Here is a 914,868-nt window from a genome sequence, read left to right as displayed (position 1 = left end):
GAAATTAAAACGCAGCTCTTAATGAAAGTGCTTTCTATGAAAGAGATGATGACATTATTTACAAGACAGGCACTTTTAATACCTAAAGAAGAATCTCGTTTGCTCTAGGCTTAATTATGTCAGTCTGCAGCACCATGTGCAAGGAGCCTGCAACCGTACTCCCAACAATTAAGGGGGAAGGAGCGATGTTACAAAGGAAGTCTGCTCACCAGGACTCGGAGCCAGTGTCCCTCTATAAGCAACTCCACAAATCAGACTATTTGTGTTGTGGCCCTCACCTGAAGGCGTTGATTGTTAATAGTCCTCATCAGGTGGCTTTTAGGGTTTCAAAAAGGTTTCTTAGCAACTGTTAGCCTTGAGAAAAAAGAAATGAGAGGACTCGGAAGCTGTTGGTTCGAAACCTTAAGAGCTACCTGGGGGCTGCAGGGGGGGCGGGGAATCAAAACTGGACTCCCATATACAGAGCGTAAGGAGAGACCAAAGAAGGGGGCAGATGTCTCCAGATGGGCAGGTGGTGGGGGTAATAAGCTAGGGAACTTACAAGGCCTGCCCTGGGCCCTGCAAGGCGAGTGGATCTCTGCAACTGCCTGCCAGAATCTTACAAGTTTATATTACACAGAGCTCGCAATGGGGGTCAGTAGTAAATTGTCCAGATGGTCTTAACAGCACTTTGCTCTCCCAAGGCTGCATCCTTGAAGCAGACTCCTAGTGCCAGAACAGTGGGTGGAATATACGTTGCAAGGACAGAGGAGGGGGTGACGAGCCTCTGATTGCCCACCTCCAGCTCAGGGGTCAACTGGAGGCCATGTCCCCTGGATGACTTTCTCCAACAGAAGCCAAAATGTGGCCAGCTCCTTGCCTTGCGGGGGCAACGCACTGATTTGATGTATTTTATTCTCTTTTTCTGAAAAGATAAAGGAAGATAAAAGATAAACTACAAGAGAAGTGAAGCGGGTCTAAAGTTGGGTTTCCCCAGACTACAAGTAGTAGGTGAGAGGATTTTGGGTGGTACCCAAACATGTTTTTTTTTAACAATTTTCTATTTACTTTTAATGTGTGTCAGAAAAAAATAACGACACGTCCACACTTGGCTTCATGGGCAGAAACATTTCAGGTGCACGTCAATTTAAAGTACATTTAAGAAGAATAATAAATACATTACAGTATTTATTAATAAAATATAAATAAAGAACATAAGAGGAAGTGTCTTGTGTTTAGGAAAGGTGGATTTTGGTATGAGGACAGGGTTCCTCAGTGTCAATGCTGTTGACATTCTTTTTTCAGTATTTATTTATTTTTGAGACTGAGACAGAGTATGAACAGAGAAGGGGCAGGGAGAGACGGAGACACAGAATCTGAAGCAGGCTCCGGGCTCTGAGCTGTCAGCATAGAGCCCGACTCGAACCCACAGACTGTGAGATCATGACCTCAGCCAAGATCAAGAGCTGGAGGCTTAACCGACTGTGCCACCCAGGCACCCCCTTTTATTTAACATCGTTTAAATGTTCATTTATTTTTGAGACAGAGTGAGTGGGGGAGGGGCAGAGAGAGAGAGGAAGACACACAGTCTGAAGCGGGCTCCGGGCTCTGAGCTGTCAGCACAGACCCGGTTGAGTGGTTCGCACTTACAGACCATGAGATCGTGACCTGAGCCAAAGTACTCGCTTTCCGGGGGGAGCCACCCAGGTGCCCCAGTGATACTGACATTTTAGAGTGGATCATTCTGTGCTGTGGGGAGCTGGTGTCGGGGGGGGGGGGGGGCTGTCCTGTGCATCGTAGAAGGTTCAGCAGCATCCCTGGACTCTACCCACTAGATGCCAGTAGCACCTCCCAGTTGCCACAAACGAACACTGTGGATGAGCAGACACTGCGAAATCGATTGAGAACTGCCCCATGTTGAAATCCTAGTTCTTTCTCCTATGAGGTTTATGGCCTCAAATGAGTCACTTAACCTTTCTAAGCCTGAGCTTCCCCATCTATAAGATGTGGATATGAATGGTGCTTTCCTGGGGCAGCTGGGTGGCTCAGCCCGTTAAGCCTCTCTGACTCTTGATTTTAGCTCCAATCATGATCTCATGGTTCATGAGTTCAACCCTGTGTTGGACTCGATGCTGACAGTGTGCAGAGCCTGCTTAGAATTCTTTCTCTCTCTCTCTCTCTCTCTCTCTCTCTCTCTCTCTCTCTCTCTCGCTGCCCTTCCGCCATGCACAGGTGCGCTCTCTCAATAAATAATAAATAAATAAATAAATAAATAAATAAATAAATAAAAACTTAAAAAAAAAGAGTGGTGCTTTCCCCAGGAATATTACAAACACTCCATATCTTCTAATATTATAAACACCCCATATCTTGCGTAGAGCGCTTGGCACAGTGAAACAGACCTTAGGCAGTGCTTAGTAAAGAGTCACTCTTATGACAGCCAACCTGAAGGAGGCTAGCAGGCGTCAGGCACTGCCCTGAGCCCTGGGGAGACCAAAGGCTGAGACAAGATCCTTGCTCTCCATGCAGCAACCCATGCTCAGGAGGGCCCCATGCTTTGCTGCTCTGCCGTTACCTTGGAACTCAAATGATTTCTGAACACAGGGCCTCACCAGTTCTGCAGCCTGTCCGCTATGTAGGGGATGCAACTCTGGCAGAACGAGAGGCCAAGCGTGTGGGAACTTACAGGAGGATGTTTCGCTCAGCCTACACAGGCAAAGGCTTCTCAAAGGGGACATCCCAGCAACATGTAAGCATTCTCAGTAACATAGAAAGAAGAATTTTTTGTCTGAGTAGGCTTTATGGGTAGTGTGGAGTCCAATGCTGGTCTTGAACTCACAACCATGACATCAAGACCTGACCTGAGATCAAGTTTTACCAATGGAGCCACCCAGACACTCCCATAGCAAGAAGAATTTTGGTATATTCTCTTTTTTTTTAATTTTAATTTTTTTTAACATTTATTTATTTTTGAGACAGAGAGAGAGCATGAACAGGGGAGGGTCAGAGGAAGAAGGAGACATAGAATATGAAACAGGCTCCAGGCTCTGAGCTGTCAGCACAGAGCCCACCACAGGGCTCGAACCCACAGACCGCGAGATCATGATCTGAGCCGAGGTCGGACGCTTAACCGACTGAGCCACCCAGGCACCCCTATTCTCTTTTATTTAATTTTAATTTTATTTATTTTTTTAATTACATCCAAGTTAGTGCAACAATGATTTAAGGAGTAGATTCCTTAATGCCTTTTGCTGATTTAGCCCATCCCTTCTCCCACAACCCCTCCAGTAACCCTCTGTTTGTTCTCATATTTAGGAGTCTATTATGTTTTTGTCCCCTCCCTGTTTTTTATTATTTTTGCTTCCCTTCCCTTGTGTTAATCTGTTTTGTCTCTTAAAGTTCTCATATGAGTGAAGTCATGTGATATATGTCTCTCTCAGACTGACAAATTTCACTTAGCATGATATCCTCTAGTTCCAGTCATGTAGTTGCAAATGGCAATATTTCATTCTTTTTGATTGCCGAGTAATACTCCATTGTATATACACCACATCTTCTTTATCCATTCGTCCATCGATGGACATTTGGGCTCTTTCCATACTTTGGCTATTGTCGATAGTTCTGCTACAAACATTGGGGTGCATATGTCTCTTCGAAACAGCACACCTCTATCCCTTGGATAAATACCTAGTAGTGCCATTGCTAGGTCGTAGGGTAGTTCTATTTTTAATTTTTTGAGGAAACTCCATACTGTTTTCCAGAGTGGCTGTACGTTTGCATTCCCACCAGCAATGCCAAAGAGATCCTCTCTCCACATCCTCGCCAACATCTGTTGTTGCCTGAGTTATTAACGTTAGCCATTTTGACAGGTGTGAGGTGGTATCTCATTGTGGTTTTGATTTGTGTTTCCCTGATAAGTGATATTGAGCATTGTTTTCATGTGTCGGTTGGCCATCTGAATGTCTTCTTTGGTAAAGTGTCTATTCATGTCTTTTGCCCATTTCTTCACTGGATTTTTTGTTTTCTGGGTGTTGAGTTTGATAACTTCTTTATAGATTTTGGATACTAGCCCTTTATCTTATACGTCATTTGCAAATATCTTCTCCCATTCTATCAGTTGCCTTTTACTTTTGCTGATTGTTTTCTTCGCTGTGCAGAAGCTTTTCATCTTGATGAGGTCCCAATAGTTCATTTTTGCTTTTGTTTCCCTTGGCTCCAGAGACATGTTGAGTAAGAAGTTGCTGTGGCCAAGGTCAAAGAGGTTTTTTCCTACTTTCTCCTTAAGGATTTTGATGGCTTCCTGTCTTACATTGAGGTCTTTCATCCATTTTGAGTTTATTTTTGTGTATGGTGTAAGAAAGTGGTCCAGGTTCATTTTCTACAGGTCACTTTCCAGTTTTCCCAGCATGACTTGCTGAAGAGACTGTCTTTATTCCAATGGATATTCTTTCCTGCTTTGTCAAAGATTAGTTGGCCCTATGTTTGTGGGTCCATTTCTGGGTACTCTGTTCTGTTCCATTGATCTGAGTGTTTGTTTTTATGCCAATACCATACTGTCGTCATAATTACAGCTTTGTAATACAGCCTGAAGTCCAGGATTGTGATGCCTCCTGCTTTGGTTATCTTTTTCAAGATTGCTTTGGCTTTTCAGGGTCTTTTCTGGTTCCAAACAAATTATAGGATTGTTTGTTCTAGCTCTGTGAAGAATTCTGGTGTTATTTTGATAGGGATTGCCTTAAATATGTAGATTGCTTTGAGTAGTATTGACATTTTAACAATATTTGTTCTTCCTATCCAGAAGCATGGAATACTTTTCCATTTTTTTGTGTATTCTTCAATTTCTTTCATAAGCTTTCTATAGTTTTCAGTGTATAGATTTTTCACCTCGTTGGTTAGGTTTATTCCTAGGTATTTCATGGGTTTTGGGGCAATTGTAAATGGGATTGATTCCTTGATTTCTATTTCTGTTGCTTCATTGTTGGTGTATAGGAATGCAACTGATTTCTGTGCATTGATTTTCTATCCTGCCACTTTGCTGAATTCATGGATCAGTTCTAGCAGGTTTTGGTGGAATCTTTTTGGTTTTCCATATAGAGTATCATGTCATCTGCGAAGACTGAAAGTTTAACCTACTCCTGGCCCATTTGTATGTCTTTTATTTCTTTGTGTTGTCTGCTGAGGCTAAGGCTTGCAATAATATGTTGAATAACAGTGCTGAGAGTGGACATCCCTGTCTTGTTCCTGACCTTAGGGGGAAAGCTGTCAGTTTTTCCCCACTGAGGATGATATTAGTGTTGGGTCTTTCATATATGGCTTTTATGATCTCGAGGTATCATCCTTCTATCCCTTCTTTCTTAATGGTTTTTATCAAAAACGGATGCTGTATTTTGTCAAATGCTTTCTCTGCCTCTACTGACAGGATCATGTGGTTCCTGTCCTTTCTTTTATTGATGTGATGAATCACATTGATTGTTTTGCAGATATTGAACCAGCCCTGCATCCCAAGTATAAATCCCACTTGGTCGTGGTGAATAATTTTCTTCATGGATTGTTGGATCAGGTACACTAATATCTTGTTGAGGATTTTTGCATCCATGTTCATCAGGGAAATTCATCTATAGTTCTGCTTTCTCATGGAGTCTTTGTCCGGTTTTGGAATCAAGGTAATTCTGGAATCATAGAAAGGGTTTGGAAGTTTTCCTTCCATTTCTATTTTTTGGAACAGCTTCAAGAGAATAGGTGTTCACTCTTCCTTAAATGTTTGGTAGAATGCCCCTGGAAAGCCATCTGGCTCTGGACTCTTGTTTTTTGGCAGATTTTTTATTACTAATTTGATTTCTTTACTGGTTATGGGTCTGTTCAATGTTCTATTTCTTCCTGTTTCAGTTTGGTAGTTTATATGTTTGTAGGAATTTGTCCATTTCTTCCAGATTACCCATTTTATTGGCATATAATTGCTCATAATATTCTCTTATTATTGTTTTTTTATTTCTTCTGTGTTTGTTGTGATCTCTCCTCTTTCATTCTTGATTTTATTTATTTGGGTCCTTTCCTTTCTCTTTTTTGATCAAACTGGCTAGGGGTTTATCAATTTTGTTAATTCTTTCAAAGAACCAGCTTCTGGTTTTATTGATCTGTTCTACTGTTTTTTTTTTTTTAGTTTCAATACCATTGATTTCTGCTGTAATCTTTATTATTTCCTGTCTTCTGATAGTTTTAGGTTTTATTTGCTGTTCTTTTTCCAGTTCTTTAAGGTGTAAGGTTAGGTTGTGTATCTGAGACCTTTCTTCCTTCTTAGGAAGGCCTGGATTGCTATATACTTCCCTCTTTTGACTGCCTTTGCTACATCCCAGAGGTTTCGGGTTGTGGTGTTATCATTTTCATTGGCTTCCATGTAATTTTCAATTTCCTCTTTAACTTCTTGGTTAGCCCATTCATTCTTTAGTAGGATGTTCTTTAGTCTCCAAGTATTTGTTATTTTTCCAAATTTTTTCTTGTGGTTGATTTCGAGTTTCATAGCGTTGTGGTCTGAAAATATGCACTGTATGATCTTGATCTTTTTATACTTTTTGAGGGCTGATTTGTGTCCCAGTATGTGATCTATTCTGGAGAATGTTCCATGTGCACTGGAGAAGAATGTATATTCCTCTGCTTTAGGATGAAATGTTCTGAATATATCTGTTAAGTCCATCTGGCCCAGTGTGTCATTCAAAGCCATTGTTTCCTGGTTGGTTTTCTGTGTCAGGATGTGTCCACTGCTGTGATGATGTGTCCATTGCTGTAAGTGGGGTATTTAAGTCTCCTACTATTATGGTATTATTATCAATGAGTTTCTTTATGTTTGTGATTAATTGATTTATATATTTGGGTGCTCTCACATTTGGAGCATAAATGTTTACAATTGTTAGGTCTTCTTGGTGGGTAGACCCCTTAAATTATGATATAATGCCCTTCTCCATCTCTTGTTACAGTCTTTATTTTAAAGTCTAAATTGTCTGATACGAGTATGGCTACTCAGGCTTTCTTTTGTCAACCATTAGCATGATAGATGGTTCTCCATCCCCTTACTTTCAATCTGAAGGTGTCTTTAGGTCTAAAGTGAGTCTTTTGTAAACAGCATATAGATGGATCTTGTTTTCTTTTCTTTTTTTAACTTTTTTTAACATTTATTCATTGTTGAGAGATGGCGAGAGACAGAGTGAGAGTAGGGGAGGTGCAGAGAGAGAGGGAGACACAGAATCCAAAGCAGGCTCCAGGCTATGAGCTGTCAGCACAGAGGCCGACGTGGGGCTCAAGGTCACAGACCGTGTGATCATGACCTGAGCCAAAGTCAGATGCCTAACCGACTGAGCCCCTGGATCTTGTTTTCTTATCCATTCTGTTACACTCTGTCTTTTGATTGGAGCATTTAGTACATTGACGTTTAGAGTGAGTACTCAAAGATATGAGTTTATTGGCATTTTGTTTCTTGTAGAGTTGGAGTTTCTGGTGGTGTTCTTTGGTACTTTCTAGTCTTTGTTGCTTTTGATAATTTTTTTCCCGTCTTTTCTCCCCTCAGCAAGTCCCCCTTAAAATTGCTTGCAGGGCTGGTTTGATGGTCACTAACTCCTTTAATTTTTGTTTGTCTGGGAAACTTTTAATCTCTCCTTCTCTTTTGAATGACAGCCTTGCTGCGTAAAGAATTCTTGTCTGCATATTTTTCCAATTCAGCACATTGAATATATCCTGCCACTCCTTTCTGGCCTGCCAAGTTTCTGTGGCTAGGTCTGCTGCAAACCTGATCTGTCTTCTCTTGTAGGTTAAGGACTTTTTTTCCCTTGCTGCTTTCATGATTCTCTCCTTGCCTGAGTATTTTGTGAATTTGACTATGGTATGCCTTATTGATGGCCCGTTTTTATTTAATTGAATGGGGGTCCTCTGTGCTTCCTGGATTTTGATGCCTGTGTCTTTCCCTAGGTTAGGAATGTTTTCCACTATGCTTTGCTCACATAACCTTTCTGCCCCTTTTTCTCTCTCTTCATCTTCTTGGACCCCTATGATCTGATGTTGTTCCTTTTTAATGAGTCACTGATTTCTCTAATCCTTGAATCGTGCTCTTTTGCCTTCACTGTTTGCTTTTCTGCTTCATTATTCTCCATAAGTTTTTCCTCTGTATTCAAAATAAGTTTGAAAATTTGAAAATTGCTGCTCTGCGTCATCCATCCTTGCTGCCAGGGTATCCATTCGAGGTTGGAGCTCAGTTATAACATTTTTTATTTCCTCCAGACTAGCTTTTACTTCTTTTATCTCTGCAGAAAGGGAGTCTAATCTATTTTTGACCCCAGCTAGTATTCTTATTATCGTGATTCTAAATTCTGGTTCAGACATCTTGCTTGGATCTGTGTCGATTAAGTCCTTGGCTGTCATTTCTTTCTTCTCTTTCTTTTGGGGTGAAATCCTTCAGTTTGTCATTTTGAAGGAAGAAAAGGAATTGATAAAGCAAAAAAAAAATTAAAATGAAAAAATTAAAAACAACACACACACACACAAATCAAATAAATGATGCCAGACTGTAGGTGTGTTTTGGTCTGGTTATTGAAAGGAGCTTGATAGATTAGAGAAAAAAGTGGGGGGGGGGGGGGGAGATAAAAAAGGAAAATGTTTGAAAATTTGAGAAAATGAATACAATGAAATAGAATAAAATGAAATGATGAAGTAAAATAGAATTTGAAAACTTTACAAAAAAGTAAAAAATATAGTAGAAAAAATAAAGAAAAATATTTTCAATAAAAATTGAAAATAAAAATAAATTTTTTGTCTTTCTGTATTCAAGAAAAAGAAGTGAAAAAGAAAAAAAGAAAACTGAATAGATGGACCAGTGAACAGGCTGAAATATGATTGAAATCACTTCATTTTCCCCTAGAAGTCAAACTATGAAACACTTTATAGTTCGTAAACTAAGCAGGCGGAGAGACTTGTGTTCCTGAAGAGCCAGGTTGGCCCAGTTGGGCGGGGCTTAGGGTAATGACTTCGTTCTCCACTAGATGGCGCTGCTCAGCTCACTGGAAGGGATTGTTGTGGCGCTTGCAGGTGTGTACGCGCATGCGCGGGAGCAGTAAAAATGGCGTCATCCAGCTGCCCAGTCTCTAGTATGGAAACTCTGTGCTCTCCCCGGCCAGCAATCGCGCACCCATCCTTTGTCTCTGGCTTCCTCTGCTCCCGCTTCTACGCTGTGCGTGTCCAAGCCATCAGGTTGCCAGGCGGCACTTACCTCCGAGCTTTATTTCCTACGCGGCTGTGTTTCCCGACCCCTCACTTCGGAGGGACCGCGGCTTGGACCCGCTCAGATCCTCTGCAGGAGGGTCTCCCTGAGCAGTGGCTGGGTGCCGGCCTCACCCAGGAACGTTCGCGGGACTCTGCTGCTGCCGTAGCCAGAGACTGCGGCTGGGCGCCAGCCTGCCCCAGAGAAGGTTCACGCGATCGTGTAGCAGCAGCGTTTCGGGGATCATGGAAAATCACAACACGCATCTGGCCCCAGGCTTCACCCTTCCCACCAGAGCAGCACCAGGTAACGAGCTGCGGAGTTTCAGATTCTGCGATCCCCTGTTTATAGAGTCTTAATGGAATTTAAACTCTCTCCTTTCTCCTTTCTCCCCTTTAGTTCAGTCCCTGTGGCTGTTTCCACTTTTCTCCAGCTGCTTTTGGGGGTGGGGGGTGTGCTTTCCCCCCCACCCCCATCCTCTCTCTGCAGGCAATAACAGTTCCCTGCCCTCAGTGGCTTCTCCCTCCCCCAGTTCACCTCTCTGCCCCGCGTACCTGCTGATTTCTGTGGTTCAGGTTGTGCAGATAGTTGTGTTGATCCTCAAATCTGTTTTCTAGGTGTGCAGGGTGGTTTAGTGTTGATCTGGCTGTATTTCATGGACGTGATGTGCAAAAAAATTTCCATGCTGTTCCACCATCTTGGCTCCTCCTGGTAGATTGTCTTTACAAATAGTTCTCAGGGCACGTGGGTGATTCAGCCGGTTAAGTATCCAACTCCTGATCTCACAGCTCCTGAGATCGAGCCCTACATGGGGCTCTGCGCTGACAGGGTGGAGCCTGCATGGGATTCTCTCTCCCCATCTTTCTGCCTCTCCCCCTCTCAAAACAAATAAATAAACTTAAAAAAAAAAAGAAACCAATTCCTTCATCGTAAGACCCATGTTCTCCCCTTGTTTTGCAGTGAGAGAAAAGTTATGAACTTAGGTGGTTCTATAGAAATAGAGGCAATAATTGTTTCTGAGACCAGTAGCCAAAGCTCTGCCTCCATTTAGGACCCAAGGTCTTAAATACATATTTAAAATACAGACAGACAGACATATGTACCCTGTAGGGTCATTGGCTTGGATAAAGGAGGAGACTGAAATGCAATTATGAAGAACAACATAGGGGGTAAGAAGAGAAATTAAAAGAATAACTGATTTCACCATCCATAGCCTTTGAAACGATTTGGTGTCTCAAATGTCAGTCTGAAGAACAAAACTGAAGTTTTCCATACTTAAGTTTCCACTGGTCCATAGAAAATGGAGAAAAATTATGGTTGATGAAATAGATGTTCTGTAAGCACCTCTTTTAAAGGTTGTGTACTCTATTTGTATAATAATTCACTTTCTCAATTATGTTAGTCTTATCTTTATCAGTGTGTGTGTGTGTGTGTGTGTGTGTGTGTGTGTGTGTGTATGCACTCGTATGCATATTTAAATATTTCTTACCAGGGAAAAAATGGTAGACTTATCGTCCCTAATTTTTGGTCATTTTACTAGAGATGAATTCCCAGAGTCTGGGATGACTAATTTAAGAATCTCACAGTAGCTTTTGTTCACAAGTAAAGTGGTAGTTTGAAGCAATTCTCTGAATAATTTAAGTCCCTCCAACTGTACTGTGAAACCAAAATAGGTTTTAGGGTCATGCATTTTCCAGCTAAATACATTGGCTGAAATGACGAGGTGTATCCCCAGGAATCAGCTATGGCTGGATGCAAACCACACAACTCCCCAGACTCGTGTCTCTCTGCTCCAACAAATGCCTATAAATACAGATTGTATCAGTTAGTTTTTGCCATGTAACAAATCATCCCAAAACTTAGTGGCTTAAGATAACAACTATTTATTTAATACTTCTGGGGATTGGCAACTTAGGTTGGCCTCAACTGGATGGTTCCTCTGGTCTTGGTTGGACTCACTCATGCATTTGTTGTTAACTGCCAGGTCACCAGGGTGCTGGTTGGTCTGGGACAGCCTTCATGTGGGACAGCTCCTCTCTGTTCCATGAGATTTCTCATAAGCCATTAGGCTAGCCCAGGCTTTTTCACATGATGCCTGGGCAGGGTTCCTACTCACTAAAATAAAGCACATAAGACTTATTGAAACCCAGAGTCAGAACAGGCACATCATCCCTATGCCATATTCTGTTGGCACAAAACAAGCTACAAAGGCAGTTTGTATTCAAGGAGAATATGGAAGAGTGGCAAAGTTGCATTGTAAAGGAACATGCACACAGTGCCTGGGTGGCTCAGTCAGTTAAGCATCCGACTCTTGATCTCAGCTTGGGGCATGATCTCACAGTTTGTGAATTCGAGCCCTCAGTTGGGCTCTGTGCTGACAGCGTGGAGCCTGCTTGGGATTCTGTCTCTCCCACTCTCTGCCCCTTGACACTTGAACTCACTCTCTCTCTCTCTCTCTCTCTCTCTCTCAAAATAAACTGAAAAGAAAAGAAAAGAACGAAAGAAAAAAGGGACATGCATACAGGGATGTGTGAATCACTGTAGCTATTTTATGTCAACTGTCTTAGTCCATTTGGGCTGCTGTAACAAAATGTCACACACTGGGTGGTTTGTAAATAGTAGAAATCTATTTCTCACAGTTCTGGAAGCTGGCAAGATCAAGACACAAGCATAGACACATTCTGGTGACAGCCCTCTTCCTGGTTCATAGCCAGCACCTTTTCACTGTGTCCTCACATGGGGGAAGGGGTGATGGAGCACAGTGGGGTCTCTTTTATAAGAAGAGTGATTCCATTCGTGAAGACGCCACCCTCATGACCTAACCACCTCCCACAGGTCCCACCTTCTAATATCATCATATTGGTCATTAGGATTTCCAGATGGGAATTTTGAGAGGACACACAGAGAATAGCTTCAAGTTACAAACAGTTCAAATGCCATTACTACTAACCACAGTAGAATGAAAATCTCCCTGTCTCCAAGACTGCCCCACCGACAGTATTCCAGGAGAAACTGATACTCATGTTTTTTACTGTTAGCAAAGAAGCAACAGTCACATGAAGTTACACAAGCTGTGTTTTCACCTGCATAATCAGAGCAACCCCTGTACATTGGCAAGTTCAGTGCGCCAACAGCCAGCCGTGTTTCCAAACCGGTAAACCAGGATGTCCTTGGTGCCTCCCTTTGTCTCAACTTCCACATCCTGTTGGTCACCAAGTTCTGTTAATTCTCCCTCCTGAACAAACATCAGATCCTTCCTTCCTGTCATCCCCATTCCTCCTGTTTCAGTTCAGCCCTCATCATCTCTCGCGGTGATGATGACACTTCTCCCTAATTTTGCCTACCCCCACTTCCATGTCCTCATCCTGAATCCAGTTGTCTTTCATTCACTTAACAAGCCTTTACTGAATGCTCACATCGTGCCAAGCACTCTGCTGTGGTGGCAGACATAAGAGGAAATAAGAGAGAGCCCATCGTTGGCTAAAGAAAGAAACAAAAAAGACTTAATTTATTCGTCAGGGCAGGTCATGTGCGGTACTGCATAACCACAAAATCTCAGTGGCTTAACCCAGTGAATGGTGACTTAGGAATCCAGGTCCCTCCCATCATGCAGCACCGCCATCACAAAATCCTTTACTTTCAGCCATGTGGAAGCCGTGTGGAGGCCATATGGAGCCATAGAGCAAAGAGCAGAAGGATGGAGTGAGCTGGTTTATGACCATGCCTGGGAAGTGGCATACGTCATTCCCACCATATTCCATTGGCTGAACTCGGTCACATGGTCCCAACTTAAGCACGAAGGAGTCTGGGAAGTGTAGTGTTCCTATGTGCTCAGAGGAGGACAGAGAGCTGGTGAGTGTATAACGAGTCTTTTCCTCAATGGATGCTTGTCATGCATGTAACTGGGAAGTATGCATCCTATGGGAACCAGGGGAGGGTCTAATATATTTAACATATCCTTGGATTCAGGAATGCAGGGCAGTGGGCTAAATAATGACTCCCAAAGATATCTAAGTCCTAATCCCTGGAACCTCAAACCTAGTACCTGGCAGAAAGGACTTTGTAGATGTGATTAAGTTAAGGATCTTGAGACAGAAATTGCTCTGGATTATCCAAGGGGGCCCTAACTGGAATCATGAGTGTTCTTCTAAGAGGCAGAGGGAGCGAGATTTGACCTGGGAAGAGAAAAAGTAGACGGGATGACAGAAGCAGAGATTGGAGTGATGTTCTCTGAAGACAGAGGAAGGGTCCACAGGCCCCCGAAGCTGAAACGCTGAGAAAGGCAAGGAAGAGATTTGAATCTCTTGGAGCCTCCAAAAGGAATCTGCCTGCCGACACCTTGATTTTAGCCTGTTAAAGCTCAATTTGAACTTTTACCCTCCACAAGTATAAGAGAATAAAGCTTTCTTGCGTTAAAACATGGAATTTGTGGTCATTTGTGACAACAGCAAGAGGAAACTAATACAAGCAGTAATGCCTACACTGAGTTCCAGATAAGGATCCCTCATTAGTGAGCTAGGCAAAAAGACAGGAAGGCAGGGTCAGAAGTGGAAGTTAAGGCTGAAGGGTAGTAAGGTCCAGATGCAACAGGATTTGGCAGGGAGGAGAGGAAGGTGAGGGGGACAATGAATTTAAGCCTGAGGGCACCAGGAAGCCATTGAAGCAGGAGTGACCTGACCAAGATCTGCATTTTTGCGTGATGACCCCACCTGCTCTGTGGAGAGCAGATCAGGGGAACCAGTGCTGGAGGCAGAAGACAGTCATTTGCTTTATTCCAGAAGAAAAGTAGAAAGGCAATAATTCAGGGTCCTGGCAGTATGTAGTAGAATCAACAGGACTTGGTGATGGCCCGCCTCTGATAAGAGACATCCACTCCATCACCAACATCAGCTGCACCAACTCTGATGGTCGATGGTACCTGCAAAGGACATAACCTGCTTACCACCTATCCGGAATAGAGACAAACTAGGGAAGTCTAAAGGAACAGGGAGGGTGCCTGTGAAGACCAGGTGTTATCCATTGGATGCCTTCTTCCAAATCCTGTAGTTGCCATGACCATCATGTCCTTTGTAAATTGAATAAAACAGTTGGAGCGCCATCCCCATATAAAGAGAAACCCAGCATTAACCGTCATCACCACCCATGCCACAATCAAGGGATTTCTATTTCTCCTAATCTCTTCTGACTCTGACTTCCTGCTTCTGCCTGTATGCCTATGCTGATGTGTGCTCCACAGAGATGTCCCCAACTGATGCATGAGCTGGGGCTGAAATCCAACCTGCACTGTCCTGGCCAAGTCACGTACTCTTGGTGTATACAGAAAATGATTTGATGCTTGGCATGGCCAGAACTTGGAGCTTTTGAGGAGAAAAGACTGGCGATAAAGGTCAAGTAGGGGGTCAGCTTGTTTCAATGCCTTGCTAAGGGGCTTGAGACTGCTTCCTATAATGATGGTACCTTGTCTAACAATGTAAAGCAAAGAGAGACACGTTCGTTCAGATTTGCACCTTATGCAGATCACTTTGCCAGCCAATCTGGTCCTCATCACCCATCTGGGACTGAGAAAAAGCCAACCAGTCTGAGCTGAGAACGTCTATACCGAGTCCTGTGGGGAATCCCATTGGCCTCCATGCACAGACAGGATCAAACAGTGCTGGGAAACAGAAAGGGAAAATAGATATGATTCCAGAGAGAAGCAGAAACAAGACAAAAAGGAACTTAACTACCTTGTTGATGGCTTTCTGGATCCTGAGATTTTGGGGTTCTGTGTGATACTCCTGGATCTTCCAATAAAGTCCTCCTACCTTCCTCCTGTTTTTGCCTAAATTAGCTCAAGTTGATTCCTGTTATAATTCTGACCGAGATACTTTATCTCCAGTTTCTCTCTTCAGGCCTTCGTCACATCACCACCAAGTGTTACATTTTGTGTCTCTCCTCCCGGAAGCCATGAGTTGGCCAGATGGAGAGGAGGAGGAGAGGTCAGGGGAAGGCAGGGGTGGGGAGAAGAGGCAAGAAGAGGGGAGGAGGAGAGGGGAGGAGAAAGGTGTCATTGCACACACACACAAAGATGTAGAAAAGTGTTCCTTATGGCATTGTTTGTAATAGCAAAGAACTGAAAACCTCCATCGGTGAGAGAACTGGTAGTCTCCCAGAGAGATCTCTCCATCGGTGAGATATTGCCTAAATAATTAACAGTACTTCCATATGGGAATACTATACAGCAGTTAAAAAAATTCTAGGGGTGCCTAGGTGGCTCAGTCAGTTGAGTATCCCACTCTTGATTTTGCCTCAGGTCATGATCTTGGCCATTCGTGGGATCGAGCCCCGTGAAGGCTCTGAGCTGACACCTCAAAGACTGCTTGGCTTTCTCTGTCCCTCTCTCTCTGCCCCTCGCCCACCTCTCTTACAAAATCAATCAATCAAAAAAAAAATCCAGAACTCAGTTTAAGCATTACTGCCTTACTTATATATTTAATAAATATGTTTATTAAATATGTTTAATAAATATGTTTATATTCTAGACATGTTATAAATTACAATAAATTCACATATTTCATATTATTATACATCTAAATATATTTTATAAAAATATATAATAAATATATTTATTTTTTTATATTTATATTTATTTATTAAAATGTAAAAATACATATTATAAGTATATTATATGAATTTATTTATGTAAATAATACAAATATTAAACTTAGAAGTAAATTTGTATTTATAATACATAAAATATACATATAAATACATACTGTGTGTGTATGTATATATATCTGAAATGATCTTCAGTCAAGATATAATTTTTTTTTTAAGAAGTAAGGCAGAAATACAAGCATACTTACTTAAAATTTTTTTTAATGTTTATTTATTTTTGAGAGAGAGAGAGAGAGAGAGACAGAGCATGAGCCGGGAGGGGCAGAGAGAGAGAGGGAGAGACAGAATCAGAAGCAGGCTCCAGGCTCCGAGCTGTCAGCACAGAGCCCCACGCAGGGTTCCAACTCGTCAACTGCGAGATGATGACCTAAGCCGAAGTCAGACACTCAACCCACTGAGCCACCCAGGCGCCCCAAGCACACTTACTTTTAGAATGCACAGACTATTTCTGGGAAGATGTACTAGAAGCAGTGACCCTCAGAACAGGAAGCATGGCGAGGCGCATTGCTCTTCCCAGAATGCTTCTCTGTACTGTTTTTTAACCATCTATATGCTTCAGCATAGTAATTTTTTACTTTGCTTCCAGCAAAGTAATTGATAAAAGTGTTTTTAAAAGCAAAGTAAACAAGAAAGTGCACTAATTGAAGGGTAGATGAAAAAGAAAAGAGCCTCAAACAGCTCAACAACCACCACCTGAGTTCCACTCTTGGCACCTCCATGATGGATCCTTGACCTTGACTAAACCATTTTCCTTCCTTGGGCCTCGGTTTTTTCATCTGGAAAATAGGTCAGCAGAATTCAATGCTCTCTAAGGTCCCGGCTCCAAAAACCGTCTGCAATAGTCGCTGACAGAGCTAATTGCTCGGGCAGAACTTTCTTTCAAATTAAAGCAGTAATTGTCCTGGCTTCCCACAGCAGCGTATGATGTTGCCATCATAATATGAAATGGCTTTTTCTTTATTAGAGTTATCTTTGGAATCTGGCGCCTTAAAGGATATAAAATGAATCATAAATAACATATTTGCAAATCATGTAGAATGAGATGATTTTTTACAAGAGGCACATTTGGGCGCCTGATCAACCGCGCACCCTCTGCAGAGAAAAGTCCTCCATAGCCTGGCCAGAGATGGATGCAGATGCCTGACCCAGGAGGATCCAGTCAATTATAATGCTGCCTAAAATGAATTATATTTGTCCTCAAGAACTTGGGCTAAGAAAACACAGATGGGGGACAGGGAGTCCCATTACCTCAACGCTTCGGAACCAGACAAAGTTGCATGAGAGCAGGAATTGTACAGTCTTCCTCGTGCTGTATGCCCAATGCTTACCACCACTCTGGCACATACTAGGTGCTCAATAAATATTCATTGAGGGGTGCCAGGATGGCTCAGTCAGTTGAGCCTCTGACTCTTGATTTTGGCTCAGGCCATGATCCCAGGGTCATGGGATGGAGGCCCATGTTGAGCATGGAGCCTACTTGGGATTCTCTCCTCTCACCCTCTGCCTTTCTCCTCTGCACTCTCTCTCTCAGGTATTTTATATATATGTATATACGCATATATATACACACACATGTATATATATGTATATACACTATATGTGTGTGTATATATACTTATTGAAGGAAAAGGTAATCACCAGAGAAATAGTTCATAAATTCTGACAGCTGTAGGTTCCGTGGTACCACCCAGTTCCTTTTCCTTTGAGAGATCTAGATTTCTACATTTTCTTGGCATTTTGTGGGATTTGGATCTCTCTTTAAAAGCCCACTTCCACCTAAGATAATTTCAACAGATTTTGGGTTCTTTCATCCAAAAGAGCCCTAAGACAAATATTCTTTGTTCTCTCAAAATACGAATCCTGTTTTCCCCTGAGATTACTTTCTTTTAATTAAATACCATCAAAATTCATGGTAACATATTCCATGGTTCAACTCTTCAGCAAACGTGTATTGAGCTAGAAACTATGTGAGACCTGAAAGATGAATGGGGCCAAGTCCCTGCCATCCGGGCATCACATTCAGATGGAGAAAGGCAGACATACAGTTAAGTCCTTCAAAGAGCAGATTATCTGAAAGAGAAGGTTTCAACAATGCACTCTGGGTATAAGTGAGAGAAAGAGATCAATATTTGGGAAGATCTCATGCAGGAGATGACCTAAAGATGGGTTTTGAAGAATGAGCAGGATGTCTCAGGGAAAGGGTATTTGGGGCAGAGAGAACACTTGGAACATAGGCACAGAGCCTAGGAACACTGGTACTTAGTGTGGTCAAGCGATGAACAACATGGTAGAATAATGCAGAAGACCAGGCTAGCAGAACAAGATGAGAATAGGAGAGTGAGCCCCATTGGTTTTTTGGGTTTTTTGTTGTTGTTGTTGTTGTTGTTTGTTTGTTTGTTTTTACCAAGATCCCCGCTCAGTGTTTTAAATTACTTAGGCCAACAGGGATTTTTTTTTTTTATTTAAGAGTAGCACATTTGGCAAGTCTCCAAGCACTGAAAAGAACCCTCGATGTTCTAGAAACTCTACAACACAAAAGAAAGATGATCAGAACTCTAATCTCAGTGGTGAGCACTTTTTCTACTTCACATGTGTGTTGTTCCTCCCCCAAACATCCCATAACAGTGACTGTTCACTCTGTACAAAGGTCATTAAAAATGATCATCTTTTTGAGGTGATGGAAATGTTCTGGAACTAGTAAGTGGTGATGATTGCACAACATTGTGAGTGTACTAAAAGCCATGCACTATTCACTTTTAAGTAAGTGGCTGGAGTAAAACTGACCCAAGCCTTAGCCTAAGCCAGGTCATCTTCTGCGACAGATTGTACCATGAGGATAAGGCTTGGGGGGTGAGTGCCATTTTATATATAGGGCCCAAATTAGGAAATATGATTATATACATACATACATATATATGTATGTATATACCCTTTTCTCATTTAAAATTAAAATAACCGAGGAAATGAGCCTTAATCCCTGTAGGTGAAGAGTATATGTTAGTATAAGCATTTATGGGACTGGAGTGTGGGGTGATCATTTGACTCCATTTTTTAAAATATTAAAGCCTAGGGGCGCCTGGGTGGCTCAGTCGGCTAATCGTCCGACTTCAGCTCAGGTCACGATCTCACAGTTCGTGGGTTCGAGCCCCACATCGGGCACTGTGCTGATAGCTCAGAGCCTGGAGCCTGCTTCTGATTCTGTGTCTCCCTCTCTCTCTATGCTCCTCCCCAGCTCATGCTCTGTCTCTCTCTCTCTCCTTCAAAAATAAATAAAAACATTTTTAAAATTTAAAAAAAAAAAAAAGAAAATATTGAAGCCCGGGTGGCTCTGTCCGTTAAGGATCCCGCTCTCAGTTTCAGCTCAGGTCATGATCTCACGGTTTCGTGTGTTCAAGCCCCACATTGTGCTCCACACTGTCAGTGCAGAGCCTGCTTGGAATTCTCCATCTCCCTCTCTCTCTGCCCCTCCCCCACTTACACTGTCTCTGTCTCTCTGAAAATAAATAAACTTTAAAAGTAAATAAATAAAAATAAAATGTTGAATGCCTGAACCTTGGTATCAGCCATTCTCCTTTGAAGGGTGTTTTCTTGTGCACAAGATACTCATATCCTACCCAAGACTGTAGACAAAAAAAGAAAATGTGTTGCAACATCATATTAGTGAAAAATTGGAAACAACCTAAATGTCCAGCAACAGAAAAACTAGCTAAACAAAAAGAAGAGGAAATAAATAGAATAAACCACTAGAATGTGATCACCTCCAGGCAGTGCTATTTAAAAGGGAGAACTTCTATTTTCTTTTTTCTTTTTCTTTTTAAGTTTATTTATTCTGAGAGAGAGAGAGAAGGAGAGCACAAGTGGTGGAAGGGGCAGAGAGAGAGAGAGAATCCCAAGCAGGATCCGCACTGTCAGCACAGAGCCTGACACAGGGCTCGAACTCACCAATAGCAAGATCATGACCTGAGCAGAAATCAAGAGTTGGATGCTTAACCCACTGAGCCACGCAGGCGACCCTATTTTCTCACTTCTTATTTGATTTCTTGTGGCATGCCTTACTTTGTAATTTTAATAAATCCCCAAGTTTTCTTTAATCAAACATGGCTTTGTTGAGTTCCATGGAAAATAAGTGTATTCTTCAACTGGAAGATTACTCACTTTATTGAAGGGAACAAAGTTAATAAAAAAAAAAAAAAAAAAACCCAAAGTCTATGCCTATTTTATACACATTTGGGGCACACAAAAATATGTTATAAGCTGAGCATGTTCGAGAGCTGGCAACCTAAAGATACCTCCTAATCTTGAATTCTCAAATTAGATCACAGCTGCGTTATAAAACGAATGTCTGCCATCCACTAGTCGTCCATTGGCGAATTCATAAAATGCATACAAATTACTAGATTTGTCAAGGTGGCAATAAAGTCAGGGTTGGGTACTGTTGGTGCTCCTCCCAGATTCCCTTGGATTCCTTTGACCATCTCTTGGGTCCCTTGCCTAATTAGATGCGCTTTGCTTCTACGAGCATGCACAAGTAAGTCTTTAAAGGGAGGAACTGTCTCAGGCCAGTGGTGCAAATCTGCCTGGATGTTCTGAGCTGGAAGTGCTCCCAGGTTGACATCCTTCCTAGAAGCCTTTGGTCAATGTCATCTGAGTGCAGGAGTAAGAAATTGCAGCTTTCCTGCTTGGGTCCAAACAAAGTCAAAAGCATACTTTACCCTCCAGAGTCCCCAGCGAGATTAGGCTGAAGTTACTCCCTGTGGAGCTTTGCCTAAATGACACTTTTGCTTGGTTTCTTGTCTTTTCCCTGTGGGTGTCTCCTGCAAGGGCTTCCTTAATGAATTAATTACACACGAATCTTCATCACTGGGTCTCCTGAAGAACTCAGTCTCGGGAGATCTTCTTTGCATGTTTAAGCTCAAAACCGGAAACAGAATGCACGAACATCCTTGATCCAAGACTGGCTTCAGAAAAGCTCAGTTTCGAGTTTTCATAAAACAGGATGATTCAAATCATGGCTGATGTAATGACAGTTTCTCAAAGCCTCAGCTCAACTAGTTACTATTCAGACTGTAACGGGCTAACGATTCGGTCTGTTGAAAGATGCACTATCTTCTTGTGCCCGTGTGTACAAGACCAGTAGGTTTTATTTCAGAAATTAATTAACTTCTCCTAATTACATATATCCCTGGAATTATTAACACCTGGAAAATCAATGAAAACTCTGTGGATTCTTTTCTATGTTGCACCTCTCTGTCGGGGTTCAAATAATGGAATTGCTGTTGTATTTCTATGCAAGATGATTTTGCAAATCTAAGGCGAGAGATTTTATTTCTCTTTTTGGGGACCTTGCTAGGTTATTCTGGAGGTGAAATGAGGGAAATATAGAACCTAGCTCGGGCGTATGGCTCCTGGCAGGCACCCAGTGAGTCACCTTCCTTCATTCCAAAGCTGTGGCCCCTGAGGATATTCTAATTATGTGATTCAAAAAGTGTGGCCCTACATGAGAAACACCTGGAGTGCTTACCACATGCAGATTCCTGGGCCCCACCCTTCTGAATTAGAATCTCTGGGGAGGACCCAGAGATCAGCATTTTTTAAAGCCCTTGTTTGAATTTTATGCATTCTAAAGTTCCAATATCAGTATCTTTGACTCAGTGGCTTCCCACTAGAGAGATCATGAGACTATGAGTGCGTTAATAGGTATAGTTTTAACTGAAAATGACAGGGAATCAAGTGAAACTAACATAAGCTAAGGAAAAAAAAGTAGACAGATTGATTGATTCACGAAATTAAAAAGTCCAGGCCTTTAGTTAGATTTAGGCCTTGCTAGATCCAGGGACTCAACTGCTGCCTTCAGGTTTCTCTTCTTCCTCCATTTGATTTCATTCATGATAGAATGATAGAATGATAGCCACTTATAGCTCTATGTTGGCCATATTTCTGCTAGTGATCCTCAAAGACAGGAGTGTATTTCCTTCCAGGTAGTTTCAGCAAAAGTCCCAGGGTAACATCTGATTGGTCTAGCTTAGGTCACATGCCCATCTTTGAACCAATCAGTATCCAGAAGGATGCAGTGCTTTGATAGGTAAGGCCTGAGTTATATGTCCATCTCTGGAGCAAAGCTATCAATGTCAAGTCCACCTAAAACATATAAATTGGTTTCCCTTGGGAAATAAGTACCATACTGCCAGAAGTCTTGCCAGAGTATTGATCTCATGTTCACTAAAACTGGAATCTGTGTTCTTTAAAAATCTTCCAAATGGTTCCACTGATCACGAATATTTTGTGGTGCTGACCCCCAGGGATGCATTTACCTTGAAATGACATGGAAAGTCTCAGAACCACTGTTCTGTCCTCACTGGGGAGTTTAAGCCTTGCCTCTCCTGCCTGGGGAGATTCAAAAGTGAGGGACTTAGGGTGGGATGCTGGTCTTTCTGCTTCAGCTGGGGGTTGATCTTCCGTAAACCATGTCAGCCAGAGAATGCAAAACCCGAACTGTCACCACTTAACAGAGAGCAAAGAGGTCGGCATTAGAAGGAGCTCTCGGAAAGATGTGTCTGCTTATCCTCCAGGGAGACAACAGGTTCATGTAACATCTTCCCGGCCAACGTGCTGACAGGAACAGGGAGCAAATGGCAGACTTGTTGAAAAGGGAAAACCCAATTGTAATACAGATGATTTCTTGATGAGAAAGTAGTGTGCTTCAGTTAGTCCAGTTAGATTTCTCCCCTGATATCTGTTAACAGGAGAGAATCTTTTCTTGAACTGAAAAAAAGAAAATCTAGTCCATCTGTATGTGCTTGTTTATATCAATGCCAGGGAAGGGTGGGAGGAAGATATGTCCGTGAAATTAACTCAGTGTCATCTTGCACAACTAGCTTGCCCAGAACCGTGATGCTCCTATTGCTGGAGGAAAAAAAAAATGAGGCAAGACCCAAAAGGACTCGGGGTCTAATGTGAAAAGTACATCAGGACGTTGGGAGAAGGTGGGGGCTGGGGGTTGTCGAGAAGCTGCTGGGAGAAGGTCCTGGTTGTGTCTTTTGCGGCCAGCTTGCTCGCATCAGCATGTCATATGTAAAGAACAAAACACCGTCCCTTTTTAATAACACATTTAACTGCCTCCTCATACACAGGAGATCATGATGTACGCCAATTAAAAAAATTCAATCTCAATTGCAGGTACAGCAGGCCAGTATTTTGGAGACCAGAAAGCTAGAAGAAATCTGTAGTTCTTAACACAGTATGTGGACTGGTAAAATAGTGTTGCAGCAGAGATGACAGTGATTTGGATGTTGAAACCACAGGAAGGGGCGGATGCTTCCAAGGGGGCAACTCAGCAACCCAGTGGGAAGTGCAGGAGACAGCAGGAAAGCAGCGCACTTGTGTGTGTGTGTGTGTGTGTATGAACTCACCCACACACTTCCTCCACCTGACAGCAAACTGGCCTCTTCACTGGTAGTTTTATGAATTTCATGTTGTGCAAGGTTTAAACACTCCCCAGATGGGAATTTATTATTCTGACTTGCTTTGGTTTGCCCTTACTACTCTTAAAGTGTCTCGCTCCGTATAAGAATGCCCTTCTATGATGGATATTAACTCAGCTGATTGTGGTAATCCTTTTATATATATATATATATATATATATACACATATATGTATATATGTGTGTGTATATATATACATATATGTATATATGTGTGTGTGTATATATATAAATACACACACACACACACACATATATATATATGAAGTCATTCATTATGCTGTCTACCTCAAGCTTCTGGAGTGTTGTATGTCAATTACATCTCAAGAGAACTAGGGGAAAAAAGAATGTCCTTCTCTCTCCTACAAATAGACTTGGTGATTCATTTCATCATTTATTTAAAAACATTTGTTGGGGTCCACATTGTGATAAGTATGGTATTAGGCACGGAAGATACGGCAATGTAAAAAAACAGACAAGATTTCCCACCCACTTGGAGCTTGTGTTCTACCATACTCTATACAGTATACTGTCTAACATGGCAGCTGTGGACCACATGAGCTGTTAAGTACTTGAAAAGCAGCTGGTTTGTCTTTTTTTTTTAAGTAATCTCTATGCCCAATGTGGGGCTCAAACTCATGACCCGAGATCAAGAGTTGTATGCTCTACTGAGCCAGCCAGGTGCCCTGAAAAGTGGCTAGTGTAAATTGAGTTGTCAGAAGTATAAAATATGGGATTTCAAAGACTTAGCATTGAAAAAAGAATGGAAAGTATGTCAGTTTTTTTTTATATTGATACATATTAAAATGACAATACTTTGGATATTGAGTCAAGTAAAATATATTTCACTTGTTTTTCTTTATAGCTACAAGAAAATTTAAAATTATGTATGTGGCTTGAAGAATATTTATTTTTTAAATTATTTATTTTAAGAGAGACAGAGAGTGCACATGAGTAGGGAAGGGGCAGAGAGAGAGGGAGAGAGAGAATTCCAAGCAGATTCTGTGTTATCAATGTGGAGCCCAATGTGAGGCTTGAACCCTCAAACGGTGAGATCATGACCTGAGCTGAAACCAAGAGTCGGACACTTAACCGACTGAGCCACCCAGGTGCCCCAAAGTATATTTCTACAGAATAGCCTTGTTCTAGAGCAGTGGTTCTGAAATGGGGGATGATTTTGCACCCATTCCCAAGACATGGGGAAAACAAGCTTGAGTCTTTCTTCAGCATCACACCTTGGAATTTATGGAAATGCCCCAGGTGATGTCTAGATTTTTCTGCAGTTTAAATAGCTGAGATCCTGTTGGAGGAGGTTATGGAGAGGACATGACCTCTGGTTGACCTACAAGCTGGACCCAGGCAATCAGAGTTTCTCCACCCCCCTCCCCTATCCTTGCCATGTACTACTCTCTGGCCACCATTCCCAAGCTAGCAGCCAGTCCAAGGACATAGCCTTGAGAGAGTAAGGGGTTGTGGAGACCGTCCAGATAATATACATGAATGAACCTTATTAGAGCCTCTGTATAAACTGGTAAGATTCTGGCAGGCAGGTGCAAGGTCCACTGGCTCAGGGCCACCTGTAAGTTGCCTTGCTTATTAACCCTGCCACCCACCCATCTGGAGTGGTCGGCCTTTTCCTTCAGCTCTCTGTGCCCTCGATGTACAAACCAAGACTATCCCAGGTAAGCATTTCTTGCCTTCTTTTGTAGCTTTACAACGTATAGATACATCCCTCAATAGCATGGTTTCATTTTGTCCAATTTTGAGCTTTATGTAAATAGAATCATATGCATCTGTGTATTCTTTGTATCTTGCTTCTTTTGCTCAGTATTATGTTCTTTGGATTCATCTTTATAGTTTCATTATCTCTGTTTATTTTCACTGCTATATTCATGTAATATTCGTGTATAGTACTATATTCAGGTAATAATTTCATGTGACATAGTATATACTATATTATTACCTGAACATGCAAAGTGTTTATCCAGGCTACTGAAGGGGCACATTTAGGCTGTTTCCACTTTGGGGCTTTTTTTTTTAAATATTTTTTTTAGGTTTATTTATTTTTGAGAGAGACCGCAAGTGGGGAAGGGTCAGAGAGAGAGAGAGAGAGAGAGAGACAGAATTCCAAGCAGATTCCAAGCTCTGAGCTGTCAGTACAGAGCCCAATGCAGGGCTCCAACTCACTAACTGTGAAATCATGACCTGAGCAGAAGTTGGACACTCACCTGACAGAGCCCCCCCAGGTGCCCCTCACTTGGGCTCTCTTGAACAAGGTGCTTATGAACATCATCCTAGAATTTGAAGGTTGAGTTCACGTGCATAGGTTTTTCTAGGCTACATTCTTACCAAATTTTAAATCAAAGATCTCTGCACAATCTAACTCTGTATCTACTCCTGAGGTTGAGTAAAAGCAACGCTTCTGAATCTCTTACCAGAATGTTAAAGAACAAAATTCAGCTGAGTAAATTTGAAGATCTAATTGGCCTTATTAAGCAATTCACGAATCGGCCAGCATCCCGTATAGCAAGTAGAGAGGAGCTCCAAGGAGTTGTACAAGATAAAAGGGTTTTTATAGGAAGGGGGCAAGGGCAAGGAAGTTATTACCGAAGAGAGAGAGAGAGAAAGGAAGGAAGGATTGTTCCATTCAAGGGCACCTCTCCTTGGGGGGTGGGATGCAGAGGGTCTAATTGCTGACATATCCCAGGGAGGTTGGAATCGCGGTTAGGTTAGGTATTAAGCCCAGGTCTGGTGATTTAGCCTGAGTGGCTCCATTTTGGTCCTGTGGGTTTCTTGTTAACAAGAATCATAAAGACTCTCAAAGGTACCTAAACCTCCTCCCAGTTCCAGGTTTTAGCATCAGTGCTGGTTGAGACCAAAGCCCCAGGGACTCCCTCCTGAACTTTCTTCCATTCTTCCCCATCTCTTCGCCCAAAGGAGGAAAGAGGTCTTTTGTTTCACCTGCTTGCACTTCATTCACACCGTTTACCAGAGTGATTTAGCTAAAAACAAAACCCGTCCCATCTTGGAAATTTTCGTGGACTCTCTGGTTCCCTAGGTATAAAGTCCCAATTGCCTAGTGAGGCATCAGTGTCTTCTCTGAGCTCCCTGATTGCCAGCCACACACTGTCCTACACTTCCTTTTGGAGACTATACCAAATGGCTTATTGTTCCCTCTACTGCCCCACCCGTGCCTTCCGCCACATTGTTGTTTCTGCCTGGAGAAGCGTTCCCACATCCGGTTTTCCAGGAAGCCCCTACCCATCCTTTAAGACTCCACTTAAACATCATCTCCTCCAGGAAATCCTACTCCTTGCTGCTCCCTTACTGTTGGCCAGGCTGGGTGCCCTTTGCCTGTACCGCCATATCCTCAGGCACTTCTCTCTGTACTAATCTGCATTACATTGTATTATAATTGTCAGCCCACCTCCCCACTGTGCTGAGAGCTCTCCACCCCCCCCCCCCCCCCCCCAGATGAGAGAACTTTCCTTATCTACCTGTGTATTTTCAGGGTCAAACACTATGGTGTGATGGGTAGTATTATTTATCAACTTGACCAAATTGCAGGGTTGCTCAGATAATTTGGCTCAACATTATTTCTGGATGTGTCCCTGAGGGTATTTCTGGATGATATTAGCATCTGACTGAAGCAGACCAACCTCCCCAAGGTGGGTGGGCATCACCCAATCCTCTCAAGGCCTGGAGAGATCAAAAAGGTAGAGGAAGAGAGAATTTGCTATCTCTGCCTGACTCTTACAGCCAAGACCCTGATCTTCTCCTGCCCTTGGACCAGGACTTAATACCATAGCCACTGCTGAGTCTCAGGATTTCAGACTTGGCCTAGAACTATATTATTGGCTTTCTTGGGTCTCTCCCCTGCTCAGCCTCCAAAATCAATCGAGTCAGTTCTTTTTAATCAATCAATCAATGAATCCATCCTATATATACCCCATATATGTATTCTATTGGTTCCTTTTTTTCTGGGAAACCTTGACTAAGATACTTGGTATATGTTAAATAAATATTTGTTGAGCTGAACTGAACTTGGCATTTGAACTTGAGCTTGGCTTAGATGGAAAGCCAGGAAGCCCCATTCACTGTGTTGCAAATAACTGTGTTACAAATAGCTTCTCCCAGAGCTGTGCACTACGGAAGGCCTACGAACCCCCTCCCCATTCCTCGTGTTAATGGTGTTGTCCAATCAAGAGAAAATCATCTTCTCGTGACCCACTTCGATTCCTGATTTCTAGCCTCAAAACACAGGGTTGTTATCTAACATTAATTAGAATCGAACACTTTTAGAATCCCCTAATACCACCGTGGCCAGTAACTACATCCTTAAATTGAGTGTTTCTTAATGCAAATAGACATTCATCTAAGAATACATGTTTTCAATGAACACAGCTTGGTGTTTATACAAATATACACTTTATCTTTAATAATAGAGGATTTTTTTTTTACCTCATGTTCATTTTTCAGAATATAAAGGAATCAGCTTATAATACTCTAAATAAAGTACAGGATATCAATTTAAAACTTAACTAGATGGGGCTCCTGGGTGGCTCAGTTGGTTAAACATCTGACTTCAGCTTAGGTCATGAACTCACAGTTCGTGAGTTCGAACCCCACGTTGGGCTCTGTGCTGACAGCTTGTAGCCTGGCACCTACTTCGAATTCTGTAACTCCCTCTGTCTCTCTGCCCCTCCCCTGTGTGCGTGCATGTGCTCAATCTCTCTCTCTCTCTCTCTCTCTCTCTCTCTCTCTCTCTCTGTCTCTCTTTCCTGCTCAGGAGTGAATAAACATAAAAAAAAAAGGTTTAAAACTTAACTAGATGAACAGAAATGTATGGGAAAATTCTCTTCAAATATTTGCTATGTTTGATTTTTCTTATGTGCCTTTGTCCTAAAAGTCAAATGCAAGGCATGGAGTCCAGTTAGTTAAAGATTTCAGCTCATTGGGTCTATGAAAAAAAGTATTTTTAAAATTTTTTTTTCATGAAAACAGGTATTTTCTTATAATTCACAGAGGAAAGTGTGTGAGAGAGAAGTCGTACATGTAGGAGGTTCACCCTGGCTCCCTCCACACCTGTGCCAGACATCACCCATTGATTCCAGCACTCATTTCCTCTGAGGCTGGCAGAGACTTGATATCCTTTATGAAATAGCAAGTGCTCCAACAGATCTAAGAGGTGAAACACATTTGCTACTTTATGGGGCGCCTGGGTGGCTCAGTCAGTTAAGTGCCTGACTTTGGCTCAGGTCATGATCTCACAGTTCGTGAGTTCAAGCCCTGCGTCAGGCTCTGTGCTGACAGCTCAAAGCCTGGAGCGTTCTTCAGATTCTCTGTCTCCCTCTCTCTCCGCCCTCCACCACTCACGCTCTGTCTCTCTCTCTCTCTCTCTCAAAAATAAACATTAAAAAAAGAAAAAGAAACACATTTGCTACTTCAGACTGAAAAGTGCCAAGAAGTTTTTAGGCAAGAGGTTGTCTCTTGTTTTTCTAAATTGGATAAGAGTGTTTTCTAATTCATACTAAGGATGGCCCTAACATACCAAATATTGGATTGAAATTTCCTTCAGCATCAATATTGACTTCTCCCAGGAAGGTCTTTCTGGTTTCTGCATCCTGCACTGATATTTTTCTTCTGTCTTCGTTTTTTTTTAATTTTTTTTTTTTTTTTTTTAGTTTTTATTTTTGAGAGAGAGAGACAGAGAGACAGAGTGCAAGCGGGAGAGGAACAGAAAGAGAGGGTGACGGGCTCTGAGCTGTCAGCACAGAGCTGGATACAGGGCCTCGAACTCACAAACCATGAGATTGTGACCTGAACTGAAACTGGACGCTTAACGGATGAGCCACACAGGCGCCCCTCTTCTGTCATCGTTAATGGTCCTTAGAATTTGTGCCAAACCGGGTCGCCTGGGTGGCTCAGTCGGTTAGGTGTCCGACTTCGGCTCAGGTCATGATCTCGTGGTTCACGAGTTTGAGCCCTGTGTCGGGCTCTGTGCTGACAGCTCGGAGCCTGGAGCCTGCTTCCGATTCTGTGTCTCCCTCTCTCTCTGACCCTCCCCCCATTCATGCTCTGTCTCTCTCTGTCTCAAAAATAAATACACGTTAAAAAAAATTTTTTTTAGAATTTGTGCCAAACCGTTTAGTTTCCAATTAGATTGGTAAACTCCTTAGGAGCAGGAACAGTATCTTCACTTGTGGTAAACGTGACAGGATGCTGATCACATAGTAGATACTCACTTAAGTATTCCCTCTTTCGATTGTTGGTATGTAAGGACAGGAAAGCAGGAAGAGAATGGTCTTACTCTCTCCATAAGTTTCAAGGAAAAAATATCTATACAAAAAATTTGGTGAGAGCACAAACCAAAACAAGATCAAAATATTTTCCTTACCCTTTCAAGTGCCACACCTTCAAACGCTGTATAGTCCAATGGTGGAAGGAAACCGATTCAGAGACCACACTACCAGGAATTCAGAAGACATTCAGTTAGTGCTGAGTTTAATAATTTAATATTTCAGGGAGCCTGGGTGGCTCAGTCAGTTAAGCGTCTGACTTCAGCTCAGGTGATGATCTCACACTCCGTGAATTCGAGCCCCACATCAGGCTCTGTGCTGACAGCTCAGAGCCTGGAGCCAGCTTTGGATTCTCTGTGTGCCTTCTCTCTCTGCTCCTCCCCCACTTAGGCTCTGTCTCACTTTGTCTCTCAAAAATAAACACATGTTAAAACAAATTTAAAAAAAATAATAATTTAATATTTCAGATAACCTTCCCACACCCAGTGTCCAACAAGATTCTTAATGCTGGATTTTTGTAATTCTCTGAACTTAAAATTCTGCTGCAGTCCTTCCCCAGAACACTCTCTTCTGTCAATGAAATGACTGCCTCTGCCTAAGGCTTGCCTCTTCTTCACCTTTGCCCTAGCTTGTCCCCTGTCTGAAAGCCTTCTTCCCTTCTGTCTTCATAGGCCAGGCCTTTGAAGTCAACACAGGGATTCCCTCTGACATAAGTGATAAGGAAGTCTCTTCTTCTGGAAGTCCACAGGATGCTTTCTGCAGTGTACTTAGGGTTTGGATCCTACTACACCTCAGAACATGGAGTTAAGCGTTTACTACACAGCCGGTTGCCTGGGTGGCTTAGTTGGTTAAGCCTCTGACTTCAGCTCAGGTCATGACCTTGTGGTTCATGGGTTCAAGCTCCGTGTCGGGCTCTGCACTGATGGTGCAGAGCCTGCTTGGGATTCTGTCTCTCTCTTTCTCTCTGCCCCTGCCCTACTTGTGTGCTCTCTCTCTCAAAAATAAATAAAACATTAAAAAAAAAAAAAACTCTGGTACACCCCTACATTAGCTTCCTTTACTGCCACTGCCTGGTTAAGTGACCTCAGGCAAAGCTCTAATCTTCTTTAGGCCTCAGTTTCTCCATCCATAAAATGGACATAAACACAGCACCAACCCCAAAGAGTTCCTCCAAGGACTTAGTAAAATAACTACAAAGCACTTCACAGCCAGGCGTATAGTAAGCGTTCCTTTAAATATTAGTTCTCAGGAGACCCTGACTGGCTCAGTCGGTGGAGCATATGACTCTGGATCTTGGAGTTGTGAATTCGAGCCCCATGTTGGGTGTAGAGATTGCTTAAAAAAAAAAAATACTCAAAAAATAAATAAGTAAGTAAATGTTAGTTCTCGTTATGATCATGCAATCTGATATTGGTTTGTAATTTTAACATCTGGCCTCATACATTGCAGACTTTTTAGTTGAAGAATATGTTGGGGCATCTGGGTGGCTCAGTCAGTTGAGCATCTGACTTCAGCTCAGGTCATGATCTCGCAGTTCGTGGGTTCAAGTCCCATGTCAGGATCTGTGCAGACAGCTTGGTGCCTGGAGTCTACTTCAGATTCTGTGTCTCCCTCTCTCTCTCTGCCCCTCTCCCACTCATGCTCTGTGTCTCCAAAAATGAATGAACATTAAAAAAAAGAAATTTAATGAAATGCTAATGAAATTTTAGCGTCTCAAGGGCATGGGCGAGTTCATCTTCTCCATCTGTATCAAGCAGCATCTGGTGGGTAACAAACCGCCCCAAAGCTTAGTGGCTTAAAATAACACTCCATACTTCACCAGTAATTTAGTGTGTGCTCTTGATCACGTGGTTGGCATTTGGAGTTGGGTTCAGCTGGAAAGTTCTTCCGTTCTCACCTGTGTTCCCCTCATGCATCCATGGTCAGCCGCTGGCCAGCCACACTGCTGTTTGCCAGCTGAGATGGCAGGCGTGAGGAGGACATATCTCTCTCCTAGATGCGAGAGGCAGAGACAGACTCCACCTCCTGATGGGGGAAGGGCAGACAGGTTGCAAAGGGATATTGCTAGAGAGAAAGTCGAGAAAAGTCATGTTTGCGCTCTCTGGAACCACAGCTGAGCCTAATACCCACCTGCTGTGCAGGAAACCCTCGCCGGATGAGTGTTTCTCTTACCAACTGAATTTAAAAATTTGGCAAATGGTATTTGTTTATTTGTGCCCTGCAACCCGGCAGAGCCTGCCCTGGGGACTGCTGTTAAGCCCCGGATTTCCTACTGACTGACTGTGTGATCTTGACCCTGAGCCTCGGGGTTTTCATGAATAAAATGGAGATTATAATTCTCACCCCACAGAGTTGTAATTTGGGCATGAGTACCACTTAACCTCTCTACACCTCAGTTTCCTCGTCTGAAACATGGGCACAAATCCTCCCCCTCTCGCAGGGCTTTGGGGAGCATTCCAGTGGGACGGTGTGTGCAAAGTGCTTTGCTGAAGTGATCGTGATTATTCCTACATGGATCACATTGCTTCGCACAGCGGTGTTAACACTCAGTAAATGTTGGGTCCAACAAAGCACCCTGGCTATAGAAATCCCAGCTTCCGTTCGATTTGTTGCCAAAAGAGATGCCCTGAAACAGTCCAGGTGAAGAACTCCAAGTCCACGGATGCTGCCCAAGGAGCTCTTGGAAAATCTGCTCCTGCAGGCAGCCTCCGCCAGTCCCGCCCAATAACCTCTGGGGCCCACTGTTCCTGTCTGCTGGACGCCTCTGCCCGTTTCTCAACCATCCAGCCACAGCGCCGTGGCCAACACCTGCAAAGCGAAAGTAGGTCACCTTAATAGTCGAGATTTTAGAGGCAGGCCAGATGCATGAGAAAGGGCCGGAGCGGGTGAAGCCAGTTGTCAGGGATGAGCGGTAGAGAGCGGGGGGACCAAGAGACTTTTGTAATGTTCTTGGACAGGAAAGGGGTAGGGGGGTAGGGAAGGAAGGTTGGAAGAAGGGAGAAGAGGAAAGGAGGAGAGAAAGGAGGAAGGAAGGAAGGATGGAAAGGAAGAAGGAAGAAAAGGGAGAGAGGAGGGGAGGAAGAAGGGTGGGAGGGAGCCTGGGAGGCCGATGGCAGATTTGCGGGCTGCGGGGCAGACAGTTCCGGGTGGCCTCGGAGACCAGAGGCTGGAGATGCTAAGTGAGCCATCGTATCTGCTGCCCACTTAATTGCCTGCGGAAGCCGCAGTGACAGAGGAGGCCCCGCCCTCTGCCAAAGCTTTCAGAGTGCTCCCTGGGGCTTCACTCCCTCTAGGGGACTCCCATTTAGGCCAGTGTTAATGGGTCCCCTGCCGAGAAGCTCTCCACCGTGCAGTTAAAAATGCCTCGTTCAGATAATCACCATCAGAACCCAAAAGGCCCCTGGGCTGGGAAGGTGAGCTCGGGCTGCCCTTCTGGGCTAGCCCGGAGCAAGGCACCTGCTCACCTGCCCTTTTGCAGGCAGATGGCAGGGTTCTGCAGACTCCCGCCTTGCAGTGTGAAGAATGCCCAATAGGGGAGGGCCCTTAGCGCAAACCCAGGATCCGACTTCAGATCCAGCCTGACAGCAGAACAGGGGAAGAAATCCCAGGCATCTGGAATCTCCCCCCAGGGAGGCTCCCAGGCAGTTAGGCAGGGTTCCCTGGGTGGGCACCAGCCCGTGTGGCAGGCTCCAGGGACGCTGTAGCCCTGCGCCCAGGGAGCATAGATTTCCAGGAGGGGACAGAGAGGCCACATAAACCTGTGAGTAATTAAAATAACTTTAGAGGGACACCTGCGTGGCTCAGTCGATTAAGCATCCGACTTTGGCTCAGGTCATGATCTCACGGTCTGTGAGTTCAAGCCCCGTGTCCGGCTCTGTGCTGACATCTCGGAGCCTGGAGCCTGCTGCGGATCCTGTGTTTCCCCCCTCTCTCTGCCCCTCCGCTGCTCATGCTCTCTCTCTCTCAAAAATAAACGTTAAAAACTTAAGAAAATAATAAAAAATAAAATTAGAAAGTGGAGAGAATAAGTAGGATCTTGTGCTGATGCTTGGCCTGGAGTGGGAACCACGAAGAAGGGTGCCATTAGGCAAAGTGACCAGGGAAGGCCTCTCTCAGGATAAGACCCTCCAGCCAAAGCATGAATGTTGCTGTAACCGGAACTCTAGAGGTCCAGTGCTTGGCGTGCGTCAGATTGGACATGGCCCGTGTAAGAGTTGAAAGCAAAGAACTTTTCGTTACTCGTTACGAGTGAGGAGATGAGTAGATCGTTCTCAAAGCACCGGCTCCCAGCGGGGTTAGTCCAGGAAGCTCTTATTCAGTGCGTCAGGGGCCGGGGACAGGGAGCTTGCAGAGACACTGCTGTCCCAATGGCACACCCCTCGCATGTCACCATGCTAGTGCACACATCGTATGTTCAAAACATGGCAGGAAATTCTGAATAGTATAATGAGCTAAAGGTGACTTTAGGTCAGCTCGGGGAAGGGGGGCTTCTGTGTGAGCCCTCAGCTCCAGGCTGGCTCCAGCTGGCTCACATACGGGGACTCTCAGGCAAAACACCTATTTTGGGGTGTCCTTGGCTGTTGGTTCTGCAGAACGAGACCCGTATATACCTTCCCTGCTTTTGTCCCCTCCTCTCTTCTGCCAATAGCGTTCAGTCCCCTATTTGAGGAAGGTCTCCTGGCATCCCAGCTAACTAGATGCCGAAGCTGGGATCTGAGAACGGAATATCCTGCTTGGAGGGAAGAGCAGGCCAAGGGCCTGAGTTTGGAACCAGCTTAGCATGTTAGAAGAACAGACAGAAGGCCAGTGTGATGAGACTATAGTGAGTTGATGAAAGACAGAACCGGAGAGGCTGGTTGTCGTAGCCAGACTCTAAGACAGCCCCCAGCGAACTTTCAGGACTGAGGCACCCTTCTCAACACACACGGGAGGGTGACGATTTGAGCCTAACACCGTGAAGTGACCAGATTTCTCAAACTTGAAAGCAGCCAGATTTCCTACACCACCACGCTTTTCATGAATAAAAATTCGACCGAATAAGTTGTAAAGATCTAATTGGCTTTATTAATTGATTCATGAATCAGGCAGCATCCCACCTAGCAGGTAGAGGGGTGCTCCAAAGGGCTGCAGAAAGAAAAGGGTTCTAAAGGGAGAAAGGGAGCAGAGAAAAGGGAAATTATTACCTATGCATCCATTGGTTTAGGCAAGGTCATCATCCTAAAGGGAACAGAAGGGGTCTATCAGTAAACTGCCCAGTGTGGACCAGAAAATTCCCTTGTTGACTGGTTAAAGCTTACATTCCTGGGGTGCCTGGGTGGCTCAGTCGGTTAAGCATCCAACTTCAGCTCAGGTCATGATCTCGTGGTTCGTGAGTTCAAGGCCCGTGTCAGGCTCTGTGTTGACAGCTCAGAGCCTGGAGCCTGTTTCAGATTCAATGTCTCCCTCTCTCTCTGCCTCTCCCTTGCTCACTCTCTCTCTTTCAAAAATAAATAAACATTACAAAAAAAAAATAAAGCTTACATTCCTGGGGGGCAGGGGTTGAAACTGTAATGAGGTGAGGTATTAAGTCTTGGTTGACTGACTTGGGACCCTAATCTAAGTGACACCATTTTGGACCTGTGGTGTTTTGGGGGGGGGGGGGGGGGTTGTATTGTTTTGTTTTTTAACAATTCTCTAAGGGATATTCTGTTTTTTAATTAGTGTTAATGGAACATGTTGAACTCCTTGATGCCCTAGAATCTTCTGCATATTTGTGATGACTTAACCACCTATTTTAACTGATGTCTCCCCCACCCCCATTTATGCACTAAGGAAAGCTGTTCAAGTGAGTCCTACGTGCATCAGGTCTCACCTTCCCTGCATTTTACAGCAAGCTCCCAGGAGACTCCTGGGGACTGTCCTTTCTGGTGGTGCTGCGTTTGGTGGCGAATTGGAAGCTCCCAATACTCCCTTTAGAATGGGTCAGGCTGTGCTAGTATAGGGTCAGGGAAAGCTCTCTGAACCAATGGCCGGCAGCGTTCAGTGTCGATGACCCATCCCATGTGCCAGCGCCCCGGGAGACCTGAGGAGGGGAGCGTGGGATTAAGAGCTCAAAGGACCCAGCACAGAAGAAGACAGGCCAGGGGCTAAATCCAGCTGAGCCTCTAAAGTCTGTGTGAGTTGAGGAAGGTTAGTTGCCCTCTCCAGGCCTCTGACTCTTTAGCCATAAAATGTTACACATTGCGCTTTCTAAGGCGAAGGGGATACAATGATGCCTAAAATTAAGTAACCCATCTCAGGATACTAGCAACAGGGCACAGTGGTCATAAGAGGTGGCTCTGGGGCCTGGCCACCTGGTTCGCATCCCACGTCTTCTCGTTGCTACCTCATGAGCCTTTGCCAAAGACATGGCTACTCTGTACCTCAGTTTCCTCATCTGTATTATGGGCATAATGATGCCACCCACCTCATTAGATTGCTCTCAAAATGAAAAGAGTAAAGCACTTAGAACAGTGTTTGGAATACATTCAGTAAATGCCAGCTCTTATTCTTTAAATGTGCCAGAGTGCCTGAGACATAGTGAGAACTAGATAAAGAGTAGCCATGATGAGGAGAAACAACCAGCCCACCAACAGAAAACATCAAACCTTACAGGTTCTGGGGAGTTCTCGAGTGTTGCCTCCAGTCTGTCTGAACCCTTAGATATGGATTGAATGCAGCTGTTCTTTCTTTTTATTATTTTTTTTTCAAACGTTTATTTATTTATTAAGTGTTCACTTATTTTTGAGAGAGAGAGAGAGGCAGAGCTTGAGCAGGGGAGGGGGGCAGAAAGAGAGGGAGACAGAGTCCGAAGCAGGCTCCAGGCCCCAAGCTGTCAGCATAGAGCCCGACGCGGGGCTCTAACCCACAAACTGTGAGATCATGACCTGAGCCAAAACCAAGAGTCTGTTGCTCAACCAACCGAGCCACCCAGGCATGAGTCCCAGGCAAAGCTTGTTCACAGAACATGCATGTCATAGTCTAATTCTCAAGGAGCCGTCTCATGTCCACGCTCTGGTTCCATGAGCCATCCACTGACCATGGTCCCACCTCACTGCTCCACACAGACTTCTCCATGTGGCAGTCTTCCTGGAAAGGGGCTGCCAGAATTCCTTCTCACATCCTCTCTTTTGATGCTTAATGCTACTCTGTCATCTTGCAAAGAATCACTCTGTCATCTTGCAAGAATCCCATGTGGCCAGGGAGTTAATCTAAAAAGACCAAGCCCTTCCCTCTATCTATGAGCCTAGAAATAGGCTTTTCCAGGAATACTTTAGCAGCTGTTCATCCTCTGGCCAGTCCTGGTTCGGAAAGGGTTAATGCTATTTTTGTTTTGATGGACCCGAAATATGAAGGGGTAGCAGTTCTTCTGGTTCCTACCCTAAAATTAAATCAGTCTTTCTAGGGAACGGTGGGACTGGAAAGATTAAGAGCTATATTTCGTTATTCATTAAATTTTTTTCCTTTTTATTCTGAATTTCATTAGCTTTGTGTTAATATTGTGACCAAAATTAATCTTAGACCAGAGCCAAAGCATTATTCTACATATTCCTTAAAATATATTTTACCTTCAGAAACTTGGCAAGTGGGAAAATATAATTCACTATTAAAACAGGCCTGCTAATTTGCAGTATTCAGAGAATTGTGGAGGAAAACAAGAAATAACACAAAGGAAGAATTTGGAGAAGAAAACACGAGACTAGAGCAAAAGAAAAGAGCCACTCAGACCTAAAGGAACAGGAAGATTCCCTATCTTGGCTGTTGTAGTAACCGATGCTGTAATAAACATGGGGGTGCAGATATCTTTTCGAATTAGTGTTTTCATAGTTTTGGGGTAAATCCAGCGATTGCTGGGTTATTGGGTAGTTCTATTTTTAACTTTCTGAGCACCCTCCATGCTGCTTTCCACAGTGGCTGCACCAGTTTGCATTCCCACCAACAGTGCACGAGGGTTCCTTTTTCCACATACACTCACCAACGCCTGTTGTTTCTTGTGTTTTTGATGTTAGGCATTCTGACAGTCACTGACAGTCAAGTGGTATCTCATTGTGGTTTTAATTTCCATTTCCCTGATGATAAGTGATGTTGAGCATCCTCCCATGTGTCTGTTGGCCATCTGGATGTCTTCTTTGGTAAAATGTTTATTCAGGTCCTCTGATCATTTTTAATGGATTATATGTTTTGGGGAGCTGGAGTGTCCTTCCATAGATGGATGGATAACAAAGATGTGATACACACACACACACACACACACACACACACAGGAATATTACTCAACCATAAAAAATGAAATCTTGCCATTTGCAACAACACGGATGGATCGAGATGGTGTAATGTTAAGTGAAGTAAGTCAGTCATAGAAAGACAAGTACCATATGATTTCACTCATGTGGAATTTAAGAAACAGACGAACAAAGAAAAAAAGAGACAAAAAAAAGGTTTTACGAGAACAAAGTGATGGTTATCACAGGGGACGTGGGGAGGATGGGTTAAATTGGTGATGGGGATTAAGGGGTGCACTTGTTATGATGAGCACTGAGAAATGTATAGAACTGTTGAATCATATTGTATGTATGAAACTAATACAACACAGTAGTTAATTATACTTTAATAAAAAAATAAATGAAGGAACTGTAAGACAGTATTTTCTGCAAAAGGCCAGATAGTAAATAACATTCAACTTTTGGGGCCGTACAATTTCTATGGCAGCCGCTCACCTCCACCCTTGTTTGTGAAGAGCAGCCACTGACCATATGTGAATGAGCAAGTGTGGTTTGTGTTCTCATGAAACTTTACTGATGCAAATGAAACTCAAATTTCAGATAATTTTCCTACATCGCCGATATTCCTTGTTTTTCTCCCCCGACTATTTATTTATATAAAATTTTTTAATGTTTATTTATTTTTGAGACAAAGAGAGACAGAGCATGAACAGGGGAGGGTCAGAGAGAGACGGAGACACCTGAAACAGGCTCCGGGCTCTGAGCTGTCAGCACAGAGCCCAACGCGTGGCTCAAACTCACCAGGTGTGAGATCATGACCTGAGCTGAAGTTGGACACTTAACCAACTGAGCCACCCAGGCACCCTGAAAAAATTTTTTTAAAAGAAAAGAAATTGTGAACAAATCTAGATCTGTACCTAGTGGGGAGTTTCAGTTCAGACACCAGTCAGAGAGTGGCAAACAAAAGATGTCTAAATGGCTTCTTCTGGCATTTTTGTCCCTCTGTGTTCCACTGCCAAACAAGCAGATCCTTAGGCCAAATGATCTAATTTCTGGGCATTTCCCCCCACAGATGTAAGCAAATATATGTGTACAAGGATATCCGTGACAACACTGTCATAGAGAAAAACTGGATACAGCCTGAACATCCGTATTCAGCACTGAAGAAACACGTGGAAGATCCATAGTGTGGGGAATTATGCAGCAGTTACAAAGAATGAGGTCAGCTTTTATAAACTGATGTGGATCAATGTCCAAGATGTCTTGTTAAGGAAAAAAAGAAGATGCAGAATAGCGGGTTTAGTATTATTCCAATGTTTGCTTGAATATGGAGAGTAAAAAAAGTTAAGAAGGAAAAATCCTGTTCTATGAATAGCAGTTGGGGCGCCTGGGTGGCTCAGTCGGTTAAGTGTTTGACTCTTGATTTCAGCTCAGGTCATGATCTCACAGTTCGTGGGCTCAAGCCCCACGTCAGGCTCTGCACTGACGGCACAGAGCCTGCTTGGGATTCTCTCTCTCTACCACCCCTCTGGCCCTCTCCCACTCATACTCTCTCTCTCAAAATAAATAAACATTTTAAAATAAATAAATAGCAGTTATCTTGGGGGATGAAGACAATGATGGGCTTTAATATTTCATTTTAGGTGTGCCTACGTGGCTCAGTAGGTTAAGTGTCTGACTTCGGCTCAGGTCATGATCTCAACAGTTTGTGGGTTTGAGCCCCACATCGGGCTCCGTGCTGACAGCTCAGAGCCTGGAGCCTGCTCTGGACTCTATGCCTCCCTCTCTCTGCCCCTCCCCTACTTATGTGAGTGCATGCGCACACGCTCTCTCTTTCAAAAATAAACATTTAAAAAAGTTACTATTTCATTTTAACCCTTTCTGTACTCCAGATTGTTTGCAACTGATATTTTTGTTACTTTATATAATGATTAACTTTAGGGGTCAACTTGAGTGGGATGTAGGGTGTCCATTTATCTGGTTAAACATTATTTCTGGGTTTCTCTGAGGGTGTTTCCAGAGGAGGTTAGCATTTGAACTGGTGAACTGAGTAAGGTGTGTATCACTCCTTGATATGCCTGTCATCATCCAATCCATTCATATGCCAAATAGAACAAAATGGCAGAGGAAGGGGGAATTCACTCTCTGCCTGACTGTTCCCCTGCCCCAGGGACTCCTGGTTCTCAGGTCTTCAGACTCAGAATGGATTCTACACCATTGACTTTCCTGACCTTAGGTCTTTGAATTATTCCACTGGCTTTCCTGGGTCTGTAGCTTGCAGGTGACAAATTGTGCAATTTCTCAGCCTTCATAATCTAGTAAACCAGTTCTTTATCATTAAATTTAATTTTAGATATAAATGTCAATGTAGATATAAAGATTTATGTATCTATATAGAGAGACATGTCTGTATCTTATCTTTCCATCCATCCATCCATCCATCCATCCATCCATCTATCCATGCACCCATCCATCCTGTCTGTCTATCTCCATTGATCCATCCATCGATCGATCCATCCATCCATCTATCCATCCATCCATCCATCCATCCATCCATCCATCTATCCATCCATCTATCCATCCATCCATCCATCTATCCATGTACCCATCCATCCTGTCTTTCTATCTATCCATCCATCTATCTATCTCATATTGGTTCTCTCCTGGAGAACCCTAACAAGTATACTTTCGTACTAAAAATTAATTTTGAAAAAGACCCTCTCTTTACAATAGGACTGGAATCAGAGAAGGGTTAACCCAAAGCCTGCATAATTTTACTTAAAATTATTGTGGAAATAAGGAATGAAAGAATCGGAGTGTTTTTTTTCTTTAATTTTTCATCCAGTCAGTATTTAGTATACAATTGTATGATGTGGTTCATGGGAGTTTTCTTCAAATGTATTTATTCTTTCAGTTCACATTTGCTGTACAAACACTCTGTATTAAGCAGGAGATTCTGATTTAATGAGATTTATGTGACTTTGAATGAAGTTTTTCAAAGAGTTGTTTCCAAAGATGATTGAGTGTGTTGGAAGTTATAGTGTGAGATGCACATATCAGGAGTCAGAGTTTTATTGTTTTGGGGACATAACTCGTGGAAATTAGGAAGGCAGGCCATAATAACCATAAGAGCGGGTGATATCATCCTTGTTTTAGGTTTGAAAATGGAGACTTAATTGTGTCACTTTCACAAGGTCACACAATTGATAAGTGTTAGATTTAGAATCTAGATGTGTCTGAGTTCAAAGACCATGCTCTTTCTACCAGTGTCAGAGACCAAGATCCCTTCTCCCCTTTTGTCAACGTAGTAAAATCTCAAATTTTTAGCTAGACATATAGCCACCCAGAATAAAGATTACACAACCCAGACTTTCCTGTAATTGGGTATGGATGTATAAATAAATTCCATGTGGGAGAGGAAGTAATCTGTTTTGCCTTCTAGGAAACTTCCTAAGAGGTAGCTACCATGTATCTTTGGCCTCTACTTCCTTCCTTTGTTCTTCTTGCTGGCTGGAGTACCAGCAGCTATCTTGGACAATGAGGTAAAAATCATGTATTGAATATAGAAAGAGCATGAATCCCCAAGAACTATGCAGCTTCCGTACAGCTTCAGATTGCCTGCCTTTAGATGTCACTTATGTGAAAAAGAAATACATTTCCATTAAATCAGCATCATTAGGGTTTTACTGCAGTTGAACTTAATCCTATTCAACTATTAAAACGTAATGCCTTCCAACCTGTCATCATTTTGTGGGAGAAAGCCCTGAAACTACTATCAGTAACAATTTCACCTCAAAAAATCTTGAGAGAATCAGGTTGCATAAGCCAATACCGATAAATATATAGCTTATTGAGAGGGATTGCATGATGTAATTCTTCCTGAAGCAATTGGCAATGGAGATTCACTGCTCCCCACATCATATGTCGACCTCCCCTTCACTTTGCTCAACATTTATGCTCCAGGCAATAAATGGATATAGAATATGGGGAAGAGAGGTCAAGAGAGAGTGTTCTACCTCTTGTCCCTAAGTGCAGTGTATGGGTCAGTTCTTAATAAAACCTATTTAAAAATGTTAGAATGGAAGCAGGGTCAATCATTTTGGATTATAAATGTATTGAGGACACACAGAAAACATCTTCTATAAACATTATCTCAAGTGTATTATATTTATATAGTATTTGCTGAAGACTGTATTTTCTCCTCTTGAACTGTCAAGGACTTTACCAAAAATATTCTTGTGTCCATATTTGATAAAGATAAACTTATTCCAAGGAATTTTTAAAGTAAGACTAACTCAGAGAAATAGCAAGAGAAAAGCTAAGGCTTACCGGCCTTTTTACCTCTTTCAGAATCCTAAAAAAGTACCCTACATGACATTCACAAAATAGAAATATAATACCGTAACATAAATGGACAGTTTGTACTATAATGTTGTAAAGAAAGATGCAGAATTGCATTATTTTTGCTTTTGTGCTGATTTTTTAAAATTGTATTTTCATTATTTGTCCATTTCCTTGTGCTACAGGAAATAGTACATTGAAATACGAAGTTAACATTTAACTTTGAAGTTTCCTTTTTAAAAACCTAAATGAAAAGATTTACAAAAGTCAGTAACTATCTGCTTTCCGTTCTACATTCATTTTTTAAGCATGACTCACCTAGCGATTCCTAATTAGTGGTAACCTCCAAATGGGTCGTTTTGGCTTAAATTCAATCTCAATTTTTTTTCCCTTTATGGTATTTGACTTGTTAATTGTCAGTGTAGTCATGGGAGAAAAAGAGTGATTTTTCAACAGCAGGTAACAAATATAAACTAGCATGGGGCCTGTGTATTTCAGAGAGTCCCTAAACCATGTACCTTTGAACTCAATCTAAATACTAGATCACATGATTGCTGTTCAGTCCATTTCTGTCATAATGGCTCTTGAAAAGTATGCTACTTTTTTTGACAACCACCTTTTTTTAAAATACCCAATATTACTTCCCCAAAACACATTGAATACATATGCTATGAGAAGTAATAGTTTGACACTATGGTTTCAGGCAAAGACACTCTCTCCAATTTACCCAACACAACTGTTTTAAGTCAGAAAATATCAAGTGGAACAAATTTGAATTGGAAGCCATATTTGGATGAATCCAAAAGATTTTCCCTGTATGTATACACCAAGATAAAGGGGCAAGGAGGCAGTGACTTCTATAGCATTCTAGTACATTCTGCACATGTACTATTTCCATGAGTGCTCTCATATCTCAGCTTGTTTTGTCCTAAAGGTGTTTATCTGAGCTCTACTGTTATTCTTTCAAGCAGTTTGAGTGCAAGGTAACCTACCCACCAGCCCCCAAAATGGTTCAGAAATTACTGAAGAAAATGGCATGGAAGGAAAAATGCACCTTTCAAAGAAATGATTACCTTGCTCACCTCCATAATTAAGTCTTACCTTCCTCCCTTGCCAAGTACAATAACCCTTCTTTGCATTGTATATTATGTACACACTATATTTATGTACTTTCTATTTTTTATTTAGTACTTCAGTAAACTTGTTTTTATTGTTCACTTGATGTATTTTTCTATCTTTGAAAATTTTGAGGATATTTTGGATTGAGATGGAACATATCATAATTTTCCCATTGAAAGTAATGGAATTTTTTTTCCCATTCAATGGCTTTTTATTCGGTAGCAAAGCTTTTAGGAATGAGTTGAAGTAATTCAACAAAAGATAGGTATTTAGATTATACCCCATGCGAAAATAGACCAACAAGTAGTCTTACTCACTTGACATGTGTCGGATAGAATCTTAATATAGACCCCAAGGTATGCTGTCCTTTTGGCATAAATTGTCCTGCATAATCCCCAGGACTATAAAGATGATGGATTTTATTCTCATGATCAGGTTATGTTATGTGGCATGGTTGACTTTAAGATAAAGAGATTATCCCAGTGGGGATGATCTAATCACATGAGCCTTTAAAAAGTAGAGAGTTTTATCTGGCCATAAAAAGGGACATCAAAGAGACTCAAAGCATGAGAAGGGCCCAGTTTCAGGGAGATTCTTTGCTGCTGAAGGAGGGGCCACATGTCAAGAACCTAAGATCTGCCTCTAGAAGCTGAGAATGGTCCCAGGTCAACAAGGAGCAAGACAACAAAGACATCAGTCTTACAACCCCAAGGATGTGAATTCTGCCAACAACCCAAGGTTGTTCAGAAATAGAACTTTCTGCAGTTGAACCTCTAGATTAGGATGCAGATTGGTGGATACCCTGATTTCAGCCTTGAGGCATCTTCAGAGAGTTTTCTTTAATGTTTCTTTATTTGTTTTGAAAGAGAGCATGCATGCATGTGTGAGGAGGGTGAGGGGGCAAGAGAGAGGAGAGAGAGAATCCCAAGCAGGCTCTGCCCTGTCAGCGCAGAACACACATGGGGCTCGAACCCATGAGCCGTGAGATCATAACCTGAGCCCAAATCAAGAGTTGGATACAGCGTGCCTGGGTGGCTCAGTCAGCTAGGTGGCTGACTCTTGGTCTCAGTGCAGGTCACGATTTCACGGTTCAGGAGTCTGAGCCCCGCATTGGGCTCTGCCCTGCTAGTGCAGAGCCTGCTTAGGATTCTCTCTCTCTCTCTCTCTCTCTCTCTCTCTCTCTGCTCCACCCCAGCTCTTTCTCTCTAAACAAACAAACAAACAAGCGTTAAAAAGAAGAGTCAGACGCTTAACCGACTGAGCTACCCGGGAGCCCCTACCTTGAGGCCTCTTTAGCAGAGAACTCCAGACCTACAGAACTTGGGACAAATAAAAGAGTGTTCTTTTAAGTGCTAAATTTATGGTAATTTGTTACACAGCAACATAAAGTGAATTACCCCTTATTAGGATCAACTAAGTTATACTACAGTTAAAAAAGTATTTTAGAAGCCACAGACTCGCAGAATCTTACAATAGTCAAGGTTTGTTTATTACTAGCACAAATATCCGACATGTGTCATTGGAAGGAGTCCTCTCACAAAGGTCACCCAGGGACCCAAGATGTGGAGGCTCCCTTTTAGGAAGTGCTTCCGTGATTGCTGGGGGAAGAGCAGAGCAAGAGGGTTTTACAGCAGCCTCGTCATGGCTCATGTCCCTTTGCACACAAGCCATTGACTGGTTGCATTAAGTAGTTGCATGGCTTTGCCCAATGTCAAGGAGGCTGAGAAGTATGATCCCCTTTTACTGGCAAACAATATTCATCTCACCCATGACCCTCTGAGTCTGCTGTCCTTTATCCCCTCACTTCCGGACCTTGGCAGATTCCACCAATACAGTGCACGTGGGGTAGATTGAAGAGCACGTCCGTTCAGACATCTAAGACTAGCCATTTGCAGAACGAATCAAGCCGACAGGCGTATGCAGTTAAGACTTCACATGGTTCTTTACATTTCTAAATCCGTTGCCAACATTTAAAAGATTGGAACTTTTCCCGTAAAAATTTCCATCCATGGATTCTCTCAAAATGTTTGGAGATCTCACAATGATCTACTTCAGAGAGCAAGGTGGAACTATGTGGCCTGACCTACAGAGTTTTCTACAGTGCACTGTTACTTGAGAAAAAAATAGTGTAAAAGTTTTTTATAGTATGTTTAATAGAATGTATAGAAAATGAACTAGAAGACATAGGATGTATAGAAAATGCACTGGAAGAATGTAGATCCCACACTATAAATCATAGTTCCCTAGCAGGAATGGAGCCAGATGGGTGTATTCCATGGCAATCTGGAATTTCAATGAAGTGTTTTATCTGACCATGAAAATTCACCAAGTTAGGGTTCCAACTTAGTAGACATGAGAATAAGGGTATGCCTTAAATTGAGAAAATGTCTCACTACCATTTATTTTTAAGGTGCTTTATTTTCTTTAACCCAGCAGAATAAGATTTCAATGCACAAGTGCCCTCACATAATCATTTTTATGAATTCTACATTTCACTTTTATAAGAAAGGGACAAACAATAACCAACCAACGTAGGCAAGAATTTTCTAAAAAGAAAGCAAAACTTCAGAATACTTTGCAAGCCAATGCAAATCCACCTTTGCTTGTATGTCCTGTTTAGCACCGTGTCCAGTTGGTGGTGGTCATAAGGATGATCTTGAGACACTGAGAGAGCATGAATCATCAAAGAGAGATTTTAATTACAATGTGGCTTTACAGTAGAGAACTATGGTTGTGTCCACTTAGCAGCCCTTCCATTTTAGGAAATGACCGAGCTCTCCATCAGTGGAGGGCTTTTGTCACTTTTGCCCATTTGTAAATTATCCCCCTCCCCGCCAACATTCTAGTTTCCTTTTGAAAATTCATCCCTCACCCATGGTGTTCAGCACTGCCATTTGGTAAATCCAGGTGTATGCCCTTTTATGGCAGGCAGGGTCCTGATTTGTCCCCCAAAGATGCACCTGTCCTAATCTTCAGAACCCATGGATATATTATGGGATATGACAAGGGATAATTAAGGTTTTAAATGGAATTAAGGTTGCTCACCGTACAACCGTAAAATATGGAGATTATCCTGGATTGGGGGGTGTGGGACAGTGTAATCATAAGGGTGCTTAAGGAGGGAAGAGGGGAGGCAGGTGAGGAGAGACAGAGGGAGATGTAAGAAAAACAGAAGAACATTTAGGGAGAGATGCAGCATTGCAGGCTCTGGAGATGGACGAAGGGTCCGTGAGCCAAGGAACACAGGCCCTCTTTAGACACTTGGGAAACACAAGGAAACGGATTCTCCCTCAGAGCCTCTGGAAAGGAACGCAGCCCTGTTAAGATCTTGATTTCAGCCCACTGAGACCTGGGTCAGACTTGTGACCTCCAGAGCTGCAAGATAATAGATTGGTGTGGTTTTAAGCCACCAAGGTCATGGTCACGTGCTACAGCAGTGATAAGACACGAATATAGTCCCTTGCTGCTGGAGGAGCCAGTCCTTCTGGCAGATTCTTCTTGTCATCCTTATGTGGAAGCCATGCTTTCTCCTGGTTCAATTCAACTTTTTCCTTCTTTGTGTGACTCCCAAGTGTCCTTTTAACAAGTGTACCCTTTTGTTGAAGCTCTTTGGAATATGATCCATTAGGCAGAGGACCATTTTTCAATAGGTTTTTCATTCCAGGGATTATAATGAAAAGAATTGAAGTGTTCATGAGCCCATAGTTAATCCATTAGTGACGGGAGTTAGAATCGCCTGTAGGTAATCAAGATTTGAATGGATGAAACTTGTTTTCGTGGGATGTCCTTCTAATCCCATTATTTCAATAATAAGAGGAAGAATAAGGACAGGACAGCATGGGAGGTAAGATTCTGCACTTTGGAGCCACACAGAATAGAGTTTAAATCCCACCTCCTCTGTTGACAAAGATGTGAGTTTGGACATGTGACAGATTGGGGAAGCCTCTCCATTGGCTTGTCCCTTGGTCTTCCACATGGTGTTTTAATCTCCCTGTTTCTGACTCCTGTCTCTCATTTCTCAACTTGTTCCAGGGAACCTTATCGATGGCTCCCCCTAAGACTGTGCAAGTCTGAACAGTCTCTAGTCTCGGTCTCTTTCTTTGAGAAGGATGGCCGATGCCACGCCGATGTTGAAGATTAAATGGAAATAATACGTGTGAAGCAACTTCTGCAGATCCTGGCAGGTGATGAGTCCTCAGCAGATGCTAGTTGATAACATAAAACCAAGGGCCCTTTGAGACAGAGAGACAGAGCGTGACCAGGGGAGGGGCAGAGAGAGAGGGAGATACAGAATCCGAAGCAGGCTCCAAGCTCTGAGCTGTCAGCACAGAGCCCGACGTGGGGCTCAAACTCACGAACGGTGAGATAATGACCTGAGTTGAAGTTGGATGCTGAACCGACTGAACCAACCAGGCGCCCCTAGGATTTTTTTTTAAATGAAGGATTTCCACTGCTTAGTTAGCACAAAAATGTTTGGTTTTCTTCTGCTTTCCTCAGAGAAAGATATGCAAGGAAGCATCAACATGAATTGGTTCTTGTCTTCCCTCTGGCCTGGCATCATGATCTGTTTCTGAGAAAACACAAGACCTGAGTGAGGGCCGTGCTCATTTTTGAAGCTATTTGCCAAATACCTGATCGACTAACCTTGGTTAACCCTGTCAGTCTACAGTTGAGAAAGCTGAACCTGATCTTTCCAGAAAAGCAACTCCTCAGACCTGTTCCCTTACTGCAGCCCTCAAAACAATAGATCACGTGCCCATATGTCTAGATTGACTCCTCATATGAGTGGGGAAGGGGGTAACGTTCAGGAATGTTTACCAGTGAACTTTTTCCTGAAATTCACATAAGTACTGACTCGGAAGTGAAGGGCAAGATGAAAAAACAGGGCTGCCTGGATGGCTCAGTCAGTTAAGCGTCCGACTTCAGCTTAGGTCATGATCTCATGGGTTGTGAGTTCGGGCCCCGCATTGGGCTCTTTGCTGACAGGTCAGAGCCTGGACCCTGCTTTGGATTCTGTGTCTCCCTCTCTCTCTGCCCCTCCCCCTGCACGCTCTCTCTCTCTCTCTCTCTCTCTCAAAAAAAAACATTAAAGATTTAAAAAAAAAAAAAGATTCCCCATTGAGATATAAATATAAAAAACCCAGATTACTGCCCTTTTTCCTGGCACATAACCTCTGCAATTATAGAAAATATACTCCATTTCTACATTATATTATGGGGGGACAAAATATAATTTTTTTCATTGTATATGTATGGAACGTGATTTTAAAGTACTTTTTGTTGGAAGGAACACATTACTTTTGATTGTTTTAAGTACATTTTACTATGTATTAAAATCCAGTAGAAAATGATTAGCCCTAGATGGGCCATAATATTGTACTAACCTAGGGGAAAAAAAGGATATAAAATCATCTCAAAGGAATATTTTGGTATCAATGATAAATGCTCTATAGCAAAGTCAGTGTAATCATAAACTTAAATCTAATATATTAAGGATTTAACCTTACTTTACCTCTGGTAAGCTGAGTGGTCTGTGCTTTATCATGTTTGTTGAGAAACACTACTTTTGAAAACATCTGTGCTGTGATAGCTTCTACAGTAGAGCACTGCCACTAGGGGCAGCAGCATCTAGTATGTTAGCTGGATTCCTGGGTTATTTGGGGTGTACATTTTCTGTGTGCAGGAAGATACAGGGGCCTGCTTTGTGACTTTGGGAAGTCGCTTCCTGTTGGGCCTCAGTTTCCCCACCAAGGCTTTGGACTAGATGAGCTGTGAGACCCTGAGAGTTAAAATTCTGTGGCCGGATGATGATTATTTTTTGTTGTCATTAGGGGGGAGAGGAGAGTGGAGGTCTGAGTTGTAATTCTATTCCTTTCACTGTATGACTTAGAGCAAGTCAACCCCTCTCGCTGGTCCTGAGTTTTCTTAATGGTGAAATGAGATGAAGTCAGTATTTCCCAAATGCCTGGTTTTTCTACGTGCAAATGCTAGTTTCTGGACAAACACGTTTAGAAACACAGGGCAGAGAAAGTTGAATGGGCTTTTCTTTTCTAGAACTTCGCAGGGTCTTTTAAATGACAATATGATAGATACTGAGACACTGGGCCTAAGATGATTGACCAGTGATGATGATGGTTGTACTTTTTTTCTAGGGCCATCCTGACAAATTACCACAAACTGGGTGACTTTAAAACACAGAGGTTTGGGGGCCCCTGAGTGGCTCAGTTGGTGGAGCGTCCAACTTCAGCTCAGTGAGCTCACAGGTTGTGAGTTCGAGCCCTGCATCCCATCCCGTTCACTGCTGTCAGTACAGAGCCCACTTTGGATCTCTCTCTCTCTCTTTCTCCCTCTCTGCCCCTCCCCCACTCACACTCCCTCTCTCAAAAATAAATAAAACATTAAAAAACAAACAAACATAGAGGTTCGTCATCTCAGAGTCCTAGGTGCCAGAAATCAAGATATTGTCAGGGCCATGTTCCCTCTGAAGTCTCTAGGGAAGATTCTGTCCTTGCCTCTGCTAGCATCTCATGGTTGCTGACAACCCTTGGTATGCCTTACTTCGTGTTAAAGTAAATCCCAATCTCTGTCTCCATTTTCAGATGGGCTTCTTCCCTGTGTGATCTCAGCATGCCTATTTCCAGATCTCCCTCTTTCTCTCATAAAGACACAAGTCACTGTGTTAGGGCCCATCCCAATCCAGTATGACCTCTTCTTAACTCGATTATATCTGCAAAGACCTCATTTCCAAATAAGGGCACATTCGTAGGTACTAGGGGTTAAGACTTGAATACATCATTTTGGGGGATACACTTCAACCCACTACGATGATGATGATGATGATAGGAAGAAGAGAAAGATTAAGAGAAGGAAGATAATAAGACAAAATAAATAATTATTGAGCACTTATTAATTGCCATGCAGTATGCTAAGTGCTTTACCCAGATTATTTCATATAAGCCACTGAGAAACCCTGTGATAGGGGCACCTTGGTGGCTCAGTTGGTTATGAGCGTCCGACTTTGGCTCAGGTCATGATCTCGCTGTTGGTGAGTTCAAGTCCCGCCTTGGGCTCTGTGCTGGCAGCTCAGAGCCTGGAGCTTGCTTTGGATTCTGTGTCTCCCTCTTTGTCTCTGCCCCTGGCCCTGCTTGTGTGTGCACTCTCTCTCTCTCTCTGTCTCTCTCTCTCTCTCTGTCTCAAAAATAAATAAATAAATAAATAAATATTAGAAAAAGGGAGAGAGAAAGAAACCCTATGAGAAAGGTGCCATATTCTTGTCGCCACTTTTCAGCCAAAGAGACGCGGGTTCTGAGAGGTTGACTGTTGCCCAAAGTCTCTCCACTGGTAGAATGAACCTGACGTTCACTCCAGTTGTGATGGGATCCCCAAGCCTAAGGTCCTACTGCAATTCTGGCTTTTTTCTTACATTACTACGTGCCTAAATCTCTCGAGGGTTTTGAAGTCTGATAAATGCATCTTCTTCGGAGATTTTACCTCCACGAAATGATAAAACACTTTTTGCCCAAAGTGGGACGTGTAACAGCTGGTGGTACACATGTTGGTGCAGGTGATACCTGCATGCAGGCCACGTAAGGGAGGAAGTACTCCTTTTTAAAACAATTTTTTTTTTAACTTTAGAGAGAGAGTGTGAACTGGGGAGAGGGACAGAGAGAATCTTTCTTTTAAATTGTTTATTTATTTTTGAGAGAGAGACAGAGACAGAGTACAAACAAGGGAGAGGCAGAGAGAGAGGGAGAGACAGAATCCGAAGCAGGCTCCAGGCTCCGAGCTGTCAGCACAGAGTCCGACGAGGGGCTCGAACTCAAGACCGTGAGATCACGACCTGAGCTGAGGTCGGACGCCCAACCAACTGAGCCACCCAGGCACCCTGAGAATCTCAAGCAAGCTCCATGCTCAGTCTGACACCGGGCTCCATCCAACGACCCTGGGATCACAACCTGAGCTGACATCACGAGTCAGACACTCAAATGACTGAGCCACCCAGGCGCCCCTAAAAAATTATTTTGAAATGATTGTGGGCTCCCAGGAAGTTGCTATACGAAGAGTACATCGAGTCCCACGGACTCCTCCCTTGGCTTCCCTAGTGGTGACATCGTAGATAGCTGCAGGGCTATGTCCGAGCCCGGAAATTGACCCTGATCCAGGATTGTCATCTAGACTACAGACCCCATTCAGATTTCACTAGTGTTTGCTTGTACACGTGTGTGGGTGTCTTGCAACCTCATCCCGTGTCCGGCTTCCTGTAGCCACCACCTGCTGGCACAGAACAGATCACCACAGAGGAGCTCCCCCATCTGTGTTCTCTTTCACATCACTGCACGACTTCCAGGGGGACAGCCCCCATCTGCGGTCTCTGTTTCCTCAACACCTAACCCTTTCCGCTCTCCCTCTTTGTCAGGGACACCACCCATCCCAGCCTCGGCCTCCTCAGCGATGGCTGAAGCTGTCGAACACGTATCAGGGTGATTTGGTTGTTCCCCTTGAATTTTACACATTTTTACTTGGGGCAGGAGATGCCGGCTCACCAGAATCATTGAGGAATGAGATGAAATAAGTCTTCTTTTAAGCAAAGATGTTTCAGTAGTAAAGGTGAGTTATAGTAAAAAAACAACAGCAAAACCGAACAACCCGGGAGGCAGTCTGCAGACGGGGCAGAGTGAGAGGAATGGTGTGGGAATGCTTAACATTTACAGAGCCCTGAGTTAGGAAAGAGCTTTGAACCTAACTCAGAGTCAGAGGGGTTTTAGGATATCCAAGAGAAGGAAGAAAATGCCGGTGTCGTCCCTGGAAATATGTAATATGCCCATTACAAGTAGAAAGTCAAAGAATGTGTTTTATTCCTGCATTTCAAGGCCCTTCTCATTGAAGGAGATTTCAATTTGGCCGGCTACTCGCAACGGTGACTCATCCGGCCAAGTAGGGGACACACCAGGGCTGGGACAAGGCAGTGGCTTCCTTGGGCATGTCTGGCTGGCCCTTAACAAAGCCTCCTGATCAGAAAAGAGGTGATGTCACCAAAGGACAGGTCTGCAGATTTCTCCCATGATCTGGGAGGGAAAACTCACTGAACCTGTCCCCAGAAGAACCAAATGTGCATTGAAGCCAGCACGGCAGAGGTGATGTGGAGACCGGTAGACGCAAGGAACTAATAAAGATGACTCGGCTAAGTGTTGAACTCATTAGTTCAGCTTTTGTGTCTCTTACTGTTAGAGTAATTCAAAGAATATATTACAGCACTTTCAGATAAACGGTTTAGGCCCACACTAAGTGAGTCAGAAAAATCAATTAATTTGTAAAATGTTACTGCTGGAAATAACGTAGGTCCGTCCTTTTCCGGGCAGTGGATTTTTCAAGGTGATTCGGCTTATGGTCCTTGAAGTTTCACTTTGTCTATGAAATAGTCGAGTTGGGTTTTTGCTCACATCATTCGTGCATCTCCTCATTTATTCCACACGTATTTATTGGGCCCCTCCTGTGCACCAGACACAGTTGTAGGGAGTAGGGATCTAGGGCTTGATTGAATGAATGCAAGTCCTTACGTTCTTGAAGCTTATGTTTCCCGGGGGAGGTGGAGACTAAGGAGATAAACACATCATCCCATGTCCCACAGTGACATACACTATGGGACACACACAAATCAACGTGTAGCAGGAGAGCCAGGAGAAATGAAAATAGCCTGAGTGATGAATCAGTAAGCATTTATTGAACACCTACTATGTGCTACGCTTTTTGTGGGTGGTTGGGGGAGGAGTAGAGGAACTAGAAAGGTTTCCTGGACACCCACCTGATGGGCAAGGTATGAATCACAAAACTGATGAGTCTCAGGGATCATGGCACGGCATTTCCCCTGACAGCCCTCCGAGATGGGTGTTACTCTCGTTTCACAATGAAGCTTTGGGGATGCCAAAAACTTTAATTACTCCTCACAGCAGAAAAGTTCCAGCACTAAGAATCTAACTCAGATTTCTTTCTGAAGCTGTTTCACTCCTGCCACATTCCCTTCTCTGTAGAGACAGAAGTGGAGAAAGGCTTCACGAATGAATAATCTTGATGGTATTCAACCAGGCATGCAGCAAAAAGATAGCAACGATCAAGTACGAACTAAACCAAAAGGCTTTCTCAACTTGATTGTATTATTCTACCAGGGAATCAGAAGGTATCTGAGGGTCTTACGGGTCTCAGGTTCAGCATTTGGAACATAATATATTATTGATGATGGATACGTAGAAGTATCAACAAACCAAAACAAAAAAGTGGTCAATGTGATTTCACATAACAGAAATTCTGACTCATAAAAAATAGACCAAAAAATAAGTTGAGCCCTAGCAGGTATCAAACCCAGACTTTTCTCCTGTATTCTAGATGCATCTATCTAATTGCCTACTAACATCTCCACTTGGATGTGTAGCAGGCGTCTCAAACTCAACATGCCCCCAAATGAACTCCTGATTCCCCCACCCGTGGAAAACTATTTCGCCCACAAATGCTCCCAGCCTATGTCCTAAAAACTCCATCCTTCTGGTAGTTCAGAACAAAATCTCAAAAGTATTCTTGCTTTCTCTTCTCATCCAAGCTTTCAGAAAATCAGGCTGACTTTATTCTACTTTATTCTCAGAATGCACCCAGAGTCCACCCACTGTTCTCTGTTCCTCCTCAACTCTGGCCTGGATAGCCTTTTAGCAGGACTCCTGGCTTCTCTCTCTCCCTCTGGTCAATTCTCCACATGGCAGACAGAGGGCTCCTTTAAAAACATAAGTTGGATCACATCACACCCCTGTTCAGAATCTTGCATGGGCTCCCATTTCACCCAAAGCTCTTACGGTGGTATAAAAGGACTCCGTGTGATGTGCTCCCATCACCTCCCTGACTGCTTCTCCTTTTCTTGCCCCCTTGTTCATCTATTCCTGGCACAACGTGGTCTCCTTGCTGGCCCTTCATGTCCCAGGCACCCCCTCCCACCTTCTGGAGAATTAGCTCTAGCTTTTTTCTCAACTGAGGCACTTCCCCCAGGTACCTACTTGGCTAACTCCCTTCCCTCCTTCAGATCTTTGAAATGTTACTTTCTCAGTGAGAGTCACCCTGGCCACTCGGCTTGATGATGCAAACTTCCTTCTCTCTGCCCTAACATGCTCAGTTCCCCTTGTTCTGGTCAACTGTGTCCTTTTAAAAAAATATGTAGCATGGAGCACCTGAATGGCTCAGTCGGTTGAGCGTCCAACTTCAGCTCAGGTTATGATCTCATGGTTCGTGGGTTCGAGCCCCGCATTGGGCTCTGTGCTGACAGTTTGGAGCCTGGAGCCTGCTTCAGATTCTGTGTAACCCCCCTCTCTCTTCGCCCCACCCCTGCTTGTGCTCTCTCTCTCTCTCTTTCTTTCAAAAATGAATAAACATAATATATATAAAATAAAACGAATATATCTGTCCTCATGAAGCTTACATTCTAGCAAGGGAGTTCAGATGAGACATATAATAGATGGATGATAGAATGTGACAGAAGATGATATTCATGCTACATTCTATCATCCATCTATTATATGTCTCATCTGAACTCCCTTGCTAGAATGTAACCTTCATGAGGACAGATATCTTCGTTTTATTTGCCCAGTTATTCCAAGCTCCCAAAGAAGTGCCTGGCACACAGGAGACATACAAGAAATATTTGCAGAACAAATGAACGGAAGTCCCAAGGAAGGGACACTCCCCCTGCCCGTCAGCCTAACTTGGGTTTCTGCATATTTATGTGTTGAGCTGGAAAAGCCTGTAGCCATACTGAATGAAGAGCCAGACATTGGAATTTCACTTTTCCAGTTAATCTGCTCAGCTCATTGCCTGCGTACTAGGGACCCTGAATGTCATTCCACCAGCAACTCTAGGGGCTAGAAATACAGTAACCCTGAGCAGTTAAAAATTCACAGCTTCCCTGGGACAATCTGCAATGTGGGCGGCAGCTGGTAAGTCCCACAGGCAAATCCTTCTGGATAGGACAGCTGCAGCCCACGTCATTTTCAGAAGACTTCTGATTTGGTTAGAAACCCTGACAAGATGCTGCCATTGGCATCTTGTTTTTATCCCCTTTCCAGAGAAGAAGAGCAGAAGTTTTCATGGCTACACTGGTCCTATAACAAACATCTATGCACCATTCTGTGCTAAAGTGACTGATAAAGGAGCAAGAGAGAGCAAGATTATCTTCTGGGCGGGTTCGAGGGAATAAGATGTTATACACAAGGTAAGGGGTGTCTTCCGTGGGTATCACAGTCTGTCCCTACATGATTACTGGAGGGAGGGCAGCAGGAAAGTGGTACAGCTACAGGGAGGGGGTAGGTGTGACAGTGGGAAGATGAGGGGAAAAGATAGGAGTCATTGTCTTGGAGAGTAGAAAAGCGAGCTCACAGGGAAGCCCAGGAGGTGTGCCCTCCTGGGCTCATGGTCAATGCAGGTGTGAAGTCATCTGTGTAAAGTGTCCATTGTAGAAACCTTGTTTACAAACAAATCCCTTAATGCCTAGAAAAGAAACTAAAGGAAAACGCTAATGGCTTAAAAAGCAGTCTTAACAAAACACAGTCTGTCCACCAGTATTAATTGAGTTTTTCATCCCTGGCTTGATTTTTCTTGGTGTCTCAAATGGCCTGGAGAAGGAATGGTTGATGATGGGCTGTCCAAATCCCCCTACTTGCTATGTGCAAAACAACCACACAGGCCAGGACAGTTCCTGCCAAAATCCGTAAAAGAGGATCATGCCCACATGTGTCCATAGCCTGGAAACTGCCCAAACCCTCTAATCCAGTAGTACTCCCCCCACATCTTCAGACAGACAGACAGACGTTAACTATAAAACCACTGCATCGATAATAACCAAAAATTGAAAATGGTTCGTGCGTCCAATTGGGAAAGGATAGTTAAGTAAACTAAGATGTATTCATAAGTGCAGCTGTGATACTCAGGTGTGTGTGTGATACACGTATATGTTGATATTTTTAGTCGCCTTGTTTTCCAACAATTTCCAACTGGGAATAACCTGAATATTCGTAAGTAAAAGTATGGTCAAACCAATTTGGTACATCCATACAGTAGAATAATAGCCAACTGTTCAGAATAATAAGGTCAGGGCACCTGGGTGTCTCAGTCTCTTGAGCGGCCGACATCAACTCAAGTCATGATGTGGAGGTTCCTGAGTTCAAGCTCCACATTGGACTCACTGCTCTCAATGCAGGGCTCACTGTGGATCCTCTGTCTCCCTGTCTCTCTGCCCCTCTCCTGCTCTCTCCTTCTCTGTCTCTCTCAAAAGTAAAATAAACTTATTTAAAAAAAAAAAAAAAGAATAGGTGCGCCTGGGTGGCTCAGTTGGTTGAGCATTCGACTTGGCCTCAGGTCATGATCTCACGGTCTGTGAGTTCAAGCCCCGCGTTGCGCTCTGTGCTGACAGCTCAGAGCCTGGAGCCTGCTTCAGATTCTGTGTCTCCCTCTATCTCTGCCCCTCCTCCGCTCATGCTATCTGTGTCTCAAAAATAAAAATATGTTAAAACAACTTAAAAAGATAATACGGTCAGTATACATGTACAAACACGGAAAGATATCCACGTAAATAAATTCCATTAAAGTTCGGTTTTTCCCCCTGTTTTGTTCACAAGTATAGCTTCAACACCCAGAATGGTACCGAGACATAGTAGATGTTCAATAAACATCTATCTATCTATCTAAATGTATTTCTTAGCAAAAAAAAAAAAAAAAAGGCTACAAAAGAATGTGTATTAACACTACTGTTCTATTAGTAAGGATAGGATAGTTATACTGCTGTAACAGACAACCCCTTCATGAAACAGTCTGTGTTATTCCTCACTTACTTTTTTTAAATGTTTATTTACTTTTGAGAGAAAGGGAGAGACAGAGCATGAGCAGGGGAGGGGCAGAGAGAGCCGGAGACACAGAATCCGAAGCAGGCTCCAGGCTCCAAGCGCTGAGCACAGAGCCCGACGCGGGGCTCGAACTCAACAAACCGCCAGATCATGACTTGAGCCGAAGTCCGACGCTCAGCCGACTGAGTCACCCAGGCGCCCCTATGCCTCACTTACTGTACCTGTCCGCTATGGTTGTCGGGGAGCTCTGCTCTGTGTCACCTTCTCTCAGGACTTGGCTGATAAGGCAGCTACTAACTGGGACGCTGATGGTTGTCACAGCAGAGGGAACAAAGGCCCTGGAGGGTCTTACCAGCAGTAACTAAATACTAACAGCTCATTGGCCAGAACTAGTCACATGGTCTAACCAAAACATAAACTAGCGAGCAGGTTTGTGCCTGGAGAATTGGGACTATGGAAGACAGCACTACTGACTGCCATAAACACCATATTGGAAAAACACATGGAATTGTTTAAAATAGTTACAACTGAAGAAAGGGAATTTGAGGAGGTTCGAGGGGTTAATTTTTAATTTTCACTCTGTATACTGTATTTTTGATATTTTGCAACAAATTTGTTCTCTGATGAAATGTTTGTACAAGCGGGTAATACATTTTTAAAGTATACATTAATATAATGAAATAGGCTACTGCCCTAGAAATGATTAGGACGTAGTTTTGTAACACGCAGAAATTTTTGTGCTGTGATGTTAAGGGGGAAGGTAAGATAGCATTTCTTTATGTAGTTGCATTTCATTTGTCTAAAGAAAAGGTTAGCGGGGCACCTGGCTGGTTCAGTTGGTAGAGCACCTGTCTCTTGACCTCGGGGTCATAAGTTCGAGTTTCACGTTGGGTGTAGAGATTACTTAAATAAATAAGCTCTTAAAAATTTTTTTAAGAAATGCTTAGAGAAAGAACACTAGGAATAAATATGCCAAAATATTCGTAACACTTTGGGTATATTTGGGTGATAAGATTATCCCTATTTCTTCTTTTCTTCCTCCTTCTTTATAGTATTTCCTTAGACTCTGCAAATTCTCCACAACGATTAAGTGTTGCTATTATAAAAAGAAGAAAACATACACTAAAAAAAAAAAAAAGCTGATCTTTAGGGAAAGGATGACCTGATTTGTCAACTTTAACTCCTAAAATATAAATGACAAAGATACCCATAACTATAATTTTTCAGGAAAAACAATTCGTAATAATTGGACATTTCCTGTGTCAAGAAATCTTGAGTTTTATAAAAGCCCTGGAAATAGGCATGGGATTACAGCACAAATAGAGTCTGTCTTGGGTTGTTCTTTTAATATAAAATGGGAAGAAGAAAACCAGCTTTTAGAAGAACTACCTTCAACTTTTGTTCTAAAGTAAGATTTCTTTGGGTAGTATTGACATTTTGTCAATATTTCTTCTTCCAATCCATGAGCATGGAATGCTTGTCCATTTCTTTGTGTCTTTTTCAATCAATTTCTTTCATAAGTTTTCTATAGTTTTCAGCATACAGATCTTCTACATCTTTGGTTATGTTTATTCCTAGGTATTTTATGGTTCTTGGTGTAATAGTAAATGGGATCGATTTCTTGACTTCTCTTTCTGTTGCTTCATTATTGGTGTATAGAAATGCAACCGATTTCTGTATGTTGACTTTGTATCCTGAGACTGTGCTGAATTCATGTACCTACAAAACTTCAAATAACCAAAAAAATGAATTTTCCCTGTTGCCACCCATAGATCACTGTTTTCGACTCGTCTTCATGAGAACCCTCGGAGCAATGTTTGTGTCCTATTTGTCTCATATATGTGCGTGTAGCTACCTCGCATATGTTGAATCAGAGAATTTTAAAACTGGGCTCCTGGAAACAACAGGTTGATTGAAATGGAAGCTCCAAAGGGCAGGAGATAATAATAGTTAGCATTTATTGGGCTCTTGCTGTTTATGAAGTGTCCATACAACAGGATTTATCACCCTTGGAACTATAGATATTCGAGGCCACATAGTTCTTTGTTGGGGGTGCTGTCCTCTGCACAATAGGGTGCTTACTGGTATCCCTGGCCTCTACCCACAGGATGCCAGTGGTATGCCCCCACCGAGTCACGACCAGACATTGCCATATGTCTACTTGATGACGTTTTGGGAAACACCGCCATACAACCTTTACAAAAATCCCTGATGACAAAGGAGTTATTATATGATGCCCATTTTACAGAGAGGTTCAGTACATGCTTCTGGACGCAGAGCAAATAAGCAATGGAACCAGGTTTTACATCCGGATCCCCACGACTCCATGCAGTAATGATGTTAACTACCTATGAAGAAACATTTCCCCATGTCAGGCATTGCGCTAAGCTCTTTGCTTGTCCAAGTACTCACGGACTTAGGATGGTTCGACTCACGATTTTTTGACTTTGCGATCACGTGAAAGCGATACGCTTTCAGTAGAAACTGTATTTCGAGTTTTGGATTTGGATCTCTTCCCAATCCAGAGAATCTATTCCTAATCCCAGAGTAGTGACATGCCACAGGATCCTCTCTCATGACCTGGGCAGTGACGGCAGCCGTGGCCCCCCAGTTGGCCACACCATCACGTGGGTAAACAATCCAGAGGCCGACAACCATTCTGTACCTATATTACCATTCTGTTTCTCACTCTGGGTACCATATCCAGTAACACATAGTATTTAACACTTTGTTACAAAATAGGCTTTCTGTCAGATGATTTTGCCCAACTGTAGGCTAATGGAAGCATTCTGAGCACGTGTAAGGTGGGCGAGGCTAAACTATGATGCTCAGTGGGCTAGGTCCATTAAATGCATTTTCAGCTTATGACCTTTTCAACGTACGATAGGTTTATCCAGATGTAACCCCATCATAAGTTGAGAAAGATCTATATATCCTCATAGATATGGATATTGACTGTAAGAAGCGGGTGCACTTATGATTCCTGTTTTGTGGTAGGAGAATACTAGACTCAGCAAGGTTATATAATTTGGCCAAGATCACCCAGCTAAAATGCTGCAAGTCTGAATTGGAATAAAGCACTGTCTGACATCACAGTGCATATTACCTCCCGCGGGAGGTTTTATTATAGACCACATGTTGCCAAGGGAGGGTGGGAGAGTTGAGAAAATATGATTTCTAAAGGAAGGCCTGCTGTAATTGAGCTCTTCGATCGTTCATTCATTTATTCATTCATTCCGTATGCCCAAACGTTGGGGTGGCAGTATAGCATAGTTCTAAAGAGCTGGTCTCAAATCCTGCTCCCCCAATTCCTAACTCTCTGACCTCAGACATTCTGCTTAAGTTTTTCAAGCTGTAAACCTCATTTTACCCTTGTGTAAAATTAGGATAAGTGCTCACTTTTTAGGATTATTATTAAGAGAGAATGAAGGAAGATGTGGAAAATGCAGAGCATGGTATGAAACACTGTAATTGATGGATATAATTTTTTTTAATACATGTTATTACTGTTGTTGTTAGTTCCCAGAAGGGATTGAGCTGGCTAAGTTCTAAATGCGTGCCGAGTTGGAGAATATGAAAACAGCCAAAGAAAAATCATCATGCAAGGGAAAGGCAATTGAAATGCCAAACCAGTCCTGAAGGAGTTTAATATGATACCTGCTATTGTATAAGTTAGCTTTGGGGGGAAAAAATCCACATTAACCCAAGTTTGGCATTAAAATTAAAAAAAAAAAAAAACGAGTTTGACTTTATGTTGGCAAATGCAATGAGATACTCTTACCACACGCTTACACTCTAAAGAAACTAAAATAAATCTATATTTTTTTAGATTTCTTATCATCGTTTTGCCTGTTTCTGGTTTCAGAATTTGGGGGCGAAAAGGAAAACAAACTTCGGTTGCTAGGAACGTTTCAATAAATGAAGATATTTCTCTGCCCACATAGATGCCCCCATGAACCAGTTCTCCTGTTTTCCCCCAAACCAAATTACACACAGATGTATGGCTATGTCTGAAGATGTTTATTAAAGCTACTCATTTCAGTTCTCAATTTAGTTACAGAATCAAGACACTAAATGGGAGGGAAAAAAGATTGGACAAATGATATAAATGACTTCTCCCAAGGAAGCTTTGTTTTATCTGCCTTGAATCTAATCATCTGCCCTATTTGTATTTATCCTTATGCAAATTGGCTGGATGTTCTAAAACTCACATGAGAAAGCTAGGTCTAATATCTAGGGGTCAGGATTTAACTTTGGAAGTCTTGAGGTCATTAGTATTACTTTCTCGTTTTTTTTAAATTTTTTAAAGTTTATTTATTTTTGAGAGAGAGCGAGAGAGGAGAGAGAACAAGCATGAGCTGGGGAAGGGCAGAGAGAGAGAGGGAGACACAGAATCCAAAGCTGTGAGCACAGAGCCTGACTCAGAGCTTGAACCCATGAGCCGTGAGATCATGACCTGAGCTGAAGTCTAACGCTCAACTGACTGAGTCACCCAGGCACCCCTTTTAGTCTTGAGGAGGGCACTTGTTGGGATGAGCACTGTGTAAGTGATGAACCACGGGAATCTATCCCCAAAACCAAGAGCACACTTTACACACTGTATGTTAGCCAATTTGACAATAAATTATATTAAAAAGAATAATGTTACCCCTAATTAAAATCCAATGGACTGGTTAATTCACCTACTTTGGATGGATCTTTCTGCTTCCCACTCAGGAGATTAAATTGAAAAGGATAATACCTATAATACTTTTTTTTAAATGTCTATTTATTTTTGAGAGAGAGAGAGATGGGGAGAGAGCACAGGGGAGGGCAGAGAGAGAGAGGGGAGCAGAAGATCTGAAGCAGGCTCTGTGCTGACAGCAGACAGCCCAACATGGGACTTGAACTCACACACCATGGGATCATGACCTGAGCCAAAGTCAGACGCTTAACCGACTGAGCCACCCAGGCACCCCTGATAATACCTTCCAGAAAAACTGCTGGAGTCTGCAGTAGAGTAACCAGATTAATCCTTTTGAGAGGTAATCTGGTTAATTTGGGAAGGCAGAAAGCAGAGTGGTTCACTACTGGGACCTTCAGAGTTTGGAAAGGCTGACATCAAATCTTCATTGTGCTATTTAATTGCTCTGACAGGCAGAGTCCATAATGTCCAACAAGGACTCTTCCCACTTATTATTATCTTATTCATGCCCTTGTGTAACCCTGTCCCTTTGAGTGTGGGCTGGCCTGGTCACTTGCTTCTACCCAATAGACCATAGCAAAAGTGACAGAATGCCACTTCTGTGATGAGGCTATGTACAGGGAGTTCTGTCTCACTAGAAGATTCTCTCCTTTACTGGCTCTGATGGGTGCAAGTATTCAGACTGTGAGTTGCTATGTTGGAAAGGGCATGTGCCTAAGGACTGAGGCCAGCCTCCAGCTGAGTGCCAGCAGGGAGCTGAGGCCCTCAGACCAACAAGCAACCATGTAGGAGCTTGGCGGCACACCTTCCCCAGTCAAGTCTTCAGATGAGACCCCAGCCCTGGCTAGCATCTTGTGGCAGCCTGTGACAGCTCATGAGCAGAGTTTGTAGGTAAGCTAGGCCCAGACTTCTGGCCCACGGCAATTGTAAAAATAATAAATAGTTGTTGCCTTATGCTGCTAAGCATGTGGTAGTTTGTTATGGAGCAGTAGGTATTGAATACAGGCGCTTTGGCACCTTGGGTGAGCCTCCAAACCTCTCTGAGCCACGTGGAGAATTCCATAAGCTAAATGCTTAACATCATAGCTCGTGCCTTGTAAGCATAGTTTAAATTTTACTTTTATTTTATTGATAACATTTTGTATTCACAATGCACACCAATCTCAGAAGTTAATTAGTGCAATGTACAGGAGATGGAAATAGATAAGCCAATTTTTTTTGTAGCAATCACACTTCAAGAAATTCTGTTACAATTGACATGGAAGAAAGCATAGTTCAGATTTTTCCTTCTGATCCTTTGGCATTGAGGGGCAGGGAAGGCAGTTGGGTATCCATATGCCAGAGGAAAGAAGACCCGAAAGGAAGACAAGTGGAAACAAAAGTTCCACAGAAAAATCTAATGAAGAGGGATGCATACACATGTGATAAGAATGAATTGATCTACCCATGGCTTAGTTTGGCAATTGTTGGGGGAGGTGGGGAGTCTCATAGTTGATGGTGGTACAGAGGGCACTCTGAGACACCCCATCACCGTTTCACATGTGTATACTCTTTAGCCGAATGGCTCCATTTCTAGGAATTTATCCTGAAGAAATTATCAGAAAAGTGTACCAATAGATTGAAACTGTTCATTGAGACATTGCTTATAAATATTAGATTGGAACATATAAAATTGCTGATATTTGACCATTTTGGTGTATGAAAACAGCAATTTCAAATGGTTGTATTGAGAAGAAGAGAATTTGAAACAATCCCAGAATAAAATGCAAATGGCATTGTGGAACAATGAAATTTTACACACACACACACACACACACACACACACACACGTGTGTGTGCATGCGTGCGCCCTATGTATAATGGCATCAGCATCAACACAGTAAGTGAAAAAAGCAGCTTACAAAACAGCATTCTTTTATCCCCCTGAGCATTTTCATGGAGCTCTGAGGGTAATGAAAAAGTCTGGGAAACAAACATGAATTCTAATATTTTGCACCCTTACTCCCCACTCCATTGTGTTTCTCTGGACAGGGACTTCCTGACTCTTCTCTATCCCTCCCTTTACTACCCTTCTCCATCCAGAGGGAGGACGGCGAACTTCTCTGATTGGTCACTTGTCAAGGATGAACTGTGCATGCATACTTCCTCTTACTGGGTCAGCCTGGTTCCAGAGCTGGTCTCCTGTTATGTGCTCTCCCCCTCAGCCAGGCACGTTCAGGGGGGCAGTTTCTGCCCCTGTTGGGAGATGCTGATCATTGTCTGGCTGGGCAATGACCAGCGAAAGTCTAATTTAGAGGCAGAAAGCATTAGAAAACCCACTTGGTTACCTAAACCATCCATGTCCTCCAAATTTGCTTTTATCAGAGATGAGAGATATATTGATCTTCCTATATATCTAATAAAGTATCGTTACAGAGCTAAGAAAATAGTTCTTGGACCCCCCCCCAAAATCCCTAATACACACTCACATGCATGTGTACACACAAACACATTCATATAGGCATACTAAAATTGAGATGTGTCTATATTGATACCTGTATATCTAAAACTGTTTAGTGATGTCTGGGAAGGATAGGATTACAAAACACTCTCGTCTTCTCTTCATTGCTTTAACATTTTGTAAAGATCCAAGCTTTATTGGGCCACCTGGGTGGCTCAGTTGGTTGAGCATCCGACTTCAACTCAAGTCACGATCTCACAGTTCCTGGGTTCAAGTCCCACATGAGACTCTGTGCTAACAGCTCAGAGCCTGGACCCTGCTTCAGATTCTCTCTCTCTCTCTCTCTCTCTCTCTCTCTCTGTCCCTTCCCCACTTGTGCTCTGTCTCTCTCTTCTCTCAAAAACAAATAAACGTTAAAAAAAAAAAAAGCTTTATTAGGTAGTTAGACTTTCCCTGGGAAATTCAAGAGGTGCCTTAAATTTCACATTTTACCATTTCCATCTTCCATAATACCGGACTCCCCTGGTGGTCCGCAAAACATATGAATAGAGCATTAGCAAAGAAGGGTCATACAAGGATAAAAATGTCATCAAATTCCACTTGCTGAAAAACTAATTCATCATCTCCCTGCTACCGCCGAACTGGCTCTCGCTTCTGAGAGAGCAACTAACTTGTTTCCGAGAGGACAATCAGCTTTTCTTCTTTTTTCTCAGGCTGGAAACCCAAACCTTGGATTCCTGCTTTAGAGTGCCTGAATTCATTCTGTCACCAGGTCCTCTGTTTCATAGTAGCTCTGTCCTACATTTTTTTCTTTTCCACTCTGACTGCCAGAACTTTCCACCTAGCCATTTCAGCTTTCTCTTGCTCTCTTCACATCTAGTTCCTTCCAACCAAAACCATAGTCTGCCCATCTGTCTGTCTTAAAGCAACTCGTCTGCCTAGGGTTCAAGGTTTTGCCCCTTCCGGGTCCACCTAATCAGCTTTCTTCCTGACTTGCCACAGATGGATTTCCTCCCTTCCCTTCCTCTCCTCACATGGTTTGTAACCCACGCTCACCTCTAGGGGGAGCTCAAGACCCTCCTCCCTCACCTCCAGTTGATTTTGTTGACCAAAGGCACTAGGGCCACATTAAAGGGTGACGCATTAGCACAAAATCAGAATTAAATTTTGATTCCTGGCCAGCTCCATCTACTATTAATACCAATAATATGGACAATCATAACAGGTACCAGTGTTTGGACAGGGGACCATGTACCACTGAAGGTGTTTTTCCTGCCATTTCTCATATACGTCTCCCCAAAACTCTGTAGAAATATTCCATTTTGAAAACGAGGATACTGTGCCTCAGTGGACACTAAGGGGATTTGCCTGAAGTGAGATGGCAAGTGAGATTTGGAGCTGAGATGCTATCCGCGTCTATCTCCTCCGGAGCCCAGGCTCTCCATCTGCCTGTGGTCCTTTCCGAGAGCCCTGGTATACATTATGGGGACAGGGCCCATGTCTAACTGCTCTGTGTCCTTCATACCGCCTCAATTTTCCTATCTGTCAAATGGCAATAATACAAGTCTGTATTCATTTTCTGGGGCTGCCACAACAAATTAGCACCAAGTGGATGGCTTAAAACAACAGAAATAGACTCTCTCTCAGCTCTGGAGTCTAGAAGCCAAAAATCAAGGTGTCAGCAGGCTGTGCTCCCTCAGAAGGTTCTAGGGAAGAATCCTTCCTTGCTGCTGTCCAAGCTACAGGCGGTTGGCTGCAATCCTTCGTGATCTTTGGCCTGTAGATGTATCACTCCAGTGTCTGTCACTTTCACCACATGGCCTTCTTCCCTGTCCCAGGGTGTCCTTTTCTTAGAAGGACACAGGCCATCAGATTAGGGTCGTCCTACTCCAGAATGACCTCATCTTAACTTGATTACATCTGCAAGGACCCTGTTTCCAAAATAAGGTCACATAATACAGGTTCTGGGTAGACACGAATTTCGGGGGACGCGTCAACACACAAGCTCTCAAGATTCTGTAGACACTTAAATGGGACCCTGTGTTAAAAAGGCACATATCCCAGTGCCCAGCGATGCAGCAAATGTTACCGTCCTTCTTTCATCCGACCTGCAGCCATAGGCTGTAATGTTCACCGGCTGTCTACCTGATTCTGGTAGCTGGCCCCATCTTAGAGTGTAGACAAGCATTCCGTCACCCCAGCTGCGTGCCAGGATCACCTGGGGCACGTTTAAGGTTAATTCTCAGGCCTTACCCGAGACTCATCCAATCAGACACTCCAGGGCAAAGCCGGGAATGTGTGCTTAAAAGGCCTCCAAGCCACTGATCTTGACATGCAACCAGGGTTGAGAAGCACTCCCTGAGACGAGTGTGGTCAGAGGTCCCAAGAGATAAAATCCAGTGCTGTTGGAGTGCTCTGGACGCAGCCTTTACTTCTCCAGGACATGAGGTCAGTAAAAAAAACTGGGCCAGTGCTTTGGAAAGACAAAAACCAGTTGGACTCATTAGATTCAGACTTGTGTGGAGTCATTCCTTTCTGTGGGAAACAAAGCCTCGTTCCGACTTTAGCACACGTAGGATTTGACTCAAACAGTGCCCAGCAGGATGAAGACGGAAAAACAAAATGAAAGCAGAGGGAGGGACAGGTGTCTGCAGTGTTTTCCAATGACTTTCAAGTTGGTCCTGAGCCTCCGCTGGCAGAAATGTTATCCAGAGACGGCCAGGAACCAATCGCAATGACTTTTCATGGACACACGACAAATTAAAGAAAAGCAGCAGTGGGAGAGGCAGGGGTTGAAGCACGTAGAATTCTGTTGTGGTTGTCATTCACTGCAAACCGATCCAATGCTAAGGCAGGGGGAGGAATAACAGAATTTGAAATCTGCCTTTTGGACTGTTGACGTCAGTAAGTTAAATCGAGAAGCAAATTGGAGACAATTCAACACGTATTGATTGAGGTTTTCCTATGTGTCAGGTCAGTTCTGGACACTTGGTTCCTTCCATTGGAGATATATACGTGCCTTGGGGAGTGTATATCCCTGAGTTGGTTCAGGATCCTTTTGGGAGCCTCCTGGGTATAACCTGAAAGTGGCTCCTCTTCTCAGAGGGTGGGGAGAGGTAGGGGAAAAAAAAAAAGGCAGACCACTCCAGGCTGGTATCTGGAAGCTTCACTTATTTTTTGGTTGAAGTTTTAATAAGCAAAGGGAACTTGCATTCAAGGCTTGCCTTGGGTGGCAAGATGAATGGATCCCCATACCCACCTGCCAAATCTTGAAAGTTTATAAACAGACCCTCCCTGGGGTCAGTCATGTGTCCCATGCAGGTGTTCTCAATACCACATCACTATCTCAAGGCTGTGTTCTTGGAGCAGCCTCTGAGAGCAGGTGAGGCAAGCAGAAGTCACCTTCCAAGGACAGGGAAACAGGTGAGGACACTCCAGTGCCCGGGTCTGGCTCATGGGTCAACTGGCAGTCTCGTCATTTTGTTAAGATTCCCCAACACTGCAAGGAGATCAGACTGTGCATTCGATGTGTAGTTGAGTCAAGAGGATTGGAGCTTTCAGGAGAACACTCATTCTTGCTGAGAAAGGGAAAAAAGGATTTTTCATGACACAAAGTGAATGATTGCAAAATATTTAAACGGCTTGGGAGGCTGAATTCGTGATACAGATGAAAATGAAAATGGCAAAGAGGAAGGCCCTACAATCATGCCAGAAGATGATTATTTACCAGGGGTATTAGGCAATGCATGGGGGATAAAAAAGAAAATAAAATGGAGGAGCAAAAGCCGAAATGAGGAAATTAAATTCAAACGTTTGGGGGCGCCTGGGTGGCTCAGTTGGTTAAGTGTCCGACTTCAGCTCAGGTCATGATCTCACGGTTTGTGAGTTTGATGCCCGTGTTGGGCTCTGTGCTGACAGCTCGGAGCCTGGACCCTGCTTCAGATTCTCTCTCTCTGCCCCCCCCCCCCCCCCTCGCTCTTGCTCTCTCTCAAAAGTAAATAAACATTTCAAAATTTTTAAAAAATCCAAATGTTTGGATGAAAAAGAATTGGAATAATTAGTATTAACCGCTTCAAAGGCCAACAACTTTATTATAGTAGTTAGGTAGTGGGTAAGTTTCATTGGCTTCCCTCACCCGTTAATGTTCTGGAGTGCTGCCATCCAATAGAAATTTCTGCAGTGATGGGAACATTCCCCTTCTGTGCTCTCCAGTCTGGTGGTCCTAGCCAGGTAAAGTATGATGCCCAGGTAGATTTGGATTTCGGATAAACAACACATGGGTTTTTAGTGTAAGTGGGTGGGGACCTACTTTATCTGAAATTCAGGTTTAACTGCCCGTACTGTATCTTTCCCCACCCCCCCTCCACCCCCTAACTCTGGTCATCCTGGTCCCATGTGGCTACTGAGCACTTGAAATGTGCCTAGTGGAACTGAAGAACTGTCATTTTGATTGTATTTAATTTTGGTTAAGTAGTCGTGTGTGGCTAGTGGCTACTGTAATGGGCAGCTCAATCTGAAGAAACAGGGCATGTGACGAGTTCTGCCCGGTGGGCCTTCACTGGGGCTGGCGATACAACTCACATTCTTCATCCCCAGGCTCTAAACGTCAGGAAGCCCCGCCTCCGTGCACAAGCCCCGCCTCCGTGCCCCGTCACCCGGGGAAGTCTAATCTGAGAGGATAACAGCCACAAGCTATTTATTGAGCAATTATTATGTGTGGTGAGACGTACATTAAATATGCTACGTCACCGAATCCTGCCAACCACTCTGTAGGTAAACATGATGACGCTCACCGTGCAGGTGAGGGAAACGTAGCTCAGAGAGGTTAAGTGACTTGCCTAAGGTCACAGAGCTGGTAAGTAGAAGGACCTTGAATTCAGGTCATGTCACTGAATAGCCTAAATGATTGCATCCAAAGGGGCACGTTTTCAAAGACTTAAGAAACTCTTAAAACCAGGTGGTAGGCAGCAAGGAGACCCAGCACCTAACAAACCTGGAAATTGGCCCGGAGAGGCAGAAAGAGGGTGAAGAGAGGGGATGTGGGCTTTGCTGGTTTGGTAAATGGCAGGGTGACTCAGGCACAATTCCTTGGCTTCCTCGAGACTCCCTAGTCCCAATTTTAAAACGAGGTGAAACTTGGGACGCCTGGGTGCCTCAGTCAGTTAAGCTTCTGACTACAGCTCAGGTTATGATCTTGCGGTTCATGAGTTCGAGCCCTGCGTCAGGCTCTGTGGTGACAGCCTAGAGCCTGGAGCCTACTTCATAGTCTATTTCTACCCCCCGCCCCCCACCTCTCCCCTGCTCACCCCCTGTCTCTCTCTCTCTCAAAAATAAAACATTAAAAAAAATTTTTAATGAGGTGTAACTTTATTTTGTTTGAGGGATAATAGAGAAAACGCGTGTAAGGGCTTGGCAGACACTCATAAAAGATAATTATACACAGCATCATGCATAACAGTTACATTTTGTTTCTAATAATGAAAACACAATCTGTAAGCTATGCAGCTCACCCAAGAGATTGCAACGATGTCTAAAAGGTCTCAAGGACATGATTTAACTTTGACACGGGAGAACATGAGCACGCCTGAAACATTTCTGAAATCCTCTAACGCCTTGGGAAGGGGGAGATTATGGAGGTCCTATTAACACCAAGCCTATGGCAATATCAGTGAAGTCAATAAATTAAAAATAAAAAACCCAAACCACTGACTTTTGGGGTCTGAAGTACTCATGCCATGTTGACCTGGTCCAAGTTATTTATTTTCAGTTCTTAAAAGACAATCAAATGTAAAAAACTGACATCCCCCTGGACTGCCCTTTTCCTTGACCCCATCCCTGGTCCATCATTCCTGAGTCCCAGCTGAAGGGTCAGGAGTGGGTAAAGGTGAGAGGCATCTGACGCCCACGTTGCTGAGTCATTATATTGTGTCTCAGGTTTCCACGTATCGAAAATGGTGCATCAGGATAGTATCCTTCCTTCTAGGATGATGATACCAACCTGAATTAAAGCCTCACTCTGGGACTTCAACACTTCCAAAAAAGGCCTCTGACAAGCTGTGTGAGTCAGGGTTCTCTGGAGGAACAGAAGCAAAGATGTGTAGATATATAGAAAGAGATTTATTTTAAGGAATTGGCTCACACAGTTATGGAGGCCAAAATCTGCAAGGTGAGCCGGCAAGCTGGAGAACCAGGAAGAGCCGTGCCACAGTTGAAATCCAAAGGCCATCTGCTGGCTGACTACCTTCATGCTTGAGGAATCATTCATTTGTTCTATTCAGATCTTCAACTGATTAGACAAGGCCCACCCACATTATGGAGCCCAACGTGCATTCCTCAAAGTCCACTGATTTAAATGTAAATCTTATCTAAAGAAGAGTATCACAAAAAAAAAAAAACAAAAAACCAACCAACCAAACAACCAAGCAAACAAAAAAACCCCAACCGTCCAGAATAAGGTTTGGGGGCCAGCCAATGTGACATAACACTGTCACACAGTCCAACCAGGAATGACTACATCCATTAAAGTCAACCCCGAGCACTTTTCTCTAAATGAGGCACTGAGCTCTGATGCAAGCCGACCGGCTCAAATCTGTAAACCAGTCTGGCTCTGAATCCTAACAACCTTTGTCATCTGGATTCGCACACCTGGGCAGACAAGAAACAAGAGGAGGAGGTAGAGTGAGGACTTGGCTACCGGCAGATTCCAGAAACAGTGAGAAGTGACAGCTCACAGCCTGACAGTGAGGAGGAGACCGAGGATCTTTAAAACGTGGAGGGAAGAACTATAAAAGCTCAGCAGCCTCGGGCCTTTGAGTGTTAAGGCAAATTGTTCTCCTTACTTCATGGAGGGAGGCTATGATGGAGCAGTTTTTAAAGGGTGGGAAGGAAGGAGGCATGGTAGTCACTAGCTGACATGCTCTCCCTCCCCTCACTCCCACCCCTCACTTGTGCATGGGGAATCCAGTGCATTCTCTACTGGCGCTTAAAAACAATTAGCCACTCCACCTTTATCAGGGCAATAGGTGAGTCCAGATCTCATCTGAAGAGAATTATGCTCTTAATCCTCAGGCAGGTGGTTTGAGTGACATTGATACGACTCCTTCTCCATAAGGATGGCCCTTATGCCTTCAGTCATTCTAAACCTGCCATTTATCTTCTGACTTTCAGAAAGGAATACATATTCCCACTGGCACTGCAACGATGCAAAGGGATGTTTCCTGGGGGCTTCTGAGAAAAAGAGATTTTTCTTCTCCCTAGATGTGTCTTATGAGAGTGTGGTCTGGAACTGTTGTAACCATTATGCTCCTGTGAAGGGGGAGCCTGGAACTTTCAAGGGATGGGAAAGAGTTCTCTGCATGGGGACTGCAGATAAAGCCAAAATTACAAAAGGCAGAGAGGGTAAGTGGAGAGAAGTTGGATTCTTATAACAGCATATGAGCAGCTTGATCAAACCTCATCTGAAGCTGCTGTAGGGTTTTTATTTATATATGCCAGTGGATTTCTTTTCTGATTAAGCCAATTTGAACTGATTTTTGGTTATTTGCTAAGACATGGTACCTGACTGATATAAGAGGTGACTCCTGAATGCCCAGTCCTCAAAGAGAATTTCAACTAGAACAGAATGAGTTGAAGGGTAGTCTAACAACAACAATAAAAATATCGACTCAGAAAAAGAATGTATGAAGCACCTAGTATGTTCCAGAAACTGCCCAGAGCTGCATTGACTTCTCACAAATGCATATGAGGTTGGTGCTATGATTATAATTTTAAATGCAGATGCTGAAGCTCAGAAGCATCACATGACTTGCTCAAGGTTGCAGAGCCAGGAAGTGGGCTGGACAGGTTCGGCAGAATAAGTCCTGCTGCTCAGGAATATGCTCTTCTCTTGCTGCCTCTCTGCCTCCTCTCACCTGCCAGGCAGACAGCTGAACAGAGGAGGGTATGAGCTGGAGGAGCATGGTCAGAAGAGATAGAACCCCTGGCCAGTATAGTGATTAGGAGAGGACTGGGCAGGCAATGAGCTAAGAGGCTACTGGGACTCAGCGGTGGGCAGGTTTACTTGTAACCATTATTATTATTTTTTTAATGTTTATTTATTTTTGAGAGACAGAGCACGAGCAGGGGAGGAGCAGAGAGAGAGGAAGACACGGAATCAAAAGCAGCTTCCAGGCTCCACGCTGTCAGCACAGGGCCCGACGCGGGGCTCAAACTCACAGACCATGAGATCATGACTTGAGCTGAAGTCAGAAGCTTAACCCACTGAGCCACCCGGGTGACCCTAGTTGTAGCCATTACCCTTATCTGGCGTGACGATGTAGTTCTGAGGTCACTCATCACTACCAACAGAGCTACGCCCAACCACTGCCCAGGTTCAAGTCAGGGTTATGTTGCCAAGATATTTATAATCCATTTATTCATGCAGCCGCCATCAGAGTGTCTATGCCTCAAGAACACCCCCACTTGGTGAGCTAGACTGTCAAGGTAGCCACCCTGGTGGACCTTAACAGTCGAGCTGGGGAAGACGTCAGGGAACAAATAATTACACCTGAAACAAATCATTATATTGGCAACTAATGATCATGCGTGGTGACAGCACCCACTATGACAAGGGCTAGGAGAGACAATAACGGAGGGTACTAAAAAGAACGAGGGAGACCTGGTTTAGATAGGAAGAGTGTGTGCATGCATGGGGGTAAGGCTTCTTCTTGGAAGTGTGATTTAAGCAGAGGCCTTGATGTTTAAATGGACGCATGCCTTCTAAGCAGAAGGAATTGCATGTGCCAAAAAAGGAACTGGTTTTGCATGTGTAAGGAACTGAAACAGGACCCTTAGTGGATGAGGGGTAGGCAAGGGCTGGAACTTGCAGGGCCTTGAGGCCACCACTGGGACTTTTAATTTGCATCTAGTCATAAGCTCTTGCATGCTTCCTGAAAATCCTCCGCTGGGCCAGACTGTATGCAGGCAGTAGAGACATGGCGATTAATAATAATGATTATGATAATGCCTAACATACATCGAGTACTTACCATTTGCTATTAAAACTTTTGTCTGAGATTGGAGGAAAAGTTGTCCCGGTCAGTTTTGTGACCCAAAGAGTGCTTCAGATGTAGGCAGCTAGTTAAAAGAATTTCCCAAACTTGGCAAATGAAAAGAACTCCTTAGGTGATATGATATGTTGGGGTCCAGGAGTGAACAGTCAATAAAGAATTCTTGAGACATCTTTGGTGCAAAAAAGGAGGTTTTATTAAAGCACCGGGACAGGACTCATGCGCAGAAAGAGCAGCACTGGGGTTGTGAGGGGTGACTGTTAATATACTTTCAAGTTGGAAGGGGTTTAGGGATAGCCTGAGTCTCTAAGTAATTTGGCAGAAAGGCTTCCAGGACCTTGAGTGGCTAGCTGCTGTTAAGATAACGGCATTTACTACTGTCTAGTGAAACCTTAGTCATGAGACCCTTCACATGTATGTCAGTGGGTCATATGCTTGGAGGATGATTGCTAACATGTATCTTGCGGGGGATGGGGGGGGTGGGTAGGGATAAAGGAAGGTCACTCTGCCTGTCCCAAGGACTTGTCAATGGGCTGCAAGTTGCAGGGAGATTTAAGTTTTTTCTCCATTTCTTTTGCCTTTGTTCTCCACACTGTCAGGGAGTTAAAAACCCTTCTCTTAGAGATTTGGATTCAGTAGGTGGAAATTCTCCTGGAATGTGTTTACAGCAACTTCCACAAACACTGGCTTAAAGTATTTAGTGCAAAGGCCTTTTCTTTTTGTTTTGTTTTTTGTTTTTGCCGGACGGATCCTATTTTGAATCGGAGGCAGCTCCACTACTTTTCCAGATGTGTCACCTTGTGCCAACTGTTCCACCTCTCTGAGCATCAGTTTCCTCTTCCAACAAACGCAGCTAAAGGCAGCACCATCCCCTGGCGCTGGTGCTCAGATTAAACGAGCGATGATGACATTCACAGGATGATAGTGAAGACGACATGGAACCTGGAATGTCCTCATGATCAGGTGTCCTAGATCACAGTTCGTGGCTTGAAGGACTGTCCTGAGACGGGGCCCACCTCCTCCGGCCTCAAGCTAGAGTTGCGGGATAAAATACAGGAGCACAGATAACTGGAATTTCAGATAAACCACGAAAAAATGTGAGTGTAAGTATCTCCCAAATATTGCATGGGATATACTTATACTGAACAATCATTCGTTGTTTGCCCGAAATCCCAACTAACTGGACGCCCTGTACTTTTATTTGAGAAACGAGCAATGTTTACAGAAAGGAAGGACCCCCTTCCCCTCTCCCACTCCCCGCCCCACTGCCTCCTGCCAGAGCCCGGGAGCACCCCCTCTGCGCATGCACGCAGGCCTCAGTCTAGGCGCCCCACTCGCCAGGCGCCCCAGTCGATCCCAGAGGGGCCGCTCACGCTTCCGCCCCGCTCAGGCAGCACTAGCGGCGCCCCGAGCGGCGGAGCCCAGCGCAACCGCCCTCCCGCCCCGCACTGAGCAAAGGGCGCCGCCCCCAGCGGGGCACCACGGGCCCGGTGGTTGGGCTGTGCCGCGCGGTGCCGCTGCCTCCCACCCTGGGTACTCAGGGGAAGCCGGAAACTCGCTCGCCATGTCGGCTGCGGAGGCGGGGGGTGTTTTCCGCAGAGCCCGGGGCAGGACCCTGGACGCGTTTCCCTCAGGTACTGCCGGCCTTTCGCCCAGGGAGGGGATGACTTCAAGGCTGCGGAACCTTGCGTCGGGGGAACCGTCGGTTTGGGCGCGCGCGCCTCCAGCCGGACCGCTTCGGGGGCTGCACCCGGAGGCTGGGGACCGCAGTAGCGGCCTCACCGCCCGCCCTCGGGGCTTCGAGGGGCGCTGTTGAGAGACGGGGTGTCCGGGCGCTGGGGCCTCCGCTGGCCTTGACCTGACTTCCCTGAGAGAGGAGGAGATGGAGTAAAGCGGCAAAGCGTGCTTCACAGGAGCGGGGGGGTTTCAGTCCTGCCTCGCCCACGTTACTCCGCAAGCCTTGGCCTCAGTTTCCCCACCTGCAAGCCGGGAATCGTAACCGTGATCTTACGTGTGGCGCTCATAGGCGCCCGGTGCGTGTCAGATGCGGTTATTTTCATTGTGGTGGTTCGCCACGGTGCATTTTATACTCCACAATCCCGGTTTCTTCCTGCAATAGGGGTCATCCACCAGATTGTGTATTGCGCCCGCCCATTGCAAAGCGGGAGTGCAGCCCGGCGACGTGTCAAATTAAGTGCTTGGAGTTTGGATTTAGATAATCAGCCTCGCTGTAAAAATGGATTACGAAAAACAAACTTTTTTGGGGAAGCGCTAATAAGTTGAAAGTATTTTTATAACTCAGTGCCCGACACAGCCTAGGTGCTAAGTGAATGTGAGCCCTGGAGGCATAAGGCGAGAGGGAGGTTTGTTCCTGGTGTCTTGGTCCTCTCTGGCTTTTTGCGGCCACGCAGTCAAGAATCCCTCCCACGGCACTCACCAGTTTTGTAACCCCGGGGACGTCACCCCAGATGCCCTGCATGATTTAGCCTGTGCTCCCCTTCCTTGATTCGTGCTTGTCGTGTGGCCTTTTGCCCGCTTCTCCTGCCTCACTCGTTTTCTTGAAGGCCTTTCTGTCCTCCGCTCCCATAGCTGATGAATAGCCAGGCCGCTGGGCCTGGTCTGTTCTCAGCCTTCAGACCCTGTTTTAAAATTCAGTCACTTCCTCTAGTCAGATTTTTTCCCCTGGCCACCCTACGTAAAGTAGGTTCCTGCTGAAGTTCTCTGTCCTAAGACCTTGTTCTTTTCTTTCTTTGCAGCTCTTGGTGGGGAGTGGCAAGGTTCTGGAAGGGTGTGTGGGGCCAGAGATAGAAGTTTGGTGGATTTGGGGAAAATACAATCTGCTATAGTGCCCATTCTCTAAATATTTTAATATACCTTTTTTCGCCCAGCTTGAGGGTTTTGAGACTTACCTGTTTTGATAGAAGTAGCTCCAGTTCACTCGTTTTCTTCCTGGGCAGTATTCCAATGGGTATATTGCCTATTTTATCCATTCTGCTGCTGGGCATATTGTGGAGTGTCTTCCCTGAGGCAGGGGTGTGTTCTCTGCAGAAGGATGAGTATGGGACGGCAGGGCCACAAAGGGAGGAAAAGACCGCTGTGTATCACGGGTAGAACAAGTCTGAAAGTTTGTGGCTTGGCCGGGTGGGGAAAGGGAAGGGTGGGGGTGGGGATGCGGTGGTCTGTGAGGCTGGAGGATGGGTGGTGAGTAATTGAGGAGTTTTGTCTTTACCTAACAACGCATCAACGAGGTTTCAGCTGCATGTGTTTCAGAAACAAGCACACGTGATCAGATTTCCATTTTGGAAAGAAGGGTCTGAAAAGAATTTGTGTTTGTGAGGAACTTGGGGCGCAATCTGATTGCAAGCTGGAGCCCAAGAACTCGTCTCGCAGCAGCATTTCCATAGCAGCACGTTGTTCACTTTGGATTTATTGTGGTAGCTGGAGGTGCATGTGATGGGGGTGGATTTCTGACGGAGATTGTGGGGATACTCAGATGTCAAAGCTGACTGACCCACCGGTGCTGCCATAGTGGGTACGGAGAACAAGAGAGTCGTTGACCTGGACAAGAATGGGGAGGTGAGGAGAGAAAGCCTTAGAAGAGAAAATGACAGGATACTTACCTTGCTGAGGTAGGAAGAAGGAGAATGACCCTGGGCTTCCCTGAGCACCAGTGGGCATGCTCATTGTGGGCCATTTAGCGCAGGGCTTTCAGAGGCCTGGCCTTAGAGGGTTGGGCTTGGAACGCCCAGTCTTGTGGGTTCACTTCACTGGGTGCTGGACCCCTAGTCCACCCCCAAGGTGCCTCCATTGCTTTTACTGAGTTTTCCTCGAGTCCTCATTTCCTGCTAGCCTTGCTAGCAACTTCGAGAGATGCTTTTCGTGGGTCCCGTGCCGTTCCAGACTCTGTGGGAATATAGAGCCTCAAGCTGGTAGGGTTGCTCCAGAGGCAGGCCGGGAAGAGAAAGGGAAGGAACTGGCTTTTCCCGGTCTCTTGCCAAAATATACCGTCCCTGTGAAAGAAGTTTGGTTAACTCGAGCCACGCTGCCTGAAATCGCAGCCCTGATCACCCTCATACTCGCTCCTCGAAGTCCCCTCCAGCATTAGCTAAACAGTTTATTTCTCTAGTGGAACTTGGCAGGTAAGTGGAAGAGTGCCGGCTGAGTCCATTCAGGCTGTCATAACAAAGCCCGTAGACTAGGCGGCTGGTCAACAACAGACACTTACTCCCCACGGTTCTGGAGGCTGGAAGTCCAGAGATCAGAATCCGAGTGTGGGGGGCCAACCACCCGGTTCCTAGACCGTCTTCTTGTGCCCTCACATGGTGGAAGTGGGGAAGGAGCACTCCGGGGTCTCTTTCAGAAGGCATTCATCTCATCGCGGTGACCTCCTGGCTCCCTAAGGTGACCACCTGTGGCTCCCCACCTCCGCGTATCGTCCCATTGGGGTTTAGGATTCAAGATAAGAATCAGGGGGAACCACAGACGAACATGACGTCTGTGGTAAGCACCTTAAGACCATTTCCTCCCTGGTGGTTTCTGTGAGTGGCGGCATTCGTGATCTGCTAGGCTCGGTCGACAGATGTTCGTAAAAAGTAAATTGTACATGTCTCGTTGCAGAAGGTTCCCATTCCTCAGGCACGTTCACGTATTCATCTTGATTAGGCAAATTGATAATTATATTTCCTTGACACATCCTAATTAAGACTACTATCTCCTAGCAAATAATTGTTTTTCTGAGAAATTTACGACATCTGTGTTGAAAAAAATTCTAAAAGTGAGAACTGTCAAGATAAAATGGGTTTACAAATTACCTATATCTATTTGTTTTCAGGTCCTAAAGTGTTTTTTCTTTTTTTCCCCAGTTCATTTTACCACCACAATATGTTCCCTCTTAGAGAATAGGGCTGTTTGGTGGTTTTCTTAGAAAGATCATGTCCCTACATATTTTACACTTGTAGCTGTTTCAGAGGAGCCGACCGTATTCACTAATCCTGAATATTTCTCGGTCCCTTTCTCACGGGGCAGAAAATAAATGGAATCTCCCAAAAAATAACGTACCCCATGCCTTGCAGATCTCACCTAAGAACTCCTCTCTGGACAACATGTTTATCTAGGTCTCAATGGGGCTGAAAATATTGTGGTTTGAAAAATTCTAACATCAATGAAGAACCTGAAATAAATGCTTTTAACGATGTCACACAGTTAGGCCAAACCAGTTATCTCTTATTTGAGAAGGACTCCTGTGACTAAAAGAAGAATTTTGATTATCCCCTCCTCGATATTATCATCAGTCAAAATTAGTTTATAAAATGTTCACACCATGACACTTCCAAGAGATAAATGAACTTTTATTTTTGAGTGCCTTCCTATTTTTTGTAATAACTTTATTGAGGTACCATAACATTCGCTCATTTTAAGTTCACAGTTTAGTGGTTTTTAATAAATCTGTAGAGTGGTATGGTGTCAGGAGTTTAGTATCTACCCCCAAAAAAACTTTTTGGCCGTTTGCAGTCTTTTCCTATTTCCACTTGGTGCACCGGAAACTACTAATTTACCTCCATCGCTTTGCCTTTTCTGGACATTTCATATAAATGGCATCATAAAATCTGTGGTCTTTTGTGACTGGCTTCTTTCCCTTAGCATAATTTTTTCAAGCGTATCAGTACTTTGTTCCTTTTTACTGAATGGTATTCCGTTGTATGGAGAAACCACATCATGTTTATCCATTCACCCATTGATGAGCATTTGGACACTGACTGACATTCCCCAGTTTGGCCGCTGGCTGTTATAAATACAGCTGATATGAACATCCACATACAAATCTTTGTATGGACATAGATTTCATTTCTCTTGGGTAGATACTGAAGATTGGAATTGCTGGGTCATATAAGTAACTACGTTTGACATTTTGAGGAACTTCCAAACTGTTTTACAAAGCACCTGCACCATTTTGCATTGCCACCGCTAAGGTATATGGGTTCATATTCTCCATATCCTTGCCAGCACTTGTCATCATCTGTGTTTTTGATTGTCACCAACCATATGGGTATGAATTGGTATTTCATTGTGATGTTGGTTTGCATTTTCCTAATGGCTAATGATGTTGAGCATTTCACATGCTGACTGGCCACAGTCTTTCTTTGAAGAAATATCTTTTCAGATCCTTTGCCCTATTTCCCACGCCCCCCATCCCGCCCTTTGGCCCAGTTTTAATTGGGTTGTGTTTTTATTGAGTTGTAAGCATTCTTTATATATACTGAATACAGACCCCTTACCCAGTCCATGATTTGCAAATATTTTCTCCCATTCTGTGGATCCTCCTTTCACTTGCTTTATGATATCCTGTGCAGCACCAGAATTTTTAATTTTGATGAAGTCCAAATTATCAACTCTTTTGTTATCACTTGTGTTTTTGATGTCCTAAGAAACCTTTGCCTAAGCCCAAATCATGAAGATTTACTTCTGTGTTTTCTCTAAGAGTATTCTAGTTAAAGCTTGTACATTGATGTCTGGGTTCATACTGAATTAATTTTTATGTATGGTGTGGGGAAGTGTCTAATTATTAGAAAATTTCCTTTTATTTTTTTCTTACTACAGTAGAAACCTCATAATTGGTCAATGAAAAGAAAAAAATAGCTAAACAGGGGAATTAAAAAAATTATACATTCTTTTAACGTTTCCTTTTAATGTAAACTATAAATGTACATCCATTTACCATTCTTTTGAGGTCGGGCCAAGGACTTGTCTTGGAGTATGGGTTTACAGATGGGCCTGCCATGGAGCCTTTCTTGCATAAACAACACCCATAATGAATCTTTTCCAGTTTGGGTTTTTTCCAGTGGAGTAGTCAGTTAAAAATCACTTGGAAAGAAAGCACTCTGAGTGAAGAATTCTTCTAGGTTTATACTTTCTTTTCCCTCTAATCTTTTAGACTTCTCTGCACAACACCTAATTGAATAGTGCTTTATTTTCACCAGCTTGCCTTTTACTGGGGTCTTCCCAAAGCATCTGTCCTAGCTTTATTAGAAACAACCCTTTTTACGATTCATACTTCTCTGGTTTACATGTTTAGTTGAGTGACTTAAAAATAAGCATTAGCATGAACGGACGGGTTTGGGGACAAGCGCCTGATGGACACATGGAGCCGGCTTCTTCAGGGACATTGGTTGACAGTCCACGCCTTTGCAGAGGGCATGCAGAGTGTTGGTAAATCTGGAGGTTTGTTAAGAGAGCGTCTGTTTCCCAGAGAGGACTAACTGGCAGCTTTTTATATTTGTGAAGCATATGATTTTTAACTTTGCCAAGCCCTGCAATTAGTTACAGGCAATAGCATGGGGTCCTGGCATCCGGAGCCTCCAGGAGCCCGAGAACTGCTATTAGCTGCTCTTAGAACCCGGTCGGATATGCAGCCAGCCAATCAGGAAATACCGGTTGAGTGAAAGAATGCCCAAAGCCTCTGAGTACTCTTGTTTAAAAGAACAAGAACAACAACAACAAAAACCTAGTCACACTAATGTTGTAGGTTCTCGTTTGTAAAACGAAGGCAGAGTGTTGGCCAGAACTGTCTAAGATGCAGCTGTGATGATATGTGCATTGGCTTCGTTTGCATGAGGGCGGGCGCTGAGACGCTTTGGTGATTTCAGGTCCTAAACTAGGAGGTGGGAGGTCCGAGAAGGGAACACAGCTCTTCTGGCTGCTGGCCCTTTGGCCTTGCCCCCAGAACATACTAGAATAGGCCACAACTGTCCGTCTCCTGCCCAGTCTGCTCCTTCTGCAGTCTTCCCCCAAGTCCCCTGCAGTCAGAAGCCTAGGCGTCATTGCTGACCTCTCCTTCTCCCCTTCTCTTCAAAGCCCTGCCCCTGCAACCTGCAGAGCTCACCTTGGTTTTGTTCATCCGTTCCCTTCCCAGCTCCCAGCACTGTGACCCCCAGCCACCCACATCTCTCCCCGGACGCCTCCAGCAGCCTTCTGCCTCCCCTCGTGCCCCAATAGTCCATTCCCTGTACAGCATTCGGAGCCATCTCTTTGAAACAAAAATTGGGCCCATCATCCCTTGACATGACTTTTCCCTGTCCCTCTCTTCCTCTCTCTCCCGCCTCTTGTTCGTCATGTACCATTTTTTGTTTTTTTAATGTTTATTTTTGAGAGAGAGAAAGAGAGACAGAGCATGAGTCGGTGAGGGGCAGGGAGAGAGGGAGACACAGAATTGGAAGCAGGCTCCAGGCTCCGAGTTGCCAGCCCAGGACCCACCGTGGGGCTCGAACTCATGAACTGTGAGACCATGACCTGAGCCAAAGTCGGACACTCAACTGACTGAGCCACCCAGGTGCCCCTCTTCATGTACCATTTTAAAAGAAACCCGTGCTGATCCTACCATTTTCAGTTAGGGCCCTGTTACTCCCCTTCCCTCATTCTTTTCCTTTACCACACTTATTACAACTTAATAGTTGTGTATTTATTCCTGTGACTTTCATGTCTTTTCATGCCTCTAGATGATAATTCCCGGAGGGCGGGAGGCCCAGACCTAGGATAGTGTTAGGAGTGGTGGCCACTTACTGGCCGTTTGTTATATAAATAAATGAGTAAATATGAACGAATACACTATCGCTTTGATCACGTTCCTGTGTCTGCCTAACCCATTGCTTCCAGCATGTATCCTCTGGACAAAGTAGAAACCAAAGAACCAAATCAAGAGGATCCCTTGCAAACCACCCTACGTGGCCCTGAGGTTTGTGTGCTGCTCAAAAGTGTCTGTTAAAGGAGGTTCTTGTTACCGGTGGGCGCCCTCTCGGGGCTGCGTCTGCCCTGAGGAAGGCTTGCCTTCTGCATCCAGAGCCTCTGTTTGCCCAGCCTTGTGCCCGCAGGGCACTTCGGCCCAGAGACAGCGCCTTCTGCCACTTCTCCCCGAAGCACCACCCGGGCCAGCGGCCGCCTGCCCGCTTGGCAGGGGAACATGGGTGATGGTAGGAAGCAAGTCCTAGCAAACACCCACCCCCAAAAGGCAAACTCCAAATGGGGTTCTGCTTTGGAAAAGGGGGGAGGTTCGGGAAATGCCTTTCCCCCCTTTAACCGTTGGCCGGAACAGTATCGGCCAAAGCCAGTGATGCCGAAAGCCACCTGGCCAAGGAGTCCTGGCCTGTCTGCCTTTTTACTTCTCTGAAGGGTTGCAGATAAAGATTTTGCCAGGTCCTTTATCCCCAAATGGCAAATGTGGCAGCCAAGCTATGACTCAGAAGCTTTTGTGTGTCTCACAAAGTACCTTTGAATGCATTTAGGCAAAGCAAAGAGAGGTTGGATAAATTCACCTTGCTGCTTAGGAAAAGTCATATGGAGACTCTGAGGATGTGGCTGTCACAGTTAATTATTTGGGGGAAGAGGGAGCCCCGAAGGGCACCATTATTTTTAATAGCTTCGCATACCATACGGTTCACCCTTCTACAGTGTACAATCCAATGGCTCTTAGTCTGTTCAAAAGAGTTGTGTAACCATCGCCACAGTCGATTTTGGAACATTTTTATCACCCCAGAAAGAAACCCCACACCCCTTAGCTCTCACCCTAACCCCCCACTCCAGCCCCGGACAACCACTGAGGGATGACGCTATTAAATGGGGTGTAAGTCCTGGCAGGCTTCCAGTTGGGACATTTGGGTTGCTAAGCCAGAAAGAGTCCCGAGGTGGTAAAGATTGCTTTTCTCCTATTGTGTTGTTGTTGTTGTTGTTGTTGTTTGTAACCGCTGAAATAAGATTAATCCTCAGAGAAGATGAGGGGTGTTGCTGAAGACATTTAGGTTGTGATTCACTGTGCAGATGGCTACCATGAGAAACTGTAAAAATTGCATTTCGTTGGCATTTGCTCTTTAGCCAGAAAGCCTCCAGACAGCTGTAAAGCTGCCCATCTTTGCTGTTTTATAACCAAAGCAGTATCTCCAGTATGTGGAGGACAGGATGTTAAGACCAAAGCATGTAATTGTGTGTGTGTGTGTGTGTGTGTGTGTATCTGTATCATCAGATATTTTCTGTGCCCCACTATGTGCTGTGGGGTGTAAAGGGATGGGTAGGATTTTGTTGGTTTTGTCTCCACTAAGACAAGGGTAGGAGTTACCAAGAATAACAGTCGTGATAACACAAGCTCACCGCTGACTGCTTACTGTGTGCCTAGCGCAAATGCTTTACATGTATTATAACTCCCTGATTCTTCATAACAGCCCTTTTGAGGTAGGAGTGGTATTCTTACTTTACGGGTGAGGAAACCAAGGCCCTGAGAGGTTAAGAACTTGCATCGTGCGACATGGGTGGTAGAGGGTGGAAAAGAGGTTTGAGCCTGGCACACAGGCCTCCGAGTCTAGGCTATGCTGGCACCAGGTGAGGGCTTTGGGAGGTGGAGGCCCGAGTGGCACCTAGGCTTTACGCCCTTGCCCATGCCCACATGTCTTGGTGTGATCGGTCCCCTGCCCTCCGTTCACATCTGCCCCTGGTGTCAGGGCCTGTCCTTGCCTGGGGTGTGTGCCTAGAGCTACCCTGCGTCTGGCTCTGGTCGTCATTCACACCTCAGCTGTCATGTGGCCTCACTGCTTCATCCAGCCACAGCCCTCCCACCTAGCAGTCACTCTTCTCCGTGACCGCGCACCTCCCCGCTACTGTGTAAGTTAGTCTTAAGGAATGGGACCTGCGGCTTTGCTCACAGCTGAGTGTCCAGCGACCCGTGTGTCCCCTGTCACGTAGCGGGCGCTAGGACAACCTGCTGAAGGCGGGGGGACGGAAGAGCTGTCCCTGCTTTTGCAGCGGAGGGAGGTAGGCTTTGGTCTGGGCCAGGAGGGGAGGTGGAGTCTTAGCCGGAAAGGTTAGTAGAAGGGGAGCATCGCCCCAGGAGGGAGTGGGACAGTGTGGCGTGTGTTTGAGGAGCAGATGAGGGTCTGTCGGGGGCAGGGGTGGGGGGAGAGAGACCCTGTGGCATGTTTGGTGTCGGGTTTCTGGATGTCCGCGTGTTGGCCTTAAGGCCGGACTACCGATGTAATGTGGGATGTCAAGCAGTGTCCCTGGCCTCCCTCCACCGAATGCCAGATGCCCCCAGGGGATCAAAATCATCCCTGGGTCAGAGCCACCCGTGTAGTGGGAGCAGTGGGCAGTTTGGCTGGGAGACTCTCACACTGTGACCCAAAGTGTCTGAGCCTAAGTGTCTGAGCCAGAATGCACGAGGATCCATCGACCTCTTCATTTATCCCCTCACTGAATGTTTGTTTACTGAGTGCCCCTCACATGCCAGCGACCCAGTGATACATGCTGACAGTATGCTGGGAAGGGAACACGAATGTGGGCCTTTTCTCGTGGGGGTTGGAGCATAGTGACCCTTCAGCAAGGGAGCTTGGTGATCATTGTTAGTGTTTTAGGAAGAGTCGCAGTGGCAGTCAGCGCGGGAAGCACTGCGTAGAGCTGTCCTGGCGGCCCCGGGGGGAGTGGTGGACCCTGACCCAAGGTGCTAGGGCTGCGGAGGTCAAGGACGTGCTGCGGAGCGCTGCAGATGTGGGTGCATCCACCCGGCAGCTGCAAGGGCCCAGTAACACCCCACCGTCTCATCTTTAGATAGGTGGACTGGGGACCATGGTGGCAAACTCGGGGCCATCAGGGTAAGAGGCCAGTCTTGAAGGGAAGGTATGAATTTGCTTGTGGGAGTGCTGTAAGGTGCTGATGCCACGAGCCGGAAGCTTGGACGTATCCAGGAAAGCAGGCATACTACTTTCTACTCACTCTTTTGGCGAGTTCTATGGCTTTCTCGTCAAATGGAGAAATGTGGCCCCTCTGGGCCCAGTTCGTGTATGATACTGAGTCCGAGAAGTTAACAGGAGCCCAGACATCAGACTTTTAAATAGTCTTAGAGTGTAGCGATGTGGTGTCACAATCATCAGACTTCTTAACCAGGATCTCCCAAAAAGCAAACGAGATTTAGAAAATGAGACTTCACTTGATGAAAATTAAGTTGCCTGTGAAGTAACAGGTGTAGCACCTCAGGAGAGCACAGATTGTTACAGTGTTGGGTTATTAATTAACGGCATGACCACCTCGTGTAGGCCTTTTCCTGGTAGGGTGATGAAAATAGTGATTCATTTGCTTTTGGGATGCATTTATTACAGTTAGTCATTGATTAACCGGTAATGGTGAACGGATCAATGCAGTTTCTAATTCTTGGTGTATGTTAAAAAGTCAGCTTTCATTAACAGCTGACAAATATGCCTGAAAGGTATAGTAAAAATGAGGGACAGGGAAACGGAAACGTATTGGCAGAGACAAACCCAAGACGACATTTAGTTCCCGGTGTTAAAAGTGCCAACTGCAAAGAGCATTTGCAGACTGAGTACCTTTCTGGTGGGATACTGGTGTGTAAACAGTCTCAGAGGAAGGATGAGGGGTAAGGCATCGTGTGGGTTTTTAAAGGTCTTTAAGATTCTACGATGTGTGCAGTTGCTTTGCACCCAGTAATGCTTCGAGAAGAGTCCCTGGCTTCTACTGTCTATAGTTTAATACCACCCAAATCCACTGTCTTTTTATTCCTCAGTGTTGAAAGGCGGTTTTCTGTGACAGTCTCTATCAATTAGCAGAAATCAGGAAGTGGTCAAATCTTTTTTTTTTTTTTAATGTTTTTATTTATTTTTGAGACAGAGAGAGACGGAGCGTGAGCAGGGGAGGGGCAGAGAGAGAGGGAGACACAGAATCTGAGGCAGGCTCCAGGGTCTGAGCTGTCAGCACAGAGACCGATGTGGGGCTCAAACTCACAGACTGTGAGATCATGAACTGAGCTGAAGTCAGACGCTTAACCCACTGAGCCACCCAGGCGCCCCCATGGAAGTGGTCAAATCTTGATACTTTGTATACAACGGCTGAAGCACATTACTCCCTAAGGCCAATTTTTCCTTTACGAAGGTGTTTTTAAATTAGTTTATGTTTTTGGGGCGCCTGGGCGGCTTAGTCGGTTAAGTGTCCGACTTCAGCTCAGGTCATGATCTCGCAGTTTGTGCGTTCAAATCCCACGTTGAGCTCTGTGCTGACAGCTCAGAGCCTGGAGCCTGCTTCAGATTCTCTCTCTCCCTCTCTCTCTGCCCCTCCCTGCTTGTGCGCTCTCTCTCTGTCTCTCAAAAATAAGTAAACATTAAAAATATATGTATATATAAAATAAAAATTAATTTAGATTTTTAAAAACTAAATTTTAAAATTAATTTGGTTTAGGCTCTGGTCCTATTTATTATGGTAACTCAGAGCTTGTTTTTTTCTGGCATATTGTTTGGACAGACCTTGGCACTTCTGGCTACATAGGTCTTCTCTATAATCTCACCTGTGTGACCACCTGCCCCGAGGTCAGGGTTCTGTGGCCCTATAGGCCCGGTTCTGCCTCTCAGCCCTCGTTAGAGCTTGATTAAGTTACCTAACCTTGACCTTGCTGAGTCTCCTCATCCGTACCTCTGAGCAAAATGGAAGAGTTACCCTAGATACAGGCCAAGTGTGGACTGAGTGTGGCCCATGGTGAATTCCAGAGCACACACCCCCTTTGATGGGCAACTGCTGCTCCACCCAGCCAGTCAGCATACGCCACTTGGGCCTGCTTTGGCCACATTTCCCAAGAGAATCCAGAAAAACAGGTATCTATAGGAAACTCATGAATTTAAAATGTTGGCGACACATTCAGAATTTTATAACTACTACGTGGGCCAAACAAAACACATGTGCTAGCCAGACCGCATCCAGAGACCCGGGGTTTGTCATCTCTGGAGAAAATCACCAATTAGCATCCCATAGAAGATGGATGTTCCGGGCTCTAGCCTGTACCCTGAATCAGCCCTCTGCTGCTGGCAGGAACTGTGAGCACCACGGCCTACTGGGGAAAAGCCTGCCAGCATCATCTCTGTGTACAGTTTTCTTATTTACCAAGATGTTCCATTCAAAGGAAACTTTTTGGAGATAAAAATGTCTTTATGGAGGTGGACAGCTTGCAGCAGCCCAGGACACATTCCATCTCCTTTTTGGCTCTGTCCTCTCCAAGCCAGCCCCACAGCACTGAGATCCTGGATAATAGAAGCTGCTGCTCATTAAGCGTGTGGTCTTGAACTTGAACCATGACTGAGACTCCTAGCCAGGCCTCAGTATCCCCTGTTGGTTAAATGAGGGGGTTGGTAATTCTGCAAGTCCTTCCCACACTGAAAATTCCCAGTACTTTAGTGGGCAAAGGATGGCTTCTATAAGGTAAGCCTTCAGCCTCCCGGGGATGGACTCCAGTAAATGGGCTCACACAGCTCAGTGCAGGAGGGTCAGATGTAAACGTGTGGTCATGGGAGGCTAGGCCCTGTACAGTATCACCGTCCGTGGCAGACAGACTCTCAGATGGTCCCAATGATCCCCACCTGCTAGTATTCGTGGCCTCTGTGATCCCTGTCCTTGAGTGTGGGCTGGCCTAGCAACTTGATCATAATGAATAGAACACAGCAGAGTGATGGAATATCGCTTCCATCACCAGGTTACATAACTTCCTTTGCTGGCAGACCCTCTCCCTTGCTGGCTTTATGAAACAAGTTTCCATGTTACCAGCTGCCAGCTTGGAGAGGCCCACCTGGCAGGGAACCGAGGGTAGCTTCTGGTCCACAGCCAGCAAGGAATCTAGTCGACAGCCCCATAAGTGCACTTGGAAGCAGATCCTGCCCCGTGTGAGTCTCCCCATGAGACCTCCCTGTTGGCTGACACTATAATTGCAGCTTGTGAGAGACCCTGAGCAGAGGACCCAGCTAAGCCCCGCCTTAGAACCCCAACCCACAGAAACTGAGATAATGAATGTGTGGTTTCAGACTACTACATCTGTGCTCATTTGTTACAATAGCATCAGCTTCTACACCAGCTTTTCGAATTTGTTACACAAATTAACATTGAAAAAATTCACTTTCCCGTGGACATTCTTATTTATATTCAGGTGTTTTAGTTAAATACATACATGTTTTATGATGTATTAAAAGTAAGTACCCTATAGACATTACTAGAAGGTTGTGTCAGATGTTTCTCAAGATTATAGTCTTGTTTGGTACCACCTAGGTCAAGTATGAGGTCTTAGTTTAATCAAGTCACTTTATTCTTTAATGCATTCATTCTACAAATACTCAAAATTTGACCTTGGCCTTATCATACTCCCCAATTAGGGTCCCTGACTGCATTCTTTTATCGATTTTGGAAATTACCTGAGCTGGACACAGACAGGGACCTAAAAATGAATTGCAAAATATGCAAAAACAATAATAATTCCCCCAAGCCATTATTTCAGTAGAGGGAAACAAAAATCACTTTGCACCTGTTTCTGATCAAACACATTTAGGCAGTTCAACCTATTAGTTACAGGTCAGTGCTTCTCAAAGTTGGATTTGTATACAGATCACCTGAAGATTTGTTAAAATGCACTCTGCCTCAGTAGGCAGTAGGCCTGGGATGGGCTTGAGAGGCTGTCTTTCCAGCAGGTTCACAGGTGCTGATGCTGAGGTGTAGGCCCAGCCCTGCCTTTCACGCCCAGTGTGGCATGCTTCATGGAGCTCTCCTGTCATATGCACCTTCTCTCTCTCCCTCAGCCTCCACTTCCGGCACTTGTGCTCCTCTCGGGGCATGGGGGGCTATCAGGCATTTCAGTACATCTGACCTTCTGTGGCTCGAACTGCCAGAACAGTGTTTTCGGGGAGTCTAAAGAGAGAAGCTGGACTGTGCCAGGGCCAGACCTCTGCCCCTCAGGGGATGGTGTGGCAAGCTCTCTCTGGCTCTTGTAGATGTCACCTGATACCTGTGCCCGCCCCTGGGTGTGACTGTAGACTTCGGCCACATCATTTAAGGCAAGTGTTGTTAAGCATTCAGATTCGTAATAAAAACCTGTCCCTGGTGAGGGATGGGGGAGCTATAAATTTATACCTTGTTACATAGTGAGCTGTCATCATTTCAGGTCAGATCTATTTATTTTGTACCTTGTCATCATAAAGTTGAGAGTCTAAGATTTTGCTAAGTAAACAAATAATAATGGAAGATTTGTTCTAATATCTCCAAGGACCTTTGAGATGATGACTGTTTTGTTGTAGGAAACTATATTTGTTAAGACGTTTGCTGTAGAAAACTGTTCATAAATTCTGTTGGTTACAGAATATTGGTTTATGCACCAGCTTTGGGGTGACTATCCCCTCCCTGATCTGGTTCTGATTCATCTGTCCAGTTTAAACAACTCTGCAGTCTGCCTCAGAAACAGGAATGTAGCTAAAAGCATTCAGTGTGAAAAGGTTATTCTTCAAGGAAAATAAATGATTGATGCTAATAATTAACTTTAAAACACAAATGGGAATCTCATTTTTTTTTCATGACCCCAGCCTTCACTTCTTGAAGACAAGTCTTGCTGACTCTGTGTCTTTAATGCCTGATCCCTCAGGATCTATTACTACTTTGTAGCAGATGTCCCTGAAACTTGGCAGCTTGAAACCACAAATTTTCATTGTCCTCTCACAGTTTCCATGTGGAATCGGAGCACTGCCCGGCCGAATGGATCCATCTGCAACAGGGTCTCCCCCAGCGTTCACGCATGGTGTCAGCTGGGGCTGTGGTCTCATCTGACGGCCCGACTAAGGGAGAATCCCTTTTTCCCAGTTCACTCACTTGCTTATTCGCAGGATTCCACTCCTTTGGGTTGTTGCATGGGGGGCCTCTGTTCTCCATGGGCTGTTGCCTCAGTTCCTTACTATGTTGGCTTCTCCATAGGGCGAATCACTGTGTGACCGCCTTTTTCATGCAGGGCGAGGGCTCTGAGAGAGAGCGAGAGAGAATGAGCAAGATGGAAGTCATGGTCTTTTTCTAGCCTACTCCCTCCCTCCCTCCCTCCCTCCCTCTCTCTCCCTCCCTCTCTCTCCCTCCCTCTCTCTCCTCTTCTCTCTCTGCCTCCCTCCCTCTCTCTCCCTCCCTCTGTCTCCCCTTCTCTCTCTGCCTCCCTCCCTCTGTCTCTCCCTCCCTCCCTCTCTCTGTCCCTCCCTCCCTCACTCTCTCCCTCTCTCTCTCTCTTTTTAGCCATTTTTGTTGAGGCATGGTTGACCTGTAAAAAGCTGTATATGTTTAATGTGTACAACAGTCCCCAAGAGTTTGGGGATAAGTACACATCTGTGGAACCATCACTACTATCAAGGTCATAAACATACTCATCTCCTCCCAAAACCTGTATAATCTTTATTATTATTATTATTATTATTACCTTTATTATTATTACCTTTATTACCTTTTATTACCTTTAACCGCTTTATTACCTTTATTATTATTATTATTATTAATTACTTGTGTGTATGCTAAGAGTACTTCACATAGATTCTACCTTTGTAGGAAATTTTAAGTATATAGTACAGTATTATTAGCTGAGGGCATGATGCTGTGCAGTATGTCTACAAAACTTCTTTATCTTGTCGAACTAGAACTTTGTACCCTTTGGCCATCACCTCCCCCATTTCCCCTAACCCTCAGCCCCTGGCGTCCACCATTCTACTCTCTGCTTCTATGAGTTTGTATTAGAAGCCACATATGAGTGAGATCAGACCGTATTTGTCTTTCTTTGGCTGACTTATATCAGCTAGCATAATGCCCTCTAGGTCCATCCATATTATTTCAAGTGGCAGGATTTCCTTCTTTTTTAAGACTGAACAATAGCACATCGTACATATATACCACATTTTATTTATCCGTCCGTCCATTGAGGTACATTTAGATTGTTTCCCTATCTTGGTATCACCTGATCCCTGAAGGGACATCCCATCGCTGTGTTCTGCTTATTAGAACAAAGTCACAGTCGAGGGGATTGCACAGGGACGTGACTGTCACAACGCAGGGATCTTTGGGACCTTCTTGGAGTCTTTCTGCCGCACGTAGTAAGGGCTCAAAAAATACAAGTTCACATCAGCTGTAGTGCCAGATAGCCGTCCTTAGCAATGAGATGCATGCCCCAGGGCTTCATGCAGCCCTTGTTCAGATGGAGTTCAAGTTGGTTGTGACTTGCTCGAGCAGTTAACCACCCGAGCTGTAGGTCCGGAACTCGTGGGGTGACTGTGCACACACAGTTTGTTCTATAAGTAAGTGCGGGCAGTTCGCACGCTTGCGTCTTTAAGTTCCGGTAAAGAAATTGAGGAGGAAGGGTGGCCTAACGCCGGAGGTCTACTCTACGATGACAGCAGGCCAGTGAGGTGGGCTGGAGGGTGGCTGCGGAATTCGGAAAGGTTGGACTGGTGCTTTGCCACTGAGATCTCAGCCCGGGTGTGGCACGTTAGAGAGAGGCCTTCCCTGTGTGCCCAGTTGGAATTAGCCATTGCTTCTCACGCCACCTTCCTAGTCCTGGCATTCTGGCTCCCTTCCCTGCTCACTTCTTTGTCCGTCGTCTTTGTGCGGACTGAGCCCTGGGAGAGCAGGGGGCTCGGCTGTCTGGGTCCAGACGTGTATTGTCGCCACCACGTGTGGGGCCTGGCGAACAGTTGACTCTCGGTGAACGCTTACCGAATAAATGAATGTGCCGAACCCACAGATGTGAACTGGCTCTAAGGAATTTTTTGGAAGTTGTAATATCTTCATGGCTTCCACAGGAAATGCCACTTACTCAGTTCACATGCCAGATACACTAATTTGTTAAAAAGAAGAAAACAGTCTGAAGGTGGTGGGGTCGTTTTGTCCCTGCCATGGATCGCTAGTGGCCGTTAGGCAAGCTGTGGCACGTCTCTGGGCCGCAGCCTCCTCAGAGGATAAAAACAGGGGCTGCAGATTGGGGCTCTTCACGCTGCTCTGCGCTCGGACCCAGCTCAGGCTCAGGAGCTCTGGTTTTCAACACTGGTCTACCGTGTAAGGTTTGGTTCGAAGAAAGGGCGGAAAGGGTGCTGTCACCAGGAAAAAGAAAAGCTGGACACCCACAGGGATTCCATGCCCACTAATGGCCCTTCCTGCTCCGCAAAACCAGGTGCCCAGTGCAGTTCTTTGGTCTGATAAGGGTGGGCACCTGTGGCCCACGAAGCTCGGGATCAGCAGAACCAGCAGGAAGGGCAAGCCTAATCCTTTTGGTGCAGGTGACGTAGCACCCTTTCCAAGAACATGAAGAATCCCCTCTTCCTTCCTTTCTCCCTGCTTCCCCCCCACCCCCCAGCCTCACACCTCGTTTAAGCCCGCATCGTGCTGCCTTTGAAATGTTAGCATCGATTTTTTTTTTCTTTTTTTCTCGTTGACTAACTCATTTCGAGATTTCATTTCTGGCACTGCATCTCCTGCCAGATCGCCAGAGCTTCCAAGCTCCAAGTTTTATAATTAAAATTCTGTCACATCCCCCGAAACAGTGCAAATTGTGCCATTAAGCCTGGCATAAAAGATTTGCAAGCACTTCACCTAGTAATTTAAATATAATACTTCTGGCAGCTTTCAATTTCTGGTATTTTTAATTCTAATTAAAAAACTATTATTGAACGTTAATATCCTCTATACGGCATGCTGTTGTGCCTCTGTGCTCCATCTTGGCCGGCTGGTTTTAAACAAACAGCTTGGCTGGGTGGCTGTTGCTGCCCACGTGGTTTTTCCTGGCCTTTGGGAATCACCAGGTCTCAGGCATAATTAGTATAAATCAAAATCCTCTAGACTATGACAGGAAAATGGTATGTTTGAACAGCAGCTTATTAAAATGACCTACTTAATTTAAGAAAAATATTGTATCCACTTGCATGATAACCTGGATGCTTTCCCTGACAGATTTTATAATATTTCTTCCCTCTCCCTCCCCCGCCCCCTTCGTTTTTACAAGAAAAGGAAAGGGAATGGAAAGGCCCATTCTACTTCATCCAAGGCGCAGACCCACAGTTCGGGCTCATGAAGGCCTGGTCCACCGGGAACTGTGACAGCGGCGGTGATGAGTGGGGGCAGGAGATCCGTCTAACTGAGCAAGCTGTTCAGGCCGTCAACAAGTTGAAGCCCAGACCCAGATTCTTTGTTCTCTGCGGGGACCTCATCCACGCCATGCCAGGTAAGACTTGCACGGGGCCTGGGGCCTCCTCTGCTTCCTCTGGTCCTGAGTGCATTTGGGCAGAGGAACAGATTTCTCTTGAAGAGACGTCTTTATTCGGGAATGGCCCACTCCTTCCCTCCATGGCTATTGGAGGGAGTCTCCTTGAACATCAGAAAATGCACGCTCATTTTATATTTAGAATTTGGCGAGATCGATCGCCGTAATTAGGCAGAGCTACAGTTCTGATGATCTGAGCTTACTATGAAAAATGGAACAGATTCCCATGTGTCACCTTTATTTCCAGGGGACAAACTTGAACTGCTTCCAGATACCATGTCCATAAATGTAACCTTCTTCTCTTGTTTCTCCTCTTCTGACACTTTAATTTCTCCTGTATTTGTTAGTGCTTTTTCATTTGCAAGTGACAGAAATCTAACATAAACTGGATTATTACTATTATTATTATTATTATTATATTTTTTATTAAAACTTTTTTTATGTTTTAATTTTTTTTTTTTGAGAGAGAGCAAGCAGAAGTGGGACAGGGACACAGACAGTGGGAGACACAGAATCCGAAGCAGGCTCCAGGCTCCACGCTGTCAACACAGAGCCCGACATGGGACTCGAACCCACAAACTGTGAGATCGTGACCTGAGCTGAAATCAGAGGCTTAACCGACTGAGCCACCCCGGCAGTGCCCCTATGTTTTTAAACATGTGTGTTCCTTTATGGGACTGTGAAGTCCAGGGGCCTCCCTGGGCTTCAGGTATGGCTGGATCCAGAAGCTTAGAGTTTGTGATCAGGACTTGGTTTCTGTTGCTCAGCCCTGCTTTCCTCTGGGTTGATTTCATTTTTAGGCAGGCTGTCTTTAGGTAGTGGTCCCTGGGAGCTCCTACCAGAAACCATAAGAGAAAGAAAATGCCTCATTCTTGGTGGTCCAATCAAAGTCCCAGACCGGCACTCATCTTTCATCCTGCTCTTCTGGCCCCTTGAAACCAGGGTATGGGCTCATTTCCACTGCAGCAGTGTGGTCTGAAGAGCAGGATGGTTCCGCACAAGAAAAGTGAGATCGAATGTAAGAAACAACAGGTGCCTTCTAGAAGTCTCTTGCGTTTTGTTTCTCCTTCTGATACCTTCTCTCCCAGGCAAGAATAAAGTCCAGTGAGCAAGTACAAGCAGGTGGAACCTCCACCTGCCCATCAGAGAGGTAGCGTGGACTCCCATGTCCACTGTTAGTGGAACAGCGGTCTCTGCTTTTGGAGCAGCAGTGGCTTGAAGACCATTGCAGAAAACACTGCAGTGGCCACACGTTTGCTTTGGCTAATGCCATCTTGTAAACCAGGACTCTGGGTCCTGATGTGATTTCCAGTGCCTTTACAAGCTGAGGCACTCTACAATAGGCTGGGTTGCATTCATTTTTCAAGCTTCCCTTGTCTAGCAGCCAACCTATCGAGAACAATCCCAAAGTAAAGATGTGAGGATGGAAAAAGGGCTGCCCGGAATCACTCTCCCCAAGTCCAGTGAGTGTAATGAGCAGGAGGAACCCTCAGAACTCCCCTCATTCTCTTTTTACACATATTTTATGCAAACTCACGAATGTGGACATGCCCATGTCATTGGATGGAACCCAAGGGCGGTCATCCCCGGAGAATCAGCCTGTCCTGCTATTGGGCTTCTACAGAGGCGGCAAGGTGGGAAAGAAGGAGAGTAAGGCAGTGGATAGAGACCTGAACTAGGGTGGATGCCAGCTCCACACCTGCCACTGATGTGCTGGGTAAACTTGGACCAGTCCCCTTACCTTCTCTGGGCCTCCATTTCTGAGCCCATCAGTGCAATAAGCATTCAAAACCTCGACCTTGTAGGGCTTCACCACATGGGGGCAGGTGCAGGGGGTGGACATCTCAGCAGCTTGGAGCAGAAGCACATTCACACTCGGTCACCCTTGGTGACCACAGGATGCCCCAGTCTCTAAAGGAGTTAGAAATCAGAGTAGGACCCAGAGTCTTGGTTGACAAGGTAAAATCAGGGTAATATGCCAGTTGACCAGATTAATGATGCTTCCCGATGGTCTGATTTGCTGTTAGCTGGGTGCTTTGGCATCATTTGGCCCGTGCGCACTGTAGCATCAGCTAGATCTCTCATTCTGGACCATCCAGTGAGCAAAGTTCTGCTTTTCCTGGACAGTTGAAGGTCAGATTCCAAATCTACTGTTTTTATGTGCAGTGATTTCTTTTCTTTACAAACAGAAATGTTACAGGACTCACTAGAATTATATAGCATGTTTTCGTAGATGTTTACCAACTTGTTCCGAATTACATTAATGTGTTCAGTCATATTTCAAAATAAGATTTAAAATAAAAGCTCTCCGTGCAATCTCATTGCTGCTTCAATGAAATATACTGAGCATAGTAAATTAAAAGATACGGTTTTTATGCTCAACTTTTCCCGTTGGTCGGAAGACCTTGTAAACGTGAACTGGCAATCTTTTGAGCACATATTTTATATGCAGTGTGACCCGAGCAGAATTTGTATCTGTTCTGAAGAGTTGGACTGTTTTGGATGCTTGTAACTGAGCCAGTGGAGGGACTGTAACTGTTTTGAATATTGTGGTCTGAGATTAAGCGGAACGTTTTAAAGCTAGTTACCATTTTTTAATATGCAATTAGTGGCTTCCTCCTCATTTAGCTCATATGCAGGGGCAGACACTAGAAAAGTAATTATTTGCTTTGACTGCTTAGCACATTGTTAATTATCAGATGCATATATTAATAGGCAAATAAAATCAGAAAGCATACTTTTAATTCTACCATAAATAATATCTTGGGCCAAGTAGTTTTAAGTTCAAACTGGAGCAAAAGAACTTTATGAATAATGCTTGTTCTAATGAAAGTCATAATGCACTTTTCCATTATAAATATTCATCATGGGGCATCTGAGTGGCTCAGTCGGTTAAGCGTCAGACTTCTGCTCAGGTCATGATCTCACAGTTCATGGGTTCGAACCCTGCATCGGGCTCTGTGCTGACAGCTCGGAGCCTGGAGCCTGTTTCGGATTCTGTGTCTCCCTCTCTCTCTGCCCCTCCCCCGCTCACGCTCTGTCTCTCTCTGTCTCTCAAAAATGAATAAACGTTAAAAAAATAAATATTCGTCATAATATTTGTTCACCTACACATACTCAGCGTGTACACACTGAGTGCCAGTTACAGTGCCAGATGCTGTGGATATAATGGTTGGAGATGAGTGAGCAGCCCTTCTGTGGAGCGTAGAGTCTGATAAAGGAAGTGCAAAAGGAGGGACGGTGCCAGGGCCTGCAGGGAAAGCCTAAGAAATGCAGGACAAAGTCCAGGTAGTTTTGAAAGACATGTTTTCACTCTGCAGATGTCTTTTTGGTTACCTTGGTATTTTCTTATTTTATGAAGCTTCTCAGTGGTAAACGCATTATCAATAGCAAATGGACATTTGTGCTCTTGAGACCACTGATTTTCAATCCATCACGCTGAAGCCCAGGGTACTTTGTTTGGTCCCCCTGATGTGGAGGCTCTGACCCACTGATGCTGTCCGTGGGAACCTTGCTCGGTTTCGGCAGTCATGTGAGGAATCGACAGGTGGAATGTGATGATGCCATTCGAGTACAGGGGGTCCTTTCAGCCTGTAGAACAGTTTGTTTTTAATGTGTGTGTCTGGCCTGTTGATTAAAAATTGCCACAACCAAACAAAACAGTGTGGAACAAATTCTTCCCTGGATATAAAGGCTCCTTGAAGGGTTCTTTGTATATGGTCCTCTGCTTTGGGCAGCTGTTACGTGATTTCACGTCCATGAATGATTCGGCCTGTGGAAATCGTGCAAACGTAAAGCGAGGCAAGCCCGCACTAGCCTTATTCCAGTACGAGGTGTGTGAGTTTTGTGTGGCTGCTGTAACAAACTCCTGCAAGCTCAGTGGCTTGGAACAACACACAATGATTGTCCTGCAGTCCTGGAGGTCCGAAGTCTAGAAGCCCTTGGTCTGCAGCGCTGTGGCCTTCGACAGGCTTCAGCTTCTGGAGGCTGCCCACCTTTCTTGGGTCATGGCCATTTCCATCTTCACAGCCAGCAGGATAGCGTTTTCTCTCTTCTCTGACCTTTGATTCATCCTCTTCTATTTTTTTTTTTTTTTTAATTTGAGAGAGAGAGAGCAAGGGAGGGCAGAGAGAGAGAGAGAGGGAGAGAGAAAATCTCAAGCAGACTCCATGCTCAGCACAGAGCTGGACATGGGGCTTGATCCGATGACCCTCTGAGCATGACCTGAGCTGAAATCAAGAGTCAGATGCTCTGAGCCACCCAGGCGCCCGTCATATTCTCTCCTTTAAACCTACCCTCCTGCTTCTTTCTTATAAACACCCTTGTGGTTATTGGCCTTCTCCAATAACCCAGGACCTCAAGATCTGATAAAGATGTCAAGCTCAAACTTTATCACATCTGCAAATTCCCCTCTTTCCGTGCAAGATAACACATTCACAGGTTCGGGGGATTGGGATGTGGACGTCTTTGGGGGCCACTGTTCAGCCTACCATACAAGGGATGCAGTTCAGGGTATGTGCCAGGACCAGTGCTGCTAGCTGACCTACCCATTGGAGTCATGAAAGGAGGGTGTCATTGCTATTTCCATGTGAACTGGTGGTCAAAACTGGCTCAGGGCAGTTAAGTACTTTTGCTGGGGTCTCTCAGCTTGTAGGTGGTGGAGTCAGGATCTGACCCCAGTCCAGCTGTGTTCCAACCTCATGCACTTCACACGGCAGCCTCCCTGCTCAAAGGGTGGTCCCCAGGATAGCAGTCAAGAGCTTGTTTGGAATGTAGAATTTCTGCCCCACCCAGATCTAATGAGATGGAATTGGCATTTTTAAGAGAGCCCCAGGTCTTATTACTTATGGGCCATAAAGTTTTGAGGCGTATTTGCTGGACAAAAATGCACCATGCCCTGTGTTTTTTGCACTAGGTACAAATTTTGTGTGTACATTCGTGGTTTGTGGGCATTCCCTTCAACTGTTAAAGATAATGGTGCTTAACAAGGGGGCTGTCCCTACTTTAGCCTTCCCAAGCTAAGCCTTCACAGACAAATGTTTTAAGTTGGTGGGTTTTGCTTGGCTTCCTAAACACCATTTTGAGCAACTACAACAAAACAGAACTTGCCCAAAATATTCAGGAAAGCAGTCACCCATATATGCTTTACAAGGATTTGTATGCGGAATGGTTGGGAGAGTGAGGATGGGTTCTTTGATTTGGGTTATGTCCATGTGCATAATCCCTTATGTGCTATTCCAAAGTCCAGAGAGCTCTGGAAACTAAGAGATTTTCTCAAGTTTGAAAACTAACTCAATTGGCAGCAAAATCGACCTGAACTGACACGAGGATATTTATAGTCTTTCTTTATCCTACTTCGTGGGAATATTCATGTGTTTTGCCAGCAAAATATTACTATGCTCCATTACGGGGTGTTGCCTGAGATCCAGCTCGAGGGGTTATTTAATATGTGCCCCACGCCCAGTATTGCTGTTTTTAAAGTTTGAAAAACTCCAACCTTCAAAGCAGATCTGGCCCCTCGGGTTCAGGATAAGAACATAATGAATCTGCAATATTGATAAGTTTGGATTTATGGATGAAGAAGCCTTTCATCACTAGAAACCGAAGGCTTTTTTCCATCCCTCCAATTTAACTTTCTCCTGAGGTAACTTCTGCACACCCACTGCGCGGTAAGCATCTCAGTTTCTAAGTTAAAATGATCCCAGGATCTCTCCTATTTAAATTTTGAGCACTATTTTTGTTGGGACCAAAGGGACTGAATATGAAAATGGAATTGAATTCAGAAATGACTCTGACAAATTGAAGGAGAGGATATGTGCACCGAGGTGATGTTTGCTATAGATAAGTGCAGAATAATCCACTTAGGTGGAAAAGTCTTAACTTCAAGGCAGAAAAGGGCTGGATGTCTGCAGATACGGCTGTAAAGGGCCAGAAAGTGAGGGAATGTGCAAAGTGGTGGTTAGGAATGGGGAGATGCTGTGGGAATGTAAAGTAGAATTGTGGACGGGACTGTGGTTTTCTGAAAAGATCCAAGTGAAACCTGAAAAAGGACTCAGTTTGGTAGCTCTTTGCCTTAAATGAGATGTGAACAGGTAGGCCAAGGTCCAGATAGGAGTCACCGCGGCCAAATGACCCCCAAGACACCTTTCCCAGTTGGAGATTTTAATTCTGTGATGAATGGATACAGTTGGGAAAGGAAGCAAAGATGGAGTGCTTTGGTGGGCCGGGCTTCAGGCAGAGAATAAGCCGTGTGTCCTTTTGGCGTTCACGTAATCCAGGAGGGTTGGTGTTCTTTTTCCCCCAACTGGGCAGACACCAAACACATGAACATAATTCTGGTACAAGACAGACTGTGATAAGCAAAGCCTCAGAGGAATTGAGAAACAAAGCCAGGAAGAGGCCTTATCACATCCCTGCGACCTCTACCAGTTCACCTCCCTCCAAGCTTCATTCTGAGATCCTACGGGGCAGTTGCAGGCGGGGAGGGGTGTGTGTTTGTGTTGGTTGTGTGTTTTCATCCAGTACCCAAAGCTTTTGAGCATGGCGAAGGTGTTCACTGAATGCAGGTCAAACGAATCACTCTGTTTCCAATAGTGCTTAGCAAGTGGTCAGCACGTGGGAGGCCCCCAGTACAAATTTCTGGATTAGACGAAAAGTCAGTTCATTTATTTACCAGGTCTCTCCTGAGTGCTTACTTTGTGCAGGCAGTGTTCTAGGTGCTTGTGCTGCCTCAGCGAATACAACAGACAGAAGTCCTTGCTTGACCTAGAAATAAGGGGCACGGACACATGGACACATGACATTCTTTTTTTTTTTTTTTCCTTCTCATTCTGATCTGTTGTAGTATTCAAACTCGTGTTGATATGGATCTGTGTTATTATTTCATTAGATTATTAAATGATACAACTGATACGTGAATATGATTCCTTTGTAAAGATTTAGCATCTGTGTCTAGAATCAACTGTGTAACGTCACCCAAGTCCTTCCTTTGGGGGTCACCATATGTAAGATATATATATCTGTCTTATAAATGTCTTTATTCAGTGCATGTTGTTCTGTGATTTCCTTTTTCCCCTTCTGTCTACCTGGAAAATCCTTGTATGTTGCTACATAGAGGTTTATGTCTGGCTTTTAATAAGGGCATTGCCTTCCATGGATGAGATCTTGTAATTGGTTAATCCTCTCCCCTGGTTGGAACTAGGAGTGATAATCTCCTCCTGTTGGAGCTAATCTAAACAGTGCTGCCATTGGACATTCTCCTATACTGCAGGTCAGTTTTCCTTCAGGCTTGAAGTTGGGTGGATTGGCCGGGTTTGGGATCTGCCGTGGCATTTGCACGACCTGAACACCGGCCGGGTTGCTGCGTGCTTCCCCGAAGGACATCTCTCAGGGACTGACCCATACTTCCACGTTATCTCTTCTGTGCCACCAGCATCTCAGTCCCTCTTATACAAGCGGTAAGTCCCGGCAGTGCCCACCCCACCATCGCTACTCAGAAAGTTTCCATTGGACCAAAACCCTCTTGTCCCTATCACAGTAGGATTTGTTGCTGCTGTGTTTTGAAAAACAGCTCAGTTAACTTAGGTGCGTTTCCTCACCTGTGTGATTAGCCTTGAGTTTTTCATTTTAAGTGCCTACTCCGGCTCCAGGAGATGCTAAGATTTGAAGACGCTTTACCAAACAGCTTAACAGCCAGCAACATAAAAGGGGTCATATGAAAGCAAGGCAGTGCTCTGCCTGGGATGGGAAGTCCCCAGCCCCTGGCATGGGCATGGCTGTGAGCCTCAGCCCTCCCAGCAGGTTGTGTGTGGCTGAATGCTGAGCAGTGGTAACCCAGAGCAATCAGCCAGCCCCGTGGCTCCCTAGATCCTTCACATCCATTATGAGCCTGTTAAAGCATCTAGGCAATCAGCGACAATACCTTCCTTCTGCCAAGGCTGATTGAAAGTGGTTTGAACTAATTTACCTAATATTACTAATTAGGGAGCTTGGAGCATTACTTGAAAAGTTGTTTCTGATTAGGTGTGTGATCAGCAGTAGCATTGCTGGCAGCCGTGATTGTCCCCTCCCCCAGCCCCCAGCACGTGGTGTCACTCAGAGGGGCTGTGCTCCTTGCAGGCTGTGTCAACTCTTTGTCCCCAGTCAGGGCCTCTTAACCTGCTGTGTGCCTTGGGCCCCTTTGGCAGGTTAGCAAACAACCTCTGGACCACCACTCAGAATAATAAATTTTTAATTTTTTTTTTTAATGTTTATTTATTTTTTGAGACAGAGAGAGACAGAGCATGAACGGGGGAGGGTCAGAGAGAGAGGGAGACACAGAATCCGAAGCAGGCTCCAGGCTCTGAGTTGTTAGCACAGAGCCCGACGCGGGGCTCGAACCCACTGACCGTGAGATCATGACCTGAGCCGAAGTTAGACGCTCAACCGACTGAGCCACCCAGGCGCCCCAAAATAATAAATTTTTAAGTGCATAGAATAAAATGCATAGGATTTCAAAGGAAACCGATCACATTGAAATACACTTATCAAAATATTTTAAAATTATTTGATAGAGTAAAACGCATACTTCTTTGTTGGTCTGTTACACAACACAGTCCAGCAGGGCTAATGACTACCATAATTTCAAAGTGGTGCTGAGCTTAAACAATGCCATGAGGTGTCCACAACAACTGTAATGGGATATGAAAAATCCTCGTGGTTTCTGTTGGTGACAATCACAGGAGCCTTGATAAGACCTCTGTGATTTTCTGCTTAACTTAATAGTAGGAGGAAATGCTAAATATCAGAGGTTAGTGGAAATGCAGGTTTTTTCCCATCTAGATTCACAGATCCCCGTGGACCCCAGATTCAGAGCCCTTATCCATGTGCACATATGGACACCCTGTTGTTTGCCAGCTGGAGCTGTCTCGTCGTAGTCAACTTGTGGATATTATAATTGACCAAAGTATAAACTCAGTGGCAGAAACGCTACCTTTAACTAAAGGCTAAAAGGCTTCCTAATTATGGCTGTGAAAGTGTGGATGTGTGATTATTCAGTGAAAAGACATGACAGGAGCTAGCGAACAATTTCCTTTTGATTAAGGGCGGCAGGGAGGGGGTGGGTTCTGTATTCTTTCTCTCTGGTTTCCAGTGTTTGGATCAAAAACATACTATTGAGAAAGCCTTATCGCATTGGTTTATTTGTTCCATGAAGCGTTTGGGAGGGCTTAAAACAAATAGAAGCACACAAGGAAAAAATATAAGTAAGAAACGACCAGTCAAGACCAAAGAAAATATAAGTTCATGTGTGAAGTCAAGAGTAGAGAGAGGGAGGCAGAAACAAACAGGCAGAGCTTAAGGGCCCGTGGTTGATAAGATGTTGGTTTCGCCAGAGACAATAAAGACGATTGCCAGAGAAAGAAGATCAAACCCATATCTAAGAGGGACACAGCTTTTTCTAGAGTGTCGTAGATTTAAAAGAAAGATTTCATGAGGATTGCTTTCTGGGGCACTAAGTGATGTAATGTCCGGCCGGGGGACTGCTAGAGTCCAGTTTCTTAAACTGGGTGTTAAGTCCATGAATAGGCTGCGTCCAACCGGTGAGCTCCATAAAACCGGGCAAAAAAACCCCAGCATATCTGCATAGATGCTTTGGGGAGTGGAATGGGGAGAAGGACTGTAGTCCTCAAGGACTCCATGACTCAAAAGAAGGTTAAGCAACCAAGGAGCTGACCGCCCCTGCTTGTGGCTTCCGTCTGAGGGCACTTTCCCTCGAGGGGAGGTGAACATTAGAGGCCATTGGGCAGAGAACCTGTGGGGGTCTGCTCTTGAGCCCAGTTCCAGTTTCTGCCCTGCCCTGGGGAGTTTCCAGGGACAGCGGATGGATGCTGCGGAAGCTTGTAGAGTTCCCTGGTAAATGGATATTATCATATAGAACCCGTGACTTCCTCACGCTCACCTAGCTGATTGAAACATTTATACCTCTCCTCTCATTGTTTTTCACTCTAAACACTAATTTCCTGGAATTGGCACATTTCCCACTTTTGATGGGCCTATCTTCTGCCACTAAATGAAATACTAAAAAGGGAGCATGATCCCAAAGGGGTTCAATTATCAGGTAATTGGTCAAGTGATTAGAATGTGAAATGAGAAATATAACAAGAGGCTGGGATGCAGCACATTTAAGTGCCAGAACTGCTGAAGGTGCCTGTTTTGTAACCCTCAGAATTTAGAGACTCGCCTGCGTGTTTGGAATTCTAGATTGTTCCCCTCTAGTTCCTGAGTAGTTTATTGGTAAACCATGGCGAGTTCTTTTGAATATATATTATTTGGGTTGTATAAAAAATTTACTGTCTCTTCCCTCCTTTATGTATTGTTTGGGTGAAACACTGCTGTCATAATCCATAAATATTCTTGTGAAGAAATTCTATATTGATCTGTAAGGTAGGCACTTTAGACATTTCACTTGGATAATAGATTTTGCTTCATCATCCCCACCCCCGCCTCCCGAAAACACAGTGAAGCGCTTTCCATACCTTACCGAAGCCCCCAGTTGTGTCGAGCATTTATTAATTGCACCCCAAGTTGGCTCATAGTACAGATTCAGCAGTGAGTCGCAGGAAACGTCTGGGAGCAGCCAGTGTAATAAGCTGTAGCTGTTAGATGCAAAACTAAATGAATTTTGTCTAATAACATGTATAATTTAAGAAGTAGTAGAACCTGATTAAGCTTGATCTGTTGGCAGTGTGGCGCCAAATGACTACGTGAGTACTGCTTAGGCTTGCAGAGTTTTAGATCAATGAATTTGCATAGCTCAATTAATTAGGAGAAGATAATGGAAAAGATTCGAGATGGCGAGATGGGATTACGGCTCTGTAAATTCTCTGGCACTAGATGAAACTAAATGTTTTTAATTGGAAGGAATAAATCCTTTTCTTAAGTTTCCACTCAAGGCTGCTTTTGCCGTGCGGTCCCCAGCCCCCGTGTATCCCAGAGCAGCGTCCTCCCCCTCCGCTGGTCCGCTCTGGCCTTGACCGTCTGTAGTCCAAGTCAGGCCAGTCGGCTGTAATTCGTTGGCTCGTTTGTGTGATCAGTCACAGCAGGTAAGTATGGGGGTGGGGGGGGGTCTGCCTGGTCCAGCTTAGCGAGAAGCAGGCCCAGTGCCTGTATAGCCTCAGGAGGCGTCCAGCGGGCCAAGGAGGGAGGCAGGGAGCGAGAGGCCGCACAAATGGCATAATCTAATCTGGTGGCCTTCGTGAGTGCCCGCGGCTGTGAGGGAAGGCGTGCTGGGCCGGAGCGGCTTCCGTGGAGCCAGAGCACTCTTGGTAGCCGCGCTGTGCTCACGGTGTCAACGGTGACATCAAATCCAGAAGGTATCCAGAGAAGTAGTCAGTGTCCCCACCACCCCTGGTGTACTTCTCCTCTGAGAACACCACACTGGCTTTTCATGAAAAATGATAGAAGGGCAGCAAGCATACATACACTGCGTGCACAGTGTTTTGTAAAACAACCAAATGGGAGCAGAGAAGAGCCAGCATTTATTTCTCTTGTTTCTGTTCTCTTCCATGGCAGCGTGTGCAGGTGCCCGTTGCTGTTTTCAGGGCACGAGATACCAGAGCGTGCGTCATCTGCCCCCGACTGGTGGGCATTTGGTTGTGTCCCGTGTTCTGTCATGACCGGTACCGTAGGGCCCCCGCGTGACCCTGCACCTCTGTGCACACGCGCAGCTGTTAAGAATGTGGCCGTGAAGTCCACGTGCTTAAATTCAAATCCTGGACCTCTTCTTTACCAGCCGGATAACTTTGGGCAAATTACCTCCCTCTCTGGCTGAGTTTCCTTGTCTGTAAAATGCGGGTGATAACGGTACTTCGCAGACTTCTCATAAAACTTTAAAAAGTGCTTAGAGTGCGGTCTGGAATTTAATACCGTTGTACAGTAATCACGATTATTCCTGCCAGTGGTGTTTAAAAAAAATTTTTTTAACGTTTATTTGTTACTGAGAGATAATGGTTAATGCGGTCTGGAATTTAATACTGTTGTACAATAATCACGATTATTCCTGCTAGTGGCGTTTAAAAATTTATTTTTATTTTTTTTTTATTTTTGAGACAGAGACAGAGCATGAACGGGGGAGGGGCAGAGAGAGAGGGAGACACAGAATCCGAAGCAGGCTCCAGGCTCTGAGCTGTCAGCACAGAGCCCGACGCGGGGCTCGAACTCACGAACCGTGAGATCATGACCTGAGCCGAAGTCGGCCACAACCGACTGAGCCACCCAGGTGCCCCTAAAAAAATTTTTTTTAATGTTTATTTGTTACTGAGAGAGCGTGAGCAGGGGAGGGGCAGAGAGAGAGGGAGACACAGAATCCGAAGCAGGCTCCAGGCTCTGAGCTGTCAGCACAGAGCCCGGCGCGGGGCTCAAACTCACGAACCGTGAGATCATGACCTGAGCCGAAGTCGGCCACTTAACTGACTGAGCCACCCAGGTGCCCCTAAAAAAATTTTTTTTTAATGTTTATTTGTTACTGAGACACAGAGCGTGAGCAGGGGAGGGGCAGAGAGAGAGGGAGACACAGAATCCGAAGCAGGCTCCAGGCTCTGAGCTGTCAGCACAGAGCCCGACGCGGGGCTCAAACTCACGAACCGTGAGATCATGACCTGAGCCGAAGTCGGCCACTTAACTGACTGAGCCACCCAGGTGCCCCTAAAAAAATTTTTTTTTAATGTTTATTTGTTACTGAGACACAGAGCGTGAGCAGGGGAGGGGCAGAGAGAGAGGGAGACACAGAATCCGAAGCAGGCTCCAGGCTCTGAGCTGTCAGCACAGAGCTCGACGCGGGGCTTGAACTCACAAACCGCGAGATCATGACCTGAGTGGAAGTCGGTCGCTTAATCAACTGAGCCACTCAGGCACCCCTTGTGGCGTTTTTTAAATGAGAGCTTGTTATTGACATAGAATTCCCATACCATGTATTTCACCCATTTAAAGTGTATAGATCAGTGGTTTCATCTATATTCACGGAGTTGTGTGACCATCCACCGTCCACTTCAGACGTTTTCATCCATCCCAAAAGAAGCTTTGTGCCCATTAGCAGTCATTGCCTGTTTCCCTCCAGCCCATCCTCATCCCGGGGCCCTCCTCAACCACTAGCATACTCTGAGCCTCTGTGGATTTACCAGCTCTGGACATTTCGTACGAATGGAATCCTGTAACATGCAGTCCTTTGGGACTGGCGTCTTTCACTGGGCACCATGTTTTCAGGGTTTGTCCACATTGCAGCATGTGTCAGTGCTTGCTTTTTCATGTCCGAATAATACCGCAGCATGTGGATAGACCACGTTCTATTTATCTGCTTTTTGTTGTTAGCCCGTGAGATAAACTCTTAGTGGATTGTTGAATTATGGAAAAAGCCCGGATGTCATCGCCTGTTGAATGGCTAAGGAAGATGTGGTATGTATGTACAATGGAATATTACTTGGTCATCAAAAAATGAAATCTTGCCATTTGCAACAAGGTGGATGGAAGTGGAGGTTATTATTCTAAGCGAAATAAGACAGAGAAAGATAAACAGATGATTTCACTCACATGTGGAATTTAACAAAACAGATGAACATAAAGGAAGGGAAGCAAAAATAAGGTAAAAAGCAGAGAGGGAGACAAACCATAGGAGACTCTTAAATACAGAGAACAAACTGAGGATTGCTGGTGGGGTGTGGGGTAAGGGGATGGGCTAAGTGGACGATGGGCATTAAGGAGGACACTTATTGGGATGAGCGCTGGGTATTATATGTAAGTGATGAATCACTAAATTCTCTCCCTGAAATCATTATTATACTTATTATATGTTAACTAACTTGCATTTAAATAAAACAAAATACATCGGGGCGCCTGGATGGCTCAGTTGGTTGAGCATTGGACTTCACCTCAGGTCAGGTCATGATCTCACAGTTTGTGAGTAGGAGCACCATGTTGGGCTCTTTGCTGACAACTCAGAGCCTGGAGCCTGCTTCGGATTCTGTGTCGCTGTCTCTCCCTGCCTCGTCCCTGCTTGTGCGTGTGCTCTCTCAAAAATAAATAAACATCAAAAAATATATATATATATAATGTATTCCAAAAAAGTAGATTGTTGAATCAAATGGTAATACTAAGAAAAGTGGGGCTTTGTCCTAATATGTGGCACAACTAGGACATTTTAGTATTTTTATCCTGTTGCTAAACAATATCCCTGTGACCCACAAAATCAAACTTACTGTCTTCTGTGTATGAACCTCACTCCTATACTGTCCCCCCACCCACCCTCCCACCCCCGCGGAGCGAAAGAAGCACAAATAAAGGAGAGGGTGTTGTTAATGTGGAAATGGCAGTCCCGGGCAGTAAACAGAAGGGAGGCGGTGGAGAGTGGCCGCTCTCTTTGCCTCAGGTAAACCCCAGTTTGCCGTCCTCAGCAGTTGAGAATCAGTCTCTTTATCATAAGACTCTTAACTCTTCATCCTTCCCAGTTTTCATTAAGGATATTTTGTCTGAAAATGTTGGAAACTAACTAGCAGGTTCACGGAGTGGAGTTCAGCTGCTGGTATGTGTGGCCGCCTTTTCTTTCTTTTTAATTACTTCAAAAACAGTATTTCCTGGTTTGTTCCTCATCATTAGGTAAACTGAAGTGGCCACAGACATTGTTACCATAAATAGTAGCACTCGGGGTAGTGGAGAGCCACCAAGGCAGGTAGCTGTGTTATTATGAAATGATGGTATTCTTGTCCCTTCCTCCCAACAAGCAAACAGTCAGGTCTGACGCCTCTCCCAGCACTGCCCAGCTGGTTATGGGATGCTGGGCCGAGCCCAGCCCCAGAACTCAGAGCATAGCCCCCTTTTACTGGACCCTCACAGAGCACAGACGTCCTAGAGAGAAGGGCACGACGGGCCAAGACTGCATGAGAACTAGGGGAACGGGGTGAAGGCGGGTGGGGACAAGTGTTTCCGACTTGAATTTGATGACAGCCACCCCCACATGCTTTTTTGTTTTTTAAAAAAAATTTTTTTAATGTGTATTTCTGAGAGAGAGAGAGAGAGAGAGAGAGAGAGAGACAGAGCATGAGTGGGAGAGGGGTGGGGGCGGGGCACGACACAGAATCCGAAGCAGGCTCCAGGCTCTGAGCTGTCAGCACAGAGCCCGATGCGGGGCTTGAACTCACAGGCCTCGAGATCATGACCTGAGCCGCAGCTGGTCGCTCAACTGACTGAGCCACCCAGGCGCCACCCCCCACCCCCACCCCAACATACTCTTTTGGATCTAAACCTACACAATACAAAATGGTCTGTCTCTGTGTCCATTTAAGGGTGAGGCCGTGCAGGTCTGTGCAGGTGGAAACAGGTGCCATTTATTTGCAATTTAGGCCATCCTGCCAACCCTGGGCCACATCAGCATTATCAGGTTGAGGTTAATAGGATGATGTTGTCATGGGAGTTGCTTTTCTTTGCTTAATAGACCAGGGCAGCAGTACTCAAAGATGTTAGGTTTTAAAATTTCAGTTATCGGTAAATTAAAAATGGTCCCCAGAGTTCATAACCCAGGGATCTCCAAACGCTTGATACATGCTGTGGGATGTGGGAGCTTTGCAGCAATTCTGAATGGAAGACAGCTGTCTGTCTTTCTTTTTTAATGTTTACTTATTTCTGAGAGAGAGAAGGAGAGTGGGGAGGGGGGTCAGAGGATCCAAAGCAGGCTCTGCACTGACCGCAGAGACTCCAGGAGGGGCTTTAAGGGACAGCTTTCTCGTTCCTGGTGACCAGGCCTCCTGACAGCCCACGCCAGGACCACTGGGCCCCCAACAGCAGAAAAAAGCGACCATATCATCATAGCAGCCCCTAGACTCACCAGTGATGAATGCCACCGTCTTCTTCAGACTTTTAAAATCACCATGTGGAACTCTTTTCGTTCCAAGACATGTGAAGATTTTTCTACCTGTGAAAGGCGAACTTCATCGATTATTTAGAAAAGACAGAATCAGGTGCTTGCAGTAGATGCTTACGCTTGACCTCCCCGTGCATTTGAGTGCCACTGTCCCTCCCCAGGGAGGCAGAAACCACCTGCTGGGATTGGAGCCAGATGCCCTGATGCTCTTTCTGGCTTCCCTTGCAGCTAGGACTCAGGCACGTGACCTGGTTTCAACCACTCACATCCGCCTGAAGCAGGTTGTGGATCTTCAGCTGTAGACACAGAAGAGGTAGGGTCCGTCCTGGTGAGGGGTTCCACCTACACCCACATTCCAGGGGCAGCAGTGGGCAGGGTCATGACATTACTATCATCTAGCATGGCCATCCACAGTGTCAGTGGGCAGGCCGGGGTTGGGGGCTGCGTCCAGGCCAGTGTTTCTCCCTGGAAGCACTTTTGCATGTGATTTGAGGTGCTGCTTCTGCCCTTTTAGCCTTGCAACCTGGTTCTCCAGCTTTCTTTGAATCCCAGCTACCTGATATCCTTTAGTAAATTGCTACTCTGCTTAAACTAGCCAGAATCACTTGTTTGCAGGAAAGAGGCTGACCGCTGGAAGCTTGCACGCTGTTTCTTTTAGGTGCTTCCCAATTACTCCCCTGACCCCGGTCCCCAGGCCAGAGTTCACTCTGTGCTTCTCCGTGGGTATCTGCCTTGTTCCACTCACGCCTCACTTTCATCGTGAGAAACCCAGACTCGCTGTCCTTAGAGCTTCCTTTCCATCTGGTGGCGTCTCATTGTTCCCTCAGTCATAAGGATGTTTACTTTCTGGATTCATTCTTGAACCACTTTTCCTCCTCGCCCGACCCCTGCCCAGTGCAGCCCGTCTTCTGTAGCTTTGACTCCCCTCCACCGTGTTAGCCCCGACACTCATGCCAGGACTTTTGCAGCTGCCTGACTGAGCTCTCTACCAAGAGTGTGGCCCTCTCATCAAATTGTCCACCTCCACTGCGTCCTGTGCTCCTCCCGTCACCCGTGTGGTGTGCTTACAATAGATTGCCTCCATCCGGCACACCTCTGTGCCCCCCATCCTGCAGGGTGACTTTGCAGCTCCTCCCCTCGGGAGATGCAGGGTGTATGTCATGTTCCTTTCACCTCTGGTTTGCAGAGGGGTGGTCTGAGCCAGTGATGAAGAGCACAGGCCACAACATCCGTCTTCCCTGCCTGGGTACCAGTCCCAGCCGCATCCTGTCATGGCCGCGTGACCTTGGGCCTCCTCTGTAAACGAGGCTAACGATGGTACCTCCGTGCAGAGGCTTCTTGTGGGGATGATGCAAGATAAAGAACGTAAAAGGGCTGGCACAAAATACTCATGGAATAAATGGTGCTGGGCCATCCTCCCCATCCCCCTTCATCGTCCTCCATCTTTGTTGTCGCTGTTGCCATTGTCCTCATCATCGTCAGCATCTCTTCCTTTGAAACTCAGCTCCACTTCCTGTCTTTTGAAGACCTCTCCAGAATCCCCAGTTTCTAATGATCGCTTCTACTTCGGAACCCAGTAGTCGGTCTGTTTCATTCCTGTGGTGCCTGGCTCGGTCTGTCATCTTGGTTTGTCTGACACACACAGTCTTGTTAAGAGCCTGGATTTCGGAGTCAGAAGACATGACTAATTAACTTGTGACTTTGGGCTAGTTACTTAATGTCTTTAAGCCCGGACTCTGTACAGCTGGAAAATCATGAAAATGGAAAGCATTAGCTGTGCCAGTGGACACGCGGGAGAACTGGCTGACACAGTGACTGGGGACCGTTTCGCACAATTCCCTCCCAGCTTGGGAACCTCCTGAAGATAGGTTCTCTGCCATTTATCCACTTGTATCCCAGAACCTCCCTACATAGTAGGTGTTGACAGCATCTACACTTTTCGGAGACAGACAGACCCGAGTTGAAAACTGAGTGTCATTTATGAGCTGTTTGTGGGCAAGTGCCTAGACCTCGCTGAGCCTCTGCTTCCTTAGCTGGAAGCCAGGGGTGGTGACGTCTGTGCTCTCGGGTCGTCTGGGGGATGAAACAAGGCCATAAACTACAGGCCCTCTGACTGGCTTTGGTGGTGACAGTGATGGAGTGATCTCCTCACTTGTTTTCCTTTATCCTCACTTGACACTGTGCCAGACCGAAGTGACTAGATCCTCCTCTGCCTTTCGTTCCCATGTATTTTGTTCTGTTTCAGAGCAACCCTAGCTTCCGATGAAATGTATTTGGAAACATGGTATTTTCAGCCAAATGCTCTGACACACCGCCGTCTCCTGTAAATAATTACACAGTGTTTTTAATTTGGTACCATTCGAGAGCATGCTGAGAGGACCTTTCCTCCTTCTTTAAAAGGTTGCCACTAGGATTGTTTTGGTAGATCATCTGGAAGGAATGAAGCACGTCATGGATGCAGATGGTTATTTACTCATGGTACCTGTGCTGCTAGGACACCCCCACTCCTTGTGTGGAATATCAGCACCTAGAGTCTGAGGCTCTGTCTATGTAATGCCAAGTGCTCAAAGGGAAACCAGTGAAGGCATTCAGTTTCATGGGTTTTATTTACAAGCATGTCCTGGCCCTTCTGTACCATTCAGGTAGGCAAACCCTTTAGGAAGACCGCATTGCACGGGGCTCCTAGCATCTGTAGCGACGCGTGTAGCTAGACTGTGGAGTTCTGTGTTACTCCAGATTAGGGTGGCCACCCAGCCTCCTTTGCGAGGGCCTGTCCTGGTTTCAGCACTGAAAAGTCTCACATCCTGGGAAACCCCTTAGTTCTGGACAAGCTGAGATGGTTGGTCACCCTCCGTGTGCTATAACATGGTCTTCCTATACCCAGAATGTAGTTTGTGAAGATAGACATTTCTCTGGGCGTTGTAACTAAAAATTATAGAAGTGAGATATGGAGCATTGTTGGTTCATGCACTTCATGTAAATGCTCACGACTCCATAGGAAGAACCCCCCCATCAGGGATATATTTTGGGAGAGCAGTGTCGTCGAAGTCTGCAAGTTTGGTCTCAAGGGTTACAGATGGAGCCTAGGGGCCCTGGGTGGTTCAGTTGGCTAAGCATCTGACTCTTTATCTCGGCTCAGGTCATGATCTCGCGGTGTCTGAGACAGAGCCCCATGTCAGGTTCTGCCCTGACAGTGCAGAGCCTGTTTGGAAGATCTCTCCTCCTCTCTCTGTCTGCCCTTCCCCAACTCTATTTTGCTCTCTTTCAAAATAAATAAACTTAAAAAAAGTAAAATAAAGCTGAACCCTAAACTTCTCCAGACACCCTCTGACTGCTTACTTTTATCCGATTTATCATTTTGCTGATCTGCTTTCCTGGTATCGCTCCGGAGGATCACTCCCTGTTGCTAACTAAATCCGTCTCTGCTGCTCCTTCCCCTGGAACAGCTTGCACAGAGCCGCCACGTGTGGTTCCACACTGTTGCAAATCACCCCCTCATTGCGGTGTCTGCCCTCGTGACCTTCCGTTCCGGGGGCCCCTGTCTGTCCACAGACTGTCCATGTGGACAGCGTGCTCTCTCAGTCGCCTGTCCTGTGGACATATCCTTGTACCATTTCAGAGGCTCTGTAGCTGAACCGACCTCTGCCTCTTGGAGGCACCTTGCAGAGCCCACTGTGCTGTTTAAGTGTGTCACTTAACTGGGATTTAAGTGTGTCACTTAACCGGGATTTTATTCACACCGCCCCAAACATGTCTTCCCCATTGGCTGAAGGTGTCCACCTGTTTTCATATGATGAAGCAACAGAGAACAAACTAATATCCTATGGATATGAGCCTTCTTAAAAGTATTGATCTGTATCGTAAGAATGATCTAACATCCTAGCTAGTGGATGTGGAAAGAGATACATTGAAATGCTTGCAAAACGGTCACCCTGAGAGAATTTCAGTGGTCAACCCACGAGGCTCACTGTGACAGTAGTCCAAAATGATGCAGTTCCTTTGCCAAGAAGCACCCCTCAGAGACGTTTGGCCCCGTTTTTTGCTACGTCCCACCTGAGAGAGAGAAAACTGCCACTTGCCTGGAAGCTTCCTATGCACAGGAGTTTTATAGTGAGTCTGACCCCAGCCTCTCTCTAATTGGTCCACTGTACAGAGAAAAGCTGGTATTCTCCCTGTTGGCCTCTTCCTCCCAGCACTAGACAAGGTCCTGTGAAAATTAGATTTTTATGAATAGACTGCATGCGGCAGAGGATCTTGGAGGTCTCTACAGTTTACCCTTCTGCAGGGGGAGGAATGAGCGTGTGTGTGCGCCCATCCCCTCAATTCGTTCTATCGTATGCGTGCAGATCAGATTGAGTAGTTGTGTCCCCCTCTCCATCCCTGCAGCATATTGGGAACAATGCTGTTAGCGTGGGGGGGGGACCTTCTCTTGGGAGGAGGAGCGGCCTCTGTGCATGTGCATGTGTGTGTGTGTGTGTGCGTGCACACGCGTGTGCAGTCTCAAACCAACAAGCAGGTGCTTGTGGACGTTGCCTTGAGCTACGAGGGCTTCATCTGGTTTGGGTTTGGCTTGAAAACATCCTGTCAGAATGATCTAGGGACAGAGCCAGTTTCAAAACCAGTATTTATTGTTTCATTTATCTTCCTGCAGAGTCTGGAAGTCACATGGGTGGGTTCAAAGGCCACAGTGCACCTGGGTATGGTCTTTGTTATTGAGACGCAGTCTGCAGACCCGATGTCTATCTTCTACCTGACAAAACTGTGCCACACAAAGAAATAAAAGGTTGGAGCCGGGAGTGACGGGCAGCCAGGGAGGAAAGCTGCCAAGGACCCCGGGGAGGTTGCCTGCGTTATAGTGAAATGAGCATGATGAACTTTTCAGGAACCCAGAGCCTCATTCGTGGCTGTCTTGGGTCATCCCTGTCCAGGTTCTTCACAGCCCACAGGGAAGGAGCATTTTCCTCCTTTCCTGGGTCCGTCACCAAATAGGGCTGGATTTCCAGAAGGCTCAACTCTGACAGAATAACCGCAAAAGGGTGGGGGCTCCCCTGGGAGTGTGGTCCAGGTAAAGGAAGGAAGCACAGACTTCTTGTGAAAAGTAGGAAGTGGGCTGACATTGGCATGTGTAATAGGGGAGGGGGATTCTGGAGGAAGGGGGGATTTATGAGGATCTTCAGGAAAGGTGATTCTATCATGAGAAAGAGAACTCTAGTCAGACTTACTTAGGAAAGAAAAGTGGCTGCGTCGGGGGGGCGGGGTGGGACTCAGAACGATTTCACCGAGTGGGGAAATAGGAGTGCATTGAGACCTGGGGACGGGCCTGTGGGCACAGAGACGGAAAGGGTGGTGGTCACTGACTTCTGCCTTTCTTGGGTCCCCATGGCCTCCTCTGCTTCATGCTTCCCCCCTCTGATGACCAGCTTTCTTGGTGATCCCTCCCCTCCGCCTTCACGTGGTCTCCTAGCCCCTCTCCTCGGTGAGATGGGTAGATGTCAAAAGGTCCGATTTCACACTCCCAGAAGGGAGCATGCGATTGGCTCAGGTGGAGTCAGGTGTCTCTGAGACCGACCAGCCACTGGCAGAGGCCCCGGGTCACACAGTACAAACATGGCTGCTGGCGCTCGTCCTTATCGTTGTGTGCGGGCTGGGGGCAGGAATCTTCTAGATAGATCTCTCCCCGAGGAGACAAGAGGGTTATTTGGATGGATGCAAGCAACAGAAACCAGTGGCCACTTTAAGGGGAGAGATGGGTTCATTGAAAAGATTAGAGGTGGTTCAGAGGAGTGAAGGAGAAGCCAAAAAACAGGCGTCTGGAAAGCAGAGGGCCCCCGACTGGCTCCGAGGGGTTGGGAAGCAGAGCTTAACGCAACATCTTCCCACAGCCCTGCTGGCCAGGTGCGTCTGCTGCTGCCACACTTCATCCTCGTGTCACTGCACCCACGAATCCGTGCCAGGGAGTGGGGGGGTCTAATTGGCCCAGGTGACGTCCACACCCATGCCTCGGCCAGGAGGGGCACATGGTCCTAAGTGACGGTCCCGGTGGAGTCCAAACAACTGGCAAAGGTAGTTCTGCAAATCACAATGATAGTGTAGTTGCCAGAAAGAGGAGAATTGAATGCAGGGCAGGCAGAATCCAGAGGGTCTACCACAGAGGGGGCTGTTCAGAAACAGGATGCAGACACAGGAAGGCCCTGAGGACGGTCAGGAGACGTGCAAAGACCCACTTGGCTGGGTCGGAAGGGAGGGGTGGGGGTGGGGAATGTGCACGAACTTCATCCCCCTTTCCCAGGCAGTAAGAGCAGCTCTGCCTCCTGGAACCGTTCCCCCACCGACCAGAGTGAAGTCAGGGAGTCTGGCGGCTCAGGGAAGACGCTTCGAAGCCACGACTGGGTACTGACTGGCGCATCTGAGATTCATCGTTGTGGTTTTTGTTGCTTTCGCTCTCCTTGCCTGTGCCCACCGAGCTCACCGTGGCTGCCAGCCCAGGGCCCGTGTGCACACGTGGGCTGGAGAGCTGCCCTCCTCTGGGCTGACTCGGTGCATTGGCGGAAAGCAGAGGCATCGAAGGGGATGGAAAGCGCCGAACGAGACCGAAAGAAAAGCCGTCCTGCATACAGGGACAGGTCTCCGTAGATAATTCCCACCAGATCCAAATGTTTTCCTTCGTTTGTGCTTAAGTCTAGTGGAATTTTTGAAAGCCCTGGTGTGTATTAGTCTGCTCAGGCCGCTGCAACACATCACTACAGCCTGGGGGGCTTTCGCAACACATATTTATTTCTCACGGGAAGTCCAAGATCGAAGTGCGGGCGGATCTGGTATGTGAGGGGCACTTCCTGGTGCGCAACAGGGCCTTCTTCTCGCCGTGTCCTCACGTGGTGCAGAGCAGAGAAAGGAAGCAAGCTACCTTGTACAGCTGAAGGGCGAGAGGGTTTGGAGTTGCAGTTGCCACACAGGCAGAATTACGTATATGTATATAATTTTTCATACCATTACGTACAGTCTCACTCACCCATTTGTTTACCTGCCAGTCTAAGCCTCGAGTGACCCGTTTTCAGAGTTTAGTAATTTGATGTACTCGATACTGACAAAATTGACTTCTCCCCACTTATCTGAACCCAATTGTGGTTGAACGGAAGGCAGTCAGGGAGAATCCAGCAAGAGCTGTCAGGACTGAGCTGGGCTTGGCCACGTGTGTGGCAGGGTGATCGGTGACATGAGAGTTTCTCCTCAAGCACGGCAGCCCCATCGAACCCGAGCAGCGATGCTCGTCTGTGTTGTACCCTGATGTCGGGTGGGTCCTCTAAGACCTGCAGGACGCTCCTCACCAAACTCCAGCTCCAGCCCACGATGCTCTTTTACTAGGGTTTTCTTAGAGAAAGAGCCTTTTCTGGAAACTTGAACCTCTGCGGTACTCCTGTGCTCCTGCTGTGTTCAAGCTCCTAAACTGGAACCAGTGGTTTATGAGAAGCCTTTATCTTCAGGGCAGAGCTGTGGAGCACGAAACGCTCAGACCTTGGATTCTGGCCTCTCTGTCTACCAGCTTGGTGACCCTAGGAAGCTTCCTTTTGATTTCCGATTCGGTATTCTTTGTTGAGTTGCCTCAAAAGGCATTTCTCATTATCAGTGAGTCTTCAGACCCTTCTGAGGATTAGGTATTGGGCTCCACGTTTTTAAAGTTTGGGATGTTTCAACATTTAAACAACAGCAACAAAAAAAACCAGGGGCCTCGGTGGCTTATTTCAGTTAAGCATCCAACTTCGGCTCAGGTCATGATCTCACAGTTCGTGGGTGTGAGCCCCGTGTCGGGCTCTGCACTGACAGCTTAGAGCCTGGAGCCTGGTTTGGGTTTTGTATCTCCTTCTCTGCCCCTCCCATGCTTGCACTCTGTCTCTTTCTCTCTTTCTCTGTCTCAAAACATAAATAATAAACATTAAAAAATAATAAAAAATAAATAAAAATTTAAAAAAAGAAGGAAATCATTCCTTACCCTGAAGTCATTGAGATATTCTACTGTATTTTATTCAGAAAGCTTAAAAAGGTCCTTATATTTTGGTGTTTGTTTTACTTCATTTGGAATTGACTTGAGTGCGTTGTTGGAATAGGGATCCAATTTTATTTTATTTTTTCCTACTTGTGATTGCCACTTGCCCTGCCCCATTTAATGATTATCTATGCAGACAAGAGTTAGCATGGCAGGTCTGAGACTCCCTTAGAAAGGCCTGTCCACACAGTTGGCTGGCATCTGGGAACCTGGATTTCAGGGGGAGATCCCCACCATTCCCAGAACTGACGAGGACCTCACTGTGCCTGAATTGTACAGACCATGTGGTTTATGTGGAATATCCCCTTCTGTTCTGTGAGTCCGGAATGTTGTGTGTGCTAGGCAGAGGCTGTCTATGTGATCAGCCTCCAATAAAATACCTGACACGGGGTCTCTAAGGCGTTTCCTTGATAGACATCATGTCATACGTGTTGTCACAGCTCATTGCCGGAAGAGTTGAGTGTGTCCTCTGTGCCTCCCCTGGGAGAGGACTCTTGGAAGCTGGTGCCTGATTTTCTGCATCCTTTCCCCATCTGCTGATTTGCTCTGTATCCTTTGCTGTGATAAATCACAGCCATGAACATGACTGTGTGCAGAGTTCTGTCCCGTGAGCCCTCATAGAGTTGTCAAACCTGGGGCCGGTCATGGGGACCCCCAACATGCTTTCCCTGGGCCGGTCATGGGGACCCCCAACATGGTTTCCCTGACAATATTACAGTAATTCTGAGAAGGAGTTATTGGGCAGTGTTCTTAACTACTCTTGAGCATGAGTTTCTCCATCTAAGCATCTAAGGCCCCTTCCCTGGTTTCAGGTGTTTTATACAATTCCTGGCACATACCCTGTGCCACTCAATAAGTGATAATTAATAGCCCTAAGAAAGGAACAGGTAAAGTGCTATGGTAGTTTGGAGGAAGGTGTTAAATATTCAGCAGTAAATCTTTCAGGTGGGTATATTTTATGTGTTTTCAATTAGTGAAATAAGTTATGACTGCCGGCCTTAAATAGATATGGGAAAAAATGTTTTATCATCTTGGAATATTTATAATTCCTTTATTTTCTTCAGTTAAGAATTTTCTCCCTTCCTAATCATGTGTGAGAATTTAAAATCCCAAGATCATTTAACATGCTTGACTTGCCTACGTCTTTGTCATGCTGTGGCTGGATGTTTGTGTCCCCTGCATAATTTATATTTTGAATTTTGGTCATGAATGAGTTTTAAATTTTGAAAGTGAATTTTGAAGTCCTAACCCCCACTGGAATGGTATTAGGAGGTGAGGCCTTTGGGAAGTGGTTAGATCCCGTTTGGGAAGCCAGTGGGATTAGCACTTTCTAAAAGGGATCCCAGAGAGTTCCCTGGCCCCTCTCACCACCATGCAGGGCCATCTGTGACCCAGAGGAGGGCCTCACCAGAACCCGGCCATGCCGGCACCCTGGTCTTGGACTTCCATTCTCCAGAACTCTGAGGAGTAAATTTCTGTCGTGTGTAAGTCACCCGACTAGGACCCTTTTGTTAGCGCGGCCCGAAATGAGGCATGTCACTGTGTGATTTCTCACCTAGCAAGCCACCTGTTCAGCCAGTTGCTTTTATTGACAGAATGTTTCTTTAGGCAGAAGTTCGTGATTGGTACAGTGATTGCACGTTTTGTAATGTTTTGAAAGACTTGTCTACAGTATAAAGTATTTTTCTCCTGCAGGTATTATCACCTCTATGTATTTCTCTGTTACTGTGTTTCTAAGACTGTCTCTGTTTTGTCATGTCTTACATACTGCTGACTTTCATTGACCGTAGACACAACGAAAGCACACATACAGCGATCGGCATTACGTGCTAGAAGTTGTAAGCCGTGGCACGGTTAACCGAACCCTCCCATAGACTCCCAGCCGTTGTCTTATCTGTCCATTCAGTGTTTTTTGTCCCATAGAAATTCACATGCCTGACCAGCTTTGCGGTAGTGAATTTTTCTAGTGGCTTGTGCAAACAGATCGATAGTGGCCGACTAACTTTTTCCCCTAACGAGGGGAAGCAGATAATCATGCCCAGTTGAAAAACTGCTCTAAATTGAGCTTCATGTGTTCAACCTTACCCACAGCGAGTGGAGGTCCCTTGACCACTCGTAATGATTGCCGTCTCTCTCCGTTCCCGCACGCTTCTCCGCAGCTCTCCGTAAGCAGGTCTGTCTCGATTCACTTATTCTACAAAAAAAGACACCCTAAGGGGATTTATTTATTTATTTATTTTTGCTCATTTTTTGGGTATAAAACTAACCGAAAGTCTCTGGTGTCATCCATGGGGCAGAACAGTTCTTCCTGATGATTTACCCTGTCTGCTTTGCTGCCCACTTTATTGTTAAGTGTCATCCAGCCAGTTGTGCTTTGTCATGATGGGGTCCCCGTACATTCCTGTGTCAGGCAGTTCTCCCGGTTTAGAAACGGGAATGTTACCGGGTACCATGCTGGCATTTGACACCAACAAATCAACTTATCAAGCATGTTAAATCGGTGTGGACCTTTAGCCATTTCTGTCTCTTTTTTTAAAACGTTCATTTATTTTTGAGAGAGAGAGCGTGCAAGCAGGGGAGGGGCAGAGAGAGAGGGAGGGAGGCAGAATCCAAGGCAGGCTCCAGGCTCCGCGCTGTCGGCACAGAATCTGACGCGGGGCTTGAACCCACAAGCTGTGAGATCATGACCTGAGCCACAGTCGGATGCTCAACCGAATGAGCCACCCAGGCGCCCAGCCTTTTCTCTTTTGCTATCAGGTACATCACTCAGGAAAGTGTTCGGCTGCAGGAAACGGCCACCCAGGTGTAGGCAGCATAAACAAACAGTTCTGCAGTCCAGCAGCCTAGCAGGGCCCTCGGCATCGCAGGTCCTGTCATCCTTAGTATGCTGGCTTCCATTTTCCGACTTGTTTCCTGTGGTCTCCACTTGGCTGCATTGGCCACATAGGGTTCGGCTCCTACCAGGAAAGCAAATGCTGCCCTAGGACGGCACCCTCTGGGCACACCTCCACCCCCACCCGGCCCCCATCCCCTCAGTCAGATCAGGGCCACATGGCCATTGCTGGACCCCAGGGAATGTTAGAAAATGGGAACAGGGAAGAAGAAAGGGCTTATTGGCATGGGCCAATTAGAGTCCTTTGCCGGGGCACAGCGCAGGGCTGCCCTGAGGAAGATTAGGTTTCTGTGGGCAAGGGAGACGGGAGAAAGGGTACTGTGTCTACAGTATGCCACAGGTACGTATTTTCAGTCTCTTTCTCTCATATGCGACACCACGCCCACAGGTGGCTGTCAGAAAACCATCAGAATTCAGTCTGAACGTGTCCCCTCTTTGCCAGACTCACTTACCTCGCTTCCCTTTGCTCGTAGAGGGAAAACTCTATCTACTTAAAAGAAATACAAGGTCCACAGAGGCCTGGCCCTGCCCACCTCCCATGGCCTCATCTTGCGCTGTACTTGTCTGTGCTCTCTGCACCAGCCCACTGTCCTGTTTAACATCTGCACGCTTTGCACTTCATTTCCTGCCATGGGGCTGTGTGTCTGCTGTTCACTCTGCTGAGAATCCTCTCCTTCAGTCCCCCTCACCCCTGACCTTCTCCACTGGCTCAAAATCCTGTTATCTACAGAGGACAGAGTTTCACGTACCCCCTCTTCATAACACTGATAATACATTCTAATGTTGCCTTTGTGTGTGAGTCCCCTTTATTGTCCTTATCATTAGTAGATGGTAAGCTCCCTGAGAGCAAGGGCCAGACATGATCACACTGATTCTTTAAGAATTCTTTTGGCTGCAGGTTTTAAGAAAAAGTGGTTTAAAGTAAGGCTTATTTTTTCTTTTTTTTTTTTTTTTAATTTTTTTTTTTATAACGTTTATTTATTTTTGAGACAGAGAGAGACAGAGCACGAACGGGGGAGGGGCAGAGAGAGAGGGAGACACAGAATTGGAAGCAGGCTCCAGGCTCTGAGCCATCAGCCCAGAGCCCGACGCGGGGCTCGAACCCACGGACCGCGAGATCGTGACCTGAGCCGAAGTCGGACGCTTAACCGACTGAGCCACCCAGGCACCCCAGGCTTATTTTTTCTTACACAGTAACAAGTTTGGGGCTCTTGGGTGACTCAGTTGGTTAAGTGTTTGACATTGGCTCAGGTCATGTTCTCACAGCACGTGAGTTCAAGCCCCACGTCAGGCTCTGTGCTGACAGCTCAGAGCTTGGAGCCTGCTTCTGATCTGTGTCTCCCTCTCTCTCTGCTCCTCCTCTGCTCATGCCCTCTCTCTCAAAAAAAATGTTTAAAAAAATTAAAAATAACAAGTCTAAAAGTAGGCAGCTGCTGGTATGAAGTTGCTTAACACTGTCACAATCAGTGTCTTGGCCATGTTCTTGTGACTTTCCTCATGGTTGCAAGATGGCTGCTGCAGCCCAGCCGTCCCCTCCATGTTTAAGAGGAGAAGGAAGGTAGGGAGGCAGTACCACCGACACTTGACCCTGTCATCAAGAAAGCAAAAGTTTCCTGGGATCCCCCCAGCCACTTTATTCTTGTGTCATTTTGTCACTTTGCCACTTCTAGCTAGAAAGGAGCCCGGAAACCATGTGTATAGCTTCTCTAACCTCTGTACTGGAGGCAAACGAGAGAAAAAGGGAAGAAAAATGGGAGTTAGGTCAACGCACCAGTAGCGGTCTACCCCACCCGTCAACCCAGCATGTATCTGCACAAGTATTTTGGTATTAATGGACAAGCAGGAGACACTTGCCGTGATTATTTTTTCATTCATTCATCCCTTGTCCAGTGTGGGCCAGTGTCCATCCTCATATCCTACACACCCATTTTCTTATTCTCATGACCATTCTGGTGAGGCAGACATTGTTATCCTTATTTTGCGATTGGAAATGGAATCTCAGAAAGAATGAACGACTTGCCTAAGGTTGTGCAGCCCAGTAAGGGGCAGAACTAAGACTCAGACCCAACCCCCCCCTGCCCCCCTCAACCCGCCCCCAGACCCCTCTCCCTTCCACAGTGAGGCACTGCTTCCTACACTGATTACAGCCCATCTCTTTCTATGACCTTTTCCTACTGGGGAGGGGAAGGGGGCGGGCCCAGTGACTTTTAGCCTGCCACCACTCAGCTGCTCCATAAAGCATGTATTGGCAAAAACAGTTTGCTAACAATATTGCAACAGTAATTTGGGGTGATTTTATCTTTGGGGTCTAATAAGGTGACTTTCATTCTCTGAGCAGGTTTGTAATTTTTCGCACGGGGGCCTTGGATGGGAGCCTGCTTAATAAGCATTTAGCCAGCAGTTAGTGCATACTGTTGGATTCTAAATCATTTGTATAATCTTCTGCTGTTTAAGTAGGTAAGATACTTTGCCCTTTATTATTCCTGAAAATCCCAGCACTCTTATTTCAGAATAAAGAAACAGTCATCATCTATATTCAGGTCCTCAGCTTCTATGCCTTTATGAACTAAAATATTCGGACACATTTCATCCCCCCAACATGCTTTTTAATAGTGCGTGTGGCTTTTTTGTGTGATTGTAAAAGTAATAGATGCTCAATTGAGAGAAATTAGGAAAGAAGAATAATGAGAAACATTACTCATAATTTTATACCACCCAGAGGCAATAACTATTAACATTTTTGGCATATTTCCTTCCTAATCTTTAAAAAAAGAATTTGTTTTTTGCATAGCCGAGTTCACACATTATTTGCAGTGTTCTGTGCCGTGAGTTTTCACGTAACGTAAATAAGCCTCTCTGTTATTACAGGCATCATGGTGAATGGCTGCATAATGTCCCTTCATTAACCGCACACCATCTTTCATATTTTTTAAATAGGCGCCGAAGTGAGACAAGGATAGGGCCCCTTAAGTAAAAAGATTTTCAATATTATTTCACACGCCTTATGACAGAGACATCTTCTAGGGAGACATCCTTCAGGATCTGTCTCTGAATTTTAAGAAGATTGCATGAATGTCTTCTGTGGCGTCCCATGCCAAAGTGTATTCCCCTTTTTGTTGATCTCCCCTTGACTCCAGCCATGTTTGTTCTCTTTCTAAATGTCCAGTGTCTTCCTCATCTTATGGCTCACGTGGTTGGTTCCTGTCTCCCTGGCCCATCGTGTGTGCCTTGACTTCCTCCTGCCCAGCAGACACTAGGGTGCTGACCTCAAGTGCAGATTTATCAAGACAACGGTGTGGAAGTCATGTCTTCTGTTTAGCCCCCACATTCCTCCTCTTGCCCTCCCAGCCCTCTGTCCACACGGCCTCCATCCACATGGAGTGACTCATGCACACCTGAACCGGGGGCCCTGAGACACGGGGCACCAAGCTGACTTCCCAGCAACTGCGACACATGTCTGTGGGCGCTAGGGGGAGGGAGGGGTTACTGGGATTTCTTCCATGGCCGGGTCTAGCACTCAAGTTTATTTGGAGACAGGCCTTGCGTTTCAAGGCCTGAAAAATAATTTATTCTACTCTATCAAGTAATGTATGCCACAAATGGGATAACCCATCAGAGCAGTGATTCTTTTTAATTTTTAGGAAAAAAATTATTTCACGGATTTCCTTCAAAAGACATCATTTCCTCTAAAGTCAAATGCGTCATTTAAGGAGTCATTTGCAGGCCATAGCCAATTCTGTGTTATAAAGAAGACTAAAGAACTGGTACCCTGTGTTCTTCCAGTCCCAAGTCCTTGCCTTTGACCTTTCATTTTCTTCCTCCATACGTGTATGAAGCTGCATGTGATTGAGTCGTTACTGTTAAAAAGCCTGCAGTGCTTGTAGAGTTTGCAAATAAATGGCTGTTCCCAGCACAGAAATCCTTGCTGCCTTACAGAGACTCTAGCCTAACGGTTTCTCTGCAGATAACTTGCCTGTCCGAGGACAGAAAGCCTGTGAGTCTTAGAACGGCTTTGTGCATGGGCGTCTGGTCCGAAGGCCCATGGCTGATGAAACATCGGCAGGAACTTCAGGATCCCTCTGTATTTCTCTCTGTCGTGCCTTGAGGTGTGAGGATGCCCAGGCTTCTCGACACTGGTCTCTTAGAGCACAGTGCGATTACCAGTCAGCCTTGTGTTCCTCTCTTGTGCGGAGGAGGTCGTGGGTCTGGGGACAAAGGGGCTGCCGAGGGCCATGTGGCAGTGAGCCTGGTCTGCGGCTGTTCTGACTGAGAGCGAGCACAGCCTTTGCCTTGCACATTCCTCTACTCCTGTTTTTAATTCTACATCTTGCTATTTATAGAAAATTACTTATAAAGGAAGGCTGCCCTTCCTTATCCGTGGCTTAAAGAACCAGCCCCCAACCAGCGCCCTCCTTTGTTGGTGGATGTTTGTATCGTGTCACGGCTGTTGTGGTGTGAACCTTGGATGGCTAACACTTTCTAAAGGAAGAATCATGCAGATCCTGCTACACCTGCCAATGGGCCTTCTACCTGCCTCAGAATGGTGAGCATCAGTCCCTCTTATAGTCATGATGACTTTTCCGCGGTAGAACAAGATGACGGCAAGTTTTATATTTTGAATGATGAGCAGATCCTTCAGTCTTGCGGCAGGTGCCCCCTGGTACTAAGGATGAGAACCACGAAGAAAGAGCGGGCGTTCCTGCCAGCCTTCCCCTTCTGCTGTTCCATATGTGGCCACTATTCTGGTGGCCTGGAGCCCCTTTGGTGCACAGCTCCAGTGTCCCTTTTCTTCTCAGGGCTCAGCTGGCCCCTCCAGCCCCTGCAGCCCTACATGGTTAATAGAAGTCTTTGGTAAGGCCAGGGCAAACTCCCCAGACCCCACCTGTTTACTTTTCCTTCTTCAAAAGAGTTGTGGGCAGTAAAAGCCTTGCATCCAGTGAGGTTGTCTGAAACCTCGGTCCTGAACATGCCCATCCCTGCTCAAACCCTTCAGGGGCTGCCCATTGCTCTTAGAATCCAGACAGGTCCCTGTGGTGGGCCACAGGCTCTGATGGACCTGACCCTTCCTGCCACATCTCCTGTCACTTTCCCAGAGTGCTGTGGCCTCCGGCCATCCTGACTGTCATTCGGCTCCTCAGTGGCCTGTGTCCCTTTGACGTTCTGCTCTCACATATACTGTTCCTCCTCCTGGAAACTGTTCCCCCTTCCTGCTTTCCCTTCTTCCCACATCTGAGCTCCTGCCTGTGCTCCAGGTACTTGCTATCCAGGCATGCTCAAGCCTTTGCTGGTGTGTCACCTTTTCACTGAGATGGTCCCTGATTCTAAAATTGCAGCTCCTTCCATCCCTATCTGCTCTTCCCAGCACCTTCCTACTGTATTTTTGTCCACAGCATTCAGTGCCATGTAACATCCAACACACTGTACTTAGTAACTGTACTGAGGCTTTCTCCACCGGTGCGTAAGTTCCACGAGGGCAGGGAGTTTTGTTTGCTTTGTTTTCATCTCAGCTCTTAGTGCCCAGTACAGTGCCTGGTACACAGTGGGTGTTTAATAGATATTTGGTAAGCCAGTGGGAAGACCACTAAGTCTAAGTCACTCCCCTGTTTTCTTTGGAGTCTTCTCTCTGGGTTAGAATTCACTTGCTTTTAAATACAATAGCTAGAAGTTTCCAGACACCGAGAGCTAAAATCTAAAGGTATTTAAACCTTCTCTCATCTGTGGATAGTGCTAAGCGGTATTTGGTTGTGCTGCACCCAGTTTTCAGATGATTGCTGGCATCGGGGTTGGCTTTCTGAAGGTCCAAGTCACCCTAGACATAAGGGAGACCCGCCCCCCGTATGCCCAGCTCACTGCGGCAAAGCCAGAACGTTGGCAGCGAGCTCACTCAGGCTCCAGGGGCCCAGAGCGTCTTGTGTCTCAGGTGGCAGGTGGTCTGACCATTTATACCTGCCCTGGGGCCAGAGTGACCACTTAAACCTTCCCTGGGACCAAAACTCTGGCCCATAATGATACCCAGGCCTACCTGTCTTCCAGCACCGGGGTTCCTCACCGGGGCACCTGTGGGGGCAGCCCCCTTTAAGTCTCTTGTAGGAACATTTCATCAGCACATGTGCATAACTTCTGGGTAGGGAGAGACTTTCCACTGTGCCTTTGCCAACACACCACATTCTCTTCCTTTATTTTATTAAGATAACTAAAATTTATGGAGGGCTTGCTATGTGCCAGGCACTGTTCTAAGTGCTTTGCAAAGATGAACTCACTTAATCTTCATAACAATCCTACAAAGCAGGCAGCATAATTATACATGTTGTTGCACCATGTGTAATTCATCTTTGGGGAAGGGGCACCTGGGTGTTGGTGCAAATTGCTTTATAGTCATAGCCTTATTTTATCTCTTTGCCCAAGGGACGGAAAGGGAAAATTCATAATCATTCGGTAGAGTGCACCAGAGGGGCAGATTCTCAGGCCCTTGAAAAGGAGTTGCACCCAGGATCCTCCAGACTCCTGTGTACTTGTGACGGCAGTGACCCGAGTCTTTCCAGCTGACCCTCTGGACCGCATTCCCCACTTCTTCTCTGCCTGGTGGCAAGGCTCATGCCATTTCCTGTCCTGCCATCTTGCTACATTGCCTGGTGTCTGAAGTCGGTGCCAGGTGTGGGAGAGCAGTTGACATGAGGCAGGACAGAAGAGCCCTTTAGTCTCTGGCCCTGGCCAATCTCTGCTTTGAAGCTGGCACTTGCTTAGTGGTCTTCATGGGGTTCACGCCATGGTTTGGGATCCCCTGTGTTCAGCCCCCACTCCCCTTCTCATCTGCTCCGATGAGGGGTCTAGTGGGAAACATATAGCCGCTCAGAAGAGTCGAGCTATATCTTAGACATTTAAATACGTATGGGGACAGGAAAGTGATTTTTTTAATTACAAAAATTATTATGTAATAGTTTATTTTATTTTTTTATTTAAAAAAATGTTTTAACGTTTATTTATTTTTGAGACAGAGAGACAGAGCATGAACGGGGGAGGGTCAGAGAGAGGGAGACACAGAATCCGAAACAGGCTCCAGGCTCTGAGCCGTGAGCACAGAGCCCGACGCGGGGCTCGAACTCACGGACCGCGAGATCATGACCTGAGCCGAAGTCGGCCACTTAACCGACTGAGCCACCTAGGCGCCCCTGTAATAGTTTATATAGGATATGGAATTACTGTTTTATGGTAACCCAAACAGTGTGATGATTTAAGGTCTTACTTCTTTGATTTGGTTTTCTATTTTTGTCAACATTATATAGGCATGTAGATTAATGAGCCAAGTTATTACACAGAGACTGTTCTGAGAAGGGGCAGCTCACGACTCCTCACCTGGCCGTGGCTTCCTCCCTGCAGCAGCCGCCATCAGTGATTTCAGCTAATGATGTAGATAATCACTTCCATACTTCTGAATAACTTGCTTATATTGCTATTTCTGGATCCACTCGTTATTATTTGTTGAATCTACATTTTCATTAAATTTTGATTTTAGTTATATTGATATTTATAATAGTTCATCTTTGTATACATTATCTTAAACATTTTTCACAACCGAGCCATGTTTGTATGCCTTGAGTTTTTTTCTGGTAGAGTATTTTTGTGGTTTTAAAATATATTGTCTTCATGGGGCGCCTGAGTGACTCAGTCAGTTAAGCGTCTGACTTCGGCTCGGGTCATGATCTCGCGGTTTGTGAGTTCAAGCCCTGCGTCGGGCTCTGTGCTGACAGCTCAGAGCCTGGAGCCTGCTTCAGATTCTGTGTTTCCCCCTCTCTGTGTCCCTCCCATGCTCATGCTCTGTCTCTCTCTGTCTCTCAATAATAAATGAACGTTAAAAAAAGTTTTTTTAAATACAGCATCTTCATCTTGTAAATGTGCTAATTCAGTCTCATTTTCTCCTTCCAAAAGCATAAGTACATAGATTTCCTGTCAATAATTTAAAATTTTTGGGCATTCTGTCAGCTTTAGCTTCTTGAGCTTTGTCTAGGAGAAAGTTCTTTGTTTCCTGCCTGATTACTCTAAGCCTGCTGACACCTATTGTCTTGAGTTTTCCATCCCCATTTGAGGAACTGACTAACTTCACCTCTTTCCTGTTGGATCCTGTTTCTTTCCTTTTCAGATGGATGACATTCTCTTGTAGCTTCTGGAGAAGAATTTATATTGGAAACATCTTCATTCTAGCCTCACATTAGATTGAGATTGTGGTAGTTCAGCTGGGTATAGAATGTTAAGTAAGGAGTCATTTTTCTCTGATAATTTCAAAGCTCAGCTTCCTTGCCTTTGCCCATCCAGTATGGATTTTCAGATTTTCAATTCCATTCTGATTCTTCATCCTTTATATGAAAGTGGAAACATGTAGGATCTTCCCTCTGTATTCAGGGTTCTGAAATAATAGTGTAATATACCATGGCATGGGTCTGCTTTATCTATTTATTTAAAGTCTATGACGGGGGCGCCTGGGTGGCTCAGTCAGTTAAGCATCAGACTTTGGCTCAGGTCATGATCTTATGGGTTGTGAGTTTGAGCCCTTAGTTGGGCTTTGTGCTGACAGATCAGAGCCTGGAGCTTTTCGGATTCTTTGTCTCCCTCTCTGCGCCTCCCCCACTCAGACTGTCTCTGTCTCTCTCTCAAAAAATAAACATTAAAAAAATATTTAAGTCTATGACCTTCAGTTCTGAAATATTGTTGAATTATTTCAGTGATGATTTTCCCTCAGTGATTTTGTTCTCTATATTCTCTGGTACTCGTGTTTTTTTTAGATGCTGAACTCCCTATACTGGCCCTCAGATACTGTCTCATTTTTATCCTATTTCCTTGCCTATTCTACTTAATGAGATATTTCTTCAACTTTATCGTTTAAGCCTTTTGCTGAGATTTTCATTTCTGCTACCATACTTTTAATTTTCAAGAGCTTTTTTGGTCATTACTTCTGTAATTGTTTAATGGATGCTATATCTTCTTTTCCTTCCCTGAGAGTATTGATGATAGTATTTCTCCTTCTCCAAATAGTCCCTTTCCCCCCATTTTGATTGTTTGGGTATGTCTTTCGTATTGGTTGTGTATAATGATCCCTGTTTGATTACATCAGACACACACACACACACACACACGCACACACACACACACACACAACAATGCAGACTGGATTAGACCTTTTGGGGGTGGGGGCTCGTGTCCCCTTAACCGCAGGGCAGTGAAGTCCCCTCCCCATCTTCCCTAAAACCAGTGTTTGTAGGTCTTTTCTCTCTGGCTCTCAGAGGCCTGCCTCATGACAGATTTTCCTTGTCTCTTTCTGGGGGGGCGCCCACCTGGCTGCTCTCATTCTGAAGGCACATGGAGGAAAAGGCTGTGCTCACAAAATTAGGGTAAAACCTTTTACTTTAATCTTCCTGTCTTCACTATGGTACCCCCATCCCCCACCATACCTGCTGGCTCTCAGAATCCCTATTTACTCTTTACAAAAACTAAAGCCCCCATCTACCAAAGTACAAAGGGCAGTGGTCCAGCTCCCAGGAATTTCAGTACATCTTTCCATTTTAGCGCCCCTTTACTCCCATTTTTGAGGATACCTGTCCCCACGCATTCTTAGACCTTTGGGTTATCTATAATACAAATCAGATTTTTTCCCCTTTCATTCACTTTCTTTACTTCTTTTTAAAATTGAGGTTTAAACCTGTGCAGACAGTTGTCTAACTGTTGTTTTGTAACTGTAACTGTTGTTTTGTCTGACATATCATTCTGAAAATATTTTGGGGCATTTATTTCTCCATGATTTTAAAATAGTTGAGTATATTACACATGATGCAAATATTCACAATAAAGGAAATTTAGCTTGGTTAAAAAAATAAAATAAAATTTAGGTTTAATATTAAAAAAGTAAGATGCTGTTAATCTGAAGTGAAGAGCTCTAGGGTGCACATTCACCCTAAATCACCACTCACATCAAGAGAGCGAACCTTTGCCACCTGCCAGAAAGCTCCCTCGTGCTTCTTCTCTGTCGATAACCTTTCTGTCACTATCAGTTGGTGTTGCCTGTTCTTGAAATTTATAACAATGGGATTGTACACTTTGTACTCTTTCTGGCTTCTTGTACTGTGTGTGATATCTGAGATCCATCCATGTCACCGCGTGCTGTGGCACCTCGTGCTTTGTTACTGCGGTATAGTATCTGTCTCATGATTATATCACACCCATTCCACTACTGATGCTATCTGAGTCATATCTGTTTGGGGACTCCTATGAATAATGCTGCTATGAATTTTCGTACTCCTGTCTTTTATTAGACCTGTGTACTCCCTTTGTTGGGGACAGTCCTGGGAGTGGAATTGGCCGGGTCATCGGGACGATGGAGGTTGAGCTTTGGTAAATCTCTCCAGAGGGTTCTACAGAGGGGTTGTACCAAGCCAGTTGCTTCTTAATCTATTCCCACTTGCAGCTGATTATGTTTTTTTTTAATTTTTTAATGTTTATTTTTGACAGAGAAAGAGAGCAATGAGCGGGGGAGGGGCAGAGAGAGGGAGACACAGAATCAGAAGCAGGCTCCAGGCTCTGAGCCGTCAGCACAGAGCCCGACACGGGGCTCGAACTCACAGACCAGGAGATCATGACCTGAGCCAAAGTCGGACGCCCGACCGACCAAGCCACCCAGGCGCCCCTCAGCTGATTATTTGACTTTCTGAGTGAGCTAGGTCCACTTGTTCCCCTGCTCTCCGGTTTGCACATTTCTGTGGCTGTTCTCTCCTCTCTTCTTTGTCCCGGGGAGCAGACTGTCTTTGCAGTACGGTGTGGGCAAGGAACAGAGCCAAGTGTGTGTTTCCAGTCAGCCATCTTTAACTGGAAGCCTCTTAGGACTTGAAGATGGCTTTTAGCTCTCAGTCTTACCAAACACGATCACTCTCGCGTTTTCTCTGAGTCATTTCTGCTTAAAGGTTTTATAAAAACAAGGCTTAGTTGCTCTCAGCCTTTCACAGCTACTCCAGACATTGTTTTCTGCATTCCTCACCGTCAGCAAAGTGACAAGACGATTCTGCTTCCACGTCTTTATCAGATATAAAAATTGGTAAAGAACAGACTAAAGGTATAGTTTGTGGGGTTCTTTCCCCTAAGTTTTTTTTCCTGAGCTTGTAGTGTTCAAGTCTAGGAAAATCTGAATACCCTAACATTTAACCTTGTAACATCCCCCGTGTATGTCCCAGGTGTTCCACTCGCCCCTGGGACTTCTTCCCCACTTTGGTTTGGGCACATTAGGACTAGGAGGCACGGTGGGACTCCTGCAGCCCTGGTTTGGAAATGAGACCGTGTTTTCCCCAAAGAACGGAGGGTGCATGTTGGCCCCCACCCACCCCAGGGCTCCTTCTGGGGCCTCCTTCCAGTGCAGAGATGGCAGCAGGCAGGGTGGGGATGGCAACGAGGAGTCCCAGACACCTTCTTTGTTCACAGAAGTAGTGAGCATGCCAGCAGACAAGATGGCAGGCACACTTCATGCCTGAGGCGCTCCGGGGCTCCCAGGTTCTGAACGTCCCATCCATTTACCCCTCAGGCCCCTCCCCAGGAGACCTGACCCTTTGTCCTCTAACTTATCCCCTTTACCAATCCTTCTTGTATCATAGAACCGGCAAGACCACATTTCTTTTCCCGTGGCCTCAGTTCACATCATTTGATGTGGTTCTACCGATTAGCACAGTGTTACCATGCGGAGGGGCCCCAGTCACCTGGTCATGTAACCACGGTATCGGTGCAGTAGCAGATGCCTCAGGATGCAGTCGGGCTGGTGCTTAGCACACGGTAAGAATGCCATGGCTGATAACTGACATCACATGTATGATTTCTTCGTATAGAGTGAGCGTCTGAGTATCCTAGGCGAGTTCTTTGCTTCACTTGGTCTAATTCTCCTGTGACCTTGGCTCACCTCACTCTTTCTTTGGGGTCCCAAGAATATAATCAACCCGAAGAACCTGAAGACCCTTCATCTTTGTTTCCCCTGCTTCTTCCTATATCAGAGATATGTTACCCTAAAACCACGAATTTAGTACATTTTCCTCCCGTTAATGTAACAAATAATATTTCTAAGTATAGATAACCACATAATTATACCTTTACCAAACCTCTAATCAGATGCATTTAGTGTACTCGTTAGTTCACATAATACATTTTTCTTCTATATTATATTAAATTCCCTTGTAAGTATTGTTACCTATGGGCATAAATAATAGTTAGGTTCTTATGCTAACTGGTAAGAGCATTTTTGAAAAGAAGGAAAGACAAAATCTGGCAACACTGACAGAAATCTCAAATACGTTGCTGGGAAGGTAAACATTGCAGCTGGGGAGAGAAGCGTGGTTGTAGGTCTCATGTGCTTCCGTGAGGACACGCATCAGTGTTGTGGAATAACTAGGTTATTGTGAGGTAACCTGAGATCGAATCACCAGTTGCAGTGTTATTTCTGTGGCAAATCCTAGTTGCTTTCCAAGCAGCCGGTTTATGAACAAACTTTTGCACACAATACATTTGTGAAATGAAAACTGTTCTAAGAGGTTTACAGATTTTTATAATTCTAGAGTCTTTCCCCTTTAAAAAAAAAAAAAATACTGCCGGCTGCTCCAAGAGGGATAATTTACCAAACACCAAATGTTTGCAAGTTAATACAACTGTATTTTAATGTTTTTAAGTACAGAATTATGGGGAATTCAGAAAGTATAGAGCCTCATCTTTATTGAGGAGATGACATTACTCTGCCCAAATGGAAGGCTTAAATAAAAATGGCTTTGACATCCAGAATCTCCTCTACAATTCCAGCGATTTCCCCGATGTCTTTGGCAGATTAGACAATTTGGTCCAAGAATTTGCTGCTGTGTGCTCCTTGTTACCACTGGCTGGAACGCCTGTCCGCTTGACTGGCCTGGATACATGTCAATAAGTCTGGAGCGTCCCTCTATTTGACACACTTTTGGATGTACTGACTCTACCTCGTGAACCCAGGAGTCAAGTTGTTTATTGTCAAAAGGCTGTGAGGGTTGTGTGCTCTTTGTCGTCACTTGGTCAGTGGTTCGTTGATGGTCCTTTGAAGACGGTCCCCAGCGTCGAGTGCGAGTGTTCTCCCTGACCCACCGCCATCAGAAGCCTTGTGTGTGCATCCCTGAAGAAGGGACCGCGTCTGTCTCCTTCACACTGCCCCGGGCGCCTAGCCCTGTACATGTTGCGTCACTGCTCTTGACTTTGTTTTCCGTTCACTGAACATAGACATAGCGGGTTTTGATTGCTGCTTTATACCTGGATGAATTAAGGCAGCACACAGTTAAGCAAGCAGTGGTGCCATGGTGACGGGATGGTGGCCGTGTTGAAATAATACGTCGGAAGTGCTGACCTTGGTGCCCTGGCATATAGAAACTCACTAATGATAGCAAGGGGGCACACTCATCACTGCTTGTTGCCAAAAAAGAGCACAGCTGGTTTGTCACAGAGTGAGGTTTAGAACGCCCGTCGCCCCACTCCCCGAATCCGATGAACCCCCCGGAGACGAGCCAGTTCCCAGGCCAGCCCTCCGTGGCTGAGTCCCCGGCTCCATGCAGCTCGGCTGTGGGTCCCCATTCCCTCCCCACTGTGACTACAGTAAGTCCTGGTTCTCTCATCTCTAAATCATGGGAATAGAACAATGGATTGATGCTATGTGAACCCAAAATAGCATGGTACCAAAAAAAAAGGAAAGAAAGAAAGAAAAGCCTCTTTATGCTTTACCTTTGAAGTAATACAGCTCCCTTCAAATTAAACGTTTGTCAAGAATCATGTCATTTCAGAGCTGGTGAAGCGGGTGGTGAGTAAAATGCAAAACTTTTCATGCTCTTGCAAAGCGTCAGGGGCACTTGAGCTGGTAAGCAAATAACACCATCCTGTTTCAGGAGTAGTTTTGAAACAGGCAAGTTTTGTACTGGGCAGGGATTTCAGCAGGTGCCTCTTGCGTAGGATGCCACATCCATCCGGTGCACCATCGCAAGGGTGATGTGAGGGTCAGGTGGGATGAGGAGTAAGAAGACGAGGCCAAGCCTCTGAAACTTTGAGTAGTTTGCAATTCCGTGAAGTGAGCAATTTGACGGGCTGGTGACCCGGCTGGGAAAGCTCGTGGCCTGGCTGTGAGAACAGATTGCAAAGAGGCACCCATGGGCCATCGCAGGCCTCCAAGAGATAAGCTACAACCAGAGCAGAAGAAACATGGTCTTGCCTTTTCTATGATGCAGGAACGATAGGTAAAGAGGGATTTAAGAAGAGGGCAGCGGGTCAGCTCTCCTGGGAAGGGCCTGTGTACTGTATGCAGTTACTGGGGGTTAGGATTTTCATATAAGAATTTGAGAGGAAGCATTTTAGCCTGTAATAGGCACATGCTGCTACCCAATGCAGCTTCACAGAGTCCGCTGCAAGCTGTGCCTTTAATTACCTCAAGTTTGCTATAGCTCCGTTAGGGAAAGAGACTTTAGGGATAGAGAAATGGTGCATGTGCATGCGTGAGTGTGTGCGTGTGTGTGCGCGCGCGCGCGCGTGTGTGTGTGTGTGTGTGTGTGTGTGTGTGTGTAGAAGTTGGATTGCAGCTGGATGGAGAAGTTGCTGAACCTTCTTTCCTTCTCAGAAAGCCTGGACTGAAGAGGAAGGGTTCTGAGGTTGCTCAGCCAAGAACCCACCACTGGGATTAGGGAGAGGAGGGAGGAAGGGGGGGGGGGTGTTCTGTGCATATCCCACTGTCTTATTAATTTCTGCATTCAGCCGATCCCAAATTAGACCAAATTCACATATATCTCCCAAGTGTCTTCACCAAGAAAATGCTACTGGAGACTGCTGCTCACTGCACTGCCCAGCCTTGGTGCCATGTGAAATACTAGGCAGATTCAAGCCCCTGAGAGCTGGGGCAGGCCAACAAGACTGTGCAGGCGTGAAGGGATCTGACCGCATACAGCAACCATTTTCCGGATAGGTAATTCTTGCCCATCACAGACTAGTTCATCTGCCTCCCTTACACTGGCCTAGGCTGGGGAAATCATTTGGTTTGTAAGTAACTGCTCGGAGTGTGCTTATTCGAGCGCCATATTGATTTTGTTCTTTTCGCCGCCGCTGGTATTGAACTGGAAGTCCACTCTGGATCCTGCCGAATGAATAGCCCATTTCATCATCGTACTGTTTCTGTGCTTGCTAAAGTTGTCCTGCTATTTAATTTAAATTTTCCTGACAGTGGTTGAGTACATTAGCATCAGCTCTCGTTTGAGTTCTTGTGCCTACAGGGACCAGGGAATAGAGAAGTCTCATTTTCTTTAAGCAGCACCCTTTCGTGTCGATTTGCTACAGAGAAAAACATTGGTTTGCTTGTTGAAAAAAAAGAAGAAAGTCGTCTTACTAAAACAGTAAATAGATTCATAACACCGTTGAAATCTATTCGCAGCATCTGTTATTTAGACAGCCTCCACAGAGGAGAGGAAACGTTTTGAAGGTCTCAGAGGTGGATGGTTTTCATCAGTAGTTTTCTGGTGGATTTTTCCCATCACTGCGTTTGCTGGCCAGGTTTGGGATGGTTGAAAGGGAATAGAAACACACAGGTTGGCTGTTCATTTCTTGTTCTGTTCTTTTCTGTAGCCAGGTTATCCTCTCTGGGGCTTTGAGGCAACTTCTGTTCTCCTTTCTCCCCAGAGGAGAAGACAAAATATGTTTATCGTGGTGTTTTGTGGTGAGCAGGTAAGCACTCAAGGTTTGTGGTGTCGACCTGCACTTCTGGTAGAGATGTGCTCTCAGTAGAGCACAGTGTTATTTTCCCTTCAGAAGGTGGAGCCCTCATCCACTGTTGAATTTTAGAAGTTCTGTCTATGTTCCGGATATTAATGTCTTATATGATACATGATTGGCAAATATTTTCTCCCGCTTTATGACGCACAGGAGTTTTAAAAATTGTCATGAAGTCCATTTTTTTTTCCTTTTGTTGCCTGTATCCATATTAGTACTTCAAGTTTTATGTTGAAAAAGAGCATTTGATTTTTACCTTGAATCTTTTTCCTCCCCAGTCTTTTTCCTATCAGTAAATGATATGACCTCCCAGTTGCTGAAATGCCAGGAATTATTTTTAAGTCCTTCTTCTCCTTCTTGTAACTCATACAACAAGGACTTCCATTGTTTCTACCCGCTAAATATCTTTCAAATATTTCTATTTATACCTCTCATTCTTCATTGCTAGTATATATGTAATTAATTTTTGTATACTGACCTTGATTCCAATAACCAAGCTAATCCCCCCCCCCCCCCCCCTTATTAATCTAGAAACCTTTTTTTAACAATAGATTCTTTGGAATTTTCTACAGAGACAGTCATGTCTTCTGAAAATAGGCAGTTTTATTTTCTCTTTTCCAGTCTGTTGGGAAAGAGAAAATATTTCTTTTTTCTGGTTTTACTGCCCTGGCCAGAACTTCTAGCATGATGTTGTATAGAAATGGCAAGACCAGACACCTTTGCTGTGTTCTCAGTCAGAGGGGGAGAGTGTTCAGTCTTTTACCTTTAAGCATGGCATTAGCTACAGGTTTTTTGTAGCTATGCTTTATCTAGTTAAGGACATTTACTTCTCTTCCAAGTCTGCCAAGAGATTTTATCAGACAGTGTATTTTAAGGCTATTTGCAAAGAAAGAAGATAATGATCTCTGCCTTGATGAGTAATGACAGTAAAAGTTACACATTCCATGGTGCCACATCATATCAAAAATTCAAAGTTAATGGGGCCCCTGGGAGGTTCATTTGGTGCGTGTCCCACTCTTGATTTTGGCTCAGGTCATGATCTCATGGTTTATGGGTTCGAGCCCCCCGTCAGGCTCCACACTGACAGTGCCGAGGCTGCTTGGGATTCTCTTTGTCTCTCTCTCAAAATAAATAAGTAAACTTGAAAAAATTCAAAGGTAATGAACGACATAAATACTTTATAATTATCTTTATAATGTTTTCTACCTCCTGGTTTTATTTTAACTACTTGCATTTAAAAATTTTTTTAAAAATGTATTTTAAGCACATCACAGGTTTCCACGCTGCCCTCGTCAGTCCCATCCAGAGTTCTCAGTTAGCAGGTGTGTGCTGACATCGGGGGTCCCTGTTCACTCGGTACCCCCTTTTCAGCAGGTGCCCCTCATCCGCCGTGGAGACTTGTCTGGAACAGTCCTCCTCCTGTCTTCTTTTTGTTTTTTCTTCAAGTATAATCGACATCGTGTTATGTCAGTGTCAAGTGTATAATATAATGATTCAAAAATTCCGTGCGTTCCTTGGTGCTCATCGCGGTACCTGTGCTCTCAGTCCCTTCGTCTCCTTCACCCGGCCCTGCAGCCCCCTCTCCCCCACAACCATCGGTTCTTTATATTTAAGGATCTTGGTTTTGATTTGTTTCTTTTTCCTTTGTTTGTTCACTTGTTTTCCTAAATCCCACAAATGGGTGAAATCATACGGTATTTGTCTTTCTCTGACTTATTTCACTGAGCGTAATACTCTCCAGCTCCATCCACCTTGTTGCAAATGGCAAGATCTCGTTGTTTTTTATGGCTAATATTCCGTTTTTATATACATACCACATCTTCTTTGTCCATTTGTCAGTTGATACCTATGGTTGCTTTCATATCTTGGTTATTTAAATAATTCTCCGGTATATCTTTTTGAATTAGTGTTTCTGTTTGCTTTGAATAAAAACCCAGTAGCGCAATGACTGGATCAGGTAGTATTTCTATTTTTAAGAACCTCTATTTTTTGAAGAACCTCCATACTGTTTTCCACAATGGCTACACCAGTTTGCATTCCCACCAGTGCCGTAAGGGGATTCCTTTTTCTCCACATCCTTGCCAATACTTGTTATTTCTTATCTTTTGATTTTAGCCTTTCTGACAAGTGTCAAGTGGTAGCTTCATTGTGGTTGGTTTGTATTTCTGTGATGATGAGTACTCTTGAGCATCTTTTCCTGTGTTGGCCATCTGTATGTCTTCTTTGGAAGAGTGTCTGTTCAGGTACTCTCCTCATTTTGAATTGGATTATCTGGGTTTTTTTGGTGTTGAATAATTTGGACATTAACCCCCTTATCAGATATATCATTTGCAGCTATTTTCTCCCATTCAGTAGGTTGCCTTTTTGTTTTATTGATGGTTTCCTTCACTGTGCAAAAGTTTTTTTTTATTTTCATGTGGTCCCAATAGTTTAATTTTGCTTTCTGTGTCCCTTGCCTCAGAAGACATATCTAGAAAAATGTTTCTATGGCCAATGAATGTCAAAGAAATTACTACCTTTGCTCTCTTCCAGGATTTTTCTGGTTTCAGGTCTTACATTTAGTTCTTTAATCCGTTTGAGGTTTATTTTTGTATTTGGTGTAAGTGGTCCAGTTTCATTCTTTTGCACGTAGCTGTCCAGTTTTCCCAACACCTGGTGTAGAAGAGACTGTCTTTTTCCCACTGGATATTCTTTGCTCCTTTGTCATAGATTAATTGACCATATAAGTGTGGGCTTATTTCTAGGCTTTCTATTCTGTTCCATTAATCTATATGTCCGTTTTTGTGCCAGTTCCGTACTGTGTTGATTACTGCAGCTTTGTAATATAACTTCACTTTGGGGTTGTGATACCTTCAGTTTTGTTGTTATTTCTCAAGATTGCTTTGGCTCTTCAGGGTCTTTGGTGGTTCTATAGAAATTTTAGGATTATTTGTTCTAGTTCTGTGACGCTCACACAACCAAATGGAAAGATACTCCATTCCCATGGTTTGGAATAATAAATATGGTTAAAGCATCCATACTACTCAGAGCAATCTGCAGATTTGATGCAGTCCCCAACAAAATAGCAACGTTTTTCACAGAACTAGAACAAATAATCCTAACATTTTTTTAATTCTACTTTTGAGAGAAAGAGAGAGAGCGGTGTGCATGGCAGAGGGGCAGAGAGAGGGAGACACAGAATGTGAAGCAGGCTCCAGGCTCTGAGCTGTCAGCACAGAGCCCGATGCAGGACTCAAACTCACGGACCGCGAGATCATGACCTGAGTTGAAGTCAGCCACTTAACCGACTGAGCCACCCAGGTGCCCAAATAACCCTAAAATTTTAATGGATATTTCCTTCTTTCTTCTCCGTCATTTCTTGTGATTTTTCTTCCTTCTCCAAAGTCTCTTCTTCCCTTTCCCTGCGTCCCTTTCTATCCTTCCTGTGAAGTGCACAGCCCTGCTTGATCCGTAAGAAACTCATGGAAACTCGGTGTCCTTGGCCAGAGTAACATTTTTTCTGTTCCTGATGCTCGTGAGGTTTGGCTTTGGGCTTTGCTATTAATAATATGACTTCTTAGGAAGTACTACCTACTTTTAAGATATACTAGCAGCTATGTTAATAATACTAAGGGGTTATTGATGTCCTGACCCTAAAGACATTCTGGTACACACAGAAGAAAGCATGTTGAAAATAATGCAAATGTTTTCCTTAAGCTTGTTGGCTTTTTGTAATCGAGAAGTTACTTCATCGCTTCTAAATTCTTACCTAAAAATTCTTTCTATCCCTGGGGAATATTTTCTTTCCTTCAGAAATGATTTATTGATTGCTGTGTGCACACTTTGAGTCACCAGTCAAAAATGGAGAATTCAGTACATTCGGGTGTTGGGGTAGAGGGAAGACAGCCAGTGCTTTTGCATCCCAGTTTGTACAAACTCTGAAAATCGTGGTCTTGGTACGAATCCTTACGCTTGCCCTCTGAGGTGTGGAGGTCACCATCTTCATTTCATACACGATGAGACCAAGGCTCAGAGGAACCAAGTGACTCACCTAAGGCCACATGGCTTGTGAAAGGCAAGAGTCAAGGACCAAACCGAGGTGCCCTAGACCCCACCTTCATACTGTGCCTCCACGTGAGGAGTATAGAAGGTTCTGGAAAAGGTTCATGAGAGAGGCTCATATTTGACTGAAGGGATCCAGGGAAGATGGGTTTCTTGTTTTTTGGGTTTTTTTTTTAACAGTTTATTGGGGGTATTTGTGGTTTCCTCTAAAGCAGGATCCCTCCGAAGTTTGGAAACAAACATCCTATTACTGTGTCTAATTCACAGCTCTTCACTATAGATGGCTTGTAGGCAGGGTCTCCTTTCCCCGTTTTGACTAAGCCTTTCTTTTAGGTGCTTTTTTGTGTATGGTCATTAGCTGATCAAACGTCATTTGTGTCAGTATGTGAAGGGTCGTGATGAAATGCCTTTTGAAAATCACGAATGGGAGACACTCTGCATCCCAGTGCATTATAAAGTCCTTGTCCTACGGATCAGGACGGCTGAGAGAAGTCACCCTGGAAGCTAGGATCTTAGTTCGTGACCAAGATACTGTAATCAGAGGCAGCACTCAGCTGGAGCCCCAAGTTCAAATCCTGACTCCCCCACTGGTTGTCAAACCAAATTAATGTGAGTACAGCCCTTAAAACAGTGCCTGATGCATACAGTAAGTGCCAGATAAGTATCCCCAAGTCTGCATGAATGGAAAGAAGAGAACATTCGTGGTGGCTTTGGGGTTTTTAGGAAACCGGTTAAGGAAAGATTGGCGCTGGTTTATGGAGTTCCTTTGAAATGGTTTATCACGTTCAAGATCATAAAGGAGTCATCCTCCCTGTTTGTTGAGGTAGGAAAAGAACTGAACAATGGGGTCTTAGAGGGGGTTATGTATAGTCAACACAGATGTCCGCAGTCCAGGTTTAGCCAAACAAGCAATGTCAGTCCCTTTAAACCAGGAGCCCCAGGGCCAGTCCAGAAGAGCGAGGAGGCAGACACTGGTTGTAAGCTAATGCCCAGCACCACCAAGGGAGGGCCTTCCTGGTCCCTGGTGCCAGGCAGGACCTGCTTCTCCCCTGAAGAACTCCTCCTGTGGCAGTCAGCCAGCTCACCTCTTCCCCAAACCAATTTCCCTCATCCCAGAAATTGGGACTGCTTCAAAATGCAGCTGCTTGACTGGGATGCAGCTGACAAAATATAGCTCCTGGATCTTCTTTAAACGTTAGGATCCTGGAACTAAAATCACCTTTAAAAAAAACAAAAAAACACTTTTCTTTCTTTAAATAAAAATGGAAACTAGTATATGTAAGCTTGGAAAAAGGAAGGAAGGAAGGAAGGAAGGAAGGAAGGAAGGAAGGAAGGAGGAAGGAACTTTTAAAATGTAGTATAAAGGATTTTAAACTGAATGTGGAAGTCTCCCTCCCTCCCTACTTGTTTCCCAGATTTAACCAGAGTTAATAGTTTTCTTTACGTCTTTGGAGAAGTTTCGTCCACCATATGTGAATATGTGTTAGCCTTTTAAAAATTGACATGTGACTTTTTCCTCCATGTGTTTACTTAATATATTAATGATCTTTCTGTTGCGTCAGTGTAGATCTGCCTCTTTATTTACTTTTTATTTATTTTATTAGAATGAATTATAAAGCTATTTCAGTGAGATAGGGAAATTCTGAACTCTTACCCATCCCAACAACATCGCTAAAATTAAATGCACACCAAACTTGGCATAGTCACAAGGAGAAACGGAACAGGTGACAGTTACAGTGGAGACTTAACCAAGTCTCTGAAAGTGACACGGATCAGCAGGCCAAAAGCAAGGAGTCATGAATGGCACCGGAGATTCGAATCACACCTTGACCAAGTTTGGTGGCAATGCGCAGAGCCCCATATTCCACAGTTAGAGAGTGCACATTCTTTCCAAGCTCACATGGGAGACTGAGAAAAACTGGCATCTAGTCGGCTGTAAAGGAAATCTTGGTACTGCTAATTTCTTGTAGTTGGAACTTCTGAAACGGTTTTCTCTCTTGCCTCTATTTCTCTCCCGAGTCTGTTTCTTCCCATTCCTGTGTCACGCCTGCCTATTTTATGGCCCTCTAGCCTGAATTCCTCTCTGCATTTGGTCCTCCTTCTTAGCTGCAGTCACTTGGTAGAGATCCTTTTGCCTGCTTTTAAATTCATCACGGACACAGAATGTCGGGTATAGTTTTTGTCTGCTCATGGCAAGGTTTTTCAGGTGCATTTTCGCCATCCCTGGGGAAGCTGGCCGCTGTTTTCTCTCATTGTTTTCCTTACGCATAGTATTGAGTGTGTTCCTCAGGACGAACGTGGTACAGGAATTCTGTCGTTCACCCACTTTGCCTTTCTCAGTAACGCTTCACAACATGTGATACGGATGGTGTGCGCCTATCATCTGCTGGATCGCTTGTCTGACTCCCCTGTTGGGAGGGAAAGATTCGTGTCTCTTTGGCTCACGGCCTGCCCCGGTAACGAAATCGGTGCCTTACACATAGTACTCAATAAATATTTGTTGCATGAATTAGCACAGAGGGGCTCAGAAAACCAAACCTATCAAAACCAACCAAAACCAGATCCAGAATGGCATTGGTCATTTCAAATCCTGTTCATTAAAGTATTAATACATTATGGCAGGAAGTGGGAAAACCAGGAATGTGGAGGAGGGTTCCCACTTACTTGACAACTCTCTGTCCAAATCATCATCTCCATACTGAATCCTGTGTGTCTGGGGTAGGACGGAGTGAGACACAATATTTAAGACATCGAGGGGTGCCCAGGTGGCTCAGTTGGCTAAACGTTCAACTTCGGCCCAGGTCCTATCTCACAGTTTGTGAGTTCAAGCCCCACATCCAGCTCTGTACTGACAGCTCACAGTCTGGAGCCTGCTTCGGATTCTGTGTCTCCCTTTTCTCTCTGCCCCGCCCCTGCACGCACTCTGTCTGTCTCTCAAAAATAAACGAACGTCAAAAAATTTTTAAAAAGACATTGAGCCCGTGCCCTTTTTCACACTACTAGTAGGATATAAAGTACCTCTTCCCCTGTATGGGGCATGGGGGAGCAGGGTTTGGCCAAATGCACAGGCCAGTTGATTTGTAAGAATTTTTCCGGTACAAGTGCTCACACAGTCTGCAAGGCCATGCGTACGGTAAGAATAACTTTAAGTAGCAGTTGGTTTGGGACTAGCTTTCAAAGCGTGCACACACGATAGGGGCACACGTGATGATCCATTGAGAGAGGACAGAAAAGCCACAACTGTTTTTCATCTGAATAAAAGAAATTAAGCCTCACTAATATTTAATATTAGAATAACTCTTTATCATCTCCCAGTCAGCAACATTGGGGCAGACGGCCACTTAGACTCTGAATTTCCACAGCGCCCTGAGGGAAGCGGGCCAGAGGTCCCGCCTCACTTGTTGATTTGCTTCTAACATACCATTTGCAGTTTCACGCACCTGGTTGCGTGTATTTCTAGATCGTACTCTCTTGTGTCAGTAAATGCATGAACCGCCACGGCCGTTTCAGACGTGACCCTCACTCTTGCAGGGACGCCCTGGCGGAAGGAGCAGACCGCGGACTTGCAGCGGGTGCTGGCCCGCGTCGACAGCGACATCCCGCTGGTGCTGGTCAGTGGCAACCACGACTTGGGCAACGCCCCCACGCCCGAGACCGTGGCAGAGTTCCAGCGGACCTGGGGGGACGACTACTTCAGCTTCTGGGTCGGGGGCGTCCTGTGCCTCGTGCTCAACTCCCAGTTCTGGTACGATGCCTCCCGGTGCCCCGCCTTGAAGCAGGCGCAGGACCAGTGGCTGGACCAGCAGCTGAGCATCGCGGGCCAGCGCGAGTGCCAGCACGCCATCGTCTTCCAGCACATCCCGCTCTTCCTCCAGAACATCGACGAGGACGACGACTACTTCAACCTCACCAAGTCTGTGCGCAGGGAGGTGGCTGACAAGCTCGTCCGAGCAGGTAGCGCCCTGGACCCCGGGGGCTGGTGGGGAGGGCCATCTAGAGAGGAGGCTTCCAGATCCTTCTTCCGCCTCACCCCCACCCCTACCCCCCGCAGCCTGGCAAGGCAGAGAGAGGAGGGGGCTTTGGACAGAACTGGGTTCTGACCCCAGCTCCACCGCTCACTGGCCTTGTGGCCTTGGACGAGCCGCCTGGCCTTCCAGCCTCGTTGTCCTCATCTGTCAAGTGGGAGTAGCAGAAGGAGGTCTCTCACAGGGTGGGTGTGAGGATTAAAGGAGAAGGGGCCTGTAAAGCATTCCAGTAGCCCCTGGCCTACCAAGTAGTGAGGTTGTGGCAGCTGCTGGCAGCTGAGGTTGGGGGTCCCGCAGGTGTGGGGTTATTGGGGTTGGACGGGGTCTGAGTGTGGCTGTACTGACCCAGGGAGAAGGGATGATGCCAGCGTCATCTTTTCTCATACCTCTGTGAAGCACCAACTTGCCCAACGGCAGGTGATCTTCAAGAGCCAGGCTTTACCAGTGTTGGATGTAACCCCGGGGAGTCCTGGGACGTGGGTGTCCTGGAGCCTCATCACTTTTCCTAGAACAGGGACTAAACTCTCCCCCAGATTGAGGAGACAGAAATGTATTTAGTCAGATTTAACCTGCTGTAAATGTTTGGCGAATCATGTATTTAACACGTGCGTGTGCACGCACACACACGCACACACACACACCGTGAAGCCCTCGGACGGCGTACTGGTCCGCACACCTCCTTCTCTCCTCCCCGCAGCACCTGTAGTGTTTCTGTCCTGTGAAATGGGTTGTCCCAAGCCGATTCCCTGCGTGACCAGTGACGGCAGGATTCCGGTTTTGACAACTGTTGTGTCTCTTGTTTTGGTTTTAATGCCTCCTTTCAGATCTTTCCAGAGTGTACTTCGTCAAATGCTTCTAAAATTTGAATACATCACTTGTTTGTTAGGAGATAGGGAGAGGGAGGTGGCGGCCTGACCCCATAGCAAACATTCATTTAAAAAAACAAAATTTCTTATACTCTTCTTTTCATCTTCGAGCATTTAAATGTGTTCGCATTTACTTGTTAAATGTACAATAGGCCCTTCTGTATTTTTGAGACATTTTACAAAAGGCTTGCATAATTGGAGACATTATCCAACTGTTCCATGGAGATGAAGTTGGAAAACTTCTATTGAGGCCTTTGAAATTTCATGCCATGCTTGAGTTGGTGCAGAAAACCATTTTGATGACAAGGAAATGAAGTGTCAAGATGGCATCAGCACCACCGTGGAGACTATTTTGTAACAGAGAATAATGTCAGAGAGAACATTTAATGCCAGAGAAGTGATTCCTTTCATATCAAATGTTAAATGATGTAAATGCCATCCCCGTGGCCGCTCTTTGTTCCCTGTTCCTGTCAACCACGTTCTTGAGTGGCGTGTGCACGTGCGGCCCACCGGCACCCCCGATGTTGAGACCTGTAGGCATTTATAAAGAGAGAGCCCACGGCTCTAACCAGGCAGCCTCCGGGGAGGCCTCCTGCCCACCCACCAGGAGCCCCAGAAGGCGGCGGGGTACTTGGGATGCGCCAGCCGCCTCCCCCTCGGGCCTGCGGCCCCGCGAGCTCTCAGCACACCCCCAGCTGGTCCAGGTCTTGGAGGTGGGCTCCACTTGCCCCGGCTCACAGAGGTGGGGGTCTACCACCAGAATGCCCATCGATTGATGCAAAGCCCGGCTGACACCCTCCCCTCTGCCCCGACGGCACAGTCTCTTCCCGTGGGCAGAACGACATGGGAAGCCACGTTCCAGTCAGGAGCTCGCTTGCTAAGTGTGAGACTGAGCAGAGGAACTAGTCTTACTCCAGCCTTAATGGCGTCAGGCTCTGGAACGCTGCCGGGTCCATCTCCGGTAGGGCCGCCCGGCCCAGAAGACTCCGGTATTTCCAGTGCCTTAACATCTCTCTAGACTGTCCACCTCTTGAGGCCACCATCCAGGCCATAGTGGCAGCTCTCCAGCCCCCCACCCTTCTGGCCCCCCTCAGCCCCAGGGCAAAGCCAGCTCCCCACTCTTCCCCATTGTCTCTGACTCTCCCGTTTCACTGGCCAGCTACTCCCCTTCAGCACCTTCTGCGTGAGGTGCCCCCAGCCCTGCCCTGGGTTCTTCCTCAGCTCTCCTTGATCCCAGCAGACTCGTTTGTGTTGACTTATCTCAGTCACCCGCTAGACTCGGCTCCTTGAGTGTGGGGGTGCTCTTGTGCTCATCTCTGCATTCAGGACGCCTGGCTCAGGTCAGTTCCTAGTCAGTGCCTCATCCGTGTTTGTAGAGTGAATGAAGGACTGACACAGCCGATTTATTTGGTTAGCACCCACTGTATGCTGGCCACAGAGACCAGGGTCGTGCTGTCACGGAGCTCCTGGGCATAGAGCTTTTCAAGGTGCGTTCCAAGGATCGAGCATATGTCCAAGCCTTTCGTTTCTGCGTGATGGCCTCCCTTGATGCTGGCTTTCCAGGTTCATAGAGCAGCCAATTTCTCTCTTCCCACCTGGCCCCCCACTGTTCACACCAGGTACCTTCACGTATGAGACGGAGTCCTGTTGGCCACTGGCGTTAGGAACTTCACCTAAGCCTGCTTAACCAGGGAAAAGCAGAGACAGGTGTCCTTCCTGCTGTCACCTGTCAGTTTTAGTGGCTTACCAAGCCTGACCCTTTCCTTTATGGCCTTCCACACACACAGCAAACCAAGGGCAATGTCAAGAAGAGATCCATGCCGGATGTGGACCCAGCTCGGTGGCAGGCTGAGTGATCTGCTTAGGGTGAAAGCATGAGTAGGTTGTCTCTCCTAGGGAATGTGTGCACCCATGACTCACGATCCCAGAGATCGCTCAGCTCACAGCATTGTAATTCTTGGACTCCTTTGGGAAAGCCAGAGTTCAAGTGACATTTCATAAGATTCATTAACTTCAAGACCGTGATCAAATTGGGGGTGATGCTGCTGTTTAATGCTGCCTCCAGCTTTTCCCCCACAGCAATATTATTCCCTCGTGCTATTCCAGTCTCCTTTATCTCCCTGAGTTAAAATGCCGGTACTCAAAAATATGTCAAAGGCTCATCAGAATATCAGGGTAGCTTTTAATTATGATAATTGTGTTGTTATAAAATATCCTTTTAAAGAGCACATCCCTCCTCAAACCACCATGGAGGTAAAACCCAGCTTCCTTCCAGCAAGCTTAATGAATAATTCTGAATCATTGTGTGGGATGAATAAATGATTTAATAACGAACATCAACAATCATCTCTCATTGTTGCATTAATTTTTCAAACGGGATGAGGTAAATGAGGAGGAGGGGTGTTACTATACAATGGGCCACCGTGTGTGTTGGGATGCGTTCTATGAATCCAAGCCTGCGAGCCTCCCCGCTCAGGTTTCCCTAGAAACGGATGCATTCTGTTTCTCCTTTTGAAGCTCAGTGAAAAACCTTCTTTGTGTGGTACAAAAGCGTCGTCAACAGCCAGCGCAAATAAACAGTTATCAGGGCAGGACAGACGCACAGATGGGGAGCTGCACCCGTTATTTTCGGTCTTCCTTTGTACTGCCTGAGGATAATCAATTTCATCACATCCACGGGATGTAGAAATTGGTTTTCCCCTTAATTCACCTGATACCTAGTTGAGTTGCAAAGACAGATAGTAGATAATGAAATCGTGGTTGAACGCAACCACTGTCTCTGTCCCTCATGCCTTTTTCAGCAAAAGGTTAATTTGTGACCTAGTTAATACGGATTCCAATTTAAGAACTCAATCTTAAAAAACAAAAGTCTGGCTCTTTTAACTGACCTCGTCTCCCTTGATGTCTCGATACCTTTTTTTTTTTTTCCATTCTCAACATAGAGATGAGAACTGTGTAGTAGGGAGCCCAGAGCGAATTTGGCAATTATGAAACATTCCAATAAGTTGATCTTTCCTGCAAAAGTTAATGAGTAATTTCACAGAAATAGTTTCATCTCCAGTATTTATTCCTTTAAAAAAAGAAAACTGGAGAGAGAAAGAGATCTTAGCCCATAATTATCATTTGAAAATTTCAAAGTTTGAAAGAACAAAATGGTCGGGTTTCCAGGGTCCACTTTGTAGGAAAAATAAAACGTCTGATTCTACTCTGATGTCCTTCTGAGTTGTATTGAGATTATTTGTTTATGTCCTGATTCCTCCAAAAATGGAATCCCAGCTTTATTCACCTCTGTAAGCCCAGCCTCTGGCCAAAACTGTCATGTGGTTGCCCTGTCAATAAACAAATATTGGCTAAGTGGAATGGAATTAGATTTGATTCACATACTTATCAGCAGAATCATAGATAATGTCGATACTACCTGTGGATCAGTGTTGGCGAACTGAGCTTTGGATGGGAAATGTATCACGTAAAGCGGGGTCTTGGTGAACTTTTTCTGCCAAGGGGCACACAGCAAACACTTTGGGCTGTGGTCTCCGTGGCAACCGCAGAGCTCTGCCTTTGTAGCAGTAACAGACATACATCAGCAAATGAGCGTGGCCCTGTTCCAGCACAACTCTACTTACAAAAGCCAGGTGTGAGCCGGCGGGTCGTACTTTTCCCCGCCTTTGGCTCAGAGAAATCTTCCTGCCCTGCCCTCAGACCGTGTCCACACCATGCGTGCATCTAACTCCAGCATGCTTCTGGTGACCCCACCGCGGCAGCTGCCTGACCCGCTGAAGGGTCCGCCCAGAGCGAGCCTCAGGTTCCTCCATGGAGGACACACCCGGGTGAGGCATGCCCCGTTGGAGGTCCCTGTGGGAGGTGACCTGGGGGCACTTAAGTCCAGCACTTGGGTGTTTATTTTAACATGTGTTTGAAAAAATACATAAGTGGCTCTTCAAGGTAAAAATCGTCAGTAGTAGCACCATTACCATGCGGGTAGGGCCGAACTCGTGGAGGTGGTGTAGGGAGAGCAGGTGTGCACCAGCGGGAGCGATGGGGCCATATCACAGCACAGGGCGGCAGGCAAGCTTGGGTTTCAAACAGACCCGGATTCAGATCCTCTGGTGGCCCTCCCCAGCTGCATGGCCTCACATGAGCTGCCCAACATCTTTCTGCCTTAGTTTTCTCACTTGTCAAATGGGGGCTCTGGTCCCAGCCTCATAGGGTTGGTGTGAGCACCAGATTGAAGTGACGCGGGGACACAGTATGTGCTCCACGAAGGGCTGTGTGTCATGAGATGACCCTGGACCCCACCACGAGCCCACAGCTGGCAAATTTGCTTGACGCAGGGTCTGGCTTTATCCATAGGCGGTGCCTCTCGCCCTGGGATGCCGGCGGGAGGGGCAGGGTCTCCTCGAGAGGGCGTGTGTGCGAGAATCTCCCCTCGAGGAGAGGCACGTGCCAACCTGACTTTGTAAGTGGCGAAAGAAAGCAATTAGCAACTCTTCTTCTAATACAAACTACGGGAAGTGAAGCTAGACAGAAAGTTTCTTAGCTCCTGGGATGTGCGGGAAGATGGACAGTGTCTCAAGGACTGTGAGATTTTTCAGTGCGGATAAGGAATACTTGCTATGTTTGCTTTTATCAGAGGCAGGGAAGCCCTCAACTAGATGGAAAAATTCCTTTGGAATTTAGTGACAGAATTTGACTCCCCATTACTTTTTCTAAACCAGTTGATGCGTTGCTGAAGACACCTGTGAATACACGCTGTCATAGGCAGGTTTTTCTGAATCTAGCAAATGTGTCCACAAGACAATGGCAGCCATCTCACAGTGCCCTTTGTTTAAAATGCATTTTAAGGGGCGCCTGGGTGGCTCAATCGTTTGAGCGTCCAGCTTCGGCTCAGGTCATGGTTTCACGGTTCGTGAGTTTGAGCCCCGCGTCCGGCTCTGTGCTGGTAGCACGGAGCTGCTTTGGATTCTCTGTCTCCCTCCCTCCCTCCCTCCCTCTCTCTTTCTCTCTCAAAAATAAATAAACATTTACAAAATTAAAAAAAAAATAAAATGTATTTTAAAAAAGGATCCTAGTGGTTGTTTTCGTAACCAACTCTCGGGGCACCTGGGTGTCTCAGTCGGTTTAAGTCATGATCTCACGGTTCGTGAGTTTGAGCCCCACGTCCCTGCCGACGGTTCAGGGCCTGGAGCCTGCTTCAAATTCTGTCTGTCTCGCTCTTTGCCCCTCCCCCCACTGGCACTTTCTCTCTCTCTCAAAAATGAATGAACATTTTTTAAAAAGTTTCACCAACTCTCAAGTGAGAACGCATCACCTATCCTTTTTTCAGCGTCTGTAGAATCCAGAGTTTCTGGGGGCCTAGCAGCTTGAGGAAATTTACCCTCTTTAAGTTATATTTGGTCTTGAATTCATTTTCCCAGGTTGGATCTGTTTTCTGTTTTGATCAGTTCACCCTAAACCATCATGCTTCAGTCACTGGATGTCTGCACGTCGTTCACGCTAAACCGAGATAAGAGCCCAACTGCCGAAGCTGCATGTGGTGCCACGGGATGGGTTTCATTTCTCACTGTGGAGGTATCCTTAACAGTTGGGCTAATTAAAGTCGAAATCAAGTCCTGACTGTAAATATTTATAAATTGAGAATCTGGCGTGTGTAACTGTGTGCTGCTGGTTTCCAGAGCTAAGTCAACATTTACTCGTTCAACAAGTAGCAGGGGCCCGGGGCTAGGCACCGTGGAGGGTAATGAACATGACAGACCGCGGTTCCTTCTGCGGCATGGTGGGTCCCTCTCAAGCTAAAAATGATAAAATCCTATTGAAGAACCCCATCGTGGCCTTTCAGAAACGCACAAGTGCATGGGAAGCAGCAGCGACTGTTTTAAGTTTATGAAATCAAAACACTGTCTCTTCTCTTTTTAGGTCATTTTTTTTTTTTTTTTTAAATAGCAATGTCATTTTCACATGAGCAGTGGGATTCCTTTGTGAAACTGAAATATCCCTAGTTTAGCTAAACACTCTGACTTCCCATACTGGTTCTGGGAAGGTACTTTTTAGGTACTGGACTCACTTTCCTTTAAGAGGTATTTGCCCCCACCGTGGCCAACAATATAAGTGAACATTTAGAATACTGTTATTTAAAATAAGCTAGAGATTGCTTTGTTTTTTTGTGTTCTCATTTTACTTAACAAAAACATTGGCATGTTGATGATTGATTTAGAGGTGAAAGAATGGCACCCCTTTGGATAACAATGCGGAGGACCCTGTGACCTGTCCTTAGTACAGGTGGGCGAGCTGAGCACACACAGAGGCTGTCTGGCTTCTGAGTCATCTTTAAATTTAAATTACAGACACATGAGAAGAAGGAGAGGCCCTTCTCTCTGGTGTTTGTCTTACACAGAGCACTACCCTGTGCCGCACTGGGAGCCTCGGAAAGGAGCTCCCTGCAGTAACGATGCCCAGGTGGGAGGGGGCATGTCCAGGGCAGGTGCGATGCTACCTTAGCCATGAACCTCCTGCTGGGTCACCCTGCCTGGGTGCGGCCTTGCCGCCTGTGCTTGTGTCTCTCTTGGGGGGGTGGAGTCTCGCTCCCTCCCAGATGCCAGTGAAGACACCTAGTAGAGCAGCTTTTCTGCTGAGAAAGGGAGAGGATGAACAAGCTTCCTGAGAGCCATGGGTCATGTTCCATCTTTTTTCTTTTTTTAATCTTTATTTTATTTTTGAGAGAGAGCATGAGCAGGGGAAGGGCAGACAGACAGGGAGACACAAAATCGGAAGCAGGCTCCAGGCTCGGAGCTGTCAGCACAGAGCCCAGTGCGGGGCTTGAACCCACGAACGGTGAGATCGTGACCTGAGCCGAAGTCGGACGCTTAACCGACTGAGCCACCCAGGCGCCCTGGGTCACGTTCAGTTTTACACTGATGGTATCGTCAGTGGCCATGCTCATTGTCACCACAGCCCGCACAACAGCCCCGCAAGGTGTCCGTGTTCTGTCTCTGCCACTGACGGGCAGACTTGAGTCCAGGAGGTGGAATCACCTGTCCCGGTCACAGAGCTGTGAAGCAGGTAGTACTATGTCAGGTTTTTGTGGGCATCAGATAAGCTAATCCAGTTCCCTGACACAGTGTCTGGCTCCCGGCGGGTGCTCAGTCACAAAAGTGCCGTTGGGGTTATCCGTCTTACTGCCGTTAACATCATTACCCTGAGGATACTGTGAGTGACTTCACGTTCGGTAAAGAGAAGCGTAGGGAATGTATCTTCTCCTTTCCACAAGGTCACACCCCTGCCCACTGCTGGCTTGCTGGAGTATTGCCAGAGTCAGGACCCCAGACTTCCTAACCATGTTAGGCACCGTGCTATTCCTCTGCCCACCACACTGGAGTCCCATGTCCCCGCGACAGCCCCTGATGTGCCACCAGTGGGTGCTAGAAACCACAGGGTAACCAACCTCCTCAGTACTAGTTTTATTTCATAAGCCATTTACAGCACAATTAACATTACATTCGTGTCATAGTAATTACCACTCACTAAATATTACAGCACAGTTCTATGAGTGCGTGTCAACAGTACAGGTCCCGCTGCTCTGATTTTATAGACAAGAAAAGAGAGAGACACAGCTGGGAAGTGGCCGAGCTGGGCACCTGCCCCAGCGCTCTGACCTCTTAGCCATGCTGCTGTCGGCGTAATGAGCAGAGTGCGCATCGGGCACAGGTGTTGACGGCAGGAAAGCAAGGCGCCAGGCCAGCTTGTGCTGGGGCCTGCCCACCTGCTCACCCGCACTTCCACTCTGCACCTGCCCTTCTGCGGGGGCTAACCCAGGAAGGAGCTGGTCCGCCTCAACAGGGAGGCTTGGAGCCGCACCGTCTGAGGGGTCCGTGGAGCGAGGTTCCGGGGAGTCCATCCGGGTGTGAGATGCCCCTCTGGCCTCGGCAACCAGCGGTCGTTCTTCCAGAGTGAGCTTCTCAGCTCATCCTTTGACCTTGAGCATGTGAATTATGCCTTCTGCAGACAAAACAGGGAGGGGTCTGTGCCACCCCTGTACCCTGGCTGGCTCCCTTGGGATACAAGTCCAGGGAGGCTCTTAGCTGAGGATCATAGGTACCAGAAAAAGCCCACTTAAAAAATGGGGACTGTAGGTGCCTGGGTGGCTCAGTCAGTTAGGCATCTGACTTGGTTTTAGCTCAGGTCATGATCTCATGGTTGTGAGATGGAGCCCCGAGTTGGGCTCCACACTGAGTGTAGAATCTGCTTGGGGTTCTCTCTCTGTCTCTCTCTCTCTCTCTCCCTCTGCCCCTCCCTACCTCGTGCGCATATGTATTCTCTCTCAAAATAAGTAAGCAGACTTAAAAAATTGTTAAAAATGGGGGGAACGTAGGTCTTAGAAAATTGTGATGAAATAAAGATAAAGGTTGATTTGAGACATTATTTTGCAAAAAGAGACAAATCATGGCAATCCATTTTACTTTAGCTTGTGTTTGCTAAACTGTTGTTTGTTGTTGCAAACATGCACCAACTCTTGGAATGCATAAGGAATGAATCAAGTGTAGACTTGGTTTCCTTGGTCTGAATAGACTAAAATAATTGTTCGACAGCATCCTGCTTTTGACAGCAGAGGGTCCTTTTTGCATGAGAGAAAAATAATTACAGGTGTCATCAGTTTTCCTAAGGGTCTGATTCTGATTCCTCAGTAATCTGATTATTGCCCTTCTCAGGAACTCCCGTGTGTACACGTGTGTGTGTTTCTTCTGCCACAGCCTTACGTGTTGATGACTTCCCCTCTCCCGATTCTGGCAGTTCCCCAAGTGTCACTTTCATTGGCTTTATGAAGTCCCCTGTCTTTAGTATGATTGGTGATTCAACACAGAGGTGCCTCTGCCCGGGTGCACAGCTTGGGCATTGTTTGTTTTGTTTTCGTAGGGGCTTGGTTCATAAACAGTCTATTCATTAGCATTTTCTTGTTATTAAGAAATTCTTTCTTGGGGCTCCTGGGCGGCTCAGTCGATTAAGTGTCCCATTCTTGGTTTCGGCTTAGGTCATGATCTCCCTGTAATTATATAATTGTAATTTGTTCGTTCTTAAAAACTGTGAAAGCAGACATTACAAGATGTTAATATTTGTTATCTGTGGGTGGTGGTATTATAAATGTTACATTATTTTTTGTACTCATCTGAATCTTCTAAGTTTTTCCAAAAAATGAAAAAAGAATTACAAGATTCCCTGTAGTGGCATCTAGATTGGAAAGCTCAGTCTAAGGGGAAAAGGGAAGGAAGCAGAGAATTACAGTCAGTGTAGACATCTTAGAGGGGACTTCATGACGCGTTGGGCGTTTGTTTCTAATATTTAAATTCCTCTCTCCATAAACTGCATTTGAAGCTGTGTAAATGCTTTGCTGCTATTATTGGATAGGGGCATGATTTCCCATGACACTGTGAGAATTGTGTCACCCCTGTTGCCTTGGATAGCCTCCATATCAGGGACATTTCTTCCCTCTTTCTTTCTTCTTTTCATTCCTAACAACCTTCACTTCATGGCTGTGTCTTCATGAAATCGCTCCATCAAACGTTTGCTTTGATGGGGACATCCATTCAGTTCAGAAGATTTTGGAGGTTGCCTACTGTATGCCAAGCTCATGTGTCATGACAAAGACTGCTTTTTGTGTGTTTGATCCATCCACCTAGAAGCATTGCGATCAAGGTTAAAAAAAAAAAAGGTGTTTTAACCTTGTCAAAGTCACTGACTCTCTGGCCAAACGTACCCATTCCTTAAAGGTAAAGGCAGGTGCCTCTGGTGTAGCTTGTGGCCATCAAAGGGGACTTGGGCTATAATTGTGTGAAGATTATATAATTATAATTTTTTCATTCTTGAAAACTGTGCAAGTGGGTATTACAAGATGTTAATATTTGTTATCTGTGGGTGGTGGGAATATAAAGGTTGCATTATTTTTTGTACTCATCTGAATTTTCTCAGTTTTTCCAAAAATGAAAAGAGAATTAAAAGATTCCCTGTAGTGGTATCTAGATCGGGGTTAGCAGACTGTTTCTGTAAATGGCCAGATAGTACATATTTTAGGCTTTGTGGGCCAACAGGCAAAATTAAGAGTATTACATAGATGGTTAAATAAACCTACCTATAGGCATTTAAAAGGCTAAGAAGCATTCTTGATTCCCACAACTTATAAGAAAACAGTCCCTGAGCTGTAGTTTCACAACCCCTGGTCCAGGTACGTAAGATCAGTCACCATTGACTCTTACATTAATAAGGAGAATAGTTACAGAGCCATCAGTTTGTTTCAAAAAATTATGCCACTTAGCACTTTCCACATTTAATCTTAAATGTGAAAAGCTTAAGATCTGAGGGAGGAAAAGATTTCCTTTGTTTTTGACTGACCGTGTTTTGAGTCTTTTATTGACACACTCTGCCTCTGATGTGTGTTATCTGTTTCTCACTTCCAAATTGCCTCTGAGTTGTCATACAGACGTGGCCTGAGGTTACTGAGCCACCTTCCCCCTCCTCTGTGCCACTGAGCTGCCTTGGGTCCACGCCTCGGTCCTACTGAATGCATGATGCTTGAGAAAGCAATTTCGCGAGCTGGAGAAAGGATGTCAGGAAGGTCACTGACAAAATAGTGCTCTAATGGAGTCCCACCCTATCAAGGAACCATCCTGGGACCTGTTGGAGAACAAGTGAAGTCTATTATTTTGTAAGAGCTTCCAAAAGCCAGTTGATATAGTGTTTGAAAGTGGATTATTGGTCACCCCAAAAGGAGAGTTACTGTCCTAAAATGTGTAGTGTAGTGTTAGTTCCTTTTGGCTGTTATGGGAAAGTCCCAACTCGCCATTGCAGAGAGTAAGGAAGTTTCTTATCTCATGTCAGTAGAAGGCTGGGCATGGTTCAGGCTCTCAGCCAGGCCAACTCGGGGACCAGGATCTTGCTTTGATTCTCCTTGCTGCCCCCCACCCGCCACTCCACGCAGCCTTTTCCTCCGATTGAACTTTCTCAGATGGCTGCCATAGTTCTGGACTTGACATTCAGAAGTGAGAGGGGGCTTCTGAGAAGAAGCAGAACCTTTCCCAGGACCCCGGCAGATCTCTTCCCACAGCTTCATACCCAGACCTGGGCCACAGACCAATTCCAAGCTCATCACTTAGTGGCCGTAGGAGGACATTTACCACCACGGCCGTGACCTTGGCTCTGGGAGGAAGCCCATGACCTCCTGGAGGAGGATATTTCCCGGAACAAAATCAGGACTTTTTTCTATCAAAGAGAAAAAGGGAGGGGCATGGTATTAAAAGTGGCCAGCCGCGCCTCCTGTGGCAAGGAAGAAAGAACCCACGTTCACACCTTATTTCAGGGACAGTGCCGAAAAGCGTTGTGTTTCCAGCGTGCAGTGAACCTGTGCTGAGGATTAAACCCATCATCTCTGAAACTCACAGCGACTCCATGGGGGATCTGTTGGCATCCCTTTTTGAAAATGGAGGAAATGGACATTCAGGGAGGTAAAGTAGCTTGTCATGTGGCATTTAAGTGACAAGACATGATTCCGAATCCGTGCTCATTTCTCTGTCTCTGTCTTCCACCCTCTTGTTAGTAATAATCAGGCCTTCTTTGACGAGGAACACGGTAATTCTTTTGTAAGATCGGAAAATGCCGGAACTCTACTTCTCTGTAGGTAACACTGACAAAATGGGGAGTTTGGAATTTCTCCTCCAGGACACCTCCTAACACACAGCTTATGAGTTGCCTCAAGTTTCCTATACTCATTCACCGTCCATCTGTCCAACAGTCATTTATAGAGCAGCAGTTCTATTCTCTTCCTTCTGAGGATGGGTATCCAGTTAAATAGATTTGCCCTCTGTCCTCACAGACCAGTAGGGGATACCAAGGTGGGAAGCAAGAACCCGCAGGATGCAAGTAGGGGAATGTGCAAGAATCAGGAGGAAGGAGAATCAGCTTGTTTCAGCTGGGCCAGGATGCTTTCCTCAAGGAGCTGAGCAGGCAGGGGCTTGAAGGGTAAGAGCTCACCAGGCAGATGTGGGCAGGAAGGGGGCATTCAAACCACAGGACAGAGCGTGAGCTGAGCCCAGAGCCCCACAATAGCCTGGTGCGTGTGGACGCTGGCCTTGAAACCACTGGTGAGTAGAGCAGGACTCGAGATGTTTGGTGGTGTGTAACAGGAGCGAGATCCGGACCCTCAGGTGTTAAAGAAGCACGGAAAGGTTTTATGTCAGTCCGGTTTTGCATTTTAGAAAGAACAGCCTTGCTCGGTGTGTCCATGATGCACTTTTTTCTTTCCCAACCTGGATTTGTTCAGGATGCCAGTGGGACAGGCTGAAAATACGCCTTGCCAGACCCCTCAACACCTAGTGTGACTGCTTGTCTCTGTCCTGGAATCTAGCCCCTGGGGCTTCCTGGACAGCTTTTGGCTGGCCCTTCTCTCTTCTTCCTGCCTGGAATGTGGACACAGGGTCTGGAAGCCCTGCAGCCATCATGCTGTCTTGAGGACAAAGCCATAAGCTGAGAATGGCAGAGCAGAAAAACAGAAGGAACCTGCAAACACAAAACACAAACACAAAAACATATTTGGTGAAATCCTTGAGCGAAACTGTATGCACCCTGACCACCTGCCTCCTTTCTTTATGTGAGATGGATAAATACATCATAAGTCCAAACGTACCTTTTACTTCTTCAAGCTGCTGTCATCCTGACACATCTGGGGACAGAGAGGAGGGCGGCCAGGAAGGCAGGAAGACAAGGGGAACCGGCAGTCACAGAGACCGTCCTGGGGGTGCGGAGCCGAAAGCGCTGTGAGCGGGCTCTAGCAGAAAAGCAGTGGGACACATGGCCTGTGTCCATGGAGCAGGTGACTGCATGCCCGTCCGGGGAAGCCCACGAGAGGAGGAGCAGGTGTTGGGGGCGAAAGCATTGCGTGAGTCAAGTTTGCCCTTTGCTTGCAGGGACCTTGGGAAGAGGGAGCCTCCACTCGGTCCAACAACTGTCTGGGCTGGGAAATGGCATGGAGTCGTCAGCAGCGGGGTCGGGTGGCCGAGGTCACACGGAGGCAGTGGTCGTCCCGAGGGAAGACAAGGGCGCGGCCAGTTCCCCAGGGAAGACCACCAGGTAAAGGGCTCGTGGAAAAGCTCACTCTTCTGGCACATGCCGTGCCGATCTGCCTGATGGCCACCTTTCTTTCTCTGGTTATTGACCCAGAAGCTGACTTTCCTGAGGCCCCCTCCCATCTCAGTGGCTGCCGCTCCCCTCCGAGACCTCCCTGTCTCGAGTCCAGGCTGGAGCACCTTTTCCCCAGCAAGTTTCATGCTCGACACCCTGCAGAGCCTCTCCATTCCACGGCTGGCTGCCACCTCTGTCTACCTCCCCCGAGTATTTTTGGATGGATTTCCAGTTTGATACATGAACATGCCGTCAGTCAAAACAATCTTTTTAATGAGCCATTTGTCCTGACAGCTGTGTTTAAGATAGGGCATGGAAGCCGGGTAATGGAAATCTAGAAAATTGTCCATTCTGGATTGAAACCTTAATGTGTGCCCCACACTCCCATCTCACCAGCCCACCATCTTCTTTTAAAAATAAAGAGGAAATTATGAATAGCGAAAAAAGATGTAATTTGTGCAAATGGAAAAAAAGATCTTCTGATCAGATGTTTCGAGAAGGATGAGAGGAAGGTATAATTATTGAGCGCTGCCCGAGTCCGTCACATGCAGCTTCCTGCCATGCAGCCTTGGACACGGCTGTGAGTCTCTCTTGATCTTCAAAGTGGCCCTGGGGGTGGTCGCTGGTTATGCCTTCCGAGTGACAAAACGGGAGGCTCAGAGAGGTCGGTGGACAGGCTCCACTCACACAGCCTGGTGATAGCAGTCTGAGGTTCAAGCCCACATCCCCCTGGCCCCTACCCCCAGCTGCCACTGCTTTTTTTGGCAACCGAATATTAGTATTAATAAAACGCAGCCCTCCTCTTGAGAATCCCACGCAGGTTTTGAATTGCCGTGTCGTCGGGAAGGGGAAAAATTAAATGGAAAAGCTGAGCACAGCCTCCCATGTGGGTAAACGGGAGGTGAGCCTGAATTTTGGAGGTGTATCGTGAATCCTCAAGTTCACGGCGGGAGGTGGGGCTACACCGTGACCCTCCTCCCTGGGCTTTGGGTGTGGGGGCCGCCCGGCACCTGCAGACAGCGGGCTGCTCTCCGGCCTGGGTCGTGGTAGCTCAGGTGCCCCAAAGGCCGGGAAGGCTCATGTCCTTGCGTAAGCGTGGGCAGGTCGGGTGCAGCAGTGGAAGTGGAAACGTCATGTCACAGACGGGAACCGGGCCCCTGTGGGTGTCCGCGTGATGACCAGCGGCTCTCTCCCCAGCTGCTCTTCTGCGGGGCTCTTGGATCCACTGCCAGCCTGGTTCTGCCGAAGATACACAGCCCTCGGTGTCCTCGGGGCCGCTTCTCTCACCTTCCTGTAGTTTGAGTGAAGAAAAGCCTTGGGCAGGGAACACTGTCATTTCTGTTGACCATTACTGAAGCGAGGCAAGGAAAGTGTACTTTTGTTTTTTTTTTTTACGGGAGTACATTTTTTCCAAAAGAAAGAAAAAACCTCTTGTGGTTATAGGGCAGAGATGAGTTGGCCTTGAGTGAAGGTCATTTCAACAACTGGCCCTTCATTCCCACTCAGTCCTCTCTGGGGAGAGGAGGCTGTGGGTCTGTCAGCTGAGCCACATGTTTCACGTCACGTGGAACAGACATCTGGGCAAACGCCTGAGCGAACCAGATGTCGGCGAGTTACCTAGTGCCCCCAGGAGAGGGGGAGGCACGAATGGAGTCGTCACCCGCCGGCTGTGGCCGTTCACCCCCATCTGTCCGCAGGCTGGGTCCCAGCTCCTGTAGGAGACGGTGCACCGCTCACCCCGGGCAGCGCCGCTTGGCTTTGGTGCTCTGTTCGCCTGGGGGTCTGTCCCTGTGCCGGTGATCCTGCGGCACATGGGGCCGGGTGGGCTCTCCCCCGAGACCCGCCACAGTGGCTGGGCGATGAGACTTCTTCCTCCCAGGAGCGGTGTGCTCCCAGGTCCTCCCGGGGCTCTCTTGAGAAGCTGTGCTCTCAGTTCCTCCTCGTACCTGCAGGGCCGAAGGGCGCTGAACCTGCCCGACCTCCCGCTTTAAAATACACAACGATCAGCTGACAGCCTGGATGTTTACATCTTGGAAATACAGCTTTCAGGCTTTTATGGAGGGTCAAGCTGTGTGTGCTGAGTGAAACAATTAAGAGATACAGTGTTGAGTGCATAAAAGCAAGTTGCAAACCCATAGAGTATCTCATTTTTGTGAAATCGTGGATTTGTGTGTATATGCATTGCCATAGACCCGTATCTGGTACCTGTATTATTAATATAGACGTTCACATTATCCGCACAGTACACACTAAACTCACATGGGAAGAGAAAGTTGACATTTTCCTGACCCTCCTTTTTTTTTTTTCATGCTTGTATTTTTACAATATCTGATTGTATTTTTTAACATGCCTTGCTTTTTTTCTTCGGACTTTTTATTCGGAAATATTTTAAGGCTTATAGAAGAGTTGCAAGTGAAAGGAAAACCTGTATTCCTTTCACCCAGATTTATCTGGCATTTTACCCCAGTTGCTTTCTTTTGTTTATTATTTGTGAGAGGTATGGCAAATACGTATCTTTTTTTTCTGATGTATTTGAGGGTAAGCTGCATGCATCACGTGTGTTTGTTCGTTTATCCCGTCTGACACAAACGAAAGCCTACTGTATACGCTTTTTGCACTTCCTTCACATAATTTTTCTTGGCTGTCATCCGTATCAGCTCGTGGGGATCTTCCTGATTCTTCCTTCCAGCCGCGCTGTGTGTATGCCATAGCTTATTCAGCTGCTCTCCTAAGGCAGGGAGCACAGTAGAGATGAACAGTGGAAAGGAAGTTTAAAAACCACTGAACAGAGCAAGCTGAGGCTCTTAATAGAAAGTCGTTATTTTTATTTTATTTTTTTAAAAGTTTGTGTATTTATTTATTTTGAGAGGGAGAGAGAGAGGAGAGAGAGAATCCCAAGCAGGCTCCACATGATCAGTATGGAGCCCTCTGCGGGGCTCAAACCCGCACACCATGAGATTATGACCCGAGCCAGAAGCCAAGAGTCAGACGCTTAACCGAACTGGGCCACCCAGGCACCCCAGTCTTTGTTATTTTTAAAGTGGGTGGGGCTGTGGGAGAAGCGGGGTGGGGGGGTGGCGGGAGCCCTTGGGCGGCCCTAGGACTCCCGGAGAGAGTACTAGAGGCGTCAGGAGGTGCAGCTGACCTCCCTGGGTTAGTGTCTGTGGAAGCAGAGCCTGAGACACGGATTCGTCAGACATATGAGGGAGGCTCCCTGGAGCAGGGAAGTGACGACACAGGACAGGGCTGACGACAAAGCTAAGCAAAGATACGTGCTCAGGATTTCAGCCTGATCCAGCCAGAGCTCCAGAGCAAGAGTCACCCCACAGAGGTGGACCCACCTTGAAGCAGGGGGCCACGACCCCCAATCCCCATGTACAGTAATCCATTTTAGGGATGTGGAAGCATTAAAAATAATATACACGATGAGACTTGTTTACAATGCCTGGCCCATAGTAGGTCTTCCAAAAAAAAAATACTATTGTGGTCATTATTCCCTCTTTTCCCCTCCCCCACTGCACCGTAACCGCTTTATTGACACAACCTACCATTCACATACCACACAGTTCACTTATTTAAAGCGTACACTTAAGCAGTTTTGAGTTCATTCACAGAGTTTTGCACTGGCCACCACAGTCAGTTTTAGAACATTTGCATGGCCCTGTAAAGAAACCCCGCATCCTTCAGCCGTCACTACCCATTCCTCCGTCCCTGCCCTACAAGTCTACTTTCTGTTGCTATACATGTGCCTGTTCTGGATGCTTCATAGAAGAGGAGTCCTATACCACATGGTCTGGGGGCCGGCCTTTTGCACTCTCGTGTCATTCGGTCATTGGCTGTGCCCCCAGCCCGGGCTTTGGTTTAGTCCTTCAGGGCTCAGGGGAAGGGCAGCTGTGAGCCTTTCTCGGCCAGCCTTCCCTGCAGCCGAAGGATGGATGCACCAGCCCGTGAAGGGGCCTGGCAGGGACACCAACAACATCCACCAGAGTAAGTCGTGTGAAAGGGCTCTGTTAAGAGTAAGATGACAGGGATTATCCAGGGTGTTAGAGGAACAGGGAGGAGAGCAGTTACTCAGAATTTCTGGATAAATGGAAACACAGTGTTGTTCTGGGCAGCCTCCCTTTTAATCTTTGAAAGGCTCTGCCTTATCACCAAGGAGTGCAGTCTCAGTGACCAGACTCTCACACCCTTTGTGGAAATTTAAGTTGGTTTCTTTCCTTAAGAAGAATTTGACAGTAATATCAAAAGTCTAAAACTACGGGAACATGGAAGACTAAATTTTCCCCCTGAGATCAGGAACAAGGAAAAGCTGCCTGTTTTCACCATTCCTATGTGACACCATATTGGAGATTCTGGTCATAATGAAAAGCAAGAAAAAGCATAACAATCAGAAAAGAAGAAATAAAACTATCCATATTTGCAGATGACATGATTGTTTACTTAGAAAATCCCAGGACTTTACAAAACAATTACTAGAACTAACAAATGAATTTAGCAGGGTCTCAGGATATTAGGTTAATAGAAATACAAATCAATTGTATTTTTATATGTCAGCAACAAACCCTTGTCACATGAAATTGTAAAAATAATTCAATTTGCCATAGTACCAAAAAAACATAAAATATTCAGGAATAACAAAGGGCTTGTAAGACTTAAGCCCTAAAAACTGTAAAACATTGCTGAGATTAATTAAAGAAAATGTAAGTCAATGGAAAGATAGACCATGTTCATGGATTGGAAGACTGTTGCTAATGTGGCATTTTTCCCAAATTGATTTGTAGATTCAGCATACCAATCAAACTTCCTGTAGTTTTATTTTGGATAGAAATTGCAGGCTGATTCTAAAATTTCTGTGGAAGTGCAAGTTACCTATAATAGCAAAATGGTTTTGAAAGAAAAGAGCAAAGTTGAAAGACCTACCCTACCTGATTTCAAGACTACCTGTAAACCTACAGTGATCAAAACTGGCATTTGGTATAAGAAAAACAGATTAGTGGAACAGAAAAGTAAGTTTAGAAATAAACCCAAACATACACGGTTAATCCGTTTTCATCAAATGTTGAGGCAATTCTGGAAATAACCCTAGGGTCCATCAGAAGTTTTGAATGGGTAAACAAATTATGGGATATCCATACAATGAAATAGTACCTAGCAATAAAAAGGATGAACTCTCAGTGTGTGTGTGTGTATGTATATGTGTGTGTGTGTGTGTGTGTGTGTGTGTGTGTGTGTGTATACATATACATATATATTTATATACATGACTAACTCTTGGTATATATATTGGATGTGTGTGTGTGTGTATATATATATGTGTGTGTGTGTGTGTATGTGTGTATATGTGTATATATATATATATCCAATAATGTGGATGAATCTTTCAAAATCATGCTGCATGAGAGAAGCCAGACCAAAAATGTGTGCATACTATGTGATTCCATTATATAAAATCCATATTAATCTATAGAAACAGCAGGTCACACATGGCCTGGGGCAGGACGTTGGGAGGGAATGATTCCAGAGGAGCACGAGGAAACTTTTGGGAATGATGGGTGTGTTCGTGATCTTGATCTTGGTGATGGTTTCTAGGTGTTTACGTGTGTTCAAATTGATCGAATATGTGAAGTTTATGGTTCTTCAATTACATTTGAAGCTGAACCAAAAAAGTAGAGCTATGCTTGGACCCAGCAGTTCACCTTCCTTGTAAAATTTGAGAACTATTGATCCTAGAGCTACTTTTTAAAATTTTTTGTCTGTTTGTGTATGTGGTGTGGTTATTTTTGCTCTGCAAAAAGGCCTTGTATGATATTAATAATTCAGTGCTTCTATTACTGAACTATTCAGTCATTTAAGTAATTGATATAATAATGGCATTCAATTGTCAGGAGCCTACTGTGTGCAAGGCACAAAATAGCTGTTTCTCACAGCAGCAGCTTTGCAGGGTAGCTCTTATTATCTCCATCTTTCAGATGATGAAACAAAAGCCATTCAGTTAAAAAGCGCCAACACTGGGATTGGATTTCCACCTCTGTCCCCCTCCAGAACTGCTCTGTTCAGTGTCATACCCGCACGTGGCTGGTCCAGATTGAGGTGGGCTCTAAGCATAAAATACACTCTGGATTTTCGAGACTTGGTATGAAAGTAATGTAAAATTGGTAACATTTTATATATCGATTCTATGTTGAATAACATTTTAAATATTGGGTTAAATACGTAACTAAAATTAATTTCACCTGTCACTGTTTACTTTTTAAAATGCAGCTACTAGAAAATTTAAAATTACACAAGAGGCTCACATTATGCTTCCTTTAAGCAGGGCCACTTTAGAGCTATTTCCACCCCACACTGTCTGTATAAAGGACACCTGGAAAGTTAATTCAGCAGCATATACTTATATTTTTTGAGTGTGAGCTATATGCTGGTTAAATTCTGTCATTTCTCTTACTGGTACATGCACTTACTGTATCAGCCCATTAGCTATTTAAGTTCAAGCAAAACTTGTCAACACAGAGTCTTTTTAATGTTTCAGGTCTGAGTTACTGTTTTAGATGGAAGGATGCAGACACTCTTAGTTTCAAGTAAACATAGAAGTCTCTTTCTGACCATTAGGATAGATGCTCATGTTTATTGAATAATTGAGTAATTGCTAATAGAATAACTTTTATGTTCGTTAAAGCAGTGTTCTCTGCAGGGCAAATACATCGTCTCCCCTGGCCAGAACGGCGTTCTTAGTTTTATAAACTATAAATTACTGTTTTCTTGATTTGTGAGAAGTACAGAAAGAAACTTCTAATTTTTGGAGAATTTTGAGAAACCATGGCTGATCACCCAAATTTATTTGTTTTTCAAGATGGTAAGCTTTTTTCTCCAATCGACCCTCCTCTCGTTTTTGTTAATAAAGCTTTATTGGATCACAGCCATGCCCATGTGTTTACATAACTATGAATGGCAGCTGCTTCCCTGCGATGAAGTAAGGGCAGAGCTGAGTAGTGGTTACACAGAGACTGCATGGCCCTAAAATACTATGTGACCCTTTACAGAAAATGTTGGCGGACCCCAGGTCACTTAAGTACAGGCGATCCCCAGAGGACGTTCCATGGAAATGTCTTTAAGATCCCACTTCGGTCAATGGGAGTTTGGGGATTGGAAGGCTTGAATTCACACAAGGCCGAAACTGGGAGTGACGGGGTGCTTTGATGCTCCCCACGTGGAGGAGGAGGATGCAGACGTGAGTCTGCACCTCCCGTCTCCATTTCGGCCAGCCCTCAGTGCAGCCCCCTCGCCTCCAGCTGAGCTGGGATCTGACCTGGAATCCTGGTGCCACCATGCACTCCCCTGGAGGACGTGCGTGAGAATTTCCCCCATGGGGGCGCCTGCATGGCTCAGTCAGTTAAGCATCCAACTCTTGATTTCGGCTCAGGTCATGATCTCGCAGTTAATGAGATCAAGCCCCGAGTCGGGCTCTGTGCTGACAGCGTGGAGCCTGCTTGGGATTCTCTCTCTCCCTCTATCTGCCCCTCCCCCGCCTTTTCTCTCTCTTTCAAAATAAAGAAGCTTGAAATAAAAAGAATTTCTTCTATATCGCACAACTGGGGAGCGTTCAAAGGCATAGCGAGGGAATCCTGCCCCTGCCTTCCCAGCACCCCAACTCCTGTCCTTCCCTCGTGTGCCCCGTCTCTCACAGGCTTTTAGTTTCCCTCCACTTGGACCAGACTCCTGGGTTCTGACCCCAGCCCTGCCGGGGACGTGCTGAGTTAGGCAAACTGTGAAATGTGTCTACATCTGTCCTCTCATCTGCCAAACTGGGATACTAGCCATGCCGTCTTTGTAGGGAAATTGTGGGGATTACGCCTTCTGAGAACACATAAAGTGCTCTTCAGAACAGTGTCTGATAGCGAGCGCTCCATAAACACCGCTTATTATCACTGTCATTACCACCATAATGATTATCCTACCTCAAGTCCCAGGACAGATGTGAACAAAGAACCGGCAGAAGTGGAGGGTGTGTTTAGGTCAAAGCCACCTCCTCCAGGAAGCCCTCTCACTGGGCCTGCCGTGTCATGATCCTTGGCACTTTGTACCTCGAAGGTGATGGACAGAACATCTTCTGAGTCAGCCTGACCCTTGTGTGGGGTCACACAAATCCTAGCTCTGTGACCCCAGGCAAGTCCCTTAACCTCTCTGTGTGTCATTTTTCTCACCTGCAAAAGGGAGCAAGTGTCTTCATGGGGGTCCTTGTGAAGCTTAACTGAAACGATACATAATAAGCATAGTTCTCGGCTCAGGGTGGGCGTTCAGTAAATAAAACACTGCAAACCGTGCACTTATCACTTGCTGCCTTTTATTATGGATAGCTGTTTATATTACTATCCAGCTGTAGGCCTTGAGCGTTCAGTTGCTAGGAATGGTCATTCTGTGTGCCTCACTACCCTCCCACCAAGGGGGAGCTCCACAAGTGTTTATTGCCCCGAGCTGGCAGAAGAAACAGCCTCCAGCTTCACCCAGAGATTGTGGAGCTGGTCTTTCCCCTCCTGCACATTCCCTCGCCGGCCTGGGCCACGGGCTCTCGGGCATTTGGGGAGATGCGTGCCAGTGAAATGTAAGGAAAGTGATTCTAGAGGAACCTAGAATTCCCAAATTGGCAACTCAAAACCCTGACCCAGTAGTGGACCGTACCCTGATTTCAGATTCGTGGCTGCACCTCCCAGCCCTGCTGAAGAAACATATTTCTGCCCCTTTGCCACATGGGCCACCCCAGGCCGCCAATTGCTGGCAGGGATCACTGTCTCAAGGCCTGCCTCTCAGCTACAGGGATTATTTGCACCTGTTTTCTGTATGTTCCTACTGATTCTTTCTTTCTTTCTTTCTTTCTTTCTTTCTTTCTTTCTTTCTTTCTTTCTTCTTTTTCTTCATTCCTTTTCTTTCTTTCTCTGTCCTTTTCTTTCTTTTTCCTTCTTTCTTTCTTTCTTTCTTTCTTCCTTTCTTTCTTCTTTTTCTTCCTTCCTTCCTTTTCTTTCTCTGTCCTTTCTTTTCTTTCTTTCTTTCTTTCTTTCTTTCTTTCTTTCTTTCTTTCTTCTTTTTCTTCCTTCCTTCCTTTTCTTTCTCTTCATTCCTTTTCTTTCTTGCTTGCTTTCTTTCTTTCTTTGTCCTTTCTTTTCTCTTTCTTTCTTTCTTTCTCTTTCTTTCTTTCTTTCTCTTCCTTCCTTTTCTTTTTCTTTTCCTTTTCTTCCTTTCCTTTCTTTTCTTCCTTCTTTCCTTCATTCTTTCTTTTCTTTCCTTCCTTCCTTCCAGCGCATTTTTTTCCTTACCACTGAGGCAGGAAAAATGGGAATTGTGACTAATGATTTACAACACAATTTTCACTATTCCAGCCGGCGATGTGAAGGATGCATAACATTTTCATAAAAGTGTATCTACTCAGGATAAAAGCAAAAGCCGTCCAATTTAAATCTGTTCACTCTTTCCAGGCTTAAGTAACACTAAGGCATTCAGGAAGCTGGTTCTTAATACTAGAATTGTACTGGGGAGCCTCCTGATTTCCTGACTGATTTGAGGCACACTTCCAGTATTCGAATATTAAATTACATGGAGATTGCATTCCCTTCCCAATTGATTTGACATGAATTTGAATCAAGACAGCTTAAAAATAGCTTTTATACCATCTCTGCGACTTGATACCATGGAGAAATAAGCGTGAAGTGAATGCCACAGAAGTGGTCCTCCCCTGATGCACAGGGGCTGCCTTTTGCTTGGGAATTCCTCTGGTGGTAATTTAAGAAGATGCTTGTCATCCCCTTACAGCAGTTCATAATTCAAAAACAATCCATACGTAACAGTCAATTAAGGAATTGTAGAAGCATGTCGGCCACAGATGACTAATGAATAGCGGGGATGGAAACTCTGCCCAACTCCTGAAAACACCACTAGAATCAATCCCCCGTCAAGGAAACTGTGATTTATTAATGCATCCCCTACCTCCGTTGAGTTGTGAATCAATGCTTCCCCATCAAAGGCTAATAGAAAAGCAGAAATGGGTCCTCATGGCCTGTCGGCATGAGAGGGGATTGTAACTCGGACAGGAGACCACGTGGCAGAGCCAGCACGTGGTGTCTGTGTCCTCTGCCAGCCGCCAACCCCACCCGAGACGGAGCCCCGAGGGTTCAGGAGTATCTACTGTGGTACCTGTTTCCATGCTCTCCTTTAAACCTCCCTGCCACCCATGAGCCCTCTTCATTATTCGTCTCACAAGCCAGGGAACGGAGGCTCTCAAGGGTCAGTAATACCCTGCCCGAGGTCCCCAAAGAACAGAACCAGGCTTCCGACTCGATCTCAGCTCAGGTCGTGATCTCACGGGTTTATGAGTTTGAGCCCCGCTGACAGCGTGGAGCCTGCTTGGGATTCTCTCTCTCTCTTCCTCTGTCTCTGCCCCTCCCATGCTCACTCTCTCTCTCACTCAAATAAACAAAAAGAAAAAGAACAGAAACAGAGTCTGCAAGGTCAGTTCAGAACTTAGGCTCTGACATCCATTTCCCAGCTGTGTAACTTTGCCTCTTTGTTCCTTGTCCTGGCCTTGGGTTTTTCCTCTGAAAAACGGTGATTCGAGCCTCCGTTGGGACGATTCAGCGAGATGATGGATGGAAGGGCCCTAGCGTCCTGTGGCTGTCCTTGCTTCTGAGCCACTCTGATCCTGCCTCAATACTGCCCTGACTTGAGGCAGGACTGGGAGAACATGATCTGGGTTCAAAACTGCTGAACTTGCCAGGAGGTGGGAAATAGAAGCTCCATCTGTCGGCCACCAGGCTGCTTCTGGTTCTGGTTCCAGCCCAAGAAGAGGGTCTCTCACGCGCCTCTGGGCCAGCCAGGAATGTCCCAGAGCCTTAAACTCTGCACCAGAACCCAGCAGGAAGGACAGTTAGGCCTACCCTCCTCCTTTTTGATGCAGACTTTAGCCTTCTGCTTGACCGTCCCTTTGTGCCCTTATTCCGTGGCCATATCTCACAGCTTCTTATTCAGGCCTCCAAGATGTGAAGTTTCTAACTGCAGTGGTGGGGGTGGAGACAATCTCTTGCCAGAGGGGAGAACATCCTGAACACGATGGCCCTGCTCACCGACAGACTCCCCCATCGTTATCGCTAGCTCTCTTAGGCATCCTTGCTAATGCCAGAATCATCATTCAGTCACATTGGCTGTGGCTTGGGACATTAGCAATAAATGGTGAGCCTTAAGGGGCTTGCAGCAGGACGATGGATAGCACACTCACTGCAGCTCCCCCCCCCCCGCCCCCCCAGCCCAGCTGTCCTCAGAGATCCGCTCTGAAAGTCCGTCCCTCCGGTCACTCGAACGGTCCCCATTAATGCTCTTGTCTCTGTGGGCGCCGATAAATATGGCGTGAAACTTGATCATCGGTGAGTCTTTACAGCTAATTACGGCCAATGCGAGCCACTCTTAAAATTGCCAAACATGCCTTCCAGAATATTACAGTTTGCAGCTAGGAATTAGGCAGAAAGAGCCAAATTCCATGCACACAATCTAGTACACAACCAATTAAGAACGACACTGAGTGGTTTCTGTCTGGCCATTAGGAACTCCCTGAGGTGGGTCCGATGGCCCAGGCCCCACAGCTTTGAAAGGCCAGGAAGGCGAGGAAGAGGTTCACGTCCACGGTCCTTGTCCACGGTCCTCCAGTCTGTGTGGCCAGGACTGTCCAAACCTCCGTTTGTGGCGAGGACCCTTTGGGCGCCCAACCCAGGGTCTCACCCGCAGCTTCTGACCCACAAGCTCAGGCCCTGGCGTGGTGGCCCCTCCACCCTTCCCTACTGTCACCCTTCCCCCCCGGGGCACCTGGCATGCCACCACCACGCTGTTCAGGTCACCTGGACGTGTGTGTTCATGATCACTGGTAAAGTTGTACCACAGAAATAAAGAGTAGAAGGTGATGCCCCCTCACTAATCCCAGCACGCCCCCCCGCCCGCACCGTCTCCATGAAATCACCCGTGGGAGCAGTGGGAACATAGCCCCATTGGGTTGGAGGATACAGACCAGTGCGCACAAACCCTCCTACGCATGTGCTCTCTTCGACAAAACCAGGATCACACGATGCTTTTTTTTTAACATCTTGCTGTTCCTACTTAACCTATTTGGTGACTGTCAATGCCAGCACATGTAAATCTACCTCTTGTGTAAAATACACCCGTCATCCATCCCGTCTCCTGTAAATGAGCATCACAAACACTGCACTATGTATTTATGCCTCCAGACACAACACATCTGCATCTGTGGGCTCTTCTCCGGGCATTTCAATGGAATTGCTGGTGTTGGGTCAAGGGGAACACATCAGGGAACGTGAGAAGATAGCACCTCTCTGAGATGGGTTGTATCTGTTTGCATCCTGATAACGGTAAATGGAACTCGCTGATCCTCGCCACCCTCGGCTGTTCTAAACAGAAGAACCTGGGTCCCCTTCCTTCCCATCCTGAGGCGTGGACCTCAGCGGGCAGATGGCCACACCTGCCCACAGGTGGGTCTCCGTTCCTACTGTGAGCACACGGCGGCTCTTGTCACAGGGCTCTGTGCAGACTCTCCCAGAATCCTCTTAAACAGAAGGAGCTGCTGTCAACATTTTTGAACGTGTTTCCTTCAGCCCTTTCGAATCCTTGTTAAGTGCGAATGGTTCCATCACCACGAGGATCCCTCTTATAGCCAAACCCACTCCCAACCCCTACAACCCCTGTGCCTCACTCCTAGCAGCTGTGTCTACACTTCCATCATTTCAAGAATGCTGTGTCAATGGAATCACACAGGATGGAAGCTTTTGAGTTTGGCTTTTCAAAGTCAGCATAATTGCCTCGCTATCTGTTGTAGTTGTTGTGTGTATCAGTCGATCATTCCTTTTTTTTTTTTTTTTTTTATTGCTGAGTGGTATTCCGTGATGTGGTTGTGCCACAGTTTAACCGTATACCCACTGAAGGACATTTAGGTTGTTCCCCGTTTCCGGCTACTACAAATAAAGCTGTAGAACACATCTGTGTACACATATTTGAACCTAAGTTTTCACTTCTCTGGGATAAATATCCCAAAGAGTTCTGTTGCTGGGTCATAACGGTAAATGCACATTTAGTTTTGTAAGAAACTGCCAGAGTGTTTCCCAGAGTTGCTGTGTCACTTTACATTCCCACCAGCGCTGTGGGAGTGATCCAGTGTCTCTGCACCAGAGCCAGCATTTGGTGTCTGTAACATTTTAAAATTCCGTGTTTGGTTTTTTTTCGTTTGTTGTAGTTATTGTGATTTTTTCCCCCCACCTCTTTGCCGATTGAAAGTCACATATTCCATTTTTTTTTTCTTTTGGAAATTATCCGTATTTTTTTAATGAATTTAAATTTATTTAAATTTTATAGAGAGCATGCAAGTGGGGGAGAGGGGCAGAGAGAGAGAGAGAGAGAGAGAGAGAGAGAGAGAGAGAGAGATCTTAAGCAGGCTCCATGCATGGCTCGATCCCACAACCCTGGGATCATGACCCGAGCTGAAATCAAGAGTCAGGCTTTCAACCAACTGAGCCACCCAGGCTCCCCTTAAATAACTTTAAAATTTTAGAACACCTTCAAATCTGCATAAAAATTACAAAGATAATACAGAGACTTCCCACATGCCCTGTACCTCGATTCCCCCGTTATTTATGTCTTATACCAGTAGCACATTTGCTACAATTAATGAGCTGATATCGATAACACTTTTATTAATGAAGTCCATAATCAGGTTCCCTTACTTTTTACCTAATGCCCATTTTCTGCTCCAGGATCCCATCTAGCATAGCACACCTCGCTTCTGTATCACACCTCCTTAGTCTCCTCTTGGCTGTGACCGTTTTTGACGACCTTGACAGTTTTGAGAAGTACTGGTCAGGTATTTTATAGAATGTCCCTCTCTTGGGATGGGTCTGATGGTTTTCTCAGGCTGGAGCCCTGGGTTTGGGGAAGGAAGATCACACGGATGTAAAGTGCCGTTCTCATCACCGTCGTCAAGGTACATCGTGGCGTGCGTGCAGTCAACCTGACTCTGTCATCCCTGCTGATGTTCGGTCAGTGTCTCCACCATAAAGTTACTCTTGGACTGAAGTCCCTATGCACAGTCCGCACCTACGGGTGGGGAGTTATGCTCCCCCTGCTTGAGGGAAGAATATCTAAGTAAATTATTTGTTATTCTCTATGGGAGATTCGTCCCTTTTTCCCACATTTACATGTTTATTTATATTAACACAGACTCATGGATTTCTATTTCTTATACTTTGGGTTATAATTCAGCACTAGCTGTTGCTCAAATTGTTAAGCTTTGGCTATGGGGAGCTCTTTCAGTTGACCCCTCTGTCCCTTCTGACACCCCCTCCCCCGCCCCATTGTTGTGAGCTTTTAAGAACTTCAGCACTTCCTTACTTTCTGGCCTGACAAGCTGCTCCAGGCTCATTTTGTGTATTTCCTGCCCGAGCCCTACGTCAGTCACTTCTCCAAGGATCTGCATCTCCTTTTACTGGAGAATGGTGTTAGAAACCAAGATCTGGACACTAGGTGTGCTCATTGCTAGTGTGCACCCTTGTTTCTAGGCTGGGAAGGACGTATCCTGTTTACTAACCTGTGTCTGTACACCTCTATAAACGTTTCTGGGTGTCCTCGTCTGTTTTTAGCATCTGATATTAAGGTAAACATGAATTCCTGTTGATGTCTCCACCTCCAATCCACTACGCCATGGTTCATTCTAGCTTCCTCCTCATCCCACACATTTTATTTTTTGCATTTTTTATTGAGGTATTATATAATTCACATACCATAAAATTTCCCCTTTTAAAGTACAAATTCAGTGGGTTTTTTAATATTCATTTATTTTTGAAAGAGAGAGAGAGAGCATGAACGAGGGCAGGGGGAAGGGGCATGGGGAGGGTGCAGAGAGAAAGGGAGACACAGAATCTGAAGCAGGCTCCAGGCTCTGGGCTTCAGTACAGAGCCTGACATGGGGCTTGCAACTCACGAACTGTGAGATCATGACCTGAGTTGGAGTCAGACACTTAACCGACTGAGACACCCAGACACTCCTAAATTCATTGGTTTTAATAGTGCAGCCATCATCACTGATTCCAGACCGTTTTTAGACAGTTTTTACCATTCCACAAAGAAATGCTGTGCCTGTTAGTGGTCACTCTCCCTTCCTCTTTCCCTCTTCCCCCAGCCCCTGACATACAAGAATCTTCTTTCACTTCATTGCTTTTTACAGCTGAATAATCTTCCATTGTATGGATGTGCCACATTTTGTTTATCCACTCATCGATTAATGGACATGTAGGCTCCTTTTTAGGCTACTGTGAGTAATGTTGTGAACATTCACACACGTTCGTACATGGCTGTGTGTTTTCATTTCTCTTGAGTACATACCTAGGAGTGGAATTGCTGGTCCACGTGATAGCTCCATGTTTAACATTATAAGGAGGTGCCAAAGTGTTTTTTAGAATGACTGTACCATTTTACATTTCCACCAGCACTATATGAGGGTTCTAATGTCTCCAAATCCCTGTGAACACTTGTTATTTTCCATGTTCGTTTATAGCCATCCTAGTAGATGTGAAGGGGTATCTCATTATGTTGTTTTTTTTTTTTTAGTTTATTTATTTTTGACACAGAAGGAACACATGTGAGTGGAGGAGGGGCAGAGAGAGGGGCTGACAGAGAACCCCAAGCAGGCTCTGCACTGTCCATACAGAGCTCGATGCAGGACTCAATCTCACAAACTGTGAGATCATGACCTGAGCTAAAGTCAGACCCTTAACCAACTGAGCCACCCAGGCGCCCCTCATTATGGTTTTGATTTGCATTTCTCTAATGATCAGTGACATTGAACATCTTTTCATAGTTTTCATATTCTTCTCTTCATATTTTCTGGATATTAGATCTTTATCAGATATATGATTTGCAAATATTTTCTCTCATTCCACGGGTTATCTTTTCACGTTGTTGATAATGTTCTTTGAAGCACAAAACCTTAAAGTTTTGAAAGGTACACTTTGTCTATTTTTAGTTTGGTTGCTTGTGCCCATTTTTAAGAAGCATGTTAATTATGCATTTTTCCTAGCAAATACAAAGTTACTTATTATTTTCGCATTCCTTCCAAACATGACAATAACTTTCATGCACTTTTTTTTTTTTTTAATTTTTTTTTTTAACGTTTATTTATTTTTGAGACAGAAAGAGACAGAGCATGAACGGGGGAGGAGCAGAGAGAGAGGGAGACACAGAATCGGAAGCAGGCTCCAGGCTCTGGGCCATCAGCCCAGACCCCGACGCGGGGCTCGAACTCACGGACCAGGAGATCGTGACCTGAGCTGAAGTCGGACACTCAACCGACTGAGCCACCCAGGCGCCCCATGCACTTTAATTATCCATTGAACTTCCCATCCTGACATTCATGAGTTTTAGTTTCATTTTCACATTAAAAAATAGTTTTTTCAAGGGAAATCAGTAGTTAATTAAATTTACCAAAATATATTTATTAGTGTTTGCTCATCACTATTTTTTAATTTCATCCCTTCCTTGCTGAAACAGATTTCCTAATAATTCTTTCAGTGAAGGTTTGGAAGTGGTAAACTCTTTATATGCCTCAGCATGTATTTATTTTGCCCTTCAATCTGAATGATGGTTTAGCTGGATATAAAATTTGAGGTTCATAGTTGCTTGCCCTCAGCATTGGAAGGTATCACTCTTTGATTCTGTTATTGCTAGGGGTGTCTGCTGTCTGTCATTCCTTTGTAAGTTATTCTTACTATCATTTCCTCCTTTCTCCTGTTCCAGCTCCTCTTAAGCGTCCATTGATACCTCTTAATCCATTCTGTGGGTTCTTTGAACTGCGTGTTCTTATTGCTTGTGTATGGGTCTCTGTGTTGTCTTTGGTTCACTGCCTGCATTCTGCCTATTAATTCACTGATTTCCTCTCTAAACAGTTTCCCGTCTAGAATTTATCCCATTTATTGAGAGTTGTCTTTGTTTTATATTTTAATGGCTTGTCTTTTATCTCTGAGCTTTTGTTACCAATTATTCTCATTTCTTTCATGCCTGTTTTCTTTCCTAACATGTTGTTTTCCGTAGATATTAGTCCTTTATCAAGGACCTTTTGATGCCTTAAACATACTCATTTTAAGTATTTGTCAGGCAGTTTTATATCATTCATTTCATCTGGAGTGAATTCATATTCCTGATTGAGGAGTCTGTAGACTGTCTTACTTAGCATGAGATTTCTTCACAGGTGGTGGGATTTTCTTCCAGGTTCAATTTGAGTAAGTCGTAATTTTTTTTTCTTTGGTTTTTCCTTCACTTTCTCTCTTGAATAGCTTCCTCCTGCCTGGTGGTTTGGGCTTCTCCACTCCAGCCCCATTTGGAACCAGGTCTTACAGTAGAGCTGGAAGGCTCTTGCCCACGGTAACACTGAGAAAACATGTCTCATTTCCTAGACTTGAGCCTATGTCTGTTCTTCCTTCCTAGACCCATAGATCGCTACAAGCCCCAGCCCAGTGGTGTGCTCGAGACAGCTCCTCCTATCCAGCTTACGAAAACCAGTGATTAAATTTTAAGGAATTCTGTGAGCTCATTGTCAAACAACAATTACTAAAAATTAAATTCTCCGAACTCACCAGTGAATAAATTCTATTGAAAAGCAAAGGTAGTAAATACTCAAAACTGACTCTTTTCTAATTACCTTGCTACCTATTGCTATTACAATGCTGCCAGGTTGCTCACGGCTTTTGTGTCTGTGTGGCAAGAGGCGCCACAGAGTGATGTGCTCACCGCATGTTTTCCCACGTCTGGGTCAGTGACATCACGCGGGTGATTTGATAGCAGCCATGACGAGAGCATTCACCCACAGAAATGAGTGAGCATTACAGATCGGTTCTCTTATTTTCTGGAGTACTTGTTAAAGACACCTGCACACCACTGCCCGGGCCCCAGACAGCGACGGTTTTCTGCATCCTCCTTCCATAGACAGAGGTCCCCAGGCCACCCCTTCTCCAAACAGGGGCCGGGCTTTATTTGCTCATCTCACAGAAACTGCTTTCAGTCTCTGTTACCCTACAGGAGCTTCATTCCCAGCAATACTGCAACCCCGCTCATTACTCTGCGTTTCTGTCTAGTTTCTCATCCACAGAGCTCTTTATTTCGGCGCTGAGGCGACTTCTGTCCTTTGGTCTTTTTTTTTTTTTCTATCTTACCCACCATGACTCTTGAGTGTGGGGAGGAGAAGGTACATTAAATGCTGAGCATGCTCTACTCTCTTGATTAGAACCCCATAAACATGATTTTTTGTAGACATTTAACTTGTCTCCTGTGGCTGTCGATAACAGGCCTCAGAATATTTCCTTCCGCTTCCTGTATCTCTCCCAAAGTCATTCACTTTATCTTCCTTTTCTCCCTTTGTTCCCTGGCACTTTCTTGCGCCGGTTATAACAAACGTGTTAATATGTTATATCGATGAATTATTCCCTGAAAGGATTGTGGATGTCACGAGGCTGCCTTCTCATTTCTTAGGCACTGAGTCAATATTACACACTTAATTTAATAACATACCGCGTTGTTCCCAGAAGAAAACAGGGGAGCCCCCCAAGTTCCCTACATGGAAATCCTTGGCCCCCTAATGTCTTGTTCCCTCCCCCCGCAGGTGTCACAGCTGTGTTCTCAGGCCACTACCATAGGAATGCCGGGGGCACCTACCAGAACCTGGACATGGTGGTGTCATCTGCCATCGGATGCCAGCTGGGCCAGGACACCCACGGGCTCCGAGTCGTCGTGGTCACTGCCGAGAAAATCGTTCACCGCTACTACAGCTTGGATGAGCTGAGTGAGAAGGGGATAGAAGATGACCTCATGGGCCTGATGAAGGAAAAGTGATGGTGGCTGGCGATCTCGTGTTTCACTTCCCCTGGTTTTTTACTTTACCAGAAGCAGCAGGTACACACCGTCCCTTGTTGAAACGTAAAAGTACTCCAAGCCGATGTGTGGATTTTTGTCCTTTTGCATAAATCAGAGAGCTGGGTCCTCTCCTCCTATCCTAAATTGTATTCAAAGTAGAGCTTCCCTCCCTTTAAAAAAGAGAGGAGTTGGGGGAACTGGAAAATAAAAGAATAAATGATTCTAGCGTCTCTCTGCTTGGATGCTTGAATAAATTCTCCGAGTGCTGTGTCCCTCAGCTCTGCTTGTGAATTAGCATGTGATAAATGTCTACCTGTCGACCTCCATCCTACCTTGATAGCCAAGTGTGGTCTTTGAAAATTCTGTGATCAGGTCGCATCCGATCGTACTAAATTGTGGTCACAACTCCCAAAGTGCTAGGCAAAACACGGGTCATCTCCTTTCCTTCCTAACAAAGCACATGACTGTAACCCATTAGAGCTACGCAGGCTTGCTTTTACAAGGAGCTGGGTAGACCACATCTGCTACTAAATTTTGAGACTCCTGGCATTGTTGACAACGCGGTCGGTACAAGTCAAAGTTGAACTTGCCTTCTGGGTGACAAGAAAATCCTGCTCGGCACATGAACGGGCCATCTGTAGAAACCTCATCACAGAGACTAGAACTGAAGCCCCACACCCTGGCTTCGTTCACATTCACGTCTGACAGCGTGGCGACCCTGCAGATTGGCGTCCTCGTGGAATGGGAGTGGCCCTCCGCTTATGAGACTCTTCGCTGTGTCCGCTTGGACAGAGCAAGTGGGAGTTGCTGCGGAGTTCTCCAAGGGAGCAAAGCAGAGACTCTGGTGGGGCAGGAGTGGAGCTTTTGGCCCCATCATCTAAATCAGCCCTGGCTTTGAGGAAATGCACCGTATCCCTTGACGAAGGAGCATGGGCGGTTTGAAATCAGTGTCATTTTTACGTGATCTCCTTTGCTGCTGCTTTGCCACCGCCACTGACCATGGCGCGATCTCGTCCGTCACCCTGGCAGACGGGGAGCCTGGGCTGTCTGTCCTGCCGGGAATATTTCACAACGCCGTGCAGTAGTATGCTGGCATACGCATACAGATGGGCTGCAAAGTCCATTAAACCACAAGACTTTCGTGTTACAGAGTTTTAGTCAATGTGGCAAAACCGTGAGACATTAAATAGGAAGATAATTGGATATGTAAATTCATAAGGAAAAAAGATGAGAAGTTAATTATACTACAGATCCGTGATGCACCATAGCTCTTCACTGTGTGGCACAAGAAAATTAGAATTTTTCAAAATTAGAATGCCCTTATTTTAGGACTTTGCTGCAGTCTTGATTTGTGTTCCATTTTTCTTTACAACAGGTGTGGATTGAGGAGGTCAGGAACAGCAGTTCAGTAAAAGGTGTAACTTTTTGTTTCATTTTATTTGGGGGAGGATATGGATTAAATTAAAAGCAATGGAAAGGAAACGGCTAAGTCTCCTTCCCCAGAAACCTAATATGTAAAACAATTGATTCAAGATACAGCAAAGATATGCTAAGAATAGGGAATCCTATGAAATTCTAACCGTTTTTTAAGTAACCACCAATATTCCCTAATGGTAGTTGGTTCAGAAGAAGTTAGGAACTGATTTTGTAGATGAGTGTGTATCATTCTGATAATAGATAATTACCAATGTACTCACTTATGATTGCTTTTTCTTTAAAGAAAAAAACACATTACAAAATAAGTGCCTTATACTCTGGAAAACAATAAAATACTCCATGATCCTAAGTGCTATGATTTTGAATGTTTATTATGTGCTAAGTACATTTTCAGTGCTTTAACTGAGAGAGGTGGGGCTCACTTGGCCACTGTCACACAGCTCACCCGTGGGGAAGGAAGGGTTGAGATGCAGGCAGTCTGACGGCCCAGCCCGTGCTCCTTATTAACACTATCATCTCTCTTAGAAAACGTTTCTCACAGTGAGAGGTTTGCAGCAGCTCAGCCTGTGGCAACACGACAACATTCAGCACCTCTGACCACCTTTGCTGGACAATGACCCGGTGTTAGCGGGAAGCCATGGGGCTTGATCCCAGGGTTTGCAAAGCCCGGACACCCCTTCTCTGACTGTACCAGATCCAGGGTGGCAAAGCCTGTCCAGGTTGTCCCAGGCAGAGAATTTTCTCCGAGGATACTGGAAAACTCCTGTCTGGGAGGCCACAGGACACACCTCTGCCCACAACAGTAAAGTACTCCGTGGGATGATGCTCACTGCTTGCTCGTGGTTCCTGCCCCCAGGAGTAGGAAAGCCATGGCTCTCTCAAGGCAAGCAATGCCACCCAACGCTCCCCTTCCAATGCGTCGTTGGAGCAGAAATAAGGGCTGCTAAAAGGAGAAGATTATTTAAGGAGACCTAAAATGGGGTTCTCAAGACTCCAGCGGGCTTGCGGACGGGTTGGGGAGATACCTAACTGTGTTCACCTTTTTATAAGTAAGTGTATGTCTAGAACTCCGTCCTGTTTGCCCTCAGGTTGGAGAACAGGGGGGAAAGGTCTATAGTAAACCTTATGGAAGCAAGCAAACAGAACATTTCATACCATTGTGTTATTTTCAGCATTACCTGGTTGTCAGGCCCTGATAGAGAGTTACAGGGCAAACCCTAGTTTTAAGCCTGAATAATGCTACGACCATTTCCCTTATGTAGTACGAAAGACACCAAGTTACATATAACTGTGGAAACTGTATTACACATAATACAGTTTAATAGTATAGTCTATATTCTCATCGAAATCTGTTGAGGAAAGGTAGCAAAAACATCATTTGCATTTACTTGAACTCTTAATACTTATTCCCCAAGTAGTGTCTAAAACAGCTTCGCGCCGTCGTGGAATTAAGTAGCGATATTGTATTGAGCTGGGGGGAAAAGGAAGATTTAGGAATAAATCATCAAGGCAAGTTCTATTAAAAGCTTTCACATAACCTTAGTAGTTTGGGTTACACATGCAGGAGATAGTACTTGACAGGTAATATTGATTTTTTTTTATAACTTCATAAAATACTGTCTTCTGTCATTGGAGAGCTCTTAGGGATATATATATATGATTCTTTTCTTGGAATAATAATGACTTCTAACATCTTTCTAGGAAAGGTTTTACTGACTAAATTCTCTTTTTCCTTCCATGGATTTTTATTTCCATTATTTCTTTACCATTAGTGACCACGTACACATATACACATATATACAGTTTGGGTGATTCCTTTAAAAATTTTTTTAAATGTTTATTTATTTTTGAGAGAGAGAGAGAGACAGAGACAGAGACAGAGCACAAGTAGGGGAGGGGCAGAGACAGAGGGAGACACAGAATCCAAATGAAGCAGGCTCCAGGCTCTGAGCTGTCAGCACAGAGCCTGACACAGGGCTCGAACTCATGAACCCTGAGATCATGACCTGAGCCAAAGTCAGATGCTTAATCGACCGAGCCACCCAGGTGCCCTGAGGATGTTTCCTTTAGCTAAATCCTAAAGGACCCATGTAGATTAAAAAAACAAAAACAAAGGACCCATGTAGATTAAAAAACAAAAACAAAAACAAAGCCTATGTAAATAAAGTGGATTGAACATGAATAATCACAAGTTACCTTTCATTATTGTGTTCTGATACTTCTCTTTAAAAAGTCATTTTTTGGGCTCCTGAGTGGCTCAGTGGATTAAGCATCCATCTTAGGCTCAGGTCATGATCTCACGGTTCCTGATTTTGAACGCCGCGTCGGGCTCTGTGCTGACGGTGCGGAGCCTGCTTGGGATTTTCTCTCTCCCTCTCTCTCTGCCCCTCTCCTGCTCACGCTCTCTGTCTCTCTCTTAAAATAAATAAATAAACTTAAAAAAGAAATAAATGTGTGCAGCTTAGTAAAATGTATCTCAATAAAATTGTTTTAAAATAATTTAAAAAGAAGAGCGATTTATCCAGCTTGGGGGAAGGCCGTGTTTTCAGAAGGAGCGTCATTTGCAGCCAAGGAGGCATTTTGTCATGTGAGGTACCTGTTTCCAGAGCTCCTGTGCCTCTGAAGACAGACCCAGGTTTGAACCCAGGCTCTCAGATTGTGAACCATGCTCACATGGTTTCTCTCGCAAGACTCGCTAACCTCCCTATACCTCAGTATCTGCACACTCCATCGGTTGGGACGCTTCCAGCCGATGGTAACAATATCAGATCAGAAGGGGCTTGATAAGTAAGGGGGTTGTTTTTCTCCCACAACATCAGTCCTGAGTCCGATGGTGGCTCTGGGATGTCTGAGCAGTGAAGTGTGTCAGCTTTGTGTAGATGACTCCGTGATTCCTACTGACAACATGGCCGCCCAACCCCAAGCATCATTAAGTCCAAGACAGAAAGGGCTGGTGGGGTGGGTCTCTACCTCCAGAGTCACTTTTTCTATCCAAGAGGAAGTTTTCACCCAGAGGCCCTCAATGGATTCTGCATCATAAGTCCCATTGTCCAGAAACAGAAATGCCACGAATACAACCCAACAGCCATCACAGTCACAGAAAAGAGACCCTAGGATAAGGGATGAGGCCCTCCAGTAATTGTGAAAGAGCACCTTGCTGTGCCCATGAAAGCCACACTGCATATAAACTGCTCAAGTGGCAAGTGGTGAGAAAGAAAAAGTGTCTGTCAGCAGAGACCAGCCTTTCCCGGGAACACAGGAAGGGAGGAGACTGAGAGTAAGTGGAGAAAAGTGCAGGTTGAGCAGCCTCGAGTGAGAACAAGGCTGAAAGTGGATGTGGAAAGGGACAATACCCAGTGGGACAAGGGCGTTGGAAGGGGAAAGAAATGGGCTTGGGAGCACAGCCTTGCATGAGGTAAGAATGAAGAGGCCAAAACGGGTGATAAGGCTGAGAACATGGGCAGAGCCATGGCGTGACTGGCCGGCTGGCAGGTATAGCCCACTTCCTGCTGATGCCTTTCTCAGAAGGGCTCCGTGTCTGTGCTTTGCTGTGAAACAGGTAAGGCTTTCTGGACTGATGCACAGTTCACCTTCGTCTCGTCAGGCAAAAGCCACCATCTGCATAGAACCGGTGACCATCTGGCTTTCACTGAAGCTCTGCCTCCAGGTGGGCCATATGGGATGCATTTTAGACGCTGAGGAAGAGTGAACGAACGCAAGGTGTGGCTTACTCCCTGGCTGTAGAAAAAGTCTCTCCCCGGGCTTTGAAACTGTTCTTTCAAGCTTTCAGGAAGAAATTAGATGATTTCATCTCTTATAACATCTTTGAAAGGCTCTCTGGATTTGCTTTTTTTAACACTACCAAACTGGAACATTGTGTCCCTAAGCACATATTTTAGCTGTCACAGATTTTGAAAAGCCATTTAAATGAAATCGTACTGTACTTGTCACGTAGTCCTGTACTCTCTTGATCTCCAGGGTTTGTCGGACGAGAGCACAAGATCCCGAGGACAGGAACAGTGTCTCGTTGGCCACTGTGTTCCTGTCCCCTGGCCCAGGACCTGGCACTCCTTATAAATATCTGTTGACATACCTTCTTGGCAAGTATTCATCCATCCCAAACACACAGCCTGCGCCGAGCACCGGTGAACAGAAAGCAGCCTTCGACTTCAGCGAGGCAATTTAAATATTGATTTTCTTACGTTCCAGACAGCCGTCTCTGCTCCCTTCTGTCCTTAGGAAACAATCAGTACCAATAGCCTTAATGACTGCTTGTGTGATGGCAATCCTACAGAAACCATTTTTAAGATGAGATGAACGTCTAAGCCTCTGTATTATATACTGTAAAGGCCAAGTGGACAGTGAAACATTGTCCCCAAGACAACTCGGCCGTTTCCAAAATCGAGTTCATCCTTCTAAAAAACACTTCCTTGTCTACTCTTCCTCACCTTGGCAAGTGGCAACGTCCCCCACTCACTCGTCTGCCCGGCATCAGAAACCCAGCGTCTACCTCTTCCCTCTGTCCAGGTGCCATGTTCCACCTCTCACAGCTGCTAATGCCTCAATGGCCCCTGGATCCTTGGTGCAGTCAGTGACAGCAGGGGCTTCAAAGGCAGACCCTGGCCCGAAATCCCTTCTGGGCCTCCAATGGTGGTCTAACTTGGGGTATTTTTAACCTCTGCAAACCTTGTCCACACTCTTATCTGTGAAAGGAGGATAATAATGTACCTGGATGAGGATGGAGTGAAACAGCGTGGGTTGAGCCATTAGCCTAAGGCCACAACGCAGTGAGCGATCAGTAAGTGTCACCCCCACAGCCACAGCTGCCATTCGGGTCACTGAATCGTTGCCACGGCCTCCTCCCCGTCGCCTCTCTGCTTCTAAAATGTCTTGCCCCTTCCAGGCCAGGGAGGAAACGTTGTCCAGTAACCCAGAGGCCTTGAGCGGGTCATGTCCTGTTTGGGGGACTCGGTTTCTTTCTCTATAAAATGGGTGCAATATAGTACCTTTCTCCATAAGGTTTAAATGAGCTGATTGCTGAATACATTAGCGTACTGTTAGGTGTAGAGTAAGCACGTGACATGTCATAATAACATGCTGACCATCATCAAACCACACGCCAGGTTTCCCACCCCTACCCCAGCGCAGAGCCCAACAGTGCATCGCAAGGCCCCTCATGTGTTTTGCCTCCCAGACTGGCTCCTCAAACATGGAATTATATTCCGGAATTTCTAAGGTGACATGGCCGCCAATAAACACAACAGGTGGCAAAAACGGGAAACAACGGGGCTGCGGAAAAGGCAGTTGTGATGAACAGCAAAGCAGCAGTTGGTGCCTTTCTAATGCACCCTCCAAAGGAAACAAGAAACTGCCCTCTGGTCACCAGAGAGGGGTCGCACGGGCTCAGGGACGTCAGCTACGTCAGCTACACGGCTGGCCGTGTGCGAACTCACGGAATGCTGACGACAACCCCACCAAGGTAAGTGCTTTTATTACCCCCATTTTACAGATGAAGAAACTGAAGCACAGAGACATTAAGGAACTTGCCCAGGATAGCACAGCTCAAGAGTGGCAGGGCCAATTCGTACCCAAGCCGTGCGCTTAGAGTCTAGGACTCACACACTGTAACAAGCCTCAAAGTGGCCTGAGGGGGTCTCTCCCTGGGGCAGCCCCCAACCCCCGTGTGGTGGAAGGCGGGGAACAACACAGGTACCCCCTTAGCTGCACAGGCTGGACCCTGTTACCAAACAGGACCCCGGCCTGTCCTCCATCCAACATGGAGGTCCCTCTGGAGTCACAGACTGGAACACTAATTCTTTCCATCCTAAAATTACCTCTCCTTGACAAATGGAACGCAGTTTATCTATTTAATTATCCAATCAAGTACTTTTTTTTTTTCCCCCTCTCCAAGGAATTCTGGCAATAAAGTCACACACTCCCTAAGAGATCTCCAGCAGGGGGGGTGTCTGGGCCAACCGTACTCACCTAGGGAGACTCTAGCTCCTGGCACAGATGAAAAGAAAGTTTCATGTGCTTTATTTACTTCTCCCGACATAATTGGCCAGTGGAGTATAAATGCTGATGTCATGTCTAATTAGTGGCGGCCTCTGCTCTCCTGGTCGCCGTACCCCGTCTGGCTTGTTTGTGTGGATGGAGCAGTTTCATAGAGAGCGTCTTTATGAACTAGCCCTCCCATGGAGACGCTCTAATTATCATTCAAGAAAACAAGCTTTCTGATGTTGTGAAGACAGTTCGGCAACATCTTCCCAACAGGGCTGATAATTGAAACACCCTTTCGGTGCATGATGGGCTTTTCTGAAGGTGATAATGCTAGATCCTGGGGAACTAGAAATTAGGAACTCAGGACACCTTGCCATTCTTGGCTTCAGTTGGGTTCTTCATGGACTCCGAAGCTAATCATCTGCATTGGGATGAACTCTGCCAAGCATCAGAAATTCAGATTAAACTGTCAGTGCAATCATCATGCCCCTGGGTACCATCTATTGTCATGAAATCAAACCCAGCAGAAAGGAAAACGGTTCAATACCTAAAGGATTAGAGCAGATACAAATATTAATTGATTCTGGTAAATTTCACAATATGCTTTTGTTTCAAAAGGAAAAAGGGTAGGGGAATAATTTGATCTCCCCGGTGGCAGGACTCCATTGAGCTCTGGAGAAGTAAAGACGTTTAACAAAATTAATTACGGCCTGAAAATGTCAGTCTGGCAACAATGCCGTCTTCCTGCTTCACATGATTCAGTTCCAGGAAATCTGAGAGAGAGAAGCCACGCGCCGTCAGAGGGCCGCGGAGGCTCGTTCCAAGTTCTTGCAATACCCTCTCCCTCTGTCAAAATTTTCCGTCGAAGCCCCTGGAGCTCTTGTTTCTCTGGAACAAATCCACCTGCCTCTGCAGCCCCTTCTCTGGGCTCGGGACAGCCTCATCCCCTCCTACTTGGCTGACCAATTTGCCTACTCTAAGTGCAAGCTGTCCCCTCCCCTCCGCGTCCCCACCGCGTCTCACACAGGTGACACTGGTGTGCTGCCAGTTACCCGCTTCGTATCCCCAACCCCGGTGCCCACACTGCTTTTTGCTCACTTGTGCTCATTCCACTAATTCTCGGCCATGTCCTCTGCTCTGGGGATACACCTCGTGGCTCCTGGTCATTGACATCATCTACCAGTCTTCTGGCAACGCATCCCTCTTTTTTGGAAGGCTTTGGGACCTTATTAACAGTCTTCCTGTCCCCCCATCAAGTCTAACCTTCAACCAGGATGACTTAGTGGCCATGTGAACCACCCACATGCCACTAACATCTGTTGTTATCTGTGCAGCAGCCATTTGCCCCTTCTGATTTTACTTTGCGAGGCCTCCCCTCCCCCGCTTTAGTCTATGTTGTTTGGTTGCACTGGTCCCATTCCTGGCCTTTGCCCACGGAGGAAGCAGGAACACCTGTGACAATCAGAGTGCCACGGTTCTGGTACCAGTGTGGCAGACAAGGCCACAGGCCCCAGGTCAGATCAAGCAGATGCAGTCCCAGGACTCTTGCTGGAATTACTGGGAGGAGAGGCTCTCTTTCTGCTGGGGGCTCCACCTGTGGCAGAACCTGCCGGGAATGATGCATCATGAAGGAAACTAGGGCAGAGAGATGGGGGGAAGGGTAGAGGGAACAAGAAAGCAGACCCCAGAAACCAAAATGAGCTCATGGGTCCAGCCGTGCCTGAAGCGAGTCAGTGCCTGACTGCTCAATGAAACAATTCAACAGCTTTCCTTCTTTGCTTCAGTCAGTGTTCTGTTGTTTACAAACTAAAAGAGACCTGACCAAAGTACCATCCCACTTGTTGGCCTGACTCACTTTGTCTTCTCCATCCTACCTCTGCAACTTATTCCCATAAGCCAGAGCTGGAGGCTGGGGGAAGGGGATTATAGGCATGGCGGGGGAGTAATGCGTCCTGACTGATCAGGAGCAGCGCAGACTCATAGGACAGTCGTCAGAATGTCAGGACCAACCTACTGGGGAGGATGAACCTGTGCTTCATAGATGCACATTTGTGGTCCTCAACTAATTCTGCAGATATTTACTGAGCATCTACTCCAAACCCCCTTCCGGGTCCAGGGAAATAGCAGTGGAAAACTGAGATGGAATCCCTTCCCTGCTTGTTTGTTAAGTCCACTGGCTTGTATGTCTGGTCAAAACCCTCATGTCATGCAACAGTTGCCACAGGGCCTCCCTGCCCTACTTGAGCATCAAAACAGATGAAAATCCCCAGGTACTTTTATTGTGCCATGAGATTGCCACTTGGGTGGCCTTTATTCTGCCAAATACAATAGGCACTCTTATGTTTTTCAAAATCTATGCCATTTACAGCTTTTGAATTCATGATAAGCTATCTAATAGCACAACAATATTCCTCTCTGTTGATATGTTTCATCTGAGGAGATCTGGCTGGATTAGCCTGGCCAGTTGAGTTTCAAGAGATGTCTGCCTGGACGGCTCAGTCGGTTAAGTGTCCGACTCTTGATTTCGGCTCAGGTCATGAGCTCACTGTTCGTGAGTTCAAACCCCACATTGGGCTCTGCTCTGTCAGTGAGGAGCCTGCTTGGGATTCTCTCTCAAGATCTCCCTCTCTCCTGCCCCTCCCCCCCTCAAAATACGTATATAAACTTAAAAAAAAAAAAGAGATGTCTAAATATGGAAAGGAAAAACCTTAACCTTGTCCATAACTGAATGTTTGTATCTCCCCAAAATTCATATGCTGAAGCTCCAATGCCCAATGTAATGGCAGTAGGAGGTGGGGCCTTTGGTGGCTGATGGGGATACAATGAGGTCATCTGGGAACCAGTAAGAGAGTCCTCGCCAGGAAACCAACCACGCTGGCATGCCGATCTCAGACTTCTAGCCCCCAGAACTATAAGGAACTAAACTTGTTTAAGTCACTCAGTCCACGGTATTATGGATGGCAGCCCAAGTTGACCCTTCTATGCCGTGGTAAAAAATTGTTGATGTGAATCCTGAAAACAATATGTGGAATGAAGAAGACTTGGACAAAGGAGGGTACTGTACAAACACCGTATTAGTTCATATATATGAAATTGTAGGACAGGCAAAACCAATCTAGAATGGAGACTATGAGAACAATAGTTGCTTCTGAGGGTGAGGCCAGGAATTGACGGGGATGGGGCAAGAGAGGATTTTCTGAGGATAATACTGTTCCATGTCTTGATAGGGGTGTTGGTCACACAGGTGTATACATTGGTCAGAACTCAGTGAAGGTACGCTCACGATCTGCCTTTTGCTGTACATAGATTATGCATCAAAAGAGGCTGCAGGCAGACATTGGACTCTAGTTAATGATATGCATGCAGAAGTATTTAGGGATCAAATATATGAGGTGTGGACGCCCTAAATTTACTTTGAAATGTAACAAAAATTAGATGGGTTAAGGGGTGGATAAAAGGATGGATGGGTGGACAGAGGTGATAAAGCAAATACAGAAAATTCTACAGAAAAGGTAGCATCTAGGTGGTGGGTATGTATTTGTCTCTTTCTCTCTGTGCACTTCCCCCACTTGCACTGTCCTTAAGAAACTTAACAGCTGCATAGACATCTGTGGAGCAGCAGGCTCTGTTCCCCGAGCTTTACATACACCTCTATTCCATTCTCCCTAGAACACTATGAACTCCTTCCCTGGTTTTACACTCAGTTCACAGGGGCAGAAACTGAGGCTGTAGGTAATAATTGGCCTAGAGTCTACAGATGGCACATGTCAGAGTGAGTATTTAAACCCCAAAGTCCAGCTTTCTCCCCTCTCTGCTCTCCTGCCGTCAACAGCACTGGAAGCTGGCTAAATGGGAGGAGAACCAGCTGCCTCACTTGCTTCGCTTGACCTGCCGTAACAGATTACCATCGGCTAGGGGGCTTCAACAACAAACGGTTTATTTCTTACATTTCTGGAGGCCTGGAAGTCCGAGGTCAAGGTGCTGTCAGATCTGGTGTCTGGTGAGATTCTCCTTCCTGGTTTGCAGTTCGCCGTCTGCTCATGGTCTCTCGTGGCAGAGAAGAGAAAGACAAAGCAAGCTTTCTTTCTTATCTCTTTATAAGGGCACTAACCCCATGAAGGCTCTACTCTTGTGACCTAATCACCACCCAGGTTACGTGTTGAAAAGATTCACTCCAGCTCAGGTTGGAGAATGGATTGGAGGGGAGCCCAGGTGCCTGGGGGGACGCTCGTGCGGTGTGTTAGGACCATGGTCCTAACTTTGACAGAGGATGAAGACTTGGACGGAGGCAGTGACGACAGCAGGTGACAAAAACAAGGTGAGCCACGTCAAGAGTAGTCTGTCACCGATTCTTATGATCCCATCAAAATGTGTTATTTCACAAATGGGAAACTGAGGTCAGGAGATGATGGGGCTCGTTCAGAGTAATTCAGTAATAGGAATAAGTGGAAGGAAAGAGAAACTGAGTTGACCCCTACAACCCAGGGTTGTGGTCCAAGTGATAAAGGAGGCCAGAGAGGAACTGAAAAGAAAATGATCAGGAGATCAGGAGATCAGGCTAAGACGAAGGACACATCTGAAACACACATGCGTTCAGACCCGATCAGAAGGTTACGGTAAGTTGAACAGAGAGCGTAATTATGAAGCTGTATGAAATGCCGGCCAGGGTCAGCCCCGTGACCCATCCCTCCAGCCGCGACAGGGACACTGGGGAGAGCTGTGGAAAAGCTGCCAGTCTTTCCGACACTCAGCTTCTGCTCCTGCCTCCTTTCTCTACAGCAGAAACTGTGGGTTCCTCTCCAAGACCACGAGAGCCTGTTGACAGCCTGCCCCACCTCTGCCGTCACATGGTGAAAGGTTATTTCCAGCCTTCTCCTTTTAGCCGTACATTAAGCAGAAGGGGTCCTTCCCTTTTCCGTTGGTAATGACCCCTTGCCTCTAAAGAGGTGGCTTTTCGATGTCTTTCTTGAGAACAAGAGAAGGTGACTCACATCTCACAGGCCTGAAATCATGAGTTCCAGGGCAAATGCATATAGATATGAGTAAAAACTTGCAAGTTAATCCCCCTAATCAATAGTCTCTACACTTATCGGGAAAGGAGCAGATGGTAAGACGTCTTAAATAGGAACAGAGAAACCAGAGAGAAATATTTCCAGTATATCTTGGGTTAGACAGATCATTAAGTAGGTGCTAAATTCTGTGGAAGGTTTAGAGAAGGATCTGTAATACTGGGATGTTAGAGCTAGAAAGACCCTCTAAGAAAATCAAGCATAGGGATGACTAGTAAATGGCACACTCACCATCACCTTTCTCTCACACCCATCCTAGACGTTAATAATCCACTGGCCTCTGAATTCTCCTTCAGACATGTTCCAGGCGTTCGTTGTCAATCTTAGTTATGACCCTGGATCTGCATTGTCTTATGTGGTAAAATTAAATGAAAAATACAGTTCTTAGTTGCACCCGGCACATTTCAGGTGCTCAAGAGCCATGTGTGGCTGGTGGCCACCATATTGGACAGCACAGAACAGAACATGTGGATCACTGCAGAAAGTTCCACTGCACAATGCTGCCCTCCACCACTGTTTCCCCAATGTCGGGCATTGGTATACTCTGGCCACATCAACTCCCTTTTTAAAAAGGTAATTATTTAATACGGGAATTTCACATTACCAACTGAAATGGAAAATAAGCATTGTTTACCCTAAAGAGAAGGTAACAGTGTACACGGCCACGCTGAAAGCCGAACAATGCCTGCTGAGATACTGTTGCTTCCAGAATGTTCTGGCCCTAAAGACTAGCAAGTATGGCAGTGGCTGGCTAACAGTTCACCAGTATATCAAGGATCTCTCTCTTCGGTTCGGTGTTAGGCCTTACCCCCCAGGCCTCTTAGTCATGGGTGAAGTCCCATGGCAGCCTGCACCCGTAGAATATGGGAGGAAGCAACACAGGACATTTCCAGGGGCAGCTCAGAAATTCTCTAGTAATCCTCCCCTCAAGCTACCTTTCTTCCTCTGCCTACCAGTTGGATGCAGAGGTTTAAGTAAGATTCCCATGCCTGGCGTTCGGTGGAGCCCGTAGGTGGATGGAGGTGGGATGCCTGAGTCACTGAGTGGAGCAAAACATGAGCAAGAATTAAGCCTTTATTGAGTTAAGGCCATTAGACTTTTTTCTCTTCTTCTTCTTCTTTTTTTTTTTTTATTAAGTATTAATTTTAATTCCAGCATAGTTAACACAGGGTTATATTAGTCTCAGGAGCACAATATAGTGCTTTCAATAATTCCATATATCTCCTGGTGCTCATCACGACAGGTGCATTCCTTAACCCCCATCACCTATTCACCCATCCCCCCCCTACCCCCCGTCCACCTCCTCTATGGTAACCATCAGTGTGTTCTGCGTAGTTAAGAGTCTATTTCTTGGTCTCTCACTCTCTCTCTCTCTCTCTCTCTCTCTCTCTTTCTCTCTGTCTCTCCTTTGCTCATTTTTCTTTCTTTTTTTTTAAATTTGTTTTCATTTTTAGAGAGAGAGTGTGCAAGTAGGGGAGGGACAGAGGGAGAGAGAGGGAGAGAATCTCAGGGCTCAATCTCATGACTGTGAGATCACGACCTGAATTGAAATCAAGAGTTGGATGCTTAACCACTTGAGCCACCCAGGCACTCCTGTTTTGTTTCTTAAATTCCACATATGAGTGAAATTATGTGGTATTTGTCTTTCTCTGTTTCACTTAGCATAATACCCTCTAGCTCCATCCGTGTTGTTGCGAATGACAAGCATTCATTATTTTTTTATGACTGAGTAATATTCCATTGTGTGGCTATATATACACATATATATATATGATCTATATGTCTATATACCTATATCACATCTTCTTTATCCATTCATCAACCGATGGACACTGGGGCTGTTTCCATAACTTGGCTATTGTAAATATTGCTGCTATAAACATAGGGGTTCATGTATCCCTTTGAATTAGTGTATTTGTATTTTGGGGAGTAGATACGATATAGCAGTGCAATTATTGGATCATAAGGTAGTTCTATTTTTAACTTTTCGAAGTTTTCCACAGTGGCTAAACCAGTTTGCATTCCTACCAACAGTGCTAGAGGGTTCCCCTTTCTTCACATCCTCACCAACACCCGTTGTTTCTTGTGTAGTTGATTTTAGCCATTCTGACAGGTGTGAGGTGATATTTCATGGTAGTGTTGATTTGCGTGTCCCTGCTGATGAGTGATGTGGAGCATCTGTTCGTGGGTCTGTTTACCATCCGGGTGTAAGACAGTAAGATCCTGGAGTTGTTACAGCAGCTAATCTTACTTATTCTGATTACTCCCCATGTGTTAGAGGTTAAAGACATACCGTGCCTTGGTATAAGCAGAAGGACTGAAAAAAAGTTTGAGATGAGATAACTGTCTCAGTTAGTGACAATATTATTTACCCCCATGTGGCCGTGCCTCCTAGAGGAATGGCTTGTGCTCAGACAGGGGAAGAGATTTCCCCAAGCTTTAGCTATTTAGTTGCCCAGTTGGGATTATAATGTACAATTCCTGACTTTTGTCCCAGTGCTCTTTCAATGTCAGTGCTGTGTCTCAAGATCCCCCCTGCGTGCCCCACCCCCCAAAAAGAGAGAGAGAGAGAGAAATCAGTTCTTTGAGTAAGGATTTTAGATGTTGGGCCCTTGTAAAGAAAAGGTTAGGTTATTATTTTACCTGTCTTCCTATGCCAGACGGACTTTGGGGAAACAGAACCTTGTCTAGGGTTAGAAGAAGTGTGGCTTTAGCAGACTTGTTCATTTGGCAAAGCGTATCTTCTGATGCCAGTGAACTTGAGGGATTATTTTTTATCGGTTCTGGAAGCTACCGATTCTCTTTAGGTAGCCCGTTAAAATGGTACAGCAAGCTAGTCTTCAAAGATAGCTCCCAGGGACCTGTGCTTCTCAGTGTTCAGACCCTTGCATGCACCCCTTCCCCTTGAATTTGGGCTGGTCCTGTGACCCATTTTAATCAAGTGAATATGGAAGTGAATAGGCGTGACAGCGTGCTAGCTCTGGACCCAAGCCTTCAGAAGACCTGGCATCTTTCACTTTTGTGCTTTGGGGATCCAGCCACCATGGTAAAGAAGTCCAAGGGGTATGAAGAGGCCACGAGGTCCGGCCTTCCAGGCCCCTCCAAGGTACCAGCCATATGAGTGAAGCCATCTTGGGCACAACTGCCATAGCCACCATCTGGCAACAGCTGCATGACACCCCAAGGGGGACCAAAGAACCGCCCGCCTGAGCAGTCCCCACAGAATGTAGAAGCAACTGATACGAATGCCTTTTGCTGAGAAGGAAACTGAGGCAGAGAAGGTTAGTAACTTCCTTTAAAAACTGAATCAAGACAGGCAGGGTGCATTGGAATTAACAGGGGAGATCAGGAGGGGGCCACGTCATTCAAGGCACTGAAAAGAGCCGCTGTGGGGAGAGGGGCATCTGGCGAGGCTGGTCAGGGCGGCGGCACCCAAGACCTTGTAGAGCCTTCTAGATCACACTGGCGATTGGTCTCGGCAAGGGCGCGTGACCCGGTTCTGGCCAATGAGATGTAAGGGGAAGTCTGCCGGAGCTCTAGGGAAGGATTTTCCCTCCTGGTTCAAAGTGAGACATGTTCTGAGAGAGCCTGCCTGCTTTACGGCATCATGAGGTTGCGCTTCCAGGGGGCAAAGTTTAAAAAATTTTTGCAGAGAAGCAGTTCCCAGAGCCCGTGTTGACATCATCAAGGGCTGAGTTAAGCAACTTTGGACCCACCTATCCCCGGGCTGCTTATTCAAGGGCATGGTAAAGGTCCAGGTGGCTTCAGCCACTCTCAGCCAGGCACTCTGTTCAAGCCCAAGCTGCTGACCATCATTAGAAGGGAACTGGAGGATTGGCCAGGGGGCCGAGGGACACAGCTGTGGCACCTGACTACCAAGTGAGTGCCCTCAGCAGCCCCCCACCCCCACTCAGGAGGGCCCTGCCCCCGAACTTGCTGCAGGGAGACGGACGGCTTGTGGGGATCTTAGCAGCACGCGTGTCTGTCCTCTGCACGCTCCAGCACCACTGGGGCTGCCAAACGGACTTGTGCCCCATGCCACCCATCACCCGTTGCTTGGGTTCTGTGAACTGGTCTGGCAAATGACAACACATCCAAGGAGAGGCTTGTGGGAACCTCCGATCTGCAGCCAAGTAGGACAGAAGTTGTGAGTGCCTGGGGACCTATGGCTTGTGATTGGCACCCGAAGTAGGGGACAGGCTCGTGGGACAGACACAGCCTCTCACCTTTGGGGTCTGACTAGTGCCAGAACGGAACTGTGGGCCGCCCGGCTGCCGTGGGAGACAACTGCTTGCGTGGGAAAGCCACGCATCTGGCGTCAGAAGTGGGGTGCGGTGGTAGTGAGGGCGGGGAGGAGCCCAGCAAGGGTTTTCCGTCATCCTTTTCACCCCCACTCACCGCTCTGTCCCTCTGTGAACCTCAGTGTCCTCATCTATAAAATCAAAGTAAGAGGGGGCGCCTGGGTGGCTCAGTCGGTTGAGCGACCAACTTCAGCTCAGGTCATGATCTCACAGTTCGTGGGTTCGAGCCCCGCGTCGGGCTCTGTGCTGACAGATCAGAGCCTGGAGCCTGCTTCCTATTCTGTGTCTGTCCCTCTCCCCCTCATGCTCTGTCTCTCTCTGTCTCAGAAATAAATAGCATTAAAAAAATTAAAAAAAAAAATCAAAGTAAGGGGCTCCTGGGTAGCTTAGTCGGTGAAGCCTCTGACTCTGGATTTCAGCTCAGGTGATGATCTCCCAGTTTCGGAGATCAAGCCCCGGATCAGGCTCCACGCTGAAGGCGTGGGGCCTGCTTGAAATCCTCTGTCTCTGCCCCTTTCCCCCTGCCACAAAGTAAACAAATAAACATATGAGAAAAAACCTGGATAATAATAGCTACCTCATAGAGTTTATAGCAAAAGTTAAAGAAGATAATAAATGTGGAAGCATTTTGAAAAGTAGCTGTTAAATATGATGAATTACCCCTTTTCCTGAGTTACTTAACAATAAAGGTCTTTAAACACATTTTTAACTCCCAGTTCTTGGCAAAGGATGTAGCGTTTACTAGGGGGCTTGAAAAATGTTTGTGAATGGAATAAATCGCTGAGGAGCGGCAAGCTCTTTCTTCAGAGTGTCTCATTTAACACAGCCCGGCGAGATAGATGGATATGATTACGCACCCCATCTTAGATGGATATGTGTATGAACCTCATCTTACAGATGAGGAAGGAAGGCTCAGAGAAGTTGCCTAAGTTTCCCAAGGCCACACAGTAGGCGGTGGAAGCGGGCCGTGAACCCTGCACCCTGCCCTCTGTGCTGCCACTCACAACCACCACATTAGGCAGGACACGGGCTGGGCTTCAGGCCCAGGAGCCGCTTCATAAACCCAGGAGGAAGGGGCCACAGCAAGGCCCGTCAGATCACACGAGAGCAGCGGGAAGAAGCCCAGGGGTCTGGGAGCTGATGTGGAAACCTGGCGATGGGACTTGAGCTCCCCAGCCGGTAGCACAGAGGCTCTGCATTGCACATGCTCAGCACGCAGATTTCTCCCCCTCCTGCCCCCGCTGCAGCGGGGACACATGACAGAGGCATCTCAGACCGGCCAACACACTGCAGTCAGGACCCACTAGGATCACCTGGAAATACCATGCCAGGGCACGTGCCACACCGCATGCAACCCAAATCACTGCCTCCCCACGTCCAGCTGACATTTCATTAGCATTTATTTACTTGTTTGTTGCTAGTTTGTTTGTTTTCCCCCCTAAGCAGATCATACAACCACAAGGTGAAATTTTCAAACAGCACAAGAAAATATACGATAAAGAACCAGATCTTTTTGCCCCAGACTTCTGAGGCCACTCCCCCATCAGCCCCGACTATCTTAACAGTCTCTCGTGTGTCCTTCCAGAAATGTTTTAGGTATATACAAACCTGCAAACAGACAGTTACCTCTAATCCTTTAAAAGTTTTTTATTCATATTTATTTATTTTTGAGAGAGAGAGACAGACAGACAGAGCACGAGCCGGGGAGGGATTGAGAGAGAGCGAGAAAGGGAGACACCGAATCTGAAGCAGGCTCCAGGCTCCGAGCTGTCAGCACAAAGCCCGATGCGGGGCTCAAACTCACGAGCTGTGAGATCATGACCTGAGCCGAATTCGTTTAACTGACTGAGCCACCGAAGGTCTCCATCTAATCCTTTAAAACACATCCACAGTGGGGCGCCTGGGTGGCTCAGTCGGTTAAGCGGCCGACTTCAGCTCAGGTCATGATCTCGCAGTCCGTGAGTTCGAGCCCCGCGTCAGGCTCTGTGTTGACACCTCAGAGCCTGGAGCCTGTTTCAGATTCTGTGTCTGCCTTTCTCTGACCCTCCCCCGTTCATGCTCTGTCTCTCTCTGTCTCAAAAATAAATAAACGTTAGAAAAAAAAAAAAAACACATCCACAGAAGGTTTTTGCCCAGCTGATGAGGGCCAACTCCTAGTGTCCCTACATGCCAAACGGGCACATTCCCATCAAGGCTGCCCGGCCCTCTGTGGCATGGTCTCCATCTCGAACTTGGAGATATTTATGTCACCTCCAGTCATCTGCTCTTACCGGCAATGCTGCAGTGAGCTTCCTAGATCATCTGCCTTTCTATGTGCAGAATATCCACAAGAAACCAATTCCTGTTGATGGAAACGCTGGCCGATGGCTAAGTGTAGTTTTAATTTCAACAGATCCTGCCCCACAATGGCATCAGAGCTCACTGTTACGCCCAAATGTGTGAGTCTGTGGGTCGGGTGCCGGTTCACTCCGTTTCCTGATAATGTGCGTCTGTCCCGTGTCACTGGGATTCCATAGACCCTCCCTCAGCCCCTGCTGTGTGTCCACCTCTAGGTAAATCCTTAGAACACAAGTTATAAACCAGGAATCCGGGATGGCTGGTCTTTAAAAGATTTTTTGAAATCATTAGGATAAAATAACTAATATCTGCACATAGAAGTGATTGAAAAGACTGTCTCATGGTCACGGGAAATGTTTATGACATAATAAATATTAAATGACAAATACATAATGCCAAGATGATTCTCAACTTCTTAAACTGCATTGGCATCCCTGCAAACAGTTAAAATTACATGCCAGGGGCGCCTGAGTGGCTCAGTCAGTTGAGCATCTGACTTTGGCTCAGGTCATGATCTCACGGATCAGGGGTTCAGGCCCCATGTTGGGCTTTGTGCTGACAGCATGGAGCGTGCTTCAGATTCTCTGTGTCCCTCTCTCTCTGCCCTTGCCCCCCCTCAAAAACAACCCCACAGATGCCAACTCAGTGGACTTGGGGTAGAGCAAGGACAAAGATCTGTACTTTAAGCAAGCTCACCAAGAAATGCCATGTACCCCTGAAATGGTGTATATTCACTCCAATCTCAAACACAGATCAGAGAACAAAAAATGAGGGATTCGTCCAAGAGTGAAGAATGCTTATCTGGTGCAGTGGATCTGAGAGAAGTTTCTTCTCTGTCTTTGCTATGTTTCCCAGATTTTCCTACTCAGAAACTTTGATGTCGAGAAAACAAAGGGTTCTGTAAACATCTAGACCAACCCTCCCACCCCTCCTCCCTCCTTTCTTTCTTCCTTCCTGATTCAGCTCAGATTGAAGGAGGCAGGAGAGACGTAAAACTTGGTTACAACACGTGTGATCATGGACTTGATGTTTTCCGCTAAAAAGCATCATTGGGCAATTATTAAAATTTGAATAAGTTTTGGGTAAGAAGCAGATGGGAGTTCTTTGTTGGAATTTGCAACTCCTGGAAATTGGAAACTTCAAGGCTTTGTGGAAGCATCTTGCCATCACCTTGGTGGGATAGTAAGACTTTTCTGATGCTAGAATCCTAAAGCATCAGAATATGCCTCTTAGCACTTAAAAAAAAAAGTCTAATATCAGGTCTCTTCGGAATACCTTACAGTTGGAAGTCCACACTGCCTCCTCCATAAAATATATATATATATATCAAACTCAGGAAATTAACATTGATATGGTATTATTATCTAATCTATGGATCAATTTTCCCAATAATGTCTTCTATGTAAATTTTTTTTCAAAAAAGTTCCTCTTTTAATGGTTCAAGATTCAAGCCAGGATTACATATTGCATTCGGTGGTCATGTCTCTTTAATCTCCTTTCATCTAGAATGTTCCTCAGCTTCCCTTTGCCTTCCATGACCTTGACATTTTTGCAGAGTACAGCCAATTATTGTGTAGAATGTTCCTCAGTTTGGGTTTGCCTGAAGTTTTCTCTTTATTAGATTCAGGTGATGCAACTCTGGCACAAATGTCACAGATCGATCTCATGGTTTTCTTTGCATGTCAGGCAGGGAGGCTCAGATATTGGCCTGTGTCATTCCAAGGTCTTTAACGCTGATCACTCAGTTATGATGGTGCCTGCCGGGTTTCTCTGCTTAAAGTGGCTACTCCTTCCTTTGTAATCAAGGAATAATATGTGGGGAGTTAGTCTGAGACCATGTGAATATCCCATTTGTCATCAAGCCTTCACATTTTATTTTTTTAATGTTCATTTACTTTTGAGAGAGAGAAGGGAAAGAGAGAGAGAGGGAGACACAAAATCCGAAGCAGGCTCCAGGCTGTGAGCTGTCAGCACAGAGCCCAACGAGGGGCTCCAACCCACGAACTCAAGATCATGACCTGAGCCGAAATCTCAGGACACTTAACTGAGTCACCCAGGGGCCCCAAGCCTTCACACTTTAATTTTGGTTTCCACTGATGATTCTGCCCTGAAACAAGTATTATGATGGTTGTGAAAGCTTACTGCCTTCTTGAGAAAACTAGAAGCAAGTATGTACCAAACGACTTTGACCTACTAGTTGTATTTCAAGGAAAATAATCTTATTTGTCAATTATATCTCCATAAACCCAGGGGAGCGGGGAGAGAAAATATCCCAAGGAAACAATACAAGATGTGAACAAAGATTTAGGTGCAGAGATTTTCATGGCAACATCACTTATAAGAACAAAACTTAGAGATCACCTAAGTCAAGCAATACGATAAATTGCTATCAAGAAATACAAAGCAGTCATTTAAGACAATGTTTTCAAAGGTTTTTTTTTTTTTGGATAATGTTAAGTAACAGAAGATAAGGTATAAAATTACATTTTACAAAATGCAGTTTGTATCCTGAGTTGGATCCTAGAAGAGGTAAAAGGGCACTGTGGAAAATTCAGCGGTGAAATCCAAATGAAGTCTGTAGTTGAATTAATACTAATGTACCAATATCAAAATCTTGGTGTTTTTTTTTTTAACGTTTTATTTATTTTTGAGACAGGGAGAGACAGAGCACGAACAGGGGAGGGTCAGAGAGAGGGAGACACAGAATCTGAAACAGGCTCCAGGCTCTGAGCTGTCAGCACAGAGCCCGACGCGGGGCTCGAACTCACGGACCGCGAGATCATGACCTGAGCCGAAGTCGGCCGCTTAACCGACTGAGCCACCCAGGCGCCCCAAAATCTTGGTTTTAATAAACATACGTGGGACGTGAGATATTAATGTCAGGGGAAACTGGGCCTGGGGTATACCGGAACTCTCTCTTTGCAACTTTTCTGTAAACCCAAATCTATTCCAAAATAAAAACTCCACCTAAAATACTGACTTGGAAGTGATGGAAATATTCATCTTCTTGACTGTGGTGATGTTTCATAAGTGTATATGTGTCAAAACATATTAAATTATACACATTAAGTATGTGCAGCTTATTATATGTTAACTATATCTTAATTGAGCTTCTTGTTTAAAAAAAAACGCATTTGATAAGCTCCCAATTATGTCAAACATATAGAAGAAATACTGGATGGAAATGTATCAAGATATCACTGAGTGTTGGTATTGTATCTGGTGGGATTATAAGGCGATGATCACTTGTATTTTTATAATGTGTAATATTTTTGTAGTGGCTGTATAATGGCCACGCACGACTTGAACAAATGGGGGAGACTATTTTTAAATGGGGTGATTTGTAATCATACAGCGTGGCTTCCTTGTCTGTAAAGTGTCTGGGTCTCAGGGAGAGCTAACGACTGCCACCGTCTTTGCTCATTGAGAGAACGCAGGTCAACGAAACCTGAAGAAAGAAGCACACCCCTCACACCTGAGGCCCCTCAGATGCCGTGATGATAAACAGCCTTGAAAATTCACACCTGGCAATCCAGATCCGGGAACAGTGGTCCTCAAACTTTACCCCGGATATGGGTGTATACACACACTGGCACCTGCTAGGAGTTGCTTGTGAAAAGCAGATGCCCACGTGACTCATGGGTCTTGGGCGGGGCTGTCTGGGGTTAGTTCCACCAGGTGCTCAAGGTCAGGGCTCCGCCCTGGGGCCCGAGGGGCCGGCTGCAAATCTGCACCAGGGTCGTCCTATCAGTCCGTCGGGCTTCAAGCCGAGCTTATCCGATCCTTCCCGGCTGGCCCTTTCCAGATCTTCCGTAGGCCTAGGAGGACGTCCCTGGAAGCTAAAGAGGTTAGTGGTGTTTTTCTTCTCTTTTCTGTGGGCCTCACGTGGGTGTCCTTGTCTCCAGTGACCCAGCCTCACACTGGGTCTCGGAGGCTCACCTAGGTCTGGGGACTTGCCTTGCTGCTGGAGTTTGGGGAGCAGAGGGGGTTAGCTGAGAGAAGCTGGGTGGGGGACCGGGTGAAGTGAGCAGGAGCCCCGGTCCCTGTGTAGGCTGCAGGGATAGACCACATGGCTAGGTAAGGAAGGTAGGCCCCCAGATGGTGCTGGATGAGGTCTTCTCAGCACTGCCAGCTCGACATTCTAGGGGCTGTTCTGGGAGAGCGAAGACTGAGGCTTGTGTCCCGAGACTGCCCTGCGGGGAGCAGCCACCGCCTCCCAGGTCACAGCTCAACTCTCGAGACACAGACACCTGTGTCCCAGCTCTGGCGGCACCTGGGTCCCCCTCTGGCTCACCTCGGGGGAGAGGGGACCCCCAGGACCTGCCTGCGAGGTCAGGGAGGGCTTCCTGGAGGGGGTGGACAAGCTAGGCCTTAGCTCCTTGGAGGCAGAAGTCGAGGGCATTTACTGGTTGACAGAGCAGCTCTAGCTGAGGCATTGGGACCGGTGGCGGTAGGAAGAACCCTCCCAGCGCGGGGGTTCTCAGACTGCAATCCTGCACCATCAGCATCATTTATGGAGCTTGTTGGAAATCTATCTCCTCAGGTCCCGTCTGGATCTGCCTCAAATGCTGAGGGTGGCATTTAATGAAATAGATTTTAATAGACGCCCCTGGGGATGCTTAATGCATGGAAAAGTCTGGGGAGCACGGCCATGGTTATTTAGCCATGGAAATGTCTGCGCTCGGGTAATGTCACCCGCCTGTCTAGATCGCCGCAGGTGGACATGCTTCAGGGCCTGGAGTTTGTGCAATTTGCTGGGTCTCTTTGAAAATCCTTTAAACTAGGGGCACCTGGGTGACTCAGTCAATTCAGCATCCTGCTTTTGATTTCGGCTCAGGTCGTGATCTCACAGTTCATGAGATCAAGGCCCGCGTCAGGGTGGAGGCTGCTTGGGATTCTCTCCTCTCCCTCTCCCCTGCTCACGTGTGCGTGCTCTCAAATAAACTTAAAAAATTAAACTAAAAATTAAATTAAAAAATAAACTTAAAAACTTAAAAAATTATTGCACCTAGACCTATAATCAGTTCCTGGGTCTTAGAAAGGGCCCTTGCGAGTGAGGGGGGCATCCTCAGCTTTGGGTGAAGTTTGCCTACAGGCCCATAGCCCTCCGTGTTGTTAGCAGAAGGACAGCAGGTGCCGGAAGCAGCAAGTGTAGGACCGTTCATCCCACGCCCTCGGCAGGGTTGGCCCGTGGCTTTGCCTGAGTGCAGAGATTCTACGCGGTGTATGTGGATGCCTGGGAGGGGGACCTGTTGCTTGCTTACCATAGGCAGCCGGTCTCCCCGTGTAGTTTGTGTCCAGCTTTTCAAACTCGCCTGGCTGCGCCCCACCCCCAGTCTCAGCTCCAGTCTGACGCTAACCTGCTTCAGGGTGCTCGTCTGTCGAGGGCACCCCTCCGCCCTGGAGGCAGTTGCTGTGTTACCACCACTGTACAGATTAGCCCAGAGGTTCCGCAGAATCAAAGGAGCCACCCGAGCCCCCATTGAGGTCCGGCTCCAGCAAGACTGACCTGCTGACTTCCCATCCAACACCTTATGGCCTCGAGCTTATTCACTGAAAGTGGGTGGGCAGGTTGCACATGTCAGTACCTGAATCCCCACACCAGAGGATCGCACCTGCTATGTGTTGGGCACTCTACTGCCTTCAATAAGTGGCAGGTGCAAACATTTTTTTGCTTCGGCCAGAGCACAGGCTGGTGGGGTCCAGATTCTACGCCGAGACTGACTGGCACACCTCTGGGAATGTCCCACCAAAGCACCCTGGCTGTTAGAACTCACGGAATTGGCTGGGGTCTGGTGGTCAAGACCCAACACCCAGGCCTCTGGCCTCCTGAGCCCCTGATGCTGGGAGCACCCCTACAGCAGGGCTTTGTGGCTGAGAATGGTCGCTGTTTGAAGAATGCCACGTGATCCCAGCAAGGGTGCAGAGGAGGCCTGGGGTCACCTTGAGGCGGAGGGCCCCGGCCCGGTGTCCGAATCTTACTTTCTGAGTTTCTGTGAGCTCCTCTGACTCCCAGGCTTTGAGGCCGAGAGAATGTCCCCTCTCCTGACATCGGCTCAGTCTCCTGGTGGATCCCCCTGCTTCCCCTGATGCCCTCTGGGTCCCTTCCCTGGTGGCAGCTTGGAGACCTCCTTGAAGGAGTGAGTTAATATGGTTCTCAGCTCAATCATCAAATGGCAAAGAGCTGTACTGAAAAGCAAATCTGACGTAGCCGGAAGACGGGGGGATTGTGTCCCTCTTTCTACCTGCCCGGTGCCCCCTTTTCCCACTCGCTCCATCTAGCCACGCTGTTCTTCAGCTCTGCAAACATGCGCACGTTCCTGCCCCCGGGCATTTGCACCCACCATACCCCATGCCTGGCCTGTCTTTACCCCAGATCTCCTGGCTGATGGGAGTTCAGATGGCAGCTCCTCAAAGAAACTTCCCAAGTACCCTTGGTAAAGTCTTGTATCAAATCGTAGTTAAGAGGGCTTAATGCTACTAGAAGTTACTGTGTGTTGGCTTATCTGCCAGCTTCCTTCCCATTCAGTGGTGTCAGTGAGGGAAGGGTTTTTTTAATGCCTGTTTCTCTGGCACCTATTAGGTGCTCAACGAACCCTTTTTCCATATAAATGCCTCTTTCCTGGCTCTGATGATAAACCTTGATGTTGTCTTTGACTTCTCCCTCTCTCGTTCCCCTTGGAATTCTCCTGCAGAAATGCTGTTGGCTCTTCCTTCTAAGAGCATCAGGAATTTCATTCTTGCCACCCTGGCCCAAACCACTACTTTGTCTGAATTACTCAGTAGCCTGACTGGGCTCCTTCTGCTTTCTCTCTGCACTCTAGTCTCTAGCAAGCCCTGACCATGCTTGGGACCGGGTCGTCCTCTGCTATGGGGCCGTCCTGTGCATCACAGGACCTGGGGCAGCACCCCCAGCCTCACAGAAGCTGGTGGCATCTCTGGGCATTGTCAGATGTTTGCCCCTTGCTGGTTCACAAACCCACCAGGCATCCCCTGGAATGTCCTCCTCCGACTGTCCCTGGGTCCAGAGCTCACTATTCCCCTCCAGCCTTCAGCTGTTACCTCTCCAGCGAGGCTTTCCTTGAAGGTTCCCTCTCCACTACGCCCCTTGTTCCATGGTGTGAAACCCGTGAAAGCGGACCGTGACCTGTGCCTGATGAACCACACGCCCAGGGCCAACCTCCTAGCCTCCCACCCCCTCCCAAACGTGAGGCTCTTCGAGCCTGGCTTTGGCTCAGATGTTCACAAAGCTGCACTATGCCTGGCATGTTAACCAACAGGACCTGCCATCGTCCTCGTCTGTCTGACCCCTTCCCCGTCTTCCCATTACCGATGCTTGCCTTCCCTGGCAAGACCAAAGCAGTCTGTGACAATCTCACCGTGCTCGTTTCTCCTGTAAGGTATGATGCAACTTTGTGTAGAACTTGATCCCGTCTGCCCGTGTTGCAGCCCGTGTTTGGCCCTCCTGCAGCCACTCCCTCTCCTCTCCCTGGCTTGGCATGTGGGAGCCTCGCCCTCCCTCCACATGGGGAGGCTGGTTCCACCAGTCCATACCTGACTTCCAAAGAGAATTTGGGTCGTGTCCGACTCCTGTGTGCTTCTGCCTGGAGGGGACCTCCCTCACTGCCACTGAGGGCTTACAGGCTGGAAGCAGTGTTCGTGTCCCAGCCACCTGAATCCGGAGGGGCTGGGGAAATCAGGGAGGGAGGTGGTCATGGAATTCTGACATCCATAAAAGACACTGAAACAGTCCCCACCTGGGGGACTGAAGCCCCTGGGACTGCGTATCATGTTTGCCCTACCTTTCTGGGTCCTGGGTGCCTCGTCAGTGCCGGACCCACAGGTGGCTGGATAAATGATGCTTGCCTGGAGAAAGCCCCTCCCACTTTGGGAGGTGGTTCTGTATCCCGACTCTGCCATTTACTCGGTCATCATCGATGTGTCTCTTTGCCTTTTGTACCTGAGTTTTCTGTGGGATGTGTTACCCAGCCTGCAGACTTGTGAAGAGACTCAGATGTGAAAGCCATGTGAATACTTAGCAGAGAGCTGGCACACAGTGGGTGCCCGATAACCTGCCCCCAACCTGCTTGTCTTGGAAATGGCTCGTCGCACGTACAGTACGCAGAAAACTGCTGTGAATGCTTACATCTGACAAAGTACAGGTCTCACTCGGCCATGACCACAGACCCCAGGGATCGGTATCTGATCATCTCGGAGGTGGGGACTGAGGTGTGGGGAACCCAGTGCCCCCTACCCTGGTGGTCTTGCATGCACACAGCACCGGTCACCTGGGGAGAGCGTGGGACTCATGTGCCACCCTGAAATCCCAGCCCTCCCTCTTGCTGCTTGCCCTTGGGCAAGTCTCTTCTCTGGAAAATGGTAGAAATGACCGTCCCAAGTTCACAAGTTGGTGTGAGCATTGTCTGCGTAAAGGGCTTGGCACGGTGCCCAACACCTAGTAGGTTCTCACGTGGTAGTTTTCATCTTTGTTTGGGCCTAATGCTGTTCTGGAAAGAAGCAGTGCCCCAGAGGGCCTCCGGGTGCCCTTGACCCTGCATGGAGATTTGGGAGCCCTTGTTGGTGACTGGGGGAGGGAGCTTGAACATAGAACAGGGAACAGCCTGGGAAGGGCCTGGGGGCCATTAGCTCTGGTTCCAACTGCATGTGGCTCCACTAGTGGTGAGACTTTTCCAGCATGACCTGAACATGCTGCTTTCCTGAGCCAGTCTCCTGACTGCAAACTGGAGGGGTGCAGATGGCTGATAAATAGAAAGCTTTGAGTACCTTGGGCCGCTCAGTAGATGGAACCTACCACTTTGTATTCTTATCTTCCTTATTCCCATCATTATTTCCTCTTTCTAGCATGAGAACCAAATAGGTGCCCACCAACTAAGGACTGGGCTGGGGGGACCCCTAGAAAACCATCCCAGCAGGAACAGAAAAGTATGATGGCCTTTTCCCACTGCCGGGTGGGACAGGAAGGTAGTTGGGCAGATTTCCTACAGAGCGATGTCCGCTAGAAAGGTACCCACCAGCAGTGCGTGCCTTTCAGGTGCTTGAAACGTGGCTAGGGGGACTGAGGAATGGTTTGAATTTTAATTAATCTGGAATTAATTTTAAAACTTGATACTCAATCTTGTTATTGGGAGACTTAAATATGTTTGGGACAAAATGGGTATGTGAATCCTTTTCTACAGAAAATCTTAGGAAACTCAAAACCTATCCAACAAAAGTCTAGCATCTGGATTGAGAGATGCTGTAAGTCTAAAATAACAAATTTCAAAGAAGCAGTACTCTCCCAAAAAAGGGGGGGTGGGAATGTAAGAATCTTAATTTCGTAGCGAGTTAAAATAGCACTTTTGCTATATCGGGTTAAAGATATTAAGATTTCGCTCGGTTATTTTTGCGTTTAACATGAATCCTGGAAAGTGTTAAATCCCATATCTGGCTGGCAGGTAACTCCTGGGATGGCATGCCTGTAGGGGTCCATCCTGCTTGATTTGGGGGCAGTATTAAATATTACTGGTATTTTGACTTTGGCCAATATGGTAGCCAAAAAAAGCATCTAATTTGTTCTTTCCTTGATTTTTCACTTTCCTTTTTTTTTTTTTTGAGGTTGATTGGCTTAGAATTCTGGCAACTCTTTTTCTGTTAGAGAATTTGTTTTTCACATTGGTTTGTGGAAGGCCTTTCTGTACTACATGTGCGGTCTGTTGCTTTCAAAGTTTGTTGTCGGCCTTATTTTGCCTCTATTACTTGATGTAAAGGAGATACTGTTTGGATTTGGATCTTTTTATGATTGCATTTTTAGTGTTTGATTATGTCCTCTGGGCATTCTTTTAGAATCTGGTGTGAGGTATTGAACTCCTGGGAAATTTGAGGGGGAAAAACTAGTTTAACTGTGTCTTTAATTACTCAGTGGGTATACACATTATCCTGGAGTGTGTTTGGAAGGGAGTCAACTGTTGTGTGTTGAGTTTTTTATAGCTTTCAGAGAACTTCTTCATATGTTGTAGCTGACTCCAAGTGACCAGAAAGAAGACAGGGTGGCCTGGAATGCCCTTTTATGTATATAGTAATGATAGACCCTGCGATATGAACGGTTCACCTAGAGATCACCCATTTAGAAGTGCCATTGGGACTTGAATATGGGATTCTGATTTTTGTAACCGGACACCTGCTGTGTCACCAGGGGCCGGAAGAAATGACACTGTCTTAGAATGACCTTGAAAAAGAAGCGAGATTTACTCCTGACCTTGATTTACTCGACTGAAGCAGACCCAACCTCCCACATCTCAAAGTCTACTTTCCTGCTCCCATGCCTTGCCCGTTCTTCTAGGACACAAGCAGATACTTTTTTTTTTTTTTAATCTAATTTATTGTCAAGTTAGCTAACATGCAGTGTATACGGTGTGCTCTTGGTTTTGGGAGTAGATGCCCAGGATTCATTGCTTACATACAACATCCAGTGCTCATCCCAGCAAGTGCCCTCCTCAATGCCCATCGCCCACTTTCCCCTCTCCCCCACTCCTCCCATCAAGCCAGTTTGTTCTCTGTATTTAAAAGTGTCTTTTGGTTTGCCTCTCTCTCTCTGTTGGAAACTAATTTTTCCCTTCCCTTCCCCCGTAGTCTTCTGTTAAGTTTCTCAAATTCCACAGTGAAAACGTGATCTCTGCCTTTCTCTGACGTATTTCACTTAGCATAATACCTTCCAGCTCCATCTACGTTGTTGCAAACGGCAAGATTTCATTCTTGCCGAGTAGTATTCCATTGTATATATAAAACACATCTTCTTTATCCACTTATCAGTTGATGCACATTTGGGCTCTTCCCATAATTTTGGCTATTGTTGATAACACTGCTATAAACCTTGGGTTACAATGTGCCCCTGTGAATCAGTACTCCTATATCCTTTGGAAAAATTCGTAGTAGACCAGCAGATATTTCTGAAGATGCCGGTCAAGATCTTAACTCTCCTGACCAAGTGTGAGTTCTTAATCTTTTTGACAACTACATTCTTTACAACCTGGATGTTCTAAAGTTCTCGCAAAACCAAAGTCCTCTCTGACCACTAGCCACCATCCAGACTTCCCACCTTTCTCTTCTCTGTCCATGGTTAAGTGTGTGCCTTTCCAGACATCTTCCTGTGGGCAAAAGTCCACAGGATCCTGTTATCAACAGGACCATCCTGAATGTATTGGTAAATTTCTTTCACCTCTGGTATCTGAGGTATACCAGTATACCGGTATGCTTTATTTCCTTCTTCACAACTGCTGTGCTGTACATGATGGTACAGATATACCAAGGTTGATCCAGCCATCCACCCAGCACTGGACCTTTGGGTTGTCCTCTGACTCGCTTTTATACGCGATACGATGACCACCGTGTTTCAGGCTTTCTGGGCTGACGCGGGCAAATGTTCTTCCATGGGAGACCGTGAAAAACAGAATGGCTCCATCCTAGGTAGGCACATAGCATTACAGCTGACATGGTCTCCAGAGTGGTTCTAGCAATTGCCGGCCAGCCATGCGTGAAAGTACTGTATTTCAGGTTTTGGCAATGTAATGGGTAGAAATGTTACTTCGTTTAAATTCGCATTTCTCTGTCAGCTAAGTAGGGTGAATGCCTCTTCGTGTGATGGTTGGGTTCTTGGATTTGCTCTTTGAACTGCTCATTCATCACTACTGCCCACTTCTATTTTGGCTCATTTTTGTACCTCTAATTTTTAAAATCTTTAAATCCAAGTTTACACGTAGTGTAGAAATGACTTGAAGAGTAGAATTAAGTGATTCATCACTCACCTCTAACACCCAGTGCTCATCCCAACAAGAACCCTCCTTAATGCCTATCACCATTTAGCCCATCCCCACCCCCCGTCCCACAACCCTCAGTTTGCTCTATTTGAAGGGTCATTTACGTGGGTGCCTGGGTGGCTCAGTTGGTTGAGCGTCCGACTTGAGCTCAGGTCATGATCTCACGGTTCAAGAGTTTGAGCCCCACATCGGGCTCACTCCTGTCATGCAGAACCTGCTTCGCATCCTCTGTCACCCTCTCTCTGCCCCTCCCTCTTTCTGCTCCTTCCCTGTGCGCTCTCAAAAACAAATTAAAAAAAAAAGATCTTAGGGTTTTCCTCCCTCTCTTCTTTTTTCCCTTTATTTATTTTATTTTATTTTATTTTATTTTATTTTATTTTATTTTATTTTATTTTATTTTATTTTTTATAGGCATCTGAAGAATTTTTTTAATTTTATTTTTTCAAATTTACAACCAAATTAGTTAGCATATACTGCAACAGTGATTTCAGGAATAGATTTCTTTTTTTTTTTTTTTTTTTTATAATTTTTTTTTTTTCAACGTTTTTTATTTATTTTTGGGACAGAGAGAGACAGAGCATGAACGGGGGAGGGGCAGAGAGAGGGAGACACAGAATCGGAAACAGGCTCCAGGCTCCGAGCCATCAGCCCAGAGCCTGACGCGGGGCTCGAACTCACGGACCGCGAGATCGTGACCTGGCTGAAGTCGGACGCTTAACCGACTGCGCCACCCAGGCGCCCCTCAGGAATAGATTTCTTAATGCACCTTACCCATTTAGCCCATCCCCTCTCACGCACCCCCTCCAGTAACCCTCTGTTTGCTCCCCATATTTAAGAGTCTCTTATGTTTTGTCCCCCTTCCTGTTTTTATATTATTTTTGCTTCCCTTCCCTTGTGTTCATCTGCTTTGTATCTTAAAGTCCTCCTATGAGTGAAGTCATATGGTATTTGTCTCTCTCTGACTGACTTATTTTGCTTAGCATAATATCCTCCAGTTCCATCCACGTAGTTGCAAATGGCAAGATACCATTCTTTTTGATTGCCGAGTAATACTCCATTGTCTATATTTACCACATCTTCTTTATCCATTCATCCATTGATGGACATTTGGGCTCTTCCCATACTTTGGCTATTGTGGATAGTGCTGCTATAAACATTGGGGTGCTTATGTCTCTTTGAAACAGCACACCTGCATCCCTTGGATAAATACCTAATAGTGCCATTGCTGGGTTGTAGGGTAGTTCTATTTTTAATTTTTTGAGGAACCTCCATACTGGTTTCCAGAGTGGCTGTGCCAGTTTGCATTCCCACCAGCAATGCCAAAGAGATCCTCTTTCCACATCCTCGCCAACATCTGTTGTTGCCATTCTGACAGGTGTGAGGTGGTATCTCATTGTGATTTTGATTTGTATTTCCCTGATGAGTGATGTTGAGCATTTTTTCATGTGTCAGTTGGCCATCTGGATGTCATCTTTGGAGAAGTATCTATTCATGTGTTTTGCAAATTTCTTCATTGGATTACTTGTTTTTTGGGTGTTGAGTTTGATAAGTTCTTTATAGATTTTGGATACCAACCTTTTATCTGATACGTCATTTGCGAATATCTTCTCCCATTCTGTCGGTTGCCTTTTAGTTTTGCTGATTGTTTCCTTCACTGTGCAGAAGCTTTTTATCTTGATGAGGTCCCAATAGTTCCTTTTTGCTTTTGTTTCCTTTGCCTCCAGAGATGTGTTAAGTAAGAAGTTGCTGTGGGCAAGGTCAAAGAGGTTTTTGCCTGCTTTCTCCTCAAGGATTTTGATGGCTTCCTGTCTTACATTTAGGTCTTTCATCCGTTTTGAGTTTATTTTTGTGTCTGGTGTAAGAAAGTGGTACAGGTTCATTTTTCTGCATGTTGTTGTCCAGTTTTCCCAGCATCATTGGCTGAAGAGACTGTCTTTATTCCATTGCATATTCTTTCCTGCTTTGTCAAAGATTAGTTGGCCATATGTTTGTGGGTCCAACTCTGGGTTCTCTATTCTGTTCCGTTGATGTGAGTGTCTGTTTTTGTGCCAGTACCATGCTGTCTTGATGATTATAGCTTTGTAATATAGCTTGAAGTCTGGGATTGTGATGCCTCCTGCTTTGGTTTTCTTTTTCAAGATTGCTTTGGCTATTCAGGGTCTTTTCTGGTTCCATACAAATTTTGGGATTGTTTGTTCTAGCTCTGAAGAATGCTGGTGCTATTTTCATAGGGATTGCATTGAATATGTATATTGCTTTGGGTTGTATTGATATTATAACAATATTTGTTCTTCCTATCCAGGAGCACGGAATATTTTTCCATTTTTTTGTGTGTCTTCTTCAATTTCTTTCATAAGGTTTCTATAGTTTTCAGTGTATAGATTTTTCACCTCTTTGGTTAGGTTATTCCTAGCTATTTTATGGGTTTTGGTGCAATTGTAAATGGGATCAATTCCTTGATTTCTCTTTCTGTTGCTTCATTGTTGGTGTATAGGGATGCAACTGATTTCTGTGCATTGATTTTATATCTTGCCACTTTGCTGAATTCATGGATCCGTTCTAGCAGTTTTTTGGTGGAATCTTTTGAGTTTTCCATATAGAGTATCATGTCACCTGCAAAGAGTGAAAATTTGACCTCCTCCTGGCCAATTTGGATGCCTTTTATTTATTTGTGTTGTCTGATTGCTGAGGCTAAGACTTCCAGTACTATGTTGAATAGCAGTGGTGAGAGTGGACACCCCTGTCTTGTTCTTGACCTTAGGGGGAATGCTTTCAGTTTTTCCCAAGGATGATATTAGCATTGGGTCTTTCATACATGGCTTTTATGATCTCGAGGTATGCTCCTTCTATCCCTTCTTTCCTGAGTGTTATTGTCAAGAAAGGATATTGTATTTTGTCAAATGCTTTCTTTGCATCTATTGAGGGAATCATGTGGTTCTTGTCCTTTCTTTTATGTATTTTTAAAAAATTTTTTTAACGTTTATTTATTTTTGAGACAGAGAGAGACAGAGCATGAACGGGGGAGGGTCAGAGAGAGGGAGACACAGAATCTGAAACAGGCTCTAGGCTCTGAGCTGTCAGCACAGAGCCCGATGTGGGGCTCGAACTCACGGACCACGAGATCACGACCTGAGCTGAAGTCGGCCGCTTAACCGACTGAGCCACCCAGGCGCCCCATTTTTAATTTTTTATTTTTTAACGTTGTCCTTTCTTTTATTGATGTGATGAATCACATTGTTTGTTTTGTAGATATTGAACCAGCCCTGCCTCCCAGGTATAAATCCCCTCAGTCGTGGTGAATAATTTTTTCAATGTATTGTTGAATCAGGCACACTAATATCTTGTTGAGGATTTCTGCATCCATGTTCATCAGGGATATTGGTCTATAGTTCTTTTTCATGGGGTCTTTGCCTGGTTTTGGAATCAAGGTAATGCTGGCTTTATAGAAAGAGTTTGGAAGTTTTCCTTCCATTTCTATTTTTTGCAACACCTTCAAGAGTATAGGTATTAACTCTTCCTTAAATGTTTGGTAGAATTCCCTTGGAAAGCCATCTGGCCCTGGACTCTAGTTTTTTGGGAGGTTTTTGGTTACTAAATCAATTTCTATACCGGTTATGGGTCTGTTCAAGTTTTCTATTTCTTCTTCTTTCAGTTTTGGTCATGTATACATTTCTAGGAATTTGTCCTTTTCTTCCAGATTGCCCATTTTATTGGTGTATAATTGCTCATAATATTCTCTTATTATTGTTTTTATTTCTTCTGTGTTGGTTGTGATCTCCTCTTTCATTCTTGATTTTATTTATTTGGGTCCTTTCCTTTTTGATCAAACTGGCTAGGGGTTTATCAGTTTTGTTAATTCTTTCAAAGAACCAGCTGCTGGTTTCATTGATCTGTTCTGCTGGGGTTTTTTGTTTGTCTGGTTTTTGGGTTTTGGTTTCAATAGGATTCGTTTCTGCTCTAATCTTCATTATTTCCTGTCTTCTGCTGGTTTTGGGTTTTATTTGCTGTTCTTTTCCCAGCTCTTTAAGGTGTAAGGTTAGGTTGTGTACATGAGACCTTTCTTCATTCTTTAGGAAGGCCTGGATTGCTATATACTTCCCTCTTATGACCCCGTTTGCTGCATCCCAGAGGTTTTAGCTGTGGTGTCATCATTTTCATTGGCTTCCATGTACTTTTCAATTTCCTCTTTAACTTCTTGGTTAGCCCATTCATTCTTTAGTAGGTTGTTCTTTAGTCTCCAAGTATTTGTTATTTTTCCAAATTTTTTCTTGTGGTTGATTTCGAGTTTCATAGCGTGTGGTCTGAAAATACGCACGGTATGATCTTGATCTTTTTGTACTTGTTGAGGGTTGATTTGTGTCCCAGTGTATGATATATTGTGGAGAATGTTCTACATGCACTGGAGAAGAATGTATATTCCTCTGCTTTAGCATGAAATGTTCTGAATGTATCTATTAAGTCCATCTGTTCCAGTGTGTCATTCACACACTGGTGTTTCCTTGTTGATTTTCTGTTTAGATGATGTGTCCATTGTTGTAAGTGGGCTATTTAAGTCCCCTACTATTATGGTATTATTATCAATGAGTTTCTTTATGTTTGTGATTAATTGATTTATATATTTGGGTGCTTTCACATTTGGAGCATAAATGTTTACAATTGTTAGGTCTTGTTGATGGATATACTCCTTAATTATGATATAATGCCCTTCTTCATCTCTTGTTACAGTCTTTATTTTAAAGTCTAGATTGTCTGATGTAGTATGGCTGCTCCCGCTTTCTTTTGTTGACCATTAGCATGACAGATGGTTCTCCATCCCCTTACTTTCAATCTGAAGGCGTCTTTAGGTCTTAAGAGGGTCTCTTGTAAACAGCATATAGATAGATCTTGTTTTCTTAACCATTCTGTTACCCTATGTCTTTTGATTAGAGTTAGTCAGTTGATGTTTAGAGTGAGTACTGGAAGATATGAATTTGTAGCCATTATGTTTCTTGTAGAGTTGGAGTTTCTGGTGGGGTTCTCTGGTCCTTTCTAGTCTTCGTTGCTTTTGGTCTTTTTTTTTTTTTTTGTCTTTTCTCCCCCTCAGAGATTCCCCCTTAAAATTTCTTGCAGGGCTAGTTTAGTGGTCATGAACTCCTTTAATTTTTGTTTGTCTGGGAAACTTTTAGTCTCTCCTATTTTGAATAACAGCCTTGCTGGATAAAGAATTCTTGGCTTCATATTTTTCTGATTCAGCACCTTGAATACATCCTGCCACTCCTTTCTGGCCTGCCAAGTTTCTGCGGACAGGTCTGCTGCAAACCTGATCTGTCTTCCCTGGTAGGTTAAGGACTTTTTTCCCTTGCTGCTTTCATGGTTCTCTCCTTGTCTGAGTATTTTGTGAATTTGACTATGATATACCTTGTTGATGGTCGATTTTTGTCATCTGTGCTTCCTGGATTTTGATGTCTGTGTCTTTCCCCAGGTTAGGAACGTTTTCCACTATGATTTGCTCACATAACCCTTCTACCCCCTTTTCTCTCTCTTCATCTTCTGGGACCCCTATGAGCCAGATGTTGTTCCTTTTTAATGAGTCACTGATTTCTCTAATTCTTAAATCATGCTCTTTTGCTTAAGTGTTCCTCTTTTTTCTGTCATTATTCTCCAGAAGTTTGTGCTTTGTTATCACTGTTCTGCCTCACCCATCGTTGCTGCTGTGGCATCCATTCGAGGTTGCAGCTCAGTTATAGAATTTTTTATTTCATCCTGACTAGGTTTTACTTTTTTTATCTCCTCAGAGAGGGATTATAATCTATTTTTGACTCCAGCTAGTATTCTTATTATCATGATTCTAAATTCTGGTTCAGACCCCTTGCTTGTATCTGTGTTAAGTCCCTGGCTGTCGTTTCTACCCGCTCTTTCTTTTGGGGTGAATTCCTTCATTGCATCATTTTGAGGGAAGAAAAGGAATTAATAAGGTAAAACAATTAAAATTAAAACAATTAAAAAAACACACTGGCCCACAGGCACATGCACGTGCGCACATGCGTGCACGCGCGCACACACACACACACACACACATCAAATAAATGATGCTAGATCCTAGGTGCGTTTAGGTCTGGGTGTTGAAAGGAGCTTGACAGATGAGAGAAAAAAAGAAAAAAAATATATATATATAAAAAGGAAAACGTTTGAAAAGTTGAAAAAATGAATACAGTGAAATAGAATAAAATGAAATGATGGAAGTAAAATAGAATTTGAAAATTTCACAAGAAAGTAAAAAATATATTAGAAAAAAATTTAAAATATTTTTAATAAAAATTGAAAATAAAAATTTTTTCTGTTTTCAAGAAAAAAGAAACGAAAAAAAAATTGAATAGATGGTCCAGTGAACAGACTGAAATATGATTGAAATTACCTGGTTTTCCCCTAGAAGTCAAACTATGAAGGGCTTTAACAGTACATAAACTAGGCAGGCAGAGAGACTTGTGTTCCTGAAGAGCAAGGTTGGCCCAGTAGGGCGGGGCTTAGTGTAATGACTTCGTTCTCCACTAGATGGCGCTGCTCAGCTCACTGGAGGGGATTGTTGTGGCGCTTGCAGGTGTGTATGCACATGCGCGGGAGCAGTGAAAATGGTATCAACCGATTACCCAGTCTCTAGTATCAGAACTCTGTTCTCCCCGAGCAGCAATCACATACCCGGCCTTTGTCTCCGCCTTTTTCCACTCCTGCTTTTACACTGACTATTACCAAGCCATCAGGTTGCCAGGCGGCACTTCCTTCCTGAGTTTTATTTCCGTTGCGGCTGTGTTTCCCGACCCCTCACTTCTGAGGGACTGCAGCTCGGACCTGCTCTGATCCTCTGCAGGAGGGTCTCCCCAAGCAATGGCCGGGTGCTGGCCTCACCCAGAAACGTTCTGGGGACCTGCTGATGCCCAGAGACTGCGGCTGGGCACCAGCTCACCCCAGGAAAAGTTCACACTGTTGTGTAGCATTGGTGTTTCAGGGATCACGGAAAATCACAACACGCATCTGGCCACAGTCTTTGCCTTTAATGACCTTGTTCCAGCACCAGCAAATGTGGTTGTTCTCCAGGGTCTGCTGGGACCGGGTGGCCACACAACCTCCACCAGATGTCCTCCCAGCAGGGGTACCACCTCTCCCCATGTGGCCTGAGGATAACTGGCCTTCACTCTGCTCCTGGGGATCCGCCCTTCCCACCAGAGCCGCGCCAGGTAACAAGCTGCAGAGTTTCAGACTCTGCCATCCCCTGTTTGTAGAGTCTTAATGGAATTTCTCCTTTCTTCCTTTTTAGTTCGGTCTCTGCAGCTGTTTTCACTTTTCTGCTTTCTGTCCAGCTCCTTTTTCAGGGAGGAGGAGTGCTTTTCCAACACTGTTTTCTTTCTAAAATTCCATATATGCATGAAATTATTTGAAAAACATTTTTTTAATGTTTATTTTTTAGAGTGAGCAAGAGAGAACACAAATGGAGGAGGGGCAGATAGAAGGGGACAGAGGATTCAAAGAGGGCTCTGCAGTGACAGCAGATAGCCTGATGTGGAGCTCAAGCTCACAAATCGTGAGATTATGACCTGAACCGAAATCACAGGTTGGGATGCTCAATCAACTGAGCCACCCAGGTGCACCTGAGTGAAATAATTTTTCAACATAAGAAGCTTTATCCCCTTTCCCCCTCAAATGAAATGTATATAATTATTTTGGATTGCTTGTCACATGTGTTAATATCTTCTGGGGAATGTTCCTTGCCTTTGAACTTTTCTTTTTTTCTTTTTTTTTTAAATTTTTGTTTTTAAATTTTTGAAGATTTTACTTTTGAGTAATCTCTATGCCAAATATGGGGCTTGAACCCACCACCTTGAGATCAAGATTCACACCTTGTACTGACTGAGCCAGCCAGGGACCCCTGAACTGTGCTTTTCTTCTGTGGAACCCTAATGTCCTCATATGCTCACAAATACCAGTCTTCTCTTCCATGGCTCTTAAAACCTTTTATTTGTAAAGGGTTTTAAAACCCTAAAGTCCTCAACATTTGTTCATTTTATTGTAATAGTTTTCGTTTTTATTAAAACTTAGTTCTGTGGGTCATGAGGTAGGGCTCCAACCTTTTTTTTTTTTTTTTTTTTTTTTTTTTAAATAAGTACACCCATGGGGCGCTTGGGTGGCTCAGTCGGTTAAGCGGCCAACTTCGGCTCAGGTCATGATCTCGCGGTCCATGAGTTCGAGCCCCGCGTCGGGCTCTGTGCTGACAGCTCAGAGCCTGGAGCCTGTTTCAGATTCTGTGTCTCCCTCTCTCTGACCCTCCGCTGTTCATGCTCTGCCTCTCTCCATCTCAAAAATAAATAAACGTTAAAAAAAAATTAAATAAGTACACCCAATTGTCTCTACACAAGTTACAGTAGAATCTTTTTCTGCTTCTGTGAAATCCCTCCTTTAACACAATACCCCCCCACACACCTGGGTCTGTGTTGTCTTTCATAGTTAGGTATATTTCTGCTTTGTAATCTCTTTTTGGTATCTGGTGAGAGCAGTGTCATTTGTTTATGTTTTCCCAAAACTGGTCCCGGGTCTTGTTTTGAATTTCAGAATAATCTTGTCACACTCCATGAAAAATGTTCCTGGGACTTTAACAGGGACTGTATTACATTTATGAAATGACTTGGGAAGAAAGAACTTGCATTCTTGTGATCGTCTTCTCCTTCATGAACACATACCATCCCATTAATGAGGCTTTTGGTAATCAGGAGAGCTTGATCCTGGTCTCTTTAACCTCTTTTTTAAAGTTTCATTGCTACCCAATTCTTAAATTTTCTATCGTCTTTTTGGGTGTGTCTATCATCTGCCCACTTTGTTCTCATTTATAAATGGTATGTAAATTTCTTCTTAGGATTGTATTCTATGTTGTAGACTTTGTTTCTGATTCTTGGAGTTGTTATGTGTGTTATAGCCTCCAGTATAAGCCTGAAAAATAGTGGTCCCATGAATCTGTGTACCTAACTTGTACAAAATTCTATTGGGGACCCATTTTAAAGCTATTCAGCTCCATTGACTGGAGGGTTAATTCTTAGGTTGACCTCCCACTGCTCTATTTTTGCAGCCTTATATTGTGTTATAATATGATGGTTTAGACTGCACTTGTTAATGTTTTTCTTGACTATTGCCTTAATCTTCCAGTAATGCCTTTTCCTCTGCTTTATGCACAAATAACAGCTTGGCTGGGTGTAAATTGTTAACTCAAGGCTTCTCTCAAACTCCTTCAGATTTTGTGTTACTCTTAACTTTTCTTGGAGAAAAGTCTGTGGCCTCTTGTGGTTAACCTTCATTTTATCTTTCTGGATGTTCTCAGAATTGTGCCTTCTAACCTAGAAACTTGGGGCTTTTCAGTTTGTTGGGAAAACCATCCATTCTAGGACCCATTCTTACTTCTTCTCTTCCTTGTTTGTTGCCTCCTTTGCTTTCTGGCCTTTGGCCTTTTGCTCTTTGTTGGATAAATGAACTAACACCAACTCTGATGGTGACCACCATGCTGTGGGTTCACTGAACCCCATCAGCTCCCCTCTGCTGTAATAAGGGACTCTCCAGGCATGGCTGTATTTAGACAAGAAAGATTTAAGGTCTTTCTCAGTGCCACGAACCTTTAAAAACTAAGACTGAGGACTGACCGTGGCATCTATTTGCACGTCTCTAACGGTTTGAGGGCTCTGTGCCACATCTGCCATGTCACCATGGTCCTGCATTGAAGGAGTCCCCTCCTCGTTCAATGCCTCGTTTACACAAGGCAAACTAAGGATTGTGTGTAGCATCTGGAGATGTGATGACTCCAAGGAGAAGGCAGAGGCTAGGTTTCTTAACTCCTGGTTCTCAACTTGGCTGATCACTTAGGAAGGTTCCCAGATGTTTCAAAGTATCCTTGCCGGGGAATGTTCCTCCAGTGTGCTTACCGGAAGTGCACTGGTGTCCAGGGAAGGCAGGATCACCTGGTGGTCAGGAGCACAGGCTCTGGACCCCGAATGCCCACTGTGTACCTCGTGCCTCTATTTCTATGTGAGGTAATGGTACCTCCCGCGAGATGGTGAGGAGTAGATGAATCCATGTGCTGTGGACTGAATAGTCTTCTCAGTGACACAAATTCCTAACCCCCAATGTGACCATATTTGGAGACAGACCTTTAAGGAGGTACTTAGAGTTACATGAGGTCCTGAAAGTGTGGCTCCAATCACTACAACTGGTGTCCCTCTAAGAAGAGACTAGGACCACACCACACAAGGGAAGGGCTGTGTGAGCTCACAGTGCTTCTCTAGGAAGCAGCTCTCTGGCACCTTGATCCTGGACTTCCAGCCTCCAGGTCAATGAGAACCTGCCCACTGTATGCACCCAATACATTTGGGCCGCTTTTAGTTACTCTAGCTCTTGTTGTTATTTATTCCATCTTTGGGGCCAGAAATAAATAAATTGCATTTGGACCACTTACCCCCTTTTGCCAGTCCTTCTCTGTTGAGTATCTGAGTATATCCTGTTGGATAACCTCCCACATGGACTATGAAGTTACTTGTGTGTGTTAGATAACTTGGGTCGTTGAAGATGCAGACCGTGGTCATGGACTGTTTCCTGTTGGAAGGAGTCACAGTTGACCAGGAAATGTGAACTGTGTCCCTGAGAAACTGGGGGCCATGCATGCCCAGATCCCAGTCCACACTGTGAAACATGCATGAGATTTCAGAATCGGGGTTCTTGCGCATCTGTGGTTACAGACTGGTATTTCACGAGCTTGCCACAACCCACGTGTGTGCCCCAGAAGCAAACTGCTGAGTGTGGCTGCACCTTTACTCCTGAGGCACCACGATGCTTTGAAGTCTCTCTGTAGATCATGTACACTAGACACAGCAGCCACAGAAAGTTTTCTGGTGAGCCAGCAGTGGTGTGGGTGTAGAAAAACATGAGCAACAGTCCCATATGTCTGTCCTTGAGGTCAAGGGCTCAGGCACCCAAGTGTGTGCTAGGTTACAGAACTAACCCCTCCTGGTCTACACTGTTCCCCTTGGAGTAATAACGTTCCTTATTTCCTGCCTCTCTGGCTTCCCTTGATCTTCACCAAAAGGCCCAGAAGCGATCTTGTCCTTCTGGCTTGAGGGGGATGTTCACTTAAGGTACAACTTGTACTCTAATGATCAAATCTTAAGGTTAAGAGATTTGAACCCCAAGCACCATCTAGCCAGGGACTTTTGGGGGAGCTCCTTGGGTCTTTCCATTCCCACCTCCACTACAGCAGCCCCCTTGTCAACTTTAAATATTGTGGTGTGGACCCTGAAGTCAGCTGGACTCTTCTTGCCCTTAAGATCCGACGAGATGGCTTTTTTTGAACCCCTGTTCCACGTCTGGAAGTACCCTGCAAAGTCAAAAGAAAGCTAGAGTGGCCATACTCAGACTAGATTTTAAACTAAAGGTTGTAACAAGAGATGAAGAAGGGCATTGTATAATAATTATGGGGTCTATCCATCAAGAATACCTAACAGTCATAAATATTTGTGCACCAAATTTGGAGGCACCCAAATACGTAAAACAGTTACAAACATAAGCAATCTTACTGGTAAGAATACAGTAATTGCAGGGGACTTGAATACTTCACTTACAACAATGGACATATCATATAGACAGAAAATCAATAAAGAAACAGTGGCCCTGAATGATACATGGGACCAGATGGACTTGAAAGATACAGTCATAACTTGTCATCCTAAAGCAGCAGAACACACATTCTTCTCAAGTGTACATGGAACATTCTCCAAGATAGATCACATACTAGGTCACAAAACAGCCCTCAATAAATATAAAAGAATTAATCATACCATGCACAGTTTCAGATCATAACTCTATGAAACTTGAAATCAACCACAGGAAAAAGTCTGGAAAACCTTCAAAAGCATGGAGGTTAAAGAACATCCTACTAAAGAATGAATGGGTCAACCAGGCAATTAGAGAAGAAATTTAAAAAATATATGGAAACAAATGAAAATGAAAACACAGCAACCCAAACCCTTTGGGACGCAGCAGAGGCAGTCCTAAGAGGAAAATGCATTGCCATCCAGACCTATCTCAAGAAACAAGAAAAATCCAAAACACAAAATCAGACAGCACACCTAAAGGAACTAGAAGCAGAACACCAAAGAAACCCCAGCAGAAGAAGAGAAATGATAAAGATCAGAGCAGAAACAAACTATTTAGAATCCAGAAAAAAAGAACAGATCAATGAAAGTAAGAGTTGTGTTTTTTTGAAAAAATGAACAAAACTGATAACCCCCTAGCCAGGCTTCTCAAAAAGCAAAGAGAGAGGATCCAAATAGATAAAGTCACAAATTAAAATGGATTTATCGGGGCACCTGGGTGGCTCAATCAGTTAAGTGTCTGACTTCAGCTCAGGTCATGATCTCATAGTCTGTGAGTTCGAGCCCTGCATCAGGCTCTGTGCTGACAGCACGGAGCCTGGAGCCTGCTTCAGATTCTGTGTCTCCCTCTCTCTCTGCCCCTCCCCTGCTCACACTCTGTCTCTCCCTGTCTCAAAAATAAAAATGAAAACATTTTTTTAAAAAATTAAAAAAAAAATAAAATGGATTTATCATGACCAATTCCTTGGTGATACAAGCATTTATCAGATAATACTCTGAAAAATTATATGCCAACAAACTGGATAACCTGGAAGAAATGAACAAATGCCTAGACACCCACACACTACCCGAACTCAAACAGGATGAAATAGAAAATTTGAACAGACCCATAACTAGTGAAGAAATGGAATGAGTTATAGAAAATCTCCCAACAGATGAGAGTCCTGGGCCAGATGCTTCCCTGGGGAATTCTATCAGACATTTAAAGCAGAGTTAATACCTATTCTTTACAACCTGTTCCAAAAATAGAAATGGAAGGAAAACTTCTGGACTTATTCTATAAGGCCAACATTCCTTTGATTCCCAAACCAGACAGAGACCCCACAAAAAAGGAGAATTATAGACCAATATTCCTGACGAACATGGATGCAAAAATTCTCAACAAGATACTAGCAAATCAAATTCAACAACATATAAAAAGAATTATTCACCATGATCAAGTGGGATTCATTCCTGGGTTGCAGGGCTGGTTCAATATTCACAAATCAGTCAATGTGATACGTCACATTAATAAAAGAAAGGAGAAGAACCATGTGATCCTGTCAATAGATGCAGAAAAAGCACTTGACAAAATACAACATTCTTTCTTAATAAAAGCCCTCAAGAAAGTCGGGATAGAAGGAACGTACTTAAACATCATAAAAGCCATACATGAAAAGCCCACAACTAATATAATCCTCAATGGGGAAGAACTGAGAGTTTTCCCCCTGAGATGGGAACAAGACAGGGATGTCCACTCTCACCGCTGTTGTTTAACATAGTGTTGGAAGTCCTAGCATCGGCAGTCAGACAACAAAAGGAAATAAAAGGCATCAAAATGGGCAAAGAAGAAGTCAAACCTTCAGTTTTCATGGACGACATGATACTCCACATGGAAAACCTGAAAGAGTCCACTAAAAGGCTGCTAAAACTGATACATGAATTCAGCGAGGTCACAGGGTAAAAAATGTACAGAATCGGTTGCATTTTTATACAATAATAATGAAGCAACAGAAAGAGAAATAAGCTGATCCCATTCAAAATTGCACCAAGAACCATAAAATACCTAGGAATAAACCTATCAAAGATATAATAGACCTATATGCTGAAAACTACAGAAAGCTTATGAAGGAAACTGACGAAGACACAAAGAAAAGGAAAAACGGGCGCCTGGGTGGCTCAGTTGGTTAAGCATCTGACTTCGGTTCAGGCCATGATCTAATGGTCCATGAGTTCAAGCCCCACATCAGACTCTGCTTACAGCTCAGAGCCTGGAGCTTGCTTTGGATTCTGTGTCTCCCTCACTCTTAGTCCCTCCCCGGCCCATGCTCTGTCTCTCTCTCTCTCTCAAAAAGAAATATTAAAAAATTGAAAAACATTCCAAGTTTATGGATTGAAAGAAGATTGTTGGTATGTCAATACTACCCAAAGCAATCTACACAGCCAATGCAATCCCAATCAGAATTCCATTGGCATTCTTCTCAAAGCTAGAAAAAACAGTCCTAAAATTTATATGGAACCACAAAAGACCCCGAATAGCCAAAGTAATATTGAAGGAAAAAACCAAAGCAGGAGGCATCACAATCCCAGACTTTAGCCTCTACTACAAAGCTGTAATCATCAAGATAGTATGGTATTGGCCAAAAACAGACACACAGACCAATGGAATAGAATTGGACACACAGACCAATGGAAGAGAATCCAGAATTGGACCCATGAATGTATGGCCACCTCATCTTTGACAAAGCAGGAAAGAGCATCCAATGGAAAAAAAGACAGTCTGTTTAGCAAATGGTGGTGGGGGAGACCTGGACATCAACATGCAGAAGAATGAAACTAGACCACTTTCTTACACCAAACACAAAAATAAACTCAAAATGTATGAAAGACCTAAATGTGAGACAGGAAACCATCCAAACCCTGGAGGAGAAATCAGGCAACAACCTCTTTGACCTCAGCCACAGCAATTTCTTGCTCGACATGTCTCCAAAGACAAGGGAATTAAAAGCAAAAATGAACTATTCGGACCTCATGAAGATAAAAAGCTTCTGCACTACAAAGGAAACAATCAACAAAACTAAAAGGCAACCGATGGAATGGAAAAAGATATTTGCAAATTACATATCGGATAAAGGGCTAGTATCCACAATCTGTAAAGAACTTAAACTCAACACCCGAAAAAAAAATAATCCAGTGAAGAAATGGGCAGAAAACATGAATAGACAGTTCTCTAAAGAAGACATCCACATGGCCAACAGACACATGAAAAGATGCTCAATGTCACTCATCATCAGGGAACTACAAATCAAAACCACACTGAGATACCTCCTCACACTGGTCAGAATGGATAAAATGAACAACTCAGGAGACTATAGATGCTGGGGAGAATGTGGAGAAATGGCAACCCTCTTGCACTGTTGGTGGGAATGCAAACTGGCACAGCTGCTCTGGAAGACAGTGTGGAGGTTCCTCAAAAAATTAAAAATAGATCTACCCTATGACCCAGCAATAGCACTACTAGGAATTTACCCAAGGGATACAGGAGTGCTGATGCTTAGGGGCACATGTGCCCCAATGTTTATAGCAGCGCTTTCAACAATAGCCAAATTCTGGAAAGAGCTTAAATTTCCATCAACTGATGAATAGATACAGAAGATGTGGTTTATATATACAAAGGAATACTACTTGGCAATGAGAAAACATGAAACTATGCCACTTGCAGCAACATGGATGGAACTGGAAGGTATTATGGTGACTGAAATAAGTCAGTCAAAGAAAGACAGATAACCTATGTTTTCACTCATATGTGGATCTTGAGAAATTTAACAGAAGATCATGGGGGAAGAGAAGGGGAACAAAAAGAGTTACAAACAGAGAGAGAGGGAGGCAAACCATAAGAGACTCTTAAATGCAGAGAACAAACTGAGGGTAGAAGGAGGGGTGAGTGAGAGGGAAAATGGATGATGGGCATTGAGGGCACTTGTTGGGATGAGCACTGGGTGTTATATGTAAAGCAATCTGACAATAAATTGTATTTTAAAACAGAAAATGTACCCTACAAAACTTCCCTATATCTTCAGAGTTTTCCTCTGGGCTCATGATGACCTCTTCTAATTCTTGAGCCTCTATCCCAGTCTTACTGGGCTGACTTGTTCAGCAGGACTTGTTCAGCCTGGGCTACCTCGTGTCTCATGCCAAGAACCTCAAACAAATGAACTTCTGTGGTGTTGGAGATATACAAGCCCTTTCCTCCCAACTGTGGCTGGAAATAGCATCCATTGTCTAAAGTGAAGGCTCCCCCTCCTGAATCCTTGTGTCCTGGGGCCAGCCTCCCCTTCTCCACCTCCCTGTATGGACCGTCTTCTCTAGGCAGCCGATCCCTTGTTGCACTGCCATACCCCTCCTCAGTCAAGGTCCCCCACCCAAGCACCCTGCCCGCGGCCTCCCAGTGTGGACCGGCCATGGCAGGTGGCCCCGCTTGGTGAGCAGGCCCAAGGCGGCTTTCCAGGTGGGGACCACAAACTGACAGCTAAGGGCATTGCCACAGACACCAGGGTCCCTTAAGCTCCATCCTCAAGACTGTTCTTCCAACTAAACTGGGGTCACCAAGCCCGTGTCCTCGTCCTTGTCCTGCCCCTTCCCCCAAAGCGCCAGAGCAGATGATGGTCATTTCCTCCCTCGCCTGCACCCCTCCTAACTAACACACCTCTTCCCTCACTGGTGCCTCACCCCGCAGATGGTAAACGACAACCCCTGTGCCCTGGCACATGTGCCTCTGGGGACAGGGACATGCAGCAGCTTTAAGGAGTACAGAACAGCTTTTGGAGACTCCCAATAGGACCCGGTGAAGCCCCTGCGGTAAAAGGGATGTGCCAAGAACCTCCAACAAGACCCCACCTGCCTCTTTCATCGCCCCGCCCACCCACAGCCCTTGTGAGCAGCCACCACGACTGTCCCCTTGGTCCATCCGTGAGTCTCATCCTCTGCCGGCACCTGTCCTGGCCTGTCCCCTTCTGCGTGGATGCTGTGGCAGCCTCTGTGGTCTGCTTGCCACCAGCATATGGGCTTGGTGACCCCGGTACCACCAGCACTTCCATCGCTCCATCTGGGGTCTTGTGTTCCCACAGCACCTAGCACCAGGGAGCCCGGGAAGGTTCTGGGCGCGTTCATGTCCTGTTGCTGTAGGAGCAGACTGCCACCTTCACAGCAGCTGAAAAACTCCGCGAACTTCTCTTCCAGTTCTGTTGGGCACAAGCTTGAAACGAGGTCCCGCTGTGCTCAAAACGAAGGTGTTGGCAGGGCCGTGTTCTCTTCTCAAGGTTCATTTCTTGGCCCTTTCCTGCTTCTAGAAGCCACCTGTATTTCTTGGCTCTGGTCTTTCCTCCCCCATAGCCCGTACCCGCAGGTAGAATCCTCCCTGGGCCTCTCTGTCCCCTTCAGCCTCCCCCTTCTGTTCTACGGACCCCTGCGATTATGTTGGGCACAGCAATTCTATCTGCGTACTTCCTTCCCCCTCGCCACGTGCAGGACCTACCCACCACCCACCCCCGATGTGGGGATGGAGGCACGGGTATCTTGAGGAGCTGTTTTTACACCTATCACAGTCTGTTGCTTGACTTAATTTTTGCCTGCGTGGCGTGCGTGAAGTGGGTCCTCTTACCTCGGATTTGCTGGAGGCATGTTTTGGGCTTAGAGGCAGCAATACCGCACTCTTAAGAGTTGTTGACGTTGGGGGCGTCCTCCTGGCTTGGATCCCACGCGGGGGAAGCATGGGGGAAAAACACCACATGTGCAGTCGAAAGCCCTGCGTTTGAATTTGGATCGATTGGCTGTGTGGCCCCGGCCCCACGCTTACTGAATCTCCCTTGTCCCCTCAGAGTGCTTTCAAGAAGCGTGTCTTTGCCTGACGTAGCTGAACCAGGGAACAGAGAGTCTTGTGCATGAGAAGGAGTGCAGGAGGTCCCTGAGCTAAGCCATCGCACCTTTGAGAACTCTGCAGAACCAAGGCCCGGCTCTCTGCCTGGGCTTGGTGCTACGTTGATCCTCTGCCCAGAAAGGATGACACGCTGCGACCCTTGGAGCCGGGCCAGTTACGCATCACTAGTGTTCTCCACGCAGCAACAACCCCTTAGCCATCTGCCAGGAGTGGATTTTTTTGTTGTCTCAATAGGGCTTTCATCCGAAGGACAGTTTCACAGAGGCATGCTTGCCATAGCCAAGCTCTACATGGAAGGCGGAATTCTGAAGGGTTTTATTAGCTCCCCTCAGGTGGAAATCTGTGGCCTCTGTAAAGCCTGCCACATGTGGTTGGGGAGGTGACCTTCAGCTCTAGGATGCCTTGTCAGTGCGACAGGTGGGAGATGGCATCCAAGCCCTGTTTCTCTCGTCCTGGCGAGGGTCCTGCATGGGTGCATGGGGCTGCCTCTGCCAGGGGAAAGTCCGCCTTCTTTCTCCTTTGCGCAAAGCCATGTTACGGGCGACTGAAGCTCTCCACGCATGTAGGGTAGCATGGCAAGGTTCCCCCCAGTCTCCAACAGAGACCTGGAAAGCAAGCCTGCCCTACGTCTACGCAGACAGGGACCGTAAAGCGCTTGGTTCATATTTTGGGCCACATGTAGCAATGGACACGGACATTCGTGTGCTTCAAAATAATGGGCTCTGTTTATAATTGATTTCCAAAGAGCAATGGGAAATTTACATACCGATAGCCTCAGACCTGAGGGTTCTCCTCACTTCCTTCCACCATAGCCTGCTGGGTTGGGTTTGTCCCTCATGGGCTGGGTGGGGCTGTGGGAGGACTTGTTATGGCCCAAACATGTCCCCTGAGGTCCCCGGGCAAGGAGGAGCCTGTCTCACCAAGCATGGGGTCCTGCTCTCTAGGGGAGCCTCTCCCTAGGGGAGCCACACAGCCTGGGCTCCACAAAACCTGTGTTTCACTCTGGGCTTGTAAGTCCTGAACCTGATGTACAATACGAAGCGTGACATCACCTCGCCAGCGGCAAAGCCGTTCCTCCCAGGAGCTAGGTCACTGTCACTAACTGAATGCCTTCATTAAGCGACTCCCAGGTGAGGCCCTCAGTGTGAATGTGTGGGTCAGCTTTTTCCACCTGTTAAAGGAAAGTGAATGTCGCAGAGACTCTTCATCAGTCTTGGGCGGTTAATCTCCCTGAGGCACTTAGAATAGTGCCCGGGACATCGTGCTCAGTAAGGGTGACCTGCTGTGACGAGGAGCCTAGGATCTGGTGCACTCTCTGCATAGGAATCTCTGCTCGAGACGACCTGAAATCATACAGGTGACAACAGTATGTTTTCTTCCACTGAAAAGTTTATTTTGAGGGTGAGCGAGCGCAAGTGGGGGAGGGGCAGGCAGAGAGACTCCCAAGGAGGCCTCGTGCTGTCAGTGCAGAGTCCGATACAGGGTCAGTCTCAGGAGATCATGACCTGAGCCAAAATCGGGAGTCAGATGCTCAACCGACTGAGCCACCCAGGTGCCCCCTCTAATTGCCGAAGGGTATTGCAGTGTGAACATAATGTATTTACCGCTTCTTGGACATTTGGTTGTGCTCAGCTTTGGGCTATTTGGACACAGAACCTTTATGCCTTTCTTGTACAAGACTGGTTTTGGATACGGATCTTCATTTCTCGAGGGACTCTCTGGTCCTATTTTCATTTTCCACACCTCCACTGGTGGCGGGGGAGGTGAATGGCTCCACATGTCTGTCCACATGTGATATTTACGGTCCTAGACCCTCCTCTGTAAAGGGGCCTTCAGGTCTTTTGTTCCTTTCTTTCTTTGTCTTTTTATTCCTATTTAATATTTGTTTATATGCCATAGATGTAAGTCCTTTGTCAGGTATATGTGTTATGACTTTCTTTTCCAGTTAATGGCTTACTTTATTTTTTTAACCAGGGTCCTTTGATGCATGGATATGTATATATGTTTTTGATGAAGTATAGTTTAACTTTTTACAACTTTAGTGATTAGGTCTTTTTGCCTCTTGGTGAAGAAATCTTTATCTCAAGATCATGAAGTTATGCTCCTATGTTTCTTTTTTTTTTATTTTTTTTAACGTTTATTTATTTTTGAGACAGAGAGAGACAGAGCATGAAGGCGGGAGGGTCAGAGAGAGGGAGACACAGAATCCGAAACAGGCTTCAGGCTCCAAGCCGTCAGCACAGAGCCCGACGCGGGGCTCGAACTCACGGACCGCAAGATCGTGACCTGAGCCGAAGTTGGCCGCTCAACCGACTGAGCCACCCAGGCGCCCCTATGCTCCTATGTTTCTAGAATCTTTGTGGATGGCTTTGGTCCATCTTGTTCTAACCCTTGTGTGTGAAGTGATCTATGAATTCAAAGTTCCCTTCTGTTCTATAGAAATACCTAGTTGTTTCTGCACTGCTCGTTAATTGTCCTTTCTGCGTTAAATTGTCTGGCAACCTCTTTTTGGAACTTTATTTTGTAAGTATGGGTCTATTTCACAGCTTGTCATTCTGTTGGTCTATTGGTCCTTATGTCAGGACTCTGCTTTCCAAAACTGTTTGGGTTGTTTTAGGTCACCTGTCTTCTCCTATAAAACTTACATTCATCTTGTCAGTTTCTACCATAAAATCTTGCCGTACTTTTTGAGATTGTTTTAGATCTGCAGGGGAATTGGAGAAGAAATTGACCTCTTAACAGCGAATTCTCCAACCCATGACAAAAGAGAGATCTTCATTTAGATCTTCTCTAGGGATGGGACATAATTTTCAGTGAAGCTTCTTCTAGCTCTTGGAATTTATTTGAGTGTTTTTTTTTGATGCTATTTTAAATGGTATTAAGTTTCGTTTTTCAACTATTCACTGCTGATATCCTAGGAAAAAATGGATTTTTATCTTTTGACCCCTTTTCCTGCAGTATTGCTAAATTTGATTCTTATATCTAGTCAGGCTTTGTTCTGTTTTTGATAGAATGCTTAGGAATTTTTACATACACAATGATCATAATTTATAAATAAAGTTTTAGCTCTTGCTAACTTTTGAGACTTGCATGTACTTCTCTTTCTATTGCATTAGCTACGCTCTCTAGTAAAATGTTAAATCCAACTGGCCAGAACAGACCTCTTTTCCTTGTTCCCGATGTTAGGGGGGACACAGTCTTTTCACCAAATTATGATAGCTGTAGGTTTTTGTGGATACACTTTATCAGGTTTTCTGACAGTTGTCATAAGTGTATATTGATAGTTTTTCGAAGCTTTTTCTGCATCTATTGAAATAATTCTGTGGCCTTATTCCTTTGTCTCTTAAGGTGATGAATTTTGTAATTTTCAGATGTTAAACCAATATTGTATTCCAGGATCAAACTTCACCTGATTGCAAGATTCAATTTTCTGAATATTTTGTTGAGAATGTTTGTGTATCTGTTCCCAAGCAATAGTGGTCAGTAGCAGCTGTTTCTTGCAATGTCTCTGCTTGGTTTTGTGTTGGAACGATGCTGGCTTCTTAAAAATGCGTTGGGAATATTCTTTCATGAAGACGTTGGTATGGCATCATTTTTGTCTGGTAAAATTCCTTAAATGATGGACAAAATTCACCAGTAGAGCCATCTTGGCATGGAGTTTTCTTTGCGGGATGCTTTTAAATTATGGATTCAATTACTTTAATACATAAAAAAAAAAAGACTCTTGAGACTTTACATTTCTTCCTGGTCAGTTTTGGTAATTAGTTTAATTCCAGGAATGTAGGGACTTAAAAAAAAAACAAACTTGTCGAACTTATTGAAACAAGTGTTCATAAAATTATTTTTAATGTCTATAAGACGGTAGTGATGTGTTTTCACTTGTAGTATTACCTTTAGACTGTTAATCCTTCTAAGCTAGTAGCGTATTAACGTTAACTTTTTCAAAGAATCAACCTAAAAACCTTTCCCTGTTACGTTTTCTCTGTAACTGATTTCCATTCCCTGCTTTAGAAGGGAAGCTGCCCATGTCTTTGTTCTTCTGACGTTCCCATTGCACGGATATTAGACGACTTGATTACCACCCCACCCCCACAGGCCACCCAGGTAGCTGTTGTCTCTCTGCTTCAGTTTGGATCATTTCTTTTTTATTCGAGTGTAATTTACTTAGTGTTAGATTAGTGTCAGGCGTACAATGACTCAGCATTGCTGTACGTGACTCAGCTCTCACCACGGTAAGTGTTCTCTTCATTCCCTTCACCTATTTTACCCCTGCCCCCACCCACCACCCCTCTGGCGACCATCCCTTGTCTCTATTTATGAGTCTGTTTTGTTTCTCTTCTCATCTCTGTTCATTTGTTTCGTTTCTCAAATTCCACATAGGAGTGAAATCCTCTGCTATTTCTTTCTCTGACTTCTCTCACTTAACTTTACACCTTACGGGTCTATCCATGTTGCAATTGGCAAGATTTCAGTTTTTTACGGCTGAGTGATGTTTCATCCTATATTTTATCCGTCTGTCTACTGATGGATGGATGCTTGGATCACTTCCGTATCTTGGCTGCTTTAAATAATGCTGCAGTAAACATAGGGGTGCCTTTATCTTTTTGAATTAGTGTTGTTTGTGTTCTTGGGGCACTCAGTAGGGGATTATTGGATCATAAGGTAGTTTTATTTGTACCTTTTTGAAGAACCTCCATACTGTCTTCCACGGTGGCTGTGCCAGCTTGCATTCCCACCAACAGTAAGTGTGTGGTTTCTCCACATCCTCCCAATAATTACTTGTGTGTTTAAAAATGTTTTATTAGTTATCTATTTTGAGAGAGAGTGAGCCTGAGAAGGGGAGGAGCAGTGAGAGAGGGAGAGAGAATCCCAAGCAGGTTCCATGCTCAACATAGAGCCCAATGCAGGGTTTCATCCCATGACCATGAGACCATGACCTGAGCTGAAATCAAGAGTTGGACGCTTAACAAACTGAGCCACCCAGGCGCCCCTTTGTTGTTTTTTTGATAATAGACATTCTGACAGATGTCAGGTACGTCTATTAAAATGGTCATATTATCATCTGGTCTTGTTATCTGGGTAATGCTGGCCACCTACAATGAATTTGAAAGCTTTGCTTCCTCTGTTTTGGAATAGTTTGAGACTAACAGCATAAGGTGGTCAACCCATTCATTGTTTGGTAGCATGTTCTTTAGGCTTCATGTATTTGTGTTCTTGGGTTTTTTTTTGGGGGGGGGGTTGTTTGCTAGTTTTATACTGTTGTGCTCAGAAAAGATCCAGGATATGATTTCAGTGTTCTTGAATGAATTGAGATTTGTTTTGTGACCTAGCATGTGATCTATTCTGGAGAATGTTCCATGTGCACTCAAAAAGAATGTATGCCACTGTTTGGGGATGGAATGTTCTAAATGTGTCTGTTTCGTCCATCTGGTCCAGTGTGTTGTTCAAAGTCCCTGTTCCCTTGTTGAGTTTTCTATCTGGATGATCTAACCATTGATGTAAGTGGGGGATTGAAGAGCCTTAGTATTATTGTATTATTTTTTCTTTTGTTTGTTAATAGTCGCTTTATGTATTTAGGTGTTCCTATGTTGGGTGTATACTTACGTTGTTATATTCTCTTGTTGGATTGTTCCGTTTGATTATGTAGTGTCTTTCTCTATCTCGTGTTAAAGTCATTTTAAAGTCTATTTTATCAGATATCAGTATTGCTACCCCAGCTTTCTGTTTGCTTAATAAATGGGTTTCCATTCCTTTACTTTCAATCAGCAGGAGTCTTTATTTCTGAAGTAAATCTCTTGTAGTCTGCATATAGATGGGTCTTTCTTTTTTATCCTTTCAGCCACCTTCTGTCTCTTGATTAGAACTTCCAGTCCCTTTACGTTTAGTTATTGATTGGCATATACTTAACGTCATTTTGTGACTTGTTTTATGGCTGTTTTGTAGTTCTTCTGTTCCTTTGCTTTTGCTCCTTTCCCTCATGGTTTGATGGCTTTCTTTAGTGATCTGCTTAGATGCCTTTTTATTTTTTGTGGAAGTATGACAGGTTTTTGATTTGTGGTTACCATTTGGTTCATATATAACATCTGCCTGTAACAGTCTGTGTTAAGTTGATGGTTGCTTAAGTTTGAACCCCTTCTAAAAGCACATTTTTACCACTGCCCCACTGCACATCGTATATATATATGATGTCCTACTTCACATGCTTTTATTTGATAAATCCCGTGAGTGATTTTTACAGGTAAAGTTGCATTTTTGCTTAACCTCTGTACTGGTTTCCTAAGTGATTAGTCTGTTGTGTTTGCATTTGTGTGTGAATTTTTTTCCCTCTCATTTCCTTACCCTGTAAAGCCTTTAATTTCCACACAAAGAATTCCCTTTAACGTTTCTTGTAAGTCTGGTTTAATGGTGATGAACTCCTTTCATTTTTGTCCGGGAAACTGTTGATCTCCACTTCTATTCTGAAGTGTGGCCTTGCTGCACAGAGTATTCTTGGTTGCAGGTGTTTCCCATTCAGCCCTTTGTATATATCCTGCCACTCTTCTCTCGCCTGCAAAGTTTTTGCTGAACAGTCATCAGATAGCCTTATAGGATTTCCCTTATATGTAATGGTTTTCTTTTGTTGCTCTTAAAATCCTCTATCACTATTTTGGGTGGGGGCATTTTAATGGGTATATTTCTTCCTGTGGACTTTCTTAGGTTCATTTTGTTGGGGGTTCTCTGTGCCTCCTAGATCTTGATGTCTGCTTCCTTCCCCAGGTTAGGGAAGTTTACAGCTGCTATTTCCCACTTTTCTCTCTTCCCAGGATCTCTGTACTGTGAATGTTATCACACTTGAAGATTTCATGGAGTTCTCTTAACTAACTCTCATTTATTACTCCGTTTTCTTTGTGATATTCAGCTCCGTTACTTTCTGTTACTGTCTTCCACCTTGCTGATCTATTGTTGTGCTTCCTCTAGTCTATTGATTCAATCAAGTGTATTTTTAATTTCAGTCACTGAGTTCTTCATCTGATTGGATCTTTTTAAAAATATTTTTGTTGAAGTTCTCACTGAGATCCTCCCCACCCTTAAGTCTATTATCTTTATGACCATAACTTTGGATTTTTCATCAGGTGTATTGTTAATCGGTTTCACTTAACTCACTTGCTGTGGGTTTGTCGTCTTCTGTCATTTGGGATCTATTCCTCTGTCTCCTCAATTTCTGTAACTCCATGTTTGCTTCTACGTGTGAGGAAAGTCAGCTACATCTCCTGATCTTGAAAGTAACAGCCTTATGAAGAAGAGATCCTGTGGTGTCCCTTAGCACAACGACCCTGCTCACCAGAACCAAGCACTTCAGGGCTTATGTGTGCCCTACTATTGTGGCTGAACCACATCCACCTTCAGTCCAGTCATCTGCAGTGGCCCCTTTTGTTGACACATCAGGCAGACTTGGGCCCCTGTGCTGTTAAGGAGCCAGTGTGAGGCTGCTTTAGACTTGTAGTTGGGTGATGTGAGCACTCAGACCAGACACCTGGCCCCAGTCCACCTGCTGAGGCTGCAGTCCCTAGTTAGCAGAATGCTTTCTCTGTACTGCCAGCTCTCCAGTGTCGCTGCTAGGACTGTGGGTGCCCTGGCATATGTGCTTATCTTCCCCTCTTCCTGGGGGCAGGAGTCTCTTTGGAGTGGGTGGTCCTTTCCAGGGATGCTTACAGGACGCAATGCACAAGGAGCCACTTTAGAGGGATTCCTCCTGAATGGTGTAGGTTGGATGGGACAGATCTGCAGGGAAATGTAGAGGTGGGGGGTCTGCAGTGTTAGCAAGGTCGGGGTTGGAGGTGTTCATGCTGGTTCCTGCAACTGTCAGGCTGTCTAGGTTGGGGGCAGGGTGGAGAACTGGGGCCTGCCAGCTCTTGTTGGAGAAATCTCAAGATCCTTGCCCCTCCAGCATATGTTCTGAGATTAATAAATCTCCTTCTTACCCAAGGCACCTGTTTCTATGTTGTATCTCAGCCCAGTTCTTTGTAACTGGCTCTTAAATGATGGGACTCAGTTTCCTATCGTCTGCCAGCTCTCCAAGAGCTAAGCTCACCAGTTTTTAAGTCCCCAGAGTTGTAAGCTCTCCTGATTAAAAAAATTCATCAAGTTAAGCCCCACTGGTTCTCAAAGCCAAATATTACAGGGACTTCCCTCCTCAGTCCAGGTCTCCATGTCTGGGATGCCTGGTGTTGGATCTGTTTTCTCCCTTCTCTTTGCTTATGGTATCCCTCCTGTTCATGGTTCATCTCCCCAGGGATTTAGGTCCCAAGTGTGTGTCTTCCCCCTCTACCCTTTTTGACACGGCCTCCTGTCTGCAATTAACTGGGGAAGTTTGTTAATGCTGGTCCTCAAGTCATTTTGTGGGTTAGCTGCATTGACATGGGTGTTGTCTCAGTGTGTCCGTGGAATGAATTGAACTTAGGATGCTCCTATTTTGCTATCTTCCCAGAAACCTGTAAAATTTCATTTAAAAAAAATTAAGTGGCTTTAAAGGAAAATATTAGGTAAATAATGGTGTACATGGATACAGCATTAGGCAGCATGGCAGCTAAAGGATTAAAAAAACCCACTTTATTGAGAGATTTACATAACCTATAATTCACCTCTTTAAAGTATATTTCAGTAGTTTGACACACAGTTTTTGTGATCACTATCATCAGTATCTAATTTTAAAAAGTCCCCTTCATTACTGCCCTTAGCAACCAACAATCTGTTTTCTGTCTCCATGAAACTGCCTCTTATGGACATTCCATGGAAATGGAATCGTACCGTATTTGTCCTTGAGCATCTGGCTTCTTCCATGTAGCTTGTTCTCAAGGTTCACCCATTTTGTATAGCGTGGCTGTGCTTTATTTCTTCTCCTGGCCAACTAGTGTTCCACTGTATGGATGGACCACGTTTTGTTTAAACGTTCATCAGTTTATGGACATGTAAGTTGTTTCTACTTTTTATTTTGGCTCGTGTGAATGTTACATGCCTTTGCGTATAAATTTTGTACCAGTGTTTATTTTTAGTTTTCCTGGGTGTATTCCTAGGTAAGAATAGTTGGGTTGTATAGAGACTATGTTTAATCTTGTGAGGAACTTCCAGATTTTTCCAAGCAGCCTGTTTCACAACCCCACCAGCAATGCATGAGCTTTCTTAATTCTCGAAATTCTTGCCAACATTTGCTGTCGTCTCTTCTAATTTAGCCATCCTGGTAAGTGTGGAGTGGTGTTTCATTGTGATTTCAATTTGCATTTCCCTAATGATGAATGCTGTTGAGAATCTTCTCATGTGCTTAATGACCCTTAGTCTACTTTGGAGAAAGGGAGGATTTTGAATTAAGGTGCACACGGTGAATGAATTTGTAGTTTGGACTTCATATTGGATGGGATGGCCTCGCAAGCAGGATGCTGAGCACCTAATGCCTTTCCTGGCATACAGTAGTTCCTCAAACATTACATTCTTCCCCATTAGCCTCGATTGTTCAAAGGAACTTTTCTTTGTGGAATCAAAGTATGCCTTCCTGAAACTTGTACATGTCAAGTTTTATCCACTCATTCATCAACCCATTCAACAAAAACCTGGAACTCACCAGAGCAAGACCACCCTTTCCCTGGGGACAGCTGTCTGGGCGTCTGAAGCTAGCTGCCAAGCTTTGCCTTAATCTTCTCTCCCCTGAGCTAAACCTCTGTTAATGCCTTCAGACATCAAGACATAGGCTCCCAACCCCACATTATCTGGTGGACCTTTCCAGGATTTTTTCTAGCATAATAATGTCTTGTTACATAATTTCACCTGCAAACAAGATCACCAAATAACAGGAGCCTAAGCCAGCTTGAGACCATCTCTGCTCTGCAGGTTGTTCGAGGGCCTGGGCTCTTCCTGTCTTGTTCCTCTGCCATCCCTGATGTATCGTTCTTGTCCTTGTGGCCCAAGAAAGTGTCCCCTCCTGGCCACATTTTAGCCAGCAGGATGGGGAAAGAGGAGGACAAGTATCTCTCCCTTGAAAGAAATCGCAAACATGGGGTGCCTGGGTGGCTCATTCGGTTAAGTGTCACATTCTCGATCTCAGCTCACGTCATGATTTCGTGGTTTATGAGTTCGAGCCTTGCATCAGTCTCTGCGCTGACAGCATGGAGCCTGCCTGGGATTCTCTCTCTCTCCCCATCTCTGCCCCTCCCTCATTTGCGTGTGCTTGCACTCCCTCTCTCTTTCTCTCAAAAACAAACTTAAAAACCGTAAACATCACTGATGCTTATACCCTCTTGGCAAGAACCTAGAAAGCTCTAGAAGGGGGTGGAAGAAGAGGCCAAGGAGGTACAGATGAAAAGAAAGGATGGAAATGGTCCCAGATCCCTCCCGCCAGGTTCTCTTGTTCTTAGGTCCAGAGTCCCTGTCATGACCGAATGTGGTTGGTGACAGCTGTGAGGCTGATGACCCTCTTAGGACACAACGTGGGTTGCTTGGGCTCCACATCATTTGCTGTGATTGCTCTTAATGGTACCAGTAGAGGAGAATCTCCATCTAATGCATCGGTTGCCAGGATGGAGTCTGCGTCCACAGAGGGCGGTTAAGACAATTCACTGGGAAGAACAACAAATAGAAAAGTTCCACTTCCGAAAATCTCATTCTTTGAAAATGCCTCTTTGGGGGTATGTATTATAAATAGCACAGTATTTTCGAACACATCTCATCGCTTCTAAATTTAAGAAACTTTTGCAAGTTCATGCTTAGAAATCTGCAGACCAGTCCTGTGAGCCAGGACATGGGGAAGCAAGCAGTGCATCAAAGAGGCTGACGTCAGAGCCTTGCTCTTCAAGTTGAGGCCCCTTGTACCCCTCCCATGCTCCTGACCTTCAGAGATGGCCCAGGTTCTCACCAAGACCCCTCCTAAAACTCGGATGTCACCATCACAGAGGGGGTGTATTTGTCTTCCACACCAGTGTTAAAGTGCCCACTTGGCTACTTCAGGGAGTCCAGATGATTAGCGTAAGAAACAGAAGCATTTGTGTGGTCAAGTCTCACCATCCCGCACCAAGTTTCTCTCTAGGCCTTCATGGGCTTTGTATCCAAAGAGTGCTGTTTCCTGAACGTGCGTGGTCTTTACCTCTGCCTTTCCCTCCCCCACCCCAAGTTTATGGGCAATAATCTGCCTGGAACAAAAAATACAGTCAGATTTCAGTCGTGAAGACACAGACCTTGGAAGCAAACTACTTAGAACGAGTAGGATACAGGCAGAGGAGAGGCCTTCCTCCCAAAGACTTGGGTGGGTATTGGCATCTTAACAATATTCGCGCACCTTTCAATTGAGAATGAATAAAAGTGCCAGGCACACGGTGAAGTTTGGTGACTTCCCTCCTCATTTACTGTTTCCTTCCATCCAACCAGTGTCGGTTGAGCACCTGTTGTAGGGGGCTAGGGATGTGGAGAGCGATCACAACTCACTGCCTTGTGAGTGTATATTCTAGTGGGTAAAGGGGAGGCTGTAACAAGTAGAACAGTGTGTCAGCTGATGGTAACTATTATAGAGAAACAAAGGGTGTGGGCAAGGCGTGCCCTCTTGAAGGCTCATGTAAAATCTTAACCAGGGTGGTTTGGGAAGGGCTCCCTGGGAGAGTGGCAGTCCAGCAGACTTGAAGGAAGTTGGGGACTGAGCCATTGTGATCCACAGGGTGGACTTAGTCACCTCGGCACTGTGGATGCTCTGTTGGGGGAGGGGGGACTGTCCTGTGCATCGTAGGATGTGTGGTGACATCCGTGGTCCCTGCTCGCCAGATGACAGCAGCAGATCCCCAGGTGTGGAAGTCAAAGCTTTTTCCTGACCTTCCCAAACTGTCTTCCAGGATGTCGAGCGACACCACAGTCGAGAAGTGCTCTGGGGCAGGAGACCGCTGTGTGGAGGACAGAGCAGGTGCCAGGGCAGGAGGGAGGAGGGTTTCTGCTGCGTTCAAGAAACAGCAGGGAAGCCAGTGGGGGTGCAGCCAAGTGAGGCGTGGGGACCAGGGAATGTTGGAGAGACCTCGGATGGCCAGGCCATTGTACGTCACTGTGAATGATGTGCGTGTGGCATATGGGATTGTGTAGTCGTGTCTGTTGAGTATACACATTCCAGACTGCTGGGCCACAGGTTACCCGTGGGTTCAAGTTCAGTAGATCGTTCCGTCTTGAGAGTATGTTTGCCAAGCTGACCTCCTCCAGCAGTGTAGGAGGAGCTCAGCTGTGCTTCATCCTGGCCAACGCTGGGTATTTCTTCGCTTTGTCACTGGTGGGTTTTGGTGGGTGTGGAGTCCTAACTCGTTTCAGTTTTCATCTTTTCCTGATGTTTGTTAGCCCCTTGGGTATCCGCTTTGGTAAAGTGTCTTTTCAGGTGTTTTGGTCCTTTTCTATGGAGTTGCCTGTATTTTTCTTTTTCTTTTTCTTTTTTTCTTCTTTCTTTCTTTCTTTCTTTTTCTTTCTTTCTTTCCCTCTATTTCTTTCTTTCTTCCAATTTCTTTCTCTCTTTCTTTCTTTCTCTCTGTCTCTTTCTCTCTCTCTCTCTTTCTTTCTTTCTTTCTTTCTTTCTTTCTTTCTTTCTTTCATTCTTTGTTTCTTTAGAATTTCTTTATATTATGGATCTGAGCTTCTAGGGTCTATGAACTGAAAATATCTTCTCCCTCTCCAGAGGTTTGAAGATTATCTGTATTTTTTTTCGGTTGCTGCACATAGAATTAGCACAAACTATGGCAGCTTAAACCAGCACTCCTGTATCGGCTCACTTCTACATCAGGAGTCTAGCATTGTCTGGCCAGGGTGTCTGCTCAGGGGATCCCACAGCCAAATCACGGTGTCCCATGGGTTGCATTCTCCTCTGGAAGATGGCAGGGGCGAGAATCTCTTTCCTAGCTCCTCCTTGCCACTGGAGTAACTCGGTACCCTGTTGGCTGTAGGATTGGGGCACCCATTTCCTCGCTGGCTGTGATTAGGGAGCTGCTTGTGTACCCCTCCCACATGGCCACCACCACCTGCAAAGCCAGTGGATGGTACTTCAAATCCTGCTCATGCTTCAAATTTCTGGCTTCCTCTGTCCCCCACCTCTAGAGCCAGATGTAAGAGGCTTATCTCATAAGGCCAGACCCACCCGATAATCTCCATTTTTAATTGACTCTAAGTCAACTAATTAGGAACCATAACTATATCCGAAAATCCCCTTTTGGCTTCATGTAACACGGGAGTGACAGCCCATCATTTCCTAGGTTCCTTCTACTCTAGAAGGTCACTGGGGTCTTAGCAGTCTGCCCACCACATTACTGAGACTGGTCAGATTGGGGTCAAAGCAACCTTAGAATATACACCAACTGCAAAGGCCCTGAGGTGCGACTGTGACCCCCCACCCCCACCCCAGGAGGTGAGTGTGGCTACAGGAATGAAGGGAGCATCTCAGGAGACCAGGCCAGGAGGTTGTCAGGCTGGATGTTTCCTGCATTATGTGCTTTAGTTAAGAATTTTGGATTTTACTCTGAGAGAAATAGAGGGAGCTAACCAGTGACGTTTTCCGATGGATTTTTTTAGGCTGCTGGGTTGAAAATGATCATCGCCGGGTATGGGTGGAAGCAGGGCCGGTTAGGAGGCGAGACCACTAATCCGGGTGGGAGTCCAGGTGGCTTGGAGCAAGCAGGTAACCAAGGAGACGGTGAGAAGTGGTGGCCTCCTGGAGGTACCTCGGCGGCGACTGCTCCCAAGTGGGATGCGTGAGGCAGGAAAGGCAGGAAGGAGTGAGAGGTGATTCCAGCGTCTCTGGCCTCTGCTCGTCTTGAGGACTCGGGGACAGCGAGTGGGGACAGACCAGGGGTGGAGCCCATCTGAGGGGAAGATCAGAAGCTCTGTGTGGATGTGTTAAGTTTGCTGTGTCGAGGGGCCACCAAGTGGAGTTGCCAAGTGAGCAGATGGAAACACAAGCTTGGGGGCCCCTGGGTGGCTCAGTCGGTTGAGCATCCGACTTTGGCTCAGGTCATGGTCTCACGGTTCGTGAGTTCGAGCCCCACCCCGGGCTCACTGATGGCAGTGTGGAGCCCTCTTTGGCTCCTCTGTCCCCTTCTTTCTGCCCCTCCCCAACTCACCATCTGTCTTTCTCAAACATTCAAAACAAGAAAACAGAAGCCTGGCGTTCATTGGAGCGGGACGGGCCGTGCACATAAACTGGGGCTGTGTGTCATTCATTCACCTGTGGATTTGTTTGCTTAACAAACATCTGAGTGTGTATGTCCCAGCGGTAGGGATAGAATGGCGCCTCAAGCCAACATGCCCTCTTAAACCTTGCGGCACCTGATTCAGCGTGTAAATGACAGACGCGATCATCTGGCCACTGAGGGGAGAAGGTCCTGAGGGGCAATGGCATGGGGACCAGCTGGCAGGCTGTTGGGGCTGTTCTGTTTGAGGCTGATGGGAACTTGGAAGACAACACTGGCACAGGTGGATGGGTCTGGATACCGCCCCCCTTTCTCCTTAGGGCTGCTGTAACCACCACAGATCTGATGGCTTAAAAGAACAAATTCCTTCTCCAACAATTCTGGAAGCTGGAGGTCCCAAACTGAGGAATCTGCAAAGGCCCCATGCTCCCTCTGAAGGCTCAGGGAAAGAAATTCCTCCCTTGTCCCCCTCCAGCTTCCGGAAGGTGGCTTCTGGCGGTCCTTGGGGCTCCCTGGCATGGGGCTGCCTCGCTTGGACCTCTGCCTCCGTTTTCCTGTGCCTTATCCGGGGGTCCTCTTCACTCAGAAGGACACCAACCCATTGGATTTAGACCCCCCTAGCCCAGTAGGACTTCATTATACCTGCAAAGATCTGTTTCCAAATGAGGCCACACTCTGAGCCTTGGGTGGACCTGGGTTTTAGGAGGACGCTGATCAACCCGTATGGCTAGATTTTAGGAGGCCAGAGCTGAAGGGATTTGCTGACACAGCAAATGCAATAGAAGTCAAGTGTGACTCAAATTCTAGCTTGAACAACTGGGGGCCTTTCACCACGCCATGGGACAACTGGAGGAGAAGCGAGGCTGGGGTAGGGGGAGGTGGTCCCCAGGGTTTTGTTTGGGGCATAGTGAGTTTGAGATGGCTCTCAGACATTCCCATGGAAGGCTCTGAATGAGTCAACTGGGGAGTCACGAGAGTGTAGACGGTGTCCCAATTACTGGATCAGATCCCCTGGGGAAGAGGCGGCCACCTGACCTCGGGTCTCTAATGCCGGGAGGGAAGAGAAGAGAACCAGCAGAATTTGTGAGCCTTCAAATATACAGAAGCAGAAACGCAAGTGAGAGTAATCATAAAGAAAAGGGGCATGATGAGACCTTGCAGTTGCCCTGAGATCAGTCAGAATTATATTCCATGCATTCATGTGCATTGACAAATCAACAATTCATCTAATTCATTTCATGTGGGACCAGGAAACACATCCGTATTTCCAAGAACGGAAAAGCTGTTCCGTTAGCCTCAGGAAATTTCCAGCCTCGGGTTGACGGAGGTTTTGTGTTCCTCGTCCAGCATCAGTAGTCACCCCCTAACTTCCCAGGAGAAGTTATTCTGCATCCGACACAGAATGCTCTTGGAACAAAATGCAGGGAGCCGTCTGGAGGAGTCTGGGCATGAAGCTGAATGAGGGCTCGTGGTCCCATATCTCAAGGTCAACTATGTTCTAGCAACGGGGATGCAGTGGTGCATAACCCCAGCACAGTCCCTTCCTTCTAGAGCAGTGGTGGCTGCCATTACAAGTAAGCAGATTTATTGGTGTCAAAGTACATATATGCTACAGGGTTTATAAGACAACGATGGAGAGGAGGCCGGGAAGTGGGGGAAGGCTTCTCTGGGAAAGTGATGTTGAAGATACAAAGGAGGAAGGGGCCGGGCAGGAAGAGCGATCCAGGTGGTGGGACTGACCTGTGCAAAGGGACTGGGGTAGGTGAGGGCTTGGCATACTTGAGTCATGAGAAGAAGAGGAGAAAAATGCACAATTGTGTTTAGAGAACTAGGCTGGGGCCAGAGTATGAACACAGGGGACTGAAGAGGGGTGCGTGCACCAGGGAGGATTTGTAGGAACGGTGATCACAGGTTCAGAGGGTCCCCCAGATGCCAACACGGCTCTCGAGTTTCCAGGCCCAGGTTTCAGTCCTGGCCTCACCCCTTGCCATCTGGGTGACCTTGGGCGAGCCCCTAACCTGTCTGATCACAGGAATCTTGCCTGGGAGGGGGGATGTGGAGGTATTTGGAGATGAATGTGAGGGGCATAGCACGTGCCTGGCATGGAGAGATTGCTCTGTCCTTGTCACATGGGGCATGGCCGAGTCCTCAGAAAGGAAGGGGCAAGGGCAGAGGGGGGTGGTCACCCAGGCCCTGAAGCCCGGGGTTCATTAGCTTCTGAGCCCAGCCCCTCCGTCACGTGCCTGAGAGCCAGCCAAATCCAAGTGCTGAACGTCTCTCCTCCCAGTCACCAGCTCTTCAGGCTCTTATCCTGGTGCTCCTGTTCCACCCTAGCCCCATGCAGCTCCTGACCCTGACCCGTTCACCCTCCCACCTTCTGAAACGTCCGAAGAGTATCTGCTGGACACCTGCTCTGTCTAGGTGACTTGCCTACTGAACTTGGCGAGTTTCCAGCCACCTTGGCTGGGTATCTGCTCACCTGGAGACTCTTCCCAGTGGCCGCCCCCGTTCTGGCCCCTCAGGCCCTCTCCCCTCCCTACAGGTGGGTGTGGGGTGGAGGGTTGAGGCATCCCCTGTGACCACATGTGGAAGAAGTCTTTACTCCAAGCCTTGTGATGATGCAAGGATTTGTTGAGGACCCCTGCACCTGCACAGGGGCATGCGAGACCTCGGGGATCAGAGTCCGGCTCCCTCCCCTCGTGGCTTAATCTTCCTGGGCTTGATTCGGTTTTCAGGCTGAGGATGCTGAGTCCCACCACATGGGGCTGCTCAGAGCGTTAAATGGGAAGGCGCAGAGAAAGGCTTTGCTCAGAGCAGGAAACAGACCCTGCCTGCTGGTAAGGCAGGTTACAGCTGGGGTACAGTGATCTTTGCAATTGGGAAGATAAGGGCTGGAATCCCCGATGACCCACTCACTAGCTGTGCGACCTTGGGACAGGTGCTCAAACCATCTGAGCACATGTTCGTCTGTAAAATGGGAATAATTGTGACTACCTCAGCTATTTTGGGGAGGATTAAATGAAACAGTCCACATTCTATGCTAAGAACGGGGTGTGGCACACAGCACCCAAATATAGTACAGTTACTAGAGTGAGCTAGACAAAAAAGCCAAGATCTTTTGAAGCCCTGAAGACCTTGCAGCTGGGGGGACAAAAGAATGGTCAGTTCAAATCTGCAAGCAGACTTGGTCCTTGTTGAGTTTTCGCCCTCTGGTTGTGCACATGCTGTTCCCTCATCCTGACTACTCTTCCCCTCATTTGTGCTAGATTAGCTGCTGCTTCTTCCCCTTTGGGCCTCAGCTTAAACACTGCCACCAAAGAGCCTTTCCGTGTCCTGGCTTAAATCCTCCCCGTGTCACGTGAGTGTAAAGCAACCATGCACCTGGGGAGAAATGTGCAGGTTTGGGACCCAGCTGTGCGCTAATCCTGCTTCCTATCCCAGCTGTTCAGCCCCAGTACCCGGGGAGCATGGCCTGTGGGCATCGAGGCAGTGCTTGGCCTTGGGGTGTTTTTCACCCCCACCCCACCCCATGCCAATCTCATGTAAATGGTGCTTGGATGGAGTTGTTCAGGTTCAAGACCAAATAGAATCCCTTTCCCATAACCCCCATTGCCCCTGCAGGGACCCAGATGTCTTGCAACCTACTGGTCCCTGACCGGAAGAGCATGTGAATAGGGAATAGAAACACACAGGACCTTTAGGAGGACCCCCCCTCTAGGAAACGTGGCCACACATCCTTGGAACAGGTGCCTCTGGGGGAGGAGTCATGAGAGCCCTCCCCCTCGCAGCCTCAGTCTCCCTGATGCAAATATTCTTAGACTCTGCAGCAGTGCCACTTACTGTGGACTTAATCTCCCTGTGCCTCAGTTTGTCCATCTGCGAGATGGGGGTAGTAATGGTGCCTGTCTTACTGGGGCGTGGTGGGCACTGAATGGTTTACACAGAGGCTCAGTGCCCAGCCAGGATCTCCCAGGTGTGCAGTGGATGTTGGTGCCCAAAGCTGGTCCTTCCCTCCCCACCGCTGGGATCTCTGCTGCCTGTGTTCTCCAGCGTGTGCCCAGGTCTGGGGAAGGGGTGTCGAGGGAGCTGGTTGGAGATGCACATGGTCAGGCTCGATCAGCCAGCCAGGGTCAGGGTGCTGGGGGCTGGCCCGGGCATCTGAGCGATGGTAATGCCCACTTGAGATGTTCCTCCAGCCCTGACACCAGGGTGCTGGGGTTTTGCGCATGACGGATGGGGGACAGGAAGCTGAGGGCCTGATGCGCAGGACTGAAGGGTGAGACCCCTTGGGGCTGCTGCTGCTTCAAGGGGCCAGGAGCTGGATCCCCACTACTGGCAGGGTCTTCCCTGTCACAGCCTGGAGTGGATTGAGCTCCGGTGTCCCTTTAAAGGATGAGGAAACAGAGGCTGGGGTGTGGGTGCCTGACCTGAGGCTCTATAGCTGATCTGTTGCAAACTCCCATCTTTTTTATTAGCCACTTTTGTTAATGCTTACTTTTTAGGCCAACAGAGTGCAAGTAGGGGAGGGGCAGAGGGAGGGGGAGACACAGAATCCGTAGCAGGCTCCAGGCTCTGAGCGGTCAGCACAGAGCCCAACGCGGGGCTCGAACTCACGAACCAGGAGATCATGACCTGAGCCAAAGTGGGACGCTTAACTGACTGAGCCACCCAGGTGCCCCTTAACCACTTTAAAGCATACCGTTCAGTAGTGTTAAATAAACCTGTTAGGTAAAAGTGTCCCACCCTTCCCTCTCGAAAGGCTCCCCACCCTGCACAAAGTGTCCTCTGTGTTGTTAGAGGACGACTCCCATCCCTTCCCCCCAGCCCGGGGCAACCCTTGTGCTTCCTGTCTCTGATTTTTGACTACATGTCTCACCGTAGGTACAAGAAGCGCTAGCCAGAGCACTTCTGTTCGTAGGACCATGTTGAAGACAAGTGGCGAAATTAGGCACTTTTGTCTTGCTTCTCATCTTAGAGGGAAAGTGGTCAGTCTTTCACCATTAAATATGAGGTTTACTGTGGATTTCGCATATATGGCTTTTATTATGTGGAGGCAGTTTCCTTTATTTTCAGTTTATTGAGTTTTTTATGTTTATTTTTGGGAGAGGGCAAGTGGGGGAAGGGCGGAGAGAGACGGGGACAGAGGATCCAAAGTGGGCTCGGCATTGACAGCAGTGAGCCCGGCGCGGGGCTGGAACTCACAAACTGAGATCACGAGCTGAGCCGAAGCCTGACTCTCAAGGAAATGAGCCACCCAGGCGCTCCGATTGAGTGTTGATATCAAGAAAGGTGTGTTGGATTTTGTCAAACATTTTTTCTGCACCTGTTGAGATGATCCAGTGGTTTTTTTCCTTTCATTCTGTTGATGTGGCACATTGCGTTGATCTGTTTTTATATGCTGAACCATTCCTGCATTCGAGGAATAAATACTATTTGGTCATGGTATATAGTTCTCTTAATATGCTGCTGAATGTTTGCTAGTATTTTCTTGAGGAATTTTACATCGATGTTCACTAGGGATGGTGGTCTTTTGTTTTGTTTTGTTTTGTAGTGTCTTTATCTTGGTTTCATGGCAATGCTAGCCTCATAGAATGAGTTAGGAAGTGTTCTCAATTTTTGGGAAAAAGATGGAGATTTGGCATTTTCCCTTAAAACTTCACCAGAATTCACTAGTGAAGCTATTGGGTACAGGCCTTTCCACTGTCAGACTTGGTCACTGATTCAGTCTCCGTAGGTTTTTTTTTCTTCCAGGTTTTTACTTAAATTCTAGTTAACATACACTGTAACATTAGTTTCAGGGGTAGAATTTAGTGATTCAGGGTTTTGTGTTTCTAAGAATTTGTCTGTTACATTGTAGGTTATTCAGCATCTGGCACGCAGTTGTTGACAGCACTCTCATTATCCTTTTTATTTCTAAGGAATCCATAATACCTTCCCCATTTTCACTTCTGATTTGAGCAATTTGTGTCCCCCCACCCCCTTAGCTTTGGGTTCAGTTTGTCCTTTTTCTAGTTCCTTAAAGGTGTAAAGTTAGGTTGATTTTAGATTTTATTTTTTTTTTTTTTAATTTTTTTTTTCCAACGTTTTTTATTCATTTTTGGGACAGAGAGAGACAGAGCATGAACGGGGGAGGGGCAGAGAGAGAGGGAGACACAGAATCGGAAACAGGCTCCAGGCTCCGAGCCGTCAGCCCAGAGCCTGACGCGGGGCTCGAACTCACGGACCGCGAGATCGTGACCTGGCTGAAGTCGGACGCTTAACCGACTGCGCCACCCAGGCGCCCCTAGATTTTATTTTTTAATGTGAGCATATAGCTATGAATTTCCTCCATAGCACTGGTTTTGCTGCCCCGGAAGTTTAAGTATTTTGTATTTTCATTTGGCTCAAAGTAGTTCTTTTTAATATAACTTGTCAAACTGGCTAACATACAATGAGTACAGTGTGCTCTTGGTTTTGGGGGTAGATTCCCGTGATTCATTGCTTCCATACAACAGCCAATGCTCATCCCAACAGGTGCCCTCCTCAATGCCCAACCCCCATTATCCCTCTCCCCCACCCCCATCAACCCTCAGTTTGTTCTGTTTAAGAGTCTCTTATGTTTGCCTCCCTCCCTCTCTGTAACTTTTTTTTCCCCTTCCCCTCCCCCATGGTCTTCTGTTAAGTTTCTCAAGTTCCACCTATGTGTGAAAACATGTATCTGTCTTCCTTTGACTATTTCACTCAGCATAATACCTTCCAGTTCCATCCACATTGCTGCAAATGGCATGATTTCATTCTTTCTCATTGCTAAGTAGTATTCCTTTGTATATATAAACCACATCTTCTTTATCCATTCATCAGTTGATGGACATTTAGGCTCTTTCCACCATGTGGCTATTGTTGAAAGCATTGCTATAAACATTGGGGCACATGTGTCCCTAGGCATCAGCACTCCTGCATCCCTTGGGTAAATTCCTAGTAGTGCTATTGTTGGGTCACAGGGTAGATCTATTTTTAATTTTTTGAGGAACCTCCATGCTGTTTTCCAGAGCAGCTGCACCAGTTTGCATTCTCACCAACAGTGCAAAGGGGTTCTCGTTTCTCTACATCCTCGCTAGCATCTATAGTCTCCTGATTTGCTCATTTTAGCCACTCTGACCTGTGTGAAGAGGTTATCTCAGTGTGGTTTTGATTTGCATTTCCCTGATGATGAGTGATGTTGAGCATCTTTTCATGTGTCTGTTGGCCAGCTAGATGTCTTCTTTGGCAAAGTGGCTATTCATGTCTTATGCCCATTTCTTCACTGGATTATTTGTTTTTTGGGTGTTGGATTTCCTAAGTTCTTTATAGATTTTGAATACTAACTTTTTATCTGATATGTCATTTGCAAATATCTTTTCCCATACTGTCAGTTGCCTTTTAGTTTTGTTGGTTGTTTCCTTTGCAGTGCAGAAGCTTTTTATCTTCATGAGGTCCCAATAATTCACTTTTGCTTTTAATTCCCTTGCCTTTGGAGACGTGATGAGCAAGAAATACCTGCGGCTGAGGTCAAAGAGGTTGTTGCCTGTTTTCTCCTCCAGGGTTTTGATGGTTTCCTGTCTCACATTTAGGTCTTTCATCCATTTTGAGTTTATTTTTGTGTCTAGTGTAAGCAACTGGTCCAGTTTCATTCTTCTGCATTTTGCTGTCCAGATCTCCCACCACCATTTGCTAAAGAGACTTTTTTCCATTGGATACTCTTTCCTGCTTTGTCAAAGATTAGTTGGCCATACTTTTGTGGGTCTAGTTCTGGGGTTTCTATTCTATTCCATTGGTCTATGTGTCTGTGTTTGTGCCAATACCATGCTATCTTGATGATTACAGCTTTGTAGTAGAGGCTAAAGTCTGGGATTGTGATGCCTCCTGCTTTGGTTTTCTTCTTTAATATTAATTTGGCTATTCGGGGTCTTTTGTGGTTCCATACAAATTTTAGGATTGTTTTTTTCTAGCTTTGAGAAGAAGGCTGATGGAATTTTGATTGGGATTGCATTGAATGTGTAGATTGCTTTGGGGAGTATTGACATTTTAACAATATTTATTCTTCCAATCTATGAGCATGGAATGTTTTCCCATTTTTTTGTGTTTTCTTCAATTTCCTTCATAAGGTTTCTATAGTTTTCAGCATACAGATCTTTTACATCATCGGTTAGGTTTGTTCCTAGGTATTTTATGGTCTTGGTTGCAATTGTAAATGGGATAAGTTTCTTTATTTCTCTTTCTGTTACTTCATTATTGGTATATAAAAATGCAACCAAATTCTGTGCAATGATTTTTACCCCATGACTTTGCTGAATTCATGTATCAGTTCTAGCAGCCTTTTGGTGGAGTCTTTCAGGTTTTCCATGTAGAGTATCATGTCGTCCGTGAAAAGTGGAGGTTTGACTTCTTCTTTGCTCATTTTGATGCCTTTTATTTCCTTTTGCTGTCTGACTGCCAATGCTAGGACTTCCAACACTATGTTAAACAACTGTGGTGAGAGTGGACATCCCTGTCTTGTTCCCATCTCAGGGGGAAAGCTCTCAGTATTTCCTCATTGAGGATGATATTAGTTGTGGGCTTTTCATGTATGGCTTTTATGATGTTTAAGTACATTCCTTCTATCCCAACTTTCTTGAGGGTTTTTATCAAGAAAGGGTGCCATATTTTGTCAAATGCTTTTTCTGCATCGATTGACAGGATCATACGGTTCTTCTCCTTTGTTTTTTAATGTGATGAATCAGATTGATCGGTTTGGGAATGAACCAGCCCTGCAGCCCAGGAATGAATCCCACTCGATCATGGTGAATAATTCTTTTTATATGTCATTGAATTCGATTTGCTAGTATCTTGTTGAGAATTTTTGCATCCATGTTCATTAGGGATATTGGCCTATAGTTCTCCTTTTTTGTGGGGTCCCTGTCTGGTTTAGGAATCAAAGTAATGCTGGCTTCATAGAATGAATCCACAAGTTTTCTTTACATATCTATTTTTTTTTTTTTGAACAGCATGAGAAGGATTGGTATTAACTGGTAGAATTCCCCTGGAAAGCCATCTGACCCAGGACTCTTATTTGTTGGGAGATTTTTGATAACGGATTTAATTTCTTCACTAGTTATGGGTCTGTTCAAATTTTCTATTTCCTCCAGTTTGAGTTTTGGTAGTGTGCGGGTGTTTAGGAATTTGTCCATTTCTTCCAGGTTGTCCAGTTTGTTGGCATAAAATTTTTCATAGTATTCTTTGATAACCGTATTTCTGAGGGGTTGGTTGTGATAAGTCCAATTTCATTCTTGATTTTATCTATTTGGGTCCTCTCTCTTTTTGACAAGTCTGGCTAGGGGTTAATCAATTTTATTTTTTCAAAAACCTAGCTCTTAGTTTCATTGATCTGTTTTACTGTTTTTTGGATTCTATATTGTTTATTTCTGCTCTAATCTTTTCTTCATAAAATTTTTTACATTTATTTATTTTTTGATAGAGACAAAGCACAAGAGGGCGAGGGGCAGAGAGAGAAGGAGACACAGAATCTGAAGCAGGCTGCAGGCTCTGAGCTGTCAGCACAGAGCCTGACGTGGGGCTCAAACTCAGAAACTGCAAGATCATGACCTGAGCCGAGGTTGGATGCTCAACTGACTGAGCCACCCGGACGCCCCTCTGCTCTAATCTTTATTATTTCTCTTCTTCTGCTGGCCTTGGGGTTTCTTTGGTGTTCTGCTTCTAATTCCTTTAGGTGTGCTATTAGATTTTGGATTTGGGATTTTTCTTGGGACAGGTCTGAACTGCAATGTATTTTCCTCTTAGGACTGCATTTTGTTGCATTCCAAAGGGTTTGAACTGTCATGTTTTCAGTTTCGTTTCTTTCCACATATTTTTAAATTTGTTCTTTAATTTCCTGGTTGACCCATTCATTCTTTAGTAGGATGTTCTTTAACCTGCATGCATTTGGAGGTTTTCCTGTGGTTGATTTCAAGTTTCAAAGCATTGTGATCTCAAAATGTGCATAGTATGATTTCAGTTCTTTTATATTTATTGAGGGCTGTTTTGTGATCACCCAGTATGTGATCTTTCTTGGAGAATGTTCCATGTGCAGTCAAGAAGAATGTGTATTCTGCTACTTTTGGATGAAAAGTTGTGAATATATCTGTCAAGTCCATCTGGTCCAGTGTATCATTCAGGGTCATTGTTTCCTTATTGATTTTCTGCCTAGATGATCTGTCCATTGTTGTAAGTGGAGTATAAGTCACCTGGCAATGACCACATTTTTACCAATAAGATTGCTTATGTTTGTGATTATTTTATATATTTGGGTTCTACAAATTGCGTTCATAAACATTTATAATTGTTAGCTTTTCTTGATGGACAGACCCCATAATGATGATATAATACCCTTCTTCATTTCTTGTTACAGCCTTAAGTTTAAAATCTAGTTTGTATGATATAGGTATGGCTACTCCAGCTTTCTTTTGGCTTCCAGTGGCATGATAGATGGTTCTCCATCCCCTCACTTTCAATCTGAAGGTGTCCTCAGGTCTAAAACGGGACAGAAAATAGATGGGTCTTGTTTTTTTTTATGCATTCTGATAACCTCTGTCTTTTGATTGGAGTATTGAGTCCATTTACATTCAGTGTTATTGAAAGATATGGATTTAGTGTCACTGTGTTATCTGTAGGTTTCATGCTTGTAGTGATGTTTCTGGTCCTTTGTGGTCTTTGGAATATTGCACTCACAGAGTCCCCTTCGGATCTCTTATAGGGCTAGTTTAGTGGTGATGAACTCCTTCAGTTTTTTTGGTCGGGGGGGAAACCTGTGTATCTCCTTCTATTTTGAATGACAGCCTGCTGGATAAAGGATTCTTGGCTGAATATTTTTCCTATTCAGCACATTGAATATTTCCTATCACTCCCTTCTGGCCTGCTAAGTTTCTGTGCATAGGTCTGCTACTACCCTTATGTGTCTTTCCTCGTAGGTGAATGCCCGTTTGTCCCTAGTTGCTTTCAGAATTCTCTCCTTATCTTTGTATTTTGCTAGTTTCACTATGATATGTCATGCAGAGGATGGATGCAAGTTACATCCGAAGGGAGTTCTCTGTGCCTCTTGGATTTGTCTGTTTCCTTCCCCGCAGATAGCTTCACATTGAAGCCCACATTGTCACCAGGCAGGGCCTCAGCCAGGGCCCCGTGTTGCATCTCTATAGACTTGACTTCCATGGTAGTGTTACAGGAGGAAGTGGTCACCACCATGCCTAGCCTGAGGAAGCCTGTTTCTACTCGGCCCATGGGCATGGTGCCAATGCCCCCAATCTTATATACAACCACAGGGGCTTGTTCACAGGGAGGGCAGGGGGCATGATGGAGTCCAGTGCTTCTAGCAGGGTCACACCCACCATGTTTCCTTCCTTCCTGGTGATCTTCCAGCCTCTGAACCAGGACATCTTGTTGCTGGGTTCTATCATGCTGTCCCCATGCCAGCCCGAGATGGGCACAAAGGCGACAGCTTCAGAGTTGAAACTGATCTTCTTGACTTAGGCCTTCGTCTCCTTGCTGATCTCCTCAAAGAGTGCATGACTGTAAGGAGGCTCGTGATGTCCATCGTACTGACTGCCACAATGAGCTGCTTCACACCCAGTGTATAGGCCAGCAGAACATGCTCACGGGTCAGCCCTTTATTGGAGATGCCAGGCTCAAACTCAGCTACACCACTTGCCACAATCAGCACAGCGCAGTCTGTGAGGTGACTGATCATGTTCTTGATAAAGTCATGGTGACCTGGGGCATCGATGATGGTGAGGCATAGTATTTCTTGGTCTCAAACTTCCACAGGGAGATGTCAGTGTTTCCTGCTCTGCCTTCAGCTTGTCCAGCACCCAGGCATACTTGAAGAAAAGTAGAAAAAAATAGAAAAAAAAGGAAAAAAATATGTAAGAATTAAATCTCTGTATCACAGATATGGAGATGTAAGAATTAGTACCAAGTTGTTTGAGAGAAACCGACCTGGATTGCTCTGGTCTGAACTCAGATCACACAGGACTGTAATTGTTGAACAAATGAAACTTTGCTGAACCATCGGGATGTCCTGATCCAACATCGAGGTCATAAACCGTATTGTGAATACTGACTCTAAAATAGGGTTGCACTATTATCTTTAGGGTAACTTGTTCTGTTGATCAAGTATTTTGGATCAATAAGTAATATTGCACTTTTGACTGCTAAGTCTAAATCTAAATCCCTCGGAGGTTATTTTATTCTCCGAGGTCACCCCAACCTAAATTGTTGGCCCATGGGGAGGTCTGTGGTCCCTGTTGGTTGTACTGGTGTAGTCTCTTTGGGCCAGTGAATTAATGCTCTGTAGGGTGCAGTTTCATGGATTGGAAGTAAGAGACAGTAAAACCCTCATGTGGCCATCCATATGAGTTCCTATTTAGGGAACAAGTGATTATGCGACCTTTGTACGGTCAGGATACCACGGCCGTGTAACAAATGTCCCTGGGCAGGCAGTGCCTCCAATACTAGAAATGCTAGAGGTGATGTTATTGGTAAGCAGGCGGGGTCTGTGTTTGTGGAGTCCCTTTTACTTCTTTTAATCTTTCTTTGATTGCATACCTGTATTGGTCAACAACTGGTTTCATACTTAGTTTATAGTTATTTTTATCTTCTTGTTAACTATCAGTGGTTATCAGCTCTGATATAAGCTTATGCAAGGAGAAACATTTCTTGTTACTCATACTAGCATTATTGCTTCTAATGTTCAATTAACCCAGTATTAAGTTAGGAATTGGTTGCATATTTTCGGTATTAAGCCCTTACGATCATATACCAATGCCTGAGCCCTACTAATAGTTTTGATCGCCACGTCCCTCAGAGCCGCCTACAGCACACGAATCATATTCTTCTCCCTTCTAGGACAGCTTCGTTTCAATTCCTTACTGGAATTGGCCTACCCGGCACAGCCTTCTCCAGCCCCCAGGGTCAACAGCGCCACAGAGGAGACCCTACCCCCACATGTGTGGTTCAGAGTAGGTCCCGGGTCCTGTTCTTGGCTCCCCAGGCCCAGCTATTACTTCGTGGTACCTAACACAGGCTGTACTTACCTGGATGGCTGAATTAGAAAATCTTCATTCTTCATGGTGTCACCTTGAACACAAATGCAAGATGGCGGGGGGGGGGGGTGTGCCTCTGTCATGTCCTCTGCTCTATGCCCACGCCTGGTATACACTGGGTGCCCAGTAATGGTCTAGGTGAATAGGAACCTTCAATGAGGGATTTTGTGTATGGTATTTTGATTCTACAGGGCTAACGACTCAAAATGGGATTCTGCTCCATTTCGGCTGAGGTTGGTTTGAGAAAATTCTGGTTCCAGGCTCTCCTATGAAATGGGGGAATGACCTTTCTGGAAATATTCATGACGTGTATACTGAAAGTTCACCTAATCCCCAACTGCTGAAAAAGAACACAGAGAAGCCAACCGTAAGTGGGCCATCTAATTTATAAAACGTGATCATTTTTATTGTCATTGTAAAGAGGTGTGTCTCAACCAGATTGTAACAAAATTACCACAACTTATTCCAAAAGAAAACTTTAATATAAGAGATTTTAGAAAATTAAACACATTTGTTTAAAAATTCTATTGTGTAAACTTTAACAGAAGAGGGTAGTTAACATACTATTACACGTTTCAGAGCCAACCTGTGACCTGCTAGCCCCACTCACGTCCAGACAGTGCATGAGGCTCTAGATACGTTGCTGTCTTACCCCCCTGCAGAGGGCTCACGGGGACCCAGACATTGGGGGTCCTTCCCCCAGGATGTGACGGCTCCTGCATTCCGAGATCTCCCTCCTCCGCGACATCCGTGTCTACTAAGGTAATCAGAGTGTTGTACCAAATGACCACACCAGGGATGGTGCCACTAAGGCTGTGGAGTAAAGCCATCCTTCCTAGGATGAATCCTTGATCATAAAAGCTCTTCAGGAGGTCCACACCCCCTCACTCCTGGAAACTCCTGCTCTCCAGGCTGATTTCAGCCCCTCTGGGTGCAAATGTGCAATCTGCCATTTTGTATCCTTCCATGGCCCAGTCCCAGTTTTTGCAAGGGCCTCCCCCCTGCACGGCCTCTCCTGATGGTGATCAAGAATCTTCAAGGTGAAGGAGTGGCCACTCCACTTAATTCATCGAGGTGGGAAGCAGACCGGCCCTGGTTCCGAGGGGAAGGGTGCTACCTGGACAGGTCGGTAGTGGTTTTCCAGTTATGATGAAGCATTCATGTGCCCCCAAGAACTGACCCCCTGGGCCTCAGGATATTAGTTCAGCCTGTTCTACCAGTGGGTGTGCTCATCCATGCTGGAGGCTCAACCGTCTTGTAGAGAAAGCGGATTTCTTTTTTCCGCTAAGGAAACTGATTCAGGATGGGGATTGGGATTTAGACACAGAAGTAAAGACTCCTGGGCCTAACTCCCAGCTATCAAAAATCCAGTCCGTACCCAGCAATGGCTCAAGGCTGACGGCAAGGGGTGAAACCCGGAGGGGAATGGGTCAGGGGGCATCGGGGCAGCGGCAGGGTGAGCCTGTAGCTGGTCTGCTCTGAGCAGGGGCTGGGGGGTTGGGGGACCGGTGTTCCCCCCTCTTGCCTCCTGAGCCCGTAGCTGAAGTTGTATTTAAGAAACCTAATCAAGACCACGTGTTACAGAAACATGGAAATGAACTTTCTGGCACAGAAGCGTTAGATAAAATATACAGTGCTACAATTGTGCAAAATTAGCACAGAAGCCAAGCCGAACAGCAAATATTTAATGTTCGCTTTAATGAAACAATGCAAAATACTTGGAAGAATGATCGCCGTGCGAGACCTTGCTCAGGAGCAGATGCCTGCCTGCGGGCAGCCCCTCCGGAGTCCTCCACGCGTGGCAGGCCCCAGTGAAACACTGAGGAAAGCTCAAGACAATTACTGCCTGTGGGGTTGAGAGGGAGCCTGAGGTGTGACCCTTTGGGGACACTTCCGGGCCAGCCTGCTGTTCCTGCGCAGGCGGGGCCCTCGCAGTGTCTTTCTCTGGCGGCTCCGGGCGGAAAAGGGAGCCTGTTCTCTGCGTCAGGTCCACACCCTGGCAAGGCGAGTTGTTCCCGGGGAGGCGGAGCCCCTCACGGGAACGGGCTCTGCCCCTGGTACAGAGGGGCCAGAGGCTGAAGCATAACGGCTTCTGGAAGAGCCTGGTGGGGAGGGTGGCTGCCGGGACCTCAGAGAACAAGGCCTGGCCTCCGTGTGGGGGGCTGGCTGGTGCCCCACGTGAAGGGGAGTGGGTGGAGTGGGGGTGGGGTGCGGTTCAAGGCCTAGAGACCTGGGCCTCAGGCGTGCAAACTGTCCCCTGTGGAGCTGAGAGAAAAAGGGGACACTTAGTGTGACCCAGGTTCTGGGAGCTGGGCAATCAGGGTATTCTCTGAGCAACTGGGCTGGTGGCTCTTCGTTCCTGTTTCCTGACTCTCGGCCCCAAAGTGGATCAATTACCAGGTCGGCCATGCCTGTCGGCTCTCAGCATGGGCCGCTGCTGCTGTATGCAGCCTGAGGTGTGGACAGGTTTGGCGGCCTCTTGTTTTGAAAGGCAGAAGCCACACCTGGCATTCGGTGCCAACCCCGAGTGGTTCTCCAAGAACTCCACGGGGCCAAGCCACGGAGCAGAGCCCGGTGTGTGCAGTCACACCCTGTCCACAGACCATGGCCCATACCGCTCCCTCTGTTCCCATCTCGTGCCAGGTCTCCTAATACGATGGTTTCCGTCTTTACACCTCAGGTGATCCCTCTGTACCCAGAAAGCCCTCACATGTGCCTCGTTATTGGTGCTAAAGGTAACAGGGGACAGAATGTCCTCTCCCAGGGGAACACTGCTGCCCCTTCCTCGGATGCCACCTTTGGAGGCACCAAAGGATCTTACTGGATCCAGGAGACAGGAACGATTTCTGGTTCTTTCCTTCTGACAGGGCACGGGGCTGAGGGGGGCTTGTGCGTCCGATCCCAGCCTGCACCGGGCTGGACCCGGGTCTCTGGTTCTTTCTCCAGGAACCAGAATTCCACTGCTTCTCCATCCATCCATCCCGCCTCACCAGACAGTAGGGCAGGGGGTCCTAAGCAGCTGGATAGACTGAAGCACAGCCGAACCTTCTCCGTGACTCCAGAGTTAAGGCTCGGAGGAGCTGCTGTCGTGTGTCACGTGCGTGTCTGAACCGAAATCAGAGGCAGTGGTCTGTGTGCAGGGCCCGTACTCCATGAATAGTTAAGCTTTAAAAGACAGGGATTCTCTTTTTGTAAATAGAGGTTGAGTGTGTAAGTGTTTATCCAGGCCTGGCATCTGTCTGTACAGTTCGGGGCACTTGGATCCCTGCACAGAGTGTCAAAGCCGGTTCCTGGGAGGGGTTTTAGAGAAGGTGAGGTCAGATTTACACGCAGACTGGTTTCAGGTCAGGTCCTCACCAGGCTGGGTGATCGGAACCCTTTGCCCGTGGGTGGGGGTGGTGGTGTGGGGTGCGGTGGGGGGGGGTCAGACACAGGGGGCTCCACTCCGCATCTGATGCAAACAGGGGACAGCGCAGGGGTGGGTTCTGCTCCCAGGCTGGCGGTGCAGGACCGTCTCTCTGTGGGCACCACACACCTGCCTCCAAGTGACCTAGGTGGAGGCAGGCCTGGGGCTGCTTGAGCTTTCAGATGGTCCCTGATTCAGTCCACGAGGACTCCGATGGCACAGCAAGCAAGGGGGGCCGCCTGGCACCGTGGGGGCTGGAGGTGACAGCAAGGCATGTGCAGTGGGCACCTTGGCCAACAACACCCCGTGGTGCCATTTGGGGACTTGGCGTCTCAGGGCCTCTGAACCCCCAGGAGCTCACAGCAGGGCCCCTCTGGCTTCCGACCGCCGTCAACAGGGCGTTCGTTCTGGACCGGGGCCTGGCTCACCTGGCTGAACGTCCCCTCACAAGCGGTTCGGGCCCATCGGCTGCCCTGCAGAGCTGTGCGTCCCCGGTCTCCGCTTCCTTCTGGAGAGCAGGGGGTTGCACGCAGACCTTCCAGAGTTCCCCTCCACCGGGAAAAGGCTCGATGCTTACCGGGTGGCTTGCCAAGTCTCAGGCTGACTCGAGCAACCCCAGAAGGCGGATGTCGTCAGCCTTCCACTGGCCGCTTTTCACAAACACCTCAAGCCCCATCTTCCTCCTGCTCCGTCTCACATCTGATCTAGTATGTCAGCATTTCCCCCCCGGAAGGCGCAAGTTCCGCGTGACGATATGCACCAGCTGAGCATGACAGTTGTGTGATTCTGGACGTTGACACTGTGAAAGGGCTCTGGTTCTCAGGTGATCGGATGTGGGAGCAGTGGAGCGTGAGCCGGGCAGAGCTGCTCCTTTTCAGCCCCTTCCCCACTCCGCCCCAGCCCACGGGGCCTGCTCTGAGATGGGGGAACTGAAGAATCCGGGCCGGGGGCACCAAGAGCACGTGGGGGGTAGAGAGTCCAGCACGAGCGTGTCTTTAGGGAAGGACCACGATCTGTTCAGAGTGGACACGGTCCAAGTTCGCAGGGAGCCACGGTGAGCACCGCAGGGCCCAGGTGCTAGGTGTGCAAGGCCCCGGGGCCACGGCCTCTTCCACGATGGTTCGCAGAACGGAATGTCTCTCATGACCTCGAGGCCTCTTGGCTAGTGAGGTCAAGGCCCTGGGTTCTGCCCAGCCTAGGGTCCCTAGGTTGCTGCCGAGGGCTGGCCCAGATGATGGAGGTGCCACCAAGCCCACGGAGGTGCGCGTGGGCCCGGGGCGGCCTCAGGCTTCCTACGTGGGCCGGTAGGTCCAGAAGCCAACCCAGGAAGGCAGGGAAAGTGCTGCAAGCACCCCAGTTCAGCATCGCTAAGGGCTCCTTCACAAGGAGGCCGCGTCGGCCACTGCTGGCCACAGCAGGTTGTCTGATGACCACTGGTGGAGAGCGAAAGGGGAAGGGGGAAGACCTCCTGCTCTGAACCCCACGTGTCCAAAGGTTACAGCAGGCAGTGACATTAAAGGAAAAAGGGTAACAGTCCTTCTAATTCCCACGTGGGAAAGAGTCAAGACGAGGTTTCTGACCCAACGGAATCTCAGAGTTGTGCACGTCACCCAGAGGGCTGTGAGCTCGACCTGGCGCCCACCCTCCCGCTGCCCCTGGGCTGCCCAGCGCCGGCCCTGGGAGAGTGTGTGTGTGGCCGTCCAGCGAGGAGCCTCCTTGCCCTCTGAGACTGAGCAGTTTAATTAGGGTCCTGGAGCCGGTGGGGAGGGTGAGCTCCCTGGGGGTCACCGGGTGGACGTGGCTGTCACTCCAGGGAGTAAGGGACCAGCCGCTGCGGCCAGGCCGGACGCAGAGCTGCTGGGGAGAGGCAGCTGGCGCGGCACATAGGGCCCGAGTCTGGGATGCTGCTGAGGTCAGAGGTCGCCGCTCTGGGGCTCCACGTTGCGTGTCTCTCTGGGGTGACCTCGGGACAGCTTGGGGAAGCGGGAAGCCGCTTTGGGTCGGCTGTTCTTGGTCAGTGGTTCTCCGGGAGGAGTAATGTCGCTGTAAGACAGAGCAGGGGAGAATCTGATTAAGTCAGGGCTTCCAAATGCAAACGGCTCCAGGCGGGGCGTCCAACCAGCAGGGTGTGAGGACAGCAGGAGTGGTCTCAGAGGGGACAGTCGCTACCCAGCTCTGGTGAGTGCAACAGGGGAAATGGAAAACCCGGATCATGCGCATTTTCCGTCTTCAAAAGCCCCCGAGCGTTAGGTGTGCGTCCAACTAGCTTTGGGGGGGTTAGCTCTGGCCCCAGTTTGAAGGCTGTGAAAGAACAGGCCGGCCGTGGCTTTCCTCCCCCGTCGTCACTGAAGCGTGCCCTGGCTGGGAGACGAGAGAAAAAGAAAATGCTTTGGAGAACATTGCATTTAACGTCAAGGAGGGTGTAGCAAAAATGGGCGCTTCTGGTGGAACTCATCCTGAGAGAATAACCCGGATTTAGACCAATGTCTAATTATGAGGACGCGCCTCACGGCGTTGTGTCGAAGAGCCAACAAGCCACCAGAGTCCAACTGAGACGATTACTTGGTTTCAAATGGTCTACGTGACAGCAGGAGCGCTACAGACCGACTGGGAAGGACGGGTCATGAGGACCCAGGACGCAACAGGAAGGGCGTGTGACCTACCAGGCACAGGAAGAACCTGTGGGATGTGTCGCTTTGTCCCTCTGTTCCGTGGTTGAGCACCCATGTGGGTGGGACCCTGTTCGAGCCCCTGCAGCTACAACAGTGGACAAAACCCCCCAGGCCCCAGGGGAGGTGGATGTTACACATAAGATAAGTCACAGAGGTGGCCAGAGCAGCAATGGGCAGGAGGCTGTGGCCCCCAGGAGGGCAGGAGCTGCCCGAGAGGGTGTGCGGGCCCAGGCGGGAGGCTCTCGGCTCCCGGGGACAGGGTGGAGGGCTGTGAGGTGGCCCCGCCTGCAGGCTCTCGCCGGGGGAGGCCACGGTCCGGATGCACTTAAAGTGACCCCTGTCTGCCAGGTGGAGGGGGGACTTGAGGGGTCCAGGCTGCGGCCATGAATGCAGAGGTGGAGAACTCGGTCTTATTTCCTACGGTTCTTGTAACCTGTGACCCCCTACTTAGTGGCTTTAATGCAAAATGTACCGTCTTATGGTTGTGGAGGCTGTACGTCCAAAATGGTCTTACAGAGCTCAGCAGAGAGCGGCGGCACGGCTGGCTCCTTCCGGAGGCCCCGGCCGAGAGTGCTTCCTCAGCGCTTCCAGTTCTTTCTCCCTGTTCAAAGGACCTTTGCGATCACACGAGGCCCACTTAAGCCATCTGCCTTTTTCCAGACCCTTAACGACATCTGCAGAGTCCCCTGCACCATGTAAGGGGACACAGTCCTAAGTTCTGGGGACTGGGACGTGGAGATTCTTGGGGTCACCCTGTCTGGCAAAGACTGAGAACTGAATAGTGGAATCATTAAGAGTTGGTACATGAACAGCAGTGGTCTCTGAAGGGTGAGCTTAAGCTGCTCAAAAATGAGAAGAAAAAACTTCTACAGTATACATCTTACTGGCGCAAAATACTTGCAAAAAAACAGGCTGAGATGAAACTCAGGTCATGAGCGTCCCTGTGCCAGCATCTTTTCACATGTGTGACCTGGGTCCGCCCAGACTCTGCAAGGGAAGACCGCCCATCCACCGAGGAGCACAGAGGCTCGGCAGGACCGAGGCCACCCAGGTGTAGGTGGCAGACCCGGTCAGCCAGGCCCCATCTAGATGGCTTAGGGGATGGCTCACGTTCAAAAAGAATCTGCCTCTGCCCCCGGGGGTCCCGGTGAGTTCTGCGCAGTCTCCCAATTCCTTCCTGCCACTCGGCACTGGTCTTGCTTACAATGATAGGATTGTCATGCCTGTTGTGCTCAGTGAGAAGTCCCTTGTTGAGGACAACATCTCCAGGACAAAATGAAAAGTTCCTTTGAGTGTCTCCCTTCTCCCTCAGGAGTTGGGTGGGGGGGGGGGGATGCTCTGCTCTGTATGCAGAGGGAGAGGACCCTTGTTCACACCTTGAACAAGGGTGAGCTGTGACTCCTCATTCCTGTGGCCTGGCCAGCTGCTTAGCCGCATGACCCTCCTTCAGAAGGACATATGGCCATAGGCCCAAGGGCAGCCTGTCCTTCTCTCTCAGTATTACCTGAGTTACCAAAAGGTCTCTTTATCCCGGAAGGCCCCTTACATGATGGGTAGAAGATGATGGAAGGAATCGTGGCACTGTTCAGGAGGACTTGGATATAAATGTCATTTGAAACTACCCCCACCCCCCCCCGCCCGTTCAGGATCCAGGGTCCAAGTAGCTGCCCCTCGCTCTGTGGCCACGGTTATTGGGCACGACATGTGAGGGAGTCCTACCAGAGCCTGTTGGCCCCGAGGTAAGTGGCTCTTGGGAGGGAGAGTTGCAAGTCAGTAGGAACATCATTCTGTCGACAAGTGGCATCCGTTGTGTGGGGACACAGCCTTTGGCATTAGGGCCCGGGCTGGGAGTCAGGTCCCAGTCCTGCGGCCCACGGGCAGGGTGCCTTGCTGTCTGAGCCTTGTTCCCCTACCTGTCACAGGGGGATGAGCATGTGGCCGTCAGGATGCTGTGGCCAGGAATGGGGAGTCGGCCACATGGAAAGCCACAGGCTGGCTGCACTTCTTCAGGCAAGTGCCTTGTTCTCGAACCTTAGCTCCCAGGATACACTAAAGGTGGAGCTATTTTGAGAGTTCCAGGGACAGTTAGCCACTCTGACCACGTGAGTTATGTTGCCAGATACTGTGTTAGGCAGAAAGGGGCCCCCCAGCCCCACGTGGGACAGGCAGGGCGGACCCCAGAGAAGTTGCCCCAGCAGGGGTAAACACAGGGTGTTCTGAGCAGGGCACCAGCCTGGGTCATCGCAGTGGGTAGAGGAGGAAGAGCTGAAAAGGATGAGAAGAGAGTTGTGTGGTTCATGGTGCAAAGGGCCCTGGGCCAGGAGGGGAGGGGTGGGAGCCTGCCAGACACGGCCAGCTGCTTCTCCTCAGGAGGCAGGATTTTCCACGGGGCTGCAGTGAGGTATCACTGGGATGATGCGTGTGGCCTCTCAGAATTGCCGCTGGGGCTGAGAGCCTGACCATGAATGTAGGTGGGACAGGGGCCAGACTGGGGCCAGGGACAGCTCCATCCTCAAGGCCACGGCAAGCAGTGACCATGAGCTTGGCCGCACCGCTGGTTGTGATGGGCAGAAGCTTTTGCAGTGACTTCCGTAAACCCAGGGCCATGGAGGCCACTGGAGGAGGGTGGCTGGCCTCATACTGAGTGTGTGACCTCCGGAGAAAGTCCAGGGGGAGCAGGAAGCCGTAGTAATGGCTGGGGAGATGGAGAAGCAGTTGGATAAGAGCTGGCAGCCTCTAAGGCCATGGTTTTTGTAGGTCAAAAACTGTCCCAAATAGTTTCCTATACCCGTTGGCCATTTGCACACTGTCTCTGGAGAAACGTCCACTTTAGTGCCAAGATGGTCCTGTCACTGGGGAAATGCAAATGAAAACCACAATAAGGTCTGGCCTCACACCTGTCAGAATGGCAATTCTCACAAGACACCGAGTTTCGCTGGGCAAGTGTGGGCCCGGAAGCCTTGCACGCTGTCGGTGGGAGTGTCAAACACTACAGCTGCTACGGGAGACGGCATGGAGCTTCCTCGAACGATTATAGAGGGAAGCACCGCATAGTCCAGCCATCCCTCGGGGTGTGTACCCGAAGGAACTGAAATCGGGATGCTGAAAAGGTATCTGCACCCCCGAGGTCGCGGCAGCCTTACGCACAACAGCCAAGACCTGCAAACGAGCTAAGTGCCCGCGGGTGATGAATGGATGAAGAAAACGTGTACATGTATGACGGGATGTCACTCAGCCTTAAAGGAAATTCTGACCCATGCGACCCCACGGACGGACACGGAGGACATTATGCTAAGTGAGGGGAGTTTGCAGAGGGTAAACTCCACGGGATTCCACTTACAGGTGGTGTGGAAAACGGTCACAGTCCTGGAATCAAGAGTGGAACAGCAGTTTCCTGAGTGCGGAGTTAGGAAGCAAACCCGGATCCTTTCTAGAGCCCTTAGCTGCAACACTGTCCCTGTGAACCCCCGAGAACGTACTGTACTCTTAAAACGGAGCAGGGTAGATCACATGTTCTTACCAGCGTACAATTATTTTTACGTCGAACACTGGCAATTGAATAGTATGGGAAGACCGGAGACGGTGGGTCTGTTTCACCCGGGAGGAGCAGGGGGTGCGGTGCCTGGAGCACAGCTGAGCCCCTCTGAGAGGGAAGGAGAGCTGCCCACTCCCTGGGTCCTTTCCCTCGAGAGTGCTGGGGCCAAGGTTGTTGCACAGGCCAGTCCAGGGAGGCGGGAAGCCTCACACTGATGGAGACGCCCTGAAATAAGGCAGATTATTGCTGGTGCTGCTGTTGTTTTTACTTTATTGATTGATTTTGAGAGGGAGACAGAGCACATGAGCTGGGGGAGGAGCAGAGAGAGTGGAGCCTGATGCAGGGCTGGAACCTATGAATCATGAGATCTTGGCCTGAGCAGAAGTCAACAGCCAGATGCTTAACCAACTGAGCCACCCAGGTGCCCCAAGGTAATCTTTTTAGATCTACTTCAGCACGAAGGGGCGTCTCTCCTCTGTTCTGCGTCTCCTGGGAGACCATGACCTTGTCCCCTTGCCCGGGTAGAAAAAGCAGGGGACCTGGGGACAGAAATCTTGCACTGTATCATTTACCAGCTGGACTACCTAGACAGGTCACTGATGCACCCTGGGATTCCGAGTCCCCTCCATAAGCTGGATCTTAGTAAAAACTGCCATTCAGACAAGTGAATTACAAAAGGAGCCAAAATCTGAAAAGACATTTCTCCAAGGACAATATCCACATATCCCAGAAGCACGCGAAAAGATGCTCAACGGCATCAGCTTTCGGAACGCGCACATCCAAACCGTAATGAAGTAGCACTCTGCAGCCCCAAGATGGCTGCAACAAATGTTGGGGAGGATGTGGAGAAAGCAGAACCCCACTACCCGTCGGCGCGAATGCTAAGTGTGGTGGCTGCTTTGGAAGACGGTCCAGCAGTTCAAGTGACTACAGTGACCGCAGGACCTGGCAGCTCTCGACGCTTGCCGAAGAGAAATGAAAACACGTCCGATGCAGAAAGCTGGAGGTTGAGCGTTAGTCAGAATGGCCAAAAAGCGTCAACAACCCAAACATCAGCAGAATGGAGGACGTGGCCTAGCCGTACAAGGCAGTGTTGTCACTCAGCTGCAGCAGTAATGAAACTCTGAGTGACAAGTGGCAGAGAACTCCGCTCCAGAACACCGCTGCGGCCACGGGTTCGGAGAGCGGCAAATGCAAGGAAAGGACTCTGACCTTCCTTTTCCTTAAAAGCAGAAAATAAAACTCCCCCGTGAACAACGTCCCCTCTCTACTAGCAAGTAAAGTCACAGTATGATCAAGGAGGAGAAGCTGAGGCCCGGAGTGTTCTGTACAAAAAGATCTTGTTAAAATTCTTCTCTTCCTTTTGCATCCCCACAGGACCCAGTTCACTCTTATACCTAACAGGAGAGCACGTAGGTCGTGCCAGTGTGGGGTCTTTACTTCCTTATGCCCCCGTGTCACGGAACACCTAGGAATCCGTGTTTCCCCCTGCGCAGGGGGCACGTGCTAACTGACCTCTCAGGCCAAACAAAACCCCTCGGGGGGAGAGGGGAACGGGGCTGCCTCCATGCGGGACGCAGCAGGGCCAAACCTTGCAAACGCTTGCTGTGATGGATGCCGGCCTCCAAAGTCCGCGTACTCGGTGACTCCATTCGTCCAGATAGCGCGATCTGGAGAAACAGGAAGCATGTGGCTGCCAGGAGCCGGGGAGATACGGGGTTCCTTCAGGATGTGATAAAAATGTAATTTGTGCATGCTTGAAATGCCTGAATTGCATGGAACATGAACTACATCTCAAGGCTGTTTTACAAAATGGCACAAAAGAGTTCAAGGAAGGATGCTGCAGGACCCTCTCTGGCAGGTCTGTGTGACAGAGCACGGCACCGTTCTGGGTGCTTGATAAAAGTCCCCTCCTGCCACCTCCAGCAGGGCTCATCTCGCCTCGGACAAGACGGCTCCCAGGTCCAAGTGGAGTGCTGTCCTTCTGGTCCTGGTGGAGCCATCCTGGGGTCCACGCGGGGATGGAGTGTTCCAACCAGTGGGTGGGAGACCAGGGAAAACATGGTGGAGAAGCTTCCTGCCCCCGGCCCGCAAAACGTGGACTTCCCGGGCCATAGGGATGCACTGTCATGGAGACGGGGAGCTCTGTGGGGACATCACGTCCCAGTGACGGACACTGTGTACCTGGCGCTCAGCCAGAGCCTGGCCCAGGCCCTCAGCTGGAAGGGAGTACTGCTGGTCACCCAGGACACAGCCCAGATGTCCCCCACGTACGTACTCCTTGACCTGTAGGGTCTTCTGGACCTGACGTGTCTGCTTGGCAAACCTTTCAGAAACTCCCTCTTCTGCTCCCGCTGGCTACTGTCGCGGCACCAAAGGAATCCACGTCTGGGTGAGTAGCACCTGCCGGGAGCCCTAGGATTGCCCGTTCTTTTTAATAAGCCACTGGGGTGCTCCATCATGGCGTCCTAGGCCCCAGCACATGGGTGCCATGGATCCGATGGTCTCAGCCGCTCATCGGTGAAAAATGGCCACTGAGAGAGATTTGCTTTTCATTTCGCTTATAAACCAAGTGTAGAGACCCGGTCAATATTCCATTTGCTGGGAGCTGCCTTCCATAGCTGGGGGGTGGCTTCGCGTGGCTGCTGCCCGCTGCCACGCTGGACCCTGGAGCACTTGTGGGGCCGAGCTGTTTGCTGCTGAAGCTGTGGCCGTTTATTCCATCTGGAGCATTTTTAATTGCACTTACTGTATTATCTGTGACTGGGTTTTTTTTTTTTTTTTTTTTTTATCTCATTATGACTCACGGATATCCTCCAGTTTTTTCAAGTCTAATGAGCATCGTTATGACCATGAAATTCTCTACCGACATATGACTTGTATCCATCTCATCTGCGACTGTGTGCTGTGCTTTCCTCTGGGATGTAGTCTTCTGTCTCCTCCGGTCCAACTCTGTGTCCCGTGTGTTGGAATGTCAGCTACATCTCGTGCTCTCAGAAGTAAAGATCTTAGGAATAAGGGGTGCTGTAGGCCTTGCAGTGCAGGGTCCCCTGGCCCCCAGAACCCAGCGCGCCGAGGGGTGTTTCCTCGGCGAGCTGCATGCACCCGGTTTTGTCCGGGCTGCTGCCTCCTTCAGTCCAGTCACCTGCAGAGGCTCTCCTGGCCTGCTGGGGGCGCTGTTCGGTCCCAGGGCATGGCGTGCACTGTCAACGAAGTCTGCTTCCAGCCTCCACTGGGCCTGCCCCCACTGCTACCCGGGTGAGGCCCCGCAGAGCGCGGTGTGGCAGACGTGGTGTTGGCAAGGTGTGTACCTGTCTTCTGGGGGAGGGGACCCGCAGCATGGGGACCGGGGGCAGGTGACCGGAAAGGGCCCATCTGCTGAAGCGCAGGGGGGTGAGGCTCGGCGTAAGCAAGTTGGGTGGTGGATGCTGGCCGCGCACTGGTCCCAGAAGATGGTCCCGTGTGGGGGTGGGGGACAGAGATGGCACCCGCCAGCTCCTTTGTTCCTGGCGAATCCTCCCTGGGACCTGCTTTGAGGTGAGTATATAACTGCCCCCGCCCCCGGCAGGCCCCAGACGTTATTCAAACTGCTGCTTCTATGCCCTGTTTCCGTGGGCTGTTTGTCCAGTTCTCTCTTTAGGGGTGGAGACTCCGTTTCCTGTCTCCCAGAAGCTGGTGATTTAAAAATTATGGGCTTTAAATCCCTCTGGTTTTAAAACCCCCCAGAATTCGGCACATACCACTTTCAAAGCCATAGGTTACGGGAATGCGTCTTCCTCCTTCAGGCTCCCTGGTGTGACTGTCCATTTCTTGCCCTCCTCTGCAGCCGCTGCCCCCTCCTGACCGTGGACGGCGAGGGCCTGTTTCGTTCCCCACCACGTCTCTGCCCTTTGCTGTCCTCTTTAATGCATCGTCTTCTCTGCCGGTACCTGCAGAGTCTGTGGGGTATTTATGCTGATGTGCTGTCCAGTTGTACCCATGGGACAAGGTAAGCTTAGGGTCTTCTAACTCCACCACCTTCCCAGCGTCTCCTCCAACACCTCCCTCAAGCTGGGGTTCTCCACCCTGGGTACCCTTAAGAATCACCAGTGGGACACAGAAATAAGAAGTCCTATGGCACCGTGCAGGGCTTGACCTCTGTCTTACTAGACCCCTTCCGGGTGGATCCAGTGCGTGCACCACGGCTGAGAGCCACAGATTGAAAGTAACAAGTCACTTGGGGGTGATTCTGCAAACCGGAAGAGTGGCTAAAAGGAGAACTGTTCCATTTATCCTTGAGGTCAAGGGCAGGTATTGTGGTGGGTTGGCAAACTGGTTGAACATCTGATTGTATCTGGACCTTCTGGAGAAAGAGTTTTAAGCTCTCCTTGGAAGAGGGCAGATCTGAGCACGGTCCGTGAAGTTTGGCGGGTATGAGATCCGCATGGCTGGTGAAGATTTTCTGGTGTTTTTCTGGCCGATGTGTGCCCTGTCTCACCATTCAAGACCAGATCAGGACTCATCCAAGGAACGAGACGACCATCAGAAGACAAAAAGGCTCTGTTCCCCTCACCAAAATGGCACTTTGCTTACAGGGATGCCTTGCGCAGCTCAAGAGGAAGACAGGCTTAGATCGTTCTCTATGGTGCCCCCAAGCCTTTCCACCTCGAGGGTTCAACTGAAAGTTTATGTGCATTTCAATATAACCAGCCATTCCAAGTTTCTCTTACAGCTTTCTCTCAAGTAGGTCTTATGAAAATGCCATTCAAATAAGAAGCATCCCACGTATAAAGAGACAGTGACTCCATCTTCCTGAAAAAGGTAAATAAGGCAAAAGATACTCCCTTCTCCGTCTTCCTTATCTCCACTCTTCAGCTTCAGTATACTTTGGGACTAAATTATTTTCTTGAGTAAGAAACACAAAAAGTGGTGCAAAATAAAAAAGCGTGCAGAGATAAACGTAGGAAATGAGTCTTCCCACCCCCATCCTCCAGGACACCGCAGTTATTTTTCACTGTATCTTTCTAGAACGATCCATTACGTATAGAGCATGTACATAAAGACAGGTGAGGGTGTGTGCGCGTATATACTGTTTGCTATTTTTAAAAGTGGAAACGTATGCACTGTGCTCCTGCTTTTTCCTCTGAAAGATGTACCGTGGCGAGTTTTCCATCCCACCCCAGGCAGGTCAGCCTCAAGAGTCTAGGGATCAGCAAACTTCTGAGTGAAGTCAACATTTCAGGCTCTGTGGGCCACTCCCGTGACAACTACTCAGCCCTTGGAGCGTAAAGACACCACAGACAGTCCGTGACTGAATGTGTGTGGCTGTGTTCCAGCACAATTTACAGAAACAGGCAGTGGGTAGGATCGGGCCTGTGGACCACGCTGTACAGCCAGGGAGCAGCTGTATCCGTCCGTGGCTGCACGACACCAAGAGGGCACGGCCTGCTGGCCCCAAGCACGAGGACCAGCAATGGGCTATCTCCTTTATGCGTATGTGACCGCCAACAAAATCATCTATCACCCAACATGTCCCACGTTAAACGCTGGAACGGACTTTGCCTGGTGACTCTCCTGTCCCCCCCTGAGCATCACCCAGGACACCAAAATGCCAGCCCCCGGGATCACCTCAGGCTGATGCAAGCAGCTAGTTTTTCTTTTTAGAGATGGTTGTGGAGGTGGAGAGCTATGAAGATGCAGGAGGCAGGGGGTAGGGGACACAGTGGCCTTAGGGCTGGGCTCCTGGGACAAGGAACTAAACCCTGCTCCAACCCCTTCCCAGCTGTGTGGGACTCAGAAGACACTAATGCTCAGTAGCTTCGGGGGGCCTGGCACCCAGACACTCCAATGGCACAGATGATGACAAAAACTGTTAAGGTCAAGGTCCTACCCCAGGATTTTCCTATGTCCCCAAGAAACCATCATTTAACATAAAGCCCAATGATATGATTAATACCCAGCTATAGGTGTGGCCATAAGTCCCAAGATATTACATGATCTGTCCGTGCTTGCCCCTCTGGGCCCTCCTCTCCTTGTCCTGGCTGCTCCTTGTTGAAATGCCTGCCCAGATGCCCTTACAGGACCCACTTCTCCCTTGTGAGAAGTCGGCCCTGACCCCTCGCCGGCAGGTAGAATCGCCTGTTCAAGTTTCTGCCCCCAAGCAAACCAAGGCCCCAGGAGAGCAGGGCTTCCCTGGTCCTACTGCTGGCTGTGCCCAAGCACCTGCTTGCCCACACTGCTGCTCCAGTGAGACCCGGCACCTTCCGGAAGCACAAGCGGCCAGAGACGAGGAAGAGCCAGACAGACCCAGGCCCACCCTGAGTCCCCCAGGGCTGAGCCGAGAACGAGGCTCATACAGGGTGGTGGAGTCCAGGAACACCACCTCTCCCCAGCAGCGCCCCGTGGCGCTGGGACCAGACGGGCGCTGGGCCCCGCCCACTGTCCTGGCAAGGTCATGGGGCTGGCTGGGTGGGTGGGGGCTTCAGTTCAAGCCACCTTGGAGAACTTCTCGTGGGTACCAGACAGAAGTAACTCCCAGAGGGCTCACCCTCAGGGCACACAGCTCGGAGGGGAGGGAAACTGCAACCAACCGTCTGTACGCGCCCACCGGAGCCAGGCGGCAATGGCACAGTCACTGCGGCATGAGGAGGCGCCAGGGCTGGGCGAGGGCCAGCCGGGCACGGGGCCGTGGGCCTCGGAGCGCTCGCTGAAGGGAAGCAAACTTCTGAGCCCGCCGTGTGGCTGGCCACATGCCAGGCCTTAGGTCTTGTTTAACTGAGGAAGCAGACCGCCAAGGGCAGGCGTCTCCGCTCAGAGACGGAGGGACCCGGGCCAAGTTCCCCAGCCCCTTGTGCCCCCCTCCATTAGGTGACGGGAGGGGCAAGTGAGTTAACACACCTGAGGTGCTGAGAGCAGGCTCCGCCCCACAGAGGTGTAAGTGAGATGTTCCCGCTCCCACCTTTAATAAGTCCATTTCTAGAGGAGGGCCCTGAGGCTCAGAGAGGACCTGCAGTGAGGGGCGGCCCATCTGGGCACAGCGCCCGCACTCCCCGCACAGTCTCCCCTCTCCCGGCCGTTTTTCCGGACGCACCGAGTCCACGCAGCCGGCCCCACGCGGCTCGAGGAAGAGGAGCCGCCAGCCTGGGTTCAAATCCTGAGGGACTGTGTGGGAGGGACTCCCGCACCCTGAGTGTCAGGCCCCTCGCTTCTTCAACGGGGCTTAAAAAGCAGAGCGCCCCGCGTGAGTGTCCAGAAGGACTGAGAGCAAGGAGAGCAGCGGGCCTGGCCCTCGGCCGGCAGCACACCAGCCGTGTTTCGCCGGAAAGCAGCCGGGCAAGGTGCGTTCTGCCCCGGAGCCTGAGAATAGGGGACTTTCCAGGTCAGGCAGAGAAGGAGGTCTCTGTGCCACCCTCCTACGTGTAGAGCGGGCGGAACATGCCACAGCCACACTGCTGCTTTTAGCCCTAGCACGACAGGGCAGCCCTCGCTGCCTTCTGGGGAGGGGCGGTGTGAAGAGGGGAGGCGGCAGGGGCCAAGAAGGCCCGGACGCTGGGGTCAGGCCTGGAACCTCAGGCAAGTCCCTCCCCCCACGGATCCATGACTTGCTCCCCTGGGAGCTGGCAACGAGGGTAGCTACCTTCTGGGGCTGTGGCCTGACCAGAAGGGGCCAGGGCAGCGTCTCCCACGGGTCCACAGACGGGGGGTGGGGACGGGCAGGAGGCCGCAGATCAGAGACAGCTCTGATGACCACGGTCACAGCTCCGATTATTTTGTAACAGCCACGGATCCGTTCCATCTTCAGCCCCACCCTTGCTCACACAGCCGTGGCTGCCCGGAGCCTGGGCCCGGAGAGCAGGCTCCCGTCCCCTCGGGCTCACCAGACCGGGGCGCTGCTGGCGGCGGGAGGAAGGGGGTGCCGCACGTGGCACAAGTCCCGCACCGTTGGACCTGGGGTGGGGGAGGCTGCCTCCCCCGAGGTGAACCAAGTGAGGGACTGAGGCGCAGGGTGAGCACACGGGGAGGTATCTCTCCTGCTAAGGTCCAGCCCTCCCTTTGCTCGCTGGGCCATTTTCCTGCTGTCTAGACTCGGCCCAGCCCGGGGTCGTCCTCTGGCATCGGATGGCCTTTGGGGGCGCCGTCCCGTGGGCAAGCCCTGGGGAGGCCCGGTAGAGGACGGGACCTTTAAGGTCTCGGAGGCCCTAGCAGAGCCCCGTGTGGTGGTGACACCGCCTAGTCTGACGGATCCCGATGCTGCGCTTTGAAAAGCAAAGGAGCCATTCTGAGAACGGTGGGCGGGCCGCGGGCCGGGGCAGACCAAGCTCCTCACGGAGGTGACGGAAGACGAGGCGCACAGCTGTGCAGAAAGAGCTCCGGCCACAAGTCAGACACTGTGTGCGGCATCAGTGGGAGGCCGCTGGCTATCCCAGGGGTCCGAGATGGCACCTGTGAATGGGTCCTGGGCACGGAGGACCAAGGAAGTAGAAGGGAAGGTCGCCAGAGTCCCCCTTGAGAAGGGTGTCAGCATCCTGTGACAGAAGAGGCTTGCGGAGGGCGAGGACCTGCCCGGGACGCCCAAAGGGCTGCCTGAGTCTCAGATGCAATTCCCTTCCACACGTCGCTGCCTCCTGGACACAGTGCAGAGGATGCTCCCATCAAGGGTGCCGAGATGCGGTTCCGTGGGCCCTCCTGCCTGGTGCACCTTCCCCTGGGGCTTCTGGGTGGGGATTGGTCTTGTAACTCCCTGGCTCTTCCTCCTCCGTCCTCTCTGCTGCTCCCTCTCAGGGCCCGACTTCTACAAGGCGGGCGGGCGGGGGTCCGTCCCCGTCTCTTTCCTCAGCCACCTTGCCCAGGCTCCTAGCATGACGTGCCACCAACACGCGGTGACCCCTGTAAGTCGGTTCCTAGCCCAGACCTCCATCCTGAAGGTCGGGCTCTTACACTGAGGGCCCTTCACCATTTCCCCTGGGATATCTGACCAGCATCTCAGGCGTAACGTGTCCCAAGCCACCTCCTTGACTCCCCCATGGCCATCCCCACTTTATAAGTGGGAACTGTCTCCTTCGTGTCCCCTACACCAGCAACCGTAACACCGTCCTGATTCCTCTCTCTTCATGCCCCTATCGACCCAGTGGCAAATCCCGTCCTCCCTACTTCCAGTGCACCTCCTGAATCAGTGCTGTCTGCCCGCACCAGCCAGGGCCCAGCCACCCTCTCCTGACGCCCGAGTGGCCACATGATCCTCTACCTGGCCTCTCTGCTCCCTTCCAGATCCCACATCCTCATTCACAACAGAGCTCTTCCCTGTGGTGGCTCCCATTTCACTCCACGTGGCAGCCAGCGTCTTCCCCGGACTCCGTGGCCCTATGTGACTGGGCCTCCTCCTTGCCTCCCTGACTGCCCCACCTCTTCCCCCTTGTTCACTCTGCTCCTGATCCTGGCTGCCGCTGTGGCCAAGAAAGCTCTGCCTCAGGGCCTTGGCACATGCTGTTTCCTCCGCCTGACACATCCCTCAGGTCTCCACACAGTGTCAAACTCTCCTGGTGGCCTGCCCCGGCCCTACGCAACACCTCCCCACCAGGCCCCTTCCCCACGCACCCCCCATCAGATGTCTTTGGCCATTTTATTTTTCTCCGTAGCAATTACCATCTGACATATCCCCCTTTACTTCTTCATCTAACGTGTCTCTCCTCCACTAGAATGTGCATGAGGGCAGGGACGTTCATTCACTGCTGAGTAAATACTAGTATCTGAAATGGTCCCAAGTAGGCACATGGCACTATTTGCTGAGGGACGGGTGGACGGACGGAGGACTCTTGCTCTGGTCCACACCTGCTCACATGCTTCTAGGGCTGCAGGCTGCTCTCCCGCCCCAGCCCCAGGTGCAGCGGCTGTGCCCGTCCCTGGAGCCCTGGCAGACCCGGGGGGAGAACTGCCTTAGCCCGGTCTTACCTTTTAGAGTTTAGACTAATTTTAATCTCTCTATATTTTACATATTTTAAGGCAATCCTAATCATTTATATTTAAAACTCCTGTTAACAAATGTACATGCACAGAAATGGGTGCTTAAATGCCTCGTTTCTCATTGAGTTTTCTTGGTTTTCCAGTCAAAACGACCGCTTTAATGGCAGGGGTTCTACGTGTAGTAAGACGTAAACATTCCCCCCTTAGTTCTGTTTACAGTGACCCATCTGTATTTCTAGGCTGCTCGCATTATGCTGCTTGGGTTGAACCAAGGCTGGAAAGGGGGGCTTCGTTTCTCCTCCACGGAGCTCCACACCAACTCTGGGCCGGGTGGCTCTGTGTTCCCTGTGTCAAACCCCACGGCCACGTTGTGAGGTCTGGGTGATTAGCTCCTTTCTGTGGATGAAGAAATGGGAGGCACAGAGGGAACACTGCCCAGGGTCACGGAGCTGAGAGACTGGGAAGTTGCCCCACTTTCCACTGTGCACGTGCAGACCGGAGGCCAAAACGACAAACTCCGGTCCCCACCAAAGCATAGGTCTCGCCCTATTGTCAAATTCCCCCAAATACCTGGGCTGCTCAGGCTCCCCAAGGACTCGCCACTTCCTGATGTTTCTTTACTCAGAAGCGACTTGCAACCTAAGGTGGTCACAGACCTCCAACCTCTGCCTCCCGGCAACGAGCCAGACCCGAGACAGCCCGTGTCCTGCTGAGGCCGGAGGAGGCAGCCAGGAGACTGGGAGATGACCCGGCCTGGCACCTGCAGAGCTTTGGTGGCTCAGCTGGACAGAGTGGGGGGCCTGTGTCTGATGAGGAAACCGGCCCAGGAGCCCCTATGCCCCGAAGGAGGAAGGGGGCTTACCTGCCCTGGCTAAGGGGCTCGGGGCCGCTCCCTGTATGCCGGCTGTGCCAGGGGGCTGCCCCCAGTGGCGTCACAGCAGGAGGCAGGCAGACCCCTCGCCCAACTGCTCCTCCTGCCCCTCCCCGAGCCTCCAGGCTGACCCACAACTCCCTGCGGCCAAAGACAGCTGGTTTGGTCTTAGAGCCTGGCGTGGTGCCTGGGGCCTGATGGGGGAGAGGAGTCGCGGCGAGGAGTTTTAAACGAAGGAATGAATCTCCAAGTAGAGGGACCGCAGGTCTCATTTTCACCCTGGCACCCCCGGCACGGCTGTACTGATGTAACACAAAAAAGACTTTACATCAAAAAAGGTACAAGAGACGAGGAAGGCCGTTATAGGTTAAGAAATGGTTCAATATAGCAAAGAGACGGAACAGTTATAAACATTTACCCATCAATAACGGTCCACCAAAATATGCTAAAATGGACAGAAGTCAAAGGAGGAACCGTTCTACAATTATAGGTGAAGACTTCCATATCCACTGTTAATCATGCACAGAATCACCAGACAGAAGTAGAGGCCAGAACAGCCAACTGACAGATGCACACAGGACCCCACCCAGCAACGGCCGATTCTTAAGTGCACGAGGGATGTTTTCCAGCGTAGACCGTACGTTAGTCCGCAGAACAGATCTCAAGCGATTTAAGAATTATCTTCTCCGACTGCAACAGGATGAAGTCAGGAATCATGAACAGAAGGAAAACTGGAAAATTCACCTATTTGTGGAAATTCAAACGCTCTTAAACAACCTGATGGATCAAAGAAGAAATCCCAAGGGACATCAGAAACTGCTTCCAGCTGAATGGAAATGAAAACACACCATACCAAAACCTCTGGGATCCAGTGCTGAGGCGGAAGTTTACAGCTATGAACACTTGCCTTAAAAAAAACATCTAAAATCGACAACATAACTTTACACCTTCAGGAAGCAGAAAAAGAACAAACTGAACCCACAGTTCGCAGGAGGAAGAAAATGATAAAGGTGAGAGCAGAGACAGACAAAATAGGGAACAGAAAAGAAGGAGAGAAAATTAATGAAACTAAAAAAGTTGGTTCTTTGAGAAGATCCACAAAATTGACAAACCTTTAGCAAGATGGACCAAAGGGGGGGAAGGCTCAAATGACCAAAACCCGAAATGAAAATGGGGACATGATCACTGATGCTACAGAAACAAAAATGACCATGAGAATGCTGTGAATGACTGTGTGCCATACGTTGAATAACCGAGATGAAACGGACCAATTCTTAGAAACACAAAGCTTACCAAGGCTGAATCCAAAAAATAAAAAATCCAAAGAGACCTGTCCTGGTAAGAGGATGGGATCAGTGATCCAGAGTCTGACAAAGGCCAGGCCTACAGCTAATGGCTTCACTGGGGAATTCTGCCAAACATTTAAAGGACTAATGACAACCCTTCTCAAACTTTCCCCAAACATCAAAGAGGAGGGAGCACTTCCTAACTCCTTCTAAGAGGCCAGCATTGCCCTGGTAACGAGCTGAAGACACTACAAGAAAACTGAAGACCAGTATCCCTGATGAACACTGATGCCAGATTCTTCAGCAAAATACTGCCAACCTAAATTCAGGAGCATATTAAAAGGATTCTACACCATGATCAAGTAGGATTTATTCCTGGATTGCAAGGATAGTTCAACAGACAAAAATCACTCAGTGTAATATACCACATTCCCAGAATGAAGGGGGGGAAGCGATCATCTCAACAGATGCAGAAAAAGGGTTAGACAGAATGCGACACGTCTGCAGCAAAAACACCCTTGATTTCCAAAACACAACCTGGTGCCTGGCCATGAGGTAACCCTCTTAGCAGCCCCGAGAGGGAGGATGTACAGTTGTGCCCACGTTATGGAGCAGGTAACTGAGACCCAGTAAGGTCCAGTGACCTCCCCCTGCGCTCAGGCCTGTTGAGCAACAGGACTTAGACCATGCGCAGGAAGCCATGCCCGTGCCGTGGACGGTAATTATCACGGAAGCAGCAACAGAGACGGCAGGAGTGTGCACCACGTTCACAATGGGCCAGGCACTGGCCCGGGGTCAGGCCTCGCTTCAGCACAACCAGGCGTGGGCTACTGATAACTGCATTTTACAGACAAGGGATCTGAGGCCAGAAGAGGTGAAGGAACTCGTTCTAGGGCCAGAGTCCCCCGGCCCTCGGTCACTGTCCTACACTGTCTGCCAAGGTGAGGACCAACCTCCCTCTTTAATGTACACATCTGAATTATAAAGCCGTCCTTCCTTGCGCAGATCACCCTGGAGGACGTTGCTGCCGACTGTTCAGTGCGGAAGTTGGCAAGCTTTTTCTCTACAGGGCCAGACAGTGAGGAGTTTAGGCTGCAAAAGTCATACAGGCTCTGCTACTCACTCTGCCATTGCCATGTCGCAGCGGCCATGGACGGTATATAGTGGATGGCCGTGGCTGTGTTCCCATTAACCTTTTTCAAAATAAGTAGCAAGCCAGATCTGGCCCCCAGGCTGTAATCTGGGGACCTGTGGTTTAAATTTTTTTTTTTTAACATTTATTTATTTTTTGAGACACAGAGAGAGTCGGAGTGTGAGTGGGGCAGGGGCAGAGAGAGAGGGAGACACAGGATCGGAAGCAGGCTCCAGGCTCCGAGCTGTCAGCACAGAGCCCGACGTGGGGCTCGAACTCATGAACTGTGAGGTCATGACCTGAGCCGAAGTCAGACGCTTAACCGAATGAGCCACCCAGGTGCCCCATGCGGACCCGTGGTTTAAACAATAATGCGGCCAGTTTTGAACCATCCAATCTCCTTTACTGAGGCTACGAGCTGGGTGAGGGCCAGTCTGGGCTCAGAGAACAGAAGAAAACAGCTTGGTCTTTGCTTTCTTTATGTAAGGATTCTAGAGGAAGGGGGCTCCTCAGTCTGTTGGAAACTAGTTTCTCCAAAAACCCCCTGCTGGCCAAGGCCCTCATCACCTCCAACTAGGAGCTGAGCGCTGCTCTCTCAAAACACGCCACCTACAGGAGGGCACGGGCTTGCTCAAGGTCGCCGATCAGTCCCTGAGCTCTGGCAGCAAAAGTCCCAGCGAGAAGAAGCCAGGCAGGGCGCGCCAGGACAATGACTGTGCACCTGCCGTGTAACAGGGGTTGCCGCCACTTGTGTGCAGTGGGAGTCCCTGTCGCGCCCTCCTTAGGGGGCTGCAGGCCCTCCGTGTTTAAAGGGATGCACTTGGCAAGCCAGTTACTCAAGGGAACTTTATGAAGCTACTTGAGAGCAGGGGCTGCCTCCTCGTCATCCTCCCCCACCGCCTCTTTTTCTGATCGTTTGTATTTCTCTGAAGGCTACCGACTGTCTCTGCTTAGTAATTCTTGGAGGAAGGAGGGAAGAGCATGCCTGGGCCTTAGAGTCTCGGAGAGCTGGCTACTGAAAGCCAGTTGTGATGCTTCCAAGCTGTGCGAATGGGGGCAAGTTGCTCAACTTTGCCGACTGTCTCATCTGTGCATAACATCCAGAGGCTGGCCATGATAGTGTCTACCAGCTGGTGACTCATGTGCCAGGGACTGTCCACACAAGCTGGGTGACATCTCGCTGACCCCAGGATTATGTGCGTAGGAACGATCTGTCGTGACCTTCCTCGGTTTCTGGATTTCTGAGCCTGCTCGGCACTCTCTGCTCCACTAATCCTTGGGACTTGCGCAGCTCTGACGTTCTACAACAGGATTGTGAATGAGCTCGTTACCACCCTTCCCTTGGAAGCCGTGGGCATCTCGCCAGGGAGGCCTTGCCGGATTCCCTGCCTGAGTCCCTGCTTTGGAGTCTTGGCTGGGCCACTCACCAGCTATGCGACCCGGAGCAAGTCGTTACGCCTCTCTGGGCTTCATTTTCACCGGAAGCGGGGTAAGGGAAGATGATGACTGCAACAGTTCTCTTAAAGCCGTTAATGGGGATCTCTCATGAACCGCTGACCCCAGGGTCACTGAGGAACAAGGAATGGAAACTGATGAAAAAATCCCTGCTGGGGTCACCTGGGTGGTTAAGCGTGCGACTCGTGATTTCGGCTCAGGTCATGATCTCACAGTTCACGGGATCGAGCCCGGTGTCAGGCTCTTTGCTGACAGCACAGGGCCTGCTTGGGATTCTCTCTCCCCCTTTTTCTCTGTTCCTCCCTCTTGTGCTCTCTCACTCTCCAATTAAGTAAATGAGTATTTAAAAAAATTCCTGCAGAACAAATGAATCCCTTAATGGAATTGCCTCTGCTGATGTGAGCAGTTCCTGTGGCTTTGGAATGTGACAAGGCAGCTGGGTCTAGAGTCCAAGGCCTCCACTGGGAACTCATGATGTGCCCGGGGCTTAGCCCCTTCCCACCTGCCTCGACCCCGCCCCCTCTCCCCAGTGGGTCTGTTCCTCACCCTTAACGTGAAAGCCCTGGTTCTCCCTGCAGGGATGGGAGAGCTCCTGACAGGTGGTAAGAGGACCTTCGTCCTGGATGACTCTTCCACATTCAGAGTCTCTCCAGTGCCCAGCCCACGGGCTGGGAGAAAACTCTACAGCAGCAGACACACCTGGGGTATCTACAACCCTAGGCAGCCCCTGCAGCCCCCAAGTTCATTAATTCATCCTGGTGAATACAACCAGACTGCCCTGCCAGATAGAAGACGCCTGCTAAGGAGGGCTAAGGCACACTTCCCACTCTGTGAGGAGTGATGAGCCGGGGACGTGCAGAAGATTCCAGCCCAGAAGCAAGATCTCGTGGCTCCCTGGGCATGGATGCCCGGCCCAGAGGTGTCACAGGCTTCTTACACAAATGCTTGCTGGGGTAGCTGGCTGTGCCTTTACTCACAGCTGGAGGACAGACCCCCAGAATGGACATATGTGTCCACTCCCCTTCTCTCCTTTCAGGGGATGGCCCCCACTGAAACCACGTTCAGTCCAGAAGTTGAGGTGGCTGAATGCCCCACCCCTTCCACCCAGAGTCGGCAAATTTGGCTAACGGGATTCCATTCTCCAGGCCACCGTCAGACATGGGCTCAGAGACGAGCCGATGACACAAGGCTTGGCCTATCAGAAACTTCGCTGGAATCTCGGCCGGGCCTACTGGGAAGGATGTGATGAGTGAGTCTTCCCTAGACTCTGGCTGGAGCCAGTGCGGGAGTGCGCATTCTCAGGAGCCGCATCTACAGGCTCCGTAAGGGCCACAGTTCTGCCAGATGGAGGACACCTGCTTGCAAAACGAAGGTTGACAGTATGTGAACCTCTGGATCCAGCCAATGAAGCTACACTACCCCTGGGCTTTGCAGTTACGTGAACCAATCGATACTTCTCTTCAGCTTAGGCTAATTCAAAGTGGGTTTCAGAAATTTTGCAAACCAGAGTCCTTTGAGACACATACCATGCTTCTGGGATCTTTACAGATGCAGACAGCATCCTGAGTCCCTGGCATGGGTCAAGACAACTTACTAGATGCCTTTCTCCTATTTTGCCATTTAGCTAATAACTTATTTTTATTTATTGTTTTGAAGTGTTTTTTAAAATGTTTTTATTTATTTTTGAGAGAGAGAGACAGAGCACAAGCGGGGGAAGGGCAGAGAGAGGGGGAGACACAGAATTCGAAGCAGGCTCCAGGCTCTGAGCTGTCAGTACAGAGCCCAATGCGGTGCTGGAACTCACAAACCGTGAGATGATGACCTGAGCCAAAGTTGGATGCTTAACCGACTGAGCCTCCCAGGTGCCCCCATTTTTTTGAAGTTTTTTTTTTTTAATGTTTATTTATTTTGAGAGAGGTAGGGAGAGAGAGTGAGCGTGGGAGAGCGCCAGCAAGCTGGGGAGGGGCAGAGAGAGGATAGAGAGGATCCCAAGCTGTCTCTGTGCTGTCGAGGTGGGGTTCAAACTCTCACCTGATGGGAGTGAGAATGGGGTGTCAGGACAGCCAAAGGACACTCTGTGAATCCAGAGACGTGGCCAAGGTCTGCACTCAGGAGGGAGGTTTAAAACTGCAAGAGGGAACGGTTACAGCCTGGGGCCCCCCCAAGTCACGCTGATCTGGTCTGAGATACAGGCACCATCACTCACTAAGTATGGATCTTTGGCCAAGTTCATTAGCCTCTTTGAGCCTCAGTTTCTTAATCTGTAAAATGGGCCAAAACATGGTAATCACTCTCATAGGGAAAATTGTAAAAACTAATGAGATAATTCCGGCAGTCACAAAGTGCTCAATAAATGCTGACCACCATAATAGTAATATCCCCGTTACTGAGCGTTCACTCCCTGACATAACGCATGTTCACAAAGTATATCCCTTCTCCGCATGCACAACTATCGCACAACACTGTGGTGGAGAAAACACTGGAGATTCCAGATCTGGGTAAGACGGAGTAAATGCCACCAAATGTAGCTACGAAAACGTACAGAGTACATGAGGCAGCTACTGATGGGCTCTGGAAAGGAAATAATGGCAGGTGGACTGGGGGGAGACAACCAGAATTTGAGGTACCATCGAAGCTGCAGCGAGTTTACCACCGTTTCCCTCAAGGACCGTCCAGCCTGGACTCGAGTCAGCCCGACATCTGGAAATGGCGCGGGGCACACACAGGCCTCCGGGTGAGCCCTCTGTTTCTGACTCAAAGGGCAGGAACGTGGCCCTGAACGCTGGGTGTGGTGGGGAAGGGGAGCCCGTGTTTCTCTCGCTTTTCTCGGTTCTGTCGTGCCTCGGTCTGCAGCTGTCCTTGCACGCCCAGAACTCTGAGACAGGGTGTGGTAAGAGGAAGCAGGGCTCCCCCGGGGCGGCCATGTCCTCATCGCTGTTGTTCATATGACAAGAGGGACTTTGCAGATGTGATTAATTTAAGGCCTGGAGAGGAAGAGGTGATCTCAGATTTTCTGGGTGCGCCCAGGGTGGTCACAAGGGCCCGTAAATGATGGAGGCACGAGAGCAGAGTCTCAGAGCAGCCGACAGAAGTGGTCATCCCCGGACAAAAGGAGGACGCAGTGCAGTGGTTCTAGAAGCTGGAAGGGGCAAGGAAACAGATTCTGCCCTGGAGCCCTGGGGAGGAGCCAGCCCTGCTGACACCTTGACTTCACACTGATCTTGGACTTCCGACCTCCAGGACTCTAAGGGAATAAATTCCTGAGCTTGTGGTGTTCAGTTTCAGTGGCCACAGGAAACTCACACAGGAGGAAACTTTCTTCTTGCATCAGAAGAGCTTGGACCTGGGACGCCTGGGTGTTTCAGTCGGGTGAGTGTCTGACTTTAGCTCAGCTCATGATCTCCTGGTTCATGGGTTCAAGCCCCGCATCGGGCTCTGTGCTGACGGCTCAGAGCCTGGAGCCTGCTTCGGATTCGGTGTCTCCCTCTCTCTCTGCCCCTCCCCCGCTTGCATACTCTGTGTGTGTCTCTCTCTCAAAAACAAATAACCATTAAAAGAAGAACGGTGGTCCTTTTCCTCTCTGGGTCCCCTCCACTTGGCTCTGGGCAGAAGAGCAGTCGTGGGGAGTATGTCAACCTGACCACATCCTCACACCTTACAGAGAAGTTAACACAAAAGCAATCACAGTTCTAAGCATCATATTACAAAATTTTTAGAAGGAAACCTGAGAGAAAAGTCTTTGTGACCCTGGTTTAAGCAAAGAGTTCTCAGACAGGACACCGAAAGCATAATAAAAAAAACTGAGGTCTGGATTTCATCAGAATTAGCGAGTCTTGTCACAAACAAGACACTGTTCAGAAATAGGAAAAGAAAAGCTACAGACTGGAGAAAATACGTGCAAATGACCTTCTGACGAAGCACTTCCACAGAGAATATAGAAGGACCATCAAAACACAACAGGAAAAGAAAAACCACCTAATTTTTTTAAAAATGGGGACAAGACATGAATAGACCTTTCCCAGAGGAAAGAGGCTGAAGAAAAACCAGCACATGAAAAGATGCTCATTATCAGGAGGGAAATGCCGAGATCTCCACCCCTGGTGCGCGGCGCCTGAAACCCTACGCCACGCGGGAACACAGGCTGGCTGTTTTCGTACACTTACCACATGACCCAGCCATCCCCCGCTGAGGTATTTACCCTAAAGACATGAGCATTTTAGTCCACATAAAAAGCACACGAGTGTTTGTATTCGCTCAAAACTGTCAATAGCCGGAAACAACCCAAGTGCCTTGTGGATGGCTCCACGGTGGTCTCTCTACACTGGAATGCTCCTCAGCCATCAGAGGACCGAACCTCAGGTACACCCAACTCACGTGCATCGCAAAAAACGGTGGCGAGTGAGAGAAGCCGGTCTCCAGAGGGCACTGTGGATTCCACGCAGAGGACGTCCTCGGGAGACAAAACCACAGAGACGGAACAGGTCAGCGGTTGCCAGGGTTAGGGCTGGGGAGAGTGTGCGACCGTAAAGGGACAGCATGAGAGCGTACTGGTGGGTGACACAACTGTCCTGAATCCTGAATGTGATGGTGTGGATACTCAACTGACTACACGTGCATTCAAGTTTACAGACCTCAACTCCAAACCAAAAGAGCTCCTTTTACTGCGTGTTAATTTCTTTCTTTTGGCCACGTCAAGGCAAGCGGGACTCTGGTAGGTACATTGAAGGCTCTCGTGTGGCCCTTTCTGGAGCACAGTGGAGTGAGCCCCAGTGCTGGGGCGGTCGTCCCTGGCCTCCCTCTACCTTCTCCCTCAGTGAAATCTCTCTCACCCTAGAGACCCACCCTCATGCGCCCTCCACCCCATCTCTCACACTCCCCTCTCCTCCCTAAAACAAGTTACTTGTCTGTGCTAGTTGTAAAATTGGCCCCAATTATCCACCACTCTCTGCCTCGTCCTCTGCCCTGTGACTCGGCAGGGCCCTCCCACTCTGACTACAGTGTCTACCTGGGGAACGCCGGGGCCAAGGGGAAAGTTAGCGAACGTGACACAGAGCTTGGAAAGTGCTACAGGGGGTGGGCCTTTCCCGCTCTCGCTCTGCCACGCATACCTGGCCAGCCCGAGGGCCCCGGCTGCCTCATCATTCCCAGCCGAGGCCATCCTGGACCAGCAGACAGCCAGCCGATCCCCAGACCTGGAGGCAGACGAGGCCACGACCGGCCGGCCTCCCGGGCGGAAACCGGCCCACCGAGGGGGAAGTGATGGCGGATCGATCGCACTTTGTGGGAACAGGCCACCTGGTTGGCAGAGAGCCAGCAACTTCCTGTGTGCCTCGCCTCCTTGGGACCAGAGAGCTTTTATTACTGTCACTTCTTTACTAACCCCAAAATAGGACGGGGGTTATTGTGCCCAAAATAACCTCATCTGCTTCCCTCGCTCCAGACTGAATTTTCAGATGCTCCGACGTTTAAAAATAAAAGACAGGAAGTAGGACAAGCAACTGTAATACAAGACAAGCTGCCAACTCGACTCGTTCTGAGACTGGAAAGTCTGAACAAAGGGTTACCTGAAATGTGACCACAGTTGAAGCCCCTTGGAGAAGCTCCTACTGGGTGACGCCACATTTGATCCTCTTGCCAAACCCGTGAGGCCTGTGCTACTGGCCCCGTTTTACAGATGGGGAAACTGAGGCACAGAGCGGTCCAGGCCCCAAGCCCGGTGGTACAGCTGACGTTTGAACCCGGGTCTGACTCATCCAAGGTCTTGCTCTCTCGGTTACGTACCACAGTGCTATTGCACAGCCGGGAGAAACTCAAAGCAGAGCTTTGCCGTATCTACCACAAGGAAATCCACCCATCAAACAGAACCACTGACGGGGGTGAAAGGGTCTGCTGTCTGGGGGGAGCCTCGTACTTTACAGCCTGGTTTCAGCAAGGCAGGGCTTGGCCGCAAGGAGGCCATCTTCGTGTAGACGAGATCACAGAGCATCGGCTTCTCAGATCAACTGGACAATATTTGGAAAGAAAGGCAGGAAGAGTGGTGGGGAGACACATCAAGTCTCACATCCCCCCAAAGTCCTCAGTGAATGTGCTTGCTGGGTGTTCCTCTGAAAGCCCCAGCGCTCCAAGGCGTGCACTGGTTCTAAGAACGCAGATAGGAGCTGTGTGTACTCGGCCAGCAGCCGAAGCGGTGACTGTCATTCCTGCGGCCACAGCCACGGGCCTACTTTGCACCTGGTGTTCAACACTGGGGCAGAGACTTGTTAAATCTCTGAATCAGCCTTTTGAGGGAGGAGGGCCTGTTACCAGTCCCCGTTTACAGATGGGGACGTCAAGGCACAGAGTCCCTCAAAGGCCTCATTCAAGATGACTGAGCCGGTAAACGGCCTGGCCTCGAAACCCAGGCCTGTGGGACTGCACGGCCCTTTCTCTGAACGGTGATGCCAATCTGCTCATCCCTTCAACGTCAAACTCACAAAACGAGCTGCATCCCAAACTCCGACAGCATGGCTTGTTTCCTGGTGCATTAGTAATTTCTCAACCTGCCTTCCCAGGACAAGCTAGTGAGAAAAACATCCACAACTCTGTCACAGCAAGTTCCCATGTGTAAAAAAGAGAAATGAAAACAAGGAATTGTGTTTTCACTCAGCAGGCCGTGACCTGCTTTATCCTCTGAGTGACGCTGGCTAAGCTACTGATTGCGCAAAGGATGGCATTCCTGGGGCCAAAGCAGGACGTGGCTCTCTTTTCCAGTCCCAAGAAAAGATCGCGGGTATATGAGATTCACAAGGACGGGAAGGGGCCACGGGACAGGAGCAGACAGGGAGGAAGGAGATGGCTGGAGAGCGTGTGTGGGTAGGTAGCTACACCCACTTCTCTGACCTGGGTCAAAACCCCCCCTTAGTTCTTTACCCCTCTCAGCCCCAACCTCCAGGCCTCTCTGCAACACCCACTTTGGGAATTAACCCCAAGTAGGGGGAGATGGGTTGGACCTTGGGCAGCACCAACCAGTGGCGCTGTACTAACGAGATGTGTGCACTCAGAGGCCACGGGGCGGGGGGCAGGTTTAAAGCCAGGGGCGTGAGCCCCACACTGGACACCCTGCAGAGGAGAGGCGGCTTGGCCACAGGCAGGTGCGACGGAGTCCAGGCTTCCCTTCCCAGGGATGCTAAGACCTAAAACCGGGAGCTTCGAAATCACCGCCCATGAAGCTATTTACCAACACTCTGTTTCATTTGGACACAATGGCCACAGAGGCTGGACAGCCACGTGAACTCAGCCTGAGCTCCCCACCCCACCCCGTGCCACCTGCGAGTCCCCGTCCCACGGCCAGGCCCCTTTGCCGTGGGAGGCTCTGTTTCCTCGCCGGGCAGCAGGGCACGGGAACGCCGACTTCCAGGGGGAGATGTGAGCACTTAACGTCAGAAGAGCTCGCGGCCTCACACCTGGTTCCTTCTCGGCCATGGGGCCACACAGGTTTGCAGCCGGTTTTATGAGAGTCAATGGCAGACCAGCTTCTTGAACAAGACCGGGGTTCTCACCGCTGGGACTCCTGATACCTTGGGTCAGAAAACTCTCTGTTGTGAGAGGCCTTCCTGTGCACTGTAGGACGTTCAGCAGCATCCCTGGCCTCCACCCCGCTGGATTCTAGTAGCCTGCCCCCCTCCCATTGTTGTGACAATCAAAACTGTCTCCATTCACTGCCAACTGTCCCTGGGGCTGGGAGGAAGGTGACAGAGCTCCCAGCTGAGAACCTTGGGGTCAAGAGAAACAGAAGGGCCCACTGTGGCCTCTCTGTGCGCAACCCCTCAAGGCAAGTTTTACTTGTGAACAAGAGTGGTTTCTTGAACTTCATAGGTGAAAATACCACACTTCCTTTTCAACCCCGGTAACTTGTGACCAATTCCCTGGAATACACACAACTGCCCTCCATGGACCCACGGCACGGTTCTTGGAGAGCTTCTAGAAGGAAAACCACATCATGACTGGCTGTGTTCCTTCTCTGTAGGTAAACAAGTGCCACCAAGAGGCACCGAAACATGGCAAGGAACAGGAAGAAGTACCACAGAGAAGACGGAGAGAGCTCGGGCAGGTGCTCTGCCCGCAAGAGACGAACATTTGGCCGGGCACCGAGCCCGCTCTGGGGATCCAGAAGCTGCCACACAGGGAGAGCGCAGGGCAGACAGGCTGCACTTGGATGCTGAGCAGACATCTCCTGCCTGTGGACTGTTCTGATGACCCACAGCTTGTCAGACCCAGTGCTGGGGGGACCTCGGTCAGGACTGCGGGCAGTGCTGTGTCTTGAGGGCTGGTTGTCAGTTACCCTGGTCGGTATCCAGTGGTCATCGTCCCCTGGGATTGAGGGGGTTGCCGCCTCCTTCCACCCTACCCTGCATTTCTTCGTGTGCTGAGCAGATTCATCTAACGCATATCCCGTTTGTCTGGCAAGCCCTGCGATATACCAGGGGCCACACGCAGCCCACACACAAATCAGCGGATGCCTGATTTTCAAATCAGATTTTTTATTGAGATATAGGTTTCTGCCATGTGGAGAAACAGAAAGTCTGGCCACCTGTAGATCCACATACAGGAAAGTAACGTGGGAGGGCAGTGGCCGACCCTCTCCCACAGGATCCACACCCCTACCTGAGGTCACACGTCAGTGGCGTTACTCGCTTATACATGACCTGCCTGGCCCGAGAGGCACCTGTACTTCCCACCATGCCCCAGCTGACAGGGGTGGACTTGGGGACGTTTGCTCTCTTGCTCCCGGATGCGGGGAAGGTGCGAGGCTTCACTAAGCAAGAGGCTGAGAGATCACAAAAGCAGTCAGGAGGGGACGTCCCACCGGGGCATTTATGTCCCAGGTAAGGGTGTCCGGCCGGGAGGCGCACTGCCTCCTCCTATGGATCGCACACCTGGTTAGGAACAACGTGGCAAGATGTGGAGGCTAAGGAACAGTGACCACAGCCGCCGTGGGTACGAGCTTCCCCTCCATACCAGCCTGGTCAAGGTCCCCTGTGAACTGGGGGGAGTGGGGTGGGCGGGGGGCACATTAGTGCTTGACCCCTGGTGTGTCCCAACAAAGCACCAGCGTGTCAGAAAACGGGTCAAAGTTTCTGCAAGCCCCAACGGCCGCCAAGTTGCTCCAGGACCAAAGGGCACACACTCTGAGGAGGGGGCCGCAGCCACTGAACTTCCAGGCAGAAGCTATGAACTGTGTCAAGTGCCCTGCATAGAATACGCTGCTCCCTTGTGCAAAACCAGGCTGGACACAGCTGCCAGGTCCAGAAGCCGGCTCCTGCAGAGAGAGGCCTGCCTGGCAAAAAGCCCGTCCCTGCCCGGAGGCGTGACAGGCAGGCTGCGGCCGGTGAAGGTGCTGCCTCCCCTGTGCTGCTCTGGATGACCTGTTTACCACGTTCTCCCCAACGAGGGTGACAGGGGCGCCACCGTGGTTGTGCTGAGCCACCTGCTCTGAGAGTCGTCAGCCAAGGTGGCAGCGGAGGCGGCGGCCAGCTGGCTGATCTTTCCGCTCGGGGACTCGGTGCTAACTTCGCAGCTCTCGCATGCGGAGGACAGCTGCTTCGGGAGACACCCTGCCCTCGCGACCCTGCCCCAGCTTCCTTCCTCCCAGGGTCCTGCCTCCCCGTCCTGCTGCTTTGCTGGTTCCACGGGGCCTGGCCTGGCCCCGCTTCTATCCTCAGCCCTCTCCTCCTCTCCTCTCCCTTTTTCTTTCCCCACCTCCGTGGTTACCAGTGCCAAGCTTGTATCAGGAGACCGGATCCCAAGCAAGGAGTGTCTCCCAATTCCTGCAAGAGAGAACTCTCCAGGGTTCCAGAGCCACGAAGCAGGGTTCCAGGACGTTCTTGGCAACTGCCCAAATCACAACTTATTCTTCAAATATTCCCAATATTCTTCGTACCGTTTATTACTCTGGAGATCTAAAAAGATTTACCTCTTAAAGAAGAAACAGGAAGTTTGGAGGTATTTGCCAAGGCCCGCAGCCGAGCGAGCCCCGAACAACGGATGACACCTGCACGCGTAACCGGGGACTGTTCCCCTAACAGCGCGGTGCACAGATCTCCTGCCAAAGTGGACAGCATCGCACAGAATTGTGGGTCAAAATCAAAGTAAGGACTTACTGCGCTTCCAAAACTTATTTCTAGGAATACCATTGACATCAAGCATACTATGCACCTAAGCCGATTAGTATTTATTTCATTTGCAAGAAGGACTCATTGTTTGCCGCAGACACAACCACGAACATGTGCCAAAGACGCGGTGGCAGCTAAAAGCAAGACTGACCGATGAGATCGTGACCATTTCTCGCCTCTGAGTTCCTGCCCTGGTTCCTGGAAATGTCACCCTTAACCACCTCCGTGTGTCGAGAATCTCCCTTTTGCCTCCTTGGTGTAGATTCCTTCAAACCACGAATGGTGATCGCTGTCCTTTAATTTCCACGAGAGAAATGCAATGCTTGCCCCCATCTCTTGACGGATTTTTCTTGGGATGTGAACAGGTACGTTTCCTGAGGAGCACCAGGAGGGCATTTCCAGCTCACGTGAAGCTCGGCACACGCACTCCTTGGAGACGCTCATCCCTCCCTACCTGGCTCCCAACTCACGTTCGGGACCCAAGACCAGCTTCTAAACCCAATGCCTTGTTTCCACCTTGTCTGCTCCCAAACCAGCTTCTCTTCTGTCCCCTTGACCATCATTTGCCCAGACATTTGGCCTCAAACACTTGGCATCATCTGGTTCAGGCCCATCGCCACCACCATTTCTCTGGGTTACCGCGAAAGCACCCTGCCACCCCCCACCGCTCCACTCTCCCCCAGCTGCCCCTGTGTTCCTCCTAAAACACAGACCTGAGCCCAAAGGCCTGCATGGGCAACCCTTCCGGAGACCAGGACAGAAACTCTCTGGAGACCTGCACACTCCCAGGTCCCAGCTTTCCCGTCTCCCCTCCTGATGCCTATTGAAATTCTGCATATCAGATTGGTACCAGGGGGTGGGGTTTAGTGACATCTGTCAAAATTTTTAAATGCACCTGCCCTCTGAGCCAGACTGGCTTCTAAAGAAAGATCAGTCCTCCCTACCTATCTGCCAAAATGTAGGTCTGCTGCAGCATTCCTGCCAGCACTGTTTGAGGGAGAACAATCTGGAAATCTCGTCAATCTTCCAGGAGAGCAATGGTGAAATAAATGACAAAACAGCCCCTGCACTGGATGCTGCGCGGCTTTCACAAGGAATGAGCCAGCTTTATTAAATTCAAAAGGCAAACTACGGAATGCGGTGTAGGATCTGGCTTGGATATACAAAGGATTAACAATTTCTACAACGTTACATAAGCGGCTTCACGGCGGTCACGGGGGGTGGGGGCACAATACTCGGCAGAGTGATGTTTACTTCTCAATCTCCTCTCGTTCTGTAGTGTTTCATTTTTTTTAATACCTTAAGTTTATCACTTCCTCCAAAACGTCTGCTCCCCAGACTCTCCTTCCCCCGTGCTTCCTTTCTGCTGGTAAAAATAGTGACACACATACGTGCTTACTACGTGCAAAGGGCTGTTTGACGAGCCTGACATACGTCGCTCGTGGAACCCGCGTGGCCCCCCGCGAGGCGGATGCTACGAATATGTCCATTGTACAGATGAAGACACTGAGGCCCGGGAGAGCTTCAGTGACTTGCTCAAGACCACACGGCCTGTCCGTAGCACAGCTGGGATCCGAACCCGGCAGCGTGACACATAACGAGGCACTCTGCAAGTTCCTAGTGAACGGATGAAAGACACATGGCCCGATGATATCAAGCCCCATACGTATGTGGGCCCCCGGTGCCAGGTCCACATCTTAGCCATCGGTTTAGTAGCCCTGCCAACCTCTCTCCAAACCCAAGAGCCTGGACACAGTTGGCGCTCAATCATGTCTGTTGACTTGAATACCGAGACTGTCCCCAGTGAGCGGACGTGGCGGCGTCGCTGCATCTGCCTGGCCTGGCAGGAGGCTGGGTGCATCGTCACGTCTCCCCACCCGGACAGCCGGTCCTCAAACACAATGGGGTCCACTCACTGCTCACCTGCCCTTCTCATCACCTCCGCCAAGATGCCAACTCCCCCTGCGCACACCCTGCAAAAGCCGTCCCACCTGCTCCTCTCCAATTTCATTCTCTATCCCATATCCGGAGTGAAGTTTTAAAAATGCGAACCAGATCCTTATCACATCCCTCCCCCAAGCCCTTCAGGGGCTTTCCAACTCACTGAGAATAAAGCCCAAAGTCATTGTTATGGATTTCAAGGCCCCAGATGATCTGTGATCTGGCCACCCTGGCCTTACTCTGACACACTCAGCTTGCTCCCGCCCCAGGGCCTCCGTACTTACTGTTCCCTCTAACTGCACACCCTTCCCCCAGAAATTTGCAAGATCTTTCCCTGACAGAGGCCTTTCCTGACCATCTGCTGGAAAATACCACTGTATGACTCTCTAGCCTCTGACTCTGCATGAACTTTCTTCAAAGACCTTATTATTTGGCAGTGTATGTGTTTGTCTATTTTTCCACTCCCCTACTCCATCAAAGCAGAAAGTGGTTTTTTTTTTTAATCTTCTTTCTGTTTTGCGCTCTACGATAAACCAGATGGGAAAGACGTCTGCTGAATGTAGGCTCCTTTGAGGGGTACTTTCCATGTTGTCTAGTCAGCAGAGTTTCTGTCCTGGACGTGTCCCAGAGTCCCCCACTTTTTCTGGCACTCGTTCAGTCACACTACCCTCCTCCTCCCCGCTTTTGTCCCTCCTCTGTGGAGCTGACCTCTCCCCATTCCCCACCGAACAGAAAGAGACGGCAGAGTCAGACCCTAAGTACTGAGGGTAGGAAGCCTGGGGACATGAAGGCTCTCTGAATGTTAGACAAGAGTAGCTGTTGTCCTTGTCACTTTCAAACAGAGGGACTCGTTCCCCTCTCCTTGGACTGGAGCCCTGGGATCTGGAGGGCCAGCACCCTGGGGGCGGCACTGCCTCCACGTACCCTAGCAGCAGCCCCAGAAATAGCCCGGCTGGGGGCGCCTGGGTGCCTCAGTCGGCTGAGCATCCGACTCTTGGTTTCCGCTCAGATCGTGATCTCACGGTTGTGGGATTGAGCCTTGCGTCGAGATTCTCTGTCTTCCTCTCTCTCTCTCTCTGTTCCTCCCTCCCCTTCAAAATAAATAAACTTGAGGAAAAAAAAAAAAAAAAAGAAAAAGAAATAGCCAGGCTTGGCTGGAGGTGACTGGGTGGCATTTTATACTTCCTGTCTCCAGGTGACAGGGCGGTAGGTCGCCGGGGAGGAGCCTCTGGTGGTGGGCTTCCAAGGATTGGGGGTGCCTTCCCGTGGGAAGAACAACGTCCATGGGCCCAGGCCGACTTCTCAGGCACCCGGAAAGCCAGAGCTCAGCTCTTGCAGCTGCTTTCCCCGGGGCGGGCCCTGAGCTACCGTCTAGAGTGCGGGATCCCTAGTAGGGGGACGGGAATAATTCAGGACGATCTTGGGCAAATCATTTAAACTTCCTGGGCCTCCAGTATCTCACTCGTAGGGATGGATGCACATGTGTCTGGATGAAGAGACACCCAGAAATGTCCGTGGGGTTTTTATAAGGATTCTCTCCTCCTGTTTCTCACGAGCGGACATCTCAGATAAGACACTCTCTCACGTGAGCTCACTTAACCCCCGACAGATCGGTGGTCCTGCCACTGTTCTTCCTGTTGTACACCTCACGACACAAGACACAGAGGCCAGACCCTTGCCTGAGGCCAACCTCCACCTTAGTGGGAGAGCTGGGGAACCTCAGACGCCACACTCCCCACCCTTTCTGTTTGGCTACCAGGGACCTCAGACCCATCTGCCTTTGAGGGCCTGGCAGCTGATGGAAATCAAGGAAGCCCGACTGGGTAGTTGGAAAGGTGCCAGTGTGGGGCATAACCGTCCCATCAAAAGTCACTCACCTTCATGTTGTACTTTAAACACTGTCCACACCTAACCAGTCTCCCAGGTCTGGCCACACACTTGAGATCTGTCAAATCGGGTCTGCACTCCTCTGTGGCACCTGGGCCACGGTGAGGACTCTGGAGCCTGGAAGGTTCAGGCTCGTCCAGAGAAGCAGTGCGAGTTAAAAGTCCCTAGGAGGGAGCTAAGTAATTTCTATCAGCAGCAACTTGCAAAGTGAAAGGTCTCAGCTTGGGATTCAGGTGATCCTTTTGTGGTGAGCAGCGCGGGGCATTTCATCCCCAGGCTACACCCCTGCTCACTGGGAGAAACGGCAGCTCCTATTTCGGCAAAAAATACATTCAACAAGCTTTCGGAGCAAGCGCAGCAGCGGAGGGGGGTGGTGAGAGGGGCAGACATCGGCCACACTTTTTGCTGAAAATTCAGTTGGGAATTTGTGCTGTGACCTACATTACTCCAGCCCTCACCCCTGTAACTTTTCCCTCCCCTTCACAAACAGCCGACCGTGATGCAGTTCCCCAGGATGAATTGCTCTGCAGTAAACATTTTAATAATGCGCTAAATGCCAGCACAAGAAATCATGTGAGCCTTCACCAATGTGCGGTCCAGTTCCGCAGGATGAGTTCTTGGAATCCAAGCCTCCCTCATTAACGCACTTTCAAAAGAGCACCTGACGTCCCTGCGGCGTCTGCTAACATCTGCCACGCGTCACGTCTCGGCACCCACCTTTCCCTGAAATGCTGGGGGGTGCAAACGACACGGGGCTCCTGAGGAGGGGGCCAGAGGGGGCTGCTCTTCCCCTGCTCACCATCTTGGGGCGGGCGGGGGGCAGACTCCGGTCCCCATCTGACACACAGAGTTCAAAATGGGGAAGAAACGGTCTGCTTCCCGCCGCCCGGCTTTCTGATTCGGCCTGCTGCCGGCCCTGGCGGGGACGGCGGTGGGAGGCGGGGAGGTTTGGAGAACAGATCCGACCAGCCGATTCTTCAGCTCCCAGATCGGAGCAGATGGCAGATTGCTTGGAGGTCGGGATGCCCCTTGCAGAACACAGAGCAATACTGACACCCGAAAGAAGAAAAACAAAGTGGAGACGCGCGTGCAAAAGCGGCTCCTGCTGGATGCTGGACCCCACGAGCCTAAAGGCTCTAGGGAAGATTTATGAAGGAAACGGAGCAAGTTCTACGCACCAGCTTTGAGTCCCCTGCCCTCTGCCCCTCGCCCACCCCAAATCAGAGAGGGACCACCTTTCGGAAGTTTGGCAGTGGGGCAGCTCTCAGAACACGCGCGAGAGCAGCGTGCAAACCGAAGGCACCTTGGGTGACACAGGGTCCGGTCTCCCATCCGGCCTGTATGGAGAGGCCGTCTGAGCGGCGGGTGAGAGGCAGGACTGCGCGCCCGAGTGTCTGCTGGGGGCCAGGCAGGAAACGCAAACGAGCGTAGGAGAAAAGCAGCCAAAGGCCAACAGGGGAAGGGGAAGGCTCAGCTTAGGGTCCAGGAGGCAACGGGGCGGGGGTCTCAGTGAGGGCAGGCAGCACTGCTCCACGGCAGCCAAGGGTGGCGGGGCGCTGAACGGGGGCGTATGCGTCTGCCCCCCGCTGTGACACAATACCACGGACTGCGGTGGCTTACTCAAACAACAGACACTGATTTCTCACAGTTCTGGAGGCTAAGAGCCAAAGTGCTGGCAGATTTAGTTCCGGGTGAAGGCTCTCTTCCTGGCTTGCAGATGGCTGCCGCTCACGGTGTCCTCACGTGGCAGAGCGAGCGAGCGAGCAAACGCCAGCGCCTCCTCCTCTCCTCGTAAGGGCGCTAATCCCATCGTGTCGCCCTTATGACTTCCTGTCAACCTCATTACCTCCCCCAACCCCCACTTCCAAATACCATCACGCTGGGGTTAGGGCTTCCACACATGACTTTGGGGAGGACACACATGTGCAGTCCCTAACACGAGAGGACCAAGTCTCAGTTTTCCAGAGGAGCCTGATACGTGATTTGACACTGCTATTCTGAGGTTGGGGACACTTCAGTAAAAGTAAACAAAAACCAAAACTCCACTGGACTGGTCAGATAAAAGATCGGGGGTGGGGGCGGGGCAGGCTCATTCCACAGGCTCCAAGTTTTACCCCGAAACACGGGATGTGGCACTGAACACCCGGGGCTCCCCGTGCGCTGGCTGGGTAACCCTGGGGTCAGCGGGGGACCTCTCTGGGCCTCGCTCTGCTCAGCAGTTTTGAGTGGCACCTTACAAAATTGCCATTTTATCGGCAGGTTTATAGGGTGCCACCTAATAGGTTCTCAGGAAGACTGGGAAGATGAGTTCAAGTAGGGGACCCCTGAGCCGGTGCCTGTAGTCAGCAGTCAGCACATGGAGGGGGACCGGAGGCACCTTCCTTAGTAAACACGCCTACTTCTGTTCAGTAGCTAAAAGGGGCTTTTAGAATCCTGAGTCAGCATTTGAAAGAACCGAGGACGTCTGTCGAGCCTTATGAGAATAATTATCCTTTGTAGGGTTTATGCCCTTAACCAAGAGAGATTTGGGTTTTTCAAATCAGAAATTCCTCAGGGCGAGATGTGAGCTGAGCGCCAGGCACGCACAAGCAGGAGATCATCGCAAGGAGACTTACCAGCAGCGACAAATCGGGCCGCTGCTCACCTTCTGTCTACCCCAAAATGAACCAATCTACACACTCCAACCCGGAATCCCCACGTCACTCACAAAAGACAGACATGGGCCGGGCAGCGTCCTCTGGACCCCGGGAAAGCCAAGGGGAGCAAGTGGTTTAATTCCGACCGGGGTCTAGGCTAGTGTTTCTGCGGAAGTCTGGCGTCAACATGGCGTCATCTGCCACAATCTCTGACTGAGATTCTTTGTGCTTTTCTGTTCTCTGTGCCAATTAGACACGGAAGGTTTCTCCCTCAGCTCTGATGAACATAACCGCACGGCCGAGCTCCCACAGCACACTGAGCTGCTCGGTGAACATACAGTTTCCATGATCCCGCAGGCCGCTGTTTGGTAAAAGCCCAATCAGAGAAACCCGGGCTGCCCACGGCAGGCAGGAGGGACGCCAGCTGGCCTGCGAGCAGTCTCTTCTCCTCAGACTGGGGCAGGCGGCCTGGCTTCGCATCAGGGTCTTAGGACCGCCTAACTTGGTTTTCACTGGGGAATTTAGCCCAAACTCACAGGACTCAGGGACAGGTTAATTTCCAACACATATCGCAGGCCAGGCAGCTGCCTTTAAAAGAATGGGAACTCCCCTCACGAACCATTACGGCACTTTCCAAACAGCGAGACTAAGCCCCGGCATCACCAGGGAATGAATGCAAAGTGTGGTTTTCCATAGCGAGCGTTCAGAAAAAAAGGTGGCTTGTGGGGCGCCTGGGTGGCTCTGTCAGTTGAGCGTCTGACTTTGGCTCAGGTCGTGGTCTCGTGGTTTGGGAGTTCGAGCCCCGGCGTCAGGCTTTCTGCTGTCAGTGGGGAGCCTGCTTTGGATCCTCTGCCCCCCTCTTTCTTCCCCTACCCCCCACTTGCACTCTCTCTCAAAAATATACCCTTAAAAAAATAAAAGAAAAAAAAGGTGCCTTTTACCAGATGCAGAATACAAATTTTGTCTTCTTACAAAAGCCCTGAAAAAAATCGGGAAAACATGAGCAAGCTGCAATCGAGAGGGGCAGCTGGCCAACGTCGGCCTGGTCGGAAGTTCAAGCTGGAAATGCCGGGAGGTGGGACCCAAGGCAGACATAAACAGGGTAAGCCCATCTGAGGTCAGAGCATCACCGTTAATGAGGACAGACCCCTGGACCTTCAGCGGACTGTTCTCGAGAGCTACGCTGAAAAGAAACACTTATTTCACCCCAGCACGTCACACAGCCCCAACCAGCGCATCTCAACTAATGGGTTCCAATACCACTTTTGGGGATCCACAGGTTTGCCGTACAGAGTTTTACATCTTGAGTTTCCCTATGATGCTAACATTCTAGAAATGATACGATTATGTTCTATAGCATCTGAAGGCTCTAAAAAAAACAACTATTCCATCATCTCTGTTCCAGTTCTATGGTATAGCGGACTCCTCAGAGATCAAGTAGTGACACCAAGGGACGGCCACTTGCCCCAAGGTGCTGCACAGACATGTCCCCAGCAATGTGACCAGAGAAGAGTGCGGGGCATGGAGCTGGCCCCCAGACACACGGGCGCCGCACGCAGCCAAGGAAGGAGTGTGCTCCAGGCCAACGCGAGCAAAGCTTCGGTTTCAAAACAACATCAGTATCTGTTGTGCTGACAGTTTTAAATTGTGATGATTTTGTAAGTGCTTGACACGTCAACAAACATCTTTCAATTCCTGTTCACTTTTACAAGAGATATAAGAATGAGAAATGTATACCTAATTTTTTAAGTTAGCTCACACTTAAAGTTATTTTCATATTAGTATTACTTAAGTCAGCAGCAGTGGGAGTCTGAGAATTTTCCCTTGCATCCATTACCCGCTGAAGCAACGGTGACAGGCTGATTTGGTTCTGGAAGATTCTGTGAGCTGCAGAGAAAATTACTCTCTGCTTTGATCGAAAGGTGGAAAGTAGAAAGCCACGCAGGCCTGCATTTATTTGCAAACCTCAGCTCAACAGCGCTCATCGGCTGACCCGCTGTCTTGAAGCCCTTTCGGAAGTGCACAGCGCCTCAGCTCATGCGGCTCGGGGAACAACACCTGGGCCCCGGTGTGTCAACGATGGCCACGCACTTCGCCTGCCAACCTCGGAGGAGGGGGAGGAGGAAGTGCTGGGCGGAGCGCCCACGTGAACAGTACTTACACAAAGAAGGGCATCAGCTGCACCAGTGTCTCCTTCTTGGGGCTGGCGGCAAACTCGGGGGCTACTTGGATGACCTTATTCATGACGCTGCGCAGGTAGTTCTGCAGCTGCTTCCTCCGCTCCTCCACAAACTTGGCATCCTGAGAAAACAGACACACAGGGCCGCTCAGGCGCTCACTCTTTCCTCTTCCGAAAACCACCCATAGAAGATACAGCGACCGGTCATCACCACCCAGACGGCTGAAGTCGACCTGAGCGACTGTCGCGAGGAAAGGGTGTACGTAAGGCTTCCCACGTGCGATCCTGTTGAATCAACAGGGAAAACGTTCGTGATATTATTACTAAGAGGGGGACAACAGATCCATGAAACCACCTACAGTGTGTTCCCATGAATAAATGAAGTCTTAGCAACTGTGTCTGTTGTTTACAGAGGACCTACAATGTGCCAAGGCGGTGAAGGGGCCAGGGGACCTAACAGTGAGCAAAGCCGGTCACTGCTGTGTTGCTGGTGGAGGTCACAGGCCAGTGTAGGACTCACAGATAAATCCAGGTACCACACAGGTCCAAGCTGCTTCCCAGAGACAGTGTTTGATTTACCATCATAGGAAGTTTCTAAAATATGAATCAGTCATCACTATTTAAGAAAGATTTTACTGATGGGGCACTTGGGTGGCTCAGCTGGTTCAGCGTCTGATTCCTGATTTTGGCCCGGGTCACGATCTCATGGTTTGTGAGATCAAGCCCCACGTCAGGCTCTGTGCTGACACGTGTCTGCTCGGGATTCTCTCTCCTCTCTCTGCCCCTCCCCCAATGGCACGTGCACATTCTCTCTCTCTCCAAATAAATAAGCACAAAAAAAAAAAAAAGATTAAAAAAAGAAAGAAGAAAGACTGTATTGAGAAGTTCCATCTTCCCTTGAAAAACCAGGATACCGGGCAGCACGGGACCATGCCAGGCTGGGGGCTGTGCAACATGGCTCGGGAGGCAGGCACAGGGCCCCAGGTCTATGCAGTCTCTACCCTCGGTGTTCTGGGGCTCCGTCCTCTGACCCTCCACCGTCGTGGCTGCTTGGCCCTCGGCAGCGGGGCTGGTGGCCCAAGCATGCCTGCCAAGAACTACAACTGGGTGACGGTCTGCCGTCCCAGGGTTGAAATCCTTAATGATATCGAAGCAAGGGGCCCCAGAGATTGTGTGGCCTGTCCTGCTCATGCGGATCTGCACCGGGGGGCCGTGGCTCATCACAAAGAAACCCTGGCCAGCGTGAGGGGCAGGAGACTCCTTCTCTGTGAGAGTGATGCTCTTCCTAGATGGAAGAACCACATGAGGTGAGTAAGGGAAGGGGAGAGAGAGGGCAGGTGGAGGAATGAGGTCATCTGACCTCACAAGAACATGAGAAGAGAGGGGACTATTCTCACGTGACAAATGAGGAAGTAGCAGCCTAAGAGGGTCTGGGTGAATTGTGCACGAGGTCCCACGGATGGAGCATGGCCCTCAGCCCCGCCCTCTGTCCTGTGCCAGCATGGAGGTGACCTCAAAGAGGGGCTCCGTCAACAGTCAGCTGAATGAGGCCGTGCCCAGAGGCACCCGATCCCGGTATGTGCCCGAATCTCGGGAGAAGAGTCCCCACAAGGCCCTGCCAAGGACCTGAGCACAGCAGGGGGATTCTTTTAGTGCTGCCCAATTTGGCAAATGAAAACACAGGATGCCTGGCGATATCTGAGTTTCAGATAAACAACGCATAATTTTTCAGTATTCATAACTCAATATTCAATAATTCATGATTCAATAATGTTTCAGTATTCAACTCTACGCCACACACTGGAACTAAGAAATTACTCACTGTTTATCCGAGATTCATATTTCGCCGGGCATCCCGTATTTCACCTGGCAGCCCTTCCAGGACATGGGGTGGGAGGAAAGGTCACAGAGCTTCTGTGGCCGGCAGGCTCCCCGGATCCCTTCCAGGTCACAGCAAGGGGTTCCTGCCCAGGGCCACCCCCGCGAGCCGCCTCAGCACGGCCCTCCTCCAGAGGGTGAGAGCACTAAGGGCTGCCAAAGCCACTCCAAGTCCCGGCCCAGCGCGGCCCCAGACAGGGGCTCCGGGCTCCCGCGGCCTGGCGGGAGGCGCGCCGGGCCGGAGAGCAACAGCCGGTCATGGCACAAGCTGCAGCCACTTGTGCTGCGTTCCTGGTCTGATGGCCAGGTGCTGCTCTATGGCTTCTGAGTTTCGACCCATCGTTAGGCACTGAGATGCTCCTTCTGGGGAAGGGGGTTCACGTGGCCACATAGTGCCAAACGGAGTCCATCGGGCCTAAGTTCTAAGGGGCGCGAGAAGCCCACAGGCCCGCCTGAGAGGCTGTCAGAGGACCACCAAGGAGCCTGTGAGCCCCACAAGTCTCTCCGTTTTTGCAGCAGGGAATATTTAACACCCTCTCAAGCAAGAAGGGGAGATGGGGGAAGGCTCCCCACTCTGCCTATGGGGCTGGGCTGGGCAACAGGATCCTAGGGAGGCCAGAATGCTCAAAATGAAGGTGGGAGGAAGCTACCCAGGGGTGGAAAGTGTCTATTTTCCCTGGTCTCAGTGCCTCTTCTCACCAAGGTCCCAGGGACAGGAGTGACATGGCGGAAAGATGATCACCCTGGAAGAATCCCAAATCCTTCCAAGAACTCATTGCTCCAGAGCGCCGGGCCCTGGAACCCTAACCAGCCCCTGAGAAAACCCGACGTGGCAGCACCGAACTTGACATGTGGGCAAGTTTTCCCTGAGCCATTCAGAGCAAGCGCGGGTATTTGCGGGATCTTTACTCACGCTGTGCACTGAGCTCTTTCCTTGGGCTTCACGCTCCCATCTGACGCTGGAGACGGAGGCTCAGAAAGAAAAAGGCACATGCCCGAGGGCTCAGAATCGGGAGACAGATGGGCAGGGTCCCAGGTCTCCAACCAGTGCACAGTGAGAGCCACCCCCAATCCAGAAGACATTCTCCAATTTATAGAAGAGAAACCTACGGGTCCTGCAAAACAAAGGCTTCCCTAAGACAGAACTCAGTTCAGAGAAATTCCACCTGTGGGGTCAGCTCTGGCTGAAGCCATGTATCGTGCAGAGGGAAGGAAGCCTGTCACCTCGGCGCTGGTGCCCGACTGCCAACCTCTACCAGGGACATCGCTTCCCTCGGGTCTCAATCTGCTTCATGAGTCCTCGCCCGTGATTTTGGCAGAGCTCCGTGGGGCAGGGAAGAGGGCAGAACCGTTCACGAAAGACCTTTTTTTCCCGTGACTGTCCTTTCATTTTTACTTTTCTTTTTTTATTCTGGAAATCGCATAAAGCGGAGCAAATGGTACCACAAACCCCCATAACCCTTTATCTAATTAAGTCTTAGCCCTTTTCCGCGTTTGCCTCACCGTTGCTTTTGGTGAAGGTATCTTACAGAAAATGATAGCCACCGTGATACTTCACCACTAAGGGCTTTGGTACGATTTCAGAGCTAAGCAGTCCTGTCCTGGTTGGCTGGAAGCACAGACCCAGCATGTCTGCCGGCCTGCTCTCCCTGGTCCCCTGGCCTCCGTGGGCCCCTAGAAAACCATCCAAGAGACCGCACTGCAGGATGATCACACCAGATGACAGTCCCTCAGGAGGGGAGGGTGACCCACACTGCCATCTACGGTCAGGTGGCTAAACCAGTGGGAGCCTCAGGCTTCCCATCCATAAAATGGCGGCAAGGATGGGCCCACCTCATTCAGGACAACCCAGGCTAAGCCCCTGGTATCTTCTGGAGGCCGTGACTGATGCCGATCCACCAGCAACTTCTATGTGCATGAGGTGATGACCCATGCTCCTGATGCTTTAGGCCTTTCCCAAGCCGTCCTCTTGGCCTGGAATACCTTGACATTTAAGTCTCTAGTCTTGTGCCCCCACCACTGACAGACCCTCCAGGATACCCCTGCTAACCATGTCCTGTTCTCTGTTCTTCAAGGTCCTCACCACTGCTTCATCATGTGCCTCTAGCTTCCCCACCTTCCTTGAACGATCTACGTCCCAGGGAGGCAGGGCCATTACCTGTCTGGTTCCCCCCCCCAGTATCACAGAGCCCAATGCAGTGTGTGGAGATCATGAGAAGCCCCATAAGCATTCACTGCAAGATAATAGAATAAACATAGGGGATGAATTCAGGGGCGGAGAAGCAGGCCACCAGGCAGAGTGGTTGGAAAGCTGTTGCCAAGTCCAAGGAGAGAGGACAAAGACCCCAGAGGGGGAGTGGTATGGAGGAAAGGAGGCTAGCCTCCAAATGCCCTCAGGCAGGGAGAAGACAGAAGGCCGGGAGCTGGTTCTTCAGAGACTCCACTTGTCACATGGGGGCGCCCTGGAGGAGATCACTGTCCTGTCAGAGCCTGTCCCCACAGGGTCGGTTCAGTGCTTAAGGGGACAGGACAAATTTCCATTCGTTGGTTGGGCTCCTGGGGCTGCAGTGTGAGAAGTGAAGGGAGGGGATGGAAGCCAGCTCAAGGAACCTGCCAGACTCCTCTGGGGGCCCCCTCCTGAGCTGTGATGGCCCTGCTATTGTTTTGTGACCCTAGAGCCATTAGCAGTGCTGGGGCCTCCGCCTCCGAAAAGAATACTCAGGGCTATCTTACTATGAGCATTTGCCTTCCTCCAGAAAGGTTAATTTCATTTTGAGTCACAAGAACACCATCACATCAAGAGCAGCAATTTTAAAAACGATGGCACACTGTAAACAAGACAATAAGCCACGCTTCCTAGAGCAAACGCTCGGCCCCCCCAGCCCCTCCACTTTCTGGCATGGTCTTCCCTGGGCTGGCCTTCTCAGCCAAATCCCCACCCCCCACCCCCTGAGGGGACCTGCCCTGGGGCCACCCTTCCTGGGAGCTGCCTGCCAGGTGGGCAGAAGTGACTGTGCATTTCCAGAGTCCGTTTTTATTTTCATCGAAGAATGTCATGGCATTTTATAAAATAAATTGGAGGTCTGGTTCCATCAGGAGGAGTGAGCAGCTCAGGTCTTGTTGAGAAGCAGCTACTCCAGAGTCAGCTGATCTGACACTGTGTCACTAGCTGGAGAATTCCGGAACACTGATTAGACTCCCAAGGCGCCCAGCATGAGGATCCTTTGGCTAGGACAGTCCCTCCCAGGCCCAATTCTGAGGGGACTGGCTCACCCAGCCCATTTCTTCTTCCTGGGAACAAGGAAGACAAGATTCCCAGTGTCCTTGTGGCGAGGTGGGAGCCACGGACCGGGCCTGGTGGATGCCACGTGAGGCAAGCACGTCCAGGGCTTGCCACAAGAAGGCAAGCACCCTGCGACCCTCCCCCCGTCTCGTCTTCCTCTGGGAGTGCGGAGGCCACGGGGGCAAGTGGCAGAACCACCTGCAGGAAGGAGGGCCACCGGAGCCACCCTCTCTGCACCAGGTGTGCCCTGAATGAGAGATTAACTTGGCTGCCCAAAGCCACAGAGTTCCAGATTTGCGCCACATGCCGGGAGAGGCACTCGGGCCAATTCTGCGGATTCACGCATGACACGCTCACTGGTGTTCAGGGTATGCCTGCCTTTGTCCAAGGCGGCGTGCCTCGAAAGAATGTGCGCCGGCTAACACACGGGGCCCCTGCCCTCGAGGAGCTTCGAGGCTCCTGGGGAAGGAGACCAGGAGCGGGCAGACGAATACATCCCAGTGAGTGCTCTGGGAGAGATGGGTGTGGGCTGACAGGAGGAAAGAAGACAGACTGGCCCGGGTGGTGGGGGTGGGGGTGGTTACCACTCCCCCGGGGAGCGCCTCTTCCATAGGCGCTTTAATCCACAGAGGCCCGCGGAGACGGGGCTTTGGAGAGAGGAGGCGGAGGCAGAGGGCGAAGTCGGCACCTACGCGCACACAACTCCTGCGCCTGCTTCCTGGGCCTGTGCGCATCCGTCTGCTCTCAGGCAGGGGGACAGAAAGGTGCCGGTCAGGGAACAGCCAGGACGGGCCAAGGGCCGCGGCGGGACGGAGCCCAGATGCAGGAACAAGGCGGGGGAGCCGGCAGGGGCGGGCCAGGAGGTCAAGTTAGAGAACGTGGACTCTACCCTCGGGACCATGGGTGTTTCCGAGCAAGAGAGTGACCATCAGCTACTCCTTCCCTGAGACAGAAAAGCAATTCTGACTCTCAGACTTGACGAGCTCTGTTTGGTCTCTGTCACTGGGTTGTATCTCAGGGGTACTGAAAACCCTCCTTTCTCCTTTCACTTATGGGTCAGCCGGGAGGTGCAGACGCCGCCGATGGAGGCCGCAGGCCCAGGCCCACCCTCCTGGGACACGGGGACAGGCCTCAGCGCCCCCCGCAGCAGGCACAGCTTGCGGGCTGCAAAGCAGCAAGCTCTGCTGTGTTCTGGGTGCGATGCCTGAGCACTTGTTTCCAGGGAGACTGTTATGCAATCGCTAATTGGGAAGTGAGGAGAGAAAATTCACGCAATTGCCACTTTCAACACTTTCCATGGAGGCAACCGAGAGCAATGAATTGTCGCACACGATGGACCCCCGTACAGCTTCCTGAACGCCACCGAGCCCCTTGTGTAAGCCTCTGACCGGGTATCTTTAGCGAACCTACACGAAGCATCTCTACTTGATTAACTCAGGGTAACAATAAGGGTGCAAACTTGGAAAAGGTAACTGTGCTTCTCATCTTCACGCTGAGAACGGGCTCCAAGCGGCCACGGCGGGGGGTGGGGGAGGGTGTCCCGAGGATCACACCGGGGCTGAACAGCCGGATGAGTGACCTGGCTGGTTCAAAGAGGCCTCGCTTAGGCTGTTTCCCAGGTGCTCCTGCGCTGGAATGCAGAAGCAAAGAGGGGAAGGAGAAGGCTTCATCTGGAGAGTTCGGGCAGGGGAGGGAGAGGAAGCCTGCGATGTGTCTCTAAGGTGTCCCTGGGGAGGACTCCGTGCCCTCAGTCTCCACAGACACCCACAAATTCAGGAGTCAGAGTCACTGCCCTTCTGAAGGGACAAGGGGAGCAACATCCTGGTGAGTATAATTACTTCACCCCAGCAGCTCAAGCCCAGCACCAATCACCGAGCAAGTAGTCAGTGATGGGCCAGGAAGGACAGAGCAATCCAAGAGACAGGCGTAACCCTACGGACGTCACAGTCTCCCTCTCCGACAGCCCATGGCCAGGAGATGCTCTACACATCGTTCATACATCCAAGCAGCTGGCAGGCACCAGACACTGGACTCCCTTCGCCAGCCGCGCTCCCTAGACGCCAGGCTGCACCAGGGCCTGTGGGGAGAAGATGCCAGAAGAGGCCACCATGAAAGCTCCCCGAGAGATGCAACCTAGAATCCCTTTGTTCTTCTAATGTTTCCAGGAGGCCGATGGGCCCAGCGCTGAGCTGGGGGCCCACGAGACTCATGACAAGTCACAGCACCAGCGCTCGGGCCCAGTGGTAGACAACAGGCAGGCATTTCATTAACAAAACTGTGGCAAAACAGAAGAGCTTCTAGGGGAAGGTGGTGTTTCCTTCTAGCCAGCCTGATGTGGGAGAGGGTTTGGGAAGCAAAAGGCACTCTGGGCCTTGGTCTGGGGAGGTGAGTGGGATTTCCATAGATGGAGGCAGGAGGGAGGCCCAGGGATGAGGGCCCAGGGGCGAGGGGAGCCTCCCAAGGGGGAGGCAGGGGGGAGGCCCAGGGGCCAGGGGAGCCTCCCGAGGGGGAGGGAGGAGGGAGACCTGAGGATGAGGGTCTGGGGGAGGTGGCAAGCAGGACTGAGGAAGCTGGGTGGAGGCGTGGACAGACTGAAGCAGGGCTGGAGCTGGGCTGTGGGGAGAGTCCCAGGTTAAGGCCGGAAGTCACTGAGGTGTGAAGGAGACAACAGGTGCACATGGGGGCTGGGGAACTGGGCAGGGGAGAGGAAGGCGGGGACGGTTTGATGCTCCCACCTCACAGGGACCACTCTGAGAGCTTTCCATGAATTTACCCCTTACTCCTGGCTGCCTCCTGTAGGGCTGGGACCACCACCCCACCTCACGGCTGGGGAGACGGAGGCACAGAGAGGTGAACGCCTGCTAGGCTCACAAAGAGTCCGGGCGGAGCTGGGATTGAACCTGGACGGGTGGGGCGGCGGGGGGGGGGGAGCTGCGGAGCACACCCACCAGGTCATGCGGCCCCAGAGTGCCTCTTGAGTGCGGTGGGCTGAGAATGGGCCGGTCGTGGAACGTCAAGGGCAGACCCTAAACCCCTCTCGGCCTCCAGGATAAACATCCCAGTGACTGGGCAGAGGTGCTTCCGCGTCCCGTGCGAGGAGTCACCTCAAGCTCCGCTCCCGTCCACTTCCTGGGCAGGAACCTCCAGGGGCTCCCCGGGGCCTCCGAGGTCAACCTCAAGGTCCCTCTCACGGCACCAAAGGCCCTCTGTCACCCAGCTGCCACGGGCCTGTCGGCCGCCCCCTCTCACCTGGGCAGGGCTCTGGTCCCACACCCCAGGAAGAGGCTGTCGCCTCCCAACTCAAGCTCTGTTGTCTAACGTAAGCGCTTCCCCCAACCCCCTAGGACAGCTGGTTGCCGCCTTTTGGCCACAGCCCCGGGACCCAAGCGCACGGTGGCCTCATGTCACTCCACACGGAAGTCTCTCCTGTCGGCCAGGAGCTTCTCCAGGACACGGAATGGTTTGCTCACTGCCGTCTCCATCTGCAGTACCGAGCACCAGGCATGGCTCTTGGCAGACGAGGGGCCAGAGCGCCTCCTGCCCCACCCAACGCCCCCCATCTAGAATATCCCCATGTCCTCATTGCGGCACCAAGGCCACCAGGCCCCAGCTCCTCCCATCTTCCTGGGTCCCATGTCCGCCCACTCCCCTCACTATTGGGGAACGCATGGACTCCACCCACTCTCATTACTGGGGAACCTCCCAGAACACGCCAAGCCTGCTTCTGTCTCTGAGCCTTTGCACTTGCTGCTTCCGTCTGGATGCCCTCCATCCAGATACCTGCATGGCTCCTGTCAGCATCTCCCCAACTCTTCCCAAAGTCCCTTATGCTCAAGTAAGAGGCCCTCTTATCCACTCTGGCGCCTTCCCTACCCCTTTATTTTTGTGCGGTGATGACAATAATGTCTCCGGTGCCTGGTGACAGTATCTGGCATCCAGCAGGTGCTTGGTAAGTGTGGACTGACCAGACTCTGCTGAACCTTTTGATGCATGTGCCGCTCCCTCCAAGGCCCCTTCGGCTCCTCTCCGGCTGGAGAGTTAGGCACGGAGAAGCTAAGGAGTCGGCCTGAGCTCGCGGAGCTAGTGGGTGAGCGGTCTGGAGGTGGAACGCAGGCCCAGGTCACGGCTCGGTGTAGAGCCCACACCACAACCACTGAGCTGGGGCTCCAGTTCCCCGCAGCGGTGCCGCCAGAGTCCCCGCTAACATGCACTTCTGCTCCCGGAAGGGTAAGCCGTTCTCAACTGTCAGGTGACGGCCACGAACGAGAGCAGGGCCCCGAGGTTACCTGGAAGAGCAGGCTCCTGGGGCCCCGGTGGGGACGTCACCAGATGCAAACTGTGTCTGCCCTTAGAGGGGTCCCAGGCTCTACTACTGCAGGCTTCTGGGTTGCCTTGTGGGTGAGCTCTGGTCTACCTCTTGTCCAGCCTGCATTTCCCCACGGATCTGCTCTGCAGACCCGGGCGGTTCCCAGAGAAGCCTCCTCTGACCCACCGCCCATCCCTTTCCCACCGCGTCTTCCCACGGCATGGAGCTGGCGTGAGCTCCAGAGGTGAGTGCGGGGCAAACCCTCCAAGCTCACGGGCATGAAAAACTATGACTAGAACTCTCCATTATGAGATGACACCAGAGAGACCAGTGTCTTCACCTCAAGCCCGGGGTGACAACCTATCTCAGCTCCTTGTCTCATGCAGCTGAGGCTCCCTGTGCTTTGGGGCAGGTGAGGGGTCACACGCTGGGCACCCGGGTCCTGGTCTCACGCTGCCCCCCATGTTGTGCACGTCCCTGGGAAAGCCGGGTTCCTTCTGAGCCTCAGCTTCCTCACGTGCGAAGGGAGCGGACAGGTCCAGGACCCCGCATCCTCCTTCCCGGGCAGAGGGTAGAGACGCTACTCGCCGCACCCAAAGGCGACAAGCGGTACTGGGATCTGGACGGAGAAGGCGTGTCAGGTCTCAGAGGCAGGGAGCTCGCAGAGCCTGCTGGACTGCTGAGCCTCTGCGCAGGTGGTAACGGACGACCTCCAAGGTGATCTCACTTCCCAAATCCGGAAACACGGAAGGCTGGAACTGAGAACCTGGACTTCCAGACCCAAACTGTACCCTGGTGTCTGCACTCGTTAAACTGCCCTCAACCGCCTCCCCCTATTTGGTGAAGCACCTGGGTGTGGGGAAGGCAAAGGAACCGTGAACCCTGCCCGTCTAACGAGTAACAGGGCTCCCACGACCTAAAAACATCTGCACAGCAGAAGCACACAGAGTAACAGCAAGCACAGTAATATCGAACACAGGAGTACTTACTGCGTGACGTGTTTTAAGTGCTTTGTACCTAACTATCAAGCAGAGTTTCCTCAAAATGAGTTTCCGAGGTAGGTCCTACCATGAGCCCATCTCACAAACGAGGAATCAGAGGTGCGGGGGGCAGAAGGGCCATGCCCAAGCTCTGGGATCTGGTGAATCACACAGGTGGAGTGCGAACCAGGTCGTCTGACCCCGTCAAAAGCGCGTGCTGACACCCCCATGGAAATCGGCCAAGGGGCTGCGGACAGGCAGACTGGCTCCCCACCCCCCACCCCCGTATCTGAATCAGGACTTTCCGCACGACGCGCAGGCAGATTTAAGACTCTGTCGGCGGCCCAAGGCTGTGTTCTGACGGTCTCTGGGTGAAATATTGCCTGTGGTGGCAAAAAGGGCAGACTCAAGAGGACTCTTGGACCCGGATCTTGTCCACGCTTCGTTCAGGGAAAAGGCCACAGGCTTGGCACCCTCGCTCCTCCCCTTGGTCCCAGAGCCCCTCCTCCTCCTGCTCACACCGCTGAGCGCGCTGTGTTGAGCCCCACGGGTGATGAGAGCTAACTAAACGGGGGAGGCAGATCGGACCCCCGGGGCTGGCATACAGCAGGTACAGCACGGCGGCTGGCCATCAGCACTCACACGCTACCAGTGGACTTCGCCGAACGTCAGAACAGAAAGCACACCCTGACCCCGCCTGCATCGAAGGCGTACCCACGCCAGACGCCGACTGCACGTTCAGGAAACAAAGCAATTCGCTCTTTCGGAAAAGCAACAGAAAACCCACACAGGCCCGAGCTACGTGTACACCCTCCTCCCAGAAGCTTCTGAGAGCAACAGAAAGAGCAATACTTAGGACACGGTTTACTGTGAGCTTCCTGTGTGCCAACCCTAGTTGAAGTGCCTCCTTGCATTATCTCACTGCAAGGGTTTTAGGAACTGGCTACTCACACCCCCATTTGGCAGATGAGGAAACTGAGGCTCTAAGAGATTAAGCACCTTCTCTACAGTGAGGGGTTGGTGGGGAACAGAGCTGGGCTCAGCTCACAGCCACGATACTCCCCTGCCTCTCGGCATGAATGGATTCCCAACCGCAGGGGACCTACAGCTTTACTAAAGACAGAAATCCAAAAGAAACTGGTCCTATAGTTCGCACACAGGGAACCAAATACCGTCATTCTACACATTCCCCCGGCCCCCGCTCCACACAGAGAGAAGTGGCTGTGGCTGGATGAATTCTCACCTTTGTATCAACAGAACCCCATCTGTGGGAAGGGACGATTCGGTGCACAGGCTTCGCCACTGCCTCTTTTGCTGGAGACGGGTTGGGTATGGCGGCCTGTCTCCCCCCTCCCCCCGCCACCCACCCAATCCCCGTGCCACACAGGAGCGGCATCTCTTACCCCCTCCACGGTGCTGGGCACAGGCTGGGCCCTCGGCAGGACACGACAAATGATCTCCTGGCAGGCCAGGAACAGGCTCCACTGCAGCTAAGCACGATTTTTCTCCGTTACTGACTTTGCAGCCGAGGGACAGTGCGGGCCCAGCAGCTGGGGATGGGGGAAAGGCTGGTTCGTGCATTTAATAGGAAGAACTCAGAAAGGAAAGAAGGGTGTTGCCCACAGACGAAAATCTCTTCCAGAACCACAAACTCGGCAGAACTGTGGGTCACACGAGCCACAGGACGGGCGACGGGGACGGGGCCAGCTGGGAAGGGGTACCACTCCTGTAATCCCGGAAACTTGGCCTTGCATCAACTCGGGCCCACTGTTGCCGGATCGCCGAGATTTTTATGTGAAACTTCAGATTTTAAAATGTTAAAAAATTATAAAAATATTTAAAGAGTAGGCAGAGCAAAAAAACACAAAGAGCACGCCACACAAAGCCACCGGTGTGAGGCAGACGAGCCCGTCAGAGGCTCCTGAACTCAGGACACTCTCCTCAAATTCACGACAGCCAGCCCCAGGACCTGGGATTCTTTCGGGAAAGTCGCATGATGTGCCCACCAGAGCCACTCAGAGGCGGGCTCAGCTCCTACCACTGTTTAGCCGAGTAATCGTGGCCAAGTCACGAGCTGTCCCTGGACCCCCGCTTCTCCAGCTGCACGATGCAGATATGGAGAATGCCAGACTCGGAGAATCGCTGCGTGACCGAGTGAGATCACGCTTGTGAAGCAGAAACTGGGGGTGCTCTCAGTACCCAGCGGACACTCCACAGGCAATGAATTTCCTCTTTTAGAATGAAGCTCAACTCAGGTTCCCTCTGCCTCTACGTTTTTCTTTCAGCGACCTGGCATTATTTGGTCAAATTAAATATAGTAGACTACGCACCAGACTGACTCCATCCTGAGATCTATCCTGGAAGAACGCTCACGCAGGACCACAGGGGTCACACCCAGCGAGATTCACTGCTGCCTGGTTCTGGAGTCAGGGGCCACTGGGTGGCCCCTCCAGGCCACAGGGGAAGTGAGACGTGGCTGACGTTCCCCCCAAATACAATCACCACTTACAGGAGCAAAGTGTAGGTAGAGGCAGCCCTGTGAACGGAGCTGAGATAGAATGCTGAGTACGCCAAGTAAAGGAACAGAGACTCACGCGCAACACCCGTGAAGGCAAATAAAAAAACACAGCAACTGCAACACAGTCTAGAAGGAAACCAACATGTCTGCAGCCACAGCCAAACCCGCTGGAGCAGCCGCTGGCGGCAGGCAGGGAGGAGAGCGGGAGGCGGACGGGCTAAGAGAGGAGAAACACAGAGCTGGGGGCCTCCGGGTGACCAGCGGGGTCAGGTTATTGGAGCTGCAGAGCAGCATTCACTTGCTTTTTTCTGTACCCGAGCTAAGGAGGAAACAGAAAGGAGAGCGGCAGTATTTTCCTGCCCGCGCCCGTTTACGGCCAGGCCCTGCCTCCATCAGACCCCAAGTCCCCAGCAGGATCTGGGGTGCACGTGTGTTCCGCCCTGAAAAAGCTCCGAGTCTGACGGCTGCAGACACGGAGACTGAGCCGTGACAGTCCAGCTGGAGATTCGGAGTGCTCTCCCGTAGTTTATGTTCCAGCCTTGCCTGCGGGCCCCACGGGGCCCTGCTCTCCTCCTGTCCACGCTCCTCCATGCAGCCCTCGGGCAGAGATGGCACACAGAGCCGCTCCCTCGTGACAGACAGGCCGGTCCCCTCACGAGGCCCCAGACCATTTCACAGTCTGGTGGCTACAAGTGTGATGGTCGCACGGGGTCTGGTTTGGAGATTCTCAGAGGTTTTAAGAGCAGCGACAGCGGCATTATGGGGGACCATCTCTGCCTTAATTGCAGCCTCTATAATGACTATCAATTCTTAACTGCTCGTGCCACAGGCTGGGAGAGGCATAATGAAGGCAAAATCTCTCAATTCTCAGATCAGTTGGCCGCTGACTCAAACGCCTGGAGATCATGGTGCAGACCAAAGAAAATGCATCTGCAAGCCATCCAGAAGCAACAGAAAAAAAAATCGATAGGTCATCAAAAAGAGACCCCTGCAAGGCTGGTTCCATGGCCCCCTCCCTGCCGGCGGCCATCAAGCTGGGCTTCTGAGAGGGGCTGGTTCCAGGCTTCTGCAGACCGAGTGCCTTTCTGGAGAAAGGCTCCAGACACCCTGGGAAGGGTTGGGGCCTGGCTCACCCACCGCAGCAGGCCTGGGGCTGTAACAGGGCCCTTGACCGTAACTGCTATAGACTCGACAGCAAGCACACCCACCTGAGGCCAGGTGTTCAGAATATGGCATTTCATTAACCCTCAGTAACACACTTCTGTGGTTGGGGGGGCGGGGAGAGTGTCTCTATTTTAGGGCGCTGAGACAGAGAGAGGAATTAACTTGTCTATGCTCACGCTAGAATGGTCCTTCCAACTTCCAGGCCCAGCCTCTCTGCTGTCCCACACCATCCCCTTTCTTGAGAGGAGAAGTTTCCAAAAATTCCATTCAGTTCACAAAGCCTGTGCATTGGGCCTGCTACCAAGCTGGGCACTGGAGGGGTGGGAGAGGTAGAGGGCAACAGCCTTACCTTTGAGGACATTTGAGCTTCATGCAAACCTGAACTGTGTTTCTCCACGATGCTTCTGATACCTTATGGGGAGGGGTTTTTCCTCTTTTTTTTTTTTTTTTCCCACACCAGCAATCAATTCTCCAGCTTTCCAGACACTAACCGGTTGTCTAATGATTCAACTCCCTTCTGACGCTAACGGCCTGAAGTCTGCATGGGACCACACGGGTTAAGGGCTCTGTCCCGAGTCTGCCTTCACTTCTGATGCCAATCGCAAGTCCCAGGCTCCCGTACTTCTGACCAACTGGCTACACATCAAGGATTCCCATAATTCATTCCTCGGGTTCAATAATTAGCTAAAATGGCTCACAGAACTCAGGAAACCAATTTACTTAACATCACCCGTTTATTATAAAGCATATAGCTCAAAAACAGCCAAATGGGAGAGAAGCATAAGGCAAGGTACTGATGAGGAGGAGAGGTGTGGACTGTCCCTGCGTCCCCTGGGGGCACCGCCCACCCAGGTCTTCAATGTGTCCACCCACGTGAAGATCTCCCAACCTCACAGTTTAGGATTTTTAGGGAGATTCCAGTGCATGGGCACAACTGATTAAATCACTGACCGCTGGGGATTGACTTAATCTCCAGCCTTCTCCCTCCTCAGAGGTCAGGGGTCGGGGCTGAACATTCTAACCCTCTAATCATGTCTTGGCCCTTCTGGAGGCCAGCCCCATTCTGCAGGCTTCTAGGGAGATTAGCCTCAGGAGATCCCCACGGTCTTAGAAGCTCTTGGGTCAGGACCCAAGACTGAGTCCAACACTGTATCAAAAGATTCTCCCCTCACCCCATCAGAAAATTCGAAGGATTTTAGGGGCTCTGTGCCAGGAACCAGGGACAAAGACCAAACATATATTTCTTATCATATCACAATATCAAAAAAACCAAATGGGGAAGATAAAGCAGGAAGGATAAAGGGATTATTTTCGAGTTTTACTTGGGCGTTTTATTTACCTTGGACAAGGACCCTGGAGTTTTCTTTTAAGAAGTAAAAATAAAATCAGAGTCAAATACGGACTCAACCTAGCTAGTCAAGACACGCCCCAGCTGGAGGTCTTCGCTCCTTTCTCTGTAAGAGAGTGGCAGCTGTCATCGTGCCTTGACTCAACCAACATGATGTGCCAAGCAGGTGCTAGGAGCTGGGGCACACCAGTGCATGAGACTGTAGTGTAGGAAGCTGGTACACACAAAATACCTCTCTGCTCTATACGCTCTGCAGGGAGTTTGGGGTCAGGAGAGCAGCTCTAGCCAATGGGCAGCAGGCAGAAGGGACATACACCGGCTGGTGGGGTCCTAGGTCAGGGATGCTGTGTCTCTCCCGTTTCTCTGTCGGGCATGCTGCAGAGACCTGGGGGCACTGCGGCCCCTTCCTCTGGCTTCTCTCAAACCTCCTCCAAAAGACGCTCCCCTCCAACCTCAAATAACTTAATGCCAAGACAGCCATTGCCAACCCCACTGCCAGAGGGGGCCACCGAGGCACAGACCTGCCTGACAGCCAAGACTGAATTCGGGCTCCTCGGCCTCGTCCCTTGAAACCAAAGGGACTTCTGACGTTCAGGAGTCTTCTAAGGAGGTCCCTGCAGGGGCACCTGGCTGGCTCAGTCGGTGGGGCGTGTGACTCTTGATCTTGGGGTAGTGAGCTCGAGCCCCATGATGGGTGTAGAGATCACTTTACAAAAATCATTTCCAAGGAGATTCCTGCAGAGCTCCCTAGAAGTGTCCTGGGTGGGGGCTTTAACTAACGGAGTTGAGGGGAGGGTCTAATTCAACAAAGCAGCTCCCCTTCCTCTGTTTAAACTACTGGAGGTGGTGACAATAGCAGCCATTTACTGAGAGCTGATTGGGTGTGAGGCTTGGCGTTAACACAGTTTTTCCACTTGTTTAATCCTACCTTTGGTGGTGGACACTATTATTAAACCCATTTTACAGATGAGGCAATTGAGGAAAACCCATTTTACATTGAGGTGAAAACCTTGTCTAAGGTCAAACATCCTTTCAATGACAGGAACCGCAAGTCAAACCCGAGCCCCTCTGACTTCAGAATCCACGTATCTAACCATGCCCTCTGGTCCCGTGAGGGTGCCAATGCCAAAACTAAGGGAGTTAAAAATGAAACGGTGGTGCCCACACCACCTCTTACAGAAGAGGAACTGAAAGCCCAGCGTGGTTTTTCCTCCCAATCCGCAGCCTGGAACTCCTCGCACGAGATCGCACTGAATACACCTCAGGTGCTGAGTCAGCGGACGTCCAAGGAGCCACTCTACGAAAAGAACTTTTACTGCAGTCAGCAAGCGAGTAGGTGAAGCAAACCAACTTAGAAAAATTCAAGCTATTTAATGAAAAGAGGCAAACCTCAAAGCTGGGCCCAGTGATATTCCGAGCCTACTCAGGGCCCTTGTATAAACCACTTGCTGACCACAAACGTCAGACAACAAGGTCAACAAGGAACAAACTCAAAGTCTGGGGTTGAAAGTCATTGCGGCAGCTAGCCCTACCCCAGCTAATTCGTGCGGAGAAACAGAGGAGGCAGAGGGCTCGATTCTACACTGGTCATCATCGCCCACACCTGGGACAACGGGGCCAAGTGTCACCTGCTCTGCGCAGTAAAGATTCTTCTCTGACTGCAAACAGCAGCTATCATCTACTGAGGGCTTGCTCTGTGCCATACGCTGTGCTCAACTCTGTGATTTGCCGGTAAAGAAACTGAGCTGGTGGTGGTTAGACCACCCGGGTCGGAATCCCGACTCTACCACTTACTGGATCTGTAGCCTTGGAAGAGGTGCTTGGTTTTATCGTCTTTAAAAGAGGGATAACAACAGTAGCCGCAGTGCCTGCACAGAGTAAGTGCTCCGTCTGTGTTATTACCATCGCTGTTATCACTTTGCCAGGGCATTTCTATCTCAAAATAACATGTGGGTTTAGTACAATCATCATCTCTACTAGCTGATGAGCGCATGAGACGTGGCGTTCACTATTTCACAGCTTTGTCAGACAAAAGAATGCAAAACTGAAGATTAGAAGGAACAGACATGTGTTGCATGAAGGAGAAGCTTCAGGAGCGGCACCCGAGGGAGGCGGAATGTGGTTTCAGTGAATGCACTGTTGGTTTGGGGGTGGGAGGGGGGGATGGTGTGGAATCAGCCTAGGCTGTCTGGGCAGGGAGATCCCACCTCCCCAGCTAAGCCTTCACTACCTCCATTCACTGACCAGAGTTGACATTCCCAAACCCACCCTACCTTAAATCCCTAATGTGCTGCCTTTGGTAAATAGAAGATTCCACAATCTCACTTCTGTATCCTAAGATGCCACAGACCTCAGGGATTTCTCTTCATGTCTTCTTTTATGGAGGAAGCAAGTGGACAAGAGCCTTTTAAACCCTGGATCCAGTGCCTCCATATCCCTTTCGGTGCCTTTCCTGAAGCCTCGATTTTAAGATATTAGGACCGACAGTTTCTTCTTTTTGCCTGCCCAGCAGCCATCCCCTCCATGCCACTGGTAAGAGCACTGTAACAATTCTCTCAAAGATCTCCTGCTCCCTATTCTCAGTCCACGTGGTGGGGGAGAGGCTGCCCCCCACCCACCGCTGCCGCTCCCCATCTGCAGAAGCAGACATGACACCTGAGTCAGGTCCAGCTTCTGGAATGTTCCATACCCCTGGCCACAGGGATTGGCTCAAGAATGTACATATGAGCCAAGGAACCACAAAACTCAGACTCTAAAAACTACAAAACATTGCTGAATGACTTAAAGATGACCTAAATAAATGGAAAAACATCCCACCTTGTTATAAAAATCACATCCCTCAAATTGATCACAGATTCAATGTGATGCCTTACCAAAATCTCAGTTGCTGTTTTTTTTTAAACAGTCTTTATAAGCTTATCCTAAAATTCATAGGGAAATTTAAGGGACCCAGAGTAGCCAAGCTAATCTTGGAAAAAGAACGAAGGTGGAGGGCTCACTTCTCAACTGCAAACCTACTACAGAGGCTCTAGTCATTAAGACACAATGGTGCTGAGGTAAGGATAGAGATTTAGATCAATGGAAAATAACTTCACATCCAGAAATAAGCTCTCACATTCATGGCCAACAACTGATTTTCCACAAGAATGCCAGGACAATGCAGTGGGGGAAAGAATGGTCTTTTCAACAAACAGTGCTGTGACATGTGGATATCCACATGTAAAAGTAAACTTGGACCTCTTCCTTGATAACATACAGAAAATACCTCCAAAAGAGTCCCAGAACTAAATCGAAACATTGAAACTGTAAAGCTGTTAGAAGAAAACAGGAATAAATTGTAGTGACCCTGTTTTAGGCAAAGCTTTCTTAATAGACATCAGAAAGCCTAAGGAACAAAAGAAAAAATACATACATTAGATTTCATCAGTATTAATGAAATCTTAGGTTCTGCAAAGGACATCATCAAGAAAGGAGAAGACAACTCACAGAATGAGAAAAAAATATTTTTTTTGTTTTTTAAAAATTTTTTAACCTTTATTGATTTTTGAGACAGAGAGAGAGAGCATGAATGGGGGAGGTTCAGAGAGAGAGGGAGACACAGAATCTGAAACAGGCTCCAGGCTCTGAGCTGTCAGCACAGAGCCCGACGTGGGGCTCGAACTCATGGACTGTGAGGTCATGACCTGAGCAGAAGTTGGACACTCAACCGACTGAGCCACCCAGGTGCCCCAATATTTGTTAATCATATACCTGATAAGGGACTTGTATCCAGAATAGACAAAAACCGCTTACAACTCAACAATAAAAAGACAACCCAATTTTAAAACGGGCAAGGGATCTGAATAGATATTTCCCCAAAGATATACAAGTGGCCAATAAACACACAAAAAGATGTTCCATCAGTATCATTTGTCAATAGGGAAACACAAATGAAAACCACCATGTGACATCACTTCATACATACACACACACACACACACACACACACACACACACACCACACAGTAACAACCAATGATAAGAATGTGACAAACTTAGAATCCTCATACCTTGCTGATGGCAATATAAAATGGTGCAGCTACTCTGGAAAACAGAGTACTTCCAAATGCTTAATACAGGGTTACCACATGACCGTACTTCACTCCTACGTGGAATAAAATCAACAGAAGAACGAAATTAAAGGAAAAGAGAAGCGTGTGTCCACGCAGAAGAGTGCACACGAATGTCCATGTTAAAGACTCAATAACAGTCAAAACACGGAAACAACCTAAATGCCCATCAACAGACCACTGGATAAATATGTGGTCTACCTATATAATGGAATAGTACTTGGCAGTAAAAAGAAACACAGTTCCGATGCATACTGCAACATGGACAAAACAGTACGCTTTTGTGAGGTCACATAAGACGAGCGTATGAATCCATTTATATGAAATTTTCAGAATAGGTCAATCTGTAGATACAAAAAGTAGATTATGGCTGTTTAAAACAACAACAAGAGGGCACAAAGCCCAGGCAGACCAGTGCAATCTACTCCTAGACTCTGCTGGAACCACCAGGAAAGGCAGTGCTTTCTTCCTGAGCGGCCGGTGGGGTGATATAAACCTGGAACTGCCAGAGGCTCTATCTTGGAGAGAGCCTGTCTGAGAAAACCCGCAGAGAGGAAAACAAAGGAGAATGGGAAGGAGAGAGAGATCAAGTTCTGACAAGATCACGTGGGCCCTGGAGCCAGCTATGCCTGAAGCTGCAATGCATTCCTGGTCTTTTCAATCACGTAAATCAAGTTCCTCCCAGGACTTCAGTGTGGGAGGATGTTAGCTCAGTTCCTCACTGAAACTGTGATTGCTCCTTGGCATCCTCCACTCACTGTTCAGGCCACACCTCCCCCTTCACAGGACTTCCCACCCTGGAGCCCCCCTGCCCCATACTCCACCTTTCCCAGGGCACAGGCTTTTCTGAAAGTCCTCTCCCTCCTGCTGGCCGTGGCCTCCCATCCACCTCACAGAACCTCCTTTTCAGTCAGAGACACTTTCCCCACCTGGAACGCACCTGGAACAGGGCTCTATAACTCAAATGCTTAAAAATAAATGCGAGCTGTGTTATTTCCAACAAGTTTTCCCACCCTATTAATTATTTATCTAGCACCTGCTTCACAAAAAAAGAACCTGGCAGAGAAGGAATAGGGAGAAGAGTCTGGAAAGAGCAAGGCAGCCAAAAACAGCAGAGGTGCCCTAGCTGGGAGTTACATGATGTGGGGGAGAGAGGGGTTCCCAGGGAGGGTCACCAGCAGGGTTCTCTGTATGGCCTTGATGAAGCCTACCAGCTCCTAATCAGAACTATGTTTTGTTTTGTGTTTTTTAAATGTTTTTATTTAGTTTTGAGACAGAGAGAGACAGAGCATGAGCAGGGGAGGGGCAGAGAGAGGGGGAGACACAGAATCCGAAGCAGCCTCCAGGCTCTGAGCTGTCGTCACAGGGCCCGACGCGGGGCTTGAACTCACGGAGTGAGATCACGACCTGAGCCGAAGTCAGACGCTCAACCAACTGAGCCACCCGGGCGCCCCCAGAACTGTTTTTAAATGCACAAAACAAGGTAACACAGGTTTAGACAGACAAGCACTTATAAAATGTTGATAAAGCAACACAAGAACTTCTTTGCTGAGGCCTTGGATAACAAGATGCAGTGGCAGGTCTTATCACCACTGTAACTTCAAGGTAGCAGTGAGCTTTGAGGATATTTGGGGCCATCTATGGCGACTGTCGTGTGATATGAAAATATGTAAGACTGATTTCTACCGCAGATACAGCCACAGGTATTAGGGGTACTCTTACGGTTTGTGGCCCGAGTTCATGTTTTAATTAGATGTTAGGGAAAATAAAAGTGTGATTCTTGTCTGAGGATTTGTCTGAGGATAAATGCTCAGACCCTAGAATAAGAACTCGTGGGCTGGATCAGGCTGAGCCCCCAAGCAGGCCTCTCTGGAACGGTGCACTGCCCATGTGGGGAGGCGAGGCGTTAACAGGGAAGTGTGGCTGGGAGAGCCCTGTTACCACCAACTGTGGCTTCTGAGCACTTGGTGTGGACCAGGATGTGTTCTTGGCCTGTGCCCTGAACTTCCTCACTGAAGCCTCACAACAGCCTCGAGCAGGAGCCGCCAGAATTCTGTGTAAGTTATATTCACATAAGAGGGCACCAAGGCGCAGAGACATGATAGGCTGATGTACCCTGGTGTCGGGATTCAAACCCAAATACTCTGACCCCAGGACCCATACCCTTCTCCATTGCCTCTCACTCCCTGCTCCCCCACCCTCACTTGCGTCCCAAAGAGGTAAAAGCCCAGAGGAGACAAAGAAAAGCTGAGTCGCACTCAATTTTGAGCTAGAGGCCTCTGTTCCAAGCCTTGCATATCTGTGTGGAACGTGTGTTCTGCCTGGGTCAGAGGCAGTCCTGAGCCCAGAGACAAAGCCAACTCCCAAGTGTGCACCAAGAACACCTTTCCATTCCAGCAAGACGAAAGGCCGTAGGAGCCAGGCAGAGAGAGAGCGTGTGTCTGGCCCGATGTCCAGTGTGGAGCTGCATGCAGGCCTCCTTTTGCCTGGAACACACTTCCCAGGTTGTTTGCTAGCCAAACAGCACAGCCTCTACATTTCAGTTTAAATGTCCCTACCTGGATTCCTTCACTTCATCAGGTCTTCTGTGTTACATAGAGCTTCCTGCAGTGTTCCTGCATAGAAACTTGGCACCATTTGAAGGTTACTTATGGTTTATTTGTTTAATGGTTGTCTCTGCTAAACCAGAAGTTCCAAGAGGGCAGGACCCATATCTGTCTTTCCCACCATCTTAAACACAACTGTGCAAACTGAATAAATATGGGTGAATATCATACAGGAAGAAAAGAAAAGAAAGTAACAAGACACTAAGCCAGCTGGCTGCTGGGAGCTTCCTGTTCCAACCCGGAAGGCTGAGACTGGACACGGGCGCATCCTGATGTACCAATTTAACACAGGGTGACTCTGCCCACTGACAGGTGTGGCTCAAAGCCTGATGACCCGATGACCTGAGCAGCGATCTTCACCCCTTGAGGGGATCGAGGTGAGCACGACAGGAAGGAGATGGGCAAGTGTGCTGCTCCAAGGGTCCAGGCATAAACACAGAAATAACATGGAACAGTGCTTCTTGAACTTCTGGGTACACACAACTCACCTGCATGTTAAACATGCAGATTCCAACTCAGTAGGACTGGGGTGGGGCCTGAGATTCTGCATTCCTAAAACACTCTCAGGGGAGACTGATGCAGCCCATCCGAAGACAAGATCTGTAAAAGCTTTCTTGGAGGTCCTAACTGATACTGTTAACCTCAAACCAGATTACCAATTCGTACAAACATCCACCCCTGTGTTCTTTGTTCCTCTGCCTAAGAGCACAAGATGGAGAGCGAATGAACCTGCGGAGATAATAAGCGGAGATAATCAGAGCTCCAGTCCTGGCTCTCTGAACACCTCACCATGCAATCCCAGGCAAGTCATTTCCTCCTCCTGGGCCTCTGGTCCGCCCCCACTCATTGGTCTGCAGACTAGCTGTGCCAGCATTATCCAAAAATGTTTTTTTTTTTTTAAATACAGACTCCAGGGCTTCACCCGTAGAGTTTCTAGTTCACCACGTCTGGGGTGTGGTCTGAGCATCTCCATCTGTTTAAACCCTATGACTCAGATCTGCATCCAGAGTGGGAAACCATGAGACAAAAGGCAGCCGAGGTGGAACTGTCCGTGGTGCTGACCGTGACTAGTAATGTAGCCTAAATACAGACTTAGGGGGTCTGGGAGGAGATAATTTACCACATTTTTGAGAATCTGGAAAAGATGCTGACATTTTTGCTCTGTTTAGATACTGGCATTATTGGCATATCCATCAGTCACCTGTAGCACAGCAGTGAAGCCTAACCCATTGGAAAAGGGAAAACAGTTATGTCCAATTATTTCCAAAATCAATGCATCTGAGGCATCTGCAACCGTCCCCGAAGCCAGAGTGAAAGGCTTGATTTACAGCTCTCCAGACTTGCTTGCACACTAATGGTATGATTGAGGGGGAAGGCTCCACATAGCAAAACCATTTCTTATTTGTTGCTCTAGTTTGAAGAATGCCTACACGAAATTCCAGTTCGTGCGTTCTATGGGGATTTCCTGCCATGGGAGGGAGGAACGAACAGAGGGAGAAGTGGGGGGGGGGGGGAGATAAAAGGTGGAAATGAAGATTAAGCAGAATGCCAGGTCTTCCTGGCTAGCTCATTTTTCTAGCTTCCCACAAAGATTTATGCACCTGTCCAAAACACACTACAGATCCATTACCCAGCACAAAGAGCCACTTCCAGCGTCAAGCAGAAGGTCAGGCACAAATGATAGTTCAGTGCTAGCTGAAAACCCACCATCTCTCTATCTTTACCCTTGTCTTGCAGAAGGAGCTGAGTAATTTTACTTTGGTTGGCAGCAGTGAGGAAAAAAAATATTTTATATATATATAATATATATATTATCTTATATATATTATATATAACTTATTATATATATACATATGTTATATGTATAAACAATATATAATTGTTGTAGCAAACAATGAGCCCTAAATGCAATAGACAGATAAGATAGATAGATAAGTAGATAGATAAGCCCTAGATGCGACCAGGCCCTTATTTAGCTTCCTGCCGTCTTATCAGTGGCTGGCACACAGTAGGTGTTCAAGAAGGAAGGAAGATTTCCTGAATGGAGATATGAGTGAATGATGTTCCTCTTGGTATGTTTGTAGCCCTCTGGGGATTTCTCTGGGCTATTCTCTCCTACTGACATTTATGCTGCTTTCCAAGTGAGCGTTTCTAAAAAATGCAAAACCATCTTTTAAAACCAAGTAATTTGCTTTCAGGATAAAAATCCAAACTCCTCAGCTGAGCATGTAAGGTAACTGCTGCTGCCTAGCTCTTTGGAGTGGTCCCTTCACATGCCACACAGTGTCACATACATCTGGTACATGTAGTACCTGCCATTTGCTCAGGAGGCATCATGGGCCTGAGGGGGTAGCTGCTCCATAAACTCTGCCCCCCAAACTGTGGTCTCCTTTGCCTGGAGTTCCCCATGTCACTCAACAGCTGGATCCTGTTCACCCTTCAAGGCTTAATTCAGGTATTGCCTCCACCCTGAAGTTTCTCTGTGTCTCTCCTTTCCTTCTCCATCCACCCTCTTGGCCCCCACTCCCACCCCAGGCTGGCTCCCCTGGTTTCTCCTACTCAGCACCCATGTCTTTTTCTCCTGGTGGCAGCACTATCATCTTCCCCTGGGCAATCAATGTTTCTCACTCTCAAACCATGGCTTTGGGATGGGACTGATTCCACCCCTTGACCCAGGACTCAGCACATGACCTGGCCCACCACAATCATTATTATTGGTGTTAAGATAGGCATAGGACTCAAGCTGAGCCAGTGAGCATTGGCACTGAGACTGGAACTATTGGGAAAGAGATTTACTCTTTCTGCCAGGGCTACCACAGTAGTATGAAAGAAGTCAAGAGGTATGTGACCATTTCTGCTATGAAAGGGATGCCTGCCTGCCTGCCTGAGAACACAGCCAGCTCATGGAAAAAGGCAGGTAGAGAGAGAAAGAGACAGGGAGACAAGTAAGAAGCAAGAGAGTAAGTAAGCAAAGGCAAAAGCGAGTGGCTGAGCTAATTACATCATATGAGGTCATTGAACTCCTGGGTCCAGCCATTCTTGAAGTGAGACCTAAACTTCCCAGTTACACAAGACAATTAATTCTCTTTTTAGAGTAAAAATAGTCTGATTCTGGTTTTTATAGTTGCAGCGGAAAGCATCGTAGATGATACACTGTTCCCTGTGCTCCCACAGAATCCTGATTTAATCTCCCCCAAAGCACCTACTGGGAGGTGATCTACCAATTGCCCTACTGGACTGTGAGCTCCCAGAGGGCAAGAAACATTTCATTTGCCTCAGTAGCCCCAAGACTTCTTGTATCATAAATACCCCAAAGGAATTTTTAAATTAAAAAACAAAAATTAAAGGTGGGGTGCCTGGGTGGCTCAGTCGGTTGAGCGTCTGATTTCGGCTCAGGTCATGATCTCACAGCTCGTGAGTTTGAGCCCCGCACTGGGCTCTGGGCTGACAGCTCAGAGCTTGGAGCCTGATTCAGATTCTGTGTCTCCCTCTCTCTCTGCCCCTCTCTGCTCCTGCTCTGTTTCTCTGTCTCTTTCTGTAAAAAAAAAAAAATTAATAAACATTAAAAAAAATTAAAAACATAAATTAAGGGTATGTCTAACTGGAAAGAAACATTTACCTGAAAGTTAATGAAGATTTCCATTTACTTCAGAATACTTTCATGGCCTTCCTGGTAAGAGCTCTGAGACTTCTCAGGTTCTTGACCGTTGCTAGTATTCTCTACGCCCCCGAATGCTTGTTTTTCAGCTCTCCAAAGCTGGAGATCCCGGAGGTAACAAGTGGCAGGTCGAAGGCTGTGACAAAGCACCCGGCCCAGAGCCCAACTACTGCTGCACCTTGCTCGCCTGGACCTCAACCGAGGCTAAAGCCGGGGCTGCACCCCTATGCTTCCCCCGTGAGGGGCTGGGGCCCTGGGACATAAAAACTCCAACATGCACCCGAACTCAGCGATCTGTCATGCTTCTGTACCTCTGCTGACGCTTGCCCTCTGATGGCAACATCCTTCCCTGTCTTCTCTACTCATTCTTCAAAGCTCAGATGAAAAACCATCCCCTCCAGTGAGTCTACCCTCAAGTTGAAGGGTGACAAATTCAAAAGCTTTCAGGGACTAGGAAATGAGAGAAACAGGGCAGACTGGTGACCCGGGGCACACACGCCCCTTGTTAAGGGCCAGCCCCCGGTCAGCTTCTGCCAGCTGCTGCCACAAGGAAATCTGAGATCAAGAGAAAGACCAGCCTCTCCTTGCTGGGGCATGGGTGGGCTCCAAGCTGCAGACAGGGGCTTACTATTATCACTATCATTGTTACTGTCCTCACCATTTGGCGCCTATCTCAGGTGGAATATGGTCTTGAGGATTGCCAGCTGACCACCTCTGAGCTGGGGCTTTTGCCCACAGAGTGAGTACAGGACCATCACACCACAGGTTATAGTCACCTCTGCATGTATCTGTCTTTTCCGTAGGACCCTGTCTCTGGAAAGACCTCACATCTCCAGGTCTGCTAATTTCGCTCTCCCAGTCCTCAGGGGCGCTACACTGACCCAAACCTGTTGGCACCAGGTACAGACATTCTGCCCCTGCCCCAGCAAGGGTCTCCCTGCTTACCCCCCATCACGCCATCCTCCACATGGCAGCAATGTCTCCAAAACACAAATCAAATCTTGTCACTGCTCTGCTTAGAATCCTTCAAGGGCTCCCCCTCCACCTGCCATGTTTAAATGAGTAACTATAGCTGATGCTTCAAAGGGAAAAAACAAGGGGCCAGGAAAGCCCACTGTGGGGGGGGGGGGCAGGGGCGGGGGTCATTTATGCAGGACAGCTGGGAAACGGTTCTCTGAGGGGCAGAGTTTAAGCTGAAGCCTGACAGATGAGAAAGACCCAGGGGACAGGTGGAGGATGCAATATTCTAGAAAGAATTGTGTGAGCAAAGCCCCAGAGGCAAGAAAGAGCTTGAGGGTTCAAGATCTAAGAGGGCGACAGGCACAGTGGCAGGAGGGGAGGCAGGGATAATAATTCCTGGGCCCCCAGGATGCTGGTGGGATGAAATGAACGTGCAAAGCCCTTGTCGCCCCACAGGGCATGTAGTTAGCACTCAATAAATAGTCGCTATTCTTAGGAAGATGGCAGTGATGATGTGAAGAAGGGTTTGTTTACTTCCTGCTGCGGAGAAGAAGGCTGCCCAGTTCATGAGGGAGAGCTAAAAGCCAGCATCAAGGGCTCCTTTATAATCTGAAACGGTTCCATTTCCGTGAGTTTATGAGGATCCGGGACTTAACTCAAAAAAACTTCTAAACTCATTACAAAAAAGAACTTCACTTTCCCTCAGAAAGGGGAAGAGCTGAGAAATTAAACAATGAGGAAGTTCCAAGGGGGCGGCCAAGCTTAACCTAGTTGGTAACTGGCAGGGAACAGCCGCTCCTTGAAGTGGCAGAGGAAATTGTGCCCAACAGTCCGTGGATGGTCAAAGCTTTCGGGACCTCATCTGAGAGACAGGAGCCGGGAGTGGGTCTACTCTGGGTCCACATGAGAGAACACAATGCGGGGCCTAGTGTTCTCTCATGCAAATACCCGCCGATGTCGCCTTCCCCAATCATGACAACACGCCAGCATCTTGCTATGTGCAGGACGACGAGCGGTTGTTGCTCATGGAAAATCAGTCCAGCAAGGCAGCATTTAATGTGCGCACTAAAGCGTTAGGGGGCAGGGGGCGCTGCGGAGGGAAAGGGAGACACATGGAAGGAGAGGCAGGCCAGCAAGAGGGGCTTCTTGGAGGAGGACGCGAGAGTCACATCTTTTTAATAAACATTTTTTTTAACGTTTATTTATTTTTGAGACAGAGAGAGACAGAGCATGAACGGGGGAGGGGCAGAGAGAGAGGAAGACACAGAATCGGAAGCAGGCCCCAGGCTCTGAGCCATCAGCCCAGAGCCCGACACGGGGCTCGAACCCACGGACCGTGAGATCGTGACCTGAGCTGAAGTCGGACGCTTAACCGACTGAGCCACCCAGGCACCCCGAGTCATATCTTTTTAAAGGCATACACGGAGGCTGGCATCGGGAAAGCAAAAGGAGATGCTAAAACCAGTCCGACAGAAACTCCAGCAGAGTAATACCCCCAAGGTACAAATAGGCAAGGAAGGGAAGGGGAAATCTGAATGGCCTGAACACATGAACGGATCGTCAGCCTCTTTGGTGACCAGGCAAATGGGCATTACAACCACGAGGAGCTGACACTCTGTACACAGTGTGTTAGCAAAACATAAATCAGTTGTAAGTCTGACGATGCCGAGTGTCGCTGACATCGTGAAACAATGGGAGTCTGATGCCCCTGGCTGGGAGCGAACAACTGGTACCATCCCATTGGAGACCAACCTGCCCACAGCCAGGAAAGGTGAAGGTAGGCAGGCGCTGTGAGTATGCAGCCGCTTTCATCGGTGCGTACCCAGGAGAAACTGAACAGAAAACAACTGTGAACCGTCTAACTGCTCATCAAAGAGAGAAAAAATAAATACGACGGTGAATATTCATACAACAGAATGTCAGTAAGTACAGCAGCTAAAGTTCACGGATTAGAATGCTATGCATCTGAACGCATCAACCTCAAAAAGGGAGTGCTGGTGAAAAAGACAAGGTATGTATTTTCCATACAGGAAGGATACACAGACACTAAGGACACACAACAACTCCATTGAACCATTCCCTGTGGCAGGGGGAGGGGATTCAGCTAGATCTGTAATGTTTAACTCCTAAACACTAACTTTATTAAATGAGGATGACGATACGTGTGTGTTCATGATATTTGGCTATGCATTCTGGGACACATTTGAAATACCCAGTGTATTTGAAAATACATTTTTGAAAGCTTAGAAGCAAATTGGAGAAAACGTGAACAGCGGTTAAATCTAGGCGGTGGGATATGGGTGCCTGTTACCTTATTCTTTGCATTTCCCCCCTCTTTCTTTAAGAAATCACCACAGTGTGACCCCTTCGGGAAACTCTTCAGCACTCTCTACTGATGTGGAGCGTAAGCGTCCTGTGATCCAGCAACTCCTTTCCCGTGTGTGGACCCACAGAAACCAGCACTTAACCACCACAAGAAGACATACACAGAGGTGTTAATTACAGCAGTATGTGTAACTGAGCCAAACTGGAAGCCACCCAACGTCCATCAAAGGAGAGGATAAACTGTGATAAATCCGTACAATGGAAGTCTACACGGTAACGAAAAAAACCAGAACAATTGCTACCTGGAACAACACGGTTGAATGTCAACAGATATAACAGTGACAGAGGCTAGACACAAAGGAGTCCATGCTCTATGGTGCCATTTACATAAAGTCCTATAATGGGCAAAACCCATCTATGGACTAGATAGGGGGATGGTGGCCATGCTGGCGGGGTGACAGAAGGAGGCTTGGAGTCCTGCCAATGATGTATTTCCCGGTGTCCGTGCTGTTCGTGCAGGTACGCTCATTTTGTGCAAACCTGTCATCTATACACGTAAGACTGAAAGCATTTATAACTCAATTTTTAAAATAATTTTTAGAAAGAGGAGAAAGAAAACACACACCCCACCGTATCAAGGAGAAGAATGAAGAGGGGAGGAAGGAGAGCCAAGCCTGGTCAGGTCAGAGCACGAATTACAAGAGAATGGAAACCCAATTAGCGAGCCTCTGCTGAGACGTAGTTTTTTAAGCTAGCACTTGAGGGTTCAGGATATGCTGGGTAGATCATCACAAGATCCCATGATGCAATACCCACAACCCACGTGACAGCTGAGACAGCTGCATTTCGTGGAGGCCGATGGCACACGGAGGTCATGCAGCCAGTGCGTACCAGAGACCGCGTCTGAAGTGAGGCCAGTGAGATGCCAAAGCCCAAACTCTTAACCCCTGTACCGTATGCCTTCTAAAAATGCAAATGGTCGAGGGGAAGGACGCAACTTCCTCCATACACGAGGCATTTTGGACTCTCACAGACCAATGGGGGCGACTTGAGAAACTAAACATGTTTTTCTCCGGCTTGCTGAGGATGAACCAAGACTATAATACACAGTCCCCAAATATTAATGGCAGTCCTGAGCTGGGAGGTAGCAATTATTCTCAATTATTCAAGAAGCGAGTAAGAGCTCACAAGTACTCTTCTACGTTGTGATTTTAATCAGCTGTCCAAAAATGTGAGGGAAAATAACAGATAGAACATGGGTTAAGTACATTCTGAAGGCCTTCAGAGCTAGGAGGAAGAGTAGGTAATGACCTACAAGTAATTTAACAGCCCCAGAAATATTTTGGACAACACTTCATGCCCAGCGGAGAATCAAGTGCCTTGTAATTCACGTCAGTTTCCAAACCAGTGGGTTCACCGCTGCTGCATCAGAGGCCTTGAGCTCGGCCTGAGATGGGCCAAGTCCAGGGAGGCGGCCCAGTCTGGCTGGTGACCTGGCAAGGCTGGACCCCAGATCTGTCATGGAGCTCTCATCTCTGTCACCAGGCATGGACAGTGCCAACATTCACGGTGCGGTGTTCATATCCAGCGGGCCGCTAAGGCCAGTGCATCCTTCATCTGAACGGTTACCAAAGACCTCGAAGTTAAGGGGAAGGAGGGAACAGGGGAGAAAGGGAACCAGTAACTGCACAACAATGGTCCGGCTCACCAGCTCTTACGTGGCTTGGGTTTTACGTTCATCAAACACGTTTCACTCAGCACCCGCCACGGGCCACGCACTGCGTCAAATGCCGCAAGACTGAGACCCAACAGGCCAGGTGCTGCTCTAATTCCATGGGGCTGGTGGAGAGAGAGAAGGGTGCATCAGGCAGCCATGAGGGAGTCTGGGGAGGGAACCTGAGGTGGGGCAGCCAACACTCTGAGTCTGGGGAAGGCTTCCAGGAGGGGGAGGCGCCTGCAAGGTCTGTGGCCCGAGATCACCGAAAAGGTCAGCTTGGATTTGACCTCTTCACATGTTACACGCAGAAAACAGGCAGGATGCCAACAGAGCAGCAAATACACTTCTAGTTGCCAGCTCTGGACTTTTGGTTTATAAACGGACCTTAATTTTTTTTGGGGGGATTTTAATTTGATATTACAGAGAAGCACTCCCCAGGAACCCTCCCTTTTTAAATACCTATGCATATTTGCATACGTATCCATATACACACTCCAAGCCTGAGGCTCCTCCGTGTCTCTCTCCCGAGACCGTTGCTCTGGCAAGATGGTTTTAGCAACTGCTCTCCTGGAAAATATCTTAAGAGGCTTTTGCTGTATTAAAGAGTAACACAAATGTGTGATGTATAATGAGCCCAATGTCATTCTTCTTCTCGCTTAATGCATTAAGTACCGGGACTGTTTACACAGCGGTTGGCAGAGTGTCAAATGAGAAACAAACTAGAGTTTATAGCTTCGTTCAACTGGAGCTTCTTTTCTCCCGCCAGTTTGCATGGTCTTTGGGACGGGCGTGTGACTCAATTCCGATGGGGGCCACAGGACCCCGGGCAGGATGCTTACAGCCTGAGCCCAGCTTCCTCACCTCTGAGACATCTTGCATGAGACTCAACAAGAAGGACACAGGGAAGGACAGAAGACACAGCCCCCACCGTGCACACGCCTGGCATGTGATGGCTGGTATTACTACACACAGAAACACAGGCTGTGAGGGTTCTGGAAGGACCACCTGTGTCAGGCTCACCCACTGCAAACTCTGCCATGAGGACGTGCTCCTGTGTCAGCTTCTTCAGCCTCACCGCCAGCCTCTACACCCCTTCAGCAACACGTACACAGCATTGACCCTGTGTAGACGCTGTTGTGAGTATTTTAGCAATTTTACCACCGTAAGTCCTTATGACAACACTAGAGAGAAGCGGTATGTAGACGAGAAACTGAGGCAGGGACGGATCAAGTACCTCGCCCGATGCCATCCATCTAGTCAAGCAGTAGGAGCCTTTTCCTTTCTGTGTCTGATTGTCACAGTTGGCAAAGTCCTGTTGAATGAATAAATGGACAAATGGACGAACGACCATCCCTCCAGATGCTTCGGTTTGCGAGGAAAGCTTATACAAGCTTCTATCAACCGTGAGGGCGGCAGTTTCTAGTTGTACCAATGGCTCCTGAGTCAGACAGGGCGGGGTGTGGGTGAGAGGGGTGGAGCCACAGAGGGAGAGGCAGATTTCCACATCGGTGGGGTTGAGGGAGTGACTTCCAGGAGTCAATGTCAATCTACATTCATCCACCCGCCATGGAGCTCTGTGGATCCCTGTGTGCCAGGGGCTCTGGAGACCGTCTGCCTGGAGCCACTTATCACCTTAAGTGGCCAGCTCAGCGAGATGGCCTTGGTTAAGTCACTTTACCTCCCCGTGCCTCCCCCTCCCCATGTGTAAGTACCTATACCTCAGACAAGGAAAGAGAGCTGTGAGGTAGGCAGAAAAACGTCCCCCTACCCCCTGCCAAATTTCCCCGCCCCGATCGCTGTGAATGTGCTATCTTACATGGCAAAGGGGTCTCTGCAGAGGGGACTAAGGTGATAAAGAGGTCACAAATTCAGATGGGGAGATTATCCTGGGTTATCTGGGTATGCCCAATCTGATCACGCTCCTTCAAAGCAGAGAACGTTTCCTGACTGTAGTCAAAGATGTTACGACGCAAGAATTGGCGTAGAGATGGGGCACCGAAGATGGAGGGAGACCCCAGGGGTCTGGCAAGCCTCCAGAAGCTGGAAAAGGCGAGGAAAGGGAGTCTCCTCTAGAGCCTTGAGAAAGAGATGCAACCCTTGCTGACACCGTGATTTCAACCCACTAATGCCCGATGTCTATTTCAGACCTCCTCAACTCGAAGGTACATGCAATACATGTGTACTGTTTAAAGCCACTAGATTTGGGGTGACTTCTTACAGCAGCAATATGAAGCTAATACGGGGCACAAAGGAAAGAATACCCATGAATTGAGCCCGCTTTCCCACTGGTAAGCTCTGTCGCCAGGATCCTGCTGGCCCCGCGCAGAAGGCAGCCCTGCTCACCGCCCCCCTTCCAGACCGCCCCAGGGGCCCTGGTTCCCCTAGTTCGCAGGACTCTTCTGCGAGGACCTATTTACTAGTCTTTCTCCCCACAAAGTCATGAACTTTGTGAGGGCAGAGACCTTACTTTGGACAACGTTTGTCCCCCTCACACCTAGCATGACAGCCCTACATTCCAGAAGCTTTTCTAAGTGGAAAATTCGACCACCTTCAACACTGCTCCAGGTACCCACTTGTTCCCACCGCTGAAAGTTCCTTCCGCTGGGGGCTGGACACCCCCAGAGCTGCATTTAAATCTGCGCCTCTCAGCTGCAAAGGGGCTCCCACGGCTCCGTGATGCCAGCTGGTTCCTCCAGCACACACTGGTCTATGTGTTTTTAATGAGGATTTTGACGCATAATTCGTCCAACAAGTTGAATTATCTGTGGCTCCGGGGAAAGCGATTTGCCCTGCCTTAATGCTAAATGAACTTTCAGAGACTGACTCCATTACCCTAAGAAGGAATGACAGCCTCTCAAATCTATTTCTTGCTGAGCAATAAGGTAGACGTGCAGTAGCGTCATCAGAAACGAGTCTTTTTCCTTAACCCCTCATGCTGGCCGAGTCTCCCTGGACAGGGAGGCTTGACGGCCAACTCCTCTGGACCGTTGGAGAGCCACCTTTCCGCTCTGCAAAAGTTTGCCCGCCTCTGGCCCGTTCTGCAAAAGCACCTCCCCAGTTACCCCCAAAGCTATTATACCCAGTGGGGCAATTCAGTTTTTTAAAAAATTTGTGCCAAGACCCAGCAACTTGAAGAAGAAAATAACAGGGAAACTTTTCCATTTAATGTGTGTTCCCTTATTCCTTAATTCAGACCATGAGTCTCTCTGGGGGGCAGAAGCTATTCTAGGAGCTGGCGAGAGAGCAGTGAACAGACCAAGGCCCTGTTGTCATGAGCTTCCATTCCAGTGCAGAGAGACAATACTACTCAAGGTCACAAATCAATCACTTAGAGTGATAGTACGTGCTAGGGGACAATTACAGCAGACTAATGGATTGGAGAGTGACTCAAGGGGCAGCACTGATGAGGGCAGTTGGAAGGGAGTTCTAACGATCTGCAGGGTCCGTCCATGCAGAGGTGGGGGAGCCAATCCATGCAGAGGGAACAGCAGATGCCAAGGCCACAAGGTAAGAACAGCATGGAAGTCTGAGGAGGGCAGTGTGGCTGGCTACAGACAGGGAGGACGGAGCATGAGAGAAGGTACGGGAAGAGGTGGGAGACAGGTCAGGGGACATCTCGAAGGCCATAAGGAGTCCTGAATTTAACTGCCAAAGGTGCGACTGGGAGGGGGGGTTTACGCAACAATGACATCATCTGATTTGATGTCATACAAACCTCACTGTGGCTCAGCAGGGGGATGGATGGGAGCAGGCAAGAGTGGAAAAGGGCAACCGTTGCAAATGCCCACACCAGACAGGACCGGGCTTGTGTGAGGATAACCGAAGCAGGGGTAGAGGGACTCTGTGGAAGGAGACCCACAGGACCTGGCATGCCCATCTTAGGCTGGTGGGGTCGTGCTCTCCTCTTATCCCCACCCTGCTCAGAAATGTGGCTCGAGACAAGTGCCCCCCCACCTTGTAGGGGTCATGAGAGCTGATGGTAAAAGTTCGAATTCTCCTGGACACATGGGAGGACTGGACTCCTTCTCCCCGTTGGCATTACACATGGCTGAGTAAGTGGCTTTGGCCAATGAAAAAGGAGTGGAATTGACATGTATCACGTCTGGGCAGAAGCTCTAATAGCCAGTGTATGATTTTCCCTTGTCCTTAGTTTCCTGATGTCATGATGTGCAGAGATCCCAGCCAACCCATGATGGGCATAAAACACGAGCCAAAAATAAATCCTGGTTGGCTCAGGCTGCCAAGACCACAAAGTCGTTACTTCAGCCTAACCCAGACTATCTCACAATGGATACAAGCCCCATGCCTGTGATATTTCAGATTTAATGAGTAACGTTAATACACAGCTACTGCGGCTTGTTTGACTCAGCTACGAAGAAATGAACAGCAAGCGGTGGACTGGTGTTCAAGAAACTACCTCGACACAACTCAAGTTTGATGTGATACCTAAAGGCATGGGCGGCTCTAGTGAGTGCTGTGGGTATTTATGATTAAACACGTGCATGACGTACTAAGGCAAAAGAAATTCTGTGCTAAAGACAAATCCTGCATCCATGAACTACACAATGGGCTGTTTCACCAATTAAAAAAAGTTCAAACTGGGGCGCCTGGGTGGCTCAGGCGGTTAAGTGTCCAATTCTTCGTTTCGGCTCGGGTCATGATCTCACGGTTCATGACTTTGAGCCCCACGCTGGGCTCTGTGCTGGGGGCGTGGAGCCTGCTTGGGATTCTCTCTCTCCTTTTCTTTCTGCCCTCTCCTGCCTTCTCTCTCTCAAAAAATAAATACACATAAAAAAAAGTTCAAACTTGGGGTCAGATCACGTTTTGATTCTGTAACTGGCAGACAATCGACAATGGTGGCACCGTTGGGAAAATACCTAGAAATTCAGGCTAGGAAGATACTCATATGATGAGTTTGAAAAAACTATAGTTAGTTTTTCCTGTGCAGGCCCATGGATCCCAGATTGAATCACTTAATGGGTCCAAGACTTAACAGCAGCAACCTACTTGTAACACAATCCACACAAAGAAGTCAAGCCTGAGTACCTTAATGGTACAAGAGGCAAGGGAGACCTTCTTGAAGTGACCTAGTCAAGGGAAAGCTTCTGAGGTGGCTGACTTCTCTGGACCAATTTAGAAAGAAAACTCACCCTCAGGGTATCAAGGCAGGTATCTTGAGCCTGTAGGTCCTGGTGAGGCGAGTGCAGGCTTTGTCTCTTAACAGGATTCATCAGTAGCTTTTGTCGGATGTTGAAGTCCTGCCTGCTAACTCAATCTACTCCTGACAATCAGATAAACCCTCACATCTGTCCTGGAGAGCAGCCAAAGTGTACTTCAGGGAAGTGGGTAAGTCTTAGTGAGCCAAATGTGCAGGGAGAGAGAATCAGAAGCCAACCGGCCAACTCTAAAGCAAAGGGCCACACAGACTGGACGAGAGGCAGAGGCCCTGTGACTGCAGGCAAGCTGTCAGGCCCACCCCTGAACATGGGAAGCAGGACCAAAAATGTAGTGAAGAACCAGGCCAGGCCCACCAGCATGGTATCTTTAATTCCCAAGTTCCTTTATTTGCAAATAGGGTCGCACTAGGGTCGGGGGTGGAGGGTGGACAGAGCCCTACTCACACAGATTTCACAGGGCAAAAGCCCACAGCTGCTCAGTCAGTCCCAGGATTGACAAGAATGGGACAGCATGAAGCTAGGCTGGGGACGTCGCACTCAGAGGGGAAAGTCACTGCATCCCTGTCCCTGGGGGGGTGGTGTTGGTAGGTTTCTTAGGTCTGAGGTAAGTTTTGCATAACTATTAGGCTTGCCTGGAGATCCAGAGTGGGAGGGGTCACTTTGCTCTGCAGAGAAAGCCTGTGGCACCCAAAGATGCCTAATCCCAGAAGCTGAGAGTATACAATACTCTCAGTTTATTCAGCAAAAGGGACTTTGCAGATGTGATTAAGTTAAGGATCCTGAGACTGATTATGGTGGCTTATCTGGGTGGACCCAGTGTCATCTCAAGGGTCCTATAAGAGGGAGAGGAGTCAGAAAAGGTACTATGTGAGGTACGACACAGAGATACTATAAGACAGAAAATGAGGTCAGCGTTGCAAGGTTGCTGGCTTTGAAGACACAGGAGGCCTTGAGCTGAGGAATGCGGACAGGCTCCAGAAGCTAAAAAAGGAAAGGACTCTCCTCTGGAGCCTCCAGAAACAACCAGCCCCACTGACTCCTTGATTTTAGCCCCAGGAGATGGATTCTGGACCTAACCTCCAGAAGTGTAGGAAAATACATCTGTGTTTTTTAGACCCCTAAACAGGGGCCACGTTTGTACGGCAGCCACGGGAGGCAAAAATAATGCGACACATCTCTCCACCTGAACGTCTCTGGTTCAGCCTTGTCCTGATTTCCCTTAGTGAGACACAGACAGGCCGAGCTCCCCGAGGGTCATGGAGTGGCTGCTATAGCAGAAGGCTTCCTGCAAATGACATTATCTTATCACGATAATAAGCTGCTTACACAGAATTCTGTTTTATGACATTCTCAGGCATTCTGGATGGGTCCCAAGATTTGTATGAGCCTCCAAGTCATTAGATTAAACCAGTATATAATTTTTCCCCCTTTTCATAAGAATTATTGTCCTCCTTGCTCTGCACAAGTGTAGAATTTCTAAGCCTTCTGTTTTTATGGGCTCAACTTCACTTATCTTCAGGAAAATAATGGAATGGCACATTTATTCTAGGCCTCAGATAAACTTGCTTTATAACTGTTTAAACTAAGATCTAACAGACCCTGACATGATAGGATTTCTAATCTAAAAGCAAAGAAATCCATGAACACGTAAACATAATAGACAGTAACGGTATTCCCAGCAGAATTCCCAAGTGTTCATAGTGGTTATCAAAGCTTTTGCTCTGGTTTTCTGGGAGACAAAGGTCCAAGGAAAACTCTAGCAAGGTGGCCCTTCAAGAGAGAAACTAGGAAATTCATCACACACAGGATCTGCCACACGACTCTGTCAGTGCGACAGCATCGTGGTTCTTACGCTTGCTGAGGCATCACCACCACACAGCTCTAAAGCCAGATTTCTGGGCCCCTGCCCAGAGCTGGTATTTCAGTAGGTCTGGGGTGGGGCCTGGGAATTGGTGTTTCTTTTTTTTTTTTTTTTTTAATGTTTATTTATTTTTGCGAGCAAGTGAGCAAACCAAGGGCAGACAAGGGGAGGATAGGGGAGGGAGGGAGGGAGGGAGAGAGGGAAAGAGACAGAGACAGAGACAGAGACAGAGAGAGAGAGAGAGAGAGAGAGAGAGGAGAAAGAATCCCAAGGAGGCTCTGTGCGGTTAGTGCAGAGCCCAAAGCAGGGCTTGACCCCACAAACTTCGAGATCCTGAGCCAAAATCAAGAGTTGGACTCTTAACCAAATGAGCCAGGCACTGGAGGGAATCGGTATTTCTAACGAGTTGCCGGGGAATGCTGATGGTCAGGGGCCACTCTCTGAGAACCACGGTAGGAGGGGGGTGCCTCGTGCAAGGCCCAGTTTCTCACCTGTCCTCATGAGGATCATGATCTTACCTCCTCTGGCTCAACTGTCCCTGCCCAGCTCGTCAGTATCCTGCGCTTGCACAAGTGTCCCCGTCCCCTACCAGACACGAAGCCAGGCGTTCTCCAGCGCGGCTGCGTACTGCAGCCCTCCGTGCCCCTGCCTCACTTCACCGGGAGTGAGGGACTCAGGTCTTAGGAGCTCTTAAAGCTACTCATGGGATTCCAAGTGTGGCCCAGACGGAGGAGTGCCGCTCTAAGCAAACATGAAGGACGACAAAATGACACCAGTGGCCGAAGCGGGCGACGCAAGGCCCCCCGACAAGGCCTGAGCTCGTCTTCCCCGCCGTGATACGTGATGGTGCTCGGGAGACACTTCTGCACCAACGAGCACTCATCGGCTGGCAGTCCATGGAGGGCTAGCACCTCCTTTCTCCAGGGTGCCTGGATGACCCCCCAGAAACGCATGACGTCATTAAATCACTAACCTTCACAAGGAAAACAACCCTATACCGACACAAGTATTTGGGAAGTAACCCCACCCACATTCATGAGTCCAAATAACTAACCTGACAACTACGGATAAAAGCCAGAAAACATCTTTTTGGTCAAGAACAGGCATCAGAAAACAGACCCATCAGCTAAATCGAGGTGCCACCTTATGAATCAAGTTTTATTGGCACTCGGCCACGCCCATCCAGGTCAGAACAGCCTGTGGCTGCTTTCACACTCCAGTGGCACAGCTGAGTATTTTCAGCTAAGGGAGTATGGTCTGCAAAGCCAAAAACAATTCCTCTCTGGCCCTTTAGCGGAACATGCTTGCTGACTCCTGTCCTAGAGAAGTAAGAGGGCGTGCACAAACAAAACATGACACGCTGTGGAATTAAAGGTGTTTTCTCTGTCCCTGTTTCTTCTTCTATGTGCCAACCTCCGAGACCTGTGTCTAGAGGGGCACGTGCGTGTAGATCAGGCACCGGGGTGTCCCCGGTTCCCTGTGGTGACAGTACCTTGTTTCCAATGGCCTTCTTGGGTGGGAAACTGTAGCCCCTCACTTGAGGGTACTTGTTCTGTAACTTGTGGTGCAAACCCCTGAACTCTGTGTACCGCCGATACACATTCCACTCATCGTCTTTTATCCGGATGTAAACCTGCGGAGAAAGGCACACAGAAGGAAAACGTCAACCTCTCTTAAAGCTCTTGTTACAAAGGGGTGGGGTTTCGGGGATGCTCCACCCATGAAAGCCAGCTCTGCAAGAAGCAGGGGCCGCAGCTGTCCCTCAGGCCACTGGATGCCCAGAGCCTGGCAGAGGAGGGCCTCAGTGGTACCACATCAACAAAGGGGTCCACAAAAGAACAAAGCAGGCAGGTGACGGGAACAACACGCCGTGTACCAGTTCCCAGTATCAGCAGAGGTGAACAGTCCAGCTGATCTCTGAGATGGTCACATGCATGCTGTGGTGGTGACTGCTGCTGAGAATCCAACTCCTCCCAGGCGACACATGTCATCGTCTATGAGGTGGAACTGACTCACAGCACCTCCTCCCAAGGAGCATTCAGACACACAGGCAGGGCAGCTATGCCTGGGATGGTGTAGACCCCCACATAGAGGAGGGGGAAGCCAATCTGGGGCGGGAGGGAGGGAGGGGCCAGAGTTGACATCAACCCAACTGGGTGGAAGGTCACGACCAGAGGGGACAGGTACACCGGGAACGTAAAACTTCTTTATTTTCAATGAAGATGGGACTCTCAAGAGAACATTCTAGGGGGTACACAATGTAACGGCTGTTTCTTCAGCTTCTGATAGACCGTAACACCTTCCAGGGACACACACTAACCACATCTCGAGGGAAAACTGAAGCGGGAGAGGGAACGATGCATTTAAAAATATTACACAAGAACGGCCCAGAGAGCAAAGTTCCCAATAATAAACAGCTACTGTGACCGGTCATCAGCGAACATCAATACGCATCTCAAAAACCTCTCATGTAACGATAAACACAGGTATCCCCCTCATGTGAGCGACAGATTCCACCTCTACGTGGAAACCACCCAGTATTCCCAAATCAGACACGATACATCGGAACTTTGGTTAAGACAACCATCGAGGCCTCTCGTAATCCTCTTGTGAACAAGATGGACGAGCGATTTAAACCAAAGAACTTCAACAAATGGACCGAAGTTTCCAGCGCAATCAGATAGAGAAATGGAGGTCTATCAAATTCATTAGAAGCCCCCAAGCTAAGAGAGGCAGTAAATGCACTGGGGGGCAAACAAAGTGGTTTCAACTGGCCTGAGGGATGAGTCTAATCCAATGTGCTGAAATTCAAAAAGATCAATGTCGGGTTGTACGCTAAAACTCCAAAAACCATCACCATAAGTAAAAGGGAAATAGGGCACAGGAGTGGCCTGTGGGACAAAGACTTACAGGTTTCGGTAAATTTGAGCTAAGTAAATAATGTGGGAGGGCCACCAAAAAACCTATGTAATCTTTAGGCCTCGTTAAAAAAGCTGTATGCTAACTTCTGGGATAAGTGACTTGAGAGTCTTGCTCTGTTCTAAATCGACCACAGCAACTTAGTTAGGTTTTGGCTGCCACCTATTAAAAGATGAACTATGTTCAGAAAGGCCCGGGTCACTTGCTACAAGGGCCGTCCGTGGGCCGGTAGCATCGGCATCACGTGGGAGAGGTCAGGAATGGAGCGTCTCGGGCTCCACCCCAGATGCACTGCTCGGAACTAGAACCCAGGCGGTCCACACCACACACTGACTCTGAGAAGCACGGGCCCTAGGAGAGGATCTGCAGCCAAATTATAAGAAGACAGGCAGTGGAGGGCGACAACCCAAGCCTCAGGGTGGAGGGGGCAGAGATCTCAAAATTCCTGGAAAGGCTGTACGGAGAAAGAGGAAACCCAGGATGACGTGCTCTGGATGCTCACAACTGTGAGCAGATACCACCTGGAGGAAGACAGATTCCATAGGGACAAAAAGCTGCCGAGAGGAAAGGCTTCTTGGGACTGAAGGTCCCCGCAGCGGTATGACGGTTACCCCGATTAGCCAGGTGTTTGATTTGTAGAAGTAAAGTATACATGAGACCCAAAAGTATCTGGAAGGGCCTGGCTAGTTGGGGGAGAAAAGGGACTTCAGGCTCTCCCAGTCTCTATAAGCTGAGACATGATGAATCCGCAAATAAACCCAGCAGAGCTCAGGGGAATTTCACACAGCACATTTAGGGCATTTGCTGGGTCCCCTCAGGTTCCAGCAAGTGCTAGTTGCCCACCCAGCATCCATTTCCCCTCACTATTTGGGGGGATAGCAATGTGTTCAGGGAGACTTAACTACATTTTTCTGTCTGCCTCGCAGGTAAGAGTAGCTAATGAGACGTAAGCAAAAATCACTGGGGCTTCTAAGAAAGTCCTTAGGAGAGATCTGCCTCAGCCTACGGTGCCTTTTTACCTTTCTCCCTCTCTTTTTCTTTCTTTCCTACAGACGTGATGACTGGAGCTCCAGGAGTCATTTTACGATCACGAGATCATCTTGATTATGGTAGAAGACAGAAGGGATTGTGGGGTCTCTGATGACACTATGGAGCCACGACGCCAATTACTAGACTATCTACTCGATTTTTTTTTTAACAAAAGAGAAATATTCACCTTGAATTTACTCAAGCTTAATGTTTTACAGGTCTTTGTCCTGGTGGCTGAATGCGGTTCCAATCTGCCACATCTCAAATGGACTGTATCTGCTTGCAGTATATTGTTACACAAATGCAGGTATCCCCTAGAGAGCGTCAAGTTCAGCTACTTGCCTGATCATCATGCACAAGGTTAATTATCTAGAGCAGGAGAGGTAAACTATGGCCCATGAGCCAAATCCAGCCACATCCATTTGTTTACCTATTGTTTATGGCTGCTTTTGAAATACAATGGCAGAATGGAGTGGTTCCAAGAAAGACCATATGGCCTGCAAAGCTGAAAATACTTATTTACAAAAACACTTTACAAAAAACACTTTGTCCTGCCTCTGATCTAGATACTCAGCACTCATTGTTGTTATTTTTCCACTGACATAGCCAAGATCTGGTGTGGAAAGGGGCAGGGCCTTCCAAATATTACCAGCCCCTGGGTGGGATGTATTACCCATCTGGGACCCAGGAATCTGTAGTGTTCCAAAGCTTCCCTAGTGATTCTGATGTGTAGATGGTCTGAATGCTTGTGTCCCCCCAGAATTCATATGTTGAGATGCTAACCCCTGATGTGATGGTGTCAGGAGGTGGGGGCCTTTTCTAGGTGGTTAGGTCATGAGGGTAGAACCCTCAAAAACAGGATCAGTGCCCTAAAAAAAAAAGATCCCCCAAGAGCTCCCTCACCCCTCCTGCCATGGGAGAAGATGCTATCTATGATCAAGAGAGTGGGTTCTCACCAGACACCAAACCTCCTTAATGCCTTGACCTTGGACTCCCCAGCATCCAGACCATGAGGAATAAAGGTTGTCTAAGGCCCTCAGTCTACAGCAGACTGAATGGACTAAGGCAGCAGGCAATTTGGGGAACCCCTGAGGTCAAGCACAGACTTAGGTGTCAGGCAAAGCATGTCTCCTCTCTATGGGTCTCCCCATCTATAAAATGAAATTTACCGACAGCACCTCCTCCCAGGGGTGTGGGGGAATACTTGGACGCACAAGCAGTGCAGCTGTGCCCGGGATCGCGTCGACCCCCACACAGAGGAAGTGGAAACTAATCTGGGGCAGGAAGGAGAGGCCAGAGTTGATATCAGCTCAGCTGGATGGATGGTCACGTCCAGATGGGATTGGCACCACGGGGGCATAAAACTTATTTGCATCAGAATGGGACTCTCAAGAGGACATTCTGGGGGTACACAATGTAAGGGCTGTTTCTTCAGCTTTTTATGGGCCTTAACACCTTCCAGAAACACAGCAACTACACTGGAAGGGAAAACAGTAGGAGAGAGATTAACGCATTTTAAAAAATTACATGAGCTAAGAAGAGCCTAGAGTAAAATCTCCAGTGACAAATATCTAGTATCATTTGCAAGCAGTCAACATCAACGCAAATCTTGAAAACCTCTAACGTAATGATAAAAACAGGCATCTGTAGCATGAAGGACAAAGCGTGACTCTATGTTTTTCGGAACACGTTCAAGAGCCAACTGCTTCATACCATGGAAATGTTGAGTCCCTCCCGTTTCTCCGATGGCCCCTTCTTGGCCTTCCACACGGATGCCACCTCTTCTGCCCATGCCACAGGTGGAGATTTTCGCTCACCACCCTCTCTCCCCTCCACGAGCACCCAACTCTCTGGTTTGCACATTTCACGTTTAGGTCAAATCTGCGTCTCTAGTTTGGACTTCTGCTATCAATTCCAGGCCCAGACGTGGTCAAACTCATCATGTCTACGTCTGATCCCCCAATCTGCACTGGAGATCCGCTCCTCCCTCTTCCTGGGATCTCGCTCTCTCAGTGAATGGACCACTCGGCTGCCAGAGTTAGAAACCTGGGTATCACCTTTGACCACTTCTGTTCTTTCACCCACATGTTCAAGTACTGAACAACAAGGCCTGCTGACCCACCCTGGAGTTGTCCCTTCCTCTGCCTGGGCCACTGTGAGAGGCCGCTAGATGGTCTTCTGGCCATGCATTTTCCCCTATGCGATTCGTTTTCATCTCGCTGTTCACACTCCTTCAACGACTGTCCATGAGGGATGTCTGCGAGCCAAAGACAGGTCCAGAGCAGGTACGGCGGGCGGCCTCTCTGGGCTTGCACGGCTCCTGCTTAACCGCACTGTCCTCCTTCACGCTCCACCACAGGCTGTGGCAAAGCAGGATGGTGCCAGTTTGCCTGCATTCTTTAAAACGTTAAAAAAATGTTCGGGTTAAAGGAAATGCCCTGACCTTCCAACCTTCCCTTGGTTGTATCTCCTGCCAGGGTGACAGGAGGCATTCAACAAAAAACCCATGAATGTCTCTGTGCCCTGCTTCCTCCCTGAGAAATGAAGATGGTAACATTACCACCCTTGCTGGGTCTTAGGAGATTTAAATATGTTCACACACGTAATAGGCTTAGAACAGAACCCGATACACAGAAGGTGCCAGGTGAGTGTTCGATAAACAAACAAAAATGTAAACTTATTGGTGAGGTCGCCACCAGGAAATGACAGAGATCTGGATTTTGGAAGTCTCTGACCTTGCAATCAGCTTTAACATGAATACCCCCCTCGTAGTCCGACTGACGGAGACTGGGCTGCAGTGAGACATCAGCTAATCTGAGCCTGGCCCAGAAACTACGGCGGCCTCCCAGAAGTTCCGTACCTCCTCCCCCCACCCGAAAATGGTTCCTTTCCGGGTCTCGGTTTACTCATCTGAAAAGCGGGTATCATCATCATAATAAAAAGATGCCTAAAAGCAAGCATAACAGCGCCTGGCGTCCACAACTGTTAACTACAGCTGCTGTCATTGTCGTCGTCATCACCATCAAAAGCATGACATTCTGCAAACTTTAAGAAGCACTGCTGTTGAAGTCAACACCTGTCTTAGCTTTATGCCCTCTACTGTAAGGTTTTTGCTCAGCAAATAACTGCATAGATTACCACTAAGTCTTAGACCTAGGGCTTAGAACAAATTATTCTGTGGGTCACTGAAAATTTTAAATAGAAACACAAATCAGAGTGCACCTGCCCTAAAGAGCTCCACAAATACACCATGCAAAACCTATCTCCTGGGAGCACAAGTGAGACCAGATGTGGCCCCTCCTGGCCATCGTTTGCGCTCCTGGAGCATCCCTGCTTCTTCTGGGCCTTGTTTCCGAGTGCGCAAAGTGCAGGGATGGGACCAGATGGTCCCGTTACTTTACAGTCCTCAAGTTCCTACCCTCTGAGTCCTCAGGTGATTTACAAACTCCATGTACTTCAACGGGCCTCTCCCCAGCCACATCCCACAGCCACCTCACGCTGGGGACCAAGGGGTTCCGAGAACCAGGCAGGGGGCCTGAGCTGAGCTTGACTTAGGATGATCTCATACTCAAGGGAAAGGCAAATGCACAGCTATCCTTGGAGCCTCTTTCTTCAAAGCTCAGTTGTCTGAGACTCACCCCACCAAGCCCAGAGTGTGCTGCCTGGGAACACTGGGCACCGAGAACAATCACCAGAGAACCACCTGCGGAGGGGGTTCTAGATGCTTCTGTCAAGACTGGTGACTGCCCTCACCTCTGCCTCTGCCAGCATTAGGCAAAGGTGAAAAATGGCCAGTGGGTACTTTCAGCACCACCTTTATTATCTGGAGGCCACCGGGTAGCAAGGGGAGAGGAGACAATCACCCATTCTCAGTTTCTGCTGTCGTCTGGACGCTGGTCAAATCCTAACCTCCTCGGTTGGCAGGCAAAGTTAGGAAGCTCCAGGAGAAAGTGAGTGAGAGTGGAGCTGCCCACCGCCAGACCCAAGAGAGTAAACTATTTTTCAGAGCTCCAATAAAATGTAATTATCTTCAACACTCCCGCTGGGCTTGGTGTTTACGAGGCACCTACCATGTGGCAGGTACGATGCCGGGCACTCCCTCTGCCTCACCTGCCGTCCTCATCTCAATCTGCAAGGCAGAAGGTGCGACCGTGCCGCCTTCTACAGATAGGGTCATGGACTCCGAGGCGGATGTCACTTGCCCTGGGAGATGGGGAGATACAGGATCTGGACTGGGTCTGCCTGACGCTAAGGCCTGGCATCTTCTATTGTAGCACGGTGCTGCGGTACTCAAGGCCCCTGAAGATCCAGGAACCCCAAGCGAGTAGTGCTGGCAGCTGGGAACAGCAGCTGGCAACGAAGGTCCCTGCTTGATACCTCTGGGGCCCAAATGCCCCTTTTGTGGGCAGATCACACGTCCTCAACAGCAATGCTCTTAGCATCCACAACTGGGAAACTTTCTCTGTAAATTAAGTTGTCCTTGAATTACACTTAACCAAATTGTGCATTTATTTCACTGAAGAATTAAAAGCGCTCATGTCCAAAATCGTTGGGATTTTAATTTTTATTTTAAGGGCTCCCTGCTCCGAATTAAGTTTGATAAGTCTCAATTCCTTCTGCTTGAGCTGTAAAGATAATTCCTTGGAGGAATAACAAGAATTGACCTCTTCCAGCAAAAGCAAGTTCCCTTTTAAAACAAGCAATAAAAAGCTACTTCAAGTCCAATCTCCTCCACTCAGCAGAAGCCAATAAAATAGGAGGGTAATATCTGTGATCAGGAATCAGGGCAAATGCTCTCTTCTCTGTTTTAGGAGGAAGTTTGAATCTTGAGGTTTCTCTTCCCGTGGGAAGAATGACCCTAGCGATGCCTGTAATAATGGGGGGTAAGGAGAGGGGGGGCGGGGGGAACCGCAGTCCCTCAATGAATTGAATCCAAAAAAACGCCTGTGTACACAGGGCCTCCTGAAACACTTTTTCTTTAGATTAGCAACATGTGATGGAGCAGTGCTCTCTGCCCGCTCTGTGCCCCTCTCAGCAGTCAATGCCACTCGGCTTCTCTGCTGGGCACCCCGCCCTCTGGTTTCTTCACCTAGTTTTGAACTTCGTCTAAATGGACTCATACAGAGTGTATTCCTTTGTGTCTGGTTCCTTTCGCTCCAGACTGTGTTGGGGGGACACCTCCCTGCTATGGTGCACGGCACCCTTGTGTTCTCGTTCGTTGCCATCGAGGACGTTCTGCTGTAGGAACACACCCCGGTTTGTTGACCTGCTCTGCTGGAATGGGCATTCGAGTCGATCCCAGGGAGGCTGTTGTAGGTGAGGCAGCTACGGGCATTCACGCGCCTGGCTTCTACACTCATGTCTCGTGGGATCATAGATCTCAATGTGAAAGGTAAAATTGTACAACTATGGGGAGAGGACATACGAGAGTATCTTTATGACCTTCAGGGTAAGAGAGGTTTCTAACACAGAGACCCCACAAAGGCATGAAGAACCTTCTGGGTACTGGAAATGCCCTGTATCTCCGTGCAGTAGTTACACAGATATGTAGAGAAATTAAGATTAACTGAACGATACACTTATGGCGTGTGCACCTGATTTTATAGTAAACCTGAATTTAAAAGCCAAAGCTTCCCCCCGCCCCTCAAAAGCCAGGTCTTCACTATTCTCAGGAGATTGAGTTTTTACCCTAATTTGTGTTCTCAGCAGGTTGTGAAGAGACTGCAGTAGGCGGGTGTCCACGAGGACCTGACATGCAACCAGATGTCAGAGTCGGGAGATGGGGTTCCGGGACCAGATCCAGGCCTAAGGCAGATGTGGGTTTGAATTCCAGCCCCACCTCTTGCTAGCCAGGTGACCCTGGGTAAGTTAACTCACCTCTTCAAGCCTCGATTATACATGGAGGGTCATATACACACACACATACACGCACACATACGTATACAGACATGTATACATATACATATATACACACACGTATGTATAATGTACACATATTTATTACAGTATATATAAAGGAGGACTAGGGAAGAGGGAGAATGAAGATTTAAAAACTTTTCAGGGGACTGAAGTTCCAGGTCTACTTTAAGGGTCTGCCAAGCAGAGGCCCTGTTGGGTCTCAGCCACACCTGAGGCCTCCTCTGCTAGAGGCAGAATGACAAGCAAAGGGCATGGGCTGGGCAAGGAGAGGGGCCTGGGTTCAAAATCCGGCTGTTCCCTTTGCTAGCTGTGACCATGAAGGTGATACTCCACCTCAAGACTCAGCTTCTCCATCTGTAAAATGGGGACAATAGCAATTGTGTTGGGGGGTTGTGAGATGCTGTGCCTGGCCTGTGCCTGGCAGGCAGTAAGCAGTGGCAGCTGTTAATACTCTAACACTGTCACCTCCGTCGTCATTTGCCTTTGTGTACATGAACTTCCCTATTACAGAATTAGGGGTAATTATAGGATGTGCAATCACAAAATTACAGCAGGTAATTACCATGCCTAATTAATTGTCAAATGCTAGGCAGGCGAGGAAACATAAACATAATGCACAGTCTGTGGGTTGGGCAGTTAAGCCTTCCCTGTGCTTCCAAAAATCTGTCAACAGAAACAGGAGAGTTCAGTGCGTGACCTTCTTGGGTGGGTTTTCGAGTATTGAAACAAAACCTGGGATGTGTTCTTGGGGCCTCTGACTCAGAATGAGCTCAGCATACCTCTCTGCTGGCTGCAGGCTGGCCTGGCAGTTATATAGCCCCTGCCACACCAGCACCAAGGATTCTGGACGAGAGTGCTATTTTAGGAGGAGGACCTCACAGGAGATACTTGATGGTTACAGCAAGGGTCAGACCTCACAGAGAAACTGCTGATGGGAAGGCAGCAAGACCTCGGACATGAACGCTCACTGACACTGACACATGGCTGGTTTTGCAAACAAAACGCCAGGCGGCCCGGCTTTCTTCGCAGCCTAAGTCAAATGCATGCCTCTCCATTTCAAACTACAGGCCACTTTTCAGTTATCCAAACTCCCCCACCAGGGCACCAAACACTTCTTTATGCATGTCGTGATACTCGATGGCATTCACGGTGAGAACTCCTCGGACTTCTACGAAATGATGTAACACTTAGTGGCCCCTGTCATGTGACAGGTATCTTCCCTACAATTTTCACCACAGCCCTCCAATTTTATATGCCCTCAAACGGAGACTCGGAACAACCCAGAAACATGCCCAATATGACCCAGGGAGGGAGGAGCAGAACAGGTGCTTAAACTGAGGTTACACCCAAGAGCGATGCCGTCTGTAACTGAAAGGAAAGAAAAGTTATGAACTCCCAGTTCCGATGCCCTTTCTGCACATGGCTGAACGCAAAGACAGTCCGATGACATCAGGATGACAAAGACTCTTTTAAAAATGGCTTTAGGTTCCTAATTCATCTTGCTTCCTTAATATCCAACGAATGATTTGTGTTTTGGTTGGTGGCCTGTGTTAATGTGTCCTAACAAAACTTCCCGTTTAATGAAATGGCTTCATGTGTTATTAACTCTAAGTGTCCTCGGTGCTAGAACAAAATGCCTGAATTACCGTATGACCACACTGATGGAGCGATATTACAGCAGCCCAATGCCAAGAATAGGATGAATAACTTAGCTGGAGAAACATGACTTTTCAGTTCACTGGGTTATGGAAATGCGGCAGGCTAGCAAAGCAGGAAATGCATTATTTACTAAGAATTGCCAGCACAACCCTGGCACATCTTTTAAAGGAGGAGAGAGAAAGGACGCTTCCGAAGGAGAATGGACACAGCCTAGTCTCAGCTCTACCTGGAACAGTGACCCCACGATCACGGGCACTGGCTGACCTGTGGACGGCTTCTTTCACGGAGAGGATCGTGGCGCACCGGGGATGCCAACTGCACTCGGGCCCAGGCTCTGCCATCTTGGACACTGGACAGTGGTCTCAGTACTTCTGCCAAAGACCAGCCTTCCCACTGGACTGCACCCAAGTGGCTTCTGCGCTGAGGAAAACTGGACCCAGGGTTCAGGGCATTCGCTCTTCCTTTGAGACCCTGTCTCCCCAAGACCAAGGGATGCTAATGAAAAAGGTGGGGACTCTGGATCCCTTGACTCTTGAGTTCATGACACACCCCTCACACCGCGGCTCAAAATTAAAACCTGGCACTAGATACAATCATGGGCAAGACCACTTCCACTGATGGCCAGATGCAGAGGGGCTCTCACAGGGGACTGGTGGGCCCAGGCTCCACTCCCTGCCACACCTGCTAAGTGAATGCCCTTCCAGTCCCCTCAGCCCACCGAGGACCCTCCGTCAGAGACAAGGGAGAAGCTGCCAGTACTGTGGATTCCTAGCCCGCTGGCCCTGGCCTCCAGGCAGAGCCCTGCCCCGGGGCGGGGGGAGAAGCTGGCCCTTTCAAGAAAGTCAGACACCAGAGGCGAGGCAGGGAGACAGACTTGAGAGACTCCTGAACACCGGCCTGGACTTGAGGAGAGCGACGCCTAGCAGCAGGAACTCAGATATCTCCCCAAGCTGTATTTCTTGGCACGATCCCTAAACTGTTGGCATAGTTTTAATCAAAGTTCTGGCCTGGTCTTGCTTCTTGGCCTGGAAGGAGCATAAGGAACAGCCACAGAGGCCATATTTGGGTTGGAACAGCAGAGACGAGATAGCACGGTAATCCCTCCCCCGCCCCAAGCCAGAGGGGCAGCGATCACCGGTGGGCAGCTGGGCCCAGGGGCCCGGCAGCCTCACGATGGTCACCTTCAGCATGGCCGCAAGATCGGGGGCCACAGAGAAAATCACAAGGAGCGAGTCCCTAAGGGTGCAGGAGACAGTCCCCGGGGAACTCAGAAATAGCTGGAGCCATTTTGATGGGAGCTAATTTCCGGCAATCAAGCTGCTGGGGGCTCCAATGATCACATTTAGGGAATTTTAAAAGGAAATATGACTTCATCCAGTGGTCACATGTTGCCATCTGAATATTTGAGTCATGCACATTATATCCCCTTGGCCATGTGCTAAGAGACATTCTCTTGTTGAAAGCTGGTTACTCCGCAGCACAGAAATTACAAAATTGCATTTCAGGCTCACTGAGAAAGTAGAAAAGTCTTCTGGTTTTTTCTTCCCAGATACTAACACTAGCTGAGTCTTCCTGGGGTAGGGGAAAGGGGGGAGCAGAAACTGGGTATCTGTTTATTCTGAAATAATTCAGGGCCTACTTATGATGTACTGAAATGGAACATTACAATCACATGTACCAATATATGCCATTATTCTTGCTGAAAGTAAGGCCAGAAGGATTCAAATCAAAACATTTACAGTGGTTATTTCGTAATGTTGATGGGTTTTTATTATCTTTATGGCTTCTTCAATGTTTTCTGAGTTCCTCGGAAATTCATTCCTCTACTGAATATCAACTTTGGTAATAGAAAGCTTAAGTGACGTTTTTCAAGTAAGTGGGACTTCTGGTTGACCCTAAAGAGACAGCTGACCCTCGTTCTTTTCTCTAAATAAATTGGGTAAATTTTCAAACAGGGAGACCTTCTGAAATGCACGGCCTGGTCCCAAACCCGGAGGACTATCTCTGCCATAGAGGAGGAGCCTCCCGTCCCCAAGGGAGCTGGGCCACGGAGCCAGGCCAGGAACGCTCAGTGCAGCCTGGGGAGCGGCTGCCCGCCCGGGGCCAGGAGACCAGGCTGAGCAGCCTGTGTGAAGCCACAGCCAGGGCCCCGAGGTCTGCCCTACTCACCCCCGTACGTGCCTGAATGCAGTACAGGGCAACTGGAAGTAAAACCCTCTTGGGAGATTTGAGGCTCCAAACTCGTCTGTGGCCCCCGAACAGCTAGCTGTGATATTGCTGTGATACATAGGAAGTTGCTTTTCCCTCTGTGGGCTCACCACTAAAGCCTGTGAGAAAGCTGCCGGCATGGGAAAGAAGTTCCTAAAACAGAGTAGGTCTCTGTGCCTTGCTGAGGGGAAGGGCCGGGGTGAGAATGTGCTCTCGGACAGCATGCATGCCTGTACCGAAGTGGGCACTCAACCTGCCTCTAACTCCGGGTAATAAAAGCAGCAAAACCCTCTCGGACGTGGGCCTTCCCCACGGAGCAGGGCAGGCAGAGCACAGGCAGCTCGGGACCATCTCCTTCGGGTCACCCCGTGCTTACTGAGCACCTACTACCTGCCAGGACCTTCGCTGGCTGCAGGCACAGAGACAGAGGTGGACCAACAGCTGGAGTGACGATACTGAGCACAGTCTGGGGACAAGGACTGCCTTGAGTCAAATACTGACTTCACTTTATCTATTTAGCGATGTGACCTTACCCAATTTAGGAAGCCTCTCCACGTGCCCTGATTTCTTAATGCAAAATGAGGACGATTTTAGCACCCACCTTCTAGGATTGTGTCTGAGATCAATCACTCTGCTTGGCATGTAAACATTTCACAAAAGTTAGCTATTATTAGCAAAAGCTAGCGGCCTGCTCTCAAGAAGGTCACATGTTTGTGAGGCAGACGAACAGACAAAAACCACGGTCTAGCAGAAGAGGTGTCATGACAGAGGGAAGCACAGGAGGCCAGGAAACAAGGAGAAGTGCCAGATGATTTGGTGTGGAAGGCATCAAGGAGGGCCTCCAGGAGGTGGTGGTATCTAAGCAAAGTCTTGAAGGAAGAGGAAAAGCTGGCTGGAAGGAAGGGGGAATGGGAGGGGCTGTCCAGGCCAAAGCTACATACAGAAGGAGTTTTCTACTTTGCTGGAGTACACGATGACCTTCCCACATCGAATATTCTTGATAATAGAAAATTAGTAAGAATGAAACCGTTATAAAGGAACGTGGCATCTGAACAAGCAGTGAACTCAACTCTGGAGGCAGCAGAGAAATAGCTACTACCCCCACTCCCCAAAGATGGTTTCAGGGCTTCTGAAGCGTTTCAGCCATGCGAGGACTATTCAACTGCACTGGCCTCTGAGAAGTGGGCCGTGTGATCAAGGGTCAGGCAGGCAAGCAGCTCTTGTATAAACGAATGGGGAAGGGAGGTCATAATTCAGCAAGGAAAACACGGTCACTTTCTAATGTGATTAAGAATGACCCTGTTTCTCTTACTGCTGCTAATTATCCTTTAAGGAACGGAGAACTTCCCTCACACATACCCATGGCGGGCTCTGCTGGGTCTCATCGTGATTCTGCTCTGGGCACCTCAATCTCCACCAGGACTAGGAGCCAGGAGCCTCTCTCCTGCAGAGAAACCCCCAGGAGCTGGTCTAACAGTGTCCCTGGCCCTTGTCTTCTGAGTCATGGACTCTAGATCGCCAGGAAGAGAAACCAATTCATGATGCCTTCGAGGAAACGCAGACGTACTGGAAGGACACGAGGGTATCTCCAGGAGCCAAGGGCTGGAGATGCCGCTGGGCCCTCTGAGGGGCTGGACCGGGAGCCACAACACCGGACAGAACAGGGGCAGGGAGCTGCACATCCCACACTATGCTGCTCTCTGTGCACCCACTCGGTTCTCTCTCCACACAGCTTGCTTTCTCTACTTCTGAGCTCATGGTCCAAACATGACACCTCTCAAACCCAGCCCCACATACATTCAGACCAACCCAGTCAAGGCTGCCCAATCTCGGAGGTCCAGGAGAGAGCGTCCACAGTGAACAGGGCTGTTTCTCTCTGCCTGACATCAGCTACTCTGCTCTCCTCCAGGGACCCGCTCTCCACCCAATCTCAGTCTCTGGGCTTCCTATGAATCCCAGGCCAACTCTGACCCTACAGGTAGGCATGATATCAAGGCTTGGCCAGTTAAAGTCCTGCGTGCACTACAGTACAGGCATTTTGCCTAAGCAAGGCCAATCTGCAGCCTGGGTGACTGGGGAAGAAATGACAGTCTTTCATTATTCTTGCCCTGTGAGGTTATAAGCTCAGTACTGCTGATGACCACAAGAAGGGGACTCTACCACAGAATAAAGCCAATGCAGAGGAAAGCAGAACTGTGAGCTAGGGAACAGAGGGGGACAGCACCTGGATCAAGCCACACCTGAACGCTTCTGCTACAGAAGCCCCTAAACTAACTGTTCTCTTTAAGCCAGTTTAAGATAAAGTTTTTGCCACCTACACTCAAAAGAACCCAGACCAAAAGAGAATGTGATAAGGCCAGTGTCCAGATCGGTTTTCCCCTAGTTGGGTGTCCACCATGAGCCGATGAGTGTGGGGAGTGTCTCCTCTGTGCCTCTGCTCAGTGTGTCTGCGGAAGGGAGGGGCACTTCTCAGAGAAGCAGATAGTAAAGCATTCTAAAGGACACCTACTCCTTTTTCCTCAAAGTATCCCCCTTTCTACGTTGAATGGGTCCTTTAACTCATTTGCGTAACAATGCAAAGCTTTTTCAAGTACCCCTCCCTCCCTGGGAGCCTGGCTACCAAGGCTGGGACTACCTTATAGCCAACAGCAGGAGTACAAATACTTCCCTCCTCACTCAAGACACAGGAAGAGCGGGGACTCTAACAACCACCACAGCCTGTGGATAATGACTCTCTAACTAGATTCTCTAATTAGAACTGATCCTTGGGGCACCCGCGTGGGTCAGTTGGTTGAGCGCTGATTTAGCTGATTTAGCTGATTTACTTCTTGATTTAGGCTCAGGTCACGTTCTCGGGGTTCCTGGGTTCGAGCGCCGAGTCGGGTTCTATGCTCACAGTGCAGAACCTGCTGGGGATTCTGTGTCTCCCTCGCTTTCTGCCCCTCCCCCACTCATGCACGCTCGCACTCTCTCAAATGAATAAACCAGACAAATACAAAAAAAAAAAAAAAAAAAAAGAACTGAGCCTTAATCAAACAGCTACAGAGTCTCAGGCAGGTGCTGAAGCAAGAGTACGTTTCAGCCTCCTGGTCTTGGCACCCGGAGGACCATTCCCCATGAAATGCGGTTCAATTATGCCACAAGGATGGCTGAGGAAAATGCCACAAGATGTCAACTTAGCTCCACGCAGGCTCCCGGAAGGAGCATGGCGGGCACACCCCCTGCACCCGGGGGGAGAGCCCAAGGTGAGGCCGCCACGGCTCTGCCCGGAGCGTCCCACAGGAACACAGATGCACGCTCCTTTTTACACAGCTGCAAGCCTGTGCTTATGGGCTTTAATCTTCTTCTCTGAAAAGCATCCAATTTAAGAATTTTTGCAGTAATCATTTCAGAGTAATGAAAAACAAACAGAACAATAGAACATTTCCGACGTGACACGAGAACTCGGTGCACCTCTCTCTGGTGCACGCTCAAGGAGACGTAGTAGTCATTAGCAAGAACCTCTTTTGTCTCCACACACGACCAAATTGTGCCGGCCTGGAGACCACAAATGTCCTAACACGGTTAATTTGCTCCACGTACTCATGTCTCCCTCATCATGACACCCAGAAGGGAGCGTTTGTTCCTTTACAAAGAAGATGCTGATGTCTAAGATGGGGCCGGGATGAACGTTTCTTCACATTTATTCATGTCTCGGGCTTGCAACACTGGGTGAGCCCTTCCTGACGGCCCAGAGTGGGGAGGGCCCTCTCCAGGGAACACAAGTTACAGCCCAGGGCTCATCCGGCTGGAGAACTCAGGCCAAGCAGCTTCCTAACCTTTCTGAACCTTGGTTTTAGCATATCTGTACACTGGGGACACGCTAGCATCGACCTCACAGGATGGTGTCCCAGCCCAGTGACACAGTGCGGGACACATTTATCGTGTTATTAGTAATCCAATGAGGGACTGAATTCTTGTTGGATGTGAGAAAGACACGTGCAGGACTGGACTCTCCGTGAAGGCACTGGGGCTGGGGAGGGAAGAAAAGGGGAGGCGGGCCTTGTCTGAGATCTACACTTACTGCCCAGAGAAGGTGGCAAGGGGGCCAAGGATTTGTCACAGTCAACTCCAGCAACTTGAGTCAAACACTCCTTTGGCCCAGAGATACACAAAGCATCGTCTGGCGGCCTTCATCGCCTAGATGGTGAAGGCCCACCGCCTGCCAGGAGCTCATGTGCAGGGGGAGCCCCTGAGCAGCTGTCGTATCCTGCCATGCGTCCCTGCAGGCCACCATCTGGAATCTTTCCACGCTTCCTGGGGACAGCCTCCCCGAGAACACTCACAAGGCCTACGGATTCTCTTCTGAGAAGACACTTACACGCACACCCCCGCTAGGTGCACACGCTTCTACAAATCATCTCAGAGCATTTCAGAAGAGTCCTGGGGCCCGGCTGGCCACCACCACGGAGTCACAACAACTAGGCCACGTCTGACAACTAGAGTTCCTGCTCAAACTCGCACAGCTGGAAAGCGGCAGAGCACAGATCCTACCTCTCTCTGTCCGGCCTTCAGAACCTGAGCACTTGAGCCGCCGTGCTACGCTGACTTTCCTTTGGCCTCCACTATGTTGACTGCGAAAGGGGCAGAGAGGTGACGTCACCACAGGATCCTGGGTGAGAAGGACGAGAGGTGACAACCAACACTAAGGGTGTGAGCGCTGTGGATCCACAACCACGTGAGGTGCTGGAGAAGCAGCCGGACAGGAAGACACGGGAGAACCAAGCCTACAACTAGCATTTGCTGAGCACGGACCCTGGAACGGGCCCTCGTGCGAGTAAGCACCTCACCGTGTGCCCTGTTTAATCCTCACGAAACCTCCAAAAGGCAGCACTGCTGTTAGCCCTCTTTCACACACAAGCGGAGACCCAGAGAGCCAGATCCGAGGGCAAAAGCCCAGGTGGCTAGTAACTACACTCAACCCACAGACCTTCAAATGTCCCTCCCCACTCCCACTCTCCGCCTGGCCCAGACACTTTGTGTAGATATGACTGATTTAAGAGACGAAGACAGAACAGCTATGGCAAGAACACGGGGGGTGGGGGTGGGGTAGGAGGGGAATCAGGCCCCCCCCACCCCGCCCCTCTTTACCCAGGGGAGGTCTGAGGCATTAGAACAGCTATGGCAAGAGCATGGGGAGAGTTAGGCCACCCCCACCCCGCCCCTCTTTACCCACGGTGGAGGGGGGTGGGTCTGAGGCACGTCTATGCAGCACTAGGCCACCACAAACCCAGTGGAAGCCCCCTGGTTCTAAGATCAAGTCCACACCCCTGGACAAAGCACATGAGGTCCCTCCCCCATCTCCCTGCTGCCTGTCTCGGCAGCCCCATCCCCATTCATACTCCAAACTGCAGCCTGGGCCACCGCCACGCTGAGCTGTCACCAGAGACCCCTGAATTGTCCCTCCCCCACATGGGTGCTCCACTCCAAGTGGCCTTTTCTATGCCAGGACCTCTGCCTGCAATGCCTTTCCCGCTACGGTCTGCCTGGCAAAGCCCACACATCTCCCACGACTCAGGTCACACAACTCTGCTCCCTTCTCCTCAGGTGGCTGTCCCACTAGACTCTATAAAAGGTTTTATCATCTCCTTGCCCCCAATTCATCTACCACGGTATTCTGTTTCTTCTTAGCATGTGGAATCATTAACAATCATTATGCATATTTATTTATTGACTGCTGTCTCCTCTCAACTAGCATATAAATTCCTAAGTCTTACTCACTACACCCCAGGACCTAGTACCCACACCCAGTTCCCAGTGCCTGGAAAATAGCTGCCCAATAAACACGGTTCAGGGACTGAAGGGACAAATGAATGTCACCCGAACATTTACCTGTATTTGTACCTGTACAAGTCTTTGTAGCTTTACCACGGATACATTTTTTTGAGGTCAAGAATCCATGATTTAGATGCTCCTAGGAATTCTCAGGGCCTCAAGGTACTCAAAGGCCTCAAGGGCACAGGAGTGCAGGGATAGATGGATGTTTGGATGCAGGGATGAGCACAAGGAAAAGGAGACAAGAACAAAGAAGGCAGGCAGGCACATTGCTCATCCTCTGCATCCAGCCACCCACCTACACATAAAAATGCCCATCCTCATTGGTGACTGTCTGACAGTGAGCCAGGGATGGAAGTCTTTGATAGGAAGGACCAAAGTCTACGTATGCAGACTGTGTGATGCCCCATCCGGTCCGTGGTACAAATAAAGACTTTGTAAAGAAGATACATGACGCTAATAGCAGTGAAAAGTGCCAAGTCCAAAGGGACAGCATGTAAGACAGAGAGAGAAATAGGTGTCTGGATCCAAAATCCAGGGAGGAAAGAGAAGGAAGACTGGCTGATGGGGGAAAGAGGACTTTCAGCTGCCATGGTATGGCGAGCCGGAGCGGCAGCAGGCAGCCACTGCCACCTAGAGGTCAGTTATAGACACAGCGGATGCCGGCCAAACTTCCATTGTTTGCCCGGCCTGTGGCTGACCAAGAAAGGACAAGGTTCTCAATTAAAATGCCTTTGACAGGGGCAGACCCGGGACCAAGAAGGCCCAGCCCACAAGGTCAAGAGCTGTGGGAGTTTTAGAAAATGCCAGAAATATACTAAGGTCTGACTGGTCACCCATGTAAAATATAAGACTTAGGGCTCTGGCGTAGAAGGTGGGTGGGTGGGTGGGGGTCTCAGAGATGGCTAGCAGGTTCACATCTTCTAGGAGGGAGAAGGAATCCTCGCCAGCATGGATCAAGTCAGCTCTCTCCCATCCTGCCCCTGCTCCATGCCACACCCAGAAGAGAGGTTCCAAATGATGCATTTAAGTCCTTCCGTCGCTCTCCATGGTGCTCAAGAGGGAGTCTGAATTCCTGCACATGCCTTCAAGGGTGCAGCAGGATATTCCCTTGCTCACCTCTCTTCTAGGGTTCTTCTTCGTTTTCCTTGGTAAACCCAGCAATGAGCCACAGTGCCCAGCAGCACCCGGTACACATGGGAACTCATGAAGAGCTGTCAAATTAATTAAACTCCAGATCCCTAAACGTTCTGCGCCTAACCTCTCTAGGGTGCTGGGCATACAATTCTCTCAACCTCTTTTGAAGAAATCTTTGCAGCTGTTAGGAATTGCATTTGGTTCCAAAATAGCAGAGGCCTATCATTTGGGGCTTATTTTCTCAAGTTCATAGGGAGGCAGGCCAGGATTGGTATGGCCGGTCCACCAAGTCCCTGAGATCGAGTGCCTTCTATCCTGCTCTGCCACCTGTAATGGTCTTCTCACGGGCCGAGACAGCTGCTGGAGCTCCAACTATCATGTCTGAGTTTCAAGCAGCAGGAAGGAAAAAGAAGAGAAGGGGGAGGTGCGTACCACCCAGATGAGGCTCCTCTCTTTGAGCCAATCTCCTGAGCAAGACCCACCACGTGTGTCTGTATCTGGTTGGCCAGGTTTCAGTCACCTGGTCAGATGCAGCCGCAAGGGAGGCAGGGAAACTTAGGATCTTCCACTTGGGCACATTGCCCAGGGTTCTTTGACCAAGAGTAAGTGAGAAATGGGTGTTCGGGACAAGCCAACAGCAGTCTCTGCCACGTTCCTATAACCTGCTACCACATCTTAAGGGAATCCTGGAAGATGAAAAGGATTCTAAGGCAGCATCCCTGCCCTGTCCAGGCCACATTCTGAGAAAAATGCAGTGGAGAAGATGAATGACAAGATCAGGTGGGAAGAAAACGGACCACGAGTCCCGCTGCAGTCTAGGAAGGGGAAGTTCTATGCACACAGGAAGGCAGTTGACAATTACTGGGCACTTAGTGTATACTGGAGGGCTATGCTGCGCACTTTAACTCTCCAGTGTTCGTAACAACCAGGCAAAGTAGGTAAGTATTCCCCACATTTTGCAGGAGAGGAAACAAACTTGGAGGGGTCATGTGATGTGCCCAGGGCCACAGGGTCAGGAAGGGTCTAGAATAAAGTTGGCAGGTCTGCCCAGTCTAGAGTCGCCCGCCTACTCTAACCATTAGTGCGGCTGCCTGGGGCAGGCAGTGGCGTGTGGAGGAGGGTCAGCTCCCTGAACAAGGTCCTGATTGATTAGCGCTGTCTGCCACGGACACGGTGGTGGGGTGGGGAGTGCCGTGTGTGGAGCACCCCGATCTGGGAGACTACTCGTGGTGGCTTTGCCTGCGGAAACACCGCATGTGAACGCTGCTGTCTGTCTGCAGAGGGCGGGAGGGGAGGCGCAGGCTGCCATGCCGCGAGGCAGCCCCAGCTCTTGCTGCTAGGAATCCTTTCAGCATCTAGGGCCCCTGTGCCTTCAGAAAGTGGGTGCTTAGCAACTTGCCGAAATGAAGGCCACCTGCAAGGCCTCAATTATGCCTCTTATTAGCAAATAGCCTCAAAAGTAACAAAAGCAGCGACAGCTACAGTCAGAACAAGATGTTATTTTACTTTGCAACCCAAGCTTATGAGGACAGAGCCGTGATCTTAGACAGGAGCAGAGGTGACAGTTCCCGTCCTGGAGTGCCAGGCCTGCCAACACACTCGCCGCCCAGCCCCCCCCCCCCACGGGCCCATGTGATGGACACACAGAGGGGTCCAGGAGTCACACACGAAAGCCGCCCGCCTCTCTACCCCAGTGCCTACGGCTGGTGCCCCTCCTGTGACATCGTCTGAGCTCCCTTCCTCCACCAAGTAGCCTGTGACCCCCTCCCCCACTCCCACTCCCCCACGCCGGGTCAGGTGAGTCTGCTCTGAGCTCTGGCACTTTCATTCCGACCATCCAGGGAACGACCGTCTTTGCTGTCTGCCCGTCTAAATTTAGCGCAGTCGCTGACACTCAGCACCCACCACTGGATAGATGCCCTCTCCTGAAATACTTGCAGCCGGGCATTACACTAAGTATTTCCTGGGTGTGTGTGTGTGAGAGAGAGCTTCTCAGCCTCAGCCTTACTGACATCTGGGCCAGATGATTCTGTGCAGTGGGAGTCGCCCCGTGCGCTCTAGGATAGGCAGCCTCTCCAACCTCCACCCACTGGAGGCCAGCAGCAGCCCCCAGGTTCGGACGCCCAAAGGTGCCCCCAGGCATTGCCAAACGCTGCCTCGGGAACGAGATGGTTCCTGGTGGAGAATCGCTGAAGGACATCATCTCAGAGAAGTCCCGCGACGTGCCCGAGTCATACAACTAGTACCTGTGCCAAGCACCTCTACAGCTGTTCTCGTGTCTCTTTTAAGCTTCACGATAATTATTTGACAGAGCGAGTACAGCTACCCCTGGCCTACAGATGACTAAACTGAGGTTCAGAGGGGCTCACCAGCTTGCCCACACAGCTGGAAACTGCCCTTTTGCAGAACTGGAGCCGAAAGGCCCGTGGGGCTCAAGCTGCTGCGACGCGGTCAGATAGATTATCCCGTTTTAGGACAGGGAGGGTGGGAGGCGCTCAGCAAAGCAGTTTGGGTTGGAAACTAGCTGTTTGTTGAAGCGAGGCCATCACTGCATGAGGGCCTTTTGTTTGCCTCCGAGGGCCCAAAAGCTGCTGCAGGGGATAGCTCTTTGTTGGTAAATAAACAGAGAGGGTCACGGGTCACCCCGCACACCGGGCCACCACCGGATCGTTAAATGACGGCCTATAGGAGGCGGCTACCGCTCGGCGATTAGTTACTAATACTTCTAACCCGAGGGCGCCTTTCTGCCCCCCACCAAGAACGCTGCCGTCAAAGGAAATGAAGTCTCAACCCGCCGGAGCCGGCAGGGAAGCTCATTTTCTGTCACCGTGCATCTCCGTATTCTCACAGAGCCCTGAAATTGTGTTTATGAACCTAATGTGTACTTTAGAGCAATGCGCTGAGTAGTAATGAGAAGATAAATCTCAAGAGTTTGGGGGCCAGTGGGCAGAGCATTGTGGACTAAATAAAACTAACAGTAAGCCCCTCAGGAGATCTCCGATTCAAGGAGAGAGTGGCCGCTGTTTTGGCAATGCGTGGACTCTCTCCCTTGCTTGCAGAAGGTAAGCCTTTGGTCTAAATTCATGATCAAAAGCCTTGCCTCCCAGGGCTAGGTCCCCAGTGTGAGTGCTCAGTGCAGCTCAAACTCTGTCTTCTGGCCGGCAGATGAGCACATGGAGTGTGGCCAATTTTACCTCCTCCTGTGTTTCGGGTTTACTCCCTCTTCTCCACTCCTGAGCTCAGTCCCTTCATCAACTCCTGCCAGGACTCTCAAAAACGGCCTGCGATTGACCCCACCTCTCCACTGCCACAGTGATCGGCCTCAGTCACCAGTCCCACGTGTCACTCCCCTCTGAAACACTCCTCGGGGCCCTCATCATGTGCTGCGTAACGCCCAACCCGCTCGGCACAGCAGATGAGGCCCCCCTTGCCAGCCTGCACCGGGCGTGTGTTGCTTTGGGCCACCTGGTTCAGCCGGTTCCCTCTGGTTACCGGGACCTGCCAGCTCTTTCGGAAGCTGCCATCCTCTCCTCTCACAATGCATGCTCCGGGTGGTATCTGTGACCCAGGCATAAGCCCATCAGCTCATGCCTTCATTCCCCTGGCCACGGCAATTGGTTCAAGAATGGACATGTGACCACCTAGGATGTGGTGAGGCTTTGGCTGCAGTTAATGGGAAAGAGATTCTCTTTCCTCGCTGACTTGAAGGGGAGTGTATTTAGAGCTCCTACTGGCCACTTGTGCTGACGAGAAGAACCCCACAGAGAACGCCCGCAGAGAACACAGGACATGCTGAGAACAGGCCCACTTGTCTGTGCCCCTGGTCAACCCGGAAGCCAGCCCTACACCAAAGCTGTTTGCTTGCAGGGCTTAACACATTCTCTTTTGGCTGAAGCCAATTTCGGTTGAGCTTTCCGCCATTTCCACGTGAAAGGGCCAGACGGAAACCTCGCTGGCCACGCTGCGCCGCATCATCTAGCTGACCCGACTCGTTCAAGCTCCCCGCGTGCGCCATGCTCCCTTTCCTGTCTATGCCTCTTCTCAGCCTGAGCTCTCTACCCGTCCCCACACTACCTTCTTCTCCTGGTGAGTCCTACTCATCTTGTAAGGTTTATCTCAAGCACCTTCTCCTCGGAATGCCCTTCCCTGCTCGCTCCTCCTCCCTGGGGTAGCCTATTTGCATTTCCCGATGGTGCCCTAAGCCAACCTCTGTCACCTGCTGCTGTGCCCATCTTCTTTGTCTCCCCTGAGAGACTGGGAACCATCTGAGGACAAGGAGCTGCATGTCCTCATCTCTCTACCCCTCATTTTGAGCACCACACTCGGCACTGAGTGGGTCACTTGGACAACGTTTTTTGAATCTGAACTGAGTTTTGCTCCAGTGGAAACCTCAGGGCAGCCGGTAAGCGTTTCAGTACCTTGGATAATTGACCACTGGGAATCAAACTCTGGGTAGGGTCAGTGACTGTGAAAGCTAAGAAATCACTACTGTCCAAACGGGAAAGGAAGACACTTAATGAAGTGAGGAAAGGGACAGGGCTGGAGACGAGGGGCTCATATTCAAAGCAACTCATCAGAATGGCTTCCTGTGGTGGAGAAAGACAGACAGACATGACTCCAAACCAGGCACATGGAAAGTCTCGGCTGTGTCTCTGGGTGTTGGGCAGCCACTGCTATAATTACCACAATATACCAAAATCTGAATGAACAGGATGAGGTCCTATGATGGAGTTGGGCTTTTCTAGGCAACAAGGTGGGCCAGAGGATTATCTGGAAAAATCACTGCTTTCTCCCCCTCATTGGCTTAGAACCTTGAGTATTTCCCAGATGTTGAGCTGCACATAAACAGGAGATGTCACAGTGAAAGATGACTGTAAGTCAAGTGGGATCGCTGGCTGGTGGTTTAAGGACAAAAATGCCCAATTGACTTGAACAATTTTAAGAATCTGCACTTTAAGAAAGATGTTCTGCAGCAATTGAAGTATCACATAAAAACACGGTCAATACTCAGCTGGTGTCAGTGACAGTCGCCGTCACCTCAAAGATAGGATTTCAGCTACAGGAACTGGGGTGGCCCACTGTAGTTGGGGTGGGGGAGGGTGATTTTCAGGAAATGCACAAGCTCTGAAATAAGACAGATTGGATCCAAGCTGCGGGGGGGGGGGGGGGGGGGGGCGGGGGGGTTCGGTCAGCTCACTCCACCTCTCTGAACTTCAACGCCCTCCTCTTCAGCGGAGATGTTCTCACTGCCATTGCCCTGCAGGGCTGTTACGAGGCAGAGGCACGTATACTCACGATGACCAGCACACTCTCACGAATAACATCTTAGTCGTCCCTGATCTCTCCAGGATCTCTCCTGGGCCCGGGGCTATGTAAGAGCAGTCTCAGCGATTATAACAGGACTTGGAGGGGTTTTTATCTTAGGTAACCACATGAAGCACGTTCTCTGGAAGCCCCCCCCCCCCATCTCTTCCTGACAACGGTGCTACTCCTGGAGACTCTCCAGCTCTGTGGAGTGGGGCAGGGAAGGAGGGGCTCTGTGAGTGGCAGGGCTATTTTAGCTTTTGTTCAGTAAAATGAAGCATTGTAATTAGTCACATCACAAAAACAATCTCCGGAATGAGCTCTGAAAAACAACACATGACTTGACAGCTTCGTCTGTTAACCTGCATTTCAACTCAGAACGGGGAATTTCCAAAATGCATCCAATTAGGCCTCCTGACCAACCGGTTTTCATTTTCGATTTTTAGACTCCGCTAACAATAAACACCCACTGACGTGTACTTCTGTCCACTTATAGAAAAAGGCCAGTTAGAAAAGTACCTGAGGTTCATGCTAATGCCCTGTGGGCCTTCTTCACCTACCTGAATACTCCAGGAATCACAGTTATTATTTGAAGGAATGGCTCTAGTCTGTGGTACTTACCATGTTTATATCCTGCCCTGTTAAATAAAGAACTTAAGGCAACTTACAGGGATACATTTCATAAAGCAGGATACCCCAAACAGCCATTTTATATGGAAAGCTCGGTGCATAGGGGCATCGGTTCGAAGTGCTTCCCCTGAGTTAACTCACTGAATCCTCACAACTTGAGGTACCGAGAGGTGACCTCACTTGACCAAGGCTACACAGCTAGCACAGCCAGGCTGTCAGGACCCAAAGCCTGACCCCCTGCCCTGACACACACCCTAATCAGTGCCATTGAAGACTGATGGTGAATATGCTGTAAGGCAGGCCCAAACAGTCCCATGGGGATGGAGAAGAGGTGACATCTAGCCAGGTAAGAAGATTCCAGAGGAGTCACAGAGGGCAGGCAGGGGATGGAGAGGGAGACGGGGAGAGAAAATGCAGTCAGAGCGAACATCATCTGAATTCCACAGAGACCAGAGGAGTGAGAGAACGAACAACAGTGTGGCCACAATGCAGAGGAAGGAAGCGCTGATGCTTCAGACCTGACTTAGGGAGGACGTGTTCACATCAAGTCCACGTCAAGTCCACGGGGCCACCATGAATATCTGGCCTATCAAATGTCAGTGAAGTTGTCTTCAGTTGGCAGGTAAAGGTAACGGGAGACATTTTCCCCAAGGGTCTGGAGAGCTGGAGGAGGTGGCTGTCCCCGGAAGCTGCAAACAAGAGATCCGAGCACGGGATGCCACCTTCGACAAAGGGAGATGCCACCAGCTTGCAGGATCAGCCTGGCACCTCCCTACAAACATGTGTTAGGCTGGGCCACATTCTGTAGGTGTGACACAAAACCACAATGATGAAGTAATTCCACCTAACACTTTTCTAAGAAGTACTGTGTAGAGCTTAAGGAAGTGGGCAACGGCACTGCCCACGTCACCATTGTCCCAGGGAGACAGAATTTCTCCCAACGGTCATTCGGACTGCACTGGGAAGACCTTCTCTACCGGGAGGTGAAACATGCATCCATCCTAGCTCAGCCCTAGCGACAGGCAATTCACCTAACGGGACCCGGCGTCTGAAATATGCAGCAACCTTCTAACTACTGTCCGACCACCCGGGTCACAACCAGGTTTCCCATGAAAGCAAAGGATGGGAGTGTTTCGCACTCAGCCCTGGACGCAGTGATCAGCGTATTTACGGACCGGAAGAATGAATGAACAGAACAATAAGACTGCAGGCACGTGTAAACACACACCTTGCAGTAGTTCGGATCCTGTCCCCAAAACGAACGACAGGAGCCAGTCTTCTTGTTTGTGTGGTTTTGATTTTTCTTCCCAGGGTGTCCCCAGGCTTATGATCACAGCATCCTGGTTTTGCTTTGAGGGTCCTGTCCCTCGACCTTACTTTCAGCCAACCTGTTACTACACCTCCAGGAAGGGAAAACCAGGGCTCCTGGGGAAGCCATGAATGCTGCTCTGCCATGAAGCCCTGCAAAGAACCTCCTCCACACAGCTAGCTCCTTCAGAGGAAAACATTTACTGCTCGCTATTTCGAGAAATGTTCTTGACAAGCTCTTTCAACTCTCTTTTCTGTTCATCGAGCACACAATGGGTGCCTCTTGGAGTGCTAGATCAATCCTGAATTACTCATTCAATTAAAGAAGGTTAACGCATTAAATACGCCACCAGATGATAAAGAACAATACCGACTGTGCTATGCTTTTAAGATTTGAAGGAGAGACTCTGAAAGGAGCTTCCTGGTCTTAAAACAAATGGAACAAGAAGCTACTGTTTCAGCTGCACATCCGGGCGGGGGACAGGGGGGCTGCGCAAGAGGCAGGATGTGCACGGCAAGGGGCGTGTACTTGGACCCAACCGTGTGAGTCTGAATGCAGCCTCCTCCACTCACACACGCATTTACTAGCTGGCTACTCTGGGGAAGCTGCTTAGCCTCCTGGTGTTTGACCTCCTCGTTGTAGAAGAGGACCAGTAACAGTACCTCCCTCCGAGGAGGGTCCCGAAGCTGGCGCTGGTAAACATCCAAGAGGCTCTCAGTAGACGGCCAGGCGCACAGTAGGTACCGCGGTGAGGGTCAGCCACTTTCATCGGTAACACCCACTCATTGTGAGGGTTGCTGAGACGGGGGGGTGGGGTGGGGGGAGCTGACACACTGCAGATGGAGAATTTCTGGGCCAAGGCTACACGGAGGCCACGTTTCTGCAGATGAGAAAGCTGAGCTTAGGTTCACCCAGGAAGCTTCCAGCTAAGGCGTCAGCTTTCCTCTGGGCCCTTCCCAGGTTGATGTCACCCTAGTCAACCATTCACTTGGCTTGTTCATGCATTCAGCCAAGCATCCAGCCATCTCACAGGCACTGAGCATTTCACAGGCTATGTGTCCGTGTTACGAGACACGGGGCCTGGGAAGAAAGCGCCACTGCCCTCAAGGGGCTCGCACTTGATCGGGAGACATACACAGAATCAGCCTGGGAGCATACAGCTTGGAAAGTGCAGAACAGAGGAAAAGAGCCCCAGTGTGTGAGCGCCTGAAGGGGGACATCTAGAAGGGAGCAGTGTTTTCGGTAAAGGACCAGACAGTAAGTATCAGGCTTTCTGGCATATACGGTCCCAGTCACAAAGACTCGACTCTGCTGCTGTAGCAGAAAAGCAGCCAGAGACAATATGAAGTGGGCATGGTGCCCCCCTCGGCAGACTATGGGGAGTCCACACTGGCACAGTTGTCAGGAAGGGACCAGGTGAAGGTTTCTAGAAAACGTGCTTCAAATGGTTATTGGAGATAAATACCACAGACTAGCAGCATCCTTCAAATAGAGTCTAGGATTCCCAAAGCATTCAGGTAGTTCAAGGAGGCCCACGGGGCATCTGCATGACCTTCGGGTACCTTTCTACCTGGCTTTTTTCTGTAAACAGACAGAAGTACACATCATTGGGTGCCTGTTGTTAGCGGAATTTTAAAAATCGAAAACAAAAGCTTTCCAGTTGTGCAGCCTCGTCTCGGGTACCCTGCAGACTCAATCGATACTTTACGAATCAATTCTTACCTGGCCGAACAACAAAAGAAAACAAAAACAGATAAACTGGACTTCATCAAAATTAAGATCTTTTGTGCTTCAAAGGACACCATCAACAAAGTGGAAAAACAACCAGAGAATGGAGAAAACGTCTGCCGGTCGTGTATCTGATCAGGGTCTTGCATCCAGGATATATAAGAGAACTCTTAGGGCTCAAAAGTCAAATTAAAATATAGCCAAGTTTGAAAATGAGCAAAGGACTGCAACAGACATTCCTCCAATGAAATTATACAAACAGCCAGTAAGTACGTGAGAGGATGCTCCACACCGTTAGCCAGCCAGGAAAAGAAAATCCAAAGCTCAGCGAGATGCTACATGATACTGCCAGGACGGCTGCGACCAGCAAAAGTGATCCACGACCCGGCAACTCCAGCCCTGAGTGTGGACCCGAGAGGACAGAAACCCAGCACCCAGCAAACACAGCCCCGTTTTTCACAGCAACCAAAAAGGAGGAAGCCAAAAGTCTGTCAGTGGATGAACGGATGCCCAAAACGAGCTATAGATCCCTACGATGTTTTCAGCTATAAAACGGAACAAAGCGCGGACACAGTAAAAGCGTTATGCTGAGTGAAAGAAGCCAGACTCAAAAGGCACGTGATGTACGATTTAGATGATTCCACGGACACGCAATGTCACAAAGAAGGGAACCCGGTAAAGAAAGTCAATTCCTGGTTTCCAGGGGTTCGGGGGAGAGGGTCGGGATGGGGAGTGACATCTAATGTGCCCAGGGTTTCTTTTGAGGCTGAGGAAAGTGTCCTGGGATCAGATAATGGGACTTTTTTTTTTTTTAATTTATTTTGAGAGAGAGACAGAGAGAACGCATGAGCATGAGGGGAGGATGGGCAGAGAGAGAGGGAGGGAGAGAATGAGAATCCCCAGCAGGCTCTGTGCTGTCAGCCTCAGCCCGACTCAGGGCTCAGACCTATGAACTTCGAGATCACGATCTGAGCCAAAATCAAGAGTCAGACTCTCAGCCAACTTAGCCACCCAGGTACCCCAGACAGTGGGACAGTTTTGCACAATCTTGTGAACCTACTAAAAAGTGAGTGACCTTACACTTCAAAAAGGTCAGTTTTATCGTACATGATTTCTACCTCAATCTTTCAAGAGGGAGAGAGAAGAGAGATAGTCAGAGGCAAGGAGGGGATCACAGGAAATCGGCCCTGCTCTTTGCTGCGTTCTGACTTCAGCCTTCATGACCATTAGCTTGTCAGCCTCAAAACGCTCCAGGGAGGTGGTGACAGGGCCGTCTTTCACCTCGGGCTCTGAGAGGCGATGCCGCAAGGCCACGCAAGTGGGGAGGCAAAGTCGAGACGTCTGCCCGCGCCCCCTGCGCCACTACGAGCTGGACGGGCCAGCCGCTCTCCCCGGTGCTGTGTGCCTGCCGGAAAACCAGGACCAGGTGCTGGCGAGCATCAGCCAGAAAACCCACTGGGCAGTTTGGCGTTCTGACTCCCTCCAGTGGGGATGACCTCTCCCTGCCTCTGGGTAAAAGGGGAGACTCAGGCTCTGGGAGGTAAAGCGACTAGTGTCAGTAAACCAGACTTCAGGGCCCAGCCAGTAGGGGACCCGCCCCGACCACACCCCTGCATACTGGGTGCTGCTGCTTCCTGTGGAAGACTTCAGAGGGCCTTTTAACTCAGTGCTCAGGCTGAGACCCATCTCTCAGCAGGTCAGACCCTCCTGCTCTGGGCCCACACCGGCTCCCACCCTCTTCCTGAGGTGGCTTCCCACCTCCCACAGCAGCTTAATGACCCTGGAAAGACGGGCCACGTTAATGAGAACAGAGGGGAAGCCTTCCTCTGGACCTGACCACCCCCTGGACGCTGGGGCTGCCAGCCTGCGGCCATGACAGAAAACAGGAGTCTACATGGCCAGCCAGGGGGCCCCGCCGCCCTCTCCAGCCACACGGGCCTCCACGTGGCACCCCCGTACCTTCCAGGAGTCTAGGGCACCCCTTGCACCCCTGCACCTGGTGACCTGCCCCGCCTCTGCTGTGAAGGTGCTCATGGAGCTGTGGTCCTGGTGCTCTGAGCAGCCCCTCTCCTCCCTAATGGTGTGCATGTGACCGTGAGCGCCTGCACAGAAACTAGCTCTTCCCCGTGTGCAGAAGCTCCCAAAGGTCCGTGAGAACGGGAACCGCGTTAGCTTTTCCTGTCTCCCACGTGCTCGGCACCCGGCCCCCCTGGCACTCGGTGAGTCTGTGCTGAAGGAAGGCCCCAGTCTGTGCTACCTTCACCTGAGAGGTCCTGGGGGCACACGGCTAACTGGGTGTAAGGTGAGATCAAACCATCACTTAAAATACAGAGTCCGTCGGAGCAACTGGGCCAGGTTAAAGCGAGAGGGGTTAACGGAAGGTAGACACAAAGTGCCCAGGGACGAGAAAAGGGGAAGGAACAACAGAAGGACAAGGGGGCACAGGGTCCAGCTGAACTTATGAAGCAGGTGCAGGGGCCGAGAGGAGGGATGACGCCTTAGCTGGAAGTCGGGTGGGGACGGGCAGGCCTGTACTGAGCCTGGGGGCCTCGCCACACTGGTAGCCACCTTGGTCACCTGATGCCACTGAGCAGGTTGAGAATGAGCACAGCCAGAGGCCTCACAAGCCGGCCCAAAAGTTAAGTCCCCGGGGCCGTACCAGAGATCAGCAGTAAACTCCACTGTCCTGGCAGTCCCATGCTCAGACTCTATCATGTGTTGCTGAGCACAAGGCTCTGTGTCTGCCCCCCACGCACCCACATGCCCAGAGGGCAAGCTTTGAGTCTCCTCCTGTAAAGGGAAGAGGGGCGGGGAGATCCAGGGTGCTGGTGTGCTCCTGGCATCTCCCGGAGCCTTTGGGCCTGGCTGGTCAGGAGGGTGGGGAAGGAGCCAGGGCGAGACGGCAAAGAGGGATCGGCACAGGGTGACAGATGTCATCCTCGCTCCCAGCCCCACCCTTCCCCCTTTGTTTTGCCAACCTATTTCAGAGGTGCGGCCCCCAACTGGGCTCAGGTGACACGTGCCCTCCACAAAGACCTCCCTGACTCCCAGGTCTGGAAGAGGCCACCTATCCCTGCACTCCCACTGCCCCGGGACCCCCCTCTCTCTCCACGCCTGACCCGCCACATCACAAGGACCTGACCACGTGATTCTCTCCCCCTCCGGAACAAGGATGTGATGCAGCAAGCCTGGGCCCCTCTGCCCCATCCTCAGCAGAGGGCACAGCAGGGGCCTGCTACGGTACTCGGAGGCTACGGAGAATGAATGAATGAATGAATGAAACCAGGAGGAGCGAAGAAGAGAGAGAGGAACAGAACAGGAAGAGGCGGAGGGAGAAAGAAATACATCTCATTACATCTGGCTACGGTGAAACAATATAGGCTCTCAGCAACATCGTCCAGAACAATATTGTTTTTGTGTCTTTGCAGACACACTCTGTCATTCTAAGCCCGACAAGAAAGGTCTTTCAGGATCTCAGGTCCGATAACTTCTGTTTATATATTCCCAGATGCCACCCCCCACCTTTCCCCCACGCCGGGCCAACCCTCAAGTTCACAGTCCAGGAAAACAAAGTGAGGCCTGCAGAAGTGAAAGGGCCAAGGTCACCCAGGCAAGAAGCAGCATGGACCAGCAGTCAGGGCACGGCGGCCAGGGGCCAAGGACCCACCAGAGACCCTTCAGGCCAAGTGGGGTCAGAGAGGCCCCCTTGGCCTCCTGGAATCCTCAGCCAGGTCAGTGCCTGAGCAGTCGGGGGTGTGAACGCCTGTCTGAGCAACACACGTGCCTTCCTGAAACGGCATCTGGCAGCGAGGGAAGCAGCCAGGTGCTCGCTCCCCGCTCCAGCAGGCAGCCGCACACCTTACACGCTCAGATGTCACGCATCGTGCCGATGCCAAGCTGTCACGTCTCCTTGTACTAAAAATGGTGCCGTGTTCCTGTCTTCATTCCTTTCCCGCTCTCTGAATAGAAATGTCTGTCTGTGAGCTCCCTAACCCGCTGCCTCCCGTCCCGAGCCTGAGGCCGGGGCCCAGACAGGGGATGTGGCCCCCGACTGTGCCTCCGCTGCTCACGCAGATCTCGGGCAGCACCCTCAGGCATTTCCCAAAAATTGGCTCTAATTCCTCAGGAAAACCCATCTTGAGACACGGGTGCATCTCAGTCTAAGACTCCTGGGGTTGCGTGTGGGCCCCAAGCGAACACCACGGACCCCTTTTCCACCTGATCCCAGTAGCTGCCCAACGAATGAGGCTGATCTGAAACCGAGAGACTAGCCCAGGGCCCTTGATTGCACTCCAGGGGGGACACGCACTGTAGCAGGCGAGTCAGGCAGAGGCGATGGTCCTCGGAAAGGAAGCAGCTAGGGTTGGAATCTAAGTCCAGAGAGAGTGGGGAGTGGGGGCTGCTGAAGGTCGACCTCTGTTCTGCATCTGGGAATGTTCCCTTGCAAACACCAGGAGGCCAGACGGGATCGACAATTCTCATGACTTTCCTGCCAGAAGACCCACTAAGGGACGTATTCCCGTTAGCGGACACGACAGCAGGGGTGAAGACTCATTACATCTTCACTGCTATTTCCCCTCAGGACGTCCGCCCCGCACGGTTTCTGTTCTTAACTGACAAGAGCCGCCCAGAAGCCCGGCTAACCCAGACGGGACACTGGTCACCCCCCACGGCAGGAGCAGACCTCTGCGACGGCCCAAAAGGAACGGGATGCACACGCTTTTCAGGAGAGCACGGCACCCCTTCCCCTGAGAACGCCCTCAACGCCATTCCGTGTGGCATTGCCAGAGCTCACCTCCACCCGCACCCTGGCCTCCAGGACACGGGCCCAGGCCCGGCAGACCCTGCCACCCCATGCCCTGTGTCCACAGGCTGGCCAAGTTCATGCAAGAGGAGGCCCTCTAAGTCCTTCCCGAAAGTAAAACCGTCACACCGTGGGAGGAAGTTCTCTGCCCGCTGGCCCGGCTAACCTGGAAGAACAAGTACAAAAACACTCAAAGATCCGCAAGTAACAATGACCATCGGCTGAACCTCAGAGTGGGGAGGACCGATTCACTCGGTTGCCAGTAAGCTTAAAGGCCACGCCAGCCAATATAGAAAGCCTTCTGGGCCGACCCCGCGTGGAGCAGCCTGTACTGGCCCACACCCCGGGGCTCCCCCCACGGCACCCACTTTATCTGCTTTCTACAACTAACTGCTGAATGGAACCACGGGGCTCATTTACTGAGTGGGCCTGTTCACTAGGATGTGGGCTCAGTGGCCACAGGGATCGTATCTAGTTGGGCTCATTAGAGTATCCCCAGAGCATACAAGAGAAGGTGCTCGATAAATACTGTTGGTGGTTTCCTTGGTTGGTTAATTCGAAGAATGAAAGAATGCATGAATGAAGGAAGAAACTTCCAGAAAGGAGCTTGTGAGCCGTCCGTACATGGTGAGCAGTAACTGATCTCATGGGGCCCAGCTAAGAGTTCAGGTAACAGCTCAGAAGGCACTGGGCACTAAATTCTCAACAATCTGAAGCAGAAAATATTTATGTCATTATTCTGTGATTTTGTTCAACTGAGGGAGAAAATAAGAGGGCACTTTATATAACACAGATGGGATTCATTTTCTGAAATTCTTTGCAAACCATCACATTTCTTTTTTTTCTGCTTTTATGTATTTATTTTAGTATTATTTTTTTATGTTTTATGTTTTTAATTTTTTAATGTTTTTATTATTTTTGATAGAGACAGAGCACGAGTGGGGGAGGGGCAGAGAGAGAAGGAGACACCGAATCCAAAGCAGGCTCCGGGCTCCGAGCTGTCAGCACAGAGCCCGACGTGGGGCTTGAACTCACAGACTGTGAGATCATGACCTGAGCTCAAGTCGGACGCTAAACCAACTGAGCCACCCAGGTGCCCCTAGTATTATTTTTTTAAATCTACATCCAAGTTAGTTAACACGTAGGGTGATAATGACTTCAGGAACAGAACTTACTGATTCATTACTTACATATAACACCGAGGGCTCATCCCAACAAGTGTCCTCCTAAATGCCCTTCACGCATTCAGCCCATCCCACAATCCAATATCCCTCCAACAACCCTCAGTTTGTTCTCCGTCTCTAAGAGTCTGTTAGGGTTTTTCTCCCTCCCTGTTTTTAATTTTTTTTAATCTTTATTCATTTTTGAAGGAGACAGAGAGACAGTGTGCAAGTGGGGTAGGGACAGAGAGGGGGAGACAGAGAATCCGAAGCAGGCTCCAGGCTCTGAGATGTCAGCACAAGCCCAAAGCGGGGCTCCAACTCATGAACTGAGTGAAGTCGGTGACCTGAGCTGAAGTCGGACGCTTAAGTGACTGAGCCAACCAGGAGCCCCTCCCTCCCTGTTTTTATATTATTTTTGCTTCCCTTCCTTTATGTTCATCTGTTTTGTATCTTAAATTCCACATACGAATGAAGTCATAGGATATTTGTCTTTCTCTGACTTATTTCACTTAGCATAATACATTCTAGTTCCACCCACATTGTTGCAAATGGCAAGATTTCATTCTTTTTGATCGCTGAGTAATATCCCATTGTATTTTAAGGGGGAAGAAGTACTTCACTCTTCAATGTGTTGCATCAAAGGTGAGTGTTTTCATCACAACCCAGAGCTGGAGAGCATCATTCATACACTGCAGATTGATAACAGCAACGGGAGAACCCAAGAAATGCTCCAGCCCCTGAAAACAAAACCATATGAATACTCTCCTCTTCCTCCAGAACCCTCTGAGCTCAGTCTGTTGGAGTCATGCCCTTATGGCCTACACAGATCTAACACTTGCTTGGGGGTCCTGGCCATTCACCTAAGGATCCCTTCTCACAGCCATCCCATTTGCTCTCATCTGGGGGCTGGGAGCCTCTCTCACCCACCTGGCTCGTCCCAACTCAGATGAAGGACTGGTTCAGGCATCACTTCCTCCTGGAAGCTTCTGTGACCTTCCACGACCCCTTTCAAAGAGAGTGAAGGGTCTGTCCTCATTCTCCCACGCCAGAATCTGTAGAGTTCGCTGACACCACTGGTAAGAATAAGGCTTAGAGAACAGTACCAATGGCCGCCACGCAGCAAGTATGACCTATAGTCCGACTACTATGCCAATTGTACACATTATATCATGTTGTCAGTCCCTCAATCCTCATGACCGCTCGGGGAGCTTTGTGCCACTATTCCCATTTTACAAATAGATAAACTGAGCCTCAGGGAGATTCTATAACTTTCCCAAGGTTACAGCTCTCTCAGGGCAGAAATGCGATATGAATTCAGGAATGAATGGATTCTGAAGCCAGTGTGTCTGATCTGAAGGTCATGGCCAATCAAGTCTTCTGTTCCTTGTGGCTGATCACCTATCAAGTTACCTAAGTGTCCCTTAGATGTCGGGCACCTCACAGTCATTATTCGCAACTTCATAATGACCCTGCAAGCTGCTTGGTGATCCTGCCCCCGCTGTGCAGTTTCCAAAGTCACCTGTGGTCCCAGAACAAAACAGTAGGGCCAGGACTGGAATGTGTATCTACCTGAGCTACTCCAGAAGTCCTAAGCCCCTCCTCCAACCACAGACCTATTGACAAAAAAAGAATCTAAAATCCCTAGTAGGCCCGAAGGATAATCTGTGACTGTTTACGGATAGGGAGAAATTAGAAAAAACCTGAATGTGAAACAAGAGGAATTGTTCAGTTAACAGAACAAGGGGGCCAGGACACTGAGGTGGCCGTGGCGCGTCAGGAGCCCGCGTAAGGAAACGGAAAGCCACGCCAAAACCTGTCCTCATAAACAACAAGAGGTCAAGAAGAACCACCGATCTCTAGCGGCCAACCAGCGCTCCCCAAATAACGCAGCCACCAAATCTGCAGCCAAAGATTTCCCTGCTTTGCCTCTGCCTCCCGTCTGCTCAACCACTCAACCCAGGTCCGACAACCACTTCCGGTTTGGCACTGCTCACCGGACACCCATGTTCACCCCGATAAACTCTGGGAACTTTTTATAGGACAGAGTTTGCCTTTTCACGGAGGGATCTGAGAAAGTGTGTGACATCCCTGCGGTGGAATATTACATGGCTGTGAAACAGGACTCTGACGTCGAGTGTAGGGTAGTGTGGGAAAAATTTATGTTACATTAAAAAGCCGGACACATAAGCTCACGCATGGGATGATCTAGAGAGAAAATACACAGAGGAAAGACGAAAAAGAGACATTAGTTGTAATTGTAACTACATATTGGAGTCATGAGTCAGTTGTTTTCCTTCTCACTATTTTCCAATTTTTCTGTAACGAGCATGTACTACTTTTAGCATTTTTTAAAAGTTTTTTTTTTTTCTTTTTAAGCAACTGGCTATTATCAACTAGGGCTGAGTCCTAGCTTATTTTAATCCTTGGAATGGTTGCCATTCTGAGTTCTGATGAAGGGTAATTCAGTCCTTTCAAATGTCCAAATTGTCTCTGTTGATTTTTTTTGAGGCGAATAATCGCATTTTATACTAAACTTATTTGCGGCTCCCATACAGCTCAAAGCCTTGTTTTGATTACTTGTTTAGGGAGAGAGTAACATTAGAAAATGCACAAGAATCACATTTGCATGATGGGTGGTGAGGCAGGGAATTACAGTTGGGGAAGAAGAGAAATGAAAACCAGCCCTGAATATTCAGCAGCCTGAACCTCCAGCCTTCTCCCACACTCACATCCACACCCAACCTATCTCCCTTTCCCACTCTGTGCCATCTCGTTGAAGGTGACAGGTGCCTGGTAAATGGAGCCACTGCAGGGGGCCATGCTTCAAATTGCTCCCAAGCAGGAGCCCCAGGACGTCACCCGAGTTCCTTCAGCAAGTGCTCTGGGAGCTGGTCCGCACAACGGCTTGCCTTTCTCCCCTGAAGACAGCTGCTGGGGCTCCCCAAACTCAGAGTCACCTTCAGCAAGACACGCAGGGGGTTAACGGAAGCCGGCACGGAGAAACCTGATGCTGGAGGTCACCAAGTGACCTCCACTTGGTGGAGGTGATGCGAGATACCAAGAAGGACTCTGAGCTTCTCTTCCCTGTGGCCTCCTCCACCCCGAGAAAATAATTTTCGGTTCATTATCGGAGGCTGCAAAACTGGTAGCCCATGCAGGTTAAACATTTTAATGACTTGCCAACATTTCAAAACTAGAGTTTTTCACATCTAAATCTAGATTCCCGTGTCAAATAAACATCCTGGAAGATGGGGAGAAACAAGGCCCATATTCCTGTGTGGCGATGATAAGTTGGTGTTGAGAGGCAGCTGGCCTGGTTCCCTTCCTGCCTGGACTCTGCAGACATGTAAATTTCCTGCAAAAGGTCTAGATCTTTCCACTTTATGCTCCCAAGCTAATGCACACATTTTTAATATTATTTCTTAATTTTTAGCGATGATTCATTTTGCAGACAGAACTTGAGCAAGGGAGGGGCAGAGGGAGAGGGAGACACAGAATCGGAAGCAGGCTCCAGGCTCTGAGCTGTCTGCACAGAGCCCAACGTGGGCCTTGAACCCACAAACTGTGAGATCATGACCTAACCAAAGTCAGATGCTTATCTGGCTGAACCACCCAGGCGCCCCTAAAATTTCTTTTTAATAGCACTCTATGTTCTATTTAGTTACCCATTTCCCCCTATTTTGTGAAAAATAACCTTTCAGGCTGCCATATAAAAGAATCTACATCATCATCTTTGATGGTTATACAGTATTTACCTACCTTTCCTGATTCCTCCCTAAGGAGGGAGCGTTTACTTCGTGAGGTCTATCATATTACTCCTGTACCAGACGGTCCAGCTGTCCTCTCCGCAGGGCCCTTTCCTGTAAGAGGATTACTCTTCCCATCCCTGACCATCAGGCTTGACCAGGTGGTCTTGTGGAAGTGATGCCTGCCACTTGTGAGCGCAAGCTTCCAGAAGCAAACATGGTCCTCTATCCTCTCATCTCCCTCTGCCATGAGGAAAGGACGCCGCAGCTCAGGGCTGCTTCTTGGTTTTAGGTCCTGGCACAGAGACAACGTGGAGAAGAACCACAGCTGACCGGCAGTCATGCAGCACAAAAGGGAAATAGGGATCCTCCCCAACTTACGACAGCGGTATGTCCCAATCAACCCATTCTCAGCTAAAAATATCGTAGGTGGAAAATGCATTTAATACATCTCGCCTGCTGGACATCACGGTTTAGCTCAGCCTACGTTAAACGTATTCAGAACGGTTCTAACAGCCTGCTGGTTGGGCAGAACCACCTACCACAAAATCAGTTTTATAATTAAGGGTTGAACGTGTCCTGTGATTTGTTGAACGCTGTACTCAAAGTGAGAAACACAACGGTTATATGGCTACAGGATGGTTTTCGGTGTGTTGGTCCTTCACCCTCATGATCGCGGGGCTGACCAGGGGCTGTGGCAAGTGCCGCCACCCCGCATCGCCAGAGAGGACCCCTGCCACCTCTCACCAGCCCAAGGAAAGACCCAAGCACAAAAAGCAAAGTATGGTTTCTACTGAATGACTGAAGGCCTATCACTTTCCTGCCATCATAAAGTTAAAAAATGCTAAGTGAAAGCATCATAAATCAGCAACCCTATGCAGACAAGTAATAAACTAGGTATTATAAGCTGCTGAGATCTGGGGACTGTTTACTGTGACAGCATAGTAAGTTAGCCTCAGCTGACTGATACGCTCAAGTATTGAAAGATTCTTTAAAATAACTTCAAATAAACCATTAACAAAGGTCTCTGGGGGTGCTTGGGTGGCTCAGTCAGTTGAGTATCCAACTCTTGCCAGCACAGAGCCTGCTTAGGATTCTCTCTCCCCGCCCCCCCCCAAATCAACTTAAAAACCAAAACCAAAACCAAAACACAAAGGTCTCTGGCCAGTGCCCCAGCCTGGCCCTGATGAGGCTGGCAGCAGTGGGTCTGTGTGGTCTGCTGGCTGCAGGATGGGACGGTCCAACTGGCCTTGCAGAAAGCACACCGAGTGTCACAGCTGAGACAGAGGCAGTTGTGTCACCGGTCATTCGTTACTGTGCCCAAAGGCTGAAGAAGGCAGAACCCCAAACAGGCAGCTTTAAGCGGCAAGATGCTCACAATATGAAAAGAACTCAGAAAGGAAGATGGACCAAGGGAAGAGGTGGTATCTGCCCTCACCCCCATGTGGTTCTCGTACATTCCAGGGTACATGTTCTTGAGTAGAACAGGCCTCCCTCAGATTCAAACAAGGCCATATATCTGTCTCTCCACTGCACACCCCCTCCCATTTTCCATTCCTTAAAAAAACAAAACCATTGTGATCAATGAAGAAAGTGAACTTCATCTCAGTGAAACTGCACCGGGAACTACCAGTGCACCCAAGGATCCTGGTCATTCTCCTCCTCCATGGGCCCTGCGATCTCAGAACCACAACGATTTGCTGTTCCCTCGACTCAATAATAAATATACGGGTGATAACCTAGGGGCTGGAGTCCTCAGGGGGACTCTGTAACTTATGACATTTGTTGAGCTAATGACCATCAGCAGGTTGCATCTGCTTAACCTCTCTGGAACATGACACACCCTGGCTTGGTCGTGGTCTCCAGGCATGCCTTGGGTGCTCCAGCTTGCTCCTTTCTCCTAGGCCTTCCACTTTTACCCTGAGCCCCCCACTTAACCTAAGTGACCCATACTAGCCACACCTTACCACCAGGACCCCAGAGGTCCTGCTTTGCTTTGGATTTAATGTTGAAAATGTTTATATTTAGAATTAGCCAGCTGGACTATTTATAGATGATCCCAATTTTGTTGGCAACGTCCAAAGCATCAGAGTCAAGAAACAATGGAGCAAAGGCCCTTCTTCTTCAAGCCATCAGGCTTGACCAGAGCGCCGACCTCAGCCAGGTCAGTGTCACAGAGCTCCTTCAGAGCCTGCGTGATCTGGGGCTTGTTGGCCTCGACAGCCACATGGAATGCAAGAACGGGGTTGTCTTCTGTCCTCTTCAGGACTGACTCCGTGGTCAGGGAGCTTGATGATGGCACAGGTGCCAAGCTGGTTTCTCCTGTTAACCACTGCACCACCAACAGCACAGAGTAGTCTTGCCTGCATGTGTGTTCAGATAAATGCAATCACCTGATGTACATTTTTTCATTCTTTGGTATCTGGCTTCTCATGCAACCGGGTTGTGAAATGTCTGTACTGTTGCACGCAATGATACATCTTCATTCTTGCTGTCCAGTCTTTTATCGTGTAAATACGCCACAGTGTATGTGCTCATTCTTCTGTGGATAGACAGGTCGTGCTCATTATTCTGCACTTATTTACGTGGTTGATATGCTTTCCCCCCAGTAGGCTGTGACTCTATGATGACAAGAAAATGGTCTATGCTTTCTCATTACTGTAATCCAGCCCTTAGCACAGTGACTGACCCATAACGGGAGAGGAAGAAAGGAAGGGAGAGGAGGTGGGAAGCAGACGGGAAGGGAATACAAGTTATTAGTGTGCCCAACGATAGGACCCCACTCCGAGATACAAGGTCTGTTTTCAACAATCAAGATAAATAATTTCCCAGTTTCTGCTTGCTATAAAAATTCTTCTCTCCCTACATATGTCACATGAAATTAACCCCCTAGGCTCTTACATGATTCCTGCCTCTTACTGCCAATAAAGATACTTAGTTGTTATTAGTAATAATTTACTGATACCAGAAGAGTCTGGCTCTTGAAATAGGGTGCATATCAAGATCCGACTTGCCTGAGGACAGGCCCTGAGACAGAACATTATCATCCTCATGTGAACAGCACGTTCAAGAGATAAAACCAGTCACAATTCCATTATCTCCTTCATTTTCTTTGTAAATGCACAAAGGAAAATGAAAACAGAAAACACAACTCCTCTAACAGGTGGAGGATAGAAAGTGCTAGCAAGGCCTCCTCCGGGCCAGGGACTCAGGCCTTGGGCGACAGCCACGCCCCAACTGGATTCCACACTCAGATCCTGAAGGGCTCTCGCTTTTACCTCTGACAGAGGTTGACAGGAGGAAACCACGGCTCTGCGAAATGGAAACAGAAATGAGCTTCTGGAATCTGAAGAGCGCACGTCCATCAATCTCTGAAAACTCGTACCCGTGAGGCTCTAACTCGGATACGTGCATGGCGGAGGCTGCCCGCGGTCCTCAGACGTTCAGGAAAACAGCTATTAACCTCACTTTGTGGGACTCACGCTCGAGAGCGAAAAATACGAACGGCCCAGACACAGGGCTCAAGCCCACCTCACTAGCTTCATCGTTCACCTCCACGCCTTGACTCCTGGTGCAAACACTGGTTTCCCCAGGCCATATGCTTGCCTACCCATTCATTCGAGAGACATTTCCCACAGGCGCTAGCCTACGCACCAGGATACAGCAGAAAAGTAAGAGGGTGTGCAAGGACCAAGTGTGACAGACAACAAGCACATGAACATAAGCAGTGCAGAGTGACGGCGAGATGCGAACACAGGTCTATGAAGCATCTACCATATGCCAAGAATGGTGGCTGGCACTTTTCCTCTAGATCTCAATTCTCATGCCAATCCCATACCTGAGGCGGTTGGCAGCTACATTTTACAGACGAGGAACACGTGTGGTAAACACACAGCTGGTCAATAACAGAGGCAAGTAAATAACATCCTGATCCTGAGGGCTCTAAGGCCCAAGGCGTCTGAAGAGCAGACCAACGGCAGCCAAGCCAGCCGCAACCTCTTTCTGGTGAGAAGAGCTGGAAGTCCAAAGCGTTTGAGCGCTACTCCTCAAGGCCAGGGGGCTGGAAACGAAGAGTGGCCTACTTTGTGCTTTCGGCAAGTCCAGGCCAAAATCTAGCCAGGGAGATTTGGAGACGAACCAGGGCTCTCAGCTCCCCAGGCTCCGCTAGGCCCGACGAGGACTCCTTGAAAACCAGCTGTAGTGTGTAGAAAATTTTCTCTCGGCTGTGAAAAGATTCCGGATTCTTTCTTGATAAGCTTTTCCTTAACACAAATAGGGTATTCAGGGAAAACATGGGCCTCTTCTTGTTCCTGCCGCTATAATTAGAACGTTCCCATCAGAGTGTTGTGAGAGTTTAAGGAGATAAAACATGGAGAGAACTTGGCACAGTGTCGGGTGCACGGGAAACGCGGCTGCTGCCATGTTACCAACCACCCTCCTCACCAACCATCCCCCTCGTCAACCATCATCACCATCGTTATCCTCACCAACCATCACCGTCCACGTGACCCGTCAGGACCAACCATCGACCGCCATCACATCACCAGCACCCTCGTCATTATCTTTATTCCACATTTACTTTGGGGGAAAGCCCGTCAATAAGAACACAGCAGCCTTCTTCTCTCAAAGAACATAGGGCTGGAGAATGATCGCGACCTAGGCTTGCAGTGTGCCCCTGAGACCGAGCAGCTGTGCCACCCTGGGCAGTTTGCTTCACCTCTCCGATCTGTGAACAGAGGTGAAAACGCTTCCCCTCACAGGGTGGCGGCAAGGGTCAGAACTGTGTGTGGGAAAGGGTCAATAAATATCGGGGCTTACTATCCGCACCGGCCTGATCTGTGTTTCGCCTATGTTGTGTCTCGCCCAGAGGTTAACGTAAAAGTGGGCAGGGGAGGGGCAGGCGTGATCCCACGACTCACTGACTTCTGCAGTCTAGCACGTAGCTTCCTCTCGATCACATGCTGCAAAATACAGCTCGTCTTCTTTTCCGTGATTCTGGCAACTGAGGTGTCAGAGGCTGGTTTCCCTGTAAGTCTTCTGGGGGCCCTCTGCCGCCACACTGGCCCGGCACCCCCTGGGCCACCGTGGACCAGCAGCCACATAGCGCCGGGGGGAGATACCCCTCCCCCCGTCTCCATCACGCTGCGCTCACAGTCCTAAGACCGTTATGAGCCTTCCTGAGACCCCAGTTAGCGCCCCACACACTTCTCACACGCCCCTCTCCGCCGGCCCTGACACGCAGCCTCCACAAGGCCGCCAACTTGAGCTGCTTCTTCCGACTGCAGACAGCCAGAGCAGTCTGACGGAATTTCACTTTGCTGGGAAGTCTGGCGGGGAGCTGGAATTCACAGTCTCTCGGGATGAGTCTGCCGGCGGCACAAGGAGATAACCTTTAAAGGTTGGATTCAAAACGCTTTTCTGTATCTGCAAGGAGTAGAAAAAGATCCAAAGCTTAAGCAACAGCCCCACCCTTCCTACTTCATTATGAGCCCCAGGCTTCCGAAAAAGCCCAGCTCAGGGGAAAAACCAGCGGCCCGGATGTGTGGGGGTGCATCCATTCAGGCGGAGGCTCAAGGGGGTGTGAAAGCCCTCCGACACAGGTACGGCTCAAGTCCTACAGATCCGAGGAGGGCTCACCCGGGCCAGGAAAGGCATGTACTCCCCAACGCAGAGGTACTTTTTTAAACACAGAAATACGGGAGTTATTATTCCACGCCCCAGGTCTCGGGAAAACACGCATCACGTGAACATAAATGATCACAGTGGACATCTGGGCAGCTGCCTAGCTGCTCATCAACTGTTTCCGCGTACTGCCTCCCTTTGACCTCAGGGCGTGCATGGGGGGTGGGGGAGAGGGCCGCTACCCGGTTCCCACTGAGGAGACGTAGCACGGCATCGCCCAGCCTGGCAGCTCCAGGCTGTCGTTCGGGTCTTCTAGCCTCAGCAAAGCAGGGACCAGCAGACCGCATGTCCACCTGCTCAACCATGTGGAATGAAGGAGAGGGTCATACGGGTCTGGGTTCCCGCTGGAGAGGAACACTTCTCTAAGGGTGCGGACCACTGTGTGTCTAGGAGGGCCTACTTGCGCGTGTAAAGACTCACACCACACACGTGTATCTCAAGTCACAGGTGCGTGTTAGGAGCGTGCCTGAGCTGCACACTGGTTTGGCTGAACAAAGCGGCTGCACCCTCTGGGCCCTTCCCATTCACCAAGGAGGCTCAGCACCGGGCCGAGGGCACTAAAGAAACACACTCATCGGGGGCTCTCAAGCATCTTATGAAGGACGCAGCATCCCCCATTCTGAAGGTGAGAACGTTGTGGCTTCGGCAGAACGATAAAGATGCTGACATAAAAGGTCATCCAACTAGGAACCAAGAGGCAGATCGGGGATTGAAGCTTGGACTGAGGCTAGAGTCTACATGTGAACTGCTAGCTGTCCCAGGTACCCGAAACCCTGATGAACTCACACCTCAAGACACAGCATCTGCTCTGCTGTCCATGGCCATTTTGCACGTCTTAGCTGCCATCTCCTTTCACCAGCTCCTGCAATGGTGATCCGGTCGGCAGGTGGATGGGTAAGTGGATGGGCGGACGTGTGGATGAACGGGTAGATGCCTGGACAGCTGGCTGGCTGCCTGGGTGGAGGGATGGCTGGCTCAGTGGATGCACAGGCAGGCAGTCAGGCAGGCTTCACTACAAAGCCTTGGAAGATCCAGCTGGCTGAAGCACCCTGAGCTTCTGTCTTCGCCCCTCTGTCACTCCACCTCAGATGCAGCAGCCTTCCAACTCCTCTAATGCCCCAAGCTCTTTCCTACTTCAAGGAAATCCTCTCTGCCTGGGCTGTTCCTCTTCTGTTGACTTAACTCCAAATTGTTGTGCAGGAATGAGCAGATGTTCTCAAAAATTCCATTCTCAATCCCGGTGTAACTGGGCCTTTCTTACAATCTCTGGAACCCTGTGCAGTATTTGTTCATAGCAACAGTTTGTAACTATAGATTTATCTGTATGTTATGCGTACATTGGTATGTTTAATGCTCTTTTCTGGTGGGATTATAAACTCCAGTGTGGGGGTACCTTGTACAATGTTCACTGATGTATCCCCAGGACCTAGCACAGTGCCTGATTCATAGGAGTTCAATGAATCCTTACTGTTGGACCTTGATAAGGCCTTGCCTGCCAATCCTGAACTCTTAGTCCCAGTACCTAAAATGTGGGGGCAGGTGCTGGGACTGGAGCCCCGAGTGTGTACAGGTGATTCTGGGAAAGTCTGCGGATTACAGTCAGCAGTACAGACCGTCCTGACCACTGAACTCTAGAGAAACTAAAACCATGACTACACCATAAAACAGCTTACTACCTGGGGGTAAAACTTCCTGAACCAGGACGGGGCTAGTAATAAACAATGCGGAGAGTTGTTTTAATCAGTGAGGAAAGTGAGGCAAGGCTGAGAGTGAATGACAAGAGAAATGATCCAAGAGGACCAAGGAGTTTGGGGAAGAGTTTGATAACAAATCCAAAGTGAGAACTCTGAAGACAGGGGCCTATCAGAATATACTGGAGAATCAGAGTCAACATGGTTTGTTGATCCATCCACCCATCCAACATGTACTGAGCCTGCTCCCCGATTCTAGGCACTGGAGATACAGGTGTGAGTAAAAATGACACACAGCGGTGGCTTTGTGGGGCTGACCCCCTGCCAGAGGACCAGCAGGGATTCAGGAGAGCAGGGCCACACGAAGCTACAGGTTACAACCTGCACAGGGTGGTGAGCTACAAGCCTTGGGTCTAGACTTCAAGTATAAACATGGCAGCCAAGGCCGTGATGACCACATGAGAACCATGGAGAGAAGCTGGGCTTCTGGCTTCTGCTGAGCCACCACGGCATGGGACGGGGCTCTGGCACACCCCTGCTCTGCAGCACCCGGCTCTCTGGCCAAGTCCCGGTCTACAGTCCTAACTCTGCTGGCTGTGAGGAGCCCAGAAGGTGCTTCCTCCAAGCAGCCCAAGGCTGGGGGCAGTCGGCATGTTGGCTGCTTCTCACGCTTGGGTCAGTCTCAAGATGGATGAGCACCTGTGTGTCTACTTTTCAGGCTGTGAAATCAAAATCAGAAAAAAACTTCTTTTTTACCCATGCAGACCAGAAAGATCAGACAGTCAAGTTTTCACAAACTGATAAACTTGGAAAGGGGCCTCAGTGGTCATCTGGTCTCTCCCGCACAGCACAGGGTCAAATGTGGTGGGGGTGTGTGTCGAGATCAGTAGGTGATAAGCCCACTCTGCCATTAAACAGCTCTCCACATTCAATCTTATATCCAGTCGTCAATGGCCAAGGCTCCGTCTCTATCTTTCACAATATCCCCAGCACCCAGCCCACTGCAGGATGGCTGGACAGACAGAGAGATGAACACACAGTTGGAGACATCAGCAGATGAGCCCAAACCTGTTTCTCTCCAACTTCCCCTCTCTGGTCTCTATTCTGTCCTCTGGGAGGCAGCTGGGAGTCCAGGTGAAAACCCCAGACTTGGGGTGGGGAGACCAACAGTGAATCTGGCTCTGATGCTTTTGTGCTGAGACCTCGGACAAGTTATTTCCTTACCATTGTGAACACGTCTTTGTCCACCTCTAAAATGGAAAGAGCATCCACAATACCTCAGGGCTGGTGAAACCACACATAGAATAAGTAAGGCGCAGTATGCTTCGGTAGGTCAACCAAGAAATTCCTGGTTTCCCAAGATGTGAAGACCAGGAAATAGAAGAACGCTCGATAATCCTCATAATAAAGCTAAAAAACAAGCAAAAGCCTGAAACGTATAGTACAAAGGATTACTATGCAGAGCACTCTTACAAATGGGTAAGAGAGGGATGAACAGTACCATACGACAATAGGGAAGGACACCAGCAGGCAATTCACACACACGCGCAAAACACAAATGGCAGATTAAAGTACAGACGTATGCTCACCCTCCCTAGCAATAAGGAAAATGCAAATCCAGACATCGATGGAATGTCATTGTTCCCCCTATCAGAATGGTCATATTTAAAAGACTGATAATACCCAGTGACGGCAAGGACATGGGGACAAAATATTCCTTTATGGCACTGGAAGGACTGAAAATTGGTTCAGCCTTTGGGAAAGCAATTTAGCTACGCCTATTTAAAATTAAAAAAGGTATACATCCTGCACCTTGGCAAATCCACTTCTAGTCATTTATCCTAAAGACCTGCCTACGATATGGACAGAGAGGTCTGTACGAGAACAGTCTGGGAGGTTTGTCTTCAATGGCCAGGAAATGAAAACAGTCTAAATGTCCGTCATCACACCATTAAGTAAAGGCTCCCTCATACTGGGAAATAATGTGGCGAAGTTTAACAAGACTAAGGAAGAGAGAGGTCTGAGTACTGAGAAAGAAGGCATGTATCACAGGATCCCATTTATGTTCAACAAAATAACACCGTAACAGCATTCAGGGGATCCGTGTGGAGCGGTACCTGTCAGCCTAGAGAAATTATGCCCCCAGGGGACATTTGGCAAAGTGTGGAGACACTGTGGGTTGTCACAACCGGAGAGATGGCGTGGGTGGTGAGTGGGTAGTGGCCACGGATGCTTCTCAACATCCTTTCATGCACAGGTGAGACCTCCTCCTCCCCCCCCACACAAAGAATTATCCAATCCAAAATGTCAATTGTGCTGCAGCAGAGAAACCCTGGTGTGAAGATGCCTTCTAGCAAGCTAGCTCCTGAGGAAGCCCAGGTGACGCACAGCCCAAGTCCCCCCACTGCCGGTCAGAGCATCCTCATTTTCCTTTGGGGAACACCCTTATTCCACTGCCCTAAGCGTCAGGAGTAGGTATATAACCCAAAAGCACGCCGTCCGCCTGGACAAGGCAATGAGCAGACAGGGGTATGGCCCATGCCACCCAGAGTCAGAACCAGGTCCGGGACTGCTGCCAGCCTTGAAAGGAACAGGGGCCTTTTCCACTGGGGTCAGCTGAGCCGAGGGGAGGTCAGCCTGTAGGTGCCCACTGACACTCGTGCCACTGCGGCCCGGCTGGGAACAAAGCCAACGCAAGGGAAAAGTTACGTTCTCAAAAGATGGGAGACCAGCCCTCAGGACACGGAGTCCCTGAGATTCAAGCTGGATCTGCCCTCAGGTCTCTTCCATGAGGCAAGCCAATGAATCCCCTTTGTTAAGTTCTGTTAGTCAGGACTCAGTGCAGAGTGACTGGGAGGACTGAAAGCTATCAGCAGGAGGGAGGAGGGGACAGAGACGACGGCAGAAAAAGAATGTGTCTGTTTTACAGAAGCTGCAGCTCCTACCAAGGACACATATGGCCAAGTGTTCCACTGAAAACCCCCTGCGTGAGACCGTCTGAGCCGGAAGGGAGCTCAGGGCCTGCGCAGAAGCCCCCACGTTGCCCCAGTTACCTGTAGCTCGTTATAGTCTCAGCTCTCCTCCTACGGGCGGGGGTTTCCACCACTGGGTCGAACATACGATGTGCACACTAGCAGGCTGACAGGCATGACAGAAGCATGACAGGTGCAGGTGAACCTAAGCGTCTAAGTAACAGAAAACGTACCTATTGCTTATGTACCCAACTCCCTGCCCTCGCCTTGTGATGCGTTTAATAAAAGCTTCCAGCACTAACCCCAAGGAGAGACGGTGTGTTGAGACCCGTCTCCCTGTCTCCTTACCTGTGACAAGTGACACAAGTTCTTTGCTTTCAACACTTCCTTGCATTGCGTTCGATTTAATGTGCCCCAGGTGGCAAAGCCCTGGAGCTGGGTGTCGCTCTCCTACGACCAGGAGAGGGCAGGTGTTACCTCGGGAATTAGTATCCTGGTCAGAAGAGGGGTGGTCAGCTCGTTTCCCACACTGTCCCGATTTGAGGAGCCCCGGCCTGGTTGCAAACGGGGGTGGGGTGGGGGGGGGGGGTCAGGTCAGAGGATCAGGCTGGGTTCTGCTGAGGTGACGGCTGGATCCCAAGGACCCTGCCATCCAAGTACCCGGGACTGCCTCCACTCGTGCCCTCGGCCCAAGTCATGGCTCCCCACGTAAACATGCCCACGAGGGAACAAGCACAGGGTCCAGCAAATGGGAACATCGGAGTGGAGGGCGGTACCCACCTGGAAACTAGCCCCCAGCTGTAGTTCGGGCAGTGACAGGGACCGAGGACACACGTGCGTTTGGGTCTGCACGTTAGCCCCGCTCACAGCTCCTGACAAAGAAGCTGTATCAGGGAACCATCTCAGGAAAACCTCTCCAGGAAGGGCAGAGAAGGAATCACGAACAGGCACCTTGGAGACGCTGACGAATAATGTCACTGGTCCAATGCAACAAGGAATTTCGGTCCACACCAAGACTAAAGCCGGCACCACGTGGGCACGTCCCAGCTGGCCAAACTCTCAGGTACTGGGGCCTGGGCATTCAATACTTCAGGCCTCTATGCAATCCCATGTGATTTGGTATTTGTTGATATCAGGTATTTGGATATTAGATATTAGGTATTTGTTGAGCACTGGCGCCCCGGCTGGAAGAGCTCACCCCTGGGCAAAGCCTCACAGAGTTTTGCACGGACACCGTCTTCCATTTCAGCTGCTTGAATGGCGGTCCCACCTCCTCAGCAGCCCCAGAAACGGAGGACGAAGGTATCTGGCTCTTTGTTGCTCCACGGGTAGCCGATGCGGAGCCCCTGATCAAGTAGATGCTAAATAAAGCCTTTTTTCGATGTATGAACGTGCCCAGAGACGTTCAACTGAATGTTCTTTTTATGTCTGCTTCCAGGTATAGTAGCTTATCACGGTCAAGCAGTTACCGGAGCGCTAATGGTAGTCATCTCACAGCGGCGTGTCAGACACCGCACCCAACACGGTACCTGTCGCTGTGCGAGGTGAGTGGCCTTCCGTCCCTCCCATCCATACCTCTCTCCCCAGCCCTTATGACGAGAGGTATGTTTACTCCACAGCATGTGTCTCCCCCACAGACGGTCAGGTCGGGGAGGGCAGGAGGTTTCGATCACCGCTGGCTCTGCTGAATTTAGCACAAGCCGGGCATACAGGAGACCCTCGATAAACAGCTTTCGGATGGATACAGGATTTATACTGTGAAGGGAAAAAGTAGTTCCTCCTGCTTGGGAAGACACAAGCAGTAACAGAGAGTAACAGTGACCTGTACGTCCAAAGGGACGTGCTTTTTCTTTTTGCCGGTATCAGGCTCTCTCGAAGCCCTGAGCATCCCAGAACAGCGGGAGGCCGACGTGCCGTGAACCGTAGAGGCGCTCAGGTGCTGCACTTGGTGGGACGGTTCGTTCTCAAGGGGTGGGACCGCAAGCACCAAGGCCAACCATCCCAGGACGCTGCCCACCGTGCAGCACAAAGGCCGACAGGGCCTGAACGACACTGAGCAATCCCAGGGCCTGCCTCGGGCACAACAGGGGTGGCAGGAGGGAGCAGATGCGGACGAGAGAGATTCACTTCTGCCTCAGAGCCGGTCCGTTTCCCCCCAAATCCGGAACTGGGCAGGGGCTTCTCAGAGCCCACGTTACAGCAGCTGTGGGTCCTGTGTCTGTCTCATCCGTCTCCACTTAACGAATTCCTCCCTCTCTGCAGAGCGGCAGAGCGAGCCTCGAGACAGAGCCGCAGGGAAGAGAACTGGAGGGCCCGCGGGGTAAGCCTCTTAGGAAAGGGGATGAAAAGGAATGGCTGAGAAGCCTGCAGCCTCGAGTACAAACGCGTCACCCTCCTCCACACCCCGTGCAGCCCACCTGGACCCTGTGATGTATTATTAACAGGGGAAAGAATGGATTCCCGGCCTCACGTACAAAAACACGCCCCGATGGAATAAACCTGCAAAAGGACTGCCCAGGTGACACGGGGTCCTTCCGGGGGGGACCACAAATACTCACTGGGCCTTCCTGGGGCACCTTTAACCAACACCACACGCTGTGGCTTCTAGAAAAGGGGACCTCTTCCATCCAGAAGGGAAGAGCTTGGCTGAAACAAAGCAATGATTTTTTTTTTTATATATATATACAAAGGAGACCTAATTAGCTGTGCTGTGCAAATGGAGTATTTTACAGTAGGCAGTGTTTCTGGTGGCTGAATTCAAAGTCTGAAATTAATCCCACACGGAGGACGGGTTTCGGCTGTACTTACACCAACAGTACTGTTCAAAGGCAAAGACTTAAGGGTTCTGAACGTAAGCACATGGATGGATTATTTCATTGCAGTTTAGTGCCTGTAATAGTTGCTTAAGAACAAAATAGGCGGGTTGTTTGAAGGTCTCTCATGCCTTCATAAACACTACAGCAGAATTTAAAGACGGCGGACCTCAATCTTCTTCGGAAGTGGGGGTACTTGGAGAAGAAGATCAAGCAACTGCTAAGGTACAAACCAGGTGCTAACTCACTAACAACAAATGATATGGAAGTGACAGAAAACCGAGCCCACAAGTGCAATGGTACGTAAACACAGAGAGAAGAAGGAGAGAGAAGCTAAGAAAGCCAGTTATTAAACAGTTTCTCCCATGGGGCGCCTGGGGGGCTCAGTCCGTTGAGCGTCTGACTTCGGCTCAGGTCACGGTCTCGTGGTCCGTGAGTTCGAGCCCCGCGTCGGGCTCTGTGCCGATGGCTCGGAGCCTGGAGCCTGTTTCGGATTCTGTGTCTCCCTCTCTCTGACCCTCCCCCCTTCATGCTCTGTCTCTCTCTGCCTCAAAAAGAAACGAACGTTTAACAAAATTGAAAATATAACAAAATAAATAGTTGCTCCCGGTTCACGTGTTGCTGTTCAATCACCGTGTCTCTGGCTGGTGTCTGTTAGCAACCCAGCATCAGCAGCGGCCAGAAGCGTAAGAGACGTTCACGGACACAAACCTTCCACTGGGAAGGTTCTGGACACCAATTTTACCTCTGTCCTGAGGATTGCTCAAACGCTGCCATTTCCTGCTTAGTGCCAGAGCACCCCTCAGCCCCCGTTTCGGACTCGGGGACGGAGCGTGGAAATCCTGGCGCTCAAAGGCGCAAGCCGCTTTTTAAGACCTTGCATTCATCCCCGTCCGGGGATGGCCCGCCTGCCAGAACTCCGTGAGCAAAAGAGAATTCCAGACCTCTTCCCGCCATACCAACGGTGAAAGCCATTGGTACCACGTGCATCAGTGGGCTATCTCAGCGCGTCTGGCATTTAGGACTACCTTTGCCAGGCCTCCGGGCAGGCTCTCCAGGCCCTGACAATGCCCAAACAAGAAGCTCTGAAGGAGCTTCCCTGAAACCCACCCACGGCCAGAGCAGCCAACGCGAACACCTGCTCGGACAACTTCCCTAAGCAAGACTGCCTCAGCCCGGCCCGTGGATGCGGGGGGCTCGATGGGTAACATGTCTGGGCCCTGCGGTGGCCCCCGCAGTTCTAGAGAAAACTCCCTGCTGGGCTGCAGCGGCCCACCTTCTCAGAAACGCGGGCGGCCACCCAGGCAGGCCGGGCCCCTCCCTTCAGATTGAAGGCAACTGTCCCAATTGCCTCTTGGGTTTTTAAAGAGCTTCACCCTCAGTCTCAGAACCTCTGGAAACCGGCACCTTGTGAGAAAACGCTATTTGGGCTCCAAAAATGTTACTGAATGCCATGCTTCTCCGTGCCTTTTTCTCATCTATAAAATGGGGAGAAGAAGAGTTTATTCACAGGGTGCCTTTGAGGACTCAAAGAGCTATTTGACATAATGCACACACACCAGCGAGAGGCAGCGGCCACTACGGCTTCTTGTTAGTATTCTCCCCATTACCGTTTTATTGTAAGCGGTCTGTTCCCTCAGCGTGGTGTTTCCCAAATACATAACACTGTCCCAAACTCTGGCTGCTTGCATTATCGTTTATTTAGCATTGTTCTTCAAGCAGACTCTCTTTCTTTCTTCTTAAATTTATTTTAGAAGGAAAATGCAGGGTGCCTGGGTAGCTCAGTCAGTAAGCGTCCGACTGGATTTCTGCTCAGGTCACGATCTCACGGTTTGTAGGTTCGAGCCCCGCATCAGGCTCTGGGCTGACGACAGGCAGGCTGCTTGGGATTCTCTCCCCCCACCCACCACCCGACCTCTGCTCTTCCCCCATGCACCCCCCTGTCAAAAAAAAAAAAAAAAACTTAAAAAAAAGGAAAATGCATCACTGTGGTAAGTGGAAAACAGGATTCTGTGCCTTAACTAGAAGGGAAATGTAAAAACTAAACACAATTAAAACAAGACAACAAGTAAGATCAAGTTCAAGTCTGCTCCTTCCTGTCGCCGCCGAAAAGAAAGATTCAAGGGTGTGGACGGCACAAGGTCAACACTTGAAGACTTTCTCCCCCTGGTAATCCCAAACCGTGGAAGAGCTGAAAACGGAGTGGCTTTCTCCCAGCAAGATTTGTTAATGCCCACCCTCTGTCTTTCTAGAACCTGGTTAAGCACACATAAAATTATCCTGCTTTCCGATACTCTTGGAGACACTGTTCTGCCCAAGAGGACTCTCTGCAATGATGGAAACTTTCTGTAACTGTGCTGCCCCATAAAGTCTCCACTGGCAGCATATGGCTGTTAAGCATTTGAAATGGGGCTAGTGGACTTGAACTGAATTTCTAAGTTTACTATATTTTAGTTCATTTAAATGTAAATGGCTGTGTGTGGCTAGTGGCTGTCGTATTGGAAAGCCCAGATCTACTGAGAAAACTACACATGATGATCCCTTGATCTTGGCTCTTCGAATGAACTGATATCTGTTTGGAGGTTACACCCTTGTCTTCCTTTGAGGGAGATGTGATGGAACCTGACAGGCACTTGTCACAGGCATGTAACTGGGGATTGTCTACTACATCCCTCAGTATCGCTTAATCTACAGTTCTGTGTGGAAATTTCTTTTAGAGCTCCCTTTGAGGAGCTCATGTATTTTGTTCTCATTAGCAATGGTAGTATCCAAAATAGGCACATTTCCATTTTCACCCTGGCTGCCAGGAAGCCTAGAGGAAATACACAAAGCAACGAGAACATTGGTGTAGGATCTCATGACAGATTTCCGTGATTTCCTTAATGGAAGTATTACCAGTTTACGTTTTCCCAGACCCTGACATTTCATTTTTTACTTCTATTTTATCATTCTTTTACAGGTGTTCCTCTAGAAATTATCTCAAATCTTTTGGGGAAATATACAGACGGCATTTTTTAAACTAAGAAAAATAATGTCCAATGGTACCAGCATTTTCAGTGACTCTTGTTCTTTCCCTTATCGTTTACGGTAAGAACCCCGTAAAAAGCTTTCTCGAATGTCTCCAAACATGTTGTGTGGATTTCGCTTGTGAGATATTGACCAGAAGCACTGTTAGCTAAGAGGAGAAAGACAGCTGCATTCAAGAGGTGCTACCTCACACCCCCCATATCACATTTCAATTCTGGTCTAAGATAAAGCTGTCTGCTTCACTTTGTTCACCCCCTGGGCAACACCTCCCGGCTCTCTGATGGCCGCAAAGCAGAACTCAAAGGACACTCACCGAAGACGGTTTTTGGTTGGTGTGGCATCGAAAGAGAAAGAGAACCAAGGGGATGTATGGAAATCTGTCACGTCTAACTCTCTTCTTTTTTTTTTAATTTTTTTTTTTTTTTACGTTTATTTTTGAGACAGAGAGAGACAGAGCATGAACGGGGGAGGGGCAGACAGAGAGGGAGACACAGAATAGGAAGCAGGCTCCAGGCTCTGAGCCATCAGCCCAGAGCCTGATGCGGGGCTCGAACTCACGGTCTGTTGAGATCGTGACCTGAGCTGAAGTCAGACGCTTAACCGACCGAGCCACCCAGGCGCCCCATGTCTAACTCTCTTCTTAAGCCAAAGGTGAGAGCATCCGGGGCACTCATTCCCCAACACTTATTGACAAGTTACTTACTAAGTGCCGTGGCCAAACAAGTAAACTCCAGTCGCTTTCTGGTGCAAGCTTCCTTGCCAAACCCTAGCTCACCTGTCTGTGAGATTTCAAGATGCGTGTACCATACAGACGCCTGTTCCTATAAACCACACACCTGCCACCACACCTGCCACCGAAGACTACACAGGGCGAGCATCTGGGAACAGCAGAAATTCCAAGACGAGAATACAGAGTGTGTCCTACCCGCCACACGCCCCTCACGCTGACAAGAGCTTTGCAAGGTAAGAAGTGGTAGTATTTCCGTCTTACTCGTGAGGAAATGGAGATTCACTTAAGGTTACAAAACTGAAACCAGGGCTCCTATCTTCAAGGTCAGTGTCTTTTTTTTTTTTTTTTTTTTTTCCCCTAACCATCCAGCCTCTGGAGAAAAATACCTTAATAGGTGAGAAGATGTCTTCTTTGGTGGTCAATTCCCCACTTAAGAAAAAAAAAAAAAAAAAGCAACAAAACTCAAGACTTTTCACAGAGCTGATGGGGAGTAAGAACAAAAACGTGGGGCACCTGGGTGGCTCAGTTAGGTGTCTGACTTCAGCTCAGGTCATGATCTCATGGTCCGTGGGTTCGAGTCCCGCATCGGGCTCTGGGCTGACAGCTCAGAGCCTGGAGCCCACTTCGGATTCTGTGTCTCCCTCTCTCTCTGACCCTCCCCCATTCATGCTCTGTCTCTCTCTGTCTCAAAAATAAATAAGCATTAAAGAAAATTTTAAGAACAAAAACATAACGAAAGTTGTCGTGACACAAGAAGACGGAAGCCGAAAGCAGCTAAGAGTCAGTGGTGAAAACAGAGCAGTCCAGGGCAGGTGAACACCACTGGCTGGAGATCAGGATCCAAGGTAAGAAAAATAAAAGACAATAGAGGAAAAGATGGAAGGAAGGCAGGGCAGAAAGAGGCATCGGGAAATCAGAGGAAAGATGCAAAACTGGAGTCCCACGTGTTGGGGATAAACCACCCCCAAAGCACGCACAGGCCCCTCAGTCCCCAACACCCAAGTCCCAGCCAGGAGCCGACCAGTTCTCCCCGAGGAGGAGGAGACGTCTGCTCTCTGGGTTACGTCAAGTAACTGTTGCCCCTTCTGCTGAGAAGAGTACCCGGCTTTTCATTCAGAGAAGAACTCCTCTCCCTCCATCAGACACACCCCAGCACCAGCAGGGGTCACATCCAAACCTGGCCCATCCCACGGGTCCATCACCCATCCCTGAGGATCAGGAAGGGGATCCTGGTCCAAGACAGGCCCAGGAGAGACACTGAAACACCCAGACAGGCTGAAAGCCACCCATCAGCCCGCAGAGAGCACCAGCCCGAGAAGGACCCCTGAGCAAAGGACAGAGCAGATGGCAGCAGGTTTCCAGCCACGGGCCCGGTCATGCCTGGGGCCGCACGTACACTCAGACTCTCTGGCTGCAACACAAGCCGACAAATCCCATTTTGGCTCCCGCTGTCCAAGCTCAGATCTGCAGCGTCTGCACCAACGGGCCTGACCGACACGAAGAAGCTCCACCCCGGCCCCTCCTGTCTACATGAAGGAAGGACCCCTTCCTCGGGGAGGCCCGGCAACTGGGAGGCTGGCGTCGGGAGGCCGTGGCCGTGGCCGAGAGGCAGAGGCACCACAGTGCAACAAAAGGCTGTTGGTTCCACCCCAGCAGTGACATCTGGCCGAAAACCAGACGCTCACCTGATACACGTGGAAGGCATTCGCCGCTTTGCCCCGCAGAAACACTGATGGGATCCAGACGTTGATCAGCGCCCGGTTTGATCTGACCGAAACCAAAGATCAAAATTAGTCATTTCAATTTACAATGAGGAACGGAGGAAAACAGACTTCTCCTCTAAGAGGCATCACACACCAGAATTTAGGACAACATCGATCACGTCTACGAGTAAGACGAAGGGCCTGGGTAAGTGTGTTCGCCCAGCCCCCAGGATCATTCTTCAGGGACTTAGTTTAAGTCTATGTGTATTTTTTATTCAGACACACAGTGTGTACTTTGGAATAAGAAATGGACTTTAGCTTTACAACTGAGTCACCGTGACTCCTACTTTCTCTAAACCTGAGTTTCTTCCTCTGAAAAGAGGGATAATAATTGGAGGCCCTCACGGGGGTGTGGAGGGTCACGTGACCTGATGACTGCAGGGTACCTGGGGCACCCAGAGGGGTCACACTGTCTCCTCGCTGTGCCCCTCTACATCCTGGCCCCCGTTTTAAGATCAGACTCCACCCAAGGGCTCAGGAGACCGACATCCATGGCGATGCAGGTAACCGCTCTTTGGGGTGGGGGGAGGGGAAAGAGAAAATGGCAGGCTGGGATACCAGGAAGCCAGGTGCAAATACCCGCCTTGCAACTCTCCAAAACCACTGTGTGTGGCTCCAATGAACCAAGATTTAAATTCAAGGGCAAGTCATTTCCTAAGCACCTACAATGTATGATTTCATGATTTCCCTGGATTATCTCAGGGAATCCTCATGGGATATTTAAGGGGTCCTTCAAGGGTCCCCTTGGGTATGTGAGCTCTGCCTCACGTGACGGCTGTCACCTAGCTGTGAGTCGCTGGGTACACGGGCCCACTCCAGCGATCTTCCACCAGGCTGAAGGCCAGGCGTGCAGGCCGGAAACCCTGTCTCTAACACCTGAGGGTCAGTCCTGACGGGTATCACGAGGGCACCGCACAACTCTGGGAGGGGCCTCCACCTCGAGTTGTGCCCGGGCTCAGTGCCCCCTCCTGAACTCTCCCTCTCTCTAAGGAGCAGCCCACAAAGATGTACCAGACTTCTGTGCTTACAACACAATCTGAGACGATGGGGGAAGAGCCCGGGACTCAGTGGTCTCCCCAACTCAGGCGTAGAGAGCATTTTAGTCTCACAGAGAGATGGTTCTCTCCTGAGGCGGCATCCTTCCAAGCTCCGAGCTGAGGTGCTGACTTCCTCCACGGGGCAAAATCATCCATCAGCTCTCAGAGCTCCAAGTCCAAATGGCAATTCTGAGCCGTCAGGCTGGTGTGCACATTAATGGCACCCCTCCCATCCCTCCCCGTCCCTCCTGGAAAGGTCCTCCCAAGGGTCCTAGCACCTAAAGTGTTCCCTTGCATCTCTGTCCGGGGGTGGGTCGGGCACCAGCGGACCCAACGATCTGCTTTGCATTCACCTTCCTGATCAGTGAGTGTGAGACACCCCCGACTGGCTTCAGCATTTCTCCGTCTCAGAACATTCACCCCACAGCATGAGAACTGTTTACAGGGCCATTTCCCTCCTTGATATTAACTCACTTGTTCCGTCTTTTGGTGGCTCACTCATGCATTAAATAAATGCTGACTGAGAACCTACTATGTGCCAGTGGCTACTCTAGGTCCTGGAGACAGAGCATGGAAGCAAGACGACCCAGACCCTGCCCTCGGGGAGTGGGAGAGAGACAAATCCCTCTGGTTAGTAATTCACTGTGGTCCAAGAAGGTCCTTTCTAGAATTTCCATCTTTTTAAGGTGAGGGAGACTTGTTTTGTAGTGTAACATAGGATCTATCCTGGAAAACGTACCAGTACACTTGAGAAGAGGGGCTCCTGGGTGGCTCGGTCAGTTGAACATCTGACTCTCGATTTCAGCTCAGGACATGATCTCATGATTGGTGGGATCGAGCCCCAAGTCTGGCTCCGTGCTGAGAGCATGGAGCCTGCTTAGGATTCTCTCCCTCCCCCTCACCCTCTGCCCATTCTCCCCACTGGTGCACACTCTCTCTCAATCAAAATAAACATTTAAAAATATGTATTTAAAAATAAGAAGCAAAGTATATACTGTTCTTGTTGGGCTGAGGAACTATGCACGAGTACCCGAACCCCAAAGCAACCTGATTGTGAAACAGTCTGAAGACCAATTAAGTTCTTTAGGAGCTTATCATCAGGGGCACCAGCCAGAGTCACATCCAGTCACAAATCAGACCCATGTACCAAACCACTGCTGTTTCCATTAACTCAGGGGTTGCGAACTCATTCTTCCAGGAGACACGCAGAGAAAGAAATGAGGGCAGCAGGCCAGAGTCAGGCAACAGGGAAAAGGGGGCACTGTGGTAAGTGAAAGAGTACTTGCCCTGTGTGAAGGAGGCGGCTGCTACTCGGCTCTGACCGTGGCCTGGTAGGGATCGGAGCCCCCCTTGTTTTCTTTTTAAAGCGAAATTTAAATTCTTATGTGATAGCTTCCAAGTCTAAAATGTCAGCCAAAAAAATAATTGTTTTCTAATACCCAAGAAGAGAACCACAGCACATCTGAAGGCCAGACTTGGGCTGCAGGTGAACACCCTCTCCCTCTATGATAACCAAATTGCCCTGTGCAGACTGAAACAGTGATCTTTGTTTCCCCCCCCGGTGGTCTTCTGGGAGACAAGCCAAACCACTGAGTCCTACTTCTAAAGGGGCCCTCGTGAGTAGATGCCGTGGACTTACATTTCAAAATCCGACAAACTCTGGTCTTCGGATGTTTGGCTCAAATCTCCGGGCACCTGCCATCAGGAAAGGGGAGAAGGGAGAGAGAAAATGCATCCTGGTTACTGTGGTTGGCATAATCACGCAAGAATCCTGCCTCCCAACGATGCTTACACATTTCCTGTTCAGAACAAGGTGAGAAAGCAGTTACTGGAAAACAAGAAGAGACTGTGTGGAAGGATGGTTAGAGACGGTGTTGGGGTAATAAAAATATGTCACCATGAGGAATCTTGATTACCTTCACAGAAAAAGGACTGTTAATCCTGTCGAGATAATAGCAGGCCTATAAAATCGTGTAATTTTGGAGCTCTAAAGACCTGATTAGGATCTGAGGTACAAGATACCAGATGAACAGCCACTGCCACCATGATGAACACAGACGCACCGAGGACATAAACACAAAAGGTCAACGTCTGCGCCCAGACGGCTCCATCCTTCCCTGTCACGATACACCAGCACCTGGAAGGCACAGCACAGCTGCCGTTCCTGACTCAGAAGGGCCCCCGGAGAACACGATTCGGTCCAAGAAACTCCACTCCCTGGCAGAATGGCAGGTACCCCGTAAAGCAGGTACCGAAATGGTCAGCACCAGGAGATGTTCAATAAATGGCGGTATTACGGTCACGGCCAGGGCATGAGCTTCCGATCGGATCTGAAGTGGCCAGAACTTAAGGATGTGGATCAAAACCAAGAGGAAAGAGTGCAAAGGGGGAGGGTGTGGGCAACTGAGGAAGAGAGCGTTTACTTCACACACTACAGCTGTCAGAGCTTTCCTGTTACCACAATCTGCATCGTTCTTCATAACAATCTGTCCCCCCAACCCCTTCATAGATGAGGAAACAGGCTCAGGGAGGCTGAGACCTTGCCAAGGCCACACATGCAGGAAGTGGATCTGAATTCAGATCTGTCCAACCACAAAGGCTTTTCTGCCAAACCCTCAGCAAACACGGGGAAAACCAGCTGTGGGGTGGAAGGAGGTGAGACCTGGACCCTTTCCCGGGGGCTGGAGATGGCAGAAGGCACTCCTTAAAGACACAGTGGGTTCTCTCCGAGGCAGGAGGATGCCATGATTATGGAGCCTACACTGTGGGGCCACAAGGCTCAGGGTCAACCCCAGCCCCAGCTGTTCTTGACCCTGTGGCCACGAGCAAATCAGTTGCCCCCTCTGGTCACACTGTCCTCACCTGTAAAACAGGCAGGACAGTCATAGCACTCAGAGTTCACCTACAGACAAAATGAGCTGATGCCTACAGAGTACCCAGAACAACACCTGGGAGGTAGGACGTTCACGGTAACTGCACTGTACTAACAGTATGGCCGTTACGGAGAAAAGCTCTATGTTCTGTTATCCTTGGCACAGAGAATCTGTCCTGCCGACCCAAAGGCCGTCTCTCCCCACAGCCCAGGGGGAGGACACCCAACCTGGGCCCTGGACAGATGTGTGCAGCCAAGCAATTAAAATGGGCTCCATGAGCAGGTTTGGCTAAGAAGCTGCTATGGAGGGATTCCTTCAACCCCAACAAGGAGGTACATGCCTACCCCCCAACCTGAGAAAACTTCAGCTTAAAGGGACCAGGAACTCACTGGACTGGTTGGTGTGGCCCTTCTGTTATGGCGTCCGTCATTTTTCCTGTGGACGGCTGGGAAGACGGTTTAATCTATTAGGGAAGCCATGACACTGTGTCCCACAATCCCTAAGAACATCCACATGCTCTGACCCAGATACCTCATTCCTACGATTTCTCTGGAGGAAATAACCAAAGACACAGACCAAAATTTACATCAAAGATCATTCCTCTTTCGATGGCTGAGATTTTTGCAAATCATCTAAAGGTCCAACTGTAGAGAAACCATTCAGGAAATGATGGCATGTCTGTACGAGATGGCCAGATTAAACAAAAAATAGGTTACACGTGCACACTCATGAGGGTACAAGCATGAAAATGATTCTGGAAAAATACAGAAGAACATTAACAGTGGCTATCATTGATAATACAGTAGGAGTGGGAGTGGGGAGAGAAACAGACCAAATTTGCATTGGCTGTATTTCCATAAGACTAAAATAATCTATCTTTCGAATGAACTGCTTTAGAAAAAAATTTTAAATGTGCTTTTGAAGAACAAAATAGCTTTCCATGTGCGGTCACGAAAAGATCTCCAGGAAAGATCAAGAGAAAGCCTAAGCAGGGTGCAGGTGGTGGGTCTAACGTACTATCCTTAACGCACAAGTGCAGAGGTAACTATCAAGCTGTATTCGTCTGTTCCTGCATTGAGAAGCACTAGCAGGGAAATTTAAGACACCTAGAAAAGGAGCACCCCGTGGGCACCGGGGTGTGGGAGTGGGGGCCTGGGCAGCCGGCAGAAGACACTGAAAATGAGGCTATTTGGGGGTGCCTGGGTGGCTCAGTCGGTTAGGCATCTGGCTCTTGATTTTGGCTCAGGTCATGATCTCGTGGTTCATGAGATCGAGCCCCAAGTCAGGTCAGCTTGGGATTCTCTCTCTACCTCTCTCCCTGCCCCTCCCCTACTTTCCAGTTCTAAATATAAAGATAGCAAATACATAAATAGTAAATCTCTCTAAATAGATAAATAAGTAAACACTTTAGAAAAAAGAAAATGAGGGGCGCCTGAGTGGCTGAGTCAGCTAAGCATCTGACTTCGGCTCAGGTCATGATCTCACGGTTCATGGGATCAAACCCCGCGTCGGGCTCTCTGCTGTCAGCACAGAGCCCACTTCGGATCCTCTGTCCCCCTCTCTCTCTACATATCTACTGAGCGCTTTCACTTGTACTCTCAAAAACAAAGAATAAAAAAAAATTCAAAAAAGAAAATGAGTCTATTTACTAAATATCCTTTTACATCATTTGAGTTCTGAAATAACGTACTGCCAATTGAACATTTAAATAAAAACGTATTATCCCGCCAGAAGAGAGCTTCTGATAGATTTTTAATGGCATAGCCAATAGCTCCTTGCCTCTGTTTCACAAAACGCTGCTTGGAACTGTGAATTCTTAAGCACGACTTAGGACGTCCACCCATCAGTAAGGTCAGAATGAAACGAGGGGAAAGGGGACACCGGGGAGAGAGAGGTCACATGGATTGCACTTTTCTGGACTTTCTACACTGAAAGTGCATTGATCACGTAACCATAAACAGACACATATTATGTGTTAAGCGCCTTTCGTGTAACTGTGTAAAGTAAATAAAATACTCTGCCCGATGCCCAGCCCGCCCCCTGCAAAATGCACTTGGCTGAAATGCAGAAAGCCGTGAAGAAAGTAGAGACTTTGCCTTCAAATGCTCTGGAGTCCGGGATGCAGAAAGACAAGGGGAGGCTCTGAAGGCCCAGCACCGCGCACACACCACGCTCCCCTTGGCTCTTCCACACGGAACCCCGTGGCACGGCCAGGACTCTAGCACCTTCTCTGGCATGGCCGTGGGGCAGCCCTTGGCCTCTCTTTTCCGAGCTTCCCCCTTGACACCCGGGTCTGGGGAAGGTTCCTCGGGCACGACAGGAGAAGCAGGTACACATACTGGAGAAGGGACTGCCAGACTGAAGACAGCTGCCACACCATTTCGTGCATGGTGACACCATCTTTCGATCGGCCTGCTTTCACACTGGAAGCGAACAGAGCTCGGACCCAGGGAGCTGCACTCGCAAGAGGGAAGGTTCTGACTGGATCGACCCCACAAAGCTGAAGGAAAGGAGACCAGAAGGACTCAAGGAAAAGAGAAGGTGAGGGTGTTAAGGACAGACATCACTTTACAAGGCTAAGAACAAAGAAAGCTGCTTCTAAAAAGGAATCGATTCTCAGAAGGCAGTATTTTCTTCACACATAAGTTAACTCTCAGAGGTGCTGAGTTTTAAGAATCATCTTGGACAATGGATCTAAGTAGCTAGAAGGTGTTAAACCCTTCTGAATTAGGACATGGGCCACAAACATCCCTTGTGACTGCCCGAAGCTACAAGGAAAGCCTGGAGGGACATGTCTCTAGGATAGGGCCTGTGCTGGCTTCACCCTCAACAGGGGGCATAAAACAGGGATCAGCAACATGGATGTTCTCATTCACTTCTCTCAGGCCCTGGAGAAAAGGCGGGTCCCCACCTGGCCTGTGGGCTGGGGACTCACGTGGCAGCATGTGGGTGCAGGAAAGGCAGAGCCCGTTCCTGGAGACACAGAGCAGCCAGCATTCCCGGATCCTCCTGGACAAACACCCCAGGTGCTGCACACACATGGATGGGGGTGGGGGGGCAGGTGAGGCTCACAGAAAACACTCTTCTGGGCTGCGTTAGCAAAGAAGTTTCCCCAGTCTTTCCCAACTAAGGATTTCACGAGCTGCTTGGGGACGGGGGGAGCAGAGATAGGCCAGCTCACCGTAGCCCCTCACAACTGGGCCAAAATGGAATCCAGACGCTGGTTCACCCTGCTGTTCTGACCTAGAATTCCTCAGACCTGGGATAAGGGCTCAAAGAACTGAGACTTGGCCAGAAAGAGTAACAAACATACTAAGTAAGTGCTTATTTAAACAGGAAGGGAAGGAAGGAGGAAGAGAGGAAAGAACTAATCAGGCAACTGCCAGAGCCACAGGAAAATCTCTTCCCTCCTCCCCCTTTCAGAATCAGGATGCAAGTAGGGGCAGCGAGAGTGGACAGAGAAACTTCCCTTTCCTTGGAGCGACCCTGACTTCCGGTCCCGAGGGGCTGCAAACACAGACACACCACCACCAGGCATCATCAAAGGCTTCCTGCGTCACAAAGTGCTTTCCCATCAAAATCATCCCAGATCCTCCCCATCCCAGCCCTGTGGGCACAGGGGTTCCCCGTCCACCCCATTCCGCAGGCAAGGACAAGGGGATTCAGCGTGAATAAACAAAAGCAACAGAGATGCCAGGAGGCCAGCACCAAATCCCAGATGAATCAGCACGCCATCTTGGATGTCCAGCTCAGGTGAGCCCCAGACCGCAGCATATGGTGGGGCAAAACCACTCGGTTACCCCCAGAACCATGAAATCCAAGAAAATGGTTGTGTTTTGGCGTCATTAAGTTTTGGGGTGGCTTGACATGCAGCCATAGGTAGCCCAAAAAGTAACTTTCCCAGGGTCATTCGGCTGGTAAGTGATCGAGGAGGGAACGGCACATTTTACCCCTAAAGCTACGCCGCCTCCCACTACAAAATCCCCGGTCTTTGCATTTCGCTTCTGCAAAAGGAGAAGCCCAGGAGATGGAGTAACCCAGATTCACCCGGAAGGGGCTCTGCTGGTACAGAGACCTCGGATGGAGTGAAGGAGGCCCGGAAGGACTCAATCGCTCAAGAGCAGATGTGCACAAGTGTCCACGTGAGTCTAAAATCCGAAGCCTTCCTTAACAAGCCTGTTTTCTTTGATGCGACGGGGTGATTTTTGGCAGATGCCCGGCCTGGAGGAACAAGGCACGGGCCTGACCCAGTCCAAGGTGGCTGGCTCTCTCCCAAGGAAACCCCAGGTCCTTTCCCACCTTCGGACAATACACGCGTCAGCCTAGAGTCTGAGCAGAATGTGTCAAGTCTCAGTGGACTAACAAAAAATGGGATGTTCTGCGAGAGAAGTCACCTGGCTTCAATAAAGCCCGGTTTCTTCCTCACCTACCCCGTGACAACCTGTCTCCGAGTGCCCTATTAGAGAGAATCAACAAAGATGGGAAGGACCACCCAACATGTGTTGAACACCTACTGTGTGCCATTGTGTTCCCACGTGTAATCCTCAAATCACGTGTGCAGCAAGTAACATCTCAAGTCACGTTCCCCTACCCCCTTCCCACAACCTGTTTGTACGCCCTTCCAGATTGAGCCAAAATGTGCATTCCCGGGAGACACCCGCCTAGACCACAGAAACTAAACACATCTCCACTGCCACCTCTATGGTTCACGCTGTGCGGCTGGCCATTAATCCATTGCGGTTAGTCTGTGTACCGGTCCCTCCTTGTGAGCTGGGGGACACGTGCACTGTGTGTCACGGCAGCCTTGCCGGGCACCCATCACACTGAGGACGCTGAATTAGTACTTGTGACTGCCGAGATGGAGAATGATGTGAGCTGTCTTTCCACACTGAAATGTCTATTTTTAAACTGCTTCGGAGCAAATTTGCAATCCTCGTGCATGATAAGGATAACTTAGTTTGGAGTTAAGAAAAACCAGAGGAAGACAACTGTACTCTCTCTCTCTTCTAATTACACGGCTTTCAGATTTACCGCTCAGAAGAAAAGCAAAAGGCAGACGTTCTGGAGCAGCAAACCTGTGTCCCAATCACGAAAGGACACCCATGGTTTACATTTTCCACAGTCACCTTCTCCATCATGGTTCTTCTCGAAAAGCCTTCCCTTAAGCAATTAGCTCTCACTTTGTGTTGCCAAACACAACTATTTCCCAGCCCAACTGTACCCCTGCTCTCTCGTCTTGTTTTTTTAATAAGGAACAAAATGTGCCATGGCACGGCTGTCTTCCAGCGTGGCTGGCCAAGCCAGAGAGCAGACAGACCCAGGGCTGTGCTCTGAGTACTAAGTCGGCCTGGGCTTCCCGGCCCCAAAGGAGGCAACCAGCCCAGGGCTGGACCACTTTCAGGCTTCTGGGTTTATCTATTTATTTGTTCTTTTGTTTTACAAACAATTAGAGGCATTTGCATGGTTTAAAAAATCAGCTGAGGTCAAAGACCCTCCGTGGGGAGTAGAGAACTGGCAATGAAGAGCTTCAGAGAGTTTTTTATGCTGTCCTCTGGGAAACTCTGGAAGCCTGAACAAATGCGGACTATTACATTTCTGCGATGTAGGTTTTCATGTGTCTGCTTCTCCCCAAAGACCATGAGGATCTCAAGGACAATATTTCCAGAGCCCATCCTGGTCCCAGGCACTTAGTAATTGCTCAATGAATATTCCCATTGGATAGAAAGATGAACACATACAGAAATGGATAGTGGCGCCTGGCTGGCTCAGTCAGTTAAGCCCCCAATTCTTGATTTCGGAACAGGTCATGATCTCACGGTTTGTGGGACTGAGCGCCCCCTTCAGGCTCTGCGCTGACAGCATGGAGCCTGCTTGGAATTCCCGCCCCGGCTTCCCCTTCCCTGCTTGTGCTCACACGGTCTCTCTCTCTCTCTCAAAATAAATAAACAAATGTTAATAAAGAAAAAAAGAAATGGGTAAATGGGTAAATGCATGGTTGGAGGAGAACAGGAATTTCAGGGAAGGGGCATGAGGAAAATATCCAGTTAACTAAGAACGGACAACTAGTTTCTCTCCAAGTAATAAAGATGCATGAATTACATAGGTACACTCACCTGTCCGAGAACATCCATTGCAACACCATTTACGGCAGTAAGAGCCAGGGAACTAGCAACGATACGCAATAAATGACCTCTAGGATGTAGTGTCAAATGACAACAAACACACAACACACAGGTGACCTGAGGTACTGTTTTCATCAAGGACTCGGAAGACAGACACGCATCACGCATGCGTGCTTTTGCATCTGCATTAACCATTTCTAGAAAGACACACAGAAAACTGGCAACAGTGAATGCCTTCAAAGGAAGGACACTGAAAAGCAAGGGTGTGAGGGGGCCAGAATTATTTTTTACTGTACAACTTTATACCTTACCAATTACACGCAGGAGGAAGTTACCCTTTCAAAAAATAAATGTAACAACCTCGACATTTTATCTTAGCTTTTATTTACTTATTTTTTGAGAGAGCGCGCGAGCGAGTGAGTGACGGAGGGGTAGATAGAAAGGGAGAGAGACCATCTTAAGCAGCTCAGTAAGGACCCTGACACAGAGCTCAATCCCATGACCTTGGGATCATGACCTCAGCCAAAATAAAGAGTTGGACGCTTAAACGACTGAGCCACCCAGGTGCCCCATAACCTTGAGACTTTAAATTAAAAGTATTCTACGATGGGGGGAAACATGACAGTGACTATCTCTGAGGTAGGGGTGTAGGGAGTCACCAAGAAGGAGCATCAAAGAACATTCTGGGGAGACGGCAAAGTTCTGAGTCTTCTGCTACACAAGTGTGTTCGATTGTCAGAACTCAGTGAGCATTCGGTCAAGATGTCTGCATTTCACTCTATGCAAACTTTCCATCAAAAGCTTTTTTAAAAAAGTAAGAAACACTGAACTCCAGTCAATATCCTCACTAAAGCCGTTTGGAAGAAACATATACTAATAACTGTAATTTAGTTTGAAATACATTTTTTAAAAAAATTGTTTTTAATGTTTATTTATTTTCAATAGAGAGACAGAGCACAAGTGGGGGGAAGGGCAGAGAGAGAGGGAGACACAGAATCTGAAGCAGGATCCAGGTTCACAAGCTGTGAGATCATGACCTGAGCCAAAGTTAGAAGCTTAACCGACAGAGTCACCCAGGCACCCCTGAAATGCATTTTTAAAAGATGATCGATGGGATATAAAGGGAGAGAGCGAAAGGGATGGGTGGAGGGATGGAAGAGAAAAGTATAGTCAAGTGTTAATGGTGGACTCCATGCGATGAGTATACAGGTGTTTATGGCGAAATTTTTCAAGATAACTCTTTTAAAATTTTCTAATAGAATGTTAGGAAAAAACAAGTTTTGATCAACCACGTAGAACAATGGAATTACCTTTCTAGTCTCTGCAGAGAAAATGACAAGATATTGCTGTCTTACAAAGAAAATATCAGTTTACAGCTGAAAAATGTTGGAGAGAAAGTATTACAGAAGTGTGTCAGGTGGTTAATAAAACTACTTTGTTTCTCTGGATTCTGAGACATTAGTGGTATTTATCACGTGTTTAAAAATGAAAATGTGTTGTGATTGATCACATTTGTTTTTTTTTTTTTAAAGGACTGGATTGGGGCACCTGGGTGGCTCAGTAGGTTAAGCGTCTGACTCTTAATTTCGGCTGAAGCATGATCTCACGGTTCATGGGATCAAACCCCACATCGGCTTCTGTGCTGATGCCACGGAGCCTGCTTGGGATTCTCTCTATCTATGCCCCCTCCCCGGCTCAAGTGTGTTGGGGGGGGGGGGCGCGCGTGTGTGTGTGCACGTGCACACACGCACATGTGCTCTTTCAAAAACAAATCACTGTAAAAGGTAAAAACATGACTGGGTCGGGACATGGGTCAGCTGGGATGGAGCTGACTTCACCTGTGGCCAAGAACAAGCCTCTACCCTTCTCTGAGCCCTCCTTCCTGCTGCAGAACAGGGCAAAAGCAGCTGCCCCATGGGGCTGCCGGGAGGGCTCAGAAGGCCCCCCCCCAGGACCTACCCCACCGAGCATCTGGCGGAGAACAGACACCCCCCGCTAAGCGGCAACCACTCCCATCATTCATGGGTGGAGTTCAAGGGTGCTGCACAGACAGAAGGTCAGGACCCAGCAGCCCTCACCCACGAGTGAAGGGCCAACTGCCCCATTCTACAGACACACACACCTGTGTCTACAGACACACAAACACCTGAGATGTTTGGTCCACCAATCCATCCTAAGTTCCTCTTAAGGGCCAGACACTCTGGTACCAGGGAGGCGACAGCCAGCAGGGACAAAGCCCTGTGGCTCACATACCCTACAATCCATAAGGAGAGACGGTCTCCAGATAAACCCATCAATGCCGTTAAGTGTCCAGGTCCGTGCAGAAGCAAAAGGTAAGTAAGGCTTCCAGGAGGGGGAAGGGCAAAGCGGCTGGAGAGGAGGCTGAAACACGAGGGAAAACAGCAGGACTCTGGTCCTCGCTCGGACAGTGAGAAATCTCGACGGGAGGGAAGCGAGGGAAGCCTGGGCCAGCTGGAGTTTCGCTCAGTCTCTGCGGCCACAGAGCGGTGGCTGGAGGCCGGCAGGAGGGAACAGCCAGGGGGCCCCCGCACACGCTTCTCACACACACCCCTGATTGTGAGTGCGTACAGGGTCATTTGCCACCCTCTCTGCCTTTCCATCGACAGACCGTTGTAAGGCTCGCCTGTAAGAGAGTACAAATCACCAACTGTCTACAGTTTCTCTGGGCTTAACTTACCAGGACATAAAGCAATTCTTCAGAATCCTCAGCAATCTCCAGTGAAAGGTGTAGGAGAGCCGGGAGCACCAGCTAATCTGAGCTCACTCCAGCTACAGAGGAGGCCCCTGAGGCCCGGGGGGGGGGGGGGGGGGGGGGGAGGGCGGGCGGAGCTGGGACACACAGCCTCACCGGGGTTCCTCACTGCAGGCTCCTATAAGCTCACACCACTTGCGGGTGGTGGGAAGGTGCTTACCTGCTCCTGACAGGTTCCCAGCTTTCTAGTAGCTGTATCCCTCCCCCAGGCCCTCTTTAGCAGGAGAAGGTTCCTCTTTGATCGGACCCCCACTTTGCATATCTAAGGAAGAGATCCTCTTAAACAAAGAGTTAAAAAAGCGTGATGTTTTCAAGAAGAAAAATGTTCAGAAACCACTAAGGAACCGCCTTATTCATTCTCATTTCACCCTTACCTCCCACGGAGCGGCCAGAGAAAACGAGGCACAGGGCAACCAGGAGATCCCAAAGAAAAGCATAAGGTTTGTGCAAACACGAGCATCCAAAGCCGGCCTCACTAGGATCGTGGGTAAGTGGAGTGTGTGTGCAGGACTTCCCCAAGCACGCACAGACACAACCGTGATGGTCACTTAGAGCCCAGCAGGGGCCACCAAGCAGCACTTAGGAGCAGTAACAGGTACTGTGGGTGTTAGAGCACCAGGTCTGAGCAGCTCAGTATCGCCCAGCAGCGGATGAGGGTACGTCTGGGTGAACCCATTGGAGACATCAGACTACAGGGACAACAGAAGGTTCCTGCCACGTCTATCACCTCTGACGCTGTCTCCTTGCAAATAGCACCCCCTTCTCCCCCCGCTTCCACCGCCCAGCCCCTTGAGTGCACAAGGGTAGGCGTGTCGCTGGGGCAACCCTCCAGGGCAGAGACAGTGGCACATTCACGTTGCCAATTCGAGCCTGAAACCCAGGGCCTCCCCATATGGCAGATCAGGGACCGGCACACCACGGCCCGTGGGCCAATCCCAGCCTGCTTTGGTAGATAAATTCTCGCTGGAACACAGGGATGCTGGTACAACCTTTATCACTGAGGGCAGCCTTCACATTACCTCCACAAGGTCGAGCAACTGTGACAGAAACAGTGTGGCCCCCCTTCCTAAAACACGTGCTATCTGGGCGTTTACAGAGAAACTTGGCCAACTCCTGATCCACTTGATGGCGGAACAGCCAGAGAAAAATTACTGGTAATTTCAGGGTAACAGTCAACTCTTCTTGGCGGGGAGGAACCACTGATTTGATTTCCACAGCCCAATGAAATGATTCTCAGAGGCTAAAGAACGAAAAGAGGGCCTGGATCGTGCCCAAGAGGACTGATGATATACGGCATTTAGAGATCCACTCACTTATTTGCTTTTATCCATGAAATGCCCAGAGGGAGCTCTCAGTAGATGGTGTCCCACATCCTGCCAGAGGCTCAGAGAGGCTGAGTGATGCGCCCAGGGACACAGCGAGAATTCAAAGCCAGGTCTGGCTGAATTCCAGGCCGCATTCTTTCCACTACATCTGCTGCCTCTCCACCAAGAAACGCGGGTCCAAAACAAGCATACAGGCTCATCTGGGAAGGAAGGAACCCGGAAGACTGAGCGCCTCTGAAAGGCGGCTTCTTGTAATGAGCAAAGAAGGCGTTTGGGTGGTTAGGGCACGGCGCGCCCAGGCGGGTTGCCGCTAACGACACGCAGGGACAGTATTTTTACTGTCGCAAGCGCAGCGATCCCATCAGCACTGAGCAGGCGCTGCTCATGTTCAAGTAAAAGCGAGATGGCTCTGGAATGTCTCCTTCGGGGGTCTCACTTCTACTGCTTACAAACATGAAAGCCACACCCTGGATGCCATTTCAGGCACCTGGGGGCAGGGGTAGAGGGGTCTGCTCCTCAGGAAGCTCTGTACTGATCACTTCGGGCTGCAGAGGTCCTCAGGGGACACAGGGCCTGCTGTCCTAAGGTAAGGCAGACCTGGGTCTCGCCACTTACTAACCAAGAATCCCTGTGCCCTGGTCTCCTGGTCTGTAAATTGGAGCCAACACCCACGACCTCGTCATGTCTGCACGCTGCCCAGGGCACTGCCACTCTGCTTTCGGAGCAAGCTCTCAGTTACGTGCCACTCGTCACCCTCCCATCCCAAGTCGCCCTCCCGCCTCCCTGCACAAGGACAACAGGAAAGCCGTCACAGGCAGCTCACAACCTCAGTCTTTCCCTTGGGCTCATGTTTAATCAGAACCCATTTTCCACTTTTCACAATGCACCCCATCTCCTCATCTGTCCGGGGCCCCTCGGGGCCCGCTCACCAGCCACGCCTGAGTGCGCCAGCCACCGTGGGGAGGTCGGGACGCGACAGCAAGCTGTCGGCTTTTTCCCCAGCTCCTGCATTTTCTAGAGCCTGTCGGCCGCGCCGTGAGGAGTGGAGAAATGACACGGCCTGCCTTCCCCACGGGGCCAGAGACACAAGGACTGAACCCGGGCTCCACCTGTCAGAACAGAAACCCAGCTGCCGCACCTCTTCTTTGCTGTGTCCTCTCTTCTGGAATAAAGGCTTTTTATTCTCTTTCTCACCCTTCACCTCTTTTCTCATTTACACTGAGCTCGCATCTGCATTTGCCACACATGTGGGAACGATTTATCCCAGGCTACAAACGTACCCGTGGATTTTCCATTCCTTGTAGTCTCGAGGCTTCCAGTGGTTTTAAGGCAGACCCCTCCTCCTGAATGACATTTTACCAGGAACCCCAACCTTAGTGGCCACACCACAGCTGCTTGACCGGACAGCCATCTGGCAGCCACGGGCTGAGGGGCTCAGGGCAGGGCAGGAGGAATGGCGGGCACAGATGGGATGGCCAGCAGGCGCCAGGGACAACAAGGAAGGATCCGCCCCTGGAGCCTCCAGATGGAGCCAGGCCCTGCTGGTGCCCGCGCCTGGATTTCAGGCTTCTGGCCTCCACGACTGAGAGACAACCAATGCGTGTTGTGCTGTCATCAACCACCAGACCTGTGGTCGTTTGTTATGCTGACTCCCCTCTTGTTCCAGACCAGGCCTTGTTATGTGTGCATTTTATGCACAGATGGGGACGAGGACTCAGGACTCCGAGAGGTGACCCGACTTGCTTAAGGGTGCAGGGTTCCTGGGAGAGGACCCAGGCAGCGTGGGGTCCGGTACCCACTCCAGGACAGGACACTGTCTCCACACAGCATGACCAAAGTCCCGGCGTCCCCAGCCCCGCCCTTCCCAGTGGTGAAGCAGGCAGGCACTACTCCCCTGCTGGGCTTACTATGGATTAAGTCAAAGAAATTACATACTGGTGGGTTGTATCCCAGGGCCTGACACACAGGAGGCACTTGGAAAGTATCTCAACGCATGAGTAAGGGAGGGTCAAGGTGTCCCTCACTGGTAAGGACGGTTATTTCCAAAGACCGGGGGGTAGGGGCTGGCTGGAAGACGTGTTCTTCTATGAGGAACGTGGTGACTATAGGGGCAAATCGTGTCCTAAGTTCACCCACATGACCTGTCCCACTGTGCTGTCAGCTCCTGGAAAGGCCAGAGGGGTGGGAGGGTAAATAAATCCCATAGAGCAGTTCACGCAGGTGATTAGCTTTAGGAGATCCAATCTGCAGGACTCAAAGATTATGGCACTGAGAGAAGAAATTAGGAAAGAATTCTTGAGCTGAGCTCTCTGTCCTCAAACACTAAAATGGCACATTCCAGAACATGCCTCCTGGACAACCTGCACCGCGATGCTCAACGCTGGAGACTGGCAATAACTCCACGACAGCACCTTCCGGGAATACTCACCCATGAAGGTTAACTGCCCCACTCCCCCCACACCAGTGCCTCCCACAACCAGCTTGACAATGGCCTCGTCACCACTGGGCAGTGCCCACTCCCTGGCACTAATGACTGAGGGAGCCAATCACCAAAACCCTCCATCAGAGCCCCAAACTGCCACCCACACAGACAGGACATAAGACATAGTCCTGCCAGGGAGAAATCTGTCTACTTTTTTTTTTTTTTTAATTTTTTTTTCAACGTTTTTTATTTATTTTTGGGACAGAGAGAGACAGAGCATGAACGGGGGAGGGGCAGAGAGAGAGGGAGACACAGAATCGGAAACAGGCTCCAGGCTCCGAGCCATCAGCCCAGAGCCTGACGCGGGGCTCGAACTCACGGACCGCGAGATCGTGACCTGGCTGAAGTCGGACGCTTAACCGACTGCGCCACCCAGGCGCCCCTGTCTACTTTTCAATCTACTATCACCAGGCAATAAATAATGAAGTTTTGCTGATTAAAGACACCAGGCACAGTGTCATTTAACATCTGTGATATAATCACATCTCCCAACATGGGAGGTTTCCCCAACCCTTTGAAACGGGCAACTCTTCAAGAAGATGTTTCTGGAACTAAGCCAAAGCAGCAGGAGTGCACAGTCCTAGACCCACAGCCGGCTCCCGCTCTGTGTCTCATGTGCCAAGAGGCAGCAGGCAAGTCACTTCACTGCTCTGAGCTTGTTTTCCCCCCAAGGAAAGGGAGGGGCAAGATACAGGTGTAGACCGTGGCTGTCCTCGGCCTGGCACATTCCCCTCCTGGGAAATCACCTTACAAGAGATCTGGGTGGAAAAAACCCTACACCTCAACCCCAGAAGAGGCACTAAATCTCTTAGGTCAAACAGCACATCCTGCCCACGTGGTCCTAGTGACCAGTTCAAGACTGGCCCACAACAAAGCTGGTTTGATCGGAGACAATGTTGGGGATGTGGGGGGCAGCGTTGGACAGAGAATTGTATTCTTTCTCTTGAGGACGACTGACAGGAGGAACAGCCTGGCACACTGCTCACCAAGCTCTAAACTTTTCAGTCATCCAGCAAAACCAATTCCTGGCTTTGCTGAACCTGCTTTAGCTTCGGTTCTGTGCTTCTGTCCCCGAAAACACCCTAACTGGTACAGAAACAACGGCCCCTTCCAGCTCCAGCATTTCTTGCATTCTGTATGGTTCCCTACAAAGGTCAAGCCATGAAAATGAAAACCCAAGGGAAATCCTTCCATTTCCTGCTGCCAAGGGCAGACTGTGAGCGATCTGAGGACACAGACCACGTCGGTCTCGCCTCCGATCCCCAGTTCAAAGCACAGTACTCGGAACTCAGGAACCCAGGCACCCCACGACACAGGCGCTGGAGGAAAAGATCACGAAGACAAAGGCTTGTCAGCCGGGGCCCCTAGATAAGCCTGACCTGTCTGCTCAGCATCGTTACCACGGCCATAACCACAGCATCACTGCTCACGAGCGGGAACTGGACGCCAGGCTCTAGCGCTCTGCACGCGTCCTCTGACGGAACCCTCGCCACCACCCTGAGAAGGTGCCCCCTGCAGAAGTCACCAAGGCCATCGGCAACGCTCCTCCCGGACGCTGGCAACGCCACGCTCCCCCTCTCGCCCGCAGTGACATGCGTCCGTGGGCCGTGCTCTGCCAATGGAGAGAGAAGGGACGTGTGCCCTACCTGGGTGGAAGCTCTGAGACGGAGTGTGAGTGCTTGGCCAGACTCTTTCCCTCTCTGTGGTGTGGGTCTCGGTGCGAAGACGGTGACGGTGCAGCAGCCCAGCCAACCGCGAGGATGCGGAACGTGACTGAGAAGGAAACCTCCGTGTTTTCCGTACTGACCTTTTAGAGCTGTTTGTGACTACAACACAACCCAGCCTCCTCTGACTGAAGGCCTACACCCCATTTCGTAGAGGGGAAAAGTGGGGCTGAAAGAGGTAACACGCCTTGTCCAGAACCATGCTGTTACTGCAGCAGAGAGGCTTGCAGAACACGAGAAGCCGTGGCCACCGTTCCTCCGGTTGTGAGTGGTGATTCCGCGGCAAGCCAGCCAGCAGGGGGCTTTCAACGCCAGCCTCACCCGCTCGCTCCTGGTTGGAATCCCCAGGCACCAGGACGGAGGTAATATGGTCAGCTCTGCGCCTGAGAAACCCGCAGCCCACCCTAAACAGAACGCAACTCCCAGATCCCACGTTCTCCAAACCCCCAGACCCGTGAAGTTTCAGGCACGTGACAGTATCTGCAACGGGGTAGAATAAAGCAAGCCACAAGGAGACAGGGACGAGATAAAGACAGAAGTAGGACTTCCGGACTGGAGCGGAAGGCTCTGCACACAAAGTCCGGCCACGGGAGCTCCAGGTTGTCCTTTTCTCCACAGTCGATCGCTTCTTTCTACACAGTCAACTGAAGAGAAGCAGTCGTTTTGACCCAGATGCCTTGCGACCAAAGAGTGAAATAAAGCCAGCCCCAGGATCCTCTCAGCCCACAAAATCACCCACGATGGCTTCAAAGTGACACATCTCCTGGCGTCAGGACCTGCAAGAACTCTCCCCCAGGGGCGCCCCTGCAGGTGACGGGGACACGAAGGAGCAGGTGTGTTCGGCAAGCTTCCTGTGCTGAGCAGCCTCCCCAAATGCATCCCGGTGGCTCCCGTCTCATGACCTTCCTGCCCCAGCGTGGCCCCCTTTCCCTGAGTGGGGGGGCCCCGGCGACTGGCTCCTAATGAAGAGGGAGGGTAGAGGTGATGGGGTGCTACTTCCCAGAGTGGTTACAGGTAACCCCCGTCTTCCTCGTGTCCGCCGCTCTCTGGGCTTGCTGACTTCGATGAGGCAAATGGCCGCAATAAACCCGTGTGGGGAGGAAGGAGGGTGGCCTCCAGCCCACAGCCCAACAGGGACTGAGGCTCTGGGTCTGACAGGCCGCGAGAAACAGAGTCCTGCCAGCAACCACACTCGAGAGCCAGGAAGCAGACCCTTCCCGGCCCGGGGCCTCGCGAAGTCTGCAGCCGGGGAAGCTGAAGGCCAAGCGCACCCGGCTTCCTGCGAAACCATCAAGTACAGTTATTTCGAGATGCTGTTTCTGCCTCCTAAGTTCTGGGACCACTTGCCACGCGGAGATGGAAAACCAGCAGAATCCCCGAGCCGTGCTAACGAGCTGTGGGCGCTGTTTCCGGGCTACCCTTGAGGGGGAATCAGCCCCAGGGATCCTGTGGAGCCAAAATACCGGGGCCTCAAATGCTGACACTGTGATCGACCCGAGCCCATCAAGAGGCACCAGCACGACTGCACCACACTCATGTGCCATCTGCACTACTGTTTACTAACGTAGTTTCTCAAATCAACCCGCCTTTTTTCTTACAAAGTCTACTTAAAAATGGAATCACTCTAGCAAAGAGCCGATCGACGTTACTTGCTATATATAGAGAGCCAAAGCCAACGAGTGCAACTTTCTGAAATTCAAAGCGTCAGTGGCTCTGACCCCTGCCTGCCTTAGAAGCACCTGAGTCGCCAAGGGATGTCCTGGCCACGCTTCAGAGACACCCCTCCAGCTGACCTGGGGTTGAGCCACAGCATCTAGACTTCTAGACGCCACGGCCGACCAGCACCCTGCCCCTGAGGCCCCTGTTCACTGTGTGAGGGAGTCACAGAAGCAGTCAAGACACCAGCACTGCTGAAAGCCCCAGGCAAAGAAAACCACTCTCCTCCCTTGCAGGGCCCATGTTAGTTAACACTGGGCTCATGAGCCACCTGAAATGATCCCGCCTAAGAGCAGGACCACATGCCTCACACCTTGGGGAGCACGGATCTGAGGACCGGGTGTTCCTCCCTGCTGTGTCCTCTCAGAACACTGAGATGCAGAAGAGCAGACACCCCCAGGCTAGGGGCAGACCTCAGCGCAGGTGGGGTGTCCTCCACAATGCAGGCTGAGGGTACAGGGGACAGTCTGGGACCTGTTCTCTGCATCGCCAGTGCCCTGGTCAGCCCCCAACTCACAGAGGGCGCTAACTAACAAGGCACCATCCACACTCGATCTGGGGGATGGACAAGACTGGGACCAGCATCCGGGGGGAGAAGCAATGTTCCAGAGGGGGGGCTGGGGGGCAGAAGGGGCATGTCTTCCCCAGAGAGCCCTTACTCTCCCAAGAGTTGTCTCTCCAATTAAGCTCTGGCTTACACTGACGAGCCACCGAGGAAAGCACGAGTTTGCGCTGTGACTGATGGATAATTTCATACTCAAATTGGAAACCGTTTAAATCGAGACCATCAGGAAAATCAGGGGCGGGAGACATATGATAGCTCCTCACACATGACAGCAAACAAAAAAAGAAAACAGCAATGTTGATCGTCTTGTGACACATAAATCCACAGTCCCTTGCTGGCGTAGGCAACTGGCATAGAATGTTTAGCTTGAGGCAAATTCACCGAGTATTTCCTGGGCATCCAAACTTCAGATGCTACAGTGAGGAGCGGAAACTAATATGTATTCATTCAACAAATACTTAAAAGTCTCTACCCGGAGCTGGGGACACAGTCGAGTATAAAGGGATTAAAGGGAAGACAGCAATTAAACAACTCTACCCCGAGCAGGGTAAGTGCTATGTAGAAACATAAAGCACGGGGGTACTATTTTATTAGGGTGATGACAAGGCGGTATCTGACCCCCTGCCGTGCATGATTTAGAAGCGTTATCTCCTTTAACTCAAGCCTCATACAACTCTCTCTGGTGGGCATCCCCAGTCCTGCTTAACTTTTTGATTTTTAGTTTATTTATTTTGAGAGAAAGAGACAGAGCGCGAGCAGGGAGAGGGGCAGAGAGAGAGGGAGACACAGAATCCCAAGCAGGCTCCAGGCTCTGAGCTGTCAGCACAGAGCCCGACGTGGGGCTCGAACCCACGAAATGTGATATCATGACGTGAGCTGAAGTCAGATGCTTAACCGACTGAGCCATCCAGGTGCCTCCCAGTCCTCTTTACAGACGAGCACAAGAAGACTGAAAAAAGCTGATACTTCCCAGCTCGGTCCCTTATTCGTCACAAGGACTTAGGGACAGTATCTATTTTACTTGCACCTTCATTTCCTCATCCCTAAAAGGGATAGCAGAGCACTTACTCGGGCTTGCTGCTGGAAGTAAAATACTTGTGAAAGAATTGGGCATATAGTAAGTGCTCAAAAAACAGTAGTTGTAGGGAGGAACATCAATGCCCCTCCCATTTTTAAGGACCTCATTATCTGACACAGAAGCAAAAAGATAACCCCACCAAAGCAGCGGATAATATCCATAGACAAACTGTGCTGACTTACACCACTGTTTCCTCTAACAGGCCCATCCTCCTGACCGATTTCTACTCATCCTTCAAAACCCAAGACAAACATGTCCCGTTTGAAGCCTTCCCAGTCAATCCCAGCGGTTAACTCGCCCACCCCTGTGCCACCATTACACCCACTTCTACAGAAGTCTTTCCAGTTTGCTCATTCATTCAACAACCATGTCTGGAGAGCCTACCACTTGTCACACACACTCACACGCCACTGCAGATTCGTGTGAACGTACCTCTGGGCTCCCCCCATTGTACAACTAGCCTCTGTCGAGCGGCAGAAGCAATTACCTGAGTGTAATTCAAGAGAACAAATGAATCAACAAAGGAGGACATAAGAAAAGTAGACAAAATGGGTGGCCCAGTGGAGAAAACAGGATTACAGAAATTCTGAGCAAGTTAAAAATACAAACCACTCACTACCGACAAAGCCACAAAAAGCGCTTGAGAACGAGCTGGCTTGTGAGGGACGGAAAAGATCTGGAAGACAGGGAAGGGAGGAAATGCCAACTCATGCTTATGAATGGAGAAAGCCGGTCCCAACCGGCTGTTAAAAATAGTAAAGTACAGGTACATACATCTGTCTTTATGTAGATGCATAAGTGTATCTGCAAGGATAGATACCAAACCTCTTCATGGGAAAGATCTCTGGGAGGGGGACACCTGTATTTTGTATTCTGTCCAGTGTACATTTTATACATATGTATTATTTAATTTCTTTCAAGAATATATTCTTATTTATATAACTTAGAAAAAAAATGGAAGTAGGTCTTCCGGAATTCAGAAGGCAGAGGAGCAAGGCCCTGCCACTAGCAGGGAAATCAAACGGAAGGGGCAGAGCTCCGTGACCCAAGGGCCATTAGTAAGAGGCGAGGAAGAAGGTGACAGCCAGGTCCTGCTTCAGCATCCACGAGATTCTTCGAGCAACAAAGCTAAAAAGACATCAGCACTGTATCAAGGTGTTGGGGCCAACAGATGGCTGTGGACCTTCCTATAATGGGAAAGAGGTGATTCCCATTAGAGGCTACATGCCCCCATGCTGCCACAGGCAGGGATACCCCAGGACAGCAAAAAGAAAGCCACTTGCTCAGAAAAGAAATAAAAACCTAACGGGACCTGAGGTTTTTCCAACTTCATCAGAATTGTTGGCCAAGTCAGATCACAAATGCCCCGCTAGAAACACCACTCAAATCACAACCCCTCATTTTGGTGTGGACAAGCCCCTTGAGTATCTGGGAGAAAACCACTCGAATCCTGGTCAGTAAAACCATTTTCCTCAAAAATAAGCACAGCAGCTCTGCAGTCCCCATTGGCAAGGGGGGCGCTCAAGAACCCCATGGATTCCAAGATGGCGCGGTATATCAAGAGGTCGTTTCCAAACGAACAGATCAAGGGAGGCAATGGCTTGGCTTTGTGCCGATTCATCAGGGATCCCTTTACCGAGATGCACCTGGTTCCAATGCAATCGCATAATCTCCCGAAAGAAAGACAGCAACATATCCAGCCATAATCTACTCTGGATCCCACAAACCAACTAGCCAGAGACTCAACTTGCAAGAAACACAGAGCAAAAACACCATTTGTTTTTATGGGGAGATTACATAAATCTACTTCAAGAAAACGGGGAAAGCTTCCAGAGCCAACTGGAAGATCGTTTTGATGCCCAGATGCCACTCAGCTCAAAGTGTTCACTGCCCAACACAGCAGCCCTAAATTTATAACGGGCCAGGAAAGGAGGAAGTACAGATGGGCCTTTATTTTTTAAAAAAAGATGATAAAAATTAGGAAGAAACCTAAAAAATAAAAATGGAGAAAGTCACATGTAACTGGTAGGGAAGGGAACTCTACTATCACAAAGAAAAATTTATTAAATTAAGGCATAAGTACATCTAATATATCTGATTAGAGGGTTTGTACAAGTGTAATCGTGTGGTTCTGTGTCCTCAGAAATACGGTGTTAATGTAACAGAAATAAAAGAAATTACATTAGGGTTTAATGTCTTGGTCAGAAAGATTTATAAGGCAGGGTGGGGACAGGCTAGAGCAGGTTGGGGAGGTCTGCAAAAATGAGTCAAGGACAGTGCTTCCCAACCACAAGGGACAGAGGTCCTTGCCCAGAACAACCCATACAGGAGTCCCACTGGAGGCCCTAATCACAGGAGCCCCTTTTCCGTGCTAATGACATCGTACTGAGAAACTTACAGGCCGATAAAATACACAACAGTGGGGAGCAAAGCAACACAAGGTCCTTTTGTGGGAGGCAGGAGTGGAGTCCGGGAGCAGCTTCCGCAGAAGGCAGAGTGAGGTCACAGCCACCCCATTAGCGAAGTAAGAGCGGGCCTTGCTGGTGCCAATCACGTGTGTGTGTTGCCAGCGCGGGACTCCGCTTCATCCAAATGTGAACTTCCGGGTCAGATGGAAACAAACAAGGAAGACAGGCTTGTTTCAGAAGGACTTGGTAGAGAATCCAATGGGGCACAGTGCCTGTCAGCACAGGCGCATCTTGGCTGCCAATTCTGCTGGTGGAGCTGTGGGCAGCAAAGTCGAATGAGCCATTCGCAAAGCTGTGCTGGGGAAAGGAGAAAAGGTAACAGGGGGCCAAAAGCCACCTTGTAATTGTGGCTTCTCTTTCTTCAGAAGCAGTGGCAGGAAAGGTGCCAGAGTTAGACCTCTGTCCGTGTAGACCTCTGTCTCCGAGCCAAGTCACAATGCACGTCACAGAGAACATATTCTCATCTTTGACCTCATCAAAGCCAGAGCCCGTTTCTTCCACGTCTGCCACCTCCCTGCAATGGGCCCACACTCATGTAAGACACACAAAACATGAGCGACCCACAGGCAGCCTCAGCCAGGGCAGCCAGTGCCTCTCTCAACGCACAGCTGAAATCACTGTGGAGCACCAGGTGTCTAAGTCTGGACTCTTCTGCACCTTGCCAGTGTTTCCTGGTTGCATCCATAGGAGACCAGCTTCGGGGCAAAGCTTGCACGTGCTGCATTTGCCAACAGACACAAAACCCCGATCGTCACGAAAATGTGCTTTCAAAGTTCCATACCCGTATGTCCCGGGTAGCCAGGTACTGCCCACCTGAACCCCAAACAGTAGCCCCTCGGGGCTCTCCTATGGAACCCAACTACCCATGGTGGTGAGCAAGCCAAGCATAAACCAGGGGCAAGAGTTTAACCTGGGCACATGTGGGAAGACAGACTGGCGATCCGAAGAACCCTTTGCTTTAAAGCCAAGGAGCGTGCGATCACTCAGGGTCTGTGCCCATGGGCAGAAAAAGATATTGGACTGAAAGAGGGGTTTTGATTCTGGGACACAGAGAGGTCTAAAGTGGGTTCTGCAATCATCCTTCTGGAGGATTTTGTGTCAAAAACTAACATTTCTAAGCTAAGCCTCTATGTGCGATATATTTTTAGTAGCCTCTCTTAAATGGCACTTTTAAAAATAATCTCCTTCAAGACGGTAGACGATTAAAACACCAATGTCCAAGTGCTGAATTTAAAAGCCTCTTATAATTTGGAACTCAACGTTTAGAGCTGCTGTGGGGCAGCAGACAATTTGGTACTTGATCATTAGATATTCTGCAAGTGCCGCCCAGCTGAAAAATATATTTCTTATTAAGCTTCTGTACTTAAATAGCATCAGCCCACAAGTGAAAGCATTCCCTCTGAAGGTTTTAACGATCCCAAGCAAGTCCCAGGAAGCATTTCATTTCAAAGTGAGCCATATTAAAAAACTTGGGATGAGTTTCTTTTTTTTTCCGCCATCGATCTCAACCTTGAATTTTAAATTACTTGTCTTGCTCTCCCACCAGGCACAGTCATTTCCACAGTAGAGGAAGGGTGCCCTGTGGAAACGCCAAGCAGCTTACAGCAAGGATTAACAGCAAGTCTGTTATCCTGCAGGATCCAGGAAGGCACCTTGGATAACCAAGTATGGTGGTTAAGAGAGTGTAACCATGGATCCTACAGGTACGTGGTCAGATGTACACATCATACGCTCTGAGGGTGACTCCGGTGGCAGCCCAAGGAGAGGCACGTGAACACAGACCCGTCTCAAGAAAGCTACCAGTCTGCGTGGGAAACGAAGTTCAACACAAGAGAGGGGAACCATATTGCAGCAGGCAGGAAGGGACAGTCTGCACAGGCTTTTGGGGAGCTTGGTCTTAAGGGATACCACCACACAGGGGCCCTGTGCAGAACACACAAGTCGGGCAACAAGGAAGAAACGGAAAGGCTGTGAGCTTGCCGAGCCAGCTGCGACGCACAGCAGGCATCTTCCCATCACCAGGCAACGCGAACGCTCACCCAAGGAGAGAAAATGGGAAGGAGCGGGGAGGGGAGAGACAGAGTGAGCCGGCTGCAGAGAAGGGTTCAGGCATGTGCAAGAGACAGACAGGCAGACGGAGACCAAGCACACGCAGGAAGTGGGGTTGGGAGGTCAGAGAGAGCCAGAGATCAAGACAGGCAGACGGAGAAAGAAAGGAGCAGACAGAGAGAAAGAGAAGCAGGCAGGAGAACAGCAAGAGAGTAGCGCAATGGGACAGAAGAAACAGAGAAATAGTTAACAATCAACCAGGCAGAGCAGGAGAGAGAAGGTAATCTGAGTGAGAATAAGAAGTGCCAGCTCCTCGAGAGCACCTGTGCAAGAGGCCCCGAGTGCCAGGGTTCAGCACTGCTCAGGTGACCGAGGCCCCGGCCAGCTGGGGTGAGCGGAGAGCCAGTCGGAGCCGGGACCGAAAGACCCCGCTGCACCCCACAGCCACACAGCGTCACTCCCTCCCCTCCAGCCCCTGCACACTGCACGCCCAGACAGGCCCATGAGACAAACCGGGCTTCCCTGATCCCCTTGCCAGGTGGTGCGTGGGTAACGAAAACGGTGTGTAACTGGGCCCTAACTTTCCCAAATGCCTTCCTCCAAAGACATCTTAGAAAAGATGCTCCTTGGGGCGCCTGGGTGGTTCAGTTGGTTAAGCGTCCGACTTCGTCTCCAGTCACGATCTCACAGTTCAGGAGTTCAAGCCCCACATTGAGCTCTGTGCTGACAGCTCTGAGCCTGGAGCCTGCTTTGAATTCTCTGTCCCCCTCTCCCTCTGCATCCCCCCCCCCCGCCCTGCTCTTTCTCTCTTTCTCTCAAAAATAAACAAAAGACCCCAAATAGCCAAAGTAATATTGGAGAAAAAAACCAAAATGGGAGGCATCACAATCCCAGACTTTAGCCTCTACTACAAAGCTGTGATCATCAAGACAGTATGTTACTGGCACAAAAACAGACACAGAGACCAATGGAATAGAATAGAGAACCCAGAAGTGGACCCACAGTGTATGGCCAACTAATCTTTGACAAAGCAGGAAAGAGTATCCAATGGAAAAAAGTCAGTCTCTTTAACAAATGGTGGTGGGAGACCTGGACAGCAACATGCAGAAGGATGAAACTAGACCACTTTCTTACACCACTCACAAAAATAAACCCAAAATGGATGAAGGATCCAAATGTGGGACAGGAAACCATCAAAACCCTAAGACGAGAAAGCGGGCAACAACCTCTTTGACCTCAGCCACAGCAATTTCTTGCTCGACACATCTCCAAAGGGAAGGGAATTAGAAGCAAAAATGAACTACCGGGACCTCATCAAGATAAAAAGCTTCTGCACTGCAAAGAAAACAATCAACAAAACTAGAAGGCAACAGACAACAGACGGAATGGAAAAAGATATTTGCAAATTACATATCAGATAAAGGGCTAGTATCCACAATCTGTAAAGAACTTAACAAACTCAACACCCGAAAAACAAATAATCCAGTGAAGAAATGGGTAGAAGACATGAGTAGACACTTTGCCAAAGAAGACATCCAGATGGCCGACAGACACATGAAAAGATGCTCAACGTCATTCGTCATCAGGGAACTACAAATCAAAACCACACTAAGATACCACCTCATGCCGGTCTGAGTGGCTAAAATGAACAAATCAGGAAACCATAGATGCTGGAGAGGATGTGGAGAAACGGGAACCCTCTTGCACTGTTGGTGGGAACGCAAACTGGTGCAGCCGCTCTGGAAAACAGTGTGGAGGTTCCTCAAAAAATTAAAAATAGACTACCCTATGACCCAGCAATAGCACTGCTAGGAATTTACCCAAGGGATACAGGAGTGCTGATGCCTAGGGGCACCTGTACCCCAATGTGCATAGCAGCACTTTCAACAATAGCCAAATTAAGGAAAGAGCCTAAATGTCCATCAACTGACAAATGGATAAAGAAGATGTGGTTTATATATACAATGGAATACTACTTGGCAATGAGAAAGAATGAAATCTGGCCATTTGCAGCAACGTGGCTGGAACTGGAGGGTATTATGCTAAGTGAAATAAGTCAGTGAGAGAAAGACAGATACCATATGTTTTCACTCATATGTGCATCTTGACAAACTTAAAAGAAGACCATGGGGGAGGGGAAGGCTAAAAACACTTACAGACAGGGAGGGAGGCAAACCATAAGAGACTCTTAAGGATTGAGAACAAACTAAGGGTAGATGGGGCGTGAGGGAGACGGGAAAGTGGGTGATGGGCAGGGAGGACAGCACTTGCTGGGATGAGCAGTGGGTGTTGTATGGAAACTAATTTGATAATAAATTATATTTACAAAAATAAACAAACATTTAAAAAAATTTTCGAAAAGATGCTCCTTGGGGAAATGATCTTGGGAAATAATGCATATAACGCATGCTGTACCTACCCCCTTTGGAGAGCGGGGAGGCACCATTGTGGGAAGTGCTCCAGCAAGGAAGCCCAGTGAACACGCTCTGATCTAACATTTTCTGGATCCTTCCACCACTGCACTCCCCTCTTCTAAAGGCACCAGCTTTGCATGCCCTCTGAATCAGCGTTCTGCTTTTGGGAAACTGCCTTCTCTAGATTCCAAGTTTTCCAAAGAGCCCTTTCTGAGATGAAGATGAAGTGATTAGTGTGCCTTAAAAACAAAACAAAACAAAACAAAAACTACTTTGATGTCCAGAATGAGCTGGAGACAAGAAAGGGACAGATTCGTCTTGCAGGTAGGGAGTGGGCACCACAGAGGAATCTGGATCTTTAAAACCACCCAGTGTGTCGGGCCTAGAGCGCATCACACTAAATTTTGCTTGAAATGAAAAAGCAAAAATGAAACAGGCAGAGGCACGGTTTGAAAAAGGAGACAGGCCCGGATTTGCATGGGGTGCCACCGCAAAGCCATGTGCCTCGGGCTGGGTCACGAGAGCTCCCTGCATCTCTGTCAGCTCGTGTGACCCCTGGACCTAAGACACACATTACACAGGGCTGCTGTCGCGGGGAGAGGATGTGAATGCCGCCTCAAGTCACACACACTGGGCCATCTCTGCCGCCTGGGCGGAGGGGGCAGAGGCAATTAAAGGATGCTCAGGATGGAGAGACAGAGACCCAACTCAGGAGCAGAAGAAAGAGAAGAGGAATCCAACTTCAACGACGTGAAGTGAGACCATGTCTGCCCCCCCAGGGGGAACGAACCCCCACATGATGACTAGCTCAGCCCTAAGCTTTCCCCTCTAATGGACCCGCACGCCTCAAAATCTTACAAGGCTCTATTTCCCTGTCTCCATTTATTATTCAAAGCAGGAGCTGTTCTCCCAGAGAGCTCTCAGGGCTGTAATCAAATCCCACTAAAAGTGGAAAAAAAAAAAAAAAAAAAAGAAAGAAAAGAAAAAAGAAAAAGAAAAAACTCCGGCATTCATTCACATCTTATACCAGAGGGGGAGAAAAGAATAATGAGCAGAGTCCTAAAAATACCTACATTCAAAAAAAGAAAACGAAAAAACTTCAACCCCTAATCCCAAACTCATTCTTAAAATAAGCAACTTGGCTTCAAAGTCTGTAACATCACAAAAAGGTAGCAGTGGGAGCAAACTATGTCCCTGCTCCTATCTTTGAAAACAACCATCCGGGCCACACACTCCTCCTGAGCTCCGTGCAAACGAAGTTCTCACTCAGCAAACGCTCAGCAAGCACCTACTACGTGCACGTCGGTGCTAGGCACTGGCGATTCGGACATGAAAACGGGTCAGGCCACCGCCACGAGCCCACGACCGAGCGGTTTTACTGGCAGCCTCTCCACGAGCCGCCCAGGGGAGCCATGTTATCCCCACTTGATACAAGGGCCAGGTGGGGCTTCCAAATACAGCAAAACCAGGGCTTCCCATGACACTCTGGCGGTGTAGGAGGAAGTCAAATCCAAGGTGAGCAGAGAGCCGGGCCAAGTGGAAATAAACACAGGAGAGCCTGAGCTTCCCAAGGTAGATGCTTCTCACAGAGACATAGAAGGCTCCAGAACTGAAGCTGAGCTTCCAACTTCCTCCTTCCTTTTGCCCCAGTGGTCTGACTCTGGGGAGGTAAGCAGAGCAGACCCAGGGCAATGACAAGGTCAAGTATGCCCTGGGGACCACTGCCCAAATGGCCAGCTCTTCCCACAGTCTTCAGGCCCTTAAATGACCTCTCTTCTCTCTCCTCCCTGCGTCCAGCACCACCTGCCCCCAGGAAAGGATCCCATGACAGTCAGAGCTACCACTGTGTGAATGGATGCCACTGCCCTGAAGGACATTCAGACAGGAGACAAAAACATGGCAGGGCAGAGAGAAGGTGGGCTTACACGTCAAAGGTTCCAGGGAAGTCTGGACTCCAGCACTTCCTACTTGGGACTTTCATTCATTCATCTGATGATTCACCCAACGAGCCAACCCACATGAACTCAGCACCTACTGCATGAATCACTGGGCCCCAAGCAAGCAGGAGACATAGAATTTGCTCTCCCGGAGCAGGGAAGACAGATAACAATCAGTGACAGATCCACGTAGAATTACATTAAGAGAAGAAGGGAGAGAGGCTTGTAAGCATCATACTCTACAGGGAAAATGTGACCTTGTCGTGGGCATCAGCATGGTTTCCTGAGGAAGTGAGGAGTTGATATTGACGGTTTGAGGCCTGAGCACAGAGCATTATTCCAGGCAGAGGGAACAGCAGGAGCAAAGGGTACACAGAACGAGGAAGCAAGGGCCATGGAGCTGAAGACGACCGACAGGCTGGAGGCCCACCACTGTGGGGCACCGTAACGAGGTGGCAGGTGGGACCTAAACCCTTCTGTACTTCCGCTGCCAGATTTATAAAAGAGGGTGACACCCCAACTTGATTCACAGGCTTCTCTCCAAAATTAAGTGAGAATGAACACGAAGACCCAATGTGTGCCTGACACACTGTCAGAACTTGATACATCGTGAGCTGGTGATGGATGCCGGCCCCCCAGAAGGGTTTCCTGCAATGAGGTCAGGGAGGATGGAAGAAGGGGGTGGTCTTCCCCAGTGCCTTGGAAATCTTCCAAGGCAAGGTTTCCGGGGATCACCTGGCTGAGCTGGGCCCCACAGACTGCCCGACAATCTTCTAATCCAAAAGTAGGATTCACAAGAATGTTATGCTAACATTGTCATGGAAGTAAAAACGAGAAACAACTCAATATCCATCAATAGGGGCCTGGTTAAATAAATTATGGTATTGCCAGTTTAAGGGAACATGACATAGTTCTTCAATAGAAGAATGAGGTAGAGCTACATGTAAAATAAAAAGATCCCCCCTGTTAAATGGGGCTGAGGGGAGTCCTATACGGAGTCGGCAGCTAGTTACTAAAGCATGGAGCATTGTGTGTGTGATGCCCCCAGGCATCCCTCATCTCTGAAAAGACAAACCCAACACTGGTCATTGTTAGTGACTCCAGGCAGAAAAACGAGGGGGCCAGCGACAGGAGGAAGATTCACTTTTCACTAAATGCTCTTACACTGCTTGACTTTTTAGCATGGGTGTAACGAGATTGGTCAAGAGTCCAAAAGTCTGCAAATTTCAATTGTTTAAAGCAAAATCCAGTCTTGCAAGGCAGACAGAGCCCCCACTTCTTGCTGTGGGGGCTTGGCTGAGTTACTTCATGTCTGAGCCTCAGGTGCTACTTCTATAAAATGGTGTCATAATGGTAATCACCACTGAGGTCGGTGAGGATTAAATGAAGGGCTAATACTTTAGAGGTATTTAAATTTGAGGTATACATCAATTACTCAATAAATGTCACCTATTAAAATCAGAGTTGCTTATTTATAACAACTGGTTAGTAGTATTTGTCATTCACACAGAGAATAATGCACTGAAGGTGCACTCTGAAAATGCATCCGCGGCGACAAGAGCCACCTATCTTTCTTTCAGCATAAAGGACACATGACAACTCCTATAGGATCTGACCTACACTAAGGAATGGGAGCCCTCCTGGGTCTGCACCTGCTATCAAGCCCCCTCCAGTAAGGTGGGCCATGGAATATGCCATGCCCCACTGGGCAGGGATATGGGAGACACTTGCCTGCACCCCACACCAGTTCCGCCCACACTCTGAAACACAAGTCAACGCCGGGAGTTCTCCGTTACTACAACCCCACTGTCCTTTCTCAGCTACGGGGTCACAGATGCAGTAAAATGTGAAGGCACATTGCCGAGGTCTTTAACATGGGGCACGGCTGCGAAGGACACGCAGAGGGACCTTGGGATCTTGCTTGGAAGGCTGATGGGTAACACAAGGGAAGCCCCCTTACTTGTTCCCCCAATTGCCCAGAGTTGGTGGAGCGCAAGAAAGAAAACAGACTTTGTGATTAAATCCAAGTTTGAATCCAGCTCCACAACATACTCACTCAGAGATTCGGGACCTCTCTGAGCCTCGGTCAACCTATAAAACAAAGATGATATCAACTGCCGCAAAGGGTTCTTAGTGCACAATAGGTACTTACGAAATGTGTTTCCGTCTTAGGAAAATGTGCCTCTCCCTAATGAAAGAGCTCCACAGAGATCTCGTACAAATCTTGGGCTTGTGAGGAGCAAGGGAAACAAAGTCTATCAGGGATGCACCACAGGGCTTTAAGCACAGGAGGCAACATTCACACGCTGGCATCAGAGAAACAAAGAGGGTCTGGTGTGAAGGTACCTCCAGTGGTGCCTTCCCACATCGATGCCTACGTGCACCCTGATTGGAAGGGTGTGAAAGCAAGATGGCCAAAAGAAAAAAAAAACCAAACCTGAAACTCATCAAGACTCTACAGTTAATGACCAATTCAAAGGAAAGGCAAAGGACAGAGGAACACAGTAAGGATCACCATAGGGTCGCAATCAACAAAATCCTAAACAGGAAAACCTAGAGTTCAAAGGGCCAAGTTTGTCAATAGTGGCAACACAAGGTGGTGAAGGGAGGACTATGGAAGGGAATATACAAATTAAGAGGCTTCAGAGACCTATCACCCAACTGCAACGTATGCACTGCATTAAGACCCTGATTACAGCAGATAAATCAAAAACATTTTTTTCAGATAACTGGAGAAAATTAACCACTGACTGGACATCTGAAGACACTAAGGAATTATCACTGATTTTTCAGGTACGATAATCGTACTGTAAATATCTTTTAGTGATAAATACTCAAATATTTATGTCTGAAATAGTATCATGACTTGGACATGCATCCAAATAATTTGAGCTCGGAAGGGACTGAATTGAGTAGGAACGAATCAAGAATGACCCTGAGCTGATTACCGGGAGAGCTGAGTGACGGGGTTTCATTAAATGATTCTCCCTTTCCCATAGGTTTGCAATTGCCATTTTATTAAAAGTTCGTGAGTAAGCCCGAGGCTGGTAGGGAATATTCACAACGTGCGTAACTGAAAAGATATGTGAAGTACTGTTAGAAATCAGCAAGAAAACACACACACAGCCCAGTAGAAAGTGGACAAAGACTACAAGTCACAGAAGGGGAAGCCAAAATAACCAGGCAGCAAATGTCAAGAAGGCCCACCCCGCTCATGATCAGAAAAATCCCAGGGAAACCACCTCACACCCAGAAGCATTCGTAGAGACGTTCAAGTGCTGCCAGGAACTCCTACACACTGACAGAGGGATAATCAACAGGTGATAAACAACAACAACAACACGGATCTCAAGGAAACATTTGCGTAGTGGAGGCAGGAAGTGCTAATAAATGGCCACTAAGATAGTAAAGGGAGACAAGCAGAAGCTATCCATCTCCTGATAGAAAACACCACTCCAGCGACAGGAACGTTAGCGGGAAAATTAAACCAACATCCAAGTGCCCAGACCCAACCGCCAAGTTAAGAAAATAGAGGCAACAGACGGGCGTGCGGAGTAACACTGTAGAGGTGCGATCTGCGAGTCTCAGGTGGTGACACGACCCGGTCTTCAGCAGACACGTGTTAAGGAAAAGAGAGTTGGAGGACTCCATAGACGAACAGAAACATAAGCGAGTGGTTCAATCCAGAGACAAAGGGAGCACAACACTGGTTGGCAGGGGCTGCAGGAGGGAGGAATGGGGCGTCGGGGTAGAGTGGGGCAGAGGTTCAGCTGGGGAAGATGAACACGGTCAGGAGACAGACGGTGGTGTGGGCTGCACAACAACGTGAGTGAACCTAAAGCCACACAACTGCACACGTCAAACTGGCCAACATGGTAAATTTTATGTCATATTTTACTAAATTCAAACAAGGGTTTTCAGAAGAAGAGAAACATAAAGGACATTACCAATTACAACACGTGGACCTCATGTGGATCCTAATTTTTAAAAAGCTATAAAAAGGTACGGAACAGTAAGAAGTATGAACACTGATATTTGATGGTATAAAGGAACTAATGGTCACAGACAGGGGACGATGGTAATATATTCATGGTTTCCTATTTCTAAGATCTACACGGAGCTGTGTACAGATGAAGTCACAGCCAGTATTTGATTCAAATTAATACAGAAGGGAGAAGCAGGTGCGGAACTTCAAACAAACTGACCTCGACTGAGGACAGTTCTACTTCACAGGGATACAGGACATGCTTTAAACTTACCTGCCTACCTATGGGCATCTGACATTTAACATGATAAAAGCTCCGAGATGAAGAAGCTATCATAAACGTGCACAGGAGGATGAAACACTCTCACCAACTGGGTTTGTGACAGCTGAGTAAATGCAAACAACCCAAATGTCCAATCAAACACGATGGGATTACAAATACTGTGGTACTGGGCACCTGGGTGGCTCAGCTGGTTAAGTGGCCGACTTCAGCTCAGTCATGATCTCACAGTTAGTGAGTTCGAGCCCCGCGTCGGGCTCTGTGCTGATGGCTCGGAGCCTGGAGCCTGCTTCGGATTCTGTGTCTCCCTCTCTCTCTGCTCCTTCTCTACTTGTGCGCTCTCTCTCTCTCTCTCTCTCTCTCAAAAATAAACACTAAAAAATGTTTTGAAAAAAAATAGTGGAATACGTTGTTCAATAGAGAACTAGAGTCAAGAAAGTGAATGAACTAGACCAGGACTTCCTAACCAGGGTGGTTTGGCCCCTGCCCCTCAGGAAACGTCGGGCAATGTCTGCAGGCCTTCTTGGTCACTGTAACAGCCTGGAGTGCTGCTGGCCTCCGGTGGGTAGAAATCAGGGGTGCTGCTAAACACCCAGGATGCATAGGACAGCCCACAACAAGTAACTACCATCGCCCCCTTTACGTATCTGCGGGGGATACATTCCAAGATCCTAAGTGGGTGTCTGAAGCCATGGACAGCACTGAAGCATACACATACTGTGCTTTTTACTACACATGAATACCTATGACAAAGTTTAATTTATAAATCAGGCACAGTAAGGGGTTAGCAACAGAAAATAACTGAATAATTTTAGCAATATACTGTAATAAAAGATGTGAATGAGCCCCTCTCTCAAATCTTACTGTCCTGTACTCCCCCTTCTTCTTGTGATGATGTGCGATGATCCAAGGCCTAAGTGATGGGATCAAGGGGGGTGAGTGATGCAGGCATCGTGATGTAGCATGAAGCCACCGCTGACCTTCTCACAACTCACCAGAAGGAGTGTGGTGTGCTTCCAGACCACGGGAAGCGGAACCACGGCTATGGGGGGACTACCGTAAGTGGCCCCAAGTATCGAGAGAGCCACAGTTTAAAGATCCTGTACTAGATCTTTGTGAGACAGTCCTCAAACCACAAAACTGAGTTAAAAACCAGCAAAAACAAGGGGCCACGGGACTTACACAGTAACATCATGTAGGTGAAAGTCAAACAGAACCAAGACTGCTTATTGCTAATTGAAACGTATGTGTGTAGCAAAGTATAAAAATAGGAAGGAGAAGGCTACACGCCCATTTCAGAATATGGATTATGGGGTGCTGGGGCATGAAATGTTACAAAGGAGAGCTTCAAATGGAACTGGTATCATCGTGTTTATTCTACCCCCTTCCACCCAAAGAAAACCAAGCGTAGTGAAGGTTAATGCACATGTAACAGCTGGACGGCGGGTACACGGAAGCTCACTCTGGCCATCTCTGTACTCTTCTTCTACACCCTTGACACAGTCAACAACGAACAAGCTGAGGAGCAGGGTTGGGGGCCGCGGAGGCTGGGCAGACAGACCGACACAGCAGGCAGGAGGGCAGGGCTGGGACCTTCCCGGGGGGGAGCACTCACCGGCCCGCGCAGGTCGATGAGCTCCTGCCTCATCTGGGACACGAGGGCTTCCTTGGCCACCAGGGCCCTGTGCAGGCGCTCGTTGAACTCAATCAGCTCGCCGTGCATTTCCGCCACCTGGAACACACAAGCACCGAACGGTGAGGCTCAGAGGGCAGACTCCCCTCACCCAGGTCACCTGTCCCACCTTCTCTGGGCCTGTCACTTGTCAGCAAGGCACCGGGAGGTTGTTTGGGCTGGAGACAGAACGCCACTCACCTGTGAGTCGTGCAAATCCACCTGTAAGGTGAACACGTCTTGCACTTGGTTCATTTTAACACTACAGAATCTACAGTCGGCCGTTCAAGGTCAGGACGGTGCTGTTATCGGGTTATTTGGGGCCTAAGGTTTTCTCCTTCATGGACACTTTTCTAGTGAAGGCTTTCTTGCTCATCTGAGTTGGGCCTGCCAAAAATTACGCTGCTGATGGTACAGCTGGACTGACCGACCATTTCTGTTCCTCGGGAACTTGGTTCTGAAACCCGAGAAAATAGAACCAGAGCTCAAAGCGATGGGAACAGTAATGATGACGGACAGAAGTGCAATGGCACAGCTACCCCTGAATTACTGCTTAGTCAACGCCAGGAAATCCTTTCCACGTGCTGCTAACATCTTTGCTACGCGGGCTCTATAAGGCAGGCGTTGTCATTTCTGCCTTACAGAAGGGAAAGGCTGTCACAGAGTGGAAGAAGCTAGCTCAAGGTCATACCGCTAATGAAGGACTGACTCCAGGACCCTGGCTCTCAACCACTGGGCTACCTGCCACGATTCTACCACTTCCACCGTGCCCCACGTGCAGCCCACTTGATGGTGGCCCACGGTGAGCCCTTGAATTTTTGCACGTTTATTCAATGCCCCCAGCTCACCCCAAAGAAACAGAAACAGAGGTTGCCATAAGGTAGGCTATGATTGATGTACAGAATCAACAAAAGACCTTTCCAGCTATTTGTTTACAAAGATGTGTTCCTGTAAGGCCAAAACATAAAGTAATTTCCCTGATTACATGAGCAATCTTAACCGGGCTTAAAATCAAATTCAACTATAATTTATTTAAACTTTTTGGAGAAATGTGAGACGTCCTCTTGCCATGCTCTTCAGGAACGTTCAAAGAAGAATCTTGCAAGTATCTTAAAGAGAACCCCTCTCCAGGGCACCCAGGTGGCTCAGTCAGTTAAGTGTCCAACTTGGGCTCATGATCTCATGGTTTGTGGGTTCACCCTACACTGGGGTCTGCACTGGCGGTGTGGAGCCTGTTTGGGATTCTCTCTCTCTCTCTCTCTCTCTCTCTCTCTCCCTCCCTCCCTCCCTCCCTCTCTGTCCCCAGCACCACTTGCACTCTCTCTCTCTCTCTCTCTCAAAAATAAATAAACAACCACCACAAAAGAGAATCCCTTGAGAATGGAGATGCCAGGAGACCCTCACCTAACCCTGTGTCCTTGCTTTTCCCAAGAGATGACCCCCTCCTACATACCACAGACTGCAGCCAGGTACTTAGTATAAACACTAGTCAAGACAAAAATATTACCAGACCATTTGTGATAAGTATTATATATGAAATATAAAACATACCATCAGAATAAAGAAGGGATCTAAGGACGCTTTTGTGGGAAAAGAAAGGATCATTAACCTAAGTCCTGATGCCTCAGGAGGAGTAAAGGAGGGCCTCCCTTTTTTTTCTATTTTTTTTTGATATGTCGTTATATAAAAGGTAAAAGGCATAAAAGGAAATACACAAGATATTACCATTAGTCAAGGGACAGATTTTCTTTCCATCATTTCTACTTTTCTTTACTTTTTAGTTTCCTGATAATGAACACTGTTCCATTTACCAGCGGGTATAATCACTTGGGCTCTTTAAAAGAATTAAAATTCTTGGCCTGAAACTAAAGGCAGCCGTGGTACAATCAACATGAAACGTACCGAGCTCCCGATCAAATTCTGAGGCTTCCTTCGACTTGCTGTGTGAACCCCCACCCTGTCCACGGTGGCCCCTGTCTCTCAGGTGCCCACCTCTTTCAAACCAGTGCGACATGCACGGTGAGAAGGGCCGGAAAGACACTGCAAGTCCCATGCAATTAACAACGGGAGAGTAAGTCAGGGAGCCCCTGAGCAGGGTCCTTGTATATAGACCCAAAATTACTATTTCCCCGTTGTCTTATCCCTTTTGCATTAAAAAAAAAAAAAAAAAAAAAAAAAAAAAAAGCTTAGGATGGTCTTCTTGTGGCCTTTCACAAACACACACGGTATCACTAATAATGCGTGTGTGGATCCTCCACACAGAAATCACGTAAATCCCCCATGAGCCTCCTTGGGCCTAAGAATCCGTTTACCACACAGTAAACAGGAAACTGTGACACAACTACCCATATCACTGCTAAATACCTGCCAACGTGCCCCCACAAAATAGAGCTTTAAATAAATGCCACTGTCATTTCCAAAGCAAAGCAGGGCTTTTGCTTTGTTTTTGTTTTGCTTTGTTTTGCAGGGGCAGCCAGTGTTGAAACAAATTTTCCATAAATGCGTAAAACATCGACACATCCCAGCTTCAAAGGGTATTTATCACGAGCTGTTCTCTTCTGCAGCCAGAAGAGTGAGTTGACCGTGTCAGACGAAGCTTTCATTTCACTAGGGAAGGAGGCAGGGGGAAGGGGTGGAGATCCAGGGGAAGAGAGGAGACAAAATTCGATGCGCTCATTTCGAGCAGCCGTGAAAACTACAAGGTTCCCTGTTATTCAGCCAGGCTCTGAAACTCTGAATTTCTGTACGAGAGATCCCTACACACAGGCACTGAGACACACAGCTTTCGTCTTCCACAAACCATGCCGAACATGCTGTTCCGTGAGTACCTCCTTCCAAGTCCAGTGTAACTAAAAATGGATTCAAGTCTCCCAGAGCCTCCAGACCAAGCGGAGATCATAAAAAACGAAAGCAGGAAGCTCAAGCACTGCCTGCTGGAGTTTTTATTAGGCTCCAAGGGTGCTTACAGGTCCCACCTGACCATTCCTGATTTTCAGCAGCCACAGAAACTCGCAGGGAATGGGGAGGGAAGGACATTAAGTAGCTACCCTTTAAGACCCTCCTCTACCAAGCAGACCCAGTGATCTTCCCAAAGCAACATCTGATGCTGTCACCTGCTGCTTAAAACCTTCAATGCTTCTCGCTGCTCTAAAGATAAATAAAACCCAAACACCTTTGAGATCTGGTGCCGGCCTCTCTCTAACCCCCCATCGCTTGCCCCCCACCTTTGGCATCTAAAGTCACTCAGACCCACAGATCTACATCCCATAAACGCGCTGAGCTCTAGGAGGACGCCCTGTAGACAGGGAGGAGAAAAGCACATTCAGCAGAGGAAACTTCAGTTGCAAAGGCCCCAAAGTTGCTGGGGTGGCGTGGGCAGCTGAGACAAGGCAGTTAAAGGCTCAGATTCCGGTGCAAGATAGGCCTGTGCTTGATCACTTACAGTGAGGTCTAAGGCACATCACTTAACAACGAGGAGCCTAAAGCCATTCACCTATGAAATGAGGGTTCAAAACCATACCCACTGCATGGGGCCACGGAGCTGCTGCCTTGAGCGGGTGCACTGTGTCTGGGCATGGTGAGCGCTCAGTGAGGGAGAGCTGGCCTTCCAGGATGGGTGATGGCATGGAAGGGAAATAAAGGAAAAGGATGCCTGCTGAAGCTGTATACAAGGGGCCACACGTGCTCTACCAAGGAGCTCAGCTGTGGAGACAGACTCCTTGTCCCCCACTGAGGCAATGTCACCAACAGAATTGCTAACCACGTGTCAGGCCCTGTTCCACGTGTGGTGGGGGGAGGCAGGTATGTCATGGGGTTCACACCCTCCAGGTCAAACAAACTTACAGCTCAGGGAGAGAGAAAGACTGGGGAAGAGGACAGGGTGTCAGGGAAGGCCTCCCCCAGAGAGAACAACGATGGTAGGTAGAAAGATTCAAGAAGCGTTAAGTCACGGGCGATCTGGCAACATCTATCCAACTTTTACATCACTCACCTGTGGCCTGGCAAATCTCTGTTTGGGAGTTATCTGGTGCCTCTCTACTTGCCCCTGTGCCCAAAGCACCAGTTTAACTCCAAACAGCTGGAACCCACCTAAATGCTCAACCACATGGCTTGGTAAGACTTCACCAGGCTCACCTCCCATCTCCCACCTCCAGCCCCTGGCAGACATCACTAGCTGCTTGCTGCACTCCTTCCTCAAGAAAACACTCAGGCAGGCATTACCAACCGATCAGCATCTGGGTCTGTGGGAGACCCCTGCTTGGTATCCCTGGCCTAAGGGATGCGGGAACGTGCCATCAGGAAGGTGACATTTGAGTCGGGCTTTGGAAGACGATGCCTTTGGAACGTCAGGGGACTGAGCAATCCATTCCAGCTGGAGCATCAGAGAAGATGATTTCCAAAAACAAAGCGGCTGTGAAAAAGCCTTTAAGTCTGTGAAAATCCCAGGAATTATCATAATTACCTGCCAAATCATGAAAGAATTATAATTTTTTTTTTAAAATGCCTCTGGCATTTCCTTTGATATCAGAATGATCTATCTAATCACATTCAAAGCAAATCATGTTTCTCCCTCCCTCAGCTACCTGATTAGACACCTCCCTGATGAACGACACCACGACACCCCCCAAATTTTAACAGCAACTGAGGCTGTTCGGGTCACACACCCCCAAGGATCCAAAAACATTCACTGAGAGGTCTCAGTATCCTAAGTTTCATCAAACGCACAAGCTCTTCTTTGGTCCCATGTACACAGGCTGCAGGCAGGGTTCGAGAACCTCTCTCTGGGATGAGGACACTGCACCTGCTCAGTGAGGACAAAGCCCTGGCCAGCGCCCGCCTGTCTGCATTGGCTTTTGAGCACCAACTAACTGCATGCCACACCTCTTCCAGGCGTTATATCCTTCCGTTCACAGGATCCTCGCTCCGCCCACATGCCTCCTGGAGGCTGGGCGTGCCTTCCTAAAGATGAGCCTTGGGCTCAGAGAGGCGGGGCTAGGGGACTAAGTCTCAGAGTCAGAGGCGGGAAGTGGCAGGCCGGAAGGCCCCCATCTGCGCTCTCTGCGCTCCACCTGGAGCTATGGAAGAAAGCTGTGCCCCTCGAGGGTGAAGGAGAGGAGGAGCCTGCCCCACGGGGTAGAGGGAAGCAGGGCAGTGCGGGCCAGAGGTTCCCGAACCAAGCTGATCATTAGCCACTTGGAGGGTGTTTGAAAAATACAGATTTTGAGAGGGCGCCTGGGTGGCTCAGTTGGCTGGGTGGCCGACTTCGGCTCAGGTCATGATGTCACAGCTCGTGAGTTCGAGCCCCGTGTCGGGCTCTGTGCTGACAGCTCAGAGCCTGGAGCCTGCTTCGGATTCTGTGTCTCCCTCTCTCTGACCCTCCCCCCATTTGCATTCTGTCTCTCTCTGTCTCTCTCTCTCTCAAAAATAAAATAAAATAAAAAACATTAAAAAAGAGAGAAAGACAGATTTGGGGGCCTCACCCTCAGAAATTTTGACTCACTGGGAGTAGGAGATCCAACCAAGTACTTTCTGAAGGCCCCACCGGCCATGATGATCACTCAGTTCTGGGAGCTGCCTTCAAAGTCACACACAGGGTATCAGCTGCAGTTGGGCTCGTCCTGACTTGCAGAAAACCTAGCTTTTCAGCTCCTATTTGCAAAACAGCGGTGTCACGGAAGCGTCTCCACTTGCCGGCTGTCCACTTCCAACCCCTCCCGGGGGTGAACCAGGCCACGAGCCAGAGAATAACTACCCCAGGGCGCTAACAGCAGCAACTGGCACGCGCAGTGTGGCGGGCGGAACGCTCGGAAACGGCGCAGTGAGCCTGCGGCAGGTGCTACCCAGAGGGGCCCGTGAACCGGGGCCCAGATGTGGAAGGCGGACCGTGGGCTACCAGAGTGGGACTAGGTAAGAACAGAAGTTCACAGTAAAGAGCTAAAAATATTTGACACAATTTCATGTTGCAATGCAATCCAGGAATTCCATAGATTTTCTGGGGGTTTTTTTTGGAGGGGCGGGGGGGGGGGGGGTTTACATAGGTGTCAGTCTGCAAAAAATGGGAAGTTCAAGAAAAAACCCCAGTTGTGCCTTGCATTAATAATTATCAGAAACAATGATGAGTTAATGAAAAATGAAGCCCAACTATGATCGTTTTTAGATGAGATTTGAATTCTTTAAAAAGAAAGAAAGAAAAAGAAAGAAAGAACGAATGAACGAACTGGGGCACCTGGGTGGCTCAGCTGGTTAAGCATCTGACTCTTGATTTCAGCCGAGGTCACGATCTCACAGTTCTGTGAGTTTGAGCCCTGCATCAGGCTCCGGGTGCTGACTGCGAGGAACCTGCTTGGGATTCTCACTCTCTGTCTCTCTGCCCTTCCCCTGCTCGCACGGCCTCTCTCAAAATAAGTAAACTTGAAAAAAACAGAGACAGAACCAACACTATCAATTGTCAGTCTATCAGATGGATATGTGTTTTCTTTTTCAATTTTATTTTGCAGCAAGAGGGAAAGAGGGAGAATTTCAAGTATGCTCCCTGCCCACCTCAGAGCCAGATGTGCAGCCCAATCCCACAATCCTGGGTTCATGACCCGGATGGAAATCAAGAGTCACACGGTCAACCGACTGATCTACTGAGGTGCCTCTGTGTTGTTTTCTTGTACAGTGTCAGTCTGGGCTTGAAAACTAAACAAATTTAGGAAAGTTAACTAAAATAATGAGTATGCAGACCCAGCCCAGGACACAGGTCTCAGAAGTTCTGGGGAAAGTATAGCTGTCATCACTTTCTTTGACCCCCGTGTGTTGAACTTTTCCTACAGTTGCCTGATCATGCCCATTCTCCAGGGGAGGAAGGTGGGGCTCAGGAACTAAGGAACAAACTGTCTCAGGTCACAGAGTTCACGAGTGACAGCTGAGACGAACTCAGTCATCACAGCTCCACAGCCCACAGTCTTTCCATCACGTGGCCCTTCAGGCGATGGATAAATTAGCCAGCAAGAGCAATACTGTGACTGTGTGTGGACAGAGGAAGCCCGGGCTGAGAAAGGCTGAGAGCCCCCTGTAAGGGCACAGGGCTTATTCCTACCAGGGTCACGACTCTAGACCCGGTCTCCTCCTCCTCCGCCGGGGCCATGAGACTCCCAAGGTGAGAAATGAGGGGGCATTTTGGACAGCGACCGTGGGGAAGGGGCGTCAGGCTCACAGGGCAATTCCTCGGCACGACAGCTGCTCTAGCAATGCTTTAGGAAGCACCTCATCGATGCCATGGCTCCCTGGGAGGTGATGCTTTCACTTGGAGTTTCATAGCTAAGGAACCTGAGGCACAGAGAAGATAATCAACACCTTGCCCATGACCACACGGCAAGCCGGCTGCGTCAGAACCAAGATTCAAAGTTCTGAGTCCTCCTTATGGACTCTCCCCACTGCCTCTCCCTCCACCATCACCAGGATGCTAGTGCCGTCTCCGCAGCACGGGGCCGCCAGGAGTGATGGACCCGGACCCAGGACGAGAGCACCGGCACACTCACACCCCCCACGGGACAAGGTGCTGTCACACACACACACACCCCGCTTGAAGAACAAGCACCAACAAACACACACCCTCCAGGAAAAGGCACATCAGCTCTACAGGGCACGCTGTCACCAGCATGAAGACCTCCTCCCACCGCCCTCGGAGCCTCCAGACGCCCGGCCTCGGACCATTTTACAGACACCCACCCCTAGAGACCCTGGCAGTAAGGGAAAGAGCACCCAGAGGGAGTCAGAACCCCTGCTAAGGCAGACCCTCCTGGGGAACTCAGGGTCCAAGGGAGAAACTCAGAGAAGATTCCAGGAGCACCCCAGCACCAGGGCAAGCCTTCTGCAAAGTGTTTGTTGCTTCCTGTGAAGACGTTTTGGAAACTAGTTTCCAAGTGACGTCACATGAAGACACTCTGAGGGGCTGTCAGATATTACTGCGGGAGGTTCAAAATCAGGATGGAGTACAGAAAAATAAGGGGCGTGGAGGTCAAACCCAGGCTCTGTCTACTCACTGCTGTGTGACTGCAAGTAAATAATTTCACATCTCTGATTCTTGCTATGTTCTTTGTCAATTGAGGACACTGTCCCTTACTGTACAGGTTTGTCATGGGGAACAGAGAAAGAGACTTCGGCCGCTGTCCAGTGCCGGCCCCAGGGAACGAGCCCTAAGTGATCACAACAAGTACTTTCTGGGGTCAGACAGCGTTGCGGGGGCCTCATACATTAGCATATACAACCCGCCTGGGAAGTGTAGCTCTGTGCCCATTATACAGACAAGGAAGCCAAGGTTCAGAAAGGGCAAGCGATTGTCTGCAAGAAGGGGTGCGTGAGTCCAGAGCTCACAGTCCAGGGTCTCCTATCTTCCCAGTCTCTCCAGCTTCCTCCTTCCTTTGCTCCTTTCGCTTTGCTCCTGCTGGTGGGAAGGGGGGCTGAGCCCAGGAGCCGTCCACGCCCTCCCTTCTCAGCGAGGCAGCAGCTCTGCTACCTTGACACTGGGCCTCCTCGACAGCACGTCATGAAGCTGTCACGTGACACCCTCGGCCGAAGCCTGTGAGGCAGACCCTCCTCCAGGTGCCACCGAGATAGGACCGTGTGGGCTCTGTCCGCAAAGTCACTGAGATAAGTAGTGACTGGGGAGGAAACCCTAGTGGTTAGTTCAGTTTGAAAGAGCTTGCCTTCACCTCCTCTGTAGCGAGCCCCGCTGTGCCCGCAGCTCCAAGCTGGCGAGAAGTAATACTTGGAAACATCTGGCTGGGATTACGATTTCATGGGGGGGGGGGGAGGGGAAGAAACACCGAGAACTAACAACAGCTCAATTAATACCAGGATGTCGCTGAGAAGCACATGTTCAGGTAGCTGTGACAGGTCCGCCACGGAGCTGCTGGGTCCCAGTCCCTAACACGTGGGTCCTCACTTCTCTTGACGCACGACCTTTCCGAGAACACACAGAGGCAAGCCGCGGAGAAAGGTCACAAGGAGCAGCAGCTGCGCACAGCCCAGATAACACCTTTTCTTCCCTGCCTTTGCTCATGGCCCTTCCAGAGCAAAGGCAGAATATTGAGAAACCGCGGTAATAAGAGAGCAGCCCACACCTTCGCGGCGGTTGCTTGAGACAAATGAGGAGGAAGAGCAAAGCCCGACAAAACCATGAAAGTTGCACTCACCCGGGAACAGCACAGACACGTCATGCGGCCGCGAAGCTTTGAAACAGGTGCCGCCATCCGTCCCCCGTCCTGCTGGAGCATCAGCACAGAGGCTGGCCGGCAGGGTGTTCAGGGCGTGCGCCCAGAACCAGGAGACCTTTCCCCCTTCCTGGCAGAGGCTTCAGGCAAGTCGCTTTTCCCTCTCTGGGCCTCAGTTTCTCATCCATAAGATGAGGTTGATAACAGTGTAAATGTCACAGGGCTTCTGTGACATTTAAAGGACTTAACACATGAGGAGGGATCAGCCTGGAGCTTGGCGTGCACTAAGTACTCCATACTGTCAGCCGCTGCCTGCTATTAACCAGGTGCTACCAAAAGCAGCCAGTGCCAAAGGCCCCGCACGATCTACAGCTTGAACCCCCTCCGGATGCGTTTCCTCTCTTCCAGCCAGTCCCCCAAGCCTTGGTCAGAAGCACCCTCATATCCCACCTGGACAAACATGGCAGCCCCTGCTGCCCGACTTGTTCTCCGCCCTGCGTGCGAGCTGATGCTCAAATAGTCCCCGTAAAACCCAAACCAGACCACACTCCTCTCTGCCTGACACCGGTCAATGAGGTAGACAAATATCACGACAAGATGCCTGCAATTTACCTCAAGATCATACGGAGGGGGTGGTCAAGGAGGGTCGGCAGGCAGCAGGACTGGCCAAAGAGAAGGTGCCGGGTGGGCAGGCAACGGGCATGGGGAGATATGTTATACCATTTTGTCTGCATTGAAATTTCTCCAGAACCCCAAGTTTCATAGTAACTTTCAACGGCATCCCATTAATTTCCTTGGCATAGCATACAGCCAATAGAAGGAGCAGAGACGCGGGAAGGGGAGGGGAGAAAGCATCTCAAGGGAAAGATGGCCACTGACCAAATGAGACTACATGCTCCCCCTCCAACAATCCTATCTACTCTTCAAACCTTGACTCAAATCTCTGTTGATCTCCTTCCCCCACTCTTCTGATCCATTCATCCACTGTGTCCATAAATGATTCATCAACAGTAGCAAAAGCAGCTACTGTTTTCCTAACACTTAATACAGATGAAACATCTGCAGGGGCACAGATAAAGGATCTTTTGCAGAGGTAAGAAAAAGGTGTGCATTCTGAGTAGCTATAGTCTCATGAAGCCTAAGCTCGGTGAGCGTGGTATGGGCTACATATAGCTCCTACTGGTCCCCGAGCACATGACCTTGTGCAGTATACAACCTGTACAACTGTACACAGTGGCCTGAGACATTCTGCCAGCTGCCACTGTTGCTCCCATTTCACAGGGGAGGAAAATGAGGTCCAAAGGGGATAGAACGCTTCCCCATAAGCACAAAGTAGTTACTGCAATAGCTAACACCCGGATCCACACACTCTTTGTTACACGAAACTCCCACAGAAGGAGGTGCAGCAATGGTGTGGCCAGTCTTCATGCACCCAGCAGACAACGCTGTCTCCCACACAATTCACAGTGTCTGCATGGAGCGCAGATCTCTGTCTCCATACATCTGACTTGGGATCACTGTCAAGTGACCCAGAAACTCCCAGGGCTTATTTTTGCGGGATTAGGGGAGGGTCAGCGGTAGCGAAGAGGACAAAGTCTCCTTTCTGGTAACACAGGAGATAATGCAGTTCACCTGGCATCACACAACAGGTGCAATTATAACCCATTACAAGTACATAACCCTGGGGAAATGGATCCAGAATTACGTTGAACAGCTTTGCTGGCCTCCCCTTTCAAAACTACCGTGGTTACAGGCCAGCTCACAGAGGCCGACTACGGATTCCCAAGGACCCCACAGTTGGAAGGCAGCTCCATGGTGGCCCCATCCACCTCCGAGCACAGAACACCTTGTCCAGCCTGCAGGCCAGGCACGACAGGCAGTGGAGGAGGAAGACGAAGGGGGCGTGAGGTGGGGCGGGGGGTTCCTTCCTCACTATGAGCCAACAGGTCCTCGGCACGTACTCTGGGCCAGACCTGGTTCTTAGCATCACCCACTCATTCATTAGCTCACACGCAGGCAACCTGTGAGGCCCGGCCACAGCATATTCCCTGAAAATGCACACACTCATCCCTTCCACAAGTTTCTCTGGACCATCTACCGCCCACGAGGTCCTGTTTCCAGTACTGTGGACAGCAGCCAACACGAGAGAGAAAGCCCTGCCCTGGTGGTTTCTGTGTTCTAGCTCCATCTCCAGGGAAGAGACGAGGAAACCGAGGCTGACAGAGGTTAAGTCCTAGTCAAGACGGATCCACAGAGAACTTGGAATCCAAACCCGGAGCCCATGCTCCCAGCTACCACGGGTACAATCTCTTGCGGCTCTGGGGTTGTTATTTTATAGAGCTATTATTCCTGAGGCCAGATGCGCCTCCCCGCACACTTCTAGAATTACTTCTTCATTTGCTCATTTAGCCACTCGCACTGTCCTGGGTGCCCCGCATCAGCGGTGACCCTCAGGGACCCCTGGTCTCCACAGGATTAAGCCTCTGACAGTCCCCACACCGTGTGGCCTGTGGTGCGGCAGGAACATGGAGGAGACGCCCCTGGGGGCCTGGTAGGGGTCTGCAAGTTACATCACATGGAAGCTTGCAGGACAGGAGGCACGTGGAACAAGATGAGACCCAGGCCCCCATCCCCAAGCCCCTGCTCTGAACTCTGCCTGCTCAGCTGTGAGGTGGGGATCTGTCACAGGGAACAGCCTTCAGGGCACCCAGGCCAGCACACAGTAGGGCCTCAGCACAGGACAGCTGCTGCTTGCTCCGCAGAACTAGCCGCCAGACCCAGGAAGTTCTACAATATCACGGATCTAACACTCGCTCCCCATTCCAGAGGTTTCTTCAAAAAATATTTCACCCTGGAGTGTTGCTTTAACATTTATTGTGCAGGGTGCTGGAAAGCACAGAATTTCATATAAAGATGTAAATTCTGAAATTATATGGCTCTTTGTCATATTCCAATGTCTTCGAGAAATAAGGGGAGTCCAGCCTGCATTCTTAATCATGTTCCTTCAGAAGGACTACAGAGACCTCCTGAATATTTCAAACACGGCTCTATGTATTATGCCCAAGTTTCAAAACAAAGACAGTAAATGAAAAACATTAAATTTTATGAGCTTCAGAAAAAAAAGTCTTTCTCCCTGGAGAGTCCCCTTCTCATACCACATGGCACTCGCCTCAAGCTGAGAGAGGCCCCCTTCAGGTAATGACCGCCCAGTTTCTCCCTGCGTGGAGAAACCAAGTCACTACCCATGGGTGAGCTGGGGCCATGAACACCTGTACAGAAGGAAGAGCGTGCTCAAGTTTCAGCAGGCAGTGTAGGGTGGTGGTCTGGACGATGAACTTGGACCTGGAAGACCAAGGTTCAAACCCTTATCTGCCAGTGACTTGCTGGGTGACCTTGGACAAATCATTCAGCCTCTCTGGGTCTCAGCTTCTGTATCTATAAGATGGTGGCAACAGAATCATGTAAAGTCATAGGGTTGCTATTAGGATTCAAAGGGTCCAGACACAACGAGGGCTCAATAAACAACGGGGCAATTAGGATTCAGATTCTCACAGCCTCTGGTCACACACGAAAATGTGTGCACCTGTAAGATTTCTTTATGTGCCACGGTCCTCACAATGGAAAGACAAGACAGAATGGTTTAGAAAGCAAACAAACCAACAACATGGAGTTTCAAGGCAGACAGACTGGGTTTGACTCCACAGCCACACTCGGCCAGGTGTGTCCCATGAACAGGAGATACTAATTCCTTACAGCTCTGAACATTTCTAAATCTCACTGTGGACACCATACCCTCTTCCCTCCAATGGGTGCTCGTGATGTAGCCAAGATCCTGTGTACTTTGAAATACCGAGAATATGGCCGGCTGGCAGCAGGCGCTCAGCAAACATCAGTTACCTTTCCCCCTTCCGCAGAGGCCCACAGGGGATGCAACTTTTTTCTCTGGGTCCCTTAAGCCCATGACATATTTAGTGAAGATAAATGCAACAGTAACACAGTCCTTCTCCACAACTGACCCCAACAGAGGGCCTCAAACGTGATTCGTCCGGGTCTTCTACCACTTGAGCCACTGGTGACCAGGCGAAACCATGCCCCCTTCCCCAGAATCTGGTAGAAGCAAAAGGCAGTTCACCTGTTCAACACGGAGTACCAAGGTGGAAGGGTGGGAGTGAGGCCTAAATCTCTCTCGCTACCGGCAGAAAGCACTGGTCTGCAGGCAGCCTGAAGGCCCGAGCCCTCGGCTGCTCTAGCCCCGAGGTGGCAATGACCGACCGTGGAGTCGTGGCAGGGAGACCAGTGCTCACCTTCCCGCCCCGGGCTCAGCTGGGCACGGGCGCCTGGCTACTCTGGCTAATGGGCTCCAGGGAGAAGTCACATGGGTCCCTTCTGAGTCTCAGCCAAGGGCTGCTGCTCTGTGCCACTGCCACACTGAGGAGGCCACAGTCTCCACCCGGGGTGGCCGCACAACAGGAGAGCCTCCGGCGGCCCAGGTTCCTGAGTGAGTTCATGGGGCAGAACACTCCCACCCTTGGCCCTGGACAGCTCGTGCTGGACATCGGTGTCAATGGAAGTGCGCTTTTATTACATTAAACCCCTGAGACTGGGGAGTGCTCATTACTGCAGCAGAACCAAGCCTATCCTAACACAATCCTTCCAGGTCACAAGCTTGGATGTCCCGGACTTGTGGGCCTCCAAGTCTGCAGAAGGGCATAAAGCCCGGAGAAGCACGTGAGAGGCTGCCTTACAACAAACACCCATGGGAAGTAGGGATCACGTTCCCCCCCTCATCACCGAGGAAGCTAGATGGGACAGGTTACATCAACCTCTCCGTTCCACACGTGTGCAAACATCTCCTCAGATGTGTGCAAGCTTTCTGCCTCACAGATGGAGATTCTGAAAACCTCTTTCGATGCCCCCAGCCAGGCGTGTGGTTTTAAACACCATCTGTACACTGAGGACCAATCACTGTAAATCTTCGGGGGAAGCCCGGATGCCCATATCCCACCGCTCGCACCATTTCCTTCAAAGTAAACGGCCTGAGAACCAAACCTGACTTTCCTCCCCTTGCAGATGTCCCCGTTAGACCAGATGACGATTCACTGCCTTCCATTTGCGTGGGCCAGAAACTCTGGAATCCTCCTAGGCTCCTCCTTCTCTTGTGGCCCATACGCAACCCAGAGCAAACTCAGACAGCTCTCCTTCCAAACCAAGTCTAGAACCGGCCGCCCTCCCTCTCACCGCTCCCCACCAGCACGCTGGTCCAAGCCACCACGCTGTGTCACCGGGACTCCTGCAAGAGTCCCTAGGTGGTCTCACCACCCTCTGCCCTGCCCACCGTCCACCTGCTTTCAACAGAGTGCCCAGTGCACCCGCACTGTCACTGCTCAAAATCCACCAGCAGCTCCCACATCACTCAGAGCTAAAGGCATGTCCCAACAAGGGCCTAGGAGGCCTGACCTGACCAGGCCCTTCCACCTCTGCCCTTGTCTCCTACCACGGCCCCCGACACCGTTTCCGGCCTTACGGGCCTCGTTTCTGTTCTTTAAACACAAGGGCCTTTGCGTAGGACTTTCTTCCCCCAGATAATTAACCACCTGGCTCATTGTCTCTTCCACCCGTGGACCTTTATTCCTGGCTTATCTCAGTATGACCTTGAACGTTCACACTGTGCAAACTATTTCCCTTACCCCCATCACTCCCCACCCTCGGTCTGATTCCGGTACAACCCTGCCTATCAGCCGATTACGCATCTTCATGGTCACTTCATCCGCACAAGAAGTAGGCAACAGGAGGGCAGGGATTCTGGTAGTGTTCACTGCCATACCCCCAGGGCCCCAAACAGTGCCTGGCACACAGCAAGTGCTCCATAAGTGTGTGGAACACGTGGAGAGAGAGGAATATAAATCACTTCTAAGCATTTTTTAGATGTGAGCAATGTTAAATGTTTAAGCGTTAGAAAAGCAAATACTAGGGGCACCTGGGTGGCTCAGTTGGCTGAGCATCCGACTCTTGTTTTCGGCTCAGGTATTGATCTCAGGGCTCACGGGATGGAGCCTGGCACCCGGCTCTGCACTCACGGTGTGAAACCTGCTTGGGATTCTCTCTTTCCCTCTCTCTCTGCTCCTCCCCCTGTTGGCACACACACTCTCTCTCTCTTTCAACATAAACTAACAGTTTTTTTTAAAGGGAAAAAAAGAAAAGTGAATATGAGGCACCCCCACAGTTCCTTCCACAAAGAATGATCTGCACCCACCACCGCCAGCTGCAATGCAAGTTAGTGACGCAGAGTGAATGTGTCCCCGGCCGAGAGTCCTATGTCCAAGCTTACCGAGCATGTGACGTCGTTATGAGGTGGGCCTTTGGGAGGGGACCGGTCATGAGGATGGAGTCCCATGAATGGAATTTGGGCCTGTCTTCCACCATTCAGGCTGCTAGAACAGTATTTGGGTAAATTCCAAAAAACAAAAAACAAAACGTATTCCTCAACTGTTCTAGAGGCTGCAGGTCCCAGAGCAGGGTGACAGCAGGGCTGGGCTTTGGTGACGGCACTTCTCCGGGCAGCAGACTGACATTGCTCGCAGTGTGTGCTCGCAGGCGGAAGGGGCTGGGGGCTCTTGGGCATCTTTCATTGGGGCGCTAGCCTCACTGCTGAGGACTCGTCCTTATGATCTAACCGCCCCCCATAAGCCCCACTTCCGAATACCACCCCCGTGGGCACTAGGTTTTGGTGCAGGGGGGACACAAACGCTCAGACCATAGCGGTGTCCTTACAAGAAGGAGCAGCAGAGCTTGCCGTCTCTCTCCACCGTGTGAGGAAACAGGAAGACGGTGTCTGCAAAGCAGGAGGTGGGCCCTCACCAAGACATGGACCCGCTGGAGCCCTGACTGGGGACTTTCCAGAACCCAAGGTCTGCTGCTCACACTGGGATATCGTTTCAGCAGCCTTAACAGACCCAGACAGCTCACTCAGGGGAAGAGGAGAGTCCCGTGTGGGGTGGGAACCATGAGCCTCAGGCCGTGGACAGGATTCTCCTCTCTGGCTGGCCCAGCTCACACGGGTTCTGTCGATGGCTCCGGGACTCCTGGGTCCTATCCTGCGGGCAACATAGCTCAGCTCACCGAATCACCCAAGGCAATGGGAAGGTGGCCCTCTCTTCCTTTGCCAGATCGTAGCACTGAGCCTGCAACCTTACCTCTTCTGGTGCACTGGGGCCTCGCACTAGACCAGAGGTGGTGCGGTTCAGGCAGGGACTGTGCTTTTGTTCACCGCTGTATCTCAGAGCCAAATCATGGTGCCTGACACCGTTGAGGCTCAGAAATCACCAATAAAGGGATTGGGTGGGGGAGGGTCACCGAAACAGCCCAGCAGGTGCAACCATCATGGCTGCCCTCATTCCTATCTGCTTACAGGACCTTCTTCCACATCAAAACTAAGCCTCTCTCTATGCCTGTTCCATGGGTTCTGGCATCTTCTGTGGTGATGTTTTGCACGGACACCAGGGATGCTTTCTGACCCAAGACTTTTGATGAGGGAAAGAAGGTGTGAGGTGAGCAGAAAGGGGGCAGGCTTGCAGGCAGGGGGGCCTCAGGGCGGACCCACCTCCACGGCCCCCAGTGTGAGATGTGGCAGGCTGACGGAGCTTCTGGGCCTGGGGCTCCACCCTGAAGGAGGGCGCTGATGCCTGATCACTGGGGGGTGTCGACGGTCAAACCGTGTACACAGAGCTCCAAGGACAGTGCCTGGGGTATTACAAGTGTACCACACACAAGAGCGAGGAACAAAGAAGAAAATAAAAGAGGCCACCCGCTCCTGAATGCGGGCTTCCCAGAGGGCACACGCACTCACAGAGGCTGGTTCTGAAGCCAAAGGAAAGTTCTGGAGCCTTTTCGACAGAGGCAGCCGTGAATTTCCGAACGTGACATCATCTCTGGACCCTTCCCATGTCGGAGAAATCTCCCTGACACTCTGGGTCACCGACCCGGGCCCTCCCAGGCACGAACCACGTCCAGCCCCACCCCATCTGTGTCAACAGCCCGTGCATTGCTTTCCTGAGATCACGGCTCGCATCCTGCACAGGGAGGATCTCCGTGTGGCAGCCCACAAGGCAGACGCCTTCGGGGCTCTCTCGTCCAGAAGCCTCTACCCACCTGTCCATGGGGCGTGATCACTCTGCCTTCACACCTCAGCAGGCCACGCGTCTCCTACGGAGCGGCTCCTGCGGCCTCCACCTTGTGCCTGGATCCTTCTCTCCAGCCCCGGAAGCTCCCCCAGCTCAGGGACACTGTCAGGCTGACCTCAGTATAAATCCCGTGATGCCCGGCCCTCTGCACTGCACACGGGAGGCCCTCCAAGTTCGTGTCTGTGACTCAAGTACAGAGGACCAGGGCCAGGCACCTGCAGCCAGTGCAAAGACGACCAGTATCAGCCCAACATGAGAGCAAAACTCCTGATGTTGACCTTTACCCCTCAACGGGACAGGCTGCTCTGTAAGGCGGTGAGCTCCCTGTGACCACAAGATCGCTACAAGCAAAGGCTGGTCCCTGCCAACCCTCCCAGCCTATCCTCACACTTTTTTTTTGTTTTTAACTCACTACGCCCTGATACGATGGTCTCCCGGTCCCTCTGCTGAGCCCTGCCCCATCGCAGAGTCTCCCTCAAGCCTCCTTGCTCTTCCGTCCCATGACGGAGAACCCAGAGCACACGTTACCTCCTGGGGGTGGTGTTCCCTGACCACCCCGTCTACAGAGCTTCTTCCCAACAAGATGGGGTTCTGTGCCCCTTGGGCCTTCAGGTCACCCCTTCCCCTTACGTGTGGGCTGCACCCAGGGACGACTTCCGAACAGCTCATGGCAGAAGTTCTGCGACCCCACCGCGAAGGGAAGTTACAGAAGACTCACCCCGTCTCGCTCTCACCCTCTCCGCCTCCCAGTGGCGGACACGTGTGAGCTGTCCTAAGGGGACGCCCCAGTGACCAGGAACGGAGGGCCGTGTGCGGCCCCTGGCCAGCGAGGCCCTCAGGCCCAAAGGGGAACAGGCCGGCACATTCACATGCCGGATGGCAAACCTTGCCACAGAACAACAAGATGTCTAAAACCACTAAGCGTGGGAGGCATTTGTTTGGTTTTTTTTGCACAGAAAAAAAACCCCTAGACTACCTTCTTGATTGGACGACTTGTTTTTAGTGTCTTCCCTGTGCTACGACATAAGCTTCAGAGAGGGAGGACCCAGTGTGGCTGGCATGCCCGGCAAAGGCACTCGCCATCTGTGAAACGGAAACAACGCCAACGGCATTTCCGTGTCAGTCAGGTCAGAGCAGGACGTCTCTGGACTCCACTCCCTCCGGCGTCAGGGTTCTGGGACGTCGGCCACGCTTGGACGTGAGGCCCCAGCACAGTCCCCTTGGGGGAGGCTCCTCACGGGGGCTCCAGCCATCGAAGCCAACACTCGAGCGAGCCTGGGAGACCGGTGGACACGGCTGACTGTGCCTGCCTTAGGTGAGCGGCGTGCACAATCCGTCGCACGAGCGGGGAGGACTCCTCCTCCCTCGTTTAACCGACAAGAAAACGGAGACCCACACTGCTCAAGTAACAGACAGCCACCTGCTGGTCAGACTCGAAGCCAGGTCTGTCTGATTCCCCACGTGGGGCACCTCCCTCCACACCAACCTGAACTTCATGTTCCTGCTTCGGCAAAGTTAGTCGGAAGGGCGGGGGCAGCTGTGCAGGTGTCCCCTGTCTCGGCGCCATTTGTCCTGGAGAAGGCACGGGCGTGTGACTTCAGCACCAATACACTAAGGCAGGCGCGTGTTGCTTTGTAAGTCAGGCCAGAAACCAACAATTAAAACAGGTCTTTCAACACGATCCGCTGCTCTCCCAGGGGCACGAACACACCAAATGTCACTGGCTTCGGTACGGGAAACAGCAATCATCCCAGGAGGACCCTGGGGATGGGCTGGGGGTGGGGAGGGGGCTGGACCCCATCAGGGCTCTGCCTGAGGGGGAGGTGTTCTAGGACTGGGACCATGTTGAGCCCGTGCCTGGCTGCAAAGGGAGGTAGGAGCTCCTCTCTACAGAAAGGATGCAGAGCCCCCACTCAGAGGAGCAGACTGGTCGACGCACTGACTGTGCCAAGGTAGGGTCTTCGGGGGAAAGCTGTTCTATTGCAACAAACACGTCTGAACCAATACAGTGGCGACAGCCACCATCCCCGCGTCTCCCCCATCCGGTGACAACACCTGACGCCCACACACACGGCCTCTGGCCTTCTGAAGGCGTCTCCCTGCCGTGAACTCTGTGAACAACCGCCCAGCACGGACTCCTCTTCCTCACAACGCAACCTGGACTTGCCTTTGCGGAATCCAGAAACTAAAACAAAAGGAGACCACGTGTCACTTGCTATGGAAATGACCGCAAACCAAGTCAACGGTCGAGGGCCGACTTCACGGGTATGTGACCAGCGTGGTGGGCCCTTCGCTCGGGGCTTGAAGCTCTGTGCTCAGCACCTTGAAATTCTTAGTAATTTCACCTGTGAACTGATGCTGAGCGAAGCGTGAGGGGCAGTGGGGTGTGTGCACGAGCAGAGGGACACGCGGAGTCCTGGCTGCCTGCTTCCCGGCCCCCACCTAGGAAGGGCCGCCAGGCTCCGCTCCCGACGGGGCCCGGGTACGGCACAGGCCCGCGCAGGTCACGCCGTGGCACTGGGCTCCTGGTGCCTGCAAGGGTCCACAGTCACAAGGAGTCTGAGGGTCCCCAAGGGAACGCGACGTTCAAGGGCCAATAAAAACTTTAAAAACCACGCTGACAGGTCAAGAGAGAGGGAAAGGGTGGAAGGCAGGAAGACACTTCCATCCTACTTTTCCAACAAAGGCCTGCATTTTCATTCTGCACTGGGCCCTGCAGACTATGCAGCCAGCCGTGCCAGGGGCAAAGGACAGATCCAAAGGAGATATTTCTGTAACGCAGATGACGACGAGTTCTTACGACTCATCGAGTGAAACGGTCCCTGTGCCATTTCTCACCACAGGCATCTGGCAGGACTGATGTCGCCCCTATCCCAAGTGACTGGCTCAGGGACAGCCACATCAGAGTGCAGGAGAAGGCAGGAGACGGCTGCAGAGGCTTCTGGAAAGACTGGTGGGCTCCTCCTCCCTGCGGATGGTATGACCCGAGGCTGGGAGCTCCAGAGCTGCGAGGAGGTGCCGTCCAGGCACGGAGGTGCACACCCTGGGAGCTCAGCGGACAGCAGCGAGGGACGTGGGTGCCTTGGTGACCACTCCCGAGCTGCCGGACTGTGCCTCACCTGCCGCGGCCTTTTCTAGGACGTTCCGCAAAGACCGCTCTGTGCTGAAAGCAGAGTCAAAAATGGTGCCTTGGGAAAGGCAGACCCTCATTGGGAACCTTAAAAGATCTCAGGCTAGTAGCTCTGGGGACAACGTGGCACTGTGACGTGAACGGGGCTTTCGGAGGGAAGACAAACCTAGATCTGGATGCCAGCTCCATCACGCACTCGCTGACCCTGAACAGGTGACACAACTTACGTTCAATGTCATGTACTCAGGGTCCTTGTCTATAAAAGAGGCTACTGCTAACTGCTCCCTAGGGTGGTTACGAAGGTAAAATTGAGAGAAAACCCTCAAGAGCCTGGCCAATCCTGGTTTTCAGTTACTGTTCAGTCCCTTTGCCTTCTGTGGCTTCCACTAATGCCCGCCTCAGGGTACGGCTACAGGAAAGAGCACTTCCTTGCACGGCGGTGTTCTTCGTCTACAACGGGAGGATCGAGGATTTGTCATTTGCCACCCTTTCAAAATATCCTTTAAGAAAGTACACAAGTCACTCGTTTCAGCACAAACCCCGGAAACAAAGAAAACACAGGATCGCAATCACTTTTCGATAAGAGAATAAAATTCTACAGTATTAGAGTCAACACTATGAAAGGAGCAGCCAGTGAGGCGGGCCAACACGCCCAGGCCAATCTGAACGGATAAAGGTGAGGGCGAACAGAGCTTCACATCCCCCACTGCAAGTTTTGGTTTCTGTTTTTTTGCTGTTTTTCCTGCCAAGAACGCTTCTGCAGTCAAATTTATTTCCGGCTCCCATGCCATCCTGGGATGCTGAGCAGAGACTGTGTTTTGAATACCGTGACTCTACCTGTGTTACAGTGAAATCCGAAACAAAACTTGCTCCCTAAGAGCTGAAAGACTGCAACACTAGGTAATCCCAACCTTCTGCTTCCTGCTCTATGAACACTCAGTGCCTCTGGGTCTCTGGTGATGGTCTCCTTTAACTTGATCTGAAACGTAAATACTGTTTTTCTACCTCACTGAACGCCAACCGGTTCTTCTTTGAATATAATGGTTCAACAAAGACAAAGTGTCCTCGCCCCCAGACCTGCAATGTTTGCGAACGGAGGCAGGAGAGGGTGGAGGGGGCAGGTGCCACGGCCGGGTTAAAACCCCGATCCCGCCAGCTGCGAGCTGTAGGAGCTTGGGCATGACGGATGCTCGCCGGGCCCTGACATCCTCGCAAGTGAGATCTGGATAACCGTGGTAGCCGCAGGATGGGGCGACCATACGAAGCAACTGACGCGATCTGAGTGAGGCACCGAGCGCTCCGACACCAGGACGCACACTCTCGCAGCACTAGCGGCTGCTACCAAGACGAATGAACACCGCTGCACGGAACCTTCTTTGACTGGCGAGCGAATTCTTCACCCAGCGACAGTTCCAAGTAAAACCCATTCTCCTCCATGTCTGCAAGAACCTTCCCACCACGCCCCAGGCCTGCCTGGAGTCCAAGGCTCTCAGAGACCTATGACCTACGGCCCAGCCGTGTAAGACAAACATGACTGAGCCCGGACGGTCCACAGAAACCGTGCTTCCACGGGACATCACCGTGGGGACTGCTGCTGAGGGTCCTGCTGGCCTCTCCCCATTACAATTTAAGTCATTTCCCACAGAAAGAGTCAGGAGACAGCGGTCCATGTCCCTAGAGGCACCTTGGCAGATTCCATTTTCTGGCACATAGTTGCTCAATCAATGTTGAGTGAATGACATACCTCCAAGTCTGTATATGAAATCAAACCTGAGAAACTCTTGCTTTAAAGGGGATTGGGAGGCTGATCATTTACAGCAAATGCCCACAGGGGCCAGGCAGGTAAACAGCTACACAATCAGGCCAGACAGGGGGCCACCTCCTAGAGAAGGGGCAGCGGATACTTAGCCCCAAGCAAGCACAGACCCACTCCTGATGGATCTTTCCACGTTTTTTCAAGAGAAATTGGAATTCAAAGATTTTATGGGGAATGTCTTGGTTGCTGAACACTGTCAGTAAAATCAATTAAACACTTTTTAAGTTTAGGGGCATCTGGGTGGCTCAGTCGGTTGAGCATCCGACTTCAGCTCAGGTCATGATCTCGTGGTCCTTGAGTTCGAGGCCCACGTCCGGCTCTGTGCTGACAGCTCAGAGCCCGGAGCCCGCTTTGGATTCTGTGTCGCCTTCTCTCTCTTCCTCTCCCTCGCTTGCACCCTCTCTCTCAAAAATAAACAAACATTTAAAAAACTTCAAAACAAAAAGGCCTGTGAACAAGCCCTTACACTGGAGCTGCTCCAAGTTAAGGAGGTTCATCTATGCTGTGCTTCCTTTTGAAACAGCCCATCCCAAAGATCTCCTGAGGGAGGGTTTTAAATCAACATACACATCCTGTCATGCCACTCTTCAGCCAAAACTTTTAAAAATGTGGAAGGGGGGTTTCAGAAGAGACACTCTCTTTGAAATACAATTTACTCCTTATTTTTTTTTGGCTGAAAGCAATGATCCCTTTGTTTTTATCTTTCCTAAAAGGGTCTCTGAAAAATGACCACCCCCCCCCCCCCCCCCCCCGCCAATGGTTAACCAACAGACCCACCAGCTACACGAGGAAAGAAGCACTCCCACGACACAGCATTACGGGCAGGGAAATGACAGCGAAAGGCACGGGGCACAGGCAGGCCGGATGCATCCAGTCCAGTGGCTGCTGTTAGGACTCTGCTGGGGCTCTCAGGACAACCCGACGGCTCTAGTTAAACGTGCTCTTTCCGCAATCAACATGCAAGAGCCATGCGACATCATGGGAGCGCCCCACTCCTGCCCAGTCCCCCGAACGCAAGCTCTGTGGGGGATGCGGGAAGCGGTCCAAGGAGGGCCTTACCACCTGCTCGGGAGGAAATCCTCATCAGAGGATACTGTGACAAAGACAGACAGAGATGTGAAGTCAGACAGGACTGGGTCTGGACCTGGACCGTGAGCCCCCCAGGAGGGAAGTTCTCGTTCGCAGCAACAAGCCCAGCTCCTGCATTACTGCAGAGCCACCACGGGCACCTGACGAAAAGGTGCTGAATGAATGAATGAATGAATGTAGTCTGACCTCCTCACTTTGTCATCTCATGTCACTGGCGGAATAACATCACCTCTCTGAGCTTCAGGTTTCTTATCTCTCAAACGGGAAAAACACCACCACCATACACACAGCAGTCAGGGGACGATACAACAGGGCACCCGGCACTCCCCAGGTGTCATACATTCGCCTGCCTCCTTCCTTCCGTTCCCTCTGTGTTAACTGCCAGAGGGAAAACTGGCGTAAGCAAGCACAGACACCTGCAGAAGTATAGCTGGGAGGGTCTCAGAGCTGGCCCAGGAGAGGAGCTGCACCGGCTGGAGGTGAAGCTTGAAGGACCAGAGCAGGTATCTCGAGGAAGAAGGAGGGTGGCTGAAGCCAAGAGAAAGTCACAGAAAAGCAGACAGGACTGTGAGGGCTGAGGAAGTGTCTGCAGAAAAGGTGTGCAAACAGGCAAGTGACACAGGTCAGTCTGAGTGAGTGACGCAGAGACAGGGTGTCCATCCAGGGGCTGCCGGTGCTGGTGAACGCGAAAGGCGGGCCTAGAGCTGGTGCCCTCACGAGCCAGAAGTATCTGCTGAAGGATCCTGGGGGAGCCCAGAGCCGTCCCACCAAGCTCCAGGTCTTTCTCAAGTTTTTAGACCATGGCCTTCACTATGATCGGGACGGGAGAGGGTTTGAACGCCTTATTCCAACAGGCAAAAGGGATACACAGAGAACAACACACATTTTTAAAATACCGCCAATGAAGCTGCTTTAAGCAGACATTCCTGACAGGCGCGACCACTAAGGAGCTTCTCGGCTACAAGCAAATGTTAAATGTTCCCCAACTTCCGTGGGAAAGGACGGTGCTTCATGCAAGGAAAAACCAGAGGCAGCCATGCGGCAACGAGGCCAGGACAGGCACACCTGCGTGCACCTGTCGGAGGCACACGCACACACACAGCCCTGGTTCTGAGCCAGACTACACGTTCATCCTCCTGGACCATCACACTTTATCCCAAGGGGAACGGTAACAATGTTGATGACAGCAGTAGCAACCAAAGTAACGAACGCTTATGCTACAAATGGCTTAATTATCATCGCGTCCTGAGAAAGGGCTTCTGTTGCTCCCATTTCGCAGACGGGGAAAGTGAGGCTCGGGGAAGCTAAAGAACATGCCTACAATGACCCAGCATAGGTGATATAACACCCACGCTGCTAGCACCTGTATGGAAGACAAGCTGCTTCCGATGCTTTTCAGAACGAGAATTAATTAGTTAGTTAATTCTGGGGCAGCCTCCAATCCTTTTTCGGCACACCTAAGTCAAAGCAATCTGTGCCCAAGGAGACCGACCTGGAGCACAGAGAGAAGGCACTAGTCTTTCTTCCGCCCTGTTAGGGCGGAACCTTCCTCCATGCAGGAGGTTCTGAGAACGAAGCCCAACCAAGTCCGGCAGCCTGGGAAGTCGGTCTCAAGAGCAGCTGAGGCCAAGACGCTGTTTCTGGAGAAGGGCCGGGCAGGCCTGGCACGTGGGCCCTACCCGTACCCAGCTCCCGTGCACCCGGGCCCAAGGTGGGAGGCTGTGGGGCGAAGCCACAGCCCTCTGCCAAGTACGGATGCAACTGTGGACCAAGAGGCTGAGGCTGGCTTCCCAGGCCCAAGATCAACTGAACTGTCCTCAGCTTGTGGAAGGCGGATGAGGAATCTTCTGGTAGCCTGTAAGAAGAGGGAGCGGGCGTGGGGTGGACACCCATGTTCTATATCCAAGACTTGGCCCGAATCTTAACGAAGGAAGGAAACGCGGGGAGCAAGCCTTTCCTTTCAAAGATAAAGCTGCCCCCAAACTTACCCCACTGAGTAATGAGAACCCGTGGCTAGAAATACTTGACGTGACTTCCCGAGAGCTGGGGTGCTGACATCAGCTCCAGAGCCTGCCACAGGCACAGGCACGGAGAGCTGGAACTTGAGCGGTGGTTAAGAACCAGGGCTCTGGGATTCAGCCGCCCGGCCCGGCTACCTGCCTGGAGGTCACCTGAGGCCGCTATTTGAACTCTCCAAGACTCAGTTTCCGTAGTGGTGACAACAGTGCCCGCCTAGCTCCCAGAGCGGTCGGATTACATGGTGCACGTCTTACAGAAAGTCTGGCTCCGAGATGCACCGCGGGGGCCTTAGCCATTATTGTCTGGAACCACCAAGCCCACTCCACAGATGAGGCATGTGAGGCCCAGGGAGGTTACATCACTTGTTCAAGGCCCCGGCGGTTGGGGGGGGGGGGGTGTGTGTCACTGTTTCCTAGGCAACATCTCTGTACCAGCTCCCTCATAAGTCCCAACACCGCTGTGAGGTCAGCACTACCGTCCCCGTTCTACGGACGCAGACCGGAGTCCATGACGAACTATGGCAAACTACCACCCACAGGCCAAATCCAGTCTGTGGCCTGTGTCCCTACACAAAGTTTTATGGGGACACAGCCACGGCCATCCGTTTACATACTGTTTACGGTGTGCGTCACAATGGCAGGGCCCACAGGGCCCGCAAAGCCTACCACACGTCCCATCTGGCTCCTCAGAGGAAAAGTCGATCCACCCCTGGCTGAGAGTAATGGGCAGGTGGTGGCTGGGAGGTTCACTAGTGCGTCCAGGCCAGCACAGCAAGGAGAGCGGGAACTTGGCCACCAGGCCAACCCTGAGCGCCATCTGGGCTCTACCACTCCCTCTGCGTGACCGGAGGTGAAAGACCAATCGTCTAGTCATCCTGCACTGGTTTCTTCACATGTGCGACAGGGATAAGACCGGCCAAGGGTGTCCCGGCCTCAGCACCGCTGACGTTTGGGGCTCGACAGTTCCTTGCTGTGAGGCATCCTGTGCATCGCAGGGTGTTAGCCGCCTCCCTGGCCTCTACTCACGGGCCCAGGGGCACCGCCTCCCAGTTGTGACACGCAAAACTGCGTCCCGACGTTGCCGCACGTCCCCTGGGGCACAGTCACCACCACCTGCCACCACCACAAATAGAATCCCCAGGCTGGCCGGTCACAGGCACGGGTGCGAGGTAGGCCGGGCGGACCGAGCCCTCTGCGTGGGCCCCGAGCCTGGAGTCCTCATCCGTGGTAGCGGGTGGCTAGGAAAGCTTAGCAAGGTGGCATCTGAGGACAAGAACCCAGGGCCACTGGAGGCATCCACTGGTGGCATTTTTAGACGGAGCAGGGGTATATTCTCACGATTTTCTTCGTGCCACTCAGTGACATCTACTTGGGTCAAAAGGGTGAGGTGGGCCAGCTGGGGACCGGATCACACGTTTACGTCTGTCTGTGGGGAAAGGCCCTGTGTAACCCAACTCAGGACAGCACCTGGCACGCACCCCATTCTCAGACTGGAGCCCCGCAGGACACACAGGCACCCTCAAGGACGCCAACATCTGAATCCCTCCAGGAAGAGAGCCCTTTGCCAAGGGGTAAGAACGACGAAAGAACACGCTGAAAAACATGAGTTCCATCTTTCCATGTTGGCTCAAAGGCAAGGGCCGCTCCGCAGGTGTGCACACGTCTCTAGACGGCCCTCTTGAGGGACATAAAGCAGGACTCGGTGCCAGGGAACCGTGAACTTGAGAAGGCCGACACCGTCCAGGGAAGCGTGCTCCCCATTTGGCAAGCAGAGACGCTAAAATAACGCATGTTCCTGTTTACTGCACAGGCCCGTGCTCGATACAAATCACTCGGGTCATTTGTGCCACCGAACCACACCATCACAGAAGCCACCGGGATCCAAGTTATCTTCACGTGACAACTCTGTTCAGCGCGTGGGATTCATTGGCCAGGACTCCGCCAAGGGCCCGACTACATAATCCAGGCAGCCAGAGCTCCCCGCTCTTACAGCGTGTGAGCGGGCGTCAGCTGCCGGGTGGCATCTCCATCCTGTCTACTGTCACAGCACGAAGGTTTTGGGAAACCGTCATCTGCCCACCTCCAATGTGCACGACGGCAGCCCCAGCCGGGGTCCCACCGGCCCCCGCCCCCACCAAGGCCATCAAGACCCCATCCCACACCTTCAGCTGGACTTATGGAGCTGCCAAGACAGAAGCCTGGAGCCCCTGCCACGTGACGCCTGCTGAGAACAACACCAGGGTGAGGGAGCGAGCTAGGAGAGGCAGGGAGGTGGCGTCCTCGTCCGTCGCCGGGGCACCCGTATCCAGCCACCGCCCCTCCAAGAGTCCGTTATGGGGGCCAATCAACTTGGCTGCAAGAGCGCCAAAATCGTGTTAGGACAGGTCTCTGGCAACCGTAACAACAAGAAGCCGAGCGAGTGAGAAGCATCCGTGAAGAGTAAGATCCAAGCACAGTCAGCAGAGCTGTGACAGAAGGGGAATCTGGTTTAGCGGACGCCCAAGGGAAGGGACCGACAAGCCTCCTCAGGAGAGGCTTGAACGTGGCGAGACAAGGGAGGGGGACCGAGGAGTCAGAGCGCCGGGCCCTCCGGGGACAGAGAACCACAAATCCCAAGCACACCGGAACCAGGCACGCTCCACAAAGCCTTGCCGTCCGCAGTCTCCCCCGGGGCCGAGAGCGAAGAGCTTCGGGGCCGGGCTCACAGCCTGTACTTCTGCCTTCTGAGTGCTGCTGCCAGCACAGAAAATGGGGTCACTGGGGATATGAGGCAGCCAAAAGCTTGCTATTTCGCTTGTAGAAGAACTCTCTTTACATTTGCTAAGCTGCTCAGAACCATCGTGGGGTCCATTTCGAGAGTAGCTGCTTTAACGAACACTTTTTATCAGACAGACCAAGGGATGCTAACAAGCCAGAAGCAACTATGGTGGAGAGAAATAATGCTAGTGGTAAAACGACAAAAGCCAATAGTCACAACGAAGCAGCTAACATTCACGGAGGCGTTCTCGGCGGGAGCCGCGGAGGTACACACACTGTAAGGTCGATGAGGAAAGGGAGGCTCGGCCAAGTGGCGGCCCGCCCCAGAGCATGCAACGAGCACAGCCCGGCCAGTCTGACCCCACGACGCACGCTGCTATGCCACCAGGTGGCGGTGTCTGGGTGGGGCTGAGCTCCTCGGGGAGGTCCTGGGGGAGCCAAGAGGATGCTGCTGTGACCCGGGCTGGAGGCACAAAGGGCTCGATCTACCGGGCGTTCAGTGGAGTGTTGTTCAGACCTAATCCGGAAGGGTCGCCTCAATGGAGTGAGCCCAGCAGGTGGCCCAACTGGGGACCCTTCCTCCCTGCCCTCCCTCCCTACATCAATGCACTCGAATTCGAAGGTTTCTGTGCACTGTGTCTCACAAAGAGTTTTTAGGCACTTAGAGATTCCACCTGTTGTGGGCTGAACTGTGTGTGCCCCAGCCCCACCACCCCAATCTTAGGTTGAGATCCTAACACTCCGGACCAGAGAATGTAACTACTACAGACAGCATCTTTAAAGAGGTGATTAACGGGGCACCTGGGTGGCTCAGTCGGTTGAGTGGCCGACTTCAGCTCAGGTCATGATTTCGCGGTCCGTGAGTTCGAGCCCCGTGTCAGGCTCTGTGCTGACAGCTCAGAGCCTGGAGCCTCCTTCTGATTCTTTGTCTCCCTCTCTCTGCCCCTCCCCTGTTCATGCTCTGTCTCTCCCTGTCTCAAAAATAAAAATAAGAAAACGTTAAATTGTTTAAAAAAAAAAGAGGTGATTAAGGTAAAAACGGGTCCCTGGGGTGGACCCTAATCCACCTGGTAAGAGATTAGGTATCCTTGTGAGAGATTAGGACAGTGACACGCATGGAGGGATGACCACGAGGAGAAGGTGGCCGTCTGCAAGCCAAGCAAAGAGGCCTCAGAAGGAACGGGCACAGATGACACCTTGATCTTGGACTTCCTGGCCTCCAGAATTGGTAAAAAATAAATGCCAACTGTTTAAGCACCCTTTGTCACTCTTTGCTACTTTGTCACGGCAGCCCGAGCCGACAAATACATGGTCTCTTCTTTTTTTTTTTTTAATTTTTTAACATTTATTTATTTTTGAGACAGAGAGAGACAGAGCGTGAATGGGGGAGGGTCAGAGAGAGGGAGACACAGAATCTGAAACAGGCTCCAGGCTCTGAGCTATCAGCACAGAGCCTGATGTGGGGCTTGAACTCACGGACCGCGAGATCATGACCTGAGCCGAAGTCAGCCGCTTAACCGACTGAGCCACCCAGGTGCCCCTACATGGTCTCTTCTGCTCAACTGGAGGAGTTCCCATCCTGCTGCGAAGGCTAAAAGCCCCCAGAAGCCTGGGAGGACCCCATCATCTACACAGGCAGCTGGAGAGCGAGGGGACGTTCTGTCATGAACGCCGACCAAGGGTAAGTGCCACCAAGAGAGGAGCCTTGAAATCCCGCCCTGTGGGGAGAGACCTGCCTGGACAGGCCGACAGGATCACCCTCCAGTTCTCTGTCGCAGCAGCCCAGCCTACAGGATCCCCCTCCCCCACAACCCCAGTTCTCTGTCGCAGCAGGCGGGAGCTCCCATCAGCCCAGCACGGAGCTGCAAGGCTTTGTCTCTCCCCACCTGCAGCAGCCGCTGCCACCCCCTAGTCCAGCATTTCCCAAATGTCCCTGACAGTGGCTCACAGTGACAAATACACTGGGCTCCACCTAACTAGGGCTGCCACATGGACCCCCGCTGAGCACACACGCACACGCGCACATGCACACACACAAACAACACGCACACCCCCCACATGGCTTCGGGCCTCTGTGCCTCCTGTACCACACGCCCCACGTAGGTACTATAACATTATCCCCATTTCCGCCCAAGAAACCTGAAGCACTTCTCCAGGGTGGCAGACAAGGGAGTGACCTAGATTCCCTCCCAGGCCACCAGAGTCCAGGCTCTGTGGGTGGGGTCGGCAAACTCTGGTCTGTGGGCCAAACCCAGCCCCGCTGTTTGTGCACGTAAAATTCTCCTGAAACACAGCCCGGCCCATCTATTTCTGTGTGGTCTATAGGAGCATGTCTACAGAGTAGATACATGCTGCAAAGACCTTCTGTCCGTTAGGCGCAACTTAGTTATTATCTGGCCCCTTTCAGAAAGTCTGCCGGCCTTGTCTGGACAAGGGACCCCACACCCTGTCCACCCAATTCAACCTTTCCAGGACTCTCCTCAACCCTCACATCCAGAGGGGGGTGGGAAAGAAGGAAAACACAAAAATTGTATTTAAATATAATCCAACTGATGAACTAAAGAGAAAGCAAATTTCTCTAGATTCTTTTGTTCTCAGAAATTGCCAAGATGTCAACGGCGCACAAGATAATAAATAAGAAGAACCAGCAAAGTGCCTCCCAAGTATTTAATTAAAGCATTTTATCTGCTTCGCCACCTGGGAACAATGGGCCACAGGTTGATAGATCAAGTCTAAACCTTAATGTTGAATTCTCGGTTTTATAAAGTGCTTGTCACAACCTTAATATTACTTAAATGTAGCTTTTTTTCCCCGTTGTTATTAATTAGGTTTTCCCTAACAGTCAGTATCAAATTACCCTTCCAAGAAGAGCTACCAGAATGCATTTCACTAATTTTTGCAAAGCAAACCTTTCCCAAATCACCTTACAGGGGCTCTCTAATGCCCCCTTCAGGCACAGTCTCCTTGCCAAATTGAAATCTGCCAGGACACTGAGCAAATACATGTCCTGTGACCTTCCAACAAGGCTGCTCCTTTTCACAAATGCCTTTCAGAAGGGGCGGACGGGAAGGGCTATGGTCATAATGTAGGCATTTCAGACTTTTCTCCCCTCTTCCCAGAGAGAGGCCTGCAGACGTGCAGAAAGGGGACAGAGTGCCAGTCAATGACACATTTTTGCAAAGGAAACACAGTTAAAACTTTGGGGTAGTTGCATGTTTTCAGTACCTTTTCTGAGGTGGCTGTTCCACAACGTCGCTGTGATGTGCCTACCATCATGGGGGATTATACGCAGGGCCAGGAGGAGAAAGAGAACATTCTGGGTGAAGTCGCTCTGAGCTTGAGTCTTGGCTGAGACTCTGAGGCTGCCGTCTCTGCTGCTCTCATCTCCCTCGATGGCTGGCATTATCTGACGCTGTTACGGGGGCTTTAGGATCCTTGGGCGGCTTAGGTCATTTCCCAGATAGATGGATCACTAGGTCAGCAGGAGCACCTGTCAGCTCTGAGCTGTGTTCATGGCACTGGCTACCATCAAAGGGGCTAGGAGATGAGCAAGGAGCTAAGAATTGAACTCCAAGGTCAACGATGTGGCGACAACAAGGAGGGTGAAATGGGTAAGAGATGGGCTCAGACAACAGAGTGCCCATAGCCTTGGCTCGCCCAGTCTATCTTCGAGAAAGAGAACAGCAGCCAGGTGCCAGCACTGAAATGCCAAAAACATACCCACAGAGCAGGAATCAGTTGGAGCTGGGGGAGGGTCAACCTCTTAGGACATTCCTCTCTCTCCCTGTTCTCTATCCCCGTGGAACGCCGCCAGCCTGGACCCTCTGCACTGCCAGGGCCTGCCTTCCGAGCTCCCTGGGACCAGCTGATGAGAGGCTACCGCTTCCTGAGGTTCCCAGGATGTCATCCTCAGGTAAACTAAGGGCAGCCCAAAGAGCCCAGGGGAGGCTGGTTTCCCATGAGAAAGTCATACAGTGAGAAAACCAAATACACCTATGATGGCTCGATTTGGACCTCTGAAGACCAGCATGATCTCAGTTCCCATGGGGAAACTGGCAAAGTTTGCTAGATTCTTCTATGGGGTCAGTTGGCTCAAAAAGCACATAGAATCCATCTCTATTTTAATATCTTTAAACTAAAAGCAGCTCTTAAAAAGCATGTTACAAACTCAAATAATTCAAACCAATAACAATAAAACCTTATATTTGTCAACAGCATACTACACGTGAAGAGATTTCAAAATAGGATTCCATTCAATCCAACAACCCTGTGAGGCAGACTCCTATTACAGATGGAGAAACTGAGGCACAGCAGTGAAGTGATAAAGTCAGTATTCAGACTCCTATCCACCCCTCTCGGGAGCCCAAGCTCTTAACTAGCCCACCGGTATTGCCTGCAAGCATGTATCTCACACACCAGAGAGACGCAAGACCAGAGACAAAGCTCTTCTTTTTACACTCCCAGGCTCTCTGAAGATTCCAGAACAAAATCTCGGTCCAGGGCTCATCTCCCTTTTTACCTTGGGGCAGCCAACAGCTTCTGGCTGGAAACAACCAGTTGTTTGGTATTCATCATGGTGCTTCTGCAGGCCTTTTTTCTTTGTGGCAAACGATACTGCTTTTCTTTATAAATAAACTGACTTTGGGCAAAAAAAAAAAAATAGGAGCCCATTTGAGGAGAATATTAAATCAGCACTGGTGGGCAGACAGCAGAAGTCATGACAGCAGCAGGGGAATGACTCAAGGTAGCAGCAGTGAACTCAAGGAGAGGAGAATGACTCAGCCTTAGGTAAGAGCATCACGACAGGGCCCCCCAGGGCAGGGTGCTCAGGGCAATCCGCCGGGACACTGAGAAGTATCAGAACTCCAATCCAGAGTTACTTTTATTCATCATCTTTAGGCTGCCAGGTTTTGTTTTGTACGTTATAAGTTATCTAACTACGTACAGCGCAAACAAGCATGCATAGTAGTGGGGGGAAGGGCGGGGGGGCACATATACCGCAGTGCGGGGGGGTGGGGATACGGATACTGCAAGGGGGGCGGTGGGAAAACACATACACTGCAGATTCCTTTTCTCAATGGGGATCCGCGATCAACGGAGCCCGTCCACCCCAGGACAAGACTCCCCGCATCTTCCCACAGAGAGAAACCCACCAGCGCAGCGAGTGGTCACTGGGCGGCCTCCCCAGCATCCATTCCTGGCCCCTCCCTGGGATGGCCTGTGATTTCCCCTGGGGACCCTGTGTGACTCCGGGCCTGTGACCTCACCCAGCTCCGGGGTGGAGTGCGGGATGAGGTTAAGCCAACGAGGGCAGCCTCCCTCACTGCTTCGACCAGCACGACTGGCCTTAGGAGTTCCATCTCAGGTCCTCTGCTGGGAATGCAGGCACAGACACGCGTCCTCTGTGTCTGCCCCACTAGGAAGTATGCTCTACCCATCTGCTTTACTCACTGGTCGATCAACAAACACTTTGTTGAATACAAGAATGGTTTTCCCAATGAGTCAGCCTGGAGCTGCTGATTTAATTCACTGTCGACCCGGGGTCATATCCACTGTGCTGGGGTCATGTACTGACAAGAGGTAGCTGGTCCTGCAGAGCAAGGGAGGCCAGGGGACAGAGTCCTGGGGCCGGCAGGAGAGGGGACCTCCTCATGACACTTTGAGTTCTGTGTGGGAGGTTACAGAAACCCACCACCAAGAAGCCAGTTATGGCTGAGCCCTAGCAGTCCTTGCTGCCCAGGAAACTGCCCAGAGAAAGAGGTTCCTCCCGACCTAAGGCCTCCACAGCTCACAAAGCAAGTGAGGACGCTCACCTCGCAACTCTCTTGAAGGGATGTGAGCTAGCACACGCGAGGAGCAGGTGGCTGCCAACAGTATGTCCTCTCCTCCTGCAACATCGGTCTCCCCGTCTATAAAATGGGCACCTGATCGGTTCCTCTCTTGGCTCCCAGGATGGGTCAAAGCAGCACCACAGATGAACTGTCGCCCTGATTCTCAGAACACTGTCACTCAACCCATGACAGCTAAAACGTTGCTGTTACTTTCGTGAGGGTCCCTCTGAAGTGGGGGGATGGGATCCCTCAACTTTTAAACTCTGACCTTTCTGCTGCCCTGGGAGAAACTACACAACCTAAGAAAAAAGATTCTAACTGCTGAGCCCCGCGTCTTCCCCGTATCCTCTCGAACAAGTGACAAGAATAAAGCTGCACGGCTCTGCCTTCCCGGCTCGGTCTTCTCTGCCCTGGAAGCAGCTCTCCTCTCCTTCCAGGGAGTCTAAACCTAAGCCACACACACTCCCACATGAGGCAGACAGCACGCTGAGGCTCTCCACCTGCTGGTTCCCTTCCCGCCCGAGCAGATGATGCACCCGTGAGTGGGCAACACCCAGCGCCCATGGGGTCTCTGTCACCCGGAGAAAACCTAGAGTAACGATGTCCAAGCAACGTCAGCAGCCTGATCCAAGGTCGCTGCTGCTTACGGTCCAACAGGGGCCTGGCTGGCTGATTCTGGCCAGATCGCAAAGCTCTCCAAGCGTGTGCGTCCCCCGAGCGAGATGTGAATTTCAATGCCGGCTCTGCCGTGTGGGACTGGCTTCCCGCCACGCTCAGAGGGCACTCTCTGGGAAAGCGGCTCACACTCTCATCTGTCAAACAGGCCGGCGACACCTCCGTCGCAGAACTGGTGAGAGCCAAGGGTGTGAAGAGCCAGCAGCGGGCCTCGCCGGAGGTCAGAACTCCATACAGAGCGTGGCCATACTGGGGATTTCTACTGCTGACCCAGCTGCTGTGACCACCGAAATCCAGTGTGGCTCCTCCCACAGCAGCTGGAAATACCAGTATGAGCAGGTCCTGGGCCAAGCGCCTCCTGTGCGGTATCTCACTTCAGCCCGGGGAGGGGAGGGGGGGGGCGGGGGGGAGCTGCTGATCTCCCCCACGAGACTGCCAACTCCACTCCCAGAGAACGTGCCTAATTTACCACCTTCGATCCCAGAGCAGGGAGGGGTGTGCTGGGACCACCACCATCTTGCAGATGAAGCAGCTGAGGCTTAGAAAGGTTCGGTTACATGTCCAGGGTTGTGCAGTTAATAATGCTTACCTGATTCCTCTCGTGTTCGTTCCACAAGTATTAGGTGTCTACTGTGCCCAAGTCACCACACATACAATGGTGACTACACACTTAGTCCCACACTTAGACCACATCAGGTATTAAATGAACACGGAGTTGCCCACTAGTTGGGGAAGTGAGCACGTCACAGTGCAGAATGTGGGAGTGTAAACCCTGTGATTTGTCCTCTGTGGCTGTACAAGCAGCATGTTACCATCTTTAGGGGATGAGAGGCTGGCGGTTACTACGGGCCTGCAGGCAGAACCCCAGAAAGGGCCCCAGGTCCTCAGAGCTCCTAGGCTCTGCGGCCCCAATGCCCCAACTCCCCACCTCTAGATGAGTCACTATGCCCCATCACAGAAGGAACGGGACAAGGAAATATGGGTTATTTGTGGGGGCTACGGAAAAGAACCAAGACAGAAACCAGGAGAGGGGATGAGGGGATGGTGGAGAAGGGCCCTCATGAGCTCAGGGGACAGGACCCTGAGATGGGCAAGGAGGGGGAGCCTCATGTACTGAGGGCCTGTAGAAACGTCCCTGTGGCCAAGCGTGGCAGGGAGAAAGGATCAGCCCGCAGCAGAGGCTCCTGCCTGCACGTGGCCTGTGCACGGAGGCCCGGGACCAGCCGCCTCCGTGCAGGGCAGTCCAGAAGACCACCCACCAGCCCCCTCTCTGGAGAGGCCCTGGGTCCCTGCACAATGCCAAGGTGGAAAGAAAAACTTCTAGAGATAAAAGGAACAAAAATGACTGATGTGATATCCACCACACAGGGCAAGTAGGAAGCAAGGCGCACACACAGAGTACAAGTCAAATTTCTTTAATAAAAATAATAATACTAATAATAAAATGTGAGGTTTCTAACTCCCAGAGACATGGGGTTTCTGTCCCTAGCCACCACTCCATAGTCCGTTTTCAACCCAACAGCCAGAATGAGCCTTTTAAAACCTGTCTCTGCTCCAAACACTCCAATGAAGCTCCCACGTGGCCTCGAAGATCTCACTTTCCGCCATCTTCCCAGCTCACTGGGCACCAGCCCTGCCCTTACCATCGTATCCACGCGAGCGCTGGAGCCAGGAGCCAAGAGGGAACAGCAGGCAGCATAACAGGGAGGAGGAGGAGCAGGGGACAGAGGAGGAGATGGGCCCACTCTGTGCCCACAGCGAGCAGGGCCTCAAAGTGGGCAAGCGAGGACCTTGGGGCACAGAGACAGTCACCCAAGGTGCGCAGGGACGGCCCCCGAGGTGGCAGAGAATACCGCCCGGATTCGGTCAAAAGGGCCTTTTGCAGCTGACGCTAGTCTAGATGCAGGTCAGCACCCCCCCCCCCAGGGAAGTTCCCCCAAATCCTTCCATTTGCGAGGCCACTGCCAGTCCCTTCGACTCACCAAGTTCGGTCCTGCTTCTGGCCTTTGACCTTTGCCGCCTCGCTGCCTGGGGCACTCTACTCCGGGACCTCTGCGCTTCGAGCATCACCTCCTCAGAGACCCCTGACCATGCTCCCTCCACCCCCGCCTCCGCCTAGTCACCTGACCACACGTCACCCCCGTTTTCTCCAGAGTGGTCAGTTCTACTTGCTCTCAGCCTAGCCTTGCTTCTGTGCATCTGTTGGCCGCCAGTCTCCCCGCGAGAGCGTCAACTCCATTCCAGCAGAGAACCTGTGCATCATCTATCACCCCCTTACGTCCCCAGCACCTTGCTCCGGATGGGTGCTCCAAACCTTCTTACTGACTTCTTTACTGCTGGCGATCGTCTAGAGCACGGTCAGCAAAGTACAGCTGGTGGGCCAAACCCAGCACGCCATCTGTTTTTGTAAATAAGGTTTTGCTGGCACTGTGGCAAGTGTCCCACCGCTGCCATAACCAAGCACTACAGACAGGGGTGGCTTCAACCACACCAATTTAGGGCTCACGGTTCTGACGGCCAGGAGCCCAAGAAGGAGGTGCTGGAAGGGGTGGTTTCTCTCCGGACTCCAGATGGCCACCTTCTTGCTGTGTCCTCACGGGGCCTTTCTTCTGTGAGCACACGGCCTTGATGTCTCTACTTGTACCCAAATTTCCTCTATGGTCACCAGTCCTAGTGACATAGGGCCCCACTCATGTAACCTTAATTACGTCCTTAGAGGCCCTATCTCCATTCACGGTCATATTGGGGGTTAGGGATCAACACAGAAGTTGGCGGGCGGGGGGGGGGGGGGGTGTGTGGTGTAGGTAATTGAGTCCCTCACGGAACACAGCCACACTCGTTTGTTTACATACGGCCTCTGGACAAGGAACTGCTACACGGAGCATCAGACACACGAAGCATGAAAAATTTACTCCCCAGCCTTTCACAGAAGTCTGCAAACTCTTCTCCAGAACACAGCCCCGTTACGTTTGGCATGTCACAATGGTCCTCATTTTCCCCACGCTGGATCAGAAGATCTCACCTAAAATCCAAGCCACAGCACCCGGGCACTTTGCTTTACCATCAGCCACAGTTTTGTCCCTCCCAAGCCGGTTACCAAGTCTCTCAAGATTCTGGACCAGGAAACTAGAGATGACAAATGTAAGCCCACGAAGTCAGAACGGAGATAATACCCGGGGAATTGGCGAACAGAATCACCTGCCGAATGCCGGCCCCAGAGTGGTCTGGCAGGGCACGAGGTTTGCTAACGCCCCTTCCGTTGTAATTCAGAAACCAGTCAAGGACCGTTCCCAAGACAAGGGACTTGGGTGTTACGGGCCTTCTGGTACGAGACAGGTTAACGTCATGTGTGTCACTTTTTATCCACCAACATCTATTAAGGGCCAGAGACACGACTGGCTTCTATTTCTCTCGTCTTTTTTTTTTTTTTTTCCTTCTACTCAACCGCAATTTCAATTATAGTCAAAGAGCCTTGGTTTCAAAGGCTCACAGGCACAATACTAAGACCTGATTTTAGGTGTCTTTCTTTTTCAAAAAACAAACACTTAAACCGTGCTTCTTGGGCACCAGGCAATGTTCGAGCCTCTTCATTTCCATTAACTCATTTAACACCCATGACGAAGTGATGAGAGGGGCGCTGTTAATGATCCTCATTTTACAGATGAGGAAAGAGAGACTCAGGCAAACTAAGCAGCTTGGCCATGGTCTACACAGCTACGAATTCAAGGAGCAAAGATTCCAGCCCAGGCTGTCTGACTCTATGGTCTGCTCCCAACCACCATTTCCTTCCTCTTGGTCAGCGGCAAGCAACGTGGACAGGACCCGATTGTGGTTCCTTTGCCCACCACCTATTTCTAGAACACAGCCATGATGTGTAAAAGAACAGTACCACCCTGGACACCAAAGAGCTGGCTTGAGTCTGGGGTCTGCCATTGACGGCCTCTGAGCCTCAGCCACTGTAAAACAAGATCATCAATACTCTCTCTGTCACAGGAACTCCCTGCTGTGGGACTCAATTCAAGCGGCTCCAATTTCCTGAGCATCCATTACTATCACGTCCAGACTCCTCTCTCAACCAGTAGTAACGGGACCATTACTCCAGGGCAGGGATTCAATGAGGTGGGGCTTGTGGTCACGCGGTAACAGACCAAAAAACAAACGCTCACACAAACCGCCACAAATTAAGACCTGAGACGGCTCGCAAAGGGAAAGGACAGGACGCCAGCCAAGGTATGACGGGCACTGTCCCAGCGTAGACTGTGGGTCACAGAAGGTGATCAGGAGATGCCCCCTGAGCCTTCAATTCCTGTCCCCCTCAGAACAGAACCTGGTGGACGACACCATGACACGTGTCCGGCAGTCTCTGGGAGGACTAACACTCGAGAGTAGGGAGGAAAGTTTCCTCTTCCAGGAGATTTAGGAAAATGACTCCTCTAAGTCCCCAACAGCCTTCCAGATGAAGAGCTTAGTTCTTTAGCCACAGACCTTTGCCGCGAGGAGGTGATTATTAATGACCAGCGCTCGCTCATGACTCTCGAAAGCAAGCCTTGTTTACGTTCTTTTGACTGCAATTTGTCACTAGGTTACAGGCTCCCGGAGATACCTCGCCTCATGACCTCCTCCCTCCTCGCACAGTGGTTACTGACTGACAGCCTTTCCTCTGGGGGACGTGCCGCGTGCTCACTGATTTCTCCCCAAACCCTGGGGTTTGAGGAAGTCGCTCCTGCAGTGGAGCCAGTGTTCCTCCACCTTCCAGGGCAGACTAGGTTGTTCTAGCCTCACCATTTTTCCCCTAAGGCAGCTTTACTGAGGTACAACTGACATATGATAAGCACTTAGTGTCACGGGTGAGCTTTGACACATGTTCACATGCAAGAAATCACCACCACAATCCAGGCAGTGAACATACCCATCACCTCCAAGAGTTTCCTCGGGCCTTCCGGATATCCCCTCCTTGCACCCCCTTAGCCACGCCCTCACCTCCAGCAGCCGCTGTCTTCTCTCTGTCTCTAAGGCTAGTCTGCATTTGCTAGAATTTTCGATACATGGAATCACATAGTATACTCTGTTGGGGGGTCGGGCTGTTCTTCACTCAGCATACCCGAGATCCATCCGTGTGTTGAGTATACTGCTGGTTCATTCCCCTCTGTCCAGGCAGACAACCAGGGGGACCTACCCACCAGTAACGTCCACGTGGGTGCTCACAGTGCGTGTCGATCACCAGTGAAGGTGCCCAGAGCGTTTGTGCACAAGTCTCTGTACAGATGTGTATTGCCTTTTCTCGTGGATAAAAACCTCAGAGCACAAGGCCAACCTTGGCTTTGAAGGTGCAGTATTATCCCTGGGGCGCATCTTTAGTTTTCAGGCTCAAATACCAGGATCATTGTTCAGCTGAGTCTCCAAGTACAGCACAACTATGATCTTGGATAGGAGAGGGAACCTGGATCCGAGTGAGGGCAAAGGTAAACGTTTCATCCTGTTATTACCATTAACCTTTTGAACACTTGATGTAGATCTCAGGCCATGATAAGCTCTTTCCAGTTGTTGGGCGAATTAATCCTCTCGAAGTCATATGAAGCAGGTATCATTCTCATCACCACGTTGCGAACTAGGAGGGGCCAGACCCCTGCAGCGGGTATGGGTAGAGGCAGGATCTGAACCCACCGCCTGGCTAGTGGCTCCGCATGCTCAGTCAAGATGCTAGGCCGGCTCTCAGGGCTTTATTTTAATGCATTTTGTGCATATGCTCCTGCAAGACTCCACTTTCTGGGTCTACTTCTCCAGTGTGCAAACTTCCTCTGTGAGGGAGGGCCTGGCCGTTTCGGGGCACCCACTGCACCACACTGGCTGTTTCAGGGAACCCACCCCAGTACGCTGGCTGTTTCAGAACACCCAAGGCACCACACTAGCTGTTTCACAACACCTGAAGCACCACGCTGGCTGTTTCAGGGAACCCACCCCAGTATGCTAGCTGTTTCAGGGTACCCGAAGCACCACGCTGGCCGTTTCAGGGCACCCGCGGCACCACGCCGGCCGTTTCAGGACACCTGTGGCACCACGCCAGCCATTTCTAGGGCACCCAAAGCACCATGCTGGCTGTTTCAGGGCACCCGCGGCACCACGCTGGCTGTTTCAGGGAACCCACCCCAGTACGCTGGCTGTTTCAGAACACCCAAGGCACCATGCTAGCTGTTTCGCAACACCTGAAGCACCACGCTGGCTGTTTCAGGGAACCCAAAGCACCATGCTGGCTGTTTCAGGACACCCACAGCACCATGGGTAAGGAAATGAGAACTGCCCTGGGCCTTTGGCTCCAGTGTGGCTCCCAGGATACTCTCGATGTCCCGAGCTTACGTCGCGCTCCCCTCCCTGACGGCCTGCCCTTAGGACTTCACGCCCCGGCATCAGAGGTGAAGACAGCAGCCCTACAGAGTCTGCTTAATCGACTCCTGCCAAGTGTGTGAGGTCGAGTTCCCGTATCAAATTCCTTAATACATACACAGACAGATCTCTCAGTGGTTCCGCTTCTCTGACTGAACGCTGATCCCTGCATATTTGGCTCAGGAAGTCGGAGGACAAAACATCAAGTAGTTCTGAGTTGTGACTTAAGCCGTGGACTTGAAGGCGGTGCACATAAATTTCAGGCCAACACCGAGGAGGATCAGAGGCACTGCGTGACCTCTATGGGGCCCTCAACTGCCCTGACCCTTCTAAGGCCAGTCTTCCGGTTTCTCCAAACCACACACCTCCAGCCCCGTAAAAACTGGCAGGAGAGACTGAAGCTGTGACTCAGCCCCAGGCCCCACAGTCCCTGAAGACAACGGAATCCACCCCCAGGAGTCCTTGGGAGCCTTGGTTCGTTCAAGCCACATCTACCAAGTACCTACGATGTGCCGGGAACTGGAACAGACTCCCAGAGAGCACTGTGCACAAAGCAGTCCTCGCTGTCACCAAGCGGACAAGCGAGCTGATGAAGACAGATGGGCCACAAATAAACCAATGTGGCAGGTGCAGGGAAGAAAAATAAGTGTGCGGAGGGGGGCAGAGCACAATGGGTGGAGGCAGGTGATTCTGGGGAGGAGCAAGGAGGAAGAAGGACCTCCAGAGAGGCAGACATTTGAGCAGAGACCATGGGATGCCTGTAGCGCTGTGTACCCTCGCGGGTTGCGGGTTGCTGTTATTTTATCAGCCAGAAACGCATGCAATGGGGTGTGGCTGGCCGGACCTGAGCGAGTGTCTGTGCATCTCCCCCGTTTGAGCCCCTTGGAGGCAGGGGGAACCTCTCTGCTCGGGGCTCACACAGACCTTGGTTCAGACCAAGGGCCGAGAGCCGAACACAACTCCAATGGACCCCCAGCTCTTGGGGGACGCGCTGGTCTTCACCCCTCCGTCTCAGGTTACACAGGAATCACAGCAGCGCCTCGGAAACCAAAATCTCTCCCTGGCACACTGGGCGGATCATCCTCTCTTAGAGCAGCGTCTGCCAATGCTAAAGCCCTAAAGACGGACAAGCCTCCATCACAGCGAGGCCTCCTTTTGAATAGTCTGCTAGAAGCATTCATGTCGGTCCCATGAACCCCAGCCAATGTGACCTGCATCTCCCTGATTTGCCCCTCTCCCCTCTCCCTGCAACAGGTTTCCGGGATTCCATAATCGACAGCTTACACAATCACGCGTACGATCGCCGTGCCTTGCAGGCATTCTTAATGCTTTTGCTTATTAGGTAAACAAATCCTTACGTGTTGTCAAGACCCTCCGGCTAAAAATCTGGCGGGATGGCCTGTCATTTGTACCCATCTAGAACGTCGTTTATGTGTAAATTGCAAGAGGCAGTATTACACACGCATTGCGACAATCTGCCTTCCACCTTCAAAGTCAAGGGTCCTCTCGTGTTTTGCTCAGTTTATCCCAGACACCCAGAGCAGGGACTGGTGAGCCACGAGCACGCGGTGTTCATACAGGAAGTCAACACACGCAAGGCAGACACGATGATGGTCCCTTACTCGCGAGTGTTTGAGGTTGAAGAGGATCACGTGTACAGGGCCAGAGCAGCGCTAGGCCACAGCACTCACCTAGCACATGAATAATACACAACCTGGAGCCTGTTCCAAATCTGGGACAACCACAGGCCCTGTGGGGAACAGTCACGATGGGACAGGGTCTGCAGGTTCCCAAGGTCCCACTGTGAAAAGAGGCTGGGTGGCTGGCCAGCTGGTGGTTTGATAGATAAGTCCTGGGCTTTTGCCTGTCAGGTGCCACCACAGCCAGTGAAGCGTCACCCCTGCTGCCGGTGGTAAAAAACAAAACAAACCTCAGGGCACAGGTGGCTGGTGGGCAGAGGGTCCAGAGGGTCAAGGTCAGTGGGGAAGTAAAGGACGACATGGGAAGTTCATGACAGCACATCGCCGAAAGGTGGGGGACGTAGTTCACCACTGTCACGACTGGCACAGCCACATGAGTGCTAATCCGGAGCCCTGACCAACGGCGGCCGGGCAAAGACCATCATGCAAACGGGCCTCCACCACCCCCAGAGCCGCTCCAGGCTGGAACACACTCGAGACCACGCAGGAGACCAGGCAGCCTCCACGGATTCCACCACTGATGGCTTCTTGTCCCTTCTTGGCCTAGATGTGCACGTGGCAAGTGTGCACCCGCTGAGCTGCCCCACTCCAGGCCAGACTCACGGGATGAAACAGCGGACAGAAACGAGCCCCTCGCGACACAAGGACTTCGTGCATCCGTCCCCCCATCCGACATTCCAGCAACGTGGGTGTGGGGCCAACTCCACATGCCTGATGCTGCTGCACACTGTGACATCATCCCGCGTGGGGACAGGAACCGTACCCATGGGGCCCGTGAGAGCAAACAGCTCCCTCAGCCCCAGCAACAGAACACACCGGCCACCCCACATCCTGTCCGCCAGGCACCCGATACGAATCATCAGTCACACTCATGACAACACGCACTTGGGATCACTACTCCATTTGACGGAGGAGAAAAAGTAAGATTCCTAGCAGTGAAGCGTACCCAGAATTTGAACCCGTACCTGTCTGTTAGGGCTTAGAGAGCACCCTTCTGCAATCCTTTCTCAGAACAGCCTGTTCGGCCGACTAAGGACGAGGACACCGAGGCGCAGGGAAGGAGAGGGACCTGATTCTGGTCACCTGCACACCCACCCTTGAAAACACCAGGCTTAGGATCCAGCCTGGACCCCTCTGAACGTCACGCTCTAAGACACCACTCGGCTTCCCCCCTGCCTTCCCCCGCATGGCACACGTGGCCCACGGCCATGTGCCCACAACCCCAGATGCGGTCTCAAGACGAAGCTTCAAGAGCAGCGATTCCACCCACCCCCAACCAAGACAAACATTCTGTTTCAACCAGGGGCTCCCGCCCCCGGGGACTTCAACAGGACAGCTCGCCCAACAAGTCTGTCCTTTACTGTCACACCCAGAGTAACTTTTTTGAACAATTTCCAAAGTGCTGGGGAAGCGAAATCGAACATTCTGCCATTATCCCCGAAGGCCAGGCCACTGCAGCAGGAGCTCTGCCATTAGCAGTGGGCTAACTCCCGGCAATCATCATCAAACACGGAGGCTGCCTTCAATTTCAGCCGGAGGGAACGTGGTTGTAAAGGCGGCGAAATATGCACTCAAAGACATTCACACACTCTGTCTTCACAAGAACAGGACAAAGATTGGAAACGCTCTGTAATAATCTAATTCTCCAGCCAAAGACTTCAACAAATCACAAAATGTTATTTAAAGGCCTATTATGTGTCAGGATAGGTTATCGAGCTGGTTGGAACTCTGCCTTGCCACGTAAAAGGACAAGTGATTTGACAAAATTCTAGGTGGAAACACAGTCTCTTCCTCCTCAAAGCCCAGGGAGCCTTAATTGTAAAACTGTAATTGCACCATGTCAGAGGTTTCTGAGCCCAAATGGGCTCCAACGTCAAAAGCAATCCTCTTTTGCTTTTCGGGGTGGGAATGGGGTGACCAGTGGCCAGGTGCAAAATTTAAGGGGACGCCAAAAAACTCCCCCAGTATAATGTTTTCGTGTGATATTCTGAAACACCAAAATTAAGGCCTAAGGGTCTCTAACGAACAAAAGAGCAAAAATGTAAGTAAATATGGGACCAGTATTATGGTTTCCTCCTCCTGCCTCAGGCTAGGATATGGCTGGGCTCTGCACTGCTCCTCTTTCTGGGGATGGTAAGACACACACAGAAAAGCAAAGTGACTTGTCACAGTCACACTGTCACTGGGAACTAACATACCCTCCACCCCCTGCTGTTGGGAGCCTGGGCATCTGGGGCGAGGTTCCTGTACCAAGCGCCCCATCCCCACTCCAGTCGTGACGTCACAGGGCTACCGGCAGGACGGGTCAGACACACCTCTGCTTCTAGTCGGCTGAGGCCACTCCCAGACTGACGGAGGGGTGCAGGCAGCGGGCGCAAGGTGAATCCAGCAACAACTGCATTTTGTTGGTGTCCCTGAGTGTTTCCAATTGAAATCGGCTCCCACCATTTTGAAATGAAGATTTCAGAAAAACCCAGATGTTCGACTCCTCTTAAAGCAGTGGTTCTGGGACATTGAGCCCAACTTTCCCACGATGGGGGGAGGGAAACAAGAGCTCTCCATGAAGTGTCAGCCCCACCCCACGCGGGCACTCTTCGAGGCACTGGGCACACAACAGTGGACAAAGGGACCACGCACCGTTCACATGCCAGTGGGGACACACAGTCAGCAGAGCAGGTGACACGGAGAACAAGCCAGAAAATAGCAGATATGGAAGAAAGCAAGGCAGGGTTAGGGGACAGGAAGAGTTGTCTGTGGGGAGCGGGAAGCAGTTTTGAATAGGGTGGTCAGGAAAAGAGGGAAGTTCTGCCATTTGTGACACCACGGATATACCTTGCGAGCATTATGCTAAGTGAAATGACTCCGAGAGCAGAAAACAAACGCCACACGGTCTCACTCGGCCGTGGTGTCTCAAACAGCTGAACTCCCAGAAATAGGAAGTTGAGGTTGCCAGGGGCTCAGGGAAACAGGGATATGCTGATCCAAGAGTACCGACTTCCAGCTGTTAAGATGCATCCTGACGATCGACGGACAGGACGGTGACTGTCATTGATGATACGTGCCACATACTTGCAAGTTGCTAAGGGAGCAGATCATCAACGTCCTCTCCGTGGACACACAAACGGTAATTATGGGAGAGGACGGAGGTGTTACGTAACCTTTTGTGACGAGCTTTTCATGACACACACGTGTCAAATCATCCCCTTGCACCCCTCTTCCACGCACACAACTGATGCATGAGTATGAACTCGATAAAGCTGGGCCAACAATGGGGTGTTGAGGGAGGGGCTCTGTGCAGGGTGGACCCCTGTGTGAGCGAACATCCAAGGACATGGGCAAGTGAGCCCCTATCTGTGTCCTTTCGCTCCCGTCTCCTGAGAAGGTACTTAGCTTCCTCATCCGCGGAAGGGAGGATACCGAACACCTACCCCCACGCGGTTGCTATGGGGACTGAATTGCGATCACGTGTGCCGAGAGCACAGCACAGTTCCGGGCACATCTGAGCCCCGTAAACGCTGCAGCCAGCACCCCATCTCCCACACGGCCGCCTCCATCATTTCTGCCACCTCCTCTAGCACCATCAGGATAAGGATGAAAAAAGAGACAAGCCTCTAAAACAAACCAGGTTGTTTCAGTCCTCCCTCAATCCCCCCGCATCCCAACCCACCCACACTCCGCCTCCCAGGGGGCCGCGCTCTTTCCCGGTAGAGCGACTTCTTTAAGCTATTCCCTTCGTGCTCATGTCAGAGACCAGTCTGTGCTCCTGCCGCTTCTTCAAAACCTATCTATTTACCTTCTCATGTGCTGCTGTGAACCAAAAGGCGAGGCTTTTCCCAGCACTCAGGTAGGCACTGCCTAGTATGTGTTTGGAGAACGGAACCCTTTCGATGTACAACCCCTTTCCTGATACGCTTCTGCCCGAAATCACGTAGAACGACTTCCAGGCGCTCCCAAGACCTATGTATACACTGCACACAGACTCTCAACTCTGGTTCCTACAGACTGGAAATCATCAGAAAGCTGAAATAACCAGCCTTTTTTTTTTTTATAGTGTCACACTATCCTAACTGATGTTTGTAATTATGGCCTTGAGGCAAGGCAAGTTCCTTAACTGCCTTCCAAATTATCAAAGATCAAATTATGTTCAGTTGCATTTTAGCGGTAAGTGTGTTTTAATTATATTCTCATTTCTGGGAAATTAGTAACCCACATGGCTGAAATAGATCATCAAGGCAGCTTTGTAAATAAAACATTCTGGATAAAGGTCAGATTTCCAGAATGTTCTCACAAACCCATATTCTGCCATCATTCTAAGTGAGAGGTTTCTAATTTATATCCTCTTTTTCCCCAAAAAGAATAATGGCCACTTATAAACGGGTATATTATGGAATAGTATTTTTAAATTAAGTGAGGAAACAGAGGAGGAAGGAGAGGCAGGAAAATAGACGGGGCCAACAGTAAGGTCGGAATCAAAGACACATGCCTCAACACCTCCATTTTAGCTAGAGACGAGCCCACATTTGCCTCTGAGCTTCCTAGCAGCCAAGGCAAAGAAGGAAACACCAGTGACAACATTCATACCACACACAAGAACAGGCTACTTAGCCAAAAAAATCATTCCTGGTCCATCTACCAAACTCAAGTTTCTCTCACACAGAAATCACACACAATTTGACTGAACCACGACATCCTTACCTCCATGCTGCAGGAAAAACCACGATGATTTTCAGTAAGCTGTACTCCTCTATCACCCCAAGGCCAGAGATCAAAATTCAAGTGCCAATGAAAATGGGGGAGGTACACTGAGCCAGGGGCACAGCAGAGGACAGGAGACAGTTAGGGGCTCTGACAAGCTGGGAAGTCTGTGTAGCACCTAATGCAGGAATCTCTACCTCAGCTCCAGCCAATGGCTACTGTGTGGGAATATGGGCCCCATGCTCCCGACAAATCCAATTTTTAAACTACGAAAGATTTCAAGCAACAAGAACACATATGACTAGGAAATAAGTAACCATAATAAAGCAAACATCTGTATACCTACTCACTTCCTGTATCACTTAAGATATAGAACCTTCTTGTACTCTTGAAACCCTCTCCCCATCTATTATCACTACCCTGATTTTTTTTTTTACTTTTTAAAAATTTTGTAATGTTTATTTTTGAGAGAGAGAGAGAGCGTGTGCAAGCAGGGGAGGGGCAGAGAGAGAGACAACGACACACAATAGGTAGCAGGTTCCAGGCTCTGAGCTGTCAGCACAGAGCCCGACGCAGGGCTCGAACCCACGACCCATGAGATCATGACCTGAGCTGATGTCGGACGCTTACCCGACTGAGCCACCCAGGCACCCCAATCACTAGCCTGGTTTTTAAATGTGTCACCCCCTTGGGGATGTATGGTTCACCACATGTGTGGATTCCTACCCTGTCTCCTGTTCCATTCTACACTATTCTGATCTTTAATAGAAACAGGTTTCTACTACAACTTGCTTTCTTGAGGCCACACGTTCTTCATGAGACCTACTCTCATGATGCACCCAGCTCAACAACATCCATTTTCACTGCTGCACTGATTTCAACATGACATTCCACTTCGTTTAACTCTAATCTGTTGCTGATGGAGGCGTGAGTTGTATTGAATGTGTCACCTAATAAGCAATACAATGGATGTGACTGTACATGTCTTTCCTGGTGCACGTGGACAACGCTTCAAGGCAGGGCTAAATTCTAGAGTTCAGTCATGGCCAAACTAATTCCAACTCAGAAAGAAGAGGCCGATGGCTTCATGGTGAATTGTGAACTAATTCTCTAAGCAGTAAAGCAACTCAGACCACATTTGCTCCTGACCGTGATCTAGCTTATTTCAAGGATAAAAGGGTCTCACATGGACAGACCATAGGACCTTTGGGCAGGAGTTCATGAATACCATTTCTTAAATGAAGACTTTTGGACAGCAGAAAGTTTCACCTTATACTCATCCCCACACACCCAGAGGGAAGACCTATGTGCTGCTGACCAAGGACAGGTCCCTACCCTTTCAAAGCCCACCGAGTCAGAGGGCAATCTGACAGCCTGTTGGAAGGTCACATTATGCACTCAGAAGTGGTGTTATTAAACCACTAGCTACTGACAACGCTTCCAGAGGGGGAATCTGATTTCAATGATAAGTTACACACCTCTGCAGAGAGTAGGATTCCAAGTTTAAAATTTCAATACATTGCCGTCAAAAATAAGCATATTATGTGACATATAATACCTCTATTTATATATCTATACAAGACAGAGAAAACCATACCTATGCATAGAAATAAAATGTTGTCGTAACAAACCCTGACGTGATGATCTCCGGGATGAACAGCAAGTGTGTTTTCTTTCCTAAGTTTTACTTCTCTGTATTTTTTTCAGTGATAGGTTACTTCCCTCCTAGTGTCATGAGAATGTGACTAATCAAGTTACCTTTCATTTTCAATGGCTTTTCTCCTCAAGAGCCCAAATGGATCCTCTCCAACTAAAAATTCTTTTTTCTTATGATGAGATTTCTTTCAAAACATATTCACCCTAAAATGTCTCCAAGATAGTCCACTGTGTTTTGCAAAAGGTACCACACCTAACACAGAGCTCCCAGAAAGCTGGCAGACAATACAATGGATACCAACAGAAAATTCTATCAGTGCAAAATACACACAAGAGTAGGTATCCTTTGAACTGTAGATTTTTTACGTTTTCATAGTTTTCATAAAGTTTATTACAACGTAGCTGAACCTCACTTTATTCTTCTGTAAAGTGGCAGTAATCACTCTCACCCCTCCTTCAAGCATGCAGGAGTGTGAAACATGCCTACTGCCTGGCTCATGACAGGCACTCAAAACGGTAGCCAATTCTGACACACGATGCCCCCCATCACCGCCATCGTCAGCATCGGGCAGCTGGAGAACCATCTAGATCAGGGACCGGCCCACGGCCACCTGATTTCGTAAAGAGTTTCACCGGTACAGCCACACCCATGTTGACTTACTGTCTAGGGCCGTCGTGGGGCCTCCAGTGGCAGGGCTGAGAACCTGCAATGCAGACTGTGTGGCCTGCACACCCCAGATATTTATTATTTGGCACCTTATAGAAGTCTGCAGGCCCACCATCTAGCAGCTGTCAAGTGCTACACGTGCACACACTCGTGCACAAAGTTACAATTCTGAGGTGTCAAAAAAAAAAATGGGGGGAAATTTACATTTCTTTCCCTACCTACATAAAAGCTATTGGCAGAAAGTTTCAGACGCAAATGGCATTTTAACGGCTGACAGCCAATTTAATCCACTCGATTTTATCACTTTTCATCCAAATTGACCACCACCTTGCTTTAAAATATATGCCGCCGCAGCAATTCAAACCTCAAACACCAGGAAGGCAGCAGTTACGTTACTGACAGAGAAACCAGTACCTTGCTCTCCTCCTGAGCTACAGCAAAGGGATAGAGGAATTTTCCATTAATTTTAAAAGCTTCTTCCACCGAAAGCAGAAAAGATCTTTCAAGAAAACAAAAGGGTAATGTTTTAGCATTTAAATTCAGTTCTCTTCCCCAAGGGAAAAGAATTTCTACGTCTTACAGAGTGGGAATTGGATCGTTCCCACCAAACACGTTTCATTTCGAGGAGGGGAAGGGAGTTTTAAAGACTCGTTTTCAAGAAGCGTGACTCTCAGGCACATGGAAGTTAAAGAGCTGGTACACAGAAGTTGCAGTTTGTGGGAGAAAAAATTTCTGTAAGGCTGGTCTCCCTCTTTTATCTTTAAAATGTAAAAAAAAAAAAAAAAATCAATTTTCTTAAGCCACCTGGACAATGTGGAGGAGAAGAAAAATTCAGCAAAGCCCACTCTCAACCTCTTCTGCTCCAGTAACCCTGTTTGCCCCAAGCAGGCCACGGAGCCGCCTGCGTGGCCCAGGGACCTAAGTGAACCGGGGCGGTCCGAAGGTTCCGTGAAGGGGAGAAGGAACTTCCGGGAAGCTCTTGTCACCACGTCAAAGTGGCGGACGGCCGGCGCCCGCGAAGTGCAGTCTGCGGCACCGGAACCAGAACGGGTGACTCAGGCCGAGGAAGACGGAGCCCGGCTCGCTCAGCTCCTCCTTCGCCCGCTGCAGGGGTGACCTTCACCTTCGTCAGCGGAAGCCGCGGAGAAAGCAGGGTGCCGGGGAGGGGGGGGATCAGCCCGAAGCTGTGCGAGAGAGCTGTCTGGTGAACGGCAGAACCGACAAAGGGCCGGGCAACTGCGCAAGCGAGCGCCCTTGGTTTGGCAGGAAGAGGGGCTCAGGCACGTGGCCCAGAGCACGAGCAGCAAGCGCTCTAACACAGCAGGCTCGTGGAAAGCTCAACTAGAGGCTGGCGCAGGGGGACGAGCAGGGGTGGACCACAGCACCCCGTGGCGGGTGTGGGTGCCCTAGGGGGAACAGTGACCCCGACACCCCCCCACCCCCGCCCCAGTGCTCTTCATCCCCGTCTAGTCAATGCCCGGAGACGTGGACAATGAGCTGGTGGGAACGGACAGCCGGCTCCTCCCTGGGGCCCTGCCCGTCTGGGCCTGGATCCAGAGACCCAGAGAGACCCAGAGCGGTTCCGGGAGGGACGCGCAGTCCCCGGCCGTGTGATGGCAAGCCAGAAGGGAGGCAGGGGCCGGCCTGGGGACACCGCCCACGTAAAGGTCTGCATTTCCCCAGAGGGGAAGTGTGTCCTCATCCCCTAGAAGAGGACAGGGCAGGGAGTCAGGACCAGCTCTCAGGGAGCAGCGTAGTAGCTGTGGCGGGAGCCCAGAGCCTTCCAGATTCCTGCGCAGACTGCAGAGAAGGGAGGACCGGGGTCTTTCTCGGTCTCAGGTGGAGCGGTGCGTCCACAGAAACCAGGGATGGCCCCCTGTCCCTGAGTAAGCACGCTGGGGCCACTCTCAGCCCATCAGCAGAGACAGGCCCGGGACACGACTACACCCACAGCTGCTCCGTGACGGCTGGAGCTCAGGCTGCTCGTGCAGGAGGGACACAGTCTGTCCCCAGCAGGTAATGAGACGAGAGAGTCCTTCTCTCACCTATGGAGAAGAGGAAGAGTGTGAAGAGATGCCTATCCCCGTTCAACACTACGCCTCAGAAATGGTTCTTCCCAGGGGCATCTGGGTGGCTCAGTCGGTTGAGCGTCCGACTTCGGCTCAGGTCATGATCTCACAGCTTGTGAGTTCAAGCCCCGCATCGGGCTCTGTGCCAATGGCGTGGAGCCTGGAGCCTGCTTCGGATTCTGTGTCTCCTTCTCTCTCTGCCCCTTCCCCACTCATGCTCTGTGTCTCAAAAATGAATAAACGTTAAAAAAAAAAAAATTAAAAAAAAAAAAAAAGAAATAATTCTTCCCAGGCCATCAACAGGGGCAGCCAAGGCAGCCAGAGGCTAGGTAACACGGCCAGGGCACACGCCTCAGGCCGTGTTGGAACCCTCACACTCTGGCCAACCTGGGGACAGACCACCTCCATCATCACTTGTAGTTCAGATTCAAGAATCATTCTTTCCAGCAGGGATTGGAATGTAACTCCCAACTCTGCCACCAAGTACCCGTGGGACCTGAAATGGGAATAGTGTCACCACGCCTCAGTTTCCTCCCCCGTAAAATGCGGGGCCCAGTAACACCACCACAGGGAGTGATTTTAAGCATCAAATGACACAAAGGGCTCAGAAAAATGCCCAACACAGTATAAACGCTGAACACATGTAAGCTAGCCAGCCTGACAAGGACCTTAACAATTATGAAGAAAGACACCCGCCCAAAACAACAGGAAGGCTGAAAACTCATGGATAAAACGGATACTCTGTGCTTTTATTTTTTTTTATCCACTCAACTATGCCCCCAAAGTGGATTAAATAAAAATGTTCCACTCATTCTTTCTACAGAGCTATTGGATCAAAGCGCGTTATTAGCTGAGCTACATAATTCATTTGATTAATTTGCACTGTAATGAGCAAGGAGGAGGCAAGAAACCTCAAAGCCGCTCCCATTCCCGTCTTGGGGCTATTTCCAGTTTTAGAAAGGTATTCCACTAGAGGTCAGTCCTAAAATGTGTCAGGAAACAAATGGTAAGCTTAACCTCCAAAGACGGCCGTCCAATCCCAGGGGCCCCTCCGTACACAAAGGCACTGTCTGAAGGGCGAGGTGGCAGGATCACAGCACCCCAGGCCCCCGCCCCGGCACAGGAACGGAGTTCCAATGTCAGCGCTGTCACGTCCCAGCTGTGTGACTGGGGACGGTCTGCTCAACCTCTCTGAGCCTCGGTCTCCTGACCGGCTATGCTGATTAAATGAGAGGGTGTGTGCGATGTCCCAGTGCAGTTGTTGACACACAGTAGGGGCCTATTAAGTGCCATCAACTGTATTCATTTGCACCTAACCATTCGTTCATTTACGGCTCCATTTCCAGGTGCGTGAGGCACTTTGGGGGAAAGTTTCTACCTATTCCACATGAGAAAGCGGTTCGCACGGACGTCCGTGGCAATTCTTATACAAAAGCTAAGACAGTCGAACCTCTGGCTGTTGCAGACCTATCCCCAGAGCCACGGCGCTGCACCAGCCTCTCCGTGGTGGAGAATGGGCAGGGGAGAGAGGGTTTTACTTCCTTTTAGATAAAGCAAACAATGACATCAAGCTGTTAGAAGCCGGGCCCCGCTTCTGAAATGACAGGGCCCCCTCAGACAACGCTTAGCACAAAATGCTGACCAATCACACCCGAGCCAGAGGGCCGCAACCCGCTCCAGCTGATCGTCTTCAGGCGTCGTCCCCCAGGACCCAACTGCAGAGCGAAGTTAAGAAACCAAAGTCTCTCGGCACCACCGCCTGAACCCGGAAAACGACATCTTCCTGCACGGTTGGAGACGGCCGGCCGGGCTCTGCGAGGGGCTTGCTGTCACGGGCCGAGAGCGGCGAGCAGGAGGGACGTGTGACAGCCCACGGATGCCCGTGCGAGGGGCAGGAGGAGAGGAGAAGGCCGAGGGAAGACAACATTTTCCAATCCTACCACTTTTGGAAAAACAAATCTTAATCGGAGCCAGCGAAAAGGACGCTAGCAGGCATGTCCGATGGATATAGCACTGATAAAGGACGCTCTGCTTCTGCCTCCGCCATCCCTCAGCCAGTGTCCTCCTGACAACCTGGTCAGACCCCCGTACACACTGCTCCCGCAGCCGGGACCGTCCTTCCTTTGTCTCTGTGGTGAATGCCTGCTCCGCCTGCAGACCCCAGCTTAGAAATGGAAGAGTGCTGGCGTTATCTTCCCCAGGCTAGGCCAAACCATGTCCCCTCCACCACCAGACCTCGGAGCTAACCCTCTCTTCTCTGTGGTACTTGTTTTGGTTCTCTGACCCCTTGCTGCTGGAAATCACTGTTTGACTCCCCCAGTAGGCTGTGAGCCCCTAAGGCAAGGACGAGGGTCATTCATCAATGTATCGACTCGGCTGGCAACTCAAGACGTTTGTTCTTTCATCTACTCATTCAAACGTTCACTGAGCACCGACGTGGATGCTCGCATCCACCTCTCTGGCACCCATTTCCCGTCTAGCAATGGTCTCAGTTTTCATGTGGGGCCCCCTCTCCCCAGCCTTCCGTCTGCGTGTGTGAACAGGGCCCTCCCTTAGCCTAGCACATGAGCAAGATCCTGCGGCTGGCTGGAAAGGGAGTGTGGGATCTAAGCCAGCTCTATCCGAGTCAGCTGAAGCCTCTTGCTGGGAACGGAAGGAAACTCTTGCTTTTTCCTCTGCATGGGAACCTCAAACAAGAACATTTGTCCAGGGGTTATCACAGCCATGTATGATCAGGCCGAGGAGAGGGGGACATCCACAGAAGATGATGCCAACTCAGAAACGGTAGAGGTGGGGGCCAGACAGAGGGCTACAGGCACCTGGTAACACAGCTCGCATCTCACAATTCAGCCACACCTAAAGCCGGTGTCTCCCTGGGATCAAGGAATACTCTTCCTGGGGACAGTCAGGGTAGGTGCTGCTCTGACACAGTAACAAGCAAAGCCTGGCAGATCCGGTCTGCTCCTGCTCTCACCCAGCCTGTAGGGGGCCCAGCGGCGTGCCGCACCGCGCCCTCCAAGCAGCCACTCGGGAACCCAGGCTACAGCTTCCAGGGTCACCACAGGAGAAATGTGAAGAAAATCCACTCTAGCCTTCAGCTTTGGACGAGACTCGCCACTTCTACTGACAGCCCAACGGCCAGCAGCCGTCACAGGGTCCTGACCAAACCATAAGGGAGACAGGGAATGCCCCAGTCGTCTTCGTCCTGGAGGACAGCAATGACACAGGCCAGGCCTGATAAACACACAGAAGAGTCCCCGCCACCTGCAACCAAATGCCTCCTCCGTGAGACAAGCACCAGCACCAACCAGGTGGCAGGGGTCACGGCAGGTGCCAGGACTAGAACTGTGAACAAGGCAACGGAAGAGGATGAGGGGGAGGGGAAACAAAGACACAGGCAGGCCGGCACACAACACGGCACTTGCACGACAAGGACAGCAGACAGGGCTGCGACGAGACACCTGGGGAACCGAACCTGGCCTTGGGCAGGGCAGCCGGGTGACGGGGAAAGCTCCTGGGAGAAGATCTGAAGGATGCAAGGCAGAAGCCGGGGCAAATGGCGGGGAGCACGGAGAAAGAACAGGGATTCGGGTGAAGAGCAGCCTGTGGGCAGGTCTGGAGAGGAGAACACACACATCTGGGAACTAAAACAAGCTGGGAGGGAGGGGAGACCTGTGTCTCAAAGAGAAGGCACGAGCTGTAACACACAGGGTCTTACGGTGTGAACATGTTAAAAACGTGTTTCGTCTAAATCTGTCTAAATGCAAAGGTGAGCCATTTTGAGTTTTACGCAAGGAAACAGCCTGGACCAACCCGGCCTGGAGCCATTTTTCATCATTCCATCCTCGAGCATTAAAGGCAACCCCTCCCTCCTCCACGTCTCCACAGCTCAGCCTTTGGCCCCCACCCCCACCTGCTATAGTTCCACTCTGCCAGGGATACCTCCTAGATGCTACTGGTGGGCTGGCTGGTGGCCTGGGGTGGGACACTTCTGTCCCTTCACCTGGCCTATTCTCAACACTGAGCCCAACCCCAACAGGACAACGCCTCCTGTACCCACTTCTGTAGAGACGATTCCTTCTGAGGACCCAGAAGTAGCTCCAAGAAGCCACTTCCCGCTTCAAGGAGGAAAGCAAATATAAAACAGGCCCAAAAGAGTGTGGGTCTGAAAAGCTCAAAACCAGCCACCCCAATTACAACTTTTTTTTTATCTACTTCCCAAAAAAGGAGGAGTGGATCATTTTCCCTGGTTTCTAAGAAAGTTTCATCCGTTCACTGTCAAGGACGCCAGACTCCCAGATCAGAGACAAAACCAGAAATGAGACTTCAACAGAACGGGAAGGCAGCCAAGTGGAGACAGTGAGCCAACCGCAGGGCCTGTCACCATCACCAGAGGGCAGTGACTCCACCAGGACATGGGAAACGAGAGGCCCGAAGGTCTCAGAGAAATCAGAAGATGGGCAAGGCCAGATGCTACCAAGACTGGGGCGTGCACGTGCCGCACAGGGACACAGGTGTCACCTGCAGCTGGCAACGCCCTGCCTAGGGCAACGTGCCCCCGAAAGACCAGGGAGCCAGAGCGAAGAAAGACGGCCCGCCCGGTGAAAAGGGGCGCTGAGAAGAGTGGAGCTCCTCCTTTGTCGCACTGGGTGGGGAGCGTGTGCACACAGGAGCAGATTGCGGACATCTGCTGAGGACGACCGACACCAGGAGCTGCCCGCCGTGTGAGCAAGCACTCAGGTTTGTTTGCGGGTATGGAGCGTGTCAGTGAGAATTTATCTCTATGACCCCTCCTCATCCCTGCCGTAACTCCCGGGTCTGACAAGCTGATGGCCGGCTCACTGGTCAGTGCCTTCACGGCCCAGGCTCTGAAAAAGCCAAGTTAGAGGCAGCCAGGAAGGCCCGGCTCCTCCTAGCTGGGCATCAGGAGGCCTTAAGAGCGAAAGCGCTGGTGTGGGAGTCAGACGGCCAGGGTCGCGTGCTGGCTCTTCGCACGCAAGCCCTGTGACCTCGGACGGGGCTCTCCGCTCCAAGCCTCGCTTTCCTCATCTGTGAGGATGTACCAAACATTAAACAATCCAAGGTGCCACCATCAGCACATGCCTAGGAAGAGAGTAAGCCCTCAATTTATGCTAACTGCTGTCACCATCATTACCATAGATTAGTGGCTGCTTTTCTTTACATAAATGTCACCAGAAGCCAAACACATCACAGAGCGTTCTTACCAGCTTTATGCTTCAGCTTACTTCCCATTAATAGTAACCTGCCATCATAATGAAAATAAATGCTGCTAATATGCCATTTATTTCACCCATGAGCAAAATTCAGGGAATGACTACATTCATACGATAAACAATAAGCATCCTATAATTTGAAAAATCAAAGTACATAATAAACCCTCAAAAACACTGGTGGGAGAAATTCTCCAGTTTCTTCAATAAATTACAAGAAAAACAAGGGGGCCAGGGAAGATACAGGTGGGAAACCTGTAGTTTGAGAGACCTTAGGGGTCTCTGAACCAATCACAGTATGTGGATGGGTCCCATTTGGACGTGAGTCAAACATGTGTCCGGACTGGAAATCTGAACGCTCACCAGAGACTTGATGATATTAAGGAACCATTGCTGACTTGTAGGTAGGATAGTGATATGCGTAGGCTGCTTTTCTTTTTTAGAAAGGGGGAAACCCTATGTTTTGTAAGAGATTAAAATACTTTGGGATGAAATCAAGGCCATGCTTTGGATCTGCTTCCAACACAAGGAGAAGACGGGGAAGTGGAAAGATACACGGACGAAGCAAGACTGGCCGCGCGAGTTCACAAGGGTGGAGGAGCACGGACCGCACGTGGAAGCTCACGTGTTGTCCTGTCTACTCTTAAATACACGTGAAGAACCCACAGCAAAAACACCCTTTTTAACGACTACTGGCAGAGCCGCCTGTGGGAGCCAGCCTGTCTCTTCTGAGGTCATAATCAGGGAATGAGCTCATTCATCAACACACGGGAGGCCGGGAGGCCCAGGGCGCTGGTGGAAACTTTGTAAGCCCTGGTCCCTCCTCTCCGAGCTCCTCAGTTCCCAGCGCTCCCAGCGCAGGGCCAGTGTGGCTGTGCTGGAGACACAGCCATGGTCAGTACCAGCTGGAACCAATGTCGGACGGAAGCAAGGGCCACACAGGAAGACAAGACCCGAGCTGGGCGGTCCTCAACGAACTAGAGGCTAAGCTTCCTCTCCCAGGCTCCTTCTGCCCCGAGGAGGGGGATCCGGAAGCAAGGGGCCCTCTGAAAGGTGCTCTGTTCACAGAAGTTCCTCTCTCCGATATTCCCATCTGAGATTCGCCGGGACTGTGTGTGTGTGTGCGTTTTAAAACCTCTTACCTTTTACAAATACATTCTGGAATAAGTGGGAATGAAGTTACATGAAATCTTGAGTTTGCTTCACAATACCGTGAGAGACTGCGCAGGAGACTGGGACAAAGAAGACGCGAGAGTGGTGAAGAGGTGGGTCACTACTGAAGCCAGGAGATGGGGATACACAGGCTCATGAGACTATTCTGGGTTTTGTACATGTTGCCACGTCTCCAAAATAAAAAGATTTAGAGAAGCCCTTAGAGGTTTAGTCTTGTCTGTCATTCACATTTTAGTGAGAATTACACCTACCCCTCCAGAAAAGAGAACTCCTTGCCAGGTTTCACTCGTAGGTGACAACACTTCAACGGTCTTACTTTCTGAAAAAACAGTTCCACGCCCCACCACGAGGGGAGAGCCTGCTCTTAATCACTCAGCACCTTGTGACTAAAATAACAAAAACAAACTCACACCCTATTTTTCACTAGGAGCGGAGGTCTCATGTAGATCTCAGCTCAGGGTTCTTCACCCTGAGTCCTTACATGGAATCTGGTACTCTACTGCAAAGTTCATCATCCTTCTTTCGTATAAAAAGGACTCTCAGATCCATCAAGATGGCCTGATGCCACTGGGGCCAATTTATGAATCAAGTGCTGGCGGTCTGACCGTTCCCAAGGTCCAGGTCGCCTCAGGGAACTTTTCCATTATCTCCAGCATGTGGTTATGAATATGGTTTTTTTTAGCCAGCTGCAGCTTACTTTTCCATTAATAGTAACCTGCCATTATAATGAGAATAAATGTTGCTAATATACCATTTATTTCACCCATGAGCAAAAATTCAGGGACCAACTACACTCACACAGTAAATGATAAGTATCCTATAATTTGAGAAATCAATCAAAAGCTAGCTGAGTCCTGACACACGGGAGGAAGTAAAAACCTGTTTGCAGAGAGGAGGGGCTGGCAGTTCTGAAGCAGGTGAACTGGCGATTTAATAGCAGGGATGCAGGGCCATACCTCAGAAGTTGGGTACAGAGGGGAGTGGGGGTGGCTCAGTTGGTTAAGTGTCTGACTCTGGCTCAGGTCACGATCTCACGGTCCGTGGGCTCAAGCTCCACGTCGGGCTCTGTGCTGACAGCTCAGAGCCTGGAGCCTGCTTCAGATTCTGTGTCTCCTCTCTGCCCCTCCCCCACTCACGCTCTGTCTCTGTCTCTCAAAAAAATGAATAAACGTTAAAAAAAATTAAAAAAAAAAAAAACTTGGGTACAGAGAAGGGAGGTATAAAGGAGGCCTGGCAAGCAGAGACTGTAAGGGGAAATGAACGGAAATGTCATCTACTGCTAATACACACACACAGGTGATCTTGAACAACGTGGACATTACAGGCGTGACCTTCGCACAGTCAAAAATCTGCATGTAACTTCCGACTCCCCCAAAACTTAACTGCTAATGGCTGACTCTTGACCAGAAGCCTCATCGATAACATACCCAATTAACACGTATGGTGTATGTTATATGTTGTATTCTTACAATAAAGAATGTTAAGAGAAAACCCCATTTACAGTACTATACCGTATTTACTGGATAAAATCCCCATGTAAGTGGACCCACGCGGCTGCTCAAGGGTCAACTGCGTATATATAGCTTCTTATGAGCTGGGGTACTTGGGAGGTAAGTAACAGAAACAGACTCTAAACTACCGAGAAATCATCACTGTGAACAGAAAAGTGGGAGAAAACGGGCTCCGATAAAGGACTGGACGCAGAATAGTGCTGCCAAGTTCAACGGGAATGCGGACAGCACGCAGGCAACCGCTTCTGAACGAACGGGCCTCCCACGCCCCGCTGCTGTTCACGCAAGAGTTAAAGCCCCTCTGCCTTGGCTCAGGCACCCTCCCGCCCCCATGCCAAGGAAAGGCAGAGGACTTGGCTTTTCTCCCCTCCGTGAAAGCAAGCTGTGGCGAGGTCAACCCTCAAAACGAAACAAAACAAAACAAAAACCAGAAGGGAGAAAAGAAGGCCCGAAGATGCCTCCTCAAATTAGCCCTACCCGTTTGTATCACTGGCTGCATTTTACTGACAGAGAAATGAGGACTTAGAGAGGACAGGAGCGCCCCGGAACACACGTCAGGGAGTGACAACCTGTGCTCCGTCTCTCTGATGGGGGACAGGTGTGGTCTGCAGGCCACAAAGCTGGAGAAGGAGGGGCTCAAGAAATGCAGGAACAAAGTCAAATGCCACAGACATTTTACACTCTTCTTGACATACCTGGCGGAAAAGAACCGGGAAACCTCTACAAAGGACTCTAAACTGAAGGAACTGTCCTTAAAGGAGGTAAAGCAGACTTTTAGAACACATCTTCCTTGGACGCATCCATTATCTTCTACCCTCAAGACCCTTGGTGAGCACAAATCAACTGCTCCTCATGGCTAGATCCTCAAGATAGATACAAAGTTTACAAAAGCAATTTCAAGCGTCCTTACTAACAGTAATGGAAGAAAAAGGGAGGCACACTCTAGAAGCTCCCATAAGGTGCCTGAGCTCTTCCTCATCCTTGTGCCCCAGGACCAAGCCTGGGGGCGATGAGGAGCCAGTGGTACCCACCAGTGAGACATCAAAGACGCCACCAGAAAAGAAGGAAAACGCAATCCAGGGAAGTAAATGCCATTTGAGAGGCGTCTCTGCCTCAACTCACATCTTCTATGACCACCTCCTGGAACCATCAGCCATAAGGCTCCCGGGGATGGGAAGGCCACGAAAGGAAGAGGAAGGAAGGAAGAAGGGGCTGGACACTTAGAAGGTCCTCAATAAACATGTGCTATAGGAGTTGGAACGGTCTGTCTGTCCCTCAGTGTCCTCTCCAGGCTCAAATTCCTCCTGAAATTGAGGGCCAGAAACAAGTCTGCCTCCCCTGAAGAACCCCTGTTTCCTCTCATCACACATCCCTCCTGAGCTATAGCAGTGCTCCGTAAGACGCCCTCGCAACCCAGGGCTTCATTAAGTCACATCACTTTCTACAGACATCGCAGTGAACAGCTGAATCCGCTCGAGAGACTGTCATTCGGCTCAATATTTAGGGAGCCCCTACTGTGTGCTGGAACCATGTCGGGCAATTAACATGCAGTTAAAAAGATAACATCTACGGTTCCCTCGAGGAGCTCCCAGCCTGGGGCTCTATTCCACTTGCTACAGAAGCAGGTAATTGCCGCACCGAGGAGATCACACCCTTCTGCCGCAACTAAGGAAGGGTGCCCGGTGTGCCCTCCCCGCAGCACCGCTGTGAACGGCTGGCGCCGTATCATCCCTGTTTTCTACCGCTCGTTTTCCTCCCTCCACGCATTCTCTCCAACACGACCAGGGACCATCCCTTCTGTTCGGTCAGGCCCAGCCTTTGTTTCTCCCGTGAGAGCGGCCCTCCAGAGCGTGGCAGACAGATTACAGGTTTGCGCTCTCGTGCTGGGAGGCCTGGGTGATTCGAATCCAGCTCGAATTTCGGCCTAGCAAGCCGAAAAATCTTGGACACGTTCCTCAACTTCTCAAAGCTCCATCTGTGAACAGCGTCCTCCTTGATGAAGTCTGTTGAGGATCACATGAGTTCATCCACGTAAAGGCTTTCCTAGCACGTGGCCCGGAAAGAAGTGTGCACCCAACAGCGAGCTATGAGAATCACAGTGGCTGGTAAATAATATTCGTGTTCTCTCCCCTCGCCAGGTGAGCCTACACCTGCCAGCATTCTGCCTTCCTTCTTGCTTTCAGAAGTTAACCATCACAGGGTGTCAAGAACCATCTCTCGATTGCCAGTCTTTGGTCCCTGATGCTCTCCAGCCATTCAAAGGCGACTCACGGTGTAGACTTTGGGTCCTGAGCTGCCAGGGATACGGGATCCAGGTCACTGAGCACCGATGTGTATGCAGTGTGCACGGGTGGACGAGGCGGCTTCAACGCTGAGAGACATCTAGGAAAAGAATGTTCAGGAACTCCCCTCTCACTGGAACGAATCATGAAAAAGTAATTCAGTTGTTGGGGTTCTTCAAACAGTCCTATTATTTAAAATGGAAGGTCGCTTCTCCCTCTGCTCCTGAAATTAAGGAAGTGCATCAACTCTTCCCCCACATGCTTTCATTACTTCACACAGACACGTGTTTAGAACCCCTTGGTAACAACCAACCATAATGAAATGACAGATAAGCATCACAAAGAACGTTGAAAAGCACTCAATTACTGCTAACCTAAAGGGTTCGGCAAAAGTCTTGGGGTAAAGAGATGCCACGGACAAAAGATCACTGACAGACGGACCTCCCTGTGCCATCAGAAACCTAACGAAAAATCAGTCTGGGGGACCGAATGCCTTTGGAGGACCATCTCTGCTCCAAGCTCCCGTCCCTCCCCGCTCCTCCGCCATGGCCACCAACTCTATTACTGGTCCCGGAGTAAGGAGGTTGCGGACGACAAGACAGGAAGTTAAGGCTGACGAGACCAATTCTTAGCCCCCGACCACCAACCCCTCCGACGCGGCAGCTAACAAGAACGACAACGCAAGCGTACCCCACCGCCACCTTCCCTGGACGTCACTAACTCCGTTCAGGGAGATGGGGAGACTCTGTCACAGTCAAAGCAGGTGGTGGCACGGCCACACACGGCCTCTAAAGCACTGTCATCTGGCCCACCGACTTCAGCAGCCACAGCACTACATCTCTCCACATGTCTGCTCTGTTCCAGACATGAGGGTCTCCTTTCTGGTCCTAGAACCTGCCTGTTCTCTCCCTGGACAGGACCTTTGTCCTTGCCGTTTCCTATGCAGAAAGCAGGAACCCACTAAACACCAGATCAAGCAACTAATGTCCCGGTGCTTCGCTCAGTGGGCCAAGCAGCCAGCCAAGGTCTTCTCGAGCCTTCACAGCCAGAGTTACCAAAGAGCAGGTCAGCTCTCCGGCCGGACCAACCTACAGGTGGATCGCTGCCTCAGGCCTGGGGCTGAGCATGCTCAAGGGAGTCAGGAGACAGGAGCACTAATCTCTGCAATGTGAGCAGGTCTGAACCAAGTCCTTACAACTCAACACTTGGCCCTGGTTTTCCTGAAGGGACACAAGCTACCAACCCACTTCCACTCTGAGAAGAACCCTGCCACCGTTCTGAGCTCAAGAGCAATTCATTCATTCAAGGAACCAGAGACATGCCTGTCCTAGGAGAACTTAAAAATACTCGTATTACCACCTGCCGATGAATGGTAGCTGAGTATACACAGATGAGAACAGATAGTCTCTTCCTCCCGGGGACTCGAGGTCCTGGGGGAGACAAACACACAGGCTACCACAATCCTGAAGGAAGGGGGCCCATTTGCCTCTCCACCCAGGCTTTCTGGGAAGGCACTGATGGCCCAGCACCTGAGAGCACCAGCAGCCAACTCTGGTCAACGACCCCACTGAATAGAGCTTCAAGGATAGGTGTTGGGGTGCCGAGAGGCCCTGAGGGGACAGTCTCCCCAGGACCTTCCATCCTGGTTTGGAACTCTTCCCCTATCAGCCTATTGTGCTAAGACCCCAGCTCTTTCCCCTTTGAGCTCCCTAGAGTTAGAATTCAAATTGTTCCTCACCTCCCATCTTTAGATTTCATTAGCAACACTATGAAACAGACCACAAGGCTGTCGAGGAACCAGAGATGAGCCTAGGGGCTCCTCCTCAAAGACCTGCCTCAAGGTCAGGCATGTCTCCAGGGTAATAGTGGGTATTTTCCTGATTCCCAAAATAAAACACACCGTAGAATATTCAGAAAGTACTACAAGTAGAGTTGTATACTTATAGGTGTATACGTGCACGACTTCTGATAAATACTACCGCCATGTGACCACAACATATACAACAGAGATATGCACTTATACAGTATATATTTTACATATGAGTTACCTAATTGAAAACTTAGCCCTCCAGCTTTACCACTGAGTACGGTGACAATTAAAGGTTTCTTATTTAAAAAAAAAAAAAGTTTATCCTATCAGAGAAGTCCCTTTAATTTTTTTAAAGATTTCTTTTTAAGTTTATTTATTTTGAGAGAGAGAGACAGAGAGAGAGAGAGAGAGAAATCATGAGAGCGGGAAGGGCACAGAGAATCCCAAGGATTCCCAAGCAGGCTCCGCACAGTCAGTGCAGAGCCTGACATGGGGCTCAAACTCACGAACCGGGAGATCATGAGCAAAGCCAAGTCAAGAGTCAGAGGCTTAACCAACGAGCCACCCAGGTGCCCGCCTTTATTCTTTATCAGGAATATTTTTATCATAGAGCTGTCAGCTCACTATGTTGTACACTTGAAACATTATATATCAACTCTACATCAATGAAAAGTATTTTTGTTAGATATAGAGATGATGAACATTATCAAATCACTTTTTAATACCAATCAAGATCACTATCTGGTGTTGCACCTTTCATTATTAATAAGCTGACTTGATTGATTTCCTAACATTAAGCCATCCTTGAAATCCTAAATAAGTCCCATTTTAATGTGGATTATAGTTTCTTTTTTATGCCGTCTTTGTGATTTTTTGATATTGGCATAATGCACATTTGAACCAAGCTACAGACACGTGGATATAAAGACAGAGATGATGCTTTAAGGAAGCACAAAGAGCAAAATGGCCATAAAAGCATCCAGGTTTGCTATCTCCTAGGGACCTCCTCTATGTTCACAACTTTCTTCCGGTTGTTTGGTGCCCTGCAGGCAAGCCGGCCTCGTCTTCCATTCATGTGGATAATCCCTGTTATCCTCGGAAAGAGACCATCTCATCCACGCGTGGGCACTGCTGAGCACAAAGTCGTTTGTCATATTCTCTCCTGTCTGTAATCTCCAAATCCAAGGGTCCATTTGTTTGCTTACTTTTAACATCACATTTTCGTTTTCTCTCCTTCCTTGCCACAGGCGCCAAGACTTTCTAATTAAATATTTTCGAAGAACCTGCTCTAGGTTTTCTTCACCAAGCACAATGCTTTCACCATTTTGTGTTTTGCTTTGTTGGTGGGGAAGGGGGGGTAGGGTCTGATTGCTCTGCTACCATCTGTGCGACAGGTTGGACCTGTTTCCGGAAAGTCCACAAAGCAGCCACCATGGGGGTAAACGCACAGGGACAGCCAGCCTTACCTCGATGAGCTTTCTCTCGTAGGAGCTCGCCAGCTCCTCGGCGACTTCTCCCGGCTTCTGCTCAGTGACTGCAACTTCTCCATCAACGTTCCAAAGGTTTGGGACAGCTTTAGGAAAACAAAGAAACCCCATAAATATTTTCACAGTAACCAAAAGTTATTCTCCCAGTGAAAAAATGTTTTGGTCTTTGCCAAATGGTTTCTCCACAGAGAGAGTGCTTTTGATGAGGCAGAAAAAAGATCCCAACTACTAATGACTTCACCCCTCCGACATTTTCACACAAGTACAATGAAGTGAATGGTAAGAATGGAAGAAGTGTCGCAGGGACAGACGCACAGAAGTCTGGGGAACCGCCCGGTCACCATTCCCCATCCCAGGGCAAGACAGACGACGCACGGGCAAGACGTAGGAGCCTCCATTTCCACCTGTTATGTTGGTCACATTTCTTTTTCTCCAACAGCACAGTTCCCCGGCGCGGGACCGCCCGCCTACAGCTGGACGTCAACAGCAGGGGTGGGGCAGACGCAGAACCGCTAAGAATGAACGTTTACCAACCGTACTTAGCGTGGAAGCTAGGCAGCTTCGGGAAACACTCGACAACCGATGCAGAATCCCCAGCAAGGCCATCCAAACAAGACTGGCTCCCAGGCCAGCGCAGGAGTTAGGAGCACAGAAGACACGGGCGGGTGCCACTCCTCCTTTGAGAGTCGCATCCATGAATGCTTGCTTTGTAGAAAAGGACAAGAAGTGAGAACTGGGAACGAGCAGGCAAATTCCAAGAAAAACAAGGGAACACGGACAGGAAGGAAGTGCCCCACTGGCGTGGATCAAGAATGTGGATTAGCCCCAAGCCCAGAAAGAAGCATCAGGTAAGAGGATTCCGTCTCCTGCGTGTTCCAGGAGACGGAACTCCCGGACGCCCCATCGACTGAGGAGATGGTAGTGAAGGCCAGCCCCCCTCTGGCACCAGCAAACGGACTGGGGGAGGACGAGAAAGTGGGCCAAGGCTAAGCAAAACTGGGGGTACTGAGTCTGCACCGACTGCGGCTCTGCCTTCAGCCCTCTCCCGGAGCCTCCATCAGGTCACGAGATAGAGGCCCAGAGGCAGCAGGGCCCTGAATGATGACACACATCCCACTGGAATGCGTCCTAAGCTGCTCCCATCCCAGGAGTGACCGCAGCCCAGCCAGTGCTGAGGACAGTGACCCAGGAACCCTCTGCAACCGGAAATAGGTACTAAGAGAACCTTTAAAGGGCTTCCACTTCAAGGTGACAGACTAAACACATTCATTTACGCTCGCATCTTCTGAGTCCCATTGAAATACCAATTTTAAAAATTCTAGCAGCATCACCCTTGAGAAAGAAAGGGAATGAGAGAGGGGACAAGACGACAAAATTCTAGAAGCCAAGAAGCAGGCCAATCACTGGCGAGCAACAAGACAGACCTGAGAGAGTTTCCTTCTGGGCTGCAGGTGCACAACACCAAAATACAATCTCATTCAAACAGGACAACTCGCCAACAGCTGACAAAGTGCTAATACAAGACATTTCTAGAAGCGGGGGGGGAAGGGTAAACATGGGGCTGAATGTCAAGAGGAAAGATAAAAAAGTCTGTTTAAGAAGCAATTTGCAGAGGTGCCTGGGTGGCTCAGTCAGGTGAGTGTCAGACTTCGGCTCAGGTCATGATCTCACAGCTCATGGGTTCGAGCCTTGCATCAGGCTCTGTGACGACAGCTCCCAGCCTGCTTTGGATTCTCTGTCTTCCTCTCCCTTTGCACCTCCCCCGCTCCTCTCTCTCTCTCAAAAATAAACAAACACTGGAGGGGGAGGGGGAGGGGAAGGGGGAGGAGGGGGAGGGGGAGGAGGGAGAAGAGGGAGAAGAGGGAGAGGAGGGAGAGGAGGGAGAGGAGGGGGAAAGGGGGAGGAGGGGGAGGAGGAGAAGAAGAAGGAGAAACCATTTGCTGAAAATTAAGGGCTTATTCTCCAGAGAAGGTGAAACAGTGGTCTGGACCGAGCCAAAGGCATGGGTACCCCAGAGGAAAAAGAGTGAGAAACAGTACTGCTGAACTTCTTCCATTCCTCCTTTCCCATTCCCCAGCAGCCGGAAGCCAACATACACCCCTAAGCAGGGAGTACAAAGGATTGTCCTGGAATTTTAACAGGCTGAAGAAAAGACCGGAAGGGGCTGATAGGAGGGGCTCTGCAGTGACACAGCACAGCCAGATCACCCCACCAGGGCACGAGCACAGCTCCTACACAGAGAGCTCAGCTCTGTGGCACCCCACCCCTATCTCGGAGCACATGGCCAGAGATCGCCTCATGTCTGAGACAAGCACCTAACACGGAAAACCCGGACCAGAATCTACAGACAGAAGAGAACATCTTGTAAGGGAGAGACACAAGTTAGGGAAAAATACACTCGAGAATCTGCAAACTGTCGGTCACAGTCCCAGAGACAGAAGATGACGGTATAGCTGAAAACAGGAACAGAGAGGAGTCTAAAAAGAAGAAAAAGAGGCACACACGCACAGAGTAGAAAGACAGACTCGTTTGGAAAGCCAAACTGGGACAGAAGTAAGGGAACACTAGATACAAAGGACAGACGGTAAGAAAATGTCCAGAAGACAGAGCCAAAGGATAACAAAAGGGAAAAAAAAAATGAAATGGAGAATTACCATTTGAGAGGAACCAAGAAAGGGAAGGGGGAAAAAAAGTTAACAGAGACCAGGAAATCAAAGACTTCATTCAAGTAATGTCCTAGAACCAAAGAGGTGGGTGTGGGGACAGAAGAGCCCAGTGGGCACACAGCACGAGGGGTGAACCATGCTCAGGCACCTCACAGGGAAATTTCAGGTCAAGAGAGACAAACTGAAGAGGGTGCTAACTTCCGGAGTGGAGACAGAACTTTTACAGATGACAGAAAGTTCTAGATGACCTTGTATTTCCGAACAACACTGTAAGCTAGGGACCGATCAAGTGATAAGTGCTGTCAACACCCTGAGGGCAATTATTTCCACCCTGGAATTAGGTACCAAGCCAAACCCTGTGGTAAGAAAGTAAAAACATTTTCAGACATGCAATCTTCCAAAAATCCTAACCCGCCCCCAACCGAAAAAAAAAAGACAAAAAAATCTAAGAGAAATAACACAGTTTCTACGAAAGAGAAGATACGACACAAGAGCGAGGAGATTATTAATAACCAGGAAGTGGAAACCACCCACACAGCCACCGTGGAGGACTGATGGATCAACAGAAGGCACTCGTCCCTGCAGCCAAAGACCACTCAGCCCACAAAAGGAGGAAAGCACTGACACCGCCTACAACACGGATGAACCCTGAGAACGTCACGCAAAGGGCGAGACGCCAGAAGAGACACGAAAGGTCACAGACGGCCGGATTCCATTTATACAAAACGCCAAGAACAGGTATGGGTTTCCAGGGGCCGGGAGGAGGAAGGGATAAGGGATGACCGCTAATGGGGATGGGGTTCGCCTTTGGGATGACGAAATCGCTCTGTATTTAGAGAGAGGGGACGGTCACACGCCTTGTAAATGCACGGAAACCCACTGGACTGCACACCTTGTAAGGGTGAACTGTGTGGCCCGCGAACTACATCTGACCCAAGAAGCGGTAAGACCAGAGAGCTGGTGGGGACAAGCCCACGGAGCAGCCAGGCTCCCTCAGGCCACGGCGGGCAGAGGACTGCAGGAGAGACGGCCTCACAGGGGCCCGGTTTTTCACATATTCAGATTTCCGTAAGTGAGAGAGCACGTGCATTTTGATTAGTAAGTAGTAAGTTCACACAACACCATGTTTGTTTGGTTTTGTTCCAGTAGGAACTCAAAAGAAATTTAGAAGTTGTGCCAAAATAACGATCCCGTACCTTGCAGCTCGGCTAGATAGCATTTTTGGGATCCTAGTAATGTATTCACTGGAGAGGGACCAAACTAAAAAGAGGGTATGTCTGTGCTAGAGGATGGGTGGGGAGAGGGGTCCCTGCGGGGAGAGGGACCCAAGAGCTATCCTCCCACCTCCACAGTGAGAAATCAGTCAAGAATACCTACAACTGAGAAATCAACAAGGAGCAGTAGACACGTATTATTGAGAGACATTAAGGGAAGTACCAGAACCGTAAGGTAAATGTTTGAAGCAGCTGCCTGTGGGGTGTGGGAAATGGGGGTGGGGGAGGGGTGGCGGCTAGAAGTACCAGCTCTTTTACGGTAAGGCCACGTGCCAGCGTAGGACTTAGAAAACAGAAGGGCGGAATTGATTTTAAGGAAAAGAATCTGACAGGAAACTGCACTTAGAAAAGTTCAGACACTAACAGTGCCCATCAAGGCAGGGCAGACGCCCCAGCACGAAGCTGGCTGTGGCTGATCAGCGCGGTCCGGGGCCAGTCTGCATCTAAGGTGTGACGGACGGGGTAGCGGCACGGTCCGCAGGTGCTCTCCAAACGACCTGATCTTCGCCTGAGCGAGGGTGCTTTCCGCCACAAGGAGATTTTGCTGCTCAGAAAGACGTGGCCTTCCAACCCGCTTGAGGTCTGCACATCTCTTTAGAAATCCAGCCACTGGCCTTCCTTCCTCAGATACCAGCCCCTCTGTAGGTTCATGTGAGAGCAAGCCACGGTCCTCTGCACTGAAGGAGGCAGATGCGTGAATAAGCTTGTTAACTTTGAAGACTAGGAACCAGACCCTGGACAGTCATGAATTTATAAAAGGTCTCTGAGAAACGAAGCAGCCAACCTTCCCCTGCAACTCTCTGACCTCCTGGTGCCCCGGTCCAGCTCCTGCAGCTTTAATAAGCATGTCAGAGACATGCATTCCATGCACGAAATAATAAATAGCAAATCCCAGCAACACCGCGATCTTCTCACTGGTCGGCAGCCTCCAAGATGGCTCCCAGTGATCCCTCCCTCCTGGCACTCACTTCATTGGATCTCCACCCCTGCGTATAGGGCTGGACTTACTGACTCACCTCGAAGGAACACGATGTGGTGGAAGCGAAGGGATGTCACTGTGGAGATTAAGTTTTAGGAGACGGTGGCTTCTGTCTTGGGTGCCCACTCCCACTCACTCCCTCTGAGGAAAATCAGGTGCCGCCTTGTGAGCGGCTTTATGGAGAGAGCCATGATGCATCCCCCACACACAGCCAGCAAGGCCCTGGGGTCTGCCGGCAGCCACACGAGTCCTCCTCCCGTCAAGCCTGGAGAGGACAACCGCAGCTCCGTGAGAGACCCTGGGCCAGAGGACGCGCTAAGCCACGCCTGGATTGCTCCTCCCCACACACTCGAGGGAGTGAGTTGAGTGTTGTGTTAAGCTGCTGAATTTTGGGGTCATTTGTTACACACCGAGAGATCCACAATACAGTACCTTTAGTCACTCAACAGGTAGTTCCTAGAGAGCACTGTGGTGAGACTCCGACTTAGGCCCTGGAGTCCCAAGGACGATGGTGGTTCCCCACAGATGGCATTTACAAAAAGGACGACGATGGTGTGGTTCCCCGTGGATGACGTTTATGAGAAGGACAACGACAAAGTGAACTTGGCCGATGTATCTCTATGGCTTAAGGGTTACTAGGAAAGTGAAAGGAGCCACTTCTCGGTCAGACACTCTCCACCTCTCCACTGGCGGGGAGCACACACCGTGAGGCACGAGGAGCCAGCCATCCTGTTAGTTCAAGTTTTACAGGGCCATGTCTCCTTTCTTTACTTTCAAGTCACAAACACTTCATCTGCCTGGGGAGCAGGGGGACGTTTGGGTGTTCAAGGAAGGCAACGCCATCAAAGCCCGAGTAACATCAAGTTGTGTGAGAGCCAGAAATAGCACGCTACACCCCCATTCCAGACTTTCTGCACACTCCCCAGTACAGCAATCAACGTGGGGAGCATCAACGTGATTCATCTCTGAAAGTCACATCCACACGACAAACACAAACATTTGTGACAGATCCAACTAAAAGGGAGTGACAGGGTGTTTTAAAGACACGCATCTCCTGAATGATCTATTAGTTTGGAAGGGAGAGAAAGACAACTTAACAGCCCAAGAGGAAAGCACAGTTTTCTATTCCTATCAAAAACAGCTCTTCCTGAATTCAAGAACACAAGGCTTGAAAAGTGGTTAGCAATGCAGTCTCTCTTTTTTAATGTTTATTTATTTTGAGAGAAAGAGACTGCACGTGCACACACGAGTCAGAGAGGGGCAGAGAGACAGGAAGAGAGAGAGAATCCCAGGCAGTCTCTGTGCTGTCACTGCAGAGCCCGACTCGGGGCTCAAGCCTACAACGGTGAGATCATGACCTGAGCTGAAATCAAGAGTTGGACGCTTAACCGACTGAGTCACCCAGGCGTCCCAGCAGCGCAGTCTCAAATCTACGATTTCATCATTCACATTTCCAGTCCGTGTTCTGAGTTACTTTGACAGCATTCAGAACTTCACGGCCTGCCCCAGTCAAGGACTACAAGTCAAGTGCAGCTGCCAGGACCCAACAAGACAGAAACTTCCATCTATGTGGTTGGCTACTTCCACTGGGATGAGGAACTTAAGTTATACTGAAAAGGCCAAGGCACAGAGATAGGTCCAAAAGCAAAAGGAAGAAATGTATTTGACGTGCTAAAAAAATTTGAGAGCTACATCCTCGTACAGCAGGTGCCCATAAAAATGCGACAGTGACAGTGCTTCCTCTGACGCAGCACTTTATGACTTACCACGCACCTTCCAATGCGTCATCTCGCTGCAGCCTCCAGGCACCGGGCGGTCTGGCCATCGTATGCTTGTGCCAGAGGGGGAGAGATCTATGTAAGGTGCACGGTAGAGGAGATGCCCCATCAGCCCAGGCAACCCGGTTAACAACCACATCATTCACAGGACAACCTACGCTTGGTTTACATGCGTCCACTCTGAGAGGTCCGCCATTTTCTCTTGTATTTCCACCACGGCCTAATTATAGAAGCGAGACTCCAAACGGGAACGTTTGGCCAAACCGGTAAGCCTTTTCTTTGTAAATCTAGTAGACAACTAAAATCGTGTTCGGTAGGAGCACAAAGATATTTACTTTCAATCAGAACCATTTTTTCATGTTCCAGAAAAGCTGTGGGTTTGTTAGCACCCACAGGTCATTTAAACTTAGTGAACATGACACAGTTTTCACCTCCTCGCAGCCTGCCATTACAGTCTGGAGGTGTCTGTGGTAAGTCATCTGAAAGAGGCAGCCGCTATGCGGGTCTCACTCGCAGGCACCAGGGAACACAGGAGGTTTTCTGCCTCAATTATTTTAAGCAAAAACTCCAAACGCCACGGAGAGCGGCACGGCAAACAGCACGATAAGGCCACTGTTTTACTTTCAAATGCAACAAGCTTAGCAGGACCCCAGATGCAAACAGCATGTGACACTGGTGGCAGAAGAGGGTAAGGAGCCACTTTAAATTCAGAGACGGTTCCCCGGAACGTTCTGATGGACAAAAGGAAGGGTGCGGGTCCTCGAACAGCAGGCCAGGTTTGGGGTGATGGGAGATCTGGGACACTTGAAGGTTCCAAAGTAGAAAGGTCCCTCCTGGGTGAGCGACGATGATCCCTACAGGACAGCAGGTACCCACCACTGTTCCAGCCAAGGAGACGGTCCTCATAAGGAAAGCATCCGCCATTTTCCAAGTGCCCGCTGTGGCAAGGGGAGAGCACGTTGATGATGAGAGTGTGGGCTCCGCAATCAGAGACCAGGGGCCAAGTCTGGCTCTGCCACTCCCCAGGTAGTGACCCTGGGCAAGTCTTTTATTTCTTCACGCAACAACTAGCTCCTGAAGATCCGTTATGTGCCAGGCACTCGACACTGGACCTGCAGGCACGTACTAAGGGGGGGGAACTGAATGCCAACAAGAAGCTTACGCTGCAACGGTGGGCCTCGGCAAATAAAGAACTACGTAATGCATCAGGTCGTGAAAAGTGCTGCAGCCGGAGGTGGGGGGAGGTTAAGCATGAGAAAATGATGGTGTGAGTGCAAGGAAAGGCTCACCAAAGAGATGCCATCTGAGCAGAGACCAGAATAAAGTGAGGGAATGAGCCATACGAGGCCCTGGGAGAGAGCATTCCCAGGAAGAGCAAGGGTGACGGGACGGCTGAAGGATAACGGATGAGAGAGAGAACAGGAAGTGAGACCACAGAGAAGGGGGCAGGGGGTTGGAGGGGAGGATAGTTTACTGTGAGCAAGAACAGGAAGGGCCCCCAAAGATTCAGAACAAAAGGCAGGAAAATCAGACATTTTTTAAAAGATCATTCTACCAGCCACATGAAGGGGCGAGTGGGGAAAATGGGAGGGCGTGTGCGGGGCCTGGGGGCGGGAGGCAAGGCTCAGGTCGCCCTTCAGGGAAGAACCTGCCGTTCTGTTTCCAGGAGGGCAGTTAGCCGACAACCTCCAGCGACAGCACTCCCAGAGGTATAGGGAAGACGCTAACATATCCGATGTGGGGTTAGAGCGAAGACAGGAGTCGCGCTCACCACCACCATCTTTGGCCTCAGGAACCTGAACGAACGAGGCCATCGTTTCACCGAGCTGGGGAAAGGGCGGGTGTGACAGAGAAGAGGCGGGTGCCCACCAGGGGGCTGGTGTTCAGACAAGTCAGGTTTGGCACAACCACCGGCCATGTGAGAACAGGCGGCAGGAGCCCAGGAGCGTGTGAGTCCAGAGTTCCAGGGAGACAGGAGGCTGCGCATCTCAAGTCAGAAGTCAACGGTGTAGACACCGTAACGCCACCCGGACTGGATGAGATCACCCATCCCCTGGAAGCGGAGTCTCCTCTGTTGTGAAATAGCGGGAGCCCAACCCCCGAGAGCCGCGGGAGGAGCCACCCCGACGTGGGCAAACACTCAGCTCAGCGGGGCTGGGAGTACCGACGCTCTTACTGCTGAGCTCGCCACTGAGCCGTGACGCGTCCTTGCCGGCCACACTACTCGGCACTTTACGGCATTTCCTGTTCTCACAATAGACACGCAAGGTGGGTACTAACAACCCCCAAAATGACCTTCCGGGGGGTTCTATGACTTGCCCAAGGTCAGACAGCTATCAAGCGATGGGATCAGAAAAAACTCAACCCGTGCCCTCCCCCTGCCACGTGCTGCCTGTCCGGCCCCGTCAGCAGCTGAGTAAGTGAGCATCTTGCTCACGTTCTCACTCAGTCCTCGGTCCAGCAGGCAATCATGGGGTCCAAAGGCTAAGGAGAACTCGGGAAAGAAGGGGGCAGGGGACAGGGGGCACGGTGGTTCTCGCCCCGCCCCAGGGCTGTGACAGAGACAGAGGAAGGACGCTGCCACCGGCCCCCATGTGGCCCCCGGTTCACCAAATCAGGTGCCGCCCGGACAACAGCCTGGAATCTCTCAGGACAGACGCTCTGGGGGCCTGCTCATTCAGCACTCAACATGTCATGCCTTTCCAGGGACAGGGCAAAAGATGAACCATGGCTGCCATTCAGCTACTTTTGATCTTGGAGTAGGAAGTCCCCGAAAGCTAAGACATCCTTATCCGAACTTGAACTTCTCGTGAGAAGCCAGGCCCTCATACTTGGGGCTGTTGAAAAGCCGGCTGTTCTCCCGGTGCGGGAACGGTTCGCTCACATGGACTCCGTCACACGCTTCAGCCCCAACACCACTGGCAGCAGTCAAGAGCCAGATGAGCTCCTGTTACCCGAGCCCTACACACCACACAACTCCCACGTGAGTCGCAGCCTCTCACTTAAGGCTCAGAACACCGCTGCACAAAATCTCCATTGCAGAGATGAGAAAATAGAGGTTTGGGTTTAATTGCGCACACACACACACACACACACACACACACACACACACACACAGTAAATGATCGGCCATGTTATACAAACCCCAGTCGGTCTGGTCTCAAAACCCCGTGCTACACACCCCCCCCTTCACCACACTTGCATCCCTGCCATCTGGAGGAGCCTACTCGCCAGGGCGGTCCCCATTCCACAGATGGCAGAATTCCAAGGCCATGCGCCACAACTCCAAGGGAGACCTACTTTCCTATGTGCACACACACCCCCTTACGGTTTTGGCTGCCTCGTGGCGTAAGAATACTAAAAATTTCCAGTTCTCCTGAGAGTTGCAACCAAATTCTTCCAAAACTTCATATAAACCCACCCGCCTCCCAGAGGATTCTCTGGTTTTAAAAAAAAAAAAAGAGTGAGAGACAAGCAAAAAAGCAGGGGGCTTGTGTGATAGTCAGGCCAAGAGAAAGTGATCTAAAGAATGCCCTAGGGTGGGATATCCATGCCAGCGTGATCTATCCAAAGAGTGCGGACTCATCTGTATCCCTGAAGATCAGAACCAGGAACCAAGGGATTGAGAGAGATAGGTTTTTTTTAGTAACAGGCGACGCATTATGTACGACGGGAAGTGTGTGCAGACTCACGGGCATCCCTAGGTTCACATCTTGGCCCTGCCACCAACTACAGTGAGACCTTACACACATCACTTTATTTCTTTGAGCCTCGGTTTCCTCCTCTGTAAAATGGGGAGGGTACCTCTTGTGAGGATTAACCAAGACAAGACTACAAAGCATCTTATATCCCCACTCCAAGCATTAAAGATAGGATAGGTTCTTAAAAACAAAGGCAAAGTAACAGCCTGCCTTGTTTTTCAAAACAGAAACCCTCTTCATTAGAAACTTCCATCCTGCCTAGGTCTCTCCAGACAAAGATGCTCACCTGTTCAGATGCCGCATCTCTGTTCCAAGAGCTCATCTAAATGTACAATACGGGCACAAGGGCAGCTGGGAATGACGGCAGCGTAAAACCAGAACTGTTTTTACACCCTCACCAAACGCATTTTCACCTGCTCATGTGATGGAGCCTAGCAGAGGCTCTGAGAGAAACTTGAGAGAAACTTTCCCTTTCAGTGAAAAGCATCTGGACAGTGAGACAGGAGAAAAGCTGTCACCCTACTGATGCAGGTCTTCTGTGAAACCCAAGGGCATGACACAAACTTTCAGAAAGCAGGGAGGCTCTCCACCTGAGATCATTTCAGCTGAAGGAAGCCCTCCTAGTAACACCCTACCTTCGGAGAGCAGGGAATTACACGAAATGTCCAGAATTGGCAAACTCACATAACCAGAAAGTGGTTTCACGGTCGTGACCACTAACGGGTTCAGGATTTCTTTTGGGGGTGATGAAAACGTTCTGGAGTTAGAGCGGTGATGGTCACCCATCCTGGTGAATATACTAGAAAACACTCAATAGTGTACTTAAAACATGCAAATCGTAGGTGATGTGAATTCTACCTCGATTTAAAAAAAAAATTCCAACACCTAACTATAGAGCATAGCAAGCACCACGGTCTCCCCTTCCAACCCAAGCCCGCCCCTCACTGTTGTTACATGATTCTATGTGCACATACGTACACGCTTGCGTGCTCTTACAGGTTGGGGCACACGTTGCATAGCCCCCCGTCACTCCACGACCAGCCTTGGCGACCACCCTGAGCCAGCACAGGCAGATGGGCTTCGTCATTCATCACAGGGTGCAACCACAATCTTTTCCACCAGCACCTGGAACGGATCCCAGTTCAATACTGCCACAACCCACAGCCTTGTGCCTGTCTTTACGCATGGTTAGGAACCTTTCTCTGGACGCCTAGGAACACAGCCGCTAGGTCAAAGGGTATGTACAACTTAAATTGTAATAGCTGACGAAAGGTTCCCACCGCCCAGATTTCCAGAGTGTTCTGTGACCCCGAACTGTCACCTCACTGCCGTGGGCCTCCGCATCATCGTGGATGAAACCAAGCAGAAGACTTTTAAGTCGATTTCGGTTCTGATGTTCATTTTGCAGTCCAGGAGATCCAGAGGAAGCATGACAAGATAGGAGGGGCGCTGGGGCAAGCGGCAAACCAGAGCTCACGGCACGGCCACTGCAGCCGGGCACCCGAGAAAGGCCAAGGCAGCAGGCAGAAGGACAGAGATGCCAGAGGGCTGAAACGCATGTGCTCGGTGCCCCAGACTGGAGAGCTGCAGGGCAGGGACATGCACCCCCGAGGTGAGGGACCGGAGCCTGGGCTCGGAGGAGCAACCTCTCCAGCCCACAGGGAACAGCAGCACGTACGTTAAGCAGCTACGGGACACTCACCACGCCTGAAGCCACAAGGACACAGCCAGTCAACAAAAGCCAGTAATACAAAAGATTTAAGGAAGGGAATTTTGTCAAGGGGAGGCGTTTTTTTTGTTTGTTTGTTTTTTTAACGCTCACACAATTCATGTTGAAAACTCACAATCTGTCTCTGTTCCAGGCACCCACAGCAGGGCAATATCAAGGCTGAAACAGGGACGCCCAGAACAGAGGCAGGAAAGAAAAATCCACATCCCTGAGACTCAAGGTCAGAGCTGATGTTTCAGACGGGGTGTGGGGGTGGGGGACTACTGATGGGTTTAGAAAAGAAATCCTTCTGAAAGCTCACCTCGCTTACAATTCTCAAGAATGCTACAAGGTCAAGTCACCGTGGAAAGAAAAGAAGGATCACAGAGAAGCACAGGAAGAGCCTCAACGTGGCAGCTGCCTCCTAAGGGGACAGAAGAACAGGGAACATCCATGTTCATGGGGAAGAGCAAAGGTCCAGGTCCAAGCGGGACAGAGGCCGATGCAGTGGGGGGGCAGGAGAGAGGAGGGAGGGAGGGAGAAGGGAAGGGTGCTCGTGGACAAGGTGGTGACACCACAGGCAGGTCCATTAGATCGGTGGGACTCTAAGGGTGGACCGTGGGCCACCCTCATCAGAATCACCTGGCGAGCGAGGGATGGATGGGAGTGGCAAGTGGTAAAAGGCAAGGTCCAAGACCCGGCTCCCAGAATTATTTCAATCAGTCTGAGGGGAGAGTCAGAAAGTTGCATTTTGACAAATACTCAGGTGATTTCAATGCACGAAGTTTGAACCAGTGCAGTAAGCAATGAGAGAAGTCCTATGCACAGCAACTAGGAACTGAGAGAACAGGCATATCCCCGCACTCACCCGTAGGGGCCACAAGGGACCCTCCAGGGCTAGCCCCAATCATCCCCTCCTCGGGGCTCCGCGGAGCTCACCAGGCACAGCACCTTCAGTCACGGCTTTTACCCAGGCTGCTGGGCCAGGGAAGCCAGAGACATACCTTGGCGGTGGCCACAGCACAACACAACATAATGAGGGCTTGTTCTAGCTGACGGAAGGCAAAAAGAGGGAGGGCTCCAATCCACCAGTGACATCACCAATCCCACCCACACTGGGAGGGAGCCCATGCCACCTCCCCTCAAAGCTGGGGCAGACGGACCACGCGGCCTGGCCTTGACCGCTCTGGGTTCTCAACAATTCCCTGGATATCTAGAAGTTGAGCGTTTCCTTCCCACGTGAGCAACAGACTTTGACATATTTGGAACATGATAATATATGACAAACCAGGAGGCTATTTCAAAAAGACCACAGAGATGTTCTGCAACCCTGACAACTTTCAAAAAATCTTAATTATATCTAAGAACCCAAAGCAAGGAAGATTTGGAGGAAGCTGACGATGGAAGGGACAAGAGGAGGAATCCGGGGAAGAAACTGGAACATTCTAAGCCAGAGGGCTGAATCTTCCTCTCTCTGCATGGATGGGCTGTTTCTGGTCCGCATATGGTAGTGTCTTCATACTTGACTATTACATTCAGATAATGATGGAAGCATAAAGTCCTCTTCATCCTGAGAGCCAAGGAAACTTCCTAAGGGAGGCTAGAAGTCCTCTAAGGTGTCTGTATATTAGATTAAAGTAAATAACAAAATAACCACTCTCTCCATACTTGGCGCCCATGAGGAGAGCTGGATGTGCCAGCTGACTCCCAAACTATGAAAAGTCCCATGGATCATGAGCAGATAGAAAGTGTTTCTTCGGGCGCCTGGGTGGCGCAGTCGGTTAAGCGTCCGACTTCAGCCAGGTCACGATCTCGCGGTCCGTGAGTTCGAGCCCCGCGTCAGGCTCTGGGCTGATGGCTCGGAGCCTGGAGCCTGTTTCCGATTCTGTGTCTCCCTCTCTCTCTGCCCCTCCCCCGTTCATGCTCTGTCTCTCTCTGTCCCAAAAATAAAAAATAAAAAAAAATAAAAAAAAAAAAGAAAGTGTTTCTTCCTCTTGGCCAGGAAGGTAGAAAGGCAGATAAACTGTGTAAGACATATAAACACTGGTCTTAAGCACCCCAGTTCCTGACACAGGGTTCCCAAGTCCCTTGGAATGTCCTGAGAGAAGTATCCTATGTTCCAATGAGGTAACTCTTGGTGGGCTGCAGGAAGGGGTCTGGTCACCAGAAACACCAAGCGGTGATTAGAAGCTTGGAACGTTCCGTCCCACCCCCGTCCTCATTCGAGGGGAGAAGGGTCAGAGGTTGAGTTTATCATGATTCATTATGTCTATGTGATCAAGTACCCACAAAAGTTCCTAATCTGGAAGGATCCGAGAACTTCAGCACTGGTGAACACGTCCATGTGCTTGTAGGGTGGCACACCCCAACCCCATGGGGACAGAAGCTCCCGTGGTCAGGACCCAACCACACCTCACCTTGTCTACCTCTTCATCTGGCTGTTCACCTGTATCCTTTCTAATATTTTTTATACACCATTCAACGTAAATAAATATTTCCCTGAGTGCTTGGAGCCATTCTAGAAATTGCTGAACCCGAGGAAGGGGTGGCGGGAACTCCAATTTATAGCCAGTCACTCCAAAGTGCAGGTGGAGACCTCAGACTTGAGACTGGCATCTGAAACGGAGGCCACCTTCTGGGACGGGCCCCGAGGCTGTGGTGTCTGCACTAACTCTGGTTCATCAGAACTGAACTCAACTTCAGGACACCCGGTTGGTGTCCCCAGAGTCGGGGAATGGTTCGTGTGGGAAAAATCCCCACACATTTGGTGTCGCAGTGTTGCGAGTCGAAGAAAGCATTTTTTGCCGTTACAGACACAACTCATTCTCCAAAAGCATTCTAGGATCCTCATGCCAGAAGCTCGTCTGTTCCCCCAGTACATGCACGCGGAGTGGTGGCCATGGGTCACATGCTCTGGACCCCACGGGGAGCCGGACACAGTAAGCTGCTGCCTTCCTAGAACTGGCACCTGATTGGTGGCAAACGAGCCAAAAAAGGGTATAATTTCCGGTGGTAACAATGGCCATGCAAAATATAAAAACCAGGAGGAAGTGCCATGGGGAAGAGCTCCTCAGACAAGGGGAGAATTCGGCTTCTCCGAGGAGACAAGACGGGTTAGGAACTACCGCAGGGGACAACATTCTGGCAAAGGAACGGTGAAGGCTATGGCACGGGACAGAGGGGGCTTCTTCGAGGACACAAAGGAGGCCGGTGTGGCTGAGGCATGGTGAACAGGGTGTGTGGGGGCAGAGGAGCCCAGAGGGCAGGCATCAGGTGCATCACACGGGGCCTCAGGGACCATGGGGAGAATGTTCCACCTTATTCTCACGAGCAAAGCCAGGGGAGGGTTTCTAGAATATCATTCGTTTGCTTATTTTTAAGTTGCTCTGATGGTTGTGTGAATTATGGATGGCTAAACAACACAACTGGAAGAGAAGAGAGCAGTTAGGAGCTGCTACAACGTTCCACACAAGACACGGTGGCAGCCTGAGCCAGGCTCATGGCGGTGAGATGGCAGAAGCTGCTGGCCCTCTTTGAGGTGGGTTGGGGGCGGGTTATGGAGGAGACAAGACCTCCTGACCACAATGGGAGGATGGGAGGTGCAGTCTGTCGAGAATCTAAGGTTGACTCCCAGGTTTGAGCGGCATGCACGGAGACAAGTGTGGTAGGCAGTGGGGTTTGGGTGGTTTGGGTCTCCCCAAAGTGACCACACGCGAATCCCTGGAAGCTGGGAATGTGTCACCTTGCATAGCACCTCCGTGACTCTGAGTTGGGAGATTATCTCGGGTTATGTGAGTGAGCCCCCTCTAGTCACCCAAACCCTTCGAAGAAGAGAACTTGCTCTGGCTGGAAGGCAGGGGATGCTGCAAAGGAGAAGTCAGACTCCGCGTGCGACAAGCAGTCAGTGTGCCACTGGTAGTGTGGGACGTAGAGGCTGCATGCGGGGACTGGAAGAGGTCTGCGGGGGTGGGAGTGCCCGTGACAGCCAGCAGAGAAACGGGGACCTAAGTTCTATGATCACTGGGACATTATTTCCGCAACACCCGGACGAGCAAGGAAATGGTTTCTCCCCCAGACCTTCCGGAGAAGAACCCAATCCTGCAAACACCTCAGTTTCAGTCCAGAGAGATCCACATCAGACTTGTGACCGTCAGACATTTAATAATACGCTAACATGACTTCAAAGGCCGTGATGTTTGTTACTGCAGCAAAAGCAAACTAATACAACCGGGAAGACAGAGGAGGAACCGGAGGCCGGGTGGCAAGACCAAGCCTCTGGCTCTGCCATCGCATATCCGCGGAGCAGGCCAGAAGGCAGGGGGTCACGGACAGCTGGAACGACACACAGAGAGGCCTCAAGTCACTCCCGCCTCCTCTACCATCACCTGCAAGAGAGCTAAGACAGACGGCGGCACAGCGTGTCCTCCACAAATCCCGGCGGCGTGAATGTGGACCGTCACCCGCAGCCAACCTCCTCCAAGAGCTGCCTAACCAGGTGCTCGTGGCACTTCTCCTCCCACTGTCTGAACGCTCTCCCACCAGGCTCTCCCCCACCTGCTCCAGCCCACGTCACCGCTGGCGGGCGCCCGATTATTCCACAGGTCACCTGCCCCCATCTCACTTCGTCCATCAGCAACGTCTGACACCGGTGTTCACAGTCTCCACCTTCAAGCATGTTCTTCACTGGGCTTCCAGGGCCACACACTCTCCCTCGGTGTCCACCCCCCCCGCCCCAGGCACTGCCTCTCCGTCACCCTAGCTGGCACGTCCTCCTCCTTCCTACAAGCTCTCAAGGTGGAAGGCCCCAGCGCTCAGTCCTGGCCCATCTACACTCTCTCTCCCAGGGATCTCATCCCATCTCGGGCCCTAAGCATCTTGGTTTGTCCACACCTTCCACGTGTATTTCCAGCCCAGGATGCACACGTATCCTTCCCGTCTCCTCTCCCACACCCAGCCACCTCCAACACAGCACGTCTGCACCAGAAGTCCCGTTTGGTCGCACGAGGGCTGCTCTGCCCAAAGCCATCCCCGTCCTGGTCAACTGCAAGGAGAAGCTTCTGGTTGCTCAGGGCAAGCTCCTCCCGGCCATCCCGTGCTGCTCTCGCTCACACCTCACCGCCCAAGTTCCGGGAAATCCTTTCCTGGACACCCAACATCGACACCCAGCCAGAGCTCACCCAGGTCTCGGCCACCACCTCCCAGCTGGATTCCTGTGACCACCGCCTTGCTCTCCTCCCTGCCTTTGGCCGTTCTCGCCTAGACGCTCATCTCTGGACAGCAGCCAAAGTGATCCTCAACAACTAAGTCAAGTGATACTCCTCTCTCGAAACCCTTCAGTGGCTTCCCCTCCCCGCCCCCACCCCCGCCCAGTTTCTGCACAGAAAAAAACACAACCTCCTCACAGCAGTGCATGAGGCCTTGCAGGAGGTGAGCCACTAGAACCTTCTGTGACTTCACTTCCTTCCTAGTCACTCCTTGCTGTCCCTGGGATGTGCCAGGCACACTCCCACCCTAGGCCGTTCCCAGGCCACCTCCTTCTGCCTCAAATGTTCTCCCACCCGCTGGCCACGGCTCCCTCGTTCAAGCTCGCGCTCAACCAGCACCTTCTCAGCGAAGCTCCTCCTTGCGTGCCTCTGGTCAGACACTCCCGGTCCCCTCAGCCCGCTCGGTTTTTACTTTTCCTCCAGAGCAACTGTCACCTTGCAACAGGACATACATTTTTTTTACCCTATTTGCTGATGACGGTGAGTCTCCCTCAACCAGAAGGTAAGCCCACCAGGACAGGGACCTTCACGTGGTTCATTCACTGGGAGCCCAAATGGCAAGGAGAGTGGCCTATGACTGCCAGTTAACAAGTGTTTTTATAAAGGAATTAATGGATGAAAAAATAAGCAAATACTTCCAGGTGAATGCCCGGTCCCTGGAGGCTCACGGCCCCAAGGACTGTGTGCCCCCCATCTTTGGGCCCAGCACGCGGGAGGGTTGGAGGGCACCAGCCGAACGGACAAATGACTACTTCCTGTGGGTCAGACCCACAGACATGAGCCCCAGTACCACCAGCTTCTCCGTGTGGGTCTGAAAATTCCTAGAACCCCACACGCAAACCCTCCTCCACCCTCATCCCCAGCGGGCGGTCCAGACGGCGAGGACAAAGCTGGCCAGGGCTGAGGTTTGCTGGGCTGGCGCCCAAGTGGATCTGAGGAACAGTTACAAAGGTGGAAGGGGCAGGGGCTCCCCCGCGACGGGCGCCGTGCCACCTGGAGGAGCAGCCGGTGGTCCAAAGGCTCCGAGTGGCTGGGTGCCCGGGGCCCCTCAGGCAGCTGCTGCCTCTCAGAGGTGTGACCAGGGGACGCAGGGAGCTTTCCCAGAGACGCCCGAGGACTGAGGGGAGGCCGTCAGCACCAGGAGGAGGTTACGAGGCAGGTGTCGGGACAGGGGCGAGAAACCCAGGGCACGGGTTCCTCCAGGGCTGAGCCCATGTTCACGGAGAGGTAATAAGCATGCACGAGAGTGTGATTACAGCACCCGATTTAATTCTCTTCTCCAGCCTATCAAGTTCATACAGCCCCCCGTTTTGGAGAGGGGAAGACCGGATTCCCAAGAAATCGAGGAGCCAGTGGGTGGTGAAGCAGACCAAGGAGGTCTCATACTTTCAGAGGACACTGGATGAGGTCACCAAGGGGGAACCCCAACCCAGAATTTCTCAAGCAGGACCTCCCAGTTTTCTGGCTTACAGACAGGAAGTTCATATGCTTTGGGACCCGGTAGGCATGGGTGGAAGGAGGGGTAAAAAGCCTTCCTTTAAATCTGTCACTCTGAGGTTTGAGGATGGGGCTCGCGAACAGTCTTCTCTGTCATTTAATTCTGTTTCTGGAAGTCCTTATGGATCATTTGTGACAAGGGGGTCTGGAGGAGTGCGGCGATTTTCTTCAAAAATATTTAGTTGGGGCACTGACTAAATACTAGTTGGTGTCTCAGTCGGTTGAGCGTCCACCTCTTGACTCCGGCTGAGGTCATGATCTCACGGTCTGTGGGTCTGAGCCCCACACTGGGCTCTGCGCTGGCAGCACGGAGCTTGCTTGAGATCCTCCCTCCTCTCTCTCTGCCCCTCAACTGCTCTCACTCTCTCTCAAAATAAATAAAGAAACTTAAAAAAAAAAGTAAAGTAAAAACTAAAAATATTAAGTTAATGGCTTCTGCATCACAAACTTCAGGCATTAAAAACCCTAAGAAGTAACAAACTGCAGGTCCGTGTCTGGGGGACTGTGCCCGGCCCTTCCTGCCCCTAACTTTTCAGTCCCTCTATCGACCATGCTTCCTCATCCTCCTCTGGGCCTTTGCACATGCCCTTCCATGTGCCCTTTCCTACCTGGAAACTTCTGCCCACCGAAGCCCAGCTTATCCTTCAGGGATTGTCTTATGAGATTCTCCACAGGAAGTCTTCTCGGCCCGGCCCTGCCCCAGCCCAGGTGAGGGCGTGCACTCTGGCCTCCCCGAGCCCTCCAACCCGGCCCACGACACACTTTGAGAAGTCTTCTTGACCTCCCCACATGCCCTCCCCAGCCTCCCGCAAGCCCCACGAGGGACCTCCTGTATCCCAGAGCCCAGGCACAGGGCTGGCACCCAGCAGGTGCTTAAGCAACATCTGGCAGGTGAAATAAAGAGAAGGCAAAGAAACGAGAGCGGAAATGCAGGGCAGGACGGTTCAGCACACGGATGGGTGCCGGTCACCCACCGGCTGACACCGTGCTTACTACGGGCCAGGAGGCATCCTCAGAGCTTTTACACATATTCCCACCACTCTCAGCAACAAGCCTACCGAGTAGCCTCTGCCCCATTTTATCCGTGAGAAAAACAGGCACAGAAAAATCAGGTCACTTAGCTCAAGCCCACCACTGGAGAGTCGTGAACTCAAGGTACAAACCCAGCAGGCGGTTCTAGATCTGTCCCTTCAGCTCCGCATCACACCCTGCCAGACTCTGTACAGCGGCCCCACCCGGACCACACCTCCTGGTGTCCCTGTGCTTGTGCACGCACTGCCCTCGCTGACCTGGACTTGGCTGTGACACTCGCTCTGGCCAGCAGGTGTGACACAAGCAGAGGCTGCCACGTCCGGCAGGAACACTCCCGAGAGCCCTGAGATGACCAGGAATGCCTGAGGCCGAGCAGGGCGCGTGGACACTTCGGGTGAAGGAGGACCAAGGGACGTGGCCACCAGCCAGAACGCGGGTGCAGATGCACCAGCCTCAGCAGGCCCGGCGCCCCCCACCCCGCCCCCCCGGTCCTCTGGGCCACTGGAGCTGAGGCCTCAGGTGACACAGAGCAGAGATGAGCATCCCGGCTGTGTCCACCGAATCTCTGCCTCACACAAATGTGAGCAAATGCAACGGTGGCTGTTTTAAGCCACTAACTTCTAGGGTGATTTGTTAAGCAAAAACAGGTAAGAGAAGCACGGCCTCGCTTTCCCAGACACGACCACGCAGACCCAGTGGGGTACTTCTCAAGTCCTTACTCGTTCGGCTACGCTCACACAGCCCAACCGTGCACCTGTCACTTTCTGGGTCCAGGATTCGGCAGAGGAGAGGGAAAAGCCCCCGTTCTCTAGAGCTGACACTAGTGGGGGGTAGCCGGGGAAGCCAACAAACCAGTTTTTATGTCAAACAGTGCAAAGAGCTACACAGAAAACTGAAGCTAGGTCAGGGGTGCTGTTACACAAAGAACAGTCTCTCGCTAAAGTGGTATTTAGCTGAAGACCTTGGGGAGAAAGGGAGAAGGGCATATAAAGATCTGGAAGTGGAACATACCAGGCCAAAGAGGCAGCAAGAGTCTGGAGACTGCAACACGCCAGAGGGGAAGGAGCGGAGGTGTCCGGGGCAGGACGGCAGAAGGAAAACGGAGAAGAGGGAAGGGCCAGACTACGTGGGGCTGTGAGGGGGAAGGTATGAAAGGAAGCCCGAGAGGCTAGAGGGGACATGACCCAACTTCTATTTTCCAGGGCCCCCCATGGCAGCAGCAGAGACTCACAGCAGGGAAGGCGCAGCCACGGTGGGAGCAGGGCCACCAGCAGAGGCTGCCGCGACAATCCCAGCACGTGCCGACGACCTCTCCCAACTGGGGAGGCAGGTGGGCTCAGAGCTGTGGGTCTCACCTTTGTCTACCTTTCTCGGAGACAAAAATGAGAGCGTCACTCTTGCACAACGGCAAAGCTGGAACACGAAACACACGTGGCCGCCGTCACAGGTGGTTTTCTTTTTGAAGACACACACTAATGGTACCTCCCAAGCATGCCACCTAAGGAACCCAATCGAAAGACAAGCAAACCTAGCCTGGAGACCGCCTGAAAGGGGGACTTTTTCAGCCTTCACCGAGCCTGAAAATAAACAATATTGTAATGCTCTGCTGGGTAAAGCCACTATGGAATGCGGGTCCTGCTGCGCGTTTTGTAAATGGAACACTGAACCGACGTCTCTCCGGGAGGAAAAGCTGCACCTGTGTCAATCACGGACCACAGGCGCCTTCCTCGTTACGAGTCACTGCTCATTTCAGTCACTCACTTATTCGCTTCATCTGGAAGAGGAGCTGCTCTAAGCGGGAAGGTATTTATTTTTACCCAAAGAATCGTTTTCAGGGAAAAGCAGGAGGAAAGAGACCGTGTGAGCCATAGGGAACTGAAGCAGAGGCAGAAAGACTGAACCAAGAATATAGTCTGAAAGGAAAGGGTTCGATCTAAAAACATAAGACACGGAGCCCTGGTCGTGTCCGTTTCCTCGGCCAAATGCTTGCATCTTCCCTTAATTCCCATCGTCCTCGCCCCAGCTTCCAACTACTGCACCTGGCTTGCTGAAAGCTGCAGGGGCCAACAGCTCAAGTGGCACAGACCTTGGCCGTCACCAATTCTGTCTCCGCAGTTGGACAATGTAACAAGTTCAAAAGGCCAATTTGATCCCTGTTTAGGACTCTTGAAAGACACTCCATTCTTCTTAAAGCAAAGACCAAATCCTTTCCTGGAACCTGTGAGGCCTGGGGTGCTCTGGGCCACCCCCCATTCCTTCACCCTGGGCCCTGACAATACCGGCCTCTCCTCGGTTTTTCTGCCACCTGTTCCTCCTCCTGCTTTGGACTTTCTCCCCCTGCGAGGCAACGAGATAAACCTGGTGTGGAAGGGGAATGCCTTCCTCTTTCAGGTCTGAGCTCCAGCTCCTCCTCACCGGAGCTAGACCTGACCCACACCCCAGTCCGCAAACCTGAGTAGATGCGTCACAGCTCTGGTCTTTGACGGTGACCACGGTGGGCCGGGGTCATCGGTCCCAGCACATCACAAACTGGCCCTTCTGTACTGCTGATACTGAAAGGTTCCTCTTTGACTCTAGAACTCAACTTAGCGCTGTTTTTGATCCAAAGACCCCCAAGCTGTGACCCCCCCCAAAACGGAGGAGGGACTAGCTCTAAGGATGATCAGTTGTCTCCACCAGCATCCTGTCCCTTCCTCACACCATCCAAGGTCATACGTCACAACGTCTACCAGCTCCACGTCCTTGGAGACCTCAAGAGCTGCGCGCTTCTCCGAAACCAGGCGCCACCTGATTTCACACCAAACTTTTTTCAGTGTTAACCTGCAGCAGTCCAAATTACCAACTCCAAGGAACAAGATGACAAGATCAACACGTGGGGTGCCTCTCTCAGTCATCCTCAGAACTTTGCAAGGAAAGTAAGAACAGAAATAAAAACGCAACAGCTAACATTTATGGAGTGCTCTCTATGTGCCAGGCACTGTGTTCCTTATCTTTTGTGGGCTCCCTGAAGTTTCACAAAAACTCTACAGAGTGAACACTGTGAGTAAGATCCTTATTTCACAGATGAGAAAGGGGAACCTTAAGGAAATGACTAGCGTTGTGCCCTCCCCCAACCAACTCATCTCTCTAGAACACACCATCCACCACCAAACCAGCCTGCCCCCAGAGCAGCTAACTCACTGTTTCCCATAAAAGAAACAGAAGCTGCTTCGGCAGGAAACAACTTTTATTTCAGAATTCATTGACCAAGGTCTCCGTCATCATCAGTCAGGAGAGATGCAAGGGTTATAAGCTAACCGTCAACCACTGGTTTCAGTTTGGCAGGAAAAAAATAAAAGCAAAATTAAATGTCTTTAACCACTATACTTTTAACCATGTGGAAGAGAAATTTCCCTTAAGTACCTAGGAAAAGTCCGCATTGCCTGTGCCAGGGCAAACACCTAAGAAGTGGACACTGTCCTTCAAAACGCAAGCAGATGGAAAGAATTAAGACAAAGTCATCATAACATAGTCACAAGTAGTGCTCACTTCGGCAGCCCATGGACTAAGACTGGAACGATACAGAGAAGATTGGCATGGCCCCCGCACAAAGATGACAGGCAGATTCGCAAAGCTTCCGTATTTTTCTGAGGATCCAAAATCCACAGAGAACTTATCCAACTCAACACCCTAAAACAAATAATCCAGCAAACAAATGGGCAGAAGACATGACTAGACACTTCTCCAAAGAAGACATCCAGATGGCCAACTGACACACGAAAAAATGTTCCACATCACTCATCATCCGGGAAATAAAATCAAAACCACAATGAGATACCACCCCACACCCATCAGAATGGCTAACATTAACAACTCAGGCAACAATAGATGTTGGTGAGGGTGCGGAGAAATGAGGATCTCTTGTAATGCTGGTGGGAATGCAAACTGGTGCAGCCACTCTGGAAAACAGTGTGGAGGTTCCTCAAAAAATTAAAAATAGAACTACCCTACGACCCAGCACTACTTGGTATTTATCAAGAGATACAGGTGTGCTGTTTTGAAGGGGCACATGCACCCCCATGTTTACAGCAGTGCTATTGATAATAACCAAAGTATGGAAAGAGCTCAAATGTCCACTAATAGATGAGTGGATAAAGAAGATGTGGGATATATATACAATGGAGTATTACTTGGAAATCAAAAAGAATGAAATCTTGCCATTTGCAGCTACGTGGATGGAACTGGAGGGTATTATGCTAAGTGAAATTACTCAGTCAGAGAAAGACAAATATCATGACTTCATTCATATGAGGACTTTAAGAGACAGAACAGATGAACACAAGGGAAGGGAAGCAAAAATAATATAAAAATTGGGAGGGGACAAAGCACAACAAACTCTTAAATATGGAGAACAAACAGAGGGTTACTGGAGGGGTTGTGGGAAGGGGGGTGGGCTAAATGGGTAAGGAGCATTAAGGACTCTACCTCTGAAATCACTGTTGCACTATAAACTAATTTGGATGTAAATTAAATAATTTTTTTAATTTTAATGATAAAAAAGAATAGTAAGATTATCAACAATAAAAAAACCATCTTTTTGCAATCATCAAAAAAAAAAAAAAGATAGTAGTCACACATATTGGGAGACGGGCACCACACTAGTCAGGGATTGACAGCACGGTCACAGTCCGTCACAGACAAGGAAGTGCCTATCAACCTTCTGAGGAGCTCCTCTTATCTCACCATTTGACAGGTGGTAAAACTGAGGCTGGGTCACATCACATCCCAGCCAAGGGCATGCAGTGAGTAAGGAAGAGTGCCAGGATTCGGCCTTAGACTGACCGATTCCATGGCCAAAGCTCTCAACCATCACATAAAGGATCCACCAAAAAAGGGCAACATTTTTCAATTTAGCTTTACCATTTAGAAGCAATTTTTACACAGGCGGGAAAAATCCAGTGCTCTATATCATAAGAAAAATGTGTGATTACCACTTAGGTGGGCCCTCCACCCGAGGCCCCACCAAACATTATAATTAGATCCACTAGTAAATTGCCACAACAAATCTGGAAGGAGAAACGTGACTGTTCTTTTGGGAACACAAAACTGTCGCTTCCAATTAAGTAACAGTAACAAATGGTGAGAAATGTGGCTCCTGGAGCTACGCGCATCTGTGTTTGCACATGAACCAGCCACCCTCCCGTGCGAGCGCGCCCGCATCGTTCCCTCCAGCCGCAGCCAATTCTCAGAGACGGGGGACGGGTTCTCAAAAATGGTAAAACCATCTTTCATTTACACAATACTGTCCCAATCAGTACTGAGAGGAAGATTTTTGTTTCTAGGAGGCACAAGAAACTGTTTAGCGTGTGTGACTTATGTGATTGTATGAAGGAAAAAACAGAATCTTCTTCCACCCTCAGAGCTAGACCCACTTGATCACCCTGAGGGGGCAAGAGTAGCCTCCAGGATCATAGTCAGGTTACCCAGCGACCTCCCATCCTGTGAGACCCTCAGCCCATGTATTCTCAGTTACTCATTCATCAACTCATCACAAGGCATCGGAGTTATCTGTCTGCAAAGGAGACGCCAGGCACGGGAGAGACGCCAAGAGCCAGGCGGCAGAGCGGGAGAAGGCTGGGGCTTGGGGATCGGTGGGGCCACACGGAAACCCTGCCCCCAGCACTCGCTCTACCAGCTGCGTGACCACCTAGGTGAGGGGACTGGGCTGTGGTTACGTGCAGCACGTGTCCCAGAGTGACATCGAATGCACAGTTCGTGCACGTGCAGCTAGGTGCACGCACCGCTGTGTACATGATACACCAGACCCGCACCGAGAGAGAAAGGAGAAAGGAACACCACTACCGGGTGCCACCCCACGTTTCCGCTCGTCGCGCCTGGGCGCCAGGACGTGTGCGCAAGAGACGCGTGGCCTGCTGCTCCCCCGGAGTGTTGGCGGCCACATGCCCCCGCCGCTAGGAGGCTCCTACTCAATGAGAGGTTGTAGGGCTTGACACTGTGTGAGAGTGTGGGTGCCGGAACGACCTAGCTCTTAAGTGCCCGCCAGCCACCGCGTGTGGGCTTTGACTTCAGAATCAACCATCCGTTCCACTGCCGGAAGCACCAACACCCACAAAATGATACCTTCCCAGGGGATTTCCCAGAATAATTCCAACTACTGGGGGTTCCCACTGTCCACCCTGGTGAGAACCCAAGCCCTGCAAGAGCCACAAGGGACCCTGTGACACTGGGTGCAAAGTCTCAACAGGGATCCTCCGACATCACCCACGTGACTCACGGAATGCCGTCCGCGCACAGTAACAGTAACGAGCAGGGCTTCCGGGGGCTGGCGATCCCGCCCACATCCGTGAGGACAGAGCCGACCCCGCCATCAACGCCCTCGGAGTTTCCTAAACGGACCCGAAACCCAACCAAACATCTGTTTAACCCAATTAAATGCCCAGGGGTGTCTGGGCCAGAACAAAGGTCCAAACAGGCCATCAGCATCCTTGAACAGACAAGAGGCGTCTCTTGAGCCCAGCAGTGACTCGACTACAGAGCCGCTTACTGAGAGGCCCGGCCAACCCTCTCTCGGGAACACAAAATGCTACCCCAGGTTGTGGAATCAGGTGCTAGAGAAACACGAATGACAGGGAAAAAATCGTAAAAATTAACTCTGCATTTTGACAGCGGGGCCTGTTTCCACTGAACCTCGTGCTTCAGCTGATACTGACCGGCCTCCTCGAAGCCTCTGTTCCTCTTCCTGCCTCGTGCACCCTTAACCTCAGAGGTCCTGACGGGATTTCATGCGGACCGACCAGCAGCACCTTGCTCGGCTCTGCTTGACCCTTACGTGAAATCAGCCGTCGGGAGAGCTGGAAGAAATTGGCAAGATTTGGATTCTCTACCCGTAACGGAAGACAGCCAAGGCAGACGTAGGTCAACTCTGGGATCGATGCCCTTCTTTGTGAAACTCAGCGGCCCAGGGCTCCTCTAACCAGGGATGGGGGAGAGGCAGCTGCTTTCCAGAGAGAAGACCAGAGGACAGCTCATCGGATTTGAGGTCGGGACCAAGAGGAACCCCCTGTCCTGAAACATCAGGGTGCTGCTGGCATCCTCCAACAGGCACCTGCCTGCCCTGGGCTCTCTCGAAGCACGCTGCTGGAGAGTGCTGCGCTGCTCACAAGAGACTGTCATGGGCAGGTGCTACGTACTAGAAGCACAGACCCCATTTCCTCAACTTCTGGGGAAAGAACACCCAACTTTTGTCTGGAAGGCCAGTTCTCCCCAACCTTCCCTCACCACGGATTCCACCCAGGGCCTGACTCCGGCCCTGGGCCAAGGCTGGCACGCAAACGGGGCTGGGCCAACCAAGGCGTGCGGTCTCCCGGCCAAGTGCTGGTTCGAAGACGCGCACGCTCGGGTCAGAGCAGCTCCAGGAAACTTGTGCACAGCCGTGCGATGCCGACGCAGGGGCTCTCCCCCTAGGCCACAATGGACGTGAACTAAAAAGGGCCCAGGTCCCAGAACTGCTGCAATCATCTTATATTCAGGAGGGGAGCCTGGCCTGTCTGATGATGGAGCCAACGTGGAGCAGAAGCAGGGAAACGCTGAGACAGAGAGAGAGACAGAGAGAGACAGAGAGAGAGAGAGAGACAGAGAGAGAGAGAGAGACAGAGAGAGAGAGAGAGAGAGACGGAGGCAAACAAGGAGAGAAACAAAGACTTACAAATAGCCATACAAGCACACACAAATTAGGCCCTAATAATAGCCAGTCCTTGACCAAGCAGTGCCTAAAGCCAGAAAACTTGTTACCTAAGTCATCAACAAATTCCCTCTTAATATAAAATAGTATTAGTAATTTTTAGGGTTTCTTGCCTTAATACAAAGTCAACTTCCCCCGCTCCACAACAATGACTTCTACAGGACCACCAGGCCAAGCCCAGGCAAGAATTTTAATCAATAATCATTAATCCTCTTAAAAGCCACCTAGGCATGTTATGAGATCACAACTGGAATCCTCATTATTTTTTTAATCTGACCAAATTTTAAAGCTTATCTTGACAAGGAGCAAATAAAAGGTTCTTTTTAAAAGAACACTGAACAGGGACTTGTTCCCACACACACACATACTACAAGACTATATTAACATGCTATGGTATGGCCTCAAGAGTCCACCAACAGATTCAAGGCAACAAAAGATACCAGACACAGACCCTAGAATGTTGTTTTTTTTTTTAAGTTATGAAAAAGACAGAAAGGAAGCATCACAAACCGAGGGAGACCAAGTGTTAGCGAACAGCGCAGAACGAAGTAACTGCTTAATTAGCGAGCTGGAGGGAGACAACAGGGACCAAGTCAGAACCTCTCTCTACTTCTAACACTAAAATAAACTCCCAGTGTATTGCAGAGACTTAAAAATTTTAAGTAAGTCCAAGAAGTAAACACTCGTTCTCAGGAGCTGTAACAACTTTCCAAATCAACAGACAAAATCAGAAAGAAAAGTCCACCAATGTGATCAGGTGAAAAATTTTAAATGTTATATAGGTCAAAACACATGACACAGATGGGCGCCTGGGTGGCTCATTCGGTTGACCATCCGACTTTGGCATAGGTCATGATCTCACGGTTTGTGAGTTCGAGCCCCGTGTCAGGCTCTGCGCTGACAGCTCAGAGCCTGGAGCCTGCTTCGGATTCTGTGTCTCCCTCTCTCTCTGCCCCTCCCCCACTCTTGCTCTGTCTCTCTCTCCTTCAAAAATAAACATTAAAAAAGTGGGGGGAGGGGCGCCTGGGTAGCTCAGTCAGTTGAGCATCTGACTTCAGCTCAGGTCACGATCCTGCAGTTCGTGAGTTCGAGCCCCACGTCGGGCTCTGTGCTGACAGCTCGAAGCCTGGAGCCTGCTTCTGATTCTCTGTCTCCCTCTCTCTCTGCCCCTCCCCCACTCACACTCTGTCTCTCTGTCCTTCAAAAATAAACATTAAAAAAAACACATGACACAGAGAAATGAAGGGAAAACAAGTATTTGCCACCAAAGTGGCCACGTGTTACCACAATTCTTATAAATATGAAACACAACCAAATTATAAAGAGAAAAGCCTAAAGATGTGGTAAGAAAAAAACAATGAAGACCAGCAATAAACGGACTCTTCACACCAACAAAAACAACCACAAACGGCTAACACTTGGGAAAAATCCCATCGCCACAGACACCCAAGACGTGTCATCCGATCAGCAAAGTGAAAATGCTAACACCCCATGTGGGAGAGAGGGAAGCAGAGCAGGCGAGCACGCGAGGCCCACGTCGATGCGCTCTTGCCGGGAAAGTGCCGGCCATCTCTGTCAAGGGCCTTGAACGGCCCAGGGACCCGCTTTGTAGGAGCTGACCCTAGAGAAATCAATGGAGTCACATACGAAAACGTGCACAGAAAGATGGTCGCCATACGGGGCGCCTGGGTGGCCGAGTCGGTTCAGCGTCCAACTCTCGGTTTCGGCTCAAGTCGCGATCCCAAGGTCGTGGGACTGAACACCACGTCAGGCTGTGCACTGAGGGCGGAGCCTCCTTAAGACTCTCCCTCTCTGCCCCTCTCCCCCTTCTCGTGCTCTTAAAAAATTATTACAAATGTATGTGTATATACATGTATGTATAAATGTATAATGTATAAATGTATGTATAAATGTACGTGTGTATACGTATATACATATACGTATGTGTGTATGTGTGCGTGTGGATAGATACAGATACAGAGACACAGATACAGAAACAGATGATGGTCAGCGTAACAATAAAAAACAACTCCAATTCCAGGCCGTAGCAAGGAGGAGCCGTGATGTGGCCACACAGACTGCTAAGGAAAAACATTTAACGACATGTAAAAATGCTCATGATGTAATCCCAAGTGAAGTGAGAGAATTCAAAATGATATACATAGAATGCCCCAAATATGTTTCACACAGACACACAAAGATAAAAGACTGAAAAAAAGCACTTCGAAAATGTGAACAGTGGCTCTAAACTAGTGATGAGATTAAAATCAGTTTTTTTCCTTTCGTTGTTCTAGTGCCTGCTTTTAAAATTCTAATAAATGTACAGCTCTCGGCAATCAAAATACACACACACACACTTTTCAGTACAAACAGCCTTGGTTTAGTAAGTCCACATTCGCTGGCTAGCTCCTGGGTGCATAACACCGAGCTAGGTAAGCTCTGGGGGACAAAAGCGAATCCTCCAGTCTTCAAGGAGCTTCGAGTCCAGGGAGCTAGGTACAACCCAGGAAATGGGGTTGAACGATTATCGAGCCTGCTAGCCAACCACACACTAAATGCCGAGGCAGACGTCGGCTCCGTCTGGTTCCCCACATGCCACGCGCTTAACGTGCTCGCTGTACGTCTGGGTACACAGCATCGCCCGATGAACACTAGCTACCGCCGGCACCCCCTCTACGGCCAGGGCAGGCCAGCGTGCCTCCTTCTTCCGTCATGGCAGAAGCCCAGCCTTATTCAGGAAGGCCGTGCTCCAGGCCAGAAGATCACGTCACACCTCCCTCACGTGAGCGGTGCCACTAAGAGACACCAGCCAGTAAGCTGTAAGCCCCGGTTGTTAGATGGGGCCTCCAGGAAAGCTCCTTAACCTGAGGATGGACAGCAGGCATCACCATCAGCCCTGTTCATGCAGACGCGCGTTCAGACGAAGACTTTTAAAGTCAATACTCGCCAACTGAAACGACTGCCTTTCTTTTTCCAGTCCGGTCTTTTGGACAAACCAACGACAAGCGGTAACTGCTGGAACACACCTGATGGATACTTATTTAACAAGATTTGTGTCGGATTGATGCGAAAAAAGCGGAGATGTAAAATCAAAACCTATAGTACTGGGAAATATATATGTAAAGCAGTTCTGAGTTATCTCTGAGACCAGAGGTAGCTGTATTCAAGAGAGAGATCAGTTATTAAGTCACGCATATCCCTCCCTATCCCCCCCAGCGCAGACACAAGTCCTACGGAAACAGAAAATTGTACTTTTCCAATAACCCCTAAATTGTTATTTATTTCCAAATCCTTACCTGCTTCTCTTCAGTTCCCTGAGGCTTCTACACCCTGCCAAAAAGAACTGGGAACATAAATCAGAATCTATACTCCAAACATATACATATACACCCAGATCAAATTTACAACCTAGGTTTTCACCCACTCTCTATTATGTTTAAGTTTTTCCGTTCCAAACACTGATTACTCTTCCTTTCAATAAAAGAAGCGTGGAGTGCAAATCTGTTTTACCCAGAGGCTTTTCCATTCCTTTCCCGTGTGTTAATTTGAGGCTTGCCACTCAATCAGAAAGCAAGAACCCTGAAGAATATCCCAACATTGCGCAGGTGAAAATATATCAATACAGAAGAGTAACACGGGAAAATGCAAAGGCAGAAGCAGTCATTTCCATAATAAAGCTCCTAACGAACTCGGGCAGGGGTACACACGGGAAAACTTGCCCGCGCTGCTCCCACCCGACATGCCAAAGATGTAGCTCAGAAAGTGCAAAGGCATCGCTGCGGCTTCGTAACTGAATCTCAAATTAAGTACCGGAGGCCTAGGGGACAGGCTCGCAAACGGCAAGCTGCAAACCTGAGCACTGTGCCAGCTGGTTCCGGAGCGCCTCCTGCCAAGCCGGGGGCGTAGCAGGGACGAGGAATTCAACAGTTTGTGTCTAAGTTCCCCAAACTTCTTAAACACTAGAGACAACCAAAGAGAAGAAAGAAGGAAAGAAAGAAATGCAGAGAGAGGGTCACTTCCGGTCACCTGCTGTAGCCATCTGATGGGGTAAACTGGAAGAAAAAGGTAAGGAATAATGAACAAAGAGGCACGGCAGGAGAGAGACCTTCGAGAGAAATAAAGAGACCAAGCCAGGGGCACCTAAAGAGAGGAAGACACAGAGGAGGAAGGGGAGGAATGAGAGAAAGACATGTGCACGCACACACTCAGAGAGACCGGGGGCGGGGAGAGGGGGGAGAACAACAGTAACTGAGAAACAAAGAAGGGACACAGACATGCCACGTGAGGAATCGAGACCCAGAGGAAGCATTGCATCATTCGGTCATGTGGTCAACAGGTATGTTCCGGGCGCCCGCTACATTGCTCAGAAGGGAGACCACTGTACCCGAAATAGCGTCAGTCCCTGGCACGAGAGGTATGTCCACGTAGCACAGTGGTGAGTCCAGAGGGGGAATGAACAATTCCCCAAATGAACCCCAAAATCATTGGGCCAGAGCCAGAGTATTTACTCTCCAAATAGTGAATCATTCTGAGGCGTAATACTGCAACACTGATTGTTAAAACAAACTCAATTAGGCAAGACACCAAAAATAAGAGGGCTCAAATAACAACCACAAAAATAAGAATCAATGAACTCCATCCAAATCAAAAACCAGTGAGCTTCAAGGATACCAGCAAGAAAGTGAAACGAGAATGAGAGAAAATATTTGCACATCATGCATCTGGTACGGGTCTACCGTCCAGAATATACAAATAACACACACCCGATAAAAAATACAGCTAATTGAAAACCAAAGGGCAAGGGTTTGAAGGAACAGCTCTCTAAAGACAATACACAAATAGCCAGAAAGCACGTGAAAAATCACCAACGTCACTAGCCATCACGAAAATGCAAGTCAAAACCACAATGAGACAGCATTTCACTTCCACCAGGACATCTATAGTAAGAGGGACAGATGATAACACGAGCCGGCAGAGACGGGGAAGAACTGGAATCCTCATTTGCCGCTAGCGGGAGGTGCAGTCAGGAAGACAGGGGGGCAATTCCTCGACAAGTGAAATAGTTACCATGTGATCCAGCAACGCCACCCCTAAGGGCACACCCAAGAGAAATGACATGTCCACAAAACAACTTGTGCATGAACATTCAGAGCAACATTGTTCACCACAGCCAAACACAGCACCAGAGTCTGCAAAGGAAGAATGGATAAACAAAATGGCGTACAGCCATGCAGTGGAATATTATTCAGTCGTAAAAAGGAACAGAGTACTAAAACGTGCTATAATTTTGGATCAATCTTGAAAACATGATGCTAAATCAAAGAAGACAGACACAGATCATACCATTCAATTCATAAGATAGGCCCAGAAAAAGCAAATCCATAGAGACAGAAAGTAGATTAGTGGTTGCCTGGGGCTGGAGGGAGGGGAAGGAGTGTCTGCTTCCAGTGAGGAAGACAGAACTGGGGCAGAGAATTACATAAATGACAACACAACTGCAATCCAGCTAAGGGTCACCAACAACCCACCCACGTGCTGGAGAAATCATCTGTCCCTGCGCCTTCTGACTGCCCAGACCCTCAGGCCTTGTACCGTCGGCTGGGGCCTACAGGCCAGTCAGAAAGGTGAAGGAGTTGGCTGGTTTTGATTTCCTGGGAGGTTCAAGCAAAGACTATGGTCAGTGCAAACGCCCTGAGAGGCAAAGTGGTGTGGTCCTGTAACGGGAGGAAGAGACCAGTCCAGGGGGCTAGAGCAGAGAGAGAAGGTGAACAGGTGTGTCGATGTGGGGAGGGGGCTGTAGAGACCACAGGCCGGCCTACGCTGAAGACAGCGGAGATCAGGAGCCATGACAGGGCAGTGAAGGGAAGGGCTCAGGGACACGATGGTCTATATCGATTTGCATGCTAAAAACACCAGAACCCATCAAGTTATCTGAGAGAATCAAACAGGTGGTAGACATGAACTCACTTCATGGACTCTGGGCACCTCCGTGCGAGACGGGGAACCAAGGAGAAAAACTCAAGAGCAGAGTCCGCCCCAGGCAGTGCAGGGCGCGGCTTGAACTGGCTCAGCTCGTCGCATCTTCCCAAGGACAGTTCTCAGGGAACAGTGAACCATACCCGCTCTGCAGAGCGGGGCGATAAAGCTCAGCAGAGTGGCCTGCCCAAGGCACAAAGCTCAAAAACGGGCATGGCCTGGACCCGGCTGGCAGCCAGCCTGATCCCGGAACCTCTCCCCTCAACGCCTCTAGGGCTCACGCAGCAAGCGCTCATTACGCGGCGGCAGGCAATCCGCACTCCTCCTGCTCCAAGCCCCTGCTTTGTTCCTACAGTCAAGGGTTTCACAAGGCAACTGGGGATCAGCACCCTGGTAGCTTAGGGAGAATGACGCTCCGGTCAGTAGCCAGATTTCCTTCACTCTCAGCCACCCACCGTGAGGCTCAATGGGAGATTACGAACCAGAGCTGTTCTTTCGTTCACCAAAGGAAAAGTGAGCCCAGGATTCAAGGTTTTAAACCACATCCACTACGGAAGTAATTATACCATGAGAAAGACGGCAGGGGGATTTCAACAGGGCTTTACACGTCCGTTCCCCCCTTAATGACCATAAGCCTTTGTAAGTCCCTTCAAACAAAGGCTTGAAGCCTTCGCTCCCAAAATCCTGACCGTCCGAGTGCCTACACCAGGCCAACTGCTGAACACCCAAACCGAGGACATTCCAGAAGGGGAGGAGAAGTTAGAACTATGCCAGACACTTGAACAGGGAACGGACTAAAACAGAGCCAGCTACTATTGTGCTATAGGGTTAATTAACAAAAGAGGCACAGCTGGTTAAAACACACAGCCAGCATCTTTACCGATGCCAAGCCCTCATATAACCCCTAGGAAAAATTCTTCTACATGCCAAGGAAATGAGCTGGTAATTCACCAAAAGGAAATTCAATTTATAAATACAGAGAAAAAAAAAAAAAAGTATTCCATCTCCATAGCAACTCAGGAAATACAAATCAAATACAATCAGCTAGGTTTCTGCCTGATGGTGTTTAAATGGTAACCATTCATTAATGCAGCAGAGAGTGGCCAACTAGACCTGTTTCTGGGGACACTTTCAAATGGACAGATCGCCAAAGAGCAACATGGCAATCCATCACAGGAGCCAGAAAAAACATGCCATTTCACCCAGCAGTTGTATTTATGGTACCACTCCTCCTAAGTAACTAGAAACATGGGAAAATTCTGTATACAAAAGACATTCTCTGCAGCATTTTTCAGTAGAATAACATTTAAAAAAAAAAAAAAAGGTCTAACACAATAGGAAACTGACTAAATAAACCCTGGTCTATCCTCTAGATCTAATAACATGCTGTTGTTAGGAGTTGGGAGTTACACAATCTATGAAACACTTAAAAAGTCTTGAGATGGACAATTACAGAGAAAAGCAAGGTTCAAAACTGCATGCACAGTGTGAGTTCAATATCTTTTTCAAAGTGTTAGCAGGAGGAAAACTCTTCCTAAGGAAGTCCTGTTTTATTTTCTCTAATTAAGTGGCATAGTGTGGCAGAAGACCAAGCTCTGGAGCCCAAGAGAGTCAACGTTGTACCCTATTTAATCAACCTGGTTAAAGAGTGTTATCATCAGCCAGTGTAGCCTTTAAATGACTTGTTGCAAAGGAAAACTCAACCATTATTCTTAAAAGCCGCTGACGTTACTTACAGCCCAAATCATTCCCAAGGGATGGAGTAATACTTTGGGTTTGGCTTTCTATTTTTCTCCAACCTAATTCAAAGATCAACGTTTGGGGCATTCAACACCTACCGACTGTTCATTTGTCAAAAACACAAACGCTGACATTGGTCCACGTGCAGTTTTTTCCCCCCCCAATCTATCTCATAGGAGGTTGGCATTTCCAAGAAAGCTGAATGGGCCCTCCCAGCATTCGGGCAAGGACGATGGACCCATCTGCAAAGCAATCCAGTTTCCAAAACAGAGCTAATCACTAAACAACGCGGGTTAGTTGGATTATGCGATCCTGCTACCATGTTTAAGGATGAATCTTTCCTCACACTGCTGATGGACTGGCAGGTGGGTTACTCATGAGAATGCGATTATTTGTTTGAAAAATCAAAACTATTTTTGCAAGTGATAAATCACTGCTTGACTCTTTGCCCACACAGGAAGCCAAAAGCAACTCTGTTTCTTAAGTTTAAGAACCAGTTCCCCATCCAAAGAACAGCACCCTTGAAGTCATCTTTCAAGGTACGTTACAAACAAATTTGAACAAATGAAAGCTAACTTTTAAAGTTCTTTGGTTTCGATTTTTAATTTGGACATCCCAGAACAGGGGTCTGCAAACCATGGCACTCAGGCAAAATCTGGGCTGACAGTGTTTTTGTAAATAAAGTTTTATTGATATCCAACTATGACCACACATTTCTAGAAGGTCTAGGGTTGCTTCTGTGCCCCAACAGCAGCGGTGAGTAGTTTTCATAGAGGTTTGTGTGGCCAACAAAGCTGAAAATGTGTACTAACTGGCCCTTTATATAAAACATTTGCTGATCCCTGTCCAAGAAAGAATCAAGGCAATTCACATGAGTCACCCTTATGGGTCCAAACAGACTTCGTAGGAGACAGGACTGGGCTACGGGTGGAGATCTCAGCAAGAGACAGTGATAGCTACAGAAGTCAGAGGCAACACCATTCACCCGTTCGGATTTGGCTTAGGGCACACCCCATGGAGACTGTTCACCCAAGAAAAGCAGATCCCCTACTTCAAATGCTAGGTAATTCACTGATAAGAGATCTCTGTGCAACACAGAAAGTATCTTACTTGATTGAGGAAAAGGTTATTTGAGTGTCTCAAAAGATACCATTGTTCAAAGGAAGTAAGATAAAAAAGGGTAAGAAGAAGAATAGGGTATTTGGGGCTATTTGATGTGGCCCACTGGGAGTAGGTAACTTTAAAAAGTATCCTAGTATTGAAATAAAATCACTCTGGATCTGATTAGCCACTTGACCTCAGGAAGGTCAGACCTCTGTTTCTTGGCTTTATTGTGTACATAATGTGGAAACCACATTAGACACGGTTCTGGGTCCAAACCAAGCCTAGGACTGTCCTCCACTCCCATGATCCATTCATGCCTAAGCCCACATTACATTTACTAAATACTGACAATGTGCCAGGCACTGTGATGGTGCTGTGGGTACGAGGCCAATAACGCAAACAGAATTCCTGCCACCATGGACTTTAGACCCTAAGCAGAGAGACTGAGAACAAGTCAAACAATAGATATATAAAAACCAATTGTGAATTATGACAAGGGCTCTGAAGCAAACTACTGGGATGCTGAGACAGAACGATGGGGGCTGCCTGACGACGACAGCCAGAGAGGGCCTATCTGAGAAGGTGACAGGCCCAAAGCCAGCCCTAACAGATAAAGAAGAGCCAGCCACATAAGGCATTGGTTAGAGAGAGGGGGAGAGAGCAACATTCTCTTTATTTATGCATTTGTTTGTTTATTTATTTATTTTTGAGAGAGAGAGAGAGAGAGACAGAGACAGAGAGTGAGCATGAGAGGGGTAGGGGCAGAGACAGAGACAGACACAGAATCTGAAGCGGGCTCCAGGCTCCGAGCCGTCAGCACAGAGACAGATGAGGGGCAAGATCATGACCTGAGCCGAAGCCGGACGCTTAACTCACTGAGCCACCTAGGCGTCCCCAGAGAGGAGCATTCTTGACAGTGTGGATACACGAAGCACAAGAAGACTCAAGGACCTGCTGTGGCTCCCTGGTGTGGCCACTGGAGGGGGTTAACTTCCACAAGCAGCTCAGGCTTGGAGACGAGCCTGCCGGGGCTCTGACCGCCATGTGGCCTCAGGCCGATCAAAACTCTGCCCTCCTCGGCTTTCTCACATGGACAGCAGTGACACCCAGGGAGACAGTGACTTTGGTATGTCCCAGCTCTGCAGCACAACGAGTGGGCATGCTCCGAAGACAGATACAAACAAGGCCAGAGGGGCAGTGATGAGCAGGCAAGTGGGGGAGGAGACCCAAGACAGGGCTAGGAGGTGACCAGGGCCTGGTCAGGCACAGTTTTACTTTATTGGCAATGGCAGGTCACTAAAGGGTTTTAGGCAGGGCGGTTTTGTATGTTTCAAGGAGGACTCTAGGTTGTGGGGAGGAGGAAAGAGGGGAAGCAGGGGACCAGGATGCTGCTGCTGTCCAGTAAGAGAGAAGTGTGGACTGCGGTGAAGAGGCTGAACTTGACCTCACGGACCTGCTCTGAGCAGCTGGAAGCAGCCGTCTGGACACTGCTCTGAGAAGAGCTGTGAGGCGCAGACAGGGCTCACTGGGAAGAAATATCCAGTGTGATTAGTGATGCCTGCTCCAGGAACAGGAGGAGTAACAGCAACCTGTTTCCGTACCTGTCCTCCATTTACAGAAACTTCCAGTAGTGTTTCTCGCACGGTAACATGCTGGCAACTCACCTGGAGATCTTTACTCAGAGCACCAATCCTAAGAGCATGGGGCTGGGGTAGGGCCCGAGGAGCTGCACTTGTGGTGTGCTCCCAGTTGATGCCGGTCCTGCTGGCCCGGAGGCCTCACTCTGAATAGTGGGGATCTCGAGCACTTGCGCTCTTTTGTCCCCACAGATTTATCAGATTGAGCACCAGCTCCCAAAGCTTGACACAGAAGGACACTGGAGAGGTGTTGACTGAATGGAGCTGGGGTGTGTGCATGTGTGTGTGACTTTCAGCCCTCAACTGCTACGAAGACGAGTCCCAAAGATTCCAGGGATAGCTGAGCAAAAAAAAAAAAAAACATATCACCCTAGAATACGACAAACGTCATATGTATGTATCATCCGTGTTCTGCAGGCCTCTGCATCCTTATTGCACTGACGATCACTGCAGGGATGGGGGCGGTGGGCGGATGCTAGCTCTTACAGAAGCTCCCAAGGGTAGTTTACATCCTGTGTGTGGAACCCCCCACACTCCTGGTCCATAATCCTAACTGTCATGAACATCAGCTAAGTCCAAATTTCCTTCCTAAAGACAGATGCAAATCAGCTCGGAATCCAGGGTGGGAGCCAGACCCAGCTGCCCGCACGTAACATCAGATGGCCAATGGACTCCGTGTTAAATAAACATCCCCGAAACCTGGAGGCTCAGTCCACGGCACTGAGCTTCCCTGGAAACCAAAGCCCTTTTCTCAAAGAAACAGAGACCCAAGGCTCCAGGCCATCCCTGTCGGCCCCAAGAGCTGCATCCCATGCATCAGTCTACAGATTCTTTTCTCTCTCTCCCTCTCTCCCTTTTGAACTCACAGAATGTCAAAAGCCTTAATTTTTAAACAGTTTACCTTAATAGAGCACGTTCATTTCGGAGAGCCATTAAAAAATCATGAGAACATTCTCCTGCTGCAGAGAGGTGATTCATGCTTTCTCCCAGCACACACCTCACTTTCGAGCCTCTCTGGGTTACGGCAGCCCCAACTCCCGTGTAGTCTGTACATCTCGGAGCGGCTGCGTATTAACATTAAACACACATAGCACTTTTCAGGTCTCCAGAGCGCTGAACAAGATTGCTTGTCAGATAACGTAAGGGTGAAAAGATTAATCATCACCAGAATTAATGGTTAGCAAGGGGTGGGACGACAAAGAAGTCATCTGTATGCGAGGGATTTCGCACCATGCATGACGCTGCCTCTGGCCAGGATGCTGGGGGAGAGGGCTGGATTCTGGCCGGTTTCCAAGTACAAAACACAGAGTTCAACTACTTCATCTGTCTAACTGGTGTTAGTTAAAAGGCACGAGGGTCTCATCATCAGCTCCAGGGTATTACCACAGGCTTAACTCAGATGAGGACAGCCACGTAAACACAGGCGGGGCCGGATGCTGGAGAGGCAACGCTTTCCTAACAGATCAAGGAAAGCCTGCCGAGTTCCGACCTAAGAACAACCCCTCTTCAGGTTTTGCTGAGATCTGGTCAGAACCTACATCAGCTCCTCGAATCTTCCAACAGCTCGGGGGAAGAACTTCAACCTTCCACGCTGCGTCTACCCTGCCTCCGGGCCTGCGTGGACTCAGATGCCTACTGTAACTCTACAACACATCGCCAGCCAAGTACGAAGGATGCAGACTTCAACCGTCTTGATTCCTGACCACCAGCAAAGGTTTGTGAATGAGAATAATGGGTGTTAGTAAAGATTTTTCATGGAAGGAAGAGGAGTTCAAGGCTCACAGATTAGATGGCAACATTGTGTAGAGACACTCGGCCCTTGGTTGCTTTGAGTACAACGTCCAGGAGCCCCCACAGCGTTCACCCTTTGGGAGGTGCCCGGGCTGGATTCCGAACGGGCCCTGTGTTCAGGCCCGGATCTGAAGCCCGAGTCGGTGATGACTGCCCTAGAGCACCGTCACTGGCCCTGGGCTCATCCATGAGGTACCGGGGAGGAATCCAAGAGGACACAGAGCTGGGACCCCATTCAGCTTGTCTGGCGCTCTGCCTGCTTGCAACATTAAAAGAAAAAGTCTTGGCGAGAGAAAGATCGGTTGGTCAGTTGCACTTAGCCTCCCGCTTGTGCCCATTCGGGTTCTTCAAAGTGCTCAGCATCTCACCCCTCCTCCTTCCACCCGGACAACTACTCACACTTCCACCCTCAAAGCAGACGGCACTTTCTCCAAGGACCCTTCTGGTCACACGTGGCCTTTCCTCAGGGCCACCTCAGGGGACACAGCCTGTGGTGCTGTGACCTCCCTACTCGTCTGCCTGCCCTTCTCGTCCATCAGCTCCGAGGACAGCGACCGTGTCTCGGGTCCGCAGCGGGCCTGGTCTGCGGCGGGCCCTCCGTACGCGCGTCAGAGAGCAGTGACGTGAGGAGAAGGGGCGAGGGAGGAGCAGGAAGGACGCAGGCGGTGGCCACGGGGGAGGAAGGGGCAACGGGAAGAGGGCGGGCCACTCGCCCCAACTGCTCCGTCCACTCCGGTCTTCAAGTCTGACGCAGACGCCCCGATAACGTACCCCTCGAGGGGATGCGTACGTCACACGCTGAGAAAGGAGATGGGAACAAGTTCACCACAGCCGCCCAAGAACCAGCGACTGGGCAGCGAGGGGAAGCCACCAAAAGCAAAGCCAGTCCCGGTGCCAGGGTACAGAGCCGGCTCCGGGGTGGCCCTGGGTGTCCACGCCGGCTCTGCCCCCTGCCAGCCACGGGACCCTGAGTCAGCTGCTCAGGCCCTGGGAGGGGCTGCACCTTCACACGCCATGTGGGCAGCGAGAACACACAGCAAAGTGCCACGCCGAGGCTCGTGCCAGGCGCCCGCCATCAAGGGTTTGGCCCGCGCCCCGGTGAGGAGCAAGCGCTTGATAAATGGAGGCGCCATGACAGCCAGGGAGGGACAGTCCCTTCTCCGTCGAAACGGCTTGGTCACAGGCCTCGTCCCAGAGCAGGACCACTGGCCGCGGATGTCGGGTGCGGCGTTCAACAGCGTGACAAACATAAATGAAAAGCACAGCAAAGACCCAGGTGGTGGGGAAGGAATGGGGAATTGTTGAACGGGTTTAGAGTTTCGGTTTTGCAAGAAAGAGAGAGTTCTGAAGATGGGGTGCACAACAGTGCGAATGTGTTGAATGCGTCCCGAGCGCACACATAAAAATGGTTACTGTGGTGAATTTTGTTCTGTGTATTTTCCTACTAATCTTAGCAAAAAACACAAACCACGGAACGATGTAGTGATGACGGTTACTGTTTACAGAGCATGCTCTCACCGATTTCATTCTACAGTCATAACAATCCCATAAGGGCAGTACTACCGTTATCTCGATTTCAGGTGTAAGAAAGCCGGGGTCCAGGGAAGAGAAGTAGCTTCTCCGACGTCACACACAGCGGCTGAGCTGCAGATCTGGGTTCATCCCTTCAGAGTCGGACTCCAGAAACCCTACTCTCAACCTCAACCCACACTGGGAAAAAGCATTCCAGAACTACTGGGGCGTCAAGAAGGCAACAGCCGGAAGCCCCGCTTTCGAATCCCAAGACCTGGACTCCATTTCCAGCTCTGCCCCCTGCTGGCTGCGGAACCCTGTGCCAAGTAAGGAAGCCTCAGCTTGCTCACGTGCCAAGTCAGAGGAACATCGACACTGGTGACTGTGGGAGGTGACCACACCATCAGTCAGACGACAGCACTCTGTAACCCATAAAGCTTCACGCCCACATGAAGGGCCCGACCCAACTCCTCCTCTAGCCTACACGGGAAGCTCGGGGGAAAGCCGTCCCAAGCGAATATCCCTTTGACATCGACACACAGGCTAGAGGTTATGTTTTAATCCGGTTACCTTCTGATGCAAGTAATGCCTGTCTACCATGGAAACGATAGCATGAAAAAGTAAGGAACACCCTTAACCCCACTACCTCCGTATCTCCGAGAAATTTCCAGAGCACCAGTGTGGCCGGAGTGACGGGAGATGAAGGGCGAATGGGAGAAAATACAAAGGTGGGTTGACAGCACTTCGGGACAAAAGAAGACATCATAAGAGAAGAACAACCAGAGGCAAAAATCAGACCCCCAGGAACAAGGACAGTTAGATTTCTTAAGAGGCAGTTTAACACCAACAAATGTCTGTAACAAAGGCTGACAAACTACACCCTTTGGGTGAAATCCAGCCTGTGGTCTGTTATATTGTGAGTAGTGCACATTTCAGGGAGAGGAGCGGGAGGAGGGAGAGGAGGGATAAAGGCAGGAGAGGGCAAGGAGACAGACCATCCACCATGCCCCAAATATGTGCTTCTGGGCCTTTACCTCTGGTCTGAGATACAACACACAGTGAACACTCACCTCCTGTCACCTGAAGGCAGAACGAGGTTTGTGCACATTTTGGAAGAAAACCCAACAGCAAGGAAGGCTGCTCAGGCACAAGGTAGGGAGGACACCAAGCCATCTCTGTCCTACAGGGACGTACAAGGGACGGCGGGACCAAACTCGGGCAGAGCTGTAGGCAGCACAGTGTGCGCTCAAAACCTGCCCAGGTAGCGAGAGATCCAGGATGAAATCTAAAGAGGTAAGAGAGAGGGGGGCCTGGGTGGCTCAGGTGATTAAGCATCCGACTTTGGCTCAGGTCATGATCTTGCGTTGGTGAGTCCAAGCCCCACATTGGGCTCTGTGCTGACCGCTCAGAGCCTGGAGCCTGCTTCCGATTGTGTCTCCCCCCCCCCCCCCTCTCTCTCTCCCTCTCCCTCTCTCTCTCTCTCTGGAATAAACAATAAATGAATGGAAGAAGCAAGCAAGCAAGCAAGCAATAGGTAACAGAAAGGAGAACTCTAGAAGAGCTGCCTCCACGAATAAACCCAAGCTTTTCTGCTGACCTCCTGGATGAGCACATCAGGGATCTCTCCTTGTCCCCACCCCCCACCCCCATCAATGCGAATCCACCGGCGGTGCTTCACCTTCCTAACTTGCTGTGTGACCTTGGGCAACTGACTTAAGCTGTTCCTTATTTGCAGAACGAACATCCACCGTCTTGGTGGTAACAGCATCCACCATCTAACATGTGAGGATTAAGTGAGTAAGTGGACAGGTCTTCATGCAGTACCTGACAGAGTAAGCACCACTTAAATGTTAGCTGCACCCCCCCCCCCAAGCACCCTCCCCACCCAACGCTTTGCTGAACGGTGCTATTCAAAGACAAGGAATTAAGAGTCCACTCCGTTGGCCTTACTTGTGAGTAGAACTTAGACTGTAGAGTCCATGATGGCCCCCTGCCAACCATCCCCTCTCTCAGGGGTTCTGCCATACAGCCCCCAACAAGGGATGGGAGCGCCCAGGAGGTAGAGAGGTGGCATTAGTGACAGAGTCCTCAGAGAGGCAGGCAGGGCCAGGTCACAGGGGGCCCCGGGCACCATGGTTCTAGACCAAACACGATGGGCTGCTCAGTGCTGCTCCTCCCAGCATCTCCCTACACAAGCACCAAGACTAGTTCCAGGAAGCCGGGGGGCCCCTAGAGAAGCCAGGACCATCCCACTTGGCCATCCTCAGGACCGGAAGGAGAGCAGGTCCTGATTTCTCGGGCTCAGTTGGCCAGAGGACCACACGGGGCACCAGGACGAAGACTCGCTGCCCCCACCCCCCCATCTCTCCCCTCCCCGCTCAGCTATCTCCGCGACAGGTCTGCCGTTCCGCAGGACCATCAGATTACTACAGCGCGCCTTGCAGAAAATGCTGAGTGGAAGGAAGGAGGAAAGGGGAAAAAAAATTCTCCTTCGTGCGATTCATATATGGGCAAGAGTGACAAACAATTCGGGGCGCTAAAATTAATTTGCTCCCTTGCTGATGAGGAAAAGGTAAGCGTTGAGGCAGACTCTAATAAAAACGTACTTAATGTGTGCAGCACATATTTATTCATCTTTAGAAAATCTGCAAAGCCGCCACCCTCCCCGCTCCCATAAAATCTGACCATCCTACTCAGCTTCTATTCTTATCCCCTGCTCATTTGTGTAATTTTAACACTGCAGAATATAGCTAGCCTAAGAATATTTTTTTATAATTACACCCATCACAGGACCTGTCAGTATCTAATGAAGGATAATTTCAGCTATTATAAGAAGCTTAAAAGATCATTTTCATGAATAATTCGTAATATGAATCATTAAATTCAAACAATGTCAGAAATTTCAAAAAAAAAGTGGGGGGGAGAAAAATATTTTCAGTGTCTAAAAGTAACCAGCCCTCTAAAGGCAGAATCATTTCTGTCGTGCACAGAAACAACACATGGGGCAGATCTTCGTCTGAGGGGAAGAAACATGCCAACTGGCTCATGTCCCTTCCTGCTTTTCTTTTCTCACCAGGCCCCCCGAGCCGGAGGACAAAATCCACACCGCTGGCAAGTCACATGGGGTGCTACTTGCTCTGACCCCTTGCTTTGCGCTCTTACCTCTCTCTCCCTCCAAGAAACAAGACCTGTCCGACAATGAAACAAACCTATATTGGAGACAGAACCAAGGGGCAGAGGGATACATGTTCCTGGTAAACTGTTTGCATTCCTAGATCGAGCCACACCTGCAACCGGGGGCCTACTTCCAGTTGCTGGGGTCAGAGGGTCTTCAGGATCTATGTAGGAGGGACAGGGCTGGATCCCAGAAAAGACAAATCACCTGTGAGGTGGTCTGGCTCACAGGTGCCCACAATGCATGGCAGCAAAGCCCCCACATCCACTCTCCCCCAGGAAATGTGAAGAGACCTAACAAGTCCTATTTCTAAAAGAAACTGGTCTGTTCCCGCCTTGCAACTATAAACACATCATGTACTAAAATCTGAGTGAGTTTTCGCTAAGAGAAATAATGTTTACACCTTAGATAAGGGAAGGAGGGAGGAAACGTCTTAACCAACAGAAAAAATACTGAACGTATTAACTAGATTACAAGATTCTGGAATATTACCCCCTTCTATAAAATGATGTTTCTCAAACTACAGATTGCATCCCTTTAGTGGGGTGGTGAAAGTAATTCAGTGAGTCACAACTGTTTGTTATGATGGAACAGAATGGAATATACAACATAAGAATGTTTTGCACATAGTAAAGGTCAAGTAAGTAATGTTCTAGGAAGGCAGTGTCTCAATTCCTTAATGCATGAACGTATGCACTTAAAAGCCTCTTTCTTATCGTGAGCCATAGTCAAAAAGGATCGAAAACCACTTTTGCTGTTAGGTTTTAAACCAAAAAGCAACTGACGGGCACCGAACTCACGTCTACACAGAGTGACTGTGCTTCTGTACATCTTTATATTATAAAAGGTACCTTCTAGAATTCATATTTAATTGGATGTCAAGAGCTCTCCGGCTACAAGATGCCAGAAAAGATGAAAAGAGAAATAGAAAGTCAGAGGAAACCAAGATTAATTTTATTTTCCTCTCCCCATGGGAGGCCAAATGATACATAAAGAGTAATTTAATACTTAAGCTCAGGGGCGCCTGGGTGACTCAGTCAGTTGAGCATCCAACTCTTGATTTTGGCTCAGGTCACGATGCCAGGGTCATGGGATCAAGTCCCATGTTAAGTGTGGAGCCTGCTTGGGATTCTCTCTCTCCCCCTCTAGCACTTTCTTTTGAGGGAATGAAGGAATGAATCGTACCAGGTAGGCATTACAGACGGAGTGGCTCAGTTTACATCATTCCAAAATGACAGCAGGCGAGCCTTAAGTCAGGGTTTGCACCTGGGCCTCAGAATTCTAGTTCAAAGTCTTACAGTATTGACCAATAGCTGGTCAACAGGACAACTGTCCGTGGTAATGCCGATTCTGCACGCGACAAGGGCACCCTGGACTCACAGGGCAAATAAGCATGGGACACAAAGAGAACGGCTTAAACAAAGAGAAGGGGGACTCCCGCTTGTCCTGTGTCACACAAGTGGGGAGAGTTTCAAAAGGGGTGAGCACAAAGCATCTTTCACATTTTAGTTTTCCCCATTTCTCCACTGAAACGGACCCCACTGCTGCCCTGCTGGCCAAGCCAGCACGGCCGCTCCCTCGGGTAAAAGCTGCGTACCTGCGAATTCCAAAGTGTGGCACAAAGGGCTCACGTCCCCTCCTAGCCATTCTTTCTTCTGTAGCAAGAAAAATTTTTTGCTGGGCACCTGACCATCTGGATGGAAAACAAAGACAATTTCCCAGCATCCCTTGCAGCCACGTGAGGCCACATGAACGTGTCATGGGCAAACTGCAGCAGAAAAAGTTCGTGAACGGGAAGACTCAGGAGGAGAAACTACCCAAAATGAAATACAAGCACAGAAAACCAAAGGCCAGGTAACCTGCCCAAGGTCACGCTTCTGGCAGAGGGCAGTCTTGGGACTTTCGGAGCCCAAGCCATGGTCTCATGTTCATGTTCTAACACTTTCGGGTAAAGGCTGCCTCCGTGAATGCTGTCCCACTCTACTTTGGAAAAGAGGTGAGAAAGGAGGCAAGACAGCCAGCGGCAGCCAGCTTGCACCCCATCAAACCCTCTTTCCAGTCACTCAGCCCACATGTGACTGGTCGCCGACACCTGATGCACCTTGCGGGTACAGGTGTATTTCACCAGTGCCTGACTTCACTATCATTAACTGTGGGTTTTTTCCATGCCATCAGCTTTTCTCTTCACCCATCAAGTCCACATGTCAGAAGGGGAGGTGGGTCACAGATCACAAAGCCGTCTTCAGGTGGGGGTGCTTACCCCAGGAGGTACCTACCCGGAAAGGTGGGCTCCAGATGGTTAATGACACCCGAGGGTTTGTAAGTGACTTATTTTTTCGCTTTCCACGTCTCTGTATCGTCTTACATTCTCTACAGTAAATATGGCCTCTTTTTTAACAAGAAAACGCAAATTGCTGAACGTTCAACAATAAAGTTGCGGGAAAACTATTTTTAAGCAAGCTGCCAGTTCCGCAGACTGCTTTTGGCCCCTGTATGTACGTTTGCTTCTTGTCTATTCCAAATCCTTCATTTTACTCATCGGGAAGAAGCCAAGAGCACAGAAGCAAGGCCTCAAACTGCGCGGGCACCACTCCTGGTTGCCCAGCAGCGGGGACCCCTGCACTCTGCTAATGGCATTATAATGAGACGAACCAGATGCAAACGAAGGCACAAGTAATTAAAGGTAGAGCCGACACTGGGTGTTGTACGGAAACCAATTTGACAATAAATTTCATGTGTTTGCAAAAAATAAAAATAAAAAAATAAAGGTAGAGCCGAGCTGGGCCTCATTGGCTCCACCTGGGGGAAGGAGGGTGTGTTTTTGGAGGGAACGGGTCCCAGGAAAAGTGTGGGGATGAGTCAGAGGGAAATGAAAAGGCCAACGGGGAGCCCGGCAAGGTGAGGAGTCTCAGGTACAGCACATACCTGGAATGCCTCCCGGGCCCCGTGGTCGAGCGCACCCAGGACGCACGTCACGTGGCTCGATGTCCACATCCGGTCCTGTTCTGCCCACTGGCTTGGCTGCCCGGGAGAAATGTGGGTGCTCCGTCTCCTGGAGCCCACCAAGTGCACCCACCCAGTCACCCCTGCCTGTGGGCTCCAGAGGGGCACACATTGTGCGTCATTCCCTTCTGCGTCGGGACACCATTCACCCACTGTGCACCTGGGCAAAGCACTCGGCCGCGCCGATGACAGGAACAACAATCTAAAACACAGGGGATGGCAGGGGCCGTAAGCCAGTTCATCCCCTCTCTATGTTCGGGCCTCTTAAGTCCCAGTTCCCCCACCTGCACGGCAGGGACGATGAAGCAGTCAGCCCGCAGGAAGGGTGCCTATCAAGCAGTTAGAGCAGGGCCTGGCATATGAGGCTTAATCCACATGAGCTATTATCATAAGGGGCTCAACACATTTCATTCTGTCACTCATTCACCAAAAACCTATTTGTCACCTACCAGGGGTCAGGCATCTGTCTTTGCAAGGTGTTGCCCAACAGCATGAAAACCAAGTCAGTGCTCCTCACAAGGAACCCGAATCCTGGTATAAACGCTTAGTGAATCCGTCACTCAAGAAAGGAAGAAATAAAAAAAAATTTTTTTTAAGTACAAAAGAGGCAGCAATACTACAGAACTGAGGGAAATCAAGTTGGGGCAGTGAGGTCTGTGAACAGGGCGTGTGCTGGGCAACTGGAAGATTCTAGACAGAGTCAACAGGAGGCACACGGGTAAGGATGCCTTCCAGGGAGCAGGGGAGGGGAGGGGAGGAGGAAGGGGATTTCCACCCAAACACAGTGTGAAATCGAGGCCGTAAACCCGTGAAACAACTCCAGATGGAGAGATGAGCTTTATCTCTTTACAGGATGTCTGTTTTTCTATTCAGTCCAAGAAAAACCATTTAGACAAGCGACTCTCACCTGAGGTACAAGGCGTCATTACCCACACAAGCAAAGCACAAAGACCCGATGCCTGATGAAAGCTCTGATTAGAAACTTAGAGCAGCTTTCAGAACTAGAGTGGCATTTAACAAAACAAGCCACCTGTCAGCTTCCTGGAAGGAGAGGAGCCAGACACCAAAGAGGACGCTGACTGACAAACTGCACAACAACCCAAGGCCAAGGCGGCCCTAAAAAGTAACAGCAACAATGATCCATGGACCTCTGGCCGTGGCCTCCGCCTCCGAGGAGGGAGCTGAAGCCCTCCAAGTGCTCCTATTCTGTTTCTGGGCCTTCATCTCCCACCGAACAATAAAAAAGAAATGAACAGAAATCATGAATCGATACTTGGTATTTCCAGGCAATTGCTCTTACAATGACTTAGCAGGGGAAAGCATCCTGCAGGGGATAAAATCAGGGCGAGTAAATAAAATGTTACCCTTTATGGCAGTCCCCGGAGAGACCAGGGACCAGATCCTCTTGCCGTGATGACCCCTGTGCCTTTGATGAAGCTTTTCTCAATGCTGACAGCGCTAAGGGCTGGTTGGGGGTGGTGGGAAACGGCAGTGGGGGGAGGAGCTGTGGCAACCCCCCACCCCTGCCACATAGTTTCCATCAGCCTGACCCTCCCCCAAGCCACCTGGGGCCAGGACTGCTGCTGCCTACCCAATATCCATTACCCCTCCTTCTTGGTGTGCCAATGACACCATCACATTTCCCAGGTTTCCGTGCCATCAGGGGAGCCCAAGAGCTAGAAGTAGAGGCCCTGGAGGAGGGGCGGTACTCTGAAAAATTCCTTAAAGATTGTCCCTGAAGCTTTAAATCCTTATACAATTCAGCTACAAAATGCACGCTCGGCCATTCCCCACTTCCCACTTCCACCCGCCGGAAATACAGATGTAAGGGCTGGAACACCAGCTGCCTTCTAGGTGCCATGAGGCAATCAACACGATAAAAAGCCACGTACCGCAGATGGCAGAGCAAAAAGAAAAAACAGCCCGAGTTCCTGATGATCATAAAACCATCACACCAGCCCCAGACAAGACAATGTATTTCCAGACTTTTGATAAGTAACAGAAAAACCTTGTACAAGTCATTGTTTGGGTTGGGTTGGTTTGGTTTTTTTAAGGCAGCCACACGTTGCCACCTGATCCACTAGCCCAAATGAACATACAAAATTCAAAGTAACAGAGCCCATGTTATGCAGACGCAGTGTCAAGACAATGCCTCCAAACCCCTACCCAACAAAACCACCAAACCTCTCCTGAGTGAAAATTCTGGAGAGGTTACATTCCCCACGTCGCTCGGGCTGCATGGCCACCTGTGCTTCTGCCACCCAATGTGCCCTCTTCCTTAGTCTCCCTCCTCATTTCAGGGGGTTTCCTCCCTCCCATTCTCAATCCAGTGTGCTGGGTAGAGCTGCTCCTACCTCCCCCCCCCCCTGCCAGGAGTGGGCACGCGAGGAGCCTGGCATGGCCCATCAGAGTTCTAACCCTCCTCTGAAATCCACAGGATTATCATAAGGGAGGCAGGCGACACAAGCTGGGGCACAGGGTTCATCTGGGAACATATGGATGACATCAGTAAGGACATCCTACCTAAAAGGCACTTGAAACTCAATTCTTTTCTTGATCTGAAATAAATATGGAAAACTGTCCATTGAATCTGGGGGGGGGGGTGGTGAGTACACTGGGTATTGGGTACCTTATTCCCCAGGCTTTTCCAGTAAATTCTAATTAAAAAAAAAAAAATCAGAGTTTGGGCCACTGTCCCACGAATGGCTCCCTGGGTGCTGCCAGTACTGATCCCTGCGTAAGGGGCCAGGTACTGAGCTACTGGTTCAGGTATTTATTTGAAGGTCAGTAAACCAGCTCATCACACAAATCATTTACCAGGACTGCAAAGCTCTCAAGGAGATCGACTTTACGATTATCACCACAATTATTCACCCACTTTCAGAAATTAACATACAGGTGTTCTGCTAATGTGCCTTGACCTTCCGCATACTAGACGCCCTGCAAAACGCACCTCCGATCCAAAATAACGTCAACGACTGCCCGGTACCTTACACATGTCACCCGTTTGAGACTTCAAACGGCTGCACAAGTCAACACTACATTATTATCTCTGCCCCCAAAACGAACACACTGAAAGCTCTGAGTTAAAAACTTATTCTGAGAACTTGGAACTAATCGAGGAGAGTGTGGAGATTCATCCCAGACCCCACTGGCTGCAAAACCCAAGCCTGCCTTTGCCTCCGTGTTCTACTGTGGCCTCCTCAGGCACCTCCTCTCCTTTTACTGTGGGAGGAGGAGCCTTCGCTGAGGAAGAAAACAAGGCCAATAGCCCGCCTCGTCTCCATTGCTACCAGAAGTGGCTTCTCCCCAAGTCTGATGGCCAGTCCTGAAGCAGTCACGTTCCGACCCCGCAGCGCACATTAGGTTTCAGTCGTCCGGGGAGAGGAGGGACAGGGAACGGACCTTTCTCAGGATAAAGTTAAGGGGTAGATGCTACCCCGCTGAGCTACCCCACCCCAGGCTGCCCCACGTAGGCAGGCAGCTCCTGGTCAGCAGCTACACCCCACCTCGGAGGTCCAGGGTGACGCAACAGATTTTACCACCTAGGACACCATTCTCCGGCTAGCGTAACGGATGTGGAGAAGCAGGAAGCACATGCACTACTCAGCCTAAACCTGGCTAAGACCCCGGCTTGGCCTCTGTCTAGGCAGAGGACTCTAATGGTTAATTTCACATGACAGCATGCCCGGGCCCTGGCACCCACGTGTGTGGTCAAACGCTCGTCTAACTGCCACTATAAAGGTACTTTTTAAAAGGAGATTAACATTTTAACAGTAGACTTCGAGGCTATTTCCTCTCCATAATGTGGGTGTGCCTCATTCAATGCATGGAAGGGAAGCAGGCCTTAAGCTGAAGACTCTAAGAGGAAAGACGGAGCTCCCCCACAAGGAGGAATCCTGCCTCCAGATGGCCTCGGACTCAAGACTGCCACGTCGACTCCTCCCGGGGTCTCCGGCCTGCCCGCCTACCCTGCAGATTTTGTAGCTCCCAGATTCTACAAGAGCATGAGCTAATTCCTTAAAAATCGATCAGTCACATCACACAGAGACAGAGAGGTAGGCAGGCATGTGCACACAACTGTATATGGACATACACACAGCTCTATATACATGTATCCGTATGTATAACCCGCGTGTGTACGTGTATATACACATATGTATGCGTGCATACGTGTGTGCTTATGTGCATGTGCGTATATATGTAGTGGTTTCTCTGGAGACCCCTAGTACGGGGACCTTGAGCACACCCATCTCTCAGAGCCGCGGTCTCATCACACGTGTCAAGCGGGAGTACCAACAGAAATGCTACAGGCCGCAGAACCCACCACAGCCCAGCACGTTACGGGTACCCACTGAATGGAGGCTTCTGCTTTTCACCATCAACCAGGTATTTCTCGAGGTGGTTCCAGGTCTCGTCAGAAAAGGCAGAGCTGTATCGTGCCCTGCATTTGTAGTTGTGTGTCTACTTTTCACTGTCCGTGCCCTCACTAAGCAGTCAGCTCAGGTGGAGAGCTCGTACCTGTCAGTCACCGAAGCATTCCCACAACTGTGCCTGGCACACGTCCAATCTACTGAGAGAATCACAGGGGACCCTTTCTTCCCATCAATAAGCCAAGATTTGCAGGGGACACCAGAAACACCTTTCAACACAGGGCAGGTAGCACATGGCCTTTCCACCCCAATTAATGACCGGCAAGGCCATCAGTCTTCCTCACAGACACGTCTCGGCCACATTCCTGGACGCTCTTTCTACTGCAGACCCTTACAAGTTACCAAGCACTCCTTCCAAGACTCTAAAGGCACAAGTCCCACGAAAAGCATACTGGGTTTGAGGTCCCTTTCTCAGGAGCCACGCAAGTGGCTTAGGAGACAGACCCCACATGCATCCAAGCGAGTGCCCACTATGACTGGCATGAACCTCTGCTCCCCTTCCCTTGTACTAAACTCCTGCTGGGAAGCAGCCACCCAGCCAGAGAAGACACTCCCCAGACCCGTCCACATCCAGCTGGAACCCCAGGCCTAGTCCCCGGCCGTGGGCTGTGGGCAGAGTGGTGCGGGCCACTGCTGAAAGAAGGGGAAACAATCATTCTATTCCTTTTCTTGAGTAACGCTGCTTCCCCCCAACTTTTCCTCCTCTCAGATAATGCCGCTCCCATCTATGCCAACTTGCCCACTACTCCAAAATCACTGCTGAGAGCATGTGGATGGAATGTGGCAACAAGTTTTATCAAATACTTATTGTGCCCTTGGTCAACACACACACAAACTAAAGTAACGATCCTCTGTGCCGTCAGACAGACCACATACCCGAGACAGGGCTACAAAGTCCTGAGGGCAGGCAGGCAATCAAATGCCAGGGCTAGCTTACTGCTCCCCAGGGCAAGAGGAGTTTAGCAAACCGAAGACCAGTGTGATTACATTTCTTTACGGCGACAGAAGAGCTGGCTCTTATAATAAACGCAACATCTGGCCTGGCCAGGGAGGAGGGAGTGGTGCTTCCAGAAGAGGAAACTGGATAAGCCAACAGGAGGGATCAGAAAGCGGTCAGGATGGGGGCACATGGCCAGACTGCACTGAAGCTTCATGAGCGCCACCCAGAGGGGAAGGACGCTGGGCACGGAGGAGCAGGGCCACGCTCCTGGGGGAAGGGAAAGGTCAGAGAAACAAAGGAGACGTGCTTGACGCCCCCTGTGGGTCCTTGGGAGGTGGGGGGTGGCAGGGGCGGGCACAGTACAAGTACCGTGTTAACTGAGCAGTGGAGGCGAACACCTTCCATTACACACCCACCTCCCTAACCACCCACCCTCTTCATAATTGCTGGAACCTATCTGGAGACGAGTCCTGAGGCCACACCTGGATTGGAGATGAAAGACAGAGCTTTGATTGACCCGGGACGCCTGCCGCCGGCCAGGAGCCAGAAAGCGGTCACATTTGGAGCCTACTGGTTGGCCCTGAACTTCATTCGTGTGCAGGTGATAATCCGCCAAGGGAGTGGTTCCTGTGGGCAAGCACGGGCATTTTTACTCCCCAGCTGACTGAGTGTGGAGCCAAGGCTGAGAAGCACCGCTCTGCTCCACGTGGGGATAGATGGCAGAGTGGTTTATATGGAAACTGCTGGGGAAGAGAAGCGCTCTCTTCCGCTCGTGTGCCGAAAAGATGAAACCCAGAGCGGCGGGCAGCCTCTTGCCGGAGTGAGAAGGCCTGCTGAGAACGGGCCAGCGTCCACTGGGGCACGGGGGCTGGGCCTAGCAGTCACAGGAGCCCAGGCTGTGCATTCTTCCCTAGGCGGCACTCAGCGACACAGGGCTGGCAGCCTGGGTTCCGCCACGGGGGGAGCATCAGCCAGCACCCTCAACCGGAGGACTTCTCCCCCAGAGGACTAGCGGTCCGACACACAGCAGCATACGCTGCCAACACTAGGGGGAGAAGGGTGGGGGGAAACCAGACCTGAGAAATGGGGGGGGTGGTCCTGTTATTTGAACCCCTGGATCAAGACATCCCTGAAGACAGGCACTTCTAGACTTTTTTTTAGGCCAGATAAAATCGGACTGCAGGAGTCCTACACTCAAGACCTCTGAACGATGACACCAGAGGAGAGTCAAAATCGTGTGCTAACCGTAGGCATGATAAACAAACAACACGTGGTAAGAATCTGACTGGAGGCCAAGCATCAGAAGCGGTTATGTGGGGTCCAGCACACTGGCAGCGTGGCACTGACCCACCAACCCGCCCACGGCCGCGCTCTGCAGAGCAGCCACGGGTCTTCTGTCACCTAACCTCCCACGAGGTCCTACAAGAGCCCCTCGGAAATTTCTACTCATTCATGTGAACACTCATGGAGCACGTACCTGAGTCCAGCACTGCTCAAGGCACTTTGAACACAGGGGAAGAAAGAACAGACAAGGTCCCCGCTCTTGTGGATTGCACAGAGGGGCACAGACAGCAAGCACAGGACGGGGTGAAGCGTCAAGAGACTCCGAGGTCCCGATACACTCTGTGATGAAGTAACATGATAAAAGAGGAGGGGGAAGACACAACATGAGATAGGGCGGTCAGGGGAGGGGACCCCTGAACAGAGACCTGCCTGACGGGGTGAGTCAGCCGTGCAGACACGGGTAAAGAGCATTCCAGCAGAGGAACAACCGCAGAGGCACTGAGGCAGGAACGAGCCTGGTGCATCTGGGGAAGAGCCTGAATGCCAGTGTGGCCGGGGGAGAGTGCGGGGGCGGGGACAGGCCAGGAGGAGGTGGGGTTGGAAGGTGGGGGGGGAAGGGCCGGGCCACAGCCAGCACTGGAGGCCAGCATCAAAAGGCCTGGAGCAGGTTTTAAAGAGCACAGCGATGGCATCTGGTGGATGCTTCCACGAGGTTCCACATCTGTCCCACTACACCCAGACACAAGCACAGGCGGAGTTAGGAGCCAGCCTTCCTCGTGACTAAAGCCGCCCGCCACAGATCAAGACATCTGTGCACACCGGGGGCAGGACGCAAGGCCACCCAAGCAGAGATGGCCCACACCTGCTGTGGTTTACACTCCTGGATACAAAGTCAGGCCCCCCCACACCCAGGACACACGCAGGCTCTAGCAATACCCCGCCCACGGCCATCCATCTCCACAGAATCGGGGCCTCAACTGTCCTGCCCTATTTTCTGGGAGCCCAGAGACACACAGGTCCCTGAGAGTAAGAAGCACACGCCACGTTCAACGGGGCATCAGCGAGCAGGCCACACGCAGGCAGAGATGCAACAAATCAGAGAGGCTGAGGACTTTTTTCTTCTTCTTCCGTTTCTTAAATTTTTTAAATTGCTCCCAAACTTCCATCATCTGTCAAGTTCCTCCCACTGTACCTCCTGCCTCACCGCCGGTGACTATGACGGCCACTAGCAACAGAGCCCTCTGTCCCTGAGCCCATGACACGTTAATTAAATGGAGCCACCGACAAGAGCGTGCAGCCTTAAACCCATCACTACAGGAGAAGACGACGGTGGCCAAGGCAGGACAGTGGAGGGAGCCCAACGAGGGGAAGGCCAGGAGCGAGAGCCCCCGACACACCACAGACAGGGTTATTTGCAAAGACAGATTCCGAGAATTAAGAGCCCTGTCCCAGGACAGGAGGGATTCCGCATCCAGTAAAGAGCTGATCGTTCGCACAAGCCTATGAGCTACCGAAACCCAACTCAAGCTTGAAAACGGGCCGGGGAGCGAGGGTGGGAACTCAGGGCTGCACTCTCCTGTCAAGTATGGCTGGATTCGGAGGCTCAAAGGACATGATCAGAACCCAGCTCTTCCCTGCCACCCGGCTCAGCTCCTCCCTGTGCGTGACGGCCTCACACGGAGACGAGAGAACTGTAGTGGCCCCAGCCTCCCAGGCCCCAACAGGAAAGAAGGGTGCCCCTGGCAGGAACACCGCTCCTCCTTGGCCCAGAGAGCCAGCTCCGATTCACAGGTAAATGCTCCTCAGGGGAGCCCGAGAGAAGGCCAACACTGAGCAAGGTTCTGCTGAGCGGCAAAGAGCCCAGAAGAAATCCCACGGGACGCCGAGAAAGCAGCCTCGTCGACCGCACCCGCGGCCACCGCCCACATCTGAAGAGTTAACACCAAGGGTCCTTCCAGCAGTGAGGTCCCAACCACCACGGCGTGGGGGCTTCACCTCTGGCGTCCAGGGCAGGCGGTGATGGGAACCATCCACAGGGGTTGGCACTGGTGACCCCAGGACACATGGTGCACAAGCACAGGCCGGGGCAGTGAGCTTTCCTGTCCCATATGTGCCGCCCAGCAAAGGCTACAGCTCTCCTTTGAGGTCTCATTTTGCCCACAGGAAAACTCTGACAAAAACCCCACCTTCAAAACATCAGCACCCCGGCTCAAGCTCCATAAGACAGTGATGACGATGGGCCCAGGGCCTGTCCACAGTCGAGTCAGTACCTCGACTCAGCTTAGTAGCTGTGCTTGTTTCCTGTAGCTGCTGTAACAACCACAAACTCGGGGGCTTAGAACACCACAAAATTGTTACCTCACAGCTCAGGAGGTGAGAAGGCTCGAAGGTCTAACAGGCTCCGGTCAGGCCGAAGGCAGGTCCGTTCTCCTCCTAGAGGCTCCAGGGCAGAGCCCATTCCCCGGGTCTTCCCGGCGTCTGGAACCTCTCAGACCCTCCTCCTTCCTTTTGTGAGGACCCTTGTGACCACGCTGGGGCCATCTGGAGAAACCAGGATAATCTCCCCTCATCAAGATCCTTCACCTACCCACAGCTGAAATGTCCCTTTTGCCAGAGCAGGTAGCGTATTCACAGGTTCTGGGGATCGGGACACAGATGTCCCTGCAGGACCAGCATTCTGCCCGCCACAGTATCTTCCAGATGCCAGACTCTGATACGAGCGTGTGATCTCAACTCCCTCATCTAACACATAATCCTCACAAGGGCTTATCAAGTACATACTGTTTTCATTCTAACTTTAAGACTGTACCAAAGGGCTGTCAGAGGTATAAGGAGTGACGATAATGTCAACTACTAACTTGTACTGGACGGTTACAAGTCAGAGAAGATTCTAAAGGCTTCATACTGATCTATGTCTGCTTTCCCCCAAAGCCTGCGAGGAAGTTACTACGGCAATTCCCCTTTTACAGAAGAAGAAACGGAGTCACAGAAAGGCCACGTGGCCCGTGAGTCAGCTGTACAGGGGCGTCCTCAGTGTTCTTACACAGAAGTCACTCATCCACCCACGTCCATCGTGAGATGCCAGGACCAGGTGGGATGCCAGGTCTCCCCAAGGCTGCGGCCGCGACCGTCTCGCTCCGGGGCCACGGGCAGGATGAAGCGGCACCTTGGACAAAGACACCAGCCGAGGGCAGGACAAGCCTTCCTTCTTTCTCCGACGGCCAAAGCAGCGGAGCAGAAGCCCTCTCGCTACACCATGCTCCCGACCCAGCCCCGCCAGCATCTCCCCCCGGAGGCCCCTCCGTGGCTGCGGCCCTCACAGCTCTTGGCAGGTGGACTCCATTCAGGGACTGCGTTTCCCCACGGAGACGTCCATCAGCGAAATACCCTCAGCCTCACCCCCCACCCTGTGGCTTGTTGGGGAGATTCTCGATCGTGTACAGGGCACTCAAAGGTCCCCCACCTCCCCCCATGGACTCTCTTCCCTCCCGGCCCCCCCTGGGGGAGAAGGAATTCTGCAGACCCGACAAGCCCTCACAAGGGGAGTCCCTGGGTCTACACGTGGGGCAGTGTGTGAGGGACGGTGACTATGGCCGCAGGTCACGCTGTAGTTTCCTGGAGAGTCCTGTGTCTGTGTCTTACAGGGAACTGGAGAGACAGGGAGAGGAGCCTTCGTTAAGTAGCATCTCGAAGCTGCAACAAAGTCATCTGCTGGCTACTGGTTAGGAGGCAAGTACAAAATATGTACGTATCTCAGAAGATTACGTTCTCTTCCTCGCTCTCACCATCAACTACCATGTGACACAACTAGCACAGCACCCTGTTAGACCACAAGCTGAAAAGGAGAAAAAGGACCAAGGAAAGACCAGCAGGTGACAGCGTCTCTCCAAGTAAAGGCTTACCCCGGTCAAGACCTTTCCCTCACCAGGTCTGGGACACATTAAGCCACTGAACAGCTGAAGCGCCCAACCAGTCCCCCCTTCTCTGACTCAGCAGGCCACCATCAGGGCAGACTCCAGCTCCCCAAGTTGAGAAGGCCAGAGGAATGAAGTACCTGAGCATCAGATCTGGGCCTTCCAGCTTCTCCCTGCTGATGGATGAACTGCTCCTCTGATTGTACATCATTCCCTGCAAGTTTGGCTAATGTGAGTCGACTGTTGAGAGAATGAGCCGGTCTTGCGGACACAACCTATCAGGGATCCGAATAGGTTCACCTGCTCCTCAGCCCCCTCTGGCAAGAGTCCAACTTGTCAGAGTATGCTTCAAAATTCAGTGAAGCCTGAGAGGAAAACATTCGTCTGGAGAGTGATCTCCTTGTGGCCCTCCCCTCCGTAAGTGCAGGCACCCGGTGCTGGAGAGGAGAGTCGGTGCCTCGACTCCTTAACACAACTGCTCCCAGGCCCAGGCAGAGTCACGCTGTGAGCCTCACTGTCCAGCCAGTTCTCTGCGGATGTGGAAGCCCTTATGCCACAGCTCTAAGGCTGGCGGGGAACAGACAACACACCCTGGGATGACAAGAGATCCAAAACCTCAGGTGAAGGTGTAAGCTGTTGGGAAAGCTGACCTCACTGAGGAAATCGAGCACTTGAGGGGAGGAACAACCCAACTTCACTTCTGGACATTAGGAAAAAACAAAAATTTTCCTTCAGTTATTTCATGAGGCCACCAAAATCCTGGTCCAGACTTTGCTGACTAAACCATGGTTTTCTTAGAGGAATTATACCATTCTTTTAAAAAAGGAAAAGGGTGCAAATCTGAAATCTAAGATCCAGAAAATTAAAGGGTGTCAACAATCTATTCTCAAGGTTCCTTTTTGTTTTTGTCTTCACTCCCAGAGGCATTTCCACAACAATGAAGGTGGGGGGTCTCAACACAGCCCTCAGACTTCTCTCTTCAGCCCTGAAGGCATTTAGGGCTTAACGTGGTTTTTCACTCTTTTCCCTACTGATGAGTGCTCACACTTTCATAAAGAAATTGTTGCCAAAAGACAAAAAGGATCCTTATATCCTTGAACTAAAAGACTCATATTGTGGAAAATGCATTCTGAATCCCCACCTGGAATCTGGGAAGCTGGCACACATCTCTAGCTCCAGCCCCGTAACACCGGGAGCCACGGCAATCAGAGATCAGAACGGACTCTCGGGCTCTCCTACTGCCCCTGCCCCTGCCCCTCCAACTCCCCACACACCCCACGCCATCCCTGCCTGGCCAAGACACCCCAAGCTGCCACAGCCTGATAAGGGTCCATGCTCATCATTTCAGCGTGAGTCAGCAACTAGCTGGGCTTGAGCACTGAGTCCCACTTTGCTGGACTAATAGAGGGTATCACGTGAAAGTGAGGTAAAAGCTCTCTGAAAGAGCCCCTTGCTTGTGGGGTTTTTTTAAGTTTATTATTTTGACAGAAAGAAAGAGAAGGAGCAGGGGAAGGACAGACAGAGGGGGACAGAGGATCCCAAGTGGGCTCTGTGCTGACAGCAGTGAGCCCGGAACTCACGAACCATGAGATCATGACCTGAGCTAAAGTCGGACACTTAACCTACTGAGCCACCCAGGTGCCCCCCGCCCAGAGAGTAACTTGTAATGAGGCTGCTTCGCGGTGCTGGGCATGGAGGAGGTGCTCACTAGCATTTCTGAGTGCAACGTGTAAACTACAGCACTTAATAAGCAACAGAGCCTCCATCAGGGTATGCCGACGCCCAAGGGCTTTCATAAAAACCTTCTGCAGGGGGCACCTGGGTGGCTCGGTCGGTTAAGCGGCCGACTTCAGCTCAGGTCATGATCTCGTGGTCCGTGAGTTCGAGCCCCGCGTCGGGCTCTGTGCTGACAGCTCAGAGCCTGGAGCCTGTTTCAGATTCTGTGTCTCCCTCTCTCTGACCCTCCCCCGGTCATGCTCTGTCTCTCTCTGTCTCAAAAATAAATAAAAACGTTAAAAAAAAAAAATTTAAAAAAAATTAAAACCTTCTGCAGACAAAGGACCCACAGGTAAAGTAGATGGTCTTGAAGGGCATTCCTGGTAGTAAGAGCAGTTAACAACTGCTACCACACGGAGTACAAAATACGCTACACGGTCTCAGCTCTAATCCGTTCCAGGGCTGTCTTGGCATCCTGAAGGCACATACCCTGCTCTGGCTCAGAACTCTCAGCCTATGTCTTAGGACAGGGAGCTTCAGCTGCAAACAACAACAAAAAAAACTAGGCTGCACACTGCAGGTTCCATGGACCCATTTGCCGGAGGAAGACTCCCAAAGTGCTCACACGCCAAAATGCATTTTACAGCGTTGAGGTTTTTAAATCCAACACAAGCCCAGCAGGGGTTCTTTTTTCCTAGGTTTAATTTTCTTACTGCACCAAGTCAAAGTTCTGAGCAGGCAGAGTACAGATATCTCCAAAGGCAGTGGGGTGCAGACTACACATTACGGGCGTAAGAGTCACATATCTAGACAAGCAAACGTGGGGTCCATCCGAGATCCAATGCAACAGCTCCTGAAGGGAGGAGCCCTCTTCTCACCTGAGAAGCGGCATAGTTACCAAGTTCCCCAGGTACTTCCCTTTGCACACAAGAGTTTAAGAACTCTGCAAGGCAGGGGCGCCTGGGTGGCTCAGTCGGTTAAGCGTCTGAATTTGGCTCAAGTCATGGTCTCGCGGTTCATGGGTTCAAGCCCCTCATCGGGCTCTGTGCTGACAACTTGGAGCCTGGAGCCTGCTTGGGATTCTTTCTCCCTCTCCCTCTGCCTCTTCTCTGCTTGTGCTCTGTCTCTCTCTCAAAAATAAATAAATCTTAAAAAAAAATTTTAAAACAAAGGACCCTATAAGCAAAGAACCAGGGATTTGGAGAAAATGGCCTCAGTTCATTTCCACCTGAGAATCACATACAAGCCCCTTAAGCTCTCCTGAGCCTCAAATAAGGAACTTTTTAAAGTAGAACAAAAATACCCACTCCTCACAGGGTGATGGAATCAAATGAAAAAAGACTTGAAGCTGCCTGGAAATGGTAAAGGACAGACAAATACTACTCATTGAGACACGTCATGGGTGGGCCAGGCAGCTACAAAGCTAGGTACTGGGGACACAAAGATGGGGTGCGAAAAGTAAAAGACCCACACACACCTAACTGCACGAGGTGAAATGAATGCAGGGCTGTAACAGCAGTATCTGTTTGAGAAGGTGATGAGCCCACAGAGGAGGGCTCAACTGACTCTGTAGTGATAACCCCCTAGACTGCTAACAGGCACAGACCAACTGGAAATGAAGCGAGGCATGTGATCAGAGGAAAAAAGAAAAACACACACACATTGAGGCCGATCAAACAGAGACCATAATAAACACAAAAGCTTTAAACAAAACTCAAGCCTTTCTGTTATTAATATACAAACCACATCCCGATTCCAATCCTGTCTCCCTCTATAACAAAGAAAAATAACTACCATTTACCGAACACTAATTACATGCCAGGTGCAACAGTGGAAACTTCTTCACGTTCATTGTTTCAGGAAAACCCCACAACTTCTGTGATGTTGGTGGGATGTTTCCACTTATACATGGCAAAATAATTCCAAGACATCAAGTTATACTGGCTGGGCCTGGCTTCAAGTGTAGGTCTGGCTGACACCCAAGACCTGGGAGCCCCGAGGGTCTACCCCTTTGTTAAAATGTCTACACTCGAAGAGCTCACTTGCGTGTAAGACAATCTTTTAATGCTAAGTTGGCTGAAAGGCTGCAGGACGTTTCAGCCAAAGTTAAATACCCTTTCTTCCTGCTGAACTGAGAAATGTTCTGGTTGATTCATGACAGTTCAACTGTAGCCAAAATGCAGAGAGGAAGCATAGGGTATCACCTCATTTAGTGAAATCTTGGTCAAGAGATCATTTTTCTATCCCCTTTTATTTCTGACTAGCTACAATTTATTCAGCACTTAGCCTATAGTAGGCAATATGCTAAGATGTCTACCTCATGAGGTAGGGACTGTCAACTAACCCTATTCTACCAATGAAGAAATTATCATACAGAGAGCTTGAAAAAACAAAACAAAACAAAACAAAACCAGAAATGGAGCTAGAGTCTGGTCAGCCCAACTCCACAGATCTGATTCTCCACCACTTTGGGGTTCTGTTGCTTTCACCACTAGCCTGATGGTACTTAATCATTCTATAAGGTTTGCTATCTGGCAATTATCTCAAGACCCGAAACATATAAAATTCCTTAAGTATACAAACTGATACAATTGTTGCTAGTGATCTAGCAAGGATGTCTTACCGGATTCAGCAAGAAAACACAACAGGATGTTCCATCTGCTTAGTTTTCTAGAATCCTGACCAGTACTGTGTTTGTAATTCACCTGCATATGCACTCATCACATGTTGAGTGCCTACTGTGTGCCAGGCACAGAGGCTATAAAGATTAAAAAGCTTGGCCCGCTCCCCACCCAAGCTCAGTCTCCTCCTCACCTTCAGCTGTTTGACCTTCTCTTTTCAGCATCTGGACAGCTCCTACATATTTCTTCAGTTGGACTTTGAGCACCTCGTTTTCTCTGCAGGTACAAGAATGTTAAAAAATACGTTTTTAAAAAATGGTAATATAGACCGAAGTTGGGGGGAGGGGGAATCTGTGTAAAGAAAAACACACAAGGTGCATCTTATAAATCTTATTACATTTTTCTGTTTTAGCGATCACCACTGGAGAAGACTATGCCACATAGGGCACATTTGAAGAATCCCTTCAAAAACCATTCACTCATAATGAAAATCAGTACTAACTGGTTCCAGTTCCCACAAAGTCAAGATGCTGACGTGTGTTGTGCTCTATTCTGTATCAGGCACTAGGTAATATTCTCTCCATTTATAGAAGCATGTACTAAAAACCATGTACTCAACCTAGGGAATACTCATTATTTTTATTAACTGCTACATGCAACAAACATTTAGTATTTGCCAGGCATCATGTGAAGTCTTTATCATCTAACGCTTCCAATGTGTTGTCACAACACTCATTTTACACATGAGGAAACTGAGGCATAAAGAGGAGAAGCAGCTAAGCCCACACCTACCTCCACATAAGACCATACTACGGAACACAGAACTCAGGCTGCAAGAAGACTCTACAAAATTCACTCCCCAGGTATACTGGCTAAGGAAAAGAACATGAGAACCAGGAGAAGAAAAATGTTGTTTATTATTACCACGTAGATCAGACTTTACCCAGGTCACTTCAGTGAATCAAGCATGCATGCATTCATTCATTCTTCATTTGTTTGAAAAATGTTTGAGTGTCTATCATGTATTAGGCACAATGATCCAATATTATGCTTCTCAGGTGACAGAGCAGAAATTCTCGGGGCACAGATAAGGTCTGTGACTAAGGTCACACGGCCAAGGTCAAGGTCAAAAGTAAGGCACACTGCCAAGACACAAACCCTGGTCGCTCTGCCCACAAGGCCCAGAGGATCTTTCCTCAGTCTCCTTTGGGAGTTGGACTTGGTTTCTCCTAAGTATCACCACCCCCCTACCCTCCAGACACAGTGAGAAGTGCCTCTGCCACATTCTCTGCTTGTACTCCTCCCACCCAAAGGTCTGGAATCTGAGTGCCTTTTTTTTTTTTTTTGTAATGTTTATTTTTGAAGTGGGGAGGGGTAGAGAGAGAGAGAGAGAGAGAGAGAGAGAGAGAGAGAGGAGAGCAGAAGATCTGGAGCAGGCTCCAAGCTGACAGCAGAAAGGCTAATGTGGGGCTCGAACTCACAAACCATGAAGATCATGACCAGAGCCAAAGTTGGACACTTCACCGAATGAGCCACCCAGGCATCCTGAACCTGAATGCCTTTAAATACCAGAGACCATTTCCTCAGTATGACAACAGCTTTAAGACTGGGTTTCTTTTATAAATATAAAAATTTAAATGCTCATCACAAAATAATCAGAGGACATTTAAGCAGGAATGTAAAAGTCACGTGAGAGCCCAATACCATGAAATCAACTCTGGTGACATTTTTCTAGCTGTCTGTATCACACCTCTCTCTAGGCACGCACCTATATACCAAGTAAGTATCGTTTTTCCTGGATGAAGCATCTTTCACACTCTTTTCCTTCTGAAGTCTTTTTTTCCTTTTTTTACCGCTCCACTCACCATCCTTCCTCATGGCAACCAATGTGGAAACCCAGCAAACCAGCTGTTATAAATCTTGTCACAACTGGGTTGCCTTGTTTAACAATTCGCCACAGGAAGCTTCTAACTCAACTCAATCCATTTACGGATGGAAATGCCAGTCCTTGGTATGATGTGCACCACACATTTACGCAGTGTAAAAACTCTAGACTGCCCATCACCGGTTCTGTTTTCAATGCATCCGGCTACACCTCAGCCCTGCATTTGCTATTTCGTTTTCCTGCACTTTTGGCGGAAGGAACATCACCAAGTGGAGACTCTACCACATACTCGGGCAACCGCTGAGGACACTGCATTCATCTTGGAAGCTCTAGAGAGCACACCACACCACAGAGGGTCCCTTAATCACCCCCTCCCCCTCGCAGACAGCGCCTCTCGGATGTTCCTCAAGGCGTCCACACTGTCCCCACCTGTGACATGAACAGCCAATGTCTGAAGCTAAGCACCAAGTCCTGGAAAGGCCTGTGGGAGGGAGACGTTCCCAACACACGTGGACTGTACCGCTTATTTTCTGGAATTGTCTCTGCGGGGTCTTGTCACTCATCCCGATCTGCTCCTCACCCCATGTGGGAATTCAAGTCACACAGGACCTGAAAACTAGGGAACGCTATTTATCTGCATTTCTATGGGGCCTAATTTGACAAGGGTTCGTGGCAGATCCATCCTCCACATGGGGGAACTCGCAGGCTGGTTTGGGCTGACGGACAGGTGAACTGTGTCGAGTTCTGGCTGCTCAGGCTCCTGTCATGTGCTCACAGCACATGGACTGACCCTCAGCCCCCTTGTTCCTCAGTGACACCGCAGCCAGCATGGAAACATCTCAGGTGCTCGCTTTTCTGGTTTGGATCTTTTACTAGTCTCTTAAGATTCCATGTAAAAATTAGATGTGAGAGATGAAAACCAAGGTTTTTAATATAGACGGATTTCCATCAAAATGATGAGAAACCGTGAGAGTACATCAAACCACTGGATGAACACCTTTGGGAGGCACAAATTCATCCCAGACAAGTCTGCAGCAGTCAACTTGTCTGCCTTTTGCAGGAAGTTAACGCTTTCAGGTCACTAGGAATGAAGTCCTTTTTGTTCAATTTTTTTTCTTTATTTTTTTTAGGTTTATTTTTGAGAGAGAGAGAAGAGACAGAGTGTGAGCAGGCGAGGGGCAGAGAGAGAGGGAGTCACAGAATCAAAGCAGGCTCCAGGCTCTGAGATGTCAGCACAGAGCCAGTCACGGGGCTTGAACCAACCAACTATGAGATCATGACCTGAGCCGAAGTAGGACACTTAACCGACTGAGCCACCCAGGTGCCCCTTTTTTGTTCAATTTTTATTTTGAAAGAATTACAGAGATTCACATGAAGCTGCAAAGATAATACCAAGAGCTCCTATGCCCTTGGCCCAGTGTCCCCAGTGGTTACAGCTTACGTAGTACCTACGAAGCAATAGTAAACCCAGGAGTCTGACATGGGCATGAAATGTGTGTGTGTGTGTGTGTGTGTGTGTGTGTGTTTCTGTCCAGCCCACTACTTTCATTGATGCCCCTAAGAATCCTCTCCCACAGTGTGTCACTTAATGTGGAATACAGACTAAAATGGCACGAGTCACACAGGTTACACCAACGAGTAAAGCAAAGCAGGTCTAAAAGGGAGTAGGGAGCAGGAGGCTATGAAATCCAGGGAGCTCCTGCCCCACTACAAAATTTTTTAAAAACTTAAAATATTACTGGGATGCCTGGCTGGCTCAGCCACTTGGAAGAACAAGCCCCACAGTGGGTACAGAGATCACTAAAAAAAAAAAAAAAAAATAGTAATAAACTTAAACACACACACACACACACACACACACACACACACACATTACCAGGCCAAGAAAATAATTCCCAGGCTCTGGACGACTAATATGCAACCAGCTGACAGGACTTTAATTTGTAGCCAGAAGAGCCACAGAGAATCCATTATTCTTATTACACAGGTCTGTTATGATTATCAAATTAAAAATGCCTTTCTGTTTGACACCTCACGAGACAACGGAATGGATTAGTCGATTAAACGAGCCCTAACTAGACCAGGGCTCCAAGATCCTCTGAGCGTGTGCAAGACGGGGGTGGCCATGTAGGCCCATTTTCACGAGGGCCTTCCAGCCACCACACGCCCCACCGCCAGGGGCCGGCCAGCCTCAGCGGCGAAGGGGCAAGGGGAGCAGGGCAGACCAAAGCCTGGGGGCGGCCCCGGGTGCATCGGCTCACGGGCAAGGTGTCTTCAGAGCTGGGGGGACCTAGCCTCTCTGCGACACCCCACCCAGTTCCACACAGCCCAGAAGGTTCTGCACGCAGGCAGTATTTCAACAGACTCCTCTGAAGGATGAGGCCACAGGGCTTCTACTTTTAACCCTTTCCTCCCTTGGTCGATCCCTGATTTTCTAGAGCTAAGTCATGTTTGCCAACAAAAAACACCCGCACCGCCTAGTCTCTTAAATTGAAGATGTAAAGAATCTGCTCAGAAAACGTAAACAAAATGCTAAACAGGAAGAGGAAGCTGCTAGGGAGCAGGCCACCGCTTCACCTTCTGGGTGTGGGGAGGCACCCCCACCCTGTCTACACTGGCGACACGTGGCTGGAGAGCCTGGGAGGAGGAGAGCTCTGATGGAGGAAGCACGGATGGTTGCCTCCCTGTCCAGTAAGACCGTAGAGGAACCCCCTCCTCTCCCTTTCAGAGGACTCTCCCCTTCTTTGCTGCCAGGGTGCACATCACTCAGACGAACATCACCCCACCACATCTAGCTCTCTTTGTAACCAACAGAGTTGATTAAACCCTGATGTGCCATCCAAAGAACCATCTACAAAAGTTTGGGGTGGGATGCTGTCGTTGCTAAGAACTGCCTACGCCCAGACCTTCCAGGGGCACAGGCAGCTCCAGAGTCCTGAGGGTGTGACCACTTTCTCCCCATCCACCCGAGAAGTTACTGCTGCTGCAGGTACAGCTGGGAGCTTCACACCCTGCATGGGACCAGTCAGTGACCCACCTGTTAACAGTTGGCCTCTTCCCAAGGATCTGGTCTTTCAGCTCTAACTCACCCTCTGCCTCAAATGGCGGGGGGGGGGGGGGGGGGGGGGCTCAGTCATCACAATGGCGACAACGCGAAAACCACTCAACAAGAAGGAGCAGGGAGGGGTAGGGGCTCCATCAGGCAGACCCAGTCTTCGGGACCCAAGCAACTGTAGCGGGAATCTAACCTCACAAAGGTAAACTTACAGAAAGCCCCCTTCCTCACCCCTTGTCCAGTTCTCCCCCCTCCCCAGTGGGACCCAACTCCCTCAATCAACGAGCAAACACACAGAAAGAGGATGAACTAGAAATAATTTTCCAAATGTGGTACATTCCCAAGACAATTGAGCAATTCACCAAACTTTTTAAAAAAAATATTTAGTCTTCTAGATTTTTTAAGAGCTGATTTTCCATATATTGCAGTGATATACAGAATATTTTGAAAACAAAACAAGTTTAAAGGTTTGCAAAAATCAGTGGAGTGAAAGAAAACTGAGAAGTATGCAGGGGGCACGCAGGCGTGGCCCAAACCATGAACCTGATACACAGTGACCAAAATCTGGAGAAGCAGATCCTTAATACAGAGCAGTATTTTAAGTGTACTTCCTAAATTGCACTCCAGGGGGTGACAAAGGGCGTGGAAAGAGGACCATGGGGATTACAGTTTAGACACAGTCACGGAAAGATGTGCCAAACAACTTCCTTCTCTCACCACCCCCCACTGCCCACCCCTTCCCCCGTCGCCTCAAAGCTCCTCAGAGGCCCCAACGTGTTTATGCACACTGGCCGCCCAGTAACCCCTCCAACCCTACGGTTTGTGAGATGCTGCTTTTTCAGATTGGACACAGCCCCTTAAGACCGGGAGACAAATTTTAGTGGCAAAGAACCAAGTCTCTGTTAGAAAAGTGTGGCCCGTGTGGACGGTGGCAGAGGTGGGCATTTGAGATCTTCAGGTCTTCCTTGAAATTCCTCCGTGCCAGCCAAGAAATGAGAAGCACCTCCGTGCCAAGCCCTCCTACAGGGAAGCCCTGCGCCTCACTCACAAGCGTCCCTCTCGTATCCACAACACAACAGGGTCTGCCTGTGTGAAGCACCCGATGGCAGAGACGCTGCAGACAGGCTCTTGGGGAGTCTGCACAGCAACCATGCAAGATGGGTCAGGATGATCCCCCAATTTTATCACCTTCATCGTACAGATGAAGAACCCGAGGCTCCAAGAGGTTCAGTCGCCAACCCAAAAAATCACACAGAAAGTTCCAGGCAGGGCCACAATTCACACAGAAGCATCTCCAAGTCCTTGTTCTTTTACTGTGTCAACACTCAATCTCAGCGGATCACCTCAGGAGGCTGGTTTCACTGTGCCCATTTTACAGATGGGGAAGCCAAGGCCCAGGGAGTCAAACCTGAGATTCAAACCGATGTCCCTTACCTCCCAAGTCTCATGTTGTTCCATATACATTTAGGGAATTAAGCAAATGGGCAGAGCCAAAAACTTCAAGCCCTGAAGGATTCCACTGAACAAGGAGGGCTGAAGAGCACGGGCGTGCACACGCCCTCGGTTGGTCAGGTCCCGGGCCAACGTGAACAGGACTCTCTCCACCGCCAAGCTTTGTTCAGAGGTGGACTTCAGAGGTGGACTTTCCAAGAGTTGCACAGCAAAGCCTCTGCCATCCATCATCAGAAATCTCACGAATGGAAATGGCAGGTCAGAGGTGAGCTTTAGCAAACAGGAAATCGACAGCCTCAAGAATTGTACACCTTTTGACCCTACAGTTCCAGGTCTGGGAATCCACGCTCCGGAAACAAGAAGTCTCAAAACACACACAAGGATGTGACGACTGTATCTGCAAGAAACTGGTTACAGACTCTATGCGTGAGTATGGGGGGTGGATAAATTACAGAGAAGCCACGTACAACAAGACACCGTGGAGCTGTTGCATGTATGGTTTGGTATGTACCACAGAAATATGGAAACCACACGTCGGCAGCACTCATTTCTCAACGATGCTATTAGGAGACAAATTTAAGTTTTCCATCAATATACTTTACCAGGTGAACGGGGGGGGGGGAAGACTTTAAAATAAGAATAGATCTAATTGGGGGGGGGGAGGGACCCTCCATCTAATGCATCCACTTCACGATGAAAGACTGAATGCTTTCCCAGAACAAGTCAAGGAAGTCACCCTCATCACCACTCCCACTGAGCACAGTGTTACATGTTCTAACCAGTGAAGGTAAGCCAAAAAAGAGAGCATCCAGTCTGGAAAGGAGCAAGTAAAATAGCCCCTACTGGCAGATGACCTCATTTTCTACACGGGAAATCCCCAAAATCAAGCACCTTTAAATTGCGTGAGTTTGTAAAGGTCACGTGCAAAAAAATGCATTGCTATACGTTAGCAATGAACAAATTAGAAGGCAAAATCCTAAGAGTCATTCATCATAGCTCCAGAAGAGGAAATGGGCGGGTGTAAATTCAATAAAATACATGCAGGAGATGGAGGCTGGAAACTACACAGCACAAATGGAAGAAATAAAAACATAACTACATATACAAGAAATATCAGGTTCGTAGGTTGGCAGACTCCGTACAGTTAAGTTATCAATCAACAAACTGATCCATCAATTTCATGCAAATCCCTGATTTTTTTATAGATATGCCCTCGCTGATTCTAAAATATATATGAAAAGGCACAGAAACTACAACAATCAAAATCATTTTGAAATAGAACCACAATTTTGGAGGACTCACATTACTGAATTTTAAGACTTTCTATAAAGGTACAGCAATTAAGGAATATGGGAGACCAATAGAATAGAACCAAGAGTCCAGAAATAAACTCACAAATCTGGCCAGGTCATTTTTTTCTTTTTTTAAGATTTTACTTTTCAGAGGCACTAGGGTGGCTCAGTTGGTTAAGTGTCCGACTTTGGCTCAGGTCATGATCTCGCAGTTTGTGAGTTCAAGCCCCGCGTCAGGCTCTGTGCTGACAGCTTGCTCAGAGCCCGGAGGCTGCTCCAGATTCTGTCTCCCTTTCTCTCTGGCCCTCCCCCACTCACACTCTGTCTCTCTCAAAAATAAATAAACATTAAAAAAAATTTTTTTAAATTTCACTTTTCAGTAATCTGAGCACCCAACATTGGGCTCAAACTTACTACTCTGAGACCAAAGTTACACGCTCCACTGACTGGGCTAGCCAGGTGCCCATGGCCAAGTAATTTCTGACCATGGCACAAAGGGAACTCAGGAGAAATAATGGTCTTCTGGATACTTGGTTTTGGAACAACTACACATCCATTTGCAGAAAACTCACCTTCAACTAACACCTCACACCTTTTACAAATACTAACCTAAACTGGATGACGGATAAACATAAAACATACAACTCTAAAACTTGTGAGAAAATCTGCATGCCTAACCGGGATTAGGCACAGAGTTCTTCTATTTAACACCAAAAGCAGGATTTGTAATAGAAAAAAGATGTTAAACTGGATTTGCACTGCAAAAGACACTGTTAGCATGAAAAGACCAGCTACAGACTGGGAGAAAATACTTATAAATCATACAGATGACGAAGGACTTGTAGCCAACATTTAATAAAGATCTCTCCAAACTCAAGGAAATACTACCATCCAATAAGAAAAGAGGAGAGGCAAACACATTTGAACAGACATTTCATCAAAGATATACAGACAATAAACACGCACATGAAAAAATGCTAAGTATCATTAATCACTAAGGAAATACAAATTAAAGCCAGGGAGAGAGCACTACAGACTTACTAAAACACCTAAAAAACTTTCTAAGGACAGTAGTAAGTGTGGAGGAAGGGACACGCTCCTACACGGCCGGTGGAAATGGGGGAGAGCACAGCAGTGTTTTACTGGGTCAAGCACATTTGTCAAATAACCCAGCAACTCCCTTCCTTGGATTTTTCCCAGAAAAATAAAAATTTATTGTTCATACAAAATTTCTACATGAATGTTGAGAACAGTACTATTCACAATCCCCAAAATTGGAACCAAGTGTCCTTTGGTAGGTCAAGAGTTGAATAAACGAGGGCCCATCCACACAAAGGACCACCACTCATCACGCAAGGCCATGTACTACTGATGGGTAGCTCCTTGGGTCAATCTCAAAAACGTTTGTTAAAACCAGTCTCAAAAGGCTATACACTCTATGATTCCGTGTACAAGACATTCTAGAAAAGGCCCAACTACAGGGGTGAAAAACAGGTCAGCAGCAGACAAATTTGGCAGGGGCACCAATGACCACAAAGGGGAGGCAGGTGAGACCTTCCGGAGTTGATGAAACTATTCCGCAGCGGCAGGGAGGTGACACTCATCTGTGCAGGTCTTACAACTCCCAACTATATGTCTTTAAGAAGTGAATTTCACCGTATATACATTAAACCCAAAAACCGGTTAATATAAAAGAGTAAGTTATAGAGGAAAAGAGGGTAAGACCATATTCACTACTGGTCCAGCCACGGGCATCCCCCCACTGACCCCCATCCATCATATGGGCACCTAAAAAAGACACCGTAAAGCTGGCTGCTAATTGCGGGCAGGAAAAAAAACTAAGAGTAACAAAGTCACCTCCTTTCCACTATCTCTGTACCTTTTCTGCATCTTTTCCGTTTGTTTTTTTTTTTAATAAAATACACACAACATAAAATTTACTGCCTTCAACCATTTTTTACACGTACGGTTCGGTGGTACCCAGTACATTCACAGTGTCGTGCGGCCATTTCCAGAACTTTCGTCATCCTGCATGGACACTGTACCCACTGAACAACTCCCCAGTCCCACCCCCACCGCACACCTCGCCAGCCCCTGGCACCCACATCCCACTGTCTGTCTCTGTGATTAATACCCCTTTAGCTTTTAAGGGGAGGACTGGCCCAGCGTCACCATCAACAGTGATGCACCTGTGAACAGAGCTTTGGGGACTGAGGCGGCCTGTCGCAATTCAAAACTCGGTTTGAAACGTAGCTCCCAAGACTCTGTGAGCCATGATCAAGAGCCATTTTAGGACCTCTCAACAAGACAAACCCCCAGCCTAGCCTAGCTTGCTCAGGCTTCCAACGCACAGAGGTGCACATTCCCACGCTGGCTCAGCACCATCAAAATCGCTAGATTGGGTAGAAGCCTGAGGTCTCCTTCTGAGACCCTGACTTGACTTTAGAATCCAAGAAGAAGTTCAACTCTAGATTCGACTATTTTATTGCCACCTTTCAATTCTTTGAAAACTGACACCTCACATCCAGAACATAACTTGCCTTCAATTGCATACAGTACAAAACAGCGCGAGAACAGAGCCAGACGATTGGATTTAACCTCCACTCAACACTGCACAGTGTTACCCACAACCTTCAGTCCATCCTGACCAGGGAGTGGCCGGACTGTTTGCCACAAGGGGCTATCAATTCATTCTCGTTCATCCGGCAGGAATTGACTGAGGGCCAGGCACAATGTAAGGAGAAGGGAATGCATCAATAAACAAAAAAGACAATTCTCTGGCCTCTTGGAGCTGCATTTATTTCTCAATTTTATTTTTCCAATTCAATACGTAGAGGGTACAGCACTGGTGGGTTCTGCTAACAAGGTTATCAAAAAGCATCTACTAAACAGGGCTGGGTGCAGAAGGCCTGAGGTTGCACAAAACAGACAAGGACGCTCTACCCTCCTGGGGTTCACAAGGCAGTGGGCCAGAGACACCAGCCCTGGCAACCACGAGCAGAGCACAAGAGTCAACTCCAGCAGCCCGCATAGGAAACCAAGTATCTAGGGTCAGACAAACCTGGATTCGACTCTCAGCTCCAGTTTTTTCTTTCTTTCTGTATCTTTATCTTTCTTTTCCTTCTTTCTTTTCTATCTTTATCTTTCTTTATCTTTATCTGTCTTTATCTTTCTTTTCTTTATCTTTCTTTCTTTCTGTCTTTCTATCTTTATCTGAGGGGTGCCTGGGTAGCTCAGTCAGTTAGGCATCTGACTTCGGCTCAGGTCATAATCTGGCAGTTCATGAATTCAAGCCCTGCATCTGGCTCTGTGCTGACACCTCAGAGCCTGGAGCCTGCTTCAGATTCTGTGTCCCCCTCTCTCTCTGCCCCTCCCCCACTCACACTCGGTCTCTCTCAAAACAAACTTTATTATGCTTATTTGAGAGAGCAAAAGGGCCCATGCATGCACACAAGTCAGGGAGGGTCAGAAAGAGAAGGAGAGAGAGAATCCCAAGCAGGCTCTACACTCTCAGCGCAGAGCCCAGTGTGGAGCTCGAACTAATGAAACCATGAGATCACGATCTAAACAGAAATCAAGAATCAGACGCTTAACCAACGAAGCCACACGGGCAGCTCTCAGCTCCAGTTCTTACCAGTTCTGTGACGACACCTGAAGGGCAAGGGGGGTGGCGGTGGTAGGTGACGACGGGCGGCGGCAGCAGGGACAGCGGCACCACCACCTGAATGCACCTAGTGCTCAACGGGCCTCAAGGTCTGTTCTCAACGCCTCCAGGTGGGCGATCCCTAAAGGGCAGCCATGGAGAGGCCCATCCTGCGACGGAAGCAGTCTGCCAGCAGCCGAGTAAGTGAGCTCAGAAGATGGTCCAGGGCCGACTGGTGCCGTGAAATGACGGCAGCTTCCCCCAACACCTGACCGCAACCTCCCCACAGCCTGAGCCACAAGAGTCCGGCTAAGTCGTGTCCGGATTCCTGACCCATATAAACGAGGAGACGAAACGGTTGTTTTCATGTGCTACGTTTTGGGGTCACTTTTTACAGAATTGATAACTAAGATGCTTTACATATATTCATTCATTTAATCCCAACAATTCTCTGAGGTCCTTTTATCCCGGATCTCAGAACAGAGGTGAGGAGAACAGAGGACAAGTAACGTGCCCGAGGTGATGAATTCCTCTGACCCATCTCTCATCTGTCCGTGTCACGGTCTCACAGTCAGGACGACGTCTCAGCAAATGTGTGCAGCATGGATGTCCCTCTCCGCGCTTCAGTTCACTTGCCTCAATAAGGTAAAAATACTGAGGACTTAACCAGGGTGTTGTAGAAGGTACCTGATTTGTTCAACTCATTACCAGGCATTACCTCAGGAACAGAGATGGTGAGGGGAACAGGACAGACAAGGTCTCTACCCTCAGGAAGGAGACAATCACAGAGGGGAGGTATGCAAACCAGGAAACAAACAGACTTTAGAAACAATGAGGACTATAAAAGCTAACCCAAACCACACCGACAGAATGGCGGAAACCCAGAACACTGACAACACCAAATGCTGGCACAGACCTGGAGAATCAGGAACTCTCATTGCTGGTGTGAAGGCAAAATGGTACGGTCACTTTCGAACACAGTCTGGTAGTTTCTTACACTCTAAACACACTCCTACCATACAATCCAGCAATCACACTCCTTGGTATTTATCCAAAGGAGTTGCAACTATGTCCACACAAAACCTCGCAGATAATATTTATAGCCGTCTTCTCCCTAACTGCCACAAGAGGGGAGCCATCAGACATCTTTCCCTAAGTGACTACCTAAACAAACCAGCGTATGCAGACAAGGAGTATTACTCAGTGATGAAAAGAAAGGAGCCACAACAGCCATGAAAAGACAGAGGAAACTGGACCGCATACTGCTAAGCGAAGGAAACCAATCTGAAAAGACTACAGACTAGGATTCCTATGACATCATATTCGGGAAAAGGCGAAACTATGGAGACAGTAAAAAGCTCAGTGATTAGGAGGGAGGGGTCAACAGGCAGAGCACCGGGGATTTTTAGGGCAGTGAAATTACTCTGTATGACACTACAATGGCGGACACGGTCCCTGTACATTTGTCCAAACCCACAAAACATACACAAGCAAGAGCAAACACTAATGTCCACTATGGACTTGAGTTAATAATAACATATCAAGGGGTGCCGGGGTGGCTCAGTCACTTGAGCATTCGACTTCGGCTTGGGTGGTGATCTCGCAGTTCCTGAGTTCAAGCCCCATGTCGAGCTCCCTGCTGTCAGCGCAGAGCCCTCTTCAGATCCTCTGTTTCCCAACCCTTTTTCTGCCCCTCCCTCACTTGTACGCTCTAAAATAAATATTAAAAAATAATAAACTATCAATATTGGTTCATCAGTTCTAACAAATGTGCCACACAAATGCAGGATGTTAACAGGGGAAGTTGGGGACAAGGGCAGAGAAGGCTTATGTGGGAACTCACTACTTTCTGGTCACGTTTCTGAAAATCTAAAACTGTTCCCAAATGTCTATTTATTAACAAAGCAAGGAAGGAGGAGAAAAAGAGATAAGGTGAGTGAGTATTTCAGACAGGACAGTCTGAGAAGACCTTTCACAAAGGGGACAAAGATGTACCACCTGTAGCAAGTAAGGAAGGGCGCAGTCTCGCTAAAATGCAGGTTCTGATTAAGAGGGTCTGGAGTGGGGCCTGAGAGTCGGCACATCTACCAAGCCCCCAGGGGATGCCAGTACTCCCAGACAGTAGAGGAAAAAGTTCTGGGCAGAGGAACCAGCCAAGGGGTGGGGTGGGGGGAAGCCCCCAGGCCGGCCTGCGTCTAGCCTGGTCCTAGGACTCAAGGCAGCCAAGGTGGCCGAAGCAGGCGAGGAATCCTGATGGACCCCAAATTATAAATTTCATTCAGCCATTAAAAGGTGTTCAGCAGGGAAACGACATGGTATGTGAGAAAAAGTGAAACAAGTAGGCGACAGAAACGAGTTGGGCAGACCAGACGAAAGCGACTGTGGCCACTCATCCAGGCGAGAAAGGACAATGGTGGTGACAGAGGAGGCAGAAACATTCGGATATTCTTCTGCAGGATTCCAAAACGTCTGGCCAACTCCCACCCCAGCCCCGAAAACACCTGGCTGGCCACCCTGCAGTTTTCTTCAAAAGCATGAGTGAGGGAAGCCAATCACGGAGCAGGTGGTAAGCACCTCTCCAACAGCTCCCAGCAAAGGCAATGATTCATCTTTGTAAGTGAAAGCAATTATGCCTGCCCCAAAGTCAGAATCAACAACCAGCAACCCCAGACAGCGTTACTCAAAAGATAATTACCCCAAACAAAACCAAAGAACTTGCTAAGTGCATGTGGTAATTCACAGGCATCAAAACATCACAGTTAGAAACACCTACAGGAATTCCGCTTCAGCCAGCCTGAGGCTAGAGCGAGGCTACCTCACATCACCTATCTGCCGGGTACCAAGCAGGCACTCACCACAGCCACACCTGAATACTAAAAAGCATGTGGCTAAGTGTGGCCAGGCTACCCGAAAGGACAATGATTGTCCCAAGAAGCCACCAGTAAAAGGCAGGAAGGGTGGCGTCAATGGCTGGGCTTTGGGGTGTTAAATAGCCACTCCTCAGCATGCAAGGTCAAGCTCGCTGCCAAACTACTCAAAGCGGAAAAATCATTTTTTCCTAACTGTGTGTGCTCCCCTGTGAGTCTCCTCATCAATTCTAGCGCCACCACCTTTTGGGGGCATTATGATCTCTCAAGCCTGTTGCTTGGGAAGGAGTTCAGGACAGGTCCCCCTCCTCCAAAAGGTACCACTTCAACGTGTGCCTTATCTTGAACTGAAGGCAATCTAGAAAGTGTGGGCTCAAGAAAAACTTTAGCCACCCCCTTAACTACATAAAAGAATCTCAGTTCAAGGGTCTTTGCAAAGTGGTATTAGCAAAGTGAACTTTTGCCTGGATGACCCATCTGTATGGCAGGGCAAACATCGAATTACGAAACATCTTTTCATCTCATCGCCCTGTGAGTTCCGTTCCTTTCCTCTGAAGTCCTAGACGCCCACCCCCTTCTCCGTGGTTCAGGATGACCATAGACACCTCATTATGCCTGTCTTTGGAACTTCCATCCTGTGTGGATTCCCTGTGCGCACACTATTTAATTGTATTTTCTCCTGCCCATCTGACTCAGATCAATTTGATTCTTAGTCCAGCTAGAAGGACCCTTGAAGTGGCAGGAATTCCTGCTCCCCGGCACGAGGATGCGGATGCGTACTTGGGCATTCACACCCTCTTCACTCTTCACCGTGATAATGACAACAGAAGCTAACACTTGTCGAGCACTGACTGGGACAGCAGAGAAGGGGACCAGGGTCAGCCAGGGTTTTTAGATCTACAGAGAGACTCTGTCATTCTCCTGGTAGCTAACAAGCAGGCAAGCAGCAGAACCAGGCCCCGGATAGGGGCCATGTGGCCGCAGAGCCGGAAGCCAAGCTCTCCCTATGCCACCTTTGTAACACCATCAACAAGGCAAAGAGGTTTGGGGGGGATAAACCAAGGTGGCCAGCCAGCACCCAGGCGGTAATGGGCTCAGAGGTGGCCATCGAAGGCCATTGTGGGAGCCTATCCTAGGCTTCCATGCAGGCTTTTGACCCCTGCAACACACAGGGCTCTTCATGCTGGACCTGTCCCCATCTCCTCTTGCAACTGCCCAGGGCTCCCAGAGTAGCTCTGATGACCAGCCACACAGAACCGTACCCCATCTCTGGGATTTGGCAATCAGCTCATCACTGCCACCCACAGCAGCCAGGCTACTCCTGACACCTGTGCCTTGCCAAGGCTGATCTGACCCTCTGTCTACAGCACTCCCCACCCCGCCCCCCGCTCCCTGGTGAACACTCCAGGTTTTTCAAGAGTCTCTTCAAAGGCATGTTCTCTCTGAAGCCTTTCCTCCCCCATCAGAGGTTTGAGACCACCCCTTTTTCAGCCTCCACCATATCCCAGAGAAGCTTCCCTCCTGACAAGGAAAACACATTAATACCCCTGGCCTGTGCTCATCACCTCAGTCTAGACTGTGAGACCTTGAGGAGAGTGGTCAGATCCTACCTCTCTTCTTTTAGCCCTTATAAAATAGTTAGTATTACTAATGTCCACATGAAAGGGGGGCTCAGCAGGGTCGGGGACTAGACAAGGTCACCCAGGAGTGGAAATAGGATTGTTATCTCGGCAACCCCAAAGTCTACACCTTCCAACAGGCCAGGGTTCTTCCAACGTGCTCAAAGAATGGAGAATGCCCTAAAAGGGAATCAGCGGGAGGAGTTTATCCGAAAATAGGGAACTTCCAGCCCTGCTTTTCCTCAACCACTGGAGACCAGTGACATACATGAGAAGTAACAAATTAACTAAACATAGCCTGATATGTTAAGGTGGCAGAGCAGGGGAACCCTGACCTCACTGTGTCCCACGTTTTCAAGTAGATATCATCCACATCCAAGTCACTAAACTGGAGAGGCACCTGAAGACTGGCAGAACAAACGCCACAACTAAATATAGAGAACAAGCTGCATCTGAAAAGTTAGGAAGATCACAAAGGTAGAAGGAGGCTGCCTGAAGGAGGGCAAGAAATGGGCCCTCACACAGAGAAGACTAATCCCCCTAACTTTTGGCTTTAAAAACCACAGGGGCTGAGTTCTTTCGGTTTGTAAAACCAACAGGGTGTGGAACCTGGAGCTCTGGAGATCAGCTGACTCGGCACCGGGGGAGCCGGGAAGGCAAGTGACAGCCCTTAAAGAGATAGCAGCCTGGGCAGAGAAGCAAAATAAAAAGGGCAGTTTACACAACACCAGGGGCAAAGAGAAAACATCTGTTCATACTGATTTCTGAGCCTGTCGAGAACTTTTCCGAAAATGAGGGAAATGACAAGTGCCATTTTCCTGCCCCCACCCCAGAATAAGCACAGAGACCCATGCTGGAGGCAGGGCTGCATATACACTTGCTACCTAACCCGCTAGCAGTGTGCACAACACCCTGAGTTCTCGGAGGACTCACCCACCCCAAACCTGCTGCCCTTCGTCTTGGGCTCAGGCCAAACTTTGTGAAGGCCTTCCAGGCACCCTACCGAGCCAGCCAGGTAGACAGATGTCACCCCACACATCTGCTGCATCACACCAAGCTCTAAGCCCCTAGCCACCCTTGTGTGTCTTGCCCAGCCACACATCCCAGAGGAACCAGTTAATGACCTAGAAGATAAAGGAACAGAAAGTAGTCAAGCAGAACAAAAGAGAAAATAATTATAAAAAACGAGAAAAGACTTAGGGAACTCAGTGATTCCATCAAATATAACAACACTCATATTATCAAAGTACCAGAAGAAGAGAAAGGAGGGCAGAACATTTATTAAAGAAATAATAGCTGAAAACTTCCCTAATCTGGCGAAGGGAACAGATCTAGGAACTCTCAAGAGAATCAACAAAAGCAGAGCCACGCTGAGACATAATTACATTTGCAAAATATAAAACAAAAATTTTCAAAGCAGCAAGACAAGTCATTAACTTACAAGGGAAAACCCATAAGGCTAGCAGGAGATTTCTCAACAGAAATGTGGCAAGCCAGAAGGAAGTGACAATATATTCAAAGTGCTGAATGGGAGAAATCTGCAGCCAAGAATACTCTATCCAGTAAGGCTACCATTGAAACTAGAAGGAGAGACAGAGTTTCCCAGACAAACAAAAACTAAAGGAGTTTGTGACCACTAATCTAGCCCAGCAAGAAATATTAAGAGGGACTCTGAGTAGAAAGGAGGGACAAAAAGTGACAACATAAAGACAGGAAACAAAGCAGTAAAAATGATTATTTCTGTAGAAGAAAAAAAATCAGTCAAGAAACTCTCAAATAAGGGATTAAAATATAGTTACCTATATCTAAAAATGTGGAGAACAGAAAAGAATAGGTTCAGACTTGAATGACCATCAACTTAATATACACTAATATACACAGAAGAGGTCATGTATGAATTTAATGGTAACCATATGTCAAAAAACACTAAAAAACATGCAAGTAAAGAGAAAAAAAATCCAAATATATCACTAAAGAAAATCAGCAAAGCATGAAAGAGAAAGATAATAAAGGGTCAAACAAAATCTTCAGAAACAACCACAAAGTACAAAATGGCAATACATATCTATCAATAATTAGTTTGAATGTAAAGGGACTAAATGTTCCAATCCAGAAGACACAGGGTGACAGATTAAAAAAAAAAAATTAACAAAACCCAGCTATATATGTTGCCTACAAGAGACCCATTTTAGACCTACAGACACCTGCTGAGGGAAAGGCAAAGAATAAAGAAACATCTATAGTGCAAATGGATGTCACAAGAAAGCCAGAGTAGTAACACTTTAAAACAAAGACTGTAACAAGAGACAAAGAAGAACACTACATAATAATAAGGGGGGGGAGGGGCCGGGGCACCTGGCTGGCTCAGTCGGTTGAGCATCCGACTTCGGTTCAGGTTCGCGGGTTCGCTCAGGTTCTCACGGTTCATGGGTTCAAGCCCTGCATCGGGCTCTGCGCTGACAGCTCGGAGCCCGGAGCCTCCTTTGGATTCTGTCTCCCATGCTCTCTGCCCCTCTCCCATTCATGCTATCTCTATCTCTCATAAATAAACTTTAAAAATTAAAAAAATAATAATAATAAAGGGGCCATCCAACAATAAAATGTAACAATTTTAAGTATTTTTGCACCCACACAGAAGCAACTAAATACATAAAACCATTAGTAACAAACATCAAGAAACCAACTTATAATAACACAATACTAGCAGAGGAATTCATCTAAATACAACATCAACAAGGAAACAATGGCTACGAATGACACACAGGAACAGATGGATTTAACAGACACATTCCAAACAATCTATCCTAACGTAGCAAAACATACATTCTTTTCAAGTGCATACAGAACATTCTCCAGAAAAGATGAGCTATTGCTCCATAAAATGAACCTCAGCAAATGCAAGATCAAAATCACCACGCCTATTATCTGACCACAACACTAGGAAACTTGAAGTCAACCGTGAGAGGAATTCTGGAAAGACCACAAATACGTGGAGGTGAAACATGCTACTCAAAAATGAATCGGTCAACTGGAAAATAAAAGAAATAAAGAAGAACATACAAACATGGAGATGAAAACAAGATGGCCCCAAATCTCTGGAATGCACCAAAAGCAGCCCGAAGAGGGAGGTGTGTAGCAATGTATTGCTCAGGAAGTAACAAATACCTCAGACAACTTAACCTTATACCTAAAGAAACTAGAAGAGGAACAAAATCTAAGACCAGCAGAAGGAAGTAAGTAATAAAGATGAAAGCACAAAGAAATGATATAAAAACTAAAAAAATAAAATAAAATAATGGAACAAATCAATGAAACCAGGAGCCGGTTCTTTGAAAAAAAAAAAAAAAATCAGTAAAATTGCTAAACCTCTATCCAGACTTATTGAGGGGGAAAAAAAGATTCAAAATCATCAATGAGAAAAAAGAAATAACAATCAACACTACAGAAATACAATCATAAGAGATTATGAAAAACTACATACCACCCAATTGGACAACCGAGAAGAAGTTGATCAATTCCTATAAACAAACAGAAGTGAAACAGGAGGAAATACTGATAACCAGCAAAGAAATTGAGTCATAACTAAGTAAATAAATAAAACCTCCCAACAAACAAAAGTCCAGGACCAGATGGCTTCACAGGCAAATATTCTATCAAACATTTAAAGGATACCTATCTATACCCTTCTTTAAACTATTCCAAAAAATAGAAAAGGAAGGAAAATTTCTACATTCTTTCTACAAGGCCAGCATTACTCTGACACCAAAACCAGATAAAGACCCCACTAAAACACACACATACACACACACACACACACACACACACACACACACACACACACAAGCCAATATCCCTGATGAACAGAGGCAAAAATTCTCAATAAAATACTAGTGAAATGAATCAACAATACATTTAAAAATATCATTCACCACAATTAAGTGCGATTTATTCTTGCGTTGCAAGGGTGGTTCAACATTCACAAATCAATGGGATACATCACATCAGCAGGAAAGAGGATAAGAACCAGATGATCATTTCATTGATGGAGAAAAAGCATTTGACACAATACGATATCCATTCATGATAAAAACACTCAACAAAATAGGTTTAGAGGAAACATAATAAAGGCCACATATGAAATAAAGGCCTCGACATAATAAAGGCATACACGAAAAACCCATAGCAAACATCATCCCAAGGGAAAAACAGCTCTTCCTCTAAGGTCAGAACAAGACTGGGATGTCCACCCTCACCAACATATTCAACATAGCAGCCCACGTCCTAGTCACAGCAATCAGACAACAGAAAGAAATAAAAGGAATCCCAATCAGTGAGGAAGAGGTTAAACTTTCACGATTTGCAGAGAACGTGATACTCTATATGGAAAACCATAAGGATTCCACTAGAAGACTGCTAGAACCAAGACTCAAACTCCATAAAGTCACGGGATACAAAATCAATGTACCAAAATCTGTTGCGTTTCTATGTGCCAAAAATGAAGCAGCAGCAAGAGAAATTGAAAAAAAAAAAAATCTCATTTACAACTGCACCCAAAATAAGATACCTAGGAATAAACCTAACCAAAGAGGTCAAATACCTTTAACTCTGAAAACTATAAACCACTGATGAAAGAAATTCAAGACACAAAGAAATGTGAAGATATCCCATGCTCATGGATTGGAAGAATATATACTGTTAGCATGTTCACACTCACCAACCTACACATTTAATGCAATTGCCATCAAAATACCAACAGCGTTTTTCATAAAACTAGAACGAACAATCCTAAAATTTGTATGGAACCACAAAAGACCCCAAATAGCCAAAGCAACTTTGAAAGAAAAACAACAACAACAACAACAACAAAGCTGAGGGCAACACAATTCCACAGTTCAAAACCTACTACAAAGCTGCAGGAATCAAGAGTATGGTACTGGTACAAAAATGGACACACAGATCAATGGAACAGAACAAAAAATTCAGAAATAAACCCACAATAATATGATCAATGAATCTTTGACAAAGCAGGAAAAGATAACCAAAGGAGAAAAAAGATAGTCTTTTTGACAAATGGTGCTGGGAAAACTGGATATCAACATGCGAAACGATGAAATCAGACCACTTTCTTACACCACACACAAAAATAAATTCAAAAAAGATGCAAGACTTAGATGTGAGACCTGAAACCATCAAAAATCCTAGGAGAGAACACAGGCAGTAATTTCTCTGACACTGGCCATAGCAACCTTTTTCTAGATAGTTTCCTGAGGCAAGAGAAACCAAAGTGACAATCCACTACTGCATCTACATCAAAATAAAAGGTTCTGCACCGCAAACGAAATAACCAAACTAAAAGGCAGCCTAGGGGCACCTGAGTGGCTCAGTCGGTTGAGCGTCCGACTTTCGGCTCAGGTCATGATCTCAAAGCTTGTGAGTTCAAGCCCTGCGTCAGGCTCTGTGCCGACAGCTCGGAGCCTGGAGCCTGTTTCGGATTCGGTGTCTCCCTCCTCTCTCCCCCTAACCCACTCGCATTCTGCCTCTGTCTCTCTCAAAAATAAGTAAACATTAAAAAAAATTTTTTTTAATAAATAAAATAAAGGCAGCCTTACGAGAAGATGTTTGCAAATAACATACCTGATAAAGGCGTGGTATCCAAAATACATCAAGGGCTTACAAAACTCAACACCCAAAACCCACATCATCTAAAAAATGGGCAGAAGACATGAACAGACATTTCTCTAAAGCAGACAGGCAGATGGCAAACAGACATATGAAAAGCTAACCAACATCGCTTATCGTCAGGGAAATGCAAATCCAAACTACAATGAGGGACACCTGGGTGGCTCAGTCAGTTAAGCATCCAACTCTGGACTGTGGCTCAGGTCATGATCTCATGGTTTGTGAGATCCAAGAGCAGCATCAGGTGCCGGGCCCTGCTGGAGATTCTCTCCCTCCCTCTCTCTGCCCTTCCCCCATTTGTGCTCCCTCTCTCTCTCTCTCTCGCCCTCAAAATAAATAAAATTTCAAAAAAAAAAGAAAATATTTTTAAAAACTACAATGAGTTAACACCTCACACCCGTCAAAATGGCTAAGCTCAACAACACAAGAAACAACAAGGGTTGGCGAGACTGTGGAGGAAAAGGAACCCTCATGCACTACTGGTGGGAATTCAAACTGGTCCAGTCACTGTGGAAAACAGTATGGAGGTTTCTCAAAGAAGTTAAAAACCGAACTACCTTAAGATCCAGTGACTGCACTATTGGATATTTATGCAGAGAATACAAAAACGCTAACTCAAAGAGACCCCTGCTGTTTATAGCAGCATTACTTTTAATAGCCAAGATATGGAAGCAGCCCAAGTGTCCCGTGACTGATGAATGGATAAAGAAGATGTGGCGTATGAATACAATGAATTATCATCCAGCCGTGAAAAACGATGAAATCTTGACATTTGCAATGACATGGATGAAGCTAGAGAGTATAATGCAAAGTGAAATGAGACAAATGTATGATTTCACTCATATGTTGAATTTAAGGAGCAAACAAGCAAATGGAAAAAAATAAGAGAGACAGACGGATAGAAAAACAAAGCAGGAAACATCCTAAATTACAGAGAATTACCCGATGGGTTACCAGAGGGGAGGTGGGGGCAGGGGGGGGAGGTGGGTGAAGTAGGTGACAGGGATTAAGAAATGCACTTGTCATGATGAGCACAGGGTGATGTGTGCAACTATTGAATTATTACACCATACACCTCAAACTAGTATTACACTGTATGTTAAATGGAATTAAACCAAAAATTTACGGTAAAAAAAAAAAATAAACAAATAAACATAATGATATCTTTAAAACAAATCCCTAAACATACAGACAGCAGGAGCCAAGGTTCTCACTTCAAAGAAGGGAGTCACTACATAAACTGAGAAGACCGGAGGTTGACAGTGTGGTGTTGGATTGGAATTATGGGTGGGTGTCAGTGTAAACTCATGAGGTCATTTCAAAAGGACACAGAAGCCAACTCATCAGCACTGCCACCAGACCAATCCAGGACGATCTGACCACCAAAATGTTGAGAGTAATGGATGATGAGCCACTGAACAAAAGAGACATCCACGAACCCAAAAATGAGTAAGTGGAAAGTTTAATGCCTCATCAGATATTTACATTGGCTCCAACTACCTCCCCACAAAATAGTGTGCAACTATAAAGGGGGGAATTGTTCACAGTGGGGAAGGAGGGCAGCCGCCATCAGATCCAGGGATCAAAGTCAACATGATCGCTCATGGAACAAATTGAAGGCGTGTGCCACCCGCGAGGATGCTCTCACAAGAGCATGCATCACCACCATGATGTTAATAACAAAGATGCATAAACTGAAGCTACTCGTGGAAACAACCAACCAACCGAGGAACATTCTGCAAAATCAACTGGCCAATAACCTTCAAAAATGTCAAGGTCATGAAAGTCAATGGAAATGACTGTTCAAAAAACAACTTCCACACCTAAGAAATTACATGCTAACAACCCATTCTGGACTCAATCGTTTTGCAAGAAAGGCCATTACTGGAACCACCAGTAAAGACTGAACATGAAAAAGGGACTGGATGGAAAAATCTAATGTTGATCTTCTGATTTTGATGAATTGTATGCATTATGGAGGAGAATGTTTTGTTCATGGCCAACACTAGTACAGTGAGGAGTTAAAAAATAATTCCAGGCCCCGCTGTACAGCTCAACATTTGCACTCTGGAGTAGGCCTGAAATCTGCATTTTAACCAGCCCCCAGGTCACTTCCGGGCCACACGTGAACCCAAGAACCACGCACGGCCCTGTGCTCTCCCAGCACACCCCATCGGAACCAGAGTCCAGAGAAGCACAATATACCTCTCGTGACCTGGTTCAGGAAGCAGTGGTCCCTTACCATGCACAAGAAATCTGACTACTTCTTGCTTTCCAGCCATTTTCTCTAAAAAGGCAGTGCAAAGGCAGCCAGGGGGGCCGAATTCTGGGCAGTCTGCATTTCTCCTTGAGCTGTATGGTGTCTCATCTGCCAGCTGGAGGGGGGGCGGGGAAGAGGGTCGTAAAAAGCTTGTTTGATTTTTAGTGCTTGCTCCCTATTCCCACCATTTCACTATTTCTTTTATAAACCCCATCTCATTAGCCACCTGGTAAATTCCACTCAGAATGGCACGATGGCCCCACATTTCATATCCAGAGCCAGGGAAACAGCCCAAACAACGCCAGCAACTCATGAAGGTAATTAATTGCAGATGATACACACCCAAAATATCCAGAGCACAACAGGAAAATCATAGGGTTCCAAACTTAATAGCTGCATCATACTTGACTGTCATTTAGACTCAAAACTCTTTCAAGTTACTTCTTAGGGCACTGACTTTTCAAGTGAGCAGTTAGCTGCCTTCCCCAGTCCTTTGTGTCATCCCAGTGTTTGCTCTGAGGCCCAACAGGCGTAACACAAACACTGTCTTTGCCTCTGTGTGACCTTCGGTAAGTCACTTGACCTCTCTGGGCCCTGGTTTTATCACTGTAAAATGGGAGACTAATACCTACTTTAGAAACTGACAGGGACAATTAAAATAAGTGTGTGTGCGCACAAACACACGGGCACAAATGCAAATATGTATCAAGTGACTGGAAAATATTAAGTACTAAGTAAATGCTAGCTGTTCTCTTCTGTTATCATTATTCATAAACTGTAAATGGAAGCTCCACCATCACGGTCTTCTAACCTACAAAGGTCTGTTTTCTCCATGCAACTGAAAGGCGAGGGATGACGCACAGCAATGCCCAAGTCCTCCCTCAAGTATTTCCAGGTCAGGCATCAACAGGCAGTGCTCTTCCGGAGCTCTCTAGACGAACACCAACTCAACCTCCCCTCCTCGCCTGACTTCCCTAGGCTGCTGTAGGCATCCCCCCTGCCCCCCGGCTTGGGATGGAGCCTCTTCCACACTGAGTAGGGGCTTGAAGGAGCCTCTCCCTCAACCGGGCCTCTTTGGGAGCCAGTTTAGGACACCTGAAGGTCCTCCATGTGCAACCTACCTTTGGGAACAGTGAACACGAGCAGTTTCCCTGCAGGGGGATGACAAATATAGCCAAAAACCAACCTCTCAAAAGAGGCAAGAAGGAGCAGAAGGAGCAGTAATGCAATGGCCAATTATTCCCTCAAGAAGGATGTTCCCGAGAAGAACACAAGACTTGTGTACAAGAGCAGAATAGAGAGAGAGCTTAACTGCAAGCCTATTCTAGAGGTTTATTCTAGAGGTTTCAGAGTCGCAGACCCACGGAGGCCAGGCAACTAACACGCAGGAGTGAAGCAGGCAGGAGAAATGCACGTCAGGCATCATGTGTGGGTAAGGGTCACAAGAGAGAGCACATGCCCGTCTCAGGGGCCATCGGTGACCCAAGAGCAGGCATGTGGGACTGTGGCCCCAGTGATGCCAGATCTTCAAGAGCAGCTGGCAATCTGGATTTCTCTGTCAAGCTTTAAGGTCTTAAAACACTTTAATTCACAACTTTTTTAAAAAAGCAACTCACTTGCCCAGCAAGACCCACCTGTAAGCCCAATTCTGGCTGGGGCCCCAGGGCTCCCATGGCTTTTCACTCTCATGACCAGAAGTCTACTTGCTAGTTAGTGTCCCTTTATTAGACCAAGGCGAAACGGATTTAAAACCCTTCAGGGCCTGTCAAAAATGCATCACCTGAACCTAATCATGAGGAAACAGCTGACAAACCCAGATTGAGGGATGGTCTACAAAGCAAATGGCCAGAAAGGAATAGAGACAGAAGGTCATGAAAAACACAGACGCTGTGGAAGGGCTCCAGATTACAGGGGATTTAACAGATGCAACAATTCAACGCAACACCTGATTCTGGATCAAAGAAGATGGCCATAAAAGGCTTCAGTAGCCTCAGTGGTAAAATAGCTTTACACTCTATCACATCACTATCTCCTGGATCTTATCATCACACAATAGGTCTCTACACAGATGCCCTTGTTCTTAGGAAACATAAGCACTTAAAGGTTAAAGGTCATGATGTTTGCAACTCTTAAATGACCAGCAAAAAGGTTCTTATGGGCAGATATACAGTCATTAACCTCAAAGATGGTAAAATACTAATGACCAGTTAATCTGGCCGAAAGGGAGTCCTTATTATTCTTGCGATTCTTTAGCAATTTTTAAATCATTTCAAAATAAAGGGAAAAAAATTTTTAAAGGCTCTCAACCAACAATAGGGGTTTATAAAAACAACCCATAGAGTAAGGTTTGAAGGATTAAATAGCTTACAACGGGCAGTGAAAAGTTTGCTTCGTCAAGTAAATACAGCACATCGAAGGATCTGAGAGTAACAAGGCCCAGGTAGTGCGTTACATGGATAAATGCCACGCAGTTCAGGGGGTGCGGTTCACGAAATGTGCCCACCTCCTTGGTGCCAAGAACCTGGCCAACACTTCCAGGGGCACCAGGGAGCAAGGGGGCACACTCACCGTTACTATGCCGCCTGCGTACGAGGAAGGGCGGGAAAGGCCTGGAACGGTCCCCCTCCTTCCGGGTGGTGTGGCGTCTGGGAATGTGATGGACTGTGGAGGAGCCTTGGGAGACAGACGCATCCGGCACGTGAATGCCAAGTCGAACACTCGATTTGGCTCTTGAGTAGGTCACAATACTCTCACCCAATCCCAACCCTTGAGACCACGAGCAGGAAATGCAGACTATGAAAAACGCAAAATTTAAAAGGTAGCCACAAAATAACAACAATGGAGGCCAAGTAGCAGAGAGAGAGAAAGACAAAGGTGACTGTAGAGGGCTGTGTGGCATGGAGACGTGCTCTACTGAGCCTCAGGGGGTGCGGATGGCGTGTGTGTGTGTGTGTGTGTGTGTGTGTGAGAGAGAGAGAGAGAGAGAGAGAGAGAGAGAGAGAGAGTGTGTGAGAGAGACAGAGAGAGAGATGCAGTTTTATTAGATACAAATCATTACAGATCGAGATCTCTCCCTTATCTTTTCAGCTTATGCTGAAAAAGCCCAGTGTCTGACCACACGGGGCGGCGGGCCTGGTGGCCACTCATGGGTGGTGCCGGGGGGGTGGCAGCTCCTTCAGACAGGACAAGTGCTTTCCAGCTTGCCCAAGGCTCCCCCCGGTCCCTCTTCTCTCCTGGGGCCTGCTTCATTCACTTCCGTTACCCACTTGGCCCCTCTAAGAATTCCAGTTTGAGACCCCCGCCCCCCAGTCACCCAAGCCCATCAGCCCATAAACACGGCCACTCCGACCAATTTCAAAGACGGCTGTGGGATGAAAATCTCAGCGTCAGAGCAAAGACAGAATATTAAAATCAGGTTCCCCCAGGGTTGTAAATCCACGTTCACACACAGCCCTCCATACGCGATGGCTTGGGGTTCAGTGGCCACGGCACAACTTGCTCAAAAAGGCACATTCGCAGGGATGCACAATCAGTCCCAGAGGATTTCACCAACTATAACGCATTCCCGAGGAAACGCTTTTCTTTTCCCCTGAACAGCTAATGACTACCAGTTGACAAAGCAGAAGAGAAAAAAACAAAACCCAAAAGCAGGCTCCTTCAAGCTGCCCGTCACTGTGGCTCGTCTGGACGTGATGCCAACAGTTTGCTGCTGTGTTCGACTCCGCCCCACGCCTTGGGGATGAACTACTGAAGAACGACAGAAGACGCTGCTAAACGGAAGGAGTGTTCGTTCTCTGGCCTCCAGGCTCCCTGAGAATTCACAAGGGCCAGAACCATGTGCCTGGAAAGCTCTTACGATGGCTTTAAAAAGCCAGTGCCCAAATGCGAATGAAATCCTATGCATTCCAGGAAGCTGACGGCACACAGGGGTCTGGAAGTCTAGCAGGGACTGGATGGCCTTTGTTACCAAGGGGACTCAAATTCAGGAGCAGAGCTACCAGCGGGAAGCTCTCAGAAGCCCGAATCTTCATAGCTTTTATTTGTAACGCGGCTGTTTCTAGGCAGAAGCTCCTGGGAAGCAGGACCCTGACCCTGTGTGACACACAGCGAGGGCACAACACAGAATCCAGGCTCAAAGACGGTCTGATGACAGGCCAACCAAAGCTAAGGAACGCAGCCATTTCATGGAGGTCCTGACTCTATGGGGGAAAATAACTAAAAAAAACAAAAACAAAAACAAAAAAAAAATTTTAGGAACAATGAGGGAATTAGGACTATGGACCGTATGTTAAATATTGTGGAACTCTCAATCTTCTCGGGCATCATACTACGGTGGTAATAGAAGAGACTGTTTTTATTCTTGGGAAATAAATGTGGAAGGACTTAGGGGTAAAGAATCACAAGGTCTGAAATCATTTTTCCAATTGCTGAGGGAAAAAAAATGTGTACACACACACACACACAATTTATTCATTTATTAAGAGTGGAAATAAAGACCAATGTGCCAAGTGGGAACCACGGGTGAATCTAGGAAAAGGGCATGCCTACCCAAATCCATGGTACTAGCCTTACACCTCTTGGGAAGGCCTGAAATGTTTCACAATAAAAAGTCATGCAATTCTCGTTTAATAAGGAGGGTTTAATGAACAAAGCGATCCATAACCAAGGCTCACTCAAAATGACTTTTCTATGCCCCACTCAGGGTGGAGGTGACTGGCCAGGGGCTCCTGCCACCTCGGTCCCGCTGGCAGCCCCTCGGGCTGAAGGCATCGCTATCCCCGCCTCCAGGAACCGTCCGCGGCACCCTGCGCGGGAAGCACTGCCGCGGCTGACAGGCGGTGCTTGGGAGTCTAGAGAGGCATCGCTTGTGTGAAGGAAAATGAGCTCTGATCCACGGCAACCCATGAGGCTCTGACCAGCTGACCATTCAGCTCCAATTTCATGTTCACTGGCAACTTCCTTCTTTTGTGCTTGCTCTGGTGGAATCACTGTTAAGCGGGGATTTATTAGTGTTATTTTTTTTTTAATATTCACTTATTTGGGGAGAACACAAGCGGGGGAGGGACAGAGAGAGGGGGGACGAGGATGGGAAGCAGGCCGTGCGCTCACAGGCTGACCGCAGCAAGCCCAACGCGGGACTCAAACTCATGAACCAGGAGATCGTGTCCTGAGCTGAAGTCGGACACTCAAGCGACTGAGCCACCTAGGTACCCCTATTAGTGTTACTTTAAAGGTCTGCTCAGCAAGGGATTCTAGGAAAACAGCAGAGACAGCAGCCTAATTTGTTAATCTCTCTAAATATATCGATAGCTAAATGGCAAAACCAGAGGCCTATCGAGGTGAAGCTGGGTGACGAGGCACCCCACAAACCCCCAAATATAAGCAGGAGAGGACAAACCAACCGCCACCATGGCGTGAGCTTGTGTGTGTGCAGGCGAGTGCAGAGGGAAGCAACGTGGGCATCTGAGAACATACCCTGCAAAACGAACCCCTCGGTCACCAGCGGATGCCCCCTGGAAAGGACAACCTGCTGAGCCGACAACAGGAGCGCTGGGGCAGGTTTCCTTTCTCCCCACAGCAGGGGGAGGGGAGCAAGGGACCTACCGTGACCCTGAGGGGCTCACGCAGGCTGGCCTCCGCTAATCCTGGACACTGGCCCAGAGGATGCCCTTCCCGGGGAGGGCCCTGTGGCAAGGGCACCATCCACTAGTGAGAATCGTAATGGAGGGGAGAGACACCAGAGGCGACCTAGGTACAAGCAGGGGAGCACAACACGGGCAGAAAGCTTCGGAAAAAAGTGTGCCATGCGCCTGAGCGCACCACCAGAACAGAAGAGGGAGCTCTACCAAGCTGGAAAATGCAGCCCTCAACCTCACCTCCTTCCAGAAGTTTACTTTCCTGCGTCTACATAAAGAGCAACAGAGAAGGATCCAGATAAAATTCCAGGTTGTAAGAAGTTAAGTGGAACATACCCACAGGTAATGAAAGCATGCCAAAAATACCCATGTAACTGTGACCTTCTATTTCCGAAGAAGCTCAAAGACACGCGGAGATGCTACACCACAGCAAAGAACAACAGGAACTAAATTACAAAGACTCAGTCATGAGGTGACAAAACTGAGGCAATTAAAACATTTCACAAATGAAGACCATCCCAGAAGGAACACCTAGAAGGTCAAATAAATAGACAAAAGCTTTAGAAAAACTGTAAGAAAATGGGGCACCTAGGTGGCTCAGTAGGTTAAGCATCCAACTCCCGATTTCGGCTCAGGTCATGGTCTCACGGTTCGTGGGGTCACGCCCCTCGTTGGGCTCTGTGCTGACAGCACACAGCCTGCTTGGGATTCTCTCTCCCTCTCCCTCTCTCAACATAAACCTTTAAAAAAACTGAAAAAGAAATAAAGGGAAATAAAAAAAAAGATTTGAGACAAAGTGACAAATACGAAGAACAAAGAAGATCCAGCAGAGAGAAAACAGAAGCCCCTGGAGGGCAAATAAACTTTGTTGCAAGAAATTTGAAATTACCTATTGCAAGAGCATACCACATACCTGGGAATACAAGTCCTGAGTGACGAACACCAAGATTCAGTCAAGGAAAATTATCGAACATCAGAAAAAGTGAAGAACACCCTGGGGCAAGGGACTTCTCAGAGCAAGAAAATTAGATTATGATCCAGCTTTCAATGCAATACTTCCAAAAGACATAGTAACGTATTTAAGATAATCGAGAAACTGAGGGCTTTCGAGAAATCGAAATCTAAGGGCTTTCAGATCCACCAAATTTACTTTCAAATATAAAGAGCACAAACCAGTAACAGCATGCAACAACTCTGAGCCCGCTGTTCCAATAAGCGCCACCCCACCCGCCTGGCCCCCCACAAAATATCAGAGCCTAAGCTTGTGAGAGCCCAAAGGACTGGCGAGATAACCAAAGAGCTGGGGAAAAACCTTACGACTTTACGTAAGCTTACGGAACGGAGACTAAACAAGGATTAAGGCGAAACAAGAGGTTACTGGCCACGTGCTCAGGGAATACAGATGCAGCAGGATTGTTTTTCAAGAACGGGGAAAGCATCTGTAAAAACGTTTCTGTTCTAAACCATTATACTGTAGCAGTAGCAGGGGTTTTATTCTGAGACTTTACAAATTATCTACACATAGGAATATACACACGAGTATCTCTTCTTAAGGTAAAATACCTCATTATTCTTACTGCCATATCCGATTCAAAGGCAGTCTTACAGAGTTTATTTCTTTGACGTTGCTGCTTCTATATCCCGTGCTCCTCATACAGAGTATGGCAACGACACATAGCATGCTGGCTCTAGGGTATCCTGGGGTAACTCGTGGGCTTTGTACCACGATATATACACAACGGTCCCAGAATGCCACTATTACCAGAGCAGACACTCGAGGAGAAGTCCACGTGACCATTTGGCCAAATCAATCCTTCCAAATCACACCCGCTTACGTGACTGTGCAGAAACGACACAACACCACTCAAGCTCGTCGGAACTTTTTGAATTCTGAGGACTTGGACAGGATTTCCGGACCCACAAAGACAAGTGACCATGGCCACAGAGCAGAGGGTGAAAAGGAGAGGAGACTGCGGTATACAATCCAAAGTTCTGTTTTGACTCATCTTTGGTCAGTCTGATTACGTGCCCTTCCCCTCTACAAAATAAAGACAAAAAGACCTATTCGACGAGCTTCCTGATTGTTTAGGGTTCCATGTTGTTTCCATGACCACAAGGCCTTTTTCGGGGGGCGGGGGGGGGGGTTCACCCTTTGTGGTCCCAGCTGACCTGAAAGATGATGAGAGCAGAGCCAAGACGGTTTGTGGAACCCTGGGATCTTGTTGATGTCCTGATTGAGCTCCACGTGCTACAGCATCACAGACAAGGAAGGGCTCTCTCCTATGTCACTCTCACATGAGTGTGACTCAGCCTCCCATCACCCCCCAGTGTAGTAAGAGCTCAGTGCAGCCCCTTTCACCACCATAAGCAGCCACAGATCACGGCAAATGCAAAACAACGTGGTAAGAGACCAGAGCGGCCGACCCTCCACTGCAGCCATTCCCCGTAACCCGATGTTCATCCTGGGCGGTCCCCTCACATGTCCTCCTTGGAGCTTGCAGAAGCATGGAACCTCCACCCCGGTATTTCCTGCCCTCGGTCCCCTTCCCCACGTCCAGTGAATACTGATCAGATGAAAACTACAGTGACAGCCTACGTTAGCAACTTCTGGAACAGCAGAGACGATGAAATGTAAGGTAGAGTAGACTGAGTTATTGCTAGGTAGCTCTGTTCAATAGCTAGAGAGCAGTTCCATGACAGAGGGAAGGCCAAACACGACCAAATCCTGGCCTGTGTCGTCCCGAGTTCACAAGAACGTGAGCCCCATCAAGGCAGACCATCTCCTCCGACTGGGACACTGCTCGATCCCCAGGGTTGAACTAGCATTGGCCTTGCACAGAGCAGGGATACAGCAAACAATGACTGACCCAACGAAGGCTACACATGAAGCGCCAAAGAATTCACTCCTTCGTACTTAAACATCGAGAAAATAACTGAATGTTGCCGATGTACTCAAAACCACAAAACCACATTCTTGAGGCAAATGAATTCTGGGATGTGTGAAATGTGTATCAATAAAACTTAATAGAAATAAGTGGGCATCCACTTTATACCAGGCACCAAGGATGTGCAAGAATCTAAGCCAACAAGGTCCACCTCTAGACAAGACTGATCAGTCTTTTATTAAGACCTTCTATATAGGGGCATCTGGGTGGCTCCGTCGGTTAAGCGTCAGACTCCCAATTTGGGCTTAGGTCATCATCTTGAGGTTCGAGGGACTGAGCCCCACATTGGGCTCTCTCTGCACTGACAGCATGGAGCCTGCCTGGGATTCTCTCTCTGCCCCTCCCCTGCTCACACTCTCTCCCTCTCAAAATAAACAAACTTTAAGAAAAGACTCTCTACCTAGTATCATCCCCCAAACAGGGGAGAAAAACCACAAGGACAGCCTTGAGGGATCTCGTCTCACACAGATTAAAATGGAGTCACAGAACCATCGTCTGTACAACACGCAAGAATGCCAGCCCAGCTCCACTCTGGCCCCATTATACAGCTAAGCCAACTGAGGCCGTGAGTAGGAAAGCAGCCAGCCGGTGGTCCCACCCAACAGAAGCCTAAAAATCCATGCAGCCTAGCCCCAGAACTAGCTTATTTTCCCACTATACTACTCCATTTTGGCCATAAATCCGAGGGAGAGGTTTGCCTCCATCACTAACAAATGTGAGTCACTGAAAACCAGTCAAGATCCCGCGAGGACAGGGAACACCAGCACGCAGGTCATCAGGTAGCAAGGCTCAGACCGAGTCAAACCCTTTCACGATTCACACTACAACACCACACAATCACAGAACACGCCATTTCTGGGACATACACTATACCCCCCATTCTACAGGGAAAAAAACTGAGGCACGAGATGTCCCAAGCACTCACAACTAGTAAGCCGTGAACCCAGGATTTGAACCTGCAACTGTCAAAAGCTGGGACAAGAGCCATCAGCTGGCAAGGTCTTAGCCTGCTTAGGGGCGGCCATAACCAAGCAGCACAAACCGGGGGGCTGAGACGAGAGCAATTTATTTCCCAGCGTTCTGGAGTCCGGAGGCCCAAGACCAAGGTATAGGAGGTTTGGTTTACTCCCGAGGCCTCTCTCCTCAGCTGCCAGAAGGTCGCCTTCTCCCCGTGACCTCAAAACAGTCTATCCCCCGTGTGCCTGCATTTCGGCCAGTTCTTCCTCTTCTCGTGAGAACCTAAGAACACCCATCGTATCGGATCAGGGCCCCACCTGGATGACCTCTTCTAACCTCAATTACTCCTCCAACACCCTATTTTCTGGGGCGCCTGGGTAGCTCAGTTAAGCGTCCGACTTCAGCTCAGGTCATGATCTCCCAGTTTGTGAGTTCGAGGCCCTCATCAGGCTCTGTGCTGACAGCTCATAGCCTGCAACCCGCTTCGGATTCTGTGCCTCCCTCTCTCTCTGCTCCTTCCTTGTTCTCACGCTCCCTCTCCCTCTCTCTCTTTCTCTCTCAAAAATAAACATTAAAAAAAAATTTTTAAGACTCTATCTCCAAATACAGTCACATCAAGGTTAGGGCTTCAACATATGCATTTTAGGAGGACATAATTCAGTCTGTAACAAATAGTGACCCACTTCTGACGGGGCCAATACCCACGTCAAGTTTATAAGACAGGCGGTAAAAAACATGCCAGCAAGTAACAGATTAGCAACAATTTAGTTAATCCCTGAATGTCAGCACTAAAAATAGACTAATCCCCAAATAATTATTCCCAAACCCAATCTCCCTTTGGAAGTTACCTAAGCGGTACACCAAATATAATTAATGTTTTTTGTTACGCTTCTGCTCAGGAGAGAACACTAAGCTAGGTCCCTCCTAGCTCAGGAACAAAAGAATTAAGATATGCAATAGATTCATATTTTCAACTCCTAGAACCATTTTCTTCCCCTCCAAAATCCCAAGAGCAACACTGCCAAACACACAATCTCCTTCAACATGCTGTTTATTACTCAGAGGGAGAACTTAGCAACTTTCAAGCAAGCCACCCAGCACAGATTCCATTTTCATCTCATTCTTAACCTCCTAATCATTTTATTATTCGTATTTCTCAAGAACCAACAGTGTTATCTCATGGAAAATACACTACTCCTTCAGCTTTTAAATGAGCCTCAAGGATTCTTTTGTGCCGGTTCCAGGTCTGCCCTGACAGTAGGCAAATGCCATACGAGGCGTTGTGCTGTCACCACTCAATCCTCTCCCTGCCCAGCCCGGGTCACCTGGCACTAACTGGCCGCGGAGGTAGAGTCGGCAGGAATCCAAGGAGAAATCCCTCTGCCTCCCGCCTCCCAGAGCAGACAGTGACAGCAACAAATGCATTCTTTCGCCCTTTCCTTGGAGCAGAGGTCAAGGCTGAAAGGCTCTAATGACTTATTCTTGCCCCGATGGGACCTTCTTCTTCTTGCCCTTTGAGCAGAGTGTTCACAAAATGACCAGGAGCCACCTGCTCTCCCGAAGGGTTTCACTCCACCCCCCTTCCACAGGGATGTTCCAGCAGCTCAGGAGCACAAAGCCAGCCAGGGCCCCAGCTACCTCCCGGGAGAGGCCGCTGGAGCCTGCTGTGTGGCAGCGATGGGCCACCAGGGAGGTGCTGACCTGGTCTCAGCTGGCAGCTCGCGGGAGCCTGCCTGCCCATCCAGATGAAGATTTCAGTCCATCTCATTCACCTCTGCTGAACCATCAGCCAACAGCAGCAGGGCGGCAAAACCCACCTAAGTGTCGAAGGAATTAAAATACATGAGGGGCGCCTGGGTGGCTCAGTCGGTTAAGCGTCCGACTTCGGTTCAGGTCATGATCTCACAGTCTGTGAGTTCGAGCCCCACGTCCGGCTCTGTGCTGACAGCTCAGAGCCTGGAGCCTGCTTCAGATTCTGTGTCCCCCTCTCTCTCTGCCCCTTCCCTGCTCATGCTCTGTCTCTCTCTGTCTCAAAAATAAATAAAAACATTTAAAAAATAAAATACATGAAGCTCTCAAGAGAGGAAACATCTCGCCAGCGTCTCACAAGTTGGGAGATGAAGCCCTTCCCTTCTCCCAAAGGCTCCCACCGGCTCCCAAAGCAGGTGTTGGCCCCTGGTGGCAGACAAGCTTCTCCTGATTCGCATGTAGAGGAAGCTGCATGTCGCAGTGGGACGCAGCTAGAATCTCAAGTCTCAAGACCTACATGCGAGTGGCTAACTCAGCACCTGGCAATTCACCAGCTATGGGGGGCGTAGGGGGGTGGGGGGACAAAACGAGGCCCTCGGGCCAAATGCAGCCACAACCATCGTCAATTAAGTGTTGTAACAGTATCTTGCAAATCAACTTTTACTGACACAGAGCCACAACCACTAGTTGATGTGTCACCTGTGGCGACTTTTACAGGACAATGGCAGAGCTGAGTAGTTGCGACAGAGATCCTGCGGCCCACAGATCCAGAAGTATTTACTATCTGGTCCTTTACAGACGAAGTTTGCCAACTCATGAGCCACGCAAACACCTCACATAAGCTGCTTTCAATCTTCCAACCTTCATGTCTATTTCCCTTAAAATGAGAATTGCACGGCCATCTGTCCCTCCTATCTAAAACTCACAGTCATTCGTTGTAACTTTATACTCTCAATGACAATTCTTTGAGAGTTCTGAGCACATTGCCCAGATTTTATTTAGTCCATACGACAACGCTATGAGGAAAGTCATGTTATGAATCCCTTTCACAGACGAGGACATGGAGGCTCAGAGAAGAAAGGTGACCAAGGCGACACCTCTAAGTTCACACCCCTAAGGTAACAGCGGAGCTGAGGTTCAGCCCAAGCTCCTAACCCACTTCTATTTCAGGCCCTGGGGACACAGGTGGAGGTGCTGACCACTGGAGCAGGCCAAGGACAGATCTCAGCCCCACCCAGGCACCTTGACACCCCCTGGCCTGTCCCCATGCTCTCCATCCAGCCTGGCCCCCTCTCCTTCCTGCCATTCCCTTGCCCCTTCATTGGCTAAGAACAGTTAGCCATCTTTTATTTTAAGACACATACGTAACCTACTTCTCCTCAGTGGGTAAGCAAAGCCAAACCATCTGAGAGCCACCTGGGGGACGATTTGCATTTCCTTCTCATGCAACACTTCACATTGTTAAGTAGATAAAAATAAGTACGATTTTACCACACACATACACACACAACTTGTCCGAGAGCATAATACTTCCCGAACAAAGTTTCAAAACTTTTGGTGTAATTTAGGGAAAACAAAAACAAGAACCATGCATGCCCCAGACCACCACCAGCAGGCAGCGGGAGTGGGAATGTCCTCTAGGAACTTCACAGCTAACCAAGTCCGGGTTCCCATCCAGTCCTCACAAAGCACCATGAGGCAGGTAGGCTGGGTATTCATTGGAAACTGAGGAAGAGAGAGAGAGCAAGAGACTTGCCCGAAGGTACACAGCCTGTAAGGAACAGGGCTGAGAATTGAAACAAAGTCCTCGACCAGATTTGACAACCTGCAGCCTCCAAGCCATGAGTCGTGGATTCAGGAGACATGAGAGGCAGATGTCAAAACTGAGCACCTGTAACAACTATCCTACAAACCTGAATTGGACCTAAATGCAGTATTGAGCCTAAAAGTAAGGCTTCCTACCCTTTGACCGGGTGAAGTCCCTCTACTCTTCAGAGACCCGAAATCCAGGATCCCAGGGTGTTGGCATTTGCCAAGTTTCCAGTCGAAGAAGCTTTTCTGCCTTGGGGGTCATTCTCTTCCTTCTGGAGACTGCCCTTCATGAGACTCCAGTGGGCCTGTCAATCCATAGCCCCATCTTCCCTACCTACCAGGGGTGGGCATCTGACCCTGGCTAGCCCCTCTCTCTGGAATGGACGACCATGCCAGGGGAGGGCCTACTGACCCATACAGCCCGAGCCAGGGGCCTTTTGTGCAGGAACAGGGTTACTCACTCTGTGGAAATCCTTCAGGAATCTAAGCCTGGAGCTGCTCAAGGTCACGTGTGCCACCTTTTGAGAATCCCCACCTGAGTAAGACGTCACTCCAGAAACAAAGTCCAGGGGACAGACTCAGAGGCCAGGAACTTCATTACTGTTCTGGACCCACATCAGAAGCTGACACCACCCTTTTGGGCTTCCCATTACACTGACCAACGTTCCTTGGTTTTTTGTTGTTGCTTTTTTTTTTTTTTTTTTTGGTTTTGTCGTATGGAAACTGACTTAAGTTCAGATTTTTTATCTGTAAGCCTCACACACAGGGCTTGCTCTATATCTGCCGCTCCTAGAGAGAGCACCCACAGGCTACAGCCCTCAACGACTCTCTCCTCTTTGGCAAAGACAACCGCGTGGACTTCGGAACACGGCTGCAGTCAGAGCTGGGGGGCTCCCGCCTTCCCGCCCTCGGCAGTTGGTTCTCAACAGCACAGGCTCAAAATGAGAGAACCCACCCAAAGCACCTAAAAAACCTATGCTCTGGGAAAGACCTACCAAAAGTATACACCTCCACCTGACTCAGGATGATCACAAGATGGCAATAACTGAGTGTTTTTATCCCCTCCTTTGATTTATTTTGGTTGTTGTTGTTGTTGTTGTTAATAAACCTCAGCCTTCTGGCAAGGCTTTAGTGATACAGAAGCTAACTGCAGAGCCAAGTTTAATGTGGTGCTCTCAGCCTTAACACAAAGATGACATGGGCAGTTTTCTGAAACTGCCAATTAACGGCAGCAGTTATACGAGCCTGTAGCAAACCCACACACTAGCAGAGAGCCTTGGTGTTCTCCTGTGGGGTCTGTCCGGAGCTAGAGAAGGAATCAGACCACCAGCAGGCACCCTGGCCCCAGTGAAAGGTCCTCCTAGCCCTTCTCCAAACCACCCGAGTGATCTCAGGTACGAAAATCCCCGAGACCCGAAAAGCACCTAAAAGCCATGATTTTTCTCCTGAGCTCCAGAGCCATCAATAAATCCCACCACTACCCACCTGGGATTGAAGATCTCCTGGATGTCTGTCAAGTCCCTGGCTGGCATCACCAACACACATACACACGCACATGCCCCACAGGCACGTGCACATGCGCGCACACACACACACACACACACACACACACACACACACAGGCACACACACCTCCAGGGCCCATCATCCTCCACTGCTCCCTGGTCATAACCCACCCATCTCATGGAGCCTGCCTTCCCAAGCTCCTCCAACAGCACCTTCCACACCCACCCCAGCACATCCTCAGGGCGGCCCACCTGACCCCCCGGATCACCACCACCCTCTCTGCCTCCACCCTGCCGTCCTATCAGCCCTGCCCCCACCGAATGGCACAGCCCTACTGGCCACCTCCCTCACGCTGAACCAGAAGCAGCTGCTGGAACGTGCCGCCGTCTCTCTGGGCTCTGAGCACTCTTCACGGGACCCGCGTGCCGGAGAGGGCTTCCCTGGCCGCTCTACCCAGCAGGAGGGGCATAACACACACCCACCCGCACGCAAGTGCACGTGGGCACGTGAGCACATACCCGCACACAAGTGCACACCACGCCCTCTCAGCCCAAGATTCCCAGCGATCAAAGATCACGTCTTCCCAAGACCCTCCCACCCGTGGGCATGTCGTGGGCCCCTCTCCCCCTGCACGTGCCTGCCTCATGTACATGACACGGGCAGGCACCCTCGGGGCCACACACCCACAGCCCTTTCCTTCCCACGCCAGCGCAGGGGACAGCGTCCCCTCCACTCACAGCTGAGACCGGCTCGCAGGGCCCCGGAGAGAAGAGGTGGAGCCAGGGTTCCCCCGAGCGCCCCACTCCGGGGCTCTCACGTGTCGCGCCCACCGCTGGCCTTCCCAGGGACCACCTCGCGTGTAGAGCGCCAGAGCTCACCGGGACCCTGCTGCCCTTCATCTGTGGGGCGCCTCCCGCACCCACGCATGGCCAGCTTCCTCCGGTGCAGGGGTGTGGCACAAGGTGTCCCCCACCCCCCGAACCACAGAGCTAGTTCTCAACCAGGCCAATTCCAACCCTGGCACGGCGAGCTATGTTCGAAGACATTTGATTGTCGCGATTAAGAGGAGGGTGCTACTGGCATCTAGTGGGTAGAGACCAGAGTAGCTGTTCAACGTCCCGCAGGGCAGCGGACAGCCCCCAACACAGAATTTCAACCCCTGACATCAGCAGAGCGAGGGGAAGACACCTCCCCGTAAACTCAGCTCCCCTGGGGGGAGATCCTTCCTCCCTGTTCCGCGACCTCCCCCAGTGCCTGGTGCACAGGTACTTATACACCGAACATGAATTCCTCAAGGCCCACCACGCTCCCCCATTCAGACTGTGTCCTGCCCAAAGGCAAAGGACCGTACCAAAGTACCTCAGATAGAAGGTGGGAGAAGCCTGACCCGACCCAGGCCCACCAAGCCTGTGCCCCACTGACCAGCCCCACGAGGCATCCCTGGGCTCCTTCCCGGGGAGAAATTCCTCAAGGGTTCCACACACAGTAGGTGCCTTCTGGCATGTTCCATGTCCATGCGGGGCCGCGAGAGGCCTGTGTACAGACCAGTTGGCCTTGTGCTCTGAGTCCACCATAGGAGTCTGTCAGGCTCTGTTTGCAATGGGGGTCCCGTCGCCATTATCGACACGATGAGAGCCTCCTAGAATCAGACACCTCTTACACCTTCTGGCCAATCACCTGGTATGCCATTCACACTTGTGTTTTGAGCCTGGATGAGCTGCAGGGGGGGCCTTTTCCTTCCCCTCCAGTCCCTTTTCATTAACTAACAGCTCTATGAAGATGCACTTCACATGCCAGGCAATTCACCTATTCCAAGCCAACAATAAATGATTTCTAGGGCCACCAGCACCATCATCTGTCTTCAAGAACTTCCTCATCTCCCAAACCCACAGCCGTTAGCAGAGGGCTGGTGCCGAGGTCACCCCTAAAGTCCTCCTTCAGTTAGGACACCATCCCTGGAGACGCAGACCCTTTCCTGTGACCGTCCTCCCCAAGCGGTGCAGGGGGGAGGGCAGCGGCACGTCCCCACACAGCCTCCAGCCTGCCACACTCAGCCTTTTCCAGCAACGATTCAGCCTCCAGTCTGCCACGTTCAGCCTTTTCCAGCAACGATTCGGGGCAAGAATAAACCAGCCTTCCGGTAACCTGAACTCACTCACATCATTTTTCTGTGAATTCCTTTTATCTTCCAAAAGAGCTCTTCAGAGGGCAACCTACCAGAATGCACTGATAAGAATTTATGTTACAATCTAGTAACTCAAGGTGGTTCATTAAGAAAATTCTAGCAGCAAAGGTGAACTCAGGAATGCGCTCTAATGGCCTCACTGTGATGCAGGATGAAAAGAAGACACGAGCGGTCGCTCTCGAGGAGGAGAGCGGGAGAGTCATGCGGGTCAGGCCCTAAAAGGCACTGGCAGGGTCTCGGAGCCCCCGTTCACCTGTGCTGCTGTCAGCTCTGTGTCCGGGCTTCATCCCAGGGTCACTGGGAGACCCCTCGGCCTCACCCGTTCAAAGAGGATTCCAGCCAGGATAAGGCGTGTAAGGAAAGGGACACTTCATGTGCAGGAACACACAACACAAGGAACCACCTAGAGTTTAGAATCAAAGGTGGTTCAACTTCAGCTTCTGAGCCGCAGTTTCCGCATCTGAAAGGAGAGTTCTCTCCTCATCTGCTGCTGTCTCCCCCGAGGACCCCTCTCCCCACCAACTCTATCTGCTTAGGCATGTCTTCCCCAAGAGCCTCCTCCCGGATCCCTCCACCTTATGTGGAGCACTATGCGCCTCTTCGTGGCCCTCACACAGCCCGCACGCTTCCTTCAGAGCGCGAGTCTGCTCGTAAGCAGACATTTGCTAAGGTGTATGTAAGGCAGGCAGGCACATGGCCTGCCTGCCCCACCGCAGCATGAGAAACGTCTGCCAGTTCATCACCGTCTCCCGGCGCCTGGCACCGCAGCTGACACACCAGAGGAAATCAGGGACTTTATTTGTCAACGGAGAGGCGGTGCGCATGGTGGCTGACGGCCTGGACTCTACTGGAGAAATCCGCTGGCTCCTGCTCTACGGGGTGAGGCAGTCAATACCTCAGTCAATACCTCGGGCTCTGTGGGCCCGACGTTCTCTGCTGCCACCGCTCGGCTCTGCCGTGGCAATGCCAACACCACCATGCACGATCCAGAAATGCATGTGTCACAGCAGCACCGTGGGCCGCAGTTCGCCGGCCCCCGGTCTAGAGGCAGGGTCTGCACTCAAACCCCAGTTCAGCCACCCCCCAGCAGAAACACCTTAGACAACTCACTCAAACGCTCCCGGCCTCAGTCCCCTGTCAGATGGGATGGATGCTAGTATTTACCGCACTGAGCTCCGGGAGGATTCAGTGAGCACCCAGAATATAGTAAGCACTCAATAAACTGAGCTATGAGAGTCACAGGAGTCATCGTCAACGGTGGTAGCGACAAGAGAATCCCACCCTAAGCAGCTGGCAAGCGGTGGCTGCCACGCTGGTGGCCGCAATGACAAGGATGACGAAGCCAGCCCCGACAAGGAAAGAGGCAACCGGGGGAGCCCGGGGAAGGAAGGTGATTCCAAGACATCTACTTGGGTGCACAGAACCTCCATGACATCTGACACCTGCACAGTCCGGATGGCCAGACGAGTGGGGCTCACCACAGTCACCTCTGTGCAACCGACCCGCCTGCTTTCCTGGCAGAGGTCAAACGAGCACCACCGGGTGACGCCCGCTCTGGACCGGCCAGGCAGCTGGTGCAGTCACGGGCCACCGCAACTGCATCTCTCAAGAGCCAGGGAGACCAGGAAAAAGGACAGGGCGGTTTCCATTTCCAAATGAGGACAATGACCTCATCAGCTAAGAGATGGCCAGGAAGTCAGTTTTCCTGGTCCAGCCAGCAAAGCTGAGACTTGATCACAGGGTCCCCACAATGTCAAAAATCCCTTTGGATGCAAATGAGACAGGCATGGCACTAATGAGCCAAGGGGGAAGGTTCTAACACCAAGTGGCTGGTTCACCACCATCACAGATGACTGGCTGACCCCACAAATAGCGGGAGATCCATGAGGCAACCCCAAGCAAGGATGGAAACATTTTCATTGTTTAAAGTAAGGTTTTACCTAAATGTCCATCAACTGATGAATGCATAAAGAAATTGTGGTTTATATACACAATGGAGTACTGTGTGGCAATGAGAAAGAATGAAATATGGCCATTTGTAGCAATGTGGATGGAACTGGAGAGTGTGATGCTAAGTGAAATAAGCCATAGAGAAAGACAGATACCATATGTTTTCACTCTTATGTGGATCCTGAGAAACTTAACAGAAACCCATGGGGGAGGGGAAGGAAAAAAAAAAAAGAGGTTAGAGTGGGAGAGAGAGCCAAAGCATAAGAAGAGACTCTTAAAAACTGAGAACAAACTGAGGGTTGATGGGGGGTGGGAGGGAGGGGAGGGTAGGTGATGGGCATTGAAGAGGGCATTTTTGGGGATGAGCACTGGGTGTTGTATGGAAACTAATTTGACAATAAATTTCATATAATAAAAAATAAATAAAAATAAAATAAAAAAATAAAAAAAATAAAGTAAGGCTTTAGTTCTGTTTTGCACAATAAATATGGAAGTTGCCCCAACAGACCAATAATTGCAATTATTAAATTCACAGTGCTCAGCTGGATCAGGGATTCCCTGTAATCTTCCAATAAAGCTGTATCACATCCTCCTGATTTTAAACACACACATACTCACATGTACACAGACACCACACTCTGGATATCTGAACCTATTGGTGGCAATTCTGAAAAGAAATGGTGGGTCTCCAAGGGAGGAAGGGCACACAGAATTTTCTCAGCTTTGGGGCACCTTGGGGGGCTCAGTCGACTGAGCATTCGACTCTTGATTTCAGCTCACGTTATGATCCCAGGGTCGTGGGATTGAGCCCCGCATCCACACTCCACACGGAGCCTGCTTAAGATTCTCTCTTTCTCTCTCTGCCCCTCTCCCCTGCTCACACTCACCCTCTAAAAATAAAATTTTTAAAATAAAAGAATGTTCTGTTTCTGCTAATTGCGCAACAATGTGCCCCCTTGCTAGGCCCCCAACAGACAGCAGTCCCCTGGGAAGCAGGTGGGAAACACTGTGATGAAGAAATCTCCCAGACGACCTAGCTGCAAATGCACTGAGGGCCACACGCCTGCCCCCGGCACTCCAGTCTTGCCGGCACGCTGCGAGATCGAGCTGTTGATGCCTTCAGCCTTGGCACACGCCAGCCCTGCCGGGTAGATGGCCCTTCCCTCACCCTGTTTCCCTAGGCAGTTCCTCCACTTTCAAGGCAGAGCTCCAAAGCCCCCTCTGACCTTTGCCCTCCGGGAAGGCTTCCTCCTCCGTGCTGGCACACACCCTCCCCTTAACGCCTGAGAACACTCCCAGCGCGGCTTCTCCGCTGTTCTCTCCCGCTAGGCTAGATGCCCTTCCAACACCTATTCACCTCTGTATCCCAAGTACTCTGCTCAGCGCCTGGCACACAGGAGGCGCTCAGTAAACATTTATTTCATGAACGAATTAACGTGTGTTTCACTGAACCTCCTAAACACATTTTTAACCTTGAGCCATATCTATACTGCCACTACTCTTATTAAAAATAGCTGCTATCCGCTCGACATTTACCGCGTTAACTGTGGTGATAAGCACTTTACGCACTTCTCCTACTCTTCTTCCAACAACCCTCCAGTTCACAGGGGGAGACAGGCCCCACACAGGGGAGGCGGCGAGCCCAAAGTCATATGGCTCGTGTGAGGCAGTCAGCTGACCCTAGGCAGTCGGCCTCAAAGACCCCCCACTCTTAACCATTACTGGGCCAGGCCCGCACACACGAGTCATAGCCTATGGCACCTGTGCTAGGATTCCCTTAACGGTTTTAAGTCAACCCACATTTTAACATCACCTTGTCCTAAGCAAGACAATCTGCAAAGTCACACGTTTGGTGGGTTACGTTTTCTAAAAACCCAATACAATTACAGAAATAAACAATATTCATTTGTACAACTAGAGAAGCCCTCCTAGTTCCCCAACTGGAGACCGGGGCCAGTGCCACAGCGCCCCCTCTGGCCGACCTGAGCACAGTCTAACTGACAGTCTCAGGTGTAGAATTCGATTCTGGGGACACTCACTGAATCTAACCGGGACCGGCGGGGCACTGCGCTGGGCCCGTGGGGGCCAGGGAGAAGGGATACACACGTGAACAGGATACAACTTCGGGGGGCACTTCATGCTTCTGTTCACAGCAAGAACAGGACCTCCATAGATCTTCCTCCCACCCTATGCTCACCTGAGAGCTGACCCTACCTCACCTCCACAGACAGATAATTCGGAGCTGGCTAATCAGGCCTTCACTCTCCCCCAGTAACAGGGACTGACTCAGGGATGGGCACACATTTGGCAGGAGTATAAGCCAATGAGAGTCAAGCCTAAGATTTCTGTCTGACTACAAAGAGCTAAAGCTCTATCCTGCCTGTTGGATATAAAAGTAAGAACATGGGAAGTCTGGGGCCCACACAGAGAGGGGAACAGAGGACTCTGGATCCAGCCATGCCTGAAGACAAAATCTACCTGGTTCATACAAGCCCACGAATCCCCTTTCTGCTCTAGCCAATGTGCATTAGATTTCCTGACACCGTCGAGAGCCCTAAATGACACAGAACCCCTCCAGAAGTGCTCAGGGCGTCCAAGTTTCTTTTTATCATTTGAATGATAAAAACAGGCCAATGAAAGCAGGCCTATAAAAGACGGTGAGCTGAGTAAGCACTCAGAAACTACAGCATGGGCAATTTTTACTACCTTCGTCACTCTCCCCTTTCCTTACGCGTACGCGAGCTGAGCAGAAACAGAAAATGACAGGCAAGTGACCTTTTCATGCCACTCAATTGCCGAAGGGCTTGACAGGCCACACACATGCCACATAACAGCTAGAAAGCGCGGTGCAACAAGGAAAAAGGTGTTTGTGGAGATGAGCATCACTCGAGCTACTCTACCCTTCAGGAAGATTACCTAGAGAAACCACGTTTGCAGGGCCGACTAAATGACAATGACTCAAAAGCCAAAACACAGGCCGACACGGTTATGCTCCCTTCCCTGTAAAACCATACACGTAAAAAGTTAACCTCTCCCTGAAAGTTGTGATCAATGTTCCTCAAAAGCCTCAACAGGACAGATTCTGGATTCATTCCACAGTGGCTGTGCAAATCCACGAACAGCCGTGGGAGCAGGCAGTCAAGAAAGCATGAATAAACACATTCCGTACAAATCTCACTGCCCAAGGAAGAAAATTCCATGATTAAAAACAAGCCAAATGCTCAGACTGCTCCCACAGCTTTTCCCATGCCAGCCCATTTTCAAGTGAGAAGTTGAAAAAAGACACAGATCATCATCCAGAAAGGAACACAGCCGTAAACAGTAGTGAATCTTCGCAAAGTTGGGACACGGGGCCAGAAGGGCAAATGTACTGGCTCAACTTCTGAAAGCCTCCAACCTACACAGCCCAGGGTGCCCAGGCACATCTTATAAATCTGTTAACGCAACTCTTCACTACCATACAGGTTTTCTGAAGCTGGCCAAACTAGGATCCTGTCAAACCACAAGTCGCCATTAACTGGAAATTCTACTTCCCAGACTCCTCACAGTGGCCTCCATCATGGGACTCCCGGTGGTGTCGTCAGCCTAATTCCGTAGCTCACTCCCCTCCACATGGTCTATTCTGGTCCCATGGGCCTTTTTTACTTTCCTTGAATACTTCCCATGCATTATTACCTCAGGACCTTTGCATATGTCCATCCCTCTAAGTCGAATCGCCTGCCCCCAGATCTTGGGATAACTGGCTCCTTTTCTTCCTTCCAACCACCAAGAGGATTTCCTTAAGTAGGAAAGTGGTGGCCTTTTATCAGAGAATACTATGAAAAATTACATGCCACCAAACTGGACAACCTGGAAGAATTGGACCAATTCCTAGACACCCACCCACTTCCAAAACTCAAGCAGGAAGAAATAGAAAACTTGAACAGACCCATAACCAGTGAAGAAATTGAATCCGTTATCAAAAATCTCCCAACAAATAAGAGTCCTGGACCAGATGGCTTCCCAGGGGAACTCTACCAGACATTTAAAGCAGAGTTAAGGGGCGCCTGGGTGGCGCAGTCGGTTAAGCGTCCGACTTCAGCCAGGTCACGATCTCGCGGTCCGTGAGTTCGAGCCCCGCGTCAGGCTCTGGGCTGATGGCTCAGAGCCTGGAGCCTGTTTCCGATTCTGTGTCTCCCTCTCTCTCTGCCCCTCCCCCGTTCATGCTCTGTCTCTCTCTGTCCCAAAAATAAAAACGTTGAAAAAAAAAAAATTTAAAAAAAATAAAGCAGAGTTAATACCTATCTTTCTCAAGCTGTTCCAAAAAATAAAAACAGAAGGAAAGCTTCCAGACTCATTCTATGAAGCCAACATTACCTTGATTCCCAAACCAGACAGAGGGCCCACAAAAAAGGAGAATTATAGGCCAATATCCCTGATGAACGTGGATGCAAAACTTCTCAACAAGATGCTAGCAAATCAAATTCAACAGCATATCAGAAGAATTATTCACCACGATCAAGTGGGATTCATTCCTGGGCTGCAGGGCTGGTTCGATATTCACAAATCAATGTGATATATCACATTAATAAAAGAAAGGATAAGAACCATATGATCCTGTCAACGGATGCAGAAAAAAACACTTGACAAAATACAGGATCCTTTCTTAAGAAAAACATTCAAGAAAGTCGGGATAGAAGGAACATACCTAAACATTAGCCGTATATGAAAAGCCCACAATATCATGCTCAATGGGGAAACACCGAGAGCTTTCCCCTCTGAGATCAGGAACACGACAGGGATGTCCACTCTCACTGCTGTTGTTTAACTAACGTAGTGTTGGAAGTGCTAGCATCGGCAATCAGACAACAAAAGGAAATAAAAGGTATCAAAAGTGGCAAAGAACTTAAACTTTCACTTTTTGCAGACGACAGGATACTCTAAATGGAAAACCGGACTCTTCCAAGACGCTGCTAGAACTGATACATGAATTCAGCAAAGTCAAGGGGTACAAAATCAGTCCACAGAAATCGGTTGCATTTCTGTACACCAATAATGAAACAAAAAGAACAAAGAGAAATCAAGAAATTGATCCCATTTACAAGTGCACTAAGAACCATAAAATACCTAGGAATAAACCTAACCAAGATGTAAAAGATCTATATTCTGAAAACTATAGAAAACTTATGAAGGAAACTGAAGAAGACACAAAGAAATGGAAACACAGGGTCACCCGGGGGGCTCTGTCGGTTAAGCATCCAACTTCGGCTCAGGTCATGATCTCGCAGTCCGTGAGTTTGAGCGCCACATCAGACTCTGTGCTGACAGCTTAGAGCCTGGAGCCTGCTTCAGATTCTGTGTCTCCCTCTCTCCCAGCCCCTCCCCCACTCAAGCTGTCTCTCTCAAAAACAAATACACATTTAAAAAAAATATAACAACATTCCATGTTCACGGATTGAAAGAAAAATATTGTTAAAATGACAATACTACCCAAAGCAATCTACACATTCAATGCAGTCCCAATCAAAATTGCACCAGCATTCTTCTCCCAGCTAGAAAAAACAATCCTAAAATTTGTATGGAACCACAAAACACCCCGAATAGCCAAAGTAATACTGAAGAAGAAAACCAAAGCAGGAGGCATAACAATGCCAGACAGTATGGTACTGGCACAAAAACAGACACAGAGACCAATGGAATAGAATAGAGAACCCAGAATTGGACCCACAAATGTATGGCCAACTCATCTTTCACAAAGCAGGAAAGAGTATCCAATGGAAAAAAGTCTCTTTAGCAAATGGTGGTGGGAGACCTGGACAGCAACATGCAGAAGAATGAAACTAGACCACTTTCTTACACCACTCACGAAAATAAACTCAAAATGGATGAAAGACCTAAATGTGAGACAGGAAACCATCAAAACCCTAGAGGAGAAAGCAGGCAACAACCTCTTTGACCTCAGCCGCAGCAATTTCTTGCCTGACACGTCTCCAAAAGCAAGGGAATTAAAAGCAAAAATGAACTATTGGGACCTCATGAAGATAAAAAGCTTCTGCACTGCAAAGGAAACAACCAACAAAACTAAAAGGCAACTGACAGGATGGGAAAAGATATTTGCAAATGACATATCAGATAAAAAGTTAGTATTCAAAATCTATAAAGAACTTAGGAAATTCAACACCCAAAAAACAAATTATCCAGTGAAGAAACGGGCATAAGACATGAATAGACACTTTTCCAAAGAAGACATCCAGATGGCCAACAGGCACATGAAAAGATGCTCAACATCACTCATCATCAGGGAAATGCAAATCAAAACCACACGGAGATACCTCCTCACACCGGTCAGAGTTGTTAAAATGAACAACTCAGGAAACAACAGATGCTGGCAAGGATGTGGAGAAACAGGAACCCTCTTGCACTGTTGGTGGGAATGCAAACTGGTGCAGCTGCTCTGGAAAACAGTGTGGAGGTTCCTCAAAACATTAAAAATAGAACCACCCTACAACCCAGCAACAGCACTACTAGGAATTTATCCAAAGGATACAGGAGTGCTGACTCATAGGGGCACTTGTACCCCAATGTTTACAGCAGTGCTTTCAACAATAGCCAAATTATGGAAAGAGCCTAAATGTCCATCCGTTGATGAATGGATACTACTTAGCAATGAAAAAGAATGAAATCATGCCATTTGCAGCAATGTCCATGGAACTGGAGGGTATTATGCTGAGTGAAATAAGTCAGTCAGAGAAAGATATCACCTTTTCACTCATATGTGGAACTTGAGACACTTAACAGAAGACCATGGGGGACGGGAGGAGGAAAAAAATAGGTACAAAGAGAGGGAGGGAGGAAAACATAAGAGACTCTTAAATATAGAGAACAAACAGAGGGTTCATGGGTGAGGGGCAGCGGAGAGGGGAAATGGGTGATGGGCACTGAGGAGGGCACTTGTTGGGATGAGCGCTGGGTGTTGAATGTAAGCAATGAACCACAGGAATCTACCCCCCAAACCAAGAGCACACTGTATACACTGTATGTTAGCTAATTCAGCAATAAATTATATCAAAAAACAAACAAAACAAAGAGGTGGCTTCTCCCCAGATGTCCCCAACAGCTTCATCTCAACCATCTTTTATTGTCTTCTCGATACTTACACTATCCAAAATCTTATTTTTCCTATCATTCTTATTTCCCCTCTCCTCCCCATCCCCACCTGCTGCATCAACTCTGAACACATCTCTGCCTCATCCACACCCACCTGCCCTCCTGCTCCAGGGAACAGTACCTCCATCTACCAAGCATGAAACAGTCTGTATGAACCTATCGTCTATTTCCTCCCACATCCAAGTTCTAAGGCAGGGAACAGTCTCCAGACCTGGTGAAGCATAAACTTTAGCTTTAGGAAATCTACATCCTCCTGAAACCCTGCCCCAGACTAACACCCACTCTCAGGCAAGAAGCTTCCCCTCTCCTGGTCTCCTGCTGCTACCAGCCCCCTCCAACCCAGTCTCCATGCTGCTCTCAATGAAAAACTTCTCTGATCATGGGAACTTTTCAGTTCAGCCTCCGCCAGGGACCCTCCACAGCCTATAACACAACGAGCAAACCAGAAAGCACAGCACAGCAGACTTTCCATGACCTGGCCTCTGCCCAGGCCCCCAAACACACACCTTGTCCACGTGCCAACCCAGTCATCATCCCTCTAGATGCACCCTCGAGGTTCCCTCCACATGGAGGCCAGTCCCGGACCCTCCCAGCAGAGTGAGCCGATTCACTTGGGGGCTCCCATCAGCCATTTCAATCTCTCAGAACCACCAAGTAAGGTGTACAATCAACATGTTTGTCTGTCTCCCTGGGACCCCAAGGACAAGGATTTGGTCTTTCTCTCCCATTGGTATCACTGTCCAGGACAATGACCTGCATAGGGCAGGCATTTATTAAGTGTTTGCATGTAGTGAACACTTACTACCCATCTCCTATGGGACGGTCCATAGGCCAAGCACTGGAGACCAAAATCAACAAGACAAATAAGGTTCCAATGCTCATGGAGCTTTCAGTCTAGTTGAGGGTTCTCCAACTACGGCCCGCAGGCCAAATCCATCATGCAGCTTGTTTTGTTACTACTCTAATAGCTGTAGTAAGAGGTCATGTACCTAGCACAAGTTTTACTGGAACACGGACATGCTCCTTCATTTAATCTTTGTGACTGCTTTCTTGCTAGGACAGCAGACTTTACTGGCCACAGCAGAGACCATCTAGCCTGCTAAGCTGAAAATATTTACTTTCTGGTCCTTTACGGGAAAGGTCTGCTAACCCCTGGTCTATTTAGCAGAGCCAGGATGTCCCCGACAAGACCAACCAGCCAAGCAAGCAAACAAGGATTTCAGGGGTCCAAGTGCTATAAAAAAAATAAATAAGTCAGGTCCTTGGATAGAATGAGTAGGAAGGTACACAGGTGAGGTTCTCCACCCCCTGCCTGAGGTGATACCATCTGCACGGAGCCTGGGTATCCACCAAGATCTGGGGAAAAGACTATTCCAGGAGAGCAACAAGCAAGTGCAAAGCCAGATAACTGCATCGAGCCTGGCATTTCAGTCATGGCTCAGAAGAAAACAGAACACAAGGGGGAAACCATGGGGTTTAATCAAGAAACTCTTTACACGGACAAAGTGAAGAGAAACCAACAAGGGACGGTGACTGACTCAGGAGCTGGCGATGGGAGGAAGCCACCCAGCCCACACTCCTCCAGGCCTGAAGGTCAGAGGGAGGCAGCAGTTACCAGAACCCAGCAGGACACAGGCCGACACCTAAGGTCCTGTGATCTCCAGGACAGGAACACGGCCACCACCAACCTGAGGCCTGGCAGGGAGCGGGCCAGAGGAATAAATGCTCGCCCCCCCTGCCCGCCTTCCTCGGGCCACCGCCTCCCATCCACCAAGCAGACCAAACCCTCCCTGCAAGGTGTGGGGAAAAGGAGCCCAGTGATGGAGTCCATCAAGGTGCATTTCCCGGGGTACAAAACGAGGTAGAGAAGGGAGGATGTTACATCCAGAGGAGAAGACGTCATCTCTATGGCATCGCCTTACCCACGTGAAGGTGAAAATGTGGCTCCACAGGCCATCAGTGGAGACAATGTCTCCAACATCACAGGATGTCGAGAGGTAACAGAGAGACATATTCTTCGGGAGGACGAAGGGTTAGGCGAACAAAAGATCAACTTTTTCCTACTGCTCTGTCAAAAAGGCCATCGGGTGTGTACCCTGCTCAGCTGGAATGTGTCCACCTTCCTGAGAGGGACCGGGAAAGCAGAGGACAGTTTGCCTTTCTCCAAATCACATGCATGTTAGCTGTTCTCTGTGCGAGCTCAGAGACAAAAGCATTCACCTCTCTGCCACGTGGGACCCGCAAGGGAAAGGCCACCATCTTCCTTTCCCCACAGTGATGTTCTGGAAAGAATAAACGGGGAGTGGCACAGCACTCGGATCACCAAGTCATTCTCTATGTGCTCAACAAAGAGTAGCCGTTAGTAAACCTGCACTGTTTTGCTTCAAATCCCCTGTAATTTTCCCACCTTTTTCCTTAGGATACGATCCACGACTCACTCTTTGAAAATGTGTACGTCTGTAATGTGTCAATATGCCCAAGTATATACACCACCAACTCGTATTCCCGAACATTTTCATCCACCACCCAAAGAAACTCTGTATCCGTTAGCGGTCATTCCCAACGGCCCCCCAACCCCCTCCCCAACAACCAGCCGTCTACTTTCTGTCTCTACCAATTTGCCTATTCTTGACATTATCTTTAAATGGAATTGTAATAGCTCTAAGTTATCGCTAAATGCTTCGAGACATCTTGCTGGCTAGGACCCTTCAAAGTGGGTGGGCCGGGCAGGCCACATGAACCCTCTGCTTGTATATCTCAGGAGGCAGACACAGAGGCTGAAATAGGCTGTGAATCCAAACCAGGTGAAAGCCAAGCATACTCCACCCAGAGAAGTTTCTTCATGTTAAGACTGGACACTTGTCCCTACCATGGCCACCTGCAGGGTGAACACAGTGAGGAAGGGACATGAGGCGGTCCTTGGGGGCTGGTGGGATGGTCAACTCGACCAACGCCTTGGCATAAAGACCGGGCCTGCTCATCGTGACCACCTCGGCGCTCCTCCCAGCTCTGGTCAAGCTCATCATCCCCACGCGGCCTTAGAACCGTTTGTCAGAGATGTTTGGCTAGCCTGCCCTTTCTGGAAAGGACCTGTCTCAGGGTTCAAAGAGACAGGAAAGGTAAAGAACAGATTTTCCCTAAAGAACCAACTCCGATCAGAAGTGGATACCTGGAGGTGGGATTACGAGGAATCTGGGGTTCATCCGCGACTCCAGAGATTGAGGACCCAGGTCTGTCACGAGCGAGGAATGTGGGAGTAGTTGCAGACTCCGTGTACTTTCATCCCCCGGAGATGCGCATCAGGGGCAAGGAGGCCAGTGCCCGCGAGGAGTGAGCTCACCAGTCGGTGCAGACTTCCATCCTCCTCCCGCCGGTGAGGTCATCTCCTCTAACACTCCGCTATGTCTCCAAGGAGATACAGTCTCCGGTTTGGCGAAAATTCGCCATCTTTGGGGATGTACGTTTCCTGAGAAACCTCAGAAGCCACAGCCTGGCACGTGAAGCGGCTGGGGATCTCCAGGCCCTCTTGCATCTGCCCCACGCCGGGCCCTCAGATCGCCGGCCATTCGCTCTCGCCTCCTTTCCGAGAGGCGGCCAAACCCACAGTGAGCTGAGCCGCTGGCTATGGACAGGCGGGGAACGCAGCCAACTGCCCCATAATGCTTTGCAGGCTCCGCCAGGAACTGGGGTGTAGGCAGGACCGGGCCTTAACCTCACAGCGGGTCGCCACACACTTGTAGACACGACAACCACCCCTGGGAGCCGAAGAGGCCTTCCGTTGGACCAGTGTCCCTGGCAGAGGTCACCCGCGGCTTCATTTGTCGTAGTCGCCGAGACAGGGAACAAGAAGGGCTCTCCACAGACACCCACGCATGAGTCTCCCTGCCGGGAGGACGGACAGGACCCAGGAGTTGCTGCCAACACGCCCTCCACCCACTCCCCGGGAAGAAGGGAACGACTCAACTGCACAAGCACAGAGGACTTGTTTTCAGGGGAGAGTCAGTGTCAACAACTCACTGGGGAAGTAGGTCAAAGTTCACGATCTTGTGGCCAAGAACCACGCACTGAGCACAAGGCTAAGGGCTCCATTTCTTTTCATCTCCATACTCCGCCTTACAAAGGAAGGAGCAGGCTCCGAGGGGCCCAAGGTCACACGGCAGGAAGTGAAGGAAGGGGACTCCACACAGGTCAGTCGGACTCTCGAGCACACGTTACATCGTGCCCGTGGGCACGGGTCCCTTCCTCGTAGCGGTGTCACCACGAGGGCAGGGGAGGCCACCGGGCTCACGATCTCTCAGTGCCTTCATGCTGGTGTGGCCACTCCAGAAGGGCAACCAAAGTCCCGGGTCCACGTCGCTCTCAGCACTCAACCAGCTCAGTCCACCCTTTCATTTTCCATCAAAGCACAGCGCCAATGTCTACGCCAAGGCCACCGGAGAGGTCCTCCACCCCACCACCAACCCCTCCCCTGTACCTGTTAGGGACAGTCCTCGGCTCACCTCGTTCTTCTGCTCCCAAGAAGATAAACACTCAGGAGCTCTTGGTGCCAGCGGTTCCCAGAGGCTTGCTAAATCCTACGTGTTCTGAATTCACCGACTTAACATGATATTTTTCTCTCCACAGAATGTACAGAATATTTCCAAGCACTCGCAGACACATAATTATACTGTCCCAACCTTTCTCACCGAAGTCCCTTCCTCCCGGACGGAGTTTTCTCCTCTGATCGGCACTGTTACAGCAGGCACCAGAGCGGCCTGCGGGGGAGGGAGTGGTCAGACAGCAGCAAGAGGACAGGGGCATCCAGTGGGCTGTCATAGGTGAAAGGACACGGGGAGGGGGAGTAGGATGAAAGAAGACAAGCCTTAGTCGAACTTCATTCATTCACTCCTCAAATGTTCAAGGTGCCCAGCATCTGCTGCGTGAGGTGTGGGGTTCAGGTCGGAAGAGTCAGAGCCGAGACAAAGAGCCAGGACCCTCCTTCTCATGGGAGTCTGAGTCCCGCAGCAGACCATCATCAGAGAGGCCACCACATATGTAATTAGAAGCTCACAGTCGGGGCTATGAACAAAAGCCTGCCAGAATCTACACAAGCACAGACTGTTCCATCCTGAGGGTCTCGGCGGGGAGGGCACGGCTGCCCCAGCAAAGCCCCTCAGGTCTGGAGGTTTCCAACTCCAAAAGCCCACGTTTTTTCTCCTTCTCTGGGCGATTACAGGAAGGATGCCGCCAAACTCCCCCCTGAAATACATCTTCCAGCGTTTTCCAAATTCTTTAAAGGAAGAGCAAAAGAGAGAGCCAAACTTCCAATTACTTAAGTGTCAAAACCTGCAAAAATAAAAAAGGACTCCGCATCTAATTGTTCTTAATGCTTTAGTAGAACGTTCCCCAATAAAACACCGCCTAGCAGTTTAACCTCCGAAGCGAGAGGAAACTGTCTCCATAACTCAGACTCGAAGAAGGTAAAAGAACAGAACTGGAATGCATCAGACAAATTGCTGCCTGTTTTTCTTCAATTTAGAGCCCCACGATCGGTCTTCCTGTCAACATGTCTTGCTATATAAAACTTTCCAGGAAAGCTGCATTCTCAAGTTCTCCGTGAAGATTCAGGGAAAAGCAATACAGGGGACAGTCACCAGAGAGAAGCTTTAAGCCTGCGTCACACGTAGCAGGAGAGTGGCCAAGGGGTTGAGAGGGGCAGCCAGACAGAAGCTTCAGAACCAGGCGCTATTTTGGGACTACGAAAATGCAGGAGGCGACCCCCTTTCAACCATCGTTATCCTGGACTGCAAACAGCCAGGGTTGGGACAAAAACAAATCACAACGTTGCAAGAGACCCACTGTGACTCTTACACGGTGCTAATACCACCCTGATGACCGTGAAGAGGGATGTCAAGGGCACCTGACAACAGAGTCGGGAGGCCGACAGAGGTTCAAACCCCAGCCCCGCCTCTGTGTAGGTGTGTGAGTTTGGCCTCCCTCCTGTAAACGGAAGAGCACAGGACCCGACTCACTGGCTGCTGTGAGGAATAGCTGAGCTGATAGACCAAACAATCCCTGGGGCACAGAAAACACTTCGGAAAAGGGGGGGAAGAAAAGTAGTTAAAAAACACGTTTCAGCTCCGGTTAACGGACAGCATCTGTTCAGGGAGCTGTGGCCACGTTCGTTCATCTCCAGGCCGGACACAGTCAGCAGTTACAGCGGCCCTTGTGCGGCACAGAAAGAGCCCGGGGAAGGCCCTGCTGGCCGCTGCTCTGGAGGTGCTGGCTCGCCCCACCTTCTGCAGGAGCAACTTGAGGTCCTCAGAAGGGAGGCACCTGGGGCTTGCGGCACACAACCTGCAGGCTCCCCCAACAGTCCTCCTGTGAAGCCCGGGGCGCAACCCGTCAGGCCGCACGGTCTACTCTCCGGATACCGGGAGGCCAAACCTTGAAATGACCACCTGTCGGGGTCCTGACTTCCCAGTCTGTAACCCGGTTTCCCAGCCCGAATGTGGGAGGGGAGGATTCAAAATCTCATTTGGGACCTCCTCTTAATGGGAGAGAGTTACAGAAACCAGCGATGCTACTCTGCCTGCCCTACAGAGTATTATTCTGTAAATAATAACTATGATATGTTATAAGGTAATTATGTTTATAATATACAATATTATATTGATATAAAAACAGTATTATGTAAATAGTAACTATAATATATTGCCAGATAAATATATTTATAATATATAAAATAATACACTATTATGTAAATAATAATTAGCATGGCTTTTTCTGAGGGCCTGACCTACCTGTGCCAACATTATGAGTACAAAAAAAACAAAAGAAAGACAAAGGGAAGGCCAACTCCCTTTATGAGTCCTCCCTACAAGAGGTGAGTGCTCCGGGCTCCCAGGCCACACAGTGCAAAGGCGCTGTGCTCAATAATCGTCCACTCATGTAACAAGCGCTGGCTGAACGGCTCAAGTGCCAGGCACTGGGGGAACAGAACAGCCAAGCGGGTCTGGGCCGAGCCCTAGGTGGCAGACATCCGTGAGTGGAAGGAGGTCTACATCAAACAAGAACACTAAGAAATGTCCAAGGACAGGCAGTGTGAAGAAGTTTAAAACCAGGAGGGAGTTTGACCTCAGCCATGGCAAATTCTTACTAGACACGTCACCAAAGGCCCGAAAACAAAAGCAAAAATGAACGATTGCGACTTCATCAAAATAAAAAGCTTCTGCACAGGGAACAATCAACAAAACCAAAAGGCAGACTCGACCATGGGAGAAGACATTTTAAAAAGACCATCTGATAAAGGGTTAGTATCCAAAATCTACAAATAATTTACCAAACTCGACACCCAAAAAACAAACAACCCAGTTAAGAAATGGGCAGAAGACATCAACAGACACTTTTGCAAAGACGACATCCAGATGGCTAATAGACACATGATAAGATGCTCAACGTCACTCACCATCAGGAAATACAAATCAAAACCATGATTAGATACCACCTCACACCTGTCAGAATGGCTAAAATTAACACAAGAAACAACAGGTGTTGGTGAGGCTATGAAGAAAGGGGAACACTCTTGCACGGCTGGCAGGAATGCAAACTGGCAAAGAGTGTGGAGGTTCTTCAAAAAAAACCTGAAAATAGAACTACCCTATAATCCAGCAACTATGCCATCAGGTATTTGCCTAACGGATACAAAAATACAGAGTTGCACCTCGATGTTTACAGCAGCGTGAACAATAGCCAAACTACGCACAGGGCCACAATGTCCATCAACTGATGAAGGGATAAAGAAGATGTGGGATGTATACATACACAGACTATACAGGGAATATCACTCAGCCATCGAAAAGAATGAAATCTTGCCATCTGCAATGACGGAGCTAGAGTATACGATGTGAAGCAAAGTAAGTCTGTCAGACAAAGATAAATACCGCATGATTTCACTCTTACCTTGAACTTAAGAAACAAAACACGTGGACATACGGGAGGGCGTAGGAAACAAACCAGGAGAGACTTCAAGATGGAGAACAAAGGGAGTTGAAGGATGGGGGTGCGTGGGGATGGGCTAGAAGGGGGAGGAGCTCTAAGGAGGCCCTTGTGGTGAGGAGCACTGGGTGTTGCGTGTAAATAATGAATCGCTCAGTTCTACTCCTGAAACCAATATTACCCTTACATTAACTGTAGTTTAAATAAAATTTTGAAAAAAAAAAAAAAAAACAACAACAACAATAAGAAAGCATAAGACCAGGAGGGAGGGAGAGAAGAGGTTAGGAAAGGGAGATACGCCTGCTTAGACAAGGCTGCCCTCTCTTCAGAAACCAGGCAGAGCAGTGGCCGTGCCAAGACCTATGGGGGCAACGTTCCAGGCAGAAGAAACAGCAAAGACCCCCAGCAGGCAGGCTCAGGCCAGATGGTGCAGGGTTTGCAGGCCACGGTAAGGAGGCAAGATTTTTTTTCCTGAGTGCACAGAGTTTGAATCAGGAGAATGGCGTGAGCAGATTTACACTTTTCAAAGTAAAATCAGAATAGATTCAAACGAAGTCACTGTAAGAATTTGAGACAACCAGTATCTCTGAATTTAGAAACTAGAGGATACCAAGAGATCGCTGGTATTTCTATTAAATGCGGATAACAGCGCTGCATATGGTTATGTTTCTCCCTCCGAGTCCTTATCTGTTAGAGATTTACATATAACCCGTTTTACAGGTGACGTGGTATCTAGAATTTAAAGTACTCCAGCACAACACCAAGCAGTCAGTGAGGAGGAACAGGCAAGACAAGAGTGGCAGCATGTGAGTAACTGCTGGGCACCTGGGTGGTAGGTGTGACTATTCTAAGTATTTGAAAAATGCCTCCATAAAAAAGTTAAGAAACATGAGCAAGCAGATATCCCAAGTTTCACCGTACAGCCTTGTGGCAGAGAAAGGCAGAGCCCTCTTGGCCCGGTTCAGGTCCACTGAAAGCCAAGGCCACGTCCTGATGAGAAGCCCACCCGGGCAGAAAATCCCCACCACATCTCCCCCCACCACCCCACCCCTGCCCATAACCACATTGCATCCCTCTGCCAAAAAAAAAAAAAAAAAAACCAAAAAACAAAAAACACATCTCTTGACCAGTTGAACAATTTCCAACTCAGATAAAAGAGTCAAAACAGAGGAGCCTCAACATGCACAAAGGAGCCCAAATCACAAGCTGTGACTGCCCTGGTGACCCAGGGGCAACCTCCTCCTTGTGGGCTTAGGGCCTGCTGACGTGACGACCACCGTCATCACAAAGGGGTGCAGGACCGCACACCCGACTTCGGGATGTGATCACGGGGCAGTGATGAGCTCGGCAGCTGGGGCCTCACGCCGTCACGGGCACAGGGCCGTAACGTTTCCATGCTGCCTCACTCTCCCAAAGACCAGCCACTAGGAAGGGTGCTCAGGCAGGAAATGCACATCGCAGAGAAAACACTGGGGGCAGCAATGACCCGGGTGGGAGATGGTCTTCTGCCTGGAGGAGCTCCTCAAGTCCTTCATCTACGGCTTGTTCAGCCTCCCCTCACCCCCAGGAAATGGCGTCCGCTGGGCAGACAGACCCTAATCCAGTGCGGGGCAAGCAGCACCACACCCCTCAGTGTTGACCCACCATGGTCTCACCCACCGTGTCTTCTCTCTGGAAACGCCAGCCCTACCTAGACGTGGCCACGGCCACCTCTTGCCCGAATGGCTCCAGTCTACACTCAGGCCTCTAAGACCGGCCTTGTCCCGTCCAGTTCTCCACAGGGCCTGGGACAGGGAACGACGCACAAAACAGACCTGATCAATTATTCTCCTTCTTAAGGGCCTTGGCCAGTTCCCCACCGTTCACAGAACCAGGGCCAAACTCCTCACTGGGACCTTGGGAATCTGTCTCCGGTTCACTCTTCCAGAACCTTCCGTAGTCATTCCCCAAACACACGCTGGGCTCTAGCAGTCCGCACTGTAGCCATCCCAAGCTACCTGCAGCTTTCTTCAACCTAACATCCGTGTCTGTGCCTCTCTCCCCTTACAGCGACTCTTCTCCCTGCCCAGCATGCCATTCTGTGAGCTTCTGGAACACAGAGACCACGTCTGTCACACTTGGATCCCTGGAATCTAGACACCACAAAACAAGCTAAGATGGTGATCAAGATGATGGGAGAATACAGATTCCTTTGCCAAAGACACCCTGCCACGTTTCTTTATCCCATGGTCTCCTTCAATCCTTGCCATCATGCGTGAAAATGCGCTAGATTATCACCCTTTTATAGACTTTTAAAAATTGAGGCTCACAGAGGTAAAGTGACTTTACCCAAGGTCACACGGCTCGTGCACTAAGCCGGTGCTTAGTACAAAGCTTTGAGCCAAGGTCTGACTCAAAAGCCATTCCGCTCAGCACCGTGGGGGCAAGTGAATATACCACTGACCACAAAAAGGAACCTCACCGTTGTATGTAACAAAAGTGACGTTTTCCAACGCAGGAGGCCTACACACAAGGCATTGAGCACAGACCACAATCTGCCCTCCAAAATATCAACTCTTCCCTTCCGCAGTCTGTCTGGGGTGACGAGGTACCCTACTAAAAACAAGTATTTTTCACCATCGCTAACAGAAACAGTTCAGGCCACTTAAATATAAGGAACTTTTCTGAGTGGTGGGTGACCTCCTTAAAACAAGTCAGATGGTTTTGTTTTTTTTTCCCCCTTCCGCTGCTTCATCTTTCCTGCTGCAGAGAATGCAGATATAATGGCTAGGGATCCAGCAGCCTTCTTAGACCATGACAGGACCTTAGAAAGGTAAGCCAAACTCAGCAGAGCAATATAAAGGAAACTGACCTATACACACTTGCTCTTTCAAGAAATTTCTGGGCTCTATCACGTGCCAGGCTTTGTGCAGGCCCCTAAGAAAGATCACTCAACAAAAGAGACCAAGGTCCCTGCCCTCACGAGGCTTGCAACTTAAGGAAAAAAAAAGGAGCCGGACTGCACATCGTAACAGAGCTAGGGGGAAAAAAAAAAACAAGTAAGGGGGACTGAGAAGACAGGGAAGGAGAGGGATCCCACTGGGAAATTTGACAGACAAATGTTTTTAGTCCATGAAGAGAAAAACACGATCCAAAAAGACGCCCTTAACTTAGCGCTCGGTGAAGCCCCCTGGGTTCACCGTCGAGTGGAGAAGAGGTGTAGTGGCCACGTGTGGTTTCAGCCCCATGAGGCAGCAGCAACAAGGAGCAACCGGACTGAAAGGCCAATCTCTTTCCACTCCAGGTAATCATTTACAACGTGCCTTTTCAGCATGGTTCTCGATGGAGTTTTATTAAAGCTCAGGAGGTGGTGTTCCGGGACCCCCGCCCTCCAACTGCGCGGCCCTGCTCTCCGCGAGGCTGCATTTGGAGCACTGGAGACAGACCACGTTCGAAGAAACAGTTCTCCCGCTTAAAAGGTTTCTGCGAGGGTCGTTGGGCCACAGGAGCCGTGTGGCGGGAGGGGAGCGTCTCACGCGTCTGTACGTTGTGTCTGGGACCCAGCAAGAACTCAGCTGACTGAGCAAATAAGCTTCGCCACCTTCCACAAGCCCTCCACTTGACGGTTGTCGCTCTTTAAACCGCATTCCTGCCGCTGCCAAGAATATCTCCCCTCTGCTGAGCTTCCTGTTGTTCCCCTCCCCGGCTCCAAAATAACAAGAAGCTGCTTGGCAGTGATGTCACTGTCACTGTCACCGCCTGCAGGGCATCCACATGCCAGCTATATTTAAGACCCAGGCTTCACGCGCGGGGACATGGAAATTGCCACCTCGTGAACCATACCGGAAAGGCAAGGCTTGAAAATTTCTCTGCGGATAACCAGGTTACAAACTCTGCCTCTCCCCAGGCAAACAGGCCAGGGTGTTCAACTGAGCACCGGGCTCCAGCTTCTGGGGTCAGCCAGGTCCGACTGGGGCCTTTCAACCACTTCCCTCGAGTAGCACAGACGCTGACACTCGCTCGGGGGAGCCGCTCTCTCTTCCGATTGTTCTCCCTTCCCCGGCTCTGCTTCGGTTTCCCCTCAAAACCCTTCTGTTATTTTTATTGACTCCTCCAGACTTCTCTACGGACTTCTCATTAGAAAATACAGCAAATGGAACGTTAATGAACGGTAAACGCGTTCCCCTCCTCCGTGGATAATTATCGTGACCTTTTAATCAGAGTTCTACCACAGTTACTGGTTTGGGTAATTTTTTTTTATCTCCTGCTCCTGTGCTCTGATGGGGAAAGTGATGGGCTGCAACAATGTTTCAGACACAACCTTCTCCCCGTTCCCTTGGCAGCTGCGGATTTTTTCTGCATCTTGATGAACCGCCCAAATCCATGTTTGGCGCACATTTTGCGGGGAACATCTGGCACCGACTGCTAATGGCGCTAACGCCTAGCCGTTTGACGAGGGCACGTGCTGCAAAATGCAGCTGTTCGTGCAAATATACCTTGCTGCTTCCTCCCCCTAAAAATTTTAGTTCATCAACAAAACCGGAGTCTTTGATTGGGTTCTAGAAGCTTTAGAGAAAATAAACAAGCACATGGCTTTCTCCCTTGTACGTGATTTTGCTCTAACAGATGCCACGATGCTCCAGTTCCTCTCTTCCGGTCCCCGATTTTCATACGGAAAAAGTGTCCAGGAAACTCACATGGGTCATGGCATTGTGAAAGGAGGGTGAAAGAACCTTTAGGACCGTCCACCTTGCACGGTGTTTGAGGAGGTTGTCTCATCATTTCTGATTCAGGTGTTAACACGTTTGGCTTCTTCATTTTTCTGTCTGGGGAAAGGATGATCCCCATGTCTCTACTTCCTAAAGAAAAATCAGCTGGAAAATCATCCGTGCCAAATACACCTTCAACTTCTGCACTCTGGGAAGCAGGAGCTGAGAGGAGAAGGTTATTAAACCGGCTGAAGCTCTCTGGGTGGATCCTCCTGCCTCACCCTGGAGCCAGAGCAACCCAGGACTTGGGCCATTAACACATTCCTATCCTTTGCCCAGTGATCCTTTTCCTGCCCATACACACAGAGGAAAGAAGTTGACAGGCAAAAACAAGTGAGACACAAGGCTATAATCTCAGAAAACCAGAAGCAGCCGAACACTGGCCCATGTGGAAACTATTTGGTCAGATATGGCGGCCTCCTTTACAGCCTTCACAAAGGACAAAGAGGCAGGCCCTCCACCTATCACCAAGGGGTTATCAGGTGATACGTCTCTCCTGGGAAGGGCTTTGGCCCTATGGAGCAAGGGCCTTTACAGATACCTTCTAACATCAAAACTCAGCTTCTAGAAGTCGAGATTAAGGACTTTAAAGAGCTTTACCAAAAAATACATTAGTAGAAATCCTACTCCTACAGTGGAGGCGGGTGGTGTGGGTGTTGGAAAAGAGTGGAGAGAAATGGTTAAGGAAATAGTGTGAGAAACAAGGCCAAAGCCAGACAGACTTCCACACGGCCTCTGAAAGGGATGCCCACAGAAGTGAACAGCGTGAGGAAACCTGCATGATGGGATGCTAATTGCTTTTCAAAGCAGACCAACTTGCAGATTCAGAACGATCTGAATTATGTAAAATGAATACATACATAAGATGAATTGGGATAAAGGGGCTCATCAGTAATAAATAAAAGACATGAACGGTAATTGCGTCCAGAGGATTTTCTTCTTTAAACCTCTCTTAGTCTCAGACTTAAGGACTACAATTTGTACATTTTTATATTCTTGGGGGAGGGGGAGATCTCTAAACATAATTTGAAGTCTACAGAGAAACGCAAGAAAATGTTATTAAAAAATGCACGCACACACTGATGGTGGTAGAACCAGGTAAAAATCGTACTGAAATGGACTAAGTGGGGAGAACATCGTTAGGCTGGTGTCGGGAGATTTGGGATGCTCTTTTCCATTTCAGCATATGGTGCTTTTACAACTTAAAGGTGATTTAAAAAAAAAAAAACAAAAACATGGAAACCAGAGCTTTCTCAAGAACTCTCCAGCTGCCTAGTCACGGCAGAATCCTGCCCTGGCATCCCACCTGCATGCATCTGAACATGAAAGCATCCAATTCCACATCAAAGGAGCAAATCAAGCTGCAGGATGCTGGGCTCATGCTAAAAGCTCAAATGCAGATCCTTCAAAACCCACCAAAAGCAAACCTACACAGTATTCTCATCATTAGCTTAAAAATAAAAGCAAAAGCAAAATGGCAAATGGGAGTGGTAAATCTTTCTTGTAGTGGATCACAGTATTCTAGTTTTCAAACTGCAAACAAGAGGTGCCTGGGTGGCTCGGTCGGTTAAGCGTCCGACTTTGGCTCGGGTCATGATCTCACGGTTCATGAGTTCGAGCCCCGCGTCGAGCTCTGTGCTGCCAGCTCAGAGCCTGGAGCCTGCTTCGGATTCTGTGTCTCCTTCTGTCTCCCCCTGCCCCTCCCCAACCCCTGCTCTGTCTCTCTCTCTCTCTCTCAAAATTAAATAAACATTTAAAAAAAAAACCTGCAAACAAAACTAACTCCCTCTTTGGCACTGAAAGAAACAAAAAAAACAATCACAAGAGCCTTGAGCTTTCTACAAGCCCAGGTGGTTTCAGAGAACTACCCCTTTCACATCCCTACTGCTTAGAGTGTGGGTCAGGAACCCAAGGCATCAACGGCACCAGGAGCTTGTGAGAGACACCTGCTGACAGGCCCCACCCAGCCACGATCGCCATGGGCACTGGTGGAGACATTCGGGTTTGACGAAGACTGCTCTAAACCTCTACCAACACCAGCCACCTTGGCTACACCCTGGAATTACTTACTGGGGCAGGGTGGGTTTTGCTGCCAGCGATTTGGACGTAATTGGTCTGGAGGGGCAGCGTGGACAGGTTTTTCCTAGGGGACGGGGGGGAGCTCTGGGAGGGTTGGGTAGACACAGTTTTCAAAGCTCCCCCGGTGAATGTAATATACAGCCAAGTCTAAGCGAGGCATTTAGCACTTCAACCCCAAGAATTCTTTATTAGAAAGTTAGTTACATCTGAGCAACATCAGGCTAGATTAACTCCAGACAATGACTCTTTGCAAGCTTGGACGGAGGCATAATTTACTTCCACGAAAACACTAACGACCATGGCTGGCTTCTCCTAAGTACTTACTCAGGGTACTCACTGCGCTTAGCCCTCTTCATTCATTAGCTCTTGAATAGTATCTGTAAGAGTGAGAAGATTATCCCAGTTTTCTACATGAGAAGCATTAGGGGTACAATTACCACCCGAAATCACACAATACAAGTGGCCAAAGTACTTGCATGACCTTCAGACGGAGTTTCTCATTCACCTTACCCTACTCTTGACCTTGAGAAGGAGGGCTCCAATGCAAGACTTGCCCCAGACCATTACACTACTCTTCCCGCTAAGAAGGGCCAAGTCTACCGGAATACAAGCAAAAATGTCAGCCAAAAGGTTAAAATCTTTACATACATACGTATACATACATACACACATACATATGAAGATATCTAGATATCTATATATCTGCGCCTCCATTGTCACACCTACAGGTTACAGCCAGCTGCATCTGGTCTCTGACTCCAACCTTCACTGAATTTCAGAAGCATTAAACTTCAGGAAACCGGTTCCCCCTGACCATCTTGTCTCCAGCCCCGACGTGTGAGTATTCTACTCCTCCCTGCTCCACCCCATGCACTTAACTCTCCTTGGCTGCTCCGGAGTCATAAAGGACTGTCAGCCGCTGACAAGGGCTTGTGGAGAATGATGAAGAGCACACCTTATTCAGCTAATGCGACTCAGCCAAGTATAAGAACCAGCGACCTTGGGGAAAGCAAGCTTCGTGTTCAAGGGGAAGTGAGGGACAAGAGCACCAGAGTAGGCTGGCACACACAGAGGGGGCTCCACAGAGAATTCAGTGTGGTCATGGTCTAGTTCTTGGTGAAAGACTCTCAAGGACTCAAGCAAGTGAAAATGGACCAGAAGGCTCCTCAACACCCAGTTCTGATGGCACCTTTGCAAATGGCATTGGAATGCCTCCTAGAGGTAAGGACGTTGGTGTTTCTAAAGCCCCCCTGGTGACTATGATGGGCTGGCGGGGGGTGGGTGGGGGTGGGCAGAGACACCAGCAGTCCTGGTGGCCAAGGCAGCCCCACACCCTAGAGCAACCTACATCCCATTGTCCTTTCAACTGTCCTAGGACCCTTCACATGGGTGCAACGTTCATCTACAGTCTGAGTCTACAATTCATTTCACATACACACAACATACTAGTTTTTACCCAAGAATCCACCCACGTACACTCTGCTCTGTCATTTTCTGTTCTTATCAAGAATGCCTGGTGATCTTCTTCCTGTACTGCCTTTAAAACCAAATTCATGCATTGTACGTAGGTGCAAGCACTTCACCGCATCATGTTCTCCATCAAAGCCATGCCCGGCCAATAATATATTGAAATCTACCTTTTATTACATGTTACTTTCCTCAGCTTTCTCCTTCATAGATGTTAGGGAGTTATACTCAATTTTAAATAATTAGCTCCAATCCATAGGTTATTGTAACTGTGCATTTCATTGCAGTAAAGGGGACCTTATCAAAAATTTTTTCCCAAATATTTATTTTAAAAAAAGAATAGAGATTCTTCTAGAGCCTGAGAACCCCAAGTCGACAAGATTCGGTGACTGCTGACGAGGTCAAATTATCACTGGACATTAAGATCCAACCAAGGAAAGACAGAAAAGAGGACGTAGGACCTGCGTGTGACCTTCTCAACGCTGACTGTTGGACTCTTGGGATTAAAAACATCATCAGTGTGGGTAGGGCGTCACCTGTAAGATGAGCACTGGGTGTTGTATGTAAGTGACGAATCACTGAATCCTACTCCCAAAACGACTATCGCGCTGTATGTTAACTAGAATTAAAATAAAGACTTGCTAAGACAAAACAAAACCATCAATGCCTTCAGAAGGACGTTGAAGACACGTTCTGTCCTTTTCCACAAAAAGCATACTCATGTCATTTTTCTAATTTAACAACGAGAAAAAGGCAGAGACAGACTTAGGGCAGAAACAGATTTAAAGCCTTCATAGAAAGCCAATCAAAGTCTCCCAGGGGACAGCGAGTGGAATGATAGGATCGAGGCTCCCAGGATCCTCATCCAGCCTTCCCTTACAGATGGTGTAGTACAGTTCTGGCCCACCAACAGGACACTGTCACAGCAGGCAACTACTCAGCAGCCCCACAGAGACCAATAAAGGGACGCTGGGCACACGGGGCGGCAAAAATCACACCGGGAGGAGCTGAAGGTCAAGTGAAGGCCAGTGAGAGGCCAAAGGCTCTGAGGTACTCACTGCAGGGAGAAGCTGGGATAAGGGAAGAACCCGCAAGCTCTTGTTCTAGCCTCGGCATCTGTAGCCACCCACGGCCAATGCGCCAGCTAAGAAGAAATCAGGGACCACGTAGTGAGCGTTTACAAGGAGCCTGGAGCTCTGCTCAGGGCTTGAGGAGCAAAAAAGCTCATGTCCTTGTCCCCACCAGCTTAGGCCAAAGTGCAACAGACAGGATTTATCTGCCAGTCACCACATGGCAGTCAACCACGGCCTTCTGCTCGCTGCTGCCCACAACAGGCCCAGTGGAGTCGAAGATGTTCTACCTGGACATCAGGACAGAGTCTCTTCTCTTCAGATCCAGCACGAGGCTTGGCGTTAGCAGAGGCCCTCTTTACTGCTACGTGCCAAGGCCCTGCCCAAGAACACTAACAGAGAGGACACAGGGCCAAGGGCAGAGCGAGGACCTCCCGAGAGAACCCAGGTCCTGAAGAGAGGGACCGGCCACATCAACATAAAATTGCCCTGTTGATCCAAGCTAATTTGGTTTGGGTTCCTACAGCCAAAAGCTTAGTGACATTGGCTAAGATTATCACGCATCAGTTCACAGACAGGGAAAGGGAGACGTGAGAATGTGCGAGGTGGCCCAGCCAGGGGAAGGGTCGCTGCGCTGCTTCCCCAGCCAAGGGTCAGACACAGCCCTGGCACGCCAGCCATCACTACGACACATCACACAGCGTCCTGCTTTTCGTCCTCCCACGGGAGGCAGGGAGAGGACCCAGGCACACCCACCACCTCTTCCGTTTTCAACAGACGAGGAACCAGAGGCTCAGAAGTGTAAAGGGAATGGCTCCATCACACAACCAGCAACACGTTCTTGTTCGCACACCAAACGTCCTGAACAGGAGGTAAAGGTGTGACCAAGAGTAATAGTGGGGCTGGTGCTGACGGAACACAGGAAGACAAGGCCTTGAGCAGGGCTCCGTCAACCCACCGGGTTCCCCTCAGGACATGGCCTTCACAGTCATGACCAGATGCGCGTCTCTTCACGGACCTGACAGGTTCATGGTTAAGGCAGCGATTTTACTTAGGTATGGAGGAAACACAACTCACTCCAATCCGCTATTATCCAAAAAAAAAGAAGCCTGGTCAGATAGGACTTGGGATTGTTAACACAGAAGACCAGTTACAAAGAGGCCCAAGTAACAGAAGGAATGTATTAGTTCATGTAACTGCCAAGTCCAGAAGAACAACAGCTTCAGGAAAGGCTGGATCCAGGAGCTCGAGGTCTATCATTAGAACCTGCCAGGTTGTCTCCATTTTTCACTGTGTTGTTGCCATTTGGGGTCAGGATCTTCCCACACAGCAGCAAAGACTGCACCCAACAACTCCTGGCTTATAGTATAACCTTCTCAAGAAGGCCCTCAAGAAGACCTCATCAATCTGGCTACATGACCTTCTGTGAGCCAATCACAGTGACCAGGAAATAGAACAAGCCGGCTGTCCAGGCCTGGTCCACCTACCCTGCTCTGGAACCCAGCTGGGCAGTGGCAGGGTCGTTTCCACAGAATCACACACAACGGGAACGAAGAACCACACCCACCAAGAAAGACTGGGATAGGGTCTACCCCAGGGGGTGAAAGAATCCTGGTAGGCATGGAGGGCAGCCTCCAAACTGACCCCCAACGATCCCTGCCTCGTGGTCATCACATTCATGTGTAGACTCCTCCCACACTCAACCAGGGTTGATCTTTGTGACCACAGAGAACAGTGAACCTGATAGGGTCTCACTCCCAACATTAGGTTGCAAGAGACACCGTGGCTTCCGGGTGGGGGAGGTGCTCTCGCTCTCTGCTCACTCACCCCGGGAAGCCAGCTGCTGTGTTGTGAGCAGTTCTACTTGAGAGGCCCTTGTGGCAGGAACACAGGCCTCTCACCAGCGGCCACACGAGTGAGCTCGGAAGCGGGCCCTCGAGTCCCAGCCAAGCCATCAGAGGACTGCAGCCTTGTGACCGACTCTGACGGACCACCTCCCAGCTGAGCCATTCGCAGATTCCCAACCCACGAGAATTGTAGAGGACCCTGGTTTTGCGTTTTAAACGGCCAAGCTTAGAAATAATTTTTTACACAGCAAAAGCTACCTAATAAAATGAGCCTAAACAGACAACAGGCCAGCAATCGTCCAACAACCCAGGTCACTTGCTTCTCTCCCAGGCAGTTCTCACGGAAAGGTCTTCTTCCTGTGAACACCTGTCTCATCACTTGAGTGTTCTTAATTCAGTAGGAAGGGAGGCAATCATTTAGGGAAGGAGATTCACATGCCCTGACGTGCTGCTGACGGTAAATACGTCCACCTCAGCACTGAGCAGCGGCTTGGGGCCCTAAAAGCACTGGGCTGGTTTAATGACCTTGTTCTTGGCTGAGCCACGACGGCACCAAGGAAAGCCATTAATTTTGAGCAAAAAGGAATGTGATAAAATGCTGGATTTGTTCTGGGGTTTTTCACTTGTGCAACCACACTCAAAGCCAGTAAAACACACATCCACACGAACACCCTGAGTACTCCAATATACACAGCAGAAATAATTTCACTTCTTAGGGTCTGAAAGAGCCTAGCATTTAATTCTTTCTGCACCACTGCCATTAAAATTTAGGTTTTGATTAGGTAAGGTTTCTTAGTAATGTAATTATTGTACTAAAGAAAAATGATGGTAACATTTACTGAGCATTTATGAGGCACATTTACTGAGCCGACATATGGGTTCTCATTTAATCCTGCAACAACGGTGAGGTACGGGATTTTCTTATCCTCATCTGACAGCTAAGAAAACAAAGAATTTAAGGAGCACCTGGGTGGCTCAGTCAGTTATGAGTTTGACCTTGAAGGGAGTCTGGGTGACTCAGTAAAGCATCCGACTTCCGATCAGGTCACCATCAGGTGGTTTGTGGGTTTGGGCCCCACGTCGGGCTCTGTGCTGACGGCTCAGAGCCTGGAGCCTGCTTCGGATTCTGTGACTCCCTCTCTGTCTGCTCCTCCCCCACTCACTCACTCACTCTCTCTCTCTCTCAAAGATAAATAAACATAAAAAATGAAGTTTGACTCTTGAATTCAGCTCAAGTGATGATCCCAGGACTATAGGATTGAACCCCATGTTGGGCTCTGCACTGAGCATGGAACCTGCTTAAGATCCTCCCTTCCTCTCTCCTTCCCTTCCTTCCATTCACACCCTCTCTTTTAAAAAAAAAAAAAAAAAATTTAGTGTTTATTTATTTCCGAGGCAGAGAGAGACAGAGCATGAGTGGGGGAGGGGCAGAGGGAGAGGGAGACACAGAACCCAAAGCAGGCTCCGGGCTCCGAGCCGTCAGCAGAGAGCCCGATGCAGGGCTTGAACTCACGAACCATGAGATCATGACCTGAGCAGAAGTCGGTCGCTCAACCGACTGAGCCACCCAGGTGCCCCCACTCACACCCTCTCTTAAGTGAGGGGAAAAAAAAAAAAAGCTTTTCTTTTCCACTCATGGGCTAAAATTCTCCCCAGAATTATCAGGTCCTGAAACACACTTACTGTAAAATACACCTAACTGCTTGTGTCTAGGGCCTCACGTCCTTTCAAGTACAATCATTTTGTCCTTTCTGTTGCATACGACCATCCTAGTTCGTAAACGAGAAAATGCACACTCATTCCCACTAAGAAATCACCCAGAAACACACAATCTGCAAGTGAAGCAGCGGGGACTCCAGGCTAAGCCGACTCCTAGCACAATCCAAGAACGACCGAGAACAGAAGTCTGTCTGTGGCTCAGAACCAGAGTCTCTACAGACGCCAACCTTTACTGTAAGCAAACACAATGATACCACGGTTTCCTGGCGTGGCCAGGCTAAATGGTGGTCCAGGGGAGAAAACCTAGGACTGTATTCATCATAGTCCTTTAACTGTCGGATGCTCTTGAGAGGTCACCGTCAAACACGAAGACGTTCTAATTAAAGTTAGATACGGGATCATGGCACCACCTCTCGAGGACATGTATGTAACAACTCCATTAGTGCCACATCACCCAGCAGCACCAGGGCAGTAAATGCTGCTATCGGTTACAGAGCTCTGGACTCCCCTACATACCCAGACAACCCCACCTCCTGGTCTTATTTTTAATGTTTATCTATTTTGAGAGAGAGACAGAGAGAGCGCGCACGCACAAGCAGGGAAGGGGCAGAGAGAGCATGGGGAGAGAGAACCCCGAGCAGGCTCTGGGCTGTCAGGGCAGAGCCCGATGCAGGGCTCAAATTCAGGAACCGAACATGATCCGGAACTGAAATCAAGAGTCGGACGCTCAACCGACTGACCCATCCACGTGCCCCTGGTCTTATTTTAAAGTAGCTTTAAAGAACCACCAATGAACTGCTTATCTTACCTACAAAAGGAAACAAACCCAAACTCAAATGTCCAACAAATGGGAGTTATTTTAACGTGGGACATTAACTCAATGAAAGGCCACATCCGGGCATGTAAGTCATTAACATGAAATGGAAGTGGTTCAGAGAAGCAGACTGACAAAGGACAGGCTACAGACCTCAAGTGGAGTACCTAACGATCTTTGGCACGTGAACAAATTCAGGAAAATCCACATTTTTATCCGACTGGAGATTATGAGTTTTCTTTAATAAAATATAAACTAAATCACAGCCAAGGAAATAAAATGGCTCTTTAACAAGAAGACGCTTAACCTTACTCTTCATTAGGAAAACGCAGACGAAAATTCTGTCAGGGCCACTTTTTCCCGGTGATGCCGTCGGGGACCCACAGGGGGGACGCGGCCCCTTCGGGCCCAGACGGGCGGGAGCAGGCCTCTTGGCTGCTGTTCCAGGGTACACGTTGGCCCAGCCTCCGAGGAGAGGGGAGAGGTGCCCTCCACTCACCTTAGAAAACTACGGCACTTGGACCCAGCAATTCCACTTCTGGCAGTTTTTCCAATAAATATAGTCATAGGAGAATCAAGTCACAAACGCAAATCGCTGTGGCATTACTACAAACACCGTTATCAGCAAAGGGTCACAAACCACCTCCAAGGGCTGGCAGTCGGCACGCGGGTCGGATGAACTGTGGCGCAGACCGAGAAACGTCACGAGCTTTCACGCAGCCGGCAGGCCCCCGTGCACCCACACAGAACAAGCTCCATGAGGCCAGGTGAGTGCACTGTACAATACACGACCACTTCTCTCTCATGAAGGGGGAAGGGGGGAGGGGGGAGGGAGGAGGGGGGAGGGAGGAGGGAGGAGGGAGGAGGGAGGAGGGAGGAGGGAGGAGGGAGGAGGGAGGAGGAGGTGAAAAGAAGAAACGAAGTGGCCACATGGAGCTAAGGAGCGTCCCCAGAATCGCTCCCACGGCCCGCCTGCAGGGGGCCAGCGGGGCAGCTGGGGATCACTTAGCCCTACCTACTGCCCCTCGTGTTTTGAACCGTGGGCACACACATCATTCGGTACTTATTCAAAAAGCTACATGAAGGTTTCAAACGCATTGACTTCCGTTGGTTTCTTTCTTCCTTTTTTTTTTTTTTTTCCATTCCAAGCGCCAGTGAAGGCCGGGCCTGGGTTCTTACCCGGCCACCGCCCACGCCCGCCTCTCGGGCCCTCCGCCCCCCTACCTTGCCAGCGCCTGGACCTTCGTGACGTGCCGCTCTTCCTGCTCGGCCACCTTCTTTTTCAACGCGTCGACCTCCTGCCGGAGCGCAGCGGAATGCTCCATCTCACCGTCGAGCAGGTTCCGCAAAGACCTGGGAAGAGGGGGCCAGATCCGTTCAGATGCCGTCGGCAGAGTCCACTGGTCCAGAACACAGTTGTTTACGCAAGTCCTAACCCCTCCGTTTTCTCCAGGGGCCCCCGCAAGCTGGAATCTCGCGTCAGGGTATTTACAGAGATCCCAAACTCGGCTTAAGGGCCTCAGAGTAAGGAGGAGGATGTGGCCCGGGATCCATGCCCCCGACAGCCCATAGGAGGGGCTCATCAAGGGGAGACAAGGAGTTCAGAGAATCCCAGGCAAGCCCCTTTCAAGGCATCCCACCCAAAGGGGCGGCACGTTAAGGGAGACCATTTTGTGACAGTCACCCCAGAAAAGAGACAGGAGCGGGTACCAGGACAGGCCACACACGTCCTCTGAGACGTCCGTGAGGAATACCGACAGAGGCCCAGCCTCAACTCCAAAGCTGCCCCAACGTGCGCTATAACCCTGCCCCCCCCTGCCATCTCCAGGTGAAAACGACAGATACGACGTTCTGTGGAGCGGTCTACTTAGACATCGCGTGGATCCCGTTTCACACTATGTCTGGGAGCTCGCCCTCCAAAATACGTCCATTTGTTGGTCACCCTTGGTCTTGCAAAGCAAACAAGACGGCACCTCTTCCCGAAATAACCACAGGTTGCCGCCGAGGAGTGAGCCATACATGGTTCTGATGGTCTCGGGGACCTCAAACGGCTTTTTCTGGCAAACATAAACTGACTTTGGGGCACCTACTATCCTAAAACTGTACACAGGCCAGCCGATACCAGGATAGATGCACAGGGGTGGCGGTGAGCTTGGCACGCACCCAGCCCTGTCGCTCATTCAACTCTGAGGCCTGTGTTCCTTCAGGGTTTTGAGAAAATTCCCTTCCTGGGCCCGGAACCCCCAACACAAACATGGTGCGGTTTTGGTTTTTGTTTTCTGGAAAGGAGAAATTAACAGACAGGGACTATCTTTCTTCATAAGGTAAGACAAAACCTACGGCTTCTTGCAAGAGAACAGTTCCAGCTGCAGCAAGGAAAAACAATGCTCTAATGTCTACAAGCCCCTCCTTTTAAAGCCCCTCCTTATTTTAGTTGGAAAATCGTGCTATCTGAAGATCTCTTTTTTAAAAAATTATCTTTTGTTTTTAGAAATCATGCTTGTTTGCTTTTATGGGTTTCCATACAGGATGGGGAAGAAGCTTGGGAAGCAGGGCCCAAGAGGAGGTTTAAAAAGGACAATTGTGATGGGTTGGCACCACGGACACCGAATTCCTACCCTGAGGGAAAGAGTGAGAAAGCCCCAGGAACCCGCACGTGCAGGCTCACGTGGGCACCTGCCCAAACCCCCCAGGACGCAGCACCGTCGGGCTCACAGAAGCCTCACCGACAACTGCGGGCAAATCCTTCCACCCACCGCCCCGTAGCCAAGACAAGGTCCTGGCGGTTGAGAAGTTCACGTTCAAGGCAGCCGGGTGGCAACAATGTGGCCATCTACCATTGGTTTCAACGGGAAACCACACACGAACAGAGCCCTGCACCTTTGTCCATCTGCAGGCGGCCTGCCCTGGGTACCCCCGATGCGAGAAAACTAAGTGTCTGAATGCTTGGAACACGGGACGATAGGCTCTCAGTTCGAAGATCACTCCAAAGACTGCTCTGGGCGGCGGGGGGAAGGAGGAAGACTGGAGGTATCTTTTCGAGGAGGGGAGAACGTTCTCAAGCGGACCTTGGTGATGGCTGCGTATGTCCACAAACACCGAAAACCACTGAACTGTACCCTTTAAGTGGGTCGATGATGTAATGTGTGAATTGTATCCCAGAGGCTCTTTTACAAGAGAAATTTTTTAAAAGACTGCTTTACCAAATTCTTAGTTTGTTCCAAGGTAGAGCCCGGATTGTAAGGTTTTCATCCCCTGCCAACAGTAAAGTGGCTCGTCTCACACTAAAAGGAACCACCGATCACAATTCTGTCAACCAAGCACTCTTCCCTCCGTCTGGGACCCCCCACGTTCCTGAGGTGGGACGTCGGAGAGACGACCCTCCAGGCCTGACGGTCAGGCTACCTGTTCTCTTCCTCCAGCTCGTCTTTCCGGGTCATCATGGCCACGATGGCTTGGCGCAGTTCATCTGAGGGAAGAAAGCACGGTTGAGATTAACCAGCAGACCCCGCGTGTTACAGCCGTCCCCTCACAGACATGCATCGAGTGCTATTGAGGGCAAGCTGTCTAGACGAGCTCCCCTTTTCCCTTTCAAGATTAATTCCTGTACAGTCTGCAAGACCCAACGGGCCCAAGCTGATCACTTCTCAGCCCCATGAAAACGGGAGGGCGGGGCCGCACGAGGAGCGTGGAGGGCTCCCCTCGGTCAGCTGCTGTGGGACGAGACGGCCTGGCAGCTCCTAAACGCTGTTCCGAGTCCCTGTTACCGGACAACATCTGCTCTGAACAAGGATCCCCTCCACCCCCAGTTACAACTGTTTATCAACAGAGGAGAAAGAGCCGATTGAGAGACATAGGGCTCCACGCAGACCTACAAATACTTACCCGAGTTTACGAAGAGATCTGGTCTAGTCCTACACGGCTCTCTATAGTTCGTACACAGGCGACAGTGAAAAGGGGTTGCCTGTCCAGTGCACAGTCCGTAATTATTTATAGGGGCTACTCTTCTGGACACCTTCAACTTAAGAAAGCATGGCTAGAAAACCATGCTTTTAGATTAGCATCCGAGTTTCTGATCTGCAAACGTAACTGTTGTCTCAACCCATCCTCATGTGAAAGACGTCGTTCACCTATCACTCAGATCTCAAGACCCAGACCTTCTGGATTTGTTTTGTTTTCAACCCCTGACAAACCTTGTGAATGGTTTCCCCCCTTGGGACTGGCTGCTAGAAAGCTCCCAGCCAAAACTGCCCATCTGGGAAGTGCTCACATCGTGTGGCAACCACAATGTGCCCTAACCCTCCCCCGCCCATCTTCTGCAACCTGTATCTCCACCTCGGGCCAAAGTACTCACAACCTGTGGCATGTTGCAAAGGCTATCTTAAGACGCTACTTCAAATCCTCTTTTGGAAAGAGACAGGAGTTTTGGTTTCTTCCTTTTAGTTAAAATTGAAATCCTTCGACTTGCCAAGCTCTAGTTCAGGGCCCTTGGCACTATCTCATTTAATTCTTTATGCACATCTAAGAAATGCACGTCACCATCCCAGCTCCCGGGGTATGAAGAAACTGCAGGAGTGGAAAGAGAAGTAAGGGGGGGGGGGGAGACCAACAGGTGGGTCCTCTGGGTCCCCTCATACTCAGAATGCCCAGGGAGAAAGACGCCCGCCAAAGACCCCGAGGCAAGAAATGGAGCCACAGGACTAATGCTGTCCTCAGGCTGCAGGAGGGAAAAGGATATTCCACGGTCCGGGACTCAGGGCAAGAAAAGGAAGGAAAGGTATTAGAGAGGCTCCTCCTCAGCCTCTAGAGGCTGCTCCATTTGGATGAGGTGGCAACAAAGAAAGAGACCGTCCTGTCTCTAAAAGCAGAGCAGTCCCCTGGGCACCACATGGACACAAGTAGGCGGTCATCACCCTGACTCCCCCATCAAGCTTCTGACGGTACGAAACCTGTGCATTGTGCAGGGACAAAGTGGACCCTGTGAGGTGCCAGTGAGGAGGGAGGTCTGAGGTGTGTCCCTGTCCTGGGTCACTGAGGGGTCAGTGTGGAAGACCCCAAACAATCACTGGGTCGACACGTAGGCACTGAGCCCGTACAAGGTACAAGCACTCTTCTTGGTGAAGGGCAAGTGACCAGAACAGACCCACGTCTCTGCCTGCAGGAGGCCTCCTCTCTAGCAGGGGAGACAATCCAGCCAACAGGCACACGGCACCGAGAGGGTGGTCAGGGATGCCAAGAGGAAAGGAAAGCAAGGCCAAGGGCAAACGAGGGGACAGCGGTGTCACTGCACACGAAGTGCTCTGGAAAGGCCCTTCCGAGCAGAGCCGGCCGCGCTGCTACGTGGAGGAAAAACATGCCACATGGCAAAGAGCACATGCAAAGGCCCGGAGACCGGTGTGAGCTTGGTCACTGGGCCAGGGGGGCGGGGGCACTCCTCCAGGGGACGGGGGTGGGGAGACGGAAGAAGCAGCACACCAGGAGGGCCGAAAACAGCAGACAGAGACCCTGCCAGAGTCCGGGGGCATGGAGGGAAGATGCAGCACGCCCCCCTGAGTTCTAGAAACTTCCCTTCTGGAGGGCTGGATGAGAATGCCAGCACCCCCGGCAAAGCATTTCAGACCCACGACCTCACCAGGGCCACAGAGCAACTGCATGGGTCCCTATCTTCCAGTCCTCTTACAGGCACGCCAACGAGATGAAGGAGATTCAACGCCGAGAGCAGCGAATTCAAATCCAGATCCGTCCAATTCCAAACTCTGTGTTCGACCCCAGAGAACAGTTAACTGTTACGAGTCACGTGCATAGATGTAAGAACTTGGATTTTATCGACGCCTCACAGGGACATTAATCCATCTTACAGTGGAAGTGCACACTTGGCAGGTTACGTCACACAAGCACACACGTGTGAACGTCAGAGCCCTGCCCTGGGAGACGGGAACCAGCACGCAAAGCAGATAAAGCCGAGGAGCCTGTACCTGCCTCAGCTGTGCCCTGGAGTTGCAACAGCCCAGAGCTCACATATTCGTTCATTCATTCATCGGTCAGCACCTACTGGGAAGCCAGTAGGCACAAGATACCTTCCGAAGAAGAGAGCCAGGCTCCCAACTGAACTAAGGAAGAAATGTCTTTAAAGGAGAATCTCTTAATGGAGAACAACACACATTCGCATATGCCCATCATGAAATGGTCTACAGGACTTTGTCTTCTGAACTTGACCAAGTGTCTACGTTCCTGGCTCTCAGCCTCCTACCAGTGTCTCAGTGTCTCTGAGCCTTTCCCTTGTGTACAAGCAGCAAAAACAGCACCCACCTTCCCCAATTCCCTGGGGTGCTAGGATGTTGAGAGGAGCAAGGAGATGGGCAGGCCCTCGGTCGAGGCACTGACTCTTACACACTGCAGCAGGTGCATTCAGAACTCAGAAATCATCATGTTAAAAAAAATATTATCTGGGAGTGCCTGGGAGTCTCAGTCAGTTAAGCGTCCGACTTCAGCTCAGGTCATGATCTCACAGTCCGTGAGTTCAAGCCCCACATCGGGCTCTATGCTGACAGTTCAGAGCCTGGAGCCTCCTTCAGATTCTGTGTCTCCCACTCTCTCTGCCCCTCCCCTGCTCGCACCCTGTCTCTGTCTCAAAAATAAATAAAAGCATTAAAAAAAATTTTTTTTAATTATTTGAAAAAGCTCAAGAAAGAAAAAAAAGCCACACATAAGCATAACCCAGTAATTTGTTCCAGGATGTCATAGCCATGATAGGGGGCACCTGGGTGGCTCAGTCGGTTAAGCATGATGTCATAGCCATGAAAGGGGGAAAAAAAAAAAAAGACTTATTAAGACCAGGATAAGATCTGTCTTTCTCTTCAAGAAGCCCAGCACAAGTGGCGAGCAGCTATGGATTGTGGACACAGCCCTGGGAATCATTCCTTTACTCCAACGACTGCTTGAATCCTGAATCTTCCTACAAAGCTGCCTTCCTGCTGTTTTCTACTGGTCTCAGCTTTCTTACAGGGACAAAGGAAGAAGATACTCATTTGCAGGGAGTTGCCAGGAGGAGGCTGCAAGAGTGAAATTTTTTTCTTCAACAGACTTTTTAAAACCATCTCAGGTTCACAGCAGATTGCAAAGTACAGAGATTTTCCAGGCACCCTCTGCCCCCCCCCCCCCCCGACAATCCCAGCCTCCCCCACTGTCAGCATCCCCACCACAGAGGGGCATTTGTTATGCTTCATGAACTCGCACAGACACATCATAACCACCCAAAGGGGACTTGTAGATCACAGGAGTTTGGAACATTGTAGGGACATATATCCACCGTTATAGTAACACACAACATAGTTTTACTGCCCGGCCAAATCCCTTGGGCTCCGCCCATTTATCCCTTTCTCCCCGAACCCCCGCTGAAACCTTCTATGAATCAGAGAATCTCCACTCGACCCATCAGCCTTCCATTCGGAAGTTGCACATCACACACAGGTGGGACTGATGCTAACAAACCACTTGCTCTGGATCTAAGCCGAACTCTGCCGAGCCCATGTGCACAGCAGGGCCCCCCCCCCCCCACCGCCAGAGTGCTCAGCACAGGGTGCCCCCGACTGCTCAGTCCACCAGCTCTGCTCGCCTCTGCAGGAGGGAGCCCTTCACCACCCAGAAACATGATCCTTATGCTGAGCGGTTTGCATCAGGCCCCTCCTGGTGTCACCAGGCATCGCCAGCCTCTGTACCTGGCCTCACCTGCACAGACAGCAGCCTCTGACCAGGTTTCCTGAGAGACCCTCTCGATTTTAACTATTTTGACCCTACCCGTGAACTGGTTCATGGATTTCATGGACGGAACCCGTCTTTTCTCAAGTTCATGCCCAACTTCCAGTCTGATAAAACCCAACTCCTTTATTCGGGTCCAGACAAAAAGGTGTCATGTCCAGGAAGCCCTCTGTGATTTCCCTAACCCTCAACAAGTTGCAGAGTGTGCATTAAGTAACCACCTGTCTCCTGCACTTAGCTCACAACTCCTTATAGACATACAACATGTCAGGCATCTTGGGTCCCCAGAGGCCCAACAAGTCGGGTGCTTGATCAAGGTTCACGGAAAAGGAGTGATCCAGAGAGACAATTCATATCCAACGACAATACCCCTGAAACTAACAAGAGTAATAGCGGCTACGTGATGAGTACTTTCTACGTGCAAAGTGTCAGCACCTGACAAGCCTTGTTTCAGTTTTCACAGCCACCTAATGAGGGCGCTGAGTACAGAGCAGAAACCCAAACCGGGACGAGGCCTGTAGGGTCTCAACTCACCTTCCCCACCCTAAGGCCAAGAATTATGGAAAATGCCCTTGGCAGGACCAAGAGCTGGAGAGGAAGTGCTTTCGTGGGGCGTGGGGAGTGGCAAGATGGTCAGGAATAGGTTCTAACAGCTTCCACTCCAATAAGAGCAGTACCCAAGAAGAGCTGTTGTCAACAGGCTCCTGAGCTGAGAAGATCGGAGTTCAAACCCCAGCTCAGCGCCTAACTGCCGGGTAACCTTAAGTTGGGCTTGCATCTGTGCAAAATGCAGAATGGTGACCACACCACACTCCCTGCAGACTGGCTCCAAGACTCACGGGAGTTCCCCGCCTGGTGGACACAAGGCAGCCAATGCAGAGAAGTGGTTCAGGATCCCGAATTCTAGAGCGTACGACCGGGTTCAAATTCTGACTCTGCAGTCAGGTGACTCTGACCAAGTTACCCACCCTCTCTGAACACCGATTCCCTTATCTACAAAATGGGATCTCAACGGGCACCAGCTCATACAAATGCCATGAGAACTCAATAAGGTAATACGTAAATTAGGTGCTTAGAAAATGCTCAGCACCCCCTCCCCCACTCACGCTCTCTCAAAAAAATAAACATTTAAAAAAAAAAAGAAAATGCTCAGCAAATAGAAAACATACGACGCATTATCTATCCCTATAATTAGTGCCTTTTCCTTCAACAGCAGGGGACAGAAAGACAAGGACAAGGTAGTGGAGGCTGCCCAAGTAGGAGTTGGTGCAGTTGAGCACATTTTCAGGAGTTAGGAGATTTCAGTGAGTTCCTGTATACCTCGACCTTGGGAAATAAAAGATTTTTTTTTTAAGTGGTCTATCCCCTAAAGCAGCAGACTAGATAATAGAATTTTCTGAAGTGTCAAACAAGATCACTGCGGGCCACGTGGGAAATCAAACCCAGAGAGGGAGGGGTCACTTAGGGGAGGCTGAGTGTCCGGGTTCTGGGGACATACGACGTGCAGGATCCCAGATACCGCCACTCAGACTCTGCCCCTAAAAACTGCGTATTCGGTGGGGGAAAGACAACTCGGAATGAGAAGCAATCCTGACGAAGTCCCAGCAAACACAGGTGCTCTTCTGGCAAGAGGAACCACAGTAGCTGGAACGAGGAGGTCGACCACAGGCTCGCCTCGGAGGGGGCCCCGGTCCCACGAGGCCGGAGCCACCATGACAAACACCGGGATGACCAAGGCTGAGCTCCCCATCCCGCTGACATCACCTGCCCCACACACGGTGCATGCCGGCCTCCTGGACCATGCCCCTGCGTCTGCATCAACATCAGGATGACAGAGGACACAAACACAAGTCAAACAGTACTCAGATTCCGGGAATCACAAGAGAAAAGGGTGTCGTCAGACAGTCCCTCCCACCTTCCCCACACCCCCCCCTCCCCCCCCCCCCTCCCCGTCACCACTCAGAGTCAGGGTTAAAAACAAAATGTCCCAAGAGAGCGGCATTCCCTGACAAACACTCTCAACAGGTTTTACTTTATACACGTTCACCGTGCTGATTTTTCTCAGGCAGTAAAGCCAGCAGGTAACGTTGGGGTTGGTTTGCACAGATCACAGAAATACAGTATTTCTCTGAGCAGCAGTGACACAGGCCGGCAGGGCCTCCTCCCAAACTGGTAATTTTTCTCCTCTCCCCAGCACCACGCCATCCCACTATTGGTTTCAGGTCTAGCATCGTGGCCTTCCTCCTCTTCGTTACCTGCCACAACACACGTTTCAAGGGCCGACGGAGACACCTCTCTACACCGCGGCCTCCGCACAGCCCGGCGGAGCCGGGGTCCCCCTCGCCTAGGGCTGAAAGGGGGAGGACCATCCACCTCAAAATCGCTTCCTTGCTCGGCTGCAGAGGACTGAATGGCAAATCCAACCCAGCACACAGGAGAATGTTCATTTTAACCACAAGAAACTGATCTGGGCAAACGAGCGGCATTTCTAACCACTGTGGAAAGGATGGATTCATCTGTAAATGTTACTGGGGCAGAGAACCATTCTGGGAGCAAGAAACAGGACTTCATCCCTGCCTCTGTTCTATATCCAAATAAATGTCAGAACGTGTCATTTCAACGTGAGCTGCGGCCACAAAACAGTGTCACTATGCGAACACACGTTTACGCCACAGCAGCAGAGACCTTGACATGAAAGCAAACAAGCCCATTAAGCAAATTCTGCTTTGTCTTGCTCGTGTTTTTTTCTTTTGTTTTTAACTTCTGCCCATGGAGGGCCAATCTAACACAACACCGATCCACTATGGAAACTGGACACTCTTCAAGGCAGTCCCGGGCAGAGTAGAAAAACCAGGTCTTCCCATCAAATCCCAGATCCCTCAAGTCTCTGTTCAGGGACCCTGGGCACCCTCTGGCGGTCAGGCCCCTCAGCTGGAAGAACGGTGCTCACACCGCCAGCCTCACGGGACAGGGCGGGGGTCGGCAGACGTTCTCCTGGAACTCAGCCACACTCCTCTGTCTTCGTCTACGCCTGCTTCTGTGCCACAAGGGCAGAGCTGAGCTGTCGTGACAGACACGGAGGGTCCTGCACGGCCTCACCTGGTTGCCATCTGGCCCCTTTCAGAAAAGGTCTGCCTGTCTTCGGAGAACGTCCAGGAACTCCCCCTCGCCTGTCCCATGGCCAGCCTCCTTCCATTCCGGGCTGGGGGCAGCGGTCTGCGGTGAGGAACGGGCCTGCCGGACACTCAGGCCGGCCAGTGGAGCTCACTGGCTGGAACCCAGTAAGACGGTCGACCAGACTGAAACGGACACAAGGCGGCAGGGGAGCGGCTCCTGCTTCAGATACTGCAGACCGCTCCCCACCCCTTCAGAGGTCTCCTCAGCTTTGCCGCTGGTCCCTCCGACTGTCCTCGTTCAGCCTCCTGCCCTAGATGTCCTTCGTGTGCCTTCACCGGCTCCCAGGACAAGCTGCATCTACACCCAGGGCTCAAACACCACCTGAATCCCATGGACACCCAAAGCTCCAGCACACGTGCCCCACAGCCCCTTGGATAGTTCACACCTTGACCAACTCCTCCACTCTTCCCTGCTTTGTCGGCCGCGGGGCGGACCCACTCCCCTTCTCTCATGCCTCTGCGTCTTGGCACAGGCAGTCCTGAAGGACTCAGAGCCTGCTCCAGGCTTGGGCCAGAGAGCACCTCTTCCATGAGGCCCTCCCCCACCAGCAGGGGGAACAACAAGTCTTACCCATACCCTCCTCAGGAGTCTGCCCCCACAGTCCTCCAACTACAGCCAGGGAAATCTGGGATGGCTGGTTACCCCAAACCGAGCCAATCACAGGGAGTCCTCCAGAAGTTTGGGATGGGCCAGTATTGGACTCGACCAGATGCATCTGGCCAAGAGAAAAACATTCTAATTTGCTCCACCAAGATCCACATGCCGGAAGCTGAGCAGAGGGCCACTGGCCAGGCCAGGGACAAAGGAGCTAAAAGACACAGGGGCAGAAGGCCACCCAAGAGAGACACCAGTATAACCCCTCCAGGCAAACCCAGCACTGAAAAAAATATGGAGATTCACAAAGGGAGTGGTGTCTCAAGTGTCTAACGTGAGCCACAGAGTGCTGCTTAACACCGGGGCAAGGCCACAGGGAAACCCAAAGTCTACGAAGAATCCCTACTGACCTGGGAAAGGCAGCAGTGGCTGACCTGGTCTCTTACTGCACAGATGTACGAGCCAGCACAGCTCTCTGAGGGTCACTTTCAGAGACACAGAGCCACAAGAATGACACGGGGATAGAGGAAGGGCCACCCCAACTCCTGCCAGGCTCCCGGAAGCCCCTACTGTTCTGCCCTCGTGTCCAAAACCTCAGCTGTTCTAAGTCCTCACAGCCAATGAGGCCAACTGAGACCCGGCTCTCCCTAAGCCCCGCCGGCCCTCGTCTACACCTCCACGGAAGCAGCAAAGCCCAGAACAGGGGAGTGGGGGAGCAGAAGAGGAAGCCCCCCACCTGCCCCAGCCCCTGGCCACAGTATACGCAAGACCTTAGGAATGAGTGAAGGGTGGGATGGATTAAGGAGTGAGCGACACCCACTGCCGAAGCCTGCTCTTCTCCAGGCGCAGAGAATACGATGGGCCAGGCAGAAATGTCAACTGCGTGTAATCAGAAGTTCACAGCCTCCCCAGAAAACACTAACCAGCAGATTCACAGCTATAATTTCCTGTCCCCATGACACAAGTTCAGGCTCAAACACACCTTTTTCCTATGCATCTTGGGAATGGATACCCACAGAAGGGAGGGAACGAATTCTTTTATCATTACCAGGACCTAAAACTGGACCATTCCCCTCCTCCTTGGCACATGAATCCACCCACATGAATCCCCGATTTCAAACAGATCAGCAGAGCAGGGACCAACATAAACGCGGATGCACACCGTGGATAACCCCATTCACACGGTGATTATGGGGGGTCGGGTTAGTATAGAAAGTACTGAGACAGCGATGTGGCAGGAAGGGGACAGCCCTCCCCTGTTCAGACATTGAAGGCCCTTCAATGAAGGGGGGAAATTATCTTGACAGTAATTTTGAAAAGGGAGTTAAAGATCATTTGAAGAGGGAGTCCAGGAATAGGCGAACTAGATGTGGTCTATCAGGGTGTGCACGTGGGCGTGCACACTCACATATGCATAGATCTGTGTAATAGTTCTTTGCCTTTATAAAAAGCACCTCTTCCCAAAGACCTCAAAGAGCCTTTACAAATGCTCCCCTGCGGCCCATACTCCGTTCTATTTAAAGAGACCGCTCCTGAGGGCACATGCACGGAAATAAATAATACGCTTCTATCACTATATACTTAACCTACACCGTCTTTTTTCAGACTTTACTGCTTTTTCTAACTTTGCCTGTCTACCCGCTCCTGCCCATCTCCAGGACAAAGGACCGACTGTATCGAGCTCCACTGTAATTTCTGAGATCCATCCAGGCCCTTGCTGCTTTCTCTTCTGTTCCCAGCCTCCCCCTTCCCCTGCCCACCCAGGGTTTCTACTGTGCGATTTGGTAAGTTGGGGGTGAAACGGCCCTAGACCGGCTGCCTGAGCTCCGAGGGCCAGGAGCTACCCTGCAGAGAGTTTCCTACGGGCCCAGCCAGGGGAACGCACTTTCTATCCACAATCTCCTTTAATTCTTGCTACCTCCAGAAGAGCAAGGCCTACTGCACCAATTCCGTGCATGGGGAAACAAAGGCCCAAAAAAGCAAAGGCACCTGCCGCAGGCCACAAAGCCAGGGGCCGGCCTCCCTGGGAAGCCTGTCCCCGACCTGCAGTGGCAGCACCAGGCCAAGCCACCCCTGGGATGGGGCCCCAGCCTGTGGCCTGCGCTCCCCCAGCCTCTGCCGGCGAGGGAAACGTGAGAAATCAATTCAAATCTCCACCCGCCCCACCCTTCACTCTACTGTTTCTACAAAATCTAGTAGAACAAAGGAAAAGATCTGAGAAACCCAAGGGAACAAAATGAGAAAGTCACAAGGGAAAGAAAAAATACCTTGCAACAATCTGATCAAGTTCTAGACCTTTATCATCCTCTCCGTAGGTGTAATTTGGGGGTTCTCTCTCATTTGCAAACACACACTCTCACACACACAGTGTATTCACAGCAACTGTTTAACACAAACTTTAAAGCAAGTGTCCAAAAAGCAAAGGCAGACCGGGCCCCACAAGCAACCGTAGTGGACACAACAGGGTCCTCAAAGGAACATGGGGAAGCTGGAGGAGGGGAGAGCACGCCCCCCACCCCCAACAAGGCAGCGGCCCCTGCCCCCAGTCCACTGTCCCACAAAGGGCACATCCCAGGCTGCCACCGATTTGGATTTGTCAAGCGAAGCCAGCAACCACATTTTTAAGTAAATCGGATTTTAAATGGGGTTGACAAGGCCTCAACAAACAGGCCCAATGCATCATGGCCACGGGCCACCACTTTGAGAGCCGTGCCCTGAAGCTGGAACTCCTGACTGCCACCAGCCTGGAGACGCACGATAAGCGGGGCACACAGGTGGAGCCATTGAGACACAAACAAAATGGCTTCCTAGAGAACGTCCCAAGTGTGGAGTTGGAAGGGGCTGGTGGGACTCGGCACCCCAGGAAAACTCCCCAGGAACCTCAAAGCGATGGACTTGGGGAGCAGCAAGGGTCCAAGCGCCCCCGCCCTTTCAGAGACACCTGGAAAAGCGGAATACACACACACACACACACACACACACACACACACACAGAACCATCAGCTTAGAAGGAACGAGAGGGACTCGGGGGTGGGGGCCGGGGGAGGGCTCTTTCCACACATTTTTTTTCCTATCAACGAGTATAGTCTCTACATTTATTTTCTCAAGTTAAAAAGAAAAAGAGAGGTATCGGGATACCATCTACCTTTAAAGAGGCGTCTGCCTTAAGAACTAAAAGCAGTTTTAAAGGTTGCTTCAAGCAGAAAAAAATAGAATGTAGGGACTTACCTGGTAAGACAGTAGATGGGGGTGGGGGGTGGGCATAAGGTTGTGGTTTTGTTTTTTTTAATAATGCACTGAGGTGAAACTTTTTAATGTTTATTTATTTTTGAGGGGAGGGGCAGAGAGAGAGGGAGACAGAGGATCCGAAGTGGGCTCTGTGCGGACAGCAGAGAGCTCGACGCGGGGCTGGAGCTCACCAACCAGGAGATCATGACCTGAGCCAAAGTCAGATACTTAACCGACTGAGCCATCCAGGCATCCCAAAATCAACTTTAAAGTGACGAATTCAGGGATGCCTAGCACACCGCACATCGTACAGCCACCACCCTGACCTAGCTGTCAAACACTTCTCCCTGGCCCCTACCTGTGACGCACTTTCTCCCATAGGTCCCCCCACCCAGCAACCACCCGTCCGCTTTCTGGCCCTCTGGAATTTCCTTCCCCAGACGGTCCACAAATCCAAGCCTCCAACACGTACCCTTTTGAGAATGGTTTGTGCCACTCGGTTGCTGTGGCTCGCCCTGGTGTCAGGACCGCGTCCTCTGTAGGGCTGGACACCAGTGGGCCGCAGGGATAAACCACATCGGTTCGTCCGTTCACCCTTCGACGGACATGCGGGCTATTTCTACCGCTGGGGGATCGTCAATGGTGCTGCCATGAACATTTATGTACGTGAACTTGATGGAGTCTCTACTTTCAACTCTTCGGGGGTTGACACCTACAGTGGAATTGTGGGGTCACAGGGGAATTCTGTCGCACTTTTCGAAAAACCGCCAAACCGTTTTCCACACTGAGGCAGGAACTGTTTAAAACCGCCACCCCTCACAGAAGAACTCAGATGTGCGTGGCAGCCACCCGGGCCCTCACCACCCAGGCTGGTCAATTCCTACCATTCTTATTTTCGTCCTCGTTCACTGCCAAGTATTTTTCCAACAAGAAACCACTTCGGACACAGTTCAGAAATGGATTCTGGAGAAGACGACAGCCAGTGGAGACGGAAGGGGCAGGAGGCCGCTGCTCACCCAAGGGGATTCCGCAGGGAGGGGCAGGCGCTTTACTTCCCCATCCTACCTGGAGCCTGGGCTCTTCCCCTTCAGTGTTATGGGCTCAAGCGTTTCATAAAGAAAGGAAGGCCCAGTGAGAAACACCGAGTAGAAACCAGGCCAGTGGCTGGTTTTAAGGTGACAAGTAGGATACAGGTGTTAATTGGATGGCATGGGATAAATGTGAAGCTAAGGAAAGCAGGGCCTACCTGCTCGTCAGTGCACCCAGGTCGTCAGCTGGGTCAGCAGGTGCCCAGAAGGAGGTGAACGTTCCACAGAGGAACTCGCCTGGCCCCACAGGTCACTTCGTCCTGCTGCTGGGACGGTGGGATTCCACCTGGTTACCCACCTGCCCTGCGCTGTGCAGGAGGCCCAACCAAAATTCATCTTAGAGCAGGTCCTGTCCCGCTGGGCCCCACCCCGGCCTGACCCCTGAAGGCACGCGGGTCTCTGAGCCCCGGGTAAATGGAGAAACCACTTTCTCCCTCTGCAGCTGTGGAGAACATGATCTCCACCAGAGGAAAGGATTCTCACCATAAGGAACACAACCCTGGCAGCACTGTGTCCTCCCCACTACTCCAGAGACACCACTGCCAGAATTCTCTGCTCCCACAATGTCACCAACATGTAGAAATCAGAAGTAGACCCGCTCTGGAAAACAGTCTCCTGGGACTGACCCAGATCTGGTCAGCATCCACAACGTTCATGTACTACCTTAATCAAGAGACAAAAGGACACCACCACCCCGTTCTGTTTGGTGTGGCTTTTCTACGGGTCCCAGAGTTGTGCTCTGGTGCTACATCATGGGTGTGGACAGAGAATAAAGTCTCTGATGACAGAGGTGGCTTCCCTGGCTTCAACCCCCGGGGAAAAGCAAAGCCTCCCTCCCCAGATCTCACTCTCCAGGGGCTGGACCTGGCAGGGCTTAAACAGAGTGAGGGAACACCCAGGTGCTGAGGGAAGGTGGGGTCAGCACCACCCTGGGACAGAGCAGGGGACAGCAGATGTTGGAGGGTAACGGCTCTCCAGCCTGGCTGGGCTGCACGCTGGGAACACCTAGGAAGCTATTAAAAACATGGGGTGCCCGGGTGGCTCCGTCGGTTAAGGGTCTGACCCTTGGTTCCGGCTCAGGTCATGATCTCACAGTTTCATGAGTTTGAGCCCCATGTCAGGCTCTGTGCTGGCAGTGCGGTGCCTGCTTCAGATTCTCTCTCTCCCTCACTCTCTGCCCCTCCCCCGCTCATGCTGTCTCTCTCTCTCTCTCTGAAAAGTAAACTTTAAAAACACATTATTAAAAAAGCATGCATACACACCCACACCACCCAGGCTCAGACTACGTCACAGAGCACGTAAGCCAGAATCTCCAGGGGTGGGACAAGGGCATCAGTGTCCGTGTAAAGCTCAGCTGATGTCAACATGCAGCAGAGGGTGGCCAGGAGACCCCAGGCTGCAGACGACTCAGCACAGCAACAGAGGGCCACGTGCCAGTATTCAAGAGCCCCCACTGGGGGCCAGCCACTGTCCACAGAACTTTGCAGACGTTACCTCAGACGAGCCCCCAGTAATCCCCAAAAGTACAAGCTGCCGCTGTTCTTATTTTTCAGATGAGCCAACAAACGCTCAGGGAGGTTAAATGACCTGCTCAGGGTCACACAGCTCGGACACTGGGGAAGCCTGCCAGACCAAGGGCCTGTGTTCCCCATCACCAGGTTGCATAGCCAGCTGGGCGGGGGGGGGGGGGGGGGGGGGGGGCTCTGTCCTTTGTCCTGAAGGAGGCCCCTTCAGGCAAAGGTGAAGGATACATGTACCCCGACGCTCAGACAAGCCCTAGTAGCCGCTCCAGCCACTCTCAGGTGTTCATGAAGAGCAGGCCGCCCGTGGCAGGGCTACAACTTAAAGGGGACACAGCGCCCCCAGAGGCGGCTTGGGGTTTCAGTGTGACTGGCGAGCGAGCCAGAAGGGCAGAGCCCACGGGGACGGACCAGGGCCCCGGTTTCTAGTGCTTGTCCTGCATGGGGTAATTTTGTCTCTACTGCTGACGTGGGAGCGAAGGTCAGGGCTCAGCTGTATTAAAGGAACCAAGAAGTTCCTTGTTTCATGGGGCTGATGGGGTCATCCTCCACTTTAGAGGTGGAAGAAACAAGAAGTCAAAGAGCTCTTCCAGTGACAGCAGCTAGCAGGATACATGCCCGTACGCACCAGACGTCGGATCGGATGCAGTGGAAATGGTCTCATCAAGTGCTCCCAACAGCCTTTTGAAGCAGGTTCTAGAAGCAAACCCACTTTATCGGTAAGGAAACAGGCACTGATCACAACCCAGGCGACCTGACAATGAGACACACACACAACTGCAACTACCATGCGATACCCACAGTCTCCCCAACCCCACAGCCCCACGGTGGGATCTCACGGAGGCCAGGGCTCCGTACCGGCGATATTTACCACGCCCCACGTACACCCCCAAACAGGTCAACATTCCCGATTTTCATCGGGGACAAGGCCTCGGCAGGGTCTAGGCAGCCTCCTGGGCCAGGGGTCAGGGCACACCTTCCCCAGCTCCTCCTCATTATTCCTTCTACGAACAGAGCCCTCAGCAGGGAGCCCCGGAGAACACCTGATCCCAGGGTCCGGTGCTGCGGGAGACAGGAGAGGAGCGTTCCCTTACTTGACTGAAGCAGGTTCCCATCCCCTGCAAACAAACGGATCCGGCCCCACAAGCTGCACCTTGGAACCTACAAGGAGTGGGCATGGGAGCCAAAGGGTCCAGAGAGCCGAGAGACACACAGGACGATTAAAGGCTGTCAGCAAAGATGGGAGATGTGACAAGTAACAAATTACTTGTTGGGCTGGATTCCCAGCCCTCGGCTGGCTCAGCCGCTAAACAGCAAGGTGCGTTAGGCATTTTACAGCCCCTTGGGGCCGGAGACGTCCTATCTGTAGAGTGAGCTGGTTAGACACGCTGGTCTTCTAGAAGCCCCCTAGCTCTGCAACGCTGGGGCTCTTCGGGAACAGCAGAGGGGCCTGGCTAGTTTCTGCCTCCTGGAGTCAAACACAGACCGCCAGGCAGCCCCGTCATCCGCTCCTACCTACCGGCTGTGTTCAGCGGGACCGCCAAAGGTGACCAGCGTAAACATGACCTCGACCTGACCTGTCGGAAGCACCCGGTGGGCCACGGCCCCGAGAGCTCCAACAACATCGGCTGCAATTGGCCTCAGGCTCAGCGGAGGGGTGGGGTTAACTGACGGCAGAGGGCAGATTAATTGCATGTGAAATGCCCATAAATAATTAAGACATCAGCTGCACAGCTTCCTTTGGCCCTCAGGCTGTGCTAGCCTATGTATGGCCAGTTCTCAGAGAGATCCGCACACTTAATCTGCAATTAATTAGAAGCACACGGCTACTGAGGGGACACAGGCCAACCTCACACCAGACCGCGTCTGCCGCCCTCTGCTGTCCTCCTCTACGCTCAGACACTTCGAGGTCTGGAACCCAGCACGCGAGCTCCACGTCGCCAGGATGGACCCGGCTCCAGTCCCAGCTCTACTGCAGGTTTCCTGAGGCCGCCATGGGCCTCTCACTTGCCTGGAGTCTCAGTTTCCCCGACTCTGAAGTGGGAATGATGGCACCTACCCTCCCCCTCTAAAGTGAGAGGTGATCTGATGGGAAAGAGGACAGGAGGCGCTCTGTGAATGAACGACGGGATGCTAATGTCTGGCTAGGTAGTCACCCCCCAAGCCGCCTCCTCTCAGTCATGGACAGCGAGGAAGGGAAGCCTAACAACACTCCCAAGTTTTACAGTTACGGCAAGGGAGGCCCGAAAAGGTGGAGGGACCAGAGACACTCAGAACACAAGAGGCTAACACACAGTGGCCATCTTTGTTTTGGGGTTTTTGTTTTTTTTTTAAATGTTTATTTATTTTTGACAGAGAGAGAGAGACAGAGACACAGAATCTGGAGCAGGCTCCAGGCTTCGAGCTGTCAGCACAGAGCCCGATGCAGGGTTCGAACCCACGAACCACAAAATCATGACCCGAGCAGAAGTCGGACGCTCAACGGACTGAGCCACCCAGGAGCCCCAGAGTGGCCATCTTTGGACCCTTGTGACCCCACGTGTACCACACGGTCTCTGACTAGCAGGGTTTTCCGTGGCTGCACACCAGGCAGCCACGCTCTCAGGGCACCAAGGACTCAGCTGAAGGGCGGATCTCGAACATCAGGCAGAACACCGGCAAGAGATGGGAGTTACAGGTCAAGCTGCCCCCGGGGCAGGGAATGGAGACTCGTGAGCTAAGAGCAGGACAGGCAGAACCAGTCAGCTTGGAGGAAGAAAGCAACTGCACACGGAAAATCATTAGTGATTTGGACTCACTGTCCTTTCCCTTCTATTTCACCTGTAAAACCTGGCTCATATACCCTCTCCCGGAGGAAGCCTTCTGGACTCTCCAAGATGAAGCCAATTCCCTATCCTGGGGCAGCCCAAGGACCTCAGCCCTAACTCTAACAACCTCCCCTGCTGGAGAGGGAGATCTGTAGGAGCAGAAATAAGCCCATCCTCTCTCAACATCCAGCCTAGCACAGGGCCTGACGGTTTTCCTGGTAGCTGGAGAGGACCACGTGGCTCAGTTCTGGTCACCGAGATACAAAAGCGAGCCTAGTAAGTAGACGGACTGGTGAGAGGGCTTTTATTTTCCCGGGAAGAAACAGCAGGGGCTACCCTCTCTCCCTGGCTTCCAGCTCGAACAGGGGTCTGGCAGCTTGCACCCAGGGGGGCAGCAAACACGAGGATCTTAAAGTAACAACCTAAGAAGTTTGGGGCAACTTCGGTATCCTGGTTTGTTTTAAGTAATGCTGCAATCAACATTGGGGTGCATAGCTCTTTTCCAATTAGTGTTTTTATTTTCTCTGGATAAACACCCAGCAGTGGAATTACCAAAGCACGTGGGATTTCTATTTTTAATTTTTAGAAGATCCCCCATGCGGTTCTCCACAGTGGCTGCGCCAATTTGCATGCGGAACTTAAGAAACACAAGACAGACAGAAAGAGACTCTCAAATATAGAGAGCTGGGGGTGGCCAGAAGCAAAGTGGGTAAACAGATAAAAGGGATTAAGAGTACAATTATCTTGAGCACTGAGAAATGGAGTTGTTGAATCCTATCACATACCTGAAACTAATATTACACTCTGTTAATGACACTCCCATAAACATAACAAAGAGGGGTGTCTGAGTGGCTCAGTCGGTTAAGCACCCGACTTGGGCTCAGGTCTCGATCTCACGGTTCATGAGTTCAAGCCCCGCATCAGATTTTGTGCTGTTAGTGGGGAGCCTGCCTGGGATCCTCTGTCTCCCTCTCTCTGCCCCTCCCCCACTCATGCTCATCCCTGCTCGCTCTCTCTCTCTCAAAAATAAACATTTGTTAAATAAAATAAAGAAGATGGGGCAGAAGAAACTTGAGCCCTCAGGAGCACTGAGCGGCTGAACCATGCCAGTGAGCACCCACCTCCCCACCGTCTGGTACAGGAAGAAAACAAGCTTACTTAAACCACCATGAAGGGGGTTCTCGGATGCCTGCAGCTGACAGCGCCCCTGCCTGACTTCCCAGCTCCGCCCAGCACCCCCAGCAGGCCCACATGGAACTCAGCAAGGACACGGGCCCTCTTGGCCTCTGAAGCTGTCTCTGGGATCAGCTCCAGCCTGAGCCCAAATCCCGCTCAGAACCGAGATAGGGGTTCTCTCCGAGCCTTCGAGCTGCCATACTTTACAACGGGGACCGCCGCAGGCTGGCCTTGGGGACTAAGTGAGAGGAAATCCTTGGTAGAATGTGACCATCTCTCACACAGAGTAGGTTCTCAATAGTCACCGATTTCCCTGGGAGGCAGCACAACACAGCCAAAACAAACAAACACTGCTGCTTGATGGTCAGAAGAGCTCAGATCGGTTACCAGCTGTTCTACCTTGGGCAGGTGATTTAACCTCTCTGAAACCAATTCTCGCCCGTAAAATAGCAAGAATCTTCCCCCTCCTGCAGCAGTTATGGGGATTAAAGGAGACTGCTGGAAGACACCAGGTGGCAGCAGGAGCTGGAAGGCCATTCCCCTCCCCTCTCCTACCCCTGCCTCCACCCGCTGCCCCAGCCCCCCCCCACCCCGGGGCGGAATCGCCCCACAACAAATCCTCCAAAGGAAGCAACAGGAGACCAGCACCTCCCCTCAGTGCAGCCCAATCTGTTGGCTCCCTTTCCCCGGAGCAGAGAGGTGGAAGGGGAAGGCACTGCACACAGTAAACAGGCAGAGAACCCATCCCGGCAGAAACAGCCCCCCAGACTCAACAGGGGATCATGTACCCAAGACAAAATGCAGCCCCAGAGAATGCTCTCCCTTCTTTCATGCTAAATGCCCGTTTCCAACACCTAAAAGGAAGGCCATCGTACCCTCAGATGGTGCAGAGGCCAGCAAGGAGACAGCGTGAGGAACACCACCGCCATCATCTATTTCCTCCGGGAGGGGGGGAATGATCCCCTCCGTGGGAACCCGCGGTTTGGGCGTTCTCTGTGCGAGAGTTACACATGCTGAGCCCCGCCGATCACTCACGGAGACTCCTGCAGGGAGATGCCACACCACCAAAGCCACCCGCGGGGGAGTTGGGGGGCACACACCAGAGAAGCCAAAGGAGCACCCCAGGCCGCGAACCAAAACCAAGAGTCCGGCGTCCTCCCGGCTTGAGAACACGCAAGGAAGGGACCAGGTGCTGTGAACAGCCCGCAGGCACGAGGGCACGGGGCGGCACGCCCACTGACCCCAACAGCGCAGCACCCTGGTCGGGCGAGGCTGTCCCGACGCACCCACCTGGACCCTGGGGTCGGCCCAAGGTCACAGGGCGAGCACCAAACAGAACTGAGCTGCACCCTGAGCCCAAATCCAGGCTTCTGCCAAGCACGAGCCAACGGTTCCTAAAACCACGGGGGGGAGGGGAGCTGGGCAAAAGATGCCACTATGTTCACGGCCTCGGGAGGGACACGCTGGCCTCCACCCCCTGGCTCTGCCCCTCCTCCAAGGACAAGCTCACAGCCACCTGCTCCAAAAAGGGCAGCTCCTTGAGGATCGGGCAGCTCCAAACTCTCACTGCTGTCCTCCCTGGGCGGCCACGACACCACCAGCCTGGTGAGCACTGGCCCCTCCCGGGAACATTCATTCATCCATTCTTTCATTCATTCATTAGTCATTGCCAAGCCCCTGCTGTGTGCCATCCATGGCGCCAGTCAAGGGGGGAAGGGGGGCGGGGCAGGGTCCCCCTCAGAGCCTGCGGGGAGACAGATACTACACAGGCACAGAAGAAAATCACCACAGAGAGGCTGGGAAGGGAAAGATCAGGAAGGAGAGAATTCTGTGGGGGAGCAGGCAGGCGAGCCTGAGGAAAACAAGGAGATAACTGAAAGGTGACAGTGGCGGGGGGGGGGGGGGGGGGCATCCAGGCAGAAGGAAGGGCCGGATTCAAGGCCCCCAGGCAAGAGTGAACTCTGCACATCCAAGGAGCTACCTGAAGGTCAGTGTAGGGGGAGAGTGACAGGCACCGCCTACGGGAGAAAAAGGCAGGGTTGTGTAGCAGCAGGAATGTGGATGTGGCCCCAAGTGCAGAAAAAAGCTCCTGCCGGGTTCTGAGGGGGGCAGGGAGCCAGGGCAGGAGGGGCAGACGTGCCCATCTGCCAGAGAAGGGGCCGTCTCCTAAGGAGGATGAGAGTGTGGTGGTCTTTCTAGGAGTCCCTGGGCCCCTAGAGGAACCACCACCTCGTATTAGTCGTCTGCCTCCGGGGCCGCCAGCCTGTCTTAATGGGGCTGGAGCCACAGACCCTACAGAGGCGGTTGGTGGGACAGCTGACGGCAGCGCGTGGGCTCTAGACACCAGGGCCTGTGAGGCCACCAGTGGGCAGGTCCGGCCCAGTCCTCTCTTCTTTTGGAAGCCACTAACCAAGTGTCCCTGTGGCTTGTCATGGCATGTCCCTTGAAGAGGGCATCAGCACTGGCATCCCAGCCCCAAGAGCCAGGTGGCATTCTCCCCGAGCCTCACACGGACCCCTTCCTCATTTCCATCAGTGCTTCTCAAGGGGTGTTAGGCAAGGTTAGGAAAAGTCGAGTTTTCCTGCCACCGAGAGGGCTTCTCGCATCCTACGGATGGTCCAAGAAGATCCTGGCCTTCCGATGCCAAGTCCGCCTACCACCTCGGCTAGAATGTTGTGATTATCCTCTTGGGAAAGCAAATGGCAATTGATGTATCAATAGGACAATCTCTATGGTTTATCCCAACATTTCCCTTTTTCCTGTCTTTTTCTAGCAATTTCTAACACAGTTCTACACCTCATTCCAGGGCTGTCAATCAATTCTTGGCCTTAAAAAAATATCCACGGCAGGAGTCTCCATAGGTTCTCGGTAAGAAATGCTATCACTGCAAACAAGGTCTTTCATCTCTACGGACCGTGGATTGTTCACTTGTAAGATAGGTGACAAAAGAACACATGCCTGCAGCGTCAGGGTGCAGATGCGCAAGGGTGACGGTCAAGGTCAAGCAGAGGCCTGGCACCCGGTGAGCAGTGGGCACGTCGACACCCGCTGATTGATTCGGCTGCGCTCACTGGGCCAACCACTCACCAGGTGCCAGACACAGTAAAGGTGCTGGAGACATGCAGGCAAATGAGAGAAGAGAGGGGTGAGTGGGAACCCGGGCTGGACCTGAGGGGCCCTGCCTCCTCTCTGGCAGAAACGTAAATGCGATGGGCATGTGGACCAGGGCAACGCATGAGAAACAACGGAGCAGCCACATACAGGGGGATCCAGGTCCCAGACTGTGACGTGGGGAGGGGTGAAGCCCCATCTCGTTAAACCAGCTCTACCGCGGGTCTTTGTGACAGGAGCCGGAGTGACTTCCTGCTTCGTGTGCTACCATATGCATTTCTCGACAGGGCCACCAACGCACTAGCAAGGTGGCTTTTCAGTGGCATCCCACAGCCCACACAAGCTGGGGATGAGCAAAGGAAATTTACAGAAGCCAAACTCCTCGGGTCCCTGGTGAAAGCAGTGCAGATTAAGCCGTGACAATCGTGCTTCTGCGTCTCTCCCTCCTCCCCAACGAGATTCAGATGGAGACGTAGGCCCTGTCTCTCCAGAGGAACCATCTTAGTGAGGATGGATGGTGGAGGGCCGCCTCCGCAAAGTAATCACTCTTCTCACTCTTCACCTCCTCCCACGCTAGGCCAGGCAGCACGCCCGCTGTGGAGCTCTCTGTTAAATACGGTTGGGGTCCCTGGGCCCCAACTCCCCAACTCAATCACCTGAACTTCATATCTGCACAAAGAGAACTCGGTAAAACTCTCCTCTCCACAGTACTCTCTCCACTTCAGGGACTGTGACTCATCTGTGTGACAGGACCACATTGGTGCATCTGAGGGCTTCTGGAAAGAGAGGGAGGAAGGACAGGAATCCCCAGACAGACAGCCCCTGGCACCAGTTTGAGTTTTCCATGGCTCACGTGTTACCTGGAGAAAAATGAATCTGCTCTAAGTTATCCGTCCTACTCGGGAAAGAAAAAATTCTAATGTAGACTAAAGGGTCGAGTTTCATTAAAGATGTTGGTGGATTTTTTTTTTCCCCCAAAAATGCTCTTTTCAAATCAAATTCTTAGAGCAGCCTGGCTTTGTATTTGAGTTAACTGTGGCCTTACCTGTGAACACCTGCCCAATGCGTTGTCCCAACACTCTGGGGAGATAGGCTGACTTCCTAGAAACTCTCAAAGCAAACCTCAACCTCCCTCCTGCAGCGATCGGCCAGGGAAGAGGCAAAAAGAAGCATTGATCGGGGGCGCCTGGGTGGCTCAGTCGGTTGAGCGGCCGACTTCGGCTCAGGTCGTGATCTCACAGTCCGTGAGTTCGAGCCCCGTGTCGGGCTCTGTGCTAACGGCTCAGAGCCTAGAGCCTGCTTCAGATTCTGTGTCTCCCTCTCTCTGCTCCTCCCCAGCTCATGCGCGCGCTCTCTCTCTCTCTCTCTCTCTCTCTCTCTCCTTCAAAAATAAATAAAAACATTTAAAAAAAAGAAACATTGATCGGCGCAAGTGGGCCTGAGTTCAGAGCCAACTCCTCCCACCTGTGGAATTGGACCACGCCCACATGCCGGGCAGACATCCCCGTGTAGCAGAAACCACGGTCTCTTTCCAGTTCCTTTCCCCCAGGAGGTTTTTTCTTTTGGACCCATCTATGGAAGGCAGAGAATGCTCTGAATACAATATACAGCAATAAGGACAAGGGTCAGCAACTAATTTTAACAAAGACAGGCACAGAAAAATGCAGATTTCCAGTATTCCTGGGATCAGTGCCTCAACTATTTCGTGTGCTATAAAGAACACATGATGGCCTCAACCCAAAGCTAACCCTGGAACAATTCTGGATGAAGCCACACCACCAGGTAAATGTAGGTGACAAGAACTTTTTAGAAAGATCTGGCCCAAGAGAACTCTAGCAAGGGGCACCTCTGCATTTGGTTTCCCTTGAAGAGATTCTTCTGGCATCCAAGTGCCCATAAGCATCGAACTGTGCCTTGATTTTTCAAATAAGGCACATAACCGTCAGATGGCCTGAGACCAAGTCGTGGCCACAGTTCTAGAAAACCAATTCTGATTTTTTGCTGCCTCATCCTTATTAAAAAAGCCTCAGACGTGGTTTCCAATTCCAAGAAATTGAAGTGAGGAGAGGTGATTGGTTTTTTTTTGAGCATAGTTCATCTTTTTATCAGTGAATTTCAGAAGGGCCCTAATCACACAGGCCCCTAGGGATAAACGAATAAATTAACGATTACAAGAATGCCACGGAGGAATGAGAAATGAAAACAAGGACACGTTCAGAGACACTTTACTTTTTCATTATTATCAAGGGCAGCTGTGACTAAGGTTACCAATATAAAGTGATTAAAATTAATTAGGGGATCGATAAAATGCAGTTGTTGGAGAGAGGAACGTAACTCGAGGGCAGCTGAAGGCCCGGAAGGCAACTTGAGGCAGAAAGCTATCTGGGGGGGGACTGGGGGTGGGATGCCTGAGCGGCTGCGTGGGTTAAACATCCGACTCCTGACTGGGGCTCAGCGCAGGATCTCACGGGTTCGTGAGTTCAAGCCCCGTGTCGGCCCCTGAGCTGATGGCGTGAAACTTGCTTGGATTCTCCCTCTCTCTCTGCCCCTCCCCGACGTGCATGCCCCTGAAAACGAATAAACTTTAAAAAAAGAAAAGGAAAAAAGCTATCTGAGGGCAACTGGATTTGAATGAGGCAAAAAAACAATGGTAGCTTTAAGCACAGAAGAAGCTGCTTCCTTCAGCCCATCAGGGACCTCAGATCAGGAAACACAGTGCCTGCCCTTCCTAGCAGGAAGCTAACTGACCTTTTTTAAAAAGTGCTGGTTCAAGAAATGGGGTCAAAGAAGAGGACTGAACTGCAGAAGGAACAGCTCAAAGATTAAGAGGCACACTCTCAGCTCTGGAAGGGACAGGACTAGCCGGGGCTGGCCGGGGCTTTCAAACTGGGGCAGAGATCAAAATGATCATCTGAATCTCAAAAGAGCCCACAGGGCATCCTTTCTTTCTTTTTTTTTCTTTTTTTTTTTTTTTTTTTTAGTGTTTATTTTTGAGACAGAGAGGGACAGAGCGTGAGAGGAGGAGACACAGGATCTAAAGCAGGCTCCAGGCTCTGAGTTGTCAGCACAGAGCCCGACGCGGGGCTCGAATGCATGGACGGGGAGATTGTGACCCTCAGGACGCTTAAGTGACTGAGCCACCCCAGCACCCAGAGATCATCCTCTTAAGCAGAGAGCCCAAGAGTCGCCTCCGGTGTCTGGGTCTGCTGCCTCGACCCCGACCATCATCTGCCAGCGTCTCTCCTTTGCCCCCCAGTCGGCCCATCGTCGACTCTCCACCCAGGGGCTAGAGTGATCCTCCTAAACACAGGTCTGTGTCTGTCCCCTGCTCCAGAGCCCCAGTGGGTGTCCCATCCCATACAGACAGCTGAAGCCATGCCCACCCTCTCTGCCTTCCTCTCCCCCTGCCCCTGGCTCCATCTGCCTATGACCCACTCGGCACTCTCCCACCCCAGGGCCTTAGCACTGGCTATCCCTCTGCTAGGAACAGTCTTCCTCCAATATACTCACAGCTCCCTTTCTCACTGCATCAGGCCTCTGCACAAAAGGTCCCTCACCCGGGACACCTGGGTGGCTCAGTGGGTTAAGCATCCAACTTCACGCAGGTCATGATCTCACAGTTCCTGAGGTGGGGCCCTGTGCTGACAGCTCTGAGCCTGGAACCTGCCTCGGATTCTGTGTCTCCCTCTCTCTCTGCCCCTCCCCGGCTTGTGCTTTGTCTCTCAAAAATAAATGTGTTAAAAAAAAAAAATGTTAGGGGCGCCTGGGTGGCTCAGTCGGTTGGGTGTCCGACTTTGGCTCAGGTCATGATCTCACGGTCCGTGGGTTCGAGCCCCGCGTCAGGCTCTGTGCTGACCGCTCAGAGCCTGGAGCCTGTTTCAGATTCTGTGTCTCCCTCTCTCTCTGCCCCTCCCCCACTCATGCTCTGTCTCTCTCTGTCTCAAAAATAAATAAACGTTTAAAAAAAAATTTTTTTTAAATAAATAAAAATTTTAAAAAAATGTTAAAAAAAAAAAAAAAGGCCCCTCATCAGAAGGGCCTTCACAGACAGGAGGCCACAGCAGCCCCTCCAGTCAGCCTCCATCTGTGCTCCTGTTCTGCTTCATTTTGCTTCAGAAGACACAACATCCCCTGATACATTTATTTACGTTTGTGGTCTCCGAAAGTCTCCAATAAAAGGTAAGCTCCATGTTTCCTGCTTTCCCCCCTAGAGCAGTGGTTTTCACCTGAGAGGGGGCGGGCTGCCCACCCCACAGGGCACCTGGCCATGTCCGGAGACATCTCTGATTGTCACAACTGGAGTGGAGGTGCTATGGCATCGAGGGGGAGAAGCCAGGGACGCTGGTCAGCAGCCTACAGTGCACAGGGTGGCCCCCACAGCACGGGATGACCCGACCCAAAGGTCAGCAGTGCCGGCACTGTGGGAACCTCTGCCCACGGTGGGTTCTCGGTACTTGCTGAATGAACGCCCGAGTGGATACACACGGCCGGGGGCGGCAGGGCGCGGGGGGGGGGGGACCCAGGCGCTCCCGACAAGCACTCAGCGCCTGTGTGTGAGGTGAGGCACGCCCCCTCATCTCTGAGACTCAGCCTCTGGCTGTCAGTAAGACGGGCAGGACAACACCTGCCCCGTGAGGCTGGTGGGAAGGGCAGAGGAGGGGGATAAACAGAACACACTTGGAGTGGAGCCTGGCACCGAGGACACACTGCGCACACACGTGCTCACACACACGTGTTCTCGTGGAGTCCCTGCGGCCCGGCCTTCACTGTCCCTAACGCACTCCGGAGGAACCAGTTTGCGTCCAGGGTCCTCTGCTCCCACCCCTTTCAGAACCAGGCCGGTGCAAGGGCCCGAGGTCCCAGAGAGGTGGACGGCAGGGCAGGACGTGCCGCCTCCGGGAGGCACAGGCACCCCTGGGCGCTCCGCTTTGTCCCCCAGAGAAAGAAGCCCCACTGGTACGCATTCCCCGCACCAGATGCGCACAGGGCACCCGTGCGATTCTCGCCAACAGCGGTGGACGTCTGAGAACAGGCGGCCAGTGATGGCCGAAGCGGGCTCCCTTCTCAAAGCCAGGAGTCCACCGGCAGCAGGAGCCAAGACCAGCAGAATCCTGTAGAAGCAGCCCAGGCAAGGGAACCACCACCCTAGAGAGGCTGTGTCTCCTGTTCCCTGCCACCTCCTGATTTCCCCTAAACTCTGACTTCTTGGCTAAACCCATCGGAAACTCGGGAGCACGTGTGTGTATGGGGAGGGGAGAGGTCAAAACCCACCTGGGCCCTGGCCGAGTTCTCCCTCCCATCTCATCTAAGCCTCCCACAAACACCCAGCACGTGTGCTGCGGCCACAGGGGGCACTAGGGCAAGCGTCACTAGATACTGACTATGACCTGTCACCTGATGCCCCAGGAGCGGAACCTAACTTCCCCTCTAGATGTAAGTGGGAACCCCATTCGGTAGCTGCCCTTCCCATCTCCGTGCTTCAGGGACAAGGGAAAGCGGGCCTTTCGGGAAGGATCGGGGGAAAAGGGTGGCACAACGAACCGAAACCCGGACGCCAGTGAAAGGGGTGCTGGACCTCACACTCGGCCTGCACCCAGCAGATTCAGGTACTCGACAAGCTCTAGTTTGTCGGACGTTGCCAGCAAATCTGTGAGGGAGAGATTATGGATCCTGTTTTGCAGAAGAGAAAACAGAGCCTCGGGAAAGTCACCCACCCAAACCACAGACCTAAAAACAGCCTGAAATCTAAGTGCCTTCTCAAGTGAGGTGCTCTATGTTGGAGAGGTGCCACCACGCCTCCCACTGTCCACCTCCATGCGGGACAGATGTCCCCACCTTCCCACCCCGCTCTCTCTGCCCCTCACTCCCTGCTCCCCGGAGGGATGGAGGTACGGGTGACGTGTCCGCTCAGGAGCCTGCAAGGAGGGGCGGCACATGCTCAGCCCTCGCAGGTTCCCTGTCTCGGGGCTCACATGTAGCAGGATTCTCGCACAGAGTCCTGACAGCTACTCCTGCCAGCACCGCTCAGTTGGGTTCGTATCCAAAGAGCTGAGCCCCAAAGGCCACGTGGCGTAGTTTTTTGTATATTTTTTACTTCTTCGCCTCCCATATGTGGTAACATACAAACACGTAGTCTGATTAAGGGGTCTCAGGTTACAAGGTCGTGAGGGATGTTGTCTCGTATGTGTGTGACCAGGTTGCCTTGGCGTTTTGTTGTTTTCTTCTCTCCCTAGGGAGGGACCCTCCCACACACCCACCCACCCGTGGAGGACACTCAGGACCGACCCCAGCGGGGTCTCCACCTGAGCAGTGAAGGAAGGGTTGACATTTTGGCAAGCCTGCGTGCTCCCGGCTTCCAGCTGTTTTCCAGGCAGCTTTACTGATAACGAGGCGGCCATTTGTGATGTCTCTGCGTCTAGAAGAGGTGACACCGAAACTGAGTCTTAAAAATGAGCCAGCGCTCTCCAGGCCACCAGCTGGGAGGCAGAGGCGGTGGGCAGTGCTCCCAGCAGAAGGACCAGAGGGACGGCGTCATGGGCACCGGGAAGCTGAGTGGGTGCAGATGCCTGAGGCAGCTGGGTGTGCTCAGAAGAAAGCTGACACCCTGTCCCAGGGCGAGGGTCAAAGGCGAGGGCCAGCCCTGTCCGTGCAGGCCGGCAGCTGCACTCTTCCAGATGCTGCCTCCACAGAGGTTAGATTTAGGGGGGAGGCTGGGACGAGGGGGAAGGCCAACCTTACTGCGCCCTGTTAGTATCTTCAGTTTCTTCCGTGCAAATGTATTCACACACAAATAACAAACTTTCATGGTTGCCCTTGAGGCGCCTGGGTGGTTCACTGGGTTAAGCGGCTGACTCTAGATGTCGGCTCAGGTCATGATCTCAGGGTTCCTGAGTTCAAGCCCCACATCGGGCTCTGCACTGACCATGTAAAGCCTGCTTGGAATTCTCTCTCTCCCCCTCTGTCTGTCCCTCTCCTATTTGTGCATGTTTTCTCCCTGTCTGTCTCTCTCTCTCCCCCCCCCATCAAAATAAATAAATAAAACTTAAAAAGGTAATATTGAAGATCCCACAGAGAGGAAAGAGATGGAGGGAAAGGAAGAATTGTGCCAGAACCCCTGGCACACCTCCCATTATCCCCCTCCCATTTTCGATCAGGCCATCTCACGGCGGGGGGGCTGGGGGGGGGGGGGACTCCCACCTTTAAGGACTGGAACCCCCGCTGGAGCCTGGGGCATTCTTTAGCCTCACTGCTCCGGGGACCCACAGGATGCCCGTCCCAGCAGGCCACCTCCCCCCCCCAAAGTCACACCTGGTAACTGCCCCTGTGATGTGACCACACGCTGAGCTGCCCCGGCTCTTCTGGTGGCACATTTCCAGCAAAGCTGGCGTTTCAAACAAGTCTAGCCAGTGCCTCACCCCCTGAGCAGGAAGCCGGCTCTGGATCAGCTCAGAACTGCAACAAACGGTTACATTACCTAAGCTGCTGCCCACCAGGCCGAGAGCCCACTGGAGAGCTCGAGACCAAACATTATTCCTGGCTGAGGGGCGATCAACACCCACCCCTGAGCACCCCTGTCCGTAAGCAAATCAGGAGTGTGCGTTGCTAAGGGAGCCGGCAGGAACACAACAGATCTGAGACTAGAAGCATGAAATCCCAAAAGGGGGTAAATCATGTTTGGCTCAAAAGAACCACGAGCACAGACATGATGCTGAGACCTGGGGAGGTGACGGTAGTTCACGGCAGCCACGGTGACGAGGGTCAAGGGAGAGCTTCACGGGGGAGTGACCCCAGCCTAAGGCAAGAGGTCACCCTGGAAGAGAGACTCCTGGCAGTGCCACGGGGGACAGGCCAGCTCCAGCCAAGTCCCTTGCCCTCTCTGTAAGATGGGGTGACAGCGGGTCCACCCTTACGGGGGTGCTGTGAAGGGTGAGTGCACGTGGCAGGGGACCGAGGGCCTGGCAGCAGGAAGAGCCCCCTCCAGACCCCAGGGGTGCGGGGCGGGTGGACTCCTCCCTCAGGAGCCTTTGCACACGGCTGCCCTCTCCCTGGAGTGCCCCCCAACCCCCTACACCCACCGCTGAGCCCTTCCCCCCGTCAGCCTGGACAGCAGCCCCCATTGCGAGGCAGCAGCAGGGAAACAGCCACGCAGGTCAGTTCCAGGCGGCGCCCCACGTGGGGCTGGAGGCCTCTCCGGTTCGGGGGGGGGGGGCATTCAAGGTGGGGGTGAGGGAAGGTCACTGTGCCAGTCACTTGGTGCCCATAGGCAACAAGGAATACACCACCCCGCGTGACCCAACTGCCTTCCTTGCCCCGTGCAACCCTTCTTTGTTTTTTTCTGGGCTTTCTCACCGTGGCTGCTTCCAAGAGACCCTGAACTTCTTGTGGGCGGGGTCCACGTAGCAAGAACTCACAGATGCTGAGCGCACTGGCATAAGCACCTTAGATTAACTTACTTAGTCCTCACCACGACAGAGGATGCTGCATTTTAATGATGGGGAAACTGAGGCACAGTGCTTCTGAGTGACAGAGCTGAACCTCCTTTACCTTTGACTCCCCAGCACCTAGAGCAGGGCCCAGCATGTGAGAGATGCTCAGTAAACGTTGTGGACTACATAAACACATCAATAAAAAAGTGAAGCATGTCTAAATTCCATCTGGAACATTCTAAGTACCAAGACAACAACTGAAGGTCTAGTAGATAACATTCAGTGGGAAGTTTCCCCTTTAAAGAAACTTTCCCAGCGTGTGTTGGCTGTACCAACCAGATGCACTCCTTGTGCTTAAGGGAGTGGGCGAGGGGCTCAGAGTGCAACCAGGGCAATGGCCTATTGGCCCGCCCTCCCCGCCTGAAACCGAATCATCAAACGCTCAGCCAAGCAATGGGCCGGCTGTCGGGCCTCGCCGCCCCCTCTGAATTGCTACAAAGCACTCTTCAAGCTGCAGAATGTGTGGAATTGTGTTGCCAGGCGATGAGCCAGACCTCCTCACTAGCACTGAGAACCCCTTCCAGTAAGGGCCGGGACAGAAGAGGACCCGCTCAACAAGGCCTATTGACAACCAAGGAGGTGTTTCTCACCCTCTGCCCCAGCTCATTCTCAAAAGTGAGGAGCCACAAAAGGAAACAATCGAGTAGATTATCTGGGCTTACCTCTCTCTACGACCTATCAATCACTCCCCACCGCCCAAAAAAAGGAAAAAGGAGGCAACAGTTAGGATTCCAATGCCGAGTAACACTCCACCGATAATGAATTATGCCTCGTGAAAAGCAGTGACAGAGGAGAACTGTTTTCTAATTAGCTGTACGACGCCTTTTCAAAACAGGACCAGACACCCACCCCTCCTCAGAAAGCCGCCAGCAACGTACAACCGTAGTCACGCTAACGGCAAATACAACGTTCTGCGCGTGCCTGATGTTTGTCGACTAGAAAAGACCGCGGCTCCCACTGCCATCACCACCCCCACCTCGCAGTTAAAATAGGGCACAAGCACGGGGCATCCAAAATTGAGACAGCAACACCCCACAGCTGCAGAAGGGAAGCGGTCTCGAGCAAAGCAGAGAAAGGGCCAGAGTGCCCCCTGGTGGCCGCAGGGCTGCCCTTCCTGCAATCAGCGGGAATCAAGGCTGAGCCACTTCAACTTCCCGTTTCCAAATAATCATATATTCAAACAAAGAAATTAATTCAGGAGTAGAAACTCATTTTTACAGGGGAAGTGAAGGAATGTAAGGCATGAATACCAACAAGGACCAACTGAAGGAATTTTGAATAAGCGGAGCCCCAAGGAGCTGCACGTTCTGAATGTGCATGTCTCTACAGCGATCAGATCCAGCTGTCATTTATTCCAGCACAGTCTACAGGTGTTTATTCTTATGCATCTACAGCCCCCCCCACCCCCAAATCATCCTCATTGCACTGATGGAACTCAACGGCTCCCAAGGTCACGCCCAAGAACAAATGCTCTCTGACAACGATCATTTCATTTGGGTTCGTTTGGAGTCCATTTATCTCCCAAGTTTTAGTTCCTGGGCCATGCAGGAGGCACGTGGTGAAAAAAAAAAAAAAAAGGAACAGGTTTGCAACAAAACACGGATCCCGGAAAACAGCCCCACTGCCTCCCTCTCCGGCCTTAGGGTTTCAGGCCCTGGGCACTGCTGTCTCCAGAGCTGGACCATTCTCTGCTGGGGGGCCGTCCCGTGCACAGGCGGAAGCTGACAGCATCACCACCCCAGTGTGACACCCAAAAACGTCTCCAGGTGTTGCCCAATGTCCTCTGGGGATGAAAGCACCCCCAATTGAGAACCACCGTCCTTCCAATCACTTCCTTTCTCACGGCCCCCAGCCTCTCAGACCGACCACATTCTTCTCCTCTTAACTAGGAGGGAAGACTCAGGAGCAAAAGCCGCATAAAGGGAACTTTAGGGGCCTGCGCAGCAGGGAGGATTTCAGTAAACCGGGAAATCAGGCCTCTCACTTTGCAGCTCAACAAGAAGGCCCAGATCCTGCCTTCAGGGTGATTAGCCGGGAATGTACCCTTTGAGGATGTTAATGACAGAGCTACCAGTTACTGAACACTTAATATGCCAGGCGCTCTCCCAAACATGTTTTTTCCAATTTTTCCTACCAAGATGTAATTTACATAAAATATCTTCAGTAGTTTCCATGTATGTATTGATTTAATCCTCACAACCCTATTCAACAAGTACTTCTAATAGCCCCATTTTACAGATGAGAATACGGAGGCACAGACAGGTAGATACCTTGCTCAAGCTCCCACTGCTACTCGGGGCAAGGATGTGGGTAAGAACACAACGAGCCTACGGGTAGTAACATCAGACAGAACTGCGACGGCAAGGGTAACACCACCATACCCGCTAGGGCTGCTGCAGATACCGTGTGCAATCGCCACATACTGAGCACCCACGTGTTTCTTACTTTCTTCCAAGGTCTGGAGCCCTCTGAAGGAGAATAACGAAAGCAAAGAAATTCTCCCCAGGAAAAATCCATGTATGAGCACAAACTCCCTAACACAGTTTTGCACACGGTGGCAAGGGCTTCTGCAGTCTGTGAAACCATCCCCGGGCTTCCAGTAAAACACCACACATAATATACTCGAAGCTCTGTGCTACACATTTCACACAGCTCGTTCAGAATCCTGTAAGCAGGTGGTATTTCACTTCATTTCGGGGACGGGGAAACCGAGTTCAGAGAAGGTAAAGCATTTGCACAAGGTCACACAGCTCTTCAACAGCAGCACTGTGGTCAGTTTGACCCCAGTGTTCTTTCCACCCCAAAAGGCTGCCTTCTCAACTCAATTCATCTGCGACCACCCACGCCGGAACACTATAAAAATAAAGGACGCGTAAAGTACAGAACGGATTTATATATCTCATCTTCCAGCAGCACTGGTGATAGAAACTTGGCAGTGACCATGTAAAAGGGGCTGCTGGCCACTCAGAATTAAAACCTGAAGGTGATATTTGCCTCTCACGAAGGTTAATTCACCTTGTACCAACTCTGTAAGGCAGTGTCTTTTCAAAGCAGTCCGCAGGCATCCGGGCACCCACACACATACCATCCTGCCTCTTTCCAAATGGCCATGCCTCCTACATCGGCCAGCACCTGGCCTAGAGGAGGAAAAGCTACGGGCCAGATGTCAGCGTCAGTGTGCTTGTGCTTACGAGTGTACCAACCAAAGGTCATGCAAAGTCAGCTCCACGGTCAGCACATTTGCAAGGGAGCCAGTCAGCATGGGGAAAATGACAAGGTCTGGCTTTGACCACAGACCAACAAGCCCAACAAGACAAGACACTAGAAACATCCAGACTTCAACAACCTGGCTTTCACGGCTGCACAGAACACAGGGATCACGACTCCCTTGCCAGAATAGATGGTGAGAAGCATAAGGAATCCTTGAGTGCGGTCTCCTTCGACTCAAACCTGGGGAAACTGAGGCACAGGGACATCGAAGGACCCACTACTATCAGAGGCAGTGTCAGAGCCAAGGCTTCCTGACTCTCAAGCCAGTGCTCCCTCTACCACCACCAGCTGCCTCCTCCCTAACAGGGGCGGGGGGTACCACTCACCCCCATGTGTAACTCACAGTCCCGGGCTCGTGCTGCATGACCGAGCTAGAGACGGAGGGGTGACGGGGGAACTGGCTTTCGGGTCATTCCAGCAGAACCCTTTCCAAAGTCTCCAGGTTTGTCAGAACTCGAATAAACACCATTCCGTTCCTTCATCCACTCCACGAAGGTCTCCTGAGCCACAACGACATGTCAGGCAGGATTACAGGCCCTGGGATGCAGGCCCTAAGCGAGCAGGCAAAGCGCCTGGCTTCAAGGAGCTCACATCCCCGCGGGGACACGCAAATCCAACGAAAAGCTATTCAGGTTTCAGGTCAGGAAGGCTTTGAAAACCTGGAATCTGCAGACGTGAAAACAGCATGGGTGGTGCAGGAAAAGCTCTTCCAGACGAGTGCTCGGGAGGGAAGCCTCTTCAAGGGGGGACATCTCGGCAGACCCGAATGCTTTCCTCTGAGGGCGGAGCACTCCAGAAGCCCTGAGCTTCCAGGAACAGCGAGGAGGGAGAGAGGAAAGCCTGGTCCCACCGCATCCTGGCACTCAGGCCTCCCGCGGCACCTCTCGGCCTGTTTCTTCAACTGCGAACCGAGGCCCAGACGCCCGCCTGCAGGGATGCTGTGACAATTGGGCAACAGCGTAAATAAAGCCTGGGTCACAGGAGGCGAAACAAGCGAGGAGACAGCATAGTATGAACCTCTCCGGGGCACTCCTCGAAGGAGGCTGGAATTACCCCAGAGACCGGTCTGAACCCGCGGGTGGGGTGTGCCGTCTGAAGCCAGGCTGGCAGAGGTCACCTAGAAAGAACCAGGAGGGAACTGGCCAAGGACCAGGCTCACGACCCTAGGGGTTTGGGCTCCAACTAGGGTTCAGAGCTTGACCCCTTGGGGCTACTGAATGGGTTCCAAACTGACCCCCACAGAGGGTCTCCGGAAATAACTCCAGAAAGAACTGGCATTCCTCCAGAGATGCCACCCAAACATCATGACATGATGCTGGACACTCACGGCGACTCTCTCACTGTCCTCAGTCTCGACCTGGTCCCCACGCCTTGCTGGGCGACGAGCAGACTCGGGAACCCAGAACGGCAAGGCTCACCACGCGTGGGGCTTACAAGCACTCGGCGGGGCGCCCATCCCGTGTAATGCCTGGTTCAGCACTCGGGTTTCCTGCCGTGCTAAGTCAGTGCATTTAACCCTCAGAACGGCCCTGAGAAGCCAGTGTAAGTGTCTTCATTTTACACATGAGGAAACGGGGCCCAGAGAGTCTGGGGGGAGAAAAAAGCAAGAGAAAGGGACGCCTAGTCAAGGAAGCACTGGAGGGAGGGCCAGACCCCAGGCTGCGCCCCCCCCCCCCCAGCTCTCCGCAGCACCTAGCACCTTGCTGTATTGTGGGTGTCCGTGCACAGCGCTCAGGGCACCGACTGTGGATTGCTGGCGGCTTGAGAGAGTGGGGGCACGCACGCCAACTCAGGGGTCCCAGCCTGAGAGGCACAGGTGAGGCCTTCATGAACCACCAAGCAAGGAAGGGCCAGCGGGGACTTACGGGGAGGACTGGAGGCCTGGAGGGCGTACTACTGAGGGTGCCCTAGGTAGCAGACGAGCCTCCCAACCTGCCCTTTGCAAGAGCAAGCGGGAGCCACATCACGTCGCTCTGCTTAACACCCTGCACCGGCTTCCCGCTGCTCTTGGCATAAAATCCGACTGAGGGCCGTCTCCAGCATCCTCCAGCTCAGGGCTCCCCGCTTCCCGCTACCCAGCCATACTTCTGGCACCACCACCCACCAGCAGAGCCCCACCGTCCCCCTCACCCTGAAGGCCTCAGCTGCGCCATCACCTGAGACCAACCTGTCTTAATAATACACCCCGAAACAGCCCCCCTTCCAGCGCTTGAGATTTGCCAGCCAAGTTCACGTGTCTGTTAACGTCGCCACTGTGGGTCTTCCCCTCTGGCTGGCAACTCCTCGGGGCAGGCTTTTTGGCTCCTTGCTCACTGACATACAGGCCAAGGTTAGCACGGGGAGATGGGGGCCGTCGGCCTGTCCTCTTGGCCTTCTCCCCGAGCCACACGGCCACCGCTGTGAGCAGCGAACAGTGTCCTGTGCCCCCCCCCTCCACATTTCCTCTCCACATCAGGCAGAAGAGCCAACGGGAGCACCAGAGTCCCCAACAAAAGGATAGAAACAAAAGGCGGGGTGGGGGGGGTTACAAATGTCATACAAAAGCATGGAGAGGGGCTGCCCCTCCAGGGAATGCACAGCCACCCAGCCTCAAAGCCCCATTTTTCCAGCTCTTCAAGTAGCAGAGTGCATTAAACTATTCGCAAGTACTGCTGGTGAACTGACAAGAAACTGGCAGCTGTCACCAGCTGTCACCAGCTGTCACCCTACTGGCAATGCGGTTAACTGAGAACATAAAATGCCTACTGGTAACAGGCCCATAAATACAGGATTCACCTGTGGCCTGCTGACGCCCCAGCCCAGGAACTTACCAGGAAGGAACACAGAAGCAGAAAAAAATAATTTACTACAAGCCTGGTGCTGCCCATTCTTTCCTTAAAATGAGTGAAGCCTGGGTGGTTCAGTTGGGTTAAGCGTCTGACTTCGGCTCAGGTCATGATCTCACGGTTCGTGGGTTCGAGCCCCACGTCGGGCTCTGTGCTGACAGCTCAGAGCCTGGAGCCTGCTTCCGATTCTGCGTCTTCCTCTCTCTCTGCCCCTCCCCTGCTTGTGCTCACTCTTGCGCTCTCTCTCTCAAAAATAAATAAACATTTAAAAAAATTTAAAACTTTTTAACAGAAAAGTTTTTTTAACTGAGTGAAGAAAGTCAGTGCAAAAACAAACAACAAAAATACCTGACTGGCGCACCCCAACCGCCCAAACAATCCAGTAAGTCGGAATATTAGTCGTGCGGCAGGATGCCCCGGGAGATGAAGGGGGAAAGGCCTCAAGAATAACGTTAAGGAAACAATACAAACAGGCTCACTGGTAAGAGCTGCTATTCACCGACTCTCAGCTCTGACCCAAATACTCTTCTCAGCAAAAGACGGGTGTTCGGCATCCTTGTGTTGGGATGACAGACCCCGAGAGGTTCCGTCCACCCAGGGGAGCCTGGGGAACCGGGCGGCCTGGTTTCAGAGCGTGGCCTCCTGGCTGGGACGGCACATCACCCGCCAAGGCAACAGGCGGGCCGCGGTTCCCACCCCCGCACACCCGAAACACGAACACACACAAACTTAGCTGCGGAAATGGAAGAGCCCAGGCAGAACTGCGGCTGTTTTGGGGTGCTCCAGACTGCCTCTAGGACTTCACAAAATAGCCATTTCTTCCCAAAAGGCCTTGTGTGCTCTTAAGCGCCAAAGGGCCTGCAGAAAGGGCAGCAATGTAGGCCTGGCCACAGCATCCTCTCTTGGGCCCTTAATAACGACAAGCCGACAAGCCAAGGACAAAACCCTCTGCCACATCGAGAGACATCTCTCGAGAGAGAGACAGACACAGGAGAGAGACAGAGAGAGAGAGAGAAAGAGAGAGAGAGAGAGAGAGAGAGCTCTCGAGGGGAAGGCTGCTTGGCAGGGGACCTGTGAGTTATCCCCAAGCACCGAGGATTCAGGACTCCAGTTTCGTCACAGCGCCGAGGCAGCCACCTGTACCGACCGGGAAAGGAAGTGGGGAAGCCGCTTGGCAGGATGTGAGGGAAACGCTCCCTGCTTCACGGAGCAGAGCTGGGGCCCCCCAGCCAGGCTTTTCGGGGTTTTAGAGAGGCAGGCATCTCCCCTGAGTGGAACCCTACGTGCTTCACATGCTGGGATGCAATCCTTGAACTGGAGGTGGGCAGCTCCTAGGACACCATTCTCGGGACTCCCCAGGACTGCAGGTGTCCCCCCCCCCACCAGCCAGGCAGAATTCATCTGTGAAGCCCTAACCTTCAGTGGGACTGTACTGGGAGGTAGAGCCTGTAAGGAGGTAATTAAGGTGAAATGGGGTCCTAAGGGTGGGACTCTAATTCAGCAGGACAGAGGTCCTTATCAGCAGAGGAGGAGACACCAGGGATGCACAGGCAGACAGAAAAGGCCAGCTGCAAGGCAAGGACAGTGGCCCTGCCAGGAGCCGTCACGGTCACCTGGACTCCCAGCCTCCAGAACTGCAAGACAGAAGTTTGTTTTCAGGCCGCCCAGTCTGTGGGGCTCTGTTAGGGCCACCCCAGCTGACACCCAGCTGACACCCAGCTGACACCCTAGACACCAGGACCGGCTCACGCTTCTCCTTTTTCTACAACGACACGGTGCCAGAGGCAGGATGAGGGGGCCACGAGTCAAACCCACCTTCCATCCGAAATTTCTAAGGATCCTGACCTCTCACCCGGAACACACACGGGCGATGCAGGGCTGCGTCCAGAAGGCTCGCTGAAATTTGCCGCCACCTCAGCAAACAGGGCCCCCACCCCCCGCCCCCGCCCCAGGAAGCACACGTTCACCGCCACAAAGTACCGAGGGTCGAGATGCGGGTGTGCTGACGTATCTCCTCCGAGACTCGAGTCATGAACTCTGGGTGAGTCCCGACTTGCCGAAGATGGCAAGTGATACAACCGGATTTACATTTTCGGAAAACCGTCTGAGTCAAAGCAAGGAAAACAGAGCCTGAATCTCAGCCGTCGGCGCAACTGCAGTCTGTCTGGACGGACGACCTTACTGCCGGTGGGCACGCAGGGCCAGCTACCTGCTCTGGCACAAAGTGGCTGAGGGAGACCCACGGGCCAGCCGGCAGCGCGGCCCGAGCTCGGCGGTGGTGGAGGGACTTCATCCGGGGAACACAGTGCTGGACAGCTGCTGGGGTGCGCGGAGATGCCCGCACCCCAGTAAAGCGCCCACGGCAAGGCCCCTATGAAGCGTGGTATTCGGGTCCGCGATCTCGGGGTCGCCGTTCTCTGCAAAGCAAACGGAAACTCCTTGGAGGGGACACACCTCAGGGCCAGAGTGAAGTCTCGTCCCTCTACGTGAGGTGGGAGCCACACAAACAGAGAACACTGCAGACGCAGAAAGACAAGGCATGAAGTCACAGGGACTCGGACAAGACGCCTTCTGTCCCTTCTCAATCCTTCTGGTTACTTCCAGGAAAAAGATCGGAGTTTAGCACTAGGATATCCCCAACACCCTCCTTGTGCTGCTCACTGACTCGCCTCCTTTTAACAATGGGAGGGGGTCTCAGTCAGAAGCTGGGACAGGCAAAGACATCCAGGCCGACTGAGCATTGGCTCCTTTCTGCTGCCTTTATTTTCAGTTACTTGCTATTTAGGTCAACTAAAAGTGACTCTCCATTTACTACGATCATGGAAAGTTCCCTTTTTAAATAAAGGCACTCAACTTTTCCTAAGTGCACCCATTAAAAAAAAAAAAAATTACAGGGTAAATACTAGTACAGCGGTAAATAAATAACTGAAATTTGAAAGCCGGCAACTTCAGTGTTCTCCCAGCCCGTGCGCCCCACATATACAGATCGACAAATATCTGCCCGGCCGAACTCAAGCCTGAGAAACGCCACAATGAACTGCACGCTTTCACTGCACAGAGGGAGACTGCTCATTCCCACCGACCAACCTCATTTCCTTCTTGATCCCTGACTCGGACAGTGCTGGCCGTCTCCCAGACCCCGCTCTTCCTCCCTAAGCAATGAAAACCCTAATGACGGGGTGGGGAGCACTGCCTCCCTAAGCAACGAAAACCCTGTGGTGGGGGTAAGGGGGCACTGCCTCCCTAGCAGTCGGGGAGGCCATGGGACTGATGTTCGCCAAGTCAGTGGGATACTGTGTGCACTTCTAGGAAGGGTCCTCGCAGCTGGGGGCAGGCATCAACTTTTTTGTACCCCATGGACCCGTTCTGCAGTCTGGTGAAGCCCACGGACCTCTTCTCAGAAAAAGATTTTAAAATACAGAAAATAAAACACACAAGATTTCAAAGGAAACAGATTATACTGAAATAGGATTATCAAAATGTAAAAAATAAAAGTAACACAAAAATACACAGAATTCTTTATTATCACATTTTAAAAACTACCCTATTTTCCAGCAGAAACAATAATCTGAGATTTTTTTTTCATGTTGCAGCTCTCACGGGGGCCTGAGACTTCTATCGGCGATAAAGTCACCCATTTTGTTAACATGAATGTGGTTTCTATGGTTTGCTGGTACTTTCATAATTGAAGGAAATGTAAATTTCAGTCAGAGGCTAGAGGAAAAAGTTGAATCCTATCGATGGAAATGGAGGAAATGTCTCCTTTGCTCCCTCCTCCTTCCTGCTACCTGGGATGAGACTGGGAAGGCTGGAGCTAAAACAGCCATTTTGGACTACGAGGCAAGATGGAAGGAGTCCCAGTCTCTTGACGAACATGGAGCCACATACCAGCCCCAGCCTGCCTACTTCTGGAAAAAGAGACGAATTTTTATCTCCTTAAGCTACAGCTGGCTTTCTCTTTATTATATAAAACCACACAAACCTAACCTTGTTATATCTCTAATACTTTTTCCCCAGCACGAAGGTTCGAAACCGTTTGAACCTGATCTTTGACAACCTTCGCACTTAAGAGATACACTCTTCCTTAATTATAAAAATGATTCCTCCAGACCTACCCAATCAGCACAGTTCCTCTGTGGCTGATGACCGTACAGGAGGCAAGCCCCCAAACCCCTCAAAACTCAGTGCCACTCCAGCTCTGAAGTGTGTCCTTTAGAGCGGGCACATGCCCAAACCGGTCATTAACCACAGCTCAGGAAGCTTAGAAAGGCACAGCACACTCACACTACAGACACACACACCTGACTTTACCCCACATCTCGTGAAGTCCACAGTCACGCAGGGGCAAGCGCCATGGCACCCGCTGAGGCACAGGCCCGAGAGTCACCCGGCCTTGGGGGAGGATACTCAGCAGGTACTTACTAATTGTCATCGACTCTGGCACCGAGGAGGAAGGTAGCAGGCTGCTGAGAGGGCCTCCCTGGCCAGGGGGACTGGCTTCCACACTGGGAAAAAGCAGACGGGAGCAAGTCACACTCGGCCACTCAAAAGGAACACAGAACTAGCAGGGACTCAGGGTTTTCAGGTACAACCACCAGAAGGCGCAGGAGGCAGCCCTTCAAAACCCCGGTCAGCCCTCATCATTTGCAGACTCCCTCTTTGCAAATGTGCCTGCTCGCTGATGCTGATTTGTGTCCCTGAAATCAACACTCAGTATTCTTCTAAAACAAACAGCAGGGGTGCCCGGGTGGTTCAGTCCAACTTCAGCTCAGGTCATGATCTCACAGTCGGTGAGTTCGAGCCCCGCATCGGGCCGTGTGCTGACAGCTCAGAGCCCGGAGCCTGCTTCGGATTCTGTGTCCCCCTCTCTCTCCGCTCTCCCTGCTAGCACTCTGTCTCTTTCTCTCAAAAATAAATAAAACATTAAAAACATTTTTTTAAGAAACAGCAGAAAGGACTCTACATCCTGGATGGACCTGGTGGCCCCCGTCCTCCCTGACAATGTACTGACCGTGCAGGAACCTACAGGTAGTGTCACTGTCACAGAGCAGAGCCCCGTCGACTCAGGGAGAGACAGTAACACCAAGCATGTTTGATGTAACCAGTGACTCCCACCCTGGAGCTGAGGTTGAAAATGCAGGTGTGATCGACCCCTGGTTTGCACCCAGTTAAAACCGTGAAGAGAGAAAAAGAAACAACTCTAAGAGCCGCAAAGATCGCGGTGGCATCAGGGAGACTTCAGTGTCCATCTTAGCTCTGCCACCAAATATCCAACGACTTTGAGCAACTCAGTTTCCCTTGGAGATACTTTTATTTGGAAATCAGAAAACCGACATGGTGCTTACTACTCTATTCGGGACGAAGCTCTTCTCAAATACGTGAGAGCTAAGTGGCTCGAGTATTCCACAATATGAAAGTTGCCTAATATTGTGACCAAATGTTAAAACCCAGTAAATGACAGTAGAAGAGGTACCCAGATATGCCCCCAAAATCATAAAAAGTAAAGGGGGTCCACAAATGAAGTTTGGTAACACGCCGTTTCTCACGCACACACCCTCGGCAACTTCCCATCTAAACCTGAACATAAGTGTGAAATAAGGCCTTGACCTTGAATCCCAGCAGGTGCGCTCCTACCTTCAAAAAAGCATCAAAGGCACAGCTGTCAACGGACAATTCAATCCCAAAGGCGATCTGGCTTCTGAATACTAACCTGTACCGGGACCCAGGCTCCGGGAGAACATGGTCTTCTGGTCCGGTCCCGTTCTCCAGGCTCCCAAGGGGGGCATCTGTGCACAGAGAGCAGTGGCGGAGAGAAAGTCAGCAGTCTGTTCTCATTTCGTTTTCTCCAGGAGGCACGGGCACGGTGCAGACACGGGCTCCTCTCTACACCAGTCGACTTACAAATGTTTCCTGGCCCACATGCCGGATTTTAATCTGCTACTTGTTTCGTCCTTTTGGCCAGAATCTCAGATTTGCCACCAGGCACTGACACAAGGCAGGGGGCCCCAACATCCCACTTAACCTTTTTAACCTTGAGCCACCTGGAATGGTGCACCAAGTCCATATTCAGAGCCAGCCTCAGGATCAGAGAACAAAAATCAGCTTTCTGTTGGTCAAAACTGCTTGCACTGTAGTGGCTGATGACAGACACAAGGGGGCAGCACACTCCCATCACTGACAGTGTCTACATCAAAACCCAGGGCCCTGCCGCCTTCTGAAAAGCCACCACCCGGCACAGAGAGAGTGGTGTGTGAGAAAGGCATTCGGAACAAGTGAGGCCACAAATCATCTCTAGAGGCACTGAGGATTTTCATAAATGTGTTAGTTGCTGTTCAAGTCTCTTTTCATAAAAAAGTGCAAATCATGGCCCCCTGGGCTGGACAGTGACATTAAGGCCGGTATCACCCACGGCTAACACTTGCCCAGTGGAGAAATTTCTGGCTTTTCGACAGCCATTGCAGAACCAGGCCCGGATGCAGGCACGGGGCAGAGGCGGGAGGGAGCCCATCTCACTGCCCTAAGCTACTCGGCCTCCTGCCTGTCTTTTCTCCCGTTTTGGCCAGAGTTTCATCCTGCTGGAGATTCCCCAGCTCTTAAAGGGGTTGCACTTGGGGAGTCCTAAGGAGAGAATGTTTTGCCACCTTTTCTTCTACCCTGCCATCCCCATCAAGCTATTCCACTCGCTCCTACTTTTTTAAAGGAGTTTGAGGGGGAAACGTCACCCTACAGCCCAGCCTGCCTACCACAGGCTCCCATCGCCACCGCCATCATCATCCCCGCCCTCCCACCTTCATCTTTTCTGATTCCTTTGTGACCATGCCTCTGGATCCCGGCTCAGGGGCCCCCCTTGGCCACTCCAACAGGGTCTGGGCCCTGGCACCCGGCTGTGTAAAGGGGACACGTCCCAAGCAAGCGCCTCTGGCTGAGACCTCAATCCGGAACCCGTGACCCACGGTGCTAGCTGCCCGCCTGAAAGCTCTACCGGGCCACCCTGCAGGGCCCACCAACTGATCGTAACGTCCAAACTGCTCCCTTCTGTCACCCTCTCCACTGGGCCTTCTCCCCTCAGAGCGAGGCGCCCTCCTCCCTCCATCATGGAGCCAGGGAGCCCCAGACCTGCCGGCTCCACCTCATTATCGCCCACTCCTTGCCCAGAGTCGTCTCCACTGCCGCCCTACTGCTGAGGCTCGATACCCTCCGGGGGTCTCCTGCAGGAGCCCCCACAGTTCTGCCTCACCCCTGATGGTCCAACCCACTCACGGCTATCAGATTCCCCTCCCTGGAGCGGAAACGGGGACTCCAACATACACAGCGGAAACCCACGGCTGGAGTAAAAGCCCACATCGTCCGCCAGCATCCCAGACACCCTCCATCCGACTCAGCCCAGCGATGTCCCACGGGAGCACAGGCCGCCCAGGCTGCCTCACGCGCCCTCAAGGCACCCTCGGAGGTGCCCGCTACCATTATCTTAATTTTTCAGATGTGGAGACGGCCCTGGAGTTCAGTGACCTGTCCGAGATCACAAGCTAATGTGTGAGAGTCTGAACCTCACTCTGCCCAGAGCCAGAGCTAAGCCCTTTCCCCCTCCGTGATCTCTCACACAGCTGATCTGGGCCACGTGCCTCTCTCTCTAGGCGTCCTTGAACTCCCCGCCCCATTCCTCTGTCTATACCGTGTCCCCACCTGGATATCAGTTTTCCAACCACCAGGTGTCCACTCCCGTCGGCAAGCCCCACCCCCAGGTACTCGGTCCGCCCACTGTGCCCCCACTCAGCACAGGCTTCCTGAGCCCACACTGTGGGCCCGGCTCTGACCAGGGTCAGGGTCACACCAGAACCAGGGCAGACACAGCCCCGCCCTCGAGGACCTCAAAGACTAGCAGGGGGATGGGCATCACCAAGTAATTACACAAATACACGGTTCCAAGCTGAGGTGAGGGCATGGGGACACACGAGGTTTATGGCAGTGTGAACAGGACGCCCGGCTTGCCTGGGGAGGGGGCGGAGGAGCCCTCTACACGCGACACTTGGGCTGCCACCCGAAGGACGCGCACAGGCTGCAAGAGGTGGGAGGAGAGAGACGGCAGTGGGCTCGGCTCGAGGGAGCAGAAGCGGGCTGGTGTGGCTGGGGCATCGCGAGGGCATCAAGCTGTGGGCCAAGCCGGGGCCTCGGGGGCCACAGTGAGGGTTCCTGATCTTATCCTCAGGGCACTAGAAGAGCTTGAAGCAGGGGAGTGAGGCGATCTGATTCAAGTTCTAAGACATCACTCCAGTTGCTGTGCGAAGAGTGGCCAGGGTGGGGGCAGGGGTGGGAGCAGGGGGAGCTGTCGATGTCCCTTGTCCCCTCCTTGCATGCAAAACTCCAGGGGCTGGGAGGGCTCATCTCCAGATCCCCCCAGAGCCCAGCACAGGGCCGGTACAGAGCAGGACACCCACTGGTTGCGTAAAGAAAACCACGAGCCCTGAGTGGCACACGACCTTCATGAGCGGTGTGGGGACCACACATCGTGCAGGTCCAGGGGCGCCACAGGGTCCTGACATCCCCAACAGTAACACTACCCACTGGGAGCCAAGCCCCGGATCAACCGTCTCAGGTCAGTGCGGTGCTACAACAGAGCCTCCTCGACCCTAACAAGCAACCCCAAAGACCCAACGTGAGACAAGAAGTTGAAGAACTGGGGAAATGAAGGTTTGAGGACCCAAGGTCTCAAATGAACGAGCAAGGCCTCAAACGGACCCTGGGGGGCACCTGGGGGGCTCAGTCGGTTAAGTGTCTTACTCTTGATTTCAGCTCAGGTCCTGATCTCACAGTTGGTGAGTTCGAGCCCCGCGTCAGGTTCTGCACTGACAGTAGGGAAACTGCTTGGGATTCTCGCTCTCTGCCCCCTCCCCCACCTGTGCGCATGCTCTCTGTCTCTCTAACATAAATAAACCAAAAGAAAAGAAAAGAAAAGAAAAGAAAAGAAAAGAAAAGAAAAGAAAAGAAAAGAAAAGAAAAGAAAAGAAAAGAAAAGCTAACTAACTCTGAAGTTGCTAAGACCCACCACCAACCCCAGGACCCTCGATGAGGACAGGAGCAATAACAATTTCATGTGTGCAATGCGTAGAAATGGGTGTTCACCTCCGTTGAGTATTCTTGGTTGAAAGGGACTTTGGGGCTTCTTCTCCCATGCAGCTTCAAAGAAATGGTAAATGTGCTTTGCTATGTTGCAGGCAACAGACACGCCCAGAGGAATGACTGTATCTGATCCCACAACCCGGTCCCATGTGACCTGAATGGTGTCTTCCTTCTCTGAGCCTCCAACCCCAGCTCCAAAGCACAGCCCCTTAAGCCACAGAGCCTCCCCGTCCATGAGTCAGGACAATACTTCTGTGTCCGGAGTCCCCTTCTCTGCCACCTTCTCTCTCTCCAGATTTGGCCACCAAAACACTCCTCCTCCACCACATGCCTCCCTCTGTCTTCCTCTAAATGTCCCCACGGGCAGTGACGCTAGAGACACCAACACTTTCAAAGATGATGGGAAGGTCTCCTAAGGGTAGAGCCATCTGGGTCCAAAACTGTCATTAAAGACACAGAATGGCTCCCTGGCCAAAATGAGAGACTATGTTAACCCTGCTCAAGTAGAAGGGTGTCACTCAGAAAGGAGAGCGGTCAGAAGTGACCAGGAGCAAAGGAGTCTGGGACAGGAATGCCGAGAGCATGCACTCAGAGCCGCCCAGGGAAAGGCCACCCTGACAGGTGAGTCCTGACACCAGAGGTCCACCCACCTCCCAGGGAAACGGGGGCCAGGCCGGGAGGGACTCGATGCCACCTGGCCTTCCAGTCGGGCAGCAGATCAACTCCGGTGCTGTCTCTCCTGTCTTCTGCAGCCTGAGCATAATTTGTCTTCCTATCCAACTCCTACCCACGGCGAGTCTGCCCAAGGCTGTCACAGGCTCCCGGGACTCCTGGCGGCTTTGTTACCACAGTAAACTAACAAGCTGGCAGGCGGCTCACACACAGCATGTCTGATGAGGATAATGGAGATAAGCTGGAGCTCGGGGTCCCCCAACAGTGACAAGGTGAAGCCTCGGGTCTGGAAGGCTGACAAGCAGAGGCGGGACCGGGAGAAAGCTTCCCGAGAGGATGCTGGAGGCTGGCCAGAGGCCGCTTTCCCCGCAGACCCTGGAGGAAGCCCGCAGAGGGAGGAGGAGTGCTGGGTTCTGGAAGACTCCACCCCAGCACAGAGGGCAACAGGGCAGTGCCCCCGGGGCAGCCAGCCCCCAGCCCCCAGCCCCAAGAGGAAGGGGCCACCAGAAACGAGACAGCGTGCCTAGTGCGGGCACCTGCAGCCCGGCACAAAGGCCCCCTCGGTGGGGAGGGCGACAAGGTGAGTAGGGTGTTGGGTCACCAGCTGGAAGTCCCACACGGGTCCCACGTGGGCATCAGGACCACCTGCTTTCTGCGAGCCCCCACGTGCACCGTGCTCAGTGGACAATGGCGAGGCACCCAACCCCACCGCTGGCCGCTGGGACCACGGACGGCCACCTGAGGGAAAGGAGAAGCCGGGCCCACCAGCCGGCCCCTCTCAGCGGTTTCAGCGGAGACCCCAGGAGAAGCGCTGGCTGGTAAGAAGGCCGCGCGGCTGAGGCCGAAAGGGGAGAGGGCAAGAGAGAGCAAGATTGTCAAAGGGCAGCAGAGACAGGACAGACCACATGAGGAAGTGCGGGGCGCGGGACGGGGGACACACACGAACGCCCTTCTTCGTTCCAACGCCCCGGCACGAGATGCCCACGTGGACGGCAGGCTCTCTCGGGGCCACGGCAGGTGCCTGGCGCCTCTCCCCACATTCACCTGGGAGTCCCTGCCACAAATCTAGAGGAAGGTGAGAGAACACGCCCGGCCCTCCCTCACGGGCCGTGGGCGAGAGGGGACGTGTTCATCCACACCGGCTGCCCTGCAGTCCCGGACTTGCTCCAAGGGCTTGGTACGCGTCAGCTGTCAGGATCACCACCGGCTGCACCTTCCGAAGAGGAGCCCGGCCCAGCGGACGGAGTCACTCAGCCACCACGCTCTGGAGCCTCAGTTTCCGCCAGGAGCACTGCCACCCGGAGAGGTGACCGGCTCACGCGGCTCCTGGAGCCAGGTTCCCTGACCCCCACTCTAGACTGCCACCAGTGAGGGTCCTGCCCGCCCGCCCCTGCGCTCCAGCTACTTGGAGGGGGTTTCTGCCCCCCGCTGGTGACGAGAACAGTCCACCATCCGGTTCACAATGTCAACAGCCTCCTTAGCAGTCGGTGGGCTCTGTTACGTCCTCTCAGACCCGGCCCTGGGAGGGTGAGAAGGGGCCTACACGGGGGGTTGTGGGCAGGGGAGGGGAAGAGGCTGGGGCCTCACTAACCCGGTGGTGCCACGGGGCCGTGACAGCCACCGGGCACCGTACCGGCTGCACCGCACGCCCACCCCTGGACCAACCAGGCTCATCCGCGTCCCATTTGCCCTTCTCCCGCTGCTCCCTCCCATTCGCCCCTCTCCCGCTGCTCCCTGTGACCTGCTCTAGCCAAAGAAAAGAGTAACAAACCACACAAGAGCACACTCAACCAAATGGAAGGGGTCCGAAACGCTCATCCGCTCTAAAGGCAGGTTTCAAGCAAGCTACTCTCTGACCCCAAGCACTTGGTTGCAAAGGGTGCTGGGGCCTTTAGAGCTACAGTCCTGTAACTTTTTCCCTAAGAGGCAGCAATAACGTCACCATTTGTGGTGTGCTTGTATATGCCCAAGTTCCAAAACAAAATCACTGGGGAGGAAAAAACACAGGCTTGGGGGCTCCTTCATGACGTGTCAGCTGGTTTGGCCCAGCACTCGCTCAGGTGGGAGCAAGTCAAGCCCTCGGGTTCAGCAAGAAGAGAAGCCAAAGCCTCAGGCAGTCCCAACCTCAACAAGCCTCTGCAGCCCTGGGTCCCACACCCCTTCGTGCAGTCCTACTGCAGAAGGGACCCAGACCCTGCTGCTGGCTCCCGGGGCCCAAGCTCATGAATGGACGGAACACGTCATCGGGGAACACCCACCTGCAGGGCCATACGAGCCCACTCCGCTGACCGGAAAGAGGACATCGGCGTCACCTTGGAGCACCTGCAGCGGGGCCCAGCTGTGCATCTGGGCGAGGCGGGCGTTCGCATCCAGCGGCCTGAAGTGAGAGAGTACAGCTGCGTGACAGACCGAAGAGCCTCTGAGGGCCACGAGCATCCGCCGGCCTCCCTCAAGTTCCCTCTGGGGAACCAACCAGACCATGACTGAGCTGAAGACAGGAGGCCCAGGCTGGGAGCAGGAGCGTGTGGTCCAGACCCAGACCTCGTACATTCGTGCCTTGAACCAGTGTTTCTTGAGCCCTTACCATATGCCAGGCTCTGTGCTCACATATATTTTGTGCTGGCCAAAGAGCCAGCAAATAGTGTTTATCCCGCCCTCCGGGAGCTTACAGTCATAGGGGGACCAGGACATGAACCACACAATCCCACAAGTAGACATAAGACAGCAGCTCAGATCCATGGAGCTGGTCAGGAAGGCCACGGAAAGCTTCCTTGAAGAAGACAGGTGACAGAGGAGAGCTGAAAGTGAGACCGCAAGGTCAGCCAAGTGAAGAGGAGGACGAGAGGAACGCAGGCAAGGGAAAAGCAGGTGCAAAGTCCTGAAGCAGGAGGAAGGATAGAGTGTCCCAGGCTCTGGAGTGACGGCAGCCACGAGACCCGGGGCGAGTGTCCCTTTGCCTGGCTGGTTCTCGAGCCCTCATTAGTAAAATGGCAGAATCAGACCAGATCGTGTCTGGGTCCCTTCCAAGAAAGGGGGTCAGCTTAAACATAAAGCAGGCTCATAAGAGCTGTCACGCCGTCCCCTTATCCACAAAGTACAAGAGCAACCTGGACCATCTTTGTCACACCAGCTGGTTCAGTTCAGTGTGTCTGAGAAAGGATTTCCCCACTGCAGCAGTTGTCTCTGGGCAAGTAGGAGACATGAATAAATACCAGAATGTGTTTGCACAGGCTTTAAAGTTCATAGAATCCTCCTTCCATCCTTCCTTCCTTTCCTCCCTCCCTCCTTCCCTCCCTCCCTTCCTTCCTTTCCTTCCTCCCTCCTTCCCTTCCTTCCTTCCTTCCTTTCCTTCTTCCCTTTCCTTCCTTCCTTCCTTTCTTTCTGTAACTCAGTTTCTTTTCTGGGACACAGTTATAAAGAAATCCAAAGCAAACCATGGTCATGCCTACTTAACAGAAGAAGAGAGGAAGGGAGGAAGGGGGGGGGGGGAGGGGAAGGAGGAGGAGGAGGAGGAGGAGGAGGAGGAGGAGGAGGAGGAGGAAGAGGAAAGGAATGGGAGAGGAAGAGGGGGAAGTGAGGGGCGGGAGAGAGGAAACCAGTTCCAGGAGGTTATGTCACTAGTGCAAGTTCAGCATCCTGGACAGAACCGAGGCTTCAGGGATCTGAGGCCACATCTTCCAAATCCAATTACATTGGGCCCCATGGCTGCCGCCCACCATGTGGCATGATGTATGCAGTTTTTCTTTTGGTTCAGGGCAGGGATCAACAATAATTTTTTGTAAAGGACCAAACAGGATATATTTTAGGCTTTGTGGCATAAGTATTCTTCTTTGCTGTTGTTGTTGTCCTTAGCAATCCTTTAAAAAGTAACAACCAGGGAGGTGGGAGGGGTGGGTGGGGGCTGGGCTAGATGGGTGATGGGTACTAAGGAGGGCGTGTGATGAGCACCGGGTGTTGTATGGAAGTGATGAATCCCTGAGTTCTACTCCTGAAACCGATAGTTAACTAACTAGAATTTAAATTTTAAAAAGGGGTGAGGGGAGAGGGCCCGCCTCTGGGGGCAAGCCTGTGCTGCTTCCAGAGTCGGTTAGAGCTTTTCCTTTCAGTCCTGTCTAGCTCTTGGTCAAACATTTGGCTCAGAGCAACAAACGGGAAATAATCCTACCGGAATTTTGCAAGCTCCGTCATTTAACCGTGCAGGTCACACCCACAATGAGACGCTCAGCAGACTGGGTGGGGTGCACCAGCAGAACCAAACTTGGGCCGGGCTCTGGGGTGAACTTGGCTGTGCCTCTAGAATCTGTACAGAGCCGCCCTCCTGGGGCTCCAATCTAGCAACTGGCGACCCAGGGGACTCCCAGACACCCAGAGGCGCTCAGGGGGGCCCTTCAGGAGAAGGCAGCAGAATCATTTGCTCCAGGCAGATGGGATTTTCTGCTCTTTCTAAGGGGAAATTTTGCCACTTCTCAGCAACACGGGCAGAGCACAGGTGAAGCCAGGTCCCCTTAGTCGAGATTCAGAACCCAAGCAAGAGAGCCCAAGGGCCACCACCCCCAAAATGACTTAATACTGAAGTGATTCCTAAGGCACAGACCCACTCAGAACGTGGTGCCACATCTGGCTGAAAAACAGTAATGGGTGTTGCTTTTCATCAAAAAAGTCAGACATTTCTTTTAAAAGCTAGAAAATGCCAAAAAGCGGGGGGGGGGCGGGGGGGGGGGGGGGTGGTGGGAGGGGATACACCAAAAGCCACACCACCAAAAGCAAAACCGCATTAGACACCATTTCCGTAGTGGCTCCGTTCTACACGTATTTTCCTTTAAGAGGTCATAACGAAACTCAATGTAGGATTAATATTTTGCTCTTTCCCATTCCATATTAATTCATAAGTTTGTGTTCACACTACTAAGACACTCTTAAATGTCATTTAAGATGTTCCAGATCCCACTGGGTCCTGTATGGAACTGCTGACTCCCTGTATTGTACACCTGAAACTAATGGAACACTACGTTAACTACTGGATTTAACGTTAAAAACTTAAAAAAAAAAAAAAAAAAAGATGTCCAAGATCTGCATCGTTAAGACGTTTGAGTTTAAACTACACGAGAGCTGAGGTCAGCTCCAGTGTTCTACTTCTCTGAGCAAGGACTTTGGAGTCAAGAGGCAGCAACAGGTTTTCCTTTCCGGAGGCTCGTTCCTCAGGGTAGATTCCCAGCAACAAAACTGCTGAATCAGGTGGGACAAACATTTCGGAGGCTCCTGAGGTCGCGTCAAACCGTCTTTCCACAAGGCGGTCAACACAAGGGACGTGATCTGTGAGGATCTGGCGGCCCTGTGCGCCAGACTCGCCCCATCATCCACTCCACATTTAAGGCCTACTGTGTGCCTAGAAGGTACCAAGCAGCTGAGGACATGCAGAGAGCAAGCCCTCCCCCCAGGGCACTAACCTAGGGCTCTCCTTTTCTCCAGTTTTCAGTTTAAATCCCGGGGAAAATTTCAGCTGTCTCCTGCACTCTGCATTTGCTTAATTGCTAGCAAGATGTTAACAGTTTCCCCTATGTTTGTAATTCTTTTTGAATTATGTGTTCACCCCACTTCCCTACTGGTGTCCAAGGACACACGTCAAGTGACAGAAAAACCCCTTTCTATAATAAAGATATTATCCTCTTGTAAGAAAAAAAAAAAAGGCAAACCAAACACTTGTAAATATTGAGGCAGGAGGGACAAGACTTTTTCCCTCGGTCATCAAAGAAGCGTTTTAACTGCCAGCAAACAGAAACATAAACCCAGCTTTTGGCCAACAGAGCATTTTAAAGACAATCAGGGCACTGACTGGCCAGAGGCTGTCACATCCACAGAGAGCTTCTCCAGGAAGGGCCACTTTTCCCTCACAAACCTGGCTGTGCTGCTCAACTGCTAAGACGCCGGCCCCTCCAGCTCCCAGACCTCTCCTGTGAACGTGAGCTTAGAATCAAAACGAAAGTATTACTCAGTGGGCCATCTCATCATTCTCCGCTCTTCGCCAAGGGGCTCTGCAGAATGCTCAATCAAGATCCCCCGCCTTACGCCAGGGAGAGTCCGTCCAGAATGTGCAGGAGGCCCAATGGCCTGGAAGGGCCCGGGCCCCTGTAAAGGTCACCCTGCACTGTTTTGTGTCTTATACATCACAATGCCGGCGGTGGCTACCTTGGCTCGCAGGCTGCCCTCTGGCTCAGGCTTCCCTCAATGGCCCCAGTCTAATAGGAAGAGAAATGACTGTGTCTGGGGACAAAAAATACACAGGGTGAATCAACTCAGAGATGCACTCACCCACAGAGACACTGAATGCAAGTGGCACGTCCCAAAAGGCCCTGCTTAAGAACAAAGGGCTTATGTGGATGTTATGTGGCAACGTGGCTAGGCCACGGCACCAAGATATCTGATCAAACGTTGTTCCAGTTGCTTGAGGAGATATGTTCAGATGAGATTAACACCTAAGAGGGTGGACTCGGAGTAAAGCAGATCACCCTCCATGTTTGGCTGGGTCTCATCCAATCAGCCGATGGTCTTAACAGGAAAAACCGAGGTCCCCCAAAGAAGAAGGAATTCTGGGGGCGCCTGGGTGGCTCAGTCGGTTGAGGGTCCGACTTCGGCTCAGGTCATGATCTTGCAGTGTGTGAGTTCGAGCCCCGCGTCGGGCTCTGTGCTAACAGCTCAGAGCCTGGAGCCTGCTTCAGATTCTGTGTCTCCCTCTCTCTCTGCCCCTTCTCTGCTCATGCTCTGTCTCTCTCTGTCTCAAAAATAAATAAAAACATTAAAAAAAAAATTTTTTTTTTTAAAAGAAGAAGGAATTCTGCCAGCAGCCTGCCTCTGGACTGGAAATGTAGCTCCTCCCTGGGTCTCCAGCCCGCTGGCCTACGTCCTACAGATCCTGGACCTGTCAGGTGTCCACAATCATGTGAGCCCATTCCTTAAAATCTATCTAGACAGACAGATACAGACAGACGGTAGCATCCCCCTCTCCTTATCCGCAGGGGATACATCCCAAGACCCCCCAAGGAATTCCTAAGAGTACACACATTACTGAGCCCTCTATAGATATACTGTGTTTTCCTATGCATACACACCTATAGTAAAGTTTAATTTATAAATGAGGCACATTAGGAGATTAACAACAGTAACTTACAATGCAATATGACAACTGTAACCGTGATCTGCCACAAAAGTTTCGTGAATGTGGTCTCTCTCCCTCTCTCTCTCTCAAGATATCATACTGCACTGTAGTCACCCTTCTCGTGATGACGTGAGAAGACCCACTGCCCACGTGATGAGGAGGCAGGGAAGCTGAAGGACTCCACAGAAATCGGCTTTTTGCTCCCCTTCCTGCTCCTTTTCCTGCTAGGACCCGCAACCCCATGTTACATGTGCCTCAAAATGCAAATAGCAGACATCCTCCTTGTAAGGGACAAGGAGCGAATGATTTCTTTAGGCCAGATCACATCCAAGGAAGGACCAGGCCAGAACGGAGAGAGAGTATTCCAGACCACCGGCGCTGGACCCCTCAACACCAAGACCCCCCCTAGCTCCAAAGCGTAACACCTGGATCCTGGTCTTTGTTCTAAGTGGTTCCCGGACGCCCGAGAGGTGACATACCCCAGAGCACAATCCTCAGTAAAAAATCCCGGGCTCCAAGCAAGGACATGACGCCGTCCTTCCCTTGCTGAGTCTCCCAAACACACCGTCCCTGTACTCCATGCCTTCAGCGAGTTCTGTCTTCACCTTCTGCTGGCTCGAGTTTGATTTCTAGCCTGTGTGCAGCCAGGGCCGCTCGTGGCTGGTCCTGTGGGAGCCCTTCTGGGTCCTCGGACCTAGCCTGCCGACATCAGTGAGATGAAGCAGAGTGAATGCGGGCGCTGTGACACAGCGCAAGGCCACTGCGGACCTCGTGATGAGCCGGGAGAAGGAGCGCCACTGCTCCAGGACCACGGTTGGCTCCGGGGGAACAGAAACCGTGGAAAGGAAACCGTGGCAAGTGGAACCGCGGACAAGCGGGCAGGACTCCTGCCCACACCCAGACACACGCCGTCCCCATCGGTTCTGCTTCTCTGGAGACCCAGACTCACACAGCGGGTCACAGCACGTGGGTCCCAGGTGGCCAACGCTCATCCCTCTGGACAAGAGCAACACTCCGGGGGACCTACCCCAACACACCCTCCAGGAGTAGAAGAAATGCTCGTGCGTGAACACGTCCAGTTCAGAATGGCTGATCACAAAAAGGCAAAAACAGCAGCAACAACATCAAAGGCCAACAACCTAAATACTGAACGCGGGGGAAAGAGACGTTAGCAAATCATGACAAGTTGATCCAATGGACTGTCAACCAAGCGATATCCCTACGTCATGTAGAAACGTGGAAAACAGCTGACAGTAAAAGCGTGGGAGCACAGCGTAACCGAACCTTAGGGCCCGCCCTGCCGCTGCTTTGACACATCTCTGCTGTCTGCCTTCATCCACCAAGTGAGCGTGGCACCCACCAACCTCCCAGGGCGGGTACGCGAGGAGCCCGCCATGCCCGGCCTATCACAGGCGATCGATACGGTAACGCTGCTCAGACAGGCACCCGTGTGAATGAGGGCAAAAGAGCAGAAATCAGAAACAGGCACCGTGCCATGAGACAGAACGAGGCGGGACATGAGAAGCTCACAGCCAGAGACGCTGCGCCCCTAATCCCGCCGCGGGGTGTCGGCATCTCCAGGTGATGCTGTCACGGGCTGGGTGTGAAGCCAGCGTGACGATGGCCCCGTGCACCGCAAGGCCCAAGTGAAGGGGCAGCTCGTTCATCCGGTGCTCAGAGTAAGACCAAGCACAGGAATGAGTACAGAGCAGCGAGAGCAGAAGCAGCTGACCTGTGTGCCTTCTTGCTGCCAAAGGCCCCACGCACGTCTGCCGCTAACTCAACGACTCCGAGAAGCAGGTGCTGTTTTGCTCCCAGGTCTCAGATGAGGCCTGAGGCTCTGGGAGGTAAACGTGTCCAAGCAAAGCCACGCAGCTAGGAAATGAGAAGCCAGGCTGTGTTGATTCCAGGATCCACGCTCTGAACTGTGCTGTTGTGCTTTCTGCCCCCGTGTGCATCAGGGCCCTTCCAAACATCCACCTACCGCCAAGTCCACTGTTCAAGCGGCAAGTGCAGGCAAATTCCTGCTGTTCACGCCCCGGTACATAAACAGAGAAACTGGCAGCCTGCGACTGTGCTCGAGAAAAACCCTGCCTCTCTCCCGAGCTTCCTGTGCGAGGAGCAAGTTAGAGACACAAGCAACATCCAAGCAACAGGAATGAAGGACACGTACCTAAGGCGAGAATGTCAAGGCACGCGTCTGGACACCAACTTTAGAAGGACCTTCAAATGCACTCCCTTCCCTCGAGTTCGTTCTCAGGAGGACAGTAAGCTAACGCTCCTTCCTCCTAACTCAAGATCAGAAAAGCGAATGATGCCTCCTATAAACCGTGTGTGCGTTCACTTCACCCGATGCTGCAGAAAGAGACAGCCGTTAACGCGCCAACCCTATGCTAAAAGCTCCAAGTGGAACTTACTTCTCAGGCGACCCCGAGTGGCCCAGGCACTTCCTTCCGGACATGCTCCCTCCGTACACATCATCCTCGTTGTTATCCACATCCTCGTCATCGATGCTTTTCACGTCGAGCTTCTGGTACCCAAACTCCCCGTTCAAAGACAGAGAATCAATTTTCCATGAGTTGCTGCTCTGACTTCCGTTGGAATTTGGCCCGAAGGGGCTTTCAAAGGCCGACAAGATGTTGACCGAGGAGCGGTCGGAGTTGTCCTCTGAACTCTCCCCGGCCCCGGGTATCTTCTTAAAAACATCGCCAGAGTTCTCCTCTTCGTCATCATCAAACGAGATGATGTTGGTCACCTTTTTCTTCTTCTTCCGCTCCTTTTTACATTTGGCATCTGGTAAAAGAACATATGGTGTCACAAGAAGTAGGCAAGATAAAGCCACAATTGAGCCATGTGGCGTCCACATCGTGGCAATTCCTCCGCTGGTCAATGGAAAAATACACTTCAGATACGTTCAGATTTTTTTTAATCCTCGAGGGAGAAAAACCTGTCTACAGGAGACTGAACAAAATGGATGTGGGACTACACTTCTGGGGTAAACAAACACATCACAGAGCACACATTACAATTGTCCCTCTGAGCACTTTGATTCAGAGGGTGCTCCCACTCCTGAGACAACTTTCACTTTGGAAAGTACTCTCCTGGCTGACTGATGAGACCAAGAACACCCGTTTGGGGTGGTGGTCAATGGTCCCCTTTACAATGGGACTCGGCTGCTCCTCCTTCCGAGGGTGTGTCTATTTCCCCACCCCCTTGAGCACGGGCTGGCTCAGTGCTCACATCTTCCCTGCAGCATGTGGCACAAGTAACGGCGAACTCTGGAGCCCAGCCATCAGTAGGTGCCGCACCCCCTCGAATGCTGCCCTGAAACTACCGGGGAAGGAAGCCAGCCTAGCTTATTAGAGCAGAGGAGGCCACGTGTAGAAAAACAGATGCCCCAGCCAACAGTGGGCACTATTCCCAGGCACATGAGTGAGACCGTCTTAGATCTTCCGGCTCAGCCACCAGCTCGGGACAGCCCCATGAGGAAGCCCAAGTGACACCAGCAGAACTATCCCATCAATGCACAGTCATCAAAAAAATAATAAATTGTGGTTGTTTCAAGCCACTACACTTTGGAGGCTGTTTGTTACACAGCAAAGACTACCTGAAACAGAAATCAAGGCTGTCTTGGTGACTAGTACTTATGTGAACCAGTTTGTTCACCCATCTTAATCCTCAAACTTGGGTGTGAGACACTTCAAGCTGACTCCAGACACTCCATTCAGTGTGGTCCAGACACTGAACCACATGGGGATGCTTCACCAGTGTATCAAACGCTGAGACAGTGTCAAAAGCAGAGTCCCCAAAATGGATGGAAAGAACGCTCCTTGGGGTATACAACTTCCAGGGTCTTGGCTTCACAAGGCCCCCAACGGTCCTATTTCCTGTCATTTGCTGGGGGTCTCTGCCGGAGAAGGGGAGGACCAGACAGATAAAGCCAATGGATACCAAAGACCCCATGGGTTCTGAATCTTCACCGTCATTAATAATTCCAAAGAGATGCCCATGATCACTGCCTTGTTTACGAGGTTTGAGAATACTAGGACTACGTACTTAAACCCCAAATCTCCAACTTTGCTGTAGCAACATTCTGGACGCCCCGGAAGGCTCAAAGCATATCACAAACTTCTCATAAAACTGATCTCAACTAAATCAACTAGTCAGCCTAGAGTCAAAGCTGACCAACTCCTCCCTCCCCCTTGGCCTGCACCTAACTGTCACCCCCCCCTCCACCCCCCAGCAAGAGTACACATTCTTGATAGCACTCCCTGCTTGGCTTTTATCCCATTTATCAAGAGGATACTCACTTATTTGTATAATTTGCCATCAAATGGGTACCCCTACCCAGCCCAAAAGAGACTGCGGTCTAAATGTTAGCAATCTTCCTAGTTCCCCGCTGAGCACACAGAACGCAGTGAACAAAGAACACGTGAACAAAGGAAGGAATAAATGCATGAAGTTCCAGCTCTTCTGTTTCCATGCGACTCACACACCCTCACATTCAGTGTGCTCTCAGTGAGCTGTCTGCTCTCCCACCATATCATCTCCACAGCTCAGCAGGGCTCTCAGCCCCTTCCAGAGTGAGTAAGCGGAAGAAAAATAAACACGAACACAAACACGAACTAAAAACGAAGGGAACATAGATTTCATTCCCCTTGGGACTTTCAGACCACCAGATGCATCCCTCTTGGCCGCGGCCAGTCGTCCTTTCACCCGAACCCCCTGTTCCACCGCGCACGCCCCATCCTGCTCACCGGTGCTGACGTGCTTGGACACGACGGGCAGGGGCTCCGTGTCCTGCTCGGGTTTGATAAGGATGGAGACAGCAGAGGACGCTGTGATCTCCCTGAAAAGGCTGCTCACTCCTTGCGTGGATTCCTTCAGCAAGGAGGTCACGTTCTGCGTGGACTCCTTCAAGAGGTCTGAGACAGTAGGAGCAAACTTACTCTGCCCATTTAAGTCCTTGTTGTCGATGTTAATTGCGAAGAGGATAGAGTTCAGACCTGTCCCAAAAAAGGGAAAAGTCTGGAGTGTCTGCCATGGGAGACTCACGCCCCCACCACGATGAACACGTGGGGCCTGGCAGAACACGCAAGAGGGGACGGGCTGATCTTAAACACGGATTAAAAAACCTCCCACAAAATGGGGTCAGTAGACACCAGCGATGGCAGGAGGGGAGTCTTTCCAAATCCTCTCCCTATCTGTGGAAGACAAGAGGTCAGCCTGGGGGGAGGTTAAGATGTAAGCCCTGGGGTCAGAGGGCCTGCGGTGAATCCTACCACGTTCTAGGAGACCTTGGTCAGGCCACGCACCACCTGAGCTTCAGCTTCCTTATCTGTAAAACGGGGCCAACAGCATCGCTTTCACAGGGTATCAAAGACAATCACCCACCAAGAACACTCAGCTCAGTACGCAACCAAAAATGTGCGCCAACCAGTATCATTACCACGATTACTTTAGGTAAAAGCTTGCAGAATTCTGGCCTACCCAGAATTCACGGTCAGAGCCTGACTTCTCCTCCTCGGTGGACACGACTAACATTAACTCTCAATATGTGGGCCTTAGTGTGAACCTTCAGGGAAAAAAAAAAAAAAAAAGGAGGGAGGCAAGGAAGGATTTTAAAGAAAGAAGCAAGTTACCCACTTCTGTTGGGCTCACCCTTTGAGTGAAAATCAAATGATAATCTAACGATTCACCAACTAACATCAATCCAGGGCTCTCACGCTGATAAATCACATGTTACTCTCGTCACGTGTGATTCTCTCATGGCACTATGAAAACAATTCCCATGCTATCAAGATCCCTGCCTTGCAGAGGAGCAGGCAGTAAGGGTGACAGAGCTCACAGGATCTGCCCCAGGCCACCAGCCAGGAAGGGGTAGGGCCAGGCTTCAAAGGCAGGTCTCCTGCTTCCAAATCCCCAGGTCTTCATGTTATACTTGTAAAGCCACGGCCAAAGCCCCCACCCCCAGGCTTTCCCTACCAGGGTATCCAATTCAAGACAAATGGGCTCAGTAATCAATTCCACCAAAGGAAGGGCAGTGGCCAGTGACCCATTAAGTCAGCAAGGGACAGGGGAAATCACAGCATCCCCTGGAGTTATAAATTCCCTCCCAGGTAGCCGACTGTGCTCACCACACTTCAAGGACTCATCAATCCTGGCCTGAGCCGGGCTTACCAGCTGCCATGGTGGGAAGCATGCTAGACCTTTCTTCATCCATCACAAAAGACCAGTCTTCATAAAAAGTGCTGCAAATTGAAAGAGAAGGGGGAAAAGCTCTGAACAGCAGTTCTCTGCATCCATCAGCCAAATAAATTCCCTTACATGGCTCCCTGGAAAATCCACGCCCGGTCATCCCAGAGCGGAAATCCAAGGTCTCCATGGGGATGAAGCTTCTGGTTGTAAAGGACTGAAGGTATATATCCTACGACTTCCTCATTGGTGCCTTGAGCTCCAGTGTACTGAAATGGGCAACGTAAACAGGGTATTTATATCAAGAAGCAAAGGGGAAGGAGACGAACAGAGAGGTAGTGCTCACTCAGGGAATGTCTGTAAGACACACAAGAAATCCAAGCTGGCCCCCTGACCAAGCTACTGCAAGAAACAACTTCAGAAAGAAATTCTAGAATTCTGTGGCTCCAGCAACCACAACATTTGCATGAAATACTTCCTTGGGCTGCAGACCCAAAAGCCCGAGTTATCCCTGGAAAGGGCTGGGAAGCTAAAAGGGCCCCATGAATCTAAACGGCTGTAGCAAGAGGTCAGTAAGGCCTACAGGGATCGTCCAAGGTCGTCGGCAGTAATGGTACAGGCAGGGCTCGAAGCAGGTCTCCCAGCAGTGCCCTGGCTCTTTATCCAACCCCTGCTAAACCACAGCAAGCCAATATCCTCAACCCCTGACTCAGCCACCAGGTAGGAGAACTCTCAGTTAATTGCCTCAAAGCTCAAATCACTGAAGCACCATCAGTGGTGAGGGTCATGGGGTTCAGCAGGAGACGGGATGCATTCCCCGCTCGAGTGACTGAGGACAACTAACAGGAAAGAAGAAACGCCCCACTTTCAACAGACTCACCCAGCAGAACGTCAGCGGAAGCACAAACGTGTTTGAGCTGGCATGCCAACGGTACCTCCAATTCCCAAGGCCGTGACTCTTTAAAAATCTAAGCCAGGTTCCAAGCGTATAAGTGAATTTGGTTTTCCCACAGCTAGGTGGATAAGTGGCCAGTGATTCAGCTAAGTTCAACTGTGATTGGGCTGTTCGTTGTTAACAGTCCACCTTGAAACGGAGTGGGACAACTCGGAACTACTTGCAAATGATCTGCTGGGAGGAGCTTCCTGGAAATGTAAGAAACGGGGTGTGTTCTCCTCAACTAAAACCGCTTAATGCTCAGGGTGGGGTTGGGGGGGGGTGCTCGCAGACGTTCACAGCCTCACGGCCCAGAGCTGAACAGCACACGGGTGCTGTCCAGCATGGCAGTCCTGGCCCCCATGCCTCCCATTTCAGACCCACAGTCTGAGTGTCCAGCCAAGCGAGGCGCCACGAGCATCATCACCGGGAGAACTTCAGGGGTATGTGTAAGGGCCTGACTGGATCATCCCAGAACACATAACAAACTGCTGGTAGGGAGATGACCACAAGCAGCGCGCACACACACACACACACACACACACACACACACACACAAAACAGAAGGGGAGACAAGCCAGGGAGCACGTGGCAGCAGATAAAATCGTGGCCATGCATCACGGCACTGATGAAATGCCGGCTTACTGAATTAAATGAGATTAATTCACTGAAATCAAATCCTCACTACTGAGGATCTGGGCACTGCTAATGGGGAAACTATTCAGGTCACCAGTGTGGGATGGATCACCGTCCCTTTGCATCATCAGGTGACACAAAACGACATGTCTCGTCCCCCATTCTCAGGTGGTAAATAACAGCCACTAATACAGAGATATCAACACCACGAGTATAAGAAAATGACAGCGCTGTCACACGGTTTCGAAAGGAACGTGGCTGACCGTACCACAGTGGACCCATATTCGGTGCCCTCTCCCCGCTGCTCTGTGACAGCCAGGCACCCCCACCTTGCCGAGCTAGGCTGCCGCCATGTGACTTGCTGGCCAATGAAATGTGAGTGGAAGTGAAGGTTCTCTCTGGGCAGAAGCTTTAAAAACCAACGCTCAGTTCAACCCACATCCCTTCTTCCTACCTCAGCGACCGTGGAAGCAACGTTCACACGGATCCTACGTCAGCCTGGAACCCTGAGATGGGAAACCCAGACTCATCCACGACAGACACGCAGCAGGGGGAGAGGTAAATGTGGCTATATCTCAAGTCACTGAGGGTTTTATGATGTTTGTTTTGGCAGCAAAAACTGACCTATGTAAATGATGGAGTGAGCTTTAAGTCTACAATCAAGGGGAAAACAAAAAGAGGAAACATCATAAAATGGGTATTTTTAAACTAACAATTGACTTCTATCCCCTACACAAAACTTCCCTATTTCTTTCAGTCAGTATGGGATTGATTAACCTCAAAGAAAAACAAAACAAAACAAAACAGAAGGAAATGTAAAGAACCCAGCACAAAGGAAAAACACACATGAAACTTATAGTGAACACCCAGTATCTGAAGAGAAAGAAATTCTGGATCTGAAAGAAGCCCAGATTAAACCACCAAAGGAAGCGCAGGCTATGTCCCGGGATGACAGCTCCCTCTGCATCCCACACCTACATAATAATAAACATTTATGGAGTGCTTGCTGTCTACAGGTGCCATGCTGAGCCCTTTACAAGCTTCCACTCTGGCACTAATTCTCCGACCAACCGTGCCCACAGCACAGCTGAACCAACAGGGACTATAAGAGGGGAACCCACCCGCCCCGATGGGGAGACTGGGATGCAAACCCGGGCAGTCAGATTCTGCAATTCCAAGCGCTCGGCTACCCCTCCCCGCAGATGCCCATCCCGGGTACCTGAGCCTGCTGCGGTCGGCCAGGAGCATGTGCAGGTACCGCTCTAGGGAGTGTTCATTGAGGGCACAGCGGAGCCAGGCCCGGCCGCGGCCCACGTCTGAGGCGATGTGGCGCAGGGAGTAGAAGCGTGGCAGCTCGTGCTTGCTGAGGACCTCCTTCACGTAGAACCAGAACACCGGCTCTGCAGAGAGAGGGACGGACACTGTGGCACTCAGCCTGGGACGCGCGTCATTTTACAGCTCCCAGTCATTTCTGCAAAAGAGTTACTTCCTTAGCACAGAAAAAGAAAGGTACCAAAGAGTGTAATTTTGAATCCTGGTTTGTTTCCTTACTGGTCTGGATCACAAACATTCTCCTGTAACATTTAAAAATATTTGAAGACATTCGGGGCACCTGGGTGGCTCAGTTAACTGGGCGTCCAACTTCGGCTCAGGTCATGATCTAATGGTACGTGGGTTCAAGCCCCGTGTCAGACTCTGTGCTGACAGCTCGGAGCCTGGAGCCTGCTTCGGATTCTGTGTCTCCCACTCTCTCTGCCCCTCCCCTGCTCGTGGTCTCTCTCAAAAATAAATAAACATTGAAAAAAAAGTTTTTAAGATCTTTGAAGACATGGTATTTGACAGCCTCCCAGTTAAACATAATTGAACTATTTCTCTTCTGCTGGAAACATGATATATTGCCAATTATCCCTACTTACTGCTTTGAACATTCTTGTACATAACTGTCCTCATTTCTACTTCCCTACAAAAGATTTCCATATGACTGAGGGAGAACAGACTTGAGGCTTTAAGGAAGATCTAAGAAAGTTATTGTATCTCCTCGCATCCTGCCTTTTTCATCCACACACAACAGATTTTTTCATAATTCTAATTCTAGTATCTACCTAATCTTGTGATCAATTTTCTGCACATTGGCTCATCAACACTTTTTCATGCTGCCAATTACAGCAGCAACAACAACAGCTGGTGGATGGAGCCTTATTAGCTAAGTCCCAGCCACCGCACTGAAGACTTTACCCCTGACTTCAGTCCTCTTAAGCACCAAGGCCATCTCTGTGTCAAAGACAAGGTCCACTCGCGGTCCATGAGTTGGAGCCCCGCGTCGGGCTCTGTGCTGACCACTCAGAGCCTGGAGCCTGTTTCGGATTCTGTGTCTCCCTCTCTCTGACCCTCCCCCGTTCATGCTCTGTCTCTGTCTCAAAAATAAATAAACGTTAAAAAAAAAAAATTAAAAAAAAAAAAAAGACAAGGTCCAAAGCCTGACCAATGTGTTAATTTCACCCAGGGATACACGATCAGTAAGCGCTACAGCAGAATGGGACCTCGGAGCCGCCTGACTGCAAACCGCTAAATCAGAGAGACTTGCGCAACGAGGGAGGGTTCGACCTTCATCAAAACAGTCATGTTCACAACTGCTTCCTATCCCAAAGGGGGAAATGTGGAGTCTCTGCGGACAGACGGCGATTCTACTCCTGGAGCTAAACAGGATCACAGACCCCTCTGAGAATGAGACGTGATCTTTCCACCTGCCTTCTAGAAGAATGCAAAGGCATGCATCTCCATAAACTGTATCCCAGGTTAGTAAGCTCGCTGGAAGCATTCAGTTCAGCTCAGTCAGCATGGACTGCATTTGTTTTCAAGTTTTCCTCTACTTATTTATTTTGAGAGACGGAGAGAGAGAGAGAGAGAGAGAGAGAGAGAGAGAGAGAGAGAGAGAAAGAGGGAGCACAAGCAGAGGAAGGGCAGAGGGGGAGTGAATTCCAAGCAGGCTCAGCATGTCAGCACAGAGCCCGAAACAGGGCTCGAACCCACGAACTATGAGATCGTGACTTAAGCCGAAATCAGAAGAAGGGCCCTTAACCAGCTGAGCCTCCCAGGCGCCCCTGGACTGCTTTGTGGGAGCTGCCACGGGCCGGGCAAGGCTGTGGGCTACCAGGTAGATAAGGATTCACGCCCGCCCAACAAGCTTCCAGTCCAGCAGGTCAGACAACAGTGAAGAGACCAATCAACGGAATAGCCCTGGACAGCTCCCTCTGCCATGCTAAGCTTCAGATTCCTCTCCCTTCAAATAAGCCCCAAAGCGCAGAATCACTCAGAGATTTCAGGGAGACCGGAGAAAAGGGAAGCAAAGCCTGAACATGATGCCCGGGCCATGACGGCCAACCACCATCTGCTCAATGACTACCTTCTCGAACAGAAGCAATTGTGTTGTGTCCTCTTCTCCTTTTTCTGGTAACAGCAACTGAATGCGTATGCAGGAGAACCTGTGGATCCAGCTAACCTCCAGGATCAGACGTAATAAACACCTCGGGAATGACTGGAAAAACCAACGGAGCCACTCACTCAGGACTACCTTTGTCTCAATCCCTAAATGCCACACGAATCCCCTTCCCAAGCCCGTGAGGTCAGCCCAGACCCCACGTGTGCATCACGGCCTTTCTTCCGCTCAAAGCCTCCCTCGGAAACCAGGACTGGCGACGGTGAGAGCAAGAGCCCAGGCCGAAAGGCCCGTCGCTTGTTTTGAAACGTGCCAAACAACCATGTGCATCTCTGTCATGACTCAAATCAGGTGACTCTCACCTGCATCCGGTCTTTCTCGAGAACTGCCGTGACCTACCTCTGACCTTGAATGTGTACGCAGCACCTGAACGTGTGTTTTCACCTTTCAATTTCGTAAATTGCTTAGCGCTACAGAATCCTTCTAAAGCCTGCCAAAGTGATGCGGGTGATGATAAGAATTATCCCGGCAGGGCTCCACCTGCACTGCCAGCATTAATACGGTCTATTTCCAGTGCCTCTCACCTCACCTGCCGTTTAAGGCTTACAGTGTCCGTAACTTAATTTCGGGATTAACACTGATCCCTTATGGCCCGAAACCAGGGGCTGATTCCAAAAGGGGGTGAGGGCTCCTGGTTCTCCAAACGCCGGAAAGCCGTCTGCCCACACAAACGAGAGCCATGCAGGGGGCGCTGCGGCGAGCTCCCTCCCGGAGCACCTTTCACAGAGGACGACGAACACCACAAGCCCTTTGGCAAAGTTTCTAACAGGCCTCAACTTTAATAGATGCTGAGACGCTTTGGACAAGGACAAAAACCCTGACTCAAATTCTAGTTCAGGCACCGTGTGGCCTTGGGCAACTTATTCTGTCCTTCATGTTCCTCATCTGTAAAATGGGGATAACAGTACCCGCCTTTACGGTTTGTGACAAGAGGAAAAAATGAGAAAATCAAGCTTAAAATGCTTCGGGCCAAGGCACCACAGTAGGCAAGCAGTATCCCTTCCCCCCTTTCTTCCGGGAGCCGTGTCCCTCCTTCCTAGGAGAACCGCATTCCATCTGGTTGCCTGTGAAGCTCTCCTCCCACCGGGGTGGACAGGTAACCCAGCAGGGCAGCCACCCAGCAGGAGCAGGGTGTAGACCACAATTGGCCCCGCTCACCACCCTGTGCTCATCCTGGCCCTGATTACTATCTTGTGCATCATTTTTTTTTCTGTATTAATTCTGACTTTTTAAAAATATTGCACGAAGATGTCATTTCTCTTGGTTGCTAAATTTTTGGTGCCCCCATAAATTTTGAGGCTGCGGCAAATGCCTTACTGGCCTCACCCTAGTCCCAGCCCTGGACCACAGGCTTCTCCCCACAGCTTCTACACGAACCACTACAGAAGAGACCTTGTCTCTTCCAGAACCGAAGTCAGCAAACAGTGGCCTAAGGGCCAAACCTGGCCCACGACTTGTCTATGTAAGTGAAGTTTTACTGGACCGCAGTCGTGCCCATTTGTAGACATACTGTCTGTGGCTGCTTTCCTGCTACACAGTCCTAGCTGGGGAGTTGCCCACAGACCCCCAAATACCTACTATGTGATCCCTCAAGGAAGAGGCTGCCATCCACTGTGCTAGAAGCAGGAGCTCTAATAACCCTGTAAACCTGGAGCCACCTGGGGCTCTTTTCCTCCCTCTCCTGTAGACTGCGCCCACCTGGAAAGACACCCACCCAGACAGAAGTAGGGCTGAGAGCCAGAGACGGGTGCGGGGGGTGCTGAGCCCCGGAACCCAGCTCACCCTCAGTTTCCTGTTACCTGAGTTAGAAGTGCCCTGTTTTGCTGACATCTAAGTGGCTTGCTGTCCCCTGCAAGCAGAAGCAGCCTGATGCTGTGACAGAGAGTATGCTCTTCAGTCACCTGACAATCATTTACAGGGGACAGGGGACATGCCAGGCACCAAGCAATACCCGCATGCAGAAAAGTGAAGAATTTTTGCATCCCTCAAAAATACACAAAAACAAAAAAAGCCCTGCTCAACAAGAAACAGAAAACCCAACAACAGGGGGCCAGACTCCTTGTAGACGAAGAAAGGATTGTTCTTCTCACACACTTAGTCTGGAGGTAGGCAGCTGGTTCAAAGGCTCTGTCGCGGGGAATTTCTGAGCTCCTGACCTTCCCCTCACTGTCTCAGAGCGCTGCCACCACGCTGGGCATCACATCCACAATCAGAACACAAAGAAAGAGGACAGGATAAAACCAGCCCCATCACCCCTTTTTTTTCCAGGCTGGTGTAAGGAATCCCAGAAAACCAAAGGGAGCAGAGATACAGAATGTCAAGACTAGCTTAATCACTTACGATCCATTACCTAGAAGATATCCCACAGCCCCAGGCAAAATCAAGATCTGTGAAGCCAAAGAAGAAACGGGTCATGGATTTTAAGTAAAAAAACTAACAGGGGCACCTGGGTGGCTCAGTCGGTTGAGCGTCCGACTTCAGCTCAGGTTATGATCTCACGGTCTGTGGGTTCGAGCCCCACGTCGGGCTCTGTGCTGATGGCTCGGAGCCTGGAGCCTGCTTCGGATCCTGTGTCTCCCACTCTCTCTGCCCCTACCCCACTCTCACTTTGTCTCACTCTCTCAAAAATAAATAAACGTAAAAAAATAAGTGTTAAAAAACTAACAGAGTCATGCATACACTCTGTCAATGATTCCAGGGACAAAAGGCAACCAAGCACCCCTTTAGTCCAGCCTCAGGCTTAGGTGAGCACAGGTGCCCCCCAAACACAGTCACATCCAAATCTGGATGAGCCTGACTATAAGACACCACTGGCTTAGCAAAGCGGAATCCCCAGTAAGGGGCTGCACCCGGCCATCCCCCAAGCAGCCACAAGGCTGCCTCCTGAAAGCAGGACACAGGAAGTGTGGTTTAAACGTCACATCAAAAAGACTTGTAAAAAGTACCTAAACTTGATTTTTTTTTTTTTTGCTTTTTTAAAAATCGTAAAATATACATAATGAAATGTACCGCATTAACCATTCTTTTTAATTTTTTGTGTTTATTTTTTTATTTTTGAGACAGGGCGCAAGTCGGGGAGGGGCAGAGAGAGAGGGAGACACAGAATCCCAAGCAGGCTCCAGGCTCCGAGCCATCAGCACAGAGCCCGATGTGGAGCTCGAACCCATGGAATGCGAGATCATGACCTGAGCCGAAGTCAGACGCTCAACCAACTGACCCACCCAGGCGCCCCTACCACGTTAACCGTTTTTAAGTTAGAATTCAGTAGCATTAAGTACAGTCGCCATGTTGTACGACCATGACCACCGTGTAACTTTCCCATCATCCCAAACAGAAACTCTGTACCCATTAAACACTAACTCCCCCATTGTCCCCTCTCCCCAGGGGCCTCTATTTTACTTTCCGTCTCTGGTAATGTGACTATTCCAGATACTTCCTCTGGGTGGAATCCATTCAACATACGACCTTCTGTGTCTGGCTACTCTCATTTAGCATCACGTTTCAAGGATCATCCACATTACAGTATTTATCTGTACTTCATTTCTTTTTGTCTGAGTAATATCCCCACTATATGTCCATACCACGTTGCATTCATCTATTCATCTGTCGGCAGACATTTGCCTTTTTTGCATCTTTTGGCTCTTGTGAATAAGGCTTTTAGGAACATTTTTGTATACGAGTGTCCGTTTGAGTCCCTGCTTTCAATTCTTTTAGGTCTGTATTTAGGAGTGGAATTGCTGGATCGTACAATAATTCCGTTTACTTTTTTTTTTAAGTTCATTTATTTTTGAGGGAGAGAGACAGTCTGAGTGGGAGAGGGGCAGAGAGAGAGGAAGACACAGAATCCCAACCAGGCTCCAGGCTCTGAGTTGTCAGCAGAGAGCCTGACATGGGGCTCAAACTCACAAGTGGTGAGATCATGACCTGAGCCGAAATCGGACACTTAGACTGAGCCACCCGGGCGCCGCTATTTACCTTTCTGAGCAGCTATACCATTTTACATTGATATATTTTTTATTAATAGAGATGGAATGGCCTTTATTTCTGTGCAAATGAAATTAACTCTGCTATTAAACTCTCTCTTAGGAAAAAACCTTAAACTTGCCAATTAAAGGTAACTATAGCCACTTCCAGATTTTTTTTTTAATTTTACAGAGAGAGTGTGTGCACACGAGTGGGGTAGAAGGGCAGAGAGAGAGAGAATCTCAGTCAGACTCCCAACAGACTGCTCAATCCCCCAACCCTGGGATCATGACCTGAGGTGAAATCCAGAATCAGATGCTCAAGCGACGCAGGCACCCAGGCTCCACCCTAGGTTTCTTTTTTAACTGTGGTAAGATTTACTTAACATAAAATCTGCCAATTTAAAGCTTATAATTCAGAACTTGGTACATTTTTAAGAATGAACAAATGCACAATAATCACAGATACTGGATCACTTTTGAAGACTCCAGTCTATTTACATGTAAAACCTAAACATCCCGGGGTGCCTGGGTGGCTCATTCGGTTGAGCACCTGACTCCTGATTTCAGTTCAGGTCATGATCCCAGGGTCATGGGATCGAGCCCCGTATTGGGCTCTGCACTGAGCATGGAACCTCCTTGAGATTCTCTCTCTCGCCCTCTCTCCCTCTGCCCCTCCCCAGCCTCCACCCTCCACCACCCCCCCCCATTGGCATCTCTCTAAAAATGAATTGATAGATGGATAGATAAACACTAATCATCCCTACTGACTCCAGAGAACAAGGGCCAATTATCTTGGTGGAGGTGGGTGTAGATCAGAAAAACAAAGCAAGATAAGGAGGATAAACTGCCACCTACTGCCCGGCTGTGGCCTGGCTCCTCCCCCACCTGTGGGCTTCACCCTGTTCCGCTCTCCCCCATCCCGACTGACCCTGCTGCAGCCTCGCTGATGTGCCTGACACTCGTCCAACATGTCAAACACACTCCACCTCGGGGCCTCCCCGGCCATGAACAGAAACCGCACCAGGGAGTCCACTGAAGGAATTTCACACAGGCCATCTGTTACGAAGACTTTGCAAGAGCTATGAGGCCAAATAAGAGAATAATGAGGCCACAGAAATTACTAATGGCAGAAAGCCAATCCATCCCTGAAGCCAGAAGAACAAAAGCAAGAGGTAGTGTTCAAAGTATAAGAACCAGGGTGTCTGGGTTGAGCGTCTGACTTTGGCTCAGGTCATAATCTCGCGGTCTGTGGGTTTGAGCCCCGCATCAGGCTTTGTGCTGACAGCGCGGAGCCTGGAGCCTGCTTCGGATTCTGTGCCTCCCTCTCTCTCTTCCCCTTGCCCACCTGTGCTCTGTCTCTCTCTCTCAAAAATAAATAATAAACATTAAAAATTTTTTTTTGTTTAAAAAAGTGTAAGAACTGAGGGGCACCTAGGTGGTTTAGTCACTTAAGCCTCCGACTTCGGCTCAGGTCATGATCTCACAGTTCGTGAGTTCGTGCCCCACGTCGGGCTCTGTGCTGTCAGCACAGAGCCTGATTCGGATCCTCAGTCCCTCTCTCTCTGTGCCCCTCCTCCGCTAGTTCTCTCTCTTTCTTTCAAAATAAACAAACTTTTAAAAACCTTGAAAAAAAAAGAGTATAAGAACTGAAAGGAGATTTAACAGCAGAGTTAAGTTCAACTGCAAAGAGATAAAGGCAATCCCATCTCTACTCAAAAAAAATAAATTATCAATATAAAATAGCACGGCCACTGTTGACAATAGTTCGGTGGTTCCTCAAAAAGTAAACACAGAATTACCGTATGGTCCAGCAATTCCACTCCTAAATACATGCCAGCCGGGCAACGGCTGGACTGTGGCATTGGCACCAGAGAGGACGGTGAAACAGGAAAGCCAAGGCCTAACCAGCAGACCTCATGGGACCTCGACAGACCACAGAGGAAGCACGGCGTTGCTACAGATGCCGTGTGAGGCCGGGAAGAAATGCTCTAGCTTCCCTTTTCCTCCCACCTTCTAACCTCATCACTATCTCCCTCTGGACGAGCGTGAAGACAGTGGGCAAGGGAGCCTGGGAAACAGTCTGCAGGGAAGGCAGACAATAAATTTGAGAGCAAACAGGCAAAGGACTACAGGCTTTTCAATGTGTTGAACTACCTAAGACGTCTTCCCCCAGGTAACAGTATTGCTTCCTCCCTTCCTCCCTCAGGTCTCTATTCAAAAGTCCATAGAGATGGTCTCTGACCGCTCTATGCAGAAGACTGAACCCCCACCCCGTCCCAGGCCGCTAGCTGCTCATCGAAATCTCTCTTCTTCCTGAATCCCCAGACAACCCTTCCCAGCCTGCTCTGCAGCGGCCAGACAACTCAGTGGGCACCAACCCAGGGGCCTTTCACCGGCCTGATGCGCTCATCTCTGTCGTCTGCCTGGCCCCTGCGAGCATCCGGGGTTGAAGTCCCGAGCTGTAACAATGTAGCAGAGCGCACTTGGCATCCACCCACAGAACATGCGAGTCTACACCACCTCCTTTACTAAAAAGGGGGAACGGGCCACACGAAGGGCTTCTAAGGCTTGTGCCTCGTTTCCATTTAGGGATGTACCCCATCCTCTGCTGAAGACTCGTGTTCATGCTGACAGGAATAAAGCAAAGGACTCATGGGTCCAACAGGCCAGGCAATTACGGATTGAAAACTGACAACTCTGAGGCCAAATCTGAGTTAATTTACTAGACATTAAAATCAAACACTTTTAGGGGTACCTAGGTGGCTCAGTCGGTTAAGCATCTGACTCTTGAATTCAGCTCAGGGCCCTGAGTTCAAGCCCCACATTGGGCTCCACACTGGGCATGAAGCCTCCTTTAAAAAATAATAATTGGGGCGCCTGGGTGGCGCAGTCGGTTAAGCGTCTGACTTCAGCCAGGTCACGATCTCGCGGTCCGTGAGTTCGAGCCCCACGTCAGGCTCTGGGCTGATGGCTCGGAGCCTGGAGCCTGTTTCCGATTCTGTGTCTGCCTCTCTCTCTGCCCCTCCCCCGTTCATGCTCTGTCTCTCTCTGTCCCAAAAATAAATAAAAAACGTTGAAAAAAAAAATTAAAAAAAAAATTAATAATAATAATAAAATAAAATGAGACACCTTTCAAACAGCCAAAGGTTTGGCCCAGAGGCCTCAGTCTGGCTACAGAGGATCCTTATATGCTGGGACAGTTTCGTGCCCTTTAGTAAGCAGCCACTGGCCCACGCCCTCAGCCACCCAGACTGTCAAGGACCCTCCCCAGGACACTGTGGACATCCCTGTAATCAAGGAGCTCACAGGTGCACACCTGGCTCAAGGGGGCTAGCATTCTGGCTCTGACTTCCCCCCAAGGCCAGCGTTCTCTACCAGCTGTTAAACATGTTTATCACCACCCCTGGACAGAGCTCAGTGTTTCCTTCCCACCTTCCACAGACATCCTTCCAAGGCTCTTTGTGCCAAAACTAGCTGATTTGCAAGTTTATAAACATGACACAGAAACACAAAGAGGGAACTGAAAACCCTACAGGGGTGGGAGGGTGGGGAGTGGACTTCCCCTCATGAACAAAAGGATGGGCCCAGGCTTCTCCCGGCACATGAAGCTTCCTCCAAAAATACTCTTCTACAGAAATGAAATTGTTACCCAAGGTGACCCAATGAAGCAAAATATAAATTCTGCTTTGAGCTAAATGCAATCAACCATTTTCAAAAAGCCCCACTGAGGATCAAGGAAGTCGGTTTCTCTAATTTTACAGCTGGGTGTATATTAATACCACCTGCTTCCAGCTGACTGTGAAGAGATACAGACAGCAGAGGGTGGGGTCTGGCTTCCCAGGACCATGAGCCCCACGTCCTGAAGTCTGGGTCCTGGAGTCCTTGTTTTGAACATCCTTTTTGGTGGCCAGGCACCTTGCAATACACTGGGGCTACAAGAAAGAACAAAGGGCAAAAATAGATCCAGCCCTTGACCATCGAGAGAGAAAGTCTGGAAAACACATAGCGCCAGAAATAGGTTTGATGAGACAAGGACTCAAGACTATTGGGTGTGAGAGTTGGGGGGAGGGCAGAAAGGAGAAGAAGACACCTAGAGGGTGGGCAGAGGCCAGGTGAACTGGGTGAGGAGCTCACGAATGACTTTTTGGGGGGGAAATCTGAAATTGCAAGAGAGAGCAGATCAAAACCACAATGAGATACCACTTCCCAGCCATTTGAATGGGTATTATCAAAAAATAAATTAATGGGTGCACCTGGGTGGCTCGGATGGTTAAACACCTGAGTCCTGATATTGGCTCCGGCCATGATCTCACGGCGGTGGGATCGAGCCCCACGTTGGGCCCCACACTGAGTGTGGAGCCTGCTTAGGATTCTCTCTCTCCCGCTCTGACCCTCCCCCCGCACATTCTCATTCTCTGTCTCTCGCTCAAAATAAAATAAACTTAAAAAAAAATAAATAACATCTTTTTAAAATAATCACTTAATGAATGAAAATAACGAGCGTTGGCTAGAATGTGGACAAACTGGAACCCCCGCCTGTGGCCAGTAGGAATGAATGCACAATGAGGCAGCCGCTACAGAAAACAGCAATACAGCGTCTCTTCAAAAAGTGAAACATAAAATTACCACCCGATCCAGCAATTCTACTTCTGGGTATTTATCCAAAAGAACGGAGAGCAGGGATGCAAATAGTTCTGTCGACACCCACGTTCATGGCAGCATTACTACAAATAGAAGCAACCCCGGTGTGCAGCCAGAGATGAGTAAAGTGGGGTGTGTGTGTGTGTGTGTGTGTGTGTGTGCGCGCGAACACAATGGAGTATTATTCAGCCTTAAAAAGGAAGGAAATTCTGACATACTACAAAGGCGCAAACCCTGAAGACATTATGTTAAAAGAAATAAGCCTTATCCATGTGGAGTAGAAGTACACCTTACTTACAAGAAGTACTGAAGACACATTCATAGAGACGGAAAGGAGAATGGCGGGTGCCAGGGGTTGGGAGGAGGGAGAATGGAGAGTCCGTGTTTAATGGGGATGGACTGTGAACAAGGGGAAATGAAAAGGTTCTGAGGTGAATGGTGGTGATGGTCGTACAATGTATACACTTAGAATGGTTACAACGGTCATCTTTAAGTTATATATGTTTTGCCACAATTTAAAAGCGAGAAGAGAAGTTTGAGTCGTTAGCGTTTGAGCGAGGGCTAGGGAGGAAGGAGGGTAATGGAAAGGTAAGAACGAAGTACACTTCCAGACTCGACAGCTTCAGGTCTGCAGAGACCAGCAGTGCCGTTCAAAATTTAGGATTTAACCATCTAAAGCGATCAATGAGCAATGAAAAGACAGAGGTACTGAAGACCTTCTCCCCCAGAGAGTCTAGCATTAACACTTTAGGGGCTGAATCATGAAGAGGTCCGAGAAGCCCCCCGGCAGGGGCTGTGGCAGGAGGGGAACTCACAAGACTCGGGTCATGGTTTATCGACTGGATCCGAGGGTTGCAATGTCTTACCTGCCATCTCCATGTCAGCCCTGGGTGTGTGGCAGGGCTTAGAGGAAGGGCAGAGACAGACAAAGCAGGGAGGGGAGAGACCTCAGAAGCCATGACAAGGTGTGTGTCCTCCGGCCCCACTCTGAAAAGAACCGTGACAGAACTTCAAGTAGGAGGCAGGGGAGCAGGCTGGTCACTGAAGACACCCCCGCCCCCGCCTGGCACAACGTGCACAGTGGACTAGAGAAGATGGCAACGGATGGCAGAAGGACAAAACAGGGCAGAGGGGAAGGACAAGAAGGCTGCAAGGAAGCCCAGAAGCTGTCAGGAAAGCTGGGTGAAGGGCAGAGCCATTCGCTAAGCAAGGAATACAGGAGCAAATGGGGGAGGTCAGGAAGATTCCGTCCTGGAACCTGCGATGAGCCTGTGGTACATCCAAACAGAGACACGTAAAAGAGGGGGTCGGGGGAGGGAGAACTCTCAGTAATGAACACACAGACAGCAGTTTTCACCAAGGAATTCGGGCAGTACCTGTATGCACAGAAACAAGAGCAAACGAAAGAATGAGAAGACGAACGATATTTAATATTTGAGGGTGTAGAAATGACAGAAGGATGCACAAAGCAGCAGTAAGTATGCCAGGACGTGGTGGCAGAGAGGGGGAGACTGTTTCAACGTCACAGGGTCCTTGCTGCCCACGGCTGCTGAACAGACAAGGAAATCAGACTTACGCTCTACAGGACAGGCAGATCCATAACAGCAGGTGCGACTCTGGTATGTCCTGAACCAAGCGTATGACCCTGTCACAGACCGCCAACACGTCACCTCATGATGATACGTTAGTGATTCACAAAAACAGCAAATTCCAAGGTTTTGCAGAGAAATGTCACCCGTGCGGTCTGAACATGTCCCTCCAAGACTCCTGCCCCTAAAGTGATGGTATTAGGAGGTGGGGCCTTCGGGAGAACGCTTAGTCCAGGAAGGTGGAGGCCTCATGGAATGGGATCATGGCCCTTAGGAAAGAGGTTCCAGGGTGTCCCGTGCTCCTTCCACCCCGTAAGGACACAGAGAGAGGCACCGGCTATGGAGCAGAGAAGGGGCCCTCACTCAACCATGCCGGCACCTTGATCCTGGACCTCCCAGCCTCTAGAACTGTGAGAAATAAACTGCTGTTGCTTCTAGGCTCCTCCGGCTGTGGTCTCTCGTTACGGCAGCCCAAGCAGACCAAGACAGGCACAAGCTGCAGTGGGTCCGTCTCCATTCTCCAGTACGATGAAAAATAATTCCTTTTTCCACACCGCATTCCACATTGACAACTTTGGGCAAAACCCTCCAATCCCAAGCCAAGCCTATGCAGAGCTCTCTGCCGCTTTTAATTCATCTTTAGTAACTTTAAAAATCGATCTTTGCTCTCTTCCTTGGTAGCACTCTGGTACCTCAGAAATCACGAAAGATAGGACTGTGAAAATTGAAATATCGCATTTATGAATACATTTTTATCGAAGTACCTATATATTTCCCAAAAACTCTGCTAGGAGCTGGAAAGTCAAGAGGAAGTAAGACACACATGATACCCTGCAGTCCCAAAGCTTACCATCCAGTGGGGGTACACACATGTGAATACGGTGTGGGAAGGTAAAATGGAATCCCTGTCCTTTGTTCTCAAAGATGGGGATTAGAGAACTTGTTCTGCAAAGGGTCAAATACCAGATACTTTAGACTTTATGGGACCAACAGTCTCAGTCACAGCCGCCTAAAAGCCACCACACAAACTAAGTAGATAAACGCATGTGGCTGTGTTCCAATAAAACTTTATCTATAAAAAGAAGTAGCAGGATGTAGTTTGCTGACCTCTGCCCTAAGTGATCATAACTTATTACTTGCTGCTTAATTTACTCATGAATTCAAATGGGGGAAGGGAAAGGATCAGGATCTCTCAGAGAGCCCTCTTTCTGGAAACATACCATCATGAATAAAAGAGTAGGAGTTACAGAATCACAATCATGTGGACCTGAGTAAAAATCCCAGCTCTGCCACAATCATTAGTTCTGGAGCATTAAGAAAACGATTTCATCTCTTTGAGCCGTATTTTCTTCACCTATAAAACGGGGACACGATCATTCACTATGCACAGACGTTTCAAGAGTAAAATGAAATCAGGAACGGAGGGTCTAACAAATCCCCTGGCTCACGGGAGGTGCTCAGAATGAGTCACTAGCAAACAAGGAAGCCAGGCCTGTGGTCAGCCAATTGATTAAAAAGGAGAAAACATCCCAGTGTTGTTTCCAAGATTAACGTGCTATTCACAACTTTCCTCTCATTTCTGGAACACAGGCCTTTGACTTTTTTTTTAAGTTGTCTGGCTCTTCTCTACTGTTTAAGTTAGGACGTGTTTGGATGCGTGTCAACAAAGATCCAACTCAAGATGGCTTAAACCATTAGGAAACGTTTAGACATTTACACATCAAGTCCAGAGGTAAGGCAGGTCTGGAGTTGGTTAATTCAGAAGCTCAGTGACACTACCAAGGAACCAGGCACTTTCCATCTTTCTGAGCTGCTCTGTCCTCAGATCTGTCCCCCTTCATCACAAGATCATTGCCAAAGTTCCAAACATCACAGTCTCAAGCAACAACCCAAGGCCACAAAGTAAGTCTTCTCTCCTATTTCCGTTCAGGTGGCAATGAATTTTCTCAGAAGCCCACAGCAGACTTCTCCTTCCTTAACGGCATCTTGGGTCTGTACTAAAAGCAGCTACTGGCAAGTTGATCATCATTATGGCTGGCCTGATCTGGTCTGGATTCACTGCCCCTGCAGCTAGCTCCAGGCCTGAAGCTCTTGGCCACCCAACATCTGAACAAAATCAGCATTGTCTCAGCAAGAAGGGCAGAACTGCTGGGGGAGGAATAACCAATGCCTGCTGTCACTATTCACACTGACCTGCCTCGCTGCAAGGCACATAGACTGCAGGCCCGGACTCTGAAAATGCAGACTCCCCTCTCGCCATCCCCAAATCAATCTTTTGTGGAGATAAATCCAGCCACAGATCAAAGAGGAAACAGTTCCCCCAGACACAAGCAGGCTCTCACTTCTGGCGTTTAAATCCCAAAGACGACACACTGGGTAACCTCATCCCAAGCATCTCTGGGTCCCGCACAACCCACACGTCTGCACGATCTATTCGAGGAGATCTCAGCGAGGCTTGGACACTGTCCCACACCTGCAGACAATGCACGACAAGACAAAGCTGAGCTGGTCGCAAAACTGTTTGTAATCACGTCTGCCCTACCAACATTTCACAATTCAGGGATGTTTGGGTAAAAACTCCCCAAATCAAAAGACAAACAAATGAACCCTGAATGCTAAGCCAAAAACAAATCAAAAATGCCTAACAGACAAGCAAACTAGGGAATGGGGGGCGGGGGGGAGGTGGGCAGAGAGGGGGATGCAGGTGCTCGCTAAAAACCTCACAAAACTGGAGGAAATCTGCCTGCACAACCCCTGTCTCAGGCTACAGTTCATCACAGAAGGAAAACCTGACACCTGACTTATAGGAAAGTAACCGAGATGGCCACACATGAAGGGGGCGATCTAGCAACAGGAAAAGGCACACACTCAATGTGTCACTTCAAGGGGCCACTTCCTCAGCTTTGAAAGAGGAGTCCAGACCACCTCTCCTGCAAAAACAACTGAAAACGCTAGGCAGTTATTTAACTGAAACAAAACTGAGGACCTGGGAGGTCCTGAGGACCTTGCTGCCCAGGCAAGACTTAAAGAACTCAGATCCCAAAGAGAAGGGAAGTCCACGGACAGTCCTACACTTGGGGCCTTACTTGGCCCTCGAGGCTTCTTCCAGCTACAGAGTTTCTGACGAGAAGCTAAACAGAGCTTTCAGAATTTCCACAAGGTCTGAAAGGAAAAAATTAGAGCTCAGAACCAGCAGACGAGGATGGAAACTGGTAAACAGCTCAGGGATCCAATGTGGGCTGGACTAAACAGTGTCCCCCGAAAATTCCTGTCCGTCTGAAACCACAGAATGTGACTTTACTTGGAAAAAGGATCTTGCAGATGTAACTAGTTAAGTTGAGGTAATACTGGAGTAGGGTGGGGCTAAATCCCATTGGGCTGTTGTTCTAAGGAGAGAGAAGGACAAGGAGACAGAGACACAGAAGGAAGAGGCCACGGGAAGACACAGGCCCAGACTGGACTGAAGCAGCTACAACCAGGACCGCCAAGGACAGCAGACAACCACCGGAAGCTGGGCACGCATTCTCCCTCAGAGCATCCAGAAGGGACCAACCGTGCCAACACCCAGATTCTGGATTCCTGGCCTCTACAACCGGGAGACGATAAATTTCTCTCTGCTGTTTTGAGCCACCCAGGGTGTGGAAGTTTGTTATGGCAGCTCTAGGAAACGGAAATACGCTGGAAACCCCAAATACCTAGTCCTAGCAGTAAGGCAAAAGCAGAAATAGATCAGCCCTCGCAAATGCTGAAGCCCAGGCATGAAATGCTCAGTCCTCGGCAGGAGAAAACTGATCTTCCTCTACCGTACTTGCCTGAGCAGCAAGAGTGAATTCTGTCTGAAGAGAGAGAACATCATCCCAAGCTTCCAACAACACCTGGGACTCAGTCACATACACAACATACACAACACCTGAGACTCAGTCAAAACTACCAAGCACATGCCAAAGACAAGAATGCACTCAACATCAAGATGACAACAAAAAATAAGGGGCTTCTGGCGATAGCCAAGTGAGAAGTTAACAAATCCTCTCCCTAGAAAGCAAGTTTATAACTAGACAGAAATGAAAGAGACCACCATTCCACACTCTGGAAACTGACTTCAGGGGTTTACCATCTGAGAAGTGTTTATGTTCGAAAACTGCTAAATTTCAGGTAAGAACAGCAAGAATGCTAACAACACAACACTATCTCAGCTGTCAGGGACACAGTCAACAGTAAATGTGGGCCCAGAGCCAGAGATCCTCAAGCTGAAGAAAAGCTAGAAATCCATCTTTCAGCACAAAATCTCATCATTTTTAAATGTTGAGAACTTTAAAAAAAAAATTTTTAAGCACACTGTACAAGGGCACCAGTTTCTAAACTCAGCCCAACGTGCACCCCAACCCCAGCTGAACAAACGCAGTCCTGCCCAGCAAGACCCTCAGTACTATCGACTGTATTGTGATTTTCGACAGTATCATTTTGTTCAGTCATTACCTTGAACTCCGTTCTCCTCTCTTCAAAAGGTAATGTTCCTCATGTGTAAACAGAGCTACTGCAACAGCCTGTGGGTTAATTCACTGTTATCCTATTGTCCCCTGTCGCTTCCAGTCCAGTTAACTGGGCTACAGTGGTCTACAGAGGAGCAACAAAGGGCAGGGCACCAGGCCTCCTGCCAGAAGAGGGGGGAGCTGACAGCAGCCAGGAATCTGACATCAATGTGACCTGGTTGGAAGCCTCAGCTCTGCCATTTACTAGCTATGCGAAAGTGAGCAACTTATTCACTTATCTGAGCCTCGGTGGCATCATCCGAAAAATAAGGGCATCATCACCCAGCCTGGAAAGCTGCTGCCAGGTTATCAAGCACCAGCTCTGGCAGCTCTGTGCCCAGGCCTAGGCTCTGCACGCGCTTTCTCATCGAGCCCCCACCACAAAACCGTGACCTTATTTTACGCACGAGGAAATGGAAGCTCAGAGAGAGGATGTCCCAGGGAGCTCACGTGTGACGAGTCACAGAGCGGGATTTCTAGGGTCACACGTCACCAGCTCTAGGGTCTGGTATTAACTGCAAAGCTACATAAAGGGCCCAGGCCAGCAGCCAGCAGGGACGAGGGAGCACAGTGACACTCATTCACATCCAACCCTCCTCTCAAGATTTCATTTTCTCCATTCCGCCTGCTACGGTCATTCCAATGGCTTTACGAACAGCTGTAAACAGCCACCAATCTGATTCGTCCTGACTCCTGGCAGCTGAAAACCCACCACCACCCCCCCCCACATAAGGATTTAATAAAACGTTCAATAAGAGGAAAGAGGCTCTAATCAGCCAAGGACCATGTGTACCAGTGACTGGTTAACTGCACCGCGACAAGACTGAAGGAAGCCCTTGGCAGCCACTCGCGGGCTAAGCCAGTTCGGTCTTTCCCCCGCTCCTAATTGCCGGGAGGCCCGGAACCTCTTCCACGGCAGAAAGCAAAGCAGAGACCCTGCTCACCGGCCGGGGTCTGTTCCGGATGCAGGTGCAGAAAGGGCGCTGAGACACCGGGAAGCGGCATGAACGAACGGTGGCCACAGCCTCACACGTGTGCTGGTGCTCCTCTGATCACCAGGCCCAAGTAAGAGAAAGACACGAATCCTAGTCCGGGTAGGGCCAGACAGAGCCATCCTGCACGGCCGAAGGTTGGAGCCCCCGTGGGAGGAGACGGAGGAAGAGTCTACGCGTTTAAAGGGTGTTGGGGAGAGGAGGGTAACTGGTTACACGGTGACTAGGCTCTAGGAACGGAGGCGGCCTCGGCGGAAGCCTCCGGACAGCCCCCCAGGGAGACGGAATGTACGTCAGCCTCACCGGTGAAAACAACGAAGACGCAGCAGGGGCGCTGCCCTAGGGTCTACCAGCCTTACCCTCAGGGCCTGACTCCAAAGCCAACGTTGCCTCCCACCGGGCCAGTGGCTGACCTCATCGGACGGAAGCAGACCCAAGGCCTCGTGGCCTGCCCCACACTGGTTCCTCTCAAGTAGCTGCGCACACACAGGGAAGAAGGAAACGAGAAGAAACACGAGGGCCCATCATGGTGAGGAGGACCCTGGAAAAAGGTACGTCCTCCAGCAGCTCATCAACCAGCCCAGAGCACTGAGCCGGCTGCATGTGGAGGACAGAAGCCACCAAGATGGCAGAGGCCAACATCCTAGGCGACCGAGGCAGCAGGCGGTGGTTTCCACGAGGAATGAGGCCCTTGCAGGCGGCTCCTGTCTGAGCCGGCCCCGTATGTCCCCAGATCTTAAAGAAGGGACCCAGGAGCACAGAAGAAAAATCGACAGTAACGGGAATCCCTCTCGTGGCTGTCCCCTGACCCCAAGGGGAAGCACGTTCGCTCGTGAACAGGAGCAACTGGGGAGATGAACGACAGAGCTGAGAATCCAAGGAAGGCAGACACACAACACGAGGGAGAGGGAGGGGGGAGAGGGAGAGGGAGAGGCAGAGACCTGCCTTGTCTGGCAGAGAATTCCCACAGACGCCCCGGCCAGACACGGCGAGGGCCGATGGTCAGCTGTGAGCGAGGGGCCCTCCGAACATTTCGGTCAGCAGTGACATGCACGTCGCCACAGTGACAAGATTCAGGAACTCAGAGCAGCACTCACAAGCAGGGTCTGAAAGAACCTACTCTTTAAAATGTCCTGGAGGGGGGCCCCTGGGTGGCTCGGTCGCTTAAGCGTCCGACTTCAGCTCAGGTCACGATCTCACAGTCCGTGAGTTCGAGCCCCGCGTCGGGCTCTGTGCTGACAGCTTGGAGCCTGGAGCCTGTTTCAGATTCTATGTCTCCCTCTCTCTCTGCCTCTCCCTGTTCATGCTCTGTCTCTCTCTGTCTCAAAAATAAATAAACGTTAAAAAAAATTTTTTTTTAAATAAAATGTCCTGGAGGAAGGGCAGAGTACGTATCTTATAGGACATGAGATGCTTCTAGGTTCAGATCCAAAGCAAATCGCTTCGAACGGTTTTCTCATCTGCATAATGGAGAAAATAAGGTCCCTGCTACTCACAAGGCTGCCGAATGAGCTAACTGACATAAAAGACTGACGAGGTTCCAGGCTTGTGCAAACTGCTCCTATGTGTCAGTAGTCATTATTAACACTGGCCCGTCGGTCAGACACACAGGAGCAGGACACGCGGGAAATGCTCTGGCAACACGCATACGGACGGTAGCAGAGGCGTAAGCTCAGAGACCTGCTGTCGCTGTTGCTGAAGACAGACTTGACCGCGGAATGGCGTGCTATCCCCATGCACAAAATTAGAACACGTTGAGTTCCCAGCGATTGCCAGCCACGCTGGTCACATATGCACCTTGGCTGCAGCACCCCGAGCCCCCAGAGATGGCAACCCGCGGCTCCAAGGGGTCCGCAAAGGACAACGCCAATAGTGACTGCGGGTAAGACTTTCTCACTCGTGGATTTCTGCACCACCACGCTCCCCCCACCCCCGTCCCACACGCTTAAAAAATAAATGAAAACTTTTTAAAAGGAGGGCAACAGAAAAGACCTCATCCTCTGCGCTGCATCAGGCCAAGCAGTACCTGTTTCTGTTTTGCTGGCGAAGCCTGCTGCCTGTTTGATTGCGGCCGCCGTGAGCGCCAATCCCCGGCTCCTCTTCAGGCCATGCTGCAGGACGGCCTCAAACTGGGCGCACAGACAGGTCACCCTGCAAGGGAACCAGTGATTCATCAGTCCATCTGTGAAGGGAGACAGACAACCAGGGCAGCCCCAGCACCTCCGGGGAGGGGGTGTGTCAGCGGTTGTAAAGCTCAACGGGAAGGTACACACTGGACAGCTGGATTGGCAGTCAGGTAAGTGACACGGAATTGACTGGGGCCTCTCCACACACCTCTCCCCGTTTCTGTTCATTTCACATAAGTCCAGGAAGCCCCACAAAGTCTGGCCATATTCATCAGACTCCTGAACGCATAGTAACAATTCCCAGGAAACAAGGGAAATGGAATTGGTGCCAGCCATCAGAGGAGAAAAGAATAAAATCCAATTTAAAAACAGATCAGTTAGGCTTAGGGAGGGGCTGGCTGCTAACTGTATCCAATTCACAAGTTCCAACTCTAATTCATATCACATGTACTTTAAAGAATTAGATTATCTTTGAAGAGATTGAATGCACCAGCCTGCCAAATTGGAAACATTGTATAATTTCATGGCCTGTTACATACACTAAAAAAATAATATGAATTCTGATTCTTGTTCTTTATTTTGTTGCAAGAATATTGTGAAGTCAGATCCAGAGTTAATGGAAAGAATTTTCAATTAAGTTACAACTACTGTGGATTCAATTAAATTTATTTCTCAATAACCAAGGAAATAGTTTCAAGATCATGTTGGCAAAGAGAGGAGGTCACAGCTACTATGTCCTATTCTTAACAACCATCCCAGGGCTCTCGGGCCCCAAGGCCCATCGGGTCTGTGGACTTCAGAGACCCTTCCATTCACTCATGCAACATACGTTAAAAAATCCTGAACTCCTCTGTGCCAGGCTCTATTAATCTAGGCTCTGAGGATACAAAGACATACCAAGGTCTCTGCCTCACCACATTTGCATGGTTCTAACAGAGGGAGATACACAAACTAAGCAGACCATTTCAGTTATGAGAACTTTGAAGAAAATAAAACAAGACGAGGTGATAGGTGGAGACACGTCAGGAACAGGCTTAGATTCGGTGGCCCAAATGGAGGTAACCTTGGAGTTACGACCCGGATGTGACAAGACATAGCAGGCTGGGCAGGGGGACCCAGTGCAAAGGCCCGGAGGCCATCACCATCTGGCTCAACCTTGCCTAACTTCAGGCATTTCCTGATCCACTCACCTCTACACCTGTAGCAATAATACTCCAAGAGTTTATTGCTCTGTGGGTGGTAAAATATTTTCATAGCCATTATTTCATTAACTCTTTCCACCAACATTATGATACAGGTGGTATTACCTCCATTTTACACCTAAAAAAAAACAGGCTAAAGACATTTCAGAGACAGTAACATGAGTACATAATAAGCAGCAATATAAGACAGTACATAATTAACAACATCTGTACTCCAGTCCTGCCCAAGCCTGAACTGATCCAAGGTAGTTTCCAATACACCCCATACCAAGACAAACATGCTTATTCTAAGACAAATGTCCTCTCTCTCCTATACCCCACTTTTACTCGAGTCCTCTGCCTGCGCCAGAAAACCCTAACAGAGCATCAAATACCCAGCATTCATACATTCACTCTCCAGCCTGTGCTCATGACAGACATCACTAATCCATCCCAGCATTCTAGGCGACCATTGCCAATGATCAAAGCTGGCCCTCCACAGGAAAGAAACCTATGTGGCATCCCAAACCAAACAGGTGTCCTCAACTACGCTGGTTTCCAGCTCCTACCTTGGCTCTCCTGCAACTGGCTCAATGTCTGGTACACAGGACGTGCTCCCTAAATCCTTTCTCAGCGGGCAGGAAAATGAGTAAATAATCTTGAACCCTGAGTCCCAGATTACTCCCCCACACTGGAACAACCCTCTTTGCTGGGCAGATGTCATCCTTAAATATGAGCTGTGCCTATGCCAGTCTCTCTGCAAGTTTACTCAGGCACACATTTAAGGGCTTCCTGAAAGCTGGGACACCTAGCAAAACTATCTAAATTCCACAGCAACCAAAAGACGTATGGCAAAATGGAGCCCAGCCAAAGCCCTATCCCGGGAGGAATACACCAGAATTATTATTCTCCATAATAAACCACAGCCGGTACCTTTAAACAAATTATCGGCAAATATGGTAATGAAATCAACAATCCCTGTTAGTTTGCTTGGTTCTAGTGCACAAGTCAGTAACTGCCCCGCCAACTCTAGATAATATCTGGCCCCTAAAGAGAATGGAATGCAGGTGAACAGCACAAACCCAGTCCCCAAGGCTCAGGTTACATCATCAGTATTACCTTCCAGATGCAGACATGTCACTATCAACCTAATGCAGCAGAAAACCCACAGGGGGTACTAATCCTATAATTAATTCATTGCGATGACCACCTTGCCAAAGGCCATTCTGTTTATCACCCTCCCCATGCCCCCTTTTCACTTCCCATTCTACCTGACCTTGTACCTACTGGTCATTCAAGACTTGGCTCGAGGGTCCCCTCCACCAGGAAGCCTTCCTGAGGGCTTCTCATTCTGAGCTTCTTTCTAGTACGGCACTTGACCAACCTCTCTGTTAATGAGCTGCTTCCTAGAGCTGTCTCCTCTCACTAACTTGAGCTCCCAGACACCAGGGATCGTGCCTCATGCATCTTCCGTGTCCCACTATGTAGCACAATGCCTGTCCCAGTATGTGGCACAAGTGTGGTAACCGTGGCCAAAATGGTGCCTCCCCTGGGGGACTCAGAATACAGACTTGCACATTCAGGCGAGAGACGCGTCTCAGGAGATGTTGTACAATTCGTATTTCGGGCCCAGGTCGGTTGAATCAGGCAGAACACACTCGTCCAACCACACGCATCTCCACCTCGTTAACGCATGGCAGACACACTACAGGCGCTGATTTATGACCTCACGCCCTAAGGCTTCCATTTCTTCTCATCTTTACTCATTTCTATGATAATTCCTGCAAAGCAAAGGGGCACCTGCTTGAGCGGGGCTCTTCATTTTCTCAGCTTGGTCTCTCCTATTTCCCAGAATGCTCTCTGCTACATGCTTTCTGGCATCGCTGTGGTGGGCTGGCTGCCTCCATGGCATTTCATCACATCCAACTTCTAATGTAAGTCAGTGAATTGGGCATGTTTTTAATTAAGTGGGGGGGACTTAACAGCAAATGTTTTCATATTTTTAAAAACTTTTTAATGTTTATTTTTGAGAGGAAGAGTGCAAGTAGGGGCAGGGGGTGCAGAGAGAAAGGGAGACACAGAATCCGAAGCAGGTTCCAGGCTCTGAGCTGTCAGCACAGAACCCAACGTGGGGATTGAACTCACAAACTGTGATATCAAGACCTAAGCCAAAGTCAGACACTTAACTGACTGAGCCACCCAGGCACCCCGTTTTCATTTTTTTATTGATTTTTTTTTAATTTACATCCAAATTAGTTAGCACATAGTGCAACAATGGTTTCAGGAGTAGATTCCTTAATGTCCCTTACCCATTTAGCCCATCCCCTCCCAACAACCCCTCCAGTAACCCTCTGTTCTCCATATTTAAGAGTCTCCCTGTTTTCATATTTTTAAAATCACCAATCAAGAGGCACCTGAGTGACTCATTCGGTTGAGCATCCGACTTTTTTTTTTTTTTTAACATTTATTTATTATTGAGAGACAGAGAGACACAGAGTGTGAGCAGGGGAGGGGCAGAGAGAGGAAGACACAGAATCTGAAACAGGCTCCAGGCTCTGAGCTGTCAGCACAGAGGCTGACATGGGGCTTGAACCCACAAAACGGTGAGATCATGCCCTGAGCCGAAGTCAGTCGCCCAACCAACTGAGCACCCAGGTGCCCCAGCATCCGACTCTTGATTTCGGCTCAGGTCATGATCCCAGAGTCATGGAACTGAGCCCCACATCAGGCTACACACTAAGCATGGAACCCACTTGGGATTCTCTCTCTCTCCATCTCTCTCACTCTCTCTGCCTCTCTCCCCCGCTCCCGCTCTCTCTTTAAGATAAAAAAAATTTTAAAATTTAGGGGCACCTGGGTGGCTCAGTCGGTTAAGCATCCAACTTCGGCTCAGGTCATGATCTCGTGGTTCGTGAGTTCAATCCCCACACTGGACTCTGTGCTGATGCTCAGGGCCCAGAGCCTGCTTCGGACTCTGTGTCTCCCTCTCTCTCTGCCCCTCCCCTGCTGATGCTCTATCTCTCTCTCTCAAAAATAAATAAAACATTAAAAGAAATTTAAATAAAAAGCACCAGTCAAAAAAAAAATCACTTCAGGTTTTTACGCATACAACTGTTTACCAGATGAAGAGATACATCGACTGTGGTGTATCGATACAGAACACTGCTCAGCACCCCCTACAAAGGGGTGAAAAACTGACACTACAACGAAGATGAGCCTTGGAAACACTATGCTAAGAGAAAGAAGTCAGACCCAAAAGGCTACACAGTGCAGGATTCCATGAAACGCTGAGAAAAGGTAAATATACACAAACCAAAAGTCAATTCGTGGTCGCCTAACGCTGGAATCAGGGGTTAACTATAAATTGGCACAGGAGGAAACTTTGGCACGATGAAAATGTCCTAAAACTATATTGTGGTTAATGGTTGCACAACTCACAAAAGTACTGAAAAAAAAAAAAAAATCACTGCATTGTACCCTTACAAGAGGTAGATTTGTATGGTATGTATATTAGACTTCAAAGCTATTTAAAAAGCTATTTAAAAAGAAAAAAAAAAAACGGTCCTCAAGGTGCTCAGTAAAGCTTGATAAAGGAGTTCATGTATGGAAAATCAAATAGCCTGCTCCGGCTGAATGTGAAAGTTATCTACCACCAGCACAGGGGGACACGGCATGAGCTTAACTAGTTTACTGCTGAAATTCCGCAAGCTGCAACCTCTATTTCAAGACTCCTTAACCTGCCACATCCATCTACAGTAAGATTCTTAAGAATCGTCTACTTTTTTATGGCAAACGTTAGAACAACAGACAGGATCAACAATAAAAGTAACCTTATGAAGGAGGGCACATTGCAAAGCGCTCCTTTCACGTGTTAGAGGAACCTTTTGGAGAAAACCAAGTACAGTTATGAAAATGGACTGGATTATCCTCATGTGGAAAGCTCCAATGTCACCTGGAGTGGAGTCAACTGTACCCCTAAAAATCAGGCAATTAACAGCATCAGCCCTGTGCCAGATTGAAGGCAGCACGATCACACCAGCCTTGCTACGGCAAGGCCATGACATGACAACCATTTGCAGCGGCTATGCTCTGTATTTGTGCCTTATGAACTAACTTTTCCAAAGGGCACATCCTGTAGCCTGTAAATTTCACTGGCAAAGACCAGTCCTCCGCTGCAATCTACAAATCGGATAAAGATTTACAAATGAAAATATTCGAAACACATTATCTGCACCTGTGGAAAGTTAAAAAAACACCTAAAGAGCTGACACTGGGAACTAGTTGAATGAACAGTAACAGAGCATATCGTCAAATGCTATTTAGCCCTTAAAACTCATACCAAGAGCTTCTAGTGAAGACCCACAGGTTTAAAATATAAAATGAAAAGTAAACGGGATATAAAACTACATACTAAGTATGTTCCCAACTATGCTAAAAAAAAAAAAAAAAATCCTAAAGGGAATTAGGTGAAAAAAATTAAGAGCCACTTGGCAAAGGAATTACTGCTGATGTCTTTCTTGCCTTTATGCTTTCCTGAACTTAGCTCCTTTCCAAAATAAGCATTAAAGAAATATTCTTGTCTCAAAAACCAGAAATATTGCTACCTTGAGCTACAACAAATGAAGAAATACGATTTAAAAGTTATGATGAGGAAAAAGTGCACAACTATTTTATTTTAAATGCTTATAGAGAACTTGAAATACATTTCTTTTTAAGTTTAGATCATAATGTTAAGCAAAAAAAAAAAAAAGAATATCTACAAAAAGATTTTAAAAAGTGTTTCTAACCCACAAATAAAAAATATGCAGGGGCACCTGGGTGGCTCAGTCACTTAAGGATCCGAGTTTGGCTCAGGTCATGGTCTCACGGTTCTTGAGTTCCAGCCCCACTTCACGATTCATTATCCTCTGCCCTCCTGAGATTCTCTCTCTCTCTCCCTCTCTGCCCCTTGCTCACTCATTCTCTCTCTCTCTCTCTCTCTCTCTCTCTCTCTCTCAAAAGAAGAAAAAGAGGGGCACCTGGGTGGCTCAGTTGGTTAAGTGTCTGACTTTGGCTCAGGTCATGATCTTGTGGTTCACAAGCTCAAGCTCTGCTCAAGCTGAGCTGACAGCTCAGAGCCTGGAGCCTGCTTCAGATTCTGTGTCTCCCTCTCTCTCTGCCCCTTTCTGGCTCACGCTCTGTCTCTCTCTGTCCTTCAAAAGTACATAAATGTTAAAAAAAAAATTTTTTTTTTGTAAAAAAAGAAGAAAAAGAAAAGATGCTCAAGGGGAACCTGGGTGGCTCAGCTGGTGAAGCACCTGACACTTGATTTCAGCTCAAATCATATTCTCACGGTATAGGAGTTTGAGTCCTGCATCAGGCTCCACACTGACAGTGTGCAGCCTGCTTGGGATTCTCTCTCCCTCTCTCTCTGCCCCTTCCCTGCTCGCTCACTCTCTCTCTTTCAAAAATAAATAAATAAACTTAAAAAAAAATAAAAACTAGTAGAATTAAAAAACTAAAAGTAATTAGAACGATTATTGGAACCGTAACTTGGAAAGGGTTCGGCCAAGAGAGAAAATGCAGAAGCCGAACGTTACATAGGATTCAATTTTTGTAAAACAATAGCAATAAAACCTGTGTTTTATTTGTAAAAATTCTGAGAACATGGAGAAAACCGCAGAACAAATAAATCTCGGTCATGAACACAAGGTACCCAGAGGGAGGGAAGGGAGTAAAAAAGAGAACAAAAAAAAAAGTTGACACAGAACCAGAAAAAAAAAATGCAAGCCTGGTAAGGGCGAAAACTCACAAGGCAATAGTTTTCAAGACAGTGTTAAGTGTGAGCGTTTGAGGGTGTAAAAAGAAAGTAAAAAAAATCAAATGTATGTTCTACCAGAAGAGCGAGAAATCAAAACAATAAGCAATTCTTAAATGGGTTAAATCGTAATTTCTGACCATTTTCACAAGTTACTAACACCAACACAGGATCTGTCTTCTCTGGGGTGGACAGACCTCCAGCTCTCTCCAGAAGCAAACACTGTCCCGGATTCTCCCGGCAGAAGAGACGTTTCAAAATCAGGAACAGGAACTGGCGGCTGGGAAGGAAATCAGCTGAAGGGGCTGGTGACATTAAAAGGGAAAAAGAATGGAGACGAGAGTCCCTAGATGCAGAAGGAGGGAATAAATGGGAAATGAGACACAGAAGGGGCATTAAGCCAGTGGCCCATGGGTCTCCAAGCCTGGTGGGAACCCACAGTCTGGGAGAAAGAAAACTCCACGCCGAAGCCTGCTTTCAAACAAAAGGGAACAATTGAAAACCAGTTTGTTCTGATTTCTGGCCGCACCTTAGAGCCAGAGAACGGACGTCTCATCCTCCGTGTCCAGTCAGCACCTCAGGCTTATCAAGACTCAGTCACAATGCTTCTCGATCCTTCCGTCTCTCCTCCCAAGAGCACTCCCTCCACCCAGCCCCCCTGTCCCCTGCTCCCAGGGCCCCATCGCACCCCACCCATCCCCCCCACCTCCTCGGGAAATGCAGATCTGACTATATTGTCCTTTATTTCTCTCTCACCCACGCCACACTTTGCCATGGCATACAGTCCATGACACAATTTCAGAAGGGACACAGATGAACATTTCTATGTTAATCACTTCAATGCATCAAGAAAATCTATAACCAGCCGTCCGTCTTTGATATCACTGATGCCGTTACTTAGGACAAGACCAGAGTCATAAGGCAGGGCCTTCAAATTCCACCACAAGCCAACACCTGGCTCAGACGGTATAGAGAAATGGCAAAAACTGTGAAAATGGTATGCAAATAGCCACAGCCTAAGAAATGATACCCTAACTGGGGTCCCTGGGGGGCTCAGTCAGTTAAGCATCCAACTCTTGATTTCGGCTCAGGTCGTGATCTCACAGCTCATGAATTCAAGCCCCATACTGGGCTCTCCGCTGACAGCGTGGAGCCTGCTTGGGACTCTCTCTTCTTCTCTCTGGCCCTCCCCTGCTCTCTCTCTCTCAAAATGAATTTAAAAAAAAAAGAGGGGCACCAGGGTGGCTCAGTCAGTTGAGCGTCTGACTTCAGCTCAAGTCATGATCTGGTGGTTCATGAGTTCGAGCCCCATATCGGGCTCACTGCTGTCAGCCTGTCGGCACACAGCCCGTTTTGGATCCTCTGTCCCCCTTCTTTCTGCCCCTCCCCTACTTACGCTCTCCCTCTCAATAAATAAATAAAACATTTAAAAAAAAAAACAATTTAGGGGCACCTGGGTGGCTCATCAGTTAAGCAACGGACTCTTGGTTTCACCTCAGGTCATGATCTCACTGTACAGGAGTTCGAGCCCCAGGTCAGGCTACGCACTAACAATGCTTGGGATTCTTCTCCCCCTCTCTTTCTGCATCTCCCCAGGTCCTGCTCAATCGCTTGCTCTCTCTCTCTCTTTCAAAATAAATAAATAAACTTAAAATAAAATAAGATTTTAAAAAAAAATAAAGAAAAAGAAAAACAATGATATCCTAATGGATAAAGTTCAAACACCTAGTGACTTTCCAGATCACCTCCCAACACCTACAACACATCATCCACAATCCCCCCTTTTGCTCATGCCTGCCTCCACCTTCGCACTTGCTACTCCTGCTGCTGGAATTCCCATTCTTCCCATGTGACCACTAAAGACCCAGTACTCACCTCTCACGTCTATACTATGCAATTGTTACTACAGGCCTCCTTGACTGTTCGCAATTTACATGCCCGTCTCCTGGACTCAATCGGAGAAACATCTCGTCCAGTTTACATCCCTAATGCCAACACAGTAGTCTACCAATAGATAACTGTGGCATAGCGGAATTAATGAGCGATCATTCTAGCCTTTCGTTTCCAAATTGGCCCAAACACTGGTATGTCAAGTCATAGGGAGACAATGTATTGAGTTTTAGTAAGTTCTTACTGGCTGTGCCAAGCAAACATTGTTATATACAAGGAAGCGGGGACCATGATTATCATCTGATGTTCCGGATGATACAACAGAGGCCTAGAGAAGATAATCAAGTCCAAAATTACACGGCTGGTAATTGGTGATTTGTGGCTGGGTGGGCCTCTCCCGTCAGAGCTTAGACTTCAGGCTCATGGCCTCTCTCTGCTATCGGGACAGTGATGATGATGGTGATGGTGATGACAGTGCTTGCATATTGTTTCCCCTGGGCCAAGCACTATTGTCAGTGGCTATAAACAATACAAATATTTATTGATATTCAGACATGGAAATGTGCTCAGATTTGCTAAATGCCCTAGAGTTCCCCTATAGCTAAAAATAATCTTTTTCCAAAAAGAAATCAATTCATTTGATCACTACAGTAAAATAAAAGAATATACAACATGAAAAAATATATATATACAGGGGCGCCTGGGTGGCTCAGTCGGTTAAGCATCCGACTCCGGCTCAGGTCATGATCTTGCGGTTTGTGGGTTTGAGCTCTGTGTTGGGCCCTGCGCTGACAGCTCAGAGCCTGGAGCCTGCTTCGGATTCTGTGTCTCCCTCTCTCTCTGCCCCTCCCCTTCTTGGGCACGCTCTCGCTCTCTCTCAAATAAATAAATGTTAAAAAAAATTATTTATACACACACACACACACACACACACACACACACACATAATGTGGAACCACCTACTACAGATCCTCAAAGTGGAAATGAAGTACTCAGGAGGATAGAAAATCCAATTAATGAACCCCAAGATTTTTTGCAGGATGAGAAGAATTAAAACATCCAGGCAACACCTCAAACTAATAGCTTGGGAAGAAACCCATGACAAACTGAAGACAAAAATCACATGATGAACAAGACCTTTAAAAGAAGAAAAGGAATGCCTGACAAAGCCATTTGGTTTCATAAGTGTCCAGAGGAATCCATAACAACAGTTTTCAACTGTGCTGAGAATAACATTAAGGAACAGCAAAGGTCGGCTGGTTTTGTTTTGTAGCTTCCTGAAAAGTTCACGAATGTTTCTAACTCTTCACAGGTAAAGAAAAATCACCAAAACAAATCACTCTTCCCTGGCAAGCTTTGAAAGGAGAAGAAAAGCTCCTTTCTCTGACTTCTTCTGACAACATTCCCTGAAAGGATCACAAAAATGTACATTTCCTAAATGTTCTGAGACAAATACTCAAAGCCAACCCATTGCCACCCATCACGGCAAAGAGACCCAGTGCGCAGAGAATATTTACCAAGTGTCCGGACACTTTACATAAAATTACAACGACAGTAACAATAGCTAACAATTTCTGGAAGCATACTGGCTGTTCGGCTTCACACGAACTGACTCAGAGCTCTACTGAGTCGATAAAGTTACTGCTGTTCCCATTTACAGATGAGGACGTTGAGGCACAAGAAAGTCAAAACTTGCCCACAGTCCAACATGACTGGGGACTGGCGACACGAGGATTCAAACTGAGCTCCAATTCCCACACTCATCCTGCCGGCCCCAAGTTTGGGTCGCTGCCGATAATTCCAATGGACACCTTCCAGACGGTGTTCTGTAATTCCACGGAGGAAGGAGACGCTTCTGAGGAACAATAACGTATCTGGCCCTTGAGGTGACTTCCAGTGTCTGCTGAGTCCTTGGGCCATTATTTCCGGAAGGCAAACTATTCAAAACACACATTACAGCCTCTCCCAAGGCCAGTGTGACTGACAGTACGTGGAATAATTTTCATGAAGCACAAGAATGGGTCTTTGTTCTGAGGGCCAAACAGAGCAGGACCGCAACTCCGACGGGAAGGGGTGAGGAGAAACGCGGCGCTCGGGAGCCTGCTGACTGCCCCACTTCCTCCTGGGGGGCTTTCGGAGGACAAAATCATGCAAGGAGCCTCGCCTGCCATTTCCTTTCATGTCCGTGGTGTCTGACGCTTTACATCTTGCTGTGTGATGCTGTGTGATCTCCGAAAGATCAAACACATCTGCCTCCCACAGGCTCACGCTTTGCGATTTCGGCTGTAACAGAATAACATTGTGTACAAAAGGCACACGGGCAGTGCTCTTTCCCAGACTTGAGCCATTCACAAACAGATGGGCAACTTTTGTTACATCCGAGCATGGGTAGGCTGGTTTACTTGTCCTGGGTTTGACTCCTGTTTTCCACGGGAGAGACGCCTGTTTGACAAGGGAAAACTCTATTGCTGTCGCAGCACTGGGCCCCACAGAGCAAGCCCCTGTGCCGCTCTGCTGGAGGAAGGCTAAGCCCGAAGCCTCTGTTTAGACAGGAGGAGGGGGCTGTGCTGGACACACTTTGAACCGTAGGATACTGTTGTCTTCGCAGGTCGAAAGGACCAAGTATCAGTAATTTCATTTCATTCAACCTCACATTAATACCAAACCAGGTCTCTCCCCCAGTATCGCTGAGACTGGAAAAGAAAAGGCGAACCACTGAGCCATTAGGCAGCTGAGGGGAATTGAATGCCCTGACATTTAACACTTAATATTAAGTACTTTTTGGGGAAACGGTGTGTTAGGAAAACCACGAGGGGCTATAGTGTCAGAGAACAGGACCACAGTAGGAAAACAAAGTCTGTCTCCAATCCTGTTCACCACCTACAAACCACGTGACCCACCTAACCAAAGTGCATGCTCCAGCACCAATGGGTACTAGATACAAAGTCAATGCTACAAAAATGACCAGCCTCCAAGGTTTTACACCTGTAAGAGCAGGGAAATTACCCTACTCCTGCTTGCCTACCCCTCAGGGTCATTGCAAGGATCAAAGGACACCGATCACATAGACATGAACATTTTTATTTTTTGTTTATTTTTTAATGTTTATTTAATTTTTTGAGAGACAGAGAGAGAGAGAAAGAGAGAGACTGAGCACAAGGAGGGGAGGGGCAGAGAGAGGGAGACAAAGAATCCACAGCAGGCTCCAGGCTCTGAGCTGTCAGCACAGAGCCGGATATGGGGCTCAAACTTGTGAACTGTGAGATCATGACCCGAGCCCAAGTTTGCTGCTTAACCGACTGAGCCACACAGGTGCCCCTAGACACGAACATTTTTAAACCACATGGTATTGTCACAAGAAAGCCTATCACTACAATACAGCAGCAACAGGGGACAACTGATGGGCATTATGGCCACCCTGTGTTCATTCATAACAGCCACCTTCATAACAGCACCCAGATTTCATTTGAAAGTTTACTTCTGCCTCACTGCATCCTGTCCTGGGATGGTGACCCAAGGAAACATCTTGCACTACACAAGCCAGCGGGCTCCCACGAAGCTCCTTCAGCCAAATCCTTCTGCTGGTGGCGAGCAGGTGGTCATGTGACCTGAGACTGAGACTGGCCAGTCAGGTGTTTACTCCCTAGACCTTCAATCTTGACCAGAATGAGAGTCACTCTGGCAGCAGCACCTTAACTGGACCAGCATTCCTGCTAAGAGACACCTCTGGGCCCCTGTGTCCAGCACAGGAGCCTTCCAAAGTTGTCTTGACTCCTTCCCATCTCCAAACCCGGCCTTCCATCAATTCTGCAAGCCCACAACATCCTTAGCTGGAGATTCCTGTTGCTTGTTGCCCAAGAGCCTTGGCAGATACAGCTGTGTGCCAGCCTTTCAAAAGTTCCTACTGGTGGGGCGCCTGGGTGGCTCAGTCGGTTGGGCGTCCAACTTCGGCTCAGGTCATGATCTCACGATCCGTGAGTTCGAGCCCCGCGTCAGGCTCTGTGCTGACAGCTCGGAGCCTGAAGCCTGCTTCACATTCTGTGTCTCCCCCTCTCTCTGACCCTCCCCCGTTCATGCTCTGTCTCTCTCTCTCTCAAAAATAAATAAACGTTAAAAAAAAAAATTAAAAAAAAAAAAGTTCCTACTGGTGGGGCACCTGGGTGGCTCAGTCGGTTGGGCGTCCAACTTCGGCTCAGGTCATGATCTCACAGTCCGTGGGTTCGAGCCCCGCGTCGGGGCTCTGGGCTGATGGCTCGGAGCCTGGAGCCTGCTTCCAATTCTGTGTCTCCCTCTCTCTCTGCCCCTCCCCCGTTCATCCTCTGTCTCTCTCTGTCTCAAAAATAAATAAACATTAAAAAAAAAAATTAAAAAAAAAAAAGTTCCTACTGGTGTTCGTCCAACCAACTGGAATCTGGCTATGACCCTAAGCCAACACTCACAGTCATGCCCAGAACTTTACCTACGACAGTCCATTTTCAATGGCCTTCAAAGGTAACACTTGGCCTTTTAAGAGAAGATCCCTTCCAATTATCCATTATATCTTAGTAGTCACTTGTTCTCAGTTTCCTATAGGAGAATGACACAGAAGAGACACGTCTCGGGACGTGGGGTCTGAGAACTGTACCCAGAGTTATGTGGAAAGGAATCTTCCACCTTCGGGAACATCGAAAAGTCTCACTAATGCACATTTGCCCTTCCCTTCCATCTGCAGACTAGTGCCTGCATCAGTAGACCGCATGGCAGGAGTCCCAGCTGAGTGAGGACCGTCCCCACCAGACTTCACTCCGTATGGAGTGAAATTAACACTCCGACGTGTTTGGCACTTTTAGACACAGTATCTGACTTAATCCTCCCAAATGGCAGGGCAGCTCTGATTCCGACCACCTTTTCAGATGCGTGCGTTTTCCCCACACCACCAAGCGATTCTCTGACACCAGCTGGGTGTCCTACACCTCAACTCAATTCTGACATTTTCCACCTGGAGACAGCATTAGAGACCCCACAGGTGAAGGTCTGTTCTGCAAAGAAGCTGTTCGTGTGGCTTGTCGCGCATTTCCGCCCAGAGCCGCGCACACACACAGTCATGGGGGGCTTACTAGTCGGCTTGTGCTCCGTATCCGGGCTCAGGATCAGAACTGGCCCTTCTGTCCCCGACGCCAAGAGGAATTAATTCGCCTCACCTCCTTGAGCCAGACCAGGCTGGGCCCCTGGAATGGATCAGGGAGGGCAGAGAAATATGCACACACCCAGGCTCCAGAGATTGTGAGATACAATAAGAGAAACAGAGGAAAAAACGGCTTGCTCAGGACCGCACTCGGGCAGACTTAATAAATCACATACGGGTAAGTGTAGATGTTGCCCCGGTGGGAAGACTTAGTCGGAAGTCCCACCTGAGGGGAGGGCGCTCTGCTCAGGACGCTCCATCGGGACTCCAACGGGGCTGCTCGCCGCTGGGCTCCCCCAGCCAGAAGGCTGGATGTTGTGAGTACCCGATTTGATGAATTTAGCCTTCTCTGTTCTTCTCTGTATTTTTCTCCCTCTTTATGTTTACTGGAATTGTTGAATTGCTTATATTCCCTTTCCCTCATAATTAATAGAGCTTTCCTCCACGAAACCAAAAGTGTGGCTATGGTGAATTAGTACTATTCAGAACAAGGTCTCAGTTCTATGAGACGCCACACATCCCCCCGCCCCCCCCAACCCCGGTCACAAGCCCAGGCTGTCACCTGTACTTCTGCCTGACCGGCTGTGTATCTCAAACATTCCCACGGCCTCCTCCGGGGGTTAGATGAATTTGCCAGAGCGACTCACAGAACTCAGAGAAACATTTTACTTACTAGATAACCGGCTTATTATAAGAGGATGATGTGAACTCAGGAACAGCCGGGGGGAGGGCTGCGCGGGGCCAGGTAAAGGAAGAGAACACGCAACTTCCATGCCCTCCTCAGGAGCGCCTCTCTCCCTGCACCCCTGTGTGCTCATCAACACAGGAGCTCTCAGGACCCCATCCTTTTGGGTTTGTATGAAGATTTCATGACATAGGCACAACTGATTAAATCACCAGGAGCTGGCAACTGAACTCCACCTCCAGCTCCTCACCTCTGCCCCAGGGAGGGAGGAGGGGGGGCTGCTGGGAAAGAAAGTTCCAACCATTTAATAGCATGGCTGGTTCTCCTGGCCACCAGCCCCCAACCTTTGGGACGTTCTAAAAGTCACTGTATTCACATAACAGAAGACATCTTCATGGCTCTCATCACTTTGGAAATTCCAGGGGTTTTACAGCACAAGGCCAAGAATGGCAAAGAACAAATATGTTTCCTGTTTAAATCAAGATATCACAGTAGACCTAATTCTTGGGCTCTGAGAAGTTAGGCAGGTGGCTCAACCGCAAAGGGGAAGAGCCAGACTCGAAGCCAGGCAGTGAGAGCCAGAGCTCTCTCCCGCCAGCCTGCCCAGGGCACATCCCCAACCTCCTAGACATAGCCCTCAAGTCATGTTCTGTAATCACTGTCCCACTGGGCTATCTTCCCCAGTAGAAAGAAAGCCACCCGAAGGGTAGAAACACTCCTGAAATACTTGAGAAGGCCCCATGTCCAGCACAGAACCTGACACCAGCTAAGCATTCAGCAACTAACTGCTGAACAAATGAGTGACCCAATAAATATTTATTGAGCACTTACTATGTGCCAGGCACTGTGGACACAGTGTGAGCAAAATAGGTTTATTTCCAGCTTGTCATGCAGTTGAACAGATAAACGTAATCAATCCATCGTACCAACGCGTAATGTGAAACAGAGATTTCTAGACTCTGACAGTATTGAGCAGGGGTCACAAAGGACAACCCCTCGCAGAAAGTGTGCAGATCCATGGTACAGAGCAAGGAAAATAGCTCCAGATGATTGGGACTTTGGGGTCTGGTGGGGCAGGGGGAGAACTGCAGTCAGGGGACCTGAAGACTTCCCCGACAATTATTCAAAGGCTTTGAAAACAAACAAAACAAAACAAAACAAAACAAAACAAAACCAGAAAAGGCCAGGCCAGAGTAGCTGGAGCAAAGAGCCAGACTGTATCAGGGATGCGAGTCTTTTTCCAAAGAGCGAAGGTTCTCTATGGCAGAGTGAAGGGACGGCAACTGCATTCTTCGTAAGTATCTCTGTGCAGAGGAAGCAGGACAAAAAGGAAGGCAGGGAGTCAGTCGATGGCAACCATCCCATGGGGGCTGTGGTGACTGAGACAGGGTGATAGCGGGGAGCTGGAAAGCAGTAAATACATGTGAGGTGACCTCTGGTGCTGGGCCATTTGTCAGGGGTGGAGAAGAAAGGGGACTCATCTATCTTTCCAGACCCCACAACAAAATGTTCTTAACTGCAAGGTTAAGCTTTGTCACAATATAAGGACAATGATGTGGCCTTTCCTGTATGAAGGTGGTGCCACCTCTACCCAAACATATTGCAGAGATAAGACCAAGACTCTGATATGGAGAAGGAACCCTCAATGTGGGGGAAAAACAATTTTTTTTGATGTTCATTTATTTTTGAGAGACAGACCGTGAGCAGCAAAGGGGCAGAGAGAGAGGGAGACACAGAATCCAAAGCAGGCTCCAGGCTCCAAGCTGTCAGCACAGAGCCCGACGCGGGGCTAGAACTCACGAACTGTGAAATCATGAGCTGAGCCACAGTCGGATGCTTAACCAACCGAGCCACTCAGGCGCCCCAAAACAATTTTTTTAAACACAGCTTCAAAATCAACATAATCACTAATTGTAGCCTAACACGGGAAGAATGGACTTCGGGGCCCGAGAAACTAGGGTCCCACTTTCAACTCTAACTTTCTCAGATGTCTAACCTTGGCTGCATTACTCTACTTGACGGAGTCTGTTTTCTCGTCCGTGAAGAAGGAGTAACACGACCACTCCAGACACTGTGTAGGAGACTAAGCATCAACATGCACAAGGAGTGGCCAGCGACGTGAGAAGCAGTAACTATCGGGGCACCTGGATGGCACAGTTGGTTAAGCATCTGACTCTTGATCTCAGCTCAGGTCACCATCTCACAGTTTGTGAGTTCAAGCCCCCCATCGGGCTCTGTGCTGATGGGGTGGAGCCTGCCAGGGATTCGGTCTCTGCTTCTCTCTGCTCCTCTGCCATGTGTGTGCATGCACGCTCTCTCTCTCTCTCTCTCTCTCTCTCTCTCAAAATAAATAAGAAGCAGTAACCATTATTATTAACATAAAGCAGCACCCTCCTTTTAGCCATAATCCACAGCTCTCATTGAAGGAATTAACTTTCTAACTTCTATGAAACCTAATATTTTACCTACTAAAAACTTTAGTAGTATATTCTATTATATAAGAACACACTCATTTAACATTTAGAGATGGATTCTCTCTCTCAAGAAAAGAACAGGATAATTACGAAAATAAAAAAGTGATGGAGAAGTCCTGAGCACACACACCCTCACCCATGCACACACATGCATGCACACGCACTCACACACATATGTGTAGCTGGTCTAGGATGGGAGGGAGAATTGCATCATTAATGAATGAGCCTCCCAGATGATTCTGATGCAGGTGGACCTTGTGTCCCCAAATCAGGACCCCTGTGCTGACCAAGGCCAGGCCCCATAGTAGAGCCTCAAGAACAACTGTAAAATGCAAATCATAAAAAAAAATAATTATTCTATATGTACACTTATTAAAACTGTATGATATGGGGTGGAAGGACAGACAAAAAGATCAATGAAACAGAAACAGACATTGACAAGTAAGTAAATAAAAATCTCAGTAAGGATACAGCTTTTATACTCTTAAGGATAAAGCTTTTCCTCTGGCACTTTCCATGGCTATTTTATCTTCCAGCAAACACCTACAGATTTACGTCCGTTTTACTTACTGCTTATGAGTACTCTGCTGGGAAGGAGAGAGGTCAGGACCCAGGGCCTGCCTGCTGTCTCCATGTTCACAGTCAAGGCACAAAAGCATTCATAAACCAGTTATTACAATGCAACATGGCAAGTTCTGTAATAACAATAATTTCATCTACTGAAAAAAAGAGAACTGAAACAATAAATCAGTCTAATGATCTGATGCCACAACCACATACTAAGAACCAAATGTGCGACAGGCACAAAATGTGCAAAAGAGAGAGACACACGCTAGAGGAGTCGCCCCTCGGCCCTCAAAGCTCACAAGCCTCGTGGTGCCACAGATTAAACAGCTGACTACGATACGATGCCGTGCACGCGCTCACCCAGTCGCTCACCCTGACAGGTCTTTCCTAAGCACCTTCTACACGCTTCCAGGCATCAGACTTACATCAGTGATCAAGACAGCAAACATCCCTGTCTGCACAAAGCTGACATGACCACACCCAGAGACAGAAACCAACAAAATAAACAAGCCTAACATATAGTCTGTCAGCTGGTGGTAAGTGCCAGGGAGAAAAACCAGGTGAAGGAGAGACAGGATACGGGAGGGGTACAGCGTTAAACCTGCACCAGTTTCAAATAGTCCCTGCAGCTCTATGACAATGTGGCACTATGCGCTTTGCTCCGGCTGGTAAAGTGTGTCACAGACACAGGTCTGAAAGGACAGACCAGGAACGGGCTCTGCTGGGCGGGCTGGGGTGAGTGGGCCGGGCCACGGCCAGTCTCCGGAATGACATGAGCACCGAGCAAGCGAGTTCCCTCATTTCCCTTCCTTTGCGGGGAATGTTCCTCCCGCCACCATGAATCACTGAATGACTTCACAAAGCAAATGCCTGTGTGTCTCTTACCTTTGCCAAAACATTCCCATCTCCTCCCAGGCAACATGAGAAGCTTACACAATTATGTCAGTCCTTCCCGGGTCAGGAAAGTCAATGACAATTTTGGGGCTTCTTTTATATATTATATATATATATATATATAAAGGAAACAAGCAATCACAGTATAAAATATGAAGACCAACAGAAAGTATAAAGATTCCCAATATTCTTAGACCCAGGATTACCTGTGTTCACATTCTGGTATGTTCTTCTCCAGAGTGGTGGTTTAACATAGCTAGCATCACTCTGCATCGACATAACTTTATATCCTGGTCTTTTCGTTTTAACTACATAATTTGTAAATTACTACATGTGCATTTCTCTGCTTCAAGTCAATGCTGTGTGGACATCAATTTAATGGCTATGTGACATTCTGTTCTACTGATGCTCTGCTTAGATTTCTGACTTGCCATCATTATCAACTACCCTGAAAATAACCTTATGCAGAAAGGTATTTCAAACAATTTCCTCAGAACGGACTACCAGAAGGAGTAGTACAGGAAGCCGCGAATACGCGACAGGAGCCGTCACTGCGTAGGTGGTCCACAGCTTACCCAAGCTGAATCACCGCACCTCTCGGCTGCAGAGACAACACAGAAGCGACTCAGCTCTGGCCGCCTTTTTGGTCTTGACAGTAGATGGTTTTAGAAGCGACACATTTACCTGCTGTCGGAATCCGAGGCGATCTCCTTTCTCCCTCCAAAGCGGATCTGGCACTGCACGGAAAAAGAAGCCGCTGAGATTAGCGGTTGGGATGGGACACTCAAACGTCACAAACAGCCCACACAGGCCTTCGGGGTCATGGGACACACAGGGCCAGAAACTCCAGGTACCGAGTCGGGGTGTCCCCTTGTCCCAGGTGTCAAGCCAAGACGTGAGGCAGCCTTCCAGCCGCCACCTACTGAAGCCTTTATCTCCCACTTGCACAGAAGGAAGGCGTGTGGGAAAACAGTGCTAAGAGGAAAACTGAAGTACACAGCCTTGTGCAGATTTTCTAGGAAGCTTCTGTATGTCAGCAGCTGACTGTCTGAACACAGAGCTCCCCACAGGCGACAATTAATACTTACACAAATCTGTGGTGATGGGTGCCTTTGGAAAGGGCCCCAGAGTTGTTATGACTGGCTAGGAAATTATGGCAGCATGATTCAAGCCTCAAACATGTCATCTGGTTGTGCCGAATGACAATTCACCCAGGGTGGATACAGATAAAAGCAAACCATTCTTTCTTTTCTAATTGTGGTAAAATATAGATAACGTAAAATTCACCATCTTAACCATTTTTAGTTATACCATTCAATTCACAATATCGCACAGCCATCAGCCACTCTCTCCCCTGTGGGGAGCAGGCTCGCAAGATTCCGGAACTTATTCATCCAAAGAATGAACGCATTAATGAATTTAAAAGATGTATTTGTCAAAACACGTGGAATTGCATACTTAAAATTAGTGTATTTTATTGCATGCCTCAATTATACGTCAGTAAGATTGATTTTTAAAAACCATATGTACACTTTCACCCACTGAAATATTTAACAACAATAATAATAACAGCAGCTCTGGGCATCAGCTCCCATTTATTTCTGTTTAACGGCTACACTTAAAGTGGTGCCAGGGGCGCCTGGGTGAAATCAGTCGGCTGAGCACTGAACGCTTGATTTCGGCTCAGGTCATGATCTCCAGGTCCGTGAGTTCAAGCCCCGCGTTGGGCTCTGCACCCTCCCCTCAAAATAAATACACTTAAATATATAGACGTAAAGTGGTTCCACTTGCCTCTTCATTTTCCTTATATTTCCCACTTGTGGAATAAAGCAAGAAATGAGTAATGTGGGCTCCGTTGCTGTGGCCCAGGCGCTGGGCCCTGTACCTACGCTAACGAATGCGGTTCCCTCCACAGCGCTCTGGAGAGCGGTGACCCGATGACAGAGAAGAGGCTGCTCAGAGAGGCTGGATGAGAGGCCCCGGCACACACAGCTTGGAGGCGGTGAAGCTGGTATTCGACTCCAGCGGCACCTGAGCCTGTGTCCCCTCCACCACGCACCACACCAGGACGCCTGGAGGCCGGGGAGACGCCAGGTTCTCTGGGCTCAGTCCCACGCTCGACACACATCTCTCCAGAAGCGCTTCTCGCCCTACCTGGCTCTTAACATGCATGTAACTGTCAGTCGCCTTTCCAAAATGTGAGCTACCTGGAGGTCAGGGTCGGATCCTCACTTTGCTACTTATTACCTGTAACTCCCGGAGCAAAGTATTGGACCTCTCGGAGCTTCAGTTTCCTCGTGGGTAAAATGGAAACAACTGCACGAACTGCCTCAGAGGCTGGTGGGAAGGATTCAACGGGGAGCGCTTAGCCGGGGGCCTGGGACGTGACGAGCGTGCACTAAATGATGCACGTGTGACTCACGCAGGCCAGGCCGGCACGCTGACGCCAGCCTAAACCAAAGCTTGCTTCCAGGCCCGGCCAAAAGCCGGACGCCAAAAGCGGCACCGAGGAGAGCCCTCCGGGAGGTCCCTCCGGACCCTGGGCAAGGCTTCCTCCCTCCTGCCTCTGCTCTTGTGCCCGGAGGGGGGGGGGGGGGCTAACTCCAACCACCACCTCAGCTCCCGGAAGCATTGCCATCAAACTGCCTGGAGGGAGACTTCGAAACCAACACCAACGCTCCTCCCACGGGGACGTCAGAAGGACGGGGGCCTCCAAAGGTATCAGAAAGTCAGGACGCGGGCGCCCCTCCCTCGCTGCTTCGGACTGCCTGACCTGCCCTATCGTTTCCTGGGGAACACGGCCAGCCTCACTGCTCCCGGAAAGGGGGAGTAAGTCCGCGCACGTGGAAGGGCAGAGATGACCCCATGTGAACTGCCTGGCACCGTTGCTCGACCTCAGAGGCAAATGCGAGCTTCCCTCTTACCTGTTTCACTGCATCCAGGAGTCGCTCCAGCAGAAACTGTCTTTTCAAGTCATTGTTCTGTGATCCTAAAATGCAACAAGGCGTCATTAGTTCTATTGCACGTAAGCCTTTTATCGAGACTTTCTGCCACGTGGTGTAGGGCTGTCCCCACCTAGCATCAGCCGCCTCTGCGAGGAGAACAACAAGACCAGGTACCAATAACCTACATCATTACAATGGAGTCTGGCCATCTGCCTGTTAGGCATCACAGGAAAGCAGCTAAACTAGTATTCCCCGAAGTTGAAGAACGTGTCCAGCATAGTCTAACCCACCTTGGCGCTTCTAACGTTTGGGCCGGATCATTCTCTGTGGTGGGGCTGCCCTGTGAACGGCAGGGTGTCAGGAGCATCCCCGGCCTCCACCCACCAGGTACCGAGTGCACGACACACGCACATACACACACCCTGGTTGTGGCAACAAAAGTGTCTCCGGATGTTAGCAAATGTCCTCCGGGAACAAACTGCCCCCCCAGGTGAGAACCCACAGTGTAACTATAACGGAGGTTCCCTAGTATGGCAGGCACTGCCCACTGGCTGGCCTCACTCTCTCCGGCATCCTTTCCCCAGGCCACCTCCTGCGGTACAAGCTGCAAAACCAAATTACTCCTTTTCTCAGCCTCTTTTGGAAGGCTGGCCTTAGAAAGCAGAGGGCCGTGGGCAGTGGGGAAACCACGCCTTCCTGATCAAAGAACAGATGGTAATCGCTTCACTCCTCCTTCCATCCTTCACCCCTTCACCCCTTCACCATAAACACCCTGGGGGGAGCCAGAGCATCACCGGGCAGCCATGAAGCAACAAGCTTGGAAGGAAGGTCAAGGGAATCACAGAGACTCCAGCCCTGATGCCATTTCACTGCTGAACCAATACCAGAAATCTCCTACCTCTCACACAGCAAATAACCCTGTTTGCTCAAACCGCTCTATGCCAGGCTGTTACTTGCGGCCAAAAGCATTCCTAACCAATGCACGTACCGTGTGCTCAACTTCCCTTTATGAGGGTCAAAGGCAGGCACACTTTAAAGCACCAAGCAGAACCCTGTCAGAGCCACATCTGCGGTCCCTTGCGAGGCCCAGGGACCCCAATCAACAGAGACACGGCTACGTACTGTGACGCACCAAACACAGAACACAGTCATTTCAAACGAGACTCATATTCAGAGGTACAAGAGCAGATGCCCCACGCCATAAGCCTGGAAGTATCACCAAGCTGCTTCTCTCTTGGGCAACTCAACACGGGCTTCACCAGGGAGTACCAGCTGGGCATCACCCCACAGACGGTCAGCGATTCATCCAAATCATGCCAGGGCCACTGGGCTGACCACCACTGTGACCGTGTGTGGAGCACGTCCTGCGTGCCAGCCGCTACACTCAGTGCTCGGCATGATCACACCCTGTAATTTCCACAACCACCCTGCAACCAAGGGATCGGGATCCCCCCACCACCACCACCACCACACCACAGACGGGGAAGGTGAAGCTCAGGGAGAACAGCATTGTGCGCGATGCACTCAGTATTAATCTAACTTCTACCATGTGCCAGGCAGTGTCCCAAGTGCTGGGGACACAGGAGTTAAGTGGTAGACAAGAGCCATCTTCTCATGGAGCAAAACTTCTATTAGGGAAGAAACCCAGAGCACCTAAGTAAACCTACAATGGGAGGACGTCAGAGAGTCATAGGCGAAAGAAAAGCAGATGGGTGATGAGACAGGGAGGAAGCAAGAGGCCCCGGCGGCCGGGGTGGCGATGGAAGGCCTCTCCACCCAGCCGACAGGTGAGCTGAGCCCTGTATGGGGACCAGGAACAAGCCTGGAGAGCTACGGCAGACCAGCATTCCAGGCAGAGCAGGCTGCCAGGGTAGATGCCCAGAGGCAGGAACAAGCTTGGTTTCTAGTCTTCCAGGATCAGAAGGAAATCAGCTGTGACTTGAGCAAAAAGCCAAAAGGAGGAAGTAAAGAGGAGACAGCAGGCAGGAGCCAGTTACAAAGGGCCTCGCGGACCAAAATCACAGGCTTGGGGTAGGTTTTGTTCTCATCTGAATACCACTTGGTGGAACTGTGACCCTCAGTCAAGACCATGCCCTTCCAGAGTCTATGTCCAGGCCACCACACAAGGCTGCTGCCTCACTCCAGACCCAGAGATAAAGCCAGTCATGGACACACGGTGATACAACTGACTTCTCAAACTCTGCCACTGTTATTTTTTCTGGAGGGCTCTGAGAAAGGATGGCCTCCATGTCATTCCGACCTCACAAGGCCATGATGAAGCATCATTCAGGACGCTGAAGATGCCACCTGCCCAAGACCCCCCAAACAGCTCTCTTGATACCTGTGTCTGTCAATAAATCCTACTCTTTGTTTAACATGTTTGGCTCCCGCTCTTCTCTAACGCCAGGATGGACAAGTCGGGCTCTCCTTCTTCCTTCTTCCAAGTACTGCATCCAACAACGCTACCTGGCCTTGGGCAGTGCCAGCTGGAAACTCGACAAGGCTTTCCACCCTGAAATGCCCTTGCCATTTTCTTTTATCATAAAAGTAATTTATGTGATAGAATTAGCATATGACCCATCTATTCCACATCTGGATAGACACCCAAAAGAATTGAAAGCAGGGTCTCGAAGAGATACTTGTACACCCATGTTCACAGCAGCATCACTCACAGTGGCTGAAATGTGAAACAGCCCAAGTGTCGATCGACAGATAAAGGGATAAGCGAAATGTGGCCTATCTACACAATGCATTATTATTCAGTTGCAAAAAGGAAGGAAATTCTGCAGTCTGCTAGATGGATGAATCTCGAGGACATTATGCTAAGTCCCCAAAAAGATAAATACTGCAGGGTGCCTGGGTGGCTCAGTCGGTTGAGCGTCCAAATTCAGCACAGGTCATGATCCCGCAGGTCATGGGTTGGAGCCCCGCATCAGGCTCTGTGCTGGCAGCTCAGAGCCTGGAGCCTGCTTCGGGTTCTGCGTCTCCCTCTCTCTGCCCCTCCCTCACTCATGCATGTGCACGTGCGCACGCTCTCTCTTTCAAAAATAAATATTAAAAAGGGGCGCCTGGGTGGCTCAGTCGGTTAAGTGTCCAACTTCGGCTCAGGTCATGATCTCGTGGTCCGTGAGTTTGAGCCCCGCATCGGGCTCTGTGCTGGCAGCTCAGATTCTGTGTCAGATTCTGTTTCAGATTCTGTGTCTCCCTCTCTCTCCGACCCTCCCCCACTCATGCTCTGTCTCTCTCTGTCTCAAAAATAAATAAACGTGGAAAAAGAAATTTAAAAAGAAGTGGTTATGATGGTGAATTTTGTTATGTGTATTTTACCACAGTAAAAAACAAATCAGGAGAAAAAAATGTGCCAAGAAAATAAAAATCTCCATCATCTTGCTACTGGTCATTTTTAGTACAGTGATTCTCAAGTTTTTGGATTCACACAAATCTCCTGGGGTCTTGTTCAAAGACAGGTTCTGATTCAGCAGTTCTGGGTGGGGCCTGGAATTTGGTATTTCTCACGAGCTCCCGGTGATGCTGAGGCCGCTGGTTCCTGACCAACACCTGAACAGCAAGGACGTCACAGCCTATGCTTCCTGACAGGCATGATGATCCCATATCTTTTCTACAGTGTCTTGAGCCACTGCTTTTCCTAGATGAGATGTCAGCAGCCTCCTCTGCCCTACCTTGCAAAGCCTCTCTTTGTGGTTCGAAAAAAGGCCTGTTCACTACGGAGGACCGATCTGAGGTTGTGCGGGCCTCAGCCCTCCATTCACCCTTCCTGGCTGTAATCCCTCTGCGGGTAAGAAGTGCACTTGTGTGACACCAACCTGACCTCAGAAGAGGCACCTGTGGCCACCCTGGCCCTAACTGCGGACTCAGAGAAAGGAGTGTCGTAGGGCAAAGGGAGCCCAGGTGGCCTTGGGGGCATGCAGTCTCTGCAGGGGGTGCCCGGGAGGCCACGGCCCTGAGGAGCAGTGGAAGGAGCACCAGCGGAAAGTCACAAGGCATCATGAGTTATCTCCATAGGGCTGCTTGCTGGCCACGTGACGGGGACACTCACTTCCCTTCTCTGGGCACTGGTTTCTGCATGAGATCATGTTCTCCTAGCTCTGCAGTCTGGAACATGGGGCCCTGGTGGAGACAAGACAGGCAGAAGAATCTATGCCACCAGGGTCCTTCCTGCCTCCCCCCAGTGAAGAAGGGCGGGGGGGGGGGGGTGCCATTAAGGGACGGACATTCAACCCCTGACACAGATAAAGTGGCTCCATTCACCGGAGCCCTGAGGCTCAGTGGGGAGCACCCAAGGCTGGTCTCATGGGAAGTACTCAAGGAGAGATTCCGTTTCAAGTCCACTAGCTCCTGGCTCGGCCGTCTGCTAAATCTTGCTGCCTTTCAAGCCTTGTAACAAACCTGCAGTCACAGCCCCACTGCCGACTCAGCAAGGATTTCTCCGTGATTCTCTGGGAAGCAAGCCCCAGCCTTCCTGCTCTCTGCCTTTTCCAAGGGCAGCCCTCAGTCCACACCCTTGACCAGAAGGGCCCGAACAGGCTTCTTTTGAATTTCTTGGTAGATCACTATCAAAATGCAAATAGAAAATGGAAAGGTACCCCAGGGAATACCCCCAGGGGGCCACAAAACTGTCGGAGAAATGCAGTGATCCCCTGAGGCTCTAACACAGGTATGACATGTGTATGTGTATCTTTGTTGTTTTTAATGTTTAGAATCCTGAGGATCCTAAATCAATTTCTACCACAAACCTCCAGCCTTCAGTTACTTCCTAGGGAGAAAGAGCAGGGGTTAAGAAAGCCCAGGGGCGCCTCAGTAACTCCCTGGGTTAAGACTTCAGCTCAGGTCATGATCTCTCAGTTCGTGGGTTCGTGCCCCACGTTAGGCTCTGTGCTGACAGCTCAGAGCCTGGAGCCTGCTTCCGATTCTGTATCTCCCTCTCTACCCCTCCCCTGCTTGCACTCAGTCTCGCTCTCCAAAATAAATAAACATTAAAAAAAAAAAAAAGGAAGAAAAGAAAAAGAATGGGATAGCCCAGATTCCTTACCACTGGCTATGTGACCATAGGTAAGTTACTTATCCTCTCTGCACCTCCTAGATCTATTAAATAAATAAGCATCCACATTGCACCTAAAACAGTGCCTAGTCTATACCAATCACTTGTTACATGTTAGCTATTATTATTGTTGTTGACAGCCCTATACCCCCCAGGGGTGTCAGACATCTGGCTCTAAGAAATGCTTTCAACTGGCTGCTTTCTCTCTGAAGCACGGGGAAGCTACGCAATCCAGGCCTCTGTGCTCACTGCCCTGAGGGGGATAAAAGAGATAAAGGGCCCATGGACTCTAGGGAGGGGAAAACAATCAAGATATACCAGGCACTCTATGTACATTCCTGCTCTAATCCTTGCAAGGACCCTGGAGGTCAAGGTTAAATAAAGGTGCCACTCTCAGAGGAGGTAGGTCATTTGATCAAGGCCACGTACACACTCAAACAGTAGTATTTCCCTGGCTCTCCATGCAGCGGCAGACGTAAAGTCACGCCACGTATTTCTCTGGTTGAAGGCTAATCCTTGCAATGCACTGAATAGGTACTTGGACGGGAAGAAAAGGGCAATGTTCTTTGGGTGCCCGCTGCATGCCAGGAATTCTGCCCAAGGTCACGTGGCAAAATCAGTGGTGCAACAGAGGCTAAGCCCCTGGTCTGCCTGACTCCCGGACTAGTGCTCCCTGTACCATGCTACACTGCCATTCTGCCAGGGCCCAGGGAGGCTTACTGAAAAAGTAGGAACTTGAGCTGTGCTTTAAAAGATGGAAAGAACTAGAATAGGTCAATCCACACAGACAGAACACAGTGCTTAATGAGTCCGGGGTCTCCTTTGGGGTGATGAAAATCTTTTGGAACTAGACAGAGATGCTGGTTACACGACACCATTAATGTAGTAAATGCCAGTGAATTGTTCACTTTGAAATGGTTGGTTTAATAATTGTTAAGGGGGGGGGGGGGGGGGGGCAGGAGGGCAAAAGGACTCCAGATAGCAGCACCCAGCCCCCGCCTCACTTCTCTTCCATATTTCTGGTTCCACTGAGGGGGTCTGATGCTAAGAGGTCCTTCACTTCTGCATCATCAGCCTAATAACGGGGAACAGGCACAGTCCAATAAAGCAAGTTCTGAGAGGTTTGGTTACGAGAGGCCCTACGAAGGGTGGGTGGAGATACGTGGCTCTCAACCAGGGTGATTTTGCCTTCACCACGGGACATTGGGCAATGTCTGCAGATATTGTCGGCACAAGTTGGAGGGGGCACGGGGCAGGTGGAGGCCAGGGATGCTGTTAAACCTCCGACAGCACACAGGACGGCCCCACGGCAGAGTTATCTGGCCTGTCAGCAATGCTGCAATTAGGAAATTCTTCCTGAAAGTACATGTGATTATCCCACTTCAGAGATGAAGAAACTGAGGCTCTGAGAGGCTAAATAACTGAAACCTCCACTTGTGCTCTGACTCCTGTCTCCTCTCATCTGCTCAAGGACATATCCAGCAACTGCCCCACCAAGTCAGTTTTTTCTTCTCATCTGTGCAATTCTTTTGTTGTAAAGTTTATTTATTTATTTTGAGAGAGACAGTAGGGGAGGAGCAGAGAGAGAGAGGGAAAGAGAATCCCAAGCAGGCTCCACATTCAGCGCACAACCTGACGTGGGGCTTGAACCCACAAAACTGTGAGATCCTCACCTGAGCGGAAACCGAGAGCCGGATGCTTAACCGACTGAGCCCCCCGGGCGCCCCTCATCTGTGCAATTCTCACAGCATGCGAGGATGTCAGAATATCTCCCCGCAAGTTTACCAAAAGCCACGCCCATGCCTGCACATACTTCCAGCTGCCAGCACAGCTCTTCCTTCACGGGAGAGCCAGCCCTGCTGTGACTGCTGCTCTAGGCTGTGGCCCTGGCCCTTCTGTTCCCATGGCCTTCACCCTGCACCGATTACCTACACAGCGGCACAGGTGGCAGCAAATGACTGAGTGATCTTATACAACAAACACACGATACACTCAATGATATTATATGAGTTGTTCATGCAACCCATGAAGTTAAGTGCATGTTAAGTGCAATTAACACTGAGTTTCTATCAAGTCCTAAGCATGTGATGGGCTGTCTCAGATGATTTGTATTTCTGGTTTTCACTGAATAAACCTGCACCTTTAATGTGCCCCAGGACAGAGGTCAGCAAACTTTTTCCGTCAAGAGCCAGACAGTAAACATTTTAGGCTTTGTGGGTCATGTGGTCCCAACTCCTCAACTCTGCTCTGACATCTCAAAAGCAGCCATAGATAATACATTACGGAACGAGCATAGCTGTTTACAAGAACAGGCCTTGGGCTGGATTTGCCCTACGGGCCATAGTTTGCCTACCACTGCCCTAGCAGAATTAATCAGATGGAGGTTTTAAAAATTAACACAACACTGTGTTTCTAGCCGTTATGGCTATTCAGTAAGCAGTAAGACAGTTACACGTTAGGGATTTCCGGAAGACTACAGACCAGACCCACACCTTAATATTCCCTCACCCTATAACCAACGGCCCACATCAGAGCCTGGCAAGGGACAGGTACACCACCAACGCGTGGCCACCGCTGCAAGGCCGGCTTGCTCATGTTTGCAGGCATACAGGATGCTTGGCGCTCTCAGCCCAGTGGAGAGTTTAGTGCCGTTGTTTGTTTAGTTTCCACGATGCCCAAAAACCCACCACCATTCCAAAGCAGAAGCAAGAGAGAATGGGCACAAAGGGCGGCCTCGTACAGGCCAGAGAGGCATGTACAAGCCCAAGATCAGATCTTCCCTCCCAACCCCCATGCCTCCAAGGTCAGGCGCAGAATGGAAATGAGTGCAGTGGGCAGGGAGGGCAGAAAAGAGGGACAGGAAGGGACGGAGGTGCCTCTGGAGAGACGGCAGCTGCTACTGGGCTCCAGCGGACAGCACCGCACAGCAACACCAACATGCAGTTGCCCCATCTTGTGCTTTTTCAAAGGAGACAGAAACTCAGATCTTCACGTCAATCAGTTGGCACCTAATTTTACAGCAGTGTTTCAGCCAACTCTGCCTGAACCAAACACAACACGCCTAGGGCCCAGATCTGCTACAAATCTTCTGTTCTGAGATACACATTAAACCTTTATATCCACCCACGAGATGTGCGCTGGTGACCCCTTCCTAACGGATAAAGGAACGGAGCTTTGGAGACATCGATCCCTTGTCCCAGGAAGAATGCCCCAACGCTGGACCCCAACACCCAGGCCTTCCAGCCTCCACAAGACCAGGCTAACCTCGGGCAGCCCAGCTTGCATGCAGGCAAAGGGACTCCACAAAGGGCCACTAAAGACAAACCAACCTCCCAGTGGCCAGCTCAACTGTCACCTTCTGTGAGAAACCTCCCTGCCCCGGCACAATTCACTGCTCTCTACAGGGCGTCCCCACGACCCTCCAGCCACACCACACCCCTGGTATAATCGCCACCACAGAAAGGATTATGGGGAATCAGAAATCTCCTGACCCTATGCTTGACTGTGAGCCTTCTCACTCAGGGGGTGAGCCAGCGTCAATACGCCCCCACTCATGGAAGGAGCTCAACAGTGGTCGAGTCAGGGCTCTGGGGTTAGGTTCTGTGGCTCCCCAAGTGGCTGCTTTAAATGGAGAAGACACAGCGAGCCAGGACACGGCAGCAGCCCCACGCGGGGGTAACGGGTGGAGTGAAGCAGCCGTTGTGTCTGCTCAGCGTTTGCGCACGAAGGGATAAAATAGACTCCATTCTTCCCCAAAGTCCAGGCGCTAGTTCCCTGTACTGTGGGGTAAAGTGGCACAGCTGGGCCAGGACAAAAGGACAGAGTGTCCGTCACCACACAATGGAAAGGGGCAGGCTCTGCTTCAAGGCAGAGAGATGGCCTCAGGCCATCCAAGCGGCCTTGTGATGTCTAAGACCAAAGACTAAGTCAACAGCATATTCATCAACAGGCAAAGAATTCACTCTAGAGCAGGGCTCAGCAAACATCTTCCGTAAAGAACAGATGGTGAATATTTTAGGCTTTGCAAGCCATAAGGTCTCTCTGTCACGGCCACTCAATTCTGCCACCGGACAGCGAAAGCAGTTGTTATCGAGAGTCAATGAACGGATGTGCTTGTGTTCCAATAAAACTTTATTAACGTTAACACAGGTGCCCGGCACAGTTTGCCAATCTCTGCTTACAAAAAAAACACTATAATGGCACTGTGCAAGCACTCTGAAGGGAAAATGAATCTTCCCTCATGGCTGGAGAAATGCAAATTATAAACCTACCAAATTAGCTGCCACATGTTGCCATTATATAACTACTCAATTCACCAAGGAACACCGAGGATGCAATTCTCCACTGCCGGTAAAGTGTGGGGAAGCAGGCACACACAGCACTCACTGCCAACAATGTATCGCGGCAGTAGGTTCTGAAAAGCAAGGGGGAAGTCCACACACAAAGTTAACAAAACATCCAAATACCTTCCTGACACCCTGGAAACTAAGCTAAAGAGGAGGAAGAGGGGAAATGAGAAAAGGAAGAAGTGACTATTTCACCAGTTCCTCTATGCTCCAAATACTAAGGAACTACGGGTCCATCGCTTGCTTTAACCTGCATCTTCTGATGAGGGAATTAAGAGTCAGAGAAGTTCCAGAACATGCTCACGTCCTTCCACAGGGAGTTCAATCCAGGACTGAGTCCCAACTTTATCCCACAAGGCCACAGTAACAGCCCAACCACAACATCAGGGGCACTCAGACTCCTCCCCGGGGTATTCTGGAATGGGGGTCAGCAAACACCAAATCCAGCTGCTGCCTGTTCTTCTAAATAAAGTTTTATTGGAACACAGCCACATCCTTTCGTTTATTGATTGCCTCTGCTGCTTTTATACTCCAACAGGGATGAGTAGTTGGGATGGAGACCAGATGGCCCACAAAGCAGAAAATATTTATTATCTGGGTCTTTACAGAAAACGCTTGCCAATTCTATCCTTGAACATCATAAATGGAATTTACTCTCTTTTCCTACAATGGTACATCCATTTGGTGGAACGTTATGCAGCCTTTTTAAATAACGGTGACAGGAAGACACATGGATTAATGCTATAATGTAAGTGGAAACACTAATTCAGATGTAGACTCAAGGCAATTATGTAAAATGCATATGCACTGAGCAGAGACAGAAGTGCAATAACTAAAAATCTACATATCCTAATGTTCTTGGAAGGTATGTCTATAGGGATATTCCATGAATTCACAATCATCTTTAAAGTCATTTGGGGTTTTTTGCTTTTTTATTTTTTATGTATTTATTTTTTAAGGTGAGGGAGAAAAGAGCAGATCCTAAAACATGCAGACAGGCAAGGAAAAATAAAATGCGATGGACAAGGTTCCCTCCAAGTAAAGCCTGGAGGGAGCACAGCCCAGCAGGGCGCTGCAGGGACGACAGAGAAAGCACCAGAGCCAGACCCCTGGAGGGCTCCCAGACAGGCAAGCAGAAGTCAAGGCCCAGGAAGAGTCCCCACTCCCCCTAAGGCTTCCAACTGCTACCGCCCACGCCCCAACCTGATGTTCCGCCACCCTCCCCACCTCAGTGAGAGGCAAGGCTTACCCCCGCTTCAGCTGCTCAGGAGCAAAACTCAGGAGCAACCCTTCCCCTCCCTCAGGTCTCTGCCCACAACCCACCTTCCTCACAGCCCTCTCCCGTCAGTCCCTCCTCTATCCAGACAACAAGCAGTCAGATGCCACCCTCGGGCTCTGGACTGGGCGTGCGACCCAGACCCGGCCAACAAGAGCCACAGTGATGGGTTCCAGGATGACCACATAGCCTGCCAGACTGCTGTGAGTCAGCCCCAGGACTTCTGCGGGAGCAACTGGGAAAGAGGCCCACCCTCTGCTTGGGTGTTGCTACACGGTAGGCTGTGACCCGAGAGCTGCGGGCAGGCATCTTGCCTCCATGGGGTAGACAGAGGCTGCTGGAGGAGAAGCCAACCAAGAGGAAAGTGGAGTTTCGAAACGGACAGAAAGGTCGTCCTGATGATGCTCTCAGCACCAGAATGCAACTGGGCCTGAGGACAGTCCTATCCCTAGACCTCTCCATTGCAAGATGTTTTAAACTCCAACTTTTCCCAGATCAACTTCTGCCACAGGCAACTGAGGAGTCCTGGCTGACACGTCCGTTACTCCCACAAAACCTTTTAGTCCATTCATTCCATGTGCTTCTACAGACACCAACAGTGCAGCCCTCTGCTAAGTGACAGATGAAGCATCAAACTGTCATTCGGTAAATGTCTGCTGAAATGTTGAACCCTGAATTTCCGGCCAGGCTCTGTGGCCACTCGAGCCCTCACGCCTTCCAGCAGCATTTCAAGCTACTGCAACCACTTCGAAAGCAGGAGCAATCAAGAACTATCCACATTGCCATGTTACAGCTACTTCAGGGAAATCATCCTAAGGACAGATCAATCAAAAGGAAAGAAAACTGCCTTGAACAAAAACGTTCACTGCGTCATTATTTATAATAAGAACCAAAAAAAGAAAGAAAAAGGAAAATAAGCTAAGTTTCCAAAAGTAGAATCAAATATTATGGTTTAAAAATTACGCTACATGTGGGGCACCTGGATGGCTTGGTCAGTTGAGCAGCCGACTTCAGCTCAGGTCATGATCTCGCAGTTTGTGAGTTCAAGTCCGGCGTCCGGCCCTGCACTGACAGCTCAGAGCCTGGAGCCTGCTTCAGATACTGACAGCTCAGAGCCTGGAGCCTGCTTCAGATTCTGTGTCTCCCTCTCCCTCTCCCTCTCCCTCCCTCTCTCTCTCTCTCTCTCTCTCTCTCTCTCTCTGCCTTTCCCCTGTTCACGCTCTCTCTCTCTCTCAAAAATAAATTTAAAAAAACATGTTTTTAAAAAATTATACTACAAGCAGGTAGATGGACTGATGGATTATGAAGCCTATAAAAGTGATCAATACAAAGATCGTGTAGCAATGTGGCAAAGCTTTACCCAAAAATGTTAAGGGTAAAGCAAAATGCAAATTTCTACAGTAATGGTAAAATTACTTCAGCTCTTATCAGTGTTTCTCAACCCTTTATTCATTACCTTCCCCCTTCAGATCTCGCTCAGACATTTTTTTAATCACCCCTCCATGAAATTTCAATACCGCAAATACATTGTATATCTGTTTACGTACTGCATACATATCTGTGTTTTCCACATAACATTAAAATTTCTTTCTCTCTCGAGAACCACTTTTCATCCCCACTGAGACAAGATGGCACCGGGATGGAAGGCGCTTTATCCTTTATCTAGAATCATGTTTACATTTGCCAGAATTCAGAGAAGGCCACAGGTTCTTAGATTTTAGTTCCCATATTTTAAGAGCTCCAAGAACTTGATTTCCTATTGGTTACAACCACGAAGCAGGAGAGGCGATGTCAATGGGTTTTAGTCCATTGCCACTTACTAGCACAGGACATGGTCAAATATTTGCTGACGGTAGAACACTTACTTCTTGCAATCTGCCATAACAGATCAACCCAATGCCTTCATTAGAGGGGAAAAAAGTTGATATCATCACTTTTTCTTTGAATGAAAACCACACACATTCTTTTTTTCCATTCACTCGCTTCAGCTGATTCTTCATCCCAAACACAAGCTACTGCTGAAAATAACCCAGTCAATGCCAAAGAGAAAACCATGAGCCTCAACATTCCAGAAAAACAAGATAAAGCTGCCAAAATGTACATAAACATCAGGCAAGAAACAGCAGCAAATGACCCACTAAGCCCCAAACTCGGACATATGTGACCTCTCTAGGTTTAGCTTTCCCCACTCTTGAAACGGGGTTTTTAGTGTCTTAACTAACTTAAAGATCCTTTACAGACTAATTACTGATGGAAATGAGCATCAAGGTCCTTCAAACAGTCTTACAAAAAAAAAAAAAGCTTGAGAATCATGACTTTCTGGTCCTTCAAGTTCTACTTTCTAAATAAGAGCAGAAGAATTATCTGGCAATCATAACTCCTTAGCTCGCACAGGCGGGTCATCAAGTAAGTATTCCTACCTACTGGATTCTTGAAAGAGAAACAAATAAATCATGACCAGCTATTAACCTCCGACAACCACCCACAGGTAGCAGGCATCCTTCCTACTGGCTATGTTACCTCTACACACATATACGAATCCACAAACATTGTTTCATATACATGGTTTAATGTGCATCAAGGTATATATTTTAGTATATTTCTGCACTCTGCTTCTTTTTAGAGAAAGTTAATGTTGAGATACAGCCACAGTGGTATGTATAAATCCATTTTATTCCTTTTAACATCTTTGAGGTTTTCCATCATGTGACCATACCACATATATGTCTCATCTACCCTGTTAATGGTCATCAGGGTTGTTCGGCCTCACGACACCCATTTATCTTGTGTATGCATTACCTAGGCATTCCACTTCCTGGTTATTTGCACTTAATGCATTTGGCCTTGAAACCAGCTGACCTCTGACTCAAACGTTTTCAACTACAAAATACAGAAGACTCTAATTGCCAATTTACAGGAAACACAAGAGAGTGAGAAACATGTCAAACCACACCAAAAGGATGCAATCAGCAAAATCCCACAAAGACATGAACTATTTCCTTCATCAAAAATTGCAAGGGGTAAAAACAGACGGATGAAAGGGCAACCTATTAGTTTAAAAAAAAAAAAAAAAGATAAAAAAAAATTTTAATGTTTATTTATTTTTGAGAGAGAGAGAGAGAGAGACAGAGACAGAGCAGGAGTAGGGGAGGGGCAGAGAGAGATGCAGACACAGAATCCAAAGCAAGGTCCAGGCTGTGAACTGTCAGCACAGAGCCCAACACGGGGCTTGAACTCACCAACTGTGAGATCGTGACCTGAGCCAAAGTCAGATGCTTAACCGACTGAGCCACCCAGGCACCCCTAAAAAAAAGATTTTTTTGCTTCAAAGGACAATATCAAGAAAGTTAAAACACACACACACACAAAATGGGAGACATTTTTATAAATAATACATCTAAGGGACTTGTACCCAGAAACTATACAGAATTCTTACGGGTCAACAATAAAAACAACCCAATTTAGGGGCGCCTGGGTGGCTCTGTCGGTTAGGCGTCCGACTTCGGCTCAGGTCATGATCTCAGCGTCTGTGAGTTCGAGCCCTGCATCGGGCTCTGTGCTGAGGGCTCAGAGCCTGGAGCCGGCTTCAGATTCTGTATCTCCCTCTCTCTCTGCCCCTCCCCTGTTCATGCTCTGTCTCGCTCTGTCTCAAAAATAAACATTAAAAAAAAAAAAAAAACCCAATTTAAAAATGGACAAAGGAATCTGAGCAGACATTTCTCGAAAGAAGATACACACAAACAGCCAATAAGCTCATGAAAATATGCTCAACATCACTGATCATTAGGGAAATGCAAATCAAAACCACAAAAAGGCACCGCTTCACACCCACTCAGAATGGCTATAATCAAAAGGCTGTTGGCAAAGGTGTGAAGAGACCAGAACCTTCATGCAGCGCTAGTGGGAATGGAAAATGGTGCAGCCGCTTTGGAAAACTGTCTGACCGTTCCTCAGACGGGGCCAGCAATTCTACTCTTAGATATCGACCCGAGAGAAATGAAGATATGCTCACACAAAAACTTGTACATGAATGTTCACAGCAGCATTATTCCTAAAGGGGCCAAAAAGTGGAAACAAGTCAAATGTCCATCAGCTGAAGACTGGCTAAACAAAACAGAGAACAATGAGACGTTATTCAAACACAAAACGGAATGAACCTGAGTTGCATGCTACACTATGGCAAAGTTTAGAAGGATACTTTTAGTGAAAACAGCCAGACACAAAAGGCTACATATTGTATGACTCGATCTATATGAAATGTTGGCAATAGGTAAATCCACAGGTAGAGTAGATTAGTGGTTGCTTGGGGCTAAGGGGAGGGAGAATGAGGAACCACAGTTAAGAGGTACAGCGTTTCTTTCTGGACTGATGAAAATGTTCTAAATCCGATTATGCTGATGCAGGCACAACTCTGTGAATATACCAAACACTAAAAAGATAGCAATTAAACTAAAAAAGAGAGAGAGAGAGAGATTTGAAGACTTAAAAAACACAACAATCTGCATTGTTTAAACCTTGTTTAGATCCTGAGTCTTAAAAAAAAAAAAAAACTCTAAAATTATAAGGCAATCATGGAAATTTGAATCTTGAATATCTGCTGTTAATGAATTACTCCTAATTTCTTACAGGTATGATAATGAAATTGAGCTATATATTTTTTTTTTAAAAGAGTCCCAATATGTTAGAGATACACATTAAAATATTAACAGATGAAAGGATCCGGTCAGTGTCTGGGATTTGCTTCAAAATAAACTGGGGACAGAAGTAAGAAATAGATAGGTACAAAGGGGAAGTGATCATGAGATGGTAAGTGCTCATTAGACTATTCTCTCCACGTTAGAGATGTTTGAAATTTCCTATTAAAAAAAAAAAAAAAGGACAGAGGGAAGAGAAGACATACTTCCATGCAACATTATTTTATGGTGCCCAATCATCAACCCCAAGGGTGAGAAAACCTTGTTTTAACTGTATTCTCAAGAAACGTGAAGGGGGGCAGGGCACCTGGGTGGCTCAGTTGGTTAAGGGACCTACTTTGGCTCAGGTCACCATCTCACAGTTCATGGGTTCAAGCCCCGCATCGGGCTCTGTGCTGACAGCTCAGAGCCTGGAGCCTCCTTCGGATTGTGTCTCGCTTTGTCTCTCCCCTGCTCGTGCTCTGTCTCTCCCTCTCTCTCTCAAAAATAAACATTAAAAAAAATTAAAAAATAAAAAAAAAAGAAACGTGAAGGGGTAATTGGAGAACGGGGGTCAAAAGTTACAGAAGTCCGGTTATAAGATATGTAAGCATTAGAGATGTCAAGTACAACATGTCAACACAGCTGTACGATATCTAGGAAAAGAGCTAAGACAGGAAATCCTAAGAGCTCTAATCGCAAAGAGAAAAATGTCCTTATTTTCTTATTGTATCCAAAGAAGATGGATGTTAGCTGAACCCATCAAGGTAATCATTTCACGATAAATGGCAATCACGCTGCTCGCCCTAAACTTACAGTGATGTATGTCAATTATTTGCCAATAAAACTAGGGGAAAGAAAAAAATTGAAAATACCTCGGACTTCCCTTCTACCCTCAGCAACCATTTTTTCTGCCTCAACTACAATCTTTCCAAAAGAAGGCTGTCATCCATCCTGAACACTTCTTCCTTAAAAAGCCATCTGTTGGTTTCCTTTTGAAATGATTTTTTTTTTAATAAATTTTAAAACGTCCTTATCTTTGGTATTAAGTTGGCTTTTGACGGCTACATTGATCAAGTTCCCTTGGCTTGTCAATTTCACTGGCACCTGGGATCAAGGCCGGAGAATGGTCCAGAATTTGAGGCACAGTCTCCTTGGTTATATTTTTTTTTTTTTTAATTTTTTTTTCAACCTTTTTTATTTATTTTTGGGACAGAGAGAGACAGAGCATGAACGGGGGAGGGGCAGAGAGAGAGGGAGACACAGAATCGGAAACAGGCTCCAGGCTCCGAGCCATCAGCCCGGAGCCTGACGCGGGGCTCGAACTCACGGACCGCGAGATCGTGACCTGGCTGAAGTCGGACGCTTAACCGACTGCGCCACCCAGGCGCCCCTCCTTGGTTATATTAAAAGCAAGAGGTTTTCAAGGCGTACTTAGCCCCAGCCCTTGTCTCAGAGCTGGGTCAGAAAATCACCCCACCTGAACCTCGGCTGGGTCCTTACCTCCACAACAACCGCACTAAGTTCCCATCTACACACCACACGAAGCACAGTACCAATAACCCGGTAGAGTTCTTTAGTCATCGCAACACGACTAGGTGACAGGTACTATTATCTACCCCCATTTTGCTGGGACTTCCAGAATGGTCAAATCACACAGCTTTTTATAGCAGAGTCAGGATTTGAACTCAGGCTGTCTAGCTCCATCCAGGGCCCGCACTTACACCAGGGTGTATTATCTCCTGGGTGGAAACCAGCTCATCACATCTTTGCTGCAGGATCACTAACATTCAGGGGCCAGAAACTTTAATTAGGCCAAAAATCATTTGCTCTGACAGCAGAAGCTGTTCTATCTCCCAGGAAACCCCCTTCCCAGCTCCCTCACCAGGACCAACAATTTCACACATCTTGCTCTGAAAGGCAAAACAAAAGGCGCATGTCTTGTAAAAAAAAAAAAAAAAGTGACCCATGGAGATAACTCGAAGGTTAAAAACTAAGAGACACACATCCTCACCTCTTTGCCCCCACCCCCCAAACTCCAGAAATGCCTGGGTGAAAGGCTAGGGCTACGGGGGGGGGGGGGGGGGGGGGGGGGATACTTCAGAGGCAATCCCACAGTTCAAAGGAAAACAGGCAGGGAGAGGGTAGGCGGATCCTCCTAAGAAAATGCAGATCCCAGTCAGGGCGGGCTGAGAGGCTTCCCGGAGTCACTCTGAACGTCCACCACCACCCAGGAATGACTTAGCACCAAAACACCGACAGACCGCTTCAGAGAAGGGCTGAGAACACGCGTCCAAGTCTAGGGACTAAACTTCAGAAACACCGAGGACGAGCTGTCCACACCCACCTCCCTCCCACTCCCGGCCTCCCCACCAAAACCACACCCCTCCCTGCGGGCGGGAGGGGGGTGGGCTGGGACCTGCGACGCGTTGGTCCCCAGATGGGTTCGGTGTGGAACCAGAAGGGAAGGGGGTGCAGGACAGAGCCAAGGAGACCTCAAAGGAGCTAGGAAAAGAAGTGAAAGGGGCGGGAGTATGAAACAAATAATAATAATAATAATAATAATAATAACCAAAATGTAAGAAGCAAGGGTCAGTAGGGAAACTGAGCGAGTAACTGGGAACCACTGGGGACTGGGACAGCAAAGCACCGGGGCACAGGGCGCAAGGGAATGGGAGGCGCGGGGAAGACAAAGAGGCTGGAGCACTCACAGTCCTCTGGGGACCGACACCACGGGGGCTCGGGGCTCAGGGGCCAGCAAGCTAAGAGTGTCTGGAGACGACACCCTCCCTGCCTGCCTGGAGACTGGAGGGACCGCACACACGGGGCCTGGGAAGCGGGAATGATGAGGGAGCAGAGGGCCCTGGAGCTGAAGCTGGGACTGGGGGCGTCCAGGAGTTAGGAGGGACTGAGACCCGGGGGACTGAGGACGGGGAGAGTGGTGACTGGGCACGGGGGTCGGAGCGCTGGGAGAGACTGGAGGTCTGGAGACAGGTGTCCGGGAGCGGGCTAAGTGGTGGACGGGAGGCTGGGGGCTGGGAGTGCCTGGGCTCGGGTCGCCAGAGAAGTGCAGGTGACCAGGGTCCAGCCCCCGGGCGTACACAGGGGTCTGCGAGCGACGGGACAGGGGTCGGCCGGCGGGCGGGCGGGACGCGGGGGCTCGGGGGCCGGAATGTGCAGCTGGAGCGGCGGGAGCCGGGGCGGCCCGGCCGGGTGACAGCGGCGAGGCCGCCACTCACCGCTCATGGTGCTGCTCCCGGGCCGGTGCCTGCGCCGCGCTGCCGCCGCTGCCGCCACTGCCGCCGCCGGGCTCCAGACAGGCCGGGAGACAGCGCGCCGCCCCGCCCGCCCGCCCGCCCCGCCCCGGAAGTGGAGCACCGCCGCCGCGGACCCGCCCACTGACCCGGAAGGTAAACAGGGGAGCCGGCGGGGCTGTGGGGCGGCGGGGGCCCGGGCGGGTCGGAGGCGCCTACAGGGCCACGCGGTGGTGCGAGAGCAACGGGGCGTGCCCGACCGCGGCGGGCCGGAACCGGACGCTTCTCTCCTGAGCCCACAGCCCCGTTGGGAGACCGTGACCAGGCCACGAGCAATGGGCCAACACCTTTCCAGAGAGTAATAGGAGCTGAGAAGGGAAATAAAAAAGGGGAATGGGCCAAAGCGTGGGAACGGGGGAGGCGGACCGTTCTGGAGCGCGCCTCTAAGGAGACGACCTTTGAGCCCAGACCGGGATGATGGCTGGGAGACGGCCGGGGAAGATGGCGCAGGAAAAATGTTCCAGAAGGAACGGCAAACGCCAAGGCCCTGACTTGACGGGTTGACTGGAGCCAGAGGGTGAGTGAGAAGAGAGTGTTCAAAGAGAGGAGATAGGAGAACTGGGTGGAGGGCCTTGAGGGCCGTGCTGAGGGGCCTGGACTCCTCTGTGTTCTGTGTAGCTCTTACGTAGGTAAGGGAACTAGAAGGATTGCAAGAATTGAAGCAGAAGAGTGACACGATCTGAATTAGGTGCTAAGACGATCGCTCTTCCTGGATTGAGAATGAATTTTAGTGGGGCAGCCTGGAAAGAAGGCAGCTGGTTAGGGAGCCATTTCAGTCAGTTGCCCAGCGAGAAATAATATGCCTGGGGCTACGGTGGTGGCATTGGAGATGAAGGCGTATGAATGATGTGCCAACACGTGCGCATAATATAAAGCCCAGGTTACTGCCCATTTTACAGATTGGGGAGAAAGGACCCAGAAAGGTTAAAAGGGCATTTTTCCTCTTTGTCCTGCCCTCAACTGGGAGTAACAAAATGTATTTTACATCACAACCCAGTACACGCATGCGTGGTTAAAGGAGACGTTTTAACAGTTCTGTAGGTAGTGTATTCTCTCCTGTTTTTCTTTCTTTCTTTCTTTCTCTTTCTTTTCTTTCTTTCTTTCTTTCTTTCTTTCTTTCTTCCTTCCTTCCTTCCTTCCTTCCTTCCTTCCTTTCTTTCTTTCATGCTGAGACCGTTGATTGATCCACTGATAAATCTTGACCCACAGTTAAGAACCCTGAATTGAGGGACCAGACCCCACAGGGAAATGGAGCCAGAATTCCAGCCCAGTTCTGTGTGATGCACAGCCGGCTGGTCTTCCTACTACACTGCCTCTCAACACAAAACCTCTGGCCCCTGGGAATTGATCTTTTGGGTTCAACAGAGGTCAAGGGCTCTTTGGAGAAGGTTGTCGGGCAGCATTATTTATGATAGTGGGGGACACCTGGGTGGCTCAGTCCGGTAAGCATCCGACTCTTGGTTTCAGATCAGGTCATGATCTCACAGTTGCATAAGTTCGAGCCCCGTATCGGGATCTGCACTGACATTGCAGAGCCTGCTTGGGATTCATTCTCTCTCTCTCCCTCTCTTTCTCCCTCCCTCCCTCCCTCCTTCCCCTGTTCACACTCTGTCTCTCTCAAAAATAAACAAATAAACTTAAAAAAGTAATAATATGATAGCGGAAGAGGGAAAAGCACCGAAGCCCAGCTACAGAAGAGCTAAGCAGATCATGGCCCACTTCACAAGGAATCTCTTGGAGTAGTTGAAAATGCGAATTATAAAGTCGGAAACCCAGAGAAAAGCCAATGATAATACATTAAGTAAGGAAAAGCCCACGCAAATTAGTCTGTATGCCAGATTACAAACATGCAAAATACGGCTATGTGTAGGGACTGAGAGAACGTAAAGATGAAAATACTTAAAAAAAAACAAAAAAAAAAAAAACACCAGACATGATACCAATATTGCACTGTATGTTAACTACCTGGAATTTAAATAAAAATTTAAAGGAAAAAGAAGGGCACCTGGGTGGCTGAGTCGGTGAAGCATCCAACTTGATTTCGGCTCAGGGCACTGTCACATGATTTGTGAGATTGAGCCCTGTGCCGGGCTCCCTGCTTGGGATTCTCTCTCTCTTCTCCCTCTCTCTCATTCTCTCTCTCTCTCTCCCCGAAAATAAACTTGTTATTCTGAAGAGTCTGTGTGTCTAGATCTACCCCCTGCACACCCCCACCCCTAATTAGGTCCACCTGCCTCTGGAACCTTCAGTAAGGCAAGGCACACCTGCTTCATGGAGCTGTTGTGAGCCTAACTTGTTAGACCCCCTCGTAGCACTCTGTGCCTTTTCTTCTTGGCACTTGACACAGGGTAAGTCATTGACGTTGCAGTCTGTGCTTTTTGTGTTCTGCCTCCACTCACCCCCTTTAAATACTGTGATTCCTCTTTTCCGAGATTTTAGCCCGGTCCTCAAAGACCAAGAATCAAAAGCTTAAAGTCTACAACTCTTCTTGGACTTGAAAAACTACTTGCTGAAGAGATTGTACTGGGGGGGAGGGGAGAAGGAAAAGGGTCTGTGAGAAGCTAGGAGCCCTGTTCCGTATATTAAACGGGAACGTATGCCTGCTCTCAGAGATACTACAACTCAAAGGGACTAATCATTACAGCAGCATAACTGACTCAAAATATTATGAACCAGGTCACTTTCATGGAAAAAATATATGTACACGTGTGTATACAACTGGGTGTGTCAGTGTGTTTTCATTCAATCCTTAAGACAATCTTATAAGGAGACACTATTATTCCCATTTTACAGATGGGGAAACTGAGGCATAAGTGTGTAAGTCACTTTCTCACAGTCACCCAACATTTATAACTTCTAGCAACAGAGCCAGGATTCAAACCCAGGCAGTCTGGCTCCGAGAGCCAATGCCTTAACCACTGTACTGTATTGTCTCCCGTAGCCCTCAAGAGCCTAGAATGGAACCATTATGGGCCCCAAATGGAAGCCCATATCCCAAACCTGACACAAGTCACAATGCCCCAAGAGATCTATGCTCAGTGTACCAGTGAGCATCTTAATGATCAAAGTCAACATTACTTTGGCTCAGTCGGTTAAGCATCCGACTTCAGCTCAGGTCACGATCTCGCGGTCCGTGAGTTCGAGCCCCGCGTCGGGCTCTGTGCTGACTGCTCAGAGCCTGGAGCCTGTTTCAGATTCTGTGTCTCCCTCTCTCTCTGACCCTCCCCCGTTCATGCTCTGTCTCTCCCTGTCTCAAAAATAAATAAACGTTAAAAAAAAAAAAAATTCAAAGTCAACATTACCAGAAGGCATCACCTGTTGCATAACCTTTCCATAGCACCCCAGGACCTTTATACAACCCCAGGAGAGGAATGCTCCCCAGTAATGACTAAAATTGTAGCCCAAAAAGATTTCGGGGAATTCGAATGGACTTAAACTGATGTGAAGAGAAAAGAGAAAAAGATCGGGATGCCTGGGTTTAAATCCTGGCTCTGCCATTTACTGGTTATGTTAAGTTGTTCTGACTTAACATCTGTAAAACGTTTTTGCCATCATCTATGACGTGGAGATAATAATCATCCACATACTTTGTGATTTGCTGTGTGCATTAAATGAGTTAGTACAGGTAAAGCATATAGAACATTCCTGACACATTAGGCTAGATTTTAGTTATAATTATTACTACCTGCATTCGGGTTCTGAAAGTGATACCTACTATACCTTTGTCACAGTTTGCAGTTCCACATTTATTTATACAATTATAATAATGCCTGATGTCTCCATTAAGCTGGAAGCTTACAAGGTCAGGAACCTTGCACTCCTGCCTCGCGCACTGAATTACTGTGGTTGACTCTAGGCTCCTCCTACCTACAGGAGTACATAGAACAACCTTGCTTCCCTTTAATAATAAAGAGAAAATTCCAATCTGGCCTTAAATGTATGCGTGCAGGTCTAGGAGAGAAGGTGGCTACCAGAGAAATGTGTGACTATACGATTTACACACTGCAGGGCTTTTTTTCAGTGAGTCAAGAATTTAATCATGAAACCAAGGAAATTTACGCAGTTAGGCTCCCAACAATGAAGTAGGGAAGTATAGCCAACATAACGATTTGCTGGAATTACAGGACCAAAAAAGCTCTATCGGCAACCGACACATACAATCATCCTAAAGAGATGGGATACGTCGCCCTTCTGCCTTCTGACAAAAGATGCTCAAAGCAGCTCGATACCAGGCGACATGGTCAATTATCTGGTAAAAATGGATCTTTCCATCTCTGTGATGCTAGCTACCAGGCTATTGCAGTAGTCATTTGTTTTCGTGGTGACGAGAATGGTTGCACCTTCCTCCATAGCCGGGAGCGGAAAGGAATGGTCAGAATCGACCTTGGATTTGTTCTTGACACAGTCTTCACAGGTACATTCTTCGACTGTGTACTCCAGGCCCCTCGAGAGGAGTACTTTCGTTCCAGTCCTGCTCTCACGGCTCTCGTGTTGGTCAGCCTCTGCCTCGTTCCGGAGAGCCGATCCTGGTGATGAGGAAACAGAACCGTTAACCTGAACTCCCCAGATGGTTGACAGGTGGGTCACGACAGTCTCAGCAACACACATTAGGGCTCAAAGCAATGCAGACAGGTCTGCAAAACAAGTGAGTATGTTTGCACCAGAAGTCACGAACCGACGGGCCACAGTGGGTTTGGAGACAGAGTCTGTTTAGGCCACACAGTGTTTTCAAGTGTTTGCTTACATGTTCTGTTGGCCCACGTTTAGAAATCAAGAGATGTTTTTTACAAGGGGGGTGCCAGATGGCTGAGTCGGTTGAGTGTCCAAATTCGGCTCAGGCTATGATCTTACGGTTTGTGGGTTCGAGCCCCGCGTCGGGCTCTGTGCTGACAGCTTAGAGCCTGGAGCCTGCTTCTGATTCTCTGTCTCCCTCTCTCTCTCTGCCCCTCCCCCGCTCATGTCCTCTCTCTCCCCGCCTCTCTCTCTCCCCCACTCCCCGCCTCTCTCTCTTCCTCCCCCCCCAACAATAAACATTAAAACCGTTTTTAATAAATAAATAATTTCTAAAAGAGTTTAAAAAATTCCAGAGGTGTCACATGCAAATCTAGGTGATCGGTCTCTTTAAAACAACAACAACAATAAAACGTGGCAACTTGGAGCTAACATTCCTCCACGGAAACAAATGGCCAGAGTCAAGAGCACCAGTCTCCTTCAGAAGGGCATCCACGGCTGAAGTCTCCACCTGGCCCACTGCATTCACTGGGTACCCACTTGGCCCTTGGAGGCATTGAGGCCCCACTTGACACATGCAAGGTGACAAATTACCATATGTTCTAGCACACCAAACCCAGCCTTTGGGCCACACTTCAGAATTCAAAGTAAAGATGCTTCTCTTACAGAGCACTTGGTAGCATATCAAATTTTTTTATCATGAATCTTTCATGATCACGTAAGGTAGGAGTTTCTATTATGTCCCCATTTATATGCCTGTGAAGGCAAGTTTCACTACTTCTCCAAGCTGCCACAGAATAACTCCATCTCCCAAAATGTTCTACTTAAAGTCACTCCCCACCTGTCTCTCAGACCCCGGCGGGAAGGGGGGGAGGGGGGAAAATAAAAAATGAATAAATTATGTAAAACAGCCATCCAACTCTCTTCACTGCACTAGGAAGCAAATGAGGTGAGTGCTTTACAGATTATGGATGGAAAATAAGTGCATAAGCAAATAAGCCAATGGCTGCAAAGTGTTTGGGGATCAGATCACAGACAAAGGTGCTACAGAAATATTTTTTTCTTAAAAAGCCCTTAAGTAGAGCATTCATTTCTCTGAGGCCGCTTCTCTACCGCCTAATAAAGATAATAATCTTTGAAATGACTCCTCAAACAATCTAAGGACAACTTGTTATTATTCATTTCTAGCACCGTTTGGGCAGCAAAATGTTCACCCAAGCAAATAGCACTTAACATTTGTATTAAAAATATGGCCAGGGATCTTGCCAAATACATTTTTCCTGATGGTCGTCAACCTGGCTAGCAGTTTCTGCACATCCAGTCAAGGTGCGAACTTTGGTCAAAGAGCTGGATGTTTGCCAAGAAAACCTTAGTACTTCAAAAGAGTAATTACCAAGGGAAGAATGTGGGGGAAGGCTGACATTGTAGGGTACCTCCAGAGAAGATACAAACACCGAAAACGCCAAAAGTTCGTTTAACATAACTGTCCTCTAACACACTCAAAAGGACTCTAACCAAATGAAATACTCAACATGAAAAAAGGAGGAAGTGAAATTCACAATAGCCAGCTCTTGGAAATAGATTTCAAAGAGGGACCATCAAACCAACCTGTGTTTTTAAATGCGTCCTTTGATGGTTCAGAGCTCATCTTCCTTAGCAAGAACATCAACACGAAAACCGTCAAAGAAACTGTCAAGCTCAGGCCCAGACAGGTCCAGAGAATTGTATTTGTTCCTTTCACTGCATTAAAACAATATCAGAGAGATAATGAACTGACAACGGGATATCCACATCAAGCAAAGGTGATCTGTCGCCCAATCCCCCTAATTCATCAGCACGCATTTGTAGATTCTAAATAACACTTAATTAGAAGAGTCGGTAAAACCTCTGTTGCTAACGGTGCCGAATAAAACTGAGTTCGCTTCTGAATAATTACTTGGCTCCGCTTGGCAGTTAAACGCTCGCCTTGTTTCCTTGTACTTTTTGATTCAGAAGATCTCACCATCTTTCCTGTAACGTTTATTCTTTGAGTAAAGAGCCGACGTAGAGAAACTCCTTGACACGAATGAATTAATTGTTTAAGCGGAACTACTTACTTGCGCTGCAATATCGCTGACATGGTGAGGGAGGGGTATTAAGACATCGAAGGTGACAAGGTTTGCAAACGTTAAGCAACTTGTCAAAATATTCATTTTGGAAGCACGGCTGAGCCATCCGGAACTGGATCGCAAAAAGAAAGAAGCAAACCTCAGAACGAACAGCATGGAAGGACAAGTAAAATCTCGTCAAGGAGTCCGCAGCAAACGTTAACGACAGCAGCTAGGGTGTCGAGGGTGAAAAAGAACTTCACCACGATGACTTAGTTCTTGCGGGGGCTATCTCCCCGTACTGTGCTGAAGGATTTGAATACCAGCTCCAATTCCGGTTTCTAAGTTTGAGACCTAGGGGTGGGGTGAGAGGTAGAGTGGAAACACCAAGGACAAACCAGACCTGAAACAGAAACTGCTTATTTATAGAGGAAATGTCTATAAATAAGCCAGGTGACAGTTGCAAGACGCAGGCAAGCCTGAGGCGTCAGGCAGAAAGGTTTGAAAACCGTTTTGGGCCCATCTGTTGAAGAGCTGTGCTGTGTGATCGGCCCCAGGGAGATAGATGAGATGAGGTCTGTGCCCCTTAAGAACTTAAAATCTAACGGCGGGGTGGGGGGAATAGAAATCCACTCAACCACGGAGCGGAGTAAAAGCTGATGACCTGTGAAAAAGGGAAAGGGGAGTCAAGCTCGGCTACCACATTTCCGACCCATGAAGAATTCCAGAATTCCAACAGAAACAGGGACGTCTAGGCTAAAAGCGAAGTTGGGAAGAGGGTTGAGGGGAAGAAAAGTTTGGGGTATCAGGAGTAACGAGAGGGGTAGCGGTAACGTAGCCCACACAACGCTGTCGAAAACTTAGGAAATGCAAATGAGCAGACAGAAAAGTTATCCACAGTCCCAGCATCCAGAAAGAGTCAACGCGTTGATGTACCAGAGAGGTTGCAAACAGGCCTGCTGCCATGTCGTTGGATTGATCGCTGATATAAATCTTTCTGGAAGGGTTTCTGAAGATCGATCATAGATAGGGCGCATTTTCCTCTTAATCTAAATGCATTTGCATTTGCTTTTAGCCATACTGAGTAGGATACCCATGGAGAGATATCCGGAGAGGTCAGCCAGAAATTCAGGACTCGATTAAAATGCAAGAAAATGACAAACTCCAGATCCAGTACAGTAATTATCTCTGGGGTACAGGGAGGATACAAAAGAGACTCACATTTTTATTAAGCCGAGTGGTGGATACATTGATATCTGCTGTGGTATTCTTTTGTTGTATTATTTGTTATTCTTTTTTTTTTTAATGTGTTTATTTTGAGAGAGACAGAGACAGAGCGAGTGGGGAAGGGGCAGAGAGAGAAGGAACAAGGGAGAGAATCCCAGGCAGGCTCCAAGCGGCCAGCGAAGTGCACCCCCCCCCCACACCCCATGTGGAGCTCGAACCCATGAAACCGTGAGATCATGACCTGAGCTGAAACCAAGAGTCAGATGCTTAACCGACTGAGCCACCCAGGTACCCTTCTTCTTTGTTATTCTTGACACCTTTTCCTATTTTTTTAAATGGTACATAATAAATATTAAAATAGTGATAATAGGGGCACCTGGGTGGCTCAGTCGGTTAAGCGTCCGACTTCGGCTCAGGTCGTGATCTCACAGTTCTTGAGTTCGAGCCCCGCATCGGGCTCTGCGCTGACAGCTCAGAGCCTGGTGCCCGCTTCAGATTCTGTGTTTCCCTCTCTCTCTGCCCCTCCCCGTCTCGCACTCTGTCTCTCTCTTTCTCTCAAAAATAAATAAACATTAAAAAAATTAAAATAAATAAAAGAGTGATAATAACATAAAATGCAGGAATTAGGAACAACCCGTTTGTTTTTTTTTTTTTAATGAAGGGTTGGAGCCTAAAAGAGAGCATGAATTCAGATACTGATCAAAACCCCATATTCCTGTGGGGTCCAGGCAGTGAGGTAAACACATGTGACTGCCTGGGTGGGCCAAGGACTGACCCAGAAGGTTCCATTCCATCCAGCTCCCACCAGACAATAAGGCAGACAAAGGTCACAGGAACAGCACACACAGAGAAGCTAGGAGGACAAAGATCATCCGCCGTAGGAGCCAAGCAAGGAGACTTTCAGAACGGGACGGGCAGTGAGGTCAAATCCTACAGAAAAGCCGGAGCTGACACACCAAGGCACGAGGTCACCAGTGTCCTCTGAGGATATCCATGGGCGGAAGTCATATGGTAAGTCTTCAACGAGTGGGGAGAAAGGGAAGCCGTCAGTGTGGGCGATGCCTCGGGGTGACCAAAGCTGTGATAACTCTGGGGAAGGAAGGCACTGTTGTTTGTGACAGATGGGCTCGCTCAGGGGCCTGACATCAGGTGCAGAAGGATGTTCACTGCCACATCATTCGTATTCACGAAAGCCTGTCCATCGGTGGGGGCCTCACAGTGGAATACTACGCAGCCATCCAAAAGAATGTGCTAGATGCGTTCTGATACGAACACTACATCACTGAGTGGAAAATCCAAGTTACCGAGCAGGTGTGTAATGCGTTCTGCTGACAGCAGGTGGACAGAATAAAATAGAAGGTATCTAGAGGTATAGACACAAGATACGTCTGGAAAGATACCCAGAAAACTGATCGCAATTACTGGCAAGAGACAGGAAGTATAGGCTGGGAAAAAGACTTCGCTTTCGTTGAAAAATTGTTGGTACTGTTTGAATCATTCTTTTGGAAGAATCACTCTTTAAATAAGAATCGCTTTTTTAAAGGATGGTGTCTTAGTTCATTCAGGCCGCTCTGTGCAGAATACTACAGAACATAGTTCTGTTACGGAAAACAGAAATGCAGTTCTCACAGATTCAGCACCTGGTGAGAGCCCGCTTCCTGGACCTAGGGAGAATCCCAGAATTCGGGCAGAAATAGGGAAATCTAAGGGAAAAGCTAAACTGGCCACAATCCTCCAGCACGGGAGAAGCAAGAGATTTCGCTAGAGTCTCTTTTACACGGACACTAATCAGGGGTGCCTGGGTGGCTCAGTTGATTAAGCATCTGACTCTTGGTTTCGGCTCAGATCATGATCTCACAGTTGGTGAGTTCCAGCCCCGCATCGGGCTCTATGTTGGGCAGTGCAGAGCCTGCCTGGAATTCTGTCTCTCTCCCTCTCTCTCTCGGCCTGTCCCCCACTCTCTCTCTCTGTCTCAAAATAAATAAACTTACCCCACCTCCCAGTACCATCACATTAATGATTAGGTTTCAACATGAATGGGGGGCCGAGGGGAGGGGAGACACAAACATTCAGTCTGTAGAAGGAGGGGCTTTTGGAAGAGGAAAGAAGGTAGAGTAAAAGGCATGAACAGCCTGGACCAAGGGAAAAGGACTAAAGATTAAACATGTCAGATAGACCCCTGATGGGCAGCATCTGGGCCACCGTGAGTCCTGAAAGCCAAAAGCACCAAGGGAAGCATCTCCCAGCCCCCACTGGGCTCCCACTGAGCAGGGAAGGCCTGCACAGGTTGTTCTTAACCACCTGCGAGCCTCTCGGCTTCGCTTCGAGAAGCCCAGGGACAGCTCCACCAGCAGAGAGATCTGGCAGACCCTTCCTGGCGGGCCACCAAGCTTCTCCGATGTGCAGGCTGGGCTCCTGGGAACCAGGGCCAAGAGGCTCATCTTGCAACACGCCTTTGTCTTTAGAACATGTTCTCTCTCCCCATCATTCCAAGCTTGAACAGAGAGAGCACCAAGGCAGTGGGTCAGCCCGGAAAGGGTTTTGATGAAAACCTGCTGAGACTCCCCAGGACACGCATCAGCCCCCCTCACTCCGCTTCCCCAAGGCTGCTGTGCAGTGTGTCCAGCTCTGCCTTTGATCCTGTGGGGGGAAGCCTGTGATCCTTCCAATAAACTCCCCTTGCGGCTTGGGTTCGCCAGAGTCAGTTTGGGTTGGCGGCTAGCAATCTAAAACTAAAAATGAAATCTTTAGCCACATTAACCGATTTTTAGCTGATCGCTCCACTCATGTCTGAAATGACAACAGACACAGACACAGGGCAAAGGCATGCCCTCTCCTTTGCTCCTCAAGAGGGGAGCGACTAGTTAATTCTGACATCTCGGGGTCAGTTGGTCCACCTGCAGGCAGGACAGGTAAGGAGATGGGGAAACAGAGCCTAGGAGGAAACAGAGATAAGTGTGCAAAAGAGGTTGGGAGATGTCATACTAGTCAGGACACAGTGAAATCACATAAAATCACATAAAAACTCAAAAAGGAATTTATCGGCGTCCAGCTGAGAAATCCAGAGGTAGAATCGGCTCTAGTAGCTAGATTTTTCTCTTAGTATCTGGTTTCTCTCTGTCACTTGGTTCAGCAATGCCATCTTCTGGGTCTTGCCTCAATTCTTGGACCCTCACCTCATGGTCACAAGAAAGCTGCAGCACCTCCAGACCTCACGCCTCCTATTCCTGCCAAACCCTCTCCAGGGTCATCTCATCTGCTTCTCTGTGAGTGGGTTTTTTTTTTAATGTTTAAAATGTTTAATATTTATTTTTGAGAGAGAGAGAGAGAGAGGAGAGAGAGAATCTCGAGCAGGCACTACGTTATCAGAACAGAGTCCGATATAGGGCTGAAACCCACCAACCGTGAAATCATGACCTGAGCCGAAACCAAGAGCTGGATGCTTAACCGACCGAGCCACCCAGGTGCCCTTGTTTCCATGGTTTTAAATGTGTTAACTTCCGAATCTACAAATACAACAACTTTGCCCCTGAAATCCAGACCCATCTACTAACTGACTACTTGATATCTCTACTTCCAAGTATAAGACGCACCTCAAACTTTATTGAAGAGCATTTGGATTTGCGACAAGGGAGAGAGTGCACGCTGCCTTTACCAAACCTACCTGGTCACGGAATCCCTTTTTTCAAGGACCACCTATGAACATTTAGGAATATATGTTTCATGGAACACAATTTGAGAAAAATGAGTCCAGATTAGCTCCACGATTCCCCCCAGGTCTCAAAGACTGTGACGTAGGGACTTAGCGGACCAACATTTAAAATAAGGATTTTTTAAAGTTTCACGATAGAGTTTGTTGATGTGGTAACATCACCAAAAGACTGGTGGGTCTGACCTCACTCTACACAGGAGGAAAATACAGAAAAACAAAACAGGAGGAAAACCAACCTCCCAAGTCAGCCCCAAGCTTCTGTGCTTCCTTACAGCTCTGAAAAAGCAGAGACACTCCCTCAAACTTGAAAAGCCATTAGCACTCTCTGCAAGGAGAACGCCATCCAACCAGAAGATTCTTCTCCCTATATTATTAAACTATGATCAAGTTTTCACAGCAGAACACTTTGAACTTTAGCTCTTTTTTTTTTTAACGCTTCTTTATTTTTGAGAGAGAGCGGGGGAGAGAGTGTGAGCAGGGGAGGGGCAGAGAGAGAGGGAGACGCAGAATCCGAGGCAGGCTCCGGGCTCTGACCTGTCAGCACAGAGCCCGACGCGGGGCTCGAACTCAAGAGCCATGAGATCATGACTTGAGCCGAAGTTTGACGCTTAACCGACTGGGCCACCCAGGTGCCCCTTTAGCTCTCAACTTCAAACCAAAAGTACACAATTTCTTCCAGGGACTTTAGTAGATTTTTCACTTGGAGAGAAAAATCTAAACCTGAATTAGGGTTCTCCAGAGAAACACAACCAACAGGATGTATGTGTGTGTGTATGTGGGTGTATAAACAAACATATACATAAATATATACACAGAGACAGAGAGACTTATTATATGAAATTGACTTACAATTAGTGAGGCTTCTAAGTTCTAAGATCTACAGCTGTCCAGCTAGAGACCCAGGAGAATCAACAGTGTTGGTGTAAATTCCAGTCCAAGAACTGGCAGGCTTGAAACCACGAAAATCCAAGAGAGAGAGATAGATATTTTAAGGAATTGGCTTACACAGTTCAGGGGGCTGGCAAGTCCGAAATCCACAGGACAGGCGAGCAGGCTGAAAATTCATGAAAGACTCAAAGTCTTGAGTCAAAAATCCAGAGGCCAAGCCAGGCAGTCTGAAAACCCAAGCAGAGTTTCTAGGTTGCAGTCTTGAAGCCACATTCTTTCCTTGGGAAACTTCAGTCCTTGTGGTTAAGGCCTTCAACTGATTATATGAGGCCCACCCACATTATGGAGGGTGATCTGCTTCCGTCAAAGTGTGCTGATTTAAACGTTAGTCATACCTTAAAAACACCTTCACAGCAGGGCATCTGGGTGGCTCAGTCGATTAAGCATCTGACTTCCACTCAGGTTGTGATCTCACGGCTTGTGAGTTCAAGCCCCGCGTGGGGCTCTGTGCTGACAGCTCAAAGGCTGGAGCCTGCTTCAGATTCTGTGTCTCCCTCTCTCTCTGCTCCTCCCCCACACGCGCTCTGTCTCTCTCTCTCTCCCAAAAATAAATACACAAACTTAAAAAAAAAAAAACTACCCTCACAACAACACCTAGACTGTCACACTCTGGTGATCATTAGAGCTGTTACACAATATACTTCTTTCTTTTGAGTACAAGGCCAGACTGTACTTCCCATACCCCTGTTTGAAGTTACGCGTGCATGTGTAGCTTCCTTTGATTAAGGAAATGTAAACAGAAGAGACAGAGGCTGTGCTTGATTCATCACATGTCCTTCCCTCTGCACACAGAATGGCAAGGCCCCGATGGGCCCGAAATGTATTTGTAGGATCTCTAGCCACCAGGGTGATGGTATCTGGAGGTGGAGCCTTTGGGAAGTGGTTAAGTTTAGATGAAGTCTCGAGGAGGAGGCCCTCGTGATGGGATTAGTGCCACTAGAAGAAGAGATACCAGAGAACGTTCTCTCAAGCAATCTCACACCCCGGGAGGACGCAGTGAGAAGGCAGCCAGCTACAAGCCAGAAAGAGAGCTGTCACCAGAAGCCGAGTCAGTCGGCACCGTGATCTTGGATTCCCCAGCCTCCAGAGAGAAATAAAGGTCTGTTGTTTAAGCCACCTCACCTATGACATTCTGTTACATCGGCCAAGCTAAGACAGACACACGGCATGAGTGAAATCTGGGTGTGTTTGTTACTGCGACATGGCCTCACCTCTCCTGACTGATACGGAGCCCCAAAGCCATGGAATGAACCACCACACAGCGCGGTCTCCTCACTGCCACTAAAAACTGCTTCCGGAGACCTGCTCTTACTGAACAAGCCCTTTCTAGAGCAGTGCAGTCCAAAATGAAAGAAATCCCAAAGAACACAAAGGAACAGCAAACGCTTAGCCGGAACCATTGGCCCACCAGAGCGTCCCCAAACTCCAGACGGTTTCATTTCTTCTTCAACCTGGAACAGAGCCTGGGGGAAGCGGGCCTTCGCTGAGGGGAGCTGGAGGAGATCCCCCCCGGCTCAGAGCCAGGATCTGAGGAAGCAGAGCCCAGAAGCCCCGCTGAGCAGCCCTGCACCAGAAGATTCCAATGCAAACACGCTCCTCCCTCCTTCTCTTCCCCTCACTTAGCTCTGGGCACATCACTCAGAAGCCTTGTTTGCTTGCGGACATGAAAAGGCTGATTTGATTCAGAGCCAAGGCTGCTCCTTCTCAGGGAAGATTCCCTTTGAAGAGGAGCGCATCTGAACTCCTGCTTTCCCTCCGGGCTATCAGAAGAGCCACATCCTGTCCGCTCTTTAGAACTTTTCCAAGTGGCTTCGCTCTGATTTCTCTGATTTCCAGGATGTCCTGCCTGCTTGCCGGTCTAAGGCTCACGGTGCAGGGGAAGGGTGATTTCTCGTTTTGCAAATCGCTGACGTCTCCCGGTGACGCTTTATGTCCCCACTTGAAACACCAACAGCCCTAGGCCCCGGAACATCCTGACCAGGGTGTCCACATCGCTGAGGGATTGGAGAGGCAGAGGAAAGCCTCCCAGTCGACAGATATGACAGATACGGACCGCCTGCCCACCATGTGCTAGGCTCTGTGCTGGGCACCAGCTAGAACAGTGAGTTCCTTGTAGACGAGCTCCTGCCCTAACGGAATTGATGATCTGAGGAAGCATATCCGACCATGTAAGTGCTTTCAAGGAAAAAGCATGCTACTGAGACCAAAAAAGTGGGGCAGGGGTGGGGTGCAGAGAAATTTCAGTGTTAGCTGGGGGTCTTCCCAGAAGCAGTAGTCATGATGGAATTAGACCATAACAGGTTCTGGGGGGGTCGTGCTCGTGAAGGATAAAGGGAGGAAGCCAGAGGAAGGGGAGGAACCAGGAGAGGGGAGGGAAGGGCAGTCAGGTTAGGAAGGACCTCAGCCTGCCTGAAATGCAAGGGCCACAGAGGTTTGGCCAGTCTCTCTCTGTCTCTCTTTTTTAAATAAGGGTTTATTCCTTTTTGAGAGAGAGAGAGAGTGGGGGTGGGCAGAGAGAGGGAGAGACACAGAATCCGACGCAGGCTCCAGGCTCTGAGCCATCAGCACAAAGCCCGATGCAGGGTGCGAATTCATGAACCGTGAGATCATGACCTGAGCCAAAGTCGGATGCTCAACCAACTTGAGCCACCCAGGTGCCCCTGTTGGAGAGTTCTTGAGCCAAAGTTGGCCATCAGAGGAATCCCATGTCTTGTAGAAATGGGCCCAGGGCACTAATGCATTTACCGTGCTCAGGCCTGGCTGGAAGCAGGCACGGGAAGCTTGGTCTCAGTGTGACAGTGCTGGTGGGGCCGCCTGGGTGGCTCCGTCAGTTAAGTGTCCAACTTCAGCTCAGGTCATGACCTCACAGTTGGTGAGTTCGAGCCCCACATAGGGCTCTCTGCTGTCAGCACAGAGCCCACTTTTGATCCTCTGTCTCCCTCTCTCTCTGCTCCCCTCAAAATAAATAAACATTAGAGAAAGAAGAAAGAAAGAAAGAAAGAAAGAAAGAAAGAAAGAAAGAAAGAAAGAGAAAGAAAGAAAGAAAGAAAGAAAGAAAGAAAGAAAGAAAGAAAAGAAAAGAAAAGGAAAAGAAAAAAGAAATAAAGAAAAGAAAAGAAAAGAAAAGAAAAGAAAAGAAAAGAAAAGAAAAGAAAAGAAGGGTGACTAACACAGCCAGCACGGTCAGTCAGGCGTGCTCCCTTGAAGCACATCCCTGAGGTCACTGTCATGGCTGACACTTGGACTTCTCCGGGTATGTTTGGGGAGCAGCCCACCATGACTTCCATGGGTCTTACTCCCTGAGGGAAGTTCACGGTTCAAACTAAGGCCTTTGTTGGGGCGCCTGGGTGGCTCAGGCGGTTGAGCATCTGAGTCCTGATTTAGGCTCAGGTCATGATCTCAGGGTCATGGGATAGAGCCCTGCATCAGTCTCCACTCTAAGTATGGAGCTTGCTTGAGATTCTCTCTATCTCTCCCTCTCTCTCTCCCTCTCTCTTCCTCTGACCCTCCCACCTTCTCTCTCTCAAAAAATTAAAAAAAAAAAAGTCACACTAAGGCCTTTGTCACTGCAGTTGGTCTTGAGGTTGCACCTGCTGATGTGGCCCAAACCTTCGCTCCTAAGAGGTGTGAACTCCTAGCGAATCACACCTTTCTCGGGCCCACTTTACTGCACGTGTTCATTCACAGTTTCAGGGGGGCAGGGAAGTGCCAGGAGGCCCCCCAACTAGATGCCCTGGGTTTCACACATATTCCTCCCTTCCCCCATCACATGCAAGCACCCGTGCCTCTTTCAAGGACCAGGCCAATCACCCCCAGGAGGATGGTGATTCCCCATTTCCCCATTGGTCTGGGCACAGGTGTCCAGAGTGACTGGGCACAGCTTGTGCGGACCTCTGTTGCGTTCCCAGTTGACAGTGCATGCCCTGTGGGGACCAGGACCTACCACATTGCAGAGTCCCCAGACTGGCAGAGACGGCAAACAGAAAACCCCCCAGTGACTCATGCTGAGCAACACCCTCCCTTGGTACCTGCACCCACATATGCTTCCGGTCAGGGACACAGCACCCTCGGGAGGTCTCCGATTTACTGCATGTGGAAGGATGACAGCCCATCTTGCAGAGGACTGCATATAACATGGCATTTCAGCCATGACTTCAGGTGGCCTTTCCAACTCTGTAGGCGACCGGCTGCTTCTGGATGGTACAGAATATAATATGACCGGTGGTCACAGGCCCCCTCCCGGGCCTCCTTCACTGTGAAGCAAGTCCTCTGGGTGAATGCCACGTTGTGTGGGATTCCACGCCCATGGATCAGGCATTCCACGAGACTCCAGGTAGTGGTGTTACCGACTAAGCATCTGCCAGTAGGAAAGGCCATGCTGTATCCAGACTAACCCAGGGCAGGTACGGATCCCTGTAAGGATAAACCACTGGCAGCAGCTGAGACCGTTCAACCCCGCTCCCCACAGTGGGGGATCTGGGGAGCACCTTTTTCATGGCCTTTCAAGCCCCCTATATAGAGTTAAGGAACACGTTTCTTCAGGACTTGTGCTCAGAGGAACCGTTATAAACAGGTGATAGGGGCTGAAGTGCGTCCCTCCAAAATACATGGAAGTCCTAACCTCTGGCACCTGTGAGTGTGACCTTATCTGCAAATAGGGGCTATGCAGATAGGATCAAGTTAAGATGAGGTCATATTGGATGAGGGTAGGCACTAAATCCAGCAATTGGCGTCTTTCTAAGGTGAGACAGATACAGAGACACAAAGGAAAGAGGCCATGTGAAAACAAAGGCAGAGATGGGACTAATGTGTCCACAAACCAAGGAACACCAGGCGTTGCTGGCAGAGGAAAGGACGGAGTCACCCCCGGAGCCTTCAGAAGGAGCCTGGCCCTGCCAATACCTTGATTTTGGACTTCTAGCCTCGAGAATGGCAAGACCATCAATTTCCATTGTTTTAAGCAATCACTTTTGAGGTACTTTGTCACAGAACCCGGAGGAAACGAATATAAAAGGTAATGTTTAGTTTGAGACCCACCAGATGGAGAGAAGGCAGTTGTGCAAGCCTCCTGGGGAGAGTGTTCCCGGGAACAGGAAGGCCAAAAGCAATGCCCCGAAGGTCAGGAAGGAGGCAGGTGAGCTGGAGGACCTGAAAAAGGGCAGAGGGAGGTGAGCAGGGCACAGACCAGGAAGGACCCCCTGTAGGACGACGAGAGGTGGGGGTTTTACAACAGGTGTTGGCCACAGGGGATGGTGGGGTTTCATCCACATCTGAAAATTACAGGAGGAGCCAGAAACTACACTGCCAGCTGGTTGACCTGGCTGCAGGGGTGGGTCCAGGACTCCTAATGCAAGTGACTAGTCAGATGTAGCTAGCCGGTGAGGGTTCAGGAGAAGGGCATCGAGGTCCTCTGAGTAGGACGTACTTTGTGTTCATTACAGACACGTGTCTCTTGGGAGGTCTGTTGTAAGAATTAAATAAAAGTATGACTGCAATGGATGAACACAACGTGGTCTATCCATGCACTGAAATATCCCTCAGCCTTAAAAAGGAAGGACATTCTGACACGTGCTGCAACATTCGAACTTGGAGGACGTGAGGCGAAGTGAAAGAGGCCAGTCACAAAAAGACAAATACTGTATGATTCCCCGTATATGACTCACCTAGAGTCGTCAACCTCAGAGTCAGAAAGTAGAAGGGTGGTTGCCAGGGGCTGGGGGAAGGGGGAATGGCGAGTTAGCGTTGAATGGGTGCAGAGCATCAGTGTGGGAAGAAAAAAAGAGTTTGGAGATGGATAGTGGTAATAATTGTCCAGCAACGTGAATGTACTCAATGCCACTAAACAGTACATTGAGAAATGGTTAAGAGGGTAAATTTACATTATGTTTAATTTACCACAATTTTTAAAAATTAACAACCTGGGGAGCCTGGGTGGATCAGTCGGTTAAGCGTCTGACTTCGGCTCAGGTCATGATCTCACGGTTTGTGAGTTAGAACCCGCGTCAAGGCTGACAGCTTTGGATTCTGTGTCTCCTTCTCTCTGCCCTTCCCCTGCTCACTCTCTGTCCATCTGTCTCTCTCTGTGTGTCAAAAATGAATACACGTTTAAAAAAATTTTTTTTAAAGATTTGAATAATAACCAGTTCTGATTTAAGTTCTTCAAGATGTTCTCTAAAATTACATGAAGGGCTCTGGTTTCTAGGTAAGATGGAGTAAGGATACTCTTGTGTCTCCCACTGATTATTGCTATAAAACTGGATGGAATGTAGCTACTTGAAGACTCTGAAATGTAAATAACGGCCGTAAATGGAGATGAAAAGAATATTAAGTACTAGCAAACCAGAGAGGAGCCCTCCAATGCTTTTACTGTTTGGGCCAGAATGTGGGTGCAGCCAAAGAAGCATATGGCAGTGTGCGATAACTAAAATGTCAGATTGGGGCCCTAAGAGCAAAAAGGGGGCCCTCAGAGGACTAGAAAGTACTGAGGATATTACAGAAAGGCAAAGTGACTCTATAAAGTCATTTATGACTTCCTGAACTTCTCTATGCTGAAGAGACTTTGAGAACATTAAGATTAATGCCTTGTCCAGATCCCATGCTGGCCATTTGGTGGCACACATATGAGACAGATCTGACTAGCATTACAAAGCTTGAAAGAATGAACTGATATTGGGACCACAACCCACAGAACATGGATAAAAATGTTTACCCTAAACCCAACTAGCTTGATTGCCGCCTAGAGCAATGTCATCTTGACATCCATTTATTTATTTTTTTTAATACTAGCAAAGTGTTTAACCCAAGCGGAAAAGGGAAAACAGAGGAGTTAAAGGCAAAGGGAACACATAGGAAACAAATAATAAAGTGGTAGACTTAAATCCAAACACATTAATAATTATATTAAACGTAAATGGTCTAAAAAATCAATTAAAGACAGAAATTGAGAAAATGGGAAGATTGGTGTTGGTGGAGCATGACCCAATTATGCACTATCTATGAGAAAGTTACTTCAAATATAATAATGTAAGTACCTTAGAAAAGAAGGGCAAGAAAAATAAATAACAGGCATAATATACATTGGACAGGAAGAAATGAAACTCTCCCTATTCACACATGACATGATTGCCTGCAGAAAAAAACCAAGAAAACTACCAAAAAAGCCTTATTTCAGAACGAATAACCGAGTTTAGCATGGGATACAGGGTCAACCCGCAAAAATCCATTGTACTTCTATGTACTGAAAATATGTAACTGGAAACTGAAATTCAAAAAGTGATACATTTACAACAGCCCCCCACCAAGTAAATGAAATAATTTGGGGCGCCTGGCTGGCTCTACTGGAAGAGCATATAGCTCTCAATCTCTAGGTTGTAAGTTCGAGCCCCATGTTGGGTGTAGAGATTACATAAAAAAAAAATCTTAAAAAAAAGAAAAATGAAATAATCACATAGAAAACAGAACACATACAGATATGAGTGTTGAAAAACACCAAACACTGATGAGAGAAATCAAAGAAGACCTAAATAAATGACGAGATATACCCTGTATGTGATTGACTTACATAGTAAAAATGTCAGTTCTCTCCAAATTGATCTATCCATGCAATGCAATTCCAAGCAAATTCTCAGTAGAATTTCTGGTAGATACAAACAAGCTGATTCCAAAAAACTATACGAAAAGGCAAAGGAACTAGAACAGCTAAAACAGTCTTGAAAAAGAAAAAAAAAGAAAAGAAAAAGAAAAATGGAAGACTCAAGCCATCCAATTTTAAGACTTACAATAGTTAAGGGGCGCCTGGGTGGCTCAGTCGGTTAAACGTCTGACTTCGGTTCAGGTCATGATCTCGCCATCTGTGGGTTTGAGCCCTGTGTTGGGCTCTGTGCTGACAGTTCAGAGCCTGGAGGCTGCTTCGGATTCTGTGTCTCCCTCTCTCTCTGCACCTCCCCAGTTCATGCTCTGTCTCTCCCTCTCTCTCAATAGAAAGAAACATTAAAAAGAAAAAAAAAAAAGACTCATGATAATTAAGACCATGGAGAGGTGAACACATATGTTAAGGAAACAGAATAGAGAATCCAGAAATAAATTCATACAAATATAATCAATTGATTTTTTGATTAAAAGAAATTCAGTGGAGAAAGGATAGTCTTTAAACAAATTTTTTTTAACATGTATTCATATTTTGAGAGACAGAGCGTGAGTGGGGAGGGGCAGAAAGAGAGGGAGACAGAATCCGAAGAAGGCTCCAGGCTCTGAACTGACAGCACAGAGCCCGATGCAGGGCTCGAACTCACAGACCGTGAGATCACGACCTGAGCTGAAGTCGGATGCTTAACCGACTGAGCCACCCAGGCTCCCTGAAAGGACAGTCTTTTTAATAAATTGCATTGAGGAAACTGGATATCCATACCATATATATATATATATATATATACACACACACACACACACATATATACACATATATATACATATATACATATACATATGTATATATGTATATATATATACATATATACATATGTATATACATATACATATATACATATATATGTATATATATACATATGCATGCATATATATACATATATATATACGTATATATATATATACACATACATGCATATATATACATATATATACGTATATATATATACACACACACACATACCTCAAGCTAAACCTCACATCTGATACAAAAATTAATTCAAAGTGGGCCGTAGATTTAAATGTAAAATGTAAATCTACAAAAGTTGTGGTGGAAAAAAATAGGAGAAAATCTTTGGGACCTGAGGCTAGGTAAGGAGTTCTCAGACTGCACACCAAAAAAATGAGTCCATAAAAGGAAATATTGATAAACTGGACTTCATTTCGATTAAAACTTTTGCTGTGCGAGAGACACATTAACAGAATAAATGTTATTTTGAATAAATTTGAATAAATTTGAATTTTGTTATCAATAACAAAAAAATGTTATTTTGAATAAATTTGAATAAATGTTATTTTGAATAAATCTCTTCACTAGAAGAGAATTTTGCCATCATATACAAAATGGGTGGCTCAGTTGGTTAAGCATCTGACTTTGGCTCAGGTCATGATCTCACAGTTCATGAGTTTGAGCCCTGCATAGGTCTCTGTGCTGACAAGTCAGACCCTGCAACCTGCTTCAGATTCTGTGTCTCCCTCTCTGTCTGCCCCTCCCCTGCTCGCTCTTTCTCTCTCTCAAAAATAAATAAATATTAGGGGTGCCTGGGTGGCTCAGTCTGTGGGGTGTCCAACTTCGGCTCAGGTCATGATCTGTACAGTTCATGGTTTTGAGTCCCACATCAGGCTCTGTGCTGACAGCTCAGAGCCTGCAGCCTGCTTCAGATTCTGCCTCTGGCTCTCTCTGCCCCTCCCCAGCTTGTGCTCTGTCTGTCTCTAAAATAAATAAACATCAAAAATTTTTCTAAATAAATAAACAAAACTTAAAAAAAAAACCCATATAACCCAATTTTAAAATGGGCAAAGACTTGAAAAGACACTTCACCTAAGTAAAGAAGCCAATAAGTACATGGAAAGATACTTGGTATCCTGAGCCATTAGGGCAATGCAAATTAAAATCACAGTGAGCTATCATTACAAACATATTAGAATGGCTAAAGATAAAGATATAGATACAGATACAGATACAGATACAGATACAGATACAGATACAGATACAGATACAAATATAGATATAGATATAGATATCAGCAATACCAAGCCCTGGTGAGCGACTTACATCAACAAACGTCTTCTACGTTGCAAGTTGGAATGCAAAACTGTGCAGCCATTCCGGAAAACACTGTGATACTTCCTTATAAAATCAAACCCAGGGCACCTGAACTGTCCCAGTAGGTAGAACATCGGACTCTTGATCTCGGGGTTGTAAGCTGGAGACCCACGCTGGGTGCAGAGATTACTTTAAAAAAAATAATAACAACTGGGGCGCCTGGGTGGCTCAGTTGGTTGAATGTCTGACCCTTGATTTCAGTTCGGGTCATGATACCAGGCTCGTGGGATTGAGCCCTGCATCGGGCTCCGTGCTGAGCGTGGAGTCTGCTTAAGATTCTCTCCGCCTCTCCTTCTGCCCCTCTCCCTTGCTCTCGAGTGCTCGCTCTCTCTCTCTAAAGTAAGATAAGATAAAAATAAAACCTTTTTAAAAAACTAAAACACACGCTTACCATACAACACAGCCATCCCATTTCTGGATGTTTATCCTAAAGCAGTTTCTCACCCTCTCTACTACTGAAATCTGGAGCCAGATCATTCTGTTTGGGGGGCTGCCCTGGGCATCGTAGAACGTTTAGTGGATTCCCTGACCTCCACCCACCGGAGGCGGGCAACATTCCCCAAGCCCCAGCTGCGTCCTGTGATACGGTATGCATTGCTATTTTATCACAACCCTCTTCCATGAAGCTTCCTCTCCGGGGCACCGGCAGCCCCAGGACCGATACTTACGATGAAGTGTGAAGGGCGACACTCTGGCATGATTCAAGGTGTCACGGGACACAGAATGCAAAGTTGCATCATGCTTGTTTGCTTCACCTTCTAACTCATTTCTTTGGTCCCGAGCTTTGCTCTCAGTTGAACGCAGGAGCCACTTCAAACCGCAGGAAACATTCCTGCGTGGAGTCTCCCTACCCTGGAGCCAGACCGCCTGATGTGAGATTCCGCCAAGTTGCCCGTTACCGGTCACGGGGCTTCGGTCAAATTTCTCTAACTTGTCAGAGAGAAACACTAGGGACAGCACCTAGCACCTGGGTCAGTGGGAAGATTAAGTGAGATTATATTTAAGACACCACCGCTGGGGACTGTCAGCTGGGCGTGGTCCCCCCAGAGGGAAAGGAGGTACCCACGGAAACTGTTGACTTGGGACACCGTTGTAGCTCTGTACCTGGCACTAAGTAAGGACTCAATAAACAGTCTTGGATGATGATTTGGTTTTCATTTTTGTATTATTATTTTTTTTTTTACCTTTTATTTATTTTTGAGAGAAAGAGAGAGACAGAGCACAAGGGGGGGAGGGGCAGAGAGAGAGGGAGACACAGAATCCGAAGCAGGCTCCAGGCTCTGAGCTGTCAGCCCAGAGCCCGACGCGGGGCTCGAACTCACAGACCGCGAGATCATGACCCGAGCCAAAGTCGGATGCTTAGCTGACGGAGCCACCGAGGCGCCCCTGATGATGATTTGGTTTTTAAACTATGAGCAAGTACAACTTAGAATTTTAAAGGATGCAAATGAGAAACCACACACTACCTTGGGAAACCTGGGTGAGCATCGGACTCTTGATTTTGGCTCAGGTAATGAGCTCACAGTTGTGGCATTGAACTCCATGTTGGGATTGAACTCCACTGTTTAAGATTCTCCCTCTCCCTCTGCCCCTCCCCAGCGCATGAGCACGCATTCTCTCTCTCTCTCTCTCTCTCTCTCTCTCTCTCTCTCTCTCTCTCTCTCAAATAAATAAACTTTAAAAAAACAACAATAATTTCCCAAATCAAACAAAAGCAGCTTCTGAAAAGCAGCTGACCACATCAGTTCAGTTCAATTCTACAGAAATCCTGATTTCTTGAAAGGAAGCTTTTTTAAGAAAAAAAAGTTCTGGGGCCCCTGGGTGGCAGTCAGTTAAGCATCTGACCCTTGATCTCGGCTCAGGCGATGAGCTCACAGTCTGTGAGTTCGAGCCCCACATCAGGTTCTGTGCTGATGGCACGCAACCTGCTTGAGATTCTGTCTCATCTTCTCTCTGCCCCTCCCTTGCTTGTTCTCTTTCTCTCTTTTTTTCTCTCAAAATAAATAAACTTAAAAATAATAATAAATAAATGAATAAGAAAAGTTCTCACCTTGCCTTTCAAATCAAGGAGGAATTCCAATCTTATTAAATGGCTAGTGCTTGGGCGAGAGTTCTGACTCAAGAGGAAGGAAGTTAGAGTACTTAAATTCATTTCACTTATGGACTTTTTTTTAGCAGCTAATGGGTATTCTCTTTACCCTGCACTTGATTCCCCAAATCTGATGTGCTATAATAAAATTATGAATATATGAATAATTTGCACACATTAGATTTTGGAATTGCTCTGAAATGTGTTACCATGCATTTTAAACATTTTTTTTTTGAAATTTCCTGATTAAGAGGTTTTCATAGATGAAGAACATCAATTCTGAGTCATGATTAAGATGAATCCCTTTATTTCTATATTTATGATTATGCCTATGGTACAAATGATATGATTTTAATATACATGTGAGCCTATTTTAAGTTTTTCACTTACTGTCTCTGTGTTGTTGGTATAATGATATGCAGACTCACGCTCTCAAACTTCTTCTCCAAACTTCAACGGGCCAAAATGCTAGGCAAACTGCTTCTTCATTATTTTTGAACAGTCGTTGGGCAAGCCAGCCTTGAACATGTGATTTTTCAACTGCTTTTTTCCATCTTAACAAAGGACTCATTTTATATAGCCGTGGGCCTCTAGCCTCAGTCCAAAACAAATGCTGAAATTAATCGAGGGCTCTTGTGATGTGCAGGGCACTGTGTTCCACGCTTTGCAATGATTCTCAGTTCGTGTGCCTATCAACCTGGTCAGGTAGATGTCATTGTCACTCCTATTCCACAGATGGGAAGACTAAGGCTGAGGCTCAGAGTTTATGGAGCATGCCGGAGGTCTAATAGCTAGCGTAGGATAATAGGGAAAGAACAGAGTTTAAAGCAGAAAACTGAGATCAGGGGCACTGGGGTGGCTCAGGTGGCTGGGCATCCAACTTCAGCTGAGGTCATGATCCTGCAGTTTGTGGGTGGGAGCCCCACACTGGGCCCTGGGCTGATAGCTCAGAGCCTGGAGACTGCTTCGCATTCTGTATCTCCCTCTCTTTCCGTCCCTCCCCTGTTCCTGACACTCTGTCTTTCTCTCTCTCTCAAAACTAAACATTTAAAAAAAATTTTTTTTAAAAAGAAGTGAGATATTTATGGTTTTTTTTTTTTTTTAATTTTCTTTATTTATTTCGAGAGAGAGGTTGAGAGAGAAAATTCCAAGCACAGACTGACAGCACAGAGCTCGACACAGGGCTGGATCTCCCAAACGGTAATGGCACGACCTGAGCCAAAATCAAGAGTCAGACGCTTACCTGACTGAACCACCCAGACACCCCCAAATTTGCGTTAAAAGAGGGTGAGAATCTTAGCTTGGGATTCTTTCTCTCCCTCTCTCTGCCCCTCCCCCACTCATGCTAGCTCTCTCCGTCTCAAAATAAATAAACATTAAAAACACTGTAAAGAGTAAAAGAGGGTGAAAGGTGAAGCAGCAAGGAGAAAGCATGGAAGGTTCTTGCAATAATTGAGAGAGAGAGATGATGAGCCAGAGCAGAAGCAATACACATAATCCAGAGCGATGAACAAAAGACAAGCTACAGTTGGTACGATGTTGTGGCTGACTATGGGAGGGAATCGATTCATCCGAAACCACACGGTGGGCACTCATTCTGTGTTAGACACACAGCTGGACGCTAGGGATACGCAACAGAACAAAGACAGAAACTTCTTGTCGAGTGGAAGAAAAATCATAAGCAAATAAGCAAACAAAATAATTGCCACCAATTAGTTTCCTAGGTAACAAATCACCACAACTTGGTGGCTTCAAACCACAGAAATTGATATTCTCACAGCTCCAGAGGCCAGAGGTCAGCAGTCAAGTGTCTGCAGGGTCATGCTCCTTCTAAAGGCTCTAGAAGAGAACCATCCCTTGCCTCTTTGAGCTTGTGGCGGCTGCCAGCAATACTTGGCCCTCCTTGGTTTGTAGACACATCACTCCAGTCTCTGCTCCTATCGTTGCATGGTGTCCTTGTGTCTGTCTGTCTCTTCTCATAAGGACACTAGCCAATGGATTAGTGCCCACCTTGATCCAGTATGACCTCATTTTAACTTGATTCTATCTGGAAAGACCCTATTTCCAAATAAGGCTGCTTTTCACAGGTCCCATTGGTTACAAGTTAGACATACCTTTTTCGACAACATAATTTAAGCCGGGGGTAAATTATAGGGGGAAAATGAACGCAAGTGTATCATTTAAAAAGGGGGGGGGGGGGTGGTGGAGAGGAGACCTGTTTAGATGATAGAGATTAAAGGGAAGCCGGCTCTGAGCGACTGTCACTTCAGCGACTGTCACTTCAGCAGCTCTGAGTGACTGGTCCTGAAGGATGAGAAGGACCAGGCTTATAAGTGGTATAGCTGAGGAAGCTACAAGTGCAAATGGCCTGGGGCTGGCTAGACGGTGCTAATCATGGGAGCTGAAAGAAAGCCAGCGTGCCTGCAACAAAGTGCAGCCAAGACAGGTGGGCAGGCAGGGACCAGTTTCCTGAGGGTCTGGGAAGCCAAGGGCGGGAGTTTGCATTTTTCCTACGTTGACACAGCGGGAAGACAGCCATTGAAGGATTTTAATCAGAACAGTGAGAAGATCTGGGTTGAGTTTTAAAAGCTCATTCTGCCTGTGTTGTGAGAATAGACTGCAGTGGAGAAAGAGGGAAACCACAGACAGCGAATAGGACAGTCGCCCCCCAAGTAAGAGAAGTCAGGACGGTGTAAACAGACATGCAGAAGAGTCAAAAGATGTGAGATGTGTTTGCAGGGTTTGCTGCAAGTTCCAAGATGATGGAGAGAGAGAATCAGTGAGCGAAGTCAGTGATGAACGCTTGACTGTGGGGAGTGTGGGAGAGTGAAGAGGAGCCTGTTTTTCGTGCGAGAGCCCAGACGAAGGGTGATGTCACAAACTCACGTAAGGGGCTGGAGTCGGGGGAGGGGAGATCAGTGCAAAATAATGACTGAGCCCTGACACATGTCAAAGCTCACATTTGGAAATCTCTCCATCATGCATTTTTAGCGAACGGGGCTAAGTGGTGTAGGGGAGGAAAAAATCATTTTCCCTCTGCTCTCCTAGGTTCTTGGCTGAGACCTCCTATAATAAAAGACAGATGAACGGGAGAAAAACTAGTTTAATGACATATGTCCATATGGAAGCCCCACAAAGGTGTGAGCCTCCCAAGAAGGGAACAGAGCAGGAAAGGTTTATACCTTTTAGACAAAGAGACAATACATTTGTGAAGAATTGACAAGGCACAGGGCTACGTGCTACAGAGGGTAAATGGTGAAGAATTAACAAAGCTTTCTTATACAGCCTCCTTGGCCCTAAATTCCCTGTCTCTGGTAATAAGGATGCCTTCTCCCCTCCTGGTACAGGGAGGGCAACTTTCACATGGGAGATTTTTCTCCTGTTTCCATGCGGAAACCAGGATAAATAAACTGGTTATTTCTCAAGTAACTTTAATTAAAAATAATGAATATGCTGGAGCGCCCGGGTGGCTCAGTCGGGTAAGCATCCGACTCTTGGTTTTGGCTCAGGTCACGATCTCATGGTTTCATGAGTTCGAGCTGCACTGTCAGCGCAGAGCCTGCTTGGGATTCTCTCTCTCTTCCTCTGTCTGCCCCTCCCCCACTCACGCTGTCTCCGTCTCTCTCAAAATGAATTTTAGAAAATTTAAAAAATGATAATAATCGATATGCCAAAGTGGCCCATTTTGGGGTGATATATTCTGCACTCCTGCAGTGGGAACAATGAAATCCTGTCTTTGGTTGTTATCTCACATGTAATATTCAGCAGAATACATTCTTTTCTACCACATTGGCATCCCATAGCTCCCTGGTGGCTGGGAGTCCTGGTGATGTGGGCAGAGAAGACACCAGCCCCAGCACCTCCACTTGGGCTAAGTACTCCACTTTGCACGAATGCACAAGGCGCTCTGTTAATTGTGATGTGAAAACCTCCCAAAGGCCCCAACACTGCCCATCACTGAGCTAGAAAATCCCCCAGTGGAGATCCAGCCCTCTCATCTCTAGATAAGACCCCAAAGAAGCCAGAAGTCATTGCTCACGGACTTCCCACCAGAAGGCTCCAGTGCCTGAACCCCACCTCTACCTGGAAAAGTGTCATTGGCCAGTATTCATGTTACCTCTTACCTGACATTAGTTCTCTTGAGTTCCCCAGGCTGAGCCTCAGAGGTAGGTTTTATCAGGTGGCGTCTCTACTATGACCTCTATCTGATTTATTCATTCTAAAAAAAACCACAAATCAATAGGTAAGACAAAGCGCCTGGGGTCAGAATTCCAGCTTAAGGACCTGGGTTCAAAATCCCAGTTCAGGACTTGCTCATCCTGTAACTTTCAGGGAGTTGCTTACTCTTCCTTTCTTTTTCTTTTTTTTTTCTTTTTAATGTTTGTTTGTTTTTTGACACACACAGAGAGAGAGAGACAGACAGACAGAAACAGAGTGTGAGTGGGGGCGGGGCAGAGAGGGAGACACAGAATCCGAAGCGGGTTCCAGGCTCCGAGCCATCAGCACAGAGCCCAAGGCGGGGCTCAAACTCACGGATCAGGAGAAAATGACCTGAGTCAAAGTTGGGTGCTTAACTGACTGAGCCACCCAGGCGCCCCGCTTACTCTTTCTGAGAGCCTCCTACTGTTGCTGCGTAAAACAAGAATAATTAAATGCTCGTCTACAGGGTACGGGAGGCTTCAGTGCTAAGGCCCCGGTGCCACGGTGGCTTGCCCAGGGTCGGAGTCTGGGCTCATGTTACTCATGTAGAGACAGTCAGGCTGTGGCTCACGTTTCCAGGCAGACAGCTGCAGCAATCTCCAGGCTGAAAAAAAAAAAAAAAAAAAGAAAAACCCTGGATATTGCTGCAGTCTTGAGGATTCTCTGCTTCCCAAATCCTAAGGACCGGCAGCCACTTTGGCAATAATCGGTGCTGTGTAGACGAGGAGGCAGGGGTGGCCGTGAAGCCCTCCTGAGGACCTGGCTGGCCAGGTGCCTGCCCTGCACCTCTCGGCACCCGGTACCCCTGCGGGGAAGCCACCCAAGGATGGAGACTGGGAACTTGTCCAGAGCAAGCAGAATTTTCAAAAACCAGCCTGGAAAGTCCAGGGAGGAGGCCCCCTGTGCAACCCCAGTAGGAGGTGCTGTCACTCGGTCATTTATTCACCCTCCCGAAGACTGTATTTGACATTGTTTCCCATCCAGGTGGCTACTGGGAGCAGCTCCACAGGGAGGAGCCGTTTTGGAGACGCGATATAGGTTAATGGAAAGAGCCCGCAGAGCCAGGCTCGAACTCTGGTTCTCTGGCTTGCAAGGCTGGGAGACTGTTCCCTCCCTGGGTCTTAGCGGCTCAGCCATGACATAGACAGAGCCCCCCACCGGCCAGATGTCAGTGCGCATCCAGATGAGATGGCATGGGGCGGGGGGTGCCCATCAAAGTGGTATTGTTCAAGGAAGCAATATCCAAATGGCAGGGGCAGAGCAAAGTCTCCTACGTGACTGACACACTGCCAGCAATTTCCTGCTGGCCTCTGGGACCGGATGAATCAAAACTAAGTGAAAACTGATGGTTGAAGCAAAGCTTTTGGGTCCCTGGGGCTTCTGTACTGGACCAAAGTGGCCTGGGGCCGGCTGAGTCATCCACGTGGACAATCGCTCTTTCCTGTCTGCAAAAGAAGAGTGGGGCTTCGCAGAAGGGGCCCTTGGGGTGGGAGTGCACAGTCACCCCCTTGCATTCCCCCCCCCCCACCCCCGTGGAAGGTTTCCAAACAGCAGTGTTAGGTAATGGGTAACTTTCCCTTGCCACTCTCTGAAAGAACTGGGAGGGGAGGCGGGGAGTTTCTCATCCAAAGATAGCTTCTCTCCAAATCCTTCCATCTTGATACATGAAAGGATTTGCTTTGATCCAACGAGAAAGAAGCTGAAGCGAGTGGGAGAACCAGCCGGTCTGGGTGAATGGTGAGCACGTGGGGGATTTTCTTTTAAACCAATGAACATTTGCTGTTTTAAAATTTAAAAGAAAGAAAGAAAGAAAGAAAGAAAGAAAGAAAGAAAGAAAGAAAGAAAGAAAGAAGTATAATATCCAAAGCCCAATACACATCAAAAGGCTTTTTAAACATTCTGTAACCAAGCAATTGCACTTTTAGGAATTTAGCCTAGATTTAGAGACGCAATGCAGAGTGGTGGAAAGAACTGTGCAGTTTATAACAGCAAAGAGTTGCACTCAGTAGGGAGAGCATGTCACTCTTGATCACAGGGTCGTGCCTCAGAGCCCCACATTGGGTACAGAGTTTAGTTAAAAAAATAAATGAAATCTTTATAAATGCAAAAGGTTGGAAACAACCAAAATGTCTAGAAATAAGAGACTGCTTAAAATTACGGCAGGACCATTTAATGGAATACTAGCCAGCTGGTTAAAAAAAGGATGTGAAAACAAACAATAAAGGTGCCAGGTGGCTCATTCGGTTAAGCATCTGACTTTAGCTCAGATCATGATCTCAGGGCTTGTGGGCTGGAGCTGAGAGCCTAGAGCCTGGAGCCTGTTTCTGATCCTCTGTCTCCCTCTCTCTCTGTCCCTCCCTCGCTCACGTGCTCTCTCTTTCTCAAAAATAACATTTAAAAAAAAAAAAAGGAAAACAAATAATAAACTAAGAAAAGATATTTGCATTTCAAATCGCAAAGGGATAAGTCCCCTAAACATATAAAAGCTTCTTTGAGATCAACAACTCATAAAAAAAAAAAAAGGGCAAAGGATATGAAAAAACAAGGTGTGCGTGTATGTGTGTATTTGCACAGGTAGGCTGTGGGGAAATAAGTTCTACTTACATAAGTGGGTTAGAAAGAAGCTTAGGGTGGAAAGCCGCCACCATGCCTCCAACCACAGTGCGAAAAGCACGCGAGGTTACCTAGTGAGATATTGTAATGGGATCGTGAGTAACTTGTATCACCTGCAAGAAATTACTTTCCACCTGATGCCAATATACGATCGTGCTTTGATCACAAACTCCACTGCCCCCAGCCCCAGACCCTTTGCTTCTTACACGTACAAGTTAATGATTACTGTCTGATTGTTTTCTCCACGTTCACGTGTGTAAGATCTTGGTTTCCTCACATTCACCACGCAGGTAACATCCTGTGAGCTCAATAAATACGGAGACGAAAGCCCTATTCGGGGCTCTTGTCTCCTCCTGGGCATTAGCCTCTCTCGTATTCAATTCTGCATCGGCTCTCTTGCTGGACAAGAGAGAACTCCAGACTCACAGTATGCGACAGTAAGCAAAGATCATAATTTGCTAGCACATCTTATCAGGAATGAAAATTAGTACAAGCACTGTGGAGAGAATTTAGCAGCATCCATACATACTGCAGTATCTGTGTCTACAGCAGCGTCTATTGCTAAACTGACCTAGCAATGCCACTTCTAGCAATTTATTCAATGCATAAACAATGCATAAAACAAAGGATGAACAAGCTTATTCACCGCAGCAGTGTTTATAATAGCAAAAGACTGGAAACAACCTAAATGTCCATCAGTAGGAAACTGGTTCAATATATTGTATGGAATACACAGCAGAAGCATGGAAAGACACCATAAATGACCATGAGAACACGAGCAATCCTAACCTGACCCTGAGAATCTACAGGGAATAGATTCAAGCCAGTCTTTTCTAGATTCCAAGGGACAGAGAGACCCCGAATAGCAGTTGGGGACATGTAAACATTGAAGTCGAATTAAAAAAAATTTTTTTCATGTTTATTCATTTTTGAAAGAGAAAGAGAGAGACAGAGGGGGAGCTGGGGAAGGGAAGAGAAGGAGACACAGAATCTGAAGCAGGCTCCAGGCTCCAAGCTGTCAGCACAGAGCCCGACACGGGGCTCGAACTCTCAAACCACGAGAGCGTGACTTGATCCAAAGTTGGATGCTTAACCACCTGAGCCACTCAGGCATCCCTGAAGTCAATGTTTATGTTCTAACATAGAAAGATGGCCAAAATACACTAGTAAGTGGGGGGGGGGGGGGAGTCACAGGATACCATTAAGGCGTGATCTTCTCTCCATCTAAAATTTAAATATCATGTATATGTGTTAGTCCATGCATAGGAAAAAACCTGGAAGAGCAGTGTATGCACCAAGCCACCAAAGCAGTTATTAAGCGCCTACTATGTGCTAGGTGCTGTGAACATACAGATAATTAAGAAATTAGAAGGTCAGTTCCATGGAGAAAGAGAACTTGGCTGTTTTGCCCCAGTGTTTGGCACATAACACAGATTCAGCAAACGTGCATGGAGTGGAAGGAACGAAGGAAAGGAGAATCGGAGAGAGGGAGAGAGTTCCTGTCCCCAAGTTGCTCGCGGTTCCTCACAGTGCCCCACAGACACAGTCGTTGGAGCAGACGAGCTTTTCTGGGAAGTAGAGAACTCTGGAAGTAAAGGGCTCTGAGCTACTGGGGCTTTGCCTAAACCATCTCTCGTCACTCCCCCATGAACGGAAGAAAAACCAATTGCAAAGTCATGACTGTGGAGCCTGTTTTCAAACTCAAAGCTTATCCAGCTGCAGGGAGACTTCGCCCAGGACAGTGCTTTGGCCCCCCAAATAAAAACCAGATTAGCCATGCTGTCTTGGGGGCATGGGTACGGGTGATGGATACCTCCACACTGGATCCTACAGAGACAGAAACTCTGGGAAAACAATGCACTTTGTCAATGTCCGGGGGACGAGTGGCTTCAGACAACTCAGAGGTGACACCCAATGTCGCCAACGGGAACTACAGGGAAATCGTAAATAGTGATTCCAGAAGAGGGGGCAAAGCGGGACCCTTGGCTTTCACTTCTCCAATTAGCTCCGTGAAGTTCTCAGAGGCCTTTGCCAAAGGAGGCAGGCTCGCCAGGACTTTGTGCAAAATTCCATGACTCAGAAGCCTGCCTGGGGAGCGAGATGAGCCCATTCTTCTCGGGGTTGCAGTGGCTTTTCTCTGGCTGAATAAGCCGTTGAAGATTTCATTACTGGGTTCTTCTCCAGTTCCTTTCTGATGGCATTTGCTTAATTACAGCTGCATTTAAATAGCAGAAGCCGCCAGAGGACGTGCGGATTCCGGCTGAAAACCTTCCCAAGATTAACACTTCCAGAGGGTCTCCAGAGTTATCCAAGGGGCATCTCTGCCCTGCATCTTACCAAGGATGGAGCCCTGCACACCTTCCTTCGCCTCCAGCAGCTTTCAGTTTTGTCCCTTGTAAAATGGAGGCGATGAGACCTATTTTGCAAGATTGCCGTGTACATTAAGTAAGATCACCTACGTGCGTAATAAAATAGGAAAAGCTTAGTGAGTGTTGATGGCCTTACCATTGCAGGTAACATTCGAGTCCTTACTAAACCTTTGACATGCAGGGTTTTTTTGTGTTTTGTGGGTTTTTTTGTTTGTTTGTTTGTTTGTTTGTTTGTTTGAGAGAGAGAGCGAGAGAGCATGCTACACAAGTTGGGGATGGGTCGGGGGAATGAGAGAGAGAGAATCTCAAGCAGAGTCTGCACCCAGCATAGATCCCGATGTGCAGCTCAATCTCACAACTGTGGGATCATGACCTGAGCTGAGATCAAGTGTCACTTAGCCACCTGAGCCACCAAGGCACCCTGACCTTTTTCGATCCTTATGACAACCCTGTGAATTAGCTAACGTTCCTATCCCCATTGTGTCTGACACACTGAGGTCCAGATGAATGGCCGATGTCATGTACTATTAAGTGGCCAAGCTGGGATCCTAATCCAGGCCATCAGCTTCAGAGTGTCCACTGTGAACCACAAATCAATAGTGGTTCCATGGGGCGCCTGGGTGGCTCAGTCGGTTAAGCGGCCGACTTCGGCTCAGGTCATGATCTCGCGATCCGTGAGTTCAAGCCCCGCGTCGGGCTCTGTGCTGACAGCTCAGAGCCTGGAGCCTATTTCAGATTCTGTGTCTCCCTCTCTCTGACCCTCCCCCGTTCATGCTCTGTCTCTCTCTATCTCAAAGATAAATAAACATTAAAAAAAAATTAAAAAATAGTGGTTCCAATGTGTAATTGTTATAGAGACTATTCAAGATTAAATGCACCCGGGGCGCCCGGGTGGCTCGGGCGGTTAAGCGTCTGACTTCAGCTCAGGTCACAATCTCGTGGTTCGTGGGTTCGTGCCCTGCCTCAGGCTCTGTGCTGACAGCTCAGCTCGGATTCTGTGTCTCCCTCACTCTCTGCCCCTCCCCCGTTCATACTCTGTCTCTCTCAAAAATAAATAAACATTAAAAAAAGAAAAAAGGATTAAAGGCACCCAGTGACAAAACGGGCAAAGGATCTGAATAGACATTTCTCTAAGAAAAGTATGCAAGGGGCCAATAAGCACATGAAAAAATGCTCGACACTGTTAAGGGGGTTACGTCGGGGAAATGCAAATCAAAACCACGATGAGATACCGCTTCAGATCCACTGGCATGGCCATACAAACAATCACATAACCCTCACCACAACCACAAAATGGACAATGGCAAGCGTTGGGGAGGATATGGAGAAATTAAAGCCTCATACACTGCTGTTAAGAGTGCTCAATGGTACAGTGGCTTTGAAAGACGAGAACAGTTCTTCACAAAGTTCAACCCAGAGTCACCATATGACCTAGCAATTCTACGAGTAGGTGTGGCCCCAAGAGCACTGAAAACATTCATTCACGCAAAACCTTGCCCATAAATATTCATAGCAACTTTACTCTCTACACCCACATTACTCTCTGCGCGTAGCCAAAAAGTGGAAAGAACGCAAACGTTCATCAACCGATGAGTGATCTACAGAATGTGGTATATCCATACAAAGGAACATTATTCAAGACCACATATTATATGATTCCATGTATATGAAGGGTCCAGAACTGGAAACCCATGGTGACAGAAAATAAATTAGTTATTGCCAGGGCCGGGGGAGTGGGTACGAAAAGGAAATGACGAGTGACGGCTAAGAAGTTTGGAGTTCTTTTAGGGGATTAAGAAAATGTTCTAAAATTGATCGAGGTAATGGTGGCTCAATTCGGAATATGCCCCCAAAATTGAATTCTTTACTTTAAATAGGTGGGGGCGCCTGAGTGACTCAGTCGGTTAAATGTGCAACTTTGCCTCAGGTCGTGATCTCACGGTTCAGGAGTCCAAGCCCCGGGTCGGGCTCTGTGCTGACAGGTGGGAGCCTGGCTCCTGCTTCGGATTCTGGGTCTCCCTCTCTGTCTGCCCCTCCCCTGCTAGTGCGCTGTCTCTTTCTGTCTCTCAAAACTAAGTAAACGTTAAAAAAATTTTTTAAAAGAATTACTTTAAATGGGTGAATTGTAGGCTGCATGAACTTTACCTCAATCAAGCTATTTTTATTTTTCCTTTTTTAAGATTTTATTGCTAAGGAATCTCTACATGCAACATGGGGCTCAAACCCACAACCCCGAGATCAAGAGTCACACGCTCCAACTGAGCCAGCTAGGCACCCCTCAAGGAAGTTTTTGTTTTGTTTTGTTTTTAACGTTTAGTTTTTAAGAAAGAGAGAGTGCAAAGCACGGGATGGGTAGAGAGATAGGGACTGAGGATATGACTCGAACTCTGGGCTGAAAGCAGAGAGCCCCAACCCGCAGCAGCTTGAACTCACAAATTGTGAGATCATGACCTACATGGAAGTTAGACATTCAGCCGACGGAGCCACCCAGGCACCTGTCAATAAAGCTATTTTTATTTATTTATTTATTTATTTATTAGCATTTATTTATTTTTTGAGAGACAGAGCTTGAGTGGGGGAGGAGCGGAGGAGGGGGGGGTGGGACACAGAATCTGAAGCAGGCTTCAGGCTCCGAGCTGTCAGCACAGAGCCCGACATGGGGTTCGAACTCACGAACCGCGAGATCATGACCCGAGCCAAAGTCAGACGCTTAACTGACAGAGCCACCCAGGCGCCCCTTGATGAAGCTATTTTTAAAGGAAAGATTCAATGTGTAAATACATTTTAGGGCTGCCATATCTGTCACACAGCTGACACACATCGAGTAATCCTTACTGAGTCACTCGCGTCACAATTTTTAGTCTGGGCAAGTGGAGTTGCGTGAACCAGGCCCCAGGACAGATACCGGTTGCAAAAGTAACTACCCACCCGTGAACGACCCAGCACGTTCTGGCCACGGGCCAGACCCAGAGTCAGTTACCTGGAAACTGGACGCACGGTGGGCGGTCTCCCTTCCAGATAATTCAATTAAATTGCTCACAGCCTGTCTTTATTGCTGTTGGCAGCGGGTTTTACTATCTGGATCTGCAATGTTCTTGCTTTCACGGAGCCGCTCACACAGTGTATAATGTACTAGCTGATTTCCTGTACTTTGGACTGTCGTGCCGTTTTCTCTTTCCTTTTTTTTTTTTAATGTTCTATTTCTTTTTGAGAGAGAGAGGGGAACAGGGGAGCTAAAGCGGGCTCTGTGCTGACGGCAGTCAGCCCGATGGAGGACTGGAACTCACGAACGGTGAGATCATGACCTGGGCCGAGTCAAACGCTCAACCCACTGAGCCACCCAGGTGTCCCTCTTTTTTTTTTTTTTTAAGTTGATTTATTTATTTTGAGAGAAAGAGAGCTCATGAGCACAAGCAGGGGAGGGGTAGCGAGAGGGAGAGAGAGAATCCCAAGCAGCCTCCTCCGACTGCTGGCACAGAGCCCAACTCGGGGCTCAGACTCACAAGCGTGACATCACAACCTGAGCCGAAATCAAGAGTCGGACACTCAACCGACTGAACCACCCAGGCGCCCCATGTCCTGCCCCGTTCCTAAGGGATACAATGTCTCCAGGGCTCTGCGAAGCGAGAGGAGGAGGACAGGCCCTCACCCTTACCACACCCCGTTTTACCATCAACTTACCTTCCGGACTCTACGTCAGCGGAACCCTGAGAACCTTGTCCCCGGAGTCCAAACGAACAAAGCCTCAGTGTCTCGGTCCGTGTGGGCTGCTCTAACGAAATACCACAGACCAGGCATCTTGTAAACAGCAGGAATCTGTCGCTCACGGCTCTGGAAGCTGGAAGTCTGAGAGCAGGGTGCGAGGTGTTCAGGTGAGGGTTCTTCTCTGGATTGCAGACTTCTTGTATCTTCTCCCGTGGCGGAAGAAGGGCGCCCTCTGAAGCCTCTCGTTGCAAAAGGCTCATCCCATTCCCGAGGACTCACCCTCAAGGCTTAAGGACCTCCCAAAGACCCCACCGCCTATTACTGTCCCGTTTGGGGATCAGGATTTCACCACGGGGATTTGGGGAGGGACGCGAACATTCAGACCATTGCAGTCAATGCAAGTAGAAAGCCAAGGACTCTGCGGACCTAGTTAGGAGATGCCATCCCGCCTTTCCCAAAGCCAAGTCTTGCCCAACTTCTAGCCTTTCTCTTCCTATGAGAAGGAAGGAAGGCTGTGTCACATACCGCCAGGGGACAGCGGTCACGAGACCCGCGGTTCCCGGGAGGTGGGCCCCAGCTTGGGGTGGGGGGCACAGCGTACAGGGCTGTAGCTGCAGCTCAGAGCAGAGGAGATACCGAGAGAGAGAACGGGTCCCTGCATTGGCCTTAATCTCCTCAGCGTACCCGCCACCAGCCACGGCAGCACTGACTGCACTGCCTGGGGCTTTGCGGACTCTCTCTGTGACACAGAAATATTCCGTCTCCCCAGCAGGATTAGAAGCCACTGGAAGGCAGAAGAGATTATTTCTTTATCTTGGAACCTTCTGCGTAAATGGTTATAAACCGAAATTTGGGCACAGGGAGCGGTAGGTTGCAGAAGAACCCTCCAGAGACGTCTGCACCCTAATCTGCCAGAACCCGGGTATATTCACCTTACACGGCAGGAGGGACTTTGCAGATGAGTTTGCAGATGGGGCTAAGAATCTTGAGGTGGGGAGCTTGTCATGCATTATCCAGATGGCCCCAACGCAATCCCAGGGGTCCTCATCAGAGGGGTCAGGGGGACGCGAGTGGGGGGAGAGGTGACGACCATAGCAGATGTTGGAATGATGCAGGATCAAGGCATTCAGGCAGCCTTCGGAAGCTAAAAAAGGCTAATGGATTCTTCCCCGGACCCTTTAGAAAGAATACAGCCCTGGTGACCCGTTTTAGATTCCTGACCTACAGAGTTGTAAGAGAAGAAATTTGTCTGTTTTTTTGTTGATTTGTTTTTAGTAAAAAGCTCTCTTTTTAAAGTTCATTTATTTGTTTTGAGAGAGAGGGTGCAAGCACACACAAGGCGGGGCGGACAGAGAGAGAGAGAGAGAAAGAATCCCAAGCAGGCTCCGTGCTGTGAGCCACAGAGCCCTAGGCGGAGCTTGAACTCACGAACTGTGAGATCATGACCTGAGCCGAGATCGGGAGTCCGATGCTTAACTGACTGAGCCACCCGGGTGCCCAAATTTGGTTGTTTAAAGCCAGTAAATTTGTGGTGATTTGTTACAGCAGCAATAGAAAATGTACATGGTACCTACTTCCCCTTCCTCCTCTCCTTCCTCCTCATCGTGGGCGATTTTTGCTCACGAGGTGCGCGATGCTTACAGAAGACACGTGAATCGATCAGTCGGTTAAGCATCCAACTCTTGATTTCAACTCAGGCCACGCATGATCTCACGGTTTGTGCGATCGAGCCCCGTGTCGGGCTCCACGCTGAGCGTGAAGCCTACTGGGGATACTCTCTCTCCCTCTCTCTCGCTCTCTCTCCCCAAATAAATAAATAAGCTTAAAACATAAATAAGTAATCAAATGTGCCATTTTAAGCCTTTTTAAGGGAACGGTTCAGTGGCATTACTTACATTCACAGTATTATGCAACCATCATCCGTATTTCCAAAATTTTTCATCCCCTCGAACAGAAGCTCTGTACTCATGCCATCCTCCGCCCCTCCCAGCCTCTGGTAACCTCTATTTGACTTTCTGTCTCTCTGAGTTTGCCTCTTCTACGCACCTCGCACGAGTCGTACGAAATGTACCCTTTCGTAAGTGGTTTATTTCACTTCGCAAAACGTTTCCAGGACCATCCGTGTTGTGGCACGTATCAGAACTCGGTTCCTTTTTGTGGCTGAATATGTTCCGTTGCACGGAGGACACCCCTCTACGCCTGCAACCGCTCGGACACCACGCTAGGCTTCAAGTGCGTTTCTTCTTCGCACACATCCCCGTGTTTGTGTCCCCTGGAGCTTCTCCATCTGTAAAATGGGGCAAGTTCTTAAAGGCAAGGCACCACAGAGAAGCGAATTCTGTAGGCAAAGCTAGCCCGGAGTATCTCGGGGCCACGGTGTGAGTGGAACAGAAAAGGCTGAGATACACACAGATCCAGATGTGTGTACTGTGCAAAGTCTGTTCCAGCCAGCCGCTGAAATGCCACCTAGGAAAAATGTACAGAGACCCCGTGGTCTCCAGCCCAGGGCCAAAGCCGGGGGAGGGGTGACAGAGGTTGGGGTGGGGTGTCAATCCTTAGGAAGGAGGCAATAGAAACGAATAAAGCAGGAGGAGCATTAGAAAAACAGCACAGGCCTAGGGCTAAATGGGAGGCAGTGGGGAGCAGTGGGGAGCACGGAGAACCAGACAGAGCACACCCCCATCCGCTCCCCGTCACCGCGGTCCAGGAATGTGGCTTCAACGCTGCCAGAGCTCCTGTTTCTCAGAAGATGCTGGGAATCTGGATTTTTAGCCGCATGTGCCCAATGTCAAATGCTGGCAATTAATCTGAGAGTATTAAACACAGTGCAGCCTGGGGCGCCTGGGTGGCTCAGTCGGTTAAGCATCCAACTTCAGCTCAGGTCACAATCTCGCGGTCCACGAGTTCGAGCCCCGCGTTGGGCTCTGGGCTGATGGCTCAGAGCCTGGAGCCTGCTTCCGATTCTGTGTCTCCCTCTCTCTCTGCCCCTCCCCCGTTCATGCTCTGTCTCTCTCTGTCTCAAAAATAAATAAAACGTTAAAAAAAAATTTTTTTTTAAATAAACACAGTGCAGCCAAAGAAAACACGTCTGGTGGCCTTCGTGAACTGAGGGTGGCCAGATGCAAGAACCCATTACTCTGAAAGAAGATGAGGCCAACGCGCCTGTCCCGTAGCAGGACTGAAAGTTCAGCACAGAGCCCGACGCGGGGCTCGAACTCACAAGCAGTGAGATCGTGACCTGAGCCGAAGTCGGACGCTTAACCGACTGAACCACCCGGGTGCCCCCAACAATTTCTTAATATCCTGTTCATATCCAAATATCCTGTTAAGGTTCAAATTTCAATTTCAAATTTTTCTGCCTAATTTGTTAAAATCAGCATCCAAACGAGACCCGTGCATTGCAATTAGTTGATATTAAGTGCCTTTATAGGTTCCCTTCTGCCTCTGTTTTTTCCCCTTTCCAACTTATTTGTTGAAGAACTATGGCATTTGTCAGGGCACCTGGCTGGCTCAGTAGGTAGACCATGTGACCCTTGATCTTGGGGTCATGAGTTCGAGCCCATGTTGGGTGTGGAGATTACGCATATAAATAAACAAACAGAAAATTTCAAAAGAGGTGTTGAATACACTTTCACGAGAGGCACGCAATGACCAGTTGTCTTTCTGTGCCGTTAGCAGCCTGACGCCAGGATTCACCAATCCACTAGGACTGCTTCTGTATTTCTGGCGCGCCTGGGTGGCTCAGTCGGGCTAAGTGTCCAACTCTTGAACTCGGCTCAAGTCATGGTCTCGTGGTTCATGGCACTGAGCTCTGTACTGACAATGAGGATCCTGCTTGGGATTCTCTCTCTCTCTCTCTCTCTCTCTCTCTCTCAAAATAAATAAACTTGAAAAATAAAAAGAACCATAGTTACTTTATTTAAAAAAAAAAAAAAAGGCATGCTTCTATCTATCTACCTGGTGAGGTCATTGGGTGACCAGCCCCTCCCATTTTGCCTGGGACTTCCTCAATGTTGGTACCTTCATTCCTGCATCCCGGGAAACCACTCCAACCCAAACTCCCCAGGACGGTCAGTGACCCTAAGTGAGACTCCACATTTTCAAGAAGTGGTTCTTCTCATGACCCGTGCCTCCCTTTTCTGTCCTGGGCAGAGCCTGGAGACAGAATGTGGGTAACGGATGGGACAATGCAGGGATAGAGCCGCGGTGTTCAGCAGCCAGTCTGGGTGTCGTCGATACCTTGCTGGTGACCCACCAATCTTCCATTGCCACGTTCCTCGTGTACCCTGTTTTTGTTTAGGTAGTGACAGTGATCCCTGTCCACAGTCTGTGTGCTAAGGGGCTGACCACAGCCCCGGTCCCAGGGATGGGCTTTCCCTTGCCAGAACCGGGGCCCAGACCAGTCGGGACACGCCATTCCCCGAGCCACAGCTTGGGCCGGTGAGTCACAGGGGGAGCTTCTGAAACACTTCCTCATTTCTCCCCCTTTAACATATAATAAACCGCTTGAAGCGTACAACTCAGTGATTTTTTTTTAAATTTAGTTGTGCAACTATCAATACAATAGAGTGTTAGGATAGTTTCATCACCCCAGTAAGATCCCTCATGGCCATTTATTGTCATCTTTATTCTTTTCTTTTTTTTAATTAAAAAAAAATTTTTGTTTATTTTGAGGGAAAGAGAGACAGAGCATGAGTCGGGGAGGGACAGACAGAGAGACACACACACACACACACACACAGAATCCCAAGAGGGCTTCAGCCTCTGAGCTGTCAGTGGAGAGCCCGAGTCGGGGCTTGAACTCACAAAACTGGGAGATCATGATCCGAGCTGAAAGGGAGAGTCTGCTGCTTAACTGACTGAGCCACCCAGCCTCCCCCTCTTTCCCACTTTTACTTTAGGCCCTAAGCAATGACTTATCTCCTTTCCTTTTTCTTTCTTTCTTTCTTTCTTTCTTTCTTTCTTTCTTTCTTTCTTTCTTTCTTTTTCTTTCTTTTCTCTTTCTTTCTTTCTTTCTTTCTTTCTTTCTTTCTTTCTTTCTTTCTTTCTTTCCTTCTACTAGGCTCCACACCCAATATGGGTGTTGAACTCACAACTCATGAGATCAAGAGTCACATGCTCTACCAACTGAGCCAGCCAGGTGCCCACTCTCCTTTCCATCCTAATGGATTTGCCTTTTCCGAACATTTCATAGGGATGGAATCATATAATACATGGTCTTTTGTGACTAGCTTCTTTTCTTAGCATGTTTCCAAGCCTCACCCATGTTGTAGCATGTACGAGTGACTTATTCCTTTTTGTTGTTCAACATTTCATGGATAGCTCATACTTTGTTTATCCATTTATTACTTCCTGGGTATTTGTGTTGTTTCTATGTTTGACTATTGTGAATAACGCTTCTATGGATGTTTCTGTGTAAGTCTTTACGTGGACATAGGTTTTCCTTTCTCTTAGTTATGAATACCTAGGAAATTGATGGATCATATGGTAAATCTCTGTTTACACCATTTTTAAGTGTTTATTTATTTTGAGAGAGAGAGAGGCAGAGTGTGAGCGGGGAGGGGCAGAGAGAGAGGGAGACACAGAATCCGAAGCGGGCTCCGGGCTCCGAGCTGTCGGCACAAAACCCGACACGAAGCTCCGACTCAAAGTCCATCCAATCTCCAGACTTCTTCAGTGACAGGAACCGATAAGTCCTTCGTGTGGTTGAAGCCAGGTTGAGTTGGATTTTCTGCTACTTGCATTTTGTTGAGTATGATGGAAATAGTTTCCTGTTTCACCTACACTTTCTGTGGCAGGAGGGCCTCCAGCTGGTGTCTAAGTTACAGCCACGTAGATGGACTAGATGAACTCCTATTCAACCGTTACCATCAATGACTTGGGAAATAGATGAAGTTGTAGAAATACACATGAAAACAAGATAGAGCGCTAAAATAAATGAATGAGTATTAGGAAAGTTGAAGAGTCACCAAGACCTCCATTGCCCCCAAATTCCATGTCGGTGCTTTTTTTCTTTTAAGTTTTTATTTAAATTCCAGGTAGTTAACATACAGTGTAATATTAGTTTCAGGTGTACAGTACAGGGATTCAACACGCACATACATCAACTGGTGCTCATGACAGCAAATGCCCTCCTTAATCCCTGTCCCCTAGTTCACCCTTCCCCTCTGGTAACCATCAGTGTGTCCTTAGAGTTAGGGATCTGTTTCTTGGTTTTCTAAGTGGATTTTACCCAACTGCCAAGAAACAATTTGAGACAGAGAGAGAGAGAGAGAAAGGAAGAGAAAGCTTCCCAGATAACATGAAACTGGTGTGGTCCTGAGTCTAAAACCAGAGATCAATGTTCTAATGAAAATTAGATGCCCATTTCACTTATGAATGTAGATGTCTAAATCCTACCTAGTGTTGAACTATCCTTGCATTCCAGGGATAAATCCCACTTGGCCATGGTACATCGTCCTCTTAATGTACTGCTAAATGCAGTTTACCTCTTTGGTCTTGGCTGCAGAAACAAGATGATGAAGGGGACATCATCATTTGGAAAGCACTGCAATAAGACACACGTGTTGTGCCACCGCCCTAAGGCCTGCCACCTTCAGAAGTCAACCTGGGCCAGGGGCGCCTAGGTGGCTCAGTCGGTTAAGTGTCTGACTTCGGCTCAGGTCACGATCTCGCGGTTCATAGGTTCAAGCCCCACGTTGGGCTCTGTGCTGACAGCTCAGGGTCTGGAGCCTGGTTAGGATTCTCTGTCTCCCTCTCTCTCTTTCTCTCTGCCCCTCCCCCACTTGCACACATGCACGCATGTGCTATCTCTCTCGCTCTCCCTCAAAAACAAACAAATAAACATTAAAAAAGCAAAAAGAAAGAAATCAACCTGTGGCAAATGTGACTATTCTGCCGAGCAGAAGAGTGCCAAGGCTCAAAGACGAAAAACCACCAGGACCAGTCGAACCAGGCATGTAAAAATTGTGTACCGTGGAGTCAGGCGTGGATTCTGTGAAGGAACAACGCCTAAACCCAAGAGGGCAGCTGTTGCAGCATCAGTTCTTCTTAAGGATTTCAACAATTAGTCACAGATAATAGATGGTCTGGTTTTAAAAAATAAAATATAAATGCAGCTTGCCAGGATCATATTGAGGCTTTTGCACCTGTGATCATCAGGAATACTGACCTCGAGTTTTTTTTTTTCTTGCAGTCTCTTTGGTTTTGGGATCAGGTGATGGTGGCCTCATAAAATGGGTTTGGAGGTGTTTCCTCGTCTACTTTAGGAAGAGTTTAAGAAGGATTTGTGTTAGTTCTTGGAATGTTTGGTAGAATTCAGCCATGAAATCATCTCGTCCTGGGCTTTTCTTTGTTAAGAGGTTTTTGATTACTGACCAATCTCCCTATTTGTTACTGATTTGTTCAGGCTTTCTACTTCCTCTTGATTTAGAAAATGTGGGATATTATCTATACAGTGGAATATTATTTAGACTTTATAATATGTGAAAAAAGCCATGGAGCGCCTGGTGGCTCAGTTGGTTAAGCACCTGACTCTTGATTTCAGCTCAGGTCATGATCTCATGGTCGTGAGTTTGAGCCCCGCCCTGGGCTCTGCTCTGATGGCTCAGAGCCTGCTTGGGATTCTCTCTACTTCTCTCTCTGCCCCTCTCCCATGCACTCACTCATGCATGCATGTGCCCTGTCTCTCTCAAAATAAATAAATAAACTTTTTTAAAAAAAAGTTGGGTTTAGGGGTGCCTGGGTGGCTCGGTCGGTAAGCGGCCGACTTCGGCTCAGGTCATGATCTTGGGGTCCGTGAGTTCGAGCCCGCATCAGGCTCTGTGCTGACAGCTCAGAGCCTGGAGCCTGTTTCAGATTCTGTGTCTCCTTCTCTCTGACCCTCCCCCATTCAGGCTCTGTCTCTCTCTGTCTCAAAAATAAATAAACGTTAAAAAAAATAATAATTTAAAAAAATAAATAAAGATAAATAAATAAAAAGTAGGGTTTATCACAGGAATGCAAGGAGAGCTCAAACTAAGAAAACTTATCATTGTTAATACATCATTTTACCAGGCTAAGCAGAGTAAATCATATGATTAACACAATTCATGTAGAGAAAGCATTTTATATCATTCAGTCAAGAATATCATACAGCAGGGGGCCTGGGTGGCTCAGTCAGTTAAGCATCCAACTTCGGTTCAGATGATGATCTCGCACTCCATGAGTTCAAGCCCCACATCGGGCTCTGTGCTGACAGGTCAGAACCCAGAGCCGGCTTCAGAATCTGCGTCTCCCTCTCCCTCTGTCCCTCCTCTGCACTCTCTCTCTCTCTCTCTCTTAAAAAATAAACATTTAACATTTTTAAAACATAAAGAATGTCATACAGAGAAGTCAAAATAACAAAGTAGTGTCCCTTCAGGAATTATAAGGGGAGGCATTTACATTCATTGCTTACTGAGTGACTACTATGTACTAAGCACCATGCTAGATGCCCTTCTTAGGTGGTACCGTTTAGCCCTTATTACCTGCCTTATGCAGTTCTACTGTGGTTCTGTTATGATCCCCATTTTATGGACGCTCACCGTAAAGGATGCTTCCCCGCTGTGAATCATGTGGTCCCAGAGCCAGTATCTCCCTCTCTAAAACACAAGACTCCAAGCTCTGCCATGGGCCACAGGCACCAAGAGTTTGCTGATCGGTGTGGGAGGACCCTGGAGGGCATCATTCCCATTCAATATGCCAAGATACAAGGACGAGCAGAAACCAAGTCTGGAAGCCAGCAAAGAGGAAGAGTGACGGATCTTGGCCGTCACCAGTGTTCTCTTCCCGTGAGACTCTGGTTCCAGGCAGAACCCCAACCTTATTATGTAGAGCTCTCCTTTCCCCAGCTGGAGGGGGAGCTCTGTCTGTGTACTTAGCTGCCGGAAGATTTGGCCAGAGACTGAAAAGCCCACGGAGACTGGTGAACCATCAGGAAGAACTGAAACTGATGACCTCAGCTGATCTGGAAGTCAGCAAAGCCCATGCATCTGTATGCGGGGAGAGACTCCAGCAAACTGGGTCCCACTCTTGGAGAGGCTTCCTCCTGGGGATTCTGTTCTTTTCAGAGCAACTCCCTACGTCCTCCTGACTCTTCACTGAAAGACTCTCCCGGTTCCAGGCTTCCAGACTATACCAATCCATCGCAGGAGCCTGGGTGCAAATCTCAGCTCTGCGAGTTACTAGTGTGACCTCCAGAAAGTTACTGAAACCCTTTCTGAGCTTCATTTACTCATCTACAAAATGGAATCAGTAAAAGCAGCTACCTGGTAGCGTTGTTATGAGGAAGAAATAAAGGTGAAACCTGCCAATGGCTTAGCACCGCCCCCCCCTTAGGGCGCCCCCGTTACGTGTTAATTACATGACAGCAGCCTCCTGCCAGTGGTGATGGTTGTTAATACTATTATTATTATCGTGACTATCATTGCCATTACTATCACTGCTGTTTCATCTAAGGATAAAGGAGAAGGGCAGCTGGGGGCTGGAGGTATGACAAAAGCGTTTACTCTTTTGAAGTCCTTGGCAAAGGACTTGAGTGGTCCCCTATTCCTGTCTTCCGGGTGGTGGCTGACCCCACTAGGATGTCTATAAACACCGTGCACTCCCATCCGGTGACTCACGTCATCTTTTGGAGAGTTAGAAAGTTCTGCCTTATTGCAGAGGACAATCATTCCATTTACCTCTCCAGATCTACTCTCTACCTCCTCTGCCCGGCTTTCTGTCCCAGGGGGCTGATGAGTAGGATCTACGTCAACACTAGTTGATCCTTGCCCTCTTGCTTACAGTTGGGGTCGGCCAGTAGGAGATCCCGGCGTGACAGCACTGGGGAAAAGAGCCTGGGGTATTCATACCCCCGTCTCCCTCTTATTCAGCTCTTGCCAGGCTGCGTTCTCCTACGTCTCGAGTTCCCCTGGGTTCTGGTAACTGGCCTCTGTGCTTACACATTCAAGCAGGAAGATAAGGGCTGTGATCAGGGAAGTAGAGAATGCAGCCGGAACAAAGAGAGGGGCATCCAACCCAGACTGGGGGGTGGGGGGGGCGGGTGATAAGAGGCCCAGCAGAAGGTTTCCCTACAGACTCCCCAAAGTGTAAGACTTCAGTTTGTGATTAAGACTATTTTTTTAAATGGATTTTTAGGGGTGCCCGGGTGGCTCGGTCGGTTGGGTGTCCGACTTCGGCTCAGGTCATGATCTCACGGTCTGTGAGTTCGAGCCCCGCGTCGGGCCCTGTGCTGACAGCTCAGAGCCTGGAGCCTGTTTCAGATCCTGTGTCTCCCTCTCTCTCTGCCCCTCCCCTGTTCACGTGCTGTCTCTCTCTGTCTCAAAAATAAATAAACATTAAAAAAAATAAAATAAATGGATTTTTAATGTTTATTTATTTCTGAGCGACACAGAGCAGAGCGGGGGAAGGGCAGAGAAAGAGGGAGACACAGAATCCATAGCAGGCTCCAGGCTCTGAGCTGTCAGCACAGAGCCAGATGCGGGGCTCCACATCATGAACCGTGAGATTATGACCTGAGCCAAAGTCAGATGCTTAGCCGACTCAGCCACCCAGGTGCCCCAGTTTGTGATCAAGACTATTAATTTTCCTTATGTTTAAGCCAGAGGCATCTGAAGCTGGGGAACTGATTGGCTTTCCAGGATTTTGCAACAGGTCCAGGTGAGCTCCAGCGGGCAGGAAGCGATCGGATCGGTTCAGTCAGATATGTCCCCAGAGCCCAGCACACAGCCAGGACCTAACATAACAGGCACAGGGTTGCCAAGCCACACAGCTCTGGGGGCTCCCGAGTCCCGTGTGTTCTCTGTGCATCTCACCGGCAAGAAGTGCACAACATAAGGGACTGTATTAGTCCGTACACGTCTGCTAAACAAAGGGATGGATGAATGAGCTCCACCCCCCAAATTAAACCAGCCACAGACTCATTTCATTGGGAAGATTTCTCTGTGGATTGTGACCGCCGAAAAGAGGGGAGTTTTGCAATTACGGGAAAGTGGTTGCATGCGTCAGGGCTCTCCGGAGAACAGCCATTTTCTACAAGGAATTGGTTCACGGGGTTCTGGGGGCTGAGAAGCCCCAGTGTCTGCAGGTGACGAACCGGAGACTCAAGAGAGCTGATGGCAGAATTTCCAGTGTGAGTCCAGGTCTGAAAGCAGGAAAGACAGATGACCCAGCTCGAAAATCGAAAATCGTCTCCCTTACCTCTCCTTTTTGTTTTACTTAGTCCCCTGACTGAGTGGAAGAACCCGCCCACACTGGGGAGGGCAGTGCAATGTCCTCGGTCTCCCTGTTCAAACGTTTACCTCCTTGGCGTGCCTGGGTGGCTCAGTTCCTTAAGCATCCAACTTCAGCTCAGGTCATGATCTTGCAGTTTGTGGGTTCAAGCCCCATGTCGGGCTCTGTGCTGACAGCTCCGAGCCCGGAGCCTGCTTTGGATTCTCATATCCCTTTCTCTCTGCCCCTCCCCTGCTTATGCTCTGTCTCTCTGTCTGTCTCTCTCTCTCTCAAAAATGAATAAAACATTAAAAATAAATAAATAAATAATAAATAAATAAACAAACAAATAAAAAAAGCTTCCCCCCCCCCCAATGTTTATCTCCTCCAGAAAGAAACACTCCCACAGACACAGAGTAATGTTTAACCAAATATCCGGGCGCCCTGTACCCTCTCAAGTTGACAAATGAAACTGACCATGTCATGGATGAAGCTTTCAGAGGGTGTTAGAGCCCCGAGCTCCTAATGCCCAAAAAGCACTTAACGTCCACCTTCTCGCCATTTTTGCAGTTGGGCCTCTGGGTTCCCCTCCCCACACCACAAAGCCCACTCAGTGACAGAACACACACACACACACACACACACACACACACAGCTATAGTCACAGCCCAGGACTCATCCAGACAGAAAAGCAGGAATAACTGGCATCTATCCCGCAGTCCCACCCGGGGAACGGTTGGTTTTCGTGTGCCCGCCAGGCGAACCGCTGGGACCACCGCCAGTTCTCTGGGAAAACAAGGCAAGTGGCTGGGAACTGTCGACATATCCTCCAGCAGCTTCTGCCCAGGTGTGCCGGTCCCCGAGGTGGTCCCTCCATGCCTCTCTCGGGACGCTGAGAAACCCCCTCCGTCTGGGCTGGGTGGGCTTGTGTGAAGAGGAGAGGACAGAGGACCGTAAGAACTGACTTTTTTTTTAATGTTTTATTTTTTGAGAGAGAGAGAGAGAAAGAGAGAGAGCGTGCACGCACAAGCAGGGAAGGGGCAGCGAGAAGGGGACAGACAGTCCTAAGCACTCTCCTAAGACAGGTGGCATTGACAGTAACAAGGTCAATGTGGGGCTCGAACTCATAAACCGTGAGATCATGAGCTGAGCTGAAGTCGGACGCTTAACCGACTAAGCCACCCAGGCGCCCCAAGATTCCAGACTTCTGAAGATAAAGGAAAGCAGAGGAGACCACTGGTCAAGGAGGAAGGGGGAAGGGAGCTACCTCAGTCCACATTTTGACTGGTCCTTTATTTTTTATTCCTAGTCTGCCTCCGAAACCTCTTCTGAGATGCCATCCCTGACTACCCTCCTTCCTCCCACTCCATCTGGCGAACGGACAACTTCCAGTGAATTTTGTTTCAATGTGAATTTCTCATTAGCATTTAAATGGGAGATCTGGAGCACCTGGGTGGCTCAGTCAGTTAAATGTTCAACTCTTAGTTTCAGCTCAGGTGATGATCTCACGGTTTCACGAGCTCGAGCCTCATGTCGGGCTCTGTGCTGCCAGTGTGGAGCCTGCGTGGGATTCTCTCTCTCTCCTTCTCTCTCTGCCCCTCTCCTACTCACATTGTCTCCCCCCACCTCTCTCTCTGAAAAATAAATAAATGTTAAAAAAATTTTAAAGACGAGGTTATTAAGGTGAGCCCTGGTCCAATACTTTTGTCCTTTTAAGAAGAGGAAATTTGAGGGGGGCCTGGGTGGCTCAGTCGGCTGAGTGTCGGACTTTGGCTCAGGTCATGATCTCACAGTCTGTGAGTTCAATCCCCGCATCAGGCTCTGTGCTGACAGCTCGGAGCCTGGAGCCTGCTTCAGATTCTGTGTCTCCCTCTCTCTCTGCCCCTTCTCTGCTCATGCTCTGTCTCAAAAATAAATAAAAACATTAAAAAATTTTTTTTTAATTTAAAAAAAAAAAGGAAATTTGAACACAGTCACACAGGGAGAAGGCCGTGGGAAGACAGAGGCAGAGACTCAAGGCGGGAGTGGGGCGGGGGGGGGGGGGGGGGCGCTCTATGAGCCAAGGGACAGCAAGAGTTGCCCGCTGTCACCAGAAGTTAGCAAAAGCAAGGGACGGTTCTTCCCTAGAAACATGACGGTTTCTGAGCCACGGGCCCACCTTCGCTCAATCATTGGTGGTAAGTAGGTGAAGAAAGAAACTAGTACGAATATTCCACGTAGGGCCATCCCTTCAGAATCATAGTGGGGTACTTCCAAAGAAGGGGGAAGTCACCCCACACAGAGAAGAAGAAAAGCAATCATGAAATGGGGAATAGGGAACCACCCAATGGCGAGATCCCTGGGCAGTCGTCGACAGGTGCTTCCCGAGCACCTGTTCTGTGAACGCACTAGCGTGTAAATTCCGTGTAAGTGCCCAGCTATCCGTCTTTAACCCACGTAAACACTGAGTTGATAAGGTACCTCCTTTACAAGAACTGAGAGCCCTGATTATGGTGAAAAGAAACATCCAACGGTCCCTCACCCAGGGAGGCTAGAACCCAAAATCGCATTAAGGGACTGAAACAGATGTTCTCACTGCGGACGTAGCGCTTGGCATTTTCTGCTTCGTTCTCAGATGTTCTACTGCAAATTTCCACCGGAAGATCCTGAAGGCGACAACAGGGACGGTGACGGTGGCAACCAGAATACAAGTGAATGTTCACCGAGGGGCTGATCTTAACATTCTCACTGCACGCTGAGCATTTTTACATTCATTTTGCCATTTGCAGGGAGGCTATAATTTTTATGCCTCTTTATTTAATATTTGAAATATTTTATCTATTTATTTTAAATTTTTTTCTATGTTTATTTACTTTTTTTAATGTTTACTTATTTTTGAGAGAGAGAGAGAGAGAGAGAGACAGAGAGTGAGATGGGGAGGGGAAGAGAGAGAGGGAGACAGAATCTGAAGCAGGCTCCAGGCTCCGAGCTGTCAGCACAGAGCCTGATGTGGGCTTGAACTTGTGAACCTGGGCTGAAGTCGGACACCGACTGAGCCACCCAGGCGCCCCAAAATGTTAATTTACTTTTGAGAGAGAGAGCATGCATGAGCGGGGGAGGGGCAGAGAGAGAGAGAGGGAGATGCGAAATCTGAAGCAGGCTCAGACCTGTCAGCACAGAGCCTGATGCGAGGCTCGAACTCAGGAACCGTGAGATCGTGACTAGAGCTGAAGTCAGATGTTTAACCGACTGAACTACCCAGGCGCCCCTATTTTTATTTTTTAGACAGAGAGAGAGAGAGAGTGTGTGTGTGTGTGTATGTGTGTGCACGCAAGCAGGAGAGGGGCAGAGGAGGAGAGAGAGAGAGAGAATTTTAAGCATCACCATGGGGCTCAATCCCATGACTCTGGGATTATGACCTAAGCCAAAATCAAGAGCAAGATGTTCAAATGACTGAACCACCCAGGCGCCCCTTTATGCCTCTTTAAACACATGACCCTGAGGCACAGAGAGATTCAATGACTTGTCCACGGTCGCACAGCTGATACGTGATGGATCCAAACGTCTCTGAGTCTGGGGCTTTGGATGGCTATTTTTTATGCTGTCTTCCTAGAACTCCGTTCATGGCCGGTGACGCAACAGAACAACGTAACCGCCATGCCGACAGAAGAAGAGTGAGAGCCAGCATGCGGTGACAAAGCCTTTTTCATTTGAACATCATTTCCCAGCTGGGTCTTTGGTGCCGCTGCTGTATCTAACACTGCAAGGCTGAAAGACCACGGGCACGTGGAGACAAAAACCAAATGCATTTTCAGGAACCATCATCAAATAACAAGAACGCTACCACTGTATTATCCGAAATCATGAAAAAGCCCTACCGTGAGAAATTGGTTTAATCAAATGTAGAACCGCTCTGAAACGGAGTACTATGCAACTATGAAAAAGGTGGTACAGAGCTAGATACCCTGACACAAGAGGAAGGTGGGGAGGGCGGCTACTTGGAATCAGGACCCGGGGCGCCTGGGTGACTCGCTGAAGCGTCCCACTCTTGATTTTCGCTCAGGTCATGATCTCACGGTCATGAGATCAAGCCCCACGTCAGGTTCCTCCCTGGGTGTGGGGCCTGCTCGAGGCTGTCTTTCTCCCTCTGCCCCTCCCTGCAATGCTCACTCACTCTCTCTCTCTCTCAAGAAAAAGAAAAGAAAAGAAAAGAAAAGAAAAGAAAAGAAAAGAAAAGAAAAGAAAAGAAATCAGGACTCGAAGAGACCTTTTCCCTAAGAAGATATGCAAATGAACAACAAACACGTGGAAAGATGCTCAACACCAGTAATCATTAGAGAAAAACAAATCACAACCACAATGAGATACCACCTCACACTCGTAAGGATGGTGAGTGTAAAAACAACAACAACGGGACGGCTGAGTGGCTCCGTCGGTTAAGCGTCCAACTTCTGCTCAGGTCACCACCTTGCAGTGAGTTCGAGCCCCGCGTCGGGCTCAGGGCTGACAGCTCAGAGCCTGGAGCCCGCTTCGGATTCTGTGTCTCCCTCTCTCTCTGCCCCTCCCCCACTCACATTCTCTCCCTATCTGTCTCAAAAATAAACGTTAAAAAACTGTTTCAAAAAAAGCAACAAATGTTGATGAAGGCGTGGAGATATGGGAATCCTTGGGCACCGTTGGCGGGAATGTAAAATGGCGCCACTGCTGTGGACAACGGGATAGCGGTTCCTCCAACCATTGAACTTGCAATTACTACAGGATTCAGCGGTCCCGTTTTCAAAACAGGGACTCCAACAGACATTTGCCACCGTGCAGAGCAATAGCCAAAGATTCATTCACGATGGTCAGAACGTGGCAACAACCCAAGTGTCCATCGACAGACAAGTAGCAAAGCAAAATGCGATCTATCCATACGGTGGAATATTCTTTCGCCTTAAAAAGGAAGGTCGTGCTGACACGCTACAACGTGGACGAGCTTGAGGACATCACACTAAGGGAAATAGGCAGAAAAAGACAAACACTGTATGGCTCCACTTTGGGGCTCGAACTTACAACCCCAGGATCAAGAGTCACATGCTTTAATGACTGAGCCAGCCAGGCAACCCTCGTGGATATTTTACCACAGTTTATTTTTAACTTGAGACTTTCGCTTCTAGTTTTTCTTTTCTTTTTTAAACTTCAAAAAAAATGTTATTTAAGGTTTACTTATTTTTGAGAGAGAGAGAGAGACGGTGTGAGCAGGGGAGGGGCAGAGAGAGGGGGAGACACAGAATCCAAAGCGGGCTCCAGGCTGAGCGGTCGGCACAGAACCTGATGCGGGGCTCGAACCCACAGACCGCGAGATCACTACCTGAGCCGAAGTCTGACCCTTAACCGACTGAGTCCCCCAGGTGCCCCTGCTTCTCCTTTTACTATAATGGACACATATTTGTGCGACTTTTATCATTGTTAAAAAATACAGGCATAACACACGAAATTAGCCAGATCTAAAATAAACTCTCAGCAGATAGTTTATCAATGTGTTACTGACAAAGACTTGAGGAATACCAAGTCCATTCAAAGTGATTAGGGAATAGCACGTCCCTGCGAATAAAGAAACCTAATTATCTGTTCATCCAATATGTATGGAGTGTCTTCTGTGTGCTAGGAACATTTCAGACCCTGGGGGTGCTGCGGGAACACGATAGAAACCATACCTGCTGTCGGGGATTAGCGGGCGTGATGTCACAGAAAATAAAGCAGTGATTATCGCACACGGCGAAAGTGCCATAGAAAATAAGAGAGCGATTAGGTAGACAGTATCTTCGGGGAGAGACAAGCCTTCTCCAGAAAGTATTTTCAAGGGTGTCTCTGAGGAAGTGATATTTGAGCTGAGGCCAAAGCTGCCATGGCAGGAAGATCCCAGGCTTTGAGAAGAGCGGGTGTGAAACCACGTTCCTTCAAACTGTGGTTCTCAACCCTGACCCCGCTTCAGAATCATCTCCTTTCCAATCACATCAATGCCAAGGCGCCTGGGTGGCCCTGTTGGTTACGTGTCCAACTCTTGATTTCAGCTCAGGTCGTGATCTCGTGGTTCGTGAGATCGAGCTCCGAGTAGGGTTCTGAGCTGACAGGTCAGAGCCTGGAGCCTGCTTCAGATCCTGTGTCTCCCTCTCTCTCTGCCTCTCCCCAGTCTCTCCCTCTCAAAAATAAACATTAAAAAAAACAGGATCATGAAAAGATGCTTTTTTTTTTTTAAGATTTTATTTTTGAGTATCTCTACACCAAACATGGGGCTTGAACTTACAACCTCAAGATCAAGAGTCACATGTTCTACCGACTGAGCCAGCCAGGCGCTCCATGAAGGGATGCTTTGACAAGCCCCACAGTGGAGTCATATTGTACGTGTCTTTAATTTGGAAAATCCAACTGTATGTGCGAGAGAGAGAAAATTGCCATTTGAGTAATGCAGGACTTTCTGCCCTCTGCTCCCTCCAAAGAACACAGAACCCAGAGGGTGAGCCCAAGAGGAGGAACATGCACCTGCTGCTCCCCAAAGCTGTGTCAGTCCCTGAGACCTTCACAGTGTGTGTGCTCTCTGTGCTCAGCACAGTTCCAGGGCTTAGAAGCCCCTGGTTCACAGTGGTAACCACGAGGGACTACTTAAACCCATTTAAATTAATTCAAATAAAATGTTCAGCACATCGATCACTGCAGCCACATTTCAAGTGCTGGATACTCACAGTACAGATATGGAACATTTGCATCATCGCAGAAACGTCTAGTTTCTAAATCACACTGGTTTAGAAATATGTTTGTTCGTTTTTTTTATATCATGGGCCCCTAATACAAGCCAAGTCCAGAAGCAAGGAAACAGCAACAGCATTTCCAATGCTGAAGGTTAAAAGTGCGCTCAGAGTTACAGCTGGTAGATGGATCCAAAGGGATGGTTCTCAGGAGATAGTCAAAGCCAGTTTTGATTATATGCCATTTTCTCCTACTCAGGGGCTCGGGTGTGATCTCTGTCTACATTATAGAGCTAGGCAAGAAACTTTCTTTAAAAAAAAAAAAAGTAAGGTGTTTATTTATTTTTGAGAGAGAGAGAGCTAACAGAGGAGGGACGGAGAGAGAGGGAGAGAGAGAATCCCAAGCAGGCTCCACACTGTCAGCGCAGAGCCTGATGCGGGGCTTGAACCCACAAACCACGAGATCATGACCTGAGCTGAAATCAAGTCAGACACCTCACCGACTGAGGCACCCAGGCGCCCCTTGGCAGGTATCTTTCAAACTGAGAGTTGAAACCCTAGGATAGAGTTTCCCAAAGTGTAGGGGGGCGAGGAGGGACCACTGGCAACAGAATGACTCAGGATGCTTATTTGAAAAACAGAGTCCTAGGGGCACCTGGGTGGCTCGGTTGGTTAAGCATCCGACTTCGGCTCAGGTCATGATCTCACGGTCCGTGAGTTCGAGCCCCGCATCGGGCTCTGTGCTGACAGCTCAGAGACTGGAGCCTGCTTCGGATTCTGTGTCTCCCTCTCTCTCTGCCCCTCCCCTGTTCATGCTCTGTCTCTCTCTGTCTCAAAAATAAATAAACGTTAAAAAAAAAAAAAAAAAAAAAAGAAAGAAAAACAGAGTCCTGGGCCTCCCATCGGGTCAGCTGAGCCAGAATCTCCAGGATGGGAGCCCGTGCCTCTGCATTATTCCAGCGATTGTCTTGTAGACAAACAAGGGAGAATGCTGTTTAGTAAACAGGAGTTGAGGTGGGTGGGAGAAGAGCCTGGGTGGTGTTCAGTCAGTGGAGCGTGTGACTCTTGATCTCGGGGTTGTGAGTTCGAGCCCCGTGTTGTGGGTAGGGATTACTTAAAAAATAAAATCTTAAAAAAGAAAGAAAGAAAACGAGCACTGGTAAGTTGAAGAAGTTATACGCCTCCACACGCTGTAACACCGCAGGTTATATGAACCAATTTAAACAGTCCATTTGGTGTCCCTGGCTCACCGCTTTGTGTGTCCTTCCTGGCTTCTAATAAAGGAGTAGGCAGGGGCGCCTGGGTGGCTCAGTCGGTTAAGCGTCTGACTTCGGCTCAGGTCGTGATCTCGCGGTCTGTGAGTTCGAGCCCCGCGTCGGGCTCTGTGCTGATGGTCAGAGCCTGGAGCCTGTTTCAGATTCTGTGTCTGCCTCTCTCTGACCCTCCCCCGTTCATGCTCTGTCTCTCTCTGTCTCAAAAATAAATAAACGTTAAAAAAAAAAAATTAAAAAAAAAAAACCATCACATCTTCCAGGAAGCCTCCCCAACTTCCCAGATAGTTATTCCCTTCTCCCCGATTAAAATACCAATAATAATAGTTTTGCCTTATGGAGCTCTTATAGTATCCCAGGCTCTGGGCAAGTGCTACTTGGATTAATTCATTCCAGCCTCACAAATAGCCCGTGAAATGGGCACGACGGATATCCCCATTTTACAGATGAGGAAACTGACACGCACAGAAGTAAAGCAACACACACAACCGGGAAGAAGCAAGAACCAAACTCAGGCAGGTCTGTTTAATCTGAAGTCCGTTGTCTTAACTATTATATTGTATTTTCTGGTCATCTAGTTATCATTAGCATCTCCCTGCGGAGACCATGCAGCCCTTGCGATCATGGACGGTCTCATTCATCTGTGGCTGCCCAGGGCCAGCACAGTGAGTGGCACATAGCAAGTGCTGAGTACTTCTTGCTGAATAATTGAATATTAATGGAGTGCAGAGAAAGACCCCTTATCCCACCTTTTAAATGAGGGCACATTCATTCTAATGTAATTTTTTTTAATGTTTATTTATTTTTGAGACAGAGGGAGACAGAGCACAAGTGGGGGAGGGGCAGAGAGAGAGGGAGACACAGAATCGGAAGCAGGCTCCAGGCTCCGAGCTGTCAGCACAGAGCCCGACGCAGGGCTCGAACCCACAAACCGTGAGATCCTGACCTGAGCTAAAGTTGGATGCTCAACTGACTGAGCCACCCAGTCGCCCCTGAGGGCACATTCATTCTAAAATGAGTAAGGATGAGGGGCACCTGGGTGGCTCAGTTGGTTAAGCATCCGACTCTTGATTTCGGCTCAGGTCACGATCTCACGGTTTGTGAGTTCAAGCCTCGCCCTGGGCTCTGCTCTGAAGGCTGAGAACCTGCTTGGGATTCCCTCCCTCTCCCTCTGTCTCTGCCCCTACCCACCCCCCTCAAAAATAAATAAACATATAAAAATAAAATGACTAGAGATGAAATGCACAGGAGGAAGACAGAAAGCCGCTCTAGCAGCCTCTCCCTCAACCATCCAGCTACCTGCCCATTCTAGGTCCTTCAAGATCCCATAGGCTTTAAACCCCAGGCTGGTGCATGTACATTACAGCATCCGATCTGATATCACTTCTGACAATCAGGCCCTGTAACTTAAGCAATCCCATAGCTTCTCCACCATGACATCCCCTCCCCTCTGCTTTTGTCCGTTTCGGTATGTCTTCACTCCTTCTTTACGCAGTAAGTGACGGACTTGTTTTCCAGAAGGCCTGCAGAGGAAGGCACAGACTGGAAGACGGAGATCTTATGTCGGTCTTCTAAACTGGCTCTCCACCTGCTAAGGACTGTGAGCCTCTCCTCAATACCCAGTGCCCCTACTCTGCCCTTATTGTGAATTTTTATTTCTGCCCATGATCCTTACCACCGTTCTCAAAGCCATACATCATGACTTTGATGCATCCTTAGAAAGTCAATACAGCAGGATACTTATTGTCTGGGACGACTGATCCCTCGGCCTGTCCTCCGAGACTGGATCGAATGTCGGCTCAAGGACATTCTGGCTCCTTAAATTCCCTCTACAACTTTCCATAACATAAACTCTGCCTCCCTATGCTGGTCAGACGTCACATGACTTGATTTTAGGACTACGGGGAGATCATGTATGGTGGAGAGGCATGGCAGTAAATAATAGCGAGCCACCCAGTGAGACAACTATGCTCTGTTCAGACACCCTCTGATTGCTTCCAGAAGACAGGTTCAGGTGAATTCTCCTCCAAGGCCTGCTAACCTCCACTGTGAACGAGAGAGTGAGCCTCAAGCCCCCAGAGCCGTGTCTGGCCAGAGTGTAATGCTATTTTGTTTCCTTTATATGTATTGTCAAAATGGGGCGCCTGGGTGGCTCAGTCGGTTGAGTGTCCGACTCCGGCTCAGGTCGTGATCTTACAGCTTATGAGTTCGAGCCCCACGTCGGGCTCTGTGCTGACAGCTCGGGGCCTGGAGCCTGCTTTGGATTCTGTGTCCCCCTCTCTCTCTGCTCCTCCCCTGCTTACATTCTGTCTCTCTCTCAAAAATAAATAAAGATTAAAAAAAATTTAAAAACATTTATATGTATTGTCAAAATGATACTCCTTCTGTAAGAAGGGACACCTGTTTTCCACTGATTGTAGTTCTAAAGTCTCCTTTTAACATACGCTCGGGTGAAAAAAAAGGGTGGCAGTTAAAAGAAAAGACATGAGGGGCGCCTGGGTGGCTCAGTTGGTTAAGCGTCCGACTTCGGCTCGGGTCACGATCTCGCGGTCCGTGGGTTCGAGCCCCGCGACGGGCTCTGGGCTGATGGCTCGGAGCCTGGAGCCTGCTTCCGATTCTGTGTCTCCCTCTCTCTCTGCCCCTCCCCCGTTCATGCTCTGTCTCTCTCTGTCTCAAAAATAAATAAAAAACGTTAAAAAAAAATTAAAAAAAATTATTAAGAAAAAAAAAAAAAAAAAAAAAAAAAAAAAAGAAAAGACATGAAGTAAATAAAAGCATATATGGTAGGTGGAGACAGCAGAAACGTGAAGGCTCAAGTTTGAGAAACAGATCGTGGTGGCCAAGGCGTCCTGGGTTGGGATCGGACTGGCCTGGGTTTGAATTTCAGCTTGGCCCCTTGGTGGCTCTGTGGTCCTCAGGTAGTGAGTCCACCTGTTGGAGGAGATGATCCCACCCCTGCAGAGTCCTTGTGTGGTTTAGAGAGATGTATGTAAGCGAAACACCAGCAGACCAACTGGCTCATAAAACCAGCTCGCTCTGCGGATGCTATTGACGTGACTGTCCTGCCCAGTGTGGCCACCCATGGACGGAGCCGCCTGGCTCCTGACCCTTCCTCCTCAACGCGGACAGCCCAGTCTTTTCTTTTACTCACTGATGTGACACATACTCATTAAGTGCCTGCTAGGCAAGGGTTTGGGGGAGGACAGTAAGGAACGTGGAGGACAAGGCTGCCGCTCTCAGAACACTTACATTCCCAAAGCAGAGACGGGCAATAGGAACCCCATATAATGACAATAATAATAATAATAATCAAGAAGACCCATAGACATGAGTCAATTTCAGATCATCTGTGCCCCGTCTTCTCCAGAAAAGGACATTTGCTTGGAGGGGCGCCTGGGTGGCTCAGTCGGTTCAAGAGCATCCGACTCTTGGTTTTGGCTCAGGTCATGATCTTCTGGTTTGATGAGTTCAAGCCCCGAGTCGGGAGCCATGCTGACAGCACGGAGCCTGCTTAGGAATCCCTCTCTCCCTCTCGCTCTCTGCCCCTCCCCACCCATGCTATCTCCCTCTCTCTCAAAGTAAATACATGAACTTAAAAAAAAACACCTTTAAAAAAGATGACAGCTCAAAGGATGTAAATTAAAAAAATAAAATTAAAATAATAATAAAGGAGGAAGGATGTAAATTTAAAAAATAAAATTAAAAAAATAATAATAAAGGAGGATGTAAATTTTAAAAAATAGAATTAAAAATAATAACAATAAAGGAGGAAGGAAGGATGTAAATTAAAAAAGTAAAATTAAAATAATAATAATAATAAAGGAGGATGTATATTTAAAAAAATAAAATTAAAAAAATAATAAAGGAGGATGTAAATTTAAAAAAACAAAATTTTAAAAAAAATTTTTTTTTAACGTTTATTTATTTTTGAGACAGAGAGAGACAGAGCATGAACAGGGGAGGGGCAGAGAGAGAGGGAGACACAGAATCTGAAACAGGCTCCAGGCTCTGAGCTGTCAGCACAGAGCCCAACTCCGGGCTCGAACTTACGGACCGTGAGATCATGACCTGAGCCGAAGTCGGACGCTTAACCGACCAAGCCACCCAGGCACCCCTAAAAAAACAAAATTTAAAAAATAATAACAATAAAGGAGGAAGGATGTAAATTAAAAAAATAAAATTAAAAACATAATAATAATAAAGGAGGATGTAAGTTTAAAAAACTAAAATTAAAAAAAATAATAATAAAGATGACAGCAGAAACAAACAGGCAGAACACGGCCTTGCTCCAATCCAGCAGGGAATGTGCACCAGGGGTGACTGAAATTTTTTGCCCCTCTGCGTGCATCGGCCGATGATTGCGAAAACGCTATGAGTATTGATTTGGGGGGTTACAAATACATTCTAGCGAGTAGGCAGATTCGCAAATACCAAATCTACATGCAAATGATCGGACCGACCATAAGTCAGTGTGATGTGGTCGAGGCTGGGGGGCAGGGTGGGGGAGATAGTTTGCAGTTGGGAGCCTCTCTCAGGAGGGGGTAACACCTGAGCTGACACTTGAATGATGAGAAGTTACCAGCCGTGTGAGATTCAGGCATCGCAGCACGCCAGGCAGAAAGAGCGGCCAGAACACAGGACTTGAGGAAGAAACCCCCGTGGAGAATTGGGGAATCAGAAAGGAGGTCTGAGCTGCTGAAGTGTAGAGAGAGCCATGGGGAGAGAGGCAGGAAATAAAGCTGGAAAAGGAGAACGGGGGTGGGTTGGTCCTGAGGGTCCACATAGATCCTGGCCCACCATCTATACAAAACCCAGATCCGGGGCCAGCTGGGTGGCTCAGCTGGTTAGGCATCTGACTCTTGATTTCAACTCAAATCGTGCATGATCTCGAGGAGTGTGGGATTGAGCCCCGCCTCAGGCTCCGTGCTGATAGCACAGAGCCTGCTTGGGATTCTCTCCTTCCCTCTCTCTCTGCCCCTCAAAATAAATACATAAACATTAAAAAAAAAAAAAATGGATCTGTCTCTAGGCAAATATTTCCCTTCAGGCCACCCTCATGGTCCCACCCTCAGCCTCTACCTTTGCTGTCCCCGCCTGGATCCTCTAACAGCCCAGGCCCTGTCCTTTCACTTGGGTCCCAGGGCTTAAGTCCCATACATTTACACGCTAACAAGTGTAATTTATCATGCCTGCCCGAAATCAGTCTTGCTACAATCTAAGCCCATTTTCTTTTCTTTTCTTTTTAAAGTTTTATTTGGTTAGTTTGAGAGTGAGAAAGAGAGAGTGTGAGAGCAGGGAAGGGCAGAAAAAGGGAAACAGAGGATCAGAAGCAGGCTCTCCACTGACAGCAGAGAGCCCGATGTGGGGCTCGAACCCATGAACCATGACCTGAGCCGAAGTCGGACGCTTAACCACCTGAGCCACTCAGTGCCCCCCGAGTCCGTTTTCTGTCGCCTTGACTTCAGTAATAATATAGAGGAGTTAGCAGTGATGTTAACATATTATAATAATCAATTTCCGAGCGCAAGCGATATATTTTAAGGAAAAGGGCTCAGAGAGATTAAGTAACTTGTCAAAAGTCACACAGCTAGATGCTCTGAGAAGATTCAGGCTCAGGTATATCTGACTCCAAGTTGGGCTCTTTCTATTACATTCTATTTCTCCCCTGGCTTTTCTTAAACCTATAGACTCTCGGCGCTTCTCTCTACGGATGGTCCACAGTGTTCTCTGATTTATCTTGCTCACCATACGTTGCCCTGTGCAGGGCGAATCAAAAGTCAGTCTCAATGGCTTACTATTACTTGCAAGGTTTATAATCAGCAAAACTGGATTCAGCGCATGACCAAAGGTACACTGATCCTATTTAAGTCTTGAATACCGTAGATTTGACTTAAACATGTGTCAAATGAATAGCCAAGCAGGAAGGATCACATTCCGCCACTTTGGCGGAATGGGCCAATGCCCGGGCATTTGTCACGCTGTGCCCGTGTTGTGAGTGTCTGTCACACAGTATTTGTCCTGGCGTTTGTTATTTTTGTTTATTCCATATTCACTCCCTCTTTTTAATAACACATCAATTTCAGGTTGAGGAAATACCTTGGTGGGTAAACTTTCTCTTGCTGGGAAGCGGTCCCGCATGAGCGCCTTCCACGGTCCCCTTGGGCAGGGAAAGAATGTGACAACAGCTTGGCCGGGGGGCAGCCGTGACCCTGGACTCTGAGTTGAGCAGAGGTGAGAGGGACATCGGTGTGCTGGCCGGACTGTGCTAGCAGCTAGCGGGCACACTTGTCACCAATGCCCTTGAGCATAAGTAAGGCAGAGGTAGATATTATAGCTCTCAGACTAGATCCACAATCAATACCCAGACCTGTTCTAGAAGAAAGGGTCTGTCCCACCTCAAGGGATTGACAAATGAAAGCATATTTATAGATTTGAAGCATGCAGGTGTTGTTTGTGTTTTTGGTTTTAGAGACAGAGCGTGCGTGGGCAGGGGAGAGAGGCAGAGGGGGAGAGAGAGCAAGAGAGCAAGAGTGAGGGAAAGAGAGAGACAGAGAGAGAGAGAATCCTAAACAGATTCCATGCCTAGTGCAGAGCCCAACATGGGGCTTGATCCCATAATCCTGAGATCATGACCTGAGCTGAAATCAAGAGTTGGACGCTCAACCGACAGTCATCCAGGGGCCCCAGCTGTTGTTTGAAAAAGACAAAACAAAACAACCCAAAACCCACAAAACCACAATCCTGGAACACCTGGCTGGCTCAGTCGGTAAAGCACACAACTGGATCTTGGGGTCATGAGCTCAAGCCCAACGTTGGGCCTCGAGAGTGCTTAAAATATACGTATATATTTATATAACAATTCCGAAACAAACGAACAAAATACAATTCCTTGTTTTAAACTGCTTTTTCAGGGAAGCCCTCTATTACATCACGCAACTGAGACATGATATAAAATCTCTGCCTTCGCGGAGTGGACGATGATGAAATTAAATCTGTAAAACAAGTTGTATGTCAGGTAGTAATAAATACTGTGGAGAAGGCCTTTCTGCCAAGGGATCGCTTGAGGGACCTATAAGCGCATAAGTCCTCCAAGCAGCAGAAACAGCAAGTGCAAAGGCCCTGAGGTGGGTGTACCCTTGGCATGGTGCAGGTCCAGCGAGGTCAGTGTGGCCAAGCGGAGCGATCAGAGAGGCAGAAGAGGCAGCAGGGAGCCGAGTGACGCAGGGCCCGGCAGGCCGTGATGAAGACTTTGACCTTCATCGCTGGGAGATGGGAAATGATCTCCCATAGCATTTTGAGTACAAGAATAACACATGACAGCAGCTTCTGTGCCGAGAAAAGATGGAGGAAGCCAAGGCGGCGTGGGGAGCGAGCTCTGCCGGACAACCCACTGCTCTGCGAACCACTGAGGCTCTACAGGAACTCGCTTTGCCTCTGTCTCCTTTTATTCCACACCCCACCCTCCCGCCGCTCCCCCTTCCTGACATTCTTTCCCTTCCTGGAATGGGCCACCTGACGCCAGTGTCTTTGGGAGCCCGAGTCTGCATTCCTGGCAAGCCCGCAAGTGAATCAGATAGCATTAAAACCCGAGAACCACCTCCCTCAGGTACGTTGGGAACCCAAGCCTTGAACCCCAGAGACGAAACTCTGTTCCAGAGTTCCCAGGGTGACGAATGACACATCCGGGAAGATCAAACCGGTCCGAGGTAATTCACCGAGCGAATCCCTCATTTCCTTCCCGTTTCCCCCTTCACCCATCACCCTGGATCACATGATGGGTCTGCCCTGGCCGCCGCTTGATAGTGGAGGGGAGGAAAAAAAGCCTTTTTCCTCGACCCATCTTGGGTTCCCCGGCTGGGGCCCGGGAAATTGAACTAACAAAAGACAGGCGAGACGGACAAGGGCAAAACAGACAGAAGTTTATTAAGTGTGCGAGCGGAAGCCCTCACACAAGTGAGACCGGGGTTTCTTAACAAAAGAACAACATTTGGGGAGAAGTGACAACTTAAAGGAAAAGGACTTTGAGCTTCTACAGGCAGCAAATGATGGGAAGGTAAGTATATGGGGACACTAGTGGTAGGTGAGGGCTAGTCTCAATTTTTTAAATGTTTGTTTATTTTGAGAGAGAGAGAGAGAGAGTGCAAGCATGAGCAGGGGAGGGGGACAGAGGTGGGCGAGGACAAAGGATTCAAAGTGGGCTCCACGCTGACAGCAGGAGCCCCACCTGGGGCTTGAACTCACGGGAACTGGGAGATCGTGACCTGAGCGGAATCAGATACTTAACCAACTGAACCACGCAGGTGCCCCCAAGGGCTAGTGTTTACCTGGGTTCGTTTATGCAAATGTCTCCTTGGTGATAAGGGTCTAGAGTTGTCTTCAGTGATTAACTTCTGTCCTTCCTGGCATCAGGGGAGGGTAGACTCCTTTGCAAATTTCTGTCTTACTTGTTAAGCAAGTAGGGAAAAGGCAGAGAGTTTTTCTCTAATCTGTTTCTTCTCAGTTGCCCTCAGGTTGAAATAGTCCTTATGCCAAAGTGGCATATTTTGGGATGACACATTCTGCTACCTTCAATAATCAGGCCATTTTAAATAAGTATAACCTTATTCTGCTATAAGAATTATGGCCAGAGAGGGGGACAAAACATAAGAGACTCTTTACTTTTATTATTATTATTATTTTTAATTCTTTAAAAAAAAATTTTTTTAATGTTTATTTTTGGGACACGGAGAGACAGAACATGAATGGGGGAGGGTCAGAGAGAGAGGTAGACACAGAATCCAAAATGGGCTCCGGGCTCTGAGCTGTCAGCACAGAGCCCCCCACAGGGCTCGAACTCACAGACTGTGAGATCATGACCTGAGCCGGAGTCGGAAGCTTAAACCGACTGAGCCACCCAGGCGCCCCAATAAGAGTCTCTTAAATTTAGGAAACAGAGAGTTGCTGGAGGGGTTGTGGGAAGGGGGATGGGTTAAAGGGGGATGGGCTTAATGGGTAAGGGGCATTAAGGAATCTCCTCCTGAAATCATTGTTGCACTAACTTGGATGTAAATTTTAAAATAAATTAATTATTTTTAAAAATTAAACATAAAAAAAGACTTATAGCCATACATTTCCCCCAAAGTCTCTAGTAATTGAATATGCATATCACGCAAGTTAATGTTGAGTATCATTTCCCTTGGTGAACCCCTATCCATCTTTCACAACCCAGCTAAGGGGTCATAACCCAGCTAAGAAATTAAGTATTCCCTGCCCTTAAACTTGGCAAAGAGCATTTTCACCAAAGCAAACAAATGAACAACGACAACAAAAACCACAAGTAACTATGCAGAATGTTAATTACCTTGAGTATAATTTCATAGTGTATATAGATATCAAATCATCACACTATATACTTTAAATATATTACTTTTCAAAAATGAGGTACAGGGGCACCCGGGTGGCCTAGTTGGTTAAGCGTTCCACTCTTGATTTCAGGTCAGGTCATGATCTCATAGTTCGTGAGTTCGAGCCCCGCATCAGGCTCCACACTGACCTTGCAAAGCCTGCTTGGGATTCTCTCTCTCCCTCTCTCTCTCTCCGCCCCTCCTCTCTCTCTCTCTCTCAAAGTAAATACATAAAATTTTTTAAGATAAACCTTTAAAAAATGACATATAGTTAGCACACTCTGTTCCAGTGGTTTCAGGTATACCCCGTAGTGATTTGACAGGTGTATATGTAATGTTATGCTCACAAGCATATCCACCGTCCGTCTCCATAGAACACCATTGCAACACCATGGACTGTATTACCTGTGCGGTACCTTTCATCCCTGCGACTTGTACTTTCCATAACTGTAAGCCTGTACCTCCTTCTCCCCTTCACCCATTTTGCCTATCTCCCCACCCCCCAGACATACTATAGTTTTTACTTGCCTGTGATACCTCAATACAGCTGAAAAGTAAAATAACAATAAGCAGCTAAAGAATGCCTTGTCTAGGTTCCTTTTGCCATAGAAGTCGCACTTTTAAAACTTTTGAAACACTTCGGGGCGCGTGGGTGGCTCAGTTAGTTAAGCATTAGGATTCTCTCTCTCTCTCTCTGGCCCCACTCACGCTCTCTCTCTCTCTCTCTCTCTCTCTCTCTCTCTCTCTCCCAAATAAGAAAGAATTATGAAAATCCCATGACAGAAGGTGCAAGAGAACTAGATGGCTGTTGATGAATCAGTAAGGATATAAGGAAGAATTATGGTGAAATGAACGGAGGACGGAGACAGTCTTCAATGCCACCCATGTCCTGAAAACCGTGTAGTCGACTTATGTAGCATCACACGATGGTAAATGTCTTCTGCCTTCCCGAGTGTGCTCCAGTGCTTGTCAGGACCCGGACAAAGTTGGTGTCAATGATGGATGCCAGTCACATCTGGGGAGGTCAGAGGTCAGGGAGGGAAGTGGGGGTGGGGCCCAACATCCCAGGTTGTGTTGTGTTGTGCTAACCTCAATTTCCAGGAAATGACTTCAGGATGAGTAAAAAGTTTGTTGGCCCTCAGTAGAGTCACAATGAATTGAAATAAAATGAATGAATGAACGAACAAACTAGTGTATTCTCTACTACCGAAGAGGGGTACACAATCCACCCATCTCTCTCCTCCCTGTGGGCTGAGGAACTTGGAGTTAAGTATTGTGACCAGTCCCTGTAGCCTTCCTCACTCAATAAATCTTGATACACAAGGGCGCCTGGGTGGCTCAGTCAGTTAGACGTCCGGCTTCAGCTCAGGTCATGATCTCACAGTTTGTGAGTTCAAGCCCCACGTCGAGCTCTGTGCTGACAGCTCAGAGCCTGGAGCCTGCTTCGGATTCTGGGTCTCCCTCTCTCTCTGCCCCTCCCCTGCTCATGCTCTGACTCTCTCTCTCAAAAATAAATAAAAAACATTAAAAAAAAAAAAACAAAAACCCCACCAAAATGGTGTACATTCACACATTGGAATATTATTTAGCCTTACAAAGGATTTAGCCTTACAAAGGAATGAGATTCTGATGCAGGTTACAACACGGATGAACCCTGAAAACATGCTAGTGAGATCACCCAGGCACAAATGGAATGTGTGATTCTACGTCTATGAGACAGCCGGAGTAGGCAAATTAACAGAAACAGAAAACAAAATAGAGGTTACCAGAGACTGGAGAAAGAGAGAATGAGGAACTATTGTGGTTTTGTTTTGTTTTGTTTTGTTTTGTTTTGTTTTTTAGTATTTATTTTTGGGGCGCCTGGGTGGCTCAGTCGGTTGAGCGTCCGACTTCAGCTCAGGTCATGATCTCACATTCCGGGAGTTCGAGCCCCGCGTCAGGCTCTGTGCTGACAGCTCAGATCCTGGAGCCTGCTTTGGATTCTGGGTCTCCCTTTCTCTCTGCCCCTCCACTGCTCATGCTCTGTCTCCTTCTGTCTCAAAAAAAAAAAAAAAATTTTAAATTAATAAATTAAATACAATATTTATTTTTGAGAGAATGAGTGTGAGCGGGGGACGGGCAGAGGGAGGGAGACAGGGGATCCTAAGCGGGCTCTGCGCTGACAGCAGAGAGCCCGACGTAGGGCTCCAACTGTCTCGAAATGTGAGATCATGACCCGAGCTGGACGTTAACCTTAATGGACTGAGCCAGCCAGGAGCCCCGAGGAGCTACTGTTCACAAAGTTTCCGTTAGAAACAACGCAAATTTCTGGAGATAAATGGTGGTGATGTTTACAGAACAATGGAGATGTATTTAATGCCCCTGAATGGTTCAATGAAAACTATGAAATAATTGCTGTTATTACATATTGGTAAAATATATACATTATTTAATAGGCAAGCTGCGCAGCTTAAAGCTACTGATTTTAGTTGTTATTCCTCTTCCCACCTATGAATCCCCTTCCCCCCCCACCCCCACCCCCCCCCACATGGAGTCTGTAAAAACATGCCGGGGACCCTGGAATGAAATTAGCCAGGCTTTTAGATGTAAAACGTAATTAGCAATCTGTTACTCCCTCGGAAATAATGAACCCTGATTTCTGCTGAATGAATCAACTTTTCATCTGAGTTAACTGATCATTATCAGAGTTTCTCTGTGCTCTCCATTCTGGGTCTTTTACATTCACAAAGGGGATGCAATGCGATAATCATTAGCCACGAGACAGCCCGTTTCAAATGTAAATCAATAGGCCCGTGGAACCTGGAGACTGCTGTCTTTTAGACACCTTTCTACCGGCCAAGCTCTGCTAGCTGGGAGAGCAGAGCCGGGCCAGGCTGGCTGAGGAAACAGGCAGGTCTCAGGGGTGTCCTGGTAGCTTCCTTCTGCTTCGTGGGGACAAACCATTGGCAGGGAAAGCCAGCAGGGGTCAGCAATCATTAAATCTCCCGGACTGTAGTCACGGAGGGCACCCAGGATTATGTTGGCTAAGATCTCTGAATACAAGCATTCCCTCCGGGCGGATGGTCTTGGAAAGCGAAGCCTGCAACTCGATGTAGGAAACTTACTCGTGGAAGCGTCTCCGAGTCCCGGGGAGACCAGAACAACTGGTTTTCGTGGCGGTTTCATTGGACAGGTGGTTAACCCAGAGGAGCTGGTTGAGGAAGCCAATTTGGCACAGGAACTGGGTGACTGACTCCTTTAGACAGAGCTCTGGGGCTCAAGGTCATGGCGCTCAGGTTGGCCTTAGCAAATTTAAAATCTTTATTTATTTATTAAAAATGTGTTTAATGTGTATTTACTTATTTTTGAAAGAGAAAGTGTCAGTGGGGGCAGGGCAGGGAGAGAGGGGGAACAGAGTTTCCGAAGCAGGATCCGCGCTGTCAGCAGTGAGCCCGATGTGGGGCTTGAACTCACAAACTGGGAGATCACGACCTGAGCCAAAGTCAGAGGCTCAACCCACAGAGCCAACCAGGTGCCCTTAATGTTTATTTATTTTTGAGGGAGAGAGCAATAGCGGGGAGGGGCAGAGAGAGAGAGAGGGAGACAGAGGACTTTGTCCTGACAGCATCCAGCCTGCCTTGGGGCTTGAACTCAGGAACCGTGAGATCATGACCTGAGCCTGGTGCTCAAATCCCTGAGCCACCCAGGTGCCCTTCCCCCCCTTCATTACCTTTCTGGCCTTGCACGGTATGGTCTTCTTTGTAAAGAATTGCTTACGTATTTTGCGACTGACCGCCCTTTTTCTGCTCAAGGTCAGCCATTGGGTCATTTCATTCCAAACTGCGTTTCCGTTAATCCAGGCTTCAAACACTAACAAACACCATGATGTTTGGGGACAGTTGCACAGCAACAGTGACTATACTAAAAAACCATTGAGCTGTACGCTCTAAATGGGGGAATTGTATGGCACGTAAATGGAATCTCCAAACGCTGTTACAAACAAACAAACCGCATGAAAGGAGAGAGTCTAGCCAAAGTGCAGCACCAGTCAACTTACCATAGCTTGTGTTGCCAATGGTGACTAAATGTTTGCTGGGTGAAGAAATTTCGCAGCAGACGGCATGTTTTATATCCATTATGGTTACCTGGGCTGATGTGCTACCCTGGTTCCAAATTTCTATGAATAATTTAGAATTAGAAACCCAACTGAGGACTCTGTACTTTCAATTCCAAGATGTATTTCACGCGGTAATTGATTCCCCAACATCCTTCCTTCCTTCCTTCCTTCCTTCCTTCCTTCCTTCCTTCCTTCTAGATGATTTGTCTTTAGACCAGTGGTTCTCAAGCTTGGCCTCACACAGAGACCTCATATTTAAAATGTATTAATGCCAGGGCTCCTGGGTGGCTCAGTCAGTTGAGCCTCCAACTTCAGGTCAGGTCATGATCTCACAGCTTGTGAGTTCGAGCCCCACGTCAGGCTCTGGGCTGACGGCTCAGAGCCTGGAGCCTGCTTCAGATTCTGTGTCTCCCTCTCTCTCTTCCCCTCCCCCGCTCATGCTCGCTCTCTCTCTCTCAAAAATAAATAAACATTTAAAAAAATTAAAGAAAAAGAATAACATGTCTCTGTGCCCAGGTGGGTTAGGTTCAAAGTTCCCCCAGGTGATTTTAACGTGCAACCAACAGTGCAAACCCCGATTGTGAGATAAAATTTCACACTCACTAGGATGGCTATGATTACAACAAACAAAACGGGAAGTAATGCACGCTGGTGAGCAGGGGGAGAAATTGGAACTCTTGTGCCCCTGCTGGTAAGAATGCAAAATGGTGTAGCCTTGTGGAAAACAGTATGGAGGTTCCTCAGAAAATGAAACGTAGAATTGCCCGATGATTCGGCAATTCTACTTGTAGGCATATACCTGAAAGAAGCAGAAGCAGAGACTTGAGCAGGTGTTTGTCCACTCATACCAATAGCCAAAAGGTGGAAGAAACCCAAGCGTCTACCGATAGATGAATGAACAAAATACACACACACACACACACACACACACCAGAATATTATTCAACGCTAAAAAGGAAGACAATTTTGACAACAGGGATGAACCTTGAGGATATTATGCTAAATAATACAATGCTTCTCACTGTAGGATTCCACTTATACGAGGCACCTGCATGGAAACAGGAAGGAGAATGGTGGTTACCAGGAACGGGGGAGAGGAGAACGGGGAGTTGGTGTTTAGTAGGGATGGAATTTGAGGTTGGAAAAATGAAAAAGGTCTGGATGGTGGTGGTGGATGCACAACAATGTGAAATACACTTTTTTAATGTTTATTTCTTTATTTTGAGGGGGGCGGGGAGAGGCAGAGAGAGAGAGAGACAGAGACAGAAAGAGAGAGAATCCCAAGCAGGCTCCACGCTTAGTGCGGAGCCCAATGTGCGGCTCGATCTCAAGACCATGAGATCATGACCTGAGCCAGGCTCTCAACTGACTGAGCCACCCAGACGCTCTGACAATGTGAAATGTACTTAATGCCACTGAAGTATCCACTTACAATGGTGAAAGTGGTAAATCTTAGTATTTTTGTGTGTGTATTTCACCACGGTAAAAAGAGATGTCCTTTTCAAGAATGGGTATCTGCCCCAATTCCTGCCAATGACATGGGAGGAGATACCTCCTAGAGGGCTTCTGGGGAAACTTCTCATTCTTGGAAGGAAGATATCAGTCGAGATGCTCTCTACTGTTTCTCTGGACTTGGCCTCTGGGACTCTGCAGCTGTCTTGGGACCAGACTGGAGAGGAAGCCAACACCCAGGCCAGCAGACAGATGGAAAGGTAGGGGCCCCTGATGTCATTAAGCTCCTGAGCCAATGAAATAACAAGAAAGTCCTATCTTAGGGTTTCTTTTTCTTTTTATGTATTTTTAAAAATGTTTGTTTGTTTGTTTGTTTGTTTAGAGCACGTGTGAGTGGGAGCGGGGGAAGGGCAGAGAGAGGGGGAGAGAAAGAGAGAACCCCAGGCAGGCTTTGCCCTGTCAGTGAAGAGGCCAATCAGGGGCTTGATAACACCGACCTCCAGACCGTAACCTGAGCCGAAATCAAGAGTCACATGCTTTTTTAAATTTTTTTATTTTTATTCTTCACTTTTTAAACTAATTAATTAATTTTTAAGTTTACATCCAAGTTAGTTAGCTGATACCACAGTAATGATTTCAGGGGTAGATTCCACTGACTAATTGCCTACGTGTAACACCCAGTGCTCATCCCAACAAGTGTCCTCCTTAATGCCCTCACCCATGTAGCCCATCCCCCTGCCCACAACCCCTTCAGCAACCCTCAGTTTGTTCTCTGTATTTAAAAAAAATTGTTTTTAACATTTATTTATTTTTGAGAGACTGAGAGACAGAGTATGAGTGGGGAAGGGGCAGGGAGAGCGGGAGACACAGCATCCGAAGCAGTTTCCAGGCTTTGAGCTGTCAGCACAGAGCCCAAAACGGACTCGAATCCACAAACCGTGAGATTATGACCTGAGTTGAAGTCGGATGCTTGACCAACTGAGCCACCCAGGTGCCCCTGTTCTCTGTATTTAGGAGTCTTTTATATTTTGTCCTCCCCCCCCATTTTTGTATTATTTTTGCTTCCCTTCCCTTATGTTCATCAGTTTTGTCTCTTAAATTCCACATATGCGTGAAATCATATGATATTTGTTTTTCTCTGACCAATTTCCCTTAGCATAATACCCTCCAGTTGTATCCACGTAGTTGCAAATGGCAAGATTTCATTCTTTTTGATTGCCGAGTAATACTCCATCATAAATATATACCCCATCTTCTCTATTCATCTGTCAATGGACAGTTGGGCTCTTTCCATACATGATGGTTATTTTTATAAATAAGGCAACAGCCCAAGCATAGAGTCACATGTTAAGCCCATGTCACCAAAATGAGTCTTAATTCTAGTGTTGGTCTCTCCTGGAAATGGAATCTTAATAATCAATCAAGAATCACCGGGTCAGCACTAATGAGGTCCTCTGCCTAACAGACCCCTGCCATCTGCCCAAGGAAAGGGACCTTGCCACAACCAATCTGCCTTTTTGCTATTATCATTTCCTTGTTCCTGCTCCCTCCTGCCTATAAAAGCCTTCTTTTTATTTATTTTTTATTTTTGTTAAGGTTTATTTTTGAGAGAGAGAGAGAGAGAGAGAGAGAGAGAGAAACCTGAGCACAAGTGGGGGAAGGGCAGACAGAGAGGGAGACACAGAATCTGAAGCAGGCTCCAGGCTCTGAGCTGTCAGCACAGAGCCTAACTTGGAGCTTGAACTCACAAGCTGTGTGATCGTGACCTGAGCCGAAGTCAGAAGCCCAACCCACTGAGCCACGCAGGCGCCCCGATAAAAGAATTTTTTTAAAGCCATTTGCTTCCTACAGGGAAACCCAAACATAAAACGGAAGTAAAAGATTACAATTTCTTCTTCTTCTAGCTGCTTTCCTTTCCACATCCAATCCCACCTCACAAATACACCTTCCATGAGCTGTTTAATATGTAACTGTCCACACTTTTAAAAATGTTTACAACATACAAAGAGATACATATGTCTCTTTCTCTCTCAAATGTCTACTGATCACTTTCTCCATGCCGGGCATTGTTGTCGGTGATAGGAATGCAGTAGCAAATAAGACAGTCACGCAAATAAGACAGTCACAGAATTAACTTTCTGGAAGGAGGAGATGGGCAGTAAGCATGGGAACCAATAAAGAATTTCAGATTGTGATAAAGCATCTGAAAAAAATAAAACTGCATATGAGGGTAGAGAGTGATGTGGGTTGGTGGAGAGCCAGGGTGGGTAGGAGAGGACATCTCAGAGCTGAACGACAATGAGCTGGAGAGATGAAGATCTGGGGAAAGAACATTTCAGGGAGAGGAAAAATCTAGATTTTTTTTTTTTTTTTTAACGTTTTTTTTTTTTTTTTTTTTTAATTTATTTTTGGGACAGAGAGAGACAGAGCATGAACGGGGGAGGGGCAGAGAGAGAGGGAGACACACAGAATTGGAAACAGGCTCCAGGCTCCGAGCCATCAGCCCAGAGCCTGACGCGGGGCTCGAACTCACAGACCGCGAGATCGTGACCTGGCTGAAGTCGGACGCTTAACCGACTGCGCCACCCAGGCGCCCCAAAAATCTAGATTTTTTAAAGACATAGATTGTACTAGATACACTGATCTACTATATATTCCACATACAACACAAAGCGTTCCTCTACTTCACCATATACTAGAAGTGAATTTCCACGTTGGCACCTAGTCTGTCACTCTTTTTGATAGCTGCGTATTACTCCACGGTATTGATATACCATCACTCATTTAATCATAATTTCCCTGTTGATGGATAGTTAGGTTGTTCCTGCTTTGGAGTTACTGCAAAAATGCTGGAAAGGACAGGCTTTTACCCTCCTGTTTGTATTTCTGCAAAAAACATTTGGCGGGATGCCCACGTCACCTCAAGTGTCCAGCTGTGTGCACACGTTTCCATCTGCTAAAACCCTAGGATGGCCGTGAGTTTTCATATCAGCCTCGTGTTTGGAAGCAAAGAAGGATAAACTTTCAGATTAAAGAAACAAAACAACGTACTGGGTGGGAAACTCAAAGGTGCAGGTGCTGAGATTCTGATTCATTTTATTTGTTTTTATTTTTAAGTTTATTTATTTATTTATTCATTCATTCATTCATTTACAGAGTAAGGGAGGGGGCAGAGAGAGAGAGAGAGAGGGAGAGAGAGAATCCTAAGCAAGCTCAGCGCTTGGGGCAGAGCCCAAGAGGGGCTTGATCTCACACCCGTGAGATCACGACCTCAAAGGAAACCAAGACTGTGATGCTTAATGCACTGAGCCACCCCGGTGCCCCATTTTTATTTTTATTTTTATTTTAGAGAGAGAAAGAGTGCGAGCAGGGGAGAGGGACAGAGGAGAGAGAGAGAGAGAGAAAGAATCCCAAGGTGGCTCGATCCCACAACCCTGGGATCATGACCTGAGCCGAAATTGAGTCAGACACTCAAGTGACTGAATCACCCAGGCACCCCAAGACTCTGATTCATTTTATTTTATTATTTTATTTTACTTATTAAAGCATTTTTTTACTTAAAAATATTTATTTCTTTCGTTTTGAAAGGGGGTGGGGAGGGACACAGAGAGAGAGAAACAGACAATCCCAAGCAGGCCCTGCACTGTCAGTGCAGAGTCCGACGTGGGGCTCGAACCCACGAACCGTCAGATCATGACCTGAGCTGATCGACGGAGCCCCCCAGGTGCCCCCACCCTGATTCATTTTTAAGGCAGAATAACCAAGGGAGGATAGGAGGAATGCAGAGAGCGAAAGAGAGAGAACACTAGAAACGCCAGCTGGTGGGGCTTGCGTTGGAACACGGGAATTCTCTGTCCCGGAACGACTCAGACCTTGAACAAGCATGGCGTGAAGTAAAGAGGTTGTTAAGCACATTTTCTATGCCGCGCATCATACCGGGCATGCGATTATCAAGAAGAGCCTCCCACTTGCCCGCTACAGCAGTGCCTCAACCCTGGCAGGTCAAAGCTTCTGAAAACCAACGGAGTGGATTCTTTCCTGAATTTCCAATGATGATCCTATTCAGGGACATGGCAGCTAACGACATCAACTGCTTTTCTAAGCTGCGGTCTCAGCAGTTTTTGTCTTTGTCTCTAGAAAAAGCCGCAGCCACAAAGACGCTGCTAATTTAATTAGCGTGAAGAACTAACCTAAGAGGGACCCGTCCTCTGGTGCCCTGTGGCTGGTCCACGGTGAAGTATAGCGTCCAATGACAAAGTGGTTGAAGGACAGTCCGGATCACTCTTTGAGCCAGACGCTTGTGTCGACATTTTTTAAGGAGTAGGTTAGGGAGTGCCAATCTTGAGTGAGAAGGCACTTTATTTTGGACACACTATTTTCTTCTTGTTGTGACTAGAAAATAAAAATATTTATCTCACTCAGTAGCAATTCAAGTCTCCCTTATATGAAGGAAGGTCTGAGTTTTTATATCAATTGTTAACTTCTCAGTAAACCTGAGGGCAATCACTTAATACCAACTTTAAAGTGGGACACGCTTTTTTTTTTTTTTTTTTAAGTTTATTTTTGAGAGAGAGAGACAGAGGTGTGAGTGGGTGAGGGGACAGAGAGAGAGGGAGAAAGAGAATCCCAAGCAGGCCCAATGCTGTCAGCGCAAAGCCTGAGGTGGGGCTCGGTCTCAGGAGCCAATTGTGAGATCGAGACCTGAGCCCAGATAAGACCCGAGGCATAACCAACTGAGCCACCCAGGTATCCCTGAAGGGGGATGCTCTTAAGAAAGATTCAAACAGGTATTCAGAGAACTATATTAATAGGCTGTAACCTGAACTTTGTATTAATTAGGGGATTACATCATCTGTCCTGGGGGAAAAAAGAAATCAATGTCCAGAAGATTTCAGGCAGTATGGACCACAGATCTAAAGATAAACTTAAAGCCAGCCTTGTTATAATGGAGGTCTCTGGTTTCTTTACATTTACAGCAGTTGATATTCCAAGTGTTATGAGTTAAAGAAAAAAAAAAGGCATTGATAAAATTTGCTAGTTTAATATTAAACACAATTTCAAACCACTTTAGCATAGGATTTGTTTTGAAAGGTAACTGACAGGTTTGTTTTTGAGCTGTCTCATTAGGCTGGATCCTCTTTTATCTTTAAGGTACAGATATTTAAATTTTAAATTCATATCTAGATCTAGATTTGGGACCTTAAGGTTGTTAAGAATCATCTATTCTGTGTGCGTCTACGCCTTTACTCTGTAATTTTTGGCAGATTAGTTGCAAGCTGTCTAGACTCCTCCGAGAAAAATATCAACAATAGGTTCCCCCCCGCCACAGTCTTGGGTTCCACGTGGGTGAATTACAGGAAATTAACAGGTACTCAGAACAACGTTATTTTCCTACTTCATGTAATTGACCTAAGGGTTTGCTTCTCCCCTCCTCCGTGTTTACCTAAACGCACAGTGTCCGGGTGAGTGAGAGGCAGTCAATAAAGCACTACGGAATACTGGAGCAAATCCCATCATTCAGAAGAAAACCACTTCACCTAACGGTGCATAAAGAAGCTGGACGCACCGGAAAAAATCTTAACTAGGTGGGTACAACTGGATACAACATGGAATATGGCAATCCTCTGTTTGATTTGCAAAACCCTTGGCCGGGAGGAGGGGAGGGATGGAAAAGTTTGGGTGAAGGCTTTAAATGACTAGTCAAACAGACGGTGAGTCATTCAAAGTTTCCAGTTAATAATCCCCTCTGCCGGGGCAGAGGCTGGGCCCGAGCGCTTTACGAGCCCCATTGCAGTTCAAGTTGTACTGTCTCACGGTTTTATTCTCTTCCACCAAATGAATACATAAAACGCAAGACGCGCAGCGTCGGCTTCGAAATGTAGGGCAGATTCTGGCTGGGGGCGGGGAGAAGGAAGGTGGAAAGAAAGAGCAGAAGGTAGGGAGACTTGGGGAGGCAGTGAACGCAGAAACCGGTGATGCGAGAAGGAGGGGATTCCAGGAGCCGAGAGCTTTGCTTTGCGCGTTAGAACTGTTATCCGTTTCCCCGCAGCCTGTGCCCCACAGGGCAGCGTGGACCAACCCCGCGGCTGAAGAGTCAGGCAAGGACTCGCCCTCACCCCTACCCCCACCCGGTGACAGGTGGGGCCGCGGGGCTGCGACCAGACCTCCGCCTCCCCGCGCTGCCTGCCGGGAGCCGGAGTCGCTTCCGGTTGCTCCGGAGCCCCGAACTCCCACTCCCATCGGCCCACGGGAAAACCGCAGCGGGGTCGCGCGGGCGCTGCCGGAACTCGTAGTTCCGTCTGCAGCCGTGGTTCATAGCCAGAAACGGGGACGGACAGGGCCAGGAACTACCGAGGCGAAGGTACGGGTGGCGGGGAGGGGTCAATCCGCGCCGGCGTGGGGCCGGAGCTGAGGCGGTCCGAGGTGGTTGGGGTTGGGTGGGAGGAGATCCGCTCGCACACACGAGGAGGGTTGAGCTGGTGCCGCCGTTGTCGTCGCGAGTGCGGAGTTGCGACCGGAGCCTTCGCCGCGACGACGCCGGGGACTGTGTCGCTAGCCCCCGGCCCCTCTGCCTCGTCGCTTCGCCGGGTCAGCGCGGCCTGCTCCTGCCCGGCCCGTCGCCCCCGCCTCCATTTCCCGCCCTCTCTTCACCACACACACGGCCCCCCCGATCATGGATCCGGGCAGTGGTGGCGGCGGCGGCGGCGGCGGCGGCGGGAGCAGCAGCGGCAGCAGCAGCAGCGACTCGGCGCCCGACTGCTGGGACCAAGCGGACATGGAAGCCCCCGGGCCGGGCCCGTGCGGTGGCGCCGGCGGCCCCTTGGCGGCGGCGGCGGCGACCGAGGCCCAGCGTGAGCACCTCAGCGCGGCCTTCAGCCGGCAACTCAACGTCAACGCCAAGCCCTTCGTGCCCAACGTCCACGCTGCCGAGTTCGTGCCGTCCTTCCTGCGGGGCCCGACCCAGCAGCCGCTGTCCCCAGCTGGCGCCGCCGCCCCCAACCACGGAGCCGGCAGCGGCGCTGGAGGTCCTCCGGGTAAAGGGCCGGGACGCGCGGGGCAGCCGCGGGGTGCGGGGGGGGGGGGCGGGGGGGAGCCGGGCTGCGGGGGCGGGAGCAGCCGGCCTGGGTCCGGAGGGCCCCCCCCTCCGCCAGGGATGGGGACGGGGGTGGGGTGGGGTGGGCTCGGGCGGCGCGTCCCGCGGGGCCCGGCGGCACGTGGGGCGCTGACAGCGGCGCCGGGGCGAGAGCAGCCCTGGGTGGGGCGGCCCGTGGCCCGGGAGGCGGCCTGCGCGGGCCGGGCGCGGCGGAGAGCCGGGCGGGGCGGGGGCGGCGTGCGGGGGGGACACCGGCGGGACCGGGGGCCGCCCCTCCCTCGGGGGGCCGCAGTCACCCGCTGGGAGTGGGGACCGTATGGGACGGAGTGGGGGGGGGGCCGCGGCCGGTCAGTGCCACGAGGCCTAGAAGTGAGGACAGATGGGGCCAGGAGTGGGTCGGGGGGGCGTTGAGAGATCCGAGGAGCTGGGGAGGGCGAATGCTCGAGTTCTCGCTTCACCTTAGGGCGAGGCGAGAGAGCGTCTCTTGCTGCAGTTTCTATTATTGAGACAGTAATTACGTTTTAAATATCTGTGACACGGAACCGTCCTGAAGGAATCCCAAGATGCATTGCAGTCTTGTGATCCGGCAGAAACTGTTGGCTATCAATACAAAGATCTTTTTCACCCTCAGCATTTGTAAGCCTGTAAAGTTCACAAAGTGTCACAAAGTTAGAGTTCCTCCCTTAAGCCTTCGTGTGTTAGGCAACCGCCTTGATTGGTGTGGCCTTTTTCTCAAAGCGGGGCTCGGACTTTCCTCTTTAGTGACACGTTTAGAATGTTCGTTGCGTTACGATCGGATACCTTATTCAGACTGCTAGGTGTAACTCGCTCTTTCTCTCTGTTCACGTGTCAGTAACGAATCTGTTCATACACTTGAGCTTTTGTTAGAACGGAATAGTTGTCATGTGCCGTTTTCATCGTTGCTAGTAGACATTGTTTCTGTGGTTTCAAGTTGAGTCGGGTCTTTAAAATCTTCCTGTATTCTGCTTCAGTGGCAGCATGCTTTCAGAAGCTGATTGTATAGCAACGTGAAATGAGTGAACTCTGTGCGTACCGTATAAAGGCGCTTGCTTTAGGAACTGTCCGTATCTGTTGGAAGAGAGAGAGAAAGGAAAAGGTGCATTGTCCTTCCGGTTCTTTAACCAGGGTGTTGGGAACTGGGTCTTCGAGGTTCCCTGCAATTTGCCAGTGAGAGTAGGTTGTTGATTTCTCTTTAGAGTTCTGTGTTGTGGCATGTCGTAGGTAAGTGGACATCATAAAAGTGCTCTCGGAAGTTAAGTTTTTTCAGCACCTTTCGCTATAGTTTTGTCTTTAGAAGCAGAAAGTTTGGAGAAATACTTTCACAAAGTGTGTGTGTGAGCACGCAGTTTGGATTTGGGTTGCTTCATTGACTGCTATTTATTTGTGTGAGTGGTTGATGTTTTCCTTTTGAATAAGGGAATTCAGCCATTATTACTATTTGTTATTACTATTATCTTCATTTCATTTTATTTTGTTGCTTAGACCAAGCCATTTTGGCTGCCTAAACTAGTTCATTACCAGCTCCGTATTTGTTTCCGCATACTTTACCGTGCAGATTGTTTTTATCCATCCATTTTCTCTTTCTGGCCCTCCCTCCTCCCTCTGGAGCCACCACCAGCACTTTGGCTTCACCTAGCGCTCCTTTTCCAGACTATGTAGTCGTCAGCCGTCAGAGGACAGGCATCCTTGAGCAGTGGTCAGTAATGATGGTTATTGTTGAGTGACCTCTCATGCTGGGGACTGTCTTTTCTCTTCTTGGTGGTTGCCACTTTCAGCCTTACCCTTAACCCTTTCTCTGTGGCACTGCTAGAAGTTGGAGATGTAAAAGTGTGTGGGGAAGTTGGTGGAAAACTCCCTACGTTGTGGTCAGTTTTTTCTTTTTTTTTTAATCAGAAACCTATTTTGGTGTTACTGACTTTACCAGCTGCTTCTACAAAATGCCCATTAATGTCAAAACATAATCTTCCATAGGACGTCAGTTTAGAAAAGAATGGATTTTTTTTTTAATGATTTGTTTTAATGTTTATTTTTGAGACCGTGAGAGAGCATGAGCGGGGGAGGGGCAGAGAGAGAGGGAGACCCAGAATCCGAAGCAGGTTCCAGGCTCTGAACTGTCAGCACAGAGCCAGATGCGGGACTCGAACTCATGGACAAGATCGTGACCTGTGCTGAAGTCAGATGCTCAACCTACTGAGCCACCCAGGCGCTCCAAGAATGGTTTTTCTAAACTGAGGTCCATACTGGGACTGTTGGATTACATATTCCAGCCCATTCAGGTCCATAAAAGACCACCATCAGAGCAGGGAACTGTGCTTGGAAGAAGCAGGAAAAAAGTTGAAACTAGGCCTTGGATTGAAATTTACAAAGTGCGAGCCATAAAATTTGCAAGTTTTTTGTAGTGAGGAAATAGTCAGGAGGGTAAGCCTGTTTTCTTTTGTTGTTAAGCCATAGCTGAAATTTGTGGTGGGTGTGTTTTTAGACTAAATATCAGGAGAACTCTTGACAGAGTCTAGAGGGAGAGCACTAGAATGACTGACTTGTAAAATATATGTGTGTAGAATGGATATCTGTCATTTCTCCCAAAAACAGGCTAGTTCATTTTTTCTTCCTTTGTCTCTTTTTTTGAAAATACTTTCAGTGGTGGCTTGAGCAGGAGGAAGAAGATGCTTTTGCCCAAAGTGCCATTCACCTTTCTGGAAGGCTCATTCATACGAATGCCTGTTTCTAGCCGTCCCAGGTCAGAACTGGGGATTCAGTACTGACCTTAGTTAGATCTCTTTGAAAATTTAATACAAGTTTCCAAAGGAATCATTAAGTGGAACCCATTTAAGTGTAATTAAGTATAATTCACTTAAGTTCATTAAATTCATTTAATTCCCTACGGATCCAAGTAAGTGCATTGGCTAAGTGATGCCCTTTAAAGTGGAGGCCCTGAAATGAATTAACATGTAGAAGACGGGGGTTACTTGGATTAAAACTAACATTTTTCTCCCTTAGAATGTACTCACAGTTCCGCTTTGCACCCAGGTCGGTCTTTTCTTTGTTAAATGACAAACAGATTCAGCGGTGGTGATCAGGGTTACTTGGTGTGTTCGGGCTGCTGTAACAAAGTAGTACAGACCGGGTGGCCTGGAAGCCGCAGAAGTCTGTTGGTGTCAGGTCTGCGGGCTTCAAGTTCGAGACCCGGGTTCCGGCCTGGTCAGAGAGCCCTCTTCTGGATAGCCAACTGCTGACATTTGTGGACGCTGCGCAAGGGTCAAGAGAGCTCTCTGGGACTTCTTTTTTTTTTTTTTTTTTTTTTTTTAAATAAAAGCACTAATCCCTTTATGAGGGCTCCACCCTCTTGACCTCTCGGGCATCCCAAAGGCCCCACCTAATTCTATCACATTGGGCACTGGGAGTTCAGCATAGGAATTTGCTTGGGGGGGGGGGGGGGGCACAGGTATTCAGACCATACATGGCACTAGGACCTTTTAGAGGGGCCAGAGCTTCTAAAATAGGGGGGGTAGTATTCTTTCCACCTACCCGTCCTCAGCACCTCTCAAAACTGCCAGTGAAAACAGTGTGGAACAAAACCAGCAGTCCTCAGTAGGCCCTCAGAGGAGGAATTGTCTCCAAGATGTTGCACGTTGTGTCGTGGAACTGGAATTTTAAAGAGAAATGTTCTATTTTGTAGTGTTTGGGTTTCACTCAGTTTCTTTTTTCTTTTTTTTTTTTTTTAACATTTATTCATTTTTGAGAGTGAGAGAGACAGAGCATGCGTGGGGGAGGGGCACAGAGAGTGGAAGACAGAATCCGAAGCAGGCTCCAGGCTCTGAGCTGTCAGCACAGAGCCCGACGGGGGTCTCGAACTCAGAGTGGGAGATCATGACCTGAACCGAAGTCAGACGCTTAAACGCCTGAGCCACCCGGGCACCCCACTGAGTATCTTTTTGTAGGGGAAGGATTTTCTTTTCTTTTTTTTTTTTTTTTTTAACGATTGAGCTCTAACTTATCATAAAATTCACCTTTTAATTTTCTGTTAATGTTTATTTCTTTTTGAGAGAGAGACAGTGTGAGGAGGGGAGGGGCAGAGAGGGAGGGAGACACAGAATCTGAAGCAGGCTTCAGGCTCTGAGCTGTCAGCACAGAGCCCGACGTGGGGTCTTGAACCCATGAACCTCTAGGTCATGACTTGAGCCAAAGTCAGACACTTAACTGACTGAGCCACCCACGTGCCCCTAAAACTCACCACTTGGTGGATGCTCATTAATCCCTAGTCTCTAAAGGTGACCTGTTCAGAGACACCAGAGTGGAGAAGATCCAGAATCAAAGTAATAGTTGTTTTGTCCAGAAGAGCTCTTACGTTAAACAGTGCCTGTCGGAACTGATAGATATGTTTAGATAGATGATAGGTAAGGTTCTTATGATCTATTTTTCTTTAAGACTGAAATGCCTTCCTTTCAATAACAATTCTAATGTTAAGGCTTTTTTTAGGCTTTGATGGGCTAGTAAATGGCATCCAGTAAGCAGAGGAAATTGGGGAAGAGTATTGTTACTGGGGTGTTACTTTTGCTACGGAGTGTTCTACCTGGTTATTTCTTTTCTTGACTTGCTGATTTCTAGACTACCAGATCTGGGCTCTTGTTTTATGATTTTACATGCTGGGTTGGCTGGTGTGTGGGGGTTTAGGGAACAAGTAAGGTGTCAATAGTGCTGTGCCGGGCCCAGCAGCTTTTGAAACTGTTGAATGTTTGGGAAGAAACCCTCTTTGGGGCAGGTTTTCTTTAGCGTAGATAGTACATCACTTTTTGCATTCTTTTGTCCTTTGCTTATTTCTCACCTTTCCTGGAATTGTACTGTGTGAAAAGACAGCAATTAAAATCTGTCATGTGAGTTAGGGAAATGTAGAGGACAGATTTTTAAGCCTCGTTTCACTTGCTTTTGTTTAGTGGGGAGGAAAATGGCTTAAAGTGTTAACATAGTAGTGTCCTGGTTGAAAAAGAAAGGAGTGAAAAAGAGATTCGGTATCCTTTTGGGGGAGAGTTAGCAGAATTGGAATGGAATGTTTGGAGCCGGGAATCTCTTTTGCTTAGATATACATATATGTAGCAGTTAAGGAACAAACATTTGCCTGCCTACAGAACACAGGATCCTGGGCTAGGCACTTGAAGGGATGCCGCCAAGATGATTAAGTTGTGATCCTCAGGGAGCCTAGTAAGTGATCAAATACCCATTTTCCTCTCCTGGGAGACACAAGGTGGTAAGAGGGCCATGCAGCCGGGTTGGAGGGCTTTCAAAGCTAAGAAGGGGAGCTGTTCTTAGATTGCCGTGTGTGATGATTTCAGTCTTGTCACCCTAATCATAAGACTAAAGCTCTGTTTTCTGCTAAGTGTTCTGTGTGAATACCTGGGCGTTTTTTGGATTGAGCTGTAATTCACATGTACAGTCCCCCTTTCTTGTGTTTCTGTATTTTGTTAAGTTTGTTAGGAATTGGCTGGCGTAGAGCATTGGTTACCTTTTATTAATCGAGGGGTGGTTGACACACGGCGTGACTAGTTACAGGTGCACAGCGTCGTGGTCCCCCTCGCGGTGAGTAGCTCCACCGGTCACCACGCTGCAGTTGTGATGCCATTGACCACGTTCCCGTGCTGTGCCTCTCATCCCCGTGAGCAACACTTTTCTTTTCCCACCGTGCGCCGTGGCTTTCATGTCAAACAGCAGCGAGACCCGCAGCTCCGGTGGTGTCTTTGGGGCCGGTCGATGTCGGATTGCACGGTCCGTGTCCAGTTCTTAACAAATCCTTGGGAAGCAAGAATGGGGCCACTAGTCGAAGGTTCTTGATTGTTCTGAGATCCTTAGCCTCCTTTTTTAGCTGCAATCATTGATTCGTACCAAAGCTGCTTAAAAATTTTGTCTTTGTTTTCATATTTTAACCAAGCAGGGCTGGGCTGTGGATGTATTTGGTTTTTTTCATAAATGGCTTTGTTCTAAGGAAACCTCATTGTTTCACTCCTCCGGTTTAAACCAGATCCCCATCGAAATGCTACTTTCAAGGTGACAGGAACACTTAGTAAGGATTTTCTGAGCATCTTTCAGTAGCCTAGCCTAAGAGTGGTGACACCAAATTCCAAACGACATACCAACTAGGTAGTTGTGTCCCTTCAGTTGAAACAAAGTGCATACCTTAAATGTCACTGGGGTGTTTCCTGCTTGACCGTTGCTGTAGAACTCCGGTGGGTTACCGTGCTGTTAAGCGGTCTGTGGCCACCTCCTTTGGGTAGTGATTTGGGTTGCGCATAGCTCTTTTCTCTTTGTACCTTATTGGGGCTGTCTGAAATGGTTTTACTCTATGTATTTTAAGTATGCCTCTATTTTTTTTTTTTTAATGTTTATTTATTTTTGAGACACAGACAGAACATGAGTGGGGCAGGGGCAGAGAGACAGAGGTAGACACAGAATCCAAAGCAGGCTCCAGGCTCTATGAGTGGTCAGCACAGAGCCCGATGCGGGGCTCGAACCCAGGGACCGTGAGATCCTGACCTGCGCCGAATCAGACGCCTGACTGACTGAGCCACCCGGGCGCCCCCCCCAAGTTGTTTTTGAAGTGGGTGGATATGACTCTTAGACGTATGTTTGAGGGGTGTTTGGAAAATGTAGTGGAATTTTACTCTTTGAGAAAGCCTGCTCGTGTTGGTATGTGGCATTGCTTTAGGGACTGAATAAATAGGACCTTGGAATGTTAGGGCCAGACAGGACCCTAGCAGTAATACAGCTGCCTTTGGATAAAGTAATAACCTGTTTATGGATAAAGAAACTGAAGCCTAGAGATGCTGAAGGAACGCAAAAGGTCTCTGGCGGCTTTAATGACATGGTTGGTTCTGGAATCCACATTTGCTAACTGCTAGTTCAGTGCTCTCTGCACGCACCCCACTGTTTAATGATGGGGAGGAGGGTGTTCCCAGAGGTGGTGCTCCAACCAGCATGGATCTTCTCGCTCGGGAATTTGCCTTGTATTTCATTCTTAAATTCCTGTGATTATTATGGGGCTTTGACACGCTCGTTGTAGTAATAAATTTACTGAGCAGTTACCACTTGCTTAATGTGCCCGTACCTTCACTATACCCTCCTGAGGCATAGGTCCTGTTAAAAGCATTTTACAGATAAGAAAATTCAGCCTCCAAGAAGCTAAATAAATGAGCAAAGTGACATCCAGGAATAAACGAAGGAGCTAGGATTAGAATCTAGGTCTGATTTCACAGTTTATTCTAGGGGCGCCTGGATGGCTCAGTTGGTTGAGCATCTGACTCTTGGTTTCAGCTCAGGTCGTGATCCCCGTGAGGGTGGAGCCTCCTTGGGATTCTCTCTCTCCCTGTGTCCCTCCCCCCTGCTCACCCTCCCTCTCTCAAAAAAATTAAAAATAAAAGCTTATTCTAGTAACGGTTATCCTGCTCGCCCTTTTCTTGTGATTTGATATTAAAAGATCTTTTTAGCCGCGATACTTTTTCCGAAATGGAGCCCATGAGTTCGTGGGCTGTGGCACAGTCTCTGTGTGCTGGCTCAGTGGTAGCAGGGCAGCCTTCTGAGAAGGATCGATGCTCTCGTTTAAAGGAATAGTTTGAGGGGTGCCTGGGGGGCTCAGGCGGGTAAGCACCCAACTTCGGCTCAGGTCATGATCTCACGGCTCTTGAGTTCGAGCCCCGCGTCGGGCTCTGTGCTGACGGCTCAGAGCCTGGAGCCTGCTGCGGATTCTGTGTCTCCGTCTGTCTTTGCCCCTTCCCCACTCATGTTCGCTCGCTTGCTCTCTCTCTCTCAAAAATAAACATTAAAAAAATAAAGTAACACTTTGAAATTGCTTCTTCATACATCTTAGGAAACGATGACTTAAGTGATTTCAGTGGTTCTGGTCACTGCTGTCTGTGACATTGTGCCTTGTAATTTTAGAGTGTTCGGTATTAAGGCAAAACCACGGACCTGTGTGTGCGTCCTGCGGGCTCTCGTTTCTGATGTCTGCCTTTACTGGTTTCCGGCGTTGTGTCTGGGAGACAGATCCCCCCGCGTGCAGTTTGGGTGACACTGTGTGGCCGCCCGAGCGCTGGCGAATTCTGAGTTCCTCACTCAGACCGTACTTGAGCATCTCTTGAGTATTGTTTCTCTGAGCCCTTGTTCCAAAGTGGGCGCGGAGAAGATGGGCCTTCCCCGGGCCTTCCTGGGAGAGCGGTGAGGCAGGCGGGCGGGGACCGCCGCGCAGACTCCGTGTATGTGACCCTGTACGTGACCGGGCTGGGGAAGCAGCCCCCTGGAGACCAAAGGGAAGCTGGCGTTAACTCGGGAGAATCAGCCAGCCGTGCCTCTGGGCCCTACAGGACAGGCTCTGTACCAGCCTGCGGGGACTGCAGGGGTAGAGAACGGAGGGAGGCTCGGTCACTCCGGAAGTCTGTCCTGTCCTTGGGAACCAGACTGACGTGTGTGCACTTGTACTTGAAGGCAGGGTCCTAGCCGGAGGGGTTCTGCCGAGGGATCATTAGCCTTCAGGCGGTGGGCCGGCCGGGGAGTGTGATAAAAGGGCAGGATCGGGGCTCCTGGGTCACTTGGTGGGTTAAGTGTCCACTCTTGATTTCGGCTCGGGTCATGAACTCATGGTCCTGAGATCGAGCCCCGCGCCGGGCTCTGTGTGGACCTTGTGGAGGCTGCTTGGGATTTTCTCTCTCTCTCCTTCTCTCTCTGCCCCTCCTCTGTTCCCTCCCTTTCTCTCTCTCAAAATAAATAAACATTAAAAAAAAAAAGTGGAAGATCAGGTGTGGCAAGTTTGTGCCAGAATTGAGGAGAATGTGTATGCGAGGCTCACACTGCCCATGAGGCTGTTCAGTTAAAATTAGATAAAATTTAAAGTCCAGTTCCTTGGTTGCGGTACCACCTTTCAAGCGCTTAATAGCCACCTGTGGCTAGTGACTCTCCTGTCACAGCACTGGGAATATTTCCATCATTGCAGCAACTTTGTATGGGGCAGAATTCTGTCACACTGTTTCTCATTTCTGTTCAGTGTAAGACACTTGGGGTGTCTGTGACAGCACTGAAGTTGTTTATTTTTTTCCTGAATGAGCACACCATTTAGCGAATAGGACTAAGGAATTTTAGGTAGGGTGACTATTTTAAATATTGCTGTTTAGGGGCGCCTCGGTGGCTCAGTCGGTTAAGCCTCCGACTTCAGCTCAGGTCACAATCTCGTGGTCCGCGAGTTCGAGCCCCGCGTCGGGCTCTGGGCTGATGGCTCAGAGCCTGGAGCCTGCTTCCGATTCTGTGTCTCCCTCTCTCTCTGCCCCTCCCCCGTTCATGCTCTGTCTCTCTCTGTCTCAAAAATAAATAAACGTTAAAAAAAATTTTAAAAAAATAAATATTGCTGTTTAGTGTATAAGGCGGATTAAAAATGAATTTTATGTCTACAGCAGTACAAATTTAAATTACTAATTTATGAACTATACAGAATAAGCACTTTTCAAGAATCGGCCAAACATTTGTGTTGGAAACATGTAGCTTGAGTGAAAGCGTGGCTTTCAACCTACCGCCTCTCAGGGCCTTGACTGACTTGTGCTGTATGATGAGCTAGCAAAGTAGAATCTGCATGTTGAAGTCCTTTTGATCCATGAACACAGCTTTTCTTTAGTTATTCAGTTATTTTATTGTATTTGTTTTATTGATTGATGAATGAGTTCTGTGCCCAGTGTGGGGGCTTTGAACTCACAACCCTGAGAACAGAGTCTCACACTCTATTGACTGAGGCTCCCCCTTATGATCAGATCTTTTAAAAATATTTGTATTCTTTTTGAAAATTAAGGTGAAATCTTAAAATTAACCATTTATTATTATTTTTTTAATTCCTTTAAAAAAATTTTTTTTTTAACGTTTATTTATTACTGAGAGACAGAGGGACAACAGAGTGTGAACAGGGGAGGGGTAGAGAGAGGGGGAGACACAGAATCTGAAGGACGCTCCAGGCTCTAAGCTGTCAGCACAGAGCCAGACGCGGGGCTCGAACTCACAAACTGTGAGATCATGACCTGAGCCGAAGTCGGTCGCCCAACCAACTGAGCCACCCAGGCGCCCCTTGAAATTAACCATTTAAAAAAATGTTTATTTATTTTGAGAGAGGAGAGGGAGAGAGAGAGAGAGAGAGAGAGAGAGAGAATCCCAAGCAGGTTCCATGCTGTCAGCTCAGAGCCAGACGTGGGGCTCGAACTCACAAGCCATGAGATCATGACCTGAGCTGAAATCAAGAGTCACATGCTTAATCAACTGAGCCACCCAGGCACCCCTAAAATTCACCATTTTAGAGTGAATAATTTAGCCAGTGTTGTACCACCATCCTCTCTAGTTCCAAAGCATTTTCATCACCCCAAAAGGAGATCCGTACCCATTAAGCAAGCAGTCACTTCCTAGTCCCCTGTCTTCCTCCCAGTGTCTGACAACCACCAGCCTGCTTTCTGTCTCTGTGGATTTACCTATTGTGAACATTTTACGTAAGTGAAATCTTACAACAGGAGACCCTTTGTGTCTGACTTACTTCACCATGGTCAAATTCTCTCTCCTAATTTGAAGATTCAGATTTTCATGTTTGTTAAACCACAGGCAGTGCTCTCGCTTGACAGTGTTCTGGTGAATTCTTTCACTTCCTGTTTTAAAATTTGTGATAATGTACCTAGTATCACAGCCAGTTCATTAATCTTCCTTTATCGTAAATTATAGTATTAGTTTTCCTTTTAATTTGGGGTACTGCAGTTTTACTCACTGATACACTCTGATAACTCTCCCCCTTGATGAGAATTGTTCTGTTTTCCAATACTTGACCAGGTGTATTTCTGAACATGGAAACACCTTTGGAAAATCTGAAACCGTGATTTTACTCCTCACTCCTTGGGAGGTTTACTGTTCTTTTGCTATCGGGTATGACCAGTGCGGGGCTCGAACCCACAAGCTGCGAGATCATGACCTGAGCCGAAGTCGGACGCTTAACCGACGGAGTCACTCAGGTGCCCCTTCATTGTGTATATATTAAGCACTTGATTGTGTCTGGTACTTGACTCTCTCTGTACCAGCCGTACAGACTTAAGGCAAACGTATTATACATGGAAGGTGTTTTGAAAAATAAAACCGTGAACAGATGTTCAGTATGCCGCATTCTGCAGCCACGGAGGTGGTCTCGTGACTGGTGTCACTATCCCGAGACGTGCCTTGCGGTCTTCTGCAGTATTGTGTATTTGTTAGCCCGCGAGCCGGTTCTGGAACGGGGTGGTCAGGGGTACGTACTGTTTGGTTTTGTAAAGGGCGGTTGCACTTCGGGGTGTCTTACTGCGCGTTGGGGGAGCCCACCGTACCAGTCGTCTTTTTCCTGCCTTACAACAAACACTACGTCCTCGCCGACTCCGTGTATTTGTGCTGAGTGATTTCTCAGCAGACACTGTTTGACGAAGGGCGAGTTGCTGCTTGTCTACCTTGGAAAAGCCTAGTGGGTCGGATTTGTCTGAGCGTCAGATGGGAGCGGTGGCAGCCGTCCCTTGCACGGCGCTTGTGGGGGGATCAAGTGAGTCAGCGCCTCAGGGCTTGTTAGAAATCATTGGGAGGTACTGGGCCCCCACCTCCAGCACCGTGTAGATTTGTGAGCCTTTCTGTCCGGTCTGGCCCACATTTCGTAGTCCGTTGTGCTGGTTGATAGGGTTGAGTTTATTCCCAGTGCGTGTTAGGGGGTCGAGACTCACGTGTTGAGTATCTGCGTGGTGCCAGGAGTTACTTCACAGACGGACAAGTGTATTCCCTCCTTTAATCCTGTCGGCAGTCCTGTCGGGTGGGTGGTACGTCCTGTCTGTAATTGCAGCGAAATAACTGCATCACACAACGTCAGGCGACAAGCCAGCACCAAGAGCAGGGGTCAGCTCGGTGCTGGCCCCTCACCGCTACCCAGTGCCGCCCCCTCCGGCCCTCGGGAGGCACGTGGACTTGATGCCCTTGGCCCTGGCTGGCTTTCTCTGAAAATGGAGCTGTTTCTCTTTACTCTGCCCATGAACTTTCCTTTGAAATGGAAAACGAGGAAAGGTTAACCTCTGTTCTGTCTGAAGTATGATTCCTATCCCCTTCCAAACCTCGTTCAAATGATTTTTTTCTTCTCTTCTGTTAATATGCTGCTAATCACGTAGGCCGGGGTCACTCAGACCTTTTGCTCCTCCCCTCCCCCCGTCCGACGATGCCTCTGTTATCTTTGCGATTAACCCCTCCTCTCTAGTTGTACTGCTCACTTGTTCCCATGACCTGCCTTCCTGCAGTGAAGATGTTGGTCTTTCTGCCAGTGGTGTTCTTTCCCTCCCCGATGAACGCTGTGCTACCCTTACCTTCCCAGGTGACGCTCAGCCTGTCACTTCCCTCCTCGGAAAAAGCTGGTTGCTCTTTCCCTTTCAGGAACAGGAAATGACCCTCTTCCACACTTCACGTTATTGAAGGTTGGGCCCCAAACTTTTTCTTGGCTTACAGGTGTTTCTGGGCAGTGATTTTAAATATGAGCTTTGCAGTTTATGAATTCATTATTCTTCATTAATTCGTGTGTAGGATTCAGGTGACTTCAAATTCTCTGATACCTTTTGTGTCTTGGAGATTTTTTTTGAAGCCAGGGCGCTTTCATGTTGGAGTATCATTTAGATATGAAAAATAACTTACGCGATTGGGTGTCTGTATGTATTTGTCCTACATCTCTTCCAGTGGGGTCATAAGTAGACTTGAAGTGTGACAGCTGTGGAAACAGGATTGTTGCTTGATCTCAGAATTCTGCTATAGGACAAAACTGGCGTCGTCATCACCTTTTCTGAGATGTTGTAAGGGGTCGTTCGCATTTCGAGGACTCTATGTGACTGTCTTTATTTTATTGATATCAGATAGAATTTATTCAAGCACCTTGATGAGAACGTATGTGATTATAGAATCTTAAAAGGAGCTTAATCCTAGCCTTCTCAGGCTGGAGCTACCAAGAGAGAATCTAGAGAAGCACTGGGAATCGGTTAGGCAGTCTGGTTAATTTGATCAGCCCTGGGTTGCGGCTTGCTTTTACAGTATCTTTGAAGGAAGAGTTTTATGAAGCAAATAAAGAGAATAACTATGCCTTTATGAATACATTTCAGTTGATGAAAATGTTTTAAAATTGGCTGTATTCAGTAGATTTTTTAAGAGGATTTTTTTAAACAGACTTCTAATTTGAACACCTGAGTTAGTTCCTGTTGGTTTACGGTATCAAGGTTTTTGTTGTGTTATTGAAATCCTGTTTTTACTGTGTCTTAAAAGATACGCACAAATGGATGCATAGGACTTAATTTTTAATAGAACTTATTTCTATTAAACAGCACCTGCGGAACCTTCTCAAGAGGAACAGTCGTTGCTATGTGAAGGTAATTTTCTATGCTATGACCCTTCAAATGTCTAGTGGAGAAAACATTAAGTTGTGTCTGTGCAAAGCCTAGATATTGTTTCGTAAATGTATTATATCTCACTTTCTTGTCTAGGTTCAAATTCAGCTGTTAGCATGGAACTTTCAGAACCTGTTGGTAAGAAAATTTCTGACTGTATTAATACAGTAATATGAAACCCTTTCACTCTCAAGATAGAAGGTACAAATGTAAGTGTTATGGTTATTGGAATGCCTACATTTAAACCTGACATTGAGTCTTGGCTGTTGGGATTTAGAAAGCACTAGCTGGACGTCAGCGCTGCCGCGATAAACAGAGCGACGGCAGATAGAGACGAGCGGAGGGCAAGAGTGCGAAAGTCAGTTTAAGGGCTTGGGCTTGTTCCATTTCCTTGGTGAAAGGTTTCCTTCCTTTTTGTCATTTGCTTGCTGTTAAGGGTGTCCTGTTCCCAAGGTGATTGATGAAGTTGATGCCAAAGTACTTGCAGAGGAAAAAGCAGAGATCTCGTAAATCCTGTGTTCTGATTTTAAACTTTGCTGCTTGCCCTCTGTCAGGGCATCCTGACCCTGGGACAACTGGGCTGTTAGGAATGGTACATCTCCTGTTTACATCTTGTGTGGCCTCATGGAAATGAAGCTTCGTGAGGATGGCAATCGCCCATAGTCTCTGTGTCAGCTCTGATACCAGAGTGGGGCCGGGCTTGAAAGCCATAATCCATTTCTGTTGTGAAAGATTTTCTTGCTTATGTTGCACTAGACATTAGGAAATGGAACTAAATATGCAAAATAACGTTAGTTGTTTGAAGGCATCTGTGTTTTAGAGTACAGATTGTGATTCTTTTTCAGAGTACTAAGTTAAGTGTCTTATTTCAGTAGAGAATGGGGAGACAGAAATGTCCCCAGAAGAATCATGGGAGCACAAAGAAGAAATAAGTGACGCAGAGCCAGGGGGTGGTTCCTTGGGAGATGGGAGACCCCCAGAGGAGAGCGCCCAAGAAATGATGGAGGAGGAAGAGGAAATACCAAAACCTAAATCCGTGGTTGCACCGCCAGGGGCTCCTAAAAAAGAACACGTAAACGTAGTATTCATTGGGCACGTAGGTAAGTTGCACTCATAGCGGTGAAAGAAATGACCGGTCATTGGGGTACATCAAACAGCTACTTGGAGATGTTTAGTGAAACTGAACTGAATTAATCTAAAAGGTTTCTGATTTTTAACTCGATAGGTTTTTTTTAAGCTGGCAAAAAATTGCCAACGCTTTGATTTTGAAGGTGGGACAGAGAAATAATTTTGTGATGGCACAGAAGCAGGAAGAAAATAAGCTTCAGTATGTTTGTATGTGATCCACACTGACGGCGGCTAAGCATCTTAAGACATTTATGAATTAATATCCTAGATAATGTGCTTCCTTTTTGGGGTGACTTCAGTTAATTTGTTTATTTTATGGGCTTCATCCAACCTAGATAGTTTCATTTTGTCTGACCTAGGAAATTAATTTGTTGTGACTTCTAGATGCTTGTCAAGTTGCTGGTTAGCACAAAACAAAACCCTGTTTAACGGACTCACACATTCCCTGACCATCTGACTTATCCCCCAAATTGTGAGAAAACACAGAATTATGTGTTCTTTTTTCCTTCCCTTTGTCTCTGCTTCCTCCTGAATATAATGCTATACCACACTATTTTAGTAGCAAGGACTGCCTCTGAAATTTATAAAGGAATGCCTGTATTTGCTAAAATTAGGGAAAGGCACACGACCTAAATGTAGTTCATAGTCATAGCTCTTTCGCTCTCCCCTGAGGATGCCCTTGGGTAATTGATATTCTGTTGCTGCTGTGCTCTTAGCTGAAGGTCAGAGAGCAGTCTGTTCAAGAATCTTCTTTATCAGTAAAGTAGTTCTCCATTCTTCTCTACCACGAGTACGAGTACGTCATTGTTGAGCTGGGAGGGGTCTTAGCAGCTTCATTTGCAAGCGACATCATGTAATTGTATGTGCTAAGCGGTACCTTTAGTTGTATTAGTGTATATAGTGGGTTTTGTTTTATTTTTTTGTACACCCGTGGTTTGCATATTATTGATGATGTTGTTACTTTCAGATGCCGGCAAGTCAACCATTGGAGGACAGATAATGTAAGTCTGTATTTTTTGTTAAATAATAAAGTTAATTTGACTGAATAAATTTTGGGCATTGTGAACATACAGTCATACAAAGGAAATCAAACAGGTCACCTGAAAAAGTTACAAAGACATTACCTGTAAGGAAAGCTGATGTTAATTAAGGAGGAATTTCTGCAGTGTGATCAGTTAGTATTTTCTAAATTTTTTTTGATGTTTATTTATATTTGAGAGAGATACAGACCTAGCTTGAGCGGGGGAGGGGCAGACAGACGCAGGCAGTCTGAAGCAGGCTCCAGGCTCCAGGCTCCAAGCTGCAAGCTGTCAGCACAGAGCCCAGCTCGGGGCCCGAACCCATGAGCAGTGAGATCATGACCTGAGCCGAAGTCGACCGTTTAACTGACTGGGCCACTCAGGCGCCCCAATCGTTAGTATTTTCTGATGGATTTTAGGCATTCCCTAGAATTCTTTTATCACTGTCCCACTCTCATAGAACATTAACTAAGTGTGTTTCTGAATGCTGTCTTTTACATTTTTTAAAATAAAAACTAAAATAGAACCCTAGATTATAGGCAATCTTAGTTTGCTTTGAATATCATTTTCTTGGGAATAATGAAAACCAGCACTTAAATCGGGTACTTGGGCAGGGGGATCTCATTTTTCCATATTGATCAGCTCTTAAATCCTAGGTGGATTAATCAAAGACAGGTAGTCTGGCTCACATGCTAAGATAACTTTTTGTCATATGTAGAAGCTGTGTAAGTATGCAAACATCATGGTTGACCTTTACAATATATTCTAGTATTGAAAATTTTATTTTTAAAGTTTATTCATTTTGAGAGAGAGAGAGAGCACACAAGTGGGGAAGGGGCAGACAGAGGAGAGAGAGAATCCTAAGCAGGTTCTGTGCTGCCAGTGCAGAGCCTGACATGGGGCTCTCTCTCACTAACCTGGATCGCATGACGTGAGTCGAGACCAAGAGTTCAGACACTTAACTGATTGAGCCACCCAGGCACCCCTGAAAAATTGTTTTAAGTAACAGGTCTTAGAATTTGGGGGCACCTGGCTGGCTCTGTTGGTGGAGCATGTGACTCCTTTTTTTTTTTTTTTTAGAGAATTTGATTCTTGAACTCAGGGTTTGGGATAGAGATTATTATTGTTGTTGTTTTTAATTATATTAAAAACTTTTTTAATGTTTATTCACTTTTGAGAGAAGGAGACAGAGTGTGAGCCGAGGAAGGAGAGGCAGAGAGAGACACAGAATCTGAAGCAGGATCCAGGCTCTGAGGTGTCAGCACAGAGCCCAATGAGGGGCTCTAACCCACAGACTATGAGATCATGACCTGAGCTGAAGTCGGACGCTTTACCGACTGAGCCACCCAGGCGCCCCCCTTTTTTAAAAAAGGTTTTAGGGGCGCCTGGGTGGCTCAGTCGGTTAAGCATCCGACTTCAGCTCAGGTCACGATCTTGCGGACTGTGAGTTCGAGCCCCGCGTCGGGCTCTGGGCTGATGGCTCAGAGCCTGGAGCCTGCTTCCGATTCTGTGTCTCCCTCTCTCTCTGCCCCTCCCCCGTTCATGCTCTGTTTCTCTCTGTCTCAAAAATAAATAAAACGTTAAAAAAAAAAAAAAAAGGTTTTACAGTTTTAATCCCTCCTACATTAGACCCCTTTTCTTTAAACCGTGTCATCCATCAGAGGATCTCAAGGGCATATCTTCATTATTTAGTAATCTTATTGGTAATCTTGGCCACCTTCTGAAAAAGTCTATAACACGCTTTAAAATAGGGTAATAAATAGAGATCCTTCCATCAATGGATGGAAGTGATGGGCCTGTTTGATTTTGTGTCTTAGGAGAATGTATATTTCTTGCTTATGGGCTGTAATTTTCACGGGTATTTCACTAGGATTCTGTGCTCAACTGGTTAGGAGCGTGCACTGTAGACGACTGCAGAGAACACAGAGGTGAGAGCTCAGAGGAAGGCTTTGGTTTGGATTGAGTCCGGGGAAGCAGTTCAGTATTACTAAGGAATTGTTTTAAAATTATAATCTTACTGGGGCACCTGGGTGGCTCAGTCGGTTGAGCGTCCGACTTCAGCTCAGGTCATGATCTCACGGACCGTGAGTTCGAGCCCCGCGTCAGGCTCTGGGCTGATGGCTCAGAGCCTGGAGCCTGCTTCCAGTTCCGTGTCTCCCTCTCTCTCTGCCCCTCCCCCATTCATGCTCTGTCTCTCTGTCTCAAAAATAAATAAACGTTAAAAAAAAAAATTTAAAATTATAATCTTACTTTGACAGTATTTTTAAGTATTGAATGTTGAAATGTATTAATAAGACTGAATTGCCTGAGCAACACTGTTAGAATTATTTTCTTTTATGTAGTATTTCTGTTTGCCCTTGAAAAAATGTTGATTCTGAAATAAGTTTAGACTTAGAAGTTTACAAAGGAATAGTACCGAGTTCCCATATAACTTTCTTTCAGCCTGCCCTACGTGAACGTTGTTAAATAACCATGGTACAGTCCTTAAACTCGGAAGTTCGCATTGCTGTAATAATCCTATTAACTAAACTCTGGCTCTTGAATTTTACCGGTTTCTCCCCACGTGGCATTTTCGGTTCTAGAATTCCACGTTGTGTTCAGTTGTTCCGTCCGCCAGTTTCCCATCTTTGTCTCCTCCAGCTTGTGACATTGCCTCGTTCTGGTCTCCCATGACTTCATCATTTGAAGGGTGCTGTTTAGGACGGTCTTCAGTATGGGTTCAACTGATACTTTTTCACATTTAGATTGTGGCCGTACATTTGGGCAAGAATCTCACACGGGATGTTGTGCTCTTCTCAGCATCCTGTCGGTGCCTCATGTCAGTATTCGATGGGTTTTCTTTTTTCAACTATTTTGTTTTATTCTTTTTTTTTTTTTAATTTTTTAATTTTAGAGAGCATGGGCGGGGGGCGGGGGAAGGGCAGAGAGAGAGAAAATCCCAAGCAGGCTTCACGCTCAGTGTGGAGCCTGATAGGGGGCTCGATCCCACCACCCTGGGATTATGACCTGAGCCGAAATCAAGAGTTGGACACCTAACCGACTGAGCCACCCAGGCACCCTTTAGTGTGTTTTCTCTACTCCTGGTCATATTAGCCAGGATTACTTGGTTCATGTGTTGTCTGCCTGGATTCTCCACTGTAAAGTTATTATTTTTCCCCTTTAAGTGTGGGGAGATAATTTGAGACTATGTAAATATCTTTTCCTCTGAAACGTTCCACGGCTTGAGCATCCATCAGTGGTTCCTTTATTTTAAAATAGCTGTTTTCTGGGGTTGAAATTCCCCTAAAGACCTTTAGAGTTTTCCTAAACTTCTCTGAGTAATTTATGAGCAATGGAATGTTTACTTTTGTTTTCTTTGATTGCAGGTATTTGACTGGAATGGTTGACAAAAGGACACTTGAGAAATATGAAAGAGAAGCTAAAGAAAAAAACAGAGAAACCTGGTATAGTATACCTTGACGGCACGATAAATTACTTTGAAGGAAACCCTGCCTACTGCTTCTCTAGTCTCCTGTGATATAAGCGCATGAGGTCTGAGATGGTGTCATAATACCGGAGAGGTGTCCTTTGCCCTCATACTGCACAGTGTATTGGCTCCGGATGACTTCGGAGCCTACACAGGGAGCCTGGGAACTTCCAAGTGTCAGTAATAGACTCGTGGGATAAATTCTAAACCATCCATTTGACGGGGTCATTACCTAACCACTAAAAAAACTGCATTTATAGAATTGGTAATAACCAGAAATCGAACTCAAGTTGCAGTGGAATTTGGGGAGAAAGCAGGTGACATGATCTTACTTAGGATGTGATCAGTAACGACGTAAATTAAACCCTGGAAAGAAAAAAGAGTGGACAGAATTATTGACAGTGCTTGCCTTTGAGTGGTGAGAGAAAGGGTCAGTTTTTTTTTTTCCTTCTAATCTTACCTTTCTTTTAAAAGTTCAGGTTTACCTGGGACATTCATGGTTTTTGTTTTGTTTTTTAATTATTCTGTATTAAGGGAAAAGATCTTTATCAATGTTGTACTAAAAATGGATTACCTACTATGAAATACAGATGATGAGTTATCTAAATTAATATGCACTATTATGAATGCTTTGAACTTACATAAATTGTTTTCACATGGCAAAGAAATACCAGAATAATTTTTAGCAGGTAACCATTGCTCCCAGATGGTTGTTCGCGGCTTTCACTTTTGAAAAATATCCCTAGATAGCGTTACTTGTATTATACTTGGTGCCAGGCGATTATAAAAACTCACAGTGATATTGGCATTGGTACTAAGTAGCCTTTCTGTGTAGTCAGCTTGTTTCCATAAATACTCTTTGCTTATAGAATATATATACGGGTTTTCCCCTGTATATCCAAAAGTAAAACATTCCTTTCAAATCTTTTGTAAGCCAAAATGGCATGAAGCAAAGAAGCAATGGTCATCAGTTTACCTGGAAAACATTTTTTGAGCATTCCCAGACTCAGAGGATAATCTCTCGGGCTTTTCTGATACCTCAGGACTCATCTGTGCTAACGGATACACACAATAAATGGCGATACAGCCCAGATGCGCAGACACAGTTCAAAGCTGCGACAGCTTGACGCAGAGATGCTGAGAGGCTCCTGGGGCAGAAGCGCGTGGTGTCGCCCTGGCCGCTCAGTGCCGTGTCTCGCCCTTCGCTGCAGAACAAACGCTGAACGCTAGTTTTGCTTTTCACTTTTTTTCGTTAAAAAAAAAAAAAAAAATCCTCTTTGAGTATCTTTCAGTTTGTAAGAACAGGTACTAAGGTAGGTTGTTTGTAAAAGCAAAGTGGCATAACGTGAACTTTCAAAAATCGGGATACCTGTAATTGCCTGGATATTTGTAAAAGCTATAAATGTTTGAATCACAATAATAAAAGTTTTATTCTATCAATTTTCATTTCTACCCAGTCCTATTCTTTTTTTTTTTTTTTTGAGAGAGAGCGAGCGCACAAGTGAGCCAGAGGCAGAGACAGAAAGAGAGAATCCCAGGACGGGCGGAAGGAGAGACGGGGAGACAGAGAAAAAAGCAGGGCTCATCACCCTGTGTGGGTCTCAGGCTCATAAATAATGAGATCGTGACCTGAGCTAAAGTCAGATGCCGAATGACTGAGCCACCCAGGCGCCCCGTGATTTTTTTTTTTTTTTTTTTTTTGATTTTTAAAATTTTTAAGTAATCTCCATACCCAACGTGGGGCTCCAGTTCACAACCCCGAGATCAAGAGTCGCACAATCCACTAACTGAGCCAGCCAGGCGCTGCTGTCCTGTTCACGATTTAAATGTTGTATTCTGGACATAAAGCTGGATGTCCTCATTATACCTTTAGCGGTAGAAGAATATCTTAAAAACTCATATGTTCTTAGTGACATTACTCTTCTAAATTACTTCAGGTACTTGTCTTGGGCCTTAGACACGAATCAGGAAGAACGAGACAAGGGTAAAACAGTCGAAGTGGGCCGTGCCTATTTTGAAACAGAAAAGAAGCATTTCACGATCCTGGACGCCCCTGGCCACAAGAGTTTTGTCCCAAACATGATTGGTGGCGCTTCTCAAGCTGATTTGGCTGTCCTGGTAAGAAAGACCTTTCCGGTCCACCTGTGTATTTGGTAGCAGCCCTGCTTCGTTGTGAAGTGTTTTGATTTTACCCTCGAACAGCTAGAACTCAGGTTGCAGCGAGCCGTAGCCTCCGGTCACAGACGTCACTTTTGTCTCACCTGCTCTCAAGCAATCTTTGTAATTGGATTCACGTAGGAAAACAGCGTTTCATCTTTTCTCTGCCGTCACTCCTATCTGTGACCGTGTCAGAACTTAGTGTCTGCTCAGTGTCATGCCTGATCCGTTTTGCATATTTCCCGTGTGCAGTGGGTACAAAACTGAGTAAGAAATGATCTGTTTTCTCAAGGCCTTTGGGCATTTTGCAGGGTCGTTCGCTTTGTCCGTGTGCCGGCACTAAGTCACATGCAGGTGTGAATTGTCAATTATAAAGGCGCGCTAGATTTTGGAAAATTAGGGGATCAGTACAAACATGTACCAAAATCTTCAGCCATCTAGATATCGGGATGTTCAAAAGCATGCATGGTATAACTCACTTATTTTTATTTTCTTGCAAAAAGCTTTGATAAAACTGAAAGGAAAGATACCCCGTTACTCGGAGGGTAGACGTGAATGTGTAAGAGTAAACTCTCGCATTTCTTGGAATAGGTCATCTCTGCTAGGAAGGGAGAGTTTGAAACTGGATTTGAGAAGGGCGGACAGACGAGGGAACACGCGATGTTGGCAAAGACGGCAGGTGTGAAGCACTTGATCGTGCTCATTAATAAGATGGATGACCCGACAGTGAACTGGAGCAGCGAGAGGTGAGCTTTGCCGTCTTCCTGGTCTGAACGGGCATCTTAGTGGGACAGAGGGTGGCTTTGCGACCGAGTGCTGTTTGCCCCTGCGGTTTTTCTGAAACCTTCATCTGTTGGGGGCGCCTGGGTGGGTCGGTGGGTTAAATGTCCGGCTTTGGCTCAGGTCACGATGTCGCGGTTCGTGAGTTCAAGCCCTGCCTCGGGCTCTGTGCTGACAGCTCAGAGCCTGGAACCCGCTTTGGATTCTGTCTTCCTCTTGCCTCTCCCCCTCTCATGCTCTGTCTCTGTCTCTCTCAAAAGTATAAATAAACATTAAAAATTTTTTTAACCTTGATGTGTTTAATGATGAAACTGGAGTTCACTTGTTTCCTATTATAATGGAGTTATTTATAAATATTCATAGATACGAAGAATGCAAAGAGAAACTAGTGCCATTTTTGAAAAAAGTTGGCTTCAATCCCAAAAAGGACATCCACTTTATGCCCTGCTCAGGACTGACTGGAGCAAATCTTAAAGAGCAGTCAGATTTCTGCCCTTGGTACACGTAAGTAACCTTTTCTTCTGTTGAGAAAAAATTTATGTCTTTATAAGTAATCTCAGTAAATACTTTCTCTGACTTCGGCTTCAAAAACACCATGACCTTTGCCCATTTGGTAATCGTGTGGTCTTTTTGTTAATTGAGTTGGGAGAGTTCTTTATGTACCGAGTAGAAGTCCTTTATCAGATAAATGATGTGCAGATGTTTTCTCCTCGGGGACACCTTTCTTGATGGTGTCCTTTGAAGCACAAAAGGTTTTAATTTTGATGAAATCCAGTCTGTGTTTTCTTTTGTTGGTTGTGCTTGTGGGGACATACTTGGGAAAACGTTGCCTAACTCAGGCATGAAGACTGAGCCACACTACTTTCTTCGAAACCTGTTGTGGTTTTAGCTCTTACAGTTAGATGTCTGCTGCATTTTGGGTTCCTTTTTTTTGTTAAAGTCTTGATTACTGAGCTTTTGTGAGTTTTTCAAATTGGGAAGTGTCTCTGAATTTTATTAGTATTACTATTACTATTTTTTCTTCCAAGGTGGTTTTGGCTATTCTGGGTCCCCTGAATATCTTCACGAACATTAACATCAACTTGTCACCTTGTTCCAAAAGGCAGCTGGGATGTTCATGGGGAGTGTGCTGAATCTGTAGATCGCTTTGGGGAGCATTGCTGTCTTGGCAGTATGAAGCCTCCCAATTCATACACTGTAGCATTACAGAGGAAATGATTTTATAGAATCCTGATTTTAGAGCTGGAAAAGTCCGTAAAAATTAAGGAGCAGAATGTAGCCAATTTATTACAAACTAGGCCATTTGCTATAAAATATTTTCTAAATCTTAAGTTTATGAGGAAGCTTTTTTATTATATTTATATAATATTTATTATAATATATTCTATATTATAGAGCTATTTATTTTTTTCGTTTTCTGAAGAATAAAGGAAATGAACTGGATAATAAATTGGTTGAATGAGCGAGTACGTGGGTAGAATGGAAGTATTATTAGAACTGTTTTTTGTATAAAGTTACAGTCCTGTAATTTCTTAAAATTTTAATACTTATGTTGCTGCTCTTTAATGGATATTATTATGTTTTCAGTGGTTTGCCATTTATTCCGTATTTGGATAATTTGCCAAACTTCAATAGATCAGTTGATGGACCAATCAGGCTGCCAATTGTGGATAAGTACAAGGTACCCTGAATGTTCAAGAAATTGGGTTTTATGGGAGGTGAAATCATTGTTTTGTGTTTTACATTATGAAACAGTCCTGATAATTAACAACATAGCATAGATGTCTCTCTTTTTTATTGTTTTTAATGTTTATTTCTTTTTTTTGAGAGGGAGTGAGGGAAGGGCAGAGAGAGAGAGGCAGACACCGAATCCAAAGCGGGATCCAGGCTCCAAGCTGGGAGCGTAGAGCCCAACATGGGACTCGAACCCATGAACTGTGAGATCATGACCTGAGCCCAGGTCGGAGGCTTAACTGACTGAGCCACCCAGGCGCCCCTGGAGGTCTTCCTTAGTGGCCATATGTTGTTTAGTGATATAGATGGATCGCAATTTAATCAGCCAGCCTACTTCATTTAAGCTGTTCCCCACTAAGCCAATAATCGTTTTTTAGAGAGAAAGTCATACAAGGAAAAACTGCTGGAGGCAGAGGATTTACACGTTATGGTTGATGGATACTGACCAGTAGCCTTCCAGATACTGGGAGCAGAGTACGTGAGTGCTGGTCGGACCGCAGCCTCAACAACGCGCTTTTGAAGTGTTATCGATGTCATGCTTTGCCCTCCTCAAATACTTCATTCTGTCAGTAGCTCCATGCTACATTTTTTGAACGAGTATTTTTCTAATTTTTTGTATGAGGAAGCAGGCTCAGATTTTCAGAGAATCGGAGTGAATTGAAACAAATAATTCAGATCTTCACGTGTAAAATTCTGTGCTGTTTCCAGTAGCGTGCTTTTTTAGATGTGAGGCACCCTTCTTAGTGTCACCACTGTACATGTGCCGATGACAAACAATATGGAGTATTTGTTACCTGTCCCGTGTTTAAGATTAGTCCTAAGCATTCTGCCACTTGAGCTATAGATTTTCTTTTATGAGTAAGCCCCATAAGATTTCACTTGGGGTTGTTGAACTGTTGTAGAATAGTAATAAAAGTCTGCAACTCCGTGTTTTTAATTTCAAATTTAAACAGGATATGGGCACCGTGGTCCTGGGAAAGCTGGAATCAGGATCTATTTGTAAAGGCCAGCAGCTTGTGATGATGCCAAACAAGGTAAGAATTAGTAATGGTCTTATTTGGATTTCGTCTTGAAAACAGTAGCAAGGAGCTAGAACTTTTAAAAAAAATTAGGGATTTCCGTTAAAAGAAAACTTTTAAAATCCATGACTACATTTTATTAACGTCACGTGCACAGTTTACTACAGAGTAAGTGGTATTACGGTGACCCAGTGACAGATGGGGAGGGGCCAGCACCATGTTAGAGCTAAAAGGTTTATCAAGACAGCTCTGCCTCTGTTCTTTCACAAGAGGTGGGTAGGGGTCTGGAGTGGTTAAAGTGACTTGTTGCTCTTAACACATTGGGTTATCGAGCAAGCCAGGGATGAAAAGTCAGGTTTAACCATGGTATCATTGGCCTTTTTTTTTTTTTTTTTTTTTTCTTCTTGTACATAGTTATGTTGGATACTATAATATAACGTATCCCATCTGTGTTCCTTACCTGTTTTTAGAGAAGAGGGTTTGCCTTAATCATAAATGAGTCTCGTGTGAATTCTTTCTTCCTGTCGTTCTGTAAGTTGTTTACTGTTGGAGAGGGTTTCATTCAAGCACGCAGAACCCCCATGAATTCTTCCTTTGTGTTACGTCTGACTGCTCAGTTGCTGATAATGACAGACATGTAACTAAGGAACTGTTACCTGCCTCCCAGAGCGCCCTTCTCTCCCAGCTCCAAAGATGTTTGTGTAGGAAAGTAGGCCTGAGCCCTCAGAACCTCCAAATAGAGATTTTTTTGGGTTTAAGGGAGAATTTCTTCACCATGCTTATTCTAGGCACAGTGAATTAGGAAAAGTATCCCTTGCCACTGTAATGTTTGGGTATAATTGGCGCCTTACAAATTGTACTTTGAGGTTTCTTGATACCTTATGCATTGGAGACTGGAGTAGCCTCTCCTGGTCTCTTTTACCAAGGTATTTATCGCCGCAGTTGAATGTCAGGGACAGCGAATGAAAATAGTGCTCATTGTAAATCCGTAGAGCAGTCACAGGAGTAGTTTGGTCGTGGTGATGGAAGGCAGATTGGTGGTTCCAAGAGGTGAGGGGACAGAGAATGGGGAGTGACTGGTTAATGAAAGGCACAGTTGCCTTTTGGGGTGATGAAGATGTTCTGGAACTAGATAACTGGTGATGGTTGTACAATATTGTGAAATGCCAAGTGGCTGCCCCTGAATTGTACAATGGAAAGTGGCTGAAAAAGGTAAACTTCATGAGTGTGCCACCACAACAGAGAGAAAAGTACAGTCTGCTGTGAGCAAGTGACCTAGTGCCAGGCCCTAGCCGTTGGGGAGGCGTCCTCGTAGGCCCGTTAGAGCTGCTTGCCGGGCAGGTCGCTGTAGCAGGGCTGTGGCCGTTAGGGAAGCCTTAAAAACTCCGTTCGCTTTAGTCCTGCTGAGTCTCCGTGGAACAGAGTTCAGTATTTTAAAAGACACAGATGCCTATCTTACATTAAAAAATTAATGGGGAGGTAACCTCCGAAATGGGAGAAAGTAATTGTATATCATTAATCTGAGACAGGGTTAAATCCAGAATATATCAAGAACTACGGGGTGCCTGCCTGGTTGGCTCAGTTGGTTGAGTGTCCAACTCTTGATTTTGGCTCAGGCCCTGATCCCAGGATCATGGGATCGAGCCCCAGGTTGGGTTCCTCACTGAGCTTGGAGCCTGCGGAAGATTCTCTCCGTCTCCTTCTGTCCCCTCCCCTGCTCACGCTCTGCTGTCTCTCAAAATTAAAAAAAAAAAAAACAAAACCCAAGTCCTCAAAAAAAAAAAAAGAAAAGAATCGACTAAACAATGAGCAGGGGTCTTACACCTGTCTCCGAAGATGTACAGCTGGTCAGCAGGCACCTGAAAAAGATCTCAGCGTCTCTGATCATCAGGGGAATGCAAATCGGAACCACAGCGAGACGGCGCCTCGCACCCGTCAGGATGGCCACCGTCAAAACCCCAAATAGCAGATGTCGGTGAGGGTGTGGAGAAATTGGAAAACCCTCGTACGCTGTTGGCGAGAATGTAAGCGTGCACAGCGGCTATGCCAAAACATAACGATGTTTGCTCCACATTTTAAAAATAGAATAATTACACGATTCAGCAGTTCCACTTCAGGACATGTGCCCGAAAGAAGGGAAGGCAGACCTCGAAGAACCAAGAACCGATATCCACAGCACCACTTACAAAAGCTGAAATGGAGAAGCAGCCGATCATGGCCATTGACCGATGAGGAGACAAACGAAACGTCTGTACGTACAATGGACTGTCATTCAGCTTTTCTGACATAGGCTTACAGCATGGATGAGCCTCAGGGGCCTTGTGCCAAGTGAATGGATAAATGATGTATGATTCCACTTAGGTGAGGTATTTAGAGCAGACAATCCTTAGTGCCTTTTTTTTTTTTCCTTACTTTTTGAGAGTCCGCACAAGCAGGGGAGGGGCAGGGAGAGGGGGACAGAGGATCCCAAGCAACCTTTGTGCTGACAGGTAGACAGCAGCAAGCCCAATGTGGGGCCCGAACTCAGGAACCATGAGATCGTGGCTATAACTGAAGTCGGGCACTTAACCAACTGAGCCGCCCAGGTGCCCCTTACCTTTCATAAACCAAGAGAATTTGTTGGCCTCTGTCTTAATTTTTGAAACTGGATTAATTTAAAGATTGGACTGGCCTCATTGCGTTAAGCCGTAGAAGAGCGTGTTTGGGAGAGGGATTGTCCCGCTGGATTATTGGACAGAAAGTAGCAGACAGTACTTGTTAGTTTGTGTGCGGTCGGACTGCTGGTTTCTGCCCTTTTGTCCTGTTACCGTAAAGACTTTAGCTAATAAATCTGGCTCCATCTCACTTCTTGGAAGGAATTTCGACAGCTGTCAAAAAGGTCTAAGCTGCCTTCTGGGAAAGGAGAGCGTTTTGGGTCGGGGAGGGGAGACTGGAGTTCAGCCCGCCGCGGAGGGGAAGAGTGCATTCTGGATTCGCCGCCCCTTACCTGCCGTCACCAGGTTGTTTTGTTTTGGGGTATGTGTTTTAAAATGACGAATTCTCTCCAGGGGCAGAGACGGAGTAAAGTAAGGCAACGCTTGTGGGTATTGCTTTTCCCACTTTTTCCCACCGGTATGCTCTTTTTTAAATAACTGGTAAGAGGGGCGCCTGGGTGGCGCAGTCGGTTGAGCGTCCGACTTCAGCCAGGTCACGATCTCGCGGTCTGTGAGTTCGAGCCCCGCGTCAGACTCTGGGCTGATGGCTCGGAGCCTGGAGCCTGTTTCCCATTCTGTGTCTCCCTCTCTCTCTGCCCCTCCCCCGTTCATGCTCTGTCTCTCTCTGTCCCAAAAATAAATTTAAAATAAATAAATAAATAAATAAATAAATAAATAAATAAATAAATAACTGGTAAGAGATGGCAGTTTTACCATTCGTGACATTTGGTACATTCACAGCTGTCACCGCTGTCAAGTTCCAGAACGTTTTCACCATCCCAGAAGGAAATCCTGTACCCATTAGTCGGTATTCTTTTTTTTAATGTATGTAGTTTTAATGTTTATTGTCGAGATAGAGCGGGGGAGGGGCAGAGAGAGAGCGAGACAGAAGATCCAAACAGGCTCTGCGTTGAGACCGCAGCCCGATGCGGGGCTCCTCGAACTCCTGAATCGTGAGATCGTGACCTGAGCCGACGTCAGACGCTTAACTGACTGAGCCTCCCAGGTGCCCCTAGTGACTGTTCTTTCAAAGCTTAATTGTTCAGAAAACTTTGGAGACGTACACTCTTCAGATATTTGGGGTTGAGAGGTAGTAGAAACGGTGTCCTTTGAAATCCTAGAATGTAATCATCGTAATAAAAATGACGTTCATCAAATTCAAATCCAGATGTTAGATTCAGTGTTAATAAACGTTCTGGCTCATCCACGATTTGCAGGAAAATGGCTTGAAGGGACCATTCGGATCACGTTACATTCTGCCGTGCAGCGCGTGTGTCCGAAAACCTCCAGTTTGGGGTTTATTTGCATGTGTTTTTTTCTGTTTTGGTTTTTTTTCAAGCACAACGTGGAAGTTCTTGGAATCCTTTCCGATGACGTAGAAACTGATTCTGTAGCCCCAGGTGAAAACCTCAAAATCCGACTGAAAGGAATTGAAGAGGAAGAGATTCTCCCAGGATTCATCCTTTGTGACCCTAATAATCTTTGTCATTCTGGACGCACATTTGATGCCCAGGTAGACTAGTCATTGTAATTGCCTTAGCGGTCTTCACCCTCCATGTGCAATTAGAATGTAAATGCTCTTTGCCTGATCACTGGTGACCCTCCATCGTGTGTAGCAGGGGAATGAGATAGGGGAGGTCATACATACATATCACGGCCACCGCGATGTGTCACACACACCCGGTCTTCAGGAGGTGGTATTCTTCGGAAGTTCCTTTTTAGTTTTGGTCACCTGTTGGTAAGAAATATTACGACTTAACATTTTGCTCAGAGCATCTTTCCCTTGAGGAGACCACAGCCACCTTGGAAATGAGGCTGTGTCTGTTTCTTCAGAGTAAGTCCCCTTCCAGACACGAAGACACAGGGTGTCCGTGTTCTTAGCTACGTGACCTCCCCACAGGGATGATGGAGCACGACTGGCGTAGCTCACAGAATTTTCGAGTTCTGTCACGAGCTCCTGTGACTAGGCAGGATAGGTTTTGATGCTGGGTACGGGGCTGTTTACTTCTGCTGGGCCTTAGTCATTGCGAATTGGATAAAACTGAAGTTCACAGCTGGAACAAAACAAATGAGAACCAGCTGTAGTGCCAGTGAGTTCCTTCACTCCTCGGGGAGGAGATGGCTTGGAGAGACAGGCTTCTTAGGGCAGTCTGCCTGCTGGGTTTCTAAAGTCGGGCTGTGGCCTAGAAGATGGGTAGGGGAAGCATCTCCGCGGTCACGCTTGGATGTCAGGCCGCTTGACCCAGCACTTCTAACTCAAAAATAAGTTCAGTTGGTGTCCTGCCGAGATGGTGAGTTCCACGTTCCGGTGGTACGAAGTGGCTCTGCGGGACGGTCAAGTCTGTTTCACCCCAGGGATAAAGATGTGCATTGTTTTGTTTGACAGATAGTGATCATAGAGCACAAGTCCATCATCTGCCCGGGCTATAACGCGGTGCTGCACATTCACACCTGCATTGAGGAAGTCGAAATAACAGTGAGTCGCGATTCTTTGGTCATTAAGAGCACCGGGGGCTTTGTTGGTGTATGGGTTCGGAGATCGTCTCATCTCGATCATTTTGGATCGGCACCAGTGAGGCACTCGTATCTGCACTCCTTGTCTTAAAGGTTCTTTCACTCGGCACCGTTGTGATCTCCTCCTTTTTCTTGGACAGGCCTTAATTTGCTTGGTAGACAAAAAATCAGGAGAGAAAAGTAAGACCCGACCCCGTTTCGTGAAACAAGATCAAGTATGCATCGCTCGCTTAAGGACGGCGGGAACCATCTGCCTTGAGACCTTCAAAGACTTCCCTCAGATGGGGCGCTTTACCTTAAGGGATGAGGGTAAGAGTACCGCACGCATCACGAGTTTGTAGAAAACTTGGGTGCGTGTTTTGTGACAGATTCCTGTAACGTTTTATGAGCGGAGGGAATTGAACAGCAGACCGAATCGGCCGTGCATTTTAGCAGTATATGCTGTAGTTGTAAGAATCTTAATTTTGATCTCTTGCAAGGAGTGGGCTTTGAGAGTTGGTTTATTTACTAAACAAGACGTTCTCTGAGGAAATCCTTTGTACCGTGAGTGATTGAAGCCCATCCTGGAGGGCTTAACCCTGGAAGGCACATTTTTTGCCATACGAGCCTCTGCGGTAAAACCTTGTCATTTCTGTGGTCAGAAGACATTTGAAGATCAAGTCTGATAAAACATTCACTACATGGATATGGGGGGGGATAAAAGGGATACAGAAGCTGATGGTCTTTTAGCACCTAATTTTTACAGAGGTTTAGTAGCGTTTTTATGTGAGTGTTGGTGTCCTTCTGCCTACTTCCCAGTGAATCTGAACAACTGTGCTTTTCCTGTCTTGTGGCCGTGGAAGTCTTTGGTAGCATGAAAACACAGCGGCTCTTAGTAAATGGCTCCCTGTGGCTTATTAGTATTTCTGACTTAGGTAACTAAGTTTAAGACGGTGGAAAACCTTACATAAAACACTGTGGCTCAGCTGAGATACAGAATCGGCAGCTCAGTTAGTCCCGGTTCTGTTCGACAGAAAACGATGTGTCTCCTGCGTGTCAGCAGCTGTGCAGAGCACGGGGAACACAATGTGTCCAGTTCCCAGACCTTCCTTCAGACCTTCCTTCAGAGAAATCTGTACGGAGACCGGCTCCATTTTATTTTAAAGTCTGTATCTGGTACTAGTGAAGCTGGTCACTGGGTTTGTCCTGTTCACATAACAAAATGAGAACCTTAGTTGCCGGTTAGAACCTGATAAAAATCAGTCGGCCAGGAGAAAGTAACCTAGCAAAAGTGTTTAACCCCAGAGTTACTTGTTTTCCTAAGGAGGTGCTTGGCTTTTAGGTTCTTCACGTGACCTGATGGGATTCGAACCTCTTAAAATAGGACTGAGAACTCCTCTTAACAGCTTTATTGAGAGAATTTATATACGTTGAAATTGACTTGTTTTCAGTGTACAATTTCATGAATTTTTGTGGGTTTACAGGGTGTACAGTCATGACCACATTCTGATTTTGGAATATTCACAACATCTTAAAAAAAACAAAAACAGCCCTTACACCTGTTTACGGTCGCTTGGTATTCCTCTTCCCGGCCAACCACAAATCTTCCCCTCTCTGCCTTTTTTGGACATGCCATATAAACAGAACCATACACTTTGTGGTCTTCAGTATCTAGTTTATTTTGCTTGGCACGTTTTTGAGGTTCGGCTCCGTTAGGACACGTATGTAATTCATTCCTTTTTATTGCCAAATACTATGCCGTGGTACAGGCGCTCCACAGTGTACTTGTCCACACACGGGTTTGTGATAACAGGAAATGTAGTTTCTTTTCGGCTCCCCCCACCCTCCAAAGATCCACTTACTGAGACGACCTGATGAGAAATCACACCTTTGGTGGTAAAGCCAGTCAGTAATTTGCATTGTGAAAAATAGTTCTATGTTTTACAGTAATCAGCTTTAATACCTCACATAGCTTTGCTGTTAACTACTGAAAAGGGTTTTTGTTTGTGTTTCTTTAAATTTCATTTCTAGGTAAAACCATTGCAATTGGAAAAGTTCTGAAACTGGTTCCAGAGAAAGACTAAGCATTTTCTTGATGACCCTGCACAGTACTGTGAGGAAAATTGACTGCAAAAGCCTACTTCACACCGCCTTCTCTCATTTTCTGCCCATTGACAAACTTCTCCCCATATTTTGCAAAGACGAAATTCACAGCAAAAGTCCACATAATGTCAGCTTTCTCATATTGAGAGCTCTGCTATGCCACTGTTGAATTTTCCCCCAGGTTTTTTTTCCCCTCCCCTCCCAAACTCTGCTTCCTTGGACAGATTTGGCAATAGCTTTGTAAGTGATGTGGACATAATTGCCTACAATAATGAAAACTTACCGGAATTTTTTTATTTTTCATCTTCCCCTTAGACCTACTTAGTCTTTTTCCCCCAGGCAGATCATTCTGAGTGTGCGAGTGTGTGTGCACATGTTACAGAGACAACTACCATGTTAATAAAATATTCAATTTGAAATCCTTTTCGGTATTTGAATTGCTTTTGAATAATATTTTTTATCTGGATGTAACACTGTTGCATTAGCTTTTTAACTTACCAAGTAACTGAGTACATTTTATTGCTTGGACTTTTCTAAACTCCTTCCCCTATCCACTACTTTAAATGAGGCATTTACAAACGACGTTCGTGTTTGTATTAAAGGAAAGAACTCGTTGGACCCCTCCTTTTGATGGCTAATGCATACATACAGTTAAACGCCTTTATGCGACGGTGACGCTGCTTTCGTAGGTCTGTCCCTTACGTTCTGCCAGTTTGTATTTTAACACGACTTCTTAAACACAGTAAGTTGTCTTAAAGTTAAAGAACAGCATACTGTCGTTTTTATAAGTAAAGCATAATGAAATTGTACCCCTACGGAAAATTCCATTCACTCGTTAAATTAGCGGAATTTGCAATAAAGACAGCATGTTGAGACCTGGCAAAAAATGCCTCCTTTAGTATTTATAAGAGCTGCATGCATCTAGTATGAAAACCCGTATCAGTCGCAAGTGCCACTTCTACGAACGACACCGTTTACTATCTGTGTCGGTAATTTTAAAGGCTGGATGATCCTGCTGGCGAAAGCTGCATCTCGTCCAGCAACTAAATGAACACCTATTTAGAGCCACCCGAATCTGCACGGACGGAAGTTAGCAGTGATCAGTGGAATCAAGCACAGTATCGACATTTTTCTATTATTTGAAACTGTTTTCTTAAATAGAAAGCTGAAATTTGCTAACCTGTAATTTGGAAGAGCCACACTGGAGCATTGTGGGGGTTTTTAGATGGAAGGCTGACTTTCGACTGCAGCTGTCGTGACTTTGAAATTTTTAACGAGAGTAAGTGGGAAATGGAAGAGCCGCTTTCTGCGTTTCCTGGGAAGCCCCTCACCCCCCAACCAACGCCCTTGATTTTCAGTGTTGCCGTTTGTCAAAGACCTGACCTCTTTTAGACTGTGGTTTATCTCGAAATAAGATACTTTGTAATTGTGTATTTAATGTAGTGTGCCCTGTAATCTTCCTCAGAAAAGAAAAGCCTAGTCAGACTGCATTTCCAGTCACAAAATATAAAACTTAATCTAATTCTGTTCTCTTAACTTTCGAATTACCATGCATTTCATGAACGAGGCTGTACCTTAGGGACGGAGCAAAGCTCTTGCCCTAAAGCTCCCTAGAACCATACTCGTGGCTATTAAAGTGCATGAAATTTAGCTAAATTTTACTATGTCTGCAAATCTCTGGGCTTTTATTTTTCGGGGAAATAGGGGAGGTCTAATCCGTACTTAACTTTTTTGTACTTCCAAGGTAATAGGAACAGAATAGCAGTTGCCTAGATTTTAATGAATCTTTAAACGCGTAAGAGTTGTTGAAATTATTTCCAAAACTAGATTTCCATTTTTAAACTGAACTCATTTTTGAAAACCAGTTCTGTTTGCTATTACAACATTTACACTTCTAGAATATCAGGCACACGTTGCCAAGACTCTGCCGCAAGACGAACGGATGCCGGCTGTGAAAGGCCTACGTCTCAAAAAGAAAAGATCACGAAGATAAGTCAAATGACGAAAGAAAGATCTCACCGGATTCGTTTTACATTTGTGCAAATAATCAGATGCTTTAAAAGAAACCTCGCTGTTTAATTTAACCACCACCTTACGTTCTGTGGGCTTTGAAGTTCTTCGGGAAGTGCGCGCGCGTCGAAGAGCGCTGATAGATTTTAAACTCCTGGTGACCCTGGCCGGTGACCTGGTTGGGGAAATGCAGCGTGTGAAGGGAGCTGGCCGTGGGCGATGCCAGGCCCTTCCAAAGCAGTTCGGATTCCTGTGCTGCCGTTCTGTTCTCTGCAAGCGCACGTGTGCTGCTGTGGCTGACGGTGCAAACGCAGGGTAGCTGACCGCAGACGAGGGTGATACAGACCGAAACAGTTTGTTCTCTGGCTTTGGCGTAGATACGTTAGAATCACAACTTTCTTTGCATCTCTTTGCATTCATGTTCTGGATACAACTTTCATGCTTGATTATTCATAGTTTTTTAAATTAATGAATTTAAGACAAGAAAGCTATCCTTGAAATGAACATCTTAAGTAACTGCCATTTTCCACCCTTGACTGCGGGAGAGGGGTAAATCTAGCATCTGTTTCTTGTCTTTAATTTGCCAAAAAGGACTTGTCCAGCGAAAGTCCACGTAAAACCAAACCCAAAGAGTCGGACCGAGCAGCTGTCGCCATAAAACGAGGTGACAGAGAGTAAAGTGTTCTTGAATAATGAAGCCCGTGCGTATTTCTTCGTTTGGAACTGAAAGTCTCGAAATCTGTGATACCTGGATATCAGACCTTTGTAAGTTGTGAAAATACAGGCGGTTCGCCATAACGAGTGGTAATTCACACTGGTCACGAGAACGGCTTTTCCGGGATGCAATGGACTTTGAAGGGGCTGATGCGCTTGGACCGTGACGGAAGTGCTGCGGGATATTTGGGGTCATACTTTCCATCAGATGTGGTTTTGCGACCCAAGAACAAGGCGAGCCTGCGCTCAAACGCTGCTTCCGTGATGAACTCTTGACAAAACCCCGCTAGACTCCCTGGCATCTTCGGGAACACTAGTCCCCGGCTGTCACCGCTCCGCGGTCTGTGAGGACGGTCCCACGGGGCAGCGTTTCAGCTGCCCTCCTTGCTGTCAGCCTTCCTCACGGCCCCGCCACTGCGTCCCTGGTGGCTTCGCTGCCTTGGGGAGGGACTTCAGGTAGTCGAGGGGCAGATCGTTCTTAGGACCGCTCTGACCATCCGGCGACTTTGAAACCTTTAAAACCCTTTGTGAACATTCTAGTTTGCTGCACTAGAGCGGACTGTTGAACGATCCGATGTTCTGGACAGGGTTGGCCTACCTTCTCAGAGAAACTGTGCTAGTAATCCTCTCACAGACGTGCGTGAGGCAGACGGCAGTCAGCAGGATTTAGGGGACGATATTCTGTCTCCAAATGCCATGGCTTCTATTTCCTCCAGCTCCTTTCTCAGTGACCCTAGCACGATGCCGTCTAATACGTCCACGCTTTGTTTCTTCAGAGATCGCCGTGGCAGCCGCTTGGTAAATAAATAAATGTAATTTCACATGCACAACTCAGACGACTTCTTGGTAGGTTTCAATTTAGCCGTCAGTTGGTTAGATTAGATTTCCTAGTGAGTGGAATCGGAACTGTTTTTATTTGCCTCAAGACAGTTCAGTGGATTCCATTTGAACCAATTTACTGCCAGAATTCAGGTCAGGTAGGTTTGGTTCAACCTGTGATGGTTTGGGCTCTAGGGTACTGTTGACTTTTGGTATCCTAGAACATACTGAGACTTCCCTTCAGTCAATACGCTATTTCACATACCTCTAATCCAATGCTTCCTTGAAACAGTAATATGCTAGCCGAGCCAATTACTAAGGAATGTTCTCAGCGCCTGGAGGTTGGGGAGTGGACAGGAGAACCTGGTACGTTCTCCAGCGTCAGGGAAAAGCGGATAGGCACCACGTCCGATGAGGCGGAATTTTGCAAGCAGCCGTCGGAATGGGAACTGTCTTTTCTACCTTGCCACACACGCCACTGTGCCCTTTAAAACCTACCACTGGAAACCTCAGGTCTGTGGCCAGCCAAGGTGGAAGGACGTTTCGTGCTTCCCGAGGCTCCGCACGTCCCCCCGAGTCCCTGCTGCCTCCTTCCCGCTGCCCGGGGCTCCCGCGCTCCTCAGGGGACCATCCACATGCTTGAGGTGCACCTGCGCTCTGAGCCCAAGGTCTGCGTTTTAGGGACCCCCCCTGGGCTCTCAGAAATGGACCCCCCTGAGTTGACAAGTTTCTTCTGTTCTAAAGGAAATGGGGATCTCTCTCAGGCCAGGATTTAGCGACTAGGTTTTACTAAACAGCATAGGACAATACCTAGCTCTCATTTTTAAAAAAAAAAGCCAGAGAATTCAAGGGAACGGAGTAGTAGGTCTGCTGGGGTTTTTAACCTGATTCCAAAGCGTGGCAGAATGCTCTCTAGGTAGGAACGGTGGGAATCCAAGGTAGAGAGACCTTTTTCTTATGATTTGTAGCTACCTACTGTGCCTGACTTGATGCCTGTGTGAGGATTAAGCCCCTAGTCGCTCTTGCAATTATTCAAATGACTGAAGTTAAAAAAAAAAAAATTGCTTTTGTAATAACAATAAAGATTGTCATCTTCCCTTTTGAAGGATTTGTCTGTGTGTTTACAGTTGCCTATCCTGTCATACCCTGTGTGTTTCTGTCCCTTCTTCACATCGTTTCTTCCTGCCTCAGGGCCTGGAACTATCTAGCAGCAGATGTGGACGGGTCCCCTCAGCTCTTTGACGGAGGAACTTGCACATGTGTGGTCTGCTCGCACATGGTAAGCAAAGGCCTCTGTATGGCCCACGTGACTGAGTCTTAACAGCCATGTAGGAAGTCCGAGGTGCCTAATCATAAATATCACAGTACATGGTTTTTAAATGAACAGAGTTGGGGAGCCATCAGGGATTCCGTCACAAGTACGAACCTCTGTGTTCAGGATGTTTAGTAACAATCAAGAAAGGAAGGGCCCGGAGAGAAGAAATTAATGGTAGAGAGGCAGTAAACACAGTGGTTCGGGGGATGGCAACAGTATGTTCCTGCATATTCCTTTGTCTCTGTGAGACCGAATGAGTTCTTGCTTAAACAATCTTAGGTGACAGGTTTTGGGAATCGGTCTGCAGTACAGGTGTTTGGCATGAATGAGTCTTAAAGGCTTGCTATTAAAGCTTGCTCTTAAAGGAGGGGTTCATATTAGGAAAGTTCTAACTAAGTGGCTTGTGAGTAACCACAGGGGTCAACACGTTTCTACTCTTCAGGGACAGGATCACCATCCCCGCACGGCAAACCCTGTGGCCTAAACGTGTCTGGGCATCCAACCACTCATGGGCACTGGACTGCGGCACGTAAAGACTGACCGGAGAGAATTCTAGATCTCCTGGCCCATGGAAGTGGTTTCAGAGACACCCGTTCTATCGATGCGTGTTAAAGCAGAGATAGAGCACCAATACCTTGGACTCGGTAGCTTTGTAGTGAAGAAGTAGAGAGATCTAGGATAAATGATGGCCAGGTTACAATAAAAGACGTTTAAAGTTTTCCGAATTTAAAAAGACCTGAAAAAACCCCACAAAACGGCAGTTTCTTTGACCGTGGGAAAAACCAGGTTCTGGAAGATACTTTCTCTTTAACCTCTATAGTGACAAGCTCATCTATTTTAAGTCTCTGACCATTTATGGCCATTGTGACCATACATGACGAATTTGGAAAGTCCTGTACTGCAGTGGTACGTGTTTTTGTTTCCTTACATTCATCCTGTAAATCCAGTCTAGAAAGTGAAATTTTTGTTACCATGAATATGTATTTCCTTTAAATTCTTTCTGAAGGCTCTTTGTGCCCAAATTCCTTGCATGAAATATTTTCCTGTTTTCTGCTAGAAATAGTTAAAACAAGGAAACAAAAACCTCGGAACTGACAAGTGTGCTGTTACTCAATTACTAATTTTTTATAAGACCGTATATATTTTTTTAAAGTAGGCTCCACACCCAACTGGGGGTTGGTCTCATGAACCAGAGATTAAGAGTGGCATGCTCTCCCGACTGAGCCAGCCAGGCACCCCATCAAGTACTATTTTTTATGATATGATCCTTCTGTTAAGGGTGCCTGGGTCGCTCAGTCAGTTGAGCATCTGACTCGATTTCAGCTCAGGTCCTGATCCCAGCGTCGTGGGATCAAGCTCCATGTTGGGCTCTGTGCTGAGCATGTATACTGCTGGGGATTCTGTCTCCCCTCTTCTGCCCCCTTCCCCCTCTCTTGCTCTAAGATAAAAAAAAAAATGAGGCAAGAACTTTTCCCCCTCTCACTGTGCACTGGGTCCCATTTAATGTTCGTTGCACATTTTCTTAACCCATCTTACCTTTGATCTCTTAAACGTTTCACTTCAGTGCCCAAATAAAGAAGCAGTAAAAGTAGTTCAAAGTTAATGATTTGAGTTTTAATTTTAAAGCATTTTTACGAAAAAAGTTTCTTTCTCTGGTTTAAGAATGAGGCTACTGATTATCTAAGTCTACTGGTAAAAGTTTAGCTAGAGAGGGAATGGGAAAAATTACATATTTAACCTATTTTGCATTCTTTATTGTGTGATTATATTTAGATTGAGATTTACTATGGTGATTTAACCCCTTTTAATTGAAGTAGTCAAGTCTTTCTTTACATTTATTTTTGAGGCAGAGAGAGACTGTATGAGCAGGGGAGGGGAGAGAGGGAGACACAGAATCTGAAGCAGGCTCCAGGCTGTAGGCTGTCAGCACAGAGCGCGACATGGGGCTCAAACCCACAAACTGCAAGATCATGACCTGAGCTGAAGTCAGATGCTTAACCGACTGAGCCACCTAGGTGCCCCGAAGTATTCAAGTATTTTGTGTTGGCTTGTAGATTTCACAAATTACTTACAATAAAAGCAATCTGTCCATTACCAAGCTTTGTTATTTCCCCGGGAAATACACTAAATTTTCGGAAAAAGAAATTTTTGAAAGAATTAGACTCTTAGGAGTTAATTACTATTTGTAAAGAAGGTCCAGCAGACAGAACTTATGTACAAGAGGAATTTTTTATTAAGGTAAAATGTGTATACAGTGGAATATATATAACTTTACAATGAGTTTGTCCAGTCTATACAATTATGTAGACACCCACATCAACACAGAGAACATTTCCATCACTGAAGTTCCTTTCAGCCCCCTTCCAGTTCGTTCCTCCTGCCAAGGGGGATCACTGTTCTGCCGTGTTAGTTTTGCCTGGTTTTGAACTCCACATAAATGGAAATCACGAGGCCCTCAACTGTCTTCTTAGAAGCAACATCATGTTTTAGAGATGAATCATGTTGTGTGTATCAGCAGTTTATTCCCTATTGCCGACCAACGTTTTATATTATGAATATCCCAGAATTTTTTATCCTTCCTTGAAAGGAGATTTAATTTTGTTTCCCAATTAAGATTCTGTCATGTTGGTTGCAAATACAGCCTTCTCTGAATTATCATTAGAAATGCAAATAAGTAAACCAGACAGAGAAGTTTCATCTTTTCTGTTTATCTGATTTTATTAAAGCTATTATCAAACACAGACAGACCATTTAGTATTCCTAAAAGGTGGTGAAATAACATGAGCTCCCTTCTGATCTCTCTGTCAATCTTTTAAAATGTTTATTTATTGTAGACCGAGCATAAGTGGAGGAGGGGCAGAGAAACAGGGAGGCACAAAATCTGAAGCAGGCTCTAGGCTCTGAGCTGTCAGTACAGAACCCGACTTCGGGCTAGAACTCACCAACCATGAGATCATGACCTGGGCCAAAGTCGGATGCTTAACGGACTGAGCCACCCAGGTGCCCCCGTGAATCATTTTTTAAATCACAATCCGGCAATTGAACAATCTTGTATGTATAGTTTTCTCCAAGGTACAGACAAGCCCTCAGCCTTGGAAATGCATTAGTTCCCTAACCTACCATTCTAGCCCCATCTCCCATCCCTCCCCTCTGCACAGCCCTTCTCCAGCCTCTTAATACCACCTGCAAACATCACTCTGCTCCTGTACCTGAATTCATGCCTTTCCTTTGGTCTAGAAATCTGGCTCGCAAACTTGAATTCAAACGACACATGTGACATCCCTAATGCTGCTCTCAGAATACCAGAAAACGCTGATACACGAGGCCTAACGTAACAACTCATAATACTGTGCTAAAACGAATTCCATCTTACACAACATTCTAGAATAGACAAATACGAGTGGGTATCAATGATTTAAGAACATTTCCTCTACAAGCTGATGACGGACAAAGTCACTATCAGGGACCAGCAGCAGAACATGCCTTCTTCCACCTTTGCAATATGGAAGGCGGGTTTTTTGGGAAGCAACAGACATGGAAAGCCCCCTACTCCCATTCTTTCATCTCTCAAAAATGCCCAAAGCTGGTTGCAAAAAGACTAAAACCATCCCGCACGTTCACCAAAACCTCCTAAATAAACTGTTTATTCACATGGGCAGTTTTTAAAAATGAGGCAGGGCATGAGGTAGCGGCACAGACAACCTCCAAGAAATAAGCATTCGGAGGGAAAGGCAACGTGCAGAACAAAGAATGGGTCTACGAGGCTACGATTTGTTTAAAAAAAAAAAAAAAGGATTAAGTTTAAACCCATCATCCATGAAGAAGAAAAAGAAACAGTCGTTTCTAGACGTGCCTAGGAACATCTCCGCAAGGCTCCAGAACAGGGAACAGCGGCCACCACTGGGGCTGCGGAGAGGCGGGGGACTCTACCTTCTGCGGCCGCGGGTGGTCCAGCCTGCACGCTTCCGCGTACCTGCGCTGACCTCCCGCCTTTCTGGGAGCCGAGGCCCAGGAGAGACCGGCGCTGGCTCACGACTCGCGCCCCCACCGCGCCGGCCTCCCAAGGGGCGGCGGCGGCGGGGCAGGTGGGCGGCGGGCCAGGCCTCCTCCCCCAGTTCCAGGCGCTCGCTCGAGTCGCTCGGTACGGAATGAGAGCCAGGTGTCACCGAGGCCGCTCCCGCGCTTGACGACGGAGACTCGGACGGCCGGCGCAGCCGCCAAACGTCGCGGGTGCGACATCCCCGGGCCTGACCCCGCGCTCCCGGACGTGACATCAGGGCCCGGTCCCGCCCCCCAACTTCCGGCTGCGGGCCTGGGCTCGCGCGTGCGCACAGGGAGCCCTGCCGGTACCGCGCGAGCGTCTGCACGAGGTGGGAACGAAATGGAGGGTTCGGCTTCCACCCCACCCTCCTTCTCAACCGCGGCCTCAGCCACCGCTCCAGAGACCCCTGCCTCCCTGGATCAGCTGGACCAAGGGCAGGTGAGTGGTCCCGTGGGGAGGGGGGCTGGGAGGCGGGGTGGCCACGGCCGTGCGAAACGCGGGGGGCCAGGCCGGGCCCCTGGCCCTCGCCGACGTCCCCGGAGCTTTGGGAAGAGGGTCGCCGTGTCGCGTCGCGCTCAGCCGGCCCGCTCCTCCTGCTCTCGGGGAGGCGCTCGCCGCCCCCAGCCCTGCGGCCTGGCCCTCCAGGTGGATGCAGGTACAGCCTGGGGTTCCGGCGTGAGATCCACCCGGCTCTGTTCCCCTCTCCTTTGACTTTGGCAGATCAGGTAATTTTGCAAGCCTCCGTGACCTTGGGTTTAAAGAAAGTGTCTCTGCTGGTCTCGGTCAGGTCCCTGGCATATAGTAATGGCCCCAGTATACGCTAGTTGCGTGTTGCCCTTTTCCTGGCATTGCCGCCTTCGCCATCCAGTTCCCGGGAAGCATGTTCCCACCTGGCGCGATAGTCGCCTTAACGTGTAAGAAAGAGGCTCTTTTCTGTAGACGGGTGCTGAGTGGATCCTTAGGTGGTTTCTGATGAGTCTGACATTCCTCTGATCCCAAATTGCAGGATCCTGATAGAGATGGTTATGGAGGTTGCCCATTAAAATAGAATTTGAGGAGGAAAAAAAAAAAAAAAAGGAAAAATAGACGCTAGGAGGGGGCAAATGCTAAATCATAAATCAGATTGCGAATGAATTTGTTCGTGTATCTCCACGTTGCAGATAAGAAAGGCAGTGGAAGCTCTGTTGGCACATTCCAAGTCCAGGAAAAACGCAAATGGATTGCTTCTGAATGAGAATGAAAATTTCTTTTTAATGGTGGTGTTATGGAAGATTCCAAGTAAAGAACTGAGGGTCAGATTGTAAGTTCTGATTTTCTGCCTTTGCCTGTTACTGGCTTGGTCGTTCTGCGTGTCTGTAACCATCGCCCTTTTGTTTCTAGTGGACATTTTGCAAATTCAAAATAAAAATATGAATTGAAATGTGTAATTGTGCCTTAAAAAAAAAAAGAATTCACACATGCTTAAATTGTCTAAAAATGTCACCAGTTTTCTGGGGATTGATGCACAGTTCTGTTGAATCTGAAACCTGGGTTTAGAATAAATTAATACAGCTTTTGTATTTGTATACATTCTGTTATCTTTCCATGTCATGTTAGTTTCAAGCTAAACTCCTGAGGTCCCCGACTGGCTCCTACATGCAGAGATGGTTACAGACTTGGCAGTGAGCTCCTTCTGGAAAACAAATCTATGGTGATCACACATTCTTCTTGGTCTAGGACTTTTAGGTCAGAGATCCCTTCTCTGCAGAGTTGCCAGACTTAGCAAATAAAAATAGAAGTAATTTTTTTGTATAAGTAGGTCCCATGTAATATTTGGGACATAATTATACTAAAATATATATATATATATATATATATATATATGTATATAACATGTCCTGTGTTCTCTCTGGCACCCCTGCCTCTGTTGGGTCCTTTTGTCTCCTGTCAAAAAAAAAAACATAAGTTTTCTGGTCCTTGTTGGTTTGTTCAGCCTTTTTTTTTTTTTTTTTTTTTTTTTTTTTTTTTTTAAAGTTTATTTCAGGGGAAGGGCAGAGAGGGAGAGAGAATCCCAAGCAGGCTCCCGTGCTGAGGTCGACAAGGGGCTCAATCTCACGAATCATGAAATCAGGACCTGAGCTGAGATCAAAAGTCAGTTGCTCAACCGACTGAGCCACCCAGGCGCCCCTTCTATTCAGCTCTTAAGGGTTTATGGAATCCAGGGTTTTCTGTAGGGTGAAGTTCTGAAGCAGAACTATCCTCATGAAACCAGGTTGTTCACATTTTAGAACACATGCATTTGTAGCATCGTATAAAATAATGATAACTGCGTGTGCGCTGTCTTGGGTATCTTTGATTATATGTTAAGTGTGGTTATATCTCAAATATTAATTGATATTTTGGATGCTGGGTATTTGTGATGATTTACTTGAATCTTAAATCTGTCCAGACTGCTGAAAACTAGATGTATTTTTAAATGTTCTTGGTAGAGTATTTGCTTAGACAGCATGAATGAAGTTTGTTGAAGTGACTGAATTTATTGTGTATTCTAGGAGTAGAAACATATATTTTGTCTGTCATAATGCTTTATCCCTCACTTCCTTCTCATGTATTTTGCAGGTCCTTGCCTCATGGTATTCGATCAGATTTAACAGATATTTGTTTACTTACCAAGGACGAACCCAATTTAACTCCTGAAAAGACAGAACGGTTTTACAAGAAGCTTTTGAACAAACATGGAATTAAAACCATTTCTCAGGTCAGGAGTGGTTAATATTTTCAGGGCAATGAAAAGATCTGATTCCCTCTTTTGACTGAAGTGCTAGATCGTATATTCCTGCACTACCTTATAATCTAGTATTTCTTTCCTAGGGATTTTAGTTTTTGTTTTTTTTAGTTTTTAAGGATTTTGTTCTTCAGCAATCTCTGTACCCAACGTGGGGCTTGAACCTATAACCCCGAGATCAGGAGTTGCCCGCTTCACTGACTGAGCCGGCCAGGTGCCCCTGGGAATTTAAGTTTTAATTTAATTTTTTCTTTTCGGTTCTCACTGGCTTTGGTAGGACGGCTTCATCTTCTCTGTGATGGATGAGCTGTTGAGGTTTCTTGACCCCAGAGCTCACAGGTACAGCAGCACCTTTATTATCTTGAAGGCTTCACAGAAGTCTTCTCCGTTAGGTCACTGTCGTGGCTTGTAGTCACCGGTGTCCTTTCTTGACGTGGGTCCCAGCCCATTTGTGCCTCCATCGGTGAGCCCAGCTCCCGGCACGTCGCGGGTTCTCGCCGCAGGTTTACTGAACTGTGTGGCTCTAGGACGATTTAAGATCCAGACCCAAGTTACCGCTTGAGTGTTTCTTCTTCTTGTTCAAGTCCCTAACTTTTGGGGTTTTTCCTCTTCCTTATGTTTCTAGATCATCCCTCTGCGAACTTTAAAGAAGGAATACAAACCCTATGAAGCCAAGCTTCGCCTGCTGGGCAGCTTTGACTTCTTCCTCACTGATGCGAGAATCCGACGGCTCCTGCCGTCCCACCTGGGGAGACACTTCTATCACAGAAAGAAGTAGGTTGCTTCGCAGTGGCCGCGTCTGAGCCCCGTGGACGTCATCCGTGTGCGTGCACTGTGCTCCAAGCGCCTGCCTGTCGTTACAGGGTTCCCGTTCCTGTAAACCTTCTGGCCAAGAATTTATCCAAGGAGATCAACACCTGTATAGGCGGGACTGTCTTGAACATCTCAAAAAGTGGTTCTTGCAGGTAGGGAAGAGGTGTTCGCGTGTGCCTGTTTAGTCTCCTGTTCATTCGGTAATAATTTTGTAAGCTGTTTCTTACGAGATCGTGTGAATGGAAACCAGATCCTTCTATTGAAACTAAAGTCCGTCCCTGCCAAGCATGTCATTCTCTGGAAGCAGCTGCCCCTTAGAGCTTTCCACAGTGATGCAAATGGTCTCTATCAGTGTTCTCTATATAGGACTGAGGGTATACAGAATATATAGAGAGAGAGAATCACAAGCAGGCCTCGCACTGACAGTACAGAGCCCAATACTGAGCTCATACTCCTGAACCGTGAGCTCATGAACTGAAATCCAGAGTCAGAGGCTTAACTGACTGAGCCACCCAGGCGCGCCCCCCCCCCCCCTTTTAAAAATGTTTATTTTTATTTTTAGAAGTATTTAGTTTTTGAGAGAGAGTGAGCGAGCGCCCATGCACACAAGCCGGGAAGGGTCAGACCGAGGGGGAGAGAGAATCCCAAGCAGCCTCTGCACTGTCAGTGCAGAGCCGGACATGGGGCTCGAACTCACGAACTGTGAGATCATGACCTGAGCCCAAGCCAAAAGTCAGACGCTTAACTGACTGAGCCACCCAGGTGACCTTAAAAAAACATTTGTTTATTCATTTTGAGAGCATGCCGGTGTGCGCACAAGCATGGGGCAGGGCAGAGAGAGAGCAAGAGAGAGAATCTAAAATCTGTTGAAACCCTAAAGATTATAATGTTTCTACCTTACATTTCTTTTTAGGATTGTGTATTTAGATTTCTCATATACCTGCCTGTGCTGCATTTTGAAAAACAAAAAATTTTTTTCATGTATTTTTCTAATGTTCATTTATTACTGAGAGAGTGAGAGAGAGAGCACACAAGCAGGGAGGGACAGAGAGAGGGAGAGGGGGGCGGGGGGAGGAATCCGAAGCAGGCTCCAGGCGCTGAGCTGTCAGCACACAGCCCGACACGGGGCCCGAACTCAAGGACTGTGAGATCATGACCTGAGTCCAAGTCGGACACTTAACCGACTGAGCCACCCAGGCTCCCCGAGAAACAAATCACTATTATTGCTCAAACAGCTTATTCTTAAAAACCTTCTTGTCTGCCGCCGTGTTACGTTTCAGTACCATCCGCGTTGGTCACACGGGAATGGAGGTCCAGCACATTGTCGATAACATCATCGCGGTCACGAAGAGGCTTTCCCAGAAGCTGCCAGAGGTGCGGTCTTAACAGGTGCAGCAGTCGCTGGTTCGCGCAGGAGAAACGGGACGTGGACCGACAGTGTCGTTCTTGTCTCTGTTGCAGAAGTGGGAGAGCGTGAAGCTCCTGTATGTGAAAACTGAGAGGTCTGCTTCGCTTCCCATCTTTTCCTCGTTTGTCAGCTGTCAGGGCGAAGCCAAAGGAGTTCGCACTCCTAGTCAGAAGAAGAAGGTGAGTCGAACTTGAAACACCAGGTGGGCTTCCTCGCAGGCGTGATCGTGGCCCAAGGAGAGCGGGTTCCGTTCCTGCCTGACCTTCCGCGGTTTCCAGGGCTCGTGCTTTTAGGTGCCTTGTTCCCCCTTTCCTCCGAGATCACTTCATGGTGGTGTGAATGAAGTATATTGAGGTATGATGTAAATATCTTGTGTTCGTTGATCATTTTGGTTTCCCTTGAGTGGGGTGAGTCAGCTCGGTAGGGGCCTGTGTAGCGGCAGGAGGAGCTGAAAGAAAACCAAAATCGAGCGTGTTAAGAACTTTCCCGTGGGCAGCATTGACGATTGCGTGAGGCTAACAGATACCCGTCAGTTTGGGTCTGTAGGCTTTTAGTGCTATCGGTAGAACGAGAGAAAATTATTTTGCTATTTTTGCTCTGTTTTGGACCAGTCTCCTAGTTTGGTGACGCCTTTTTTTTTTTTTTTTTAAATGTTTATTTATGTTAGAGACCGCGTGAGCGGTAGAGGGCAGAGAGAGAGGGAGACACGGAATCTGAAGCAGGCTCTGGGCTCTGAGCTGTCAGCACAGAGCCCGACGCGGGGCTCAAACTCAAACCATGAGATCATGACCTGAGCCAAAGTCAAATGCTTAACCAACTAAGCCACCCAGGCGCCCCCCACCTTTTTTTTTTTTTTTTTTTTTTTTTAGCCATGTTAATCATGTTCAGTGGGTTTTTAATTTTGGTCTTTTAATTACACCCCCCCCCCCCACCTCCCGCTTCTGGAAGTTGTATGTTTGTTCTTTTTCACACTGGCTTTACTTCTTTTAATTTCCTGTTACCTGTCAGTCCTCCTGTTCACCTTAATTGTTGGAACATTTTAAGCACAGTTGCTTCACTGTCTGGTCATTCGAGTAGTGGAGATCCTGGTGTCCCAGCCTGTTCTCTGTGCCCTCTGGTTCCTTGTGGACTCGGTCATCTTTGACCATGTCGCGGTCGTCGCATTGGAAAATGATTTGTAGAACTAATTTGAGGTGTAGGGTGAAGATCTTTCTCTAGAAGATTTCCATTTAAGTGTCTGGGCCTTGGCCTGGGACTTCCTGAAGGCAGATCAAAGGCTTGAGATTCCCTGAGTGATTCGGAGCAAACCATGCCGAGAATCTGCACTCCTCCACTTGTGTTCCTCTTCGCCCTGAGAGCATGACTCAGTGGGGTCCCAGCTTACTGGCGGGGGGGGGGGGGGGTCCTCCTAGGACCCCTGCCTGGTGTGGACACTGGAGTTTGATTTCTTTCCACCCACCCCACCCCCTGTTAAAACAAAAATTATTGATTAGCCAGTACTCACAGCAAAATTTGCTTCTGGACTCACTTACCCATGGGGTCCTTATTTTAGATGTCTCACAGGTAGTTGGTTCATTGATGCCTTTAAGAAAAAAAAAATTTTTTTTTAAGTATTTTATCCCACTTTTACTTGTTTTCATTGGGAGAATGACCCAAAATAAAAGACTGCCATTATCAGAAGCAGGACGCGTGAATTTTTTTGCCATCTGTCAGCACATTGATTTGAGGAGTTTGCAAAAATGTTGGAACTGTTGGCTAACATGGAATTTACACACTATTACAGGGGTCATTTAACAGTGGTCTGTGGTAAGGACAGTGGACCCCTGGTTCTATAAACTTCTTAATCTAACTGCTGCCCCAGTCTGAAGTAGGGAAAAATTATCAGTTTTTTTTCTTAAAACTGTTTTGAGTTGTAATTCACATCAGAATACTCTACAATTTAGGATAATTCTTTTTTTTTTTTTTCCTTTTTAGCTTTTTTTTTTTTTTTTTTAATTTTTATTTGAGAGAGAGAAAGAGTGTGTGTGTGTGTATGTGTGTGTGTGTGTGTGTGTGTGTGCGCGCGCTCACAGGCCGAGGAGGGACAGAGAGAGGGGAAGAGAGAGCGGGAGAGAGAAGGAGGGAGGGAGGGATGGAGAGGGAGAACGAACCTTAAGCACAGTCCGCACAAAGCACAGAGCCCAATGCAGGGTTTGATCCCACAACCCTGGGATCACAACCTGAGCCGAATTCAAGAGTTGGACACTGAACTGACTGAGCCACCCAGGCATCCCTAGGATAATTCTTAACTCACCTATAAATCAGATCACCTTGCAGAAGCTCTGACTGCACACCTCATTGCTTCCAGTCCCCATATGTAGTTCTGTGAGTCAGAGCCAAGTGCCATTGAGGTTCCAGTGCTGGTGTTGTGGTTTGTTTGCTTAGAGTTGCCACAGATCAAGGCACTTTCCAGAAGCTTATGAATAATGAGAATTGCAAGTTCTAAGTCTATGCCATTTATTGACCGACAAGTGTATTCCCTACTAAAGTTAGGCTTGGAGTTTGGTGTGGCTTTTTTGTTACTGGGTTTTTTGTTTGGTGTTTTGGTAGGAATTAAAGAAAAAAGAAAAACAAAAAGAGTATCGTGAAAAACAAAAGGAGAAGAAAAGAAGCAAAAGGCTTACGAAGCGGGCCAGAAAGGCCTCGTCGGCCCCGAAGAAAGAGGAGGCAGGCTCTGGAACTGGCGGTGCTCCGGTGAAGGACCCCGCACCCCCGAAGGAGGCCCGAGCGTGTGGGAAGAAAGAGAGCAGGCGAGTAAAAGCCCAGAATAAAGTGCAGGACGAATCCGAAGAGGAGCTCCCTCAACTGGTACCAATAGAGAGGACTCCAGCGAAAGAAAACGGAGAGGTATTTCTCTTGGTGCTAGTGGCCGATGGCTTCAGTGCCCCCGTATGTCAGGCAGGCCCCGCTGAGCCATGCGTGTAAGAGGCATTGCGAGGACGGGGGCATTGTTTCTCCCTAGTGTATTTCCAGCAGAATCTGTCGTAGCAAAGATCCCGAGGTGATAGATGAAACCTACCAGGTAGACCCAGAAGCCTGGGAGGGGCTTCCTTTGCCCTGTATTGGAGTGATGTGCAGTGAACACATTCCTCTGTGTATCTCGGATTCAGAGGAGGGGTGGTCATGTTAATAATTCTTGGACACACCGCCTGTGGTTTTCAAAAGCAGGCCGGGGCAGACATTTGGGCGGTGGTTCAGTTTCTGACAGTGAGTGCCGGATCACCACATGATTAATCTTTGGAAATGTACCGGGGCAAGGGCAAGCTTGGGTGCTGGGTCCTGCCTGGAAAACCTTTCAGACCTGGTGGAGACAGTCACTCTCGGAGTTCCATTGTCAGGGGCCGTTTTTCCCTGCACTTAACTCTTATTTTTCTTAGATGCAAAAACACGCCGCAGGAAAGAAGTCTCCGAAAAAGAGTCCCAGTCCCAGCACACCTCGTGGGAAGAAGAGAAAGGCCCTTCCCAGTTTCGAGACCCCGAAGGCTGCGGAGCCCAAGACCCCAGGTAGCAGCCCGGGCAAGAAGCCAAGAATCAAAGAAGAGGCGGGAAAAGAACAAAACTCTTCACTGGGCAAAAAAGACCCAAGACAGGTGACCAAAAAGCCAGGGGCCAAGTTCTTCACTACTCCTAGTAAGTCTGTGAAAAAAGCCCCCCACGCCCCCAAACAGTGGCCCAAAAAGTCCAGAGTGCCCCAGTCGACCTAAAAATCAGAGACTCAAGCAGAAGGAATCCTCCAGACTCCCTAAAGAGCTTTTTAAAAAATGCTTGGATCCCGCCCCTGCCCGGCGCAGTCTCCTCCAGGAGTGAGGCCCAGACTTACATACTTGTTAAAACCTCAGCAAGCAATTCTGACGGATGTTTGTGGGCGTGGGAAGGAGTAGTTGTGAAGGAGACCCATTTTTTAAGTTGCTTTTCCATGTGTTTCCTAATGTAACAGGGAAAATACAGTGCTTCTGTGTGGTTGCTTGTTATTAAAGTGTAACATTGGCTTCTGAGTAAACTCTTGGTGCTCCCTATCTTGTTGGTGTTCCTTGAATCCCTGCGATGTGACCCCTGTCCCCATCTGCTGTCACCGTGGGTTTTGCCTAGGCTCCCTTACCCTAGTTTGTGCGAACCTTCCCAGCCCTTGTCCGCCGGCAGGGTGGGGCTCGCTGCCTGGCACTCACCTGTGCAACTTACAAGAAGCCCTCGGCGGGTTTCGGAATCAAATAGTCGACGTTGGTGGTAGTCGGCCCGGGCCGGGGCCGCCGAGGGGGCGTGCACTTGATGAGACCGGTTAACAGGGAGCCGTTTTCAGAGGCGCGGAGTTGAATCCCGCCTGCTAGAGACCAGAAATCCTTCTAGCTTTGCCGTCTTCCTCCAGACCCTTCCTCGGCCTGTGTGGATTCGCTCGCGTGTGCCGACTCTAGGCTGGGAAGCTGGAGAGAGTGGCCCGTGGATTTGGGGTGACTCAGATATGTTCTGAGGCAGTCAGTGACTTTTCAGGTGCTTGGCGTTTCCCTCGATTTGAATCAGGGTCCCCATCCCTGGTGGTAAGCGACGGGTTCCCTGTCCTACCGGAAAGGCCGAAGTGAGGCACGCTTTCAGGGATCACGTGGCTCGGGAAGCAGTCAACTTGCCGACGGTCTTCCATCAAGTTAGAGGAGCGAGAGCTTTTGCTTTTCAGACGTTAACTTACAATCCTCAAATCCTCTCAAATAACACAACTTTGTAATTCCGCTGTCCTTGTAGGCGTTCAAGTACACATTTCACATAGAGGATTAGCACAATCGCTTTGAATTTTCAGCAGAAACGAGGTCCCACGGCAACAGGCCAGCCTTGTTTCATATCTTGAGACGTGAAGGTGAAGTCCTCTTTGGCGTGGGTCATCGCGTACACAGTGCTGCTCCTCTCCACGTGACCTGATGGGGGGAGGGGACAGCATTCGGTCTTTTACCCACCCTCCAACCAATAAGGATTCTGCGACACAAGTGATCTCTTTGGTCTGTGGCTTCCTCCTGATGGAAATGTGGGGCAGCTGCTTACCTTCCTGTCCTTTGTACATCAGGGGTCACTCGAGTTATGTTGGTTGAAAACAGCAGATTTATTTTAAACTTCTTAAGCAGGAGGCTCATTTTCTGACAACTGGAAACCACGGCTCGGGAATGGGTGAAAATTCTGAATTGCAACAACAAGGCACAAATCCAGCTGCTAGGTCTCTAAGGCTCAGGCGCGTCCCCAGCTGGCTGATAGGGCTGTGACCTGGGGCCGAGAGGAGCTGGAAACCGCTGCTACGGTGAGTCACGCTCTTGGGGTTAAGAGGCTGGGTGTGTGGCTGACACTATACTGGGAGTCAGTGCTGGGTTTCTGGACCCATCCGCCATGCCGTGGAGATTCAAGGGACAAAACCGGGTCTGGTGGGAGAAATGTCATGCAACCTTTCTGAAGAAATACTTGAATTTTGGTTCTTTTTCTTTTTCTTTTTTTTAAGGAACCATAATAACCATCAAAAAAACTTTTGAAGTTTATTTATTTTGAGAGGCAGAATCCCAGGCAGGCTCCGTGCTGTCAGCGCAGAGCCCAACGTGGGGCTCGAACTCACAAACCGGTGAGATCGTGACCTGAGCCGAAATCAAGTCAGATGCTCAACTGACTGAGCCCCGCCCCCAAAAATATTTTTTAAATGTTTTGTATGTAAGAGCCTCGCTGTTTAGTGAAGATCACATCGTATTTCATAGTCTCCTTGAGAAATAATAAAAATGAGGGACCAAAGGAATTGGCTGAGTCCTGCTATCTTATTACCGACCCCAGACCCTTGCCCTGGCCCCTTCCAGTTCACAGGCGTTGAAGGGTTTAACCAGCCAAGAAATATTTGGCCGTTTTACTAGATGTTTGAAGGTTCTGTACCACCCACATTTCTTTGTCCTCAAATTGCTACGGTTTTCCCTGTGTTCACATGTACAGCACCAAGATTCTCAGCAGGACTTTACGAACCATCAGAAGCCCTCGTCAAGCCTTGGGTCTTGAAGGAATTCATGCGTGTGATGAAGGACCACAGATATAATTTGGGTTATAGCGATGACTTCAGGATGATGGTCTCGGAGAGAAAATGGCAAACTGGGTGCTTATGTTTAACCACAGACTCGACGTCTTAGTCCAATGCTGTCTTAAAAGGATCAACATCCGGGGGCGCCTGAGTGGCCCAGTTGGTTAGCTTGGTTGTGCCTCAGGTCGTGACCTCACGGTTTCACGGGTTCGAGTCCTCCATCGGGCTCTGCGGTGACAGTGGGACGTCCGCTTGGAATTCTTCCTCTGTCTCTCTCTCTCCCTCTCTCTCTGCCCCTCCCCTGCTTGAGCTGTCTCTGTGTCTCTCTAAAAATAAATACATAAGCTTACAAAAAGGGGGATTAGCATCTGTTTGACTCAGTTGGGGGCATTTTCTATGCTTGAAATACCCAGGAAGTAATCAGGCCATATGTATTCTTTTGACTCCCCTAAAAACCTGGCTCTTAAGCCTTTCAGAAGAAACTAGCTGATGATGTGAATTCGATACCCAACTTTACAGGTTTTCCCATAAAATCGTTTCCTCAGGGTCCTCAGCCTCACGGTGGCACAGAGTCAGAAACTTCGCTTAAGTAGCCATTCAGTTGCCAGGTTACATCAGTGTTCATTTCCTTCGTTTGGCCACTCATCTACCTGCCGTTTAACCACCAAGTTCCTACAACCTGCCGGGTATGGGGCTGGGCTTGAGAAACTAATGCTTTCAGCACAGCTTTGAACTTCAAGAGAGCCCCGGTCTAGTTTGTGACGGCGCCAGAATTTTGGAATAGGGGCTGTGTTCGGCCCCGAGGAGGAGGGGGTCCAGAGGCTCGGGAACTTGCCATCTGCCGATAACTGAGTGTTAAGCTTAGAATGTGTGTGTTTGGAGGGAAATGCTAATGGAAACCACGGGAGAGAGCTAGAAGAACTACACATACAGACCCGTGGCATAGAATAGAGAGTCCAGAAAATAACCCCTTACTTGTATGCTGATTGACAAGTCTATCAAGACAATGGGAAAAAGGGTCTTCAACTAATGGCATTAGGACATCTGGATATCTAGATGTAAAAGAAAGATCCTTATCTAACCCTGGATACGAAAAAATAATTCAAAATGGGACCCTGGAAGAGAACACAGGAGTAAATCTTCATGACCCTGGTTAAGGCAATAGTTTCTGGAGCTATGACACCTTAACACAAGTGACAAAAAAAGGAAAAACGAGTTCATCCATATTGAAAACTTTGTGTAGGGGCACCTGGGTGGCTCAGTCGGTTAAGCGTCTGACTTTGGTTTGGGTCATGATCTTACGGTCCGTGAGTTCGAGCCCCACGTCGGGCTGTGTGCTGACAGCTCAGAGCCTGGAGTCTGCTTCAGATTCAGTGTCTCCCTCTCTCTCTGCCCCTTCCCTGCTCACACTCTTTATCTCTCTCAAAAATAAACATTAAAAAAAAATTTTAGAAACCACAAACTTTGTGCTTCACAAAAAAGTGAAAAGACAATCTACTGAATGGGGGGATATTCAAAAATCTCTTACCTGATGGGGAACTTGTATTAAGAATGTATTAACAACTCTTAACAACGGGCACCTGTCTGGCTCAGTGGGTAGAGCATGTGACTCCTGATGTTGGGGTCATGAGTTCAAGCCCCATTTTGGGTGTAGAGCTTACAAAAAAAACAAAAACAAAAACCCCAAATGAGCAAAACTCTTACAACTCAACAATGAAAAGACAATCCAGTTTTTAAAATGAGCAAAGTGGAGGGTACTGGGTGGCTCAGTGGTTAAACTCTTGATTTAGGCTCAGGTCATGATCTCACGGTTCATGGGATCGAGCCACAGGCTGGGCTCCGCGCTGACAGCTGGGAGCCTGATTGGGATTCTCTCTCTCTCTCTCTCTCTCTCTCTGTTTCCTCTTCCCCCACTTTGTCTCTCTCTCTCTCTCTCTCTCTCTCTCTCAAAATAAACTTTAAAAAGAACACAAAAGACAGTAACAAGATGGATGTGGAAAAACCGGGGTGTGAGGGGCGGGGAGATGGGCAAACTAGGCGAAGGGGGATTAAGAGATACGAACTTCCCAGTTGTAAAATAAATAAATCAGGGGGATGAAAAGGACAGTGTAGCGATAGAGTCAGTAACACCGTAATAATGGCGTATGGTGGCAGATGGGAACCACAGTTATCTAATGCTCACAGCTTAGCGTATAGAATTGTCAGATCACTACGTTAGACACCTGAAGTGAACACAACAATGTCAGCTACAATTTTTTTTAAAGAGACTTGATCCACGCTTGTTAGAACAGTGCCTGCTGCCTACAAAATGCTTAGTAAACACAGATCAATTCATTGAGAAACTATGCAATCATGACAAACGATACAGAGCAACAAACACGGGAGTAAATAAACATTTAAATCAATAAACATGGTGGGATGTTTGCTATGTATCATCAGTGGGACAAAGAAAGTTACAGTACACACGATCTCTTTCAAATTCTGTCTTGAAGTCCCAATGGGCCTCAAAAGATGGGAAGATACCCACAAAATGCTAATAATGGTTATTTCTGGGTAAGGAACTCAGATTGTTTTTATTAAGATTTTTATTTTAAGGGGTGCCGGGGTGGCTCAGTCAAGTGTCCAGCTTCGGCTCAGGTCATGATCTCATAATTGATGGGATCAAGCCCTGCATCGGGCTCAGCACTGACAGCTGGAAGCCTGCTTGGGATTCTCTGTCTTCCTCTCTCTCTGCTCCACCCCTACTTGCTCCCCCTCTCTCTCAAAAATGAGTAAATAAACTTGAAAAAATAATTTTTAAAAAGTGATTAAAAATAAAAGAAAAATGATCGAGTTTCTCTCTTTATCCTCACGCCTTACAGAAAGATCCCAAGAAATGAAAATAGATTCTCAACTTGTCAAAGGGCACTTGTAAGCCCCACATGGCACAGTACGGGTTTATGGTCAGCAAAGGCATCTGGTTTTCCCGTCATTGTCATTTCTTGCTAGTCTTTCATGCAGGTGTTCTGTTGTTTCCTCAGACTTCATTTTATTTTATTTTTTAAATATTTCTTTTTAAAAAAATTTTTAATGTTTATTTATTTTTGGCAGAGAGAGAGAGAGAGAGAGAGAGAGTGAGTGGGGCAGGGGTAGAGAGGGAGACACAGAATCCGAAACAGGCTCCAGGTTCCGAGCTGTCGGCATAGAGCCCGACATGGGGCTTGAACTCATGAACCATGAGATCATGACCTGAGCTGGAGTCGGACGCTTAACTGACTGAGCCACACAGGTGCCCTCTAAGACTTCATTTTAAGAGACCAATTTTAGGTTCACAGTCAAACTGAGAAGGAGGGACAGAGAGTTCCCATATACCTCTGCCCCGCGCATGCATGGGCCACCCCCCCGTCATCAATATCCCCGTACATTTGTTATAACCCATAAACCTCCACGGACACGTCATCATCACCAAGAGTCTGGTAGTTTCCAAGGGTTCGCTCTTGGTGGTGTGCATTCTGTGGGTTTGGACAGATGTATCATGACACGTCTCACCATTTTACTATCATACAGAGTAATTTTACTGATGTGAAAATCCTGCATTCTCTACCTGTTCCTCCCTCTCCCCTACCCACTGGGAAACTTGGCAGCCACTGATTTTTTTTTTTTAAACGTTTTATTTATTTTTGAGAGACAGAGAAAGAGAGAGATGATGGGGGAGGGGGAGAGAGAGACACGCACACACAAAATCCGAAGCAGGCTCCAGGCTCCGAGCCATCAGCACAGAGCCCGATGCGGGGCCCGAACCCACAAACCGCGAGATCGTGACCTGAGCTGAAGTCGGACGCCCAACCCACTGAGCCCACGCAGGCGCCCCGGGCCGTTTTTTTTAATCGGCTTGTTTTCTTGGTGCATTTTAAGGGTTCTTTATATTATTTTATTTTATTTTAAGTTTCTTATTTATTTTGAGAGAGAGATAGAGAGCAAGTAGGGGAGGGGCAGAGAGGGAGGGAGAGAGAAATCCTAAGCAGGCTCCACACTGTCAGCACAGAGCCCCATGTGGGGCTCTCGCTCACGAACTGTGAGATCACGACCTGAGCCGAAACCGACTCAGACGCTTAACCAACCGAGCCACCCAGGCGCCCCAAGGCATTGTTTTGAGACGTCTGCAAATAAGCTTCTCTGCTTGTTTTTTCCATCTCTGAAGTGGGACTACTGCCACGAAATATTTTTAATGTGCTCTGTCCTCTTTAGCCTGAGAATCTGTAAGTAATATCCATAGTTCTATCTTCCAAAGATAATATACACAGTTAATATTTTAATATCTGGTATGTTTTTGACAATGTTTTTTTCCTGGGCATAAGTGTTTTTTTTTTCCAATCTACATTTTCCAAATTCTACATTCCTAAAAAATAAGTAAAAATAAAAAAATATACACTCCGGGTCCCACTGCAGACCTACTTGATTAGATAACACATGGCAGCCTGCAGAATCTATATGTTTCACAAGAGGGCAGGTGATTCCTTTTTTTTTTTTTTAATGTTTGTTTATTTTGAGAGAGAGAGCGCACGAGCATGGGGCAGAGAGAGAGGGAGAGAGAGAGAATCCCAAGCAGGCTCTGCTCTATCAGCACAGAGCCAGATGCGGGGCTCGAATTCACACACCGAGAGACAATGACCTGAGCTGAAATCAAGGGTCCGGTCGATGCTTAACCGACTGAGCCACCCAGGCGCCCCGAGGGCAGGTGATTCCTATCCTCAGGGAGGTTTGGGAAACACGGGTACAACGCGTGTGGTAGCTAGAAGTTTCCTACACTTAGTAACGTCTGTAGCAAATTCTCTGCAGGTGAAACCAAATGAGACGGCCAAGTGGAAGCCAACCTGAGGAAAACACGTTGTATTTCCTCTTTTTATTGCAAACTGTGTCTTAGGACATTCAAGTAAGCTACCTAGCATGTGCATTTGGCCCCAGTCTCTCCTTGTTACGCGTTTCTTCCAAATCTATAGGACCGAGGTGTGTATATTATTGCACTAATTAAGAAAAAAACTGATCTGATGCATGAGAATTGCTTCTCTTGAGAATCCATGTTATTTCAATGATCCAATCAAGAGCCTAATTCATACAGAAGAAACGCAGAGACGGCTTTACTCGCCTTTCATCTAAAATCATTTCATCCTGAGTGTTATCGGACCATTCGGAGGAAATTATTTCCGAGATATATATAATTTTTTACTAAAGGCTGCCTCTCGGACCAGGTGAGAGAAACTTACCATTTCTTGTATAAAATTGGTAGCTTGCTTTTGTTTTGTGGGCTTGGAAGTGCCTTAAAAATGCTTTTTACAATATTGTTTTTGGTTGAGCTGCCGAAACAGGCTACAGGCTCCGAGCTGTCAGCACAGAGCCTGACACGGGGCTGGAACTCACAGACCACGAGATCGTGACCTGAGCCAAAGTCGGACCCTTAAGTGATGGAGCCACCCAGACGCTCCTAAATATAACACTTTTTAATGTTTATTTTATTTTTGAGAGAGAGAGAGAGAGTGTGAGTGGGGGAGGGTCAGGGAGAGAAGGAAACACAGAATCGGAAGCAGGCCCCGGGCTCTGGGCGCTCAGCACAGAGCCTGACGCGGGGCTCGAACCCACGGAGGTGAGGTCATGACCTGAGCCAAAGTCGGACCCTCAACCGACTGAGGCATCCAGGCGCCCATATACTACGTATTTTCATAAGATTTCATTTTGCATGATCTCTTGTTACGAGCAGCGCCTCTCTCAGTGAGCTGGGTCTTTCTTTCCCCTTGTGCACATTTCCATGAATGGCTCTTCCTTCCGGTTACGAGGAGACACGGTTCCGCCTCCTGTGTTTCTTTATCACAGATTTAAGTGCCGAGAAACCTCACACCACCGGATAGAAATGGAACGAGGCTTCCAGCAACGTGGCTCCCTTCTTTGGCTTTGTTCAGAGTTGCTTAGACACGCACATCACAGTGACGTGCCACTGAATTATTTTTTCCAGGCCGGAGGGTCTATTTCTCCTTCCATTTGAGGGCGAAGAAGGGTTGAAAGCAAAAACGGGCAAACGCCCGGTCACTTGAACAATATTGCCAGTCACTAGTCATTCACTTTCTTAGCACAGACAGCATATATTTTGACCTTTTCCGAGGTTTCCTGTCCTGGAGGTTTAACAAAAACAAATGAAAACAGAGCCTCTGTCCACTGCTTTTCTTCCCTTAGATAGGAGAAGGGCAATTTCAAAAGGGGACACCTTGCAGGTTGTTGGGTATTGCTGCTGGCTGGCTCAGAAGAGTGTGTGACTCTGGATCTCGGGGTCGTGAGTTCAAGCCCTGTGTTGGGTGTAGAGATTACTAAAACTAAACTGAAAACAAAAACAAAGCTCGAGCACATACAGAAGGCGAGGACCTGGAAATTATTCCCTTAAAGCTGTCACGACTGTGTGGTACCTGGAAAGTGCCTGGATCCTCCCCAGGGACTGTGTGGCCCATTCTGAAGACCACAGTGATAAGGGATGTACCAGAACAAGAAAGGAGGAAGCAAATAAATATGGTTAGACATAAGGTAAGGTCAGGTAGCTTTCCTTCCTGGGAGTAAAGACCAATTATAACTGGAACTGATAAAAAACAAAACAAAACTCCCATTTACAACCGCAAGTAGATGGAGAAAATACATACAAATAAATCGAGCGCGATCGAGAAGTCTCTTGCAGAAAAAAAAAAAAGTTTGGCCATGTGCCGAAGGACAGAGTCGACCCTCCGCAAGAGGACACCCTCCCTCTTCCCAAGGTCCCTGTGGACTCAGAAGATGTAACTTTTCCCTAGGTGCTCTATTTCAAATCTGATAAAACCCCAAACTTGAATAGGCGTGTTGAGGATGACGTGGGCAAATTGAAGTCAATGCTCCTAGAAAAGGAAGCATATGGAACTAGACGGGAAAAGTCCCGAAGGCTGTTGAGGGGAAAACATTTCCAACCAGGTTCCAAAAGCTCCAAAGGTCTGCTCTATGTTGCGGGAAAACACGCACACACACACACACACACACACACACACGAAGAAGAAATAGGAGTGGTAACGTCACACAGGTCTGTTTTGGGGGAATTTACTATAATAGTGGTTTTTCACAGTAGGGAGAACGAACAAAATTTTCCAAATGAATTAGGGATTCTTGATTATTCATTTGGGGGAAAACATAGACCCATACTTCAGGCAATGGGCAGATTCTGGAAAACCCAGGATTTGGCCATTTGTGTTGGCCCAAGATCATGAGTGGTAATTTTGTATCAAGATGCACTCATTCAGGAAATGGCTTTTGTCTGCATATGCTAAGAAAAACCATTGATGGGTGAGTTGGCTGATAACCCCACTGATGAGATGGCGTTATTCTGCACGTGGGTCCTGGTGTGTTTGGAAGATGCCAAGTGACACATTTATCTGTTAAAATACCCATCAAGACTTGAGTTTAGTTTGGTGGCCATTTAATTCTGCGATTCACAAGTGATGCTTTCTAGTTTGCTCAGTAGTGTGCCTAAGGCCAGGGCAATACCAACAGCGGGAAACATTTGGGAACCCTCGTCCCTGCTCAACTTCGTGCTTGTTAAATTTGGCACTGGGTTCCCTAGTGACAATTAGTATGGAAAATACACTTCCCTTGGGCAATTGTCCAAAGTTTCCTTCCTCTTATTTTATTTTATTTTTTATTTCATTTTAATTTCTTATTTTATTTTAATTTCTTATTTAATTTTAATTTTTTATTTAATTTAATTTTAATTTAATTTTAATATTTATTTTAATATTTTATTTTATTTTAATATTTTTTATTTTATTTTATTCTATTTTATTCTATTGTATTCTATTTTGAGAGCATGAGCAGAGGAGAGGGGCAGAGAGAGAGAAAGAGAGAGAATCCAAGCAGGCTCCACGGTCAGTGTAGAGCCCAGCTCGGGGCTCGACCCCACGATCCCAGGACCATGACCTGAGCTGAAATCAGGAGTTGGATGCTCAACCGACTGAGCCGCTGAGGGGCCCCCAGTCCTTCCTCTTAAATTAGCCTTTCATCTTGAATGTGATCGCTTGTATCTAACACGTAGGAATCTAAATGCACCATCGAGTAGTGGTCGTGCTTCAGGAAGATGTCAGGTCAAGTCTACCTGACACAGAACTTGATTTTCAGAAGCAGCGTCTGGATGTCACGAGATAGTTTCATGAAATGTGTGGGAAGGTGTCCTTTAAACTGCCAATATTAAGCACTTCCCATGACCGCAATGAACGTGGGGACTTCGCATGCCGGCTGCTCCCCCTGAAACAGTCCACAAGCCCCAGCCAACAGCCCCCCAAGCATCTCCCTTCGCTTCTTCAGAAGAATGGAGAGCCCTGAAACTAGACCCCTTTGGAGCACCTCTGTTACGACCCCAGACTCAAAGCAATGGACGGGACCTGAAGACGGTACAGGGAGCAGTCGACGGGAAAAAACATCTTGCTCCCGGTAACTGACGTTGTCCACGTGTACAGAAATCGTACAAATGAAGTCAGAATAGGGTATCGTCAGCAAAAGGATCGAGAATGCTTGGAAATGAAAAAGCAAGCAGATAGGGAACCTGGGTGGTCCTGTCGGTGAAGCGTCTGACTTCGGCTCAGGTCAGGATTTACTTTGTTTTTTAAACAAAACAAAATGGCTTTATCTGTGTCAATATACCGGCAAGTTGAAGATTACAGGAAAAGGAAATGCCTTCCTCAAATGAGAGACTTCCTGCACCCTCCGGTGACAATGAACTTGAAGCTGGCATGTGGGTACCTAAAAGTTCTCCTGCCAATCTGTCCTGTTGGCACTTCGTTGGTATTATTTTAACAACAGCTGCAAATGCTTTGCCTTGGCTTCTCCATCCCTGACGTAGTGATACGTGTTTTTGAAGTGACTGAAATCTGTAAGATTCTAAACAGAACATCGTGTCCTTTCTGTCTTTATCCCCTGTGTCTAGAGTTTTCCATGTCCCTTCTTTTTCGCCAGTTATATTTTCAAGCTTTTGTTCATGAGATTTCCTTTCCTTTCTTTTTAAGTGTTTATTTATTTTCGAGAAAGAGAGAGACACAGCATGAGTGGGGGAGGGGTAGAGAGAGAGGGAGACACAGACTCCCAAGCAGGCTTCGGGCTCCGAGCCGTCAGCACAGAGCCCGACGCGGGGCTCAAACCCACGAACTGTGAGATCATGACCTGAGCCCAAGTCGGACGCTCAACCGACTGAGCCACCCGGGCGCCCCTTAACTAACAGAGATTTAAATAAAAGTAAGAAAAAATTCACTTCTTTATTAATCTGCAAGAAACAGATTAGTGGTTGCCTGGGTCAAGGGGAGAGAGAGAGGTGTGAATTACCAGGAGGCACGAGGAAACTTCTGGGAACAACGGATGTGTTTTTCATCTTAGATGTGTGCTAATGCTTTCACATGAAGGCCAGTGCGGGGCTTGAACTCAGGACCTTGAAATCAAGACCTGATGTGAGGTCAAGAGTCAGAGGCTCAACTGACTGAGCCCCCCCAGGTGCCCCTCGATTGGATACTTTAACTGTGTGCAGTTTTTTCCTTCATTATTACCTCCCTGAAGCTGTGAATAAAGAAGCAGAGAGTGGACGGTTCCAAGCAGTGTTCCCCAGTCTTTGCAGATCGTAAGCCCCGGGTGCTGGGGAAAGTCTACTTTCCTGGATCCCCGTGAAGCACCAGGTGAACTGTGCTTTCAACAAGGGACGTGGGAATTCTCGAGCTGAGGGACGATGGGAAACACGGGTATAACGTGGGCCTAGAAGGAGGCCTCCCTCATCTTGACCAAACCCTCATCAGGAGCAACCACATGAAGTTACCTCCATCCACAGCCAGGGGGAGACAAACGATGATTTCCTGATTTTTTTTTTCCCAGATCCATCACTACAGCAAGACTGTCCCAACAGCCTCTCCTGGAAGGAGTTTTCCCAGCCCCTCGGCATCTTCTGTGATGGGCTGAATGGTGAGGAGGCTAAGCTGATGGGTGAAGTGACTTCCGTGAGAACCCACATTACCGCAATTACCCAATCCAGATCCTACCTCCTACAAGAGACACTCCAAGAGCCGCGTTTGGGGTTTCCCTGGAAGCGAGTTGGCTGTTGGTTGTTAAGGAGATTCACTTCATCAGGTACAGGAAACTGTGTTTTTAAAAAATACGAGTCGCCGTGTGTTTGGAAGTCGTTAAGATTTTTTTGTCGTGGCTACCAGGTGAGGTCAGGGATGTTTCTCGTAGGAACGGAAAACATCTGTTCACACTCCTAAAAGTACGGGAATAGAGCCTCGTTCATGCTGTCACTGAGTTCTGTGAATTTCTTCAGGGCGACACGCAAAAATCACGTAATCTTTTATCAAGTTATCCTTTTCTTCATGTTTGTTTGTTTTTTAAGTTTATTTACTTATTTTGAGAGAGAGGGGGACAGCCTGAGTGAGCAGGGGAGGGGCAGAAAGGGGGGGGGGGAGAGGACCCCTAGCAGGCTCCCGCACTGTCGGAGTGGAGCCAGATGTGGGGCTGGAACTCACGAACTGTGAGATCATGACCTGAGTCGAGACTGGGAGTCAGACACTTAACCGAATGGGCTACCCGGGTGCTCCTTTATCAAGTTTTTCTCACTGAGCTGGCAATCCATTAATTTTTCCATTTTTTGTTAAGAAGAGTAAGAGACGTCTGCTTGCAAAAGTACTTGTTTCCGTGACTCCCATTCTTAAAAAGTCACTCACTTCAGTTTCTTCATATTCCCTTAATATCAGCACCGAGTGGTATGAGGGAAAACATAGATTCCCATGTGAGCAATGTACAAAAATTCCCTATGGATTAGAATGAATACGGTGGGGGCGCCGGGGTGGCTCCGTCGGTTAAGTGTCTGATTTCAGCTCAGCTCATGATCTCACGGTTCGTGGGTTCGAGCCCCGCGTCGGGCTCTGTGCTGACGGCTCGGAGCCTGGAGCCTGCTTCAGAGTCTGTCTCCTTCTCTCTCCACACCCCCCCCAACTTGCCCTCTGTCTCTCTGTCAAAAAAAAGTTAACATTAGAAAAAAATAAAATGAGTAAGGTAGTTATCAAAACAGAAGACCCCTAACTGTGACGTGCCTCTTAAAAATGTCTTCAAATGTCACAGATCGTGCCCAGCACCAGGATTTGCTGCTGGGTTATGTGCCTGGAAAAAGGAAGATGAACAATAAGAAAGGATGAGTCGATTGAGTTGATTGAATCAGTCCCTTGATTGAGTTGAGATCGTCACTGTTAACCACAGGGATGAGACACGATGTGTGCCTTCACATGGGTCCTTCACGGTCCTCAGGCAGCGGGCAGCCCGTCTATCTGCTGAAATGCCAACCACAGCGGGGTTTCCCCATGGCTCTGGCCTTAACTCTGCCCCTCACCAGTGGCCCTTTGAAGTCTGGGGAACTCGAGAAACCCCTTCAGTTCACTCAGGCCAGGACAAGAGCATCAGTGGGAAACGTCTACAAGCTTTCTTCCCTCCTGCACGTAAACGCGGCACCCGGGTCTCCCCACTGGCAGAGGAGGGGAGAACGGACCCCTGTGCTGAGTTCAAAGTTCCCCGTTCTGCCTCGTTTGAGGCACATATGGCTTTTGCCACCGATTCTGTGATCTCTCAGCGTCTCCATTCGATAACACAACTCCTGTTTTGTGCTCCGTTCCACGGGTGTCCGGTTTAGAACCACAGTCTTAAATATGCCACCAGACAGGGTTGCTGTTCCCATAAAATGCAACGTATATTCCGAGTCTCGACGTGTTTGCTAGCAAAGCAACCCAGAATTGGGGCACCCAACTCGGTAGTGGGCTCTCTATAGAATCCAGAAGTTTGTGACCGTTCCATGAAGGTTGTTGAAAGAAATGTCCAAAGCAAATCAAGAATACGTACTAAGACCCCCTGATTTTCCAGCAAATCCTTGACTCCACAGAAGTCCGTCTCCAGGCTGTCCTGACCGCTGGCCCTTTGAACCATACCATGGTTCTTGGGTAACTTGTAATTCACAGAATTCGAAGCATCATCTAAAAGCGATGTCACCCCATACAGGGAAAACAGTTTCCTAGGAAACCTGTCGATGTATCTGACCTTCATTTCGTTCTTCCCTGATCCCGGCAGCTAAGATTCATCATGATCTCAGCACCTCGGGCTTACTGTCAGCATGGTTGCAGACAGTATCCACATTCATCCAAAAAGATGTGTTCGCGTAGATTCTGCTGACACTTCTTTTTTTTTTTTTTTAATTTTTTTTTTAACGTTTATTTATTTTTGAGACAGAGAGACACAGAGCATGAATGGGGGAGGGGCAGAGAGAGAGGGAGACACAGAATCGGAAGCAGGCTCCAGGCTCTGAGCCATCAGCCCAGAGCCCGACGCGGGGCTCGAACTCACGGACCGCGAGATCGTGACCTGGCTGAAGTCGGACACCCAACTGACTGAGCCACCCAAGCGCCCCCCGACACTTCTTTTTTATTCTTCACCAGATTAATGGCTTTGGTTTTTGGAATTGCCACGGCAGCTGTCTCCTTGGATCCTAGAAGGTTCTTCTTGGCAGTGATGGTGATTGCCACCGCCGTGGTTTATGTCGTCATTCTCGGAGCGCACGCCTTTGGAGCACGCTGCTGGTCGGCGGAAATCGGCGCTCCCCGCGTAGAAGAATCGTGGAGGTACAGGATGGAACAGGTTGAAATTTGGACTTAGCGACAGAGAAACCCACGGTCAGCGCCGGCCTGTAAACTTCCCTGAAACCTGGCTATCTTTAGACCCTTGGGCCTTTTTAAAGCTTCCTGAGCGTTTTGAAAGAAACAAACGTTGGTTTCTGAAAAGCTTGTCTGATCTCAGAATGTTCTTGTTCCCTATTGCTTCTGTGAAGTTTCTTCGTGGGGAAGCCCTCTGTCAAGTTCATGACAAAGGAACCCATTCTCTCTCACCTGCTGCCGCCCCTCCTGACCTTCTAGTTGTCTTCCCACCGTCGCCGAGGATCTACTTGTGCCTCTCGTTCTGTCTCTTCACGTCACATCCTGCAGGTTTTCACATGCACACCAGGGACCTGCCCGAGATGGAAGGTTCCCAGCTCATGCCCTCGTCACTTGCCTTGGGATGAGATGCCCCGATCTTACCTCTGCGAGCAGTTTCCCACTTCCATGGTCCTGTCCTGTCCCGTCATCACTGCCACCTGTGAGCCCCTTCAGATACCCATTCTCTCACCACACAGCCCAGCTCCTTCTTGGTCAGGTGCCCTGGCTTCCCTGACTTGCCCTTCTTCTTGTCTGATTCGTGCTCCCTCTAGAAATACCTGTGAATCCTCCCTCCCTTCTAATTCTACGTGCCTGGTCCTGTATAAACTTACCCCCACCAAACCACCACCAGGGCACATGAAATCAAAGGGGCAAACATCTTGGAGCAAATCCAAGGTTGACCAGATTAAGGTTGACTGGCTGCCTTTCAAATCGTGATCACTAACCTCAAAAGGCAGTCCCCACTCTGTCCGATCATGCTTTCAACTCTGCCTAGAGTCTGAGAGAGTCTTTTGTAGGACAGTTGGCCAATGAAAAGTCTTTCCTTCTCCCTCGATGGGCATTTGGGGGTCCCACAATGATAGGGATGGCTTACCATTTCACCTCCTGTCCCTGGGAGTCCTGCCGGTCCCCAAGCCCTATCCAACAGCCCCCGAGCCCCTCTCTCTGAAATATGAAGGAAGACAAACTTTTAAGGAGCATCTCCACCTGCCATGATCTGCAAACTCAAAGGACTTTAGAAGACACAGAGCCAGGGCAGGGAACAGGAAACAGAAAAAATATATTGGTATTGATAGTTGATACCGGCATTTTCAGACATATAGGAGAACAAATTACGTAAGAGACGTAAGAATAGTGTGTTCTAAAGGATCAATAAAGAAAAAAAGCAAGAGCTCTTGGGAATTAAAAACAAGGACAGAGGGGCACCTGGGTGACTCAGTTGGTTGAGTGCCCATCTCTTGATTTCAGCTTAGGTCATGATCCCAGGTCGTTGGATCGAGCCCCACGTTGGGCTCTACACGGAGCGTGGAGCCTGTTAAGAATGGCTCTCCTGCTCCCTCTGCCCCTCTCTGCCACTTGCACATGCTCTCTTTCCCTCTCTCTCTCTCTCTCTCAAAAAAAAAAAATGAGGATAGAACTTAAAAATTGAAAAATTTGGGGGGCACCTGGATGGCTCAGTTGGTGAGCATCCAACTTCAGCTCAGGTCATGATCTCACGGTTTGTGAGTTTGAGCCTCGCATCGGCCTCTGTGCTGACAGCTCAGAGCCTGGAGCCTGCTTCCGATTCTGTGTCTCCCTCGCTCTCTGTCCCTCCCCCGCTTGCACTCTGTCGGTCTCTCTCAAAAATAAATTTAAAAACATTAATTTTTTTTTTTAAATTGAAAATTTTTTGTATGATAAAGGTGTAGGGATATGTTGAAGGACAACCATTTGCAATGTGGAAAACTGAAAACAATGTTCAAAAATAGTGATTGAGCACATACAAACACTCACACACACATACAATGGGGCATGATCTTGAAACATTTTATTGTCCCTAAAGTGGATGTCAAAAAAATCTAGGGGCGCCTGGGTGGCTTAGTCGGTTAAGCGTCCAACTTCGGCTCAGGTCACGATCTCACAGTTCGTGAGTTCGAGCCCCGCGTCGGGCTCTGTGCTGACAGCTCAGAGCCTGGAGCCTGCTTCCGATTCTGTGTCCCCCTCTCTCTCTGCCCCTCCCCTGCTCATGCTCTGTCTCTCTCTGTCACAAAAATAAATAAAAACATTTTTTAAAAAAATCTAAACATTACAGGGCGCCCGGCTAGCTCAGTCAGTGTAATGTGTGGCTCTTGATCTTGGGGTTTAAGCCCCATGTTGGGCATAGAGATTATTTAAAAAATCCAAACATAATGGCATTGCACACTTAAAAACTTAAATTTGGGGGCACCCGGGTGGCTCAGTTGGTTAAGCGTCCAACTCGGTTTCGGCTCAGGTCATGATCTTGGGGTTTCATGGGTTTGAGCCCAGGGTCGGGTTCTGTGCTGGCAGCTCAGAGCCTGCTTGGGATTCTCTGTCTCCTCTTTCTCTGTCCCTCCCCCAGTCGTGCTGTCTCTGTCTCTCTCAAAAATAAATACACTTAAAAATTTTTTTTTACCCTTAAATTTATAAGATCTCTTCTTAAGTGTTCTTACCAAAAAAGAAGACAAGGAAAAAAAAAAAAGCAAGAGAACACAAGCAATCTCGCAGAGATGATGGGTTCATTTATTACCTTGACTGCAGGGATAGTATCATGGGTATATGCATACGTGCATGAATTCATCAAAATATATACATTAAATATGATTTTTTGTATGTTAAGTATACCTCAATAAAGCTGGAAACAGAAATACATTGGATATCATTAATAGTGATTGTTTCTGAGTGGTGGAATACTCAATGACCTTTATTTCTACACGAATCTTCTATTTTCCAGAATTTTCCAAGGAACATATGTATTACTTTTTTTTTTTGAAAGAGACAGAGTGTGAGCAGGGGAAGGGCAGAGAGAGAGGGAGACACAGCATCCAAAGCAGGCTCCAGGCTCCCAGCTGTCGGCACAGAGCCAGATGCAGGGCTCAAAGTCAGGAACGGTGCGATCATGACCTGAGCGAAAGACTGAACCTCTGAATCACCCTCACGTTGGGCTCTGCGCTGCCTGTGTGCAGCCTGCTTGGGATTCTCTCTCTCACCCTCTCCCTCTCCCCCTCCCCTTCTTGTGCTCTCTCTCTCAAAAAAAATACTTTAATAAATAAACAGACTCCTAAAAGGAGACAGTAGGATGGTCGTTGCCAGGGGCTGGCGAGGAGGAACAAATGGGGAGTTGGTCAAAGGGCACAGAGTTTCGGTCGTGCAAAATGAGATAAGACCCAGGGATGTAAAATTCGGTATGGTGACTGTATTAAGGATACTTAAAAATAACCATAATAAACTCACTATATATTAAAAAACAATACTGTGTTGTATACATGAAATTTGCAAAGAGGGTAGATCTTATGCGTTCTCATAGCAACAGTAAAAAAAGAAAGAAAGAGAAAGAAGATGGTAATTCTGGGACGCGATAGGTATGTTAATTAGCTTGATTATGGTGATCATTTCACAACATATATATATATATTATATATATATATCTCAAATCATCCAGTTGTATACCTTAAATATACGCAATTTTTAGTTGCCAATTGTACCTCAACAAAGCTGGAAAAAAAGAACAAACTGTTGATGCCCAAAACAACAGGGATGAATCTCACAATATTTATGCCGAGGGATGGAACGTAGAAGAGTCTATACTGAATGGTACTATTTATATAAAATGCAAAATAATTCATAGCAGTAGAAAGCGGATATTGGGCCGCTCTTTCTGCCCATGGGGTCCTGTCCCCATGCTTTAATAAAAACACCTCTTCTGCACAAGAAAGAAAGAGAAAAGAAAGGAAAGAAAGAAAAGAGAAAGAAAGAAAGAAGGAAAGAAAGAAAGAAAGAAAGAAAGAAAGAAAGAAAGAAAGAAAGAAAGAAAGAGCGAGCAAGCAGATCAGTGGTTGAATGCGGGCGGGCAGAGGAAGGCATGATTTACAAAAGGGGACTTTCAGGGGTGACGGATGTGTTCTTGATCTTAATGGTGCCCATCCTCGTACCTTATTGTATTTCTTTGAAACAGTGAGGAAGTAGAGAGTGAATAATTTTAGAGCATTGTCTCACTAGTTCTCTTCAGCATTAAGAGTCCCTGTGGGGCTTGCGGAAAACTGGTCCTCTGTGAACCAGTCTGGAGGATTGTGCCTTACACCCGAGCCCCGAGATTTTCCAAGCCTGGGGGGAGGGGGTGGGAGGAAACAGGGGTATAACGTGGGTGAGAGCTGAGGGCAGGAGGCCTCCCTCATCTCGACCAAACCATCACCATGGAGAGCCACATGAAACCACCACCATCAACAGCCAGGAGGAAATCAATTATGATTTCCTGTTGTTTTGTTTTGTTTTGTTTTGTTTTGTTTTGTTTTGTTTTGTTTTTTTTTACCCAGGTACACGACCTTAGCTACCGTATAACCAGGGTCCTGCCACACTCCCCTGTAAGGAGTTTTCTCAGATCGTCAGCATTTATATTATTGGGTCAATTGAGAGAAAGCTAAGCTGATGGGGGAACTGGCTTTGCCACGAGAACCCATGCTCTTCCGATATCCAATCAAGATCCTATCTCCTGTTAAAAGAAGCCCGAAGAGCTGTGTTTGGCCGTTTCTGTTGTGAAAAAGCTGCCTTTCATGGTGGGTGGAGATCTATCTATATTTACATCTCCATCTACATCTCTATCCATATCTACATCATCTCTAGATCTCTCTGTATCTATATTAAAAGTAGTGGTGTATTTTATTTTTTTAATTTTTTTTAATTTTAAAAAAAATTTTTTTTAACGTTTATTTATTTTTGAGACAGAGAGAGACAGAGCATGAACGGGGGAGGGGCAGAGAGAGAGGGAGACACAGAATCTGAAACAGCCTCCAGGCTCTGAGCCATCCGACGCGGGGCTCGAACTCACGGACTGCGAGATCGTGACCTGAGCTGAAGTCGGACGCTTAACCGACTGAGCCACCCAGGCGCCCCAAGTGGTGTATTTTAAAGTCATTAAAGATGTTCTTTTTCTTATTCCTGGGGAGGGGTGGCAGGGATCTCTTCTTAGGTTCATGGACCACTGCGATTCCTTAGATGTTTCCTTATTATACCCTGTTTTTCTATTGTTTTATTTCTTTATTTGTCAACGTCTTTTGTATATAAAGGATCTTTTTTTAAGAGTTGATTTATTTTGAGAGAGAGAGAATGCAAGTGAGCAGGGAAGGGACACAGAGGGAGGGAGAGAGAATCCCAAGCAGCCTCTGCACCATCAGCGAGGATCCCAACGCACGGCTAGAACACCCCAACTGTGACATCATGACTTGAGCCGAAACCAAGGGGCGGATAGATGCTTAACCGGCTGAGCCACCCAGGCACCCTTGTATATGAAGGGTCTTAAATCTTTGTCTTCTATGTGGCGTTCAGCCTCCAGTCCATTAAATCTGAAACGAAATTAATTAACAGGACCCTTCTTTTATGTTCCACCCGGTATGTACTAGACTAGTATGACAACTTTAAACATACCGTTGAGTAATGCTGACACTCCCATAAAATGCCATATACACCCCTAGTGTATATGCATCCCTACGCAACGCTCAGGACTGTGGGCAGTGCCCCAGTTCCATACTGGTCTCTCTGGATCTCTTCTAGGCGTTTGTGATGGCTTCATGAAGGTTACTGGAAGGAGTATGAAAGGGAAATGAAGAATATGAATGAACCGTCCCTAACTTCTTGGCAACCTTCTCTACTCATCCCTACCTCTAGCCTTCTGTTTTTAACTCCATGACGACCCTGGATTCACTTACAGCGAATGGAATTTAAAATTTCACCTGGAAGCAATGTCATGCCCAATGGCGTATTTGCAACTACGTGGATGGAACTAGAGGGTATTATGCTAAGTGAAATCCGTCAGAGAAAGACAAATATCCTAGGACGTCACTCATAGGGGGAACTTAAGAGACAAAACAGAGGAACGTAAGGGAAGGGAAGGAAAAATAATATAAAAACAGGGAGGGGGACAAAGCACAAGAGACTCTTAAATATGGAGAACAAGCAGAGGGTTACTGGAGGGGTTGTGGGAGGGGGATGGGCTAAAGGGGTAAGGGGCATGAAGGAGGACACTTGCTGGGATGAGCACTGGGTGTTATATTTAGGGGATGAGTCCCTGGAATCTACTCCTGAAATCATTGTTGCACTATATGCTAACTATCTTGGTGGTAAATTTAAAAATTAATTAATTAATTAATTGTTTTTAAATGTCATGCCCATGGGGAGATAGGTTCCTAGTCAACTTCTGACTTACTAACCTTAATTTTTTCCTCCTAATCTCTGCAGACAAGACTCCTCATGACCTCAGCTTTTGAGGTGATACCCAAGGGAGCTGGTTGCTGAGAAGATGGCAGGAAGGGTTTCCACAGAATTTTTATAAATGTATCCTTTTTTTTGGATTACTCATTTTGCTTCTGGAACTTTCTGCAGTGGCTTTCTTGTCTGATCACATAACTCTTTCTCTTGCAATGATGGTGTTTCTGAAAAATTTTTAAGGTTATTGACTTATTTTAAGAGAGAGAAAGAGAGAGAGAGAGAGTGGGGGAGAGACACAGAGAGAGAAAATCTCAGGCAGGCTCCACACTGTCAGCATAGAGCCCGATATGGGGCTCAAACTCACAAAACCATGAGATCATGACCTGAGTCGAAATCAAGAGTCAGATGCTTAACTGACTGAGGCACCCAGATGCCTCTGGAATTGTTTTTATTGTTATTACTTCAATGTTCACGTTGTATGGAGCATGTCAAAATTCCAGAAAATTCATCTTTCAGCCTAGAAGAATTAGCAAATCTTAGAAGTGCCCAGAGGCTTAGAATAACTACTCCTGGTATTGTAAAATGGAAGCGTCCAGAGCAAGCACCTGACTATAATTTTATGTTAAACCCAGATATCTTTGGGCCTTTGGATCCCGTTAAACCTCTTTGAGCATTGTTTTGAGTAGAAATAAACTCTGGCTTCTAAAAAGCTTGTTACCTGAATTTCGGAATGTTCTTGTTCCCCATATTGCCTCTGTGAAAACTCTATTTCTTCCTGCAGAAATCCTTGGCTCTCAAAGTCGTGTCAGGTGAAGAAATCAGTTTCCTCTTGCTTATTGCTGGCCTCTCAGCATCACCGGAGACCCAGAGGCTGCCTGCCCCCTGGTTCTTCCCGTAACCCCCTCGTTAGTGGGGGGGGGGTAGTGTGATGGAACATCACAGCATGTGTTGCTTTACCGTTTGCCTGTCCTCACTTGTGTTTCTGGCTTGGAACTTGGTCTGTTTGTCTGTTGGGTTTTGGCTTTCTCCTCATTGGCCCTTCCTTCCAGTGGCTCGAGTGTAGTTTCTTGTCTGTTACAACTTGTGGAGCCATCCTCCTGCTCTGTCCCTGCCTTTGACTTGGCGTCTGCTCTGTTTTCCTCTACACTTGTTCTTTTTTTGTTGAGTGAAAATAATCCATTTGTGTTGTATTACTGTTTTCAGTTTCATTCCTGAAACAAAATTAGGACCTTAAATTCTTTTATTAAACAAAGCTGGAGAACCAAACCAAAACAAAACAAAACAAAAAAACACTATCAAGCTGGAAAAGAGAGATAAATTGACTCTTAGAAATGGGGGCTTGGGCGTCTGGGTGGCTCAGTTGGTTAAGTGTCTGACTTCAGATCAGGTCATGATCTCATGGGTTCGTGAGTTCGAGCCCCGCGTCGGGCTCTGTGCAGACAGCTCAGAGTTTGTAGCCTGCTTCTGATTCTGTGTCTACCTCTCTGTCTGCCCCTCCCCTGCTCATTCTCAATCTCTCTCTCTCTCTCTCTCTGTCTCAAAAATAAATTAACATTAAAAAAAAAATGTGGACTGTATCAGGGCACCTTGGTGGTTCAGTCAGTTAAGTGTGGGACTCTTGGTTTCAGCTCAGGTCATGATCTTGTGGTTCGTGAAATTGAGCCCAGGTTAGGGCTCTGTGCTAACTGTGTAAAGCCCGTGTGGGATTCTGTTTCTCTCTCTCTCTCTCTCTGCCTCTCCTCCACTTCTCTCTCTCTCTCAAAATAAATAAATTAAATTAAATTAAATTAAAAAAAATAAAAGGAATGAGTCCAGACACCTGCTACAACATGGATGAACCTTAAAACCAATATGCCAAGGGAATGAGGCCAGGTGCAAAGACTGCATGTTGTAAGATCTCATTCACACGCAACGTGCCGAAAGCAAACCTAAAGAGACAGAAAGTAGATTAGTGGTTGCCTGGGGCTGAAGCTGAGAACAGGGCTTGACTCTAAAGGGACATAGCAGATCATCTGAGCGATGAAATGTCATAAAAATTATTGTAGTGATATTACGAACTCTATAGATGTAATGAGTATCATTGAATTGCACACTTGAAATAGGTAAACTTTATAGTTTGTAAAGTATACCTCAAAAAGCTATTGAAAAGAAACACAACAAATTTAAAAATACTCAGAGATACATAGTTTAGACTTTGAAGTCCACGAGTTCAAGGAAACTGTTATGGGAACATCTCTCTGTAGTGAGTGTTTTTTGTAAGATGAACGCAGTGGAGTCACTCCAGAGGTCATGTCCTGACTTGAATGCAAAATCATAAAGTCTGGAAGTTTCTAGAAAAGAGGTGAGCCCTCTTGTTTAGTGAAAGAAGAGAACGTGGGAGTATGGATCAGGGAGTGAAGTCTTTCCGTAAAAAGGATGCTACTGAGACAGACTTCTCTTGTAGAATTCCATGCGTCCACCAACCTCCGAAGATTCGTGACCTGCAGATTTATTTGGGGCACTTTGGTCTTGGCCTCACACTTGGCAGCTGCTGAATTGTGAGCCTGGAGTTCATACCATGGCCTGCTAGGCTCAAGCCTCAGTCCTCACGTGGATCCAGGGACACAGAACATAAATATAATCCCGGCAGCCGATTTGCCCAGCAAAAATGGCGCCGGACACGAGATATCTTAATGGTTCCTGTACTTAGTGCTTCAATCACGGCTGACCCTTCCCGAGGAAACGTGAGCTCCCCCTTCCCGGGAGCTTGACCCCAAGCCAACAGCAGTGACAGGAAACATCTGGGAGTGTTTCGCCCCTCTGAAAATTTTCCTTCCTTATCTTTCTATCCATACGCTGGATTGGTGGGAGAGAGTCACCCAGTTTTCCAGGGGGGAAGAATAAAGTTCCCCTCTTGTTCCTGTTCTTCTTAAATTTGAAAGAGTGTTCGTCCTATCCTAACATTTATATAGGTTTACTTATACGAAGTTTCTCGAACCCGTGTTCTCTGTTCTCCCTGGGGTTCCTTGTGCTTCACGTGAATCTCAGGAGTACTGACTAAACCATTTTTTTTTTTGGAGGCAACTCACTGGATTTGAAGATCAAGACAGATGGCTTCCTGAGGTCACCTAAAAAGGTATCGCAGACAAAAAACACTTGCAAAGATTGTTTAGGGAGGACAAGAGTACCGTGTAAGAGATCAGCCCTTCTTGCACCCTGAGAAGATCAATCAACTATTAGTCTATCCTGTCATATTCATGAGAGTAGATTTCAGATTCTATCTAAATCTAATGTGCCTCCAAATGGAAAAAGGAGGGTTATGATTCATCTTTTGCCTGCCTAACCCATGACTTTTTTTTTTTTTTTTTTTAAGCTTCTCCGACAAGGACGCGGTCTGTTTGAGTATCTGGAGGATAAGGTTACCAAAGAGCGCCCTGCGAAAGCCTTTTCACACTCGCTACTGGGCTACATTATCTTCACCAGCCTGGGATCGGTGACTCCAGTTATGGGCATTGCCGTCACAATCGGAGCTTAAGACAACATATATAGTGGTCATCGTCGGGATCGTACTCGTTTTTCTGACTATCTCTGGAAGTATAAACATGCTTCCAGAGATCCTTTGGAGCACAAGAAGCAGCTGAGAACATCCACCTTGTCTTGTATCAGGTTCTACCTCAAGGCCAGTACCTGCTTGGAATCTTTTTTTTTTTTTAATATTTATTTATTTTTGAGAGAGATATAGACAGAGTATGAGTGGGGGAGGGGCAGTGAGTGAGGGAGACAGAATCGGAAGCAGGCTCCAGGCTCCGAGCTGTCAGCACAGAGCCCAATGTGAGGCTCGAACTCAAAAACTGTGAGATCATGACCTGAGCCGAAGTCAGACGCTCAACTGACTGAGCCACCCAGACACCCCTCGTTGGTATTTTTTTAAACGACTTTATTGAGACAAAAATCACATACTATCCCATTGATCCACCTATGGGAATAAGGGGTGTCTAGTATATTCAGAGTTGTGTAACCATCATGACAATTGATCATAGAACATTTTTATTGCCCCCCCCCCCCCAAATCTCATCCAGATTAGCAGTCACTTCCTGCTGCCCCCCTACCATAGGTAACTACTGATCTACTTTCTGGCTCTATAGCTCTGCTCACTCTGCACCTTTCATGTAAATGGAATTGCACAATATATGGGTTTTTGCAACTTACCATCGTGTCTTCTAGGTTCATCCACTTTTATTTTTATTGCCAAACAATATTCCACTGTTACGGTTAGACCGCCTGTTATGCATCCGGTCATCACTTGATGGACAGCCACTGGTTTTTGGCCGTGTCTCTCTGCAACGGCCTTTTTGCCATACCCCAGACACTGTCACCCCCAACACAGGAGCCTGGATCCCCACCTTCAGTCATTCTAGTCTCTGACCACAGCTTCCCAATCTTTTAGATCATTTACACTACTGTTCCCGCTGTGGAAATGCTTATCTCCGAAGACCCCCAACACAACCACTGCCAAATTGCTCATTTTCCACGAGTCCCGTAGGGTCTTTACTGCTCCCATTATCTGACTTGGAGTCTATATTCCACCATCACTGTTTCCCACATGCCCTCAAACCCCTCTTCCTCTCTCTCCTGCTCTGCCGCTCTTCTTAAAATACACAAATGTTGGTCAACTTTACGAATGACTTCTTGGGTGTCTGTACTGACATAGCTAAACATTGTGTTCCAACTGACTCTTTCTTATTGGTCTAAGACCAAGGTCAACCATGTCAACGGGGCAGTCAGCCCTCTCGTCCACATTTATTGCCAGCCCCCAACTTCCCATAGGAGAGGAGGAGAATCCATTCTCAGGAAGTTTACCACCTTAAGAAAGGAGACCTTGGCTCAGTGAAAAGTTGGCTGGCTTCTTTATGACCCTTCTGTGAGTTCCTCATGGTCTTTAAAGGACCTCAACGATACTTTAGACCCAGCTCTCTATTTGGTATCCCTTCACATCATACCTTCTAAGAGTTGTTATGGGCTCAGTTGTGTCCCTTCAAAAACCCCTGTCGAAGCCCTGACCCTCAATGTGACCGTATTTGGAGATGGAATCACGAGGTCATATGGTTGGAACCCTAATCCAACAGGACCACTACTGGATTGTCCTATTGGATCGTTCTCTTGGAAGAGAATCAAATGTGCATGGGCACAGAGAAAAGGCCACCTGAGGATACAGGGGAAAGGTGGCTATCCACGAGCCAAGAGAGAGGACTCAGGAGAAGCCAAATCTGCCCACACCTTGATCTTGGATTTCCAGTCTCCAGGGCTGTGAGAAAATAAATTTCTGTTGCTTAAGCCATTCAATCTCTGTTGTTTTGTTATAACAGTCCTAGCAGACCAATGTACTAGTCATATAATTTTTCTACTTGGAAGAAAAAGTAGATGCTCGTATTATCAATGAGGAATAGAGGTATCAGTCATGGAAGCAAATGAACCAGGATCTTGTCCAGAACTCTATAAAGTATATCAGACTGTCTCCCCTTTGAGGAAACTAACACTTCATGTTAAATGGTCTATCCTTCCAGGAGAGGAGTGACTTTACTAAATTGGAGATGTAGAAATCATATTTGGAAGAAGTCACATATTAGGAAAGCACTGTTTGAGGATTATCATATGACTCCAGGCTTGACTATTGATTAGGCATTTCAAGTTCGTTTGTCATAAAAATGTTTAAGGGATGCCTGGGTGGCTCAGTCAGTTAAACATCCAACTCTTGATTTTGGCTCAGGTCATGATCTCACGGTCGTAAGATGAAGCCCCAGGTCAGGCTCTGCACAGAGCGTGGAGCCTGCTTGGGATTCTCTCTCTGTCTCTGTCTCTGTCTCTGTCTCTCTCTCTCTGCCCCTCCCCTGCTCATGAGTACACACACACACACTCGCTCTCTCTCTTTCTCTCAAAATAAATAAATGAACATTTAAGGGTGGCTGAGTGGCTCAGTCAGATAGGTGTCTGACTTCTGCTCAGGTCATGATCTCTCAGTTTGTGAGTTCAAGCCTCACGTCAAGCTCTGTGCTGACAGCTCAGAGCCTGGAGCCTGCTTCAGATTCTGTGTCTCCCTCTCTCTCTGTCCCTCCTCTGCTCATGCTCTGTCTCTCCCTCAAAAATAAATAAACATTTAGAAAAAATAAAAATAAACATTTAAAAGTGTTTAAGCACATACAAAAATAGTACGAATATAATCAATACCCAGGTACCACAGGCTTTGAGAAATCCTTATAATTTCTTATATGTCAACTGTATCTCAATAAAATAAACTATCTTGTTATCTAGGGCAAGATCTTAACAATTTGCCTACGTACTTTAGACTTGAAAAAAAAACTAAGACATTAGGGGCACCTGGGTGGCTCAGTCGGTTGAGCGTCCGACTTCGGCTCAGGTCATGATCTCACGGTTTGTGGGTTCGAGCCCCGCGTCAGGCTCTGTGCTGACAGCTCAGCGCCTGGAACCTGCTTCGGAGTCTGTGTCTCCCTCTCTGTCCCTCACCCACTCTTGCTCTGTCTCTCGCTCTCTCAAAAATAAATAAACTTTTAAAAAATAAAATACATAAGACGTTACAGTTACATTGAAGTCTGCTGTGAAGTCCTTGCCTGACTTACCGCTTTTCTCCTCTTTTCTTAGACGTAACCCGTGGAAGGAATAATCACGGCCTCCTGAGGTATCCACATTCTAATCGCTGGACCCTGTGGCTATGTTACCCTCCATGGAAAAGGGGACTTTCCAGATGTGACTAAGTAAAGGACTTTGAAATTGAGAAATTATCTTAGATTAGCCAGGTGGGCCTACTGTAATCCCGAAGGTCTTTATAGAAGGGGAAGCAGGAAGGTCAGAGGGAAGGAGGTGCGAACCGGAGGCAGAGGCCGGGGAGGTGCGGGAACAGAACCCACAGGCACCAGAAATTGGGAAAAGCAAGGAGACAGACTCTCCCCTCGGGGCTCCAGGAGGAACGCGACCCTGCTGACACCTTGATCTTGGCCCCGTGAGACCCATTTGGGACTTCTGGCGCCTCCAGAACCGTAAGAGAATAAACGTGTGTTGTTTGAAGCTGGTAGGTCTGTGGGGGTCGGTTACAGCGGTAACAGGAAATCAGTCTCCGGGGCACGGATCTCTTCTGCTGCGTCTGCTTTGCTGTAAACTCCTGTGCAGCGTGGTTTTCATCTCATACATGATAGGGTTCGTCCCTAGCAGTTTAAATTGGGCATTTTATTATTATTATTATTATTTAATGTTTATTTATTTTTGAGAGAGAGAGAGACAGAGACAGAGTGTGAGCAGGGGAGGGGCAGGGAGAGAGGGAGACACAGAATCCGAAACAGGCTCCAGGCTCCGAGCTGTCCGCACAGAGTCCGACGCGGGGCTCGAACTCACAGACTGTGAGATCATGACCTGAGCCGAAGTCGGACGCTCAGCCGACCGAGCCACCCAGGCGCCCCTGGGTCTTTTTTTTTTTTTTTTTTTTTTTTTAAACACCTCTTCCATATCTCTACTAAGCATATTTAGGCTTTCCTCCACTTTCTGGAACACGTGGGATGCAGTTGTAATAACTATTTGCTGCGTCGTTCCTGGATCGGCTAGAACTGGGTCACTCCGCTCTACTTCCTGCCTGCCTTGTAGGTTTTCACTGGCTGCCCCGCATTGCCGTTGTCAAGTGGTTGCGTGTCCGATATTTTTCTGGAGGCTTCTAACTGTTCTTGCGCTCTGTTCGGAGCGTAGCTACATTGCTTGAAATCGTTGGATCTCAGGTCTAGCTTTTAAAGCTTGTTAAGCAGGACCAGAAGATAAGGCTGAGACTTCCTGCCACAGAAAAATGTTCTACCCAGTGCTCCCTCCCCTCCCCCCGCCCCGGGGAATCACCAAGTTTCCTCTGGCTGGTGGAACTGGCAGTCACCAGGCCTGCTTGAGTCCTGGGTGTTGCACCTTGCACCCCCTGGAGTGGTTCTTTCCTGGCCCCAGCTCCCTCGCACACAGTGTCCCCCTGAATACTTGAAGGGCCCCTTGGAGGGCTCTGGGGCTCTCTCTGGACAGCCCTCTCTTCTCTGGTGCTCTGCCCCGAGAAGTGGACTTTTGGCGGCCTCCCCACCCTCTCGGCTGGGTCCCTCTGCCTCAGGGAGCCCGCGGGGCTGTGCCTCTGTCCCCTCCCTGTGCTGTGGCCTGGAATCTCTCTCTAGGCAGTGAGCTGGGGACAAATGTGGGGCTCTGTCTGCGTCCATCTGGGCTGCTGCAACGAAAGACCACAGTCGGGGTTGGGGGCGCCTATGAGCTGCAGGAATCCACTCCTCGAAGTTCTGGAGGGCCTCTGCAGGCTGCAGACTTCTGGTGGGTCATGTGGCAGGAAGAGGGGCATCCCATTCTGGATGAGTCGCCCTCATGATCCACTCGCCTCAGGTAGGCCTCGCCTCTTATGGCCTCACGCTGGGGGTCAGGGCTCCAACATAGGCATCTGTAGGGGGGACACTAAGAGTTCATAGGAGGCTCATCTTGCTTGTTTACTTCCTGTCCCCCTGGGATCGCTGGCCGGCCTGGTCTGTGGTCCAGCAACTTGAAAACCATTGTTTTCTATACCTTCTAGGGCTCTCATGCAGGGGGGTGTCTCTGATCCCTGTTGCTCCTTTCTGACCAAAGCAGAAGTCTTGATTTTATGTAATTTTAACTAATTTATTATTAAAAATTTTTAATGTTTATTTATATTTGAGAGAGAGAGAGAGAGAGAGAGAGAGAGAGCATGAGGTGGCGAGGGGCAGAGACAGAAAGAGAGGGAGACAGAATCCGAAGCAGGCTCCAGGCTCTGAGCTGTCAGCGCAGAGCCCGATGTGGGGCTTGAACTCACGAACTGTGACATCATGACCTGAGCCGAAGTTGGACGCTCATCCGACTGAGCCACCCAGGTGCCCGTTAACATAAATAGTCACATGTGGTGAGGGGTCTCTGCACCAGACAGCGCGGGTATAGACTGGTCACCACGCAGGACATCTGCACTTACAGATCTATGGCCCTATCCGAGGCTGCCTGCTCCTTGAAGAAAAATACTGTTGTTCATTGATGTATCTCACCACCAAGCTTCCCATAGACATTTAAACCACTGTTCAATGAAAAAGTGAAGAATGCACTTTTTATCATTGGCTTTGAATAAATCTTAGAAGTCAGCTAGTCCAATGCCCCCATTTTGCAGACAGGGAAAATATGGCCCAGGGAGATGACACAATCGGCCCGAGGTTGTTCAGCTGAGCGGAGCCCGACCAAGCACTAGAACTTGAACTTCCTGGTTCCCAGTCCGGCACTAACTTTACCACATCATGCTTTTTACAACATTTGACTCAGTAAAATTGTGGGTTGTGAGTATCACGTTTGTTTTAGTTTGTTACGACCCTTAAGAATTTCAGTTTTTGGTATTGAATTTACTATTACTTAACCACCCAAGTAAAAGAATCTTCTAGGTCTGTTGTGGTTGACATGTCAAAATGCTATGGTCACAAACGAGTCCATGTCTAACTGGCACAATCTGAACAACGTCAATTTCTTGCCTTCAAAAGTAGAACACGTGGACATCGGGAGAAGCTGGGAGAAGGGCACATGGGACTTCCCTATACATGTTTTAGGAATATTTGGTGAATCTATAATTATTTCAAAACGAAAAGTTAAAAGTTTAAAAAGTTTAAATAGTACTAATCCGCAGACTGTTGTAATGAAAAAAAAATCAACGTCAGTTTTTCCACTGTTACATTTGGGGCCAGAAATGCCATTGTAATTATAAGAACTGACCACAAGGTGTCAGTAGTGGTCTGCCAAAGCCCTTTGAAACTTGCTTTTTGTTGTTGGGTTCCCCCCACTCCTTTTCCCTAAAGGAGAGTTGTCATTCTTTTTTTTTCTTTTTTTCATGTATTACTTAATTTACTTTTTAAAATTTACATCCACGTTAATTAGCATATGGTGCAATGATGATTTCAGGAGTAGAATCCCGTGATTCATCCCCTACGTATAACACCCAGTGCTCATCCCGGCAAGTGTCCTCCTTAATTCTCCTTGCCCATTTAGCCCATCCCCCACCCACAGCCCCTCCAGCAACCCTCAGTTTGTTCTCCGTATTTAAGAGTCGCTTATGTTTGGTTCCCTCCCTGTTTTTATATTGTTTTTTGCTTCCCTTCCCTTATGTTTACCTGTTCTGTCTCTTAAAATCCTCGTATGAGTGAAGTCATATGATATTTGTCTTTCTCTGACTAATTCCGCTTAGCACAATACGCTCTAGTTCCATCCATGTTGTTGCAAATGGCAAGACTTCATTCTTTTTCATTGCCAAGTAATACTCCATTGTATGTGTAGACCACATCTTCTTTACCCATTCATCCATCGATGGACATCTGGTCTCTTTCCATACTTTGGCTATTGTCGATAGTGCTGCTATAAACATGGGGGTGCATGTGTCCCTTCGAAACAGCACACCTGTATCCCGTGGATAAATGCCTAGTAGTGTGATTGCTGGGTTGTAGGGTAATTCTATTTTTAATTTTTTGAGGAACCTCCATACTGTTTCCCGGAGTGGCTGCACCAGCTTGCATTCCCACCGGTAGTGCAAAAGGGTTCCTCTTTGAGAGTTGTCATTCTTGAAACGACTTAAGTGCATAAAACTGCCATATAGATTTTTTGACTTTTACTTATTAAGTAATCTCTACCCCCAAGGTGGGGCTCAAACTCACGATCCCAAGATCAAGTGTCACGTGCTGATACCGACTGAGCCAGCCAGGTGCCCCAAAACTTCTGTATTCAAACGTAACTTTTTTCTAAATTTTTTTTTACATTTAAGTTTATTTTGAGAGAGAGACAGAGAGCAAGCAGGAGAGGGGCGGATAGAGAGGGAGAGAGAGAGAATCCCAAGCAGGCTCCACATTGTTCCCACGGAACCTGATGGGGGGGCTCGAACTCATAAACAGCGAGATCATGACCTGAGGGGAAACCAAGAGTCAGATGCTTAACAAACCGACCCACCCAGGCACCCCAAACAAAGTTTTTTTTTCTGATTGGGAGCATTGTGAAATCCCAGTATCCCACTCTTTTTTAGGTGAAAACACAGAAAAACCCTAAGGAAAGGAATGGAGTTTTAAAAAGGCAAATTGCCTGGGGGTGGGGGATGGAGGGTGGGGAGCGCCTCGTGGCTCTGTCTGTTAAGCATCCAGCTCTGGATCTCGACTCAGGTCACGATCTCAGTCTTCGTGAGTTCGAGCCCCACGTCGGGCTCTGCGCGGACAGCACGGAGCCTGCTTGGAGATCTCTCTCTCTCTTTCTCTCTCTCTGCCCCTCTCAAAATAAATATTTTTTTTTTAAAGGCAAATGGGACACTGTCTAGAGGAACCTCCCTCTCCAAAGTGTGGTCCACAGACTGGTAGCACTGAGAATTGGTAAGAAATGCCAGACATCAGGTCCTACCCCAGATCTACTGAGTCGGATTCCCAACAAGCTCAAAGGGCTGATGCCACTGGCCCAGCAGTTGGTCTGATTATACCTACAAAATAATGTCTGTACGGATAGGTGTATACACATAAAACATAGGCCTTGTATTAACTATTTATTACACATCAAACTTTGGTTCTGATCTTGCAACAACAACAGAACTTTAGTGATAACGCCTTGTAGAAACTCAAGCCAAGACATTAGTCATGTTTTTAATAATTTAGTGATAATGGTCTACCCCGATCTGTTGGTTTTGCAGTGAAATAATATATTCTATTATCACTTAATAATTACTGATTTCCAAGAGTGTGTCAGATGTCCCCTCCTTTCTTCAGACTGGGGTTGTTATGGAAGTATAAATGTTCCCAGGATTCTCTCGGAAGCTTCTGTGATAAAGCTTTCAGAGTTTCATAGTTCACTTTTCCACAATAATGCTTCCACTTTTTAATCTTCTGATACGGATGTTTTCTAGACCCACTACATTCTCTTAGAGCACTTGACGAGTGCAGTTCACTTTTCCATATCCTTCCTCCTAACTTCTGTATTTGCTCTAGAACATTCTAGTGCTCCTCTTGGGTCTTCTGCCTTCCAAAATGGATTCTTCATGTGAATGGCTTTTGTAATATTAACATTTCTTCACTGTATTAAAGCTATTTTATGTGGTGCCTGGGTGGGTTAGTCAGTGAAGCGTCTGACTTCAGCTCAGGTCACGATCTCGCAGTTGGTGAGTTCAAGCCCCGCATCGAGCCCTGCATCGGACTCTGTGCTGACAGCTCGGAGCCTGGAGTCTGCTTCGGATTCTGTGTCTCCCTCTCTATTCCTCCCC

At 48.7% G+C, this 914,868-nt stretch overlaps 6 protein-coding genes, 1 long non-coding RNA gene, 1 other non-coding gene and 1 pseudogene across 14 annotated transcripts; 6 read left to right on the top strand and 3 right to left on the bottom strand.

Moving 5' to 3' along the window:
• Positions 1–74,823: 74,823 nt before the first annotated feature.
• Positions 74,824–178,863, top strand: CPPED1 (calcineurin like phosphoesterase domain containing 1). 2 transcript variants are annotated; one of them, XM_019468621.2, is made up of 4 exons: positions 74,827–75,032; positions 93,200–93,418; positions 143,624–144,046; positions 176,827–178,863. In XM_019468621.2, the coding sequence occupies exons 1-4, from the start codon at positions 74,963–74,965 to the stop codon at positions 177,054–177,056; spliced, it is 942 nt and encodes a 313-aa protein (XP_019324166.1). In that variant the 5' UTR covers positions 74,827–74,962; the 3' UTR covers positions 177,057–178,863. The 2 variants fall into 2 exon arrangements, with proteins under 2 accessions (XP_019324167.1, XP_019324166.1); XM_019468622.2 differs by lacking the exon at positions 143,624–144,046 and having other exon boundaries at positions 74,824–75,032.
• A 70,340-nt stretch (positions 178,864–249,203) lies between these two features.
• On the bottom strand, positions 249,204–251,680 carry LOC109278443 (elongation factor 1-alpha-like; annotated as a pseudogene).
• A 1,552-nt stretch (positions 251,681–253,232) lies between these two features.
• On the bottom strand, positions 253,233–752,975 carry SNX29 (sorting nexin 29). 4 transcript variants are annotated; one of them, XM_019468619.2, is made up of 21 exons: positions 752,867–752,975; positions 734,253–734,317; positions 732,013–732,065; positions 712,577–712,701; positions 692,558–692,738; positions 689,754–689,824; positions 688,331–688,579; positions 685,991–686,366; positions 678,679–678,797; positions 672,342–672,417; positions 671,054–671,136; positions 630,997–631,060; positions 628,816–628,944; positions 556,426–556,508; positions 493,726–493,832; positions 428,335–428,451; positions 394,568–394,623; positions 391,814–391,895; positions 335,337–335,477; positions 295,937–296,076; positions 253,233–258,313 (listed from the first exon to the last, which is right to left on the bottom strand). In XM_019468619.2, exons 1-21 carry the CDS (start codon positions 752,871–752,873, stop codon positions 258,184–258,186), a joined length of 2,454 nt encoding a protein of 817 aa, XP_019324164.1. In that variant the 5' UTR covers positions 752,874–752,975; the 3' UTR covers positions 253,233–258,183. The 4 variants fall into 4 exon arrangements, with proteins under 4 accessions (XP_019324164.1, XP_053750329.1, XP_019324165.1 ...); XM_053894353.1 differs by lacking the exon at positions 253,233–258,313 and adding an exon at positions 258,315–258,631; XM_053894354.1 differs by lacking the exons at positions 391,814–391,895; positions 394,568–394,623.
• Positions 517,166–517,272, top strand: LOC128774888 (U6 spliceosomal RNA). Its single transcript, XR_008419392.1, has one exon. It is a non-coding gene; the product is annotated as a U6 spliceosomal RNA (small nuclear RNA).
• Positions 752,976–756,952: 3,977 nt separating the features above from the next.
• On the bottom strand, positions 756,953–789,842 carry TNFRSF17 (TNF receptor superfamily member 17). Of its 2 annotated transcripts, XM_019468618.2 has the most exons (4): positions 789,709–789,842; positions 781,671–781,765; positions 759,281–759,412; positions 756,953–757,467 (listed from the first exon to the last, which is right to left on the bottom strand). In XM_019468618.2, the coding sequence occupies exons 2-4, from the start codon at positions 781,675–781,677 to the stop codon at positions 757,187–757,189; spliced, it is 420 nt and encodes a 139-aa protein (XP_019324163.1). In that variant the 5' UTR covers positions 781,678–781,765; positions 789,709–789,842; the 3' UTR covers positions 756,953–757,186. The 2 variants fall into 2 exon arrangements, with proteins under 2 accessions (XP_019324163.1, XP_019324160.1); XM_019468615.2 differs by lacking the exons at positions 781,671–781,765; positions 789,709–789,842 and adding an exon at positions 759,769–760,075.
• LOC109278344 (uncharacterized) lies at positions 757,415–776,603 on the top strand. The gene is made up of 3 exons (XR_008419351.1): positions 757,415–757,519; positions 761,648–761,997; positions 776,240–776,603. It is a non-coding gene; the product is annotated as an uncharacterized LOC109278344 (long non-coding RNA).
• Positions 789,843–796,948: 7,106 nt separating the features above from the next.
• LOC109278452 (60S ribosomal protein L37-like) lies at positions 796,949–797,503 on the top strand. The gene is made up of 2 exons (XM_019468804.2): positions 796,949–797,034; positions 797,296–797,503. The coding sequence occupies exons 1-2, from the start codon at positions 796,949–796,951 to the stop codon at positions 797,501–797,503; spliced, it is 294 nt and encodes a 97-aa protein (XP_019324349.1).
• Positions 797,504–830,071: 32,568 nt separating this feature from the next.
• GSPT1 (G1 to S phase transition 1) lies at positions 830,072–868,346 on the top strand. 2 transcript variants are annotated; one of them, XM_019468613.2, is made up of 15 exons: positions 830,072–830,156; positions 845,044–845,088; positions 845,203–845,244; positions 845,979–846,206; positions 847,202–847,235; positions 850,619–850,696; positions 852,657–852,837; positions 853,468–853,622; positions 854,020–854,160; positions 855,244–855,337; positions 856,344–856,424; positions 860,442–860,615; positions 861,489–861,578; positions 861,757–861,925; positions 863,627–868,346. In XM_019468613.2, the coding sequence occupies exons 3-15, from the start codon at positions 845,223–845,225 to the stop codon at positions 863,677–863,679; spliced, it is 1,500 nt and encodes a 499-aa protein (XP_019324158.1). In that variant the 5' UTR covers positions 830,072–830,156; positions 845,044–845,088; positions 845,203–845,222; the 3' UTR covers positions 863,680–868,346. The 2 variants fall into 2 exon arrangements, with proteins under 2 accessions (XP_019324158.1, XP_053750522.1); XM_053894547.1 differs by lacking the exon at positions 830,072–830,156 and adding an exon at positions 830,984–831,605.
• Positions 868,347–872,872: 4,526 nt separating this feature from the next.
• On the top strand, positions 872,873–881,638 carry RSL1D1 (ribosomal L1 domain containing 1). Its single transcript, XM_019468614.2, has 9 exons — positions 872,873–873,036; positions 873,759–873,898; positions 875,197–875,335; positions 875,988–876,136; positions 876,226–876,327; positions 877,456–877,549; positions 877,637–877,762; positions 880,173–880,469; positions 881,000–881,638. The coding sequence occupies exons 1-9, from the start codon at positions 872,938–872,940 to the stop codon at positions 881,324–881,326; spliced, it is 1,473 nt and encodes a 490-aa protein (XP_019324159.2). The 5' UTR covers positions 872,873–872,937; the 3' UTR covers positions 881,327–881,638.
• The last annotated feature ends 33,230 nt before the right edge of the window (positions 881,639–914,868 follow it).

The sequence above is a fragment of the Panthera pardus genome, unplaced genomic scaffold (assembly GCF_024362965.1).
Source record: "Panthera pardus isolate Hobbes unplaced genomic scaffold, ASM2436296v1 HiC_scaffold_5, whole genome shotgun sequence".
NCBI lineage: Eukaryota > Metazoa > Chordata > Mammalia > Carnivora > Felidae > Panthera > Panthera pardus.
This window is presented reverse-complemented; position numbering and strand designations above follow the sequence as displayed.

What these genes read in the sequence shown, in the direction of transcription:
- CPPED1 (XM_019468621.2), top strand. Translation starts at nt 74,963, where the DNA reads ATGTCGGCTGCGGAGGCGGGGGGTGTTTTCCGCAGAGCCCGGGGCAGG. An exon ending in CCTGGACGCGTTTCCCTCAG is followed by an intron (nt 75,033 to 93,199) that starts GTACTGCCGGCC and finishes CGTTTTTACAAG; the next exon opens with AAAAGGAAAGGGAATGGAAA. An exon ending in CCTCATCCACGCCATGCCAG is followed by an intron (nt 93,419 to 143,623) that starts GTAAGACTTGCA and finishes TCACTCTTGCAG; the next exon opens with GGACGCCCTGGCGGAAGGAG.
- SNX29 (XM_019468619.2), bottom strand. An exon ending in GCTTCCCACCATGGCAGCTG is followed by an intron (nt 688,580 to 689,753) that starts GTAAGCCCGGCT and finishes TTTTTGGGACAG; the next exon opens with GTCTGAACTCTATCCTCTTC. An exon ending in TCATCGACCTGCGCGGGCCG is followed by an intron (nt 394,624 to 428,334) that starts GTGAGTGCTCCC and finishes TCCTGATGGCAG; the next exon opens with GTGCCCGGAGATTTGAGCCA.
- TNFRSF17 (XM_019468615.2), bottom strand. Translation starts at nt 759,886, where the DNA reads ATGGCTCAGCCGTGCTTCCAAAATGAATATTTTGACAAGTTGCTTAAC. An exon ending in TCAGCGATATTGCAGCGCAA is followed by an intron (nt 759,413 to 759,768) that starts GTAAGTAGTTCC and finishes GTTTTAATGCAG; the next exon opens with TGAAAGGAACAAATACAATT. An exon ending in GGACGCATTTAAAAACACAG is followed by an intron (nt 757,468 to 759,280) that starts GTTGGTTTGATG and finishes CCTCATCACCAG; the next exon opens with GATCGGCTCTCCGGAACGAG.
- LOC109278452 (XM_019468804.2), top strand. Translation starts at nt 796,949, where the DNA reads ATGATGAAGGGGACATCATCATTTGGAAAGCACTGCAATAAGACACAC. An exon ending in AAGGCCTGCCACCTTCAGAA is followed by an intron (nt 797,035 to 797,295) that starts GTCAACCTGGGC and finishes AAAAGCAAAAAG; the next exon opens with AAAGAAATCAACCTGTGGCA.
- GSPT1 (XM_053894547.1), top strand. Translation starts at nt 831,245, where the DNA reads ATGGATCCGGGCAGTGGTGGCGGCGGCGGCGGCGGCGGCGGCGGGAGC. An exon ending in TTGAGGAAGTCGAAATAACA is followed by an intron (nt 861,579 to 861,756) that starts GTGAGTCGCGAT and finishes TTTCTTGGACAG; the next exon opens with GCCTTAATTTGCTTGGTAGA. An exon ending in CTTTACCTTAAGGGATGAGG is followed by an intron (nt 861,926 to 863,626) that starts GTAAGAGTACCG and finishes TTTCATTTCTAG; the next exon opens with GTAAAACCATTGCAATTGGA.
- RSL1D1 (XM_019468614.2), top strand. Translation starts at nt 872,938, where the DNA reads ATGGAGGGTTCGGCTTCCACCCCACCCTCCTTCTCAACCGCGGCCTCA. An exon ending in AAAGAACTGAGGGTCAGATT is followed by an intron (nt 873,899 to 875,196) that starts GTAAGTTCTGAT and finishes TGTATTTTGCAG; the next exon opens with GTCCTTGCCTCATGGTATTC. An exon ending in CAGCGAAAGAAAACGGAGAG is followed by an intron (nt 880,470 to 880,999) that starts GTATTTCTCTTG and finishes TATTTTTCTTAG; the next exon opens with ATGCAAAAACACGCCGCAGG.